This window comes from Triturus cristatus, chromosome 8 (assembly GCF_964204655.1).
Source record: "Triturus cristatus chromosome 8, aTriCri1.1, whole genome shotgun sequence".
NCBI lineage: Eukaryota > Metazoa > Chordata > Amphibia > Caudata > Salamandridae > Triturus > Triturus cristatus.
Genome location: NC_140591.1, coordinates 1620189423 through 1621247705, shown reverse-complemented (window position 1 = coordinate 1621247705; position 1058283 = coordinate 1620189423). Strand labels below are relative to the sequence as shown.

At 33.2% G+C, this 1058283-nt stretch overlaps 988 non-coding genes across 988 annotated transcripts; all 988 read left to right on the top strand.

Moving 5' to 3' along the window:
- Positions 1–739: 739 nt before the first annotated feature.
- On the top strand, positions 740–813 carry TRNAT-AGU (transfer RNA threonine (anticodon AGU)). Its single transcript has one exon. It is a non-coding gene; the product is annotated as a tRNA-Thr (tRNA).
- Positions 814–3290: 2477 nt separating this feature from the next.
- TRNAT-CGU (transfer RNA threonine (anticodon CGU)) lies at positions 3291–3363 on the top strand. Its single transcript has one exon. It is a non-coding gene; the product is annotated as a tRNA-Thr (tRNA).
- A 1459-nt stretch (positions 3364–4822) lies between these two features.
- Positions 4823–4896, top strand: TRNAT-AGU (transfer RNA threonine (anticodon AGU)). The gene has a single exon. It is a non-coding gene; the product is annotated as a tRNA-Thr (tRNA).
- Positions 4897–5842: 946 nt separating this feature from the next.
- Positions 5843–5916, top strand: TRNAT-AGU (transfer RNA threonine (anticodon AGU)). The gene has a single exon. It is a non-coding gene; the product is annotated as a tRNA-Thr (tRNA).
- Positions 5917–6354: 438 nt separating this feature from the next.
- On the top strand, positions 6355–6427 carry TRNAT-CGU (transfer RNA threonine (anticodon CGU)). The gene has a single exon. It is a non-coding gene; the product is annotated as a tRNA-Thr (tRNA).
- A 434-nt stretch (positions 6428–6861) lies between these two features.
- TRNAT-AGU (transfer RNA threonine (anticodon AGU)) lies at positions 6862–6935 on the top strand. Its single transcript has one exon. It is a non-coding gene; the product is annotated as a tRNA-Thr (tRNA).
- Positions 6936–7374: 439 nt separating this feature from the next.
- On the top strand, positions 7375–7447 carry TRNAT-CGU (transfer RNA threonine (anticodon CGU)). Its single transcript has one exon. It is a non-coding gene; the product is annotated as a tRNA-Thr (tRNA).
- Positions 7448–9413: 1966 nt separating this feature from the next.
- On the top strand, positions 9414–9486 carry TRNAT-CGU (transfer RNA threonine (anticodon CGU)). The gene has a single exon. It is a non-coding gene; the product is annotated as a tRNA-Thr (tRNA).
- Positions 9487–9920: 434 nt separating this feature from the next.
- On the top strand, positions 9921–9994 carry TRNAT-AGU (transfer RNA threonine (anticodon AGU)). The gene has a single exon. It is a non-coding gene; the product is annotated as a tRNA-Thr (tRNA).
- Positions 9995–10432: 438 nt separating this feature from the next.
- Positions 10433–10505, top strand: TRNAT-CGU (transfer RNA threonine (anticodon CGU)). The gene has a single exon. It is a non-coding gene; the product is annotated as a tRNA-Thr (tRNA).
- Positions 10506–11451: 946 nt separating this feature from the next.
- On the top strand, positions 11452–11524 carry TRNAT-CGU (transfer RNA threonine (anticodon CGU)). Its single transcript has one exon. It is a non-coding gene; the product is annotated as a tRNA-Thr (tRNA).
- A 1460-nt stretch (positions 11525–12984) lies between these two features.
- On the top strand, positions 12985–13058 carry TRNAT-AGU (transfer RNA threonine (anticodon AGU)). Its single transcript has one exon. It is a non-coding gene; the product is annotated as a tRNA-Thr (tRNA).
- A 946-nt stretch (positions 13059–14004) lies between these two features.
- Positions 14005–14078, top strand: TRNAT-AGU (transfer RNA threonine (anticodon AGU)). Its single transcript has one exon. It is a non-coding gene; the product is annotated as a tRNA-Thr (tRNA).
- A 945-nt stretch (positions 14079–15023) lies between these two features.
- Positions 15024–15097, top strand: TRNAT-AGU (transfer RNA threonine (anticodon AGU)). Its single transcript has one exon. It is a non-coding gene; the product is annotated as a tRNA-Thr (tRNA).
- Positions 15098–16042: 945 nt separating this feature from the next.
- TRNAT-AGU (transfer RNA threonine (anticodon AGU)) lies at positions 16043–16116 on the top strand. Its single transcript has one exon. It is a non-coding gene; the product is annotated as a tRNA-Thr (tRNA).
- Positions 16117–16555: 439 nt separating this feature from the next.
- On the top strand, positions 16556–16628 carry TRNAT-CGU (transfer RNA threonine (anticodon CGU)). The gene has a single exon. It is a non-coding gene; the product is annotated as a tRNA-Thr (tRNA).
- A 1965-nt stretch (positions 16629–18593) lies between these two features.
- On the top strand, positions 18594–18666 carry TRNAT-CGU (transfer RNA threonine (anticodon CGU)). The gene has a single exon. It is a non-coding gene; the product is annotated as a tRNA-Thr (tRNA).
- A 946-nt stretch (positions 18667–19612) lies between these two features.
- On the top strand, positions 19613–19685 carry TRNAT-CGU (transfer RNA threonine (anticodon CGU)). The gene has a single exon. It is a non-coding gene; the product is annotated as a tRNA-Thr (tRNA).
- A 946-nt stretch (positions 19686–20631) lies between these two features.
- On the top strand, positions 20632–20704 carry TRNAT-CGU (transfer RNA threonine (anticodon CGU)). The gene has a single exon. It is a non-coding gene; the product is annotated as a tRNA-Thr (tRNA).
- A 434-nt stretch (positions 20705–21138) lies between these two features.
- Positions 21139–21212, top strand: TRNAT-AGU (transfer RNA threonine (anticodon AGU)). The gene has a single exon. It is a non-coding gene; the product is annotated as a tRNA-Thr (tRNA).
- Positions 21213–22158: 946 nt separating this feature from the next.
- On the top strand, positions 22159–22232 carry TRNAT-AGU (transfer RNA threonine (anticodon AGU)). The gene has a single exon. It is a non-coding gene; the product is annotated as a tRNA-Thr (tRNA).
- Positions 22233–23178: 946 nt separating this feature from the next.
- Positions 23179–23252, top strand: TRNAT-AGU (transfer RNA threonine (anticodon AGU)). The gene has a single exon. It is a non-coding gene; the product is annotated as a tRNA-Thr (tRNA).
- Positions 23253–24198: 946 nt separating this feature from the next.
- Positions 24199–24271, top strand: TRNAT-AGU (transfer RNA threonine (anticodon AGU)). Its single transcript has one exon. It is a non-coding gene; the product is annotated as a tRNA-Thr (tRNA).
- A 438-nt stretch (positions 24272–24709) lies between these two features.
- On the top strand, positions 24710–24782 carry TRNAT-CGU (transfer RNA threonine (anticodon CGU)). The gene has a single exon. It is a non-coding gene; the product is annotated as a tRNA-Thr (tRNA).
- A 2984-nt stretch (positions 24783–27766) lies between these two features.
- Positions 27767–27839, top strand: TRNAT-CGU (transfer RNA threonine (anticodon CGU)). The gene has a single exon. It is a non-coding gene; the product is annotated as a tRNA-Thr (tRNA).
- Positions 27840–28785: 946 nt separating this feature from the next.
- On the top strand, positions 28786–28858 carry TRNAT-CGU (transfer RNA threonine (anticodon CGU)). The gene has a single exon. It is a non-coding gene; the product is annotated as a tRNA-Thr (tRNA).
- A 1453-nt stretch (positions 28859–30311) lies between these two features.
- TRNAT-AGU (transfer RNA threonine (anticodon AGU)) lies at positions 30312–30385 on the top strand. Its single transcript has one exon. It is a non-coding gene; the product is annotated as a tRNA-Thr (tRNA).
- A 945-nt stretch (positions 30386–31330) lies between these two features.
- Positions 31331–31404, top strand: TRNAT-AGU (transfer RNA threonine (anticodon AGU)). The gene has a single exon. It is a non-coding gene; the product is annotated as a tRNA-Thr (tRNA).
- A 946-nt stretch (positions 31405–32350) lies between these two features.
- On the top strand, positions 32351–32424 carry TRNAT-AGU (transfer RNA threonine (anticodon AGU)). Its single transcript has one exon. It is a non-coding gene; the product is annotated as a tRNA-Thr (tRNA).
- Positions 32425–32862: 438 nt separating this feature from the next.
- On the top strand, positions 32863–32935 carry TRNAT-CGU (transfer RNA threonine (anticodon CGU)). The gene has a single exon. It is a non-coding gene; the product is annotated as a tRNA-Thr (tRNA).
- Positions 32936–34900: 1965 nt separating this feature from the next.
- Positions 34901–34973, top strand: TRNAT-CGU (transfer RNA threonine (anticodon CGU)). Its single transcript has one exon. It is a non-coding gene; the product is annotated as a tRNA-Thr (tRNA).
- Positions 34974–35407: 434 nt separating this feature from the next.
- On the top strand, positions 35408–35481 carry TRNAT-AGU (transfer RNA threonine (anticodon AGU)). The gene has a single exon. It is a non-coding gene; the product is annotated as a tRNA-Thr (tRNA).
- Positions 35482–38462: 2981 nt separating this feature from the next.
- On the top strand, positions 38463–38536 carry TRNAT-AGU (transfer RNA threonine (anticodon AGU)). The gene has a single exon. It is a non-coding gene; the product is annotated as a tRNA-Thr (tRNA).
- Positions 38537–38974: 438 nt separating this feature from the next.
- Positions 38975–39047, top strand: TRNAT-CGU (transfer RNA threonine (anticodon CGU)). The gene has a single exon. It is a non-coding gene; the product is annotated as a tRNA-Thr (tRNA).
- A 1453-nt stretch (positions 39048–40500) lies between these two features.
- On the top strand, positions 40501–40574 carry TRNAT-AGU (transfer RNA threonine (anticodon AGU)). Its single transcript has one exon. It is a non-coding gene; the product is annotated as a tRNA-Thr (tRNA).
- Positions 40575–42539: 1965 nt separating this feature from the next.
- On the top strand, positions 42540–42613 carry TRNAT-AGU (transfer RNA threonine (anticodon AGU)). The gene has a single exon. It is a non-coding gene; the product is annotated as a tRNA-Thr (tRNA).
- A 937-nt stretch (positions 42614–43550) lies between these two features.
- On the top strand, positions 43551–43624 carry TRNAT-AGU (transfer RNA threonine (anticodon AGU)). The gene has a single exon. It is a non-coding gene; the product is annotated as a tRNA-Thr (tRNA).
- A 1456-nt stretch (positions 43625–45080) lies between these two features.
- On the top strand, positions 45081–45153 carry TRNAT-CGU (transfer RNA threonine (anticodon CGU)). The gene has a single exon. It is a non-coding gene; the product is annotated as a tRNA-Thr (tRNA).
- Positions 45154–46606: 1453 nt separating this feature from the next.
- On the top strand, positions 46607–46680 carry TRNAT-AGU (transfer RNA threonine (anticodon AGU)). The gene has a single exon. It is a non-coding gene; the product is annotated as a tRNA-Thr (tRNA).
- A 1957-nt stretch (positions 46681–48637) lies between these two features.
- TRNAT-AGU (transfer RNA threonine (anticodon AGU)) lies at positions 48638–48711 on the top strand. Its single transcript has one exon. It is a non-coding gene; the product is annotated as a tRNA-Thr (tRNA).
- Positions 48712–49149: 438 nt separating this feature from the next.
- Positions 49150–49222, top strand: TRNAT-CGU (transfer RNA threonine (anticodon CGU)). The gene has a single exon. It is a non-coding gene; the product is annotated as a tRNA-Thr (tRNA).
- A 434-nt stretch (positions 49223–49656) lies between these two features.
- On the top strand, positions 49657–49730 carry TRNAT-AGU (transfer RNA threonine (anticodon AGU)). The gene has a single exon. It is a non-coding gene; the product is annotated as a tRNA-Thr (tRNA).
- A 937-nt stretch (positions 49731–50667) lies between these two features.
- Positions 50668–50741, top strand: TRNAT-AGU (transfer RNA threonine (anticodon AGU)). The gene has a single exon. It is a non-coding gene; the product is annotated as a tRNA-Thr (tRNA).
- A 945-nt stretch (positions 50742–51686) lies between these two features.
- On the top strand, positions 51687–51760 carry TRNAT-AGU (transfer RNA threonine (anticodon AGU)). Its single transcript has one exon. It is a non-coding gene; the product is annotated as a tRNA-Thr (tRNA).
- Positions 51761–52706: 946 nt separating this feature from the next.
- TRNAT-AGU (transfer RNA threonine (anticodon AGU)) lies at positions 52707–52780 on the top strand. The gene has a single exon. It is a non-coding gene; the product is annotated as a tRNA-Thr (tRNA).
- Positions 52781–53218: 438 nt separating this feature from the next.
- Positions 53219–53291, top strand: TRNAT-CGU (transfer RNA threonine (anticodon CGU)). The gene has a single exon. It is a non-coding gene; the product is annotated as a tRNA-Thr (tRNA).
- A 945-nt stretch (positions 53292–54236) lies between these two features.
- TRNAT-CGU (transfer RNA threonine (anticodon CGU)) lies at positions 54237–54309 on the top strand. Its single transcript has one exon. It is a non-coding gene; the product is annotated as a tRNA-Thr (tRNA).
- A 1453-nt stretch (positions 54310–55762) lies between these two features.
- Positions 55763–55836, top strand: TRNAT-AGU (transfer RNA threonine (anticodon AGU)). The gene has a single exon. It is a non-coding gene; the product is annotated as a tRNA-Thr (tRNA).
- A 438-nt stretch (positions 55837–56274) lies between these two features.
- Positions 56275–56347, top strand: TRNAT-CGU (transfer RNA threonine (anticodon CGU)). Its single transcript has one exon. It is a non-coding gene; the product is annotated as a tRNA-Thr (tRNA).
- Positions 56348–57288: 941 nt separating this feature from the next.
- TRNAT-CGU (transfer RNA threonine (anticodon CGU)) lies at positions 57289–57361 on the top strand. The gene has a single exon. It is a non-coding gene; the product is annotated as a tRNA-Thr (tRNA).
- A 434-nt stretch (positions 57362–57795) lies between these two features.
- TRNAT-AGU (transfer RNA threonine (anticodon AGU)) lies at positions 57796–57869 on the top strand. The gene has a single exon. It is a non-coding gene; the product is annotated as a tRNA-Thr (tRNA).
- Positions 57870–59326: 1457 nt separating this feature from the next.
- TRNAT-CGU (transfer RNA threonine (anticodon CGU)) lies at positions 59327–59399 on the top strand. Its single transcript has one exon. It is a non-coding gene; the product is annotated as a tRNA-Thr (tRNA).
- Positions 59400–60344: 945 nt separating this feature from the next.
- TRNAT-CGU (transfer RNA threonine (anticodon CGU)) lies at positions 60345–60417 on the top strand. The gene has a single exon. It is a non-coding gene; the product is annotated as a tRNA-Thr (tRNA).
- A 945-nt stretch (positions 60418–61362) lies between these two features.
- Positions 61363–61435, top strand: TRNAT-CGU (transfer RNA threonine (anticodon CGU)). The gene has a single exon. It is a non-coding gene; the product is annotated as a tRNA-Thr (tRNA).
- A 1965-nt stretch (positions 61436–63400) lies between these two features.
- TRNAT-CGU (transfer RNA threonine (anticodon CGU)) lies at positions 63401–63473 on the top strand. The gene has a single exon. It is a non-coding gene; the product is annotated as a tRNA-Thr (tRNA).
- Positions 63474–63907: 434 nt separating this feature from the next.
- On the top strand, positions 63908–63981 carry TRNAT-AGU (transfer RNA threonine (anticodon AGU)). Its single transcript has one exon. It is a non-coding gene; the product is annotated as a tRNA-Thr (tRNA).
- Positions 63982–64926: 945 nt separating this feature from the next.
- TRNAT-AGU (transfer RNA threonine (anticodon AGU)) lies at positions 64927–65000 on the top strand. Its single transcript has one exon. It is a non-coding gene; the product is annotated as a tRNA-Thr (tRNA).
- Positions 65001–66453: 1453 nt separating this feature from the next.
- TRNAT-CGU (transfer RNA threonine (anticodon CGU)) lies at positions 66454–66526 on the top strand. The gene has a single exon. It is a non-coding gene; the product is annotated as a tRNA-Thr (tRNA).
- Positions 66527–66960: 434 nt separating this feature from the next.
- Positions 66961–67034, top strand: TRNAT-AGU (transfer RNA threonine (anticodon AGU)). The gene has a single exon. It is a non-coding gene; the product is annotated as a tRNA-Thr (tRNA).
- A 438-nt stretch (positions 67035–67472) lies between these two features.
- Positions 67473–67545, top strand: TRNAT-CGU (transfer RNA threonine (anticodon CGU)). The gene has a single exon. It is a non-coding gene; the product is annotated as a tRNA-Thr (tRNA).
- Positions 67546–68999: 1454 nt separating this feature from the next.
- Positions 69000–69073, top strand: TRNAT-AGU (transfer RNA threonine (anticodon AGU)). Its single transcript has one exon. It is a non-coding gene; the product is annotated as a tRNA-Thr (tRNA).
- Positions 69074–70018: 945 nt separating this feature from the next.
- TRNAT-AGU (transfer RNA threonine (anticodon AGU)) lies at positions 70019–70092 on the top strand. Its single transcript has one exon. It is a non-coding gene; the product is annotated as a tRNA-Thr (tRNA).
- Positions 70093–71548: 1456 nt separating this feature from the next.
- Positions 71549–71621, top strand: TRNAT-CGU (transfer RNA threonine (anticodon CGU)). Its single transcript has one exon. It is a non-coding gene; the product is annotated as a tRNA-Thr (tRNA).
- A 946-nt stretch (positions 71622–72567) lies between these two features.
- On the top strand, positions 72568–72640 carry TRNAT-CGU (transfer RNA threonine (anticodon CGU)). Its single transcript has one exon. It is a non-coding gene; the product is annotated as a tRNA-Thr (tRNA).
- A 945-nt stretch (positions 72641–73585) lies between these two features.
- On the top strand, positions 73586–73658 carry TRNAT-CGU (transfer RNA threonine (anticodon CGU)). Its single transcript has one exon. It is a non-coding gene; the product is annotated as a tRNA-Thr (tRNA).
- A 1453-nt stretch (positions 73659–75111) lies between these two features.
- TRNAT-AGU (transfer RNA threonine (anticodon AGU)) lies at positions 75112–75185 on the top strand. The gene has a single exon. It is a non-coding gene; the product is annotated as a tRNA-Thr (tRNA).
- A 438-nt stretch (positions 75186–75623) lies between these two features.
- TRNAT-CGU (transfer RNA threonine (anticodon CGU)) lies at positions 75624–75696 on the top strand. The gene has a single exon. It is a non-coding gene; the product is annotated as a tRNA-Thr (tRNA).
- Positions 75697–76130: 434 nt separating this feature from the next.
- On the top strand, positions 76131–76204 carry TRNAT-AGU (transfer RNA threonine (anticodon AGU)). Its single transcript has one exon. It is a non-coding gene; the product is annotated as a tRNA-Thr (tRNA).
- A 438-nt stretch (positions 76205–76642) lies between these two features.
- On the top strand, positions 76643–76715 carry TRNAT-CGU (transfer RNA threonine (anticodon CGU)). Its single transcript has one exon. It is a non-coding gene; the product is annotated as a tRNA-Thr (tRNA).
- Positions 76716–77149: 434 nt separating this feature from the next.
- Positions 77150–77223, top strand: TRNAT-AGU (transfer RNA threonine (anticodon AGU)). Its single transcript has one exon. It is a non-coding gene; the product is annotated as a tRNA-Thr (tRNA).
- Positions 77224–78681: 1458 nt separating this feature from the next.
- TRNAT-CGU (transfer RNA threonine (anticodon CGU)) lies at positions 78682–78754 on the top strand. The gene has a single exon. It is a non-coding gene; the product is annotated as a tRNA-Thr (tRNA).
- A 434-nt stretch (positions 78755–79188) lies between these two features.
- On the top strand, positions 79189–79262 carry TRNAT-AGU (transfer RNA threonine (anticodon AGU)). Its single transcript has one exon. It is a non-coding gene; the product is annotated as a tRNA-Thr (tRNA).
- Positions 79263–79700: 438 nt separating this feature from the next.
- TRNAT-CGU (transfer RNA threonine (anticodon CGU)) lies at positions 79701–79773 on the top strand. The gene has a single exon. It is a non-coding gene; the product is annotated as a tRNA-Thr (tRNA).
- Positions 79774–80207: 434 nt separating this feature from the next.
- Positions 80208–80281, top strand: TRNAT-AGU (transfer RNA threonine (anticodon AGU)). The gene has a single exon. It is a non-coding gene; the product is annotated as a tRNA-Thr (tRNA).
- Positions 80282–80719: 438 nt separating this feature from the next.
- TRNAT-CGU (transfer RNA threonine (anticodon CGU)) lies at positions 80720–80792 on the top strand. Its single transcript has one exon. It is a non-coding gene; the product is annotated as a tRNA-Thr (tRNA).
- Positions 80793–83778: 2986 nt separating this feature from the next.
- TRNAT-CGU (transfer RNA threonine (anticodon CGU)) lies at positions 83779–83851 on the top strand. The gene has a single exon. It is a non-coding gene; the product is annotated as a tRNA-Thr (tRNA).
- A 434-nt stretch (positions 83852–84285) lies between these two features.
- TRNAT-AGU (transfer RNA threonine (anticodon AGU)) lies at positions 84286–84359 on the top strand. The gene has a single exon. It is a non-coding gene; the product is annotated as a tRNA-Thr (tRNA).
- A 438-nt stretch (positions 84360–84797) lies between these two features.
- On the top strand, positions 84798–84870 carry TRNAT-CGU (transfer RNA threonine (anticodon CGU)). The gene has a single exon. It is a non-coding gene; the product is annotated as a tRNA-Thr (tRNA).
- Positions 84871–85304: 434 nt separating this feature from the next.
- Positions 85305–85378, top strand: TRNAT-AGU (transfer RNA threonine (anticodon AGU)). The gene has a single exon. It is a non-coding gene; the product is annotated as a tRNA-Thr (tRNA).
- A 438-nt stretch (positions 85379–85816) lies between these two features.
- Positions 85817–85889, top strand: TRNAT-CGU (transfer RNA threonine (anticodon CGU)). Its single transcript has one exon. It is a non-coding gene; the product is annotated as a tRNA-Thr (tRNA).
- Positions 85890–87855: 1966 nt separating this feature from the next.
- TRNAT-CGU (transfer RNA threonine (anticodon CGU)) lies at positions 87856–87928 on the top strand. The gene has a single exon. It is a non-coding gene; the product is annotated as a tRNA-Thr (tRNA).
- Positions 87929–88362: 434 nt separating this feature from the next.
- TRNAT-AGU (transfer RNA threonine (anticodon AGU)) lies at positions 88363–88436 on the top strand. Its single transcript has one exon. It is a non-coding gene; the product is annotated as a tRNA-Thr (tRNA).
- A 439-nt stretch (positions 88437–88875) lies between these two features.
- On the top strand, positions 88876–88948 carry TRNAT-CGU (transfer RNA threonine (anticodon CGU)). Its single transcript has one exon. It is a non-coding gene; the product is annotated as a tRNA-Thr (tRNA).
- Positions 88949–89382: 434 nt separating this feature from the next.
- TRNAT-AGU (transfer RNA threonine (anticodon AGU)) lies at positions 89383–89456 on the top strand. The gene has a single exon. It is a non-coding gene; the product is annotated as a tRNA-Thr (tRNA).
- A 1456-nt stretch (positions 89457–90912) lies between these two features.
- On the top strand, positions 90913–90985 carry TRNAT-CGU (transfer RNA threonine (anticodon CGU)). Its single transcript has one exon. It is a non-coding gene; the product is annotated as a tRNA-Thr (tRNA).
- Positions 90986–92438: 1453 nt separating this feature from the next.
- Positions 92439–92512, top strand: TRNAT-AGU (transfer RNA threonine (anticodon AGU)). The gene has a single exon. It is a non-coding gene; the product is annotated as a tRNA-Thr (tRNA).
- A 439-nt stretch (positions 92513–92951) lies between these two features.
- TRNAT-CGU (transfer RNA threonine (anticodon CGU)) lies at positions 92952–93024 on the top strand. The gene has a single exon. It is a non-coding gene; the product is annotated as a tRNA-Thr (tRNA).
- A 434-nt stretch (positions 93025–93458) lies between these two features.
- Positions 93459–93532, top strand: TRNAT-AGU (transfer RNA threonine (anticodon AGU)). Its single transcript has one exon. It is a non-coding gene; the product is annotated as a tRNA-Thr (tRNA).
- Positions 93533–95496: 1964 nt separating this feature from the next.
- Positions 95497–95570, top strand: TRNAT-AGU (transfer RNA threonine (anticodon AGU)). The gene has a single exon. It is a non-coding gene; the product is annotated as a tRNA-Thr (tRNA).
- A 438-nt stretch (positions 95571–96008) lies between these two features.
- Positions 96009–96081, top strand: TRNAT-CGU (transfer RNA threonine (anticodon CGU)). The gene has a single exon. It is a non-coding gene; the product is annotated as a tRNA-Thr (tRNA).
- A 3478-nt stretch (positions 96082–99559) lies between these two features.
- TRNAT-AGU (transfer RNA threonine (anticodon AGU)) lies at positions 99560–99633 on the top strand. The gene has a single exon. It is a non-coding gene; the product is annotated as a tRNA-Thr (tRNA).
- A 1457-nt stretch (positions 99634–101090) lies between these two features.
- TRNAT-CGU (transfer RNA threonine (anticodon CGU)) lies at positions 101091–101163 on the top strand. Its single transcript has one exon. It is a non-coding gene; the product is annotated as a tRNA-Thr (tRNA).
- Positions 101164–104642: 3479 nt separating this feature from the next.
- On the top strand, positions 104643–104716 carry TRNAT-AGU (transfer RNA threonine (anticodon AGU)). Its single transcript has one exon. It is a non-coding gene; the product is annotated as a tRNA-Thr (tRNA).
- A 1457-nt stretch (positions 104717–106173) lies between these two features.
- TRNAT-CGU (transfer RNA threonine (anticodon CGU)) lies at positions 106174–106246 on the top strand. The gene has a single exon. It is a non-coding gene; the product is annotated as a tRNA-Thr (tRNA).
- Positions 106247–108706: 2460 nt separating this feature from the next.
- On the top strand, positions 108707–108780 carry TRNAT-AGU (transfer RNA threonine (anticodon AGU)). The gene has a single exon. It is a non-coding gene; the product is annotated as a tRNA-Thr (tRNA).
- Positions 108781–110237: 1457 nt separating this feature from the next.
- TRNAT-CGU (transfer RNA threonine (anticodon CGU)) lies at positions 110238–110310 on the top strand. The gene has a single exon. It is a non-coding gene; the product is annotated as a tRNA-Thr (tRNA).
- Positions 110311–113281: 2971 nt separating this feature from the next.
- TRNAT-CGU (transfer RNA threonine (anticodon CGU)) lies at positions 113282–113354 on the top strand. Its single transcript has one exon. It is a non-coding gene; the product is annotated as a tRNA-Thr (tRNA).
- A 947-nt stretch (positions 113355–114301) lies between these two features.
- TRNAT-CGU (transfer RNA threonine (anticodon CGU)) lies at positions 114302–114374 on the top strand. The gene has a single exon. It is a non-coding gene; the product is annotated as a tRNA-Thr (tRNA).
- A 3991-nt stretch (positions 114375–118365) lies between these two features.
- On the top strand, positions 118366–118438 carry TRNAT-CGU (transfer RNA threonine (anticodon CGU)). The gene has a single exon. It is a non-coding gene; the product is annotated as a tRNA-Thr (tRNA).
- Positions 118439–119385: 947 nt separating this feature from the next.
- On the top strand, positions 119386–119458 carry TRNAT-CGU (transfer RNA threonine (anticodon CGU)). Its single transcript has one exon. It is a non-coding gene; the product is annotated as a tRNA-Thr (tRNA).
- A 2971-nt stretch (positions 119459–122429) lies between these two features.
- Positions 122430–122502, top strand: TRNAT-CGU (transfer RNA threonine (anticodon CGU)). Its single transcript has one exon. It is a non-coding gene; the product is annotated as a tRNA-Thr (tRNA).
- A 947-nt stretch (positions 122503–123449) lies between these two features.
- TRNAT-CGU (transfer RNA threonine (anticodon CGU)) lies at positions 123450–123522 on the top strand. The gene has a single exon. It is a non-coding gene; the product is annotated as a tRNA-Thr (tRNA).
- Positions 123523–124468: 946 nt separating this feature from the next.
- TRNAT-CGU (transfer RNA threonine (anticodon CGU)) lies at positions 124469–124541 on the top strand. Its single transcript has one exon. It is a non-coding gene; the product is annotated as a tRNA-Thr (tRNA).
- Positions 124542–125484: 943 nt separating this feature from the next.
- TRNAT-CGU (transfer RNA threonine (anticodon CGU)) lies at positions 125485–125557 on the top strand. The gene has a single exon. It is a non-coding gene; the product is annotated as a tRNA-Thr (tRNA).
- A 1967-nt stretch (positions 125558–127524) lies between these two features.
- Positions 127525–127597, top strand: TRNAT-CGU (transfer RNA threonine (anticodon CGU)). The gene has a single exon. It is a non-coding gene; the product is annotated as a tRNA-Thr (tRNA).
- A 434-nt stretch (positions 127598–128031) lies between these two features.
- On the top strand, positions 128032–128105 carry TRNAT-AGU (transfer RNA threonine (anticodon AGU)). Its single transcript has one exon. It is a non-coding gene; the product is annotated as a tRNA-Thr (tRNA).
- Positions 128106–128543: 438 nt separating this feature from the next.
- On the top strand, positions 128544–128616 carry TRNAT-CGU (transfer RNA threonine (anticodon CGU)). Its single transcript has one exon. It is a non-coding gene; the product is annotated as a tRNA-Thr (tRNA).
- A 1966-nt stretch (positions 128617–130582) lies between these two features.
- On the top strand, positions 130583–130655 carry TRNAT-CGU (transfer RNA threonine (anticodon CGU)). The gene has a single exon. It is a non-coding gene; the product is annotated as a tRNA-Thr (tRNA).
- Positions 130656–132109: 1454 nt separating this feature from the next.
- On the top strand, positions 132110–132183 carry TRNAT-AGU (transfer RNA threonine (anticodon AGU)). Its single transcript has one exon. It is a non-coding gene; the product is annotated as a tRNA-Thr (tRNA).
- Positions 132184–132621: 438 nt separating this feature from the next.
- TRNAT-CGU (transfer RNA threonine (anticodon CGU)) lies at positions 132622–132694 on the top strand. The gene has a single exon. It is a non-coding gene; the product is annotated as a tRNA-Thr (tRNA).
- A 1965-nt stretch (positions 132695–134659) lies between these two features.
- On the top strand, positions 134660–134732 carry TRNAT-CGU (transfer RNA threonine (anticodon CGU)). The gene has a single exon. It is a non-coding gene; the product is annotated as a tRNA-Thr (tRNA).
- A 1964-nt stretch (positions 134733–136696) lies between these two features.
- TRNAT-CGU (transfer RNA threonine (anticodon CGU)) lies at positions 136697–136769 on the top strand. The gene has a single exon. It is a non-coding gene; the product is annotated as a tRNA-Thr (tRNA).
- A 1965-nt stretch (positions 136770–138734) lies between these two features.
- On the top strand, positions 138735–138807 carry TRNAT-CGU (transfer RNA threonine (anticodon CGU)). Its single transcript has one exon. It is a non-coding gene; the product is annotated as a tRNA-Thr (tRNA).
- Positions 138808–140771: 1964 nt separating this feature from the next.
- Positions 140772–140844, top strand: TRNAT-CGU (transfer RNA threonine (anticodon CGU)). Its single transcript has one exon. It is a non-coding gene; the product is annotated as a tRNA-Thr (tRNA).
- A 2982-nt stretch (positions 140845–143826) lies between these two features.
- TRNAT-CGU (transfer RNA threonine (anticodon CGU)) lies at positions 143827–143899 on the top strand. Its single transcript has one exon. It is a non-coding gene; the product is annotated as a tRNA-Thr (tRNA).
- A 434-nt stretch (positions 143900–144333) lies between these two features.
- Positions 144334–144407, top strand: TRNAT-AGU (transfer RNA threonine (anticodon AGU)). The gene has a single exon. It is a non-coding gene; the product is annotated as a tRNA-Thr (tRNA).
- Positions 144408–145353: 946 nt separating this feature from the next.
- On the top strand, positions 145354–145427 carry TRNAT-AGU (transfer RNA threonine (anticodon AGU)). The gene has a single exon. It is a non-coding gene; the product is annotated as a tRNA-Thr (tRNA).
- Positions 145428–147390: 1963 nt separating this feature from the next.
- TRNAT-AGU (transfer RNA threonine (anticodon AGU)) lies at positions 147391–147464 on the top strand. Its single transcript has one exon. It is a non-coding gene; the product is annotated as a tRNA-Thr (tRNA).
- A 945-nt stretch (positions 147465–148409) lies between these two features.
- Positions 148410–148483, top strand: TRNAA-AGC (transfer RNA alanine (anticodon AGC)). The gene has a single exon. It is a non-coding gene; the product is annotated as a tRNA-Ala (tRNA).
- Positions 148484–148921: 438 nt separating this feature from the next.
- Positions 148922–148994, top strand: TRNAT-CGU (transfer RNA threonine (anticodon CGU)). The gene has a single exon. It is a non-coding gene; the product is annotated as a tRNA-Thr (tRNA).
- A 435-nt stretch (positions 148995–149429) lies between these two features.
- On the top strand, positions 149430–149503 carry TRNAT-AGU (transfer RNA threonine (anticodon AGU)). Its single transcript has one exon. It is a non-coding gene; the product is annotated as a tRNA-Thr (tRNA).
- A 945-nt stretch (positions 149504–150448) lies between these two features.
- Positions 150449–150522, top strand: TRNAT-AGU (transfer RNA threonine (anticodon AGU)). The gene has a single exon. It is a non-coding gene; the product is annotated as a tRNA-Thr (tRNA).
- Positions 150523–150960: 438 nt separating this feature from the next.
- TRNAT-CGU (transfer RNA threonine (anticodon CGU)) lies at positions 150961–151033 on the top strand. The gene has a single exon. It is a non-coding gene; the product is annotated as a tRNA-Thr (tRNA).
- Positions 151034–152991: 1958 nt separating this feature from the next.
- TRNAT-CGU (transfer RNA threonine (anticodon CGU)) lies at positions 152992–153064 on the top strand. Its single transcript has one exon. It is a non-coding gene; the product is annotated as a tRNA-Thr (tRNA).
- Positions 153065–155028: 1964 nt separating this feature from the next.
- TRNAT-CGU (transfer RNA threonine (anticodon CGU)) lies at positions 155029–155101 on the top strand. The gene has a single exon. It is a non-coding gene; the product is annotated as a tRNA-Thr (tRNA).
- A 434-nt stretch (positions 155102–155535) lies between these two features.
- TRNAT-AGU (transfer RNA threonine (anticodon AGU)) lies at positions 155536–155609 on the top strand. The gene has a single exon. It is a non-coding gene; the product is annotated as a tRNA-Thr (tRNA).
- A 438-nt stretch (positions 155610–156047) lies between these two features.
- Positions 156048–156120, top strand: TRNAT-CGU (transfer RNA threonine (anticodon CGU)). Its single transcript has one exon. It is a non-coding gene; the product is annotated as a tRNA-Thr (tRNA).
- Positions 156121–157573: 1453 nt separating this feature from the next.
- TRNAT-AGU (transfer RNA threonine (anticodon AGU)) lies at positions 157574–157647 on the top strand. The gene has a single exon. It is a non-coding gene; the product is annotated as a tRNA-Thr (tRNA).
- A 438-nt stretch (positions 157648–158085) lies between these two features.
- TRNAT-CGU (transfer RNA threonine (anticodon CGU)) lies at positions 158086–158158 on the top strand. Its single transcript has one exon. It is a non-coding gene; the product is annotated as a tRNA-Thr (tRNA).
- Positions 158159–158590: 432 nt separating this feature from the next.
- On the top strand, positions 158591–158664 carry TRNAT-AGU (transfer RNA threonine (anticodon AGU)). The gene has a single exon. It is a non-coding gene; the product is annotated as a tRNA-Thr (tRNA).
- Positions 158665–159102: 438 nt separating this feature from the next.
- On the top strand, positions 159103–159175 carry TRNAT-CGU (transfer RNA threonine (anticodon CGU)). The gene has a single exon. It is a non-coding gene; the product is annotated as a tRNA-Thr (tRNA).
- A 1454-nt stretch (positions 159176–160629) lies between these two features.
- On the top strand, positions 160630–160703 carry TRNAT-AGU (transfer RNA threonine (anticodon AGU)). The gene has a single exon. It is a non-coding gene; the product is annotated as a tRNA-Thr (tRNA).
- A 2475-nt stretch (positions 160704–163178) lies between these two features.
- TRNAT-CGU (transfer RNA threonine (anticodon CGU)) lies at positions 163179–163251 on the top strand. Its single transcript has one exon. It is a non-coding gene; the product is annotated as a tRNA-Thr (tRNA).
- Positions 163252–163685: 434 nt separating this feature from the next.
- Positions 163686–163759, top strand: TRNAT-AGU (transfer RNA threonine (anticodon AGU)). Its single transcript has one exon. It is a non-coding gene; the product is annotated as a tRNA-Thr (tRNA).
- A 1456-nt stretch (positions 163760–165215) lies between these two features.
- Positions 165216–165288, top strand: TRNAT-CGU (transfer RNA threonine (anticodon CGU)). Its single transcript has one exon. It is a non-coding gene; the product is annotated as a tRNA-Thr (tRNA).
- A 434-nt stretch (positions 165289–165722) lies between these two features.
- On the top strand, positions 165723–165796 carry TRNAT-AGU (transfer RNA threonine (anticodon AGU)). Its single transcript has one exon. It is a non-coding gene; the product is annotated as a tRNA-Thr (tRNA).
- A 438-nt stretch (positions 165797–166234) lies between these two features.
- Positions 166235–166307, top strand: TRNAT-CGU (transfer RNA threonine (anticodon CGU)). Its single transcript has one exon. It is a non-coding gene; the product is annotated as a tRNA-Thr (tRNA).
- A 434-nt stretch (positions 166308–166741) lies between these two features.
- Positions 166742–166815, top strand: TRNAT-AGU (transfer RNA threonine (anticodon AGU)). Its single transcript has one exon. It is a non-coding gene; the product is annotated as a tRNA-Thr (tRNA).
- A 438-nt stretch (positions 166816–167253) lies between these two features.
- Positions 167254–167326, top strand: TRNAT-CGU (transfer RNA threonine (anticodon CGU)). The gene has a single exon. It is a non-coding gene; the product is annotated as a tRNA-Thr (tRNA).
- A 1453-nt stretch (positions 167327–168779) lies between these two features.
- Positions 168780–168853, top strand: TRNAT-AGU (transfer RNA threonine (anticodon AGU)). The gene has a single exon. It is a non-coding gene; the product is annotated as a tRNA-Thr (tRNA).
- Positions 168854–169291: 438 nt separating this feature from the next.
- TRNAT-CGU (transfer RNA threonine (anticodon CGU)) lies at positions 169292–169364 on the top strand. The gene has a single exon. It is a non-coding gene; the product is annotated as a tRNA-Thr (tRNA).
- Positions 169365–170310: 946 nt separating this feature from the next.
- TRNAT-CGU (transfer RNA threonine (anticodon CGU)) lies at positions 170311–170383 on the top strand. Its single transcript has one exon. It is a non-coding gene; the product is annotated as a tRNA-Thr (tRNA).
- Positions 170384–172347: 1964 nt separating this feature from the next.
- Positions 172348–172420, top strand: TRNAT-CGU (transfer RNA threonine (anticodon CGU)). The gene has a single exon. It is a non-coding gene; the product is annotated as a tRNA-Thr (tRNA).
- Positions 172421–172854: 434 nt separating this feature from the next.
- TRNAT-AGU (transfer RNA threonine (anticodon AGU)) lies at positions 172855–172928 on the top strand. Its single transcript has one exon. It is a non-coding gene; the product is annotated as a tRNA-Thr (tRNA).
- A 439-nt stretch (positions 172929–173367) lies between these two features.
- On the top strand, positions 173368–173440 carry TRNAT-CGU (transfer RNA threonine (anticodon CGU)). The gene has a single exon. It is a non-coding gene; the product is annotated as a tRNA-Thr (tRNA).
- Positions 173441–174892: 1452 nt separating this feature from the next.
- Positions 174893–174966, top strand: TRNAT-AGU (transfer RNA threonine (anticodon AGU)). Its single transcript has one exon. It is a non-coding gene; the product is annotated as a tRNA-Thr (tRNA).
- Positions 174967–176422: 1456 nt separating this feature from the next.
- On the top strand, positions 176423–176495 carry TRNAT-CGU (transfer RNA threonine (anticodon CGU)). The gene has a single exon. It is a non-coding gene; the product is annotated as a tRNA-Thr (tRNA).
- A 434-nt stretch (positions 176496–176929) lies between these two features.
- Positions 176930–177003, top strand: TRNAT-AGU (transfer RNA threonine (anticodon AGU)). Its single transcript has one exon. It is a non-coding gene; the product is annotated as a tRNA-Thr (tRNA).
- Positions 177004–177442: 439 nt separating this feature from the next.
- Positions 177443–177515, top strand: TRNAT-CGU (transfer RNA threonine (anticodon CGU)). The gene has a single exon. It is a non-coding gene; the product is annotated as a tRNA-Thr (tRNA).
- A 435-nt stretch (positions 177516–177950) lies between these two features.
- On the top strand, positions 177951–178024 carry TRNAT-AGU (transfer RNA threonine (anticodon AGU)). The gene has a single exon. It is a non-coding gene; the product is annotated as a tRNA-Thr (tRNA).
- A 438-nt stretch (positions 178025–178462) lies between these two features.
- TRNAT-CGU (transfer RNA threonine (anticodon CGU)) lies at positions 178463–178535 on the top strand. Its single transcript has one exon. It is a non-coding gene; the product is annotated as a tRNA-Thr (tRNA).
- Positions 178536–178970: 435 nt separating this feature from the next.
- Positions 178971–179044, top strand: TRNAT-AGU (transfer RNA threonine (anticodon AGU)). Its single transcript has one exon. It is a non-coding gene; the product is annotated as a tRNA-Thr (tRNA).
- A 438-nt stretch (positions 179045–179482) lies between these two features.
- TRNAT-CGU (transfer RNA threonine (anticodon CGU)) lies at positions 179483–179555 on the top strand. The gene has a single exon. It is a non-coding gene; the product is annotated as a tRNA-Thr (tRNA).
- Positions 179556–179989: 434 nt separating this feature from the next.
- TRNAT-AGU (transfer RNA threonine (anticodon AGU)) lies at positions 179990–180063 on the top strand. The gene has a single exon. It is a non-coding gene; the product is annotated as a tRNA-Thr (tRNA).
- A 438-nt stretch (positions 180064–180501) lies between these two features.
- Positions 180502–180574, top strand: TRNAT-CGU (transfer RNA threonine (anticodon CGU)). The gene has a single exon. It is a non-coding gene; the product is annotated as a tRNA-Thr (tRNA).
- Positions 180575–181519: 945 nt separating this feature from the next.
- Positions 181520–181592, top strand: TRNAT-CGU (transfer RNA threonine (anticodon CGU)). Its single transcript has one exon. It is a non-coding gene; the product is annotated as a tRNA-Thr (tRNA).
- A 944-nt stretch (positions 181593–182536) lies between these two features.
- TRNAT-CGU (transfer RNA threonine (anticodon CGU)) lies at positions 182537–182609 on the top strand. The gene has a single exon. It is a non-coding gene; the product is annotated as a tRNA-Thr (tRNA).
- A 434-nt stretch (positions 182610–183043) lies between these two features.
- TRNAT-AGU (transfer RNA threonine (anticodon AGU)) lies at positions 183044–183117 on the top strand. The gene has a single exon. It is a non-coding gene; the product is annotated as a tRNA-Thr (tRNA).
- Positions 183118–183556: 439 nt separating this feature from the next.
- TRNAT-CGU (transfer RNA threonine (anticodon CGU)) lies at positions 183557–183629 on the top strand. The gene has a single exon. It is a non-coding gene; the product is annotated as a tRNA-Thr (tRNA).
- Positions 183630–184064: 435 nt separating this feature from the next.
- Positions 184065–184138, top strand: TRNAT-AGU (transfer RNA threonine (anticodon AGU)). The gene has a single exon. It is a non-coding gene; the product is annotated as a tRNA-Thr (tRNA).
- Positions 184139–184576: 438 nt separating this feature from the next.
- Positions 184577–184649, top strand: TRNAT-CGU (transfer RNA threonine (anticodon CGU)). The gene has a single exon. It is a non-coding gene; the product is annotated as a tRNA-Thr (tRNA).
- Positions 184650–185084: 435 nt separating this feature from the next.
- On the top strand, positions 185085–185158 carry TRNAT-AGU (transfer RNA threonine (anticodon AGU)). Its single transcript has one exon. It is a non-coding gene; the product is annotated as a tRNA-Thr (tRNA).
- A 438-nt stretch (positions 185159–185596) lies between these two features.
- Positions 185597–185669, top strand: TRNAT-CGU (transfer RNA threonine (anticodon CGU)). Its single transcript has one exon. It is a non-coding gene; the product is annotated as a tRNA-Thr (tRNA).
- Positions 185670–186103: 434 nt separating this feature from the next.
- TRNAT-AGU (transfer RNA threonine (anticodon AGU)) lies at positions 186104–186177 on the top strand. The gene has a single exon. It is a non-coding gene; the product is annotated as a tRNA-Thr (tRNA).
- Positions 186178–186615: 438 nt separating this feature from the next.
- Positions 186616–186688, top strand: TRNAT-CGU (transfer RNA threonine (anticodon CGU)). The gene has a single exon. It is a non-coding gene; the product is annotated as a tRNA-Thr (tRNA).
- A 945-nt stretch (positions 186689–187633) lies between these two features.
- TRNAT-CGU (transfer RNA threonine (anticodon CGU)) lies at positions 187634–187706 on the top strand. The gene has a single exon. It is a non-coding gene; the product is annotated as a tRNA-Thr (tRNA).
- A 433-nt stretch (positions 187707–188139) lies between these two features.
- Positions 188140–188213, top strand: TRNAT-AGU (transfer RNA threonine (anticodon AGU)). Its single transcript has one exon. It is a non-coding gene; the product is annotated as a tRNA-Thr (tRNA).
- A 438-nt stretch (positions 188214–188651) lies between these two features.
- TRNAT-CGU (transfer RNA threonine (anticodon CGU)) lies at positions 188652–188724 on the top strand. The gene has a single exon. It is a non-coding gene; the product is annotated as a tRNA-Thr (tRNA).
- A 945-nt stretch (positions 188725–189669) lies between these two features.
- TRNAT-CGU (transfer RNA threonine (anticodon CGU)) lies at positions 189670–189742 on the top strand. The gene has a single exon. It is a non-coding gene; the product is annotated as a tRNA-Thr (tRNA).
- A 433-nt stretch (positions 189743–190175) lies between these two features.
- Positions 190176–190249, top strand: TRNAT-AGU (transfer RNA threonine (anticodon AGU)). The gene has a single exon. It is a non-coding gene; the product is annotated as a tRNA-Thr (tRNA).
- A 439-nt stretch (positions 190250–190688) lies between these two features.
- On the top strand, positions 190689–190761 carry TRNAT-CGU (transfer RNA threonine (anticodon CGU)). Its single transcript has one exon. It is a non-coding gene; the product is annotated as a tRNA-Thr (tRNA).
- A 426-nt stretch (positions 190762–191187) lies between these two features.
- Positions 191188–191261, top strand: TRNAT-AGU (transfer RNA threonine (anticodon AGU)). The gene has a single exon. It is a non-coding gene; the product is annotated as a tRNA-Thr (tRNA).
- Positions 191262–191699: 438 nt separating this feature from the next.
- On the top strand, positions 191700–191772 carry TRNAT-CGU (transfer RNA threonine (anticodon CGU)). Its single transcript has one exon. It is a non-coding gene; the product is annotated as a tRNA-Thr (tRNA).
- Positions 191773–192206: 434 nt separating this feature from the next.
- Positions 192207–192280, top strand: TRNAT-AGU (transfer RNA threonine (anticodon AGU)). The gene has a single exon. It is a non-coding gene; the product is annotated as a tRNA-Thr (tRNA).
- A 945-nt stretch (positions 192281–193225) lies between these two features.
- Positions 193226–193299, top strand: TRNAT-AGU (transfer RNA threonine (anticodon AGU)). The gene has a single exon. It is a non-coding gene; the product is annotated as a tRNA-Thr (tRNA).
- A 438-nt stretch (positions 193300–193737) lies between these two features.
- Positions 193738–193810, top strand: TRNAT-CGU (transfer RNA threonine (anticodon CGU)). Its single transcript has one exon. It is a non-coding gene; the product is annotated as a tRNA-Thr (tRNA).
- Positions 193811–194756: 946 nt separating this feature from the next.
- On the top strand, positions 194757–194829 carry TRNAT-CGU (transfer RNA threonine (anticodon CGU)). Its single transcript has one exon. It is a non-coding gene; the product is annotated as a tRNA-Thr (tRNA).
- Positions 194830–195263: 434 nt separating this feature from the next.
- Positions 195264–195337, top strand: TRNAT-AGU (transfer RNA threonine (anticodon AGU)). The gene has a single exon. It is a non-coding gene; the product is annotated as a tRNA-Thr (tRNA).
- Positions 195338–195775: 438 nt separating this feature from the next.
- Positions 195776–195848, top strand: TRNAT-CGU (transfer RNA threonine (anticodon CGU)). Its single transcript has one exon. It is a non-coding gene; the product is annotated as a tRNA-Thr (tRNA).
- Positions 195849–196793: 945 nt separating this feature from the next.
- On the top strand, positions 196794–196866 carry TRNAT-CGU (transfer RNA threonine (anticodon CGU)). The gene has a single exon. It is a non-coding gene; the product is annotated as a tRNA-Thr (tRNA).
- Positions 196867–197299: 433 nt separating this feature from the next.
- On the top strand, positions 197300–197373 carry TRNAT-AGU (transfer RNA threonine (anticodon AGU)). Its single transcript has one exon. It is a non-coding gene; the product is annotated as a tRNA-Thr (tRNA).
- A 438-nt stretch (positions 197374–197811) lies between these two features.
- TRNAT-CGU (transfer RNA threonine (anticodon CGU)) lies at positions 197812–197884 on the top strand. Its single transcript has one exon. It is a non-coding gene; the product is annotated as a tRNA-Thr (tRNA).
- A 946-nt stretch (positions 197885–198830) lies between these two features.
- TRNAT-CGU (transfer RNA threonine (anticodon CGU)) lies at positions 198831–198903 on the top strand. Its single transcript has one exon. It is a non-coding gene; the product is annotated as a tRNA-Thr (tRNA).
- Positions 198904–199337: 434 nt separating this feature from the next.
- TRNAT-AGU (transfer RNA threonine (anticodon AGU)) lies at positions 199338–199411 on the top strand. Its single transcript has one exon. It is a non-coding gene; the product is annotated as a tRNA-Thr (tRNA).
- Positions 199412–199849: 438 nt separating this feature from the next.
- Positions 199850–199922, top strand: TRNAT-CGU (transfer RNA threonine (anticodon CGU)). The gene has a single exon. It is a non-coding gene; the product is annotated as a tRNA-Thr (tRNA).
- A 434-nt stretch (positions 199923–200356) lies between these two features.
- On the top strand, positions 200357–200430 carry TRNAT-AGU (transfer RNA threonine (anticodon AGU)). The gene has a single exon. It is a non-coding gene; the product is annotated as a tRNA-Thr (tRNA).
- Positions 200431–200868: 438 nt separating this feature from the next.
- On the top strand, positions 200869–200941 carry TRNAT-CGU (transfer RNA threonine (anticodon CGU)). Its single transcript has one exon. It is a non-coding gene; the product is annotated as a tRNA-Thr (tRNA).
- Positions 200942–202394: 1453 nt separating this feature from the next.
- Positions 202395–202468, top strand: TRNAT-AGU (transfer RNA threonine (anticodon AGU)). Its single transcript has one exon. It is a non-coding gene; the product is annotated as a tRNA-Thr (tRNA).
- A 438-nt stretch (positions 202469–202906) lies between these two features.
- TRNAT-CGU (transfer RNA threonine (anticodon CGU)) lies at positions 202907–202979 on the top strand. Its single transcript has one exon. It is a non-coding gene; the product is annotated as a tRNA-Thr (tRNA).
- Positions 202980–203413: 434 nt separating this feature from the next.
- On the top strand, positions 203414–203487 carry TRNAT-AGU (transfer RNA threonine (anticodon AGU)). Its single transcript has one exon. It is a non-coding gene; the product is annotated as a tRNA-Thr (tRNA).
- Positions 203488–203926: 439 nt separating this feature from the next.
- TRNAT-CGU (transfer RNA threonine (anticodon CGU)) lies at positions 203927–203999 on the top strand. Its single transcript has one exon. It is a non-coding gene; the product is annotated as a tRNA-Thr (tRNA).
- A 946-nt stretch (positions 204000–204945) lies between these two features.
- Positions 204946–205018, top strand: TRNAT-CGU (transfer RNA threonine (anticodon CGU)). The gene has a single exon. It is a non-coding gene; the product is annotated as a tRNA-Thr (tRNA).
- A 434-nt stretch (positions 205019–205452) lies between these two features.
- TRNAT-AGU (transfer RNA threonine (anticodon AGU)) lies at positions 205453–205526 on the top strand. Its single transcript has one exon. It is a non-coding gene; the product is annotated as a tRNA-Thr (tRNA).
- Positions 205527–205964: 438 nt separating this feature from the next.
- TRNAT-CGU (transfer RNA threonine (anticodon CGU)) lies at positions 205965–206037 on the top strand. Its single transcript has one exon. It is a non-coding gene; the product is annotated as a tRNA-Thr (tRNA).
- Positions 206038–206984: 947 nt separating this feature from the next.
- Positions 206985–207057, top strand: TRNAT-CGU (transfer RNA threonine (anticodon CGU)). Its single transcript has one exon. It is a non-coding gene; the product is annotated as a tRNA-Thr (tRNA).
- A 434-nt stretch (positions 207058–207491) lies between these two features.
- On the top strand, positions 207492–207565 carry TRNAT-AGU (transfer RNA threonine (anticodon AGU)). Its single transcript has one exon. It is a non-coding gene; the product is annotated as a tRNA-Thr (tRNA).
- Positions 207566–208004: 439 nt separating this feature from the next.
- Positions 208005–208077, top strand: TRNAT-CGU (transfer RNA threonine (anticodon CGU)). The gene has a single exon. It is a non-coding gene; the product is annotated as a tRNA-Thr (tRNA).
- Positions 208078–208511: 434 nt separating this feature from the next.
- TRNAT-AGU (transfer RNA threonine (anticodon AGU)) lies at positions 208512–208585 on the top strand. The gene has a single exon. It is a non-coding gene; the product is annotated as a tRNA-Thr (tRNA).
- A 438-nt stretch (positions 208586–209023) lies between these two features.
- TRNAT-CGU (transfer RNA threonine (anticodon CGU)) lies at positions 209024–209096 on the top strand. The gene has a single exon. It is a non-coding gene; the product is annotated as a tRNA-Thr (tRNA).
- Positions 209097–209530: 434 nt separating this feature from the next.
- TRNAT-AGU (transfer RNA threonine (anticodon AGU)) lies at positions 209531–209604 on the top strand. Its single transcript has one exon. It is a non-coding gene; the product is annotated as a tRNA-Thr (tRNA).
- A 438-nt stretch (positions 209605–210042) lies between these two features.
- Positions 210043–210115, top strand: TRNAT-CGU (transfer RNA threonine (anticodon CGU)). The gene has a single exon. It is a non-coding gene; the product is annotated as a tRNA-Thr (tRNA).
- A 947-nt stretch (positions 210116–211062) lies between these two features.
- Positions 211063–211135, top strand: TRNAT-CGU (transfer RNA threonine (anticodon CGU)). Its single transcript has one exon. It is a non-coding gene; the product is annotated as a tRNA-Thr (tRNA).
- Positions 211136–211569: 434 nt separating this feature from the next.
- On the top strand, positions 211570–211643 carry TRNAT-AGU (transfer RNA threonine (anticodon AGU)). The gene has a single exon. It is a non-coding gene; the product is annotated as a tRNA-Thr (tRNA).
- Positions 211644–212081: 438 nt separating this feature from the next.
- TRNAT-CGU (transfer RNA threonine (anticodon CGU)) lies at positions 212082–212154 on the top strand. The gene has a single exon. It is a non-coding gene; the product is annotated as a tRNA-Thr (tRNA).
- A 432-nt stretch (positions 212155–212586) lies between these two features.
- TRNAT-AGU (transfer RNA threonine (anticodon AGU)) lies at positions 212587–212660 on the top strand. Its single transcript has one exon. It is a non-coding gene; the product is annotated as a tRNA-Thr (tRNA).
- A 1029-nt stretch (positions 212661–213689) lies between these two features.
- On the top strand, positions 213690–213762 carry TRNAT-CGU (transfer RNA threonine (anticodon CGU)). Its single transcript has one exon. It is a non-coding gene; the product is annotated as a tRNA-Thr (tRNA).
- Positions 213763–216235: 2473 nt separating this feature from the next.
- On the top strand, positions 216236–216309 carry TRNAT-AGU (transfer RNA threonine (anticodon AGU)). The gene has a single exon. It is a non-coding gene; the product is annotated as a tRNA-Thr (tRNA).
- A 438-nt stretch (positions 216310–216747) lies between these two features.
- TRNAT-CGU (transfer RNA threonine (anticodon CGU)) lies at positions 216748–216820 on the top strand. The gene has a single exon. It is a non-coding gene; the product is annotated as a tRNA-Thr (tRNA).
- Positions 216821–217254: 434 nt separating this feature from the next.
- Positions 217255–217328, top strand: TRNAT-AGU (transfer RNA threonine (anticodon AGU)). The gene has a single exon. It is a non-coding gene; the product is annotated as a tRNA-Thr (tRNA).
- A 1456-nt stretch (positions 217329–218784) lies between these two features.
- TRNAT-CGU (transfer RNA threonine (anticodon CGU)) lies at positions 218785–218857 on the top strand. Its single transcript has one exon. It is a non-coding gene; the product is annotated as a tRNA-Thr (tRNA).
- A 434-nt stretch (positions 218858–219291) lies between these two features.
- TRNAT-AGU (transfer RNA threonine (anticodon AGU)) lies at positions 219292–219365 on the top strand. Its single transcript has one exon. It is a non-coding gene; the product is annotated as a tRNA-Thr (tRNA).
- Positions 219366–226229: 6864 nt separating this feature from the next.
- On the top strand, positions 226230–226302 carry TRNAT-CGU (transfer RNA threonine (anticodon CGU)). Its single transcript has one exon. It is a non-coding gene; the product is annotated as a tRNA-Thr (tRNA).
- A 946-nt stretch (positions 226303–227248) lies between these two features.
- TRNAT-CGU (transfer RNA threonine (anticodon CGU)) lies at positions 227249–227321 on the top strand. Its single transcript has one exon. It is a non-coding gene; the product is annotated as a tRNA-Thr (tRNA).
- A 434-nt stretch (positions 227322–227755) lies between these two features.
- Positions 227756–227829, top strand: TRNAT-AGU (transfer RNA threonine (anticodon AGU)). The gene has a single exon. It is a non-coding gene; the product is annotated as a tRNA-Thr (tRNA).
- Positions 227830–229288: 1459 nt separating this feature from the next.
- Positions 229289–229361, top strand: TRNAT-CGU (transfer RNA threonine (anticodon CGU)). The gene has a single exon. It is a non-coding gene; the product is annotated as a tRNA-Thr (tRNA).
- Positions 229362–229795: 434 nt separating this feature from the next.
- Positions 229796–229869, top strand: TRNAT-AGU (transfer RNA threonine (anticodon AGU)). Its single transcript has one exon. It is a non-coding gene; the product is annotated as a tRNA-Thr (tRNA).
- Positions 229870–231326: 1457 nt separating this feature from the next.
- On the top strand, positions 231327–231399 carry TRNAT-CGU (transfer RNA threonine (anticodon CGU)). The gene has a single exon. It is a non-coding gene; the product is annotated as a tRNA-Thr (tRNA).
- Positions 231400–231833: 434 nt separating this feature from the next.
- Positions 231834–231907, top strand: TRNAT-AGU (transfer RNA threonine (anticodon AGU)). Its single transcript has one exon. It is a non-coding gene; the product is annotated as a tRNA-Thr (tRNA).
- Positions 231908–233961: 2054 nt separating this feature from the next.
- TRNAT-CGU (transfer RNA threonine (anticodon CGU)) lies at positions 233962–234034 on the top strand. The gene has a single exon. It is a non-coding gene; the product is annotated as a tRNA-Thr (tRNA).
- Positions 234035–234979: 945 nt separating this feature from the next.
- Positions 234980–235052, top strand: TRNAT-CGU (transfer RNA threonine (anticodon CGU)). Its single transcript has one exon. It is a non-coding gene; the product is annotated as a tRNA-Thr (tRNA).
- A 434-nt stretch (positions 235053–235486) lies between these two features.
- TRNAT-AGU (transfer RNA threonine (anticodon AGU)) lies at positions 235487–235560 on the top strand. Its single transcript has one exon. It is a non-coding gene; the product is annotated as a tRNA-Thr (tRNA).
- Positions 235561–235998: 438 nt separating this feature from the next.
- TRNAT-CGU (transfer RNA threonine (anticodon CGU)) lies at positions 235999–236071 on the top strand. Its single transcript has one exon. It is a non-coding gene; the product is annotated as a tRNA-Thr (tRNA).
- A 434-nt stretch (positions 236072–236505) lies between these two features.
- On the top strand, positions 236506–236579 carry TRNAT-AGU (transfer RNA threonine (anticodon AGU)). Its single transcript has one exon. It is a non-coding gene; the product is annotated as a tRNA-Thr (tRNA).
- A 438-nt stretch (positions 236580–237017) lies between these two features.
- Positions 237018–237090, top strand: TRNAT-CGU (transfer RNA threonine (anticodon CGU)). Its single transcript has one exon. It is a non-coding gene; the product is annotated as a tRNA-Thr (tRNA).
- A 947-nt stretch (positions 237091–238037) lies between these two features.
- TRNAT-CGU (transfer RNA threonine (anticodon CGU)) lies at positions 238038–238110 on the top strand. The gene has a single exon. It is a non-coding gene; the product is annotated as a tRNA-Thr (tRNA).
- Positions 238111–238544: 434 nt separating this feature from the next.
- On the top strand, positions 238545–238618 carry TRNAT-AGU (transfer RNA threonine (anticodon AGU)). Its single transcript has one exon. It is a non-coding gene; the product is annotated as a tRNA-Thr (tRNA).
- A 438-nt stretch (positions 238619–239056) lies between these two features.
- TRNAT-CGU (transfer RNA threonine (anticodon CGU)) lies at positions 239057–239129 on the top strand. The gene has a single exon. It is a non-coding gene; the product is annotated as a tRNA-Thr (tRNA).
- Positions 239130–239563: 434 nt separating this feature from the next.
- On the top strand, positions 239564–239637 carry TRNAT-AGU (transfer RNA threonine (anticodon AGU)). Its single transcript has one exon. It is a non-coding gene; the product is annotated as a tRNA-Thr (tRNA).
- A 1457-nt stretch (positions 239638–241094) lies between these two features.
- On the top strand, positions 241095–241167 carry TRNAT-CGU (transfer RNA threonine (anticodon CGU)). The gene has a single exon. It is a non-coding gene; the product is annotated as a tRNA-Thr (tRNA).
- A 434-nt stretch (positions 241168–241601) lies between these two features.
- Positions 241602–241675, top strand: TRNAT-AGU (transfer RNA threonine (anticodon AGU)). Its single transcript has one exon. It is a non-coding gene; the product is annotated as a tRNA-Thr (tRNA).
- Positions 241676–243729: 2054 nt separating this feature from the next.
- TRNAT-CGU (transfer RNA threonine (anticodon CGU)) lies at positions 243730–243802 on the top strand. The gene has a single exon. It is a non-coding gene; the product is annotated as a tRNA-Thr (tRNA).
- Positions 243803–244747: 945 nt separating this feature from the next.
- Positions 244748–244820, top strand: TRNAT-CGU (transfer RNA threonine (anticodon CGU)). Its single transcript has one exon. It is a non-coding gene; the product is annotated as a tRNA-Thr (tRNA).
- Positions 244821–245254: 434 nt separating this feature from the next.
- TRNAT-AGU (transfer RNA threonine (anticodon AGU)) lies at positions 245255–245328 on the top strand. Its single transcript has one exon. It is a non-coding gene; the product is annotated as a tRNA-Thr (tRNA).
- A 438-nt stretch (positions 245329–245766) lies between these two features.
- On the top strand, positions 245767–245839 carry TRNAT-CGU (transfer RNA threonine (anticodon CGU)). The gene has a single exon. It is a non-coding gene; the product is annotated as a tRNA-Thr (tRNA).
- Positions 245840–246273: 434 nt separating this feature from the next.
- On the top strand, positions 246274–246347 carry TRNAT-AGU (transfer RNA threonine (anticodon AGU)). The gene has a single exon. It is a non-coding gene; the product is annotated as a tRNA-Thr (tRNA).
- Positions 246348–246785: 438 nt separating this feature from the next.
- Positions 246786–246858, top strand: TRNAT-CGU (transfer RNA threonine (anticodon CGU)). The gene has a single exon. It is a non-coding gene; the product is annotated as a tRNA-Thr (tRNA).
- A 947-nt stretch (positions 246859–247805) lies between these two features.
- Positions 247806–247878, top strand: TRNAT-CGU (transfer RNA threonine (anticodon CGU)). Its single transcript has one exon. It is a non-coding gene; the product is annotated as a tRNA-Thr (tRNA).
- Positions 247879–248312: 434 nt separating this feature from the next.
- TRNAT-AGU (transfer RNA threonine (anticodon AGU)) lies at positions 248313–248386 on the top strand. Its single transcript has one exon. It is a non-coding gene; the product is annotated as a tRNA-Thr (tRNA).
- Positions 248387–248824: 438 nt separating this feature from the next.
- Positions 248825–248897, top strand: TRNAT-CGU (transfer RNA threonine (anticodon CGU)). Its single transcript has one exon. It is a non-coding gene; the product is annotated as a tRNA-Thr (tRNA).
- A 434-nt stretch (positions 248898–249331) lies between these two features.
- Positions 249332–249405, top strand: TRNAT-AGU (transfer RNA threonine (anticodon AGU)). The gene has a single exon. It is a non-coding gene; the product is annotated as a tRNA-Thr (tRNA).
- Positions 249406–249843: 438 nt separating this feature from the next.
- Positions 249844–249916, top strand: TRNAT-CGU (transfer RNA threonine (anticodon CGU)). The gene has a single exon. It is a non-coding gene; the product is annotated as a tRNA-Thr (tRNA).
- Positions 249917–250350: 434 nt separating this feature from the next.
- On the top strand, positions 250351–250424 carry TRNAT-AGU (transfer RNA threonine (anticodon AGU)). Its single transcript has one exon. It is a non-coding gene; the product is annotated as a tRNA-Thr (tRNA).
- Positions 250425–250862: 438 nt separating this feature from the next.
- TRNAT-CGU (transfer RNA threonine (anticodon CGU)) lies at positions 250863–250935 on the top strand. Its single transcript has one exon. It is a non-coding gene; the product is annotated as a tRNA-Thr (tRNA).
- Positions 250936–251369: 434 nt separating this feature from the next.
- On the top strand, positions 251370–251443 carry TRNAT-AGU (transfer RNA threonine (anticodon AGU)). The gene has a single exon. It is a non-coding gene; the product is annotated as a tRNA-Thr (tRNA).
- Positions 251444–251882: 439 nt separating this feature from the next.
- On the top strand, positions 251883–251955 carry TRNAT-CGU (transfer RNA threonine (anticodon CGU)). The gene has a single exon. It is a non-coding gene; the product is annotated as a tRNA-Thr (tRNA).
- Positions 251956–253407: 1452 nt separating this feature from the next.
- Positions 253408–253481, top strand: TRNAT-AGU (transfer RNA threonine (anticodon AGU)). The gene has a single exon. It is a non-coding gene; the product is annotated as a tRNA-Thr (tRNA).
- Positions 253482–254939: 1458 nt separating this feature from the next.
- Positions 254940–255012, top strand: TRNAT-CGU (transfer RNA threonine (anticodon CGU)). Its single transcript has one exon. It is a non-coding gene; the product is annotated as a tRNA-Thr (tRNA).
- A 1452-nt stretch (positions 255013–256464) lies between these two features.
- TRNAT-AGU (transfer RNA threonine (anticodon AGU)) lies at positions 256465–256538 on the top strand. Its single transcript has one exon. It is a non-coding gene; the product is annotated as a tRNA-Thr (tRNA).
- Positions 256539–256975: 437 nt separating this feature from the next.
- TRNAT-CGU (transfer RNA threonine (anticodon CGU)) lies at positions 256976–257048 on the top strand. The gene has a single exon. It is a non-coding gene; the product is annotated as a tRNA-Thr (tRNA).
- A 947-nt stretch (positions 257049–257995) lies between these two features.
- Positions 257996–258068, top strand: TRNAT-CGU (transfer RNA threonine (anticodon CGU)). Its single transcript has one exon. It is a non-coding gene; the product is annotated as a tRNA-Thr (tRNA).
- A 434-nt stretch (positions 258069–258502) lies between these two features.
- Positions 258503–258576, top strand: TRNAT-AGU (transfer RNA threonine (anticodon AGU)). Its single transcript has one exon. It is a non-coding gene; the product is annotated as a tRNA-Thr (tRNA).
- Positions 258577–259015: 439 nt separating this feature from the next.
- TRNAT-CGU (transfer RNA threonine (anticodon CGU)) lies at positions 259016–259088 on the top strand. Its single transcript has one exon. It is a non-coding gene; the product is annotated as a tRNA-Thr (tRNA).
- A 1452-nt stretch (positions 259089–260540) lies between these two features.
- TRNAT-AGU (transfer RNA threonine (anticodon AGU)) lies at positions 260541–260614 on the top strand. The gene has a single exon. It is a non-coding gene; the product is annotated as a tRNA-Thr (tRNA).
- Positions 260615–262072: 1458 nt separating this feature from the next.
- On the top strand, positions 262073–262145 carry TRNAT-CGU (transfer RNA threonine (anticodon CGU)). The gene has a single exon. It is a non-coding gene; the product is annotated as a tRNA-Thr (tRNA).
- Positions 262146–263597: 1452 nt separating this feature from the next.
- On the top strand, positions 263598–263671 carry TRNAT-AGU (transfer RNA threonine (anticodon AGU)). The gene has a single exon. It is a non-coding gene; the product is annotated as a tRNA-Thr (tRNA).
- A 437-nt stretch (positions 263672–264108) lies between these two features.
- Positions 264109–264181, top strand: TRNAT-CGU (transfer RNA threonine (anticodon CGU)). The gene has a single exon. It is a non-coding gene; the product is annotated as a tRNA-Thr (tRNA).
- A 947-nt stretch (positions 264182–265128) lies between these two features.
- Positions 265129–265201, top strand: TRNAT-CGU (transfer RNA threonine (anticodon CGU)). The gene has a single exon. It is a non-coding gene; the product is annotated as a tRNA-Thr (tRNA).
- Positions 265202–266148: 947 nt separating this feature from the next.
- TRNAT-CGU (transfer RNA threonine (anticodon CGU)) lies at positions 266149–266221 on the top strand. The gene has a single exon. It is a non-coding gene; the product is annotated as a tRNA-Thr (tRNA).
- A 1452-nt stretch (positions 266222–267673) lies between these two features.
- Positions 267674–267747, top strand: TRNAT-AGU (transfer RNA threonine (anticodon AGU)). Its single transcript has one exon. It is a non-coding gene; the product is annotated as a tRNA-Thr (tRNA).
- Positions 267748–269205: 1458 nt separating this feature from the next.
- Positions 269206–269278, top strand: TRNAT-CGU (transfer RNA threonine (anticodon CGU)). The gene has a single exon. It is a non-coding gene; the product is annotated as a tRNA-Thr (tRNA).
- Positions 269279–270730: 1452 nt separating this feature from the next.
- Positions 270731–270804, top strand: TRNAT-AGU (transfer RNA threonine (anticodon AGU)). The gene has a single exon. It is a non-coding gene; the product is annotated as a tRNA-Thr (tRNA).
- Positions 270805–271749: 945 nt separating this feature from the next.
- Positions 271750–271823, top strand: TRNAT-AGU (transfer RNA threonine (anticodon AGU)). The gene has a single exon. It is a non-coding gene; the product is annotated as a tRNA-Thr (tRNA).
- A 3706-nt stretch (positions 271824–275529) lies between these two features.
- TRNAT-CGU (transfer RNA threonine (anticodon CGU)) lies at positions 275530–275602 on the top strand. The gene has a single exon. It is a non-coding gene; the product is annotated as a tRNA-Thr (tRNA).
- Positions 275603–277567: 1965 nt separating this feature from the next.
- On the top strand, positions 277568–277640 carry TRNAT-CGU (transfer RNA threonine (anticodon CGU)). Its single transcript has one exon. It is a non-coding gene; the product is annotated as a tRNA-Thr (tRNA).
- Positions 277641–278587: 947 nt separating this feature from the next.
- Positions 278588–278660, top strand: TRNAT-CGU (transfer RNA threonine (anticodon CGU)). The gene has a single exon. It is a non-coding gene; the product is annotated as a tRNA-Thr (tRNA).
- Positions 278661–279607: 947 nt separating this feature from the next.
- On the top strand, positions 279608–279680 carry TRNAT-CGU (transfer RNA threonine (anticodon CGU)). The gene has a single exon. It is a non-coding gene; the product is annotated as a tRNA-Thr (tRNA).
- A 434-nt stretch (positions 279681–280114) lies between these two features.
- TRNAT-AGU (transfer RNA threonine (anticodon AGU)) lies at positions 280115–280188 on the top strand. Its single transcript has one exon. It is a non-coding gene; the product is annotated as a tRNA-Thr (tRNA).
- A 437-nt stretch (positions 280189–280625) lies between these two features.
- TRNAT-CGU (transfer RNA threonine (anticodon CGU)) lies at positions 280626–280698 on the top strand. Its single transcript has one exon. It is a non-coding gene; the product is annotated as a tRNA-Thr (tRNA).
- Positions 280699–281645: 947 nt separating this feature from the next.
- Positions 281646–281718, top strand: TRNAT-CGU (transfer RNA threonine (anticodon CGU)). Its single transcript has one exon. It is a non-coding gene; the product is annotated as a tRNA-Thr (tRNA).
- Positions 281719–295733: 14015 nt separating this feature from the next.
- Positions 295734–295806, top strand: TRNAT-CGU (transfer RNA threonine (anticodon CGU)). The gene has a single exon. It is a non-coding gene; the product is annotated as a tRNA-Thr (tRNA).
- Positions 295807–296753: 947 nt separating this feature from the next.
- On the top strand, positions 296754–296826 carry TRNAT-CGU (transfer RNA threonine (anticodon CGU)). Its single transcript has one exon. It is a non-coding gene; the product is annotated as a tRNA-Thr (tRNA).
- Positions 296827–297773: 947 nt separating this feature from the next.
- Positions 297774–297846, top strand: TRNAT-CGU (transfer RNA threonine (anticodon CGU)). The gene has a single exon. It is a non-coding gene; the product is annotated as a tRNA-Thr (tRNA).
- Positions 297847–298793: 947 nt separating this feature from the next.
- TRNAT-CGU (transfer RNA threonine (anticodon CGU)) lies at positions 298794–298866 on the top strand. The gene has a single exon. It is a non-coding gene; the product is annotated as a tRNA-Thr (tRNA).
- Positions 298867–299813: 947 nt separating this feature from the next.
- Positions 299814–299886, top strand: TRNAT-CGU (transfer RNA threonine (anticodon CGU)). The gene has a single exon. It is a non-coding gene; the product is annotated as a tRNA-Thr (tRNA).
- Positions 299887–300832: 946 nt separating this feature from the next.
- On the top strand, positions 300833–300905 carry TRNAT-CGU (transfer RNA threonine (anticodon CGU)). The gene has a single exon. It is a non-coding gene; the product is annotated as a tRNA-Thr (tRNA).
- A 947-nt stretch (positions 300906–301852) lies between these two features.
- On the top strand, positions 301853–301925 carry TRNAT-CGU (transfer RNA threonine (anticodon CGU)). The gene has a single exon. It is a non-coding gene; the product is annotated as a tRNA-Thr (tRNA).
- A 947-nt stretch (positions 301926–302872) lies between these two features.
- Positions 302873–302945, top strand: TRNAT-CGU (transfer RNA threonine (anticodon CGU)). Its single transcript has one exon. It is a non-coding gene; the product is annotated as a tRNA-Thr (tRNA).
- A 947-nt stretch (positions 302946–303892) lies between these two features.
- TRNAT-CGU (transfer RNA threonine (anticodon CGU)) lies at positions 303893–303965 on the top strand. The gene has a single exon. It is a non-coding gene; the product is annotated as a tRNA-Thr (tRNA).
- Positions 303966–304912: 947 nt separating this feature from the next.
- On the top strand, positions 304913–304985 carry TRNAT-CGU (transfer RNA threonine (anticodon CGU)). Its single transcript has one exon. It is a non-coding gene; the product is annotated as a tRNA-Thr (tRNA).
- Positions 304986–305419: 434 nt separating this feature from the next.
- On the top strand, positions 305420–305493 carry TRNAT-AGU (transfer RNA threonine (anticodon AGU)). The gene has a single exon. It is a non-coding gene; the product is annotated as a tRNA-Thr (tRNA).
- Positions 305494–305930: 437 nt separating this feature from the next.
- Positions 305931–306003, top strand: TRNAT-CGU (transfer RNA threonine (anticodon CGU)). Its single transcript has one exon. It is a non-coding gene; the product is annotated as a tRNA-Thr (tRNA).
- A 434-nt stretch (positions 306004–306437) lies between these two features.
- TRNAT-AGU (transfer RNA threonine (anticodon AGU)) lies at positions 306438–306511 on the top strand. Its single transcript has one exon. It is a non-coding gene; the product is annotated as a tRNA-Thr (tRNA).
- A 437-nt stretch (positions 306512–306948) lies between these two features.
- On the top strand, positions 306949–307021 carry TRNAT-CGU (transfer RNA threonine (anticodon CGU)). The gene has a single exon. It is a non-coding gene; the product is annotated as a tRNA-Thr (tRNA).
- A 434-nt stretch (positions 307022–307455) lies between these two features.
- Positions 307456–307529, top strand: TRNAT-AGU (transfer RNA threonine (anticodon AGU)). Its single transcript has one exon. It is a non-coding gene; the product is annotated as a tRNA-Thr (tRNA).
- Positions 307530–307967: 438 nt separating this feature from the next.
- Positions 307968–308040, top strand: TRNAT-CGU (transfer RNA threonine (anticodon CGU)). The gene has a single exon. It is a non-coding gene; the product is annotated as a tRNA-Thr (tRNA).
- Positions 308041–308474: 434 nt separating this feature from the next.
- TRNAT-AGU (transfer RNA threonine (anticodon AGU)) lies at positions 308475–308548 on the top strand. The gene has a single exon. It is a non-coding gene; the product is annotated as a tRNA-Thr (tRNA).
- Positions 308549–308986: 438 nt separating this feature from the next.
- TRNAT-CGU (transfer RNA threonine (anticodon CGU)) lies at positions 308987–309059 on the top strand. The gene has a single exon. It is a non-coding gene; the product is annotated as a tRNA-Thr (tRNA).
- A 946-nt stretch (positions 309060–310005) lies between these two features.
- Positions 310006–310078, top strand: TRNAT-CGU (transfer RNA threonine (anticodon CGU)). Its single transcript has one exon. It is a non-coding gene; the product is annotated as a tRNA-Thr (tRNA).
- Positions 310079–311346: 1268 nt separating this feature from the next.
- Positions 311347–311419, top strand: TRNAT-CGU (transfer RNA threonine (anticodon CGU)). The gene has a single exon. It is a non-coding gene; the product is annotated as a tRNA-Thr (tRNA).
- A 434-nt stretch (positions 311420–311853) lies between these two features.
- On the top strand, positions 311854–311927 carry TRNAT-AGU (transfer RNA threonine (anticodon AGU)). Its single transcript has one exon. It is a non-coding gene; the product is annotated as a tRNA-Thr (tRNA).
- A 438-nt stretch (positions 311928–312365) lies between these two features.
- On the top strand, positions 312366–312438 carry TRNAT-CGU (transfer RNA threonine (anticodon CGU)). Its single transcript has one exon. It is a non-coding gene; the product is annotated as a tRNA-Thr (tRNA).
- Positions 312439–312871: 433 nt separating this feature from the next.
- On the top strand, positions 312872–312945 carry TRNAT-GGU (transfer RNA threonine (anticodon GGU)). The gene has a single exon. It is a non-coding gene; the product is annotated as a tRNA-Thr (tRNA).
- A 438-nt stretch (positions 312946–313383) lies between these two features.
- Positions 313384–313456, top strand: TRNAT-CGU (transfer RNA threonine (anticodon CGU)). Its single transcript has one exon. It is a non-coding gene; the product is annotated as a tRNA-Thr (tRNA).
- Positions 313457–313887: 431 nt separating this feature from the next.
- On the top strand, positions 313888–313961 carry TRNAT-AGU (transfer RNA threonine (anticodon AGU)). Its single transcript has one exon. It is a non-coding gene; the product is annotated as a tRNA-Thr (tRNA).
- A 945-nt stretch (positions 313962–314906) lies between these two features.
- TRNAA-AGC (transfer RNA alanine (anticodon AGC)) lies at positions 314907–314980 on the top strand. The gene has a single exon. It is a non-coding gene; the product is annotated as a tRNA-Ala (tRNA).
- Positions 314981–315419: 439 nt separating this feature from the next.
- On the top strand, positions 315420–315492 carry TRNAT-CGU (transfer RNA threonine (anticodon CGU)). Its single transcript has one exon. It is a non-coding gene; the product is annotated as a tRNA-Thr (tRNA).
- Positions 315493–316437: 945 nt separating this feature from the next.
- Positions 316438–316510, top strand: TRNAT-CGU (transfer RNA threonine (anticodon CGU)). The gene has a single exon. It is a non-coding gene; the product is annotated as a tRNA-Thr (tRNA).
- A 433-nt stretch (positions 316511–316943) lies between these two features.
- TRNAT-AGU (transfer RNA threonine (anticodon AGU)) lies at positions 316944–317017 on the top strand. Its single transcript has one exon. It is a non-coding gene; the product is annotated as a tRNA-Thr (tRNA).
- A 438-nt stretch (positions 317018–317455) lies between these two features.
- Positions 317456–317528, top strand: TRNAT-CGU (transfer RNA threonine (anticodon CGU)). Its single transcript has one exon. It is a non-coding gene; the product is annotated as a tRNA-Thr (tRNA).
- Positions 317529–317961: 433 nt separating this feature from the next.
- Positions 317962–318035, top strand: TRNAT-AGU (transfer RNA threonine (anticodon AGU)). The gene has a single exon. It is a non-coding gene; the product is annotated as a tRNA-Thr (tRNA).
- A 438-nt stretch (positions 318036–318473) lies between these two features.
- Positions 318474–318546, top strand: TRNAT-CGU (transfer RNA threonine (anticodon CGU)). Its single transcript has one exon. It is a non-coding gene; the product is annotated as a tRNA-Thr (tRNA).
- A 947-nt stretch (positions 318547–319493) lies between these two features.
- On the top strand, positions 319494–319566 carry TRNAT-CGU (transfer RNA threonine (anticodon CGU)). The gene has a single exon. It is a non-coding gene; the product is annotated as a tRNA-Thr (tRNA).
- Positions 319567–320000: 434 nt separating this feature from the next.
- TRNAT-AGU (transfer RNA threonine (anticodon AGU)) lies at positions 320001–320074 on the top strand. The gene has a single exon. It is a non-coding gene; the product is annotated as a tRNA-Thr (tRNA).
- Positions 320075–320511: 437 nt separating this feature from the next.
- Positions 320512–320584, top strand: TRNAT-CGU (transfer RNA threonine (anticodon CGU)). The gene has a single exon. It is a non-coding gene; the product is annotated as a tRNA-Thr (tRNA).
- Positions 320585–321017: 433 nt separating this feature from the next.
- TRNAT-AGU (transfer RNA threonine (anticodon AGU)) lies at positions 321018–321091 on the top strand. Its single transcript has one exon. It is a non-coding gene; the product is annotated as a tRNA-Thr (tRNA).
- Positions 321092–321529: 438 nt separating this feature from the next.
- On the top strand, positions 321530–321602 carry TRNAT-CGU (transfer RNA threonine (anticodon CGU)). The gene has a single exon. It is a non-coding gene; the product is annotated as a tRNA-Thr (tRNA).
- Positions 321603–322035: 433 nt separating this feature from the next.
- Positions 322036–322109, top strand: TRNAT-AGU (transfer RNA threonine (anticodon AGU)). Its single transcript has one exon. It is a non-coding gene; the product is annotated as a tRNA-Thr (tRNA).
- A 438-nt stretch (positions 322110–322547) lies between these two features.
- Positions 322548–322620, top strand: TRNAT-CGU (transfer RNA threonine (anticodon CGU)). Its single transcript has one exon. It is a non-coding gene; the product is annotated as a tRNA-Thr (tRNA).
- A 756-nt stretch (positions 322621–323376) lies between these two features.
- On the top strand, positions 323377–323450 carry TRNAT-AGU (transfer RNA threonine (anticodon AGU)). The gene has a single exon. It is a non-coding gene; the product is annotated as a tRNA-Thr (tRNA).
- Positions 323451–324396: 946 nt separating this feature from the next.
- TRNAT-AGU (transfer RNA threonine (anticodon AGU)) lies at positions 324397–324470 on the top strand. The gene has a single exon. It is a non-coding gene; the product is annotated as a tRNA-Thr (tRNA).
- A 438-nt stretch (positions 324471–324908) lies between these two features.
- TRNAT-CGU (transfer RNA threonine (anticodon CGU)) lies at positions 324909–324981 on the top strand. The gene has a single exon. It is a non-coding gene; the product is annotated as a tRNA-Thr (tRNA).
- A 944-nt stretch (positions 324982–325925) lies between these two features.
- Positions 325926–325998, top strand: TRNAT-CGU (transfer RNA threonine (anticodon CGU)). Its single transcript has one exon. It is a non-coding gene; the product is annotated as a tRNA-Thr (tRNA).
- A 433-nt stretch (positions 325999–326431) lies between these two features.
- On the top strand, positions 326432–326505 carry TRNAT-AGU (transfer RNA threonine (anticodon AGU)). Its single transcript has one exon. It is a non-coding gene; the product is annotated as a tRNA-Thr (tRNA).
- Positions 326506–326943: 438 nt separating this feature from the next.
- TRNAT-CGU (transfer RNA threonine (anticodon CGU)) lies at positions 326944–327016 on the top strand. The gene has a single exon. It is a non-coding gene; the product is annotated as a tRNA-Thr (tRNA).
- Positions 327017–327449: 433 nt separating this feature from the next.
- Positions 327450–327523, top strand: TRNAT-AGU (transfer RNA threonine (anticodon AGU)). The gene has a single exon. It is a non-coding gene; the product is annotated as a tRNA-Thr (tRNA).
- A 438-nt stretch (positions 327524–327961) lies between these two features.
- On the top strand, positions 327962–328034 carry TRNAT-CGU (transfer RNA threonine (anticodon CGU)). Its single transcript has one exon. It is a non-coding gene; the product is annotated as a tRNA-Thr (tRNA).
- A 435-nt stretch (positions 328035–328469) lies between these two features.
- On the top strand, positions 328470–328543 carry TRNAT-AGU (transfer RNA threonine (anticodon AGU)). Its single transcript has one exon. It is a non-coding gene; the product is annotated as a tRNA-Thr (tRNA).
- Positions 328544–328981: 438 nt separating this feature from the next.
- On the top strand, positions 328982–329054 carry TRNAT-CGU (transfer RNA threonine (anticodon CGU)). Its single transcript has one exon. It is a non-coding gene; the product is annotated as a tRNA-Thr (tRNA).
- Positions 329055–330000: 946 nt separating this feature from the next.
- Positions 330001–330073, top strand: TRNAT-CGU (transfer RNA threonine (anticodon CGU)). Its single transcript has one exon. It is a non-coding gene; the product is annotated as a tRNA-Thr (tRNA).
- Positions 330074–330506: 433 nt separating this feature from the next.
- Positions 330507–330580, top strand: TRNAT-AGU (transfer RNA threonine (anticodon AGU)). Its single transcript has one exon. It is a non-coding gene; the product is annotated as a tRNA-Thr (tRNA).
- A 947-nt stretch (positions 330581–331527) lies between these two features.
- Positions 331528–331601, top strand: TRNAT-AGU (transfer RNA threonine (anticodon AGU)). The gene has a single exon. It is a non-coding gene; the product is annotated as a tRNA-Thr (tRNA).
- Positions 331602–332546: 945 nt separating this feature from the next.
- On the top strand, positions 332547–332620 carry TRNAT-AGU (transfer RNA threonine (anticodon AGU)). Its single transcript has one exon. It is a non-coding gene; the product is annotated as a tRNA-Thr (tRNA).
- Positions 332621–333058: 438 nt separating this feature from the next.
- TRNAT-CGU (transfer RNA threonine (anticodon CGU)) lies at positions 333059–333131 on the top strand. The gene has a single exon. It is a non-coding gene; the product is annotated as a tRNA-Thr (tRNA).
- A 4004-nt stretch (positions 333132–337135) lies between these two features.
- TRNAT-CGU (transfer RNA threonine (anticodon CGU)) lies at positions 337136–337208 on the top strand. Its single transcript has one exon. It is a non-coding gene; the product is annotated as a tRNA-Thr (tRNA).
- A 433-nt stretch (positions 337209–337641) lies between these two features.
- Positions 337642–337715, top strand: TRNAT-AGU (transfer RNA threonine (anticodon AGU)). The gene has a single exon. It is a non-coding gene; the product is annotated as a tRNA-Thr (tRNA).
- Positions 337716–340195: 2480 nt separating this feature from the next.
- Positions 340196–340268, top strand: TRNAT-CGU (transfer RNA threonine (anticodon CGU)). Its single transcript has one exon. It is a non-coding gene; the product is annotated as a tRNA-Thr (tRNA).
- Positions 340269–341722: 1454 nt separating this feature from the next.
- On the top strand, positions 341723–341796 carry TRNAT-AGU (transfer RNA threonine (anticodon AGU)). Its single transcript has one exon. It is a non-coding gene; the product is annotated as a tRNA-Thr (tRNA).
- Positions 341797–347331: 5535 nt separating this feature from the next.
- Positions 347332–347404, top strand: TRNAT-CGU (transfer RNA threonine (anticodon CGU)). Its single transcript has one exon. It is a non-coding gene; the product is annotated as a tRNA-Thr (tRNA).
- Positions 347405–347837: 433 nt separating this feature from the next.
- Positions 347838–347911, top strand: TRNAT-AGU (transfer RNA threonine (anticodon AGU)). Its single transcript has one exon. It is a non-coding gene; the product is annotated as a tRNA-Thr (tRNA).
- A 2480-nt stretch (positions 347912–350391) lies between these two features.
- Positions 350392–350464, top strand: TRNAT-CGU (transfer RNA threonine (anticodon CGU)). Its single transcript has one exon. It is a non-coding gene; the product is annotated as a tRNA-Thr (tRNA).
- A 1454-nt stretch (positions 350465–351918) lies between these two features.
- On the top strand, positions 351919–351992 carry TRNAT-AGU (transfer RNA threonine (anticodon AGU)). The gene has a single exon. It is a non-coding gene; the product is annotated as a tRNA-Thr (tRNA).
- A 23207-nt stretch (positions 351993–375199) lies between these two features.
- Positions 375200–375272, top strand: TRNAT-CGU (transfer RNA threonine (anticodon CGU)). Its single transcript has one exon. It is a non-coding gene; the product is annotated as a tRNA-Thr (tRNA).
- A 433-nt stretch (positions 375273–375705) lies between these two features.
- TRNAT-CGU (transfer RNA threonine (anticodon CGU)) lies at positions 375706–375779 on the top strand. The gene has a single exon. It is a non-coding gene; the product is annotated as a tRNA-Thr (tRNA).
- A 946-nt stretch (positions 375780–376725) lies between these two features.
- TRNAT-AGU (transfer RNA threonine (anticodon AGU)) lies at positions 376726–376799 on the top strand. Its single transcript has one exon. It is a non-coding gene; the product is annotated as a tRNA-Thr (tRNA).
- Positions 376800–378257: 1458 nt separating this feature from the next.
- On the top strand, positions 378258–378330 carry TRNAT-CGU (transfer RNA threonine (anticodon CGU)). The gene has a single exon. It is a non-coding gene; the product is annotated as a tRNA-Thr (tRNA).
- Positions 378331–378763: 433 nt separating this feature from the next.
- Positions 378764–378837, top strand: TRNAT-AGU (transfer RNA threonine (anticodon AGU)). The gene has a single exon. It is a non-coding gene; the product is annotated as a tRNA-Thr (tRNA).
- Positions 378838–379278: 441 nt separating this feature from the next.
- Positions 379279–379351, top strand: TRNAT-CGU (transfer RNA threonine (anticodon CGU)). The gene has a single exon. It is a non-coding gene; the product is annotated as a tRNA-Thr (tRNA).
- A 434-nt stretch (positions 379352–379785) lies between these two features.
- TRNAT-AGU (transfer RNA threonine (anticodon AGU)) lies at positions 379786–379859 on the top strand. Its single transcript has one exon. It is a non-coding gene; the product is annotated as a tRNA-Thr (tRNA).
- A 945-nt stretch (positions 379860–380804) lies between these two features.
- TRNAT-AGU (transfer RNA threonine (anticodon AGU)) lies at positions 380805–380878 on the top strand. Its single transcript has one exon. It is a non-coding gene; the product is annotated as a tRNA-Thr (tRNA).
- A 1458-nt stretch (positions 380879–382336) lies between these two features.
- On the top strand, positions 382337–382409 carry TRNAT-CGU (transfer RNA threonine (anticodon CGU)). The gene has a single exon. It is a non-coding gene; the product is annotated as a tRNA-Thr (tRNA).
- Positions 382410–382842: 433 nt separating this feature from the next.
- On the top strand, positions 382843–382916 carry TRNAT-AGU (transfer RNA threonine (anticodon AGU)). The gene has a single exon. It is a non-coding gene; the product is annotated as a tRNA-Thr (tRNA).
- A 441-nt stretch (positions 382917–383357) lies between these two features.
- Positions 383358–383430, top strand: TRNAT-CGU (transfer RNA threonine (anticodon CGU)). Its single transcript has one exon. It is a non-coding gene; the product is annotated as a tRNA-Thr (tRNA).
- Positions 383431–383864: 434 nt separating this feature from the next.
- On the top strand, positions 383865–383938 carry TRNAT-AGU (transfer RNA threonine (anticodon AGU)). Its single transcript has one exon. It is a non-coding gene; the product is annotated as a tRNA-Thr (tRNA).
- A 945-nt stretch (positions 383939–384883) lies between these two features.
- On the top strand, positions 384884–384957 carry TRNAT-AGU (transfer RNA threonine (anticodon AGU)). Its single transcript has one exon. It is a non-coding gene; the product is annotated as a tRNA-Thr (tRNA).
- Positions 384958–386415: 1458 nt separating this feature from the next.
- On the top strand, positions 386416–386488 carry TRNAT-CGU (transfer RNA threonine (anticodon CGU)). Its single transcript has one exon. It is a non-coding gene; the product is annotated as a tRNA-Thr (tRNA).
- A 433-nt stretch (positions 386489–386921) lies between these two features.
- TRNAT-AGU (transfer RNA threonine (anticodon AGU)) lies at positions 386922–386995 on the top strand. Its single transcript has one exon. It is a non-coding gene; the product is annotated as a tRNA-Thr (tRNA).
- Positions 386996–387436: 441 nt separating this feature from the next.
- On the top strand, positions 387437–387509 carry TRNAT-CGU (transfer RNA threonine (anticodon CGU)). Its single transcript has one exon. It is a non-coding gene; the product is annotated as a tRNA-Thr (tRNA).
- Positions 387510–387943: 434 nt separating this feature from the next.
- On the top strand, positions 387944–388017 carry TRNAT-AGU (transfer RNA threonine (anticodon AGU)). The gene has a single exon. It is a non-coding gene; the product is annotated as a tRNA-Thr (tRNA).
- A 945-nt stretch (positions 388018–388962) lies between these two features.
- Positions 388963–389036, top strand: TRNAT-AGU (transfer RNA threonine (anticodon AGU)). Its single transcript has one exon. It is a non-coding gene; the product is annotated as a tRNA-Thr (tRNA).
- Positions 389037–389982: 946 nt separating this feature from the next.
- TRNAT-AGU (transfer RNA threonine (anticodon AGU)) lies at positions 389983–390056 on the top strand. The gene has a single exon. It is a non-coding gene; the product is annotated as a tRNA-Thr (tRNA).
- A 440-nt stretch (positions 390057–390496) lies between these two features.
- On the top strand, positions 390497–390569 carry TRNAT-CGU (transfer RNA threonine (anticodon CGU)). The gene has a single exon. It is a non-coding gene; the product is annotated as a tRNA-Thr (tRNA).
- Positions 390570–392536: 1967 nt separating this feature from the next.
- On the top strand, positions 392537–392609 carry TRNAT-CGU (transfer RNA threonine (anticodon CGU)). The gene has a single exon. It is a non-coding gene; the product is annotated as a tRNA-Thr (tRNA).
- A 432-nt stretch (positions 392610–393041) lies between these two features.
- On the top strand, positions 393042–393115 carry TRNAT-AGU (transfer RNA threonine (anticodon AGU)). Its single transcript has one exon. It is a non-coding gene; the product is annotated as a tRNA-Thr (tRNA).
- Positions 393116–394574: 1459 nt separating this feature from the next.
- Positions 394575–394647, top strand: TRNAT-CGU (transfer RNA threonine (anticodon CGU)). The gene has a single exon. It is a non-coding gene; the product is annotated as a tRNA-Thr (tRNA).
- A 944-nt stretch (positions 394648–395591) lies between these two features.
- On the top strand, positions 395592–395664 carry TRNAT-CGU (transfer RNA threonine (anticodon CGU)). Its single transcript has one exon. It is a non-coding gene; the product is annotated as a tRNA-Thr (tRNA).
- Positions 395665–396096: 432 nt separating this feature from the next.
- TRNAT-AGU (transfer RNA threonine (anticodon AGU)) lies at positions 396097–396170 on the top strand. The gene has a single exon. It is a non-coding gene; the product is annotated as a tRNA-Thr (tRNA).
- Positions 396171–397629: 1459 nt separating this feature from the next.
- TRNAT-CGU (transfer RNA threonine (anticodon CGU)) lies at positions 397630–397702 on the top strand. The gene has a single exon. It is a non-coding gene; the product is annotated as a tRNA-Thr (tRNA).
- A 2469-nt stretch (positions 397703–400171) lies between these two features.
- On the top strand, positions 400172–400245 carry TRNAT-AGU (transfer RNA threonine (anticodon AGU)). The gene has a single exon. It is a non-coding gene; the product is annotated as a tRNA-Thr (tRNA).
- A 947-nt stretch (positions 400246–401192) lies between these two features.
- TRNAT-AGU (transfer RNA threonine (anticodon AGU)) lies at positions 401193–401266 on the top strand. Its single transcript has one exon. It is a non-coding gene; the product is annotated as a tRNA-Thr (tRNA).
- A 1459-nt stretch (positions 401267–402725) lies between these two features.
- On the top strand, positions 402726–402798 carry TRNAT-CGU (transfer RNA threonine (anticodon CGU)). The gene has a single exon. It is a non-coding gene; the product is annotated as a tRNA-Thr (tRNA).
- Positions 402799–403742: 944 nt separating this feature from the next.
- TRNAT-CGU (transfer RNA threonine (anticodon CGU)) lies at positions 403743–403815 on the top strand. The gene has a single exon. It is a non-coding gene; the product is annotated as a tRNA-Thr (tRNA).
- Positions 403816–404247: 432 nt separating this feature from the next.
- On the top strand, positions 404248–404321 carry TRNAT-AGU (transfer RNA threonine (anticodon AGU)). The gene has a single exon. It is a non-coding gene; the product is annotated as a tRNA-Thr (tRNA).
- Positions 404322–405780: 1459 nt separating this feature from the next.
- TRNAT-CGU (transfer RNA threonine (anticodon CGU)) lies at positions 405781–405853 on the top strand. The gene has a single exon. It is a non-coding gene; the product is annotated as a tRNA-Thr (tRNA).
- Positions 405854–408322: 2469 nt separating this feature from the next.
- On the top strand, positions 408323–408396 carry TRNAT-AGU (transfer RNA threonine (anticodon AGU)). The gene has a single exon. It is a non-coding gene; the product is annotated as a tRNA-Thr (tRNA).
- A 947-nt stretch (positions 408397–409343) lies between these two features.
- Positions 409344–409417, top strand: TRNAT-AGU (transfer RNA threonine (anticodon AGU)). Its single transcript has one exon. It is a non-coding gene; the product is annotated as a tRNA-Thr (tRNA).
- A 1459-nt stretch (positions 409418–410876) lies between these two features.
- On the top strand, positions 410877–410949 carry TRNAT-CGU (transfer RNA threonine (anticodon CGU)). Its single transcript has one exon. It is a non-coding gene; the product is annotated as a tRNA-Thr (tRNA).
- A 2469-nt stretch (positions 410950–413418) lies between these two features.
- TRNAT-AGU (transfer RNA threonine (anticodon AGU)) lies at positions 413419–413492 on the top strand. The gene has a single exon. It is a non-coding gene; the product is annotated as a tRNA-Thr (tRNA).
- Positions 413493–414439: 947 nt separating this feature from the next.
- TRNAT-AGU (transfer RNA threonine (anticodon AGU)) lies at positions 414440–414513 on the top strand. Its single transcript has one exon. It is a non-coding gene; the product is annotated as a tRNA-Thr (tRNA).
- A 439-nt stretch (positions 414514–414952) lies between these two features.
- Positions 414953–415025, top strand: TRNAT-CGU (transfer RNA threonine (anticodon CGU)). Its single transcript has one exon. It is a non-coding gene; the product is annotated as a tRNA-Thr (tRNA).
- A 433-nt stretch (positions 415026–415458) lies between these two features.
- On the top strand, positions 415459–415532 carry TRNAT-AGU (transfer RNA threonine (anticodon AGU)). Its single transcript has one exon. It is a non-coding gene; the product is annotated as a tRNA-Thr (tRNA).
- Positions 415533–418010: 2478 nt separating this feature from the next.
- Positions 418011–418083, top strand: TRNAT-CGU (transfer RNA threonine (anticodon CGU)). Its single transcript has one exon. It is a non-coding gene; the product is annotated as a tRNA-Thr (tRNA).
- A 947-nt stretch (positions 418084–419030) lies between these two features.
- TRNAT-CGU (transfer RNA threonine (anticodon CGU)) lies at positions 419031–419103 on the top strand. The gene has a single exon. It is a non-coding gene; the product is annotated as a tRNA-Thr (tRNA).
- Positions 419104–420555: 1452 nt separating this feature from the next.
- On the top strand, positions 420556–420629 carry TRNAT-AGU (transfer RNA threonine (anticodon AGU)). Its single transcript has one exon. It is a non-coding gene; the product is annotated as a tRNA-Thr (tRNA).
- Positions 420630–421068: 439 nt separating this feature from the next.
- TRNAT-CGU (transfer RNA threonine (anticodon CGU)) lies at positions 421069–421141 on the top strand. The gene has a single exon. It is a non-coding gene; the product is annotated as a tRNA-Thr (tRNA).
- A 433-nt stretch (positions 421142–421574) lies between these two features.
- On the top strand, positions 421575–421648 carry TRNAT-AGU (transfer RNA threonine (anticodon AGU)). Its single transcript has one exon. It is a non-coding gene; the product is annotated as a tRNA-Thr (tRNA).
- A 2479-nt stretch (positions 421649–424127) lies between these two features.
- Positions 424128–424200, top strand: TRNAT-CGU (transfer RNA threonine (anticodon CGU)). Its single transcript has one exon. It is a non-coding gene; the product is annotated as a tRNA-Thr (tRNA).
- A 1965-nt stretch (positions 424201–426165) lies between these two features.
- On the top strand, positions 426166–426238 carry TRNAT-CGU (transfer RNA threonine (anticodon CGU)). The gene has a single exon. It is a non-coding gene; the product is annotated as a tRNA-Thr (tRNA).
- Positions 426239–428203: 1965 nt separating this feature from the next.
- On the top strand, positions 428204–428276 carry TRNAT-CGU (transfer RNA threonine (anticodon CGU)). Its single transcript has one exon. It is a non-coding gene; the product is annotated as a tRNA-Thr (tRNA).
- A 2471-nt stretch (positions 428277–430747) lies between these two features.
- TRNAT-AGU (transfer RNA threonine (anticodon AGU)) lies at positions 430748–430821 on the top strand. Its single transcript has one exon. It is a non-coding gene; the product is annotated as a tRNA-Thr (tRNA).
- Positions 430822–431767: 946 nt separating this feature from the next.
- Positions 431768–431841, top strand: TRNAT-AGU (transfer RNA threonine (anticodon AGU)). The gene has a single exon. It is a non-coding gene; the product is annotated as a tRNA-Thr (tRNA).
- A 1965-nt stretch (positions 431842–433806) lies between these two features.
- On the top strand, positions 433807–433880 carry TRNAT-AGU (transfer RNA threonine (anticodon AGU)). The gene has a single exon. It is a non-coding gene; the product is annotated as a tRNA-Thr (tRNA).
- Positions 433881–434824: 944 nt separating this feature from the next.
- On the top strand, positions 434825–434898 carry TRNAT-AGU (transfer RNA threonine (anticodon AGU)). Its single transcript has one exon. It is a non-coding gene; the product is annotated as a tRNA-Thr (tRNA).
- A 944-nt stretch (positions 434899–435842) lies between these two features.
- On the top strand, positions 435843–435916 carry TRNAT-AGU (transfer RNA threonine (anticodon AGU)). Its single transcript has one exon. It is a non-coding gene; the product is annotated as a tRNA-Thr (tRNA).
- Positions 435917–437373: 1457 nt separating this feature from the next.
- Positions 437374–437446, top strand: TRNAT-CGU (transfer RNA threonine (anticodon CGU)). Its single transcript has one exon. It is a non-coding gene; the product is annotated as a tRNA-Thr (tRNA).
- A 433-nt stretch (positions 437447–437879) lies between these two features.
- On the top strand, positions 437880–437953 carry TRNAT-AGU (transfer RNA threonine (anticodon AGU)). The gene has a single exon. It is a non-coding gene; the product is annotated as a tRNA-Thr (tRNA).
- A 438-nt stretch (positions 437954–438391) lies between these two features.
- TRNAT-CGU (transfer RNA threonine (anticodon CGU)) lies at positions 438392–438464 on the top strand. The gene has a single exon. It is a non-coding gene; the product is annotated as a tRNA-Thr (tRNA).
- Positions 438465–438898: 434 nt separating this feature from the next.
- TRNAT-AGU (transfer RNA threonine (anticodon AGU)) lies at positions 438899–438972 on the top strand. The gene has a single exon. It is a non-coding gene; the product is annotated as a tRNA-Thr (tRNA).
- Positions 438973–440429: 1457 nt separating this feature from the next.
- On the top strand, positions 440430–440502 carry TRNAT-CGU (transfer RNA threonine (anticodon CGU)). Its single transcript has one exon. It is a non-coding gene; the product is annotated as a tRNA-Thr (tRNA).
- Positions 440503–440935: 433 nt separating this feature from the next.
- Positions 440936–441009, top strand: TRNAT-AGU (transfer RNA threonine (anticodon AGU)). The gene has a single exon. It is a non-coding gene; the product is annotated as a tRNA-Thr (tRNA).
- A 438-nt stretch (positions 441010–441447) lies between these two features.
- TRNAT-CGU (transfer RNA threonine (anticodon CGU)) lies at positions 441448–441520 on the top strand. The gene has a single exon. It is a non-coding gene; the product is annotated as a tRNA-Thr (tRNA).
- Positions 441521–442972: 1452 nt separating this feature from the next.
- Positions 442973–443046, top strand: TRNAT-AGU (transfer RNA threonine (anticodon AGU)). Its single transcript has one exon. It is a non-coding gene; the product is annotated as a tRNA-Thr (tRNA).
- A 4147-nt stretch (positions 443047–447193) lies between these two features.
- Positions 447194–447267, top strand: TRNAT-AGU (transfer RNA threonine (anticodon AGU)). Its single transcript has one exon. It is a non-coding gene; the product is annotated as a tRNA-Thr (tRNA).
- Positions 447268–447706: 439 nt separating this feature from the next.
- TRNAT-CGU (transfer RNA threonine (anticodon CGU)) lies at positions 447707–447779 on the top strand. The gene has a single exon. It is a non-coding gene; the product is annotated as a tRNA-Thr (tRNA).
- Positions 447780–448213: 434 nt separating this feature from the next.
- TRNAT-AGU (transfer RNA threonine (anticodon AGU)) lies at positions 448214–448287 on the top strand. Its single transcript has one exon. It is a non-coding gene; the product is annotated as a tRNA-Thr (tRNA).
- Positions 448288–449745: 1458 nt separating this feature from the next.
- On the top strand, positions 449746–449818 carry TRNAT-CGU (transfer RNA threonine (anticodon CGU)). The gene has a single exon. It is a non-coding gene; the product is annotated as a tRNA-Thr (tRNA).
- Positions 449819–450251: 433 nt separating this feature from the next.
- On the top strand, positions 450252–450325 carry TRNAT-AGU (transfer RNA threonine (anticodon AGU)). The gene has a single exon. It is a non-coding gene; the product is annotated as a tRNA-Thr (tRNA).
- A 1459-nt stretch (positions 450326–451784) lies between these two features.
- Positions 451785–451857, top strand: TRNAT-CGU (transfer RNA threonine (anticodon CGU)). Its single transcript has one exon. It is a non-coding gene; the product is annotated as a tRNA-Thr (tRNA).
- A 433-nt stretch (positions 451858–452290) lies between these two features.
- On the top strand, positions 452291–452364 carry TRNAT-AGU (transfer RNA threonine (anticodon AGU)). The gene has a single exon. It is a non-coding gene; the product is annotated as a tRNA-Thr (tRNA).
- Positions 452365–452803: 439 nt separating this feature from the next.
- TRNAT-CGU (transfer RNA threonine (anticodon CGU)) lies at positions 452804–452876 on the top strand. The gene has a single exon. It is a non-coding gene; the product is annotated as a tRNA-Thr (tRNA).
- A 434-nt stretch (positions 452877–453310) lies between these two features.
- TRNAT-AGU (transfer RNA threonine (anticodon AGU)) lies at positions 453311–453384 on the top strand. The gene has a single exon. It is a non-coding gene; the product is annotated as a tRNA-Thr (tRNA).
- Positions 453385–455348: 1964 nt separating this feature from the next.
- On the top strand, positions 455349–455422 carry TRNAT-AGU (transfer RNA threonine (anticodon AGU)). The gene has a single exon. It is a non-coding gene; the product is annotated as a tRNA-Thr (tRNA).
- Positions 455423–457386: 1964 nt separating this feature from the next.
- On the top strand, positions 457387–457460 carry TRNAT-AGU (transfer RNA threonine (anticodon AGU)). Its single transcript has one exon. It is a non-coding gene; the product is annotated as a tRNA-Thr (tRNA).
- A 947-nt stretch (positions 457461–458407) lies between these two features.
- TRNAT-AGU (transfer RNA threonine (anticodon AGU)) lies at positions 458408–458481 on the top strand. Its single transcript has one exon. It is a non-coding gene; the product is annotated as a tRNA-Thr (tRNA).
- A 946-nt stretch (positions 458482–459427) lies between these two features.
- TRNAT-AGU (transfer RNA threonine (anticodon AGU)) lies at positions 459428–459501 on the top strand. Its single transcript has one exon. It is a non-coding gene; the product is annotated as a tRNA-Thr (tRNA).
- A 1458-nt stretch (positions 459502–460959) lies between these two features.
- On the top strand, positions 460960–461032 carry TRNAT-CGU (transfer RNA threonine (anticodon CGU)). Its single transcript has one exon. It is a non-coding gene; the product is annotated as a tRNA-Thr (tRNA).
- A 946-nt stretch (positions 461033–461978) lies between these two features.
- On the top strand, positions 461979–462051 carry TRNAT-CGU (transfer RNA threonine (anticodon CGU)). Its single transcript has one exon. It is a non-coding gene; the product is annotated as a tRNA-Thr (tRNA).
- A 434-nt stretch (positions 462052–462485) lies between these two features.
- On the top strand, positions 462486–462559 carry TRNAT-AGU (transfer RNA threonine (anticodon AGU)). The gene has a single exon. It is a non-coding gene; the product is annotated as a tRNA-Thr (tRNA).
- A 946-nt stretch (positions 462560–463505) lies between these two features.
- On the top strand, positions 463506–463579 carry TRNAT-AGU (transfer RNA threonine (anticodon AGU)). Its single transcript has one exon. It is a non-coding gene; the product is annotated as a tRNA-Thr (tRNA).
- Positions 463580–464018: 439 nt separating this feature from the next.
- Positions 464019–464091, top strand: TRNAT-CGU (transfer RNA threonine (anticodon CGU)). Its single transcript has one exon. It is a non-coding gene; the product is annotated as a tRNA-Thr (tRNA).
- Positions 464092–467077: 2986 nt separating this feature from the next.
- Positions 467078–467150, top strand: TRNAT-CGU (transfer RNA threonine (anticodon CGU)). Its single transcript has one exon. It is a non-coding gene; the product is annotated as a tRNA-Thr (tRNA).
- A 434-nt stretch (positions 467151–467584) lies between these two features.
- On the top strand, positions 467585–467658 carry TRNAT-AGU (transfer RNA threonine (anticodon AGU)). The gene has a single exon. It is a non-coding gene; the product is annotated as a tRNA-Thr (tRNA).
- Positions 467659–468097: 439 nt separating this feature from the next.
- Positions 468098–468170, top strand: TRNAT-CGU (transfer RNA threonine (anticodon CGU)). The gene has a single exon. It is a non-coding gene; the product is annotated as a tRNA-Thr (tRNA).
- A 433-nt stretch (positions 468171–468603) lies between these two features.
- TRNAT-AGU (transfer RNA threonine (anticodon AGU)) lies at positions 468604–468677 on the top strand. The gene has a single exon. It is a non-coding gene; the product is annotated as a tRNA-Thr (tRNA).
- A 1456-nt stretch (positions 468678–470133) lies between these two features.
- On the top strand, positions 470134–470215 carry TRNAT-CGU (transfer RNA threonine (anticodon CGU)). The gene is given in 2 exon segments: positions 470134–470170; positions 470180–470215. It is a non-coding gene; the product is annotated as a tRNA-Thr (tRNA).
- Positions 470216–470648: 433 nt separating this feature from the next.
- Positions 470649–470722, top strand: TRNAT-AGU (transfer RNA threonine (anticodon AGU)). The gene has a single exon. It is a non-coding gene; the product is annotated as a tRNA-Thr (tRNA).
- Positions 470723–471161: 439 nt separating this feature from the next.
- TRNAT-CGU (transfer RNA threonine (anticodon CGU)) lies at positions 471162–471234 on the top strand. Its single transcript has one exon. It is a non-coding gene; the product is annotated as a tRNA-Thr (tRNA).
- Positions 471235–472180: 946 nt separating this feature from the next.
- Positions 472181–472253, top strand: TRNAT-CGU (transfer RNA threonine (anticodon CGU)). The gene has a single exon. It is a non-coding gene; the product is annotated as a tRNA-Thr (tRNA).
- A 434-nt stretch (positions 472254–472687) lies between these two features.
- Positions 472688–472761, top strand: TRNAT-AGU (transfer RNA threonine (anticodon AGU)). The gene has a single exon. It is a non-coding gene; the product is annotated as a tRNA-Thr (tRNA).
- A 439-nt stretch (positions 472762–473200) lies between these two features.
- TRNAT-CGU (transfer RNA threonine (anticodon CGU)) lies at positions 473201–473273 on the top strand. The gene has a single exon. It is a non-coding gene; the product is annotated as a tRNA-Thr (tRNA).
- A 434-nt stretch (positions 473274–473707) lies between these two features.
- On the top strand, positions 473708–473781 carry TRNAT-AGU (transfer RNA threonine (anticodon AGU)). Its single transcript has one exon. It is a non-coding gene; the product is annotated as a tRNA-Thr (tRNA).
- A 944-nt stretch (positions 473782–474725) lies between these two features.
- TRNAT-AGU (transfer RNA threonine (anticodon AGU)) lies at positions 474726–474799 on the top strand. The gene has a single exon. It is a non-coding gene; the product is annotated as a tRNA-Thr (tRNA).
- A 2476-nt stretch (positions 474800–477275) lies between these two features.
- TRNAT-CGU (transfer RNA threonine (anticodon CGU)) lies at positions 477276–477348 on the top strand. The gene has a single exon. It is a non-coding gene; the product is annotated as a tRNA-Thr (tRNA).
- A 434-nt stretch (positions 477349–477782) lies between these two features.
- Positions 477783–477856, top strand: TRNAT-AGU (transfer RNA threonine (anticodon AGU)). Its single transcript has one exon. It is a non-coding gene; the product is annotated as a tRNA-Thr (tRNA).
- A 438-nt stretch (positions 477857–478294) lies between these two features.
- On the top strand, positions 478295–478367 carry TRNAT-CGU (transfer RNA threonine (anticodon CGU)). The gene has a single exon. It is a non-coding gene; the product is annotated as a tRNA-Thr (tRNA).
- Positions 478368–478801: 434 nt separating this feature from the next.
- Positions 478802–478875, top strand: TRNAT-AGU (transfer RNA threonine (anticodon AGU)). Its single transcript has one exon. It is a non-coding gene; the product is annotated as a tRNA-Thr (tRNA).
- Positions 478876–479313: 438 nt separating this feature from the next.
- TRNAT-CGU (transfer RNA threonine (anticodon CGU)) lies at positions 479314–479386 on the top strand. The gene has a single exon. It is a non-coding gene; the product is annotated as a tRNA-Thr (tRNA).
- A 434-nt stretch (positions 479387–479820) lies between these two features.
- On the top strand, positions 479821–479894 carry TRNAT-AGU (transfer RNA threonine (anticodon AGU)). The gene has a single exon. It is a non-coding gene; the product is annotated as a tRNA-Thr (tRNA).
- Positions 479895–480333: 439 nt separating this feature from the next.
- TRNAT-CGU (transfer RNA threonine (anticodon CGU)) lies at positions 480334–480406 on the top strand. The gene has a single exon. It is a non-coding gene; the product is annotated as a tRNA-Thr (tRNA).
- A 434-nt stretch (positions 480407–480840) lies between these two features.
- On the top strand, positions 480841–480914 carry TRNAT-AGU (transfer RNA threonine (anticodon AGU)). Its single transcript has one exon. It is a non-coding gene; the product is annotated as a tRNA-Thr (tRNA).
- Positions 480915–481858: 944 nt separating this feature from the next.
- On the top strand, positions 481859–481932 carry TRNAT-AGU (transfer RNA threonine (anticodon AGU)). Its single transcript has one exon. It is a non-coding gene; the product is annotated as a tRNA-Thr (tRNA).
- A 2476-nt stretch (positions 481933–484408) lies between these two features.
- On the top strand, positions 484409–484481 carry TRNAT-CGU (transfer RNA threonine (anticodon CGU)). The gene has a single exon. It is a non-coding gene; the product is annotated as a tRNA-Thr (tRNA).
- Positions 484482–484915: 434 nt separating this feature from the next.
- TRNAT-AGU (transfer RNA threonine (anticodon AGU)) lies at positions 484916–484989 on the top strand. Its single transcript has one exon. It is a non-coding gene; the product is annotated as a tRNA-Thr (tRNA).
- A 438-nt stretch (positions 484990–485427) lies between these two features.
- TRNAT-CGU (transfer RNA threonine (anticodon CGU)) lies at positions 485428–485500 on the top strand. The gene has a single exon. It is a non-coding gene; the product is annotated as a tRNA-Thr (tRNA).
- Positions 485501–485935: 435 nt separating this feature from the next.
- On the top strand, positions 485936–486009 carry TRNAT-AGU (transfer RNA threonine (anticodon AGU)). Its single transcript has one exon. It is a non-coding gene; the product is annotated as a tRNA-Thr (tRNA).
- Positions 486010–486448: 439 nt separating this feature from the next.
- Positions 486449–486521, top strand: TRNAT-CGU (transfer RNA threonine (anticodon CGU)). Its single transcript has one exon. It is a non-coding gene; the product is annotated as a tRNA-Thr (tRNA).
- A 434-nt stretch (positions 486522–486955) lies between these two features.
- TRNAT-AGU (transfer RNA threonine (anticodon AGU)) lies at positions 486956–487029 on the top strand. The gene has a single exon. It is a non-coding gene; the product is annotated as a tRNA-Thr (tRNA).
- A 438-nt stretch (positions 487030–487467) lies between these two features.
- On the top strand, positions 487468–487540 carry TRNAT-CGU (transfer RNA threonine (anticodon CGU)). Its single transcript has one exon. It is a non-coding gene; the product is annotated as a tRNA-Thr (tRNA).
- A 434-nt stretch (positions 487541–487974) lies between these two features.
- Positions 487975–488048, top strand: TRNAT-AGU (transfer RNA threonine (anticodon AGU)). Its single transcript has one exon. It is a non-coding gene; the product is annotated as a tRNA-Thr (tRNA).
- A 439-nt stretch (positions 488049–488487) lies between these two features.
- Positions 488488–488560, top strand: TRNAT-CGU (transfer RNA threonine (anticodon CGU)). The gene has a single exon. It is a non-coding gene; the product is annotated as a tRNA-Thr (tRNA).
- A 434-nt stretch (positions 488561–488994) lies between these two features.
- Positions 488995–489068, top strand: TRNAT-AGU (transfer RNA threonine (anticodon AGU)). The gene has a single exon. It is a non-coding gene; the product is annotated as a tRNA-Thr (tRNA).
- A 438-nt stretch (positions 489069–489506) lies between these two features.
- TRNAT-CGU (transfer RNA threonine (anticodon CGU)) lies at positions 489507–489579 on the top strand. The gene has a single exon. It is a non-coding gene; the product is annotated as a tRNA-Thr (tRNA).
- Positions 489580–490012: 433 nt separating this feature from the next.
- TRNAT-AGU (transfer RNA threonine (anticodon AGU)) lies at positions 490013–490086 on the top strand. The gene has a single exon. It is a non-coding gene; the product is annotated as a tRNA-Thr (tRNA).
- A 944-nt stretch (positions 490087–491030) lies between these two features.
- TRNAT-AGU (transfer RNA threonine (anticodon AGU)) lies at positions 491031–491104 on the top strand. The gene has a single exon. It is a non-coding gene; the product is annotated as a tRNA-Thr (tRNA).
- Positions 491105–491541: 437 nt separating this feature from the next.
- On the top strand, positions 491542–491614 carry TRNAT-CGU (transfer RNA threonine (anticodon CGU)). The gene has a single exon. It is a non-coding gene; the product is annotated as a tRNA-Thr (tRNA).
- Positions 491615–499047: 7433 nt separating this feature from the next.
- TRNAT-AGU (transfer RNA threonine (anticodon AGU)) lies at positions 499048–499121 on the top strand. The gene has a single exon. It is a non-coding gene; the product is annotated as a tRNA-Thr (tRNA).
- A 946-nt stretch (positions 499122–500067) lies between these two features.
- TRNAT-AGU (transfer RNA threonine (anticodon AGU)) lies at positions 500068–500141 on the top strand. Its single transcript has one exon. It is a non-coding gene; the product is annotated as a tRNA-Thr (tRNA).
- A 438-nt stretch (positions 500142–500579) lies between these two features.
- Positions 500580–500652, top strand: TRNAT-CGU (transfer RNA threonine (anticodon CGU)). Its single transcript has one exon. It is a non-coding gene; the product is annotated as a tRNA-Thr (tRNA).
- Positions 500653–502106: 1454 nt separating this feature from the next.
- TRNAT-AGU (transfer RNA threonine (anticodon AGU)) lies at positions 502107–502180 on the top strand. Its single transcript has one exon. It is a non-coding gene; the product is annotated as a tRNA-Thr (tRNA).
- Positions 502181–502618: 438 nt separating this feature from the next.
- TRNAT-CGU (transfer RNA threonine (anticodon CGU)) lies at positions 502619–502691 on the top strand. The gene has a single exon. It is a non-coding gene; the product is annotated as a tRNA-Thr (tRNA).
- Positions 502692–503125: 434 nt separating this feature from the next.
- Positions 503126–503199, top strand: TRNAT-AGU (transfer RNA threonine (anticodon AGU)). Its single transcript has one exon. It is a non-coding gene; the product is annotated as a tRNA-Thr (tRNA).
- Positions 503200–504144: 945 nt separating this feature from the next.
- On the top strand, positions 504145–504218 carry TRNAT-AGU (transfer RNA threonine (anticodon AGU)). Its single transcript has one exon. It is a non-coding gene; the product is annotated as a tRNA-Thr (tRNA).
- A 438-nt stretch (positions 504219–504656) lies between these two features.
- Positions 504657–504729, top strand: TRNAT-CGU (transfer RNA threonine (anticodon CGU)). Its single transcript has one exon. It is a non-coding gene; the product is annotated as a tRNA-Thr (tRNA).
- A 432-nt stretch (positions 504730–505161) lies between these two features.
- TRNAT-AGU (transfer RNA threonine (anticodon AGU)) lies at positions 505162–505235 on the top strand. The gene has a single exon. It is a non-coding gene; the product is annotated as a tRNA-Thr (tRNA).
- A 438-nt stretch (positions 505236–505673) lies between these two features.
- On the top strand, positions 505674–505746 carry TRNAT-CGU (transfer RNA threonine (anticodon CGU)). The gene has a single exon. It is a non-coding gene; the product is annotated as a tRNA-Thr (tRNA).
- Positions 505747–506180: 434 nt separating this feature from the next.
- Positions 506181–506254, top strand: TRNAT-AGU (transfer RNA threonine (anticodon AGU)). Its single transcript has one exon. It is a non-coding gene; the product is annotated as a tRNA-Thr (tRNA).
- A 946-nt stretch (positions 506255–507200) lies between these two features.
- Positions 507201–507274, top strand: TRNAT-AGU (transfer RNA threonine (anticodon AGU)). The gene has a single exon. It is a non-coding gene; the product is annotated as a tRNA-Thr (tRNA).
- Positions 507275–507712: 438 nt separating this feature from the next.
- Positions 507713–507785, top strand: TRNAT-CGU (transfer RNA threonine (anticodon CGU)). Its single transcript has one exon. It is a non-coding gene; the product is annotated as a tRNA-Thr (tRNA).
- Positions 507786–508732: 947 nt separating this feature from the next.
- Positions 508733–508805, top strand: TRNAT-CGU (transfer RNA threonine (anticodon CGU)). The gene has a single exon. It is a non-coding gene; the product is annotated as a tRNA-Thr (tRNA).
- A 2473-nt stretch (positions 508806–511278) lies between these two features.
- On the top strand, positions 511279–511352 carry TRNAT-AGU (transfer RNA threonine (anticodon AGU)). Its single transcript has one exon. It is a non-coding gene; the product is annotated as a tRNA-Thr (tRNA).
- A 438-nt stretch (positions 511353–511790) lies between these two features.
- TRNAT-CGU (transfer RNA threonine (anticodon CGU)) lies at positions 511791–511863 on the top strand. Its single transcript has one exon. It is a non-coding gene; the product is annotated as a tRNA-Thr (tRNA).
- Positions 511864–512809: 946 nt separating this feature from the next.
- Positions 512810–512883, top strand: TRNAT-AGU (transfer RNA threonine (anticodon AGU)). Its single transcript has one exon. It is a non-coding gene; the product is annotated as a tRNA-Thr (tRNA).
- A 440-nt stretch (positions 512884–513323) lies between these two features.
- On the top strand, positions 513324–513396 carry TRNAT-CGU (transfer RNA threonine (anticodon CGU)). Its single transcript has one exon. It is a non-coding gene; the product is annotated as a tRNA-Thr (tRNA).
- Positions 513397–514342: 946 nt separating this feature from the next.
- On the top strand, positions 514343–514415 carry TRNAT-CGU (transfer RNA threonine (anticodon CGU)). The gene has a single exon. It is a non-coding gene; the product is annotated as a tRNA-Thr (tRNA).
- Positions 514416–514849: 434 nt separating this feature from the next.
- TRNAT-AGU (transfer RNA threonine (anticodon AGU)) lies at positions 514850–514923 on the top strand. The gene has a single exon. It is a non-coding gene; the product is annotated as a tRNA-Thr (tRNA).
- Positions 514924–515362: 439 nt separating this feature from the next.
- On the top strand, positions 515363–515435 carry TRNAT-CGU (transfer RNA threonine (anticodon CGU)). Its single transcript has one exon. It is a non-coding gene; the product is annotated as a tRNA-Thr (tRNA).
- A 945-nt stretch (positions 515436–516380) lies between these two features.
- TRNAT-CGU (transfer RNA threonine (anticodon CGU)) lies at positions 516381–516453 on the top strand. The gene has a single exon. It is a non-coding gene; the product is annotated as a tRNA-Thr (tRNA).
- Positions 516454–517399: 946 nt separating this feature from the next.
- TRNAT-CGU (transfer RNA threonine (anticodon CGU)) lies at positions 517400–517472 on the top strand. The gene has a single exon. It is a non-coding gene; the product is annotated as a tRNA-Thr (tRNA).
- A 434-nt stretch (positions 517473–517906) lies between these two features.
- TRNAT-AGU (transfer RNA threonine (anticodon AGU)) lies at positions 517907–517980 on the top strand. The gene has a single exon. It is a non-coding gene; the product is annotated as a tRNA-Thr (tRNA).
- A 440-nt stretch (positions 517981–518420) lies between these two features.
- On the top strand, positions 518421–518493 carry TRNAT-CGU (transfer RNA threonine (anticodon CGU)). Its single transcript has one exon. It is a non-coding gene; the product is annotated as a tRNA-Thr (tRNA).
- A 1454-nt stretch (positions 518494–519947) lies between these two features.
- On the top strand, positions 519948–520020 carry TRNAT-CGU (transfer RNA threonine (anticodon CGU)). The gene has a single exon. It is a non-coding gene; the product is annotated as a tRNA-Thr (tRNA).
- Positions 520021–520966: 946 nt separating this feature from the next.
- Positions 520967–521039, top strand: TRNAT-CGU (transfer RNA threonine (anticodon CGU)). The gene has a single exon. It is a non-coding gene; the product is annotated as a tRNA-Thr (tRNA).
- Positions 521040–521473: 434 nt separating this feature from the next.
- Positions 521474–521547, top strand: TRNAT-AGU (transfer RNA threonine (anticodon AGU)). The gene has a single exon. It is a non-coding gene; the product is annotated as a tRNA-Thr (tRNA).
- A 439-nt stretch (positions 521548–521986) lies between these two features.
- Positions 521987–522059, top strand: TRNAT-CGU (transfer RNA threonine (anticodon CGU)). The gene has a single exon. It is a non-coding gene; the product is annotated as a tRNA-Thr (tRNA).
- A 4006-nt stretch (positions 522060–526065) lies between these two features.
- On the top strand, positions 526066–526138 carry TRNAT-CGU (transfer RNA threonine (anticodon CGU)). Its single transcript has one exon. It is a non-coding gene; the product is annotated as a tRNA-Thr (tRNA).
- Positions 526139–527085: 947 nt separating this feature from the next.
- TRNAT-CGU (transfer RNA threonine (anticodon CGU)) lies at positions 527086–527158 on the top strand. The gene has a single exon. It is a non-coding gene; the product is annotated as a tRNA-Thr (tRNA).
- A 946-nt stretch (positions 527159–528104) lies between these two features.
- TRNAT-CGU (transfer RNA threonine (anticodon CGU)) lies at positions 528105–528177 on the top strand. The gene has a single exon. It is a non-coding gene; the product is annotated as a tRNA-Thr (tRNA).
- Positions 528178–530143: 1966 nt separating this feature from the next.
- Positions 530144–530216, top strand: TRNAT-CGU (transfer RNA threonine (anticodon CGU)). Its single transcript has one exon. It is a non-coding gene; the product is annotated as a tRNA-Thr (tRNA).
- Positions 530217–531162: 946 nt separating this feature from the next.
- On the top strand, positions 531163–531235 carry TRNAT-CGU (transfer RNA threonine (anticodon CGU)). Its single transcript has one exon. It is a non-coding gene; the product is annotated as a tRNA-Thr (tRNA).
- Positions 531236–532181: 946 nt separating this feature from the next.
- On the top strand, positions 532182–532254 carry TRNAT-CGU (transfer RNA threonine (anticodon CGU)). The gene has a single exon. It is a non-coding gene; the product is annotated as a tRNA-Thr (tRNA).
- A 946-nt stretch (positions 532255–533200) lies between these two features.
- TRNAT-CGU (transfer RNA threonine (anticodon CGU)) lies at positions 533201–533273 on the top strand. The gene has a single exon. It is a non-coding gene; the product is annotated as a tRNA-Thr (tRNA).
- Positions 533274–534219: 946 nt separating this feature from the next.
- TRNAT-CGU (transfer RNA threonine (anticodon CGU)) lies at positions 534220–534292 on the top strand. The gene has a single exon. It is a non-coding gene; the product is annotated as a tRNA-Thr (tRNA).
- Positions 534293–534729: 437 nt separating this feature from the next.
- On the top strand, positions 534730–534803 carry TRNAT-AGU (transfer RNA threonine (anticodon AGU)). The gene has a single exon. It is a non-coding gene; the product is annotated as a tRNA-Thr (tRNA).
- Positions 534804–535242: 439 nt separating this feature from the next.
- On the top strand, positions 535243–535315 carry TRNAT-CGU (transfer RNA threonine (anticodon CGU)). Its single transcript has one exon. It is a non-coding gene; the product is annotated as a tRNA-Thr (tRNA).
- A 434-nt stretch (positions 535316–535749) lies between these two features.
- TRNAT-AGU (transfer RNA threonine (anticodon AGU)) lies at positions 535750–535823 on the top strand. The gene has a single exon. It is a non-coding gene; the product is annotated as a tRNA-Thr (tRNA).
- Positions 535824–536262: 439 nt separating this feature from the next.
- TRNAT-CGU (transfer RNA threonine (anticodon CGU)) lies at positions 536263–536335 on the top strand. Its single transcript has one exon. It is a non-coding gene; the product is annotated as a tRNA-Thr (tRNA).
- Positions 536336–538302: 1967 nt separating this feature from the next.
- Positions 538303–538375, top strand: TRNAT-CGU (transfer RNA threonine (anticodon CGU)). Its single transcript has one exon. It is a non-coding gene; the product is annotated as a tRNA-Thr (tRNA).
- A 946-nt stretch (positions 538376–539321) lies between these two features.
- On the top strand, positions 539322–539394 carry TRNAT-CGU (transfer RNA threonine (anticodon CGU)). Its single transcript has one exon. It is a non-coding gene; the product is annotated as a tRNA-Thr (tRNA).
- A 946-nt stretch (positions 539395–540340) lies between these two features.
- On the top strand, positions 540341–540413 carry TRNAT-CGU (transfer RNA threonine (anticodon CGU)). Its single transcript has one exon. It is a non-coding gene; the product is annotated as a tRNA-Thr (tRNA).
- Positions 540414–541359: 946 nt separating this feature from the next.
- On the top strand, positions 541360–541432 carry TRNAT-CGU (transfer RNA threonine (anticodon CGU)). The gene has a single exon. It is a non-coding gene; the product is annotated as a tRNA-Thr (tRNA).
- Positions 541433–542378: 946 nt separating this feature from the next.
- Positions 542379–542451, top strand: TRNAT-CGU (transfer RNA threonine (anticodon CGU)). The gene has a single exon. It is a non-coding gene; the product is annotated as a tRNA-Thr (tRNA).
- Positions 542452–542888: 437 nt separating this feature from the next.
- Positions 542889–542962, top strand: TRNAT-AGU (transfer RNA threonine (anticodon AGU)). The gene has a single exon. It is a non-coding gene; the product is annotated as a tRNA-Thr (tRNA).
- A 439-nt stretch (positions 542963–543401) lies between these two features.
- On the top strand, positions 543402–543474 carry TRNAT-CGU (transfer RNA threonine (anticodon CGU)). Its single transcript has one exon. It is a non-coding gene; the product is annotated as a tRNA-Thr (tRNA).
- Positions 543475–543908: 434 nt separating this feature from the next.
- On the top strand, positions 543909–543982 carry TRNAT-AGU (transfer RNA threonine (anticodon AGU)). The gene has a single exon. It is a non-coding gene; the product is annotated as a tRNA-Thr (tRNA).
- Positions 543983–544421: 439 nt separating this feature from the next.
- On the top strand, positions 544422–544494 carry TRNAT-CGU (transfer RNA threonine (anticodon CGU)). The gene has a single exon. It is a non-coding gene; the product is annotated as a tRNA-Thr (tRNA).
- Positions 544495–545947: 1453 nt separating this feature from the next.
- Positions 545948–546021, top strand: TRNAT-AGU (transfer RNA threonine (anticodon AGU)). The gene has a single exon. It is a non-coding gene; the product is annotated as a tRNA-Thr (tRNA).
- Positions 546022–547479: 1458 nt separating this feature from the next.
- TRNAT-CGU (transfer RNA threonine (anticodon CGU)) lies at positions 547480–547552 on the top strand. The gene has a single exon. It is a non-coding gene; the product is annotated as a tRNA-Thr (tRNA).
- A 947-nt stretch (positions 547553–548499) lies between these two features.
- On the top strand, positions 548500–548572 carry TRNAT-CGU (transfer RNA threonine (anticodon CGU)). Its single transcript has one exon. It is a non-coding gene; the product is annotated as a tRNA-Thr (tRNA).
- A 946-nt stretch (positions 548573–549518) lies between these two features.
- On the top strand, positions 549519–549591 carry TRNAT-CGU (transfer RNA threonine (anticodon CGU)). Its single transcript has one exon. It is a non-coding gene; the product is annotated as a tRNA-Thr (tRNA).
- Positions 549592–550542: 951 nt separating this feature from the next.
- Positions 550543–550615, top strand: TRNAT-CGU (transfer RNA threonine (anticodon CGU)). Its single transcript has one exon. It is a non-coding gene; the product is annotated as a tRNA-Thr (tRNA).
- A 434-nt stretch (positions 550616–551049) lies between these two features.
- TRNAT-AGU (transfer RNA threonine (anticodon AGU)) lies at positions 551050–551123 on the top strand. Its single transcript has one exon. It is a non-coding gene; the product is annotated as a tRNA-Thr (tRNA).
- A 945-nt stretch (positions 551124–552068) lies between these two features.
- Positions 552069–552142, top strand: TRNAT-AGU (transfer RNA threonine (anticodon AGU)). The gene has a single exon. It is a non-coding gene; the product is annotated as a tRNA-Thr (tRNA).
- A 945-nt stretch (positions 552143–553087) lies between these two features.
- Positions 553088–553161, top strand: TRNAT-AGU (transfer RNA threonine (anticodon AGU)). Its single transcript has one exon. It is a non-coding gene; the product is annotated as a tRNA-Thr (tRNA).
- A 1964-nt stretch (positions 553162–555125) lies between these two features.
- TRNAT-AGU (transfer RNA threonine (anticodon AGU)) lies at positions 555126–555199 on the top strand. The gene has a single exon. It is a non-coding gene; the product is annotated as a tRNA-Thr (tRNA).
- Positions 555200–556145: 946 nt separating this feature from the next.
- TRNAT-AGU (transfer RNA threonine (anticodon AGU)) lies at positions 556146–556219 on the top strand. Its single transcript has one exon. It is a non-coding gene; the product is annotated as a tRNA-Thr (tRNA).
- Positions 556220–557677: 1458 nt separating this feature from the next.
- TRNAT-CGU (transfer RNA threonine (anticodon CGU)) lies at positions 557678–557750 on the top strand. Its single transcript has one exon. It is a non-coding gene; the product is annotated as a tRNA-Thr (tRNA).
- Positions 557751–558696: 946 nt separating this feature from the next.
- TRNAT-CGU (transfer RNA threonine (anticodon CGU)) lies at positions 558697–558769 on the top strand. Its single transcript has one exon. It is a non-coding gene; the product is annotated as a tRNA-Thr (tRNA).
- Positions 558770–559203: 434 nt separating this feature from the next.
- TRNAT-AGU (transfer RNA threonine (anticodon AGU)) lies at positions 559204–559277 on the top strand. Its single transcript has one exon. It is a non-coding gene; the product is annotated as a tRNA-Thr (tRNA).
- Positions 559278–561760: 2483 nt separating this feature from the next.
- On the top strand, positions 561761–561833 carry TRNAT-CGU (transfer RNA threonine (anticodon CGU)). Its single transcript has one exon. It is a non-coding gene; the product is annotated as a tRNA-Thr (tRNA).
- Positions 561834–562779: 946 nt separating this feature from the next.
- On the top strand, positions 562780–562852 carry TRNAT-CGU (transfer RNA threonine (anticodon CGU)). Its single transcript has one exon. It is a non-coding gene; the product is annotated as a tRNA-Thr (tRNA).
- Positions 562853–563286: 434 nt separating this feature from the next.
- TRNAT-AGU (transfer RNA threonine (anticodon AGU)) lies at positions 563287–563360 on the top strand. The gene has a single exon. It is a non-coding gene; the product is annotated as a tRNA-Thr (tRNA).
- A 945-nt stretch (positions 563361–564305) lies between these two features.
- TRNAT-AGU (transfer RNA threonine (anticodon AGU)) lies at positions 564306–564379 on the top strand. The gene has a single exon. It is a non-coding gene; the product is annotated as a tRNA-Thr (tRNA).
- Positions 564380–566343: 1964 nt separating this feature from the next.
- TRNAT-AGU (transfer RNA threonine (anticodon AGU)) lies at positions 566344–566417 on the top strand. The gene has a single exon. It is a non-coding gene; the product is annotated as a tRNA-Thr (tRNA).
- A 3498-nt stretch (positions 566418–569915) lies between these two features.
- Positions 569916–569988, top strand: TRNAT-CGU (transfer RNA threonine (anticodon CGU)). The gene has a single exon. It is a non-coding gene; the product is annotated as a tRNA-Thr (tRNA).
- A 946-nt stretch (positions 569989–570934) lies between these two features.
- Positions 570935–571007, top strand: TRNAT-CGU (transfer RNA threonine (anticodon CGU)). Its single transcript has one exon. It is a non-coding gene; the product is annotated as a tRNA-Thr (tRNA).
- A 1451-nt stretch (positions 571008–572458) lies between these two features.
- On the top strand, positions 572459–572532 carry TRNAT-AGU (transfer RNA threonine (anticodon AGU)). Its single transcript has one exon. It is a non-coding gene; the product is annotated as a tRNA-Thr (tRNA).
- A 1462-nt stretch (positions 572533–573994) lies between these two features.
- TRNAT-CGU (transfer RNA threonine (anticodon CGU)) lies at positions 573995–574067 on the top strand. Its single transcript has one exon. It is a non-coding gene; the product is annotated as a tRNA-Thr (tRNA).
- Positions 574068–575014: 947 nt separating this feature from the next.
- On the top strand, positions 575015–575087 carry TRNAT-CGU (transfer RNA threonine (anticodon CGU)). Its single transcript has one exon. It is a non-coding gene; the product is annotated as a tRNA-Thr (tRNA).
- A 433-nt stretch (positions 575088–575520) lies between these two features.
- Positions 575521–575594, top strand: TRNAT-GGU (transfer RNA threonine (anticodon GGU)). Its single transcript has one exon. It is a non-coding gene; the product is annotated as a tRNA-Thr (tRNA).
- A 1966-nt stretch (positions 575595–577560) lies between these two features.
- On the top strand, positions 577561–577634 carry TRNAT-AGU (transfer RNA threonine (anticodon AGU)). The gene has a single exon. It is a non-coding gene; the product is annotated as a tRNA-Thr (tRNA).
- Positions 577635–578073: 439 nt separating this feature from the next.
- Positions 578074–578146, top strand: TRNAT-CGU (transfer RNA threonine (anticodon CGU)). Its single transcript has one exon. It is a non-coding gene; the product is annotated as a tRNA-Thr (tRNA).
- Positions 578147–578580: 434 nt separating this feature from the next.
- On the top strand, positions 578581–578654 carry TRNAT-AGU (transfer RNA threonine (anticodon AGU)). Its single transcript has one exon. It is a non-coding gene; the product is annotated as a tRNA-Thr (tRNA).
- A 439-nt stretch (positions 578655–579093) lies between these two features.
- TRNAT-CGU (transfer RNA threonine (anticodon CGU)) lies at positions 579094–579166 on the top strand. The gene has a single exon. It is a non-coding gene; the product is annotated as a tRNA-Thr (tRNA).
- Positions 579167–579600: 434 nt separating this feature from the next.
- On the top strand, positions 579601–579674 carry TRNAT-AGU (transfer RNA threonine (anticodon AGU)). The gene has a single exon. It is a non-coding gene; the product is annotated as a tRNA-Thr (tRNA).
- Positions 579675–580113: 439 nt separating this feature from the next.
- On the top strand, positions 580114–580186 carry TRNAT-CGU (transfer RNA threonine (anticodon CGU)). Its single transcript has one exon. It is a non-coding gene; the product is annotated as a tRNA-Thr (tRNA).
- Positions 580187–581133: 947 nt separating this feature from the next.
- Positions 581134–581206, top strand: TRNAT-CGU (transfer RNA threonine (anticodon CGU)). Its single transcript has one exon. It is a non-coding gene; the product is annotated as a tRNA-Thr (tRNA).
- Positions 581207–585582: 4376 nt separating this feature from the next.
- Positions 585583–585655, top strand: TRNAT-CGU (transfer RNA threonine (anticodon CGU)). Its single transcript has one exon. It is a non-coding gene; the product is annotated as a tRNA-Thr (tRNA).
- Positions 585656–587618: 1963 nt separating this feature from the next.
- Positions 587619–587691, top strand: TRNAT-GGU (transfer RNA threonine (anticodon GGU)). Its single transcript has one exon. It is a non-coding gene; the product is annotated as a tRNA-Thr (tRNA).
- A 946-nt stretch (positions 587692–588637) lies between these two features.
- On the top strand, positions 588638–588710 carry TRNAT-CGU (transfer RNA threonine (anticodon CGU)). Its single transcript has one exon. It is a non-coding gene; the product is annotated as a tRNA-Thr (tRNA).
- Positions 588711–590675: 1965 nt separating this feature from the next.
- On the top strand, positions 590676–590748 carry TRNAT-CGU (transfer RNA threonine (anticodon CGU)). The gene has a single exon. It is a non-coding gene; the product is annotated as a tRNA-Thr (tRNA).
- Positions 590749–591694: 946 nt separating this feature from the next.
- TRNAT-GGU (transfer RNA threonine (anticodon GGU)) lies at positions 591695–591767 on the top strand. Its single transcript has one exon. It is a non-coding gene; the product is annotated as a tRNA-Thr (tRNA).
- A 1963-nt stretch (positions 591768–593730) lies between these two features.
- TRNAT-GGU (transfer RNA threonine (anticodon GGU)) lies at positions 593731–593803 on the top strand. Its single transcript has one exon. It is a non-coding gene; the product is annotated as a tRNA-Thr (tRNA).
- Positions 593804–594749: 946 nt separating this feature from the next.
- TRNAT-CGU (transfer RNA threonine (anticodon CGU)) lies at positions 594750–594822 on the top strand. The gene has a single exon. It is a non-coding gene; the product is annotated as a tRNA-Thr (tRNA).
- A 946-nt stretch (positions 594823–595768) lies between these two features.
- TRNAT-CGU (transfer RNA threonine (anticodon CGU)) lies at positions 595769–595841 on the top strand. Its single transcript has one exon. It is a non-coding gene; the product is annotated as a tRNA-Thr (tRNA).
- Positions 595842–598347: 2506 nt separating this feature from the next.
- TRNAT-CGU (transfer RNA threonine (anticodon CGU)) lies at positions 598348–598420 on the top strand. Its single transcript has one exon. It is a non-coding gene; the product is annotated as a tRNA-Thr (tRNA).
- Positions 598421–599367: 947 nt separating this feature from the next.
- TRNAT-CGU (transfer RNA threonine (anticodon CGU)) lies at positions 599368–599440 on the top strand. The gene has a single exon. It is a non-coding gene; the product is annotated as a tRNA-Thr (tRNA).
- Positions 599441–599874: 434 nt separating this feature from the next.
- TRNAT-AGU (transfer RNA threonine (anticodon AGU)) lies at positions 599875–599948 on the top strand. Its single transcript has one exon. It is a non-coding gene; the product is annotated as a tRNA-Thr (tRNA).
- A 1455-nt stretch (positions 599949–601403) lies between these two features.
- TRNAT-GGU (transfer RNA threonine (anticodon GGU)) lies at positions 601404–601476 on the top strand. Its single transcript has one exon. It is a non-coding gene; the product is annotated as a tRNA-Thr (tRNA).
- A 1963-nt stretch (positions 601477–603439) lies between these two features.
- Positions 603440–603512, top strand: TRNAT-GGU (transfer RNA threonine (anticodon GGU)). The gene has a single exon. It is a non-coding gene; the product is annotated as a tRNA-Thr (tRNA).
- A 1088-nt stretch (positions 603513–604600) lies between these two features.
- On the top strand, positions 604601–604673 carry TRNAT-CGU (transfer RNA threonine (anticodon CGU)). The gene has a single exon. It is a non-coding gene; the product is annotated as a tRNA-Thr (tRNA).
- A 946-nt stretch (positions 604674–605619) lies between these two features.
- Positions 605620–605692, top strand: TRNAT-CGU (transfer RNA threonine (anticodon CGU)). The gene has a single exon. It is a non-coding gene; the product is annotated as a tRNA-Thr (tRNA).
- A 1965-nt stretch (positions 605693–607657) lies between these two features.
- On the top strand, positions 607658–607730 carry TRNAT-CGU (transfer RNA threonine (anticodon CGU)). The gene has a single exon. It is a non-coding gene; the product is annotated as a tRNA-Thr (tRNA).
- Positions 607731–608164: 434 nt separating this feature from the next.
- Positions 608165–608238, top strand: TRNAT-AGU (transfer RNA threonine (anticodon AGU)). Its single transcript has one exon. It is a non-coding gene; the product is annotated as a tRNA-Thr (tRNA).
- Positions 608239–608676: 438 nt separating this feature from the next.
- TRNAT-CGU (transfer RNA threonine (anticodon CGU)) lies at positions 608677–608749 on the top strand. Its single transcript has one exon. It is a non-coding gene; the product is annotated as a tRNA-Thr (tRNA).
- Positions 608750–609694: 945 nt separating this feature from the next.
- On the top strand, positions 609695–609767 carry TRNAT-CGU (transfer RNA threonine (anticodon CGU)). Its single transcript has one exon. It is a non-coding gene; the product is annotated as a tRNA-Thr (tRNA).
- Positions 609768–610201: 434 nt separating this feature from the next.
- On the top strand, positions 610202–610275 carry TRNAT-AGU (transfer RNA threonine (anticodon AGU)). The gene has a single exon. It is a non-coding gene; the product is annotated as a tRNA-Thr (tRNA).
- A 438-nt stretch (positions 610276–610713) lies between these two features.
- Positions 610714–610786, top strand: TRNAT-CGU (transfer RNA threonine (anticodon CGU)). The gene has a single exon. It is a non-coding gene; the product is annotated as a tRNA-Thr (tRNA).
- Positions 610787–612238: 1452 nt separating this feature from the next.
- TRNAS-ACU (transfer RNA serine (anticodon ACU)) lies at positions 612239–612312 on the top strand. The gene has a single exon. It is a non-coding gene; the product is annotated as a tRNA-Ser (tRNA).
- A 2470-nt stretch (positions 612313–614782) lies between these two features.
- On the top strand, positions 614783–614855 carry TRNAT-CGU (transfer RNA threonine (anticodon CGU)). Its single transcript has one exon. It is a non-coding gene; the product is annotated as a tRNA-Thr (tRNA).
- A 1452-nt stretch (positions 614856–616307) lies between these two features.
- TRNAT-AGU (transfer RNA threonine (anticodon AGU)) lies at positions 616308–616381 on the top strand. Its single transcript has one exon. It is a non-coding gene; the product is annotated as a tRNA-Thr (tRNA).
- A 438-nt stretch (positions 616382–616819) lies between these two features.
- On the top strand, positions 616820–616892 carry TRNAT-CGU (transfer RNA threonine (anticodon CGU)). The gene has a single exon. It is a non-coding gene; the product is annotated as a tRNA-Thr (tRNA).
- Positions 616893–617837: 945 nt separating this feature from the next.
- Positions 617838–617910, top strand: TRNAT-CGU (transfer RNA threonine (anticodon CGU)). Its single transcript has one exon. It is a non-coding gene; the product is annotated as a tRNA-Thr (tRNA).
- Positions 617911–619363: 1453 nt separating this feature from the next.
- TRNAT-AGU (transfer RNA threonine (anticodon AGU)) lies at positions 619364–619437 on the top strand. Its single transcript has one exon. It is a non-coding gene; the product is annotated as a tRNA-Thr (tRNA).
- Positions 619438–619875: 438 nt separating this feature from the next.
- On the top strand, positions 619876–619948 carry TRNAT-CGU (transfer RNA threonine (anticodon CGU)). The gene has a single exon. It is a non-coding gene; the product is annotated as a tRNA-Thr (tRNA).
- Positions 619949–620893: 945 nt separating this feature from the next.
- On the top strand, positions 620894–620966 carry TRNAT-CGU (transfer RNA threonine (anticodon CGU)). The gene has a single exon. It is a non-coding gene; the product is annotated as a tRNA-Thr (tRNA).
- A 3492-nt stretch (positions 620967–624458) lies between these two features.
- Positions 624459–624532, top strand: TRNAT-AGU (transfer RNA threonine (anticodon AGU)). Its single transcript has one exon. It is a non-coding gene; the product is annotated as a tRNA-Thr (tRNA).
- Positions 624533–625988: 1456 nt separating this feature from the next.
- TRNAT-CGU (transfer RNA threonine (anticodon CGU)) lies at positions 625989–626061 on the top strand. Its single transcript has one exon. It is a non-coding gene; the product is annotated as a tRNA-Thr (tRNA).
- A 435-nt stretch (positions 626062–626496) lies between these two features.
- TRNAT-AGU (transfer RNA threonine (anticodon AGU)) lies at positions 626497–626570 on the top strand. Its single transcript has one exon. It is a non-coding gene; the product is annotated as a tRNA-Thr (tRNA).
- Positions 626571–628027: 1457 nt separating this feature from the next.
- On the top strand, positions 628028–628100 carry TRNAT-CGU (transfer RNA threonine (anticodon CGU)). Its single transcript has one exon. It is a non-coding gene; the product is annotated as a tRNA-Thr (tRNA).
- Positions 628101–628535: 435 nt separating this feature from the next.
- On the top strand, positions 628536–628609 carry TRNAT-AGU (transfer RNA threonine (anticodon AGU)). Its single transcript has one exon. It is a non-coding gene; the product is annotated as a tRNA-Thr (tRNA).
- Positions 628610–629047: 438 nt separating this feature from the next.
- Positions 629048–629120, top strand: TRNAR-CCU (transfer RNA arginine (anticodon CCU)). Its single transcript has one exon. It is a non-coding gene; the product is annotated as a tRNA-Arg (tRNA).
- Positions 629121–629554: 434 nt separating this feature from the next.
- TRNAT-AGU (transfer RNA threonine (anticodon AGU)) lies at positions 629555–629628 on the top strand. Its single transcript has one exon. It is a non-coding gene; the product is annotated as a tRNA-Thr (tRNA).
- Positions 629629–630066: 438 nt separating this feature from the next.
- Positions 630067–630139, top strand: TRNAT-CGU (transfer RNA threonine (anticodon CGU)). Its single transcript has one exon. It is a non-coding gene; the product is annotated as a tRNA-Thr (tRNA).
- Positions 630140–631592: 1453 nt separating this feature from the next.
- On the top strand, positions 631593–631666 carry TRNAT-AGU (transfer RNA threonine (anticodon AGU)). Its single transcript has one exon. It is a non-coding gene; the product is annotated as a tRNA-Thr (tRNA).
- A 2475-nt stretch (positions 631667–634141) lies between these two features.
- TRNAT-CGU (transfer RNA threonine (anticodon CGU)) lies at positions 634142–634214 on the top strand. Its single transcript has one exon. It is a non-coding gene; the product is annotated as a tRNA-Thr (tRNA).
- Positions 634215–634648: 434 nt separating this feature from the next.
- Positions 634649–634722, top strand: TRNAT-AGU (transfer RNA threonine (anticodon AGU)). The gene has a single exon. It is a non-coding gene; the product is annotated as a tRNA-Thr (tRNA).
- A 945-nt stretch (positions 634723–635667) lies between these two features.
- On the top strand, positions 635668–635741 carry TRNAT-AGU (transfer RNA threonine (anticodon AGU)). Its single transcript has one exon. It is a non-coding gene; the product is annotated as a tRNA-Thr (tRNA).
- Positions 635742–636179: 438 nt separating this feature from the next.
- On the top strand, positions 636180–636252 carry TRNAT-CGU (transfer RNA threonine (anticodon CGU)). Its single transcript has one exon. It is a non-coding gene; the product is annotated as a tRNA-Thr (tRNA).
- A 434-nt stretch (positions 636253–636686) lies between these two features.
- On the top strand, positions 636687–636760 carry TRNAT-AGU (transfer RNA threonine (anticodon AGU)). Its single transcript has one exon. It is a non-coding gene; the product is annotated as a tRNA-Thr (tRNA).
- A 1964-nt stretch (positions 636761–638724) lies between these two features.
- On the top strand, positions 638725–638798 carry TRNAT-AGU (transfer RNA threonine (anticodon AGU)). Its single transcript has one exon. It is a non-coding gene; the product is annotated as a tRNA-Thr (tRNA).
- A 438-nt stretch (positions 638799–639236) lies between these two features.
- On the top strand, positions 639237–639309 carry TRNAT-CGU (transfer RNA threonine (anticodon CGU)). The gene has a single exon. It is a non-coding gene; the product is annotated as a tRNA-Thr (tRNA).
- A 946-nt stretch (positions 639310–640255) lies between these two features.
- TRNAT-CGU (transfer RNA threonine (anticodon CGU)) lies at positions 640256–640328 on the top strand. The gene has a single exon. It is a non-coding gene; the product is annotated as a tRNA-Thr (tRNA).
- A 1965-nt stretch (positions 640329–642293) lies between these two features.
- Positions 642294–642366, top strand: TRNAT-CGU (transfer RNA threonine (anticodon CGU)). The gene has a single exon. It is a non-coding gene; the product is annotated as a tRNA-Thr (tRNA).
- A 434-nt stretch (positions 642367–642800) lies between these two features.
- Positions 642801–642874, top strand: TRNAT-AGU (transfer RNA threonine (anticodon AGU)). The gene has a single exon. It is a non-coding gene; the product is annotated as a tRNA-Thr (tRNA).
- Positions 642875–643312: 438 nt separating this feature from the next.
- On the top strand, positions 643313–643385 carry TRNAT-CGU (transfer RNA threonine (anticodon CGU)). The gene has a single exon. It is a non-coding gene; the product is annotated as a tRNA-Thr (tRNA).
- A 434-nt stretch (positions 643386–643819) lies between these two features.
- Positions 643820–643893, top strand: TRNAT-AGU (transfer RNA threonine (anticodon AGU)). Its single transcript has one exon. It is a non-coding gene; the product is annotated as a tRNA-Thr (tRNA).
- A 439-nt stretch (positions 643894–644332) lies between these two features.
- Positions 644333–644405, top strand: TRNAT-CGU (transfer RNA threonine (anticodon CGU)). Its single transcript has one exon. It is a non-coding gene; the product is annotated as a tRNA-Thr (tRNA).
- A 945-nt stretch (positions 644406–645350) lies between these two features.
- Positions 645351–645423, top strand: TRNAT-CGU (transfer RNA threonine (anticodon CGU)). The gene has a single exon. It is a non-coding gene; the product is annotated as a tRNA-Thr (tRNA).
- A 434-nt stretch (positions 645424–645857) lies between these two features.
- Positions 645858–645931, top strand: TRNAT-AGU (transfer RNA threonine (anticodon AGU)). Its single transcript has one exon. It is a non-coding gene; the product is annotated as a tRNA-Thr (tRNA).
- Positions 645932–646370: 439 nt separating this feature from the next.
- On the top strand, positions 646371–646443 carry TRNAT-CGU (transfer RNA threonine (anticodon CGU)). The gene has a single exon. It is a non-coding gene; the product is annotated as a tRNA-Thr (tRNA).
- Positions 646444–646878: 435 nt separating this feature from the next.
- TRNAT-AGU (transfer RNA threonine (anticodon AGU)) lies at positions 646879–646952 on the top strand. The gene has a single exon. It is a non-coding gene; the product is annotated as a tRNA-Thr (tRNA).
- Positions 646953–647390: 438 nt separating this feature from the next.
- Positions 647391–647463, top strand: TRNAT-CGU (transfer RNA threonine (anticodon CGU)). The gene has a single exon. It is a non-coding gene; the product is annotated as a tRNA-Thr (tRNA).
- Positions 647464–647898: 435 nt separating this feature from the next.
- Positions 647899–647972, top strand: TRNAT-AGU (transfer RNA threonine (anticodon AGU)). Its single transcript has one exon. It is a non-coding gene; the product is annotated as a tRNA-Thr (tRNA).
- A 945-nt stretch (positions 647973–648917) lies between these two features.
- Positions 648918–648991, top strand: TRNAT-AGU (transfer RNA threonine (anticodon AGU)). The gene has a single exon. It is a non-coding gene; the product is annotated as a tRNA-Thr (tRNA).
- Positions 648992–649429: 438 nt separating this feature from the next.
- On the top strand, positions 649430–649502 carry TRNAT-CGU (transfer RNA threonine (anticodon CGU)). The gene has a single exon. It is a non-coding gene; the product is annotated as a tRNA-Thr (tRNA).
- A 946-nt stretch (positions 649503–650448) lies between these two features.
- On the top strand, positions 650449–650521 carry TRNAT-CGU (transfer RNA threonine (anticodon CGU)). Its single transcript has one exon. It is a non-coding gene; the product is annotated as a tRNA-Thr (tRNA).
- A 435-nt stretch (positions 650522–650956) lies between these two features.
- Positions 650957–651030, top strand: TRNAT-AGU (transfer RNA threonine (anticodon AGU)). Its single transcript has one exon. It is a non-coding gene; the product is annotated as a tRNA-Thr (tRNA).
- Positions 651031–651468: 438 nt separating this feature from the next.
- Positions 651469–651541, top strand: TRNAT-CGU (transfer RNA threonine (anticodon CGU)). The gene has a single exon. It is a non-coding gene; the product is annotated as a tRNA-Thr (tRNA).
- A 435-nt stretch (positions 651542–651976) lies between these two features.
- On the top strand, positions 651977–652050 carry TRNAT-AGU (transfer RNA threonine (anticodon AGU)). The gene has a single exon. It is a non-coding gene; the product is annotated as a tRNA-Thr (tRNA).
- Positions 652051–652995: 945 nt separating this feature from the next.
- Positions 652996–653069, top strand: TRNAT-AGU (transfer RNA threonine (anticodon AGU)). The gene has a single exon. It is a non-coding gene; the product is annotated as a tRNA-Thr (tRNA).
- A 438-nt stretch (positions 653070–653507) lies between these two features.
- Positions 653508–653580, top strand: TRNAT-CGU (transfer RNA threonine (anticodon CGU)). The gene has a single exon. It is a non-coding gene; the product is annotated as a tRNA-Thr (tRNA).
- A 945-nt stretch (positions 653581–654525) lies between these two features.
- Positions 654526–654598, top strand: TRNAT-CGU (transfer RNA threonine (anticodon CGU)). Its single transcript has one exon. It is a non-coding gene; the product is annotated as a tRNA-Thr (tRNA).
- A 433-nt stretch (positions 654599–655031) lies between these two features.
- On the top strand, positions 655032–655105 carry TRNAT-AGU (transfer RNA threonine (anticodon AGU)). Its single transcript has one exon. It is a non-coding gene; the product is annotated as a tRNA-Thr (tRNA).
- A 438-nt stretch (positions 655106–655543) lies between these two features.
- TRNAT-CGU (transfer RNA threonine (anticodon CGU)) lies at positions 655544–655616 on the top strand. The gene has a single exon. It is a non-coding gene; the product is annotated as a tRNA-Thr (tRNA).
- Positions 655617–656561: 945 nt separating this feature from the next.
- On the top strand, positions 656562–656634 carry TRNAT-CGU (transfer RNA threonine (anticodon CGU)). Its single transcript has one exon. It is a non-coding gene; the product is annotated as a tRNA-Thr (tRNA).
- Positions 656635–657067: 433 nt separating this feature from the next.
- Positions 657068–657141, top strand: TRNAT-AGU (transfer RNA threonine (anticodon AGU)). Its single transcript has one exon. It is a non-coding gene; the product is annotated as a tRNA-Thr (tRNA).
- Positions 657142–657579: 438 nt separating this feature from the next.
- TRNAT-CGU (transfer RNA threonine (anticodon CGU)) lies at positions 657580–657652 on the top strand. Its single transcript has one exon. It is a non-coding gene; the product is annotated as a tRNA-Thr (tRNA).
- Positions 657653–658086: 434 nt separating this feature from the next.
- On the top strand, positions 658087–658160 carry TRNAT-AGU (transfer RNA threonine (anticodon AGU)). The gene has a single exon. It is a non-coding gene; the product is annotated as a tRNA-Thr (tRNA).
- Positions 658161–660806: 2646 nt separating this feature from the next.
- On the top strand, positions 660807–660879 carry TRNAT-CGU (transfer RNA threonine (anticodon CGU)). The gene has a single exon. It is a non-coding gene; the product is annotated as a tRNA-Thr (tRNA).
- A 946-nt stretch (positions 660880–661825) lies between these two features.
- Positions 661826–661898, top strand: TRNAT-CGU (transfer RNA threonine (anticodon CGU)). Its single transcript has one exon. It is a non-coding gene; the product is annotated as a tRNA-Thr (tRNA).
- A 1453-nt stretch (positions 661899–663351) lies between these two features.
- On the top strand, positions 663352–663425 carry TRNAT-AGU (transfer RNA threonine (anticodon AGU)). The gene has a single exon. It is a non-coding gene; the product is annotated as a tRNA-Thr (tRNA).
- Positions 663426–664370: 945 nt separating this feature from the next.
- TRNAT-AGU (transfer RNA threonine (anticodon AGU)) lies at positions 664371–664444 on the top strand. Its single transcript has one exon. It is a non-coding gene; the product is annotated as a tRNA-Thr (tRNA).
- A 438-nt stretch (positions 664445–664882) lies between these two features.
- On the top strand, positions 664883–664955 carry TRNAT-CGU (transfer RNA threonine (anticodon CGU)). Its single transcript has one exon. It is a non-coding gene; the product is annotated as a tRNA-Thr (tRNA).
- A 945-nt stretch (positions 664956–665900) lies between these two features.
- Positions 665901–665973, top strand: TRNAT-CGU (transfer RNA threonine (anticodon CGU)). Its single transcript has one exon. It is a non-coding gene; the product is annotated as a tRNA-Thr (tRNA).
- A 433-nt stretch (positions 665974–666406) lies between these two features.
- TRNAT-AGU (transfer RNA threonine (anticodon AGU)) lies at positions 666407–666480 on the top strand. The gene has a single exon. It is a non-coding gene; the product is annotated as a tRNA-Thr (tRNA).
- A 439-nt stretch (positions 666481–666919) lies between these two features.
- Positions 666920–666992, top strand: TRNAT-CGU (transfer RNA threonine (anticodon CGU)). Its single transcript has one exon. It is a non-coding gene; the product is annotated as a tRNA-Thr (tRNA).
- Positions 666993–667426: 434 nt separating this feature from the next.
- TRNAT-AGU (transfer RNA threonine (anticodon AGU)) lies at positions 667427–667500 on the top strand. Its single transcript has one exon. It is a non-coding gene; the product is annotated as a tRNA-Thr (tRNA).
- A 438-nt stretch (positions 667501–667938) lies between these two features.
- On the top strand, positions 667939–668011 carry TRNAT-CGU (transfer RNA threonine (anticodon CGU)). Its single transcript has one exon. It is a non-coding gene; the product is annotated as a tRNA-Thr (tRNA).
- Positions 668012–668956: 945 nt separating this feature from the next.
- On the top strand, positions 668957–669029 carry TRNAT-CGU (transfer RNA threonine (anticodon CGU)). Its single transcript has one exon. It is a non-coding gene; the product is annotated as a tRNA-Thr (tRNA).
- A 433-nt stretch (positions 669030–669462) lies between these two features.
- On the top strand, positions 669463–669536 carry TRNAT-AGU (transfer RNA threonine (anticodon AGU)). Its single transcript has one exon. It is a non-coding gene; the product is annotated as a tRNA-Thr (tRNA).
- Positions 669537–669974: 438 nt separating this feature from the next.
- On the top strand, positions 669975–670047 carry TRNAT-CGU (transfer RNA threonine (anticodon CGU)). Its single transcript has one exon. It is a non-coding gene; the product is annotated as a tRNA-Thr (tRNA).
- A 434-nt stretch (positions 670048–670481) lies between these two features.
- On the top strand, positions 670482–670555 carry TRNAT-AGU (transfer RNA threonine (anticodon AGU)). The gene has a single exon. It is a non-coding gene; the product is annotated as a tRNA-Thr (tRNA).
- Positions 670556–673202: 2647 nt separating this feature from the next.
- On the top strand, positions 673203–673275 carry TRNAT-CGU (transfer RNA threonine (anticodon CGU)). The gene has a single exon. It is a non-coding gene; the product is annotated as a tRNA-Thr (tRNA).
- A 946-nt stretch (positions 673276–674221) lies between these two features.
- Positions 674222–674294, top strand: TRNAT-CGU (transfer RNA threonine (anticodon CGU)). Its single transcript has one exon. It is a non-coding gene; the product is annotated as a tRNA-Thr (tRNA).
- A 1453-nt stretch (positions 674295–675747) lies between these two features.
- TRNAT-AGU (transfer RNA threonine (anticodon AGU)) lies at positions 675748–675821 on the top strand. Its single transcript has one exon. It is a non-coding gene; the product is annotated as a tRNA-Thr (tRNA).
- Positions 675822–676259: 438 nt separating this feature from the next.
- On the top strand, positions 676260–676332 carry TRNAT-CGU (transfer RNA threonine (anticodon CGU)). The gene has a single exon. It is a non-coding gene; the product is annotated as a tRNA-Thr (tRNA).
- Positions 676333–676766: 434 nt separating this feature from the next.
- Positions 676767–676840, top strand: TRNAT-AGU (transfer RNA threonine (anticodon AGU)). The gene has a single exon. It is a non-coding gene; the product is annotated as a tRNA-Thr (tRNA).
- Positions 676841–677278: 438 nt separating this feature from the next.
- Positions 677279–677351, top strand: TRNAT-CGU (transfer RNA threonine (anticodon CGU)). The gene has a single exon. It is a non-coding gene; the product is annotated as a tRNA-Thr (tRNA).
- A 434-nt stretch (positions 677352–677785) lies between these two features.
- On the top strand, positions 677786–677859 carry TRNAT-AGU (transfer RNA threonine (anticodon AGU)). Its single transcript has one exon. It is a non-coding gene; the product is annotated as a tRNA-Thr (tRNA).
- Positions 677860–678297: 438 nt separating this feature from the next.
- On the top strand, positions 678298–678370 carry TRNAT-CGU (transfer RNA threonine (anticodon CGU)). Its single transcript has one exon. It is a non-coding gene; the product is annotated as a tRNA-Thr (tRNA).
- A 945-nt stretch (positions 678371–679315) lies between these two features.
- TRNAT-CGU (transfer RNA threonine (anticodon CGU)) lies at positions 679316–679388 on the top strand. The gene has a single exon. It is a non-coding gene; the product is annotated as a tRNA-Thr (tRNA).
- Positions 679389–679821: 433 nt separating this feature from the next.
- On the top strand, positions 679822–679895 carry TRNAT-AGU (transfer RNA threonine (anticodon AGU)). The gene has a single exon. It is a non-coding gene; the product is annotated as a tRNA-Thr (tRNA).
- A 439-nt stretch (positions 679896–680334) lies between these two features.
- On the top strand, positions 680335–680407 carry TRNAT-CGU (transfer RNA threonine (anticodon CGU)). The gene has a single exon. It is a non-coding gene; the product is annotated as a tRNA-Thr (tRNA).
- A 434-nt stretch (positions 680408–680841) lies between these two features.
- Positions 680842–680915, top strand: TRNAT-AGU (transfer RNA threonine (anticodon AGU)). The gene has a single exon. It is a non-coding gene; the product is annotated as a tRNA-Thr (tRNA).
- Positions 680916–681353: 438 nt separating this feature from the next.
- On the top strand, positions 681354–681426 carry TRNAT-CGU (transfer RNA threonine (anticodon CGU)). The gene has a single exon. It is a non-coding gene; the product is annotated as a tRNA-Thr (tRNA).
- Positions 681427–681860: 434 nt separating this feature from the next.
- On the top strand, positions 681861–681934 carry TRNAT-AGU (transfer RNA threonine (anticodon AGU)). The gene has a single exon. It is a non-coding gene; the product is annotated as a tRNA-Thr (tRNA).
- A 438-nt stretch (positions 681935–682372) lies between these two features.
- Positions 682373–682445, top strand: TRNAT-CGU (transfer RNA threonine (anticodon CGU)). Its single transcript has one exon. It is a non-coding gene; the product is annotated as a tRNA-Thr (tRNA).
- Positions 682446–682879: 434 nt separating this feature from the next.
- TRNAT-AGU (transfer RNA threonine (anticodon AGU)) lies at positions 682880–682953 on the top strand. Its single transcript has one exon. It is a non-coding gene; the product is annotated as a tRNA-Thr (tRNA).
- Positions 682954–683391: 438 nt separating this feature from the next.
- On the top strand, positions 683392–683464 carry TRNAT-CGU (transfer RNA threonine (anticodon CGU)). Its single transcript has one exon. It is a non-coding gene; the product is annotated as a tRNA-Thr (tRNA).
- Positions 683465–683898: 434 nt separating this feature from the next.
- TRNAT-AGU (transfer RNA threonine (anticodon AGU)) lies at positions 683899–683972 on the top strand. Its single transcript has one exon. It is a non-coding gene; the product is annotated as a tRNA-Thr (tRNA).
- Positions 683973–684410: 438 nt separating this feature from the next.
- Positions 684411–684483, top strand: TRNAT-CGU (transfer RNA threonine (anticodon CGU)). Its single transcript has one exon. It is a non-coding gene; the product is annotated as a tRNA-Thr (tRNA).
- Positions 684484–685428: 945 nt separating this feature from the next.
- Positions 685429–685501, top strand: TRNAT-CGU (transfer RNA threonine (anticodon CGU)). The gene has a single exon. It is a non-coding gene; the product is annotated as a tRNA-Thr (tRNA).
- A 433-nt stretch (positions 685502–685934) lies between these two features.
- On the top strand, positions 685935–686008 carry TRNAT-AGU (transfer RNA threonine (anticodon AGU)). The gene has a single exon. It is a non-coding gene; the product is annotated as a tRNA-Thr (tRNA).
- Positions 686009–686447: 439 nt separating this feature from the next.
- TRNAT-CGU (transfer RNA threonine (anticodon CGU)) lies at positions 686448–686520 on the top strand. Its single transcript has one exon. It is a non-coding gene; the product is annotated as a tRNA-Thr (tRNA).
- A 434-nt stretch (positions 686521–686954) lies between these two features.
- Positions 686955–687028, top strand: TRNAT-AGU (transfer RNA threonine (anticodon AGU)). The gene has a single exon. It is a non-coding gene; the product is annotated as a tRNA-Thr (tRNA).
- A 438-nt stretch (positions 687029–687466) lies between these two features.
- TRNAT-CGU (transfer RNA threonine (anticodon CGU)) lies at positions 687467–687539 on the top strand. Its single transcript has one exon. It is a non-coding gene; the product is annotated as a tRNA-Thr (tRNA).
- A 434-nt stretch (positions 687540–687973) lies between these two features.
- TRNAT-AGU (transfer RNA threonine (anticodon AGU)) lies at positions 687974–688047 on the top strand. The gene has a single exon. It is a non-coding gene; the product is annotated as a tRNA-Thr (tRNA).
- A 945-nt stretch (positions 688048–688992) lies between these two features.
- Positions 688993–689066, top strand: TRNAT-AGU (transfer RNA threonine (anticodon AGU)). The gene has a single exon. It is a non-coding gene; the product is annotated as a tRNA-Thr (tRNA).
- A 438-nt stretch (positions 689067–689504) lies between these two features.
- TRNAT-CGU (transfer RNA threonine (anticodon CGU)) lies at positions 689505–689577 on the top strand. Its single transcript has one exon. It is a non-coding gene; the product is annotated as a tRNA-Thr (tRNA).
- Positions 689578–690523: 946 nt separating this feature from the next.
- Positions 690524–690596, top strand: TRNAT-CGU (transfer RNA threonine (anticodon CGU)). The gene has a single exon. It is a non-coding gene; the product is annotated as a tRNA-Thr (tRNA).
- A 945-nt stretch (positions 690597–691541) lies between these two features.
- On the top strand, positions 691542–691614 carry TRNAT-CGU (transfer RNA threonine (anticodon CGU)). Its single transcript has one exon. It is a non-coding gene; the product is annotated as a tRNA-Thr (tRNA).
- Positions 691615–692047: 433 nt separating this feature from the next.
- On the top strand, positions 692048–692121 carry TRNAT-AGU (transfer RNA threonine (anticodon AGU)). Its single transcript has one exon. It is a non-coding gene; the product is annotated as a tRNA-Thr (tRNA).
- A 438-nt stretch (positions 692122–692559) lies between these two features.
- Positions 692560–692632, top strand: TRNAT-CGU (transfer RNA threonine (anticodon CGU)). Its single transcript has one exon. It is a non-coding gene; the product is annotated as a tRNA-Thr (tRNA).
- Positions 692633–693066: 434 nt separating this feature from the next.
- Positions 693067–693140, top strand: TRNAT-AGU (transfer RNA threonine (anticodon AGU)). The gene has a single exon. It is a non-coding gene; the product is annotated as a tRNA-Thr (tRNA).
- Positions 693141–693578: 438 nt separating this feature from the next.
- TRNAT-CGU (transfer RNA threonine (anticodon CGU)) lies at positions 693579–693651 on the top strand. Its single transcript has one exon. It is a non-coding gene; the product is annotated as a tRNA-Thr (tRNA).
- A 434-nt stretch (positions 693652–694085) lies between these two features.
- TRNAT-AGU (transfer RNA threonine (anticodon AGU)) lies at positions 694086–694159 on the top strand. The gene has a single exon. It is a non-coding gene; the product is annotated as a tRNA-Thr (tRNA).
- A 439-nt stretch (positions 694160–694598) lies between these two features.
- On the top strand, positions 694599–694671 carry TRNAT-CGU (transfer RNA threonine (anticodon CGU)). The gene has a single exon. It is a non-coding gene; the product is annotated as a tRNA-Thr (tRNA).
- Positions 694672–695105: 434 nt separating this feature from the next.
- On the top strand, positions 695106–695179 carry TRNAT-AGU (transfer RNA threonine (anticodon AGU)). The gene has a single exon. It is a non-coding gene; the product is annotated as a tRNA-Thr (tRNA).
- A 438-nt stretch (positions 695180–695617) lies between these two features.
- TRNAT-CGU (transfer RNA threonine (anticodon CGU)) lies at positions 695618–695690 on the top strand. Its single transcript has one exon. It is a non-coding gene; the product is annotated as a tRNA-Thr (tRNA).
- Positions 695691–696124: 434 nt separating this feature from the next.
- TRNAT-AGU (transfer RNA threonine (anticodon AGU)) lies at positions 696125–696198 on the top strand. The gene has a single exon. It is a non-coding gene; the product is annotated as a tRNA-Thr (tRNA).
- A 946-nt stretch (positions 696199–697144) lies between these two features.
- On the top strand, positions 697145–697218 carry TRNAT-AGU (transfer RNA threonine (anticodon AGU)). The gene has a single exon. It is a non-coding gene; the product is annotated as a tRNA-Thr (tRNA).
- Positions 697219–698162: 944 nt separating this feature from the next.
- On the top strand, positions 698163–698236 carry TRNAT-AGU (transfer RNA threonine (anticodon AGU)). The gene has a single exon. It is a non-coding gene; the product is annotated as a tRNA-Thr (tRNA).
- A 438-nt stretch (positions 698237–698674) lies between these two features.
- On the top strand, positions 698675–698747 carry TRNAT-CGU (transfer RNA threonine (anticodon CGU)). The gene has a single exon. It is a non-coding gene; the product is annotated as a tRNA-Thr (tRNA).
- A 434-nt stretch (positions 698748–699181) lies between these two features.
- TRNAT-AGU (transfer RNA threonine (anticodon AGU)) lies at positions 699182–699255 on the top strand. Its single transcript has one exon. It is a non-coding gene; the product is annotated as a tRNA-Thr (tRNA).
- Positions 699256–699693: 438 nt separating this feature from the next.
- TRNAT-CGU (transfer RNA threonine (anticodon CGU)) lies at positions 699694–699766 on the top strand. The gene has a single exon. It is a non-coding gene; the product is annotated as a tRNA-Thr (tRNA).
- A 947-nt stretch (positions 699767–700713) lies between these two features.
- TRNAT-CGU (transfer RNA threonine (anticodon CGU)) lies at positions 700714–700786 on the top strand. Its single transcript has one exon. It is a non-coding gene; the product is annotated as a tRNA-Thr (tRNA).
- Positions 700787–701221: 435 nt separating this feature from the next.
- TRNAT-AGU (transfer RNA threonine (anticodon AGU)) lies at positions 701222–701295 on the top strand. The gene has a single exon. It is a non-coding gene; the product is annotated as a tRNA-Thr (tRNA).
- Positions 701296–701734: 439 nt separating this feature from the next.
- Positions 701735–701807, top strand: TRNAT-CGU (transfer RNA threonine (anticodon CGU)). The gene has a single exon. It is a non-coding gene; the product is annotated as a tRNA-Thr (tRNA).
- A 434-nt stretch (positions 701808–702241) lies between these two features.
- TRNAT-AGU (transfer RNA threonine (anticodon AGU)) lies at positions 702242–702315 on the top strand. The gene has a single exon. It is a non-coding gene; the product is annotated as a tRNA-Thr (tRNA).
- A 438-nt stretch (positions 702316–702753) lies between these two features.
- On the top strand, positions 702754–702826 carry TRNAT-CGU (transfer RNA threonine (anticodon CGU)). Its single transcript has one exon. It is a non-coding gene; the product is annotated as a tRNA-Thr (tRNA).
- A 434-nt stretch (positions 702827–703260) lies between these two features.
- TRNAT-AGU (transfer RNA threonine (anticodon AGU)) lies at positions 703261–703334 on the top strand. The gene has a single exon. It is a non-coding gene; the product is annotated as a tRNA-Thr (tRNA).
- A 1965-nt stretch (positions 703335–705299) lies between these two features.
- Positions 705300–705373, top strand: TRNAT-AGU (transfer RNA threonine (anticodon AGU)). Its single transcript has one exon. It is a non-coding gene; the product is annotated as a tRNA-Thr (tRNA).
- A 439-nt stretch (positions 705374–705812) lies between these two features.
- Positions 705813–705885, top strand: TRNAT-CGU (transfer RNA threonine (anticodon CGU)). The gene has a single exon. It is a non-coding gene; the product is annotated as a tRNA-Thr (tRNA).
- A 434-nt stretch (positions 705886–706319) lies between these two features.
- On the top strand, positions 706320–706393 carry TRNAT-AGU (transfer RNA threonine (anticodon AGU)). Its single transcript has one exon. It is a non-coding gene; the product is annotated as a tRNA-Thr (tRNA).
- A 438-nt stretch (positions 706394–706831) lies between these two features.
- TRNAT-CGU (transfer RNA threonine (anticodon CGU)) lies at positions 706832–706904 on the top strand. The gene has a single exon. It is a non-coding gene; the product is annotated as a tRNA-Thr (tRNA).
- Positions 706905–707338: 434 nt separating this feature from the next.
- Positions 707339–707412, top strand: TRNAT-AGU (transfer RNA threonine (anticodon AGU)). Its single transcript has one exon. It is a non-coding gene; the product is annotated as a tRNA-Thr (tRNA).
- Positions 707413–709377: 1965 nt separating this feature from the next.
- Positions 709378–709451, top strand: TRNAT-AGU (transfer RNA threonine (anticodon AGU)). Its single transcript has one exon. It is a non-coding gene; the product is annotated as a tRNA-Thr (tRNA).
- Positions 709452–710907: 1456 nt separating this feature from the next.
- Positions 710908–710980, top strand: TRNAT-CGU (transfer RNA threonine (anticodon CGU)). Its single transcript has one exon. It is a non-coding gene; the product is annotated as a tRNA-Thr (tRNA).
- Positions 710981–711926: 946 nt separating this feature from the next.
- TRNAT-CGU (transfer RNA threonine (anticodon CGU)) lies at positions 711927–711999 on the top strand. Its single transcript has one exon. It is a non-coding gene; the product is annotated as a tRNA-Thr (tRNA).
- A 946-nt stretch (positions 712000–712945) lies between these two features.
- On the top strand, positions 712946–713018 carry TRNAT-CGU (transfer RNA threonine (anticodon CGU)). Its single transcript has one exon. It is a non-coding gene; the product is annotated as a tRNA-Thr (tRNA).
- A 947-nt stretch (positions 713019–713965) lies between these two features.
- On the top strand, positions 713966–714038 carry TRNAT-CGU (transfer RNA threonine (anticodon CGU)). The gene has a single exon. It is a non-coding gene; the product is annotated as a tRNA-Thr (tRNA).
- A 947-nt stretch (positions 714039–714985) lies between these two features.
- Positions 714986–715058, top strand: TRNAT-CGU (transfer RNA threonine (anticodon CGU)). The gene has a single exon. It is a non-coding gene; the product is annotated as a tRNA-Thr (tRNA).
- Positions 715059–716004: 946 nt separating this feature from the next.
- Positions 716005–716077, top strand: TRNAT-CGU (transfer RNA threonine (anticodon CGU)). The gene has a single exon. It is a non-coding gene; the product is annotated as a tRNA-Thr (tRNA).
- A 947-nt stretch (positions 716078–717024) lies between these two features.
- On the top strand, positions 717025–717097 carry TRNAT-CGU (transfer RNA threonine (anticodon CGU)). Its single transcript has one exon. It is a non-coding gene; the product is annotated as a tRNA-Thr (tRNA).
- A 434-nt stretch (positions 717098–717531) lies between these two features.
- Positions 717532–717605, top strand: TRNAT-AGU (transfer RNA threonine (anticodon AGU)). The gene has a single exon. It is a non-coding gene; the product is annotated as a tRNA-Thr (tRNA).
- Positions 717606–718044: 439 nt separating this feature from the next.
- TRNAT-CGU (transfer RNA threonine (anticodon CGU)) lies at positions 718045–718117 on the top strand. Its single transcript has one exon. It is a non-coding gene; the product is annotated as a tRNA-Thr (tRNA).
- Positions 718118–719064: 947 nt separating this feature from the next.
- Positions 719065–719137, top strand: TRNAT-CGU (transfer RNA threonine (anticodon CGU)). The gene has a single exon. It is a non-coding gene; the product is annotated as a tRNA-Thr (tRNA).
- A 946-nt stretch (positions 719138–720083) lies between these two features.
- TRNAT-CGU (transfer RNA threonine (anticodon CGU)) lies at positions 720084–720156 on the top strand. Its single transcript has one exon. It is a non-coding gene; the product is annotated as a tRNA-Thr (tRNA).
- Positions 720157–722121: 1965 nt separating this feature from the next.
- TRNAT-CGU (transfer RNA threonine (anticodon CGU)) lies at positions 722122–722194 on the top strand. Its single transcript has one exon. It is a non-coding gene; the product is annotated as a tRNA-Thr (tRNA).
- A 947-nt stretch (positions 722195–723141) lies between these two features.
- Positions 723142–723214, top strand: TRNAT-CGU (transfer RNA threonine (anticodon CGU)). The gene has a single exon. It is a non-coding gene; the product is annotated as a tRNA-Thr (tRNA).
- Positions 723215–724160: 946 nt separating this feature from the next.
- Positions 724161–724233, top strand: TRNAT-CGU (transfer RNA threonine (anticodon CGU)). Its single transcript has one exon. It is a non-coding gene; the product is annotated as a tRNA-Thr (tRNA).
- A 433-nt stretch (positions 724234–724666) lies between these two features.
- Positions 724667–724740, top strand: TRNAT-AGU (transfer RNA threonine (anticodon AGU)). Its single transcript has one exon. It is a non-coding gene; the product is annotated as a tRNA-Thr (tRNA).
- A 1029-nt stretch (positions 724741–725769) lies between these two features.
- Positions 725770–725842, top strand: TRNAT-CGU (transfer RNA threonine (anticodon CGU)). Its single transcript has one exon. It is a non-coding gene; the product is annotated as a tRNA-Thr (tRNA).
- A 947-nt stretch (positions 725843–726789) lies between these two features.
- On the top strand, positions 726790–726862 carry TRNAT-CGU (transfer RNA threonine (anticodon CGU)). The gene has a single exon. It is a non-coding gene; the product is annotated as a tRNA-Thr (tRNA).
- Positions 726863–727297: 435 nt separating this feature from the next.
- Positions 727298–727371, top strand: TRNAT-AGU (transfer RNA threonine (anticodon AGU)). The gene has a single exon. It is a non-coding gene; the product is annotated as a tRNA-Thr (tRNA).
- Positions 727372–727809: 438 nt separating this feature from the next.
- Positions 727810–727882, top strand: TRNAT-CGU (transfer RNA threonine (anticodon CGU)). The gene has a single exon. It is a non-coding gene; the product is annotated as a tRNA-Thr (tRNA).
- A 434-nt stretch (positions 727883–728316) lies between these two features.
- On the top strand, positions 728317–728390 carry TRNAT-AGU (transfer RNA threonine (anticodon AGU)). The gene has a single exon. It is a non-coding gene; the product is annotated as a tRNA-Thr (tRNA).
- A 1457-nt stretch (positions 728391–729847) lies between these two features.
- TRNAT-CGU (transfer RNA threonine (anticodon CGU)) lies at positions 729848–729920 on the top strand. Its single transcript has one exon. It is a non-coding gene; the product is annotated as a tRNA-Thr (tRNA).
- Positions 729921–730354: 434 nt separating this feature from the next.
- Positions 730355–730428, top strand: TRNAT-AGU (transfer RNA threonine (anticodon AGU)). Its single transcript has one exon. It is a non-coding gene; the product is annotated as a tRNA-Thr (tRNA).
- Positions 730429–730866: 438 nt separating this feature from the next.
- Positions 730867–730939, top strand: TRNAT-CGU (transfer RNA threonine (anticodon CGU)). Its single transcript has one exon. It is a non-coding gene; the product is annotated as a tRNA-Thr (tRNA).
- Positions 730940–731373: 434 nt separating this feature from the next.
- TRNAT-AGU (transfer RNA threonine (anticodon AGU)) lies at positions 731374–731447 on the top strand. Its single transcript has one exon. It is a non-coding gene; the product is annotated as a tRNA-Thr (tRNA).
- A 2476-nt stretch (positions 731448–733923) lies between these two features.
- Positions 733924–733996, top strand: TRNAT-CGU (transfer RNA threonine (anticodon CGU)). The gene has a single exon. It is a non-coding gene; the product is annotated as a tRNA-Thr (tRNA).
- Positions 733997–734430: 434 nt separating this feature from the next.
- Positions 734431–734504, top strand: TRNAT-AGU (transfer RNA threonine (anticodon AGU)). Its single transcript has one exon. It is a non-coding gene; the product is annotated as a tRNA-Thr (tRNA).
- A 1965-nt stretch (positions 734505–736469) lies between these two features.
- Positions 736470–736543, top strand: TRNAT-AGU (transfer RNA threonine (anticodon AGU)). The gene has a single exon. It is a non-coding gene; the product is annotated as a tRNA-Thr (tRNA).
- Positions 736544–737488: 945 nt separating this feature from the next.
- TRNAT-AGU (transfer RNA threonine (anticodon AGU)) lies at positions 737489–737562 on the top strand. Its single transcript has one exon. It is a non-coding gene; the product is annotated as a tRNA-Thr (tRNA).
- A 6864-nt stretch (positions 737563–744426) lies between these two features.
- On the top strand, positions 744427–744499 carry TRNAT-CGU (transfer RNA threonine (anticodon CGU)). The gene has a single exon. It is a non-coding gene; the product is annotated as a tRNA-Thr (tRNA).
- A 434-nt stretch (positions 744500–744933) lies between these two features.
- TRNAT-AGU (transfer RNA threonine (anticodon AGU)) lies at positions 744934–745007 on the top strand. The gene has a single exon. It is a non-coding gene; the product is annotated as a tRNA-Thr (tRNA).
- A 14178-nt stretch (positions 745008–759185) lies between these two features.
- Positions 759186–759258, top strand: TRNAT-CGU (transfer RNA threonine (anticodon CGU)). Its single transcript has one exon. It is a non-coding gene; the product is annotated as a tRNA-Thr (tRNA).
- A 947-nt stretch (positions 759259–760205) lies between these two features.
- Positions 760206–760278, top strand: TRNAT-CGU (transfer RNA threonine (anticodon CGU)). Its single transcript has one exon. It is a non-coding gene; the product is annotated as a tRNA-Thr (tRNA).
- Positions 760279–760712: 434 nt separating this feature from the next.
- On the top strand, positions 760713–760786 carry TRNAT-AGU (transfer RNA threonine (anticodon AGU)). The gene has a single exon. It is a non-coding gene; the product is annotated as a tRNA-Thr (tRNA).
- Positions 760787–761224: 438 nt separating this feature from the next.
- On the top strand, positions 761225–761297 carry TRNAT-CGU (transfer RNA threonine (anticodon CGU)). Its single transcript has one exon. It is a non-coding gene; the product is annotated as a tRNA-Thr (tRNA).
- A 434-nt stretch (positions 761298–761731) lies between these two features.
- Positions 761732–761805, top strand: TRNAT-AGU (transfer RNA threonine (anticodon AGU)). Its single transcript has one exon. It is a non-coding gene; the product is annotated as a tRNA-Thr (tRNA).
- A 439-nt stretch (positions 761806–762244) lies between these two features.
- Positions 762245–762317, top strand: TRNAT-CGU (transfer RNA threonine (anticodon CGU)). The gene has a single exon. It is a non-coding gene; the product is annotated as a tRNA-Thr (tRNA).
- Positions 762318–764283: 1966 nt separating this feature from the next.
- TRNAT-CGU (transfer RNA threonine (anticodon CGU)) lies at positions 764284–764356 on the top strand. The gene has a single exon. It is a non-coding gene; the product is annotated as a tRNA-Thr (tRNA).
- A 434-nt stretch (positions 764357–764790) lies between these two features.
- Positions 764791–764864, top strand: TRNAT-AGU (transfer RNA threonine (anticodon AGU)). Its single transcript has one exon. It is a non-coding gene; the product is annotated as a tRNA-Thr (tRNA).
- Positions 764865–766829: 1965 nt separating this feature from the next.
- TRNAT-AGU (transfer RNA threonine (anticodon AGU)) lies at positions 766830–766903 on the top strand. The gene has a single exon. It is a non-coding gene; the product is annotated as a tRNA-Thr (tRNA).
- Positions 766904–768868: 1965 nt separating this feature from the next.
- Positions 768869–768942, top strand: TRNAT-AGU (transfer RNA threonine (anticodon AGU)). The gene has a single exon. It is a non-coding gene; the product is annotated as a tRNA-Thr (tRNA).
- A 946-nt stretch (positions 768943–769888) lies between these two features.
- TRNAT-AGU (transfer RNA threonine (anticodon AGU)) lies at positions 769889–769962 on the top strand. Its single transcript has one exon. It is a non-coding gene; the product is annotated as a tRNA-Thr (tRNA).
- A 439-nt stretch (positions 769963–770401) lies between these two features.
- TRNAT-CGU (transfer RNA threonine (anticodon CGU)) lies at positions 770402–770474 on the top strand. The gene has a single exon. It is a non-coding gene; the product is annotated as a tRNA-Thr (tRNA).
- A 947-nt stretch (positions 770475–771421) lies between these two features.
- Positions 771422–771494, top strand: TRNAT-CGU (transfer RNA threonine (anticodon CGU)). Its single transcript has one exon. It is a non-coding gene; the product is annotated as a tRNA-Thr (tRNA).
- A 946-nt stretch (positions 771495–772440) lies between these two features.
- TRNAT-CGU (transfer RNA threonine (anticodon CGU)) lies at positions 772441–772513 on the top strand. Its single transcript has one exon. It is a non-coding gene; the product is annotated as a tRNA-Thr (tRNA).
- A 434-nt stretch (positions 772514–772947) lies between these two features.
- TRNAT-AGU (transfer RNA threonine (anticodon AGU)) lies at positions 772948–773021 on the top strand. Its single transcript has one exon. It is a non-coding gene; the product is annotated as a tRNA-Thr (tRNA).
- Positions 773022–773459: 438 nt separating this feature from the next.
- TRNAT-CGU (transfer RNA threonine (anticodon CGU)) lies at positions 773460–773532 on the top strand. The gene has a single exon. It is a non-coding gene; the product is annotated as a tRNA-Thr (tRNA).
- Positions 773533–773966: 434 nt separating this feature from the next.
- TRNAT-AGU (transfer RNA threonine (anticodon AGU)) lies at positions 773967–774040 on the top strand. Its single transcript has one exon. It is a non-coding gene; the product is annotated as a tRNA-Thr (tRNA).
- Positions 774041–774478: 438 nt separating this feature from the next.
- On the top strand, positions 774479–774551 carry TRNAT-CGU (transfer RNA threonine (anticodon CGU)). Its single transcript has one exon. It is a non-coding gene; the product is annotated as a tRNA-Thr (tRNA).
- A 435-nt stretch (positions 774552–774986) lies between these two features.
- Positions 774987–775060, top strand: TRNAT-AGU (transfer RNA threonine (anticodon AGU)). Its single transcript has one exon. It is a non-coding gene; the product is annotated as a tRNA-Thr (tRNA).
- A 437-nt stretch (positions 775061–775497) lies between these two features.
- TRNAT-CGU (transfer RNA threonine (anticodon CGU)) lies at positions 775498–775570 on the top strand. The gene has a single exon. It is a non-coding gene; the product is annotated as a tRNA-Thr (tRNA).
- Positions 775571–776517: 947 nt separating this feature from the next.
- Positions 776518–776590, top strand: TRNAT-CGU (transfer RNA threonine (anticodon CGU)). The gene has a single exon. It is a non-coding gene; the product is annotated as a tRNA-Thr (tRNA).
- Positions 776591–778042: 1452 nt separating this feature from the next.
- On the top strand, positions 778043–778116 carry TRNAT-AGU (transfer RNA threonine (anticodon AGU)). Its single transcript has one exon. It is a non-coding gene; the product is annotated as a tRNA-Thr (tRNA).
- A 1458-nt stretch (positions 778117–779574) lies between these two features.
- TRNAT-CGU (transfer RNA threonine (anticodon CGU)) lies at positions 779575–779647 on the top strand. Its single transcript has one exon. It is a non-coding gene; the product is annotated as a tRNA-Thr (tRNA).
- Positions 779648–780593: 946 nt separating this feature from the next.
- TRNAT-CGU (transfer RNA threonine (anticodon CGU)) lies at positions 780594–780666 on the top strand. Its single transcript has one exon. It is a non-coding gene; the product is annotated as a tRNA-Thr (tRNA).
- Positions 780667–781102: 436 nt separating this feature from the next.
- On the top strand, positions 781103–781176 carry TRNAT-AGU (transfer RNA threonine (anticodon AGU)). The gene has a single exon. It is a non-coding gene; the product is annotated as a tRNA-Thr (tRNA).
- Positions 781177–782634: 1458 nt separating this feature from the next.
- Positions 782635–782707, top strand: TRNAT-CGU (transfer RNA threonine (anticodon CGU)). The gene has a single exon. It is a non-coding gene; the product is annotated as a tRNA-Thr (tRNA).
- A 946-nt stretch (positions 782708–783653) lies between these two features.
- Positions 783654–783726, top strand: TRNAT-CGU (transfer RNA threonine (anticodon CGU)). Its single transcript has one exon. It is a non-coding gene; the product is annotated as a tRNA-Thr (tRNA).
- Positions 783727–784673: 947 nt separating this feature from the next.
- On the top strand, positions 784674–784746 carry TRNAT-CGU (transfer RNA threonine (anticodon CGU)). The gene has a single exon. It is a non-coding gene; the product is annotated as a tRNA-Thr (tRNA).
- A 433-nt stretch (positions 784747–785179) lies between these two features.
- TRNAT-AGU (transfer RNA threonine (anticodon AGU)) lies at positions 785180–785253 on the top strand. Its single transcript has one exon. It is a non-coding gene; the product is annotated as a tRNA-Thr (tRNA).
- A 438-nt stretch (positions 785254–785691) lies between these two features.
- TRNAT-CGU (transfer RNA threonine (anticodon CGU)) lies at positions 785692–785764 on the top strand. The gene has a single exon. It is a non-coding gene; the product is annotated as a tRNA-Thr (tRNA).
- Positions 785765–786198: 434 nt separating this feature from the next.
- On the top strand, positions 786199–786272 carry TRNAT-AGU (transfer RNA threonine (anticodon AGU)). The gene has a single exon. It is a non-coding gene; the product is annotated as a tRNA-Thr (tRNA).
- Positions 786273–786708: 436 nt separating this feature from the next.
- Positions 786709–786781, top strand: TRNAT-CGU (transfer RNA threonine (anticodon CGU)). The gene has a single exon. It is a non-coding gene; the product is annotated as a tRNA-Thr (tRNA).
- Positions 786782–787728: 947 nt separating this feature from the next.
- Positions 787729–787801, top strand: TRNAT-CGU (transfer RNA threonine (anticodon CGU)). Its single transcript has one exon. It is a non-coding gene; the product is annotated as a tRNA-Thr (tRNA).
- A 947-nt stretch (positions 787802–788748) lies between these two features.
- On the top strand, positions 788749–788821 carry TRNAT-CGU (transfer RNA threonine (anticodon CGU)). Its single transcript has one exon. It is a non-coding gene; the product is annotated as a tRNA-Thr (tRNA).
- A 2470-nt stretch (positions 788822–791291) lies between these two features.
- TRNAT-AGU (transfer RNA threonine (anticodon AGU)) lies at positions 791292–791365 on the top strand. Its single transcript has one exon. It is a non-coding gene; the product is annotated as a tRNA-Thr (tRNA).
- Positions 791366–792823: 1458 nt separating this feature from the next.
- TRNAT-CGU (transfer RNA threonine (anticodon CGU)) lies at positions 792824–792896 on the top strand. Its single transcript has one exon. It is a non-coding gene; the product is annotated as a tRNA-Thr (tRNA).
- A 946-nt stretch (positions 792897–793842) lies between these two features.
- TRNAT-CGU (transfer RNA threonine (anticodon CGU)) lies at positions 793843–793915 on the top strand. The gene has a single exon. It is a non-coding gene; the product is annotated as a tRNA-Thr (tRNA).
- A 947-nt stretch (positions 793916–794862) lies between these two features.
- TRNAT-CGU (transfer RNA threonine (anticodon CGU)) lies at positions 794863–794935 on the top strand. The gene has a single exon. It is a non-coding gene; the product is annotated as a tRNA-Thr (tRNA).
- A 433-nt stretch (positions 794936–795368) lies between these two features.
- On the top strand, positions 795369–795442 carry TRNAT-AGU (transfer RNA threonine (anticodon AGU)). The gene has a single exon. It is a non-coding gene; the product is annotated as a tRNA-Thr (tRNA).
- A 436-nt stretch (positions 795443–795878) lies between these two features.
- TRNAT-CGU (transfer RNA threonine (anticodon CGU)) lies at positions 795879–795951 on the top strand. Its single transcript has one exon. It is a non-coding gene; the product is annotated as a tRNA-Thr (tRNA).
- A 947-nt stretch (positions 795952–796898) lies between these two features.
- On the top strand, positions 796899–796971 carry TRNAT-CGU (transfer RNA threonine (anticodon CGU)). Its single transcript has one exon. It is a non-coding gene; the product is annotated as a tRNA-Thr (tRNA).
- A 434-nt stretch (positions 796972–797405) lies between these two features.
- On the top strand, positions 797406–797479 carry TRNAT-AGU (transfer RNA threonine (anticodon AGU)). The gene has a single exon. It is a non-coding gene; the product is annotated as a tRNA-Thr (tRNA).
- Positions 797480–797918: 439 nt separating this feature from the next.
- Positions 797919–797991, top strand: TRNAT-CGU (transfer RNA threonine (anticodon CGU)). The gene has a single exon. It is a non-coding gene; the product is annotated as a tRNA-Thr (tRNA).
- Positions 797992–799444: 1453 nt separating this feature from the next.
- Positions 799445–799518, top strand: TRNAT-AGU (transfer RNA threonine (anticodon AGU)). Its single transcript has one exon. It is a non-coding gene; the product is annotated as a tRNA-Thr (tRNA).
- A 1458-nt stretch (positions 799519–800976) lies between these two features.
- Positions 800977–801049, top strand: TRNAT-CGU (transfer RNA threonine (anticodon CGU)). The gene has a single exon. It is a non-coding gene; the product is annotated as a tRNA-Thr (tRNA).
- A 1453-nt stretch (positions 801050–802502) lies between these two features.
- TRNAT-AGU (transfer RNA threonine (anticodon AGU)) lies at positions 802503–802576 on the top strand. The gene has a single exon. It is a non-coding gene; the product is annotated as a tRNA-Thr (tRNA).
- A 437-nt stretch (positions 802577–803013) lies between these two features.
- On the top strand, positions 803014–803086 carry TRNAT-CGU (transfer RNA threonine (anticodon CGU)). The gene has a single exon. It is a non-coding gene; the product is annotated as a tRNA-Thr (tRNA).
- Positions 803087–804033: 947 nt separating this feature from the next.
- TRNAT-CGU (transfer RNA threonine (anticodon CGU)) lies at positions 804034–804106 on the top strand. Its single transcript has one exon. It is a non-coding gene; the product is annotated as a tRNA-Thr (tRNA).
- Positions 804107–805053: 947 nt separating this feature from the next.
- On the top strand, positions 805054–805126 carry TRNAT-CGU (transfer RNA threonine (anticodon CGU)). Its single transcript has one exon. It is a non-coding gene; the product is annotated as a tRNA-Thr (tRNA).
- Positions 805127–807598: 2472 nt separating this feature from the next.
- Positions 807599–807672, top strand: TRNAT-AGU (transfer RNA threonine (anticodon AGU)). The gene has a single exon. It is a non-coding gene; the product is annotated as a tRNA-Thr (tRNA).
- A 1458-nt stretch (positions 807673–809130) lies between these two features.
- Positions 809131–809203, top strand: TRNAT-CGU (transfer RNA threonine (anticodon CGU)). The gene has a single exon. It is a non-coding gene; the product is annotated as a tRNA-Thr (tRNA).
- A 1453-nt stretch (positions 809204–810656) lies between these two features.
- Positions 810657–810730, top strand: TRNAT-AGU (transfer RNA threonine (anticodon AGU)). The gene has a single exon. It is a non-coding gene; the product is annotated as a tRNA-Thr (tRNA).
- Positions 810731–811169: 439 nt separating this feature from the next.
- On the top strand, positions 811170–811242 carry TRNAT-CGU (transfer RNA threonine (anticodon CGU)). Its single transcript has one exon. It is a non-coding gene; the product is annotated as a tRNA-Thr (tRNA).
- Positions 811243–813208: 1966 nt separating this feature from the next.
- On the top strand, positions 813209–813281 carry TRNAT-CGU (transfer RNA threonine (anticodon CGU)). Its single transcript has one exon. It is a non-coding gene; the product is annotated as a tRNA-Thr (tRNA).
- Positions 813282–813715: 434 nt separating this feature from the next.
- On the top strand, positions 813716–813789 carry TRNAT-CGU (transfer RNA threonine (anticodon CGU)). The gene has a single exon. It is a non-coding gene; the product is annotated as a tRNA-Thr (tRNA).
- A 437-nt stretch (positions 813790–814226) lies between these two features.
- Positions 814227–814299, top strand: TRNAT-CGU (transfer RNA threonine (anticodon CGU)). The gene has a single exon. It is a non-coding gene; the product is annotated as a tRNA-Thr (tRNA).
- Positions 814300–814733: 434 nt separating this feature from the next.
- TRNAT-AGU (transfer RNA threonine (anticodon AGU)) lies at positions 814734–814807 on the top strand. Its single transcript has one exon. It is a non-coding gene; the product is annotated as a tRNA-Thr (tRNA).
- Positions 814808–815245: 438 nt separating this feature from the next.
- Positions 815246–815318, top strand: TRNAT-CGU (transfer RNA threonine (anticodon CGU)). The gene has a single exon. It is a non-coding gene; the product is annotated as a tRNA-Thr (tRNA).
- A 434-nt stretch (positions 815319–815752) lies between these two features.
- On the top strand, positions 815753–815826 carry TRNAT-AGU (transfer RNA threonine (anticodon AGU)). The gene has a single exon. It is a non-coding gene; the product is annotated as a tRNA-Thr (tRNA).
- A 438-nt stretch (positions 815827–816264) lies between these two features.
- TRNAT-CGU (transfer RNA threonine (anticodon CGU)) lies at positions 816265–816337 on the top strand. Its single transcript has one exon. It is a non-coding gene; the product is annotated as a tRNA-Thr (tRNA).
- A 4513-nt stretch (positions 816338–820850) lies between these two features.
- TRNAT-AGU (transfer RNA threonine (anticodon AGU)) lies at positions 820851–820924 on the top strand. The gene has a single exon. It is a non-coding gene; the product is annotated as a tRNA-Thr (tRNA).
- Positions 820925–821363: 439 nt separating this feature from the next.
- On the top strand, positions 821364–821436 carry TRNAT-CGU (transfer RNA threonine (anticodon CGU)). The gene has a single exon. It is a non-coding gene; the product is annotated as a tRNA-Thr (tRNA).
- Positions 821437–822889: 1453 nt separating this feature from the next.
- TRNAT-AGU (transfer RNA threonine (anticodon AGU)) lies at positions 822890–822963 on the top strand. The gene has a single exon. It is a non-coding gene; the product is annotated as a tRNA-Thr (tRNA).
- A 945-nt stretch (positions 822964–823908) lies between these two features.
- TRNAT-AGU (transfer RNA threonine (anticodon AGU)) lies at positions 823909–823982 on the top strand. The gene has a single exon. It is a non-coding gene; the product is annotated as a tRNA-Thr (tRNA).
- A 439-nt stretch (positions 823983–824421) lies between these two features.
- TRNAT-CGU (transfer RNA threonine (anticodon CGU)) lies at positions 824422–824494 on the top strand. Its single transcript has one exon. It is a non-coding gene; the product is annotated as a tRNA-Thr (tRNA).
- A 435-nt stretch (positions 824495–824929) lies between these two features.
- Positions 824930–825003, top strand: TRNAT-AGU (transfer RNA threonine (anticodon AGU)). The gene has a single exon. It is a non-coding gene; the product is annotated as a tRNA-Thr (tRNA).
- Positions 825004–825948: 945 nt separating this feature from the next.
- TRNAT-AGU (transfer RNA threonine (anticodon AGU)) lies at positions 825949–826022 on the top strand. The gene has a single exon. It is a non-coding gene; the product is annotated as a tRNA-Thr (tRNA).
- Positions 826023–826461: 439 nt separating this feature from the next.
- TRNAT-CGU (transfer RNA threonine (anticodon CGU)) lies at positions 826462–826534 on the top strand. Its single transcript has one exon. It is a non-coding gene; the product is annotated as a tRNA-Thr (tRNA).
- Positions 826535–826969: 435 nt separating this feature from the next.
- Positions 826970–827043, top strand: TRNAT-AGU (transfer RNA threonine (anticodon AGU)). The gene has a single exon. It is a non-coding gene; the product is annotated as a tRNA-Thr (tRNA).
- Positions 827044–827988: 945 nt separating this feature from the next.
- Positions 827989–828062, top strand: TRNAT-AGU (transfer RNA threonine (anticodon AGU)). Its single transcript has one exon. It is a non-coding gene; the product is annotated as a tRNA-Thr (tRNA).
- Positions 828063–828501: 439 nt separating this feature from the next.
- On the top strand, positions 828502–828574 carry TRNAT-CGU (transfer RNA threonine (anticodon CGU)). The gene has a single exon. It is a non-coding gene; the product is annotated as a tRNA-Thr (tRNA).
- A 434-nt stretch (positions 828575–829008) lies between these two features.
- Positions 829009–829082, top strand: TRNAT-AGU (transfer RNA threonine (anticodon AGU)). Its single transcript has one exon. It is a non-coding gene; the product is annotated as a tRNA-Thr (tRNA).
- A 945-nt stretch (positions 829083–830027) lies between these two features.
- On the top strand, positions 830028–830101 carry TRNAT-AGU (transfer RNA threonine (anticodon AGU)). Its single transcript has one exon. It is a non-coding gene; the product is annotated as a tRNA-Thr (tRNA).
- A 438-nt stretch (positions 830102–830539) lies between these two features.
- TRNAP-CGG (transfer RNA proline (anticodon CGG)) lies at positions 830540–830612 on the top strand. Its single transcript has one exon. It is a non-coding gene; the product is annotated as a tRNA-Pro (tRNA).
- Positions 830613–831046: 434 nt separating this feature from the next.
- Positions 831047–831120, top strand: TRNAT-AGU (transfer RNA threonine (anticodon AGU)). Its single transcript has one exon. It is a non-coding gene; the product is annotated as a tRNA-Thr (tRNA).
- A 946-nt stretch (positions 831121–832066) lies between these two features.
- On the top strand, positions 832067–832140 carry TRNAT-AGU (transfer RNA threonine (anticodon AGU)). Its single transcript has one exon. It is a non-coding gene; the product is annotated as a tRNA-Thr (tRNA).
- A 945-nt stretch (positions 832141–833085) lies between these two features.
- On the top strand, positions 833086–833159 carry TRNAT-AGU (transfer RNA threonine (anticodon AGU)). Its single transcript has one exon. It is a non-coding gene; the product is annotated as a tRNA-Thr (tRNA).
- A 438-nt stretch (positions 833160–833597) lies between these two features.
- Positions 833598–833670, top strand: TRNAT-CGU (transfer RNA threonine (anticodon CGU)). Its single transcript has one exon. It is a non-coding gene; the product is annotated as a tRNA-Thr (tRNA).
- Positions 833671–834103: 433 nt separating this feature from the next.
- Positions 834104–834177, top strand: TRNAT-AGU (transfer RNA threonine (anticodon AGU)). The gene has a single exon. It is a non-coding gene; the product is annotated as a tRNA-Thr (tRNA).
- Positions 834178–834616: 439 nt separating this feature from the next.
- Positions 834617–834689, top strand: TRNAT-CGU (transfer RNA threonine (anticodon CGU)). The gene has a single exon. It is a non-coding gene; the product is annotated as a tRNA-Thr (tRNA).
- A 434-nt stretch (positions 834690–835123) lies between these two features.
- TRNAT-AGU (transfer RNA threonine (anticodon AGU)) lies at positions 835124–835197 on the top strand. The gene has a single exon. It is a non-coding gene; the product is annotated as a tRNA-Thr (tRNA).
- A 438-nt stretch (positions 835198–835635) lies between these two features.
- On the top strand, positions 835636–835708 carry TRNAT-CGU (transfer RNA threonine (anticodon CGU)). The gene has a single exon. It is a non-coding gene; the product is annotated as a tRNA-Thr (tRNA).
- A 434-nt stretch (positions 835709–836142) lies between these two features.
- On the top strand, positions 836143–836216 carry TRNAT-AGU (transfer RNA threonine (anticodon AGU)). Its single transcript has one exon. It is a non-coding gene; the product is annotated as a tRNA-Thr (tRNA).
- A 438-nt stretch (positions 836217–836654) lies between these two features.
- Positions 836655–836727, top strand: TRNAT-CGU (transfer RNA threonine (anticodon CGU)). The gene has a single exon. It is a non-coding gene; the product is annotated as a tRNA-Thr (tRNA).
- A 947-nt stretch (positions 836728–837674) lies between these two features.
- On the top strand, positions 837675–837747 carry TRNAT-CGU (transfer RNA threonine (anticodon CGU)). The gene has a single exon. It is a non-coding gene; the product is annotated as a tRNA-Thr (tRNA).
- Positions 837748–838181: 434 nt separating this feature from the next.
- TRNAT-AGU (transfer RNA threonine (anticodon AGU)) lies at positions 838182–838255 on the top strand. Its single transcript has one exon. It is a non-coding gene; the product is annotated as a tRNA-Thr (tRNA).
- Positions 838256–838693: 438 nt separating this feature from the next.
- Positions 838694–838766, top strand: TRNAT-CGU (transfer RNA threonine (anticodon CGU)). Its single transcript has one exon. It is a non-coding gene; the product is annotated as a tRNA-Thr (tRNA).
- Positions 838767–840219: 1453 nt separating this feature from the next.
- TRNAT-AGU (transfer RNA threonine (anticodon AGU)) lies at positions 840220–840293 on the top strand. The gene has a single exon. It is a non-coding gene; the product is annotated as a tRNA-Thr (tRNA).
- Positions 840294–840732: 439 nt separating this feature from the next.
- On the top strand, positions 840733–840805 carry TRNAT-CGU (transfer RNA threonine (anticodon CGU)). The gene has a single exon. It is a non-coding gene; the product is annotated as a tRNA-Thr (tRNA).
- A 434-nt stretch (positions 840806–841239) lies between these two features.
- TRNAT-AGU (transfer RNA threonine (anticodon AGU)) lies at positions 841240–841313 on the top strand. Its single transcript has one exon. It is a non-coding gene; the product is annotated as a tRNA-Thr (tRNA).
- A 947-nt stretch (positions 841314–842260) lies between these two features.
- TRNAT-AGU (transfer RNA threonine (anticodon AGU)) lies at positions 842261–842334 on the top strand. The gene has a single exon. It is a non-coding gene; the product is annotated as a tRNA-Thr (tRNA).
- Positions 842335–844300: 1966 nt separating this feature from the next.
- Positions 844301–844374, top strand: TRNAT-AGU (transfer RNA threonine (anticodon AGU)). The gene has a single exon. It is a non-coding gene; the product is annotated as a tRNA-Thr (tRNA).
- Positions 844375–844813: 439 nt separating this feature from the next.
- On the top strand, positions 844814–844886 carry TRNAT-CGU (transfer RNA threonine (anticodon CGU)). Its single transcript has one exon. It is a non-coding gene; the product is annotated as a tRNA-Thr (tRNA).
- A 435-nt stretch (positions 844887–845321) lies between these two features.
- Positions 845322–845395, top strand: TRNAT-AGU (transfer RNA threonine (anticodon AGU)). Its single transcript has one exon. It is a non-coding gene; the product is annotated as a tRNA-Thr (tRNA).
- A 947-nt stretch (positions 845396–846342) lies between these two features.
- TRNAT-AGU (transfer RNA threonine (anticodon AGU)) lies at positions 846343–846416 on the top strand. Its single transcript has one exon. It is a non-coding gene; the product is annotated as a tRNA-Thr (tRNA).
- A 2479-nt stretch (positions 846417–848895) lies between these two features.
- TRNAT-CGU (transfer RNA threonine (anticodon CGU)) lies at positions 848896–848968 on the top strand. The gene has a single exon. It is a non-coding gene; the product is annotated as a tRNA-Thr (tRNA).
- Positions 848969–849402: 434 nt separating this feature from the next.
- On the top strand, positions 849403–849476 carry TRNAT-AGU (transfer RNA threonine (anticodon AGU)). The gene has a single exon. It is a non-coding gene; the product is annotated as a tRNA-Thr (tRNA).
- A 439-nt stretch (positions 849477–849915) lies between these two features.
- Positions 849916–849988, top strand: TRNAT-CGU (transfer RNA threonine (anticodon CGU)). Its single transcript has one exon. It is a non-coding gene; the product is annotated as a tRNA-Thr (tRNA).
- Positions 849989–850423: 435 nt separating this feature from the next.
- Positions 850424–850497, top strand: TRNAT-AGU (transfer RNA threonine (anticodon AGU)). The gene has a single exon. It is a non-coding gene; the product is annotated as a tRNA-Thr (tRNA).
- A 947-nt stretch (positions 850498–851444) lies between these two features.
- Positions 851445–851518, top strand: TRNAT-AGU (transfer RNA threonine (anticodon AGU)). Its single transcript has one exon. It is a non-coding gene; the product is annotated as a tRNA-Thr (tRNA).
- Positions 851519–853485: 1967 nt separating this feature from the next.
- TRNAT-AGU (transfer RNA threonine (anticodon AGU)) lies at positions 853486–853559 on the top strand. Its single transcript has one exon. It is a non-coding gene; the product is annotated as a tRNA-Thr (tRNA).
- Positions 853560–853998: 439 nt separating this feature from the next.
- On the top strand, positions 853999–854071 carry TRNAT-CGU (transfer RNA threonine (anticodon CGU)). Its single transcript has one exon. It is a non-coding gene; the product is annotated as a tRNA-Thr (tRNA).
- A 435-nt stretch (positions 854072–854506) lies between these two features.
- Positions 854507–854580, top strand: TRNAT-AGU (transfer RNA threonine (anticodon AGU)). Its single transcript has one exon. It is a non-coding gene; the product is annotated as a tRNA-Thr (tRNA).
- Positions 854581–855527: 947 nt separating this feature from the next.
- TRNAT-AGU (transfer RNA threonine (anticodon AGU)) lies at positions 855528–855601 on the top strand. Its single transcript has one exon. It is a non-coding gene; the product is annotated as a tRNA-Thr (tRNA).
- Positions 855602–858081: 2480 nt separating this feature from the next.
- TRNAT-CGU (transfer RNA threonine (anticodon CGU)) lies at positions 858082–858154 on the top strand. The gene has a single exon. It is a non-coding gene; the product is annotated as a tRNA-Thr (tRNA).
- Positions 858155–859101: 947 nt separating this feature from the next.
- On the top strand, positions 859102–859174 carry TRNAT-CGU (transfer RNA threonine (anticodon CGU)). Its single transcript has one exon. It is a non-coding gene; the product is annotated as a tRNA-Thr (tRNA).
- Positions 859175–859608: 434 nt separating this feature from the next.
- Positions 859609–859682, top strand: TRNAT-AGU (transfer RNA threonine (anticodon AGU)). The gene has a single exon. It is a non-coding gene; the product is annotated as a tRNA-Thr (tRNA).
- A 440-nt stretch (positions 859683–860122) lies between these two features.
- Positions 860123–860195, top strand: TRNAT-CGU (transfer RNA threonine (anticodon CGU)). Its single transcript has one exon. It is a non-coding gene; the product is annotated as a tRNA-Thr (tRNA).
- Positions 860196–861649: 1454 nt separating this feature from the next.
- TRNAT-AGU (transfer RNA threonine (anticodon AGU)) lies at positions 861650–861723 on the top strand. The gene has a single exon. It is a non-coding gene; the product is annotated as a tRNA-Thr (tRNA).
- A 440-nt stretch (positions 861724–862163) lies between these two features.
- Positions 862164–862236, top strand: TRNAT-CGU (transfer RNA threonine (anticodon CGU)). Its single transcript has one exon. It is a non-coding gene; the product is annotated as a tRNA-Thr (tRNA).
- Positions 862237–862670: 434 nt separating this feature from the next.
- On the top strand, positions 862671–862744 carry TRNAT-AGU (transfer RNA threonine (anticodon AGU)). Its single transcript has one exon. It is a non-coding gene; the product is annotated as a tRNA-Thr (tRNA).
- Positions 862745–863182: 438 nt separating this feature from the next.
- Positions 863183–863255, top strand: TRNAT-CGU (transfer RNA threonine (anticodon CGU)). The gene has a single exon. It is a non-coding gene; the product is annotated as a tRNA-Thr (tRNA).
- Positions 863256–864199: 944 nt separating this feature from the next.
- On the top strand, positions 864200–864272 carry TRNAT-CGU (transfer RNA threonine (anticodon CGU)). Its single transcript has one exon. It is a non-coding gene; the product is annotated as a tRNA-Thr (tRNA).
- A 434-nt stretch (positions 864273–864706) lies between these two features.
- On the top strand, positions 864707–864780 carry TRNAT-AGU (transfer RNA threonine (anticodon AGU)). The gene has a single exon. It is a non-coding gene; the product is annotated as a tRNA-Thr (tRNA).
- Positions 864781–865218: 438 nt separating this feature from the next.
- TRNAT-CGU (transfer RNA threonine (anticodon CGU)) lies at positions 865219–865291 on the top strand. The gene has a single exon. It is a non-coding gene; the product is annotated as a tRNA-Thr (tRNA).
- Positions 865292–866235: 944 nt separating this feature from the next.
- On the top strand, positions 866236–866308 carry TRNAT-CGU (transfer RNA threonine (anticodon CGU)). Its single transcript has one exon. It is a non-coding gene; the product is annotated as a tRNA-Thr (tRNA).
- A 434-nt stretch (positions 866309–866742) lies between these two features.
- TRNAT-AGU (transfer RNA threonine (anticodon AGU)) lies at positions 866743–866816 on the top strand. Its single transcript has one exon. It is a non-coding gene; the product is annotated as a tRNA-Thr (tRNA).
- A 437-nt stretch (positions 866817–867253) lies between these two features.
- TRNAT-CGU (transfer RNA threonine (anticodon CGU)) lies at positions 867254–867326 on the top strand. Its single transcript has one exon. It is a non-coding gene; the product is annotated as a tRNA-Thr (tRNA).
- Positions 867327–867760: 434 nt separating this feature from the next.
- TRNAT-AGU (transfer RNA threonine (anticodon AGU)) lies at positions 867761–867834 on the top strand. The gene has a single exon. It is a non-coding gene; the product is annotated as a tRNA-Thr (tRNA).
- A 438-nt stretch (positions 867835–868272) lies between these two features.
- Positions 868273–868345, top strand: TRNAT-CGU (transfer RNA threonine (anticodon CGU)). The gene has a single exon. It is a non-coding gene; the product is annotated as a tRNA-Thr (tRNA).
- A 944-nt stretch (positions 868346–869289) lies between these two features.
- On the top strand, positions 869290–869362 carry TRNAT-CGU (transfer RNA threonine (anticodon CGU)). The gene has a single exon. It is a non-coding gene; the product is annotated as a tRNA-Thr (tRNA).
- A 434-nt stretch (positions 869363–869796) lies between these two features.
- TRNAT-AGU (transfer RNA threonine (anticodon AGU)) lies at positions 869797–869870 on the top strand. Its single transcript has one exon. It is a non-coding gene; the product is annotated as a tRNA-Thr (tRNA).
- A 438-nt stretch (positions 869871–870308) lies between these two features.
- TRNAT-CGU (transfer RNA threonine (anticodon CGU)) lies at positions 870309–870381 on the top strand. Its single transcript has one exon. It is a non-coding gene; the product is annotated as a tRNA-Thr (tRNA).
- Positions 870382–871325: 944 nt separating this feature from the next.
- TRNAT-CGU (transfer RNA threonine (anticodon CGU)) lies at positions 871326–871398 on the top strand. The gene has a single exon. It is a non-coding gene; the product is annotated as a tRNA-Thr (tRNA).
- A 434-nt stretch (positions 871399–871832) lies between these two features.
- TRNAT-AGU (transfer RNA threonine (anticodon AGU)) lies at positions 871833–871906 on the top strand. Its single transcript has one exon. It is a non-coding gene; the product is annotated as a tRNA-Thr (tRNA).
- Positions 871907–872343: 437 nt separating this feature from the next.
- TRNAT-CGU (transfer RNA threonine (anticodon CGU)) lies at positions 872344–872416 on the top strand. Its single transcript has one exon. It is a non-coding gene; the product is annotated as a tRNA-Thr (tRNA).
- A 433-nt stretch (positions 872417–872849) lies between these two features.
- On the top strand, positions 872850–872923 carry TRNAT-AGU (transfer RNA threonine (anticodon AGU)). Its single transcript has one exon. It is a non-coding gene; the product is annotated as a tRNA-Thr (tRNA).
- Positions 872924–873361: 438 nt separating this feature from the next.
- On the top strand, positions 873362–873434 carry TRNAT-CGU (transfer RNA threonine (anticodon CGU)). Its single transcript has one exon. It is a non-coding gene; the product is annotated as a tRNA-Thr (tRNA).
- Positions 873435–873867: 433 nt separating this feature from the next.
- Positions 873868–873941, top strand: TRNAT-AGU (transfer RNA threonine (anticodon AGU)). The gene has a single exon. It is a non-coding gene; the product is annotated as a tRNA-Thr (tRNA).
- A 438-nt stretch (positions 873942–874379) lies between these two features.
- On the top strand, positions 874380–874452 carry TRNAT-CGU (transfer RNA threonine (anticodon CGU)). The gene has a single exon. It is a non-coding gene; the product is annotated as a tRNA-Thr (tRNA).
- A 433-nt stretch (positions 874453–874885) lies between these two features.
- Positions 874886–874959, top strand: TRNAT-AGU (transfer RNA threonine (anticodon AGU)). The gene has a single exon. It is a non-coding gene; the product is annotated as a tRNA-Thr (tRNA).
- Positions 874960–875397: 438 nt separating this feature from the next.
- TRNAT-CGU (transfer RNA threonine (anticodon CGU)) lies at positions 875398–875470 on the top strand. The gene has a single exon. It is a non-coding gene; the product is annotated as a tRNA-Thr (tRNA).
- Positions 875471–876417: 947 nt separating this feature from the next.
- On the top strand, positions 876418–876490 carry TRNAT-CGU (transfer RNA threonine (anticodon CGU)). The gene has a single exon. It is a non-coding gene; the product is annotated as a tRNA-Thr (tRNA).
- A 434-nt stretch (positions 876491–876924) lies between these two features.
- Positions 876925–876998, top strand: TRNAT-AGU (transfer RNA threonine (anticodon AGU)). The gene has a single exon. It is a non-coding gene; the product is annotated as a tRNA-Thr (tRNA).
- Positions 876999–877435: 437 nt separating this feature from the next.
- Positions 877436–877508, top strand: TRNAT-CGU (transfer RNA threonine (anticodon CGU)). The gene has a single exon. It is a non-coding gene; the product is annotated as a tRNA-Thr (tRNA).
- A 433-nt stretch (positions 877509–877941) lies between these two features.
- Positions 877942–878015, top strand: TRNAT-AGU (transfer RNA threonine (anticodon AGU)). The gene has a single exon. It is a non-coding gene; the product is annotated as a tRNA-Thr (tRNA).
- Positions 878016–878453: 438 nt separating this feature from the next.
- TRNAT-CGU (transfer RNA threonine (anticodon CGU)) lies at positions 878454–878526 on the top strand. The gene has a single exon. It is a non-coding gene; the product is annotated as a tRNA-Thr (tRNA).
- A 433-nt stretch (positions 878527–878959) lies between these two features.
- Positions 878960–879033, top strand: TRNAT-AGU (transfer RNA threonine (anticodon AGU)). The gene has a single exon. It is a non-coding gene; the product is annotated as a tRNA-Thr (tRNA).
- A 438-nt stretch (positions 879034–879471) lies between these two features.
- Positions 879472–879544, top strand: TRNAT-CGU (transfer RNA threonine (anticodon CGU)). The gene has a single exon. It is a non-coding gene; the product is annotated as a tRNA-Thr (tRNA).
- A 433-nt stretch (positions 879545–879977) lies between these two features.
- On the top strand, positions 879978–880051 carry TRNAT-AGU (transfer RNA threonine (anticodon AGU)). The gene has a single exon. It is a non-coding gene; the product is annotated as a tRNA-Thr (tRNA).
- A 438-nt stretch (positions 880052–880489) lies between these two features.
- On the top strand, positions 880490–880562 carry TRNAT-CGU (transfer RNA threonine (anticodon CGU)). Its single transcript has one exon. It is a non-coding gene; the product is annotated as a tRNA-Thr (tRNA).
- A 947-nt stretch (positions 880563–881509) lies between these two features.
- Positions 881510–881582, top strand: TRNAT-CGU (transfer RNA threonine (anticodon CGU)). Its single transcript has one exon. It is a non-coding gene; the product is annotated as a tRNA-Thr (tRNA).
- Positions 881583–883544: 1962 nt separating this feature from the next.
- Positions 883545–883617, top strand: TRNAT-CGU (transfer RNA threonine (anticodon CGU)). The gene has a single exon. It is a non-coding gene; the product is annotated as a tRNA-Thr (tRNA).
- Positions 883618–884051: 434 nt separating this feature from the next.
- TRNAT-AGU (transfer RNA threonine (anticodon AGU)) lies at positions 884052–884125 on the top strand. The gene has a single exon. It is a non-coding gene; the product is annotated as a tRNA-Thr (tRNA).
- Positions 884126–884563: 438 nt separating this feature from the next.
- Positions 884564–884636, top strand: TRNAT-CGU (transfer RNA threonine (anticodon CGU)). The gene has a single exon. It is a non-coding gene; the product is annotated as a tRNA-Thr (tRNA).
- A 432-nt stretch (positions 884637–885068) lies between these two features.
- Positions 885069–885142, top strand: TRNAT-AGU (transfer RNA threonine (anticodon AGU)). Its single transcript has one exon. It is a non-coding gene; the product is annotated as a tRNA-Thr (tRNA).
- Positions 885143–885580: 438 nt separating this feature from the next.
- Positions 885581–885653, top strand: TRNAT-CGU (transfer RNA threonine (anticodon CGU)). Its single transcript has one exon. It is a non-coding gene; the product is annotated as a tRNA-Thr (tRNA).
- A 433-nt stretch (positions 885654–886086) lies between these two features.
- On the top strand, positions 886087–886160 carry TRNAT-AGU (transfer RNA threonine (anticodon AGU)). Its single transcript has one exon. It is a non-coding gene; the product is annotated as a tRNA-Thr (tRNA).
- A 438-nt stretch (positions 886161–886598) lies between these two features.
- Positions 886599–886671, top strand: TRNAT-CGU (transfer RNA threonine (anticodon CGU)). The gene has a single exon. It is a non-coding gene; the product is annotated as a tRNA-Thr (tRNA).
- Positions 886672–887104: 433 nt separating this feature from the next.
- Positions 887105–887178, top strand: TRNAT-AGU (transfer RNA threonine (anticodon AGU)). The gene has a single exon. It is a non-coding gene; the product is annotated as a tRNA-Thr (tRNA).
- A 438-nt stretch (positions 887179–887616) lies between these two features.
- TRNAT-CGU (transfer RNA threonine (anticodon CGU)) lies at positions 887617–887689 on the top strand. Its single transcript has one exon. It is a non-coding gene; the product is annotated as a tRNA-Thr (tRNA).
- Positions 887690–888636: 947 nt separating this feature from the next.
- Positions 888637–888709, top strand: TRNAT-CGU (transfer RNA threonine (anticodon CGU)). Its single transcript has one exon. It is a non-coding gene; the product is annotated as a tRNA-Thr (tRNA).
- Positions 888710–889143: 434 nt separating this feature from the next.
- Positions 889144–889217, top strand: TRNAT-AGU (transfer RNA threonine (anticodon AGU)). Its single transcript has one exon. It is a non-coding gene; the product is annotated as a tRNA-Thr (tRNA).
- A 437-nt stretch (positions 889218–889654) lies between these two features.
- TRNAT-CGU (transfer RNA threonine (anticodon CGU)) lies at positions 889655–889727 on the top strand. The gene has a single exon. It is a non-coding gene; the product is annotated as a tRNA-Thr (tRNA).
- Positions 889728–890160: 433 nt separating this feature from the next.
- Positions 890161–890234, top strand: TRNAT-AGU (transfer RNA threonine (anticodon AGU)). Its single transcript has one exon. It is a non-coding gene; the product is annotated as a tRNA-Thr (tRNA).
- A 438-nt stretch (positions 890235–890672) lies between these two features.
- Positions 890673–890745, top strand: TRNAT-CGU (transfer RNA threonine (anticodon CGU)). Its single transcript has one exon. It is a non-coding gene; the product is annotated as a tRNA-Thr (tRNA).
- A 433-nt stretch (positions 890746–891178) lies between these two features.
- TRNAT-AGU (transfer RNA threonine (anticodon AGU)) lies at positions 891179–891252 on the top strand. Its single transcript has one exon. It is a non-coding gene; the product is annotated as a tRNA-Thr (tRNA).
- A 438-nt stretch (positions 891253–891690) lies between these two features.
- TRNAT-CGU (transfer RNA threonine (anticodon CGU)) lies at positions 891691–891763 on the top strand. Its single transcript has one exon. It is a non-coding gene; the product is annotated as a tRNA-Thr (tRNA).
- A 433-nt stretch (positions 891764–892196) lies between these two features.
- Positions 892197–892270, top strand: TRNAT-AGU (transfer RNA threonine (anticodon AGU)). The gene has a single exon. It is a non-coding gene; the product is annotated as a tRNA-Thr (tRNA).
- A 438-nt stretch (positions 892271–892708) lies between these two features.
- Positions 892709–892781, top strand: TRNAT-CGU (transfer RNA threonine (anticodon CGU)). Its single transcript has one exon. It is a non-coding gene; the product is annotated as a tRNA-Thr (tRNA).
- A 947-nt stretch (positions 892782–893728) lies between these two features.
- On the top strand, positions 893729–893801 carry TRNAT-CGU (transfer RNA threonine (anticodon CGU)). Its single transcript has one exon. It is a non-coding gene; the product is annotated as a tRNA-Thr (tRNA).
- Positions 893802–895763: 1962 nt separating this feature from the next.
- On the top strand, positions 895764–895836 carry TRNAT-CGU (transfer RNA threonine (anticodon CGU)). The gene has a single exon. It is a non-coding gene; the product is annotated as a tRNA-Thr (tRNA).
- Positions 895837–896269: 433 nt separating this feature from the next.
- Positions 896270–896343, top strand: TRNAT-AGU (transfer RNA threonine (anticodon AGU)). Its single transcript has one exon. It is a non-coding gene; the product is annotated as a tRNA-Thr (tRNA).
- Positions 896344–896781: 438 nt separating this feature from the next.
- TRNAT-CGU (transfer RNA threonine (anticodon CGU)) lies at positions 896782–896854 on the top strand. Its single transcript has one exon. It is a non-coding gene; the product is annotated as a tRNA-Thr (tRNA).
- Positions 896855–897287: 433 nt separating this feature from the next.
- TRNAT-AGU (transfer RNA threonine (anticodon AGU)) lies at positions 897288–897361 on the top strand. Its single transcript has one exon. It is a non-coding gene; the product is annotated as a tRNA-Thr (tRNA).
- A 438-nt stretch (positions 897362–897799) lies between these two features.
- TRNAT-CGU (transfer RNA threonine (anticodon CGU)) lies at positions 897800–897872 on the top strand. Its single transcript has one exon. It is a non-coding gene; the product is annotated as a tRNA-Thr (tRNA).
- A 435-nt stretch (positions 897873–898307) lies between these two features.
- Positions 898308–898381, top strand: TRNAT-AGU (transfer RNA threonine (anticodon AGU)). Its single transcript has one exon. It is a non-coding gene; the product is annotated as a tRNA-Thr (tRNA).
- Positions 898382–898819: 438 nt separating this feature from the next.
- TRNAT-CGU (transfer RNA threonine (anticodon CGU)) lies at positions 898820–898892 on the top strand. Its single transcript has one exon. It is a non-coding gene; the product is annotated as a tRNA-Thr (tRNA).
- A 433-nt stretch (positions 898893–899325) lies between these two features.
- TRNAT-AGU (transfer RNA threonine (anticodon AGU)) lies at positions 899326–899399 on the top strand. The gene has a single exon. It is a non-coding gene; the product is annotated as a tRNA-Thr (tRNA).
- Positions 899400–900857: 1458 nt separating this feature from the next.
- On the top strand, positions 900858–900930 carry TRNAT-CGU (transfer RNA threonine (anticodon CGU)). The gene has a single exon. It is a non-coding gene; the product is annotated as a tRNA-Thr (tRNA).
- A 433-nt stretch (positions 900931–901363) lies between these two features.
- TRNAT-AGU (transfer RNA threonine (anticodon AGU)) lies at positions 901364–901437 on the top strand. The gene has a single exon. It is a non-coding gene; the product is annotated as a tRNA-Thr (tRNA).
- A 1459-nt stretch (positions 901438–902896) lies between these two features.
- On the top strand, positions 902897–902969 carry TRNAT-CGU (transfer RNA threonine (anticodon CGU)). Its single transcript has one exon. It is a non-coding gene; the product is annotated as a tRNA-Thr (tRNA).
- A 433-nt stretch (positions 902970–903402) lies between these two features.
- On the top strand, positions 903403–903476 carry TRNAT-AGU (transfer RNA threonine (anticodon AGU)). The gene has a single exon. It is a non-coding gene; the product is annotated as a tRNA-Thr (tRNA).
- A 1460-nt stretch (positions 903477–904936) lies between these two features.
- On the top strand, positions 904937–905009 carry TRNAT-CGU (transfer RNA threonine (anticodon CGU)). The gene has a single exon. It is a non-coding gene; the product is annotated as a tRNA-Thr (tRNA).
- A 433-nt stretch (positions 905010–905442) lies between these two features.
- On the top strand, positions 905443–905516 carry TRNAT-AGU (transfer RNA threonine (anticodon AGU)). Its single transcript has one exon. It is a non-coding gene; the product is annotated as a tRNA-Thr (tRNA).
- A 1460-nt stretch (positions 905517–906976) lies between these two features.
- TRNAT-CGU (transfer RNA threonine (anticodon CGU)) lies at positions 906977–907049 on the top strand. Its single transcript has one exon. It is a non-coding gene; the product is annotated as a tRNA-Thr (tRNA).
- A 433-nt stretch (positions 907050–907482) lies between these two features.
- On the top strand, positions 907483–907556 carry TRNAT-AGU (transfer RNA threonine (anticodon AGU)). The gene has a single exon. It is a non-coding gene; the product is annotated as a tRNA-Thr (tRNA).
- Positions 907557–908503: 947 nt separating this feature from the next.
- TRNAT-AGU (transfer RNA threonine (anticodon AGU)) lies at positions 908504–908577 on the top strand. Its single transcript has one exon. It is a non-coding gene; the product is annotated as a tRNA-Thr (tRNA).
- Positions 908578–909521: 944 nt separating this feature from the next.
- On the top strand, positions 909522–909595 carry TRNAT-AGU (transfer RNA threonine (anticodon AGU)). Its single transcript has one exon. It is a non-coding gene; the product is annotated as a tRNA-Thr (tRNA).
- A 438-nt stretch (positions 909596–910033) lies between these two features.
- TRNAT-CGU (transfer RNA threonine (anticodon CGU)) lies at positions 910034–910106 on the top strand. The gene has a single exon. It is a non-coding gene; the product is annotated as a tRNA-Thr (tRNA).
- Positions 910107–911053: 947 nt separating this feature from the next.
- On the top strand, positions 911054–911126 carry TRNAT-CGU (transfer RNA threonine (anticodon CGU)). The gene has a single exon. It is a non-coding gene; the product is annotated as a tRNA-Thr (tRNA).
- Positions 911127–911559: 433 nt separating this feature from the next.
- Positions 911560–911633, top strand: TRNAT-AGU (transfer RNA threonine (anticodon AGU)). Its single transcript has one exon. It is a non-coding gene; the product is annotated as a tRNA-Thr (tRNA).
- Positions 911634–914113: 2480 nt separating this feature from the next.
- On the top strand, positions 914114–914186 carry TRNAT-CGU (transfer RNA threonine (anticodon CGU)). Its single transcript has one exon. It is a non-coding gene; the product is annotated as a tRNA-Thr (tRNA).
- Positions 914187–914620: 434 nt separating this feature from the next.
- Positions 914621–914694, top strand: TRNAT-AGU (transfer RNA threonine (anticodon AGU)). The gene has a single exon. It is a non-coding gene; the product is annotated as a tRNA-Thr (tRNA).
- Positions 914695–916152: 1458 nt separating this feature from the next.
- On the top strand, positions 916153–916225 carry TRNAT-CGU (transfer RNA threonine (anticodon CGU)). The gene has a single exon. It is a non-coding gene; the product is annotated as a tRNA-Thr (tRNA).
- A 433-nt stretch (positions 916226–916658) lies between these two features.
- On the top strand, positions 916659–916732 carry TRNAT-AGU (transfer RNA threonine (anticodon AGU)). The gene has a single exon. It is a non-coding gene; the product is annotated as a tRNA-Thr (tRNA).
- A 1459-nt stretch (positions 916733–918191) lies between these two features.
- On the top strand, positions 918192–918264 carry TRNAT-CGU (transfer RNA threonine (anticodon CGU)). The gene has a single exon. It is a non-coding gene; the product is annotated as a tRNA-Thr (tRNA).
- Positions 918265–918696: 432 nt separating this feature from the next.
- On the top strand, positions 918697–918770 carry TRNAS-ACU (transfer RNA serine (anticodon ACU)). The gene has a single exon. It is a non-coding gene; the product is annotated as a tRNA-Ser (tRNA).
- Positions 918771–920228: 1458 nt separating this feature from the next.
- TRNAT-CGU (transfer RNA threonine (anticodon CGU)) lies at positions 920229–920301 on the top strand. The gene has a single exon. It is a non-coding gene; the product is annotated as a tRNA-Thr (tRNA).
- Positions 920302–922771: 2470 nt separating this feature from the next.
- TRNAT-AGU (transfer RNA threonine (anticodon AGU)) lies at positions 922772–922845 on the top strand. Its single transcript has one exon. It is a non-coding gene; the product is annotated as a tRNA-Thr (tRNA).
- A 946-nt stretch (positions 922846–923791) lies between these two features.
- On the top strand, positions 923792–923865 carry TRNAT-AGU (transfer RNA threonine (anticodon AGU)). Its single transcript has one exon. It is a non-coding gene; the product is annotated as a tRNA-Thr (tRNA).
- Positions 923866–924303: 438 nt separating this feature from the next.
- Positions 924304–924376, top strand: TRNAT-CGU (transfer RNA threonine (anticodon CGU)). The gene has a single exon. It is a non-coding gene; the product is annotated as a tRNA-Thr (tRNA).
- A 433-nt stretch (positions 924377–924809) lies between these two features.
- TRNAT-AGU (transfer RNA threonine (anticodon AGU)) lies at positions 924810–924883 on the top strand. The gene has a single exon. It is a non-coding gene; the product is annotated as a tRNA-Thr (tRNA).
- A 1964-nt stretch (positions 924884–926847) lies between these two features.
- On the top strand, positions 926848–926921 carry TRNAT-AGU (transfer RNA threonine (anticodon AGU)). Its single transcript has one exon. It is a non-coding gene; the product is annotated as a tRNA-Thr (tRNA).
- Positions 926922–927867: 946 nt separating this feature from the next.
- TRNAT-AGU (transfer RNA threonine (anticodon AGU)) lies at positions 927868–927941 on the top strand. The gene has a single exon. It is a non-coding gene; the product is annotated as a tRNA-Thr (tRNA).
- A 439-nt stretch (positions 927942–928380) lies between these two features.
- On the top strand, positions 928381–928453 carry TRNAT-CGU (transfer RNA threonine (anticodon CGU)). Its single transcript has one exon. It is a non-coding gene; the product is annotated as a tRNA-Thr (tRNA).
- A 433-nt stretch (positions 928454–928886) lies between these two features.
- Positions 928887–928960, top strand: TRNAT-AGU (transfer RNA threonine (anticodon AGU)). The gene has a single exon. It is a non-coding gene; the product is annotated as a tRNA-Thr (tRNA).
- Positions 928961–931438: 2478 nt separating this feature from the next.
- TRNAT-CGU (transfer RNA threonine (anticodon CGU)) lies at positions 931439–931511 on the top strand. Its single transcript has one exon. It is a non-coding gene; the product is annotated as a tRNA-Thr (tRNA).
- Positions 931512–931943: 432 nt separating this feature from the next.
- TRNAT-AGU (transfer RNA threonine (anticodon AGU)) lies at positions 931944–932017 on the top strand. Its single transcript has one exon. It is a non-coding gene; the product is annotated as a tRNA-Thr (tRNA).
- A 3497-nt stretch (positions 932018–935514) lies between these two features.
- Positions 935515–935587, top strand: TRNAT-CGU (transfer RNA threonine (anticodon CGU)). The gene has a single exon. It is a non-coding gene; the product is annotated as a tRNA-Thr (tRNA).
- Positions 935588–936019: 432 nt separating this feature from the next.
- TRNAT-AGU (transfer RNA threonine (anticodon AGU)) lies at positions 936020–936093 on the top strand. The gene has a single exon. It is a non-coding gene; the product is annotated as a tRNA-Thr (tRNA).
- Positions 936094–937038: 945 nt separating this feature from the next.
- Positions 937039–937112, top strand: TRNAT-AGU (transfer RNA threonine (anticodon AGU)). The gene has a single exon. It is a non-coding gene; the product is annotated as a tRNA-Thr (tRNA).
- A 2983-nt stretch (positions 937113–940095) lies between these two features.
- On the top strand, positions 940096–940169 carry TRNAT-AGU (transfer RNA threonine (anticodon AGU)). The gene has a single exon. It is a non-coding gene; the product is annotated as a tRNA-Thr (tRNA).
- Positions 940170–941115: 946 nt separating this feature from the next.
- TRNAT-AGU (transfer RNA threonine (anticodon AGU)) lies at positions 941116–941189 on the top strand. The gene has a single exon. It is a non-coding gene; the product is annotated as a tRNA-Thr (tRNA).
- A 439-nt stretch (positions 941190–941628) lies between these two features.
- Positions 941629–941701, top strand: TRNAT-CGU (transfer RNA threonine (anticodon CGU)). Its single transcript has one exon. It is a non-coding gene; the product is annotated as a tRNA-Thr (tRNA).
- Positions 941702–942134: 433 nt separating this feature from the next.
- Positions 942135–942208, top strand: TRNAT-AGU (transfer RNA threonine (anticodon AGU)). Its single transcript has one exon. It is a non-coding gene; the product is annotated as a tRNA-Thr (tRNA).
- A 946-nt stretch (positions 942209–943154) lies between these two features.
- Positions 943155–943228, top strand: TRNAT-AGU (transfer RNA threonine (anticodon AGU)). The gene has a single exon. It is a non-coding gene; the product is annotated as a tRNA-Thr (tRNA).
- Positions 943229–944173: 945 nt separating this feature from the next.
- TRNAT-AGU (transfer RNA threonine (anticodon AGU)) lies at positions 944174–944247 on the top strand. Its single transcript has one exon. It is a non-coding gene; the product is annotated as a tRNA-Thr (tRNA).
- A 946-nt stretch (positions 944248–945193) lies between these two features.
- Positions 945194–945267, top strand: TRNAT-AGU (transfer RNA threonine (anticodon AGU)). The gene has a single exon. It is a non-coding gene; the product is annotated as a tRNA-Thr (tRNA).
- Positions 945268–946213: 946 nt separating this feature from the next.
- TRNAT-AGU (transfer RNA threonine (anticodon AGU)) lies at positions 946214–946287 on the top strand. The gene has a single exon. It is a non-coding gene; the product is annotated as a tRNA-Thr (tRNA).
- Positions 946288–947233: 946 nt separating this feature from the next.
- TRNAT-AGU (transfer RNA threonine (anticodon AGU)) lies at positions 947234–947307 on the top strand. The gene has a single exon. It is a non-coding gene; the product is annotated as a tRNA-Thr (tRNA).
- Positions 947308–947746: 439 nt separating this feature from the next.
- TRNAT-CGU (transfer RNA threonine (anticodon CGU)) lies at positions 947747–947819 on the top strand. The gene has a single exon. It is a non-coding gene; the product is annotated as a tRNA-Thr (tRNA).
- A 433-nt stretch (positions 947820–948252) lies between these two features.
- Positions 948253–948326, top strand: TRNAT-AGU (transfer RNA threonine (anticodon AGU)). The gene has a single exon. It is a non-coding gene; the product is annotated as a tRNA-Thr (tRNA).
- Positions 948327–949784: 1458 nt separating this feature from the next.
- On the top strand, positions 949785–949857 carry TRNAT-CGU (transfer RNA threonine (anticodon CGU)). Its single transcript has one exon. It is a non-coding gene; the product is annotated as a tRNA-Thr (tRNA).
- A 432-nt stretch (positions 949858–950289) lies between these two features.
- On the top strand, positions 950290–950363 carry TRNAT-AGU (transfer RNA threonine (anticodon AGU)). Its single transcript has one exon. It is a non-coding gene; the product is annotated as a tRNA-Thr (tRNA).
- Positions 950364–951308: 945 nt separating this feature from the next.
- On the top strand, positions 951309–951382 carry TRNAT-AGU (transfer RNA threonine (anticodon AGU)). Its single transcript has one exon. It is a non-coding gene; the product is annotated as a tRNA-Thr (tRNA).
- Positions 951383–952326: 944 nt separating this feature from the next.
- TRNAT-AGU (transfer RNA threonine (anticodon AGU)) lies at positions 952327–952400 on the top strand. Its single transcript has one exon. It is a non-coding gene; the product is annotated as a tRNA-Thr (tRNA).
- Positions 952401–968572: 16172 nt separating this feature from the next.
- Positions 968573–968646, top strand: TRNAT-AGU (transfer RNA threonine (anticodon AGU)). The gene has a single exon. It is a non-coding gene; the product is annotated as a tRNA-Thr (tRNA).
- A 2108-nt stretch (positions 968647–970754) lies between these two features.
- Positions 970755–970828, top strand: TRNAT-AGU (transfer RNA threonine (anticodon AGU)). Its single transcript has one exon. It is a non-coding gene; the product is annotated as a tRNA-Thr (tRNA).
- A 1457-nt stretch (positions 970829–972285) lies between these two features.
- Positions 972286–972358, top strand: TRNAT-CGU (transfer RNA threonine (anticodon CGU)). Its single transcript has one exon. It is a non-coding gene; the product is annotated as a tRNA-Thr (tRNA).
- A 434-nt stretch (positions 972359–972792) lies between these two features.
- Positions 972793–972866, top strand: TRNAT-AGU (transfer RNA threonine (anticodon AGU)). The gene has a single exon. It is a non-coding gene; the product is annotated as a tRNA-Thr (tRNA).
- Positions 972867–973304: 438 nt separating this feature from the next.
- TRNAT-CGU (transfer RNA threonine (anticodon CGU)) lies at positions 973305–973377 on the top strand. The gene has a single exon. It is a non-coding gene; the product is annotated as a tRNA-Thr (tRNA).
- Positions 973378–973810: 433 nt separating this feature from the next.
- On the top strand, positions 973811–973884 carry TRNAT-AGU (transfer RNA threonine (anticodon AGU)). Its single transcript has one exon. It is a non-coding gene; the product is annotated as a tRNA-Thr (tRNA).
- Positions 973885–974829: 945 nt separating this feature from the next.
- On the top strand, positions 974830–974903 carry TRNAT-AGU (transfer RNA threonine (anticodon AGU)). Its single transcript has one exon. It is a non-coding gene; the product is annotated as a tRNA-Thr (tRNA).
- A 1965-nt stretch (positions 974904–976868) lies between these two features.
- TRNAT-AGU (transfer RNA threonine (anticodon AGU)) lies at positions 976869–976942 on the top strand. Its single transcript has one exon. It is a non-coding gene; the product is annotated as a tRNA-Thr (tRNA).
- A 2108-nt stretch (positions 976943–979050) lies between these two features.
- TRNAT-AGU (transfer RNA threonine (anticodon AGU)) lies at positions 979051–979124 on the top strand. Its single transcript has one exon. It is a non-coding gene; the product is annotated as a tRNA-Thr (tRNA).
- A 1457-nt stretch (positions 979125–980581) lies between these two features.
- Positions 980582–980654, top strand: TRNAT-CGU (transfer RNA threonine (anticodon CGU)). Its single transcript has one exon. It is a non-coding gene; the product is annotated as a tRNA-Thr (tRNA).
- Positions 980655–981088: 434 nt separating this feature from the next.
- On the top strand, positions 981089–981162 carry TRNAT-AGU (transfer RNA threonine (anticodon AGU)). Its single transcript has one exon. It is a non-coding gene; the product is annotated as a tRNA-Thr (tRNA).
- A 438-nt stretch (positions 981163–981600) lies between these two features.
- Positions 981601–981673, top strand: TRNAT-CGU (transfer RNA threonine (anticodon CGU)). The gene has a single exon. It is a non-coding gene; the product is annotated as a tRNA-Thr (tRNA).
- Positions 981674–982106: 433 nt separating this feature from the next.
- Positions 982107–982180, top strand: TRNAT-AGU (transfer RNA threonine (anticodon AGU)). The gene has a single exon. It is a non-coding gene; the product is annotated as a tRNA-Thr (tRNA).
- A 1964-nt stretch (positions 982181–984144) lies between these two features.
- Positions 984145–984218, top strand: TRNAT-AGU (transfer RNA threonine (anticodon AGU)). The gene has a single exon. It is a non-coding gene; the product is annotated as a tRNA-Thr (tRNA).
- A 439-nt stretch (positions 984219–984657) lies between these two features.
- On the top strand, positions 984658–984730 carry TRNAT-CGU (transfer RNA threonine (anticodon CGU)). Its single transcript has one exon. It is a non-coding gene; the product is annotated as a tRNA-Thr (tRNA).
- Positions 984731–985163: 433 nt separating this feature from the next.
- TRNAT-AGU (transfer RNA threonine (anticodon AGU)) lies at positions 985164–985237 on the top strand. The gene has a single exon. It is a non-coding gene; the product is annotated as a tRNA-Thr (tRNA).
- Positions 985238–986696: 1459 nt separating this feature from the next.
- TRNAT-CGU (transfer RNA threonine (anticodon CGU)) lies at positions 986697–986769 on the top strand. The gene has a single exon. It is a non-coding gene; the product is annotated as a tRNA-Thr (tRNA).
- A 433-nt stretch (positions 986770–987202) lies between these two features.
- Positions 987203–987276, top strand: TRNAT-AGU (transfer RNA threonine (anticodon AGU)). The gene has a single exon. It is a non-coding gene; the product is annotated as a tRNA-Thr (tRNA).
- A 4006-nt stretch (positions 987277–991282) lies between these two features.
- TRNAT-AGU (transfer RNA threonine (anticodon AGU)) lies at positions 991283–991356 on the top strand. Its single transcript has one exon. It is a non-coding gene; the product is annotated as a tRNA-Thr (tRNA).
- Positions 991357–991794: 438 nt separating this feature from the next.
- On the top strand, positions 991795–991867 carry TRNAT-CGU (transfer RNA threonine (anticodon CGU)). The gene has a single exon. It is a non-coding gene; the product is annotated as a tRNA-Thr (tRNA).
- A 1453-nt stretch (positions 991868–993320) lies between these two features.
- TRNAT-AGU (transfer RNA threonine (anticodon AGU)) lies at positions 993321–993394 on the top strand. Its single transcript has one exon. It is a non-coding gene; the product is annotated as a tRNA-Thr (tRNA).
- A 946-nt stretch (positions 993395–994340) lies between these two features.
- TRNAT-AGU (transfer RNA threonine (anticodon AGU)) lies at positions 994341–994414 on the top strand. The gene has a single exon. It is a non-coding gene; the product is annotated as a tRNA-Thr (tRNA).
- A 945-nt stretch (positions 994415–995359) lies between these two features.
- TRNAT-AGU (transfer RNA threonine (anticodon AGU)) lies at positions 995360–995433 on the top strand. Its single transcript has one exon. It is a non-coding gene; the product is annotated as a tRNA-Thr (tRNA).
- Positions 995434–995872: 439 nt separating this feature from the next.
- On the top strand, positions 995873–995945 carry TRNAT-CGU (transfer RNA threonine (anticodon CGU)). Its single transcript has one exon. It is a non-coding gene; the product is annotated as a tRNA-Thr (tRNA).
- Positions 995946–999439: 3494 nt separating this feature from the next.
- Positions 999440–999513, top strand: TRNAT-AGU (transfer RNA threonine (anticodon AGU)). The gene has a single exon. It is a non-coding gene; the product is annotated as a tRNA-Thr (tRNA).
- A 945-nt stretch (positions 999514–1000458) lies between these two features.
- Positions 1000459–1000532, top strand: TRNAT-AGU (transfer RNA threonine (anticodon AGU)). Its single transcript has one exon. It is a non-coding gene; the product is annotated as a tRNA-Thr (tRNA).
- A 946-nt stretch (positions 1000533–1001478) lies between these two features.
- On the top strand, positions 1001479–1001552 carry TRNAT-AGU (transfer RNA threonine (anticodon AGU)). Its single transcript has one exon. It is a non-coding gene; the product is annotated as a tRNA-Thr (tRNA).
- Positions 1001553–1003010: 1458 nt separating this feature from the next.
- On the top strand, positions 1003011–1003083 carry TRNAT-CGU (transfer RNA threonine (anticodon CGU)). Its single transcript has one exon. It is a non-coding gene; the product is annotated as a tRNA-Thr (tRNA).
- A 434-nt stretch (positions 1003084–1003517) lies between these two features.
- Positions 1003518–1003591, top strand: TRNAT-AGU (transfer RNA threonine (anticodon AGU)). The gene has a single exon. It is a non-coding gene; the product is annotated as a tRNA-Thr (tRNA).
- A 946-nt stretch (positions 1003592–1004537) lies between these two features.
- On the top strand, positions 1004538–1004611 carry TRNAT-AGU (transfer RNA threonine (anticodon AGU)). Its single transcript has one exon. It is a non-coding gene; the product is annotated as a tRNA-Thr (tRNA).
- Positions 1004612–1006576: 1965 nt separating this feature from the next.
- On the top strand, positions 1006577–1006650 carry TRNAT-AGU (transfer RNA threonine (anticodon AGU)). The gene has a single exon. It is a non-coding gene; the product is annotated as a tRNA-Thr (tRNA).
- Positions 1006651–1008108: 1458 nt separating this feature from the next.
- On the top strand, positions 1008109–1008181 carry TRNAT-CGU (transfer RNA threonine (anticodon CGU)). Its single transcript has one exon. It is a non-coding gene; the product is annotated as a tRNA-Thr (tRNA).
- Positions 1008182–1009127: 946 nt separating this feature from the next.
- Positions 1009128–1009200, top strand: TRNAT-CGU (transfer RNA threonine (anticodon CGU)). Its single transcript has one exon. It is a non-coding gene; the product is annotated as a tRNA-Thr (tRNA).
- Positions 1009201–1009634: 434 nt separating this feature from the next.
- On the top strand, positions 1009635–1009708 carry TRNAT-AGU (transfer RNA threonine (anticodon AGU)). Its single transcript has one exon. It is a non-coding gene; the product is annotated as a tRNA-Thr (tRNA).
- Positions 1009709–1012693: 2985 nt separating this feature from the next.
- TRNAT-AGU (transfer RNA threonine (anticodon AGU)) lies at positions 1012694–1012767 on the top strand. Its single transcript has one exon. It is a non-coding gene; the product is annotated as a tRNA-Thr (tRNA).
- Positions 1012768–1013712: 945 nt separating this feature from the next.
- Positions 1013713–1013787, top strand: TRNAS-AGA (transfer RNA serine (anticodon AGA)). Its single transcript has one exon. It is a non-coding gene; the product is annotated as a tRNA-Ser (tRNA).
- Positions 1013788–1014225: 438 nt separating this feature from the next.
- Positions 1014226–1014298, top strand: TRNAT-CGU (transfer RNA threonine (anticodon CGU)). Its single transcript has one exon. It is a non-coding gene; the product is annotated as a tRNA-Thr (tRNA).
- A 1454-nt stretch (positions 1014299–1015752) lies between these two features.
- On the top strand, positions 1015753–1015826 carry TRNAT-AGU (transfer RNA threonine (anticodon AGU)). The gene has a single exon. It is a non-coding gene; the product is annotated as a tRNA-Thr (tRNA).
- A 439-nt stretch (positions 1015827–1016265) lies between these two features.
- TRNAT-CGU (transfer RNA threonine (anticodon CGU)) lies at positions 1016266–1016338 on the top strand. The gene has a single exon. It is a non-coding gene; the product is annotated as a tRNA-Thr (tRNA).
- A 2986-nt stretch (positions 1016339–1019324) lies between these two features.
- Positions 1019325–1019397, top strand: TRNAT-CGU (transfer RNA threonine (anticodon CGU)). Its single transcript has one exon. It is a non-coding gene; the product is annotated as a tRNA-Thr (tRNA).
- Positions 1019398–1019831: 434 nt separating this feature from the next.
- On the top strand, positions 1019832–1019905 carry TRNAT-AGU (transfer RNA threonine (anticodon AGU)). The gene has a single exon. It is a non-coding gene; the product is annotated as a tRNA-Thr (tRNA).
- Positions 1019906–1020344: 439 nt separating this feature from the next.
- TRNAT-CGU (transfer RNA threonine (anticodon CGU)) lies at positions 1020345–1020417 on the top strand. The gene has a single exon. It is a non-coding gene; the product is annotated as a tRNA-Thr (tRNA).
- A 433-nt stretch (positions 1020418–1020850) lies between these two features.
- On the top strand, positions 1020851–1020924 carry TRNAT-AGU (transfer RNA threonine (anticodon AGU)). The gene has a single exon. It is a non-coding gene; the product is annotated as a tRNA-Thr (tRNA).
- Positions 1020925–1022379: 1455 nt separating this feature from the next.
- On the top strand, positions 1022380–1022461 carry TRNAT-CGU (transfer RNA threonine (anticodon CGU)). The gene is given in 2 exon segments: positions 1022380–1022416; positions 1022426–1022461. It is a non-coding gene; the product is annotated as a tRNA-Thr (tRNA).
- Positions 1022462–1022894: 433 nt separating this feature from the next.
- On the top strand, positions 1022895–1022968 carry TRNAT-AGU (transfer RNA threonine (anticodon AGU)). The gene has a single exon. It is a non-coding gene; the product is annotated as a tRNA-Thr (tRNA).
- Positions 1022969–1023407: 439 nt separating this feature from the next.
- TRNAT-CGU (transfer RNA threonine (anticodon CGU)) lies at positions 1023408–1023480 on the top strand. The gene has a single exon. It is a non-coding gene; the product is annotated as a tRNA-Thr (tRNA).
- Positions 1023481–1023914: 434 nt separating this feature from the next.
- Positions 1023915–1023988, top strand: TRNAT-AGU (transfer RNA threonine (anticodon AGU)). The gene has a single exon. It is a non-coding gene; the product is annotated as a tRNA-Thr (tRNA).
- Positions 1023989–1024427: 439 nt separating this feature from the next.
- Positions 1024428–1024500, top strand: TRNAT-CGU (transfer RNA threonine (anticodon CGU)). Its single transcript has one exon. It is a non-coding gene; the product is annotated as a tRNA-Thr (tRNA).
- Positions 1024501–1026971: 2471 nt separating this feature from the next.
- TRNAT-AGU (transfer RNA threonine (anticodon AGU)) lies at positions 1026972–1027045 on the top strand. The gene has a single exon. It is a non-coding gene; the product is annotated as a tRNA-Thr (tRNA).
- A 1963-nt stretch (positions 1027046–1029008) lies between these two features.
- On the top strand, positions 1029009–1029082 carry TRNAT-AGU (transfer RNA threonine (anticodon AGU)). Its single transcript has one exon. It is a non-coding gene; the product is annotated as a tRNA-Thr (tRNA).
- Positions 1029083–1032067: 2985 nt separating this feature from the next.
- On the top strand, positions 1032068–1032141 carry TRNAT-AGU (transfer RNA threonine (anticodon AGU)). Its single transcript has one exon. It is a non-coding gene; the product is annotated as a tRNA-Thr (tRNA).
- Positions 1032142–1032580: 439 nt separating this feature from the next.
- On the top strand, positions 1032581–1032653 carry TRNAT-CGU (transfer RNA threonine (anticodon CGU)). Its single transcript has one exon. It is a non-coding gene; the product is annotated as a tRNA-Thr (tRNA).
- A 4006-nt stretch (positions 1032654–1036659) lies between these two features.
- On the top strand, positions 1036660–1036732 carry TRNAT-CGU (transfer RNA threonine (anticodon CGU)). The gene has a single exon. It is a non-coding gene; the product is annotated as a tRNA-Thr (tRNA).
- A 434-nt stretch (positions 1036733–1037166) lies between these two features.
- Positions 1037167–1037240, top strand: TRNAT-AGU (transfer RNA threonine (anticodon AGU)). Its single transcript has one exon. It is a non-coding gene; the product is annotated as a tRNA-Thr (tRNA).
- Positions 1037241–1037678: 438 nt separating this feature from the next.
- Positions 1037679–1037751, top strand: TRNAT-CGU (transfer RNA threonine (anticodon CGU)). The gene has a single exon. It is a non-coding gene; the product is annotated as a tRNA-Thr (tRNA).
- A 434-nt stretch (positions 1037752–1038185) lies between these two features.
- Positions 1038186–1038259, top strand: TRNAT-AGU (transfer RNA threonine (anticodon AGU)). The gene has a single exon. It is a non-coding gene; the product is annotated as a tRNA-Thr (tRNA).
- A 439-nt stretch (positions 1038260–1038698) lies between these two features.
- Positions 1038699–1038771, top strand: TRNAT-CGU (transfer RNA threonine (anticodon CGU)). The gene has a single exon. It is a non-coding gene; the product is annotated as a tRNA-Thr (tRNA).
- Positions 1038772–1039205: 434 nt separating this feature from the next.
- Positions 1039206–1039279, top strand: TRNAT-AGU (transfer RNA threonine (anticodon AGU)). The gene has a single exon. It is a non-coding gene; the product is annotated as a tRNA-Thr (tRNA).
- A 438-nt stretch (positions 1039280–1039717) lies between these two features.
- On the top strand, positions 1039718–1039790 carry TRNAT-CGU (transfer RNA threonine (anticodon CGU)). Its single transcript has one exon. It is a non-coding gene; the product is annotated as a tRNA-Thr (tRNA).
- Positions 1039791–1041243: 1453 nt separating this feature from the next.
- TRNAT-AGU (transfer RNA threonine (anticodon AGU)) lies at positions 1041244–1041317 on the top strand. Its single transcript has one exon. It is a non-coding gene; the product is annotated as a tRNA-Thr (tRNA).
- A 438-nt stretch (positions 1041318–1041755) lies between these two features.
- Positions 1041756–1041828, top strand: TRNAT-CGU (transfer RNA threonine (anticodon CGU)). Its single transcript has one exon. It is a non-coding gene; the product is annotated as a tRNA-Thr (tRNA).
- Positions 1041829–1042262: 434 nt separating this feature from the next.
- On the top strand, positions 1042263–1042336 carry TRNAT-AGU (transfer RNA threonine (anticodon AGU)). Its single transcript has one exon. It is a non-coding gene; the product is annotated as a tRNA-Thr (tRNA).
- A 439-nt stretch (positions 1042337–1042775) lies between these two features.
- TRNAT-CGU (transfer RNA threonine (anticodon CGU)) lies at positions 1042776–1042848 on the top strand. Its single transcript has one exon. It is a non-coding gene; the product is annotated as a tRNA-Thr (tRNA).
- Positions 1042849–1043282: 434 nt separating this feature from the next.
- Positions 1043283–1043356, top strand: TRNAT-AGU (transfer RNA threonine (anticodon AGU)). The gene has a single exon. It is a non-coding gene; the product is annotated as a tRNA-Thr (tRNA).
- Positions 1043357–1043795: 439 nt separating this feature from the next.
- TRNAT-CGU (transfer RNA threonine (anticodon CGU)) lies at positions 1043796–1043868 on the top strand. The gene has a single exon. It is a non-coding gene; the product is annotated as a tRNA-Thr (tRNA).
- Positions 1043869–1044302: 434 nt separating this feature from the next.
- Positions 1044303–1044376, top strand: TRNAT-AGU (transfer RNA threonine (anticodon AGU)). Its single transcript has one exon. It is a non-coding gene; the product is annotated as a tRNA-Thr (tRNA).
- Positions 1044377–1044814: 438 nt separating this feature from the next.
- On the top strand, positions 1044815–1044887 carry TRNAT-CGU (transfer RNA threonine (anticodon CGU)). Its single transcript has one exon. It is a non-coding gene; the product is annotated as a tRNA-Thr (tRNA).
- A 7435-nt stretch (positions 1044888–1052322) lies between these two features.
- Positions 1052323–1052396, top strand: TRNAT-AGU (transfer RNA threonine (anticodon AGU)). The gene has a single exon. It is a non-coding gene; the product is annotated as a tRNA-Thr (tRNA).
- Positions 1052397–1053342: 946 nt separating this feature from the next.
- On the top strand, positions 1053343–1053416 carry TRNAT-AGU (transfer RNA threonine (anticodon AGU)). Its single transcript has one exon. It is a non-coding gene; the product is annotated as a tRNA-Thr (tRNA).
- A 438-nt stretch (positions 1053417–1053854) lies between these two features.
- TRNAT-CGU (transfer RNA threonine (anticodon CGU)) lies at positions 1053855–1053927 on the top strand. The gene has a single exon. It is a non-coding gene; the product is annotated as a tRNA-Thr (tRNA).
- A 434-nt stretch (positions 1053928–1054361) lies between these two features.
- Positions 1054362–1054435, top strand: TRNAT-AGU (transfer RNA threonine (anticodon AGU)). The gene has a single exon. It is a non-coding gene; the product is annotated as a tRNA-Thr (tRNA).
- Positions 1054436–1056434: 1999 nt separating this feature from the next.
- On the top strand, positions 1056435–1056507 carry TRNAT-CGU (transfer RNA threonine (anticodon CGU)). Its single transcript has one exon. It is a non-coding gene; the product is annotated as a tRNA-Thr (tRNA).
- A 432-nt stretch (positions 1056508–1056939) lies between these two features.
- TRNAT-AGU (transfer RNA threonine (anticodon AGU)) lies at positions 1056940–1057013 on the top strand. The gene has a single exon. It is a non-coding gene; the product is annotated as a tRNA-Thr (tRNA).
- A 438-nt stretch (positions 1057014–1057451) lies between these two features.
- On the top strand, positions 1057452–1057524 carry TRNAT-CGU (transfer RNA threonine (anticodon CGU)). The gene has a single exon. It is a non-coding gene; the product is annotated as a tRNA-Thr (tRNA).
- Positions 1057525–1057958: 434 nt separating this feature from the next.
- On the top strand, positions 1057959–1058032 carry TRNAT-AGU (transfer RNA threonine (anticodon AGU)). Its single transcript has one exon. It is a non-coding gene; the product is annotated as a tRNA-Thr (tRNA).
- Positions 1058033–1058283: the final 251 nt, after the last annotated feature.

The window sequence follows — 1058283 nt, the reverse complement described above, 5'->3', positions numbered from 1 at the left end:
CCTAGATTTGAGCAATATTGATGAATATATGTAAAACACTTATTTATGAACTAATCAAAATATGGGATTGAGTTTAAAATGTGTTCTTTTTTAATACAACATAGCTATTCTTGTTTACAGATTAGGAATCCTTGCTTGTTTAACATTAGAATACTTATTAAGACACTTTAACACAGGCACAGAATTTGATCACCAATACTAAATTAATGATCCCTTCTGTATCACAAAAATAGGTGCTGTGGCTAAGTGGTTAAAGCGCCTGTCTCGTAACCTGGAAATCCTGAGTTCAAATCTCAGCAGCACCTTATTATTGGTCCTTACATGTAAAAATATTTTTCATCACGCAAATGTTTAATACATTTTCAAAAGAAAAGTGTTGTTCTGTGAACATTAGAATGGGTCATCTTAAATTGAAAAACAAAAAAACATGCTATTGTGAAGATTTTCAAAGTAATGCTTTGAATGAAAAAGGGAAAAAAGAGTGACAAAGAGCAAAATAGAGATAAAAAATCATTCTAGAGTTGAATTCAAGTAATGCATTCTTAAAGAAGGCATAATTAAAACATTTATGAACAGGATAAGCAATATATCAATGAGGTGTTTATGAATAGGATCAGTATCCTCGTCTAAAGTAGTTGAGTAGAGCGTTTTCTGAACTGAGAAATGATTATGAAAGTGAAAAACTCAGGTTTCTCTTGAACACCATATGGCAAACTGTTCCTTAAAGCATTTTCAAGAGGGTGCTGTGGCTTAGCTGGTTAAAGTGCCTGTCTAGTAAACAGGAGATCCTGAGTTCAAATCTCAGCAGTGCCTTGCTTTCCTCATTCTTATATAAAAAACTATTTTCATTAAGTCGTCCTGCGATTCAATTCAATTAGAAAAGTCTGATTTATCTTTCGGTTGAACAGATCATCTTAAACCTAATAAAAACTGAAAGTGTTTTCAATATTATAGTAACAATACTGTGATTGCAAAATCAAAAAGGTATTTCAATGAGCAAGAGGCAGATGAAATATAACCCTAGATTTGAGCAATATTGATGAATATCTGTAAAACACTTATTTATGAACTATTCAAAATATGGGATTGAGTTTAAAATGTGTTCTTTTTTAATACAACATAGCTATTCTTGTTTACAGATTAGGAATCCTTGCTTGTTTAACATTAGAATACTTATTAAGACACTTTAACACAGGCACAGAATTTGATCACCAATACTAAATTAATGATCCCTTCTGTATCACTAAAATAGGTGCTGTGGCTAAGTGGTTAAAGCGCCTGTCTTGTAACCAGGAAATCCTGAGTTCAAATCTCAGTAGCACCTTATTATTGGTCCTTACATGTAAAAATAATTTTCATCACGCAAATGTTTAATACATTTTAAAAAGAAAAGTGTTGTTCTGTGAACATTAGAATGGGTCATCTTAAATTGAAAAACAAAAAAACGTGGTATTGTGAAGATTTTCAAAGTAATGCTTTGAATGAAAAAGGGAAAAAAGAGTGACAAAGAGCAAAATAGAGATGAAAAATCATTCTAGAGTTGAAATCAAGTAATGCATTCTTAAAGAAGGCATAATTAAAACATTTATGAACAGGATAAGCAATATATCAATGAGGTGTTTATCAATAGGATCAGTATCCTCGTCTAAAGTAGTTGAGTAGAGCGTTTTCTGAACTGAGAAATGATTATGAAAGTGAAAAACTCAGGATTCTCTTGAACACCATATGGCAAACTGTTCCTTAAAGCATTTTCAAGAGGGTGCTGTGGCTTAGCTGGTTAAAGCGCCTGTCTAGTAAACAGGAGATCCTGAGTTCAAATTTCAGCAATGCCTTGCTTTCCTCATTCTTAAATAAAAAACTATTTTCATTAATTCGTCCTGCGATTCAATTAAATTAGAAAAGTCTGATTTATCTTTCGGTTGAACAGATCATCTTAAACCTAATAAAAACTGAAAGTGTTTTCAATATTATAGTAACAATACTGTGATTGCAAAAATCAAAAAGGTATTTCAATGAGCAAGAGGCAGATGAAATATAACCCTAGATTTGAGCAATATTGATGAATATATGTAAAACACTTATTTATGAACTAATCAAAATATGGGATTGAGTTTAAAATGTGTTCTTTTTTAATACAACATAGCTATTCTTGTTTACAGATTAGGAATCCTTGCTTGTTTAACATTAGAATACTTATTAAGACACTTTAACACAGGCACAGAATTTGATCACCAATACTAAATTAATGATCCCTTCTGTATCACTAAAATAGGTGCTGTGGCTAAGTGGTTAAAGCGCCTGTCTCGTAACCTGGAAATCCTGAGTTCAAATCTCAGCAGCACCTTATTATTGGTCCTTACATGTAAAAATATTTTTCATCACGCAAATGTTTAATACATTTTAAAAAGAAAAGAGTTGTTCTGTGAACATTAGAATGGGTCATCTTAAATTGAAAAACTAAAAAACGTGGTATTGTGAAGATTTTCAAAGTAATGCTTTGAATGAAAAACGGAAAAAAGAGTGACAAAGAGCAAAATAGAGATAAAAAATCATTCTAGAGTTGAAATCAAGTAATGCATTCTTAAAGAAGGCATAATTAAAACATTTATGAACAGGATAAGCAATATATCAATGAGGTGTTTATCAATAGGATCAGTATCCTCGTCTAAAGTAGTTGAGTAGAGCGTTTTCTGAACTGAGAAATGATTATGAAAGTGAAAAACTCAGGATTCTCTTGAACATCATATGGCAAACTGTTCCTTAAAGCATTTTCAAGAGTGTGCTGTGGCTTAGCTGGTTAAAGTGCCTGTCTAGTAAACAGGAGATCCTGAGTTCAAATCTCAGCAGTGCCTTGCTTTCCTCATTCTTATATAAAAAACTATTTTCATTAAGTCGTCCTGCGATTCGATTCAATTAGAAAAGTCTGATTTATCTTTCGGTTGAACAGATCATCTTAAACCTAATAAAAACTGAAAGTGTTTTCAATATTATAGTAACAATACTGTGATTGCAAAATCAAAAAGGTATTTCAATGAGCAAGAGGCAGATGAAATATAACCCTAGATTTGAGCAATATTGATGAATATATGTAAAACACTTATTTATGAACTATTCAAAATATGGGATTGAGTTTAAAATGTGTTCTTTTTTAATACAACATAGCTATTCTTGTTTACAGATTAGGAATCCTTGCTTGTTTAACATTAGAATACATATTAAGACACTTTAACACAGGCAAAGAATTTGATCACCAATACTAAATTAATGATCCCTTCTATACCCCTAAAGTAGGTGCTGTGGCTAAGTGGTTAAAGCGCCTGTCTCGTAAACAGGATATACTGAGTTCAAATCTCAGCAGCACCTTATTATTGGTCCTTACATGTAAAAATAATTTTCATCACGCAAATGTTTAATACATTTTAAAAAGAAAAGTGTTGTTCTGTGAACATTAGAATGGGTCATCTTAAATTGAAAAACCAAAAAACGTGGTATTGTGAAGATTTTCAAAGTAATGCTTTGAATGAAAAACGGAAAAAAGAGTGACAAAGAGCAAAATAGAGATAAAAAATCATTCTAGAGTTGAAATCAAGTAATGCATTCTTAAAGAAGGCATAATTAAAACATTTATGAACAGGATAAGCAATATATCAATGAGGTGTTTATCAATAGGATCAGTATCCTCGTCTAAAGTAGTTGAGTAGAGCGTTTTCTGAACTGAGAAATGATTATGAAAGAGAAAAACTCAGGATTCTCTTGAACACCATATGGCAAACTGTTCCTTAAAGCATTTTCAAGAGGGTGCTGTGGCTCAGCTGGTTAAAGCGCCTGTCTAGTAAACAGGAGATCCTGAGTTCAAATTTCAGCAGTGCCTTGCTTTCCTCATTCTTAAATAAAAAACTATTTTCATTAATTTGTCCTGCGATTCAATTAAATTAGAAAAGTCTGATTTATCTTTCGGTTGAACAGATCAGATCATCTTAAACCTAATAAAAATTGAAAGTGTTTTCAATATTATAGTAACAATACTGTGATTGCAAAAATCCAAAAGGTATTTCAATGAGCAAGAGGCAGATGAAATATAACCCTAGATTTGAGCAATATTGATGAATATATGTAAAACACTTATTTATGAACTAATCAAAATATGGGATTGAGTTTAAAATGTGTTCTTTTTTAATACAACATAGCTATTCTTGTTTACAGATTAGGAATCCTTGCTTGTTTAACATTAGAATACTTATTAAGACACTTTAACACAGGCACAGAATTTGATCACCAATACTAAATTAATGATCCCTTCTGTATCACTAAAATAGGTGCTGTGGCTAAGTGGTTAAAGCGCCTGTCTCGTAACCTGGAAATCCTGAGTTCAAATCTCAGCAGCACCTTATTATTGGTCCTTACATGTAAAAATATTTTTCATCACGCAAATGTTTAATACATTTTAAAAAGAAAAGTGTTGTTCTGTGAACATTAGAATGGGTCATCTTAAATTGAAAAACAAAAAAACATGCTATTGCGAAGATTTTCAAAGTAATGCTTTGAATGAAAAAGGGAAAAAAGAGTGACAAAGAGCAAAATAGAGATAAAAAATCATTCTAGAGTTGAATTCAAGTAATGCATTCTTAAAGAAGGCATAATTAAAACATTTATGAACAGGATAAGCAATATATCAATGAGGTGTTTATGAATAGGATCAGTATCCTCGTCTAAACTTTTTGAGTAGTGCGTTTTCTGAACTGAGAAATGATTATGAAAGTGAAAAACTCAGGTTTCTCTTGAACACCATATGGCAAACTGTTCCTTAAAGCATTTTCAAGAGGGTGCTGTGGCTTAGCTGGTTAAAGCGCCTGTCTAGTAAACAGGAGATCCTGAGTTCAAATCTCAGCAGTGCCTTGCTTTCCTCATTCTTATATAAAAAACTATTTTCATTAAGTCGTCCTGCGATTCAATTCAATTAGAAAAGTCTGATTTATCTTTCGGTTGAACAGATCATCTTAAACCTAATAAAAACTGAAAGTGTTTTCAATATTATAGTAACAATACTGTGATTGCAAAAATCAAAAAGGTATTTCAATGAGCAAGAGGCAGATGAAATATAACCCTAGATTTGAGCAATATTGATGAATATATGTAAAACACTTATTTATGAACTATTCAAAATATGGGATTGAGTTTAAAATGTGTTATTTTGTAATACAACATAGCTATTCTTGTTTACAGATTAGGAATCCTTGCTTGTTTAACATTAGAATACATATTAAGACACTTTAACACAGGCACAGAATTTGATCACCAATACTAAATTAACGATCCCTTCTGTATCACTAAAATAGGTGCTGTGACTAAGTGGTTAAAGCGCTTGTCTCGTAAACAGGAAATCCTGAGTTCAAATCTCAGCAGCACCTTATTATTGGTCCTTACATGTAAAAATAATTTTCATCACGCAAATGTTTAATACATTTTAAAAAGAAAAGTGTTGTTCTGTGAACATTAGAATGGGTCATCTTAAATTGAAAAACAAAAAAACGTGGTATTGTGAAGATTTTCAAAGTAATGCTTTGAATGGAAAAGGGAAAAAAGAGTGACAAAGAGTAAAATAGAGATAAAAAATCATTCAAGAGTTGAATTCAAGTAATGCATTCTTAAAGAAGGCATAATTAAAACATTTATGAACAAGATAAGCAATATATCAATGAGGTGTTTATGAATAGGATCAGTATCCTCGTCTAAAGTAGTTGAGTAGAGCGTTTTCTGAACTGAGAAATGATTATGAAAGTGAAAAACTCAGGATTCTCTTGAACACCATATGGCAAACTGTTCCTTAAAGCAATTTCAAGAGGGTGCTGTGGCTTAGCTGGTTAAAGCGCCTGTCTAGTAAACAGGAGATCCTGAGTTCAAATCTCAGCAGTGCCTTGCTTTCCTCATTCTTATATAAAAAACTATTTTCATTAAGTCGTCCTGCGATTCAATTCAATTAGAAAAGTCTGATTTATCTTTCGGTTGAACAGATCATCTTAAACCTAATAAAAACTGAAAGTGTTTTCAATATTATAGTAACAATACTGTGATTGCAAAATCAAAAAGGTATTTCAATGAGCAAGAGGCAGATGAAATATAACCCTAGATTTGAGCAATATTGATGAATATATGTAAAACACTTATTTATGAACTATTCAAAATATGGGATTGAGTTTAAAATGTGTTATTTTGTAATACAACATAGCTATTCTTGTTTACAGATTAGGAATCCTTGCTTGTTTAACATTAAAATACATATTAAGACACTTTAACACAGGCACAGAATTTGATCACCAATACTAAATTAACGATCCCTTCTGTATCACTAAAATAGGTGCTGTGACTAAGTGGTTAAAGCGCCTGTCTCGTAAACAGGAAATCCTGAGTTCAAATCTCAGCAGCACCTTATTATTGGTCCTTACATGTAAAAATAATTTTCATCACGCAAATGTTTAATACATTTTAAAAAGAAAAGTGTTGTTCTGTGAACATTAGAATGGGTCATCTTAAATTGAAAAACAAAAAAACGTGGTATTGTGAAGATTTTCAAAGTAATGCTTTGAATGAAAAAGGGAAAAAAGAGTGACAAAGAGCAAAATAGAGATAAACAATCATTCTAGAGTTGAATTCAAGTAATGCATTCTTAAAGAAGGCATAATTAAAACATTTATGAACAGGATAAGCAATATATCAATGAGGTGTTTATGAATAGGATCAGTATCCTCGTCTAAACTATTTGAGTAGTGCGTTTTCTGAACTGAGAAATGATTATGAAAGTGTAAAACTCAGGTTTCTCTTGAACACCATATGGCAAACTGTTCCTTAAAGCATTTTCAAGAGGGTGCTGTGGCTTAGCTGGGTAAAGCGCCTGTCTAGTAAACAGGAGATCCTGAGTTCAAATCTCAGCAGTGCCTTGCTTTCCTCATTCTTAAATAAAAAATTATTTTCATTAAGTCGTCCTGCGATTCAATTCAATTAGAAAAGTCTGATTTATCTTTCGGTTGAACAGATCATCTTAAACCTAATAAAAACTGAAAGTGTTTTCAATATTATAGTAACAATACTGTGATTGCAAAAATCAAAAAGGTATTTCAATGAGCAAGAGGCAGATGAAATATAACCCTAGATTTGAGCAATATTGATGAATATATGTAAAACACTTATTTATGAACTAATCAAAATATGGGATTGAGTTTAAAATGTGTTCTTTTGTAATACAACATAGCTATTCTTGTTTACAGATTAGGGATCCTTGCTTGTTTAACATTAGAATACTTATTAAGACAATTTAACACAGGCACAGAATTTGATCCCCAATACTAAATTAATGATCCCTTCTGTAGCACTAAAATAGGTGCTGTGGCTAAGTGGTTAAAGCCCCTGTCTCGTAAACAGGAAATCCTGAGTTCAAATCTCAGCAGCACCTTAATATTGCTCCTTACATGTAAAAATAATTTTCATCACGCAAATGTTTAATACATTTTAAAAAGAAAAGTGTTGTTCTGTGAACATTAGAATGGGTCATCTTAAATTGAAAAACAAAAAAACGTGGTATTGTGAAGATTTTCAAAGTAATGCTTTGAATGAAAAAGGGAAAAAAGAGTGACAAAGAGCAAAATAGAGATAAAAAATCATTCTAGAGTTGAATTCAAGTAATGCATTCTTAAAGAAGGCATGATTAAAACATTTATGAACAAGAAAAGCAATATATCAATGAGGTGTGTATGAATAGGATCAGTATCCTCGTCTAAAGTAGTTGAGTAGAGCGTTTTCTGAACTGAGAAATGATTATGAAAGTGAAAAACTCGGGATTCTCTTGAACACCATATGGCAAACTGTTCCTTAAAGCATTTTCAAGAGGGTGCTGTGGCTTAGCTGGTTAACGCGCCTGTCTAGTAAACAGGAGATCCTGAGTTCAAATCTCAGCAGTCCCTTGCTTTCCTCATTCTTAAATAAAAAACTATTTTCATTAAGTAGTCCTGCGATTCAATTCAATTAGAAAAGTCTGATTTATTTTTCGGTTGAACAGATCATCTTAAACCTAATAAAAACTGAAAGTGTTTTCAATATTATAGTAACAATACTGTGATTGCAAAAATCAAAAAGGTATTTCAATGAGCAAGAGGCAGATGAAATATAACCCTAGATTTGAGCAATATTGATGAATATATGTAAAACACTTATTTATGAACTATTCAAAATATGGGATTGAGTTTAAAATGTGTTCTTTTTTAATACAACAAAACTATTCTTGTTTACAGATTAGGAATCCTTGCTTGTTTAACATTAGAATACTTATTAAGACACTTTAACACAGGCACAGAATTTGATCACCAATACTAAATTAATGATCCCTTCTGTTTCACTAAAATAGGTGCTGTGGCTAAGTGGTTAAAGCGCCTGTCTCGTAACCAGGAAATCCTGAGTTCAAATTTCAGCAGCACCTTATTATTGGTCCTTACATGTAAAAATAATTTTCATCACGCAAATGTTTAATACATTTTAAAAAGAAAAGTGTTGTTCTGTGAACATTAGAATGGGTCATCTTAAATTGAAAACCAAAAAAACGTGGTATTGTGAAGATTTTCAAAGTAATGCTTTGAATGAAAATGGAAAAAAAAGAGTGACAAAAAACAAAATAGAGATGAAAAATCATTCTAGAGTTGAAATCAAGTAATGCGTTCTTAAAGAAGGCATAATTAAAACATTTATGAACAGGATAAGCAATATATCAATGAGGTGTTTATCAATAGGATCAGTATCCTCGTCTAAAGTAGTTGAGTAGAGCGTTTTCTGAACTGAGAAATGATTATGAAAGTGAAAAACTCAGGATTCTCTTGAACACCATATGGCAAACTGTTCCTTAAAGCATTTTCAAGAGGGGCTGTGGCTTAGCTGGTTAAAGCGCCTGTCTAGTAAACAGAAGATCCTGAGTTCAAATCTCAGCAGTGCCTTGCTTTCCTCATTCTTAAATAAAAAACTATTTTCATTAATTCGTCCTGCGATTCAATTAAATTAGAAAAGTCTGATTTATCTTTCGGTTGAACAGATCATCTTAAACCTAATAAAAACTGAAAGTGTTTTCAATATTATAGTAACAATACTGTGAATGCAAAATCAAAAAGGTATTTCAATGAGCAAGAGGCAGATGAAATATAACCCTAGATTTGAGCAATATTGATGAATATATGTAAAACACTTATTTATGAACTATTCAAAATATGGGATTGAGTTTAAAATGTGTTCTTTTTTAATACAACATAGCTATTCTTGTTTACAGATTAGGAATCCTTGGTTGTTTAACATTAGAATACATATTAAGACACTTTAACCCAGGCACAGAATTTGATCACCAATACTAAATTAATGATCCCTACTATATCGCTAAAGTAGGTGCTGTGGCTAAGTGGTTAAAGCGCCTGTCTCGTAAACAGGAAATCCTGAGTTCAAATCTCAGCAGCACCTTATTATTGGTCCTTACATGTAAAAATAATTTTCATCACGCAAATGTTTAATACATTTTAAAAAGAAAAGAGTTGTTCTGTGAACATTAGAATGGGTCATCTTAAATTGAAAAACTAAAAAACGTGGTATTGTGAAGATTTTCAAAGTAATGCTTTGAATGAAAAACGGAAAAAAGAGTGACAAAGAGCAAAATAGAGATAAAAAATCATTCTAGAGTTGAAATCAAGTAATGCATTCTTAAAGAAGGCATAATTAAAACATTTATGAACAGGATAAGCAATATATCAATGAGGTGTTTATCAATAGGATCAGTATCCTCGTCTAAAGTAGTTGAGTAGAGCGTTTTCTGAACTGAGAAATTATTATGAAAGTGAAAAACTCAGGATTCTCTTGAACATCATATGGCAAGCTGTTCCTTAAAGCATTTTCAAGAGGGTGCTGTGGCTTAGCTGGTTAAAGTGCCTGTCTAGTAAACAGGAGATCCTGAGTTCAAATCTCAGCAGTGCCTTGCTTTCCTCATTCTTATATAAAAAACTATTTTCATTAAGTCGTCCTGCGATTCGATTCAATTAGAAAAGTCTGATTTATCTTTCGGTTGAACAGATCATCTTAAACCTAATAAAAACTGAAAGTGTTTTCAATATTATAGTAACAATACTGTGATTGCAAAATCAAAAAGGTATTTCAATGAGCAAGAGGCAGATGAAATATAACCCTAGATTTGAGCAATATTGATGAATATATGTAAAACACTTATTTATGAACTATTCAAAATATGGGATTGAGTTTAAAATGTGTTCTTTTTTAATACAACATAGCTATTCTTGTTTACAGATTAGGAATCCTTGCTTGTTTAACATTAGAATACATATTAAGACACTTTAAAACAGGCAAAGAATTTGATCACCAATACTAAATTAATGATCCCTTCTATACCCCTAAAGTAGGTGCTGTGGCTAAGTGGTTAAAGCGCCTGTCTCGTAAACAGGATATACTGAGTTCAAATCTCAGCAGCACCTTATTATTGGTCCTTACATGTAAAAATAATTTTCATCACGCAAATGTTTAATACATTTTAAAAAGAAAAGTGTTGTTCTGTGAACATTAGAATGGGTCATCTTAAATTGAAAAACCAAAAAACGTGGTATTGTGAAGATTTTCAAAGTAATGCTTTGAATGAAAATCGGAAAAAAGAGTGACAAAGAGCAAAATAGAGATGAAAAATCATTCTAGAGTTGAAATCAAGTAATGCATTCTTAAAGAAGGCATAATTAAAACATTTATGAACAGGATAAGCAATATATCAATGAGGTGTTTATCAATAGGATCAGTATCCTCGTCTAAAGTAGTTGAGTAGAGCGTTTTCTGAACTGAGAAATGATTATGAAAGTGAAAAACTCAGGATTCTCTTGAACACCATATGGCAAACTGTTCCTTAAAGCATTTTCAAGAGGGTGCTGTGGCTTAGCTGGTTAAAGCGCCTGTCTAGTAAACAGAAGATCCTGAGTTCAAATCTCAGCAGTGCCTTGCTTTTCTCATTCTTAAATAAAAAACTATTTTCATTAATTCGTCCTGCGATTCAATTAAATTGGAAAAGTCTGATTTATCTTTCGGTTGAACAGATCATCTTAAACCTAATAAAAACTGAAAGTGTTTTCAATATTATAGTAACAATACTGTGAATGCAAAATCAAAAAGGTATTTCAATGAGCAAGAGGCAGATGAAATATAACCCTAGATTTGAGCAATATTGATGAATATATGTAAAACACTTATTTATGAACTATTCAAAATATGGGATTGAGTTTAAAATGTGTTCTTTTTTAATACAACATAGCTATTCTTGTTTACAGATTAGTAATCCTTGCTTGTTTAACATTAGAATACATATTAAGACACTTTAACCCAGGCACAGAATTTGATCACCAATACTAAATTAATGATCCCTACTATATCGCTAAAGTAGGAGCTGTGGCTAAGTGGTTAAAGCGCCTGTCTCGTAAACAGGAAATCCTGAGTTCAAATCTCAGCAGCACCTTATTATTGGTCCTTACATGTAAAAATAATTTTCATCACGCAAATGTTTAATACATTTTAAAAAATAAAAGAGTTGTTCTGTGAACATTAGAATGGGTCATCTTAAATTGAAAAACTAAAAAACGTGGTATTGTGAAGATTTTCAAAGTAATGCTTTGAATGAAAAACGGAAAAAAGAGTGACAAAGAGCAAAATAGAGATAAAAAATCATTCTAGAGTTGAAATCAAGTAATGCATTCTTAAAGAAGGCATAATTAAAACATTTATGAACAGGATAAGCAATATATCAATGAGGTGTTTATCAATAGGATCAGTATCCTCGTCTAAAGTAGTTGAGTAGAGCGTTTTCTGAACTGAGAAATGATTATGAAAGAGAAAAACTCAGGATTCTCTTGAACACCATATGGCAAACTGTTCCTTAAAGCATTTTCAAGAGGGTGCTGTGGCTTAGCTGGTTAAAGCGCCTGTCTAGTAAACAGGAGATCCTGAGTTCAAATTTCAGCAGTGCCTTGCTTTCCTCATTCTTAAATAAAAAACTATTTTCATTAATTTGTCCTGCGATTCAATTAAATTAGAAAAGTCTGATTTATCTTTCGGTTGAACAGATCAGATCATCTTAAACCTAATAAAAATTGAAAGTGTTTTCAATATTATAGTAACAATACTGTGATTGCAAAAATCCAAAAGGTATTTCAATGAGCAAGAGGCAGATGAAATATAACCCTAGATTTGAGCAATATTGATGAATATATGTAAAACACTTATTTATGAACTAATCAAAATATGGGATTGAGTTTAAAATGTGTTCTTTTTTAATACAACATAGCTATTCTTGTTTACAGATTAGGAATCCTTGCTTGTTTAACATTAGAATACTTATTAAGACACTTTAACACAGGCACAGAATTTGATCACCAATACTAAATTAATGATCCCTTCTGTATCACTAAAATAGGTGCTGTGGCTAAGTGGTTAAAGCGCCTGTCTCGTAACCTGGAAATCCTGAGTTCAAATCTCAGCAGCACCTTATTATTGGTCCTTACATGTAAAAATATTTTTCATCACGCAAATGTTTAATACATTTTAAAAAGAAAAGTGTTGTTCTGTGAACATTAGAATGGGTCATCTTAAATTGAAAAACAAAAAAACATGCTATTGTGAAGATTTTCAAAGTAATGCTTTGAATGAAAAAGGGAAAAAAGAGTGACAAAGAGCAAAATAGAGATAAAAAATCATTCTAGAGTTGAATTCAAGTAATGCATTCTTAAAGAAGGCATAATTAAAACATTTATGAACAGGATAAGCAATATATCAATGAGGTGTTTATGAATAGGATCAGTATCCTCGTCTAAACTTTTTGAGTAGTGCGTTTTCTGAACTGAGAAATGATTATGAAAGTGAAAAACTCAGGTTTCTCTTGAACACCATATGGCAAACTGTTCCTTAAAGCATTTTCAAGAGGGTGCTGTGGCTTAGCTGGTTAAAGCGCCTGTCTAGTAAACAGGAGATCCTGAGTTCAAATCTCAGCAGTGCCTTGCTTTCCTCATTCTTATATAAAAAACTATTTTCATTAAGTCGTCCTGCGATTCAATTCAATTAGAAAAGTCTGATTTATCTTTCGGTTGAACAGATCATCTTAAACCTAATAAAAACTGAAAGTGTTTTCAATATTATAGTAACAATACTGTGATTGCAAAAATCAAAAAGGTATTTCAATGAGCAAGAGGCAGATGAAATATAACCCTAGATTTGAGCAATATTGATGAATATATGTAAAACACTTATTTATGAACTATTCAAAATATGGGATTGAGTTTAAAATGTGTTATTTTGTAATACAACATAGCTATTCTTGTTTACAGATTAGGAATCCTTGCTTGTTTAACATTAGAATACATATTAAGACACTTTAACACAGGCACAGAATTTGATCACCAATACTAAATTAACGATCCCTTCTGTATCACTAAAATAGGTGCTGTGACTAAGTGGTTAAAGCGCTTGTCTCGTAAACAGGAAATCCTGAGTTCAAATCTCAGCAGCACCTTATTATTGGTCCTTACATGTAAAAATAATTTTCATCACGCAAATGTTTAATACATTTTAAAAAGAAAAGTGTTGTTCTGTGAACATTAGAATGGGTCATCTTAAATTAAAAAACAAAAAAACGTGGTATTGTGAAGATTTTCAAAGTAATGCTTTGCATGGAAAAGGGAAAAAAGAGTGACAAAGAGCAAAATAGAGATAAAAAATCATTCTAGAGTTGAATTCAAGTAATGCATTCTTAAAGAAGGCATAATTAAAACATTTATGAACAAGATAAGCAATATATCAATGAGGTGTTTATGAATAGGATCAGTATCCTCGTCTAAAGTAGTTGAGTAGAGCGTTTTCTGAACTGAGAAATGATTATGAAAGTGAAAAACTCAGGATTCTCTTGAACACCATATGGCAAACTGTTCCTTAAAGCAATTTCAAGAGGGTGCTGTGGCTTAGCTGGTTAAAGCGCCTGTCTAGTAAACAGGAGATCCTGAGTTCAAATCTCAGCAGTGCCTTGCTTTCCTCATTCTTATATAAAAAACTATTTTCATTAAGTCGTCCTGCGATTCAATTCAATTAGAAAAGTCTGATTTATCTTTCGGTTGAACAGATCATCTTAAACCTAATAAAAACTGAAAGTGTTTTCAATATTATAGTAACAATACTGTGATTGCAAAATCAAAAAGGTATTTCAATGAGCAAGAGGCAGATGAAATATAACCCTAGATTTGAGCAATATTGATGAATATATGTAAAACTCCTATTTATGAACTATTCAAAATATGGGATTGAGTTTAAAATGTGTTCTTTTGTAATACAACATAGCTATTCTTGTTTACAGATTAGGAATCCTTGCTTGTTTAACATTAGAATACATATTAAGACACTTTAACACAGGCACAGTATTTGATCACCAATACTAAATTAATGATCCCTTCTGCATAACTTAACTAGGTGCTGTGGCAAAGTGGTTAAAGTGCCTGTCTCGCAAACAGGAAATCCTGAGTTCAAATCTCAGCAGTACCTTATTATTGGTCCTTACATGTAAAAATAATTTTCATCACGCAAATGTTAAATACATTTTAAAAAGAAAAGTGTTGTTCTGTGAACATTAGAATGGGTCATCTTAAATTGAAAAACAAAAAAACGTGGTATTGTGAAGATTTTCAAAGTAATGCTTTGAATGAAAAAGGGAAAAAAAAGTGACAAAGAGCAAAATAGAGATAAAAAATCATTCTAGAGTTGAATTCAAGTAATGCATTCTTAAAGAAGGCATAATTAAAACATTTATGAACAGGATAAGCAATATATCAATGAGGTGTTTATGAATAGGATCAGTATCCTCGTCTAAACTATTTGAGTAGTGCGTTTTCTGAACTGAGAAATGATTATGAAAGTGAAAAACTCAGGATTTTCTTGAACACCATATGGCAAACTGTTCCTTAAAGCATTTTCAAGAGGGTGCTGTGGCTTAGCTGGTTAAAGCGCCTGTCTAGTAAACAGGAGATCCTGAGATCAAATCTCAGCAGTACCTTTCTTCCTCAATCTTAAATAAAAAACTATTTTCATTAAGTCGTCCTGCGATTCAATTCAATTAGAAAAGTTCGATTTATCTTTTGGTTGAACAGATCATCTTAAACCTAATAAAAACTTAAAGTGTTTTCAATATTATAGTAACAATACTGTGATTGCAAAAATCAAAAAGGTATTTCAATGAGCAAGAGGCAGATGAAATATAACCCTAGATTTGAGCAATATTGATGAATATATGTAAAACACTTATTTATGAACTATTCAAAATATGGGATTGAGTTTAAAATGTGTTATTTTGTAATACAACATAGCTATTCTTGTTTACAGATTAGGAATCCTTGCTTGTTTAACATTAAAATACATATTAAGACACTTTAACACAGGCACAGAATTTGATCACCAATACTAAATTAACGATCCCTTCTGTATCACTAAAATAGGTGCTGTGACTAAGTGGTTAAAGCGCCTGTCTCGTAAACAGGAAATCTTGAGTTCAAATCTCAGCAGCACCTTATTATTGGTCCTTACATGTAAAAATAATTTTCATCACGCAAATGTTTAATACATTTTAAAAAGAAAAGTGTTGTTCTGTGAACATTAGAATGGGTCATCTTAAATTGAAAAACAAAAAAACGTGGTATTGTGAAGATTTTCAAAGTAATGCTTTGAATGAAAAAGGGAAAAAAGAGTGACAAAGAGCAAAATAGAGATAAACAATCATTCTAGAGTTGAATTCAAGTAATGCATTCTTAAAGAAGGCATAATTAAAACATTTATGAACAGGATAAGCAATATATCAATGAGGTGTTTATGAATAGGATCAGTATCCTCGTCTAAACTATTTGAGTAGTGCGTTTTCTGAACTGAGAAATGATTATGAAAGTGTAAAACTCAGGTTTCTCTTGAACACCATATGGCAAACTGTTCCTTAAAGCATTTTCAAGAGGGTGCTGTGGCTTAGCTGGTTAAAGCGCCTGTCTAGTAAACAGGAGATCCTGAGTTCAAATCTCAGCAGTGCCTTGCTTTCCTCATTCTTAAATAAAAAATTATTTTCATTAAGTCGTCCTGCGATTCAATTCAATTAGAAAAGTCTGATTTATCTTTCGGTTGAACAGATCATCTTAAACCTAATAAAAACTGAAAGTGTTTTCAATATTATAGTAACAATACTGTGATTGCAAAAATCAAAAAGGTATTTCAATGAGCAAGAGGCAGATGAAATATAACCCTAGATTTGAGCAATATTGATGAATATATGTAAAACACTTATTTATGAACTAATCAAAATATGGGATTGAGTTTAAAATGTGTTCTTTTGTAATACAACATAGCTATTCTTGTTTACAGATTAGGGATCCTTGCTTGTTTAACATTAGAATACTTATTAAGACAATTTAACACAGGCACAGAATTTGATCCCCAATACTAAATTAATGATCCCTTCTGTATCACTAAAATAGGTGCTGTGGCTAAGTGGTTAAAGCCCCTGTCTCGTAAACAGGAAATCCTGAGTTCAAATCTCAGCAGCACCTTAATATTGCTCCTTACATGTAAAAATAATTTTCATCACGCAAATGTTTCATACATTTTAAAAAGAAAAGTGTTGTTCTGTGAACATTAGAATGGGTCATCTTAAATTGAAAAACAAAAAAACGTGGTATTGTGAAGATTTTCAAAGTAATGCTTTGAATGAAAAAGGGAAAAAAGAGTGACAAAGAGCAAAATAGAGATAAAAAATCATTCTAGAGTTGAATTCAAGTAATGCATTCTTAAAGAAGGCATGATTAAAACATTTATGAACAAGAAAAGCAATATATCAATGAGGTGTGTATGAATAGGATCAGTATCCTCGTCTAAAGTAGTTGAGTAGAGCGTTTTCTGAACTGAGAAATGATTATGAAAGTGAAAAACTCGGGATTCTCTTGAACACCATATGGCAAACTGTTCCTTAAAGCATTTTCAAGAGGGTGCTGTGGCTTAGCTGGTTAACGCGCCTGTCTAGTAAACAGGAGATCCTGAGTTCAAATCTCAGCAGTCCCTTGCTTTCCTCATTCTTAAATAAAAAACTATTTTCATTAAGTAGTCCTGCGATTCAATTCAATTAGAAAAGTCTGATTTATTTTTCGGTTGAACAGATCATCTTAAACCTAATAAAAACTGAAAGTGTTTTCAATATTATAGTAACAATACTGTGATTGCAAAAATCAAAAAGGTATTTCAATGAGCAAGAGGCAGATGAAATATAACCCTAGATTTGAGCAATATTGATGAATATATGTAAAACACTTATTTATGAACTATTCAAAATATGGGATTGAGTTTAAAATGTGTTCTTTTTTAATACAACAAAACTATTCTTGTTTACAGATTAGGAATCCTTGCTTGTTTAACATTAGAATACTTATTAAGACACTTTAACACAGGCACAGAATTTGATCACCAATACTAAATTAATGATCCCTTCTGTTTCACTAAAATAGGTGCTGTGGCTAAGTGGTTAAAGCGCCTGTCTCGTAACCAGGAAATCCTGAGTTCAAATTTCAGCAGCACCTTATTATTGGTCCTTACATGTAAAAATAATTTTCATCACGCAAATGTTTAATACATTTTAAAAAGAAAAGTGTTGTTCTGTGAACATTAGAATGGGTCATCTTAAATTGAAAACCAAAAAAACGTGGTATTGTGAAGATTTTCAAAGTAATGCTTTGAATGAAAATGGGAAAAAAGAGTGACAAAGAGCAAAATAGAGATGAAAAATCATTCTAGAGTTGAAATCAAGTAATGCGTTCTTAAAGAAGGCATAATTAAAACATTTATGAACAGGATAAGCAATATATCAATGAGGTGTTTATCAATAGGATCAGTATCCTCGTCTAAAGTAGTTGAGTAGAGCGTTTTCTGAACTGAGAAATGATTATGAAAGTGAAAAACTCAGGATTCTCTTGAACACCATATGGCAAACTGTTCCTTAAAGCATTTTCAAGAGGGGCTGTGGCTTAGCTGGTTAAAGCGCCTGTCTAGTAAACAGAAGATCCTGAGTTCAAATCTCAGCAGTGCCTTGCTTTCCTCATTCTTAAATAAAAAACTATTTTCATTAATTCGTCCTGCGATTCAATTAAATTAGAAAAGTCTGATTTATCTTTCGGTTGAACAGATCATCTTAAACCTAATAAAAACTGAAAGTGTTTTCAATATTATAGTAACAATACTGTGAATGCAAAATCAAAAAGGTATTTCAATGAGCAAGAGGCAGATGAAATATAACCCTAGATTTGAGCAATATTGATGAATATATGTAAAACACTTATTTATGAACTATTCAAAATATGGGATTGAGTTTAAAATGTGTTCTTTTTTAATACAACATAGCTATTCTTGTTTACAGATTAGGAATCCTTGGTTGTTTAACATTAGAATACATATTAAGACACTTTAACCCAGGCACAGAATTTGATCACCAATACTAAATTAATGATCCCTACTATATCGCTAAAGTAGGTGCTGTGGCTAAGTGGTTAAAGCGCCTGTCTCGTAAACAGGAAATCCTGAGTTCAAATCTCAGCAGCACCTTATTATTGGTCCTTACATGTAAAAATAATTTTCATCACGCAAATGTTTAATACATTTTAAAAAGAAAAGAGTTGTTCTGTGAACATTAGAATGGGTCATCTTAAATTGAAAAACTAAAAAACGTGGTATTGTGAAGATTTTCAAAGTAATGCTTTGAATGAAAAACGGAAAAAAGAGTGACAAAGAGCAAAATAGAGATAAAAAATCATTCTAGAGTTGAAATCAAGTAATGCATTCTTAAAGAAGGCATAATTAAAACATTTATGAACAGGATAAGCAATATATCAATGAGGTGTTTATCAATAGGATCAGTATCCTCGTCTAAAGTAGTTGAGTAGAGCGTTTTCTGAACTGAGAAATTATTATGAAAGTGAAAAACTCAGGATTCTCTTGAACATCATATGGCAAACTGTTCCTTAAAGCATTTTCAAGAGGGTGCTGTGGCTTAGCTGGTTAAAGTGCCTGTCTAGTAAACAGGAGATCCTAAGTTCAAATCTCAGCAGTGCCTTGCTTTCCTCATTCTTATATAAAAAACTATTTTCATTAAGTCGTCCTGCGATTCGATTCAATTAGAAAAGTCTGATTTATCTTTCGGTTGAACAGATCATCTTAAACCTAATAAAAACTGAAAGTGTTTTCAATATTATAGTAACAATACTGTGATTGCAAAATCAAAAAGGTATTTCAATGAGCAAGAGGCAGATGAAATATAACCCTAGATTTGAGCAATATTGATGAATATATGTAAAACACTTATTTATGAACTATTCAAAATATGGGATTGAGTTTAAAATGTGTTCTTTTTTAATACAACATAGCTATTCTTGTTTACAGATTAGGAATCCTTGCTTGTTTAACATTAGAATACATATTAAGACACTTTAACACAGGCAAAGAATTTGATCACCAATACTAAATTAATGATCCCTTCTATACCCCTAAAGTAGGTGCTGTGGCTAAGTGGTTAAAGCGCCTGTCTCGTAAACAGGATATACTGAGTTCAAATCTCAGCAGCACCTTATTATTGGTCCTTACATGTAAAAATAATTTTCATCACGCAAATGTTTAATACATTTTAAAAAGAAAAGTGTTGTTCTGTGAACATTAGAATGGGTCATCTTAAATTGAAAAACCAAAAAACGTGGTATTGTGAAGATTTTCAAAGTAATGCTTTGAATGAAAATCGGAAAAAAGAGTGACAAAGAGCAAAATAGAGATGAAAAATCATTCTAGAGTTGAAATCAAGTAATGCATTCTTAAAGAAGGCATAATTAAAACATTTATGAACAGGATAAGCAATATATCAATGAGGTGTTTATCAATAGGATCAGTATCCTCGTCTAAAGTAGTTGAGTAGAGCGTTTTCTGAACTGAGAAATGATTATGAAAGTGAAAAACTCAGGATTCTCTTGAACACCATATGGCAAACTGTTCCTTAAAGCATTTTCAAGAGGGTGCTGTGGCTTAGCTGGTTAAAGCGCCTGTCTAGTAAACAGAAGATCCTGAGTTCAAATCTCAGCAGTGCCTTGCTTTTCTCATTCTTAAATAAAAAACTATTTTCATTAATTCGTCCTGCGATTCAATTAAATTAGAAAAGTCTGATTTATCTTTCGGTTGAACAGATCATCTTAAACCTAATAAAAACTGAAAGTGTTTTCAATATTATAGTAACAATACTGTGAATGCAAAATCAAAAAGGTATTTCAATGAGCAAGAGGCAGATGAAATATAACCCTAGATTTGAGCAATATTGATGAATATATGTAAAACACTTATTTATGAACTATTCAAAATATGGGATTGAGTTTAAAATGTGTTCTTTTTTAATACAACATAGCTATTCTTGTTTACAGATTAGTAATCCTTGCTTGTTTAACATTAGAATACATATTAAGACACTTTAACCCAGGCACAGAATTTGATCACCAATACTAAATTAATGATCCCTACTATATCGCTAAAGTAGGAGCTGTGGCTAAGTGGTTAAAGCGCCTGTCTCGTAAACAGGAAATCCTGAGTTCAAATCTCAGCAGCACCTTATTATTGGTCCTTACATGTAAAAATAATTTTCATCACGCAAATGTTTAATACATTTTAAAAAGAAAAGAGTTGTTCTGTGAACATTAGAATGGGTCATCTTAAATTGAAAAACTAAAAAACGTGGTATTGTGAAGATTTTCAAAGTAATGCTTTGAATGAAAAACGGAAAAAAGAGTGACAAAGAGCAAAATAGAGATAAAAAATCATTCTAGAGTTGAAATCAAGTAATGCATTCTTAAAGAAGGCATAATTAAAACATTTATGAACAGGATAAGCAATATATCAATGAGGTGTTTATCAATAGGATCAGTATCCTCGTCTAAAGTAGTTGAGTAGAGCGTTTTCTGAACTGAGAAATGATTATGAAAGTGAAAAACTCAGGATTCTCTTGAACACCATATGGCAAACTGTTCCTTAAAGCATTTTTAAGAGGGTGCTGTGGCTTAGCTGGTCAAAGCGCCTGTCTAGTAAACAGGAGATCCTGAGTTCAAATCTCAGCAGTGCCTTGCTTTCCTCATTCTTATATAAAAAACTATTTTCATTAAGTCGTCCTGCGATTCAATTCAATTAGAAAAGTCTGATTTATCTTTCGGTTGAACAGATCATCTTAAACCTAATAAAAACTGAAAGTGTTTTCAATATTATAGTAACAATACTGTGATTGCAAAAATCAAAAAGGTATTTCAATGAGCAAGAGGCAGATGAAATATAACCCTAGATTTGAGCAATATTGATGAATATATGTAAAACACTTATTTATGAACTATTCAAAATATGGGATTGAGTTTAAAATGTGTTATTTTGTAATACAACATAGCTATTCTTGTTTACAGATTAGGAATCCTTGCTTGTTTAACATTAGAATACATATTAAGACACTTTAACACAGGCACAGAATTTGATCACCAATACTAAATTAACGATCCCTTCTGTATCACTAAAATAGGTGCTGTGACTAAGTGGTTAAAGCGCTTGTCTCGTAAACAGGAAATCCTGAGTTCAAATCTCAGCAGCACCTTATTATTGGTCCTTACATGTAAAAATAATTTTCATCACGCAAATGTTTAATACATTTTAAAAAGAAAAGTGTTGTTCTGTGAACATTAGAATGGGTCATCTTAAATTGAAAAGCAACAAAACGTGGTATTGTGAAGATTTTCAAAGTAATGCTTTGAATGGAAAAGGGAAAAAAGAGTGACAAAGAGCAAAATAGAGATAAAAAATCATTCTAGAGTTGAATTCAAGTAATGCATTCTTAAAGAAGGCATAATTAAAACATTTATGAACAGGATAAGCAATATATCAATGAGGTGTTTATGAATAGGATCAGTATCCTCGTCTAAAGTAGTTGAGTAGAGCGTTTTCTGAACTGAGAAATGATTATGAAAGTGAAAAACTCAGGATTCTCTTGAACACCATATGGCAAACTGTTCCTTAAAGCATTTTCAAGAGGGTGCTGTGGCTTAGCTGGTTAAAGCGCCTGTCTAGTAAACAGGAGATCCTGAGTTCAAATCTCAGCAGTGCCTTGCTTTCCTCATTCTTAAATAAAAAACTATTTTCATTAATTCGTCCTGCGATTCAATTAAATTAGAAAAGTCTGATTTATCTTTCGTTTGAACAGATCATCTTAAACCTAATAAAAACTGAAAGTGTTTTCAATATTATAGTAACAATACTGTGATTGCAAAAATCAAAAAGGTATTTCAATGAGCAAGAGGCAGATGAAATATAACCCTAGATTTGAGCAATATTGATGAATATATGTAAAACACTTATTTATGAACTATTCAAAATATGGGATTGAGTTTAAAATGTGTTATTTTGTAATACAACATAGCTATTCTTGTTTACAGATTAGGAATCCTTGCTTGTTTAACATTAGAATACATATTAAGACACTTTAACACAGGCACAGAATTTGATCACCAATACTAAATTAACGATCCCTTCTGTATCACTAAAATAGGTGCTGTGACTAAGTGGTTAAAGCGCTTGTCTCGTAAACAGGAAATCCTGAGTTCAAATCTCAGCAGCACCTTATTATTGGTCCTTACATGTAAAAATAATTTTCATCACGCAAATGTTTAATACATTTTAAAAAGAAAAGTGTTGTTCTGTGAACATTAGAATGGGTCATCTTAAATTGAAAAACAAAAAAACGTGGTATTGTGAAGATTTTCAAAGTAATGCTTTGCATGGAAAAGGGAAAAAAGAGTGACAAAGAGCAAAATAGAGATAAAAAATCATTCTAGAGTTGAATTCAAGTAATGCATTCTTAAAGAAGGCATAATTAAAACATTTATGAACAAGATAAGCAATATATCAATGAGGTGTTTATGAATAGGATCAGTATCCTCGTCTAAAGTAGTTGAGTAGAGCGTTTTCTGAACTGAGAAATGATTATGAAAGTGAAAAACTCAGGATTCTCTTGAACACCATATGGCAAACTGTTCCTTAAAGCAATTTCAAGAGGGTGCTGTGGCTTAGCTGGTTAAAGCGCCTGTCTAGTAAACAGGAGATCCTGAGTTCAAATCTCAGCAGTGCCTTGCTTTCCTCATTCTTATATAAAAACACTATTTTCATTAAGTCGTCCTGCGATTCAATTCAATTAGAAAAGTCTGATTTATCTTTCGGTTGAACAGATCATCTTAAACCTAATAAAAACTGAAAGTGTTTTCAATATTATAGTAACAATACTGTGATTGCAAAATCAAAAAGGTATTTCAATGAGCAAGAGGCAGATGAAATATAACCCTAGATTTGAGCAATATTGATGAATATATGTAAAACTCCTATTTATGAACTATTCAAAATATGGGATTGAGTTTAAAATGTGTTCTTTTGTAATACAACATAGCTATTCTTGTTTACAGATTAGGAATCCTTGCTTGTTTAACATTAGAATACATATTAAGACACTTTAACACAGGCACAGTATTTGATCACCAATACTAAATTAATGATCCCTTCTGCATAACTTAACTAGGTGCTGTGGCAAAGTGGTTAAAGTGCCTGTCTCGCAAACAGGAAATCCTGAGTTCAAATCTCAGCAGTACCTTATTATTGGTCCTTACATGTAAAAATAATTTTCATCACGCAAATGTTAAATACATTTTAAAAAGAAAAGTGTTGTTCTGTGAACATTAGAATGGGTCATCTTAAATTGAAAAACAAAAAAACGTGGTATTGTGAAGATTTTCAAAGTAATGCTTTGAATGAAAAAGGGAAAAAAAAGTGACAAAGAGCAAAATAGAGATAAAAAATCATTCTAGAGTTGAATTCAAGTAATGCATTCTTAAAGAAGGCATAATTAAAACATTTATGAACAGGATAAGCAATATATCAATGAGGTGTTTATGAATAGGATCAGTATCCTCGTCTAAACTATTTGAGTAGTGCGTTTTCTGAACTGAGAAATGATTATGAAAGTGAAAAACTCAGGATTCTCTTGAACACCATATGGCAAACTGTTCCTTAAAGCATTTTCAAGAGGGTGCTGTGGCTTAGCTGGTAAAGCGCCTGTCTAGTAAACAGGAGATCCTGAGATCAAATCTCAGCAGTACCTTTCTTCCTCAATCTTAAATAAAAAACTATTTTCATTAAGTCGTCCTGCGATTCAATTCAATTAGAAAAGTTCGATTTATCTTTTGGTTGAACAGATCATCTTAAACCTAATAAAAACTTAAAGTGTTTTCAATATTATAGTAACAATACTGTGATTGCAAAAATCAAAAAGGTATTTCAATGAGCAAGAGGCAGATGAAATATAACCCTAGATTTGAGCAATATTGATGAATATATGTAAAACACTTATTTATGAACTATTCAAAATATGGGATTGAGTTTAAAATGTGTTATTTTGTAATACAACATAGCTATTCTTGTTTACAGATTAGGAATCCTTGCTTGTTTAACATTAAAATACATATTAAGACACTTTAACACAGGCACAGAATTTGATCACCAATACTAAATTAACGATCCCTTCTGTATCACTAAAATAGGTGCTGTGACTAAGTGGTTAAAGCGCCTGTCTCGTAAACAGGAAATCCTGAGTTCAAATCTCAGCAGCACCTTATTATTGGTCCTTACATGTAAAAATAATTTTCATCACGCAAATGTTTAATACATTTTAAAAAGAAAAGTGTTGTTCTGTGAACATTAGAATGGGTCATCTTAAATTGAAAAACAAAAAAACGTGGTATTGTGAAGATTTTCAAAGTAATGCTTTGAATGAAAAAGGGAAAAAAGAGTGACAAAGAGCAAAATAGAGATAAACAATCATTCTAGAGTTGAATTCAAGTAATGCATTCTTAAAGAAGGCATAATTAAAACATTTATGAACAGGATAAGCAATATATCAATGAGGTGTTTATGAATAGGATCAGTATCCTCGTCTAAACTATTTGAGTAGTGCGTTTTCTGAACTGAGAAATGATTATGAAAGTGTAAAACTCAGGTTTCTCTTGAACACCATATGGCAAACTGTTCCTTAAAGCATTTTCAAGAGGGTGCTGTGGCTTAGCTGGTTAAAGCGCCTGTCTAGTAAACAGAAGATCCTAAGTTCAAATCTCAGCAGTGCCTTGCTTTCCTCATTCTTAAATAAAAAATTATTTTCATTAAGTCGTCCTGCGATTCAATTCAATTAGAAAAGTCTGATTTATCTTTCGGTTGAACAGATCATCTTAAACCTAATAAAAACTGAAAGTGTTTTCAATATTATAGTAACAATACTGTGATTGCAAAAATCAAAAAGGTATTTCAATGAGCAAGAGGCAGATGAAATATAACCCTAGATTTGAGCAATATTGATGAATATATGTAAAACACTTATTTATGAACTAATCAAAATATGGGATTGAGTTTAAAATGTGTTCTTTTGTAATACAACATAGCTATTCTTGTTTACAGATTAGGGATCCTTGCTTGTTTAACATTAGAATACTTATTAAGACAATTTAACACAGGCACAGAATTTGATCCCCAATACTAAATTAATGATCCCTTCTATATCACTAAAATAGGTGCTGTGGCTAAGTGGTTAAAGCCCTGTCTCGTAAACAGGAAATCCTGAGTTCAAATCTCAGCAGCACCTTAATATTGCTCCTCACATGTAAAAATAATTTTCATCACGCAAATGTTTAATACATTTTAAAAAGAAAAGTGTTGTTCTGTGAACATTAGAATGGGTCATCTTAAATTGAAAAACAAAAAAACGTGGTATTGTGAAGATTTTCAAAGTAATGCTTTGAATGAAAAAGGGAAAAAAGAGTGACAAAGAGCAAAATAGAGATAAAAAATCATTCTAGAGTTGAATTCAAGTAATGCATTCTTAAAGAAGGCATGATTAAAACATTTATGAACAAGAAAAGCAATATATCAATGAGGTGTGTATGAATAGGATCAGTATCCTCGTCTAAAGTAGTTGAGTAGAGCGTTTTCTGAACTGAGAAATGATTATGAAAGTGAAAAACTCGGGATTCTCTTGAACACCATATGGCAAACTGTTCCTTAAAGCATTTTCAAGAGGGTGCTGTGGCTTAGCTGGTTAACGCGCCTGTCTAGTAAACAGGAGATCCTGAGTTCAAATCTCAGCAGTCCCTTGCTTTCCTCATTCTTAAATAAAAAACTATTTTCATTAAGTAGTCCTGCGATTCAATTCAATTAGAAAAGTCTGATTTATTTTTCGGTTGAACAGATCATCTTAAACCTAATAAAAACTGAAAGTGTTTTCAATATTATAGTAACAATACTGTGATTGCAAAAATCAAAAAGGTATTTCAATGAGCAAGAGGCAGATGAAATATAACCCTAGATTTGAGCAATATTGATGAATATATGTAAAACACTTATTTATGAACTATTCAAAATATGGGATTGAGTTTAAAATGTGTTCTTTTTTAATACAACAAAACTATTCTTGTTTACAGATTAGGAATCCTTGCTTGTTTAACATTAGAATACTTATTAAGACACTTTAACACAGGCACAGAATTTGATCACCAATACTAAATTAATGATCCCTTCTGTTTCACTAAAATAGGTGCTGTGGCTAAGTGGTTAAAGCGCCTGTCTCGTAACCAGGAAATCCTGAGTTCAAATTTCAGCAGCACCTTATTATTGGTCCTTACATGTAAAAATAATTTTCATCACGCAAATGTTTAATACATTTTAAAAAGAAAAGTGTTGTTCTGTGAACATTAGAATGGGTCATCTTAAATTGAAAACCAAAAAAACGTGGTATTGTGAAGATTTTCAAAGTAATGCTTTGAATGAAAATGGGAAAAAAGAGTGACAAAGAGCAAAATAGAGATGAAAAATCATTCTAGAGTTGAAATCAAGTAATGCGTTCTTAAAGAAGGCATAATTAAAACATTTATGAACAGGATAAGCAATATATCAATGAGGTGTTTATCAATAGGATCAGTATCCTCGTCTAAAGTAGTTGAGTAGAGCGTTTTCTGAACTGAGAAATGATTATGAAAGTGAAAAACTCAGGATTCTCTTGAACACCATATGGCAAACTGTTCCTTAAAGCATTTTCAAGAGGGGCTGTGGCTTAGCTGGTTAAAGCGCCTGTCTAGTAAACAGAAGATCCTGAGTTCAAATCTCAGCAGTGCCTTGCTTTCCTCATTCTTAAATAAAAAACTATTTTCATTAATTCGTCCTGCGATTCAATTAAATTAGAAAAGTCTGATTTATCTTTCGGTTGAACAGATCATCTTAAACCTAATAAAAACTGAAAGTGTTTTCAATATTATAGTAACAATACTGTGAATGCAAAATCAAAAAGGTATTTCAATGAGCAAGAGGCAGATGAAATATAACCCTAGATTTGAGCAATATTGATGAATATATGTAAAACACTTATTTATGAACTATTCAAAATATGGGATTGAGTTTAAAATGTGTTCTTTTTTAATACAACATAGCTATTCTTGTTTACAGATTAGGAATCCTTGGTTGTTTAACATTAGAATACATATTAAGACACTTTAACCCAGGCACAGAATTTGATCACCAATACTAAATTAATGATCCCTACTATATCGCTAAAGTAGGTGCTGTGGCTAAGTGGTTAAAGCGCCTGTCTCGTAAACAGGAAATCCTGAGTTCAAATCTCAGCAGCACCTTATTATTGGTCCTTACATGTAAAAATAATTTTCATCACGCAAATGTTTAATACATTTTAAAAAGAAAAGAGTTGTTCTGTGAACATTAGAATGGGTCATCTTAAATTGAAAAACTAAAAAACGTGGTATTGTGAAGATTTTCAAAGTAATGCTTTGAATGAAAAACGGAAAAAAGAGTGACAAAGAGCAAAATAGAGATAAAAAATCATTCTAGAGTTGAAATCAAGTAATGCATTCTTAAAGAAGGCATAATTAAAACATTTATGAACAGGATAAGCAATATATCAATGAGGTGTTTATCAATAGGATCAGTATCCTCGTCTAAAGTAGTTGAGTAGAGCGTTTTCTGAACTGAGAAATTATTATGAAAGTGAAAAACTCAGGATTCTCTTGAACATCATATGGCAAACTGTTCCTTAAAGCATTTTCAAGAGGGTGCTGTGGCTTAGCTGGTTAAAGTGCCTGTCAAGTAAACAGGAGATCCTAAGTTCAAATCTCAGCAGTGCCTTGCTTTCCTCATTCTTATATAAAAAACTATTTTCATTAAGTCGTCCTGCGATTCGATTCAATTAGAAAAGTCTGATTTATCTTTCGGTTGAACAGATCATCTTAAACCTAATAAAAACTGAAAGTGTTTTCAATATTATAGTAACAATACTGTGATTGCAAAATCAAAAAGGTATTTCAATGAGCAAGAGGCAGATGAAATATAACCCTAGATTTGAGCAATATTGATGAATATATGTAAAACACTTATTTATGAACTATTCAAAATATGGGATTGAGTTTAAAATGTGTTCTTTTTTAATACAACATAGCTATTCTTGTTTACAGATTAGGAATCCTTGCTTGTTTAACATTAGAATACATATTAAGACACTTTAACACAGGCAAAGAATTTGATCACCAATACTAAATTAATGATCCCTTCTATACCCCTAAAGTAGGTGCTGTGGCTAAGTGGTTAAAGCGCCTGTCTCGTAAACAGGATATACTGAGTTCAAATCTCAGCAGCACCTTATTATTGGTCCTTACATGTAAAAAAAATTTTCATCACGCAAATGTTTAATACATTTTAAAAAGAAAAGTGTTGTTCTGTGAACATTAGAATGGGTCATCTTAAATTGAAAAACCAAAAAACGTGGTATTGTGAAGATTTTCAAAGTAATGCTTTGAATGAAAATCGGAAAAAAGAGTGACAAAGAGCAAAATAGAGATGAAAAATCATTCTAGAGTTGAAATCAAGTAATGCATTCTTAAAGAAGGCATAATTAAAACATTTATGAACAGGATAAGCAATATATCAATGAGGTGTTTATCAATAGGATCAGTATCCTCGTCTAAAGTAGTTGAGTAGAGCGTTTTCTGAACTGAGAAATGATTATGAAAGTGAAAAACTCAGGATTCTCTTGAACACCATATGGCAAACTGTTCCTTAAAGCATTTTCAAGAGGGTGCTGTGGCTTAGCTGGTTAAAGCGCCTGTCTAGTAAACAGAAGATCCTGAGTTCAAATCTCAGCAGTGCCTTGCTTTTCTCATTCTTAAATAAAAAACTATTTTCATTAATTCGTCCTGCGATTCAATTAAATTAGAAAAGTCTGATTTATCTTTCGGTTGAACAGATCATCTTAAACCTAATAAAAACTGAAAGTGTTTTCAATATTATAGTAACAATACTGTGAATGCAAAATCAAAAAGGTATTTCAATGAGCAAGAGGCAGATGAAATATAACCCTAGATTTGAGCAATATTGATGAATATATGTAAAACACTTATTTATGAACTATTCAAAATATGGGATTGAGTTTAAAATGTGTTCTTTTTTAATACAACATAGCTATTCTTGTTTACAGATTAGTAATCCTTGCTTGTTTAACATTAGAATACATATTAAGACACTTTAACCCAGGCACAGAATTTGATCACCAATACTAAATTAATGATCCCTACTATATCGCTAAAGTAGGAGCTGTGGCTAAGTGGTTAAAGCGCCTTTCTCGTAAACAGGAAATCCTGAGTTCAAATCTCAGCAGCACCTTATTATTGGTCCTTACATGTAAAAATAATTTTCATCACGCAAATGTTTAATACATTTTAAAAAGAAAAGAGTTGTTCTGTGAACATTAGAATGGGTCATCTTAAATTGAAAAACTAAAAAACGTGGTATTGTGAAGATTTTCAAAGTAATGCTTTGAATGAAAAACGGAAAAAAGAGTGACAAAGAGCAAAATAGAGATAAAAAATCATTCTAGAGTTGAATTCAAGTAATGCATTCTTAAAGAAGGCATAATTAAAACATTTATGAACAGGATAAGCAATATATCAATGAGGTGTTTATGAATAGGATCAGTATCCTCGTCTAAAGTAGTTGAGTAGAGCGTTTTCTGAACTGAGAAATGATTATGAAAGTGAAAAACTCAGGATTCTCTTGAACACCATATGGCAAACTGTTCCTTAAAGCATTTTTAAGAGGGTGCTGTGGCTTAGCTGGTCAAAGCGCCTGTCTAGTAAACAGGAGATCCTGAGTTCAAATCTCAGCAGTGCCTTGCTTTCCTCATTCTTATATAAAAAACTATTTTCATTAAGTCGTCCTGCGATTCAATTCAATTAGAAAAGTCTGATTTATCTTTCGGTTGAACAGATCATCTTAAACCTAATAAAAACTGAAAGTGTTTTCAATATTATAGTAACAATACTGTGATTGCAAAATCAAAAAGGTATTTCAATGAGCAAGAGGCAGATGAAATATAACCCTAGATTTGAGCAATATTGATGAATATATGTAAAACTCTTATTTATGAACTATTCAAAATATGGGATTGAGTTTAAAATGTGTTCTTTTGTAATACAACATAGCTATTCTTGTTTACAGATTAGGAATCCTTGCTTGTTTAACATTAGAATACATATTAAGACACTTTAACACAGGCACAGTATTTGATCACCAATACTAAATTAATGATCCCTTCTGCATAACTTAACTAGGTGCTGTGGCAAAGTGGTTAAAGTGCCTGTCTCGCAAACAGCAAATCCTGAGTTCATATCTCAGCAGCACCTTATTATTGGTCCTTACATGTAAAAATAATTTTCATCACGCAAATGTTTAATACATTTTAAAAAGAAAAGTGTTGTTCTGTGAACATTAGAATGGGTCATCTTAAATTGAAAAACAAAAAAACGTGGTATTGTGAAGATTTTCAAAGTAATGCTTTGAATGAAAAAGGGAAAAAAAAGTGACAAAGAGCAAAATAGAGATAAAAAATCATTCTAGAGTTGAATTCAAGTAATGCATTCTTAAAGAAGGCATAATTAAAACATTTATGAACAGGATAAGCAATATATCAATGAGGTGTTTATGAATAGGATCAGTATCCTCGTCTAAACTATTTGAGTAGTGCGTTTTCTGAACTGAGAAATGATTATGAAAGTGAAAAACTCAGGATTCTCTTGAACACCATATGGCAAACTGTTCCTTAAAGCATTTTCAAGAGGGTGCTGTGGCTTAGCTGGTTAAAGCGCCTGTCTAGTAAACAGGAGATCCTGAGATCAAATCTCAGCAGTACCTTTCTTTCCTCATTCTTAAATAAAAAACTTTTTTCATTAAGTCGTCCTGCGATTCAATTCAATTAGAAAAGTTCGATTTATCTTTTGGTTGAACAGATCATCTTAAACCTAATAAAAACTGAAAGTGTTTTCAATATTATAGTAACAATACTGTGATTGCAAAAATCAAAAAGGTATATCAATGAGCAAGAGGCAGATGAAATATAACCCTAGATTTGAGCAATATTGATGAATATATGTAAAACACTTATTTATGAACTATTCAAAATATGGGATTGAGTTTAAAATGTGTTATTTTGTAATACAACATAGCTATTCTTGTTTACAGATTAGGAATCCTTGCTTGTTTAACATTAAAATACATATTAAGACACTTTAACACAGGCACAGAATTTGATCACCAATACTAAATTAACGATCCCTTCTGTATCACTAAAATAGGTGCTGTGACTAAGTGGTTAAAGCGCTTGTCTCGTAAACAGGAAATCCTGAGTTCAAATCTCAGCAGCACCTTATTATTGGTCCTTACATGTAAAAATAATTTTCATCACGCAAATGTTTAATACATTTTAAAAAGAAAAGTGTTGTTCTGTGAACATTAGAATGGGTCATCTTAAATTGAAAAACAAAAAAACATGCTATTGTGAAGATTTTCAAAGTAATGCTTTGAATGAAAAAGGGAAAAAAGAGTGACAAAGAGCAAAATAGAGATAAAAAATCATTCTAGAGTTGAATTCAAGTAATGCATTCTTAAAGAAGGCATAATTAAAACATTTATGAACAGGATAAGCAATATATCAATGAGGTGTTTATGAATAGGATCAGTATCCTCGTCTAAACTATTTGAGTAGTGCGTTTTCTGAACTGAGAAATGATTATGAAAGTGTAAAACTCAGGTTTCTCTTGAACACCATATGGCAAACTGTTCCTTAAAGCATTTTCAAGAGGGTGCTGTGGCTTAGCTGGTTAAAGCGCCTGTCTAGTAAACAGGTGATCCTGAGTTCAAATCTCAGCAGTGCCTTGCTTTCCTCATTCTTAAATAAAAAATTATTTTCATTAAGTCGTCCTGTGATTCAATTCAATTAGAAAAGTCTGATTTATCTTTCGGTTGAACAGATCATCTTAAACCTAATAAAAACTGAAAGTGTTTTCAATATTATAGTAACAATACTGTGATTGCAAAATCAAAAAGGTATTTCAATGAGCAAGAGGCAGATGAAATATAACCCTAGATTTGAGCAATATTGATGAATATATGTAAAACACTTATTTATGAACTAATCAAAATATGGGATTGAGTTTAAAATGTGTTCTTTTGTAATACAACATAGCTATTCTTGTATACAGATTAGGAATCCTTGCTTGTTTAACATTAGAATACTTATTAAGACACTTTAACACAGGCACAGAATTTGATCACCAATACTAAATTAATGATCCCTTCTGTATCCCTAAAGTAGGTGCTGTGGCTAAGTGGTTAAAGCGCCTGTCTCGTAAACAGGAAATACTGAGTTCAAATCTCAGCAGCACCTTAATATTGCTCCTTACATGTAAAAATAATTTTCATCACGCAAATGTTTGATACATTTTAAAAAGAAAAGTGTTGTTCTGTGAACATTAGAATGGGTCATCTTAAATTGAAAAACAAAAAAAGTGGTATTGGGAAGATTTTCAAAGTAATGCTTTGAATGAAAAAGGGAAAAAAGAGTGACAAAGAGCAAAATAGAGATGAAAAATCATTCTAGAGTTGAAATCAAGTAATGCATTCTTAAAGAAGGCATAATTAAAACATTTATGAACAGGATAAGCAATATATCAATGAGGTGTTTATCAATAGGATCAGTATCCTCGTCTAAAGTAGTTGAGTAGAGCGTTTTCTGAACTGAGAAAGGATTATGAAAGTGAAAAACTCAGTATTCTCTTGAACACCATATGGCAAACTGTTCCTTAAAGCATTTTCAAGAGGGTGCTGTGGCTTAGCTGGTTAAAGCGCCTGTCTAGTAAATAGAAGATCCTGAGTTCAAATCTCAGCATTGCCTTGCTTTCCTCATTCTTAAATAAAAAACTATTTTCATTAATTCGTCCTGCGATTCAATTAAATTAGAAAAGTCTGATTTATTTTTCTGTTGAACAGATCATCTTAAACCTAATAAAAACTGAAAGTGTTTTCAATATTATAGTAACAATACTGTGATTGCAAAAATCAAAAAGGTATTTCAATGAGCAAGAGGCAGATGAAATATAACCCTAGATTTGAGCAATATTGATGAATATATGTAAAACACTTATTTATGAACTATTCAAAATATGGGATTGAGTTTAAAATGTGTTCTTTTTTAATACAACATAGCTATTCTTGTTTACAGATTAGGAATCCTTGCTTGTTTAACATTAGAATACTTATTAAGACACTTTAACACAGGCACAGAATTTGATCACCAATACTAAATTAATGATCCCTTCTGTTTCACTAAAATAGGTGCTGTGGCTAAGTGGTTAAAGCGCCTGTCTCGTAACCAGGAAATCCTGAGTTCAAATTTCAGCAGCACCTTATTATTGGTCCTTACATGTAAAAATAATTTTCATCACGCAAATGTTTAATACATTTTAAAAAGAAAAGAGTTGTTCTGTGAACATTAGAATGGGTCATCTTAAATTGAAAAACTAAAAAACGTGGTATTGTGAAGATTTTCAAAGTAATGCTTTGAATGAAAAACGGAAAAAAGAGTGACAAAGAGCAAAATAGAGATAAAAAATCATTCTAGAGTTGAAATCAAGTAATGCATTCTTAAAGAAGGCATAATTAAAACATTTATGAACAGGATAAGCAATATATCAATGAGGTGTTTATCAATAGGATCAGTATCCTCGTCTAAAGTAGCTGAGTAGAGCGTTTTCTGAACTGAGAAATGATTATGAAAGTGAAAAACTCAGGATTCTCTTGAACATCATATGGCAAACTGTTCCTTAAAGCATTTTTAAGAGGGTGCTGTGGCTTAGCTGGTTAAAGCGCCTGTAGAGTAAACAGGAGAGCCTGAGTTCAAATCTCAGCAGTGCCTTGCTTTACTCATTCTTAAATAAAATACTATTTTCATTAATTCGTCCTGCGATTCAATTAAATTAGAAAAGTCTGATTTATCTTTCGGTTGATCAGAACATCTTAAACCTAATAAAAACTGAAAGTGTTTTCAACATTATAGTAACAATACTGTGATTGCAAAATCAAAAAGGTATTTCAATGAGCAAGAGGCAGATGAAATATAACCCTAGATTTGAGCAATATTGATGAATATATGTAAAACACTTATTTATGAACTATTCAAAATATGGGATTGAGTTTAAAATGTGTTCTTTTTTAATACAACATAGCTATTCTTGTTTACAGATTAGGAATCCTTGCTTGTTTAACATTAGAATACATATTAAGACACTTTAACACAGGCAAAGAATTTGATCACCAATACTAAATTAATGATCCCTTCTATATCCCTAAAGTAGGTGCTGTGGCTAAGTGGTTAAAGCGCCTGTCTCGTAAACAGGAAATCCTGAGTTCAAATCTCAACAGCACCTTATTATTGGTCCTTACATGTAAAAATAATTTTCATCACGCACATGTTTAATACATTTTAAAAAGAAAAGAGTTGTTCTGTGAACATTAGAATGGGTCATCTTAAATTGAAAAACTAAAAAACGTGGTATTGTGAAGATTTTCAAAGTAATGCTTTGAATGAAAAACGGAAAAAAGAGTGATAAAGAGCAAAATAGAGATAAAAAATCATTCTAGAGTTGAAATCAAGTAATCCATTGTTAAAGAAGGCATAATTAAAACATTTATGAACAGGATAAGCAATATATCAATGAGGTGTTTATCAATAGGATCAGTATCCTCGTCTAAAGTAGTTGAGTAGAGCGTTTTCTGAACTGAGAAATGATTATGAAAGTGAAAAACTCAGGATTCTCTTGAACACCATATGGCAAACTGTTCCTTAAAGCATTTTCAAGAGGGTGCTGTGGCTTAGCTGGTTAAAGCGCCTGTCTAGTAAACAGGAGATCCTGAGTTCAAATCTCAGCAGTGCCTTGCTTTCCTCATTCTTAAATAAAAAACTATTTTCATTAATTCGTCCTGCGATTCAATTCAATTAGAAAAGTCTGATTTATCTTTCGTTTGAACAGATCATCTTAAACCTAATAAAAACTGAAAGTGTTTTCAATATTATAGTAACAATACTGTGATTGCAAAAATCAAAAAGGTATTTCAATGAGCAAGAGGCAGATGAAATATATCCCTAGATTTGAGCAATATTGATGAATATATGTAAAACACTTATTTATGAACTAATCAAAATATGGGATTGAGTTTAAAATGTGTTCTTTTTTAATACAACCTAGCTATTCTTGTTTACAGATTAGGAATCCTCGCTTGTTTAACATTAGAATACTTATTAAGACACTTTAACACAGGCACAGAATTTGATCACCAATACTAAATTAATGATCCATTCTGTATCACTAAAATAGGTGCTGTGGCTAAGTGGTTAAAGCGCCTGTCTCGTAACCTGGAAATCCTGAGTTCAAATCTCAGCAGCACTTTATTATTGGTCCTTACATGTAAAAATAATTTTAATCACGCAAATGTTTAATACATTTTAAAAAGAAAAGTGTTGTTCTGTGAACATTAGAATGGGTCATCTTAAATTGAAAAACAAAAAAACGTGGTATTGTGAAGATTTTCAAAGTAATGCTTTGAATGAAAATGGATAAAAAGAGTGACAAAGAGCAAAATAGAGATGAAAAATCATTCTAGAGTTGAAATCAAGTAATGCATTCTTAAAGAACGCATAATTAAAACATTTATGAACAGGATAAGCAATATATCAATGAGGTGTTTATGAATAGGATCAGTATCCTCGTCTAAACTATTTGAGTAGTGCGTTTTCTGAACTGAGAAATGATTATAAAAGTGAAAAACTCAGGATTCTCTTGAACACCATATGGCAAACTGTTCCTTAAAGCATTTTCAAGAGGGCTGTGACTTAGCTGGTTAAAGCGCCTGTCTAGTAAACAGAAGATCCTGAGTTCAAATCTCAGCAGTGCCTTGCTTTCCTCATTCTTAAATAAAAAACTATTTTCATTAATTCGTCCTGCGATTCAATTAAATTAGAAATGTCTGATTTATCTTTCGGTTGAACAGATCATCTTAAACCTAATAAAAACTGAAAGTGTTTTCAATATTATAGTAACAATACTGTGAATGCAAAATCAAAAAGGTATTTCAATGAGCAAGAGGCAGATGAAATATAACCCTAGATTTGAGCAATATTGATGAATATATGTAAAACACTTATTTATGAACTATTCAAAATATGGGATTGAGTTTAAAATGTGTTCTTTTTTAATACAACCTAGCTATTCTTGTTTACAGATTAGGAATCCTTGCTTGTTTAACATTAGAATACATATTAAGACACTTTAACACAGGCAAAGAATTTGATCACCAATACTAAATTAATGATCCCTTCTATATCCCTAAAGTCGGTGCTGTGGCTAAGTTGTTAAAGCGCCTGTCTCGTAAACAGGATATACTGAGTTCAAATCTCAGCAGCACCTTATTATTGGTCCTTACATGTAAAAATAATTTTCATCACGCAAATGTTTAATACATTTTAAAAAGAAAAGTGTTGTTCTGTGAACATTAGAATGGGTCATCTTAAATTGAAAAACAAAAAAACGTGGTATTGTGAAGATTTTCAAAGTAATGCTTTGAATGAAAATGGATAAAAAGAGTGACAAAGAGCAAAATAGAGATGAAAAATCATTCTAGAGTTGAAATCAAGTAATGCATTCTTAAAGAACGCATAATTAAAACATTTATGAACAGGATAAGCAATATATCAATGAGGTGTTTATCAATAGGATCAGTATCCTCGTCTAAAGTAGTTGAGTAGAGCGTTTTCTGAACTGAGAAATGATTATGAAAGTGAAAAACTCAGGATTCTCTTGAACACCATATGGCAAACTGTTCCTTAAAGCATTTTCAAGAGGGTGCTGTGGCTTAGCTGGTTAAAGCGCCTGTCTAGTAAACAGGAGATCCGGAGTTCGAATCTCAGCAGTGCCTTGCTTTCCTCATTCTTAAATAAAAAACTATTTTCATTAATTCGTCCTGCGATTCAATTAAATTAGAAAAGTCTGATTTATCTTTCATTTGAACAGATCATCTTAAACCTAATAAAAACTGAAAGTGTTTTCAATATTATAGTAACAATACTGTGATTGCAAAAATCAAAAAGGTATTTCAATGAGCAAGAGGCAGATGAAATATAACCCTAGATTTGAGCAATATTGATGAATATATGTAAAACACTTATTTATGAACTAATCAAAATATGGGATTGAGTTTAAAATGTGTTCTTTTTTAATACAACCTAGCTATTCTTGTTTACACATTAGGAATCCTTGCTTGTTTAACATTAGAATACTTATTAAGACACTTTAACACAGGCACAGAATTTGATCACCAATACTAAATAATGATCCCTTCTGTATCACTAAAATAGGTGCTGTGGCTAAGTGGTTAAAGCGCCTGTCTCGTATCCTGGAAATCCTGAGTTAAAATCTCAGCAGCACCTTATTATTGGTCCTTACATGTAAAAATAATTTTCATCACGCAAATGTTTAATACATTTTAAAAAGAAAAGTGTTGTTCTGTGAACATTAGAATGGGTCATCTTAAATTGAAAAACAAAAAAACGTGGTATTGTGAAGATTTTCAAAGTAATGCTTTGAATGAAAATGGGAAAAAGAGTGAAAAAGAGCAAAATAGAGATGAAAAATCATTCTAGAGTTGAAATCAAGTAATGCGTTCTTAAAGAAGGCATAATTAAAACATTTATGAACAGGATAAGCAATATATCAATGAGGTGTTTATGAATAGGATCAGTATCCTCGTCTAAACTATTTGAGTAGTGCGTTTTCTGAACTGAGAAATGATTATAAAAGTGAAAAACTCAGGTTTCTCTTGAACACCATATGGCAAACTGTTCCTTAAAGCATTTTCAAGAGGGTGCTGTGGCTTAGCTGGTTAAAGCGCCTGTCTAGTAAACAGGCGATCCTGAGTTCAAATCTCAGCAGTGCCTTGCTTTCCTCATTCTTATATAAAAAACTATTTTCATTAAGTCGTCCTGCGATTCAATTCAATTAGAAAAGTCTGATTTATCTTTCGGTTGAACAGATCATCTTAAACCTAATAAAAACTGAAAGTGTTTTCAATATTATAGTAACAATACTGTGATTGCAAAATCAAAAAGGTATCTCAATGAGCAAGAGGCAGATGAAATATAACCCTAGATTTGAGCAATATTGATGAATATATGTAAAACACTTATTTATGAACTATTCAAAATATGGGATTGAGTTTAAAATGTGTTCTTTTTTAATACAACATAGCTATTCTTGTATACAGATTAGGAATCCTTGCTTGTTTAACATTAGAATACATATTAAGACACTTTAACACAGGCACAGAATTTGATCACCAATACTAAATTAATGATCCCTTCTATATCCCTAAAGTAGGTGCTGTGGCTAAGTGGTTAAAGCGCCTGTCTCGTAAACAGGAAATACTGAGTTCAAATCTCAGCAGCACCTTATTATTGGTCCTTACATGTAAAAATAATTTTCATCACGCAAATGTTTGATACATTTTAAAAAGAAAAGTGTTGTTCTGTGAACATTAGAATGGGTCATCTTAAATTGAAAAACAAAAAAAGTGGTATTGTGAAGATTTTCAAAGTAATGCTTTGAATGAAAAAGGGAAAAAAGAGTGACAAAGAGCAAAATAGAGATGAAAAATCATTCTAGAGTTGAAATCAAGTAATGCATTCTTAAAGAAGGCATAATTAAAACATTTATGAACAGGATAAGCAATATATCAATGAGGTGTTTATCAATAGGATCAGTATCCTCGTCTAAAGTAGTTGAGTAGAGCGTTTTCTGAACTGAGAAAGGATTATGAAAGTGAAAAACTCAGTATTCTCTTGAACACCATATGGCAAACTGTTCCTTAAAGCATTTTCAAGAGGGTGCTGTGGCTTAGCTGGTTAAAGCGCCTGTCTAGTAAATAGAAGATCCTGAGTTCAAATCTCAGCATTGCCTTGCTTTCCTCATTCTTAAATAAAAAACTATTTTCATTAATTCGTCCTGCGATTCAATTAAATTAGAAAAGTCTGATTTATTTTTCGGTTGAACAGATCATCTTAAACCTAATAAAAACTGAAAGTGTTTTCAATATTATAGTAACAATACTGTGATTGCAAAAATCAAAAAGGTATTTCAATGAGCAAGAGGCAGATGAAATATAACCCTAGATTTGAGCAATATTGATGAATATATGTAAAACACTTATTTATGAACTATTCAAAATATGGGATTGAGTTTAAAATGTGTTCTTTTTTAATACAACATAGCTATTCTTGTTTACAGATTAGGAATCCTTGCTTGTTTAACATTAGAATACTTATTAAGACACTTTAACACAGGCACAGAATTTGATCACCAATACTAAATTAATGATCCCTTCTGTTTCACTAAAATAGGTGCTGTGGCTAAGTGGTTAAAGCGCCTGTCTCGTAACCAGGAAATCCTGAGTTCAAATTTCAGCAGCACCTTATTATTGGTCCTTACATGTAAAAATAATTTTCATCACGCAAATGTTTAATACATTTTAAAAAGAAAAGAGTTGTTCTGTGAACATTAGAATGGGTCATCTTAAATTGAAAAACTAAAAAACGTGGTATTGTGAAGATTTTCAAAGTAATGCTTTGAATGAAAAACGGAAAAATGAGTGACAAAGAGCAAAATAGAGATAAAAAATCATTCTAGAGTTGAAATCAAGTAATGCATTCTTAAAGAAGGCATAATTAAAACATTTATGAACAGGATAAGCAATATATCAATGAGGTGTTTATCAATAGGATCAGTATCCTCGTCTAAAGTAGCTGAGTAGAGCGTTTTCTGAACTGAGAAATGATTATGAAAGTGAAAAACTCAGGATTCTCTTGAACATCATATGGCAAACTGTTCCTTAAAGCATTTTCAAGAGGGTGCTGTGGCTTAGCTGGTTAAAGTGCCTGTCTAGTAAACAGGAGATCCTGAGTTCAAATCTCAGCAGTGCCTTGCTTTCCTCATTCTTATATAAAAAACTATTTTTATTAAGTCGTCCTGCGATTCAATTCAATTAGAAAAGTCTGATTTATCTTTCGGTTGAACAGATCATCTTAAACCTAATAAAAACTGAAAGTGTTTTCAATATTATAGTAACAATACTGTGATTGCAAAATCAAAAAGGTATTTCAATGAGCAAGAGGCAGATGAAATATAACCCTAGAGTTGAGCAATATTGATGAATATATGTAAAACACTTATTTATGAACTATTCAAAATATGGGATTGAGTTTAAAATGTGTTCTTTTTTAATACAACATAGCTATTCTTGTTTACAGATTAGGAATCCTTGCTTGTTTAACATTAGAATACATATTAAGACACTTTAACACAGGCAAAGAATTTGATCACCAATACTAAATTAATGATCCCTTCTATATCCCTAAAGTAGGTGCTGTGGCTAAGTGGTTAAAGCGCCTGTCTCGTAAACAGGATATACTGAGATAATAATCTCAGCAGCACCTTATTATTGGTCCTTACATGTAAAAATAATTTTCATCACGCAAATGTTTAATACATTTTAAAAAGAAAAGTGTTGTTCTGTGAACATTAGAATGGGTCATCTTAAATTGAAAAACAAAAAAACGTGGTATTGTGAAGATTTTCAAAGTAATGCTTTGAATGAAAATGGATAAAAAGAGTGACAAAGAGCAAAATAGAGATGAAAAATCATTCTAGAGTTGAAATCAAGTAATGCATTCTTAAAGAACGCATAATTAAAACATTTATGAACAGGATAAGCAATATATCAATGAGGTGTTTATCAATAGGATCAGTATCCTCGTCTAAAGTAGTTGAGTAGAGCGTTTTCTGAACTGAGAAATGATTATGAAAGTGAAAAACTCAGCATTCTCTTGAACACCATATGGCAAACTGTTCCTTAAAGCATTTTCAAGAGGGTGCTGTGGCTTAGCTGGTTAAAGTGCCTGTCTAGTAAACAGAAGATCCTGAGTTCAAATCTCAGCAGTGCCTTGCTTTCCTCATTCTTAAATAAAAAACTATTTTCATTAATTCGTCCTGCGATTCAATTAAATTAGAAAAGTCTGATTTATCTTTCGGTTGAACAGTTCATCTTAAACCTAATAAAAACTGAAAGTGTTTTCAATATTATAGTAACAATACTGTGAATGCAAAATCAAAAAGGTATTTCAATGAGCAAGAGGCAGATGAAATATAACCCTAGATTTGAGCAATATTGATGAATATATGTAAAACACTTATTTATGAACTATTCAAAATATGGGATTGAGTTTAAAATGTGTTCTTTTTTAATACAACATAGCTATTCTTGTTTACAGATTAGGAATCCTTGCTTGTTTAACATTAGAATACATATTAAGACACTTTAACACAGGCACAGAATTTGATCACCAATACTAAATTAATGATCCCTTCTATATCGCTAAAGTAGGTACTCTGGCTAAGTCGTTAAAGTGCCTGTCTCGTAAACAGGAAATCCTGAGTTCAAATCTCAGCAGCACCTTATTATTGGTCCTTACATGTAAAAATAATTTTCATCACGCAAATGTTTAATACATTTTAAAAAGAAAAGTGTTGTTCTGTGAACATTAGACTGGGTCATCTTAAATTGAAAAACAAAAAAACGTGGTATTGTGAAGATTTTCAAAGTAATGCTTTGAATGGAAAAGGGAAAAAAGAGTGACAAAGAGCAAAATAGAGATAAAAAATCATTCTAGAGTTGAAATCAAGTAATGCATTCTTAAAGAAGGCATAATTAAAACATGTATGAACAGGATAAGCAATATATCAATGAGGTGTTTATCAATAGGATCAGTATCCTCGTCTAAAGTAGTTGAGTAGAGCGTTTTCTGAACTGAGAAATGATTATGAAAGTGAAAAACTCAGGATTCTCTTGAACACCATATGGCAAACTGTTCCTTAAAGCATTTTCAAGAGGGTGCTGTGGCTTAGCTGGTTAAAGCGCCTGTCTAGTAAACAGGAGATCCTGAGTTCAAATCTCAGCAGTGCCTTGCTTTCCTCATTCTTAAATAAAAAACTATTTTCATTAATTCGTCCTGCGATTCAATTAAATTAGAAAAGTCTGATTTATCTTTCGGTTGAACAGATCATCTTAAACCTAATAAAAACTGAAAGTGTTTTCAATATTATAGTAACAATACTGTGATTGCAAAATCAAAAAGGTATTTCAATGAGCAAGAGGCAGATGAAATATAACCCTAGATTTGAGCAATATTGATGAATATATGTAAAACACTTATTTATGAACTATTCAAAATATGGGATTGAGTTTAAAATGTGTTCTTTTTTAATACAACATAGCTATTCTTGTTTACAGATTAGGAATCCTTGGTTGTTTAACATTAGAATACATATTAAGACACTTTAACCCAGGCACAGAATTTGATCACCAATACTAAATTAATGATCCCTACTATATCGCTAAAGTAGGTGCTGTGGTTAAAGCGCCTGTCTCGTAAACAGGAAATCCTGAGTTAAAATCTCAACAGCACCTTATTATTGGTCCTTACATGTAAAAATAATTTTCATCACGCAAATGTTTAATACATTTTAAAAAGAAAAGAGTTGTTCTGTGAACATTAGAATGGGTCATCTTAAATTGAAAAACTAAAAAACGTGGTATTGTGAAGATTTTCAAAGTAATGCTTTGAATGAAAAACGGAAAAAAGAGTGATAAAGAGCAAAATAGAGATAAAAAATCATTCTAGAGTTGAAATCAAGTAATGCATTCTTAAAGAAGGCATAATTAAAACATTTATGAACAGGATAAGCAATATATCAATGAGGTGTTTATCAATAGGATCAGTATCCTCGCCTAAAGTAGTTGAGTAGAGCGTTTTCTGAACTGAGAAATGATTATGAAAGTGAAAAACTCAGGATTCTCTTGAACACCATATGGCAAACTGTTCCTTAAAGCATTTTCAAGTGGGTGCTGTGGCTTAGCTGGTTAAAGCGCCTGTCTAGTAAACAGGAGATCCTGAGTTCAAATCTCAGCAGTGCCTTGCTTTCCTCATTCTTAAATAAAAAACTATTTTCATTAATTCGTCCTGCGATTCAATTAAATTAGAAAAGTCTGATTTATCTTTCGTTTGAACAGATCATCTTAAACCTAATAAAAACTGAAAGTGTTTTCAATATTATAGTAACAATACTGTGATTGCAAAAATCAAAAAGGTATTTCAATGAGCAAGAGGCAGATGAAATATAACCCTAGATTTGAGCAATATTGATGAATATATGTAAAACACTTATTTATGAACTAATCAAAATATGGGATTGAGTTTAAAATGTGTTCTTTTTTAATACAACCTAGCTATTCTTGTTTACAGATTAGGAATCCTCGCTTGTTTAACATTAGAATACTTATTAAGACACTTTAACACAGGCACAGAATTTGATCACCAATACTAAATTAATGATCCATTCTGTATCACTAAAATAGGTGCTGTGGCTAAGTGGTTAAAGCGCCTGTCTCGTAACCTGGAAATCCTGAGTTCAAATCTCAGCAGCACTTTATTATTGGTCCTTACATGTAAAAATAATTTTCATCACGCAAATGTTTAATACATTTTAAAAAGAAAAGTGTTGTTCTGTGAACATTAGAATGGGTCATCTTAAATTGAAAAACAAAAAAACGTGGTATTGTGAAGATTTTCAAAGTAATGCTTTGAATGAAAATGGATAAAAAGAGTGACAAAGAGCAAAATAGAGATGAAAAATCATTCTAGAGTTGAAATCAAGTAATGCATTCTTAAAGAACGCATAATTAAAACATTTATGAACAGGATAAGCAATATATCAATGAGGTGTTTATGAATAGGATCAGTATCCTCGTCTAAACTATTTGAGTAGTGCGTTTTCTGAACTGAGAAATGATTATAAAAGTGAAAAACTCAGGATTCTCTTGAACACCATATGGCAAACTGTTCCTTAAAGCATTTTCAAGAGGGCTGTGGCTTAGCTGGTTAAAGCGCCTGTCTAGTAAACAGAAGATCCTGAGTTCAAATCTCAGCAGTGCCTTGCTTTCCTCATTCTTAAATAAAAAACTATTTTCATTAATTCGTCCTGCGATTCAATTAAATTAGAAATGTCTGATTTATCTTTCGGTTGAACAGATCATCTTAAACCTAATAAAAACTGAAAGTGTTTTCAATATTATAGTAACAATACTGTGAATGCAAAATCAAAAAGGTATTTCAATGAGCAAGAGGCAGATGAAATATAACCCTAGATTTGAGCAATATTGATGAATATATGTAAAACACTTATTTATGAACTATTCAAAATATGGGATTGAGTTTAAAATGTGTTCTTTTTTAATACAACATAGCTATTCTTGTTTACAGATTAGGAATCCTTGCTTGTTTAACATTAGAATACATATTAAGACACTTTAACACAGGCAAAGAATTTGATCACCAATACTAAATTAATGATCCCTTCTATATCCCTAAAGTAGGTGCTGTGGCTAAGTGGTTAAAGCGCCTGTCTCGTAAACAGGATATACTGAGTTCAAATCTCAGCAGCACCTTATTATTGGTCCTTACATGTAAAAATAATTTTCATCACGCAAATGTTTAATACATTTTAAAAAGAAAAGTGTTGTTCTGTGAACATTAGAATGGGTCATCTTAAATTGAAAAACAAAAAAACGTGGTATTGTGAAGATTTTCAAAGTAATGCTTTGAATGAAAATGGATAAAAAGAGTGACAAAGAGCAAAATAGAGATGAAAAATCATTCTAGAGTTGAAATCAAGTAATGCATTCTTAAAGAACGCATAATTAAAACATTTATGAACAGGATAAGCAATATATCAATGAGGTGTTTATCAATAGGATCAGTATCCTCGTCTAAAGTAGTTGAGTAGAGAGTTTTCTGAACTGAGAAATGATTATGAAAGTGAAAAACTCAGGATTCTCTTGAACACCATATGGCAAACTGTTCCTTAAAGCATTTTCAAGAGGGTGCTGTGGCTTAGCTGGTTAAAGCGCCTGTCTAGTAAACAGGAGATCCGGAGTTCGAATCTCAGCAGTGCCTTGCTTTCCTCATTCTTAAATAAAAAACTATTTTCATTAATTCGTCCTGCGATTCAATTAAATTAGAAAAGTCTGATTTATCTTTCGTTTGAACAGATCATCTTAAACCTAATAAAAACTGAAAGTGTTTTCAATATTATAGTAACAATACTGTGATTGCAAAAATCAAAAAGGTATTTCAATGAGCAAGAGGCAGATGAAATATAACCCTAGATTTGAGCAATATTGATGAATATATGTAAAACACTTATTTATGAACTAATCAAAATATGGGATTGAGTTTAAAATGTGTTCTTTTTTAATACAACCTAGCTATTCTTGTTTACACATTAGGAATCCTTGCTTGTTTAACATTAGAATACTTATTAAGACACTTTAACACAGGCACAGAATTTGATCACCAATACTAAATAATGATCCCTTCTGTATCACTAAAATAGGTGCTGTGGCTAAGTGGTTAAAGCGCCTGTCTCGTATCCTGGAAATCCTGAGTTCAAATCTCAGCAGCACCTTATTATTGGTCCTTACATGTAAAAATAATTTTCATCACGCAAATGTTTAATACATTTTAAAAAGAAAAGTGTTGTTCTGTGAACATTAGAATGGGTCATCTTAAATTGAAAAACAAAAAAACGTGGTATTGTGAAGATTTTCAAAGTAATGCTTTGAATGAAAATGGGAAAAAAGAGTGACAAAGAGCAAAATAGAGATGAAAAATCATTCTAGAGTTGAAATCAAGTAATGCGTTCTTAAAGAAGGCATAATTAAAACATTTATGAACAGGATAAGCAATATATCAATGAGGTGTTTATCAATAGGATCAGTATCCTCGTCTAAAGTAGTTGAGTAGAGCGTTTTCTGAACTGAGAAATGATTATGAAAGTGAAAAACTCAGGATTCTCTTGAACACCATATGGCAAACTGTTCCTTAAAGTATTTTCAAGAGGGTGCTGTGGCTTAGCTGGTTAAAGCGCCTGTCTAGTAAACAGGAGATCCTGAGTTCAAATCTCAGCAGTGCCTTGCTTTCCTCATTCTTAAATAAAAAACTATTTTCATTAATTCGTCCTGCGATTCAATTAAATTAGAAAAGTCTGATTTATCTTTCGGTTGAACAGATCATCTTAAACCTAATAAAAACTGAAAGTGTTTTCAATATTATAGTAACAATACTGTGATTGCAAAATCAAAAAGGTATTTCAATGAGCAAGAGGCAGATGAAATATAACCCTAGATTTGAGCAATATTGATGAATATATGTAAAACACCTATTTATGAACTATTCAAAATATGGGATTGAGTTTAAAATGTGTTCTTTTTTAATACAACATAGCTATTCTTGTTTACAGATTAGGAATCCTTGGTTGTTTAACATTAGAATACATATTAAGACACTTTAACCCAGGCACAGAATTTGATCACCAATACTAAATTAATGATCCCTACTATATTGCTAAAGTAGGTGCTGTGGTTAAAGCGCCTGTCTCGTAAACAGGAAATCCTGAGTTCAAATCTCAACAGCACCTTATTATTGGTCCTTACATGTAAAAATAATTTTCATCACGCAAATGTTTAATACATTTTAAAAAGAAAAGAGTTTTTCTGTGAACATTAGAATGGGTCATCTTAAATTGAAAAACTAAAAAACGTGGTATTGTGAAGATTTTCAAAGTAATGCTTTGAATGAAAAACGGAAAAAAGAGTGATAAAGAGCAAAATAGAGATAAAAAATCATTCTAGAGTTGAAATCAAGTAATCCATTGTTAAAGAAGGCATAATTAAAACATTTATGAACAGGATAAGCAATATATCAATGAGGTGTTTATCAATAGGATCAGTATCCTCGTCTAAAGTAGTTGAGTAGAGCGTTTTCTGAACTGAGAAATGATTATGAAAGTGAAAAACTCAGGATTCTCTTGAACACCATATGGCAAACTGTTCCTTAAAGCATTTTCAAGAGGGTGCTGTGGCTTAGCTGGTTAAAGCGCCTGTCTAGTAAACAGGAGATCCGGAGTTCGAATCTCAGCAGTGCCTTGCTTTCCTCATTCTTAAATAAAAAACTATTTTCATTAATTCGTCCTGCGATTCAATTAAATTAGAAAAGTCTGATTTATCTTTCGTTTGAACAGATCATCTTAAACCTAATAAAAACTGAAAGTGTTTTCAATATTATAGTAACAATACTGTGATTGCAAAAATCAAAAAGGTATTTTAATGAGCAAGAGGCAGATGAAATATAACCCTAGATTTGAGCAATATTGATGAATATATGTAAAACACTTATTTATGAACTAATCAAAATATGGGATTGAGTTTAAAATGTGTTCTTTTTTAATACAACCTAGCTATTCTTGTTTACAGATTAGGAATCCTCGCTTGTTTAACATTAGAATACTTATTAAGACACTTTAACACAGGCACAGAATTTGATCACCAATACTAAATTAATGATCCCTTCTGTATCACTAAAATAGGTGCTGTGGCTAAGTGGTTAAAGCGCCTGTCTCGTAACCTGGAAATCCTGAGTTCAAATCTCAGCAGCACTTTATTATTGGTCCTTACATGTAAAAATAATTTTCATCACGCAAATGTTTAATACATTTTAAAAAGAAAAGTGTTGTTCTGTGAACATTAGAATGGGTCATCTTAAATTGAAAAACAAAAAAACATGCTATTGTGAAGATTTTCAAAGTAATGCTTTGAATGAAAAAGGGAAAAAAGAGTGACAAAGAGCAAAATAGAGATAAAAAATCATTCTAGAGTTGAATTCAAGTAATGCATTCTTAAAGAAGGCATAATTAAAACATTTATGTACAGGATAAGCAATATATCAATGAGGTGTTTATGAATAGGATCAGTATCCTCGTCTAAACTATTTGAGTAGTGCGTTTTCTGAACTGAGAAATGATTATAAAAGTGAAAAACTCAGGTTTCTCTTGAACACCATATGGCAAACTGTTCCTTAAAGCATTTTCAAGAGGGTGCTGTGGCTTAGCTGGTTAAAGCGCCTGTCTAGTAAACAGGCGATCCTGAGTTCAAATCTCAGCAGTGCCTTGCTTTCCTCATTCTTATATAAAAAACTATTTTCATTAAGTCGTCCTGCGATTCAATTCAATTAGAAAAGTCTGATTTATCTTTCGGTTGAACAGATCATCTTAAACCTAATAAAAACTGAAAGTGTTTTCAATATTATAGTAACAATACTGTGATTGCAAAATCAAAAAGGTATTTCAATGAGCAAGAGGCAGATGAAATATAACCCTAGATTTGAGCAATATTGATGAATATATGTAAAACACTTATTTATGAACTATTCAAAATAGGGGATTGAGTTTAAAATGTGTTCTTTTTTAATACAACATAGCTATTCTTGTATACAGATTAGGAATCCTTGCTTGTTTAAGATTAGAATACATATTAAGACACTTTAACACAGGCACAGAATTTGATCACCAATACTAAATTAATGATCCCTTCTATATCCCTAAAGTAGGTGCTGTGGCTAAGTGGTTAAAGCGCCTGTCTCGTAAACAGGAAATACTGAGTTCAAATCTCAGCAGCACCTTATTATTGGTCCTTACATGTAAAAATAATTTTCATCACGCAAATGTTTAATACATTTTAAAAAGAAAAGTGTTGTTCTGTGAACATTAGAATGGGTCATCTTAAATTGAAAAACAAAAAAACGTGGTATTGTGAAGATTTTCAAAGTAATGCTTTGAATGAAAATGGGAAAAAAGAGTGACAAAGAGCAAAATAGAGATGAAAAATCATTCTAGAGTTGAAATCAAGTAATGCGTTCTTAAAGAAGGCATAATTAAAACATTTATGAACAGGATAAGCAATATATCAATGAGGTGTTTATCAATAGGATCAGTATCCTCGTCTAAAGTAGTTGAGTAGAGCGTTCTCTGAACTGAGAAATGATTATGAAAGTGAAAAACTCAGGATTCTCTTGAACACCATATGGCAAACTGTTCCTTAAAGTATTTTCAAGAGGGTGCTGTGGCTTAGCTGGTTAAAGCGCCTGTCTAGTAAACAGGAGATCCTGAGTTCAAATCTCAGCAGTGCCTTGCTTTCCTCATTCTTAAATAAAAAACTATTTTCATTAATTCGTCCTGCGATTCAATTAAATTAGAAAAGTCTGATTTATCTTTCGGTTGAACAGATCATCTTAAACCTAATAAAAACTGAAAGTGTTTTCAATATTATAGTAACAATACTGTGATTGCAAAATCAAAAAGGTATTTCAATGAGCAAGAGGCAGATGAAATATAACCCTAGATTTGAGCAATATTGATGAATATATGTAAAACACCTATTTATGAACTATTCAAAATATGGGATTGAGTTTAAAATGTGTTCTTTTTTAATACAACATAGCTATTCTTGTTTACAGATTAGGAATCCTTGGTTGTTTAACATTAGAATACATATTAAGACATTTTAACCCAGGCACAGAATTTGATCACCAATACTAAATTAATGATCCCTACTATATCGCTAAAGTAGGTGCTGTGGTTAAAGCGCCTGTCTCGTAAACAGGAAATCCTGAGTTCAAATCTCAACAGCACCTTATTATTGGCCCTTACATGTAAAAATAATTTTCATCACGCAAATGTTTAATACATTTTAAAAAGAAAAGAGTTTTTCTGTGAACATTAGAATGGGTCATCTTAAATTGAAAAACTAAAAAACGTGGTATTGTGAAGATTTTCAAAGTAATGCTTTGAATGAAAAACGGAAAAAAGAGTGATAAAGAGCAAAATAGAGATAAAAAATCATTCTAGAGTTGAAATCAAGTAATCCATTGTTAAAGAAGGCATAATTAAAACATTTATGAACAGGATAAGCAATATATCAATGAGGTGTTTATCAATAGGATCAGTATCCTCGTCTAAAGTAGTTGAGTAGAGCGTTTTCTGAACTGAGAAATGATTATGAAAGTGAAAAACTCAGGATTCTCTTGAACACCATATGGCAAACTGTTCCTTAAAGCATTTTCAAGAGGGTGCTGTGGCTTAGCTGGTTAAAGCGCCTGTCTAGTAAACAGGAGATCCTGAGTTCAAATCTCAGCAGTGCCTTGCTTTCCTCATTCTTAAATAAAAAACTATTTTCATTAATTCGTCCTGCGATTCAATTAAATTAGAAAAGTCTGATTTATCTTTCGTTTGAACAGATCATCTTAAACCTAATAAAAACTGAAAGTGTTTTCAATATTATAGTAACAATACTGTGATTGCAAAAATCAAAAAGGTATTTTAATGAGCAAGAGGCAGATGAAATATAACCCTAGATTTGAGCAATATTGATGAATATATGTAAAACACTTATTTATGAACTAATCAAAATATGGGATTGAGTTTAAAATGTGTTCTTTTTTAATACAACCTAGCTATTCTTGTTTACAGATTAGGAATCCTCGCTTGTTTAACATTAGAATACTTATTAAGACACTTTAACACAGGCACAGAATTTGATCACCAATACTAAATTAATGATCCCTTCTGTATCACTAAAATAGGTGCTGTGGCTAAGTGGTTAAAGCGCCTGTCTCGTAACCTGGAAATCCTGAGTTCAAATCTCAGCAGCACTTTATTATTGGTCCTTACATGTAAAAATAATTTTCATCACGCAAATGTTTAATACATTTTAAAAAGAAAAGTGTTGTTCTGTGAACATTAGAATGGGTCATCTTAAATTGAAAAACAAAAAAACATGCTATTGTGAAGATTTTTAAAGTAATGCTTTGAATGAAAAAGGGAAAAAAGAGTGACAAAGAGAAAATAGAGATAAAAAATCATTCTAGAGTTGAATTCAAGTAATGCATTCTTAAAGAAGGCATAATTAAAACATTTATGAACAGGATAAGCAATATATCAATGAGGTGTTTATGAATAGGATCAGTATCCTCGTCTAAACTATTTGAGTAGTGCGTTTTCTGAACTGAGAAATGATTATAAAAGTGAAAAACTCAGGTTTCTCTTGAACACCATATGGCAAACTGTTCCTTAAAGCATTTACAAGAGGGTGCTGTGGCTTAGCTGGTTAAAGCGCCTGTCTAGTAAACAGGCGATCCTGAGTTCAAATCTCAGCAGTGCCTTGCTTTCCTCATTCTTATATAAAAAACTATTTTCATTAAGTCGTCCTGCGATTCAATTCAATTAGAAAAGTCTGATTTATCTTTCGGTTGAACAGATCATCTTAAACCTAATAAAAACTGAAAGTGTTTTCAATATTATAGTAACAATACTGTGATTGCAAAAATCAAAAAGGTATTTCAATGAGCAAGAGGCAGATGAAATATAACCCTAGATTTGAGCAATATTGATGAATATATGTAAAACACTTATTTATGAACTAATCAAAATATGGGATTGAGTTTAAAATGTGTTCTTTTTTAATACAACCTAGCTATTCTTGTTTACAGATTAGGAATCCTTGCTTGTTTAACATTAGAATACTTATTAAGACACTTTAACACAGGCACAGAATTTGATCACCAATACTAAATTAATGATCCCTTCTGTATCACTAAAATAGGTGCTGTGGCTAAGTGGTTAAAGCGCCTGTCTCGTATCCTGGAAATCCTGAGTTCAAATCTCAGCAGCACCTTATTATTGGTCCTTACATGTAAAAATAATTTTCATCACGCAAATGTTTAATACATTTTAAAAAGAAAAGTGTTGTTCTGTGAACATTAGAATGGGTCATCTTAAATTGAAAAACAAAAAAACATGCTATTGTGAAGATTTTCAAAGTAATGCTTTGAATGAAAAAGGGAAAAAAGAGTGACAAAGAGCAAAATAGAGATAAAAAATCATTCTAGAGTTGAATTCAAGTAATGCATTCTTAAAGAAGGCATAATTAAAACATTTATGAACAGGATAAGCAATATATCAATGAGGTGTTTATGAATAGGATCAGTATCCTCGTCTAAACTATTTGAGTAGTGCGTTTTCTGAACTGAGAAATAATTATAAAAGTGAAAAACTCAGGTTTCTCTTGAACACCATATGGCAAACTGTTCCTTAAAGCATTTTCAAGAGGGTGCTGTGGCTTAGCTGGTTAAAGCGCCTGTCTAGTAAACAGGCGATCCTGAGTTCAAATCTCAGCAGTGCCTTGCTTTCCTCATTCTTATATAAAAAACTATTTTCATTAAGTCGTCCTGCGATTCAATTCAATTAGAAAAGTCTGATTTATCTTTCGGTTGAACAGATCATCTTAAACCTAATAAAAACTGAAAGTGTTTTCAATATTATAGTAACAATACTGTGATTGCAAAATCAAAAAGGTATTTCAATGAGCAAGAGGCAGATGAAATATAACCCTAGATTTGAGCAATATTGATGAATATATGTAAAACACTTATTTATGAACTATTCAAAATATGGGATTGAGTTTAAAATGTGTTCTTTTTTAATACAACATAGCTATTCTTGTTTACAGATTAGGAATCCTTGGTTGTTTAACATTAGAATACATATTAAGACACTTTAACCCAGGCACAGAATTTGATCACCAATACTAAATTAATGATCCCTACTATATCGCTAAAGTAGGTGCTGTGGCTAAGTGGTTAAAGCGCCTGTCTCGTAAACAGGAAATCCTGAGTTCAAATCTCAGCAGCACCTTATTATTGGTCCTTACATGTAAAAATAATTTTCATCACGCAAATGTTTAATACATTTTAAAAAGAAAAGAGTTGTTCTGTGAACATTAGAATGGGTCATCTTAAATTGAAAAACTAAAAAATGTGGTATTGTGAAGATTTTCAAAGTAATGCTTTGAATGAAAAACGGAAAAAAGAGTGACAAAGAGCAAAATAGAGATAAAAAATCATTCTAGAGTTGAAATCAAGTAATGCATTCTTAAAGAAGGCATAATTAAAACATGTATGAACAGGATAAGCAATATATCAATGAGGTGTTTATCAATAGGATCAGTATCCTCGTCTAAAGTAGTTGAGTAGAGCGTTTTCTGAACTGAGAAATGATTATGAAAGTGAAAAACTCAGGATTCTCTTGAACACCATATGGCAAACTGTTCCTTAAAGCATTTTCAAGAGGGGCTGTGGCTTAGCTGGTTAAAGCGCCTGTCTAGTAAACAGAAGATCCTGACTTCAAATCTCAGCAGTGCCTTGCTTTCCTCATTCTTAAATAAAAAACTATTTTCATTAATTCGTCCTGCGATTCAATTAAATTAGAAAAGTCTGATTTATCTTTCGGTTGAACAGATCATCTTAAACCTAATAAAAACTGAAAGTGTTTTCAATATTATAGTAACAATACTGTGAATGCAAAATCAAAAAGGTATTTCAATGAGCAAGAGGCAGATGAAATATAACCCTAGATTTGAGCAATATTGATGAATATATGTAAAACACTTATTTATGAACTATTCAAAATATGGGATTGAGTTTAAAATGTGTTCTTTTTTAATACAACATAGCTATTCTTGTTTACAGATTAGGAATCCTTGGTTGTTTAACATTAGAATACATATTAACACACTTTAACCCAGGCACAGAATTTGATCACCAATACTAAATTAATGATCCCTACTATATCGCTAAAGTAGGTGCTGTGGCTAAGTGGTTAAAGCGCTTGTCTCGTAAACAGGAAATCCTGAGTTCAAATCTCAGCAGCACCTTATTATTGGTCCTTACATGTAAAAATAATTTTCATCACGCAAATGTTTAATACATTTTAAAAAGAAAAGAGTTGTTCTGTGAACATTAGAATGGGTCATCTTAAATTGAAAAACAAAAAAACATGGTATTGTGAAGATTTTCAAAGTAATGCTTTGAATGAAAAAGGGAAAAAAGAGTGACAAAGAGCAAAATAGAGATAAAAAATCATTCTAGAGTTGAATTCAAGTAATGCATTCTTAAAGAAGGCATAATTAAAACATTTATGAACAGGATAAGCAATATATCAATGAGGTGTTTATGAATAGGATCAGTATCCTCGTCTAAACTATTTGAGTAGTGCGTTTCTGAACTGAGAAATGATTATGAAAGTGAAAAACTCAGGATTCTCTTGAACACCATATGGCAAACTGTTCCTTAAAGCATTTTCAAGAGGGTGCTGTGGCTTAGCTGGTTAAAGCGCCTGTCTAGTAAACAGGAGATCCTGAGTTCAAATTTCAGCAGTGCCTTGCTTTCCTCATTCTTAAATAAAAAACTATTTTCATTAATTCGTCCTGCGATTCAATTAAATTAGAAAAGTCTGATTTATCTTTCGGTTGAACAGATCATCTTAAACCTAATAAAAACTGAAAGTGTTTTCAATATTATAGTAACAATACTGTGATTGCAAAAATCAAAAAGGTATTTCAATGAGCAAGAGGCAGATGAAATATAACCCTAGATTTGAGCAATATTGATGAATATATGTAAAACACTTATTTATGAACTAATCAAAATATGGGATTGAGTTTAAAATGTGTTCTTTTTTAATACAACATAGCTATTCTTGTTTACAGATTAGGAATCCTTGCTTGTTTAACATTAGAATACTTATTAAGACACTTTAACACAGGCACAGAATTTGATCACCAATACTAAATTAATTATCCCTTCTGTATCACTAAAATAGGTGCTGTGGCTAAGTAGTTAAAGCGCCTGTCTCGTAACCTGGAAATCCTGAGTTCAAATCTCAGCAGCACCTTATTATTGGTCCTTACATGTAAAAATATTTTTCATCACGCAAATGTTTAATACATTTTAAAAAGAAAAGTGTTGTTCTGTGAACATTAGAATGGGTCATCTTAAATTGAAAAACAAAAAAACATGCTATTGTGAAGATTTTCAAAGTAATGCTTTGAATGAAAAAGGGAAAAAAGAGTGACAAAGAGCAAAATAGAGATAAAAAATCATTCTAGAGTTGAATTCAAGTAATGCATTCTTAAAGAAGGCATAATTAAAACATTTATGAACAGGATAAGCAATATATCAATGAGGTGTTTATGAATAGGATCAGTATCCTCGTCTAAACTATTTGAGTAGTGCGTTTTCTGAACTGAGAAATGATTATGAAAGTGAAAAACTCAGGTTTCTCTTGAACACCATATGGCAAACTGTTCCTTAAAGCATTTTCAAGAGGGTGCTGTGGCTTAGCTGGTTAAAGCGCCTGTCTAGTAAACAGGAGATCCTGAGTTCAAATCTCAGCAGTGCCTTGCTTTCCTCATTCTTATATAAAAAACTATTTTCATTAAGTCGTCCTGCGATTCAATTCAATTAGAAAAGTCTGATTTATCTTTCGGTTGAACAGATCATCTTAAACCTAATAAAAACTGAAAGTGTTTTCAATATTATAGTAACAATACTGTGATTGCAAAATCAAAAAGGTATTTCAATGAGCAAGAGGCAGATGAAATATAACCCTAGATTTGAGCAATATTGATGAATATATGTAAAACACTTATTTATGAACTATTCAAAATATGGGATTGAGTTTAAAATGTGTTCTTTTTTAATACAACATAGCTATTCTTGTTTACAGATTAGGAATCCTTGCTTGTTTATCATTAGAATACATATTAAGACACTTTAACACAGGCACAGAATTTGATCACCAATACTAAATTAATGATCCCTTCTATATCCCTAAAGTAGGTGCTGTGGCTAAGTGGTTAAAGCGCCTGTCTCGTAAACAGGAAATACTGAGTTCAAATCTCAGCAGCACCTTATTATTGGTTCTTACATGTAAAAATAATTTTCATCACGCAAATGTTTAATACATTTTAAAAAGAAAAGTGTTGTTCTGTGAACATTAGAATGGGTCATCTTAAATTGAAAAACAAAAAAACGTGGTATTGTGAAGATTTTCAAAGTAATGCTTTGAATGAAAATGGGAAAAAAGAGTGACAAAGAGCAAAATAGAGATGAAAAATCATTCTAGAGTTGAAATCAAGTAATACATTCTTAAAGAAGGCATAATTAAAACATTTATGAACAGGATAAGCAATATATCAATGAGGTGTTTATCAATAGGATCAGTATCCTCGTCTAAAGTAGTTGAGTAGAGCGTTTTCTGAACTGAGAAATGATTATGAAAGTGAAAAACTCAGGATTCTCTTGAACACCATATGGCAAACTGTTCCTTAAAGCATTTTCAAGAGGGTGCTGTGGCTTAGCTGGTTAAAGCGCCTGTCTAGTAAACAGAAGATCCTGAGTTCAAATCTCAGCCTTGCTTTCCTCATTCTTAAATAAAAAACTATTTTCATTAATTCGTCCTGCGATTCAATTAAATTAGAAAAGTTTGATTTATCTTTCGGTTGAACAGATCATCTTAAACCTAATAAAAACTGAAAGTGTTTTCAATATTATAGTAACAATACTGTGAATGCAAAATCAAAAAGGTATTTCAATGAGCAAGAGGCAGATGAAATATAACCCTAGATTTGAGCAATATTGATGAATATATGTAAAACACTTATTTATGAACTATTCAAAATATGGGATTGAGTTTAAAATGTGTTCTTTTTTAATACAACATAGCTATTCTTGTTTACAGATTAGGAATCCTTGCTTGTTTAACATTAGAATACATATTAAGACACTTTAACCCAGGCACAGAATTTGATCACCAATACTAAATGAATGATCCCTACTATATCGCTAAAGTAGGAGCTGTGGCTAAGTGGTTAAAGCGCCTGTCTCGTAAACAGGAAATCCTGAGTTCAAATCTCAGCAGCACCTTATTATTGGTCCTTACATGTAAAAATAATTTTCATCACGCAAATGTTTAATACATTTTAAAAAGAAAAGAGTTGTTCTGTGAACATTAGAATGGGTCATCTTAAATTGAAAAACTAAAAAACGTGGTATTGTGAAGATTTTCAAAGTAATGCTTTGAATGAAAAACGGAAAAAAGAGTGACAAAGAGCAAAATAGAGATAAAAAATCATTCTAGAGTTGAAATCAAGTAATGCATTCTTAAAGAAGGCATAATTAAAACATTTATGAACAGGATAAGCAATATATCAATGAGTTGTTTATCAATAGGATCAGTATCCTCGTCTAAAGTAGTTGAGTAGAGCGTTTTCTGAACTGAGAAATGATTATGAAAGTGAAAAACTCAGGATTCTCTTGAACACCATATGGCAAACTGTTCCTTAAAGCATTATCAAGAGGGTGCTGTGGCTTAGCTGGTTAAAGCGCCTGTCTAGTAAACAGGAGATCCTGAGTTCGAATCTCAGCAGTGCCTTGCTTTCCTCATTCTTAAATAAAAAACTATTTTCATTAATTCGTCCTGCGATTCAATTAAATTCGAAAAGTCTGATTTATCTTTTGTTTGAACAGATCATCTTAAACCTAATAAAAACTGAAAGTGTTTTCAATATTATAGTAACAATACTGTGATTGCAAAAATCAAAAAGGTATTTCAATGAGCAAGAGGCAGATGAAATATAACCCTAGATTTGAGCAATATTGATGAATATATGTAAAACACTTATTTATGAACTAATCAAAATATGGGATTGAGTTTAAAATGTGTTCTTTTTTAATACAACCTAGCTATTCTTGTTTACAGATTAGGAATCCTTGCTTGTTTAACATTAGAATACTTATTAAGACACTTTAACACAGGCACAGAATTTGATCACCAATACTAAATTAATGATCCCTTCTGTATCACTAAAATAGGTGCTGTGGCTAAGTGGTTAAAGTGCCTGTCTCGTATCCTGGAAATACTGAGTTCAAATCTCAGCAGCACCTTTTTATTGGTCCTTACATGTAAAAATAATTTTCATCACGCAAATGTTTGAAACATTTTAAAAAGAAAATTGTTGTTCTGTGAACATTAGAATGGGCCATCTTAAATTGAAAAACAAAAAAACGTGGTATTGTGAAGATTTACAAAGTAATGCTTTGAATGAAAATGGGAAAAAAGAGTGACAAAGATCAAAATAGAGATGAAAAATCATTCTAGAGTTGAAATCAAGTAATGCATTCTTAAAGAAGGCATAATTAAAACATTTATGAACAGGATAAGCAATATATCAATGAGGTGTTTATGAATAGGATCAGTATCCTCGTCTAAACTATTTGAGTAGTGCGTTTTCTGAACTGAGAAATGATTATGAAAGTGAAAAACTCAGGTTTCTCTTGAACACCATATGGCAAACTGTTCCTTAAAGCATTTTCAAGAGGGGCTGTGGCTTAGCTGGTTAAAGCGCCTGTCTAGTAAACAGAAGATCCTGAGTTCAAATCTCAGCAGTGCCTTGCTTTCCTCATTCTTAAATAAAAAACTATTTTCATTAATTCGTCCTGCGATTCAATTAAATTAGAAAAGTCTGATTTATCTTTCGGTTGAACAGATCATCTTAAACCTAATAAAAACTGAAAGTGTTTTCAATATTATAGTAACAATACTGTGAATGCAAAATCAAAAAGGTATTTCAATGAGCAAGAGGCAGATGAAATATAACCCTAGATTTGAGCAATATTGATGAATATATGTAAAACACTTATTTATGAACTATTCAAAATATGGGATTGAGTTTAAAATGTGTTCTTTTTTAATACAACATAGCTATTCTTGTTTACAGATTAGGAATCCTTGTTTGTTTAACATTAGAATACATATTAAGACACTTTAACCCAGGCACAGAATTTGATCACCAATACTAAATTAATGATCCCTACTATATCACTAAAGTAGGTGCTGTGGCTAAGTGGTTAAAGCGCCTGTCTCGTAAACAGGAAATCCTGAGTTCAAATCTCAGCAGCTCCTTATTATTGGTCCTTACATGTAAAAATAATTTTCATCACGCAAATGTTTAATACATTTTAAAAAGAAAAGAGTTGTTCTGTGAACATTAGAATGGGTCATCTTAAATTGAAAAACTAAAAAACGTGGTATTGTGAAGATTTTCAAAGTAATGCTTTGAATGAAAAACGGAAAAAAGAGTGACAAAGAGCAAAATAGAGATAAAAAATCATTCTAGAGTTGAAATCAAGTAATGCATTCTTAAAGAAGGCATAATTAAAACATTTATGAACAGGATAAGCAATATATCAATGAGGTGTTTATCAATAGGATCAGTATCCTCGTCTAAAGTAGTTGAGTAGAGCGTTTTCTGAACTGAGAAATGATTATGAAAGTGAAAAACTCAGGATTCTCTTGAACACCATATGGCAAACTGTTCCTTAAAGCATTTTCAAGAGGGGCTGTGGCTTAGCTGGTTAAAGCGCCTGTCTAGTAAACAGAAGATCCTGAGTTCAAATCTCAGCAGTGCCTTGCTTTCCTCATTCTTAAATAAAAAACTATTTTCATTAATTCGTCCTGCGATTCAATTAAATTAGAAAAGTCTGATTTTTCTTTCGGTTGAACAGATCATCTTAAACCTAATAAAAACTGAAAGTGTTTTCAATATTATAGTAACAATACTGTGAATGCAAAATCAAAAGGGTATTTCAATGAGCAAGAGGCAGATGAAATATAACCCTAGATTTGAGCAATATTGATGAATATATGTAAAACACTTATTTATGAACTATTCAAAATATGGGATTGAGTTTAAAATGTGTTCTTTTTTAATACAACATAGCTATTCTTGTTTACAGATTAGGAATCCTTGGTTGTTTAACATTAGAATACATATTAAGACACTTTAACCCAGGCACAGAATTTGATCACCAATACTAAATTAATGATCCCTACTATATCGCTAAAGTAGGTGCTGTGGCTAAGTGGTTAAAGCGCCTGTCTCGTAAACAGGAAATCCTGAGTTCAAATCTCAGCAGCACCTTATTATTGGTCCTTACATGTAAAAATAATTTTCATCACGCAAATGTTTAATACATTTTAAAAAGAAAAGAGTTGTTCTGTGAACATTAGAATGGGTCATCTTAAATTGAAAAACTAAAAAACGTGGTATTGTGAAGATTTTCAAAGTAATGCTTTGAATGAAAAACGGAAAAAAGAGTGACAAAGAGCAAAATAGAGATAAAAAATCATTCTAGAGTTGAAATCAAGTAATGCATTCTTAAAGAAGGCATAATTAAAACATTTATGAACAGGATAAGCAATATATCAATGAGGTGTTTATCAATAGGATCAGTATCCTCGTCTAAAGTAGTTGAGTAGAGCGTTTTCTGAACTGAGAAATGATTATGAAAGTGAAAAACTCAGGATTCTCTTGAACACCATATGGCAAACTGTTCCTTAAAGCATTATCAAGAGGGGCTGTGGCTTAGCTGGTTAAAGCGCCTGTCTAGTAAACAGAAGATCCTGAGTTCAAATCTCAGCAGTGCCTTGCTTTCCTCATTCTTAAATAAAAAACTATTTTCATTAATTCGTCCTGCGATTCAATTAAATTAGAAAAGTCTGATTTATCTTTCGGTTGAACAGATCATCTTAAACCTAATAAAAACTGAAAGTGTTTTCAATATTATATTAACAATACTGTGAATGCAAAATCAAAAAGGTATTTCAATGAGCAAGAGGCAGATGAAATATAACCCTAGATTTGAGCAATATTGATGAATATATGTAAAACACTTATTTATGAACTATTCAAAATATGGGATTGAGTTTAAAATGTGTTCTTTTTTAATACAACATAGCTATTCTTGTTTACAGATTAGGAATCCTTGGTTGTTTAACATTAGAATACATATTAACACACTTTAACCCAGGCACAGAATTTGATCACCAATACTAAATTAATGATCCCTACTATATCGCTAAAGTAGGTGCTGTGGCTAAGTGGTTAAAGCGCTTGTCTCGTAAACAGGAAATCCTGAGTTCAAATCTCAGCAGCACCTTATTATTGGTCCTTACATGTAAAAATAATTTTCATCACGCAAATGTTGAATACATTTTAAAAAGAAAAGAGTTGTTCTGTGAACATTAGAATGGGTCATCTTAAATTGAAAAACTAAAAAACGTGGTATTGTGAAGATTTTCAAAGTAATGCTTTGAATGAAAATGGGAAAAAAGAGTGACAAAGAGCAAAATAGAGATGAAAAGTCATTCTAGAGTTGAAATCAAGTAATGCATTCTTAAAGAAGGCATAATTAAAACATTTATGAACAGGATAAGCAATATATCAATGAGGTGTTTATCAATAGGATCAGTATCCTCGTCTAAAGTAGTTGAGTAGAGCGTTTTCTGAACTGAGAAATGATTATGAAAGTGAAAAACTCAGGATTCTCTTGAACACCATATGGCAAACTGTTCCTTAAAGCATTTTCAAGAGGGTGCTGTGGCTTAGCTGGTTAAAGCGGCTGTCTAGTAAACAGAAGATCCTGAGTTCAAATCTCAGCAGTGCCTTGCTTTTCTCATTCTTAAATAAAAAACTATTTTCATTAATTCGTCCTGCGATTCAATTAAATTAGAAAAGTCTGATTTATCTTTCGGTTGAACAGATCATCTTATACCTAATAAAAACTGAAAGTGTTTTCAATATTATAGTAACAATACTGTGAATGCAAAATCAAAAAGGTATTTCAATGAGCAAGAGGCAGATGAAATATAACCCTAGATTTGAGCAATATTGATGAATATATGTAAAACACTTATTTATGAACTATTCAAAATATGGGATTGAGTTTAAAATGTGTTCTTTTTTAATACAACATAGCTATTCTTGTTTAGAGATTAGGAATCCTTGCTTGTTTAACATTAGAATACATATTAAGACACTTTAACCCAGGCACAGAATTTGATCACCAATACTAAATTAATGATCCCTACTATATTGCTAAATTAGGAGCTGTGGCTAAGTGGTTAAAGCGCCTGTCTCGTAACCTGGAAATCCTGAGTTCACATCTCAGCAGCACCTTATTATTGGTCCTTACATGTAAAAATATTTTTCATCACGCAAATGTTTAATACATTTTAAAAAGAAAAGTGTTGTTCTGTGAACATTAGAATGGGTCATCTTAAATTGAAAAACATAAAAACATGCTATTGTGAAGATTTTCAAAGTAATGCTTTGAATGAAAAAGGGAAAAAAGAGTGACAAAGAGCAAAATAGAGATAAAAAATCATTCTAGAGTTGAATTCAAGTAAGGCATTCTTAAAGAAGGCATAATTAAAACATTTATGAACAGGATAAGCAATATATCAATGAGGTGTTTATGAATAGGATCAGTATCCTCGTCTAAACTATTTGAGTAGTGCGTTTTCTGAACTGAGAAATGATTATGAAAGTGAAAAACTCAGGTTTCTCTTGAACACCATATGGCAAACTGTTCCTTAAAGCGTTTTCGAGAGGGTTCTGTGGCTTAGCTGGTTAAAGCGCCTGTCTAGTAAACAGGAGATCCTGAGTTCAAATCTCAGCAGTGCCTTGCTTTCCTCATTCTTATATAAAAAACTATTTTCATTAAGTCGTCCTGCGATTCAATTCAATTAGAAAAGTCTGATTTATCTTTCGGTTGAACAGATCATCTTAAACCTAATAAAAACTGAAAGTGTTTTCAATATTATAGTAACAATACTGTAATTGCAAAATCAAAAAGGTATTTCAATGAGCAAGAGGCAGATGAAATATAACCCTAGATTTGAGCAATATTGATGAATATATGTAAAACACTTATTTATGAACTATTCAAAATATGGGATTGAGTTTAAAATGTGTTCTTTTTTAATACAACATAGCTATTCTTGTTTACAGATTAGGAATCCTTGCTTGTTTAACATTAGAATACATATTAAGACACTTTAACACAGGCACAGAATTTGATCACCAATACTAAATTAATGATCCCTTCTATATCCCTAAAGTAGGTGCTGTGGCTAAGTGGTTAAAGCGCCTGTCTCGTAAACAGGAAATACTGAGTTCAAATCTCAGCAGCACCTTATTATTGGTCCTTACATGTAAAAATAATTTTCATCACGCAAATGTTTAATACATTTTAAAAAGAAAAGTGTTGTTCTGTGAACATTAGAATGGGTCATCTTAAATTGAAAAACAAAAAAACGTGGTATTGTGAAGATTTTCAAAGTAATGCTTTGAATGAAAATGGGAAAAAAGAGTGACAAAGAGCAAAATAGAGATGAAAAATCATTCTAGAGTTGAAATCAAGTAATGCATTCTTAAAGAAGGCATAATTAAAACATTTATGAACAGGATAAGCAATATATGAATGAGGTGTTTATCAATAGGATCAGTATCCTCGTCTAAAGTAGTTGAGTAGAGCGTTTTCTGAACTGAGAAATGATTATGAAAGTGAAAAACTCAGGATTCTCTTGAACACCATATGGCAAACTGTTCCTTAAAGCATTTTCAAGAGGGTGCTGTGGCTTAGCTGGTTAAAGCGCCTGTCTAGTAAACAGGAGATCCTGAGTTCAAATCTCAGCAGTGCCTTGCTTTCCTCATTCTTAAATAAAAAACTATTTTCATTAATTCGTCCTGCGATTCAATTAAATTAGAAAAGTCTGATTTATCTTTCGGTTGAACAGATCATCTTAAACCTAATAAAAACTGAAAGTGTTTTCAATATTATAGTAACAATACTGTGATTGCAAAATCAAAAAGGTATTTCAATGAGCAAGAGGCAGATGAAATATAACCCTAGATTTGAGCAATATTGATGAATATATGTAAAACACTTATTTATGAACTATTCAAAATATGGGATTGAGTTTAAAATGTGTTCTTTTTTAATACAACATAGCTATTCTTGTTTATAGATTAGGAATCCTTGCTTGTTTAACATTAGAATACATATTAAGACACTTTAACACAGGCACAGAATTTGATCACCAATCCTAAATTAATGATCCCTTCTATATCACTAAAGTAGGTGCTGTGGCTAAGTGGTTAAAGCGCCTGTCTTGTAAACAGGAAATCCTGAGTTCAAATCTCAGCAGCACCTTATTATTGGTCCTAACATGTAAAAATAATTTTCATCACGCAAATGTTTAATACATTTTAAAAAGAAATGTGTTGTTCTGTGAACCTTAGAATGGGTCATCTTAAATTGAAAAACTAAAAAACGTGGTATTGTGAAGATTTTCAAAGTAATGCTTTAAATGAAAAACGGAAAAAAGAGTGACAAAGAGCAAAATAGAGATAAAAAATCATTCTAGAGTTGAAATCAAGTAATGCATTCTTAAAGAAGGCATAATTAAAACATTTATGAACAGGATAAGCAATATATCAATGAGGTGTTTATCAATAGGATCAGTATCCTCGTCTAAAGTAGTTGAGTAGAGCGTTTTCTGAACTGAGAAATGATTATGAAAGTGAAAAACTCAGGAGTCTCTTGAACACCATATGGCAAACTGTTCCTTAAAGCATTTTCAAGAGGGTGCTGTGGCTTAGCTGGTTAAAGCGCCTGTCTAGTAAACAGGAGATCCTGAGTTCAAATCTCAGCAGTGCCTTGCTTTCCTCATTCTTAAATAAAAAACTATTTTCATTAATTCGTCCTGCGATTCAATTAAATTAGAAAAGTCTGATTTATCTTTCGGTTGAACAGATCATCTTAAACCTAATAAAAACTGAAAGTGTTTTCAATATTATAGTAACAATACTTTGATTGCAAAATCAAAAAGGTATTTCAATGAGCAAGAGGCAGATGAAATATAACCCTAGATTTGAGCAATATTGATGAATATATGTAAAACAATTATTTATGAACTATTCAAAATATGGGATTGAGTTTAAAATGTGTTCTTTTGTAATACAACATAGCTATTCTTGTTTACAGATTAGGAATCCTTGCTTGTTTAACATTAGAAAACGTATTAAGACACTTTAACACAGGCACAGAATTTGATAACCAATACTAAATTAATGATCCCTTCTGTATCACTAAAATAGGTGCTGTGGCTAAGTGCTTAAAGCGCCTGTCTCATAACCATGAAATCCTGAGTTCAAATCTCAGCAGCACCTTATTATTGGTCCTTACATGTGAAATTAATTTTCATAACGCAAATGTTTAATACATTTTAAAAAGAAAAGTGGTGTTCTGTGAACATTAGAATGGGTCATCTTAAATTGAAAAACTAACATACGTGGTATTGCGAAGATTTTCAAAGTAATGCTTTGAATGAAAAATGGAAAAAAGAGTGACAAAGCGCAAAATAGAGATAAAAAATCATTCTAGAGTTGAAATCAAGTAATGCATTCTTAAAGAAGGCATAATTAAAACATTTATGAAGAGGATAAGCAAAATATCAATGAGGTGTTTATCAATAGGATCAGTATTCTCGTCTAAAGTAGTTTAGTAGAGCGTTTTCTGAACTGAGAAATGATTATGAAAGTGAAAAACTCAGGATTCTCTTGAACACCATATAGCAAACTGTTCCTTAAAGCATTTTCAAGAGGGTGCTGTGGCTTAGCTGGTTAAAGCGCCTGTCTAGTAAACAGAAGATCCTGAGTTCAAATCTCAGCGTTGCTTTCCTCATTCTTAAATAAAAAACTATTTTCATTAATTCGTCCTGCGATTCAAATAAATTAGAAACGTCTGATTTATTTTTCGGTTGAACAGATCATCTTAAACCTAATAAAAACTGAAAGTGTTTTCTATATTATAGTAACAATACTGTGATTGCAAAAATCAAAAAGGTATTTCAATGAGCAAGAGGCAGATGAAATATAACCCTAGATTTGAGCAATATTGATGAATATATATAAAACACTTATTTATGAACTATTCAAAATATGGGATTGAGTTTAAAATGTGTTCTTTTTTAATACAACATAGCTATTCTTGTTTAGAGATTAGGAATCCTTGCTTGTTTAACATTAGAATACATATTAAGACACTTTAACCCAGGCACAGAATTTGATCACCAATACTAAATTAATGATCCCTACTATATCGCTAAAGTAGGAGCTGTGGCTAAGTGGTTAAAGCGCCTGTCTCGTAAACAGGAAATCCTGAGTTCAAATCTCAGCAGCACCTTATTATTGGTCCTTACATGTAAAAATATTTTTCATCACGCAAATGTTTAATACATTTTAAAAAGAAAAGTGTTGTTCTGTGAACATTAGAATGGGTCATCTTAAATTGAAAAACAAAAAAACATGCTATTGTGAAGATTTTCAAAGTAATGCTTTGAATGAAAAAGGGAAAAAAGAGTGACAAAGAGCAAAATAGAGATAAAAAATCATTCTAGAGTTGAATTCAAGTAATGCATTCTTAAAGAAGGCATAATTAAAACATTTATGAACAGGATAAGCAATATATCAATGAGGTGTTTATGAATAGGATCAGTATCCTCGTCTAAACTATTTGAGTAGTGCGTTTTCTGAACTGAGAAATGATTATGAAAGTGAAAAACTCAGGTTTCTCTTGAACACCATATGGCAAACTGTTCGTTAAAGCATTTTCAAGAGGGTGCTGTGGCTTAGCTGGTTAAAGCGCCTGTCTAGTAAACAGGAGATCCTGAGTTCAAATCTCAGCAGTGCCTTGCTTTCCTCATTCTTATATAAAAAACTATTTTCATTAAGTCGTCCTGCGATTCAATTCAATTAGAAAAGTCTGATTTATCTTTCGGTTGAACAGATCATCTTAATCCTAATAAAAACTGAAAGTGTTTTCAATATTATAGTAACAATACTGTGATTGCAACATCAAAAAGGTATTTCAATGAGCAAGAGGCAGATGAAATATAACCCTAGATTTGAGCAATATTGATGAATATATGTAAAACACTTATTTATGAACTATTCAAAATATGGGATTGAGTTTAAAATGTGTTCTTTTTTAATACAACATAGCTATTCTTGTTTACAGATTAGGAATCCTTGCTTGTTTAACATTAGAATACATATTAAGACACTTTAACACAGGCACAGAATTTGATCACCAATACTAAATTAATGATCCCTTCTATATCCCTAAAGTAGGTGCTGTGGCTAAGTGGTTAAAGCGCCTGTCTCGTAAACAGGAAATACTGAGTTCAAATCTCAGCAGCACCTTAATATTGGTCCTTACATGTAAAAATAATTTTCATCACGCAAATGTTTAATACATTTTAAAAAGAAAAGTGTTGTTCTGTGAACATTAGAATGGGTCATCTTAAATTGAAAAACAAAAAAACGTGGTATTGTGAAGATTTTCAAAGTAATGCTTTGAATGAAAATGGGAAAAAAGAGTGACAAAGAGCAAAATAGAGATGAAAAATCATTCTAGAGTTGAAATCAAGTAATGCATTCTTAAAGAAGGCATAATTAAAACATTTATGAACAGGATAAGCAATATATCAATGAGGTGTTTATCAATAGGATCAGTATCCTCGTCTAAAGTAGTTGAGTAGAGCGTTTTCTGAACTGAGAAATGATTATGAAAGTGAAAAACTCAGGATTCTCTTGAACACCATATGGCAAACTGTTCCTTAAAGCATTTTCAAGAGGGTGCTGTGGCTTAGCTGGTTAAAGCGCCTGTCTAGTAAACAGGAGATCCTGAGTTCAAATTTCAGCAGTGCCTTGCTTTCCTCATTCTTAAATAAAAAACTATTTTCATTAATTCGTCCTGCGATTCAATTAAATTAGAAAAGTCTGATTTATCTTTCGGTTGAACAGATCATCTTAAACCTAATAAAAACTGAAAGTGTTTTCAATATTATAGTAACAATACTGTGATTGCAAAAATCAAAAAGGTATTTCAATGAGCAAGAGGCAGATGAAATATAACCCTAGATTTGAGCAATATTGATGAATATATGTAAAACACTTATTTATGAACTAATCAAAATATGGGATTGAGTTTAAAATGTGTTCTTTTTTAATACAACATAGCTATTCTTGTTTACAGATTAGGAATCCTTGCTTGTTTAACATTAGAATACTTATTAAGACACTTTAACACAGGCACAGAATTTGATCACCAATACTAAATTAATGATCCCTTCTGTATCACTAAAATAGGTGCTGTGGCTAAGTGGTTAAAGCGCCTGTCTTGTAACCTGGAAATCCTGAGTTCAAATCTCAGCAGCACCTTATTATTGGTCCTTACATGTAAAAATATTTTTCATCACGCAAATGTTTAATACATTTTAAAAAGAAAAGTGTTGTTCTGTGAACATTAGAATGGGTCATCTTAAATTGAAAAACATAAAAACATGCTATTGTGAAGATTTTCAAAGTAATGCTTTGAATGAAAAATGGAAAAAAGAGTGACAAAGAGCAAAATAGAGATAAAAAATCATTCTAGAGTTGAATTCAAGTAATGCATTCTTGAAGAAGGCATAATTAAAACATTTATGAACAGGATAAGCAATATATCAATGAGGTGTTTATGAATAGGATCAGTATCCTCGTCTAAACTATTTGAGTAGTGCGTTTTCTGAACTGAGAAATGATTATGAAAGTGAAAAACTCAGGTTTCTCTTGAACACCATATGGCAAACTGTTCCTTAAAGCATTTTCAAGAGGGTGCTGTGGCTTAGCTGGTTAAAGCGCCTGTCTAGTAAACAGGAGATCCTGAGTTCAAATCTCAGCAGTGCCTTGCTTTCCTCATTCTTATATAAAAAACTATTTTCATTAAGTCGTCCTGCGATTCAATTCAATTATAAAAGTCTGATTTATCTTTCGGTTGAACAGATCATCTTAAACCTAATAAAAACTGAAAGTGTTTTCAATATTATAGTAACAATACTGTGATTGCAAAATCAAAAAGGTATTTCAATGAGCAAGAGGCAGATGAAATATAACCCTAGATTTGAGCAATATTGATGAATATATGTAAAACACTTATTTATGAACTATTCAAAATATGGGATTGAGTTTAAAATGTGTTCTTTTTTAATACAACATAGCTATTCTTGTTTACAGATTAGGAATCCTTGCTTGTTTAACATTAGAATACATATTAAGACACTTTAACACAGGCACAGAATTTGATCACCAATACTAAATTAATGATCCCTTCTATATCCCTAAAGTAGGTGCTGTGGCTAAGTGGTTAAAGCGCCTGTCTCGTTAACCGGAAATACTGAGTTCAAATCTCAGCAGCACCTTATTATTGGTCCTTACATGTAAAAATAATTTTCATCACGCAAATGTTTAATACATTTTAAAAAGAAAAGTGTTGTTCTGTGAACATTAGAATGGGTCATCTTAAATTGAAAAACAAAAAAACGTGGTATTGTGAAGATTTTCAAAGTAATGCTTTGAATGAAAATGGGAAAAAAGAGTGACAAAGAGCAAAATAGAGATGAAAAATCATTCTAGAGTTGAAATCAAGTAATGCATTCTTAAAGAAGGCATAATTAAAACATTTATGAACAGGATAAGCAGTATATCAATGAGGTGTTTATCAATAGGATCAGTATCCTCGTCTAAAGTAGTTGAGTAGAGCGTTTTCTGAACTGAGAAATGATTATGAAAGTGAAAAACTCAGGATTCTCTTGAACACCATATGGCAAACTGTTCCTTAAAGCATTTTCAAGAGGGTGCTGTGGCTTAGCTGGTTAAAGCGCCTGTCTAGTAAACAGGAGATCCTGAGTTCAAATCTCAGCAGTGCCTTGCTTTCCTCATTCTTAAATAAAAAACTATTTTCATTAATTCGTCCTGCGATTCAATTAAATTAGAAAAGTCTGATTTATCTTTCGGTTGAACAGATCATCTTAAACCTAATAAAAACTGAAAGTGTTTTCAATATTATAGTAACAATACTGTGATTGCAAAATCAAAAAGGTATTTCAATGAGCAAGAGGCAGATGAAATATAACCCTAGATTTGAGCAATATTGATGAATATATGTAAAACACTTATTTATGAACTATTCAAAATATGGGATTGAGTTTAAAATGTGTTCTTTTTTAATACAACATAGCTATTCTTGTTTACAGATTAGGAATCCTTGGTTGTTTAACATTAGAATACATATTAAGACACTTTAACCCAGGCACAGAATTTGATCACCAATACTAAATTAATGATCCCTACTATATCGCTAAAGTAGGTGCTCTGGCTAAGTGGTTAAAGCGCCTGTCTCGTAAACAGGAAATCCTGAGTTCAAATCTCAGCAGCACCTTATTATTGGTCCTTACATGTAAAAATAATTTTCATCACGCAAATGTTTAATACATTTTAAAAAGAAAAGAGTTGTTCTGTGAACATTAGAATGGGTCATCTTAAATTGAAAAACTAAAAAACGTGGTATTGTGAAGATTTTCAAAGTAATGCTTTGAATGAAAAACGGAAAAAAGAGTGACAAAGAGCAAAATAGAGATAAAAAATCATTCTAGAGTTGAAATCAAGTAATGCATTCTTAAAGAAGGCATAATTAAAACATTTATGAACAGGATAAGCAATATATCAATGAGGTGTTTATCAATAGGATCAGTATCCTCGTCTAAAGTAGTTGAGTAGAGCGTTTTCTGAACTGAGAAATGATTATGAAAGTGAAAAACTCAGGATTCTCTTGAACACCATATGGCAAACTGTTCCTTAAAGCATTATCAAGAGGGGCTGTGGCTTAGCTGGTTAAAGCGCCTGTCTAGTAAACAGAAGATCCTGAGTTTAAATCTCAGCAGTGCCTTGCTTTCCTCATTCTTAAATAAAAAACTATTTTCATTAATTCGTCCTGCGATTCAATTAAATTAGAAAAGTCTGATTTATCTTTCGGTTGAACAGATCATCTTAAACCTAATAAAAACTGAAAGTGTTTTCAATATTATATTAACAATACTGTGAATGCAAAATCAAAAAGGTATTTCAATGAGCAAGAGGCAGATGAAATATAACCCTAGATTTGAGCAATATTGATGAATATATGTAAAACACTTATTTATGAACTATTCAAAATATGGGATTGAGTTTAAAATGTGTTCTTTTTTAATACAACATAGCTATTCTTGTTTACAGATTAGGAATCCTTGGTTGTTTAACATTAGAATACATATTAACACACTTTAACCCAGGCACAGAATTTGATCACCAATACTAAATTAATGATCCCTACTATATCGCTAAAGTAGGTGCTGTGGCTAAGTGGTTAAAGCGCTTGTCTCGTAAACAGGAAATCCTGAGTTCAAATCTCAGCAGCACCTTATTATTGGTCCTTACATGTAAAAATAATTTTCATCACGCAAATGTTGAATACATTTTAAAAAGAAAAGAGTTGTTCTGTGAACATTAGAATGGGTCATCTTAAATTGAAAAACTAAAAAACGTGGTATTGTGAAGATTTTCAAAGTAATGCTTTGAATGAAAATGGGAAAAAAGAGTGACAAAGAGCAAAATAGAGATGAAAAGTCATTCTAGAGTTGAAATCAAGTAATGCATTCTTAAAGAAGGCATAATTAAAACATTTATGAACAGGATAAGCAATATATCAATGAGGTGTTTATCAATAGGATCAGTATCCTCGTCTAAAGTAGTTGAGTAGATCGTTTTCTGAACTGAGAAATGATTATGAAAGTGAAAAACTCAGGATTCTCTTGAACACCATATGGCAAACTGTTCCTTAAAGCATTTTCAAGAGGGTGCTGTGGCTTAGCTGGTTAAAGCGGCTGTCTAGTAAACAGAAGATCCTGAGTTCAAATCTCAGCAGTGCCTTGCTTTCCTCATTCTTATATAAAAAACTATTTTCATTAAGTCGTCCTGCGATTCAATTCAATTAGAAAAGTCTGATTTATCTTTCGGTTGAACAGATCATCTTAAACCTAATAAAAACTGAAAGTGTTTTCAATATTATAGTAACAATACTGTGATTGCAAAATCAAAAAGGTATTTCAATGAGCAAGAGGCAGATGAAATATAACCCTAGATTTGAGCAATATTGATGAATATATGTAAAACACTTATTTATGAACTATTCAAAATATGGGATTGAGTTTAAAATGTGTTCTTTTTTAATACAACATAGCTATTCTTGTTTACAGATTAGGAATCCTTGCTTGTTTAACATTAGAATACATATTAAGACACTTTAACCCAGGCACAGAATTTGATCACCAATACTAAATTAATGATCCCTACTATATCGCTAAAGTAGGTGCTGTGGCTAAGTGGTTAAAGCGCCTGTCTCGTAAACAGGAAATCCTGAGTTCAAATCTCAGCAGCACCTTATTATTGGTCCTTACATGTAAAAATAATTTTCATCACGCAAATGTTTAATACATTTTAAAAAGAAAAGAGTTGTTCTGTGAACATTAGAATGGGTCATCTTAAATTGAAAAACTAAAAAACGTGGTATTGTGAAGATTTTCAAAGTAATGCTTTGAATGAAAAACGGAAAAAAGAGTGACAAAGAGCAAAATAGAGATAAAAAATCATTCTAGAGTTGAAATCAAGTAATGCATTCTTAAAGAAGGCATAATTAAAACATTTATGAACAGGATAAGCAATATATCAATGAGGTGTTTATCAATAGGATCAGTATCCTCGTCTAAAGTAGTTGAGTAGAGCGTTTTCTGAACTGAGAAATGATTATGAAAGTGAAAAACTCAGGATTCTCTTGAACACCATATGGCAAACTGTTCCTTAAAGCATTATCAAGAGGGGCTGTGGCTTAGCTGGTTAAAGCGCCTGTCTAGTAAACAGAAGATCCTGAGTTTAAATCTCAGCAGTGCCTTGCTTTCCTCATTCTTAAATAAAAAACTATTTTCATTAATTCGTCCTGCGATTCAATTAAATTAGAAAAGTCTGATTTATCTTTCGGTTGAACAGATCATCTTAAACCTAATAAAAACTGAAAGTGTTTTCAATATTATATTAACAATACTGTGAATGCAAAATCAAAAAGGTATTTCAATGAGCAAGAGGCAGATGAAATATAACCCTAGATTTGAGCAATATTGATGAATATATGTAAAACACTTATTTATGAACTATTCAAAATATGGGATTGAGTTTAAAATGTGTTCTTTTTTAATACAACATAGCTATTCTTGTTTACAGATTAGGAATCCTTGGTTGTTTAACATTAGAATACATATTAACACACTTTAACCCAGGCACAGAATTTGATCACCAATACTAAATTAACGATCCCTACTATATCGCTAATGTAGGTGCTGTGGCTAAGTGGTTAAAGCGCTTGTCTCGTAAACAGGAAATCCTGAGTTCAAATCTCAGCAGCACCTTATTATTGGTCCTTACATGTAAAAATAATTTTCATCACGCAAATGTTGAATACATTTTAAAAAGAAAAGAGTTGTTCTGTGAACATTAGAATGGGTCATCTTAAATTGAAAAACTAAAAAACGTGGTATTGTGAAGATTTTCAAAGTAATGCTTTGAATGAAAATGGGAAAAAAGAGTGACAAAGAGCAAAATAGAGATGAAAAGTCATTCTAGAGTTGAAATCAAGTAATGCATTCTTAAAGAAGGCATAATTAAAACATTTATGAACAGGATAAGCAATATATCAATGAGGTGTTTATCAATAGGATCAGTATCCTCGTCTAAAGTAGTTGAGTAGAGCGTTTTCTGAACTGAGAAATGATTATGAAAGTGAAAAACTCAGGATTCTCTTGAACACCATATGGCAAACTGTTCCTTAAAGCATTCTCAAGAGGGTGCTGTGGCTTAGCTGGTTAAAGCGGCTGTCTAGTAAACAGAAGATCCTGAGTTCAAATCTCAGCAGTGCCTTGCTTTTCTCATTCTTAAATAAAAAACTATTTTCATTAATTCGTCCTGCGATTCAATTAAATTAGAAAAGTCTGATTTATCTTTCGGTTGAACAGATCATCTTATACCTAATAAAAACTGAAAGTGTTTTCAATATTATAGTAACAATACTGTGAATGCAAAATCAAAAAGGTATTTCAATGAGCAAGAGGCAGATGAAATATAACCCTAGATTTGAGCAATATTGATGAATATATGTAAAACACTTATTTATGAACTATTCAAAATATGGGATTGAGTTTAAAATATGTTCTTTTTTAATACAACATAGCTATTCTTGTTTAGAGATTAGGAATCCTTGCTTGTTTAACATTAGAATACATATTAAGACACTTTAACCCAGGCACAGAATTTGATCACCAATACTAAATTAATGATCCCTACTATATTGCTAAATTAGGAGCTGTGGCTAAGTGGTTAAAGCGCCTGTCTCGTAACCTGGAAATCCTGACTTCACATCTCAGCAGCACCTTATTATTGGTCCTTACATGTAAAAATATTATTCATCACGCAAATGTTTAATACATTTTAAAAAGAAAAGTGTTGTTCTGTGAACATTAGAATGGGTCATCTTAAATTGAAAAACATAAAAACATGCTATTGTGAAGATTTTCAAAGTAATGCTTTGAATGAAAAAGGGAAAAAAGAGTGACAAAGAGCAAAATAGAGATAAAAAATCATTCTAGAGTTGAATTCAAGTAAGGCATTCTTAAAGAAGGCATAATTAAAACATTTATGAACAGGATAAGCAATATATCAATGAGGTGTTTATGAATAGGATCAGTATCCTCGTCTAAACTATTTGAGTAGTGCGTTTTCTGAACTGAGAAATGATTATGAAAGTGAAAAACTCAGGTTTCTCTTGAACACCATATGGCAAACTGTTCCTTAAAGCGTTTTCAAGAGGGTGCTGTGGCTTAGCTGGTTAAAGCGCCTGTCTAGTAAACAGGAGATCCTGAGTTCAAATCTCAGCAGTGCCTTGCTTTCCTCATTCTTATATAAAAAACTATTTTCATTAAGTCGTCCTGCGATTCAATTCAATTAGAAAAGTCTGATTTATCTTTCGGTTGAACAGATCATCTTAAACCTAATAAAAACTGAAAGTGTTTTCAATATTATAGTAACAATACTGTAATTGCAAAATCAAAAAGGTATTTCAATGAGCAAGAGGCAGATGAAATATAACCCTAGATTTGAGCAATATTGATGAATATATGTAAAACACTTATTTATGAACTATTCAAAATATGGGATTGAGTTTAAAATGTGTTCTTTTTTAATACAACATAGCTATTCTTGTTTACAGATTAGGAATCCTTGCTTGTTTAACATTAGAATACATATTAAGACACTTTAACACAGGCACAGAATTTGATCACCAATACTACATTAATGATCCCTTCTATATCCCTAAAGTAGGTGCTGTGGCTAAGTGGTTAAAGCGCCTGTCTCGTAAACAGGAAATACTGAGTTCAAATCTCAGCAGCACCTTATTATTGGTCCTTACATGTAAAAATAATTTTCATCACGCAAATGTTTAATACATTTTAAAAAGAAAAGTGTTGTTCTGTGAACATTAGAATGGGTCATCTTAAATTGAAAAACAAAAAAACGTGGTATTGTGAAGATTTTCAAAGTAATGCTTTGAATGAAAATGGGAAAAAAGAGTGACAAAGAGCAAAATAGAGATGAAAAATCATTCTAGAGTTGAAATCAAGTAATGCATTCTTAAAGAAGGCATAATTAAAACATTTATGAACAGGATAAGCAATATATGAATGAGGTGTTTATCAATAGGATCAGTATCCTCGTCTAAAGTAGTTGAGTAGAGCGTTTTCTGAACTGAGAAATGATTATGAAAGTGAAAAACTCAGGATTCTCTTGAACACCATATGGCAAACTGTTCCTTAAAGCATTTTCAAGAGGGTGCTGTGGCTTAGCTGGTTAAAGCGCCTGTCTAGTAAACAGGAGATCCTGAGTTCAAATCTCAGCAGTGCCTTGCTTTCCTCATTCTTAAATAAAAAACTATTTTCATTAATTCGTCCTGCGATTCAATTAAATTAGAAAAGTCTGATTTATCTTTCGGTTGAACAGATCATCTTAAACCTAATAAAAACTGAAAGTGTTTTCAATATTATAGTAACAATACTGTGATTGCAAAATCAAAAAGGTATTTCAATGAGCAAGAGGCAGATGAAATATAACCCTAGATTTGAGCAATATTGATGAATATATGTAAAACACTTATTTATGAACTATTCAAAATATGGGATTGAGTTTAAAATGTGTTCTTTTTTAATACAACATAGCTATTCTTGTTTATAGATTAGGAATCCTTGCTTGTTTAACATTAGAATACATATTAAGACACTTTAACACAGGCACAGAATTTGATCACCAATCCTAAATTAATGATCCCTTCTATATCCCTAAAGTAGGTGCTGTGGCTAAGTGGTTAAAGCGCCTGTCTCGTAAACAGGAAATCCTGAGTTCAAATCTCAGCAGCACCTTATTATTGGTCCTAACATGTAAAAATATTTTTCATCACGCAAATGTTTAATACATTTTAAAAAGAAAAGTGTTGTTCTGTGAACCTTAGAATGGGTCATCTTAAATTGAAAAACTAAAAAACGTGGTATTGTGAAGATTTTCAAAGTAATGCTTTAAATGAAAAACGGAAAAAAGAGTGACAAAGAGCAAAATAGAGATAAAAAATCATTCAAGAGTTGAAATCAAGTAATGCATTCTTAAAGAAGGCATAATTAAAACATTTATGAACAGGATAAGCAATATATCAATGAGGTGTTTATCAATAGGATCAGTATCCTCGTCTAAAGTAGTTGAGTAGAGCGTTTTCTGAACTGAGAAATGATTATGAAAGTGAAAAACTCAGGAGTCTCTTGAACACCATATGGCAAACTGTTCCTTAAAGCATTTTCAAGAGGGTGCTGTGGCTTAGCTGGTTAAAGCGCCTGTCTAGTAAACAGGAGATCCTGAGTTCAAATCTCAGCAGTGCCTTGCTGTCCTCATTCTTAAATAAAAAACTATTTTCATTAATTCGTCCTGCGATTCAATTAAATTAGAAAAGTCTGATTTATCTTTCGGTTGAACAGATCATCTTAAACCTAATAAAAACTGAAAGTGTTTTCAATATTATAGTAACAATACTTTGATTGCAAAATCAAAAAGGTATTTCAATGAGCAAGAGGCAGATGAAATATAACCCTAGATTTGAGCAATATTGATGAATATATGTAAAACAATTATTTATGAACTATTCAAAATATGGGATTGAGTTTAAAATGTGTTCTTTTGTAATACAACATAGCTATTCTTGTTTACAGATTAGGAATCCTTGCTTGTTTAACATTAGAAAACGTATTAAGACACTTTAACACAGGCACAGAATTTGATAACCAATACTAAATTAATGATCCCTTCTGTATCACTAAAATAGGTGCTGTGGCTAAGTGCTTAAAGCGCCTGTCTCATAACCATGAAATCCTGAGTTCAAATCTCAGCAGCACCTTATTATTGGTCCTTACATGTGAAAATAATTTTCATAACGCAAATGTTTAATACATTTTAAAAAGAAAAGTGGTGTTCTGTGAACATTAGAATGGGTCATCTTAAATTGAAAAACTAACAAACGTGGTATTGTGAAGATTTTCAAAGTAATGCTTTGAATGAAAAATGGAAAAAAGAGTGACAAAGCGCAAAATAGAGATAAAAAATCATTCTAGAGTTGAAATCAAGTAATGCATTCTTAAAGAAGGCATAATTAAAACATTTATGAAGAGGATAAGCAAAATATCAATGAGGTGTTTATCAATAGGATCAGTATTCTCGTCTAAAGTAGTTTAGTAGAGCGTTTTCTGAACTGAGAAATGATTATGAAAGTGAAAAACTCAGGATTCTCTTGAACACCATATGGCAAACTGTTCCTTAAAGCATTTTCAAGAGGGTGCTGTGGCTTAGCTGGTTAAAGCGCCTGTCTAGTAAACAGAAGATCCTGAGTTCAAATCTCAGCATTGCGTTGCTTTCCTCATTCTTAAATAAAAAACTATTTTCATTAATTCGTCCTGCGATTCAAATAAATTAGAAACGTCTGATTTATTTTTCGGTTGAACAGATCATCTTAAACCTAATAAAAACTGAAAGTGTTTTCTATATTATAGTAACAATACTGTGATTGCAAAAATCAAAAAGGTATTTCAATGAGCAAGAGGCAGATGAAATATAACCCTAGATTTGAGCAATATTGATGAATATATGTAAAACACTTATTTATGAACTATTCAAAATATGGAATTGAGTTTAAAATGTGTTCTTTTTTAATACAACATAGCTATTCTTGTTTAGAGATTAGGAATCCTTGCTTGTTTAACATTAGAATACATATTAAGACACTTTAACCCAGGCACAGAATTTGATCACCAATACTAAATTAATGATCCCTACTATATCGCTAAAGTAGGAGCTGTGGCTAAGTGGTTAAAGCGCCTGTCTCGTAAACAGGAAATCCTGAGTTCAAATCTCAGCAGCACCTTATTATTGGTCCTTACATGTAAAAATATTTTTCATCACGCAAATGTTTAATACATTTTAAAAAGAAAAGTGTTGTTCTGTGAACATTAGAATGGGTCATCTTAAATTGAAAAACAAAAAAACATGCTATTGTGAAGATTTTCAAAGTAATGCTTTGAATGAAAAAGGGAAAAAAGAGTGACAAAGAGCAAAATAGAGATAAAAAATCATTCTAGAGTTGAATTCAAGTAATGCATTCTTAAAGAAGGCATAATTAAAACATTTATGAACAGGATAAGCAATATATCAATGAGGTGTTTATGAATAGGATCAGTATCCTCGTCTAAACTATTTGAGTAGTGCGTTTTCTGAACTGAGAAATGATTATGAAAGTGAAAAACTCAGGTTTCTCTTGAACACCATATGGCAAACTGTTCCTTAAAGCGTTTTTAAGAGGGTGCTGTGGCTTAGCTGGTTAAAGCGCCTGTCTAGTAAACAGGAGATCCTGAGTTCAAATCTCAGCAGTGCCTTGCTTTCCTCATTCTTATATAAAAAACTATTTTCATTAAGACGTCCTGCGATTCAATTCAATTAGAAAAGTCTGATTTATCTTTCGGTTGAACAGATCATCTTAAACCTAATAAAAACTGAAAGTGTTTTCAATATTATAGTAACAATACTGTAATTGCAAAATCAAAAAGGTATTTCAATGAGCAAGAGGCAGATGAAATATGACCCTAGATTTGAGCAATATTGATGAATATATGTAAAACACTTATTTATGAACTATTCAAAATATGGGATTGAGTTTAAAATGTGTTCTTTTTTAATACAACATAGCTATTCTTGTTTACAGATTAGGAATCCTTGCTTGTTTAACATTAGAATACATATTAAGACACTTTAACACAGGCACAGAATTTGATCACCAATACTAAATTAATGATCCCTTCTATATCCCTAAAGTAGGTGCTGTGGCTAAGTGGTTAAAGCGCCTGTCTCGTAAACAGGAAATCCTGAGTTCAAATCTCAGCAGCACCTTATTATTGGTCCTAACATGTAAAAATAATTTTCATCACGCAAATGTTTAATACATTTTAAAAAGAAAAGTGTTGTTCTGTGAACCTTAGAATGGGTCATCTTAAATTGAAAAACTAAAAAACGTGGTATTGTGAAGATTTTCAAAGTAATGCTTTAAATGAAAAACGGAAAAAAGAGTGACAAAGAGCAAAATAGAGATAAAAAATCATTCTAGAGTTGAAATCAAGTAATGCATTCTTAAAGAAGGCATAATTAAAACATTTATGAACAGGATAAGCAATATATCAATGAGGTGTTTATCAATAGGATCAGTATCCTCGTCTAAAGTAGTTGAGTAGAGCGTTTTCTGAACTGAGAAATGATTATGAAAGTGAAAAACTCAGGAGTCTCTTGAACACCATATGGCAAACTGTTCCTTAAAGCATTTTCAAGAGGGTGCTGTGGCTTAGCTGGTTAAAGCGCCTGTCTAGTAAACAGGAGATCCTGAGTTCAAATCTCAGCAGTGCCTTGCTTTCCTCATTCTTATATAAAAAACTATTTTCATTAAGTCGTCCTGCGATTCAATTCAATTAGAAAAGTCTGATTTATCTTTCGGTTGAACAGATCATCTTAATCCTAATAAAAACTGAAAGTGTTTTCAATATTATAGTAACAATACTGTGATTGCAACATCAAAAAGGTATTTCAATGAGCAAGAGGCAGATGAAATATAACCCTAGATTTGAGCAATATTGATGAATATATGTAAAACACTTATTTATGAACTATTCAAAATATGGGATTGAGTTTAAAATGTGTTCTTTTTTAATACAACATAGCTATTCTTGTTTACAGATTAGGAATCCTTGCTTGTTTAACATTAGAATACATATTAAGACACTTTAACACAGGCACAGAATTTGATCACCAATACTAAATTAATGATCCCTTCTATATCCCTAAAGTAGGTGCTGTGGCTAAGTGGTTAAAGCGCCTGTCTCGTAAACAGGAAATACTGAGTTCAAATCTCAGCAGCACCTTAATATTGGTCCTTACATGTAAAAATAATTTTCATCACGCAAATGTTTAATACATTTTAAAAAGAAAAGTGTTGTTCTGTGAACATTAGAATGGGTCATCTTAAATTGAAAAACAAAAAAACGTGGTATTGTGAAGATTTTCAAAGTAATGCTTTGAATGAAAATGGGAAAAAAGAGTGACAAAGAGCAAAATAGAGATGAAAAATCATTCTAGAGTTGAAATCAAGTAATGCATTCTTAAAGAAGGCATAATTAAAACATTTATGAACAGGATAAGCAATATATCAATGAGGTGTTTATCAATAGGATCAGTATCCTCGTCTAAAGTAGTTGAGTAGAGCGTTTTCTGAACTGAGAAATGATTATGAAAGTGAAAAACTCAGGATTCTCTTGAACACCATATGGCAAACTGTTCCTTAAAGCATTTTCAAGAGGGTGCTGTGGCTTAGCTGGTTAAAGCGCCTGTCTAGTAAACAGGAGATCCTGAGTTCAAATTTCAGCAGTGCCTTGCTTTCCTCATTCTTAAATAAAAAACTATTTTCATTAATTCGTCCTGCGATTCAATTAAATTAGAAAAGTCTGATTTATCTTTCGGTTGAACAGATCATCTTAAACCTAATAAAAACTGAAAGTGTTTTCAATATTATAGTAACAATACTGTGATTGCAAAAATCAAAAAGGTATTTCAATGAGCAAGAGGCAGATGAAATATAACCCTAGATTTGAGCAATATTGATGAATATATGTAAAACACTTATTTATGAACTAATCAAAATATGGGATTGAGTTTAAAATGTGTTCTTTTTTAATACAACATAGCTATTCTTGTTTACAGATTAGGAATCCTTGCTTGTTTAACATTAGAATACTTATTAAGACACTTTAACACAGGCACAGAATTTGATCACCAATACTAAATTAATGATCCCTTCTGTATCACTAAAATAGGTGCTGTGGCTAAGTGGTTAAAGCGCCTGTCTCGTAACCTGGAAATCCTGAGTTCAAATCTCAGCAGCACCTTATTATTGGTCCTTACATGTAAAAATATTTTTCATCACGCAAATGTTTAATACATTTTAAAAAGAAAAGTGTTGTTCTGTGAACATTAGAATGGGTCATCTTAAATTGAAAAACATAAAAACATGCTATTGTGAAGATTTTCAAAGTAATGCTTTGAATGAAAAAGGGAAAAAAGAGTGACAAAGAGCAAAATAGAGATAAAAAATCATTCTAGAGTTGAATTCAAGTAATGCATTCTTGAAGAAGGCATAATTAAAACATTTATGAACAGGATAAGCAATATATCAATGAGGTGTTTATGAATAGGATCAGTATCCTCGTCTAAACTATTTGAGTAGTGCGTTTTCTGAACTGAGAAATGATTATGAAAGTGAAAAACTCAGGTTTCTCTTGAACACCATATGGCAAACTGTTCCTTAAAGCATTTTCAAGAGGGTCCTGTGGCTTAGCTGGTTAAAGCGCCTGTCTAGTAAACAGGAGATCCTGAGTTCAAATCTCAGCAGTGCCTTGCTTTCCTCATTCTTATATAAAAAACTATTTTCATTAAGTCGTCCTGCGATTCAATTCAATTAGAAAAGTCTGATTTATCTTTCGGTTGAACAGATCATCTTAAACCTAATAAAAACTGAAAGTGTTTTCAATATTATAGTAACAATACTGTGATTGCAAAATCAAAAAGGTATTTCAATGAGCAAGAGGCAGATGAAATATAACCCTAGATTTGAGCAATATTGATGAATATATGTAAAACACTTATTTATGAACTATTCAAAATATGGGATTGAGTTTAAAATGTGTTCTTTTTTAATACAACATAGCTATTCTTGTTTATAGATTAGGAATCCTTGCTTGTTTAACATTAGAATACATATTAAGACACTTTAACACAGGCACAGAATTTGATCACCAATCCTAAATTAATGATCCCTTCTGTATCACTAAAATAGGTGCTGTGGCTAAGTGCTTAAAGCGCCTGTCTCATAACCATGAAATCCTGAGTTCAAATCTCAGCAGCACCTTATTATTGGTCCTTACATGTGAAAATAATTTTCATAACGCAAATGTTTAATACATTTTAAAAAGAAAAGTGGTGTTCTGTGAACATTAGAATGGGTCATCTTAAATTGAAAAACTAACAAACGTGGTATTGTGAAGATTTTCAAAGTAATGCTTTGAATGAAAAATGGAAAAAAGAGTGACAAAGCGCAAAATAGAGATAAAAAATCATTCTAGAGTTGAAATCAAGTAATGCATTCTTAAAGAAGGCATAATTAAAACATTTATGAAGAGGATAAGCAAAATATCAATGAGGTGTTTATCAATAGGATCAGTATTCTCGTCTAAAGTAGTTTAGTAGAGCGTTTTCTGAACTGAGAAATGATTATGAAAGTGAAAAACTCAGGATTCTCTTGAACACCATATGGCAAACTGTTCCTTAAAGCATTTTCAAGAGGGTGCTGTGGCTTAGCTGGTTAAAGCGCCTGTCTAGTAAACAGAAGATCCTGAGTTCAAATCTCAGCATTGCGTTGCTTTCCTCATTCTTAAATAAAAAACTATTTTCATTAATTCGTCCTGCGATTCAAATAAATTAGAAACGTCTGATTTATTTTTCGGTTGAACAGATCATCTTAAACCTAATAAAAACTGAAAGTGTTTTCTATATTATAGTAACAATACTGTGATTGCAAAAATCAAAAAGGTATTTCAATGAGCAAGAGGCAGATGAAATATAACCCTAGATTTGAGCAATATTGATGAATATATGTAAAACACTTATTTATGAACTATTCAAAATATGGAATTGAGTTTAAAATGTGTTCTTTTTTAATACAACATAGCTATTCTTGTTTAGAGATTAGGAATCCTTGCTTGTTTAACATTAGAATACATATTAAGACACTTTAACCCAGGCACAGAATTTGATCACCAATACTAAATTAATGATCCCTACTATATCGCTAAAGTAGGAGCTGTGGCTAAGTGGTTAAAGCGCCTGTCTCGTAAACAGGAAATCCTGAGTTCAAATCTCAGCAGCACCTTATTATTGGTCCTTACATGTAAAAATATTTTTCAGCACGCAAATGTTTAATACATTTTAAAAAGAAAAGTGTTGTTCTGTGAACATTAGAATGGGTCATCTTAAATTGAAAAACAAAAAAACATGCTATTGTGAAGATTTTCAAAGTAATGCTTTGAATGAAAAAGGGAAAAAAGAGTGACAAAGAGCAAAATAGAGATAAAAAATCATTCTAGAGTTGAATTCAAGTAATGCATTCTTAAAGAAGGCATAATTAAAACATTTATGAACAGGATAAGCAATATATCAATGAGGTGTTTATGAATAGGATCAGTATCCTCGTCTAAACTATTTGAGTAGTGCGTTTTCTGAACTGAGAAATGATTATGAAAGTGAAAAACTCAGGTTTCTCTTGAACACCATATGGCAAACTGTTCCTTCAAGCGTTTTCAAGAGGGTGCTGTGGCTTAGCTGGTTAAAGCGCCTGTCTAGTAAACAGGAGATCCTGAGTTCAAATCTCAGCAGTGCCTTGCTTTCCTCATTCTTATATAAAAAACTATTTTCATTAAGTCGTCCTGCGATTCAATTCAATTAGAAAAGTCTGATTTATCTTTCGGTTGAACAGATCATCTTAAACCTAATAAAAACTGAAAGTGTTTTCAATATTATAGTAACAATACTGTAATTGCAAAATCAAAAAGGTATTTCAATGAGCAAGAGGCAGATGAAATATGACCCTAGATTTGAGCAATATTGATGAATATATGTAAAACACTTATTTATGAACTATTCAAAATATGGGATTGAGTTTAAAATGTGTTCTTTTTTAATACAACATAGCTATTCTTGTTTACAGATTAGGAATCCTTGCTTGTTTAACATTAGAATACATATTAAGACACTTTAACACAGGCACAGAATTTGATCACCAATACTAAATTAATGATCCCTTCTATATCCCTAAAGTAGGTGCTGTGGCTAAGTGGTTAAAGCGCCTGTCTCGTAAACAGGAAATCCTGAGTTCAAATCTCAGCCGCACCTTATTATTGGTCCTAACATGTAAAAATAATTTTCATCACGCAAATGTTTAATACATTTTAAAAAGAAAAGTGTTGTTCTGTGAACCTTAGAATGGGTCATCTTAAATTGAAAAACTAAAAAACGTGGTATTGTGAAGATTTTCAAAGTAATGCTTTAAATGAAAAACGGAAAAAAGAGTGACAAAGAGCAAAATAGAGATAAAAAATCATTCTAGAGTTGAAATCAAGTAATGCATTCTTAAAGAAGGCATAATTAAAACATTTATGAACAGGATAAGCAATATATCAATGAGGTGTTTATCAATAGGATCAGTATCCTCGTCTAAAGTAGTTGAGTAGAGCGTTTTCTGAACTGAGAAATGATTATGAAAGTGAAAAACTCAGGAGTCTCTTGAACACCATATGGCAAACTGTTCCTTAAAGCATTTTCAAGAGGGTGCTGTGGCTTAGCTGGTTAAAGCGCCTGTCTAGTAAACAGGAGATCCTGAGTTCAAATCTCAGCAGTGCCTTGCTTTCCTCATTCTTATATAAAAAACTATTTTCATTAAGTCGTCCTGCGATTCAATTCAATTAGAAAAGTCTGATTTATCTTTCGGTTGAACAGATCATCTTAATCCTAATAAAAACTGAAAGTGTTTTCAATATTATAGTAACAATACTGTGATTGCAACATCAAAAAGGTATTTCAATGAGCAAGAGGCAGATGAAATATAACCCTAGATTTGAGCAATATTGATGAATATATGTAAAACACTTATTTATGAACTATTCAAAATATGGGATTGAGTTTAAAATGTGTTCTTTTTTAATACAACATAGCTATTCTTGTTTACAGATTAGGAATCCTTGCTTGTTTAACATTAGAATACATATTAAGACACTTTAACACAGGCACAGAATTTGATCACCAATACTAAATTAATGATCCCTTCTATATCCCTAAAGTAGGTGCTGTGGCTAAGTGGTTAAAGCGCCTGTCTCGTAAACAGGAAATACTGAGTTCAAATCTCAGCAGCACCTTAATATTGGTCCTTACATGTAAAAATAATTTTCATCACGCAAATGTTTAATACATTTTAAAAAGAAAAGTGTTGTTCTGTGAACATTAGAATGGGTCATCTTAAATTGAAAAACAAAAAAACGTGGTATTGTGAAGATTTTCAAAGTAATGCTTTGAATGAAAATGGGAAAAAAGAGTGACAAAGAGCAAAATAGAGATGAAAAATCATTCTAGAGTTGAAATCAAGTAATGCATTCTTAAAGAAGGCATAATTAAAACATTTATGAACAGGATAAGCAATATATCAATGAGGTGTTTATCAATAGGATCAGTATCCTCGTCTAAAGTAGTTGAGTAGAGCGTTTTCTGAACTGAGAAATGATTATGAAAGTGAAAAACTCAGGATTCTCTTGAACACCATATGGCAAACTGTTCCTTAAAGCATTTTCAAGAGGGTGCTGTGGCTTAGCTGGTTAAAGCGCCTGTCTAGTAAACAGGAGATCCTGAGTTCAAATTTCAGCAATGCCTTGCTTTCCTCATTCTTAAATAAAAAACTATTTTCATTAATTCGTCCTGCGATTCAATTAAATTAGAAAAGTCTGATTTATCTTTCGGTTGAACAGATCATCTTAAACCTAATAAAAACTGAAAGTGTTTTCAATATTATAGTAACAATACTGTGATTGCAAAAATCAAAAAGGTATTTCAATGAGCAAGAGGCAGATGAAATATAACCCTAGATTTGAGCAATATTGATGAATATATGTAAAACACTTATTTATGAACTAATCAAAATATGGGATTGAGTTTAAAATGTGTTCTTTTTTAATACAACATAGCTATTCTTGTTTACAGATTAGGAATCCTTGCTTGTTTAACATTAGAATACTTATTAAGACACTTTAACACAGGCACAGAATTTGATCACCAATACTAAATTAATGATCCCTTCTGTATCACTAAAATAGGTGCTGTGGCTAAGTGGTTAAAGCGCCTGTCTCGTAACCTGGAAATCCTGAGTTCAAATCTCAGCAGCACCTTATTATTGGTCCTTACATGTAAAAATATTTTTCATCACGCAAATGTTTAATACATTTTAAAAAGAAAAGTGTTGTTCTGTGAACATTAGAATGGGTCATCTTAAATTGAAAAACATAAAAACATGCTATTGTGAAGATTTTCAAAGTAATGCTTTGAATGAAAAAGGGAAAAAAGAGTGACAAAGAGCAAAATAGAGATAAAAAATCATTCTAGAGTTGAATTCAAGTAATGCATTCTTGAAGAAGGCATAATTAAAACATTTATGAACAGGATAAGCAATATATCAATGAGGTGTTTATGAATAGGATCAGTATCCTCGTCTAAACTATTTGAGTAGTGCGTTTTCTGAACTGAGAAATGATTATGAAAGTGAAAAACTCAGGTTTCTCTTGAACACCATATAGCAAACTGTTCCTTAAAGCATTTTCAAGAGGGTCCTGTGGCTTAGCTGGTTAAAGCGCCTGTCTAGTAAACAGGAGATCCTGAGTTCAAATCTCAGCAGTGCCTTGCTTTCCTCATTCTTATATAAAAAACTATTTTCATTAAGTCGTCCTGCGATTCAATTCAATTAGAAAAGTCTGATTTATCTTTCGGTTGAACAGATCATCTTAAACCTAATAAAAACTGAAAGTGTTTTCAATATTATAGTAACAATACTGTGATTGCAAAATCAAAAAGGTATTTCAATGAGCAAGAGGCAGATGAAATATAACCCTAGATTTGAGCAATATTGATGAATATATGTAAAACACTTATTTATGAACTATTCAAAATATGGGATTGAGTTTAAAATGTGTTCTTTTTTAATACAACATAGCTATTCTTGTTTATAGATTAGGAATCCTTGCTTGTTTAACATTAGAATACATATTAAGACACTTTAACACAGGCACAGAATTTGATCACCAATCCTAAATTAATGATCCCTTCTATATCACTAAAGTAGGTGCTGTGGCTAAGTGGTTAAAGCGCCTGTCTCGTAAACAGGAAATACTGAGTTCAAATCTCAGCAGCACCTTATTATTGGTCCTTACATGTAAAAATAATTTTCATCACGCAAATGTTTAATACATTTTAAAAAGAAAAGTGTTGTTCTGTGAACATTAGAATGGGTCATCTTAAATTGAAAAACAAAAAAACGTGGTATTGTGAAGATTTTCAAAGTAATGCTTTGAATGAAAATGGGAAAAAAGAGTGACAAAGAGCAAAATAGAGATGAAAAATCATTCTAGAGTTGAAATCAAGTAATGCATTCTTAAAGAAGGCATAATTAAAACATTTATGAACAGGATAAGCAATATATCAATGAGGTGTTTATCAATAGGATCAGTATCCTCGTCTAAAGTAGTTGAGTAGAGCGTTTTCTGAACTGAGAAATGATTATGAAAGTGAAAAACTCAGGATTCTCTTGAACACCATATGGCAAACTGTTCCTTAAAGCATTTTCAAGAGGGTGCTGTGGCTTAGCTGGTTAAAGCGCCTGTCTAGTAAACAGGAGATCCTGAGTTCAAATCTCAGCAGTGCCTTGCTTTCCTCATTCTTAAATAAAAAAACTATTTTCATTAATTCGTCCTGCGATTCAATTAAATTAGAAAAGTCTGATTTATCTTTCGGTTGAACAGATCATCTTAAACCTAATAAAAACTGAAAGTGTTTTCAATATTATAGTAACAATACTGTGATTGCAAAATCAAAAAGGTATTTCAATGAGCAAGAGGCAGATGAAATATAACCCTAGATTTGAGCAATATTGATGAATATATGTAAAACACTTATTTATGAACTATTCAAAATATGGGATTGAGTTTAAAATGTGTTCTTTTTTAATACAACATAGCTATTCTTGTTTATAGATTAGGAATCCTTGCTTGTTTAACATTAGAATACATATTAAGACACTTTAACACAGGCACAGAATTTGATCACCAATCCTAAATTAATGATCCCTTCTATATCACTAAAGTAGGTGCTGTGGCTAAGTGGTTAAAGCGCCTGTCTCGTAAACAGGAAATCCTGAGTTCAAATCTCAGCAGCACCTTATTATTGGTCCGAACATGTAAAAATAATTTTCATCACGCAAATGTTTAATACATTTTAAAAAGAAAAGTGTTGTTCTGTGAACCTTAGAATGGGTCATCTTAAATTGAAAAACTAAAAAACGTGGTATTGTGAAGATTTTCAAAGTAATGCTTTGAATGAAAAACGGAAAAAAGAGTGACAAAGAGCAAAATAGAGATAAAAAATCATTCTAGAGTTGAAATCAAGTAATGCATTCTTAAAGAAGGCATAATTAAAACATTTATGAACAGGATAAGCAATATATCAATGAGGTGTTTATCAATAGGATCAGTATCCTCGTCTAAAGTAGTTGAGTAGAGCGTTTTCTGAACTGAGAAATGATTATGAAAGTGAAAAACTCAGGAGTCTCTTGAACACCATATGGCAAACTGTTCCTTAAAGCATTTTCAAGAGGGTGCTGTGGCTTAGCTGGTTAAAGCGCCTGTCTAGTAAACAGGAGATCCTGAGTTCAAATCTCAGCAGTGCCTTGCTTTCCTCATTCTTAAAAAAAAAACTATTTTCATTAATTCGTCCTGCGATTCAATTAAATTAGAAAAGTCTGATTTATCTTTCGGTTGAACAGATCATCTTAAACCTAATAAAAACTGAAAGTGTTTTCAATATTATAGTAACAATACTTTGATTGCAAAATCAAAAAGGTATTTCAATGAGCAAGAGGCAGATGAAATATAACCCTAGATTTGAGCAATATTGATGAATATATGTAAAACAATTATTTATGAACTATTCAAAATATGGATTGAGTTTAAAATGTGTTCTTTTGTAATACAACATAGCTATTCTTGTTTACAGATTAGGAATCCTTGCTTGTTTAACATTAGAAAACGTATTAAGACACTTTAACACAGGCACAGAATTTGATAACCAATACTAAATTAATGATCCCTTCTGTATCACTAAAATAGGTGCTGTGGCTAAGTGCTTAAAGCGCCTGTCTCATAACCATGAAATCCTGAGTTCAAATCTCAGCAGCACCTTATTATTGGTCCTTACATGTGAAAATAATTTTCATAACGCAAATGTTTAATACATTTTAAAAAGAAAAGTGGTGTTCTGTGAACATTAGAATGGGTCATCTTAAATTGAAAAACTAACAAACGTGGTATTGTGAAGATTTTCAAAGTAATGCTTTGAATGAAAAATGGAAAAAAGAGTGACAAAGCGCAAAATAGAGATAAAAAATCATTCTAGAGTTGAAATCAAGTAATGCATTCTTAAAGAAGGCATAATTAAAACATTTATGAAGAGGATAAGCAAAATATCAATGAGGTGTTTATCAATAGGATCAGTATTCTCGTCTAAAGTAGTTTAGTAGAGCGTTTTCTGAACTGAGAAATGATTATGAAAGTGAAAAACTCAGGATTCTCTTGAACACCATATGGCAAACTGTTCCTTAAAGCATTTTCAAGAGGGTGCTGTGGCTTAGCTGGTTAAAGCGCCTGTCTAGTAAACAGAAGATCCTGAGTTCAAATCTCAGCATTGCGTTGCTTTCCTCATTCTTAAATAAAAAACTATTTTCATTAATTCGTCCTGCGATTCAAATAAATTAGAAACGTCTGATTTATTTTTCGGTTGAACAGATCATCTTAAACCTAATAAAAACTGAAAGTGTTTTCTATATTATAGTAACAATACTGTGATTGCAAAAATCAAAAAGGTATTTCAATGAGCAAGAGGCAGATGAAATATAACCCTAGATTTGAGCAATATTGACGAATATATGTAAAACACTTATTTATGAACTATTCAAAATATGGGATTGAGTTTAAAATGTGTTCTTTTGTAATACAACATAGCTATTCTTGTTTACAGATTAGGAATCCTTGCTTGTTTAACATTAGAATACATATTAAGACACTTTAACACAGGCACAGAAGTTGATCACCAATACTAAATTAATGATCCCTCTGTATCACTAAAACAGGTGCTGTGGCTAAGTGGTTAAAGCGCCTGTCTCGTAAACAGGAAATCCTGAGTTCAAATCTCAGCAGCACCTTATTATTGGTCCTTACATGTAAAAATAATTTTCATCACGCAAATGTTTAATACATTTTAAAAAGAAAAGTGTTGTTCTGTGAACATTAGAATGGGTCATCTTAAATTGAAAAACAAAAAAACGTGGTATTGTGAAGATTTTCAAAGTAATGCTTTGAATGAAAAAGGGAAAAAAGAGTGACAAAGAGCAAAATAGAGATAAAAAATCATTCTAGAGTTGAATTCAAGTAATGCATTCTTAAAGAAGGCATAATTAAAACATTTATGAACAGGATAAGCAATATATCAATGAGGTGTTTATCAATAGGATCAGTATCCTCGTCTAAAGTAGTTGAGTAGAGCGCTTTCTGAACTGAGAAATGATTATGAAAGTGAAAAACTCAGGATTCTCTTGAACACCATATGGCAAACTGTTCCTTAAAGCATTTTCAAGAGGGTGCTGTGGCTTAGCTGGTTAAAGCGCCTGTCTAGTAAACAGGAGATCCTGACTTCAAATCTCAGCAGTGCCTTGCTTTCCTCATTCTTAAATAAAAAACTATTTTCATTAACTCGTCCTGCGATTCAATTCAATTAGAAAAGTCTGATTTATCTTTCGGTTGAACAGATCATCTTAAACCTAATAAAAACTGAAAGTGTTTTCAATATTATAGTAACAATACTGTGATTGCAAAATCAAAAAGGTATTTCAATGAGCAAGAGGCAGATGAAATATAACCCTAGATTTGAGGAATATTGATGAATATATGTAAAACACTTATTTATGAACTATTCAAAATATGGGATTGAGTTTAAAATGTGTTCTTTTTTAATACAACATAGCTATTCTTGTTTACAGATTAGGAATCCTTGCTTGTTTAACATTAGAATACATATTAAGACACTTTAACACAGGCACAGAATTTGATCACCAATACTAAATTATTGATCCCTTCTGTATCACTAAAAAAGGTGATGTGGCTAAGTGGTTAAAGCGCCTGTCACGTAAACAGGAAATCCTGAGTTCAAATCTCAGCAGCACCTTATTATTGGTCCTTACATGTAAAAATAATTTTCATCACGCAAATGTTTAATACATTTTAAAAAGAAAAGTATTGTTCTGTGAACATTAGAATGGGTCATCTTAAATTGAAAAACAAAAAAACGTGGTGATGTGAAGATTTTCAAAGTAATGTTTTGAATGAAAAAGGGAAAAAAGAGTGACAAAGAGCAAAATAGAGATAAAAAATCATTCTAGAGTTGAATTCAAGTAATGCATTCTTAAAGAAGGCATGATTAAAACATTTATGAACAAGATAAGCAATATATCAATGAGGTGTTTATGAATAGGATCAGTATCCTCGTCTAAATTAGTTGAGTAGAGCGTTTTCTGAACTGAGAAATGATTATGAAAGTGAAAAACTCAGGATTCTCTTGAACACCATATGGCAAACTGTTCCTTAAAGCATTTTCAAGAGGGTGCTGTGGCTTAGCTGGTTAAAGCGCCTGTCTAGTAAACAGGAGATCCTGAGTTCAAATCTCAGCAGTGCCTTGCTTTCCTCATTCTTATATAAAAAACTATTTTCATTAAGTCGTCCTGCGATTCAATTCAATTAGAAAAGTCTGATTTATCTTTCGGTTGAACAGATCATCTTAAACCTAATCAAAACTGAAAGTGTTTTCAATATTATAGTAACAATACTGTGATTGCAAAAATCAAAAAGGTATTTCAATGAGCAAGAGGCAGATGAAATATAACCCTAGATTTGAGCAATATTGATGAATATATGTAAAACAATTATTTATGAACTATTCAAAATATGGGATTGGGTTTAAAATGTGTTCTTTTGTAATACAACATAGCTATTCTTGTTTATAGATTAGGAATCCTTGCTTGTTTAACATTAGAATACATATTAAGACACTTTAACACAGGCACATAATTTGATCACCAATACTAAATTAATGATCCCTTCTGTATCACTTAAATAGGTGCTGTGGCTAAGTGGTTAAAGCGCCTGTCTCGTAAACAGAAAATCCTGAGTTCAAACCTCAGCAGCACCTTATTATTGGTCCTTACATGTAAAAATAATTTTCATCACGCAAATGTTTATTACATTTTAAAAAGAAAAGTATTGTTCTGTGAACATTAGAATGGGTCATCTTAAATTGAAAAACAAAAAAACGTGGTCTTGTGAAGATTTTCAAAGTAATGTTTTGAATGAAAAAGGGAAAAAAGAGTGACAAAGAGCAAAATAGAGATAAAAAATCATTCTAGAGTTGAAATCAAGTAATGCATTCTTAAAGAAGGCATAATTAAAACATTTATGAACAGGATAAGCAATATATCAATGAGGTGTTTATCAATAGGATCAGTATCCTCGTCTAAAGTAGTTGAGTAGAGCGTTTTCTGAACTGAGAAATGATTATGAAAGTGAAAAACTCAGGATTCTCTTGAACACCATATGGCAAACTGTTCCTTAAAGCATTTTCAAGAGGGTGCTGTGGCTTAGCTGGTTAAAGCGCCTGTCTAGTAAACAGGAGATCCTGAGTTCAAATCTCAGCAGTGCCTTGCTTTCCTCATTCTTAAATAAAAAACTATTTTCATTAATTCGTCCTGCGATTCAATTAAATTAGAAAAGTCTGATTTATCTTTCGGTTGAACAGATCATCTTAAACCTAATAAAAACTGAAAGTGTTTTCAATATTATAGTAACAATACTTTGATTGCAAAATCAAAAAGGTATTTCAATGAGCAAGAGGCAGATGAAATATAACCCTAGATTTGAGCAATATTGATGAATATATGTAAAACAATTATTTCTGAACTATTCAAAATATGGGATTGAGTTTAAAATGTGTTCTTTTGTAATACAACATAGCTATTCTTGTTTACAGATTAGGAATCCTTGCTTGTTTAACATTAGAAAACGTATTAAGACACTTTAACACAGGCACAGAATTTGATAACCAATACTAAATTAATGATCCCTTCTGTATCACTAAAATAGGTGCTGTGGCTAAGTGCTTAAAGCGCCTGTCTCATAACCATGAAATCCTGAGTTCAAATCTCAGCAGCACCTTATTATTGGTCCTTACATGTGAAAATAATTTTCATAACGCAAATGTTTAATACATTTTAAAAAGAAAAGTGGTGTTCTGTGAACATTAGAATGGGTCATCTTAAATTGAAAAACTAACAAACGTGGTATTGTGAAGATTTTCAAAGTAATGCTTTGAATGAAAAATGGAAAAAAGAGTGACAAAGCGCAAAATAGAGATAAAAAATCATTCTAGAGTTGAAATCAAGTAATGCATTCTTAAAGAAGGCATAATTAAAACATTTATGAAGAGGATAAGCAAAATATCAATGAGGTGTTTATCAATAGGATCAGTATTCTCGTCTAAAGTAGTTTAGTAGAGCGTTTTCTGAACTGAGAAATGATTATGAAAGTGAAAAACTCAGGATTCTCTTGAACACCATATGGCAAACTGTTCCTTAAAGCATTTTCAAGAGGGTGCTGTGGCTTAGCTGGTTAAAGCGCCTGTCTAGTAAACAGGAGATCCTGTGTTCAAATTTCAGCAGTGCCTTGCTTTCCTCATTCTTAAATAAAAAACTATTTTCATTAATTCGTCCTGCGATTCAATTAAATTAGAAAAGTCTGATTTATCTTTCGGTTGAACAGATCATCTTAAACCTAATAAAAACTGAAAGTGTTTTCAATATTATAGTAACAATACTGTGATTGCAAAAATCAAAAAGGTATTTCAATGAGCAAGAGGCAGATGAAATATAACCCTAGATTTGAGCAATATTGATGAATATATGTAAAACACTTATTTATGAACTAATCAAAATATGGGATTGAGTTTAAAATGTGTTCTTTTTTAATACAACATAGCTATTCTTGTTTACAGATTAGGAATCCTTGCTTGTTTAACATTAGAATACTTATTAAGACACTTTAACACAGGCACAGAATTTGATCACCAATACTAAATTAATGATCCCTTCTGTATCACTAAAATAGGTGCTGTGGCTAAGTGGTTAAAGCGCCTGTCTCGTAACCTGGAAATCCTGAGTTCAAATCTCAGCAGCACCTTATTATTGGTCCTTACATGTAAAAATATTTTTCATCACGCAAATGTTTAATACATTTTAAAAAGAAAAGTGTTGTTCTGTGAACATTAGAATGGGTCATCTTAAATTGAAAAACATAAAAACATGCTATTGTGAAGATTTTCAAAGTAATGCTTTGAATGAAAAAGGGAAAAAAGAGTGACAAAGAGCAAAATAGAGATAAAAATCATTCTAGAGTTGAATTCAAGTAATGCATTCTTGAAGAAGGCATAATTAAAACATTTATGAACAGGATAAGCAATATATCAATGAGGTGTTTATGAATAGGATCAGTATCCTCGTCTAAACTATTTGAGTAGTGCGTTTTCTGAACTGAGAAATGATTATGAAAGTGAAAAACTCAGGTTTCTCTTGAACACCATATGGCAAACTGTTCCTTAAAGCATTTTCAAGAGGGTGCTGTGGCTTAGCTGGTTAAAGCGCCTGTCTAGTAAACAGGAGATCCTGAGTTCAAATCTCAGCAGTGCCTTGCTTTCCTCATTCTTATATAAAAAACTATTTTCATTAAGTCGTCCTGCGATTCAATTCAATTAGAAAAGTCTGATTTATCTTTCGGTTGAACAGATCATCTTAAACCTAATAAAAACTGAAAGTGTTTTCAATATTATAGTAACAATACTGTGATTGCAAAATCAAAAAGGTATTTCAATGAGCAAGAGGCAGATGAAATATAACCCTAGATTTGAGCAATATTGATGAATATATGTAAAACACCTATTTATGAACTATTCAAAATATGGGATTGAGTTTAAAATGTGTTCTTTTTTAATACAACATAGCTATTCTTGTTTACAGATTAGGAATCCTTGCTTGTTTAACATTATAATACATATTAAGACACTTTAACACAGGCACAGAAGTTGATCACCAATACTAAATTAATGATCCCTTCTGTATCACTAAAGTAGATGCTGTGGCTAAGTGGTTAAAGCGCCTGTCTCGTAAACAGGAAATCCTGAGTTCAAATCTCAGCAGCACCTTATTATTGGTCCTTACATGTAAAAATAATTTTCATCACGCAAATGTTTAATACATTTTAAAAAGAAAAGTGTTGTTCTGTGAACATTAGAATGGGTCATCTTAAATTGAAAAACAAAAAAACCTGGTATTGTGAAGATTTTCAAAGTAATGCTTTGAATGAAAAAGGGAAAAAAGAGTGACAAAGAGCAAAATAGAGATAAAAAATCATTCTAGAGTTGAATTCAAGTAATGCATTCTTAAAGAAGGCATAGTTAAAACATTTATGAACAGGATAAGCAATATATCAATGAGGTGTTTATGAATAGGATCAGTATCCTCGTCTAAACTATTTGAGTAGTGCGTTTTCTGAACTGAGAAATGATTATTAAAGTGAAAAACTCAGGTTTCTCTTGAACACCATATGGCAAACTGTTCCTTAAAGCATTTTCAAGAGGGTGCTGTGGCTTAGCTGGTTAAAGTGCCTATCTAGTATACAGGAGATCCTGAGTTCAAATCTCTGCAGTGCCTTGCTTTCCTCATTCTTAAATAAAAAATTATTTTCATTAAGTCGTCCTGCGATTCAATTAAATTAGAAAAGTCTGATTTATCTTTCGGTTGAACAGATCATCTTAAACCTAATAAAAACTGAAAGTGTTTTCAATATTATAGTAACAATACTGTGATTGCAAAATCAAAAAGGTATTTCAATGAGCAAGAGGCAGATGAAATATGACCCTAGATTTGAGCAATATTGATGAATATATGTAAAACACTTATTTATAAACTATTCAAAATATGGGATTGAGTTTAAAATGTGTTCTTTTTTAATACAACATAGCTATTCTTGTTTACAGATTAGGAATCCTTGCTTGTTTAACATTAGAATACATATTAAGACACTTTAACACAGGCACAGAAGTTGATCACCAATACTAAATTAATGATCCCTTCTGTATCACTAAAGTAGATGCTGTGGCTAAGTGGTTAAAGCGCCTGTCTCGTAAACAGGAAATCCTGAGTTCAAATATCAGCAGCACCTTATTATTGGTCCTTACATGTAAAAATACATTTCATCACGCAAATGTTTAATACATTTTAAAAAGAAAAGTGTTGTTCTGTGAACATTAGAATGGGTCATCTTAAATTGAAAAACAAAAAAACGTGGTATTGTGAAGATTTTCAAAGTAATGCTTTGAATGAAAAAGGGAAAAAAGAGTGACAAAGAGCAAAATAGAGATGAAAAATCATTCTAGAGTTGAAATCAAGTAATGCATTCTTAAAGAAGGCATAATTAAAACATTTATGAACAGGATAAGCAATATATCAATGAGGTGTTTATGAATAGGATCAGTATCCTCGTCTAAACTATTTGAGTAGTGCGTTTTCTGAACTGAGAAATGATTATGAAAGTGAAAAACTCAGGTTTCTCTTGAACACCATATGGCAAACTGTTCCTTAAAGCATTTTCAAGAGGGTGCTGTGGCTTAGCTGGTTAAAGCGCCTGTCTAGTATACAGGAGATCCTGAGTTCAAATCTCTGCAGTGCCTTGCTTTCCTCATTCTTAAATAAAAAACTATTTTCATTAAGTCGTCCTGCGATTCAATTAAATTAGAAAAGTCTGATTTATCTTTCAGTTGAACAGATCATCTTAAACCTAATAATAACTGAAAGTGTTTTCAATATTATAGTAACAATACTGTGATTGCAAAAATCAAAAAGCTATTTCAATGAGCAAGAGGCAGATGAAATATAACCCTAGATTTGAGCAATATTGATGAATATATGTAAAACACTTATTTATGAACTATTCAAAATATGGGATTGAGTTTAAAATGTGTTCTTTTGTAATACAACATAGCTATTCTTGTTTACAGATTAGGAATCCTTGCTTGTTTAACATTAGAATACATATTAAGACACTTTAACACAGGCACAGAATTTGATTACCAATACTAAATTAATGATCTCTTCTGTATCACTAAAATAGTTGCTGTGGCTAAGTGGTTAAAGTGCCTGTCTTGTAAACAGGAAATCCTGAGTTCAAATCTCAGCAGGTCCTTACATGTAAAAATAATTTTCATCACGCAAATGTTTAATACATTTTAAAAAGAAAAGTGTTGTTCTGTGAACATTAGAATGGGTCATCTTAAATTGAAAAACTAACAAACGTGGTATTGTGAAGATTTTCAAAGTAATGCTTTGAATGAAAAAGGGAAAAAAGAGTGACAAAGAGCCAAATAGAGATAAAAAATCATTCTAGAGTTGAAATCAAGTAATGCATTCTTAAAGAAGGCATAATTAAAACATTTATGAACAGGATAAGCAATATATCAATGAGGTGTTTATCAATAGGATCAGTATCCTCGTATAAAGTAGTTGAGTAGAGCGTTTTCTCAACTGAGAAATGATTATGAAAGTGAAAAACTCAGGATTCTCTTGAACACCATATGGCAAACTGTTCCTTAAAGCATTTTCAAGAGGGTGCTGTGGCTTAGCTGGTTAAAGCGCCTGTCTAGTAAACAGGACACCTGAGTTCAAATCTCAGCATTGCCTTGTTTTCCTCATTCTTAAATAAAAAACTATTTTCATTAATTCGTCCTGCGATTCAATTAAATTAGAAAAGTCTGATTTATTTTTCGGTTGAACAGATCATCTTAAACCTAATAAAAACTGAAAGTGTTCTCAATATTATAGTAACAATACTGTGATTGCAAAAATCAAAACGGTATTTCAATGTGCAAGAGGCAGATGAAATATAACCCTACATTTGAGCAATATTGATGAATATATGTAAAACACTTATTTATGAACTATTCAACATATGGGATTGAGTTTAAAATGTGTTCTTTTTTAATACAACATAGCTATTCTTGTTTACAAATTAGGAATCCTTGCTTGTTTAACATTAGAATACTTATTAAGACACTTTAACACAGACACAGAATTTGATCACCAATACTAAATTAATGATCCCTTCTGTATCACTAAAATAGGTGCTGTGGCTAAGTGGTTAAAGCGCATGTCTCGTAACCAGGAAATCCTGAGTTCAAATCTCAGCAGCACCTTATTATTGGTCCTTACATGTAAAAATAATTTTCATCACGCAAATGTTTAATACATTTTAAAAAGAAAAGTGTTGTTCTGTGAACATTAGAATGGGTCATCTTAAATTGAAAAACAAAAAAACGTGGTATTGTGAAGATTTTCAAAGTAATGCTTTGAATGAAAATGGGAAAAAGAGTGACAAAGAGCAAAATAGAGATGAAAAATCATTCTAGAGTTGAAATCAAGTAATGCATTCTTAAAGAAGGCATAATTAAAACATTTATGAACAGGATAAGCAATATATCAATGAGGTGTTTATCAATAGGATCAGTATTCTCGTCTAAAGTAGTTGAGTAGAGCGTTTTCTGAACTGAGAAATGATTATGAAAGTGAAAAACTCAGGATTCTCTTGAACACCATATGGCAAACTGTTCCTTAAAGCATTTTCAAGAGGGTGCTGTGGCTTAGCTGGTTAAAGCGCCTGTCTAGTAAACAGGAGAACCTGAGTTCAAATCTCAGCAGTGCCTTGCTTTCCTCATTCTTATATAAAAAACTATTTTCATTAAGTCGTCCTGCGATTCAATTCAATTAGAAAAGTCTGATTTATTTTTCGGTTGAACAGATCATCTTAAACCTAATAAAAACTGAAAGTGTTTTCAATATTATAGTAACAATACTGTGATTGCAAAATCAAAAAGGTATTTAAATGAGCAAGAGGCAGATGAAATATAACCCCAGATTTGAGCAATATTGATGAATATATGTAAAACACTTATTTATGAACTATTCAAAATATGGGATTGAGTTTAAAATGTGTTCTTTTGTAATACAACATAGCTATTCTTGTTTACAGATTAGGAATCCTTGCTGGTTTAACATTAGAATACATATTAAGACACTTTAACACAGGCACAGAATTTGATCACCAATACTAAATTAATGATCCCTTCTGTATCACTAAAATAGCTGCTGTGGCTCAGTGGTTAAAGCGCCTGTCTCATAAACAAGAAATCCTGCGTTCAAATCTCAGCAGCACCTTATTATTGGTCCTTACATGTAAAAATAATTTTCAGCACGCAAATGTTTAATACATTTTAAAAAGAAAAGTGTTGTTCTGTGAACATTAGAATGGGTCATCTTAAATTGAAAAACAAAAAAACGTGGTATTGTGAAGATTTTCAAAGTAATGCTTTGAATGAAAAAGGGAAAAAAGAGTGACAAAGAGCAAAATAGAGATAAAAAATCATTCTAGAGTTGAATTCAAGTAATGCATTCTTAAAGAAGGCATAGTTAAAACATTTATGAACAGGATAAGCAATATATCAATGAGGTGTTTATGAATAGGATCAGTATCCTCGTCTAAACTATTTGAGTAGTGCGTTTTCTGAACTGAGAAATGATTATGAAAGTGAAAAACTCAGGTTTCTCTTGAACACCATATGGCAAACTGTTCCTTAAAGCATTTTCAAGAGGGTGCTGAGGCTTAGCTGGTTAAAGTGACTATCTAGTAAACAGGAGATCCTGAGTTCAAATCTCTGCAGTGCCTTGTTTTCCTCATTCTTAAATAAAAAATTATTTTCACTAAGTCGTCCTGCGATTCAATTAAATTAGAAAAGTCTGATTTATCTTTCGGTTGAACAGATCATCTTAAACCTAATAAAAACTGAAACTGTTTTCAATATTATAGTAACAATACTGTGATTGCAAAATCAAAAAGGTATTTCAATGAGCAAGAGTCAGATGAAATATGACCCTAGATTTGAGCAATATTGATGAATATATGTAAAACACTTATTTATAAACTATTCAAAATATGGGATTGAGTTTAAAATGTGTTCTTTTTTAATACAACATAGCTATTCTTGTTTACAGATTAGGAATCCTTGCTTGTTTAACATTATAATACATATTAAGACACTTTAACACAGGCACAGAAGTTGATCACCAATACTAAATTAATGATCCCTTCTGTATCACTAAAGTAGATGCTGTGGCTAAGTGGTTAAAGCGCCTGTCTCGTAAACAGGAAATCCTGAGTTCAAATCTCAGCAGCACCTTATTATTGGTCCTTACATGTAAAAATAATTTTCATCACGCAAATGTTTAATACATTTTAAAAAGAAAAGTGTTGTTCTGTGAACATTAGAATGGGTCATCTTAAATTGAAAAACAAAAAAACCTGGTATTGTGAAGATTTTCAAAGTAATGCTTTGAATGAAAAAGGGAAAAAAGAGTGACAAAGAGCAAAATAGAGATAAAAAATCATTCTAGAGTTGAATTCAAGTAATGCATTCTTAAAGAAGGCATAGTTAAAACATTTATGAACAGGATAAGCAATATATCAATGAGGTGTTTATGAATAGGATCAGTATCCTCGTCTAAACTATTTGAGTAGTGCGTTTTCTGAACTGAGAAATGATTATTAAAGTGAAAAACTCAGGTTTCTCTTGAACACCATATGGCAAACTGTTCCTTAAAGCATTTTCAAGAGGGTGCTGTGGCTTAGCTGGTTAAAGTGCCTATCTAGTATACAGGAGATCCTGAGTTCAAATCTCTGCAGTGCCTTGCTTTCCTCATTCTTAAATAAAAAAATATTTTCATTAAGTCGTCCTGCGATTCAATTAAATTAGAAAAGTCTGATTTATCTTTCGGTTGAACAGATCATCTTAAACCTAATAAAAACTGAAAGTGTTTTCAATATTATAGTAACAATACTGTGATTGCAAAATCAAAAAGGTATTTCAATGAGCAAGAGGCAGATGAAATATGACCCTAGATTTGAGCAATATTGATGAATATATGTAAAACACTTATTTATAAACTATTCAAAATATGGGATTGAGTTTAAAATGTGTTCTTTTTTAATACAACATAGCTATTCTTGTTTACAGATTAGGAATCCTTGCTTGTTTAACATTAGAATACATATTAAGACACTTTAACACAGGCACAGAAGTTGATCACCAATACTAAATTAATGATCCCTTCTGTATCACTAAAGTAGATGCTGTGGCTAAGTGGTTAAAGCGCCTGTCTCGTAAACAGGAAATCCTGAGTTCAAATATCAGCAGCACCTTATTATTGGTCCTTACATGTAAAAATACATTTCATCACGCAAATGTTTAATACATTTTAAAAAGAAAAGTGTTGTTCTGTGAACATTAGAATGGGTCATCTTAAATTGAAAAACAAAAAAAAAGTGGTATTGTGAAGATTTTCAAAGTAATGCTTTGAATGAAAAAGGGAAAAAAGAGTGACAAAGAGCAAAATAGAGATGAAAAATCATTCTAGAGTTGAAATCAAGTAATGCATTCTTAAAGAAGGCATAATTAAAACATTTATGAACAGGATAAGCAATATATCAATGAGGTGTTTATGAATAGGATCAGTATCCTCGTCTAAACTATTTGAGTAGTGCGTTTTCTGAACTGAGAAATGATTATGAAAGTGAAAAACTCAGGTTTCTCTTGAACACCATATGGCAAACTGTTCCTTAAAGCATTTTCAAGAGGGTGCTGTGGCTTAGCTGGTTAAAGCGCCTGTCTAGTATACAGGAGATCCTGAGTTCAAATCTCTGCAGTGCCTTGCTTTCCTCATTCTTAAATAAAAAACTATTTTCATTAAGTCGTCCTGCGATTCAATTAAATTAGAAAAGTCTGATTTATCTTTCGGTTGAACAGATCATCTTAAACCTAATAATAACTGAAAGTGTTTTCAATATTATAGTAACAATACTGTGATTGCAAAAATCAAAAAGCTATTTCAATGAGCAAGAGGCAGATGAAATATAACCCTAGATTTGAGCAATATTGATGAATATATGTAAAACACTTATTTATGAACTATTCAAAATATGGGATTGAGTTTAAAATGTGTTCTTTTGTAATACAACATAGCTATTCTTGTTTACAGATTAGGAATCCTTGCTTGTTTAACATTAGAATACATATTAAGACACTTTAACACAGGCACAGAATGTGATTACCAATACTAAATTAATGATCCCTTCTGTATCACTAAAATAGTTGCTGTGGCTAAGTGGTTAAAGTGCCTGTCTTGTAAACAGGAAATCCTGAGTTCAAATCTCAGCAGGTCCTTACATGTAAAAATAATTTTCATCACGCAAATGTTTAATACATTTTAAAAAGAAAAGTGTTGTTCTGTGAACATTAGAATGGGTCATCTTAAATTGAAAAACTAACAAACGTGGTATTGTGAAGATTTTCAAAGTAATGCTTTGAATGAAAAAGGGAAAAAAGAGTGACAAAGAGCCAAATAGAGATAAAAAATCATTCTAGAGTTGAAATCAAGTAATGCATTCTTAAAGAAGGCATAATTAAAACATTTATGAACAGGATAAGCAATATATCAATGAGGTGTTTATCAATAGGATCAGTATCCTCGTATAAAGTAGTTGAGTAGAGCGTTTTCTCAACTGAGAAATGATTATGAAAGTGAAAAACTCAGGATTCTCTTGAACACCATATGGCAAACTGTTCCTTAAAGCATTTTCAAGAGGGTGCTGTGGCTTAGCTGGTTAAAGCGCCTGTCTAGTAAACAGGACACCTGAGTTCAAATCTCAGCATTGCCTTGTTTTCCTCATTCTTAAATAAAAAACTATTTTCATTAATTCGTCCTGCGATTCAATTAAATTAGAAAAGTCTGATTTATTTTTCGGTTGAACAGATCATCTTAAACCTAATAAAAACTGAAAGTGTTCTCAATATTATAGTAACAATACTGTGATTGCAAAAATCAAAACGGTATTTCAATGTGCAAGAGGCAGATGAAATATAACCCTACATTTGAGCAATATTGATGAATATATGTAAAACACTTATTTATGAACTATTCAACATATGGGATTGAGTTTAAAATGTGTTCTTTTTTAATACAACATAGCTATTCTTGTTTACAAATTAGGAATCCTTGCTTGTTTAACATTAGAATACTTATTAAGACACTTTAACACAGACACAGAATTTGATCACCAATACTAAATTAATGATCCCTTCTGTATCACTAAAATAGGTGCTGTGGCTAAGTGGTTAAAGCGCATGTCTCGTAACCAGGAAATCCTGAGTTCAAATCTCAGCAGCACCTTATTATTGGTCCTTACATGTAAAAATAATTTTCATCACGCAAATGTTTAATACATTTTAAAAAGAAAAGTGTTGTTCTGTGAACATTAGAATGGGTCATCTTAAATTGAAAAACAAAAAAACGTGGTATTGTGAAGATTTTCAAAGTAATGCTTTGAATGAAAATGGGAAAAAGAGTGACAAAGAGCAAAATAGAGATGAAAAATCATTCTAGAGTTGAAATCAAGTAATGCATTCTTAAAGAAGGCATAATTAAAACATTTATGAACAGGATAAGCAATATATCAATGAGGTGTTTATCAATAGGATCAGTATTCTCGTCTAAAGTAGTTGAGTAGAGCGTTTTCTGAACTGAGAAATGATTATGAAAGTGAAAAACTCAGGATTCTCTTGAACACCATATGGCAAACTGTTCCTTAAAGCATTTTCAAGAGGGTGCTGTGGCTTAGCTGGTTAAAGCGCCTGTCTAGTAAACAGGAGAACCTGAGTTCAAATCTCAGCAGTGCCTTGCTTTCCTCATTCTTATATAAAAAACTATTTTCATTAAGTCGTCCTGCGATTCAATTCAATTAGAAAAGTCTGATTTATCTTTCGGTTGAACAGATCATCTTAAACCTAATAAAAACTGAAAGTGTTTTCAATATTATAGTAACAATACTGTGATTGCAAAATCAAAAAGGTATTTAAATGAGCAAGAGGCAGATGAAATATAACCCCAGATTTGAGCAATATTGATGAATATATGTAAAACACTTATTTATGAACTATTCAAAATATGGGATTGAGTTTAAAATGTGTTCTTTTGTAATACAACATAGCTATTCTTGTTTACAGATTAGGAATCCTTGCTGGTTTAACATTAGAATACATATTAAGACACTTTAACACAGGCACAGAATTTGATCACCAATACTAAATTAATGATCCCTTCTGTATCACTAAAATAGCTGCTGTGGCTCAGTGGTTAAAGCGCCTGTCTCATAAACAAGAAATCCTGCGTTCAAATCTCAGCAGCACCTTATTATTGGTCCTTACATGTAAAAATAATTTTCAGCACGCAAATGTTTAATACATTTTAAAAAGAAAAGTGTTGTTCTGTGAACATTAGAATGGGTCATCTTAAATTGAAAAACAAAAAAACGTGGTATTGTGAAGATTTTCAAAGTAATGCTTTGAATGAAAAAGGGAAAAAAGAGTGACAAAGAGCAAAATAGAGATAAAAAATCATTCTAGAGTTGAATTCAAGTAATGCATTCTTAAAGAAGGCATAATTAAAACATTTATGAACAGGATAAGCAATATATCAATGAGGTGTTTATGAATAGGATCAGTATCCTCGTCTAAACTATTTGAGTAGTGCGTTTTCTGAACTGAGAAATGATTATGAAAGTGAAAAACTCAGGTTTCTCTTGAACACCATATGGCAAACTGTTCCTTAAAGCATTTTCAAGAGGGTGCTGAGGCTTAGCTGGTTAAAGTGACTATCTAGTAAACAGGAGATCCTGAGTTCAAATCTCTGCAGTGCCTTGTTTTCCTCATTCTTAAATAAAAAATTATTTTCACTAAGTCGTCCTGCGATTCAATTAAATTAGAAAAGTCTGATTTATCTTTCGGTTGAACAGATCATCTTAAACCTAATAAAAACTGAAACTGTTTTCAATATTATAGTAACAATACTGTGATTGCAAAATCAAAAAGGTATTTCAATGAGCAAGAGTCAGATGAAATATGACCCTAGATTTGAGCAATATTGATGAATATATGTAAAACACTTATTTATAAACTATTCAAAATATGGGATTGAGTTTAAAATGTGTTCTTTTTTAATACAACATAGCTATTCTTGTTTACAGATTAGGAATCCTTGCTTGTTTAACATTAGAATACATATTAGGACACTTTAACACAGGCACAGAAGTTGATCACCAATACTAAATTAATGATCCCTTCTGTATCACTAAAGTAGATGCTGTGGCTAAGTGGTTAAAGCGCCTGTCTCGTAAACAGGAAATCCTGAGTTCAAATCTCAGCAGCACCTTATTATTGGTCCTTACATGTAAAAATAATTTTCATCACGCAAATGTTTAATACATTTTAAAAAGAAAAGTGTTGTTCTGTGAACATTAGAATGGGTCATCTTAAATTGAAAAACAAAAAAAACTGGTATTGTGAAGATTTTCAAAGTAATGCTTTGAATGAAAAAGGGAAAAAAGAGTGACAAAGAGCAAAATAGAGATAAAAAATCATTCTAGAGTTGAATTCAAGTAATGCATTCTTAAAGAAGGCATAATTAAAACATTTATGAACAGGATAAGCAATATATCAATGAGGTGTTTATGAATAGGATCAGTATCCTCGTCTAAACTATTTGAGTAGTGCGTTTTCTGAACTGAGAAATGATTATTAAAGTGAAAAACTCAGGTTTCTCTTGAACACCATATGGCAAACTGTTCCTTAAAGCATTTTCAAGAGGGTGCTGTGGCTTAGCTGGTTAAAGTGCCTATCTAGTATACAGGAGATCCTGAGTTCAAATCTCTGCAGTGCCTTGCTTTCCTCATTCTTAAATAAAAAATTATTTTCATTAAGTCGTCCTGCGATTCAATTAAATTAGAAAAGTCTGATTTATCTTTCGGTTGAACAGATCATCTTAAACCTAATAAAAACTGAAAGTGTTTTCAATATTATAGTAACAATACTGTGATTGCAAAATCAAAAAGGTATTTCAATGAGCAAGAGGCAGATGAAATATGACCCTAGATTTGAGCAATATTGATGAATATATGTAAAACACTTATTTATAAACTATTCAAAATATGGGATTGAGTTTAAAATGTGTTCTTTTTTAATACAACATAGCTATTCTTGTTTACAGATTAGGAATCCTTGCTTGTTTAACATTAGAATACATATTAAGACACTTTAACACAGGCACAGAAGTTGATCACCAATACTAAATTAATGATCCCTTCTGTATCACTAAAGTAGATGCTGTGGCTAAGTGGTTAAAGCGCCTGTCTCGTAAACAGGAAATCCTGAGTTCAAATATCAGCAGCACCTTATTATTGGTCCTTACATGTAAAAATACATTTCATCACGCAAATGTTTAATACATTTTAAAAAGAAAAGTGTTGTTCTGTGAACATTAGAATGGGTCATCTTAAATTGAAAAACAAAAAAACGTGGTATTGTGAAGATTTTCAAAGTAATGCTTTGAATGAAAAAGGGAAAAAAGAGTGACAAAGAGCAAAATAGAGATGAAAAATCATTCTAGAGTTGAAATCAAGTAATGCATTCTTAAAGAAGGCATAATTAAAACATTTATGAACAGGATAAGCAATATATCAATGAGGTGTTTATGAATAGGATCAGTATCCTCGTCTAAACTATTTGAGTAGTGCGTTTTCTGAACTGAGAAATGATTATGAAAGTGAAAAACTCAGGTTTCTCTTGAACACCATATGGCAAACTGTTCCTTAAAGCATTTTCAATAGGGTGCTGTGGCTTAGCTGGTTAAAGCGCCTGTCTAGTATACAGGAGATCCTGAGTTCAAATCTCTGCAGTGCCTTGCTTTCCTCATTCTTAAATAAAAAACTATTTTCATTAAGTCGTCCTGCGATTCAATTAAATTAGAAAAGTCTGATTTATCTTTCGGTTGAACAGATCATCTTAAACCTAATAATAACTGAAAGTGTTTTCAATATTATAGTAACAATACTGTGATTGCAAAAATCAAAAAGCTATTTCAATGAGCAAGAGGCAGATGAAATATAACCCTAGATTTGAGCAATATTGATGAATATATGTAAAACACTTATTTATGAACTATTCAAAATATGGGATTGAGTTTAAAATGTGTTCTTTTGTAATACAACATAGCTATTCTTGTTTACAGATTAGGAATCCTTGCTTGTTTAACATTAGAATACATATTAAGACACTTTAACACAGGCACAGAATTTGATTACCAATACTAAATTAATGATCCCTTCTGTATCACTAAAATAGTTGCTGTGGCTAAGTGGTTAAAGTGCCTGTCTTGTAAACAGGAAATCCTGAGTTCAAATCTCAGCAGGTCCTTACATGTAAAAATAATTTTCATCACGCAAATGTTTAATACATTTTAAAAAGAAAAGTGTTGTTCTGTGAACATTAGAATGGGTCATCTTAAATTGAAAAACTAACAAACGTGGTATTGTGAAGATTTTCAAAGTAATGCTTTGAATGAAAAAGGGAAAAAAGAGTGACAAAGAGCCAAATAGAGATAAAAAATCATTCTAGAGTTGAAATCAAGTAATGCATTCTTAAAGAAGGCATAATTAAAACATTTATGAACAGGATAAGCAATATATCAATGAGGTGTTTATCAATAGGATCAGTATCCTCTTATAAAGTAGTTGAGTAGAGCGTTTTCTCAACTGAGAAATGATTATGAAAGTGAAAAACTCAGGATTCTCTTGAACACCATATGGCAAACTGTTCCTTAAAGCATTTTCAAGAGGGTGCTGTGGCTTAGCTGGTTAAAGCGCCTGTCTAGTAAACAGGAGAACCTGAGTTCAAATCTCAGCAGTGCCTTGCTTTCCTCATTCTTATATAAAAAACTATTTTCATTAAGTCGTCCTGCGATTCAATTCAATTAGAAAAGTCTGATTTATCTTTCGGTTGAACAGATCATCTTAAACCTAATAAAAACTGAAAGTGTTTTCAATATTATAGTAACAATACTGTGATTGCAAAATCAAAAAGGTATTTAAATGAGCAAGAGGCAGATGAAATATAACCCCAGATTTGAGCAATATTGATGAATATATGTAAAACACTTATTTATGAACTATTCAAAATATGGGATTGAGTTTAAAATGTGTTCTTTTGTAATACAACATAGCTATTCTTGTTTACAGATTAGGAATCCTTGCTGGTTTAACATTAGAATACATATTAAGACACTTTAACACAGGCACAGAATTTGATCACCAATACTAAATTAATGATCCCTTCTGTATCACTAAAATAGCTGCTGTGGCTCAGTGGTTAAAGCGCCTGTCTCATAAACAAGAAATCCTGCGTTCAAATCTCAGCAGCACCTTATTATTGGTCCTTACATGTAAAAATAATTTTCAGCACGCAAATGTTTAATACATTTTAAAAAGAAAAGTGTTGTTCTGTGAACATTAGAATGGGTCATCTTAAATTGAAAAACAAAAAAACGTGGTATTGTGAAGATTTTCAAAGTAATGCTTTGAATGAAAAAGGGAAAAAAGAGTGACAAAGAGCAAAATAGAGATAAAAAATCATTCTAGAGTTGAATTCAAGTAATGCATTCTTAAAGAAGGCATAATTAAAACATTTATGAACAGGATAAGCAATATATCAATGAGGTGTTTATGAATAGGATCAGTATCCTCGTCTAAACTATTTGAGTAGTGCGTTTTCTGAACTGAGAAATGATTATGAAAGTGAAAAACTCAGGTTTCTCTTGAACACCATATGGCAAACTGTTCCTTAAAGCATTTTCAAGAGGGTGCTGAGGCTTAGCTGGTTAAAGTGACTATCTAGTAAACAGGAGATCCTGAGTTCAAATCTCTGCAGTGCCTTGTTTTCCTCATTCTTAAATAAAAAATTATTTTCACTAAGTCGTCCTGCGATTCAATTAAATTAGAAAAGTCTGATTTATCTTTCGGTTGAACAGATCATCTTAAACCTAATAAAAACTGAAACTGTTTTCAATATTATAGTAACAATACTGTGATTGCAAAATCAAAAAGGTATTTCAATGAGCAAGAGTCAGATGAAATATGACCCTAGATTTGAGCAATATTGATGAATATATGTAAAACACTTATTTATAAACTATTCAAAATATGGGATTGAGTTTAAAATGTGTTCTTTTTTAATACAACATAGCTATTCTTGTTTACAGATTAGGAATCCTTGCTTGTTTAACATTAGAATACATATTAGGACACTTTAACACAGGCACAGAAGTTGATCACCAATACTAAATTAATGATCCCTTCTGTATCACTAAAGTAGATGCTGTGGCTAAGTGGTTAAAGCGCCTGTCTCGTAAACAGGAAATCCTGAGTTCAAATCTCAGCAGCACCTTATTATTGGTCCTTACATGTAAAAATAATTTTCATCACGCAAATGTTTAATACATTTTAAAAAGAAAAGTGTTGTTCTGTGAACATTAGAATGGGTCATCTTAAATTGAAAAACAAAAAAACCTGGTATTGTGAAGATTTTCAAAGTAATGCTTTGAATGAAAAAGGGAAAAAAGAGTGACAAAGAGCAAAATAGAGATAAAAAATCATTCTAGAGTTGAATTCAAGTAATGCATTCTTAAAGAAGGCATAATTAAAACATTTATGAACAGGATAAGCAATATATCAATGAGGTGTTTATGAATAGGATCAGTATCCTCGTCTAAACTATTTGAGTAGTGCGTTTTCTGAACTGAGAAATGATTATTAAAGTGAAAAACTCAGGTTTCTCTTGAACACCATATGGCAAACTGTTCCTTAAAGCATTTTCAAGAGGGTGCTGTGGCTTAGCTGGTTAAAGTGCCTATCTAGTATACAGGAGATCCTGAGTTCAAATCTCTGCAGTGCCTTGCTTTCCTCATTCTTAAATAAAAAATTATTTTCATTAAGTCGTCCTGCGATTCAATTAAATTAGAAAAGTCTGATTTATCTTTCGGTTGAACAGATCATCTTAAACCTAATAAAAACTGAAAGTGTTTTCAATATTATAGTAACAATACTGTGATTGCAAAATCAAAAAGGTATTTCAATGAGCAAGAGGCAGATGAAATATGACCCTAGATTTGAGCAATATTGATGAATATATGTAAAACACTTATTTATAAACTATTCAAAATATGGGATTGAGTTTAAAATGTGTTCTTTTTTAATACAACATAGCTATTCTTGTTTACAGATTAGGAATCCTTGCTTGTTTAACATTAGAATACATATTAAGACACTTTAACACAGGCACAGAAGTTGATCACCAATACTAAATTAATGATCCCTTCTGTATCACTAAAGTAGATGCTGTGGCTAAGTGGTTAAAGCGCCTGTCTCGTAAACAGGAAATCCTGAGTTCAAATATCAGCAGCACCTTATTATTGGTCCTTACATGTAAAAATACATTTCATCACGCAAATGTTTAATACATTTTAAAAAGAAAAGTGTTGTTCTGTGAACATTAGAATGGGTCATCTTAAATTGAAAAACAAAAAAACGTGGTATTGTGAAGATTTTCAAAGTAATGCTTTGAATGAAAAAGGGAAAAAAGAGTGACAAAGAGCAAAATAGAGATGAAAAATCATTCTAGAGTTGAAATCAAGTAATGCATTCTTAAAGAAGGCATAATTAAAACATTTATGAACAGGATAAGCAATATATCAATGAGGTGTTTATGAATAGGATCAGTATCCTCGTCTAAACTATTTGAGTAGTGCGTTTTCTGAACTGAGAAATGATTATGAAAGTGAAAAACTCAGGTTTCTCTTGAACACCATATGGCAAACTGTTCCTTAAAGCATTTTCAATAGGGTGCTGTGGCTTAGCTGGTTAAAGCGCCTGTCTAGTATACAGGAGATCCTGAGTTCAAATCTCTGCAGTGCCTTGCTTTCCTCATTCTTAAATAAAAAACTATTTTCATTAAGTCGTCCTGCGATTCAATTAAATTAGAAAAGTCTGATTTATCTTTCGGTTGAACAGATCATCTTAAACCTAATAATAACTGAAAGTGTTTTCAATATTATAGTAACAATACTGTGATTGCAAAAATCAAAAAGCTATTTCAATGAGCAAGAGGCAGATGAAATATAACCCTAGATTTGAGCAATATTGATGAATATATGTAAAACACTTATTTATGAACTATTCAAAATATGGGATTGAGTTTAAAATGTGTTCTTTTGTAATACAACATAGCTATTCTTGTTTACAGATTAGGAATCCTTGCTTGTTTAACATTAGAATACATATTAAGACACTTTAACACAGGCACAGAATTTGATTACCAATACTAAATTAATGATCCCTTCTGTATCACTAAAATAGTTGCTGTGGCTAAGTGGTTAAAGTGCCTGTCTTGTAAACAGGAAATCCTGAGTTCAAATCTCAGCAGGTCCTTACATGTAAAAATAATTTTCATCACGCAAATGTTTAATACATTTTAAAAAGAAAAGTGTTGTTCTGTGAACATTAGAATGGGTCATCTTAAATTGAAAAACTAACAAACGTGGTATTGTGAAGATTTTCAAAGTAATGCTTTGAATGAAAAAGGGAAAAAAGAGTGACAAAGAGCCAAATAGAGATAAAAAATCATTCTAGAGTTGAAATCAAGTAATGCATTCTTAAAGAAGGCATAATTAAAACATTTATGAACAGGATAAGCAATATATCAATGAGGTGTTTATCAATAGGATCAGTATCCTCTTATAAAGTAGTTGAGTAGAGCGTTTTCTCAACTGAGAAATGATTATGAAAGTGAAAAACTCAGGATTCTCTTGAACACCATATGGCAAACTGTTCCTTAAAGCATTTTCAAGAGGGTGCTGTGGCTTAGCTGGTTAAAGCGCCTGTCTAGTAAACAGGACACCTGAGTTCAAATCTCAGCATTGCCTTGTTTTCCTCATTCTTAAATAAAAAACTATTTTCATTAATTCGTCCTGCGATTCAATTAAATTAGAAAAGTCTGATTTATTTTTCGGTTGAACAGATCATCTTAAACCTAATAAAAACTGAAAGTGTTTTCAATATTATAGTAACAATACTGTGATTGCAAAATCAAAAAGGTATTTCAATGAGCAAGAGGCAGATGAAATATAACCCTAGATTTGAGCAATATCGATGAATATATGTAAAACACTTATTTATGAACTATTCAAAATATGGGATTGAGTTCAAAATGTGTTCTTTTTTAATACAACATAGCTATTCTTGTTTACAGATTAGGAATCCTTGCTTGTTTAATATTAGAATACATATTAAGACACTTTAACACAGGCACAGAATTTGATCACCAATCCTAAATTAATGATCCCTTCTATATCACTAAAGTAGGTGCTGTGGCTAAGTGGTTAAAGCGCCTGTCTCGTAAACAGGAAATCCTGAGTTCAAATCTCAGCAGCACCTTATTATTGGTCCTTACATGTAAAAATAATTTTCATCATGCAAATGTTTAAGACATTTTAAAAAGAAAAGTGTTGTTCTGTGAACATTAGAATGGGTCATCTTAAATTGGAAAACAAAAAAACGTGGTATTGTGAAGATTTTCAAAGTAATGCTTTGAATGAAAAAGGGAAAAAAGAGTGACAAAGAGCAAAATAGAGATAAAAAATCATTCTAGAGTTGAATTCAAGTAATGCATTCTTAAAGAAGGCATGATTAAAACATTTATGAACAAGATAAGCAATATATCAATGAGGTGTTTATCAATAGGATCAGTATCCTCGTCTAAAGTAGTTGAGTAGAGCGTTATCTGAACTGAGAAATGATTATGAAAGTGAAAAACTCAGGATTCTCTTGAACACCATATGGCAAACTGTTCCTTAAAGCATTTTCAAGAGGGTGCTGTGGCTTAGCTGGTTAAAATGCCTGTCTAGTAAACAGGAGATCCTGAGTTCAAATCTCAGCAGTGCCTTGCTTTCCTCATTCTTAAATAAAAAACTATTTTCATTAATTCGTCCTGCGATTCAATTAAATTAGAAAAGTCTGATTTATCTTTCGGTTGAACAGATCATCTTAAACCTAAGAATAACTGAAAGTGTTTTCAATATTATAGTAACAATACTGTGATTGCAAAAATCAAAAAGGTAATTCCATGAGCAAGAGGCAGATGAAATATAACCCTAGATTTGAGCAATATTGATGAATATATGTAAAACACTTATTTATGAACTAATCAAAATATGGGATTGAGTTTAAAATGTGTTCTTTTGTAATACAACATAGCTATTCTTGTTTACAGATTAGGGATCCTTGCTTGTTTAACATTAGAATACTTATTAAGACAATTTAACACAGGCACAGAATTTGATCACCAATACTAAATCAATGATCCCTTCTGTATCACTAAAATAGGTGCTGTGGCTAAGTGGTTAAAGCGCCTGTCTCGTAAACAGGAAATCCTGAGTTCAAATCTCAGCAGCACCTTAATATTGCTCCTTACATGTAAAAATAATTTTCATCACGCAAATGTTTAATACATTTTAAAAAGAAAAGTGTTGTTCTGTGAACATTAGAATGGGTCATCTTAAATTGAAAAACAAAAAAACGTGGTATTGTGAAGATTTTCAAAGTAATGCTTTGAATGAAAAAGGGAAAAAAGAGTGACAAAGAGCAAAATAGAGATAAAAAATCATTCTAGAGTTGAATTCAAGTAATGCATTCTTAAAGAAGGCATAATTAAAACATTTATGAACAGGATAAGCAATATATCAATGAGGTGTTTATCAATAGGATCAGTATCCTCGTCTAAACTATTTGAGTAGTGCGTTTTCTGAACTGAGAAATGATTATGAAAGTGAAAAACTCAGGTTTCTCTTGAACACCATATGGCAAACTGTTCCTTAAAGCATTTTCAAGAGGGTGCTGTGGCTTAGCTGGTTAAAGCGCCTGTCTAGTAAACAGGAGATCCTGACTTCAAATCTCAGCAGTGCCTTGCTTTCCTCATTCTTAAATAAAAAACTATTTTCATTAACTCGTCCTGCGATTCAATTACATTAGAAAAGTCTGATTTATCTTTCGGTTGAACAGATCATCTTAAACCTAATAAAAACTGAAAGTGTTTTCAATATTATAGTAACAATACTGTGATTGCAAAATCAAAAAGGTATTTCAATGAGCAAGAGGCAGATGAAATATAACCCTAGATTTGAGCAATATTGATGAATATATGTAAAACACTTATTTATGAACTATTCAAAATATGGGATTGAGTTTAAAATGTGTTCTTTTGTAATACAACATAGCTATTCTTGTTTACAGATTAGGAATCCTTGCTTGTTTAACATTATAATACATATTAAGACACTTTAACACAGGCACAGAAGTTGATCACCAATACTAAATTAATGATCCCTTCTGTATCACTAAAGTAGATGCTGTGGCTAAGTGGTTAAAGCGCCTGTCTCGTAAACAGGAAATCCTGAGTTCAAATATCAGCAGCACCTTATTATTGGTCCTTACATGTAAAAATACATTTCATCACGCAAATGTTTAATACATTTTAAAAAGAAAAGTGTTGTTCTGTGAACATTAGAATGGGTCATCTTAAATTGAAAAACAAAAAAACGTGGTATTGTGAAGATTTTCAAAGTAATGCTTTGAATGAAAAAGGGAAAAAAGAGTGACAAAGAGCAAAATAGAGATAAAAAATCATTCTAGAGTTGAATTCAAGTAATGCATTCTTAAAGAAGGCATGATTAAAACATTTATGAACAAGATAAGCAATATATCAATGAGGTGTTTATCAATAGGATCAGTATCCTCGTCTAAAGTAGTTGAGTAGAGCGTTATCTGAACTGAGAAATGATTATGAAAGTGAAAAACTCAGGATTCTCTTGAACACCATATGGCAAACTGTTCCTTAAAGCATTTTCAAGAGGGTGCTGTGGCTTAGCTGGTTAAAATGCCTGTCTAGTAAACAGGAGATCCTGAGTTCAAATCTCAGCAGTGCCTTGCTTTCCTCATTCTTAAATAAAAAACTATTTTCATTAATTCGTCCTGCGATTCAATTAAATTAGAAAAGTCTGATTTATCTTTCGGTTGAACAGATCATCTTAAACCTAAGAATAACTGAAAGTGTTTTCAATATTATAGTAACAATACTGTGATTGCAAAAATCAAAAAGGTAATTCAATGAGCAAGAGGCAGATGAAATATAACCCTAGATTTGAGCAATATTGATGAATATATGTAAAACACTTATTTATGAACTAATCAAAATATGGGATTGAGTTTAAAATGTGTTCTTTTGTAATACAACATAGCTATTCTTGTTTACAGATTAGGAATCCTTGCTTGTTTAACATTATAATACATATTAAGACACTTTAACAGAGGCACAGAAGTTGATCACCAATACTAAATTAATGATCCCTTCTGTATCACTAAAGTAGATGCTGTGGCTAAGTGGTTAAAGCGCCTGTCTCGTAAACAGGAAATCCTGAGTTCAAATATCAGCAGCACCTTATTATTGGTCCTTACATGTAAAAATACATTTCATCACGCAAATGTTTAATACATTTTAAAAAGAAAAGTGTTGTTCTGTGAACATTAGAATGGGTCATCTTAAATTGAAAAACAAAAAAACGTGGTATTGTGAAGATTTTCAAAGTAATGCTTTGAATGAAAAAGGGAAAAAAGAGTGACAAAGAGCAAAATAGAGATGAAAAATCATTCTAGAGTTGAAATCAAGTAATGCATTCTTAAAGAAGGCATAATTAAAACATTTATGAACAGGATAAGCAATATATCAATGAGGTGTTTATGAATAGGATCAGTATCCTCGTCTAAACTATTTGAGTAGTGCGTTTTCTGAACTGAGAAATGATTATGAAAGTGAAAAACTCAGGTTTCTCTTGAACACCATATGGCAAACTGTTCCTTAAAGCATTTTCTATAGGGTGCTGTGGCTTAGCAGGTTAAAGCGCCTGTCTAGTATACAGGAGATCCTGAGTTCAAATCTCTGCAGTGCCTTGCTTTCCTCATTCTTAAATAAAAAACTATTTTCATTAAGTCGTCCTGCGATTCAATTAAATTAGAAAAGTCTGATTTATCTTTCGGTTGAACAGATCATCTTAAACCTAATAATAACTGAAAGTGTTTTCAATATTATAGTAACAATACTGTGATTGCAAAAATCAAAAAGCTATTTCAATGAGCAAGAGGCAGATGAAATATAACCCTAGATTTGAGCAATATTGATGAATATATGTAAAACACTTATTTATGAACTATTCAAAATATGGGATTGAGTTTAAAATGTGTTCTTTTGTAATACAACATAGCTATTCTTGTTTACAGATTAGGAATCCTTGCTTGTTTAACATTAGAATACATATTAAGACACTTTAACACAGGCACAGAATTTGATTACCAATACTAAATTAATGATCCCTTCTGTATCACTAAAATAGTTGCTGTGGCTAAGTGGTTAAAGTGCCTGTCTTGTAAACAGGAAATCCTGAGTTCAAATCTCAGCAGGTCCTTACATGTAAAAATAATTTTCATCACGCAAATGTTTAATACATTTTAAAAAGAAAAGTGTTGTTCTGTGAACATTAGAATGGGTCATCTTAAATTGAAAAACTAACAAACGTGGTATTGTGAAGATTTTCAAAGTAATGCTTTGAATGAAAAAGGGAAAAAAGAGTGACAAAGAGCCAAATAGAGATAAAAAATCATTCTAGAGTTGAAATCAAGTAATGCATTCTTAAAGAAGGCATAATTAAAACATTTATGAACAGGATAAGCAATATATCAATGAGGTGTTTATCAATAGGATCAGTATCCTCTTATAAAGTAGTTGAGTAGAGCGTTTTCTCAACTGAGAAATGATTATGAAAGTGAAAAACTCAGGATTCTCTTGAACACCATATGGCAAACTGTTCCTTAAAGCATTTTCAAGAGGGTGCTGTGGCTTAGCTGGTTAAAGCGCCTGTCTAGTAAACAGGACACCTGAGTTCAAATCTCAGCATTGCCTTGTTTTCCTCATTCTTAAATAAAAAACTATTTTCATTAATTCGTCCTGCGATTAAATTAAATTAGAAAAGTCTGATTTATTTTTCGGTTGAACAGATCATCTTAAACCTAATAAAAACTGAAAGTGTTTTCAATATTATAGTAACAATACTGTGATTGCAAAATCAAAAAGGTATTTCAATGAGCAAGAGGCAGATGAAATATAACCCTAGATTTGAGCAATATCGATGAATATATGTAAAACACTTATTTATGAACTATTCAAAATATGGGATTGAGTTCAAAATGTGTTCTTTTTTAATACAACATAGCTATTCTTGTTTACAGATTAGGAATCCTTGCTTGTTTAATATTAGAATACATATTAAGACACTTTAACACAGGCACAGAATTTGATCACCAATCCTAAATTAATGATCCCTTCTATATCACTAAAGTAGGTGCTGTGGCTAAGTGGTTAAAGCGCCTGTCTCGTAAACAGGAAATCCTGAGTTCAAATCTCAGCAGCACCTTATTATTGGTCCTTACATGTAAAAATAATTTTCATCACGCAAATGTTTAAGACATTTTAAAAAGAAAAGTGTTGTTCTGTGAACATTAGAATGGGTCATCTTAAATTGGAAAACAAAAAAACGTGGTATTGTGAAGATTTTCAAAGTAATGCTTTGAATGAAAAAGGGAAAAAAGAGTGACAAAGAGCAAAATAGAGATAAAAAATCATTCTAGAGTTGAATTCAAGTAATGCATTCTTAAAGAAGGCATGATTAAAACATTTATGAACAAGATAAGCAATATATCAATGAGGTGTTTATCAATACGATCAGTATCCTCGTCTAAAGTAGTTGAGTAGAGCGTTATCTGAACTGAGAAATGATTATGAAAGTGAAAAACTCAGGATTCTCTTGAACACCATATGGCAAACTGTTCCTTAAAGCATTTTCAAGAGGGTGCTGTGGCTTAGCTGGTTAAAATGCCTGTCTAGTAAACAGGAGATCCTGAGTTCAAATCTCAGCAGTGCCTTGCTTTCCTCATTCTTAAATAAAAAACTATTTTCATTAATTCGTCCTGCGATTCAATTAAATTAGAAAAGTCTGATTTATCTTTCGGTTGAACAGATCATCTTAAACCTAAGAATAACTGAAAGTGTTTTCAATATTATAGTAACAATACTGTGATTGCAAAAATCAAAAAGGTAATTCAATGAGCAAGAGGCAGATGAAATATAACCCTAGATTTGAGCAATATTGATGAATATATGTAAAACACTTATTTATGAACTAATCAAAATATGGGATTGAGTTTAAAATGTGTTCTTTTGTAATACAACATAGCTATTCTTGTTTACAGATTAGGGATCCTTGCTTGTTTAACATTAGAATACTTATTAAGACAATTTAACACAGGCACAGAATTTGATCACCAATACTAAATCAATGATCCCTTCTGTATCACTAAAATAGGTGCTGTGGCTAAGTGGTTAAAGCGCCTGTCTCGTAAACAGGAAATCCTGAGTTCAAATCTCAGCAGCACCTTAATATTGCTCCTTACATGTAAAAATAATTTTCATCACGCAAATGTTTAATACATTTTAAAAAGAAAAGTGTTGTTCTGTGAACATTAGAATGGGTCATCTTAAATTGAAAAACAAAAAAACGTGGTATTGTGAAGATTTTCAAAGTAATGCTTTGAATGAAAATGGGAAAAAAGAGTGACAAAGAGCAAAATAGAGATGAAAAATCATTCTAGAGTTGAAATCAAGTAATGCATTCTTAAAGAAGGCATAATTAAAACATTTATGAACAGGATAAGCAATATATCAATGAGGTGTTTATCAATAGGATCAGTATCCTCGTCTAAACTATTTGAGTAGTGCGTTTTCTGAACTGAGAAATGATTATGAAAGTGAAAAACTCAGGTTTCTCTTGAACACCATATGGCAAACTGTTCCTTAAAGCATTTTCAAGAGGGTGCTGTGGCTTAGCTGGTTAAAGCGCCTGTCTAGTAAACAGGAGATCCTGACTTCAAATCTCAGCAGTGCCTTGCTTTCCTCATTCTTAAATAAAAAACTATTTTCATTAACTCGTCCTGCGATTCAATTACATTAGAAAAGTCTGATTTATCTTTCGGTTGAACAGATCATCTTAAACCTAATAAAAACTGAAAGTGTTTTCAATATTATAGTAACAATACTGTGATTGCAAAATCAAAAAGGTATTTCAATGAGCAAGAGGCAGATGAAATATAACCCTAGATTTGAGCAATATTGATGAATATATGTAAAACACTTATTTATGAACTATTCAAAATATGGGATTGAGTTTAAAATGTGTTCTTTTGTAATACAACATAGCTATTCTTGTTTACAGATTAGGAATCCTTGCTTGTTTAACATTATAATACATATTAAGACACTTTAACAGAGGCACAGAAGTTGATCACCAATACTAAATTAATGATCCCTTCTGTATCACTAAAGTAGATGCTGTGGCTAAGTGGTTAAAGCGCCTGTCTCGTAAACAGGAAATCCTGAGTTCAAATATCAGCAGCACCTTATTATTGGTCCTTACATGTAAAAATACATTTCATCACGCAAATGTTTAATACATTTTAAAAAGAAAAGTGTTGTTCTGTGAACATTAGAATGGGTCATCTTAAATTGAAAAACAAAAAAACGTGGTATTGTGAAGATTTTCAAAGTAATGCTTTGAATGAAAAAGGGAAAAAAGAGTGACAAAGAGCAAAATAGAGATGAAAAATCATTCTAGAGTTGAAATCAAGTAATGCATTCTTAAAGAAGGCATAATTAAAACATTTATGAACAGGATAAGCAATATATCAATGAGGTGTTTATGAATAGGATCAGTATCCTCGTCTAAACTATTTGAGTAGTGCGTTTTCTGAACTGAGAAATGATTATGAAAGTGAAAAACTCAGGTTTCTCTTGAACACCATATGGCAAACTGTTCCTTAAAGCATTTTCAATAGGGTGCTGTGGCTTAGCAGGTTAAAGCGCCTGTCTAGTATACAGGAGATCCTGAGTTCAAATCTCTGCAGTGCCTTGCTTTCCTCATTCTTAAATAAAAAACTATTTTCATTAAGTCGTCCTGCGATTCAATTAAATTAGAAAAGTCTGATTTATCTTTCGGTTGAACAGATCATCTTAAACCTAATAATAACTGAAAGTGTTTTCAATATTATAGTAACAATACTGTGATTGCAAAAATCAAAAAGCTATTTCAATGAGCAAGAGGCAGATGAAATATAACCCTAGATTTGAGCAATATTGATGAATATATGTAAAACACTTATTTATGAACTATTCAAAATATGGGATTGAGTTTAAAATGTGTTCTTTTGTAATACAACATAGCTATTCTTGTTTACAGATTAGGAATCCTTGCTTGTTTAACATTAGAATACATATTAAGACACTTTAACACAGGCACAGAATTTGATTACCAATACTAAATTAATGATCCCTTCTGTATCACTAAAATAGTTGCTGTGGCTAAGTGGTTAAAGTGCCTGTCTTGTAAACAGGAAATCCTGAGTTCAAATCTCAGCAGGTCCTTACATGTAAAAATAATTTTCATCACGCAAATGTTTAATACATTTTAAAAAGAAAAGTGTTGTTCTGTGAACATTAGAATGGGTCATCTTAAATTGAAAAACTAACAAACGTGGTATTGTGAAGATTTTCAAAGTAATGCTTTGAATGAAAAAGGGAAAAAAGAGTGACAAAGAGCCAAATAGAGATAAAAAATCATTCTAGAGTTGAAATCAAGTAATGCATTCTTAAAGAAGGCATAATTAAAACATTTATGAACAGGATAAGCAATATATCAATGAGGTGTTTATCAATAGGATCAGTATCCTCTTATAAAGTAGTTGAGTAGAGCGTTTTCTCAACTGAGAAATGATTATGAAAGTGAAAAACTCAGGATTCTCTTGAACACCATATGGCAAACTGTTCCTTAAAGCATTTTCAAGAGGGTGCTGTGGCTTAGCTGGTTAAAGCGCCTGTCTAGTAAACAGGACACCTGAGTTCAAATCTCAGCATTGCCTTGTTTTCCTCATTCTTAAATAAAAAACTATTTTCATTAATTCGTCCTGCGATTAAATTAAATTAGAAAAGTCTGATTTATTTTTCGGTTGAACAGATCATCTTAAACCTAATAAAAACTGAAAGTGTTTTCAATATTATAGTAACAATACTGTGATTGCAAAATCAAAAAGGTATTTCAATGAGCAAGAGGCAGATGAAATATAACCCTAGATTTGAGCAATATCGATGAATATATGTAAAACACTTATTTATGAACTATTCAAAATATGGGATTGAGTTCAAAATGTGTTCTTTTTTAATACAACATAGCTATTCTTGTTTACAGATTAGGAATCCTTGCTTGTTTAATATTAGAATACATATTAAGACACTTTAACACAGGCACAGAATTTGATCACCAATCCTAAATTAATGATCCCTTCTATATCACTAAAGTAGGTGCTGTGGCTAAGTGGTTAAAGCGCCTGTCTCGTAAACAGGAAATCCTGAGTTCAAATCTCAGCAGCACCTTATTATTGGTCCTTACATGTAAAAATAATTTTCATCACGCAAATGTTTAAGACATTTTAAAAAGAAAAGTGTTGTTCTGTGAACATTAGAATGGGTCATCTTAAATTGGAAAACAAAAAAACGTGGTATTGTGAAGATTTTCAAAGTAATGCTTTGAATGAAAAAGGGAAAAAAGAGTGACAAAGAGCAAAATAGAGATAAAAAATCATTCTAGAGTTGAATTCAAGTAATGCATTCTTAAAGAAGGCATGATTAAAACATTTATGAACAAGATAAGCAATATATCAATGAGGTGTTTATCAATACGATCAGTATCCTCGTCTAAAGTAGTTGAGTAGAGCGTTATCTGAACTGAGAAATGATTATGAAAGTGAAAAACTCAGGATTCTCTTGAACACCATATGGCAAACTGTTCCTTAAAGCATTTTCAAGAGGGTGCTGTGGCTTAGCTGGTTAAAATGCCTGTCTAGTAAACAGGAGATCCTGAGTTCAAATCTCAGCAGTGCCTTGCTTTCCTCATTCTTAAATAAAAAACTATTTTCATTAATTCGTCCTGCGATTCAATTAAATTAGAAAAGTCTGATTTATCTTTCGGTTGAACAGATCATCTTAAACCTAAGAATAACTGAAAGTGTTTTCAATATTATAGTAACAATACTGTGATTGCAAAAATCAAAAAGGTAATTCAATGAGCAAGAGGCAGATGAAATATAACCCTAGATTTGAGCAATATTGATGAATATATGTAAAACACTTATTTATGAACTAATCAAAATATGGGATTGAGTTTAAAATGTGTTCTTTTGTAATACAACATAGCTATTCTTGTTTACAGATTAGGGATCCTTGCTTGTTTAACATTAGAATACTTATTAAGACAATTTAACACAGGCACAGAATTTGATCACCAATACTAAATCAATGATCCCTTCTGTATCACTAAAATAGGTGCTGTGGCTAAGTGGTTAAAGCGCCTGTCTCGTAAACAGGAAATCCTGAGTTCAAATCTCAGCAGCACCTTAATATTGCTCCTTACATGTAAAAATAATTTTCATCACGCAAATGTTTAATACATTTTAAAAAGAAAAGTGTTGTTCTGTGAACATTAGAATGGGTCATCTTAAATTGAAAAACAAAAAAACGTGGTATTGTGAAGATTTTCAAAGTAATGCTTTGAATGAAAAAGGGAAAAAAGAGTGACAAAGAGCAAAATAGAGATAAAAAATCATTCTAGAGTTGAATTCAAGTAATGCATTCTTAAAGAAGGCATAATTAAAACATTTATGAACAGGATAAGCAATATATCAATGAGGTGTTTATCAATAGGATCAGTATCCTCGTCTAAACTATTTGAGTAGTGCGTTTTCTGAACTGAGAAATGATTATGAAAGTGAAAAACTCAGGTTTCTCTTGAACACCATATGGCAAACTGTTCCTTAAAGCATTTTCAAGAGGGTGCTGTGGCTTAGCTGGTTAAAGCGCCTGTCTAGTAAACAGGAGATCCTGACTTCAAATCTCAGCAGTGCCTTGCTTTCCTCATTCTTAAATAAAAAACTATTTTCATTAACTCGTCCTGCGATTCAATTACATTAGAAAAGTCTGATTTATCTTTCGGTTGAACAGATCATCTTAAACCTAATAAAAACTGAAAGTGTTTTCAATATTATAGTAACAATACTGTGATTGCAAAATCAAAAAGGTATTTCAATGAGCAAGAGGCAGATGAAATATAACCCTAGATTTGAGCAATATTGATGAATATATGTAAAACACTTATTTATGAACTATTCAAAATATGGGATTGAGTTTAAAATGTGTTCTTTTGTAATACAACATAGCTATTCTTGTTTACAGATTAGGAATCCTTGCTTGTTTAACATTATAATACATATTAAGACACTTTAACACAGGCACAGAATTTGATCACCAATACTAAATTAATGATCCCTTCTGTATCACTAAAAAAGGTGCTGTGGCTAAGTGGTTAAAGCGCCTGTCTCGTAAACAGGAATTCCTGAGTTCAAATCTCAGCAGCACCTTATAGTCCTTACATGTAAAAATAATTTTCATCACACAAATGTTTAATACATTTTAAAAAGAAAAGTGTTGTTCTGTGAACATTAGAATGGGTCATCTTAAATTGAAAAACAAAAAAACATGGTATTGTGAAGATTTTCAAAGTAAGGCTTTGAATGAAAAAGGGCAAAAAGAGTGACAAAGAGCAAAATAGAGATAAAAAATCATTCTAGAGTTGAATTCAAGTAATGCATTCTTAAGGAAGGCATAATTAAAACATTTATGAACAGGATAAGCAATATATCAATGAGGTGTTTATCAATAGGATCAGTATCCTCGTCTAAACTATTTGAGTAGTGCGTTTTCTGAACTGAGAAATGATTATGAAAGTGAAAAACTCAGGTTTCTCTTGAACACCATATGGCAAACTGTTCCTCAAAACTTTTTTAAGAGGGTGCTGTGGCTTAGCTGGTTAAAGCGCCTGTCTAGTAAACAGGAGATCCTATGTTCTAATCTCAGCAGTGCCTTGCTTTCCTCATTCTTAAATAAAAAATTATTTTCATTAAGTCGTCCTGCGATTCAATTAAATTAGAAAAGTCTGATTTATCTTTCGGTTGAACAGATCATCTTAAACCTAATAATAACTGAAAGTGTTTTCAATATTATAGTAACAATACTGTGATTGCAAAAATCAAAAAGGTATTTCAATGAGCAAGAGGCAGATGAAATATAACCCTAGATTTGAGCAATATTGATGAATATATGTAAAACACTTATTTATGAACTATTCAAAATATGGGATTGAGTTTAAAATGTGTTCTTTTGTAATACAACATAGCTATTCTTGTTTACAGATTAGGAATCCTTGCTTGTTTAACATTAGAATACATATTAAGACACTTTAACACAGGCACAGAATTTGATTACCAATACTAAATTAATGATCCCTTCTGTATCACTAAAATAGGTGCTGTGGCTAAGTGGTTAAAGCGCCTGTCTCGTAAACAGGAAATTCTGAGTTCAAATCTCAGCAGCACCTTATTATTGGTCCTTACATGTAAAAATAATTTTCATCACGCAAATGTTTAATACATTTTAAAAAGAAAAGTGTTGTTCTGTGAACATTAGAATGGGTCATCTTAAATTGTAAAACTAACAAACGTGGTATTGTGAAGATTTTCAAAGTAATGCTTTGAATGAAAAAGGGAACAAAGAGTGACAAAGAGCAAAATAGAGATAAAAAATCATTCTAGAGTTGAAATCAAGTAATGCATTCTTAAAGAAGGCATAATTAAAACATTTATGAACAGGATAAGCAATATATCAATGAGGTGTTTATCAATAGGATCAGTATCCTCGTCTAAAGTAGTTGAGTAGAGCGTTTTCTGAACTGAGAAATGATTATGAAAGTGAAAAACTCAGGATTCTCTTGAACACCATATGGCAAACTGTTCCTTAAAGCATTTTCAAGAGGGTGCTGTGGCTTAGCTGGTTAAAGCGCCTGACTAGTAAACAGGAGATCCTGAGTTCAAATCTCAGCATTGCCTTGCTTTCCTCATTCTTAAATAAAAAACTATTTTCATTAATTCGTCCTGCGATTCAATTAAATTAGAAAAGTCTGATTTATTTTTCGGTTGAACAGATCATCTTAAACCTAATAAAAACTGAAAGTGTTTTCAATATTATAGTAACAATACTGTGATTGCAAAAATCAAAAAGGTATTTCAATGAGCAAGAGGCATATGAAATATAACCCTAGATTTGAGCAATATTGATGAATATATGAAAAACACTTATTTATGAACTATTCAACATATATGATTGAGTTTAAAATGTGTTCTTTTTTAATACAACATAGCTATTCTTGTTTACAGATTAGGAATCCTTGCTAGTTTAACATTAGAATACTTATTAAGACACTTTAACACAGGCACAGAATTTGATCACCAATACTAAATTAATGATCCCTTCTGTATCACTAAAATAGGTGCTGTGGCTAAGTGGTTAAAGCGCATGTCTCGTAACCAGGAAATCCTGAGTTCAAATGTCAGCAGCGCCTTATTATTGGTCCTTACATGTAAAAATAATTTTCATCACGCAAATGTTTAATACATTTTAAAAAGAAAAGTGTTGTTCTGTGAACATTAGAATGGGTCATCTTAAATTGGAAAACAAAAAAACGTGGTATTGTGAAGATTTTCAAAGTAATGCTTTGAATGAAAAAGGGAAAAAAGAGTGACAAAGAGCAAAATAGAGATAAAAAATCATTCTAGAGTTGAATTCAAGTAATGCATTCTTAAAGAAGGCATGATTAAAACATTTATCAACAAGATAAGCAATATATCAATGAGGTGTTTATGAATAGGATCAGTATCCTCGTCTAAAGTAGTTGAGTAGAGCGTTATCTGAACTGAGAAATGATTATGAAAGTGAAAAACTCAGGATTCTCTTGAACACCATATGGCAAACTGTTCCTTAAAGCATTTTCAAGAGGGTGCTGTGGCTTAGCTGGTTAAAGTTCCTGTCTAGTAAACAGGAGATCCTGAGTTCAAATCTCAGCAGTGCCTTGCTTTCCTCATTCTTAAATCAAAAACTATTTTCATTAACTCGTCCTGCGATTCAATTCAATTAGCAAAGTCTGATTTATCTTTCGGTTGAACAGATCATCTTAAACCCAATAAAAACTGAAAGTGTTTTCAATATTATAGTAACAATACTGTGATTGCAAAAATCAAAAAGGTATTTCAATGAGCAAGAGGCAGATGAAATATAACCCTAGATTTGAGCAATATTGATGAATATATGTAAAACACTTATTTATGAACTATTCAAAATATGGGATTGAGTTTAAAATGTGTTCTTTTGTAATACAACATAGCTATTCTTGTTTACAGATTAGAAATCCTTGCTTGTTTAACATTAGAATACATATTAAGACACTTTAACACAGGAACAGAATTTGATCACCAATACTAAATTAATGATCCCTTCTGTATCACTAAAATAGGTGCTGTGGCTAAGTGGTTAAAGCGCCTGTCTCGTAAACAGGAAATCCTGAGTTCAAATCTCAGCAGCACCTTATTATTGGTCCTTACATGTAAAAATAATTTTCATCATGCAAATGTTTAATACATTTTAAAAAGAAAAGTGTTGTTCTGTGAACATTAGAATGGGTCATCTTAAATTGGAAAACAAAAAAACGTGGTATTGTGAAGATTTTCAAAGTAATGCTTTGAATGAAAAAGGGAAAAAAGAGTGACAAAGAGCAAAATAGAGATAAAAAATCATTCTAGAGTTGAATTCAAGTAATGCATTCTTAAAGAAGGCATGATTAAAACATTTATGAACAAGATAAGCAATATATCAATGAGGTGTTTATGAATAGGATCAGTATCCTCGTCTAAAGTAGTTGAGTAGAGCGTTTTCTGAACTGAGAAATGATTATGAAAGTGAAAAACTCAGGATTCTCTTGAACACCATATGGCAAACTGTTCCTTAGAGCCTGTTCAAGAGGGTGCTGTGGCTTAGCTGGTTAAAGTGCCTGTCTAGTAAACAGGAGATCCTGAGTTCAAATCTCAGCAGTGCCTTGCTTTCCTCATTCTTAAATAAAAAAATATTTTCATTAAGTCGTCCTGCGATTCAATTAAATTAGAAAAGTCTGATTTATCTTTTGGTTGAACAGATCATCTTAAACCTAAGAATAACTGAAAGTGTTTTCAATATTATAGTAACAATACTGTGATTGCAAAATCAAAAAGGTATTTCAATGAGCAAGAGGCAGATGAAATATAACCCTAGATTTGAGCAATATTGATGAATATATGTAAAACACTTATTTATGAACTATTCAAAATATGGGATTGAGTTTAAAATGTGTTCTTTTGTAATACAACATAGCTATTCTTGTTTACAGATTAGGAATCCTTGCTTGTTTAACATTAGAATACATATTAAGACACTTTAACACAGGCACAGCATTTGATCACCAATACTAAATTAATGATCCCTTCTGTATCACTAAAATAGGTGCTGTGACTAAGTGGTTAAAGCGCCTGTCTCGTAAACAGGAAATCCTGAGTTCAAATCTCAGCAGCACCTTATTATTGGTCCTTACATGTAAAAATAATTTTCATCACGCAAATGTTTAATACATTTTAAAAAGAAAAGTGTTGTTCTGTGAACATTAGAATGGGTCATCTTAAATTGTAAAACTAACAAACGTGGTATTGTGAAGATTTTCAAAGTAATGCTTTGAATGAAAAAGGGAACAAAGAGTGACAAAGAGCAAAATAGAGATAAAAAATCATTCTAGAGTTGAAATCAAGTAATGCATTCTTAAAGAAGGCATAATTAAAACATTTATGAACAGGATAAGCAATATATCAATGAGGTGTTTATCAATAGGATCAGTATCCTCGTCTAAAGTAGTTGAGTAGAGCGTTTTCTGAACTGAGAAATGATTATGAAAGTGAAAAACTCAGGATTCTCTTGAACACCATATGACAAACTGTTCCTTAAAGCATTTTCAAGAGGGTGCTGTGGCTTAGCTGGTTAAAGCACCTGTCTAGTAAACAGGAGATCCTGAGTTCAAATCTCAGCATTGCCTTGCTTTCCTCATTCTTAAATAAAAAACTATTTTCATTAATTCGTCCTGCGATTCAATTAAATTAGAAAAGTCTGATTTATTTTTCGGTTGAACAGATCATCTTAAACCTAATAAAAACTGAAAGTGTTTTCAATATTATAGTAACAATACTGTGATTGCAAAAATCAAAAAGGTATTTCAATGAGCAAGAGGCAGATGAAATATAACCCTAGATTTGAGCAATATTGATGAATATATGAAAAACACTTATTTATGAACTATTCAACATATATGATTGAGTTTAAAATGTGTTCTTTTTTAATACAACATAGCTATTCTTGTTTACAGATTAGGAATCCTTGCTAGTTTAACATTAGAATACTTATTAAGACACTTTAACACAGGCACAGAATTTGATCACCAATACTAAATTAATGATCCCATCTGTATCACTAAAATAGGTGCTGTGGCTAAGTGGTTAAAGCGCATGTCTCGTAACCAGGAAATCCTGAGTTCAAATGTCAGCAGCGCCTTATTATTGGTCCTTACATGTAAAAATAATTTTCATCACGCAAATGTTTAATACATTTTAAAAAGAAAAGTGTTGTTCTGTGAACATTAGAATGGGTCATCTTAAATTGAAAAACAATAAAACTTGGTATTGTGAAGATTTTCAAAGTAATGCTTTGAATGAAAAAGGGAAAAAAGAGTGACAAAGAGCAAAATAGAGATAAAAAATAATTCTAGAGTTGAAATCAAGTAATGCATTCTTAAAGAAGGCATAATTAAAACATTTATGAACAGGATAAGCAATATATCAATGAGGTGTTTATCAATAGAATCAGTATCCTCGTCTAAAGTAGTTGAGTAGAGCGTTTTCTGAACTGAGAAATGATTATGAAAGTGAAAAACTCAGGATTCTCTTGAACACCATATGGCAAACTGTTCCTTAAAGCATTTTCAAGAGGGTGCTGTGGCTTAGCTGGTTAAAGTGCCTGTCTAGTAAACAGGAGATCCTGAGTTCAAATCTCAGCATTGCCTTGCTTTCCTCATTCTTAAATAAAAAACTATTTTCATTAATTCGTCCTGCGATTCAATTAAATTAGAAAAGTCTGATTTATCTTTCGGTTGAACAGATCATCTTAAACCTAATAAAAACTGAAAGTGTTTTCAATATTATAGTAACAATACTGTGATTGCAAAATCAAAAAGGTATTTCAATGAGCAAGAGGGAGATGAAATATAACCCTAGATTTGAGCAATATTGATGAATATATGTAAAACACTTATTTATGAACTATTCAAAATATGGGATTGAGTTTAAAATGTGTTCTTTTGTAATACAACATAGCTATTCTTGTTTACAGATTAGGAATCCTTGCTTGTTTAACATTAGAATACATATTAAGACACTTTAACACAGGCACAGAATTTGATTACCAATACTAAATTAATGATCCCTTCTGTATCACTAAAATAGGTGCTGTGGCTAAGTGGTTAAAGCGCCTGTCTCGTAAACAGGAAATCCTGAGTTCAAATCTCAGCAGCACCTTATTATTGGTCCTCACATGTAAAAATAATTTTCATCACGCAAATGTTTAATACATTTTAAAAAGAATAATGTTGTTCTGTGAACATTAGAATGGGTCATCTTAAATTGTAAAACTAACAAACGTGGTATTGTGAAGATTTTCAAAGTAATGCTTTGAATGAAAAAGGGAACAAAGAGTGACAAAGAGCAAAATAGAGATAAAAAATCATTCTAGAGTTGAAATCAAGTAATGCATTCTTAAAGAAGGCATAATTAAAACATTTATGAACAGGATAAGCAATATATCAATGAGGTGTTTATCAATAGGATCAGTATCCTCATCTAAAGTAGTTGAGTAGAGCGTTTTCTGAACTGAGAAATGATTATGAAAGTGAAAAACTCAGGATTCTCTTGATCACCATATGGCAAACTGTTCCTTAAAGCATTTTCAAGAGGGTGCTGGGGCTTAGCTGGTTAAAGCGCCTGTCTAGTAAACAGGAGATCCTGAGTTCAAATCTCAGCATTGCCTTGCTTTCCTCATTCTTAAATAAAAAACTATTTTCATTAATTCGTCCTGCGATTCAATTAAATTAGAAAAGTCTGATTTATTTTTCGGTTGAACAGATCATCTTAAACCTAATAAAAACTGAAAGTGTTTTCAATATTATAGTAACAATACTGTGATTGCAAAAATCAAAAAGGTATTTCAATGAGCAAGAGGCAGATGAAATATAACCCTAGATTTGAGCAATATTGATGAATATATGTAAAACACTTATTTATGAACTATTCAACATATGGGATTGAGTTTAAAATGTGTTCTTTTTTAATACAACATAGCTATTCTTGTTTACAGATTAGGAATCCTTGCTTGTTTAACATTAGAATACTTATTAAGACACTTTAACACAGGCACATAATTTGATCAGCAATACTAAATTAATGATCCCTTCTGTATCACTAAAATAGGTGCTGTGGCTAAGTGGTTAAAGCGCATGTCTCGTAACCAGGAAATCCTGAGTTCAAATGTCAGCAGCGCCTTATTATTAGTCCTTACATGTAAAAATAATTTTCATCACGCAAATGTTTAATACATTTTAAAAAGAAAAGTGTTGTTCTGTGAACATTAGAATGGGTCATCTTAAATTGAAAAACAAAAAAACGTGGTATTGTGAAGATTTTCAAAGTAATGCTTTGAATGAAAAAGGGAAAAAAGAGTGACAAAGAGCAAAATAGAGATAAAAAATCATTCTAGAGTTGAAATCAAGTAATGCATTCTTAAAGAAGGCATAATTAAAACATTTATGAACAGGATAAGCAATATATCAATGAGGTGTTTATCAATAGGATCAGTATCCTCGTCTAAAGTAGTTGAGTAGAGCGTTTTCTGAACTGAGAAACGATTATGAAAGTGAAAAACTCAGGATTCTCTTGAACACCATATGGCAAACTGTTCCTTAAAGCATTTTCAAGAGGGTGCTGTGGCTTAGCTGGTTAAAGTGCCTGTCTAGTAAACAGGAGATCCTGAGTTCAAATCTCAGCAGTGCCTTGCTTTCCTCATTCTTAAATAAAAAACTATTTTCATTAATTCGTCCTGCGATTCAATTAAATTAGAAAAGTCTGATTTATCTTTCGGTTGAACATATCATCTTAAACCTAATAAAAACTGAAAGTGTTTTCAATATTATAGTAACAATACTGTGATTGCAAAATCAAAAAGGTATTTCAATGAGCAAGAGGCAGATGAAATATAACCCTAGATTTGAGCAATATTGATGAATATATGTAAAACACTTATTTATGAACTATTCAAAATATGGGATTGAGTTTAAAATGTGTTCTTTTGTAATACAACATAGCTATTCTTGTTTACAGATTAGGAATCCTTGCTTGTTTAACATTAGAATACTTATTAAGACACTTTAACACAGGCACAGAATTTGATCACCAATACTAAATTAATGATCCCTTCTGTATCACTAAAATAGGTGCTGTGGCTAAGTGGTTAAAGCGCCTGTCTCGTAAACAGGAAATCCTGAGTTCAAATCTCAGCAGCACCTTGTTATTGGTCCTTACATGTAAAAATAATTTTCATCACGCAAATGTTTAATACATTTTAAAAAGAATAGTGTTGTTCTGTGAACATTAGAATGGGTCATCTTAAATTGAAAAACAAAAAAACGTGGTATTGTGAAGATTTTCAAAGTAATGCTTTGAATGAAAAAGGGGACAAAGAGTGACAAAGAGCAAAATAGAGATAAAAAATCATTCTAGAGTTGAATTCAAGTAATGCATTCTTAAAGAAGGCATAATTAAAACATTTATGAACAGGATAAGCAATATATCAATGAGGTGTTTATGAATAGGATCAGTATCCTCGTCTAAACTATTTGAGTAGTGCGTTTTCTGAACTGAGAAATGATTATGAAAGTGAAAAACTCAGGTTTCTCTTGAACACCATATGGCAAACTGTTCCTTAAAGCATTTTCAAGAGGGTGCTGTGGCTTAGCTGGTTAAAGCGCCTATCTAGTAAACAGGAGATCCTGAGTTCAAATCTCAGCAGTGCCTTGCTTTCCTCATTCTTAAATAAAAAATTATTTTCATTAAGTCGTCCTGCGATTCAATTAAATTAGAAAAGTCTGATTTATCTTTCGGTTAAACAGATCATCTTAAACCTAATAAAAACTGAAAGTGTTTTCAATATGATAGTAACAATACTGTGATTGCAAAATCAAAAAGGTATTTCAATGAGCAAGAGGCAGATGAAATATGACCCTAGATTTGAGCAATATTGATGAATATATGTAAAACACTTATTTATAAACTATTCAAAATATGGGATTGAGTTTAAAATGTGTTCTTTTTTAATACAACATAGCTATTCTTGTTTACAGATTAGGAATCCTTGCTTGTTTAACATTAGAATACATATTAAGACACTTTAACACAGGCACAGAAGTTGATCACCAATAGTAAATTAATGATCCCTTCTGTATCACTAAAGTTGATGCTGTGGCTAAGTGGTTAAAGCGCCTGTCTCGTAAACAGGAAATCCTAAGTTCAAATCTCAGCAGCACCTTATTATTGGTCCTTACATGTAAAAATAATTTTCATCACGCAAATGTTTAATACATTTTAAAAAGAAAAGTGTTGTTCTGTGAACATTAGAATGGGTCATCTTAAATTGAAAAACAAAAAAACGTGGTATTGTGAAGATTTTCAAAGCAATGCTTTGAATGAAAAAGGGAAAAAAGAGTGACAAAGAGCAAAATAGAGATAAAAAATCATTCTAGAGTTGAATTCAAGTAATGCATTCTTAAAGAAGGCATAATTAAAACATTTATGAACAGGATAAGCAATATATCAATGAGGTGTTTATGAATAGGATCAGTATCCTCGTCTAAAGTAGTTGAGTAGAGCGTTTTCTGAACTGAGAAATGATTATGAAAGTGAAAAACTCAGGTTTCTCTTGAACACCATATGGCAAACTGTTCCTTAAAGCATTTTCAAGAGGGTGCTGTGGCTTAGCTGGTTAAAGCCCCTGTCTAGTAAACAGGAGATCCTGAGTTCAAATCTCAGCAGTGCCTTGCATTCCTCATTCTTAAATCAAAAACTATTTTCATTAAGTCGTCCTGCGATTCAATTCAGTTAGAAAAGTCTGATTTATCTTTCAGTTGAACAGATCATCTTAAACCTAATAAAAACTGAAAGTGTTTTCAATATTATAGTAACAATACTGTGATTGCAAAATCAAAAAGGTATTTCAATGAGCAAGAGGCAGATGAAATATAACCCTAGATTTGAGCAATATTGATGAATATATGTAAAACACTTATTTATGAACTATTCAAAATATGGGATTGAGTTTAAAATGTGTTCTTTTGTAATACAACATAGCTATTCTTGTTTACAGATTAGGAATCCTTGCTTGTTTAACATTAGAATACTTATTAAGACACTTTAACACAGGCACAGAATTTGATCACCAATACTAAATTAATGATCCCTTCTGTATCACTAAAATAGGTGCTGTGGCTAAGTGGTTAAAGCGCCTGTCTCGTAAACAGGAAATCCTGAGTTCAAATCTCAGCAGCACCTTGTTATTGGTCCTTACATGTAAAAATAATTTTCATCACGCAAATGTTTAATACATTTTAAAAAGAATAGTGTTGTTCTGTGAACATTAGAATGGGTCATCTTAAATTGAAAAACAAAAAAACGTGGTATTGTGAAGATTTTCAAAGTAATGCTTTGAATGAAAAAGGGGACAAAGAGTGACAAAGAGCAAAATAGAGATAAAAAATCATTCTAGAGTTGAATTCAAGTAATGCATTCTTAAAGAAGGCATAATTAAAACATTTATGAACAGGATAAGCAATATATCAATGAGGTGTTTATGAATAGGATCAGTATCCTCGTCTAAACTATTTGAGTAGTGCGTTTTCTGAACTGAGAAATGATTATGAAAGTGAAAAACTCAGGTTTCTCTTGAACACCATATGGCAAACTTTTCCTTAAAGCATTTTCAAGAGGGTGCTGTGGCTTAGCTGGTTAAAGCGCCTATCTAGTAAACAGGAGATCCTGAGTTCAAATCTCAGCAGTGCCTTGCTTTCCTCATTCTTAAATAAAACATTATTTTCATTAAGTCGTCCTGCGATTCAATTAAATTAGAAAAGTCTGATTTATCTTTCGGTTGAACAGATCATCTTAAACCTAATAAAAACTGAAAGTGTTTTCAATATTATAGTAACAATACTGTGATTGCAAAATTAAAAAGGTATTTCAATGAGCAAGAGGCAGATGAAATATGACCCTAGATTTGAGCAATATTGATGAATATATGTAAAACACTTATTTATAAACTATTCAAAATATGGGATTGAGTTTAAAATGTGTTCTTTTTTAATACAACATAGCTATTCTTGTTTACAGATTAGGAATCCTTGCTTGTTTAACATTAGAATACATATTAAGACACTTTAACACAAGCACAGAATTTGATCACCAATACTAAATTAATGATCCCTTCTGTATCACTAAAGTAGGTGCTGTGGCTAAGTGGTTAAAGCGCTTGTCTCGTAAACAGGAAATCCTGAGTTCAAATCTCAGCAGCACATTATTATTGGTCCTTACATGTAAAAATAATTTTCACCACGCAAATGTTTAATACATTTTAAAAAGAAAAGAGTTGTTCTGTGAACATTAGAATGGGTCATCTTAAATTGAAAAACTAAAAAACGTGGTATTGTGAAGATTTTCAAACTAATGCTTTGAATGAAAAACGGAAAAAAGAGTGACAAAGAGCAAAATAGAGATAAAATTCATTCTAGAGTTGAAATCAAGTAATGCATTCTTAAAGAAGGCATAATTAAAACATTTATGAACAGGATAAGCAATATATCAATGAGGTGTTTATCAATAGGATCAGTATCCTCGTCTAAAGTAGTTGAGTAGAGCGTTTTCTGAACTGAGAAATGATTATGAAAGTGAAAAACTCAGGAGTCTCTTGAACACCATATGGCAAACTGTTCCTTAAAGCATTTTCAAGAGGGTGCTGTGGCTTAACTGGTTAAAGCACCTGTCTAGTAAACAGGAGATCCTGAGTTCAAATCTCAGCAGTGCCTTGCTTTCTTCATTCTTAAATAAAAAACTATTTTCATTAATTCGTCCTGCGATTCAATTAAATTAGAAAAGTCTGATTTATCTTTCGGTTGAACAGATCATCTTAAACCTAATAAAAACTGAAAGTGTTTTCAATATTATAGTAACAATACTGTGATTGCAAAATCAAAAAGGTATTTCAATGAGCAAGAGGCGGATGAAATATAACCCTAGATTTGAGCAATATTGATGAATATATGTAAAACACTTATTTATGAACTATTCAAAATATGGGATTGAGTTTAAAATGTGTTCTTTTTTAATACAACATAGCTATTCTTGTTTACAGATTAGGAATCCTTGCTTGTTTAACATTAGAATACATATTAAGACACTTTAACACAGGCACAGAATTTGATCACCAATACTAAATTAATGATCCCTTCTATATCGCTAAAGTAGGTGCTGTGGCTAAGTGGTTAAAGCGCCTGTCTCGTAAACAGGAAATCCTGAGTTCAAATCTCAGCAGCACTTTATTATTGGTCCTTACATGTAAAAATAATTTTCATCACGCAAATGTTTAATACATTTTAAAAAGAAAAGTGTTGTTCTGTGAACATTAGAATGGGTCATCTTAAATTGAAAAACAAAAAAACGTGGTATTGTGAAGATTTTCAAAGTAATGCTTTGAATGAAAAAGGGAAAAAAGAGTGACAAAGAGCAAAATAGAGATAAAAAATCATTCTAGAGTTGAAATCAAGTAATGCATTCTTAAAGAAGGCATAATTAAAACATTTATGAACAGGATAAGCAATATATCAATTAGGTGTTTATCAATAGGATCAGTATCCTCGTCTAAAGTAGTTGAGTAGAGCGTTTTCTGAACTGAGAAATAATTATGAAAGTGAAAAACTCAGGTTTCTCTTGAACACCATATGGCAAACTGTTCCTTAAAGCATTTTCCGGAGGGTGCTGTGGCTTAGCTGGTTAAAGCGCCTGTCTAGTAAACAGGAGATCCAGAGTTCAAATCTCAGCAGTGCTTTGCTTTCCTCATTCTTAAATAAAAAATTATTTTCATTAAGTCGTCCTGCGATTCAATTAAATTAGAAAAGTCTGATTTATCTTTCGGTTGAACAGATCATCTGAAACCTAATAAAAACTAAAAGTGTTTTCAATATTATTGTAACAATACTGTGATTGCAAAATCAAAAAGGTATTTCAATGAGCAATAGGCAGATGAAATATGACCCTAGATTTGAGCAGTATTGATGAATATATGTAAAACAATTATTTATGAACTATTCAAAATATGGGATTGAGTTTAAAATGTGTTCTTTTGTAATACAACATAGCTATTCTTGTTTACAGATTAGGAATCCTTGCTTGTTTAACATTAGAATACATATTAAGACACTTTAACACAGGCACAGAATTTGATCACCAATACTAAATTAATGATCCCTTCTGCATAACTAAACTAGGTGCTGTGGCAAAGTGGTTAAAGTGCCTGTCTCGTAAACAGGAAATCCTGAGTTCAAATCTCAGCAGCACCTTATTATTGGTCCTTACATGTAAAAATAATTTTCATCACGCAAATGTTTAATACATTTTAAAAAGAAAAGTGTTGTTCTGTGAACATTAGAATGGGTCATCTTAAATTGAAAAACAAAAAAACGTGGTATTGTGAAGATTTTCAAAGTAATGCTTTGAATGAAAAAGGGAAAAAAGAGTGACAAAGAGCAAAATAGAGATAAAAAATCATTCTAGAGTTGAATTCAAGTAATGCATTCTTAAAGAAGGCATGATTAAAACATTTATGAACAAGATAGGCAATATATCAATGAGGTGTTTATGAATAGGATCAGTATCCTCGTCTAAAGTAGTTGAGTAGAGCGTTTTCTGAACTGAGAAATGATTATGAAAGTGAAAAACTCAGGATTCTCTTGAACACCATATGGCAAACTGTTCCTTAAAGCATTTTTAAAAGGGTGCTGTGGCTTAGCTGGTTAAAGCGCCTGTAGAGTAAACAGGAGATCCTGAGTTCAAATCTCAGCAGTGCCTTGCTTTCCTCATTCTTAAATAAAAAACTATTTTCATTAAGTCGTCCTGCGATTCAATTCAATTAGAAAAGTCTGATTTATCTTTCGGTTGAACAGATCATCTTAAACCTAATTAAAACTGAAATTGTTTTCAATATTATAGTAACAATAGTGTGATTGCAAAATCAAAAAGGTATTTCAATGAGCAATAGGCAGATGAAATATGACCCTAGATTTGAGCAGTATTGATGAATATATATGAAACACTTATTTATAAACTATTCAAAATATGGTATTGAGTTTAAAATGTGTTCTTTTTTAATACAACATAGCTATTCTTGTTTAAAGATTAGGAATCCTTGCTTGTTTAACATTAGAATACATATTAAGACACTTTAACACAGGCACAGAATTTGATCACCAATACTAAATTAATGATCCCTTCTGTATCACTAAAGTAGGTGCTGTGGCTAAGTGGTTAAAGCGCCTGTCTCGTAAACAGGAAATCGTGAGTTCAAATCTCAGCAGCACCTTATTATTGGTCCTTACATGTAAAAATAATTTTCATCACGCAAATGTTTAATACATTTTAAAATGAAAAGTGTTGTTCTGTGAACATTAGAATGGGTCATCTTAAATTGAAAAACTAAAAAACGTGGTATTGTGAAGATTTTCAAAGTAATGCTTTGAATGAAAAAGGGAAAAAAGAGTGACAAAGAGCAAAATAGAGATAAAAAATCATTCTAGAGTTGAAATCAAGTACTGCATTCTTAAAGAAGGCATAATTAAAACATTTATGAACAGGATAAGCAATATATCAATGAGGTGTTTATCAATAGGATCAGTATCCTCGTCTAAAGTAGTTGAGTAGAGCGTTTTCTGAACTGAGAAAAGATCATGAAAGTGAAAAACTCAGGATTCTCTTGAACACCATATGGCAAACTGTTCCCTAAAGCATTTTCAAGAGGGTGCTGTGGCTTAGCTGGTTAAAGCGCCTGTCTAGTAAATAGGCGAGCCTGAGTTCAAATCTCAGCAGTGCCTTGCTTTCCACATTCTTAAATAAAATACTATTTTCATTAATTCGTCCTGCAATTCAATTAAATTAGAAAAGTCTGATTTATCTTTCGGTTGAACAGAACATCTTAAACCTAATAAAAACTGAAAGTGTTTTCAATATTATAGTAACAATACTGTGATTGCAAAATCAAAAAGGTATTTCAATGAGCAAGAGGCAGATGAAATATAACCCTAGATTTGAGCAATATTGATGAATATATGTAAAACACTTATTTATGAACTATTCAAAATATGGGATTGAGTTTAAAATGTGTTCTTTTTTAATACAACATAGCTATTCTTGTTTACAGATTAGGAATCCTTGCTTGTTTAACATTAGAATACATATTAAGACACTTTAACACAGGCACAGAATTTGATCACCAATACTAAATTAATGATCCCTTCTGCATAACTAAACTAGGTGCTGTGGCAAAGTGGTTAAAGTGCCTGTCTCGTAAACAGGAAATCCTGAGTTCAAATCTCAGCAGCACCTTATTATTGGTCCTTACATGTAAAAATAATTTTCATCACGCAAATGTTTAATACATTTTAAAAAGAAAAGTGTTGTTCTGTGAACATTAGAATGGGTCATCTTAAATTGGAAAACAAAAAAACGTGGTATTGTGAAGATTTTCAAAGTAATGCTTTGAATGCAAAAGGGAAAAAAAGTGACAAAGAGCAAAATAGAGATAAAAAATCATTCTAGAGTTGAATTCAAGTAATGCATTCTTAAAGAAGGCATAATTAAAACATTTATGAACAGTATAAGCAATATATCAATGAGGTGTTTATCAATAGGATCAGTATCCTCGTCTAAAGTAGTTGAGTAGAGCGTTTTCTGAACTGAGAAATGATTATGAAAGTGAAAAACTCAGGAGTCTCTTGAACACCATATGGAAAACTGTTCCTTAAAGCATTTTCAAGAGGGTGCTGTGGCTTAGCTGGTTAAAGCGCCTGTCTAGTAAACAGAAGATCCTGAGTTCAAATCTCAGCAGTGCCTTGCTTTCCTCATTCTTAAATAAAAAACTATTTTCATTAATTCGTCCTGCGATTCAATTAAATTAGAAAAGTCTGATTTATCTTTCGGTTGAACAGATCATCTTAAACCTAATAAAAACTGAAAGTGTTTTCAATATTATAGTAACAATACTGTGATTGCAAAATCAAAAAGGTATTTCAATGAGCAAGAGGCAGATGAAATATAACCCTAGATTTGAGCAATATTGATGAATATATGTCAAACACTTATTTATGAACTATTCAAAATATGGGATTGAGTTTAAAATGTGTTCTTTTGTAATACAACATAGCTATTCTTGTTTACAGATTAGGAATCCTTGCTTGTTTAACATTAGAATACATATTAAGACACTTTAACACAGGCACAGAATTTGATCACGAATACTAAATTATTGATCCCTTCTGAATCACTAAAATAGGTGCTGTGGCTAAGTGGTTAAAGCACCTGTCTCGTAAACAGGAAATCCTGAGTTCAAATCTCAACAGCACCTTATTATTGGTCCTTACATGTAAAAATAATTTTCATCATGCAAATGTTAAATACATTTTAAAAAGAAAAGTGTTGTTCTGTGAACATTAGAATGGGTCATCTTAAATTGAAAAACAAAAAAACGTGGTATTGTGAAGATTTTCAAAGTAATGCTTTGAATGAAAAAGGGAAAAAAGAGTGACAAAGAGCAAAATAGAGATAAAAAATCATTCTAGAGTTGAATTCAAGTAATGCATTCTTAAAGAAGGCATGATTAAAACATTTATGAACAAGATAAGCAATATATCAATGAGGTGTTTATGAATAGGATCAGTATCCTCTTCTAAACTATTTGAGTAGTGCGTTTTCTGAACTGAGAAATGATTATGAAAGTGAAAAACTCAGGATTCTCTTGAACACCATATGGCAAACTGTTCCTTAAAGCATTTTTAAGAGGGTGCTGTGGCTTAGCTGGTTAAAGCGCCTGTAGAGTAAACAGGAGAGCCTGAGTTCAAATCTCAGCAGTGCCTTGCTTTACTCATTCTTAAATAAAATACTATTTTCATTAATTCGTCCTGCGATTCAATTAAATTAGAAAAGTCTGATTTATCTTTCGGTTGATCAGAACATCTTAAACCTAATAAAAACTGAAAGTGTTTTCAACATTATAGTAACAATACTGTGATTGCAAAATCAAAAAGGTATTTCAATGAGCAAGAGGCAGATGAAATATAACCCTAGATTTGAGCAATATTGATGAATATATGTAAAACACTTATTTATGAACTATTCAAAATATGGGATTGAGTTTAAAATGTGTTCTTTTGTAATACAACATAGCTATTCTTGTTTACAGATTAGGAATCCTTGCTTGTTTAACATTAGAATACATATTAAGACACTTTAACACAGGCACAGAATTTGATCACCAATACTAAATTAATGATCCCTTCTGTATCACTAAAATAGGTGCTGTGGCTTAGTGGTTAAAGCGCCTGTCTCGTAAACAGGAAATCCTGAGCTCAAATCTCAGCACCACCTTATTATTGGTCCTTACATGTAAAAATAATTTTCATCACGCAAATGTTTAATACATTTTAAAAAGAAAAGTGTTGTTCTGTGAACATTAGAATGGGTCATCTTAAATTGAAATCAAAAAAACGTGCTATTGTGAAGATTTTCAAACTAATGCTTTGAATGAAAAACGGAAAAAAGAGTGACAAAGAGCAAAATAGAGATAAAAAATCATTCTAGAGTTGAAATCAAGTAATGCATTCTTAAAGAAGGCATAATTAAAACATTTATGAACAGGATAAGCAATATATCAATGAGGTGTTTATCAATAGGATCAGTATCCTCGTCTAAAGTAGTTGAGTAGAGCGTTTTCTGAACTGAGAAATGATTATGAAAGTGAAAAACTCAGGAGTCTCTTGAACACCATATGGCAAACTGTTCCTTAAAGCATTTTCAAGAGGGTGCTGTGGCTTAACTGGTTAAAGCACCTGTTTAGTAAACAGGAGATCCTGAGTTCAAATCTCAGCAGTGCCTTGCTTTACTCATTCTTAAATAAAATACTATTTTCATTAATTCGTCCTGCGATTCAATTAAATTAGAAAAGTCTGATTTATCTTTCGGTTGAACAGATCATCTTAAACCTAATAAAAAATGAAAGTGTTTTCAATATTATAGTAACAATACTGTGATTGCAAAATCAAAAAGGTATTTCAATGAGCAAGAGGCAGATGAAATATAACCCTAGATTTGAGCAATATTGATGAATATATGTAAAACACTTATTTATGAACTATTCAAAATATGGGATTGAGTTTAAAATGTGTTCTTTTGTAATACAACATAGCTATTCTTGTTTACAGATTAGGAATCCTTGCTTGTTTAACATTAGAATACATATTAAGACACTTTAACACAGGCACAGAATTTGATCACCAATACTAAATTAATGATCCCTTCTGTATCACTAAAATAGGTGCTGTGGCTTAGTGGTTAAAGCGCCTGTCTCGTAAACAGGAAATCCTGAGCTCAAATCTCAGCACCACCTTATTATTGGTCCTTACATGTAAAAATAATTTTCATCACGCAAATGTTTAATACATTTTAAAAAGAAAAGTGTTGTTCTGTGAACATTAGAATGGGTCATCTTAAATTGAAAATCAAAAAAACGTGCTATTGTGAAGATTTTCAAACTAATGCTTTGAATGAAAAACGGAAAAAAGAGTGACAAAGAGCAAAATAGAGATAAAATTCATTCTAGAGTTGAAATCAAGTAATGCATTCTTAAAGAAGGCATAATTAAAACATTTATGAACAGGATAAGCAATATATCAATGAGGTGTTTATCAATAGGATCAGTATCCTCGTCTAAAGTAGTTGAGTAGAGCGTTTTCTGAACTGAGAAATGATTATGAAAGTGAAAAACTCAGGAGTCTCTTGAACACCATATGGCAAACTGTTCCTTAAAGCATTTTCAAGAGGGTGCTGTGGCTTAACTGGTTAAAGCACCTGTTTAGTAAACAGGAGATCCTGAGTTCAAATCTCAGCAGTGCCTTGATTTCCTCATTCTTAAATAAAAAACTATTTTCATTAATTCGTCCTGCGATTCAATTAAATTAAAAAAGTCTGATTTATCTTTCGGTTGAACAGATCATCTTAAACCTAATAAAAAATGAAAGTGTTTTCAATATTATAGTAACAATACTGTGATTGCAAAATCAAAAAGGTATTTCAATGAGCAAGAGGCAGATGAAATATAACCCTAGATTTGAGCAATATTGATGAATATATGTCAAACACTTATTTATGAACTATTCAAAATATGAGATTGAGTTTAAAATGTGTTCTTTTGTAATACAACATAGCTATTCTTGTTTACAGATTAGGAATCCTTGCTTGTTTAACATTAGAATACATATGAAGACACTTTAACACAGGCACAGAATTTGATCACGAATACTAAATTATTGATCCCTTCTGTATCACTAAAATAGGTGCTGTGGCTAAGTGGTTAAAGCGCCTGTCTCGTAAACAGGAAATCCTGAGTTCAAATCTCAGCAGCACCTTATTATTGGTACTTACATGTAAAAATAATTTTCATCATGCAAATGTTTAATACATTTTAAAAAGAAAAGTGTTGTTCTGTGAACATTTGAATGGGTCATCTTAAATTGAAAAACAAAAAAACCTGGTATTGTGAAGATTTTCAAAGTAATGCTTTGAATGAAAAAGGGAAAAAAGAGTGACAAAGAGCAAAATAGAGATAAAAAATCATTCTAGAGTTGAATTCAAGTAATGCATTCTTAAAGAAGGCATAATTAAAACATTTATGAACAGGATAAGCAATATATCAATGAGGTGTTTATCAATAGGATCAGTATCCTCGTCTAAAGTAGTTGAGTAGTGCGTTTTCTGAACTGAGAAATGATTATGAAAGTGAAAAACTCAGGTTTCTCTTGAACACCATATGGCAAACTGTTCCTTAACGCGTTTTCAAGAGGGTGCTGTGGCTTAGCTGGTTAAAGCGCCTGTCTAGTAAACAGGAGATCCTGAGTTCAAATCTCAGCAGTGCCTTGCTTTCCTCATTCTTAAATAAAAAACTATTTTCATTAATTCGTCCTGCGATTCAATTAAATTAGAAAAGTCTGATTTATCTTTCGGTTGAACAGATCATCTTAAACCTAATAAAAACTGAAAGTGTTTTCAATATTATAGTAACAATACTGTGATTGCAAAAATCAAAAAGGTATTTCAATGAGCAAGAGGCAGATGAAATATAACCCTAGATTTGAGCAATATTGATGAATATATGTAAAACGCTTATTTATGAACTATTCAAAATATGGGATTGAGTTTAAAATGTGTTCTTTTGTAATACAACATAGCTATTCTTGTTTACAGATTAGAAATCCTTGCTTGTTTAACATTAGAATACATATTAAGACACTTTAACACAGGCACAGAATTTGATCACCAATACTAAATTAATGATCCCTTCTGCATAACTAAACTAGGTGCTGTGGCAAAGTGGTTAAAGTGCCTGTCTCGTAAACAGGAAATCCTGAGTTCAAATCTCAGCAGCACCTTATTATTGGTCCTTACATGTAAAAATAATTTTCATCACGCAAATGTTTAATACATTTTAAAAAGAAAAGTGTTGTTCTGTGAACATTAGAATGGGTCATCTTAAATTGAAAAACAAAAAAAACGTGGTATTGTGAAGATTTTCAAAGTAATGCTTTGAATGAAAAAGGGAAAAAAAGTGACAAAGAGCAAAATAGAGATAAAAAATCATTCTAGAGTTGAATTCAAGTAATGCATTCTTAAAGAAGGCATGATTAAAACATTTCTGAACAGGATAAGCAATATATCAATGAGGTGTTTATGAATAGGATCAGTATCCTCGTCTAAACTATTTGAGTAGTGCGTTTTCTGAACTGAGAAATGATTATGAAAGTGAAAAACTCAGGTTTCTCTTGAACACCATATGGCAAACTGTTCCTTAAAGCATTTTCCAGAGGGTGCTGTGGCTTAGCTGGTTAAAGCACCTGTCTAGTAAACAGGAGATCCTGAGTTCAAATCTCAGCAGTGCCTTGCTTTCCTCATTCTTAAATAAAAAATTATTTTCATTAAGTCGTCCTGCGATTCAATTAAATTAGAAAAGTCTGATTTATCTTTCGGTTGAACAGATCATCTTAAACCTAATAAAAACTAAAAGTGTTTTCCATATTATTGTAACAATACTGTGATTGCAAAATCAAAAAGGTATTTCAATGAGCAATAGGCAGATGAAATATGACCCTAGATTTGAGCAGTATTGATGAATATATGTAAAACACTTATTTATGAACTATTCAAAATATGGGATTGAGTTTAAAATGTGTTCTTTTTTAATACAACATAGCTATTCTTGTTTACAGATTAGGAATCCTTGCTTGTTTAACATTAGAATACATATTAAGACACTTTAACACAGGCACAGAATTTGATCACCAATACTAAATTAATGACCCCTTCTGCATAACTAAACTAGGTGCTGTGGCAAAGTGGTTAAAGTGCCTGTCTCGTAAACAGGAAATCCTGAGTTCAAATCTCAGCAGCACCTTATTATTGGTCCTTACATGTAAAAATAATTTTCATCACGCAAATGTTTAATACATTTTAAAAAGAAAAGTGTTGTTCTGTGAACATTAGAATGGGTCATCTTAAATTGAAAAACAAAAAAACGTGGTATTGTGAAGATTTTCAAAGTAATGCTTTGAATGCAAAAGGGAAAAAAAGTGACAAAGAGCAAAATAGAGATAAAAAATCATTCTAGAGTTGAATTCAAGTAATGCATTCTTAAAGAAGGCATAATTAAAACATTTATGAACAGTATAAGCAATATATCAATGAGGTGTTTATCAATAGGATCAGTATCCTCGTCTAAAGTAGTTGAGTAGAGCGTTTTCTGAACTGAGAAATTATTATGAAAGTGAAAAACTCAGGAGTCTCTTGAACACCATATGGCAAACTGTTCCTTAAAGCATTTTCAAGAGGGTGCTGTGGCTTAGCTGGTTAAAGCGCCTGTCTAGTAAACAGAAGATCCTGAGTTCAAATCTCAGCAGTGCCTTGCTTTCCTCATTCTTAAATAAAAAACTATTTTCATTAATTCGTCCAGCGATTCAATTAAATTAGAAAAGTCTGATTTATCTTTCGGTTGAACAGATCATCTTAAACCTAATAAAAACTGAAAGTGTTTTCAATATTATAGTAACAATACTGTGATTGCAAAATCAAAAAGGTATTTCAATGAGCAAGAGGCAGATGAAATATAACCCTAGATTTGAGCAATATTGATGAATATATGTCAAACACTTATTTATGAACTATTCAAAATATGGGATTGAGTTTAAAATGTGTTCTTTTGTAATACAACATAGCTATTCTTGTTTACAGATTAGGAATCCTTGCTTGTTTAACATTAGAATACATATTAAGACACTTTAACACAGGCACAGAATTTGATCACCAATACTAAATTAATGATCCCTTCTGCATAACTAAACTAGGTGCTGTGGCAAAGTGGTTAAAGTGCCTGTCTCGTAAACAGGAAATCCTGAGTTCAAATCTCAGCAGCACCTTATTATTGGTCCTTACATGTAAAAATAATTTTCATCACGCAAATGTTTAATACATTTTAAAAAGAAAAGTGTTGTTCTGTGAACATTAGAATGGGTCATCTTAAATTGAAAAACAAAAAAACGTGGTATTGTGAAGATTTTCAAAGTAATGCTTTGAATGAAAAAGGGAAAAAAGAGTGACAAAGAGCAAAATAGAGATAAAAAATCATTCTAGAGTTGAATTCAAGTAATGCATTCTTAAAGAAGGCATGATTAAAACATTTATGAACAAGATAGGCAATATATCAATGAGGTGTTTATGAATAGGATCAGTATCCTCGTCTAAAGTAGTTGAGTAGAGCGTTTTCTGAACTGAGAAATGATTATGAAAGTGAAAAACTCAGGATTCTCTTGAACACCATATGGCAAACTGTTCCTTAAAGCATTTGTAAGAGGGTGCTGTGGCTTAGCTGGTTAAAGCGCCTGTCTAGTAAACAGGAGATCCTGAGTTCAAATCTCAGCAGTGCCTTGCTTTCCTCATTCTTAAATGAAAAACTATTTTCATTAATTTGTCCTGCGATTCAATTAAATTAGAAAAGTCTGATTTATCTTTCGGTTGAACAGATCATCTTAAACCTAATAAAAACTGAAAGTGTTTTCAATATTATAGTAACAATACTGTGATTGCAAAATCAAAAAGGTATTTCAATGAGCAAGAGGCAGATGAAATATAACCCTAGATTTGAGCAATATTGATGAATATATGTAAAACACTTATTTATGAACTATTCAAAATATGGGATTGAGTTTAAAATGTGTTCTTTTTTAATACAACATAGCTATTCTTGTTTACAGATTAGGAATCCTTGCTTGTTTAACATTAGAATACATATTAAGACACTTTAACACAGGCACAGAATTTGATCACCAATACTAAATTAATGATCCCTTCTGCATAACTAAACTAGGTGCTGTGGCAAAGTGGTTAAAGTGCCTGTCTCGTAAACAGGAAATCCTGAGTTCAAATCTCAGCAGCACCTTATTATTGGTCCTTACATGTAAAAATAATTTTCATCACGCAAATGTTTAATACATTTTAAAAAGAAAAGTGTTGTTCTGTGAACATTAGAATGGGTCATCTTAAATTGGAAAACAAAAAAACGTGGTATTGTGAAGATTTTCAAAGTAATGCTTTGAATGCAAAAGGGAAAAAAGAGTGACAAAGAGCAAAATAGAGATAAAAAATCATTCTAGAGTTGAATTCAAGTAATGCATTCTTAAAGAAGGCATCATTAAAACATTTATGAACAGTATAAGCAATATATCAATGAGGTGTTTATCAATAGGATCAGTATCCTCGTCTAAAGTAGTTGAGTAGAGCGTTTTCTGAACTGAGAAATGATTATGAAAGTGAAAAACTCAGGAGTCTCTTGAACACCATATGGAAAACTGTTCCTTAAAGCATTTTCAAGAGGGTGCTGTGGCTTAGCTGGTTAAAGCGCCTGTCTAGCAAACAGAAGATCCTGAGTTCAAATCTCAGCAGTGCCTTGCTTTCCTCATTCTTAAATAAAAAACTATTTTCATTAATTCGTCCTGCGATTCAATTAAATTAGAAAAGTCTGATTTATCTTTCGGTTGAACAGATCATCTTAAACCTAATAAAAACTGAAAGTGTTTTCAATATTATAGTAACAATACTGTGATTGCAAAATCAAAAAGGTATTTCAATGAGCAAGAGGCAGATGAAATATAACCCTAGATTTGAGCAATATTGATGAATATATGTCAAACACTTATTTATGAACTATTCAAAATATGGGATTGAGTTTAAAATGTGTTCTTTTGTAATACAACATAGCTATTCTTGTTTACAGATTAGGAATCCTTGCTTGTTTAACATTAGAATACATATTAAGACACTTTAACACAGGCACAGAATTTGATCACGAATACTAAATTATTGATCCCTTCTGTATCACTAAAATAGGTGCTGTGGCTAAGTGGTTAAAGCACCTGTCTCGTAAACAGGAAATCCTGAGTTCAAATCTCAGCAGCACCTTATTATTGGTCCTTACATGTAAAAATAATTTTCATCATGCAAATGTTTAATACATTTTAAAAAGAAAAGTGTTGTTCTGTGAACATTGGAATGGGTCATCTTAAATTGAAAAACAAAAAAACCTGGTATTGTGAAGATTTTCAAAGTAATGCTTTGAATGAAAAAGGGAAAAAAGAGTGACAAAGAGCAAAATAGAGATAAAAAACTCATTCTAGAGTTGAATTCAAGTAATGCATTCTTAAAGAAGGCATAATTAAAACATTTATGAACAGGATAAGTAATATATCAATGAGGTGTTTATGAATAGGATCAGTATCCTCTTCTAAACTATTTGAGTAGTGCGTTTTCTGAACTGAGAAATGATTATGAAAGTGAAAAACTCAGGTTTCTCTTGAACACCATATGGCAAACTGTTCCTTAACGCGTTTTCAAGAGGGTGCTGTGGCTTAGCTGGTTAAAGCGCCTGTCTAGTAAACAGGAGATCCTGAGTTCAAATCTCAGCAGTGCCTTGCTTTCCTCATTCTTAAATAAAACATTATTTTCATTAAGTCGTCCTGCGATTCAATTAAATCAGAAAAGTCTGATTTATCTTTCGGTTGAACAGATCATCTTAAACCTAATAAAAACTGAAAGTGTTTTCAATATTATAGTAACAATACTGTGATTGCAAAATCAAAAAGGTATTTCAATGAGCAAGAGGCGGATGAAATATAACCCTAGATTTGAGCAATATTGATGAATATATGTAAAACACTTATTTATGAACTATTCAAAATATGGGATTGAGTTTAAAATGTGTTCTTTTTTAATACAACATAGCTATTCTTGTTTACAGATTAGGAATCCTTGCTTGTTTAACATTAGAATACATATTAAGACACTTTAACACAGGCACAGAATTTGATCACCAATACTAAATTAATGATCCCTTCTATATCGCTAAAGTAGGTGCTAGGGCTAAGTGGTTAAAGCACCTGTCTCGTACACAGGAAATCCTGAGTTCAAATCTCAGCAGCACCTTATTATTGGTCCTTACATGTAAAAATAATTTTCATCACGCAAATGTTTAATACATTTTAAAAAGAAAAGTGTTGTTCTGTGAACATTAGAATGGGTCATCTTAAATTGAAAAACAAAAAAACGTGGTATTGTGAAGATTTTCAAAGTAATGCTTTGAATGAAAAAGGGAAAAAAGAGTGACAAAGAGCAAAATAGAGATAAAAAATCATTCTAGAGTTGAAATCAAGTAATGCATTCTTAAAGAAGGCATAATTAAAACATTTATGAACAGGATAAGCAATATATCAATGAGGTGTTTATCAATAGGATCAGTATCCTCGTCTAAAGTGGTTGAGTAGAGCGTTTTCTGAACTGAGAAATGATTATGAAAGTGAAAAACTCAGGATTCTCTTGAACACCATATGGCAAACTGTTCCTTAAAGCATTTTCAAGAGGGTGCTGTGGCTTAGCTGGTTAAAGCGCCTGTCTAGTAAACAGGAGATCCTGAGTTCAAATCTCAGCAGTGCCTTGCTTTCCTCATTCTTAAATAAAAAACTATTTTCATTAATTCGTCCTGCGATTCAATTAAATTAGAAAAGTCTGATTTATCTTTCGGTTGAACAGATCATCTTAAACCTAATAAAAACTGAAAGTGTTTTCAATATTAAAGTAACAATACTGTGATTGCAAAATCAAAAAGGTATTTCAATGAGCAAGAGGCAGATGAAATATAACCCTAGATTTGAGCAATATTGATGAATATATGTAAAACACTTATTTATGAACTATTCAAAATATGGGATTGAGTTTAAAATGTGTTCTTTTTTAATACAACATAGCTATTCTTGTTTATAGATTAGGAATCCTTGCTTATTTAACATTAGAATACATATTAAGACACTTTAACACAGGCACAGAATTTGATCACCAATCCTAAATTAATGATCCCTTCTATATCACTAAAGTAGGTGCTGTGGCTAAGTGGTTAAAGCGCCTGTCTCGTAAACAGGAAATCCTGAGTTCAAATCTCAGCAGCACCTTATTATTGGTCCTTACATGTAAAAATAATTTTCATCACGCAAATGTTTAATACATTTTAAAAAGATAAGTGTTGTTCTGTGAACATTAGAATGGGTCATCTTAAATTGAAAAACAAAAAAACATGGTATTGTGAAGATTTTCAAAGTAATGCTTTGAATGAAAAAGGGAAAAAAGAGTGACAAAGAGCAAAATAGAGATAAAAAATCATTCTAGAGTTGAATTCAAGTAATGCATTCTTAAAGAAGGCATGATTAAAACATTTATGAACAGGATAAGCAATATATCAATGAGGTGTTTATGAATAGGATCAGTATCCTCGTCTAAACTATTTGAGTAGTGCGTTTTCTGAACTGAGAAATGATTATGAAAGTGAAAAACTCAGGTTTCTCTTGAACACCATATGGCACACTGTTCCTTAAATCATTTTCAAGAGGTTGCTGTGGCTTAGCTGGTTAAAGTGCTTGTCTAGTAAACAGGAGATCCTGAGTTCAAATCTCAGCAGTGCCTTGCTTTCCTCATTCTTAAATAAAAAACTATTTTCATTAAGTCGTCCTGCGATTCAATTCAATTAAGAAAAGTCTGATTTATCTTTCCATTGAACAGATCATCTTAAACCTAATAAAAACTGAAAGTGTTTTCAATATTATAGTAACAATACTGTGATTGCAAAATCAAAAAGGTATTTCAATGAGCAAGAGACAGATGAAATATAACCCTAGATTTGAGCAATATTGATGAATATATGTCAAACACTTATTTATGAACTATTCAAAATATGGGATTGAGTTTAAAATGTGTTCTTTTGTAATACAACATAGCTATTCTTGTTTACAGATTAGGAATCCTTGCTTGTTTAACATTAGAATACATATTAAGACACTTTAACACAGGCACAGAATTTGATCACCAATACTAAATTAATGATCCCTTCTGCATAACTAAACTAGGTGCTGTGGCAAAGTGGTTAAAGTGCCTGTCTCGTAAACAGGAAATCCTGAGTTCAAATCTCAGCAGCACCTTATTATTGGTCCTTACATGTAAAAATAATTTTCATCACACAAATGTTTAATACATTTTAAAAAGAAAAGTGTTGTTCTGTGAACATTAGAATGGGTCATCTTAAATTGAAAAACAAAAAAACGTGGTATTGTGAAGATTTTCAAAGTAATGCTTTGAATGAAAAAGGGAAAAAGAGTGACAAAGAGCAAAATAGAGATAAAAAATCATTCTAGAGTTGAATTCAAGTAATGCATTCTTAAAGAAGGCATGATTAAAACATTTATGAACAAGATAGGCAATATATCAATGAGGTGTTTATGAATAGGATCAGTATCCTCGTCTAAAGTAGTTGAGTAGAGCGTTTTCTGAACTGAGAAATGATTATGAAAGTGAAAAACTCAGGATTCTCTTGAACACCATATGGCAAACTGTTCCTTAAAGCATTTGTAAGAGGGTGCTGTGGCTTAGCTGGTTAAAGCGCCTGTAGAGTAAACAGGAGATCCTGAGTTCAAATCTCAGCAGTGCCTTGCTTTCCTCATTCTTAAATAAAAAACTATTTTCATTAAGTCGTCCTGCGATTCAATTCAATTAGAAAAGTCTGATTTATCTTTCGGTTGAACAGATCATCTTAAACCTAATAAAAACTGAAATTGTTTTCAATATTATAGTAACAATAGTGTGATTGCAAAATCAAAAAGGTATTTCAATAGGCAGATGAAATATGACCCTAGATTTGAGCAGTATTGATGAATATATGTAAAACACTTATTTATGAACTATTCAAAATATGGGATTGAGTTTAAAATGTGTTCTTTTTTAATACAACATAGCTATTCTTGTTTAAAGATTAGGAATCCTTGCTTGTTTAACATTAGAATACATATTAAGACACTTTAACACAGGCACAGAATTTGATCGCCAATACTAAATTAATGATCCCTTCTGTATCACTAAAGTAGGTGCTGTGGCTAAGTGGTTAAAGCGCCTGTCTCGTAAACAGGAAATCGTGAGTTCAAATCTCAGCAGCACCTTATTATTGGTCCTTACATGTAAAAATAATTTTCATCACGCAAATGTTTAATACATTTTAAAATGAAAAGTGTTGTTCTGTGAACATTAGAATGGGTCATCTTAAATTGAAAAACTAAAAAACGTGGTATTGTGAAGATTTTCAAAGTAATGCTTTGAATGAAAAAGGGAAAAAAGAGTGACAAAGAGCAAAATAGAGATAAAAAATCATTCTAGAGTTGAAATCAAGTACTGCATTCTTAAAGAAGGCATAATTAAAACATTTATGAACAGGATAAGCAATATATCAATGAGGTGTTTATCAATAGGATCAGTATCCTCGTCTAAAGTAGTTGAGTAGAGCGTTTTCTGAACTGAGAAAAGATCATGAAAGTGAAAAACTCAGGATTCTCTTGAACACCATATGGCAAACTGTTCCCTAAAGCATTTTCAAGAGGGTGCTGTGGCTTAGCTGGTTAAAGCGCCTGTCTAGTAAACAGGAGAGCCTGAGTTCAAATCTCAGCAGTGCATTGCTTTCCTCATTCTTAAATAAAATACTATTTTCATTAATTCGTCCTGCAATTCAATTAAATTAGAAAAGTCTGATTTATCTTTCGGTTGAACAGAACATCTTAAACCTAATAAAAACTGAAAGTGTTTTCAATATTATAGTAACAATACTGTGATTGCAAAATCAAAAAGGTATTTCAATGAGCAAGAGGCAGATGAAATATAACCCTAGATTTGAGCAATATTGATGAATATATGTAAAACACTTATTTATGAACTATTCAAAATATGGGATTGAGTATAAAATGTGTTCTTTTTTAATACAACATAGCTATTCTTGTTTACAGATTAGGAATCCTTGCTTGTTTAACATTAGAATACATATTAAGACACTTTAACACAGGCACAGAATTTGATCACCAATACTAAACTAATGATCCCTTCTGCATAACTAAACTAGGTGCTGTGGCAAAGTGGTTAAAGTGCCTGTCTCGTAAACAGGAAATCCTGAGTTCAAATCTCAGCAGCACCTTATTATTGGTCCTTACATGTAAAAATAATTTTCATCACGCAAATGTTTAATACATTTTAAAAAGAAAAGTGTTGTTCTGTGAACATTAGAATGGGTCATCTTAAATTGAAAAACAAAAAAACGTGGTATTGTGAAGATTTTCAAAGTAATGCTTTGAATGCAAAAGGGAAAAAAAGTGACAAAGAGCAAAATAGAGATAAAAAATCATCCTAGAGTTGAATTCAAGTAATGCATTCTTAAAGAAGGCATAATTAAAACATTTATGAACAGTATAAGCAATATATCAATGAGGTGTTTATCAATAGGATCAGTATCCTCGTCTAAAGTAGTTGTGTAGAGCGTTTTCTGAACTGAGAAATGATTATGAAAGTGAAAAACTCAGGAGTCTCTTGAACACCATATGGCAAACTGTTCCTTAAAGCATTTTCAAGAGGGTGCTGTGGCTTAGCTGGTTAAAGCGCCTGTCTAGTAAACAGAAGATCCTGAGTTCAAATCTCAGCAGTGCCTTGCTTTCCTCATTCTTAAATAAAAAACTATTTTCATTAATTCGTCCTGCGATTCAATTAAATTAGAAAAGTCTGATTTATCTTTTGGTTGAACAGATCATCTTAAACCTAATAAAAACTGAAAGTGTTTTCAATATTATAGTAACAATACTGTGATTGCAAAATCAAAAAGGTATTTCAATGAGCAAGAGGCAGATGAAATATAACCCTAGATTTGAGCAATATTGATGAATATATGTCAAGCACTTATTTATTAACTATTCAAAATATGGGATTGAGTTTAAAATGTGTTCTTTTGTAATACAACATAGCTATTCTTGTTTACAGATTAGGAATCCTTGCTTGTTTAACATTAGAATACATATTAAGACACTTTAACACAGGCACAGAATTTGATCACGAATACTAAATTATTGATCCCTTCTGTATTACTAAAATAGGTGCTGTGGCTAAGTGGTTAAAGCACCTGTCTCGTAAACAGGAAATCCTGAGTTCAAATCTCAGCAGCACCTTATTATTGGTCCTTACATGTAAAAATAATTTTCATCATGCAAATGTTTAATACATTTTAAAAAGAAAAGTGTTGTTCTGTGAACATTTGAATGGGTCATCTTAAATTGAAAAACAAAAAAACCTGGTATTGTGAAGATTTTCAAAGTAATGCTTTGAATGAAAAAGGGAAAAAAGAGTGACAAAGAGCAAAATAGAGATAAAAAATCATTCTAGAGTTGAATTCAAGTAATGCATTCTTAAAGAAGGCATAATTAAAACATTTATGAACAGGATAAGTAATATATCAATGAGGTGTTTATGAATAGGATCAGTATCCTCGTCTAAACTATTTGAGTAGTGCGTTTTCTGAACTGAGAAATGATTATGAAAGTGAAAAACTCAGGTTTCTCTTGAACACCATATGGCAAACTGTTCCTTAACGCGTTTTCAAGAGGGTGCTGTGGCTTAGCTGGTTAAAGCACCTGTCTAGTAAACAGGAGATCCTGAGTTCAAATCTCAGCAGTGCCTTGCTTTCCTCATTCTTAAATAAAACATTATTTTCATTAAGTCGTCCTGCGATTCAATTAAATTAGAAAAGTCTGATTTATCTTTCGGTTGAACAGATCATCTTAAACCTAATAAAAACTGAAAGTGTTTTCAATATTATAGTAACAATACTGTGATTGCAAAATCAAAAAGGTATTTCAATGAGCAAGAGGCGGATGAAATATAACCCTAGATTTGAGCAATATTGATGAGTATATGTAAAACACTTATTTATGAACTATTCAAAATATGGGATTGAGTTTAAAATGTGTTCTTTTTTAATACAACATAGCTGTTCTTGTTTACAGATTAGGAATCCTTGCTTGTTTAACATTAGAATACATATTAAGACACTTTAACACAGGCACAGAATTTGATCACCAATCCTAAATTAATGATCCCTTCTATATCACTAAAGTAGGTGCTGTGGCTAAGTGGTTAAAGCGCCTGTCTCGTAAACAGGAAATCCTGAGTTCAAATCTCAGCAGCACCTTATTATTGGTCCTTACATGTAAAAATAATTTTCATCACGCAAATGTTTAATACATTTTAAAAAGATAAGTGTTGTTCTGTGAACATTAGAATGGGTCATCTTAAATTGAAAAACAAAAAAACATGGTATTGTGAAGATTTTCAAAGTAATGCTTTGAATGAAAAAGGGAAAAAAGAGTGACAAAGAGCAAAATAGAGATAAAAAATCATTCTAGAGTTGAATTCAAGTAATGCATTCTTAAAGAAGGCATGATTAAAACATTTATGATCAGGATAAGCAATATATCAATGAGGTGTTTATGAATAGGATCAGTATCCTCGTCTAAACTATTTGAGTAGTGCGTTTTCTGAACTGAGAAATGATTATGAAAGTGAAAAACTCAGGTTTCTCTTGAACACCATATGGCACACTGTTCCTTAAATCATTTTCAAGAGGTTGCTGTGGCTTAGCTGGTTAAAGTGCTTGTCTAGTAAACAGGAGATCCCGAGTTCAAATCTCAGCAGTGCCTTGCTTTCCTCATTCTTAAATAAAAAACTATTTTCATTAAGTCGTCCTGCGATTCAATTCAATTAAGAAAAGTCTGATTTATCTTTCCATTGAACAGATCATCTTAAACCTAATAAAAACTGAAAGTGTTTTCAATATTATAGTAACAATACTGTGATTGCAAAAATCAAAAAGGTATTTCAATGAGCAAGAGGCAGATGAAATATAACCCTAGATTTGAGCAATATTGATGAATATATGTAAAACACTTATTTATGAACTATTCAAAATATGGGATTGAGTTTAAAATGTGTTCTTTTGTAATACAACATAGCTATTCTTGTTTACAGATTAGGAATCCTTGCTTGTTTAACATTAGAATACATATTAAGACACTTTAACACAGGCACAGAATTTGATCACCAATACTAAATTAATGATCCCTTCTGCATAACTAAACTAGGTGCTGTGGCAAAGTGGTTAAAGTGCCTGTCTCGTAAACAGGAAATCCTGAGTTCAAATCTCAGCAGCACCTTATTATTGGTCCTTACATGTAAAAATAATTTTCATCACGCAAATGTTTAATACATTTTTAAAAGAAAAGTGTTGTTCTGTGAACATTAGAATGGGTCATCTTAAATTGAAAAACAAAAAAACGTGGTATTGTGACGATTTTCAAAGTAATGCTTTGAATGAAAAAGGGAAAAAAGTGACAAAGAGCAAAATAGAGATAAAAAATCATTCTAGAGTTGAATTCAAGTAATGCATTCTTAAAGAAGGCATAATTAAAACATTTCTGAACAGGATAAGCAATATATCAATGAGGTGTTTATGAATAGGATCAGTATCCTCGTCTAAACTATTTGAGTAGTGCGTTTTCTGAACTGAGAAATGATTATGAAAGTGAAAAACTCAGGTTTCTCTTGAACACCATATGGCAAACTGTTCCTTAAAGCATTTTCCAGAGGGTGCTGTGGCTTAGCTGGTTAAAGCGCCTGTCTAGTAAACAGGAGATCCTGAGTTCAAATCTCAGCAGTGCCTTGCTTTCCTCATTCTTAAATAAAAAATTATTTTCATTAAGTCGTCCTGCGATTCAATTAAATTAGAAAAGTCTGATTTATCTTTCGGTTGAACAGATCATCTGAAACCTAATAAAAACTAAAAGTGTTTTCAATATTATTGTAACAATACTGTGATTGCAAAATCAAAAAGGTATTTCAATGAGCAATAGGCAGATGAAATATGACCCTAGATTTGAGCAGTATTGATGAATATATACGAAACACTTATTTATAAACTATTCAAAATATAGTATTGAGTTTAAAATGTGTTCTTTTTTAATACAACATAGCTATTCTTGTTTACAGATTAGGAATCCTTGCTTGTTTAACATTAGAATACATATTAAGACACTTTAACACAGGCACAGAATTTGATCACCAATACTAAATTAATGATCCCTTCTGTATCACTAAAGTAGGTGCTGTGGCTAAGTGGTTAAAGCGCCTGTCTCGTAAACAGGAAATCCTGAGTTCAAATCTCAGCAGCACCTTATTATTGGTCCTTACAAAAAAATAATTTTCATCACGCAAATGTTAAATACATTTTAAAAAGAAAAGTGTTGTTCTGTGAACATTAGAATGGGTGATCTTAAATTGAAAAACAAAAAAACATGGTATTGTGAAGATTTTCAAAGTAATGCTTTGAATGAAAAAGGGAAAAAAGAGTGACAAAGAGCAAAATAGAGATAAAAAATCATTCTAGAATTGAATTCAAGTAATGCATTCTTAAAGAAGGCATGATTAAATCATTTATGAACAAGATAAGCAATATATCAATGAGGTGTTTATGAATAGGATCAGTATCCTCTTCTAAACTATTTGAGTAGTGCGTTTTCTGAACTGAGAAATGATTATGAAAGTGAAAAACTCAGGTTTCTCTTGAACACCATATGGCAAACTGTTCCTTAACGCGTTTTCAAGAGGGTGCTGTGGCTTAGCTGGTTAAAGCGCCTGTCTAGTAAACAGGAGATCCTGAGTTCAAATCTCAGCAGTGCCTTGCTTTCCTCATTCTTAAATAAAACATTATTTTCATTAAGTCGTCCTGCGATTCAATTAAATCAGAAAAGTCTGATTTATCTTTCGGTTGAACAGATCATCTTAAACCTAATAAAAACTGAAAGTGTTTTCAATATTATAGTAACAATACTGTGATTGCAAAATCAAAAAGGTATTTCAATGAGCAAGAGGCGGATGAAATATAACCCTAGATTTGAGCAATATTGATGAATATATGTAAAACACTTATTTATGAACTATTCAAAATATGGGATTGAGTTTAAAATGTGTTCTTTTTTAATACAACATAGCTATTCTTGTTTACAGATTAGGAATCCTTGCTTGTTTAACATTAGAATACATATTAAGACACTTTAACACAGGCACAGAATTTGATCACCAATCCTAAATTAATGATCCCTTCTATATCACTAAAGTAGGTGCTGTGGCTAAGTGGTTAAAGCGCCTGTCTCGTAAACAGGAAATCCTGAGTTCAAATCTCAGCAGCACCTTATTATTGGTCCTTACATGTAAAAATAATTTTCATCACGCAAATGTTTAATACATTTTAAAAAGATAAGTGTTGTTCTGTGAACATTAGAATGGGTCATCTTAAATTGAAAAACAAAAAAACATGGTATTGTGAAGATTTTCAAAGTAATGCTTTGAATGAAAAAGGGAAAAAAGAGTGACAAAGAGCAAAATAGAGATAAAAAATCATTCTAGAGTTGAATTCAAGTAATGCATTCTTAAAGAAGGCATGATTAAAACATTTATGAACAGGATAAGCAATATATCAATGAGGTGTTTATGAATAGGATCAGTATCCTCGTCTAAACTATTTGAGTAGTGCGTTTTCTGAACTGAGAAATGATTATGAAAGTGAAAAACTCAGGTTTCTCTTGAACACCATATGGCACACTGTTCCTTAAATCATTTTCAAGAGGTTGCTGTGGCTTAGCTGGTTAAAGTGCTTGTCTAGTAAACAGGAGATCCTGAGTTCAAATCTCAGCAGTGCCTTGCTTTCCTCATTCTTAAATAAAAAACTATTTTCATTAAGTCGTCCTGCGATTCAATTCAATTAAGAAAAGTCTGATTTATCTTTCCATTGAACAGATCATCTTAAACCTAATAAAAACTGAAAGTGTTTTCAATATTATAGTAACAATACTGTGATTGCAAAAATCAAAAAGGTATTTCAATGAGCAAGAGGCAGATGAAATATAACCCTAGATTTGAGCAATATTGATGAATATATGTAAAACGCTTATTTATGAACTATTCAAAATATGGGATTGAGTTTAAAATGTGTTCTTTTGTAATACAACATAGCTATTCTTGTTTACAGATTAGAAATCCTTGCTTGTTTAACATTAGAATACATATTAAGACACTTTAACACAGGCACAGAATTTGATCACCAATACTAAATTAATGATCCCTTCTGCATAACTAAACTAGGTGCTGTGGCAAAGTGGTTAAAGTGCCTGTCTCGTAAACAGGAAATCCTGAGTTCAAATCTCAGCAGCACCTTATTATTGGTCCTTACATGTAAAAATAATTTTCATCACGCAAATGTTTAATACATTTTAAAAAGAAAAGTGTTGTTCTGTGAACATTAGAATGGGTCATCTTAAATTGAAAAACAAAAAAACGTGGTATTGTGAAGATTTTCAAAGTAATGCTTTGAATGAAAAAGGGAAAAAAAGTGACAAAGAGCAAAATAGAGATAAAAAATCATTCTAGAGTTGAATTCAAGTAATGCATTCTTAAAGAAGGCATAATTAAAACATTTCTGAACAGGATAAGCAATATATCAATGAGGTGTTTATGAATAGGATCAGTATCCTCGTCTAAACTATTTGAGTAGTGCGTTTTCTGAACTGAGAAATGATTATGAAAGTGAAAAACTCAGGTTTCTCTTGAACACCATATGGCAAACTGTTCCTTAAAGCATTTTCCAGAGGGTGCTGTGGCTTAGCTGGTTAAAGCACCTGTCTAGTAAACAGGAGATCCTGAGTTCAAATCTCAGCAGTGCCTTGCTTTCCTCATTCTTAAATAAAAAATTATTTTCATTAAGTCGTCCTGCGATTCAATTAAATTAGAAAAGTCTGATTTATCTTTCGGTTGAACAGATCATCTTAAACCTAATAAAAACTAAAAGTGTTTTCAATATTATTGTAACAATACTGTGATTGCAAAATCAAAAAGGTATTTCAATGAGCAATAGGCAGATGAAATATGACCCTAGATTTGAGCAGTATTGATGAATATATGTAAAACACTTATTTATGAACTATTCAAAATATGGGATTGAGTTTAAAATGTGTTCTTTTTTAATACAACATAGCTATTCTTGTTTACAGATTAGGAATCCTTGCTTGTTTAACATTAGAATACATATTAAGACACTTTAACACAGGCACAGAATTTGATCACCAATACTAAATTAATGACCCCTTCTGCATAACTAAACTAGGTGCTGTGGCAAAGTGGTTAAAGTGCCTGTCTCGTAAACAGGAAATCCTGAGTTCAAATCTCAGCAGCACCTTATTATTGGTCCTTACATGTAAAAATAATTTTCATCACGCAAATGTTTAATACATTTTAAAAAGAAAAGTGTTGTTCTGTGAACATTAGAATGGGTCATCTTCAATTGAAAAACAAAAAAACGTGGTATTGTGAAGATTTTCAAAGTAATGCTTTGAATGCAAAAGGGAAAAAAAGTGACAAAGAGCAAAATAGAGATAAAAAATCATTCTAGAGTTGAATTCAAGTAATGCATTCTTAAAGAAGGCATAATTAAAACATTTATGAACAGTATAAGCAATATATCAATGAGGTGTTTATCAATACGATCAGTATCCTCGTCTAAAGTAGTTGAGTAGAGCGTTTTCTGAACTGAGAAATGATTATGAAAGTGAAAAACTCAGGAGTCTCTTGAACACCATATGGCAAACTGTTCCTTAAAGCATTTTCAAGAGGGTGCTGTGGCTTAGCTGGTTAAAGCGCCTGTCTAGTAAACAGAAGATCCTGAGTTCAAATCTCAGCAGTGCCTTGCTTTCCTCATTCTTAAATAAAAAACTATTTTCATTAATTCGTCCTGCGATTCAATTAAATTAGAAAAGTCTGATTTATCTTTCGGTTGAACAGATCATCTTAAACCTAATAAAAACTGAAAGTGTTTTCAATATTATAGTAACAATACTGTGATTGCAAAATCAAAAAGGTATTTCAATGAGCAAGAGGCAGATGAAATATAACCCTAGATTTGAGCAATATTGATGAATATATGTCAAACACTTATTTATGAACTATTCAAAATATGGGATTGAGTTTAAAATGTGTTCTTTTGTAATACAACATAGCTATTCTTGTTTACAGATTAGGAATCCTTGCTTGTTTAACATTAGAATACATATTAAGACACTTTAACACAGGCACAGAATTTGATCACCAATACTAAATTAATGATCCCTTCTGCATAACTAAACTAGGTGCTGTGGCAAAGTGGTTAAAGTGCCTGTCTCGTAAACAGGAAATCCTGAGTTCAAATCTCAGCAGCACCTTATTATTGGTCCTTACATGTAAAAATAATTTTCATCACACAAATGTTTAATACATTTTAAAAAGAAAAGTGTTGTTCTGTGAACATTAGAATGGGTCATCTTAAATTGAAAAACAAAAAAACGTGGTATTGTGAAGATTTTCAAAGTAATGCTTTGAATGAAAAAGGGAAAAAAGAGTGACAAAGAGCAAAATAGAGATAAAAAATCATTCTAGAGTTGAATTCAAGTAATGCATTCTTAAAGAAGGCATGATTAAAACATTTATGAACAAGATAGGCAATATATCAATGAGGTGTTTATGAATAGGATCAGTATCCTCGTCTAAAGTAGTTGAGTAGAGCGTTTTCTGAACTGAGAAATGATTATGAAAGTGAAAAACTCAGGATTCTCTTGAACACCATATGGCAAACTGTTCCTTAAAGCATTTGTAAGAGGGTGCTGTGGCTTAGCTGGTTAAAGCGCCTGTAGAGTAAACAGGAGATCCTGAGTTCAAATCTCAGCAGTGCCTTGCTTTCCTCATTCTTAAATAAAAAACTATTTTCATTAAGTCGTCCTGCGATTCAATTCAATTAGAAAAGTCTGATTTATCTTTCGGTTGAACAGATCATCTTAAACCTAATAAAAACTGAAATTGTTTTCAATATTATAGTAACAATAGTGTGATTGCAAAATCAAAAAGGTATTTCAATGAGCAATAGGCAGATGAAATATGACCCTAGATTTGAGCAGTATTGATGAATATATGTAAAACACTTATTTATGAACTATTCAAAATATGGGATTGAGTTTAAAATGTGTTCTTTTTTAATACAACATAGCTATTCTTGTTTAAAGATTAGGAATCCTTGCTTGTTTAACATTAGAATACATATTAAGACACTTTAACACAGGCACAGAATTTGATCACCAATACTAAATTAATGATCCCTTCTGTATCACTAAAGTAGGTGCTGTGGCTAAGTGGTTAAAGCGCCTGTCTCGTAAACAGGAAATCGTGAGTTCAAATCTCAGCAGCACCTTATTATTGGTCCTTACATGTAAAAATAATTTTCATCACGCAAATGTTTAATACATTTTAAAATGAAAAGTGTTGTTCTGTGAACATTAGAATGGGTCATCTTAAATTGAAAAACTAAAAAACGTGGTATTGTGAAGATTTTCAAAGTAATGCTTTGAATGAAAAAGGGAAAAAAGAGTGACAAAGAGCAAAATAGAGATAAAAAATCATTCTAGAGTTGAAATCAAGTACTGCATTCTTAAAGAAGGCATAATTAAAACATTTATGAACAGGATAAGCAATATATCAATGAGGTGTTTATCAATAGGATCAGTATCCTCGTCTAAAGTAGTTGAGTAGAGCGTTTTCTGAACTGAGAAAAGATCATGAAAGTGAAAAACTCAGGATTCTCTTGAACACCATATGGCAAACTGTTCCCTAAAGCATTTTCAAGAGGGTGCTGTGGCTTAGCTGGTTAAAGCGCCTGTCTAGTAAACAGGAGAGCCTGAGTTCAAATCTCAGCAGTGCCTTGCTTTCCTCATTCTTAAATAAAATACTATTTTCATTAATTCGTCCTGCAATTCAATTAAATTAGAAAAGTCTGATTTATCTTTCGGTTGAACAGAACATCTTAAACCTAATAAAAACTGAAAGTGTTTTCAATATTATAGTAACAATACTGTGATTGCAAAATCAAAAAGGTATTTCAATGAGCAAGAGGCAGATGAAATATAACCCTAGATTTGAGCAATATTGATGAATATATGTAAAACACTTATTTATGAACTATTCAAAATATGGGATTGAGTATAAAATGTGTTCTTTTTTAATACAACATAGCTATTCTTGTTTACAGATTAGGAATCCTTGCTTGTTTAACATTAGAATACATATTAAGACACTTTAACACAGGCACAGAATTTGATCACCAATACTAAATTAATGATCCCTTCTGCATAACTAAACTAGGTGCTGTGGCAAAGTGGTTAAAGTGCCTGTCTCGTAAACAGGAAATCCTGAGTTCAAATCTCAGCAGCACCTTATTATTGGTCCTTACATGTAAAAATAATTTTCATCACGCAAATGTTTAATACATTTTAAAAAGAAAAGTGTTGTTCTGTGAACATTAGAATGGGTCATCTTAAATTGAAAAACAAAAAAACGTGGTATTGTGAAGATTTTCAAAGTAATGCTTTGAATGCAAAAGGGAAAAAAAGTGACAAAGAGCAAAATAGAGATAAAAAATCATCCTAGAGTTGAATTCAAGTAATGCATTCTTAAAGAAGGCATAATTAAAACATTTATGAACAGTATAAGCAATATATCAATGAGGTGTTTATCAATAGGATCAGTATCCTCGTCTAAAGTAGTTGTGTAGAGCGTTTTCTGAACTGAGAAATGATTATGAAAGTGAAAAACTCAGGAGTCTCTTGAACACCATATGGCAAACTGTTCCTTAAAGCATTTTCAAGAGGGTGCTGTGGCTTAGCTGGTTAAAGCGCCTGTCTAGTAAACAGAAGATCCTGAGTTCAAATCTCAGCAGTGCCTTGCTTTCCTCATTCTTAAATAAAAAACTATTTTCATTAATTCGTCCTGCGATTCAATTAAATTAGAAAAGTCTGATTTATCTTTTGGTTGAACAGATCATCTTAAACCTAATAAAAACTGAAAGTGTTTTCAATATTATAGTAACAATACTGTGATTGCAAAATCAAAAAGGTATTTCAATGAGCAAGAGGCAGATGAAATATAACCCTAGATTTGAGCAATATTGATGAATATATGTCAAGCACTTATTTATTAACTATTCAAAATATGGGATTGAGTTTAAAATGTGTTCTTTTGTAATACAACATAGCTATTCTTGTTTACAGATTAGGAATCCTTGCTTGTTTAACATTAGAATACATATTAAGACACTTTAACACAGGCACAGAATTTGATCATGAATACTAAATTATTGATCCCTTCTGTATTACTAAAATAGGTGCTGTGGCTAAGTGGTTAAAGCACCTGTCTCGTAAACAGGAAATCCTGAGTTCAAATCTCAGCAGCACCTTATTATTGGTCCTTACATGTAAAAATAATTTTCATCATGCAAATGTTTAATACATTTTAAAAAGAAAAGTGTTGTTCTGTGAACATTTGAATGGGTCATCTTAAATTGAAAAACAAAAAAACCTGGTATTGTGAAGATTTTCAAAGTAATGCTTTGAATGAAAAAGGGAAAAAAGAGTGACAAAGAGCAAAATAGAGATAAAAAATCATTCTAGAGTTGAATTCAAGTAATGCATTCTTAAAGAAGGCATAATTAAAACATTTATGAACAGGATAAGTAATATATCAATGAGGTGTTTATGAATAGGATCAGTATCCTCGTCTAAACTATTTGAGTAGTGCGTTTTCTGAACTGAGAAATGATTATGAAAGTGAAAAACTCAGGTTTCTCTTGAACACCATATGGCAAACTGTTCCTTAACGCGTTTTCAAGAGGGTGCTGTGGCTTAGCTGGTTAAAGCACCTGTCTAGTAAACAGGAGATCCTGAGTTCAAATCTCAGCAGTGCCTTGCTTTCCTCATTCTTAAATAAAACATTATTTTCATTAAGTCGTCCTGCGATTCAATTAAATTAGAAAAGTCTGATTTATCTTTCGGTTGAACAGATCATCTTAAACCTAATAAAAACTGAAAGTGTTTTCAATATTATAGTAACAATACTGTGATTGCAAAATCAAAAAGGTATTTCAATGAGCAAGAGGCGGATGAAATATAACCCTAGATTTGAGCAATATTGATGAGTATATGTAAAACACTTATTTATGAACTATTCAAAATATGGGATTGAGTTTAAAATGTGTTCTTTTTTAATACAACATAGCTATTCTTGTTTACAGATTAGGAATCCTTGCTTGTTTAACATTAGAATACATATTAAGACACTTTAACACAGGCACAGAAGTTGATCACCAATACTAAATTAATGATCCCTTCTATATCGCTAAAGTAGGTGCTGTGGCTAAGTGGTTAAAGCACCTGTCTCGTACACAGGAAATCCTGAGTTCAAATCTCAGCAGCACCTTATTATTGGTCCTTACATGTAAAAATAATTTTCATCACGCAAATGTTTAATACATTTTAAAAAGAAAAGTGTTGTTCTGTGAACATTAGAATGGGTCATCTTAAATTGAAAAACAAAAAAACGTGGTATTGTGAAGATTTTCAAAGTAATGCTTTGAATGAAAAAGGGAAAAAAGAGTGACAAAGAGCAAAATAGAGATAAAAAATCATTCTAGAGTTGAAATCAAGTAATGCATTCTTAAAGAAGGCATAATTAAAACATTTATGAACAGGATAAGCAATATATCAATGAGGTGTTTATCAATAGGATCAGTATCCTCGTCTAAAGTGGTTGAGTAGAGCGTTTTCTGAACTGAGAAATGATTATGAAAGTGAAAAACTCAGGATTCTCTTGAACACCATATGGCAAACTGTTCCTTAAAGCATTTTCAAGAGGGTGCTGTGGCTTAGCTGGTTAAAGCGCCTGTCTAGTAAACAGGAGATCCTGAGTTCAAATCTCAGCAGTGTCTTGCTTTCCTCATTCTTAAATAAAAAACTATTTTCATTAATTCGTCCTGCGATTCAATTAAATTAGAAAAGTCTGATTTATCTTTCGGTTGAACAGATCATCTTAAACCTAATAAAAACTGAAAGTGTTTTCAATATTATAGTAACAATACTGTGATTGCAAAATCAAAAAGGTATTTCAATGAGCAAGAGGCAGATGAAATATAACCCTAGATTTGAGCAATATTGATGAATATATGTAAAACACTTATTTATGAACTATTCAAAATATGGGATTGAGTTTAAAATGTGTTCTTTTGTAATACAACATAGCTATTCTTGTTTACAGATTAGGAATCCTTGCTTGTTTAACATTAGAATACATATTAAGACACTTTAACACAGGCACAGAATTTGATCACCAATCCTAAATTAATGATCCCTTCTATATCACTAAAGTAGGTGCTGTGGCTAAGTGGTTAAAGCGCCTGTCTCGTAAACAGGAAATCCTGAGTTCAAATCTCAGCAGCACCTTATTATTGGTCCTTACATGTAAAAATAATTTTCATCACGCAAATGTTTAATACATTTTAAAAAGATAAGTGTTGTTCTGTGAACATTAGAATGGGTCATCTTAAATTGAAAAACAAAAAAACATGGTATTGTGAAGATTTTCAAAGTAATGCTTTGAATGAAAAAGGGAAAAAAGAGTGACAAAGAGCAAAATAGAGATAAAAAATCATTCTAGAGTTGAATTCAAGTAATGCATTCTTAAAGAAGGCATGATTAAAACATTTATGATCAGGATAAGCAATATATCAATGAGGTGTTTATGAATAGGATCAGTATCCTTGTCTAAACTATTTGAGTAGTGCGTTTTCTGAACTGAGAAATGATTATGAAAGTGAAAAACTCAGGTTTCTCTTGAACACCATATGGCACACTGTTCCTTAAATCATTTTCAAGAGGTTGCTGTGGCTTAGCTGGTTAAAGTGCTTGTCTAGTAAACAGGAGATCCCGAGTTCAAATCTCAGCAGTGCCTTGCTTTCCTCATTCTTAAATAAAAAACTATTTTCATTAAGTCGTCCTGCGATTCAATTCAATTAAGAAAAGTCTGATTTATCTTTCCATTGAACAGATCATCTTAAACCTAATAAAAACTGAAAGTGTTTTCAATATTATAGTAACAATACTGTGATTGCAAAAATCAAAAAGGTATTTCAATGAGCAAGAGGCAGATGAAATATAACCCTAGATTTGAGCAATATTGATGAATATATGTAAAACACTTATTTATGACCTATTCAAAATATGGGATTGAGTTTAAAATGTGTTCTTTTGTAATACAACATAGCTATTCTTGTTTACAGATTAGGAATCCTTGCTTGTTTAACATTAGAATACATATTAAGACACTTTAACACAGGCACAGAATTTGATCACCAATACTAAATTAATGATCCCTTCTGCATAACTAAACTAGGTGCTGTGGCAAAGTGGTTAAAGTGCCTGTCTCGTAAACAGGAAATCCTGAGTTCAAATCTCAGCAGCACCTTATTATTGGTCCTTACATGTAAAAATAATTTTCATCACGCAAATGTTTAATACATTTTTAAAAGAAAAGTGTTGTTCTGTGAACATTAGAATGGGTCATCTTAAATTGAAAAACAAAAAAACGTGGTATTGTGAAGATTTTCAAAGTAATGCTTTGAATGAAAAAGGGAAAAAAGTGACAAAGAGCAAAATAGAGATAAAAAATCATTCTAGAGTTGAATTCAAGTAATGCATTCTTAAAGAAGGCATAATTAAAACATTTCTGAACAGGATAAGCAATATATCAATGAGGTGTTTATGAATAGGATCAGTATCCTCGTCTAAACTATTTGAGTAGTGCGTTTTCTGAACTGAGAAATGATTATGAAAGTGAAAAACTCAGGTTTCTCTTGAACACCATATGGCAAACTGTTCCTTAAAGCATTTTCCAGAGGGTGCTGTGGCTTAGCTGGTTAAAGCGCCTGTCTAGTAAACAGGAGATCCTGAGTTCAAATCTCAGCAGTGCCTTGCTTTCCTCATTCTTAAATAAAAAATTATTTTCATTAAGTCGTCCTGCGATTCAATTAAATTAGAAAAGTCTGATTTATCTTTCGGTTGAACAGATCATCTGAAACCTAATAAAAACTAAAAGTGTTTTCAATATTATTGTAACAATACTGTGATTGCAAAATCAAAAAGGTATTTCAATGAGCAATAGGCAGATGAAATATGACCCTAGATTTGAGCAGTATTGATGAATATATATGAAACACTTATTTATAAACTATTCAAAATATAGTATTGAGTTTAAAATGTGTTCTTTTTTAATACAACATAGCTATTCTTGTTTACAGATTAGGAATCCTTGCTTGTTTAACATTAGAATACATATTAAGACACTTTAACACAGGCACAGAATTTGATCACCAATACTAAATTAATGATCCCTTCTGTATCACTAAAGTAGGTGCTGTGGCTAAGTGGTTAAAGCGCCTGTCTCGTAAACAGGAAATCCTGAGTTCAAATCTCAGCAGCACCTTATTATTGGTCCTTACATGTAAAAATAATTTTCATCACGCAAATGTTAAATACATTTTAAAAAGAAAAGTGTTGTTCTGTGAACATTAGAATGGGTGATCTTAAATTGAAAAACAAAAAAACATGGTATTGTGAAGATTTTCAAAGTAATGCTTTGAATGAAAAAGGGAAAAAAGAGTGACAAAGAGCAAAATAGAGATAAAAAATCATTCTAGAATTGAATTCAAGTAATGCATTCTTAAAGAAGGCATGATTAAATCATTTATGAACAAGATAAGCAATATATCAATGAGGTGTTTATGAATAGGATCAGTATCCTCGTCTAAAGTAGTTGAGTAGAGCGTTTTCTGAACTGAGAAATGATTATGAAAGTGAAAAACTCAGGATTCTCTTGAACACCATATGGCAAACTGTTCCTTAAAGCGTTTTTAAGAGGGTGCTGTGGCTTAGCTGGTTAAAGCGCCTGTAGAGTAAACAGGAGATCCTGAGTTCAAATCTCAGCAGTGCCTTACTTTCCTTATTCTTAAATAAAAAACTATTTTCATTAAGTCGTCCTGCGATTCAATTCAATTAGAAAAGTCTGATTTATCTTTCGGTTGAACAGATCATCTTAAACCTAATAAAAACTGAAATTGTTTTCAATATTATAGTAACAATACTGTGATTGCAAAATAAAAAAGGTATTTCAATGAGCAATAGGCAGATGAAATATGACCCTAGATTTGAGCAGTATTGATGAATATATATGAAACACTTATTTATAAACTATTCAAAATATGGTATTGAGTTTAAAATGTGTTCTTTTTTAATACAACATAGCTATTCTTGTTTACAGATTAGGAATCCTTGCTTGTTTAACATTAGAATACATATTAAGACACTTTAACACAGGCACAAAATTTGATCACCAATACTAAATTAATGATCCCTTATGTATCACTAAAGTAGGTGCTGTGGCTAAGTGGTTAAAGCGCCTGTCTCGTAAACAGGAAATCCTGAGTACAAATCTCAGCAGCACCTTATTATTGGTCCTTACATGTAAAAATAATTTTCATCACGCAAATGTTAAATACATTTTAAAAAGAAAAGTGTTGTTCTGTGAACATTAGAATGGGTCATCTTAAATTGAAAAACAAAAAAAGTGGTATTGTGAAGATTTTCAAAGTAATGCTTTGAATGAAAAAGGGAAAAAAGAGTGACAAAGAGCAAAATAGAGATAAAAAATCATTCTAGAGTTGAATTCAAGTAATGCATTCTTAAAGAAGGCATGATTAAAACATTTATGAACAAGATAAGCAATATATCAATGAGGTGTTTATGAATAGGATCAGTATCCTCGTCTAAAGTAGTTAAGTAGAGCGTTTTCTGAACTGAGAAATGATTATGAAAGTGAAAAACTCAGGATTCTCTTGAACACCATATGGCAAACTGTTCCTTAAAGCATTTTTAAGAGGGTGCTGTGGCTTAGCTGGTTAAAGCGCCTGTAGAGTAAACAGGAGATCCTGAGTTCAAATCTCAGCAGTGCCTTGCTTTCCTCATTCTTAAATAAAAAACTATTTTCATTAAGTCGTCCTGCGATTCAATTCAATTAGAAAAGTCTGATTTATCTTTCGGTTGAACAGATCATCTTAAACCTAATAAAAACTGAAATTGTTTTCAATATTATAGTAACAATAGTGTGATTGCAAAATCAAAAAGGTATTTCAATGAGCAAGAGGCAGATGAAATATAACCCTAGATTTGAGCAATATTGATGAATATATGTAAAACACTTATTTATGAACTATTCAAAATATGGGATTGAGTTTAAAATGTGTTCTTTTTTAATACAACATAGCTATTCTTGTTTACAGATTAGGAATCCTTGCTTGTTTAACATTAGAATACATATTAAGACACTTTAACACAGGCACAGAATTTGATCACCAATACTAAATTAATGATCCCTTCTGCATAACTAAACTAGGTGCTGTGGCAAAGTGGTTAAAGTGCCTGTCTCGTAAACAGGAAATCCTGAGTTCAAATCTCAGCAGCACCTTATTATTGGTCCTTACATGTAAAAATAATTTTCATCACGCAAATGTTTAATACATTTTAAAAAGAAAAGTGTTGTTCTGTGAACATTAGAATGGGTCATCTTAAATTGAAAAACAAAAAAACATGGTATTGTGAAGATTTTCAAAGTAATGCTTTGAATGCAAAAGGGAAAAAAAAGTGACAAAGAGCAAAATAGAGATAAAAAATCATTCTAGAGTTGAATTCAAGTAATGCATTCTTAAAGAAGGCATAATTAAAATATTTATGAACAGGATAAGCAATATATCAATGAGGTGTTAATCAATAGGATCAGTATTCTCGTCTAAAGTAGCTGAGTAGAGCGTTTTCTGAACTGAGAAATGATTATGAAAGTGAAAAACTCAGGATTCTCTTGAACACCATATGGCAAACTGTTCCTTAAAGCATTTTTAAGAGGGTGCTGTGGCTTAGCTGGTTAAAGCGCCTGTAGAGTAAACAGGAGATCCTGAGTTCAAATCTCAGCAGTACCTTTCTTTCCTCATTCTTAAATAAAAAACTATTTTCATTAAGTCGTCCTGCGATTCAATTCAATTAGAAAAGTTCGATTTATCTTTCGGTTGAACAGATCATCTTAAACCTAATAAAAACTGAAATTGTTTTCAATATTATAGTAACAATACTGTGATTGCAAAATAAAAAAGGTATTTCAATGAGCAATAGGCAGATGAAATATGACCCTAGATTTGAGCAGTATTGATGAATATATATGAAACACTTATTTATAAACTATTCAAAATATGGTATTGAGTTTAAAATGTGTTCTTTTTTAATACAACATAGCTATTCTTGTTTACAGATTAGGAATCCTTGCTTGTTTAACATTAGAATACATATTAAGACACTTTAACACAGGCACAAAATTTGATCACCAATACTAAATTAATGATCCCTTATGTATCACTAAAGTAGGTGCTGTGGCTAAGTGGTTAAAGCGCCTGTCTCGTAAACAGGAAATCCTGAGTACAAATCTCAGCAGCACCTTATTATTGGTCCTTACATGTAAAAATAATTTTCATCACGCAAATGTTAAATACATTTTAAAAAGAAAAGTGTTGTTCTGTGAACATTAGAATGGGTCATCTTAAATTGAAAAACAAAAAAACGTGGTATTGTGAAGATTTTCAAAGTAATGCTTTGAATGAAAAAGGGAAAAAAGAGTGACAAAGAGCAAAATAGAGATAAAAAATCATTCTAGAGTTGAATTCAAGTAATGCATTCTTAAAGAAGGCATGATTAAAACATTTATGAACAAGATAAGCAATATATCAATGAGGTGTTAATCAATAGGATCAGTATTCTCGTCTAAAGTAGCTGAGTAGAGCGTTTTCTGAACTGAGAAATGATTATGAAAGTGAAAAACTCAGGATTCTCTTGAACACCATATGGCAAACTGTTCCTTAAAGCATTTTCAAGAGGGTGCTGTGGCTTAGCTGGTTAAAGCGCCTGTCTAGTAAACAGGAGATCCTGAGTTCAAATCTCAGCAGTACCTTTCTTTCCTCATTCTTAAATAAAAAACTATTTTCATTAAGTCGTCCTGCGATTCAATTCAATTAGAAAAGTTTGATTTATCTTTTGGTTGAACAGATCATCTTAAACCTAATAAAAACTGAAAGTGTTTTCAATATTATAGTAACAATACTGTGATTGCAAAAATCGAAAAGGTATTTAAATGAGCAAGAGGCAGATGAAATATAACCCTAGATTTGAGCAATATTTATGAATATATGTAAAACACTTATTTATGAACTATTCAAAATATGGGATTGAGTTTAAAATGTGTTATTTTGTAATACAACATAGCTATTCTTGTTTACAGATTAGGAATCCTTGCTTGTTTAACATTAGAATACATATTAAGACACTTTAACACAGGCACAGAATTTGATCACCAATACTAAATTAACTATCCCTTCTGTATCACTTAAATAGGTGCTGTGGCTAAGTGGTTAAAGCGCCTGTCTCGTAAACAGGAAATCCTGAGTTCAAATCTCAGCAGCACCTTATTATTGGTCCTTACATGTAAAAATAATTTTCATCACGCAAATGTTTAATACATTTTAAAAAGAAAAGTGTTGTTCTGTGAACATTAGAATGGGTCATCTTAAATTGAAAAACAAAAACACGTGGTATTGTGAAGATTTTCAAAGTAATGCTTTGAATGAAAAAGGGAAAAAAGAGTGACAAAGAGCAAAATAGAGATAAAAAATCATTCTAGAGTTGAAATCAAGTAATGCATTCTTAAAGAAGGCATAATTAAAACATTTATGAACAGGATAAGCAATATATCAATGAGGTGTTTTCAATAGGATCAGTATCCTCGTCTAAAGTAGTTGAGTAGAGCGTTTTCTGAACTGAGAAATGATTATGAAAGTGAAAAACTCAGGAGTCTCTTGAACACCATATGGCAAACTGTTCCTTAAAGCATTTTCAAGAGGGTGCTGTGGCTTAGCTGGTTAAAGCGCCTGTCTAGTAAACAGAAGATCCTGAGTTCAAATCTCTGCAGTGCCTTGCTTTCCTCATTCTTAAATAAAAAACTATTTTCATTAATTCGTCCTGCGATTCAATTAAATTAGAAAAGTCTGATTTATCTTTCGGTTGAACAGATCATCTTAAACCTAATAAAAACTGAAAGTGTTTTCAATTTTATAGTAACAATACTGTGATTGCAAAATCAAAAAGGTATTTCAATGAGCAAGAGGCAGATGAAATATAACCCTAGATTTGAGCAATATTGATGAATATATGTCAAACACTTATTTATGAACTATTCAAAATATGGGATTGAGTTTAAAATGTGTTCTTTTGTTATACAACATAGCTATTCTTGTTTACAGATTAGGAATCCTTGCTTGTTTAACATTAGAATACATATTAAGACACTTTAACACAGGCACAGAATTTGATCACGAATACTAAATTATTGATCCCTTCTGTATCGCTAAAATAGGTGCTGTGGCTAAGTGGTTAAAGCGCCTGTCTCGTAAACAAGAAATCCTGAGTTCAAATCTCTGCAGCACCTTATTATTGGTCCTTACATGTAAAAATAATTTTCATCACGCAAATGTTTAATACATTTTAAAAAGAAAAGTGTTGTTCTGTGAACATTTGAATGGGTCATCTTAAATTGAAAAACAAAAAAACCTGGTATTGTGAAGATTTTCAAAGTAATGCTTTGAATGAAAAAGGGAAAAAAGAGTGACAAAGAGCAAAATAGAGATAAAAAATCATTCTAGAGTTGAATTAAAGTAATGCATTCTTAAAGAAGGCATAATTAAAACATTTATGAACAGGATAAGCAATATATCAATGAGGTGTTTATGAATAGGATCAGTATCCTCGTCTAAACTATTTGAGTAGTGCGTTTTCTGAACTGAGAAATGATTATGAAAGTGAAAAACTCAGGTTTCTCTTGAACACCATATGGCAAACTGTTCCTTAATGCGTTTTCAAGAGGGTGCTGTGGCTTAGCTGGTTAAAGCGCCTGTCTAGTAAACAGGAGATCCTGAGTTCAAATCTCAGCAGTGCCTTGCTTTCCTCATTCTTAAATAAAACATTATTTTCATTAAGTCGTCCTGCGATTCAATTAAATTAGAAAAGTCTGATTTATCTTTCGGTTGAACAGATCATCTTAAACCTAATAAAAACTGAAAGTGTTTTCAATATTATAGTAACAATACTGTGATTGCAAAATTAAAAAGGTATTTCAATGAGCAAGAGGCAGATGAAATATGACCCTAGATTTGAGCAATATTGATGAATATATGTAAAACACTTATTTATAAACTATTCAAAATATGGGATTGAGTTTAAAATGTGTTCTTTTTTAATACAACATAGCTATTCTTGTTTACAGATTAGGAATCCTTGCTTGTTTAACATTAGAATACATATTAAGACACTTTAACACAGGCACAGAATTTGATCACCAATACTAAATTAATGATCCCTTCTGTATCACTAAAGTAGGTGCTGTGGCTAAGTGGTTAAAGCGCCTGTCTCGTAAACGGGAAATCCTGAGTTCAAATCTCAACAGCACCTTATTATTGGTCCTTACATGTAAAAATAATTTTCATCACGCAAATGTTTAATACATTTTAAAAAGAAAAGTGTTGTTCTGTGAACATTAGAATGGGTCATCTTAAATTGAAAAACAAAAAAACGTGGTATTGTGAAGATTTTCAAAGTAATGCTTTGAATGAAAAAGGGAAAAAAGAGTGACAAAGAGCAAAATAGAGATAAAAAATCATTCTAGAGTTGAAATCAAGTAATGCATTCTTAAAGAAGGCATAATTAAAACATTTATGAACAGGATAAGCAATATATCAATGAGGTGTTTTCAATAGGATCAGTATCCTCGTCTAAAGTAGTTGAGTAGAGCGTTTTCTGAACTGAGAAATGATTATGAAAGTGAAAAACTCAGGAGTCTCTTGAACACCATATGGCAAACTGTTCCTTAAAGCATTTTCAAGAGGGTGCTGTGGCTTACCTGGTTAAAGCGCCTGTCTAGTAAACAGAAGATCCTGAGTTCAAATCTTAGCTGTGCCTTGCTTTCCTCATTCTTAAATAAAAAACTATTTTCATTAATTCGTCCTGCGATTCAATTAAATTAGAAAAGTCTGATTTATCTTTCGGTTGAACAGATCATCTTAAACCTAATAAAAACTGAAAGTGCTTTCAATTTTATAGTAACAATACTGTGATTGCAAAATCAAAAAGGTATTTCAATGAGCAAGAGGCAGATGAAATATAACCCTAGATTTGAGAAATATTGATGAATATATGTCAAACACTTATTTATGAACTATTCAAAATATGGGATTGAGTTTAAAATGTGTTCTTTTGTGATACAACATAGCTATTCTTGTTTACAGATTAGGAATCCTTGCTTGTTTAACATTAGAATACATATTAAGACACTTTAACACAGGCACAGAATTTGATCACCAATACTAAATTAATGATCCCTTCTATATCGCTAAAGTAGGTGCTGTGGCTAAGTGGTTAAAGCGCCTGTCTCGTAAACAGGAAATCCTGAGTTCAAATCTCAGCAGCACCTTTTTATTGGTCCTTACATGTAAAAATAATTTTCATCACGCAAATGTTTAATACATTTTAAAAAGAAAAGTGTTGTTCTGTGAACATTAGAATGGGTCATCTTAAATTGAAAAACAAAAAAACATGGTATTGTGAAGATTTTCAAAGTAATGCTTTGAATGAAAAAGGGAAAAAAGAGTGACAAAGAGCAAAATAGAGATAAAAAATCATTCTAGAGTTGAATTCAAGTAATGCATTCTTAAAGAAGGCATGATTAAAACATTTATGAACAAGATAAGCAATATATCAATGAGGTGTTTATGAATAGGATCAGTATCCTCGTCTAAAGTAGTTGAGTAGAGCGTTTTCTGAACTGAGAAATGATTATGAAAGTGAAAAACTCAGGATTCTCTTGAACACCATATGGCAAACTGTTCCTTAAAGCATTTTCAAGAGGGTGCTGTGGCTTAGCTGGTTAAAGCGCCTGTCTAGTAAACAGGAGATCCTGAGTTCAAATCTCAGCAGTGCCTTGCTTTCCTCATTCTTAAATAAAAAATTATTTTCATTAAGTCGTCCTGCGATTCAATTAAATTAGAAAAGTCTGATTTATCTTTCGGTTGAACAGATCATCTTAAACCTAATAAAAACTGAAAGTGTTTTCAATATTATAGTAACAATACTGTGATTGCAAAAATCAAAAAGGTATTTCAATGAGCAAGAGGCAGATGAAATATAACCCTAGATTTGAGCAATATTGATGAATATATGTAAAACACTTATTTATGAACTATTCAAAATATGGGATTGAGTTTAAAATGTGTTCTTTTTTAATACAACATAGCTATTCTTGTTTACAGATTAGGAATCCTTGCTTGTTTAACATTAGAATACATATTAAGACACTTTAACACAGGCACAGAATTTGATCACCAATACTAAATTAATGATCCCTTCTGTAATACTAAAATAGGTGCTGTGGCTAAGTGGTTAAAGCGCCTGTCTCGTAAACAGGAAATCCTGAGTTCAAATCTCAGCAGCACCTTATTATTGGTCCTTACATGTAAAAATAATTTTCATCACGCAAATGTTTAATACATTTTAAAAAGAAAAGAGTTGTTCTGTGAACATTAGAATGGGTCATCTTAAATTGAAAAACTAAAAAACGTGGTATTGTGAAGATTTTCAAAGTAATGCTTTGAATGAAAAACGGAAAAAAGAGTGACAAAGAGCAAAATAGAGATAAAAAATCATTCTAGAGTTGAAATCAAGTAATGCATTCTTAAAGAAGGCATAATTAAAACATTTATGAACAGGATAAGCAATATATCAATGAGATGTTTATCAATAGGATCAGTATCCTCGTCTAAAGTAGTTGAGTAGAGCGGTTTTCTGAACTGAGAAATGATTATGAAAGTGAAAAACTCAGGATTCTCTTGAACACCATATGGCAAACTGTTCCTTAAAGCATTTTCAAGAGGGTGCTGTGGCTTAGCTGGTTAAAGTGCCTGTCTAGTAAACAGGAGATCCTGAGTTCAAATCTCAGCAGTGCCTTGCTTTCCTCATTCTTAAATGAAAAACTATTTTCATTAATTTGTCCTGCGATTCAATTAAATTAGAAAAGTCTGATTTATCTTTCGGTTGAACAGATCATCTTAAACCTAATAAAAACTGAAAGTGTTTTCAATATTATAGTAACAATACTGTGATTGCAAAATCAAAAAGGTATTTCAATGAGCAAGAGGCAGATGAAATATAACCCTAGATTTGAGCAATATTGATGAATATATGTAAAACACTTATTTATGAACTATTCAAAATATGGGATTGAGTTTAAAATGTGTTCTTTTTTAATACAACATAGCTATTCTTGTTTAGAGATTAGGAATCCTTGCTTGTTTAACATTAGAATACATATTAAGACACTTTAACACAGGCACAGAATTTGATCACCAATCCTAAATTAATGATCCCTTCTATATCACTAAAGTAGGTGCTGTGGCTAAGTGGTTAAAGCGCCTGTCTCGTAAACAGGAAGTCCTGAGTTCAAATCTCAACAGCACCTTATTATTGGTCCTTACATGTAAAAATAATTTTCATCACGCAAATGTTTATTACATTTTAAAAAGAAAAGTGTTGTTCTGTGAACATTAGAATGGCTCATCTTAAATTGAAATACAAAAAAACGTGGTATTGTGAAGATTTTCAAAGTAATGCTTTGAATGAAAAAGGGAAAAAAGAGTGACAAAGAGCAAAATAGAGATAAAAAATCATTCTAGAGTTGAAATCAAGTAATGCATTCTTAAAGAAGGCATAATTAAAACATTTATGAACAGGATAAGCAATATATCAATGAGGTGTTTATCAATAGGATCAGTATCCTCGTCTAAAGTAGTTGAGTAGAGCGGTTTTCTGAACTGAGAAATGATTATGAAAGTGAAAAACTCAGGATTCTCTTGAACACCATATGGCAAACTGTTCCTTAAAGCATTTTCAAGAGGGTGCTGTGGCTTAGCTGGTTAAAGCGCCTGTCTAGTAAACAGGAGATCCTGAGTTCAAATCTCAGCAGTGCCTTGCTTTCCTCATTCTTAAATAAAAAACTATTTTCATTAATTCGTCCTGCGATTCAATTAAATTAGAAAAGTCTGATTTATCTTTCGGTTGAACAGATCATCTTAAACCTAATAAAAACTGAAAGTGTTTTCAATATTATAGTAACAATACTGTGATTGCAAAATCAAAAAGGTATTTCAATGAGCAAGAGGCAGATGAAATATAACCCTAGATTTGAGCAATATTGATGAATATATGTAAAACACTTATTTATGAACTATTCAAAATATGGGATTCAGTTTAAAATGTGTTCTTTTTTAATACAACATAGCTATTCTTGTTTATAGATTAGGAATCCTTGCTTGTTTAACATTAGAATACATATTAAGACACTTTAACACAGGCACAGAATTTGATCACCAATCCTAAATTAATGATCCCTTCTATATCACTAAAGTAGGTGCTGTGGCTAAGTGGTTAAAGCGCCTGTCTCGTAAACAGGAAATCCTGAGTTCAAATCTCAGCAACACCTTATTATTGGTCCTTACATGTAAAAATAATTTTCATCACGCAAATGTTTAATACATTTTAAAAAGAAAAGTGTTGTTCTGTGAACATTAGAATGGGTCATCTTAAATTGAAAAACAAAAAAACATGGTATTGTGAAGATTTTCAAAGTAATGCTTTGAATGAAAAAGGGAAAAAAGAGTGACAAAGAGCAAAATAGAGATAAAAAATAATTCTAGAGTTGAATTCAAGTAATGCATTCTTAAAGAAGGCATGATTAAAACATTTATGAACAAGATAAGCAATATATCAATGAGGTGTTTATGAATAGTATCAGTATCCTCGTCTAAAGTAGTTGAGTAGAGCGTTTTCTGAACTGAGAAATGATTATGAAAGTGAAAAACTCAGGATTCTCTTGAACACCATATGGCAAACTGTTCCTTAAAGCATTTTCAAGAGGGTGCTGTGGCTTAGCTGGTTAAAGCGCCTGTCTAGTAAACAGGAGATCCTGAGTTCAAATCTCAGCAGTGCCTTGCTTTCCTCATTCTTAAATAAAAAATAATTTTCATTAAGTCGTCCTGCGATTCAATTAAATTAGAAAAGTCTGATTTATCTTTCGGTTGAACAGATCATCTTAAACCTAATAAAAACTGAAAGTGTTTTCAATATTATAGAAACAATACTGTGATTGCAAAATCAAAAAGGTATTTCAATGATCAAGAGGCAGATGAAATATAACCCTAGATTTGAGCAATATTGATGAATATATGTAAAACACTTATTTATGAACTATTCAAAATATGGGATTGAGTTTAAAATGTGTTATTTTGTAATACAACATAGCTATTCTTGTTTACAGATTAGGAATCCTTGCTTGTTTAACATTAGAATACATATTAAGACACTTTAACACAGGCACAGAATTTGATCACCAATCCTAAATTAATGATCCCCTCTATATCACTAAAGTAGGTGCTGTGGCTAAGTGGTTAAAGCGCCTGTCTCGTAAACAGGAAATCCTGAGTTCAAATCTCAGCAGCACCTTATTATTGGTCCTTACATGTAAAAATAATTTTCATCACGCAAATGTTTAATACATTTTAAAAAGAAAAGTGTTGTTCTGTGAACATTAGAATGGGTCATCTTAAATTGAAAAACAAAAAAACATGGTATTGTGAAGATTTTCAAAGTAATGCTTTGAATGGAAAAGGGAAAAAAGAGTGACAAAGAGCAAAATAGAGATAAAAAATCATTCTAGAGTTGAATTCAAGTAATGCATTCTTAAAGAAGGCATAATTAAAACATTTATGAACAGGATAAGCAATATATCAATGAGGTGTTTATGAATAGGATCAGTATCCTCGTCTAAACTATTTGAGTAGTGCGTTTTCTGAACTGAGAAATGATTATGAAAGTGAAAAACTCAGGTTTCTCTTGAACACCATATGGCAAACTGATCCTTAATGCATTTTCAAGAGGGTGCTGGGGCTTAGCTGGTTAAACACCTGTCTAGTAAACAGGAGATCCTGAGTTCAAATCTCAGCAGTGCCTTGCTTTCCTCATTCTTAAATAAAACATTATTTTCATTAAGTCGTCCTGCGATTCAATTAAATTAGAAAAGTCTGATTTATCTTTCGGTTGAACAGATCATCTTAAACCTAATAAAAACTGAAAGTGTTTTCAATATTATAGTAACAATACTGTGATTGCAAAATTAAAAAGGTATTTCAATGAGCAAGAGGCAGATGAAATATGACCCTAGATTTGAGCAATATTGATGAATATATGTAAAACACTTTTTTATAAACTATTCAAAATATGGGATTGAGTTTAAAATGTGTTCTTTTTTAATACAACATAGCTATTCTTGTTTACAGATTAGGAATCCTTGCTTGTTTAACATTAGAATACATATTAAGACACTTTAACACAGGCACAGAATTTGATCACCAATCCTAAATTAATGATCCCTTCTGTATCACTAAAGTAGGTGCTGTGGCTAAGTGGTTAAAGCGCCTGTCTCGTAAACAGGAAATCCTGAGTTCAAATCTCAGCAGCACCTTATTATTGGTCCTTACATGTAAAAATATTTTCATCACGCAAATGTTTAATACATTTTAAAAAGAAAAGTGTTGTTCTGTGAACATTAGAATGGGTCATCTTAAATTGAAAAACAAAAAAACATGGTATTGTGAAGATTTTCAAAGTAATGCTTTGAATGAAAAAGGGAAAAAAGAGTGACAAAGAGCAAAATAGAGATAAAAAATCATTCTAGAGTTGAAATCAAGTAATGCATTCTTAAAGAAGGCATAATTAAAACATTTATGAACAGGATAAGCAATATATCAATGAGGTGTTTTCAATAGGATCAGTATCCTCGTCTAAAGTAGTTGAGTAGAGCGTTTTCTGAACTGAGAAATGATTATGAAAGTGAAAAACTCAGGAGTCTCTTGAACACCATATGGCAAACTGTTCCTTAAAGCATTTTCAAGAGGGTGCTGTGGCTTACCTGGTTAAAGCGCCTGTCTAGTAAACAGAAGATCCTGAGTTCAAATCTTAGCTGTGCCTTGCTTTCCTCATTCTTAAATAAAAAACTATTTTCATTAATTCGTCCTGCGATTCAATTAAATTAGAAAAGTCTGATTTATCTTTCGGTTGAACAGATCATCTTAAACCTAATAAAAACTGAAAGTGCTTTCAATTTTATAGTAACAATACTGTGATTGCAAAATCAAAAAGGTATTTCAATGAGCAAGAGGCAGATGAAATATAACCCTAGATTTGAGAAATATTGATGAATATATGTCAAACACTTATTTATGAACTATTCAAAATATGGGATTGAGTTTAAAATGTGTTCTTTTGTGATACAACATAGCTATTCTTGTTTACAGATTAGGAATCCTTGCTTGTTTAACATTAGAATACATATTAAGACACTTTAACACAGGCACAGAATTTGATCACCAATACTAAATTAATGATCCCTTCTATATCGCTAAAGTAGGTGCTGTGGCTAAGTGGTTAAAGCGCCTGTCTCGTAAACAGGAAATCCTGAGTTCAAATCTCAGCAGCACCTTTTTATTGGTCCTTACATGTAAAAATAATTTTCATCACGCAAATGTTTAATACATTTTAAAAAGAAAAGTGTTGTTCTGTGAACATTAGAATGGGTCATCTTAAATTGAAAAACAAAAAAACATGGTATTGTGAAGATTTTCAAAGTAATGCTTTGAATGAAAAAGGGAAAAAAGAGTGACAAAGAGCAAAATAGAGATAAAAAATCATTCTAGAGTTGAATTCAAGTAATGCATTCTTAAAGAAGGCATGATTAAAACATTTATGAACAAGATAAGCAATATATCAATGAGGTGTTTATGAATAGGATCAGTATCCTCGTCTAAAGTAGTTGAGTAGAGCGTTTTCTGAACTGAGAAATGATTATGAAAGTGAAAAACTCAGGATTCTCTTGAACACCATATGGCAAACTGTTCCTTAAAGCATTTTCAAGAGGGTGCTGTGGCTTAGCTGGTTAAAGCGCCTGTCTAGTAAACAGGAGATCCTGAGTTCAAATCTCAGCAGTGCCTTGCTTTCCTCATTCTTAAATAAAAAATTATTTTCATTAAGTCGTCCTGCGATTCAATTAAATTAGAAAAGTCTGATTTATCTTTCGGTTGAACAGATCATCTTAAACCTAATAAAAACTGAAAGTGTTTTCAATATTATAGTAACAATACTGTGATTGCAAAAATCAAAAAGGTATTTCAATGAGCAAGAGGCAGATGAAATATAACCCTAGATTTGAGCAATATTGATGAATATATGTAAAACACTTATTTATGAACTATTCAAAATATGGGATTGAGTTTAAAATGTGTTCTTTTTTAATACAACATAGCTATTCTTGTTTACAGATTAGGAATCCTTGCTTGTTTAACATTAGAATACATATTAAGACACTTTAACACAGGCACAGAATTTGATCACCAATACTAAATTAATGATCCCTTCTGTAATACTAAAATAGGTGCTGTGGCTAAGTGGTTAAAGCGCCTGTCTCGTAAACAGGAAATCCTGAGTTCAAATCTCAGCAGCACCTTATTATTGGTCCTTACATGTAAAAATAATTTTCATCACGCAAATGTTTAATACATTTTAAAAAGAAAAGAGTTGTTCTGTGAACATTAGAATGGGTCATCTTAAATTGAAAAACTAAAAAACGTGGTATTGTGAAGATTTTCAAAGTAATGCTTTGAATGAAAAACGGAAAAAAGAGTGACAAAGAGCAAAATAGAGATAAAAAATCATTCTAGAGTTGAAATCAAGTAATGCATTCTTAAAGAAGGCATAATTAAAACATTTATGAACAGGATAAGCAATATATCAATGAGATGTTTATCAATAGGATCAGTATCCTCGTCTAAAGTAGTTGAGTAGAGCGGTTTTCTGAACTGAGAAATGATTATGAAAGTGAAAAACTCAGGATTCTCTTGAACACCATATGGCAAACTGTTCCTTAAAGCATTTTCAAGAGGGTGCTGTGGCTTAGCTGGTTAAAGTGCCTGTCTAGTAAACAGGAGATCCTGAGTTCAAATCTCAGCAGTGCCTTGCTTTCCTCATTCTTAAATGAAAAACTATTTTCATTAATTTGTCCTGCGATTCAATTAAATTAGAAAAGTCTGATTTATCTTTCGGTTGAACAGATCATCTTAAACCTAATAAAAACTGAAAGTGTTTTCAACATTATAGTAACAATACTGTGATTGCAAAATCAAAAAGGTATTTCAATGAGCAAGAGGCAGATGAAATATAACCCTAGATTTGAGCAATATTGATGAATATATGTAAAACACTTATTTATGAACTATTCAAAATATGGGATTGAGTTTAAAATGTGTTCTTTTTTAATACAACATAGCTATTCTTGTTTAGAGATTAGGAATCCTTGCTTGTTTAACATTAGAATACATATTAAGACACTTTAACACAGGCACAGAATTTGATCACCAATCCTAAATTAATGATCCCTTCTATATCACTAAAGTAGGTGCTGTGGCTAAGTGGTTAAAGCGCCTGTCTCGTAAACAGGAAGTCCTGAGTTCAAATCTCAACAGCACCTTATTATTGGTCCTTACATGTAAAAATAATTTTCATCACGCAAATGTTTATTACATTTTAAAAAGAAAAGTGTTGTTCTGTGAACATTAGAATGGCTCATCTTAAATTGAAATACAAAAAAACGTGGTATTGTGAAGATTTTCAAAGTAATGCTTTGAATGAAAAAGGGAAAAAAGAGTGACAAAGAGCAAAATAGAGATAAAAAATCATTCTAGAGTTGAAATCAAGTAATGCATTCTTAAAGAAGGCATAATTAAAACATTTATGAACAGGATAAGCAATATATCAATGAGGTGTTTATCAATAGGATCAGTATCCTCGTCTAAAGTAGTTGAGTAGAGCGGTTTTCTGAACTGAGAAATGATTATGAAAGTGAAAAACTCAGGATTCTCTTGAACACCATATGGCAAACTGTTCCTTAAAGCATTTTCAAGAGGGTGCTGTGGCTTAGCTGGTTAAAGCGCCTGTCTAGTAAACAGGAGATCCTGAGTTCAAATCTCAGCAGTGCCTTGCTTTCCTCATTCTTAAATAAAAAACTATTTTCATTAATTCGTCCTGCGATTCAATTAAATTAGAAAAGTCTGATTTATCTTTCGGTTGAACAGATCATCTTAAACCTAATAAAAACTGAAAGTGTTTTCAATATTATAGTAACAATACTGTGATTGCAAAATCAAAAAGGTATTTCAATGAGCAAGAGGCAGATGAAATATAACCCTAGATTTGAGCAATATTGATGAATATATGTAAAACACTTATTTATGAACTATTCAAAATATGGGATTCAGTTTAAAATGTGTTCTTTTTTAATACAACATAGCTATTCTTGTTTATAGATTAGGAATCCTTGCTTGTTTAACATTAGAATACATATTAAGACACTTTAACACAGGCACAGAATTTGATCACCAATCCTAAATTAATGATCCCTTCTATATCACTAAAGTAGGTGCTGTGGCTAAGTGGTTAAAGCGCCTGTCTCGTAAACAGGAAATCCTGAGTTCAAATCTCAGCAACACCTTATTATTGGTCCTTACATGTAAAAATAATTTTCATCACGCAAATGTTTAATACATTTTAAAAAGAAAAGTGTTGTTCTGTGAACATTAGAATGGGTCATCTTAAATTGAAAAACAAAAAAACATGGTATTGTGAAGATTTTCAAAGTAATGCTTTGAATGAAAAAGGGAAAAAAGAGTGACAAAGAGCAAAATAGAGATAAAAAATAATTCTAGAGTTGAATTCAAGTAATGCATTCTTAAAGAAGGCATGATTAAAACATTTATGAACAAGATAAGCAATATATCAATGAGGTGTTTATGAATAGTATCAGTATCCTCGTCTAAAGTAGTTGAGTAGAGCGTTTTCTGAACTGAGAAATGATTATGAAAGTGAAAAACTCAGGATTCTCTTGAACACCATATGGCAAACTGTTCCTTAAAGCATTTTCAAGAGGGTGCTGTGGCTTAGCTGGTTAAAGCGCCTGTCTAGTAAACAGGAGATCCTGAGTTCAAATCTCAGCAGTGCCTTGCTTTCCTCATTCTTAAATAAAAAATTATTTTCATTAAGTCGTCCTGCGATTCAATTAAATTAGAAAAGTCTGATTTATCTTTCGGTTGAACAGATCATCTTAAACCTAATAAAAACTGAAAGTGTTTTCAATATTATAGAAACAATACTGTGATTGCAAAATCAAAAAGGTATTTCAATGATCAAGAGGCAGATGAAATATAACCCTAGATTTGAGCAATATTGATGAATATATGTAAAACACTTATTTATGAACTATTCAAAATATGGGATTGAGTTTAAAATGTGTTATTTTGTAATACAACATAGCTATTCTTGTTTACAGATTAGGAATCCTTGCTTGTTTAACATTAGAATACATATTAAGACACTTTAACACAGGCACAGAATTTGATCACCAATCCTAAATTAATGATCCCCTCTATATCACTAAAGTAGGTGCTGTGGCTAAGTGGTTAAAGCGCCTGTCTCGTAAACAGGAAATCCTGAGTTCAAATCTCAGCAGCACCTTATTATTGGTCCTTACATGTAAAAATAATTTTCATCACGCAAATGTTTAATACATTTTAAAAAGAAAAGTGTTGTTCTGTGAACATTAGAATGGGTCATCTTAAATTGAAAAACAAAAAAACATGGTATTGTGAAGATTTTCAAAGTAATGCTTTGAATGGAAAAGGGAAAAAAGAGTGACAAAGAGCAAAATAGAGATAAAAAATCATTCTAGAGTTGAATTCAAGTAATGCATTCTTAAAGAAGGCATAATTAAAACATTTATGAACAGGATAAGCAATATATCAATGAGGTGTTTATGAATAGGATCAGTATCCTCGTCTAAACTATTTGAGTAGTGCGTTTTCTGAACTGAGAAATGATTATGAAAGTGAAAAACTCAGGTTTCTCTTGAACACCATATGGCAAACTGATCCTTAATGCATTTTCAAGAGGGTGCTGGGGCTTAGCTGGTTAAACACCTGTCTAGTAAACAGGAGATCCTGAGTTCAAATCTCAGCAGTGCCTTGCTTTCCTCATTCTTAAATAAAACATTATTTTCATTAAGTCGTCCTGCGATTCAATTAAATTAGAAAAGTCTGATTTATCTTTCGGTTGAACAGATCATCTTAAACCTAATAAAAACTGAAAGTGTTTTCAATATTATAGTAACAATACTGTGATTGCAAAATTAAAAAGGTATTTCAATGAGCAAGAGGCAGATGAAATATGACCCTAGATTTGAGCAATATTGATGAATATATGTAAAACACTTTTTTATAAACTATTCAAAATATGGGATTGAGTTTAAAATGTGTTCTTTTTTAATACAACATAGCTATTCTTGTTTACAGATTAGGAATCCTTGCTTGTTTAACATTAGAATACATATTAAGACACTTTAACACAGGCACAGAATTTGATCACCAATCCTAAATTAATGATCCCTTCTGTATCACTAAAGTAGGTGCTGTGGCTAAGTGGTTAAAGCGCCTGTCTCGTAAACAGGAAATCCTGAGTTCAAATCTCAGCAGCACCTTATTATTGGTCCTTACATGTAAAAATATTTTCATCACGCAAATGTTTAATACATTTTAAAAAGAAAAGTGTTGTTCTGTGAACATTAGAATGGGTCATCTTAAATTGAAAAACAAAAAAACATGGTATTGTGAAGATTTTCAAAGTAATGCTTTGAATGAAAAAGGGAAAAAAGAGTGACAAAGAGCAAAATAGAGATAACAAATAATTCTAGAGTTGAATTCAAGTAATGCATTCTTAAAGAAGGCATGATTAAAACATTTATGAACAAGATAAGCAATATATCAATGAGGTGTTTATGAATAGTATCAGTATCCTCGTCTAAAGTAGTTGAGTAGAGCGTTTTCTGAACTGAGAAATGATTATGAAAGTGAAAAACTCAGGATTCTCTTGAACACCATATGGCAAACTGTTCCTTAAAGCATTTTCAAGAGGGTGCTGTGGCTTAGCTGGTTAAAGCGCCTGTCTAGTAAACAGGAGATCCTGAGTTCAAATCTCAGCAGTGCCTTGCTTTCCTCATTCTTAAATAAAAAATTATTTTCATTAAGTCGTCCTGCGATTCAATTAAATTAGAAAAGTCTGATTTATCTTTCGGTTGAACAGATCATCTTAAACCTAATAAAAACTGAAAGTGTTTTCAATATTATAGTAACAATACTGTGATTGCAAAATCAAAAAGGTATTTCAATGAGCAAGAGGCAGATGAAATATAACTCTAGATTTGAGCAATATTGATGAATATATGTAAAACACTTATTTATGAACTATTCAAAATATGGGATTGAGTTTAAAATGTGTTATTTTGTAATACAACATAGCTATTCTTGTTTACAGATTAGGAATCCTTGCTTGTTTAACATTAGAATACATATTAAGACACTTTAACACAGGCACAGAATTTGATCACCAATCCTAAATTAATGATCCCTTCTATATCACTAAAGTAGGTGCTGTGGCTAAGTGGTTAAAGCGCCTGTCTCGTAAACAGGAAATCCTGAGTTCAAATCTCAGCAGCACCTTATTATTGGTCCTTACATGTAAAAATAATTTTCATCACGCAAATGTTTAATACATTTTAAAAAGAAAAGTGTTGTTCTGTGAACATTAGAATGGGTCATCTTAAATTGAAAAACAAAAAAACATGGTATTGTGAAGATTTTCAAAGTAATGCTTTGAATGGAAAAGGGAAAAAAGAGTGACAAAGAGCAAAATAGAGATAAAAAATCATTCTAGAGTTGAATTCAAGTAATGCATTCTTAAAGAAGGCATAATTAAAACATTTATGAACAGGATAAGCAATATATCAATGAGGTGTTTATGAATAGGATCAGTATCCTCGTCTAAACTATTTGAGTAGTGCGTTTTCTGAACTGAGGATTGATTATGAAAGTGAAAAACTCAGGTTTCTCTTGAACACCATATGGCAAACTGATCCTTAATGCATTTTCAAGAGGGTGCTGTGGCTTAGCTGGTTAAACACCTGTCTAGTAAACAGGAGATCCTGAGTTCAAATCTCAGCAGTGCCTTGCTTTCCTCATTCTTAAATAAAACATTATTTTCATTAAGTCGTCCTGCGATTCAATTAAATTAGAAAAGTCTGATTTATCTTTCGGTTGAACAGATCATCTTAAACCTAATAAAAACTGAAAGTGTTTTCAATATTATAGTAACAATACTGTGATTGCAAAATTAAAAAGGTATTTCAATGAGCAAGAGGCAGATGAAATATGACCCTAGATTTGAGCAATATTGATGAATATATGTAAAACACTTATTTATAAATTATTCAAAATATGGGATTGAGTTTAAAATGTGTTCTTTTTTAATACAACATAGCTATTCTTGTTTACAGATTAGGAATCCTTGCTTGTTTAACATTAGAATACATATTAAGACACTTTAACACAGGCACAGAATTTGATCACCAATACTAAATTAACGATCCCTTCTGTATCACTAAAGTAGGTGCTGTGGCTAAGTGGTTAAAGCGCCTGTCTCGTAAACAGGAAATCCTGAGTTCAAATCTCAGCAGCACCTTATTATTGGTCCTTACATGTAAAAATATTTTCATCACGCAAATGTTTAATACATTTTAAAAAGAAAAGTGTTGTTCTGTGAACATTAGAATGGGTCATCTTAAATTGAAAAACAAAAAAACATGGTATTGTGAAGATTTTCAAAGTAATGCTTTGAATGAAAAAGGGAAAAAAGAGTGACAAAGAGCAAAATAGAGATAACAAATAATTCTAGAGTTGAATTCAAGTAATGCATTCTTAAAGAAGGCATGATTAAAACATTTATGAACAAGATAAGCAATATATCAATGAGGTGTGTATGAATAGGATCAGTATCCTCGTCTAAAGTAGTTGAGTAGAGCGTTTTCTGAACTGAGAAATGATTATGAAAGTGAAAAACTCCGGATTCTCTTCAACACCATATGGCAAACTGTTCCTTAAAGCATTTTCAAGAGGGTGCTGTGGCTTAGCTGGTTAAAGCGCCTGTCTAGTAAACAGGAGATCCTGAGTTCAAATCTCAGCAGTGCCTTGCTTTCCTCATTCTTAAATAAAAAAACTATTTTCATTAATTCGTCCTGCGATTCAATTAAATTAGAAAATTCTGATTTATCTTTCGGTTGAACAGATCATCTTAAACCTAATAAAAACTGAAAGTGTTTTCAATATTATAGTAACAATACTGTGATTGCAAAATCAAAAAGGTATTTCAATGAGCAAGAGGCAGATGAAATATAACCCTAGATTTGAGCAATATTGATGAATATATGTAAAACACTTATTTATGAACTATTCAAAATATGGGATTGAGTTTAAAATGTGTTCTTTTTTAATACAACATAGCTATTCTTGTTTATAGATTAGGAATCCTTGCTTGTTTAAAATTAGAATACATATTAAGACACTTTAACACAGGCACAGAATTTGATCACCAATCCTAAATTAATGATCCCTTCTATATCACTAAAGTAGGTGCTGTGGCTAAGTGGTTAACGCGCCTGTCTCGTAAACAGGAGATCCTGAGTTCAAATCTCAGCAGCACCTTATTATTGGTCCTTACATGTAAAAATAATTTTCATCACGCAAATGTTTAATACATTTTAAAAAGAAAAGTGTTGTTCTGTGAACATTAGCATGGGTCATCTTAAATTGAAAAACAAAAAAACATGGTATTGTGAAGATTTTCAAAGTAATGCTTTGAATGAAAAAAGGGTGACAAAGAGCAAAATAGAGATAAAAAATAATTCTAGAGTTGAATTCAAGTAATGCATTCTTAAAGAAGGCATGATTAAAACATTTATGAACAAGATAAGCAATATATCAATGAGGTGTTTATGAATAGTATCAGTATCCTCGTCTAAAGTAGTTGAGTAGAGCGTTTTCTGAACTGAGAAATGATTATGAAAGTGAAAAACTCAGGATTCTCTTGAACACCATATGGCAAACTGTTCCTTAAAGCATTTTCAAGAGGGTGCTGTGGCTTAGCTGGTTAAAGCGCCTGTCTAGTAAACAGGAGATCCTGAGTTCAAATCTCAGCAGTACCTTGCTTTCCTCATTCTTAAATAAAAAATTATTTTCATTAAGTCGTCCTGCGATTCAATTAAATTAGAAAAGTCTGATTTATCTTTCGGTTGAACAGATCATCTTAAACCTAATAAAAACTGAAAGTGTTTTCAATATTATAGTAACAATACTGTGATTGCAAAATCAAAAAGGTATTTCAATGAGCAAGAGGCAGATGAAATATAACCCTAGATTTGAGCAATATTGATGAATATATGTAAAACACTTATTGATGAACTATTCAAAATATGGGATTGAGTTTAAAATGTGTTCTTTTGTAATACAACATAGCTATTCTTGTTTACAGATTAGGAATCCTTGCTTGTTTAACATTAGAATACATATTAAGATACTTTAACACAGGCACAGAATTTGATCACCAATACTAAATTAATGATCCCTTCTGTATCACTAAAATAGGTGCTGTGGCTAAGTGGTTAAAGCGCCTGTCTCGTAAACAGGAAATCCTGAGGTCAAATCTCAGCAGCACCTTATTATTGGTCCTTACATGTAAAAATAATTTTCATCACGCAAATGTTTAATACATTTTAAAAAGAAAAGTTTTGTTCTGTGAACATTTGAATGGGTCATCTTAAATTGAAAAACAAAAAAACCTGGTATTGTGAAGATTTTCAAAGTAATGCTTTGAATGAAAAAGGGAAAAAAGAGTGACAAAGAGCAAAATAGAGATACAAAATCATTCTAGAGTTGAATTCAAGTAATGCATTCTTAAAGAAGGCATAATTAAAACATTTATGAACAGGATAAGCAATATATCAATGAGGTGTTTATGAATAGGATCAGTATCCTCGTCTAAACTATTTGAGTAGTGCGTTTTCTGAACTGAGAAATGATTATGAAAGTGAAAAACTCAGGTTTCTCTTGAACACCATATGGCAAACTGTTCCTTAACACATTTTCAAGAGGGTGCTGTGGCTTAGCTGGTTAAAGCACCTGTCTAGTAAACAGGAGATCCTGAGTTCAAATCTCAGCAGTGCCTTGCTTTCCTCATTCTTAAATAAAAAACTATTTTCATTAATTCGTCCTGCGATTCAATTAAATTAGATAAGTCTGATTTATCTTTCGGTTGAACAGATCATCTTAAACCTAAAAAAAACAGAAAGTGTTTTCAATATTATAGTAACAATACTGTGATTGCAAAATCAAAAAGGTATTTCAATGAGCAAGAGGCAGATGAAATATAACCCTAGATTTGAGCAATATTGATGAATATATGTAAAACACTTATTTATGAACTATTCAAAATATGGGATTGAGTTTAAAATGTGTTCTTTTTTAATACAACATAGCTATTCTTGTTTACAGATTAGGAATCCTTGCTTGTTTAACATTAGAATACATATTAAGACACTTTAACACATGCACAGAATTTGATCACCAATACTAAATTAATGATCCCTTCTATATCGCTAAAGTAGGTGCTGTGGCTAAGTGGTTAAAGCGCCTGTCTCGTAAACAGGAAATCCTGAGTTCAAATCTCAGCAACACTTTATTATTGGTCCTTACATGTAAAAATAATTTTCATCACGCAAATGTTTAATACATTTTAAAAAGAAAAGTGTTGTTCTGTGAACATTCGAATGGGTCATCTTAAATTGAAAAACAAAAAAACCTGGTATTGTGAAGATTTTCAAAGTAATGCTTTGAATGAAAAAGGGAAAAAAGAGTGACAAAGAGCAAAATAGAGATAACAAATCATTCTAGAGTTGAAATCAAGTAATGCATTCTTAAAGAAGGCATAATTAAAACATTTATGAACAGGATAAGCAATATATCAATGAGGTGTTTATGAATAGGATCAGTATCCTCGTCTAAACTATTTGAGTAGTGTGTTTTCTGAACTGAGAAATGATTATGAAAGTGAAAAACTCAGGATTCTCTTGAACACCATATGGCAAACTGTTCCTTAACGCATTTTCAAGAGGGTGCTGTGGCTTAGCTGGTTAAAGCGCCTGTCTAGTAAACAGGAGATCCTGAGTTCAAATCTCAGCAGTGCCTTGATTTCCTCATTCTTAAATAAAACATTATTTTCATTAAGTCGTCCTGCGATTCAATTAAATTAGAAAAGTCTGATTTATCTTTCGGTTGAACAGATCATTATAAACCTAATAAAAACTGAAAGTGTTTTCAATATTATAGTAACAATACTGTGATTGCAAAATTAAAAAGGTATTTCAATGAGCAAGAGGCAGATGAAATATGACCCTAGATTTGAGCAATATTGATGAATATATGTAAAACACTTATTTATAAACTATTCAAAATATGGGATTGAGTTTAAAATGTGTTCTTTTTTAATACAACATAGCTATTCTTGTTTACAGATTAGGAATCCTTGCTTGTTTAACATTAGAATACATATTAAGACACTTTAACAAAGGCACAGAATTTGATCACCAATACTAAATTAATGATCCCTTCTGTATCACTAAAAAAGGTTCTGTGGCTAAGTGGTTAAAGCGCCTGTCTCGTAAACAGGAAATCCTGAGTTCAAATCTCAGCAGCACCTTATCATTGGTCCTTACATGTAAAAATAATTTTCATCACGCAAATGTTTAATACATTTTAAAAAGAAAAGAGTTGTTCTGTGAACATTAGAATGGGTCATCTTAAATTGAAAAACAAAAAAACGTGGTATTGTGAAGATTTTCAAAGTAATGCTTTGAATGAAAAAGGGAAAAAAGAGTGACAAAGAGCAAAATAGAGATAAAAAAACATTCTAGAGTTGAAATCAAGTAATGCATTCTTAAAGAAGGCATAATTAAAACATTTATGAAAAGGATAAGCAATATATCAGTGAGGTGTTTATCAATAGGATCAGTATCCTCGTCTAAACTATTTGAGTAGTACGTTTTCTGAACTGAGAAATGATTATGAAAGTGAAAAACTCAGGTTTCTCTTGAACACCATATGGCAAACTGTTCCTCAAAACTTTTTCAAGAGGGTGCTGTGCCTTAGCTGATTAAAGCGCCTGTCTAGTAAACAGGAGATTCTGAGTTGAAATCTCAGCAGTGCCTTGCTTTCCTCATTCTTAAATGAAAAACTATTTTCATTAATTTGTCCTGCGATTCAATTAAATTAGAAAAGTCTGATTTATCTTTCGGTTGAACAGATCATCTTAAACCTAATAAAAACTGAAAGTGTTTTCAATATTATAGTAACAATACTGTGATTGCAAAATCAAAAAGGTATTTCAATGAGCAAGAGGCAGATGAAATATAACCCTAGATTTGAGCAATATTGATGAATATATGTAAAACACTTATTTATGAACTATTCAAAACATGGGATTGAGTTTAAAATGTGTTCTTTTTTAATACAACATAGCTATTCTTGTTTAGAGATTAGGAATCCTTGCTTGTTTAACATTAGAATACATATTAAGACACTTTAACACAGGCACAGAATTTGATCACCAATCCTAAATTAATGATCCCTTCTATATCACTAAAGTAGGTGCTGTGGCTAAGTGGTTAAAGCGCCTGTCTCGTAAACAGGAAATCCTGAGTTCAAATCTCAGCAACACCTTATTATTGGTCCTTACATGTAAAAATAATTTTCATCACGCAAATGTTTAATACATTTTAAAAAGAAAAGTGTTGTTCTGTGAACATTAAAATGGGTCATCTTAAATTGAAAAACAAAAAAACGTGGTATTGTGAAGATTTTCGAAGTAATGCTTTGAATGAAAAAGGGAAAAAAGAGTGACAAAGAGCAAAATAGAGATAAAAAATCATTCTAGAGTTGAATTCAAGTAATGCATTCTTAAAGAAGGCATGATTAAAACATTTATGTACAAGATAAGCAATATATCAATGAGGTGTTTATCAATAGGATCAGTATCCTCGTCTAAAGTAGTTGAGTAGAGCGTTTTCTGAACTGAGAAATGATTATGAAAGTGAAAAACTCAGGATTCTCTTGAACACCATATGGCAAACTGTTCCTTAAAGCATTTTCAAGAGGGTGCTGTGGCTTAGCTGGTTAAAGCGCCTGTCTAGTAAACAGGAGATCCTGAGTTCAAATCTCAGCAGTGCCTTGCTTTCCTCATTCTTAAATAAAAAACTATTTTCATTAATTCGTCCTGCGATTCAATTAAATCAGAAAAGTCTGATTTATCTTTCGGTTGAACAGATCATCTTAAACCTAATAAAAACTGAAAGTGTTTTCAATATTATAGTAACAATACTGTGATTGCAAAATCAAAAAGGTATTTCAATGAGCAAGAGGCAGATGAAATATAACCCTAGATTTGAGCAATATTGATGAATATATGTAAAACACTTATTTATGAACTATTCAAAATATGGGATTCAGTTTAAAATGTGTTCTTTTTTAATACAACATAGCTATTCTTGTTTATAGATTAGGAATCCTTGCTTGTTTAACATTAGAATACATATTAAGACACTTTAACACAGGCACAGAATTTGATCACCAATCCTAAATTAATGATCCCTTCTATATCACTAAAGTAGGTGCTGTGGCTAAGTGGTTAAAGCGCCTGTCTCGTAAACAGGAAATCCTGAGTTCAAATCTCAGCAACACCTTATTATTGGTCCTTACATGTAAAAATAATTTTCATCACGCAAATGTTTAATACATTTTAAAAAGAAAAGTGTTGTTCTGTGAACATTAGAATGGGTCATCTTAAATTGAAAAACAAAAAAACATGGTATTGTGAAGATTTTCAAAGTAATGCTTTGAATGGAAAAGGGAAAAAAGAGTGACAAAGAGCAAAATAGAGATAAAAAATCATTCTAGAGTTGAATTCAAGTAATGCATTCTTAAAGAAGGCATAATTAAAACATTTATGAACAGGATAAGCAATATATCAATGAGGTGTTTATGAATAGGATCAGTATCCTCGTCTAAACTATTTGAGTAGTGCGTTTTCTGAACTGAGAAATGATTATGAAAGTGAAAAACTCAGGTTTCTCTTGAACACCATATGGCAAACTGATCCTTAATGCATTTTCAAGAGGGTGCTGTGGCTTAGCTGGTTAAACACCTGTCTAGTAAACAGGAGATCCTGAGTTCAAATCTCAGCAGTGCCTTGCTTTCCTCATTCTTAAATAAAACATTATTTTCATTAAGTCGTCCTGCGATTCAATTAAATTAGAAAAGTCTGATTTATCTTTCGGTTGAACAGATCATCTTAAACCTAATAAAAACTGAAAGTGTTTTCAATATTATAGTAACAATACTGTGATTGCAAAATTAAAAAGGTATTTCAATGAGCAAGAGGCAGATGAAATATGACCCTAGATTTGAGCAATATTGATGAATATATGTAAAACACTTATTTATAAACTATTCAAAATATGGGATTGAGTTTAAAATGTGTTCTTTTTTAATACAACATAGCTATTCTTGTTTACAGATTAGGAATCCTTGCTTGTTTAACATTAGAATACATATTAAGACACTTTAACACAGGCACAGAATTTGATCACCAATACTAAATTAATGATCCCTTCTGTATCACTAAAGTAGGTGCTGTGGCTAAGTGGTTAAAGCGCCTGTCTCGTAAACAGGAAATCCTGAGTTCAAATCTCAGCAGCACCTTATTATTGGTCCTTACATGTAAAAATATTTTCATCACGCAAATGTTTAATACATTTTAAAAAGAAAAGTGTTGTTCTGTGAACATTAGAATGGGTCATCTTAAATTGAAAAACAAAAAAACATGGTATTGTGAAGATTTTCAAAGTAATGCTTTGAATGAAAAAGGGAAAAAAGAGTGACAAAGAGCAAAATAGAGATAACAAATAATTCTAGAGTTGAATTCAAGTAATGCATTCTTAAAGAAGGCATGATTAAAACATTTATGAACAAGATAAGCAATATATCAATGAGGTGTGTATGAATAGGATCAGTATCCTCGTCTAAAGTAGTTGAGTAGAGCGTTTTCTGAACTGAGAAATGATTATGAAAGTGAAAAACTCAGGATTCTCTTCAACACCATATGGCAAACTGTTCCTTAAAGCATTTTCAAGAGGGTGCTGTGGCTTAGCTGGTTAAAGCGCCTGTCTAGTAAACAGGAGATCCTGAGTTCAAATCTCAGTAGTGCCTTGCCTTCCTCATTCTTAAATAAAAAACTATTTTCATTAATTCGTCCTGCGATTCAATTAAATTAGAAAATTCTGATTTATCTTTCGGTTGAACAGATCATCTTAAACCTAATAAAAACTGAAAGTGTTTTCAATATTATAGTAACAATACTGTGATTGCAAAATCAAAAAGGTATTTCAATGAGCAAGAGGCAGATGAAATATAACCCTAGATTTGAGCAATATTGATGAATATATGTAAAACACTTATTTATGAACTATTCAAAATATGGGATTGAGTTTAAAATGTGTTCTTTTTTAATACAACATAGCTATTCTTGTTTATAGATTAGGAATCCTTGCTTGTTTAACATTAGAATACATATTAAGACACTTTAACACAGGCACAGAATTTGATCACCAATCCTAAATTAATGATCCCTTCTATATCACTAAAGTAGGTGCTGTGGCTAAGTGGTTAAAGCGCCTGTCTCGTAAACAGGAAATCCTGAGTTCAAATCTCAGCAGCACCTTATTATTGGTCCTTACATGTAAAAATAATTTTCATCACGCAAATGTTTAATACATTTTAAAAAGAAAAGTGTTGTTCTGTGAACATTAGAATGGGTCATCTTAAATTGAAAAACAAAAAAACATGGTATTGTGAAGATTTTCAAAGTAATGCTTTGAATGAAAAAGGGAAAAAAGGGTGACAAAGAGCAAAATAGAGATAAAAAATAATTCTAGAGTTGAATTCAAGTAATGCATTCTTAAAGAAGGCATGATTAAAACATTTATGAACAAGATAAGCAATATATCAATGAGGTGTTTATGAATAGTATCAGTATCCTCGTCTAAAGTAGTTGAGTAGAGCGTTTTCTGAACTGAGAAATGATTATGAAAGTGAAAAACTCAGGATTCTCTTGAACACCATATGGCAAACTGTTCCTTAAAGCATTTTCAAGAGGGTGCTGTGGCTTAGCTGGTTAAAGTGCCTGTCTAGTAAACAGGAGATCTTGAGTTCAAATCTCAGCAGTACCTTGCTTTCCTCATTCTTAAATAAAAAATTATTTTCATTAAGTCGTCCTGCGATTCAATTAAATTAGAAAAGTCTGATTTATCTTTCGGTTGAACAGATCATCTTAAACCTAATAAAAACTGAAAGTGTTTTCAATATTATAGTAACAATACTGTGATTGCAAAATCAAAAAGGTATTTCAATGAGCAAGAGGCAGATGAAATATAACCCTAGATTTGAGCAATATTGATGAATATATGTAAAACACTTATTTATGAACTATTCAAAATATGGGATTGAGTTTAAAATGTGTTCTTTTGTAATACAACATAGCTATTCTTGTTTACAGATTAGGAATCCTTGCTTGTTTAACATTAGAATACATATTAAGATACTTTAACACAGGCACAGAATTTGATCACCAATACTAAATTAATGATCCCTTCTGTATCACTAAAATAGGTGCTGTGGCTAAGTGGTTAAAGCGCCTGTCTCGTAAACAGGAAATCCTGAGTTCAAATCTCAGCAGCACCTTATTATTGGTCCTTACATGTAAAAATAATTTTCATCACGCAAATGTTTAATACATTTTAAAAAGAAAAGTTTTGTTCTGTGAACATTTGAATGGGTCATCTTAAATTGAAAAACAAAAAAACCTGGTATTGTGAAGATTTTCAAAGTAATGCTTTGAATGAAAAAGGGAAAAAAGAGTGACAAAGAGCAAAATAGAGATAAAAAATCATTCTAGAGTTGAATTCAAGTAATGCATTCTTAAAGAAGGCATAATTAAAACATTTATGAACAGGATAAGCAATATATCAATGAGGTGTTTATGAATAGGATCAGTATCCTCGTCTAAACTATTTGAGTAGTGCGTTTTCTGAACTGAGAAATGATTATGAAAGTGAAAAACTCAGGTTTCTCTTGAACACCATATGGCAAACTGTTCCTTAACACATTTTCAAGAGGGTGCTGTGGCTTAGCTGGTTAAAGCACCTGTCTAGTAAACAGGAGATCCTGAGTTCAAATCTCAGCAGTGCCTTGCTTTCCTCATTCTTAAATAAAACATTATTTTCATTAAGTCGTCCTGCGATTCAATTAAATTAGAAAAGTCTGATTTATCTTTCGGTTGAACAGATCATCTTAAACCTAATAAAAACTGAAAGTGTTTTCAATATTATAGTAACAATACTGTGATTGCAAAATTAAAAAGGTATTTCAATGAGCAAGAGGCAGATGAAATATGACCCTAGATTTGAGCAATATTGATGAATATATGTAAAACACTTATTTATAAACTATTCAAAATATGGGATTGAGTTTAAAATGTGTTCTTTTTTAATACAACATAGCTATTCTTGTTTACAGATTAGGAATCCTTGCTTGTTTAACATTAGAATACATATTAATACACTTTAACACAGGCACAGAATTTGATCACCAATACTAAATTAATGATCCCTTCTGTATCACTAAAGTAGGTGCTGTGGCTAAGTGGTTAAAGCGCCTGTCTCGTAAACAGGAAATCCTGAGTTCAAATCTCAGCAGCACCTTATTATTGGTCCTTACATGTAAAAATAATTTTCATCACGCAAATGTTTAATACATTTTAGAAAGAAAAGTGTTGTTCTGTGAACATTAGAATGGGTCCTCTTAAATTGAAAAACAAAAAAACGTGGTATTGTGAAGATTTTCAAAGAAATGCTTTGAATGAAAAAGGGAAAAAAGAGTGACAAAGAGCAAAATAGAGATAAAAAATAATTCTAGAGTTGAATTCAAGTAATGCATTCTTAAAGAAGGCATGATTAAAACATTTATGAACAAGATAAGCAATATATCAATGAGGTGTTTATGAATAGGATCAGTATCCTCGTCTAAAGTAGTTGAGTAGAGCGTTTTCTGAACTGAGAAATGATTATGAAAGTGAAAAACTCAGGATTCTCTTGAACACCATATGGCAAACTGTTCCTTAAAGCATTTTCAAGAGGGTGCTGTGGCTTAGCTGGTTAAAGCGCCTGTCTAGTAAACAGGGGATCCTGAGTTCAAATCTCAGCAGTGCCTTGCTTTCCTCATTATTAAATAAAAAACTATTTTCATTAATTCGTCCTGCGATTCAATTAAATTAGAAAAGTCTGATTTATCTTTCGGTTGAACAGATCATCTTAAACCTAAAAAAAACAGAAAGTGTTTTCAATATTATAGTAACAATACTGTGATTGCAAAATCAAAAAGGTATTTCAATGAGCAAGAGGCAGATGAAATATAACCCTAGATTTGAGCAATATTGATGAATATATGTAAAACACTTATTTATGAACTATTCAAAATATGGGATTGAGTTTAAAATGTGTTCTTTTTTAATACAACATAGCTATTCTTGTTTACAGATTAGGAATCCTTGCTTGTTTAACATTAGAATACATATTAAGACACTTTAACACATGCACAGAATTTGATCACCAATACTAAATTAATGATCCCTTCTATATCGCTAAAGTAGGTGCTGTGGCTAAGTGGTTAAAGCGCCTGTCTCGTAAACAGGAAATCCTGAGTTCAAATCTCAGCAGCACCTTATTATTGGTCCTTACATGTAAAAATAATTTTCATCACGCAAATGTTTAATACATTTTAAAAAGAAAAGTGTTGTTCTGTGAACATTCAAATGGGTCATCTTAAATTGAAAAACAAAAAAACCTGGTATTGTGAAGATTTTCAAAGTAATGCTTTGAATGAAAAAGGGAAAAAAGAGTGACAAAGAGCAAAATAGAGATAACAAATCATTCTAGAGTTGAAATCAAGTAATGCATTCTTAAAGAAGGCATAATTAAAACATTTATGAACAGGATAAGCAATATATCAATGAGGTGTTTATGAATAGGATCAGTATCCTCGTCTAAACTATTTGAGTAGTGCGTTTTCTGAACTGAGAAATGATTATGAAAGTGAAAAACTCAGGTTTCTCTTGAACACCATATGGCGAACTGTTCCTTAACGCATTTTCAAGAGGTTGCTGTGGCTTAGCTGGTTAAAGCGCCTGTCTAGTAAACAGGAGATCCTGAGTTCAAATCTCAGCAGTGCCTTGATTTCCTCATTCTTAAATAAAACATTATTTTCATTAAGTCGTCCTGCGATTCAATTAAATTAGAAAAGTCTGATTTATCTTTCGGTTGAACAGATCATTATAAACCTAATAAAAACTGAAAGTGTTTTCAATATTATAGTAACAATACTGTGATTGCAAAATTAAAAAGGTATTTCAATGAGCAAGAGGCAGATGAAATATGACCCTAGATTTGAGCAATATTGATGAATATATGTAAAACACTTATTTATAAACTATTCAAAATATGGGATTGAGTTTAAAATGTGTTCTTTTTTAATACAACATAGCTATTCTTGTTTACAGATTAGGAATCCTTGCTTGTTTAACATTAGAATACATATTAAGACACTTTAACAAAGGCACAGAATTTGATCACCAATACTAAATTAATGATCCCTTCTGTATCACTAGAAAAGGTTCTGTGGCTAAGTGGTTAAAGCACCTGTCTCGTAAACAGGAAATCCTGAGTTCAAATCTCAGCAGCACCTTATCATTGGTCCTTACATGTAAAAATAACTTTCATCACGCAAATGTTTAATACATTTTAAAAAGAAAAGAGTTGTTCTGTGAACATTAGAATGGGTCATCTTAAATTGAAAAACTAAAAAACGTGGTATTGTGAAGATTTTCAAAGTAATGCTTTGAATGAAAAATGGAAAAAAGAGTGACAAAGAGCAAAATAGAGATAAAAAATCATTCTAGAGTTGAAATCAAGTAATGCATTCTTAAAGAAGGCATAATTAAAACATTTATGAACAGGATAAGCAATATATCAATGAGGTGTTTATCAATAGGATCAGTATCCTCGTCTAAAGTAGTTGAGTAGAGCGTTTTCTGAACTGAGAAATGATTATGAAAGTGAAAAACTCAGGAGTCTCTTGAACACCATATGGCAAACTGTTCCTTAAAGCATTTTCAAGAGGGTGCTGTGGCTTAGCTGGTTAAAGCGCCTGTCTAGTAAACAGGAGATCCTGAGTTCAAATCTCAGCAGTGCCTTGCTTTCCTCATTCTTAAATAAAAAACTATTTTCATTAATTCGTCCTGCGATTCAATTAAATTAGAAAAGTCTGATTTATCTTTCGGTTGAACAGATCATCTTAAACCTAATAAAAACTGAAAGTGTTTTCAATATTATAGTAACAATACTGTGATTGCAAAATCAAAAAGGTATTTCAATGAGCAAGAGGCATATGAAATATAACCCTAGATTTGAGCAATATTCATGAATATATGTAAAACACTTATTTATGAACTATTCAAAATATGGGATTGAGTTTAAAATGTGCTCTTTTTTAATACAACATAGCTATTCTTGTTTACAGATTAGAAATCCTTGCTTGTTTAACATTAGAATACATATTAAGACACTTTAACACAGGCACAGAATTTGATCACCAATACTAAATTAATGATCCCTTCTATATCGCTAAAGTAGGTGCTGTGGCTAAGAGGTTAAAGCGCCTGTCTCGTAAACAGGAAATCCTGAGTTCAAATCTCAGCAGCACCTTATTATTGGTCCTTACATGTAAAAATAATTTTCATCACACAAATGATTAATACATTTTGAAAAGAAAAGTGTTGTTCTGTGAACATTAGAATGGGTCATCTTAAATTGAAAAACAAAAAAACGTGGTATTGTGAAGATTTTCAAAGTAATGCTTTGAATGAAAAAGGGAAAAAAGAGTGACAAAGAGCAAAATAGAGATAAAAAAACATTCTAGAGTTGAAATCAAGTAATGCATTCTTAAAGAAGGCATAATTAAAACATTTATGAAAAGGATAAGCAATATATCAATGAGGTGTTTATCAATAGGATCAGTATCCTCGTCTAAAGTAGTTGAGTAGAGCGTTTTCTGAACTGAGAAATAATTATGAAAGTAAAAAACTCAGGATTCTCTTAAACACCATATGGCAAACTGTTCCTTAAACCATTTTCAAGAGGGTGCTGTGGCTTAGCTGGTTAAAGCGCCTGTCTAGTAAACAGGAGATCCTGAGTTCAAATCTCAGCAGTGCCTTGCTTTCCTCATTCTTAAATAAAAAACTATTTTCATTAATTCGTCCTGCGATTCAATTAAATTAGAAAAGTCTGATTTATCTTTCGGTTGAACAGATCATCTTAAACCTAATAAAAACTGAAAGTGTTTTCAATATTATAGGAACAATACTTTGATTGCAAAAATCAAAAAGGTATTTCAATGAGCAAGAGGCAGATGAAATATAACCCTAGATTTGAGCAATATTGATGAATATATGTAAAACACTTATTTATGAACTATTCAAAATATGGGATTGAGTTTAAAATGTGTTCTTTTGTAATACAACATAGCTATTCTTGTTTACAGATTAGGAATCCTTGCTTGTTTAACATTAGAATACATATTAAGACACTTTAACACAGGCACAGAATTTGATCACCAATACTAAATTATTGATCCCTTCTGTATCACTAAAAAAGGTGCTGTGGCTAAGTGGTTAAAGCGCCTGTCTCGTAAACAGGAAATCCTGAGTTCAAATCTCAGCAGCACCTTATTATTGGTCCTTACATGTAAAAATAATTTTCATCACGCAAATGTTTAATACATTTTAAAAAGAAAAGTGTTGTTCTGTGAACATTAGAATGGGTCATCTTAAATTGAAAAACAAAAAAACATGGTATTGTGAAGATTTTCAAAGTAATGCTTTGAATGAAAAAGGGAAAAAAGAGTGACAAAGAGCAAAATAGAGATAAAAAATCATTCTAGAGTTGAATTCAAGTAATGCATTCTTAAAGAAGGCATAATTAAAACATTTATGAACAGGATAAGCAATATATCAATGAGGTGTTTATCAATAGGATCAGTATCCTCGTCTAAACTATTTGAGTAGTACGTTTTCTGAACTGAGAAATGATTATGAAAGTGAAAAACTCAGGTTTCTCTTGAACACCATATGGCAAACTGTTCCTCAAAACTTTTTCAAGAGGGTGCTATGCCTTAGCTGATTAAAGCGCCTGTCTAGTAAACAGGGGATCCTGAGTTCAAATCTCAGCAGTGCCTTGCTTTCCTCATTCTTAAATAAAAAATTATTTTCATTAAGTCGTCCTGCGATTCAATTAAAATAGAAAAGTCTGATTATCTTTCGGTTGAACGGATCATCTTAAACCTAATAAAAACTGAAAGTGTTTTCAATATTATAGTAACAATACTGTGATTGCAAAAATCAAAAAGGTATTTCAATGAGCAAGAGGCAGATGAAATATAACCCTAGATTTGAGCAATATTGATGAATATATGTAAAACACTTATTTATGAACTATTCAAAATATGGGATTGAGTTTAAAATGTGTTCTTTTGTAATACAACATAGCTATTCTTGTTTACAGATTAGGAATCCTTGCTTGTTTAACATTAGAATACATATTAAGACACTTTAACACAGGCATAGAATTTGATCACCAATACGAAATTAATGATCCCTTCTGTATCACTAAAGTAGGTGCTGTGGCTGAGTGGTTAAAGCGCCTGTCTCGTAAACAGGAAATCGTGAGTTCAAATCTCAGCAGCACCTTATTATTGGTCCTTACATGTAAAAATAATTTTCATCACGCAAATGTTTAATACATTTTAAAATGAAAAGTGTTGTTCTGTGAACATTAGAATGGGTCATCTTGAATTGAAAAACAAAAAAACGTGGTATTGTGAAGATTTTCAAAGTAATGCTTTGAATGAAAAAGGGAAAAAAGAGTGACAAAGAGCAAAATAGAGATAAAAAATAATTCTAGAGTTGAATTCAAGTAATGCATTCTTAAAGAAGGCATGATTAAAACATTTATGAACAAGATAAGCAATATATCAATGAGGTGTTTATGAATAGGATCAGTATCCTCGTCTAAAGTAGTTGAGTAGAGCGTTTTCTGAACTTAGAAATGATTATGAAAGTGAAAAACTCAGGATTCTCTTGAACACCATATGGCAAACTGTTCCTTAAAGCATTTTCAAGAGGGTGCTGTGGCTTAGCTGGTTAAAGCGCCTGTCTAGTAAACAGGGGATCCTGAGTTCAAATCTCAGCAGTGCCTTGCTTTCCTCATTCTTAAATAAAAAACTATTTTCATTAATTCGTCCTGCGATTCAATTAAATTAGAAAAGTCTGATTTATCTTTCGGTTGAACAGATCATCTTAAACCTAAAAAAAACAGAAAGTGTTTTCAATATTATAGTAACAATACTGTGATTGCAAAATCAAAAAGGTATTTTAATGAGCAAGAGGCAGATGAAATATAACCCTAGATTTGAGCAATATTGCTGAATATATGTAAAACACTTATTTATGAACTATTCAAAATATGGGATTGAGTTTAAAATGTGTTCTTTTTTAATACAACATAGCTATTCTTGTTTACAGATTAAGAATCCTTGCTTGTTTAACATTAGAATACATATTAAGACACTTTAACACAGGCACAGAATTTGATCACCAATACTAAATTAATGATCCCTTCTATATCGCTAAAGTAGGTGCTGTGGCTAAGTGGTTAAAGCGCCTGTCTCGTAAACAGGAAATCCTGAGTTCAAATCTCAGCAGCACCTTATTATTGGTCCTTACATGTAAAAATAATTTTCATCACGCAAATGTTTAATACATTTTAAAAAGAAAAGTGTTGTTCTGTGAACATTAGAATGGGTCATCTTAAATTGAAAAACAAAAAAACCTGGTATTGTGAAGATTTTCAAAGTAATGCTTTGAATGAAAAAGGGAAAAAAGAGTGACAAAGAGCAAAATAGAGATAACAAATCATTCTAGAGTTGAAATCAAGTAATGCATTCTTAAAGAAGGCATAATTAAAACATTTATGAACAGGATAAGCAATATATCAATGAGGTGTTTATCAATAGGATCAGTATCTTCGTCTAAAGTAGTTGAGTAGAGCGTTTTCTGAACTGAGAAATGATTATGAAAGTGAAAAACTCAGGATTCTCTTGAACACCATATGGCAAACTGTTCCTTACAGCATTTTCAAGAGGGTGCTGTGGCTTAGCTGGTTAAAGCGCCTGTCTAGTAAACAGGAGATCCTGAGTTCAAATCTCAGCAGTCCCTTGCTTTCCTCATTCTTAAATAAAAAATTATTTTCATTAAGTCGTCCTGCGATTCAATTAAATTAGAAAAGTCTGATTTATCTTTCGGTTGAACAGATCATCTTAAACCTAATAAAAACTGAAAGTGTTTTCAATATTATAGTAACAATACTGTGATTGCAAAAATCAAAAAGGTATTTCAATGAGCAAGAGGCAGATGAAATATAACCCTAGATTTGAGCAATATTGATGAATATATGTAAAACACTTATTTATGAACTATTCAAAATATGGGATTGAGTTTAAAATGTGTTCTTTTGTAATACAACATAGCTATTCTGGTTAACAGATTAGGAATCCTTGCTTGTTTAACATTAGAACACATATTAAGACACTTTAACACAGGCACAGAATTTGATCACCAATACTAAATTAATGATCCCTTCTGTATCACTAAAATAGGTGCTGTGGCTAAGTGGTTAAAGCGCCTGTCTCGTAAACAGGAAATCCTGAGTTCAAATCTCAGCAGCACCTTATTATTGGTCCTTACATGTAAAAATAATTTTCATCACGCAAATGTTTAATACATTTTAAAAAGAAAAGTGTTGTTCTGTGAACATTTGAATGGGTCATCTTAAATTGAAAAACAAAAAAACCTGGTATTGTGAAGATTTTCAAAGTAATGCTTTGAATGAAAAAGGGAAAAAAGAGTGACAAAGAGCAAAATAGAGATAACAAATCATTCTAGAGTTGAATTCAAGTAATGCATTCTTAAAGAAGGCATAATTAAAACATTTATGAACAGGATAAGCAATATATCAATGAGGTGTTTATGAATAGGATCAGTATCCTCGTCTAAACTATTTGAGTAGTGCGTTTTCTGAACTGAGAAATGATTATGAAAGTGAAAAACTCAGGTTTCTCTTGAACACCATATGGCAAACTGTTCCTTAACGCATTTTCAAGAGGGTGCTGTGGCTTAGCTGGTTAAAGCGCCTGTCTAGTAAACAGGAGATCCTGAGTTCAAATCTCAGCAGTGCCTTGATTTCCTCATTCTTAAATAAAACATTATTTTCATTAAGTCGTCCTGCGATTCAATTAAATTAGAAAAGTCTGATTTATCTTTCGGTTGAACAGATCATCTTAAACCTAATAAAAACTGAAAGTGTTTTCAATATTATAGTAACAATACTGTGATTGCAAAAATCAAAAAGGTATTTCAATGAGCAAGAGGCAGATGAAATATAACCCTAGATTTGAGCAATATTGATGAATATATGTAAAACACTTATTTATGAACTATTCAAAATATGGGATTGAGTTTAAAATGTGTTCTTTTGTAATACAACATAGCTATTCTTGTTAACAGATTAGGAATCCTTGCTTGTTTAACATTAGAAAACATATTAAGACACTTTAACACAGGCACAGAATTTGATCACCAATACTAAATTAATGATCCCTTCTGTATCACTAAAATAGGTGCTGTGGCTAAGTGGTTAAAGCGCCTGTCTCGTAAACAGGAAATCCTGAGTTCAAATCTCAGCAGCACCTTATTATTGGTCCTTACATGTAAAAATAATTTTCATCACGCAAATGTTTAATACATTTTAAAAAGAAAAGTGTTGTTCTGTGAACATTTGAATGGGTCATCTTAAATTGAAAAACAAAAAAACCTGGTATTGTGAAGATTTTCAAAGTAATGCTTTGAATGAAAAAGGGAAAAAAGAGTGACAAAGAGCAAAATAGAGATAACAAATCATTCTAGAGTTGAATTCAAGTAATGCATTCTTAAAGAAGGCATAATTAAAACATTTATGAACAGGATAAGCAATATATCAATGAGGTGTTTATGAATAGGATCAGTATCCTCGTCTAAACTATTTGAGTAGTGCGTTTTCTGAACTGAGAAATGATTATGAAAGTGAAAAACTCAGGTTTCTCTTGAACACCATATGGCAAACTGTTCCTTAACGCATTTTCAAGAGGGTGCTGTGGCTTAGCTGGTTAAAGCGCCTGTCTAGTAAACAGGAGATCCTGAGTTCAAATCTCAGCAGTGCCTTGATTTCCTCATTCTTAAATAAAACATTATTTTCATTAAGTCGTCCTGCGATTCAATTAAATTGGAAAAGTCTGATTTATCTTTCGGTTGAACAGATCATTATAAACCTAATAAAAACTGAAAGTGTTTTCAATATTATAGTAACAATACTGTGATTGCAAAATTAAAAAGGTATTTCAATGAGCAAGAGGCAGATGAAATATGACCCTAGATTTGAGCAATATTGATGAATATATGTAAAACACTTATTTATAAACTATTCAAAATATGGGATTCAGTTTAAAATGTGTTCTTTTTTAATACAACATAGCTATTCTTGTTTACAGATTAGGAATCCTTGCTTGTTTAACATTAGAATACATATTAAGACACTTTAACAAAGGCACAGAATTTGATCACCAATACTAAATTAATGATCCCTTCTGTATCACTAAAAAAGGTGCTGTGGCTAAGTGGTTAAAGCGCCTGTCTCGTAAACAGGAAATCCTGAGTTCAAATCTCAGCAGCACCTTATCATTGGTCCTTACATGTAAAAATAATTTTCATCACGCAAATGTTTAATACATTTTAAAAAGAAAAGAGTTGTTCTGTGAACATTAGAATGGGTCATCTTAAATTGAAAAACTAAAAAACGTGGTATTGTGAAGATTTTCAAAGTAATGCTTTGAATGAAAAATGGAAAAAAGAGTGACAAAGAGCAAAATAGAGATAAAAAATCATTCTAGAGTTGAAATCAAGTAATGCATTCTTAAAGAAGGCATAATTAAAACATTTATGAACAGGATAAGCAATATATCAATGAGGTGTTTATCAATAGGATCAGTATAATCGTCTAAAGTAGTTGAGTAGAGCGTTTTCTGAACTGAGAAATGATTATGAAAGTGAAAAACTCAGGAGTCTCTTGAACACCATATGGCAAACTGTTCCTTAAAGCATTTTCAAGAGGGTGCTGTGGCTTAGCTGGTTAAAGCGCCTGTCTAGTAAACAGGAGATCCTGAGTTCAAATCTCAGCAGTGCCTTGCTTTCCTCATTCTTAAATAAAAAACTATTTTCATTAATTCGTCCTGCGATTCAATTAAATTAGAAAAGTCTGATTTATCTTTCGGTTGAACAGATCATCTTAAACCTAATAAAAACTGAAAGTGCTTTCAATATTATAGTAACAATACTGTGATTGCAAAATCAAAAAGGTATTTCAATGAGCAAGAGGCATATGAAATATAACCCTAGATTTGAGCAATATTGATGAATATATGTAAAACACTTATTTATGAACTATTCAAAATATGGGATTGAGTTTAAAATGTGTTCTTTTGTAATACAACATAGCTATTCTTGTTTACAGATTAGGAATCCTTGCTTGTTTAACATTAGAATACATATTAAGACACTTTAATACAGGCACAGAATTTGATCACCAATACTAAATTAATGATCCCTTCTGTAACACTAAAATAGGTGCTGTGGCTAAGTGGTTAAAGCGCCTGTCTCGTAAACAGGAAATCCTGAGTTCAAATCTCAGCAGCACCTTATTATTGGTCCTTACATGTAAAAATAATTTTCATCACGCAAATGTTTAATACATTTTAAAAAGAAAAGTGTTGTTCTGTGAACATTAGAATGGGTCATCTTAAATTGAAAAACAAAAAAACCTGGTATTGTGAAGATTTTCAAAGTAATGCTTTGAATGAAAAAGGGAAAAAAGAGTGACAAAGAGCAAAATAGAGATAAAAAATCATTCTAGAGTTGAATTCAAGTAATGCATTCTTAAAGAAGGCATAATTAAAACATTTATGAACAGGATAAGCAAAATATCAATCAGGTGTTTATCAATAGGATCATTATCCTCGTCTAAAGTAGTTGAGTAGAGCGTTTTCTGAACTGAGAAATGATTATGAAAGTGAAAAACTCAGGATTCTCTTGAACACCATATGGCAAACTGTTCCTTAAAGCATTTTGAAGAGGGTGCTGTGGCTTAGCTGGTTAAAGCGCCTACCTAGTAAACAGGAGATCCTGAGTTCAAATCTCAGCAGTGCCATGCTTTCCTCATTCTTAAATAAAAAACTATTTTCATTAATTCGTCCTGCGATTCAATTCAATTAGAAAAGTCTGATTTATCTTTCGGTTGAACAGATCATCTTAAACCTAATAAAAACTGAAAGTGTTTTAAATATAATAGTAACTATACTGTGATTGCAAAAATCAAAAAGGTATTTTAATGAGCAAGAGGCAGATGAAATATAACCCTAGATTTGAGCAATATTGATGAATATATGTAAAACACTTATTTATGAACTATTCAAAATATGGGATTGCGTTTAAAATGTGTTCTTTTGTAATACAACATAGCTATTCCTGTTTACAGATTAGGAATCCTTGCTTGTTTAACATTAGAATACATATTAAGACACTTTAACACAGGCACAGAATTTGATCACCAAAACTAAATTAATTATCCCTTCTGTATCACTAAAATAGGTGCTGTGGCTAAGTGGTTAAAGCGCCTGTCTCGTAAACAGAAAATCCTGAGTTCAAATCTCAGCAGCACCTTATTATTGGTCCTTACATGTAAAAATAATTTTCATCACGCAAATGTTTAATACATTTTAAAAAGAAAAGTGTTGTTCTGTGAGCATTAGAATGGGTCATCTTAAATTGAAAAACAAAAAAACCTGGTATTGTGAAGATTTTCAAAGTAATGCTTTGAATGAAAAAGGGAAAAAAGAGTGACAAAGAGCAAAATAGAGATAAAAAATCATTCTAGAGTTGAATTCAAGTAATGCATTCTTAAAGAAGGCATAATTAAAACATTTATGAACAGGATAAGCAATATATCAATGAGGTGTTTATGAATAGGATCAGTATCCTCGTCTAAACTATTTGAGTAGTGCGTTTTCTGAACTGAGAAATGATTATGAAAGTGAAAAACTCACGTTTCTCTTGAACACCATATGGCAAACTGTTCCTTAACACATTTTCAAGAGGGTGCTGTGGCTTAGCTGGTTAAAGCGCCTGTCTAGTAAACAGGAGATCCTGAGTTCAAATCTCAGCAGTGCCTTGCTTTCGTCATTCTTAAATAAAACATTATTTTCATTAAGTCGTCCTGCGATTCAATTCAATTAGAAAAGTTTGATTTATCTTTCGGTTGAACAGATCATCTTAAACCTAATAAAAACTGAAAGTGTTTTCAATATTATAGTAACAATACTGTGATTGCAACATCAAAAAGGTATTTCATTGAGCAAGAGGCATATGAAATATAACCCTAGATTTGAGCAATATTGATGAATATATGTAAAACACTTATTTATGAACTATTCAAAATATGGGATTGAGTTTAAAATGTGTTCTTTTTTAATACAACATAGCTATTCTTGTTTACAGATTAGGAATCCTTGCTTATTTAACATTAGAATACATATTAAGACACTTTAACACAGGCACAGAATTTGATCACCAATACTAAATTAATGATCCCTTCTGTATCACTAAAGTAGGTTCTGTGGCTAAGTGGTTAAAGCGCCTGTCTCGTAAACAGGAAATCCTGAGTTCAAATCTCAGCAGCACCTTATTATTGGTCCTTACATGTAAAAATAATTTTCATCACGCAAATGTTTAATACATTTTAAAAAGAAAAGTGTTGTTCTTTGAACATTAGAATGGGTCATCTTAAATTGAAAAACAAAAAAACGTGGTATTGTGAAGATTTTCAAAGTAATGCTTTGAATGAAAAAGGAAAAAGAGTGACAAAGAGCAAAATAGAGATAAAAAATCATTCTAGAGTTGAAATCAAGTAATGCATTCTTAAAGAAGGCATAATTAAAACATTTATGAACAGGATAAGCAATATATCAATGAGGTGTTTATCAATAGGATCAGTATCCTCGTCTAAAGTAGTTGAGTAGAGCGTTTTCTGAACTGAGAAATGATTATGAAAGTAAAAAACTCAGGATTCTCTTGAACACCATATGGCAAACTGTTCCTTAAAGCATTTTCAAGAGGGTGCTGTGGCTTAGCTGGTTAAAGCGCCTGTCTAGTAAACAGGAGATCCTGAGTTCAAATCTCAGCAGTGCCTTGCTTTCCTCATTCTTAAATAAAAAACTATTTTCATTAATTCGTCCTGCGATTCAATTCAATTAGAAAAGTCTGATTTATCTTTCGGTTGAAGAGATCATCTTAAACCTAATAAAAACTGAAAGTGTTTTCAATATTATAGTAACAATACTGTGATTGCAAAATCAAAAAGGTATTTCAATGAGCAAGAGGCAGATGAAATATAAGGGTGGGCGTAGTTCGCGAAGTAGCGCTTCGCGAAGCTACGCAAAGTGAAGTTCGCACTACGCGAGCTACGCGTAGCACTTCGCGAACTGCGTAGTAACATGTTCGCACTGTGCAAGATGTTGTTTTCAATGATTGCACAGTGCGGACAAGCAACCGGCACTGTGCAATCATTGAAAATGGCATCTTGCACAGTGCGAGCTGTAGTTTTCTGCTGCTCGAGTAGATTTTTACTCGAGCTGCAGCTTTCTCAACGCGAACTGGTAGTTTCTCATCGCGAGCGGTCGCGAGCATACGCGACCCCTCGCAATGAGAAACCTGACCTCCTCGCGTTGGGAATCTCGCCGGGAGGTTTATTTTCCATGCTTGCGATCGCGAACAAGGAAAAAGTCTCGCCAGGATGTCATTTTGCTTGCTCGCAGTCGCCAACTTGACGTTGAGGACCGCGAGCAAGCAAAAAATGACCGCAGCACTACGCAACACTACGCTATGCGTGTTCGCACTGTGCTACGTGCAGTTCGCGTAGTGCGAAGTAGCGCGAACTTCGCAAACTACGCGAGCGTAGCGTAGTGCTTCGCCCAGGCCTAAATATAACCCTAGATTTGAGCAATATTGATGAATATATGTAAAACACTTATTATGAACTATTCAAAATATGGGATTGAGTTTAAAATGTGTTCTTTTTTAATACAACATAGCTATTCTTGTTTATAGATTAGGAATCCTTGCTTGTTTAACATTAGAATACATATTAAGAAACTTTAACACAGGCACAGAATTTGATCACCAATCCTAAATTAATGATCTCTTCTATATCACTAAAGTAGGTGCTGTGGCTAAGTGGTTAAAGCGCCTGTCTCGTAAACAGGAAGTCCTGAGTTCAAATCTCAGCAGCACCTTATTATTGGTCCTTACATGTAAAAATAATTTTCATCACGCAAATGTTTAATACATTTTAAAAAGAAAAGTGTTGTTCTGTGAACATTAGAATGGGCCATCTTAAATTGAAAAACAAAAAAACCTGGTATTGTGAAGATTTTCAAAGTAATGCTTTGAATGAAAAAGGGAAAAAAGAGTGACAAAGAGCAAAATAGAGATAAAAAATCATTCTAGAGTTGAATTCAAGTAATGCATTCTTAAAGAAGGCATAATTAAAACATTTATGAACAGGATAAGCAATATATCAATGAGGTGTTTATGAATAGGATCAGTATCCTCGTCTAAACCATTTGAGTAGTGCGTTTGCTGAACTGAGAAATGATTATGAAAGTGAAAAACTCAGTTTTCTCTTGAACACCATATGGCAAACTGTTCCTTAACGCATTTTCAAGAGGGTGCTGTGGCTTAGCTGGTTAAAGCGCCTGTCTAGTAAACAGGAGATCCTGAGCTCAAATCTCAGCAGTGCCTTGCTTTCCTCATTCTTAAATCAAAAATTATTTTCATTAAGTCGTCCTGCGATTCAATTAAATTAGAAAAGTCTGATTTATCTTTCGGTTGAACAGATCATCTTAAACCTAATAAAAACTGAAAGTGTTTTCAATATTATAGTAACAATACTGTGATTGCAAAAATCAAAAAGGTATTTCAATGAGCAAGAGGCAGATGAAATATAACCCTAGATTTGAGCAATATTGATGAATATATGTAAAACACTTATTTATGAACTATTCAAAATATGGGATTGCGTTTAAAATGTGTTCTTTTGTAATACAACATAGCTATTCCTGTTTACAGATTAGGAATCCTTGCTTGTTTAACATTAGAATACATATTAAGACACTTTAACACAGGCACAGAATTTGATCACCAATACTAAATTAATGATCCCCTCTGTATCACTAAAAAAGGTGCTGTGGCTATGTGGTTAAAGCGCCAGTCTCGTAAACAGGAAATCCTGAGTTCAAATCTCAGCAGCACCTTATTATTGGTCCTTACATGTAAAAATAATTTTCATCACGCAAATGTTTAATACATTTTAAAAAGAAAAGTGTTGTTCTGTGAACATTAGAATGGGTCATCTTAAATTGAAAAACAAAAAAACATGGTATTGTGAAGATTTTCAAAGTAATGCTTTGAATGAAAAAGGGAAAAAAGAGTGACAAAGAGCAAAATAGAGATAAAAAATCATTCTAGAGTTGAATTCAAGTAATGCATTCTTAAAGAAGGCATAATTAAAACATTTATGAACAGGATAAGCAATATATCAATGAGGTGTTTATCAATAGGATCAGTATCCTCGTCTACACTATTTGAGTAGTACGTTTTCTGAACTGAGAAATGATTATGAAAGTGAAAAACTCAGGTTTCTCTTGAACACCATATGGCAAACTGTTCCTCAAAACTTTTTCAAGAGGGTGCTGTGCCTTAGCTGATTAAAGCGCCTGTCTAGTAAACAGGAGATCCTGAGTTCAAATCTCAGCAGTGCCTTGCTTTCCTCATTCTTAAATAAAATATTATTTTCATTAAGTCGTCCTGCGATTCAATTAAAATAGAAAAGTCTGATTATCTTTCGGTTGAACAGATCATCTTAAACCTAATAAAAACTGAAGGTGTTTTCAATATTATAGTAACAATACTGTGATTGCAAAAATCAAAAAGGTATTTCAATGAGCAAGAGGCAGATGAAATATAACCCTAGATTTGAGCAATATTGTTGAATATATGTAAAACACTTATTTATGAACTATTCAAAATATGGGATTGAGTTTAAAATGTGTTCTTTTGTAATACAACATAGCTATTCTTGTTTACAGATTAGGAATCCTTGCTTGTTTAACATTAGAATACATATTAAGACACTTTAACACAGGCATAGAATTTGATCACCAATACTAAATTAATGATCCCTTCTGTATCACTAAAATAGGTGCTGTGGCTAAGTGGGTAAAGCGCCTGTCTCGTAAACAGGAAATCCTGAGTTCAAATGTCAGCAGCACCTTATTATTGGTCCTTACCTGTAAAAATAATTTTCATCACGCAAATGTTTAATACGTTTTAAAAAGAAAAGTATTGTTCTGTGAACATTAGAATGGGTCATCTTAAATTGAAAAACAAAAAAACGTGGTGTTGTGAAGATTTTCAAAGTAATGTTTTGAATGAAAAAGGGAAAAATGAGTGACAAAGAGCAAAATAGAGATAAAAAATCATTCTAGAGTTGAATTCAAGTAATGCATTCTTAAAGAAGGCATGATTAAAACATTTATGAACAAGATAAGCAATATATCAATGAGGTGTTTATGAATAGGATCAGTATCCTCGTCTAAAGTAGTTGAGTAGAGCGTTTTCTGAACTGAGAAATGATTATGAAAGTGAAAAACTCAGGATTCTCTTGAACACCATATGGCAAACTGTTCCTTAAAGCATTTTCAAGAGGGTGCTGTGGCTTAGCTGGTTAAAGCGCCTGTCTAGTAAACAGGAGATCCTGAGTTCAAATCTCAGCAGTGCCTTGCTTTCGTCGTTCTTAAATAAAACATTATTTTCATTAAGTCGTCCTGCGATTCAATTAAATTAGAAAAGTCTGATTCATCTTTCGGTTGAACAGATCATCTTAAACCTAATAAAAACTGAAAGTGTTTTCAATATTATAGTAACAATACTGTGATTGCAAAATTAAAAAGGTATTTCAATGAGCAAGAGGCAGATGAAATATGACCCTAGATTTGAGCAATATTGATGAATATATGTAAAACACTTATTTATAAACTATTCAAAATATGGGATTGAGTTTAAAATGTGTTCTTTTTTAATACAACATAGCTATTCTTGTTTACAGATTAGGAATCCTTGCTTGTTTAACATTAGAATACATATTAAGACACTTTAACACAGGCACAGAATTTGATCACCAATACTAAATTAATGATCCCTTCTGTATCACTAAAGTAGGTGCTGTGGCTAAGTGGTTAAAGCGCCTGTCTCGTAAACAGGAAATCCTGAGTTCAAATCTCAGCAGCACCTTATTATTGGTCCTTACATGTAAAAATAATTTTCATCACGCAAATGTTTAATACATTTTAAAAAGAAAAGAGTTGTTCTGTGAACATTAGAATGGGTCATCTTAAATTGAAAAACAAAAAAACGTGGTATTGTGAAGATTTTCAAAGTAATGCTTTGAATGAAAAAGGGAAAAAAGAGTGACAAAGAGCAAAATAGAGATAAAAAATCATTCTAGAGTTGAAATCAAGTAATGCATTCTTAAAGAAGGCATAATTAAAACATTTATGAACAGGATAAGCAATATATCAATGAGGTGTTTATCAATAGGATCAGTATCCTCGTCTAAAGTAGTTGAGTAGAGCGTTTTCTGAACTGAGAAATGATTATGAAAGTGAAAAACTCAGGAGTCTCTTGAACACCATATGGCAAACTGTTCCTTAAAGCATTTTCAAGAGGGTGCTGTGGCTTAGCTGGTTAAAGCGCCTGTCTAGTAAACAGGAGATCCTGAGTTCAAATCTCAGCAGTGCCTTGCTTTCCTCATTCTTATATAAAAAATTATTTTCATTAAGTCGTCCTGCGATTCAATTAAAATAGAAAAGTCTGATTATCTTTCGGTTGAACAGATCATCTTAAACCTAATAAAAACTAAAGGTGTTTTCAATATTATAGTAACAATACTGTGATTGCAAAAATCAAAAAGGTATTTCAATGAGCAAGAGGCAGATGAAATATAACCCTAGATTTGAGCAATATTGTTGAATATATGTAAAACACTTATTTATGAACTATTCAAAATATGGGATTGAGTTTAAAATGTGTTCTTTTGTAATACAACATAGCTATTCTTGTTTACAGATTAGGAATCCTTGCTTGTTTAACATTAGAATACATATTAAGACACTTTAACACAGGCATAGAATTTGATCACCAATACTAAATTAATGATCCCTTCTGTATCACTAAAATAGGTGCTGTGGCTAAGTGGGTAAAGCGCCTGTCTTGTAAACAGGAAATCCTGAGTTCAAATGTCAGCAGCACCTTATTATTGGTCCTTACCTGTAAAAATAATTTTCATCACGCAAATGTTTAATACGTTTTAAAAAGAAAAGTATTGTTCTGTGAACATTAGAATGGGTCATCTTAAATTGAAAAACAAAAAAACGTGGTGTTGTGAAGATTTTCAAAGTAATGTTTTGAATGAAAAAGGGAAAAATGAGTGACAAAGAGCAAAATAGAGATAAAAAATCATTCTAGAGTTGAATTCAAGTAATGCATTCTTAAAGAAGGCATGATTAAAACATTTATGAACAAGATAAGCAATATATCAATGAGGTGTTTATGAATAGGATCAGTATCCTCGTCTAAAGTAGTTGAGTAGAGCGTTTTCTGAACTGAGAAATGATTATGAAAGTGAAAAACTCAGGATTCTCTTGAACACCATATGGCAAACTGTTCCTTAAAGCATTTTCAAGAGGGTGCTGTGGCTTAGCTGGTTAAAGGGCCTGTCTAGTAAACAGGAGATCCTGAGTTCAAATCTCAGCAGTGCCTTGCTTTCCTCATTCTTTAATAAAAAACTATTTTCATTAATTCGTCCTGCGATTCAATTAAATGAGAAAAGTCTGATTTATCTTTCGGTTGAAGAGATCATCTTAAACCTAATAAAAACTGAAAGCGTTTTCAATATTATAGTAACAATACTGTGATTGCAAAATCAAAAAGGTATTTCAATGAGCAAGAGGCAGATGAAATATAACCCTAGATTTGAGCAATATTGATGAATATATGTAAAACACTTATTATGAACTATTCAAAATATGGGATTGAGTTTAAAATGTGTTCTTTTTTAATACAACATAGCTATTCTTGTTTATAGATTAGGAATCCTTGCTTGTTTAACATTAGAATACATATTAAGAAACTTTAACACAGGCACAGAATTTGATCACCAATCCTAAATTAATGATCTCTTCTATATCACTAAAGTAGGTGCTGTGGCTAAGTGGTTAAAGCGCCTGTCTCGTAAACAGGAAATCCTGAGTTCAAATCTCAGCGACACCTTATTATTGGTCCTTACATGTAAAAATAATTTTCATCACGCAAATGTTTAATACATTTTAAAAAGAAAAGTGTTGTTCTGTGAACATTAAAATGGGTCATCTTAAATTGAAAAACAAAAAAACGTGGTATTGTGAAGATTTTCAAAGTAATGCTTTGAATGAAAAAGGGAAAAAAGAGTGACAAGGAGCAAAATAGAGATAAAAAATCATTCTAGAGTTGAATTCAAGTAATGCATTCTTAAAGAAGGCATGATTAAAACATTTATGAACAAGATAAGCAATATATCAATGAGGTGTTTATCAATAGGATCAGTATCCTCGTCTAAAGTAGTTGAGTAGAGCGTTTTCTGAACTGAGAAATGATTATGAAAGTGAAAAACTCAGGATTCTCTTGAACACCATATGGCAAACTGTTCCTTAAAGCATTTTCAAGAGGGTGCTGTGGCTTAGCTGGTTAAAGCGCCTGTCTAGTAAACAGGAGATCCTGAGTTCAAATCTCAGCAGTGCCTTGCTTTCCTCATTCTTTTTTTTTTTTAAGTTTGAAAGAAAAATTTTATTGAGACAAATAAAGGTATCCATATTACAGGGAATAACAATAAATACATATCAAGGTAATCCATTGACAAAGAGCAAAAAGAAAACGACAATTTCATGCCATCACATTATAATCGACTTATACTGCATAAAAATAAAAGACAAACTCATGAGTAGAAGATATGCTAGTAATGCATAGAAAATGAACCAAAACAGTATTAAAAGTTTGGAAATAAATCTGGGAACGTGTAGGGGGTTCATGGGGGCTTCAAGACCTCAGGGTGGGACGGCTTTATCTGAGAGGATTTTTTGGCACACATGTCGAGGAACAATGTAACAGGGGACCACAGTTCTAGACGTTTCGTTGCCAACTTCACGGGATATACAAAAGAGGTGTCCAGTCTGTGATTATGGCAGATTACATACCACCACGCCTTATAGGAGATTTTAGTGGAGTCCTTCCAGTTAACCGTGATCTGCTGAAACGCAGCCGCTAATAACAGATCAACAATTTTAGTTTTACCTGGGACATTCTCCCAGCATGGTGCGAGACTCCCCAAGAAAATATGAGGGATAGAAAAAGGAAATGCAGTGTCAAAAATCAAGTTTATTTGGGACCAAACTCGCTCCCAAAAGCTCTGCACAAGTGGGCATAAAAACAGCGCATGAAATATGTCAGCGTTTGGGGACGAACATGACCAGCACGTGTCTGGAGTAGATGCGAATCTTTTGCTCAAAGCACTCGGTGTAAGTAGAATACGATTATACACAAAAAATAACGTTTGTGTGAGGTTTGCTGCCCTGGAGGATTTACGCAGCTTGAGCCAGATATTATTCCAAAGAGAAAGTGGCCATGAAAGTTGAAAATCGCGCTCCCAAGCTTCCTCCACCTTAGATTTCTGTCTAGGAGCACCTGCCCCTTGCAAATGTTTGTATATGCTAGAAGCCGAGGGTTTAGACTTAAGTAGGGAGGAGAGTTGTGAGGGAGAAGTCTGAGAAGCGGGGACCTGAGGCAAAGCAGATAGGTGATCAAACCTATCCAACACAGCCAATTTGAGCAGAGGATATTTATGCGCGAATGAGGCAGGCAAGTCAAAACGTTGTTTGAGCAGGTGAAAGGACATAAACTTTGAGTCTGAGAAAAGCTGGTGTACCCATGCTAAACCCTTTCGATGCCAGGTTTTCCAAAAGAATGGTTTGCCGCGAATAGTCAAGTCTTTATTATGCCAGATTGTTGAACTTAGGAAGTGGTCAATCGAATCTGGAGAAGAAGGAGGAGAGGGCAACAGGAGCTTGGAAGTCAGTTTAATTATAGGAGAGGACACCGCCTGCGGTTTACGTGAAAATGAAAGGTATTCAGGGAAGGAGAAAGGAGAGAGGTAAAGACGCTCTATCCTAAGCCATAGAGGGCAATTCTCCGAGGGGTCAAGCAACCAAAGTGAGGCTTGTCGTAGAAGGAAAGCTTTTTGATAAACCTGAAAATCAGGAAAATTAACTCCTCCCTCAGCTTTTGGGCGAATCAACTTAGCTAATGACATACGAGGTCGCTTTGAATTCCACAAGAAGGAAGAGAGGGCGGAATTAATTTTTTTGAAGAATTTGGCCGGAATGGGGACTGGAATGTTGGATATGGTGTATAGTACAATGGGTGCAAGCATCATCTTTATGGTGTCTAGCCGACCCCACCACGATAAGTACAGTGGATGCCACCTGGCCGTTAAATCAGTAATTTTTTGTAGACATTTGTTTAGACATAGCGCAACTGTGTCGGATATTGAGGGAGTGATATACATGCCTAGGTATCTAATATGAGAGGGGCTCCACATAAAATTTGAGGCGCTGAAATCCGCTTTAAAAGTGTACTTGGTCAGGGGGAGAATCTCACACTTATCGCTATTCAATTTGTAGCCAGAGATTTTGGAATATGCCTGTACATCTGTCAAAAAGGCAGGAACAGAAACATTAGGATTGGACATGAAAAGCAAAATGTCGTCTGCATAGGCAGCTAATTTAAGGTGAATGTTCGCTGATTGAAAGCCGAATAAATTTGGGTTTTGGCGAAGCTTAGAGAGAAAGGGCTCCAAAGCTAGATTAAAAAGAAAAGGGGAGAGAGGACAACCCTGACGGACTCCTCTGCCCAAATCAAAATATGAGGATATCAGACCATTGGCGCAAATAGCCGCACGCGGGTTGGAATAAAGGAGAGAGATCAAGGACACAAACTTGGGACCGAAGCCAAACCAACGAAGAGTATGAAACAAGTACTTCCATTCGACTCTATCAAACGCCTTCTCGGCGTCGAGCGCTATTGCCGCTAGGGGGTGCTTCAAGGACGAGGATTTGGTCAAGACGTCAAAGAGAAGTCTCGTATTGTCCGTGATAAATCTGCCTTTAACAAAGCCCGATTGTTACGCTTCTAGTAAGTCAGGTAAGTAGGAGTCAAGACGTATGGCTAGGGCTTTTGAAAAGATCTTATAATCTATATTGACCAAAGAAATAGGCCTATAATTTTTGCAGTGTCTATGGTCTTTCCCTTCCTTCGGTATCAAACATATGTGTGCTTCCGAAAAGGTGCCTGAAGAACACCCCAGTGTGTTAAAGGAGGCTATGAGGGAATGCAACTTGGGTAATAAAAGCTTAGAAAAGTGTTGGAAGAACTCTACTGTAAAGCCATCAGGCCCCGGCGCCTTATCTTTCTTGAGCAGCTGGAGTGCCGCTGACAATTCTTGGTGCGTTAGATCGGATTCCAGGAGAGTGAGATCCGACTGATGGCAGGGAGGAGTCTGAAGTGATGAAAAAAACTGGGAGAGAGAGTCCTCAGAGGGCTGCGATTCCGAGGTATATAGGGATTTATAAAATAGGGAGAATTCGTTCAGAATATCCGAATCTTTAAATTTTAAATCCAGGCGTTCATCATAAATAGACTCAATATTGAGTCTGTTCTGTTTAACTTTCAGATAGTTAGCCAGAATCTTTCCTGCCTTGTTTTTGCCCCCATAAAATTTAGCACTGGACTTTAATAAGTACAAAGAAGCATCCTCCGTAGATTTTTTGTTAAATGCTAATTTGGCGTTGATGAGGGCCGTGAGGGATTGACTCGAGTGCGAGGTGTAAAAGGAGTGTTCCAGTGTCTTGATGTCCCGTAAAAGGTCAGCAGTAAATTTGCGGGAAAGTTTCCGCCTCTTTGCAACAAAGCCAATCACGAAATCTCTCGCTGAGGCCTTGAAAGCATCCCAAATGGTGGAGAAGGGCATGGATTGGTCAGTATTAAACGCAAAAAACTCTTCAAAAAAAGTAGTAAAAGCAGCGGTAAATTTCGGGTCCAGAAGGAGGGTGTTGTTAAAGCGCCACCTCTTAGGACCTGTGGCTCGAGGGAGAATTTCGAATACAATTGACACAGGGGCATGGTCTGATAGCAGTATAGGGCCAATTTCTGCTTGCGTAAGGGTTTGTGAGATAGAATGAGAAACAAAAATGTAGTCGATTCTTGACTGGGTATGATGAGAGGGGGAATAAAAGGTGTACTCCCTGGTGGTTGGATTACAGAGACGCCAGGCGTCAAAGAGTTGGTGTTGGGAGATAACTCGCACAAATGATTTCTGGGGTTTATTGGGGATATAAGGGACTTTGGAGTTTCTATCTATAAAGGGGTCAAAAACCTGATTACAATCACCAGCAAAAATAAAATTATCTTCCAAACCAAGGGCAATCTGAGCTGCTAAGGTGGACCAGAAGGATGGTTCTCCGCACGTTGAGGCGTATACATTAAACAGAGATATAGGAACCCCTTTAAAGGACAATTTGACATTTAACCACCGTCCATTAACATCTGAATTCTGAGATAATAATGTAAACGAAAGAGATTTACGGCAAAGAATCATCACACCATTCCGTTTGCCATCCCCAGGAGAGAAAAAGACCTCCCCCACCCAGCCCCTTTTCAGCTTTAACGATTCATCAGCGGAGAGATGAGTCTCTTGCAAAAAGACAATGTCCGCATTTAATTTGGCCAGATGGGTTAAGATCCTTTGCCGTTTAATAGGAGAATGTAAACCCCTAACGTTCCAAGTAACTAGTTTCAAAGACATGAGCAATCACAAGTAAAACAGAATGCAGTTAGAAAGCAAAAAGTCAATGCAGTACAAAATCCGTAGAAAATGGAAAAAATGTATGGCACAAAAGAGATCTTCTGATTAAAGAGAGGGACAGAGGAAAGAGACAGAGCAAGGATTGAGAAGAGAGTAAAGATAAGTAAGAAAGAGGGAAACGGAGCAGTAAGGATACCATAAAGGCAATGAGATACGAATGAAAGAGCACAACGCCAAAACAAAAACATTACAATAACGAGGACGCAAAACAAAATGTAAGACATACCTACAAAAGGAGAGAATGAGTGGGAGGGTGGGTGAAACCACATGGAGCAGACACACGTCCAGGGAGGATCCGATGGGGAACGGGGAAGGCCGTATGAGGAGACATCATAACTGTGAAACAAGAACATGTGACAAGAATTAATCTCAGGAAGCAACTGTGAGAGAAAAAAAAACAGGAACCAAGAAAGTACGAGCCTAAAAAAGAAAAAATATTGAAGAACATTACTGTAACAATGCAAAATCACTAATGCAGTGGAAATCAGCACAAAAAGCTGGCACTATTGTATAAAATAGAATGGAAACAACTTCGCCTAGCGAGTGGAGAGACTGTGGAGCAGGGAGAATAATAGAAAAGCACAAATATTGAGTAACAATTAAGCAACATGTGAGGAGGATGTTCCGGCAGAGGTGGTGGCATCCATCCTGTGTGAATCAATAAAGCTCTGCAGGCGTCCAGGATCTTCGTAAGTCGTGGTTCTATTATTGTACGTGACCTTGAAAAGACAAGGGTGAAAGAGGCCAAATCTGGCCCCCATAGAACGAAGATCAGGTCGAAGATTCAGGAAAGCCTTGCGTCTATCAGCAGTTGCCTTGGAGTAATCCTGCGCAAAAAATAGCGTGGAGCCTGACCATGTGACACGCTGAAGAGCTTTGGCTGCCGCCAACACCTTTAGCAAATCCGTGTACTCTAGGAAATAGATAATGACCCCCCTCGGTCGCTGGGGAGAGGAGCCAGCCGAAGGAGCGCGCCCCAGCCTGTGGGCTCGCTGGATGTTGAGCATAGTTCCGTCCGACAAGTGAAGGACTTTAGGGAGGAAAGTCTTAAAGAAAGCAATGGGGTCGCTCCCTTCAAGTCCCTCCCCCAGGCCAAAAATACGGAGGTTGTTCCTCCGGTTGCGGTTTTCGAGGTCTTCAACCTGTTTCTGGAGGGTGGTAATTTGCGAGTGCATGACAGGAACCATTTTAGCAGTGTCAATGAAAGTGGCAACATCATGTTCAACCGCTGTAAGCCTTGTATCGAGTTGCCCCCATTTGTCAGAGAGAGCTTGTAGTGTGGAATTTGTTTCCTCCATAAAGGGTCTAAGAGCCCTTATCTCATGTAGCAAAAGTTCCATGGAGATGTCCGAGGATGCTTTGGGAGGCGAGGGAGGGTCTTTTTTTAGCCTCTTCACGTTCGACTTGGTAGTTGTAGCGGGTGCAGGATCCATCTTCGAATGCTTATCTTCTTCCTCAGATAACTGCGAATCTTCCAACTTGGAGAGTTGTGAGAATAAAGTAGAGTTTTTGATAAAAGAACGTGGCGGCAGGGACGGACTGGTATGAGCGCCCCGTGTCCTACCCATCAACTAGCAGGGCCAGTAGCAGGGCACGCCACATAAAAAGGAAAAAAAAGGGAAGAAGAAGAAGCCACCGACTGTGGTACACAGTAGCTGGTCGCGAGTCAGCGAGCAGGGCGAAAGTGAGGATCAGAAATCATTTGCCAATACGGTTGCCAGAGACCACAATCCGCCAAAAAAGTGGTCATGAAGAGTAACAGCAGGAAAACTTCGTAGGCTCCGAGCAGAACTGTGCAGACCCAGCCAGCAATGAGAAAAATCATTACCTAAGATGGCGGCCACTGCTAGCATCCATGCAGGCTGAGGTAGAAACAAAGATAGCAACAGAAAAAAAAAACAAGAAAAACGGTCATTCGGACATCGTGAGTGGAGGAGATTCCGATTGTCACTGGAATTATGTCCTTAGGTCGCCTTGTGGTGGAAGCTCGCAAAAGGAGAAGCCATTCCGCCGAAAAACAAAATGGCGGTCGCGCTGCTGCTGAGACGAGCCGACACTAATTACCTGACAAAGGCAAAGTAATCGTCTCAAAACTGTTCGAAAACCATGGTGCGCGATGCAGGAGCACTTCCTATGCTAACTACTGCCAGCTGCTTCCTTAGAAATCATCGCGAAGTTGCACTTCTCCGCTCCGGGACCGGGAGCCTCACGGAGACGCGTCCATACTCCTTGGGCGTCAAGCCACGCCCCCTCGCTTTCCTCATTCTTAAATAAAAAATTATTTTCATTAAGTCGTCCTGCGATTCAATTAAATTAGAAAAGTCTGATTTATCTTTCGGTTGAACAGATCATCTTAAACCTAATAAAAACTGAAAGTGTTTTCAATATTATAGTAACAATACTGTGATTGCAAAAATCAAAAAGGTATTTCAATGAGCAAGAGGCAGATGAAATATAACCCTAGATTTGAGCAATATTGATGAATATATTTAAAACACTTATTTATGAACTATTCAAAATATGGGATTGAGTTTAAAATGTGTTCTTTTGTAATACAACATAGCTATTCTTGTTTACAGATTAGGAATCCTTGCTTGTTTAACATTAGAATACATATTAAGACACTTTAACACAGGCACAGAATTTGATCACCAATACTAAATTAATGATCCCTTCTGTATCACTAAAATAGGTGCTGTGGCTAAGTGGTTAAAGCGCCTGTCTCGTAAACAGGAAATCCTGAGTTCAAATCTCAGCAGCACCTTATTATTGGTCCTTACATGTAAAAATAATTTTCATCACGCAAATGTTTAATACATTTTAAAAAGAAAAGTGTTGTTCTGTGAACATTAGAATGGGTCATCTTAAATTGAAAAACAAAAAAACCTGGTATTGTGAAGATTTTCAAAGTAATGCTTTGAATGAAAAAGGGAAAAAAGAGTGACAAAGAGCAAAATAGAGATAAAAAATCATTCTAGAGTTGAATTCAAGTAATGCATTCTTAAAGAAGGCATAATTAAAACATTTATGAACAGGATAAGCAAAATATCAATGAGGTGTTTATCAATAGGATCAGTATCCTCGTCTAAAGTAGTTGAGTAGAGCGTTTTCTGAACTGAGAAATGATTATTAAAGTGAAAAACTCAGGAGTCTCTTGAACACCATATGGCAAACTGTTCCTTAAAGCATTTTCAAGAGGGTGCTGTGGCTTAGCTGGTTAAAGCGCCTGTCTAGTAAATAGGAGATCCTGAGTTCAAATCTCAGCAGTGCCTTGCTTTCCTCATTCTTAAATAAAAAACTATTTTCATTAAGTCGTCCTGCGATTCAATTAAATTAGAAAAGTCTGATTTATCTTTCGGTTGAACAGATCATCTTAAACCTAATAAAAACTGAAAGTGTTTTCAATATTATAGTAACAATACTGTGATTGCAAAATTAAAAAGGTATTTCAATGAGCAAGAGGCAGATGAAATATGACCCTAGATTTGAGCAATATTGATGAATATATGTAAAACACTTATTTATAAACTATTCAAAATATGGGATTGAGTTTAAAATGTGTTCTTTTTTAATACAACATAGCTATTCTTGTTTACAGATTAGGAATCCTTGCTTGTTTAACATTAGAATACATATTAACACACTTTAACACAGGCACAGAATTTGATCACCAATACTAAATTAATGATCCCTTCTGTATCACTAAAGTAGGTGCTGTGGCTAAGTGGTTAAAGCGCCTGTCTCGTAAACAGGAAATCCTGAGTTCAAATCTCAGCAGCACCTTATTATTGGTCCTTACATGTAAAAATAATTTTCATCACGCAAATGTTTAATACATTTTAAAAAGAAAAGAGTTGTTCTGTGAACATTAGAATGGGTCATCTTAAATTGAAAAACTAAAAAACGTGGTATTGTGAAGATTTTCAAAGTAATGCTTTGAATGAAAAACGGAAAAAAGAGTGACAAAGAGCAAAATAGAGATAAAAAATCATTCTAGAGTTGAAATCAAGTAATGCATTCTTAAAGAAGGCATAATTAAAACATTTATGAACAGGATAAGCAATATATCAATGAGGTGTTTATCAATAGGATCAGTATCCTCGTCTAAAGTAGTTGAGTAGAGCGTTTTCTGAACTGAGAAATGATTATGAAAGTGAAAAACTCAGGAGTCTCTTGAACACCATATGGCAAACTGTTCCTTAAAGCATTTTCAAGAGGGTGCTGTGGCTTAGCTGGTTAAAGCGCCTGTCTAGTAAACAGGAGATCCTGAGTTCAAATCTCAGCAGTGCCTTGCTTTCCTCATTCTTAAATAAAAAATTATTTTCATTAAGTCGTCCTGCGATTCAATTAAATTAGAAAAGTCTGATTTATCTTTCGGTTGAACAGATCATCTTAAACCTAATAAAAACTGAAAGTGTTTTCAATATTATAGTAACAATACTTTGATTGCAAAAATCAAAAAGGTATTTCAATGAGCAAGAGGCAGATGAAATATAACCCTAGATTTGAGCAATATTGATGAATATATGTAAAACACTTATTTATGAACTATTCAAAATATGGGATTGAGTTTAAAATGTGTTCTTTTGTAATACAACATAGCTATTCTTGTTTACAGATTAGGAATCCTTGCTTGTTTACCATTAGAATACATATTAAGACACTTTAACACAGGCACAGAATTTGATCACCAATACTAAATTAATGATCCCTTCTGTATCACTAAAAAAGGTGCTGTGGCTAAGTGGGTAAAGCGCCTGTCTCGTAAACAGGAAATCCTGAGTTCAAATGTCAGCAGCACCTTATTATTGGTCCTTACCTGTAAAAATAATTTTCATCACGCAAATGTTTAATACGTTTTAAAAAGAAAAGTATTGTTCTGTGAACATTAGAATGGGTCATCTTAAATTGAAAAACAAAAAAACGTGGTGTTGTGAAGATTTTCAAAGTAATGTTTTGAATGAAAAAGTGAAAAATGAGTGACAAAGAGCAAAATAGAGATAAAAAATCATTCTAGAGTTGAATTCAAGTAATGCATTCTTAATGAAGGCATGATTAAAACATTTATGAACAAGATAAGCAATATATCAATGAGGTGTTTATGAATAGGATCAGTATCCTCGTCTAAAGTAGTTGAGTAGAGCGTTTTCTGAACTGAGAAATGATTATGAAAGTGAAAAACTCAGGATTCTCTTGAACACCATATGGCAAACTGTTCCTTAAAGCAGTTTCAAGAGGGTGCTGTGGCTTAGCTGGTTAAAGTGCCTGGCTAGTAAACAGGAGATCCTGAGTTCAAATCTCAGCAGTGCCTTGCTTTCCTCATTCTTAAATAAAAAATTATTTTCATTAAGTCGTCCTGCGATTCAATTAAATTAGAAAAGTCTGATTTATCTTTCGGTTGAACAGATCATCTTAAACCTAATAAAAACTGAAAGTGTTTTCAATATTATAGTAACAATACTGTGATTGCAAAAATCAAAAAGGTATTTCAATGAGCAAGAGGCAGATGAAATATAACCCTAAATTTGAGCAATATTGATGAATATATGTAAAACACTTATTTATGAACTATTCAAAATATGGGATTGAGTTTAAAATGTGTTCTTTTGTAATACAACATAGCTATTCTTGTTTACAGATTAGGAATCCTTGCTTGTTTAACATTATAATACATATTAAGACACTTTAACACAGGCACAGAATTTGATCACCAATACTAAATTAATGATCCCTTCTGTATCACTAAAATAGGTGCTGTAGCTAAGTGGTTAAAGCGCCTGTCTCGTAAACAGGAAATCCTGAGTTCAAATCTCAGCAGCACCTTATTATTGGTCCTTACATGTAAAAATAATTTTCATCACGCAAATGTTTAATACATTTTAAAAAGAAAAGTGTTGTTCTGTGAACATTAGAATGGGTCATCTTAAATTGAAAAACAAAAAAACCTGGTATTGTGAAGATTTTCAAAGTAATGCTTTGAATGAAAAAGGGAAAAAAGAGTGACAAAGAGCAAAATAGAGATAAAAAATCATTCTAGGGTTGAATTCAAGTAATGCATTCTTAAAGAAGGCATAATTAAAACATTTATGAACAGGATAAGCAAAATATCAATGAGGTGTTTATCAATAGGATCACTATCCTCGTCTAAAGTAGTTGAGTAGAGCGTTTTCTGAACTGCGAAATGATTATGAAAGTGAAAAACTCAGGAGTCTCTTGAACACCATATGGCAAACTGTTCCTTAAAGCATTTTCAAGAGGGTGCTGTGGCTTAGCTGGTTAAAGCGCCTGTCTAGTAAACAGGAGATCCTGAGTTCAAATCTCAGCAGTGCCTTGCTTTCCTCATTCTTAAATAAAAAACTATTTTCATTAATTAGTCCTGCGATTCAATTAAATAAGAAAAGTCTGATTTCTCTTTCGGTTGAACAGATCATCTTAAACCTAATAAAAACTGAAAGTGTTTTCAATATTATAGTAACAATACTGTGATTGCAACATTAAAAAGGTATTTCATTGAGCAAGAGGCATATGAAATATAACCCTAGATTTGAGCAATATTGATGAATATATGTAAAACACTTATTTATGAACTATTCAAAATATGGGATTGAGTTTAAAATGTGTTCTTTTTTAATACAACATAGCTATTCTTGTTTACAGATTAGGAATCCTTGCTTGTTTAACATTAGAATACATATTAAGACACTTTAACACAGGCATAGAATTTGATCACCAATACTAAATTAATGATCCCTTCTGTATCACTAAAATAGGTGCTGTGGCTAAGTGGGTAAAGCGCCTGTCTCGTAAACAGGAAATCCTGAGTTCAAATGTCAGCAGCACCTTATTATTGGTCCTTACCTGTAAAAATAATTTTCATCACGCAAATGTTTAATACGTTTTAAAAAGAAAAGTATTGTTCTGTGAACATTAGAATGGGTCATCTTAAATTGAAAAACAAAAAAACGTGGTGTTGTGAAGATTTTCAAAGTAATGTTTTGAATGAAAAAGGGAAAAATGAGTGACAAAGAGCAAAATAGAGATAAAAAATCATTCTAGAGTTGAATTCAAGTAATGCATTCTTAAAGAAGGCATGATTAAAACATTTATGAACAAGATAAGCAATATATCAATGAGGTGTTTATCAATAGGATCAGTATCCTCGTCTAAAGTATTTGAGTAGAGCGTTTTCTGAACTGAGAAATGATTATGAAAGTAAAAAACTCAGGATTCTCTTGAACACCATATGGCAAACTGTTCCTTAAAGCATTTTCAAGAGGGTGCTGTGGCTTAGCTGGTTAAAGCGCCTGTCTAGTAAACAGGAGATCCTGAGTTCAAATCTCAGCAAAGCCTTGCTTTCCTCATTCTTAAATAAAAAACTATTTTCATTAATTCGTCCTGCGATTCAATTAAATTAGAAAAATCTGATTTATCTTTCGGTTGAAGAGATCATCTTAAACCTAATAAAAACTGAAAGTGTTTTCAATATTATAGTAACAATACTGTGATTGCAAAATCAAAAAGGTATTTCAATGAGCAAGAGGCAAATGAAATATAACCCTAGATTTGAGCAAAATTGATGAATATATGTAAAACACTTATTTATGAACTATTCAAAATATGGGATTGCGTTTAAAATGTGTTCTTTTGTAATACAACATAGCTATTCCTGTTTACAGATTAGGAATCCTTGCTTGTTTAACATTAGAATACATATTAAGACACTTTAACACAGGCACAGAATTTGATCACCAATACTAAATTAATGATCCCTTCTGTATCACTAAAATAGGTGCTGTGGCTAAGTGGTTAAAGCGCCTGTCTCGTAAACAGGAAATCCTGAGTTCAAATCTCAGCAGCACCTTATTATTGGTCCTTACATGTAAAAATATTTTTCATCACGCAAATGTTTAATACATTTTAAAAAGAAAAGTGTTGTTCTGTGAACATTAGAATGGGTCATCTTAAATTGAAAAACAAAAAAACCTGGTATTGTGAAGATTTTCAAAGTAATGCTTTGAATGAAAAAGGGAAAAAAGAGTGACAAAGAGCAAAATAGAGATAAAAAATCATTCTAGAGTTGAATTCAAGTAATGCATTCTTAAAGAAGGCATAATTAAAACATTTATGAACAGGATAAGCAATATATCAATGAGGTGTTTATGAATAGGATCAGTATCCTCATCTAAACTATTTGAGTAGTGCGTTTTCTGAACTGAGAAATGATTATGAAAGTGAAAAACTCAGGTTTCTCTTGAACACCATATGGCAAACTGTTCCTTAAAGCATTTTCAAGAGGGTGCTGTGGCTTAGCTGGTTAAAGCGCCTGTCTAGTAAACAGGAGATCCTGAGTTCAAATCTCAGCAGTGCCTTGCTTTCGTCATTCTTAAATAAAACATTATTTTCATTAAGTCGTCCTGCGATTCAATTAAATTAGAAAAGTCTGATTTATCTTTCGGTTGAACAGATCATCTTAAACCTAATAAAAACTGAAAGTGTTTTCAATATTATAGTAACAATACTGTGATTTCAAAATTAAAAAGGTATTTCAATGAGCAAGAGGCAGATGAAATATGACCCTAGATTTGAGCAATATTGATGAATATATGTAAAACACTTATTTATGAACTATTCAAAATATGGGATTGAGTTTAAAATGTGTTCTTTTTTAATACAACATAGCTATTCTTGTTTACAGATTAGGAATCCTTGCTTGTTTAACATTAGAATACATATTAAGACACTTTAACACAGGCACAGAATTTGATCACCAATACTAAATTAATGATCCCTTCTGTATCACTAAAGTAGGTGCTGTGGCTAAGTGGTTAAAGCGCCTGTCTCGTAAATAGGCCTGGGCGAAGCACTACGCTACGCTCGCGTAGTTTGCGAAGTTCGCGCTACTTCGCACTACGCGAACTGCACGTAGCACAGTGCGAACACGCGTAGCGTAGTGTTGCGTAGTGCTGCGGTCATTTTTTGCTTGCTCGCGGTCCTCAACGTCAAGTTGGCGACCGCGAGCAAGCAAAATGACATCCTGGCGAGACTTTTTCCTTGTTCGCGATCGCGAGCATGGATAATAAACCTCCCGGCGAGATTCCCAACGCGAGAAGGTCAGGTTTCTCATTGCGAGGGGTCGCGTATGCTCGCGACCGCTCGCGATGAGAAACTACCAGTTCGCGTTGAGAACGCTGCAGCTCGAGGAAAAATCTACTCGAGCAGCAGAAAACTACAGCTCGCACTGTGGAAGATGCCATTTTCAATGATTGCACAGTGCCGGTTGCTTGTCCGCACTGTGCAATCATTGAAAACAACATCTTGCACAGTGCGAACATGTTACTTCGCAGTTCGCGAAGTGCTACGCGTAGCTCGCGTAGTGCGAACTTCACTTTGCGTAGCTTCGCGAAGTGCTACTTCGCGAACTACGCCCACCCTTACTCGTAAACAGGAAATCCTGAGTTCAAATCTCAGCAGCACCTTATTATTGGTCCTTACATGTAAAAATAATTTTCATCACGCAAATGTTTAATACATTTTAAAAAGAAAAGAGTTGTTCTGTGAACATTAGAATGGGTCATCTTAAATTGAAAAACAAAAAAACGTGGTATTGTGAAGATTTTCAAAGTAATGCTTTGAATGAAAAAGGGAAAAAAGGGTGACAAAGAGCAAAATAGAGATAAAAAATCATTCTAGAGTTGAAATCAAGTAATGCATTCTTAAAGAAGGCATAATTAAAACATTTATGAACAGGATAAGCAATATATCAATGAGGTGTTTATCAATAGGATCAGTATCCTCGTCTAAAGTAGTTGAGTAGAGCGTTTTCTGAACTGAGAAATGATTATGAAAGTGAAAAACTCAGGAGTCTCTTGAACACCATTTGGCAAACTGTTCCTTAAAGCATTTTCAAGATTGTGCTGTGGCTTATCTGGTTAAAGCACCTGTCTAGTAAACAGGAGATCCTGAGTTCAAATCTCAGCAGTGCCTTGCTTTCCTCATTCTTAAATAAAAAATTATTTTCATTAAGTCGTCCTGCGATTCAATTAAATTAGAAAAGTCTGATTTATCTTTCGGTTGAACAGATCATCTTAAACCTAATAAAAACTGAAAGTGTTTTCAATATTATAGTAACAATACTTTGATTGCAAAAATCAAAAAGGTATTTCAATGAGCAAGAGGCAGATGAAATATAACCCTAGATTTGAGCAATATTGATGAATATATGTAAAACACTTATTTATGAACTATTCAAAATATGGGATTGAGTTTAAAATGTGTTCTTTTGTAATACAACATAGCTATTCTTGTTTACATATTAGGAATCCTTGCTTGTTTAACATTAGAATACATATTAAGACACTTTAACACAGGCACAGAATTTGATCACCAATACTAAATTAATGATCCCTTCTGTATCACTAAAAAAGGTGCTGTGGCTAAGTGGTTAAAGCGCCTGTCTCGTAAACAGGAAATCCTGAGTTCAAATCTCAGCAGCACCTTATTATTGGTCCTTACATGTAAAAATAATTTTCATCACGCAAATGTTTAATACATTTTAAAAAGAAAAGTGTTGTTCTGTGAACATTAGAATGGGTCATCTTAAATTGAAAAACAAAAAAACATGGTATTGTGAAGATTTTCAAAGTAATGCTTTGAATGAAAAAGGGAAAAAAGAGTGACAAAGAGCAAAATAGAGATAAAAAATCATTCTAGAGTTGAATTCAAGTAATGCATTCTTAAAGAAGGCATAATTAAAACATTTATGAACAGGATAAGCAATATATCAATGAGGTGTTTATCAATAGGATCAGTATCCTCGTCTAAACTATTTGAGTAGTACGTTTTCTGAACTGAGAAATGATTATGAAAGTGAAAAACTCAGGTTTCTCTTGAACACCATATGGCAAACTGTTCCTCAAAACTTTTTCAAGAGGGTGCTGTGCCTTAGCTGATTAAAGCGCCTGTCTAGTAAACAGGAGATCCTGAGTTCAAATCTCAGCAGTGCCTTGCTTTCCTCATTCTTAAATAAAAAATTATTTTCATTAAGTCGTCCTGCGATTCAATTAAAATAGAAAAGTCTGATTATCTTTCGGTTGAACAGATCATCTTAAACCTAATAAAAACTGAAAGTGTTTTCAATATTATAGTAACAATACTGTGATTGCAACATCAAAAAGGTATTTCATTGAGCAAGAGGCATATGAAATATAACCCTAGATTTGAGCAATATTGATGAATATATGTAAAACACTTATTTATGAACTATTCAAAATATGGGATTGAGTTTAAAATGTGTTCTTTTTTAATACAACATAGCTATTCTTGTTTACAGATTAGGAATCCTTGCTTGTTTAACATTAGAATACATATTAAGACACTTTAACACAGGCACAGAATTTGATCACCAATACTAAATTAATGATCCCTTCTATATCGCTAAAGTAGGTGCTGTGGCTAAGTGGTTAAAGCGCCTGTCTCGTAAACAAGAAATCCTGAGTTCAAATCTCAGCAGCACCTTATTATTGGTCCTTACATGTAAAAATAATTTTCATCACGCAAATGTTTAATACATTTTAAAAAGAAAAGTGTTGTTCTTTGAACATTAGAATGGGTCATCTTAAATTGAAAAACAAAAAAACGTGGTATTGTGAAGATTTTCAAAGTAATGCTTTGAATGAAAAAGGGAAAAAAGAGTGACAAAGAGCAAAATAGAGATAAAAAATCATTCTAGAGTTGAAATCAAGTAATGCATTCTTAAAGAAGGCATAATTAAAACATTTATGAACAGGATAAGCAATATATCAATGAGGTGTTTATCAATAGGATCAGTATCCTCGTCTAAAGTAGTTGAGTAGAGCGTTTTCTGAACTGAGAAATGATTATGAAAGTAAAAAACTCAGGATTCTCTTGAACACCATATGGCAAACTGTTCCTTAAAGCATTTTCAAGAGGGTGCTGTGGCTTAGCTGGTTAAAGCGCCTGTCTAGTAAACAGGAGATCCTGAGTTCAAATCTCAGCAGTGCCTTGCTTTCCTCATTCTTAAATAAAAAACTATTTTCATTAATTCGTCCTGCGATTCAATTAAATTAGAAAAGTCTGATTTATCTTTCGGTTGAAGAGATCATCTTAAACCTAATAAAAACTGAAAGTGTTTTCAATATTATAGTAACAATACTGTGATTGCAAAATCAAAAAGGTATTTCAATGAGCAAGAGGCAGATGAAATATAAGCCTAGATTTGAGCAATATTGATGAATATATGTAAAACACTTATTTATGAACTATTCAAAATATGGGATTGCGTTTAAAATGTGTTCTTTTGTAATACAACATAGCTATTCCTGTTTACAGATTAGGAATCCTTGCTTGTTTAACATTAGAATACATATTAAGACACTTTAACACAGGCACAGAATTTGATCACCAATACTAAATTAATGATCCCTTCTGTATCACTAAAATAGGTGCTGTGGCTAAGTGGTTAAAGCGCCTGTCTCGTAAACAGGAAATCCTGAGTTCAAATCTCAGCAGCACCTTATTATTGGTCCTTACATGTAAAAATATTTTTCATCACGCAAATGTTTAATACATTTTAAAAAGAAAAGTGTTGTTCTGTGAACATTAGAATGGGTCATCTTAAATTGAAAAACAAAAAAACCTGGTATTGTGAAGATTTTCAAAGTAATGCTTTGAATGAAAAAGGGAAAAAAGAGTGACAAAGAGCAAAATAGAGATAAAAAATCATTCTAGAGTTGAAATCAAGTAATGCATTCTTAAAGAAGGCATAATTAAAACATTTATGAACAGGATAAGCAATATATCAATGAGGTGTTTATGAATAGGATCAGTATCCTCATCTAAACTATTTGAGTAGTGCGTTTTCTGAACTGAGAAATGATTATGAAAGTGAAAAACTCAGGTTTCTCTTGAACACCATATGGCAAACTGTTCCTTAAAGCATTTTCAAGAGGGTGCTGTGGCTTAGCTGGTTAAAGCGCCTGTCTAGTAAACAGGAGATCCTGAGTTCAAATCTCAGCAGTGCCTTGCTTTCGTCATTCTTAAATAAAACATTATTTTCATTAAGTCGTCCTGCGATTCAATTAAATTAGAAAAGTCTGATTTATCTTTCGGTTGAACAGATCATCTTAAACCTAATAAAAACTGAAAGTGTTTTCAATATTATAGTAACAATACTGTGATTGCAAAATTAAAAAGGTATTTCAATGAGCAAGAGGCAGATGAAATATGACCCTAGATTTGAGCAATATTGATGAATATATGTAAAACACTTATTTATGAACTATTCAAAATATGGGATTGAGTTTAAAATGTGTTCTTTTTTAATACAACATAGCTATTCTTGTTTACAGATTAGGAATCCTTGCTTGTTTAACATTAGAATACATATTAAGACACTTTAACACAGGCACAGAATTTGATCACCAATACTAAATTAATGATCCCTTCTGTATCACTAAAGTAGGTGCTGTGGCTAAGTGGTTAAAGCGCCAGTCTCGTAAACAGGAAATCCTGAGTTCAAATCTCAGCAGCACCTTATTATTGGTCCTTACATGTAAAAATAATTTTCATCACGCAAATGTTTAATACATTTTAAAAAGAAAAGAGTTGTTCTGTGAACATTAGAATGGGTCATCTTAAATTGAAAAACAAAAAAACGTGGTATTGTGAAGATTTTCAAAGTAATGCTTTGAATGAAAAAGGGAAAAAAGGGTGACAAAGAGCAAAATAGAGATAAAAAATCATTCTAGAGTTGAAATCAAGTAATGCATTCTTAAAGAAGGCATAATTAAAACATTTATGAACAGGATAAGCAATATATCAATGAGGTGTTTATCAATAGGATCAGTATCCTCGTCTAAAGTAGTTGAGTAGAGCGTTTTCTGAACTGAGAAATGATTATGAAAGTGAAAAACTCAGGAGTCTCTTGAACACCATATGGCAAACTGTTCCTTAAAGCATTTTCAAGATTGTGCTGTGGCTTAGCTGGTTAAAGCGCCTGTCTAGTAAACAGGAGATCCTGAGTTCAAATCTCAGCAGTGCCTTGCTTTCCTCATTCTTAAATAAAAAATTATTTTCATTAAGTCGTCCTGCGATTCAATTAAATTAGAAAAGTCAGATTTATCTTTCGGTTGAACAGATCATCTTAAACCTAATAAAAACTGAAAGTGTTTTCAATATTATAGTAACAATACTTTGATTGCAAAAATCAAAAAGGTATTTCAATGAGCAAGAGGCAGATGAAATATAACCCTAGATTTGAGCAATATTGATGAATATATGTAAAACACTTATTTATGAACTATTCAAAATATGGGATTGAGTTTAAAATGTGTTCTTTTGTAATACAACATAGCTATTCTTGTTTACAGATTAGGAATCCTTGCTTGTTTAACATTAGAATACATATTAAGACACTTTAACACAGGCACAGAATTTGATCACCAATACTAAATTAATGATCCCTTCTGTATCACTAAAAAAGGTGCTGTGGCTAAGTGGTTAAAGCGCCTGTCTCGTAAACAGGAAATCCTGAGTTCAAATCTCAGCAGCACCTTATTATTGGTCCTTACATGTAAAAATAATTTTCATCACGCAAATGTTTAATACATTTTAAAAAGAAAAGTGTTGTTCTGTGAACATTAGAATGGGTCATCTTAAATTGAAAAACAAAAAAACATGGTATTGTGAAGATTTTCAAAGTAATGCTTTGAATGAAAAAGGGAAAAAAGAGTGAGAAAGAGCAAAATAGAGATAAAAAATCATTCTAGAGTTGAATTCAAGTAATGCATTCTTAAAGAAGGCATAATTAAAACATTTATGAACAGGATAAGCAATATATCAATGAGGTGTTTATGAATAGGATCAGTATCCTCATCTAAACTATTTGAGTAGTGCGTTTTCTGAACTGAGAAATGATTATGAAAGTGAAAAACTCAGGTTTCTCTTGAACACCATATGGCAAACTGTTCCTTAAAGCATTTTCAAGAGGGTGCTGTGGCTTAGCTGGTTAAAGCACCTGTCTAGTAAACAGGAGATCCTGAGTTCAAATCTCAGCAGTGCCTTGCTTTCGTCATTCTTAAATAAAACATTATTTTCATTAAGTCGTCCTGCGATTCAATTAAATTAGAAAAGTCTGATTTATCTTTCGGTTGAACAGATCATCTTAAACCTAATAAAAACTGAAAGTGTTTTCAATATTATAGTAACAATACTGTGATTGCAAAATTAAAAAGCTATTTCAATGAGCAAGAGGCGGATGAAATATGACCCTAGATTTGAGCAATATTGATGAATATATGTAAAACACTTATTTATGAACTATTCAAAATATGGGATTGAGTTTAAAATGTGTTCTTTTTTAATACAACATAGCTATTCTTGTTTACAGATTAGGAATCCTTGCTTGTTTAACATTAGAATACATATTAAGACACTTTAACACAGGCACAGAATTTGATCACCAATACTAAATTAATGATCCCTTCTGTATCACTAAAGTAGGTGCTGTGGCTAAGTGGTTAAAGCGCCTGTCTCGTAAACAGGAAATCCTGAGTTCAAATCTCAGCAGCACCTTATTATTGGTCCTTACATGTAAAAATAATTTTCATCACGCAAATGTTTAATACATTTTAAAAAGAAAAGAGTTGGTCTGTGAACATTAGAATGGGTCATCTTAAATTGAAAAACAAAAAAACGTGGTATTGTGAAGATTTTCAAAGTAATGCTTTGAATGAAAAAGGGAAAAAAGGGTGACAAAGAGCAAAATAGAGATAAAAAATCATTCTAGAGTTGAAATCAAGTAATGCATTCTTAAAGAAGGCATAATTAAAACATTTATGAACAGGATAAGCAATATATCAATGAAGTGTTTATCAATAGGATCAGTATCCTCGTCTAAAGTAGTTGAGTAGAGCGTTTTCTGAACTGAGAAATGATTATGAAAGTGAAAAACTCAGGAGTCTCTTGAACACCATATGGCAAACTGTTCCTTAAAGCATTTTCAAGAGGGTGCTGTGGCTTAGCTGGTTAAAGCGCCTGTCTAGTAAACAGGAGATCCTGAGTTCAAATCTCAGCAGTGCCTTGCTTTCCTCATTCTTAAATAAAAAACTATTTTCATTAATTAGTCCTGCGATTCAATTAAATAAGAAAAGTCTGATTTATCTTTCGGTTGAACAGATCATCTTAAACCTAATAAAAACTGAAAGTGTTTTCAATATTATAGTAACAATACTGTGATTGCAACATTAAAAAGGTATTTCATTGAGCAAGAGGCATATGAAATATAACCCTAGATTTGAGCAATATTGATGAATATATGTAAAACACTTATTTATGAACTATTCAAAATATGGGATTGAGTTTAAAATGTGTTCTTTTTTAATACAACATAGCTATTCTTGTTTACAGATTAGGAATCCTTGCTTGTTTAACATTAGAATACATATTAAGACACTTTAACACAGGCATAGAATTTGATCACCAATACTAAATTAATGATCCCTTCTGTATCACTAAAATAGGTGCTGTGGCTAAGTGGGTAAAGCGCCTGTCTCGTAAACAGGAAATCCTGAGTTCAAATGTCAGCAGCACCTTATTATTGGTCCTTACCTGTAAAAATAATTTTCATCACGCAAATGTTTAATACGTTTTAAAAAGAAAAGTATTGTTCTGTGAACATTAGAATGGGTCATCTTAAATTGAAAAACAAAAAAACGTGGTGTTGTGAAGATTTTCAAAGTAATGTTTTGAATGAAAAAGGGAAAAATGAGTGACAAAGAGCAAAATAGAGATAAAAAATCATTCTAGAGTTGAATTCAAGTAATGCATTCTTAAAGAAGGCATGATTAAAACATTTATGAACAAGATAAGCAATATATCAATGAGGTGTTTATCAATAGGATCAGTATCCTCGTCTAAAGTATTTGAGTAGAGCGTTTTCTGAACTGAGAAATGATTATGAAAGTAAAAAACTCAGGATTCTCTTGAACACCATATGGCAAACTGTTCCTTAAAGCATTTTCAAGAGGGTGCTGTGGCTTAGCTGGTTAAAGCGCCTGTCTAGTAAACAGGAGATCCTGAGTTCAAATCTCAGCAAAGCCTTGCTTTCCTCATTCTTAAATAAAAAACTATTTTCATTAATTCGTCCTGCGATTCAATTAAATTAGAAAAATCTGATTTATCTTTCGGTTGAAGAGATCATCTTAAACCTAATAAAAACTGAAAGTGTTTTCAATATTATAGTAACAATACTGTGATTGCAAAATCAAAAAGGTATTTCAATGAGCAAGAGGCAAATGAAATATAACCCTAGATTTGAGCAAAATTGATGAATATATGTAAAACACTTATTTATGAACTATTCAAAATATGGGATTGCGTTTAAAATGTGTTCTTTTGTAATACAACATAGCTATTCCTGTTTACAGATTAGGAATCCTTGCTTGTTTAACATTAGAATACATATTAAGACACTTTAACACAGGCACAGAATTTGATCACCAATACTAAATTAATGATCCCTTCTGTATCACTAAAATAGGTGCTGTGGCTAAGTGGTTAAAGCGCCTGTCTCGTAAACAGGAAATCCTGAGTTCAAATCTCAGCAGCACCTTATTATTGGTCCTTACATGTAAAAATATTTTTCATCACGCAAATGTTTAATACATTTTAAAAAGAAAAGTGTTGTTCTGTGAACATTAGAATGGGTCATCTTAAATTGAAAAACAAAAAAACCTGGTATTGTGAAGATTTTCAAAGTAATGCTTTGAATGAAAAAGGGAAAAAAGAGTGACAAAGAGCAAAATAGAGATAAAAAATCATTCTAGAGTTGAATTCAAGTAATGCATTCTTAAAGAAGGCATAATTAAAACATTTATGAACAGGATAAGCAATATATCAATGAGGTGTTTATGAATAGGATCAGTATCCTCATCTAAACTATTTGAGTAGTGCGTTTTCTGAACTGAGAAATGATTATGAAAGTGAAAAACTCAGGTTTCTCTTGAACACCATATGGCAAACTGTTCCTTAAAGCATTTTCAAGAGGGTGCTGTGGCTTAGCTGGTTAAAGCGCCTGTCTAGTAAACAGGAGATCCTGAGTTCAAATCTCAGCAGTGCCTTGCTTTCGTCATTCTTAAATAAAACATTATTTTCATTAAGTCGTCCTGCGATTCAATTAAATTAGAAAAGTCTGATTTATCTTTCGGTTGAACAGATCATCTTAAACCTAATAAAAACTGAAAGTGTTTTCAATATTATAGTAACAATACTGTGATTTCAAAATTAAAAAGGTATTTCAATGAGCAAGAGGCAGATGAAATATGACCCTAGATTTGAGCAATATTGATGAATATATGTAAAACACTTATTTATGAACTATTCAAAATATGGGATTGAGTTTAAAATGTGTTCTTTTTTAATACAACATAGCTATTCTTGTTTACAGATTAGGAATCCTTGCTTGTTTAACATTAGAATACATATTAAGACACTTTAACACAGGCACAGAATTTGATCACCAATACTAAATTAATGATCCCTTCTGTATCACTAAAGTAGGTGCTGTGGCTAAGTGGTTAAAGCGCCTGTCTCGTAAATAGGCCTGGGCGAAGCACTACGCTACGCTCGCGTAGTTTGCGAAGTTCGCGCTACTTCGCACTACGCGAACTGCACGTAGCACAGTGCGAACACGCGTAGCGTAGTGTTGCGTAGTGCTGCGGTCATTTTTTGCTTGCTCGCGGTCCTCAACGTCAAGTTGGCGACCGCGAGCAAGCAAAATGACATCCTGGCGAGACTTTTTCCTTGTTCGCGATCGCGAGCATGGATAATAAACCTCCCGGCGAGATTCCCAACGCGAGAAGGTCAGGTTTCTCATTGCGAGGGGTCGCGTATGCTCGCGACCGCTCGCGATGAGAAACTACCAGTTCGCGTTGAGAACGCTGCAGCTCGAGGAAAAATCTACTCGAGCAGCAGAAAACTACAGCTCGCACTGTGGAAGATGCCATTTTCAATGATTGCACAGTGCCGGTTGCTTGTCCGCACTGTGCAATCATTGAAAACAACATCTTGCACAGTGCGAACATGTTACTTCGCAGTTCGCGAAGTGCTACGCGTAGCTCGCGTAGTGCGAACTTCACTTTGCGTAGCTTCGCGAAGTGCTACTTCGCGAACTACGCCCACCCTTACTCGTAAACAGGAAATCCTGAGTTCAAATCTCAGCAGCACCTTATTATTGGTCCTTACATGTAAAAATAATTTTCATCACGCAAATGTTTAATACATTTTAAAAAGAAAAGAGTTGTTCTGTGAACATTAGAATGGGTCATCTTAAATTGAAAAACAAAAAAACGTGGTATTGTGAAGATTTTCAAAGTAATGCTTTGAATGAAAAAGGGAAAAAAGGGTGACAAAGAGCAAAATAGAGATAAAAAATCATTCTAGAGTTGAAATCAAGTAATGCATTCTTAAAGAAGGCATAATTAAAACATTTATGAACAGGATAAGCAATATATCAATGAGGTGTTTATCAATAGGATCAGTATCCTCGTCTAAAGTAGTTGAGTAGAGCGTTTTCTGAACTGAGAAATGATTATGAAAGTGAAAAACTCAGGAGTCTCTTGAACACCATTTGGCAAACTGTTCCTTAAAGCATTTTCAAGATTGTGCTGTGGCTTATCTGGTTAAAGCACCTGTCTAGTAAACAGGAGATCCTGAGTTCAAATCTCAGCAGTGCCTTGCTTTCCTCATTCTTAAATAAAAAATTATTTTCATTAAGTCGTCCTGCGATTCAATTAAATTAGAAAAGTCTGATTTATCTTTCGGTTGAACAGATCATCTTAAACCTAATAAAAACTGAAAGTGTTTTCAATATTATAGTAACAATACTTTGATTGCAAAAATCAAAAAGGTATTTCAATGAGCAAGAGGCAGATGAAATATAACCCTAGATTTGAGCAATATTGATGAATATATGTAAAACACTTATTTATGAACTATTCAAAATATGGGATTGAGTTTAAAATGTGTTCTTTTGTAATACAACATAGCTATTCTTGTTTACATATTAGGAATCCTTGCTTGTTTAACATTAGAATACATATTAAGACACTTTAACACAGGCACAGAATTTGATCACCAATACTAAATTAATGATCCCTTCTGTATCACTAAAAAAGGTGCTGTGGCTAAGTGGTTAAAGCGCCTGTCTCGTAAACAGGAAATCCTGAGTTCAAATCTCAGCAGCACCTTATTATTGGTCCTTACATGTAAAAATAATTTTCATCACGCAAATGTTTAATACATTTTAAAAAGAAAAGTGTTGTTCTGTGAACATTAGAATGGGTCATCTTAAATTGAAAAACAAAAAAACATGGTATTGTGAAGATTTTCAAAGTAATGCTTTGAATGAAAAAGGGAAAAAAGAGTGACAAAGAGCAAAATAGAGATAAAAAATCATTCTAGAGTTGAATTCAAGTAATGCATTCTTAAAGAAGGCATAATTAAAACATTTATGAACAGGATAAGCAATATATCAATGAGGTGTTTATCAATAGGATCAGTATCCTCGTCTAAACTATTTGAGTAGTACGTTTTCTGAACTGAGAAATGATTATGAAAGTGAAAAACTCAGGTTTCTCTTGAACACCATATGGCAAACTGTTCCTCAAAACTTTTTCAAGAGGGTGCTGTGCCTTAGCTGATTAAAGCGCCTGTCTAGTAAACAGGAGATCCTGAGTTCAAATCTCAGCAGTGCCTTGCTTTCCTCATTCTTAAATAAAAAATTATTTTCATTAAGTCGTCCTGCGATTCAATTAAAATAGAAAAGTCTGATTATCTTTCGGTTGAACAGATCATCTTAAACCTAATAAAAACTGAAAGTGTTTTCAATATTATAGTAACAATACTGTGATTGCAACATCAAAAAGGTATTTCATTGAGCAAGAGGCATATGAAATATAACCCTAGATTTGAGCAATATTGATGAATATATGTAAAACACTTATTTATGAACTATTCAAAATATGGGATTGAGTTTAAAATGTGTTCTTTTTTAATACAACATAGCTATTCTTGTTTACAGATTAGGAATCCTTGCTTGTTTAACATTAGAATACATATTAAGACACTTTAACACAGGCACAGAATTTGATCACCAATACTAAATTAATGATCCCTTCTATATCGCTAAAGTAGGTGCTGTGGCTAAGTGGTTAAAGCGCCTGTCTCGTAAACAAGAAATCCTGAGTTCAAATCTCAGCAGCACCTTATTATTGGTCCTTACATGTAAAAATAATTTTCATCACGCAAATGTTTAATACATTTTAAAAAGAAAAGTGTTGTTCTTTGAACATTAGAATGGGTCATCTTAAATTGAAAAACAAAAAAACGTGGTATTGTGAAGATTTTCAAAGTAATGCTTTGAATGAAAAAGGGAAAAAAGAGTGACAAAGAGCAAAATAGAGATAAAAAATCATTCTAGAGTTGAAATCAAGTAATGCATTCTTAAAGAAGGCATAATTAAAACATTTATGAACAGGATAAGCAATATATCAATGAGGTGTTTATCAATAGGATCAGTATCCTCGTCTAAAGTAGTTGAGTAGAGCGTTTTCTGAACTGAGAAATGATTATGAAAGTAAAAAACTCAGGATTCTCTTGAACACCATATGGCAAACTGTTCCTTAAAGCATTTTCAAGAGGGTGCTGTGGCTTAGCTGGTTAAAGCGCCTGTCTAGTAAACAGGAGATCCTGAGTTCAAATCTCAGCAGTGCCTTGCTTTCCTCATTCTTAAATAAAAAACTATTTTCATTAATTCGTCCTGCGATTCAATTAAATTAGAAAAGTCTGATTTATCTTTCGGTTGAAGAGATCATCTTAAACCTAATAAAAACTGAAAGTGTTTTCAATATTATAGTAACAATACTGTGATTGCAAAATCAAAAAGGTATTTCAATGAGCAAGAGGCAGATGAAATATAAGCCTAGATTTGAGCAATATTGATGAATATATGTAAAACACTTATTTATGAACTATTCAAAATATGGGATTGCGTTTAAAATGTGTTCTTTTGTAATACAACATAGCTATTCCTGTTTACAGATTAGGAATCCTTGCTTGTTTAACATTAGAATACATATTAAGACACTTTAACACAGGCACAGAATTTGATCACCAATACTAAATTAATGATCCCTTCTGTATCACTAAAATAGGTGCTGTGGCTAAGTGGTTAAAGCGCCTGTCTCGTAAACAGGAAATCCTGAGTTCAAATCTCAGCAGCACCTTATTATTGGTCCTTACATGTAAAAATATTTTTCATCACGCAAATGTTTAATACATTTTAAAAAGAAAAGTGTTGTTCTGTGAACATTAGAATGGGTCATCTTAAATTGAAAAACAAAAAAACCTGGTATTGTGAAGATTTTCAAAGTAATGCTTTGAATGAAAAAGGGAAAAAAGAGTGACAAAGAGCAAAATAGAGATAAAAAATCATTCTAGAGTTGAAATCAAGTAATGCATTCTTAAAGAAGGCATAATTAAAACATTTATGAACAGGATAAGCAATATATCAATGAGGTGTTTATGAATAGGATCAGTATCCTCATCTAAACTATTTGAGTAGTGCGTTTTCTGAACTGAGAAATGATTATGAAAGTGAAAAACTCAGGTTTCTCTTGAACACCATATGGCAAACTGTTCCTTAAAGCATTTTCAAGAGGGTGCTGTGGCTTAGCTGGTTAAAGCGCCTGTCTAGTAAACAGGAGATCCTGAGTTCAAATCTCAGCAGTGCCTTGCTTTCGTCATTCTTAAATAAAACATTATTTTCATTAAGTCGTCCTGCGATTCAATTAAATTAGAAAAGTCTGATTTATCTTTCGGTTGAACAGATCATCTTAAACCTAATAAAAACTGAAAGTGTTTTCAATATTATAGTAACAATACTGTGATTGCAAAATTAAAAAGGTATTTCAATGAGCAAGAGGCAGATGAAATATGACCCTAGATTTGAGCAATATTGATGAATATATGTAAAACACTTATTTATGAACTATTCAAAATATGGGATTGAGTTTAAAATGTGTTCTTTTTTAATACAACATAGCTATTCTTGTTTACAGATTAGGAATCCTTGCTTGTTTAACATTAGAATACATATTAAGACACTTTAACACAGGCACAGAATTTGATCACCAATACTAAATTAATGATCCCTTCTGTATCACTAAAGTAGGTGCTGTGGCTAAGTGGTTAAAGCGCCAGTCTCGTAAACAGGAAATCCTGAGTTCAAATCTCAGCAGCACCTTATTATTGGTCCTTACATGTAAAAATAATTTTCATCACGCAAATGTTTAATACATTTTAAAAAGAAAAGAGTTGTTCTGTGAACATTAGAATGGGTCATCTTAAATTGAAAAACAAAAAAACGTGGCATTGTGAAGATTTTCAAAGTAATGCTTTGAATGAAAAAGGGAAAAAAGGGTGACAAAGAGCAAAATAGAGATAAAAAATCATTCTAGAGTTGAAATCAAGTAATGCATTCTTAAAGAAGGCATAATTAAAACATTTATGAACAGGATAAGCAATATATCAATGAGGTGTTTATCAATAGGATCAGTATCCTCGTCTAAAGTAGTTGAGTAGAGCGTTTTCTGAACTGAGAAATGATTATGAAAGTGAAAAACTCAGGAGTCTCTTGAACACCATATGGCAAACTGTTCCTTAAAGCATTTTCAAGATTGTGCTGTGGCTTAGCTGGTTAAAGCGCCTGTCTAGTAAACAGGAGATCCTGAGTTCAAATCTCAGCAGTGCCTTGCTTTCCTCATTCTTAAATAAAAAATTATTTTCATTAAGTCGTCCTGCGATTCAATTAAATTAGAAAAGTCAGATTTATCTTTCGGTTGAACAGATCATCTTAAACCTAATAAAAACTGAAAGTGTTTTCAATATTATAGTAACAATACTTTGATTGCAAAAATCAAAAAGGTATTTCAATGAGCAAGAGGCAGATGAAATATAACCCTAGATTTGAGCAATATTGATGAATATATGTAAAACACTTATTTATGAACTATTCAAAATATGGGATTGAGTTTAAAATGTGTTCTTTTGTAATACAACATAGCTATTCTTGTTTACAGATTAGGAATCCTTGCTTGTTTAACATTAGAATACATATTAAGACACTTTAACACAGGCACAGAATTTGATCACCAATACTAAATTAATGATCCCTTCTGTATCACTAAAAAAGGTGCTGTGGCTAAGTGGTTAAAGCGCCTGTCTCGTAAACAGGAAATCCTGAGTTCAAATCTCAGCAGCACCTTATTATTGGTCCTTACATGTAAAAATAATTTTCATCACGCAAATGTTTAATACATTTTAAAAAGAAAAGTGTTGTTCTGTGAACATTAGAATGGGTCATCTTAAATTGAAAAACAAAAAAACATGGTATTGTGAAGATTTTCAAAGTAATGCTTTGAATGAAAAAGGGAAAAAAGAGTGAGAAAGAGCAAAATAGAGATAAAAAATCATTCTAGAGTTGAATTCAAGTAATGCATTCTTAAAGAAGGCATAATTAAAACATTTATGAACAGGATAAGCAATATATCAATGAGGTGTTTATGAATAGGATCAGTATCCTCATCTAAACTATTTGAGTAGTGCGTTTTCTGAACTGAGAAATGATTATGAAAGTGAAAAACTCAGGTTTCTCTTGAACACCATATGGCAAACTGTTCCTTAAAGCATTTTCAAGAGGGTGCTGTGGCTTAGCTGGTTAAAGCACCTGTCTAGTAAACAGGAGATCCTGAGTTCAAATCTCAGCAGTGCCTTGCTTTCGTCATTCTTAAATAAAACATTATTTTCATTAAGTCGTCCTGCGATTCAATTAAATTAGAAAAGTCTGATTTATCTTTCGGTTGAACAGATCATCTTAAACCTAATAAAAACTGAAAGTGTTTTCAATATTATAGTAACAATACTGTGATTGCAAAATTAAAAAGCTATTTCAATGAGCAAGAGGCGGATGAAATATGACCCTAGATTTGAGCAATATTGATGAATATATGTAAAACACTTATTTATGAACTATTCAAAATATGGGATTGAGTTTAAAATGTGTTCTTTTTTAATACAACATAGCTATTCTTGTTTGGAGATTAGGAATCCTTGCTTGTTTAACATTAGAATACATATTAAGACACTTTAACACAGGCACAGAATTTGATCACCAATACTAAATTAATGATCCCTTCTGTATCACTAAAGTAGGTGCTGTGGCTAAGTGGTTAAAGCGCCTGTCTCGTAAACAGGAAATCCTGAGTTCAAATCTCAGCAGCACCTTATTATTGGTCCTTACATGTAAAAATAATTTTCATCACGCAAATGTTTAATACATTTTAAAAAGAAAAGAGTTGGTCTGTGAACATTAGAATGGGTCATCTTAAATTGAAAAACAAAAAAACGTGGTATTGTGAAGATTTTCAAAGTAATGCTTTGAATGAAAAAGGGAAAAAAGGGTGACAAAGAGCAAAATAGAGATAAAAAATCATTCTAGAGTTGAAATCAAGTAATGCATTCTTAAAGAAGGCATAATTAAAACATTTATGAACAGGATAAGCAATATATCAATGAAGTGTTTATCAATAGGATCAGTATCCTCGTCTAAAGTAGTTGAGTAGAGCGTTTTCTGAACTGAGAAATGATTATGAAAGTGAAAAACTCAGGAGTCTCTTGAACACCATATGGCAAACTGTTCCTTAAAGCATTTTCAAGAGGGTGCTGTGGCTTAGCTGGTTAAAGCGCCTGTCTAGTAAACAGGAGATCCTGAGTTCAAATCTCAGCAGTGCCTTGCTTTCCTCATTCTTAAATAAAAAACTATTTTCATTAATTCGTCCTGCGATTCAATTAAATTAGAAAAGTCTGATTTATCTTTCGGTTGAACAGATCATCTTAAACCTAATAAAAACTGAAAGTGTTTTCAATATTATAGTAACAATACTGTGATTGCAACATCAAAAAGGTATTTCATTGAGCAAGAGGCATATGAAATATAACCCTAGATTTGAGCAATATTGATGAATATATGTAAAACACTTATTTATGAACTATTCAAAATATGGGATTGAGTTTAAAATGTGTTCTTTTTTAATACAACATAGCTATTCTTGTTTACAGATTAGGAATCCTTGCTTGTTTAACATTAGAATACATATTAAGACACTTTAACACAGGCACAGAATTTGATCACCAATACTAAATTAATGATCCCTTCTATATCGCTAAAGTAGGTGCTGTGGCTAAGTGGTTAAAGCGCCTGTCTCGTAAACAAGAAATCCTGAGTTCAAATCTCAGCAGCACCTTATTATTGGTCCTTACATGGAAAAATAATTTTCATCACGCAAATGTTTAATACATTTTAAAAAGAAAAGTGTTGTTCTTTGAACATTAGAATGGGTCATCTTAAATTGAAAAACAAAAAAACGTGGTATTGTGAAGATTTTCAAAGTAATGCTTTGAATGAAAAAGGGAAAAAAGAGTGACAAAGAGCAAAATAGAGATAAAAAATCATTCTAGAGTTGAAATCAAGTAATGCATTCTTAAAGAAGGCATAATTAAAACATTTATGAACAGGATAAGCAATATATCAATGAGGTGTTTATCAATAGGATCAGTATCCTCGTCTAAAGTAGTTGAGTAGAGCGTTTTCTGAACTGAGAAATGATTATGAAAGTAAAAAACTCAGGATTCTCTTGAACACCATATGGCAAACTGTTCCTTAAAGCATTTTCAAGAGGGTGCTGTGGCTTAGCTGGTTAAAGCGCCTGTCTAGTAAACAGGAGATCCTGAGTTCAAATCTCAGCAGTGCCTTGCTTTCCTCATTCTTAAATAAAAAACTATTTTCATTAATTCGTCCTGCGATTCAATTAAATTAGAAAAGTCTGATTTATCTTTCGGTTGAACAGATCATCTTAAACCTAATAAAAACTGAAAGTGTTTTCAATATTATAGTAACAATACTGTGATTGCAACATCAAAAAGGTATTTCAATGAGCAAGAGGCAGATGAAATATAACCCTAGATTTGAGCAATATTGATGAATATATGTAAAACACTTATTTATGAACTATTCAAAATATGGGATTGCGTTTAAAATGTGTTCTTTTGTAATACAACATAGCTATTCCTGTTTACAGATTAGGAATCCTTGCTTGTTTAACATTAGAATACATATTAAGACACTTTAACACAGGCACAGAATTTGATCACCAATACTAAATTAATGATCCCTTCTGTATCACTAAAATAGGTGCTGTGGCTAAGTGGTTAAAGCGCCTGTCTCGTAAACAGGAAATCCTGAGTTCAAATCTCAGCAGCACCTTATTATTGGTCCTTACATGTAAACATATTTTTCATCACGCAAATGTTTAATACATTTTAAAAAGAAAAGTGTTGTTCTGTGAACATTAGAATGGGTCATCTTAAATTGAAAAACAAAAAAACCTGGTATTGTGAAGATTTTCAAAGTAATGCTTTGAATGAAAAAGGGAAAAAAGAGTGACAAAGAGCAAAATAGAGATAAAAAATCATTCTAGAGTTGAATTCAAGTAATGCATTCTTAAAGAAGGCATAATTAAAACATCTATGAACAGGATAAGCAATATATCAATGAGGTGTTTATCAATAGGATCAGTATCCTCGTCTAAAGTAGTTGAGTAGAGCGTTTTCTGAACTGAGAAATGATTATGAAAGTGAAAAACTCAGGAGTCTCTTGAACACCATATGGCAAACTGTTCCTTAAAGCATTTTCAAGAGGGTGCTGTGGCTTAGCTGGTTAAAGCGCCTGTCTAGTAAACAGGAGATCCTGAGTTCAAATCTCAGCAGTGCCTTGCTTTCCTCATTCTTAAATAAAAAATAATTTTCATTAAGTCGTCCTGCGATTCAATTAAATTAGAAAAGTCTGATTTATCTTTCGGTTGAACAGATCATCTTAAACCTAATAAAAACTGAAAGTGTTTTCAATATTATAGTAACAATACTTTGATTGCAAAAATCAAAAAGGTATTTCAATGAGCAAGAGGCAGATGAAATATAACCCTAGATTTGAGCAATATTGATGAATATATGTAAAACACTTATTTATGAACTATTCAAAATATGGGATTGAGTTTAAAATGTGTTCTTTTGTAATACAACATAGCTATTCTTGTTTACAGATTAGGAATCCTTGCTTGTTTAACATTAGAATACATATTAAGACACTTTAACACAGGCACAGAATTTGATCACCAATACTAAATTAATGATCCCTTCTGTATCACTAAAAACGGTGCTGTGGCTAAGTGGTTAAAGCGCCTGTCTCGTAAACAGGAAATCCTGAGTTCAAATCTCAGCAGCACCTTATTATTGGTCCTTACATGTAAAAATAATTTTCATCACGCAAATGTTTAATACATTTTAAAAAGAAAAGTGTTGTTCTGTGAACATTAGAATGGGTCATCTTAAATTGAAAAACAAAAAAACATGGTATTGTGAAGATTTTCAAAGTAATGCTTTGAATGAAAAAGGGAAAAAAGAGTGACAAAGAGCAAAATAGAGATAAAAAATCATTCTAGAGTTGAATTCAAGTAATGCATTCTTAAAGAAGGCATAATTAAAACATTTATGAACAGGATAAGCAATATATCAATGAGGTGTTTATCAATAGGATCAGTATCCTCGTCTAAACTATTTGAGTAGTACGTTTTCTGAACTGAGAAATGATTATGAAAGTGAAAAATCAGGTTTCTCTTGAACACCATATGGCAAACTGTTCCTCAAAACTTTTTCAAGAGGGTGCTGTGCCTTAGCTGATTAAAGCGCCTGTCTAGTAAACAGGAGATCCTGAGTTCAAATCTCAGCAGTGCCTTGCTTTCCTTATTCTTAAATAAAAAATTATTTTCATTAAGTCGTCCTGCGATTCAATTAAAATAGAAAAGTCTGATTATCTTTCGGTTGAACAGATCATCTTAAACCTAATAAAAACTGAAAGTGTTTTCAATATTATAGTAACAATACTGTGATTGCAAAAATCAAAAAGGTATTTCAATGAGCAAGAGGCAGATGAAATATAACCCTAGATTTGAACAAAATTGTTGAATATATGTAAAACACTTATTTATGAACTATTCAAAATATGGGATTGAGTTTAAAATGTGTTCTTTTGTAATACAACATAGCTATTCTTGTTTACAGATTAGGAATCCTTGCTTGTTTAACATTAGAATACATATTAAGACACTTTAACACAGGCATAGAATTTGATCACCAATACTAAATTAATGATCCCTTCTGTATCACTAAAATAGGTGCTGTGGCTAAGTGGGTAAAGCGCCTGTCTCGTAAACAGGAAATCCTGAGTTCAAATGTCAGCAGCACTTTATTATTGGTCCTTACCTGTAAAAATAATTTTCATCACGCAAATGTTTAATACGTTTTAAAAAGAAAAGTATTGTTCTGTGAACATTAGAATGGGTCATCTTAAATTGAAAAACAAAAAAACGTGGTGTTGTGAAGATTTTCAAAGTAATGTTTTGAATGAAAAAGGGAAAAATGAGTGACAAAGAGCAAAATAGAGATAAAAAATCATTCTAGAGTTGAATTCAAGTAATGCATTCTTAAAGAAGGCATGATTAAAACATTTATGAACAAGATAAGCAATATATCAATGAGGTGTTTATGAATAGGATCAGTATCCTCGTCTAAAGTAGTTGAGTAGAGCGTTTTCTGAACTGAGAAATGATTATGAAAGTGAAAAACTCAGGATTCTCTTGAACACCATATGGCAAACTGTTCCTTAAAGCATTTTCAAGAGGGTGCTGTGGCTTAGCTGGTTAAAGTGCCTGTCTAGTAAACAGGAGATCCTGAGTTCAAATCTCAGCAGTGCCTTGCTTTCCTCATTCTTAAATAAAAAACTATTTTCATTAATTCGTCCTGCGATTCAATTAAATTAGAAAAGTCTGATTTATCTTTCGGTTGAACAGATCATCTTAAACCTAATAAAAACTGAAAGTGTTTTCAATATTATAGTAACAATACTGTGATTGCAAAATTAAAAAGGTATTTCAATGAGCAAGAGGCAGATGAAATATAACCCTAGATTTGAGCAATATTGATGAATATATGTAAAACACTTATTTATGAACTATTCAAAATATGGGATTGAGTTTAAAATGTGTTCTTTTTTAATACAACATAGCTATTCTTGTTTATAGATTAGGACTCCTTGCTTGTTTAACATTAGAATACATATTAAGACACTTTAACACAGGCACAGAATTTGATCACCAATCCTAAATTAATGATCCCTTCTATATCGCTAAAGTAGGTGCTGTGGCTAAGTGGTTAAAGTGACTGTCTCGTGAACAGGAAATCCTGAGTTCAAATCTCAGCAACACCTTATTATTGGTCCTTACATGTAAAAATAATTTTCATCACGCAAATGTTTAATACATTTTAAAAAGAAAAGTGTTGTTCTGTGAACATTAAAATGGGTCATCTTAAATTGAAAAACAAAAAAACGTGGTATTGTGAAGATTTTCAAAGTAATGCTTTGAATGGAAAAGGGAAAAAAGAGTGACAAAGAGCAAAATAGAGATAAAAAATCATTCTAAAGTTGAATTCAAGTAATGCATTCTTAAAGAAGGCATGATTAAAACATTTATGAACAAGATAAGCAATATATCAATGAGGTGTTTATCAATAGGATCAGTATCCTCGTCTAAAGTAGTTGAGTAGAGCGTTTTCTGAACTGAGAAATGATTATGAAAGTGAAAAACTCAGGATTCTCTTGAACACCATATGGCAAACTGTTCCTTAAAGGATTTTCAAGAGGGTGCTGTGACTTAGCTGGTTAAAGCGCCTGTCTAGTAAACAGGAGATCCTGAGTTCAAATCTCAGCAGTGCGTTGCTTTCCTCATTCTTAAATAAAAAATTATTTTCATTAAGTCGTCCTGCGATTCAATTAAATTAGAAAAGTCTGATTTATCTTTCGGTTGAACAGATCATCTTAAACCTAATAAAAACTGAAAGTGTTTTCAATATTATAGTAACAATACTGTGATTGCAAAAATCAAAAAGGTATTTCAATGAGCAAGAGGCAGATGAAATATAACCCTAGATTTGAGCAATATTGATGAATATATGTAAAACACTTATTTATGAACTATTCAAAATATGGGATTGAGTTTAAAATGTGTTCTTTTGTAATACAACATAGCTATTCTTGTTTACAGATTAGGAATCCTTGCTTGTTTAACATTAGAATACATATTAAGACACTTTAACACAGGCACAGAATTTGATCACCAATACTAAATTAATGATCCCTTCTGTATTACTAAAATAGGTGCTGTGGCTAAGTGGTTAAAGCGCTTGTCTCGTAAACAGGAAATCCTGAGTTCAAATCTCAGCAGCACCTTATTATTGGTCCTTACATGTAAAAATAATTTTCATCACGCAAATGTTTAATACATTTTAAAAAGAAAAGTGTTGTTCTGTGAACATTAGAATGGGTCATCTTAAATTGAAAAACAAAAAAACCTGGTATTGTGAAGATTTTCAAAGTAATGCTTTGAATGAAAAAGGGAAAAAAGAGTGACAAAGAGCAAAATAGAGATAAAAAATCATTCTAGAGTTGAATTCAAGTAATGCATTCTTAAAGAAGGCATAATTAAAACATTTATGAACAGGATAAGCAATATATCAATGAGGTGTTTATGAATAGGATCAGTATCCTCATCTAAACTATTTGAGTAGTGCGTTTTCTGAACTGAGAAATGATTATGAAAGTGAAAAACTCAGGTTTCTCTTGAACACCATATGGCAAACTGTTCCTTAAAGCATTTTCAAGAGGGTGCCGTGGCTTAGCTGGTTAAAGCGCCTGTCTAGTAAACAGGAGATCCTGAGTTCAAATCTCAGCAGTGCCTTGCTTTCGGCATTCTTAAATAAAACATTATTTTCATTAAGTCGTCCTGCGATTCAATTAAATTAGAAAAGTCTGATTTATCTTTCGGTTGAACAGATCATCTTAAACCTAATAAAAACTGAAAGTGTTTTCAATATTATAGTAACAATACTGTGATTGCAAAATTAAAAAGGTATTTCAATGAGCAAGAGGCAGATGAAATATGACCCTAGATTTGAGCAATATTGATGAATCTATGTAAAACACTTATTTATAAACTATTCAAAATATGGGATTGAGTTGAAAATGTGTTCTTTTTTAATACAACATAGCTATTCTTGTTTACAGATTAGGAATCCTTGCTTGTTTAACATTAGAATACATATTAAGACACTTTAACACAGGCACAGAATTGGATCACCAATACTAAATTAATGATCCCTTCTGTATCACTAAAGTAGGTGCTGTGGCTAAGTGGTTAAAGCGCCTGTCTTGTAAACAGGAAATCCTGAGTTCAAATCTCAGCAGCACCTTATTATTGGTCCTTACATGTAAAAATAATTTTCATCACGCAAATGTTTAATACATTTTAAAAAGAAAAGAGTTGTTCTGTGAACATTAGAATGGGTCATCTTAAATTGAAAAACAAAAAAACGTGGTATTGTGAAGATTTTCAAAGTAATGCTTTGAATGAAAAAGGGAAAAAAGAGTGACAAAGAGCAAAATAGAGATAAAAAATCATTCTAGAGTTGAAATCAAGTAATGCATTCTTAAAGAAGGCATAATTAAAACATTTATGAACAGGATAAGCAATATATCAATGAGGTGTTTATCAATAGGATCAGTATCCTCGTCTAAAGTAGTTGAGTAGAGCGTTTTCTGAACTGAGAAATGATTATGAAAGTGAAAAACTCAGGAGTCTCTTGAACACATATGGCAAACTGTTCCTTAAAGCATTTTCAAGAGGGTGCTGTGGCTTAGCTGGTTAAAGCGCCTGTCTAGTAAACAGGAGATCCTGAGTTCAAATCTCAGCAGTGCCTTGCTTTCCTCATTCTTAAATAAAAAACTATTTTCATTAATTCGTCCTGCGATTCAATTAAATTAGAAAAGTCTGATTTATCTTTCGGTTGAAGAGATCATCTTAAACCTAATAAAAACTGAAAGTGTTTTCAATATTATAGTAACAATACTGTGATTGCAAAATCAAAAAGGTATTTCAATGAGCAAGAGGCAGATGAAATATAACCCTAGGTTTGAGCAATATTGATGAATATATGTAAAACACTTATTATGAACTATTCAAAATATGGGATTGAGGTTAAAATGTGTTCTTTTTTAATACAACATAGCTATTCTTGTTTATAGATTAGGAATCCTTGCTTGTTTAACATTAGAATACATAGTAAGAAACTTTAACACAGGCACAGAATTTGATCACCAATCCTAAATTAATGATCTCTTCTATATCACTAAAGTAGGTGCTGTGGCTAAGTGGTTAAAGCGCCTGTCTCGTAAACAGGAAATCCTGAGTTCAAATCTCAGCAGCACCTTATTATTGGTCCTTACATGTAAAAATAATTTTCATCACGCAAATGTTTAATACATTTTAAAAAGAAAAGTGTTGTTCTGTGAACATTAGAATGGGTCATCTTAAATTGAAAAACAAAAAAACCTGGTATTGTGAAGATTTTCAAAGTAATGCTTTGAATGAAAAAGGGAAAAAAGAGTGACAAAGAGCAAAATAGAGATAAAAAATCATTCTAGAGTTGAATTCAAGTAATGCATTCTTAAAGAAGGCATAATTAAAACATTTATGAACAGGATAAGCAATATATCAATGAGGTGTTTATGAATAGGATCAGTATCCTCTTCTAAACTATTTGAGTAGTGCGTTTGCTGAACTGAGAAATGATTATGAAAGTGAAAAACTCAGGTTTCTCTTGAACACCATATGGCAAACTGTTCCTTAACGCATTTTCAAGAGGGTGCTGTGGCTTAGCTGGTTAAAGCGCCTGTCTAGTAAACAGGAGATCCTGAGCTCAAATCTCAGCAGTGCCTTGCTTTCCTCATTCTTAAATAAAAAATTATTTTCATTAAGTCGTCCTGCGATTCAATTAAATTAGAAAAGTCTGATTTATCTTTCGGTTGAACAGATCATCTTAAACCTAATAAAAACTGAAAGTGTTTTCAATATTATAGTAACAATACTGTGATTGCAAAAATCAAAAAGGTATTTCAATGAGCAAGAGGCAGATGAAATATAACCCTAGATTTGAGCAATATTGATGAATATATGTAAAACAATTATTTATGAACTATTCAAAATATGGGATTGCGTTTAAAATGTGTTCTTTTGTAATACAACATAGCTATTCCTGTTTACAGATTAGGAATCCTTGCTTGTTTAACATTAGAATACATATTAAGACACTTTAACACAGGCACAGAATTTGATCACCAATACTAAATTAATGATCCCTTCTGTATCACTAAAATAGGTGCTGTGGCTAAGTGGTTAAAGCGCCTGTCTCGTAAACAGGAAATCCTGAGTTCAAATCTCAGCAGCACCTTATTATTGGTCCTTACATGTAAAAATATTTTTCATCACGCAAATGTTTAATACATTTTAAAAAGAAAAGTGTTGTTCTGTGAACATTAGAATGGGTCATCTTAAATTGAAAAACAACAAAACCTGGTATTGTGAAGATTTTCAAAGTAATGCTTTGAATGAAAAAGGGAAAAAAGAGTGACAAAGAGCAAAATAGAGATAAAAAATCATTCTAGAGTTGAATTCAAGTAATGCATTCTTAAAGAAGGCATAATTAAAACATCTATGAACAGGATAAGCAATATATCAATGAGGTGTTTATCAATAGGATCAGTATCCTCGTCTAAAGTAGTTGAGTAGAGCGTTTTCTGAACTGAGAAATGATTATGAAAGTGAAAAACTCAGGAGTCTCTTGAACACCATATGGCAAACTGTTCCTTAAAGCATTTTCAAGAGGGTGCTGTGGCTTAGCTGGTTAAAGCGCCTGTCTAGTAAACAGGAGATCCTGAGTTCAAATCTCAGCAGTGCCTTGCTTTCCTCATTCTTAAATAAAAAATAATTTTCATTAAGTCGTCCTGCGATTCAATTAAATTAGAAAAGTCTGATTTATCTTTCGGTTGAACAGATCATCTTAAACCTAATAAAAACTGAAAGTGTTTTCAATATTATAGTAACAATACTTTGATTGCAAAAATCAAAAAGGTATTTCAATGAGCAAGAGGCAGATGAAATATAACCCTAGATTTGAGCAATATTGATGAATATATGTAAAACACTTATTTATGAACTATTCAAAATATGGGATTGAGTTTAAAATGTGTTCTTTTGTAATACAACATAGCTATTCTTGTTTACAGATTAGGAATCCTTGCTTGTTTAACATTAGAATACATATTAAGACACTTTAACACAGGCACAGAATTTGATCACCAATACTAAATTAATGATCCCTTCTGTATCACTAAAAACGGTGCTGTGGCTAAGTGGTTAAAGCGCCTGTCTCGTAAACAGGAAATCCTGAGTTCAAATCTCAGCAGCACCTTATTATTGGTCCTTACATGTAAAAATAATTTTCATCACGCAAATGTTTAATACATTTTAAAAAGAAAAGTGTTGTTCTGTGAACATTAGAATGGGTCATCTTAAATTGAAAAACAAAAAAACATGGTATTGTGAAGATTTTCAAAGTAATGCTTTGAATGAAAAAGGGAAAAAAGAGTGACAAAGAGCAAAATAGAGATAAAAAATCATTCTAGAGTTGAATTCAAGTAATGCATTCTTAAAGAAGGCATAATTAAAACATTTATGAACAGGATAAGCAATATATCAATGAGGTGTTTATCAATAGGATCAGTATCCTCGTCTAAACTATTTGAGTAGTACGTTTTCTGAACTGAGAAATGATTATGAAAGTGAAAAATCAGGTTTCTCTTGAACACCATATGGCAAACTGTTCCTCAAAACTTTTTCAAGAGGGTGCTGTGCCTTAGCTGATTAAAGCGCCTGTCTAGTAAACAGGAGATCCTGAGTTCAAATCTCAGCAGTGCCTTGCTTTCCTTATTCTTAAATAAAAAATTATTTTCATTAAGTCGTCCTGCGATTCAATTAAAATAGAAAAGTCTGATTATCTTTCGGTTGAACAGATCATCTTAAACCTAATAAAAACTGAAAGTGTTTTCAATATTATAGTAACAATACTGTGATTGCAAAAATCAAAAAGGTATTTCAATGAGCAAGAGGCAGATGAAATATAACCCTAGATTTGAACAAAATTGTTGAATATATGTAATACACTTATTTATGAACTATTCAAAATATGGGATTGAGTTTAAAATGTGTTCTTTTGTAATACAACATAGCTATTCTTGTTTACAGATTAGGAATCCTTGCTTGTTTAACATTAGAATACATATTAAGACACTTTAACACAGGCATAGAATTTGATCACCAATACTAAATTAATGATCCCTTCTGTATCACTAAAATAGGTGCTGTGGCTAAGTGGGTAAAGCGCCTGTCTCGTAAACAGGAAATCCTGAGTTCAAATGTCAGCAGCACTTTATTATTGGTCCTTACCTGTAAAAATAATTTTCATCACGCAAATGTTTAATACGTTTTAAAAAGAAAAGTATTGTTCTGTGAACATTAGAATGGGTCATCTTAAATTGAAAAACAAAAAAACGTGGTGTTGTGAAGATTTTCAAAGTAATGTTTTGAATGAAAAAGGGAAAAATGAGTGACAAAGAGCAAAATAGAGATAAAAAATCATTCTAGAGTTGAATTCAAGTAATGCATTCTTAAAGAAGGCATGATTAAAACATTTATGAACAAGATAAGCAATATATCAATGAGGTGTTTATGAATAGGATCAGTATCCTCGTCTAAAGTAGTTGAGTAGAGCGTTTTCTGAACTGAGAAATGATTATGAAAGTGAAAAACTCAGGATTCTCTTGAACACCATATGGCAAACTGTTCCTTAAAGCATTTTCAAGAGGGTGCTGTGGCTTAGCTGGTTAAAGTGCCTGTCTAGTAAACAGGAGATCCTGAGTTCAAATCTCAGCAGTGCCTTGCTTTCCTCATTCTTAAATAAAAAACTATTTTCATTATTTCGTCCTGCGATTCAATTAAATTAGAAAAGTCTGATTTATCTTTCGGTTGAACAGATCATCTTAAACCTAATAAAAACTGAAAGTGTTTTCAATATTATAGTAACAATACTGTGATTGCAAAATTAAAAAGGTATTTCAATGAGCAAGAGGCAGATGAAATATAACCCTAGATTTGAGCAATATTGATGAATATATGTAAAACACTTATTTATGAACTATTCAAAATATGGGATTGAGTTTAAAATGTGTTCTTTTTTAATACAACATAGCTATTCTTGTTTATAGATTAGGACTCCTTGCTTGTTTAACATTAGAATACATATTAAGACACTTTAACACAGGCACAGAATTTGATCACCAATCCTAAATTAATGATCCCTTCTATATCGCTAAAGTAGGTGCTGTGGCTAAGTGGTTAAAGTGACTGTCTCGTGAACAGGAAATCCTGAGTTCAAATCTCAGCAACACCTTATTATTGGTCCTTACATGTAAAAATAATTTTCATCACGCAAATGTTTAATACATTTTAAAAAGAAAAGTGTTGTTCTGTGAACATTAAAATGGGTCATCTTAAATTGAAAAACAAAAAAACGTGGTATTGTGAAGATTTTCAAAGTAATGCTTTGAATGGAAAAGGGAAAAAAGAGTGACAAAGAGCAAAATAGAGATAAAAAATCATTCTAAAGTTGAATTCAAGTAATGCATTCTTAAAGAAGGCATGATTAAAACATTTATGAACAAGATAAGCAATATATCAATGAGGTGTTTATCAATAGGATCAGTATCCTCGTCTAAAGTAGTTGAGTAGAGCGTTTTCTGAACTGAGAAATGATTATGAAAGTGAAAAACTCAGGATTCTCTTGAACACCATATGGCAAACTGTTCCTTAAAGGATTTTCAAGAGGGTGCTGTGACTTAGCTGGTTAAAGCGCCTGTCTAGTAAACAGGAGATCCTGAGTTCAAATCTCAGCAGTGCGTTGCTTTCCTCATTCTTAAATAAAAAATTATTTTCATTAAGTCGTCCTGCGATTCAATTAAATTAGAAAAGTCTGATTTATCTTTCGGTTGAACAGATCATCTTAAACCTAATAAAAACTGAAAGTGTTTTCAATATTATAGTAACAATACTGTGATTGCAAAAATCAAAAAGGTATTTCAATGAGCAAGAGGCAGATGAAATATAACCCTAGATTTGAGCAATATTGATGAATATATGTAAAACACTTATTTATGAACTATTCAAAATATGGGATTGAGTTTAAAATGTGTTCTTTTGTAATACAACATAGCTATTCTTGTTTACAGATTAGGAATCCTTGCTTGTTTAACATTAGAATACATATTAAGACACTTTAACACAGGCACAGAATTTGATCACCAATACTAAATTAATGATCCCTTCTGTATTACTAAAATAGGTGCTGTGGCTAAGTGGTTAAAGCGCTTGTCTCGTAAACAGGAAATCCTGAGTTCAAATCTCAGCAGCACCTTATTATTGGTCCTTACATGTAAAAATAATTTTCATCACGCAAATGTTTAATACATTTTAAAAAGAAAAGTGTTGTTCTGTGAACATTAGAATGGGTCATCTTAAATTGAAAAACAAAAAAACCTGGTATTGTGAAGATTTTCAAAGTAATGCTTTGAATGAAAAAGGGAAAAAAGAGTGACAAAGAGCAAAATAGAGATAAAAAATCATTCTAGAGTTGAATTCAAGTAATGCATTCTTAAAGAAGGCATAATTAAAACATTTATGAACAGGATAAGCAATATATCAATGAGGTGTTTATGAATAGGATCAGTATCCTCATCTAAACTATTTGAGTAGTGCGTTTTCTGAACTGAGAAATGATTATGAAAGTGAAAAACTCAGGTTTCTCTTGAACACCATATGGCAAACTGTTCCTTAAAGCATTTTCAAGAGGGTGCCGTGGCTTAGCTGGTTAAAGCGCCTGTCTAGTAAACAGGAGATCCTGAGTTCAAATCTCAGCAGTGCCTTGCTTTCGGCATTCTTAAATAAAACATTATTTTCATTAAGTCGTCCTGCGATTCAATTAAATTAGAAAAGTCTGATTTATCTTTCGGTTGAACAGATCATCTTAAACCTAATAAAAACTGAAAGTGTTTTCAATATTATAGTAACAATACTGTGATTGCAAAATTAAAAAGGTATTTCAATGAGCAAGAGGCAGATGAAATATGACCCTAGATTTGAGCAATATTGATGAATCTATGTAAAACACTTATTTATAAACTATTCAAAATATGGGATTGAGTTGAAAATGTGTTCTTTTTTAATACAACATAGCTATTCTTGTTTACAGATTAGGAATCCTTGCTTGTTTAACATTAGAATACATATTAAGACACTTTAACACAGGCACAGAATTGGATCACCAATACTAAATTAATGATCCCTTCTGTATCACTAAAGTAGGTGCTGTGGCTAAGTGGTTAAAGCGCCTGTCTTGTAAACAGGAAATCCTGAGTTCAAATCTCAGCAGCACCTTATTATTGGTCCTTACATGTAAAAATAATTTTCATCACGCAAATGTTTAATACATTTTAAAAAGAAAAGAGTTGTTCTGTGAACATTAGAATGGGTCATCTTAAATTGAAAAACAAAAAAACGTGGTATTGTGAAGATTTTCAAAGTAATGCTTTGAATGAAAAAGGGAAAAAAGAGTGACAAAGAGCAAAATAGAGATAAAAAATCATTCTAGAGTTGAAATCAAGTAATGCATTCTTAAAGAAGGCATAATTAAAACATTTATGAACAGGATAAGCAATATATCAATGAGGTGTTTATCAATAGGATCAGTATCCTCGTCTAAAGTAGTTGAGTAGAGCGTTTTCTGAACTGAGAAATGATTATGAAAGTGAAAAACTCAGGAGTCTCTTGAACACATATGGCAAACTGTTCCTTAAAGCATTTTCAAGAGGGTGCTGTGGCTTAGCTGGTTAAAGCGCCTGTCTAGTAAACAGGAGATCCTGAGTTCAAATCTCAGCAGTGCCTTGCTTTCCTCATTCTTAAATAAAAAACTATTTTCATTAATTCGTCCTGCGATTCAATTAAATTAGAAAAGTCTGATTTATCTTTCGGTTGAAGAGATCATCTTAAACCTAATAAAAACTGAAAGTGTTTTCAATATTATAGTAACAATACTGTGATTGCAAAATCAAAAAGGTATTTCAATGAGCAAGAGGCAGATGAAATATAACCCTAGGTTTGAGCAATATTGATGAATATATGTAAAACACTTATTATGAACTATTCAAAATATGGGATTGAGGTTAAAATGTGTTCTTTTTTAATACAACATAGCTATTCTTGTTTATAGATTAGGAATCCTTGCTTGTTTAACATTAGAATACATAGTAAGAAACTTTAACACAGGCACAGAATTTGATCACCAATCCTAAATTAATGATCTCTTCTATATCACTAAAGTAGGTGCTGTGGCTAAGTGGTTAAAGCGCCTGTCTCGTAAACAGGAAATCCTGAGTTCAAATCTCAGCAGCACCTTATTATTGGTCCTTACATGTAAAAATAATTTTCATCACGCAAATGTTTAATACATTTTAAAAAGAAAAGTGTTGTTCTGTGAACATTAGAATGGGTCATCTTAAATTGAAAAACAAAAAAACCTGGTATTGTGAAGATTTTCAAAGTAATGCTTTGAATGAAAAAGGGAAAAAAGAGTGACAAAGAGCAAAATAGAGATAAAAAATCATTCTAGAGTTGAATTCAAGTAATGCATTCTTAAAGAAGGCATAATTAAAACATTTATGAACAGGATAAGCAATATATCAATGAGGTGTTTATGAATAGGATCAGTATCCTCTTCTAAACTATTTGAGTAGTGCGTTTGCTGAACTGAGAAATGATTATGAAAGTGAAAAACTCAGGTTTCTCTTGAACACCATATGGCAAACTGTTCCTTAACGCATTTTCAAGAGGGTGCTGTGGCTTAGCTGGTTAAAGCGCCTGTCTAGTAAACAGGAGATCCTGAGCTCAAATCTCAGCAGTGCCTTGCTTTCCTCATTCTTAAATAAAAAATTATTTTCATTAAGTCGTCCTGCGATTCAATTAAATTAGAAAAGTCTGATTTATCTTTCGGTTGAACAGATCATCTTAAACCTAATAAAAACTGAAAGTGTTTTCAATATTATAGTAACAATACTGTGATTGCAAAAATCAAAAAGGTATTTCAATGAGCAAGAGGCAGATGAAATATAACCCTAGATTTGAGCAATATTGATGAATATATGTAAAACAATTATTTATGAACTATTCAAAATATGGGATTGCGTTTAAAATGTGTTCTTTTGTAATACAACATAGCTATTCCTGTTTACAGATTAGGAATCCTTGCTTGTTTAACATTAGAATACATATTAAGACACTTTAACACAGGCACAGAATTTGATCACCAATACTAAATTAATGATCCCTTCTGTATCACTAAAATAGGTGCTGTGGCTAAGTGGTTAAAGCGCCTGTCTCGTAAACAGGAAATCCTGAGTTCAAATCTCAGCAGCACCTTATTATTGGTCCTTACATGTAAAAATATTTTTCATCACGCAAATGTTTAATACATTTTAAAAAGAAAAGTGTTGTTCTGTGAACATTAGAATGGGTCATCTTAAATTGAAAAACAACAAAACCTGGTATTGTGAAGATTTTCAAAGTAATGCTTTGAATGAAAAAGGGAAAAAAGAGTGACAAAGAGCAAAATAGAGATAAAAAATCATTCTAGAGTTGAATTCAAGTAATGCATTCTTAAAGAAGGCATAATTAAAACATTTATGAACAGGATAAGCAATATATCAATGAGGTGTTTATCAATAGGATCAGTATCCTCGTCTAAAGTAGTTGAGTAGAGCGTTTTCTGAACTGAGAAATGATTATGAAAGTGAAAAACTCAGGAGTCTCTTGAACACCATATGGCAAACTGTTCCTTAAAGCATTTTCAAGAGGGTGCTGTGGCTTAGCTGGTTAAAGCGCCTGTCTAGTAAACAGGAGATCCTGAGTTCAAATCTAAGCAGTGCCTTGCTTTCCTCATTCTTAAATAAAAAATAATTTTCATTAAGTCGTCCTGCGATTCAATTAAATTAGAAAAGTCTGATTTATCTTTCGGTTGAACAGATCATCTTAAACCTAATAAAAACTGAAAGTGTTTTCAATATTATAGTAACAATACTTTGATTGCAAAAATCAAAAAGGTATTTCAATGAGCAAGAGGCAGATGAAATATAACCCTAGATTTGAGCAATATTGATGAACATATGTAAAACACTTATTTATGAACTATTCAAAATATGGGATTGAGTTTAAAATGTGTTCTTTTGTAATACAACATAGCTATTCTTGTTTACAGATTAGGAATCCTTGCTTGTTTAACATTAGAATACATATTAAGACACTTTAACACAGGCACAGAATTTGATCACCAATACTAAATTAATGATCCCTTCTGTATCACTAAAAAAGGTGCTGTGGCTAAGTGGTTAAAGCGCCTGTCTCGTAAACAGGAAATCCTGAGTTCAAATCTCAGCAGCACCTTATTATTGGTCCTTACATGTAAAAATAATTTTCATCACGCAAATGTTTAATACATTTTAAAAAGAAAAGTGTTGTTCTGTGAACATTAGAATGGGTCATCTTAAATTGAAAAACAAAAAAACATGGTATTGTGAAGATTTTCAAAGTAATGCTTTGAATGAAAAAGGGAAAAAAGAGTGACAAAGAGCAAAATAGAGATAAAAAATCATTCTAGAGTTGAATTCAAGTAATGCATTCTTAAAGAAGGCATAATTAAAACATTTATGAACAAGATAAGCAATATATCAATGAGGTGTTTATCAATAGGATCAGTATCCTCGTCTAAACTATTTGAGTAGTACGTTTTCTGAACTGAGAAATGATTATGAAAGTGAAAAATCAGGTTTCTCTTGAACACCATATGGCAAACTGTTCCTCAAAACTTTTTCAAGAGGGTGCTGTGCCTTAGCTGATTAAAGTGCCTGTCTAGTAAACAGGAGATCCTGAGTTCAAATCTCAGCAGTGCCTTGCTTTCCTTATTCTTAAATAAAAAATTATTTTCATTAAGTCGTCCTGCGATTCAATTAAAATAGAAAAGTCTGATTATCTTTCGGTTGAACAGATCATCTTAAACCTAATAAAAACTGAAAGTGTTTTCAATATTATAGTAACAATACTGTGATTGCAAAAATCAAAAAGGTATTTCAATGAGCAAGAGGCAGATGAAATATAACCCTAGATTTGAACAAAATTGTTGAATATATGTAATACACTTATTTATGAACTATTCAAAATATGGGATTGAGTTTAAAATGTGTTCTTTTGTAATACAACATAGCTATTCTTGTTTACAGATTAGGAATCCTTGCTTGTTTAACATTAGAATACATATTAAGACACTTTAACACAGGCATAGAATTTGATCACCAATACTAAATTAATGATCCCTTCTGTATCACTAAAATAGGTGCTGTGGCTAAGTGGGTAAAGCGCCTGTCTCGTAAACAGGAAATCCTGAGTTCAAATGTCAGCAGCACCTTATTATTGGTCCTTACCTGTAAAAATAATTTTCATCACGCAAATGTTTAATACGTTTTAAAAAGAAAAGTATTGTTCTGTGAACATTAGAATGGGTCATCTTAAATTGAAAAACAAAAAAACGTGGTGTTGTGAAGATTTTCAAAGTAATGTTTTGAATGAAAAAGGGAAAAATGAGTGACAAAGAGCAAAATAGAGATAAAAAATCATTCTAGAGTTGAATTCAAGTAATGCATTCTTAAAGAAGGCATGATTAAAACATTTATGAACAAGATAAGCAATATATCAATGAGGTGTTTATGAATAGGATCAGTATCCTCGTCTAAAGTAGTTGAGTAGAGCGTTTTCTGAACTGAGAAATGATTATGAAAGTGAAAAACTCAGGATTCTCTTGAACACCATATGGCAAACTGTTCCTTAAAGCATTTTCAAGAGGGTGCTGTGGCTTAGCTGGTTAAAGTGCCTGTCTAGTAAACAGGAGATCCTGAGTTCAAATCTCAGCAGTGCCTTGCTTTCCTCATTCTTAAATAAAAAACTATTTTCATTAATTCGTCCTGCGATTCAATTAAATTAGAAAAGTCTGATTTATCTTTCGGTTGAACAGATCATCTTAAACCTAATAAAAACTGAAAGTGTTTTCAATATTATAGTAACAATACTGTGATTGCAAAATTAAAAAGGTATTTCAATGAGCAAGAGGCAGATGAAATATAACCCTAGATTTGAGCAATATTGATGAATATATGTAAAACACTTATTTATGAACTATTCAAAATATGGGATTGAGTTTAAAATGTGTTCTTTTATAATACAACATAGCTATTCTTGTTTATAGATTAGGACTCCTTGCTTGTTTAACATTAGAATACATATTAAGACACTTTAACACAGGCACAGAATTTGATCACCAATCCTAAATTAATGATCCCTTCTATATCACTAAAGTAGGTGCTGTGGCTAAGTGGTTAAAGTGACTGTCTCGTGAACAGGAAATCCTGAGTTCAAATCTCAGCAACACCTTATTATTGGTCCTTACATGTAAAAATAATTTTCATCACGCAAATGTTTAATACATTTTAAAAAGAAAAGTGTTGTTCTGTGAACATTAAAATGGGTCATCTTAAATTGAAAAACAAAAAAACGTGGTATTGTGAAGATTTTCAAAGTAATGCTTTGAATGGAAAAGGGAAAAAAGAGTGACAAAGAGCAAAATAGAGATAAAAAATCATTCTAGAGTTGAATTCAAGTAATGCATTCTTAAAGAAGGCATGATTAAAACATTTATGAACAAGATAAGCAATATATCAATGAGGTGTTTATCAATAGGATCAATATCCTCGTCTAAAGTAGTTGAGTAGAGCGTTTTCTGAACTGAGAAATGATTATGAAAGTGAAAAACTCAGGATTCTCTTGAACACCATATGGCAAACTGTTCCTTAAAGCATTTTCAAGAGGGTGCTGTGGCTTAGCTGGTTAAAGCGCCTGTCTAGTAAACAGGAGATCCTGAGTTCAAATCTAAGCAGTGCCTTGCTTTCCTCATTCTTAAATAAAAAATAATTTTCATTAAGTCGTCCTGCGATGCAATTAAATTAGAAAAGTCTGATTTATCTTTCGGTTGAACAGATCATCTTAAACCTAATAAAAACTGAAAGTGTTTTCAATATTATAGTAACAATACTTTGATTGCAAAAATCAAAAAGGTATTTCAATGAGCAAGAGGCAGATGAAATATAACCCTAGATTTGAGCAATATTGATGAATATATGTAAAACACTTATTTATGAACTATTCAAAATATGGGATTGAGTTTAAAATGTGTTCTTTTGTAATACAACATAGCTATTCTTGTTTACAGATTAGGAATCCTTGCTTGTTTAACATTAGAATACATATTAAGACACTTTAACACAGGCACAGAATTTGATCACCAATACTAAATTAATGATCCCTTCTGTATCACTAAAAAAGGTGCTGTGGCTAAGTGGTTAAAGCGCCTGTCTCGTAAACAGGAAATCCTGAGTTCAAATCTCAGCAGCACATTATTATTGGTCCTTACATGTAAAAATAATTTTCATCACGCAAATGTTTAATACATTTTAAAAAGAAAAGTGTTGTTCTGTGAACATTAGAATGGGTCATCTTAAATTGAAAAACAAAAAAACATGGTATTGTGAAGATTTTCAAAGTAATGCTTTGAATGAAAAAGGGAAAAAAGAGTGACAAAGAGCAAAATAGAGATAAAAAATCATTCTAGAGTTGAATTCAAGTAATGCATTCTTAAAGAAGGCATAATTAAAACATTTATGAACAGGATAAGCAATATATCAATGAGGTGTTTATCAATAGGATCAGTATCCTCGTCTAAACTATTTGAGTAGTACGTTTTCTGAACTGAGAAATGATTATGAAAGTGAAAAATCAGGTTTCTCTTGAACACCATATGGCAAACTGTTCCTCAAAACTTTTTCAAGAGGGTGCTGTGCCTTAGCTGATTAAAGCGCCTGTCTAGTAAACAGGAGATCCTGAGTTCAAATCTTAGCAGTGCCTTGCTTTCCTTATTCTTAAATAAAAAATTATTTTCATTAAGTCGTCCTGCGATTCAATTAAAATAGAAAAGTCTGATTATCTTTCGGTTGAACAGATCATCTTAAACCTAATAAAAACTGAAAGTGTTTTCAATATTATAGTAACAATACTGTGATTGCAAAAATCAAAAAGGTATTTCAATGAGCAAGAGGCAGATGAAATATAACCCTAGATTTGAACAAAATTGTTGAATATATGTAAAACACTTATTTATGAACTATTCAAAATATGGGATTGAGTTTAAAATGTGTTCTTTTGTAATACAACATAGCTATTCTTGTTTACAGATTAGGAATCCTTGCTTGTTTAACATTAGAAAACATATTAAGACACTTTAACACAGGCATAGAATTTGATCACCAATACTAAATTAATGATCCCTTCTGTATCACTAAAATAGGTGCTGTGGCTAAGTGGGTAAAGCGCCTGTCTCGTAAACAGGAAATCCTGAGTTCAAATGTCAGCAGCACCTTATTATTGGTCCTTACCTGTAAAAATAATTTTCATCACGCAAATGTTTAATACGTTTTAAAAAGAAAAGTATTGTTCTGTGAACATTAGAATGGGTCATCTTAAATTGAAAAACAAAAAAACGTGGTGTTGTGAAGATTTTCAAAGTAATGTTTTGAATGAAAAAGGGAAAAATGAGTGACAAAGAGCAAAATAGAGATAAAAAATCATTCTAGAGTTGAATTCAAGTAATGCATTCTTAAAGAAGGCATGATTAAAACATTTATGAACAAGATAAGCAATATATCAATGAGGTGTTTATGAATAGGATCAGTATCCTCGTCTAAAGTAGTTGAGTAGAGCGTTTTCTGAACTGAGAAATGATTATGAAAGTGAAAAACTCAGGATTCTCTTGAACACCATATGGCAAACTGTTCCTTAAAGCATTTTCAAGAGGGTGCTGTGGCTTAGCTGGTTAAAGTGCCTGTCTAGTAAACAGGAGATCCTGAGTTCAAATCTCAGCAGTGCCTTGCTTTCCTCATTCTTAAATAAAAAACTATTTTCATTAATTCGTCCTGCGATTCAATTAAATTAGAAAAGTCTGATTTATCTTTCGGTTGAACAGATCATCTTAAACCTAATAAAAACTGAAAGTGTTTTCAATATTATAGTAACAATACTGTGATTGCAAAATTAAAAAGGTATTTCAATGAGCAAGAGGCAGATGAAATATAACCCTAGATTTGAGCAATATTGATGAATATATGTAAAACACTTATTTATGAACTATTCAAAATATGGGATTGAGTTTAAAATGTGTTCTTTTATAATACAACATAGCTATTCTTGTTTATAGATTAGGACTCCTTGCTTGTTTAACATTAGAATACATATTAAGACACTTTAACACAGGCACAGAATTTGATCACCAATCCTAAATTAATGATCCCTTCTATATCACTAAAGTAGGTGCTGTGGCTAAGTGGTTAAAGTGACTGTCTCGTGAACAGGAAATCCTGAGTTCAAATCTCAGCAACACCTTATTATTGGTCCTTACATGTAAAAATAATTTTCATCACGCAAATGTTTAATACATTTTAAAAAGAAAAGTGTTGTTCTGTGAACATTAAAATGGGTCATCTTAAATTGAAAAACAAAAAAACGTGGTATTGTGAAGATTTTCAAAGTAATGCTTTGAATGGAAAAGGGAAAAAAGAGTGACAAAGAGCAAAATAGAGATAAAAAATCATTCTAGAGTTGAATTCAAGTAATGCATTCTTAAAGAAGGCATGATTAAAACATTTATGAACAAGATAAGCAATATATCAATGAGGTGTTTATCAATAGGATCAGTATCCTCGTCTAAAGTAGTTGAGTAGAGCGTTTTCTGAACTGAGAAATTATTATGAAAGTGAAAAACTCAGGATTCTCTTGAACACCATATGGCAAACTGTTCCTTAAAGCATTTTCAAGAGGGTGCTGTGGCTTAGCTGGTTAAAGTGCCTGTCTAGTAAACAGGAGATCCTGAGTTCAAATCTCAGCAGTGCCTTGCTTTCCTCATTCTTTTTTTTTTTTTTTTTGAAAAACCTTTATTGATGTTTCAATCATTTACACGTATGGGCCTACAACCCCCCGGGGCCGGCCGCTAAGTAACCAGGATAATAATAGCAAATGTCAACACAGGCGGCACCTCGGAGAGCAAAGTCTTCAATCCAATATAGTCCGGCCAATGAGCCGCGCAGGTAGGACACCAGGAGAGAAAGGGTTTTCCATTTTATGATAAGACAAAACAGTAGGATCAGGTGCCAAACAATTTCCCAACAGCGAGAAGGGGCAAGGATAAGAGACGTAACCAATAAGCAGCACTACATTAAATCAATGGCGCAGGCGCGGGAAAGTACGGATGAGGAGAAATATCAAAGATAGTTGCGCCTACAGGTCCCCATACCTCAAGCCCGGCGAACCCCCCGGAAACTGTGGCACACATGAAGAGCAAACGATTCACAATCAGGGTGGTGTATCGCACTGATCCCAGAAAAAGAAAGCAAAAAGAAACAGAAAAGAAAACGGAGGCCATGGAAAAAGAGATAAAGACTAAAGCGTCCCCTCCCCCATCCCCCCACCCTGCACCTCTGCGAATGAGTATGGCCCCACCCCCCAGCAGTGTGCCTGTCGCCCTGGAACTAGACCCGAAATATAGAAGAGACAGGGAAAAAGAGAGTGAGAAAGAGCCCCCCCAGACGGGGGGCGGAAAGGATATAATAAACTGGAGGAGGGCCTTAAAAACATACCCCCGGCTTCTCCCTCCCGCACGGTGAAGTCTCCCCCCAGCAAACGATTAGCAGCACCAAATCGACCATATCAAAAAAAGGGGGGGGGGAATGGGGAGCATTATACACCAACCATGCGAATAACCACGAGAGCGCGCAACCATGAGTCCGCCTGTCTACTAGGTGACCACCCCCGAAGGAGCAGCCTCAGCCTTGACCGCTTTTTGCGATTCTGCCCATGTCTGTCCCTCGACCCAGCACCATGTCCGATGTCCCAAGGTACAGGAGTGTCCAAAAACAGTCGGGAAGCGCCGCACACAGATGGGGTGGAAGTCTCTGAGCATCCGCACAGACCGCTTCATGGAGGGGCGTCTTTTCCAGTGTCGCCCCAGGATCTGCACTGCACACAAGGTCCAGACAGGCTGAATCAGCCAAATGAGACACACGTTGCTGGAATTGTCCCTGGGCCGCCGGAGACCGCACACGGGACAAGGCCACCATCTTCCGCTCAGGTCCGATACCTCCGGAACAAATCAAGTCCACAGTTAGCCGACCACACGGTAGCATATTGTCCGGAGTGTACGGCTGTACACTAATCGCGGGGGGGGCCGCAACATCTTCCTCTTGTGTGCAGTGTGGAAAGCCACTGTGTACCTGTGGACCAGCATGCCGCCACTGTCCCAACGCTGTTACCACAACATCTAGCTTCCCCTCCAGGACCCCGGCGCCATGAGCCAAGGAGTAATGAAGGGCACTAAGGGCCTCCAGGAGGTCGCCGTATCCCAGAGCAGCTCCCTCCGATCGCTCCACCACACTCCCGAAAGTCACACACCCCCAGTCTCGTTGCGTCCCAGCGGACAGGATGGTAGGCTGCATCGCGACAAAATGGCCGCTGGGAAGGCCCGACTCGTAGTTGGGCCAGGACCCCGGGAACAACTCCTCAAGGTCCACGTCGCTGAAGACAGGGATCCTGGGGCAGGCACAGATTCAGCCGTTGCGCGGTCACGGGCAACAGTCGTCTCCGCCACGGACCAGCTCCCGCGAAAAGCCGGGAGCAGCCCGCAAGGATCAGGGCGAGCCAGGGACGGCGTCTGGGCAGCTCACCATCAAAGGCAGGGGCAAACGCCACGGAGTCCGAGAATTGCACACCCGGGCATGTCCTCAGTCCGCAACGTTCAGCAGGGGGGAGCGGCCGCAGCAAGATGCAGGCCGAAGGGGAGCTCCACTCCGGTGGACCGACTCCACCCAGTCACCACAGGCCGCTGTTGTTCAACTGCCACCCGGCCAAGGCGTCCACTCGAGGTCCCGGCTTCGGGACCGCACGGGCCGCAAAGTTCAACCGCTGATTTCTCCGGTCGTACGGCAGTCAGAGACCTCGGAGTCACACAATCGGTTGCCACTTTCGTTCACGAACACGATCTCATAGCGCAGAATAAGGATCTCATGCAGGATATCCGTGCGGGATGCGGAGGTTCACGGAGCCGGGAATCTACGCTGCCGTCCCGGTCGCCATCTTGGCTCCTCCTGGGCTTTCCTCATTCTTAAATAAAAAACTATTTTCATTAATTCGTCCTGCGATTCAATTAAATTAGAAAAGTCTGATTTATCTTTCGGTTGAACAGATCATCTTAAACCTAATAAAAACTGAAAGTGTTTTCAATATTATAGTAACAATACTGTGATTGCAAAATTAAAAAGGTATTTCAATGAGCAAGAGGCAGATGAAATATAACCCTAGATTTGAGCAATATTGATGACTATATGTAAAACACTTATTTATGAACTATTCAAAATATGGGATTGAGTTTAAAATGTGTTCTTTTATAATACAACATAGCTATTCTTGTTTATAGATTAGGACACCTTGCTTGTTTAACATTAGAATACATATTAAGACACTTTAACACAGGCACAGAATTTGATCACCAATCCTAAATTAATGATCCCTTCTATATCACTAAAGTAGGTGCTGTGGCTAAGTGGTTAAAGTGACTGTCTCGTGAACAGGAAATCCTGAGATCAAATCTCAGCAACACCTTATTATTGGTCCTTACATGTAAAAATAATTTTCATCACGCAAATGTTTAATACATTTTAAAAAGAAAAGTGTTGTTCTGTGAACATTAGAATGGGTCATCTTAAATTGAAAAACAAAAAAACCTGGTATTGTGAAGATTTTCAAAGTAATGCTTTGAATGGAAAAGGGAAAAAAGAGTGACAAAGAGCAAAATAGAGATAAAAAATCATTCTAGAGTTGAATTCAAGTAATGCATTCTTAAAGAAGGCATGATTAAAACATTTATGAACAAGATAAGCAATATATCAATGAGGTGTTTATCAATAGGATCAGTATCCTCGTCTAAAGTAGTTGAGTAGAGCGTTTTCTGAACTGAGAAATGATTATGAAAGTGAAAAACTCAGGATTCTCTTGAACACCATATGGCAAACTGTTCCTTAAAGCATTTTCAAGAGGGTGCTGTGGCTTAGCTGGTTAAAGCGCCTGTCTAGTAAACAGGAGATCCTGAGTTCAAATCTAAGCAGTGCCTTGCTTTCCTCATTCTTAAATAAAAAATAATTTTCATTAAGTCGTCCTGCGATTCAATTAAATTAGAAAAGTCTGATTTATCTTTCGGTTGAACAGATCATCTTAAACCTAATAAAAACTGAAAGTGTTTTCAATATTATAGTAACAATACTTTGATTGCAAAAATCAAAAAGGTATTTCAATGAGCAAGAGGCAGATGAAATATAACCCTAGATTTGAGCAATATTGATGAATATATGTAAAACACTTATTTATGAACTATTCAAAATATGGGATTGAGTTTAAAATGTGTTCTTTTGTAATACAACATAGCTATTCTTGTTTACAGATTAGGAATCCTTGCTTGTTTAACATTAGAATACATATTAAGACACTTTAACACAGGCACAGAATTTGATCACCAATACTAAATTAATGATCCCTTCTGTATCACTAAAAAAGGTGCTGTGGCTAAGTGGTTAAAGCGCCTGTCTCGTAAACAGGAAATCCTGAGTTCAAATCTCAGCAGCACCTTATTATTGGTCCTTACATGTAAAAATAATTTTCATCACGCAAATGTTTAATACATTTTAAAAAGAAAAGTGTTGTTCTGTGAACATTAGAATGGGTCATCTTAAATTGAAAAACAAAAAAACATGGTATTGTGAAGATTTTCAAAGTAATGCTTTGAATGAAAAAGGGAAAAAAGAGTGACAAAGAGCAAAATAGAGATAAAAAATCATTCTAGAGTTGAATTCAAGTAATGCATTCTTAAAGAAGGCATAATTAAAACATTTATGAACAGGATAAGCAATATATCAATGAGGTGTTTATCAATAGGATCAGTATCCTCGTCTAAACTATTTGAGTAGTACGTTTTCTGAACTGAGAAATGATTATGAAAGTGAAAAATCAGGTTTCTCTTGAACACCATATGGCAAACTGTTCCTCAAAACTTTTTCAAGAGGGTGCTGTGCCTTAGCTGATTAAAGCGCCTGTCTAGTAAACAGGAGATCCTGAGTTCAAATCTCAGCAGTGCCTTGCTTTCCTTATTCTTAAATAAAAAATTATTTTCATTAAGTCGTCCTGCGATTCAATTAAAATAGAAAAGTCTGATTATCTTTCGGTTGAACAGATCATCTTAAACCTAATAAAAACTGAAAGTGTTTTCAATATTATAGTAACAATACTGTGATTGCAAAAATCAAAAAGGTATTTCAATGAGCAAGAGGCAGATGAAATATAACCCTAGATTTGAACAAAATTGTTGAATATATGTAAAACACTTATTTATGAACTATTCAAAATATGGGATTGAGTTTAAAATGTGTTCTTTTGTAATACAACATAGCTATTCTTGTTTACAGATTAGGAATCCTTGCTTGTTTAACATTAGAATACATATTAAGACACTTTAACACAGGCATAGAATTTGATCACCAATACTAAATTAATGATCCCTTCTGTATCACTAAAATAGGTGCTGTGGCTAAGTGGGTAAAGCGCCTGTCTCGTAAACAGGAAATCCTGAGTTCAAATGTCAGCAGCACCTTATTATTGGTCCTTACCTGTAAAAATAATTTTCATCACGCAAATGTTTAATACGTTTTAAAAAGAAAAGTATTGTTCTGTGAACATTAGAATGGGTCATCTTAAATTGAAAAACAAAAAAACGTGGTGTTGTGAAGATTTTCAAAGTAATGTTTTGAATGAAAAAGGGAAAAATGAGTGACAAAGAGCAAAATAGAGATAAAAAATCATTCTAGAGTTGAATTCAAGTAATGCATTCTTAAAGAAGGCATGATTAAAACATTTATGAACAAGATAAGCAATATATCAATGAGGTGTTTATCAATAGGATCAGTATCCTCGTCTAAAGTAGTTGAGTAGAGCGTTTTCTGAACTGAGAAATGATTATGAAAGTGAAAAACTCAGGATTCTCTTGAACACCATATGGCAAACTGTTCCTTAAAGGATTTTTAAGAGGGTGCTGTGACTTAGCTGGTTAAAGCGCCTGTCTAGTAAACAGGAGATCCTGAGTTCAAATCTCAGCAGTGCCTTGCTTTCCTCATTCTTAAATAAAAAATTATTTTCATTAAGTCGTCCTGCGATTCAATTAAATTAGAAAAGTCTGATTTATCTTTCGGTTGAACAGATCATCTTAAACCTAATAAAAACTGAAAGTGTTTTCAATATTATAGTAACAATACTGTGATTGCAAAAATCAAAAAGGTATTTCAATGAGCAAGAGGCAGATGAAATATAACCCTAGATTTGAGCAATATTGATGAATATATGTAAAACACTTATTTATGAACTATTCAAAATATGGGATTGAGTTTAAAATGTGTTCTTTTGTAATACAACATAGCTATTCTTGTTTACAGATTAGGAATCCTTGCTTGTTTAACATTAGAATACATATTAAGACACTTTAACACAGGCACAGAATTTGATCACCAATACTAAATTAATGATCCCTTCTGTATCACTAAAATAGGTGCTGTGGCTAAGTGGTTAAAGCGCTTGTCTCGTAAACAGGAAATCCTGAGTTCAAATCTTAGCAGCACCTTATTATTGGTCCTTACATGTAAAAATAATTTTCATCACGCAAATGTTTAATACATTTTAAAAAGAAAAGTGTTGTTCTGTGAACATTAGAATGGGTCATCTTAAATTGAAAAACAAAAAAACCTGGTATTGTGAAGATTTTCAAAGTAATGCTTTGAATGAAAAAGGGAAAAAAGAGTGACAAAGAGCAAAATAGAGATAAAAAATCATTCTAGAGTTGAATTCAAGTAATGCATTCTTAAAGAAGGCATAATTAAAACATTTATGAACAGGATAAGCAATATATCAATGAGGTGTTTATGAATAGGATCAGTATCCTCATCTAAACTATTTGAGTAGTGCGTTTTCTGAACTGAGAAATGATTATGAAAGTGAAAAACTCAGGTTTCTCTTGAACACCATATGGCAAACTGTTCCTTAAAGCATTTTCAAGAGGGTGCCGTGGCTTAGCTGGTTAAAGCGCCTGTCTAGTAAACAGGAGATCCTGAGTTCAAATCTCAGCAGTGCCTTGCTTTCCTCATTCTTAAATAAAAAATTATTTTCATTAAGTCGTCCTGCGATTCAATTAAATTAGAAAAGTCTGATTTATCTTTCGGTTGAACAGATCATCTTAAACCTAATAAAAACTGAAAGTGTTTTCAATATTATAGTAACAATACTGTGATTGCAAAAATCAAAAAGGTATTTCAATGAGCAAGAGGCAGATGAAATATAACCCTAGATTTGAGCAATATTGATGAATATATGTAAAACACTTATTTATGAACTATTCAAAATATGGGATTGAGTTTAAAATGTGTTCTTTTGTAATACAACATAGCTATTCTTGTTTACAGATTAGGAATCCTTGCTTGTTTAACATTAGAATACATATTAAGACACTTTAACACAGGCACAGAATTTGATCACCAATACTAAATTAATGATCCCTTCTGTATCACTAAAATAGGTGCTGTGGCTAAGTGGTTAAAGCGCCTGTCTCGTAAACAGGAAATCCTGAGTTCAAATCTCAGCAGCACCTTATTATTGGTCCTTACATGTAAAAATAATTTTCATCACGCAAATGTTTAATACATTTTAAAAAGAAAAGTGTTGTTCTGTGAACATTAGAATGGGTCATCTTAAATTGAAAAACAAAAAAACCTGGTATTGTGAAGATTTTCAAAGTAATGCTTTGAATGAAAAAGGGAAAAAAGAGTGACAAAGAGCAAAATAGAGATAAAAAATCATTCTAGAGTTGAATTCAAGTAATGCATTCTTAAAGAAGGCATAATTAAAACATTTATGAACAGGATAAGCAAAATATCAATGAGGTGTTTATCAATAGGATCAGTATCCTCGTCTAAAGTAGTTGAGTAGAGCGTTTTCTGAACTGAGAAATGATTAGGAAAGTGAAAAACTCAGGATTCTCTTGAACACCATATGGCAAACTGTTCCTTAAAGCATTTTGAAGAGGGTGCTGTGGCTTAGCTGGTTAAAGCGCCTACCTAGTAAACAGGAGATCCTGAGTTCAAATCTCAGCAGTGCCATGCTTTCCTCATTCTTAAATAAAACACTATTTTCATTAATTCGTCCTGCGATTCAATTCAATTAGAAAAGTCTGATTTATCTTTCGGTTGAACAGATCATCTTAAACCTAATAAAAACTGAAAGTGTTTTAAATATAATAGTAACTATACTGTGATTGCAAAAATCAAAAAGGTATTTTAATGAGCAAGAGGCAGATGAAATATAACCCTAGATTTGAGCAATATTGATGAATATATGTAAAACACTTATTTATGAACTATTCAAAATATGGGATTGCGTTTAAAATGTGTTCTTTTGTAATACAACATAGCTATTCCTGTTTACAGATTAGGAATCCTTGCTTGTTTAACATTAGAATACATATTAAGACACTTTAATACAGGCACAGAATTTGATCACCAATACTAAATTAATGATCCCTTCTGTATCACTAAAATAGGTGCTGTGGCTAAGTGGTTAAAGCGCCTGTCTCGTAAACAGGAAATCCTGAGTTCAAATCTCAGCAGCACCTTATTATTGGTCCTTACATGTAAAAATAATTTTCATCACGCAAATGTTTAATACATTTTAAAAAGAAAAGTGTTGTTCTGTGAACATTAGAATGGGTCATCTTAAATTGAAAAACAAAAAAAACTGGTATTGTGAAGATTTTCAAAGTAATGCTTTGAATGAAAAAGGGAAAAAAGAGTGACAAAGAGCAAAATAGAGATAAAAAATCATTCTAGAGTTGAATTCAAGTAATGCATTCTTAAAGAAGGCATAATTAAAACATTTATGAACAGGATAAGCAATATATCAATGAGGTGTTTATGAATAGGATCAGTATCCTCGTCTAAACTATTTGAGTAGTGCGTTTTCTGAACTGAGAAATGATTATGAAAGTGAAAAACTCAGGTTTCTTTTGAACACCATATGGCAAACTGTTCCTTAACGCATTTTCAAGAGGGTGCTGTGGCTTAGCTGGTTAAAGCGCCTGTCTAGTAAACAGGAGATCCTGAGTTCAAATCTCAGCAGTGCCTTGCTTTCGTCATTCTTAAATAAACATTATTTTCATTAAGTCGTCCTGCGATTCAATTAAATTAGAAAAGTCTGATTTATCTTTCGGTTGAACAGATCATCTTAAACCTAATAAAAACTGAAAGTGTTTTCAATATTATAGTAACAATACTGTGATTGCAAAATTAAAAAGGTATTTCAATGAGCAAGAGGCAGATGAAATATGACCCTAGATTTGAGCAATATTGATGAATATATGTAAAACACTTATTTATAAACTATTCAAAATATGGGATTGAGTTTAAAATGTGTTCTTTTTTAATACAACATAGCTATTCTTGTTTACAGATTAGGAATCCTTGCTTGTTTAACATTAGAATACATATTAAGACACTTTAACACAGGCACAGAATTTGATCACCAATACTAAATTAATGATCCCTTCTGTATCACTAAAGTAGGTGCTGTGGCTAAGTGGTTAAAGCGCCTGTCTCGTAAACAGGAAATCCTGAGTTCAAATCCCAGCAGCACCTTATTATTGGTCCTTACATGTAAAAATAATTTTCATCACGCAAATGTTTAATACATTTTAAAAAGAAAAGAGTTGTTCTGTGAACATTAGAATGGGTCATCTTAAATTGAAAAACTAAAAAACGTGGTATTGTGAAGATTTTCAAAGTAATGCTTTGAATGAAAAAGGGAAAAAAGGGTGACAAAGAGCAAAATAGAGATAAAAAATCATTCTAGAGTTGAAATCAAGTAATGCATTCTTAAAGAAGGCATAATTAAAACATTTATGAACAGGATAAGCAATATATCAATGATGTGTTTATGAATAGGATCAGTATCCTCGTCTAAAGTAGTTGAGTAGAGCGTTTTCTGAACTGAGAAATGATTATGAAAGTGAAAAACTCAGGAGTCTCTTGAACACCATATGGCAAACTGTTCCTTAAAGCATTTTTAAGATTGTGCTGTGGCTTAGCTGGTTAAAGCGCCTGTCTAGTAAACAGGAGATCCTGAGTTCAAATCTCAGCAGTGCCTTGCTTTCCTCATTCTTAAATAAAAAATTATTTTCATTAAGTCGTCCTGCGATTCAATTAAATTAGAAAAGTCTGATTTATCTTTCGGTTGAACAGATCATCTTAAACCTAATAAAAACTGAAAGTGTTTTCAATATTATAGTAACAATACTTTGATTGCAAAAATCAAAAAGGTATTTCAATGAGCAAGAGGCAGATGAAATATAACCCTAGATTTGAGCAATATTGATGAATATATGTAAAACACTTATTTATGAACTATTCAAAATATGGGATTGAGTTTAAAATGTGTTCTTTTGTAATACAACATAGCTATTCTTGTTTACAGATTAGGAATCCTTGCTTGTTTAACATTAGAATACATATTAAGACACTTTAACACAGGCACAGAATTTGATCACCAATACTAAATTAATGATCCCTTCTGTATCACTAAAAAAGGTCCTGTGGCTAAGTGGTTAAAGCGCCTGTCTCGTAAACAGGAAATCCTGAGTTCAAATCTCAGCAGCACCTTATTATTGGTCCTTACATGTAAAAATAATTTTCATCACGCAAATGTTTTATACATTTTAAAAAGAAAAGTGTTGTTCTGTGAACATTAGAATGGGTCATCTTAAATTGAAAAACAAAAAAACATGGTATTGTGAAGATTTTCAAAGTAATGCTTTGAATGAAAAAGGGAAAAAAGAGTGACAAAGAGCAAAATAGAGATAAAAAATCATTCTAGAGTTGAATTCAAGTAATGCATTCTTAAAGAAGGCATAATTAAAACATTTATGAACAGGATAAGCAATATATCAATGAGGTGTTTATCAATAGGATCAGTATCCTCGTCTAAAGTAGTTGAGTAGAGCGTTTTCTGAACTGAGAAATGATTATGAAAGTGAAAAACTCAGGATTCTCTTGAACACCATATGGCAAACTGTTCCTTAAAGCATTTTGAAGAGGGTGCTGTGGCTTAGCTGGTTAAAGCGCCTACCTAGTAAACAGGAGATCCTGAGTTCAAATCTCAGCAGTGCCATGCTTTCCTCATTCTTAAATAAAAAACTATTTTCATTAATTCGTCCTGCGATTCAATTCAATTAGAAAAGTCTGATTTATCTTTCGGTTGAACAGATCATCTTAAACCTAATAAAAACTGAAAGTGTTTTAAATATAATAGTACCTATAATGTGGAAATATGGATTTTTCTGGTCAGTTATGTCCCCTATCTTGGACCCCAACAGTTCTATGTGCATGTCACAAGTACCTGTGTGTTCCCTCCAGTTCCAGTTATAAAGACGCAAACACATGTGCGTCCACCGTCAACATGTCCTCTGTCAGATCCGCCATGAATAGGCCGGATATTCCATTCCTAAGTATGAAAAGCCACCGGCTTTATATGGTTCACTTATGCCATTTTACAGTCCAGGCAAGTAGGCCCTGATTCTGTCATCAAACTCTTCTTGCCTTCTGCCTCTGAAAGCTCCAGTCTGAGCCTGCATCTGTGACCATGAACTTTGTCTCATTCTCTGCGCGGCTCACGAAGCCTGACATCAGCCTATTCTCTGCCAAGAACTGTATTTCACCTTCGAATTATCTGCTTCCCCCTCAGCCGATGCATTCCTGCCTAGTAGCTTAAGTAAACATTCTTCCAGTTACCAAGCAAAAGGCCGGCTTCTCTGTCCTCATGCAAGTAATTCATAGCCTTGTTACCATGGAATATTCCTACCCCCTCGCATTTAGTGTAGACACTTAGACGCTTGTACATGCACGCACAGTCAGTATAGAATAGATTCTGTCCGAGAGTCCTTCTTTTATGGATAACATAGTTCTTTAAACATAGGATGTTAGATATGATTTGGGATTAGGTTGACTTGACCCCCCAGACTTCTTGTCTCCACGCGTAGAGCTAAATGTCAAGTCCCCTTCACCCCCTAGTTACACGTCAATTACACGTCAGACTGCTGCGCGCGCATCCATGCCAAGTATTATCTTATAGATCCACCTATGTATTACATCATAACCAATCATGTTCCTTTTTTTCGCCTTATTACACCCATTTCTGGTTACGCAGAACAACTCGTCATTTTCCTTATCAATTGTTACGCCTACTGCATTTACTTCATTGTCATGTATGTACTATAAAAGTCATTTCTTGTCAATAAAGTGTGTGCTTCACTTCCTGAACCTTCGTGGTGACGGAACATTGGGAGCAACCGATTATAATCGAATTAATGGAATAAAGCCCATTCCGAACCTCTAATACCACGGATTCTGCCTCTCATTTTATTGAGCTATTTTACTATGTTCCGGTATCAAATTCAGTCCCGGTAAAGGAGAAAATATTTACCACATGATGGCGCCCGAACAGGGACACTTTCTCATCTCACGCGCTGGCGGTGCGTTGCAGGCCCGGTCTCCTGCCACAGCTGGACGGACAATAACGCGTACCAGCAGGATTTCCTGTATCTCCCTCCGGTCAAGCGGGGGCGACTGAGACTGCGATCAACACCCAGACGAGGCGGTGAGAAGTGCGAAGTATCCCGACCAGAGCCTAGCTGAGAGAGCAAGATCCGAGGTATACAGAGACCCACCAGTCCGAAGTCAAGTCCAGTGTCCGACGAGTCGAGTCGAGTCGAGTCCAGTCCGGTTCAAGTTCAAGTTACTGAGGCCTTCCGTTTCCGAAGCTACCCGGTGAGTACCATTGCTGGGGAGGCATTTCTGACGTGCACATAGGTTGTGCCGGTCAAGACGGGTTTGGGTACTCAAATCCGGTCTGCACTGTTTTAGCAGTGTATCTGTACTGTTTAGCAGTATATCAAGTATTCCGAAGTATTCCGAAGTGTCTAGTTATTGTCTAGTTATTGTCGAGAATTAAGCTTGGTGATTAGTTATGCAGACGATCATCATTGTTGTTTCAGTTAAAGGTTTAATGTTTAATGTTTAAAGTGTTTAAGTATGTTCTGTATATCGTGGTATGAATGACTGTTCATTATCGTGTTTATTGTATTAAGTCTGTTCAAATTCAAGTATCAGGTCAAAATCAAGTATAAGGTCAGTTCTCAATATGCCGCTCTTTTCGAAATTAAGACAGATCACTACCAGAAAAGGGGTTCTCGAAGAAGCCGTCCCTATTCCTCCTAGGGACACTCCAGGGCACTTTATGTATCACAAACATGGCTTAGACGCTATATTATTTCTTGATTTATGGGTAGACTATACCAAGGGATTACCAGAAAGTCAGAGGTGGCCCACAGCGGGGACCTGGGATGCAGAGTGCATCATGAAAGTCGAGGAAGAGTTATGGAAAAGGAAAGTCAGACAGTCACAGAAAGACGCCGTTGAATTATGGCGTAAAGAATCACATAGACGAACAGAAAAAGCACGTAGACAGGAAGAGAAGAGTAAAGAGAATTCCAATAAAGTTCGAGAGAATCTATTAATTGAGGAAGGTATCCGAGTGAAATCAGAACAAGTAGACAGACAAAGAAATGCCCTTATGAATGGTATGTATCCCCTTCTGGCCGAAGGATTACCTAAGGCTACTCCAGAAACACCAAAAGACTTGCCAACCCCATTGTTCCCAATAAAGGTACATCCTAAGGGGCATCCTAGAACCGCAGAAGATGTTTTTCTTTCCTCATATTTAGATGACGCAGCTCCCGAGTATGCTAATTCCGCCCCACATAGACCGCATACCAGGGAGGTTCAACGCCAAGATCCAGTGCCCGTATCCCTACAGCAACAAATCGAGTCACAAGCTCCGGCAAGCACATCTGTTTCTGTATCCGCTCCTACAGCTACTTCTATGGCTGTGTCCACACCTGTAGTTGCTGTGTCACGTTCGACGAATCCTTTTACACCCGACGCCCCAGATGGGGCCGCGGGAGGAGCTACCAATATCTTTTCTACGCCACCCAGAATAAATAAACTTACTTTTCAAGAGTCAGCGCATTCACGTACACCCAAACTCCTTAGTGCCCGTGCGCTTAAGGAACTTCTTATAGATTGTAGATATGACCCGGTGCCTGGAAAGGAGGACGAAATGACCCTAGCATCATTGCGTATCAGACGAGCCGCAGTGTATTTAGCGAAGTTACCAGGAATGACTGCGCATCTAGATAATATATATCATTTTGTCCAAACAGGGCGAGATCCAGAATGTATTTACAGAGCTATGGAATACCAGAAAGTAGAGATACAGGGGGAACTGTTACGTTTCCTCATAAACTGTGTGATCAGAAATCAAGACCGACCGGGGGTAGACCCGGAAGTAATGAAAATTCTTACAAGATGGAGCCAGAATATATCAGAAGGGAGACATGATAAACAAAATTGTATAATAGCCATGTGCCGAAAGATCCGTAAAGAAATAGAACGCCTACACGAAGAGCGATTAGAGGTAGACGAGTTCGAACAAAACGAGGAAGAAGGGTCAGGACTGCCCACAGGACAGTCGGACACCATAGCCTATGTAGGTAGAGGAAGATCTTGTACTAGGAATCAGACTAGATATCATACTGACTCAATACATCCGATATGTCCAGATAATAACAGGAATTTTCAAATACCTATAATTAATATAAGGTCTAACGATAGGAATCAAACTAGATATCATACTGACTCAATACATCCGATATGTCCAGATAATAACAGGAATTTTCAAATACCTATAATTAATATAAGGTCTAACGAGCATTCGTTCCAAACCGCCGACAAACTACTCCGAGAACGAAGGGGTTATCATTTCCTCGATTCTATGGATGAACAAGATTTAGCCAGGGCAGCTGTCCATTGGGTGGACAGTCCCGGAAAATATAGTGATGATACAGTAGTACGCACATTTTTGAATCTTACCCCAGATGAACAAAGGTTAGCTGGGATTTATATGATTCAACAACTCATTATACTATATCGGAGTCAGCATTCGGACCCTGGTCCCTTGCCTGACATACTGACTGAATTACTTATGAATAAATGGAGAGGTCCAGGTACTGAATTAATTAAAGAAATTCTAGAATCAAGAAAGCAGTATATTCTTTTTGTATGTTCAGAACATGTTCCATTGTCCGTCAAGGAAAGAACTACGTATCACATAGATAGACAGAATCTCTTACGAGAAGTGCACCCAATAAAGGGTGAGGACAATCAGTTTAAACGCGTATTTGTATATACGCCCATATCGAAAATAGAATTGTTACAAATGAAGAAAGTGGTACCCAGTCATGACAAAGACCCAGCGGGTTTTCACCGAGAAATTAAAGACATGTTACTCATGGGAGAGTATACCTACCCCGACATTATGACAATATTAAAGGTATTGATGCCTGCTGGCATTTATGAAAAACTCAAGGAAAAAGAGTGGGAGGTAGGAGACCAAAAGATAGAATGGTCAGTGTTAGAAGCTGAAGAAAAGGCCCGAACTGCAGGAGCAGGGCTTGGGGACAAAACTAAGGCATTACCAGGATTACTAGTACAGGTACTGCCGCGTTTATTAACTACGAAAAAGGAAGATTGGGGTACAATTTCAGCCTGTAAGCAGAAGCAAGATGAAGACACTAGTGATTACTATGCCCGATTTGAAAAATGTTTTGGTATAAATAGTGGCATAAAAGCAAGTAGCGAATCATACCCACATCTGTTTGTAACAAAATTAGTAGAAAATGCTCTGCCCCCAGTAAAGAATAGAGTATTAAAATTCGAGAGTACCTGGCAAGGTAACACTCCATCACAAATGTTACAAATGTTACAGTACCATCACAATAGAATTAGAGAGGAACAAGAACATGAACACAGACGCATGAAAGACACGAAAATGAAAATGTTAGTTTCCCAGACAGTTCCAGCTGAAGGGCATAAAAGGGGTATGACACATTCCGATTCAGCAGGACCTGTAAAAGGGACATGCAATTATTGTAAAAAGCCAGGCCATTACGTACACGATTGTCCAGTTTTAAAACATAATATCGCCATAGGTAAAACACAAGAAAGATCACGGCCACTCAGACAAGATCAGAATGAACAAGGAGCTATGCAGCATGCCCAGGCCATGCCAGCCGCACAACAGCCAATACAGTTTGTGCCAGCTGCACCCCCATTGCCTGTTGCTGCCACACAAACAACAACACGACAAATGTATCAGACCGCACAGTATGAATATCCCGAGTATCAGCGTTACGCATGAACAAGCCTAGAGAGGGAAGTTGACTTACCCCTTATTGAAATCCCAGTAGACCAAGAAGGACCTTATGTACATAGTGAATTATTAGGCCAAGATAGAAAATTTCTACTCGATACAGGGGCAAGTCGAACGACCATAAAACGTAGTGAAGTTCCAGGGGCACCCCTCTCAGGCTCACAGAATATTTCCCTTGGTTTTTCAGGAAAACCTATTGTTAATGAAGTGTCACAACCTCTGCCACTTACGATAGGACCTTTGACCCGAACTACAGATTTATTGCTTACTAAATCATGTCCAGAAAATCTATTAGGAATAAAAACGTTAAAAGCTCTAGGAGCTATAATATGTTGTTCTCCGGAAGGAGTAAGATTGTTTTTACGTGATTTTAAAGGTCACTATGTGTCTAGAGACATGGATCCCCGATTACAGATTTTACCTACACGTCTATGGGCACAAGGCCCTACTGATGTTGGATGCATGAATATTACACCATATCGAGTCACATTAAAGGCAGGAGTGGTGCTACCACGAATGCGACAATACAAGTTACCACCAGATGCTGTAGTGGCTTTACTACAAATCATTGACGAGCTCATTGCCCAAGGAGTAGTTGTGGAAACAGACTCCAATATATGTAATTCACCGATAATACCAATTCTTAAACGAACAGATCCGAAGGCCCCGCCAGTATATCGATTGGTTATTGATCTGCGCGAGTTAAACAAATGCATTGTGCCACAATTCCCTGTGGTCCCAGATATCTCGTCATTACTGACAGCTATTGATTCCGAAGCGACATTCTTCACTGTAATCGATCTCAAGAATGCCTTTTTCAGCGTCCCAATAGATCCGGAAAGCCAATATTTGTTCGGATTTAGTTTAAATGGACGTAGCTTTAAATTCTCACGCGCACCTCAAGGATTTACAGAAAGCCCCAGCATCTATAGCCAAGCACTGAAACGAGAACTTGACAGTATCCACATGCCAGTTAACACTGCTCTGCTTCAATACGTCGATGATCTGCTGATCACCGCCCGAAGCGAACCTGAATGTGAAAAAGCATCACTGACAGTTTTACAATTTCTAGCCGAAAAAGGGCACAAGGTGTCCCCTTCTAAGCTGCAATTCTGTGTCCAGCGAGTTATTTATCTTGGACACTCGCTGTCCAAGGAGGGAAGGCAGCTTACACCAGACCGCATTCAGTTAATAGCTAACATGCCAATACCCAAGACACAAAAGGAGGTGCGGGCTTTCATAGGCCTCACTTCATACTGTAGACAGTGGATCCCGCAATATGCATTTCTAGCAAAACCACTCATTCAGTTGACAACCCAGGAGGCAGCCACATCGACTGTTCTCCCTTGGACTCAAGAACATACACAAGCTTTTGAAAGCCTAAAGAAAACTTTATGTCAAGCACCTGTTTTAGCAACACCATGTTACAGAAAACAGTTTACACTCTTTGTTACAGAACGCGAAGGTACTGCTTTGTCAGTACTCACACAGGATCAAGCAGGAGCACACAAACCATGTGCTTATTTTTCTAGTACATTAGATCCCGTAGCTCAGGCTTTGCCTGCATGTCTGAAATCAGTGGCAGCGACAGCTTTAGCAATCAGACAAAGCGATGCCATAGTGTTAGGACATCCATTGACAGTTCAAGTACCACACGCAGTAGAGGTTCTTGTAAATAGAACACAAACACAACACTTGACCATAGCACGACTTACAGGGTATGAACTTACATTGTTTCAGCCACATATAGAAATAAGACGCTGTAACACATTGAATCCTGCCACACTTTTGCCAGTAACCGGAACAGACCCACTAGCCCATGACTGTATTGAAGTTATTACTGTAACGACAAAACCCAGACAAGACTTGACCGATGTTCCATTGTCAGATCCAGACTTGACATTTTATGTCGATGGTTCATGTATGAGAACAAGTACAGGAGAATTAGTGGCCGCTTATGCAGTCACAACAGATACTGAAGTCATTGAAACTAATCGTATAAATGCTTTGTCAGCTCAAGCCGCAGAGCTCATCGCTCTGACACAAGCCTGTATTCAAGCCACGAATAAAAAAGTCAACATATACACTGATTCACGTTATGCATTCGGAGTTGTACATGACTTCGGCGTGCTGTGGCGAGAGAGAGGTTATTTAACTTCCCACGGTGCCCACATTCAGCACGGACCCCTCATTCATGCCTTATTAGATGCAATACATCTACCTACTGCAATATCAATTATGAAATGTAAAGCTCATACGAAAGTTACTGATATCATTTCCCAAGGCAATGATCTAGCCGACAGAACGGCTAAACAGACTGCTCAAACTCAAACTCCCGACATGACAAAGACAATAGTCCCGATGCCGACACATTGTATGACAGTTAAAGATCCTACTCTTGACGTAATTGACATACAGACACATGCTACACCAGACGAAATAAAGAAATGGACTGAATTAGGAGGGATCCAAACAGACCAAGGATGGATGATGAAGGAAAGGTCTGTATGGTTCCTTCCTGATTCAATGGTCCAAGTTATAATTAACACTATACATAGTCCGGCACATCTAGGAGAAAAAGCTATGCTAGACAGCATTCAACACATTTGGTTTAATAAACATTTACGAGCAGCAGCCAAACAAAAGGTCCGTACCTGTATGATCTGTTGCCAGTTCAACCCAGGAAAAAGTGTTCCCGTAGAACAGGGTGGATTTCATCCTCCTGATCACCCTTTTGAAGTCCTACAGATGGATTATATCCAGATGGAACGATGTCGAGGATTCAAATATGTTCTCGTAGTTGTCTGCGCTCTGTCCCGTTGGACAGAGGCGTACCCGGTTTCAGATTACACTGCCCCGACTACTGCCAAACAGTTGGTTCGAGAATTCTTCCCACGATACGGTTTACCACGTGTTGTCTACTCAGATAACGGCCAGCCGTTCTCATCCGAATTAATGAAACATGTTTCACTTCTGCTAGGATATCAGTGGAAATTCCACTGTGTCCGACACCCCGAGGCAGCAGGTCTCGTGGAAAGACATAATCAGATACTGAAAATCAGACTGTCCAAAATATGCAGAGAGAAAGGGGTCGACTGGATAGTAGCATTACCAGTTGCACTCTTTTACATGAGAATGGTAGCACACTCTAGAACAGGGCTATCCCCGTATGAGGTGATCTTTGGCAGACCACCAAATATGTGGGGGACGCCTGTACCACGCAAAATAACTGATATTGACTGTAATATGCTGACAGATTACTTGGCTTCCTTGATGTCTGCACTACAATCTTGTCGTTCACAGGTTGCTGCAGCATTTCCCGACAACACTGAGGTGAAACCCCATGACGTAGTTCCGGGGGATTTTGTGTTTGTGAAAAATTTCGACCGAAAGACTCAGCTGGAGCCCAGGTGGAAGACACCCAAGTTGGTTCTGCTGACCACAAGAACAGCCGTGAAGATCGAGGGCCGCAAGGGTTGGATTCATTCAAGTCATATAAAGAAATATCAAGGACAATACTCGGATATAGACATTGTGCCCTGCACTCCCTCACAGACTGATTCAAAACTTCCTTTGGTGGAAAAAACTGAAAGCGAACTTTACAAAGTTAAGTTACGGCCTAGGACGTCAGACGGTTTGATTGTTTAAGTCCTCTCCTAGGTGAAGCGGTTGAATCTGTCTCTGACATGTATCCTCTAGACCTGAATCATGAACAGTCGCGAAAAATGATGAAACGACAGGCGTATTGTAAATCACTGCGTAGCCATTGTATAGGGACATTATTAATTTTGTTTTCCTTAAGTCTTTTAATAATTATTACCAGTATGTTGTTGCACATATATTACCCTATTGCCAGAAATGTTCACAATGTTATTGCAGAACATTCTTTTAGTGACTTACCCCCGCATGAATTGTCCTATAGACTTGCGCTGCGCAATAACACTTTCATTAGTATGTTACATCATTCCCATCAGACTAGTAATGCAACTAATTGTTGGGTGTGTGGCCGACTCCCTCCCTATCAGAATTATGAAGGAGTCCTGCCTTTCTTTCCACATCCATTTACACATAATGGCTCCTGTGGAGCATGGTTTAGCTTAATTAATTCCATAGACTCAGACACAGCAGTTTACCAAGATCATTGGGTATGGGGAAATCTGAACCTAGCTTTACTCAAGGTCTGTTACCCTGACAAGGAGGGTCGCCCCAAAAGAACAGGAACTGATCTAGAAAATGAAGTATATGGATTAGGTAATTTTACACCTAATCTCATGATTCTAAATGTCGTATCTGAAATTGAACTAGTCTTACCCACCATGTCAGTATTCCCAGCGAGGGGTGATTTATGTGTAAGAAAAGTTGGTTCCATACATATGGGCCATAGTCAATGCACTACTACAGTAGAATTCAGTTATCAAGGCAAATCTTCATTCAGAGCTTATCGCCACTCCTACTTTATATGTGGTCAGACTGCATATATGCGTCTACCTCTAGATTGGGATGGTACCTGCTACATAGCATTCCTTTTGCCACCTGTTTTCCTAGCTCCTCCTGATTATTATAGAAATATTCATTTAGTACACAATAGAGAGCGGAGAGATCTCCCAATTGTCGATTATACTGAGACGGCATGGGACAAGTATGTAGATTTCAATAAAGGCATCTTTCCCTATATAGGTACAGTTACCAATAGTAAGCTGATACGTAGATTAACTAGAACCCTTGAAGCAGTAGTGAATGAAACTATTTCCGCCTTAGGCAATTTAACCGAAGAGCAGTCTGCTATGCGGATTGTTGTGCTTCAAAATCGTCTTGTCCTTGACGTCATCCTGGCTGATAGAGGCGGAGCTTGTAGGGTCATCGGATCAAGCTGCTGCGTATTTATACCAGAAAATTCGCCATCTGTATATAAAGCTATAACTCGCCTTCATAAGATTGTAAACCAGATACACCAGAACCCAGGCACTTGGACTTGGTCCAGTTGGTTTTGGAGTGTGATATCAGCCTGGGGATGGAGAGTTCTATCCTTCCTAGGTATTGGCCTTCTCATACTATTCAGTTGCTGTCTATGTCTACAATGTGGACCAGCGATCTGTGGTCTGTGTGCCACATCGTGTATTCCACCACCAAGATTTCATTCGTCACGGAAGAAGAAAGAAGAACAAATGATGCTATATGAACAGATCAATGGATTAATGAAGATTGATATCTCTTAACGGGCAAGTAGGGGACAAGGAGGGAATGTGGAAATATGGATTTTTCTGGTCAGTTATGTCCCCTATCTTGGACCCCAACAGTTCTATGTGCATGTCACAAGTACCTGTGTGTTCCCTCCAGTTCCAGTTATAAAGACGCAAACACATGTGCGTCCACCGTCAACATGTCCTCTGTCAGATCCGCCATGAATAGGCCGGATATTCCATTCCTAAGTATGAAAAGCCACCGGCTTTATATGGTTCACTTATGCCATTTTACAGTCCAGGCAAGTAGGCCCTGATTCTGTCATCAAACTCTTCTTGCCTTCTGCAGAACATTCTTTTAGTGACTTACCCCCGCATGAATTGTCCTATAGACTTGCGCTGCGCAATAACACTTTCATTAGTATGTTACATCATTCCCATCAGACTAGTAATGCAACTAATTGTTGGGTGTGTGGCCGACTCCCTCCCTATCAGAATTATGAAGGAGTCCTGCCTTTCTTTCCACATCCATTTACACATAATGGCTCCTGTGGAGCATGGTTTAGCTTAATTAATTCCATAGACTCAGACACAGCAGTTTACCAAGATCATTGGGTATGGGGAAATCTGAACCTAGCTTTACTCAAGGTCTGTTACCCTGACAAGGAGGGTCGCCCCAAAAGAACAGGAACTGATCTAGAAAATGAAGTATATGGATTAGGTAATTTTACACCTAATCTCATGATTCTAAATGTCGTATCTGAAATTGAACTAGTCTTACCCACCATGTCAGTATTCCCAGCGAGGGGTGATTTATGTGTAAGAAAAGTTGGTTCCATACATATGGGCCATAGTCAATGCACTACTACAGTAGAATTCAGTTATCAAGGCAAATCTTCATTCAGAGCTTATCGCCACTCCTACTTTATATGTGGTCAGACTGCATATATGCGTCTACCTCTAGATTGGGATGGTACCTGCTACATAGCATTCCTTTTGCCACCTGTTTTCCTAGCTCCTCCTGATTATTATAGAAATATTCATTTAGTACACAATAGAGAGCGGAGAGATCTCCCAATTGTCGATTATACTGAGACGGCATGGGACAAGTATGTAGATTTCAATAAAGGCATCTTTCCCTATATAGGTACAGTTACCAATAGTAAGCTGATACGTAGATTAACTAGAACCCTTGAAGCAGTAGTGAATGAAACTATTTCCGCCTTAGGCAATTTAACCGAAGAGCAGTCTGCTATGCGGATTGTTGTGCTTCAAAATCGTCTTGTCCTTGACGTCATCCTGGCTGATAGAGGCGGAGCTTGTAGGGTCATCGGATCAAGCTGCTGCGTATTTATACCAGAAAATTCGCCATCTGTATATAAAGCTATAACTCGCCTTCATAAGATTGTAAACCAGATACACCAGAACCCAGGCACTTGGACTTGGTCCAGTTGGTTTTGGAGTGTGATATCAGCCTGGGGATGGAGAGTTCTATCCTTCCTAGGTATTGGCCTTCTCATACTATTCAGTTGCTGTCTATGTCTACAATGTGGACCAGCGATCTGTGGTCTGTGTGCCACATCGTGTATTCCACCACCAAGATTTCATTCGTCACGGAAGAAGAAAGAAGAACAAATGATGCTATATGAACAGATCAATGGATTAATGAAGATTGATATCTCTTAACGGGCAAGTAGGGGACAAGGAGGGAATGTGGAAATATGGATTTTTCTGGTCAGTTATGTCCCCTATCTTGGACCCCAACAGTTCTATGTGCATGTCACAAGTACCTGTGTGTTCCCTCCAGTTCCAGTTATAAAGACGCAAACACATGTGCGTCCACCGTCAACATGTCCTCTGTCAGATCCGCCATGAATAGGCCGGATATTCCATTCCTAAGTATGAAAAGCCACCGGCTTTATATGGTTCACTTATGCCATTTTACAGTCCAGGCAAGTAGGCCCTGATTCTGTCATCAAACTCTTCTTGCCTTCTGCCTCTGAAAGCTCCAGTCTGAGCCTGCATCTGTGACCATGAACTTTGTCTCATTCTCTGCGCGGCTCACGAAGCCTGACATCAGCCTATTCTCTGCCAAGAACTGTATTTCACCTTCGAATTATCTGCTTCCCCCTCAGCCGATGCATTCCTGCCTAGTAGCTTAAGTAAACATTCTTCCAGTTACCAAGCAAAAGGCCGGCTTCTCTGTCCTCATGCAAGTAATTCATAGCCTTGTTACCATGGAATATTCCTACCCCCTCGCATTTAGTGTAGACACTTAGACGCTTGTACATGCACGCACAGTCAGTATAGAATAGATTCTGTCCGAGAGTCCTTCTTTTATGGATAACATAGTTCTTTAAACATAGGATGTTAGATATGATTTGGGATTAGGTTGACTTGACCCCCCAGACTTCTTGTCTCCACGCGTAGAGCTAAATGTCAAGTCCCCTTCACCCCCTAGTTACACGTCAATTACACGTCAGACTGCTGCGCGCGCATCCATGCCAAGTATTATCTTATAGATCCACCTATGTATTACATCATAACAAATCATGTTCCTTTTTTTCGCCTTATTACACCCATTTCTGGTTACGCAGAACAACTCGTCATTTTCCTTATCAATTGTTACGCCTACTGCATTTACTTCATTGTCATGTATGTACTATAAAAGTCATTTCTTGTCAATAAAGTGTGTGCTTCACTTCCTGAACCTTCGTGGTGACGGAACATTGGGAGCAACCGATTATAATCGAATTAATGGAATAAAGCCCATTCCGAACCTCTAATACCACGGATTCTGCCTCTCATTTTATTGAGCTATTTTACTATGTTCCGGTATCAAATTCAGTCCCGGTAAAGGAGAAAATATTTACCACAATACTGTGATTGCAAAAATCAAAAAGGTATTTTAATAAGCTAGAGGCAGATTAAATATGACCCTAGATTTGAGCAATATTGATGAATATATGTAAAACACTTATTTATGAACTATTCAAAATATGGGATTGAGTTTAAAATGTGTTCTTTTTTAATACAACATAGCTATTCTTGTTTACAGATTAGGAATCCTTGCTTGTTTAACATTAGAATACATATTAAGACACTTTAACACAGGCACAGAATTTGATCACCAATACTAAATTAATGATCCCTTCTGTATCACTAAAGTAGGTGCTGTGGCTAAGTGGTTAAAGCGCCTGTCTCGTAAACAGGAAATCCTGAGTTCAAATCTCAGCAGCACCTTATTATTGGTCCTTACATGTAAAAATAATTTTCATCACGCAAATGTTTAATACATTTTAAAAAGAAAAGAGTTGTTCTGTGAACATTAGAATGGGTCATCTTAAATTGAAAAACAAAAAAACGTGGTATTGTGAAGATTTTCAAAGTAATGCTTTGAATGAAAAAGGGAAAAAAGGGTGACAAAGAGCAAAATAGAGATAAAAAATCATTCTAGAGTTGAAATCAAGTAATGCATTCTTAAAGAAGGCATAATTAAAACATTTATGAACAGGATAAGCAATATATCAATGATGTGTTTATGAATAGGATCAGTATCCTCGTCTAAAGTAGTTGAGTAGAGCGTTTTCTGAACTGAGAAATGATTATGAAAGTGAAAAACTCAGGAGTCTCTTGAACACCATATGGCAAACTGTTCCTTAAAGCATTTTCAAGATTGTGCTGTGGCTTAGCTGGTTAAAGCGCCTGTCTAGTAAACAGGAGATCCTGAGTTCAAATCTCAGCAGTGCCTTGCTTTCCTCATTCTTAAATAAAAAATTATTTTCATCAAGTCGTCCTGCGATTCAATTAAATTAGAAAAGTCTGATTTATCTTTCGGTTGAACAGATCATCTTAAACCTAATAAAAACTGAAAGTGTTTTCAATATTATAGTAACAATACTTTGATTGCAAAAATCAAAAAGGTATTTCAATGAGCAAGAGGCAGATGAAATATAACCCTAGATTTGAGCAATATTGATGAATATATGTAAAACACTTATTTATGAACTATTCAAAATATGGGATTGAGTTTAAAATGTGTTCTTTTGTAATACAACATAGCTATTCTTGTTTACAGATTAGGAATCCTTGCTTGTTTAACATTAGAATACATATTAAGACACTTTAACACAGGCACAGAATTTGATCACCAATACTAAATTAATGATCCCTTCTATATCACTAAAAAAGGTGCTGTGGCTAAGTGGTTAAAGCGCCTGTCTCGTAAACAGGAAATCCTGAGTTCAAATCTCAGCAGCACCTTATTATTGGTCCTTACATGTAAAAATAATTTTCATCACGCAAATGTTTTATACATTTTAAAAAGAAAAGTGTTGTTCTGTGAACATTAGAATGGGTCAACTTAAATTGAAAAACAAAAAAACATGGTATTGTGAAGATTTTCAAAGTAATGCTTTGAATGAAAAAGGGAAAAAAGAGTGACAAAGAGCAAAATAGAGATAAAAAATCATTCTAGAGTTGAATTCAAGTAATGCATTCTTAAAGAAGGCATAATTAAAACATTTATGAACAGGATAAGCAATATATCAATGAGGTGTTTATCAATAGGATCAGTATCCTCATCTAAAGTAGTTGAGTAGAGCGTTTTCTGAACTGAGAAATGATTATGAAAGTGAAAAACTCAGGAGTCTCTTGAACACCATATGGCAAACTGTTCCTTAAAGCATTTTGAAGAGGGTGCTGTGGCTTAGCTGGTTAAAGCGCCTACCTAGTAAACAGGAGATCCTGAGTTCCAATCTCAGCAGTGCCATGCTTTCCTCATTCTTAAATAAAAAACTATTTTCATTAATTCGTCCTGCGATTCAATTCAATTAGAAAAGTCTGATTTATCTTTCGGTTGAACAGATCATCTTAAACCTAATAAAAACTGAAAGTGTTTTAAATATAATAGTAACTATACTGTGATTGCAAAAATCAAAAAGGTATTTTAATAAGCAAGAGGCAGATTAAATATGACCCTAGATTTGAGCAATATTGATGAATATATGTAAAACACTTATTTATGAACTATTCAAAATATGGGATTGAGTTTAAAATGTGTTCTTTTTTAATACAACATAGCTATTCTTGTTTACAGATTAGGAATCCTTGCTTGTTTAACATTAGAATACATATTAAGACACTTTAACACAGGCACAGAATTTGATCACCAATACTAAATTAATGATCCCTTCTGTATCACTAAAGTAGGTGCTGTGGCTAAGTGGTTAAAGCGCCTGTCTCGTAAACAGGAAATCCTGAGTTCAAATCTCAGCAGCACCTTATTATTGGTCCTTACATGTAAAAATAATTTTCATCACGCAAATGTTTAATACATTTTAAAAAGAAAAGAGTTGTTCTGTGAACATTAGAATGGGTCATCTTAAATTGAAAAACAAAAAAACGTGGTATTGTGAAGATTTTCAAAGTAATGCTTTGAATGAAAAAGGGAAAAAAGGGTGACAAAGAGCAAAATAGAGATAAAAAATCATTCTAGAGTTGAAATCAAGTAATGCATTCTTAAAGAAGGCATAATTAAAACATTTATGAACAGGATAAGCAATATATCAATGAGGTGTTTATCAATAGGATCAGTATCCTCGTCTAAAGTAGTTGAGTAGAGCGTTTTCTGAACTGAGAAATGATTATGAAAGTGAAAAACTCAGGAGTCTCTTGAACACCATATGGCAAACTGTTCCTTAAAGCATTTTCAAGATTGTGCTGTGGCTTAGCTGGTTAAAGCGCCTGTCTAGTAAACAGGAGATCCTGAGTTCAAATCTCAGCAGTGCCTTGCTTTCGTCATTCTTAAATAAAACATTATTTTCATTAAGTCGTCCTGCGATTCAATTCAATTAGAAAAGTCTGATTTATCTTTCGGTTGAACAGATCATCTTAAACCTAATAAAAACTGAAAGTGTTTTCAATATTATAGTAACAATACTTTGATTGCAAAAATCAAAAAGGTATTTCAATGAGCAAGAGGCAGATGAAATATAACCCTAGATTTGAGCAATATTGATGAATATATGTAAAACACTTATTTATGAACTATTCAAAATATGGGATTGAGTTTAAAATGTGTTCTTTTGTAATACAACATAGCTATTCTTGTTTACAGATTAGGAATCCTTGCTTGTTTAACATTAGAATACATATTAAGACACTTTAACACAGGCACAGAACTTGATCACCAATACTAAATTAATGATCCCTTCTGTATCACTAAAAAAGGTGCTGTGGCTAAGTGGTTAAAGCGCCTGTCTCGTAAACAGGAAATCCTGAGTTCAAATCTCAGCAGCACCTTATTATTGGTCCTTACATGTAAAAATAATTTTCATCACGCAAATGTTTTATACATTTTAAAAAGAAAAGTGTTGTTCTGTGAACATTAGAATGGGTCATCTTAAATTGAAAAACAAAAAAACATGGTATTGTGAAGATTTTCAAAGTAATGCTTTGAATGAAAAAGGGAAAAAAGAGTGACAAAGAGCAAAATAGAGATAAAAAATCATTCTAGAGTTGAATTCAAGTAATGCATTCTTAAAGAAGGCATAATTAAAACATTTATGAACAGGATAAGCAATATATCAATGAGGTGTTTATCAATAGGATCAGTATCCTCGTCTAAAGTAGTTGAGTAGAGCGTTTTCTGAACTGAGAAATGATTATGAAAGTGAAAAACTCAGGATTCTCTTGAACACCATATGGCAAACTGTTCCTTAAAGCATTTTGAAGAGGGTGCTGTGGCTTAGCTGGTTAAAGCGCCTACCTAGTAAACAGGAGATCCTGAGTTCAAATCTCAGCAGTGCCATGCTTTCCTCATTCTTAAATAAAAAACTATTTTCATTAATTCGTCCTGCGATTCAATTCAATTAGAAAAGTCTGATTTATCTTTCGGTTGAACAGATCATCTTAAACCTAATAAAAACTGAAAGTGTTTTAAATATAATAGTAACTATACTGTGATTGCAAAAATCAAAAAGGTATTTTAATAAGCAAGAGGCAGATTAAATATGACCCTAGATTTGAGCAATATTGATGAATATATGTAAAACACTTATTTATGAACTATTCAAAATATGGGATTGAGTTTAAAATGTGTTCTTTTTTAATACAACATAGCTATTCTTGTTTACAGATTAGGAATCCTTGCTTGTTTAACATTAGAATACATATTAAGACACTTTAACACAGGCACAGAATTTGATCACCAATACTAAATTAATGATCCCTTCTGTATCTCTAAAGTAGGTGCTGTGGCTAAGTGGTTAAAGCGCCTGTCTCGTAAACAGGAAATCCTGAGTTCAAATCTCAGCAGCACCTTATTATTGGTCCTTACATGTAAAAATAATTTTCATCACGCAAATGTTTAATACATTTTAAAAAGAAAAGAGTTGTTCTGTGAACATTAGAATGGGTCATCTTAAATTGAAAAACAAAAAAACGTGGTATTGTGAAGATTTTCAAAGTAATGCTTTGAATGAAAAAGGGAAAAAAGGGTGACAAAGAGCAAAATAGAGATAAAAAATCATTCTAGAGTTGAAATCAAGTAATGCATTCTTAAAGAAGGCATAATTAAAACATTTATGAACAGGATAAGCAATATATCAATGAGGTGTTTATCAATAGGATCAGTATCCTCGTCTAAAGTAGTTGAGTAGAGCGTTTTCTGAACTGAGAAATGATTATGAAAGTGAAAAACTCAGGAGTCTCTTGAACACCATATGGCAAACTGTTCCTTAAAGCATTTTCAAGATTGTGCTGTGGCTTAGCTGGTTAAAGCGCCTGTCTAGTAAACAGGAGATCCTGAGTTCAAATCTCAGCAGTGCCTTGCTTTCCTCATTCTTAAATAAAAAATTATTTTCATTAAGTCGTCCTGCGATTCAATTCAATTAGAAAAGTCTGATTTAACTTTCGGTTGAACAGATCATCTTAAACCTAATAAAAACTGAAAGTGTTTTCAATATTATAGTAACAATACTGTGATTGCAAAATTAAAAAGGTATTTCAATGAGCAAGAGGCAGATGAAATATGACCCTAGATTTGAGCAATATTGATGAATATATGTAAAACACTTATTTATGAACTATTCAAAATATGGGATTGAGTTTAAAATGTGTTCTTTTTTAATACAACATAGCTATTCTTGTTTACAGATTAGGAATCCTTGCTTGTTTAACATTAGAATACATATTAAGACACTTTAACACAGGCACAGAATTTGATCACCAATACTAAATTAATGATCCCTTCTGTATCACTAAAGTAGGTGCTGTGGCTAAGTGGTTAAAGCGCCTGTCTCGTAAACAGGAAATCCTGAGTTCAAATCTCAGCAGCACCTTATTATTGGTCCTTACATGTAAAAATAATTTTCATCACGCAAATGTTTAATACATTTTAAAAAGAAAAGAGTTGTTCTGTGAACATTAGAATGGGTCATCTTAAATTGAAAAACAAAAAAACGTGGTATTGTGAAGATTTTCAAAGTAATGCTTTGAATGAAAAAGGGAAAAAAGGGTGACAAAGAGCAAAATAGAGATAAAAAATCATTCTAGAGTTGAAATCAAGTAATGCATTCTTAAAGAAGGCATAATTAAAACATTTATGAACAGGATAAGCAATATATCAATGAGGTGTTTATCAATAGGATCAGTATCCTCGTCTAAAGTAGTTGAGTAGAGCGTTTTCTGAACTGAGAAATGATTATGAAAGTGAAAAACTCAGGAGTCTCTTGAACACCATATGGCAAACTGTTCCTTAAAGCATTTTCAAGATTGTGCTGTGGCTTAGCTGGTTAAAGCGCCTGTCTAGTAAACAGGAGATCCTGAGTTCAAATCTCAGCAGTGCCTTGCTTTCCTCATTCTTAAATAAAAAATTATTTTCATTAAGTCGTCCTGCGATTCAATTAAATTAGAAAAGTCTGATTTATCTTTCGGTTGAACAGATCATCTTAAACCTAATAAAAACTGAAAGTGTTTTCAATATTATAGTAACAATACTTTGATTGCAAAAATCAAAAAGGTATTTCAATGAGCAAGAGGCAGATGAAATATAACCCTAGATTTGAGCAATATTGATGAATATATGTAAAACACTTATTTATGAACTATTCAAAATATGGGATTGAGTTTAAAATGTGTTCTTTTGTAATACAACATAGCTATTCTTGTTTACAGATTAGGAATCCTTGCTTGTTTAACATTAGAATACATATTAAGACACTTTAACACAGGCACAGAATTTGATCACCAATACTAAATTAATGATCCCTTCTGTATCACTAAAAAAGGTGCTGTGGCTAAGTGGTTAAAGCGCCTGTCTCGTAAACAGGAAATCCTGAGTTCAAATCTCAGCAGCACCTTATTATTGGTCCTTACATGTAAAAATAATTTTCATCACGCAAATGTTTAATACATTTTAAAAAGAAAAGTGTTGTTCTGTGAACATTAGAATGGGTCATCTTAAATTGAAAAACAAAAAAACATGGTATTGTGAAGATTTTCAAAGTAATGCTTTGAATGAAAAAGGGAAAAAAGAGTGACAAAGAGCAAAATAGAGATAAAAAATCATTCTAGAGTTGAATTCAAGTAATGCATTCTTAAAGAAGGCATAATTAAAACATTTATGAACAGGATAAGCAATATATCAATGAGGTGTTTATCAATAGGATCAGTATCCTCGTCTAAAGTAGTTGAGTAGAGCGTTTTCTGAACTGAGAAATGATTATGAAAGTGAAAAACTCAGGATTCTCTTGAACACCATATGGCAAACTGTTCCTTAAAGCATTTTGAAGAGGGTGCTGTGGCTTAGCTGGTTAAAGCGCCTACCTAGTAAACAGGAGATCCTGAGTTCAAATCTCAGCAGTGCCATGCTTTCCTCATTCTTAAATAAAAAACTATTTTCATTAATTCGTCCTGCGATTCAATTCAATTAGAAAAGTCTGATTTATCTTTTGGTTGAACAGATCATCTTAAACCTAATAAAAACTGAAAGTGTTTTAAATATAATAGTAACTATACTGTGATTGCAAAAATCAAAAAGGTATTTTAATAAGCAAGAGGCAGATTAAATATAACCCTAGATTTGAGCAATATTGATGAATATATGTAAAACACTTATTTATGAACTATTCAAAATATGGGATTGCGTTTAAAATGTGTTCTTTTGTAATACAACATAGCTATTCCTGTTTACAGATTAGGAATCCTTGCTTGTTTAACATTAGAATACATATTAAGACACTTTAACACAGGCACAGAATTTGATCACCAATACTAAATTAATGATCCCTTCTGTATCACTAAAAAAGGTGCTGTGGCTAAGTGGTTAAAGCGCCTGTCTCGTAAACAGGAAATCCTGAGTTCAAATCTCAGCAGCACCTTATTATTGGTCCTTACATGTAAAAATAATTTTCATCACGCAAATGTTTAATACATTTTAAAAAGAAAAGTGTTGTTCTGTGAACATTAGAATGGGTCATCTTAAATTGAAAAACAAAAAAACATGGTATTGTGAAGATTTTCAAAGTAATGCTTTGAATGAAAAAGGGAAAAAAGAGTGACAGGGAGCAAAATAGAGATAAAAAATCATTCTAGAGTTGAATTCAAGTAATGCATTCTTAAAGAAGGCATAATTAAAACATTTATGAACAGGATAAGCAATATATCAATGAGGTGTTTATCAATAGGATCAGTATCCTCGTCTAAAGTAGTTGAGTAGAGCGTTTTCTGAACTGAGAAATGATTATGAAAGTGAAAAACTCAGGATTCTCTTGAACACCATATGGCAAACTGTTCCTTAAAGCATTTTGAAGAGGGTGCTGTGGCTTAGCTGGTTAAAGCGCCTACCTAGTAAACAGGAGATCCTGAGTTCAAATCTCAGCAGTGCCATGCTTTCCTCATTCTTAAATAAAAAACTATTTTCATTAATTCGTCCTGCGATTCAATTCAATTAGAAAAGTCTGATTTATCTTTCGGTTGAACAGATCATCTTAAACCTAATAAAAACTGAAAGTGTTTTAAATATAATAGTAACTATACTGTGATTGCAAAAATCAAAAAGGTATTTTAATGAGCAAGAGGCAGATGAAATATAACCCTAGATTTGAGCAATATTGATGAATATATGTAAAACACTTATTTATGAACTATTCAAAATATGGGATTGAGTTTAAAATGTGTTCTTTTTTAATACAACATAGCTATTCTTGTTTACAGATTAGGAATCCTTGCTTGTTTAACATTAGAATACATATTAAGACACTTTAACACAGGCACAGAATTTGATCACCAATACTAAATTAATGATCCCTTCTGTATCACTAAAGTAGGTGCTGTGGCTAAGTGGTTAAAGCGCCTGTCTCGTAAACAGGAAATCCTGAGTTCAAATCTCAGCAGCACCTTATTATTGGTCCTTACATGTAAAAATAATTTTCATCACGCAAATGTTTAATACATTTTAAAAAGAAAAGTGTTGTTCTGTGAACATTAGAATGGGTCATCTTAAATTGAAAAACAAAAAAACATGGTATTGTGAAGATTTTCAAAGTAATGCTTTGAATGAAAAAGGGAAAAAAGAGTGACAAAGAGCAAAATAGAGATAAAAAATCATTCTAGAGTTGAATTCAAGTAATGCATTCTTAAAGAAGGGTTAATTAAAACATTTATGAACAGGATAAGCAATATATCAATGAGGTGTTTATCAATAGGATCAGTATCCTCGTCTAAAGTAGTTGAGTAGAGCGTTTTCTGAACTGAGAAATGATTATGAAAGTGAAAAACTCAGGATTCTCTTGAACACCATATGGCAAACTGTTCCTTAAAGCATTTTGAAGAGGGTGCTGTGGCTTAGCTGGTTAAAGCGCCTACCTAGTAAACAGGAGATCCTGAGTTCAAATCTCAGCAGTGCCATGCTTTCCTCATTCTTAAATAAAAAACTATTTTCATTAATTCGTCCTGCGATTCAATTCAATTAGAAAAGTCTGATTTATCTTTCGGTTGAACAGATCATCTTAAACCTAATAAAAACTGAAAGTGTTTTAAATATAATAGTAACTATACTGTGATTGCAAAAATCAAAAAGGTATTTTAATGAGCAAGAGGCAGATGAAATATAACCCTAGATTTGAGCAATATTGATGAATATATGTAAAACACTTATTTATGAACTATTCAAAATATGGGATTGCGTTTAAAATGTGTTCTTTTGTAATACAACATAGCTATTCCTGTTTACAGATTAGGAATCCTTGCTTGTTTAACATTAGAATACATATTAAGACACTTTAACACAGGCACAGAATTTGATCACCAATACTAAATTAATGATCCCTTCTGTATCACTAAAATAGGTGCTGTGGCTAAGTGGTTAAAGCGCCTGTCTCGTAAGCAGGAAATCCTGAGTTCAAATCTCAGCAGCACCTTATTATTGGTCCTTACATGTAAAAATATTTTTCATCACGCAAATGTTTAATACATTTTAAAAAGAAAAGTGTTGTTCTGTGAACATTAGAATGGGTCATCTTAAATTGAAAAACAAAAAAACCTGGTATTGTGAAGATTTTCAAAGTAATGCTTTGAATGAAAAAGGGAAAAAAGAGTGACAAAGAGCAAAATAGAGATAAAAAATCATTCTAGAGTTGAATTCAAGTAATGCATTCTTAAAGAAGGCATAATTAAAACATTTATGAACAGGATAAGCAATTTATCAATGAGGTGTTTATGAATAGGATCAGTATCCTCGTCTAAACTATTTGAGTAGTGCGTTTTCTGAACTGAGAAATGATTATGAAAGTGAAAAACTCAGGTTTCTCTTGAACACCATATGGCAAACTGTTCCTTATCGCATTTTCAAGAGGGTGCTGTGGCTTAGCTGGTTAAAGCGCCTGTCTAGTAAACAGGAGATCCTGAGTTCAAATCTCAGCAGTGCCTTGCTTTCGTCATTCTTAAATAAACATTATTTTCATTAAGTCGTCCTGCGATTCAATTAAATTAGAAAAGTCTGATTTATCTTTCGGTTGAACAGATCATCTTAAACCTAATAAAAACTGAAAGTGTTTTCAATATTATAGTAACAATACTGTGATTGCAAAATTAAAAAGGTATTTCAATGAGCAAGAGGCAGATGAAATATGACCCTAGATTTGAGCAATATTGATGAATATATGTAAAACACTTATTTATAAACTATTCAAAATATGGTATTGAGTTTAAAATGTGTTCTTTTTTAATACAACATAGCTATTCTTGTTTACAGATTAGGAATCCTTGCTTGTTTAACATTAGAATACATATTAAGACACTTTAACACAGGCACAGAATTTGATCACCAATACTAAATTAATGATCTCTTCTGTATCACTAAAGTAGGTGCTGTGGCTAAGTGGTTAAAGCGCCTGTCTCGTAAACAGGAAATCCTGAGTTCAAATCCCAGCAGCACCTTATTATTGGTCCTTACATGTAAAAATAATTTTCATCACGCAAATGTTTAATACATTTTAAAAAGAAAAGAGTTGTTCTGTGAACATTAGAATGGGTCATCTTAAATTGAAAAACTAAAAAACGTGGTATTGTGAATATTTTCAAAGTAATGCTTTGAATGAAAAACGGAAAAAAGAGTGACAAAGAGCAAAATAGAGATAAAAAATCATTCTAGAGTTGAAATCAAGTAATGCATTCTTAAAGAAGGCATAATTAAAACATTTATGAACAAGATAAGCAATATATCAATGAGGTGTTTATCAATAGGATCAGTATCCTCGTCTAAAGTAGTTGAGTAGAGCGTTTTCTGAACTGAGAAATGATTATGAAAGTGAAAAACTCAGGAGTCTCTTGAACACCATATGGCAAACTGTTCCTTAAAGCATTTTCAAGAGGGTGCTGTGGCTTAGCTGGTTAAAGCGCCTGTCTAGTAAACAGGAGATCCTGAGTTCAAATCTCAGCAGTGCCTTGCTTTCGTCATTCTTAAATAAACATTATTTTCATTAAGTCGTCCTGCGATTCAATTAAATTAGAAAAGTCTGATTTATCTTTCGGTTGAACAGATCATCTTAAACCTAATAAAAACTGAAAGTGTTTTCAATATTATAGTAACAATACTGTGATTGCAAAATTAAAAAGGTATTTCAATGAGCAAGAGGCAGATGAAATATGACCCTAGATTTGAGCAATATTGATGAATATATGTAAAACACTTATTTATAAACTATTCAAAATATGGTATTGAGTTTAAAATGTGTTCTTTTTTAATACAACATAGCTATTCTTGTTTACAGATTAGGAATCCTTGCTTGTTTAACATTAGAATACATATTAAGACACTTTAACACAGGCACAGAATTTGATCACCAATACTAAATTAATGATCCCTTCTGTATCACTAAAGTAGGTGCTGTGGCTAAGTGGTTAAAGCGCCTGTCTCGTAAACAGGAAATCCTGAGTTCAAATCCCAGCAGCACCTTATTATTGGTCCTTACATGTAAAAATAATTTTCATCACGCAAATGTTTAATACATTTTAAAAAGAAAAGAGTTGTTCTGTGAACATTAGAATGGGTCATCTTAAATTGAAAAACTAAAAAACGTGGTATTGTGAATATTTTCAAAGTAATGCTTTGAATGAAAAACGGAAAAAAGAGTGACAAAGAGCAAAATAGAGATAAAAAATCATTCTAGAGTTGAAATCAAGTAATGCATTCTTAAAGAAGGCATAATTAAAACATTTATGAACAGGATAAGCAATATATCAATGAGGTGTTTATCAATAGGATCAGTATCCTCGTCTAAAGTAGTTGAGTAGAGCGTTTTCTGAACTGAGAAATGATTATGAAAGTGAAAAACTCAGGAGTCTCTTGAACACCATATGGCAATCTGTTCCTTAAAGCATTTTCAAGAGGGTGCTGTGGCTTAGCTGGTTAAAGCGCCTGTCTAGTAAACAGGAGATCCTGAGTTCAAATCTCAGCAGTGCCTTTCTTTCCTCATTCTTAAATAAAAAACTATTTTCATTAATTCGTCCTGCGATTCATTTAAATTAGAAAAGTCTGATTTATCTTTCGGTTGAACAGATCATCTTAAACCTAATAAAAACTGAAAGTGTTTTCAATATTATAGTAACAATACTGTGATTGCAAAATCAAAAAGGTATTTCAATGAGCAAGAGGCAGATGAAATATAACCCTAGATTTGAGCAATATTGATGAATATATGTAAAACACTTATTTATGAACTATTCAAAATATGGGATTGCGTTTAAAATGTGTTCTTTTGTAATACAACATAGCTATTCCTGTTTACAGATTAGGAATCCTTGCTTGTTTAACATTAGAATACATATAAAGACACTTTAACACAGGCACAGAATTTGATCACCAATACTAAATTAATGATCCCTTCTGTATCACTAAAATAGGTGCTGTGGCTAAGTGGTTAAAGCGCCTGTCTCGTAAACAGGAAATCCTGAGTTCAAATCTCAGCAGCACCTTATTATTGGTCCTTACATGTAAAAATATTTTTCATCACGCAAATGTTTAATACATTTTAAAAAGAAAAGTGTTGTTCTGTGAACATTAGAATGGGTCATCTTAAATTGAAAAACAAAAAAACCTGGTATTGTGAAGATTTTCAAAGTAATGCTTTGAATGAAAAAGGGAAAAAAAAGTGACAAAGAGCAAAATAGAGATAACAAATCATTCTAGAGTTGAATTCAAGTAATGCATTCTTAAAGAAGGCATAATTAAAACATTTATGAACAGGATAAGCAATATATCAATGAGGTGTTTATGAATAGGATCAGTATCCTCATCTAAACTATTTGAGTAGTGCATTTTCTGAACTGAGAAATGATTATGAAAGTGAAAAACTCAGGTTTCTCTTGAACACCATATGGCAAACTGTTCCTAAAAGCTTTTTCAAGAGGGTGCTGTGGCTTAGCTGGTTAAAGCGCCTGTCTAGTAAACAGGAGATCCTGAGTTCAAATCTCAGCAGTGCCTTGCTTTCGTCATTCTTAAAAAAAACATTATTTTCATTAAGTCGTCCTGCGATTCAATTAAATTAGAAAAGTCTGATTTATCTTTCGGTTGAACAGATCATCTTAAACCTAATAAAAACTGAAAGTGTTTTCAATATTATAGTAACAATACTGTGATTGCAAAATCAAAAAGGTATTTCAATGAGCAAGAGGCAGATGAAATACAACCCTAGATTTGAGCAATATTGATGAATATATGTAAAACACTTATTTATGAACTATTCAAAATATGGGATTGAGTTTAAAATGTGTTCTTTTGTAATACAACATAGCTATTCGTGTTTACAGATTAGGAATCCTTGCTTGTTTAACATTAGAATACATATTAAGACACTTTAACACAGGCACAGAATTTGATCACCAATACTAAATTAATGATCCCTTCTGTATCACTAAAATAGGTGATGTGGCTAAGTGGTTAAAGCGCCTGTCTCGTAAACAGGAAATCCTGAGTTCAAATCTCAGCAGCACCTTATTATTGGTCCTTACATGTAAAAATAATTTTCGTCACGCAAATGTTTAATACATCTAAAAAGAAAAGTGTAGTTCTGTGAACATTAGAATGGGTCATCTTAAATTGAAAAACAAAAAAACATGGTATTGTGAAGATTTTCAAAGTAATGCTTTGAATGAAAAAGGGAAAAAAGAGTGACAAAGAGCAAAATAGAGATAAAAAATCATTCTAGAGTTGAATTCAAGTAATGCATTCTTAAAGAAGGCATAATTAAAACATTTATGAACAGGATAAGCAATATATCAATGAGGTGTTTATCAATAGGATCAGTATCCTCGTCTAAAGTAGTTGAGTAGAGCGTTTTCTGAGCTGAGAAATGATTATGAAAGTGAAAAACTCAGGATTCTCTTGAACACCATATGGCAAACTGTTCCTTAAAGCATTTTGAAGAGGGTGCTGTGGCTTAGCTGGTTAAAGCGCCTACCTAGTAAACAGGAGATCCTGAGTTCAAATCTCAGCAGTGCCATGCTTTCCTCATTCTTAAATAAAAAACTATTTTCATTAATTCGTCCTGCGATTCAATTCAATTAGAAAAGTCTGATTTATCTTTCGGTTGAACAGATCATCTTAAACCTAATAAAAACTGAAAGTGTTTTAAATATAATAGTAACTATACTGTGATTGCAAAAATCAAAAAGGTATTTTAATAAGCAAGAGGCAGATTAAATATAACCCTAGATTTGAGCAATATTGATGAATATATGTAAAACACTTATTTATGAACTATTCAAAATATGGGATTGCGTTTAAAATGTGTTCTTTTGTAATACAACATAGCTATTCCTGTTTACAGATTAGGAATCCTTGCTTGTTTAACATTAGAATACATATTAAGACACTTTAACACAGGCACAGAATTTGATCACCAATACTAAATTAATGATCCCTTCTGTATCACTAAAATAGGTGCTGTGGCTAAGTGGTTAAAGCGCCTGTCTCGTAAACAGAAAATCCTGAGTTCAAATCTCAGCAGCACCTTATTATTGGTCCTTACATGTAAAAATAATTTTCATCACGCAAATGTTTAATACATTTTAAAAAGAAAAGTGTTGTTCTGTGTAGGCCTGGGCGGTAAATTCCGTTCCGTTCGCGGAATTCGCGAAATTTGGGTAATTTCGCGTTTCGCGGAGAACGCGAAATTGCCCAAAAATCTGCGTTCCGCGACTTCGCGAAATTTTTTGCTTGTTCGCGTTCTCAATATGCGTGTTCGCGAGATATTTCACCCCGAGCACGCAAACAGCGATCGCGAACAGGAAAAAAGTATCGCGAACAAGCAATTCCGCGTGTTCGCGGAATTTCTGCGTGTTTGCGGAGATTTTTTACCGTTTCGCGGAGATTTGCGTAACGCGATTGCGCGAATTCCGCCCACCCCTAGTTCTGTGAACATTAGAATGGGTCATCTTAAATTGAAAAACAAAAAAACGTGGTATTGTGAAGATTTTCAAAGCAATGCTTTGAATGAAAAAGGGAAAAAAGAGTGACAAAGAGCAAAATAGAGATAAAAAATCATTCTAGAGTTGAATTCAAGTAATGCATTCTTAAAGAAGGATAATTAAAACATTTATGAACAGGATAAGCAATATATCAATGAGGTGTTTATCAATAGGATCAGTATCCTCGTCTAAACTATTTGAGTAGTGCGTTTTCTGAACTGAGAAATGATTATGAAAGTGAAAAACTCAGGTTTCTCTTGAACACCATATGGCAAACTGTTCCTTAAAGCATTTTCAAAAGGGTGCTGTGGCTTAGCTGGTTAAAGCGCCTGTCTAGTAAATAGGAGATCCTGAGTTCAAATCTCAGCAGTGCCTTGCCTTCCTCATTCTTAAATAAAAAACTATTTTCATTAATTCGTCCTGCGATTCAATTAAATTAGAAAAGTCTGATTTATCTTTCGGTTGAACAGATCATCTTAAACCTAATAAAAACTGAACGTGTTTTCAATATTATAGTAACAATACTGTGATTGCAAAATCAAAAAGGTATTTCAATGAGCAAGAGGCAGATGTAATATAACCCTAGATTTGAGCAATATTGATGAATATATGTAAAACACTTATTTATGAACTATTCAAAATATGGGATTGAGTTTAAAATGTGTTCTTTTTTAATACAACATAGCTATTCTTGTTTACAGATTAGGAATCCTTGCTTGTTTAACATTAGAATACATATTAAGACACTTTAACACAGGCACAGAATTTGATCACTAATACTAAATTAATGATCCCTTCTGTATCACTAAAATAGGTGCTGTGGCTAAGTGGTTAAAGCACCTGTCTCGTAAACAGGAAATCCTGAGTTCAAATCTCAGCAGCACCTTATTATTGGTCCTTACATGTAAAAATAATTTTCATCACTCAAATGTTTAATACATTTTAAAAAGAAAAGTGTTGTTATGTGAACATTAGAATGGGTCATCTTAAATTGAAAAACAAAAAAACATGGTATTGTGAAGATTTTCAAAGTAATGCTTTGAATGAAAAAGGGAAAAAAGAGTGACAAAGAGCAAAATAGAGATAAAAAATCATTCTAGAGTTGAATTCAAGTAATGCATTCTTAAAGAAGGCATAATTAAAACATTTATGAACAGGATAAGCAATATATCAATGAGGTGTTTATCAATAGGATCAGTATCCTCGTCTAAACTATTTGAGTAGTGCGTTTTCTGAACTGAGAAATGATTATGAAAGTGAAAAACTCAGGTTTCTCTTGAACACCATATGGCAAACTGTTCCTTTAAGCATTTTCAAGAGGGTGCTGTGGCTTAGCTGGTTAAAGCGCCTGTCTAGTAAACAGGAGATCCTGAGTTCAAATCTCAGCAGTGCCTTGCTTTCCTCATTCTTAAATAAAAAACTATTTTCATTAATTCGTCCTGCAATTCAATTAAATTAGAAAAGTCTGATTTATCTTTCGGTTGAACAGATCATCTTAAACCTAATAAAAACTGAAAGTGTTTTCAATATTATAGTAACAATACTGTGATTGCAAAATCAAAAAGGTATTTCAATGAGCAAGAGGCAGATGAAATACAACCCTAGATTTGAGCAATATTGATGAATATATGTAAAACACTTATTTATGAACTATTCAAAATATGGGATTGAGTTTAAAATGTGTTCTTTTGTAATACAACATAGCTATTCGTGTTTACAGATTAGGAATCCTTGCTTGTTTAACATTAGAATACATATTAAGACACTTTAACACAGGCACAGAATTTGATCACCAATACTAAATTAATGATCCCTTCTGTATCACTAAAATAGGTGATGTGGCTAAGTGGTTAAAGCGCCTGTCTCGTAAACAGGAAATCCTGAGTTCAAATCTCAGCAGCACCTTATTATTGGTCCTTACATGTAAAAATAATTTTCGTCACGCAAATGTTTAATACATTTAAAAAGAAAAGTGTTGTTCTGTGAACATTAGAATGGGTCATCTTAAATTGAAAAACAAAAAAACATGGTATTGTGAAGATTTTCAAAGTAATGCTTTGAATGAAAAAGGGAAAAAAGAGTGACAAAGAGCAAAATAGAGATAAAAAATCATTCTAGAGTTGAATTCAAGTAATGCATTCTTAAAGAAGGCATAATTAAAACATTTATGAACAGGATAAGCAATATATCAATGAGGTGTTTATCAATAGGATCAGTATCCTCGTCTAAACTATTTGAGTAGTGCGTTTTCTGAACTGAGAAATGATTATGAATGTGAAAAACTCAGGTTTCTCTTGAACACCATATGGCAAACTGTTCCTTTAAGCATTTTCAAGAGGGTGCTGTGGCTTAGCTGGTTAAAGCGCCTGTCTGGTAAACAGGAGATCCTGAGTTCAAATCTCAGCAGTGCCTTGCTTTCCTCATTCTTAAATAAAAAATTATTTTCATTAAGTCGTCCTGCGATTCAATTAAATTAGAAAAGTCTGATTTATCTTTCGGTTGAACAGATCATCTTAAACCTAATAAAAACTGAAAGTGTTTTCAATATTATAGTAACAATCCTGTGATTGCAAAATTAAAAAGGTATTTCAATGAGCAAGAGGCAGATGAAATATGACCCTAGATTTGAGCAATATTGATGAATATATGTAAAACACTCATTTATAAACTATTCAAAATATGGGATTGAGTTTAAAATGTGTTCTTTTTTAATACAACATAGCTATTCTTGTTTACAGATTAGGAATCCTTGCTTGTTTAACATTAGAATACATTTTAAGACACTTTAACACAGGCACAGAATTTGATCACCAATACTAAATTAATGATCCCTTCTGTATCACTAAAATAGGTGCTGTGGCTAAGTGGTTAAAGCGCCTGTCTCGTAAACAGGAAATCCTGAGTTCAAATCTCAGCAGCACCTTATTATTGGTCCTTACATGTAAAAATAATTTTCATCACGCTATGTTTAATACATTTTAAAAAGAAAAGTGTTGGTCTGTGAACATTAGAATGGGTCATCTTAAATTGAAAAACAAAAAACGTGGTATTGTGAAGATTTTCAAAGTAATGCTTTGAATGAAAAAGGGAAAAAAGAGTGACAAAGAGCAAAATAGAGATAAAAAATCATTCTAGAGTTGAATTCAAGTAATGCATTCTTAAAGAAGGATAATTAAAACATTTATGAACAGGATAAGCAATATATCAATGATGTGTTTATCAATAGGATTAGTATCCTCGTCTAAAGTAGTTGAGTAGAGCGTTTTCTGAACTGAGAAATGATTATGAAAGTGAAAAACTCAGGTTTCTCTTGAACACCATATGGCAAACTGTTCCTTAAAGCATTTTCAAAAGGGTGCTGTGGCTTAGCTGGTTAAAGCGCCTGTCTAGTAAACAGGAGATCCTGAGTTCAAATCTCAGCAGTGCCTTGCTTTCCTCATTCTTAAATAAAAAACTATTTTCATTAATTCGTCCTGCGATTCAATTAAATTAGAAAAGTCTGATTTATCTTTCGGTTGAACAGATCATCTTAAACCTAATAAAAACTGAAAGTGTTTTCAATATTATAGTAACAATACTGTGATTGCAAAATCAAAAAGGTATTTCAATGAGCAAGAGGCAGATGAAATATAACCCTAGATTTGAGCAATATTGATGAATATATGTAAAACACTTATTTATGAACTATTCAAAATATGGGATTGAGTTTAAAATGTGTTCTTTTTTAATACAACATAGCTATTCTTGTTTACAGATTAGGAATCCTTGCTTGTTTAACATTAGAATACATATTAAGACACTTTAACACAGGCACAGAATTTGATCACCAATACTAAATTAATGATCCCTTCTGTATCACTAAAATAGGTGCTGTGGCTAAGTGGTTAAAGCACTTGTCTCGTAAACAGGAAATCCTGAGTTAAAATCTCAGCAGCACCTTATTATTGGTCCTTACATGTAAAAATAATTTTCATCACTCAAATGTTTAATACATTTTAAAAAGAAAAGTGTTGTTCTGTGAACATTAGAATGGGTCATCTTAAATTGAAAAACAAAAAAACGTGGTATTGTGAAGATTTTCAAAGTAATGCTTTGAATGAAAAAGGGAAAAAAGAGTGACAAAGAGCAAAATAGAGATAAAAAATCATTCTAGAGATGAATTCAAGTAATGCATTCTTAAAGAAGGCATGATTAAAACATTTATGAACAGGATAAGCAATATATCAATGAGGTGTTTATGAATAGGATCAGTATTCTCGTCTAAACTATTTGAGTAGTGCGTTTTCTGAACTGAGAAATGATTATGAAAGTGAAAAACTCAGGTTTTTCTTGAACACCATATGGCAAACGGTTCCATTAAGCATTTTCAAGAGGGTGCTGTGGCTTAGCTGGTTAAAGCGACTGTCTAGCAAACAGGAGATCCTGAGTTCAAATCTCAGCAGTGCCTTGCTTTCCTCATTCTTAAATAAAAAATTATTTTCATTAAGTCGTCCTGCGATTCAATTAAATTAGAAAAGTCTGATTCATCTTTCGGTTAAACAGATCATCTCAAACCTAATAAAAAACTGAAAGTGTTTTCAATATTATAGAAACAATACTGTGATTGCAAAATCAAAAAGGTATTTCAATGAGCAAGAGGCAGATGAAATATAACCCTAGATTTGAGCAATATTGATGAATATATGTAAAACACTTATTTATGAACTATTCAAACTATGGGATTGAGTTTAAAATGTGTTCTTTTTTAATACAACATAGCAATTCGTGTTTACAGATTAGGAATCCTTGCTTGTTTAACATTAGAATACATATTAAGACACTTTAACACAGGCACAGAATTTGATCACCAATACTAAATTAATGATCCCTTCTTTATCACTAAAATAGGTGCTGTGGCTAAGTGGTTAAAGCGCCTGTCTCGTAAACAGGAAATCCTGAGTTCAAATCTCAGCAGCACCTTATTATTGGTCCTTACATGTAAAATTAATTTTCGTCACGCACATGTTTAATACATTTTAAAAAGAAAAGTGTTGTTCTGTGAACATTAGAATGGGTCATCTTAAATTGAAAAACAAAAAAACGTGGTATTGTGAAGATTTTCAAAGTAATGCTTTGAATGAAAAAGGGAAAAAAGAGTGACAAAGAGCAAAATAGAGATAAAAAATCATTCTAGAGTTGAATTCAAGTAATGCATTCTTAAAGAAGGATAATTAAAACATTTATGAACAGGATAAGCAATATATCAATGAGGTGTTTATCAATAGGATCAGTATCCTCGTCTAAACTATTTGAGTAGTGCGTTTTCTGAACTGAGAAATGATTATGAAAGTGAAAAACTCAGGTTTCTCTTGAACACCATATGGCAAACTGTTCCTTAAAGCATTTTCAAAAGGGTGCTGTGGCTTAGCTGGTTAAAGCGCCTGTCTAGTAAACAGGAGATGCTGAGTTCAAATCTCAGCAGTGCCTTGCCTTCCTCATTCTTAAATAAAAAACTATTTTCATTAATTCGTCCTGCGATTCAATTAAATTAGAAAAGTCTGATTTATCTTTCGGTTGAACAGATCATCTTAAACCTAATAAAAACTGAACGTGTTTTCAATATTATAGTAACAATACTGTGATTGCAAAATCAAAAAGGTATTTCAATGAGCAAGAGGCAGATGTAATATAACCCTAGATTTGAGCAATATTGATGAATATATGTAAAACACTTATTTATGAACTATTCAAAATATGGGATTGAGTTTAAAATGTGTTCTTTTTTAATACAACATAGCTATTCTTGTTTACAGATTAGGAATCCTTGCTTGTTTAACATTAGAATACATATTAAGACACTTTAACACAGGCACAGAATTTGATCACTAATACTAAATTAATGATCCCTTCTGTATCACTAAAATAGGTGCTGTGGCTAAGTGGTTAAAGCGCCTGTCTCGTAAACAGGAAATCCTGAGTTCAAATCTCAGCAGCACCTTATTATTGGTCCTTACATGTAAAAATAATTTTCGTCACGCAAATGTTTAATACATTTAAAAAGAAAAGTGTTGTTCTGTGAACATTAGAATGGGTCATCTTAAATTGAAAAACAAAAAAACATGGTATTGTGAAGATTTTCAAAGTAATGCTTTGAATGAAAAAGGGAAAAAAGAGTGACAAAGAGCAAAATAGAGATAAAAAATCATTCTAGAGTTGAATTCAAGTAATGCATTCTTAAAGAAGGCATAATTAAAACATTTATGAACAGGATAAGCAATATATCAATGAGGTGTTTATCAATAGGATCAGTATCCTCGTCTAAACTATTTGAGTAGTGCGTTTTCTGAACTGAGAAATGATTATGAATGTGAAAAACTCAGGTTTCTCTTGAACACCATATGGCAAACTGTTCCTTTAAGCATTTTCAAGAGGGTGCTGTGGCTTAGCTGGGTAAAGCGCCTGTCTAGTAAACAGGAGATCCTGAGTTCAAATCTCAGCAGTGCCTTGCTTTCCTCATTCTTAAATAAAAAATTATTTTCATTAAGTCGTCCTGCGATTCAATTAAATTAGAAAAGTCTGATTTATCTTTCGGTTGAACAGATCATCTTAAACCTAATAAAAACTGAAAGTGTTTTCAATATTATAGTAACAATCCTGTGATTGCAAAATTAAAAAGGTATTTCAATGAGCAAGAGGCAGATGAAATATGACCCTAGATTTGAGCAATATTGATGAATATATGTAAAACAATTATTTATAAACTATTCAAAATATGGGATTGAGTTTAAAATGTGTTCTTTTTTAATACAACATAGCTATTCTTGTTTACAGATTAGGAATCCTTGCTTGTTTAACATTAGAATACATTTCAAGACACTTTAACACAGGCACAGAATTTGATCACCAATACTAAATTAATGATCCCTTCTGTATCACTAAAATAGGTGCTGTGGCTAAGTGGTTAAAGCGCCTGTCTCGTAAACAGGAAATCCTGAGTTCAAATCTCAGCAGCACCTTATTATTGGTCCTTACATGTAAAAATAATTTTCATCACGCTATGTTTAATACATTTTAAAAAGAAAAGTGTTGTTCTGTGAACATTAGAATGGGTCATCTTAAATTGAAAAACTAAAAAACATGGTATTGTGAAGATTTTCAAAGTAATGCTTTGAATGAAAAACGGAAAAAAGAGTGACAAAGAGCAAAATAGAGATAAGAAATCATTCTAGAGTTGAAATCAAGTAATGCATTCTTAAAGAAGGCATAATTAAAACATTTATGAACAGGATAAGCAATATATCAATGAGGTGTTTATCAATAGGATCAGTATCCTTGTCTAAAGTAGTTGAGTAGAGCGTTTTCTGAACTGAGAAATGATTATGAAAGTGAAAAACTCAGGAGTCTCTTGAACACCATATGGCAAACTGTTCCTTAAAGCATTTTCAAGAGGGTGCTGTGGCTTAGCTGGTTAAAGCTCCTGTCTAGTAAACAGGAGATCCTGAGTTCAAATCTCAGCAGTGCCTTGCTTTCCTCATTCTTAAATAAAAAACTATTTTCATTAATTCGTCCTGCGATTCAATTAAATTAGAAAAGTCTGATTTATCTTTCGATTGAACAGATCATCTTAAACCTAATAAAAACTGAAAGTGTTTTCAATATTATAGTAACAATACTGTGATTGCAAAATCAAAAAGGTATTTCAATGAGCAAGAGGCAGATGAAATATAACCCTAGATTTGAGCAATATTGATGAATATATGTAAAACACTTATTTATGAACTATTCAAAATATGGGATTGAGTTTAAAATGTGTTCTTTTTTAATACAACATAGCTATTCTTGTTTACAGATTAGGAATCCTTGCTTGTTTAACATTAGAATACATATTAAGACACTTTAACACAGGCATAGAATTTGATCACCAATACTAAATTAATGATCCCTTCTATATAACTAAAGTAGGTGCTGTGGCTAAGTGGTTAAAGCGCCTGTCTCGTAAACAGGAAATCCTGAGTTCAAATCTCAGCAGCACCTTATTATTGGTCCTTACATGTAAAAACTAATTTTCATCACGCAAATGTTTAATACATTTTAAAAAGAAAAGTGTTGTTCTGTGAACATTAGAATGGGTCATCTTAAATTGAAAAACAAAAAAACGTGGTATTGTGAAGATTTTCAAAGTAATGCTTTGAATGAAAAAGGGAAAAAAGAGTGACAAAGAGCAAAATAGAGATAAAAAATCATTCTAGAGATGAATTCAAGTAATGCATTCTTAAAGAAGGCATGATTAAAACATTTATGAACAGGATAAGCAATATATCAATGAGGTGTTTATGAATAGGATCAGTATTCTCGTCTAAACTATTTGAGTAGTGCGTTTTCTGAACTGAGAAATGATTATGAAAGTGAAAAACTCAGGTTTCTCTTGAACACCATATGGCAAACTGTTCCATTAAGCATTTTCAAGAGGGTGCTGTGGCTTAGCTGGTTAAAGCGACTGTCTAGTAAACAGGAGATCCTGAGTTCAAATCTCAGCAGTGCCTTGCTTTCCTCATTCTTAAATAAAAAATTATTTTCATTAAGTCGTCCTGCGATTCAATTAAATTAGAAAAGTCTGATTCATCTTTCGGTTAAACAGATCATCTCAAACCTAATAAAAACTGAAAGTGTTTTCAATATTATAGAAACAATACTGTGATTGCAAAATTAAAAAGGTATTTCAATGAGCAAGAGGCAGATGAAATATGACCCTAGATTTGAGCAATATTGATGAATATATGTAAAACACTTATTTATAAACTATTCAAAATATGGGATTGAGTTTAAAATGTGTTCTTTTTTAATACAACATAGCTATTCTTGTTTACAGATTAGGAATCCTTGCTTGTTTAACATTAGAATACATTTTAAGACACTTTAACACAGGCACAGAATTTGATCACCAATACTAAATTAATGATCCCTTCTGTATCACTAAAATAGGTGCTGTGGCTAAGTGGTTAAAGCGCCTGTCTCGTAAACAGGAAATCCTGAGTTCAAATCTCAGCAGCACCTTATTATTGGTCCTTACATGTAAAAATAATTTTCTTCACGCAAATGTTTAATACATTTTAAAAAGAAAAGTGTTGTTCTGTGAACATTAGAATGGGTCATCTTAAATTGAAAAACTAAAAAACATGGTATTGTGAAGATTTTCAAAGTAATGCTTTGAATGAAAAACGGAAAAAAGAGTGACAAAGAGCAAAATAGAGATAAAAAATCATTCTAGAGTTGAAATCAAGTAATGCATTCTTAAAGAAGGCATAATTAAAACATTTATGAACAGGATAAGCAATATATCAATGAGGTGTTTATCAATAGGATCAGTATCCTCGTCTAAAGTAGTTGAGTAGAGCGTTTTCTGAACTGAGAAATGATTATGAAAGTGAAAAACTCAGGAGTCTCTTGAACACCATATGGCAAACTGTTCCTTAAAGCATTTTCAAGAGGGTGCTGTGGCTTAGCTGGTTAAAGCGCCTGTCTAGTAAACAGGAGATCCTGAGTTCAAATCTCAGCAGTGCCTTGCTTTCCTCATTCTTAAATAAAAAACTATTTTCATTAATTCGTCCTGCGATTCAATTCAATTAGAAAAGTCTGATTTATCTTTCGGTTGAACAGATCATCTTAAAGCTAATAAAAACTGAAAGTGTTTCAATATTATAGTAACAATACTGTGATTGCAAAATCAAAAAGGTATTTCAATGAGCAAGAGGCAGATGAAATATAACCCTAGATTTGAGCAATATTGATGAATATATGTAAAACACTTATTTATGAACTATTCAAAATATGGGATTGAGTTTAAAATGTGTTCTTTTTTAATACAACATAGCAATTCGTGTTTACAGATTAGGAATCCTTGCTTGTTTAACATTAGAATACATATTAAGACACTTTAACACAGGCACAGAATTTGATCACCAATACTAAATTAATGATCCCTTCTTTATCACTAAAATAGGTGCTGTGGCTAAGTGGTTAAAGCGCCTGTCTCGTAAACAGGAAATCCTGAGTTCAAATCTCAGCAGCACCTTATTATTCGTCCTTACATGTAAAATTAATTTTCGTCACGCAAATGTTTAATACATTTTAAAAAGAAAAGTGTTGTTCTGTGAACATTAGAATGGGTCATCTTAAATTGAAAAACAAAAAAACGTGGTATTGTGAAGATTTTCAAAGTAATGCTTTGAATGAAAAAGGGAAAAAAGAGTGACAAAGAGCAAAATAGAGATAAAAAATCATTCTAGAGTTGAATTCAAGTAATGCATTCTTAAAGAAGGATAATTAAAACATTTATGAACAGGATAAGCAATATATCAATGAGGTGTTTATCAATAGGATCAGTATCCTTGTCTAAACTATTTGAGTAGTGCGTTTTCTGAACTGAGAAATGATTATGAAAGTGAAAAACTCAGGTTTCTCTTGAACACCATATGGCAAACTGTTCCTTAAAGCATTTTCAAAAGGGTGCTGTGGCTTAGCTGGTTAAAGCGCCTGTCTAGTAAACAGGAGATCCTGAGTTCAAATCTCAGCAGTGCCTTGCCTTCCTCATTCTTAAATAAAAAACTATTTTCATTAATTCGTCCTGCGATTCAATTAAATTAGAAAAGTCTGATTTATCTTTCGGTTGAACAGATCATCTTAAACCTAATAAAAACTGAACGTGTTTTCAATATTATAGTAACAATACTGTGATTGCAAAATCAAAAAGGTATTTCAATGAGCAAGAGGCAGATGTAATATAACCCTAGATTTGAGCAATATTGATGAATATATGTAAAACACTTATTTATGAACTATTCAAAATATGGGATTGAGTTTAAAATGTGTTCTTTTTTAATACAACATAGCTATTCTTGTTTACAGATTAGGAATCCTTGCTTGTTTAACATTAGAATACATATTAAGACACTTTAACACAGGCACAGAAATTGATCACTAATACTAAATTAATGATCCCTTCTGTATCACTAAAATAGGTGCTGTGGCTAAGTGGTTAAAGCGCCTGTCTCGTAAACAGGAAATCCTGAGTTCAAATCTCAGCAGCACCTTATTATTGGTCCTTACATGTAAAAATAATTTTCGTCACGCAAATGTTTAATACATTTAAAAAGAAAAGTGTTGTTCTGTGAACATTAGAATGGGTCATCTTAAATTGAAAAACAAAAAAACATGGTATTGTGAAGATTTTCAAAGTAATGCTTTGAATGAAAAAGGGAAAAAAGAGTGACAAAGAGCAAAATAGAGATAAAAAATCATTCTAGAGTTGAATTCAAGTAATGCATTCTTAAAGAAGGCATAATTAAAACATTTATGAACAGGATAAGCAATATATCAATGAGGTTTTTATCAATAGGATCAGTATCCTCGTCTAAACTATTTGAGTAGTGCGTTTTCTGAACTGAGAAATGATTATGAAAGTGAAAAACTCAGGTTTCTCTTGAACACCATATGGCAAACTGTTCCTTAAAACTTTTTCAAGAGGGTGCTGTGGCTTAGCTGGTTAAAGCGCCTGTCTAGTAAACAGGAGATCCTGAGTTCAAATCTCAGCAGTGCCTTGCTTTCCTCATTCTTAAATAAAAAATTATTTTCATTAAGTCGTCCTGCGATTCAATTAAATTAAAAAAGTCTGATTTATCTTTCGGTTGAACAGATCATCTTAAACCTAATAAAAACTGAAAGTGTTTTCAATATTATAGTAACAATCCTGTGATTGCAAAATTAAAAAGGTATTTCAATGAGCAAGAGGCAGATGAAATATGACCCTAGATTTGAGCAATATTGATGAATATATGTAAAACACTTATTTATAAACTATTCAAAATATGGGATTGAGTTTAAAATGTGTTCTTTTTAAATACAACATAGCTATTCTTGTTTACAGATTAGGAATCCTTGCTTGTTTAACATTAGAATACATTTTAAGACACTTTAACACAGGCACAGAATTTGATCACCAATACTAAATTAATGATCCCTTCTGTATCACTAAAATAGGTGCTGTGGCTAAGTGGTTAAAGCGCCTGTCTCGTAAACAGGAAATCCTGAGTTCAAATCTCAGCAGCACCTTATTATTGGTCCTTACATGTAAAAATAATTTTCATCACGCTATGTTTAATACATTTTAAAAAGAAAAGTGTTGTTCTGTGAACATTAGAATGGGTCATCTTAAATAAGCCTGGGCGGTAAATTCCGTTCTGCTTGCGGAATTTGCGGAATTTGCGTAATTTCGCGTTCCGCGGAGAACGCGAAATTGGCCAAAAATCTGCTTTCCGCGACTTCGCGAAATTTTTTGCTTGTTCGCGTTCTCAATATGCGTGTTCGCGAGATATTTCACCCCGAGCACGCAAACAGCGATCGCGAACAGGAAAAAAGTATCGCGAACAAGCAATTCCGCGTGTTCGCGGAATTTTTGCGTGTTCGCGGAGATTTTTTACCGTTTCGCGGAGATTTGCGTAACGCGATTTCGCAAATTCCGCCCACCCCTAATCTTAAATTGAAAAACTAAAAAACATGGTATTGTGAAGATTTTCAAAGTAATGCTTTGAATGAAAAACGGAAAAAAGAGTGACAAAGAGCAAAATAGAGATAAGAAATCATTCTAGAGTTGAAATCAAGTAATGCATTCTTAAAGAAGGCATAATTAAAACATTTATGAACAGGATAAGCAATATATCAATGAGGTGTTTATCAATAGGATCAGTATCCTCGTCTAAAGTAGTTGAGTAGAGCGTTTTCTGAACTGAGAAATGATTATGAAAGTGAAAAACTCAGGAGTCTCTTGAACACCATATGGCAAACTGTTCCTTAAAGCATTTTCAAGAGGGTGCTGTGGCTTAGCTGGTTAAAGCTCCTGTCTAGTAAACAGGAGATCCTGAGTTCAAATCTCAGCAGTGCCTTGCTTTCCTCATTCTTAAATAAAAAACTATTTTCATTAATTCGTCCTGCGATTCAATTAAATTAGAAAAGTCTGATTTATCTTTCGATTGAACAGATCATCTTAAACCTAATAAAAACTGAAAGTGTTTTCAATATTATAGTAACAATACTGTGATTGCAAAATCAAAAAGGTATTTCAATGAGCAAGAGGCAGATGAAATATAACCCTAGATTTGAGCAATATTGATGAATATATGTAAAACACTTATTTATGAACTATTCAAAATATGGGATTGAGTTTAAAATGTGTTCTTTTTTAATACAACATAGCTATTCTTGTTTACAGATTAGGAATCCTTGCTTGTTTAACATTAGAATACATATTAAGACACTTTAACACAGGCATAGAATTTGATCACCAATACTAAATTAATGATCCCTTCTATATAACTAAAGTAGGTGCTGTGGCTAAGTGGTTAAAGTGCCTGTCTTGTAAACAGGAAATCCTGAGTTCAAATCTCAGCAGCACCTTATTATTGGTCCTTACATGTAAAAACTAATTTTCATCACGCAAATGTTTAATACATTTTAAAAAGAAAAGTGTTGTTCTGTGAACATTAGAATGGGTCATCTTAAATTGAAAAACAAAAAAACGTGGTATTGTGAAGATTTTCAAAGTAATGCTTTGAATGAAAAAGGGAAAAAAGAGTGACAAAGAGCAAAATAGAGATAAAAAATCATTCTAGAGTTGAAATCAATTAATGCATTCTTAAAGAAGGCATAATTAAAACATTTATGAACAGGATAAGCAATATATCAATGAGGTGTTTATCAATAGGATCAGTATCCTCATCTAAAGTAGGTGAGTAGAGTGTTTTCTGAACTGAGAAATGATTATGAAAATGAAAAACTCAGGTTTCTCTTGAACACCATATGGCAAACTGTTCCTTAAAGCATTTTCAAAAGGGTGCTGTGGCTTAGCTGGTTAAAGCGCCTGTCTAGTAAACAGGAGATCCTGAGTTCAAATCTCAGCAGTGCCTTGCTTTCCTCATTCTTAAATAAAAAATTATTTTCATTAAGTCGTCCTGCGATTCAATTAAATTAGAAAAATCTGATTTATCTTTCGGTTGAACAGATCATCTTAAACCTAATAAAAACTGAAAGTGTTTTCAATATTATAGTAACAATACTGTGATTGCAAATTTAAAAAGGTATTTCAATGAGCAAGATGCAGATGAAATATGACCCTAGATTTGAGCAATATTGATGAATATTTGTAAAACACTTATTTATAAACTATTCAAAATATGGGATTGAGTTTAAAATGTGTTCTTTTTTAATACAACATAGGTATTCTTGTTTACAGATTAGGAATCCTTGCTTGTTTAACATTAGAATACATATTAAGACACTTTAACACAGGCACAGAATTTGATCACCAATACTAAATTAATGATCCCTTCTGTATCGCTAATTTAGGTGCTGTGGCTAAGTGGTTAAAGCGCCTGTCTCGTAAACAGGAAATCCTGAGTTCAAATCTCAGCAGCACCTTATTATTGGTCCTTACATGTAAAAATAATTTTCATCACACAAATGTTTAATACATTTAAAAAGAAAAGTGTTGTTCTGTGAACATTAGAATGGGTCATCTTAAATTGAAAAACAAAAAAACATGGTATTGTGAAGATTTTCAAAGTAATGCTTTGAATGAAAAAGGGAAAAAAGAGTGACAAAGAGCAAAATAGAGATAAAAAATCATTCTAGAGTTGAATTCAAGTAATGCATTCTTAAAGAAGGCATAATTAAAACATTTATGAACAGGATAAGCAATATATCAATGAGGTGTTTATCAATAGGATCAGTATCCTCGTCTAAACTATTTGAGTAGTGCGTTTTCTGAACTGAGAAATGATTATGAAAGTGAAAAACTCAGGTTTCTCTTGAACACCATATGGCAAACTGTTCCTTAAAACTTTTTCAAGAGGGTTCTGTGGCTTAGCTGGTTAAAGCGCCTGTCTAGTAAACAGGAGATCCTGAGTTCAAATCTCAGCAGTGCCTTGCTTTCCTCATTCTTAAATAAAAAATTATTTTCATTAATTCGTCCTGCGATTCAATTAAATTAGAAAAGTCTGATTTATCTTTCGGTTGAACAGATCATCTTAAACCTAATAAAAACTGAAAGTGTTTCAATATTATAGTAACAATACTGTGATTGCAAAATCAAAAAGGTATTTCAATGAGCAAGAGGCAGATGAAATATAACCCTAGATTTGAGCAATATTGATGAATATATGTAAAACACTTATTTATGAACTATTCAAAATATGGGATTGAGTTTAAAATGTGTTCTTTTTTAATACAACATAGCAATTCGTGTTTACAGATTAGGAATCCTTGCTTGTTTAACATTAGAATACATATTAAGACACTTTAACACAGGCACAGAATTTGATCACCAATACTAAATTAATGATCCCTTCTTTATCACTAAAATAGGTGCTGTGGCTAAGTGGTTAAAGCGCCTGTCTCGTCAACAGGAAATCCTGAGTTCAAATCTCAGCAGCACCTTATTATTGGTCCTTACATGTAAAATTAATTTTCGTCACGCAAATGTTTAATACATTTTAAAAAGAAAAGTGTTGTTCTGTGAACATTAGAATGGGTCATCTTAAATTGAAAAACAAAAAAACGTGGTATTGTGAAGATTTTCAAAGTAATGCTTTGAATGAAAAAGGGAAAAAAGAGTGACAAAGAGCAAAATAGAGATAAAAAATCATTCTAGCGTTGAATTCAAGTAATGCATTCTTAAAGAAGGATAATTAAAACATTTATGAACAGGATAAGCAATATATCAATGAGGTGTTTATCAATAGGATCAGTATCCTCGTCTAAACTATTTGAGTAGTGCGTTTTCTGAACTGAGAAATGATTATGAATGTGAAAAACTCAGGTTTCTCTTGAACACCATATGGCAAACTGTTCCTTTAAGCATTTTCAAGAGGGTGCTGTGGCTTAGCTGGTTAAAGCGCCTGTCTAGTAAACAGGAGATCCTGAGTTCAAATCTCAGCAGTGCCTTGCTTTCCTCATTCTTAAATAAAAAATTATTTTCATTAAGTCGTCCTGCGATTCAATTAAATTAGAAAAGTCTGATTTATCTTTCGGTTGAACAGATCATCTTAAACCTAATAAAAACTGAAAGTGTTTTCAATATTATAGTAACAATCCTGTGATTGCAAAATTAAAAAGGTATTTCAATGAGCAAGAGGCAGATGAAATATGACCCTAGATTTGAGCAATATTGATGAATATATGTAAAACACTTATTTATAAACTATTCAAAATATGGGATTGAGTTTAAAATGTGTTCTTTTTTAATACAACATAGCTATTCTTGTTTACAGATTAGGAATCCTTGCTTGTTTAACATTAGAATACATTTTAAGACACTTTAACACAGGCACAGAATTTGATCACCAATACTAAATTAATGATCCCTTCTGTATCACTAAAATAGGTGCTGTGGCTAAGTGGTTAAAGCGCCTGTCTCGTAAACAGGAAATCCTGAGTTCAAATCTCAGCAGCACCTTATTATTGGTCCTTACATGTAAAAATAATTTTCATCACGCTATGTTTAATACATTTTAAAAAGAAAAGTGTTGTTCTGTGAACATTAGAATGGGTCATCTTAAATTGAAAAACTAAAAAACATGGTATTGTGAAGATTTTCAAAGTAATGCTTTGAATGAAAAACGGAAAAAAGAGTGACAAAGAGCAAAATAGAGATAAGAAATCATTCTAGAGTTGAAATCAAGTAATGCATTCTTAAAGAAGGCATAATTAAAACATTTATGAACAGGATAAGCAATATATCAATGAGGTGTTTATCAATAGGATCAGTATCCTCGTCTAAAGTAGTTGAGTAGAGCGTTTTCTGAACTGAGAAATGATTATGAAAGTGAAAAACTCAGGAGTCTCTTGAACACCATATGGCAAACTGTTCCTTAAAGCATTTTCAAGAGGGTGCTGTGGCTTAGCTGGTTAAAGCTCCTGTCTAGTAAACAGGAGATCCTGAGTTCAAATCTCAGCAGTGCCTTGCTTTCCTCATTCTTAAATAAAAAACTATTTTCATTAATTCATCCTGCGATTCAATTAAATTAGAAAAGTCTGATTTATCTTTCGATTGAACAGATCATCTTAAACCTAATAAAAACTGAAAGTGTTTTCAATATTATAGTAACAATACTGTGATTGCAAAATCAAAAAGGTATTTCAATGAGCAAGAGGCAGATGAAATATAACCCTAGATTTGAGCAATATTGATGAATATATGTAAAACAATTATTTATGAACTATTCAAAATATGGGATTGAGTTTAAAATGTGTTCTTTTTTAATACAACATAGCTATTCTTGTTTACAGATTAGGAATCCTTGCTTGTTTAACATTAGAATACCTATTAAGACACTTTAACACAGGCATAGAATTTGATCACCAATACTAAATTAATGATCCCTTCTATATAACTAAAGTAGGTGCTGTGGCTAAGTGGTTAAAGCGCCTGTCTCGTAAACAGGAAATCCTGAGTTCAAATCTCAGCAGCACCTTATTATTGGTCCTTACATGTAAAAACTAATTTTCATCACGCAAATGTTTAATACATTTTAAAAAGAAAAGTGTTGTTCTGTGAACATTAGAATGGGTCATCTTAAATTGAAAAACAAAAAAACGTGGTATTGTGAAGATTTTCAAAGTAATGCTTTGAATGAAAAAGGGAAAAAAGAGTGACAAAGAGCAAAATAGAGATAAAAAATCATTCTAGAGTTGAAATCAATTAATGCATTCTTAAAGAAGGCATAATTAAAACATTTATGAACAGGATAAGCAATATATCAATGAGGTGTTTATCAATAGGATCAGTATCCTCATCTAAAGTAGGTGAGTAGAGTGTTTTCTGAACTGAGAAATGATTATGAAAATTAAAAACTCAGGTTTCTCTTGAACACCATATGGCAAACTGTTCCTTAAAGCATTTTCAAAAGGGTGCTGTGGCTTAGCTGGTTAAAGCGCCTGTCTAGTAAACAGGGGATCCTGAGTTCAAATCTCAGCAGTGCCTTGCTTTCCTCATTCTTAAATAAAAAATTATTTTCATTAAGTCGTCCTGCGATTCAATTAAATTAGAAAAGTCTGATTTATCTTTCGGTTGAACAGATCATCTTAAACCTAATAAAAACTGAAAGTGTTTTCAATATTATAGTAACAATACTGTGATTGCAAATTTAAAAAGGTATTTCAATGAGCAAGATGCAGATGAAATATGACCCTAGATTTGAGCAATATTGATGAATATTTGTAAAACACTTATTTATAAACTATTCAAAATATGGGATTGAGTTTAAAATGTGTTCTTTTTTAATACAACATAGGTATTCTTGTTTACAGATTAGGAATCCTTGCTTGTTTAACATTAGAATACATATTAAGACACTTTAACACAGGCACAGAATTTGATCACCAATACTAAATTAATGATCCCTTCTGTATCACTAAATTAGGTGCTGTGGCTAAGTGGTTAAAGCGCCTGTCTCGTAAACAGGAAATCCTGAGTTCAAATCTCAGCAGCACCTTATTATTGGTCCTTACATGTAAAAATAATTTTCATCACACAAATGTTTAATACATTTAAAAAGAAAAGTGTTGTTCTGTGAACATTAGAATGGGTCATCTTAAATTGAAAAACAAAAAAACATGGTGTTGCGAAGATTTTCAAAGTAATGTTTTGAATGAAAAAGGGAAAAAAGAGTGACAAAGAGCAAAATAGAGATAAAAAATCATTCTAGAGTTGAATTCAAGTAATGCATTCTTAAAGAAGGCATAATTAAAACATTTATGAACAGGATAAGCAATATATCAATGAGGTGTTTATCAATAGGATCAGTATCCTCGTCTAAAGTAGTTGAGTAGAGCGTTTTCTGAACTGAGAAATGATTATGAAAGTGAAAAACTCAGGATTCTCTTGAACACCATATGGCAAACTGTTCCTAAAAGCATTTTCAAGAGGGTGCTGTCGCTTAGCTGGTTAAAGCGCCTGTCTAGTAAACAGGAGATCCTGAGTTCAAATCTCAGCAGTGCCTTGCTTTCCTCATTCTTAAATAAAAAACTATTTTCATTAATTCGTCCTGCGATTTAATTAAATTAGAAAAGTCTGATTTATCTTTCGGTTGAACAGATCATCTTAAACCTAATAAAAACTGAAAGTGTTTTCAATATTATAGTAACAATACTGTGATTGCAAAAATCAAAAAGGTATTTCAATGAGCAAGAGGCAGATGAAATATAACCCTAGATTTGAGCAATATTGATTAATATATGTAAAACACTTATTTATGAACTATTCAAAATATGGGATTGAGTTTAAAATGTGTTCTTTTGTAATACAACATAGCTATTCGTGTTTACAGATCAGGAATCCTTGCTTGTTTAACATTAGAATACATATTAAGACACTTTAACACAGGCACAGAATTTGATCACCAATTCTAAATTAATGATCCCTTCTGTATCACTAAAGTAGGTGCTGTGGCTAAGTGGTTAAAGCGCCTGTCTCGTAAACAGGAAATCCTGAGTTCAAATCTCAGCAGCACCTTATTATTGGTCCTTACATGTAAAAATAATTTTCGTCACGCAAATGTTTAATACATTTAAAAAGAAAAGTGTTGTTCTGTGAACATTAGAATGGGTCATCTTAAATTGAAAAACAAAAAAACGTGGTGTTGTGAAGATTTTCAAAGTAATGTTTTGAATGAAAAAGGGAAAAAAGAGTGACAAAGAGAAAAATATAGATAAAAAATCATTCTAGAGTTGAATTCAAGTAATGAATTCTTAAAGAAGGCATGATTAAAACATTTATTAACAAGATAAGCAATATATCAATGAGGTGTTTATGAATAGGATCAGTATCCTCGTCTAAAGTAGTTGAGTAGAGCGTTTTCTGAACTGAGAAATGATTATGAAAGTGAAAAACTCAGGATTCTCTTGAACACCATATGGCAAACTGTTCCTTAAAGCATTTTCAAGAGGGTGCTGTGGCTTAGCTGGTTAAAGCGCCTGTCTAGTAAACAGGAGATCCTGAGTTCAAATCTCAGCAGTGCCTTGCTTTCCTCATTCTTATATAAAAAAACTATTTTCATTAAGTCGTCCTGCGATTCAATTCAATTAGAAAAGTCTGATTTATCTTTCGGTTGAACAGATCATCTTAAACCTAATAAAAACTGAAAGTGTTTTCAATATTATAGTAACAATACTGTGATTGCAAAAATCAAAAAGGTATTTCAATGAGCAAGAGGCAGATGAAATATAACCCTAGATTTGAGCAATATTGATGAATATATGTAAAACACTTATTTATGAACTATTAAAAATATGGGATTGAGTTTAAAATGTGTTCTTTTGTAATACAACATAGCTATTCTTTTTTACAGATTAGGAATCCTTGCTTGTTTAACATTAGAATACATATTAAGACACTTTAACACAGGCACAGAATTTGATAGCCAATACTAAATTAATGATCCCTTCTGTATCACTAAAATAGGTGCTGTGGCTAAGTGGTTAAAGCGCCTGTCTCGCAAACAGGAAATCCTGAGTTCAAATCTCAGCAGCACCTTATTATTGGTCCTTACATGTAAAAATAATTTTCATCACGCAAATGTTTAAGACATTTTAAAAAGAAAAGTATTGTTCTGTGAACATTAGAATGGGTCATCTTAAATTGAAAAACAAAAAAACGTGGTTTTGTGAAGATTTTCAAAGTAATGTTTTGAATGAAAAAGGGAAAAAAGAGTGACAAAGAGCAAAATAGAGATAAAAAATCATTCTAGAGTTGAATTCAAGTAATGCATTCTTAAAGAAGGCATGATTAAAACATTTATGAACAAGATAAGCAATATATCAATGAGGTGTTTATGATTAGGATCAGTATCCTCGTCTAAAGTAGTTGAGTAGAGCGTTTACTGAACTGAGAAATGATTATGAAAGTGAAAAACTCAGGATTCTCTTGAACACCATATGGCAAACTGTTGCTTAAAGCATTTTCAAGAGGGTGCTGTGGCTTAGCTGGTTAAAGCGCCTGTCTAGTAAACAGGAGATCCTGAGTTCAAATCTCAGCAGTGCCTTGCTTTCCTCATTCTTATATAAAAAACTATTTTCATTAAGTCGTCCTGCGATTCAATTCAATTAGAAAAGTCTGATTTATCTTTCGGTTGAACAGATCATCTTAAACCTAATAAAAACTGAAAGTGTTTTCAATATTATAGTAACAATACTGTGATTGCAAAATCAAAAAGGTATTTCAATGAGCAAGAGGCAGATGAAATATAACCCCAGATTTGAGCAATATTGATGAATATATGTAAAACACTTATTTATGAACTATTCAAAATATGGGATTGAGTTTAAAATGTGTTCTTTTGTAATACAACATAGCTATTCTTGTTTACAGATTAGGAATCCTTGCTTGTTTAACATTAGAATACATATTAAGACACTTTAACACAGGCACAGAATTTGATCACCAATACTAAATTAATGATCCCTTCTGTATCACTAAAATAGGTGCTGTTGCTAAGTGGTTAAAGCGCCTGTCTCGTAAACAGGAAACCCTGAGTTCAAATGTCAGCAGCACCTTATTATTGGTCTTTACATGTAAAAATAATTTTCATCACGCAAATGTTTAATGCGTTTTAAAAAGAAAAGTATTGTTCTGTGAACATTAGAATGGGTCATCTTAAATTGAAAAACAAAAAAACGTGGTGTTGTGAAGATTTTCAAAGTAATGTTTTGAATGAAAAAGGTAAAAAAGAGTGACAAAGAGCAAAATAGAGATAAAAAATCTTTTTAGAGTTGAATTCAAGTAATGCATTCTTAAAGAAGGCATGATTAAAACATTTATGAACAAGATAAGCAATATATCAATGAGGTGTTTATGAATAGGATCAGTATCCTCGTCTAAAGTAGTTGAGTAGAGCGTTTTCTGAACAGAGAAATGATTATGAAAGTGAAAAACTCAGGATTCTCTTGAACACCATATGGCAAACTGTTCCTTAAAACATTTTCAAGAGGGTGCTGTGGCTTAGCTGGTTAAAGCGCCTGTCTAGTAAACAGGAGATCCTGAGTTCAAATCTCAGCAGTGCCTTGCTTTCCTCATTCTTAAATAAAAAACTATTTTCATTAATTCGTCCTGCGATTCAATTAAATTAGAAAAGTCTGATTTATCTTTCGGTTGAACAGATCATCTTAAACCTAATAAAAACTGAAAGTGTTTTCAATATTATAGTAACAATACTGTGATTGCAAAATCAAAAAGGTATTTCAATGAGCAAGAGGCAGATGAAATACAACCCTAGATTTGAGCAATATTGATGAATATATGTAAAACACTTATTTATGAACTATTCAAAATATGGGATTGAGTTTAAAATGTGTTCTTTTGTAATACAACATAGCTATTCGTGTTTACAGATTAGGAATCCTTGCTTGTTTAACATTAGAATACATATTAAGACACTTTAACACAGGCACAGAATTTGATCACCAATACTAAATTAATGATCCCTTCTGTATCACTAAATTAGGTGCTGTGGCTAAGTAGTTAAAGCGCCTGTCTCGTAAACAGGAAATCCTGAGTTCAAATCTCAGCAGCACCTTATTATTGGTCCTTACATGTAAAAATAATTTTCATCACGCAAATGTTTAATACATTTTAAAAAGAAAAGTGTTGTTGTGTGAACATTAGAATGGGTCATCTTAAATTGAAAAACTAAATAACGTGGTATTGTGAAGATTTTCAAAGTAATGCTTTGAATGAAAAAGGGAAAAAAGAGTGACAAAGAGCAAAATAGAGATAAAAAATCATTCTAGAGTTGAAATCAAGTAATGCATTCTTAAAGAAGGCATAATTAAAACATTTATGAACAGGATAAGCAATATATCAATGAGGTGTTTATCAATAGGATCAGTATCCTCGTCTAAACTATTTGAGTAGTGCGTTTTCTGAACTGAGAAATGATTATGAAAGTGAAAAACTCAGGTTTCTTTTGAACACCATATGGCAAACTGTTCCGTAAAACTTTTTCAAGAGGGTGCTGTGGCTTAGCTGGTTAAAGCGCCTGTCTAGTAAACAGGAGATCCTGCGTTCAAATCTCAGCAGTGCCTTGCTTTCCTCATTCTTATATAAAAAACTATTTTCATTAAGTCGTCCTGCGATTCAATTCAATTAGAAAAGTCTGATTTATCTTTCGGTTGAACAGATCATCTTAAACCTAATAAAAACTGAAAGTGTTTTCAATATTATAGTAACAATACTGTGATTGCAAAAATCAAAAAGGTATTTCAATGAGCAAGAGGCAGATGAAATATAACCCTAGATTTGAGCAATATTGATGAATATATGTAAAACACTTATTTATGAACTATTCAAAATATGGGATTGAGTTTAAAATGTGTTCTTTTTTAATACAACATAGCTATTCTTGTTTACAGATTAGGAATCCTTGCTTGTTTAACATTAGAATACATATTAAGACACTTTAACACAGGCATAGAATTTGATCACCAATACTAAATTAATGATCCCTTCTATATCACTAAAGTAGGTGCTGTGGCTAAGTGGTTAAAGCCTGTCTCCTAAACAGGAAAACCTGAGTTCAAATCTCAACAGCACCTTATTATTGGTCCTTACATGTAAAAATAATTTTCATCACGCAAATGTTTAATACATTTTAAAAAGAAAAGTGTTGTTCTGTGAACATTAGAATGGGTCATCTTAAATTGAAAAACAAAAAAACGTGGTATTGTGAAGATTTTCAAAGTAATGCTTTGAATGAAAAAGGGAAAAAAGAGTGACAAAGAGCAAAAGAGAGATAAAAAATCATTCTAGAGTTGAAGTCAAGTAATGCATTCTTAAAGAAGGCATAATTAAAACATTTATGAACAGGATAAGCAATATATCAATGAGGTGTTTATCAATAGGATCAGTATCCTCGTCTAAAGTAGTTGAGTAGAGCGTTTTCTGAACTGAGAAATGATTATGAAAGTGAAAAACTCAGGATTCTCTTGAACACCATATGGCAAACTGTTCCTTAAAGCATTTTCAAGAGGGTGCTGTCGCTTAGCTGGTTAAAGCGCCTGTCTTGTAAACAGGAGATCCTGAGTTCAAATCTCAGCAGTGCCTTGCTTTCCTCATTCTTAAATAAAAAACTATTTTCATTATTTGTCCTGCGATTCAATTAAATTAGAAAAGTCTGATTTATCTTTCGGTTGAACAGATCATCTTAAACCTAATAAAACCGGAAAGTGTTTTCAATATTATAGTAACAATACTGTGATTGCAAAAATCAAAAAGGTATTTCAATGAGCAACAGGCAGATGAAATATAACCCTAGATTTGAGCAATGTTGATGAATATATGTAAAACACTTATTTATGAACTATTCAAAATATGGGATTGAGTTTAAAATGTGTTCTTTTGTAATACAACATAGCTATTCGTGTTTACAGATTAGGAATCCTTGCTTGTTTAACATTAGAATACATATTAAGACACTTTAACACAGGCACAGAATTTGATCACCAATACTAAATTAATGATCCCTTCTGTATCACTAAAATAGGTACTGTTGCTAAGTGGTTAAAGCGTCTGTCTCATAAACAGGAAATCCTGAGTTCAAATGTCAGCAGCACCTTATTATCGGTCCTTACATGTAAAAATAATTTTCATCACGCAAATGTTTAATGCGTTCTAAAAAGAAAAGTATTGTTCTGTGAACATTAGAATGGGTCATCTTAAATTGAAATACAAAAAAACGTGGTGTTGCGAAGATTTTCAAAGTAATGTTTTGAATGAAAAAGGGAAAAAAGAGTGACAAAGAGCAAAATAGAGATAAAAAATCATTCTAGAGTTGAATTCAAGTAATGCATTCTTAAAGAAGGCATGATTAAAACATTTATGAACAAGATAAGCAATATATCAATGAGGTGTTTATGAATAGGATCAGTATCCTCGTCTAAAGTAGTTGAGTAGAGCGTTTTCTGAACTGAGAAATGATTATGAAAGTGAAAAACTAAGGATTCTCTTGAACACCGTATGGCAAACTGTTCCTTAAAGCATTTTCAAGAGGGTGCTGTGGCTTAGCTGGTTGAAGCGCCTGTCTAGTAAACAGGAGATTCTGAGTTCAAATCTCAGCAGTGCCTTGCTTTCCTCATTCTTATATAAAAAACTATTTTCATTAAGTCGTCCTGCGATTCAATTCAATTAGAAAAGTCTGATTTATCTTTCGGTTGAACAGATCATCTTAAACCTAATAAAAACTGAAAGTGTTTTCAATATTATAGTAACAATACTTTGATTGCAAAAATCAAAAAGGTATTTCAATGAGCAAGAGGCAGATGAAATATAACCCTAGATTTGAGCAATATTGATGAATATATGTAAAACACTTATTTATGAACTATTCAAAATATGGGATTGAGTTTAAAATGTGTTCTTTTGTAATACAACATAGCTATTCTTGTTTACAGATTAGGAATCCTTGCTTGTTTAACATTAGAATACATATTAAGACACTTTAACACAGGCATAGAATTTGATCACCAATACTAAATTAATGATCCCTTCTATATCACTAAAGTAGGTGCTGTGGCTAAGTGGTTAAAGCGCCTGTCTCGTAAACAGGAAAACCTGATTTCAAATCTCAACAGCACCTTATTATTGGTCCTTATATGTAAAAATAATTTTCATCACGCAAATGTTTAATACATTTTAAAAAGAAAAGTGTTGTTCTGTGAACATTAGAATGGGTCATCTTAAATTGAAAAACAAAAAAACATGGTATTGTGAAGATTTTCAAAGTAATGCTTTGAATGAAAAAGGGAAAAAAGAGTGACAAAGAGCAAAATAGAGATAAAAAATCATTCTAGAGTTGAATTCAAGTAATGCATTCTTAAAGAAGGCATAATTAAAACATTTATGAACAGGATAAGCAATATATCAATGAGGTGTTTATCAATAGGATCAGTATCCTCGTCTAAAGTAGTTGAGTAGAGCGTTTTCTGAACTGAGAAATGATTATGAAAGTGTAAAACTCAGGAGTCTCTTGAACACCATATGGCAAACTGTTCCTTAAAGCATTTTCAAGAGGGTGCTGTGGCTTAGCTAGTTAAAGCTCCTGTCTAGTAAACAGGAGATCCTGAGTTCAAATCTCAGCAGTGCCTTGCTTTCCTCATTCTTAAATAAAAAACTATTTTCATTAATTCGTCCTGCGATTCAATTAAATTAGAAAAGTCTGATTTATCTTTCGGTTGAACAGATCATCTTAAACCTAATAAAAACTGAACGTGTTTTCAATATTATAGTAACAATACTGTGATTGCAAAAATCAAAAAGGTATTTCGATGAGCAAGAGGCATATGAAATATAACCCTATATTTGAGCAATATTGATGAATATATGTAAAACACTTATTTATGAACTATTCAAAATATGGGATTGAGTTTAAAATGTGTTCTTTTGTAATACAACATAGCTATTCTTGTTTACAGATTAGGAATCATTGCTTGTTTAACATTAGAATACATATTAAGACACTTTAACAGAGGCACAGAATTTGATCACCAATACTAAATGAATGATCCCTTCTGTATCACTAAAATAGGTGCTGTGGCTAAGTGGTTAAAGCGCCTGTCTCGTAAACAGGAAATCCTGAGTTCAAATCTCAGCAGCACCTTATTATTGGTCCTTACATGTAAAAATAATTTTCGTCACGCAAATGTTTAATACATTTAAAAAGAAAAGTGTTGTTCTGTGAACATTAGAATGGGTCATCTTAAATTGAAAAACAAAAAAACATGGTATTGTGAAGATTTTCAAAGTAATGTTTTGAATGAAAAAGGGAAAAAAGAGTGACAAAGAGCAAAATAGAGATAAAAAATCATTCTAGAGTTGAATTCAAGTAATGCATTCTTAAAGAAGGCATAATTAAAACATTTATGAACAGGATAAGCAATATATCAATGAGGTGTTTATCAATAGGATCAGTATCCTCGTCTAAACTATTTGAGTAGTGCGTTTTCTGAACTGAGAAATGATTATGAAAGTGAAAAACTCAGGTTTCTCTTGAACACCATATGGCAAACTGTTCCTTAAACCTTTTTCAAGAGGGTGCTGTGGCTTAGCTGGTTAAAGCGCCTGTCTAGTAAACAGGAGATCCTGAGTTCAAATCTCAGCAGTGCCTTGCTTTCCTCATTCTTAAATAAAAAATTATTTTCATTAAGTCGTCCTGTGATTCAATTAAATTAGAAAAGTCTGATTTATCTTTCGGTTGAACAGATCATCTTAAACCTAATAAAAACTGAAAGTGTTTTCAATATTATAGTAACAATACTGTGATTGCAAAAATCAAAAAGGTATTTCAATGAGCAAGAGGCAGATGAAATATAACCCTAGATTTGAGCAATATTGATGAATATATGTAAAACACTTATTTATGAACTATTCAAAATATGGGATTGAGTTTAAAATGTGTTCTTTTGTAATACAACATAGCTATTCGTGTTTACAGATTAGGAATCCTTGCTTGTTTAACATTAGAATACATATTAAGACACTTTAACACAGGCACAGAATTTGATCACCAATACTAAATTAATGATCCCTTCTGTATCACTAAAATAGGTACTGTTGCTAAGTGGTTAAAGCGTCTGTCTCGTAAACAGGAAATCCTGAGTTCAAATGTCAGCAGCACCTTATTATCGGTCCTTACATGTAAAAATAATTTTCATCACGCAAATGTTTAATTCGTTTTAAAAAGAAAAGTATTGTTCTGTGAACATTAGAATGGGTCATCTTAAATTGAAATACAAAAAAACGTGGTGTTGCGAAGATTTTCAAAGTAATGTTTTGAATGAAAAAGGTAAAAAAGAGTGACAAAGAGCAAAATAGAGATAAAAAATCATTCTAGAGTTGAATTCAAGTAATGCATTCTTAAAGAAGGCATGATTAAAACATTTATGAACAAGATAAGCAATATATCAATGAGGTGTTTATGAATAGGATCAGTATCCTCGTCTAAAGTAGTTGAGTAGAGCGTTTTCTGAACTGAGAAATGATTATGAAAGTGAAAAACTCAGGATTCTCTTGAACACCGTATGGCAAACTGTTCCTTAAAGCATTTTCAAGAGGGTGCTGTGGCTTAGCTGGTTGAAGCGCCTGTCTAGTAAACAGGAGATTCTGAGTTCAAATCTCAGCAGTGCCTTGCTTTCCTCATTCTTATATAAAAAACTATTTTCATTAAGTCGTCCTGCGATTCAATTCAATTAGAAAAGTCTGATTTATCTTTCGGTTGAACAGATCATCTTAAACCTAATAAAAACTGAAAGTGTTTTCAATATTATAGTAACAATACTGTGATTGCAAAAATCAAAAAGGTATTTCAATGAGCAAGAGGCAGATGAAATATAACCCTAGATTTGAGCAATATTGATGAATATATGTAAAACACGTATTTATGAACTATTCAAAATATGGGATTGAGTTTAAAATGTGTTCTTTTTTAATACAACATAGCTATTCTTGTTTACAGATTAGGAATCCTTGCTTGTTTAACATTAGAATACATATTAAGACACTTTAACACAGGCATAGAATTTGATCACCAATACTAAATTAATGATCCCTTCTATATCACTAAAGTAGGTGCTGTGGCTAAGTGGTTAAAGCGCCTGTCTCGTAAACAGGAAAACCTGATTTCAAATCTCAACAGCACCTTATTATTGGTCCTTATATGTAAAAATAATTTTCATCACGCAAATGTTTAATACATTTTAAAAAGAAAAGTGTTGTTCTGTGAACATTAGAATGGGTCATCTTAAATTGAAAAACAAAAAAACATGGTATTGTGAAGATTTTCAAAGTAATGCTTTGAATGAAAAAGGGAAAAAAGAGTGACAAAGAGCAAAATAGAGATAAAAAATCATTCTAGAGTTGAATTCAAGTAATGCATTCTTAAAGAAGGCATAATTAAAACATTTATGAACAGGATAAGCAATATATCAATGAGGTGTTTATCAATAGGATCAGTATCCTCGTCTAAAGTAGTTGAGTAGAGCGTTTTCTGAACTGAGAAATGATTATGAAAGTGAAAAACTCAGGAGTCTCTTGAACACCATATGGCAAACTGTTCCTTAAAGCATTTTCAAGAGGGTGCTGTGGCTTAGCTAGTTAAAGCTCCTGTCTAGTAAACAGGAGATCCTGAGTTCAAATCTCAGCAGTGCCTTGCTTTCCTCATTCTTAAATAAAAAACTATTTTCATTAATTCGTCCTGCGATTCAATTAAATTAGAAAAGTCTGATTTATCTTTCGGTTGAACAGATCATCTTAAACCTAATAAAAACTGAAAGTGTTTTCAATATTATAGTAACAATACTGTGATTGCAAAATCAAAAAGGTATTTCAATGAGCAAGAGGCAGATGAAATATAACCCTAGATTTGAGCAATATTGATAAATATATATGAAAAACACTTATTTATGAACTATTCAAAATATGGGATTGAGTTTAAAATGTGTTCTTTTTTAATACAACATAGCTATTCTTGTTTACAGATTAGGAATCCTTGCTTGTTTAACATTAGAATACATATTAAGACACTTTAACACAGGCATAGAATTAGATCACCAATACTAAATTAATGATCCCATCTATATAACTAAAGTAGGTGCTGTGGCTAAGTGGTTAAAGCGCCTGTCTCGTAAACAGGAAATCCTGAGTTCAAATCTCAGCAGCACCTTATTATTGGTCCTTACATGTAAAAATAATTTTCATCACGCAAATGTTTAATACATTTTAAAAAGAAAAGTGTTGTTCTGTGAACATTAGAATGGGTCATCTTAAATTGAAAAACAAAAAAACGTGGTATTGTGAAGATTTTCAAAGTAATGCTTTGAATGAAAAAGGGAAAAAAGAGTGACAAAGAGCAAAATAGAGATAAAAAATCATTCTAGAGTTGAAATCAATTAATGCATTCTTAAAGAAGGCATAATTAAAACATTTATGAACAGGATAAGCAATATATCAATGAGGTGTTTATCAATAGGATCAGTATCCTCGTCTAAAGTAGGTGAGTAGAGCGTTTTCTGAACTGAGAAATGATTATGAAAATGAAAAACTCAGGTTTCTCTTGAACACCATATGGCAAACTGTTCCTTAAAGCATTTTCAAAAGGGTGCTGTGGCTTAGCAGGTTAAAGCGCCTGTCTAGTAAACAGGAGATCCTGAGTTCAAATCTCAGCAGTGCCTTGCTTTCCTCATTCTTAAATAAAAAATTATTTTCATTAAGTCGTCCTGCGATTCAATTAAATTAGAAAAGTCTGATTTATCTTTCGGTTGAACAGATCATCTTAAACCTAATAAAAACTGAACGTGTTTTCAATATTATAGTAACAATACTGTGATTGCAAAAATCAAAAAGGTATTTCGATGAGCAAGAGGCAGATGAAATATAACCCTATATTTGAGCAATATTGATGAATATATGTAAAACACTTATTTATGAACTATTCAAAATATGGGATTGAGTTTAAAATGTGTTCTTTTGTAATACAACATAGCTATTCTTGTTTACAGATTAGGAATCATTGCTTGTTTAACATTAGAATACATATTAAGACACTTTAACAGAGGCACAGAATTTGATCACCAATACTAAATTAATGATCCCTTCTGTATCACTAAAATAGGTGCTGTGGCTAAGTGGTTAAAGCACCTGTCTCGTAAACAGGAAATCCTGAGTACAAATCTCAGCAGCACCTTATTATTGGTCCTTACATGTAAAAATAATTTTCATCACTCAAATGTTTAATACATTTTAAAAAGAAAAGTGTTGTTCTGTGAACATTAGAATGGGTCATCTTAAATTGAAAAACAAAAAAACGTGGTATTGTGAAGATTTTCAAAGTAATGCTTTGAATGAAAAAGGGAAAAAAGAGTGACAAAGAGCAAAATAGAGATAAAAAATCATTCTAGAGTTGAATTCAAGTAATGCATTCTTAAAGAAGGCATAATTAAAACATTTATGAACAGGATAAGCAATATATCAATGAGGTGTTTATCAATAGGATCAGTATCCTCGTCTAAACTATTTGAGTAGTGCGTTTTCTGAACTGAGAAATGATTATGAAAGTGAAAAACTCAGGTTTCTCTTGAACACCATATGGCAAACTGTTCCTTAAACCTTTTTCAAGAGGGTGCTGTGGCTTAGCTGGTTAAAGCGCCTGTCTAGTAAACAGGAGATCCTGAGTTCAAATCTCAGCAGTGCCTTGCTTTCCTCATTCCTAAATAAAAAATTATTTTCATTAAGTCGTCCTGCGATTCAATTAAATTAGAAAAGTCTGATTTATCTTTCGGTTGAACAGATCATCTTAAACCTAATAAAAACTGAAAGTGTTTTCAATAATATAGTAACAATACTGTGATTGCAAAAATCAAAAAGGTATTTCAATGAGCAAGAGGCAGATGAAATATAACCCTAGATTTGAGCAATATTGATGAATATATGTAAAACACTTATTTATGAACTATTCAAAATATGGGATTGAGTTTAAAATGTGTTCTTTTGTAATACAACATAGCTATTCGTGTTTACAGATTAGGAATCCTTGCTTGTTTAACATTAGAATACATATTAAGACACTTTAACACAGGCACAGAATTTGATCACCAATACTAAATTAATGATCCCTTCTGTATCACTAAAATAGGTACTGTTGCTAAGTGGTTAAAGCGTCTGTCTAGTAAACAGGAAATCCTGAGTTCAAATGTCAGCAGCACCTTATTATTGGTCCTTACATGTAAAAATAATTTTCATCACGCAAATGTTTAATGCGTTTTAAAAAGAAAAGTATTGTTCTGTGAACATTAGAATGGGTCATCTTAAATTGAAATACAAAAAAACGTGGTGTTGCGAAGATTTTCAAAGTAATGTTTTGAATGAAAAAGGGAAAAAAGAGTGACAAAGAGCAAAATAGAGATAAAAAATCATTCTAGAGTTGAATTCAAGTAATGCATTCTTAAAGAAGGCATGATTAAAACATTTATGAACAAGATAAGCAATATATCAATGAGGTGTTTATGAATAGGATCAGTATCCTCGTCTAAAGTAGTTGAGTAGAGCGTTTTCTGAACTGAGAAATGATTATGAAAGTGAAAAACTCAGGATTCTCTTGAACACCGTATGGCAAACTGTTCCTTAAAGCATTTTCAAGAGGGTGCTGTGGCTTAGCTGGTTGAAGCGCCTGTCTAGTAAACAGGAGATTCTGAGTTCAAATCTCAGCAGTGCCTTGCTTTCCTCATTCTTATATAAAAAACTATTTTCATTAAGTCGTCCTGCGATTCAATTCAATTAGAAAAGTCTGATTTATCTTTCGGTTGAACAGATCATCTTAAACCTAATAAAAACTGAAAGTGTTTTCAATATTATAGTAACAATACTGTGATTGCAAAAATCAAAAAGGTATTTCAATGAGCAAGAGGCAGATGAAATATAACCATAGATTTGAGCAATATTGATGAATATATGTAAAACACGTATTTATGAACTATTCAAAATATGGGATTGAGTTTAAAATGTGTTCTTTTTTAATACAACATAGCTATTCTTGTTTACAGATTAGGAATCCTTGCTTGTTTAACATTAGAATACATATTAAGACACTTTAACACAGGCATAGAATTTGATCACCAATACTAAATTAATGATCCCTTCTATATCACTAAAGTAGGTGCTGTGGCTAAGTGGTGTGAGCGCCTGTCTCGTAAACAGGAAAACCTGATTTCAAATCTCAACAGCACCTTATTATTGGTCCTTATATGTAAAAATAATTTTCATCACGCAAATGTTTAATACATTTTAAAAAGAAAAGTGTTGTTCTGTGAACATTAGAATGGGTCATCTTAAATTGAAAAACAAAAAAACGTGGTATTGTGAAGATTGTCAAAGTAATGCTTTGAATGAAAAGGGAAAAAAGAGTGACAAAGAGCAAAAGAGAGATAAAAAATCATTCTAGAGTTGAAATCAAGTAATGCATTCTTAAAGAAGGCATAATTAAAACATTTATGAACAGGATAAGCAATATATCAATGAGGTGTTTATCAATAGGATCAGTATCCTCGTCTAAACTATTTGAGTAGTGCGTTTTCTGAACTGAGAAATGATTATGAAAGTGAAAAACTCAGGTTTCTCTTGAACACCATATGGCAAACTGTTCCGTAAAACTTTTTCAAGAGGGTGCTGTGGCTTAGCTGGTTAAAGCGCCTGTCTAGTAAACAGGAGATCCTGCGTTCAAATCTCAGCAGTGCCTTGCTTTCCTCATTCTTATATAAAAAACTATTTTCATTAAGTCGTCCTGCGATTCAATTCAATTAGAAAAGTCTGATTTATCTTTCGGTTGAACAGATCATCTTAAACCTAATAAAAACTGAAAGTGTTTTCAATATTATAGTAACAATACTGTGATTGCAAAAATCAAAAAGGTATTTCAATGAGCAAGAGGCAGATGAAATATAACCCTAGATTTGAGCAATATTGATGAATATATGTAAAACACTTATTTATGAACTATTCAAAATATGGGATTGAGTTTAAAATGTGTTCTTTTTTAATACAACATAGCTATTCTTGTTTACAGATTAGGAATCCTTGCTTGTTTAACATTAGAATACATATTAAGACACTTTAACACAGGCATAGAATTTGATCACCAATACTAAATTAATGATCCCTTCTATATCACTAAAGTAGGTGCTGTGGCTAAGTGGTTAAAGCCTGTCTCCTAAACAGGAAAACCTGAGTTCAAATCTCAACAGCACCTTATTATTGGTCCTTACATGTAAAAATAATTTTCATCACGCAAATGTTTAATACATTTTAAAAAGAAAAGTGTTGTTCTGTGAACATTAGAATGGGTCATCTTAAATTGAAAAACAAAAAAACGTGGTATTGTGAAGATTTTCAAAGTAATGCTTTGAATGAAAAAGGGAAAAAAGAGTGACAAAGAGCAAAAGAGAGATAAAAAATCATTCTAGAGTTGAAGTCAAGTAATGCATTCTTAAAGAAGGCATAATTAAAACATTTATGAACAGGATAAGCAATATATCAATGAGGTGTTTATCAATAGGATCAGTATCCTCGTCTAAAGTAGTTGAGTAGAGCGTTTTCTGAACTGAGAAATGATTATGAAAGTGAAAAACTCAGGATTCTCTTGAACACCATATGGCAAACTGTTCCTTAAAGCATTTTCAAGAGGGTGCTGTCGCTTAGCTGGTTAAAGCGCCTGTCTAGTAAACAGGAGATCCTGAGTTCAAATCTCAGCAGTGCCTTGCTTTCCTCATTCTTAAATAAAAAACTATTTTCATTATTTGTCCTGCGATTCAATTAAATTAGAAAAGTCTGATTTATCTTTCGGTTGAACAGATCATCTTAAACCTAATAAAACCGGAAAGTGTTTTCAATATTATAGTAACAATACTGTGATTGCAAAAATCAAAAAGGTATTTCAATGAGCAACAGGCAGATGAAATATAACCCTAGATTTGAGCAATATTGATGAATATATGTAAAACACTTATTTATGAACTATTCAAAATATGGGATTGAGTTTAAAATGTGTTCTTTTGTAATACAACATAGCTATTCGTGTTTACAGATTAGGAATCCTTGCTTGTTTAACATTAGAATACATATTAAGACACTTTAACACAGGCACAGAATTTGATCACCAATACTAAATTAATGATCCCTTCTGTATCACTAAAATAGGTACTGTTGCTAAGTGGTTAAAGCGTCTGTCTCGTAAACAGGAAATCCTGAGTTCAAATGTCAGCAGCACCTTATTATCGGTCCTTACATGTAAAAATAATTTTCATCACGCAAATGTTTAATGCGTTTTAAAAAGAAAAGTATTGTTCTGTGAACATTAGAATGGGTCATCTTAAATTGAAATACAAAAAAACGTGGTGTTGCGAAGATTTTCAAAGTAATGTTTTGAATGAAAAAGGGAAAAAAGAGTGACAAAGAGCAAAATAGAGATAAAAAATCATTCTAGAGTTGAATTCAAGTAATGCATTCTTAAAGAAGGCATGATTAAAACATTTATGAACAAGATAAGCAATATATCAATGAGGTGTTTATGAATAGGATCAGTATCCTCGTCTAAAGTAGTTGAGTAGAGCGTTTTCTGAACTGAGAAATGATTATGAAAGTGAAAAACTCAGGATTCTCTTGAACACCGTATGGCAAACTGTTCCTTAAAGCATTTTCAAGAGGGTGCTGTGGCTTAGCTGGTTGAAGCGCCTGTCTAGTAAACAGGAGATTCTGAGTTCAAATCTCAGCAGTGCCTTGCTTTCCTCATTCTTATATAAAAAACTATTTTCATTAAGTCGTCCTGCGATTCAATTCAATTAGAAAAGTCTGATTTATCTTTCGGTTGAACAGATCATCTTAAACCTAATAAAAACTGAAAGTGTTTTCAATATTATAGTAACAATACTTTGATTGCAAAAATCAAAAAGGTATTTCAATGAGCAAGAGGCAGATGAAATATAACCCTAGATTTGAGCAATATTGATGAATATATGTAAAACACTTATTTATGAACTATTCAAAATATGGGATTGAGTTTAAAATGTGTTCTTTTGTAATACAACATAGCTATTCTTGTTTACAGATTAGGAATCCTTGCTTGTTTAACATTAGAATACATATTAAGACACTTTAACACAGGCATAGAATTTGATCACCAATACTAAATTAATGATCCCTTCTATATCACTAAAGTAGGTGCTGTGGCTAAGTGGTTAAAGCGCCTGTCTCGTAAACAGGAAAACCTGATTTCAAATCTCAACAGCACCTTATTATTGGTCCTTATATGTAAAAATAATTTTCATCACGCAAATGTTTAATACATTTTAAAAAGAAAAGTGTTGTTCTGTGAACATTAGAATGGGTCATCTTAAATTGAAAAACAAAAAAACATGGTATTGTGAAGATTTTCAAAGTAATGCTTTGAATGAAAAAGGGAAAAAAGAGTGACAAAGAGCAAAATAGAGATAAAAAATCATTCTAGAGTTGAATTCAAGTAATGCATTCTTAAAGAAGGCATAATTAAAACATTTATGAACAGGATAAGCAATATATCAATGAGGTGTTTATCAATAGGATCAGTATCCTCGTCTAAAGTAGTTGAGTAGAGCGTTTTCTGAACTGAGAAATGATTATGAAAGTGTAAAACTCAGGAGTCTCTTGAACACCATATGGCAAACTGTTCCTTAAAGCATTTTCAAGAGGGTGCTGTGGCTTAGCTAGTTAAAGCTCCTGTCTAGTAAACAGGAGATCCTGAGTTCAAATCTCAGCAGTGCCTTGCTTTCCTCATTCTTAAATAAAAAACTATTTTCATTAATTCGTCCTGCGATTCAATTAAATTAGAAAAGTCTGATTTATCTTTCGGTTGAACAGATCATCTTAAACCTAATAAAAACTGAACGTGTTTTCAATATTATAGTAACAATACTGTGATTGCAAAAATCAAAAAGGTATTTCGATGAGCAAGAGGCATATGAAATATAACCCTATATTTGAGCAATATTGATGAATATATGTAAAACACTTATTTATGAACTATTCAAAATATGGGATTGAGTTTAAAATGTGTTCTTTTGTAATACAACATAGCTATTCTTGTTTACAGATTAGGAATCATTGCTTGTTTAACATTAGAATACATATTAAGACACTTTAACAGAGGCACAGAATTTGATCACCAATACTAAATGAATGATCCCTTCTGTATCACTAAAATAGGTGCTGTGGCTAAGTGGTTAAAGCGCCTGTCTCGTAAACAGTAAATCCTGAGTTCAAATCTCAGCAGCACCTTATTATTGGTCCTTACATGTAAAAATAATTTTCGTCACGCAAATGTTTAATACATTTAAAAAGAAAAGTGTTGTTCTGTGAACATTAGAATGGGTCATCTTAAATTGAAAAACAAAAAAACATGGTATTGTGAAGATTTTCAAAGTAATGTTTTGAATGAAAAAGGGAAAAAAGAGTGACAAAGAGCAAAATAGAGATAAAAAATCATTCTAGAGTTGAATTCAAGTAATGCATTCTTAAAGAAGGCATAATTAAAACATTTATGAACAGGATAAGCAATATATCAATGAGGTGTTTATCAATAGGATCAGTATCCTCGTCTAAACTATTTGAGTAGTGCGTTTTCTGAACTGAGAAATGATTATGAAAGTGAAAAACTCAGGTTTCTCTTGAACACCATATGGCAAACTGTTCCTTAAACCTTTTTCAAGAGGGTGCTGTGGCTTAGCTGGTTAAAGCGCCTGTCTAGTAAACAGGAGATCCTGAGTTCAAATCTCAGCAGTGCCTTGCTTTCCTCATTCTTAAATAAAAAATTATTTTCATTAAGTCGTCCTGCGATTCAATTAAATTAGAAAAGTCTGATTTATCTTTCGGTTGAACAGATCATCTTAAACCTAATAAAAACTGAAAGTGTTTTCAATATTATAGTAACAATACTGTGATTGCAAAAATCAAAAAGGTATTTCAATGAGCAAGAGGCAGATGAAATATAACCCTAGATTTGAGCAATATTGATGAATATATGTAAAACACTTATTTATGAACTATTCAAAATATGGGATTGAGTTTAAAATGTGTTCTTTTGTAATACAACATAGCTATTCGTGTTTACAGATTAGGAATCCTTGCTTGTTTAACATTAGAATACATATTAAGACACTTTAACACAGGCACAGAATTTGATCACCAATACTAAATTAATGATCCCTTCTGTATCACTAAAATAGGTACTGTTGCTAAGTGGTTAAAGCGTCTGTCTCGTAAACAGGAAATCCTGAGTTCAAATGTCAGCAGCACCTTATTATCGGTCCTTACATGTAAAAATAATTTTCATCACGCAAATGTTTAATGCGTTTTAAAAAGAAAAGTATTGTTCTGTGAACATTAGAATGGGTCATCTTAAATTGAAATACAAAAAAACGTGGTGTTGCGAAGATTTTCAAAGTAATGTTTTGAATGAAAAAGGGAAAAAAGAGTGACAAAGAGCAAAATAGAGATAAAAAATCATTCTAGAGTTGAATTCAAGTAATGCATTCTTAAAGAAGGCATGATTAAAACATTTATGAACAAGATAAGCAATATATCAATGAGGTGTTTATGAATAGGATCAGTATCCTCGTCTAAAGTAGTTGAGTAGAGCGTTTTCTGAACTGAGAAATGATTATGAAAGTGAAAAACTCAGGATTCTCTTGAACACCGTATGGCAAACTGTTCCTTAAAGCATTTTCAAGAGGGTGCTGTGGCTTAGCTGGTTGAAGCGCCTGTCTAGTAAACAGGAGATTCTGAGTTCAAATCTCAGCAGTGCCTTGCTTTCCTCATTCTTATATAAAAAACTATTTTCATTAAGTCGTCCTGCGATTCAATTCAATTAGAAAAGTCTGATTTATCTTTCGGTTGAACAGATCATCTTAAACCTAATAAAAACTGAAAGTGTTTTCAATATTATAGTAACAATACTGTGATTGCAAAAATCAAAAAGGTATTTCAATGAGCAAGAGGCAGATGAAATATAACCCTAGATTTGAGCAATATTGATGAATATATGTAAAACACGTATTTATGAACTATTCAAAATATGGGATTGAGTTTAAAATGTGTTCTTTTTTAATACAACATAGCTATTCTTGTTTACAGATTAGGAATCCTTGCTTGTTTAACATTAGAATACATATTAAGACACTTTAACACAGGCATAGAATTTGATCACCAATACTAAATTAATGATCCCTTCTATATCACTAAAGTAGGTGCTGTGGCTAAGTGGTTAAAGCGCCTGTCTCGTAAACAGGAAAACCTGATTTCAAATCTCGACAGCACCTTATTATTGGTCCTTATATGTAAAAATAATTTTCATCACGCAAATGTTTAATACATTTTAAAAAGAAAAGTGTTGTTCTGTGAACATTAGAATGGGTCATCTTAAATTGAAAAACAAAAAAACATGGTATTGTGAAGATTTTCAAAGTAATGCTTTGAATGAAAAAGGGAAAAAAGAGTGACAAAGAGCAAAATAGAGATAAAAAATCATTCTAGAGTTGAATTCAAGTAATGCATTCTTAAAGAAGGCATAATTAAAACATTTATGAACAGGATAAGCAATATATCAATGAGGTGTTTATCAATAGGATCAGTATCCTCGTCTAAAGTAGTTGAGTAGAGCGTTTTCTGAACTGAGAAATGATTATGAAAGTGAAAAACTCAGGAGTCTCTTGAACACCATATGGCAAACTGTTCCTTAAAGCATTTTCAAGAGGGTGCTGTGGCTTAGCTAGTTAAAGCTCCTGTCTAGTAAACAGGAGATCCTGAGTTCAAATCTCAGCAGTGCCTTGCTTTCCTCATTCTTAAATAAAAAACTATTTTCATTAATTCGTCCTGCGATTCAATTAAATTAGAAAAGTCTGATTTATCTTTCGGTTGAACAGATCATCTTAAACCTAATAAAAACTGAAAGTGTTTTCAATATTATAGTAACAATACTGTGATTGCAAAATCAAAAAGGTATTTCAATGAGCAAGAGGCAGATGAAATATAACCCTAGATTTGAGCAATATTGATAAATATATATGAAAAACACTTATTTATGAACTATTCAAAATATGGGATTGAGTTTAAAATGTGTTCTTTTTTAATACAACATAGCTATTCTTGTTTACAGATTAGGAATCCTTGCTTGTTTAACATTAGAATACATATTAAGACACTTTAACACAGGCATAGAATTAGATCACCAATACTAAATTAATGATCCCATCTATATAACTAAAGTAGGTGCTGTGGCTAAGTGGTTAAAGCGCCTGTCTCGTAAACAGGAAATCCTGAGTTCAAATCTCAGCAGCACCTTATTATTGGTCCTTACATGTAAAAATAATTTTCATCACGCAAATGTTTAATACATTTTAAAAAGAAAAGTGTTGTTCTGTGAACATTAGAATGGGTCATCTTAAATTGAAAAACAAAAAAACGTGGTATTGTGAAGATTTTCAAAGTAATGCTTTGAATGAAAAAGGGAAAAAAGAGTGACAAAGAGCAAAATAGAGATAAAAAATCATTCTAGAGTTGAAATCAATTAATGCATTCTTAAAGAAGGCATAATTAAAACATTTATGAACAGGATAAGCAATATATCAATGAGGTGTTTATCAATAGGATCAGTATCCTCGTCTAAAGTAGGTGAGTAGAGCGTTTTCTGAACTGAGAAATGATTATGAAAATGAAAAACTCAGGTTTCTCTTGAACACCATATGGCAAACTGTTCCTTAAAGCATTTTCAAAAGGGTGCTGTGGCTTAGCTGGTTAAAGCGCCTGCCTAGTAAACAGGAGATCCTGAGTTCAAATCTCAGCAGTGCCTTGCTTTCCTCATTCTTAAATAAAAAATTATTTTCATTAAGTCGTCCTGCGATTCAATTAAATTAGAAAAGTCTGATTTATCTTTCGGTTGAACAGATCATCTTAAACCTAATAAAAACTGAACGTGTTTTCAATATTATAGTAACAATACTGTGATTGCAAAAATCAAAAAGGTATTTCGATGAGCAAGAGGCAGATGAAATATAACCCTATATTTGAGCAATATTGATGAATATATGTAAAACACTTATTTATGAACTATTCAAAATATGGGATTGAGTTTAAAATGTGTTCTTTTGTAATACAACATAGCTATTCTTGTTTACAGATTAGGAATCATTGCTTGTTTAACATTAGAATACATATTAAGACACTTTAACAGAGGCACAGAATTTGATCACCAATACTAAATTAATGATCCCTTCTGTATCACTAAAATAGGTGCTGTGGCTAAGTGGTTAAAGCACCTGTCTCGTAAACAGGAAATCCTGAGTACAAATCTCAGCAGCACCTTATTATTGGTCCTTACATGTAAAAATAATTTTCATCACTCAAATGTTTAATACATTTTAAAAAGAAAAGTGTTGTTCTGTGAACATTAGAATGGGTCATCTTAAATTGAAAAACAAAAAAACGTGGTATTGTGAAGATTTTCAAAGTAATGCTTTGAATGAAAAAGGGAAAAAAGAGTGACAAAGAGCAAAATAGAGATAAAAAATCATTCTAGAGTTGAATTCAAGTAATGCATTCTTAAAGAAGGCATAATTAAAACATTTATGAACAGGATAAGCAATATATCAATGAGGTGTTTATCAATAGGATCAGTATCCTCGTCTAAACTATTTGAGTAGTGCGTTTTCTGAACTGAGAAATGATTATGAAAGTGAAAAACTCAGGTTTCTCTTGAACACCATATGGCAAACTGTTCCTTAAACCTTTTTCAAGAGGGTGCTGTGGCTTAGCTGGTTAAAGCGCCTGTCTAGTAAACAGGAGATCCTGAGTTCAAATCTCAGCAGTGCCTTGCTTTCCTCATTCCTAAATAAAAAATTATTTTCATTAAGTCGTCCTGCGATTCAATTAAATTAGAAAAGTCTGATTTATCTTTCGGTTGAACAGATCATCTTAAACCTAATAAAAACTGAAAGTGTTTTCAATAATATAGTAACAATACTGTGATTGCAAAAATCAAAAAGGTATTTCAATGAGCAAGAGGCAGATGAAATATAACCCTAGATTTGAGCAATATTGATGAATATATGTAAAACACTTATTTATGAACTATTCAAAATATGGGATTGAGTTTAAAATGTGTTCTTTTGTAATACAACATAGCTATTCGTGTTTACAGATTAGGAATCCTTGCTTGTTTAACATTAGAATACATATTAAGACACTTTAACACAGGCACAGAATTTGATCACCAATACTAAATTAATGATCCCTTCTGTATCACTAAAATAGGTACTGTTGCTAAGTGGTTAAAGCGTCTGTCTAGTAAACAGGAAATCCTGAGTTCAAATGTCAGCAGCACCTTATTATTGGTCCTTACATGTAAAAATAATTTTCATCACGCAAATGTTTAATGCGTTTTAAAAAGAAAAGTATTGTTCTGTGAACATTAGAATGGGTCATCTTAAATTGAAATACAAAAAAACGTGGTGTTGCGAAGATTTTCAAAGTAATGTTTTGAATGAAAAAGGGAAAAAAGAGTGACAAAGAGCAAAATAGAGATAAAAAATCATTCTAGAGTTGAATTCAAGTAATGCATTCTTAAAGAAGGCATGATTAAAACATTTATGAACAAGATAAGCAATATATCAATGAGGTGTTTATGAATAGGATCAGTATCCTCGTCTAAAGTAGTTGAGTAGAGCGTTTTCTGAACTGAGAAATGATTATGAAAGTGAAAAACTCAGGATTCTCTTGAACACCGTATGGCAAACTGTTCCTTAAACCATTTTCAAGAGGGTGCTGTGGCTTAGCTGGTTGAAGCGCCTGTCTAGTAAACAGGAGATTCTGAGTTCAAATCTCAGCAGTGCCTTGCTTTCCTCATTCTTATATAAAAAACTATTTTCATTAAGTCGTCCTGCGATTCAATTCAATTAGAAAAGTCTGATTTATCTTTCGGTTGAACAGATCATCTTAAACCTAATAAAAACTGAAAGTGTTTTCAATATTATAGTAACAATACTGTGATTGCAAAAATCAAAAAGGTATTTCAATGAGCAAGAGGCAGATGAAATATAACCATAGATTTGAGCAATATTGATGAATATATGTAAAACACGTATTTATGAACTATTCAAAATATGGGATTGAGTTTAAAATGTGTTCTTTTTTAATACAACATAGCTATTCTTGTTTACAGATTAGGAATCCTTGCTTGTTTAACATTAGAATACATATTAAGACACTTTAACACAGGCATAGAATTTGATCACCAATACTAAATTAATGATCCCTTCTATATCACTAAAGTAGGTGCTGTGGCTAAGTGGTTTGAGCGCCTGTCTCGTAAACAGGAAAACCTGATTTCAAATCTCAACAGCACCTTATTATTGGTCCTTATATGTAAAAATAATTTTCATCACGCAAATGTTTAATACATTTTAAAAAGAAAAGTGTTGTTCTGTGAACATTAGAATGGGTCATCTTAAATTGAAAAACAAAAAAACGTGGTATTGTGAAGATTGTCAAAGTAATGCTTTGAATGAAAAGGGAAAAAAGAGTGACAAAGAGCAAAAGAGAGATAAAAAATCATTCTAGAGTTGAAATCAAGTAATGCATTCTTAAAGAAGGCATAATTAAAACATTTATGAACAGGATAAGCAATATATCAATGAGGTGTTTATCAATAGGATCAGTATCCTCGTCTAAAGTAGTTGAGTAGAGCGTTTTCTGAACTGAGAAATGATTATTGTTAGAGTCGGGGATCTCTGGTTGGCGCAAGGTTGCCCTTGTGTCAAGCAGGAACCCTCTCCTCCACGTCAGGGCGCAGGATAACCCCTCGCGAATGACCCTTGCTCACCCTCTAGGTGCGTGGCGTGAGCAGCCAAGGCGATTCCTCAGGCGTTGTTGGTTAAGCACTTACAATCGTACACACAGTAAATACATCAATCCCCCCAGAAACGGACACCAGACTTGGATATATATAAAAATACGTTTCTTTATGTAAAAATAAGGTATATATATCTCAGCAGACTTATCACAAGACCAATAACGTTTTCGCTAGGCCACCAGGTTGTACAGCAGGTCAATGTTCTTGGTTCGTAGTTTCAAATGGATACTTTGTAGTCTCTTGCAAATGTCACTCGTCGTTCCAGTACTCACAGAGATCGGTTCCTGCGAACGGGGAAATAAGGCGGTGCGGGCCCCGAGCCCGATACTGGAACTTCTTTCTTGATGGGGAGAGTCGGCACAGGTCGGTGCGACTCTCAGCTTGGAGAAGTGTTCTTGGGTCCTCAATCAGCAGGTGTGGGCAAGGAGGCAGGCGCGGCCCGCGACCCTTTTAGCACGGCGGTGCAGGAGGGTCTCCACAGCGGGGGCGGCGCGGCCTGAGATGTCCGGGGATAGCGAAGCGGGGTCACAGGGCAGAGTCAGTGCAGCTGGATGACCCGGCGTAGATCACAGTCGTCGGACGGCTTCCGGCGGGAGGGGTGATAGCACGTTCAGCGCGCTCCAATGGCAGGCGGTGACAGGGTGCAGGCGGCCTAGCCCGGGGACAGAGAGCGGCTCCGGACGGAGCGGGGCTCTCAAGGGGTTGCGGCAGGCGAGCTCCTGAGTGTCACGGCCCTAGGAGGGGCGATGAGGGGCGCAGTCTCTTTTCCGGTGGGATGCACACACGGCTCGAATTGGAGGACGAGCAAGAAGCACAGAGAACCCACTGGTCCTGGGGTTCAGTTCAGGGGGCAAGCTCAGATCAAGCCCTTGGAGAATGTTCAAGCACAAAGTAGCAAAGTCTTTTCAATAGTCTCTTCCTCTCCTTTCTCAGCAAGGCAGGCAGCAGGCCAGCTCCTCCAGCGTCTCCTTCTCCTTCTAGTCGGGCAGAGGTTCTTTGTGGTCAACAGGATTCTGATTTCTTTAGGAGCCAGGCTCCTACTTTTATACCATGATTCTTTTGTTCTTTAGCGCCAGGGGGCCTTGGCCTGGCTCAGTCCAGTTCTGGAGCACTTTGTTATGGTGACTCTGCTCTTTCCTTTCAGCAGCAGGGCAGAGACATCAGCCGCCCCACAGGGGGTGGCGCCGGCTTTGTGGTGGCAGAGCACAGGTCTATTCAAGAGTCAAGGTGTACTCCTCCCACCCATCCTGGTGTCATCTCCCGGCCCACCACCTGGCAGCCGACCTGTCTCTGGGGATCCCCCCAACCCTGCTCCTTACTGTTGCTAGGCAGAACACACACACACACAGCAGAGGCGGACTGAGATGGTCAGGTCAGTAAATACTAACTTTCTAAAAGTAGTATTTACAAACCCAGGATATTAAAATAAACTTGACTACAAGAAGTATTTTATCATCCTGAGTTCAGGCATACTAAACTTGACACTCTACCATGCTCTCTGAGTCCACCGGGGTCGCAGCGTTGGCGCGATCCCGGCAGCCCATTCTGGCCTATGGAGAGCAGGTAGCCTTCAATAGTGAAAAACGACAAGGGCTGTAATTCACTACTAAGACATGCCACACACATCAGGGCATGTCCTACCTTATGCCTACAATGCACCCTGCCCTTGGGCCTACCAGAGGGGTGGCTAACATGTAGGTAAGGGAAGGTTTTAGGGACTGGCAAGTGGGGGCACTTGCGCAGTCAGCGCGACGGTCCCGGACCGCGCACAGGGTCTGCGGGGGCAGACCCTAGACACATTTTACAAAGCCGCTTCCGTGGGTGGCGCAACCAGCGCTGCAAGCCCACCAGCAGCATTGGCATTCACAAGCCCTGGCACCCCTGGTGCACTTTACTGGGGACTGACAGTGAATCCAATAACCCAATCATGGACATCAATTACAGGTACACTTTACCTAGGGAGCACTTGCACTGCGGCACGGATTAGCCGTGGCGCAGTGCCCTGAGCGGACAACACCAGCAAAACAATCGAGGCACACCATCAAAAAGTGGAAGGGAAACTCACGCCAAGGTGCCAGGTCTAACACGTGTCCCCTCCAGCTGAAATGTGGGGAGAACTACCCTTGCCCAGGGGGTTCCTCATCACTAAGGCGGAAATACCTGGACAGACCGTCAGCGTTGGCGTGATCTGTACCAGGACGGTGTTCCACCGTAAAGTCCATACCCTGTAGGGAGATGGACCACCTCAACAGCTTCGGGTTTTCACCCCTCATTTGCATCAACCATCTGAGGGGCCTGTGGTCCGTCTGAACCCGGAAGTGAGACCCAAACAAGTAGGGTCTTAGCTTCTTCAGCGCCCAGACCACAGCAAATGCTTCTCGCTCAATTGCACTCCACCTACTTTCCCGTGGAAGTAACCTCCTACTGATGAAGGCTACGGGTTGGTCCCAGCCCTCCTCAGTCATCTGTGAGAGAACAGCCCCTACACCATGTTCTGAAGCGTCTGTCTGGACTAGGAATTCCCTGGAGAAGTCAGGGGCCAAGAGCACGGGCGCCGTGCACATGGCAGTCTTCAGGGTGTCGAAAGCTTTCTGACAGGTGTCAGTCCAAATCACGTTCCTGGGCTGCTTCTTCGAAGTCAGCTCTGTCAAGGGGGCAACGATAGTTCCATAGCCCTTGACAAACCTCCTGTAGTACCCAGTGAGCCCCAGGAAGGCCCTCACTGCGGTCTGCGTCTTGGGGGGTTCCCAAGCCAGGATGGTCTCAATTTTGGGTTGCAAGGGTGCCACCTTGCCACTCCCCACTTGGTGTCCCAAGTACACCACGGAACCCTGCCCGATCTGGCACTTGCTTGCCTTGATCGTGAGGCCTGCGCGGCGCAGCGCCATCAATACTTCCCAGAGGTGGCGCAGGTGTTCAGGCCAGGTGGCACTGAACACCGCGATGTCATCCAGGTAGGCGGCACTGAACGCATCCAGCCCAACCAGTACCTGGTTGACCAACCTCTGAAAGGTGGCAGGGGCATTCTTCATCCCAAATGGCATGACTCGGAACTGGAAGTGCCCATCTGGTGTAGAGAATGCTGACCTCTCTTTAGCCCCATCGGTCAAGGCGATCTGCCAGTACCCAGACGTTAAATCAAACGTACTGAGGAACCGGGCAGCCCCCAGCCGATCAATGAGCTCATCAGCTCTGGGGATGGGGTGCGCGTCAGTCTTCGTGACTGAATTGAGTCCTCTGTAGTCCACACAGAACCGGAGTTCAGGTGTGGCTCCCGGTGCAGCAGCCTTTGGGACCAAGACCACGGGGCTGGACCAAGGACTGCTGGAGGACTCAACCACCCCTAGCGCAAGCATTTTGGAGACCTCCTCCTTGATGCAAGCTCGGACCCTGTCAGTTACCCTGTAAGCCTTGTGCTTCACAGGTAAGCTGTCTCCTGTGTCCACATCATGGACGCACCAATCTGTGACACCAGGAACCAGGGAGAATCGGTCGGAGAATTGTCCCAGCAGGTGGCGGCAATCTTCCTGTTGTTCGGGCGTCAGGGTGGGTGAGAGGTTAACTCCATCCACTGACCCATCTTTCTCAGAGGCCACTAAGAGGTCAGGAAGAGGCTCGGTCTCCTCTTCCATTCCATCATCAGTGGCCAGCAGCATGCCCACTTTGGTCCTCTCTAAGTGGGGCTTAAGGCGGTTAACATGTAGGACCCTCAAAGGGTTCCTGGGAGTCTGCATGTCCACCAAGTAGGTGATAGGACTTTTGCGCTCCACAACCTCAAATGGACCTGTCCACTTATCCTGAAGTGCACAAGGCTCCACTGGGGCCAAGACCCACACCTTTTGTCCAGGTTGAAGCTCTACCAGAGTGGCATTCCGGTCGTACCACCGCTTCATCTCCTCCTGGCTGGCTTCCAGATTTGCCTCAGCAAGTTGCCTGAAACGCCGAGTCTGGTTTCGGAAGGCCAGCATGTAACTATATACATTCTGGGGAGGTTTCCTGGGAGATTGCTCCCAGCCTTCCTTCACCAAACTGTGGAAATATGGATTTTTCTGGTCAGTTATGTCCCCTATCTTGGACCCCAACAGTTCTATGTGCATGTCACAAGTACCTGTGTGTTCCCTCCAGTTCCAGTTATAAAGACGCAAACACATGTGCGTCCACCGTCAACATGTCCTCTGTCAGATCCGCCATGAATAGGCCGGATATTCCATTCCTAAGTATGAAAAGCCACCGGCTTTATATGGTTCACTTATGCCATTTTACAGTCCAGGCAAGTAGGCCCTGATTCTGTCATCAAACTCTTCTTGCCTTCTGCCTCTGAAAGCTCCAGTCTGAGCCTGCATCTGTGACCATGAACTTTGTCTCATTCTCTGCGCGGCTCACGAAGCCTGACATCAGCCTATTCTCTGCCAAGAACTGTATTTCACCTTCGAATTATCTGCTTCCCCCTCAGCCGATGCATTCCTGCCTAGTAGCTTAAGTAAACATTCTTCCAGTTACCGAGCAAAAGGCCGGCTTCTCTGTCCTCATGCAAGTAATTCATAGCCTTGTTACCATGGAATATTCCTACCCCCTCGCATTTAGTGTAGACACTTAGACGCTTGTACATGCACGCACAGTCAGTATAGAATAGATTCTGTCCGAGAGTCCTTCTTTTATGGATAACATAGTTCTTTAAACATAGGATGTTAGATATGATTTGGGATTAGGTTGACTTGACCCCCCAGACTTCTTGTCTCCACATGTAGAGCTAAATGTCAAGTCCCCTTCACCCCCTAGTTACACGTCAATTACACGTCAGACTGCTGCGCGCGCATCCATGCCAAGTATTATCTTATAGATCCACCTATACATGACATCACAACCAATTATGTTCCTTTTTTCGCCTTATTACACCCATTTCTGGTTACGCAGAACAACTCGTCATTTTCCTTATCAATTGTTACGCCTACTGCATTTACTTCATTGTCATGTATGTACTATAAAAGTCATTTCTTGTCAATAAAGTGTGTGCTTCACTTCCTGAACCTTCGTGGTGACGGAACATTGGGAGCAACCGATTATAATCGAATTAATGGAATAAAGCCCATTCCGAACCTCTAATACCACGGATTCTGCCTCTCATTTTATTGAGCTATTTTACTATGTTCCTGTATCAAATTCAGTCCCGGTAAAGGAGAAATATTTACCACATGATGGCGCCCGAACAGGGACACTTTCTCATCTCACGCGCCGGCGGTGCGTTGCAGGCCCGGTCTCCTGCCACAGCTGGACGGACAATAACGCGTACCAGCAGGATTTCCTGTATCTCCCTCCGGTCCAGCGGGGGCGACTGAGACTGCGATCAACACCCAGACGAGGCGGTGAGAAGTGCGAAGTATCCCGACCAGAGCCTAGCTGAGAGAGCAAGATCCGAGGTATACAGAGACCCACCAGTCCGAAGTCAAGCCCAGTGTCCGACGAGTCGAGTCGAGTCCAGTCCGGTTCAAGTTCAAGTTACTGAGGCCTTCCGTTTCCGAAGCTACCCGGTGAGTACCATTGCTGGGGAGGCATTTCTGACGTGCACATAGGTTGTGCCGGTCAAGACGGGTTTGGGTACACAAATCCGGTCTGCACTGTTTTAGCAGTGTATCTGTACTGTTTAGCAGTATATCAAGTATTCCGAAGTATTCCGAAGTGTCTAGTTATTGTCTAGTTATTGTCGAGAATTAAGCTTGGTGATTAGTTATGCAGACGATCATCATTGTTGTTTCAGTTAAAGGTTTAATGTTTAATGTTTAAAGTGTTTAAGTATGTTCTGTATATCGTGGTATGAATGACTGTTCATTATCGTGTTTATTGTATTAAGTCTGTTCAAATTCAAGTATCAGGTCAAAATCAAGTATAAGGTCAGTTCTCAATATGCCGCTCTTTTCGAAATTAAGACAGATCACTACCAGAAAAGGGGTTCTCGAAGAAGCCGTCCCTATTCCTCCTAGGGACACTCCAGGGCACTTTATGTATCACAAACATGGCTTAGACGCTATATTATTTCTTGATTTATGGGTAGACTATACCAAGGGATTACCAGAAAGTCAGAGGTGGCCCACAGCGGGGACCTGGGATGCAGAGTGCATCATGAAAGTCGAGGAAGAGTTATGGAAAAGGAAAGTCAGACAGTCACAGAAAGACGCCGTTGAATTATGGCGTAAAGAATCACATAGACGAACAGAAAAAGCACGTAGACAGGAAGAGAAGAGTAAAGAGAATTCCAATAAAGTTCGAGAGAATCTATTAATTGAGGAAGGTATCCGAGTGAAATCAGAACAAGTAGACAGACAAAGAAATGCCCTTATGAATGGTATGTATCCCCTTCTGGCCGAAGGATTACCTAAGGCTACTCCAGAAACACCAAAAGACTTGCCAACCCCATTGTTCCCAATAAAGGTACATCCTAAGGGGCATCCTAGAACCGCAGAAGATGTTTTTCTTTCCTCATATTTAGATGACGCAGCTCCCGAGTATGCTAATTCCGCCCCACATAGACCGCATACCAGGGAGGTTCAACGCCAAGATCCAGTGCCCGTATCCCTACAGCAACAAATCGAATCACAAGTTCCGGCAAGCACATCTGTTTCTGTATCCACTCCTACAGCTACTTCTATGGCTGTGTCCACACCTGTAGTTGCTGTGTCACGTTCGACGAATCCTTTTACACCCGACGCCCCAGATGGGGCCGCGGGAGGAGCTACCAATATCTTTTCTACGCCACCCAGAATAAATAAACTTACTTTTCAAGAGTCAGCGCATTCACGTACACCCAAACTCCTTAGTGCCCGTGCGCTTAAGGAACTTCTTATAGATTGTAGATATGACCCGGTGCCTGGAAAGGAGGACGAAATGACCCTAGCATCATTGCGTATCAGACGAGCCGCAGTGTATTTAGCGAAGTTACCAGGAATGACTGCGCATCTAGATAATATATATCATTTTGTCCAAACAGGGCGAGATCCAGAATGTATTTACAGAGCTATGGAATACCAGAAAGTAGAGATACAGGGGGAACTGTTACGTTTCCTCATAAACTGTGTGATCAGAAATCAAGACCGACCGGGGGTAGACCCGGAAGCAATGAAAATTCTTACAAGATGGAGCCAGAATATATCAGAAGGGAGACATGATAAACAAAATTGTATAATAGCCATGTGCCGAAAGATCCGTAAAGAAATAGAACGCCTACACGAAGAGCGATTAGAGGTAGACGAGTTCGAACAAAACGAGGAAGAAGGGTCAGGACTGCCCACAGGACAGTCGGACACCATAGCCTATGTAGGTAGAGGAAGATCTTGTAATAGGAATCAGACTAGATATCATACTGACTCAATACATCCGATATGTCCAGATAATAACAGGAATTTTCAAATACCTATAATTAATATAAGGTCTAACGAGCATTCGTTCCAAACCGCCGACAAACTACTCCGAGAACGAAGGGGTTATCATTTCCTCGATTCTATGGATGAACAAGATTTAGCCAGGGCAGCTGTCCATTGGGTGGACAGTCCCGGAAAATATAGTGATGATACAGTAGTACGCACATTTTTGAATCTTACCCCAGATGAACAAAGGTTAGCTGGGATTTATATGATTCAACAACTCATTATACTATATCGGAGTCAGCATTCGGACCCTGGTCCCTTGCCTGACATACTGACTGAATTACTTATGAATAAATGGAGAGGTCCAGGTACTGAATTAATTAAAGAAATTCTAGAATCAAGAAAGCAGTATATTCTTTTTGTATGTTCAGAACATGTTCCATTGTCCGTCAAGGAAAGAACTACGTATCACATAGATAGACAGAATCCCTTACGAGAAGTGCACCCAATAAAGGGTGAGGACAATCAGTTTAAACGCGTATTTGTATATACGCCCATATCGAAAATAGAATTGTTACAAATGAAGAAAGTGGTACCCAGTCATGACAAAGACCCAGCGGGTTTTCACCGAGAAATTAAAGACATGTTACTCATGGGAGAGTATACCTACCCCGACATTATGACAATATTAAAGGTATTGATGCCTGCTGGCATTTATGAAAAACTCAAGGAAAAAGAGTGGGAGGTAGGAGACCAAAAGATAGAATGGTCAGTGTTAGAAGCTGAAGAAAAGGCCCGAACTGCAGGAGCAGGGCTTGGGGACAAAACTAAGGCATTACCAGGATTACTAGTACAGGTACTGCCGCGTTTATTAACTACGAAAAAGGAAGATTGGGGTACAATTTCAGCCTGTAAGCAGAAGCAAGATGAAGACACTAGTGATTACTATGCCCGATTTGAAAAATGTTTTGGTATAAATAGTGGCATAAAAGCAAGTAGCGAATCATACCCACATCTGTTTGTAACAAAATTAGTAGAAAATGCTCTGCCCCCAGTAAAGAATAGAGTATTAAAATTCGAGAGTACCTGGCAAGGTAACACTCCATCACAAATGTTACAAATGTTACAGTACCATCACAATAGAATTAGAGAGGAACAAGAACATGAACACAGACGCATGAAAGACACGAAAATGAAAATGTTAGTTTCCCAGACAGTTCCAGCTGAAGGGCATAAAAGGGGTATGACACATTCCGATTCAGCAGGACCTGTAAAAGGGACATGCAATTATTGTAAAAAGCCAGGCCATTACGTACACGATTGTCCAGTTTTAAAACATAATATCGCCATAGGTAAAACACAAGAAAGATCACGGCCACTCAGACAAGATCAGAATGAACAAGGAGCTATGCAGCATGCCCAGGCCATGCCAGCCGCACAACAGCCAATACAGTTTGTGCCAGCTGCACCCCCATTGCCTGCTGCTGCCACACAAACAACAACACGACAAATGTATCAGACCGCACAGTATGAATATCCCGAGTATCAGCGTTACGCATGAACAAGCCTAGAGAGGGAAGTTGACTTACCCCTTATTGAAATCCCAGTAGACCAAGAAGGACCTTATGTACATAGTGAATTATTAGGCCAAGATAGAAAATTTCTACTCGATACAGGGGCAAGTCGAACGACCATAAAACGTAGTGAAGTTCCAGGGGCACCCCTCTCAGGCTCACAGAATATTTCCCTTGGTTTTTCAGGAAAACCTATTGTTAATGAAGTGTCACAACCTCTGCCACTTACGATAGGACCTTTGACCCGAACTACAGATTTATTGCTTACTAAATCATGTCCAGAAAATCTATTAGGAATAAAAACGTTAAAAGCTCTAGGAGCTATAATATGTTGTTCTCCGGAAAGAGTAAGATTGTTTTTACGTGATTTTAAAGGTCACTATGTGTCTAGAGACATGGATCCCCGATTACAGATTTTACCTACACGTCTATGGGCACAAGGCCCTACTGATGTTGGATGCATGAATATTACACCATATCGAGTCACATTAAAGGCAGGAGTGGTGCTACCACGAATGCGACAATACAAGTTACCACCAGATGCTGTAGTGGCTTTACTACAAATCATTGACGAGCTCATTGCCCAAGGAGTAGTTGTGGAAACAGACTCCAATATATGTAATTCACCGATAATACCGATTCTTAAACGAACAGATCCGAAGGCCCCGCCAGTATATCGATTGGTTATTGATCTGCGCGAGTTAAACAAATGCATTGTGCCACAATTCCCTGTGGTCCCAGATATCTCGTCATTACTGACAGCTATTGATTCCGAAGCGACATTCTTCACTGTAATCGATCTCAAGAATGCCTTTTTCAGCGTCCCAATAGATCCGGAAAGCCAATATTTGTTCCGATTTAGTTTAAATGGACGTAGCTTTAAATTCTCACGCGCACCTCAAGGATTTACAGAAAGCCCCAGCATCTATAGCCAAGCACTGAAACGAGAACTTGACAGTATCCACATGCCAGTTAACACTGCTCTGCTTCAATACGTCGATGATCTGCTGATCACCGCCCGAAGCGAACCTGAATGTGAAAAAGCATCACTGACAGTTTTACAATTTCTAGCCGAAAAAGGGCACAAGGTGTCCCCTTCTAAGCTACAATTCTGTGTCCAGCGAGTTATTTATCTTGGACACTCGCTGTCCAAGGAGGGAAGGCAGCTTACACCAGACCGCATTCAGTTAATAGCTAACATGCCAATACCCAAGACACAAAAGGAGGTGCGGGCTTTCATAGGCCTCACTTCATACTGTAGACAGTGGATCCCGCAATATGCATTTCTAGCAAAACCACTCATTCAGTTGACAACCCAGGAGGCAGCCACATCGACTGTTCTCCCTTGGACTCAAGAACATACACAAGCTTTTGAGAGCCTAAAGAATACTTTATGTCAAGCACCTGTTTTAGCAACACCATGTTACAGAAAACAGTTTACACTCTTTGTTACAGAACGCGAAGGTACTGCTTTGTCAGTACTCACACAGGATCAAGCAGGAGCACACAAACCATGTGCTTATTTTTCTAGTACATTAGATCCCGTAGCTCAGGCTTTGCCTGCATGTCTGAAATCAGTGGCAGCAACAGCGTTAGCAATCAGACAAAGCGATGCCATAGTGTTAGGACATCCATTGACAGTTCAAGTACCACACGCAGTAGAGGTTCTTATAAATAGAACACAAACACAACACTTGACCATAGCACGACTTACAGGGTATGAACTTACATTGTTTCAGCCACATATAGAAATAAGACGCTGTAACACATTGAATCCTGCCACACTTTTGCCAGTAACCGGAACAGACCCACTAGCCCATGACTGTATTGAAGTTATTACTGTAACGACAAAACCCAGACAAGACTTGACCGATGTTCCATGGTCAGATCCAGACTTGACATTTTTTGTAGATGGTTCATGTATGAGAACAAGTACAGGAGAATTAGTGGCCGCTTATGCAGTCACAACAGATACTGAAGTCATTGAAACTAATCGTATAAATACTTTGTCAGCTCAAGCCGCAGAGCTCATCGCTCTGACACAAGCCTGTATTCAAGCCACGAATAAAAAAGTCAACATATACACTGATTCACGTTATGCATTCGGAGTTGTACATGACTTCGGCGTGCTGTGGCGAGAGAGAGGTTATTTAACTTCCCACGGTGCCCACATTCAGCACGGACCCCTCATTCATGCCTTATTAGATGCAATACATCTACCTACTGCAATATCAATTATGAAATGTAAAGCTCATACGAAAGTTACTGATATCATTTCCCAAGGCAATGATCTAGCCGACAGAACGGCTAAACAGACTGCTCAAACTCAAACTCCCGACATGACAAAGACAATAGTCCCGATGCCGACACATTGTATGACAGTTAAAGATCCTACTCTTGACGTAATTGACATACAGACACATGCTACACCAGACGAAATAAAGAAATGGACTGAATTAGGAGGGATCCAAACGGACCAAGGATGGATGATGAAGGAAAAGTCTGTATGGTTCCTTCCTGATTCAATGGTCCAAGTTATAATTAACACTATACATAGTCCGGCACATCTAGGAGAAAAAGCTATGCTAGACAGCATTCAACACATTTGGTTTAATAAACATTTACGAGCAGCAGCCAAACAAAAGGTCCGTACCTGTATGATCTGTTGCCAGTTCAACCCAGGAAAAAGTGTTCCCGTAGAACAGGGTGGATTTCATCCTCCTGATCACCCTTTTGAAGTCCTACAGATGGATTATATCCAGATGGAACGATGTCGAGGATTCAAATATGTTCTCGTAGTTGTCTGCGCTCTGTCCCGTTGGACAGAGGCGTACCCGGTTTCAGATTACACTGCCCCGACTACTGCCAAACAGTTGGTTCGAGAATTCTTCCCACGATACGGTTTACCACGTGTTGTTCACTCAGATAACGGCCAGCCGTTCTCATCCGAATTAATGAAACACGTTTCACTTCTGTTAGGTTATCAGTGGAAATTCCACTGTGTCCGACACCCCGAAGCAGCAGGTCTCGTAGAAAGACATAACCAGATACTGAAAATCAGAATGTCCAAAATATGCAGAGAAAAAGGTATCGACTGGGTAGTAGCGTTACCCGTTGCACCCTTTTACATGAGAATGGTAGCACATTCACGAACAGGGCTATCCCCGTATGAGGTGATCTTCGGTAGACCACCAAATATGTGGGGGACGCCTATACCACGCAAAATAACTGATATTGACTGTAATATGCTGACAGATTACTTGGCTTCCTTGATGTCTGCACAACAATCTTGTCGTTCACAGGTAGCTGCAGCCTTTCCTGACAACACTGAGGTGAAACCCCATGACGTAGTTCCGGGGGATCTCGTCTTTGTGAGGAATTTCGACCGAAAGACTCAGCTGGAGCCCAGGTGGAAGACACCCAAGTTGGTTCTGCTGACCACAAGAACAGCCGTGAAGATCGAGGGCCGCAAGGGCTGGATTCATTCAAGCCATATCAAAAAATTTCATGGACAATCCTCGGATATAGACATTGTGCCCTGCACTCCCTCACAGACTGATTCAAAACTTCCTTTGGTGGAAAAAACTGAAAGCGAACTTTACAAAGTTAAGTTAAGGCCTAGGACGTCAGACGGTTTGATTGTTTAAGTCCTCTCCTAGGTGAAGCGGTTGAATCTGTCTCTGACATGTATCCTCTAGACCTGAATCATGAACAGTCGCGAAAAATGATGAAACGACAGGCGTATTGTAAATCACTGCGTAGCCATTGTATAGGGACATTATTAATTTTGTTTTCCTTAAGTCTTTTAATAATTATTACCAGTATGTTGTTGCACATATATTACCCTATTGCCAGAAATGTTCACAATGTTATTGCAGAACATTCTTTTAGTGACTTACCCCCGCATGAATTGTCCTATAGACTTGCGCTGCGCAATAACACTTTCATTAGTATGTTACATCATTCCCATCAGACTAGTAATGCTACTAATTGTTGGGTGTGTGGCCGACTCCCTCCCTATCAGAATTATGAAGGAGTCCTGCCATTCTTTCCACACCCATTTACACACAATGGCTCCTGTGGAGCATGGTTCAGTTTAATCAATTCCATAGACTCAGACACAGCAGTTTACCAAGATCATTGGATATGGGGAAACCTGAACCTAGTTTTACTCAAAGTCTGCTACCCTGACAAGGAGGGTCGCCCCAAAAGAACAGGAACTGATCTAGAAAATGAAGTGTATGGATTAGGTAATTTTACACCTAATCTCATGATTCTAAATGTCGTATCCGAAGTTGAGCTAGTCTTACCCACCATGTCAGTATTCCCAGCAAAAGGTGAATTGTGTGTAAGAAAGGTTGGTTCCATACATATGGGCCATAGTCAATGCACTACTACAGTAGAACTCAGTGATCAAGGCAAATCTTCATTCAGAGCTTATCGCCACTCCTACTTTATATGTGGTCAGACTGCATATATGCGTCTACCTCTAGATTGGGATGGTACCTGCTACATAGCATTCCTTTTGCCACCTGTTTTCCTAGCTCCTCCTGATTATTATAGAAATATTCATTTAGTACACAATAGAGAGCGGAGAGATCTCCCAATTGTCGATTATACTGAGACGGCATGGGACAAGTATGTAGATTTCAATAAAGGCATCTTTCCCTATATAGGTACAGTTACCAATAGTAAGCTGATACGTAGATTAACTAGAACCCTTGAAGCAGTAGTGAATGAAACTATTTCCGCCTTAGGCAATTTAACAGAAGAGCAGTCTGCTATGCGGATTGTTGTGCTTCAAAATCGTCTTGTCCTTGACGTCATCCTGGCTGATAGAGGCGGAGCTTGTAGGGTCATCGGATCAAGCTGCTGCGTATTCATACCAGAAAATTCGCCATCTGTATATAAAGCTATAACTCGCCTTCACAAGATTGTAAGCCAGATGCACCAGAACCCAGGCACTTGGACTTGGTCCAGTTGGTTTTGGAATGTGATATCAGCCTGGGGATGGAGAGTTCTATCCTTCCTAGGTATTGACCTTCTCCTATTATTCAGTTGCTGTCTATGTCTACAATGTGGACCAGCGATCTGTGGTCTGTGTGCCACATCGTGTATTCCACCACCAAGATTTCATTCGTCACGGAAGAAGAAAGAAGAACAAATGATGCTATATGAACAGATCAATGGATTAATGAAGATTGATATCTCTTAACGGGCAAGTAGGGGACAAGGAGGGAATGTGGAAATATGGATTTTTCTGGTCAGTTATGTCCCCTATCTTGGACCCCAACAGTTCTATGTGCATGTCACAAGTACCTGTGTGTTCCCTCCAGTTCCAGTTATAAAGACGCAAACACATGTGCGTCCACCGTCAACATGTCCTCTGTCAGATCCGCCATGAATAGGCCGGATATTCCATTCCTAAGTATGAAAAGCCACCGGCTTTATATGGTTCACTTATGCCATTTTACAGTCCAGGCAAGTAGGCCCTGATTCTGTCATCAAACTCTTCTTGCCTTCTGCCTCTGAAAGCTCCAGTCTGAGCCTGCATCTGTGACCATGAACTTTGTCTCATTCTCTGCGCGGCTCACGAAGCCTGACATCAGCCTATTCTCTGCCAAGAACTGTATTTCACCTTCGAATTATCTGCTTCCCCCTCAGCCGATGCATTCCTGCCTAGTAGCTTAAGTAAACATTCTTCCAGTTACCGAGCAAAAGGCCGGCTTCTCTGTCCTCATGCAAGTAATTCATAGCCTTGTTACCATGGAATATTCCTACCCCCTCGCATTTAGTGTAGACACTTAGACGCTTGTACATGCACGCACAGTCAGTATAGAATAGATTCTGTCCGAGAGTCCTTCTTTTATGGATAACATAGTTCTTTAAACATAGGATGTTAGATATGATTTGGGATTAGGTTGACTTGACCCCCCAGACTTCTTGTCTCCACATGTAGAGCTAAATGTCAAGTCCCCTTCACCCCCTAGTTACACGTCAATTACACGTCAGACTGCTGCGCGCGCATCCATGCCAAGTATTATCTTATAGATCCACCTATACATGACATCACAACCAATTATGTTCCTTTTTTCGCCTTATTACACCCATTTCTGGTTACGCAGAACAACTCGTCATTTTCCTTATCAATTGTTACGCCTACTGCATTTACTTCATTGTCATGTATGTACTATAAAAGTCATTTCTTGTCAATAAAGTGTGTGCTTCACTTCCTGAACCTTCGTGGTGACGGAACATTGGGAGCAACCGATTATAATCGAATTAATGGAATAAAGCCCATTCCGAACCTCTAATACCACGGATTCTGCCTCTCATTTTATTGAGCTATTTTACTATGTTCCTGTATCAAATTCAGTCCCGGTAAAGGAGAAATATTTACCACAAAACTCAGAGGCCCTCTTACCGGGTGACCATACAGAAGCTCAAAGGGGCTGAACCCTAGAGACTTCTGTGGCACCTCTCGGTAAGCGAAGAGCAGGCATGGCAAGAGGACGTCCCACTTACGCCTCATTGGACCGTCCAGGCCCATGATCATGCCTTTGAGGGTTCGGTTGAATCTCTCAACCAACCCATTTCCTTGGGGGTGGTAAGGAGTGGTTAACTTGTAAGTTACCCCACACTCCTTCCACAGGGATTTCATATATGTGGATATGAAATTGGTCCCCCTGTCGCTCACCACCTCTAGAGGGAATCCCACTCGGGAGAAAATTCCCATCAGTGCCCGTCCCACCACGGGGGCCGTCACTGTCCTCAGAGGGATGGCTTCAGGGTACCGGGTGGCATGGTCCACCAAGACCAGGATGAACCTGTTGCCCAGGGCTGTCTTGGGGTCCAGAGGCCCCACAATGTCAATACCCACTCGTTGGAATGGCGTACCGACCACAGGGAAAGGTTGCAGAGGAGCCTTGTGCTTCCCTCCGCTCTTACCACTTGCCTGGCAAGTCTGACAGGTTCTGCAGTAGGAATCTGAATTCTTGTGCATTTGGGGCCAGTAAAAGTGGGTGACAAGCCTGTCATAGGTCTTGTCCATCCCCAAATGTCCTGCTAAAGGCACATCATGAGCCAGCCCCAGTAGGAAGGTTCTGAACCTCTGGGGTACCACCAGCACACGGGCTGACCCAGGTTCAGCAGCCTTAGGCTCGGAATACAGGAGGTCACTCTCCCAGTACACGTAGTGTGTTTTGGCCTGAACACCATTGGCCTGGTCTGCAGCCTGTTGCCGCATACCCACGAGAGAAGGGCATTCTTTCTGCTCCCTGCAGAATTCCTCCCTGGAGGGACCTCCTTCTTGCTGCCAATGGGTCAGCTCAGGCAAGTCTCCCAGTTCGGCAATCTGTTCCCCGGTAGGCTCCAGAGCATCCCCCTCAGGGTCTACTTCCTCCTGGGCCGTGGGAACTTCGGGGGCCGGTTTCCCGCGCCTCCTGCGCCTTCTCCCTAAGGCCGGTTCCTGGACCTCTCCCTCAGGCTCCAGGACCCTCTCAACACCCCTACTGGCTGCCATGGACCGGGTGGTCACGCACGCCCAGTCGGGTAGACCCACCATCCTCAGATGCGTGGTCTTCTCCACCTTTTCCCACGGGGAGCTCTCCAGGTCGTTCCCTAGCAGACAGTCTACAGGCATGTCAGTTCTCACAGCGACTTGTAGAGTACCAGAGACCTCCCCCCACTCAAAGGGAACTTGAGCCATTGGACAACGACTCTCTACGTTGTCAGCATTGACAACCCTACAGTAGGCATTGGGTACAATCTGCTCTTGAGACACCAGGTGTTGCCTCACCGAGGTCACGCTGGCTCCTGTATCTCTAAGAGCCTCCACCTTCCTTCCATTGATGGTCACCACCTGCCCATATTTCTTAGTGTTGGAGGGCAGGTAGGTTACAGGGACCATCTCACTGTCTCCTAGCGAGACTAGGGTCATCTGCCCGGGACCCCCACCCTCCTGGACGGCTACTTCCTCCCCAAAGTTAACACTAGCTACTTGCCGGGGGGGAGCACCAGTGGGTGCGGTCTTACCAAACAGGCGACACTTAGGATCAGAGGCAATGTGACCCGGGTCACCACACTTATAACAATTGAAGGGCCCCTTTGGAACAGGTCTACCTGTCGGGGCCCCGTTCTGCTGCGGTGGTGGGGGAGGCTGAGAACCCTTCTGCTGGTTCCCTTGGGAATTACTTTGGAGGCCTTTTTGGAACCCCTTCTGTTTACCCTTGTCCCCCCCACTCTTCTGCTGGGGACCCTGCCCACCCTTGGCGGAGTCTCCCACTTGACCCTTGTGGACCCTGGTGCTGAGCCAGCGGTCCGCCTCCTCAGCAAGCTTCCTCGGGTTGGACAGCTTGCTATCAATCAGGTGCTGGCGTAGCTCAGGAAAACATTGACTGGACAAGTGCTCCCATGCAATTAAATCAAGCAGCCCTTGATAATCATTCACTTTGCTACCCTTCACCCAACCATCCAGTGCTCTGCAGAAAAAGGTCACATACTCCACATACGTACTCTCAGGGATCTTCTTCGTCTCCCTGAACCGCTGTCTATATAGCTCCGGAGTTAACCCATACCTGGTCATTAACGCTTCCTTCATATGGGGGTATGAGGTTTGGAGATCTAAGGGTAAATCTAACAGGGTGTCACGCCCTTCAGCAAGGAACCTTCCCCACAACCCCGCTCCCCAGTCTTTCTCAGGGACCCGGTGTGAGGACATGGCCACCTCGTAGGCTCTAAACCACTGCCCTATGTCATCCTTTCTAAAATACTCCTTTACTACATCTTTGGGGATGTACACCTTGGACTCTACCTGCACCGGTGGAGTGCTGCCACCAGAAGGAGCGGTGTCCAAACTTTTCGCCTTCAGCTCCAACTCCTTCAATCTGATATCGTGATCCATTTGGCGTTGTTGTGCCTCCAGGGCCAACTTCTGCTTTTCCATTTCCATTTGTCCTGCCAACTTTGCCATCTCCATTGCATGCGCCCTGTCTGCTGCCCTGTCTGCCAGCTCCTCTGGCGACCGGACTCTGCTGGGCTCCTCAAGGTTGTCGGGTGGAACGATGTCCCCCGCATTCCGTGGGTCTCGTGACTCCTTCCAGGCTCTCAGTGCCTTGGCGTACTGGGTTCTCCTCTTGAATCCAGCATGGGGGACTCGGAATTTTACACTGTAGCCTTTCAATTGCTCTATCGTGTAGCCTTCCAGTCTCTCCCAATCCACCTCATCTATTCCAGAAATCACAGAGAGTGCTCTTCCAGCGGAGTGTGAGCCAGGCATGGTTGCAGTAATGGCAGATGTCTCAACAAAGTTCCAAAAATGAAAACCTGTGGCTGCGTTATTTGGTCTGCTCTCACTATCTGGTGATTAATAATTCACTGTATGCAAATTACAAGTGCAAATCCGAAATCCCAACCGCTGCCAACAATGTTAGGGTCGGGGATCTCTGGTTGGCGCAAGGTTGCCCTTGTGTCAAGCAGGAACCCTCTCCTCCACGTCAGGGCGCAGGATAACCCCTCGCGAATGACCCTTGCTCACCCTCTAGGTGCGTGGCGTGAGCAGCCAAGGCGATTCCTCAGGCGTTGTTGGTTAAGCACTTACAATCGTACACACAGTAAATACATCAATCCCCCCAGAAACGGACACCAGACTTGGATATATATAAAAATACGTTTCTTTATGTAAAAATAAGGTATATATATCTCAGCAGACTTATCACAAGACCAATAACGTTTTCGCTAGGCCACCAGGTTGTACAGCAGGTCAATGTTCTTGGTTCGTAGTTTCAAATGGATACTTTGTAGTATCTTGCAAATGTCACTCGTCGTTCCAGTACTCACAGAGATCGGTTCCTGCGAACGGGGAAATAAGGCGTTGCGGGCCCCGAGCCCGATACTGGAACTTCTTTCTTGATGGGGAGAGTCGGCACAGGTCGGTGCGACTCTCAGCTTGGAGAAGTGTTCTTGGGTCCTCAATCAGCAGGTGTGGGCAAGGAGGCAGGCGCGGCCCGCGACCCTTTTAGCACGGCGGTGCAGGAGGGTCTCCACAGCGGGGGCGGCGCGGCCTGAGATGTCCGGGGATAGCGAAGCGGGGTCACAGGGCACAGTCAGTGCAGCTGGATGACCCGGCGTAGATCACAGTCGTCGGACGGCTTCCGGCGGGAGGGGTGATAGCGCGTTCAGCGCGCTCCAATGGCAGGCGGTGACAGGGGTGCAGGCGGCCTAGCCCGGGGACAGAGAGCGGCTCCGGACGGAGCGGGGCTCTCACGGGGTTGCGGCAGGCGAGCTCCTGAGTGTCACGGCCCTAGGAGGGGCGATGAGGGGCGCAGTCTCTTTTCCGGCGGGATGCACACACGGCTCGAATTGGAGGACGAGCAAGAAGCACAGAGAACCCACTGGTCCTGGGGTTCAGTTCAGGGGGCAAGCTCAGATCAAGCCCTTGGAGAATGTTCAAGCACAAAGTAGCAAAGTCTTTTCAATAGTCTCTTCCTCTCCTTTCTAAGCAAGGCAGGCAGCAGGCCAGCTCCTCCAGCGTCTCCTTCTCCTTCTAGTCGGGCAGAGGTTCTTTGTGGTCAACAGGATTCTGATTTCTTTAGGAGCCAGGCTCCTACTTTTATACCATGATTCTTTTGTTCTTTAGCGCCAGGGGGCCTTGGCCTGGCTCAGTCCAGTTCTGGAGCACTTTGTTATGGTGACTCTGCTCTTTCCTTTCAGCAGCAGGGCAGAGACATCAGCCGCCCCACAGGGGGTGGCGCCGGCTTTGTGGTGGCAGAGCACAGGTCTATTCAAGAGTCAAGGTGTACTCCTCCCACCCATCCTGGTGTCATCTCCCGGCCCACCACCTGGCAGCCGACCTGTCTCTGGGGATCCCCCCAACCCTGCTCCTTACTGTTGCTAGGCAGAACACACACACACACAGCAGAGGCGGACTGAGATGGTCAGGTCAGTAAATACTAACTTTCTAAAAGTAGTATTTACAAACCCAGGATATTAAAATAAACTTGACTACAAGAAGTATTTTATCATCCTGAGTTCAGGCATACTAAACTTGACACTCTACCATGCTCTCTGAGTCCACCGGGGTCGCAGCGTTGGCGCGATCCCGGCAGCCCATTCTGGCCTATGGAGAGCAGGTAGCCTTCAATAGTGAAAAACGACAAGGGCTGTAATTCACTACTAAGACATGCCACACACATCAGGGCATGTCCTACCTTATGCCTACAATGCACCCTGCCCTTGGGCCTACCAGAGGGGTGGCTAACATGTAGGTAAGGGAAGGTTTTAGGGACTGGCAAGTGGGGGCACTTGCGCAGTCAGCGCGACGGTCCCGGACCGCGCACAGGGTCTGCGGGGGCAGACCCTAGACACATTTTACAAAGCCGCTTCCGTGGGTGGCGCAACCAGCGCTGCAAGCCCACCAGCAGCATTGGCATTCACAAGCCCTGGCACCCCTGGTGCACTTTACTGGGGACTGACAGTGAATCCAATAACCCAATCATGGACATCAATTACAGGTACACTTGACCTAGGGAGCACTTGCACTGCGGCACGGATTAGCCGTGGCGCAGTGCCCTGAGCGGACAACACCAGCAAAACAATCGAGGCACACCATCAAAAAGTGGAAGGGAAACTCACGCCAAGGTGCCAGGTCTAACAATTATGAAAGTGAAAAACTCAGGATTCTCTTGAACACCATATGGCAAACTGTTCCTTAAAGCATTTTCAAGAGGGTGCTGTCGCTTAGCTGGTTAAAGCGCCTGTCTAGTAAACAGGAGATCCTGAGTTCAAATCTCAGCAGTGCCTTGCTTTCCTCATTCTTAAATAAAAAACTATTTTCATTAATTCGTCCTGCGATTCAATTAAATTAGAAAAGTCTGATTTATCTTTCGGTTGAACAGATCATCTTAAACCTAATAAAAACTGAAAGTGTTTTCAATATTATAGTAACAATACTGTGATTGCAAACATCAAAAAGGTATTTCAATGAGCAAGAGGCAGATGAAATATAACCCTAGATTTGAGCAATATTGATTAATATATGTAAAACACTTATTTATGAACTATTCAAAATATGGGATTGAGTTTAAAATGTGTTCTTTTGTAATACAACATAGCTATTCGTGTTTACAGATTAGGAATCCTTGCTTGTTTAACATTAGAATACATATTAAGACACTTTAACACAGGCACAGAATTTGATCACCAATTCTAAATTAATGATCCCTTCTGTATCACTAAAGTAGGTGCTGTGGCTAAGTGGTTAAAGCGCCTGTCTCGTAAACAGGAAATCCTGAGTTCAAATCTCAGCAGCACCTTATTATTGGTCCTTACATGTAAAAATAATTTTCGTCACGCAAATGTTTAATACATTTAAAAAGAAAAGTGTTGTTCTGTGAACATTAGAATGGGTCATCTTAAATTGAAAAACAAAAAAACGTGGTGTTGTGAAGATTTTCAAAGTAATGTTTTGAATGAAAAAGGGAAAAAAGAGTGACAAAGAGCAAAATAGAGAAAAAAAATAATTCTAGAGTTGAATTCAAGTAATGAATTCTTAAAGAAGGCATGATTAAAACATTTATGAACAAGATAAGCAATATATCAATGAGGTGTTTATGAATAGGATCAGTATCCTCGTCTAAAGTAGTTGAGTAGAGCGTTTTCTGAACTGAGAAATGATTATGAAAGTGAAAAACTCAGGATTCTCTTGAACACCATATGGCAAACTGTTCCTTAAAGCATTTTCAAGAGGGTGCTGTGGCTTAGCTGGTTAAAGCGCCTGTCTCGTAAACAGGAGATCCTGAGTTCAAATCTCAGCAGTGCCTTGCTTTCCTCATTCTTATATAAAAAAACTATTTTCATTAAGTCGTCCTGCGATTCAATTCAATTAGAAAAGTCTGATTTATCTTTCGGTTGAACAGATCATCTTAAACCTAATAAAAACTGAAAGTGTTTTCAATATTATAGTAACAATACTGTGATTGCAAAATCAAAAAGGTATTTCAATGAGCAAGAGGCAGATGAAATATAACCCCAGATTTGAGCAATATTGATGAATATATGTAAAACACTTATTTATGAACTATTCAAATTATGGGATTGAGTTTAAAATGTGTTATTTTGTAATACAACATAGCTATTCTTGTTTACAGATTAGGAATCCTTGCTTGTTTAACATTAGAATACATATTAAGACACTTTAACACAGGCACAGAATTTGATCACCAATACTAAATTAATGATCCCTTCTGTATCACTAAAATAGGTGCTGTTGCTAAGTGGTTAAAGCGCCTGTCTCGTAAACAGGAAACCCTGAGTTCAAATGTCAGCAGCACCTTATTATTGGTCCTTACATGTAAAAATAATTTTCATCACGCAAATGTTTAATGCGTTTTAAAAAGAAAAGTATTGTTCTGTGAACATTAGAATGGGTCATCTTAAATTGAAAAACAAAAAAACGTGGTGTTGTGAAGATTTTCAAAGTAATGTTTTGAATGAAAAAGGTAAAAAAGAGTGACAAAGAGCAAAATAGAGATAAAAAATCATTCTAGAGTTGAATTCAAGTAATGCATTCTTAAAGAAGGCATGATTAAAACATTTATGAACAAGATAAGCAATATATCAATGAGGTGTTTATGAATAGGATCAGTATCCTCGTCTAAAGTAGTTGAGTAGAGCGTTTTCTGAACAGAGAAATGATTATGAAAGTGAAAAACTCAGGATTCTCTTGAACACCATATGGCAAACTGTTCCTTAAAGCATTTTCAAGAGGGTGCTGTGGCTTAGCTGGTTAAAGCGCCTGTCTAGTAAACAGGAGATCCTGAGTTCAAATCTCAGCAGTGCCTTGCTTTCCTCATTCTTATATAAAAAACTATTTTCATCAAGTCGTCCTGCGATTCAATTAAATTAGAAAAGTCTGATTTATCTTTCGGTTGAACAGATCATCTTAAACCTAATAAAAACTGAAAGTGTTTTCAATATTATAGTAACAATACTGTGATTGCAAAATCGAAAAGGTATTTCAATGAGCAAGAGGCAGATGAAATATGACCCTAGATTTGAGCAATATTGATGAATATATGTAAAACACTTATTTATAAACTATTCAAATTATGGGATTGAGTTTAAAATGTGTTCTTTTTTAATACAACATAGCTATTCTTGTTTACAGATTAGGAATCCTTGCTTGTTTAACATTAGAATACATATTAAGACACTTTAACACAGGCACAGAAGTTGATCACCAATACTAAATTAATGATCCCTTCTGTATCACTAAAAGAGGTGCTGTGGCTAAGTGGTTAAAGCGCCTGTCTTGTAAACAGGAAATCCTGAGTTCAAATCTCAGCAGCACCTTATTATTGGTCCTTACATGTAAAAATAATTTTCATCACGCAAATGTTTAATACATTTTAAAAAGAAAAGTGTTGTTCTGTGAACATTAGAATGGGTCATCTTAAATTGAAAAACAAAAAAACGTGGTATTGTGAAGATTTTCAAAGTAATGCTTTGAATGAAAAAGGGAAAAAAGAGTGACAAAGAGCAAAATAGAAATGAAAAATCATTCTAGAGTTGAAATCAAGTAATGCATTCTTAAAGAAGGCATAATTAAAACATTTATGAACAGGATAAGCAATATATCAATGAGGTGTTTATGAATAGGATCAGTATCCTCGTCTAAACTATTTGAGTAGTGCGTTTTCTGAACTGAGAAATGATTATGAAAGTGAAAAACTCAGGTTTCTCTTGAACACCGTATGGCAAACTGTTCCTTAAAGCATTTTCAAGAGGGTGCTGTGGCTTAGCTGGTTGAAGCGCCTGTCTAGTAAGCAGGAGATTCTGAGTTCAAATCTCAGCAGTGCCTTGCTTTCCTCATTCTTATATAAAAAACTATTTTCATTAAGTCGTCCTGCGATTCAATTCAATTAGAAAAGTCTGATTTATCTTTCGGTTGAACAGATCATCTTAAACGTAATAAAAACTGAAAGTGTTTTCAATATTATAGTAACAATACTGTGATTGCAAAAATCAAAAAGGTATTTCAATGAGCAAGAGGCAGATGAAATATAACCCTAGATTTGAGCAATATTGATTAATATATGTAAAACACTTATTTATGAACTATTCAAAATATGGGATTGAGTTTAAAATGTGTTCTTTTGTAATACAACATAGCTATTCGTGTTTACAGATTAGGAATCCTTGCTTGTTTAACATTAGAATACATATTAAGACACTTTAACACAGGCACAGAATTTGATCACCAATTCTAAATTAATGATCCCTTCTGTATCACTAAAGTAGGTGCTGTGGCTAAGTGGTTAAAGCGCCTGTCTCGTAAACAGGAAATCCTGAGTTCAAATCTCAGCAGCACCTTATTATTGGTTCTTACATGTAAAAATAATTTTCGTCACGCAAATGTTTAATACATTTAAAAAGAAAAGTGTTGTTCTGTGAACATTAGAATGGGTCATCTTAAATTGAAAAACAAAAAAACGTGGTGTTGTGAAGATTTTCAAAGTAATGTTTTGAATGAAAAAGGGAAAAAAGAGTGACAAAGAGCAAAATAGAGAAAAAAAATAATTCTAGAGTTGAATTCAAGTAATGAATTCTTAAAGAAGGCATGATTAAAACATTTATGAACAAGATAAGCAATATATCAATGAGGTGTTTATGAATAGGATCAGTATCCTCGTCTAAAGTAGTTGAGTAGAGCGTTTTCTGAACTGAGAAATGATTATGAAAGTGAAAAACTCAGGATTCTCTTGAACACCATATGGCAAACTGTTCCTTAAAGCATTTTCAAGAGGGTGCTGTGGCTTAGCTGGTTAAAGCGCCTGTCTAGTAAACAGGAGATCCTGAGTTCAAATCTCAGCAGTGCCTTGCTTTCCTCATTCTTATATAAAAAAACTATTTTCATTAAGTCGTCCTGCGATTCAATTCAATTAGAAAAGTCTGATTTATCTTTCGGTTGAACAGATCATCTTAAACCTAATAAAAACTGAAAGTGTTTTCAATATTATAGTAACAATACTGTGATTGCAAAAATCAAAAAGGTATTTCAATGAGCAAGAGGCAGATGAAATATAACCCTAGATTTGAGCAATATTGATGAATATATGTAAAACACTTATTTATGAACTATTAAAAATATGGGATTGAGTTTAAAATGTGTTCTTTTGTAATACAACATAGCTATTCTTTTTTTACAGATTAGGAATCCTTGCTTGTTTAACATTAGAATACATATTAAGACACTTTAACACAGGCACAGAATTTGATCACCAATACTAAATTAATGATCCCTTCTGTATCACTAAAATAGGTGCTGTGGCTAAGTGGTTAAAGTGCCTGTCTCGTAAACAGGAAATCCTGAGTTCAAATCTCAGCAGCACCTTATTATTGGTCCTTACATGTAAAAATAATTTTCATCACGCAAATGTTTAATACATTTTAAAAAGAAAAGTATTGTTCTGTGAACATTAGAATGGGTCATCTTAAATTGAAAAACAAAAAAATGTGGTTTTGTGAAGATTTTCAAAGTAATGTTTTGAATGAAAAAGGGAAAAAAGAGTGACAAAGAGCAAAATAGAGATAAAAAATCATTCTAGAGTTGAATTCAAGTAATGCATTCTTAAAGAAGGCATGATTAAAACATTTATGAACAAGATAAGCAATATATCAATGAGGTGTTTATGAATAGGATCAGTATCCTCGTCTAAAGTAGTTGAGTAGAGCGTTTACTGAACTGAGAAATGATTATGAAAGTGAAAAACTCAGGATTCTCTTGAACACCATATGGCAAACTGTTGCTTAAAGCATTTTCAAGAGGGTGCTGTGGCTTAGCTGGGTAAAGCGCCTGTCTAGTAAACAGGAGATCCTGAGTTCAAATCTCAGCAGTGCCTTGCTTTCCTCATTCTTATATAAAAAACTATTTTCATTAAGTCGTCCTGCGATTCAATTCAATTAGAAAAGTCTGATTTATCTTTCGGTTGAACAGATCATCTTAAACCTAATAAAAACTGAAAGTGTTTTCAATATTATAGTAACAATACTGTGATTGCAAAATCAAAAAGGTATTTCAATGAGCAAGAGGCAGATGAAATATAACCCCAGATTTGAGCAATATTGATGAATATATGTAAAACACTTATTTATGAACTATTCAAAATATGGGATTGAGTTTAAAATGTGTTCTTTTGTAATACAACATAGCTATTCTTGTTTACAGATTAGGAATCCTTGCTTGTTTAACATTAGAATACATATTAAGACACTTTAACACAGGCACAGAATTTGATCACCAATACTAAATTAATGATCCCTTCTGTATCACTAAAATAGGTGCTGTTGCTAAGTGGTTAAAGCGCCTGTCTCGTAAACAGGAAACCCTGAGTTCAAATGTCAGCAGCACCTTATTATTGGTCCTTACATGTAAAAATAATTTTCATCACGCAAATGTTTAATGCGTTTTAAAAAGAAAAGTATTGTTCTGTGAACATTAGAATGGGTCATCTTAAATTGAAAAACAAAAAAACGTGGTGTTGTGAAGATTTTCAAAGTAATGTTTTGAATGAAAAAGGTAAAAAAGAGTGACAAAGAGCAAAATAGAGATAAAAAATCATTCTAGAGTTGAATTCAAGTAATGCATTCTTAAAGAAGGCATGATTAAAACATTTATGAACAAGATAAGCAATATATCAATGAGGTGTTTATGAATAGGATCAGTATCCTCGTCTAAAGTAGTTGAGTAGAGCGTTTTCTGAACAGAGAAATGATTATGAAAGTGAAAAACTCAGGATTCTCTTGAACACCATATGACAAACTGTTCCTTAAAGCATTTTCAAGAGGGTGCTGTGGCTTAGCTGGTTAAAGCGCCTGTCTAGTAAACAGGAGATCCTGAGTTCAAATCTCAGCAGTGCCTTGCTTTCCTCATTCTTATATAAAAAACTATTTTCATTAAGTCGTCCTGCGATTCAATTCAATTAGAAAAGTCTGATTTATCTTTCGGTTGAACAGATCATCTTAAACCTAATAAAAACTGAAAGTGTTTTCAATATTATAGTAACAATACTGTGATTGCAAAATCGAAAAGGTATTTCAATGAGCAAGAGGCAGATGAAATATGACCCTAGATTTGAGCAATATTGATGAATATATGTAAAACACTTATTTATAAACTATTCAAATTATGGGATTGAGTTTAAAATGTGTTCTTTTTTAATACAACATAGCTATTCTTGTTTACAGATTAGGAATCCTTGCTTGTTTAACATTAGAATACATATTAAGACACTTTAACACAGGCACAGAAGTTGATCACCAATACTAAATTAATGATCCCTTCTGTATCACTAAAAGAGGTGCTGTGGCTAAGTGGTTAAAGCGCTTGTCTTGTAAACAGGAAATCCTGAGTTCAAATCTCAGCAGCACCTTATTATTGGTCCTTACATGTAAAAATAATTTTCATCACGCAAATGTTTAATACATTTTAAAAAGAAAAGTGTTGTTCTGTGAACATTAGAATGGGTCATCTTAAATTGAAAAACAAAAAAACGTGGTATTGTGAAGATTTTCAAAGTAATGCTTTGAATGAAAAAGGGAAAAAAGAGTGACAAAGAGCAAAATAGAAATGAAAAATCATTCTAGAGTTGAAATCAAGTAATGCATTCTTAAAGAAGGCATAATTAAAACATTTATGAACAGGATAAGCAATATATCAATGAGGTGTTTATGAATAGGATCAGTATCCTCGTCTAAACTATTTGAGTAGTGCGTTTTCTGAACTGAGAAATGATTATGAAAGTGAAAAACTCAGGTTTCTCTTGAACACCGTATGGCAAACTGTTCCTTAAAGCATTTTCAAGAGGGTGCTGTGGCTTAGCTGGTTGAAGCGCCTGTCTAGTAAGCAGGAGATTCTGAGTTCAAATCTCAGCAGTGCCTTGCTTTCCTCATTCTTATATAAAAAACTATTTTCATTAAGTCGTCCTGCGATTCAATTCAATTAGAAAAGTCTGATTTATCTTTCGGTTGAACAGATCATCTTAAACGTAATAAAAACTGAAAGTGTTTTCAATATTATAGTAACAATACTGTGATTGCAAAAATCAAAAAGGTATTTCAATGAGCAAGAGGCAGATGAAATATAACCCTAGATTTGAGCAATATTGATTAATATATGTAAAACACTTATTTATGAACTATTCAAAATATGGGATTGAGTTTAAAATGTGTTCTTTTGTAATACAACATAGCTATTCGTGTTTACAGATTAGGAATCCTTGCTTGTTTAACATTAGAATACATATTAAGACACTTTAACACAGGCACAGAATTTGATCACCAATTCTAAATTAATGATCCCTTCTGTATCACTAAAGTAGGTGCTGTGGCTAAGTGGTTAAAGCGCCTGTCTCGTAAACAGGAAATCCTGAGTTCAAATCTCAGCAGCACCTTATTATTGGTTCTTACATGTAAAAATAATTTTCGTCACGCAAATGTTTAATACATTTAAAAAGAAAAGTGTTGTTCTGTGAACATTAGAATGGGTCATCTTAAATTGAAAAACAAAAAAACGTGGTGTTGTGAAGATTTTCAAAGTAATGTTTTGAATGAAAAAGGGAAAAAAGAGTGACAAAGAGCAAAATAGAGAAAAAAAATAATTCTAGAGTTGAATTCAAGTAATGAATTCTTAAAGAAGGCATGATTAAAACATTTATGAACAAGATAAGCAATATATCAATGAGGTGTTTATGAATAGGATCAGTATCCTCGTCTAAAGTAGTTGAGTAGAGCGTTTTCTGAACTGAGAAATGATTATGAAAGTGAAAAACTCAGGATTCTCTTGAACACCATATGGCAAACTGTTCCTTAAAGCATTTTCAAGAGGGTGCTGTGGCTTAGCTGGTTAAAGCGCCTGTCTAGTAAACAGGAGATCCTGAGTTCAAATCTCAGCAGTGCCTTGCTTTCCTCATTCTTATATAAAAAAACTATTTTCATTAAGTCGTCCTGCGATTCAATTCAATTAGAAAAGTCTGATTTATCTTTCGGTTGAACAGATCATCTTAAACCTAATAAAAACTGAAAGTGTTTTCAATATTATAGTAACAATACTGTGATTGCAAAAATCAAAAAGGTATTTCAATGAGCAAGAGGCAGATGAAATATAACCCTAGATTTGAGCAATATTGATGAATATATGTAAAACACTTATTTATGAACTATTAAAAATATGGGATTGAGTTTAAAATGTGTTCTTTTGTAATACAACATAGCTATTCTTTTTTTACAGATTAGGAATCCTTGCTTGTTTAACATTAGAATACATATTAAGACACTTTAACACAGGCACAGAATTTGATCACCAATACTAAATTAATGATCCCTTCTGTATCACTAAAATAGGTGCTGTGGCTAAGTGGTTAAAGTGCCTGTCTCGTAAACAGGAAATCCTGAGTTCAAATCTCAGCAGCACCTTATTATTGGTCCTTACATGTAAAAATAATTTTCATCACGCAAATGTTTAATACATTTTAAAAAGAAAAGTATTGTTCTGTGAACATTAGAATGGGTCATCTTAAATTGAAAAACAAAAAAATGTGGTTTTGTGAAGATTTTCAAAGTAATGTTTTGAATGAAAAAGGGAAAAAAGAGTGACAAAGAGCAAAATAGAGATAAAAAATCATTCTAGAGTTGAATTCAAGTAATGCATTCTTAAAGAAGGCATGATTAAAACATTTATGAACAAGATAAGCAATATATCAATGAGGTGTTTATGAATAGGATCAGTATCCTCGTCTAAAGTAGTTGAGTAGAGCGTTTACTGAACTGAGAAATGATTATGAAAGTGAAAAACTCAGGATTCTCTTGAACACCATATGGCAAACTGTTGCTTAAAGCATTTTCAAGAGGGTGCTGTGGCTTAGCTGGGTAAAGCGCCTGTCTAGTAAACAGGAGATCCTGAGTTCAAATCTCAGCAGTGCCTTGCTTTCCTCATTCTTATATAAAAAACTATTTTCATTAAGTCGTCCTGCGATTCAATTCAATTAGAAAAGTCTGATTTATCTTTCGGTTGAACAGATCATCTTAAACCTAATAAAAACTGAAAGTGTTTTCAATATTATAGTAACAATACTGTGATTGCAAAATCAAAAAGGTATTTCAATGAGCAAGAGGCAGATGAAATATAACCCCAGATTTGAGCAATATTGATGAATATATGTAAAACACTTATTTATGAACTATTCAAAATATGGGATTGAGTTTAAAATGTGTTCTTTTGTAATACAACATAGCTATTCTTGTTTACAGATTAGGAATCCTTGCTTGTTTAACATTAGAATACATATTAAGACACTTTAACACAGGCACAGAATTTGATCACCAATACTAAATTAATGATCCCTTCTGTATCACTAAAATAGGTGCTGTTGCTAAGTGGTTAAAGCGCCTGTCTCGTAAACAGGAAACCCTGAGTTCAAATGTCAGCAGCACCTTATTATTGGTCCTTACATGTAAAAATAATTTTCATCACGCAAATGTTTAATGCGTTTTAAAAAGAAAAGTATTGTTCTGTGAACATTAGAATGGGTCATCTTAAATTGAAAAACAAAAAAACGTGGTGTTGTGAAGATTTTCAAAGTAATGTTTTGAATGAAAAAGGTAAAAAAGAGTGACAAAGAGCAAAATAGAGATAAAAAATCATTCTAGAGTTGAATTCAAGTAATGCATTCTTAAAGAAGGCATGATTAAAACATTTATGAACAAGATAAGCAATATATCAATGAGGTGTTTATGAATAGGATCAGTATCCTCGTCTAAAGTAGTTGAGTAGAGCGTTTTCTGAACAGAGAAATGATTATGAAAGTGAAAAACTCAGGATTCTCTTGAACACCATATGACAAACTGTTCCTTAAAGCATTTTCAAGAGGGTGCTGTGGCTTAGCTGGTTAAAGCGCCTGTCTAGTAAACAGGAGATCCTGAGTTCAAATCTCAGCAGTGCCTTGCTTTCCTCATTCTTATATAAAAAACTATTTTCATTAAGTCGTCCTGCGATTCAATTCAATTAGAAAAGTCTGATTTATCTTTCGGTTGAACAGATCATCTTAAACCTAATAAAAACTGAAAGTGTTTTCAATATTATAGTAACAATACTGTGATTGCAAAATCGAAAAGGTATTTCAATGAGCAAGAGGCAGATGAAATATGACCCTAGATTTGAGCAATATTGATGAATATATGTAAAACACTTATTTATAAACTATTCAAATTATGGGATTGAGTTTAAAATGTGTTCTTTTTTAATACAACATAGCTATTCTTGTTTACAGATTAGGAATCCTTGCTTGTTTAACATTAGAATACATATTAAGACACTTTAACACAGGCACAGAAGTTGATCACCAATACTAAATTAATGATCCCTTCTGTATCACTAAAAGAGGTGCTGTGGCTAAGTGGTTAAAGCGCTTGTCTTGTAAACAGGAAATCCTGAGTTCAAATCTCAGCAGCACCTTATTATTGGTCCTTACATGTAAAAATAATTTTCATCACGCAAATGTTTAATACATTTTAAAAAGAAAAGTGTTGTTCTGTGAACATTAGAATGGGTCATCTTAAATTGAAAAACAAAAAAACGTGGTATTGTGAAGATTTTCAAAGTAATGCTTTGAATGAAAAAGGGAAAAAAGAGTGACAAAGAGCAAAATAGAAATGAAAAATCATTCTAGAGTTGAAATCAAGTAATGCATTCTTAAAGAAGGCATAATTAAAACATTTATGAACAGGATAAGCAATATATCAATGAGGTGTTTATGAATAGGATCAGTATCCTCGTCTAAACTATTTGAGTAGTGCGTTTTCTGAACTGAGAAATGATTATGAAAGTGAAAAACTCAGGTTTCTCTTGAACACCGTATGGCAAACTGTTCCTTAAAGCATTTTCAAGAGGGTGCTGTGGCTTAGCTGGTTGAAGCGCCTGTCTAGTAAGCAGGAGATTCTGAGTTCAAATCTCAGCAGGGCCTTGCTTTCCTCATTCTTATATAAAAAACTATTTTCATTAAGTCGTCCTGCGATTCAATTCAATTAGAAAAGTCTGATTTATCTTTCGGTTGAACAGATCATCTTAAACGTAATAAAAACTGAAAGTGTTTTCAATATTATAGTAACAATACTGTGATTGCAAAAATCAAAAAGGTATTTCAATGAGCAAGAGGCAGATGAAATATAACCCTAGATTTGAGCAATATTGATTAATATATGTAAAACACTTATTTATGAACTATTCAAAATATGGGATTGAGTTTAAAATGTGTTCTTTTGTAATACAACATAGCTATTCGTGTTTACAGATTAGGAATCCTTGCTTGTTTAACATTAGAATACATATTAAGACACTTTAACACAGGCACAGAATTTGATCACCAATTCTAAATTAATGATCCCTTCTGTATCACTAAAGTAGGTGCTGTGGCTAAGTGGTTAAAGCGCCTGTCTCGTAAACAGGAAATCCTGAGTTCAAATCTCAGCAGCACCTTATTATTGGTTCTTACATGTAAAAATAATTTTCGTCACGCAAATGTTTAATACATTTAAAAAGAAAAGTGTTGTTCTGTGAACATTAGAATGGGTCATCTTAAATTGAAAAACAAAAAAACGTGGTGTTGTGAAGATTTTCAAAGTAATGTTTTGAATGAAAAAGGGAAAAAAGAGTGACAAAGAGCAAAATAGAGAAAAAAAATAATTCTAGAGTTGAATTCAAGTAATGAATTCTTAAAGAAGGCATGATTAAAACATTTATGAACAAGATAAGCAATATATCAATGAGGTGTTTATGAATAGGATCAGTATCCTCGTCTAAAGTAGTTGAGTAGAGCGTTTTCTGAACTGAGAAATGATTATGAAAGTGAAAAACTCAGGATTCTCTTGAACACCATATGGCAAACTGTTCCTTAAAGCATTTTCAAGAGGGTGCTGTGGCTTAGCTGGTTAAAGCGCCTGTCTAGTAAACAGGAGATCCTGAGTTCAAATCTCAGCAGTGCCTTGCTTTCCTCATTCTTATATAAAAAAACTATTTTCATTAAGTCGTCCTGCGATTCAATTCAATTAGAAAAGTCTGATTTATCTTTCGGTTGAACAGATCATCTTAAACCTAATAAAAACTGAAAGTGTTTTCAATATTATAGTAACAATACTGTGATTGCAAAAATCAAAAAGGTATTTCAATGAGCAAGAGGCAGATGAAATATAACCCTAGATTTGAGCAATATTGATGAATATATGTAAAACACTTATTTATGAACTATTAAAAATATGGGATTGAGTTTAAAATGTGTTCTTTTGTAATACAACATAGCTATTCTTTTTTTACAGATTAGGAATCCTTGCTTGTTTAACATTAGAATACATATTAAGACACTTTAACACAGGCACAGAATTTGATCACCAATACTAAATTAATGATCCCTTCTGTATCACTAAAATAGGTGCTGTGGCTAAGTGGTTAAAGTGCCTGTCTCGTAAACAGGAAATCCTGAGTTCAAATCTCAGCAGCACCTTATTATTGGTCCTTACATGTAAAAATAATTTTCATCACGCAAATGTTTAATACATTTTAAAAAGAAAAGTATTGTTCTGTGAACATTAGAATGGGTCATCTTAAATTGAAAAACAAAAAAATGTGGTTTTGTGAAGATTTTCAAAGTAATGTTTTGAATGAAAAAGGGAAAAAAGAGTGACAAAGAGCAAAATAGAGATAAAAAATCATTCTAGAGTTGAATTCAAGTAATGCATTCTTAAAGAAGGCATGATTAAAACATTTATGAACAAGATAAGCAATATATCAATGAGGTGTTTATGAATAGGATCAGTATCCTCGTCTAAAGTAGTTGAGTAGAGCGTTTACTGAACTGAGAAATGATTATGAAAGTGAAAAACTCAGGATTCTCTTGAACACCATATGGCAAACTGTTGCTTAAAGCATTTTCAAGAGGGTGCTGTGGCTTAGCTGGGTAAAGCGCCTGTCTAGTAAACAGGAGATCCTGAGTTCAAATCTCAGCAGTGCCTTGCTTTCCTCATTCTTATATAAAAAACTATTTTCATTAAGTCGTCCTGCGATTCAATTCAATTAGAAAAGTCTGATTTATCTTTCGGTTGAACAGATCATCTTAAACCTAATAAAAACTGAAAGTGTTTTCAATATTATAGTAACAATACTGTGATTGCAAAATCAAAAAGGTATTTCAATGAGCAAGAGGCAGATGAAATATAACCCCAGATTTGAGCAATATTGATGAATATATGTAAAACACTTATTTATGAACTATTCAAAATATGGGATTGAGTTTAAAATGTGTTCTTTTGTAATACAACATAGCTATTCTTGTTTACAGATTAGGAATCCTTGCTTGTTTAACATTAGAATACATATTAAGACACTTTAACACAGGCACAGAATTTGATCACCAATACTAAATTAATGATCCCTTCTGTATCACTAAAATAGGTGCTGTTGCTAAGTGGTTAAAGCGCCTGTCTCGTAAACAGGAAACCCTGAGTTCAAATGTCAGCAGCACCTTATTATTGGTCCTTACATGTAAAAATAATTTTCATCACGCAAATGTTTAATGCGTTTTAAAAAGAAAAGTATTGTTCTGTGAACATTAGAATGGGTCATCTTAAATTGAAAAACAAAAAAACGTGGTGTTGTGAAGATTTTCAAAGTAATGTTTTGAATGAAAAAGGTAAAAAAGAGTGACAAAGAGCAAAATAGAGATAAAAAATCATTCTAGAGTTGAATTCAAGTAATGCATTCTTAAAGAAGGCATGATTAAAACATTTATGAACAAGATAAGCAATATATCAATGAGGTGTTTATGAATAGGATCAGTATCCTCGTCTAAAGTAGTTGAGTAGAGCGTTTTCTGAACAGAGAAATGATTATGAAAGTGAAAAACTCAGGATTCTCTTGAACACCATATGGCAAACTGTTCCTTAAAGCATTTTCAAGAGGGTGCTGTGGCTTAGCTGGTTAAAGCGCCTGTCTAGTAAACAGGAGATCCTGAGTTCAAATCTCAGCAGTGCCTTGCTTTCCTCATTCTTATATAAAAAACTATTTTCATCAAGTCGTCCTGCGATTCAATTAAATTAGAAAAGTCTGATTTATCTTTCGGTTGAACAGATCATCTTAAACCTAATAAAAACTGAAAGTGTTTTCAATATTATAGTAACAATACTGTGATTGCAAAATCAAAAAGGTATTTCAATGAGCAAGAGGCAGATGAAATATGACCCTAGATTTGAGCAATATTGATGAATATATGTAAAACACTTATTTATAAACTATTCAAATTATGAGATTGATTTTAAAATGTGTTCTTTTTTAATACAACATAGCTATTCTTGTGTACAGATTAGGAATCCTTGCTTGTTTAACATTAGAATACATATTAAGACACTTTAACACAGGCACAGAAGTTGATCACCAATACTAAATTAATGATCCCTTCTGTATCACTAAAATAGGTGCTGTGGCTAAGTGGTTAAAGCGCCTGTCTTGTAAACAGGAAATCCTGAGTTCAAATCTCAGCAGCACCTTATTATTGGTCCTTACGTGTAAAAATAATTTTCATCGCGCACATGTTTAATACATTTTAAAAAGAAAAGTGTTGTTCTGTGAACATTAGAATGGGTCATCTTAAATTGAAAAACAAAAAAACGTGGTATTGTGAAGATTTTCAAAGTAATGCTTTGAATGAAAAAGGGAAAAAAGAGAGACAAAGAGCAAAATAGAAATGAAAAATCATTCTAGAGTTGAAATCAAGTAATGCATTCTTAAAGAAGGCATAATTAAAACATTTATGAACAGGATAAGCAATATATCAATGAGGTTTTTTATGAATAGGATCTGTATCCTCGTCTAAACTATTTGAGTAGTGCGTTTTCTGAACTGAGAAATGATTATGAAAGTGAAAAACTCAGGTTTCTCTTGAACACCATATGGCAAACTGTTCCTTAAAGCATTTTTAAGAGGGTGCTGTGGCTTAGCTGGTTAAAGCGCCTGTCTAGTAAACAGGAGATCCTGAGTTCAAATCTCAGCAGTGCCTTGCTTTCCTCATTCTTATATAAAAAACTATTTTCATTAAGTCGTCCTGCGATTCAATTCAATTAGAAAAGTCTGATTTATCTTTCGGTTGAACAGATCATCTTTAAACCTAAGAAAAACTGAAAGTGTTTTCAATATTATAGTAACAATACTGTGATCGCAAAAATCAAAAATGTATTTCAATGAGCAAGATGCAGATGAAATATAACCCTAGATTTTTGCAATATTGATGAATATATGTAAAACACTTATTTATGAACTATTCAAAATATGGGATTGAGTTTAAATTGTGTTCTTTTGTAATACAACATAGCTATTCTTGTTTACAGATTAGGAATCCTTGCTTGTTTAACATTAGAATACATATTAAGACACTTTAACACAGGCACAGAATTTGATCACCATTACTAATTTAATGATCCCTTCTGTATCACTAAAATAGGTGCTGTGGCTAAGTGGTTAAAGCGCCTGTCTCGTAAACAGGAAATCCTGAGTTCAGATCTCAGCAGCACCTTATTATTGGTCCTTACATGTAAAAATAATTTTCATCACGCAAATGTTTAATACATTTTAAAAAGAAAAGTGTTGTTCTGTGAACATTAGAATGGGTCATCTTAAATTGAAATACAAAAAAACGTGGTGTTGCGAAGATTTTCAAAGTAATGTTTTGAATGAAAAAGGGAAAAAAGAGTGACAAAGAGCAAAATAGAGATAAAAAATCATTCTAGAGTTGAATTCAAGTAATGCATTCTTAAAGAAGGCATGATTAAAACATTTATGAACAAGATAAGCAATATATCAATGAGGTGTTTATGAATAGGATCAGTATCCTCGTCTAAAGTAGTTGAGTAGAGCGTTTTCTGAACTGAGAAATGATTATGAAAGTGAAAAACTCAGGATTCTCTTGAACACCGTATGGCAAACTGTTCCTTAAAGCATTTTCAAGAGGGTGCTGTGGCTTAGCTGGTTGAAGCGCCTCTCTAGTAAACAGGAGATCCTGAGTTCAAATCTCAGCAGTCTCTTGCTTTCCTCATTCTTATATAAAAAACTATTTTCATTAAGTCGTCCTGCGATTCAATTCAATTAGAAAAGTCTGATTTATCTTTCGGTTGAACAGATCATCTTAAACCTAATAAAAACTGAAAGTGTTTTCAATATTATAGTAACAATACTGTGATTGCAAAAATCAAAAAGGTATTTCAATGAGCAAGAGGCAGATGAAATATAACCCTAGATTTGAGCAATATTGATGAATATATGTAAAACACGTATTTATGAACTATTCAATATATGGGATTGAGTTTAAAATGTGTTCTTTTTTAATACAACATAGCTATTCTTGTTTACAGATTAGGAATCCTTGCTTGTTTAACATTAGAATACATATTAAGACACTTTAACACAGGCATAGAATTTGATCACCAATACTAAATTAATGATCCCTTCTATATCACTAAAGTAGGCACTGTGGCTAAGTGGTTAAAGCGCCTGTCTCGTAAACAGGAAAACCTGATTTCAAATCTCAACAGCACCTTATTATTGGTCCTTATATGTAAAAATAATTTTCATCACACAAATGTTTAATACATTTTAAAAAGAAAAGTGTTGTTCTGTGAACATTAGAATGGGTCATCTTAAATTGAAAAACAAAAAAACGTGGTATTGTGAATATTGTCAAAGTAATGCTTTGAATGAAAAAGGGAAAAAAGAGTGACAAAGAGCAAAAGAGAGATAAAAAATCATTCTAGAGTTGAAATCAAGTAATGCATTCTTAAAGAAGGCATAATTAAAACATTTATGAACAGGATAAGCAATATATCAATGAGGTGTTTATCAATAGGATCAGTATCCTCGTCTAAAGTAGTTGAGTAGAGCGTTTTCTGAACTGAGAAATTATTATGAAAGTGAAAAACTCAGGATTCTCTTGAACACCATATGGCAAACTGTTCCTTAAAGCATTTTCAAGAGGGTGCTGTCGCTTAGCTGGTTAAAGCGCCTGTCTAGTAAACAGGAGATCCTGAGTTCAAATCTCAGCAGTGCCTTGCTTTCCTCATTCTTAAATAAAAAACTATTTTCATTAATTCGTCCTGCGATTCAATTAAATTAGAAAAGTCTGATTTATCTTTCGGTTGAACAGATCATCTTAAACCTAATAAAAACTGAAAGTGTTTTCAATATTATAGTAACAATACTGTGATTGCAAAAATCAAAAAGGTATTTCAATGAGCAAGAGGCAGATGAAATATAACCCTAGATTTGAGCAATATTGATTAATATATGTAAAACACTTATTTATGAACTATTCAAAATATGGGACTGAGTTTAAAATGTGTTCTTTTGTAATACAACATAGCTATTCGTGTTTACAGATTAGGAATCCTTGCTTGTTTAACATTAGAATACATATTAAGACACTTTAACACAGGCACAGAATTTGATCACCAATACTAAATTAATGATCCCTTCTGTATCACTAAAGTAGGTGCTGTGGCTAAGTGGTTAAAGCGCCTGTCTCGTAAACAGGAAATCCTGAGTTCAAATCTCAGCAGCACCTTATTATTGGTCCTTACATGTAAAAATAATTTTCGTCACGCAAATGTTTAATACATCTAAAAAGAAAAGTGTTGTTCTGTGAACATTAGAATGGGTCATCTTAAATTGAAAAACAAAAAAACATGGTATTGTGAAGATTTTCAAAGTAATGCTTTGAATGAAAAAGGGAAAAAGAGTGACAAAGAGCAAAATAGAGATAAAAAATCATTCTAGAGTTGAATTCAAGTAATGCATTCTTAAAGAAGGCATAATTAAAACATTTATGAACAGGATAAGCAATATATCAATGAGGTGTTTATCAATAGGATCAGTATCCTCGTCTAAACTATTTGAGTAGTGCGTTTTCTGAACTGAGAAATGATTATGAAAGTGAAAAACTCAGGTTTCTCTTGAACACCATATGGCAAACTGTTCCTTAAAACTTTTTCAAGAGGGTGCTGTGGCTTAGCTGGTTAAAGCGCCTGTCTAGTAAACAGGAGATCCTGAGTTCAAATCTCAGCAGTGCCTTGCTTTCCTCATTCTTAAATAAAAAATGATTTTCATTAAGTCGTCCTGCGATTCAATTAAATTAGAAAAGTCTGATTTATCTTTCGGTTGAACAGATCATCTTAAACCTAATAAAAACTGAAAGTGTTTTCAATATTATAGTAACAATACTGTGATTGCAAAAATCAAAAAGGTATTTCAATGAGCAAGAGGCAGATGAAATATAACCCTAGATTTGAGCAATATTGATGAATATATGTAAAACACTTATTTATGAACTATTCAAAATATGGGATTGAGTTTAAAATGTGTTGTTTTGTAATACAACATAGCTATTCTTGTTTACAGATTAGGAATCCTTGCTTGTTTAACATTAGAATACATATTAAGACACTTTAACACAGGCACAGAATTTGATCACCAATACTAAATTATTGATCCCTTCTGTATCACTAAAATAGGTGCTGTTGCTAAGTGGTTAAAGCGCCTGTCTCGTAAACAGGAAATCCTGAGTTCAAATGTCAGCAGCACCTTATTATCGGTCCTTACATGTAAAAATAATTTTCATCACGCAAATGTTTAATGCGTTTTAAAAAGAAAAGTATTGTTCTGTGAACATTAGAATGGGTCATCTTAAATTGAAAAACAAAAAAACGTGGTGTTGTGAAGATTTTCAAAGTAATGTTTTGAATGAAAAAGGGAAAAAAGAGTGACAAAGAGCAAAATAGAGATAAAAAATCATTCTAGAGTTGAATTCAAGTAATGAATTCTTAAAGAAGGCATGATTAAAACATTTATGAACAAGATAAGCAATATATCAATGAGGTGTTTATGAATAGGATCAGTATCCTCGTCTAAAGTAGTTGAGTAGAGCGTTTTCTGAACTGAGAAATGATTATGAAAGTGAAAAACTCAGGTTTCTCTTGAACACCATATGGCAAACTGTTCCTTAAAGCATTTTCAAGAGGGTGCTGTGGCTTAGCTGGTTAAAGCGCCTGTCTAGTAAACAGGAGATCCTGAGTTCAAATCTCACCAGGCCTTGCTTTCCTCATTCTTATATAAAAAAACTATTTTCATTAAGTCGTCCTGCGATTCAATTCAATTAGAAAAGTCTGATTTATCTTTTGGTTGAACAGATCATCTTAAACCTAATAAAAACTGAAAGTGTTTTCAATATTATAGTAACAATACTGTGATTGCAAAAATCAAAAAGGTATTTCAATGAGCAAGAGGCAGATGAAATATAACCCTAGATTTGAGCAATATTGATGAATATATGTAAAACACTTATTTATGAACTATTAAAAATATGGGATTGAGTTTAAAATGTGTTCTTTTGTAATACAACATAGCTATTCTTTTTTACAGATTAGGAATCCTTGCTTGTTTAACATTAGAATACATATTAAGACACTTTAACACAGGCACAGAATTTGATCACCAATACTAAATTAATGATCCCTTCTGTATCACTAAAATAGGTGCTGTGTCTAAGTGGTTAAAGCGCCTGTCTCGTAAACAGGAAATCCTGAGTTCAAATCTCAGCAGCACCTTATTATTGGTCCTTACATGTAAAAATAATTTTCATCACGCAAATGTTTAATACATTTTAAAAAGAAAAGTATTGTTCTGTGAACATTAGAATGGGTCATCTTAAATTGAAAAACAAAAAAACGTGGTTTTGTGAAGATTTTCAAAGTAATGTTTTGAATGAAAAAGGGAAAAAAGAGTGACAAAGAGCAAAATAGAGATAAAAAATCATTCTAGAGTTGAATTCAATTAATGCATTCTTAAAGAAGGCATGATTAAAACATTTATGAACAAGATAAGCAATATATCAATGAGGTGTTTATGAATAGGATCAGTATCCTCGTCTAAAGTAGTTGAGTAGAGCGTTTACTGAACTGAGAAATGATTATGAAAGTGAAAAACTCAGGATTCTCTTGAACACCATATGGCAAACTGTTGCTTAAAGCATTTTCAAGAGGGTGCTGTGGCTTAGCTGGTTAAAGCGCTTGTCTAGTAAACAGGAGATCCTGAGTTCAAATCTCAGCAGTGCCTTGCTTTCCTCATTCTTATATAAAAAACTATTTTCATTAAGTCGTCCTGCGATTCAATTCAATTAGAAAAGTCTGATTTATCTTTCGGTTGAACAGATCATCTTAAACCTAATAAAAACTGAAAGTGTTTTCAATATTATAGTAACAATACTGTGATTGCAAAATCAAAAAGGTATTTCTGAGCAAGAGGCAGATGAAATATAACCCCAGATTTGAGCAATATTGATGAATATATGTAAAACACTTATTTATGAACTATTCAAAATATGGGATTGAGTTTAAAATGTGTTCTTTTGTAATACAACATAGCTATTCGTGTTTACAGATTAGGAATCCTTGCTTGTTTAACATTAGAATACATATTAAGACACTTTAACACAGGCACAGAATTTGATCACCAATACTAAATTAATGATCCCTTCTGTATCACTAAAGTAGGTGCTGTGGCTAAGTGGTTAAAGCGCCTGTCTCGTAAACAGGAAATCCTGAGTTCAAATCTCAGCAGCACCTTATTATTGGTCCTTACATGTAAAAATAATTTTCGTCACGCAAATGTTTAATACATCTAAAAAGAAAAGTGTTGTTCTGTGAACATTAGAATGGGTCATCTTAAATTGAAAAACAAAAAAACATGGTATTGTGAAGATTTTCAAAGTAATGCTTTGAATGAAAAAGGGAAAAAGAGTGACAAAGAGCAAAATAGAGATAAAAAATCATTCTAGAGTTGAATTCAAGTAATGCATTCTTAAAGAAGGCATAATTAAAACATTTATGAACAGGATAAGCAATATATCAATGAGGTGTTTATCAATAGGATCAGTATCCTCGTCTAAACTATTTGAGTAGTGCGTTTTCTGAACTGAGAAATGATTATGAAAGTGAAAAACTCAGGTTTCTCTTGAACACCATATGGCAAACTGTTCCTTAAAACTTTTTCAAGAGGGTGCTGTGGCTTAGCTGGTTAAAGCGCCTGTCTAGTAAACAGGAGATCCTGAGTTCAAATCTCAGCAGTGCCTTGCTTTCCTCATTCTTAAATAAAAAATGATTTTCATTAAGTCGTCCTGCGATTCAATTAAATTAGAAAAGTCTGATTTATCTTTCGGTTGAACAGATCATCTTAAACCTAATAAAAACTGAAAGTGTTTTCAATATTATAGTAACAATACTGTGATTGCAAAAATCAAAAAGGTATTTCAATGAGCAAGAGGCAGATGAAATATAACCCTAGATTTGAGCAATATTGATGAATATATGTAAAACACTTATTTATGAACTATTCAAAATATGGGATTGAGTTTAAAATGTGTTGTTTTGTAATACAACATAGCTATTCTTGTTTACAGATTAGGAATCCTTGCTTGTTTAACATTAGAATACATATTAAGACACTTTAACACAGGCACAGAATTTGATCACCAATACTAAATTATTGATCCCTTCTGTATCACTAAAATAGGTGCTGTTGCTAAGTGGTTAAAGCGCCTGTCTCGTAAACAGGAAATCCTGAGTTCAAATGTCAGCAGCACCTTATTATCGGTCCTTACATGTAAAAATAATTTTCATCACGCAAATGTTTAATGCGTTTTAAAAAGAAAAGTATTGTTCTGTGAACATTAGAATGGGTCATCTTAAATTGAAAAACAAAAAAACGTGGTGTTGTGAAGATTTTCAAAGTAATGTTTTGAATGAAAAAGGGAAAAAAGAGTGACAAAGAGCAAAATAGAGATAAAAAATCATTCTAGAGTTGAATTCAAGTAATGAATTCTTAAAGAAGGCATGATTAAAACATTTATGAACAAGATAAGCAATATATCAATGAGGTGTTTATGAATAGGATCAGTATCCTCGTCTAAAGTAGTTGAGTAGAGCGTTTTCTGAACTGAGAAATGATTATGAAAGTGAAAAACTCAGGTTTCTCTTGAACACCATATGGCAAACTGTTCCTTAAAGCATTTTCAAGAGGGTGCTGTGGATTAGCTGGTTAAAGCGCCTGTCTAGTAAACAGGAGATCCTGAGTTCAAATCTCACCAGGCCTTGCTTTCCTCATTCTTATATAAAAAAACTATTTTCATTAAGTCGTCCTGCGATTCAATTCAATTAGAAAAGTCTGATTTATCTTTTGGTTGAACAGATCATCTTAAACCTAATAAAAACTGAAAGTGTTTTCAATATTATAGTAACAATACTGTGATTGCAAAAATCAAAAAGGTATTTCAATGAGCAAGAGGCAGATGAAATATAACCCTAGATTTGAGCAATATTGATGAATATATGTAAAACACTTATTTATGAACTATTAAAAATATGGGATTGAGTTTAAAATGTGTTCTTTTGTAATACAACATAGCTATTCTTTTTTACAGATTAGGAATCCTTGCTTGTTTAACATTAGAATACATATTAAGACACTTTAACACAGGCACAGAATTTGATCACCAATACTAAATTAATGATTCCTTCTGTATCACTAAAATAGGTGCTGTGTCTAAGTGGTTAAAGCGCCTGTCTCGTAAACAGGAAATCCTGAGTTCAAATCTCAGCAGCACCTTATTATTGGTCCTTACATGTAAAAATAATTTTCATCACGCAAATGTTTAATACATTTTAAAAAGAAAAGTATTGTTCTGTGAACATTAGAATGGGTCATCTTAAATTGAAAAACAAAAAAACGTGGTTTTGTGAAGATTTTCAAAGTAATGTTTTGAATGAAAAAGGGAAAAAAGAGTGACAAAGAGCAAAATAGAGATAAAAAATCATTCTAGAGTTGAATTCAATTAATGCATTCTTAAAGAAGGCATGATTAAAACATTTATGAACAAGATAAGCAATATATCAATGAGGTGTTTATGAATAGGATCAGTATCCTCGTCTAAAGTAGTTGAGTAGAGCGTTTACTGAACTGAGAAATGATTATGAAAGTGAAAAACTCAGGATTCTCTTGAACACCATATGGCAAACTGTTGCTTAAAGCATTTTCAAGAGGGTGCTGTGGCTTAGCTGGTTAAAGCGCTTGTCTAGTAAACAGGAGATCCTGAGTTCAAATCTCAGCAGTGCCTTGCTTTCCTCATTCTTATATAAAAAACTATTTTCATTAAGTCGTCCTGCGATTCAATTCAATTAGAAAAGTCTGATTTATCTTTCGGTTGAACAGATCATCTTAAACCTAATAAAAACTGAAAGTGTTTTCAATATTATAGTAACAATACTGTGATTGCAAAATCAAAAAGGTATTTCTGAGCAAGAGGCAGATGAAATATAACCCCAGATTTGAGCAATATTGATGAATATATGTAAAACACTTATTTATGAACTATTCAAAATATGGGATTGAGTTTAAAATGTGTTCTTTTGTAATACAACATAGCTATTCTTGTTTACAGATTAGGAATCCTTGCTTGTTTAACATTAGAATACATATTAATACACTTTAACACAGGCACAGAATTTGATCACCAATACTAAATTAATGATCCCTTCTGTATCACTAAAATAGGTGCTGTTGCTAAGTGGTTAAAGCGCCTGTCTCGTAAACAGGAAACCCTGAGTTCAAATGTCAGCAGCACCTTATTATTGGTCCTTACATGTAAAAATAATTTTCATCACGCAAACGTTTAATGCGTTTTAAAAAGAAAAGTATTGTTCTGTGAACATTAGAATGGGTCATCTTAAATTGAAAAACAAAAAAACGTGGTGTTGTGAAGATTTTCAAAGTAATGTTTTGAATGAAAAAGGTAAAAAGATTGACAAAGAGCAAAATAGAGATAAAAAATCATTCTAGAGTTGAATTCAAGTAATGCATTCTTAAAGAAGGCATGATTAAAACATTTATGAACAAGATAAGCAATATATCAATGAGGTGTTTATGAATAGGATCAGTATCCTCGTCTAAAGTAGTTGAGTAGAGCGTTTTCTGAACAGAGAAATGATTATGAAAGTGAAAAACTCAGGATTCTCTTGAACACCCTATGGCAAACTGTTCCTTAAAGCATTTTCAAGAGGGTGCTGTTGCTTAGCTGGTTAAAGCTCCTGTCTAGTAAACAGGAGATCCTGAGTTGAAATCTCAGCAGTGCCTTGCTTTCCTCATTCTTATATAAAAAACTATTTTCATCAAGTCGTCCTGCGATTCAATTAAATTAGAAAAGTCTGATTTATCTTTCGGTTGAACAGATCATCTTAAACCTAATAAAAACTGAAAGTGTTTTCAATATTATAGTAACAATACTGTGATTGCAAAATCAAAAAGGTATTTCAATGAGCAAGAGGCAGATGAAATATGACCCTAGATTTGAGCAATATTGATGAATATATGTAAAACACTTATTTATAAACTATTCAAAATATGGGATTGAGTTTAAAATGTGTTCTTTTTTAATACAACATAGCTATTCTTGTTTACAGATTAGGAATCCTTGCTTGTTTAACATTAGAATACATATTAAGACACTTTAACACAGGCACAGAAGTTGATCACCAATACTAAATTAATGATCCCTTCTGTATCACTAAAATAGGTGCTGTGGCTAAGTGGTTAAAGCGCCTGTCTTGTAAACAGGAAATCCTGAGTTCAAATCTCGGCAGCACCTTATTATTGGTCCTTACATGTAAAAATATTTTTCATCACGCAAATGTTTAATACATTTTAAAAAGAAAAGTGTTGTTCTGTGAACATTAGAATGGGTCATCTTAAATTGAAAAACAAAAAAACGTGGTATTGTGAAGATTTTCAAAGTAATGCTTTGAATGAAAAAGGGAAAAAAGAGTGACAAAGAGCAAAATAGAAATGAAAAATCATTCTAGAGTTGAAATCAAGTAATGCATTCTTAAAGAAGGCATAATTAAAACATTTATGAATAGGATAAGCAATATATCAATGAGGTGTTTATGAATAGGATCAGTATCCTCGTCTAAACTATTTGAGTAGTGCGTTTTCTGAACTGAGAAATGATTATGAAAGTGAAAAACTCAGGTTTCTCTTGAACACCATATGGCAAACTGTTCCTTAAAGCATTTTCAAGAGGGTGCTGTGGCTTAGCTGGTTAAAGCGCCTGTCTAGTAAACAGGAGATCCTGAGTTCAAATCTCAGCAGTGCCTTACTTTCCTCATTCTTATATAAAAAAACTATTTTCATTAAGTCGTCCTGCGATTCAATTCAATTAGAAAAGTCTGATTTATCTTTCGGTTGAACAGATCATCTTAAACCTAATAAAAACTGAAAGTGTTTTCAATATTATAGTAACAATACTGTGATTGCAAAAATCAAAAAGGTATTTCAATGAGCAAGAGGCAGATGAAATATAACCCTAGATTTTTGCAATATTGATGAATATATGTAAAACACTTATTTATGAACTATTCAAAATATGGGATTGAGTTTAAATTGTGTTCTTTTGTAATACAACATAGCTATTCTTGTTTACAGATTAGGAATCCTTGCTTGTTTAACATTAGAATACATATTAAGACACTTTAACACAGGCACAGAATTTGATCACCAATACTAAATTAATGATCCCTTCTGTATCACTAAAATAGGTGCTGTTGCTAAGTGGTTAAAGCGCCTGTCTTGTAAACAGGAAATCCTGAGTTCAAATGTCAGCAGCACCTTATTATTGGTCCTTACATGTAAAAAAATTTTTCGTCACGCAAATGTTTAATGCGTTTTAAAAAGAAAAGTATTGTTCTGTGAACATTAGAATGGGTCATCTTAAATTGAAAAACAAAAAAACGTGGTGTTGTGAAGATTTTCAAAGTAATGTTTTGAATGAAAAAGGGAAAAAAGAGTGACAAAGAGCAAAATAGAGATAAAAAATCATTCTAGAGTTGAATTCAAGTAATGCATTCTTAAAGAAGGCATGATTAAAACATTTATGAACAAGATAAGCAATATATCAATGAGGTGTTTATGAATAGGATCAGTATCCACGTCTAAAGTAGTTGAGTAGAGCGTTTTCTGAACTGAGAAATGATTATGAAAGTGAAAAACTCAGGATTCTCTTGAACACCATATGGCAAACTGTTCCTTTAAGCATTTTCAAGAGGGTGCTGTGGCTTAGCTGGTTAAAGCGCCTGTCTAGTAAACAGGAGTTCCTGAGTTCAAATCTCAGCAGTGCCTTGCTTTCCTCATTCTTATATAAAAAACTATTTTCATTAAGTCGTCCTGCGATTCAATTCAATTAGAAAAGTCTGATTTATCTTTCGGTTGAACAGATCATCTTAAACCTAATAAAAACTGAAAGTGTTTTCAATATTATAGTAACAATACTGTGATTGCAAAAATCAAAAAGGTATTTCAATGAGCAAGAGGCAGATGAAATATAACCCTAGATTTGAGCAATATTGATGAATATATGTAAAACACTTATTTATGAACTATTCAAAATATGGGATTGAGTTTAAAATGTGTTGTTTTGTAATACAACATAGCTATTCTTGTTTACAGATTAGGAATCCTTGCTTGTTTAACATTAGAATACATATTAAGACACTTTAACACAGGCACAGAATTTGATCACCAATACTAAATTATTGATCCCTTCTGTATCACTAAAATAGGTGCTGTTGCTAAGTGGTTAAAGCGCCTGTCTCGTAAACAGGAAATCCTGAGTTCAAATGTCAGCAGCACCTTATTATCGGTCCTTACATGTAAAAATAATTTTCATCACGCAAATGTTTAATGCGTTTTAAAAAGAAAAGTATTGTTCTGTGAACATTAGAATGGGTCATCTTAAATTGAAAAACAAAAAAACGTGGTGTTGTGAAGATTTTCAAAGTAATGTTTTGAATGAAAAAGGGAAAAAAGAGTGACAAAGAGCAAAATAGAGATAAAAAATCATTCTAGAGTTGAATTCAAGTAATGAATTCTTAAAGAAGGCATGATTAAAACATTTATGAACAAGATAAGCAATATATCAATGAGGTGTTTATGAATAGGATCAGTATCCTCGTCTAAAGTAGTTGAGTAGAGCGTTTTCTGAACTGAGAAATGATTATGAAAGTGAAAAACTCAGGTTTCTCTTGAACACCATATGGCAAACTGTTCCTTAAAGCATTTTCAAGAGGGTGCTGTGGCTTAGCTGGTTAAAGCGCCTGTCTAGTAAACAGGAGATCCTGAGTTCAAATCTCACCAGGCCTTGCTTTCCTCATTCTTATATAAAAAAACTATTTTCATTAAGTCGTCCTGCGATTCAATTCAATTAGAAAAGTCTGATTTATCTTTTGGTTGAACAGATCATCTTAAACCTAATAAAAACTGAAAGTGTTTTCAATATTATAGTAACAATACTGTGATTGCAAAAATCAAAAAGGTATTTCAATGAGCAAGAGGCAGATGAAATATAACCCTAGATTTGAGCAATATTGATGAATATATGTAAAACACTTATTTATGAACTATTAAAAATATGGGATTGAGTTTAAAATGTGTTCTTTTGTAATACAACATAGCTATTCTTTTTTACAGATTAGGAATCCTTGCTTGTTTAACATTAGAATACATATTAAGACACTTTAACACAGGCACAGAATTTGATCACCAATACTAAATTAATGATCCCTTCTGTATCACTAAAATAGGTGCTGTGTCTAAGTGGTTAAAGCGCCTGTCTCGTAAACAGGAAATCCTGAGTTCAAATCTCAGCAGCACCTTATTATTGGTCCTTACATGTAAAAATAATTTTCATCACGCAAATGTTTAATACATTTTAAAAAGAAAAGTATTGTTCTGTGAACATTAGAATGGGTCATCTTAAATTGAAAAACAAAAAAACGTGGTTTTGTGAAGATTTTCAAAGTAATGTTTTGAATGAAAAAGGGAAAAAAGAGTGACAAAGAGCAAAATAGAGATAAAAAATCATTCTAGAGTTGAATTCAATTAATGCATTCTTAAAGAAGGCATGATTAAAACATTTATGAACAAGATAAGCAATATATCAATGAGGTGTTTATGAATAGGATCAGTATCCTCGTCTAAAGTAGTTGAGTAGAGCGTTTACTGAACTGAGAAATGATTATGAAAGTGAAAAACTCAGGATTCTCTTGAACACCATATGGCAAACTGTTGCTTAAAGCATTTTCAAGAGGGTGCTGTGGCTTAGCTGGTTAAAGCGCTTGTCTAGTAAACAGGAGATCCTGAGTTCAAATCTCAGCAGTGCCTTGCTTTCCTCATTCTTATATAAAAAACTATTTTCATTAAGTCGTCCTGCGATTCAATTCAATTAGAAAAGTCTGATTTATCTTTCGGTTGAACAGATCATCTTAAACCTAATAAAAACTGAAAGTGTTTTCAATATTATAGTAACAATACTGTGATTGCAAAATCAAAAAGGTATTTCTGAGCAAGAGGCAGATGAAATATAACCCCAGATTTGAGCAATATTGATGAATATATGTAAAACACTTATTTATGAACTATTCAAAATATGGGATTGAGTTTAAAATGTGTTCTTTTGTAATACAACATAGCTATTCGTGTTTACAGATTAGGAATCCTTGCTTGTTTAACATTAGAATACATATTAAGACACTTTAACACAGGCACAGAATTTGATCACCAATACTAAATTAATGATCCCTTCTGTATCACTAAAGTAGGTGCTGTGGCTAAGTGGTTAAAGCGCCTGTCTCGTAAACAGGAAATCCTGAGTTCAAATCTCAGCAGCACCTTATTATTGGTCCTTACATGTAAAAATAATTTTCGTCACGCAAATGTTTAATACATCTAAAAAGAAAAGTGTTGTTCTGTGAACATTAGAATGGGTCATCTTAAATTGAAAAACAAAAAAACATGGTATTGTGAAGATTTTCAAAGTAATGCTTTGAATGAAAAAGGGAAAAAGAGTGACAAAGAGCAAAATAGAGATAAAAAATCATTCTAGAGTTGAATTCAAGTAATGCATTCTTAAAGAAGGCATAATTAAAACATTTATGAACAGGATAAGCAATATATCAATGAGGTGTTTATCAATAGGATCAGTATCCTCGTCTAAACTATTTGAGTAGTGCGTTTTCTGAACTGAGAAATGATTATGAAAGTGAAAAACTCAGGTTTCTCTTGAACACCATATGGCAAACTGTTCCTTAAAACTTTTTCAAGAGGGTGCTGTGGCTTAGCTGGTTAAAGCGCCTGTCTAGTAAACAGGAGATCCTGAGTTCAAATCTCAGCAGTGCCTTGCTTTCCTCATTCTTAAATAAAAAATGATTTTCATTAAGTCGTCCTGCGATTCAATTAAATTAGAAAAGTCTGATTTATCTTTCGGTTGAACAGATCATCTTAAACCTAATAAAAACTGAAAGTGTTTTCAATATTATAGTAACAATACTGTGATTGCAAAAATCAAAAAGGTATTTCAATGAGCAAGAGGCAGATGAAATATAACCCTAGATTTGAGCAATATTGATGAATATATGTAAAACACTTATTTATGAACTATTCAAAATATGGGATTGAGTTTAAAATGTGTTGTTTTGTAATACAACATAGCTATTCTTGTTTACAGATTAGGAATCCTTGCTTGTTTAACATTAGAATACATATTAAGACACTTTAACACAGGCACAGAATTTGATCACCAATACTAAATTATTGATCCCTTCTGTATCACTAAAATAGGTGCTGTTGCTAAGTGGTTAAAGCGCCTGTCTCGTAAACAGGAAATCCTGAGTTCAAATGTCAGCAGCACCTTATTATCGGTCCTTACATGTAAAAATAATTTTCATCACGCAAATGTTTAATGCGTTTTAAAAAGAAAAGTATTGTTCTGTGAACATTAGAATGGGTCATCTTAAATTGAAAAACAAAAAAACGTGGTGTTGTGAAGATTTTCAAAGTAATGTTTTGAATGAAAAAGGGAAAAAAGAGTGACAAAGAGCAAAATAGAGATAAAAAATCATTCTAGAGTTGAATTCAAGTAATGAATTCTTAAAGAAGGCATGATTAAAACATTTATGAACAAGATAAGCAATATATCAATGAGGTGTTTATGAATAGGATCAGTATCCTCGTCTAAAGTAGTTGAGTAGAGCGTTTTCTGAACTGAGAAATGATTATGAAAGTGAAAAACTCAGGTTTCTCTTGAACACCATATGGCAAACTGTTCCTTAAAGCATTTTCAAGAGGGTGCTGTGGATTAGCTGGTTAAAGCGCCTGTCTAGTAAACAGGAGATCCTGAGTTCAAATCTCACCAGGCCTTGCTTTCCTCATTCTTATATAAAAAAACTATTTTCATTAAGTCGTCCTGCGATTCAATTCAATTAGAAAAGTCTGATTTATCTTTTGGTTGAACAGATCATCTTAAACCTAATAAAAACTGAAAGTGTTTTCAATATTATAGTAACAATACTGTGATTGCAAAAATCAAAAAGGTATTTCAATGAGCAAGAGGCAGATGAAATATAACCCTAGATTTGAGCAATATTGATGAATATATGTAAAACACTTATTTATGAACTATTAAAAATATGGGATTGAGTTTAAAATGTGTTCTTTTGTAATACAACATAGCTATTCTTTTTTACAGATTAGGAATCCTTGCTTGTTTAACATTAGAATACATATTAAGACACTTTAACACAGGCACAGAATTTGATCACCAATACTAAATTAATGATTCCTTCTGTATCACTAAAATAGGTGCTGTGTCTAAGTGGTTAAAGCGCCTGTCTCGTAAACAGGAAATCCTGAGTTCAAATCTCAGCAGCACCTTATTATTGGTCCTTACATGTAAAAATAATTTTCATCACGCAAATGTTTAATACATTTTAAAAAGAAAAGTATTGTTCTGTGAACATTAGAATGGGTCATCTTAAATTGAAAAACAAAAAAACGTGGTTTTGTGAAGATTTTCAAAGTAATGTTTTGAATGAAAAAGGGAAAAAAGAGTGACAAAGAGCAAAATAGAGATAAAAAATCATTCTAGAGTTGAATTCAATTAATGCATTCTTAAAGAAGGCATGATTAAAACATTTATGAACAAGATAAGCAATATATCAATGAGGTGTTTATGAATAGGATCAGTATCCTCGTCTAAAGTAGTTGAGTAGAGCGTTTACTGAACTGAGAAATGATTATGAAAGTGAAAAACTCAGGATTCTCTTGAACACCATATGGCAAACTGTTGCTTAAAGCATTTTCAAGAGGGTGCTGTGGCTTAGCTGGTTAAAGCGCTTGTCTAGTAAACAGGAGATCCTGAGTTCAAATCTCAGCAGTGCCTTGCTTTCCTCATTCTTATATAAAAAACTATTTTCATTAAGTCGTCCTGCGATTCAATTCAATTAGAAAAGTCTGATTTATCTTTCGGTTGAACAGATCATCTTAAACCTAATAAAAACTGAAAGTGTTTTCAATATTATAGTAACAATACTGTGATTGCAAAATCAAAAAGGTATTTCTGAGCAAGAGGCAGATGAAATATAACCCCAGATTTGAGCAATATTGATGAATATATGTAAAACACTTATTTATGAACTATTCAAAATATGGGATTGAGTTTAAAATGTGTTCTTTTGTAATACAACATAGCTATTCTTGTTTACAGATTAGGAATCCTTGCTTGTTTAACATTAGAATACATATTAATACACTTTAACACAGGCACAGAATTTGATCACCAATACTAAATTAATGATCCCTTCTGTATCACTAAAATAGGTGCTGTTGCTAAGTGGTTAAAGCGCCTGTCTCGTAAACAGGAAACCCTGAGTTCAAATGTCAGCAGCACCTTATTATTGGTCCTTACATGTAAAAATAATTTTCATCACGCAAACGTTTAATGCGTTTTAAAAAGAAAAGTATTGTTCTGTGAACATTAGAATGGGTCATCTTAAATTGAAAAACAAAAAAACGTGGTGTTGTGAAGATTTTCAAAGTAATGTTTTGAATGAAAAAGGTAAAAAGATTGACAAAGAGCAAAATAGAGATAAAAAATCATTCTAGAGTTGAATTCAAGTAATGCATTCTTAAAGAAGGCATGATTAAAACATTTATGAACAAGATAAGCAATATATCAATGAGGTGTTTATGAATAGGATCAGTATCCTCGTCTAAAGTAGTTGAGTAGAGCGTTTTCTGAACAGAGAAATGATTATGAAAGTGAAAAACTCAGGATTCTCTTGAACACCCTATGGCAAACTGTTCCTTAAAGCATTTTCAAGAGGGTGCTGTTGCTTAGCTGGTTAAAGCTCCTGTCTAGTAAACAGGAGATCCTGAGTTGAAATCTCAGCAGTGCCTTGCTTTCCTCATTCTTATATAAAAAACTATTTTCATCAAGTCGTCCTGCGATTCAATTAAATTAGAAAAGTCTGATTTATCTTTCGGTTGAACAGATCATCTTAAACCTAATAAAAACTGAAAGTGTTTTCAATATTATAGTAACAATACTGTGATTGCAAAATCAAAAAGGTATTTCAATGAGCAAGAGGCAGATGAAATATGACCCTAGATTTGAGCAATATTGATGAATATATGTAAAACACTTATTTATAAACTATTCAAAATATGGGATTGAGTTTAAAATGTGTTCTTTTTTAATACAACATAGCTATTCTTGTTTACAGATTAGGAATCCTTGCTTGTTTAACATTAGAATACATATTAAGACACTTTAACACAGGCACAGAAGTTGATCACCAATACTAAATTAATGATCCCTTCTGTATCACTAAAATAGGTGCTGTGGCTAAGTGGTTAAAGCGCCTGTCTTGTAAACAGGAAATCCTGAGTTCAAATCTCGGCAGCACCTTATTATTGGTCCTTACATGTAAAAATATTTTTCATCACGCAAATGTTTAATACATTTTAAAAAGAAAAGTGTTGTTCTGTGAACATTAGAATGGGTCATCTTAAATTGAAAAACAAAAAAACGTGGTATTGTGAAGATTTTCAAAGTAATGCTTTGAATGAAAAAGGGAAAAAAGAGTGACAAAGAGCAAAATAGAAATGAAAAATCATTCTAGAGTTGAAATCAAGTAATGCATTCTTAAAGAAGGCATAATTAAAACATTTATGAATAGGATAAGCAATATATCAATGAGGTGTTTATGAATAGGATCAGTATCCTCGTCTAAACTATTTGAGTAGTGCGTTTTCTGAACTGAGAAATGATTATGAAAGTGAAAAACTCAGGTTTCTCTTGAACACCATATGGCAAACTGTTCCTTAAAGCATTTTCAAGAGGGTGCTGTGGCTTAGCTGGTTAAAGCGCCTGTCTAGTAAACAGGAGATCCTGAGTTCAAATCTCAGCAGTGCCTTACTTTCCTCATTCTTATATAAAAAAACTATTTTCATTAAGTCGTCCTGCGATTCAATTCAATTAGAAAAGTCTGATTTATCTTTCGGTTGAACAGATCATCTTAAACCTAATAAAAACTGAAAGTGTTTTCAATATTATAGTAACAATACTGTGATTGCAAAAATCAAAAAGGTATTTCAATGAGCAAGAGGCAGATGAAATATAACCCTAGATTTTTGCAATATTGATGAATATATGTAAAACACTTATTTATGAACTATTCAAAATATGGGATTGAGTTTAAATTGTGTTCTTTTGTAATACAACATAGCTATTCTTGTTTACAGATTAGGAATCCTTGCTTGTTTAACATTAGAATACATATTAAGACACTTTAACACAGGCACAGAATTTGATCACCAATACTAAATTAATGATCCCTTCTGTATCACTAAAATAGGTGCTGTTGCTAAGTGGTTAAAGCGCCTGTCTTGTAAACAGGAAATCCTGAGTTCAAATGTCAGCAGCACCTTATTATTGGTCCTTACATGTAAAAAAATTTTTCGTCACGCAAATGTTTAATGCGTTTTAAAAAGAAAAGTATTGTTCTGTGAACATTAGAATGGGTCATCTTAAATTGAAAAACAAAAAAACGTGGTGTTGTGAAGATTTTCAAAGTAATGTTTTGAATGAAAAAGGGAAAAAAGAGTGACAAAGAGCAAAATAGAGATAAAAAATCATTCTAGAGTTGAATTCAAGTAATGCATTCTTAAAGAAGGCATGATTAAAACATTTATGAACAAGATAAGCAATATATCAATGAGGTGTTTATGAATAGGATCAGTATCCACGTCTAAAGTAGTTGAGTAGAGCGTTTTCTGAACTGAGAAATGATTATGAAAGTGAAAAACTCAGGATTCTCTTGAACACCATATGGCAAACTGTTCCTTTAAGCATTTTCAAGAGGGTGCTGTGGCTTAGCTGGTTAAAGCGCCTGTCTAGTAAACAGGAGTTCCTGAGTTCAAATCTCAGCAGTGCCTTGCTTTCCTCATTCTTATATAAAAAACTATTTTCATTAAGTCGTCCTGCGATTCAATTCAATTAGAAAAGTCTGATTTATCTTTCGGTTGAACAGATCATCTTAAACCTAATAAAAACTGAAAGTGTTTTCAATATTATAGTAACAATACTGTGATTGCAAAAATCAAAAAGGTATTTCAATGAGCAAGAGGCAGATGAAATATAACCCTAGATTTGAGCAATATTGATGAATATATGTAAAACACTTATTTATGAACTATTCAAAATATGGGATTGAGTTTAAAATGTGTTGTTTTGTAATACAACATAGCTATTCTTGTTTACAGATTAGGAATCCTTGCTTGTTTAACATTAGAATACATATTAAGACACTTTAACACAGGCACAGAATTTGATCACCAATACTAAATTATTGATCCCTTCTGTATCACTAAAATAGGTGCTGTTGCTAAGTGGTTAAAGCGCCTGTCTCGTAAACAGGAAATCCTGAGTTCAAATGTCAGCAGCACCTTATTATCGGTCCTTACATGTAAAAATAATTTTCATCACGCAAATGTTTAATGCGTTTTAAAAAGAAAAGTATTGTTCTGTGAACATTAGAATGGGTCATCTTAAATTGAAAAACAAAAAAACGTGGTGTTGTGAAGATTTTCAAAGTAATGTTTTGAATGAAAAAGGGAAAAAAGAGTGACAAAGAGCAAAATAGAGATAAAAAATCATTCTAGAGTTGAATTCAAGTAATGAATTCTTAAAGAAGGCATGATTAAAACATTTATGAACAAGATAAGCAATATATCAATGAGGTGTTTATGAATAGGATCAGTATCCTCGTCTAAAGTAGTTGAGTAGAGCGTTTTCTGAACTGAGAAATGATTATGAAAGTGAAAAACTCAGGTTTCTCTTGAACACCATATGGCAAACTGTTCCTTAAAGCATTTTCAAGAGGGTGCTGTGGCTTAGCTGGTTAAAGCGCCTGTCTAGTAAACAGGAGATCCTGAGTTCAAATCTCACCAGGCCTTGCTTTCCTCATTCTTATATAAAAAAACTATTTTCATTAAGTCGTCCTGCGATTCAATTCAATTAGAAAAGTCTGATTTATCTTTTGGTTGAACAGATCATCTTAAACCTAATAAAAACTGAAAGTGTTTTCAATATTATAGTAACAATACTGTGATTGCAAAAATCAAAAAGGTATTTCAATGAGCAAGAGGCAGATGAAATATAACCCTAGATTTGAGCAATATTGATGAATATATGTAAAACACTTATTTATGAACTATTAAAAATATGGGATTGAGTTTAAAATGTGTTCTTTTGTAATACAACATAGCTATTCTTTTTTACAGATTAGGAATCCTTGCTTGTTTAACATTAGAATACATATTAAGACACTTTAACACAGGCACAGAATTTGATCACCAATACTAAATTAATGATTCCTTCTGTATCACTAAAATAGGTGCTGTGTCTAAGTGGTTAAAGCGCCTGTCTCGTAAACAGGAAATCCTGAGTTCAAATCTCAGCAGCACCTTATTATTGGTCCTTACATGTAAAAATAATTTTCATCACGCAAATGTTTAATACATTTTAAAAAGAAAAGTATTGTTCTGTGAACATTAGAATGGGTCATCTTAAATTGAAAAACAAAAAAACGTGGTTTTGTGAAGATTTTCAAAGTAATGTTTTGAATGAAAAAGGGAAAAAAGAGTGACAAAGAGCAAAATAGAGATAAAAAATCATTCTAGAGTTGAATTCAATTAATGCATTCTTAAAGAAGGCATGATTAAAACATTTATGAACAAGATAAGCAATATATCAATGAGGTGTTTATGAATAGGATCAGTATCCTCGTCTAAAGTAGTTGAGTAGAGCGTTTACTGAACTGAGAAATGATTATGAAAGTGAAAAACTCAGGATTCTCTTGAACACCATATGGCAAACTGTTGCTTAAAGCATTTTCAAGAGGGTGCTGTGGCTTAGCTGGTTAAAGCGCTTGTCTAGTAAACAGGAGATCCTGAGTTCAAATCTCAGCAGTGCCTTGCTTTCCTCATTCTTATATAAAAAACTATTTTCATTAAGTCGTCCTGCGATTCAATTCAATTAGAAAAGTCTGATTTATCTTTCGGTTGAACAGATCATCTTAAACCTAATAAAAACTGAAAGTGTTTTCAATATTATAGTAACAATACTGTGATTGCAAAATCAAAAAGGTATTTCTGAGCAAGAGGCAGATGAAATATAACCCCAGATTTGAGCAATATTGATGAATATATGTAAAACACTTATTTATGAACTATTCAAAATATGGGATTGAGTTTAAAATGTGTTCTTTTGTAATACAACATAGCTATTCTTGTTTACAGATTAGGAATCCTTGCTTGTTTAACATTAGAATACATATTAAGACACTTTAACACAGGCACAGAATTTGATCACCAATACTAAATTAATGATCCCTTCTGTATCACTAAAATAGGTGCTGTTGCTAAGTGGTTAAAGCGCCTGTCTCGTAAACAGGAAACCCTGAGTTCAAATGTCAGCAGCACCTTATTATTGGTCCTTACATGTAAAAATAATTTTCATCACGCAAACGTTTAATGCGTTTTAAAAAGAAAAGTATTGTTCTGTGAACATTAGAATGGGTCATCTTAAATTGAAAAACAAAAAAACGTGGTGTTGTGAAGATTTTCAAAGTAATGTTTTGAATGAAAAAGGTAAAAAGATTGACAAAGAGCAAAATAGAGATAAAAAATCATTCTAGAGTTGAATTCAAGTAATGCATTCTTAAAGAAGGCATGATTAAAACATTTATGAACAAGATAAGCAATATATCAATGAGGTGTTTATGAATAGGATCAGTATCCTCGTCTAAAGTAGTTGAGTAGAGCGTTTTCTGAACAGAGAAATGATTATGAAAGTGAAAAACTCAGGATTCTCTTGAACACCCTATGGCAAACTGTTCCTTAAAGCATTTTCAAGAGGGTGCTGTTGCTTAGCTGGTTAAAGCTCCTGTCTAGTAAACAGGAGATCCTGAGTTGAAATCTCAGCAGTGCCTTGCTTTCCTCATTCTTATATAAAAAACTATTTTCATCAAGTCGTCCTGCGATTCAATTAAATTAGAAAAGTCTGATTTATCTTTCGGTTGAACAGATCATCTTAAACCTAATAAAAACTGAAAGTGTTTTCAATATTATAGTAACAATACTGTGATTGCAAAATCAAAAAGGTATTTCAATGAGCAAGAGGCAGATGAAATATGACCCTAGATTTGAGCAATATTGATGAATATATGTAAAACACTTATTTATAAACTATTCAAAATATGGGATTGAGTTTAAAATGTGTTCTTTTTTAATACAACATAGCTATTCTTGTTTACAGATTAGGAATCCTTGCTTGTTTAACATTAGAATACATATTAAGACACTTTAACACAGGCACAGAAGTTGATCACCAATACTAAATTAATGATCCCTTCTGTATCACTAAAATAGGTGCTGTGGCTAAGTGGTTAAAGCGCCTGTCTTGTAAACAGGAAATCCTGAGTTCAAATCTCGGCAGCACCTTATTATTGGTCCTTACATGTAAAAATATTTTTCATCACGCAAATGTTTAATACATTTTAAAAAGAAAAGTGTTGTTCTGTGAACATTAGAATGGGTCATCTTAAATTGAAAAACAAAAAAACGTGGTATTGTGAAGATTTTCAAAGTAATGCTTTGAATGAAAAAGGGAAAAAAGAGTGACAAAGAGCAAAATAGAAATGAAAAATCATTCTAGAGTTGAAATCAAGTAATGCATTCTTAAAGAAGGCATAATTAAAACATTTATGAATAGGATAAGCAATATATCAATGAGGTGTTTATGAATAGGATCAGTATCCTCGTCTAAACTATTTGAGTAGTGCGTTTTCTGAACTGAGAAATGATTATGAAAGTGAAAAACTCAGGTTTCTCTTGAACACCATATGGCAAACTGTTCCTTAAAGCATTTTCAAGAGGGTGCTGTGGCTTAGCTGGTTAAAGCGCCTGTCTAGTAAACAGGAGATCCTGAGTTCAAATCTCAGCAGTGCCTTACTTTCCTCATTCTTATATAAAAAAACTATTTTCATTAAGTCGTCCTGCGATTCAATTCAATTAGAAAAGTCTGATTTATCTTTCGGTTGAACAGATCATCTTAAACCTAATAAAAACTGAAAGTGTTTTCAATATTATAGTAACAATACTGTGATTGCAAAAATCAAAAAGGTATTTCAATGAGCAAGAGGCAGATGAAATATAACCCTAGATTTTTGCAATATTGATGAATATATGTAAAACACTTATTTATGAACTATTCAAAATATGGGATTGAGTTTAAATTGTGTTCTTTTGTAATACAACATAGCTATTCTTGTTTACAGATTAGGAATCCTTGCTTGTTTAACATTAGAATACATATTAAGACACTTTAACACAGGCACAGAATTTGATCACCAATACTAAATTAATGATCCCTTCTGTATCACTAAAATAGGTGCTGTTGCTAAGTGGTTAAAGCGCCTGTCTTGTAAACAGGAAATCCTGAGTTCAAATGTCAGCAGCACCTTATTATTGGTCCTTACATGTAAAAAAATTTTTCATCACGCAAATGTTTAATGCGTTTTAAAAAGAAAAGTATTGTTCTGTGAACATTAGAATGGGTCATCTTAAATTGAAAAACAAAAAAACGTGGTGTTGTGAAGATTTTCAAAGTAATGTTTTGAATGAAAAAGGGAAAAAAGAGTGACAAAGAGCAAAATAGAGATAAAAAATCATTCTAGAGTTGAATTCAAGTAATGCATTCTTAAAGAAGGCATGATTAAAACATTTATGAACAAGATAAGCAATATATCAATGAGGTGTTTATGAATAGGATCAGTATCCACGTCTAAAGTAGTTGAGTAGAGCGTTTTCTGAACTGAGAAATGATTATGAAAGTGAAAAACTCAGGATTCTCTTGAACACCATATGGCAAACTGTTCCTTTAAGCATTTTCAAGAGGGTGCTGTGGCTTAGCTGGTTAAAGCGCCTGTCTAGTAAACAGGAGTTCCTGAGTTCAAATCTCAGCAGTGCCTTGCTTTCCTCATTCTTATATAAAAAACTATTTTCATTAAGTCGTCCTGCGATTCAATTCAATTAGAAAAGTCTGATTTATCTTTCGGTTGAACAGATCATCTTAAACCTAATAAAAACTGAAAGTGTTTTCAATATTATAGTAACAATACTGTGATTGCAAAAATCAAAAAGGTATTTCAATGAGCAAGAGGCAGATGAAAAATAACCCTAGATTTGAGCAATATTGATGAATATATGTAAAACACCTATTTATGAACTATTCAAAATATGGGATTGAGTTTAAAATGTGTTCTTTTGTAATACAACATAGCTATTCGGGTTTACAGATTAGGAATCCTTGCTTGTTTAACATTAGAATACATTTTAAGACACTTTAACACAGGCACAGAATTTGATCACCAATACTAAATTAATTATCCCTTCTGTATCACTAAAATAGGTGCTGTGGCTAAGTGGTTAAAGCGCCTGTCTCGTAAACAGGAAATCCTGAGTTCAAATCTCAGCAGCACCTTATTATTGGTCCTTACATGTAAAAATAATTTTCGTCACGCAAATGTTTAATACATTTAAAAAGAAAAGTGTTGTTCTGTGAACATTAGAATGGGTCATCTTAAATTGAAAAACAAAAAAAAATGGTATTGTGAAGATTTTCAAAGTAATGCTTTGAATGAAAAAGGGAAAAAAGAGTGACAAAGAGCAAAATAGAGATAAAAAATCATTCTAGAGTTGAATTCAAGTAATGCATTCTTAAAGAAGGCATAATTAAAACATTTATGAACAGGATAAGCAATATATCAATGAGGTGTTTATCAATAGGATCAGTATCCTCGTCTAAACTATTTGAGTAGTGCGTTTTCTGAACTGAGAAATGATTATGAAAGTGAAAAACTCAGGTTTCTCTTGAACACCATATGGCAAACTGTTCCTTAAACCTTTTTCAAGAGGGTGCTGTGGCTTAGCTGGTTAAAGCGCCTGTCTAGTAAACAGGAGATCCTGAGTTCAAATCTCAGCAGTGCCTTGCTTTCCTCATTCTTAAATAAAAAATTATTTTCATTAAGTCGTCCTGCGATTCAATTAAATTAGAAAAGTCTGATTTATCTTTCGGTTGAACAGATCATCTTAAACCTAATAAAAACTGAAAGTGTTTTCAATATTATAGTAACAATACTGTGATTGCAAAAATCAAAAAGGTATTTCAATGAGCAAGAGGCAGATGAAATATAACCCTAGATTTGAGCAATATTGATGAATATATGTAAAACACTTATTTATGAACTATTCAAAATATGGGATTGAGTTTAAAATGTGTTCTTTTGTAATACAACATAGCTATTCGTGTTTACAGATTAGGAATCCTTGCTTGTTTAACATTAGAATACATATTAAGACACTTTAACACAGGCACAGAATTTGATCACCAATACTAAATTAATGATCCCTTCTGTATCACTAAAATAGGTGCTGTTGCTAAGTGGTTAAAGCGTCTGTCTCGTAAACAGGAAATCCTGAGTTCAAATGTCAGCAGCACCTTATTATTGGTCCTTACATGTAAAAATAATTTTCATCACGCAAATGTTTAATGCGTTTTAAAAAGAAAAGTATTGTTCTGTGAACATTAGAATGGGTCATCTTAAATTGAAATACAAAAAAACGTGGTGTTGCGAAGATTTTCAAAGTAATGTTTTGAATGAAAAAGGGAAAAAAGAGTGACAAAGAGCAAAATAGAGATAAAAAATCGATCTAGAGTTGAATTCAAGTAATGCATTCTTAAAGAAGGCATGATTAAAACATTTATGAACAAGATAAGCAATATATCAATGAGGTGTTTATGAATAGGATCAGTATCCTCGTCTAAAGTAGTTGAGTAGAGCGTTTTCTGAACTGAGAAATGATTATGAAAGTGAAAAACTCAGGATTCTCTTGAACACCGTATGGCAAACTGTTCCTTAAAGCATTTTCAAGAGGGTGCTGTGGCTTAGCTGGTTGAAGCGCCTGTCTAGTAAACAGGAGATCCTGAGTTCAAATCTCAGCAGTGCCTTGCTTTCCTCATTCTTATATAAAAAACTATTTTCATTAAGTCGTCCTGCGATTCAATTCAATTAGAAAAGTCTGATTTATCTTTCGGTTGAACAGATCATCTTAAACCTAATAAAAACTGAAAGTGTTTTCAATATTATAGTAACAATACTGTGATTGCAAAAATCAAAAAGGTATTTCAATGAGCAAGAGGCAGATGAAATATAACCCTAGATTTGAGCAATATTGATGAATATATGTAAAACACGTATTTATGAACTATTCAAAATATGGGATTGAGTTTAAAATGTGTTCTTTTTTAATACAACATAGCTATTCCTGTTTACAGATTAGGAATCCTTGCTTGTTTAACATTAGAATACATATTAAGACACTTTAACACAGGCATAGAATTTGATCACCAATACTAAATTAATGATCCCTTCTATATCACTAAAGTAGGCGCTGTGGCTAAGTGGTTAAAGCGCCTGTCTCGTAAACAGGAAAACCTGATTTCAAATCTCAACAGCACCTTATTATTGGTCCTTATATGTAAAAATAATTTTCATCACGCAAATGTTTAATACATTTTAAAAAGAAAAGTGTTGTTCTGTGAACATTAGAATGGGTCATCTTAAATTGAAAAACAAAAAAACGTGGTATTGTGAATATTGTCAAAGTAATGCTTTGAATGAAAAAGGGAAAAAAGAGTGACAAAGAGCAAAAGAGAGATAAAAAATCATTCTAGAGTTGAAATCAAGTAATGCATTCTTAAAGAAGGCATAATTAAAACATTTATGAACAGGATAAGCAATATATCAATGAGGTGTTTATCAATAGGATCAGTATCCTCGTCTAAAGTAGTTGAGTAGAGCGTTTTCTGAACTGAGAAATTATTATGAAAGTGAAAAACTCAGGTTTCTCTTGAACACCATATGGCAAACTGTTCCTTAAAGCATTTTCAAGAGGGTGCTGTGGCTTAGCTGGTTAAAGCCCCTGTCTAGTAAACAGGAGATCCTGAGTTCAAATCTCAGCAGTGCCTTGCATTCCTCATTCTTAAATCAAAAACTATTTTCATTAAGTCGTCCTGCGATTCAATTCAGTTAGAAAAGTCTGATTTATCTTTCGGTTGAACAGATCATCTTAAACCTAATAAAAACTGAAATTGTTTTCAATATTATAGTAACAATACTGTGATTGCAAAATCAAAAAGGTATTTCAATGAGCAATAGGCAGATGAAATATGACCCTAGATTTGAGCAGTATTGATGAATATATGTAAAACACTTATTTATGAACTATTCAAAATATGGGATTGAGTTTAAAATGTGTTCTTTTGTAATACAACATAGCTATTCGTGTTTACAGATTAGGAATCCTTGCTTGTTTAACATTAGAATACATATTAAGACACTTTAACACAGGCACAGAATTTGATCACCAATACTAAATTAATGATCCCTTCTGTATCACTAAAGTAGGTGCTGTGGCTAAGTGGTTAAAGCGCCTGTCTCGTAAACAGGAAATCCTGAGTTCAAATGTCAGCAGCACCTTATTATCGGTCCTTACATGTAAAAATAATTTTCATCACGCAAATGTTTAATGCGTTTTAAAAAGAAAAGTATTGTTCTGTGAACATTAGAATGGGTCATCTTAAATTGAAAAACAAAAAAACGTGGTGTTGTGAAGATTTTCAAAGTAATGTTTTGAATGAAAAAGGGAAAAAAGAGTGACAAAGAGCAAAATAGAGATAAAAAATCATTCTAGAGTTGAATTCAAGTAATGAATTCTTAAAGAAGGCATGATTAAAACATTTATGAACAAGATAAGCAATATATCAATGAGGTGTTTATGAATAGGATCAGTATCCTCGTCTAAAGTAGTTGAGTAGAGCGTTTTCTGAACTGAGAAATGATTATGAAAGTGAAAAACTCAGGTTTCTCTTGAACACCATATGGCAAACTGTTCCTTAAAGCATTTTCAAGAGGGTGCTGTGGCTTAGCTGGTTAAAGCGCCTGTCTAGTAAACAGGAGATCCTGAGTTCAAATCTCACCAGGCCTTGCTTTCCTCATTCTTATATAAAAAAACTATTTTCATTAAGTCGTCCTGCGATTCAATTCAATTAGAAAAGTCTGATTTATCTTTCGGTTGAACAGATCATCTTAAACCTAATAAAAACTGAAAGTGTTTTCAATATTATAGTAACAATACTGTGATTGCAAAAATCAAAAAGGTATTTCAATGAGCAAGAGGCAGATGAAATATAACCCTAGATTTGAGCAATATTGATGAATATATGTAAAACACTTATTTATGAACTATTAAAAATATGGGATTGAGTTTAAAATGTGTTCTTTTGTAATACAACATAGCTATTCTTTTTTACAGATTAGGAATCCTTGCTTGTTTAACATTAGAATACATATTAAGACACTTTAACACAGGCACAGAATTTGATCACCAATACTAAATTAATGATCCCTTCTGTATCACTAAAATAGGTGCTGTGGCTAAGTGGTTAAAGCGCCTGTCTCGTAAACAGGAAATCCTGAGTTCAAATCTCAGCAGCACCTTCTTATTGGTCCTTACATGTAAAAATAATTTTCATCACGCAAATGTTTAATACATTTTAAAAAGAAAAGTATTGTTCTGTGAACATTAGAATGGGTCATCTTAAATTGAAAAACAAAAAAACGTGGTTTTGTGAAGATTTTCAAAGTAATGTTTTGAATGAAAAAGGGAAAAAAGAGTGACAAAGAGCAAAATAGAGATAAAAAATCATTCTAGAGTTGAATTCAAGTAATGCATTCTTAAAGAAGGCATGATTAAAACATTTATGAACAAGATAAGCAATATATCAATGAGGTGTTTATGAATAGGATCAGTATCCTCGTCTAAAGTAGTTGAGTAGAGCGTTTTCTGAACAGAGAAATGATTATGAAAGTGAAAAACTCAGGATTCTCTTGAACACCATATGGCAAACTGTTCCTTAAAGCATTTTCAAGAGGGTGCTGTTGCTTAGCTGGTTAAAGCTCCTGTCTAGTAAACAGGAGATCCTGAGTTGAAATCTCAGCAGTGCCTTGCTTTCCTCATTCTTATATAAAAAACTATTTTCATCAAGTCGTCCTGCGATTCAATTAAATTAGAAAAGTCTGATTTATCTTTCGGTTGAACAGATCATCTTAAACCTAATAAAAACTGAAAGTGTTTTCAATATTATAGTAACAATACTGTGATTGCAAAATCAAAAAGGTATTTCAATGAGCAAGAGGCAGATGAAATATGACCCTAGATTTGAGCAATATTGATGAATATATGTAAAACACTTATTTATAAACTATTCAAAATATGGGATTGAGTTTAAAATGTGTTCTTTTTTAATACAACATAGCTATTCTTGTTTACAGATTAGGAATCCTTGCTTGTTTAACATTAGAATACATATTAAGACACTTTAACACAGGCACAGAAGTTGATCACCAATACTAAATTAATGATCCCTTCTGTATCACTAAAATAGGTGCTGTGGCTAAGTGGTTAAAGCGCCTGTCTTGTAAACAGGAAATCCTGATTTCAAATCTCAGCAGCACCTTATTATTGGTCCTTACATGTAAAAATATTTTTCATCACGCAAATGTTTAATACATTTTAAAAAGAAAAGTGTTGTTCTGTGAACATTAGAATGGGTCATCTTAAATTGAAAAACAAAAAAACGTGGTATTGTGAAGATTTTCAAAGTAATGCTTTGAATGAAAAAGGGAAAAAAGAGTGACAAAGAGCAAAATAGAAATGAAAAATCATTCTAGAGTTGAAATCAAGTAATGCATTCTTAAAGAAGGCATAATTAAAACATTTATGAACAGGATAAGCAATATATCAATGAGGTGTTTATGAATAGGATCAGTATCCTCGTCTAAACTATTTGAGTAGTGCGTTTCTGAACTGAGAAATGATTATGAAAGTGAAAAACTCAGGATTCTCTTGAACACCATATGGCAAACTGTTCCTTTAAGAATTTTCAAGAGGGTGCTGTGGCTTAGCTGGTTAAAGCGCCTGTCTAGTAAACAGGAGTTCCTGAGTTCAAATCTCAGCAGTGCCTTGCTTTCCTCATTCTTATATAAAAAACTATTTTCATTAAGTCGTCCTGCGATTCAATTCAATTAGAAAAGTCTGATTTATCTTTCGGTTGAACAGATCATCTTAAACCTAATAAAAACTGAAAGTGTTTTCAATATTATAGTAACAATACTGTGATTGCAAAAATCAAAAAGGTATTTCAATGAGCAAGAGGCAGATGAAATATAACCCTAGATTTGAGCAATATTGATGAATATATGTAAAACACTTATTTATGAACTATTCAAAATATGGGATTGAGTTTAAAATGTGTTCTTTTGTAATACAACATAGCTATTCGTGTTTACAGATTAGGAATCCTTGCTTGTTTAACATTAGAATACATTTTAAGACACTTTAACACAGGCACAGAATTTGATCACCAATACTAAATTAATTATCCCTTCTGTATCACTAAAATAGGTGCTGTGGCTAAGTGGTTAAAGCGCCTGTCTCGTAAACAGGAAATCCTGAGTTCAAATCTCAGCAGCACCTTATTATTGGTCCTTACATGTAAAAATAATTTTCGTCACGCAAATGTTTAATACATTTAAAAAGAAAAGTGTTGTTCTGTGAACATTAGAATGGGTCATCTTAAATTGAAAAACAAAAAAACATGGTATTGTGAAGATTTTCAAAGTAATGCTTTGAATGAAAAAGGGAAAAAAGAGTGACAAAGAGCAAAATAGAGATAAAAAATCATTCTAGAGTTGAATTCAAGTAATGCATTCTTAAAGAAGGCATAATTAAAACATTTATGAACAGGATAAGCAATATATCAATGAGGTGTTTATCAATAGGATCAGTATCCTCGTCTAAACTATTTGAGTAGTGCATTTTCTGAACTGAGAAATGATAATGAAAGTGAAAAACTCAGGTTTCTCTTGAACACCATATGGCAAACTGTTCCTTAAACCTTTATCAAGAGGGTGCTGTGGCTTAGCTGGTTAAAGCGCCTGTCTAGTAAACAGGAGATCCTGAGTTCAAATCTCAGCAGTGCCTTGCTTTCCTCATTCTTAAATAAAAAATTATTTTCATTAAGTCGTCCTGCGATTCAATTAAATTAGAAAAGTCTGATTTATCTTTCGGTTGAACAGATCATCTTAAACCTAATAAAAACTGAAAGTGTTTTCAATATTATAGTAACAATACTGTGATTGCAAAAATCAAAAAGGTATTTCAATGAGCAAGAGGCAGATGAAATATAACCCTAGATTTGAGCAATATTGATGAATATATGTAAAACACTTATTTATGAACTATTCAAAATATGGGATTGAGTTTAAAATGTGTTCTTTTGTAATACAACATAGCTATTCGTGTTTACAGATTAGGAATCCTTGCTTGTTTAACATTAGAATACATATTAAGACACTTTAACACAGGCACAGAATTTGATCACCAATACTAAATTAATGATCCCTTCTGTATCACTAAAATAGGTGCTGTTGCTAAGTGGTTAAAGCGTCTGTCTCGTAAACAGGAAATCCTGAGTTCAAATGTCAGCAGCACCTTATTATTGGTCCTTACATGTAAAAATAATTTTCATCACGCAAATGTTTAATGCGTTTTAAAAAGAAAAGTATTGTTCTGTGAACATTAGAATGGGTCATCTTAAATTGAAATACAAAAAAACGTGGTGTTGCGAAGATTTTCAAAGTAATGTTTTGAATGAAAAAGGGAAAAAAGAGTGACAAAGAGCAAAATAGAGATAAAAAATCATTCTAGAGTTGAATTCAAGTAATGCATTCTTAAAGAAGGCATGATGAAAACATTTATGAACAAGATAAGCAATATATCAATGAGGTGTTTATGAATAGGATCAGTATCCTCGTCTAAAGTAGTTGAGTAGAGCGTTTTCTGAACTGAGAAATGATTATGAAAGTGAAAAACTCAGGATTCTCTTGAACACCGTATGGCAAACTGTTCCTTAAAACATTTTCAAGAGGGTGCTGTGGCTTAGCTGGTTGAAGCGCCTGTCTAGTAAACAGGAGATCCTGAGTTCAAATCTCAGCAGTGCCTTGCTTTCCTCATTCTTATATAAAAAACTATTTTCATTAAGTCGTCCTGCGATTCAATTCAATTAGAAAAGTCTGATTTATCTTTCGGTTGAACAGATCATCTTAAACCTAATAAAAACTGAAAGTGTTTTCAATATTATAGTAACAATACTGTGATTGCAAAAATCAAAAAGGTATTTCAATGAGCAAGAGGCAGATGAAATATAACCCTAGATTTTTGCAATATTGATGAATATATGTAAAACACTTATTTATGAACTATTCAAAATATGGGATTGAGTTTAAATTGTGTTCTTTTGTAATACAACATAGCTATTCTTGTTTACAGATTAGGAATCCTTGCTTGGTTAACATTAGAATACATATTAAGACACTTTAACACAGGCATAGAATTTGATCACCAATACTAAATTAATGATCCCTTCTATATCACTAAAGTAGGCGCTGTGGCTAAGTGGTTAAAACGCCTGTCTCGTAAACAGGAAAACCTGATTTCAAATCTCAACAGCACCTTATTATTGGTCCTTATATGTAAAAATAATTTTCATCACGCAAATGTTTAATACATTTTAAAAAGAAAAGTGTTGTTCTGTGAACATTAGAATGGGTCATCTTAAATTGAAAAACAAAAAAACGTGGTATTGTGAAGATTGTCAAAGTAATGCTTTGAATGAAAAAGGGAAAAAAGAGTGACAAAGAGCAAAAGAGAGATAAAAAATCATTCTAGAGTTGAAATCAAGTAATGCATTCTTAAAGAAGGCATAATTAAAACATTTATGAACAGGATAAGCAATATATCAATGAGGTGTTTATCAATAGGATCAGTATCCTCGTCTAAAGTAGTTGAGTAGAGCGTTTTCTGAACTGAGAAATTATTATGAAAGTGAAAAACTCAGGATTCTCTTGAACACCATATGGCAAACTGTTCCTTAAAGCATTTTCAAGAGGGTGCTGTCGCTTAGCTGGTTAAAGCGCCTGTCTAGTAAACAGGAGATCCTGAGTTCAAATCTCAGCAGTGCCTTGCTTTCCTCATTCTTAAATAAAAAACTATTTTCATTAATTCGTCCTGCGATTCAATTAAATTAGAAAAGTCTGATTTATCTTTCGGTTGAACAGATCATCTTAAACTTAATAAAAACTGAAAGTGTTTTCAATATTATAGTAACAATACTGTGATTGCAAAAATCAAAAAGGTATTTCAATGAGCAAGAGGCAGATGAAATATAACCCTAGATTTGAGCAATATTGATTAATATATGTAAAACACTTATTTATGAACTATTCAAAATATGGGACTGAGTTTAAAATGTGTTCTTTTGTAATACAACATAGCTATTCGTGTTTACAGATTAGGAATCCTTGCTTGTTTAACATTAGAATACATATTAAGACACTTTAACACAGGCACAGAATTTGATCACCAATACTAAATTAATGATCCCTTCTGTATCACTAAAGTAGGTGCTGTGGCTAAGTGGTTAAAGCGCCTGTTTCGTAAACAGGAAATCCTGAGTTCAAATCTCAGCAGCACCTTATTATTGGTCCTTACATGTAAAAATAATTTTCGTCACGCAAATGTGTAATACATCTAAAAAGAAAAGTGTTGTTCTGTGAACATTAGAATGGGTCATCTTAAATTGAAAAACAAAAAAACATGGTATTGTGAAGATTTTCAAAGTAATGCTTTGAATGAAAAAGGGAAAAAGAGTGACAAAGAGCAAAATAGAGATAAAAAATCATTCTAGAGTTGAATTCAAGTAATGCATTCTTAAAGAAGGCATAATTAAAACATTTATGAACAGGATAAGCAATATATCAATGAGGTGTTTATCAATAGGATCAGTATCCTCGTCTAAACTATTTGAGTAGTGCGTTTTCTGAACTGAGAAATGATTATGAAAGTGAAAAACTCAGGTTTCTCTTGAACACCATATGGCAAACTGTTCCTTAAAACTTTTTTAAGAGGGAGCTGTGGCTTAGCTGGTTAAAGCGCCTGTCTAGTAAACAGGAGATCCTGAGTTCAAATCTCACCAGGCCTTGCTTTCCTCATTCTTATATAAAAAAACTATTTTCATTAAGTCGTCCTGCGATTCAATTCAATTAGAAAAGTCTGATTTATCTTTCGGTTGAACAGATCATCTTAAACCTAATAAAAACTGAAAGTGTTTTCAATATTATAGTAACAATACTGTGATTGCAAAAATCAAAAAGGTATTTCAATGAGCAAGAGGCAGATGAAATATAACCCTAGATTTGAGCAATATTGATGAATATATGTAAAACACTTATTTATGAACTATTCAAAATATGGGATTGAGTTTAAAATGTGTTGTTTTGTAATACAACATAGCTATTCTTGTTTACAGATTAGGAATCCTTGCTTGTTTAACATTAGAATACATATTAAGACACTTTAGCACAGGCACAGAATTTGATCACCAATACTAAATTAATGATCCCTTCTGTATCACTAAAATAGGTGCTGTTGCTAAGTGGTTAAAGCGCCTGTCTCGTAAACAGGAAATCCTGAGTTCAAATGTCAGCAGCACCTTATTATCGGTCCTTACATGTAAAAATAATTTTCATCACGCAAATGTTTAATGCGTTTTAAAAAGAAAAGTATTGTTCTGTGAACATTAGAATGGGTCATCTTAAATTGAAAAACAAAAAAACGTGGTGTTGTGAAGATTTTCAAAGTAATGTTTTGAATGAAAAAGGGAAAAAAGAGTGACAAAGAGCAAAATAGAGATAAAAAATCATTCTAGAGTTGAATTCAAGTAATGAATTCTTAAAGAAGGCATGATTAAAACATTTATGAACAAGATAAGCAATATATCAATGAGGTGTTTATGAATAGGATCAGTATCCTCGTCTAAAGTAGTTGAGTAGAGCGTTTTCTGAACTGAGAAATGATTATGAAAGTGAAAAACTCAGGTTTCTCTTGAACACCATATGGCAAACTGTTCCTTAAAGCATTTTCAAGAGGGTGCTGTGGCTTAGCTGGTTAAAGAGCCTGTCTAGTAAACAGGAGATCCTGAGTTCAAATCTCACCAGGCCTTGCTTTCCTCATTCTTATATAAAAAAACTATTTTCATTAAGTCGTCCTGCGATTCAATTCAATTAGAAAAGTCTGATTTATCTTTCGGTTGAACAGATCATCTTAAACCTAATAAAAACTGAAAGTGTTTTCAATATTATAGTAACAATACTGTGATTGCAAAAATCAAAAAGGTATTTCAATGAGCAAGAGGCAGATGAAATATAACCCTAGATTTGAGCAATATTGATGAATATATGTAAAACACTTATTTATGAACTATTAAAAATATGGGATTGAGTTTAAAATGTGTTCTTTTGTAATACAACATAGCTATTCTTTTTTACAGATTAGGAATCCTTGCTTGTTTAACATTAGAATACATATTAAGACACTTTAACACAGGCACAGAATTTGATCACCAATACTAAATTAATGATCCCTTCTGTATCACTAAAATAGGTGCTGTGGCTAAGTGGTTAAAGCGCCTGTCTCGTAAACAGGAAATCCTGAGTTCAAATCTCAGCAGGACCTTATTATTGGTCCTTACATGTAAAAATAATTTTCATCACGCAAATGTTTAATACATTTTAAAAAGAAAAGTATTGTTCTGTGAACATTAGAATGGGTCATCTTAAATTGAAAAACAAAAAAACGTGGTTTTGTGAAGATTTTCAAAGTAATGTTTTGAATGAAAAAGGGAAAAAAGAGTGACAAAGAGCAAAATAGAGATAAAAAATCATTCTAGAGTTGAATTCAAGTAATGCATTCTTAAAGAAGGCATGATTAAAACATTTATGAACAAGATAAGCAATATATCAATGAGGTGTTTATGAATAGGATCAGTATCCTTGTCTAAAGTAGTTGAGTAGAGCGTTTACTGAACTGAGAAATGATTATGAAAGTGAAAAACTCAGGATTCTCTTGAACACCATATGGCAAACTGTTGCTTAAAGCATTTTCAAGAGGGTGCTGTGGCTTAGCTGGTTAAAGCGCTTGTCTAGTAAACAGGAGATCCTGAGTTCAAATCTCAGCAGTGCCTTGCTTTCCTCATTCTTATATAAAAAACTATTTTCATTAAGTCGTCCTGCGATTCAATTCAATTAGAAAAGTCTGATTTATCTTTCGGTTGAACAGATCATCTTAAACCTAATAAAAACTGAAAGTGTTTTCAATATTATAGTAACAATACTGTGATTGCAAAATCAAAAAGGTATTTCAATGAGCAAGAGGCAGATGAAATATAACCCCAGATTTGAGCAATATTGATGAATATATGTAAAACACTTATTTATGAACTATTCAAAATATGGGATTGAGTTTAAAATGTGTTCTTTTGTAATACAACATAGCTATTCTTGTTTACAGATTAGGAATCCTTGCTTGTTTAACATTAGAATACATATTAAGACACTTTAACACAGGCACAGAATTTGATCACCAATACTAAATTAATGATCCCTTCTGTATCACTAAAATAGGTGCTGTTGCTAAGTGGTTAAAGCGCCTGTCTCGTAAACAGGAAACCCTGAGTTCAAATGTCAGCAGCACCTTATTATTGGTCCTTACATGTAAAAATAATTTTCATCACGCAAACGTTTAATGCGTTTTAAAAAGAAAAGTATTGTTCTGTGAACATTAGAATGGGTCATCTTAAATTGAAAAACAAAAAAACGTGGTGTTGTGAAGAATTTCAAAGTAATGTTTTGAATGAAAAAGGTAAAAAGAGTGACAAAGAGCAAAATAGAGATAAAAAATCATTCTAGAGTTGAATTCAAGTAATTCATTCTTAAAGAAGGCATGATTAAAACATTTATGAACAAGATAAGCAATATATCAATGAGGTGTTTATGAATAGGATCAGTATCCTCGTCTAAAGTAGTTGAGTAGAGCGTTTTCTGAACAGAGAAATGATTATGAAAGTGAAAAACTCAGGATTCTCTTGAACACCATATGGCAAACTGTTCCTTAAAGCATTTTCAAGAGGGTGCTGTGGCTTAGCTGGTTAAAGCGCCTGTCTAGTAAACAGGAGATCCTGAGTTCAAATCTCACCAGGCCTTGCTTTCCTCATTCTTATATAAAAAAACTATTTTCATTAAGTCGTCCTGCGATTCAATTCAATTAGAAAAGTCTGATTTATCTTTCGGTTGAACAGATCATCTTAAACCTAATAAAAACTGAAAGTGTTTTCAATATTATAGTAACAATACTGTGATTGCAAAAATCAAAAAGGTATTTCAATGAGCAAGAGGCAGATGAAATATAACCCTAGATTTGAGCAATATTGATGAATATATGTAAAACACTTATTTATGAACTATTAAAAATATGGGATTGAGTTTAAAATGTGTTCTTTTGTAATACAACATAGCTATTCTTTTTTACAGATTAGGAATCCTTGCTTGTTTAACATTAGAATACATATTAAGACACTTTAACACAGGCACAGAATTTGATCACCAATACTAAATTAATGATCCCTTCTGTATCACTAAAATAGGTGCTGTGGCTAAGTGGTTAAAGCGCCTGTCTCGTAAACAGGAAATCCTGAGTTCAAATCTCAGCAGCACCTTATTATTGGTCCTTACATGTAAAAATAATTTTCATCACGCAAATGTTTAATACATTTTAAAAAGAAAAGTATTGTTCTGTGAACATTAGAATGGGTCATCTTAAATTGAAAAACAAAAAAACGTGGTTTTGTGAAGATTTTCAAAGTAATGTTTTGAATGAAAAAGGGAAAAAAGAGTGACAAAGAGCAAAATAGAGATAAAAAATCATTCTAGAGTTGAATTCAAGTAATGCATTCTTAAAGAAGGCATGATTAAAACATTTATGAACAAGATAAGCAATATATCAATGAGGTGTTTATGAATAGGATCAGTATCCTCGTCTAAAGTAGTTGAGTAGAGCGTTTACTGAACTGAGAAATGATTATGAAAGTGAAAAACTCAGGATTCTCTTGAACACCATATGGCAAACTGTTGCTTAAAGCATTTTCAAGATGGTGCTGTGGCTTAGCTGGTTAAAGCGCTTGTCTAGTAAACAGGAGATCCTGAGTTCAAATCTCAGCAGTGCCTTGCTTTCCTCATTCTTATATAAAAAACTATTTTCATTAAGTCGTCCTGCGATTCAATTCAATTAGAAAAGTCTGATTTATCTTTCGGTTGAACAGATCATCTTAAACCTAATAAAAACTGAAAGTGTTTTCAATATTATAGTAACAATACTGTGATTGCAAAATCAAAAAGGTATTTCAATGAGCAAGAGGCAGATGAAATATAACCCCAGATTTGAGCAATATTGATGAATATATGTAAAACACTTATTTATGAACTATTCAAAATATGGGATTGAGTTTAAAATGTGTTCTTTTGTAATACAACATAGCTATTCTTGTTTACAGATTAGGAATCCTTGCTTGTTTAACATTAGAATACATATTAAGACACTTTAACACAGGCACAGAATTTGATCACCAATACTAAATTAATGATCCCTTCTGTATCACTAAAATAGGTGCTGTTGCTAAGTGGTTAAAGCGCCTGTCTCGTAAACAGGAAACCCTGAGTTCAAATGTCAGCAGCACCTTATTATTGGTCCTTACATGTAAAAATAATTTTCATCACGCAAACGTTTAATGCGTTTTAAAAAGAAAAGTATTGTTCTGTGAACATTAGAATGGGTCATCTTAAATTGAAAAACAAAAAAACGTGGTGTTGTGAAGAATTTCAAAGTAATGTTTTGAATGAAAAAGGTAAAAAGAGTGACAAAGAGCAAAATAGAGATAAAAAATCATTCTAGAGTTGAATTCAAGTAATGCATTCTTAAAGAAGGCATGATTAAAACATTTATGAACAAGATAAGCAATATATCAATGAGGTGTTTATGAATAGGATCAGTATCCTCGTCTAAAGTAGTTGAGTAGAGCGTTTTCTGAACAGAGAAATGATTATGAAAGTGAAAAACTCAGGATTCTCTTGAACACCATATGGCAAACTGTTCCTTAAAGCATTTTCAAGAGGGTGCTGTTGCTTAGCTGGTTAAAGCTCCTGTCTAGTAAACAGGAGATCCTGAGTTGAAATCTCAGCAGTGCCTTGCTTTCCTCATTCTTATATAAAAAACTATTTTCATCGAGTCGTCCTGCGATTCAATTAAATTAGAAAAGTCTGATTTATCTTTCGGTTGAACAGATCATCTTAAACCTAATAAAAACTGAAAGTGTTTTCAATATTATAGTAACAATACTGTGATTGCAAAATCAAAAAGATATTTCAATGAGCAAGAGGCAGATGAAATATGACCCTAGATTTGAGCAATATTGATGAATATATGTAAAACACTTATTTATAAACTATTCAAAATATGGGATTGAGTTCAAAATGTGTTCTTTTTTAATACAACATAGCTATTCTTGTTTACAGATTAGGAATCCTTGCTTGTTTAACATTAGAATACATATTAAGACACTTTAACACAGGCACAGAAGTTGATCACCAATACTAAATTAATGATCCCTTCTGTATCACTAAAATAGGTGCTGTGGCTAAGTGGTTAAAGCGCCTGTCTTGTAAACAGGAAATCCTGAGTTCAAATCTCAGCAGCACCTTATTATTGGTCCTTACATGTAAAAATAATTTTCAGCACGCAAATGTTTAATACATTTTAAAAAGAAAAGTGTTGTTCTGTGAACATTAGAATGGGTCATCTTAAATTGAAAAACAAAAAAACGTGGTATTGTGAAGATTTTCAAAGTAATGCTTTGAATGAAAAAGGGAAAAAAGAGTGAAAAAGAGCAAAATAGAAATGAAAAATCATTCTAGAGTTGAAATCAAGTAATGCATTCTTAAAGAAGGCATAATTAAAACATTTATGAACAGGATAAGCAATATATCAATGAGGTGTTTATGAATAGGATCAGTATCCTCGTCTAAACTATTTGAGTAGTGCGTTTTCTGAACTGAGAAATGATTATGAAAGTGAAAAACTCAGGTTTCTCTTGAACACCATATGGCAAACTGTTCCTTAAAGCATTTTCAAGAGGGTGCTGTGGCTTAGCTGGTTAAAGCGCCTGTCTAGTAAACAGGAGATCCTGAGTTCAAATCTCAGCAGTGCCTTGCTTTCCTCATTCTTATATAAAAAACTATTTTCATTAAGTCGTCCTGCGATTCAATTCAATTAGAAAAGTCTGATTTATCTTTCGGTTGAACAGATCATCTTAAACCTAATAAAAACTGAAAGTGTTTTCAATATTATAGTAACAATACTGTGATTGCAAAAATCAAAAAGGTATTTCAATGAGCAAGAGGCAGATGAAATATAACCCTAGATTTTTGCAATATTGATGAATATATGTAAAACACTTATTTATGAACTATTCAAAATATGGGATTGAGTTTAAATTGTGTTCTTTTGTAATACAACATAGCTATTCTTGTTTACAGATTAGGAATCCTTGCTTGTTTAACATTAGAATACATATTAAGACACTTTAACACAGGCACAGAATTTGATCACCAATACTAAATTAATGATCCCTTCTGTATCACTAAAATAGGTGCTGTTGCTAAGTGGTTAAAGCGCCTGTCTTGTAAACAGGAAATCCTGAGTTCAAATGTCAGCAGCACCTTATTATTGGTCCTTACATGTAAAAATAATTTTCATCACGCAAATGTTTAATGCGTTTTAAAAAGAAAAGTATTGTTCTGTGAACATTAGAATGGGTCATCTTAAATTGAAAAACAAAAAAACGTGGTGTTGTGAAGATTTTCAAAGTAATGTTTTGAATGAAAAAGGGAAAAAAGAGTGACAAAGAGCAAAATAGAGATAAAAAATCATTCTAGAGTTGAATTCAAGTAATGCATTCTTAAAGAAGGCATGATTAAAACATTTATGAACAAGATAAGCAATATATCAATGAGGTGTTTATGAATAGGATCAGTATCCACGTCTAAAGTAGTTGAGTAGAGCGTTTTCTGAACTGAGAAATGATTATGAAAGTGAAAAACTCAGGATTCTCTTGAACACCATATGGCAAACTGTTCCTGAAAGCATTTTCAAGAGGGTGCTGTGGCTTAGCTGGTTAAAGCGCCTGTCTAGTAAACAGGAGATCCTGAGTTCAAATCTCAGCAGTGCCTTGCTTTCATCATTCTTATATAAAAAACTATTTTCATTAAGTCGTCCTGCGATTCAATTCAATTAGAAAAGTCTGATTTATCTTTCGGTTGAACAGATCATCTTAAACCTAATAAAAACTGAAAGTGTTTTCAATATTATAGTAACAATACTGTGATTGCAAAAATCAAAAAGGTATTTCAATGAGCAAGAGGCAGATGAAAAATAACCCTAGATTTGAGCAATATTGATGAATATATGTAAAACACTTATTTATGAACTATTCAAAATATGGGATTGAGTTTAAAATGTGTTCTTTTGTAATACAACATAGCTATTCTTGTTTACAGATTAGGAATCCTTGCTTGTTTAACATTAGAATACATATTAAGACACTTTAACACAGGCACAGAATTTGATCACCAATACTAAATTAATGATCCCTTCTGTATCACTAAACTAGGTGCTGTGGCAAAGTGGTTAAAGTGCCTGTCTCGTAAACAGGAAATCCTGAGTTCAAATCTCAGCAGAACCTTATTATTGGTCCTTACATGTAAAAATAATTTTCAGCACGCAAATGTTTAATACATTTTAAAAAGAAAAGTGTTGTTCTGTGAACATTAGAATGGGTCATCTTAAATTGAAAAACAAAAAAACGTGGTATTGTGAAGATTTTCAAAGTAATGCTTTGAATGAAAAAGGGAAAAAAGAGTGACAAAGAGCAAAATATAGATAAAAAATCATTCTAGAGTTGAATTCAAGTAATGCATTCTTAAAGAAGGCATAATTAAAACATTTATGAACAGGATAAGCAATATATCAATGAGGTGTTTATGAATAGGATCAGTATCCTCGTCTAAACTATTTGAGTAGTGCGTTTTCGGAACTGAGAAATGATTATGAAAGTGAAAAACTCAGGATTCTCTTGAACACCATATGGCAAACTGTTCCTTAAAGCATTTTCAAGAGGGTGCTGTCGCTTAGCTGGTTAAAGTGCCTGTCTAGTAAACAGGAGATCCTGAGTTCAAATCTCAGCAGTTCCTTGCTTTCCTCATTCTTAAATAAAAAACTATTTTCATTAATTCGTCCTGCGATTCAATTAATTTAGAAAAGTCTGATTTATCTTTCGGTTGAACAGATCATCTTAAACCTTATAAAAACTGAAAGTGTTTTCAATATTATAGTAACAATACTGTGATTGCAAAAATCAAAAAGGTATTTCAATGAGCAAGAGGCAGATGAAATATAACCCTAGATTTGAGCAATATTGATTAATATATGTAAAACACTTATTTATGAACTATTCAAAATATGGGATTGAGTTTAAAATGTGTTCTTTTGTAATACAACATAGCTATTCGTGTTTACAGATTAGGAATCCTTGCTTGTTTAACATTAGAATACATTTTAAGACACTTTAACACAGGCACAGAATTTGATCACCAATACTAAATTAATGATCCCTTCTGTATCACTAAAATAGGTTCTGTGGCTAAGTGGTTAAAGAGCCTGTCTCGTAAACAGGAAATCCTGAGTTCAAATCTCAGCAGCACCTTATTATTGGTCCTTACATGTAAAAATAATTTTCGTCACGCAAATGTTTAATACATTTAAAAAGAAAAGTGTTGTTCTGTGAACATTAGAATGGGTCATCTTAAATTGAAAAACAAAAAAACGTGGTGTTGTGAAGATTTTCAAAGTAATGTTTTGAATGAAAAAGGGAAAAAAGAGTGACAAAGAGCAAAATAGAGATAAAAAATCATTCTAGAGTTGAATTCAAGTAATGCATTCTTAAAGAAGGCATGATGAAAACATTTATGAACAAGATAAGCAATATATCAATGAGGTGTTTATGAATAGGATCAGTATCCTCGTCTAAAGTAGTTGAGTAGAGCGTTTTCTGAACTGAGAAATGATTATGAAAGTGAAAAACTCAGGATTCTCTTGAACACCATATGGCAAACTGTTCCTTAAAGCATTTTCAAGAGGGTGCTGTGGCTTAGCTGGTTAAAGCGCCTGTCTAGTAAACAGGAGATCCTGAGTTCAAATCTCAGCAGTGCCTTGCTTTCCTCATTCTTATATAAAAAACTATTTTCATTAAGTCGTCCTGCGATTCAATTCAATTAGAAAAGTCTGATTTATCTTTCGGTTGAACAGATCATCTTAAACCTAATAAAAACTGAAAGTGTTTTCAATATTATAGTAACAATACTGTGATTGCAAAATCAAAAAGGTATTTCAATGAGCAAGAGGCAGATGAAATATGACCCTAGATTTGAGCAATATTGATGAATATATGTAAAACACTTATTTATAAACTATTCAAAATATGGGATTGAGTTTAAAATGTGTTCTTTTTTAATACAACATAGCTATTCTTGTTTACAGATTAGGAATCCTTGCTTGTTTAACATTAGAATACATATTAAGACACTTTAACACAGGCACAGAAGTTGATCACCAATACTAAATTAATGATCCCTTCTGTATCACTAAAATAGGTGCTGGGGCTAAGTGGTTAAAGCGCCTGTCTCGTAAACAGGAAATCCTGAGTTCAGATCTCAGCAGCACCTTATTATTGGTCCTTACATGTAAAAATAATTTTCATCACGCAAATGTTTAATACATTTTAAAAAGAAAAGTGTTGTTCTGTGAACATTAGAATGGGTCATCTTAAATTGAAAAACAAAAAAACGTGGTATTGTGAAGATTTTCAAAGTAATGCTTTGAATGAAAAAGGGAAAAAAGAGTGACAAAGAGCAAAATAGAGATAAAAAATCATTCTAGAGTTGAATTCAAGTAATGCATTCTTAAAGAAGGATAATTAAAACATTTATGAACAGGATAAGCAATATATCAATGAGGTGTTTATGAATAGGATCAGTATCCTCGTCTAAACTATTTGAGTAGTGCGTTTTCTGAACTGAGAAATGATTATGAAAGTGAAAAACTCAGGTTTCTCTTGAACACCATATGGCAAACTGTTCCTTAAAGCATTTTCAAGAGGGTGCTGTGGCTTAGCTGGTTAAAGCGCCTGTCTAGTAAGCAGGAGAGCCTGAGTTCAAATCTCAGCAGTGCCTTGCTTTCCTCATTCTTATATAAAAAACTATTTTCATTAAGTCGTCCTGCGATTCAATTCAATTAGAAAAGTCTGATTTATCTTTCGGTTGAACAGATCATCTTAAACCTAATAAAAACTGAAAGTGTTTTCAATATTATAGTAACAATACTGTGATTGCAAAATCAAAATGGTATTTCAATGAGCAAGAGGCAGATGAAATATAACCCCAGATTTGAGCAATATTGATGAATATATGTAAAACACTTATTTATGAACTATTCAAAATATGGGATTGAGTTTAAAATGTGTTCTTTTGTAATACAACATAGCTATTCTTGTTTACAGATTAGGAATCATTGCTTGTTTAACATTAGAATACATATTAAGACACTTTAACACAGGCACAGAATTTGATCACCAATACTAAATTAATGATCCCTTCTGTATCACTAAAATAGGTGCTGTTGCTAAGTGGTTAAAGCGCCTGTCTCGTAAACAGGAAATCCTGAGTTCAAATGTCAGCAGCACCTTATTATTGGTCCTTACATGTAAAAATAATTTTCGTCACACAAATGTTTAATACATTTAAAAAGAAAAGTGTTGTTCTGTGAACATTAGAATGGGTCATCTTAAATTGAAAAACAAAAAAATGTGGTGTTGTGAAGATTTTCAAAGTAATGTTTTGAATGAAAAAGGGAAAAAAGAGTGACAAAGAGCAAAATAGAGATAAAAAATCATTCTAGAGTTGAATTCAAGTAATGCATTCTTAAAGAAGGCATGATTAAAACATGTATGAACAAGATAAGCAATATATCAATGAGGTGTTTATGAATAGGATCAGTATCCTCGTCTAAAGTAGTTGAGTAGAGCGTTTTCTGAACTGAGAAATGATTATGAAAGTGAAAAACTCAGGATTCTCTTGAACACCATATGGCAAACTGTTCCTGAAAGCATTTTTAAGAGGGTGCTGTGGCTTAGCTGGTTAAAGCGCCTGTCTAGTAAACAGGAGATCCTGAGTTCAAATCTCAGCAGTGCCTTGCTTTCATCATTCTTATATAAAAAACTATTTTCATTAAGTCGTCCTGCGATTCAATTCAATTAGAAAAGTCTGATTTATCTTTCGGTTGAACAGATCATCTTAAACCTAATAAAAACTGAAAGTGTTTTCAATATTATAGTAACAATACTGTGATTGCAAAATCAAAATGGTATTTCAATGAGCAAGAGGCAGATGAAATATAACCCCAGATTTGAGCAATATTGATGAATATATGTAAAACACTTATTTATGAACTATTCAAAATATGGGATTGAGTTTAAAATGTGTTCTTTTGTAATACAACATAGCTATTCTTGTTTACAGATTAGGAATCCTTGCTTGTTTAACATTAGAATACATATTAAGACACTTTAACACAGGCACAGAATTTGATCACCAATACTAAATTAATGATCCCTTCTGTATCACTAAAATAGGTGCTGTTGCTAAGTGGTTAAAGCGCCTGTCTTGTAAACAGGAAATCCTGAGTTCAAATGTCAGCAGCACCTTATTATTGGTCCTTACATGTAAAAATAATTTTCATCACGCAAATGTTTAATGCGTTTTAAAAAGAAAAGTATTGTTCTGTGAACATTAGAATGGGTCATCTTAAATTGAAAAACAAAAAAACGTGGTGTTGTGAAGATTTTCAAAGTAATGTTTTGAATGAAAAAGGGAAAAAAGAGTGACAAAGAGCAAAATAGAGATAAAAAATCATTCTAGAGTTGAATTCAAGTAATGCATTCTTAAAGAAGGCATGATTAAAACATTTATGAACAAGATAAGCAATATATCAATGAGGTGTTTATGAATAGGATCAGTATCCTCGTCTAAAGTAGTTGAGTAGAGCGTTTTCTGAACTGAGAAATGATTATGAAAGTGAAAAACTCAGGATTCTCTTGAACACCATATGGCAAACTGTTCCTTAAAGCATTTTCAAGAGGGTGCTGTGGCTTAGCTGGTTAAAGCGCCTGTCTAGTAAACGGGAGATCCTGAGTTCAAATCTCAGCAGTGCCTTGCTTTCCTCATTCTTATATAAAAAACTATTTTCATTAAGTCGTCCTGCGATTCAATTCAATTAGAAAAGTCTGATTTATCTTTCAGTTGAACAGATCATCTTAAACCTAATAAAAACTGAAAGTGTTTTCAATATTATAGTAACAATACTGTGATTGCAAAATCAAAAAGGTATTTCAATGAGCAAGAGGCAGATGAAATATGACCCTAGATTTGAGCAATATTGATGAATATATGTAAAACACTTATTTATAAACTATTCAAAATATGGGATTGAGTTTAAAATGTGTTCTTTTTTAATACAACATAGCTATTCTTGTTTACAGATTAGGAATCCTTGCTTGTTTAACATTAGAATACATATTAAGACACTTTAACACAGGCACAGAAGTTGATCACCAATACTAAATTAATGATCCCTTCTGTATCACTAAAATAGGTGCTGTGGCTAAGTGGTTAAAGCGCCTGTCTCGTAAACAGGAAATCCTGAGTTCAGATCTCAGCAGCACCTTATTATTGGTCCTTACATGTAAAAATAATTTTCATCACGCAAATGTGTAATACATTTTAAAAAGAAAAGTGTTGTTCTGTGAACATTAGAATGGGTCATCTTAAATTGAAAAACAAAAAAACGTGGTATTGTGAAGATTTTCAAAGTAATGCTTTGAATGAAAAAGGGAAAAAAGAGTGACAAAGAGCAAAATAGAGATAAAAAATCATTCTAGAGTTGAATTCAAGTAATGCATTCTTAAAGAAGGATAATTAAAACATTTATGAACAGGATAAGCAATATATCAATGAGGTGTTTATGAATAGGATCAGTATCCTCGTCTAAACTATTTGAGTAGTGCGTTTTCTGAACTGAGAAATGATTATGAAAGTGAAAAACTCAGGTTTCTCTTGAACACCATATGGCAAACTGTTCCTTAAAGCATTTTCAAGAGGGTGCTGTGGCTTAGCTGGTTAAAGCGCCTGTCTAGTAAACAGGAGAGCCTGAGTTCAAATCTCAGCAGTGCCTTGCTTTCCTCATTCTTATATAAAAAACTATTTTCATTAAGTCGTCCTGCGATTCAATTCAATTAGAAAAGTCTGATTTATCTTTCGGTTGAACAGATCATCTTAAACCTAATAAAAACTGAAAGTGTTTTCAATATTATAGTAACAATACTGTGATTGCAAAATCAAAATGGTATTTCAATGAGCAAGAGGCAGATGAAATATGACCCTAGATTTGAGCAATATTGATGAATATATGTAAAACACTTATTTATAAACTATTCAAAATATGGGATTGAGTTTAAAATGTGTTCTTTTTTAATACAACATAGCTATTCTTGTTTACAGATTAGGAATCCTTGCTTGTTTAACAATAGAATACATATTAAGACACTTTAACACAGGCACAGAAGTTGATCACCAATACTAAATTAATGATCCCTACTGTATCACTAAAATAGGAGCTGTGGCTAAGTGGTTAAAGCGCCTGTCTCGTAAACAGGAAATCCTGAGTTCAAATCTCAGCAGCACCTTATTGTTGGTCCTTACATGTAAAAATAATTTTCAGCACGCAAATGTTTAATACATTTTAAAAAGAAAAGTGTTGTTCTGTGAACATTAGAATGGGTCATCTTAAATTGAAAAACAAAAAAACGTGGTATTGTGAAGATTTTCAAAGTAATGCTTTGAATGAAAAAGGGAAAAAAGAGTGACAAAGAGCAAAATAGAAATGAAAAATCATTCTAGAGTTGAAATCAAGTAATGCATTCTTAAAGAAGGCATAATTAAAACATGTATGAACAAGATAAGCAATATATCAATGAGGTGTTTATGAATAGGATCAGTATCCTCGTCTAAAGTAGTTGAGTAGAGCGTTTTCTGAACTGAGAAATGATTATGAAAGTGAAAAACTCAGGATTCTCTTGAACACCATATGGCAAACTGTTCCTGAAAGCATTTTTAAGAGGGTGCTGTGGCTTAGCTGGTTAAAGCGCCTGTCTAGTAAACAGGAGATCCTGAGTTCAAATCTCAGCAGTGCCTTGCTTTCATCATTCTTATATAAAAAACTATTTTCATTAAGTCGTCCTGCGATTCAATTCAATTAGAAAAGTCTGATTTATCTTTCGGTTGAACAGATCATCTTAAACCTAATAAAAACTGAAAGTGTTTTCAATATTATAGTAACAATACTGTGATTGCAAAATCAAAATGGTATTTCAATGAGCAAGAGGCAGATGAAATATAACCCCAGATTTGAGCAATATTGATGAATATATGTAAAACACTTATTTATGAACTATTCAAAATATGGGATTGAGTTTAAAATGTGTTCTTTTGTAATACAACATAGCTATTCTTGTTTACAGATTAGGAATCCTTGCTTGTTTAACATTAGAATACATATTAAGACACTTTAACACAGGCACAGAATTTGATCACCAATACTAAATTAATGATCCCTTCTGTATCACTAAAATAGGTGCTGTTGCTAAGTGGTTAAAGCGCCTGTCTTGTAAACAGGAAATCCTGAGTTCAAATGTCAGCAGCACCTTATTATTGGTCCTTACATGTAAAAATAATTTTCATCACGCAAATGTTTAATGCGTTTTAAAAAGAAAAGTATTGTTCTGTGAACATTAGAATGGGTCATCTTAAATTGAAAAACAAAAAAACGTGGTGTTGTGAAGATTTTCAAAGTAATGTTTTGAATGAAAAAGGGAAAAAAGAGTGACAAAGAGCAAAATAGAGATAAAAAATCATTCTAGAGTTGAATTCAAGTAATGCATTCTTAAAGAAGGCATGATTAAAACATTTATGAACAAGATAAGCAATATATCAATGAGGTGTTTATGAATAGGATCAGTATCCTCGTCTAAAGTAGTTGAGTAGAGCGTTTTCTGAACTGAGAAATGATTATGAAAGTGAAAAACTCAGGATTCTCTTGAACACCATATGGCAAACTGTTCCTTAAAGCATTTTCAAGAGGGTGCTGTGGCTTAGCTGGTTAAAGCGCCTGTCTAGTAAACGGGAGATCCTGAGTTCAAATCTCAGCAGTGCCTTGCTTTCCTCATTCTTATATAAAAAACTATTTTCATTAAGTCGTCCTGCGATTCAATTCAATTAGAAAAGTCTGATTTATCTTTCAGTTGAACAGATCATCTTAAACCTAATAAAAACTGAAAGTGTTTTCAATATTATAGTAACAATACTGTGATTGCAAAATCAAAAAGGTATTTCAATGAGCAAGAGGCAGATGAAATATGACCCTAGATTTGAGCAATATTGATGAATATATGTAAAACACTTATTTATAAACTATTCAAAATATGGGATTGAGTTTAAAATGTGTTCTTTTTTAATACAACATAGCTATTCTTGTTTACAGATTAGGAATCCTTGCTTGTTTAACATTAGAATACATATTAAGACACTTTAACACAGGCACAGAAGTTGATCACCAATACTAAATTAATGATCCCTTCTGTATCACTAAAATAGGTGCTGTGGCTAAGTGGTTAAAGCGCCTGTCTCGTAAACAGGAAATCCTGAGTTCAGATCTCAGCAGCACCTTATTATTGGTCCTTACATGTAAAAATAATTTTCATCACGCAAATGTGTAATACATTTTAAAAAGAAAAGTGTTGTTCTGTGAACATTAGAATGGGTCATCTTAAATTGAAAAACAAAAAAACGTGGTATTGTGAAGATTTTCAAAGTAATGCTTTGAATGAAAAAGGGAAAAAAGAGTGACAAAGAGCAAAATAGAGATAAAAAATCATTCTAGAGTTGAATTCAAGTAATGCATTCTTAAAGAAGGATAATTAAAACATTTATGAACAGGATAAGCAATATATCAATGAGGTGTTTATGAATAGGATCAGTATCCTCGTCTAAACTATTTGAGTAGTGCGTTTTCTGAACTGAGAAATGATTATGAAAGTGAAAAACTCAGGTTTCTCTTGAACACCATATGGCAAACTGTTCCTTAAAGCATTTTCAAGAGGGTGCTGTGGCTTAGCTGGTTAAAGCGCCTGTCTAGTAAACAGGAGAGCCTGAGTTCAAATCTCAGCAGTGCCTTGCTTTCCTCATTCTTATATAAAAAACTATTTTCATTAAGTCGTCCTGCGATTCAATTCAATTAGAAAAGTCTGATTTATCTTTCGGTTGAACAGATCATCTTAAACCTAATAAAAACTGAAAGTGTTTTCAATATTATAGTAACAATACTGTGATTGCAAAATCAAAATGGTATTTCAATGAGCAAGAGGCAGATGAAATATGACCCTAGATTTGAGCAATATTGATGAATATATGTAAAACACTTATTTATAAACTATTCAAAATATGGGATTGAGTTTAAAATGTGTTCTTTTTTAATACAACATAGCTATTCTTGTTTACAGATTAGGAATCCTTGCTTGTTTAACAATAGAATACATATTAAGACACTTTAACACAGGCACAGAAGTTGATCACCAATACTAAATTAATGATCCCTACTGTATCACTAAAATAGGAGCTGTGGCTAAGTGGTTAAAGCGCCTGTCTCGTAAACAGGAAATCCTGAGTTCAAATCTCAGCAGCACCTTATTGTTGGTCCTTACATGTAAAAATAATTTTCAGCACGCAAATGTTTAATACATTTTAAAAAGAAAAGTGTTGTTCTGTGAACATTAGAATGGGTCATCTTAAATTGAAAAACAAAAAAACGTGGTATTGTGAAGATTTTCAAAGTAATGCTTTGAATGAAAAAGGGAAAAAAGAGTGACAAAGAGCAAAATAGAAATGAAAAATCATTCTAGAGTTGAAATCAAGTAATGCATTCTTAAAGAAGGCATAATTAAAACATTTATGAACAGGATAAGCAATATATCAATGAGGTGTTTATGAATAGGATCAGTATCCTCGTCTAAACTATTTGAGTAGTGCGTTTTCTGAACTGAGAAATGATTATGAAAGTGAAAAACTCAGGTTTCTCTTGAACACCATATGGCAAACTGTTCATTAAAGCATTTTCAAGAGGGTGCTGTGGCTTAGCTGGTTAAAGCGCCTGTCTAGTAAACAAGAGATCCTGAGTTCAAATCTCAGCAGTGCCTTGCTTTCCTCATTCTTATATAAAAAACTATCTTCATTAAGTCGTCCTGCGATTCAATTCAATTAGAAAAGTCTGATTTATCTTTCGGTTGAACAGATCATCTTAAACCTTATAAAAACTGAAAGTGTTTTCAATATTATAGTAACAATACTGTGATTGCAAAATCAAAATGGTATTTCAATGAGCAAGAGGCAGATGAAATATAACCCCAGATTTGAGCAATATTGATGAATATATGTAAAACACTTATTTATGAACTATTCAAAATATGGGATTGAGTTTAAAATGTGTTCTTTTGTAATACAACATAGCTATTCTTGTTTACAGATTAGGAATCCTTGCTTGTTTAACAATAGAATACATATTAAGACACTTTAACACAGGCACAGAATTTGATCACCAATACTAAATTAATGATCCCTTCTGTATCACTAAAATAGGTGCTGCTGCTAAGTGGTTAAAGCGCCTGTCTTGTAAACAGGAAATCCTGAGTTCAAATGTCAGCAGCACCTTATTATTGGTCCTTACATGTAAAAATAATTTTCATCACACAAATGTTTAATACATTTAAAAAGAAAAGTGTTGTTCTGTGAACATTAGAATGGGTCATCTTAAATTGAAAAACAAAAAAACGTGGTGTTGTGAAGATTTTCAAAGTAATGTTTTGAATGAAAAAGGGAAAAAAGAGTGACAAAGAGCAAAATAGAGATAAAAAATCATTCTAGAGTTGAATTCAAGTAATGCATTCTTAAAGAAGGCATGATTAAAACATGTATGAACAAGATAAGCAATATATCAATGAGGTGTTTATGAATAGGATCAGTATCCTCGTCTAAAGTAGTTGAGTAGAGCGTTTTCTGAACTGAGAAATGATTATGAAAGTGAAAAACTCAGGATTCTCTTGAACACCATATGGCAAACTGTTCCTGAAAGCATTTTCAAGAGGGTGCTGTGGCTTAGCTGGTTAAAGCGCCTGTCTAGTAAACAGGAGATCCTGAGTTCAAATCTCAGCAGTGCCTTGCTTTCCTCATTCTTATATAAAAAACTATTTTCATTAAGTCGTCCTGCGATTCAATTCATTTAGAAAAGTCTGATTTATCTTTCGGTTGAACAGATCATCTTAAACCTAATAAAAACTGAAATTGTTTTCAATATTATAGTAACAATACTGTGATTGCAAAATCAAAATGGTATTTCAATGAGCAAGAGGCAGATGAAATATAACCCCAGATTTGAGCAATATTGATGAATATATGTAAAACACTTATTTATGAACTATTCAAAATATGGGATTGAGTTTAAAATGTGTTCTTTTGTAATACAACATAGCTATTCTTGTTTACAGATTAGGAATCATTGCTTGTTTAACATTAGAATACATATTAAGACACTTTAACACAGGCACAGAATTTGATCACCAATACTAAATTAATGATCCCTTCTGTATCACTAAAATAGGTGTTGTTGCTAAGTGGTTAAAGCGCCTGTCTTGTAAACAGGAAATCCTGAGTTCAAATGTCAGCAGCACCTTATTATTGGTCCTTACATGTAAAAATAATTTTCATCACGCAAATGTTTAATGCGTTTTAAAAAGAAAAGTATTGTTCTGTGAACATTAGAATGGGTCATCTTAAATTGAAAAACAAAAAAACGTGGTGTTGTGAAGATTTTCAAAGTAATGTTTTGAATGAAAAAGGGAAAAAAGAGTGACAAAGAGCAAAATAGAGATAAAAAATCATTCTAGAGTTGAATTCAAGTAATGCATTCTTAAAGAAGGCATGATTAAAACATTTATGAACAAGATAAGCAATATATCAATGAGGTGTTTATGAATAGGATCAGTATCCTCGTCTAAAGTAGTTGAGTAGAGCGTTTTCTGAACTGAGAAATGATTATGAAAGTGAAAAACTCAGGATTCTCTTGAACACCATATGGCAAACTGTTCCTTAAAGCATTTTCAAGAGGGTGCTGTGGCTTAGCTGGTTAAAGCGCCTGTCTAGTAAACAGGAGATCCTGAGTTCAAATCTCAGCAGAGCCTTGCTTTCCTCATTCTTATATAAAAAACTATTTTCATTAAGTCGTTCTGCGATTCAATTCAATTAGAAAAGTCTGATTTATCTTTCGGTGGAACAGATCATCTTAAACCTAATAAAAACTGAAAGTGTTTTCAATATTATAGTAACAATACTGTGATTGCAAAAATCAAAAAGGTATTTCAATGAGCAAGAGGCAGATGAAAAATAACCCTAGATTTGAGCAATATTGATGAATATATGTAAAACACTTATTTATGAACTATTCAAAATATGGGATTGAGTTTAAAATGTGTTCTTTTGTAATACAACATAGCTATTCTTGTTTACAGATTAGGAATCCTTGCTTGTTTAACATTAGAATACATATTAAGACACTTTAACACAGGCACAGAATTTGATCACCAATACTAAATTAATGATCCCTTCTGTATCACTAAACTAGGTGCTGTGGCAAAGTGGTTAAAGTGCCTGTCTCGTAAACAGGAAATCCTGAGTTCAAATCTCAGCAGCACCTTATTATTGGTCCTTACATGTAAAAATAATTTTCATCACGCAAATGTTTAATACATTTTAAAAAGAAAACTGTTGTTCTGTGAACATTAGAATGGGTCATCTTAAATTGAAAAACAAAAAAACGTGGTGTTGTGAAGATTTTCAAAGTAATGTTTTGAATGAAAAAGGGAAAAAAGAGAGACAAAGAGCAAAATAGAGATAAAAAATCATTCTAGAGTTGAATTCAAGTAATGCATTCTTAAAGAAGGCATGATTAAAACATTTATGAACAAGATAAGCAATATATCAATGAGGTGTTTATGAATAGGATCAGTATCCTCGTCTAAACTATTTGAGTAGAGCGTTTTCGCAACTGAGAAATGATTATGAAAGTGAAAAACTCAGGATTCTCTTGAACACCATATGGCAAACTGTTCCTTAAAGCATTTTCAAGAGGGTGCTGTCGCTTAGCTGGTTAAAGCGCCTGTCTAGTAAACAGGAGATCCTGAGTTCAAATCTCAGCAGTGCCTTGCTTTCCTCATTCTTAAATAAAAAACTATTTTCATTAAGTCGTCCTGCGATTCAATTAAATTAGAAAAGTCTGATTTATCTTTCGGTTGAACAGATCATCTTAAACCTAATTAAAACTGAAAGTGTTTTCAATATTATAGTAACAATACTGTGATTGCAAAAATCAAAAAGGTATTTCAATGAGCAAGAGGCAGATGAAATATAACCCTAGATTTGAGAAATATTGATGAATATATGTAAAACACTTATTTATGAACTATTCAAAATATGGGATTGAGTTTAAAATGTGTTCTTTTGTAATACAACATAGCTATTCTTGTTTACAGATTAGGAATCCTTGCTTGTTTAACATTAGAATACATATTAAGACACTTTAACACAGGCACAGAATTTGATCACCAATACTAAATTAATGATCCCTTCTGTATCACTAAAATAGGTGCTGTTGCTAAGTGGTTAAAGCGCCTGTCTCGTAAACAGGAAATCCTGAGTTCAAATGTCAGCAGCACCTTATTATTGGTCCTTACATGTAAAAATAATTTTCATCACGCAAATGTTTAATGCGTTTTAAAAAGAAAAGTATTGTTCTGTGAACATTAGAATGGGTCATCTTAAATTGAAAAACAAAAAAACGTGGTGTTGTGAAGATTTTCAAAGTAATGTTTTGAATGAAAAAGGGAAAAAAGAGTGACAAAGAGCAAAATAGAGATAAAAAATCATTCTAGAGTTGAATTCAAGTAATGCATTCTTAAAGAAGGCATAATTAAAACATGTATGAACAGGATAAGCAATATATCAATGAGGTATTTATGAATAGGATCAGTATCCTCGTCTAAACTATTTGAGTAGTGCGTTTTCGGAACTGAGAAATGATTATGAAAGTGAAAAACTCAGGATTCTCTTGAACACCATATGGCAAACTGTTCCTTAAAGCATTTTCAAGAGGGTGCTGTCGCTTAGCTGGTTAAAGCGCCTGTCTAGTAAACAGGGGATTCTGAGTTCAAATCTCAGCAGTGCCTTGCTTTCCTCATTCTTAAATAAAAAACTATTTTCATTAATTCGTCCTGCGATTCAATTAAATTAGAAAAGTCTGATTTATCTTTCGGTTGAACAGATCATCTTAAACCTAATAAAAACTGAAAGTGTTTTCAATATTATAGTAACAATACTGTGATTGCAAAAATCAAAAAGGTATTTCAATGAGCAAGAGGCAGATGAAATATAACCCTAGATTTGAGCAATATTGATGAATATATGTAAAACACTTATTTATGAACTATTCAAAATATGGGATTGAGTTTAAAATGTGTTCTTTTGTAATACAACATAGCTATTCTTGTTTACAGATTAGGAATCCTTGCTTGTTTAACATTAGAATACATATTAAGACACTTTAACACAGGCACAGAATTTGATCACCAATACTAAATTAATGATCCCTTCTGTATCACTAAAATAGGTGCTGTGGCTAAGTGGTTAAAGCGCCTGTCTCGTAAACAGGAAATCCCGAGATCATATCTCAGCAGCACCTTATTATTGGTCCTTACATGTAAAAATAATTTTCATCACGCAAATGTCTAATACATTTTAAAAAGAAAAGTATTGTTCTGTGAATATTAGAATGGGTCATCTTAAATTGAAAAACAAAAAAACGTGGCTTTGTGAAGATTTTCAAAGTAATGTTTTGAAAGAAAAAGGGAAAAAAGAGTGACAAAGAGCAAAATAGAGATAAAAAATCATTCTAGAGTTGAATTCAAGTAATGCATTCTTAACCCCTTCCATGCGGGGCGGATTCCCCCGCGGTGCTGACTGCTGCTTGCGCGGGCGTGGTCATGACGGAACGGTTCCGTCATGAGCACAGCTCAACCGACGCTCATGACGGAACCGTTCCGTCATGAGCGTCGAAGGGGTTAAAGAAGGCATGATCAAAACATTTATGAACAAGATAAGCAATATATCAATGAGGTGTTTATGAATAGGATCAGTATCCTCGTCTAAAGTAGTTGAGTAGAGCGTTTTCTGAACTGAGAAATGATTATGAAAGTGAAAAACTCAGGATTCTCTTGAACACCATATGGCAAACTGTTCCTTAAAGCATTTTCGAGAGGGTGCTGTGGCTTAGCTGGTTAAAGCGCCTGTCTAGTAAACAGGAGATCCTGAGTTCAAATCTCAGCAGTGCCTTGCTTTCCTCATTCTTATATAAAAAACTATTTTCATTAAGTCGTCCTGCGATTCAATTCAATTAGAAAAGTCTGATTTATCTTTCGGTTGAACAGATCATCTTAAACCTAATAAAAACTGAAAGTGTTTTCAATATTATAGTAACAATACTGTGATTGCAAAAATCAAAAAGGTATTTCAATGAGCAAGAGGCAGATGAAATATAACCCTAGATTTGAGCAATATTGATGAATATATGTAAAACACTTATTTATGAACTATTCAAAATATGGGATTGAGTTTAAAATGTGTTCTTTTGTAATACAACATAGCTATTCTTGTTTACAGATTAGGAATCCTTGCTTGTTTATCATTAGAATACATATTAAGACACTTTAACACAGGCACAGAATTTGATCACCAATACTAAATTAATGATCCCTTCTATATCACTAAAATAGGTGCTGTGGCTAAGTGGTTAAAGCGCCTGTCTCGTAAACAGGAAATCCTGAGTTCAAATCTCAGCAGCACCTTATTATTGGTCCTTACATGTAAAAATAATTTTCTTCACGCAAATGTTTAATACATTTTAAAAAGAAAAGTATTGTTCTGTGAACATTAGAATGGGTCATCTTAAATTGAAAAACAAAAAAACGTGGCTTTGTGAAGATTTTCAAAGTAATGTTTTGAATGAAAAAGGGAAAAAAGAGTGACAAAGAGCAAAATAGAGATAAAAAATCATTCTAGAGTTGAATTCAAGTAATGCATTCTTAAAGAAGGCATGATTAAAACATTTATGAACAAGATAAGCAATATATCAATGAGGTGTTTATGAATAGGATCAGTATCCTCATCTAAAGTAGTTGAGTAGAGCGTTTTCTGAACTGAGAAATGATTATGAAAGTGAAAAACTCAGGATTCTCTTGAACACCATGTGGCAAACTGTTCCTTAAAGAATTTTTAAGAGGGTGCTGTGGCTTAGCTGGTTAAAGCGCCTGTCTAGTAAACAGGAGATCCTGAGTTCGAATCTCAGCAGTGCCTTGCTTTCCTCATTCTTATATAAAAAACTATTTTCATTAAGTTGTCCTGCGATTCAATTCAATTAGAAAAGTCTGATTTATCTTTCGGTTGAACAGATCATCTTAAACCTAATAAAAACTGAGAGTGTTTTCAATATTATAGTAACAATACTGTGATTGCAAAATCAAAAAGGTATTTCAATGAGCAAGAGGCAGATTAAATATAACCCCAGATTTGAGCAATATTGATGAATATATGTAAAACACTTATTTATGAACTATTCAAAATATGGGATTGAGTTTAAAATGTGTTCTTTTGTAATACAACATAGCTATTCTTGTTTACAGATTAGGAATCCTTGTTTGTTTATCATTAGAATACATATTAAGACACTTTAACACAGGCACAGAATTTTATCACCAATACTAAATTAATGATCCCTTCTGTATCACTAAAATAGGTGCTGTTGCTAAGTGGTTAAAGCGCCTGTCTCGTAAACAGGAAATCCTGAGTTCAAATGTCAGCAGCACCTTATTATTGGTCCTTACATGTAAAAATAATTTTCATCACGCAAATGTTTAATACATTTTAAAAAGAAAAGTATTGTTCTGTGAACATTAGAATGGGTCAACTTAAATTGAAAAACAAAAAAACGTGGTTTTGTGAAGATTTTCAAAGTAATGTTTTGAATGAAAAAGGGAAAAAAGAGTGACAAAGAGCAAAATAGAGATAAAAAATCATTCTAGAGTTGAATTCAAGTAATGCATTCTTAAAGAAGGCATGATTAAAACATTTATGAACAAGATAAGCAATATATCAATGAGGTGTTTATGAATAGGATCAGTATCCTCGTCTAAAGTAGTTGAGTAGAGCGTTTTCTGAACTGAGAAATGATTATGAAAGTGAAAAACTCAGGATTCTCTTGAACACCATACGGCAAACTGTTCCTTAAAGCATTTTCAAGAGGGTGCTGTGGCTTAGCTGGTTAAAGCACCTATCTAGTAAACAGGAGATCCTGAGTTCAAATTTCAGCAGTGCCTTGCTTTCCTCATTCTTAAATAAAAATTTATTTTCATGAAGTCGTCCTGCGATTCAATTCAATTAGAAAAGTCTGATTTATCTTTCGGTTGAACAGATCATCTTAAACCTAATAAAAACTGAAAGTGTTTTCAATATTATAGTAACAATACTGTGATTGCAAAAATCAAAAAGGTATTTCAATGAGCAAGAGGCAGATGAAATATAACCCTAGATTTGAGCAATATTGATTAATATATGTAAAACACTTATTTATGAACTATTCAAAATATGGGATTGAGTTTAAAATGTGTTCTTTTGTAATACAACATAGCTATTCGTGTTTACAGATTAGGAATCCTTGCATGTTTAACATTAGAATACATATTAAGACACTTTAACACAGGCACAGAATTTGATCACCAATACTAAATTAATGATCCCTTCTGTATCACTAAAATAGGTGCTGTGGCTAAGTGGTTAAAGCGCCTGTCTCGTAAACAGAAAATCCTGAGTTCAAATCTCAGCAGCACCTTATTATTGGTCCTTACATGTAAAAATAATTTTCGTCACACAAATGTTTAATACATTTAAAAAGAAAAGTGTTGTTCTGTGAACATTAGAATGGGTCATCTTAAATTGAAAAACAAAAAAACGTGGTGTTGTGAAGATTTTCAAAGTAATGTTTTGAATGAAAAAGGGAAAAAAGAGTGACAAAGAGCAAAATAGAGATAACAAATCATTCTAGAGTTGAATTCAAGTAATGCATTCTTAAAGAAGGCATGATTAAAACATGTATGAACAAGATAAGCAATATATCAATGAGGTGTTTATGAATAGGATCAGTATCCTCGTCTAAAGTAGTTGAGTAGAGCGTTTTCTGAACTGAGAAATGATTATGAAAGTGAAAAACTCAGGATTCTCTTGAACACCATATGGCAAACTGTTCCTGAAAGCATTTTCAAGAGGGTGCTGTGGCTTAGCTGGTTAAAGCGCCTGTCTAGTAAACAGGAGATCCTGAGTTCAAATCTCAGCAGTGCCTTGCTTTCCTCATTCTTATATAAAAAACTATTTTCATTAAGTCGTCCTGCGATTCAATTCAATTAGAAAAGTCTGATTTATCTTTCGGTTGAACAGATCATCTTAAACCTAATAAAAACTGAAAGTGTTTTCAATATTATAGTAACAATACTGTGATTGCAAAAATCAAAAAGGTATGTCAATGAGCAAGAGGCAGATGAAATATAACCCTAGATTTGAGCAATATGGATGAATATATGTAAAACACTTATTTATGAACTATTCAAAATATGGGATTGAGTTTAAAATGTGTTCTTTTGTAATACAACATAGCTATTCTTGTTTACAGATTAGGAATCCTTGCTTGTTTAACATTAGAATACATATTAAGACACTTTAACACAGGCACAGAAGTTGATCACCAATACTAAATTAATGATCCCTTCTGTATAACTAAACTAGGTGCTGTGGCAAAGTGGTTAAAGTGCCTGTCTCGTAAACAGGAAATCCTGAGTTCAAATCTCAGCAGCACCTTATTATTGGTCCTTACATGTAAAAATAATTTTCAGCACGCAAATGTTTAATACATTTTAAAAAGAAAAGTGTTGTTCTGTGAACATTAGAATGGGTCATCTTAAATTGAAAAACAAAAAAACGTGGTATTGTGAAGATTTTCAAAGTAATGCTTTGAATGAAAAAGGGAAAAAAGAGTGACAAAGAGCAAAATAGAGATAAAAAATCATTCTAGAGTTGAATTCAAGTAATGCATTCTTAAAGAAGGCATAATTAAAGCATTTATGAACAGGATAAGCAATATATCAATGAGGTGTTTATGAATAGGATCAGTATCCTCGTCTAAACTCTTTGAGTAGTGCGTTTTCGGAACTGAGAAATGATTATGAAAGTGAAAAACTCAGGATTCTCTTGAACACCATATGGCAAACTGTTCCTTAAAGCATTTTCAAGAGGGTGCTGTCGCATAGCTGGTTAAAGCGCCTGTCTAGTAAACAGGAGATCCTGAGTTCAAATCTCAGCAGTGCCTTGCTTTCCTCATTCTTAAATAAAAAACTATTTTCATTAATTCGTCCTGCGATTCAATTAAATTAGAAAAGTCTGATTTATCTTTCGGTTGAACAGATCATCTTAAACCTAATAAAAACTGAAAGTGTTTTCAATATTATAGTAACAATACTGTGATTGCAAAAATCAAAAAGGTATTTCAATGAGCAAGAGGCAGATGAAATATAACCCTAGATTTGAGCAATATTGATTAATATATGTAAAACACTTATTTATGAACTATTCAAAATATGGGATTGAGTTTAAAATGTGTTCTTTTGTAATACAACATAGCTATTCATGTTTACAGATTAGGAATCCTTGCTTGTTTAACATTAGAATACATATTAAGACACTTTAACACAGGCACAGAATTTGATCACCAATACTAAATTAATGATCCCTTCTGTATCACTAAAATAGGTGCTGTGGCTAAGTGGTTAAAGCGCCTGTCTCGTAAACAGGAAATCCTGAGTTCAAATCTCAGCAGCACCTTATTATTGGTCCTTACATGTAAAAATAATTTTCGTCACGCAAATGTTTAATACATTTAAAAAGAAAAGTGTTGTTCTGTGAACATTAGAATGGGTCATCTTAAATTGAAAAACAAAAAAACGTGGTGTTGTGAAGATTTTCAAAGTAATGTTTTGAATGAAAAAGGGAAAAAAGAGTGACAAAGAGCAAAATAGAGATAAAAAATCATTCTAGAGTTGAATTCAAGTAATGCATTCTTAAAGAAGGCATGATTAAAACATTTATGAACAAGATAAGCAATATATCAATGAGGTGTTTATGAATAGGATCAGTATCCTCGTCTAAAGTAGTTGAGTAGAGCGTTTTCTGAACTGAGAAATGATTATGAAAGTGAAAAACTCAGGATTCTCTTGAACACCATATGGCAAACTGTTCCTTAAAGCATTTTCAAGAGGGTGCTGTGGCTTAGCTGGTTAAAGCGCCTGTCTAGTAAACAGGAGATCCTGAGTTCAAATCTCAGCAGTGCCTTGCTTTCCACATTCTTATATAAAAAACTATTTTCATTAAGTCGTCCTGCGATTCAATTCAATTAGAAAAGTCTGATTTATCTTTCGGTTGAACAGATCATCTTAAACCTAATAAAAACTGAAAGTGTTTTCAATATTATAGTAACAATACTGTGATTGCAAAAATCAAAAAGGTATTTCAATGAGCAAGAGGCAGATGAAATATAACCCTAGATTTGAGCAATATTGATGAATATATGTAAAACACTTATTTATGAACTATTCAAAATATGGGATTGAGTTTAAAATGTGTTCTTTTGTAATACAACATAGCTATTCTTGTTTACAGATTAGGAATCCTTGCTTGTTTAACATTAGAATACATATTAAGACACTTTAACACAGGCACAGAATTTGATCACCAATACTAAATTAATGATCCCTTCTATATCACTAAAATAGGTGCTGTGGCTAAGTGGTTAAAGCGCCTGTCTCGTAAACAGGAAATCCTGAGTTCAAATCTCAGCAGCACCTTATTATTGGTCCTTACATGTAAAAATAATTTTCTTCACGCAAATGTTTAATACATTTTAAAAAGAAAAGTATTGTTCTGTGAACATTAGAATGGGTCATCTTAAATTGAAAAACAAAAAAACGTGGCTTTGTGAAGATTTTCAAAGTAATGTTTTGAATGAAAAAGGGAAAAAAGAGTGACAAAGAGCAAAATAGAGATAAAAAATTATTCTAGAGTTGAATTCAAGTAATGCATTCTTAAAGAAGGCATGATTAAAACATTTATGAACAAGATAAGCAATATATCAATGAGGTGTTTATGAATAGGATCAGTATCCTCATCTAAAGTAGTTGAGTAGAGCGTTTTCTGAACTGAGAAATGATTATGAAAGTGAAAAACTCAGGATTCTCTTGAACACCATGTGGCAAACTGTTCCTTAAAGAATTTTTAAGAGGGTGCTGTGGCTTAGCTGGTTAAAGCGCCTGTCTAGTAAACAGGAGATCCTGAGTTCGAATCTCAGCAGTGCCTTGCTTTCCTCATTCTTATATAAAAAACTATTTTCATTAAGTTGTCCTGCGATTCAATTCAATTAGAAAAGTCTGATTTATCTTTCGGTTGAACAGATCATCTTAAACCTAATAAAAACTGAGAGTGTTTTCAATATTATAGTAACAATACTGTGATTGCAAAATCAAAAAGGTATTTCAATGAGCAAGAGGCAGATTAAATATAACCCCAGATTTGAGCAATATTGATGAATATATGTAAAACACTTATTTATGAACTATTCAAAATATGGGATTGAGTTTAAAATGTGTTCTTTTGTAATACAACATAGCTATTCTTGTTTACAGATTAGGAATCCTTGTTTGTTTATCATTAGAATACATATTAAGACACTTTAACACAGGCACAGAATTTTATCACCAATACTAAATTAATGATCCCTTCTGTATCACTAAAATAGGTGCTGTTGCTAAGTGGTTAAAGCGCCTGTCTCGTAAACAGGAAATCCTGAGTTCAAATGTCAGCAGCACCTTATTATTGGTCCTTACATGTAAAAATAATTTTCATCACGCAAATGTTTAATACATTTTAAAAAGAAAAGTATTGTTCTGTGAACATTAGAATGGGTCAACTTAAATTGAAAAACAAAAAAACGTGGTTTTGTGAAGATTTTCAAAGTAATGTTTTGAATGAAAAAGGGAAAAAAGAGTGACAAAGAGCAAAATAGAGATAAAAAATCATTCTAGAGTTGAATTCAAGTAATGCATTCTTAAAGAAGGCATGATTAAAACATTTATGAACAAGATAAGCAATATATCAATGAGGTGTTTATGAATAGGATCAGTATCCTCGTCTAAAGTAGTTGAGTAGAGCGTTTTCTGAACTGAGAAATGATTATGAAAGTGAAAAACTCAGGATTCTCTTGAACACCATACGGCAAACTGTTCCTTAAAGCATTTTCAAGAGGGTGCTGTGGCTTAGCTGGTTAAAGCACCTATCTAGTAAACAGGAGATCCTGAGTTCAAATTTCAGCAGTGCCTTGCTTTCCTCATTCTTAAATAAAAAATTATTTTCATGAAGTCGTCCTGCGATTCAATTCAATTAGAAAAGTCTGATTTATCTTTCGGTTGAACAGATCATCTTAAACCTAATAAAAACTGAAAGTGTTTTCAATATTATAGTAACAATACTGTGATTGCAAAATCAAAAAGGTATTTCAATGAGCAAGAGGCAGATGAAATATGACCCTAGATTTGAGCAATATTGATTAATATATGTAAAACACTTATTTATGAACTATTCAAAATATGGGATTGAGTTTAAAATGTGTTCTTTTGTAATACAACATAGCTATTCGTGTTTACAGATTAGGAATCCTTGCTTGTTTAACATTAGAATACATATTAAGACACTTTAACACAGGCACAGAATTTGATCACCAATACTAAATTAATGATCCCTTCTGTATCACTAAAATAGGAGCTGTGGCTAAGTGGTTAAAGCGCCTGTCTCGTAAACAGGAAATCCTGAGTTCAAATTTCAGCAGCACCTTATTATTGGTCCTTACATGTAAAAATAATTTTCATCACGCAAATGTTTAATACATTTTAAAAAGAAAAGTGTTGTTCTGTGAACATTAGAATGGGTCATCTTAAATTGAAAAACAAAAAAACGTGGTATTGTGAAGATTTTCAAAGTAATGCTTTGAATGAAAAAGGGAAAAAAGAGTGACAAAGAGCAAAATAGAGATAAAAAATCATTCTAGAGTTGAATTCAAGTAATGCATTCTTAAAGAAGGCATGATTAAAACATTTATGAACAAGATAAGCAATATATCAATGAGGTGTTTATGAATAGGATCAGTATCCTCGTCTAAAGTAGTTGAGTAGAGCGTTTACTGAACTGAGAAATGATTATGAAAGTGAAAAACTCAGGATTCTCTTGAACACCATATGGCAAACTGTTCCTTAAAGCATTTTCAAGAGGGTGCTGTGGCTTAGCTGGTTAAAGCGCCTGTCTAGTAAACAGGAGATCCTGAGTTCAAATCTCAGCAGTGCCTTGCTTTCCTCATTCTTATATAAAAAACTATTTTTATTAAGTCGTCCTGCGATTCAATTCAATTAGAAAAGTCTGATTTATCTTTCGGTTGAACAGATCATCTTAAACCTAATAAAAATTGAAAGTGTTTTCAATATTATAGTAACAATACTGTGATTGCAAAAATCAAAAAGGTATTTCAATGAGCAAGAGGCAGATGAAATATAACCCTAGATTTGAGCAATATTGATGAATATATGTAAAACACTTATTTATGAACTATTCAAAATATGGGATTGAGTTTAAAATGTGTTCTTTTGTAATACAACATAGCTATTCTTGTTTACAGATTAGGAATCCTTGCTTGTTTAACATTAGAATACATATTAAGACACTTTAACACAGGCACAGAATTTGATCACCAATACTAAATTAATGATCCCTTCTGTATCACTAAAATAGGTGCTGTGGCTAAGTGGTTAAAGTGCCTGTCTCGTAAACAGGAAATCCTGAGTTCAAATGTCAGCAGCGCCTTATTATTGGTCCTTACATGTAAAAATAATTTTCATCACGCAAATGTTTAATACATTTTAAAAAGAAAAGTGTTGTTCTGTGAACATTAGAATGGGTCATCTTAAATTGAAAAATAAAAAAACGTGGTATTGTGAAGATTTTCAAAGTAATGCTTTGAATGAAAAAGGGAAAAAAGAGTGACAAAGAGCAAAATAGAGATAAAAAATCATTCTAGAGTTGAAATCAAGTAATGCATTCTTAAAGAAGGCATAATTAAAACATTTATGAACAGGATAAGCAATATATCAATGAGGTGTTTATCAATAGGATCAGTATCCTCATCTAAAGTAGTTGAGTAGAGCGTTTTCTGAACTGAGAAATGATTATGAAAGTGAAAAACTCAGGATTCTCTTGAACACCATATGGCAAACTGTTCCTTAAAGCATTTTCAAGAGGGTGCTGTGGCTTAGCTGTTAAAGCGCCTGTCTAGTAAACAGGAGATCCTGAGTTCGAATCTCAGCAGTGCCTTGCTTTCCTCATTCTTATATAAAAAACTATTTTCATTAAGTCGTCCTGCGATTTAATTCAATTAGAAAAGTCTGATTTATCTTTCGGTTGAAGAGATCATCTTAAACCTAATAAAAACTGAAAGTGTTTTCAATATTATAGTAACAATACTATGATTGCAAAATCAAAAAGGTATTTCAATGAGCAAGAGGCAGATTTAATATAACCCCAGATTTGAGCAATATTGATGAATATATGTAAAACACTTATTTATGAACTATTCAAAATATGGGATTGAGTTTAAAATGTGTTCTTTTTTAATACAACATAGCTATTCTTGTTTACAGATTAGTAATCCTTGCTTGTTTAACATTAGAATACTTATTAAGACACTTTAACACAGGCACAGAATTTGATCACCAATACTAAATTAATGATCCCTTCTGTATCACTAAAATAGGTGCTGTGGCTAAGTGGTTAAAGTACCTGTCTCGTAAACAGGAAATCCTAAGTTCAAATGTCAGCAGCGCCTTATTATTGGTCCTTACATGTAAAAATAATTTTCATCACGCAAATGTTTAATACATTTTAAAAAGAAAAGTGTTGTTCTGTGAACATTAGAATGGGTCATCTTAAATTGAAAAACAAAAAAACGTGGTATTGTGAAGATTTTCAAAGTAATGTTTTGAATGAAAAAGGGAAAAAAGAGTGACAAAGAGCAAAATAGAGATAAAAAATCATTCTAGAGTTGAATTCAAGTAATGCATTCTTAAAGAAGGCATGATTAAAACATTTATGAACAAGATAAGCAATATATCAATGAGGTGTTTATGAATAGGATCAGTATCCTCGTCTAAAGTAGTTGAGTAGAGCGTTTTCTGAACTGAGAAATGATTATGAAAGTGAAAAACTCAGGATTCTCTTGAACACCATATGGCAAACTGTTCCTTAAAGCATTTTCAAGAGGGTGCTGTGGCTTAGCTGGTTAAAGCGCCTGTCTAGTAAACAGGAGATCCTGAGTTCAAATCTCAGCAGTGCCTTGCTTTCCTCATTCTTATATAAAAAAATATTTTTATTAAGTCGTCCTGCGATTCAATTCAATTAGAAAAGTCTGATTTATCTTTCGGTTGAACAGATCATCTTAAACCTAATAAAAACTGAAAGTGTTTTCAATATTATAGTAACAATACTGTGATTGCAAAAATCAAAAAGGTATTTCAATGAGCAAGAGGCAGATGAAATATAACCCTAGATTTGAGCAATATTGATGAATATATGTAAAACACTTATTTATGAACTATTCAAAATATGGGATTGAGTTTAAAATGTGTTCTTTTGTAATACAACATAGCTATTCTTGTTTACAGATTAGGAATCCTTGCTTGTTTATCATTAGAATACATATTAAGACACTTTAACACAGGCACAGAATTTGATCACCAATACTAAATTAATGATCCCTTCTGTATCACTAAAATAGGTGCTGTGGCTAAGTGGTTAAAGTACCTGTCTCGTAAACAGGAAATCCTGAGTTCAAATGTCAGCAGCGCCTTATTATTGGTCCTTACATGTAAAAATAATTTTCATCACGCAAATGTTTAATACATTTTAAAAAGAAAAGTGTTGTTCTGTGAACATTAGAATGGGTCATCTTAAATTGAAAAATAAAAAAAACGTGGTATTGTGAAGATTTTCAAAGTAATGCTTTGAATGAAAAAGGGAAAAAAGAGTGACAAAGAGCAAAATAGAGATAAAAAATCATTCTAGAGTTGAAATCAAGTAATGCATTCTTAAAGAAGGCATAATTAAAACATTTATGAACAGGATAAGCAATATATCAATGAGGTGTTTATCAATAGGATCAGTATCCTCGTCTAAAGTAGTTGAGTAGAGCGTTTTCTGAACTGAGAAATGATTATGAAAGTGAAAAACTCAGGATTCTCTTGAACACCATATGGCAAACTGTTCCTTAAAGCATTTTCGAGAGGGTGCTGTGGCTTAGCTGGTTAAAGCGCCTGTCTAGTAAACAGGAGATCCTGAGTTCAAATCTCAGCAGTGCCTTGCTTTCCTCATTCTTATATAAAAAACTATTTTTATTAAGTCGTCCTGCGATTCAATTCAATTAGAAAAGTCTGATTTATCTTTCGGTTGAACAGATCATCTTAAACCTAATAAAAACTGAAAGTGTTTTCAATATTATAGTAACAATACTGTGATTGCAAAAATCAAAAAGGTATTTCAATGAGCAAGAGGCAGATGAAATATAACCCTAGATTTGAGCAATATTAATGAATATATGTAAAACACTTATTTATGAACTATTCAAAATATGGGATTGAGTTTAAAATGTGTTCTTTTGTAATACAACATAGCTATTCTTGTTTACAGATTAGGAATCCTTGCTTGTTTATCATTAGAATACATATTAAGACACTTTAACACAGGCACAGAATTTGATCACCAATACTAAATTAATGATCCCTTCTGTATCACTAAAATAGGTGCTGTGGCTAAGTGGTTAAAGTACCTGTCTCGTAAACAGGAAATCCTAAGTTCAAATGTCAGCAGCGCCTTATTATTGGTCCTTACATGTAAAAATAATTTTCATCACGCAAATGTTTAATACATTTTAAAAAGAAAAGTGTTGTTCTGTGAACATTAGAATGGGTCATCTTAAATTGAAAAACAAAAAAACGTGGTATTGTGAAGATTTTCAAAGTAATATTTTGAATGAAAAAGGGAAAAAAGAGTGACAAAGAGCAAAATAGAGATAAAAAATCATTCTAGAGTTGAATTCAAGTAATGCATTCTTAAAGAAGGCATGATTAAAACATTTATGAACAAGATAAGCAATATATCAATGAGGTGTTTATGAATAGGATCAGTATCCTCGTCTAAAGTAGTTGAGTAGAGCGTTTTCTGAACTGAGAAATGATTATGAAAGTGAAAAACTCAGGATTCTCTTGAACACCATATGGCAAACTGTTCCTTAAAGCATTTTCAAGAGGGTGCTGTGGCTTAGCTGGTTAAAGCGCCTGTCTAGTAAACAGGAGATCCTGAGTTCAAATCTCAGCAGTGCCTTGCTTTCCTCATTCTTATATAAAAAAATATTTTTATTAAGTCGTCCTGCGATTCAATTCAATTAGAAAAGTCTGATTTATCTTTCGGTTGAACAGATCATCTTAAACCTAATAAAAACTGAAAGTGTTTTCAATATTATAGTAACAATACTGTGATTGCAAAAATCAAAAAGGTATTTCAATGAGCAAGAGGCAGATGAAATATAACCCTAGATTTGAGCAATATTGATGAATATATGTAAAACACTTATTTATGAACTATTCAAAATATGGGATTGAGTTTAAAATGTGTTCTTTTGTAATACAACATAGCTATTCTTGTTTACAGATTAGGAATCCTTGCTTGTTTATCATTAGAATACATATTACGACACTTTAACACAGGCACAGAATTTGATCACCAATACTAAATTAATGATCCCTTCTGTATCACTAAAATAGGTGCTGTGGCTAAGTGGTTAAAGTACCTGTCTCGTAAACAGGAAATCCTGAGTTCAAATGTCAGCAGCGCCTTATTATTGGTCCTTACATGTAAAAATAATTTTCATCACGCAAATGTTTAATACATTTTAAAAAGAAAAGTGTTGTTCTGTGAACATTAGAATGGGTCATCTTAAATTGAAAAATAAAAAAACGTGGTATTGTGAAGATTTTCAAAGTAATGCTTTGAATGAAAAAGGGAAAAAAGAGTGACAAAGAGCAAAATAGAGATAAAAAATCATTCTAGAGTTGAAATCAAGTAATGCATTCTTAAAGAAGGCATAATTAAAACATTTATGAACAGGATAAGCAATATATCAATGAGGTGTTTATCAATAGGATCAGTATCCTCGTCTAAAGTAGTTGAGTAGAGCGTTTTCTGAACTGAGAAATGATTATGAAAGTGAAAAACTCAGGATTCTCTTGAACACCATATGGCAGACTGTTCCTTAAAGCATTTTCAAGAGGTTGCTGTGGCTTAGCTGGTTAAAGTGCCTGTCTAGTAAACAGGAGATCCTGAGTTCAAATCTCAGCAGTGCCTTGCTTTCCTCATTCTTAAATAAAAAACTATTTTCATTAATTCGTCCTGCGATTCAATTAAATTAGAAAAGTCTGATTTATCTTTCGGTTGAACAGATCATCTTAAACCTAATAAAAACTGAAAGTGTTTTCAATATTATAGTAACAATACTGTGATTGCAAAATCAAAAAGGTATATCAATGAGCAAGAGGCAGATGAAATATAACCCTAGATTTGAGCAATATTGATGAATATATGTAAAACACTTATTTATGAGCTATTCAAAATATGGGATTGAGTTTAAAATGTGTTCTTTTGTAATACAACATAGCTATTCTTGTTTACAGATTAGGAATCCTTGCTTGTTTAACATTAGAATACATATTAAGACACTTTAACACAGGCACAGAATTTGATCACAAATACTAAATTAATGATCCCTTCTGTATCACTAAAATAGGTGCTGTGGCTAAGTGGTTAAAGCGCCTGTCTCGTAAACAGGAAATCCTGAGTTCAAATCTCAGCAGCACCTTATTATTGGTCCTTACATGTAAAAATAATTTTCATCACGCAAATGTTTAATACATTTTAAAAAGAATAGTGTTGTTCTGTGAACATTAGAATGGGTCATCTTAAATTGAAAAACAAAAAAACGTGGTATTGTGAAGATTTTCAAAGTAATGCTTTGAATGAAAAAGGGAAAAAAGAGTGACAAAGAGCAAAATAGAGATAAAAAATCATTCTAGAGTTGAATTCAAGTAATGCATTCTTAAAGAAGGCATAATTAAAACATTTATGAACAGGATAAGCAATATATCAATGAGGTGTTTATGAATAGGATCAGTATCCTCGTCTAAAGTAGTTGAGTAGAGCGTTTTCTGAACTGAGAAATGATTATGAAAGTGAAAAACTCAGGTTTCTCTTGAACACCATATGGCAAACTGTTCCTTAAAGCATTTTCAAGAGGGTGCTGTGGCTTAGCTGTTTAAAGCGCCTGTCTAGTAAACAGGAGATCCTGAGTTCAAATCTCAGCAGTGCCTTGCTTTCCTCATTCTTAAATAAAAAACTATTTTCATTAATTCGTCCTGCGATTCAATTAATTTAGAAAAGTCTGATTTATCTATCGGTTGAACAAATCATCTTAAACCTAATAAAAACTGAAAGTGTTTTCAATATTATAGTAACAATACTGTGATTGCAAAATCAAAAAGGTATTTCAATGAGCAAGAGGCAGATGAAATATAACCCTAGATTTGAGCAATATTGATGAATATATATAAAACACTTATTCATGAACTATTCAAAATATGGGATTGAGTTTAAAATGTGTTCTTTTTTAATACAACATAGCTATTTTTGTTTACAGATTAGGAATCCTTGCTTTTTTAACATTAGAATACATAATAAGACACTTTAACACAGGCACAGAATTTGATCACCAATACGAAATTAATGATCCCTTCTGTATCCCTAAAGTAGGTGCTGTGGCTAAGTGGTTAAAGCGCCTGTCTCGTAAACAGGAAATCCTGAGTTCAAATCTCAGCAGCACCTTATTATTGGTCCTTACATGTAAAAATAATTTTCATTACGCAAATGTTTAAGACATTTTAAAAAGAAAAGTATTGTTCTGTGAACATTAGAATGGGTCATCTTAAATTGAAAAACAAAAAAACGTGGTTTTGTGAACATTTTCAAAGTAATGTTTTGAATGAAAAAGGGAAAAAAGAGTGACAAAGAGCAAAATAGAGATAAAAAATCATTCTAGAGTTGAATTCAAGTAATGCATTCTTAAAGAAGGCATGATTAAAACATTTATGAACAAGATAAGCAATATATCAATGAGGTGTTTATGAATAGGATCAGTATCCTCGTCTAAAGTAGTTGAGTAGAGCGTTTTCTGAACTGAGAAATGATTATGAAAGTGAAAAACTCAGGATTCTCTTGAACACCATATGGCAAACTGTTCCTTAAAGCATTTTCAAGAGGGTGCTGTGGCTTAGCTGGTTAAAGCGCCTGTCTAGTAAACAGGAGATCCTGAGTTCAAATCTCAGCAGTGCCTTGCTTTCCTCATTCTTATATAAAAAACTATTTTCATTAAGTCGTCCTGCGATTCAATTCAATTAGAAAAGTCTGATTTATCTTTCGGTTGAACAGATCATCTTAAACCTAATAAAAACTGAAAGTGTTTTCAATATTATAGTAACAATACTGTGATTGCAAAAATCAAAAAGGTATTTCAATGAGCAAGAGGTAGATGAAATATAACCCTAGATTTGAGCAATATTGATGAATATATGTAAAACACTTATTTATGAACTATTCAAAATATGGGATTGAGTTTAAAATGTGTTCTTTTGTAATACAACATAGCTATTCTTGTTTACAGATTAGGAATCCTTGCTTGTTTAACATTAGAATACATATTAAGACACTTTAACACAGGCACAGAATTTGATCACCAATAATAAATTAATGATCCCTTCTGTATCACTAAACTAGGTGCTGTGGCAAAGTGGTTAAATTGCCTGTCTCGTAAACAGGAAATCCTGAGTTCAAATCTCAGCAGCACCTTATTATTGGTCCTTACATGTAAAAATAATTTTCAGCACGCAAATGTTTAATACATTTTAAAAAGAAAAGTGTTGTTCTGTGAACATTAGAATGGGTCATCTTAAATTGAAAAACAAAAAAATGTGGTATTGTGAAGATTTTCAAAGTAATGCTTTGAATGAAAAAGGGAAAAAAGAGTGACAAAGAGCAAAATAGAGATAAAAAATCATTCTAGAGTTGAATTCAAGTAATGCATTCTTAAAGAAGGCATAATTAAAACATTTATGAACAGGATAAGCAATATATCAATGAGGTGTTTGTGAATAGGATCAGTATCCTCGTCTAAACTATTTGAGTAGTGCGTTTTCGGAACTGAGAAATTATTATGAAAGTGAAAAACTCAGGATTCTCTTGAACACCATATGGCAAACTGTTCCTTAAAGCATTTTCAAGAGGGTGCTGTGGCTTAGCTGGTTAAAGTGCCTGTCTAGTAAACAGGAGATCCTGAGTTCAAATCTCAGCAGTGCCTTGCTTTCCTCATTCTTAAATAAAAAACTATTTTCATTAATTCGTCCTGCGATTCAATTAAATTAGAAAAGTCTGATTTATCTTTCGGTTGAACAGATCATCTTAAACCTAATAAAAACTGAAAGTGTTTTCAATATTATAGTAACAATACTGTGATTGCAAAAATCAAAAAGGTATTTCAATGAGCAAGAGGCAGATGAAATATAACCCTAGATTTGAGCAATATTGATTAATATATGTAAAACACTTATTTATGAACTATTCAAAATATGGGATTGAGTTTAAAATGTGTTCTTGTGTAATACAACATAGCTATTCGTGTTTACAGATTAGGAATCCTTGCTTGTTTAACATTAGAATACATATTAAGACACTTTAACACAGGCACAGAATTTGATCACCAATACTAAATTAATGATCCCTTCTGTATCACTAAAATAGGTGCTGTGGCTAAGTGGTTAAAGCACCTGTCTCGTAAACAGGAAATCCTGAGTTCAAATCTCAGCAGCACCTTATTATTGGTCCTTACATGTAAAAATAATTTTTGTCACGCAAATGTTTAATACATTTAAAAAGAAAAGTGTTGTTCTGTGAACATTAGAATGGGTCATCTTAAATTGAAAAACAAAAAAACGTGGTGTTGTGAAGATTTTCAAAGTAATGTTTTGAATGAAAAAGGGAAAAAAGAGTGACAAAGAGCAAAATAGAGATAAAAAATCATTCTAGAGTTGAATTCAAGTAATGCATTCTTAAAGAAGGCATGATTAAAACATTTATGAACAAGATAAGCAATATATCAATGAGGTGTTTATGAATAGGATCAGTATCCTCATCTAAAGTAGTTGAGTAGAGCGTTTTCTGAACTGAGAAATGATTATGAAAGTGAAAAACTCAGGATTCTCTTGAACACCATATGGCAAACTGTTCCTTAAAGCATTTTCAAGAGGGTGCTGTCGCTTAGCTGGTTAAAGCGCCGTTCTAGTAAACAGGAGATCCTGAGTTCAAATCTCAGCAGTGCCTTGCTTTCCTCATTCCTAAATAAAAAACTATTTTCATTAATTCGTCCTGCGATTCAATTAAATTAGAAAAGTCTGATTTATCTTTCGGTTGAACAGATCATCTTAAACCTAATAAAAACTGAAAGTGTTTTCAATATTATAGTAACAATTCTGTGATTGCAAAAATTAAAAAATGTATTTCAATGAGCAAGAGGCAGATGAAATATAACCCTAGATTTGAGCAATATTGATTAATATATGTAAAACACTTATTTATGAACTATTCAAAATATGGGATTGAGTTTAAAATGTGTTCCTTTGTAATACAACATAGCTATTCGTGTTTACAGATTAGGAATCCTTGCTTGTTTAACATTAGAATACATATTAAGACACTTTAACACAGGCACAGAATTTGATCACCAATACTAAATTAATGATCCCTTCTGTATCTTTAAAAAAGGTGCTGTGGCTAAGTGGTTAAAGTACCTGTCTCGTAAACAGGAAATCCTGGGTTCAAATGTCAGCAGCGCCTTATTATTGCTCCTTACATGTAAAAATAATTTTCATCACGCAAATGTTTAATACATTTTAAAAAGAAAAGTGTTGTTCTGTGAACATTAGAATGGGTCATCTAAAATTGAAAAACAAAAAAACGTGGTATTGTGAAGATTTTCAAAGTAATGTTTTGAATGAAAAAGGGAAAAAAGAGTGACAAAGAGCAAAATAGAGATAAAAAATCATTCTAGAGTTGAATTCAAGTAATGCATTCTTAAAGAAGGCATGATTAAAACATTTATGAACAAGATAAGCAATATATCAATGAGGTGTTTATGAATAGGATCAGTATCCTCGTCTAAAGTAGTTGAGTAGAGCGTTTTCTGAACTGAGAAATGATTATGAAAGTGAAAAACTCAGGATTCTCTTGAACACCATATGGCAAACTGTTCCTTAAAGCATTTTCAAGAGGGTGCTGTGGCTTAGCTGGTTAAAGCGCCTGTCTAGTAAACAGGAGATGCTGAGTTCAAATCTCAGCAGTGCCTTGCTTTCCTCATTCTTATATAAAAAACTATTTTTATTAAGTCGTCCTGCGATTCAATTCAATTAGAAAAGTCTGATTTATCTTTCGGTTGAACAGATCATCTTAAACCTAATAAAAACTGAAAGTGTTTTCAATATTATAGTAACAATACTGTGATTGCAAAAATCAAAAAGGTATTTCAATGAGCAAGAGGCAGATGAAATATAACCCTAGATTTGAGCAATATTGATGAATATATGTAAAACACTTATTTATGAACTATTCAAAATATGGGATTGAGTTTAAAATGTGTTCTTTTGTAATACAACATAGCTATTCTTGTTTACAGATTAGGAATCCTTGCTTGTTTATCATTAGAATACATATTAAGACACTTTAACACAGGCACAGAATTTGATCACCAATACTAAATTAATGATCCCTTCTGTATCACTAAAATAGGTGCTGTGGCTAAGTGGTTAAAGTACCTGTCTCGTAAACAGGAAATCCTGAGTTCAAATGTCAGCAGCGCCTTATTATTGGTCCTTACATGTAAAAATAATTTTCATCACGTAAATGTTTAATACATTTTAAAAAGAAAAGTGTTGTTCTGTGAACATTAGAATGGGTCATCTTAAATTGAAAAACAAAAAAACATGGAATTGTGAAGATTTTCAAAGTAATGCTTTGAATGAAAAAGGGAAAAAAGAGTGACAAAGAGCAAAATAGAGATAAAAAATCATTCTAGAGTTGAAATCAAGTAATGCATTCTTAAAGAAGGCATAATTAAAACATTTATGAACAGGATAAGCAATATATCAATGAGGTGTTTATCAATAGGATCAGTATCCTCGTCTAAAGTAGTTGAGTAGAGCGTTTTCTGAACTGAGAAATGATTATGAAAGTGAAAAACTCAAGATTCTCTTGAACACCATATGGCAAACTGTTCTTTAAAGCATTTTCAAGAGGTTGCTGTGGCTTAGCTGGTTAAAGTGCCTGTCTAGTAAACAGGAGCTTCTGAGTTCAAATCTCAGCAGTGCCTTGCTTTCCTCATTCTTAAATAAAAAACTATTTTCATTAATTCGTCCTGCGATTCAATTAAATTAGAAAAGTCTGATTTATCTTTCGGTTGAACAGATCATCTTAAACCTAATAAAAACTGAAAGTGTTTTCAATATTATAGTAACAATACTGTGATTGCAAAATCAAAAAGGTATTTCAATGAGCAAGAGGCAGATGAAATATAACCCTAGATTTGAGCAATATTGATGAATATATATAAAACACTTATTCATGAACTATTCAAAATATGGGATTGAGTTTAAAATGTGTTCTTTTTTAATACAACATAGCTATTTTTGTTTACAGATTAGGAATCCTTACTTTTTTAACATTAGAATACATATTAAGACACTTTAACACAGGCCCAGAATTTGATCACCAATACTAAATTAATGATCCCTTCTCTATCCCTAAAGTAGGTGCTGTGGCTAAGTGGTTAAAGCACCTGTCTCGTAAACAGGAAATCCTGAGTTCAAATCTCAGCAGCACCTTATTATTGGTCCTTACATGTAAAAATAATTTTCATTACGCAAATGTTTAAGACATTTTAAAAAGAAAAGTATTGTTCTGTGAACATTGGAATGGGTCATCTTAAATTGAAAAACAAAAAAACGTGGTGTTGTGAAGATTTTCAAAGTAATGTTTTGAATGAAAAAGGGAAAAAAGAGTGACAAAGAGCAAAATAGAGATAAAAAATCATTCTAGAGTAGAATTCAAGTAATGCATTCTTAAAGAAGGCATGATTAAAACATTTATGAATAAGATAAGCAATATATCAATGAGGTGTTTATGAATAGGATCAGTATCATCGTCTAAACTATTTGAGTAGTGCGTTTTCTGAACTGAGAAATGATTATGAAAGTGAAAAACTCAGGATTCTCTTGAACACCATATGGCAAACTGTTCCTTAAAGCATTTTCAAGAGGGTGCTGTGGCTTAGCTGGTTAAAGCGCCTGTCTAGTAAACAGGAGATCCTGAGTTCAAATCTCAGCAGTGCCTTGCTTTCCTCATTCTTATATAAAAAACTATTTTCATTAATTCGTCCTGCGATTCAATTAAATTAGAAAAGTCTGATTTATCTTTCGGTTGAACAGATCATCTTAAACCTAATAAAAACTGAAACTGTTTTCAATATTATAGTAACAATCCTGTGATTGCAAAAATCAAAAAGGTATTTCAATGAGCAAGAGGCAGATGAAATATAACCCTAGATTTGAACAATATTGATTAATATATGTAAAACACTTATTTATGAACTATTCAAAATATGGGATTGAGTTTAAAATGTGTTCTTTTGTAATACAACATAGCTATTCGTGTTTACAGATTAGGAATCCTTGCTTGTTTAACATTAGAATACATATTAAGACACTTTAACACAGGCACAGAATTTGATCACCAATACTAAATTAATGATCCCTTCTGTATCACTAAAATAGGTGCTGTGGCTAAGTGGTTAAAGCACCTGTCTCGTAAACAGGAAATCCTGAGTTCAAATCTCAGCAGCACCTTATTATTGGTCCTTACATGTAAAAATAATTTTCGTCACGCAAATGTTTAATACATTTAAAAAGAAAAGTGTTGTTCTGTGAACATTAGAATGGGTCATCTTAAATTGAAAAACAAAAAAACGTGGTGTTGTGAAGATTTTCAAAGTAATGTTTTGAATGAAAAAGGTAAAAAAGAGTGACAAAGAGCAAAATAGAGATAAAAAATCATTCTAGAGTTGAATTCAAGTAATGCATTCTTAAAGAAGGCATGATTAAAACATTTATGAACAAGATAAGCAATATATCAATGAGGTGTTTATGAATAGGATCAGTATCCTCATCTAAAGTAGTTGAGTAGAGCGTTTTCTGAACTGAGAAATGATTATGAAAGTGAAAAACTCAGGATTCTCTTGAACACCATATGGCAAACTGTTCCTTAAAGCATTTTCAAGAGGGTGCTGTGGCTTAGCTGGTTAAAGCGCCTGTCTAGTGAACAGGAGATCCTGAGTTCGAATCTCAGCAGTGCCTTGCTTTCCTCATTCTTATATAAAAAACTATTTTCATTAAGTCGTCCTGCGATTCAATTCAATTAGAAAAGTCTGATTTATCTTTCGGTTGAACAGATCATCTTAAACCTAATAAAAACTGAAAGTGTTTTCAATATTATAACAATACTGTGATTGCAAAATCAAAAAGGTATTTCAATGAGCAAGAGGCAGATGAAATATAACACCAGATTTGAGCAATATTGATGAATATATGTAAAACACTTATTTATGAACTATTCAAAATATGGGATTGAGTTTAAAATGTGTTCTTTTGTAATACAACATAGCTATTCTTGTTTACAGATTAGGAATCCTTGCTTGTTTTTCATTAGAATACATATTAAGACACTTTAACACAGGCACAGAATTTGATCACCAATACTAAATTAATGATCCCTTCTGTATCACTAAACTAGGTGCTGTGGCAAAGTGGTTAAAGTGCATGTCTCGTAAACAGGAAATCCTGAGTTCAAATCTCAGCAGCACCTTATTATTGGTCCTTACATGTAAAAATATTTTTCAGCACGCAAATGTTTAATACATTTTAAAAAGAAAAGTGTTGTTCTGTGAACATTAGAATGGGTCATCTTAAATTGAAAAACAAAAAAACGTGGTATTGTGAAGATTTTCAAAGTAATGCTTTGAATGAAAAAGGGAAAAAAGAGTGACAAAGATCAAAATAGAGATAAAAAATCATTCTAGAGTTGAATTCAAGTAATGCATTCTTAAAGAAGGCATAATTAAAACATTTATGAACAGGATAAGCAATATATCAATGAGGTGTTTATGAATAGGATCAGTATCCTCGTCTAAACTATTTGAGTAGTGCGTTTTCGGAACTGAGAAATGATTATGAAAGTGAAAAACTCAGGATTCTCTTGAACACCATATGGCAAACTGTTCCTTAAAGCATTTTCAAGAGGGTGCTGTCGCTTAGCTGGTTAAAGCGCCTTTCTAGTAAACAGGAGATCCTGAGTTCAAATCTCAGCAGTGCCTTGCTTTCCTCATTCTTAAATAAAAAACTATTTTCATTAATTCGTCCTGCGATTCAATTCAATAAGAAAAGTCTGATTTATCTTTCGGTTGAACAGATCATCTTAAACCTAATAAAAACTGAAAGTGTTTTCAATATTATAGTAACAATACTGTGATTGCAAAAATTAAAAAATGTATTTCAATGAGCAAGAGGCAAATGAAATATAACCCTAGATTTGAGCAATATTGATTAATATATGTAAAACACTTATTTATGAACTATTCAAAATATGGGATTGAGTTTAAAATGTGTTCTTTTGTAATACAACATAGCTATTCGTGTTTACAGATTAGGAATCCTTACTTGTTTAACATTAGAATACATATTAAGACACTTTAACACAGGCACAGAATTTGATCACCAATACTAAATTAATGATCCCTTCTGTATCACTAAAATAGGTGCTGTGGCTAAGTGGTTAAAGCGCCTGTCTCGTAAACAGGAAAAACAGGAAATCCTGAGTTCAAATCTCAGCAGCACCTTATTATTGGTCCTTACATGTAAAAATAATTTTCGTCACGCAAATGTTTAATACATTTAAAAAGAAAAGTGTTGTTCTGTGAACATTAGAATGGGTCATCTTAAATTGAAAAACAAAAAAACGTGGTGTTGTGAAGATTTTCAAAGTAATGTTTTGAATGAAAAAGGTAAAAAAGAGTGACAAAGAGCAAAATAGAGATAAAAAATCATTCTAGAGTTGAATTCAAGTAATGCATTCTTAAAGAAGGCATGATTAAAACATTTATGAACAAGATAAGCAATATATCAATGAGGTGTTTATGAATAGGATCAGTATCCTCGTCTAAAGTAGTTGAGTAGAGCGTTTTCTGAACTGAGAAATGATTATGAAAGTGAAAAACTCAGGATTCTCTTGAACACCATATGGCAAACTGTTCCTTAAAGCATTTTCAAGAGGGTGCTGTGGCTTAGCTGGTTAAAGCGCCTGTCTAGTAAACAGGAGATCCTGAGTTCAAATCTCAGCAGTGCCTTGCTTTCCTCATTCTTATATAAAAAACTATTTTCATTAAGTCGTCCTGCGATTCAATTCAATTAGAAAAGTCTGATTTATCTTTCGATTGAACAGATCATCTTAAACCTAATAAAAACTGAAAGTGTTTTCAATATTATAGTAACAATACTGTGATTGCAAAAATCAAAAAGGTATTTCAATGAGCAAGAGGCAGATGAAATATAACCCTAGATTTGAGCAATATTGATGAATATATGTAAAACACTTATTTATGAACTATTCAAAATATGGGATTGAGTTTAAAATGTGTTCTTTTGTAATACAACATAGCTATTCTTGTTTACAGATTAGGAATCCTTGCTTGTTTAACATTAGAATACATATTAAGACACTTTAACACAGGCACAGAATTTGATCACCAATACTAAATTAATGATCCCTTCTGTATCACTAAAATAGGTGCTGTGGCTAAGTGGTTAAAGTGCCTGTCTCGTAAACAGGAAATCCTGAGTTCAAATCTCAGCAGCACCTTATTATTGGTCCTTACATGTAAAAATAATTTTCATCACGCAAATGTTTAATACATTTTAAAAAGAAAAGTATTGTTCTGTGAACATTAGAATGGGTCATCTTAAATTGAAAAACAAAAAAACGTGGCTTTGTGAAGATTTTCAAAGTAATGTTTTGAATGAAAAAGGGAAAAAAGAGTGACAAAGAGCAAAATAGAGATAAAAAATCATTCTAGAGTTGAATTCAAGTAATGCATTCTTAAAGAAGGCATGATTAAAACATTTATGAACAAGATAAGCAATATATCAATGAGGTGTTTATGAATAGGATCAGTATCCTCATCTGAAGTAGTTGAGTAGAGCGTTTTCTGAACTGAGAAATGATTATGAAAGTGAAAAACTCAGGATTCTCTTGAACACCATATGGCAAACTGCTCCTTAAAGCTTTTTCAAGAGGGTGCTTTGGCTCAGGTGGTTAAAGCGCCTGTCTAGTAAACAGGAGATCCTGAGTTCAAATCTCAGCAGTGCCTTGCTTTCCTCATTCCTATATAAAAAACTATTTTCATTAAGTCGTCCTGCGATTCAATTCAATTAGAAAAGTCTGATTTATCTTTCGTTTGAACAGATCATCTTAAACCTAATAAAAACTGAAAGTGTTTTCAATATTATAGTAACAATACTGTGATTGCAAAATCAAAAAGGTATTTCAATGAGCAAGAGGCAGATGAAATATGACCCTAGATTTGAGCAATATTGATGAATATATGTAAAACACTTATTTATACACTATTCAAAATATGGGATTGATTTTAAAATGTGTTCTTTTCTAATACAACATAGCTATTCTTGTTTACAGATTAGGAATCCTTGCTTGTTTAACATTAGAATACATATTAAGACACTTTAACACAGGCACAGAAGTTGATCACCAATACTAAATTAATGATCCCTTCTGTATCACTAAAATAGGTGCTGTGGCTAGGTGGTTAAAGCGCCTGTCTCGTAAACAGGAAATCCTGAGTTCAAATCTCAGCAGCACCTTATTATTGGTCCTTACATGTAAAAATAATTTTCATCACGCAAATGTTTAATACATTTTAAAAAGAAAAGTGTTGTTCTGTGAACATTAGAATGGGTCATCTTAAATTGAAAAACAAAAAAACGTGGTATTGTGAAGATTTTCAAAGTAATGCTTTGAATGAAAAAGGGAAAAAAGAGTGACAAAGAGCAAAATAGAGATGAAAAATCATTCTAGAGTTGAAATCAAGTAATGCATTCTTAAAGAAGGCATAATTAAAATATTTATGAACAGGATAAGCAATATATCAATGAGGTGTTTATGAATAGGATCAGTATCCTCGTCTAAACTATTTGAGTAGTGCGTTTTCTGAACTGAGAAATGATTATGAAAGTGAAAAACTCAGGTTTCTCTTGAACACCATATGGCAAACTGTTCCTTAAAGCATTTTCAAGAGGGTGCTGTGGCTTAGCTGGTTAAAGCGCCTGTTTAGTAAACAGGAGATCCTGAGTTCAAATCTCAGCAGTGCCTTGCTTTCCTCATTCTTAAATAAAAAATTATTTTCAATAAGTCGTCCTGCGATTCGATTAAATTAGAAAAGTCTGATTTATCTTTCGGTTGAACAGATCATCTTAAACCTAATAACAACTGAAAGTGTTTTCAATATTATAGTAACAATACTGTGATTGCAAAAATCAAAAAGGTATTTCAATGAGCAAGAGGCAGATGAAATATAACCCTAGATTAGAGCAATATTGATGAATATATGTAAAACACTTATTTATGAACTATTCAAAATATGGGATTGAGTTTAAAATGTGTTCTTTTGTAATACAACATAGCTATTCTTGTTTACAGATTAGGAATCCTTGCTTGTTTAACATTAGAATACATATTAAGACACTTTAACAAAGGCACAGAATTTGATTACCAATACTAAATTAATGATCCCTTCTGTATCACTAAAATAGGTGCTGTGGCTAAGTGGTTAAAGCCCCTGTTTCGTAAACAGGAAATCCTGAGTTCAAATCTCAGCAGCACCTTATTATTGGTCCTTACATGTAAAAATAATTTTCATCACGCAAATGTTTAATACATTTTAAAAAGAAAAGTGTTGTTCTCCGAACATTAGAATGGGTCATCTTAAATTGTAAAACTAACAAACGTGGTATTGTGAAGATTTTCAAAGTAATGCTTTGAATGAAAAAGGGAAAAAAGAGTGACAAAGAGCAAAATAGAGATAAAAAATCATTCTAGAGTTGAAATCAAGTAATGCATTCTTAAAGAAGGCATAATTAAAACATTTATGAACAGGATAAGCAATATATCAATGAGGTGTTTATGAATAGGATCAGTATCCTCGTCTAAAGTAGTTGAGTAGAGCGTTTTCTGAACTGAGAAATGATTATGAAAGTGAAAAACTCAGGTTTCTCTTGAACACCATATGGCAAACTGTTCCTTAAAGCATTTTCAAGAGGGTGCTGTGGCTTAGCTGGTTAAAGCGCCTGTCTAGTAAACAGGAGATCCTGAGTTCAAATCTCAGCAGTGCCTTGCTTTCCTCATTCTTAAATAAAAAACTATTTTCATTAAATCGTCCTGCGATTCAATTAAATTAGAAAAGTCTGATTTATCTATCGGTTGAACAAATCATCTTAAACCTAATAAAAACTGAAAGTGTTTTCAATATTATAGTAACAATACTGTGATTGCAAAATCAAAAAGGTATTTCAATGAGCAAGAGGCAGATGAAATATGACCCTAGATTGAGCAATATTGATGAATAAATGTAAAACACTTATTTATAAACTATTCAAAATATGGGATTGAGTTTAAAATGTGTTCTTTTTTAATACAACATAGCTATTCTTGTTTACAGATTAGGAATCCTTGCTTGTTTAACATTAGAATACATATTAAGACACTTTAACACAGGCACAGAAGTTGATCACCAATACCAAATTAATGATCCCTTCTGTAGCACTAAAGTAGATGCTGTGGCCAAGTGGTTAAAGCGCCTGTCTCGTAAACATGAAATCCTGAGTTCAAATCTCAGCAGCACCTTATTATTGGTCCTTACATGTAAAAATAATTTTCATCACGCAAATGTTTAATACATTTTAAAAAGAAAAGTGTTGTTCTGTGAACATTAGAATGCGTCATCTTAAATTGAAAAACAAAAAAACGTGGTGTTGTGAAGATTTTCAAAGTAATGTTTTGAATGAAAAAGGGAAAAAAGAGTGACAAAGAGCAAAATAGAGATAAAAAATCATTCTAGAGTTGAATTCAAGTAATGCATTCTTAAAGAAGGCATGATTAAAACATTTATGAACAAGATAAGCAATATATAAATGAGGTGTTTATGAATAGGATCAGTATCCTCGTCTAAAGTAGTTGAGTAGAGCGTTTTCTGAACTGAGAAATGATTATGAAAGTGAAAAACTCAGGATTCTCTTGAACACCATATGGCAAACTGTTCCTTAAAGCATTTTCAAGAGGGTGCTGTGGCTTAGCTGGTTAAAGCGCCTGTCTAGTAAACAGGAGATCCTGAGTTCAACTCTCAGCAGTGCCTTGCTTTCCTCATTCTTATATAAAAAACTATTTTCATTAAGTCGTCCTGCGATTCAATTCAATTAGAAAAGTCTGATTTATCTTTCGGTTGAACAGATCATCTTAAACCTAATAAAAACTGAATGTGTTTTCAATATTATAGTAACAATACTGTGATTGCAATATCAAAAAGGTATTTCAATGAGTAAGAGGCAGATGAAATATAACCCCAGATTTGAGCAATATTGATGAATATATGTAAAACACTTATTTGTGAACTATTCAAAATATGGGATTGAGTTTAAAATGTGTTCTTTTGTAATACAACATAGCTATTCTTGTTTACAGATTAGGAATCCTTGCTTGTTTAACATTAGAATACATATTAAGACACTTTAACACAGGCACAGAATTTGATCACCAATACTAAATTAATGATCCCTTCTGTAGCACTAAAAGAGCTGCTGTGGCTAAGTGGTTAAAGCGCCTGTCTCATAAACAAGAAATCCTGCGTTCAAATCTCAGCAGCACCTTATTATTGGTCCTTACATGTAAAAATAATTTTCAGCACGCAAATGTTTAATATATTTTAAAAAGAAAAGTGTTGTTCTGTGAACATTAGAATGGGTCATCTTAAATTGAAAAACAAAAAAACGTGGTATTGTGAAGATTTTCAAAGTAATGCTTTGAATGAAAAAGGGAAAAAAGAGTGACAAAGAGCAAAATCGAGATAAAAAATCATTCTAGAGTTGAATTCAAGTAATGCATTCTTAAAGAAGGCATAATTAAAACATTTATGAACAGGATAAGCAATATATCAATGAGGTGTTTATGAATAGGATCAGTATCCTCGTCTAAACTATTTGAGTAGTGCGTTTTCTGAACTGAGAAATGATTATGAAAGTGAAAAACTCAGGTTTCTCTTGAACACCATATGGCAAACTGTTCCTTAAAACATTTTCAAGAGGGTGCTGTGGCTTACCTGGATAAAGCGCCTATCTAGTGAACAGGAGATCCTGAGTTCAAATCTCAGCAGTGCCTTGCTTTCCTCATTCTTAAATAAAAAATTATTTTCATTAAGTCATCCTGCGATTCAATTAAATTAGAAAAGTCTGATTTATCTTTCGGTTGAACAGATCATCTTAAACCTAATAAAAACTGAAAGTGTTTTCAATATTATAGTAACAATACTGTGATTGCAAAATCAAAAAGGTATTTCAATGAGCAAGAGGCAGATGAAATATGACCCTAGATTTGAGCAATATTGATGAATATATGTAAAACACTTATTTATAAACTATTCAAAATATGGGATTGAGTTTAAAATGTGTTCTTTTTTAATACAACATAGCTATTCTTGTTTACAGATTAGGAATCCTTGCTTGTTTAACATTAGAATACATATTAAGACACTTTAACACAGGCACAGAAGTTGATCACCAATACTAAATTAATGATCCCTTCAGTATCACTAAAGTAGATGCTGTGGCTAAGTGGTTAAAGTGCCTGTCTCGTAAACAGGAAATCCTGAGTTCAAATCTCAGCAGCACCTTATTATTGGTCCTTACATGTAAAAATAATTTTCATCACGCAAATGTTTAATACATTTTAAAAAGAAAAGTGTTGTTCTGTGAACATTAGAATGGGTCATCTTAAATTGAAAAACAAAAAAACGTGGTATTGTGAAGATTTTCAAAGTAATGCTTTGAATGAAACAGGGAAAAAAGAGTGACAAAGAGCAAAATAGAGATGAAAAATCATTCTAGAGTTGAAATCAAGTAATGCATTCTTAAAGAAGGCATAATTAAAACATTTATGAACAGGATAAGCAATATATCAATGAGGTGTTTATGAATAGGATCAGTATCCTCGTCTAAACTATTTGAGTAGTGCGTTTTCTGAACTGAGAAATGATTATGAAAGTGAAAAACTCAGGTTTCTCTTGAACACCATATGGCAAACTGTTCCTTAAAGCATTTTCAAGAGGGTGCAGTGGCTTAGCTGGTTAAAGCGCCTGTCTAGTAAACAGGACACCTGAGTTCAAATCTCAGCATTGCCTTGCTTTCCTCATTCTTAAATAAAAAACTATTTTCATTAATTCGTCCTGCGATTCAATTAAATTAGAAAAGTCTGATTTATTTTTCGGTTGAACAGATCATCTTAAACCTATTAAAAACTGAAAGTGTTTTCAATATTATAGTAACAATACTGTGATTGCAAAAATCAAAAAGGTATTTCAATGAGCAAGAGGCAGATGAAATATAACCCTAGATTTGAGCAATATTGATTAATATATGTAAAACACTTATTTATGAACTATTCAACATATGGGATTGAATTTAAATTTTGTTCTTTTTTAATACAACATAGCTATTCTTGTTTACAGATTAGGAATCCTTGCTTGTTTAACATTAGAAAACTTATTAGGACACTTTAACACAGGCACAGAATTTGATCACCAATACTAAATTAATGATCCCTTCTGTATCACTAAAATAGGTGCTGTGGCTAAGTGGTTAAAGCCCCTGTCTCGTAAACAGGAAATCCTGAGTTCAAATCTCAGCAGCACCTTATTATTGGTCCTTACATGTAAAAATAATTTTCATCACGCAAATGTTTAATACATTTTAAAAAGAAAAGTGTTGTTCTGTGAACATTAGAATGGGTCATCTTAAATTGAAAAACAAAAAAACATGGTATTGTGAAGATTTTCAAAGTAATGCTTTGAATGAAAAAGGGAAAAAAGAGTGACAAAGAGCAAAATAGAGATAAAAAATCATTCTAGAGTTGAAATCAAGTAATGCATTCTTAAAGAAGGCATAATTAAAACATTTATGAACAGGATAAGCAATATATCAATGAGGTGTTTATCAATAGGATCAGTATCCTCGTCTAAAGTAGTTGAGTAGAGCGTTTTCTGAACTGAGAAATGATTATGAAAGTGAAAAACTCAGGATTCTCTTGAACACCATATGGCAAACTGTTCCTTAAAGCATTTTCAAGAGGGTGCTGTGGCTTAGCTGGTTAAAGTGCCTGTCTAGTAAACAGGAGATCCTGAGTTCAAATCTCAGCAGTGCCTTGCTTTCCTCATTCTTAAATAAAAAACTATTTTCATTAATTCATCCTGCGATTCAATTAAATTAGAAAAGTTTGATTTATCTTTCGGTTGAACAGATCATCTTAAACCTAATAAAAACTGAAAGTGTTTTCAATATTATAGTAACAATACTGTGATTGCAAAATCAAAAAGGTATTTCAATGAGCAAGAGGCAGATGAAATATAACCCTATATTTGAGCAATATTGATGAATATATGTAAAACACTTATTTATGAACTATTCAAAATATGGGATTGAGTTCAAAATGTGTTCTTTTTTAATACAACGTAGCAATTCTTGTTTACAGATTAGGAATCCTTGCTTGTTTAACATTAGAATACATATTAAGACACTTTAACACAGGCACAGAATTTGATCACCAATCCTAAATTAATAATCCCTTCTATATCACTAAAGTAGGTGCTGTGGCTAAGTGGTTAAAGCGCCTGTCTCGTAAACAGGAAATCCTGAGTTCAAATCTCAGCAGCACCTTATTATTGGTCCTTACATGTGAAAATAATTTTCATCACGCAAATGTTTAATACATTTTAAAAAGAAAAGTGTTGTTCTGTGAACATTAGAATGGGTCATCTTAAATTGAAAAACAAAAAAACGTGGTATTGTGAAGATTTTCAAAGTAATGCTTTGAATGAAAAAGGGAAAAAAGAGTGACAAAGAGCAAAATAGAGATAAAAAATCATTCTAGAGTTGAATTCAAGTAATGCATTCTTAAAGAAGGCATGATTAAAACATTTATGAACAAGATAAGCAATATATCAATGAGGTATTTATGAATAGAATCAGTATCCTCGTCTAAAGTAGTTGAGTAGAGCGTTTTCTGAACTGAGAAATGATTATGAAAGTGAAAAACTCAGGATTCTCTTGAACACCATATGGCAAACGGTTCCTTAGAGCATTTTCAAGAGGGTGTTGTGGCTTAGCTGGTTAAAGCGCCTGTCTAGTAAACAGGAGATCCTGAGTTCAAATCTCAGCAGTGCCTTGCTTTCCTTATTCTTAAATAAAAAACTATTTTCATTAAGTCGTCCTGCGATTCAATTCAATTAGAAAAGTCTGATTTATCTTTCGGTTGAACAGATCATCTTAAACCTAATAAAAACTGAAAGTGTTTTCAATATTATAGTAACAATACTGTGATTGCAAAATCAAAAAGGTATTTCAATGAGCAAGAGGCAGATGAAATATAACCCTATATTTGAGCAATATTGATGAATATATGTAAAACACTTATTTATGAACTATTCAAAATATGGGATTGAGTTCAAAATGTGTTCTTTTTTAATACAACGTAGCAATTCTTGTTTACAGATTAGGAATCCTTGCTTGTTTAACATTAGAATACATATTAAGACACTTTAACACAGGCACAGAATTTGATCACCAATCCTAAATTAATAATCCCTTCTATATCACTTAAGTAGGTGCTGTGGCTAAGTGGTTAAAGCGCCTGTCTCGTAAACAGGAAATCCTGAGTTCAAATCTCGGCAGCACCTTATTATTGGTCCTTACATGTGAAAATAATTTTCATCACGCAAATGTTTAATACATTTTAAAAAGAAAAGTGTTGTTCTGTGAACATTAGAATGGGTAATCTTAAATTGAAAAACAAAAAAACGTGGTATTGTGAAGATTTTCAAAGTAATGCTTTGAATGAAAAAGGGAAAAAAGAGTGACAAAGAGCAAAATAGAGATAAAAAATCATTCTAGAGTTGAATTCAAGTAATGCATTCTTAAAGAAGGCATGATTAAAACATTTATGAACAAGATAAGCAATATATCAATGAGGTATTTATGAATAGAATCAGTATCCTCGTCTAAAGTAGTTGAGTAGAGCGTTTTCTGAACTGAGAAATGATTATGAAAGTGAAAAACTCAGGATTCTCTTGAACACCATATGGCAAACGGTTCCTTAGAGCATTTTCAAGAGGGTGTTGTGGCTTAGCTGGTTAAAGCGCCTGTCTAGTAAACAGGAGATCCTGAGTTCAAATCTCAGCAGTGCCTTGCTTTCCTCATTCTTAAATAAAAAACTATTTTCATTAAGTCGTCCTGCGATTCAATTCAATTAGCAAAGTCTGATTTATCTTTCGGTTGAACAGATCATCTTAAACCTAATAAAAACTGAAATTGTTTTCAATATTATAGTAACAATACTGTGATTGCAAAAATCAAAAAGGTATTTCAATGAGCAAGAGGCAGATGAAATATAACCCTAGATTTGAGCAATATTGATGAATATATGTAAAACACTTATTTATGAACTATTCAAAATATGGGATTGAGTTTAAAATGTGTTCTTTTGTAATACAACATAGCTATTCTTGTTTACAGATTAGAAATCCTTGCTTGTTTAACATTAGAATACATATTAAGAAACTTTAACACAGGCACAGAATTTGATCACCAATACTAAATTAATGATCCCTTCTGTATCACTAAAATAGGTGCTGTGGCTAAGTGGTTAAAGCGCCTGTCTCGTAAACAGGAAATCCTGAGTTCAAATCTCAGCAGCACCTTATTATTGGTCCTTACATGTAAAAATAATTTTCATCACGCAAATGTTTAATACATTTTAAAAAGAAAAGTGTTGTTCTGTGAACATTAGAATGGGTCATCTTAAATTGAAAAACAAAAAAACGTGGTATTGTGAAGATTTTCAAAGTAATGCTTTGAATGAAAAAGGGAAAAAAAAGTGACAAAGAGCAAAATAGAGATAAAAAATCATTCTAGAGTTGAATTCAAGTAATGCATTCTTAAAGAAGGCATGATTAAAACATTTATGAACAAGATAAGCAATATATCAATGAGGTGTTTATGAATAGGATCAGTATCCTCGTCTAAAGTTGTTGAGTAGAGCGTTTTCTGAACTGAGAAATGATTATGAAAGTGAAAAACTCAGGTTTCTCTTGAACACCATATGGCAAACTGTTCCTTAAAGCATTTTCAAGAGGGTGCTGTGGCTTAGCTGGTTAAAGCGCCTGTCTAGTAAACAGGAGATCCTGAGTTCAAATCTCAGCAGTGCCTTGCTTTCCTCATTCTTAAATAAAAAACTATTTTCATTAAATCGTCCTGCGATTCAATTAAATTAGAAAAGTCTGATTTATCTATCGGTTGAACAAATCATCTTAAACCTAATAAAAACTGAAAGTGTTTTCAATATTATAGTAACAATACTGTGATTGCAAAATCAAAAAGGTATTTCAATGAGCAAGAGGCAGATGAAATATGACCCTAGATTGAGCAATATTGATGAATAAATGTAAAACACTTATTTATAAACTATTCAAAATATGGGATTGAGTTTAAAATGTGTTCTTTTTTAATACAACATAGCTATTCTTGTTTACAGATTAGGAATCCTTGCTTGTTTAACATTAGAATACATATTAAGACACTTTAACACAGGCACAGAAGTTGATCACCAATACCAAATTAATGATCCCTTCTGTAGCACTAAAGTAGATGCTGTGGCCAAGTGGTTAAAGCGCCTGTCTCGTAAACATGAAATCCTGAGTTCAAATCTCAGCAGCACCTTATTATTGGTCCTTACATGTAAAAATAATTTTCATCACGCAAATGTTTAATACATTTTAAAAAGAAAAGTGTTGTTCTGTGAACATTAGAATGCGTCATCTTAAATTGAAAAACAAAAAAACGTGGTGTTGTGAAGATTTTCAAAGTAATGTTTTGAATGAAAAAGGGAAAAAAGAGTGACAAAGAGCAAAATAGAGATAAAAAATCATTCTAGAGTTGAATTCAAGTAATGCATTCTTAAAGAAGGCATGATTAAAACATTTATGAACAAGATAAGCAATATATAAATGAGGTGTTTATGAATAGGATCAGTATCCTCGTCTAAAGTAGTTGAGTAGAGCGTTTTCTGAACTGAGAAATGATTATGAAAGTGAAAAACTCAGGATTCTCTTGAACACCATATGGCAAACTGTTCCTTAAAGCATTTTCAAGAGGGTGCTGTGGCTTAGCTGGTTAAAGCGCCTGTCTAGTAAACAGGAGATCCTGAGTTCAACTCTCAGCAGTGCCTTGCTTTCCTCATTCTTATATAAAAAACTATTTTCATTAAGTCGTCCTGCGATTCAATTCAATTAGAAAAGTCTGATTTATCTTTCGGTTGAACAGATCATCTTAAACCTAATAAAAACTGAATGTGTTTTCAATATTATAGTAACAATACTGTGATTGCAATATCAAAAAGGTATTTCAATGAGTAAGAGGCAGATGAAATATAACCCCAGATTTGAGCAATATTGATGAATATATGTAAAACACTTATTTGTGAACTATTCAAAATATGGGATTGAGTTTAAAATGTGTTCTTTTGTAATACAACATAGCTATTCTTGTTTACAGATTAGGAATCCTTGCTTGTTTAACATTAGAATACATATTAAGACACTTTAACACAGGCACAGAATTTGATCACCAATACTAAATTAATGATCCCTTCTGTAGCACTAAAAGAGCTGCTGTGGCTAAGTGGTTAAAGCGCCTGTCTCATAAACAAGAAATCCTGCGTTCAAATCTCAGCAGCACCTTATTATTGGTCCTTACATGTAAAAATAATTTTCAGCACGCAAATGTTTAATATATTTTAAAAAGAAAAGTGTTGTTCTGTGAACATTAGAATGGGTCATCTTAAATTGAAAAACAAAAAAACGTGGTATTGTGAAGATTTTCAAAGTAATGCTTTGAATGAAAAAGGGAAAAAAGAGTGACAAAGAGCAAAATCGAGATAAAAAATCATTCTAGAGTTGAATTCAAGTAATGCATTCTTAAAGAAGGCATAATTAAAACATTTATGAACAGGATAAGCAATATATCAATGAGGTGTTTATGAATAGGATCAGTATCCTCGTCTAAACTATTTGAGTAGTGCGTTTTCTGAACTGAGAAATGATTATGAAAGTGAAAAACTCAGGTTTCTCTTGAACACCATATGGCAAACTGTTCCTTAAAACATTTTCAAGAGGGTGCTGTGGCTTACCTGGATAAAGCGCCTATCTAGTGAACAGGAGATCCTGAGTTCAAATCTCAGCAGTGCCTTGCTTTCCTCATTCTTAAATAAAAAATTATTTTCATTAAGTCATCCTGCGATTCAATTAAATTAGAAAAGTCTGATTTATCTTTCGGTTGAACAGATCATCTTAAACCTAATAAAAACTGAAAGTGTTTTCAATATTATAGTAACAATACTGTGATTGCAAAATCAAAAAGGTATTTCAATGAGCAAGAGGCAGATGAAATATGACCCTAGATTTGAGCAATATTGATGAATATATGTAAAACACTTATTTATAAACTATTCAAAATATGGGATTGAGTTTAAAATGTGTTCTTTTTTAATACAACATAGCTATTCTTGTTTACAGATTAGGAATCCTTGCTTGTTTAACATTAGAATACATATTAAGACACTTTAACACAGGCACAGAAGTTGATCACCAATACTAAATTAATGATCCCTTCAGTATCACTAAAGTAGATGCTGTGGCTAAGTGGTTAAAGTGCCTGTCTCGTAAACAGGAAATCCTGAGTTCAAATCTCAGCAGCACCTTATTATTGGTCCTTACATGTAAAAATAATTTTCATCACGCAAATGTTTAATACATTTTAAAAAGAAAAGTGTTGTTCTGTGAACATTAGAATGGGTCATCTTAAATTGAAAAACAAAAAAACGTGGTATTGTGAAGATTTTCAAAGTAATGCTTTGAATGAAACAGGGAAAAAAGAGTGACAAAGAGCAAAATAGAGATGAAAAATCATTCTAGAGTTGAAATCAAGTAATGCATTCTTAAAGAAGGCATAATTAAAACATTTATGAACAGGATAAGCAATATATCAATGAGGTGTTTATGAATAGGATCAGTATCCTCGTCTAAACTATTTGAGTAGTGCGTTTTCTGAACTGAGAAATGATTATGAAAGTGAAAAACTCAGGTTTCTCTTGAACACCATATGGCAAACTGTTCCTTAAAGCATTTTCAAGAGGGTGCAGTGGCTTAGCTGGTTAAAGCGCCTGTCTAGTAAACAGGACACCTGAGTTCAAATCTCAGCATTGCCTTGCTTTCCTCATTCTTAAATAAAAAACTATTTTCATTAATTCGTCCTGCGATTCAATTAAATTAGAAAAGTCTGATTTATTTTTCGGTTGAACAGATCATCTTAAACCTATTAAAAACTGAAAGTGTTTTCAATATTATAGTAACAATACTGTGATTGCAAAAATCAAAAAGGTATTTCAATGAGCAAGAGGCAGATGAAATATAACCCTAGATTTGAGCAATATTGATTAATATATGTAAAACACTTATTTATGAACTATTCAACATATGGGATTGAATTTAAATTTTGTTCTTTTTTAATACAACATAGCTATTCTTGTTTACAGATTAGGAATCCTTGCTTGTTTAACATTAGAAAACTTATTAGGACACTTTAACACAGGCACAGAATTTGATCACCAATACTAAATTAATGATCCCTTCTGTATCACTAAAATAGGTGCTGTGGCTAAGTGGTTAAAGCCCCTGTCTCGTAAACAGGAAATCCTGAGTTCAAATCTCAGCAGCACCTTATTATTGGTCCTTACATGTAAAAATAATTTTCATCACGCAAATGTTTAATACATTTTAAAAAGAAAAGTGTTGTTCTGTGAACATTAGAATGGGTCATCTTAAATTGAAAAACAAAAAAACATGGTATTGTGAAGATTTTCAAAGTAATGCTTTGAATGAAAAAGGGAAAAAAGAGTGACAAAGAGCAAAATAGAGATAAAAAATCATTCTAGAGTTGAAATCAAGTAATGCATTCTTAAAGAAGGCATAATTAAAACATTTATGAACAGGATAAGCAATATATCAATGAGGTGTTTATCAATAGGATCAGTATCCTCGTCTAAAGTAGTTGAGTAGAGCGTTTTCTGAACTGAGAAATGATTATGAAAGTGAAAAACTCAGGATTCTCTTGAACACCATATGGCAAACTGTTCCTTAAAGCATTTTCAAGAGGGTGCTGTGGCTTAGCTGGTTAAAGTGCCTGTCTAGTAAACAGGAGATCCTGAGTTCAAATCTCAGCAGTGCCTTGCTTTCCTCATTCTTAAATAAAAAACTATTTTCATTAATTCATCCTGCGATTCAATTAAATTAGAAAAGTTTGATTTATCTTTCGGTTGAACAGATCATCTTAAACCTAATAAAAACTGAAAGTGTTTTCAATATTATAGTAACAATACTGTGATTGCAAAATCAAAAAGGTATTTCAATGAGCAAGAGGCAGATGAAATATAACCCTATATTTGAGCAATATTGATGAATATATGTAAAACACTTATTTATGAACTATTCAAAATATGGGATTGAGTTCAAAATGTGTTCTTTTTTAATACAACGTAGCAATTCTTGTTTACAGATTAGGAATCCTTGCTTGTTTAACATTAGAATACATATTAAGACACTTTAACACAGGCACAGAATTTGATCACCAATCCTAAATTAATAATCCCTTCTATATCACTAAAGTAGGTGCTGTGGCTAAGTGGTTAAAGCGCCTGTCTCGTAAACAGGAAATCCTGAGTTCAAATCTCAGCAGCACCTTATTATTGGTCCTTACATGTGAAAATAATTTTCATCACGCAAATGTTTAATACATTTTAAAAAGAAAAGTGTTGTTCTGTGAACATTAGAATGGGTCATCTTAAATTGAAAAACAAAAAAACGTGGTATTGTGAAGATTTTCAAAGTAATGCTTTGAATGAAAAAGGGAAAAAAGAGTGACAAAGAGCAAAATAGAGATAAAAAATCATTCTAGAGTTGAATTCAAGTAATGCATTCTTAAAGAAGGCATGATTAAAACATTTATGAACAAGATAAGCAATATATCAATGAGGTATTTATGAATAGAATCAGTATCCTCGTCTAAAGTAGTTGAGTTAGAGCGTTTTCTGAACTGAGAAATGATTATGAAAGTGAAAAACTCAGGATTCTCTTGAACACCATATGGCAAACGGTTCCTTAGAGCATTTTCAAGAGGGTGTTGTGGCTTAGCTGGTTAAAGCGCCTGTCTAGTAAACAGGAGATCCTGAGTTCAAATCTCAGCAGTGCCTTGCTTTCCTCATTCTTAAATAAAAAACTATTTTCATTAAGTCGTCCTGCGATTCAATTCAATTAGCAAAGTCTGATTTATCTTTCGGTTGAACAGATCATCTTAAACCTAATAAAAACTGAAATTGTTTTCAATATTATAGTAACAATACTGTGATTGCAAAAATCAAAAAGGTATTTCAATGAGCAAGAGGCAGATGAAATATAACCCTAGATTTGAGCAATATTGATGAATATATGTAAAACACTTATTTATGAACTAATCAAAATATGGGATTGAGTTTAAAATGTGTTCTTTTGTAATACAACATAGCTATTCTTGTTTACAGATTAGAAATCCTTGCTTGTTTAACATTAGAATACATATTAAGAAACTTTAACACAGGCACAGAATTTGATCACCAATACTAAATTAATGATCCCTTCTGTATCACTAAAATAGGTGCTGTGGCTAAGTGGTTAAAGCGCCTGTCTCGTAAACAGGAAATCCTGAGTTCAAATCTCAGCAGCACCTTATTATTGGTCCTTACATGTAAAAATAATTTTCATCACGCAAATGTTTAATACATTTTAAAAAGAAAAGTGTTGTTCTGTGAACATTAGAATGGGTCATCTTAAATTGAAAAACAAAAAAACGTGGTATTGTGAAGATTTTCAAAGTAATGCTTTGAATGAAAAAGGGAAAAAAAAGTGACAAAGAGCAAAATGGAGATAAAAAATCATTCTAGAGTTGAATTCAAGTAATGCATTCTTAAAGAAGGCATGATTAAAACATTTATGAACAAGATAAGCAATATATCAATGAGGTGTTTATGAATAGGATCAGTATCCTCATCTAAAGTTGTTGAGTAGAGCGTTTTCTGAACTGAGAAATGATTATGAAAGTGAAAAACTCAGGATTCTCTTGAACACCATATGGCAAACTGTTCCTTAAAGCATTTTCAAGAGGGTGCTGTGGCTTAGCTGGTTAAAGCGCCTGTCTAGTAAACAGGAGATCCTGAGTTCAAATCTCAGCAGTGCCTTGCTTTCCTTATTCTTAAATAAAAAACTATTTTCATTAAGTCGTCCTGCGATTCAATTCAATTAGAAAAGTCTGATTTATCTTTCGGTTGAACAGATCATCTTAAACCTAATAAAAACTGAAAGTGTTTTCAATATTATAGTAACAATACTGTGATTGCAAAATCAAAAAGGTATTTCAATGAGCAAGAGGCAGATGAAATATAACCCTATATTTGAGCAATATTGATGAATATATGTAAAACACTTATTTATGAACTATTCAAAATATGGGATTGAGTTCAAAATGTGTTCTTTTTTAATACAACGTAGCAATTCTTGTTTACAGATTAGGAATCCTTGCTTGTTTAACATTAGAATACATATTAAGACACTTTAACACAGGCACAGAATTTGATCACCAATCCTAAATTAATAATCCCTTCTATATCACTTAAGTAGGTGCTGTGGCTAAGTGGTTAAAGCGCCTGTCTCGTAAACAGGAAATCCTGAGTTCAAATCTCGGCAGCACCTTATTATTGGTCCTTACATGTGAAAATAATTTTCATCACGCAAATGTTTAATACATTTTAAAAAGAAAAGTGTTGTTCTGTGAACATTAGAATGGGTCATCTTAAATTGAAAAACAAAAAAACGTGGTATTGTGAAGATTTTCAAAGTAATGCTTTGAATGAAAAAGGGAAAAAAGAGTGACAAAGAGCAAAATAGAGATAAAAAATCATTCTAGAGTTGAATTCAAGTAATGCATTCTTAAAGAAGGCATGATTAAAACATTTATGAACAAGATAAGCAATATATCAATGAGGTATTTATGAATAGAATCAGTATCCTCGTCTAAAGTAGTTGAGTAGAGCGTTTTCTGAACTGAGAAATGATTATGAAAGTGAAAAACTCAGGATTCTCTTGAACACCATATGGCAAACTGTTCCTTAGAGCATTTTCAAGAGGGTGTTGTGGCTTAGCTGGTTAAAGCGCCTGTCTAGTAAACAGGAGATCCTGAGTTCAAATCTCAGCAGTGCCTTGCTTTCCTCATTCTTAAATAAAAAACTATTTTCATTAAGTCGTCCTGCGATTCAATTCAATTAGCAAAGTCTGATTTATCTTTCGGTTGAACAGATCATCTTAAACCTAATAAAAACTGAAATTGTTTTCAATATTATAGTAACAATACTGTGATTGCAAAAATCAAAAAGGTATTTCAATGAGCAAGAGGCAGATGAAATATAACCCTAGATTTGAGCAATATTGATGAATATATGTAAAACACTTATTTATGAACTATTCAAAATATGGGATTGAGTTTAAAATGTGTTCTTTTGTAATACAACATAGCTATTCTTGTTTACAGATTAGAAATCCTTGCTTGTTTAACATTAGAATACATATTAAGAAACTTTAACACAGGCACAGAATTTGATCACCAATACTAAATTAATGATCCCTTCTGTATCACTAAAATAGGTGCTGTGGCTAAGTGGTTAAAGCGCCTGTCTCGTAAACAGGAAATCCTGAGTTCAAATCTCAGCAGCACCTTATTATTGGTCCTTACATGTAAAAATAATTTTCATCACGCAAATGTTTAATACATTTTAAAAAGAAAAGTGTTGTTCTGTGAACATTAGAATGAGTCATCTTAAATTGAAAAACAAAAAAACGTGGTATTGTGAAGATTTTCAAAGTAATGCTTTGAATGAAAAAGGGAAAAAAAAGTGACAAAGAGCAAAATAGAGATAAAAAATCATTCTAGAGTTGAATTCAAGTAATGCATTCTTAAAGAAGGCATGATTAAAACATTTATGAACAAGATAAGCAATATATCAATGAGGTGTTTATGAATAGGATCAGTATCCTCGTCTAAAGTTGTTGAGTAGAGCGTTTTCTGAACTGAGAAATGATTATGAAAGTGAAAAACTCAGGATTCTCTTGAACACCATATGGCAAACTGGTCCTTAAAGCATTTTCAAGAGGGTGCTGTGGCTTAGCTGGTTAAAGCGCCTGTCTAGTAAACAGGAGATCCTGAGTTCAAATCTCAGCAGTGCCTTGCTTTCCTTATTCTTAAATAAAAAACTATTTTCATTAAGTCGTCCTGCGATTCAATTCAATTAGAAAAGTCTGATTTATCTTTCGGTTGAACAGATCATCTTAAACCTAATAAAAACTGAAAGTGTTTTCAATATTACAGTAACAATACTGTGATTGCAAAATCAAAAAGGTATTTCAATGAGCAAGAGGCAGATGAAATATAACCCTAGATTTGAGCAATATTGATGAATATATGTAAAACTCTTATTTATGAACTATTCAAAATATGGGATTGAGTTTAAAATGTGTTCTTTTGTAATACAACATAGCTATTCTTGTTTACAGATTAGGAATCCTTGCTTGTTTAACATTAGAATACATATTAAGACACTTTAACACAGGCACAGTATTTGATCACCAATACTAAATTAATGATTCCTTCTGTATCACTAAAATAGGTGCTGTGGCTAAGTGGTTAAAGCGCCTGTCTCGTAACCAGGAAATCCTGAGTTCAAATCTCAGCAGCACCTTATTATTGGTCCTTACATGTAAAAATAATTTTCATCACGCTAATGTTTAATACATTTTAAAAAGAAAAGTGTTGTTCTGTGAACATTAGAATGGGTCATCTTAAATTGAAAAACAAAACAACGTGTTATTGTGAAGATTTTCAAAGTAATGCTTTGAATGAAAAAGGGAAAAAGAGTGACAAAGAGCAAAATAGAGATGAAAAATCATTCTAGAGTTGAAATCAAGTAATGCATTCTTAAAGAAGGCATGATTAAAACATTTATGAACAAGATAAGCAATATATCAATGAGGTGTTTATGAATAGGATCAGTATCCTCGTCTAAAGTTGTTGAGTAGAGCGTTTTCTGAACTGAGAAATGATTATGAAAGTGAAAAACTCAGGATTCTCTTGAACACCATATGGCAAACTGTTCCTTAAAGCATTTTCAAGAGGGTGCTGTGGCTTAGCTGGTTAAAGTGCCTGTCTAGTAAACAGGAGATCCTGAGTTCAAATCTCAGCAGTGCCTTGCTTTCCTTATTCTTAAATAAAAAACTATTTTCATTAAGTCGTCCTTCGATTCAATTCAATTAGAAAAGTCTGATTTATCTTTCGGTTGAACAGATCATCTTAAACCTAATAAAAACTGAAAGTGTTTTCAATATTATATTAACAATACTGTGATTGCAAAATCAAAAAGGTATTTCAATGAGCAAGAGGCAGATGAAATATAACCCTAGATTTGAGCAATATTGATGAATATATGTAAAACTCTTATTTATGAACTATTCAAAATATGGGATTGAGTTTAAAATGTGTTCTTTTGTAATACAACATAGCTATTCTTGTTTACAGATTAGGAATCCTTGCTTGTTTAACATTAGAATACATATTAAGACACTTTAACACAGGCACAGTATTTGATCACCAATACTAAATTAATGATTCCTTCTGTATCACTAAAATAGGTGCTGTGGCTACGTGGTTAAAGCGCCTGTCTCGTAACCAGGAAATCCTGAGTTCAAATCTCAGCAGCACCTTATTATTGGTCCTTACATGTAAAAATAATTTTCATCACGCTAATGTTTAATACATTTTAAAAAGAAAAGTGTTGTTCTGTGAACATTAGAATGGGTCATCTTAAATTGAAAAACAAAACAACGTGTTATTGTGAAGATTTTCAAAGTAATGCTTTGAATGAAAAAGGGAAAAAGAGTGACAAAGAGCAAAATAGAGATGAAAAATCATTCTAGAGTTGAAATCAAGTAATGCATTCTTAAAGAAGGCATAATTAAAACATTTATGAACAGGATAAGCAATATATCAATGAGGTGTTTAATAATAGGGTCAGTATCCTCGTCTAAAGTAGTTGAGTAGAGCGTTTTCTGAACTGAGAAAGGATTATGAAAGTGAAAAACTCAGGATTCTCTTGAACACGATATGGCAAACTGTTCCTTAAAGCATTTTCAAGAGGGTGCTGTGGCTTAGATGGTTAAAGCGCCTGTCTAGTAAACAGGAGATCCTGAGTTCAAATCTCAGCAGTGCCTTGCTTTCCTCATTCTTAAATAAAAATTATTTTCATTAAGTCGTCCTGCGATTCAATTAAATTAGAAAAGTCTGATTTATCTTTCGGTTGAACAGATCATCTTAAACCTAATAAAAACTGAAAGTGTTTTCAATATTATAGTAACAATACTGTGATTGCAAAATCAAAAAGGTATTTCAATGAGCAAGAGGCAGATGAAATATGACCCTAGATTTGAGCAATATTGATGAATATATGTAAAACACTTATTTATAAACTATTCAAAATATGGGATTGAGTTTAAAATGTGTTCTTTTTTAATACAACATAGCTATTCTTGTTTACAGATTAGGAATCCTTGCTTGTTTAACATTAGAATACATATTAAGACACTTTAACACAGGCACAGAAGTTGATCACCAATACTAAATTAATGATCCCTTCTGTATCACTAAAGTAGGTGCTGTGGCTAAGTGGTTAAAGCGCCTGTCTCGTAAACAGGAAATCCTGAGTTCAAATCTCAGCAGCACTTTATTATTGGTCCTTACATGTAAAAATAATTTTCATCACGCAAATGTTTAATACATTTTAAAAAGAAAAGTGTTGTTCTGTGAACATTAGAATGGGTCATCTTAAATTGAAAAACTAAAAAACGTGGTATTGTGAAGATTTTCAAAGTAATGCTTTGAATGAAAAAGGGAAAAAAGAGTGACAAAGAGCAAAATAGAGATGAAAAATCATTCTAGAGTTGAAATCAAGTAATGCATTCTTGGGGGGGCGTGGCTAGCCGAGCAGCGAGATGGCCGCTCTTTGAGTGAGCTCCGCCGGCTACTCCGATTGATCCTTGCATAATCCTGTTCCTGGCGACTGCGGAACCCCACACCTCCCGGGTTCTGCTACCTACACCCTGGTGATCCTCCGACCCGAGTTGGGAGCGCGGGGACGGTTCCCCTTCGAAGCGGAGACGGACTACTTTTTTGCCGGCTGGCGGGCTGGTCCTGACCCGCGCCGGAAGTGCCTCTCGCTGGAAGCCGCGAGACACTGTGGGCCGCGGCTGTAGAGGCCCCAGCTGATTGAGCGGTACTTGCCGTGGGCACCTCGCTGTTAAACCCCCACTGTTGCCGACGGAGTGTTACCCTGGCGGAAGGCTGCGGGGAGATAGCGGAGACCGGCGCGGCTTGGCAGAACAGCCGCGCCGTGGTGCAGTGATCCTGCAGCCGCCGAAGGCGGCGCTGGCCAGTGTCGAGCCCGGTGGAGATCGGAGAAGTTGGCCTGCGCCAGCTACATCAAGGCGACGACCGGAGAGGAGGTGAGAGGGTGCCAAGGAGGGACGAGGAGCCCTGTCGATCCTGCCGTTCCGCAGTAGCGCCGGGACCTCCCGCTGATCTTCAGCTCGGCGGGACACACAACTGCACGCACGGAGAAGCACCTTGCAGCCCTGAATCCCCTGAGCCCCGGTGCTGCGCTTTTCTAGTGGTGTGAGCGGACCCCTCATTGCACTGCGGGAGCCCGCCACTTTGAATCCGGAGACGGCCCTAGTTAAACGCTGAAGCTTGCTGAGCTCACTGGGCACCTACAGAGGTCACTAACGCGGCTGGCCCTACTTGCCGCGTGTGAATAGTCACGCCTGGCGCGCACTGGCACCGCCTGGACAGTCACGTTCATACGGGGCACTTGCTAGCGGTGGCACAGAGGGGTGCTGCCCCATTGCTTGGCCGGTGGATATCTCTAGACTGCTGAGATGGGGAAAAATGACGCCAAACAACCTAAGCTGACTTTTGACAGTAGAAAGCCACCGAAGAACGCGACAATGGAGCCGGATGTTGGCGCATCGTCATCGCAGGGTGCTGCCCCGGACATAGACTTTGGGGCCCTCATCATGGAGGTGAGGACCAGCCTGAAGAGCATAGATGCAAAACTTGATACCCTGACGGCGCAACTCGAAACCGTGAAGGCTAAGGTGGACACCCACGAGAAGAGACTGGACTGTCTCGAAAATAGGCAAACTGAATGTTGCGAATTCCAGCAACAGGCTAAGCGGCACATCACGACGCTGGAGCGGGAACTCGACAATTTGCGCGCCAAGTCGGACGATTTGGAAGCGCGCTCCAGAAGATCCAACATCCGCATTACGGGCATTCCAGAGACTACAAACACGGGAAAGATGGAATCGTTTGTGTCGAGCCTCCTGCATGAACTGTTCGACCCGGACTTGTCCCCAGTGTTCACGGTGGAGAGGGCACACAGGTCCCTGGGGAAGAAACCCCCGGTGGGAGTCCCACCGCGTCCGATCCTGGCTAAATTACTTAACTACCAAGATAGGGACGTCATTCTACGTTTGGCGAGAGAGAAGGGTAAGATCACGCATCAGGGTAATCACATCTCCTTCTACCCAGATTTCACCCCTCTGGTGCAAGCGGCCCGGAAGGAATTCTTACCAGCGAAGAAAGTTCTACTACAAGCCGGCGTGCCCTACTCTCTCCTATACCCGGCAAAGCTGAAGGTCCACCACGAAAACACCTCTCACTTCTTCACTGACGCCAAATCAGCCCTCAAATTCGCTAAACACATTTGTGCTGGGGCCAGGAGAAAATCGCCAAGACTCGAGGAAGCTTCGGAGCACCTGAGTGACAACGACTGAGGTCTCTGACATGCTCACCCTGCAAGGCTGCAAATTTACTCTTTGTGTCACAGTTGAAAGCCGGATTGAACTCTCGCACAGGTTTGCTCCTCCCGAACTGACTAATTGGGGGTGAGTTACTGAGACGCCATTGTGCACCAGCTTGTGCTGCCGTCTCCGCGCTCCCACTGGGACACTGGTTGGCTGCGGACCTTGAGGACTACGGGGTGGGGGCACTGCCAGAACCCAGGACCACTAAAGTTTGATAGTAGCCACCCCGCGTATACGGGGGTGTTAGCCGAGCGCACCACGCCTCATGGGGTGCCTCCCTTTGTTGTTAATGTTGGGGTATTTCCACGCATTGCGTACATGTTACTGGGATATGTCACGACCTGATTGGGGGGTTGCTGAGGGAAGGGGGTGGAGGGGGGGTTTTCATATGTTGCGAGTTTTGGTTCGTATTGGGTGCAATGTACTACTACACATGCCTATATTTCTGTGCGCTGGGTCTGCGGCTATGGTGTCTAGGTGCCAGGATGGCTTCCGGGGGCGGGGTTATGGGATGGGGGTTCGGGGCTGTCAAGTGCTTTAATGGGAGGTATCAAACTCTGGACTTGGAACATTAGAGGCCTTGGGGACTTCAAAAAAGCCCGTTTGCTGCATGGCGTGTTGTCAAGACACAATGTAGATATTTGCTTCCTACAAGAAACACATCTGAATGTCACCTCCTCAGCTAGATTGAAGAATTCAAGATGGGCGCACCTTTATTCTTCCATTTACTCAAATTTTGCGAGGGGCGTAGCTATACTCATTCGCAGAGGGTTGGATTGGCGGGAGTACTCCCATGTGAGGGATGCGGAGGGAAGATATGTCCTGCTCCATGGGGCTTTACAGGGGCGACCCATTGTCCTAGCTGCAATCTATGGCCCGAATGTGGATGATCCTGACTTTTTTAGAAATGTTTGGGCGAAAATTGTGTTGCTGGATTGCCAGACGGTAGTGTTGGGGGGGGATTTCAACGTTGTGTTAAATGATGACACGGATCGCAGAGGTGTGAGCAGACCGCAGCACACTAGAGCGCGTCAAGCGATCTCTGATATCATGAGTGAGGGTCTACTTTCAGATGTGTGGCGAGTTAGAAATCCGGGTGCAAAAGTAGGGACCTGCTACACCTATCATAAGGCTGCTTGGTCGCGACTAGATTTCTGGTTGGTGTCTCCTGAGGTTGCGACATGGGTGTCAAATGTTGATATTATGGCTAGATCACTATCAGACCATGCTCCGTGTATGTTGGTATTGCATCCCCCCGACGCTGCACATAGGGCGTTCCAATGGCGCCTTCCCCCACACGCGCTCACAGACCCTGTGTTTGTAGAGGAGATAAGAGAGGATATCACTAATTACTTTGCTGAGAATGCTGGGTCTGCCACTTCTGAAGCCATTGTGTGGGATGCATTTAAAGCTGTTATAAGGGGTCAATGTATTGCACGAAAAGCAGGGGTCCTACGCACCATAAGAGACGCGTTAGCTAAACTTGAGGGGGAACTGAAGGACCTAGATGTTGCTTTTAGCTCCGGCCCATCGTTGGCGACTGCTGGCGCTCTGAAAGCTAAACTGTTGGCATTTAATGAGGAGGCGGAGCGAGAGGTGTGGTTTCTAGGGAAGCAGGCAGAGGCGCGCAGGTATGGGGAGGGAGATAGGCCAAGTAGGACTCTTGCCAGACTGATTGCTCCTCGCACACAGTCGAACTACATACACACTATCTATGATAACACCGGACGTCTAGTAGTAGGCCAAGAGGCGGTGTTAGGCGCCTTCGCAGACTTCTATGCTGCCCTGTACACCTCAAGACAGCCCACGACACCGGCGTCACTGCGAGACTTCCTTGACTCCATAGCACTCGTGTGGTTCAACAACAACCACAGACAATACATGGACCTCACCGTTACAGTGCAAGATATCGCCCAGGTGATTAAAAGCATGCCGGCCAATAAAGCTCCTGGCCCAGATGGCCTAACCACCTCCTTTTATAAAACCTACGTGGCTGAACTAGCGCCGAGACTACACTCTGTGTTTGTCGAGGCTCTCGAGTCAAATTCCCTCCCAGACTCCATGCGTGAGGCTCTCATTGTCACGCTCCTCAAGCCAGACAAAGATGAACAACAGCTGGACTCTTACAGGCCCCTGTCCCTTATAAACGTAGATGCCAAAATATACGCAAAAGTAATTGCCGATAGATTACAACCGTTGTTGCCGATGATAGCGCTCCCAGATCAATCGGGATTCATCCCTGGCCGAGCAACATCACATAATCTCAGAACGATCTTTTCGGTCCTTCACTATTTACACCCGTCAGTACAGGCAGCGGTGGTGTTTCTGGACGCCACCAAAGCCTTCGACTCCTTAGAATGGCCCTACCTCTTCAGTGTACTGAGGCGGATGGGATTCAGCCAAAACTTCATGACCCTTATCAAGCTCATCTACACGAAACCCAGAGCCCGAGTGAGCGTTAATGGTCTCGTCTCCAAGCCATTCGATGTCTCGAGGGGTACTAGGCAGGGCTGCCCTCTGTCCCCGCTCCTCTTTGCGATTGCGATGGAGCCACTTGCGGCTCGAGTTCGGCAGCACCACACTGCCAGGGGCATCGGATTTAGTGCTAGAAGCTTACTGATCTCGCTGTACGCGGACGATGTCACCTTGTACGTCCTGAACCCTAAAGACAACCTGAGCCCACTACTTCGAGAATTTGTGAGATTTGAGGGTTTGGCAGGGATATCCATTACTTGGTCGAAGTCAGTGGCCTTCCCCCTGACGGAGAGCACTGTTAGACCTGCCCCTGACTACCCCCTCAGGTGGGAGACGGAAGCTGTCAAGTATTTGGGCATCTGGATCAGCCGAGATGTGCAGGAGTTGTGGTCGCTGAATTTTGGTAGGGCGGTGGACTGGTTGGAAGGAAAGGTCGAAGTCTGGAATAGGCTACCGCTGTCCCTGGTCGCTAGAATTGCACTGGCCAAAATGGTGGTCCTTCCCAAATTCTTGTACTTGTTCGTCAACGTACCACTACCTATGACAACGCACTTCCACACCCGGGTCCGCTCACTACTGCTGAAACTGGTGTGGGCCGGCGGCCAAGCCAGAGTCTCCTGGGACCTACTCACACTTCCGCTCCGACAGGGAGGCCTGGGGGCCCCGGACTTGAAGCTCTATTCACTCTGTGCGCAAGCTCAGTTCCTGCATTTCTGGGCCTACCCCACCCCCTACCAGCCGCATGTGGCGGTGGAACTGGCAGTAGTCGCCCCATTGCCATTACGAGTGGCACTATATGGAGAGGTTACGTGCCCGTCGCGTGAGGTAGACACAGTGGAAATGGTCGGCTGGTCCTGGCGAGAACTTCGGAAACGAGCTGGTCTCTCCCTGCTTTATGCGCCGGCGGTTCCTCTGAGGGGCAACCCAATGCTGCCTTGTTTGACGGCAAGAGGTGACGTCCTCACTATCCGTGGGAATCGACTTCTCACCTTCGCTGACCTATATCCAGATGGCTCATTTTTCGAGATGCCTGCGGATGGGGATGACCAGCCCTGCACGTTTGCTGACAAATTACTATATCATTCCCTTAGGGAATCTTGCAAGAAGATAGGACCGTGCTTCCCGGAAGAGCCTTGCGCACTAGCCGCCCTCCAAAACTTGCTCTCACGACCTTCCCCTAAGAAGCTGGTGTCCAGATTATATAACTGCATGCAGGAACAAGCCCCGGTGACAGTAGCCACGGCCAAGACCGCTTGGGCTGAGGACCTGGGGGACCAGCTGCCGGATGACGCATGGGAGTATTGCTGCGCGCAACTCACAGCTCTATCCCCAAGTTACCGACTGCGGCTTATCCACTTCAAATTCCTACACAGATACTACCGCACTCCGACACTACTACGCCGTATGGGTATCCGTGAGGATGCCTCTTGCTGGAAATGTGGGGGTGACGATGCAACCTTTATTCATGTGGCTTGGAGCTGCCCCAAGCTGAGGGCATACTGGTCAGAGGTCTTCAATGCCATCAATCAAATCACACAAAGGAGTGACTCACCGTCTCCACTGCTGGGATTGCTGGGGTATGTTAAGTACACTGAGCCCTGCAACAGGAAACTACATGCATTACTCCTGTTATACGCCAAACGACAGATCGCTATACACTGGGGCAGGCCGGCCCTCCCCACGCTCGAGAGCTGGATCAGGGATGTGACTTACGGCCACACACAACTGACGCACTATTGGGAGACCATGCCCACCGCTTCCAGACCCACTGACATATGGGGCCCGTTTGTACAGTGGACTACAGAACGCACGGCCCCTGACTCCACAGGTACCTCACGTGCTACGAGTATTTCAGACGACATGGGCTAAAGGTACGCGCTGCGTAGGTTAATGATTGGGGTCCCGCTGTCCCGCGCTTACACTGACAGGAACTGCCCAGACGCAAGTTTTGCGTTTACTGCCTCCACTGACCCGGATGGAGTCCCCTGCCCCCCCCCCGTCCTACTGGTCCTCCTGTGGACAATTCACTACCCCTCCCCCCCACCCCATACGTCCTTCGCTAATTCGTACACAGCCAAGATGCCTTTCCGTGCCCGCCCTGAACATGGCTGGCCCTCTATCTGGACAACCTGTGGCAGGCCCGCGCGACCCCTTTGTGAACTGGAGTGTTGTATGGATGCTGTTTCCAAGTACTTGCATCTATGTTTGAAGTTTCTGGTTTAGCTTGTTGGGGGGTCCTGTTGGGAGAAAAATGGTGCTGACAGACACATCCTTTTTATAGGCTGCTGCAGCGGGTGGTTGACTGCTGCTTACTCGGGGGCGGCTTCATTGATTTTCGCTATCTTTCAATTGTCAGCAGCACTGTCAGAAAAGTAAGACCGTTTACTCGCTAGAGATGCACTGCAAACACTGAAGATTTTATTGTATCTTAAGTTTACCTCTGAATGATCAACCCGGCCGGATGATGGCCTCTGAGATATTTCTATGTAATCTTTGTATAACCTACCTGATAGCGGCCTGCCTCCGGGTTGTTGGCGTGACGCAGTGTGCATCTTCTTTTTCATTTGTTCATAATAAATGTCTTACAAAAAAAAAAAAAAAAAAAAAAAAAGTAATGCATTCTTAAAGAAGGCATAATTAAAACATTTATGAACAGGATAAGCAATATATCAATGAGGTGTTTATGAATAGGATCAGTATGCTCGTCTAAACTATTTGAGTAGTGCGTTTTCTGAACTGAGAAATGATTATGAAAGTGAAAAACTCAGGTTTCTCTTGAACACCATATGGCAAACTGTTCCTTAAAGCATTTTCAAGAGGGTGCTGTGGCTTAGCTGGTTAAAGCGCCTGTCTAGTAAACAGGAGATCCTGAGTTCAAATCTCAGCAGTGCCTTGCTTTCCTCATTCTTATATAAAAAACTATTTTCATTAAGTCGTCCTGCAATTCAATTCAATTAGAAAAGTCTGATTTATCTTTCGGTTGAACAGATCATCTTAAACCTAATAAAAACTGATAGTGCTTTCAATATTATAGTAACAATACTGTGATTGCAAAAATCAAAAATGTATTTCAATGAGCAAGAGGCAGATGAAATATAACCCTAGATTTGAGCAATATTGATTAATATATGTAAAACACTTATTTATGAACTATTCAACATATGGGATTGAGTTTAAAATGTGTTCTTTTTTAATACAACATAGCTATTCTTGTTTACAGATTAGGAATCCTTGCTTGTTTAACATTAGAATACTTATTAAGACACTTTAACACAGGCACAGAATTTGATCACCAATACTAAATTAATGATCCCTTCTGTATCACTAAAATAGGTGCTGTGGCTAAGTGGTTAAAGCGCATGTCTCGTAACCAGGAAATCCTGAGTTCAAATCTCAGCAGCACCTTATTATTGGTCCTTACATGTAAAAATAATTTTCATCACGCAAATGTTTAATACATTTTAAAAAGAAAAGTGTTGTTCTGTGAACATTAGAATGGGTCATCTTAAATTGAAAAACAAAAAAACATGGTATTGTGAAGATTTTCAAAGTAATGCTTTGAATGAAAAAGGGAAAAAAGAGTGACAAAGAGCAAAATAGAGATAAAAAATCATTCTAGAGTTGAAATCAAGTAATGCATTCTTAAAGAAGGCATAATTAAAACATTTATGAACAGGATAAGCAATATATCAATGAGGTGTTTATCAATAGGATCAGTATCCTCATCTAAAGTAGTTGAGTAGAGCGTTTTCTGAACTGAGAAATGATTATGAAAGTGAAAAACTCAGGATTCTCCTGAACACCATATGGCAAACTGTTCCTTAAAGCATTTTCAAGAGGGTGCTGTGGCTTAGCTGGTTAAAGTGCCTGTCTAGTAAACAGGAGATCCTGAGTTCAAATCTCAGCAGTGCCTTGCTTTCCTCATTCTTAAATAAAAAACTATTTTCATTAATTCGTCCTGCGATTCAATTAAATTAGAAAAGTCTGATTTATCTTTCGGTTGAACAGATCATCTTAAACCTAATAAAAACTGAAAGTGTTTTCAATATTATAGTAACAATACTGTGATTGCAAAATCAAAAAGGTATTTCAATGAGCAAGAGGCAGATGAAATATAACCCTATATTTGAGCAATATTGATGAATATATGTAAAACACTTATTTATGAACTATTCAAAATATGGGATTGAGTTCAAAATGTGTTCTTTTTTAATACAACGTAGCAATTCTTGTTTACAGATTAGGAATCCTTGCTTGTTTAACATTAGAATACATATTAAGACACTTTAACACAGGCACAGAATTTGATCACCAATCCTAAATTAATAATCCCTTCTATATCACTAAAGTAGGTGCTGTGGCTAAGTGGTTAAAGCGCCTGTCTCGTAAACAGGAAATCCTGAGTTCAAATCTCAGCAGCACCTTATTATTGGTCCTTACATGTAAAAATAATTTTCATCACACAAATGTTTAATACATTTTAAAAAGAAAAGTGTTGTTCTGTGAACATTAGAATGGGTCATCTTAAATTGAAAAACAAAAAAACGTGGTATTGTGAAGATTTTCAAAGTAATGCTTTGAATGAAAAAGGGAAAAAAGAGTGACAAAGAGCAAAATAGAGATAAAAAATCATTCTAGAGTTGAATTCAAGTAATGCATTCTTAAAGAAGGCATGATTAAAACATTTATGAACAAGATAAGCAATATATCAATGAGGTATTTATGAATAGGATCAGTATCCTCGTCTAAAGTAGTTGAGTAGAGCGTTTTCTGAACTGAGAAATGATTATGAAAGTGAAAAACTCAGGATTCTCTTGAACACCATATCGCAAACTGTTCCTTAGAGCATTTTCAAGAGGGTGTTGTGGCTTAGCTGGTTAAAGCGCCTGTCTAGTAAACAGGAGATACTGAGTTCAAATCTCAGCAGTGCCTTGCTTTCCTCATTCTTAAATAAAAAACTATTTTCATTAAGTCGTCCTGCGATTCAATTCAATTAGCAAAGTCTGATTTATCTTTCGGTTGAACAGATCATCTTAAACCTAATAAAAACTGAAATTGTTTTCAATATTATAGTAACAATACTGTGATTGCAAAAATCAAAAAGGTATTTCAATGAGCAAGAGGCAGATGAAATATAACCCTAGATTTGAGCAAAATTGATTAATATATGTAAAACACTTATTTATGAACTATTCAACATATGGGATTGAGTTTAAAATGTGTTCTTTTTTAATACAACATAGCTATTCTTGTTTACAGATTAGGAATCCTTGCTTGTTTAACATTAGAATACTTATTAAGACACTTTAACACAGGCACAGAATTTGATCACCAATACTAAATTAATGATCCCTTCTGTATCACTAAAATAGGTGCTGTGGCTAAGTGGTTAAAGCACATGTCTCGTAACCAGGAAATCCTGAGTTCAAATCTCAGCAGCACCTTATTATTGGTCCTTACATGTAAAAATAATTTTCATCACGCAAATGTTTAATACATTTTAAAAAGAAAAGTGTTGTTCTGTGAACATTAGAATGGGTCATCTTAAATTGAAAAACAAAAAAACATGGTATTGTGAAGATTTTCAAAGTAATGCTTTGAATGAAAAAGGGAAAAAAGAGTGACAAAGAGCAAAATAGAGATAAAAAATCATTCTAGAGTTGAAATCAAGTAATGCATTCTTAAAGAAGGCATAATTAAAACATTTATGAACAGGATAAGCAATATATCAATGAGGTGTTTATCAATAGGATCAGTATCCTCATCTAAAGTAGTTGAGTAGAGCGTTTTCTGAACTGAGAAATGATTATGAAAGTGAAAAACTCAGGATTCTCCTGAACACCATATGGCAAACTGTTCCTTAAAGCATTTTCAAGAGGGTGCTGTGGCTTAGCTGGTTAAAGTGCCTGTCTAGTAAACAGGAGATCCTGAGTTCAAGTCTCAGCAGTGCCTTGCTTTCCTCATTCTTAAATAAAAAACTATTTTCATTAATTCGTCCTGCGATTCAATTAAATTAGAAAAGTCTGATTTATCTTTCGGTTGAACAGATCATCTTAAACCTAATAAAAACTGAAAGTGTTTTCAATATTATAGTAACAATACTGTGATTGCAAAATCAAAAAGGTATTTCAATGAGCAAGAGGCAGATGAAATATAACCCTATATTTGAGCAATATTGATGAAAATATGTAAAACACTTATTTATGAACTATTCAAAATATGGGATTGAGTTCAAAATGTGTTCTTTTTTAATACAACGTAGCAATTCTTGTTTACAGATTAGGAATCCTTGCTTGTTTAACATTAGAATACATATTAAGACACTTTAACACAGGCACAGAATTTGATCACCAATCCTAAATTAATAATCCCTTCTATATCACTAAAGTAGGTGCTGTGGCTAAGTGGTTAAAGCGCCTGTCTCGTAAACAGGAAATCCTGAGTTCAAATCTCAGCAGCACCTTATTATTGGTCCTTACATGTAAAAATAATTTTCATCACACAAATGTTTAATACATTTTAAAAAGAAAAGTGTTGTTCTGTGAACATTAGAATGGGTCATCTTAAATTGAAAAACAAAAAAACGTGGTATTGTGAAGATTTTCAAAGTAATGCTTTGAATGAAAAAGGGAAAAAAGAGTGACAAAGAGCAAAATAGAGATAAAAAATCATTCTAGAGTTGAATTCAAGTAATGCATTCTTAAAGAAGGCATGATTAAAACATTTATGAACAAGATAAGCAATATATCAATGAGGTATTTATGAATAGGATCAGTATCCTCGTCTAAAGTAGTTGAGTAGAGCGTTTTCTGAACTGAGAAATGATTATGAAAGTGAAAAACTCAGGATTCTCTTGAACACCATATCGCAAACTGTTCCTTAGAGCATTTTCAAGAGGGTGTTGTGGCTTAGCTGGTTAAAGCGCCTGTCTAGTAAACAGGAGATCCTGAGTTCAAATCTCAGCAGTGCCTTGCTTTCCTCATTCTTAAATAAAAACTATTTTCATTAAGTCGTCCTGCGATTCAATTCAATTAGCAAAGTCTGATTTATCTTTCGGTTGAACAGATCATCTTAAACCTAATAAAAACTGAAATTGTTTTCAATATTATAGTAACAATACTGTGATTGCAAAAATCAAAAAGGTATTTCAATGAGCAAGAGGCAGATGAAATATAACCCTAGATTTGAGCAATATTGATTAATATATGTAAAACACTTATTTATGAACTATTCAACATATGGGATTGAGTTTAAAATGTGTTCTTTTTTAATACAACATAGCTATTCTTGTTTACAGATTAGGAATCCTTGCTTGTTTAACATTAGAATACTTATTAAGACACTTTAACACAGGCACAGAATTTGATCACCAATACTAAATTAATGATCCCTTCTGTATCACTAAAATAGGTGCTGTGGCTAAGTGGTTAAAGCACATGTCTCGTAACCTGGAAATCCTGAGTTCAAATCTCAGCAGCACCTTATTATTGGTCCTTACATGTAAAAATAATTTTCATCACGCAAATGTTTAATACATTTTAAAAAGAAAAGTGTTGTTCTGTGAACATTAGAATGGGTCATCTTAAATTGAAAAACAAAAAAACATGGTATTGTGAAGATTTTCAAAGTAATGCTTTGAATGAAAAAGGGAAAAAAGAGTGACAAAGAGCAAAATAGAGATAAAAAATCATTCTAGAGTTGAAATCAAGTAATGCATTCTTAAAGAAGGCATAATTAAAACATTTATGAACAGGATAAGCAATATATCAATGAGGTGTTTATCAATAGGATCAGTATCCTCGTCTAAAGTAGTTGAGTAGAGCGTTTTCTGAACTGAGAAATGATTATGAAAGTGAAAAACTCAGGATTCTCTTGAACACCATATGGCAAACTGTTCCTTAAAGCATTTTCAAGAGGGTGCTGTGGCTTAGCTGGTTAAAGTGCCTGTCTAGTAAACAGGAGATCCTGAGTTCAAATCTCAGCAGTGCCTTGCTTTCCTCATTCTTAAATAAAAAACTATTTTCATTAATTCGTCCTGCGATTCAATTAAATTAGAAAAGTCTGATTTATCTTTCGGTTGAACAGATCATCTTAAACCTAATAAAAACTGAAAGTGTTTTCAATATTATAGTAACAATACTGTGATTTCAAAATCAAAAAGGTATTTCAATGAGCAAGAGGCAGATGAAATATAACCCTATATTTGAGCAATATTGATGAATATATGTAAAACACTTATTTATGAACTATTCAAAATATGGGATTGAGTTCAAAATGTGTTCTTTTTTAATACAACGTAGCATTTCTTGTTTACAGATTAGGAATCCTTGCTTGTTTAACATTAGAATACATATTAAGACACTTTAACACAGGCACAGAATTTGATCACCAATCCTAAATTAATAATCCCTTCTATATCACGAAAGTAGGTGCTGTGGCTAAGTGGTTAAAGCGCCTGTCTCGTAAACAGGAAATCCTGAGTTCAAATCTCAGCAGCACCTTATTATTGGTCCTTACATGTAAAAATAATTTTCAGCACACAAATGTTTAATACATTTTAAAAAGAAAAGTGTTGTTCTGTGAACATTAGAATGGGTCATCTTAAATTGAAAAAAAAAAACATGGTATTGTGAAGATTTTCAAAGTAATGCTTTGAATGAAAAAGGGAAAAAAGAGTGACAAAGAGCAAAATAGAGATAAAAAATCATTCTAGAGTTGAAATCAAGTAATGCATTCTTAAAGAAGGCATAATTAAAACATTTATGAACAGGATAAGCAATATATCAATGAGGTGTTTATCAATAGGATCAGTATCCTCGTCTAAAGTAGTTGAGTAGAGCGTTTTCTGAACTGAGAAATGATTATGAAAGTGAAAAACTCAGGATTCTCTTGAACACCATATGGCAAACTGTTCCTTAAGGCATTTTCAAGAGGGTGCTGTGGCTTAGCTGGTTAAAGTGCCTGTCTAGTAAACAGGAGATCCTGAGTTCAAATCTCAGCAGTGCCTTGCTTTCCTCATTCTTAAATAAAAGACTATTTTCATTAATTCGTCCTGCGATTCAATTAAATTAGAAAAGTCTGATTTATCTTTCGGTTGAACAGATCATCTTAAACCTAATAAAAACTGAAAGTGTTTTCAATATTATAGTAACAATACTGTGATTGCAAAATCAAAAAGGTATTTCAATGAGCAAGAGGCAGATGAAATATAACCCTATATTTGAGCAATATTGATGAATATATGTAAAACACTTATTTATGAACTATTCAAAATATGGGATTGAGTTCAAAATGTGTTCTTTTTTAATACAACGTAGCATTTCTTGTTTACAGATTAGGAATCCTTGCTTGTTTAACATTAGAATACATATTAAGACACTTTAACACAGGCACAGAATTTGATCACCAATCCTAAATTAATAATCCCTTCTATATCACTAAAGTAGGTGCTGTGGCTAAGTGGTTAAAGCGCCTGTCTCGTAAACAGGAAATCCTGAGTTCAAATCTCAGCAGCACCTTATTATTGGTCCTTACATGTAAAAATAATTTTCATCACGCAAATGTTTAATACATTTTAAAAAGAAAAGTGTTGTTCTGTGAACATTAGAATGGGTCATCTTAAATTGAAAAACAAAAAAACGTGGTATTGTGAAGATTTTCAAAGTAATGCTTTGAATGAAAAAGGGAAAAAAGAGTGACAAAGAGCAAAATAGAGATAAAAAATCATTCTAGAGTTGAATTCAAGTAATGCATTCTTAAAGAAGGCATGATTAAAACATTTATGAACAAGATAAGCAATATATCAATGAGGTATTTATGAATAGGATCAGTATCCTCGTCTAAAGTAGTTGAGTAGAGCGTTTTCTGAACTGAGAAATGATTATGAAAGTGAAAAACTCAGGATTCTCTTGAACACCATATGGCAAACTGTTCCTTAGAGCATTTTCAAGAGGGTGTTGTGGCTTAGCTGGTTAAAGCGCCTGTCTAGTAAACAGGAGATCCTGAGTTCAAATCTCAGCAGTGCCTTGCTTTCCTCATTCTTAAATAAAAAACTATTTTCATTAAGTCGTCCAGCGATTCAATTCAATTAGCAAAGTCTGATTTATCTTTCGGTTGAACAGATCATCTTAAACCTAATAAAAACTGAAATTGTTTTCAATATTATAGTAACAATACTGTGATTGCAAAAATCAAAAAGGTATTTCAATGAGCAAGAGGCAGATGAAATATAACCCTAGATTTGAGCAATATTGATTAATATATGTAAAACACTTATTTATGAACTATTCAACATATGGGATTGAGTTTAAAATGTGTTCTTTTTTAATACAACATAGCTATTCTTGTTTACAGATTAGGAATCCTTGCTTGTTTAACATTAGAATACTTATTAAGACACTTTAACACAGGCACAGAATTTGATCACCAATACTAAATTAATGATCCCTTCTGTATCACTAAAATAGGTGCTGTGGCTAAGTGGTTAAAGCGCATGTCTCGTAACCAGGAAATCCTGAGTTCAAATCTCAGCAGCACCTTATTATTGGTCCTTACATGTAAAAATAATTTTCATCACGCAAATGTTTAATACATTTTAAAAAGAAAAGTGTTGTTCTGTGAACATTAGAATGGGTCATCTTAAATTGAAAAACAAAAAAACATGGTATTGTGAAGATTTTCAAAGTAATGCTTTGAATGAAAAAGGGAAAAAAGAGTGACAAAGAGCAAAATAGAGATAAAAAATCATTCTAGAGTTGAAATCAAGTAATGCATTCTTAAAGAAGGCATAATTAAAACATTTATGAACAGGATAAGCAATATATCAATGAGGTGTTTATCAATAGGATCAGTATCCTCGTCTAAAGTAGTTGAGTAGAGCGTTTTCTGAACTGAGAAATGATTATGAAAGTGAAAAACTCAGGATTCTCTTGAACACCATATGGCAAACTGTTCCTTAAAGCATTTTCAAGAGGGTGCTGTGGCTTAGCTGGTTAAAGTGCCTGTCTAGTAAACAGGAGATCCTGAGTTCAAATCTCAGCAGTGCCTTGCTTTCCTCATTCTTAAATAAAAAACTATTTTCATTAATTCGTCCTGCGATTCAATTAAATTAGAAAAGTCTGATTTATCTTTCGGTTGAACAGATCATCTTAAACCTAATAAAAACTGAAAGTGTTTTCAATATTATAGTAACAATACTGTGATTGCAAAATCAAAAAGGTATTTCAATGAGCAAAAGGCAGATGAAATATAACCCTATATTTGAGCAATATTGATGAATATATGTAAAACACTTATTTATGAACTATTCAAAATATGGGATTGAGTTCAAAATGTGTTCTTTTTTAATACAACGTAGCAATTCTTGTTTACAGATTAGGAATCCTTGCTTGTTTAACATTAGAATACATATTAAGACACATTAACACAGGCACAGAATTTGATCACCAATCCTAAATTAATAATCCCTTCTATATCACTAAAGTAGGTGATGTGGCTAAGTGGTTAAAGCGCCTGTCTCGTAAACAGGAAATCCTGAGTTCAAATCTCAGCAGCACCTTATTATTGGTCCTTACATGTAAAAATAATTTTCATCACGCAAATGTTTAATACATTTTAAAAAGAAAAGTGTTGTTCTGTGAACATTAGAATGGGTCATCTTAAATTGAAAAACAAAAAAACGTGGTATTGTGAAGATTTTCAAAGTAATGCTTTGAATGAAAAAGGGAAAAAAGAGTGACAAAGAGCAAAATAGAGATAAAAAATCATTCTAGAGTTGAATTCAAGTAATGCATTCTTAAAGAAGGCATGATTAAAACATTTATGAACAAGATAAGCAATATATCAATGAGGTATTTATGAATAGGATCAGTATCCTCGTCTAAAGTAGTTGAGTAGAGCGTTTTCTGAACTGAGAAATGATTATGAAAGTGAAAAACTCAGGATTCTCTTGAACACCATATGGCAAACTGTTCCTTAAAGCATTTTCAAGAGTGTGCTGTGGCTTAGCTGGTTAAAGCGCCTGTCTAGTAAACAGAAGATCCTGAGTTCAAATCTCAGTAGTCCCTTGCTTTCCTCATTCTTAAATAAAAAACTATTTTCATTAAGTCGTCCTGCGATTCAATTCAATTAGAAAAGTCTGATTTATCTTTCGGTTGTACAGATCATCTTAAACCTAATAATAACTGAAAGTGTTTTCAATATTATAGTAACAATACTGTGATTGCAAAAATCAAAAAGGTATTTCAATGAGCAAGAGGCAGATGAAATATAACCCTAGATTTGAGCAATATTGATGAATATATGTAAAACACTTATTTATGAACTATTCAAAATATGGGATTGAGTTTAAAATGTGTTCTTTTTTAATACAACATAGCTATTCTTGTTTACAGATAAGGAATCCTTGCTTGTTTAACATTAGAAAACTTATTAAGACACTTTAACACAGGCACAGAATTTGATCACCAATACTAAATTAATGATCCCTTCTGTATCACTAAAATAGGTGCTGTGGCTAAGTGGTTAAAGCGCCTGTCTCGTAACCAGGAAATCCTGAGTTCAAATCTCAGCAGCACCTTATTATTGGTCCTTACATGTAAAAATAATTTTCATCACGCAAATGTTTAATACATTTTAAAAACAAAAGTGTTGTTCTGTGAACATTAGAATGGGTCATCTTAAATTGAAAAACAAAAAAACGTGGTATTGTGAAGATTTTCAAAGTAATGCTTTGAATGAAAAAGGGAAAAAAGAGTGACAAAGAGCAAAATAGAGATAAAAAATCATTCTAGAGTTGAATTCAAGTAATGCATTCTTAAAGAAGGCATAATTAAAACATTTATGAACAGGATAAGCATTATATCAATGAGGTGTTTATGAATAGGATCAGTATCCTCGTCTAAACTATTTGCGTAGTGCGTTTTCTGAACTGAGAAATGATTATGAAAGTGAAAAACTCAGGTTTCTCTTGAACACGATATGGCAAACTGTTCCTTAAAGCATTTTCAAGAGGGTGCTGTTGCTTAGCTGGTTAAAGCGCCTGTCTAGTAAACAGGAGATCCTGAGTTCAAATCTCAGCAGTGCCTTGCTTTCCTCATTCTTAAATAAAAAATTATTTTCATTAAGTCGTCCTGCGATTCAATTAAATTAGAAAAGTCTGATTTATCTTTCGGTTGAACAGATCATCTTAAACCTAATAAAAGCTGAAAGTGTTTTCAATATTATAGTAACAATACTGTGATTGCAAAATCAAAAAGGTATTTCAATGAGCAAGAGGCAGATGAAATATGACCCTAGATTTGAGCAATATTGATGAATATATGTAAAACACTTATTTATAAACTATTCAAAATATGGGATTGAGTTTAAAATGTGTTCTTTTTTAATACAACATAGCTATTCTTGTTTACAGATTAGGAATCCTTGCTTGTTTAACATTAGAATACATATTAAGACACTTTAACACAGGCACAGAAGTTGATCACCAATACTAAATTAATGATCCCTTCTGTATCACTAAAGTAGATGCTGTGGCTAAGTGGTTAAAGCGCCTGTCTCGTAAACAGGAAATCCTGAGTTCAAATCTCAGCAGCACTTTATTATTGGTCCTTACATGTAAAAATAATTTTCATCACGCAAATGTTTAATACATTTTAAAAAGAAAAGTGTTGTTCTGTGAACATTAGAATGGGTCATCTTAAATTGAAAAACTAAAAAACGTGGTATTGTGAAGATTTTCAAAGTAATGCTTTGAATGAAAAAGGGAAAAAAGAGTGACAAAGAGCAAAATAGAGATGAAAAATCATTCTAGAGTTGAAATCAAGTAATGCATTCTTAAAGAAGGCATAATTAAAACATTTATGAACAGGATAAGCAATATATCAATGAGGTGTTTATGAATAGGATCAGTATCCTCGTCTAAACTATTTGAGTAGAGTGTTTTCTGAACTGAGAAATGATTATGAAAGTGAAAAACTCAGGATTCTCTTGAACACCATATGGCAAACTGTTTCTTAAAGCATGTTCAAGAGGGTGCTGTGGCTTAGCTGGTTAAAGCACCTGTCTAGTAAACAGGAGATCCTGAGTTCAAATTTCAGCAGTCCCTTGCTTTCCTCATTCTTAAATAAAAAACTATTTTCATTAATTCGTCCTGCGATTCAATTAAATTAGAAAAGTCTGATTTATTTTTCGGTTGAACAGATCATCTTAAACCGAATAAAAACTGAAAGTGTTTTCAATATTATAGTAACAATACTGTGATTGCAAAAATCAAAAAGGTATTTCAATGAGCAAGAGGCAGATGAAATATAACCCTAGATTTTAGCAATATTGATGAATATATGTAAAACACTTATTTATGAACTATTCAAAATATGGGATTGAGTTTAAAATGTGTTCTTTTTTAATACAACATAGCTATTCTTGTTTACAGATTAGGAATCCTTGCTTGTTTAACATTAGAATACTTATTAAGACACTTTAACACAGGCACAGAATTTGATCACCAATACTAAATGAATGATCCCTTCTGTATCACTAAAATAGGTGCTGTGGCTAAGTGGTTAAAACACCTGTCTCGTAACCAGAAAATCCTGAGTTCAAATCTCAGCAGCACCTTATTATTGGTCCTTACATGTAAAAATAATTTTCATCCCGCAAATGTTTAATACATTTTAAAAAGAAAAGTGTTGTTCAGTGAACATTAGAATGGGTCATCTTAAATTGAAAAACAAAAAAACGTGGTATTGTTAAGATTTTCAAAGTAATGCTTTGAATGAAAAAGGGAAAAAGGAGTGACAAAGAGCAAAATAGAGATAAAAAATCATTCTAGAGTTGAATTCAAGCAATGCACTCTTAAAGAAGGCATAATTAAAACTTTTATGAACAGGATAAGCAATATATCAATGAGGTGTTTATCAATAGGATCAGTATACTCGTCTAAACTATTTGAGTAGTGCGTTTACTGAACTGACAAATGATTATGAAAGTGAAAAACTCAGGTTTCTCTTGAACACCATATGGCAAACTGTTCCTTAAAGCTTTTTCAAAAGGGTGCTGTGGCTTAGCTGGTTAAAGCGCCTGTCTAGTAAACAGGAGATCCTGAGTTCAAATCTCAGCAGTGCCTTGCTTTCCTCATTCTTAAATAAAATTGATTTTCATTAATTCGTCCTGCGATTCAATTAAATTAGAAAAGTCTGATTTATCTTTCGGTTGAACAGATCATCTTAAAGCTAATAAAAACTGAAAGTGTTTTCAATATTATAGTAACAATACTGTGATTGCAAAAATCAAAAAGGTATTTCAATGAGCAAGAGGCAGATGAAATATAACCCTAGATTTGAGCACTATTGATGAATATATGTAAAACACTTATTTATGAACTATTCAAAATATGGGATTGAGTTTAAAATGTGTTATTTTGTAATACAACATAGCTATTCTTGTTTACAGATTAGGAATCCTTGCTTGTTTAACATTAGAATACATATTAAGACACTTTAACACAGGCACAGAAGTTGATCACCAATACTAAATTAATGATCCCTTCTGTAGCACTAAAGTAGGTGCTGTGGCTAAGTGGTTAAAGCGCCTGTCTCGTAAACAGGAGATCCTGAGTTCAAATCTCAGCAGTGCCTTGCTTTCCTCATTCTTAAATAAAAAACTATTTTCATTAAGTCGTCCTGCGATTCAATTCAATTAGAAAAGTTCGATTTATCTTTTGGTTGAACAGATCATCTTAAACCTAATAAAAACTGAAAGTGTTTTCAATATTATAGTAACAATACTGTGATTGCAAAAATCAAAAAGGTATTTCAATGAGCAAGAGGCAGATGAAATATGACCCTAGATTTGAGCAATATTGATGAATATATGTACAACACTTATTTATGAACTATTCAAAATATGGGATTGAGTTTAAAATGTGTTCTTTTGTGATACAACATAGCTATTCTTGTTTACAGATTAGAAATCCTTGCTTGTTTAACATTAGAATACATATTAAGACACTTTAACACAGGCACAGAATTTGATCACCAATACTAAATTAATGATCCGTTCTGTATCACTAAAATAGCTGCTGTGGCTAAGTGGTTAAAGCGCCTGTCTCATAAACAGGAAATCCTGAGTTCAAATCTCAGCAGCACCTTATTATTGGTCCTTACATGTAATAATAATTTTCAGCACGCAAATGTTTAATACATTTTAAAAAGAAAAGTGTTGTTCTGTGAACATTAGAATGGGTCATCTTAAATTGAAAAACTAAAAAACGTGGTATTGTGAAGATTTTCAAATTAATGCTTTGAATGAAAAAGGGAAAAAAGAGTGACAAAGAGAAAAATAGACATAAAAAATCATTCTAGAGTTAAATTCAAGTAATGCATACTTAAAGAAGGCATAATTAAAACATTTATGAACAGGATAAGCAATATATCAATGAGGTGTTTATGAATAGGATCAGTATCCTCGTCTAAACTATTTGAGTAGTGCGTTTTCTGAACTGAGAAATGATTATGAAAGTGAAAAACTCAGGTTTCTCTTGAACACCACATGGCAAACTGTTCCATAAAGCATTTTCAAGAGGGTGCTGTGGCTTAGCTGGTTAAAGCGCCTGTCTAGTAAACAGGAGATCCTGAGTTCAAATCTCAGCAGTGCCTTGCTTTCCTCATTCTTAAATAAAAAAAATATTTTCATTAAGTCGTCCTGCGATTCAATTAAATTCGAAAAGTCTGATTTATCTTTCGGTTGAACAGATCCTTTTAAACCTAATAAAAACTGAAAGTGTTTTCAATATTATAGTAACAATACTGTGATTGCAAAAATCAAAAAGGTATTTCAATGAGCAAGAGGCAGATGAAATATAACCCTAGATTTGAGCAATTTTGATGAATATATGTAAAACACTTATTTATGAACTATTCAAAATATGGGATTGAGTTTAAAATGTGTTCTTTTGTAATACAACATAGCTATTCTTGTTTACAGATTAGGAATCCTTGCTTGTTTAACATTAGAATACATATTAAGACACTTTAACACAGGCACAGAATTTGATCACCAATACTAAATTAATGATCCCTTCTGTATCACTAAAATAGGTGCTGTGGCTAAGTGGTTAAAGCGCCTGTCTCGTAAACAGTAAATCCTGAGTTCAAATCTCAGCAGCACCTTATTATTGGTCCTTACATGTAAAAATTATTTTCATCACGCAAATGTTTAATACATTTTAAAAAGAAAAGTGTTGTTCTGTGAACATTAGAATGGGTCATCTTAAATTGAAAAACAAAAAAACGTGGTATTGTGAAGATTTTCAAAGTAATGCTTTGAATGAAAAAGGGAAAAAAGAGTGACAAAGAGCAAAATAGAGATAAAAAATCATTCTAGAGTTGAAATCAAGTAATGCATTCTTAAAGAAGGCATAATTAAAACATTTATGAACAGGATAAGCAATATATCAATGAGGTGTTTATGAATAGGATCAGTATCCTCGTCTAAACTATTTGAGTAGTGCGTTTTCTGAACTGAGAAATGATTATGAAAGTGAAAAACTCAGGTTTCTCTTGAACACCATATGGCAAACTGTTCCTTAAAGCATTTTCAAGAGGGTGCTGTGGCTTAGCTGGTTAAAGCGCCTCTCTAGTAAACAGGAGATCCTGAGTTCAAATCTCAGCAGTGCCTTGCTTTCCTCATTCTTAAATAAAAAACTATTTTCATTAATTTGTCCTGCGATTCAATTAAATTAGAAAAGTCTGATTTATCTATCGGTTGAACAGATCATCTTAAACCTAATAAAAACTGAAAGTGTTTTCAATATTATAGTAACAATACTGTGATTGCAAAATCAAAAAGGTATTTCAATGAGCAAGAGGCAGATTAAATATAACCCTAGATTTGAGCAATATTGATGAATATATATAAAACACTTATTCATAAACTATTCAAAATATGGGATTGAGTTTAAAATGTGTTCTTTTTTAATACAACATAGCTATTCTTGTTTACAGATTAGGAATCCTTGCTTTTTTAACATTAGAATACATATTAAGACACTTTAACACAGGCACAGAATTTGATCACCAATACTAAATTAATGATCCCTTCTATATCTCTAAGGTAGGTGCTGTAGCTAAGTGGTTAAAGCGCCTGTCTCGTAAACAGGAAATCCTGAGTTCAAATCTCAGCAGCACCTTATTATTGGTCCTTACATGTAAAAATAATTTTCATTACGCAAATGTTTAAAACATTTTAAAAAGAAAAGTATTGTTCTGTGAACATTAGAATGGGTCATCTTAAATTGAAAAACAAAAAAACATGGTATTGTGAAGATTTTCAAAGTTATGCTTTGAATGAAAAAGGGAAAAAACAGTGACAAAGAGCAAAATAGAGATAAAAAATCATTCTAGAGTTGAATTCAAGTAATGCATTCTTAAAGAAGGCATAATTAAAACATTTATGAACAGGATAAGCAATATATCAATGAGGTGTTTATCAATAGGATCAGTATCCTCGTCTAAACTATTTGAGTAGTGCGTTTTCTGAACTGAGAAATGATTATGAAAGTGAAAAACTCAGGTTTCTCTTGAACACCATATGGCAAACTGTTCCTTAAAACTTTTTCAAGAGGGTGCTGTGGCTTAGCTGGTTAAAGCGCCTGTCTAGTAAACAGGAGATCCTGAGTTCAAATCTCAGCAGTGCCTTGCTTTCCTCATTCTTAAATACAAAATTATTTTCATTAAGTCGTCCTGCGATTCAATTAAATTAGAAAAGTCTGATTTTTTTTTCGGTTGAACAGATCATCTTAAACCTATTAAAAACTGAAAGTGTTTTCAATATTATAGTAACAATACTGTGATTGCAAAAATCAAAAAGGTATTTCAATGAGCAAGAGGCAGATGAAATATAACCCTAGATTTGAGCAATATTGATGAACATATGTAAAACACTTATTTATGAACGATGCAAAATATGGGATTGAGTTTAAAATGTGTTCTTTTGTAATACAACATAGCTATTCTTGTTTACAGATTAGGAATCCTTGCTTGTTTAACATTAGAATACATATTAAGACACTTTAACACAGGCACAGAATTTGATCACCAATACTAAATTAATGATCCCTTCTGTATCCCTAAAATAGGTGCTGTGGCTAAGTGGTTAAAGCGCCTGTCTCGTAAACAGGAAATCCTGAGTTCAAATATCAGCAGCACCTTATTATTGGTCCTTACATGTAAAAATAATTTTCATCACGCAAATGTTTAATACGTTTTAAAAGAAAAGTACTGTTCTGTGAACATTAGAATGGGTCATCTTAAATTGAAAAACAAAAAAACGTGGTGTTGTGACGATTTTCAAAGTAATGTTTTGAATGAAAAAGGGAAAAAAGAGTGACAAAGAGCAAAATAGAGATAAAAAATCATTCTAGAGTTGAATTCAAGTAATGCATTCTTAAAGAAGGCATGATTAAAACATTTATGAACAAGATAAGCAATATATCAATGAGGTGTTTATGAATAGGATCAGTATCCTCGTCTAAAGTAGTTGAGTAGAGCGTTTTCTGAACTGAGAAATGATTATGAAAGTGAAAAACTCAGGATTCTCTTGAACACCATATGGCAAACTGTTCCTTAAAGCATTTTCAAGAGGGTGCTGTGGCTTAGATCTTTAAAGCGCCTGTCTAGTAAACAGGAGATCCTGAGTTCAAATCTCAGCAGTGCCTTGCTTTCCTCATTCTTATATAAAAAACTATTTGCATTAAGTCGTCCTGCGATTCAATTCAATTAGAAAAGTCTGATTTATCTTTCGGTTGAACAGATCATCTTAAACCTAATAAGAACTGAAAGTGTTTTCAATATTATAGTAACAATACTGTGATTGCAAAATCAAAAAGGTATTTCAATGAGCAAGAGGCAGATGAAATATGACCCTAGATTTGAGCAATATTGATGAATATTTGTAAAACACTTATTTATGAACTAATCAAAATATGGGATTGAGTTTAAAATGTGTTCTTTTTTAATACAACATAGGTATTCTTGTTTACAGATTAGGACTCCTTGCTTGTTTAACATTAGAATACATATTAAGACACTTTAACACAGGCACAGAATTTGATCACCAATACTAAATTAATGATCCCTTCTGTATCACTAAATTAGGTGCTGTGGCTAAGTGGTTAAAGCGCCTGTCTCGTAAACAGGAAATCCTGAGTTCAAATCTCAGCAGCACCTTATTATTGGTCCTTACATGTAAAAATAATTTTCATCATGCAAATGTTTAATATATTTTAAAAAGAAAAGTGTTGTTCTGTGAACATTAGAATGGGTCATCTTAAATTGAAAAACAAAAAAACGTGGTATTGTGAAGATTTTCAAAGTAATGCTTTGAATGAAAAAGGGAGAAAAAAGTGACAAAGAGCAAAATAGAGATAAAAAATCATTCTAGAGTTGAATTCAAGTAATGCATTCTTAAAGAAGGCATGATTAAAACATTATGAACAAGATAAGCAATATATCAATGAGGTGTTTATGAATAGGATCAGTATCCTCGTCTAAAGTAGTTGAGTAGAGCGTTTTCTGAACTGAGAAATGATTATGAAAGTGAAAAACTCAGGATTCTCTTGAACACCATATGGCAAACTGTTCCTTAAAGCATTTTCAAGAGGGTGCTGTGGCTTAGATGGTTAAAGCGCCTGTCTAGTAAACCGGAGATCCTGAGTTCAAATCTCAGAGGTGCCTTGCTTTCCGCATTCTTAAATAAAAAACTATTTTCATTAAGTCATCCTGCGATTCAATTCAATTAGAAAAGTCTGATTTATCTTTCGGTTGAACAGATCATCTTAAACCTAATAAAAACTGAAAGTGTTTTCAATATTATAGTAACAATACTGTGATTGCAAAAATCAGAAAGGTATTTCAATGAGCAAGAGGCAGATGAAATATAACCCTAGATTTGAGCAATATTGATGAATATATGTACAACACTTATTTATGAACTATTCAAAATATGGGATTGAGTTTAAAATGTGTTCTTTTGTGATACAACATAGCTATTCTTGTTTACAGATTAGAAATCCTTGCTTGTTTAACATTAGAATACATATTAAGACACTTTAACACAGGCACAGAATTTGATCACCAATACTAAATTAATGATCCCTTCTATATCTCTAAGGTAGGTGCTGTAGCTAAGTGGTTAAAGCGCCTGTCTCGTAAACAGGAAATCCTGAGTTCAAATCTCAGCAGCACCTTATTATTGGTCCTTACATGTAAAAATAATTTTCATTACGCAAATGTTTAAAACATTTTAAAAAGAAAAGTATTGTTCTGTGAACATTAGAATGGGTCATCTTAAATTGAAAAACAAAAAAACATGGTATTGTGAAGATTTTCAAAGTTATGCTTTGAATGAAAAAGGGAAAAAACAGTGACAAAGAGCAAAATAGAGATAAAAAATCATTCTAGAGTTGAATTCAAGTAATGCATTCTTAAAGAAGGCATAATTAAAACATTTATGAACAGGATAAGCAATATATCAATGAGGTGTTTATGAATAGGATCAGTATCCTCGTCTAAACTATTTGAGTAGTGCGTTTTCTGAACTGAGAAATGATTATGAAAGTGAAAAACTCAGGTTTCTCTTGAACACCATATGGCAAACTGTTCCTTAAAGCATTTTCAAGAGGGTGCTGTGGCTTAGCTGGTTAAAGCGCCTGTCTAGTAAACAGGAGATCCTGAGTTCAAATCTCAGCAGTGCCTTGCTTTCCTCATTCTTAAATAAAAAAATTATTTTCATTAAGTCGTCCTGCGATTCAATTAAATTAGAAAAGTCTGATTTATCTTTCGGTTGAACAGATCATCTTAAACCTAATAAAAACTGAAAGAGTTTTCAATATTATAGTAACAATACTGTGATTGCAAAAATCAGAAAGGTATTTCAATGAGCAAGAGGCAGATGAAATATAACCCTAGATTTGAGCAATATTGATGAATATATGTACAACACTTATTTATGAACTATTCAAAATATGGGATTGAGTTTAAAATGTGTTCTTTTGTGATACAACATAGCTATTCTTGTTTACAGATTAGAAATCCTTGCTTGTTTAACATTAGAATACATATTAAGACACTTTAACACAGGCACAGAATTTGATCACCAATACTAAATTAATGATCCCTTCTGTATCACTAAAATAGGTGCTGTGGCTAAGTGGTTAAAGCGCCTGTCTCGTAAACAGGAAATCCTGAGTTCAAATCTCAGCAGCACCTTATTATTGGTCCTTACATGTAAAAATAATTTTCATCACGCAAATGTTTAATACATTTTAAAAAGAAAAGTGTTGTTCTGTGAACATTAGAATGGGTCATCTTAAATTGAAAAACTAAAAAACATGGTATTGTGAAGATTTTCAAAGTAATGCTTTGAATGAAAAACGGAAAAAAGAGTGACAAAGAGCAAAATAGAGATAAAAATTCATTCTAGAGTTGAAATCAAGTAAAGCATTCTTAAAGAAGGCATAATTAAAACATTTATGAACAGGATAAGCAATATATCAATGAGGTGTTTATCAATAGGATCAGTATCCTCGTCTAAAGTAGTTGAGTAGAGCGTTTTCTGAACTGAGAAATGATTATGAAAGTGAAAAACTCAGGAGTCTCTTGAACACCATATGGCAAACTGTTCCTTAAAGCATTTTCAAGAGGGTGCTGTGGCTTAGCTGGTTAAAGCGCCTGTCTAGTAAAGAGGAGATCCTGAGTTCAAATCTCAGCAGCACCTTATTATTGGTCCTTACATGTAAAAATAATTTTCATCACGCAAATGTTTAATACATTTTAAAAAGAAAAGTGTTGTTCTGTGAACATTAGAATGGGTCATCTTAAATTGAAAAACAAAAAAACGTGGTATTGTGAAGATTTTCAAAGTAATGCTTTGAATGAAAAAGGGAAAAAAGAGTGACAAAGAGCAAAAGAGAGATAAAAAATCATTCTAGAGTTGAATTCAAGTAATTCATTCTTAAAGAAGGCATGATTAAAACATTTATGAACAGGATAAGCAATATATCAATGAGGTGTTTATGAATAGGATCAGTATTCTCGTCTAAACTATTTGAGTAGTGCGTTTTCTGAACTGAGAAATGATTATGAAAGTGAAAAACTCAGGTTTCTCTTGAACACCATATGGCAAACTGTTCCTTAAAGCATTTTCAAGAGGGTGCTGTGGCTTAGCTGGTTAAAGCGCCTGTCTAGTAAACAGGAGATCCTGAGTTCAAATCTCAGCAGTCCCTTGCTTTCCTCATTCTTAAATAAAAAATTATTTTCATTAAGTCGTCCTGCGATTCAATTAAATTAGAAAAGTCTGATTTATCTTTCGGTTGAACAGATCATCTTAAACCTAATAAAAACTGAAAGTGTTTTCAATATTATAGTAACAATACTGTGATTGCAAAATTAAAAAGGTATTTCAATGAGCAAGAGGCAGATGAAATATGACCCTAGATTTGAGCAATATTGATGAATATTTGTAAAACACTTATTTATAAACTATTCAAAATATGGGATTGAGTTTAAAATGTGTTCTTTTTTAATACAACATAGGTATTCTTGTTTACAGATTAGGACTCCTTGCTTGTTTAACATTAGAATACATATTAAGACACTTTAACACAGGCACAGAATTTGATCACCAATACTAAATTAATGATCCCTTCTGTATCACTAAATTAGGTGCTGTGGCTAAGTGGTTAAAGCGCCTGTCTCGTAAACAGGAAATCCTGAGTTCAAATCTCAGCAGCACCTTATTATTGGTCCTTACGTGTAAAAATAATTTTCATCATGCAAATGTTTAATATATTTTAAAAAGAAAAGTGTTGTTCTGTGAACATTAGAATGGGTCATCTTAAATTGAAAAACAAAAAAACGTGGTATTGTGAAGATTTTCAAAGTAATGCTTTGAATGAAAAAGGGAGAAAAAAGTGACAAAGAGCAAAATAGAGATAAAAAATCATTCTAGAGTTGAATTCAAGTAATGCATTCTTAAAGAAGGCATGATTAAAACATTATGAACAAGATAAGCAATATATCAATGAGGTGTTTATGAATAGGATCAGTATCCTCGTCTAAAGTAGTTGAGTAGAGCGTTTTCTGAACTGAGAAATGATTATGAAAGTGAAAAACTCAGGATTCTCTTGAACACCATATGGCAAACTGTTCCTTAAAGCATTTTCAAGAGGGTGCTGTGGCTTAGATGGTGAAAGCGCCTGTCTAGTAAACCGGAGATCCTGAGTTCAAATCTTAGAGGTGCCTTGCTTTCCGCATTCTTAAATAAAAAACTATTTTCATTAAGTCATCCTGCGATTCAATTCAATTAGAAAAGTCTGATTTATCTTTCGGTGGAACAGATCATCTTAAACCTAATAAAAACTGAAAGTGTTTTCAATATTATAGTAACAATACTGTGATTGCAAAAATCAGAAAGTTATTTCAATGAGCAAGAGGCAGATGAAATATAACCCTAGATTTGAGCAATATTGATGAATATATGTACAACACTTATTTATGAACTATTCAAAATATGGGATTGAGTTTAAAATGTGTTCTTTTGTGATACAACATAGCTATTCTTGTTTACAGATTAGAAATCTGTGCTTTTTTAACATTAGAATACATATTAAGACACTTTAACACAGGCACAGAATTTGATCACCAATACTAAATTAATGATCCCTTCTATATCTCTAAAGTAGGTGCTGTGGCTAAGTGGTTAAAGCGCCTGTCTCGTAAACAGGAAATCCTGAGTTCAAATCTCAGCAGCACCTTATTATTGGTCCTTACATGTAAAAATAATTTTCATTACGCAAATGTTTAAAACATTTTAAAAAGAAAAGTATTGTTCTGTGAACATTAGAATGGGTCATCTTAAATTGAAAAACAAAAAAACATGGTATTGTGAAGATTTTCAAAGTAATGCTTTGAATGAAAAAGGGAAAAAACAGTGACAAAGAGCAAAATAGAGATAAAAAATCATTCTAGAGTTGAATTCAAGTAATGCATTCTTAAAGAAGGCATAATTAAAACATTTATGAACAGGATAAGCAATATATCAATGAGGTGTTTATCAATAGGATCAGTATCCTCGTCTAAACTATTTGAGTAGTGCGTTTTCTGAACTGAGAAATGATTATGAAAGTGAAAAACTCAGGTTTCTCTTGAACACCATATGGCAAACTGTTCCTTAAAACTTTTTCAAGAGGGTGCTGTGGCTTAGCTGGTTAAAGCGCCTGTCTAGTAAACAGGAGATCCTGAGTTCAAATCTCAGCAGTGCCTTGCTTTCCTCATTCTTAAATACAAAATTATTTTCATTAAGTCGTCCTGCGATTCAATCAAATTAGAAAAGTCTGATTTATTTTTCGGTTGAACAGATCATCTTAAACCTATTAAAAACTGAAAGTGTTTTCAATATTATAGTAACAATACTGTGATTGCAAAAATCAAAAAGGTATTTCAATGAGCAAGAGGCAGATGAAATATAACCCTAGATTTGAGCAATATTGATGAACATATGTAAAACACTTATTTATGAACTATGCAAAATATGGGATTGAGTTTAAAATGTGTTCTTTTGTAATACAACATAGCTATTCTTGTTTACAGATTAGGAATCCTTGCTTGTTTAACATTAGAATACATATTAAGACACTTTAACACAGGCACAGAATTTGATCACCAATACTAAATTAATGATCCCTTCTGTATCACTAAAATAGGTGCTGTTGCTAAGTGGTTAAAGCGCCTGTCTCGTAAACAGGAAATCCTGAGTTCAAATCTCAGCAGCACCTTATTATTGGTCCTTACATGTAAAAATAATTTTCATTACGCAAATGTTTAAAACATTTTAAAAAGAAAAGTATTGTTCTGTGAACATTAGAATGGGTCATCTTAAATTGAAAAACAAAAAAACATGGTATTGTGAAGATTTTCAAAGTAATGCTTTGAATGAAAAAGGGAAAAAACAGTGACAAAGAGCAAAATAGAGATAAAAAATCATTCTAGAGTTGAATTCAAGTAATGCATTCTTAAAGAAGGCATAATTAAAACATTTATGAACAGGATAAGCAATATATCAATGAGGTGTTTATCAATAGGATCAGTATCCTCGTCTAAACTATTTGAGTAGTGCGTTTTCTGAACTGAGAAATGATTATGAAAGTGAAAAACTCAGGTTTCTCTTGAACACCATATGGCAAACTGTTCCTTAAAACTTTTTCAAGAGGGTGCTGTGGCTTAGCTGGTTAAAGCGCCTGTCTAGTAAACAGAAGATCCTGAGTTCAAATCTCAGCAGTGCCTTGCTTTCCTCATTCTTAAATACAAAATTATTTTCATTAAGTCGTCCTGCGATTCAATTAAATTAGAAAAGTCTGATTTATCTTTCGGTTGAACAGATCATCTTAAACCTAATAAAAACTGAAAGTGTTTTCAATATTATAGTAACAATACTGTGATTGCAAAATTAAAAAAGGTATTTCAATGATCAAGAGGCAGATGAAATATGACCCTAGATTTGAGCAATATTGATGAATATTTGTAAAACACTTATTTATAAACTATTCAAAATATGGGATTGAGTTTAAAATGTGTTCTTTTTTAATACAACATAGGTATTCTTGTTTAAAGATTAGGAATCCTTGCTTGTTTAACATTAGAATACATATTAAGACACTTTAACACAGGCACAGAATTTGATCACCAATACTAAATTAATGATCCCTTCTGTATCACTAAATTAGGTGCTGTGGCTAAGTGGTTAAAGCGCCTTTCTCGTAAACAGGAAATCCTGAGTTCAAATCTCAGCAGTACCTTATTATTGGTCCTTACATGTAAAAATAATTTTCATCACGCAAATGTTTAATACATTTTAAAAAGAAAAGTGTTGTTCTGTGAACATTAGAATGGGTCATCTTAAATTGAAAAACTAAAAAACGTGGTATTGTGAAGATTTTCAAAGTAATGCTTTGAATGAAAAAGGGAAAAAAGAGTGACAAAGAGCAAAATAGAGATAAAAAATCATTCTAGAGTTGAAATCAAGTAATGCATTCTTAAAGAAGGCATAATTAAAACATTTATGAACAGGATAAGCAATATATCAATGAGGTGTGTATCAATAGGATCAGTATCCTCGTCTAAAGTAGTTGAGTAGAGCGTTTTCTGAACTGAGAAATGATTATGAAAGTGAAAAACTCAGGATTCTCTTGAACACCATATGACAAACTGTTCCTTAAAGCATTTTCAAGAGGGTGCTGTCGCTTAGCTGGTTAAAGCGCCTGTCTAGTAAACAGGAGATCCTGAGTTCAAATCTCAGCAGTGCCTTGCTTTCCTCATTCTTAAATAAAAAACTATTTTCATTAATTCGTCCTGCGATTCAATTCAATTAGAAAAGTCTGATTTATCTTTCGGTTGAACAGATCATCTTAAACCTAATAAAAACTGAAAGTGTTTTCAATATTATAGTAACAATACTGTGATTGCAAAAATCAAAAAGGTATTTCAATGAGCAAGAGGCAGATGAAATGTAACCCTAGATTTGAGCAATATTGATTAATATATGTAAAACACTTATTTATGAACTATTCAAAATATGGGATTGAGTTTAAAATGTGTTCTTTTGTAATACAACATAGCTATTTCTGTTTACAGATTAGGAATCCTTGCTTGTTTAACATTAGAATACATATTAAGACACTTTAACACAGGCACAGAATTTGATCACCAATACTAAATTAATGATCCCTTCTGTATCACTAAAATAGGTGCTGTTGCTAAGTGGTTAAAGCGCCTGTCTCGTAAACAGGAAATCCTGAGTTCAAATGTCAGCAGCACCTTATTATTGGTCCTTACATGTAAAAATAATTTTCATCACGCAAATGTTTAATACGTTTTAAAAAGAAAAGTGTTGTTCTGTGAACATTAGAATGGGTCATCTTAAATTGAAAAACTAAAAAACGTGGTATTGTGAAGATTTTCAAAGTAATGCTTTGAATGAAAAAGGGAAAAAGAGTGACAAAGAGAAAAATAGACATAAAAAATCATTCTAGAGTTGAATTCAAGTAATGCATTCTTAAAGAAGGCATAATTAAAACATTTATGAACAGGATAAGCAATATATCAATGAGGTGTTTATGAATAGGATCAGTATCCTCGTCTAAACTATTTGAGTAGTGCGTTTTCTGAACTGAGAAATGATTATGAAAGTGAAAAACTCAGGTTTCTCTTGAACACCATATGGCAAACTGTTCCTTAAAGCATTTTCAAGAGGGTGCTGTGGATTAGCTGGTTAAAGCGCCTGTCTAGTAAACAGGAGATCCTGAGTTCAAATCTCAGCAGTGCCTTGCTTTTCTCATTCTTAAATAAAAAACTATTTTCATTAAGTCGTCCTGCGATTCAATTCAATTAGAAAAGTCTGATTTATCTTTCGGTTGAACAGATCATCTTAAACCTAATAAAAACTGAAAGTGTTTTCAATATTATAGTAACAATACTGTGATTGCAAAAATCAGAAAGGTATTTCAATGAGCAAGAGGCAGATGAAATATAACCCTAGATTTGAGCAATATTGATGAATGTATGTAAAACACTTATTTATGAACTATTCAAAATATGGGATTAAGTTTAAAATGTGTTCTTTTGTAATACAACATAGCAATTCTTGTTTACAGATTAGGAATCCTTGCTTGTTTAACATTAGAATACATATTAAGACACTTTAACACAGGCACAGAATTTGATCACCAATACTAAATTAATGATCCCTTCTGTATCACTAAAAAAGCTGCTGTGGCTAAGTGGTTAAAGCGCCTGTCTCATAAACAAGAAATCCTGCGTTCAAATCTCAGCAGCACCTTATTATTGGTCCTTACATGTAAAAATAATTTTCAGCACGCAAATGTTTAATACATTTTAAAAAGAAAAGTGTTGTTCTGTGAACATTAGAATGGGTCATCTTAAATTGAAAAACAAAAAAACGTGGTATTGTGAAGATTTTCAAAGTAATGCTTTGAATGAAAAAGGGAAAAAAGAGTGACAAAGAGCAAAATAGAGATAAAAAATCATTCTAGAGTTGAATTCAAGTAATGCATTCTTAAAGAAGGCATAATTAAAACATTTATGAACAGGATAAGCAATATATCAATGAGGTGTTTATGAATAGGATCAGTATCCTCGTCTAAACTATTTGAGTAGTGCGTTTTCTGAACTGAGAAATGATTATGAAAGTGAAAAACTCAGGTTTCTCTTGAACACCATATGGCAAACTGTTCCTTAAAGCATTTTCAAGAGGGTGCTGTGGCTTAGCTGGTTAAAGCGCCTGTCTAGTAAACAGTAGATCCTGAGTTCAAATCTCAGCAGTGCCTTGCTTTCCTCATTCTTACATAAAAAATTATTTTCATTAAGTCGTCCTGCGATTCAATTCAATTAGAAAAGTCTGATTTATCTTTCGGTTGAACAGATCATCTTAAACCTAATAAAAACTGAAAGTGTTTTCAATATTATAGTAACAATACTGTGATTGCAAAATTCAAAAAGGTATTTCAATGAGCAAGAGGCAGATGAAATATGACCCTAGATTTGAGCAATATTGATGAATATATGTAAAACACTTATTTATAAACTATTCAAAATATGGGATTGAGTTTAAAATGTGTTCTTTTTTAAGACAACATAGCTATTCTTGTTTACAGATTAGGAATCCTTGCTTGTTTAACATTAGAATACATATTAAGACACTTTAACACAGGCACAGAAGTTGATCACCAATACTAAATTAATGATCCCTTCTGTATCACTAAAGTAGATGCTGTGGCTAAGTGGTTAAAGCGCCTGTCTCGTAAACAGGAAATCCTGAGTTCAAATCTCAGCAGCACCTTATTATTGGTCCTTACATGTAAAAATAATTTTCATCACGCAAATGTTTAATTGATTTTAAAAAGAAAAGTGTTGTTCTGTGAACATTAGAATGGGTCATCTTAAATTGAAAAACAAAAAAACGTGGTATTGTGAAGATTTTCAAAGTAATGCTTTGAATGAAAAAGGGAAAAAAGAGTGACAAAGAGCAAAATAGAGATGAAAAATCATTCTAGAGTTGAAATCAAGTAATGCATTCTTAAAGAAGGCATAATTAAAACATTTATGAACAGGATAAGCAATATATCAATGAGGTGTTTATGAATAGGATCAGTATCCTCGTCTAAACTATTTGAGTAGTGCGTTTTCTGAACTGAGAAATGATTATGAAAGTGAAAAACTCAGGTTTCTCTTGAACACCATATGGCAAACTGTTCCTTAAAGCATTTTCAAGAGGGTGCTGTGGCTTAGCTGGTTAAAGCGCCTGTCTAGTAAACAGGAGATCCTGAGTTTAAATCTCAGCAGTGCCTTGCTTTCCTTATTCTTAAATAAAAAATTATTTTCATTAAGTCGTCCTGCGATTCAATTAAATTAGAAAAGTCTGATTTATCTTTCGGTTGAACAGATCATCTTAAACCTAATAATAACTGAAAGTGTTTTCAATAATATAGTAACAATACTGTGATTGCAAAAATCTAAAAGGTATTTCAATGAGCAAGAGGCAGATGAAATATAACCCTAGATTTGAGCAATATTGATGAATATATGTAAAACACTTATTTATGAACTATTCAACATATGGGATTGAGTTTAAAATGTGTTCTTTTGTAATACAACATAGCTATTCTTGTTTACAGATTAGGAATCCTTGCTTGTTTAACATTAGAATACATATTAAGACACTTTAACACAGGCACAGAATTTGATTACCAATACTAAATTAATGATCCCTTCTGTATCACTAAAATAGGTGCTGTGGCTAAGTGGTTAAAGCGCCTGTCTCGTAAACAGGAAATCCTGAGTTCAAATCTCAGCAGCACCTTATTATTGGTCCTTACATGTAAAAATAATTTTCATCACGCAAATGTTTAATACATTTTAAAAAGAAAAGTGTTGTTCTGTGAACATTAGAATGGGTCATCTTAAATTGAAAAACAAAAAAACGTGGTATTGTGAAGATTTTTAAAGTAATGCTTTGAATGAAAAAGGGAAAAAAGAGTGACAAAGAGCAAAATAGAGATAAAAAATCATTCTAGAGTTGAATTCAAGTAATGCATTCTTAAAGAAGGCATGATTAAAACATTTATGAACAAGATAAGCAATATATCAATGAGGTGTTTATCAATAGGATCAGTATCCTCGTCTAAAGTAGTTGAGTAGAGCGTTTTCTGAACTGAGAAATGATTATGAAAGTGAAAAACTCAGGAGTCTCTTGAACACCATATTGCAAACTGTTCCTTAAAGCATTTTCAAGAGGGTGCTGTGGCTTAGCTGGTTAACGCGCCTGTCTAGTAAACAGGAGATCCTGAGTTCAAATCTCAGCAGTGCCTTGCTTTCCTCTTTCTTAAATAAAAAACTATTTTCATTAATTCGTCCTGCGATTCAATTAAATTAGAAAAGTCTGATTTATCTTTCGGTTGAACAGATCATCTTAAACCTAATAAAAACTGAAAGTGTTTACAATATTATAGTAACAATACTGTGATTGCAAAATCAAAAAGGTATTTCAATGAGCAAGAGGCAGATGAAATGTAACCCTAGATTTGAGCAATATTGATGAATATATGTAAAACACTTATTTATGAACTATTCAAAATATGGGATTGAGTTTAAAATGTGTTCTTTTTTAATACAACATAGCTATTCTTGTTTACAGATTAGGAATCCTTGCTTGTTTAACATTAGAATACATATTAAGACACTTTGACACAGGCATAGAATTTGATCACCAATACTAAATTAATGATCCCTTCTATATCAGTAAAGTAGGTGCTGTGGCTAAGTGGTTAAAGCGCCTGTCTCGTAAACGGGAAATCCTGAGTTCAAATCTCAGCAGCACCTTATTATTGGTCCTTACATGTAAAAATAATTTTCATCACGCAAATGTTTAATACATTTTAAAAAGAAAAGTGTTGTTCTGTGAACATTAGAATGGGTCATCTTAAATTGAAAAACAAAAAAATGTGGTATTGTGAAGATTTTCAAAGTAATGCTTTGAATGAAAAAGGGAAAAAAGAGTGACAAAGAGCAAAAGAGAGATAAAAAATCATTCTAGAGTTGAATTCAAGTAATGCATTCTTAAAGAAGGCATGATTAAAACATTTATGAACAGGATAAGCAATATATCAATGAGGTGTTTATGAATAGGATCAGTATTCTCGTCTAAACTATTTGAGTAGTGCGTTTTCTGAACTGAGAAATGATTATGAAAGTGAAAAACTCAGGTTTCTCTTGAACACCAAATGGCAAACTGTTCCTTAAAGTATTTTCAAGAGGGTGCTGTGGCTTAGCTGGTTAAAGCGCCTGTCTAGTAAACAGGAGATCCTGAGTTCAAATCTAAGCAGTGCCTTGCTTTCCTCATTCTTAAATAAAAAATTATTTTCATTAAGTCGTCCTGCGATTCAATTAAATTAGAAAAGTCTGATTTATCTTTCGGTTGAACAGATCATCTTAAACCTAATAAAAACTGTAAGTGTTTTCAATATTATAGTAACAATACTGTGATTGCAAAATTAAAAAGGTATTTCAATGATCAAGAGGCAGATGAAATATGACCCTAGATTTGAGCAATATTGATGAATATTTGTAAAACACTTATTTATAAACTATTCAAAATATGGGATTGAGTTTAAAATGTGTTCTTTTTTAATACAACATAGGTATTCTTGTTTACAGATTAGGAATCCTTGCTTGTTTAACATTAGAATACATATTAAGACACTTTAACACAGGCACAGAATTTGATCACCAATACTAAATTAATGATCCCTTCTGTATCACTAAATTAGGTGCTATGGCTAAGTGGTTAAAGCACCTGTCTCGTAAACAGGAAATCCTGAGTTCAAATCTCAGCAGTACCTTATTATTGGTCCTTACATGTAAAAATAATTTTCATCACGCAAATGTTTAATACATTTTAAAAAGAAAAGTGTTGTTCTGTGAACATTAGAATGGGTCATCTTAAATTGAAAAACTAAAAAACGTGGTATTGTGAAGATTTTCAAAGTAATGCTTTGAATGAAAAAGGGAAAAAAGAGTGACAAAGAGCAAAATAGAGATAAAAAATCATTCTAGAGTTGAAATCAAGTAATGCATTCTTAAAGAAGGCATAATTAAAACATTTATGAACAGGATAAGCAATATATCAATGAGGTGTTTATCAATAGGATCAGTATCCTCGTCTAAAGTAGTTGAGTAGAGCGTTTTCTGAACTGAGAAATGATTATGAAAGTGAACAACTCAGGATTCTCTTGAACACCATATGACAAACTGTTCCTTAAAGCATTTTCAAGAGGGTGCTGTCGCTTAGCTGGTTAAAGCGCCTGTCTAGTAAACAGGAGATCCTGAGTTCAAATCTCAGCAGTGCCTTGCTTTCCTCATTCTTAAATAAAAAACTATTTTCATTAATTCGTCCTGCGATTCAATTAAATTAGAAAAGTCTGATTTATCTTTCGGTTGAACAGATCATCTTAAACCTAATAAAAACTGAATGTGTTTTCAATATTATAGTAACAATACTGTGATTGCAAAAATCAAAAAGGTATTTCAATGAGCAAGAGGAAGATGAAATGTAACCCTAGATTTGAGCAATATTGATTAATATATGTAAAACACTTATTTATGAACTATTCAAAATATGTGATTGAGTTTAAAATGTGTTCTTTTGTAATACAACATAGCTATTCTTGTTTACAGATTAGGAATCCTTGCTTGTTTAACATTAGAATACATATTAAGACACTTTAACACAGGCACAGAATTTGATCACCAATACTAAATTAATGATCCCTTCTGTATCACTTAAATAGGTGCTGTGGCTAAGTGGTTAAAGCGCCTGTCTCGTAAACAGGAAATCCTGAGTTCAAATCTCAGCAGCACCTTATTATTGGTCCTTACATGTAAAAATAATTTTCATCATGCAAATGTTTAATATATTTTAAAAAGAAAAGTGTTGTTCTGTGAACATTAGAATGGGTCATCTTAAATTGAAAAACAAAAAAACGTGGTATTGTGAAGATTTTCAAAGTAATGCTTTGAATGAAAAAGGGAGAAAAAAGTGACAAAGAGCAAAATAGAGATAAAAAATCATTCTAGAGTTGAATTCAAGTAATGCATTCTTAAAGAAGGCATGATTAAAACATTATGAACAAGATAAGCAATATATCAATGAGGTGTTTATGAATAGGATCAGTATCCTCGTCTAAAGTAGTTGAGTAGAGCGTTTTCTGAACTGAGAAATGATTATGAAAGTGAAAAACTCAGGATTCTCTTGAACACCATATGGCAAACTGTTCCTTAAAGCATTTTCAAGAGGGTGCTGTGGCTTAGATGGTTAAAGCGCCTGTCTAGTAAACCGGAGATCCTGAGTTCAAATCTCAGAGGTGCCTTGCTTTCCGCATTCTTAAATAAAAAACTATTTTCATTAAGTCATCCTGCGATTCAATTCAATTAGAAAAGTCTGATTTATCTTTCGGTTGAACAGATCATCTTAAACCTAATAAAAACTGAAAGTGTTATCAATATTATAGTAACAATACTGTGATTGCAAAAATCAGAAAGGTATTTCAATGAGCAAGAGGCAGATGAAATATAACCCTAGATTTGAGCAATATTGATGAATATATGTACAACACTTATTTATGAACTATTCAAAATATGGGATTGAGTTTAAAATGTGTTCTTTTGTGATACAACATAGCTATTCTTGTTTACAGATTAGAAATCCTTGCTTGTTTAACATTAGAATACATATTAAGACACTTTAACACAGGCACAGAATTTGATCACCAATACTAAATTAATGATCCCTTCTGTATCACTAAAATAGGTGCTGTGGCTAAGTGGTTAAAGCGCCTGTCTCGTAAACAGGAAATCCTGAGTTCAAATCTCAGCAGCACCTTATTATTGGTCCTTACATGTAACAATTATTTTCATCACGCAAATGTTTAATACATTTTAAAAAGAAAAGTGTTGTTCTGTGAACATTAGAATGGGTCATCTTAAATTGAAAAACAAAAAAACGTGGTATTGTGAAGATTTTCAAAGTAATGCTTTGAATGAAAAAGGGAAAAAAGAGTGACAAAGAGCAAAATAGAGATAAAAAATCATTCTAGAGTTGAAATCAAGTAATGCATTCTTAAAGAAGGCATAATTAAAACATTTATGAACAGGATAAGCAATATATCAATGAGGTGTTTATGAATAGGATCAGTATCCTCGTCTAAACTATTTGAGTAGTGCGTTTTCTGAACTGAGAAATGATTATGAAAGTGAAAAACTCAGGTTTCTCTTGAACACCATATGGCAAACTGTTCCTTAAAGCATTTTCAAGAGGGTGCTGTGGCTTAGCTGGTTAAAGCGCGTGTCTAGTAAACAGGAGATCCTGAGTTCAAATCTCAGCAGTGCCTTGCTTTCCTCATTCTTAAATAAAAAACTATTTTCATTAATTCGTCCTGCGATTCAATTAAATTAGAAAAGTCTGATTTATCTATCGGTTGAACAGATCATCTTAAACCTAATAAAAACTGAAAGTGTTTTCAATATTATAGTAACAATACTGTGATTGCAAAATCAAAAAGGTATTTCAATGAGCAAGAGGCAGATTAAATATAACCCTAGATTTGAGCAATATTGATGAATATATATAAAACACTTATTCATGAACTATTCAAAATATGGGATTGAGTTTAAAATGTGTTCTTTTTTAATACAACATAGCTATTCTTGTTTACAGATTAGGAATCCTTGCTTGTTTAACATTAGAATACATATTAAGACACTTTGACACAGGCATAGAATTTGATCACCAATACTAAATTAATGATCCCTTCTATATCAGTAAAGTAGGTGCTGTGGCTAAGTGGTTAAAGCGCCTGTCTCGTAAACGGGAAATCCTGAGTTCAAATCTCAGCAGCACCTTATTATTGGTCCTTACATGTAAAAATAATTTTCATCACGCAAATGTTTAATACATTTTAAAAAGAAAAGTGTTGTTCTGTGAACATTAGAATGGGTCATCTTAAATTGAAAAACAAAAAAATGTGGTATTGTGAAGATTTTCAAAGTAATGCTTTGAATGAAAAAGGGAAAAAAGAGTGACAAAGAGCAAAAGAGAGATAAAAAATCATTCTAGAGTTGAATTCAAGTAATGCATTCTTAAAGAAGGCATGATTAAAACATTTATGAACAGGATAAGCAATATATCAATGAGGTGTTTATGAATAGGATCAGTATTCTCGTCTAAACTATTTGAGTAGTGCGTTTTCTGAACTGAGAAATGATTATGAAAGTGAAAAACTCAGGTTTCTCTTGAACACCAAATGGCAAACTGTTCCTTAAAGTATTTTCAAGAGGGTGCTGTGGCTTAGCTGGTTAAAGCGCCTGTCTAGTAAACAGGAGATCCTGAGTTCAAATCTAAGCAGTGCCTTGCTTTCCTCATTCTTAAATAAAAAATTATTTTCATTAAGTCGTCCTGCGATTCAATTAAATTAGAAAAGTCTGATTTATCTTTCGGTTGAACAGATCATCTTAAACCTAATAAAAACTGTAAGTGTTTTCAATATTATAGTAACAATACTGTGATTGCAAAATTAAAAAGGTATTTCAATGATCAAGAGGCAGATGAAATATGACCCTAGATTTGAGCAATATTGATGAATATTTGTAAAACACTTATTTATAAACTATTCAAAATATGGGATTGAGTTTAAAATGTGTTCTTTTTTAATACAACATAGGTATTCTTGTTTACAGATTAGGAATCCTTGCTTGTTTAACATTAGAATACATATTAAGACACTTTAACACAGGCACAGAATTTGATCACCAATACTAAATTAATGATCCCTTCTGTATCACTAAAATAGGTGCTGTGGCTAAGTGGTTAAAGCGCCTGTCTCGTAAACAGGAAATCCTAAGTTCAAATCTCAGCAGCACCTTATTATTGATCCTTACATGTAAAAATAATTTTCATCACGCAAATGTTTAATACATTTAAAAAGAAAAGTGTTGTTCTGTGAACATTAGAATGGGTCATCTTAAATTGAAAAACAAAAAAACGTGGTATTGTGAAGATTTTCAAAGTACTGTTTTGAATGAAAAAGGGAAAAAAGAGTGACAAAGAGCAAAATAGAGATAAAAAATCATTCTAGAGTTGAATTCAAGTAATGCATTCTTAAAGAAGGCATGATTAAAACATTTATGAACAAGATAAGCAATATATCAATGAGGTGTTTATGAATAGGATCAGTATCCTCGTCTAAAGTAGTTGAGTAGAGCGTTTTCTGAACTGAGAAATGATTATGAAAGTGAAAAACTCAGGATTCTCTTGAACACCATATGGGAAACTGTTCCTTAAAGCATTTTCAAGAGGGTGCTGTGGCTTAGCTGGTTAAAGCGCCTGTCTAGTAAACAGGAGATCCTCAGTTCAAATCTCAGAGGTGCCTTGCTTTCCGCATTCTTAAATAAAAAACTATTTTCATTAATTCGTCCTGCGATTCAATTAAATTAGAAAAGTCTGATTTATTTTTCGGTTGAACAGATCATCATAAACCTAATAAAAACTGAAAGTGTTTTCAATATTATAGTAACAATACTGTGATTGCAAAAATCAAAAAGGTATTTCAATGAGCAAGAGGCAGATTAAATATAACCCTAGATTTTAGCAATATTGATGAATATATGTAAAACACTTATTTATGAACTATTCAAAATATGGGATTGAGTTTAAAATGTGTTCTTTTTTAATACAACATAGCTATTCTTGTTTACAGATTAGGAATCCTTGCTTGTTTAACATTAGAATACTTATTAAGACATTTTAACACAGGCACAGAATTTGATCACCAATACTAAATTAATGATCCCTTCTGTATCACTAAAATAGGTGCTGTGGCTAAGTGGTTAAAGCACCTGTCTCGTAACCAGGAAATCCTGAGTTCAAATCTCAGCAGCACCTTATTATTGGTCCTTACATGTAAAAATAATTTTCAGCACGCAAATGTTTAATACATTTTAAAAAGAAAAGTGTTGTTCTTCTGTGAACATTAGAATGGGTCATCTTAAATTGAAAAACTAAAAAACGTGGTATTGTGAAGATTTTCAAAGTGATGATTTGAATGAAAAAGGGAAAAAGGAGTGACAAAGAGCAAAATAGAGATAAAAAATCATTCTAGAGTTGAATTCAAGTAATGCATTCCTAAAGAAGGCATAATTAAAACATTTATGAACAGGATAAGCAATATATCAATGAGGTGTTTATCAATAGGATCAGTATCCTCGTCTAAACTATTTGAGTAGTGCGTTTTCTGAACTGAGAAATGATTATGAAAGTGAAAAACTCAGGTTTCTCTTGAACACCATATGGCAAACTGTTCCTTAAAGTTTTTTCATGAGGGTGCTGTGGCTCAGCTGGTTAAAGCGCCTGTCTAGTAAACAGGAGATCCTGAGTTCAAATCTCAGCAGTGCCTTGCTTTCCTCATTCTTAAATAAAAAATTATTTTCATTAAGCCGTCCTGCGATTCAATTAAATTAGAAAAGTCTGATTTATCTTTCGGTTGAACAGATCATCTTAAACCTAATAAAAACTGAATGTGTTTTCAATATTATAGTAACAATACTGTGATTGCAAAAATCAAAAAGGTATTTCAATGAGCAAGAGGCAGATGAAATATAACCCTAGATTTGAGCAATATTGATGAATATATGTAAAACACTTATTTGTGAACTATTCAAAATATGGGATTGAGTTTAAAATGTGTTCTTTTGTAATACAACATAGCTATTCTTGTTTACAGATTAGGAATCCTTGCTTGTTTAACATTAGAATACATATTAAGACACTTTAACACAGGCACAGAATTTGATCACCAATACTAAATTAATGATCCCTTCTGTATCACTGAAATAGGTGCTGTGGCTAAGTGGTTAAAGCGCCTGTCTCGTAAACAGGAAATCCTGAGTTCAAATCTCAGCAGCACCTTATTATTGGTCCTTACATGTAAAAATTATTTTCATCACGCAAATGTTTAATACATTTTAAAAAGAAAAGTGTTGTTCTGTGAACATTAGAATGGGTCATCTTAAATTGAAAAACAAAAAAACGTGGTATTGTGAAGATTTTCAAAGTAATGCTTTGAATGAAAAAGGGAAAAAAGAGTGACAAAGAGCAAAATAGAGATAAAAAATCATTCTAGAGTTGAAATCAAGTAATGCATTCTTAAAGAAGGCATAATTAAAACATTTATGAACAGGATAAGCAATATATCAATGAGGTGTTTATGAATAGGATCAGTATCCTCGTCTAAACTATTTGAGTAGTGCGTTTTCTGAACTGAGAAATGATTATGAAAGTGAAAAACTCAGGATTCTCTTGAACACCATATGGCAAACTGTTCCTTAAAGCGTTTTCAAGAGGGTGCTGTGGCTTAGCTGGTTAAAGCGCCTGTCTAGTAAACAGGAGATCCTGAGTTCAAATCTCAGCAGTGCCTTGCTTTCCTCATTCTTAAATAAAAAATTATTTTCATTAAGTCGTCCTGCGATTCAATTAAATTAGAAAAGTCTGATTTATCTTTCGGTTGAACAGATCATCTTAAACCTAATAATAACTGAAAGTGTTTTCAATAATATAGTAACAATACTGTGATTGCAAAAATCTAAAAGGTATTTCAATGAGCAAGAGGCAGATGAAATATAACCCTAGATTTGAGCAATATTGATGAATATATGTAAAACACTTATTTATGAACTATTCAACATATGGGATTGAGTTTAAAATGTGTTCTTTTTTAATACAACATAGCTATTCTTGTTTACAGATTAGGAATCCTTGCTTGTTTAACATTAGAATACATATTAAGACACTTTAACACAGGCACAGAATTTGATCACCAATACTAAATTAATGATCCCTTCTGTATCACTAAATTAGGTGCTGTGGCTAAGTGGTTAAAGCGCCTGTCTCGTAAACAGGAAATCCTGAGTTCAAATCTCAGCAGTACCTTATTATTGGTCCTTACATGTAAAAATAATTTTCATCACGCAAATGTTTAATACATTTTAAAAAGAAAAGTGTTGTTCTGTGAACATTAGAATGGGTCATCTTAAATTGAAAAACTAAAAAACGTGGTATTGTGAAGATTTTCAAAGTAATGCTTTGAATGAAAAAGGGAAAAAAGAGTGACAAAGAGCAAAATAGAGATAAAAAATCATTCTAGAGTTGAAATCAAGTAATGCATTCTTAAAGAAGGCATAATTAAAACATTTATGAACAGGATAAGCAATATATCAATGAGGTGTTTATCAATAGGATCAGTATCCTCGTCTAAAGTAGTTGAGTAGAGCGTTTTCTGAACTGAGAAATGATTATGAAAGTGAAAAACTCAGGATTCTCTTGAACACCATATGACAAACTGTTCCTTAAAGCATTTTCAAGAGGGTGCTGTCGCTTAGCTGGTTAAAGCGCCTGTCTAGTAAACAGGAGATCCTGAGTTCAAATCTCAGCAGTGCCTTGCTTTCCTCATTCTTAAATAAAAAACTATTTTCATTAATTCGTCCTGCGATTCAATTCAATTAGAAAAGTCTGATTTATCTTTCGGTTGAACAGATCATCTTAAACCTAATAAAAACTGAAAGTGTTTTCAATATTATAGTAACAATACTGTGATTGCAAAAATCAAAAAGGTATTTCAATGATCAAGAGGCAGATGAAATATGACCCTAGATTTGAGCAATATTGATGAATATTTGTAAAACACTTATTTATAAACTATTCAAAATATGGGATTGAGTTTAAAATGTGTTCTTTTTTAATACAACATAGGTATTCTTGTTTACAGATTAGGAATCCTTGCTTGTTTAACATTAGAATACATATTAAGACACTTTAACACAGGCACAGAATTTGATCACCAATACTAAATTAATGATCCCTTCTGTATCACTAAATTAGGTGCTATGGCTAAGTGGTTAAAGCACCTGTCTCGTAAACAGGAAATCCTGAGTTCAAATCTCAGCAGTACCTTATTATTGGTCCTTACATGTAAAAATAATTTTCATCACGCAAATGTTTAATACATTTTAAAAAGAAAAGTGTTGTTCTGTGAACATTAGAATGGGTCATCTTAAATTGAAAAACTAAAAAACGTGGTATTGTGAAGATTTTCAAAGTAATGCTTTGAATGAAAAAGGGAAAAAAGAGTGACAAAGAGCAAAATAGAGATAAAAAATCATTCTAGAGTTGAAATCAAGTAATGCATTCTTAAAGAAGGCATAATTAAAACATTTATGAACAGGATAAGCAATATATCAATGAGGTGTTTATCAATAGGATCAGTATCCTCGTCTAAAGTAGTTGAGTAGAGCGTTTTCTGAACTGAGAAATGATTATGAAAGTGAACAACTCAGGATTCTCTTGAACACCATATGACAAACTGTTCCTTAAAGCATTTTCAAGAGGGTGCTGTCGCTTAGCTGGTTAAAGCGCCTGTCTAGTAAACAGGAGATCCTGAGTTCAAATCTCAGCAGTGCCTTGCTTTCCTCATTCTTAAATAAAAAACTATTTTCATTAATTCGTCCTGCGATTCAATTAAATTAGAAAAGTCTGATTTATCTTTCGGTTGAACAGATCATCTTAAACCTAATAAAAACTGAATGTGTTTTCAATATTATAGTAACAATACTGTGATTGCAAAAATCAAAAAGGTATTTCAATGAGCAAGAGGAAGATGAAATGTAACCCTAGATTTGAGCAATATTGATTAATATATGTAAAACACTTATTTATGAACTATTCAAAATATGTGATTGAGTTTAAAATGTGTTCTTTTGTAATACAACATAGCTATTCTTGTTTACAGATTAGGAATCCTTGCTTGTTTAACATTAGAATACATATTAAGACACTTTAACACAGGCACAGAATTTGATCACCAATACTAAATTAATGATCCCTTCTGTATCACTTAAATAGGTGCTGTGGCTAAGTGGTTAAAGCGCCTGTCTCGTAAACAGGAAATCCTGAGTTCAAATCTCAGCAGCACCTTATTATTGGTCCTTACATGTAAAAATAATTTTCATCATGCAAATGTTTAATATATTTTAAAAAGAAAAGTGTTGTTCTGTGAACATTAGAATGGGTCATCTTAAATTGAAAAACAAAAAAACGTGGTATTGTGAAGATTTTCAAAGTAATGCTTTGAATGAAAAAGGGAGAAAAAAGTGACAAAGAGCAAAATAGAGATAAAAAATCATTCTAGAGTTGAATTCAAGTAATGCATTCTTAAAGAAGGCATGATTAAAACATTATGAACAAGATAAGCAATATATCAATGAGGTGTTTATGAATAGGATCAGTATCCTCGTCTAAAGTAGTTGAGTAGAGCGTTTTCTGAACTGAGAAATGATTATGAAAGTGAAAAACTCAGGATTCTCTTGAACACCATATGGCAAACTGTTCCTTAAAGCATTTTCAAGAGGGTGCTGTGGCTTAGATGGTTAAAGCGCCTGTCTAGTAAACCGGAGATCCTGAGTTCAAATCTCAGAGGTGCCTTGCTTTCCGCATTCTTAAATAAAAAACTATTTTCATTAAGTCATCCTGCGATTCAATTCAATTAGAAAAGTCTGATTTATCTTTCGGTTGAACAGATCATCTTAAACCTAATAAAAACTGAAAGTGTTATCAATATTATAGTAACAATACTGTGATTGCAAAAATCAGAAAGGTATTTCAATGAGCAAGAGGCAGATGAAATATAACCCTAGATTTGAGCAATATTGATGAATATATGTACAACACTTATTTATGAACTATTCAAAATATGGGATTGAGTTTAAAATGTGTTCTTTTGTGATACAACATAGCTATTCTTGTTTACAGATTAGAAATCCTTGCTTGTTTAACATTAGAATACATATTAAGACACTTTAACACAGGCACAGAATTTGATCACCAATACTAAATTAATGATCCCTTCTGTATCACTAAAATAGGTGCTGTGGCTAAGTGGTTAAAGCGCCTGTCTCGTAAACAGGAAATCCTGAGTTCAAATCTCAGCAGCACCTTATTATTGGTCCTTACATGTAACAATTATTTTCATCACGCAAATGTTTAATACATTTTAAAAAGAAAAGTGTTGTTCTGTGAACATTAGAATGGGTCATCTTAAATTGAAAAACAAAAAAACGTGGTATTGTGAAGATTTTCAAAGTAATGCTTTGAATGAAAAAGGGAAAAAAGAGTGACAAAGAGCAAAATAGAGATAAAAAATCATTCTAGAGTTGAAATCAAGTAATGCATTCTTAAAGAAGGCATAATTAAAACATTTATGAACAGGATAAGCAATATATCAATGAGGTGTTTATGAATAGGATCAGTATCCTCGTCTAAACTATTTGAGTAGTGCGTTTTCTGAACTGAGAAATGATTATGAAAGTGAAAAACTCAGGTTTCTCTTGAACACCATATGGCAAACTGTTCCTTAAAGCATTTTCAAGAGGGTGCTGTGGCTTAGCTGGTTAAAGCGCGTGTCTAGTAAACAGGAGATCCTGAGTTCAAATCTCAGCAGTGCCTTGCTTTCCTCATTCTTAAATAAAAAACTATTTTCATTAATTCGTCCTGCGATTCAATTAAATTAGAAAAGTCTGATTTATCTATCGGTTGAACAGATCATCTTAAACCTAATAAAAACTGAAAGTGTTTTCAATATTATAGTAACAATACTGTGATTGCAAAATCAAAAAGGTATTTCAATGAGCAAGAGGCAGATTAAATATAACCCTAGATTTGAGCAATATTGATGAATATATATAAAACACTTATTCATGAACTATTCAAAATATGGGATTGAGTTTAAAATGTGTTCTTTTTTAATACAACATAGCTATTCTTGTTTACAGATTAGGAATCCTTGCTTGTTTAACATTAGAATACATATTAAGACACTTTGACACAGGCATAGAATTTGATCACCAATACTAAATTAATGATCCCTTCTATATCAGTAAAGTAGGTGCTGTGGCTAAGTGGTTAAAGCGCCTGTCTCGTAAACGGGAAATCCTGAGTTCAAATCTCAGCAGCACCTTATTATTGGTCCTTACATGTAAAAATAATTTTCATCACGCAAATGTTTAATACATTTTAAAAAGAAAAGTGTTGTTCTGTGAACATTAGAATGGGTCATCTTAAATTGAAAAACAAAAAAATGTGGTATTGTGAAGATTTTCAAAGTAATGCTTTGAATGAAAAAGGGAAAAAAGAGTGACAAAGAGCAAAAGAGAGATAAAAAATCATTCTAGAGTTGAATTCAAGTAATGCATTCTTAAAGAAGGCATGATTAAAACATTTATGAACAGGATAAGCAATATATCAATGAGGTGTTTATGAATAGGATCAGTATTCTCGTCTAAACTATTTGAGTAGTGCGTTTTCTGAACTGAGAAATGATTATGAAAGTGAAAAACTCAGGTTTCTCTTGAACACCAAATGGCAAACTGTTCCTTAAAGTATTTTCAAGAGGGTGCTGTGGCTTAGCTGGTTAAAGCGCCTGTCTAGTAAACAGGAGATCCTGAGTTCAAATCTAAGCAGTGCCTTGCTTTCCTCATTCTTAAATAAAAAATTATTTTCATTAAGTCGTCCTGCGATTCAATTAAATTAGAAAAGTCTGATTTATCTTTCGGTTGAACAGATCATCTTAAACCTAATAAAAACTGTAAGTGTTTTCAATATTATAGTAACAATACTGTGATTGCAAAATTAAAAAGGTATTTCAATGATCAAGAGGCAGATGAAATATGACCCTAGATTTGAGCAATATTGATGAATATTTGTAAAACACTTATTTATAAACTATTCAAAATATGGGATTGAGTTTAAAATGTGTTCTTTTTTAATACAACATAGGTATTCTTGTTTACAGATTAGGAATCCTTGCTTGTTTAACATTAGAATACATATTAAGACACTTTAACACAGGCACAGAATTTGATCACCAATACTAAATTAATGATCCCTTCTGTATCACTAAAATAGGTGCTGTGGCTAAGTGGTTAAAGCGCCTGTCTCGTAAACAGGAAATCCTAAGTTCAAATCTCAGCAGCACCTTATTATTGATCCTTACATGTAAAAATAATTTTCATCACGCAAATGTTTAATACATTTAAAAAGAAAAGTGTTGTTCTGTGAACATTAGAATGGGTCATCTTAAATTGAAAAACAAAAAAACGTGGTATTGTGAAGATTTTCAAAGTACTGTTTTGAATGAAAAAGGGAAAAAAGAGTGACAAAGAGCAAAATAGAGATAAAAAATCATTCTAGAGTTGAATTCAAGTAATGCATTCTTAAAGAAGGCATGATTAAAACATTTATGAACAAGATAAGCAATATATCAATGAGGTGTTTATGAATAGGATCAGTATCCTCGTCTAAAGTAGTTGAGTAGAGCGTTTTCTGAACTGAGAAATGATTATGAAAGTGAAAAACTCAGGATTCTCTTGAACACCATATGGGAAACTGTTCCTTAAAGCATTTTCAAGAGGGTGCTGTGGCTTAGCTGGTTAAAGCGCCTGTCTAGTAAACAGGAGATCCTCAGTTCAAATCTCAGAGGTGCCTTGCTTTCCGCATTCTTAAATAAAAAACTATTTTCATTAATTCGTCCTGCGATTCAATTAAATTAGAAAAGTCTGATTTATTTTTCGGTTGAACAGATCATCATAAACCTAATAAAAACTGAAAGTGTTTTCAATATTATAGTAACAATACTGTGATTGCAAAAATCAAAAAGGTATTTCAATGAGCAAGAGGCAGATTAAATATAACCCTAGATTTTAGCAATATTGATGAATATATGTAAAACACTTATTTATGAACTATTCAAAATATGGGATTGAGTTTAAAATGTGTTCTTTTTTAATACAACATAGCTATTCTTGTTTACAGATTAGGAATCCTTGCTTGTTTAACATTAGAATACTTATTAAGACATTTTAACACAGGCACAGAATTTGATCACCAATACTAAATTAATGATCCCTTCTGTATCACTAAAATAGGTGCTGTGGCTAAGTGGTTAAAGCACCTGTCTCGTAACCAGGAAATCCTGAGTTCAAATCTCAGCAGCACCTTATTATTGGTCCTTACATGTAAATATAATTTTCAGCACGCAAATGTTTAATACATTTTAAAAAGAAAAGTGTTGTTCTTCTGTGAACATTAGAATGGGTCATCTTAAATTGAAAAACTAAAAAACGTGGTATTGTGAAGATTTTCAAAGTGATGATTTGAATGAAAAAGGGAAAAAGGAGTGACAAAGAGCAAAATAGAGATAAAAAATCATTCTAGAGTTGAATTCAAGTAATGCATTCCTAAAGAAGGCATAATTAAAACATTTATGAACAGGATAAGCAATATATCAATGAGGTGTTTATCAATAGGATCAGTATCCTCGTCTAAACTATTTGAGTAGTGCGTTTTCTGAACTGAGAAATGATTATGAAAGTGAAAAACTCAGGTTTCTCTTGAACACCATATGGCAAACTGTTCCTTAAAGTTTTTTCATGAGGGTGCTGTGGCTCAGCTGGTTAAAGCGCCTGTCTAGTAAACAGGAGATCCTGAGTTCAAATCTCAGCAGTGCCTTGCTTTCCTCATTCTTAAATAAAAAATTATTTTCATTAAGCCGTCCTGCGATTCAATTAAATTAGAAAAGTCTGATTTATCTTTCGGTTGAACAGATCATCTTAAACCTAATAAAAACTGAATGTGTTTTCAATATTATAGTAACAATACTGTGATTGCAAAAATCAAAAAGGTATTTCAATGAGCAAGAGGCAGATGAAATATAACCCTAGATTTGAGCAATATTGATGAATATATGTAAAACACTTATTTGTGAACTATTCAAAATATGGGATTGAGTTTAAAATGTGTTCTTTTGTAATACAACATAGCTATTCTTGTTTACAGATTAGGAATCCTTGCTTGTTTAACATTAGAATACATATTAAGACACTTTAACACAGGCACAGAATTTGATCACCAATACTAAATTAATGATCCCTTCTGTATCACTGAAATAGGTGCTGTGGCTAAGTGGTTAAAGCGCCTGTCTCGTAAACAGGAAATCCTGAGTTCAAATCTCAGCAGCACCTTATTATTGGTCCTTACATGTAAAAATTATTTTCATCACGCAAATGTTTAATACATTTTAAAAAGAAAAGTGTTGTTCTGTGAACATTAGAATGGGTCATCTTAAATTGAAAAACAAAAAAACGTGGTATTGTGAAGATTTTCAAAGTAATGCTTTGAATGAAAAAGGGAAAAAAGAGTGACAAAGAGCAAAATAGAGATAAAAAATCATTCTAGAGTTGAAATCAAGTAATGCATTCTTAAAGAAGGCATAATTAAAACATTTATGAACAGGATAAGCAATATATCAATGAGGTGTTTATGAATAGGATCAGTATCCTCGTCTAAACTATTTGAGTAGTGCGTTTTCTGAACTGAGAAATGATTATGAAAGTGAAAAACTCAGGATTCTCTTGAACACCATATGGCAAACTGTTCCTTAAAGCGTTTTCAAGAGGGTGCTGTGGCTTAGCTGGTTAAAGCGCCTGTCTAGTAAACAGGAGATCCTGAGTTCAAATCTCAGCAGTGCCTTGCTTTCCTCATTCTTAAATAAAAAATTATTTTCATTAAGTCGTCCTGCGATTCAATTAAATTAGAAAAGTCTGATTTATCTTTCGGTTGAACAGATCATCTTAAACCTAATAATAACTGAAAGTGTTTTCAATAATATAGTAACAATACTGTGATTGCAAAAATCTAAAAGGTATTTCAATGAGCAAGAGGCAGATGAAATATAACCCTAGATTTGAGCAATATTGATGAATATATGTAAAACACTTATTTATGAACTATTCAACATATGGGATTGAGTTTAAAATGTGTTCTTTTTTAATACAACATAGCTATTCTTGTTTACAGATTAGGAATCCTTGCTTGTTTAACATTAGAATACATATTAAGACACTTTAACACAGGCACAGAATTTGATCACCAATACTAAATTAATGATCCCTTCTGTATCACTAAATTAGGTGCTGTGGCTAAGTGGTTAAAGCGCCTGTCTCGTAAACAGGAAATCCTGAGTTCAAATCTCAGCAGTACCTTATTATTGGTCCTTACATGTAAAAATAATTTTCATCACGCAAATGTTTAATACATTTTAAAAAGAAAAGTGTTGTTCTGTGAACATTAGAATGGGTCATCTTAAATTGAAAAACTAAAAAACGTGGTATTGTGAAGATTTTCAAAGTAATGCTTTGAATGAAAAAGGGAAAAAAGAGTGACAAAGAGCAAAATAGAGATAAAAAATCATTCTAGAGTTGAAATCAAGTAATGCATTCTTAAAGAAGGCATAATTAAAACATTTATGAACAGGATAAGCAATATATCAATGAGGTGTTTATCAATAGGATCAGTATCCTCGTCTAAAGTAGTTGAGTAGAGCGTTTTCTGAACTGAGAAATGATTATGAAAGTGAAAAACTCAGGATTCTCTTGAACACCATATGACAAACTGTTCCTTAAAGCATTTTCAAGAGGGTGCTGTCGCTTAGCTGGTTAAAGCGCCTGTCTAGTAAACAGGAGATCCTGAGTTCAAATCTCAGCAGTGCCTTGCTTTCCTCATTCTTAAATAAAAAACTATTTTCATTAATTCGTCCTGCGATTCAATTCAATTAGAAAAGTCTGATTTATCTTTCGGTTGAACAGATCATCTTAAACCTAATAAAAACTGAAAGTGTTTTCAATATTATAGTAACAATACTGTGATTGCAAAAATCAAAAAGGTATTTCAATGAGCAAGAGGCAGATGAAATGTAACCCTAGATTTGAGCAATATTGATTAATATATGTAAAACACTTATTTATGAACTATTCAAAATATGGGATTGAGTTTAAAATGTGTTCTTTTGTAATACAACATAGCTATTCCTGTTTACAGATTAGGAATCCTTGCTTGTTTAACATTAGAATACATATTAAGACACTTTAACACAGGCACAGAATTTGATCACCAATACTAAATTAATGATCCCTTCTGTATCACTAAAATAGGTGCTGTTGCTAAGTGGTTAAAGCGCCTGTCTCGTAAACAGGAAATCCTTAGTTCAAATGTCAACAGCACCTTATTATTGGTCCTTACATGTAAAAATAATTTTCATCACGCAAATGTTTAATACGTTTTAAAAAGAAAAGTGTTGTTCTGTGAACATTAGAATGGGTCATCTTAAATTGAAAAACTAAAAAACGTGGTATTGTGAAGATTTTCAAAGTAATGCTTTGAATGAAAAAGGGAAAAAGAGTGACAAAGAGAAAAATAGACATAAAAAATCATTCTAGAGTTGAATTCAAGTAATGCATTCTTAAAGAAGGCATAATTAAAACATTTATGAACAGGATAAGCAATATATCAATGAGGTGTTTATGAATAGGATCAGTATCCTCGTCTAAACTATTTGAGTAGTGCGTTTTCTGAACTGAGAAATGATTATGAAAGTGAAAAACTCAGGTTTCTCTTGAACACCATATGGCAAACTGTTCCTTAAAGAATTTTCAAGAGGGTGCTGTGGCTTAGCTGGTTAAAGCGCCTGTCTAGTAAACAGGAGATCCTGAGTTCAAATCTCAGCAGTGCCTTGCTTTTCTCATTCTTAAATAAAAAACTATTTTCATTAAGTCGTCCTGCGATTCAATTCAATTAGAAAAGTCTGATTTATCTTTCGGTTGAACAGATCATCTTAAACCTAATAAAAACTGAAAGTGTTTTCAATATTATAGTAACAATACTGTGATTGCAAAAATCAGAAAGGTATTTCAATGAGCAAGAGGCAGATGAAATATAACCCTAGATTTGAGCAATATTGATGAATATATGTAAAACACTTATTTATGAACTATTCAAAATATGGGATTAAGTTTAAAATGTGTTCTTTTGTAATACAACATAGCTATTCTTGTTTACAGATTAGGAATCCTTGCTTGTTTAACATTAGAATACATATTAAGACACTTTAACACAGGCACAGAATTTGATCACCAATACTAAATTAATGATCCCTTCTGTATCTCTAAAATAGCTGCTGTGGCTAAGTGGTTAAAGCGCCTGTCTCATAAACAAGAAATGCTGCGTTCAAATCTCAGCAGCACCTTATTATTGGTCCTTACATGTAAAAATAATTTTCAGCACGCAAATGTTTAATACATTTTAAAAAGAAAAGTGTTGTTCTGTGAACATTAGAATGGGTCATCTTAAATTGAAAAACAAAAAAACGTGGTATTGTGAAGATTTTCAAAGTAATGCTTTGAATGAAAAAGGGAAAAAAGAGTGACAAAGAGCAAAATAGAGATAAAAAATCATTCTAGAGTTGAATTCAAGTAATGCATTCTTAAAGAAGGCATAATTAAAACATTTATGAACAGGATAAGCAATATATCAATGAGGTGTTTATGAATAGGATCAGTATCCTCGTCTAAACTATTTGAGTAGTGCGTTTTCTGAACTGAGAAATGATTATGAAAGTGAAAAACTCAGGTTTCTCTTGAACACCATATGGCAAACTGTTCCTTAAAGCATTTTCAAGAGGGTTCTGTGGCTTAGCTGGTTAAAGCGCCTGTCTAGTAAACAGTAGATCCTGAGTTCAAATCTCAGCAGTGCCTTGCTTTCCTCATTCTTACATAAAAAATTATTTTCATTAAGTCGTCCTGCGATTCAATTCAATTAGAAAAGTCTGATTTATCTTTCGGTTGAACAGATCATCTTAAACCTAATAAAAACTGAAAGTGTTTTCAATATTATAGTAACAATACTGTGATTGCAAAATCAAAAAGGTATTTCAATGAGCAAGAGGCAGATGAAATATGACCCTAGATTTGAGCAATATTGATGAATATATGTAAAACACTTATTTATAAACTATTCAAAATATGGGATTGAGTTTAAAATGTGTTCTTTTTTAAGACAACATAGCTATTCTTGTTTACAGATTAGGAATCCTTGCTTGTTTAACATTAGAATACATATTAAGACACTTTAACACAGGCACAGAAGTTGATCACCAATACTAAATTAATGATCCCTTCTGTATCACTAAATTAGGTGCTGTGGCTAAGTGGTTAAAGCGCCTGTCTCGTAAACAGGAAATCCTGAGTTCAAATCTCAGCAGTACCTTATTATTGGTCCTTACATGTAAAAATAATTTTCATCACGCAAATGTTTAATACATTTTAAAAAGAAAAGTGTTGTTCTGTGAACATTAGAATGCGTCATCTTAAATTGAAAAACTAAAAAACGTGGTATTGTGAAGATTTTCAAAGTAATGCTTTGAATGAAAAAGGGAAAAAAGAGTGACAAAGAGCAAAATAGAGATAAAAAATCATTCTAGAGTTGAAATCAAGTAATGCATTCTTAAAGAAGGCATAATTAAAACATTTATGAACAGGATAAGCAATATATCAATGAGGTGTTTATCAATAGGATCAGTATCCTCGTCTAAAGTAGTTGAGTAGAGCGTTTTCTGAACTGAGAAATGATTATGAAAGTGAAAAACTCAGGATTCTCTTGAACACCATATGACAAACTGTTCCTTAAAGCATTTTCAAGAGGGTGCTGTCGCTTAGCTGGTTAAAGCGCCTGTCTAGTAAACAGGAGATCCTGAGTTCAAATCTCAGCAGTGCCTTGCTTTCCTCATTCTTAAATAAAAAACTATTTTCATTAATTCGTCCTGCGATTCAATTAAATTAGAAAAGTCTGATTTATCTTTCGGTTGAACAGATCATCTTAAACCTAATAAAAACTGAAAGTGTTTTCAATATTATAGTAACAATACTGTGATTGCAAAAATCAAAAAGGTATTTCAATGAGCAAGAGGCAGATGAAATGTAACCCTAGATTTGAGCAATATTGATTAATATATGTAAAACACTTATTTATGAACTATTCAAAATATGGGATTGAGTTTAAAATGTGTTCTTTTGTAATACAACATAGCTATTCTTGTTTACAGATTAGGAATCCTTGCTTGTTTAACATTAGAATACATATTAAGACACTTTAACACAGGCACAGAATTTGATCACCAATACTAAATTAATGATCCCTTCTGTATCACTAAAATAGGTGCTGTGGCTAAGTGGTTAAAGCGCCTGTCTCGTAAACAGGAAATCCTAAGTTCAAATCTCAGCAGCACCTTATTATTGATCCTTACATGTAAAAATAATTTTCATCACGCAAATGTTTAATACATTTAAAAAGAAAAGTGTTGTTCTGTGAACATTAGAATGGGTCATCTTAAATTGAAAAACAAAAAAACGTGGTATTGTGAAGATTTTCAAAGTACTGTTTTGAATGAAAAAGGGAAAAAAGAGTGACAAAGAGCAAAATAGAGATAAAAAATCATTCTAGAGTTGAATTCAAGTAATGCATTCTTAAAGAAGGCATGATTAAAACATTTATGAACAAGATAAGCAATATATCAATGAGGTGTTTATGAATAGGATCAGTATCCTCGTCTAAAGTAGTTGAGTAGAGCGTTTTCTGAACTGAGAAATGATTATGAAAGTGAAAAACTCAGGATTCTCTTGAACACCATATGGGAAACTGTTCCTTAAAGCATTTTCAAGAGGGTGCTGTGGCTTAGCTGGTTAAAGCGCCTGTCTAGTAAACAGGAGATCCTCAGTTCAAATCTCAGAGGTGCCTTGCTTTCCGCATTCTTAAATAAAAAACTATTTTCATTAATTCGTCCTGCGATTCAATTAAATTAGAAAAGTCTGATTTATTTTTCGGTTGAACAGATCATCATAAACCTAATAAAAACTGAAAGTGTTTTCAATATTATAGTAACAATACTGTGATTGCAAAAATCAAAAAGGTATTTCAATGAGCAAGAGGCAGATTAAATATAACCCTAGATTTTAGCAATATTGATGAATATATGTAAAACACTTATTTATGAACTATTCAAAATATGGGATTGAGTTTAAAATGTGTTCTTTTTTAATACAACATAGCTATTCTTGTTTACAGATTAGGAATCCTTGCTTGTTTAACATTAAAATACTTATTAAGACATTTTAACACAGGCACAGAATTTGATCACCAATACTAAATTAATGATCCCTTCTGTATCACTAAAATAGGTGCTGTGGCTAAGTGGTTAAAGCACCTGTCTCGTAACCAGGAAATCCTGAGTTCAAATCTCAGCAGCACCTTATTATTGGTCCTTACATGTAAAAATAATTTTCAGCACGCAAATGTTTAATACATTTTAAAAAGAAAAGTGTTGTTCTTCTGTGAACATTAGAATGGGTCATCTTAAATTGAAAAACTAAAAAACGTGGTATTGTGAAGATTTTCAAAGTGATGATTTGAATGAAAAAGGGAAAAAGGAGTGACAAAGAGCAAAATAGAGATAAAAAATCATTCTAGAGTTGAATTCAAGTAATGCATTCCTAAAGAAGGCATAATTAAAACATTTATGAACAGGATAAGCAATATATCAATGAGGTGTTTATCAATAGGATCAGTATCCTCGTCTAAACTATTTGAGTAGTGCGTTTTCTGAACTGAGAAATGATTATGAAAGTGAAAAACTCAGGTTTCTCTTGAACACCATATGGCAAACTGTTCCTTAAAGCTTTTTCATGAGGGTGCTGTGGCTCAGCTGGTTAAAGCGCCTGTCTAGTAAACATGAGATCCTGAGTTCAAATCTCAGCAGTGCCTTGCTTTCCTCATTCTTTAAATAAAAAATTATTTTCATTAAGCCGTCCTGCGATTCAATTAAATTAGAAAAGTCTGATTTATCTTTCGGTTGAACAGATCATCTTAAACCTACTAAAAACTGAAAGTGTTTTCAATATTATAGTAACAATACTGTGATTGCAAAAATCAAAAAGGTATTTCAATGAGCAAGAGGCAGATGAAATATAACCCTAGATTTGAGCAATATTGATGAATATATGTAAAACACTTATTTGTGAACTATTCAAAATATGGGATTGAGTTTAAAATGTGTTCTTTTGTAATACAACATAGCTATTCTTGTTTACAGATTAGGAATCCTTGCTTGTTTAACATTAGAATACATATTAAGACACTTTAACACAGGCACAGAATTTGATCACCAATACTAAATTAATGATCCCTTCTGTATCACTGAAATAGGTGCTGTGGCTAAGTGGTTAAAGCGCCTGTCTCGTAAACAGGAAATCCTGAGTTCATATCTCAGCAGCACCTTATTATTGGTCCTTACATGTAAAAATTATTTTCATCACGCAAATGTTTAATACATTTTAAAAAGAAAAGTGTTGTTCTGTGAACATTAGAATGGGTCATCTTAAATTGAAAAACAAAAAAACGTGGTATTGTGAAGATTTTCAAAGTAATGCTTTGAATGAAAAAGGGAAAAAAGAGTGACAAAGAGCAAAATAGAGATAAAAAATCATTCTAGAGTTGAAATCAAGTAATGCATTCTTAAAGAAGGCATAATTAAAACATTTATGAACAGGATAAGCAATATATCAATGAGGTGTTTATGAATAGGATCAGTATCCTCGTCTAAACTATTTGAGTAGTGCGTTTTCTGAACTGAGAAATGATTATGAAAGTGAAAAACTCAGGATTCTCTTGAACACCATATGGCAAACTGTTCCTTAAAGCGTTTTCAAGAGGGTGCTGTGGCTTAGCTGGTTAAAGCGCCTGTCTAGTAAACAGGAGATCCTGAGTTCAAATCTCAGCAGTGCCTTGCTTTCCTCATTCTTGAATAAAAAATTATTTTCATTAAGTCGTCCTGCGATTCAATTAAATTAGAAAAGTCTGATTTATTTTTCGGTTGAACAGATCATCTTAAACCTATTAAAAACTGAAAGTGTTTTCAATATTATAGTAACAATACTGTGATTGCAAAAATCAAAAAGGTATTTCAATGAGCAAGAGGCAAATGAAATATAACCCTAGATTTGAGCAATATTGATTAATATATGTAAAACACTTCTTTATGAACTATTCAAAATAGGGGCTTGAGTTTAAAATGTGTTCTTTTGTAATACAACATAGCTATTCTTGTTTACAGATTAGGAATCCTTGCTTGTTTAACATTAGAATACATATTAAGACACTTTAACACAGGCACAGAATTTGATCACCAATACTAAATTAATGATCCCTTCTGTATCACTAAAATAGGTGCTGTGGCTAACTGGTTAAAATGCCTGTCTCGTAAACAGGAAATCCTGAGTTCAAATCTCAGCAGCACCTTATTATTGGTCCTTACATGTAAAATTAATTTTCATCACGCAAATGTTTAATACATTTAAAAAGAAAAGTGTTGTTCTGTGAACATTAGAATGGGTCATCTTAAATTGAAAAACAAAAAAACATGGTATTGTGAAGATTTTCAAAGTAATGCTTTGAATGAAAAAGGGAAAAAAGAGTGACAAAGAGCAAAATAGAGATAAAAAATCATTCTAGAGTTGAATTCAAGTAATGCATTCTTAAAGAAGGCATAATTAAAACATTTATGCACAGGATAAGCAATATATCAATGAGGTGTTTATCAATAGGATCAGTATCCTCGTCTAAACTATTTGAGTAGTGCGTTTTCTGAACTGAGAAATGATTATGAAAGTGAAAAACTCAGGTTTCTCTTGAACACCATATGTCAAACTGTTCCTTAAAGCGTTTTCAAGAGGGTGCTGTGGCTTAGCTGGTTAAAGCGCCTGTCTAGTAAACAGGAGATCCTGAGTTCAAATCTCAGCAGTGCCTTGCTTTCCTCATTCTTAAATAAAAAATTATTTTCATTAAGTCGTCCTGCGATTCAATTAAATTAGAAAAGTCTGATTTATTTTTCGGTTGAACAGATCATCTTAAACCTATTAAAAACTGAAAGTGTTTTCAATATTATAGTAACAATACTGTGATTGCAAAAATCAAAAAGGTATTTCAATGAGCAAGAGGCAAATGAAATATAACCCTAGATTTGAGCAATATTGATTAATATATGTAAAACACTTATTTATGAACTATTCAAAATATGGGATTGAGTTTAAAATGTGTTCTTTTGTAATACAACATAGCTATTCTTGTTTACAGATTAGGAATCCTTGCTTGTTTAACATTAGAATACATATTAAGACACTTTAACACAGGCACAGAATTTGATCACCAATACTAAATTAATGATCCCTTCTGTATCACTAAAATAGGTGCTGTGGCTAACTGGTTAAAATGCCTGTCTCGTAAACAGGAAATCCTGAGTTCAAATCTCAGCAGCACCTTATTATTGGTCCTTACATGTAAAATTAATTTTCATCACGCAAATGTTTAATACATTTAAAAAGAAAAGTGTTGTTCTGTGAACATTAGAATGGGTCATCTTAAATTGAAAAACAAAAAAACATGGTATTGTGAAGATTTTCAAAGTAATGCTTTGAATGAAAAAGGGAAAAAAGAGTGACAAAGAGCAAAATAGAGATAAAAAATCATTCTAGAGTTGAATTCAAGTAATGCATTCTTAAAGAAGGCATAATTAAAACATTTATGAACAGGATAAGCAATATATCAATGAGGTGTTTATCAATAGGATCAGTATCCTCGTCTAAACTATTTGAGTAGTGCGTTTTCTGAACTGAGAAATGATTATGAAAGTGAAAAACTCAGGTTTCTCTTGAACACCATATGTCAAACTGTTCCTTAAAAGTTTTTCAAGAGGGTGCTGTGGCTTAGCTGGTTAAAGCGCCTGTCTAGTAAACAGGAGATCCTGAGTTCAAATCTCAGCAGTGCCTTGCTTTCCTCATTCTTAAATAAAAAATTATTTTCATTAAGTCGTCCTGCGATTCAATTAAATTAGAAAAGTCTGATTTATTTTTCGGTTGAACAGATCATCTTAAACCTATTAAAAACTGAAAGTGTTTTCAATATTATAGTAACAATACTGTGATTGCAAAAATCAAAAAGGTATTTCAATGAGCAAGAGGCAAATGAAATATAACCCTAGATTTGAGCAATATTGATGAACATATGTAAAACACTTATTTATGAACTATTCAAAATATGGGATTGAGTTTAAAATGTGTTCTTTTGTAATACAACATAGCTATTCTTGTTTACAGATTAGGAATCCTTGCTTGTTTAACATTAGAATACATATTAAGACACTTTAACACAGGCACAGAATTTGATCACCAATACTAAATTAATGATCCCTTCTGTATCACTAAAATAGGTGCTGTTGCTAAGTGGTTAAAGCGCCTGTCTCGTAAACAGGAAATCCTGAGATCAAATGTCAGCAGCACCTTATTATTGGTCCTTACATGTAAAAATAATTTTCATCACGCAAATGTTTAATACGTTTTAAAAAGAAAAGTACTGTTCTGTGAACATTAGAATGGGTCATCTTAAATTGAAAAACAAAAAAACGTGGTGTTGTGAAGATTTTCAAAGTAATGTTTTGAATGAAAAAGGGAAAAAAGAGTGACAAAGAGCAAAATAGAGATAAAAAATCATTCTAGAGTTGAATTCAAGTAATGCATTCTTAAAGAAGGCATGATTAAAACATTTATGAACAAGATAAGCAATATATCAATGAGGTGTTTATGAATAGGATCAGTATCCTCGTCTAAAGTAGTTGAGTAGAGCGTTTTCTGAACTGAGAAATGATTATGAAAGTGAAAAACTCAGGATTCTCTTGAACACCATATGGCAAACTGTTCCTTAAAGCATTTTCAAGAGGGTGCTGTGGCTTAGATCTTTAAAGCGCCTGTCTACTAAACAGGAGATCCTGAGTTCAAATCTCAGCAGTGCCTTGCTTTCCTCATTCTTATAAAAAAAACTACATTCATTAAGTCGTCCTGCGATTCAATTCAATTAGAAAAGTCTGATTTATGTTTCGGTTGAACAGATCATCTTAAACCTAAAAAAAACTGAAAGTGTTTTCAATATTATAGTAACAATACTGTGATTGCAAAATCAAAAAGGTATTTCAATGAGCAAGAGGCAGATGAAATATAACCCCAGATTTGAGCAATATTGATGAATATATGTAAAACACTTATTTATGAACTATTCAAAATATGGGATTGAGTTTAAAATGTGTTCTTTTGTAATACAACATAGATATTCTTGTTTACAGATTAGGAATCCTTGCTTGTTTAACATTAGAATACATATTAAGACACTTTAACACAGGCACAGAATTTGATCACCAATACTAAATTAATGATCCCTTCTGTATCACTAAAATAGGTGCTGTGGCTAACTGGTTAAAATGCCTGTCTCGTAAACAGGAAATCCTGAGTTCAAATCTCAGCAGCACCTTATTATTGGTCCTTACATGTAAAAATAATTTTCATCACGCAAATGTTTAATACATTTAAAAAGAAAAGTGTTGTTCTGTGAACATTAGAATGGGTCATCTTAAATTGAAAAACAAAAAAACATGCTATTGTGAAGATTTTCAAAGTAATGCTTTGAATGAAAAACGGAAAAAAGAGTGACAAAGAGCAAAATAGAGATAAAAAATCATTCTAGAGTTGAATTCAAGTAATGCATTCTTAAAGAAGGCATAATTAAAACATTTATGAACAGGATAAGCAATATATCAATGAGGTGTTTATCAATAGGATCAGTATCCTCGTCTAAACTATTTGAGTAGTGCGTTTTCTGAACTGAGAAATGATTATGAAAGTGAAAAACTCAGGTTTCTCTTGAACACCATATGTCAAACTGTTCCTTAAAACTTTTTCAAGAGGGTGCTGTGGCTTAGCTGGTTAAAGCGCCTGTCTAGTAAACAGGAGATCCTGAGTTCAAATCTCAGCAGTGCCTTTCTTTCCTCATTCTTAAATAAAAAATTATTTTCATTAAGTCGTCCTGCGATTCAATTAAATTAGAAAAGTCTGATTTATTTTTCGGTTGAACAGATCATCTTAAACCTATTAAAAACTGAAAGTGTTTTCAATATTATAGTAACAATACTGTGATTGCAAAAATCAAAAAGGTATTTCAATGAGCAAGAGGCAAATTAAATATAACCCTAGATTTGAGCAATATTGATGAACATATGTAAAACACTTATTTATGAACTATTCAAAATATGGGATTGAGTTTAAAATGTGTTCTTTTGTAATACAACATAGCTATTCTTGTTTACAGATTAGGAATCCTTGCTTGTTTAACATTAGAATACATATTAAGACACTTTAACACAGGCACAGAATTTGATCACCAATACTAAATTAATGATCCCTTCTGTATCACTAAAATAGGTGCTGTTGCTAAGTGGTTAAAGCGCCTGTCTCGTAAACAGGAAATCCTGAGTTCAAATGTCAGCAGCACCTTATTATTGGTCCTTACATGTAAAAATAATTTTCATCACGCAAATGTTTAATACGTTTTAAAAAGAAAAGTACTGTTCTGTGAACATTAGAATGGGTCATCTTAAATTGAAAAACAAAAAAACGTGGTGTTGTGAAGATTTTCAAAGTAATGTTTTGAATGAAAAAGGGAAAAAAGAGTGACAAAGAGCAAAATAGAGATAAAAAATCATTCTAGAGTTGAATTCAAGTAATGCATTCTTAAAGAAGGCATGATTAAAACATTTATGAACAAGATAAGCAATATATCAATGAGGTGTTTATCAATAGGATCAGTATCCTCGTCTAAACTATTTGAGTAGTGCGTTTTCTGAACTTCGAAATGATTATGAAAGTGAAAAACTCAGGTTTCTCTTGAACACCATATGTCAAACTGTTCCTTAAAACTTTTGCAAGAGGGTACTGTGGCTTAGCTGGTTAAAGCGCCTGTCTAGTAAACAGGAGATCCTGAGTTCAAATCTCAGCAGTGCCTTGCTTTCCTCATTCTTAAATAAAAAATTATTTTCATTAAGTCGTCCTGCGATTCAATTAAATTAGAAAAGTCTGATTTATTTTTAGGTTGAACAGATCATCTTAAACCTATTAAAAACTGAAAGTGTTTTCAATATTATAGTAACAATACTGTGATTGCAAAAATCAAAAAGGTATTTCAATGAGCAAGAGGCAAATTAAATATAACCCTAGATTTGAGCAATATTGATGAACATATGTAAAACACTTATTTATGAACTATTCAAAATATGGGATTGAGTTTAAAATGTGTTCTTTTGTAATACAACATAGCTATTCTTGTTTACAGATTAGGAATCCTTGCTTGTTTAACATTAGAATACATATTAAGACACTTTAACACAGGCACAGAATTTGATCACCAATACTAAATTAATGATCCCTTCTGTATCACTAAAATAGGTGCTGTTGCTAAGTGGTTAAAGCGCCTGTCTCGTAAACAGGAAATCCTGAGTTCAAATGTCAGCAGCACCTTATTATTGGTCCTTACATGTAAAAATAATTTTCATCACGCAAATGTTTAATACGTTTTAAAAAGAAAAGTACTGTTCTGTGAACATTAGAATGGGTCATCTTAAATTGAAAAACAAAAAAACGTGGTGTTGTGAAGATTTTCAAAGTAATGTTTTGAATGAAAAAGGGAAAAAAGAGTGACAAAGAGCAAAATAGAGATAAAAAATCATTCTAGAGTTGAATTCAAGTAATGCATTCTTAAAGAAGGCATGATTAAAACATTTATGAACAAGATAAGCAATATATCAATGAGGTGTTTATGAATAGGATCAGTATCCTCGTCTAAAGTAGTTGAGTAGAGCGTTTTCTGAACTGAGAAATGATTATGAAAGTGAAAAACTCAGGATTCTCTTGAACACCATATGGCAAACTGTTCCTTAAAGCATTTTCAAGAGGGTGCTGTGGCTTAGATATTTAAAGCGCCTGTCTAGTAAACAGGAGATCGTGAGTTCAAATCTCAGCAGTGCCTTGCTTTCCTCATTCTTATATAAAAAACTATTTTCATTAAGTCGTCCTGCGATTCAATTCAATTAGAAAAGTCTGATTTATCTTTCGGTTGAACAGATCATCTTAAACCTAAAAAAAACTGAAAGTGTTTTCAATATTATAGTAACAATACTGTGATTGCAAAATCAAAAAGGTATTTCAATGAGCAAGAGGCAGATGAAATATAACCCCAGATTTGAGCAATATTGATGAATATATGTAAAACACTTATTTATGAACTATTCAAAATATGGGATTGAGTTTAAAATGTGTTCTTTTGTAATACAACATAGCTATTCTTGTTTACAGATTAGGAATCCTTGCTTGTTTAACATTAGAATACATATTAAGACACTTTAACACAGGCACAGAATTTGATCACCAATACTAAATTAATCATCCCTTCTGTATCACTAAAATAGGTGCTGTGGCTAAGTGGTTAAAGCGCCTGTCTCGTAAACAGGAAATCCTGAGTTCAAATCTCAGCAGCACCTTATTATTGGTCCTTACATGTAAAAATTATTTTCATCACGCAAATGTTTAATACATTTTAAAAAGAAAAGTGTTGTTCTGTGAACATTAGAATGGGTCATCTTAAATTGAAAAACAAAAAAACGTGGTATTGTGAAGATTTTCAAAGTAATGCTTTGAATGAAAAAGGGAAAAAAGAGTGACAAAGAGCAAAATAGAGATAAAAAATCATTCTAGAGTTGAATTCAAGTAATGCATTCTTAAAGAAGGCATGATTAAAACATTTATGAACAAGATAGGCAATATATCAATGAGGTGTTTATGAATAGGATCAGTATCCTCGTCTAAACTATTTGAGTAGTGCGTTTTCTGAACTGAGAAATGATTATGAAAGTGAAAAACTCAGGTTTCTCTTGAACACCATATGGCAAACTGTTCCTTAAAGCATTTTCAAGAGGGTGCTGTGGCTTAGCTGGTTAAAGCGCCTGTCTAGTAAATAGGAGATCCTGAGCTCAAATCTCAGCAGTGCCTTGCTTTCCTCATTCTTAAATAAAAAACTATTTTCATTAATTCGTCCTGCGATTCAATTAAATTAGAAAAGTCTGATTTATCTATCGGTTGAACAGATCATCTTAAACCTAATAAAAACTGAAAGTGTTTTCAATATTATAGTAACAATACTGTGATTGCAAAATCAAAAAGGTATTTCAATGAGCAAGAGGCAGATTAAATATAACCCTAGATTTGAGCAATATTGATGAATATATATAAAACACTTATTCATGAACTATTCAAAATATGGGATTGAGTTTAAAATGTGTTCTTTTTTAATACAACATAGCTATTCTTGTTTACAGATTAGGAATCCTTGCTTTTTTAACATTAGAATACATATTAAGACACTTTAACACAGGCACAGAATTTGATCACCAATACTAAATTAATGATCCCTTCTATATCTCTAAAGTAGGTGCTGTGGCTAAGTGGTTAAAGCGCCTGTCTCGTAAACAGGAAATCCTGAGTTCAAATCTCAGCAGCACCTTATTATTTGTCCTTACATGTAAAAATAATTTTCATTACGCAAATGTTTAAAACATTTTAAAAAGAAAAGTATTGTTCTGTGAACATTAGAATGGGTCATCTTAAATTGAAAAACAAAAAAACATGGTATTGTGAAGATTTTCAAAGTAATGCTTTGAATGAAAAAGGGAAAAAACAGTGACAAAGAGCAAAATAGAGATAAAAAATCATTCTAGAGTTGAATTCAAGTAATGCATTCTTAAAGAAGGCATAATTAAAACATTTATGAACAGGATAAGCAATATATCAATGAGGTGTTTATCAATAGGATCAGTATCCTCGTCTAAACTATTTGAGTAGTGCGTTTTCTGAACTGAGAAGTGATTATGAAAGTGAAAAACTCAGGTTTCTCTTGAACACCATATGGCAAACTGTTCCTTAAAACTTTTTCAAGAGGGTGCTGTGGCTTAGCTGGTTAAAGTGCCTGTCTAGTAAACAGGAGATCCTGAGTTCAAATCTCAGCAGTGCCTTGCTTTCCTCATTCTTAAATACAAAATTATTTTCATTAAGTCGTCCTGCGATTCAATTAAATTAGAAAAGTCTGATTTATTTTTCGGTTGAACAGATCATCTTAAACCTATTAAAAACTGAAAGTGTTTTCAATAATATAGTAACAATACTGTGATTGCAAAAATCAAAAAGGTATTTCAATGAGCAAGAGGCAGATGAAATATAACCCTAGATTTGAGCAATATTGATGAACATATGTAAAACACTTATTTATGAACTATTCAAAATATGGGATTGAGTTTAAAATGTGTTCTTTTGTAATACAACATAGCTATTCTTGTTTACAGATTAGGAATCCTTGCTTGTTTAACATTAGAATACATATTAAGACACTTTAACACAGGCACAGAATTTGATCACCAATACTAAATTAATGATCCCTTCTGTATCACTAAAATAGGTGCTGTTGCTAAGTGGTTAAAGCGCCTGTCTCGTAAACAGGAAATCCTGAGTTCAAATATCAGCAGCACCTTATTATTGGTCCTTACATGTAAAAATAATTTTCATCACGCAAATGTTTAATACGTTTTAAAAAGAAAAGTACTGTTCTGTGAACATTAGAATGGGTCATCTTAAATTGAAAAACAAAAAAACGTGGTGTTGTGAAGATTTTCAAAGTAATGTTTTGAATGAAAAAGGGAAAAAAGAGTGACAAAGAGCAAAATAGAGATAAAAAATCATTCTAGAGTTGAAATCAAGTAATGCATTCTTAAAGAAGGCATAATTAAAACATTTATGAACAGGATAAGCAATATATCAATGAGGTGTTTATGAATAGGATCAGTATCCTCGTCTAAACTATTTGAGTAGTGCGTTTTCTGAACTGAGAAATGATTATGAAAGTGAAAAACTCAGGTTTCTTTTGAACACCATATGGCAAACTGTTCCTTAAAGCATTTTCAAGAGGGTGCTGTGGCTTAGCTGGTTAAAGCGCCTGTCTAGTAAACAGTAGATCCTGAGTTCAAATCTCAGCAGTGCCTTGCTTTCCTCATTCTTACATAAAAAATTATTTTCATTAAGTCGTCCTGCGATTCGATTCAATTCAATTAGAAAAGTCTGATTTATCTTTCGGTTGAACAGATCATCTTAAACCTAATAAAAACTGAAAGTGTTTTCAATATTATAGTAACAATACTGTGATTGCAAAATCAAAAAGGTATTTCAATGAGCAAGAGGCAGATGAAATATGACCCTAGATTTGAGCAATATTGATGAATATATGTAAAACACCTATTTATAAACTATTCAAAATATGGGATTGAGTTTAAAATGTGTTCTTTTTTAATACAACATAGCTATTCTTGTTTACAGATTAGGAATCCTTGCTTGTTTAACATTAGAATACATATTAAGACACTTTAACACAGGCACAGAAGTTGATCACCAATACTAAATTAATGATCCCTTCTGTATCACTAAAGTAGATTCTGTGGCTAAGTGGTTAAAGCGCCTGTCTCGTAAACAGGAAATCCTGAGTTCAAATCTCAGCAGCACCTTATTATTGGTCCTTACATGTAAAAATAATTTTCATCACGCAAATGTTTAACACATTTTAAAAAGAAAAGTGTTGTTCTGTGAACATTAGAATGGGTCATCTTAAATTGAAAAACAAAAAAACGTGGTATTGTGAAGATTTTCAAAGTAATGCTTTGAATGAAAAAGGGAAAAAAGAGTGACAAAGAGCAAAATAGAGATGAAAAATCATTCTAGAGTTGAAATCAAGTAATGCATTCTTAAAGAAGGCATAATTAAAACATTTATGAACAGGATAAGCAATATATCAATGAGGTGTTTATGAATAGGATCAGTATCCTCGTCTAAACTATTTGAGTAGTGCGTTTTCTGAACTGAGAAATGATTATGAAAGTGAAAAACTCAAGTTTCTCTTGAACACCATATGGCAAACTGTTCCTTAACGCATTTTCAAGAGGGTGCTGTGGCTTAGCTGGTTAAAGCGCCTGTCTAGTAAACAGGAGATCCTGAGTTTAAATCTCAGCAGTGCCTTACTTTCCTTATTCTTAAATAAAAAATTATTTTCATTAAGTCGTCCTGCGATTCAATTAAATTAGAAAAGTCTGATTTATCTTTCGGTTGAACAGATCATCTTAAACCTAATAATAACTGAAAGTGTTTTCAATAATATAGTAACAATACTGTGATTGCAAAAATCTAAAAGGTATTTCAATGAGCAAGAGGCAGATGAAATATAACCCTAGATTTGAGCAATATTGATGAATATATGTAAAACACTTATTTATGAACTATTCAACATATGGGATTGAGTTTAAAATGTGTTCTTTTGTAATACAATATAGCTATTCTTGTTTACAGATTAGGAATCCTTGCTTGTTTAACATTAGAATACATATTAAGACACTTTAACACAGGCACAGAATTTGATTACCAATACTAAATTAATGATCCCTTCTGTATCACTAAAATAGGTGCTGTGGCTAAGTGGTTAAAGCACCTGTCTCGTAAACAGGAAATCCTGAGTTCAAATCTCAGCAGCACCTTATTATTGGTCCTTACATGTAAAAATAATTTTCATCACGCAAATGTTTAATACATTTAAAAAGAAAAGTGTTGTTCTGTGAACATTAGAATGGGTCATCTTAAATTGAAAAACAAAAAAACGTGGTATTGTGAAGATTTTCAAAGTACTGTTTTGAATGAAAAAGGGAAAAAAGAGTGACAAAGAGCAAAATAGAGATAAAAAATCATTCTAGAGTTGAATTCAAGTAATGCATTCTTAAAGAAGGCATGATTAAAACATTTATGAACAAGATAAGCAATATATCAATGAGGTGTTTATGAATAGGATCAGTATCCTCGTCTAAAGTAGTTGAGTAGAGCGTTTTCTGAACTGAGAAATGATTATGAAAGTGAAAAACTCAGGATTCTCTTGAACACCATATGGGAAACTGTTCCTTAAAGCATTTTCAAGAGGGTGCTGTGGCTTAGCTGGTTAAAGCGCCTGGCTAGTAAACATGAGATCCTGAGTTCAAATCTCAGAGGTGCCTTGCTTTCCGCATTCTTAAATAAAAAACTATTTTCATTAATTCGTCCTGCGATTCAATTAAATTAGAAAAGTCTGATTTATTTTTCGGTTGAACAGATCATCATAAACCTAATAAAAACTGAAAGTGTTTTCAATATTATAGTAACAATTCTGTGATTGCAAAAATCAAAAAGGTATTTCAATGAGCAAGAGGCAGATTAAATATAACCCTAGATTTTAGCAATATTGATGAATATATGTAAAACACTTATTTATGAACTATTCAAAATATGGGATTGAGTTTAAAATGTGTTCTTTTTTAATACAACATAGCTATTCTTGTTTACAGATTAGGAATCCTTGCTTGTTTAACATTAGAATACTTATTAAGACATTTTAACACAGGCACAGAATTTGATCACCAATACTAAATTAATGATCCCTTCTGTATCACTAAAATAGGTGCTGTGGCTAAGTGGTTAAAGCACCTGTCTCGTAACCAGGAAATCCTGAGTTCAAATCTCAGCAGCACCTTATTATTGGTCCTTACATGTAAAAATAATATTCAGCACGCAAATGTTTAATACATTTTAAAAAGAAAAGTGTTGTTCTGTGAACATTAGAATGGGTCATCTTAAATTGAAAAACTAAAAAACGTGGTATTGTGAAGATTTTCAAAGTAATGATTTGAATGAAAAAGGGAAAAAGGAGTGACAAAGAGCAAAATAGAGATAAAAAATCATTCTAGAGTTGAATTCAAGTAATGCATTCTTAAAGAAGGCATAATTAAAACATTTATGAACAGGATAAGCAATATATCAATGAGGTGTTTATCAATAGGATCAGTATCCTCGTCTAAACTATTTGAGTAGTGCGTTTTCTGAACTGAGAAATGATTATGAAAGTGAAAAACTCAGGTTTCTCTTGAACACCATATGGCAAACTGTTCCTTAAAGCTTTTTCATGAGGGTGCTGTGGCTCAGCTGGTTAAAGCGCCTGTCTAGTAAACAGGAGATCCTGAGTTCAAATCTCAGCAGTGCCTTGCTTTCCTCATTCTTAAATAAAAAATTATTTTCATTAAGTCGTCCTGCGATTCAATTAAATTAGAAAAGTCTGATTTATCTTTCGGTTGAACAGATCATCTTAAACCAATTAAAAACTGAAAGTGTTTTCAATATTATAGTAACAATACTGTGATTGCAAAAATCAAAAAGGTATTTCAATGAGCAAGAGGCAAATGAAATATAACCCTAGATTTGAGCAATATTGAATAATATATGTAAAACACTTATTTATGAACTATTCAAAATATGGGATTGAGTTTAAAATGTGTTCTTTTGTAATACAACATAGCTATTCTTGTTTACAGATTAGGAATCCTTGCTTGTTTAACATTAGAATACATATTAAGACACTTTAACACAGGCACAGAATTTGATCACCAATACTAAATTAATGATCCCTTCTGTATCACTAAAATAGGTGCTGTGGCTAACTGGTTAAAATGCCTGTCTCGTAAACAGGAAATCCTGAGTTCAAATCTCAGCAGCACCTTATTATTGGTCCTTACATGTAAAATTAATTTTCATCACGCAAATGTTTAATACATTTAAAAAGAAAAGTGTTGTTCTGTGAACATTAGAATGGGTCATCTTAAATTGAAAAACAAAAAAACATGGTATTGTGAAGATTTTCAAAGTAATGCTTTGAATGAAAAAGGGAAAAAAGAGTGACAAAGAGCAAAATAGAGATAAAAAATCATTCTAGAGTTGAATTCAAGTAATGCATTCTTAAAGAAGGCATAATTAAAACATTTATGAACAGGATAAGCAATATATCAATGAGGTGTTTATCAATAGGATCAGTATCCTCGTCTAAACTATTTGAGTAGTGCGTTTTCTGAACTGAGAAATGATTATGAAAGTGAAAAACTCAGGTTTCTCTTGAACACCATATGTCAAACTGTTCCTTAAAAGTTTTTTAAGAAGGTGCTGTGGCTTAGCTGGTTAAAGCGCCTGTCTAGTAATCAGGAGATCCTGAGTTCAAATCTCAGCAGTGCCTTGCTTTCCTCATTCTTAAATAAAAAATTATTTTCATTAAGTCGTCCTGCGATTCAATTAAATTAGAAAAGTCTGATTTATTTTTCGGTTGAACAGATCATCTTAAACCTATTAAAAACTGAAAGTGTTTTCAATATTATAGTATCAATACTGTGATTGCAAAAATCAAAAAGGTATTTCAATGAGCAAGAGGCAAATGAAATATAACCCTAGATTTGAGCAATATTGATGAACATATGTAAAACACTTATTTATGAACTATTCAAAATATGGGATTGAGTTTAAAATGTGTTCTTTTGTAATACAACATAGCTATTCTTGTTTACAGATTAGGAATCCTTGCTTGTTTAACATTAGAATACATATTAAGATACTTTAACACAGGCACAGAATTTGATCACCAATACTAAATTAATGATCCCTTCTGTATCACTAAAATAGGTGCTGTTGCTAAGTGGTTAAAGCGCCTGTCTCGTAAACAGGAAATCCTGAGTTCAAATGTCAGCAGCACCTTATTATTGGTCCTTACATGTAAAAATAATTTTCATCACGCAAATGTTTAATACGTTTTAAAAAGAAAAGTACTGTTCTGTGAACATTAGAATGGGTCATCTTAAATTGAAAAACAAAAAAACGTGGTGTTGTGAAGATTTTCAAAGTAATGTTTTGAATGAAAAAGGGAAAAAAGAGTGACAAAGAGCAAAATAGAGATAAAAAATCATTCTAGAGTTGAATTCAAGCAATGCATTCTTAAAGAAGGCATGATTAAAACATTTATGAACAAGATAAGCAATATATCAATGAGGTGTTTATGAATAGGATCAGTATCCTCGTCTAAAGTAGTTGAGTAGAGCGTTTTCTGAACTGAGAAATGATTATGAAAGTGAAAAACTCAGGATTCTCTTGAACACCATATGGCAAACTGTTCCTTAAAGCATTTTCAAGAGGGTGCTGTGGCTTAGATCTTTAAAGCGCCTATCTACTAAACAGGAGATCCTGAGTTCAAATCTCAGCAGTGCCTTGCTTTCCTCATTCTTATATAAAACACTACTTTCATTAAGTCGTCCTGCGATTCAATTCAATTAGAAAAGTCTGATTTATCTTTCGGTTGAACAGATCATCTTAAACCTAAAAAAAACTGAAAGTGTTTTCAATATTATAGTAACAATACTGTGATTGCAAAATCAAAACGGTATTTCAATGAGCAAGAGGCAGATGAAATATAACCCCAGATTTGAGCAATATTGATGAATATATGTAAAACACTTATTTATGAACTATTCAAAATATGGGATTGAGTTTAAAATGTGTTCTTTTGTAATACAACATAGCTATTCTTGTTTACAGATTAGGAATCCTTGCTTGTTTAACATTAGAATACATATTAAGACACTTTAACACAGGCACAGAATTTGATCACCAATACTAAATTAATGATCCCTTCTGTATCACTAAAATAGGTGCTGTGGCTAACTGGTTAAAATGCCTGTCTCGTAAACAGGAAATCCTGAGTTCAAATCTCAGCAGCACCTTATTATTGGTCCTTACATGTAAAAATAATTTTCATCACGCAAATGTTTAATACATTTAAAAAGAAAAGTGTTGTTCTGTGAACATTAGAATGGGTCATCTTAAATTGAAAAACAAAAAAACATGGTATTGTGAAGATTTTCAAAGTAATGCTTTGAATGAAAAAGGGAAAAAAGAGTGACAAAGAGCAAAATAGAGATAAAAAATCATTCTAGAGTTGAATTCAAGTAATGCATTCTTAAAGAAGGCATAATTAAAACATTTATGAACAGGATAAGCAATATATCAATGAGGTGTTTATCAATAGGATCAGTATCCTCGTCTAAACTATTTGAGTAGTGCGTTTTCTGAACTGAGAAATGATTATGAAAGTGAAAAACTCAGGTTTCTCTTGAACACCATATGTCAAACTGTTCCTTAAAACTTTTTCAAGAGGGTGCTGTGGCTTAGCTGGTTAAAGCGCCTGTCTAGTAAACAGGAGATCCTGAGTTCAAATCTCAGCAGTGCCTTGCTTTCCTCATTCTTAAATAAAAAATTATTTTCATTAAGTCGTCCTGCGATTCAATTAAATTAGAAAAGTCTGATTTATTTTTCGGTTGAACAGATCATCTTAAACCTATTAAAAACTGAAAGTGTTTTCAATATTATAGTAACAATACTGTGATTGCAAAAATCAAAAAGGTATTTCAATGAGCAAGAGGCAAATGAAATATAACCCTAGATTTGAGCAATATTGATGAACATATGTAAAACACTTATTTATGAACTATTCAAAATATGGGATTGAGTTTAAAATGTGTTCTTTTGTAATACAACATAGCTATTCTTGTTTACAGATTAGGAATCCTTGCTTGTTTAACATTAGAATACATATTAAGACACTTTAACACAGGCACAGAATTTGATCACCAATACTAAATTAATGATCCCTTCTGTATCACTAAAATAGGTGCAGTTGCTAAGTGGTTAAAGCGCCTGTCTCGTAAACAGGAAATCCTGAGTTCAAATGTCAGCAGCACCTTATTATTGGTCCTTACATGTAAAAATAATTTTCATCACGCAAATGTTTAATACGTTTTAAAAAGAAAAGTACTGTTCTGTGAACATTAGAATGGGTCATCTTAAATTGAAAAACAAAAAAACGTGGTGTTGTGAAGATTTTCAAAGTAATGTTTTGAATGAAAAAGGGAAAAAAGAGTGACAAAGAGCAAAATAGAGATAAAAAATCATTCTAGAGTTGAATTCAAGTAATGCATTCTTAAAGAAGGCATGATTAAAACATTTATGAACAAGATAAGCAATATATCAATGAGGTGTTTATGAATAGGATCAGTATCCTCGTCTAAAGTAGTTGAGTAGAGCGTTTTCTGAACTGAGAAATGATTATGAAAGTGAAAAACTCAGGATTCTCTTGAACACCATATGGCAAACTGTTCCTTAAAGCATTTTCAAGAGGGTGCTGTGAATTAGATATTTAAAGCGCCTGTCTAGTAAACAGGAGATCATGAGTTCAAATCTCAGCAGTGCCTTGCTTTCCTCATTCTTATATAAAAAACTATTTTCATTAAGTCGTCCTGCGATTCAATTAAATTAGAAAAGTCTGATTTATCTTTCGGTTGAACAGATCATCTTAAACCTCAAAAAAACTGAAAGTGTTTTCAATATTATAGTAACAATACTGTGATTGCAAAATCAAAAAGGTATTTCAATGAGCAAGAGGCAGATGAAATATAACCCCAGATTTGAGCAATATTGATGAATATATGTAAAACACTTATTTATGAACTATTCAAAATATGGGATTGAGTTTAAAATGTGTTCTTTTGTAATACAACATAGCTATTCTTGTTTACAGATTAGGAATCCTTGCTTGTTTAACATTAGAATACATATTAAGGCACTTTAACACAGGCACAGAATTTGATCACCAATACTAAATTAATGATCCCTTCTGTATCACTAAACTAGGTGCTGTGGCAAAGTGGTTAAAGTGCCTGTCTCGTAAACAGGAAATCCTGAGTTCAAATCTCAGCAGCACCTTATTATTGGTCCTTACATGTAAAAATAATTTTCATCACGCAAATGTTTAATACATTTTAAAAAGAAAAGTGTTGTTCTGTGAACATTAGAATGGGTCATCTTAAATTGAAAAACAAAAAAACGTGTTATTGTGAAGATTTTCAAAGTAATGCTTTGAATGAAAAAGGGAGAAAAAAGTGACAAAGAGCAAAATAGAGATAAAAAATCATTCTAGAGTTGAATTCAAGTAATGCATTCTTAAAGAAGGCATGATTAAAACATTATGAACAAGATAAGCAATATATCAATGAGGTGTTTATGAATAGGATCAGTATCCTCGTCTAAAGTAGTTGAGTAGAGCGTTTTCTGAACTGAGAAATGATTATGAAAGTGAAAAACTCAGGATTCTCTTGAACACCATATGGCAAACTGTTCCTTAAAGCATTTTCAAGAGGGTTCTGTGGCTTAGCTGGTTAAAGCGCCTGTCTAGTAAACCGGAGATCCTGAGCTCAAATCTCAGAGGTGCCTTGCTTTCCGCATTCTTAAATAAAAAACTATTTTCATTAAGTCATCCTGCGATTCAATTCAATTAGATAAGTCTGATTTATCTTTCGGTTGAACAGATCACCTTAAACCTAATAAAAACTGAAAGTGTTTTCAATATTATAGTAACAATACTGTGATTGCAAAAATCAGAAAGGTATTTCAATGAGCAAGAGGCAGATGAAATATAACCCTAGATTTGAGCAATATTGATGAATATATGTACAACACTTATTTATGAACTATTCAAAATATGGGATTGAGTTTAAAATGTGTTCTTTTGTAATACAACATAGCTATTCTTGTTTACAGATTAGAAATCCTTGCTTGTTTAACATTAGAATACATATTAAGACACTTTAACACAGGCACAGAATTTGATCACCAATACTAAATTAATGATCCGTTCTGTATCACTAAAATAGCTGCTGTGGTTAAGTGGTTAAAGCGCCTGTCTCGTAAACAGGAAATCCTGAGTTCAAATCTCAGCAGCACCTTATTATTGGTCCTTACATGTAAAAATAATTTTCATCACGCAAATGTTTAATACATTTTAAAAAGAAAAGTGTTGTTCTGTGAACATTAGAATGGGTCATCTTAAATTGAAAAACTAAAAAACGTGGTATTGTGAAGATTTTCAAAGTAATGCTTTGAATGAAAAAGGGAAAAAAGAGTGACAAAGAGAAAAATAGACATAAAAAATCATTCTAGAGTTGAATTCAAGTAATGCATTCTTAAAGAAGGCATAATTAAAACATTTATGAACAGGATAAGCAATATATCAATGAGGTGTTTATGAATAGGATCAGTATCCTCGTCTAAACTATTTGAGTAGTGCGTTTTCTGAACTGAGAAATGATTATGAAAGTAAAAAACTCAGGTTTCTCTTGAACACCATATGGCAAACTGTTCCTTAAAGCATTTTCAAGAGCGTGCTGTGGCTTAGCTGGTTAAAGCGCCTGTCTAGTAAACAGGAGATCCTGTGTTCAAATCTCAGCAGTGCCCTGCTTTCCTCATTCTTAAATAAAAAAATTATTTTCATTAAGTCGTCCTGCGATTCAAACAAATTAGAAAAGTCTGATTTATCTTTCGGTTGAACAGATCCTTTTAAACCTAATAAAAACTGAAAGTGTTTTCAATATTATAGTAACAATACTCTGATTGCAAAAATCAAAAAGGTATTTCAATGAGCAAGAGGCAGATGAAATATAACCCTAGATTTGAGCAATATTGATGAATATATGTAAAACACTTACTTATGAACTATTCAAAATATGGGATTGAGTTTAAAATGTGTTCTTTTGTAATACAACATAGCTATTCTTGTTTACAGATTAGGAATCCTTGCTTGTTTAACATTAGAATACATATTAAGACACTTTAACACAGGCACAGAATTTGATCACCAATACTAAATTAATCATCCCTTCTGTATCACTAAAATAGGTGCTGTGGCTAAGTGGTTAAAGCGCCTGTCTCGTAAACAGGAAATCCTGAGTTCAAATCTCAGCAGCACCTTATTATTGGTCCTTACATGTAAAAATAATTTTCATCACGCAAATGTTTAATACATTTTAAAAAGAAAAGTGTTGTTCTGTGAACATTAGAATGGGTCATCTTAAATTGAAAAACAAAAAAACGTGGTATTGTGAAGATTTTCAAAGTAATGCTTTGAATGAAAAAGGGAAAAAAGAGGGACAAAGAGCAAAATAGAGATAAAAAATCATTCTAGAGTTGAAATCAAGTAATGCATTCTTAAAGAAGGCATAATTAAAACATTTATGAACAGGATAAGCAATATATCAATGAGGTGTTTATGAATAGGATCAGTATCCTCGTCTAAACTATTTGAGTAGTGCGTTTTCTGAACTGAGAAATGATTATGAAAGTGAAAAACTCAGGTTTCTCTTGAACACCATATGGCAAACTGTTCCTTAAAGCATTTTCAAGAGGGTGCTGTGGCTTAGCTGGTTAAAGCGCCTGTCTAGTAAATAGGAGATCCTGAGCTCAAATCTCAGCAGTGCCTTGCTTTCCTCATTCTTAAATAAAAAACTATTTTCATTAATTCGTCCTGCGATTCAATTAAATTAGAAAAGTCTGATTTATCTATCGGTTGAACAGATCATCTTAAACCTAATAAAAACTGAAAGTGTTTTCAATATTATAGTAACAATACAGTGATTGCAAAATCAAAAAGGTATTTCAATGAGCAAGAGGCAGATTAAATATAACCCTAGATTTGAGCAATATTGATGAATATATATAAAACACTTATTCATGAACTATTCAAAATATGGGATTGAGTTTAAAATGTGTTCTTTTTTAATACAACATAGCTATTCTTGTTTACAGATTAGGAATCCTTGCTTTTTTAACATTAGAATACATATTAAGACACTTTAACACAGGCACAGAATTTGATCACCAATACTAAATTAATGATCCCTTCTATATCTCTAAAGTAGGTGCTGTGGCTAAGTGGTTAAAGCGCCTGTCTCGTAAACAGGAAATCCTGAGTTCAAATCTCAGCAGCACCTTATTATTGGTCCTTACATGTAAAAATGATTTTCATTACGCAAATGTTTAAAACATTTTAAAAAGAAAAGTATTGTTCTGTGAACATTAGAATGGGTCATCTTAAATTGAAAAACAAAAAAACATGGTATTGTGAAGATTTTCAAAGTAATGCTTTGAATGAAAAAGGGAAAAAACATTGACAAAGAGCAAAATAGAGATAAAAAATCATTCTAGAGTTGAATTCAAGTAATGCATTCTTAAAGAAGGCATAATTAAAACATTTATGAACAGGATAAGCAATATATCAATGAGGTGTTTATCAATAGGATCAGTATCCTCGTCTAAACTATTTGAGTAGTGCGTTTTCTGAACTGAGAAATGATTATGAAAGTGAAAAACTCAGGTTTCTCTTGAACACCATATGGCAAACTGTTCCTTAAAACTTTTTCAAGAGGGTGCTGTGGCTTAGCTGTTTAAAGCGCCTGTCTAGTAAACAGGAGATCCTGAGTTCAAATCTCAGCAGTGCCTTGCTTTCCTCATTCTTATATAAAAACAATTTTCATTAAGTCGTCCTGCGATTCAATTCAATTAGAAAAGTCTGATTTATCTTTCGGTTGAACAGATCATCTTAAACCTAATAAAAACTGAAAGTGTTTTCAATATTATAGTAACAATACTGTGATTGCAAAATTAAAAAGGTATTTCAATGAGCAAGAGGCAGATGAAATATAACCCCAGATTTGAGCAATATTGATGAATATATGTAAAACACTTATTTATGAACTATTCAAAATATGGGATTGAGTTTAAAATGTGTTATTTTGTAATACAACATAGCTATTCCTGTTTACAGATTAGGAATCCTTGCTTGTTTAACATTAGAATACATATTAAGACACTTTAACACAGGCACAGAATTTGATCACCAATACTAAATTAATGATCCCTTCTGTATCACTAAAATAGGTGCTGTTGCTAAGTGGTTAAAGCGCCTTTCTCGTAAACAGGAAATCCTGAGTTCAAATGTCAGCAGCACCTTATTATTGGTCCTTACATGTAAAAATAATTTTCATCACGCAAATGTTTAATACGTTTTAAAAAGAAAAGTGTTGTTCTGTGAACATTAGAATGGGTCATCTTAAATTGAAAAACTAAAAAACGTGGTATTGTGAAGATTTTCAAAGTAATGCTTTGAATGAAAAAGGGAAAAAGAGTGACAAAGAGAAAAATAGACATAAAAAATCATTCTAGAGTTGAATTCAAGTAATGCATTCTTAAAGAAGGCGTAATTAAAACATTTATGAACAGGATAAGCAATATATCAATGAGGTGTTTATGAATAGGATCAGTATCCTCGTCTAAACTATTTGAGTAGTGCGTTTTCTGAACTGAGAAATGATTATGAAAGTGAAAAACTCAGGTTTCTCTTGAACACCATATGGAAAACTGTTCCTTAAAGCATTTTCAAGAGGGTGCTGTGGCTTAGCTGGTTAAAGCGCCTGTCTAGTAAACAGGAGATCCTGAGTTCAAATCTCAGCTGTGCCTTGCTTTCCTCATTCTTAAATAAAAAAATTATTTTCATTAAGTCGTCCTGCGATTCAATTAAATTAGAAAAGTCTGATTTATCTTTCGGTTGAACAGATCCTCTTAAACCTAATAAAAACTGAAAGTGTTTTCAATATTATAGTAACAATACTGTGATTGCAAAAATCAAAAAGGTATTTCAATGAGCAAGAGGCAGATGATGAAATATAACCCTAGATTTGAGCAATATTGATGAATATATATAAAACACTTATTTATGAACTATTCAAAATATGGGATTGAGTTTAAAATGTGTTCTTTTGTAATACAACATAGCTATTCTTGTTTACAGATTAGGAATCCTTGCTTGTTTAACATTAGAATACATATTAAGACACTTTAACACAGGCACAGAATTTGATCACCAATACTAAATTAATAATCCCTTCTGTATCACTTAAATAGGTGCTGTGGCTAAGTGGTTAAAGCACCTGTCTTGTAAACAGGAAATCCTGAGTTCAAATCTCAGCAGCACCTTATTATTGGTCCTTACATGTAAAAATAATTTTCAGCACACAAATGTTTAATACATTTTAAAAAGAAAAGTGTTGTTCTGTGAACATTAGAATGGGTCATCTTAAATTGAAAAACAAAAAAACGTGGTATTGTGAAGATTTTCAAAGTAATGCTTTGAATGAAAAAGGGAAAAAAGAGTGACAAAGAGCAAAATAGAGATAAAAAATCATTCTAGAGTTGAATTCAAGTAATGCATTCTTAAAGAAGGCATAATTAAAACATTTATGAACAGGATAAGCAATATATCAATGAGGTGTTTATGAATAGGATCAGTATCCTCGTCTAAACTATTTGAGTAGTGCGTTTTCTGAACTGAGAAATGATTATGAAAGTGAAAAACTCAGGTTTCTCTTGAACACCATATGGCAAACTGTTCCTTAAAGCATTTTCAAGAGGGTGCTGTGGCTTAGCTGGTTAAAGCGCCTGTCTAGTAAACAGTAGATCCTGAGTTCAAATCTCAGCAGTGCCTTGCTTTCCTCATTCTTTCATAAAAAATTATTTTCATTAAGTCGTCCTGCGATTCAATTCAATTAGAAAAGTCTGATTTATCTTTCGGTTGAACAGATCATCTTAAACCTAATAAAAACTGAAAGTGTGTTCAATATTATAGTAACAATACTGTGATTGCAAAATCAAAAAGGTATTTCAATGACCAAGAGGCAGATGAAATATGACCCTAGATTTGAGCAATATTGATGAATATATGTAAAACACCTATTTATAAACTATTCAAAATATGGGATTGAGTTTAAAATGTGTTCTTTTTTAATACAACATAGCTATTCTTGTTTACAGATTAGGAATCCTTGCTTGTTTAACATTAGAATACATATTAAGACACTTTAACACAGGCACAGAATTTGATTACCAATACTAAATTAATGATCCCTTCTGTATCATTAAAATAGGTGCTGTGGCTAAGTGGTTAAAGCGCCTGTCTCGTAAACAGGAAATCCTGAGTTCAAATCTCAGCAGCACCTTATTATTGGTCCTTACATGTAAAAATAATTTTCATCACGCAAATGATTAATACATTTTAAAAAGAAAAGTGTTGTTCTGTGAACATTAGAATGGGTCATCTTAAATTGAAAAACAAAAAAATGTGGTATTGTGAAGATTTTCAAAGTAATGCTTTGAATGAAAAAGGGAAAAAAGAGTGACAAAGAGCAAAATAGAGATAAAAAATCATTCTAGAGTTGAATTCAAGTAATGCATTTTTAAAGAAGGCATGATTAAAACATTTATGAACAAGATAAGCAATATATCAATGAGGTGTTTATGAATAGGATCAGTATCCTCGTCTAAAGTAGTTGAGTAGAGCGTTTTCTGAACTGAGAAATGATTATGAAAGTGAAAAACTCAGGATTCTCTTGAACACCATATGGCAAACTGTTCCTTAAAGCATTTTCAAGAGGGTGCTGTCGCTTAGCTGGTTAAAGCGTCTGTCTAGTAAAGAGGAGATCCTGAGTTCAAATCTCAGAGGTGCCTTGCTTTCCGCATTCTTAAATAAAAAACTATTTTCATTAATTCGTCCTGCGATTCAATTAAATTAGAAAAGTCTGATTTATCTTTCGGTTGAACAGATCATCTTAAACCTAATAAAAACTGAAAGTGTTTTCAATATTATAGTAATAATACTGTGATTGCAAAAATCAAAAAGGTATTTCAATGAGCAAGAGGCCGATGAAATATAACCCTAGATTTGAGCAATATTGATTAATATATGTAAAACACTTATTTATGAACTATTCAAAATATGGGATTGAGTTTAAAATGTGTTCTTTTGTAATACAAAATAGCTATTCTTGTTTACAGATTAGGAATCCTTGCTTGTTTAACATTAGAATACATATTAAGACACTTTAACACAGGCACAGAATTTGATCACCAATACTAAATTAATGATCCCTTCTGTATCACTAAAATAGGTGCTGTGGCTAAGTGGTTAAAGCGCCTGTCTCGTAAACAGGAAATCCTAAGTTCAAATCTCAGCAGCACCTTATTATTGGTCCTTACATGTAAAAATAATTTTCATCACGCAAATGTTTAATACATTTAAAAAGAAAAGTGTTGTTCTGTGAACATTAGAATGGGTCATCTTAAATTGAAAAACAAAAAAACGTGGTATTGTGAAGATTTTCAAAGTAATGCTTTGAATGAAAAAGGGAAAAAAGAGTGACAAAGAGCAAAATAGAGATAAAAAATCATTCTAGAGTTGAATTCAAGTAATGCATTCTTAAAGAAGGCATAATTAAAACATTTATGAACAGGATAAGCAATATATCAATGAGGTGTTTATCAATAGGATCAGTATCCTCGTCTAAACTATTTGAGTAGTGCGTTTTCTGAACTGAGAAATGATTATGAAAGTGAAAAACTCAGGTTTCTCTTGAACACCATATGGCAAACTGTTCCTTAAAGCATTTTCAAGAGGGTGCTGTGGCTTAGCTGGCTAAAGAGCCTGTCTGGTAAACAGGAGATCCTGAGTTCAAATCTCAGCAGTGCCTTGCTTTTCTCATTCTTAAATAAAAAACTATTTTCATTAAGTCGACCTGCGATTCAATTCAATTAGAAAAGTCTGATTTATCTTTCGGTTGAACAGATCATCTTAAACCTAATAAAAACTGAAAGTGTTTTCAATATTATAGTAACAATACTGTGATTGCAAAAATCAGAAAGGTATTTCAATGAGCAAGAGGCAGATGAAATATAACCCTAGATTTGAGCAATATTGATTAATATATGTAAAACACTTATTTATGAACTATTCAAAATATGGGATTAAGTTTAAAATGTGTTCTTTTGTAATACAACATAGCTATTCTTGTTTACAGATTAGGAATCCTTGCTTGTTTAACATTAGAATACATATTAAGACACTTTAACACAGGCACAGAATTTGATCACCAATACTAAATTAATGATCCCTTCTGTATCACTAAAATAGCTGCTGTGGCTAAGTGGTTAAAGCGCCTGTCTCATAAACAAGAAATCATGCGTTCAAATCTCAGCAGCACCTTATTATTGGTCCTTACATGTAAAAATAATTTTCACCACGCAAATGTTTAATACATTTTAAAAAGAAAAGTGTTGTTCTGTGAACATTAGAATGGGTCATCTTAAATTGAAAAACTAAAAAACTTGGTATTGTGAAGATTTTCAAAGTAATGCTTTGAATGAAAAAGGGAAAAAAGAGTGACAAAGAGCAAAAGAGTGATAAAAAATCATTATAGAGTTGAAATCAAGTAATGCATTCTTAAAGAAGGCATCATTAAAACATTTATGAACAGGATAAGCAATATATCAATGAGGTGTTTATCAATAGGATCAGTATCCTCGTCTAAACTATTTGAGTAGAGCGTTTTCTGAACTGAGAAATGATTATGAAAGTGAAAAACTCAGGATTCTCTTGAACACCATATGGCAAACTGTTCCTTAAAGCATTTTCAAGAGGGTGCTGTCGCTTAGCTGGTTAAAGCGCCTGTCTAGTAAACAGGAGATCCTGAGTTCAAATCTCAGCAGTGCCTTGCTTTCCTCATTCTTAAATAAAAAACTATTTTCATTAATTCGTCCTGCGATTCAATTAAATTAGAAAAGTCTGATTTATCTTTCGGTTGAACAGATCATCTTAAACCTAATAAAAACTGAAAGTGTTTTCAATATTATAGTAACAATACTGTGATTGCAAAAATCAAAACGGTATTTCAATGTGCAAGAGGCAGATGAAATATAACCCTACATTTGAGCAATATTGATGAATATATGTAAAACACTTATTTATGAACTATTCAACATATGGGATTGAGTTTAAAATGTGTTCTTTTTTAATACAACATAGCTATTCTTGTTTACAAATTAGGAATCCTTGCTTGTTTAACATTAGAATACTTATTAAGACACTTTAACACAGACACAGAATTTGATCACCAATACTAAATTAATGATCCCTTCTGTATCACTAAAATAGGTGCTGTGGCTAAGTGGTTAAAGCGCATGTCTCGTAACCAGGAAATCCTGAGTTCAAATCTCAGCAGCACCTTATTATTGGTCCTTACATGTAAAAATAATTTTCATCACGCAAATGTTTAATACATTTTAAAAAGAAAAGTGTTGTTCTGTGAACATTAGAATGGGTCATCTTAAATTGAAAAACAAAAAAACATGGTATTGTGAAGATTTTCAAAGTAATGCTTTGAATGAAAAAGGGAAAAAAGAGTGACAAAGAGCAAAATAGAGATACAAAATCATTCTAGAGTTGAAATCAAGTAATGCATTCTTAAAGAAGGCATAATTAAAACATTTATGAACAGGATAAGCAATATATCAATGAGGTGTTTATGAATAGGATCAGTATCCTCGTCTAAAGTAGTTGAGTAGAGCGTTATCTGAACTGAGAAATGATTATGAAAGTGAAAAACTCAGGATTCTCTTGAACACCATATGGCAAACTGTTCCTTTAAGCATTTTCAAGAGGGTGCTGTGGCTTAGCTGGTTAAAGTGCCTGTCTAGTAAACAGGAGATCCTGAGTTCAAATCTCAGCAGTGCCTTGCTTTCCTCATTCTTAAATAAAAAACTATTTTCATTAAGTCGTCCTGCGATTCAATTCAATTAGCAAAGTCTGATTTATCTTTCGGTTGAACAGATCATCTTAAACCTAATAAAAACTGAAAGTGTTTTCAATATTATAGTAACAATACTGTGATTGCAAAAATCAAAAAGGTATTTCAATGAGCAAGAGGCAGATGAAATATTACCCTAGATTTGAGCAATATTGATGAATATATGTAAAACACTTATTTATGAACTATTCAAAATATGGGATTGAGTTTAAAATGTGTTCTTTTGTAATACAACATAGCTATTCTTGTTTACAGATTAGAAATCCTTGCTTGTTTAACATTAGAATACATATTAAGACACTTTAACACAGGAACAGAATTTGATCACCAATACTAAATTAATGATCCCTTCTGTATCACTAAAATAGGTGCTGTGGCTAAGTGGTTAAAGCGCCTGTCTCGTAAACAGGAAATCCTGAGTTCAAATCTCAGCAGCACCTTATTATTGGTCCTTACATGTAAAAATAATTTTCATCATGCAAATGTTTAATACATTTTAAAAAGAAAAGTGTTGTTCTGTGAACATTAGAATGGGTCATCTTAAATTGGAAAACAAAAAAACGTGGTATTGTGAAGATTTTCAAAGTAATGCTTTGAATGAAAAAGGGAAAAAAGAGTGACAAAGAGCAAAATAGAGATAAAAAATCATTCTAGAGTTGAATTCAAGTAATGCATTCTTAAAGAAGGCATGATTAAAACATTTATGAACAAGATAAGCAATATATCAATGAGGTGTTTATGAATAGGATCAGTATCCTCGTCTAAAGTAGTTGAGTAGAGCGTTTTCTGAACTGAGAAATGATTATGAAAGTGAAAAACTCAGGATTCTCTTGAACACCATATGGCAAACTGTTCCTTAGAGCCTGTTCAAGAGGGTGCTGTGGCTTAGCTGGTTAAAGTGCCTGTCTAGTAAACAGGAGATCCTGAGTTCAAATCTCAGCAGTGCCTTGCTTTCCTCATTCTTAAATAAAAAACTATTTTCATTAATTCGTCCTGCGATTCAATTAAATTAGAAAAGTCTGATTTATCTTTCGGTTGAACAGATCATCTTAAACCTAAGAATAACTGAAAGTGTTTTCAATATTATAGTAACAATACTGTGATTGCAAAAATCAAAAAGGTAATTCAATGAGCAAGAGGCAGATGAAATATAACCCTAGATTTGAGCAATATTGATGAATATATGTAAAACACTTATTTATGAACTAATCAAAATATGGGATTGAGTTTAAAATGTGTTCTTTTGTAATACAACATAGCTATTCTTGTTTACAGATTAGGGATCCTTGCTTGTTTAACATTAGAATACTTATTAAGACAATTTAACACAGGCACAGAATTTGATCACCAATACTAAATCAATGATCCCTTCTGTATCACTAAAATAGGTGCTGTGGCTAAGTGGTTAAAGCGCCTGTCTCGTAAACAGGAAATCCTGAGTTCAAATCTCAGCAGCACCTTAATATTGCTCCTTACATGTAAAAATAATTTTCATCACGCAAATGTTTAATACATTTTAAAAAGAAAAGTGTTGTTCTGTGAACATTAGAATGGGTCATCTTAAATTGAAAAACAAAAAAACGTGGTATTGTGAAGATTTTCAAAGTAATGCTTTGAATGAAAAAGGGAAAAAAGAGTGACAAAGAGCAAAATAGAGATAAAAAATCATTCTAGAGTTGAATTCAAGTAATGCATTCTTAAAGAAGGCATGATTAAAACATTTATGAACAAGATAAGCAATATATCAATGAGGTGTTTATGAATAGGATCAGTATCCTCGTCTAAAGTAGTTGAGTAGAGCGTTTTCTGAACTGAGAAATGATTATGAAAGTGAAAAACTCAGGATTCTCTTGAACACCATATGGCAAACTGTTCCTTAGAGCCTGTTCAAGAGGGTGCTGTGGCTTAGCTGGTTAAAGTGCCTGTCTAGTAAACAGGAGATCCTGAGTTCAAATCTCAGCAGTGCCTTGCTTTCCTCATTCTTAAATAAAAAACTATTTTCATTAATTCGTCCTGCGATTCAATTAAATTAGAAAAGTCTGATTTATCTTTCGGTTGAACAGATCATCTTAAACCTAAGAATAACTGAAAGTGTTTTCAATATTATAGTAACAATACTGTGATTGCAAAAATCAAAAAGGTAATTCAATGAGCAAGAGGCAGATGAAATATAACCCTAGATTTGAGCAATATTGATGAATATATGTAAAACACTTATTTATGAACTAATCAAAATATGGGATTGAGTTTAAAATGTGTTCTTTTGTAATACAACATAGCTATTCTTGTTTACAGATTAGGGATCCTTGCTTGTTTAACATTAGAATACTTATTAAGACAATTTAACACAGGCACAGAATTTGATCACCAATACTAAATCAATGATCCCTTCTGTATCACTAAAATAGGTGCTGTGGCTAAGTGGTTAAAGCGCCTGTCTCGTAAACAGGAAATCCTGAGTTCAAATCTCAGCAGCACCTTAATATTGCTCCTTACATGTAAAAATAATTTTCATCACGCAAATGTTTAATACATTTTAAAAAGAAAAGTGTTGTTCTGTGAACATTAGAATGGGTCATCTTAAATTGAAAAACAAAAAAACATGGTATTGTGAAGATTTTCAAAGTAAGGCTTTGAATGAAAAAGGGCAAAAAGAGTGACAAAGAGCAAAATAGAGATAAAAAATCATTCTAGAGTTGAATTCAAGTAATGCATTCTTAAGGAAGGCATAATTAAAACATTTATGAACAGGATAAGCAATATATCAATGAGGTGTTTATCAATAGGATCAGTATCCTCGTCTAAACTATTTGAGTAGTGCGTTTTCTGAACTGAGAAATGATTATGAAAGTGAAAAACTCAGGTTTCTCTTGAACACCATATGGCAAACTGTTCCTCAAAACTTTTTTAAGAGGGTGCTGTGGCTTAGCTGGTTAAAGCGCCTGTCTAGTAAACAGGAGATCCTGAGTTAAAATCTCAGCAGTGCCTTGCTTTCCTCATTCTTAAATAAAAAATTATTTTCATTAAGTCGTCCTGCGATTCAATTAAATTAGAAAAGTCTGATTTATCTTTCGGTTGAACAGATCATCTTAAACCTAATAATAACTGAAAGTGTTTTCAATATTATAGTAACAATACTGTGATTGCAAAAATCAAAAAGGTATTTCAATGAGCAAGAGGCAGATGAAATATAACCCTAGATTTGAGCAATATTGATGAATATATGTAAAACACTTATTTATGAACTATTCAAAATATGGGATTGAGTTTAAAATGTGTTCTTTTGTAATACAACATAGCTATTCTTGTTTACAGATTAGGAATCCTTGCTTGTTTAACATTAGAATACATATTAAGACACTTTAACACAGGCACAGAATTTGATTACCAATACTAAATTAATGATCCCTTCTGTATCACTAAAATAGGTGCTGTGGCTAAGTGGTTAAAGCGCCTGTCTCGTAAACAGGAAATTCTGAGTTCAAATCTCAGCAACACCTTATTATTGGTCCTTACATGTAAAAATAATTTTCATCACGCAAATGTTTAATACATTTTAAAAAGAAAAGTGTTGTTCTGTGAACATTAGAATGGGTCATCTTAAATTGTAAAACTAACAAACGTGGTATTGTGAAGATTTTCAAAGTAATGCTTTGAATGAAAAAGGGAACAAAGAGTGACAAAGAGCAAAATAGAGATAAAAAATCATTCTAGAGTTGAAATCAAGTAATGCATTCTTAAAGAAGGCATAATTAAAACATTTATGAACAGGATAAGCAATATATCAATGAGGTGTTTATCAATAGGATCAGTATCCTCGTCTAAAGTAGTTGAGTAGAGCGTTTTCTGAACTGAGAAATGATTATGAAAGTGAAAAACTCAGGATTCTCTTGAACACCATATGGCAAACTGTTCCTTAAAGCATTTTCAAGAGGGTGCTGTGGCTTAGCTGGTTAAAGCGCCTGACTAGTAAACAGGAGATCCTGAGTTCAAATCTCAGCATTGCCTTGCTTTCCTCATTCTTAAATAAAAAACTATTTTCATTAATTCGTCCTGCGATTCAATTAAATTAGAAAAGTCTGATTTATTTTTCGGTTGAACAGATCATCTTAAACCTAATAAAAACTGAAAGTGTTTTCAATATTATAGTAACAATACTGTGATTGCAAAAATCAAAAAGGTATTTCAATGAGCAAGAGGCAGATGAAATATGTTAGAAATGTACCGCAGCGGCAACTGGCCGCACTACAAAACTCTGCATTTAGATAAATCACATGGTATAGGGATTATTGTTTTAAAGTTTGTTTTTACCTTGTCATTTCTTTGAAAATGTGTTTTTGTGCTCTGTGAGTTAGGTGTCCCTAGCTCGGGAGGGTAGATCATCCCCCTTAGTGCATTGTGTTTTCTGGATTCACCAGAGGGTGGGATCCAGTGGTGGCAGCAGATGTGTGTCCAGTGCATGTATTCCCATTCCCAGTTCCAGGGGTAGTGGTACCTGTGTCACGTGGTGGTCAGGTTGAGAAATCAGGGGCGGTAGAAACTGTCTTACCAGTCTTGGGAGGGGTTTGGGGATGAATGTGTAATGCGCTGGATGAATGTGAATGTCCCATTCCCAGTTCCCAGAGTAATAGTACCTGTGTCACGTGGTGGTCAGGTTGAGAAATCAGGGGCGGTAGAAACTGTCTTACTAGTCTGGGGGGTGTGTGTGGGGATGAATGGTGTGAGTTCTCTGAAATAAGGAGCTTGCTGAATTCTTTGGTGTGAGTTCTCTGAAATAAGGAGCTTGCTGGTTGATTGGGTGTGAGTTCTCTGGGATAGGGAGCTTGCATTGGGGAGTGATTCCAAAAGTAGTGGCTGAGGTGTCTTCCAGCCCAGCGTGGTGGAAGAGGTTCAGAGTAGCCCAGCTAGGTCTCGGTGTAGGGGCTCACGGCCTGTCTCTGCGGAGAAGGAGTGGGTGGGACTGCGTGTCTCCAGGTGCCCGAAACCCAGTGTCAGGGCCTGGATGGTTTCTTTAGGGAACATCAGGTCGGGGGCCTAGGCTGTACCAATAGGTCACTTGAGGAGGATCTCCCAGTGTCTAGAGGACGTGGAGCGTCTGTAATCAGAGCTCCAGTAGTCCTGGTGTCTGGCGGTACCGCTCCAGTTGGGAGGGTGCAGAAGTCCAGAGGGAGGGGTGAGAGGGGGAGGGATTCCCCAGTGGGAACCAGTAGGTCAGGGACCAGCCGGGAGGGCTGTGTCGCCACTGAGTGACCGTGGTGTCGCCACTTCTGTCCTGGGGGGTCTGCACGCACTGTCAGATGGACAGGAGGTAGTGAGATCAGCGCCAGGCAGACTGTCACACGACCCATTAGTTATGTGTCACCCTCGTTAAGTCCTGGTTCGCCAGGCATCTGACCAAAGGGTACGTCCCTCGGTTGGGGAGCCAGTAGTCGGTGTTTCCGGATCTGGACGTAAGGGCAGCTGTAGTCCTGAGGGCACGTGGGGCTCATCTTAGGTGAAGAGACCCTGCTCTACAGTGGAAGGGGGTGCAGAGGGAGGGAGTCCTCGCCTCTGACCCCTTGGATCCCAGGTGGTAGACCAGTTGGTGGAGAGAGGTCCTAAACTGGTGGGAGAGTTGTGTTCTGGTGGGTGCTTCCCTGGGAGGGTGCGGAACCCCAGAAGTAGAGGTAGGGTGGGGCATTCTTGCCCGTGACCTCTGGTCAGCCTGAGGGTGCGGACCCTAGGTTGAAGGATCAGTGGTAGTTGGGAACTACACTGAGAGGGAGAGTGGAGAATGGCTTGTATGCCAGGGGTTACTACCCCCCACTCTGGGTTTGGCAAGGACCAGTGGTATCTGGGTGGCCTAGGGCCTGGTCCTGGCCGTGGACAACTAGGTAGTACCAGTGGGGTAGCCTAGTTGGGCCTGAGTTCTTTGCGGTTGTTTTTTTTTCAGATGGAACCATGTTGATTGAGAATGGCGTAGAACCGGAGAGTGTCCCTGCAGTGCGGGCCTGCGTCCGTGTTCTATCGCCCCAAGCAGGGAAGACCATCACGGTGGTGATTGGTCTGCCCTGCGTTTTGGCTGGAAGGGGGTTGTGTTGGACTTGGCCCTTCTGGCAGGTTCACCCCTGAACTTTTTGCTTTTTACTGATGACTTGGTGTGGTAATTGTTTGGTCTCTGCGCACTTTCCCTGTGTCCGAGGGTAAAGTGCGTGCATGCTCTGAGTGCATGTGGTGAGATAGGCCTGCCCTCCCATAGGAATGCATGGGGAATGTATGTGTCCCTAGTAGTTCCTGATGCGTGGGGTGTGCAGGCCCGAGTTTGGTATGTGCGGACTCGTGGGAGTGAATGCTGCGCGATGATGTGTGCGGCGTGCATGTACCTAGTGTGGAAGTGCCACTTCTAGAAGTGGGCACTTCTGTGTGCAGTGATGGTCAGATCGCTCCTCAGAGCCAGATGGCTCAAACACCCCGCAGTAGTTGTTATAGAGCCAGGTGGCTCCAGCGTGTAGTCATACGTGATTACCCTTGCCCCGAGGGGCCCATGCTTGATGGTCTGGGCTCAAAATTTACTTTCTGAGCCTAGAGGAGCTCCAACGTTTAAGGGGGCATAGTTGTTTACAGAGCCCAAGGGGGCTCCAGCATATTGGCACCCAATTAATTCGCTCCATGGGGACATGATATTTCCGAGCCTAGGTGGCTCCAACGTTGTGGATAATGATTCAGGGGCTAGTGAGAGCCCCTGCCTACTATGTGCCTTCCCCAGCTGCGCAGCACTTAGTGCCAGCTGCAGCGTTTAGGCCCTGTGCTTGTCCCCAGCTGCCCAGCAAGTAGTGGGCAGCTGCTACATTTAGGTTCTGGCGCAACCTGGACTCTGATGTGATTTGGGTGCTAGTAAATGTACGGTGTAGTATGTTTTGCGCACCCTGTGTTCATGCTTTTGGGGTTAGGAAATGTACTGTGTATAGTATATTTTGCGCTCCCTGTATTTCATACCTCTAGATAGGATTTCTGCCTAGGAGGTTGTTTTACCTTGTTTAGGTTGATGGTAGGGAGAATGTACTTCCCTGTGTTATGTACGCCCCTAGTGTAGGTATACTTAGGTGGCTAGGTCTAATGCGTTAGACTTGCGAGAAATTGCATAATGTGGTTTATGCCCCTGTGATGGATGCAGGATAGGTTTTATACCTGATGCTAGTGTGATGACGCTGAGGTCATTATTGCGCCAGTAGATACTGGTTATGTTCTACATGTACACTTGGTAATTTGTGTTATGTTCTAAGAGTGCTAATTCCGGACAGTGGTCCATGTGGCCCTGTCCCCTGTATATATAATCCCTTGTAAATTCTGCCCGTGCCTGTTGGCACATTGTAGAGTGTGTGTTTTTATCTAATGTGTTGTGTATAATACAAAGGCTATTTTTATAGGATACCTTGTGTGGAGTTTCCTTTGTGGTGGGCCTTGGGTGTTGTTGCTGGGTGCGCGCGCAAACGCTTTACACATCGCCTCAGGGATAAGCCTGTCTGCTCGTGCCAAGCTACCAAGGGGGTGAGCAGGGGTTATCTTTGGCGTGTAACTCCCCAGCCCTGACTAGAGTGGTGGTTTCTGTCTGGCTTTGGCGCAAGCCCTAGCCAACCAGAAATCCCATTTCTAACAAAATATAACCCTAGATTTGAGCAATATTGATGAATATATGTAAAACACTTATTTATGAACTATTCAAAATATGGGATTGAGTTTAAAATGTGTTCTTTTGTAATACAACATAGCTATTCTTGTTTACAGATTAGAAATCCTTGCTTGTTTAACATTAGAATACATATTAAGACACTTTAACACAGGAACAGAATTTGATCACCAATACTAAATTAATGATCCCTTCTGTATCACTAAAATAGGTGCTGTGGCTAAGTGGTTAAAGCGCCTGTCTCGTAAACAGGAAATCCTGAGTTCAAATCTCAGCAGCACCTTATTATTGGTCCTTACATGTAAAAATAATTTTCATCATGCAAATGTTTAATACATTTTAAAAAGAAAAGTGTTGTTCTGTGAACATTAGAATGGGTCATCTTAAATTGGAAAACAAAAAAACGTGGTATTGTGAAGATTTTCAAAGTAATGCTTTGAATGAAAAAGGGAAAAAAGAGTGACAAAGAGCAAAATAGAGATAAAAAATCATTCTAGAGTTGAATTCAAGTAATGCATTCTTAAAGAAGGCATGATTAAAACATTTATGAACAAGATAAGCAATATATCAATGAGGTGTTTATGAATAGGATCAGTATCCTCGTCTAAAGTAGTTGAGTAGAGCGTTTTCTGAACTGAGAAATGATTATGAAAGTGAAAAACTCAGGATTCTCTTGAACACCATATGGCAAACTGTTCCTTAGACCCTGTTCAAGAGGGTGCTGTGGCTTAGCTGGTTAAAGTACCTGTCTAGTAAACAGGAGATCCTGAGTTCAAATCTCAGCAGTGCCTTGCTTTCCTCATTCTTAAATAAAAAATTATTTTCATTAAGTCGTCCTGCGATTCAATTAAATTAGAAAAGTCTGATTTATCTTTCGGTTGAACAGATCATCTTAAACCTAAGAATAACTGAAAGTGTTTTCAACATTATAGTAACAATACTGTGATTGCAAAATCAAAAAGGTATTTCAATGAGCAAGAGGCAGATGAAATATAACCCTAGATTTGAGCAATATTGATGAATATATGTAAAACACTTATTTATGAACTATTCAAAATATGGGATTGAGTTTAAAATGTGTTCTTTTGTAATACAACATAGCTATTCTTGTTTACAGATTAGGAATCCTTGCTTGTTTAACATTAGAATACATATTAAGACACTTTAACACAGGCACAGAATTTGATCACCAATACTAAATTAATGATCCCTTCTGTATCACTAAAAAAGGTGCTGTGGCTAAGTGGTTAAAGCGCCTGTATCGTAAACAGGAAATCCTGAGTTCAAATATCAGCAGCACCTTATTATTGGTCCTTACATGTAAAAATAATTTTCATCACGCAAATGTTTAATACATTTTAAAAAGAAAAGTGTTGTTCTGTGAACATTAGAATGGGTCATCTTAAATTGAAAAACAAAAAAACGTGGTATTGTGAAGATTTTCAAAGTAATGCTTTGAATGAAAAAGGGAAAAAAGTGACAAAGAGCAAAATAGAGATAAAAAATCATTCTAGAGTTGAATTCAAGTAATGCATTCTTAAAGAAGGCATGATTAAAACATTTATGAACAAGATAAGCAATATATCAATGAGGTGTTTATGAATAGGATCAGTATCCTCGTCTAAAGTAGTTGAGTAGAGCGTTTTCTGAACTGAGAAATTATTATGAAAGTGAAAAACTCAGGATTCTCTTGAACACCATATGGCAAACTGTTCCTTAAAGCATTTTTAAGAGGGTGCTGTGGCTTAGCTGGTTAAAGCGCCTGTAGAGTAAACAGGAGATCCTGAGTTCAAATCTCAGCAGTGCCTTGCTTTCCTCATTCTTAAATAAAAAACTATTTTCATTAAGTCGTCCGGCGATTCAATTCAATTAGAAAAGTCTGATTTATCTTTCGGTTGAACAGATCATCTTAAACCTAATAAAAACTGAAATTGTTTTCAATATTATAGTAACAATACTGTGATTGCAAAATCAAAAAGGTATTTCAATGAGCAATAGGCAGATGAAATATGACCCTAGATTTGAGCAGTATTGATGAATATATATGAAACACTTATTTATAAACTATTCAAAATATGGTATTGAGTTTAAAATGTGTTCTTTTTTAATACAACATAGCTATTCTTGTTTACAGATTAGGAATCCTTGCTTGTTTAACATTAGAATACATATTAAGACACTTTAACACAGGCACAGAATTTGATCACCAATACTAAATTAATGATCCCTTCTGTATCACTAAAGTAGGTGCTGTGGCTAAGTGGTTAAAGCGCCTGTCTGGTAAACCGGAAATCCTGAGTTCAAATCTCAGCAGCACCTTATTATTGGTCCTTACATGTAAAAATAATTTTCATCACGCAAATGTTAAATACATTTTAAAAAGAAAAGTGTTGTTCTGTGAACATTAGAATGGGTCATCTTAAATTGAAAAACAAAAAAACGTGGTATTGTGAAGATTTTCAAAGTAATGCTTTGAATGAAAAAGGGAAAAAAGAGTGACAAAGAGCAAAATAGAGATAAAAAATCATTCTAGAGTTGAATTCAAGTAATGCATTCTTAAAGAAGGCATGATTAAAACATTTATGAACAAGATAAGCAATATATCAATGAGGTGTTTATGAATAGGATCAGTATCCTCGTCTAAAGTAGTTGAGTAGAGCGTTTTCTGAACTGAGAAATGATTATGAAAGTGAAATACTCAGGATTCTCTTGAACACCATATGGCAAACTGTTCCTTAAAGCATTTTTAAGAGGGTGCTGTGGCTTAGCTGGTTAAAGCGCCTGTAGAGTAAACAGGAGAGCCTGAGTTCAAATCTCAGCAGTGCCTTGCTTTACTCATTCTTAAATAAAAAATTATTTTCATTAAGTCGTCCTGCGATTCAATTCAATTAGAAAAGTCTGATTTATCTTTCGGTTGAACAGATCATCTTAAACCTAATAAAAACTGAAATTGTTTTCAATATTATAGTAACAATACTGTGATTGCAAAATCAAAAAGGTATTTCAATGAGCAATAGGCAGATGAAATATGACCCTAGATTTGAGCAGTATTGATGAATATATATGAAACACTTATTTATAAACTATTCAAAATATGGTATTGAGTTTAAAATGTGTTCTTTTTTAATACAACATAGCTATTCTTGTTTACAGATTAGGAATCCTTGCTTGTTTAACATTAGAATACATATTAAGACACTTTAACACAGGCACAGAATTTGATCACCAATACTAAATTAATGATCCCTTCTGTATCTCTAAAGTAGGTGCTGTGGCTAAGTGGTTAAAGCGCCTGTCTCGTAAACAGGAAATCGTGAGTTCAAATCTCAGCAGCACCTTATTATTGGTCCTTACATGTAAAAATAATTTTCATCACGCAAATGTTTAATACATTTTAAAATGAAAAGTGTTGTTCTGTGAACATTAGAATGGGTCATCTTAAATTGAAAAACTAAAAAACGTGGTATTGTGAAGATTTTCAAAGTAATGCTTTGAATGAAAAAGGGAAAAAAGAGTGACAAAGAGCAAAATAGAGATAAAAAATCATTCTAGAGTTGAAATCAAGTAATGCATTCTTAAAGAAGGCATAATTAAAACATTTATGAACAGGATAAGCAATATATCAATGAGGTGTTTATCAATAGGATCAGTATCCTCGTCTAAAGTAGTTGAGTAGACCGTTTTCTGAACTGAGAAAAGATCATGAAAGTGAAAAACTCAGGATTCTCTTGAACACCATATGGCAAACTGTTCCCTACAGCATTTTCAAGAGGGTTCTGTGGCTTAGCTGGTTAAAGCGCCTGTCTAGTAAACAGGAGATCCTGAGTTCGAATCTCAGCAGTGCCTTGCTTTCCTCATTCTTAAATAAAATACTATTTTCATTAATTCGTCCTGCGATTCAATTAAATTAGAAAAGTCTGATTTATCTTTCGGTTGAACAGAACATCTTAAACCTAATAAAAACTGAAAGTGTTTTCAACATTATAGTAACAATACTGTGATTGCAAAATCAAAAAGGTATTTCAATGAGCAAGAGGCAGATGAAATATAACCCTAGATTTGAGCAATATTGATGAATATATGTAAAACACTTATTTATGAACTATTCAAAATATGGGATTGAGTTTAAAATGTGTTCTTTTTTAATACAACATAGCTATTCTTGTTTACAGATTAGGAATCCTTGCTTGTTTAACATTAGAATACATATTAAGACACTTTAACACAGGCACAGAATTTGATCACCAATACTAAATTAATGATCCCTTCTGCATAACTAAACTAGGTGCTGTGGCAAAGTGGTTAAAGTGCCTGTCTCGTAAACAGGAAATCCTGAGTTCAAATCTCAGCAGCACCTTATTATTGGTCCTTACATGTAAAAATAATTTTCATCACGCAAATGTTTAATACATTTTAAAAAGAAAAGTGTTGTTCTGTGAACATTAGAATGGGTCATCTTAAATTGAAAAACAAAAAAACGTGGTATTGTGAAGATTTTCAAAGTAATGCTTTAAATGAAAAAGGGAAAAAAGAGTGACAAAGAGCAAAATAGAGATAAAAAATCATTCTAGAGTTGAAATCAAGTAATGCATTCTTAAAGAAGGCATAATTAAAACATTTATGAACAGTATAAGCAATATATCAATGAGGTGTTTATCAATAGGATCAGTATCCTCGTCTAAAGTAGTTGAGTAGAGCGTTTTCTGAACTGAGAAATGATTATGAAAGTGAAAAACTCAGGAGTCTCTTGAACACCATATGGCAAACTGTTCCTTAAAGCATTTTCAAGAGGGTGCTGTGGCTTAGCTGGTTAAAGTGCCTGTCTAGTAAACAGAAGATCCTGAATTCAAATCTCAGCAGTGCCTTGCTTTCCTCATTCTTAAATAAAAAACTATTGTCATTAATTCGTCCTGCGATTCAATTAAATTAGAAAAGTCTGATTTATCTTTCTGTTGAACAGATCATCTTAAACCTAATAAAAACTGAAAGTGTTTTCAATATTATAGTAACAATACTGTGATTGCAAAATCAAAAAGGTATTTCAATGAGCAAGAGGCAGATGAAATATAACCCTAGATTTGAGCAATATTGATGAATATATGTCAAACACTTATTTATGAACTATTCAAAATATGAGATTGAGTTTAAAATGTGTTCTTTTGTAATACAACATAGCTATTCTTGTTTACAGATTAGGAATCCTTGCTTGTTTAACATTAGAATACATATTAAGACACTTTAACACAGGCACAGAATTTGATCACCAATACTAAATTAATGATCCCATCTGTATCACTAAAATAGGTGCTGTGGCTAAGTGGTTAAAGCGCCTGTCTCGTAAACAGGAAATCCTAAGTTCAAATCTCAGCAGCACCTTATTATTGGTCCTTACATGTAAAAATAATTTTCATCACGCAAATGTTTAATACATTTTAAAAAGAAAAGTGTTGTTCTGTGAACATTAGAATGGGTCATCTTAAATTGAAAAACAAAAAAACGTGGTATTGTGAAGATTTTCAAAGCAATGCTTTGAATGAAAAAGGGAAAAAAGAGTGACAAAGAGCAAAATAGAGATAAAAAATCATTCTAGAGTTGAATTCAAGTAATGCATTCTTAAAGAAGGCATAATTAAAACATTTATGAACAGGATAAGCAATATATCAATGAGGTGTTTATGAATAGGATCAGTATCCTCGTCTAAAGTAGTTGAGTAGAGCGTTTTCTGAACTGAGAAATGATTATGAAAGTGAAAAACTCAGGTTTCTCTTGAACACCATATGGCAAACTGTTCCTTAAAGCATTTTCAAGAGGGTGCTGTGGCTTAGCTGGTTAAAGCCCCTGTCTAGTAAACAGGAGATCCTGAGTTCAAATCTCAGCAGTGCCTTGCATTCCTCATTCTTAAATCAAAAACTATTTTCATTAAGTCGTCCTGCGATTCAATTCAGTTAGAAAAGTCTGATTTATCTTTCGGTTGAACAGATCATCTTAAACCTAATAAAAACTGAAATTGTTTTCAATATTATAGTAACAATACTGTGATTGCAAAATCAAAAAGGTATTTCAATGAGCAATAGGCAGATGAAATATGACCCTAGATTTGAGCAGTATTGATGAATATATATGAAACACTTATTTATAAACTATTCAAAATATGGTATTGAGTTTAAAATGTGTTCTTTTTTAATACAACATAGCTATTCTTGTTTACAGATTAGGAATCCTTGCTTGTTTAACATTAGAATACATATTAAGACACTTTAACACAGGCACAGAATTTGATCACCAATACTAAATTAATGATCCCTTCTGTATCACTAAAGTAGGTGCTGTGGCTAAGTGGTTAAAGCGCCTGTCTGGTAAACCGGAAATCCTGAGTTCAAATCTCAGCAGCACCTTATTATTGGTCCTTACATGTAAAAATAATTTTCATCACGCAAATGTTAAATACATTTTAAAAAGAAAAGTGTTGTTCTGTGAACATTAGAATGGGTCATCTTAAATTGAAAAACAAAAAAACGTGGTATTGTGAAGATTTTCAAAGTAATGCTTTGAATGAAAAAGGGAAAAAAGAGTGACAAAGAGCAAAATAGAGATAAAAAATCATTCTAGAGTTGAATTCAAGTAATGCATTCTTAAAGAAGGCATGATTAAAACATTTATGAACAAGATAAGCAATATATCAATGAGGTGTTTATGAATAGGATCAGTATCCTCGTCTAAAGTAGTTGAGTAGAGCGTTTTCTGAACTGAGAAATGATTATGAAAGTGAAAAACTCAGGATTCTCTTGAACACCATATTGCAAACTGTTCCTTAAAGCATTTTTAAGAGGGTGCTGTGGCTTAGCTGGTTAAAGCGCCTGTAGAGTAAACAGGAGAGCCTGAGTTCAAATCTCAGCAGTGCCTTGCTTTACTCATTCTTAAATAAAATACTATTTTCATTAATTCGTCCTGCGATTCAATTAAATTAGAAAAGTCTGATTTATCTTTCGGTTGATCAGAACATCTTAAACCTAATAAAAACTGAAAGTGTTTTCAACATTATAGTAACAATACTGTGATTGCAAAATCAAAAAGGTATTTCAATGAGCAAGAGGCAGATGAAATATAACCCTAGATTTGAGCAATATTGATGAATATATGTAAAACACTTATTTATGAACTATTCAAAATATGGGATTGAGTTTAAAATGTGTTCTTTTGTAATACAACATAGCTATTCTTGTTTACAGATTAGGAATCCTTGCTTGTTTAACATTAGAATACATATTAAGACACTTTAACACAGGCACAGAATTTGATCACCAATACTAAATTAATGATCCCTTCTGCATAACTAAACTAGGTGCTGTGGCAAAGTGGTTAAAGTGCCTGTCTCGTAAACAGGAAATCCTGAGTTCAAATATCAGCAGCACCTTATTATTGGTCCTTACATGTAAAAATAATTTTCATCACGCAAATGTTTAATACATTTTAAAAAGAAAAGTGTTGTTCTGTGAACATTAGAATGGGTCATCTTAAATTGAAAAACAAAAAAACGTGGTATTGTGAAGATTTTCAAAGTAATGCTTTGAATGAAAAAGGGAAAAAAGTGACAAAGAGCAAAATAGAGATAAAAAATCATTCTAGAGTTGAATTCAAGTAATGCATTCTTAAAGAAGGCATGATTAAAACATTTATGAACAAGATAAGCAATATATCAATGAGGTGTTTATGAATAGGATCAGTATCCTCGTCTAAAGTAGTTGAGTAGAGCGTTTTCTGAACTGAGAAATTATTATGAAAGTGAAAAACTCAGGATTCTCTTGAACACCATATGGCAAACTGTTCCTTAAAGCATTTTTAAGAGGGTGCTGTGGCTTAGCTGGTTAAAGCGCCTGTAGAGTAAACAGGAGATCCTGAGTTCAAATCTCAGCAGTGCCTTGCTTTCCTCATTCTTAAATAAAAAACTATTTTCATTAAGTCGTCCTGCGATTCAATTCAATTAGAAAAGTCTGATTTATCTTTCGGTTGAACAGATCATCTTAAACCTAATAAAAACTGAAATTGTTTTCAATATTATAGTAACAGTACTGTGATTGCAAAATCAAAAAGGTATTTCAATGAGCAATAGGCAGATGAAATATGACCCTAGATTTGAGCAGTATTGATGAATATATATGAAACACTTATTTATAAACTATTCAAAATATGGTATTGAGTTTAAAATGTGTTCTTTTTTAATACAACATAGCTATTCTTGTTTACAGATTAGGAATCCTTGCTTGTTTAACATTAGAATACATATTAAGACACTTTAACACAGGCACAGAATTTGATCACCAATACTAAATTAATGATCCCTTCTGTATCACTAAAGTAGGTGCTGTGGCTAAGTGGTTAAAGCGCCTGTCTGGTAAACCGGAAATCCTGAGTTCAAATCTCAGCAGCACCTTATTATTGGTCCTTACATGTAAAAATAATTTTCATCACGCAAATGTTAAATACATTTTAAAAAGAAAAGTGTTGTTCTGTGAACATTAGAATGGGTCATCTTAAATTGAAAAACAAAAAAACGTGGTATTGTGAAGATTTTCAAAGTAATGCTTTGAATGAAAAAGGGAAAAAAGAGTGACAAAGAGCAAAATAGAGATAAAAAATCATTCTAGAGTTGAATTCAAGTAATGCATTCTTAAAGAAGGCATGATTAAAACATTTATGAACAAGATAAGCAATATATCAATGAGGTGTTTATGAATAGGATCAGTATCCTCGTCTAAAGTAGTTGAGTAGAGCGTTTTCTGAACTGAGAAATGATTATGAAAGTGAAAAACTCAGGATTCTCTTGAACACCATATGGCAAACTGTTCCTTAAAGCATTTTTAAGAGGGTGCTGTGGCTTAGCTGGTTAAAGCGCCTGTAGAGTAAACAGGAGAGCCTGAGTTCAAATCTCAGCAGTGCCTTGCTTTACTCATTCTTAAATAAAATACTATTTTCATTAATTCGTCCTGCGATTCAATTAAATTAAAAAAGTCTGATTTATCTTTCGGTTGATCAGAACATCTTAAACCTAATAAAAACTGAAAGTGTTTTCAACATTATAGTAACAATACTGTGATTGCAAAATCAAAAAGGTATTTCAATGAGCAAGAGGCAGATGAAATATAACCCTAGATTTGAGCAATATTGATGAATATATGTAAAACACTTATTTATGAACTATTCAAAATATGGGATTGAGTTTAAAATGTGTTCTTTTGTAATACAACATAGCTATTCTTGTTTACAGATTAGGAATCCTTGCTTGTTTAACATTAGAATACATATTAAGACACTTTAACACAGGCACAGAATTTGATCACCAATACTAAATTAATGATCCCTTCTGTATCACTAAAATAGGTGCTGTGGCTTAGTGGTTAAAGCGCCTGTCTCGTAAACAGGAAATCCTGAGTTCAAATCTCAGCACCACCTTATTATTGGTCCTTACATGTAAAAATAATTTTCATCACGCAAATGTTTAATACATTTTAAAAAGAAAAGTGTTGTTCTGTGAACATTAGAATGGGTCATCTTAAATTGAAAAACAAAAAAACGTGCTATTGTGAAGATTTTCAAAGTAATGCTTTGAATGAAAAAGGGAAAAAAGAGTGACAAAGAGCAAAATAGAGATAAAAAATCATTCTAGAGTTGAATTCAAGTAATGCATTCTTAAAGAAGGCATAATTAAAACATTTATGAACAGGATAAGCAATATATCAATGAGGTGTTTATGAATAGGATCAGTATCCTCGTCTAAACTATTTGAGTAGTGCGTTTTCTGAACTGAGAAATGATTATGAAAGTGAAAAACTCAGGTTTCTCTTGAACACCATATGGCAAACTGTTCCTTAAAGCATTTTTAAGAGGGTGCTGTGGCTTAGCTGGTTAAAGCGCCTGTAGAGCAAACAGGAGATCCTGAGTTCAAATCTCAGCAGTGCCTTGCTTTCCTCATTCTTAAATAAAAAACTATTTTCATTAAGTCGTCCTGCGATTCAATTCAATTAGAAAAGTCTGATTTATCTTTCGGTTGAACAGATCATCTTAAACCTAATAAAAACTGAAATTGTTTTCAATATTATAGTAACAATACTGTGATTGCAAAATCGAAAAGGTATTTCAATGAGCAATAGGCAGATGAAATATGACCCTAGATTTGAGCAGTATTGATGAATATATATGAAACACTTATTTATAAACTATTCAAAATATGGTATTGAGTTTAAAATGTGTTCTTTTTTAATACAACATAGCTATTCTTGTTTACAGATTAGGAATCCTTGCTTGTTTAACATTAGAATACATATTAAGACACTTTAACACAGGCACAGAATTTGATCACCAATACTAAATTAATGATCCCTTCTGTATCTCTAAAGTAGGTGCTGTGGCTAAGTGGTTAAAGCGCCTGTCTCGTAAACAGGAAATCGTGAGTTCAAATCTCAGCAGCACCTTATTATTGGTCCTTACATGTAAAAATAATTTTCATCACGCAAATGTTTAATACATTTTAAAATGAAAAGTGTTGTTCTGTGAACATTAGAATGGGTCATCTTAAATTGAAAAACTAAAAAACGTGGTATTGTGAAGATTTTCAAAGTAATGCTTTGAATGAAAAAGGGAAAAAAGAGTGACAAAGAGCAAAATAGAGATAAAAAATCATTCTAGAGTTGAAATCAAGTAATGCATTCTTAAAGAAGGCATAATTAAAACATTTATGAACAGGATAAGCAATATATCAATGAGGTGTTTATCAATAGGATCAGTATCCTCGTCTAAAGTAGTTGAGTAGACCGTTTTCTGAACTGAGAAAAGATCATGAAAGTGAAAAACTCAGGATTCTCTTGAACACCATATGGCAAACTGTTCCCTACAGCATTTTCAAGAGGGTTCTGTGGCTTAGCTGGTTAAAGCGCCTGTCTAGTAAACAGGAGATCCTGAGTTCGAATCTCAGCAGTGCCTTGCTTTCCTCATTCTTAAATAAAATACTATTTTCATTAATTCGTCCTGCGATTCAATTAAATTAGAAAAGTCTGATTTATCTTTCGGTTGAACAGAACATCTTAAACCTAATAAAAACTGAAAGTGTTTTCAACATTATAGTAACAATACTGTGATTGCAAAATCAAAAAGGTATTTCAATGAGCAAGAGGCAGATGAAATATAACCCTAGATTTGAGCAATATTGATGAATATATGTAAAACACTTATTTATGAACTATTCAAAATATGGGATTGAGTTTAAAATGTGTTCTTTTTTAATACAACATAGCTATTCTTGTTTACAGATTAGGAATCCTTGCTTGTTTAACATTAGAATACATATTAAGACACTTTAACACAGGCACAGAATTTGATCACCAATACTAAATTAATGATCCCTTCTGCATAACTAAACTAGGTGCTGTGGCAAAGTGGTTAAAGTGCCTGTCTCGTAAACAGGAAATCCTGAGTTCAAATCTCAGCAGCACCTTATTATTGGTCCTTACATGTAAAAATAATTTTCATCACGCAAATGTTTAATACATTTTAAAAAGAAAATTGTTGTTCTGTGAACATTAGAATGGGTCATCTTAAATTGAAAAACAAAAAAACATGGTATTGTGAAGATTTTCAAAGTAATGCTTTGAATGAAAAAGGGAAAAAAGAGTGACAAAGAGCAAAATAGAGATAAAAAATCATTCTAGAGTTGAAATCAAGTAATGCATTCTTAAAGAAGGCATAATTAAAACATTTATGAACAGTATAAGCAATATATCAATGAGGTGTTTATCAATAGGATCAGTATCCTCGTCTAAAGTAGTTGAGTAGAGCGTTTTCTGAACTGAGAAATGATTATGAAAGTGAAAAACTCAGGAGTCTCTTGAACACCATATGGCAAACTGTTCCTTAAAGCATTTTCAAGAGGGTGCTGTGGCTTAGCTGGTTAAAGTGCCTGTCTAGTAAACAGAAGATCCTGAATTCAAATCTCAGCAGTGCCTTGCTTTCCTCATTCTTAAATAAAAAACTATTGTCATTAATTCGTCCTGCGATTCAATTAAATTAGAAAAGTCTGATTTATCTTTCTGTTGAACAGATCATCTTAAACCTAATAAAAACTGAAAGTGTTTTCAATATTATAGTAACAATACTGTGATTGCAAAATCAAAAAGGTATTTCAATGAGCAAGAGGCAGATGAAATATAACCCTAGATTTGAGCAATATTGATGAATATATGTCAAACACTTATTTATGAACTATTCAAAATTAGGCCTGGGCAAAAATTTCGTTCGGTTCGCGGAAATTGCGATAATTTGACATTTTTGCGTTCCGCGGAGAGCGCGAAAATGTCAAAAATTCCGGTTTCCGCAGCTTGGCGATAATTTGTTTCTTGCTCGCGCTGTAAAATGATACATTCTCGCGCGCGCGCGATCGCCTTACCTGAATCCCTGCGTTCGCCGACAAGTTTTCTTGATCCGGTCGCGTTCTCCATGAGATGTTGTATTGTTTTTAGCCATTTGCGCTGTCTCGCGACAGTTCGCGCCCGCAGTGACGTCATGCGTCGCGCGATCACGTCTTTCTTCTCGCGATCATGCACCGCGAGAACAACTCAAAACAAGATGGCCGCGCCCGCAAGCAACCACATGGGTAAGTTGGCGACCCGCAACCATGCAGAAAATCTCGCGAACATGCCGGAAATAAACTTCCGCATCTTTGCGATATTTCTGCTTGTTTGCGATAATTTTAAACATTCTCGCGATAATTTGCGAAGGTTAATTCCGCAAATTCTGCCCACCCCTATTCAAAATATGAGATTGAGTTTAAAATGTGTTCTTTTGTAATACAACATAGCTATTCTTGTTTACAGATTAGGAATCCTTGCTTGTTTAACATTAGAATACATATTAAGACACTTTAACACAGGCACAGAATTTGATCACCAATACTAAATTAATGATCCCATCTGTATCACTAAAATAGGTGCTGTGGCTAAGTGGTTAAAGCGCCTGTCTCGTAAACAGGAAATCCTAAGTTCAAGTCTTAGCAGCACCTTATTATTGGTCCTTACATGTAAAAATAATTTTCATCACGCAAATGTTTAATACATTTTAAAAAGAAAAGTGTTGTTCTGTGAACATTAGAATGGGTCATCTTAAATTGAAAAACAAAAAAACGTGGTATTGTGAAGATTTTCAAAGCAATGCTTTGAATGAAAAAGGGAAAAAAGAGTGACAAAGAGCAAAATAGAGATAAAAAATCATTCTAGAGTTGAATTCAAGTAATGCATTCTTAAAGAAGGCATAATTAAAACATTTATGAACAGGATAAGCAATATATCAATGAGGTGTTTATGAATAGGATCAGTATCCTCGTCTAAAGTAGTTGAGTAGAGCGTTTTCTGAACTGAGAAATGATTATGAAAGTGAAAAACTCAGGTTTCTCTTGAACACCATATGGCAAACTGTTCCTTAAAGCATTTTCAAGAGGGTGCTGTGGCTTAGCTGGTTAAAGCCCCTGTCTAGTAAACAGGAGATCCTGAGTTCAAATCTCAGCAGTGCCTTGCATTCCTCATTCTTAAATCAAAAACTATTTTCATTAAGTCGTCCTGCGATTCAATTCAGTTAGAAAAGTCTGATTTATCTTTCGGTTGAACAGATCATCTTAAACCTAATAAAAACTGAAAGTGTTTTCATTATTATAGTAACAATACTGTGATTGCAAAAATCAAAAAGGTATTTCAATGAGCAAGAGGCAGATGAAATATAACCCTAGATTTGAGCAATATTGTTGAATATATGTAAAACACTTATTTATGAACTATTCAAAATATGGGATTGAGTTTAAAATGTGTTCTTTTGTAATACAACATAGCTATTCTTGTTTACAGATTAGGAATCCTTGCTTGTTTAACATTAGAATACATATTAAGACACTTTAACATAGGCACAGAATTTGATCACCAATACTAAATTAATGATCCCTTCTGTATCACTAAAATAGGTGCTGTGGCTAAGTGGTTAAAGCGCCTGTCTCGTAAACAGGAAATCCTGAGTTCAAATCTCAGCAGCACCTTATTATTGGTCCTTACATGTAAAAATAATTTTCATCACGCAAATGTTTAATACATTTTAAAAAGAAAAGTGTTGTTCTGTGAACATTAGAATGGGTCATCTTAAATTGAAAAACAAAAAAACGTGGTATTGTGAAGATTTTCAAAGTAATGCTTTGAATGAAAAAGGGAAAAAAGAGTGACAAAGAGCAAAATAGAGATAAAAAATCATTCTAGAGTTGAATTCAAGTAATGCATTCTTAAAGAAGGCATAATTAAAACATTTATGAACAGGATAAGCAATATATCAATGAGGTGTTTATCAATAGGATCAGTATCCTCGTCTAAAGTAGTTGAGTAGAGCGTTTTCTGAACTGAGAAATGATTATGAAAGTGAAAAACTCAGGATTCTCTTGAACACCATATGGCAAACTGTTCCTTAAAGCATTTTCAAGAGGGTGCTGTGGCTTAGCTGGTTAAAGCGCCTGTCTAGTAAACAGGAGATCCTGAGTTCAAATCTCAGCAGTGCCTTGCTTTCCTCATTCTTAAATAAAAAACTATTTTCATTAATTCGTCCTGCGATTCAATTAAATTAGAAAAGTCTGATTTATCTTTCGGTTGAACAGATCATCTTAAACCTAATAAAAACTGAAAGTGTTTTCAATATTATAGTAACAATACTGTGATTGCAAAATCAAAAAGGTATTTCAATGAGCAAGAGGCAGATGAAATATAACCCTAGATTTGAGCAATATTGATGAATATATGTAAAACACTTATTTATGAACTATTCAAAATATGGGATTGAGTTTAAAATGTGTTCTTTTGTAATACAACATAGCTATTCTTGTTTACAGATTAGGAATCCTTGCTTGTTTAACATTAGAATACATATTAAGACACTTTAACATAGGCACAGAATTTGATCACCAATACTAAATTAATGATCCCTTCTGCATAACTAAACTAGGTGCTGTGGCAAAGTGGTTAAAGTGCCTGTCTCGTAAACAGGAAATCCTGAGTTCAAATATCAGCAGCACCTTATTATTGGTCCTTACATGTAAAAATAATTTTCATCACGCAAATGTTTAATACATTTTAAAAAGAAAAGTGTTGTTCTGTGAACATTAGAATGGGTCATCTTAAATTGAAAAACAAAAAAACGTGGTATTGTGAAGATTTTCAAAGTAATGCTTTGAATGAAAAAGGGAAAAAAGTGACAAAGAGCAAAATAGAGATAAAAAATCATTCTAGAGTTGAATTCAAGTAATGCATTCTTAAAGAAGGCATGATTAAAACATTTATGAACAAGATAAGCAATATATCAATGAGGTGTTTATGAATAGGATCAGTATCCTCGTCTAAAGTAGTTGAGTAGAGCGTTTTCTGAACTGAGAAATTATTATGAAAGTGAAAAACTCAGGATTCTCTTGAACACCATATGGCAAACTGTTCCTTAAAGCATTTTTAAGAGGGTGCTGTGGCTTAGCTGGTTAAAGCGCCTGTAGAGTAAACAGGAGATCCTGAGTTCAAATCTCAGCAGTGCCTTGCTTTCCTCATTCTTAAATAAAAAACTATTTTCATTAAGTCGTCCTGCGATTCAATTCAATTAGAAAAGTCTGATTTATCTTTCGGTTGAACAGATCATCTTAAACCTAATAAAAACTGAAATTGTTTTCAATATTATAGTAACAATACTGTGATTGCAAAATCAAAAAGGTATTTCAATGAGCAATAGGCAGATGAAATATGACCCTAGATTTGAGCAGTATTGATGAATATATATGAAACACTTATTTATAAACTATTCAAAATATGGTATTGAGTTTAAAATGTGTTCTTTTTTAATACAACATAGCTATTCTTGTTTACAGATTAGGAATCCTTGCTTGTTTAACATTAGAATACATATTAAGACACTTTAACACAGGCACAGAATTTGATCACCAATACTAAATTAATGATCCCTTCTGTATCACTAAAGTAGGTGCTGTGGCTAAGTGGTTAAAGCGCCTGTCTGGTAAACCGGAAATCCTGAGTTCAAATCTCAGCAGCACCTTATTATTGGTCCTTACATGTAAAAATAATTTTCATCACGCAAATGTTAAATACATTTTAAAAAGAAAAGTGTTGTTCTGTGAACATTAGAATGGGTCATCTTAAATTGAAAAACAAAAAAACGTGGTATTGTGAAGATTTTCAAAGTAATGCTTTGAATGAAAAAGGGAAAAAAGAGTGACAAAGAGCAAAATAGAGATAAAAAATCATTCTAGAGTTGAATTCAAGTAATGCATTCTTAAAGAAGGCATGATTAAAACATTTATGAACAAGATAAGCAATATATCAATGAGGTGTTTATGAATAGGATCAGTATCCTCGTCTAAAGTAGTTGAGTAGAGCGTTTTCTGAACTGAGAAATGATTATGAAAGTGAAAAACTCAGGATTCTCTTGAACACCATATTGCAAACTGTTCCTTAAAGCATTTTTAAGAGGGTGCTGTGGCTTAGCTGGTTAAAGCGCCTGTAGAGTAAACAGGAGAGCCTGAGTTCAAATCTCAGCAGTGCCTTGCTTTACTCATTCTTAAATAAAATACTATTTTCATTAATTCGTCCTGCGATTCAATTAAATTAGAAAAGTCTGATTTATCTTTCGGTTGATCAGAACATCTTAAACCTAATAAAAACTGAAAGTGTTTTCAACATTATAGTAACAATACTGTGATTGCAAAATCAAAAAGGTATTTCAATGAGCAAGAGGCAGATGAAATATAACCCTAGATTTGAGCAATATTGATGAATATATGTAAAACACTTATTTATGAACTATTCAAAATATGGGATTGAGTTTAAAATGTGTTCTTTTGTAATACAACATAGCTATTCTTGTTTACAGATTAGGAATCCTTGCTTGTTTAACATTAGAATACATATTAAGACACTTTAACACAGGCACAGAATTTGATCACCAATACTAAATTAATGATCCCTTCTGCATAACTAAACTAGGTGCTGTGGCAAAGTGGTTAAAGTGCCTGTCTCGTAAACAGGAAATCCTGAGTTCAAATATCAGCAGCACCTTATTATTGGTCCTTACATGTAAAAATAATTTTCATCACGCAAATGTTTAATACATTTTAAAAAGAAAAGTGTTGTTCTGTGAACATTAGAATGGGTCATCTTAAATTGAAAAACAAAAAAACGTGGTATTGTGAAGATTTTCAAAGTAATGCTTTGAATGAAAAAGGGAAAAAAGTGACAAAGAGCAAAATAGAGATAAAAAATCATTCTAGAGTTGAATTCAAGTAATGCATTCTTAAAGAAGGCATGATTAAAACATTTATGAACAAGATAAGCAATATATCAATGAGGTGTTTATGAATAGGATCAGTATCCTCGTCTAAAGTAGTTGAGTAGAGCGTTTTCTGAACTGAGAAATTATTATGAAAGTGAAAAACTCAGGATTCTCTTGAACACCATATGGCAAACTGTTCCTTAAAGCATTTTTAAGAGGGTGCTGTGGCTTAGCTGGTTAAAGCGCCTGTAGAGTAAACAGGAGATCCTGAGTTCAAATCTCAGCAGTGCCTTGCTTTCCTCATTCTTAAATAAAAAACTATTTTCATTAAGTCGTCCTGCGATTCAATTCAATTAGAAAAGTCTGATTTATCTTTCGGTTGAACAGATCATCTTAAACCTAATAAAAACTGAAATTGTTTTCAATATTATAGTAACAATACTGTGATTGCAAAATCAAAAAGGTATTTCAATGAGCAATAGGCAGATGAAATATGACCCTAGATTTGAGCAGTATTGATGAATATATATGAAACACTTATTTATAAACTATTCAAAATATGGTATTGAGTTTAAAATGTGTTCTTTTTTAATACAACATAGCTATTCTTGTTTACAGATTAGGAATCCTTGCTTGTTTAACATTAGAATACATATTAAGACACTTTAACACAGGCACAGAATTTGATCACCAATACTAAATTAATGATCCCTTCTGTATCACTAAAGTAGGTGCTGTGGCTAAGTGGTTAAAGCGCCTGTCTGGTAAACCGGAAATCCTGAGTTCAAATCTCAGCAGCACCTTATTATTGGTCCTTACATGTAAAAATAATTTTCATCACGCAAATGTTAAATACATTTTAAAAAGAAAAGTGTTGTTCTGTGAACATTAGAATGGGTCATCTTAAATTGAAAAACAAAAAAACGTGGTATTGTGAAGATTTTCAAAGTAATGCTTTGAATGAAAAAGGGAAAAAAGAGTGACAAAGAGCAAAATAGAGATAAAAAATCATTCTAGAGTTGAATTCAAGTAATGCATTCTTAAAGAAGGCATGATTAAAACATTTATGAACAAGATAAGCAATATATCAATGAGGTGTTTATGAATAGGATCAGTATCCTCGTCTAAAGTAGTTGAGTAGAGCGTTTTCTGAACTGAGAAATGATTATGAAAGTGAAAAACTCAGGATTCTCTTGAACACCATATGGCAAACTGTTCCTTAAAGCATTTTTAAGAGGGTGCTGTGGCTTAGCTGGTTAACCCCTTCAGCGCTGCGGGAATTCCCCCGCGGTGCTGAAGGGTTCGAGCGCGGGCGGGCCCATGACGGAACGGTTCCGTCATGAGCACAGCGCAACCGATGCTCATGACGGAACCGTTCCGTCATGGGCATGGAAGGGGTTAAAGCGCCTGTAGAGTAAACAGGAGAGCCTGAGTTCAAATCTCAGCAGTGCCTTGCTTTACTCATTCTTAAATAAAATACTATTTTCATTAATTCGTCCTGCGATTCAATTAAATTAGAAAAGTCTGATTTATCTTTCGGTTGATCAGAACATCTTAAACCTAATAAAAACTGAAAGTGTTTTCAACATTATAGTAACAATACTGTGATTGCAAAATCAAAAAGGTATTTCAATGAGCAAGAGGCAGATGAAATATAACCCTAGATTTGAGCAATATTGATGAATATATGTAAAACACTTATTTATGAACTATTCAAAATATGGGATTGAGTTTAAAATGTGTTCTTTTGTAATACAACATAGCTATTCTTGTTTACAGATTAGGAATCCTTGCTTGTTTAACATTAGAATACATATTAAGACACTTTAACACAGGCACAGAATTTGATCACCAATACTAAATTAATGATCCCTTCTGTATCACTAAAATAGGTGCTGTGGCTTAGTGGTTAAAGCGCCTGTCTCGTAAACAGGAAATCCTGAGTTCAAATCTCAGCACCACCTTATTATTGGTCCTTACATGTAAAAATAATTTTCATCACGCAAATGTTTAATACATTTTAAAAAGAAAAGTGTTGTTCTGTGAACATTAGAATGGGTCATCTTAAATTGAAAAACAAAAAAACGTGCTATTGTGAAGATTTTCAAAGTAATGCTTTGAATGAAAAAGGGAAAAAAGAGTGACAAAGAGCAAAATAGAGATAAAAAATCATTCTAGAGTTGAATTCAAGTAATGCATTCTTAAAGAAGGCATAATTAAAACATTTATGAACAGGATAAGCAATATATCAATGAGGTGTTTATGAATAGGATCAGTATCCTCGTCTAAACTATTTGAGTAGTGCGTTTTCTGAACTGAGAAATGATTATGAAAGTGAAAAACTCAGGTTTCTCTTGAACACCATATGGCAAACTGTTCCTTAAAGCATTTTTAAGAGGGTGCTGTGGCTTAGCTGGTTAAAGCGCCTGTAGAGCAAACAGGAGATCCTGAGTTCAAATCTCAGCAGTGCCTTGCTTTCCTCATTCTTAAATAAAAAACTATTTTCATTAAGTCGTCCTGCGATTCAATTCAATTAGAAAAGTCTGATTTATCTTTCGGTTGAACAGATCATCTTAAACCTAATAAAAACTGAAATTGTTTTCAATATTATAGTAACAATACTGTGATTGCAAAATCAAAAAGGTATTTCAATGAGCAATAGGCAGATGAAATATGACCCTAGATTTGAGCAGTATTGATGAATATATATGAAACACTTATTTATAAACTATTCAAAATATGGTATTGAGTTTAAAATGTGTTCTTTTTTAATACAACATAGCTATTCTTGTTTACAGATTAGGAATCCTTGCTTGTTTAACATTAGAATACATATTAAGACACTTTAACACAGGCACAGAATTTGATCACCAATACTAAATTAATGATCCCTTCTGTATCTCTAAAGTAGGTGCTGTGGCTAAGTGGTTAAAGCGCCTGTCTCGTAAACAGGAAATCGTGAGTTCAAATCTCAGCAGCACCTTATTATTGGTCCTTACATGTAAAAATAATTTTCATCACGCAAATGTTTAATACATTTTAAAATGAAAAGTGTTGTTCTGTGAACATTAGAATGGGTCATCTTAAATTGAAAAACTAAAAAACGTGGTATTGTGAAGATTTTCAAAGTAATGCTTTGAATGAAAAAGGGAAAAAAGAGTGACAAAGAGCAAAATAGAGATAAAAAATCATTCTAGAGTTGAAATCAAGTAATGCATTCTTAAAGAAGGCATAATTAAAACATTTATGAACAGGATAAGCAATATATCAATGAGGTGTTTATCAATAGGATCAGTATCCTCGTCTAAAGTAGTTGAGTAGACCGTTTTCTGAACTGAGAAAAGATCATGAAAGTGAAAAACTCAGGATTCTCTTGAACACCATATGGCAAACTGTTCCCTACAGCATTTTCAAGAGGGTTCTGTGGCTTAGCTGGTTAAAGCGCCTGTCTAGTAAACAGGAGATCCTGAGTTCGAATCTCAGCAGTGCCTTGCTTTCCTCATTCTTAAATAAAATACTATTTTCATTAATTCGTCCTGCGATTCAATTAAATTAGAAAAGTCTGATTTATCTTTCGGTTGAACAGAACATCTTAAACCTAATAAAAACTGAAAGTGTTTTCAACATTATAGTAACAATACTGTGATTGCAAAATCAAAAAGGTATTTCAATGAGCAAGAGGCAGATGAAATATAACCCTAGATTTGAGCAATATTGATGAATATATGTAAAACACTTATTTATGAACTATTCAAAATATGGGATTGAGTTTAAAATGTGTTCTTTTTTAATACAACATAGCTATTCTTGTTTACAGATTAGGAATCCTTGCTTGTTTAACATTAGAATACATATTAAGACACTTTAACACAGGCACAGAATTTGATCACCAATACTAAATTAATGATCCCTTCTGCATAACTAAACTAGGTGCTGTGGCAAAGTGGTTAAAGTGCCTGTCTCGTAAACAGGAAATCCTGAGTTCAAATCTCAGCAGCACCTTATTATTGGTCCTTACATGTAAAAATAATTTTCATCACGCAAATGTTTAATACATTTTAAAAAGAAAAGTGTTGTTCTGTGAACATTAGAATGGGTCATCTTAAATTGAAAAACAAAAAAACGTGGTATTGTGAAGATTTTCAAAGTAATGCTTTGAATGAAAAAGGGAAAAAAGAGTGACAAAGAGCAAAATAGAGATAAAAAATCATTCTAGAGTTGAAATCAAGTAATGCATTCTTAAAGAAGGCATAATTAAAACATTTATGAACAGTATAAGCAATATATCAATGAGGTGTTTATCAATAGGATCAGTATCCTCGTCTAAAGTAGTTGAGTAGAGCGTTTTCTGAACTGAGAAATGATTATGAAAGTGAAAAACTCAGGAGTCTCTTGAACACCATATGGCAAACTGTTCCTTAAAGCATTTTCAAGAGGGTGCTGTGGCTTAGCTGGTTAAAGTGCCTGTCTAGTAAACAGAAGATCCTGAATTCAAATCTCAGCAGTGCCTTGCTTTCCTCATTCTTAAATAAAAAACTATTGTCATTAATTCGTCCTGCGATTCAATTAAATTAGAAAAGTCTGATTTATCTTTCTGTTGAACAGATCATCTTAAACCTAATAAAAACTGAAAGTGTTTTCAATATTATAGTAACAATACTGTGATTGCAAAATCAAAAAGGTATTTCAATGAGCAAGAGGCAGATGAAATATAACCCTAGATTTGAGCAATATTGATGAATATATGTCAAACACTTATTTATGAACTATTCAAAATATGAGATTGAGTTTAAAATGTGTTCTTTTGTAATACAACATAGCTATTCTTGTTTACAGATTAGGAATCCTTGCTTGTTTAACATTAGAATACATATTAAGACACTTTAACACAGGCACAGAATTTGATCACGAATATTAAATTATTGATCCCTTCTGTATCATTAAAATAGGTGCTGTGGCTAAGTGGTTAAAGCGCCTGTCTCGTAAACAGGAAATCCTGAGTTCAAATCTCAGCAGCACCTTATTATTGGTACTTACATGTAAAAATAATTTTCATCATGCAAATGTTTAATACATTTTAAAAAGAAAAGTGTTGTTCTGTGAACATTTGAATGGGTCATCTTAAATTGAAAAACAAAAAAACCTGGTATTGTGAAGATTTTCAAAGTAATGCTTTGAATGAAAAAGGGAAAAAAGAGTGACAAAGAGCAAAATAGAGATACAAAATCATTCTAGAGTTGAATTCAAGTAATGCATTCTTAAAGAAGGCATAATTAAAACATTTATGAACAGGATAAGTAATATATCAATGAGGTGTTTATGAATAGGATCAGTATCCTCGTCTAAACTATTTGAGTAGTGCGTTTTCTGAACTGAGAAATGATTATGAAAGTGAAAAACTCAGGTTTCTCTTGAACACCATATGGCAAACTGTTCCTTAACGCGTTTTCAAGAGGGTGCTGTGGCTTAGCTGGTTAAAGCGCCTGTCTAGTAAACAGGAGATCCTGAGTTCAAGTCTCAGCAGTGCCTTGCTTTCCTCATTCTTAAATAAAACATTATTTTCATTAAGTCGTCCTGCGATTCAATTAAATTAGAAAAGTCTGATTTATCTTTCGGTTGAACAGATCATCTTAAACCTAATAAAAACTGAAAGTGTTTTCAATATTATAGTAACAATACTGTGATTGCAAAATTAAAAAGGTATTTCAATGAGCAAGAGGCAGATGAAATATGACCCTAGATTTGAGCAATATTGATGAATATATGTAAAACACTTATTTATAAACTATTCAAAATATGGGATTGAGTTTAAAATGTGTTCTTTTTTAATACAACATAGCTATTCTTGTTTACAGATTAGGAATCCTTGCTTGTTTAACATTAGAATACATATTAAGACACTTTAACACAGGCACAGAATTTGATCACCAATACTAAATTAATGATCCCTTCTGTATCACTAAAGTAGGTGCTGTGGCTAAGTGGTTAAAGCGCCTGTCTCGTAAACAGGAAATCCTGAGTTCAAATCTCAGCAGCACCTTATTATTGGTCCTTACATGTAAAAATAATTTTCATCACGCAAATGTTTAATACATTTTAAAAAGAAAAGAGTTGTTCTGTGAACATTAGAATGGGTCATCTTAAATTGAAAAACTAAAAAACGTGGTATTGTGAAGATTTTCAAACTAATGCTTTGAATGAAAAACGGAAAAAAGAGTGACAAAGAGCAAAATAGAGATAAAATTCATTCTAGAGTTGAAATCAAGTAATGCATTCTTAAAGAAGGCATAATTAAAACATTTATGAACAGGATAAGCAATATATCAATGAGGTGTTTATCAATAGGATCAGTATCCTCGTCTAAAGTAGTTGAGTAGAGCGTTTTCTGAACTGAGAAATGATTATGAAAGTGAAAAACACAGGAGTCTCTTGAACACCATATGGCAAACTGTTCCTTAAAGCATTTTCAAGAGGGTGCTGTGGCTTAACTGGTTAAAGCACCTGTTTAGTAAACAGGAGATCCTGAGTTCAAATCTCAGCAGTGCCTTGCTTTCCTCATTCTTAAATAAAAAACTATTTTCATTAATTCGTCCTGCGATTCAATTAAATTAGAAAAGTCTGATTTATCTTTCGGTTGAACAGATCATCTTAAACCTAATAAAAAATGAAAGTGTTTTCAATATTATAGTAACAATACTGTGATTGCAAAATCAAAAAGGTATTTCAATGAGCAAGAGGCAGATGAAATATAACCCTAGATTTGAGCAATATTGATGAATATATGTCAAACACTTATTTATGAACTATTCAAAATATGAGATTGAGTTTAAAATATGTTCTTTTGTAATACAACATAGCTATTCTTGTTTACAGATTAGGAATCCTTGCTTGTTTAACATTAGAATACATATGAAGACACTTTAACACAGGCACAGAATTTGATCACGAATACTAAATTATTGATCCCTTCTGTATCACTAAAATAGGTGCTGTGGCTAAGTGGTTAAAGCGCCTGTCTCGTAAACAGGAAATCCTGAGTTCAAATCTCAGCAGCACCTTATTATTGGTACTTACATGTAAAAATAATTTTCATCATGCAAATGTTTAATACATTTTAAAAAGAAAAGTGTTGTTCTGTGAACATTTGAATGGGTCATCTTAAATTGAAAAACAAAAAAACCTGGTATTGTGAAGATTTTCAAAGTAATGCTTTGAATGAAAAAGGGAAAAAAGAGTGACAAAGAGCAAAATAGAGATAAAAAATCATTCTAGAGTTGAATTCAAGTAATGCATTCTTAAAGAAGGCATAATTAAAACATTTATGAACAGGATAAGTAATATATCAATGAGGTGTTTATGAATAGGATCAGTATCCTCGTCTAAACTATTTGAGTAGTGCGTTTTCTGAACTGAGAAATGATTATGAAAGTGAAAAACTCAGGTTTCTCTTGAACACCATATGGCAAACTGTTCCTTAACGCGTTTTCAAGAGGGTGCTGTGGCTTAGCTGGTTAAAGCGCCTGTCTAGTAAACAGGAGATCCTGAGTTCAAATCTCAGCAGTGCCTTGCTTTCCTCATTCTTAAATAAAACATTATTTTCATTAAGTCGTCCTGCGATTCAATTAAATTAGAAAAGTCTGATTTATCTTTCGGTTGAACAGATCATCTTAAACCTAATAAAAACTGAAAGTGTTTTCAATATTATAGTAACAATACTGTGATTGCAAAATTAAAAAGGTATTTCAATGAGCAAGAGGCAGATGAAATATGACCCTAGATTTGAGCAATATTGATGAATATATGTAAAACACTTATTTATAAACTATTCAAAATATGGGATTGAGTTTAAAATGTGTTCTTTTTTAATACAACATAGCTATTCTTGTTTACAGATTAGGAATCCTTGCTTGTTTAACATTAGAATACATATTAAGACACTTTAACACAAGCACAGAATTTGATCACCAATACTAAATTAATGATCCCTTCTGTATCACTAAAGTAGGTGCTGTGGCTAAGTGGTTAAAGCGCTTGTCTCGTAAACAGGAAATCCTGAGTTCAAATCTCAGCAGCACCTTATTATTGGTCCTTACATGTAAAAATAATTTTCACCACGCAAATGTTTAATACATTTTAAAAAGAAAAGAGTTGTTCTGTGAACATTAGAATGGGTCATCTTAAATTGAAAAACTAAAAAACGTGGTATTGTGAAGATTTTCAAACTAATGCTTTGAATGAAAAACGGAAAAAAGAGTGACAAAGAGCAAAATAGAGATAAAATTCATTCTAGAGTTGAAATCAAGTAATGCATTCTTAAAGAAGGCATAATTAAAACATTTATGAACAGGATAAGCAATATATCAATGAGGTGTTTATCAATAGGATCAGTATCCTCGTCTAAAGTAGTTGAGTAGAGCGTTTTCTGAACTGAGAAATGATTATGAAAGTGAAAAACTCAGGAGTCTCTTGAACACCATATGGCAAACTGTTCCTTAAAGCATTTTCAAGAGGGTGCTGTGGCTTAACTGGTTAAAGCACCTGTCTAGTAAACAGGAGATCCTGAGTTCAAATCTCAGCAGTGCCTTGCTTTCTTCATTCTTAAATAAAAAACTATTTTCATTAATTCGTCCTGCGATTCAATTAAATTAGAAAAGTCTGATTTATCTTTCGGTTGAACAGATCATCTTAAACCTAATAAAAACTGAAAGTGTTTTCAATATTATAGTAACAATACTGTGATTGCAAAATCAAAAAGGTATTTCAATGAGCAAGAGGCGGATGAAATATAACCCTAGATTTGAGCAATATTGATGAATATATGTAAAACACTTATTTATGAACTATTCAAAATATGGGATTGAGTTTAAAATGTGTTCTTTTTTAATACAACATAGCTATTCTTGTTTACAGATTAGGAATCCTTGCTTGTTTAACATTAGAATACATATTAAGACACTTTAACACAGGCACAGAATTTGATCACCAATACTAAATTAATGATCCCTTCTATATCTCTAAAGTAGGTGCTGTGGCTAAGTGGTTAAAGAGCCTGTCTCGTAAACAGGAAATCCTGAGTTCAAATCTCAGCAGCACTTTATTATTGGTCCTTACATGTAAAAATAATTTTCATCACGCAAATGTTTAATACATTTTAAAAAGAAAAGTGTTGTTCTGTGAACATTAGAATGGGTCATCTTAAATTGAAAAACAAAAAAACGTGGTATTGTGAAGATTTTCAAAGTAATGCTTTGAATGAAAAAGGGAAAAAAGAGTGACAAAGAGCAAAATAGAGATAAAAAATCATTCTAGAGTTGAAATCAAGTAATGCATTCTTAAAGAAGGCATAATTAAAACATTTATGAACAGGATAAGCAATATATCAATGAGGTGTTTATCAATAGGATCAGTATCCTCGTCTAAAGTAGTTGAGTAGAGCGTTTTCTGAACTGAGAAATGATTATGAAAGTGAAAAACTCAGGTTTCTCTTGAACACCATATGGCACACTGTTCCTTAAATCATTTTCAAGAGGGTGCTGTGGCTTAGCTGGTTAAAGTGCTTGTCTACTAAACAGGAGATCCTGAGTTCAAATCTCAGCAGTGCCTTGCTTTCCTCATTCTTAAATAAAAAACTATTTTCATTAAGTCGTCCTGCGATTCAATTCAATTAAGAAAAGTCTGATTTATCTTTCGATTGAACAGATCATCTTAAACCTAATAAAAACTGAAAGTGTTTTCAATATTATAGTAACAATACTGTGATATCAAAAATGTATTTCAATGAGCAAGAGGCAGATGAAATATAACCCTAGATTTGAGCAATATTGATGAATATATGTAAAACACTTATTTATGAACTATTCAAAATATGGGATTGAGTTTAAAATGTGTTCTTTTGTAATACAACATAGCTATTCTTGTTTACAGATTAGGAATCCTTGCTTGTTTAACATTAGAATACATATTAAGACACTTTAACACAGGCACAGAATTTGATCACCAATACTAAATTAATGATCCCTTCTGCATAACTAAACTAGGTGCTGTGGCAAAGTGGTTAAAGTGCCTGTCTCGTAAACAGGAAATCCTGAGTTCAAATCTCAGCAGCACCTTATTATTGGTCCTTACATGTAAAAATAATTTTCATCACGCAAATGTTTAATACATTTTAAAAAGAAAAGTGTTGTTCTGTGAACATTAGAATGGGTCATCTTAAATTGAAAAACAAAAAAACGTGGTATTGTGAAGATTTTCAAAGTAATGCTTTGAATGAAAAAGGGAAAAAAATTGACAAAGAGCAAAATAGAGATAAAAAATCATTCTAGAGTTGAATTCAAGTAATGCATTCTTAAAGAAGGCATAATTAAAACATTTCTGAACAGGATAAGCAATATATCAATGAGGTGTTTATGAATAGGATCAGTATCCTCGTCTAAACTATTTGAGTAGTGCGTTTTCTGAACTGAGAAATGATTATGAAAGTGAAAAACTCAGGTTTCTCTTGAACACCATATGGCAAACTGTTCCTTAAAGCATTTTCCGGAGGGTGCTGTGGCTTAGCTGGTTAAAGCGCCTGTCTAGTAAACAGGAGATCCAGAGTTCAAATCTCAGCAGTGCTTTGCTTTCCTCATTCTTAAATAAAAAATTATTTTCATTAAGTCGTCCTGCGATTCAATTAAATTAGAAAAGTCTGATTTATCTTTCGGTTGAACAGATCATCTGAAACCTAATAAAAACTAAAAGTGTTTTCAATATTATTGTAACAATACTGTGATTGCAAAATCAAAAAGGTATTTCAATGAGCAATATGCAGATGAAATATGACCCTAGATTTGAGCAGTATTGATGAATATATGTAAAACAATTATTTATGAACTATTCAAAATATGGGATTGAGTTTAAAATGTGTTCTTTTGTAATACAACATAGCTATTCTTGTTTACAGATTAGGAATCCTTGCTTGTTTAACATTAGAATACATATTAAGACACTTTAACACAGGCACAGAATTTGATCACCAATACTAAATTAATGATCCCTTCTGCATAACTAAACTAGGTGCTGTGGCAAAGTGGTTAAAGTGCCTGTCTCGTAAACAGGAAATCCTGAGTTAAAATCTCAGCAGCACCTTATTATTGGTCCTTACATGTAAAAATAATTTTCATCACGCAAATGTTTAATACATTTTAAAAAGAAAAGTGTTGTTCTGTGAACATTAGAATGGGTCATCTTAAATTGAAAAACAAAAAAACGTGGTATTGTGAAGATTTTCAAAGTAATGCTTTGAATGAAAAAGGGAAAAAAGAGTGACAAAGAGCAAAATAGAGATAAAAAATCATTCTAGAGTTGAATTCAAGTAATGCATTCTTAAAGAAGGCATGATTAAAACATTTATGAACAAGATAGGCAATATATCAATGAGGTGTTTATGAATAGGATCAGTATCCTCGTCTAAAGTAGTTGAGTAGAGCGTTTTCTGAACTGAGAAATGATTATGAAAGTGAAAAACTCAGGATTCTCTTGAACACCATATGGCAAACTGTTCCTTAAAGCATTTTTAAAAGGGTGCTGTGGCTTAGCTGGTTAAAGCGCCTGTAGAGTAAACAGGAGATCCTGAGTTCAAATCTCAGCAGTGCCTTGCTTTCCTCATTCTTAAATAAAAAACTATTTTCATTAAGTCGTCCTGCGATTCAATTCAATTAGAAAAGTCTGATTTATCTTTCGGTTGAACAGATCATCTTAAACCTAATTAAAACTGAAATTGTTTTCAATATTATAGTAACAATAGTGTGATTGCAAAATCAAAAAGGTATTTCAATGAGCAATAGGCAGATGAAATATGACCCTAGATTTGAGCAGTATTGATGAATATATATGAAACACTTATTTATAAACTATTCAAAATATGGTATTGAGTTTAAAATGTGTTCTTTTTTAATACAACATAGCTATTCTTGTTTAAAGATTAGGAATCCTTGCTTGTTTAACATTAGAATACATATTAAGACACTTTAACACAGGCACAGAATTTGATCACCAATACTAAATTAATGATCCCTTCTGTATCATTAAAGTAGGTGCTGTGGCTAAGTGGTTAAAGCGCCTGTCTCGTAAACAGGAAATCGTGAGTTCAAATCTCAGCAGCACCTTATTATTGGTCCTTACATGTAAAAATAATTTTCATCACGCAAATGTTTAATACATTTTTAAAAGAAAAGAGTTGTTCTGTGAACATTAGAATGGGTCATCTTAAATTGAAAAACTAAAAAACGTGGTATTGTGAAGATTTTCAAACTAATGCTTTGAATGAAAAACGGAAAAAAGAGTGACAAAGAGCAAAATAGAGATAAAATTCATTCTAGAGTTGAAATCAAGTAATGCATTCTTAAAGAAGGCATAATTAAAACATTTATGAACAGGATAAGCAATATATCAATGAGGTGTTTATCAATAGGATCAGTATCCTCGTCTAAAGTAGTTGAGTAGAGCGTTTTCTGAACTGAGAAATGATTATGAAAGTGAAAAACTCAGGAGTCTCTTGAACACCATATGGCAAACTGTTCCTTAAAGCATTTTCAAGAGGGTGCTGTGGCTTAACTGGTTAAAGCACCTGTTTAGTAAACAGGAGATCCTGAGTTCAAATCTCAGCAGTGCCTTGCTTTCCTCATTCTTAAATAAAAAACTATTTTCATTAATTCGTCCTGCGATTCAATTAAATTAGAAAAGTCTGATTTATCTTTCGGTTGAACAGATCATCTTAAACCTAATAAAAAATGAAAGTGTTTTCAATATTATAGTAACAATACTGTGATTGCAAAATCAAAAAGGTATTTCAATGAGCAAGAGGCAGATGAAATATAACCCTAGATTTGAGCAATATTGATGAATATATGTCAAACACTTATTTATGAACTATTCAAAATATGAGATTGAGTTTAAAATGTGTTCTTTTGTAATACAACATAGCTATTCTTGTTTACAGATTAGGAATCCTTGCTTGTTTAACATTAGAATACATATGAAGACACTTTAACACAGGCACAGAATTTGATCACGAATACTAAATTATTGATCCCTTCTGTATCACTAAAATAGGTGCTGTGGCTAAGTGGTTAAAGCGCCTGGCTTGTAAACAGGAAATCCTGAGTTCAAATCTCAGCAGCACCTTATTATTGGTACTTACATGTAAAAATAATTTTCATCATGCAAATGTTTAATACATTTTAAAAAGAAAAGTGTTGTTCTGTGAACATTTGAATGGGTCATCTTAAATTGAAAAACAAAAACACCTGGTATTGTGAAGATTTTCAAAGTAATGCTTTGAATGAAAAAGGGAAAAAAGAGTGACAAAGAGCAAAATAGAGATAAAAAATCATTCTAGAGTTGAATTCAAGTAATGCATTCTTAAAGAAGGCATAATTAAAACATTTATGAACAGGATAAGTAATATATCAATGAGGTGTTTATGAATAGGATCAGTATCCTCTTCTAAACTATTTGAGTAGTGCGTTTTCTGAACTGAGAAATGATTATGAAAGTGAAAAACTCAGGTTTCTCTTGAACACCATATGGCAAACTGTTCCTTAACGCGTTTTCAAGAGGGTGCTGTGGCTTAGCTGGTTAAAGCGCCTGTCTAGTAAACAGGAGATCCTGAGTTCAAATCTCAGCAGTGCCTTGCTATCCTCATTCTTAAATAAAACATTATTTTCATTAAGTCGTCCTGCGATTCAATTAAATTAGAAAAGTCTGATTTATCTTTCGGTTGAACAGATCATCTTAAACCTAATAAAAACTGAAAGTGTTTTCAATATTATAGTAACAATACTGTGATTGCAAAATTAAAAAGGTATTTCAATGAGCAAGAGGCAGATGAAATATGACCCTAGATTTGAGCAATATTGATGAATATATGTAAAACACTTATTTATAAACTATTCAAAATATGGGATTGAGTTTAAAATGTGTTCTTTTTTAATACAACATAGCTATTCTTGTTTACAGATTAGGAATCCTTGCTTGTTTAACATTAGAATACATATTAAGACACTTTAACACAAGCACAGAATTTGATCACCAATACTAAATTAATGATCCCTTCTGTATCACTAAAGTAGGTGCTGTGGCTAAGTGGTTAAAGCGCTTGTCTCGTAAACAGGAATTCCTGAGTTCAAATCTCAGCAGCACCTTATTATTGGTCCTTACATGTAAAAATAATTTTCACCACGCAAATGTTTAATACATTTTAAAAAGAAAAGAGTTGTTCTGTGAACATTAGAATGGGTCATCTTAAATTGAAAAACTAAAAAACGTGGTATTGTGAAGATTTTCAAACTAATGCTTTGAATGAAAAACGGAAAAAAGAGTGACAAAGAGCAAAATAGAGATAAAATTCATTCTAGAGTTGAAATCAAGTAATGCATTCTTAAAGAAGGCATAATTAAAACATTTATGAACAGGATAAGCAATATATCAATGAGGTGTTTATCAATAGGATCAGTATCCTCGTCTAAAGTAGTTGAGTAGAGCGTTTTCTGAACTGAGAAATGATTATGAAAGTGAAAAACTCAGGAGTCTCTTGAACACCATATGGCAAACTGTTCCTTAAAGCATTTTCAAGAGGGTGCTGTGGCTTAACTGGTTAAAGCACCTGTCTAGTAAACAGGAGATCCTGAGTTCAAATCTCAGCAGTGCCTTGCTTTCTTCATTCTTAAATAAAATACTATTTTCATTAATTCGTCCTGCGATTCAATTAAATTAGAAAAGTCTGATTTATCTTTCGGTTGAACAGATCATCTTAAACCTAATAAAAACTGAAAGTATTTTCAATATTATAGTAACAATACTGTGATTGCAAAATCAAAAAGGTATTTCAATGAGCAAGAGGCGGATGAAATATAACCCTAGATTTGAGCAATATTGATGAATATATGTAAAACACTTATTTATGAACTATTCAAAATATGGGATTGAGTTTAAAATGTTTTCTTTTTTAATACAACATAGCTATTCTTGTTTACAGATTAGGAATCCTTGCTTGTTTAACATTAGAATACATATTAAGACACTTTAACACAGGCACAGAATTTGATCACCAATACTAAATTAATGATCCCTTCTATATCGCTAAAGTAGGTGCTGTGGCTAAGTGGTTAAAGCGCCTGTCTCGTAAACAGGAAATCCTGAGTTCAAATCTCAGCAGCACTTTATTATTGGTCCTTACATGTAAAAATAATTTTCATCACGCAAATGTTTAATACATTTTAAAAAGAAAAGTGTTGTTCTGTGAACATTAGAATGGGTCATCTTAAATTGAAAAACAAAAAAACGTGGTATTGTGAAGATTTTCAAAGTAATGCTTTGAATGAAAAAGGGAAAAAAGAGTGACAAAGAGCAAAATAGAGATAAAAAATCATTCTAGAGTTGAAATCAAGTAATGCATTCTTAAAGAAGGCATAATTAAAACATTTATGAACAGGATAAGCAATATATCAATGAGGTGTTTATCAATAGGATCAGTATCCTCGTCTAAAGTAGTTGAGTAGAGCGTTTTCTGAACTGAGAAATGATTATGAAAGTGAAAAACTCAGGAGTCTCTTGAACACCATATGGCAAACTGTTCCTTAAAGCATTTTCAAGAGGGTGCTGTGGCTTAACTGGTTAAAGCACCTGTTTAGTAAACAGGAGATCCTGAGTTCAAATCTCAGCAGTGCCTTGCTTTCCTCATTCTTAAATAAAAAACTATTTTCATTAATTCGTCCTGCGATTCAATTAAATTAGAAAAGTCTGATTTATCTTTCGGTTGAACAGATCATCTTAAACCTAATAAAAAATGAAAGTGTTTTCAATATTATAGTAACAATACTGTGATTGCAAAATCAAAAAGGTATTTCAATGAGCAAGAGGCAGATGAAATATAACCCTAGATTTGAGCAATATTGATGAATATATGTCAAACACTTATTTATGAACTATTCAAAATATGAGATTGAGTTTAAAATGTGTTCTTTTGTAATACAACATAGCTATTCTTGTTTACAGATTAGGAATCCTTGCTTGTTTAACATTAGAATACATATGAAGACACTTTAACACAGGCACAGAATTTGATCACGAATACTAAATTATTGATCCCTTCTGTATCACTAAAATAGGTGCTGTGGCTAAGTGGTTAAAGCGCCTGGCTTGTAAACAGGAAATCCTGAGTTCAAATCTCAGCAGCACCTTATTATTGGTACTTACATGTAAAAATAATTTTCATCATGCAAATGTTTAATACATTTTAAAAAGAAAAGTGTTGTTCTGTGAACATTTGAATGGGTCATCTTAAATTGAAAAACAAAAAAACCTGGTATTGTGAAGATTTTCAAAGTAATGCTTTGAATGAAAAAGGGAAAAAAGAGTGACAAAGAGCAAAATAGAGATAAAAAATCATTCTAGAGTTGAATTCAAGTAATGCATTCTTAAAGAAGGCATAATTAAAACATTTATGAACAGGATAAGTAATATATCAATGAGGTGTTTATGAATAGGATCAGTATCCTCTTCTAAACTATTTGAGTAGTGCGTTTTCTGAACTGAGAAATGATTATGAAAGTGAAAAACTCAGGTTTCTCTTGAACACCATATGGCAAACTGTTCCTTAACGCGTTTTCAAGAGGGTGCTGTGGCTTAGCTGGTTAAAGCGCCTGTCTAGTAAACAGGAGATCCTGAGTTCAAATCTCAGCAGTGCCTTGCTTTCCTCATTCTTAAATAAAACATTATTTTCATTAAGTCGTCCTGCGATTCAATTAAATTAGAAAAGTCTGATTTATCTTTCGGTTGAACAGATCATCTTAAACCTAATAAAAACTGAAAGTGTTTTCAATATTATAGTAACAATACTGTGATTGCAAAATTAAAAAGGTATTTCAATGAGCAAGAGGCAGATGAAATATGACCCTAGATTTGAGCAATATTGATGAATATATGTAAAACACTTATTTATAAACTATTCAAAATATGGGATTGAGTTTAAAATGTGTTCTTTTTTAATACAACATAGCTATTCTTGTTTACAGATTAGGAATCCTTGCTTGTTTAACATTAGAATACATATTAAGACACTTTAACACAAGCACAGAATTTGATCACCAATACTAAATTAATGATCCCTTCTGTATCACTAAAGTAGGTGCTGTGGCTAAGTGGTTAAAGCGCTTGTCTCGTAAACAGGAAATCCTGAGTTCAAATCTCAGCAGCACCTTATTATTGGTCCTTACATGTAAAAATAATTTTCACCACGCAAATGTTTAATACATTTTAAAAAGAAAAGAGTTGTTCTGTGAACATTAGAATGGGTCATCTTAAATTGAAAAACTAAAAAACGTGGTATTGTGAAGATTTTCAAACTAATGCTTTGAATGAAAAACGGAAAAAAGAGTGACAAAGAGCAAAATAGAGATAAAATTCATTCTAGAGTTGAAATCAAGTAATGCATTCTTAAAGAAGGCATAATTAAAACATTTATGAACAGGATAAGCAATATATCAATGAGGTGTTTATCAATAGGATCAGTATCCTCGTCTAAAGTAGTTGAGTAGAGCGTTTTCTGAACTGAGAAATGATTATGAAAGTGAAAAACTCAGGAGTCTCTTGAACACCATATGGCAAACTGTTCCTTAAAGCATTTTCAAGAGGGTGCTGTGGCTTAACTGGTTAAGGCACCTGTCTAGTAAACAGGAGATCCTGAGTTCAAATCTCAGCAGTGCCTTGCTTTCTTCATTCTTAAATAAAATACTATTTTCATTAATTCGTCCTGCGATTCAATTAAATTAGAAAAGTCTGATTTATCTTTCGGTTGAACAGATCATCTTAAACCTAATAAAAACTGAAAGTGTTTTCAATATTATAGTAACAATACTGTGATTGCCAAATCAAAAAGGTATTTCAATGAGCAAGAGGCGGATGAAATATAACCCTAGATTTGAGCAATATTGATGAATATATGTAAAACACTTATTTATGAACTATTCAAAATATGGGATTGAGTTTAAAATGTTTTCTTTTTTAATACAACATATCTATTCTTGTTTACAGATTAGGAATCCTTGCTTGTTTAACATTATAATACATATTAAGACACTTTAACACAGGCACAGAATTTGATCACCAATACTAAATTAATGATCCCTTCTATATCGCTAAAGTAGGTGCTGTGGCTAAGTGGCTAAAGCGCCTGTCTCGTAAACAGGAAATCCTGAGTTCAAATCTCAGCAGCACTTTATTATTGGTCCTTACATGTAAAAATAATTTTCATCACGCAAATGTTTAATACATTTTAAAAAGAAAAGTGTTGTTCTGTGAACATTAGAATGGGTCATCTTAAATTGAAAAACAAAAAAACGTGGTATTGTGAAGATTTTCAAAGTAATGCTTTGAATGAAAAAGGGAAAAAAGAGTGACAAAGAGCAAAATAGAGATAAAAAATCATTCTAGAGTTGAAATCAAGTAATGCATTCTTAAAGAAGGCATAATTAAAACATTTATGAACAGGATAAGCAATATATCAATGAGGTGTTTATCAATAGGATCAGTATCCTCGTCTAAAGTAGTTGAGTAGAGCGTTTTCTGAACTGAGAAATGATTATGAAAGTGAAAAACTCAGGTTTCTCTTGAACACCATATGGCACACTGTTCCTTAAATCATTTTCAAGAGGGTGCTGTGGCTTAGCTGGTTAAAGTGCTTGTCTAGTAAACAGGAGATCCTGAGTTCAAATCTCAGCAGTGCCTTGCTTTCCTCATTCTTAAATAAAAAACTATTTTCATTAAGTCGTCCTGCGATTCAATTCAATTAAGAAAAGTCTGATTTATCTTTCAATTGAACAGATCATCTTAAACCTAATAAAAACTGAAAGTGTTTTCAATATTATAGTAACAATACTGTGATTGCAAAAATCAAAAAGGTATTTCAATGAGCAAGAGGCAGATGAAATATAACCCTAGATTTGAGCAATATTGATGAATATATGTAAAACACTTATTTATGAACTATTCAAAATATGGGATTGAGTTTAAAATGTGTTCTTTTGTAATACAACATAGCTATTCTTGTTTGCAGATTAGGAATCCTTGCTTGTTTAACATTAGAATACATATTAAGACACTTTAACACAGGCACAGAATTTGATCACCAATACTAAATTAATGATCCCTTCTGCATAACTAAACTAGGTGCTGTGGCAAAGTGGTTAAAGTGCCTGTCTCGTAAACAGGAAATCCTGAGTTCAAATCTCAGCAGCACCTTATTATTGGTCCTTACATGTAAAAATAATTTTCATCACGCAAATGTTTAATACATTTTAAAAAGAAAAGTGTTGTTCTGTGAACATTAGAATGGGTCATCTTAAATTGAAAAACAAAAAAACGTGGTATTGTGAAGATTTTCAAAGTAATGCTTTGAATGAAAAAGGGAAAAAAAGTGACAAAGAGCAAAATAGAGATAAAAAATCATTCTAGAGTTGAATTCAAGTAATGCATTCTTAAAGAAGGCATAATTAAAACATTTCTGAACAGGATAAGCAATATATCAATGAGGTGTTTATGAATAGGATCAGTATCCTCGTCTAAACTATTTGAGTAGTGCGTTTTCTGAACTGAGAAATGATTATGAAAGTGAAAAACTCAGGTTTCTCTTGAACACCATATGGCAAACTGTTCCTTAAAGCATTTTCCGGAGGGTGCTGTGGCTTAGCTGGTTAAAGCGCCTTTCTAGTAAACAGGAGATCCAGAGTTCAAATCTCAGCAGTGCTTTGCTTTCCTCATTCTTAAATAAAAAATTATTTTCATTAAGTCGTCCTGCGATTCAATTAAATTAGAAAAGTCTGATTTATCTTTCGGTTGAACAGATCATCTGAAACCTAATAAAAACTAAAAGTGTTTTCAATATTATTGTAACAATACTGTGATTGCAAAATCAAAAAGGTATTTCAATGAGCAATAGGCAGATGAAATATGACCCTAGATTTGAGCAGTATTGATGAATATATGTAAAACAATTATTTATGAACTATTCAAAATATGGGATTGAGTTTAAAATGTGTTCTTTTGTAATACAACATAGCTATTCTTGTTTACAGATTAGGAATCCTTGCTTGTTTAACATTAGAATACATATTAAGACACTTTAACACAGGCACAGAATTTGATCACCAATACTAAATTAATGATCCCTTCTGCATAACTAAACTAGGTGCTGTGGCAAAGTGGTTAAAGTGCCTGTCTCGTAAACAGGAAATCCTGAGTTCAAATCTCAGCAGCACCTTATTATTGGTCCTTACATGTAAAAATAATTTTCATCACGCAAATGTTTAATACATTTTAAAAAGAAAAGTGTTGTTCTGTGAACATTAGAATGGGTCATCTTAAATTGAAAAACAAAAAAACGTGGTATTGTGAAGATTTTCAAAGTAATGCTTTGAATGAAAAAGGGAAAAAAGAGTGACAAAGAGCAAAATAGAGATAAAAAATCATTCTAGAGTTGAATTCAAGTAATGCATTCTTAAAGAAGGCATGATTAAAACATTTATGAACAAGATAGGCAATATATCAATGAGGTGTTTATGAATAGGATCAGTATCCTCGTCTAAAGTAGTTGAGTAGAGCGTTTTCTGAACTGAGAAATGATTATGAAAGTGAAAAACTCAGGATTCTCTTGAACACCATATGGCAAACTGTTCCTTAAAGCATTTTTAAAAGGGTGCTGTGGCTTAGCTGGTTAAAGCGCCTGTAGAGTAAACAGGAGATCCTGAGTTCAAATCTCAGCAGTGCCTTGCTTTCCTCATTCTTAAATAAAAAACTATTTTCATTAAGTCGTCCTGCGATTCAATTCAATTAGAAAAGTCTGATTTATCTTTCAGTTGAACAGATCATCTTAAACCTAATTAAAACTGAAATTGTTTTCAATATTATAGTAACAATAGTGTGATTGCAAAATCAAAAAGGTATTTCAATGAGCAATAGGCAGATGAAATATGACCCTAGATTTGAGCAGTATTGATGAATATATATGAAACACTTATTTATAAACTATTCAAAATATGGTATTGAGTTTAAAATGTGTTCTTTTTTAATACAACATAGCTATTCTTGTTTAAAGATTAGGAATCCTTGCTTGTTTAACATTAGAATACATATTAAGACACTTTAACACAGGCACAGAATTTGATCACCAATACTAAATTAATGATCCCTTCTGTATCACTAAAGTAGGTGCTGTGGCTAAGTGGTTAAAACGCCTGTCTCGTAAACAGGAAATCGTGAGTTCAAATCTCAGCAGCACCTTGTTATTGGTCCTTACATGTAAAAATAATTTTCATCACGCAAATGCTTAATACATTTTAAAATGAAAAGTGTTGTTCTGTGAACATTAGAATGGGTCATCTTAAATTGAAAAACTAAAAAACGTGGTATTGTGAAGATTTTCAAAGTAATGCTTTGAATGAAAAAGGGAAAAAAGAGTGACAAAGAGCAAAATAGAGATAAAAAATCATTCTAGAGTTGAAATCAAGTACTGCATTCTTAAAGAAGGCATAATTAAAACATTTATGAACAGGATAAGCAATATATCAATGAGATGTTTATCAATAGGATCAGTATCCTCGTCTAAAGTAGTTGAGTAGAGCGTTTTCTGAACTGAGAAAAGATCATGAAAGTGAAAAACTCAGGATTCTCTTGAACACCATATGGCAAACTGTTCCCTAAAGCATTTTCAAGAGGGTGCTGTGGCTTAGCTGGTTAAAGCGCCTGTCTAGTAAACAGGCGAGCCTGAGTTCAAATCTCAGCAGTGCCTTGCTTTCCTCATTCTTAAATAAAATACTATTTTCATTAATTCGTCCTGCAATTCAATTAAATTAGAAAAGTCTGATTTATCTTTCGGTTGAACAGAACATCTTAAACCTAATAAAAACTGAAAGTGTTTTCAATATTATAGTAACAATACTGTGATTGCAAAATCAAAAAGGTATTTCAATGAGCAAGAGGCAGATGAAATATAACCCTAGATTTGAGCAATATTGATGAATATATGTAAAACACTTATTTATGAACTATTCAAAATATGGGATTGAGTTTAAAATGTGTTCTTTTTTAATACAACATAGCTATTCTTGTTTACAGATTAGGAATCCTTGCTTGTTTAACATTAGAATACATATTAAGACACTTTAACACAGGCACAGAATTTGATCACCAATACTAAATTAATGATCCCTTCTGCATAACTAAACTAGGTGCTGTGGCAAAGTGGTTAAAGTGCCTGTCTCGTAAACAGGAAATCCTGAGTTCAAATCTCAGCAGCACCTTATTATTGGTCCTTACATGTAAAAATAATTTTCATCACGCAAATGTTTAATACATTTTAAAAAGAAAAGTGTTGTTCTGTGAACATTAGAATGGGTCATCTTAAATTGGAAAACAAAAAAACGTGGTATTGTGAAGATTTTAAAAGTAATGCTTTGAATGCAAAAGGGAAAAAAAGTGACAAAGAGCAAAATAGAGATAAAAAATCATTCTAGAGTTGAATTCAAGTAATGCATTCTTAAAGAAGGCATAATTAAAACATTTATGAACAGTATAAGCAATATATCAATGAGGTGTTTATCAATAGGATCAGTATCCTCGTCTAAAGTAGTTGAGTAGAGCGTTTTCTGAACTGAGAAATGATTATGAAAGTGAAAAACTCAGGAGTCTCTTGAACACCATATGGAAAACTGTTCCTTAAAGCATTTTCAAGAGGGTGCTGTGGCTTAGCTGGTTAAAGCGCCTGTCTAGTAAACAGAAGATCCTGAGTTCAACTCTCAGCAGGGCCTTGCTTTCCTCATTCTTAAATAAAACACTATTTTCATTAATTCGTCCTGCGATTCAATTAAATTAGAAAAGTCTGATTTATCTTTCGGTTGAACAGATCATCTTAAACCTAATAAAAACTGAAAGTGTTTTCAATATTATAGTAACAATACTGTGATTGCAAAATCAAAAAGGTATTTCAATGAGCAAGAGGCAGATGAAATATAACCCTAGATTTGAGCAATATTGATGAATATATGTCAAACACTTATTTATGAACTATTCAAAATATGGGATTGAGTTTAAAATGTGTTCTTTTGTAATACAACATAGCTATTCTTGTTTACAGATTAGGAATCCTTGCTTGTTTAACATTAGAATACATATTAAGACACTTTAACACAGGCACAGAATTTGATCACGAATACTAAATTATTGATCCCTTCTGTATCACTAAAATAGGTGCTGTGGCTAAGTGGTTAAAGCACCTGTCTCGTAAACAGGAAATCCTGAGTTCAAATCTCAGCAGCACCTTATTATTGGTCCTTACATGTAAAAATAATTTTCATCATGCAAATGTTTAATACATTTTAAAAAGAAAAGTGTTGTTCTGTGAACATTTGAATGGGTCATCTTAAATTGAAAAACAAAAAAACCTGGTATTGTGAAGATTTTCAAAGTAATGCTTTGAATGAAAAAGGGAAAAAAGAGTGACAAAGAGCAAAATAGAGATAAAAAACTCATTCTAGAGTTGAATTCAAGTAATGCATTCTTAAAGAAGGCATAATTAAAACATTTATGAACAGGATAAGTAATATATCAATGAGGTGTTTATGAATAGGATCAGTATCCTCTTCTAAACTATTTGAGTAGTGCGTTTTCTGAACTGAGAAATGATTATGAAAGTGAAAAACTCAGGTTTCTCTTGAACACCATATGGCAAACTGTTCCTTAACGCGTTTTCAAGAGGGTGCTGTGGCTTAGCTGGTTAAAGCGCCTGTCTAGTAAACAGGAGATCCTGAGTTCAAATCTCAGCAGTGCCTTGCTTTCCTCATTCTTAAATAAAACATTATTTTCATTAAGTCGTCCTGCGATTCAATTAAATCAGAAAAGTCTGATTTATCTTTCGGTTGAACAGATCATCTTAAACCTAATAAAAACTGAAAGTGTTTTCAATATTATAGTAACAATACTGTGATTGCAAAATCAAAAAGGTATTTCAATGAGCAAGAGGCGGATGAAATATAACCCTAGATTTGAGCAATATTGATGAATATATGTAAAACACTTATTTATGAACTATTCAAAATATGGGATTGAGTTTAAAATGTGTTCTTTTTTAATACAACATAGCTATTCTTGTTTACAGATTAGGAATCCTTGCTTGTTTAACATTAGAATACATATTAAGACACTTTAACACAGGCACAGAATTTGATCACCAATACTAAATTAATGATCCCTTCTGCATAACTAAACTAGGTGCTGTGGCAAAGTGGTTAAAGTGCCTGTCTCGTAAACAGGAAATCCTGAGTTCAAATCTCAACAGCACCTTATTATTGGTCCTTACATGTAAAAATAATTTTCATCACGCAAATGTTTAATACATTTTAAAAAGAAAAGTGTTGTTCTGTGAACATTAGAATGGGTCATCTTAAATTGGAAAACAAAAAAACGTGGTATTGTGAAGATTTTCAAAGTAATGCTTTGAATGCAAAAGGGAAAAAAGAGTGACAAAGAGCAAAATAGAGATAAAAAATCATTCTAGAGTTGAATTCAAGTAATGCATTCTTAAAGAAGGCATAATTAAAACATTTATGAACAGTATAAGCAATATATCAATGAGGTGTTTATCAATAGGATCAGTATCCTCGTCTAAAGTAGTTGAGTAGAGCGTTTTCTGAACTGAGAAATGATTATGAAAGTGAAAAACTCAGGAGTCTCTTGAACACCATATGGAAAACTGTTCCTTAAAGCATTTTCAAGAGGGTGCTGTGGCTTAGCTGGTTAAAGCGCCTGTTTAGTAAACAGAAGATCCTGAGTTCAAATCTCAGCAGTGCCTTGCTTTCCTCATTCTTAAATAAAAAACTATTTTCATTAATTCGTCCTGCGATTCAATTAAATTAGAAAAGTCTGATTTATCTTTCGGTTGAACAGATCATCTTAAACCTAATAAAAACTGAAAGTGTTTTCAATATTATAGTAACAATACTGTGATTGCAAAATCAAAAAGGTATTTCAATGAGCAAGAGGCAGATGAAATATAACCCTAGATTTGAGCAATATTGATGAATATATGTCAAACACTTATTTATGAACTATTCAAAATATGGGATTGAGTTTAAAATGTGTTCTTTTGTAATACAACATAGCTATTCTTGTTTACAGATTAGGAATCCTTGCTTGTTTAACATTAGAATACATATTAAGACACTTTAACACAGGCACAGAATTTGATCACGAATACTAAATTATTGATCCCTTCTGTATCACTAAAATAGGTGCTGTGGCTAAGTGGTTAAAGCACCTGTCTCGTAAACAGGAAATCCTGAGTTCAAATCTCAGCAGCACCTTATTATTGGTCCTTACATGTAAAAATAATTTTCATCATGCAAATGTTTAATACATTTTAAAAAGAAAAGTGTTGTTCTGTGAACATTTGAATGGGTCATCTTAAATTGAAAAACAAAAAAACCTGGTATTGTGAAGATTTTCAAAGTAATGCTTTGAATGAAAAAGGGAAAAAAGAGTGACAAAGAGCAAAATAGAGATAAAAAACTCATTCTAGAGTTGAATTCAAGTAATGCATTCTTAAAGAAGGCATAATTAAAACATTTATGAACAGGATAAGTAATATATCAATGAGGTGTTTATGAATAGGATCAGTATCCTCTTCTAAACTATTTGAGTAGTGCGTTTTCTGAACTGAGAAATGATTATGAAAGTGAAAAACTCAGGTTTCTCTTGAACACCATATGGCAAACTGTTCCTTAACGCGTTTTCAAGAGGGTGCTGTGGCTTAGCTGGTTAAAGCGCCTGTCTAGTAAACAGGAGATCCTGAGTTCAAATCTCAGCAGTGCCTTGCTTTCCTCATTCTTAAATAAAACATTATTTTCATTAAGTCGTCCTGCGATTCAATTAAATCAGAAAAGTCTGATTTATCTTTCGGTTGAACAGATCATCTTAAACCTAATAAAAACTGAAAGTGTTTTCAATATTATAGTAACAATACTGTGATTGCAAAATCAAAAAGGTATTTCAATGAGCAAGAGGCGGATGAAATATAACCCTAGATTTGAGCAATATTGATGAATATATGTAAAACACTTATTTATGAACTATTCAAAATATGGGATTGAGTTTAAAATGTGTTCTTTTTTAATACAACATAGCTATTCTTGTTTACAGATTAGGAATCCTTGCTTGTTTAACATTAGAATACATATTAAGACACTTTAACACAGGCACAGAATTTGATCACCAATACTAAATTAATGATCACTTCTATATCGCTAAAGTAGGTGCTGTGGCTAAGTGGTTAAAGCACCTGTCTCCTACACAGGAAATCCTGAGTTCAAATCTCAGCAGCACCTTATTATTGGTCCTTACATGTAAAAATAATTTTCATCACGCAAATGTTTAATACATTTTAAAAAGAAAAGTGTTGTTCTGTGAACATTAGAATGGGTCATCTTAAATTGAAAAACAAAAAAACGTGGTATTGTGAAGATTTTCAAAGTAATGCTTTGAATGAAAAAGGGAAAAAAGAGTGACAAAGAGCAAAATAGAGATAAAAAATCATTCTAGAGTTGAAATCAAGTAATGCATTCTTAAAGAAGGCATAATTAAAACATTTATGAACAGGATAAGCAATATATCAATGAGGTGTTTATCAATAGGATCAGTATCCTCGTCTAAAGTGGTTGAGTAGAGCGTTTTCTGAACTGAGAAATGATTATGAAAGTGAAAAACTCAGGATTCTCTTGAACACCATATGGCAAACTGTTCCTTAAAGCATTTTCAAGAGGGTGCTGTGGCTTAGCTGGTTAAAGCGCCTGTCTAGTAAACAGGAGATCCTGAGTTCAAATCTCAGCAGTGCCTTGCTTTCCTAATTCTTAAATAAAAAACTATTTTCATTAATTCGTCCTGCGATTCAATTAAATTAGAAAAGTCTGATTTATCTTTCGGTTGAACAGATCATCTTAAACCTAATAAAAACTGAAAGTGTTTTCAATATTAAAGTAACAATACTGTGATTGCAAAATCAAAAAGGTATTTCAAAGAGCAAGAGGCAGATGAAATATAACCCTAGATTTGAGCAATATTCATGAATATATGTAAAACACTTATTTATGAACTATTCAAAATATGGGATTGAGTTTAAAATGTGTTCTTTTTTAATACAACATAGCTATTCTTGTTTATAGATTAGGAATCCTTGCTTATTTAACATTAGAATACATATTAAGACACTTTAACACAGGCACAGAATTTGATCACCAATCCTAAATTAATGATCCCTTCTATATCACTAAAGTAGGTGCTGTGGCTAAGTGGTTAAAGCGCCTGTCTCGTAAACAGGAAATCCTGAGTTCAAATCTCAGCAGCACCTTATTATTGGTCCTTACATGTAAAAATAATTTTCATCACGCAAATGTTTAATACATTTTAAAAAGATAAGTGTTGTTCTGTGAACATTAGAATGGGTCATCTTAAATTGAAAAACAAAAAAACATGGTATTGTGAAGATTTTCAAAGTAATGCTTTGAATGAAAAAGGGAAAAAAGAGTGACAAAGAGCAAAATAGAGATAAAAAATCATTCTAGAGTTGAATTCAAGTAATGCATTCTTAAAGAAGGCATGATTAAAACATTTATGAACAGGATAAGCAATATATCAATGAGGTGTTTATGAATAGGATCAGTATCCTCATCTAAACTATTTGAGTAGTGCGTTTTCTGAACTGAGAAATGATTATGAAAGTGAAAAACTCAGGTTTCTCTTGAACACCATATGGCACACTGTTCCTTAAATCATTTTCAAGAGGTTGCTGTGGCTTAGCTGGTTAAAGTGCTTGTCTAGTAAACAGGAGATCCTGAGTTCAAATCTCAGCAGTGCCTTGCTTTCCTCATTCTTAAATAAAAAACTATTTTCATTAATTCGTCCTGCGATTCAATTAAATCAGAAAAGTCTGATTTATCTTTCGGTTGAACAGATCATCTTAAACCTAATAAAAACTGAAAGTGTTTTCAATATTATAGTAACAATACTGTGATTGCAAAATCAAAAAGGTATTTCAATGAGCAAGAGGCGGATGAAATATAACCCTAGATTTGAGCAATATTGATGAATATATGTAAAACACTTATTTATGAACTATTCAAAATATGGGATTGAGTTTAAAATGTGTTCTTTTTTAATACAACATAGCTATTCTTGTTTACAGATTAGGAATCCTTGCTTGTTTAACATTAGAATACATATTAAGACACTTTAACACAGGCACAGAATTTGATCACCAATACTAAATTAATGATCACTTCTATATCGCTAAAGTAGGTGCTGTGGCTAAGTGGTTAAAACACCTGTCTCCTACACAGGAAATCCTGAGTTCAAATCTCAGCAGCACCTTATTATTGGTCCTTACATGTAAAAATAATTTTCATCACGCAAATGTTTAATACATTTTAAAAAGAAAAGTGTTGTTCTGTGAACATTAGAATGGGTCATCTTAAATTGAAAAACAAAAAAACGTGGTATTGTGAAGATTTTCAAAGTAATGCTTTGAATGAAAAAGGGAAAAAAGAGTGACAAAGAGCAAAATAGAGATAAAAAATCATTCTAGAGTTGAAATCAAGTAATGCATTCTTAAAGAAGGCATAATTAAAACATTTATGAACAGGATAAGCAATATATCAATGAGGTGTTTATCAATAGGATCAGTATCCTCGTCTAAAGTGGTTGAGTAGAGCGTTTTCTGAACTGAGAAATGATTATGAAAGTGAAAAACTCAGGATTCTCTTGAACACCATATGGCAAACTGTTCCTTAAAGCATTTTCAAGAGGGTGCTGTGGCTTAGCTGGTTAAAGCGCCTGTCTAGTAAACAGGAGATCCTGAGTTCAAATCTCAGCAGTGCCTTGCTTTCCTCATTCTTAAATAAAAAACTATTTTCATTAATTCGTCCTGCGATTCAATTAAATTAGAAAAGTCTGATTTATCTTTCGGTTGAACAGATCATCTTAAACCTAATAAAAACTGAAAGTGTTTTCAATATTAAAGTAACAATACTGTGATTGCAAAATCAAAAAGGTATTTCAAAGAGCAAGAGGCAGATGAAATATAACCCTAGATTTGAGCAATATTGATGAATATATGTAAAACACTTATTTATGAACTATTCAAAATATGGGATTGAGTTTAAAATGTGTTCTTTTTTAATACAACATAGCTATTCTTGTTTATAGATTAGGAATCCTTGCTTATTTAACATTAGAATACATATTAAGACACTTTAACACAGGCACAGAATTTGATCACCAATACTAAATTAATGATCCCTTCTGCATAACTAAACTAGGTGCTGTGGCAAAGTGGTTAAAGTGCCTGTCTCGTAAACAGGAAATCCTGAGTTCAAATCTCAGCAGCACCTTATTATTGGTCCTTACATGTAAAAATAATTTTCATCACGCAAATGTTTAATACATTTTAAAAAGAAAAGTGTTGTTCTGTGAACATTAGAATGGGTCATCTTAAATTGAAAAACAAAAAAACGTGGTATTGTGAAGATTTTCAAAGTAATGCTTTGAATGAAAAAGGGAAAAAAAGTGACAAAGAGCAAAATAGAGATAAAAAATCATTCTAGAGTTGAATTCAAGTAATGCATTCTTAAAGAAGGCATAATTAAAACATTTATGAACAGTATAAGCAATATATCAATGAGGTGTTTATCAATAGGATCAGTATCCTCGTCTAAAGTAGTTGAGTAGAGCGTTTTCTGAACTGAGAAATGATTATGAAAGTGAAAAACTCAGGAGTCTCTTGAACACCATATGGCAAACTGTTCCTTAAAGCATTTTCAAGAGGGTGCTGTGGCTTAGCTGGTTAAAGCGCCTGTCTAGTAAACAGAAGATCCTGAGTTCAAATCTCAGCAGTGCCTTGCTTTCCTCATTCTTAAATAAAAAACTATTTTCATTAATTCGTCCTGCGATTCAATTAAATTAGAAAAGTCTGATTTATCTTTCGGTTGAACAGATCATCTTAAACCTAATAAAAACTGAAAGTGTTTTCAATATTATAGTAACAATACTGTGATTGCAAAATCAAAAAGGTATTTCAATGAGCAAGAGGCAGATGAAATATAACCCTAGATTTGAGCAATATTGATGAATATATGTCAAACACTTATTTATGAACTATTCAAAATATGGGATTGAGTTTAAAATGTGTTCTTTTGTAATACAACATAGCTATTCTTGTTTACAGATTAGGAATCCTTGCTTGTTTAACATTAGAATACATATTAAGACACTTTAACACAGGCACAGAATTTGATCACCAATACTAAATTAATGATCCCTTCTGCATAACTAAACTAGGTGCTGTGGCAAAGTGGTTAAAGTGCCTGTCTCGTAAACAGGAAATCCTGAGTTCAAATCTCAGCAGCACCTTATTATTGGTCCTTACATGTAAAAATAATTTTCATCACGCAAATGTTTAATACATTTTAAAAAGAAAAGTGTTGTTCTGTGAACATTAGAATGGGTCATCTTAAATTGAAAAACAAAAAAACGTGGTATTGTGAAGATTTTCAAAGTAATGCTTTGAATGAAAAAGGGAAAAAAGAGTGACAAAGAGCAAAATAGAGATAAAAAATCATTCTAGAGTTGAATTCAAGTAATGCATTCTTAAAGAAGGCATGATTAAAACATTTATGAACAAGATAGGCAATATATCAATGAGGTGTTTATGAATAGGATCAGTATCCTCGTCTAAAGTAGTTGAGTAGAGCGTTTTCTGAACTGAGAAATGATTATGAAAGTGAAAAACTCAGGATTCTCTTGAACACCATATGGCAAACTGTTCCTTAAAGCATTTGTAAGAGGGTGCTGTGGCTTAGCTGGTTAAAGCGCCTGTAGAGTAAACAGGAGATCCTGAGTTCAAATCTCAGCAGTGCCTTGCTTTCCTCATTCTTAAATAAAAAACTATTTTCATTAAGTCGTCCTGCGATTCAATTCAATTAGAAAAGTCTGATTTATCTTTCGGTTGAACAGATCATCTTAAACCTAATAAAAACTGAAATTGTTTTCAATATTATAGTAACAATAGTGTGATTGCAAAATCAAAAAGGTATTTCAATGAGCAATAGGCAGATGAAATATGACCCTAGATTTGAGCAGTATTGATGAATATATGTAAAACACTTATTTATGAACTATTCAAAATATGGGATTGAGTTTAAAATGTGTTCTTTTTTAATACAACATAGCTATTCTTGTTTACAGATTAGGAATCCTTGCTTGTTTAACATTAGAATACATATTAAGACACTTTAACACAGGCACAGAATTTGATCACCAATACTAAATTAATGATCCCTTCTGTATCACTAAAGTAGGTGCTGTGGCTAAGTGGTTAAAGCGCCTGTCTCGTAAACAGGAAATCGTGAGTTCAAATCTCAGCAGCACCTTATTATTGGTCCTTACATGTAAAAATAATTTTCATCACGCAAATGTTTAATACATTTTAAAATGAAAAGTGTTGTTCTGTGAACATTAGAATGGGTCATTTTAAATTGAAAAACTAAAAAAAGTGGTATTGTGAAGATTTTCAAAGTAATGCTTTGAATGAAAAAGGGAAAAAAGAGTGACAAAGAGCAAAATAGAGATAAAAAATCATTCTAGAGTTGAAATCAAGTACTGCATTCTTAAAGAAGGCATAATTAAAACATTTATGAACAGGATAAGCATTATATCAATGAGGTGTTTATCAATAGGATCAGTATCCTCGTCTAAAGTAGTTGAGTAGAGCGTTTTCTGAACTGAGAAAAGATCATGAAAGTGAAAAACTCAGGATTCTCTTGAACACCATATGGCAAACTGTTCCCTAAAGCATTTTCAAGAGGGTGCTGTGGCTTAGCTGGTTAAAGCGCCTGTCTAGTAAACAGGAGAGCCTGAGTTCAAATCTCAGCAGTGCCTTGCTTTCCTCATTCTTAAATAAAATACTATTTTCATTAATTCGTCCTGCAATTCAATTAAATTAGAAAAGTCTGATTTATCTTTCGGTTGAACAGAACATCTTAAACCTAATAAAAACTGAAAGTGTTTTCAATATTATAGTAACAATACTGTGATTGCAAAATCAAAAAGGTATTTCAATGAGCAAGAGGCAGATGAAATATAACCCTAGATTTGAGCAATATTGCTGAATATATGTAAAACACTTATTTATGAACTATTCAAAATATGGGATTGAGTATAAAATGTGTTCTTTTTTAATACAACATAGCTATTCTTGTTTACAGATTAGGAATCCTTGCTTGTTTAACATTAGAATACATATTAAGACACTTTAACACAGGCACAGAATTTGATCACCAATACTAAATTGATGATCCCTTCTGCATAACTAAACTAGGTGCTGTGGCAAAGTGGTTAAAGTGCCTGTCTCGTAAACAGGAAATCCTGAGTTCAAATCTCAGCAGCACCTTATTATTGGTCCTTACATGTAAAAATAATTTTCATCACGCAAATGTTTAATACATTTTAAAAAGAAAAGTGTTGTTCTGTGAACATTAGAATGGGTCATCTTGAATTGAAAAACTAACAAACGTGGTATTGTGAAGATTTTCAAAGTAATGCTTTGAATGAAAAAGGGAAAAAAGAGTGACAAAGAGCCAAATAGAGATAAAAAATCATTCTAGAGTTGAAATCAAGTAATGCATTCTTAAAGAAGGCATAATTAAAACATTTATGAACAGGATAAGCAATATATCAATGAGGTGTTTATCAATAGGATCAGTATCCTCGTATAAAGTAGTTGAGTAGAGCGTTTTCTCAACTGAGAAATGATTATGAAAGTGAAAAACTCAGGATTCTCTTGAACACCATATGGCAAACTGTTCCTGAAAGCATTTTCAAGAGGGTGCTGTGGCTTAGCTGGTTAAAGCGCCTGTCTAGTAAACAGGAGATCCTGAGTTCAAATCTCAGCAGTGCCTTGCTTTCCTCATTCTTAAATAAAACATTATTTTCATTAAGTCGTCCTGCGATTCAATTAAATTAGAAAAGTCTGATTTATCTTTCGGTTGAACAGATCATCTTAAACCTAATAAAAACTGAAAGTGTTTTCAATATTATAGTAACAATACTGTGATTGCAAAATCAAAAAGGTATTTCAATGAGCAAGAGGCGGATGAAATATAACCCTAGATTTGAGCAATATTGATGAATATATGTAAAACACTTATTTATGAACTATTCAAAATATGGGATTGAGTTTAAAATGTGTTCTTTTTTAATACAACATAGCTATTCTTGTTTACAGATTAGGAATCCTTGCTTGTTTAACATTAGAATACATATTAAGACACTTTAACACAGGCACAGAATTTGATCACCAATACTAAATTAATGATCCCTTCTATATCGCTAAAGTAGGTGCTGTGGCTAAGTGGTTAAAGCACCTGTCTCGTACACAGGAAATCCTGAGTTCAAATCTCAGCAGCACCTTATTATTGGTCCTTACATGTAAAAATAATTTTCATCACGCAAATGTTTAATACATTTTAAAAAGAAAAGTGTTGTTCTGTGAACATTAGAATGGGTCATCTTAAATTGAAAAACAAAAAAACGTGGTATTGTGAAGATTTTCAAAGTAATGCTTTGAATGAAAAAGGGAAAAAAGAGTGACAAAGAGCAAAATAGAGATAAAAAATCATTCTAGAGTTGAAATCAAGTAATGCATTCTTAAAGAAGGCATAATTAAAACATTTATGAACAGGATAAGCAATATATCAATGAGGTGTTTATCAATAGGATCAGTATCCTCGTCTAAAGTGGTTGAGTAGAGCGTTTTCTGAACTGAGAAATGATTATGAAAGTGAAAAACTCAGGATTCTCTTGAACACCATATGGCAAACTGTTCCTTAAAGCATTTTCAAGAGGGTGCTGTGGCTTAGCTGGTTAAAGCGCCTGTCTAGTAAACAGGAGATCCTGAGTTCAAATCTCAGCAGTGTCTTGCTTTCCTCATTCTTAAATAAAAAACTATTTTCATTAATTCGTCCTGCGATTCAATTAAATTAGAAAAGTCTGATTTATCTTTCGGTTGAACAGATCATCTTAAACCTAATAAAAACTGAAAGTGTTTTCAATATTATAGTAACAATACTGTGGATGCAAAATCAAAAAGGTATTTCAATGAGCAAGAGGCAGATGAAATATAACCCTAGATTTGAGCAATATTGATGAATATATGTAAAACACTTATTTATGAACTATTCAAAATATGGGATTGAGTTTAAAATGTGTTCTTTTGTAATACAACATAGCTATTCTTGTTTACAGATTAGGAATCCTTGCTTGTTTAACATTAGAATACATATTAAGACACTTTAACACAGGCACAGAATTTGATCACCAATCCTAAATTAATGATCCCTTCTATATCACTAAAGTAGGTGCTGTGGCTAAGTGGTTAAAGCGCCTGTCTCGCAAACAGGAAATCCTGAGTTCAAATCTCAGCAGCACCTTATTATTGGTCCTTACATGTAAAAATAATTTTCATCACGCAAATGTTTAATACATTTTAAAAAGATAAGTGTTGTTCTGTGAACATTAGAATGGGTCATCTTAAATTGAAAAACAAAAAAACATGGTATTGTGAAGATTTTCAAAGTAATGCTTTGAATGAAAAAGGGAAAAAAGAGTGACAAAGAGCAAAATAGAGATAAAAAATCATTCTAGAGTTGAATTCAAGTAATGCATTCTTAAAGAAGGCATGATTAAAACATTTATGAACAGGATAAGCAATATATCAATGAGGTGTTTATGAATAGGATCAGTATCCTCGTCTAAACTATTTGAGTAGTGCGTTTTCTGAACTGAGAAATGATTATGAAAGTGAAAAACTCAGGTTTCTCTTGAACACCATATGGCACACTGTTCCTTAAATCATTTTCAAGAGGTTGCTGTGGCTTAGCTGGTTAAAGTGCTTGTCTAGTAAACAGGAGATCCCGAGTTCAAATCTCAGCAGTGCCTTGCTTTCCTCATTCTTAAATAAAAAACTATTTTCATTAAGTCGTCCTGCGATTCAATTCAATTAAGAAAAGTCTGATTTATCTTTCCATTGAACAGATCATCTTAAACCTAATAAAAACTGAAAGTGTTTTCAATATTATAGTAACAATACTGTGATTGCAAAAATCAAAAAGGTATTTCAATGAGCAAGAGGCAGATGAAATATAACCCTAGATTTGAGCAATATTGATGAATATATGTAAAACACTTATTTATGAACTATTCAAAATATGGGATTGAGTTTAAAATGTGTTCTTTTTTAATACAACATAGCTATTCTTGTTTACAGATTAGGAATCCTTGCTTGTTTAACATTAGAATACATATTAAGACACTTTAACACAGGCACAGAATTTGATCACCAATACTAAATTAATGATCCCTTCTGCATAACTAAACTAGGTGCTGTGGCAAAGTGGTTAAAGTGCCTGTCTCGTAAACAGGAAATCCTGAGTTCAAATCTCAGCAGCACCTTATTATTGGTCCTTACATGTAAAAATAATTTTCATCACGCAAATGTTTAATACATTTTTAAAAGAAAAGTGTTGTTCTGTGAACATTAGAATGGGTCATCTTAAATTGAAAAACAAAAAAACGTGGTATTGTGAAGATTTTCAAAGTAATGCTTTGAATGAAAAAGGTAAAAAAGTGACAAAGAGCAAAATAGAGATAAAAAATCATTCTAGAGTTGAATTCAAGTAATGCATTCTTAAAGAAGGCATAATTAAAACATTTCTGAACAGGATAAGCAATATATCAATGAGGTGTTTATGAATAGGATCAGTATCCTCGTCTAAACTATTTGAGTAGTGCGTTTTCTGAACTGAGAAATGATTATGAAAGTGAAAAAGTCAGGTTTCTCTTGAACACCATATGGCAAACTGTTCCTTAAAGGATTTTCCAGAGGGTGCTGTGGCTTAGCTGGTTAAAGCGCCTGTCTAGTAAACAGGAGATCCTGAGTTCAAATCTCAGCAGTGCCTTGCTTTCCTCATTCTTAAATAAAAAATTATTTTCATTAAGTCGTCCTGCGATTCAATTAAATTAGAAAAGTCTGATTTATCTTTCGGTTGAACAGATCATCTGAAACCTAATAAAAACTAAAAGTGTTTTCAATATTATTGTAACAATACTGTGATTGCAAAATCAAAAAGGTATTTCAATGAGCAATAGGCAGATGAAATATGACCCTAGATTTGAGCAGTATTGATGAATATATATGAAACACTTATTTATAAACTATTCAAAATATAGTATTGAGTTTAAAATGTGTTCTTTTTTAATACAACATAGCTATTCTTGTTTACAGATTAGGACTCCTTGCTTGTTTAACATTAGAATACATATTAAGACACTTTAACACAGGCACAGAATTTGATCACCAATACTAAATTAATGATCCCTTCTGTATCACTAAAGTAGGTGCTGTGGCTAAGTGGTTAAAGCGCCTGTCTCGTAAACAGGAAATCCTGAGTTCAAATCTCAGCAGCACCTTATTATTGGTCCTTACATGTAAAAATAATTTTCATCACGCAAATGTTAAATACATTTTAAAAAGAAAAGTGTTGTTCTGTGAACATTAGAATGGGTGATCTTAAATTGAAAAACAAAAAAACATGGTATTGTGAAGATTTTCAAAGTAATGCTTTGAATGAAAAAGGGAAAAAAGAGTGACAAAGAGCAAAATAGAGATAAAAAATCATTCTAGAATTGAATTCAAGTAATGCATTCTTAAAGAAGGCATGATTAAATCATTTATGAACAAGATAAGCAATATATCAATGAGGTGTTTATGAATAGGATCAGTATCCTCGTCTAAAGTAGATGAGTAGAGCGTTTTCTGAACTGAGAAATGATTATGAAAGTGAAAAACTCAGGATTCTCTTGAACACCATATGGCAAACTGTTCCTTAAAGCATTTTTAAGAGGGTGCTGTGGCTTAGCTGGTTAAAGCGCCTGTAGAGTAAACAGGAGATCCTGAGTTCAAATCTCAGCAGTGCCTTACTTTCCTTATTCTTAAATAAAAAACTATTTTCATTAAGTCGTCCTGCGATTCAATTCAATTAGAAAAGTCTGATTTATCTTTCGGTTGAACAGATCATCTTAAACCTAATAAAAACTGAAATTGTTTTCAATATTATAGTAACAATACTGTGATTGCAAAATAAAAAAGGTATTTCAATGAGCAATAGGCAGATGAAATATGACCCTAGATTTGAGCAGTATTGATGAATATATATGAAACACTTATTTATAAACTATTCAAAATATGGTATTGAGTTTAAAATGTGTTCTTTTTTAATACAACATAGCTATTCTTGTTTACAGATTAGGAATCCTTGCTTGTTTAACATTAGAATACATATTAAGACACTTTAACACAGGCACAAAATTTGATCACCAATACTAAATTAATGATCCCTTATGTATCACTAAAGTAGGTGCTGTGGCTAAGTGGTTAAAGCGCCTGTCTCGTAAACAGGAAATCCTGAGTACAAATCTCAGCAGCACCTTATTATTGGTCCTTACATGTAAAAATAATTTTCATCACGCAAATGTTAAATACATTTTAAAAAGAAAAGTGTTGTTCTGTGAACATTAGAATGGGTCATCTTAAATTGAAAAACAAAAAAAGTGGTATTGTGAAGATTTTCAAAGTAATGCTTTGAATGAAAAAGGGAAAAAAGAATGACAAAGAGCAAAATAGAGATAAAAAATCATTCTAGAGTTGAATTCAAGTAATGCATTCTTAAAGAAGGCATGATTAAAACATTTATGAACAAGATAAGCAATATATCAATGAGGTGTTTATGAATAGGATCAGTATCCTCGTCTAAAGTAGTTAAGTAGAGCGTTTTCTGAACTGAGAAATGATTATGAAAGTGAAAAACTCAGGATTCTCTTGAACACCATATGGCAAACTGTTCCTTAAAGCATTTTTAAGAGGGTGCTGTGGCTTAGCTGGTTAAAGCGCCTGTAGAGTAAACAGGAGATCCTGAGTTCAAATCTCAGCAGTGCCTTGCTTTCCTCATTCTTAAATAAAAAACTATTTTCATTAAGTCGTCCTGCGATTCAATTCAATTAGAAAAGTCTGATTTATCTTTCGGTTGAACAGATCATCTTAAACCTAATAAAAACTGAAATTGTTTTCAATATTATAGTAACAATAGTGTGATTGCAAAATCAAAAAGGTATTTCAATGAGCAAGAGGCAGATGAAATATAACCCTAGATTTGAGCAATATTGATGAATATATGTAAAACACTTATTTATGAACTATTCAAAATATGGGATTGAGTTTAAAATGTGTTCTTTTTTAATACAACATAGCTATTCTTGTTTACAGATTAGGAATCCTTGCTTGTTTAACATTAGAATACATATTAAGACACTTTAACACAGGCGCAGAATTTAATCACCAATACTAAATTAATGATCCCTTCTGCATAACTAAACTAGGTGCTGTGGCAAAGTGGTTAAAGTGCCTGTCTCGTAAACAGGAAATCCTGAGTTCAAATCTCAGCAGCACCTTATTATTGGTCCTTACATGTAAAAATAATTTTCATCACGCAAATGTTTAATACATTTTAAAAAGAAAAGTGTTGTTCTGTGAACATTAGAATGGGTCATCTTAAATTGAAAAACAAAAAAACGTGGTATTGTGAAGATTTTCAAAGTAATGCTTTGAATGCAAAAGGGAAAAAAAAGTGACAAAGAGCAAAATAGAGATAAAAAATCATTCTAGAGTTGAATTCAAGTAATGCATTCTTAAAGAAGGCATAATTAAAATATTTATGAACAGGATAAGCAATATATCAATGAGGTGTTAATCAATAGGATCAGTATTCTCGTCTAAAGTAGCTGAGTAGAGCGTTTTCTGAACTGAGAAATGATTATGAAAGTGAAAAACTCAGGATTCTCTTGAACACCATATGGCAAACTGTTCCTTAAAGCATTTTCAAGAGGGTGCTGTGGATTAGCTGGTTAAAGCGCCTGTCTAGTAAACAGGAGATCCTGAGTTCAAATCTCAGCAGTACCTTTCTTTCCTCATTCTTAAATAAAAAACTATTTTCATTAAGTCGTCCTGCGATTCAATTCAATTAGAAAAGTTTGATTTATCTTTTGGTTGAACAGATCATCTTAAACCTAATAAAAACTGAAAGTGTTTTCAATATTATAGTAACAATACTGTGATTGCAAAAATCGAAAAGGTATTTAAATGAGCAAGAGGCAGATGAAATATAACCCTAGATTTGAGCAATATTTATGAATATATGTAAAACACTTATTTATGAACTATTCAAAATATGGGATTGAGTTTAAAATGTGTTCTTTTGTAATACAACATAGCTATTCTTGTTTACAGATTAGGAATCCTTGCTTGTTTAACATTAGAATACATATTAAGACACTTTAACACAGGCACAGAATTTGATCACGAATACTAAATTATTGATCCCTTCTGTATCACTAAAATAGGTGCTGTGGCTAAGTGGTTAAAGCGCCTGTCTCGTAAACAGGAAATCCTGAGTTCAAATCTCTGCAGCACCTTATTATTGGTCCTTACATGTAAAAATAATTTTCATCACGCAAATGTTTAATACATTTTAAAAAGAAAAGTGTTGTTCTGTGAACATTTGAATGGGTCATCTTAAATTGAAAAACAAAAAAACCTGGTATTGTGAAGATTTTCAAAGTAATGCTTTGAATGAAAAAGGGAAAAAAGAGTGACAAAGAGCAAAATAGAGATAAAAAATCATTCTAGAGTTGAATTAAAGTAATGCATTCTTAAAGAAGGCATAATTAAAACATTTATGAACAGGATAAGCAATATATCAATGAGGTGTTTATGAATAGGATCAGTATCCTCGTCTAAACTATTTGAGTAGTGCGTTTTCTGAACTGAGAAATGATTATGAAAGTGAAAAACTCAGGTTTCTCTTGAACACCATATGGCAAACTGTTCCTTAATGCGTTTTCAAGAGGGTGCTGTGGCTTAGCTGGTTAAAGCGCCTGTCTAGTAAACAGGAGATCCTGAGTTCAAATCTCAGCAGTGCCTTGCTTTCCTCATTCTTAAATAAAACATTATTTTCATTAAGTCGTCCTGCGATTCAATTAAATTAGAAAAGTCTGATTTATCTTTCGGTTGAACAGATCATCTTAAACCTAATAAAAACTGAAAGTGTTTTCAATATTATAGTAACAATACTGTGATTGCAAAATTAAAAAGGTATTTCAATGAGCAAGAGGCAGATGAAATATGACCCTAGATTTGAGCAATATTGATGAATATATGTAAAACACTTATTTATAAACTATTCAAAATATGGGATTGAGTTTAAAATGTGTTCTTTTTTAATACAACATAGCTATTCTTGTTTACAGATTAGGAATCCTTGCTTGTTTAACATTAGAATACATATTAAGACACTTTAACATAGGCACAGAATTTGATCACCAATACTAAATTAATGATCCCTTCTGTATCACTAAAGTAGGTGCTGTGGCTAAGTGGTTAAAGCGCCTGTCTCGTAAACAGGAAATCCTGAGTTCAAATCTCAGCAGCACCTTATTATTGGTCCTTACATGTAAAAATAATTTTCATCACGCAAATGTTTAATACATTTTAAAAAGAAAAGTGTTGTTCTGTGAACATTAGAATGGGTCATCTTAAATTGAAAAACAAAAAAACGTGGTATTGTGAAGATTTTCAAAGTAATGCTTTGAATGCAAAAGGGAAAACAAAGTGACAAAGAGCAAAATAGAGATAAAAAATCATTCTAGAGTTGAATTCAAGTAATGCATTCTTAAAGAAGGCATAATTAAAATATTTATGAACAGGATAAGCAATATATCAATGAGGTGTTAATCAATAGGATCAGTATTCTCGTCTAAAGTAGCTGAGTAGAGCGTTTTCTGAACTGAGAAATGATTATGAAAGTGAAAAACTCAGGATTCTCTTGAACACCATATGGCAAACTGTTGCTTAAAGCATTTTCAAAAGGGTGCTGTGGCTTAGCTGGTTAAAGCGCCTGTCTAGTAAACAGGAGATCCTGAGTTCAAATCTCAGCAGTACCTTTCTTTCCTCATTCTTAAATAAAAAACTATTTTCATTAAGTCGTCCTGCGATTCAATTCAATTAGAAAAGTTCGATTTATCTTTTGGTTGAACAGATCATCTTAAACCTAATAAAAACTGAAAGTATTTTCAATATTATAGTAACAATACTGTGATTGCAAAAATCGAAAAGGTATTTAAATGAGCAAGAGGCAGATGAAATATAACCCTAGATTTGAGCAATATTTATGAATATATGTAAAACACTTATTTATGAACTATTCAAAATATGGGATTGAGTTTAAAATGTGTTATTTTGTAATACAACATAGCTATTCTTGTTTACAGATTAGGAATCCTTGCTTGTTTAACATTAGAATACATATTAAGACACTTTAACACAGGCACAGAATTTGATCACCAATACTAAATTAACAATCCCTTCTGTATCACTAAAATAGGTGCTGTGGCTAAGTGGTTAAAGCGCCTGTCTCGTAAACAGGAAATCCTGAGTTCAAATCTCAGCAGCACCTTATTATTGGTCCTTACATGTAAAAATAATTTTCATCACGCAAATGTTTAATACATTTTAAAAAGAAAAGTGTTGTTCTCTGAACATTAGAATGGGTCATCTTAAATTGAAAAACAAAAAAACGTGGTATTGTGAAGATTTTCAAAGTAATGCTTTGAATGAAAAAGGGAAAAAAGAGTGACAAAGAGCAAAATAGAGATAAAAAATCATTCTAGAGTTGAAATCAAGTAATGCATTCTTAAAGAAGGCATAATTAAAACATTTATGAACAGGATAAGCAATATATCAATGAGGTGTTTTCAATAGGATCAGTATCCTCGTCTAAAGTAGTTGAGTAGAGCGTTTTCTGAACTGAGAAATGATTATGAAAGTGAAAAACTCAGGAGTCTCTTGAACACCATATGGCAAACTGTTCCTTAAAGCATTTTCAAGAGGGTGCTGTGGCTTACCTGGTTAAAGCGCCTGTCTAGTAAACAGAAGATCCTGAGTTCAAATCTTAGCAGTGCCTTGCTTTCCTCATTCTTAAATAAAAAACTATTTTCATTAATTCGTCCTGCGATTCAATTAAATTAGAAAAGTCTGATTTATCTTTCGGTTGAACAGATCATCTTAAACCTAATAAAAACTGAAAGTGTTTTCAATTTTATAGTAACAATACTGTGATTGCAAAATCAAAAAGGTATTTCAATGAGCAAGAGGCAGATGAAATATAACCCTAGATTTGAGAAATATTGATGAATATATGTCAAACACTTATTTATGAACTATTCAAAATATGGGATTGAGTTTAAAATGTGTTCTTTTGTGATACAACATAGCTATTCTTGTTTACAGATTAGGAATCCTTGCTTGTTTAACATTAGAATACATATTAAGACACTTTAACACAGGCACAGAATTTGATCACGAATACTAAATTATTGATCCCTTCTGTATCACTAAAATAGGTGCTGTGGCTAAGTGGTTAAAGCGCCTGTCTCGTAAACAGGAAATCCTGAGTTCAAATCTCTGCAGCACCTTATTATTGGTCCTTACATGTAAAAATAATTTTCATCACGCAAATGTTTAATACATTTTAAAAAGAAAAGTGTTGTTCTGTGAACATTTGAATGGGTCATCTTAAATTGAAAAACAAAAAAACCTGGTATTGTGAAGATTTTCAAAGTAATGCTTTGAATGAAAAAGGGAAAAAAGAGTGACAAAGAGCAAAATAGAGATAAAAAATCATTCTAGAGTTGAATTAAAGTAATGCATTCTTAAAGAAGGCATAATTAAAACATTTATGAACAGGATAAGCAATATATCAATGAGGTGTTTATGAATAGGATCAGTATCCTCGTCTAAAGTAATTGAGTAGAGCGTTTTCTGAACTGAGAAATGATTATGAAAGTGAAAAACTCAGGATTCTCTTGAACACCATATGGCAAACTGTTCCTTAAAGCATTTTCAAGAGGGTGCTGTGGCTTAGCTGGTTAAAGCGCCTGTCTAGTAAACAGGAGATTCTGAGTTCAAATCTCAGCAGTGCCTTGCTTTCCTCATTCTTAAATAAAAAATTATTTTCATTAAGTCGTCCTGCGATTCAATTAAATTAGAAAAGTCTGATTTATCTTTCGGTTGAACAGATCATCTTAAACCTAATAAAAACTGAAAGTGTTTTCAATATTATAGTAACAATACTGTGATTGCAAAAATCAAAAAGGTATTTCAATGAGCAAGAGGCAGATGAAATATAACCCTAGATTTGAGCAATATTGATGAATATATGTAAAACACTTATTTATGAACTATTCAAAATATGGGATTGAGTTTAAAATGTGTTCTTTTTTAATACAACATAGCTATTCTTGTTTACAGATTAGGAATCCTTGCTTGTTTAACATTAGAATACATATTAAGACACTTTAACACAGGCACAGAATTTGATCACCAATACTAAATTAATGATCCCTTCTGTATTACTAAAATAGGTGCTGTGGCTAAGTGGTTAAAGCGCCTGTCTCGTAAACAGGAAATCCTGAGTTCAAATCTCAGCAGCACCTTATTATTGGTCCTTACATGTAAAAATAATTTTCATCACGCAAATGTTTAATACATTTTAAAAAGAAAAGAGTAGTTCTGTGAACATTAGAATGGGTCATCTTAAATTGAAAAACTAAAAAACGTGGTATTGTGAAGATTTTCAAAGTAATGCTTTGAATGAAAAACGGAAAAAAGAGTGACAAAGAGCAAAATAGAGATAAAAAATCATTCTAGAGCTGAAATCAAGTAATGCATTCTTAAAGAAGGCATAATTAAAACATTTATGAACAGGATAAGCAATATATCAATGAGGTGTTTATCAATAGGATCAGTATCCTCGTCTAAAGTAGTTGAGTAGAGCGGTTTTCTGAACTGAGAAATGATTATGAAAGTGAAAAACTCAGGATTCTCTTGAACACCATATGGCAAACTGTTCCTTAAAGCATTTTCAAGAGGGTGCTGTGGCTTAGCTGGTTAAAGTGCCTGTCTAGTAAACAGGAGATCCTGAGTTCAAATCTCAGCAGTGCCTTGCTTTCCTCATTCTTAAATGAAAAACTATTTTCATTAATTTGTCCTGCGATTCAATTAAATTAGAAAAGTCTGATTTATCTTTCGGTTGAACAGATCATCTTAAACCTAATAAAAACTGAAAGTGTTTTCAATATTATAGTAACAATACTGTGATTGCAAAATCAAAAAGGTATTTCAATGAGCAAGAGGCAGATGAAATATAACCCTAGATTTGAGCAATATTGATGAATATATGTAAAACACTTATTTATGAACTATTCAAAATATGGGATTGAGTTTAAAATGTGTTCTTTTTTAATACAACATAGCTATTCTTGTTTAGAGATTAGGAATCCTTGCTTGTTTAACATTAGAATACATATTAAGACACTTTAACACAGGCACAGAATTTGATCACCAATCCTAAATTAATGATCCCTTCTATATCACTAAAGTAGGTGCTGTGGCTAAGTGGTTAAAGCGCCTGTCTCGTAAACAGGAAATCCTGAGTTCAAATCTCAACAGCACCTTATTATTGGTCCTTACATGTAAAAATAATTTTCATCACGCAAATGTTTATTACATTTTAAAAAGAAAAGTGTTGTTCTGTGAACATTAGAATGGCTCATCTTAAATTGAAATACAAAAAAACGTGGTATTGTGAAGATTTTCAAAGTAATGCTTTGAATGAAAAAGGGAAAAAAGAGTGACAAAGAGCAAAATAGAGATAAAAAATCATTCTAGAGTTGAAATCAAGTAATGCATTCTTAAAGAAGGCATAATTAAAACATTTATGAACAGGATAAGCAATATATCAATGAGGTGTTTATCAATAGGATCAGTATCCTCGTCTAAAGTAGTTGAGTAGAGCGGTTTTCTGAACTGAGAAATGATTATGAAAGTGAAAAACTCAGGATTCTCTTGAACACCATATGGCAAACTGTTCCTTAAAGCATTTTCAAGAGGGTGCTGTGGCTTAGCTGGTTAAAGCGCCTGTCTAGTAAACAGGAGATCCTGAGTTCAAATCTCAGCAGTGCCTTGCTTTCCTCATTCTTAAATAAAAAACTATTTATATTAATTCGTCCTGCGATTCAATTAAATTAGAAAAGTCTGATTTATCTTTCGGTTGAACAGATCATCTTAAACCTAATAAAAACTGAAAGTGTTTTCAATATTATAGTAACAATACTGTGATTGCAAAATCAAAAAGGTATTTCAATGAGCAAGAGGCAGATGAAATATAACCCTAGATTTGAGCAATATTGATGAATATATGTAAAACACTTATTTATGAACTATTCAAAATATGGGATTCAGTTTAAAATGTGTTCTTTTTTAATACAACATAGCTATTCTTGTTTATAGATTAGGAATCCTTGCTTGTTTAACATTAGAATACATATTAAGACACTTTAACACAGGCACAGAATTTGATCACCAATCCTAAATTAATGATCCCTTCTATATCACTAAAGTAGGTGCTGTGGCTAAGTGGTTAAAGCGCCTGTCTAGTAAACAGGAAATCCTGAGTTCAAATCTCAGCAACACCTTATTATTGGTCCTTACATGTAAAAATAATTTTCATCACGCAAATGTTTAATACATTTTAAAAAGAAAAGTGTTGTTCTGTGAACATTAGAATGGGTCATCTTAAATTGAAAAACAAAAAAACATGGTATTGTGAAGATTTTCAAAGTAATGCTTTGAATGAAAAAGGGAAAAAAGAGTGACAAAGAGCAAAATAGAGATAAAAAATAATTCTAGAGTTGAATTCAAGTAATGCATTCTTAAAGAAGGCATGATTAAAACATTTATGAACAAGATAAGCAATATATCAATGAGGTGTTTATGAATAGTATCAGTATCCTCGTCTAAAGTAGTTGAGTAGAGCGTTTTCTGAACTGAGAAATGATTATGAAAGTGAAAAACTCAGGATTCTCTTGAACACCATATGGCAAACTGTTCCTTAAAGCATTTTCAAGAGGGTGCTGTGGCTTAGCTGGTTAAAGCGCCTGTCTAGTAAACAGGAGATCCTGAGTTCAAATCTCAGCAGTGCCTTGCTTTCCTCATTCTTAAATAAAAAATTATTTTCATTAAGTCGTCCTGCGATTCAATTAAATTAGAAAAGTCTGATTTATCTTGCGGTTGAACAGATCATCTTAAACCTAATAAAAACTGAAAGTGTTTTCAATATTATAGAAACAATACTGTGATTGCAAAATCAAAAAGGTATTTCAATGAGCAAGAGGCAGATGAAATATAACCCTAGATTTGAGCAATATTGATGAATATATGTAAAACACTTATTTATGAACTATTCAAAATATGGGATTGAGTTTAAAATGTGTTATTTTGTAATACAACATAGCTATTCTTGTTTACAGATTAGGAATCCTTGCTTGTTTAACATTAGAATACATATTAAGACACTTTAACACAGGCACAGAATTTGATCACCAATCCTAAATTAATGATCCCTTCTATATCACTAAAGTAGGTGCTGTGGCTAAGTGGTTAAAGCGCCTGTCTCGTAAACAGGAAATCCTGAGTTCAAATCTCAGCAGCACCTTATTATTGGTCCTTACATGTAAAAATAATTTTCATCACGCAAATGTTTAATACATTTTAAAAAGAAAAGTGTTGTTCTGTGAACATTAGAATGGGTCATCTTAAATTGAAAAACAAAAAAACATGGTATTGTGAAGATTTTCAAAGTAATGCTTTGAATGGAAAAGGGAAAAAAGAGTGACAAAGAGCAAAATAGAGATAAAAAATCATTCTAGAGTTGAATTCAAGTAATGCATTCTTAAAGAAGGCATAATTAAAACATTTATGAACAGGATAAGCAATATATCAATGAGGTGTTTATGAATAGGATCAGTATCCTCGTCTAAACTATTTGAGTAGTGCGTTTTCTGAACTGAGAAATGATTATGAAAGTGAAAAACTCAGGTTTCTCTTGAACACCATATGGCAAACTGATCCTTAATGCATTTTCAAGAGGGTGCTGGGGCTTAGCTGGTTAAACACCTGTCTAGTAAACAGGAGATCCTGAGTTCAAATCTCAGCAGTGCCTTGCTTTCCTCATTCTTAAATAAAACATTATTTTCATTAAGTCGTCCTGCGATTCAATTAAATTAGAAAAGTCTGATTTATCTTTCGGTTGAACAGATCATCTTAAACCTAATAAAAACTGAAAGTGTTTTCAATATTATAGTAACAATACTGTGATTGCAAAAATCAAAAAGGTATTTCAATGAGCAAGAGGCAGATGAAATATAACCCTAGATTTGAGCAATATTGATGAATATATGTAAAACACTTATTTATGAACTATTCAAAATATGGGATTGAGTTTAAAATGTGTTCTTTTTTAATACAACATAGCTATTCTTGTTTACAGATTAGGAATCCTTGCTTGTTTAACATTAGAATACATATTAAGACACTTTAACACAGGCACAGAATTTGATCACCAATACTAAATTAATGATCCCTTCTGTATTACTAAAATAGGTGCTGTGGCTAAGTGGTTAAAGCGCCTGTCTCGTAAACAGGAAATCCTGAGTTCAAATCTCAGCAGCACCTTATTATTGGTCCTTACATGTAAAAATAATTTTCATCACGCAAATGTTTAATACATTTTAAAAAGAAAAGAGTAGTTCTGTGAACATTAGAATGGGTCATCTTAAATTGAAAAACTAAAAAACGTGGTATTGTGAAGATTTTCAAAGTAATGCTTTGAATGAAAAACGGAAAAAAGAGTGACAAAGAGCAAAATAGAGATAAAAAATCATTCTAGAGCTGAAATCAAGTAATGCATTCTTAAAGAAGGCATAATTAAAACATTTATGAACAGGATAAGCAATATATCAATGAGGTGTTTATCAATAGGATCAGTATCCTCGTCTAAAGTAGTTGAGTAGAGCGGTTTTCTGAACTGAGAAATGATTATGAAAGTGAAAAACTCAGGATTCTCTTGAACACCATATGGCAAACTGTTCCTTAAAGCATTTTCAAGAGGGTGCTGTGGCTTAGCTGGTTAAAGTGCCTGTCTAGTAAACAGGAGATCCTGAGTTCAAATCTCAGCAGTGCCTTGCTTTCCTCATTCTTAAATGAAAAACTATTTTCATTAATTTGTCCTGCGATTCAATTAAATTAGAAAAGTCTGATTTATCTTTCGGTTGAACAGATCATCTTAAACCTAATAAAAACTGAAAGTGTTTTCAATATTATAGTAACAATACTGTGATTGCAAAATCAAAAAGGTATTTCAATGAGCAAGAGGCAGATGAAATATAACCCTAGATTTGAGCAATATTGATGAATATATGTAAAACACTTATTTATGAACTATTCAAAATATGGGATTGAGTTTAAAATGTGTTCTTTTTTAATACAACATAGCTATTCTTGTTTAGAGATTAGGAATCCTTGCTTGTTTAACATTAGAATACATATTAAGACACTTTAACACAGGCACAGAATTTGATCACCAATCCTAAATTAATGATCCCTTCTATATCACTAAAGTAGGTGCTGTGGCTAAGTGGTTAAAGCGCCTGTCTCGTAAACAGGAAATCCTGAGTTCAAATCTCAACAGCACCTTATTATTGGTCCTTACATGTAAAAATAATTTTCATCACGCAAATGTTTATTACATTTTAAAAAGAAAAGTGTTGTTCTGTGAACATTAGAATGGCTCATCTTAAATTGAAATACAAAAAAACGTGGTATTGTGAAGATTTTCAAAGTAATGCTTTGAATGAAAAAGGGAAAAAAGAGTGACAAAGAGCAAAATAGAGATAAAAAATCATTCTAGAGTTGAAATCAAGTAATGCATTCTTAAAGAAGGCATAATTAAAACATTTATGAACAGGATAAGCAATATATCAATGAGGTGTTTATCAATAGGATCAGTATCCTCGTCTAAAGTAGTTGAGTAGAGCGGTTTTCTGAACTGAGAAATGATTATGAAAGTGAAAAACTCAGGATTCTCTTGAACACCATATGGCAAACTGTTCCTTAAAGCATTTTCAAGAGGGTGCTGTGGCTTAGCTGGTTAAAGCGCCTGTCTAGTAAACAGGAGATCCTGAGTTCAAATCTCAGCAGTGCCTTGCTTTCCTCATTCTTAAATAAAAAACTATTTATATTAATTCGTCCTGCGATTCAATTAAATTAGAAAAGTCTGATTTATCTTTCGGTTGAACAGATCATCTTAAACCTAATAAAAACTGAAAGTGTTTTCAATATTATAGTAACAATACTGTGATTGCAAAATCAAAAAGGTATTTCAATGAGCAAGAGGCAGATGAAATATAACCCTAGATTTGAGCAATATTGATGAATATATGTAAAACACTTATTTATGAACTATTCAAAATATGGGATTCAGTTTAAAATGTGTTCTTTTTTAATACAACATAGCTATTCTTGTTTATAGATTAGGAATCCTTGCTTGTTTAACATTAGAATACATATTAAGACACTTTAACACAGGCACAGAATTTGATCACCAATCCTAAATTAATGATCCCTTCTATATCACTAAAGTAGGTGCTGTGGCTAAGTGGTTAAAGCGCCTGTCTAGTAAACAGGAAATCCTGAGTTCAAATCTCAGCAACACCTTATTATTGGTCCTTACATGTAAAAATAATTTTCATCACGCAAATGTTTAATACATTTTAAAAAGAAAAGTGTTGTTCTGTGAACATTAGAATGGGTCATCTTAAATTGAAAAACAAAAAAACATGGTATTGTGAAGATTTTCAAAGTAATGCTTTGAATGAAAAAGGGAAAAAAGAGTGACAAAGAGCAAAATAGAGATAAAAAATAATTCTAGAGTTGAATTCAAGTAATGCATTCTTAAAGAAGGCATGATTAAAACATTTATGAACAAGATAAGCAATATATCAATGAGGTGTTTATGAATAGTATCAGTATCCTCGTCTAAAGTAGTTGAGTAGAGCGTTTTCTGAACTGAGAAATGATTATGAAAGTGAAAAACTCAGGATTCTCTTGAACACCATATGGCAAACTGTTCCTTAAAGCATTTTCAAGAGGGTGCTGTGGCTTAGCTGGTTAAAGCGCCTGTCTAGTAAACAGGAGATCCTGAGTTCAAATCTCAGCAGTGCCTTGCTTTCCTCATTCTTAAATAAAAAATTATTTTCATTAAGTCGTCCTGCGATTCAATTAAATTAGAAAAGTCTGATTTATCTTGCGGTTGAACAGATCATCTTAAACCTAATAAAAACTGAAAGTGTTTTCAATATTATAGAAACAATACTGTGATTGCAAAATCAAAAAGGTATTTCAATGAGCAAGAGGCAGATGAAATATAACCCTAGATTTGAGCAATATTGATGAATATATGTAAAACACTTATTTATGAACTATTCAAAATATGGGATTGAGTTTAAAATGTGTTATTTTGTAATACAACATAGCTATTCTTGTTTACAGATTAGGAATCCTTGCTTGTTTAACATTAGAATACATATTAAGACACTTTAACACAGGCACAGAATTTGATCACCAATCCTAAATTAATGATCCCTTCTATATCACTAAAGTAGGTGCTGTGGCTAAGTGGTTAAAGCGCCTGTCTCGTAAACAGGAAATCCTGAGTTCAAATCTCAGCAGCACCTTATTATTGGTCCTTACATGTAAAAATAATTTTCATCACGCAAATGTTTAATACATTTTAAAAAGAAAAGTGTTGTTCTGTGAACATTAGAATGGGTCATCTTAAATTGAAAAACAAAAAAACATGGTATTGTGAAGATTTTCAAAGTAATGCTTTGAATGGAAAAGGGAAAAAAGAGTGACAAAGAGCAAAATAGAGATAAAAAATCATTCTAGAGTTGAATTCAAGTAATGCATTCTTAAAGAAGGCATAATTAAAACATTTATGAACAGGATAAGCAATATATCAATGAGGTGTTTATGAATAGGATCAGTATCCTCGTCTAAACTATTTGAGTAGTGCGTTTTCTGAACTGAGAAATGATTATGAAAGTGAAAAACTCAGGTTTCTCTTGAACACCATATGGCAAACTGATCCTTAATGCATTTTCAAGAGGGTGCTGGGGCTTAGCTGGTTAAACACCTGTCTAGTAAACAGGAGATCCTGAGTTCAAATCTCAGCAGTGCCTTGCTTTCCTCATTCTTAAATAAAACATTATTTTCATTAAGTCGTCCTGCGATTCAATTAAATTAGAAAAGTCTGATTTATCTTTCGGTTGAACAGATCATCTTATACCTAATAAAAACTGAAAGTGTTTTCAATATTATAGTAACAATACTGTGATTGCAAAATTAAAAAGGTATTTCAATGAGCAAGAGGCAGATGAAATATGACCCTAGATTTGAGCAATATTGATGAATATATGTAAAACACTTATTTATAAACTATTCAAAATATGGGATTGAGTTTAAAATGTGTTCTTTTTTAATACAACATAGCTATTCTTGTTTACAGATTAGGAATCCTTGCTTGTTTAACATTAGAATACATATTAAGACACTTTAACACAGGCACAGAATTTGATCACCAATACTAAATTAATGATCCCTTCTGTATCACTAAAGTAGGTGCTGTGGCTAAGTGGTTAAAGCGCCTGTCTCGTAAACAGGAAATCCTGAGTTCAAATCTCAGCAGCACCTTATTATTGGTCCTTACATGTAAAAATATTTTCATCACGCAAATGTTTAATACATTTTAAAAAGAAAAGTGTTGTTCTGTGAACATTAGAATGGGTCATCTTAAATTGAAAAACAAAAAAACATGGTATTGTGAAGATTTTCAAAGTAATGCTTTGAATGAAAAAGGGAAAAAAGAGTGACAAAGAGCAAAATAGAGATAAAAAATAATTCTAGAGTTGAATTCAAGTAATGCATTCTTAAAGAAGGCATGATTAAAACATTTATGAACAAGATAAGCAATATATCAATGAGGTGTTTATGAATAGTATCAGTATCCTCGTCTAAAGTAGTTGAGTAGAGCGTTTTCTGAACTGAGAAATGATTATGAAAGTGAAAAACTCAGGATTCTCTTGAACACCATATGGCAAACTGTTCCTTAAAGCATTTTCAAGAGGGTGCTGTGGCTTAGCTGGTTAAAGCGCCTGTCTAGTAAACAGGAGATCCTGAGTTCAAATCTCAGCAGTGCCTTGCTTTCCTCATTCTTAAATAAAAAATTATTTTCATTAAGTCGTCCTGCGATTCAATTAAATTAGAAAAGTCTGATTTATCTTGCGGTTGAACAGATCATCTTAAACCTAATAAAAACTGAAAGTGTTTTCAATATTATAGAAACAATACTGTGATTGCAAAATCAAAAAGGTATTTCAATGAGCAAGAGGCAGATGAAATATAACCCTAGATTTGAGCAATATTGATGAATATATGTAAAACACTTATTTATGAACTATTCAAAATATGGGATTGAGTTTAAAATGTGTTATTTTGTAATACAACATAGCTATTCTTGTTTACAGATTAGGAATCCTTGCTTGTTTAACATTAGAATACATATTAAGACACTTTAACACAGGCACAGAATTTGATCACCAATCCTAAATTAATGATCCCTTCTATATCACTAAAGTAGGTGCTGTGGCTAAGTGGTTAAAGCGCCTGTCTCGTAAACAGGAAATCCTGAGTTCAAATCTCAGCAGCACCTTATTATTGGTCCTTACATGTAAAAATAATTTTCATCACGCAAATGTTTAATACATTTTAAAAAGAAAAGTGTTGTTCTGTGAACATTAGAATGGGTCATCTTAAATTGAAAAACAAAAAAACATGGTATTGTGAAGATTTTCAAAGTAATGCTTTGAATGGAAAAGGGAAAAAAGAGTGACAAAGAGCAAAATAGAGATAAAAAATCATTCTAGAGTTGAATTCAAGTAATGCATTCTTAAAGAAGGCATAATTAAAACATTTATGAACAGGATAAGCAATATATCAATGAGGTGTTTATGAATAGGATCAGTATCCTCGTCTAAACTATTTGAGTAGTGCGTTTTCTGAACTGAGAAATGATTATGAAAGTGAAAAACTCAGGTTTCTCTTGAACACCATATGGCAAACTGATCCTTAATGCATTTTCAAGAGGGTGCTGGGGCTTAGCTGGTTAAACACCTGTCTAGTAAACAGGAGATCCTGAGTTCAAATCTCAGCAGTGCCTTGCTTTCCTCATTCTTAAATAAAACATTATTTTCATTAAGTCGTCCTGCGATTCAATTAAATTAGAAAAGTCTGATTTATCTTTCGGTTGAACAGATCATCTTAAACCTAATAAAAACTGAAAGTGTTTTCAATATTATAGTAACAATACTGTGATTGCAAAATTAAAAAGGTATTTCAATGAGCAAGAGGCAGATGAAATATGACCCTAGATTTGAGCAATATTGATGAATATATGTAAAACACTTATTTATAAACTATTCAAAATATGGGATTGAGTTTAAAATGTGTTCTTTTTTAATACAACATAGCTATTCTTGTTTACAGATTAGGAATCCTTGCTTGTTTAACATTAGAATACATATTAAGACACTTTAACACAGGCACAGAATTTGATCACCAATACTAAATTAATGATCCCTTCTGTATCACTAAAGTAGGTGCTGTGGCTAAGTGGTTAAAGCGCCTGTCTCGTAAACAGGAAATCCTGAGTTCAAATCTCAGCAGCACCTTATTATTGGTCCTTACATGTAAAAATATTTTCATCACGCAAATGTTTAATACATTTTAAAAAGAAAAGTGTTGTTCTGTGAACATTAGAATGGGTCATCTTAAATTGAAAAACAAAAAAACATGGTATTGTGAAGATTTTCAAAGTAATGCTTTGAATGAAAAAGGGAAAAAAGAGTGACAAAGAGCAAAATAGAGATAACAAATAATTCTAGAGTTGAATTCAAGTAATGCATTCTTAAAGAAGGCATGATTAAAACATTTATGAACAAGATAAGCAATATATCAATGAGGTGTGTATGAATAGGATCAGTATCCTCGTCTAAAGTAGTTGAGTAGAGAGTTTTCTGAACTGAGAAATGATTATGAAAGTGAAAAACTCAGGATTCTCTTCAACACCATATGGCAAACTGTTCCTTAAAGCATTTTCAAGAGGGTGCTGTGGCTTAGCTGGTTAAAGCGCCTGTCTAGTAAACAGGAGATCCTGAGTTCAAATCTCAGCAGTGCCTTGCTTTCCTCATTCTTAAATAAAAAACTATTTTCATTAATTCGTCCTGCGATTCAATTAAATTAGAAAATTCTGATTTATCTTTCGGTTGAACAGATCATCTTAAACCTAATAAAAACTGAAAGTGTTTTCAATATTATAGTAACAATACTGTGATTGCAAAATCAAAAAGGTATTTCAATGAGCAAGAGGCAGATGAAATATAACCCTAGATTTGAGCAATATTGATGAATATATGTAAAACACTTATTTATGAACTATTCAAAATATGGGATTGAGTTTAAAATGTGTTCTTTTTTAATACAACATAGCTATTCTTGTTTATAGATTAGGAATCCTTGCTTGTTTAAAATTAGAATACATATTAAGACACTTTAACACAGGCACAGAATTTGATCACCAATCCTAAATTAATGATCCCTTCTATATCACTAAAGTAGGTGCTGTGGCTAAGTGGTTAAAGCGCCTGTCTCGTAAACAGGAAATCCTGAGTTCAAATCTCAGCAGCACCTTATTATTGGTCCTTACATGTAAAAATAATTTTCATCACGCAAATGTTTAATACATTTTAAAAAGAAAAGTGTTGTTCTGTGAACATTAGAATGGGTCATCTTAAATTGAAAAACAAAAAAACATGGTATTGTGAAGATTTTCAAAGTAATGCTTTGAATGAAAAAAGGAAAAAAGGGTGACAAAGAGCAAAATAGAGATAAAAAATAATTCTAGAGTTGAATTCAAGTAATGCATTCTTAAAGAAGGCATGATTAAAACATTTATGAACAAGATAAGCAATATATCAATGATGTGTTTATGAATAGTATCAGTATCCTCGTCTAAAGTAGTTGAGTAGAGCGTTTTCTGAACTGAGAAATGATTATGAAAGTGAAAAACTCAGGATTCTCTTGAACACCATATGGCAAACTGTTCCTTAAAGCATTTTCAAGAGGGTGCTGTGGCTTAGCTGGTTAAAGCGCCTGTCTAGTAAACAGGAGATCCTGAGTTCAAATCTCAGCAGTACCTTGCTTTCCTCATTCTTAAATAAAAAATTATTTTCATTAAGTCGTCCTGCGATTCAATTAAATCAGAAAAGTCTGATTTATCTTTCGGTTGAACAGATCATCTTAAACCTAATAAAAACTGAAAGTGTGGAGGAGCCAAGATGGCGACCGGAGCAGTCGCTTGAGCGCCCGGCTCCGTCGGCCCTTGGCCTCGGACTATCATCCTGATTCCTATCCTTGCCGATTTTCGAGGTGCAACGCGTGCGACGACGCGCTGACTGCGCCGCCGCTTTCCCGAAGTCTTAGCCCGCCCGGATGCCGGAGTTCTTGGTGCCTTTGTTCCCCGCACTGGACCCCTGCTCTACTGTGGCCTCGGCCGGCCCCCTGGAAGCGTCGCAGTCACCGGACCCGCTGGTGCAAATCTGAGCCCCGAGGTCCCGATCCCGCCTCACGCCACGGACGGTCGCCGGAGGAGCCGGGGGAGAGACGCCCGGACACCTCCTGCACCCTGCACCTGACGGGCTGGAGCTAGAGGGTAAGCCCCGGCGTGACGGGTCTCCTACCCCGCTCTGTGGACCACGCTGTGGAAGGCTGCAGACCCCCTTCTTCTATGGTCTAGTCGGCTGCAAGAGAGCCCGAGGGAGGGGAAGCGACTGTTGGCTTTCACCTGTTGCGGCGCAGACCTGTTGGGAATTGCCTCCTTGTCACGATCCCCCCCCTGGCCACGGTACCGTTCAGCGGTAAAACATGGCGCTGATTGCCTGCTCGCTGCTGGGGGGTGATGCTCCGGTCTCGCCCGCTGCCCGCTTCGCCCTCCCTCTACCAGACTCCAGCTCCCCAGTGCCGTCCCGGATTGCTGCCGCTGTGGGGGCGCAGCTTCCGCTGACATACGGCTCCGTTCTGGCTGCCCTGCGGGACTTTCGTCTGCAATTGTGTGTCGGCTTGCAAACGCTGAGTGAGCGGTTCGACTCTACACTGTCTGCTGCGGGTCGTGAGCGCCCCGTTTGTGATCAACAAGACGTGAGTCTGCCAGTGCTGTGGTCCTCCTGCGGGGAAGTAACGACTGGGTGTAGCGGTGCTCCACTGGTGTCTGCGTTTGGCTTTCCCGGCGCTCAGGATCAATCTGCTCCTGCTCAATGGCGGATACTTTGTTTCCCCGGTCATTGCTGCCTGCTTTGTTGTTGCCTGCCTCACCGTGCCCGCAGGACCTTCCAGCTGAACTACACCTGACGACCTCGAGGAACCGTTCACGGTGGCCTACGGCTCCTTTTATGTGGAACTCATGTACTTTACAAGCCAGGTCTGGATTTTATATGGTGTGCAAGGGGACCTCAATAGATGATCGGCGGCCATTTTGTGACTCTACTTCTCCATCTTCTTCCAAGCGGCCATATTGTCTTTGTCTGTTCGGGATGCGGGGCATTCACGAGGGGGCGGGTCTAATCGTAAGCCCGCGATCGGGCCAGGGCTAGATTACTTTCTATCATCATAGTTTCACGGACGGGCTGGACTGGGACTGGAATTGTTTGCATATGTTGTGCGCACTCGTCGCGATCTGTCTGCCTTCATTTCCTTGTTGTTACATGCTATCTTCACACGACCGCCTTTGGGTGTAGTGGGGTTTCAGTGTGTGGAGGCTTGGTTGGCCGGTGGTGTCGGGCGCTCCGAGGATACGTGGGCTCCTCCCCGCCTCCTTTCTTCTTTCTTCTCTTAGTTTCTTTACTCTATTCCTACTTTCTCTCTCGTCTATATTTCGGGTTCATTGGGCGACAGGCACTATGCTGGGGGGGGGGCAGGCCATAGCCTCCGCATTGGTGTAGGGTGGGGGGGTAATTTACTGTTTCTTTTTAGTTCTATGGGCCTCTTTCTTTCATGTCTCTGTGCTATACTTGTTTCGATTCGGGGTCCGGGTGTGGGGTGGATTGAGTGGGGGCGGCTTTTAGGGGGTGCGTATTTACTACTGTGATGATCCTGTTATCTAACTGCATCGCCTTACTGTATGAGATTTTCTATGGCTGTTTTAATGATGCTGCTGCTCTCCAGTGTATGAAGCCGACTCGCGGACTCGAATCTCCTTGTTTCTATCCTTTACTGATTTCTTTCTCGATAAAATTTTTTTTGAAAACCTTAAAATTAACCTTCACTTCTCCTTCCCCTGGTGTCAAGGATCCCTCCAGTGTATGAATCCTGAATCATTGCTAATCTTGACCTTGACGCACAGGGGATGTACTGTTTGTCTCTGTGCTCAACCGTATTGTGGCCGGCCTGATGGTTGTAGGCCCGTATTTGTTCTTTTACTATGCACAAATAAAGGTTTTTAAAAAAAAAAAAAAAAAAAAAAAAAAAACTGAAAGTGTTTTCAATATTATAGTAACAATACTGTGATTGCAAAATCAAAAAGGTATTTCAATGAGCAAGAGGCAGATGAAATATAACCCTAGATTTGAGCAATATTGATGAATATATGTAAAACACTTATTTATGAACTATTCAAAATATGGGATTGAGTTTAAAATGTGTTCTTTTGTAATACAACATAGCTATTCTTGTTTACAGATTAGGAATCCTTGCTTGTTTAACATTAGAATACATATTAAGATACTTTAACACAGGCACAGAATTTGATCACCAATACTAAATTAATGATCCCTTCTGTATCACTAAAATAGGTGATGTGGCTAAGTGGTTAAAGCGCCTGTCTCGTAAACAGGAAATCCTGAGTTCAAATCTCAGCAGCACCTTATTATTGGTCCTTACATGTAAAAATAATTTTCATCACGCAAATGTTTAATACATTTTAAAAAGAAAAGTTTTGTTCTGTGAACATTTGAATGGGTCATCTTAAATTGAAAAACAAAAAAACCTGGTATTGTGAAGATTTTCAAAGTAATGCTTTGAATGAAAAAGGGAAAAAAGAGTGACAAAGAGCAAAATAGAGATAAAAAATCATTCTAGAGTTGAATTCAAGTAATGCATTCTTAAAGAAGGCATAATTAAAACATTTATGAACAGGATAAGCAATATATCAATGAGGTGTTTATGAATAGGATCAGTATCCTCGTCTAAACTATTTGAGTAGTGCGTTTTCTGAACTGAGAAATGATTATGAAAGTGAAAAACTCAGGTTTCTCTTGAACACCATATGGCAAACTGTTCCTTAACACATTTTCAAGAGGGTGCTGTGGCTTAGCTGGTTAAAGCACCTGTCTAGTAAACAGTAGATCCTGAGTTCAAATCTCAGCAGTGCCTTGCTTTCCTCGTTCTTAAATAAAACATTATTTTCATTAAGTCGTCCTGCGATTCAATTAAATTAGAAAAGTCTGATTTATCTTTCGGTTGAACAGATCATCTTAAACCTAATAAAAACTGAAAGTGTTTTCAATATTATAGTAACAATACTGTGATTGCAAAATCAAAAAGGTATTTCAATGAGCAAGAGGCAGATGAAATATGACCCTAGATTTGAGCAATATTGATGAATATATGTAAAACACTTATTTATAAACTATTCAAAATATGGGATTGAGTTTAAAATGTGTTCTTTTTTAATACAACATAGCTATTCTTGTTTACAGATTAGGAATCCTTGCTTGTTTAACATTAGAATACATATTAATACACTTTAACACAGGCACATAATTTGATCACCAATACTAAATTAATGATCCCTTCTGTATCACTAAAGTAGGTGCTGTGGCTAAGTGGTTAAAGCGCCTGTCTCGTAAACAGGAAATCCTGAGTTCAAATCTCAGCAGCACCTTATTATTGGTCCTTACATGTAAAAATAATTTTCATCACGCAAATGTTTAATACATTTTAGAAAGAAAAGTGTTGTTCTGTGAACATTAGAATGGGTCATCTTAAATTGAAAAACAAAAAAACGTGGTATTGTGAAGATTTTCAAAGAAATGCTTTGAATGAAAAAGGGAAAAAAGAGTGACAAAGAGCAAAATAGAGATAAAAAATAATTCTAGAGTTGAATTCAAGTAATGCATTCTTAAAGAAGGCATGATTAAAACATTTATGAACAAGATAAGCAATATATCAATGAGGTGTTTATGAATAGGATCAGTATCCTCGTCTAAAGTAGTTGAGTAGAGCGTTTTCTGAACTGAGAAATGATTATGAAAGTGAAAAACTCAGGATTCTCTTGAACACCATATGGCAAACTGTTCCTTAAAGCATTTTCAAGAGGGTGCTGTGGCTTAGCTGGTTAAAGCGCCTGTCTAGTAAACAGGGGATCCTGAGTTCAAAACTCAGCAGTGCCTTGCTTTCCTCATTCTTAAATAAAAAACTATTTTCATTAATTCGTCCTGCGATTCAATTAAATTAGAAAAGTCTGATTTATCTTTCGGTTGAACAGATCATCTTAAACCTAAAAAAAACAGAAAGTGTTTTCAATATTATAGTAACAATACTGTGATTGCAAAATCAAAAAGGTATTTCAATGAGCAAGAGGCAGATGAAATATAACCCTAGATTTGAGCAATATTGATGAATATATGTAAAACACTTATTTATGAACTATTCAAAATATGGGATTGAGTTTAAAATGTGTTCTTTTTTAATACAACATAGCTATTCTTGTTTACAGATTAGGAATCCTTGCTTGTTTAACATTAGAATACATATTAAGACACTTTAACACATGCACAGAATTTGATCACCAATACTAAATTAATGATCCCTTCTATATCGCTAAAGTAGGTGCTGTGGCTAAGTGGTTAAAGCGCCTGTCTCGTAAACAGGAAATCCTGAGTTCAAATCTCAGCAACACTTTATTATTGGTCCTTACATGTAAAAATAATTTTCATCACGCAAATGTTTAATACATTTTACAAAGAAAAGTGTTGTTCTGTGAACATTCGAATGGGTCATCTTAAATTGAAAAACAAAAAAACCTGGTATTGTGAAGATTTTCAAAGTAATGCTTTGAATGAAAAAGGGAAAAAAGAGTGACAAAGAGCAAAATAGAGATAACAAATCATTCTAGAGTTGAAATCAAGTAATGCATTCTTAAAGAAGGCATAATTAAAACATTTATGAACAGGATAAGCAATATATCAATGAGGTGTTTATGAATAGGATCAGTATCCTCGTCTAAACTATTTGAGTAGTGCGTTTTCTGAACTGAGAAATGATTATGAAAGTGAAAAACTCAGGTTTCTCTTGAACACCATATGGCAAACTGTTCCTTAACGCATTTTCAAGAGGGTGCTGTGGCTTAGCTGGTTAAAGCGCCTGTCTAGTAAACAGGAGATCCTGAGTTCAAATCTCAGCAGTGCCTTGATTTCCTCATTCTTAAATAAAACATTATTTTCATTAAGTCGTCCTGCGATTCAATTAAATTAGAAAAGTCTGATTTATCTTTCGGTTGAACAGATCATTATAAACCTAATAAAAACTGAAAGTGTTTTCAATATTATAGTAACAATACTGTGATTGCAAAATTAAAAAGGTATTTCAATGAGCAAGAGGCAGATGAAATATGACCCTAGATTTGAGCAATATTGATGAATATATGTAAAACACTTATTTATAAACTATTCAAAATATGGGATTGAGTTTAAAATGTGTTCTTTTTTAATACAACATAGCTATTCTTGTTTACAGATTAGGAATCCTTGCTTGTTTAACATTAGAATACATATTAAGACACTTTAACAAAGGCACAGAATTTGATCACCAATACTAAATTAATGATCCCTTCTGTATCACTAAAAAAGGTTCTGTCGCTAAGTGGTTAAAGCGCCTGTCTCGTAAACAGCAAATCCTGAGTTCAAATCTCAGCAGCACCTTATCATTGGTCCTTACATGTAAAAATAATTTTCATCACGCAAATGTTTAATACATTTTAAAAAGAAAAGTGTTGTTCTGTGAACATTAGAATGGGTCATCTTAAATTGAAAAACAAAAAAACATGGTATTGTGAAGATTTTCAAAGTAATGCTTTGAATGAAAAAGGGAAAAAAGAGTGACAAAGAGCAAAATAGAGATAAAAAATAATTCTAGAGTTGAATTCAAGTAATGCATTCTTAAAGAAGGCATGATTAAAACATTTATGAACAAGATAAGCAATATATCAATGAGGTGTTTATGAATAGTATCAGTATCCTCGTCTAAAGTAGTTGAGTAGAGCGTTTTCTGAACTGAGAAATGATTATGAAGGTGAAAAACTCAGGATTCTCTTGAACACCATATGGCAAACTGTTCCTTAAAGCATTTTCAAGAGGGTGCTGTGGCTTAGCTGGTTAAAGCGCCTGTCTAGTAAACAGGAGATCCTGAGTTCAAATCTCAGCAGTGCCTTGCTTTCCTCATTCTTAAATAAAAAATTATTTTCATTAAGTCGTCCTGCGATTCAATTAAATTAGAAAAGTCTGATTTATCTTTCGGTTGAACAGATCATCTTAAACCTAATAAAAACTGAAAGTGTTTTCAATATTATAGTAACAATACTGTGATTGCAAAATCAAAAAGGTATTTCAATGAGCAAGAGGCAGATGAAATATAACTCTAGATTTGAGCAATATTGATGAATATATGTAAAACACTTATTTATGAACTATTCAAAATATGGGATTGAGTTTAAAATGTGTTATTTTGTAATACAACATAGCTATTCTTGTTTACAGATTAGGAATCCTTGCTTGTTTAACATTAGAATACATATTAAGACACTTTAACACAGGCACAGAATTTGATCACCAATCCTAAATTAATGATCCCTTCTATATCACTAAAGTAGGTGCTGTGGCTAAGTGGTTAAAGCGCCTGTCTCGTAAACAGGAAATCCTGAGTTCAAATCTCAGCAGCACCTTATTATTGGTCCTTACATGTAAAAATAATTTTCATCACGCAAATGTTTAATACATTTTAAAAAGAAAAGTGTTGTTCTGTGAACATTAGAATGGGTCATCTTAAATTGAAAAACAAAAAAACATGGTATTGTGAAGATTTTCAAAGTAATGCTTTGAATGGAAAAGGGAAAAAAGAGTGACAAAGAGCAAAATAGAGATAAAAAATCATTCTAGAGTTGAATTCAAGTAATGCATTCTTAAAGAAGGCATAATTAAAACATTTATGAACAGGATAAGCAATATATCAATGAGGTGTTTATGAATAGGATCAGTATCCTCGTCTAAACTATTTGAGTAGTGCGTTTTCTGAACTGAGAAATGATTATGAAAGTGAAAAACTCAGGTTTCTCTTGAACACCATATGGCAAACTGATCCTTAATGCATTTTCAAGAGGGTGCTGTGGCTTAGCTGGTTAAACACCTGTCTAGTAAACAGGAGATCCTGAGTTCAAATCTCAGCAGTGCCTTGCTTTCCTCATTCTTAAATAAAACATTATTTTCATTAAGTCGTCCTGCGATTCAATTAAATTAGAAAAGTCTGATTTATCTTTCGGTTGAACAGATCATCTTAAACCTAATAAAAACTGAAAGTGTTTTCAATATTATAGTAACAATACTGTGATTGCAAAATTAAAAAGGTATTTCAATGAGCAAGAGGCAGATGAAATATGACCCTAGATTTGAGCAATATTGATGAATATATGTAAAACACTTATTTATAAATTATTCAAAATATGGGATTGAGTTTAAAATGTGTTCTTTTTTAATACAACATAGCTATTCTTGTTTACAGATTAGGAATCCTTGCTTGTTTAACATTAGAATACATATTAAGACACTTTAACACAGGCACAGAATTTGATCACCAATACTAAATTAATGATCCCTTCTGTATCACTAAAGTAGGTGCTGTGGCTAAGTGGTTAAAGCGCCTGTCTCGTAAACAGGAAATCCTGAGTTCAAATCTCAGCAGCACCTTATTATTGGTCCTTACATGTAAAAATATTTTCATCACGCAAATGTTTAATACATTTTAAAAAGAAAAGTGTTGTTCTGTGAACATTAGAATGGGTCATCTTAAATTGAAAAACAAAAAAACATGGTATTGTGAAGATTTTCAAAGTAATGCTTTGAATGAAAAAGGGAAAAAAGAGTGACAAAGAGCAAAATAGAGATAACAAATAATTCTAGAGTTGAATTCAAGTAATGCATTCTTAAAGAAGGCATGATTAAAACATTTATGAACAAGATAAGCAATATATCAATGAGGTGTGTATGAATAGGATCAGTATCCTCGTCTAAAGTAGTTGAGTAGAGCGTTTTCTGAACTGAGAAATGATTATGAAAGTGAAAAACTCAGGATTCTCTTCAACACCATATGGCAAACTGTTCCTTAAAGCATTTTCAAGAGGGTGCTGTGGCTTAGCTGGTTAAAGCGCCTGTCTAGTAAACAGGAGATCCTGAGTTCAAATCTCAGCAGTGCCTTGCTTTCCTCATTCTTAAATAAAAAAACCATTTTCATTAATTCGTCCTGCGATTCAATTAAATTAGAAAATTCTGATTTATCTTTCGGTTGAACATATCATCTTAAACCTAATAAAAACTGAAAGTGTTTTCAATATTATAGTAACAATACTGTGATTGCAAAATCAAAAAGGTATTTCAATGAGCAAGAGGCAGATGAAATATAACCCTAGATTTGAGCAATATTGATGAATATATGTAAAACACTTATTTATGAACTATTCAAAATATGGGATTGAGTTTAAAATGTGTTCTTTTTTAATACAACATAGCTATTCTTGTTTATAGATTAGGAATCCTTGCTTGTTTAAAATTAGAATACATATTAAGACACTTTAACACAGGCACAGAATTTGATCACCAATCCTAAATTAATGATCCCTTCTATATCACTAAAGTAGGTGCTGTGGCTAAGTGGTTAAAGCGCCTGTCTCGTAAACAGGAAATCCTGAGTTCAAATCTCAGCAGCACCTTATTATTGGTCCTTACATGTAAAAATAATTTTCATCACGCAAATGTTTAATACATTTTAAAAAGAAAAGTGTTGTTCTGTGAACATTAGAATGGGTCATCTTAAATTGAAAAACAAAAAAACATGGTATTGTGAAGATTTTCAAAGTAATGCTTTGAATGAAAAAAGGAAAAAGGGGTGACAAAGAGCAAAATAGAGATAAAAAATAATTCTAGAGTTGAATTCAAGTAATGCATTCTTAAAGAAGGCATGATTAAAACATTTATGAACAAGATAAGCAATATATCAATGAGGTGTTTATGAATAGTATCAGTATCCTCGTCTAAAGTAGTTGAGTAGAGCGTTTTCTGAACTGAGAAATGATTATGAAAGTGAAAAACTCAGGATTCTCTTGAACACCATATGGCAAACTGTTCCTTAAAGCATTTTCAAGAGGGTGCTGTGGCTTAGCTGGTTAAAGCGCCTGTCTAGTAAACAGGAGATCCTGAGTTCAAATCTCAGCAGTACCTTGCTTTCCTCATTCTTAAATAAAAAATTATTTTCATTAAGTCGTCCTGTGATTCAATTAAATTAGAAAAGTCTGATTTATCTTTCGGTTGAACAGATCATCTTAAACCTAATAAAAACTGAAAGTGTTTTCAATATTATAGTAACAATACTGTGATTGCAAAATCAAAAAGGTATTTCAATGAGCAAGAGGCAGATGAAATATAACCCTAGATTTGAGCAATATTGATGAATATATGTAAAACACTTATGTATGAACTATTCAAAATATGGGATTGAGTTTAAAATGTGTTCTTTTGTAATACAACATAGCTATTCTTGTTTACAGATTAGGAATCCTTGCTTGTTTAACATTAGAATACATATTAAGATACTTTAACACAGGCACAGAATTTGATCACCAATACTAAATTAATGATCCCTTCTGTATCACTAAAATAGGTGCTGTGGCTAAGTGGTTAAAGCGCCTGTCTCGTAAACAGGAAATCCTGAGTTCAAATCTCAGCAGCACCTTATTATTGGTCCTTACATGTAAAAATAATTTTCATCACGTAAATGTTTAATACATTTTAAAAAGAAAAGTTTTGTTCTGTGAACATTTGAATGGGTCATCTTAAATTGAAAAACAAAAAAACCTGGTATTGTGAAGATTTTCAAAGTAATGCTTTGAATGAAAAAGGGAAAAAAGAGTGACAAAGAGCAAAATAGAGATAAAAAATCATTCTAGAGTTGAATTCAAGTAATGCATTCTTAAAGAAGGCATAATTAAAACATTTATGAACAGGATAAGCAATATATCAATGAGGTGTTTATGAATAGGATCAGTATCCTCGTCTAAACTATTTGAGTAGTGCGTTTTCTGAACTGAGAAATGATTATGAAAGTGAAAAACTCAGGTTTCTCTTGAACACCATATGGCAAACTGATCCTTAATGCATTTTCAAGAGGGTGCTGTGGCTTAGCTGGTTAAACACCTGTCTAGTAAACAGGAGATCCTGAGTTCAAATCTCAGCAGTGCCTTGCTTTCCTCATTCTTAAATAAAACATTATTTTCATTAAGTCGTCCTGCGATTCAATTAAATTAGAAAAGTCTGATTTATCTTTCGGTTGAACAGATCATCTTAAACCTAATAAAAACTGAAAGTGTTTTCAATATTATAGTAACAATACTGTGATTGCAAAATTAAAAAGGTATTTCAATGAGCAAGAGGCAGATGAAATATGACCCTAGATTTGAGCAATATTGATGAATATATGTAAAACACTTATTTATAAATTATTCAAAATATGGGATTGAGTTTAAAATGTGTTCTTTTTTAATACAACATAGCTATTCTTGTTTACAGATTAGGAATCCTTGCTTGTTTAACATTAGAATACATATTAAGACACTTTAACACAGGCACAGAATTTGATCACCAATACTAAATTAATGATCCCTTCTGTATCACTAAAGTAGGTGCTGTGGCTAAGTGGTTAAAGCGCCTGTCTCGTAAACAGGAAATCCTGAGTTCAAATCTCAGCAGCACCTTATTATTGGTCCTTACATGTAAAAATATTTTCATCACGCAAATGTTTAATACATTTTAAAAAGAAAAGTGTTGTTCTGTGAACATTAGAATGGGTCATCTTAAATTGAAAAACAAAAAAACATGGTATTGTGAAGATTTTCAAAGTAATGCTTTGAATGAAAAAGGGAAAAAAGAGTGACAAAGAGCAAAATAGAGATAACAAATAATTCTAGAGTTGAATTCAAGTAATGCATTCTTAAAGAAGGCATGATTAAAACATTTATGAACAAGATAAGCAATATATCAATGAGGTGTGTATGAATAGGATCAGTATCCTCGTCTAAAGTAGTTGAGTAGAGCGTTTTCTGAACTGAGAAATGATTATGAAAGTGAAAAACTCAGGATTCTCTTCAACACCATATGGCAAACTGTTCCTTAAAGCATTTTCAAGAGGGTGCTGTGGCTTAGCTGGTTAAAGCGCCTGTCTAGTAAACAGGAGATCCTGAGTTCAAATCTCAGCAGTGCCTTGCTTTCCTCATTCTTAAATAAAAAACTATTTTCATTAATTCGTCCTGCGATTCAATTAAATTAGAAAAGTCTGATTTATCTTTCGGTTGAACAGATCATCTTAAACCTAATAAAAACTGAAAGTGTTTTCAATATTATAGTAACAATACTGTGATTGCAAAATCAAAAAGGTATTTCAATGAGCAAGAGGCAGATGAAATATAACCCTAGATTTGAGCAATATTGATGAATATATGTAAAACACTTATTTATGAACTATTCAAAATATGGGATTGAGTTTAAAATGTGTTCTTTTTTAATACAACATAGCTATTCTTGTTTATAGATTAGGAATCCTTGCTTGTTTAAAATTAGAATACATATTAAGACACTTTAACACAGGCACAGAATTTGATCACCAATCCTAAATTAATGATCCCTTCTATATCACTAAAGTAGGTGCTGTGGCTAAGTGGTTAAAGCGCCTGTCTCGTAAACAGGAAATCCTGAGTTCAAATCTCAGCAGCACCTTATTATTGGTCCTTACATGTAAAAATAATTTTCATCACGCAAATGTTTAATACATTTTAAAAAGAAAAGTGTTGTTCTGTGAACATTAGAATGGGTCATCTTAAATTGAAAAACAAAAAAACATGGTATTGTGAAGATTTTCAAAGTAATGCTTTGAATGAAAAAAGGAAAAAAGGGTGACAAAGAGCAAAATAGAGATAAAAAATAATTCTAGAGTTGAATTCAAGTAATGCATTCTTAAAGAAGGCATGATTAAAACATTTATGAACAAGATAAGCAATATATCAATGATGTGTTTATGAATAGTATCAGTATCCTCGTCTAAAGTAGTTGAGTAGAGCGTTTTCTGAACTGAGAAATGATTATGAAAGTGAAAAACTCAGGATTCTCTTGAACACCATATGGCAAACTGTTCCTTAAAGCATTTTCAAGAGGGTGCTGTGGCTTAGCTGGTTAAAGCGCCTGTCTAGTAAACAGGAGATCCTGAGTTCAAATCTCAGCAGTACCTTGCTTTCCTCATTCTTAAATAAAAAATTATTTTCATTAAGTCGTCCTGCGATTCAATTAAATCAGAAAAGTCTGATTTATCTTTCGGTTGAACAGATCATCTTAAACCTAATAAAAACTGAAAGTGTGGAGGAGCCAAGATGGCGACCGGAGCAGTCGCTTGAGCGCCCGGCTCCGTCGGCCCTTGGCCTCGGACTATCATCCTGATTCCTATCCTTGCCGATTTTCGAGGTGCAACGCGTGCGACGACGCGCTGACTGCGCCGCCGCTTTCCCGAAGTCTTAGCCCGCCCGGATGCCGGAGTTCTTGGTGCCTTTGTTCCCCGCACTGGACCCCTGCTCTACTGTGGCCTCGGCCGGCCCCCTGGAAGCGTCGCAGTCACCGGACCCGCTGGTGCAAATCTGAGCCCCGAGGTCCCGATCCCGCCTCACGCCACGGACGGTCGCCGGAGGAGCCGGGGGAGAGACGCCCGGACACCTCCTGCACCCTGCACCTGACGGGCTGGAGCTAGAGGGTAAGCCCCGGCGTGACGGGTCTCCTACCCCGCTCTGTGGACCACGCTGTGGAAGGCTGCAGACCCCCTTCTTCTATGGTCTAGTCGGCTGCAAGAGAGCCCGAGGGAGGGGAAGCGACTGTTGGCTTTCACCTGTTGCGGCGCAGACCTGTTGGGAATTGCCTCCTTGTCACGATCCCCCCCCTGGCCACGGTACCGTTCAGCGGTAAAACATGGCGCTGATTGCCTGCTCGCTGCTGGGGGGTGATGCTCCGGTCTCGCCCGCTGCCCGCTTCGCCCTCCCTCTACCAGACTCCAGCTCCCCAGTGCCGTCCCGGATTGCTGCCGCTGTGGGGGCGCAGCTTCCGCTGACATACGGCTCCGTTCTGGCTGCCCTGCGGGACTTTCGTCTGCAATTGTGTGTCGGCTTGCAAACGCTGAGTGAGCGGTTCGACTCTACACTGTCTGCTGCGGGTCGTGAGCGCCCCGTTTGTGATCAACAAGACGTGAGTCTGCCAGTGCTGTGGTCCTCCTGCGGGGAAGTAACGACTGGGTGTAGCGGTGCTCCACTGGTGTCTGCGTTTGGCTTTCCCGGCGCTCAGGATCAATCGCTCTCCTGCTCAATGGCGGATACTTTGTTTCCCCGGTCATTGCTGCCTGCTTTGTTGTTGCCTGCCTCACCGTGCCCGCAGGACCTTCCAGCTGAACTACACCTGACGACCTCGAGGAACCGTTCACGGTGGCCTACGGCTCCTTTTATGTGGAACTCATGTACTTTACAAGCCAGGTCTGGATTTTATATGGTGTGCAAGGGGACCTCAATAGATGATCGGCGGCCATTTTGTGACTCTACTTCTCCATCTTCTTCCAAGCGGCCATATTGTCTTTGTCTGTTCGGGATGCGGGGCATTCACGAGGGGGCGGGTCTAATCGTAAGCCCGCGATCGGGCCAGGGCTAGATTACTTTCTATCATCATAGTTTCACGGACGGGCTGGACTGGGACTGGAATTGTTTGCATATGTTGTGCGCACTCGTCGCGATCTGTCTGCCTTCATTTCCTTGTTGTTACATGCTATCTTCACACGACCGCCTTTGGGTGTAGTGGGGTTTCAGTGTGTGGAGGCTTGGTTGGCCGGTGGTGTCGGGCGCTCCGAGGATACGTGGGCTCCTCCCCGCCTCCTTTCTTCTTTCTTCTCTTAGTTTCTTTACTCTATTCCTACTTTCTCTCTCGTCTATATTTCGGGTTCATTGGGCGACAGGCACTATGCTGGGGGGGGGGCAGGCCATAGCCTCCGCATTGGTGTAGGGTGGGGGGGTAATTTACTGTTTCTTTTTAGTTCTATGGGCCTCTTTCTTTCATGTCTCTGTGCTATACTTGTTTCGATTCGGGGTCCGGGTGTGGGGTGGATTGAGTGGGGGCGGCTTTTAGGGGGTGCGTATTTACTACTGTGATGATCCTGTTATCTAACTGCATCGCCTTACTGTATGAGATTTTCTATGGCTGTTTTAATGATGCTGCTGCTCTCCAGTGTATGAAGCCGACTCGCGGACTCGAATCTCCTTGTTTCTATCCTTTACTGATTTCTTTCTCGATAAAATTTTTTTTGAAAACCTTAAAATTAACCTTCACTTCTCCTTCCCCTGGTGTCAAGGATCCCTCCAGTGTATGAATCCTGAATCATTGCTAATCTTGACCTTGACGCACAGGGGATGTACTGTTTGTCTCTGTGCTCAACCGTATTGTGGCCGGCCTGATGGTTGTAGGCCCGTATTTGTTCTTTTACTATGCACAAATAAAGGTTTTTAAAAAAAAAAAAAAAAAAAAAAAAAAAACTGAAAGTGTTTTCAATATTATAGTAACAATACTGTGATTGCAAAATCAAAAAGGTATTTCAATGAGCAAGAGGCAGATGAAATATAACCCTAGATTTGAGCAATATTGATGAATATATGTAAAACACTTATTTATGAACTATTCAAAATATGGGATTGAGTTTAAAATGTGTTCTTTTGTAATACAACATAGCTATTCTTGTTTACAGATTAGGAATCCTTGCTTGTTTAACATTAGAATACATATTAAGATACTTTAACACAGGCACAGAATTTGATCACCAATACTAAATTAATGATCCCTTCTGTATCACTAAAATAGGTGATGTGGCTAAGTGGTTAAAGCGCCTGTCTCGTAAACAGGAAATCCTGAGTTCAAATCTCAGCAGCACCTTATTATTGGTCCTTACATGTAAAAATAATTTTCATCACGCAAATGTTTAATACATTTTAAAAAGAAAAGTTTTGTTCTGTGAACATTTGAATGGGTCATCTTAAATTGAAAAACAAAAAAACCTGGTATTGTGAAGATTTTCAAAGTAATGCTTTGAATGAAAAAGGGAAAAAAGAGTGACAAAGAGCAAAATAGAGATAAAAAATCATTCTAGAGTTGAATTCAAGTAATGCATTCTTAAAGAAGGCATAATTAAAACATTTATGAACAGGATAAGCAATATATCAATGAGGTGTTTATGAATAGGATCAGTATCCTCGTCTAAACTATTTGAGTAGTGCGTTTTCTGAACTGAGAAATGATTATGAAAGTGAAAAACTCAGGTTTCTCTTGAACACCATATGGCAAACTGTTCCTTAACACATTTTCAAGAGGGTGCTGTGGCTTAGCTGGTTAAAGCACCTGTCTAGTAAACAGTAGATCCTGAGTTCAAATCTCAGCAGTGCCTTGCTTTCCTCGTTCTTAAATAAAACATTATTTTCATTAAGTCGTCCTGCGATTCAATTAAATTAGAAAAGTCTGATTTATCTTTCGGTTGAACAGATCATCTTAAACCTAATAAAAACTGAAAGTGTTTTCAATATTATAGTAACAATACTGTGATTGCAAAATCAAAAAGGTATTTCAATGAGCAAGAGGCAGATGAAATATGACCCTAGATTTGAGCAATATTGATGAATATATGTAAAACACTTATTTATAAACTATTCAAAATATGGGATTGAGTTTAAAATGTGTTCTTTTTTAATACAACATAGCTATTCTTGTTTACAGATTAGGAATCCTTGCTTGTTTAACATTAGAATACATATTAATACACTTTAACACAGGCACATAATTTGATCACCAATACTAAATTAATGATCCCTTCTGTATCACTAAAGTAGGTGCTGTGGCTAAGTGGTTAAAGCGCCTGTCTCGTAAACAGGAAATCCTGAGTTCAAATCTCAGCAGCACCTTATTATTGGTCCTTACATGTAAAAATAATTTTCATCACGCAAATGTTTAATACATTTTAGAAAGAAAAGTGTTGTTCTGTGAACATTAGAATGGGTCATCTTAAATTGAAAAACAAAAAAACGTGGTATTGTGAAGATTTTCAAAGAAATGCTTTGAATGAAAAAGGGAAAAAAGAGTGACAAAGAGCAAAATAGAGATAAAAAATAATTCTAGAGTTGAATTCAAGTAATGCATTCTTAAAGAAGGCATGATTAAAACATTTATGAACAAGATAAGCAATATATCAATGAGGTGTTTATGAATAGGATCAGTATCCTCGTCTAAAGTAGTTGAGTAGAGCGTTTTCTGAACTGAGAAATGATTATGAAAGTGAAAAACTCAGGATTCTCTTGAACACCATATGGCAAACTGTTCCTTAAAGCATTTTCAAGAGGGTGCTGTGGCTTAGCTGGTTAAAGCGCCTGTCTAGTAAACAGGGGATCCTGAGTTCAAAACTCAGCAGTGCCTTGCTTTCCTCATTCTTAAATAAAAAACTATTTTCATTAATTCGTCCTGCGATTCAATTAAATTAGAAAAGTCTGATTTATCTTTCGGTTGAACAGATCATCTTAAACCTAAAAAAAACAGAAAGTGTTTTCAATATTATAGTAACAATACTGTGATTGCAAAATCAAAAAGGTATTTCAATGAGCAAGAGGCAGATGAAATATAACCCTAGATTTGAGCAATATTGATGAATATATGTAAAACACTTATTTATGAACTATTCAAAATATGGGATTGAGTTTAAAATGTGTTCTTTTTTAATACAACATAGCTATTCTTGTTTACAGATTAGGAATCCTTGCTTGTTTAACATTAGAATACATATTAAGACACTTTAACACATGCACAGAATTTGATCACCAATACTAAATTAATGATCCCTTCTATATCGCTAAAGTAGGTGCTGTGGCTAAGTGGTTAAAGCGCCTGTCTCGTAAACAGGAAATCCTGAGTTCAAATCTCAGCAACACTTTATTATTGGTCCTTACATGTAAAAATAATTTTCATCACGCAAATGTTTAATACATTTTACAAAGAAAAGTGTTGTTCTGTGAACATTCGAATGGGTCATCTTAAATTGAAAAACAAAAAAACCTGGTATTGTGAAGATTTTCAAAGTAATGCTTTGAATGAAAAAGGGAAAAAAGAGTGACAAAGAGCAAAATAGAGATAACAAATCATTCTAGAGTTGAAATCAAGTAATGCATTCTTAAAGAAGGCATAATTAAAACATTTATGAACAGGATAAGCAATATATCAATGAGGTGTTTATGAATAGGATCAGTATCCTCGTCTAAACTATTTGAGTAGTGCGTTTTCTGAACTGAGAAATGATTATGAAAGTGAAAAACTCAGGTTTCTCTTGAACACCATATGGCAAACTGTTCCTTAACGCATTTTCAAGAGGGTGCTGTGGCTTAGCTGGTTAAAGCGCCTGTCTAGTAAACAGGAGATCCTGAGTTCAAATCTCAGCAGTGCCTTGATTTCCTCATTCTTAAATAAAACATTATTTTCATTAAGTCGTCCTGCGATTCAATTAAATTAGAAAAGTCTGATTTATCTTTCGGTTGAACAGATCATTATAAACCTAATAAAAACTGAAAGTGTTTTCAATATTATAGTAACAATACTGTGATTGCAAAATTAAAAAGGTATTTCAATGAGCAAGAGGCAGATGAAATATGACCCTAGATTTGAGCAATATTGATGAATATATGTAAAACACTTATTTATAAACTATTCAAAATATGGGATTGAGTTTAAAATGTGTTCTTTTTTAATACAACATAGCTATTCTTGTTTACAGATTAGGAATCCTTGCTTGTTTAACATTAGAATACATATTAAGACACTTTAACAAAGGCACAGAATTTGATCACCAATACTAAATTAATGATCCCTTCTGTATCACTAAAAAAGGTTCTGTGGCTAAGTGGTTAAAGCGCCTGTCTCGTAAACAGGAAATCCTGAGTTCAAATCTCAGCAGCACCTTATCATTGGTCCTTACATGTAAAAATAATTTTCATCACGCAAATGTTTAATACATTTTAAAAAGAAAAGTGTTGTTCTGTGAACATTAGAATGGGTCATCTTAAATTGAAATACAAAAAAACGTGGTATTGTGAAGATTTTCAAAGTAATGCTTTGAATGAAAAGGGAAAAAAGAGTGACAAAGAGCAAAATAGAGATAAAAAATCATTCTAGAGTTGAAATCATGTAATGCATTCTTAAAGAAGGCATAATTAAAACATTTATGAACAGGATAAGCAATATATCAATGAGGTGTTTATCAATAGGATCAGTATCCTCGTCTAAAGTAGTTGAGTAGAGCGGTTTTCTGAACTGAGAAATGATTATGAAAGTGAAAAACTCAGGATTCTCTTGAACACCATATGGCAAACTGTTCCTTAAAGCATTTTCAAGAGGGTGCTGTGGCTTAGCTGGTTAAAGTGCCTGTCTAGTAAACAGGAGATCCTGAGTTCAAATCTCAGCAGTGCCTTGCTTTCCTCATTCTTAAATAAAAAACTATTTTCATTAATTCGTCCTGCGATTCAATTAAATTAGAAAAGTCTGATTTATCTTTCGGTTGAACAGATCATCTTAAACCTAATAAAAACTGAAAGTGTTTTCAATATTATAGTAACAATACTGTGATTGCAAAATCAAAAAGGTATTTCAATGAGCAAGAGGCAGATGAAATATAACCCTAGATTTGAGCAGTATTGATGAATATATGTAAAACACTTATTTATGAACTATTCAAAATATGGGATTCAGTTTAAAATGTGTTCTTTTTTAATACAACATAGCTATTCTTGTTTATAGATTAGGAATCCTTGCTTGTTTAACATTAGAATACATATTAAGACACTTTAACACAGGCACAGAATTTGATCACCAATCCTAAATTAATGATCCCTTCTATATCACTAAAGTAGGTGCTGTGGCTAAGTGGTTAAAGCACCTGTCTCGTAAACAGGAAATCCTGAGTTCAAATCTCAGCAACACCTTATTATTGGTCCTTACATGTAAAAATAATTTTCATCACGCAAATGTTTAATACATTTTAAAAAGAAAAGTGTTGTTCTGTGAACATTAGAATGGGTCATCTTAAATTGAAAAACAAAAAAACATGGTATTGTGAAGATTTTCAAAGTAATGCTTTGAATGAAAAAGGGAAAAAAGAGTGACAAAGAGCAAAATAGAGATAAAAAATAATTCTAGAGTTGAATTCAAGTAATGCATTCTTAAAGAAGGCATGATTAAAACATTTATGAACAAGATAAGCAATATATCAATGAGGTGTTTATGAATAGTATCAGTATCCTCGTCTAAAGTAGTTGAGTAGAGCGTTTTCTGAACTGAGAAATGATTATGAAAGTGAAAAACTCAGGATTCTCTTGAACACCATATGGCAAACTGTTCCTTAAAGCATTTTCAAGAGGGTGCTGTGGCTTAGCTGGTTAAAGCGCCTGTCTAGTAAACAGGAGATCCTGAGTTCAAATCTCAGCAGTGCCTTGCTTTCCTCATTCTTAAATAAAAAATTATTTTCATTAAGTCGTCCTGCGATTCAATTAAATTAGAAAAGTCTGATTTATCTTTCGGTTGAACAGATCATCTTAAACCTAATAAAAACTGAAAGTGTTTTCAATATTATAGTAACAATACTGTGATTGCAAAATCAAAAAGGTATTTCAATGAGCAAGAGGCAGATGAAATATAACTCTAGATTTGAGCAATATTGATGAATATATGTAAAACACTTATTTATGAACTATTCAAAATATGGGATTGAGTTTAAAATGTGTTATTTTGTAATACAACATAGCTATTCTTGTTTACAGATTAGGAATCCTTGCTTGTTTAACATTAGAATACATATTAAGACACTTTAACACAGGCACAGAATTTGATCACCAATCCTAAATTAATGATCCCTTCTATATCACTAAAGTAGGTGCTGTGGCTAAGTGGTTAAAGCGCCTGTCTCGTAAACAGGAAATCCTGAGTTCAAATCTCAGCAGCACCTTATTATTGGTCCTTACATGTAAAAATAATTTTCATCACGCAAATGTTTAATACATTTTAAAAAGAAAAGTGTTGTTCTGTGAACATTAGAATGGGTCATCTTAAATTGAAAAACAAAAAAACATGGTATTGTGAAGATTTTCAAAGTAATGCTTTGAATGGAAAAGGGAAAAAAGAGTGACAAAGAGCAAAATAGAGATAAAAAATCATTCTAGAGTTGAATTCAAGTAATGCATTCTTAAAGAAGGCATAATTAAAACATTTATGAACAGGATAAGCAATATATCAATGAGGTGTTTATGAATAGGATCAGTATCCTCGTCTAAACTATTTGAGTAGTGCGTTTTCTGAACTGAGAAATGATTATGAAAGTGAAAAACTCAGGTTTCTCTTGAACACCATATGGCAAACTGATCCTTAATGCATTTTCAAGAGGGTGCTGTGGCTTAGCTGGTTAAACACCTGTCTAGTAAACAGGAGATCCTGAGTTCAAATCTCAGCAGTGCCTTGCTTTCCTCATTCTTAAATAAAACATTATTTTCATTAAGTCGTCCTGCGATTCAATTAAATTAGAAAAGTCTGATTTATCTTTCGGTTGAACAGATCATCTTAAACCTAATAAAAACTGAAAGTGTTTTCAATATTATAGTAACAATACTGTGATTGCAAAATTAAAAAGGTATTTCAATGAGCAAGAGGCAGATGAAATATGACCCTAGATTTGAGCAATATTGATGAATATATGTAAAACACTTATTTATAAATTATTCAAAATATGGGATTGAGTTTAAAATGTGTTCTTTTTTAATACAACATAGCTATTCTTGTTTACAGATTAGGAATCCTTGCTTGTTTAACATTAGAATACATATTAAGACACTTTAACACAGGCACAGAATTTGATCACCAATACTAAATTAATGATCCCTTCTGTATCACTAAAGTAGGTGCTGTGGCTAAGTGGTTAAAGCGCCTGTCTCGTAAACAGGAAATCCTGAGTTCAAATCTCAGCAGCACCTTATTATTGGTCCTTACATGTAAAAATATTTTCATCACGCAAATGTTTAATACATTTTAAAAAGAAAAGTGTTGTTCTGTGAACATTAGAATGGGTCATCTTAAATTGAAAAACAAAAAAACATGGTATTGTGAAGATTTTCAAAGTAATGCTTTGAATGAAAAAGGGAAAAAAGAGTGACAAAGAGCAAAATAGAGATAACAAATAATTCTAGAGTTGAATTCAAGTAATGCATTCTTAAAGAAGGCATGATTAAAACATTTATGAACAAGATAAGCAATATATCAATGAGGTGTGTATGAATAGGATCAGTATCCTCGTCTAAAGTAGTTGAGTAGAGCGTTTTCTGAACTGAGAAATGATTATGAAAGTGAAAAACTCAGGATTCTCTTCAACACCATATGGCAAACTGTTCCTTAAAGCATTTTCAAGAGGGTGCTGTGGCTTAGCTGGTTAAAGCGCCTGTCTAGTAAACAGGAGATCCTGAGTTCAAATCTCAGCAGTGCCTTGCTTTCCTCATTCTTAAATAAAAAAACCATTTTCATTAATTCGTCCTGCGATTCAATTAAATTAGAAAATTCTGATTTATCTTTCGGTTGAACATATCATCTTAAACCTAATAAAAACTGAAAGTGTTTTCAATATTATAGTAACAATACTGTGATTGCAAAATCAAAAAGGTATTTCAATGAGCAAGAGGCAGATGAAATATAACCCTAGATTTGAGCAATATTGATGAATATATGTAAAACACTTATTTATGAACTATTCAAAATATGGGATTGAGTTTAAAATGTGTTCTTTTTTAATACAACATAGCTATTCTTGTTTATAGATTAGGAATCCTTGCTTGTTTAAAATTAGAATACATATTAAGACACTTTAACACAGGCACAGAATTTGATCACCAATCCTAAATTAATGATCCCTTCTATATCACTAAAGTAGGTGCTGTGGCTAAGTGGTTAAAGCGCCTGTCTCGTAAACAGGAAATCCTGAGTTCAAATCTCAGCAGCACCTTATTATTGGTCCTTACATGTAAAAATAATTTTCATCACGCAAATGTTTAATACATTTTAAAAAGAAAAGTGTTGTTCTGTGAACATTAGAATGGGTCATCTTAAATTGAAAAACAAAAAAACATGGTATTGTGAAGATTTTCAAAGTAATGCTTTGAATGAAAAAAGGAAAAAGGGGTGACAAAGAGCAAAATAGAGATAAAAAATAATTCTAGAGTTGAATTCAAGTAATGCATTCTTAAAGAAGGCATGATTAAAACATTTATGAACAAGATAAGCAATATATCAATGAGGTGTTTATGAATAGTATCAGTATCCTCGTCTAAAGTAGTTGAGTAGAGCGTTTTCTGAACTGAGAAATGATTATGAAAGTGAAAAACTCAGGATTCTCTTGAACACCATATGGCAAACTGTTCCTTAAAGCATTTTCAAGAGGGTGCTGTGGCTTAGCTGGTTAAAGCGCCTGTCTAGTAAACAGGAGATCCTGAGTTCAAATCTCAGCAGTACCTTGCTTTCCTCATTCTTAAATAAAAAATTATTTTCATTAAGTCGTCCTGCGATTCAATTAAATTAGAAAAGTCTGATTTATCTTTCGGTTGAACAGATCATCTTAAACCTAATAAAAACTGAAAGTGTTTTCAATATTATAGTAACAATACTGTGATTGCAAAATCAAAAAGGTATTTCAATGAGCAAGAGGCAGATGAAATATAACCCTAGATTTGAGCAATATTGATGAATATATGTAAAACACTTATGTATGAACTATTCAAAATATGGGATTGAGTTTAAAATGTGTTCTTTTGTAATACAACATAGCTATTCTTGTTTACAGATTAGGAATCCTTGCTTGTTTAACATTAGAATACATATTAAGATACTTTAACACAGGCACAGAATTTGATCACCAATACTAAATTAATGATCCCTTCTGTATCACTAAAATAGGTGCTGTGGCTAAGTGGTTAAAGCGCCTGTCTCGTAAACAGGAAATCCTGAGTTCAAATCTCAGCAGCACCTTATTATTGGTCCTTACATGTAAAAATAATTTTCATCACGTAAATGTTTAATACATTTTAAAAAGAAAAGTTTTGTTCTGTGAACATTTGAATGGGTCATCTTAAATTGAAAAACAAAAAAACCTGGTATTGTGAAGATTTTCAAAGTAATGCTTTGAATGAAAAAGGGAAAAAAGAGTGACAAAGAGCAAAATAGAGATAAAAAATCATTCTAGAGTTGAATTCAAGTAATGCATTCTTAAAGAAGGCATAATTAAAACATTTATGAACAGGATAAGCAATATATCAATGAGGTGTTTAGGAATAGGATCAGTATCCTCGTCTAAACTATTTGAGTAGTGCGTTTTCTGAACTGAGAAATGATTATGAAAGTGAAAAACTCAGGTTTCTCTTGAACACCATATGGCAAACTGTTCCTTAACGCATTTTCAAGAGGGTGCTGTGGCTTAGCTGGTTAAAGCGCCTGTCTAGTAAACAGGAGATCCTGAGTTCAAATCTCAGCAGTGCCTTGATTTCCTCATTCTTAAATAAAACATTATTTTCATTAAGTCGTCCTGCGATTCAATTAAATTAGAAAAGTCTGATTTATCTTTCGGTTGAACAGATCATTATAAACCTAATAAAAACTGAAAGTGTTTTCAATATTATAGTAACAATACTGTGATTGCAAAATTAAAAAGGTATTTCAATGAGCAAGAGGCAGATGAAATATGACCCTAGATTTGAGCAATATTGATGAATATATGTAAAACACTTATTTATAAACTATTCAAAATATGGGATTGAGTTTAAAATGTGTTCTTTTTTAATACAACATAGCTATTCTTGTTTACAGATTAGGAATCCTTGCTTGTTTAACATTAGAATACATATTAAGACACTTTAACAAAGGCACAGAATTTGATCACCAATACTAAATTAATGATCCCTTCTGTATCACTAAAAAAGGTTCTGTGGCTAAGTGGTTAAAGCGCCTGTCTCGTAAACAGGAAATCCTGAGTTCAAATCTCAGCAGCACCTTATCATTGGTCCTTACATGTAAAAATAATTTTCATCACGCAAATGTTTAATACATTTTAAAAAGAAAAGTGTTGTTCTGTGAACATTAGAATGGGTCATCTTAAATTGAAATACAAAAAAACGTGGTATTGTGAAGATTTTCAAAGTAATGCTTTGAATGAAAAGGGAAAAAAGAGTGACAAAGAGCAAAATAGAGATAAAAAATCATTCTAGAGTTGAAATCATGTAATGCATTCTTAAAGAAGGCATAATTAAAACATTTATGAACAGGATAAGCAATATATCAATGAGGTGTTTATCAATAGGATCAGTATCCTCGTCTAAAGTAGTTGAGTAGAGCGGTTTTCTGAACTGAGAAATGATTATGAAAGTGAAAAACTCAGGATTCTCTTGAACACCATATGGCAAACTGTTCCTTAAAGCATTTTCAAGAGGGTGCTGTGGCTTAGCTGGTTAAAGTGCCTGTCTAGTAAACAGGAGATCCTGAGTTCAAATCTCAGCAGTGCCTTGCTTTCCTCATTCTTAAATAAAAAACTATTTTCATTAATTCGTCCTGCGATTCAATTAAATTAGAAAAGTCTGATTTATCTTTCGGTTGAACAGATCATCTTAAACCTAATAAAAACTGAAAGTGTTTTCAATATTATAGTAACAATACTGTGATTGCAAAATCAAAAAGGTATTTCAATGAGCAAGAGGCAGATGAAATATAACCCTAGATTTGAGCAGTATTGATGAATATATGTAAAACACTTATTTATGAACTATTCAAAATATGGGATTCAGTTTAAAATGTGTTCTTTTTTAATACAACATAGCTATTCTTGTTTATAGATTAGGAATCCTTGCTTGTTTAACATTAGAATACATATTAAGACACTTTAACACAGGCACAGAATTTGATCACCAATCCTAAATTAATGATCCCTTCTATATCACTAAAGTAGGTGCTGTGGCTAAGTGGTTAAAGCACCTGTCTCGTAAACAGGAAATCCTGAGTTCAAATCTCAGCAACACCTTATTATTGGTCCTTACATGTAAAAATAATTTTCATCACGCAAATGTTTAATACATTTTAAAAAGAAAAGTGTTGTTCTGTGAACATTAGAATGGGTCATCTTAAATTGAAAAACAAAAAAACATGGTATTGTGAAGATTTTCAAAGTAATGCTTTGAATGAAAAAGGGAAAAAAGAGTGACAAAGAGCAAAATAGAGATAAAAAATAATTCTAGAGTTGAATTCAAGTAATGCATTCTTAAAGAAGGCATGATTAAAACATTTATGAACAAGATAAGCAATATATCAATGAGGTGTTTATGAATAGTATCAGTATCCTCGTCTAAAGTAGTTGAGTAGAGCGTTTTCTGAACTGAGAAATGATTATGAAAGTGAAAAACTCAGGATTCTCTTGAACACCATATGGCAAACTGTTCCTTAAAGCATTTTCAAGAGGGTGCTGTGGCTTAGCTGGTTAAAGCGCCTGTCTAGTAAACAGGAGATCCTGAGTTCAAATCTCAGCAGTGCCTTGCTTTCCTCATTCTTAAATAAAAAATTATTTTCATTAAGTCGTCCTGCGATTCAATTAAATTAGAAAAGTCTGATTTATCTTTCGGTTGAACAGATCATCTTAAACCTAATAAAAACTGAAAGTGTTTTCAATATTATAGTAACAATACTGTGATTGCAAAATCAAAAAGGTATTTCAATGAGCAAGAGGCAGATGAAATATAACTCTAGATTTGAGCAATATTGATGAATATATGTAAAACACTTATTTATGAACTATTCAAAATATGGGATTGAGTTTAAAATGTGTTATTTTGTAATACAACATAGCTATTCTTGTTTACAGATTAGGAATCCTTGCTTGTTTAACATTAGAATACATATTAAGACACTTTAACACAGGCACAGAATTTGATCACCAATCCTAAATTAATGATCCCTTCTATATCACTAAAGTAGGTGCTGTGGCTAAGTGGTTAAAGCGCCTGTCTCGTAAACAGGAAATCCTGAGTTCAAATCTCAGCAGCACCTTATTATTGGTCCTTACATGTAAAAATAATTTTCATCACGCAAATGTTTAATACATTTTAAAAAGAAAAGTGTTGTTCTGTGAACATTAGAATGGGTCATCTTAAATTGAAAAACAAAAAAACATGGTATTGTGAAGATTTTCAAAGTAATGCTTTGAATGGAAAAGGGAAAAAAGAGTGACAAAGAGCAAAATAGAGATAAAAAATCATTCTAGAGTTGAATTCAAGTAATGCATTCTTAAAGAAGGCATAATTAAAACATTTATGAACAGGATAAGCAATATATCAATGAGGTGTTTATGAATAGGATCAGTATCCTCGTCTAAACTATTTGAGTAGTGCGTTTTCTGAACTGAGAAATGATTATGAAAGTGAAAAACTCAGGTTTCTCTTGAACACCATATGGCAAACTGATCCTTAATGCATTTTCAAGAGGGTGCTGTGGCTTAGCTGGTTAAACACCTGTCTAGTAAACAGGAGATCCTGAGTTCAAATCTCAGCAGTGCCTTGCTTTCCTCATTCTTAAATAAAACATTATTTTCATTAAGTCGTCCTGCGATTCAATTAAATTAGAAAAGTCTGATTTATCTTTCGGTTGAACAGATCATCTTAAACCTAATAAAAACTGAAAGTGTTTTCAATATTATAGTAACAATACTGTGATTGCAAAATTAAAAAGGTATTTCAATGAGCAAGAGGCAGATGAAATATGACCCTAGATTTGAGCAATATTGATGAATATATGTAAAACACTTATTTATAAATTATTCAAAATATGGGATTGAGTTTAAAATGTGTTCTTTTTTAATACAACATAGCTATTCTTGTTTACAGATTAGGAATCCTTGCTTGTTTAACATTAGAATACATATTAAGACACTTTAACACAGGCACAGAATTTGATCACCAATACTAAATTAATGATCCCTTCTGTATCACTAAAGTAGGTGCTGTGGCTAAGTGGTTAAAGCGCCTGTCTCGTAAACAGGAAATCCTGAGTTCAAATCTCAGCAGCACCTTATTATTGGTCCTTACATGTAAAAATATTTTCATCACGCAAATGTTTAATACATTTTAAAAAGAAAAGTGTTGTTCTGTGAACATTAGAATGGGTCATCTTAAATTGAAAAACAAAAAAACATGGTATTGTGAAGATTTTCAAAGTAATGCTTTGAATGAAAAAGGGAAAAAAGAGTGACAAAGAGCAAAATAGAGATAACAAATAATTCTAGAGTTGAATTCAAGTAATGCATTCTTAAAGAAGGCATGATTAAAACATTTATGAACAAGATAAGCAATATGTCAATGAGGTGTGTATGAATAGGATCAGTATCCTCGTCTAAAGTAGTTGAGTAGAGCGTTTTCTGAACTGAGAAATGATTATGAAAGTGAAAAACTCAGGATTCTCTTCAACACCATATGGCAAACTGTTCCTTAAAGCATTTTCAAGAGGGTGCTGTGGCTTAGCTGGTTAAAGCGCCTGTCTAGTAAACAGGAGATCCTGAGTTCAAATCTCAGCAGTGCCTTGCTTTCCTCATTCTTAAATAAAAAAACCATTTTCATTAATTCGTCCTGCGATTCAATTAAATTAGAAAATTCTGATTTATCTTTCGGTTGAACAGATCATCTTAAACCTAATAAAAACTGAAAGTGTTTTCAATATTATAGTAACAATACTGTGATTGCAAAATCAAAAAGGTATTTCAATGAGCAAGAGGCAGATGAAATATAACCCTAGATTTGAGCAATATTGATGAATATATGTAAAACACTTATTTATGAACTATTCAAAATATGGGATTGAGTTTAAAATGTGTTCTTTTTTAATACAACATAGCTATTCTTGTTTATAGATTAGGAATCCTTGCTTGTTTAAAATTAGAATACATATTAAGACACTTTAACACAGGCACAGAATTTGATCACCAATCCTAAATTAATGATCCCTTCTATATCACTAAAGTAGGTGCTGTGGCTAAGTGGTTAAAGCGCCTGTCTCGTAAACAGGAAATCCTGAGTTCAAATCTCAGCAGCACCTGATTATTGGTCCTTACATGTAAAAATAATTTTCATCACGCAAATGTTTAATACATTTTAAAAAGAAAAGTGTTGTTCTGTGAACATTAGAATGGGTCATCTTAAATTGAAAAACAAAAAAACATGGTATTGTGAAGATTTTCAAAGTAATGCTTTGAATGAAAAAAGGAAAAAGGGGTGACAAAGAGCAAAATAGAGATAAAAAATAATTCTAGAGTTGAATTCAAGTAATGCATTCTTAAAGAAGGCATGATTAAAACATTTATGAACAAGATAAGCAATATATCAATGAGGTGTTTATGAATAGTATCAGTATCCTCGTCTAAAGTAGTTGAGTAGAGCGTTTTCTGAACTGAGAAATGATTATGAAAGTGAAAAACTCAGGATTCTCTTGAACACCATATGGCAAACTGTTCCTTAAAGCATTTTCAAGAGGGTGCTGTGGCTTAGCTGGTTAAAGCGCCTGTCTAGTAAACAGGAGATCCTGAGTTCAAATCTCAGCAGTACCTTGCTTTCCTCATTCTTAAATAAAAAATTATTTTCATTAAGTCGTCCTGCGATTCAATTAAATTAGAAAAGTCTGATTTATCTTTCGGTTGAACAGATCATCTTAAACCTAATAAAAACTGAAAGTGTTTTCAATATTATAGTAACAATACTGTGATCGCAAAATCAAAAAGGTATTTCAATGAGCAAGAGGCAGATGAAATATAACCCTAGATTTGAGCAATATTGATGAATATATGTAAAACACTTATGTATGAACTATTCAAAATATGGGATTGAGTTTAAAATGTGTTCTTTTGTAATACAACATAGCTATTCTTGTTTACAGATTAGGAATCCTTGCTTGTTTAACATTAGAATACATATTAAGATACTTTAACACAGGCACAGAATTTGATCACCAATACTAAATTAATGATCCCTTCTGTATCACTAAAATAGGTGCTGTGGCTAAGTGGTTAAAGCGCCTGTCTCGTAAACAGGAAATCCTGAGTTCAAATCTCAGCAGCACCTTATTATTGGTCCTTACATGTAAAAATAATTTTCATCACGCAAATGTTTAATACATTTTAAAAAGAAAAGTTTTGTTCTGTGAACATTTGAATGGGTCATCTTAAATTGAAAAACAAAAAAACCTGGTATTGTGAAGATTTTCAAAGTAATGCTTTGAATGAAAAAGGGAAAAAAGAGTGACAAAGAGCAAAATAGAGATAAAAAATCATTCTAGAGTTGAATTCAAGTAATGCATTCTTAAAGAAGGCATAATTAAAACATTTATGAACAGGATAAGCAATATATCAATGAGGTGTTTAGGAATAGGATCAGTATCCTCGTCTAAACTATTTGAGTAGTGCGTTTTCTGAACTGAGAAATGATTATGAAAGTGAAAAACTCAGGTTTCTCTTGAACACCATATGGCAAACTGTTCCTTAACACATTTTCAAGAGGGTGCTGTGGCTTAGCTGGTTAAAGCACCTGTCTAGTAAACAGGAGATCCTGAGTTCAAATCTCAGCAGTGCCTTGCTTTCCTCATTCTTAAATAAAAAACTATTTTCATTAATTCGTCCTGCGATTCAATTAAGTTAGAAAAGTCTGATTTATCTTTCGGTTGAACAGATCATCATAAACCTAAAAAAAACAGAAAGTGTTTTCAATATTATAGTAACAATACTGTGATTGCAAAATCAAAAAGGTATTTCAATGAGCAAGAGGCAGATGAAATATAACCCTAGATTTGAGCAATATTGATGAATATATGTAAAACACTTATTTATGAACTATTCAAAATATGGGATTGAGTTTAAAATGTGTTCTTTTTTAATACAACATAGCTATTCTTGTTTACAGATTAGGAATCCTTGCTTGTTTAACATTAGAATACATATTAAGACACTTTAACACATGCACAGAATTTGATCACCAATACTAAATTAATGATCCCTTCTATATCGCTAAAGTAGGTGCTGTGGCTAAGTGGTTAAAGCGCCTGTCTCGTAAACAGGAAATCCTGAGTTCAAATCTCAGCAACACTTTATTATTGGTCCTTACATGTAAAAATAATTTTCATCACGCAAATGTTTAATACATTTTAAAAAGAAAAGTGTTGTTCTGTGAACATTCGAATGGGTCATCTTAAATTGAAAAACAAAAAAACCTGGTATTGTGAAGATTTTCAAAGTAATGCTTTGAATGAAAAAGGGAAAAAAGAGTGACAAAGAGCAAAATAGAGATAACAAATCATTCTAGAGTTGAAATCAAGTAATGCATTCTTAAAGAAGGCATAATTAAAACATTTATGAACAGGATAAGCAATATATCAATGAGGTGTTTATGAATAGGATCAGTATCCTCGTCTAAACTATTTGAGTAGTGCGTTTTCTGAACTGAGAAATGATTATGAAAGTGAAAAACTCAGGTTTCTCTTGAACACCATATGGCAAACTGTTCCTTAACGCATTTTCAAGAGGGTGCTGTGGCTTAGCTGGTTAAAGCGCCTGTCTAGTAAACAGGAGATCCTGAGTTCAAATCTCAGCAGTGCCTTGATTTCCTCATTCTTAAATAAAACATTATTTTCATTAAGTCGTCCTGCGATTCAATTAAATTAGAAAAGTCTGATTTATCTTTCGGTTGAACAGATCATTATAAACCTAATAAAAACTGAAAGTGTTTTCAATATTATAGTAACAATACTGTGATTGCAAAATTAAAAAGGTATTTCAATGAGCAAGAGGCAGATGAAATATGACCCTAGATTTGAGCAATATTGATGAATATATGTAAAACACTTATTTATAAACTATTCAAAATATAGGATTGAGTTTAAAATGTGTTCTTTTTTAATACAACATAGCTATTCTTGTTTACAGATTAGGAATCCTTGCTTGTTTAACATTAGAATACATATTAAGACACTTTAACAAAGGCACAGAATTTGATCACCAATACTAAATTAATGATCCCTTCTGTATCACTAAAAAAGGTTCTGTGGCTAAGTGGTTAAAGCGCCTGTCTCGTAAACAGGAAATCCTGAGTTCAATTCTCAGCAGCACCTTATCATTGGTCCTTACATGTAAAAATAATTTTCATCACGCAAATGTTTAATACATTTTAAAAAGAAAAGAGTTGTTCTGTGAACATTAGAATGGGTCATCTTAAATTGAAAAACTAAAAAACGTGGTATTGTGAAGATTTTCAAAGTAATGCTTTGAATGAAAAAGGGAAAAAAGAGTGACAAAGAGCAAAATAGAGATAAAAAATCATTCTAGAGTTGAAATCAAGTAATGCATTCTTAAAGAAGGCATAATTAAAACATTTATGAACAGGATAAGCAATATATCAATGAGGTGTTTATGAATAGTATCAGTATCCTCGTCTAAAGTAGTTGAGTAGAGCGTTTTCTGAACTGAGAAATGATTATGAAAGTGAAAAACTCAGGATTCTCTTGAACACCATATGGCAAACTGTTCCTTAGAGCATTTTCAAGAGGGTGCTGTGGCTTAGCTGGTTAAAGCGCCTGTCTAGTAAACAGGAGATCCAGAGTTCAAATCTCAGCAGTGCCTTGCTTTCCTCATTCTTAAATAAAAAATTATTTTCATTAAGTCGTCCTGCGATTCAATTAAATTAGAAAAGTCTGATTTATCTTTCGGTTGAACAGATCATCTTAAACCTAATAAAAACTGAAAGTGTTTTCAATATTATAGTAACAATACTGTGATTGCAAAATCAAAAAGGTATTTCAATGAGCAAGAGGCAGATGAAATATAACCCTAGATTTGAGCAATATTGATGAATATATGTAAAACACTTATTTATGAACTATTCAAAATATGGGATTGAGTTTAAAATGTGTTATTTTGTAATACAACATAGCTATTCTTGTTTACAGATTAGGAATCCTTGCTTGTTTAACATTAGAATACATATTAAGACACTTTAACACAGGCACAGAATTTGATCACCAATCCTAAATTAATGATCCCTTCTATATCACTAAAGTAGGTGCTGTGGCTAAGTGGTTAAAGCGCCTGTCTCGTAAACAGGAAATCCTGAGTTCAAATCTCAGCAGCACCTTATTATTGGTCCTTACATGTAAAAATAATTTTCATCACGCAAATGTTTAATACATTTTAAAAAGAAAAGTGTTGTTCTGTGAACATTAGAATGGGTCATCTTAAATTGAAAAACAAAAAAACATGGTATTGTGAAGATTTTCAAAGTAATGCTTTGAATGGAAAAGGGAAAAAAGAGTGACAAAGAGCAAAATAGAGATAAAAAATCATTCTAGAGTTGAATTCAAGTAATGCATTCTTAAAGAAGGCATAATTAAAACATTTATGAACAGGATAAGCAATATATCAATTAGGTGTTTATGAATAGGATCAGTATCCTCGTCTAAACTATTTGAGTAGTGCGTTTTCTGAACTGAGAAATGATTATGAAAGTGAAAAACTCAGGTTTCTCTTGAACACCATATGGCAAACTGATCCTTAATGCATTTTCAAGAGGGTGCTGTGGCTTAGCTGGTTAAACACCTGTCTAGTAAACAGGAGATCCTGAGTTCAAATCTCAGCAGTGCCTTGCTTTCCTCATTCTTAAATAAAACATTATTTTCATTAAGTCGTCCTGCGATTCAATTAAATTAGAAAAGTCTGATTTATCTTTCGGTTGAACAGATCATCTTAAACCTAATAAAAACTGAAAGTGTTTTCAATATTATAGTAACAATACTGTGATTGCAAAATTAAAAAGGTATTTCAATGAGCAAGAGGCAGATGAAATATGACCCTAGATTTGAGCAATATTGATGAATATATGTAAAACACTTATTTATAAACTATTCAAAATATGGGATTGAGTTTAAAATGTGTTCTTTTTTAATACAACATAGCTATTCTTGTTTACAGATTAGGAATCCTTGCTTGTTTAACATTAGAATACATATTAAGACACTTTAACACAGGCACAGAATTTGATCACCAATACTAAATTAATGATCCCTTCTGTATCACTAAAGTAGGTGCTGTGGCTAAGTGGTTAAAGCGCCTGTCTCGTAAACAGGAAATCCTGAGTTCAAATCTCAGCAGCACCTTATTATTGGTCCTTACATGTAAAAATATTTTCATCACGCAAATGTTTAATACATTTTAAAAAGAAAAGTGTTGTTCTGTGAACATTAGAATGGGTCATCTTAAATTGAAAAACAAAAAAACATGGTATTGTGAAGATTTTCAAAGTAATGCTTTGAATGAAAAAGGGAAAAAAGAGTGACAAAGAGCAAAATAGAGATAACAAATAATTCTAGAGTTGAATTCAAGTAATGCATTCTTAAAGAAGGCATGATTAAAACATTTATGAACAAGATAAGCAATATATCAATGAGGTGTGTATGAATAGGATCAGTATCCTCGTCTAAAGTAGTTGAGTAGAGCGTTTTCTGAACTGAGAAATGATTATGAAAGTGAAAAACTCAGGATTCTCTTCAACACCATATGGCAAACTGTTCCTTAAAGCATTTTCAAGAGGGTGCTGTGGCTTAGCTGGTTAAAGCGCCTGTCTAGTAAACAGGAGATCCTGAGTTCAAATCTCAGCAGTGCCTTGCCTTCCTCATTCTTAAATAAAAAACTATTTTCATTAATTCGTCCTGCGATTCAATTAAATTAGAAAATTCTGATTTATCTTTCGGTTGAACAGATCATCTTAAACCTAATAAAAACTGAAAGTGTTTTCAATATTATAGTAACAATACTGTGATTGCAAAATCAAAAAGGTATTTCAATGAGCAAGAGGCAGATGAAATATAACCCTAGATTTGAGCAATATTGATGAATATATGTAAAACACTTATTTATGAACTATTCAAAATATGGGATTGAGTTTAAAATGTGTTCTTTTTTAATACAACATAGCTATTCTTGTTTATAGATTAGGAATCCTTGCTTGTTTAACATTAGAATACATATTAAGACACTTTAAAAAAGGCACAGAATTTGATCACCAATACTAAATTAATGATCCCTTCTGTATCACTAAAAAAGGTTCTGTGGCTAAGTGGTTAAAGCGCCTGTCTCGTAAACAGGAAATCCTGAGTTCAAATCTCAGCAGCACCTTATCATTGGTCCTTACATGTAAAAATAACTTTCATCACGCAAATGTTTAATACATTTTAAAAAGAAAAGAGTTGTTCTGTGAACATTAGAATGGGTCATCTTAAATTGAAAAACTAAAAAACGTGGTATTGTGAAGATTTTCAAAGTAATGCTTTGAATGAAAAATGGAAAAAAGAGTGACAAAGAGCAAAATAGAGATAAAAAATCATTCTAGAGTTGAAATCAAGTAATGCATTCTTAAAGAAGGCATAATTAAAACATTTATGAACAGGATAAGCAATATATCAATGAGGTGTTTATCAATAGGATCAGTATCCTCGTCTAAAGTAGTTGAGTAGAGCGTTTTCTGAACTGAGAAATGATTATGAAAGTGAAAAACTCAGGAGTCTCTTGAACACCATATGGCAAACTGTTCCTTAAAGCATTTTCAAGAGGGTGCTGTGGCTTAGCTGGTTAAAGCGCCTGTCTAGTAAACAGGAGATCCTGAGTTCAAATCTCAGCAGTGCCTTGCTTTCCTCATTCTTAAATAAAAAACTATTTTCATTAATTCGTCCTGCGATTCAATTAAATTAGAAAAGTCTGATTTATCTTTCGGTTGAACAGATCATCTTAAACCTAATAAAAACTGAAAGTGTTTTCAATATTATAGTAACAATACTGTGATTGCAAAATCAAAAAGGTATTTCAATGAGCAAGAGGCATATGAAATATAACCCTAGATTTGAGCAATATTCATGAATATATGTAAAACACTTATTTATGAACTATTCAAAATATGGGATTGAGTTTAAAATGTGCTCTTTTTTAATACAACATAGCTATTCTTGTTTACAGATTAGAAATCCTTGCTTGTTTAACATTAGAATACATATTAAGACACTTTAACACAGGCACAGAATTTGATCACCAATACTAAATTAATGATCCCTTCTATATCGCTAAAGTAGGTGCTGTGGCTAAGAGGTTAAAGCGCCTGTCTCGTAAACAGGAAATCCTGAGTTCAAATCTCAGCAGCACCTTATTATTGGTCCTTACATGTAAAAATAATTTTCATCACACAAATGATTAATACATTTTAAAAAGAAAAGTGTTGTTCTGTGAACATTAGAATGGGTCATCTTAAATTGAAAAACAAAAAAACGTGGTATTGTGAAGATTTTCAAAGTAATGCTTTGAATGAAAAAGGGAAAAAAGAGTGACAAAGAGCAAAATAGAGATAAAAAAACATTCTAGAGTTGAAATCAAGTAATGCATTCTTAAAGAAGGCATAATTAAAACATTTATGAAAAGGATAAGCAATATATCAATGAGGTGTTTATCAATAGGATCAGTATCCTCGTCTAAAGTAGTTGAGTAGAGCGTTTTCTGAACTGAGAAATAATTATGAAAGTAAAAAACTCAGGATTCTCTTAAACACCATATGGCAAACTGTTCCTTAAACCATTTTCAAGAGGGTGCTGTGGCTTAGCTGGTTAAAGCGCCTGTCTAGTAAACAGGAGATCCTGAGTTCAAATCTCAGCAGTGCCTTGCTTTCCTCATTCTTAAATAAAAAACTATTTTCATTAATTCGTCCTGCGATTCAATTAAATTAGAAAAGTCTGATTTATCTTTCGGTTGAACAGATCATCTTAAACCTAATAAAAACTGAAAGTGTTTTCAATATTATAGGAACAATACTTTGATGGCAAAAATCAAAAAGGTATTTCAATGAGCAAGAGGCAGATGAAATATAACCCTAGATTTGAGCAATATTGATGAATATATGTAAAACACTTATTTATGAACTATTCAAAATATGGGATTGAGTTTAAAATGTGTTCTTTTGTAATACAACATAGCTATTCTTGTTTACAGATTAGGAATCCTTGCTTGTTTAACATTAGAATACATATTAAGACACTTTAACACAGGCACAGAATTTGATCACCAATACTAAATTATTGATCCCTTCTGTATCACTAAAAAAGGTGCTGTGGCTAAGTGGTTAAAGCGCCTGTCTCGTAAACAGGAAATCCTGAGTTCAAATCTCAGCAGCACCTTATTATTGGTCCTTACATGTAAAAATAATTTTCATCACGCAAATGTTTAATACATTTTAAAAAGAAAAGTGTTGTTCTGTGAACATTAGAATGGGTCATCTTAAATTGAAAAACAAAAAAACATGGTATTGTGAAGATTTTCAAAGTAATGCTTTGAATGAAAAAGGGAAAAAAGAGTGACAAAGAGCAAAATAGAGATAAAAAATCATTCTAGAGTTGAATTCAAGTAATGCATTCTTAAAGAAGGCATAATTAAAACATTTATGAACAGGATAAGCAATATATCAATGAGGTGTTTATGAATAGGATCAGTATCCTCGTCTAAACTATTTGCGTAGTGCGTTTTCTGAACTGCGAAATGATTATGAAAGTGAAAAACTCAGGTTTCTCTTGAACACCATATAGCAAACTGTTCCTTAAAGCATTTTCAAGAGGGTGCTGTGGCTTAGCTGGTTAAAGCGCCTGTCTAGTAAACAGGAGATCCTGAGTTCAAATCTCAGCAGTGCCTTGCTTTCCTCATTCTTAAATAAAAAATTATTTTCATTAAGTCATCCTGCGATTCAATTAAATTAGAAAAGTCTGATTTATCTTTCAGTTGAACAGATCATCTTAAACCTAATAAAAACTGAAAGTGTTTTCAATATTATAGTAACAATACTGTGATTGCAAAATCAAAAAGGTATTTCAATGAGCAAGAGGCAGATGAAATATAACCCTAGATTTGAGCAATATTGATGAATATATGTAAAACACTTATTTATGAACTATTCAAAATATGGGATTGAGTTTAAAATGTGTTCTTTTTTAATACAACATAGCTATTCTTGTTTATAGATTAGGAATCCTTGCTTGTTTAACATTAGAATACATATTAAGACACTTTAACACAGGCACAGAATTTGATCACCAATACTAAATTAATGATCCCTTCTATATCGCTAAAGTAGGTGCTGTGGCTAAGTGGTTAAAGCGCCTGTCTCGTAAACAGGAAATCCTGAGTTCAAATCTCAGCAGCACCTTATTATTGGTCCTTACATGTAAAAATAATTTTCATCACACAAATGATTAATACATTTTAAAAAGAAAAGTGTTGTTCTGTGAATATTAGAATGGGTCATCTTAAATTGAAAAACAAAAAAACGTGGTATTGTGAAGATTTTCAAAGTAATGCTTTGAATGAAAAAGGGAAAAAAGAGTGACAAAGAGCAAAATAGAGATAAAAAAACATTCTAGAGTTGAAATCAAGTAATGCATTCTTAAAGAAGGCATAATTAAAACATTTATGAAAAGGATAAGCAATATATCAATGAGGTGTTTATCAATAGGATCAGTATCCTCGTCTAAAGTAGTTGAGTAGAGCGTTTTCTGAACTGAGAAATGATTATGAAAGTAAAAAACTCAGGATTCTCTTAAACACCATATGGCAAACTGTTCCTTAAACCATTTTCAAGAGGGTGCTGTGGCTTAGCTGGTTAAAGCGCCTGTCTAGTAAACAGGAGATCCTGAGTTCAAATCTCAGCAGTGCCTTGCTTTCCTCATTCTTAAATAAAAAACTATTTTCATTAATTCGTCCAGCGATTCAATTAAATTAGAAAAGTCTGATTTATCTTTCGGTTGAACAGATCATCTTAAACCTAATAAAAACTGAAAGTGTTTTCAATATTATAGTAACAATACTGTGATTGCAAAAATCAAAAAGGTATTTCAATGAGCAAGAGGCAGATGAAATATAACCCTAGATTTGAGCAATATTGATGAATATATGTAAAACACTTATTTATGAATTATTCAAAATATGGGATTGAGTTTAAAATGTGTTCTTTTGTAATACAACATAGCTATTCTTGTTTACAGATTAGGAATCCTTGCTTGTTTAACATTAGAATACATATTAAGACACTTTAACACAGGCATAGAATTTGATCACCAATACGAAATTAATGATCCCTTCTGTATCACTAAAATAGGTGCTGTGGCTAAGTGGTTAAAGTGCCTGTCTCGTGAACAGGAAATACTGAGTTCAAATCTCAGCAGCACCTTATTATTGGTCCTTACATGTAAAAATAATTTTCATCACGCAAATGTTTAATACATTTTAAAAAGAAAAGTGTTGTTCTGTGAACATTAGAATGGGCCATCTTAAATTGAAAAACAAAAAAACCTGGTGTTGTGAAGATTTTCAAAGTAATGCTTTGAATGAAAAAGGGAAAAAAGAGTGACAAAGAGCAAAATAGAGATAAAAAATCATTCTAGAGTTGAATTCAAGTAATGCATTCTTAAAGAAGGCATAATTAAAACATTTATGAACAGGATAAGCAATATATCAATGAGGTGTTTATGAATAGGATCAGTATCCTCGTCTAAACTATTTGCGTAGTGCGTTTTCTGAACTGAGAAATGATTATGAAAGTGAAAAACTCAGGTTTCTCTTGAACACCATATAGCAAACTGTTCCTTAAAGCATTTTCAAGAGGGTGCTGTGGCTTAGCTGGTTAAAGCGCCTGTCTAGTAAACAGGTGATCCTGAGTTCAAATCTCAGCAGTACCTTGCTTTCCTCATTCTTAAATAAAAAATTATTTTCATTAAGTCATCCTGCGATTCAATTAAATTAGAAAAGTCTGATTTATCTTTCGGTTGAACAGATCATCTTAAACCTAATAAAAACTGAAAGTGTTTTCAATATTATAGTAACAATACTGTGATTGCAAAATCAAAAAGTTATTTCAATGAGCAAGAGGCAGATGTAATATAACCCTAGATTTGAGCAATATTGATGAATATATGTAAAACACTTATTTATGAACTATTCAAAATATGGGATTGAGTTTAAAATGTGTTCTTTTTTAATACAACATAGCTATTCTTGTTTATAGATTAGGAATCCTTGCTTGTTTAACATTAGAATACATATTAAGACACTTTAACACAGGCACAGAATTTGATCACCAATCCTAAATTAATGATCCCTCCTATATCACTAAAGTAGGTGCTGTGGCTAAGTGGTTAAAGTGCCTGTCTCGTGAACAGGAAATCCTGAGTTCAAATCTTAGCAGCACCTTATTATTGGTCCTTACCTGTAAAAATAATTTTCATCACGCAAATGTTTAATACGTTTTAAGAAGAAAAGTATTGTTCTGTGAACATTAGAATGGGTCATCTTAAATTGAAAAACAAAAAAACCTGGTGTTGTGAAGATTTTCAAAGTAATGCTTTGAATGAAAAAGGGAAAAAAGAGTGACAAAGAGCAAAATAGAGATAAAAAATCATTCTAGAGTTGAATTCAAGTAATGCATTCTTAAAGAAGGCATAATTAAAACATTTATGAACAGGATAAGCAATATATCAATGAGGTGTTTATGAATAGGATCAGTATCCTCGTCTAAACTATTTGAGTAGTGCGTTTTCTGAATTGAGAAATGATTATGAAAGTGAAAAACTCAGGTTTCTCTTGAACACCATATGGCAAACTGTTCCTTAAACATTTTCAAGAGGGTGCTGTGGCTTAGCTGGTTAAAGCACCTGTCTAGTAAACAGGAGATCCTGAGTTCAAATCTCAGCAGTGCCTTGCTTTCCTCATTCTTAAATAAAACATTATTTTCATTAAGTAGTCCTGCGATTCAATTAAATTAGAAAAGTCTGATTTATCTTTCGGTTGAACAGATCATCTTAAACCTAATAAAAACTGAAAGTGTTTTCAATATTATAGTAACAATACTGTGATTGCAAAATTAAAAAGGTATTTCAATGAGCAAGAGGCAGATGAATTATGACCCTAGATTTGAGCAATATTGATGAATATATGTAAAACACTTATTTATAAACTATTCAAAATATGGGATTGAGTTTAAAATGTGTTCTTTTTTAATACAACATAGCTATTCTTGTTTACAGATTAGGAATCCTTGCTTGTTTAACATTAGAATACATATTAAGACACTTTAACACAGGCACAGAATTTGATCACCAATACTAAATTAATGATCCCTTCTGTATCACTAAAGTAGGTGCTGTGGCTAAGTGGTTAAAGCGCCTGTCTCGTAAACAGGAAATCCTGAGTTCAAATCTCAGCAGCACCTTATTATTGGTCCTTACATGTAAAAATAATTTTCATCACGCAAATGTTTAATACATTTTAAAAAGAAAAGTGTTGTTCTGTGAACATTAGAATGGGTCATCTTAAATTGAAAAACAAAAAAACGTGGTATTGTGAAGATTTTCAAAGTAATGCTTTGAATGAAAAAGGGAAAAAAGAGTGACAAAGAGCAAAATAGAGATAAAAAATAATTCTAGAGTTGAATTCAAGTAATGCATTCTTAAAGAAGGCATGATTAAAACATTTATGAACAAGATAAGCAATATATCAATGAGGTGTTTATGAATAGGATCAGTATCCTCGTCTAAAGTAGTTGAGTAGAGCGTTTTCTGAACTGAGAAATGATTATGAAAGTGAAAAACTCAGGATTCTCTTGAACACCATATGGCAAACTGTTCCTTAAAGCATTTTCAAGAGGGTGCTGTGGCTTAGCTGGTTAAAGCGCCTGTCTAGTAAACAGGGGATCCTGAGTTCAAATCTCAGCAGTGCCTTGCTTTCCTCATTCTTAAATAAAAAACTATTTTCATTAATTCGTCCTGCGATTCAATTAAATTAGAAAAGTCTGATTTATCTTTCGGTTGAACAGATCATCTTAAACCTAAAAAAACCAGAAAGTGTTTTCAATATTATAGTAACAATACTGTGATTGCAAAATCAAAAAGGTATTTTAATGAGCAAGAGGCAGATGAAATATAACCCTAGATTTGAGCAATATTGAGGAATATATGTAAAACACTTATTTATGAACTATTCAAAATATGGGATTGAGTTTAAAATGTGTTCTTTTTTAATACAACATAGCTATTCTTGTTTACAGATTAGGAATCCTTGCTTGTTTAACATTAGAATACATATTAAGACACTTTAACACAGGCACAGAATTTGATCACCAATACTAAATTAATGATCCCTTCTATATCGCTAAAGTAGGTGCTGTGGCTAAGTGGTTAAAGCGCCTGTCTCGTAAACAGGAAATCCTGAGTTCAAATCTCAACAGCACCTTATTATTGGTCCTTACATGTAAAAATAATTTTCATCACGCAAATGTTTAATACATTTTAAAAAGAAAAGTGTTGTTCTGTGAACATTAGAATGGGTCATCTTAAATTGAAAAACAAAAAAACCTGGTATTGTGAAGATTTTCAAAGTAATGCTTTGAATGAAAAAGGGAAATAAGAGTGACAAAGAGCAAAATAGAGATAACAAATCATTCTAGAGTTGAAATCAAGTAATGCATTCTTAAAGAAGGCATAATTAAAACATTTATGAACAGGATAAGCAATATATCAATGAGGTGTTTATCAATAGGATCAGTATCCTCGTCTAAAGTAGTTGAGTAGAGCGTTTTCTGAACTGAGAAATGATTATGAAAGTGAAAAACTCAGGATTCTCTTGAACACCATATGGCAAACTGTTCCTTAAAGCATTTTCAAGAGGGTGCTGTGGCTTAGCTGGTTAAAGCGCCTGTCTAGTAAACAGGAGATCCTGAGTTTAAATCTCAGCAGTCCCTTGCTTTCCTCATTCTTAAATAAAAAATTATTTTCATTAAGTCGTCCTGCGATTCAATTAAATTAGAAAAGTCTGATTTATCTTTCGGTTGAACAGATCATCTTAAACCTAATAAAAACTGAAAGTGTTTTCAATATTATAGTAACAATACTGTGATTGCAAAAATCAAAAAGGTATTTCAATGAGCAAGAGGCAGATGAAATATAACCCTAGATTTGAGCAATATTGATGAATATATGTAAAACACTTATTTATGAACTATTCAAAATATGGGATTGAGTTTAAAATGTGTTCTTTTGTAATACAACATAGCTATTCTTGTTTACAGATTAGGAATCCTTGCTTGTTTAACATTAGAACACATATTAAGACACTTTAACACAGGCACAGAATTTGATCACCAATACTAAATTAATGATCCCTTCTGTATCACTAAAATAGGTGCTGTGGCTAAGTGGTTAAAGCGCCTGTCTCGTAAACAGGAAATCCTGAGTTCAAATCTCAGCAGCACCTTATTATTGGTCCTTACATGTAAAAATAATTTTCATCACGCAAATGTTTAATACATTTTAAAAAGAAAAGTGTTGTTCTGTGAACATTTGAATGGGTCATCTTAAATTGAAAAACAAAAAAACCTGGTATTGTGAAGATTTTCAAAGTAATGCTTTGAATGAAAAAGGGAAAAAAGAGTGACAAAGAGCATAAATAGAGATAACAAATCATTCTAGAGTTGAATTCAAGTAATGCATTCTTAAAGAAGGCATAATTAAAACATTTATGAACAGGATAAGCAATATATCAATGAGGTGTTTATGAATAGGATCAGTATCCTCGTCTAAACTATTTGAGTAGTGCGTTTTCTGAACTGAGAAATGATTATGAAAGTGAAAAACTCAGGTTTCTCTTGAACACCATATGGCAAACTGTTCCTTAACGCATTTTCAAGAGGGTGCTGTGGCTTAGCTGGTTAAAGCGCCTGTCTAGTAAACAGGAGATCCTGAGTTCAAATCTCAGCAGTGCCTTGATTTCCTCATTCTTAAATAAAACATTATTTTCATTAAGTCGTCCTGCGATTCAATTAAATTAGAAAAGTCTGATTTATCTTTCGGTTGAACAGATCATCTTAAACCTAATAAAAACTGAAAGTGTTTTCAATATTATAGTAACAATACTGTGATTGCAAAAATCAAAAAGGTATTTCAATGAGCAAGAGGCAGATGAAATATAACCCTAGATTTGAGCAATATTGATGAATATATGTAAAACACTTATTTATGAACTATTCAAAATATGGGATTGAGTTTAAAATGTGTTCTTTTGTAATACAACATAGCTATTCTTGTTTACAGATTAGGAATCCTTGCTTGTTTAACATTAGAACACATATTAAGACACTTTAACACAGGCACAGAATTTGATCACCAATACTAAATTAATGATCCCTTCTGTATCACTAAAATAGGTGCTGTGGCTAAGTGGTTAAAGCGCCTGTCTCGTAAACAGGAAATCCTGAGTTCAAATCTCAGCAGCACCTTATTATTGGTCCTTACATGTAAAAATAATTTTCATCACGCAAATGTTTAATACATTTTAAAAAGAAAAGTGTTGTTCTGTGAACATTTGAATGGGTCATCTTAAATTGAAAAACAAAAAAACCTGGTATTGTGAAGATTTTCAAAGTAATGCTTTGAATGAAAAAGGGAAAAAAGAGTGACAAAGAGCAAAATAGAGATAACAAATCATTCTAGAGTTGAATTCAAGTAATGCATTCTTAAAGAAGGCATAATTAAAACATTTATGAACAGGATAAGCAATATATCAATGAGGTGTTTATGAATAGGATCAGTATCCTCGTCTAAACTATTTGAGTAGTGCGTTTTCTGAACTGAGAAATGATTATGAAAGTGAAAAACTCAGGTTTCTCTTGAACACCATATGGCAAACTGTTCCTTAACACATTTTCAAGAGGGTGCTGTGGCTTAGCTGGTTAAAGCGCCTGTCTAGTAAACAGGAGATCCTGAGTTCAAATCTCAGCAGTGCCTTGCTTTCCTCATTCTTAAATAAAAAACTATTTTCATTAATTCGTCCTGCGATTCAATTAAATTAGAAAAGTCTGATTTATCTTTCGGTTGAACAGATCATCTTAAACCTAATAAAAACTGAAAGTGCTTTCAATATTATAGTAACAATACTGTGATTGCAAAATCAAAAAGGTATTTCAATGAGCAAGAGGCATATGAAATATAACCCTAGATTTGAGCAATATTCATGAATATATGTAAAACACTTATTTATGAACTATTCAAAATATGGGATTGAGTTTAAAATGTGTTCTTTTTTAATACAACATAGCTATTCTTGTTTACAGATTAGGAATCCTTGCTTGTTTAACATTAGAATACATATTAAGACACTTTAACACAGGCACAGAATTTGATCACCAATACTAAATTAATGATCCCTTCTATATCGCTAAAGTAGGTGCTGTGGCTAAGTGGTTAAAGCACCTGTCTCGTAAACAGGAAATCCTGAGTTCAAATCTCAGCAGCACCTTATTATTGGTCCTTACATGTAAAAATAATTTTCATCACACAAATGATTAATACATTTTAAAAAGAAAAGTGTTGTTCTGTGAACATTAGAATGGGTCATCTTAAATTGAAAAACAAAAAAACGTGGTATTGTGAAGATTTTCAAAGTAATGCTTTGAATGAAAAAGGGAAAAAAGAGTGACAAAGAGCAAAATAGAGATAAAAAAACATTCTAGAGTTGAAATCAAGTAATGCATTCTTAAAGAAGGCATAATTAAAACATTAATGAAAAGGATAAGCAATATATCAATGAGGTGTTTATCAATAGGATCAGTATCCTCGTCTAAAGTAGTTGAGTAGAGCGTTTTCTGAACTGAGAAATGATTATGAAAGTAAAAAACTCAGGATTCTCTTAAACACCATATGGCAAACTGTTCCTTAAACCATTTTCAAGAGGGTGCTGTGGCTTAGCTGGTTAAAGCGCCTGTCTAGTAAACAGGAGATCCTGAGTTCAAATCTCAGCAGTGCCTTGCTTTCCTCATTCTTAAATAAAAAACTATTTTCATTAAGTTGTCCTGCGATTCAATTAAATTAGAAAAGTCTGATTTATCTTTCGGTTGAACAGATCATCTTAAACCTAATAAAAACTGAAAGTGTTTTCAATATTATAGTAACAATACTTTGATTGCAAAAATCAAAAAGGTATTTCAATGAGCAAGAGGCAGATGAAATATAACCCTAGATTTGAGCAATATTGATGAATATATGTAAAACACTTATTTATGAACTATTCAAAATATGGGATTGAGTTTAAAATGTGTTCTTTTGTAATACAACATAGCTATTCTTGTTTACAGATTAGGAATCCTTGCTTGTTTAACATTAGAATACATATTAAGACACTTTAACACAGGCACAGAATTTGATCACCAATACTAAATTAATGATCCCTTCTGTATCACTAAAAAAGGTGCTGTGGCTAAGTGGTTAAAGCGCCTGTCTCATAAAAAGGAAATCCTGAGTTCAAATCTCAGCAGCACCTTATTATTGGTCCTTACATGTAAAAATAATTTTCATCACGCAAATGTTTAATACATTTTAAAAAGAAAAGTGTTGTTCTGTGAACATTAGAATGGGTCATCTTAAATTGAAAAACAAAAAAACATGGTATTGTGAAGATTTTCAAAGTAATGCTTTGAATGAAAAAGGGAAAAAAGAGTGACAAAGAGCAAAATAGAGATAAAAAATCATTCTAGAGTTGAATTCAAGTAATGCATTCTTAAAGAAGGCATAATTAAAACATTTATGAACAGGATAAGCAATATATCAATGAGGTGTTTATCAATAGGATCAGTATCCTCGTCTAAACTATTTGAGTAGTACGTTTTCTGAACTGAGAAATGATTATGAAAGTGAAAAACTCAGGTTTCTCTTGAACACCATATGGCAAACTGTTCCTCAAAACTTTTTCAAGAGGGTGCTGTGCCTTAGCTGATTAAAGCGCCTGTCTAGTAAACAGGAGATCCTGAGTTCAAATCTCAGCAGTGCCTTGCTTTCCTCATTCTTAAATAAAAAATTATTTTCATTAAGTTGTCCTGCGATTCAATTAAAATAGAAAAGTCTGATTATCTTTCGGTTGAACAGATCATCTTAAACCTAATAAAAACTGAAAGTGTTTTCAATATTATAGTAACAATACTGTGATTGCAAAAATCAAAAAGGTATTTCAATGAGCAAGAGGCAGATGAAATATAACCCTAGATTTGAGCAATATTGATGAATATATGTAAAACACTTATTTATGAACTATTCAAAATATGGGATTGAGTTTAAAATGTGTTCTTTTGTAATACAACATAGCTATTCTTGTTTACAGATTAGGAATCCTTGCTTGTTTAACATTAGAATACATATTAAGACACTTTAACACAGGCATAGAATTTGATCACCAATACGAAATTAATGATCCCTTCTGTATCACTAAAATAGGTGCTGTGGCTAAGTGGGTAAAGCGCCTGTCTCGTAAACAGGAAATCCTGAGTTCAAATGTCAGCAGCACCTTTTTATTGGTCCTTACCTGTAAAAATAATTTTCATCACGCAAATGTTTAATACGTTTTAAAAAGAAAAGTATTGTCCTGTGAACATTAGAATGGGTCATCTTAAATTGAAAAACAAAAAAACGTGGTGTTGTGAAGATTTTCAAAGTAATGTTTTGAATGAAAAAGGGAAAAATGAGTGACAAAGAGCAAAATAGAGATAAAAAATCATTCTAGAGTTGAATTCAAGTAATGCATTCTTAAAGAAGGCATGATTAAAACATTTATGAACAAGATAAGCAATATATCAATGAGGTGTTTTTGAATAGGATCAGTATCCTCGTCTAAAGTAGTTGAGTAGAGCGTTTTCTGAACTGAGAAATGATTATGAAAGTGAAAAACTCAGGATTCTCTTGAACACCATATGGCAAACTGTTCCTTAACGCATTTTCAAGAGGGTGCTGTGGCTTAGCTGGTTAAAGCGCCTGTCTAGTAAACAGGAGATCCTGAGTTCAAATCTCAGCAGTGCCTTGATTTCCTCATTCTTAAATAAAACATTATTTTCATTAAGTCGTCCTGCGATTCAATTAAATTAGAAAAGTCTGATTTATCTTTCGGTTGAACAGATCATCTTAAACCTAATAAAAACTGAAAGTGTTTTCAATATTATAGTAACAATACTGTGATTGCAAAAATCAAAAAGGTATTTCAATGAGCAAGAGGCAGATGAAATATAACCCTAGATTTGAGCAATATTGATGAATATATGTAAAACACTTATTTATGAACTATTCAAAATATGGGATTGAGTTTAAAATGTGTTCTTTTGTAATACAACATAGCTATTCTTGTTTACAGATTAGGAATCCTTGCTTGTTTAACATTAGAACACATATTAAGACACTTTAACACAGGCACAGAATTTGATCACCAATACTAAATTAATGATCCCTTCTGTATCACTAAAATAGGTGCTGTGGCTAAGTGGTTAAAGCGCCTGTCTCGTAAACAGGAAATCCTGAGTTCAAATCTCAGCAGCACCTTATTATTGGTCCTTACATGTAAAAATAATTTTCATCACGCAAATGTTTAATACATTTTAAAAAGAAAAGTGTTGTTCTGTGAACATTTGAATGGGTCATCTTAAATTGAAAAACAAAAAAACCTGGTATTGTGAAGATTTTCAAAGTAATGCTTTGAATGAAAAAGGGAAAAAAGAGTGACAAAGAGCAAAATAGAGATAACAAATCATTCTAGAGTTGAATTCAAGTAATGCATTCTTAAAGAAGGCATAATTAAAACATTTATGAACAGGATAAGCAATATATCAATGAGGTGTTTATGAATAGGATCAGTATCCTCGTCTAAACTATTTGAGTAGTGCGTTTTCTGAACTGAGAAATGATTATGAAAGTGAAAAACTCAGGTTTCTCTTGAACACCATATGGCAAACTGTTCCTTAACACATTTTCAAGAGGGTGCTGTGGCTTAGCTGGTTAAAGCGCCTGTCTAGTAAACAGGAGATCCTGAGTTCAAATCTCAGCAGTGCCTTGCTTTCCTCATTCTTAAATAAAAAACTATTTTCATTAATTCGTCCTGCGATTCAATTCAATTAGAAAAGTCTGATTTATCTTTCGGTTGAACAGATCATCTTAAACCTAATAAAAACTGAAAGTGCTTTCAATATTATAGTAACAATACTGTGATTGCAAAATCAAAAAGGTATTTCAATGAGCAAGAGGCATATGAAATATAACCCTAGATTTGAGCAATATTCATGAATATATGTAAAACACTTATTTATGAACTATTCAAAATATGGGATTGAGTTTAAAATGTGTTCTTTTTTAATACAACATAGCTATTCTTGTTTACAGATTAGGAATCCTTGCTTGTTTAACATTAGAATACATATTAAGACACTTTAACACAGGCACAGAATTTGATCACCAATACTAAATTAATGATCCCTTCTATATCGCTAAAGTAGGTGCTGTGGCTAAGTGGTTAAAGCACCTGTCTCGTAAACAGGAAATCCTGAGTTCAAATCTCAGCAGCACCTTATTATTGGTCCTTACATGTAAAAATAATTTTCATCACACAAATGATTAATACATTTTAAAAAGAAAAGTGTTGTTCTGTGAACATTAGAATGGGTCATCTTAAATTGAAAAACAAAAAAACGTGGTATTGTGAAGATTTTCAAAGTAATGCTTTGAATGAAAAAGGGAAAAAAGAGTGACAAAGAGCAAAATAGAGATAAAAAAACATTCTAGAGTTGAAATCAAGTAATGCATTCTTAAAGAAGGCATAATTAAAACATTAATGAAAAGGATAAGCAATATATCAATGAGGTGTTTATCAATAGGATCAGTATCCTCGTCTAAAGTAGTTGAGTAGAGCGTTTTCTGAACTGAGAAATGATTATGAAAGTAAAAAACTCAGGATTCTCTTAAACACCATATGGCAAACTGTTCCTTAAACCATTTTCAAGAGGGTGCTGTGGCTTAGCTGGTTAAAGCGCCTGTCTAGTAAACAGGAGATCCTGAGTTCAAATCTCAGCAGTGCCTTGCTTTCCTCATTCTTAAATAAAAAACTATTTTCATTAAGTTGTCCTGCGATTCAATTAAATTAAAAAAGTCTGATTTATCTTTCGGTTGAACAGATCATCTTAAACCTAATAAAAACTGAAAGTGTTTTCAATATTATAGTAACAATACTTTGATTGCAAAAATCAAAACGGTATTTCAATGAGCAAGAGGCAGATGAAATATAACCCTAGATTTGAGCAATATTGATGAATATATGTAAAACACTTATTTATGAACTATTCAAAATATGGGATTGAGTTTAAAATGTGTTCTTTTGTAATACAACATAGCTATTCTTGTTTACAGATTAGGAATCCTTGCTTGTTTAACATTAGAATACATATTAAGACACTTTAACACAGGCACAGAATTTGATCACCAATACTAAATTAATGATCCCTTCTGTATCACTAAAAAAGGTGCTGTGGCTAAGTGGTTAAAGCGCCTGTCTCATAAAAAGGAAATCCTGAGTTCAAATCTCAGCAGCACCTTATTATTGGTCCTTACATGTAAAAATAATTTTCATCACGCAAATGTTTAATACATTTTAAAAAGAAAAGTGTTGTTCTGTGAACATTAGAATGGGTCATCTTAAATTGAAAAACAAAAAAACATGGTATTGTGAAGATTTTCAAAGTAATGCTTTGAATGAAAAAGGGAAAAAAGAGTGACAAAGAGCAAAATAGAGATAAAAAATCATTCTAGAGTTGAATTCAAGTAATGCATTCTTAAAGAAGGCATAATTAAAACATTTATGAACAGGATAAGAAATATATCAATGAGGTGTTTATCAATAGGATCAGTATCCTCGTCTAAACTATTTGAGTAGTACGTTTTCTGAACTGAGAAATGATTATGAAAGTGAAAAACTCAGGTTTCTCTTGAACACCATATGGCAAACTGTTCCTCAAAACTTTTTCAAGAGGGTGCTGTGCCTTAGCTGATTAAAGCGCCTGTCTAGTAAACAGGAGATCCTGAGTTCAAATCTCAGCAGTGCCTTGCTTTCCTCATTCTTAAATAAAAAATTATTTTCATTAAGTTGTCCTGCGATTCAATTAAAATAGAAAAGTCTGATTATCTTTCGGTTGAACAGATCATCTTAAACCTAATAAAAACTGAAAGTGTTTTCAATATTATAGTAACAATACTGTGATTGCAAAAATCAAAAAGGTATTTCAATGAGCAAGAGGCAGATGAAATATAACCCTAGATTTGAGCAATATTGATGAATATATGTAAAACACTTATTTATGAACTATTCAAAATATGGGATTGAGTTTAAAATGTGTTCTTTTGTAATACAACATAGCTATTCTTGTTTACAGATTAGGAATCCTTGCTTGTTTAACATTAGAATACATATTAAGACACTTTAACACAGGCATAGAATTTGATCACCAATACGAAATTAATGATCCCTTCTGTATCACTAAAATAGGTGCTGTGGCTAAGTGGGTAAAGCGCCTGTCTCGTAAACAGGAAATCCTGAGTTCAAATGTCAGCAGCACCTTTTTATTGGTCCTTACCTGTAAAAATAATTTTCATCACGCAAATGTTTAATACGTTTTAAAAAGAAAAGTATTGTCCTGTGAACATTAGAATGGGTCATCTTAAATTGAAAAACAAAAAAACGTGGTGTTGTGAAGATTTTCAAAGTAATGTTTTGAATGAAAAAGGGAAAAATGAGTGACAAAGAGCAAAATAGAGATAAAAAATCATTCTAGAGTTGAATTCAAGTAATGCATTCTTAAAGAAGGCATGATTAAAACATTTATGAACAAGATAAGCAATATATCAATGAGGTGTTTTTGAATAGGATCAGTATCCTCGTCTAAAGTAGTTGAGTAGAGCGTTTTCTGAACTGAGAAATGATTATGAAAGTGAAAAACTCAGGATTCTCTTGAACACCATATGGCAAACTGTTCCTTAAAGCATTTTCAAGAGGGTGCTGTGGCTTAGCTGGTTAAAGTGCCTGTCTAGTAAACAGGAGATCCTGAGTTCAAATCTCAGCAGTGCCTTGCTTTCCTCATTCTTAAATAAAAAATTATTTTCATTAATTCGTCCTGCGATTCAATTAAATTAGAAAAGTCTGATTTATCTTTCGGTTGAACAGATCATCTTAAACCTAATAAAACTGAAAGTGTTTTCAATATTATAGTAACAATACTGTGATTGCAAAATTAAAAAGGTATTTCAATGAGCAAGAGGCAGATGAAATATAACCCTAGATTTGAGCAATATTGATGAATATATGTAAAACACTTATTTATGAACTATTCAAAATATGGGATTGAGTTTAAAATGTGTTCTTTTTTAATACAACATAGCTATTCTTGTTTATAGATTAGGAATCCTTGCTTGTTTAACATTAGAATACATATTAAGACACTTTAACACAGGCACAGAATTTGATCACCAATCCTAAATTAATGATCCCTTCTATATCACTAAAGTAGGTGCTGTGGCTAAGTGGTTAAAGTGCCTGTCTCGTGAACAGGAAATCCTGAGTTCAAATCTCAGCAACACCTTATTATTGGTCCTTACATGTAAAAATAATTTTCATCACGCAAATGTTTAATACATTTTAAAAAGAAAAGTGTTGTTCTGTGAACATTAAAATGGGTCATCTTAAATTGAAAAACAAAAAAACGTGGTATTGTGAAGATTTTCAAAGTAATGCTTTGAATGAAAAAGGGAAAAAAGAGTGACAAAGAGCAAAATAGAGATAAAAAATCATTCTAGAGTTGAATTCAAGTAATGCATTCTTAAAGAAGGCATGATTAAAACATTTATGAACAAGATAAGCAATATATCAATGAGGTGTTTATGAATAGGATCAGTATCCTCGTCTAAACTATTTGAGTAGTGCGTTTTCTGAACTGAGAAATGATTATGAAAGTGAAAAACTCAGGTTTCTCTTGAACACCATATGGCAAACTGTTCCTTAACACATTTTCAAGAGGGTGCTGTGGCTTAGCTGGTTAAAGCACCTGTCTAGTAAACAGGAGATCCTGAGTTCAAATATCAGCAGTGCCTTGCTTTCCTCATTCTTAAATAAAACATTATTTTCATTAAGTCGTCCTGCGATTCAATTAAATTAGAAAAGTCTGATTTATCTTTCGGTTGAACAGATCATCTTAAACCTAATAAAAACTGAAAGTGTTTTCAATATTATAATAACAATACTGTGATTGCAAAATTAAAAAGGTATTTCAATGAGCAAGAGGCAGATGAAATATGACCCTAGATTTGAGCAATATTGATGAATATATGTAAAACACTTATTTATAAACTATTCAAAATATGGGATTGAGTTTAAAATGTGTTCTTTTTTAATACAACATAGCTATTCTTGTTTACAGATTAGGAATCCTTGCTTGTTTAACATTAGAATACATATTAAGACACTTTAACACAGGCACAGAATTTGATCACCAATACTAAATTAATGATCCCTTCTGTATCACTAAAGTAGGTGCTGTGGCTAAGTGGTTAAAGCGCCTGTCTCGTAAACAGGAAATCCTGAGTTCAAATCTCAGCAGCACCTTATTATTGGTCCTTACATGTAAAAATAATTTTCATCACGCAAATGTTTAATACATTTTAAAAAGAAAAGTGTTGTTCTGTGAACATTAGAATGGGTCATCTTAAATTGAAAAACAAAACAACGTGGTATTGTGAAGATTTTCAAAGTAATGCTTTGAATGAAAAAGGGAAAAAAGAGTGACAAAGAGCAAAATAGAGATAAAAAATAATTCTAGAGTTGAATTCAAGTAATGCATTCTTAAAGAAGGCATGATTAAAACATTTATGAACAAGATAAGCAATATATCAATGAGGTGTTTATGAATAGGATCAGTATCCTCGTCTAAACTATTTGAGTAGTGCGTTTTCTGAACTGAGAAATGATTATGAAAGTGAAAAACTCAGGTTTCTCTTGAACACCATATGGCAAACTGTTCCTTAACACATTTTCAAGAGGGTGCTGTGGCTTAGCTGGTTAAAGCACCTGTCTAGTAAACAGGAGATCCTGAGTTCAAATATCAGCAGTGCCTTGCTTTCCTCATTCTTAAATAAAACATTATTTTCATTAAGTCGTCCTGCGATTCAATTAAATTAGAAAAGTCTGATTTATCTTTCGGTTGAACAGATCATCTTAAACCTAATAAAAACTGAAAGTGTTTTCAATATTATAATAACAATACTGTGATTGCAAAATTAAAAAGGTATTTCAATGAGCAAGAGGCAGATGAAATATGACCCTAGATTTGAGCAATATTGATGAATATATGTAAAACACTTATTTATAAACTATTCAAAATATGGGATTGAGTTTAAAATGTGTTCTTTTTTAATACAACATAGCTATTCTTGTTTACAGATTAGGAATCCTTGCTTGTTTAACATTAGAATACATATTAAGACACTTTAACACAGGCACAGAATTTGATCACCAATACTAAATTAATGATCCCTTCTGTATCACTAAAGTAGGTGCTGTGGCTAAGTGGTTAAAGCGCCTGTCTCGTAAACAGGAAATCCTGAGTTCAAATCTCAGCAGCACCTTATTATTGGTCCTTACATGTAAAAATAATTTTCATCACGCAAATGTTTAATACATTTTAAAAAGAAAAGTGTTGTTCTGTGAACATTAGAATGGGTCATCTTAAATTGAAAAACAAAACAACGTGGTATTGTGAAGATTTTCAAAGTAATGCTTTGAATGAAAAAGGGAAAAAAGAGTGACAAAGAGCAAAATAGAGATAAAAAATAATTCTAGAGTTGAATTCAAGTAATGCATTCTTAAAGAAGGCATGATTAAAACATTTATGAACAAGATAAGCAATATATCAATGAGGTGTTTATGAATAGGATCAGTATCCTCGTCTAAAGTAGTTGAGTAGAGCGTTTTCTGAACTGAGAAATGATTATGAAAGTGAAAAACTCAGGATTCTCTTGAACACCATATGGCAAACTGTTCCTGAAAGCATTTTCAAGAGGGTGCTGTGGCTTAGCTGGTTAAAGCGCCTGTCTAGTAAACAGGGGATCCTGAGATCAAATCTCAGCAGTGCCTTGCTTTCCTCATTCTTAAATAAAAAACTATTTTCATTAATTCGTCCTGCGATTCAATTAAATTAGAAAAGTCTGATTTATCTTTCGGTTGAACAGATCATCTTAAACCTAAAAAAAACAGAAAGTGTTTTCAATATTATAGTAACAATACTGTGATTGCAAAATCAAAAAGGTATTTCAATGAGCAAGAGGCAGATGAAATATAACCCTAGATTTGAGCAATATTGATGAATATATGTAAAACACTTATTTATGAACTATTCAAAATATGGGATTGAGTTTAAAATGTGTTCTTTTTTAATACAACATAGCTATTCTTGTTTACAGATTAGGAATCCTTGTTTGTTTAACATTAGAATACATATTAAGACACTTTAACACAGGCACAGAATTTGATCACCAATACTAAATTAATGATCCCTTCTATATCGCTAAAGTAGGTGCTGTGGCTAAGTGGTTAAAGCGCCTGTCTCGTAAACAGGAAATCCTGAGTTCAAATCTCAACAGCACCTTATTATTGGTCCTTACATGTAAAAATAATTTTCATCACGCAAATGTTTAATACATTTTAAAAAGAAAAGTGTTGTTCTGTGAACATTAGAATGGGTCATCTTAAATTGAAAAACAAAAAAACCTGGTATTGTGAAGATTTTCAAAGTAATGCTTTGAATGAAAAAGGGAAAAAAGAGTGACAAAGAGCAAAATAGAGATAACAAATCATTCTAGAGTTGAAATCAAGTAATGCATTCTTAAAGAAGGCATAATTAAAACATTTATGAACAGGATAAGCAATATATCAATGAGGTGTTTATCAATATGATCAGTATCCTCGTCTAAAGTAGTTGAGTAGAGCGTTTTCTGAACTGAGAAATGATTATGAAAGTGAAAAACTCAGGATTCTCTTGAACACCATATGGCAAACTGTTCCTTAAAGCATTTTCAAGAGGGTGCTGTGGCTTAGCTGGTTAAAGCGCCTGTCTAGTAAACAGGAGATCCTGAGTTCAAATCTCAGCAGTCCCTTGCTTTCCTCATTCTTAAATAAAAAATTATTTTCATTAAGTCGTCCTGCGATTCAATTAAATTAGAAAAGTCTGATTTATCTTTCAGTTGAACAGATCATCTTAAACCTAATAAAAACTGAAAGTGTTTTCAATATTATAGTAACAATACTGTGATTGCAAAAATCAAAAAGGTATTTCAATGAGCAAGAGGCAGATGAAATATAACCCTAGATTTGAGCAATATTGATGAATATATGTAAAACACTTATTTATGAACTATTCAAAATATGGGATTGAGTTTAAAATGTGTTCTTTTGTAATACAACATAGCTATTCTTGTTTACAGATTAGGAATCCTTGCTTGTTTAACATTAGAACACATATTAAGACACTTTAACACAGGCACAGAATTTGATCACCAATACTAAATTAATGATCCCTTCTGTATCACTAAAATAGGTGCTGTGGCTAAGTGGTTAAAGCGCCTGTCTCGTAAACAGGAAATCCTGAGTTCAAATCTCAGCAGCACCTTATTATTGGTCCTTACATGTAAAAATAATTTTCATCACGCAAATGTTTAATACATTTTAAAAAGAAAAGTGTTGTTCTGTGAACATTTGAATGGGTCATCTTAAATTGAAAAACAAAAAAACCTGGTATTGTGAAGATTTTCAAAGTAATGCTTTGAATGAAAAAGGGAAAAAAGAGTGACAAAGAGCAAAATAGAGATAAAAAATAATTCTAGAGTTGAATTCAAGTAATGCATTCCTAAAGAAGGCATGATTAAAACATTTATGAACAAGATAAGCAATATATCAATGAGGTGTTTATGAATAGGATCAGTATCCTCGTCTAAAGTAGTTGAGTAGAGCGTTTTCTGAACTGAGAAATGATTATGAAAGTGAAAAACTCAGGATTCTCTTGAACACCATATGGCAAACTGTTCCTTAAAGCATTTTCAAGAGGGTGCTGTGGCTTAGCTGGTTAAAGCGCCTGTCTAGTAAACAGGAGATCCTGAGTTCAAATCTCAGCAGTCCCTTGCTGTCCTCATTCTTAAATAAAAAATTTTTTTCATTAAGTCGTCCTGCGATTCAATTAAATTAGAAAAGTCTGATTTATCTTTCGGTTGAACAGATCATCTTAAACCTAATAAAAACTGAAAGTGTTTTCAATATTATAGTAACAATACTGTGATTGCAAAAATCAAAAAGGTATTTCAATGAGCAAGAGGCAGATGAAATATAACCCTAGATTTGAGCAATATTGATGAATATATGTAAAACACTTATTTATGAACTATTCAAAATATGGGATTGAGTTTAAAATGTGTTCTTTTGTAATACAACATAGCTATTCTTGTTTACAGATTAGGAATCCTTGCTTGTTTAACATTAGAACACATATTAAGACACTTTAACACAGGCACAGAATTTGATCACCAATACTAAATTAATGATCCCTTCTGTATCACTAAAATAGGTGCTGTGGCTAAGTCGTTAAAGCGCCTGTCTCGTAAACAGGAAATCCTGAGTTCAAATCTCAGCAGCACCTTATTATTGGTCCTTACATGTAAAAATAATTTTCATCACGCAAATGTTTAATACATTTTAAAAAGAAAAGTGTTGTTCTGTGAACATTTGAATGGGTCATCTTAAATTGAAAAACAAAAAAACCTGGTATTGTGAAGATTTTCAAAGTAATGCTTTGAATGAAAAAGGGAAAAAAGAGTGACAAAGAGCAAAATAGAGATAACAAATCATTCTAGGGTTGAATTCAAGTAATGCATTCTTAAAGAAGGCATAATTAAAACATTTATGAACAGGATAAGCAATATATCAATGAGGTGTTTATGAATAGGATCAGTATCCTCGTCTAAACTATTTGAGTAGTGCGTTTTCTGAACTGAGAAATGATTATGAAAGTGAAAATCTCAGGTTTCTCTTGAACACCATATGGCAAACTGTTCCTTAACGCATTTTCAAGAGTGTGCTGTGGCTTAGCTGGTTAAAGCGCCTGTCTAGTAAACAGGAGATCCTGAGTTCAAATCTCAGCAGTGCCTTGATTTCCTCATTCTTAAATAAAACATTATTTTCATTAAGTCGTCCTGCGATTCAATTAAATTAGAAAAGTCTGATTTATCTTTCGGTTGAACAGATCATTATAAACCTAATAAAAACTGAAAGTGTTTTCAATATTATAGTAACAATACTGTGATTGCAAAATTAAAAAGGTATTTCAATGAGCAAGAGGCAGATGAAATATGACCCTAGATTTGAGCAATATTGATGAATATATGTAAAACACTTATTTATAAACTATTCAAAATATGGGATTGAGTTTAAAATGTGTTCTTTTTTAATACAACATAGCTATTCTTGTTTACAGATTAGGAATCCTTGCTTGTTTAACATTAGAATACATATTAAGACACTTTAACAAAGGCACAGAATTTGATCACCAATACTAAATTAATGATCCCTTCTGTATCACTAAAAAAGGTGCTGTGGCTAAGTGGTTAAAACGCCTGTCTCGTAAACAGGAAATCCTGAGTTCAAATCTCAGCAGCACCTTATCATTGGTCCTTACATGTAAAAATAATTTTCATCACGCAAATGTTTAATACATTTTAAAAAGAAAAGAGTTGTTCTGTGAACATTAGAATGGGTCATCTTAAATTGAAAAACTAAAAAACGTGGTATTGTGAAGATTTTCAAAGTAATGCTTTGAATGAAAAATGGAAAAAAGAGTGACAAAGAGCAAAATAGAGATAAAAAATCATTCTAGAGTTGAAATCAAGTAATGCATTCTTAAAGAAGGCATAATTAAAACATTTATGAACAGGATAAGCAATATATCAATGAGGTGTTTATCAATATGATCAGTATCCTCGTCTAAAGTAGTTGAGTAGAGCGTTTTCTGAACTGAGAAATGATTATGAAAGTGAAAAACTCAGGATTCTCTTGAACACCATATGGCAAACTGTTCCTTAAAGCATTTTCAAGAGGGTGCTGTGGCTTAGCTGGTTAAAGCGCCTGTCTAGTAAACAGGAGATCCTGAGTTCAAATCTCAGCAGTCCCTTGCTTTCCTCATTCTTAAATAAAAAATTATTTTCATTAAGTCGTCCTGCGATTCAATTAAATTAGAAAAGTCTGATTTATCTTTCAGTTGAACAGATCATCTTAAACCTAATAAAAACTGAAAGTGTTTTCAATATTATAGTAACAATACTGTGATTGCAAAAATCAAAAAGGTATTTCAATGAGCAAGAGGCAGATGAAATATAACCCTAGATTTGAGCAATATTGATGAATATATGTAAAACACTTATTTATGAACTATTCAAAATATGGGATTGAGTTTAAAATGTGTTCTTTTGTAATACAACATAGCTATTCTTGTTTACAGATTAGGAATCCTTGCTTGTTTAACATTAGAACACATATTAAGACACTTTAACACAGGCACAGAATTTGATCACCAATACTAAATTAATGATCCCTTCTGTATCACTAAAATAGGTGCTGTGGCTAAGTGGTTAAAGCGCCTGTCTCGTAAACAGGAAATCCTGAGTTCAAATCTCAGCAGCACCTTATTATTGGTCCTTACATGTAAAAATAATTTTCATCACGCAAATGTTTAATACATTTTAAAAAGAAAAGAGTTGTTCTGTGAACATTAGAATGGGTCATCTTAAATTGAAAAACTAAAAAACGTGGTATTGTGAAGATTTTCAAAGTAATGCTTTGAATGAAAAATGGAAAAAAGAGTGACAAAGAGCAAAATAGAGATAAAAAATCATTCTAGAGTTGAAATCAAGTAATGCAATCTTAAAGAAGGCATAATTAAAACATTTATGAACAGGATAAGCAATATATCAATGAGGTGTTTATCAATAGGATCAGTATAATCGTCTAAAGTAGTTGAGTAGAGCGTTTTCTGAACTGAGAAATGATTATGAAAGTAAAAAACTCAGGATTCTCTTAAACACCATATGGCAAACTGTTCCTTAAACCATTTTCAAGAGGGTGCTGTGGCTTAGCTGGTTAAAGCGCCTGTCTAGTAAACAGGAGATCCTGAGTTCAAATCTCAGCAGTGCCTTGCTTTCCTCATTCTTAAATAAAAAACTATTTTCATTAATTCGTCCTGCGATTCAATTAAATTAGAAAAGTCTGATTTATCTTTCGGTTGAACAGATCATCTTAAACCTAATAAAAACTGAAAGTGTTTTCAATATTATAGTAACAATACTTTGATTGCAAAAATCAAAAAGGTATTTCAATGAGCAAGAGGCAGATGAAATATAACCCTAGATTTGAGCAATATTGATGAATATATGTAAAACACTTATTTATGAACTATTCAAAATATGGGATTGAGTTTAAAATGTGTTCTTTTGTAATACAACATAGCTATTCTTGTTTACAGATTAGGAATCCTTGCTTGTTTAACATTAGAATACATATTAAGACACTTTAACACAGGCACAGAATTTGATCACCAATACTAAATTAATGATCCCTTCTGTATCACTAAAAAAGGTGCTGTGGCTAAGTGGTTAAAGCGCCTGTCTCGTAAACAGGAAATCCTGAGTTCAAATCTCAGCAGCACCTTATTATTGGTCCTTACATGTAAAAATAATTTTCATCACGCAAATGTTTAATACATTTTAAAAAGAAAAGTGTTGTTCTGTGAACATTAGAATGGGTCATCTTAAATTGAAAAACAAAAAAACATGGTATTGTGAAGATTTTCAAAGTAATGCTTTGAATGAAAAAGGGAAAAAAGAGTGACAAAGAGCAAAATAGAGATAAAAAATCATTCTAGAGTTGAAATCAAGTAATGCATTCTTAAAGAAGGCATAATTAAAACATTTATGAACAGGATAAGCAATATATCAATGAGGTGTTTATCAATAGGATCAGTATAATCGTCTAAAGTAGTTGAGTAGAGCGTTTTCTGAACTGAGAAATGATTATGAAAGTAAAAATCTCAGGTTTCTCTTGAACACCATATGGCAAACTGTTCCTTAACGCATTTTCAAGAGTGTGCTGTGGCTTAGCTGGTTAAAGCGCCTGTCTAGTAAACAGGAGATCCTGAGTTCAAATCTCAGCAGTGCCTTGCTTTCCTCATTCTTAAATAAAAAACTATTTTCATTAATTCGTCCTGCGATTCAATTAAATTAGAAAAGTCTGATTTATCTTTCGGTTGAACAGATCATCTTAAACCTAATAAAAACTGAAAGTGTTTTCAATATTATAGTAACAATACTTTGATTGCAAAAATCAAAAAGGTATTTCAATGAGCAAGAGGCAGATGAAATATAACCCTAGATTTGAGCAATATTGATGAATATATGTAAAACACTTATTTATGAACTATTCAAAATATGGGATTGAGTTTAAAATGTGTTCTTTTGTAATACAACATAGCTATTCTTGTTTACAGATTAGGAATCCTTGCTTGTTTAACATTAGAATACATATTAAGACACTTTAACACAGGCACAGAATTTGATCACCAATACTAAATTAATGATCCCTTCTGTATCACTAAAAAAGGTGCTGTGGCTAAGTGGTTAAAGCGCCTGTCTCGTAAACAGGAAATCCTGAGTTCAAATCTCAGCAGCACCTTATTATTGGTCCTTACATGTAAAAATAATTTTCATCACGCAAATGTTTAATACATTTTAAAAAGAAAAGTGTTGTTCTGTGAACATTAGAATGGGTCATCTTAAATTGAAAAACAAAAAAACATGGTATTGTGAAGATTTTCAAAGTAATGCTTTGAATGAAAAAGGGAAAAAAGAGTGACAAAGAGCAAAATAGAGATAAAAAATCATTCTAGAGTTGAATTCAAGTAATGCATTCTTAAAGAAGGCATAATTAAAACATTTATGAACAGGATAAGCAATATATCAATGAGGTGTTTATCAATAGGATCAGTATCCTCGTCTAAACTATTTGAGTAGTACGTTTTCTGAACTGAGAAATGATTATGAAAGTGAAAAACTCAGGTTTCTCTTGAACACCATATGGCAAACTGTTCCTCAAAACTTTTTCAAGAGGGTGCTGTGCCTTAGCTGATTAAAGCGCCTGTCTAGTAAACAGGAGATCCTGAGTTCGAATCTCAGCAGTGCCTTGCTTTCCTCATTCTTAAATAAAAAATTATTTTCATTAAGTCGTCCTGCGATTCAATTAAAATAGAAAAGTCTGATTATCTTTCGGTTGAACAGATCATCTTAAACCTAATAAAAACTGAAAGTGTTTTCAATATTATAGTAACAATACTGTGATTGCAAAAATCAAAAAGGTATTTCAATGAGCAAGAGGCAGATGAAATATAACCCTAGATTTGAGCAATATTGATGAATATATGTAAAACACTTATTTATGAACTATTCAAAATATGGGATTGAGTTTAAAATGTGTTCTTTTGTAATACAACATAGCTATTCTTGTTTACAGATTAGGAATCCTTGCTTGTTTAACATTAGAATACATATTAAGACACTTTAACACAGGCACAGAATTTGATCACCAATACTAAATTAATGATCCCTTCTGTATCACTAAAAAAGGTGCTGTGGCTAAGTGGTTAAAGCGCCTGTCTCGTAAACAGGAAATCCTGAGTTCAAATCTCAGCAGCACCTTATTATTGGTCCTTACATGTAAAAATAATTTTCATCACGCAAATGTTTAATACATTTTAAAAAGAAAAGTGTTGTTCTGTGAACATTAGAATGGGTCATCTTAAATTGAAAAACAAAAAAACATGGTATTGTGAAGATTTTCAAAGTAATGCTTTGAATGAAAAAGGGAAAAAAGAGTGACAAAGAGCAAAATAGAGATAAAAAATCATTCTAGAGTTGAATTCAAGTAATGCATTCTTAAAGAAGGCATAATTAAAACATTTATGAACAGGATAAGCAATATATCAATGAGGTGTTTATCAATAGGATCAGTATCCTCGTCTAAACTATTTGAGTAGTACGTTTTCTGAACTGAGAAATGATTATGAAAGTGAAAAACTCAGGTTTCTCTTGAACACCATATGGCAAACTGTTCCTCAAAACTTTTTCAAGAGGGTGCTGTGCCTTAGCTGATTAAAGCGCCTGTCTAGTTAACAGGAGATGCTGAGTTCAAATCTCAGCAGTGCCTTGCTTTCCTCATTCTTAAATAAAAAATTATTTTCATTAAGTCGTCCTGCGATTCAATTAAAATAGAAAAGTCTGATTATCTTTCGGTTGAACAGATCATCTTAAACCTAATAAAAACGGAAAGTGTTTTCAATATTATAGTAACAATACTGTGATTGCAAAAATCAAAAAGGTATTTCAATGAGCAAGAGGCAGATGAAATATAACCCTAGATTTGAGCAATATTGATGAATATATGTAAAACACTTATTTATGAACTATTCAAAATATGGGATTGAGTTTAAAATGTGTTCTTTTTTAATACAACATAGCTATTCTTGTTTACAGATTAGGAATCCTTGCTTGTTTAACATTAGAATACATATTAAGACACTTTAACACAGGCATAGAATTTGATCACCAATACGAAATTAATGATCCCTTCTATATCACTAAAGTAGGTGCTGTGGCTAAGTGGTTAAAGTGCCTGTCTCGTGAACAGGAAATTCTGAGTTCAAATCTCAGCAACACCTTATTATTGGTCCTTACATGTAAAAATAATTTTCATCACGCAAATGTTTAATACATTTTAAAAAGAAAAGTGTTGTTCTGTGAACATTAAAATGGGTCATCTTAAATTGAAAACCAAAAAACGTGGTATTGTGAAGATTTTCAAAGTAATGCTTTGAATGAAAAAGGGAAAAAAGAGTGACAAAGAGCAAAATAGAGATAAAAAATCATTCTAGAGTTGAATTCAAGTAATGCATTCTTAAAGAAGGCATGATTAAAACATTTATGAACAAGATAAGCAATATATCAATGAGGTGTTTATCAATAGGATCAGTATCCTCGTCTAAAGTAGTTGAGTAGAGCGTTTTCTGAACTGAGAAATGATTATGAAAGTGAAAAACTCAGGATTCTCTTGAACACCATATGGCAAACTGTTCCTTAAAACATTTTCAAGAGGGTGCTGTGGCTTAGCTGGTTAAAGCGACTGTCTAGTAAACAGGAGATCCTGAGTTCAAATCTCAGCAGTGCCTTGCTTTCCTCATTCTTAAATAAAAAAATATTTTCATTAAGTCGTCCTGCGATTCAATTAAATTAGAAAAGTCTGATTTATCTTTCGGTTGAACAGATCATCTTAAACCTAATAAAAACTGAAAGTGTTTTCAATATTATAGTAACAATACTGTGATTGCAAAAATCAAAAAGGTATTTCAATGAGCAAGAGGCAGATGAAATATAACCCTAGATTTGAGCAATATTGATGAATATATGTAAAACACTTATTTATGAACTATTCAAAATATGGGATTGAGTTTAAAATGTGTTCTTTTGTAATACAACATAGCTATTCTTGTTTACAGATTAGGAATCCTTGCTTGTTTAACATTAGAATACATATTAAGACACTTTAATACAGGCACAGAATTTGATCACCAATACTAAATTAATGATCCCTTCTGTAACACTAAAATAGGTGCTGTGGCTAAGTGGTTAAAGCGCCTGTCTCGTAAACAGGAAATCCTGAGTTCAAATCTCAGCAGCACCTTATAATTGGTCCTTACATGTAAAAATAATTTTCATCACGCAAATGTTTAATACATTTTAAAAAGAAAAGTGTTGTTCTGTGAACATTAGAATGGGTCATCTTAAATTGAAAAACAAAAAAACCTGGTATTGTGAAGATTTTCAAAGTAATGCTTTGAATGAAAAAGGGAAAAAAGAGTGACAAAGAGCAAAATAGAGATAAAAAATCATTCTAGAGTTGAATTCAAGTAATGCATTCTTAAAGAAGGCATAATTAAAACATTTATGAACAGGATAAGCAAAATATCAATCAGGTGTTTATCAATAGGATCATTATCCTCGTCTAAAGTAGTTGAGTAGAGCGTTTTCTGAACTGAGAAATGATTATGAAAGTGAAAAACTCAGGATTCTCTTGAACACCATATGGCAAACTGTTCCTTAAAGCATTTTGAAGAGGGTGCTGTGGCTTAGCTGGTTAAAGCGCCTACCTAGTAAACAAGAGATCCTGAGTTCAAATCTCAGCAGTGCCATGCTTTCCTCATTCTTAAATAAAAAACTATTTTCATTAATTCGTCCTGCGATTCAATTCAATTAGAAAAGTCTGATTTATCTTTCGGTTGAACAGATCATCTTAAACCTAATAAAAACTGAAAGTGTTTTAAATATAATAGTAACTATACTGTGATTGCAAAAATCAAAAAGGTATTTTAATGAGCAAGAGGCAGATGAAATATAACCCTAGATTTGAGCAATATTGATGAATATATGTAAAACACTTATTTATGAACTATTCAAAATATGGGATTGCGTTTAAAATGTGTTCTTTTGTAATACAACATAGCTATTCCTGTTTACAGATTAGGAATCCTTGCTTGTTTAACATTAGAATACATATTAAGACACTTTAACACAGGCACAGAATTTGATCACCAAAACTAAATTAATTATCCCTTCTGTATCACTAAAATAGGTGCTGTGGCTAAGTGGTTAAAGCGCCTGTCTCGTAAACAGGAAATCCTGAGTTCAAATCTCAGCAGCACCTTATTATTGGTCCTTACATGTAAAAATAATTTTCATCACGCAAATGTTTAATACATTTTAAAAAGAAAAGTGTTGTTCTGTGAGCATTAGAATGGGTCATCTTAAATTGAAAAACAAAAAAACCTGGTATTGTGAAGATTTTCAAAGTAATGCTTTGAATGAAAAAGGGAAAAAAGAGTGACAAAGAGCAAAATAGAGATAAAAAATCATTCTAGAGTTGAATTCAAGTAATGCATTCTTAAAGAAGGCATAATTAAAACATTTATGAACAGGATAAGCAATATATCAATGAGGTGTTTATGAATAGGATCAGTATCCTCGTCTAAACTATTTGAGTAGTGCGTTTTCTGAACTGAGAAATGATTATGAAAGTGAAAAACTCACGTTTCTCTTGAACACCATATGGCAAACTGTTCCTTAACACATTTTCAAGAGGGTCCTGTGGCTTAGCTGGTTAAAGCGCCTGTCTAGTAAACAGGAGATCCTGAGTTCAAATCTCAGCAGTGCCTTGCTTTCGTCATTCTTAAATAAAACATTATTTTCATTAAGTCGTCCTGCGATTCAATTAAATTAGAAAAGTCTGATTTATCTTTCGGTTGAACAGATCATCCTAAACCTAATAAAAACTGAAAGTGTTTTCAATATTATAGTAACAATACTGTGATTGCAACATCAAAAAGGTATTTCATTGAGCAAGAGGCATATGAAATATAACCCTAGATTTGAGCAATATTGATGAATATATGTAAAACACTTATTTATGAACTATTCAAAATATGGGATTGAGTTTAAAATGTGTTCTTTTTTAATACAACATAGCTATTCTTGTTTACAGATTAGGAATCCTTGCTTGTTTAACATTAGAATACATATTAAGACACTTTAACACAGGCACAGAATTTGATCACCAATACTAAATTAATGATCCCTTCTGTATCACTAAAGTAGGTGCTGTGGCTAAGTGGTTAAAGCGCCTGTCTCGTAAACAGGAAATCCTGAGTTCAAATCTCAGCAGCACCTTATTATTGGTCCTTACATGTAAAAATAATTTTCATCACGCAAATGTTTAATACATTTTAAAAAGAAAAGTGTTGTTCTTTGAACATTAGAATGGGTCATCTTAAATTGAAAAACAAAAAAACGTGGTATTGTGAAGATTTTCAAAGTAATGCTTTGAATGAAAAAGGAAAAAAGAGTGACAAAGAGCAAAATAGAGATAAAAAATCATTCTAGAGTTGAAATCAAGTAATGCATTCTTAAAGAAGGCATAATTAAAACATTTATGAACAGGATAAGCAATATATCAATGAGGTGTTTATCAATAGGATCAGTATCCTCGTCTAAAGTAGTTGAGTAGAGCGTTTTCTGAACTGAGAAATGATTATGAAAGTAAAAAACTCAGGATTCTCTTGAACACCATATGGCAAACTGTTCCTTAAAGCATTTTCAAGAGGGTGCTGTGGCTTAGCTGGTTAAAGCGCCTGTCTAGTAAACAGGAGATCCTGAGTTCAAATCTCAGCAGTGCCTTGCTTTCCTCATTCTTAAATAAAAAACTATTTTCATTAATTCGTCCTGCGATTCAATTCAATTAGAAAAGTCTGATTTATCTTTCGGTTGAAGAGATCATCTTAAACCTAATAAAAACTGAAAGTGTTTTCAATATTATAGTAACAATACTGTGATTGCAAAATCAAAAAGGTATTTCAATGAGCAAGAGGCAGATGAAATATAAGGGTGGGCGTAGTTCGCGAAGTAGCGCTTCGCGAAGCTACGCAAAGTGAAGTTCGCACTACGCGAGCTACGCGTAGCACTTCGCGAACTGCGTAGTAACATGTTCGCACTGTGCAAGATGTTGTTTTCAATGATTGCACAGTGCGGACAAGCAACCGGCACTGTGCAATCATTGAAAATGGCATCTTGCACAGTGCGAGCTGTAGTTTTCTGCTGCTCGAGTAGATTTTTACTCGAGCTGCAGCTTTCTCAACGCGAACTGGTAGTTTCTCATCGCGAGCGGTCGCGAGCATACGCGACCCCTCGCAATGAGAAACCTGACCTCCTCGCGTTGGGAATCTCGCCGGGAGGTTTATTTTCCATGCTCGCGATCGCGAACAAGGAAAAAGTCTCGCCAGGATGTCATTTTGCTTGCTCGCGGTCGCCAACTTGACGTTGAGGACCGCGAGCAAGCAAAAAATGACCGCAGCACTACGCAACACTACGCTACGCGTGTTCGCACTGTGCTACGTGCAGTTCGCGTAGTGCGAAGTAGCGCGAACTTCGCAAACTACGCGAGCGTAGCGTAGTGCTTCGCCCAGGCCTAAATATAACCCTAGATTTGAGCAATATTGATGAATATATGTAAAACACTTATTATGAACTATTCAAAATATGGGATTGAGTTTAAAATGTGTTCTTTTTTAATACAACATAGCTATTCTTGTGTATAGATTAGGAATCCTTGCTTGTTTAACATTAGAATACATATTAAGAAACTTTAACACAGGCACAGAATTTGATCACCAATCCTAAATTAATGATCTCTTCTATATCTCTAAAGTAGGTGCTGTGGCTAAGTGGTTAAAGCGCCTGTCTCGTAAACAGGAAATCCTGAGTTCAAATCTCAGCAGCACCTTATTATTGGTCCTTACATGTAAAAATAATTTTCATCACGCAAATGTTTAATACATTTTAAAAAGAAAAGTGTTGTTCTGTGAACATTAGAATGGGCCATCTTAAATTGAAAAACAAAAAAACCTGGTATTGTGAAGATTTTCAAAGTAATGCTTTGAATGAAAAAGGGAAAAAAGAGTGACAAAGAGCAAAATAGAGATAAAAAATCATTCTAGAGTTGAATTCAAGTAATGCATTCTTAAAGAAGGCATAATTAAAACATTTATGAACAGGATAAGCAATATATCAATGAGGTGTTTATGAATAGGATCAGTATCCTCGTCTAAACCATTTGAGTAGTGCGTTTGCTGAACTGAGAAATGATTATGAAAGTGAAAAACTCAGTTTTCTCTTGAACACCATATGGCAAACTGTTCCTTAACGCATTTTCAAGAGGGTGCTGTGGCTTAGCTGGTTAAAGCGCCTGTCTAGTAAACAGGAGATCCTGAGCTCAAATCTCAGCAGTGCCTTGCTTTCCTCATTCTTAAATCAAAAATTATTTTCATTAAGTCGTCCTGCGATTCAATTAAATTAGAAAAGTCTGATTTATCTTTCGGTTGAACAGATCATCTTAAACCTAATAAAAACTGAAAGTGTTTTCAATATTATAGTAACAATACTGTGATTGCAAAAATCAAAAAGGTATTTCAATGAGCAAGAGGCAGATGAAATATAACCCTAGATTTGAGCAATATTGATGAATATATGTAAAACACTTATTTATGAACTATTCAAAATATGGGATTGCGTTTAAAATGTGTTCTTTTGTAATACAACATAGCTATTCCTGTTTACAGATTAGGAATCCTTGCTTGTTTAACATTAGAATACATATTAAGACACTTTAACACAGGCACAGAATTTGATCACCAATACTAAATTAATGATCCCTTCTGTATCACTAAAATAGGTGCTGTGGCTAAGTGGTTAAAGCGCCTGTCTCGTAAACAGGAAATCCTGAGTTCAAATCTCAGCAGCACCTTATTATTGGTCCTTACATGTAAAAATATTTTTCATCACGCAAATGTTTAATACATTTTTAAAAAGAAAAGTGTTGTTCTGTGAACATTAGAATGGGTCATCTTAAATTGAAAAACAAAAAAACCTGGTATTGTGAAGATTTTCAAAGTAATGCTTTGAATGAAAAAGGGAAAAAAGAGTGACAAAGAGCAAAATAGAGATAAAAAATCATTCTAGAGTTGAATTCAAGTAATGCATTCTTAAAGAAGGCATAATTAAAACATTTATGAACAGGATAAGCAATATATCAATGAGGTGTTTATGAATAGGATCAGTATCCTCATCTAAACTATTTGAGTAGTGCGTTTTCTGAACTGAGAAATGATTATGAAAGTGAAAAACTCAGGTTTCTCTTGAACACCATATGGCAAACTGTTCCTTAAAGCATTTTCAAGAGGGTGCTGTGGCTTAGCTGGTTAAAGCGCCTGTCTAGTAAACAGGAGATCCTGAGTTCAAATCTCAGCAGTGCCTTGCTTTCGTCATTCTTAAATAAAACATTATTTTCATTAAGTCGTCCTGCGATTCAATTAAATTAGAAAAGTCTGATTTATCTTTCGGTTGAACAGATCATCTTAAACCTAATAAAAACTGAAAGTGTTTTCAATATTATAGTAACAATACTGTGATTGCAAAATTAAAAAGGTATTTCAATGAGCAAGAGGCAGATGAAATATGACCCTAGATTTGAGCAATATTGATGAATATATGTAAAACACTTATTTATAAACTATTCAAAATATGGGATTGAGTTTAAAATGTGTTCTTTTTTAATACAACATAGCTATTCTTGTTTACAGATTAGGAATCCTTGCTTGTTTAACATTAGAATACATATTAAGACACTTTAACACAGGCACAGAATTTGATCACCAATACTAAATTAATGATCCCTTCTGTATCTCTAAAGTAGGTGCTGTGGCTAAGTGGTTAAAGCGCCTGTCTCGTAAACAGGAAATCCTGAGTTCAAATCTCAGCAGCACCTTATTATTGGTCCTTACATGTAAAAATAATTTTCATCACGCAAATGTTTAATACATTTTAAAAAGAAAAGAGTTGTTCTGTGAACATTAGAATGGGTCATCTTAAATTGAAAAACAAAAAAACGTGGTATTGTGAAGATTTTCAAAGTAATGCTTTGAATGAAAAAGGGAAAAAAGAGTGACAAAGAGCAAAATAGAGATAAAAAATCATTCTAGAGTTGAAATCAAGTAATGCATTCTTAAAGAAGGCATAATTAAAACATTTATGAACAGGATAAGCAATATATCAATGAGGTGTTTATCAATAGGATCAGTATCCTCGTCTAAAGTAGTTGAGTAGAGCGTTTTCTGAACTGAGAAATGATTATGAAAGTGAAAAACTCAGGAGTCTCTTGAACACCATATGGCAAACTGTTCCTTAAAGCATTTTCAAGAGGGTGCTGTGGCTTAGCTGGTTAAAGCGCCTGTCTAGTAAACAGGAGATCCTGAGTTCAAATCTCAGCAGTGCCTTGCTTTCCTCATTCTTAAATAAAAAATTATTTTCATTAAGTCGTCCTGCGATTCAATTAAATTAGAAAAGTCTGATTTATCTTTCGGTTGAACAGATCATCTTAAACCTAATAAAAACTGAAAGTGTTTTCAATATTATAGTAACAATACTTTGATTGCAAAAATCAAAAAGCTATTTCAATGAGCAAGAGGCAGATGAAATATAACCCTAGATTTGAGCAATATTGATGAATATATGTAAAACACTTATTTATGAACTATTCAAAATATGGGATTGAGTTTAAAATGTGTTCTTTTGTAATACAACATAGCTATTCTTGTTTACAGATTAGGAATCCTTGCTTGTTTAACATTAGAATACATATTAAGACACTTTAACACAGGCACAGAATTTGATCACCAATACTAAATTAATGATCCCCTCTGTATCACTAAAAAAGGTGCTGTGGCTATGTGGTTAAAGCGCCAGTCTCGTAAACAGGAAATCCTGAGTTCAAATCTCAGCAGCACCTTATTATTGGTCCTTACATGTAAAAATAATTTTCATCACGCAAATGTTTAATACATTTTAAAAAGAAAAGTGTTGTTCTGTGAACATTAGAATGGGTCATCTTAAATTGAAAAACAAAAAAACATGGTATTGTGAAGATTTTCAAAGTAATGTTTTGAATGAAAAAGGGAAAAATGAGTGACAAAGAGCAAAATAGAGATAAAAAATCATTCTAGAGTTGAATTCAAGTAATGCATTCTTAAAGAAGGCATGATTAAAACATTTATGAACAAGATAAGCAATATATCAATGAGGTGTTTATGAATAGGATCAGTATCCTCGTCTAAAGTAGTTGAGTAGAGCGTTTTCTGAACTGAGAAATGATTATGAAAGTGAAAAACTCAGGATTCTCTTGAACACCATATGGCAAACTGTTCCTTAAAGCATTTTCAAGAGGGTGCTGTGGCTTAGCTGGTTAAAGGGCCTGTCTAGTAAACAGGAGATCCTGAGTTCAAATCTCAGCAGTGCCTTGCTTTCCTCATTCTTAAATAAAAAACTATTTTCATTAATTCGTCCTGCGATTCAATTAAATGAGAAAAGTCTGATTTATCTTTCGGTTGAAGAGATCATCTTAAACCTAATAAAAACTGAAAGTGTTTTCAATATTATAGTAACAATACTGTGATTGCAAAATCAAAAAGGTATTTCAATGAGCAAGAGGCAGATGAAATATAACCCTAGATTTGAGCAATATTGATGAATATATGTAAAACACTTATTATGAACTATTCAAAATATGGGATTGAGTTTAAAATGTGTTCTTTTTTAATACAACATAGCTATTCTTGTTTATAGATTAGGAATCCTTGCTTGTTTAACATTAGAATACATATTAAGAAACTTTAACACAGGCACAGAATTTGATCACCAATCCTAAATTAATGATCTCTTCTATATCACTAAAGTAGGTGCTGTGGCTAAGTGGTTAAAGCGCCTGTCTCGTAAACAGGAAATCCTGAGTTCAAATCTCAGCAGCACCTTATTATTGGTCCTTACATATAAAAATAATTTTCATCACGCAAATGTTTAATACATTTTAAAAAGAAAAGTGTTGTTCTGTGAACATTAGAATGGGCCATCTTAAATTGAAAAACAAAAAAACCTGGTATTGTGAAGATTTTCAAAGTAATGCTTTGAATGAAAAAGGGAAAAAAGAGTGACAAAGAGCAAAATAGAGATAAAAAATCATTCTAGAGTTGAATTCAAGTAATGCATTCTTAAAGAAGGCATAATTAAAACATTTATGAACAGGATAAGCAATATATCAATGAGGTGTTTATTAATAGGATCAGTATCCTCATCTAAACTATTTGAGTAGTGCGTTTTCTGAACTGAGAAATGATTATGAAAGTGAAAAACTCAGGTTTCTCTTGAACACCATATGGCAAACTGTTCCTTAAAGCATTTTCAAGAGGGTGCTGTGGCTTAGCTGGTTAAAGCGCCTGTCTAGTAAACAGGAGATCCTGAGTTCAAATCTCAGCAGTGCCTTGCTTTCGTCATTCTTAAATAAAACATTATTTTCATTAAGTCGTCCTGCGATTCAATTAAATTAGAAAAGTCTGATTCATCTTTCGGTTGAACAGATCATCTTAAACCTAATAAAAACTGAAAGTGTTTTCAATATTATAGTAACAATACTGTGATTGCAAAATTAAAAAGGTATTTCAATGAGCAAGAGGCAGATGAAATATGACCCTAGATTTGAGCAATATTGATGAATATATGTAAAACACTTATTTATAAACTATTCAAAATATGGGATTGAGTTTAAAATGTGTTCTTTTTTAATACAACATAGCTATTCTTGTTTACAGATTAGGAATCCTTGCTTGTTTAACATTAGAATACATATTAAGACACTTTAACACAGGCACAGAATTTGATCACCAATACTAAATTAATGATCCCTTCTGTATCACTAAAGTAGGTGCTGTGGCTAAGTGGTTAAAGCGCCTGTCTCGTAAACAGGAAATCCTGAGTTCAAATCTCAGCAGCACCTTATTATTGGTCCTTACATGTAAAAATAATTTTCATCACACAAATGTTTAATACATTTTAAAAAGAAAAGAGTTGTTCTGTGAACATTAGAATGGGTCATCTTAAATTGAAAAACAAAAAAACGTGGTATTGTGAAGATTTTCAAAGTAATGCTTTGAATGAAAAAGGGAAAAAAGAGTGACAAAGAGCAAAATAGAGATAAAAAATCATTCTAGAGTTGAAATCAAGTAATGCATTCTTAAAGAAGGCATAATTAAAACATTTATGAACAGGATAAGCAATATATCAATGAGGTGTTTATCAATAGGATCAGTATCCTCGTCTAAAGTAGTTGAGTAGAGCGTTTTCTGAACTGAGAAATGATTATGAAAGTGAAAAACTCAGGAGTCTCTTGAACACCATATGGCAAACTGTTCCTTAAAGCATTTTCAAGAGGGTGCTGTGGCTTAGCTGGTTAAAGCGCCTGTCTAGTAAACAGGAGATCCTGAGTTCAAATCTCAGCAGTGCCTTGCTTTCCTCATTCTTAAATAAAAAATTATTTTCATTAAGTCGTCCTGCGATTCAATTAAATTAGAAAAGTCTGATTTATCTTTCGGTTGAACAGATCATCTTAAACCTAATAAAAACTGAAAGTGTTTTCAATATTATAGTAACAATACTTTGATTGCAAAAATCAAAAAGGTATTTCAATGAGCAAGAGGCAGATGAAATATAACCCTAGATTTGAGCAATATTGATGAATATATGTAAAACACCTATTTATGAACTATTCAAAATATGGGATTGAGTTTAAAATGTGTTCTTTTGTAATACAACATAGCTATTCTTGTTTACAGATTAGGAATCCTTGCTTGTTTAACATTAGAATACATATTAAGACACTTTAACACAGGCACAGAATTTGATCACCAATACTAAATTAATGATCCCTTCTGTATCACTAAAAAAGGTGCTGTGGCTATGTGGTTAAAGCGCCTGTCTCGTAAACAGGAAATCCTGAGTTCAAATCTCATCAGCACCTTATTATTGTTCCTTACATGTAAAAATAATTTTCATCACGCAAATGTTTAATACATTTTAAAAAGAAAAGTGTTGTTCTGTGAACATTAGAATGGGTCATCTTAAATTGAAAAACAAAAAAACATGGTATTGTGAAGATTTTCAAAGTAATGCTTTGAATGAAAAAGGGAAAAAAGAGTGACAAAGAGCAAAATAGAGATAAAAAATCATTCTAGAGTTGAATTCAAGTAATGCATTCTTAAAGAAGGCATAATTAAAACATTTATGAACAGGATAAGCAATATATCAATGAGGTGTTTATCAATAGGATCAGTATCCTCGTCTAAACTATTTGAGTAGTACGTTTTCTGAACTGAGAAATGATTATGAAAGTGAAAAACTCAGGTTTCTCTTGAACACCATATGGCAAACTGTTCCTCAAAACTTTTTCAAGAGGGTGCTGTGCCTTAGCTGATTAAAGCGCCTGTCTAGTAAACAGGAGATCCTGAGTTCAAATCTCAGCAGTGCCTTGCTTTCCTCATTCTTAAATAAAAAATTATTTTCATTAAGTCGTCCTGCGATTCAATTAAAATAGAAAAGTCTGATTATCTTTCGGTTGAACAGATCATCTTAAACCTAATAAAAACTGAAGGTGTTTTCAATATTATAGTAACAATACTGTGATTGCAAAAATCAAAAAGGTATTTCAATGAGCAAGAGGCAGATGAAATATAACCCTAGATTTGAGCAATATTGTTGAATATATGTAAAACACTTATTTATGAACTATTCAAAATATGGGATTGAGTTTAAAATGTGTTCTTTTGTAATACAACATAGCTATTCTTGTTTACAGATTAGGAATCCTTGCTTGTTTAACATTAGAATACATATTAAGACACTTTAACACAGGCATAGAATTTGATCACCAATACTAAATTAATGATCCCTTCTGTATCACTAAAATAGGTGCTGTGGCTAAGTGGGTAAAGCGCCTGTCTCGTAAACAGGAAATCCTGAGTTCAAATGTCAGCAGCACCTTATTATTGGTCCTTACCTGTAAAAATAATTTTCATCACGCAAATGTTTAATACGTTTTAAAAAGAAAAGTATTGTTCTGTGAACATTAGAATGGGTCATCTTAAATTGAAAAACAAAAAAACGTGGTGTTGTGAAGATTTTCAAAGTAATGTTTTGAATGAAAAAGGGAAAAATGAGTGACAAAGAGCAAAATAGAGATAAAAAATCATTCTAGAGTTGAATTCAAGTAATGCATTCTTAAAGAAGGCATGATTAAAACATTTATGAACAAGATAAGCAATATATCAATGAGGTGTTTATGAATAGGATCAGTATCCTCGTCTAAAGTAGTTGAGTAGAGCGTTTTCTGAACTGAGAAATGATTATGAAAGTGAAAAACTCAGGATTCTCTTGAACACCATATGGCAAACTGTTCCTTAAAGCATTTTCAAGAGGGTGCTGTGGCTTAGCTGGTTAAAGGGCCTGTCTAGTAAACAGGAGATCCTGAGTTCAAATCTCAGCAGTGCCTTGCTTTCCTCATTCTTAAATAAAAAACTATTTTCATTAATTCGTCCTGCGATTCAATTAAATGAGAAAAGTCTGATTTATCTTTCGGTTGAAGAGATCATCTTAAACCTAATAAAAACTGAAAGTGTTTTCAATATTATAGTAACAATACTGTGATTGCAAAATCAAAAAGGTATTTCAATGAGCAAGAGGCAGATGAAATATAACCCTAGATTTGAGCAATATTGATGAATATATGTAAAACACTTATTATGAACTATTCAAAATATGGGATTGAGTTTAAAATGTGTTCTTTTTTAATACAACATAGCTATTCTTGTTTATAGATTAGGAATCCTTGCTTGTTTAACATTAGAATACATATTAAGAAACTTTAACACAGGCACAGAATTTGATCACCAATCCTAAATTAATGATCTCTTCTATATCACTAAAGTAGGTGCTGTGGCTAAGTGGTTAAAGTGCCTGTCTCGTAAACAGGAAATCCTGAGTTCAAATCTCAGCAGCACCTTATTATTGGTCCTTACATGTAAAAATAATTTTCATCACGCAAATGTTTAATACATTTTAAAAAGAAAAGTGTTGTTCTGTGAACATTAGAATGGGCCATCTTAAATTGAAAAACAAAAAAACCTGGTATTGTGAAGATTTTCAAAGTAATGCTTTGAATGAAAAAGGGAAAAAAGAGTGACAAAGAGCAAAATAGAGATAAAAAATCATTCTAGAGTTGAATTCAAGTAATGCATTCTTAAAGAAGGCATAATTAAAACATTTATGAACAGGATAAGCAATATATCAATGAGGTGTTTATGAATAGGATCAGTATCCTCATCTAAACTATTTGAGTAGTGCGTTTTCTGAACTGAGAAATGATTATGAAAGTGAAAAACTCAGGTTTCTCTTGAACACCATATGGCAAACTGTTCCTTAAAGCATTTTCAAGAGGGTGCTGTGGCTTAGATGGTTAAAGCGCCTGTCTAGTAAACAGGAGATCCTGAGTTCAAATCTCAGCAGTGCCTTGCTTTCCTCATTCTTAAATAAAAAATTATTTTCATTAAGTCGTCCTGCGATTCAATTAAATTAGAAAAGTCTGATTTATCTTTCGGTTGAACAGATCATCTTAAACCTAATAAAAACTGAAAGTGTTTTCAATATTATAGTAACAATACTTTGATTGCAAAAATCAAAAAGGTATTTCAATGAGCAAGAGGCAGATGAAATATAACCCTAGATTTGAGCAATATTGATGAATATATGTAAAACACTTATTTATGAACTATTCAAAATATGGGATTGAGTTTAAAATGTGTTCTTTTGTAATACAACATAGCTATTCTTGTTTACAGATTAGGAATCCTTGCTTGTTTAACATTAGAATACATATTAAGACACTTTAACACAGGCACAGAATTTGATCACCAATACTAAATTAATGATCCCTTCTGTATCACTAAAAAAGGTGCTGTGGCTATGTGGTTAAAGCGCCTGTCTCGTAAACAGGAAATCCTGAGTTCAAATCTCATCAGCACCTTATTATTGTTCCTTACATGTAAAAATAATTTTCATCACGCAAATGTTTAATACATTTTAAAAAGAAAAGTGTTGTTCTGTGAACATTAGAATGGGTCATCTTAAATTGAAAAACAAAAAAACATGGTATTGTGAAGATTTTCAAAGTAATGCTTTGAATGAAAAAGGGAAAAAAGAGTGACAAAGAGCAAAATAGAGATAAAAAATCATTCTAGAGTTGAATTCAAGTAATGCATTCTTAAAGAAGGCATAATTAAAACATTTATGAACAGGATAAGCAATATATCAATGAGGTGTTTATCAATAGGATCAGTATCCTCGTCTAAACTATTTGAGTAGTACGTTTTCTGAACTGAGAAATGATTATGAAAGTGAAAAACTCAGGTTTCTCTTGAACACCATATGGCAAACTGTTCCTCAAAACTTTTTCAAGAGGGTGCTGTGCCTTAGCTGATTAAAGCGCCTGTCTAGTAAACAGGAGATCCTGAGTTCAAATCTCAGCAGTGCCTTGCTTTCCTCATTCTTAAATAAAAAATTATTTTCATTAAGTCGTCCTGCGATTCAATTAAAATAGAAAAGTCTGATTATCTTTCGGTTGAACAGATCATCTTAAACCTAATAAAAACTGAAGGTGTTTTCAATATTATAGTAACAATACTGTGATTGCAAAAATCAAAAAGGTATTTCAATGAGCAAGAGGCAGATGAAATATAACCCTAGATTTGAGCAATATTGTTGAATATATGTAAAACACTTATTTATGAACTATTCAAAATATGGGATTGAGTTTAAAATGTGTTCTTTTGTAATACAACATAGCTATTCTTGTTTACAGATTAGGAATCCTTGCTTGTTTAACATTAGAATACATATTAAGACACTTTAACACAGGCATAGAATTTGATCACCAATACTAAATTAATGATCCCTACTGTATCACTAAAATAGGTGCTGTGGCTAAGTGGGTAAAGCGCCTGTCTCGTAAACAGGAAATCCTGAGTTCAAATGTCAGCAGCACCTTATTATTGGTCCTTACCTGTAAAAATAATTTTCATCACGCAAATGTTTAATACGTTTTAAAAAGAAAAGTATTGTTCTGTGAACATTAGAATGGGTCATCTTAAATTGAAAAACAAAAAAACGTGGTGTTGTGAAGATTTTCAAAGTAATGTTTTGAATGAAAAAGGGAAAAATGAGTGACAAAGAGCAAAATAGAGATAAAAAATCATTCTAGAGTTGAATTCAAGTAATGCATTCTTAAAGAAGGCATGATTAAAACATTTATGAACAAGATAAGCAATATATCAATGAGGTGTTTATGAATAGGATCAGTATCCTCGTCTAAAGTAGTTGAGTAGAGCGTTTTCTGAACTGAGAAATGATTATGAAAGTGAAAAACTCAGGATTCTCTTGAACACCATATGGCAAACTGTTCCTTAAAGCATTTTCAAGAGGGTGCTGTGGCTTAGCTGGTTAAAGTGCCTGTCTAGTAAACAGGAGATCCTGAGTTCAAATCTCAGCAGTGCCTTGCTTTCCTCATTCTTAAATAAAAAACTATTTTCATTAATTCGTCCTGCGATTCAATTAAATGAGAAAAGTCTGATTTATCTTTCGGTTGAACAGATCATCTTAAACCTAATAAAAACTGAAAGTGTTTTCAATATTATAGTAACAATACTGTGATTGCAAAATAAAAAAGGTATTTCAATGAGCAAGAGGCAGATGAAATATGACCCTAGATTTGAGCAATATTGATGAATATATGTAAAACACTTATTTATAAACTATTCAAAATATGGGATTGAGTTTAAAATGTGTTCTTTTTTAATACAACATAGCTATTCTTGTTTACAGATTAGGAATCCTTGCTTGTTTAACATTAGAATACATATTAAGACACTTTAACACAGGCACAGAATTTGATCACCAATACTAAATTAATGATCCCTTCTGTATCACTAAAGTAGGTGCTGTGGCTAAGTGGTTAAAGTGCCTGTCTCGTGAACAGGAAATCCTGAGTTCAAATCTCAGCGACACCTTATTATTGGTCCTTACATGTAAAAATAATTTTCATCACGCAAATGTTTAATACATTTTAAAAAGAAAAGTGTTGTTCTGTGAACATTAAAATGGGTCATCTTAAATTGAAAAACAAAAAAACGTGGTATTGTGAAGATTTTCAAAGTAATGCTTTGAATGAAAAAGGGAAAAAAGAGTGACAAGGAGCAAAATAGAGATAAAAAATCATTCTAGAGTTGAATTCAAGTAATGCATTCTTAAAGAAGGCATGATTAAAACATTTATGAACAAGATAAGCAATATATCAATGAGGTGTTTATCAATAGGATCAGTATCCTCGTCTAAAGTAGTTGAGTAGAGCGTTTTCTGAACTGAGAAATGATTATGAAAGTGAAAAACTCAGGATTCTCTTGAACACCATATGGCAAACTGTTCCTTAAAGCATTTTCAAGAGGGTGCTGTGGCTTAGCTGGTTAAAGCGCCTGTCTAGTAAACAGGAGATCCTGAGTTCAAATCTCAGCAGTGCCTTGCTTTCCTCATTCTTTTTTTTTTTTAAGTTTGAAAGAAAAATTTTATTGAGACAAATAAAGGTATCCATATTACAGGGAATAACAATAAATACATATCAAGGTAATCCATTGACAAAGAGCAAAAAGAAAACGACAATTTCATGCCATCACATTATAATCGACTTATACTGCATAAAAATAAAAGACAAACTCATGAGTAGAAGATATGCTAGTAATGCATAGAAAATGAACCAAAACAGTATTAAAAGTTTGGAAATAAATCTGGGAACGTGTAGGGGGTTCATGGGGGCTTCAAGACCTCAGGGTGGGACGGCTTTATCTGAGAGGATTTTTTGGCACACATGTCGAGGAAAAATGTAACAGGGGACCACAGTTCTAGACGTTTCGTTGCCAACTTCACGGGATATACAAAAGAGGTGTCCAGTCTGTGATTATGGCAGATTACATACCACCACGCCTTATAGGAGATTTTAGTGGAGTCCTTCCAGTTAACCGTGATCTGCTGAAACGCAGCCGCTAATAACAGATCAACAATTTTAGTTTTACCTGGGACATTCTCCCAGCATGGTGCGAGACTCCCCAAGAAAATATGAGGGATAGAAAAAGGAAATGCAGTGTCAAAAATCAAGTTTATTTGGGACCAAACTCGCTCCCAAAAGCTCTGCACAAGTGGGCATAAAAACAGCGCATGAAATATGTCAGCGTTTGGGGACGAACATGACCAGCACGTGTCTGGAGTAGATGCGAATCTTTTGCTCAAAGCACTCGGTGTAAGTAGAATACGATTATACACAAAAAATAACGTTTGTGTGAGGTTTGCTGCCCTGGAGGATTTACGCAGCTTGAGCCAGATATTATTCCAAAGAGAAAGTGGCCATGAAAGTTGAAAATCGCGCTCCCAAGCTTCCTCCACCTTAGATTTCTGTCTAGGAGCACCTGCCCCTTGCAAATGTTTGTATATGCTAGAAGCCGAGGGTTTAGACTTAAGTAGGGAGGAGAGTTGTGAGGGAGAAGTCTGAGAAGCGGGGACCTGAGGCAAAGCAGATAGGTGATCAAACCTATCCAACACAGCCAATTTGAGCAGAGGATATTTATGCGCGAATGAGGCAGGCAAGTCAAAACGTTGTTTGAGCAGGTGAAAGGACATAAACTTTGAGTCTGAGAAAAGCTGGTGTACCCATGCTAAACCCTTTCGATGCCAGGTTTTCCAAAAGAATGGTTTGCCGCGAATAGTCAAGTCTTTATTATGCCAGATTGTTGAACTTAGGAAGTGGTCAATCGAATCTGGAGAAGAAGGAGGAGAGGGCAACAGGAGCTTGGAAGTCAGTTTAATTATAGGAGAGGACACCGCCTGCGGTTTACGTGAAAATGAAAGGTATTCAGGGAAGGAGAAAGGAGAGAGGTAAAGACGCTCTATCCTAAGCCATAGAGGGCAATTCTCCGAGGGGTCAAGCAACCAAAGTGAGGCTTGTCGTAGAAGGAAAGCTTTTTGATAAACCTGAAAATCAGGAAAATTAACTCCTCCCTCAGCTTTTGGGCGAATCAACTTAGCTAATGACATACGAGGTCGCTTTGAATTCCACAAGAAGGAAGAGAGGGCGGAATTAATTTTTTTGAAGAATTTGACCGGAATGGGGACTGGAATGTTGGATATGGTGTATAGTACAATGGGTGCAAGCATCATCTTTATGGTGTCTAGCCGACCCCACCACGATAAGTACAGTGGATGCCACCTGGCCGTTAAATCAGTAATTTTTTGTAGACATTTGTTTAGACATAGCGCTACTGTGTCGGATATTGAGGGAGTGATATACATGCCTAGGTATCTAATATGAGAGGGGCTCCACGTAAAATTTGAGGCGCTGAAATCCGCTTTAAAAGTGTACTTGGTCAGGGGGAGAATCTCACACTTATCGCTATTCAATTTGTAGCCAGAGATTTTGGAATATGCCTGTACATCTGTCAAAAAGGCAGGAACAGAAACATTAGGATTGGACATGAAAAGCAAAATGTCGTCTGCATAGGCAGCTAATTTAAGGTGAATGTTCGCTGATTGAAAGCCGAATAAATTTGGGTTTTGGCGAAGCTTAGAGAGAAAGGGCTCCAAAGCTAGATTAAAAAGAAAAGGGGAGAGAGGACAACCCTGACGGATTCCTCTGCCCAAATCAAAATATGAGGATATCAGACCATTGGCGCAAATAGCCGCACGCGGGTTGGAATAAAGGAGAGAGATCAAGGACACAAACTTGGGACCGAAACCAAACCAACGAAGAGTATGAAACAAGTACTTCCATTCGACTCTATCAAACGCCTTCTCGGCGTCGAGCGCTATTGCCGCTAGGGGGTGCTTCAAGGACGAGGATTTGGTCAAGACGTCAAAGAGAAGTCTCGTATTGTCCGTGATAAATCTGCCTTTAACAAAGCCCGATTGTTCCGCTTCTAGTAAGTCAGGTAAGTAGGAGTCAAGACGTATGGCTAGGGCTTTTGAGAAGATCTTATAATCTATATTGACCAAAGAAATAGGCCTATAATTTTTGCAGTGTCTATGGTCTTTCCCTTCCTTCGGTATCAAATATATGTGTGCTTCCGAAAAGGTGCCTGAAGAACACCCCAGTGTGTTAAAGGAGGCTATGAGGGAATGCAACTTGGGTAATAAAAGCTTAGAAAAGTGTTGGAAGAACTCTACTGTAAAGCCATCAGGCCCCGGCGCCTTATCTTTCTTGAGCAGCTGGAGTGCCGCTGACAATTCTTGGTGCGTTAGATCGGATTCCAGGAGAGTGAGATCCGACTGATGGCAGGGAGGAGTCTGAAGTGATGAAAAAAACTGGGAGAGAGAGTCCTCAGAGGGCTGCGATTCCGAGGTATATAGGGATTTATAAAATAGGGAGAATTCGTTCAGAATATCCGAATCTTTAAATTTTAAATCCAGGCGTTCATCATAAATAGACTCAATATTGAGTCTGTTCTGTTTAACTTTCAGATAGTTAGCCAGAATCTTTCCTGCCTTGTTTTTGCCCCCATAAAATTTAGCACTGGACTTTAATAAGTACAAAGAAGCATCCTCCGTAGATTTTTTGTTAAATGCTAATTTGGCGTTGATGAGGGCCGTGAGGGATTGACTCGAGTGCGAGGTGTAAAAGGAGTGTTCCAGTGTCTTGATGTCCCGTAAAAGGTCAGCAGTAAATTTGCGGGAAAGTTTCCGCCTCTTTGCAACAAAGCCAATCACGAAATCTCTCGCTGAGGCCTTGAAAGCATCCCAAATGGTGGAGAAGGGCATGGATTGGTCAGTATTAAACGCAAAAAACTCTTCAAAAAAAGTAGTAAAAGCAGCGGTAAATTTCGGGTCCAGAAGGAGGGTGTTGTTAAAGCGCCACCTCTTAGGACCTGTGGCTCGAGGGAGAATTTCGAATACAATTGACACAGGGGCATGGTCTGATAGCAGTATAGGGCCAATTTCTGCTTGCGTAAGGGTTTGTGAGATAGAATGAGAAACAAAAATGTAGTCGATTCTTGACTGGGTATGATGAGAGGGGGAATAAAAGGTGTACTCCCTGGTGGTTGGATTACAGAGACGCCAGGCGTCAAAGAGTTGGTGTTGGGAGATAACTCGCACAAATGATTTCTGGGGTTTATTGGGGATATAAGGGACTTTGGAGTTTCTATCTATAAAGGGGTCAAAAACCTGATTACAATCACCAGCAAAAATAAAATTATCTTCCAAACCAAGGGCAATCTGAGCTGCTAAGGTGGACCAGAAGGATGGTTCTCCGCACGTTGGGGCGTATACATTAAACAGAGATATAGGAACCCCTTTAAAGGACAATTTGACATTTAACCACCGTCCATTAACATCTGAATTCTGAGATAATAATGTAAACGAAAGAGATTTACGGCAAAGAATCATCACACCATTCCGTTTGCCATCCCCAGGAGAGAAAAAGACCTCCCCCACCCAGCCCCTTTTCAGCTTTAACGATTCATCAGCGGAGAGATGAGTCTCTTGCAAAAAGACAATGTCCGCATTTAATTTGGCCAGATGGGTTAAGATCCTTTGCCGTTTAATAGGAGAATGTAAACCCCTAACGTTCCAAGTAACTAGTTTCAAAGACATGAGCAATCACAAGTAAAACAGAATGCAGTTAGAAAGCAAAAAGTCAATGCAGTACAAAATCCGTAGAAAATGGAAAAAATGTATGGCACAAAAGAGATCTTCTGATTAAAGAGAGGGACAGAGGAAAGAGACAGAGCAAGGATTGAGAAGAGAGTAAAGATAAGTAAGAAAGAGGGAAACGGAGCAGTAAGGATACCATAAAGGCAATGAGATACGAATGAAAGAGCACAACGCCAAAACAAAAACATTACAATAACGAGGACGCAAAACAAAATGTAAGACATACCTACAAAAGGAGAGAATGAGTGGGAGGGTGGGTGAAACCACATGGAGCAGACACACGTCCAGGGTGGATCCGATGGGGAACGGGGAAGGCCGTATGAGGAGACATCATAACTGTGAAACAAGAACATGTGACAAGAATTAATCTCAGGAAGCAACTGTGAGAGAAAAAAAAACAGGAACCAAGAAAGTACGAGCCTAAAAAAGAAAAAATATTGAAGAACATTACTGTAACAATGCAAAATCACTAATGCAGTGGAAATCAGCACAAAAAGCTGGCACTATTGTATAAAATAGAATGGAAACAACTTCGCCTAGCGAGTGGAGAGACTGTGGAGCAGGGAGAATAATAGAAAAGCACAAATATTGAGTAACAATTAAGCAACATGTGAGGAGGATGTTCCGGCAGAGGTGGTGGCATCCATCCTGTGTGAATCAATAAAGCTCTGCAGGCGTCCAGGATCTTCGTAAGTCGTGGTTCTATTATTGTACGTGACCTTGAAAAGACAAGGGTGAAAGAGGCCAAATCTGGCCCCCATAGAACGAAGATCAGGTCGAAGATTCAGGAAAGCCTTGCGTCTATCAGCAGTTGCCTTGGAGTAATCCTGCGCAAAAAATAGCGTGGAGCCTGACCATGTGACACGCTGAAGAGCTTTGGCTGCCGCCAACACCTTTAGCAAATCCGTGTACTCTAGGAAATAGATAATGACCCCCCTCGGTCGCTGGGGAGAGGAGCCAGCCGAAGGAGCGCGCCCCAGCCTGTGGGCTCGCTGGATGTTGAGCATAGTTCCGTCCGACAAGTGAAGGACTTTAGGGAGGAAAGTCTTAAAGAAAGCAATGGGGTCGCTCCCTTCAAGTCCCTCCCCCAGGCCAAAAATACGGAGGTTGTTCCTCCGGTTGCGGTTTTCGAGGTCTTCAACCTGTTTCTGGAGGGTGGTAATTTGCGAGTGCATGACAGGAACCATTTTAGCAGTGTCAATGAAAGTGGCAACATCATGTTCAACCGCTGTAAGCCTTGTATCGAGTTGCCCCCATTCGTCAGAGAGAGCTTGTAGTGTGGAATTTGTTTCCTCCATAAAGGGTCTAAGAGCCCTTATCTCATGTAGCAAAAGTTCCATGGAGATGTCCGAGGATGCTTTGGGAGGCGAGGGAGGGTCTTTTTTTAGCCTCTTCACGTTCGACTTGGTAGTTGTAGCGGGTGCAGGATCCATCTTCGAATGCTTATCTTCTTCCTCAGATAACTGCGAATCTTCCAACTTGGAGAGTTGTGAGAATAAAGTAGAGTTTTTGATAAAAGAACGTGGCGGCAGGGACGGACTGGTATGAGCGCCCCGTGTCCTACCCATCAACTAGCAGGGCCAGTAGCAGGGCACGCCACATAAAAAGGAAAAAAAAGGGAAGAAGAAGAAGCCACCGACTGTGGTACACAGTAGCTGGTCGCGAGTCAGCGAGCAGGGCGAAAGTGAGGATCAGAAATCATTTGCCAATACGGTTGCCAGAGACCACAATCCGCCAAAAAAGTGGTCATGAAGAGTAACAGCAGGAAAACTTCGTAGGCTCCGAGCAGAACTGTGCAGACCCAGCCAGCAATGAGACGAATCATTACCTAAGATGGCGGCCACTGCTAGCATCCATGCAGGCTGAGGTAGAAACAAAGATAGCAACAGAAAAAAAAAACAAGAAAAACGGTCATTCGGACATCGTGAGTGGAGGAGATTCCGATTGTCACTGGAATTATGTCCTTAGGTCGCCTTGTGGTGGAAGCTCGCAAAAGGAGAAGCCATTCCGCCGAAAAACAAAATGGCGGTCGCGCTGCTGCTGAGACGAGCCGACACTAATTACCTGACAAAGGCAAAGTAATCGTCTCAAAACTGTTCGAAAACCATGGTGCGCGATGCAGGAGCACTTCCTATGCTAACTACTGCCAGCTGCTTCCTTAGAAATCATCGCGAAGTTGCACTTCTCCGCTCCGGGACCGGGAGCCTCACGGAGACGCGTCCATACTCCTTGGGCGTCAAGCCACGCCCCCTCGCTTTCCTCATTCTTAAATAAAAAATTATTTTCATTAAGTCGTCCTGCGATTCAATTAAATTAGAAAAGTCTGATTTATCTTTCGGTTGAACAGATCATCTTAAACCTAATAAAAACTGAAAGTGTTTTCAATATTATAGTAACAATACTGTGATTGCAAAAATCAAAAAGGTATTTCAATGAGCAAGAGGCAGATGAAATATAACCCTAGATTTGAGCAATATTGATGAATATATGTAAAACACTTATTTATGAACTATTCAAAATATGGGATTGAGTTTAAAATGTGTTCTTTTGTAATACAACATAGCTATTCTTGTTTACAGATTAGGAATCCTTGCTTGTTTAACATTAGAATACATATTAAGACACTTTAACACAGGCACAGAATTTGATCACCAATACTAAATTAATGATCCCTTCTGTATCACTAAAATAGGTGCTGTGGCTAAGTGGTTAAAGCGCCTGTCTCGTAAACAGGAAATCCTGAGTTCAAATCTCAGCAGCACCTTATTATTGGTCCTTACATGTAAAAATAATTTTCATCACGCAAATGTTTAATACATTTTAAAAAGAAAAGTGTTGTTCTGTGAACATTAGAATGGGTCATCTTAAATTGAAAAACAAAAAAACCTGGTATTGTGAAGATTTTCAAAGTAATGCTTTGAATGAAAAAGGGAAAAAAGAGTGACAAAGAGCAAAATAGAGATAAAAAATCATTCTAGAGTTGAATTCAAGTAATGCATTCTTAAAGAAGGCATAATTAAAACATTTATGAACAGGATAAGCAAAATATCAATGAGGTGTTTATCAATAGGATCAGTATCCTCGTCTAAAGTAGTTGAGTAGAGCGTTTTCTGAACTGAGAAATGATTATTAAAGTGAAAAACTCAGGAGTCTCTTGAACACCATATGGCAAACTGTTCCTTAAAGCATTTTCAAGAGGGTGCTGTGGCTTAGCTGGTTAAAGCGCCTGTCTAGTAAACAGGAGATCCTGAGTTCAAATCTCAGCAGTGCCTTGCTTTCCTCATTCTTAAATAAAAAACTATTTTCATTAAGTCGTCCTGCGATTCAATTAAATTAGAAAAGTCTGATTTATCTTTCGGTTGAACAGATCATCTTAAACCTAATAAAAACTGAAAGTGTTTTCAATATTATAGTAACAATACTGTGATTGCAAAATTAAAAAGGTATTTCAATGAGCAAGAGGCAGATGAAATATGACCCTAGATTTGAGCAATATTGATGAATATATTCACTGAAAAAACCATAGGTTTCACACATGTTATAGTTAGCTGGACATATAATAATATACAGTATCCCTCTAGACCTATATTGCTTTACTTAATGTGGGTTCACAAAGGAAACACAACCATCTAACAAATACGTTATTTTTTTATATTTTTTATTTAATTTCTTTTGTTCATTCTTTAAGTGTACCAATAAAGTTCATTTCTTATTTTTATAAAAAACATACAAAACATTTAAACATTTGTTCCTATTATTGTGTATACAGATTTTTACAAAAAATACATAGTAAGCTTTGTGTGTATATTTTTAGACTTTGCAGAAAATAGGATTCCTACAGAATGGAAATGGATATTGTTCTGTAACAACATACAATTTTTGTATAAAGCATTACTTCAAAAAATTAAATTCAAAAAGACAAAAAATGTCACCCCACCAGTCATACCTCATCATACTCCTCATTCATGTCACTCTCATACATAACACACACTCTATACCCACCCCAGAACCAATCAGCATGCACAGAAAGACCAAGACAGGGGTGAACTGCTCAACCCTCTGATACTGTGCTGAGAGCTGAGGTGTATTCAAGCACACTGGTCGACGCGCGTTTCGATGGCTTAATCTCCTTTAGTTGCCATCTTTATCAAGACCTGTTACTTCTCAGTTAGGTAACGGGTATGGATGGGGAAATACAGTTTCTTTATTTCTGCGTTGGCCTTCTTACAAGTATTTATGAAATTTGAAGGTTAGGACGAATCGTTCCGCCTCACAAGACGCACGTTTCGATGGCTTAATCTCCTTTAGTTGCCATCTTTATCAAGACCTGTTACTTCTCAGTTAGGTAACGGGTATGGATGGGGAAATACAGTTTCTTTATTTCTGCGTTGGCCTTCTTACAAGTATTTATGAAATTTGAAGGTTAGGACGAATCGTTCCGCCTCACAATACTTGATATGAGTCTTATCTGAGCAGGTTCAGCTTAAGATACCGACTTTCTTATATTCATCTTGGATCTGCATTTGTATAAGGGTTGCTCGTGTGTTCCCTTATCTAGTTTCTTTTTATTCTTCTTTTAGTTGGTCCCAACGTTTTAGATATCGTCCTGTGTGTCAGTGGTCCTCATCTGCTAGGTGAGCTTGCAATAGTCGGTGATTCTTGACGCCGTAACCGCATGTAGTCATTCTGCTGAAATCCAAAGGGTCAGTTAGCTGGACATTTCTCTCATACAAAACCAATGAAATTCCCCCGTTATAGTTAGTTCAGCTAACTATAACTCGCGCGCCCGCAATGCACTGCTGATGACGTCACATATTACATCACTCATGACATGGTCAGTGACATCACTCATGACATCACTGATTACGAGGCGGACGCCCTTCCGCCAAGCCTGCACCACCCCAGGATCCCAAGGGGGCCACGAGAACGGATACACAATTCTCATTGTGGAGCAACGATCGAAGATTGAGGCATTACACCAAAGCTGGGGCCCACTTGCAGGGCCTTATTTGCAGTTATTAGTGCACCGTATAATGGAGGCAATAATTGGGCACTACATCTCCCATAAAGACATACGTGAATAAGGGGCGTGACATTGTTTAAATGAGGGAGTGTCCTGCCCGCCTGAGCACGAACTTTCCAGCCTCTGCCTCTGATGAAGAGAACTACTCGAAACGCGTCAGGTGAGGGGAAAGCTGCCGATTCTACCAGCTTCGGAGGTGATGCCATACTTCAAATAAAGGCTGGTAACCTGGTCGTTGGTCTTGAGTGCTGCTTTACTGGGCTACCGATGTTTTTGAAGATTACGAGGCGGACGCCCTTCCGCCAAGCCTGCACCACCCCAGGATCCCAAGGGGGCCACGAGAACGGATACACCATTCTCATTGTGGAGCAACGATCGAAGATTGAGGCATTACACCAAAGCTGGGGCCCACTTGCAGGGCCTTTTTTGCAGTTATTAGTGCACCGTATAATGGAGATAATAATTGGGCACTACATCTCCCATAAAGACATACGTGAATAAGGGGCGTGACATTGTTTAAATGAGGGAGTGTCCTGCCCGCCTGAGCATGAACTTTCCAGCCTCTGCCTCTGATGAAGAGAACTACTCGAAACGCGTCAGGTGAGGGGAAAGCTGCCGATTTTACCAGCTTCGGAGGTGATGCCATACTTCAAATAAAGGCTGGTAACCTGGTCGTTGGTCTTGAGTGCTGCTTTACTGGGCTACTGATGTTTTTGAAGATTACGAGGCGGACGCCCTTCCGCCAAGCCTGCACCACCCCAGGATCCCAAGGGGGCCACGAGAACGGATACACCATTCTCATTGTGGAGCAAAGATCGAAGATTGAGGCATTACACCAAAGCTGGGGCCCACTTGCAGGGCCTTATTTGCAGTTATTAGTGCACCGTATAATGGAGGCAATAATTGGGCACTACATCTCCCATAAAGACATACGTGAATAAGGGGCGTGACATTGTTTAAATGAGGGAGTGTCCTGCCCGCCTGAGCACGAACTTTCCAGCCTCTGCCTCTGATGAAGAGAACTACTCGAAACGCGTCAGGTGAGGGGAAAGCTGCCGATTCTACCAGCTTCGGAGGTGATGCCATACTTCAAATAAAGGCTGGTAACCTGGTCGTTGGTCTTGAGTGCTGCTTTACTGGGCTACCGATGTTTTTGAATATATATATATTCACTGAAAAAACCATGGGTTTCACACACGTTATAGTTAGGAATTAGCATTTAAAAAACCTTAGAAATTCAATGAAAAAAACAAAGGTTTCACACATGTTATAGTTAGCTGGACATTTCACTCGTAAAAAACCATTGAAATTCCCCCGTTATAGTTAGTTCAGCTAACTATAACTCGCGCGCCCGCAATGCACTACTGATGACGTCACATATTACATCACTCATGACATGGTCACTGACATCACTCATGACATCACTGATGACATCTCAAATGACATCACTGATGACATCACTGATGACATCATCCTTGTGATAGAGTGGCAGACCTCCTCTCCCCCTAATATAACCATTGAAACACACATTCAAAAATAGAAACTAAAATGTTCAAAATAATGAACATATCAATATCAGTTACAACAACCTATTCAGTAATTCTAAGAACCACATACACATACAGTAATTCACCAACAGTCCTCTACAGTCACTCATACATGTACTCACTCATCATATGTACTCATACACCTGTACATCCCGTTACACAATGCCACTCATCCATAGAGTAACTCACACACATAGTCACTCATGCTAATAAAGAATCAATCATCCATTTACTTGCATATACAGTTATACACACACCACCACACTTACTTCTACAGAAACTTACATATACTTACTCTTTTAAACAATCACTTATAGAAACACATACTTATTCATACAGGAACTCTTCCAATCTCTCACTCTCACATATACTCACTTATATACACCAATAGTCACATATACTAGTTTAAAACATATGTAGTTACTCATAAAGACACTATTGAGACAGTCATTCACTCACTAACACACCCATGCACACACTCATCCACCCATACAGTCCTGCACACATGCTGTATTCAACACATACAAACAGTGAGTCACTCATTCATGCACCTATGCACTAAGTAATACCCCCAACCGAACCATACAGAAACTCAGACACTCATAGTGATAAAAAACCAACTAATAACCTATATAGACACTCATGTAGCTACTCACCAACCCATGCAGCCACTTATACACAAAGTAAGAAACTGATACAGATATTTAAATATTTAAAGATTACTCAGTAAGCCATGTATTCACTATGATACACTTAAACAGTCAGTTACACAAAAAAAATTCCAAAAAAAAGTATCCATTTAGACACTTATATACCCATTTATTCTTCCTTTGACCTTGAGATATACATAAATATAAAAAATATATAATTTTCATAAAAACACACAATCACTGGATGATGTCATCAGTGATGTCATCAGTGATGTCATTTGAGATGTCATCAGTGATGTCATGAGTGATGTCAGTGACCATGTCATGAGTGATGTAATATGTGACGTCATCAGTAGTGCATTGCGGGCGCGCGAGTTATAGTTAGCTGAACTAACTATAACGGGGGAATTTCAATGGTTTTTTACGAGTGAAATGTCCAGCTAACTATAACATGTGTGAAACCTTTGGTTTTTTCATTGAATTTCTAAGGTTTTTTAAATGCTAATTCCTAACTATAACGTGTGTGAAACCCATGGTTTTTTCAGTGAATTTCAAAGGTTTTTTAAATGCTAATTTCTAACTATGCCTACAGAGATAGGACATGTGAAGAAAGAAGAAAAAACTGCACAAAAAGAAACAAAAGAAGTGCAGAAAGAAGCAACAGAAGTCCTCAAATACGAAGATAAGTGCAGGAAGAAGGATAACGTGCAGAAAGAACAAAAAGAAGAGCAGAAAGAAGCCTTGTTGCAAAATCATCCTGTACCCTCAACTTTTTCAGACGGATACTGGTGGTAACTGAGTCTGACTAACCAGTCCTAGAGCCAGTGCTATGTTAAAAGACACTTAGAATACAGTGAAAACACCTACATACACTAGGGAACATTATGCGTTGGGGTCCCCCTGTGATTAGCATGACCTCCTCTGTAAGCCCCTAGTGTATAATAGGGCATGGGGATTAAAACTACCTCTTAAAACAGGCCACAGGGTGTTTTTGCACACATTAACTCAGGCCCCGTCCCCTCCCTTCACCACTGTGTAAACACGCCCTGTGTCCATTTTTAGTTGGGAGATTAAGTTCATTTGAATCCTGAGGGTCCCTAGGGTCCAACTAGCCCACTAGGTACCTCCAGTAAGTGCCACAGAGCTGCGTTGCAGAGAGGTGTAAAAAGTGGCACGGCCTGGACCACCTCTCTGCAATGCAGCTCAGTGGCGCTTACTGGAAGCACTTGGTGGGCTAGTTAGCCCCCAGGGGCCCTCAGTATTGAAGGGAAATTATATCCCCAATTTAAAACATGCCATAGTGCGTGTTTGCACACGTCACCTCAGGCCCCGTCCCCTCCCTTCACCACTGTGTAAACGCGCCCTGTGGCTGTTCTAAGTTGAGAGTCCCCCTGAATCCTAAGGGTCCCTAGGGTCAAACTAGACCACTAGGTACCTCCAGTAAGCGCCACAGAGCTGCGTTGCAGAGAGGTGTAAAAAGGGGCTTGGCCTCAGAACACCTGGCTGCAGCGCAGCTCCCTGGCGCATACTGGAGATGCCTGTTGGGGGCGCGTTTGCAGAGTGCTGCACGGAGGGGGCATGGCCTCCGGCACGATGCCAGTCTTTTATTTATTTTAGTTTTTTAAGAAGGGGGGCTGTTTGGTTCCCCTTCTTATTCTAATTTATTGGCCCTGATGACCCCATCCCCCAGGGCCAGTCTCCTAATTATATTTTTTTGACCCCAATCCCCAGGGCCGGCCACTGTTTTTTATTATTTTTAAAAAATATATATTTATAGACACACCTAGGACATGCTGGACAAACCGTACGTACCTATCACCATGACGATTTGCGTGATATTCATTAAAAGGCGACTATGCATGCAATGAATCCACGTGGAATGTATTTACACCACTAGTGAAGCTCTGACATGTCTGATGCCCTACCGTGCCTAATCCTGGTAGACACCCTCGTCGTTTATTTATACAAACATGGGTAGCTATTGACGGGCACATTTAATACACATGCACACCAAGCCATTCAAAGGGGATTCGACAAAAATTCGACCAAAACTATGCAAGAAACCCCCCTCACGGTTAATAAAACACACATCCACTGCCGGATGTGTAATACTTTTTATTTTACTCTCTGGAAAGGGGACGAACATCACTTGAGAGTCACAGCGTGCTCCTGACAGAGCCCAATGCTGTGTTACACCCACCATTGCCTGCCGAGTGCCACACACCTCTGTGTTGTATTCCACTAGCTAGTGCATATGCTATGACACTCTCTAGCCCATGTGCACTGTAACACCAACCCGTGAATATGTCATGCCACACTTGTCTTCGCACGGGTTATATTGCCCCATCTAACGTGCCTTTCTCGATGCCTATGTTATAACGCACAGTGCTATGCCATACATATTACAATCTGGGATCCATATATTTGTCACAGTGCATATGCAACGTTACACTCCCCAGCACATATTTTATATTACAACTTTAGAGACTAGTTAGGTTACACAACACTGCCCTGTGCATATTACACTCCAAGGCGCATATCGCATAGCACGCGCTAGTGCCTGTGCTATCTCGCGCTCTCCAATGAATCTGTCATTGCGCACAATGTATTGCAAATTATATTTCACGCCCGGTTCATCTTATATCACACTTTTTGGTGCATAGTTTATACCATACACTATATCTAGTTTTCATTTTCAATCGTGCTCTCAGGACTATGTTCTATATAACACTGTGTTCACCTACCCTTTTCACGGGCATTACATTTTGCGATAGGGTTGGAGGGTCAGGGGGTGTTTCTGCCAAGTGAGCCCGGAGTCACAGTCACAAACGTCCTCTTCTTCCTGAATAAAAGTGAGATTATGCTGCATACTTGTTCATATTTTAAGTAGTTCGCACAGACACAATGTTTTAAAAACAATAAAGTTCCTAATACCCGCCTTCTCTGAACAGTTAGCTTGCTGCCCCATCCCCTTCCTCCCTATCCTCTGTTGTGTGAATCCATGGACTAGCCTCCTCCCTCCTGCCATGCATGGTCTGATGTGCTGCCACTGCCCTCAATTTAGTATGATGTACCAGTCCAGTCCTCCTGCCCTCCATTGCCCAATTCTATGCCCCATCATTGACCTCCTGCTTAAACTCTGTGCTTAGCTTGCTGCCCCTATTCTCCTTCCCCCTGCCCTCCGATGTCTTTGTGCATGCCCCTGCTCCATCCTTTTTGCCCACCATGTCCCATGGACCTGCCACTCCTATCTACTCTGAGTGTTCTGTTGAGCTGCCACTCCCCTCCCACCTGCCTAGCATTGTCAGATGACTGTAACCTGTCCCTGCCACCTCCACCCTGCCTGTCCACATGCCATGCCCCTATCCTCTTCCTCCTGTCCTACATGGTCCATTGTACTGCCACACCCTTCTGCCCTCCCTGGTCTGTTGTGCTGCAACTGCTCATCCTGCCTGCCCCGTGTGGTCTGTTGTGAGGTCCCTTCCCCTGAACTTTCTTGTCTGTGCACAGGTCCTGACCCTCCCTTCTATCCTCCATTGTCCTTTGTGCATGCCCCTCCACCCTCCTTCTTGCCCATCATAGCCATTGTGCTGCCACTAACCCTCCCACTTGCCATGCATGGTCTTCTGTGCTGCCATGGCCCCTCCCACCTTCCCTGTGTGGTCAGTTAGCTGCCCCTGACCCCCTCCCACCTTCCCTCCATGGTCTGTGTGTATGCCATCAAAGTCTCACTGTTGCTCTTCATGGTGTGTCTTGCTTCTAGTGCCCATCCTGCCTGACCTCCATGGCTATCTTGCTGCTCCTGCCCTGCCCCCTTGCCCCCAGCCCTACTCCCTCCCTCCTGGCTTGTCTGTTCCATTGTAATGCCCCTGATCCGTCCCTCCTGCCCTTTATGGTCTGTTATGCTGCAGCTTTCTCTCCTGTCTGTCCATTATGGTCAGCTAGCTACCATTGCCTCTTGCCCCTCTGTTCTCTGTTGTCCATGTGCATGGTCCTGTCCCCTCCCTCTTGCTTTCTATGGATTGTTGTGCTGCACTCCCGTCCTGCATGCCCTGTGTGGTGTATTGTGCTGCTGCAAACCCTGATGCCTGCCCTGCAGGGTCAGTTTGGTGCACCTCTCCATGTCCCTCCTGTCCTCTGTTATCCAAGTCCATGTCCCTATCCCATTTCCTTCCATGATCCAATGTACCATACTTGCGAACATTTTGAACTTGGTAAGAGGGAGATTTTGAAAAAAAACTGGGGTATTGATTTTCCCCTTTGAGTTACATTGAAAAAGAGGATATTGTAGACAGGAGACAGATCAAATAAAGCCCATTTGAGCTTAAAAACATTGGACGTTTCCTGGCTGAATCGGGTCTGTTGGCTTGTATGGTTGTACTACCATTGCCTCTTCCTTCTGCCCACAATGGTCTATTACATTGCCACAGCCTTGAAGGAGGGTAGATTTTGTATCACAGGAGGCCCCTGGCCCGTTCTGTCCACACCTGAAGTATGAGACCCTTGTCCTTGCCCTGCCAGCTGCATTTGTAGGCCGTATTAAATTGACCAGCGGGTCCTGTATTGCTATATAATTATCCTGAGACATCCTTACCACTCAGCCAGCATAAAACCCCTGTGTAGGCCCTTCTGTTCAATATGTAGGCCTCTTTGTTAAATTGACCATAGCTCTGCAATTTTAGTGTATAGCAGTCTGAAGGCAGGTCTGCGAGGCCTTCTGATCCAAACTAGTAGCCCCCACCCTACCCGAGTGCTCCGTGCTCGGTATCAAAGTTCAACATCCCCCTGAAGCTGTCGACATACAGTAGGCTGCATCCTGGACTGGTACTTGCTTCCTGGGCAGGTTTCCCGCTTTTAAGGAAGTGGCAACCGCAGAGCGTCAAGTTAGGAGAACTGAGGAGATTTTATACATGAATATATTGAATTCCCGTACAATACCCATTATTTTCTGCTTGCTCTATGGAACTTACGATAAGCGATTGGCCTGAGAGACTGACCTTTTCACCCAGTCCATTGTCAGCATTAAGTGGGTAAATGACGAAATGTCTGGTAAAATCTGCAGTCGAAGCTTTTGGGTAGCATACGTAGGTAGATGTAGCGTGCAAAGGAGCCCACAAAATGATATAAAAAGGGAGCACCCACAGATATCGACGGACTACCTCGCCGTCTGTATGTAGGTTAACAGGCAGTGCAGGTTTTCCCCAAGAGCTGGGAGCTCTTGTCTTCCTTTGCTTAAAATGTCTTGCTCTGCTTTGCTTGAAGTATCTTATTCTATTTTACCTATATGAAATGTCATGTTATGTTTAACCATTGTTCTCTTTACTTTTGCATTTAAAAGATTTTGTATTGTAATTGCAGGAATGCTTGCTCTAAGAGTAAACGTGAGTGTTCCTAGGTAACATTTTCCTTGGTGTAACTTGTTTCTCATGATGCATTTATAGATGTGTTTTCTCTCTCTCTCTGTCAGTACATTAATTGAGATACAGAGAATATTATGACAGCTGTATGATTATCTGGATTCTGTTTTTTGTACTTTATGTCTCTATTCTGCGGTTTCTTTGAAGTTGCATCTTCTCATTAAACTGCCATTGTATTCTGCCTCCAATTCCATGTCTCATATGTCTGTTTTCTTCATTTTTGGAGCAAGCGTTCCTAGGCACCCCGGCTCAAATTAAGGTGCCCCTTTTGTCCCTGACTCACTCTCCTGCTCAGTTCTGTGGTGGCTCCCGGGGATCTGGGGACCGCCCCTAGCTTCCTTGACCCGTAATAGATCTTCCCTCCAACAGCCTCTCTTGCAAGTCCTGTATTGTTGGTTTGTTGCCCCTGCCCCCCTTTCCACTGCCCTCCATAGTCTGTTGTGCTTCCACGGCCCTTCCTGCCTGCTCAGTGTGGTTAAATTGTTGCCTTTGCACCCTCCTACCTGCCTTCAATTTTCAGAGTCCGTGCCCCTGGCCTCTGCCTCTCAACAGTATCCTAATGAACAACTAGATTGCTAACATTCTATATTTATTACAAAAGTGTGGAACGCCTGACATCATCTTGATGTAATCAAAACTGTAATACCTAGAGCATTTCCTTTAGAAATTACATATATGAGAGGGTCTTATTGGCATCAAAATTATGGTTAGTGCTCTAAAAGACTAAAATAAGGACATATTTTCTGAGTTTTCAAATAGCGACAAAGCACTTTTAAATTATTTGTTATCTTTATGTTTTTTTATCCAGTTGACCACTTGATTAAATGTTGCACTTAGGGGAGAGGATGTGGTGTTACTTCCAGAACTGCAGACTTTGCAACTGGGGAACCAGGTTGAAGTTTCTGCTTCAGCTCGACATTCTGTGATTCTGGTCAAATCACTTAGTCTCCCCATGTCTACAACCAAAATGAATTTGTTCTTGTGTGATGTAACCAATGCTCATGTAAAGCACTCCAATACCTGACAAGTCTGCACTATATAACACTGCAAAAACACAAAATAATAAGTGTTTTGCACACTTCTGTCATTGGGCTATATTTGGGCTACATCTGGTTGATTTTGGGCTACATTTGGGCTCTTTTGTCTCCGGTGGCCATCTTGGGAGATTTATTTGTTATGAAGTTTCCTAATTTCCTCATGTACTGCAGTCTCCTCAGTAGGAAATGCTTTCAGTGTTTTACTTTGATTCCATCATGAAGGTATTCAGATATGTCACACATTTGCCATAAATTCTGAATGTTAGCACTCTAGTTGCTCATTAGATCACTGTAGTAAAACTACTCCACCATGGAAGTCTGCTCCTGGTATTAAAAGTGCATGTTTCAGTCTGCATGTCAGAATTTTTTAATGAAATAGAAGAGGATTTGAGAAGTCACTCAAAATGTGCCCTCATTTTCTTTCTTCAGTATTAATCATAATTTCTATGGCAAAATGAACCTCCTCATTGTGTTCCTTTTTAAATTAAATGTTTTAAGTGTTACCAGTTTATTCCAATCAAGATGGCTTCAGGTGTGCCATACTTTTGTCATAATGAAGACAGTAAGCGCTCTAGTTGTTTTTAAGAACATTCTGGGACATTCTGTCATTGGGCTATACTTGGGCTACATCTGGGTGATATTTGGGCTACATTTGGGCTCTTTTGTCTTTGGTGGCCATCTTGGGAGACTTATTTGTTATGAAGTTTCCTAATTTCCTCATTTACTGCAGTCTCCTCAGTAGGAAATACTTTCAGTTTTTTACTTTGATTCCATCAAGAAGGCATTCAGATGTGTCACACATTTGCCATAAATTCAGAATGTTAGCACTCTTTTTGCTCATTAGATCACTGTAGTAAAGCTACTGCTCACCAGGGAAAACTGCTGCTGGTATTGAAAATGCATGTTTCAGTCTGCATGTCAGAATTTTTTAATGAAATAGAAGAGGATTTGAGAAGTCACTCAAAATGTGCCCTAATTTTTCTTTCTGCAGCACTAATCATACTTTTTATGGAAAAATGAACCCCCTCATTTTGTTCCTTTTTAAATTAAATGTTTTAAGAGTTACCACTTTAATCCAAGCAAGATGGCTTCAGGTGTGCCATACGTTTATCATAAGTAGGACTGTTAGCGCTCTAGTAGTTCTTTGGAACACTCTGGGAAGCTGCAGTAGAACACAAAGGAATCAACTGACAGTCTCTGCCCTTGTTGGATGTACATGTTTTACTGAGAATATCAGACTTCATTCTCACATGACTGAGAAAGATAATGTGAATTTACAGAAAATAAGCTCTCAGTTTAGCCTATAGATCACCTTCCAAACCTCTGTGGTAAAAGCATGAGAAAATATTTTTCTCTCAATCATGATATCCCAGCAGAAGGCTTTTTCACATGGTGAAATCACCTTAGAACATACCACAATTCCTAAAATGAGTATGGTACCATCAACAAATGATTTATAATGTAACTAAAGTCTTAAAACCTTCTATTAACTGCAATGCTTTTTAATGAGGTGCTATCATGTATATTTGTCCCAAGATGGCTGCCAACACTTCTTGGATGAAGTGCTGACAGCCAATCAGATCTCAGGATGAGATGTGTGGTTAGGCTCCGCCCACATATATATATGCTTTTAAATGCTATTTACTCAGGAAATACTGAACAGATTTACACCAGACCTGCAAAAGGCACTTCCTTGACCTTATGGCTACCTCTCTGCCAAATTTCTAGTAATTCTGTTCAGCCGTTCGGGCTGTAGCTCGTTCTAAAGGTCCTATGGAAAAATGCATGGGAAAAACGCGTTTTGGGACCCCCCTTTTATCTCAGCCCCCGCTTGACGAATCCCCCCGAGACTTTCAGGGTAGGAGCGGAGCGTAGCGCCCCACCTATTTTGAGAAATTCGCGAGGATTCATCGACCGGCGCCAAAGTTATTCAAAATAGAATGTTGCGGATTTCCTATGGAAAAGGGGTCCTAACTATAACTACCTACTGGCGACCGCCAGTAGGTAATATATATATATATATATATATATTCACTGAAAAAACCATAGGTTTCACACATGTTATAGTTAGCGGAAATTTTACTGATAAAAAACCAATGAAATTGCCCCGTTATAGTTAGTGCTGGCAACTATAACTCACGCGACCGCAATCCTCTGCTGATGCTAATACTGTATTTAGACACTTATTTGCCCATGTCTTCTTCCATACATTTTTAGCTATACATATATTACAAATATTTTTTTTTCATAAAGACACATATGTCATCAGCAGAAGATTGCGGTCGCGTGAGTTATAGTTGCCAGCACTAACTATAACGGGGCAATTTCATTGGTTTTTTATCAGTAAAATTTCCGCTAACTATAACATGTGTGAAACCTATGGTTTTTTCAGTGAATTTGCAAGGTTTTTTAAATGCTAATTCCTAACTATAACGTGTGTGAAACCTATGGTTTTTTCAGTGAATTTGTACGGTTTTTTAAATGCTCAGTTACTTTACGCCATTCGTGGCGTGCGCGCCCACTTAACGCAGTTCGTTCCGTGCGCGCACGGTGCGCTTCGCGCACCGTGCGCGCACAGTGAGCACGCGGTGCGCTTCGCGCACCGCGCACCCACTTTACGCAGTTAGTGCCGTGCCCGCGTTACGCTAGATGGGCCATGTACGCACGATGCGCTTCGCGCACCGTGCGCACATGGTGGACATATTATGCGCTTCCTTGTGATAGGTAATCTGTTGAAATTTTTTGGGAAATTTCTGTGCTCTGATAAGCCATGCACAAATGGTGGCCTTCGACCACCATTTGCACAAGGGGTGGAGAAAGTGTGGATAGTGTTTTTTTTATTTTTATTTTTTTACCGTACGCTTACGGTAAGCGTACGGTAAGCGTACCCCGCGAAATTGCCGAAAAAAAAATAATGCCGTTTTTGCTCTTGGGGGATGTTTGGGGACTCCCTCAACATGACTATGTGAGAGGGAGTTGTCAAAACATCCCCATAACATGTTTTTGGCCATCATGTTTGATACATAACACTCAGTGCGGTAGACAAAATGGCGGACGCCGCTTCCTGGTTTCTGCCGATTCGAATGTTTACTAAGATCTAAGAGCCAATCAGAATCGCGCTCGCGCACGCCACCGTACGCTTACCGTAAGCGTACGGTAAGCGTACCGTAAGCGGGCTCAGATATATATATTGATTTAAAGGCTATTTTCTCAGAATCTACTGAACAGATTTACACCAAACCTACAAAAGGCACTTCCTTGACCTAGGGACTACCTCTCTGCCAAATTTCTAGTAATTCTGTTCAGCCGTTCGGGCTGTAGCTCGTTCTAAAGGTCCTATGGAAAAATGCATGGGAAAAACGCGTTTTGGGACCCCCCTTTTATCTCAGCCCCCGCTTGACGAATCCCCCCGAGACTTTCAGGGTAGGAGCGGAGCGTAGCGCCCCACCTATTTTGAGAAATTCGCGAGGATTCGTCGACCGGCGCCAAAGTTATTCAAAATAGAATGTTGAGGTTTTCCTATGGAAACGTGGTCCTAACTATAACTACCTACTGGCGACCGCCAGTAGGTAATGTAAAACACTTATTTATAAACTATTCAAAATATGGGATTGAGTTTAAAATGTGTTCTTTTTTAATACAACATAGCTATTCTTGTTTACAGATTAGGAATCCTTGCTTGTTTAACATTAGAATACATATTAAGACACTTTAACACAGGCACAGAATTTGATCACCAATACTAAATTAATGATCCCTTCTGTATCACTAAAGTAGGTGCTGTGGCTAAGTGGTTAAAGCGCCTGTCTCGTAAACAGGAAATCCTGAGTTCAACTCTCAGCAGCACCTTATTATTGGTCCTTACATGTAAAAATAATTTTCATCACGCAAATGTTTAATACATTTTAAAAAGAAAAGAGTTGTTCTGTGAACATTAGAATGGGTCATCTTAAATTGAAAAACTAAAAAACGTGGTATTGTGAAGATTTTCAAAGTAATGCTTTGAATGAAAAACGGAAAAAAGAGTGACAAAGAGCAAAATAGAGATAAAAAATCATTCTAGAGTTGAAATCAAGTAATGCATTCTTAAAGAAGGCATAATTAAAACATTTATGAACAGGATAAGCAATATATCAATGAGGTGTTTATCAATAGGATCAGTATCCTCGTCTAAAGTAGTTGAGTAGAGCGTTTTCTGAACTGAGAAATGATTATGAAAGTAAAAAACTCAGGATTCTCTTGAAGAATATATGGCAAAATGTTCCTTAAAGCATTTTCAAGAGGGTGCTGTGGCTTAGCTGGTTAAAGCGCCTGTCTAGTAAACAAGAGATCCTGAGCTCAAATCTCAGCAGTGCCTTGCTTTCCTCATTCTTAAATAAAAAATTATTTTCATTAAGTCGTCCTGCGATTCAATTAAATTAGAAAAGTCTGATTTATCTTTCGGTTGAACAGATCATCTTAAACCTAATAAAAACTGAAAGTGTTTTCAATATTATAGTAACAATACTGTGATTGCAAAAATCAAAAAGGTATTTCAATGAGCAAGAGGCAGATGAAATATAACCCTAGATTTGAGCAATATTGATGAATATATGTAAAACACTTATTTATGAACTATTCAAAATATGGGATTGCGTTTAAAATGTGTTCTTTTGTAATACAACATAGCTATTCCTGTTTACAGATTAGGAATCCTTGCTTGTTTAACATTAGAATACATATTAAGACACTTTAACACAGGCACAGAATTTGATCACCAATACTAAATTAATGATCCCTTCTGTATCACTAAAATAGGTGCTGTGGCTAAGTGGTTAAAGCGCCTGTCTCGTAAACAGGAAATCCTGAGTTCAAATCTCAGCAGCACCTTTTTATTGGTCCTTACATGTAAAAATATTTTTCATCACGCAAATTTTTAATACATTTTAAAAAGAAAAGTGTTGTTCTGTGAACATTAGAATGGGTCATCTTAAATTGAAAAACAAAAAAACCTGGTATTGTGAAGATTTTCAAAGTAATGCTTTGAATGAAAAAGGGAAAAAAGAGTGACAAAGAGCAAAATAGAGATAAAAAATCATTCTAGAGTTGAATTCAAGTAATGCATTCTTAAAGAAGGCATAATTAAAACATTTATGAACAGGATAAGCAATATATCAATGAGGTGTTTATGAATAGGATCAGTATCCTCATCTAAACTATTTGAGTAGTGCGTTTTCTGAACTGAGAAATGATTATGAAAGTGAAAAACTCAGGTTTCTCTTGAACACCATATGGCAAACTGTTCCTTAAAGCATTTTCAAGAGGGTGCTGTGGCTTAGCTGGTTAAAGCGCCTGTCTAGTAAACAGGAGATCCTGAGTTCAAATCTCAGCAGTGCCTTGCTTTCGTCATTCTTAAATAAAACATTATTTTCATTAAGTCGTCCTGCGATTCAATTAAATTAGAAAAGTCTGATTTATCTTTCGGTTGAACAGATCATCTTAAACCTAATAAAAACTGAAAGTGTTTTCAATATTATAGTAACAATACTGTGATTGCAAAATTAAAAAGGTATTTCAATGAGCAAGAGGCAGATGAAATATGACCCTAGATTTGAGCAATATTGATGAATATATGTAAAACACTTATTTATAAACTATTCAAAATATGGGATTGAGTTTAAAATGTGTTCGTTTTTAATACAACATAGCTATTCTTGTTTACAGATTAGGAATCCTTGCTTGTTTAACATTAGAATACATATTAACACACTTTAACACAGGCACAGAATTTGATCACCAATACTAAATTAATGATCCCTTCTGTATCACTAAAGTAGGTGCTGTGGCTAAGTGGTTAAAGCGCCTGTCTCGTAAACAGGAAATCCTGAGTTCAAATCTCAGCAGCACCTTATTATTGGTCCTTACATGTAAAAATAATTTTCATCACGCAAATGTTTAATACATTTTAAAAAGAAAAGAGTTGTTCTGTGAACATTAGAATGGGTCATCTTAAATTGAAAAACAAAAAAACGTGGTATTGTGAAGATTTTCAAAGTAATGCTTTGAATGAAAAAGGGAAAAAAGAGTGACAAAGAGCAAAATAGAGATAAAAAATCATTCTAGAGTTGAAATCAAGTAATGCATTCTTAAAGAAGGCATAATTAAAACATTTATGAACAGGATAAGCAATATATCAATGAGGTGTTTATCAATAGGATCAGTATCCTCGTCTAAAGTAGTTGAGTAGAGCGTTTTCTGAACTGAGAAATGATTATGAAAGTGAAAAACTCAGGAGTCTCTTGAACACCATATGGCAAACTGTTCCTTAAAGCATTTTCAAGAGGGTGCTGTGGCTTAGCTGGTTAAAGCGCCTGTCTAGTAAACAGGAGATCCTGAGTTCAAATCTCAGCAGTGCCTTGCTTTCCTCATTCTTAAATAAAAAATTATTTTCATTAAGTCGTCCTGCGATTCAATTAAATTAGAAAAGTCTGATTTATCTTTCGGTTGAACAGATCATCTTAAACCTAATAAAAACTGAAAGTGTTTTCAATATTATAGTAACAATACTTTGATTGCAAAAATCAAAAAGGTATTTCAATGAGCAAGAGGCAGATGAAATATAACCCTAGATTTGAGCAATATTGATGAATATATGTAAAACACTTATTTATGAACTATTCAAAATATGGGATTGAGTTTAAAATGTGTTCTTTTGTAATACAACATAGCTATTCTTGTTTACAGATTAGGAATCCTTGCTTGTTTACCATTAGAATACATATTAAGACACTTTAACACAGGCACAGAATTTGATCAACAATACTAAATTAATGATCCCTTCTGTATCACTAAAAAAGGTGCTGTGGCTAAGTGGTTAAAGCGCCTGTCTCGTAAACAGGAAATCCTGAGTTGAAATCTCAGCAGCACCTTATTATTGGTCCTTACATGTAAAAATAATTTTCATCACACAAATGTTTAATACATTTTAAAAACAAAAGTGTTGTTCTGTGAACATTAGAATGGGTCATCTTAAATTGAAAAACAAAAAAACATGGTATTGTGAAGATTTTCAAAGTAATGCTTTGAATGAAAAAGGGAAAAAAGAGTGACAAAGAGCAAAATAGAGATACAAAATCATTCTAGAGTTGAATTCAAGTAATGCATTCTTAAAGAAGGCATAATTAAAACATTTATGAACAGGATAAGCAATATATCAATGAGGTGTTTATCAATAGGATCAGTATCCTCGTCTAAACTATTTGAGTAGTACGTTTTCTGAACTGAGAAATGATTATGAAAGTGAAAAACTCAGGTTTCTCTTGAACACCATATGGCAAACTGTTCCTCAAAACTTTTTCAAGAGGGTGCTGTGCCTTAGCTGATTAAAGCGCCTGTCTAGTAAACAGGAGATCCTGAGTTCAAATCTCAGCAGTGCCTTGCTTTCCTCATTCTTAAATAAAAAAATTTTTTCATTAAGTCGTCCTGCGATTCAATTAAAATAGAAAAGTCTGATTATCTTTCGGTTGAACAGATCATCTTAAACCTAATAAAAACTGAAAGTGTTTTCAATATTATAGTAACAATACTGTGATTGCAAAAATCAAAAAGGTATTTCAATGAGCAAGAGGCAGATGAAATATAACCCTAGATTTGAGCAATATTGTTGAATATATGTAAAACACTTATTTATGAACTATTCAAAATATGGGATTGAGTTTAAAATGTGTTCTTTTGTAATACAACATAGCTATTCTTGTTTACAGATTAGGAATCCTTGCTTGTTTAACATTAGAATACATATTAAGACACTTTAACACAGGCATAGAATTTGATCACCAATACTAAATTAATGATCCCTTCTGTATCACTAAAATAGGTGCTATGGCTAAGTGGGTAAAGCGCCTGTCTCGTAAACAGGAAATCCTGAGTTCAAATGTCAGCAGCACCTTATTATTGGTCCTTACCTGTAAAAATAATTTTCATCACGCAAATGTTTAATACGTTTTAAAAAGAAAAGTATTGTTCTGTGAACATTAGAATGGGTCATCTTAAATTGAAAAACAAAAAAACGTGGTGTTGTGAAGATTTTCAAAGTAATGTTTTGAATGAAAAAGTGAAAAATGAGTGACAAAGAGCAAAATAGAGATAAAAAATCATTCTAGAGTTGAATTCAAGTAATGCATTCTTAATGAAGGCATGATTAAAACATTTATGAACAAGATAAGCAATATATCAATGAGGTGTTTATGAATAGGATCAGTATCCTCGTCTAAAGTAGTTGAGTAGAGCGTTTTCTGAACTGAGAAATGATTATGAAAGTGAAAAACTCAGGATTCTCTTGAACACCATATGGCAAACTGTTCCTTAAAGTATTTTCAAGAGGGTGCTGTGGCTTAGCTGGTTAAAGTGCCTGGCTAGTAAACAGGAGATCCTGAGTTCAAATCTCAGCAGTGCCTTGCTTTCCTCATTCTTAAATAAAAAATTATTTTCATTAAGTCGTCCTGCGATTCAATTAAATTAGAAAAGTCTGATTTATCTTTCGGTTGAACAGATCATCTTAAACCTAATAAAAACTGAAAGTGTTTTCAATATTATAGTAACAATACTGTGATTGCAAAAATCAAAAAGGTATTTCAATGAGCAAGAGGCAGATGAAATATAACCCTAAATTTGAGCAATATTGATGAATATATGTAAAACACTTATTTATGAACTATTCAAAATATGGGATTGAGTTTAAAATGTGTTCTTTTGTAATACAACATAGCTATTCTTGTTTACAGATTAGGAATCCTTGCTTGTTTACCATTAGAATACATATTAAGACACTTTAACACAGGCACAGAATTTGATCACCAATACTAAATTAATGATCCCTTCTGTATCACTAAAATAGGTGCTGTAGCTAAGTGGTTAAAGCGCCTGTCTCGTAAACAGGAAATCCTGAGTTCAAATCTCAGCAGCACCTTATTATTGGTCCTTACATGTAAAAATAATTTTCATCACGCAAATGTTTAATACATTTTAAAAAGAAAAGTGTTGTTCTGTGAACATTAGAATGGGTCATATTAAATTGAAAAACAAAAAAACCTGGTATTGTGAAGATTTTCAAAGTAATGCTTTGAATGAAAAAGGGAAAAAAGAGTGACAAAGAGCAAAATAGAGATAAAAAATCATTCTAGAGTTGAATTCAAGTAATGCATTCTTAAAGAAGGCATAATTAAAACATTTATGAACAGGATAAGCAAAATATCAATGAGGTGTTTATCAATAGGATCAGTATCCTCGTCTAAAGTAGTTGAGTAGAGCGTTTTCTGAACTGAGAAATGATTATGAAAGTGAAAAACTCAGGAGTCTCTTGAACACCATATGGCAAACTGTTCCTTAAAGCATTTTCAAGAGGGTGCTGTGGCTTAGCTGGTTAAAGCGCCTGTCTAGTAAACAGGAGATCCTGAGTTCAAATCTCAGCAGTGCCTTGCTTTCCTCATTCTTAAATAAAAAACTATTTTCATTAATTCGTCCTGCGATTCAATTAAATAAGAAAAGTCTGATTTATCTTTCGGTTGAACAGATCAGCTTAAACCTAATAAAAACTGAAAGTGTTTTCAATATTATAGTAACAATACTGTGATTGCAACATCAAAAAGGTATTTCATTGAGCAAGAGGCATATGAAATATAACCCTAGATTTGAGCAATATTGATGAATATATGTAAAACACTTATTTATGAACTATTCAAAATATGGGATTGAGTTTAAAATGTGTTCTTTTTTAATACAACATAGCTATTCTTGTTTACAGATTAGGAATCCTTGCTTGTTTAACATTAGAATACATATTAAGACACTTTAACACAGGCACAGAATTTGATCACCAATACTAAATTAATGATCCCTTCTATATCGCTAAAGTAGGTGCTGTGGCTAAGTGGTTAAAGCGCCTGTCTCATAAACAAGAAATCCTGAGTTCAAATCTCAGCAGCACCTTATTATTGGTCCTTACATGTAAAAATAATTTTCATCACGCAAATGTTTAATACATTTTAAAAAGAAAAGTGTTGTTCTTTGAACATTAGAATGGGTCATCTTAAATTGAAAAACAAAAAAAACATGGTATTGTGAAGATTTTCAAAGTAATGCTTTGAATGAAAAAGGGAAAAAAGAGTGACAAAGAGCAAAATAGAGATAAAAAATCATTCTAGAGTTGAATTCAAGTAATGCATTCTTAAAGAAGGCATAATTAAAACATTTATGAACAGGATAAGCAATATATCAATGAGGTGTTTATCAATAGGATCAGTATCCTCGTCTAAACTATTTGAGTAGTACGTTTTCTGAACTGAGAAATGATTATGAAAGTGAAAAACTCAGGTTTCTCTTGAACACCATATGGCAAACTGTTCCTCAAAACTTTTTCAAGAGGGTGCTGTGCCTTAGCTGATTAAAGCGCCTGTCTAGTAAACAGGAGATCCTGAGTTCAAATCTCAGCAGTGCCTTGTTTTTCTCATTCTTAAATAAAAAATTATTTTCATTAAGTCGTCCTGCGATTCAATTAAAATAGAAAAGTCTGATTATCTTTCGGTTGAACAGATCATCTTAAACCTAATAAAAACTGAAAGTGTTTTCAATATTATAGTAACAATACTGTGATTGCAAAAATCAAAAAGGTATTTCAATGAGCAAGAGGCAGATGAAATATAACCCTAGATTTGAGCAATATTGTTGAATATATGTAAAACACTTATTTATGAACTATTCAAAATATGGGATTGAGTTTAAAATGTGTTCTATTGGAATACGACATAGCTATTCTTGTTTACAGATTAGGAATCCTTGCTTGTTTAACATTAGAATACATATTAAGACACTTTAACACAGGCATAGAATTTGATCACCAATACTAAATTAATGATCCCTTCTGTATCACTAAAATAGGTGCTGTGGCTAAGTGGGTAAAGCGCCTGTCTCGTAAACAGGAAATCCTGAGTTCAAATGTCAGCAGCACCTTATTATTGGTCCTAACATGTAAAAATAATTTTCATCACGCAAATGTTTAATACATTTTAAAAAGAAAAGTGTTGTTCTGTGAACATTAGAATGGGTCATCTTAAATTGAAAAACAAAAAAACATGGTATTGTGAAGATTTTCAAAGTAATGCTTTGAATGAAAAAGGGAAAAAAGAGTGACAAAGAGCAAAATAGAGATAAAAAATCATTCTAGAGTTGAATTCAAGTAATGCATTCTTAAAGAAGGCATAATTAAAACATTTATGAACAGGATAAGTAAAATATCAATGAGGTGTTTATCAATAGGATCAGTATCCTCGTCTAAAGTAGTTGAGTAGAGCGTTTTCTGAACTGAGAAATGATTATGAAAGTGAAAAACTCAGGAGTCTCTTGAACACCATATGGCAAACTGTTCCTTAAAGCATTTTCAAGAGGGTGCTGTGGCTTAGCTGGTTAAAGCGCCTGTCTAGTAAACAGGAGATCCTGAGTTCAAATCTCAGCAGTGCCTTGCTTTCCTCATTCTTAAATAAAAAACTATTTTCATTAATTCGTCCTGCGATTCAATTAAATAAGAAAAGTCTGATTTATCTTTCGGTTGAACAGATCATCTTAAACCTAATAAAAACTGAAAGTGTTTTCAATATTATAGTAACAATACTGTGATTGCAACATCAAAAAGGTATTTCATTGAGCAAGAGGCATATGAAATATAACCCTAGATTTGAGCAATATTGATGAATATATGTAAAACACTTATTTATGAACTATTCAAAATATGGGATTGAGTTTAAAATGTGTTCTTTTTTAATACAACATAGCTATTCTTGTTTACAGATTAGGAATCCTTGCTTGTTTAACATTAGAATACATATTAAGACACTTTAACACAGGCACAGAATTTGATCACCAATACTAAATTAATGATCCCTTCTATATCGCTAAAGTAGGTGCTGTGGCTAAGTGGTTAAAGCGCCTGTCTCATAAACAAGAAATCCTGAGTTCAAATCTCAGCAGCACCTTATTATTGGTCCTTACATGTAAAAATAATTTTCATCACGCAAATATTTAATACATTTTAAAAAGAAAAGTGTTGTTCTTTGAACATTAGAATGGGTCATCTTAAATTGAAAAACAAAAAAAACATGGTATTGTGAAGATTTTCAAAGTAATGCTTTGAATGAAAAAGGGAAAAAAGAGTGACAAAGAGCAAAATAGAGATAAAAAATCATTCTAGAGTTGAATTCAAGTAATGCATTCTTAAAGAAGGCATAATTAAAACATTTATGAACAGGATAAGCAATATATCAATGAGGTGTTTATCAATAGGATCAGTATCCTCGTCTAAACTATTTGAGTAGTACGTTTTCTGAACTGAGAAATGATTATGAAAGTGAAAAACTCAGGTTTCTCTTGAACACCATATGGCAAACTGTTCCTCAAAACATTTTCAAGAGGGTGCTGTGCCTTAGCTGATTAAAGCGCCTGTCTAGTAAACAGGAGATCCTGAGTTCAAATCTCAGCAGTGCCTTGCTTTCCTCATTCTTAAATAAAAAATTATTTTCATTAAGTCGTCCTGCGATTCAATTAAAATAGAAAAGTCTGATTATCTTTCGGTTGAACAGATCATCTTAAACCTAATAAAAACTGAAAGTGTTTTCAATATTATAGTAACAATACTGTGATTGCAAAAATCAAAAAGGTATTTCAATGAGCAAGAGGCAGATGAAATATAACCCTAGATTTGAGCAATATTGTTGAATATATGTAAAACACTTATTTATGAACTATTCAAAATATGGGATTGAGTTTAAAATGTGTTCTTTTGTAATACAACATAGCTATTCTTGTTTACAGATTAGGAATCCTTGCTTGTTTAACATTAGAATACATATTAAGACACTTTAACTCAGGCATAGAATTTGATCACCAATACTAAATTAATGATCCCTTCTGTATCACTAAAATAGGTGCTGTGGCTAAGTGGGTAAAGCGCCTGTCTCGTAAACAGGAAATCCTGAGTTCAAATGTCAGCAGCACCTTATTATTGGTCCTTACCTGTAAAAATAATTTTCATCACGCAAATGTTTAATACGTTTTAAAAAGAAAAGTATTGTTCTGTGAACATTAGAATGGGTCATCTTAAATTGAAAAACAAAAAAACGTGGTGTTGTGAAGATTTTCAAAGTAATGTTTTGAATGAAAAAGGGAAAAATGAGTGACAAAGAGCAAAATAGAGATAAAAAATCATTCTAGAGTTGAATTCAAGTAATGCATTCTTAAAGAAGGCATGATTAAAACATTTATGAACAAGATAAGCAATATATCAATGAGGTGTTTATGAATAGGATCAGTATCCTCGTCTAAAGTAGTTGAGTAGAGCTTTTTCTGAAGTGAGAAATGATTATGAAAGTGAAAAACACAGGATTCTCTTGAACACCATATGGCAAACTGTTCCTTAAAGCATTTTCAAGAGGGTGCTGTGGCTCAGCTGGTTAAAGTGCCTGTCTAGTAAACAGGAGATCCTGAGTTCAAATCTCAGCAGTGCCTTGCTTTCCTCATTCTTAAATAAAAAATTATTTTCATTAAGTCGTCCTGCGATTCAATTAAATTAGAAAAGTCTGATTTATCTTTCGGTTGAACAGATCATCTTAAACCTAATAAAAACTGAAAGTGTTTTCAATATTATAGTAACAATACTGTGATTGCAAAAATCAAAAAGGTATTTCAATGAGCAAGAGGCAGATGAAATATAACCCTAGATTTGAGCAATATTGATGAATATATGTAAAACACTTATTTATGAACTATTCAAAATATGGGATTGAGTTTAAAATGTGTTCTTTTTTAATACAACATAGCTATTCTTGTTTACAGATTAGGAATCCTTGCTTGTTTAACATTAGAATACATATTAAGACACTTTAACACAGGCACAGAATTTGATCACCAATACTAAATTAATGATCCCTTCTATATCGCTAAAGTAGGTGCTGAGGCTAAGTGGTTAAAGCGCCTGTCTCATAAACAAGAAATCCTGAGTTCAAATCTCAGCAGCACCTTATTATTGGTCCTTACATGTAAAAATAATTTTCATCACGCAAATGTTTAATACATTTTAAAAAGAAAAGTGTTGTTCTTTGAACATTAGAATGGGTCATCTTAAATTGAAAAACAAAAAAACCTGGTATTGTGAAGATTTTCAAAGTAATGCTTTGAATGAAAAAGGGAAAAAAGAGTGACAAAGAGCAAAATAGAGATAAAAAATCATTCTAGAGTTGAATTCAAGTAATGCATTCTTAAAGAAGGCATAATTAAAACATTTATGAACAGGATAAGCAATATATCAATGAGGTGTTTATGAATAGGATCAGTATCCTCGTCTAAAGTAGTTGAGTAGAGCTTTTTCTGAAGTGAGAAATGATTATGAAAGTGAAAAACACAGGATTCTCTTGAACACCATATGGCAAACTGTTCCTTAAAGCATTTTCAAGAGGGTGCTGTGGCTCAGCTGGTTAAAGTGCCTGTCTAGTAAACAGGAGATCCTGAGTTCAAATCTCAGCAGTGCCTTGCTTTCCTCATTCTTAAATAAAAAATTATTTTCATTAAGTCGTCCTGCGATTCAATTAAATTAGAAAAGTCTGATTTATCTTTCGGTTGAACAGATCATCTTAAACCTAATAAAAACTGAAACTGTTTTCAATATTATAGTAACAATACTGTGATTGCAAAAATCAAAAAGGTATTTCAATGAGCAAGAGGCAGATGAAATATAACCCTAGATTTGAGCAATATTGATGAATATATGTAAAACACTTATTTATGAACTATTCAAAATATGGGATTGAGTTTAAAATGTGTTCTTTTGTAATACAACATAGCTATTCTTGTTTACAGATTAGGAATCCTTGCTTGTTTAACATTAGAATACATATTAAGACACTTTAACACAGGCACAGAATTTGATCACCAATACTAAATTAATGATCCCTTCTGTATCACTAAAGTAGGTGCTGTGGCTAAGTGGTTAAAGCGCCTGTCTCGTAAACAGGAAATCCTGAGTTCAAATCTCAGCAGCACCTTATTATTGGTCCTTACATGTAAAAATAATTTTCATCACGCAAATGTTTAATACATTTTAAAAAGAAAAGAGTTGTTCTGTGAACATTAGAATGGGTCATCTTAAATTGAAAAACAAAAAAACGTGGTATTGTGAAGATTTTCAAAGTAATGCTTTGAATGAAAAAGGGAAAAAAGGGTGACAAAGAGCAAAATAGAGATAAAAAATCATTCTAGAGTTGAAATCAAGTAATGCATTCTTAAAGAAGGCATAATTAAAACATTTATGAACAGGATAAGCAATATATCAATGAGGTGTTTATCAATAGGATCAGTATCCTCGTCTAAAGTAGTTGAGTAGAGCGTTTTCTGAACTGAGAAATGATTATGAAAGTGAAAAACTCAGGAGTCTCTTGAACACCATATGGCAAACTGTTCCTTAAAGCATTTTCAAGATTGTGCTGTGGCTTAGCTGGTTAAAGCGCCTGTCTAGTAAACAGGAGATCCTGAGTTCAAATCTCAGCAGTGCCTTGCTTTCCTCATTCTTAAATAAAAAATTATTTTCATTAAGTCGTCCTGCGATTCAATTAAATTAGAAAAGTCTGATTTATCTTTCGGTTGAACAGATCATCTTAAACCTAATAAAAACTGAAAGTGTTTTCAATATTATAGTAACAATACTTTGATTGCAAAAATCAAAAAGGTATTTCAATGAGCAAGAGGCACATGAAATATAACCCTAGATTTGAGCAATATTGATGAATATATGTAAAACACTTATTTATGAACTATTCAAAATATGGGATTGAGTTTAAAATGTGTTCTTTTGTAATACAACATAGCTATTCTTGTTTACAGATTAGGAATCCTTGCTTGTTTAACATTAGAATACATATTAAGACACTTTAACACAGGCACAGAATTTGATCACCAATACTAAATTAATGATCCCTTCTGTATCACTAAAAAAGGTGCTGTGGCTAAGTGGTTAAAGCCCCTGTCTCGTAAACAGGAAATCCTGAGTTCAAATCTCAGCAGCACCTTATTATTGGTCCTTACATGTAAAAATAATTTTCATCACGCAAATGTTTAATACATTTTAAAAAGAAAAGTGTTGTTCTGTGAACATTAGAATGGGTCATCTTAAATTGAAAAACAAAAAAACATGGTATTGTGAAGATTTTCAAAGTAATGCTTTGAATGAAAAAGGGAAAAAAGAGTGACAAAGAGCAAAATAGAGATAAAAAATCATTCTAGAGTTGAATTCAAGTAATGCATTCTTAAAGAAGGCATAATTAAAACATTTATGAACAGGATAAGCAATATATCAATGAGGTGTTTATCAATAGGATCAGTATCCTCGTCTAAACTATTTGAGTAGTACGTTTTCTGAACTGAGAAATGATTATGAAAGTGAAAAACTCAGGTTTCTCTTGAACACCATATGGCAAACTGTTCCTCAAAACTTTTTCAAGAGGGTGCTGTGCCTTAGCTGATTAAAGCGCCTGTCTAGTAAACAGGAGATCCTGAGTTCAAATCTCAGCAGTGCCTTGCTTTCCTCATTCTTAAATAAAAAACTATTTTCATTAATTCGTCCTGCGATTCAATTAAATTAGAAAAGTCTGATTTATCTTTCGGTTGAACAGATCATCTTAAACCTAATAAAAACTGAAAGTGTTTTCAATATTATAGTAACAATACTGTGATTGCAACATCAAAAAGGTATTTCATTGAGCAAGAGGCATATGAAATATAACCCTAGATTTGAGCAATATTGATGAATATATGTAAAACACTTATTTATGAACTTTTCAAAATTTGGGATTGAGTTTAAAATGTGTTCTTTTTTAATACAACATAGCTATTCTTGTTTACAGATTAGGAATCCTTGCTTGTTTAACATTAGAATACATATTAAGACACTTTAACACAGGCACAGAATTTGATCACCAATACTAAATTAATGATCCCTTCTATATCGCTAAAGTAGGTGCTGTGGCTAAGTGGTTAAAGCGCCTGTCTCGTAAACAAGAAATCCTGAGTTCAAATCTCAGCAGCACCTTATTATTGGTCCTTACATGTAAAAATAATTTGCATCACGCAAATGTTTAATACATTTTAAAAAGAAAAGTGTTGTTCTTTGAACATTAGAATGGGTCATCTTAAATTGAAAAACAAAAAAACGTGGTATTGTGAAGATTTTCAAAGTAATGCTTTGAATGAAAAAGGGAAAAAAGAGTGACAAAGAGCAAAATAGAGATAAAAAATCATTCTAGAGTTGAAATCAAGTAATGCATTCTTAAAGAAGGCATAATTAAAACATTTATGAACAGGATAAGCAATATATCAATGAGGTGTTTATCAATAGGATCAGTATCCTCGTCTAAAGTAGTTGAGTAGAGCGTTTTCTGAACTGAGAAATGATTATGAAAGTAAAAAACTCAGGATTCTCTTGAACACCATATGGCAAACTGTTCCTTAAAGCATTTTCAAGAGGGTGCTGTGGCTTAGCTGGTTAAAGCGCCTGTCTAGTAAACAGGAGATCCTGAGTTCAAATCTCAGCAGTGCCTTGCTTTCCTCATTCTTAAATAAAAAACTATTTTCATTAATTCGTCCTGCGATTCAATTAAATTAGAAAAGTCTGATTTATCTTTCGGTTGAAGAGATCATCTTAAACCTAATAAAAACTGAAAGTGTTTTCAATATTATAGTAACAATACTGTGATTGCAAAATCAAAAAGGTATTTCAATGAGCAAGAGGCAGATGAAATATAACCCTAGATTTTAGCAATATTGATGAATATATGTAAAACACTTATTTATGAACTATTCAAAATATGGGATTGCGTTTAAAATGTGTTCTTTTGTAATACAACATAGCTATTCCTGTTTACAGATTAGGAATCCTTGCTTGTTTAACATTAGAATACATATTAAGACACTTTAACACAGGCACAGAATTTGATCACCAATACTAAATTAATGATCCCTTCTGTATCACTAAAATAGGTGCTGTGGCTAAGTGGTTAAAGCGCCTGTCTCGTAAACAGGAATTCCTGAGTTCAAATCTCAGCAGCACCTTATTATTGGTCCTTACATGTAAAAATATTTTTCATCACGCAAATGTTTAATACATTTTAAAAAGAAAAGTGTTGTTCTGTGAACATTAGAATGGGTCATCTTAAATTGAAAAACAAAAAAACCTGGTATTGTGAAGATTTTCAAAGTAATGCTTTGAATGAAAAAGGGAAAAAAGAGTGACAAAGAGCAAAATAGAGATAAAAAATCATTCTAGAGTTGAATTCAAGTAATGCATTCTTAAAGAAGGCATAATTAAAACATTTATGAACAGGATAAGCAATATATCAATGAGGTGTTTATGAATAGGATCAGTATCCTCATCTAAACTATTTGAGTAGTGCGTTTTCTGAACTGAGAAATGATTATGAAAGTGAAAAACTCAGGTTTCTCTTGAACACCATATGGCAAACTGTTCCTTAAAGCATTTTCAAGAGGGTGCTGTGGCTTAGCTGGTTAAAGCGCCTGTCTAGTAAACAGGAGATCCTGAGTTCAAATCTCAGCAGTGCCTTGCTTTCGTCATTCTTAAATAAAACATTATTTTCATTAAGTCGTCCTGCGATTCAATTAAATTAGAAAAGTCTGATTAATGTTTCGGTTAAACAGATCATCTTAAACCTAATAAAAACTGAAAGTGTTTTCAATATTATAGTAACAATACTGTGATTGCAAAATTAAAAAGGTATTTCAATGAGCAAGAGGCAGATGAAATATGACCCTAGATTTGAGCAATATTGATGAATATATGTAAAACACTTATTTATGAACTATTCAAAATATGGGATTGAGTTTAAAATGTGTTCTTTTTTAATACAACATAGCTATTCTTGTTTACAGATTAGGAATCCTTGCTTGTTTAACATTAGAATACATATTAAGACACTTTAACACAGGCACAGAATTTGATCACCAATACTAAATTAATGATCCCTTCTGTATCACTAAAGTAGGTGCTGTGGCTAAGTGGTTAAAGCGCCTGTCTCGTAAACAGGAAATCCTGAGTTCAAATCTCAGCAGCACCTTATTATTGGTCCTTACATGTAAAAATAATTTTCATCACGCAAATGTTTAATACATTTTAAAAAAGAAAAGAGTTGTTCTGTGAACATTAGAATGGGTCATCTTAAATTGAAAAACAAAAAAACGTGGTATTGTGAAGATTTTCAAAGTAATGCTTTGAATGAAAAAGGGAAAAAAGAGTGACAAAGAGCAAAATAGAGATAAAAAATCATTCTAGAGTTGAAATCAAGTAATGCATTCTTAAAGAAGGCATAATTAAAACATTTATGAACAGGATAAGCAATATATCAATGAGGTGTTTATCAATAGGATCAGTATCCTCGTCTAAAGTAGTTGAGTAGAGCGTTTTCTGAACTGAGAAATGATTATGAAAGTAAAAAACTCAGGATTCTCTTGAACACCATATGGCAAACTGTTCCTTAAAGCATTTTCAAGAGGGTGCTGTGGCTTAGCTGGTTAAAGCGCCTGTCTAGTAAACAGGAGATCCTGAGTTCAAATCTCAGCAGTGCCTTGCTTTCCTCATTCTTAAATAAAAAACTATTTTCATTAATTCGTCCTGCGATTCAATTAAATTAGAAAAGTCTGATTTATCTTTCGGTTGAAGAGATCATCTTAAACCTAATAAAAACTGAAAGTGTTTTCAATATTATAGTAACAATACTGTGATTGCAAAATCAAAAAGGTATTTCAATGAGCAAGAGGCAGATGAAATATAACCCTAGGTTTGAGCAATATTGATGAATATATGTAAAACACTTATTATGAACTATTCAAAATATGGGATTGAGGTTAAAATGTGTTCTTTTTTAATACAACATAGCTATTCTTGTTTATAGATTAGGAATCCTTGCTTGTTTAACATTAGAATACATAGTAAGAAACTTTAACACAGGCACAGAATTTGATCACCAATCCTAAATTAATGATCTCTTCTATATCACTAAAGTAGGTGCTGTGGCTAAGTGGTTAAATCGCCTGTCTCGTAAACAGGAAATCCTGAGTTCAAATCTCAGCAGCACCTTATTATTGGTCCTTACATGTAAAAATAATTTTCATCACGCAAATGTTTAATACATTTTAAAAAGAAAAGTGTTGTTCTGTGAACATTAGAATGGGTCATCTTAAATTGAAAAACAAAAAAACCTGGTATTGTGAAGATTTTCAAAGTAATGCTTTGAATGAAAAAGGGAAAAAAGAGTGACAAAGAGCAAAATAGAGATAAAAAATCATTCTAGAGTTGAATTCAAGTAATGCATTCTTAAAGAAGGCATAATTAAAACATTTATGAACAGGATAAGCAATATATCAATGAGGTGTTGATGAATAGGATCAGTATCCTCTTCTAAACTATTTGAGTAGTGCGTTTGCTGAACTGAGAAATGATTATGAAAGTGAAAAACTCAGGTTTCTCTTGAACACCATATGGCAAACTGTTCCTTAACGCATTTTCAAGAGGGTGCTGTGGCTTAGCTGGTTAAAGCGCCTGTCTAGTAAACAGGAGATCCTGAGCTCAAATCTCAGCAGTGCCTTGCTTTCCTCATTCTTAAATAAAAAATTATTTTCATTAAGTCGTCCTGCGATTCAATTAAATTAGAAAAGTCTGATTTATCTTTCGGTTGAACAGATCATCTTAAACCTAATAAAAACTGAAAGTGTTTTCAATATTATAGTAACAATACTGTGATTGCAAAAATCAAAAAGGTATTTCAATGAGCAAGAGGCAGATGAAATATAACCCTAGATTTGAGCAATATTGATGAATATATGTAAAACACTTATTTATGAACTATTCAAAATATGGGATTGCGTTTAAAATGTGTTCTTTTGTAATACAACATAGCTATTCCTGTTTACAGATTAGGAATCCTTGCTTGTTTAACATTAGAATACATATTAAGACACTTTAACACAGGCACAGAATTTGATCACCAATACTAAATTAATGATCCCTTCTGTATCACTAAAATAGGTGCTGTGGCTAAGTGGTTAAAGCGCCTGTCTCGTAAACAGGAAATCCTGAGTTCAAATCTCAGCAGCACCTTATTATTGGTCCTTACATGTAAAAATATTTTTCATCACGCAAATGTTTAATACATTTGAAAAAGAAAAGTGTTGTTCTGTGAACATTAGAATGGGTCATCTTAAATTGAAAAACAAAAAAACCTGGTATTGTGAAGATTTTCAAAGTAATGCTTTGAATGAAAAAGGGAAAAAAGAGTGACAAAGAGCAAAATAGAGATAAAAAATCATTCTAGAGTTGAATTCAAGTAATGCATTCTTAAAGAAGGCATAATTAAAACATTTATGAACAGGATAAGCAATATATCAATGAGGTGTTTATCAATAGGATCAGTATCCTCGTCTAAACTATTTGAGTAGTACGTTTTCTGAACTGAGAAATGATTATGAAAGTGAAAAATCAGGTTTCTCTTGAACACCATATGGCAAACTGTTCCTCAAAACTTTTTCAAGAGGGTGCTGTGCCTTAGCTGATTAAAGCGCCTGTCTAGTAAACAGGAGATCCTGAGTTCAAATCTCAGCAGTGCCTTGCTTTCCTTATTCTTAAATAAAAAATTATTTTCATTAAGTCGTCCTGCGATTCAATTAAAATAGAAAAGTCTGATTATCTTTCGGTTGAACAGATCATCTTAAACCTAATAAAAACTGAAAGTGTTTTCAATATTATAGTAACAATACTGTGATTGCAAAAATCAAAAAGGTATTTCAATGAGCAAGAGGCAGATGAAATATAACCCTAGATTTGAACAAAATTGTTGAATATATGTAAAACACTTATTTATGAACTATTCAAAATATGGGATTGAGTTTAAAATGTGTTCTTTTGTAATACAACATAGCTATTCTTGTTTACAGATTAGGAATCCTTGCTTGTTTAACATTATAATACATATTAAGACACTTTAACACAGGCATAGAATTTGATCACCAATACTAAATTAATGATCCCTTCTGTATCACTAAAATAGGTGCTGTGGCTAAGTGGGTAAAGCGCCTGTCTCGTTAACAGGAAATCCTGAGTTCAAATGTCAGCAGCACCTTATTATTGGTCCTTACCTGTAAAGATAATTTTCATCACGCAAATGTTTAATACGTTTTAAAAAGAAAAGTATTGTTCTGTGAACATTAGAATGGGTCATCTTAAATTGAAAAACAAAAAAACGTGGTGTTGTGAAGATTTTCAAAGTAATGTTTTGAATGAAAAAGGGAAAAATGAGTGACAAAGAGCAAAATAGAGATAAAAAATCATTCTAGAGTTGAATTCAAGTAATGCATTCTTAAAGAAGGCATGATTAAAACATTTATGAACAAGATAAGCAATATATCAATGAGGTGTTTATGAATAGGATCAGTATCCTCGTCTAAAGTAGTTGAGTAGAGCGTTTTCTGAACTGAGAAATGATTATGAAAGTGAAAAACTCAGGATTCTCTTGAACACCATATGGCAAACTGTTCCTTACAGCATTTTCAAGAGGGTGCTGTGGCTTAGCTGGTTAAAGTGCCTGTCTAGTAAACAGGAGATCCTGAGTTCAAATCTCAGCAGTGCCTTGCTTTCCTCATTCTTAAATAAAAAACTATTTTCATTAATTCGTCCTGCGATTCAATTAAATTAGAAAAGTCTGATTTATCTTTCGGTTGAACAGATCATCTTAAACCTAATAAAAACTGAAAGTGTTTTCAATATTATAGTAACAATACTGTGATTGCAAAATTAAAAAGGTATTTCAATGAGCAAGAGGCAGATGAAATATAACCCTAGATTTGAGCAATATTGATGAATATATGTAAAACACTTATTTATGAACTATTCAAAATATGGGATTGAGTTTAAAATGTGTTCTTTTTTAATACAACATAGCTATTCTTGTTTATAGATTAGGACTCCTTGCTTGTTTAACATTAGAATACATATTAAGACACTTTAACACAGGCACAGAATTTGATCACCAATCCTAAATTAATGATCCCTTCTATATCACTAAAGTAGGTGCTGTGGCTAAGTGGTTAAAGTGACTGTCTCGTGAACAGGAAATCCTGAGTTCAAATCTCAGCAACACCTTATTATTGGTCCTTACATGTAAAAATAATTTTCATCACGCAAATGTTTAATACATTTTAAAAAGAAAAGTGTTGTTCTGTGAACATTAAAATGGGTCATCTTAAATTGAAAAACAAAAAAACGTGGTATTGTGAAGATTTTCAAAGTAATGCTTTGAATGGAAAAGGGAAAAAAGAGTGACAAAGAGCAAAATAGAGATAAAAAATCATTCTAGAGTTGAATTCAAGTAATGCATTCTTAAAGAAGGCATGATTAAAACATTTATGAACAAGATAAGCAATATATCAATGAGGTGTTTATCAATAGGATTAGTATCCTCATCTAAAGTAGTTGAGTAGAGCGTTTTCTGAACTGAGAAATGATTATGAAAGTGAAAAACTCAGGATTCTCTTGAACACCATATGGCAAACTGTTCCTTAAAGGATTTTCAAGAGGGTGCTGTGACTTAGCTGGTTAAAGCGCCTGTCTAGTAAACAGGAGATCCTGAGTTCAAATCTCAGCAGTGCCTTGCTTTCCTCATTCTTAAATAAAAAATTATTTTCATTAAGTCGTCCTGCGATTCAATTAAATTAGAAAAGTCTGATTTATCTTTCGGTTGAACAGATCATCTTAAACCTAATAAAAACTGAAAGTGTTTTCAATATTATAGTAACAATACTGTGATTGCAAAAATCAAAAAGGTATTTCAATGAGCAAGAGGCAGATGAAATATAACCCTAGATTTGAGCAATATTGATGAATATATGTAAAACACTTATTTATGAACTATTCAAAATATGGGATTGAGTTTAAAATGTGTTCTTTTGTAATACAACATAGCTATTCTTGTTTACAGATTAGGAATCCTTGCTTGTTTAACATTAGAATACATATTAAGACACTTTAACACAGGCACAGAATTTGATCACCAATACTAAATTAATGATCCCTTCTGTATCACTAAAATAGGTGCTGTGGCTAAGTGGTTAAAGCGCTTGTCTCGTAAACAGGAAATCCTGAGTTCAAATCTCAGCAGCACCTTATTATTGGTCCTTACATGTAAAAATAATTTTCATCACGCAAATGTTTAATACATTTTAAAAAGAAAAGTGTTGTTCTGTGAACATTAGAATGGGTCATCTTAAATTGAAAAACAAAAAAACCTGGTATTGTGAAGATTTTCAAAGTAATGCTTTGAATGAAAAAGGGAAAAAAGAGTGACAAAGAGCAAAATAGAGATAAAAAATCATTCTAGAGTTGAATTCAAGTAATGCATTCTTAAAGAAGGCATAATTAAAACATTTATGAACAGGATAAGCAATATATCAATGAGGTGTTTATGAATAGGATCAGTATCCTCATCTAAACTATTTGAGTAGTGCGTTTTCTGAACTGAGAAATGATTATGAAAGTGAAAAACTCAGGTTTCTCTTGAACACCATATGGCAAACTGTTCCTTAAAGCATTTTCAAGAGGGTGCTGTGGCTTAGCTGGTTAAAGCGCCTGTCTAGTAAACAGGAGATCCTGAGTTCAAAACTCAGCAGTGCCTTGCTTTCGTCATTCTTAAATAAAACATTATTTTCATTAAGTCGTCCTGCGATTCAATTAAATTAGAAAAGTCTGATTTATCTTTCGGTTGAACAGATCATCTTAAACCTAATAAAAACTGAAAGTGTTTTCAATATTATAGTAACAATACTGTGATTGCAAAATTAAAAAGGTATTTCAATGAGCAAGAGGCAGATGAAATATGACCCTAGATTTGAGCAATATTGATGAATATATGTAAAACACTTATTTATAAACTATTCAAAATATGGGATTGAGTTGAAAATGTGTTCTTTTTTAATACAACATAGCTATTCTTGTTTACAGATTAGGAATCCTTGCTTGTTTAACATTAGAATACATATTAAGACACTTTAACACAGGCACAGAATTTGATCACCAATACTAAATTAATGATCCCTTCTGTATCACTAATGTAGGTGCTGTGGCTAAGTGGTTAAAGCGCCTGTCTCGTAAACAGGAAATCCTGAGTTCAAATCTCAGCAGCACCTTATTATTGGTCCTTACATGTAAAAATAATTTTCATCACGCAAATGTTTAATACGTTTTAAAAAGAAAAGTATTGTTCTGTGAACATTAGAATGGGTCATCTTAAATTGAAAAACAAAAAAACGTGGTGTTGTGAAGATTTTCAAAGTAATGTTTTGAATGAAAAAGGGAAAAATGAGTGACAAAGAGCAAAATAGAGATAAAAAATCATTCTAGAGTTGAATTCAAGTAATGCATTCTTAAAGAAGGCATGATTAAAACATTTATGAACAAGATAAGCAATATATCAATGAGGTGTTTATGAATAGGATCAGTATCCTCGTCTAAAGTAGTTGAGTAGAGCGTTTTCTGAACTGAGAAATGATTATGAAAGTGAAAAACTCAGGATTCTCTTGAACACCATATGGCAAACTGTTCCTTAAAGCATTTTTTGAAGAGGGTGCTGTGGCTTAGCTGGTTAAAGTGCCTGTCTAGTAAACAGGAGATCCTGAGTTCAAATCTCAGCAGTGCCTTGCTTTCCTCATTCTTAAATAAAAAACTATTTTCATTAATTCGTCCTGCGATTCAATTCAATTAGAAAAGTCTGATTTATCTTTCGGTTGAACAGATCATCTTAAACCTAATAAAAACTGAAAGTGTTTTCAATATTATAGTAACAATACTGTGATTGCAAAATTAAAAAGGTATTTCAATGAGCAAGAGGCAGATGAAATATAACCCTAGATTTGAGCAATATTGATGAATATATGTAAAACACTTATTTATGAACTATTCAAAATATGGGATTGAGTTTAAAATGTGTTCTTTTTTAATACAACATAGCTATTCTTGTTTATAGATTAGGACTCCTTGCTTGTTTAACATTAGAATACATATTAAGACACTTTAACACAGGCACAGAATTTGATCACCAATACTAAATTAATGATCCCTTCTATATCACTAAAGTAGGTGCTGTGGCTAAGTGGTTAAAGTGACTGTCTCGTGAACAGGAAATCCTGAGTTCAAATCTCAGCAACACCTTATTATTGGTCCTTACATGTAAAAATAATTTTCATCACGCAAATGTTTAATACATTTTAAAAAGAAAAGTGTTGTTCTGTGAACATTAAAATGGGTCATCTTAAATTGAAAAACAAAAAAACGTGGTATTGTGAAGATTTTCAAAGTAATGCTTTGAATGGAAAAGGGAAAAAAGAGTGACAAAGAGCAAAATAGAGATAAAAAATCATTCTAAAGTTGAATTCAAGTAATGCATTCTTAAAGAAGGCATGATTAAAACATTTATGAACAAGATAAGCAATATATCAATGAGGTGTTTATCAATAGGATCAGTATCCTCGTCTAAAGTAGTTGAGTAGAGCGTTTTCTGAACTGAGAAATGATTATGAAAGTGAAAAACTCAGGATTCTCTTGAACACCATATGGCAAACTGTTCCTTAAAGGATTTTCAAGAGGGTGCTGTGACTTAGCTGGTTAACGCGCCTGTCTAGTAAACAGGAGATCCTGAGTTCAAATCTCAGCAGTGCCTTGCTTTCCTCATTCTTAAATAAAAAATTATTTTCATTAAGTCGTCCTGCGATTCAATTAAATTAGAAAAGTCTGATTTATCTTTCGGTTGAACAGATCATCTTAAACCTAATAAAAACTGAAAGTGTTTTCAATATTATAGTAACAATACTGTGATTGCAAAAATCAAAAAGGTATTTCAATGAGCAAGAGGCAGATGAAATATAACCCTAGATTTGAGCAATATTGATGAATATATGTAAAACACTTATTTATGAACTATTCAAAATATGGGATTGAGTTTAAAATGTGTTCTTTTGTAATACAACATAGCTATTCTTGTTTACAGATTAGGAATCCTTGCTTGTTTAACATTAGAATACATATTAAGACACTTTAACACAGGCACAGAATTTGATCACCAATACTAAATTAATGATCCCTTCTGTATCACTAAAATAGGTGCTGTGGCTAAGTGGTTAAAGCGCTTGTCTCGTAAACAGGAAATCCTGAGTTCAAATCTCAGCAGCACCTTATTATTGGTCCTTACATGTAAAAATAATTTTCATCACGCAAATGTTTAATACATTTTAAAAAGAAAAGTGTTGTTCTGTGAACATTAGAATGGGTCATCTTAAATTGAAAAACAAAAAAACCTGGTATTGTGAAGATTTTCAAAGTAATGCTTTGAATGAAAAAGGGAAAAAAGAGTGACAAAGAGCAAAATAGAGATAAAAAATCATTCTAGAGTTGAATTCAAGTAATGCATTCTTAAAGAAGGCATAATTAAAACATTTATGAACAGGATAAGCAATATATCAATGAGGTGTTTATGAATAGGATCAGTATCCTCATCTAAACTATTTGAGTAGTGCGTTTTCTGAACTGAGAAATGATTATGAAAGTGAAAAACTCAGGTTTCTCTTGAACACCATATGGCAAACTGTTCCTTAAAGCATTTTCAAGAGGGTGCCGTGGCTTAGCTGGTTAAAGCGCCTGTCTAGTAAACAGGAGATCCTGAGTTCAAAACTCAGCAGTGCCTTGCTTTCGTCATTCTTAAATAAAACATTATTTTCATTAAGTCGTCCTGCGATTCAATTAAATTAGAAAAGTCTGATTTATCTTTCGGTTGAACAGATCATCTTAAACCTAATAAAAACTGAAAGTGTTTTCAATATTATAGTAACAATACTGTGATTGCAAAATTAAAAAGGTATTTCAATGAGCAAGAGGCAGATGAAATATGACCCTAGATTTGAGCAATATTGATGAATATATGTAAAACACTTATTTATAAACTATTCAAAATATGGGATTGAGTTGAAAATGTGTTCTTTTTTAATACAACATAGCTATTCTTGTTTACAGATTAGGAATCCTTGCTTGTTTAACATTAGAATACATATTAAGACACTTTAACACAGGCACAGAATTTGATCACCAATACTAAATTAATGATCCCTTCTGTATCACTAAAGTAGGTGCTGTGGCTAAGTGGTTAAAGCGCCTGTCTCGTAAACAGGAAATCCTGAGTTCAAATCTCAGCAGCACCTTATTATTGGTCCTTACATGTAAAAATAATTTTCATCACGCAAATGTTTAATACATTTTAAAAAGAAAAGAGTTGGTCTGTGAACATTAGAATGGGTCATCTTAAATTGAAAAACAAAAAAACGTGGTATTGTGAAGATTTTCAAAGTAATGCTTTGAATGAAAAAGGGAAAAAAGGGTGACAAAGAGCAAAATAGAGATAAAAAATCATTCTAGAGTTGAAATCAAGTAATGCATTCTTAAAGAAGGCATAATTAAAACATTTATGAACAGGATAAGCAATATATCAATGAGGTGTTTATCAATAGGATCAGTATCCTCGTCTAAAGTAGTTGAGTAGAGCGTTTTCTGAACTGAGAAATGATTATGAAAGTGAAAAACTCAGGAGTCTCTTGAACACCATATGGCAAACTGTTCCTTAAAGCATTTTCAAGATTGTGCTGTGGCTTAGCTGGTTAAAGCGCCTGTCTAGTAAACAGGAGATCCTGAGTTCAAATCTCAGCAGTGCCTTGCTTTCCTCATTCTTAAATAAAAAATTATTTTCATTAAGTCGTCCTGCGATTCAATTAAATTAGAAAAGTCTGATTTATCTTTCGGTTGAACAGATCATCTTAAACCTAATAAAAACTGAAAGTGTTTTCAATATTATAGTAACAATACTTTGATTGCAAAAATCAAAAAGGTATTTCAATGAGCAAGAGGCAGATGAAATATAACCCTAGATTTGAGCAATATTGATGAATATATGTAAAACACTTATTTATGAACTATTCAAAATATGGGATTGAGTTTAAAATGTGTTCTTTTGTAATACAACATAGCTATTCTTGTTTACAGATTAGGAATCCTTGCTTGTTTAACATTAGAATACATATTAAGACACTTTAACACAGGCACAGAATTTGATCACCAATACTAAATTAATGATCCCTTTTGTATCCCTAAAAAAGGTGCTGTGGCTAAGTGGTTAAAGCGCCTGTCTCGTAAACAGGAAATCCTGAGTTCAAATCTCAGCAGCACCTTATTATTGGTCCTTACATGTAAAAATAATTTTCATCACGCAAATGTTTAATACATTTTAAAAAGAAAAGTGTTGTTCTGTGAACATTAGAATGGGTCATCTTAAATTGAAAAACAAAAAAACATGGTATTGTGAAGATTTTCAAAGTAATGCTTTGAATGAAAAAGGGAAAAAGAGTGACAAAGAGCAAAATAGAGATAAAAAATCATTCTAGAGTTGAATTCAAGTAATGCATTCTTAAAGAAGGCATAATTAAAACATTTATGAACAGGATAAGCAAAATATCAATGAGGTGTTTATCAATAGGATCAGTATCCTCGTCTAAAGTAGTTGAGTAGAGCGTTTTCTGAACTGAGAAATGATTATGAAAGTGAAAAACTCAGGAGTCTCTTGAACACCATATGGCAAACTGTTCCTTAAAGCATTTTCAAGAGGGTGCTGTGGCTTAGCTGGTTAAAGCGCCTGTCTAGTAAACAGGAGATCCTGAGTTCAAATCTCAGCAGTGCCTTGCTTTCCTCATTCTTAAATAAAAAACTATTTTCATTAATTCGTCCTGCGATTCAATTAAATTAGAAAAGTCTGATTTATCTTTCGGTTGAACAGATCATCTTAAACCTAATAAAAACTGAAAGTGTTTTCAATATTATAGTAACAATACTGTGATTGCAACATCAAAAAGGTATTTCATTGAGCAAGAGGCATATGAAATATAACCCTAGATTTGAGCAATATTGATGAATATATGTAAAACACTTATTTATGAACTATTCAAAATATGGGATTGAGTTTAAAATGTGTTCTTTTTTAATACAACATAGCTATTCTTGTTTACAGATTAGGAATCCTTGCTTGTTTAACATTAGAATACATATTAAGACACTTTAACACAGGCACAGAATTTGATCACCAATACTAAATTAATGATCCCTTCTATATCGCTAAAGTAGGTGCTGTGGCTAAGTGGTTAAAGCGCCTGTCTCGTAAACAAGAAATCCTGAGTTCAAATCTCAGCAGCACCTTATTATTGGTCCTTACATGTAAAAATAATTTTCATCACGCAAATGTTTAATACATTTTAAAAAGAAAAGTGTTGTTCTTTGAACATTAGAATGGGTCATCTTAAATTGAAAAACAAAAAAACGTGGTATTGTGAAGATTTTCAAAGTAATGCTTTGAATGAAAAAGGGAAAAAAGAGTGACAAAGAGCAAAATAGAGATAAAAAATCATTCTAGAGTTGAAATCAAGTAATGCATTCTTAAAGAAGGCATAATTAAAACATTTATGAACAGGATAAGCAATATATCAATGAGGTGTTTATCAATAGGATCAGTATCCTCGTCTAAAGTAGTTGAGTAGAGCGTTTTCTGAACTGAGAAATGATTATGAAAGTAAAAAACTCAGGATTCTCTTGAACACCATATGGCAAACTGTTCCTTAAAGCATTTTCAAGAGGGTGCTGTGGCTTAGCTGGTTAAAGCACCTGTCTAGTAAACAGGAGATCCTGAGTTCAAATCTCAGCAGTGCCTTGCTTTCCTCATTCTTAAATAAAAAACTATTTTCATTAATTCGTCCTGCGATTCAATTAAATTAGAAAAGTCTGATTTATCTTTCGGTTGAAGAGATCATCTTAAACCTAATAAAAACTGAAAGTGTTTTCAATATTATAGTAACAATACTGTGATTGCAAAATCAAAAAGGTATTTCAATGAGCAAGAGGCAGATGAAATATAACCCTAGGTTTGAGCAATATTGATGAATATATGTAAAACACTTATTATGAACTATTCAAAATATGGGATTGAGGTTAAAATGTGTTCTTTTTAATACAACATAGCTATTCTTGTTTATAGATTAGGAATCCTTGCTTGTTTAACATTAGAATACATAGTAAGAAACTTTAACACAGGCACAGAATTTGATCACCAATCCTAAATTAATGATCTCTTCTATATCACTAAAGTAGGTGCTGTGGCTAAGTGGTTAAAGCGCCTGTCTCGTAAACAGGAAATCCTGAGTTCAAATCTCAGCAGCACCTTATTATTGGTCCTTACATGTAAAAATAATTTTCATCACGCAAATGTTTAATACATTTTAAAAAGAAAAGTGTTGTTCTGTGAACATTAGAATGGGTCATCTTAAATTGAAAAACAAAAAAACCTGGTATTGTGAAGATTTTCAAAGTAATGCTTTGAATGAAAAAGGGAAAAAAGAGTGACAAAGAGCAAAATAGAGATAAAAAATCATTCTAGAGTTGAATTCAAGTAATGCATTCTTAAAGAAGGCATAATTAAAACATTTATGAACAGGATAAGCAATATATCAATGAGGTGTTTATGAATAGGATCAGTATCCTCTTCTAAACTATTTGAGTAGTGCGTTTGCTGAACTGAGAAATGATTATGAAAGTGAAAAACTCAGGTTTCTCTTGAACACCATATGGCAAACTGTTCCTTAACGCATTTTCAAGAGGGTGCTGTGGCTTAGCTGGTTAAAGCGCCTGTCTAGTAAACAGGAGATCCTGAGCTCAAATCTCAGCAGTGCCTTGCTTTCCTCATTCTTAAATAAAAAATTATTTTCATTAAGTCGTCCTGCGATTCAATTAAATTAGAAAAGTCTGATTTATCTTTCGGTTGAACAGATCATCTTAAACCTAATAAAAACTGAAAGTGTTTTCAATATTATAGTAACAATACTGTGATTGCAAAAATCAAAAAGGTATTTCAATGAGCAAGAGGCAGATGAAATATAACCCTAGATTTGAGCAATATTGATGAATATATGTAAAACACTTATTTATGAACTATTCAAAATATGGGATTGCGTTTAAAATGTGTTCTTTTGTAATACAACATAGCTATTCCTGTTTACAGATTAGGAATCCTTGCTTGTTTAACATTAGAATACATATTAAGACACTTTAACACAGGCACAGAATTTGATCACCAATACTAAATTAATGATCCCTTCTGTATCACTAAAATAGGTGCTGTGGCTAAGTGGTTAAAGCGCCTGTCTCGTAAACAGGAAATCCTGAGTTCAAATCTCAGCAGCACCTTATTATTGGTCCTTACATGTAAAAATATTTTTCATCACGCAAATGTTTAATACATTTTAAAAAGAAAAGTGTTGTTCTGTGAACATTAGAATGGGTCATCTTAAATTGAAAAACAAAAAAACCTGGTATTGTGAAGATTTTCAAAGTAATGCTTTGAATGAAAAAGGGAAAAAAGAGTGACAAAGAGCAAAATAGAGATAAAAAATCATTCTAGAGTTGAATTCAAGTAATGCATTCTTAAAGAAGGCATAATTAAAACATTTATGAACAGGATAAGCAATATATCAATGAGGTGTTTATCAATAGGATCAGTATCCTCGTCTAAAGTAGTTGAGTAGAGCGTTTTCTGAACTGAGAAATGATTATGAAAGTGAAAAACTCAGGAGTCTCTTGAACACCATATGGCAAACTGTTCCTTAAAGCATTTTCAAGAGGGTGCTGTGGCTTAGCTGGTTCAAGCGCCTGTCTAGTAAACAGGAGATCCTGAGTTCAAATCTCAGCAGTGCCTTGCTTTCCTCATTCTTAAATAAAAAATAATTTTCATTAAGTCGTCCTGCGATTCAATTAAATTAGAAAAGTCTGATTTATCTTTCGGTTGAACAGATCATCTTAAACCTAATAAAAACTGAAAGTGTTTTCAATATTATAGTAACAATACTTTGATTGCAAAAATCAAAAAGGTATTTCAATGAGCAAGAGGCAGATGAAATATAACCCTAGATTTGAGCAATATTGATGAATATATGTAAAACACTTATTTATGAACTATTCAAAATATGGGATTGAGTTTAAAATGTGTTCTTTTGTAATACAACATAGCTATTCTTGTTTACAGATTAGGAATCCTTGCTTGTTTAACATTAGAATACATATTAAGACACTTTAACACAGGAACAGAATTTGATCACCAATACTAAATTAATGATCCCTTCTGTATCACTAAAAAAGGTGCTGTGGCTAAGTGGTTAAAGCGCCTGTCTCGTAAACAGGAAATCCTGAGTTCAAATCTCAGCAGCACCTTATTATTGGTCCTTACTTGTAAAAATAATTTTCATCACGCAAATGTTTAATACATTTTAAAAAGAAAAGTGTTGTTCTGTGAACATTAGAATGGGTCATCTTAAATTGAAAAACAAAAAAACATGGTATTGTGAAGATTTTCAAAGTAATGCTTTGAATGAAAAAGGGAAAAAAGAGTGACAAAGAGCAAAATAGAGATAAAAAATCATTCTAGAGTTGAATTCAAGTAATGCATTCTTAAAGAAGGCATAATTAAAACATTTATGAACAGGATAAGCAATATATCAATGAGGTGTTTATCAATAGGATCAGTATCCTCGTCTAAACTATTTGAGTAGTACGTTTTCTGAACTGAGAAATGATTATGAAAGTGAAAAATCAGGTTTCTCTTGAACACCATATGGCAAACTGTTCCTCAAAACTTTTTCAAGAGGGTGCTGTGCCTTAGCTGATTAAAGCGCCTGTCTAGTAAACAGGAGATCCTGAGTTCAAATCTCAGCAGTGCCTTGCTTTCCTTATTCTTAAATAAAAAATTATTTTCATTAAGTCGTCCTGCGATTCAATTAAAATAGAAAAGTCTGATTATCTTTCGGTTGAACAGATCATCTTAAACCTAATAAAAACTGAAAGTGTTTTCAATATTATAGTAACAATACTGTGATTGCAAAAATCAAAAAGGTATTTCAATGAGCAAGAGGCAGATGAAATATAACCCTAGATTTGAACAAAATTGTTGAATATATGTAAAACACTTATTTATGAACTATTCAAAATATGGGATTGAGTTTAAAATGTGTTCTTTTGTAATACAACATAGCTATTCTTGTTTACAGATTAGGAATCCTTGCTTGTTTAACATTAGAATACATATTAAGACACTTTAACACAGGCATAGAATTTGATCACCAATACTAAATTAATGATCCCTTCTGGATCACTAAAATAGGTGCTGTGGCTAAGTGGGTAAAGCGCCTGTCTCGTAAACAGGAAATCCTGAGTTCAAATGTCAGCAGCACCTTATTATTGGTCCTTACCTGTAAAAATAATTTTCATCACGCAAATGTTTAATACGTTTTAAAAAGAAAAGTATTGTTCTGTGAACATTAGAATGGGTCATCTTAAATTGAAAAACAAAAAAACGTGGTGTTGTGAAGATTTTCAAAGTAATGTTTTGAATGAAAAAGGGAAAAATGAGTGACAAAGAGCAAAATAGAGATAAAAAATCATTCTAGAGTTGAATTCAAGTAATGCATTCTTAAAGAAGGCATAATTAAAACATTTATGAACAGGATAAGCAATATATCAATGAGGTGTTTATCAATAGGATCAGTATCCTCGTCTAAACTATTTGAGTAGTACGTTTTCTGAACTGAGAAATGATTATGAAAGTGAAAAATCAGGTTTCTCTTGAACACCATATGGCAAACTGTTCCTCAAAACTTTTTCAAGAGGGTGCTGTGCCTTAGCTGATTAAAGCGCCTGTCTAGTAAACAGGAGATCCTGAGTTCAAATCTCAGCAGTGCCTTGCTTTCCTTATTCTTAAATAAAAAATTATTTTCATTAAGTCGTCCTGCGATTCAATTAAAATAGAAAAGTCTGATTATCTTTCGGTTGAACAGATCATCTTAAACCTAATAAAAACTGAAAGTGTTTTCAATATTATAGTAACAATACTGTGATTGCAAAAATCAAAAAGGTATTTCAATGAGCAAGAGGCAGATGAAATATAACCCTAGATTTGAACAAAATTGTTGAATATATGTAAAACACTTATTTATGAACTATTCAAAATATGGGATTGAGTTTAAAATGTGTTCTTTTGTAATACAACATAGCTATTCTTGTTTACAGATTAGGAATCCTTGCTTGTTTAACATTATAATACATATTAAGACACTTTAACACAGGCATAGAATTTGATCACCAATACTAAATTAATGATCCCTTCTGTATCACTAAAATAGGTGCTGTGGCTAAGTGGGTAAAGCGCCTGTCTCGTAAACAGGAAATCCTGAGTTCAAATGTCAGCAGCACCTTATTATTGGTCCTTACCTGTAAAAATAATTTTCATCACGCAAATGTTTAATACGTTTTAAAAAGAAAAGTATTGTTCTGTGAACATTAGAATGGGTCATCTTAAATTGAAAAACAAAAAAACGTGGTGTTGTGAAGATTTTCAAAGTAATGTTTTGAATGAAAAAGGGAAAAATGAGTGACAAAGAGCAAAATAGAGATAAAAAATCATTCTAGAGTTGAATTCAAGTAATGCATTCTTAAAGAAGGCATGATTAAAACATTTATGAACAAGATAAGCAATATATCAATGAGGTGTTTATGAATAGGATCAGTATCCTCGTCTAAAGTAGTTGAGTAGAGCGTTTTCTGAACTGAGAAATGATTATGAAAGTGAAAAACTCAGGATTCTCTTGAACACCATATGGCAAACTGTTCCTTAAAGCATTTTCAAGAGGGTGCTGTGGCTTAGCTGGTTAAAGTGCCTGTCTAGTAAACAGGAGATCCTGAGTTCAAATCTCAGCAGTGCCTTGCTTTCCTCATTCTTAAATAAAAAACTATTTTCATTAATTCGTCCTGCGATTAAATTAAATTAGAAAAGTCTGATTTATCTTTCGGTTGAACAGATCATCTTAAACCTAATAAAAACTGAAAGTGTTTTCAATATTATAGTAACAATACTGTGATTGCAAAATTAAAAAGGTATTTCAATGAGCAAGAGGCAGATGAAATATAACCCTAGATTTGAGCAATATTGATGAATATATGTAAAACACTTATTTATGAACTATTCAAAATATGGGATTGAGTTTAAAATGTGTTCTTTTTTAATACAACATAGCTATTCTTGTTTATAGATTAGGACTCCTTGCTTGTTTAACATTAGAATACATATTAAGACACTTTAACACAGGCACAGAATTTGATCACCAATCCTAAATTAATGATCCCTTCTATATCACTAAAGTAGGTGCTGTGGCTAAGTGGTTAAAGTGACTGTCTCGTGAACAGGAAATCCTGAGTTCAAATCTCAGCAACACCTTATTATTGGTCCTTACATGTAAAAATAATTTTCATCACGCAAATGTTTAATACATTTTAAAAAGAAAAGTGTTGTTCTGTGAACATTAAAATGGGTCATCTTAAATTGAAAAACAAAAAAACTTGGTATTGTGAAGATTTTCAAAGTAATGCTTTGAATGGAAAAGGGAAAAAAGAGTGACAAAGAGCAAAATAGAGATAAAAAATCATTCTAGAGTTGACTTCAAGTAATGCATTCTTAAAGAAGGCATCATTAAAACATTTATGAACAAGATAAGCAATATATCAATGAGGTGTTTATCAATAGGATCAGTATCCTCGTCTAAAGTAGTTGAGTAGAGCGTTTTCTGAACTGAGAAATGATTATGAAAGTGAAAAACTCAGGATTCTCTTGAACACCATATGGCAAACTGTTCCTTAAAGGATTTTCAAGAGGGTGCTGTGACTTAGCTGGTTAAAGCGCCTGTCTAGTAAACAGGAGATCCAGAGTTCAAATCTCAGCAGTGCCTTGCTTTCCTCATTCTTAAAAAAAAAATTATTTTCATTAAGTCGTCCTGCGATTCAATTAAATTAGAAAAGTCTGATTTATCTTTGGGTTGAACAGATCATCTTAAACCTAATAAAAACAGAAAGTGTTTTCAATATTATAGTAACAATACTGTGATTGCAAAAATCAAAAAGGTATTTCAATGAGCAAGAGGCAGATGAAATATAACCCTAGATTTGAGCAATATTGATGAATATATGTAAAACACTTATTTATGAACTATTCAAAATATGGGATTGAGTTTAAAATGTGTTCTTTTGTAATACAACATAGCTATTCTTGTTTACAGATTAGGAATCCTTGCTTGTTTAACATTAGAATACATATTAAGACACTTTAACACAGGCACAGAATTTGATCACCAATACTAAATTAATGATCCCTTCTGTATCACTAAAATAGGTGCTGTGGCTAAGTGGTTAAAGCGCTTGTCTCGTAAACAGGAAATCCTGAGTTCAAATCTCAGCAGCACCTTATTATTGGTCCTTACATGTAAAAATAATTTTCATCACGCAAATGTTTAATACATTTTAAAAAGAAAAGTGTTGTTCTGTGAACATTAGAATGGGTCATCTTAAATTGAAAAACAAAAAAACCTGGTATTGTGAAGATTTTCAAAGTAATGCTTTGAATGAAAAAGGGAAAAAAGAGTGACAAAGAGCAAAATAGAGATAAAAAATCATTCTAGAGTTGAATTCAAGTAATGCATTCTTAAAGAAGGCATAATTAAAACATTTATGAACAGGATAAGCAATATATCAATGAGGTGTTTATGAATAGGATCAGTATCCTCATCTAAACTATTTGAGTAGTGCGTTTTCTGAACTGAGAAATGATTATGAAAGTGAAAAACTCAGGTTTCTCTTGAACACCATATGGCAAACTGTTCCTTAAAGCATTTTCAAGAGGGTGCCGTGGCTTAGCTGGTTAAAGCGCCTGTCTAGTAAACAGGAGATCCTGAGTTCAAATCTCAGCAGTGCCTTGCTTTCGTCATTCTTAAATAAAACATTATTTTCATTAAGTCGTCCTGCGATTCAATTAAATTAGAAAAGTCTGATTTATCTTTCGGTTGAACAGATCATCTTAAACCTAATAAAAACTGAAAGTGTTTTCAATATTATAGTAACAATACTGTGATTGCAAAATTAAAAAGGTATTTCAATGAGCAAGAGGCAGATGAAATATGACCCTAGATTTGAGCAATATTGATGAATATATGTAAAACACTTATTTATAAACTATTCAAAATATGGGATTGAGTTGAAAATGTGTTCTTTTTTAATACAACATAGCTATTCTTGTTTACAGATTAGGAATCCTTGCTTGTTTAACATTAGAATACATATTAAGACACTTTAACACAGGCACAGAATTTGATCACCAATACTAAATTAATGATCCCTTCTGTATCACTAAAGTAGGTGCTGTGGCTAAGTGGTTAAAGCGCCTGTCTCGTAAACAGGAAATCCTGAGTTCAAATCTCAGCAGCACCTTATTATTGGTCCTTACATGTAAAAATAATTTTCATCACGCAAATGTTTAATACATTTTAAAAAGAAAAGAGTTGGTCTGTGAACATTAGAATGGGTCATCTTAAATTGAAAAACAAAAAAACGTGGTATTGTGAAGATTTTCAAAGTAATGCTTTGAATGAAAAAGGGAAAAAAGGGTGACAAAGAGCAAAATAGAGATAAAAAATCATTCTAGAGTTGAAATCAAGTAATGCATTCTTAAAGAAGGCATAATTAAAACATTTATGAACAGGATAAGCAATATATCAATGAGTTGTTTATCAATAGGATCAGTATCCTCGTCTAAAGTAGTTGAGTAGAGCGTTTTCTGAACTGAGAAATGATTATGAAAGTGAAAAACTCAGGAGTCTCTTGAACACCATATGGCAAACTGTTCCTTAAAGCATTTTCAAGATTGTGCTGTGGCTTAGCTGGTTAAAGCGCCTGTCTAGTAAACAGGAGATCCTGAGTTCAAATCTCAGCAGTGCCTTGCTTTCCTCATTCTTAAATAAAAAATTATTTTCATTAAGTCGTCCTGCGATTCAATTAAATTAGAAAAGTCTGATTTATCTTTCGGTTGAACAGATCATCTTAAACCTAATAAAAACTGAAAGTGTTTTCAATATTATAGTAACAATACTTTGATTGCAAAAATCAAAAAGGTATTTCAATGAGCAAGAGGCAGATGAAATATAACCCTAGATTTGAGCAATATTGATGAATATATGTAAAACACTTATTTATGAACTATTCAAAATATGGGATTGAGTTTAAAATGTGTTCTTTTGTAATACAACATAGCTATTCTTGTTTACAGATTAGGAATCCTTGCTTGTTTAACATTAGAATACATATTAAGACACTTTAACACAGGCACAGAATTTGATCACCAATACTAAATTAATGATCCCTTTTGTATCCCTAAAAAAGGTGCTGTGGCTAAGTGGTTAAAGCGCCTGTCTCGTAAACAGGAAATCCTGAGTTCAAATCTCAGCAGCACCTTATTATTGGTCCTTACATGTAAAAATAATTTTCATCACGCAAATGTTTAATAAATTTTAAAAAGAAAAGTGTTGTTCTGTGAACATTAGAATGGGTCATCTTAAATTGAAAAACAAAAAAACATGGTATTGTGAAGATTTTCAAAGTAATGCTTTGAATGAAAAAGGGAAAAAGAGTGACAAAGAGCAAAATAGAGATAAAAAATCATTCTAGAGTTGAATTCAAGTAATGCATTCTTAAAGAAGGCATAATTAAAACATTTATGAACAGGATAAGCAAAATATCAATGAGGTGTTTATCAATAGGATCAGTATCCTCGTCTAAAGTAGTTGAGTAGAGCGTTTTCTGAACTGAGAAATGATTATGAAAGTGAAAAACTCAGGAGTCTCTTGAACACCATATGGCAAACTGTTCCTTAAAGCATTTTCAAGAGGGTGCTGTGGCTTAGCTGGTTAAAGCGCCTGTCTAGTAAACAGGAGATCCTGAGTTCAAATCTCAGCAGTGCCTTGCTTTCCTCATTCTTAAATAAAAAACTATTTTCATTAATTCGTCCTGCGATTCAATTAAATTAGAAAAGTCTGATTTATCTTTCGGTTGAACAGATCATCTTAAACCTAATAAAAACTGAAAGTGTTTTCAATATTATAGTAACAATACTGTGATTGCAACATCAAAAAGGTATTTCATTGAGCAAGAGGCATATGAAATATAACCCTAGATTTGAGCAATATTGATGAATATATGTAAAACACTTATTATGAACTATTCAAAATATGGGATTGAGGTTAAAATGTGTTCTTTTTAATACAACATAGCTATTCTTGTTTATAGATTAGGAATCCTTGCTTGTTTAACATTAGAATACATAGTAAGAAACTTTAACACAGGCACAGAATTTGATCACCAATCCTAAATTAATGATCTCTTCTATATCACTAAAGTAGGTGCTGTGGCTAAGTGGTTAAAGCGCCTGTCTCGTAAACAGGAAATCCTGAGTTCAAATCTCAGCAGCACCTTATTATTGGTCCTTACATGTAAAAATAATTTTCATCACGCAAATGTTTAATACATTTTAAAAAGAAAAGTGTTGTTCTGTGAACATTAGAATGGGTCATCTTAAATTGAAAAACAAAAAAACCTGGTATTGTGAAGATTTTCAAAGTAATGCTTTGAATGAAAAAGGGAAAAAAGAGTGACAAAGAGCAAAATAGAGATAAAAAATAATTCTAGAGTTGAATTCAAGTAATGCATTCTTAAAGAAGGCATAATTAAAACATTTATGAACAGGATAAGCAATATATCAATGAGGTGTTTATGAATAGGATCAGTATCCTCTTCTAAACTATTTGAGTAGTGCGTTTGCTGAACTGAGAAATGATTATGAAAGTGAAAAACTCAGGTTTCTCTTGAACACCATATGGCAAACTGTTCCTTAAAGCATTTTCAAGAGGGTGCTGTGGCTTAGCTGGTTAAAGCGCCTGTCTAGTAAACAGGAGATCCTGAGCTCAAATCTCAGCAGTGCCTTGCTTTCCTCATTCTTAAATAAAAAATTATTTTCATTAAGTCGTCCTGCGATTCAATTAAATTAGAAAAGTCTGATTTATCTTTCGGTTGAACAGATCATCTTAAACCTAATAAAAACTGAAAGTGTTTTCAATATTATAGTAACAATACTGTGATTGCAAAAATCAAAAAGGTATTTCAATGAGCAAGAGGCAGATGAAATATAACCCTAGATTTGAGCAATATTGATGAATATATGTAAAACACTTATTTATGAACTATTCAAAATATGGGATTGCGTTTAAAATGTGTTCTTTTGTAATACAACATAGCTATTCCTGTTTACAGATTAGGAATCCTTGCTTGTTTAACATTAGAATACATATTAAGACACTTTAACACAGGCACAGAATTTGATCACCAATACTAAATTAATGATCCCTTCTGTATCACTAAAATAGGTGCTGTGGCTAAGTGGTTAAAGCGCCTGTCTCGTAAACAGGAAATCCTGAGTTCAAATCTCAACAGCACCTTATTATTGGTCCTTACATGTAAAAATATTTTTCATCACGCAAATGTTTAATACATTTTAAAAAGAAAAGTGTTGTTCTGTGAACATTAGAATGGGTCATCTTAAATTGAAAAACAAAAAAACCTGGTATTGTGAAGATTTTCAAAGTAATGCTTTGAATGAAAAAGGGAAAAAAGAGTGACAAAGAGCAAAATAGAGATAAAAAATCATTCTAGAGTTGAATTCAAGTAATGCATTCTTAAAGAAGGCATAATTAAAACATTTATGAACAGGATAAGCAATATATCAATGAGGTGTTTATCAATAGGATCAGTATCCTCGTCTAAAGTAGTTGAGTAGAGCGTTTTCTGAACTGAGAAATGATTATGAAAGTGAAAAACTCAGGAGTCTCTTGAACACCATATGGCAAACTGTTCCTTAAAGCATTTTCAAGAGGGTGCTGTGGCTTAGCTGGTTAAAGCGCCTGTCTAGTAAACAGGAGATCCTGAGTTCAAATCTCAGCAGTGCCTTGCTTTCCTCATTCTTAAATAAAAAATAATTTTCATTAAGTCGTCCTGCGATTCAATTAAATTAGAAAAGTCTGATTTATCTTTCGGTTGAACAGATCATCTTAAACCTAATAAAAACTGAAAGTGTTTTCAATATTATAGTAACAATACTTTGATTGCAAAAATCAAAAAGGTATTTCAATGAGCAAGAGGCAGATGAAATATAACCCTAGATTTGAGCAATATTGATGAATATATGTAAAACACTTATTTATGAACTATTCAAAATATGGGATTGAGTTTAAAATGTGTTCTTTTGTAATACAACATAGCTATTCTTGTTTACAGATTAGGAATCCTTGCTTGTTTAACATTAGAATACATATTAAGACACTTTAACACAGGCACAGAATTTGATCACCAATACTAAATTAATGATCCCTTCTGTATCACTAAAAAAGGTGCTGTGGCTAAGTTGTTAAAGCGCCTGTCTCGTAAACAGGAAATCCTGAGTTCAAATCTCAGCAGCACCTTATTATTGGTCCTTACATGTAAAAATAATTTTCATCACGCAAATGTTTAATACATTTTAAAAAGAAAAGTGTTGTTCTGTGAACATTAGAATGGGTCATCTTAAATTGAAAAACAAAAAAACATGGTATTGTGAAGATTTTCAAAGTAATGCTTTGAATGAAAAAGGGAAAAAAGAGTGACAAAGAGCAAAATAGAGATAAAAAAATCATTCTAGAGTTGAATTCAAGTAATGCATTCTTAAAGAAGGCATAATTAAAACATTTATGAACAGGATAAGCAATATATCAATGAGGTGTTTATCAATAGGATCAGTATCCTCGTCTAAACTATTTGAGTAGTACGTTTTCTGAACTGAGAAATGATTATGAAAGTGAAAAATCAGGTTTCTCTTGAACACCATATGGCAAACTGTTCCTCAAAACTTTTTCAAGAGGGTGCTGTGCCTTAGCTGATTAAAGCGCCTGTCTAGTAAACAGGAGATCCTGAGTTCAAATCTCAGCAGTGCCTTGCTTTCCTTATTCTTAAATAAAAAATTATTTTCATTAAGTCGTCCTGCGATTCAATTAAAATAGAAAAGTCTGATTATCTTTCGGTTGAACAGATCATCTTAAACCTAATAAAAACTGAAAGTGTTTTCAATATTATAGTAACAATACTGTGATTGCAAAAATCAAAAAGGTATTTCAATGAGCAAGAGGCAGATGAAATATAACCCTAGATTTGAACAAAATTGTTGAATATATGTAAAACACTTATTTATGAACTATTCAAAATATGGGATTGAGTTTAAAATGTGTTCTTTTGTAATACAACATAGCTATTCTTGTTTACAGATTAGGAATCCTTGCTTGTTTAACATTAGAATACATATTAAGACACTTTAACACAGGCATAGAATTTGATCACCAATACTAAATTAATGATCCCTTCTGTATCACTAAAATAGGTGCTGTGGCTAAGTGGGTAAAGCGCCTGTCTCGTAAACAGGAAATCCTGAGTTCAAATGTCAGCAGCACCTTATTATTGGTCCTTACCTGTAAAAATAATTTTCATCACGCAAATGTTTAATACGTTTTAAAAAGAAAAGTATTGTTCTGTGAACATTAGAATGGGTCATCTTAAATTGAAAAACAAAAAAACGTGGTGTTGTGAAGATTTTCAAAGTAATGTTTTGAATGAAAAAGGGAAAAATGAGTGACAAAGAGCAAAATAGAGATAAAAAATCATTCTAGAGTTGAATTCAAGTAATGCATTCTTAAAGAAGGCATGATTAAAACATTTATGAACAAGATAAGCAATATATCAATGAGGTGTTTATGAATAGGATCAGTATCCTCGTCTAAAGTAGTTGAGTAGAGCGTTTTCTGAACTGAGAAATGATTATGAAAGTGAAAAACTCAGGATTCTCTTGAACACCATATGGCAAACTGTTCCTTAAAGCATTTTCAAGAGGGTGCTGTGGCTTAGCTGGTTAAAGTGCCTGTCTAGTAAACAGGAGATCCTGAGTTCAAATCTCAGCAGTGCCTTGCTTTCCTCATTCTTAAATAAAAAACTATTTTCATTAATTCGTCCTGCGATTCAATTAAATTAGAAAAGTCTGATTTATCTTTCGGTTGAACAGATCATCTTAAACCTAATAAAAACTGAAAGTGTTTTCAATATTATAGTAACAATACTGTGATTGCAAAATTAAAAAGGTATTTCAATGAGCAAGAGGCAGATGAAATATAACCCTAGATTTGAGCAATATTGATGAATATATGTAAAACACTTATTTATGAACTATTCAAAATATGGGATTGAGTTTAAAATGTGTTCTTTTATAATACAACATAGCTATTCTTGTTTATAGATTAGGACTCCTTGCTTGTTTAACATTAGAATACATATTAAGACACTTTAACACAGGCACAGAATTTGATCACCAATCCTAAATTAATGATCCCTTCTATATCACTAAAGTAGGTGCTGTGGCTAAGTGGTTAAAGTGACTGTCTCGTGAACAGGAAATCCTGAGTTCAAATCTCAGCAACACCTTATTATTGGTCCTTACATGTAAAAATAATTTTCATCACGCAAATGTTTAATACATTTTAAAAAGAAAAGTGTTGTTCTGTGAACATTAAAATGGGTCATCTTAAATTGAAAAACAAAAAAACGTGGTATTGTGAAGATTTTCAAAGTAATGCTTTGAATGGAAAAGGGAAAAAAGAGTGACAAAGAGCAAAATAGAGATAAAAAATCATTCTAGAGTTGAATTCAAGTAATGCATTCTTAAAGAAGGCATGATTAAAACATTTATGAACAAGATAAGCAATATATCAATGAGGTGTTTATCAATAGGATCAGTATCCTCGTCTAAAGTAGTTGAGTAGAGCGTTTTCTGAACTGAGAAATGATTATGAAAGTGAAAAACTCAGGATTCTCTTGAACACCATATGGCAAACTGTTCCTTAAAGGATTTTCAAGAGGGTGCTGTGACTTAGCTGGTTAAAGCGCCTGTCTAGTAAACAGGAGATCCTGAGTTCAAATCTCAGCAGTGCCTTGCTTTCCTCATTCTTAAATAAAAAATTATTTTCATTAAGTCGTCCTGCGATTCAATTAAATTAGAAAAGTCTGATTTATCTTTCGGTTGAACAGATCATCTTAAACCTAATAAAAACTGAAAGTGTTTTCAATATTATAGTAACAATACTGTGATTGCAAAAATCAAAAAGGTATTTCAATGAGCAAGAGGCAGATGAAATATAACCCTAGATTTGAGCAATATTGATGAATATATGTAAAACACCTATTTATGAACTATTCAAAATATGGGATTGAGTTTAAAATGTGTTCTTTTGTAATACAACATAGCTATTCTTGTTTACAGATTAGGAATCCTTGCTTGTTTAACATTAGAATACATATTAAGACACTTTAACACAGGCACAGAATTTGATCACCAATACTAAATTAATGATCCCTTCTGTATCACTAAAATAGGTGCTGTGGCTAAGTGGTTAAAGCGCTTGTCTCGTAAACAGGAAATCCTGAGTTCAAATCTCAGCAGCACCTTATTATTGGTCCTTACATGTAAAAATAATTTTCATCACGCAAATGTTTAATACATTTTAAAAAGAAAAGTGTTGTTCTGTGAACATTAGAATGGGTCATCTTAAATTGAAAAACAAAAAAACCTGGTATTGTGAAGATTTTCAAAGTAATGCTTTGAATGAAAAAGGGAAAAAAGAGTGACAAAGAGCAAAATAGAGATAAAAAATCATTCTAGAGTTGAATTCAAGTAATGCATTCTTAAAGAAGGCATAATTAAAACATTTATGAACAGGATAAGCAATATATCAATGAGGTGTTTATGAATAGGATCAGTATCCTCATCTAAACTATTTGAGTAGTGCGTTTTCTGAACTGAGAAATGATTATGAAAGTGAAAAACTCAGGTTTCTCTTGAACACCATATGGCAAACTGTTCCTTAAAGCATTTTCAAGAGGGTGCCGTGGCTTAGCTGGTTAAAGCGCCTGTCTAGTAAACAGGAGATCCTGAGTTCAAATCTCAGCAGTGCCTTGCTTTCGTCATTCTTAAATAAAACATTATTTTCATTAAGTCGTCCTGCGATTCAATTAAATTAGAAAAGTCTGATTTATCTTTCGGTTGAACAGATCATCTTAAACCTAATAAAAACTGAAAGTGTTTTCAATATTATAGTAACAATACTGTGATTGCAAAATTAAAAAGGTATTTCAATGAGCAAGAGGCAGATGAAATATGACCCTAGATTTGAGCAATATTGATGAATATATGTAAAACACTTATTTATAAACTATTCAAAATATGGGATTGAGTTGAAAATGTGTTCTTTTTTAATACAACATAGCTATTCTTGTTTACAGATTAGGAATCCTTGCTTGTTTAACATTAGAATACATATTAAGACACTTTAACACAGGCACAGAATTTGATCACCAATACTAAATTAATGATCCCTTCTGTATCACTAAAGTAGGTGCTGTGGCTAAGTGGTTAAAGCGCCTGTCTTGTAAACAGGAAATCCTGAGTTCAAATCTCAGCAGCACCTTATTATTGGTCCTTACATGTAAAAATAATTTTCATCACGCAAATGTTTAATACATTTTAAAAAGAAAAGAGTTGTTCTGTGAACATTAGAATGGGTCATCTTAAATTGAAAAACAAAAAAACGTGGTATTGTGAAGATTTTCAAAGTAATGCTTTGAATGAAAAAGGGAAAAAAGAGTGACAAAGAGCAAAATAGAGATAAAAAATCATTCTAGAGTTGAAATCAAGTAATGCATTCTTAAAGAAGGCATAATTAAAACATTTATGAACAGGATAAGCAATATATCAATGAGGTGTTTATCAATAGGATCAGTATCCTCGTCTAAAGTAGTTGAGTAGAGCGTTTTCTGAACTGAGAAATGATTATGAAAGTGAAAAACTCAGGAGTCTCTTGAACACCATATGGCAAACTGTTCCTTAAAGCATTTTCAAGAGGGTGCTGTGGCTTAGCTGGTTAAAGCGCCTGTCTAGTAAACAGGAGATCCTGAGTTCAAATCTCAGCAGTGCCTTGCTTTCCTCATTCTTAAATAAAAAACTATTTTCATTAATTCGTCCTGCGATTCAATTAAATTAGAAAAGTCTGATTTATCTTTCGGTTGAAGAGATCATCTTAAACCTAATAAAATCAGAAAGTGTTTTCAATATTATAGTAACAATACTGTGATTGCAAAATCAAAAAGGTATTTCAATGAGCAAGAGGCAGATGAAATATAACCCTAGGTTTGAGCAATATTGATGAATATATGTAAAACACTTATTATGAACTATTCAAAATATGGGATTGAGGTTAAAATGTGTTCTTTTTTAATACAACATAGCTATTCTTGTTTATAGATTAGGAATCCTTGCTTGTTTAACATTAGAATACATAGTAAGAAACTTTAACACAGGCACAGAATTTGATCACCAATCCTAAATTAATGATCTCTTCTATATCACTAAAGTAGGTGCTGTGGCTAAGTGGTTAAAGCGCCTGTCTCGTAAACAGGAAATCCTGAGTTCAAATCTCAGCAGCACCTTATTATTGGTCCTTACATGTAAAAATAATTTTCATCACGCAAATGTTTAATACATTTTAAAAAGAAAAGTGTTGTTCTGTGAACATTAGAATGGGTCATCTTAAATTGAAAAACAAAAAAACCTGGTATTGTGAAGATTTTCAAAGTAATGCTTTGAATGAAAAAGGGAAAAAAGAGTGACAAAGAGCAAAATAGAGATAAAAAATCATTCTAGAGTTGAATTCAAGTAATGCATTCTTAAAGAAGGCATAATTAAAACATTTATGAACAGGATAAGCAATATATCAATGAGGTGTTTATGAATAGGATCAGTATCCTCTTCTAAACTATTTGAGTAGTGCGTTTGCTGAACTGAGAAATGATTATGAAAGTGAAAAACTCAGGTTTCTCTTGAACACCATATGGCAAACTGTTCCTTAACGCATTTTCAAGAGGGTGCTGTGGCTTAGCTGGTTAAAGCGCCTGTCTAGTAAACAGGAGATCCTGAGCTCAAATCTCAGCAGTGCCTTGCTTTCCTCATTCTTAAATAAAAAATTATTTTCATTAAGTCGTCCTGCGATTCAATTAAATTAGAAAAGTCTGATTTATCTTTCGGTTGAACAGATCATCTTAAACCTAATAAAAACTGAAAGTGTTTTCAATATTATAGTAACAATACTGTGATTGCAAAAATCAAAAAGGTATTTCAATGAGCAAGAGGCAGATGAAATATAACCCTAGATTTGAGCAATATTGATGAATATATGTAAAACACTTATTTATGAACTATTCAAAATATGGGATTGCGTTTAAAATGTGTTCTTTTGTAATACAACATAGCTATTCCTGTTTACAGATTAGGAATCCTTGCTTGTTTAACATTAGAATACATATTAAGACACTTTAACACAGGCACAGAATTTGATCACCAATACTAAATTAATGATCCCTTCTGTATCACTAAAATAGGTGCTGTGGCTAAGTGGTTAAAGCGCCTGTCTCGTAAACAGGAAATCCTGAGTTCAAATCTCAGCAGCACCTTATTATTGGTCCTTACATGTAAAAATATTTTTCATCACGCAAATGTTTAATACATTTTAAAAAGAAAAGTGTTGTTCTGTGAACATTAGAATGGGTCATCTTAAATTGAAAAACAACAAAACCTGGTATTGTGAAGATTTTCAAAGTAATGCTTTGAATGAAAAAGGGAAAAAAGAGTGACAAAGAGCAAAATAGAGATAAAAAATCATTCTAGAGTTGAATTCAAGTAATGCATTCTTAAAGAAGGCATAATTAAAACATTTATGAACAGGATAAGCAATATATCAATGAGGTGTTTATCAATAGGATCAGTATCCTCGTCTAAAGTAGTTGAGTAGAGCGTTTTCTGAACTGAGAAATGATTATGAAAGTGAAAAACTCAGGAGTCTCTTGAACACCATATGGCAAACTGTTCCTTAAAGCATTTTCAAGAGGGTGCTGTGGCTTAGCTGGTTAAAGCGCCTGTCTAGTAAACAGGAGATCCTGAGTTCAAATCTAAGCAGTGCCTTGCTTTCCTCATTCTTAAATAAAAAATAATTTTCATTAAGTCGTCCTGCGATTCAATTAAATTAGAAAAGTCTGATTTATCTTTCGGTTGAACAGATCATCTTAAACCTAATAAAAACTGAAAGTGTTTTCAATATTATAGTAACAATACTTTGATTGCAAAAATCAAAAAGGTATTTCAATGAGCAAGAGGCAGATGAAATATAACCCTAGATTTGAGCAATATTGATGAATATATGTAAAACACTTATTTATGAACTATTCAAAATATGGGATTGAGTTTAAAATGTGTTCTTTTGTAATACAACATAGCTATTCTTGTTTACAGATTAGGAATCCTTGCTTGTTTAACATTAGAATACATATTAAGACACTTTAACACAGGCACAGAATTTGATCACCAATACTAAATTAATGATCCCTTCTGTATCACTAAAAAAGGTGCTGTGGCTAAGTGGTTAAAGCGCCTGTCTCGTAAACAGGAAATCCTGAGTTCAAATCTCAGCAGCACCTTATTATTGGTCCTTACATGTAAAAATAATTTTCATCACGCAAATGTTTAATACATTTTAAAAAGAAAAGTGTTGTTCTGTGAACATTAGAATGGGTCATCTTAAATTGAAAAACAAAAAAACATGGTATTGTGAAGATTTTCAAAGTAATGCTTTGAATGAAAAAGGGAAAAAAGAGTGACAAAGAGCAAAATAGAGATAAAAAATCATTCTAGAGTTGAATTCAAGTAATGCATTCTTAAAGAAGGCATAATTAAAACATTTATGAACAGGATAAGCAATATATCAATGAGGTGTTTATCAATAGGATCAGTATCCTCGTCTAAACTATTTGAGTAGTACGTTTTCTGAACTGAGAAATGATTATGAAAGTGAAAAATCAGGTTTCTCTTGAACACCATATGGCAAACTGTTCCTCAAAACTTTTTCAAGAGGGTGCTGTGCCTTAGCTGATTAAAGCGCCTGTCTAGTAAACAGGAGATCCTGAGTTCAAATCTCAGCAGTGCCTTGCTTTCCTTATTCTTAAATAAAAATTTATTTTCATTAAGTCGTCCTGCGATTCAATTAAAATAGAAAAGTCTGATTATCTTTCGGTTGAACAGATCATCTTAAACCTAATAAAAACTGAAAGTGTTTTCAATATTATAGTAACAATACTGTGATTGCAAAAATCAAAAAGGTATTTCAATGAGCAAGAGGCAGATGAAATATAACCCTAGATTTGAACAAAATTGTTGAATATATGTAAAACACTTATTTATGAACTATTCAAAATATGGGATTGAGTTTAAAATGTGTTCTTTTGTAATACAACATAGCTATTCTTGTTTACAGATTAGGAATCCTTGCTTGTTTAACATTAGAATACATATTAAGACACTTTAACACAGGCATAGAATTTGATCACCAATACTAAATTAATGATCCCTTCTGTATCACTAAAATAGGTGCTGTGGCTAAGTGGGTAAAGCGCCTGTCTCGTAAACAGGAAATCCTGAGTTCAAATGTCAGCAGCACCTTATTATTGGTCCTTACCTGTAAAAATAATTTTCATCACGCAAATGTTTAATACGTTTTAAAAAGAAAAGTATTGTTCTGTGAACATTAGAATGGGTCATCTTAAATTGAAAAACAAAAAAACGTGGTGTTGTGAAGATTTTCAAAGTAATGTTTTGAATGAAAAAGGGAAAAATGAGTGACAAAGAGCAAAATAGAGATAAAAAATCATTCTAGAGTTGAATTCAAGTAATGCATTCTTAAAGAAGGCATGATTAAAACATTTATGAACAAGATAAGCAATATATCAATGAGGTGTTTATGAATAGGATCAGTATCCTCGTCTAAAGTAGTTGAGTAGAGCGTTTTCTGAACTGAGAAATGATTATGAAAGTGAAAAACTCAGGATTCTCTTGAACACCATATGGCAAACTGTTCCTTAAAGCATTTTCAAGAGGGTGCTGTGGCTTAGCTGGTTAAAGCGCCTGTCTAGTAAACAGGAGATCCTGAGTTCAAATCTAAGCAGTGCCTTGCTTTCCTCATTCTTAAATAAAAAATAATTTTCATTAAGTCGTCCTGCGATTCAATTAAATTAGAAAAGTCTGATTTATCTTTCGGTTGAACAGATCATCTTAAACCTAATAAAAACTGAAAGTGTTTTCAATATTATAGTAACAATACTTTGATTGCAAAAATCAAAAAGGTATTTCAATGAGCAAGAGGCAGATGAAATATAACCCTAGATTTGAGCAATATTGATGAATATATGTAAAACACTTATTTATGAACTATTCAAAATATGGGATTGAGTTTAAAATGTGTTCTTTTGTAATACAACATAGCTATTCTTGTTTACAGATTAGGAATCCTTGCTTGTTTAACATTAGAATACATATTAAGACACTTTAACACAGGCATAGAATTTGATCACCAATACTAAATTAATGATCCCTTCTGTATCACTAAAATAGGTGCTGTGGCTAAGTGGGTAAAGCGCCTGTCTCGTAAACAGGAAATCCTGAGTTCAAATGTCAGCAGCACCTTATTATTGGTCCTTACCTGTAAAAATAATTTTCATCACGCAAATGTTTAATACGTTTTAAAAAGAAAAGTATTGTTCTGTGAACATTAGAATGGGTCATCTTAAATTGAAAAACAAAAAAACGTGGTGTTGTGAAGATTTTCAAAGTAATGTTTTGAATGAAAAAGGGAAAAATGAGTGACAAAGAGCAAAATAGAGATAAAAAATCATTCTAGAGTTGAATTCAAGTAATGCATTCTTAAAGAAGGCATGATTAAAACATTTATGAACAAGATAAGCAATATATCAATGAGGTGTTTATGAATAGGATCAGTATCCTCGTCTAAAGTAGTTGAGTAGAGCGTTTTCTGAACTGAGAAATGATTATGAAAGTGAAAAACTCAGGATTCTCTTGAACACCATATGGCAAACTGTTCCTTAAAGCATTTTCAAGAGGGTGCTGTGGCTTAGCTGGTTAAAGTGCCTGTCTAGTAAACAGGAGATCCTGAGTTCAAATCTCAGCAGTGCCTTGCTTTCCTCATTCTTAAATAAAAAACTATTTTCATTAATTCGTCCTGCGATTCAATTAAATTAGAAAAGTCTGATTTATCTTTCGGTTGAACAGATCATCTTAAACCTAATAAAAACTGAAAGTGTTTTCAATATTATAGTAACAATACTGTGATTGCAAAATTAAAAAGGTATTTCAATGAGCAAGAGGCAGATGAAATATAACCCTAGATTTGAGCAATATTGATGAATATATGTAAAACACCTATTTATGAACTATTCAAAATATGGGATTGAGTTTAAAATGTGTTCTTTTATAATACAACATAGCTATTCTTGTTTACAGATTAGGAATCCTTGCTTGTTTAACATTAGAATACATATTAAGACACTTTAACACAGGCACAGAATTTGATCACCAATCCTAAATTAATGATCCCTTCTATATCACTAAAGTAGGTGCTGTGGCTAAGTGGTTAAAGTGACTGTCTCGTGAACAGGAAATCCTGAGTTCAAATCTCAGCAACACCTTATTATTGGTCCTTACATGTAAAAATAATTTTCATCACGCAAATGTTTAATACATTTTAAAAAGAAAAGTGTTGTTCTGTGAACATTAAAATGGGTCATCTTAAATTGAAAAACAAAAAAACGTGGTATTGTGAAGATTTTCAAAGTAATGCTTTGAATGGAAAAGGGAAAAAAGAGTGACAAAGAGCAAAATAGACATAAAAAATCATTCTAGAGTTGAATTCAAGTAATGCATTCTTAAAGAAGGCATGATTAAAACATTTATGAACAAGATAAGCAATATATCAATGAGGTGTTTATCAATAGGATCAGTATCCTCGTCTAAAGTAGTTGAGTAGAGCGTTTTCTGAACTGAGAAATGATTATGAAAGTGAAAAACTCAGGATTCTCTTGAACACCATATGGCAAACTGTTCCTTAAAGGATTTTCAAGAGGGTGCTGTGACTTAGCTGGTTAAAGCGCCTGTCTAGTAAACAGGAGATCCTGAGTTCAAATCTCAGCAGTGCCTTGCTTTCCTCATTCTTAAATAAAAAATTATTTTCATTAAGTCGTCCTGCGATTCAATTAAATTAGAAAAGTCTGATTTATCTTTCGGTTGAACAGATCATCTTAAACCTAATAAAAACTGAAAGTGTTTTCAATATTATAGTAACAATACTGTGATTGCAAAAATCAAAAAGGTATTTCAATGAGCAAGAGGCAGATGAAATATAACCCTAGATTTGAGCAATATTGATGAATATATGTAAAACACTTATTTATGAACTATTCAAAATATGGGATTGAGTTTAAAATGTGTTCTTTTGTAATACAACATAGCTATTCTTGTTTACAGATTAGGAATCCTTGCTTGTTTAACATTAGAATACATATTAAGACACTTTAACACAGGCACAGAATTTGATCACCAATACTAAATTAATGATCCCTTCTGTATCACTAAAATAGGTGCTGTGGCTAAGTGGTTAAAGCGCTTGTCTCGTAAACAGGAAATCCTGAGTTCAAATCTTAGCAGCACCTTATTATTGGTCCTTACATGTAAAAATAATTTTCATCACGCAAATGTTTAATACATTTTAAAAAGAAAAGTGTTGTTCTGTGAACATTAGAATGGGTCATCTTAAATTGAAAAACAAAAAAACCTGGTATTGTGAAGATTTTCAAAGTAATGCTTTGAATGAAAAAGGGAAAAAAGAGTGACAAAGAGCAAAATAGAGATAAAAAATCATTCTAGAGTTGAATTCAAGTAATGCATTCTTAAAGAAGGCATAATTAAAACATGTATGAACAGGATAAGCAATATATCAATGAGGTGTTTATGAATAGGATCAGTATCCTCATCTAAACTATTTGAGTAGTGCGTTTTCTGAACTGAGAAATGATTATGAAAGTGAAAAACTCAGGTTTCTCTTGAACACCATATGGCAAACTGTTCCTTAAAGCATTTTCAAGAGGGTGCCGTGGCTTAGCTGGTTAAAGCGCCTGTCTAATAAACAGGAGATCCTGAGTTCAAATCTCAGCAGTGCCTTGCTTTCGTCATTCTTAAATAAAACATTATTTTCATTAAGTCGTCCTGCGATTCAATTAAATTAGAAAAGTCTGATTTATCTTTCGGTTGAACAGATCATCTTAAACCTAATAAAAACTGAAAGTGTTTTCAATATTATAGTAACAATACTGTGATTGCAAAATTAAAAAGGTATTTCAATGAGCAAGAGGCAGATGAAATATGACCCTAGATTTGAGCAATATTGATGAATATATGTAAAACACTTATTTATAAACTATTCAAAATATGGGATTGAGTTGAAAATGTGTTCTTTTTTAATACAACATAGCTATTCTTGTTTACAGATTAGGAATCCTTGCTTGTTTAACATTAGAATACATATTAAGACACTTTAACACAGGCACAGAATTTGATCACCAATACTAAATTAATGATCCCTTCTGTATCACTAAAGTAGGTGCTGTGGCTAAGTGGTTAAAGCGCCTGTCTTGTAAACAGGAAATCCTGAGTTCAAATCTCAGCAGCACCTTATTATTGGTCCTTACATGTAAAAATAATTTTCATCACGCAAATGTTTAATACATTTTAAAAAGAAAAGAGTTGTTCTGTGAACATTAGAATGGGTCATCTTAAATTGAAAAACAAAAAAACGTGGTATTGTGAAGATTTTCAAAGTAATGCTTTGAATGAAAAAGGGAAAAAAGAGTGACAAAGAGCAAAATAGAGATAAAAAATCATTCTAGAGTTGAAATCAAGTAATGCATTCTTAAAGAAGGCATAATTAAAACATTTATGAACAGGATAAGCAATATATCAATGAGGTGTTTATCAATAGGATCAGTATCCTCGTCTAAAGTAGTTGAGTAGAGCGTTTTCTGAACTGAGAAATGATTATGAAAGTGAAAAACTCAGGAGTCTCTTGAACACCATATGGCAAACTGTTCCTTAAAGCATTTTCAAGAGGGTGCTGTGGCTTAGCTGGTTAAAGCGCCTGTCTAGTAAACAGGAGATCCTGAGTTCAAATCTCAGCAGTGCCTTGCTTTCCTCATTCTTAAATAAAAAATTATTTTCATTAAGTCGTCCTGCGATTCAATTCAATTAGAAAAGTCTGATTTATCTTTCGGTTGAACAGATCATCTTAAACCTAATAAAAACTGAAAGTGTTTTCAATATTATAGTAACAATACTTTGATTGCAAAAATCAAAAAGGTATTTCAATGAGCAAGAGGCAGATGAAATATAACCCTAGATTTGAGCAATATTGATGAATATATGTAAAACACTTATTTATGAACTATTCAAAATATGGGATTGAGTTTAAAATGTGTTCTTTTGTAATACAACATAGCTATTCTTGTTTACAGATTAGGAATCCTTGCTTGTTTAACATTAGAATACATATTAAGACACTTTAACACAGGCACAGAATTTGATCACCAATACTAAATTAATGATCCCTTCTGTATCACTGAAAAAGGTGCTGTGGCTAAGTGGTTAAAGCGCCTGTCTCGTAAACAGGAAATCCTGAGTTCAAATCTCAGCAGCACCTTATTATTGGTCCTTACATGTAAAAATAATTTTCATCACGCAAATGTTCAATACATTTTAAAAAGAAAAGTGTTGTTCTGTGAAAATTAGAATGGGTCATCTTAAATTGAAAAACAAAAAAACATGGTATTGTGAAGATTTTCAAAGTAATGCTTTGAATGAAAAAGGGAAAAAAGAGTGACAAAGAGCAAAATAGAGATAAAAAATCATTCTAGAGTTGAATTCAAGTAATGCATTCTTAAAGAAGGCATAATTAAAACATTTATGAACAGGATAAGCAATATATCAATGAGGTGTTTATCAATAGGATCAGTATCCTCGTCTAAACTATTTGAGTAGTACGTTTTCTGAACTGAGAAATGATTATGAAAGTGAAAAACTCAGGTTTCTCTTGAACACCATATGGCAAACTGTTCCTCAAAACTTTTTCAAGAGGGTGCTGTGCCTTAGCTGATTAAAGCGCCTGTCTAGTAAACAGGAGATCCTGAGTTCAAATCTCAGCAGTGCCTTGCTTTCCTCATTCTTAAATAAAAAATTATTTTCATTAAGTCGTCCTGCGATTCAATTAAAATAGAAAAGTCTGATTATCTTTCGGTTGAACAGATCATCTTAAACCTAATAAAAACTGAAAGTGTTTTCAATATTATAGTAACAATACTGTGATTGCAAAAATCAAAAAGGTATTTCAATGAGCAAGAGGCAGATGAAATATAACCCTAGATTTGAGCAATATTGTTGAATATATGTAAAACACTTATTTATGAACTATTCAAAATATGGGATTGAGTTTAAAATGTGTTCTTTTGTAATACAACATAGCTATTCTTGTTTACAGATTAGGAATCCTTGCTTGTTTAACATTAGAATACATATTAAGACACTTTAACACAGGCATAGAATTTGATCACCAATACTAAATTAATGATCCCTTCTGTATCACTAAAATAGGTGCTGTGGCTAAGTGGGTAAAGCGCCTGTCTTGTAAACAAGAAATCCTGAGTTCAAATGTCAGCAGCACCTTATTATTGGTCCTTACCTGTAAAAATAATTTTCATCACGCAAATGTTTAATACGTTTTAAAAAGAAAAGTATTGTTCTGTGAACATTAAAATGGGTCATCTTAAATTGAAAAACAAAAAAACGTGGTATTGTGAAGATTTTCAAAGTAATGCTTTGAATGGAAAAGGGAAAAAAGAGTGACAAAGAGCAAAATAGAGATAAAAAATCATTCTAGAGTTGAATTCAAGTAATGCATTCTTAAAGAAGGCATGATTAAAACATTTATGAACAGGATAAGCAATATATCAATGAGGTGTTTATCAATAGGATCAGTATCCTCGTCTAAAGTAGTTGAGTAGAGCGTTTTCTGAACTGAGAAATGATTATGAAAGTGAAAAACTCAGGATTCTCTTGAACACCATATGGCAAACTGTTCCTTAAAGCATTTTGAAGAGGGTGCTGTGGCTTAGCTGGTTAAAGCGCCTACCTAGTAAACAGGAGATCCTGAGTTCAAATCTCAGCAGTGCCATGCTTTCCTCATTCTTAAATAAAAAACTATTTTCATTAATTCGTCCTGCGATTCAATTCAATTAGAAAAGTCTGATTTATCTTTTGGTTGAACAGATCATCTTAAACCTAATAAAAACTGAAAGTGTTTTAAATATAATAGTAACTATACTGTGATTGCAAAAATCAAAAAGGTATTTTAATAAGCAAGAGGCAGATTAAATATAACCCTAGATTTGAGCAATATTGATGAATATATGTAAAACACTTATTTATGAACTATTCAAAATATGGTATTGAGTTTAAAATGTGTTCTTTTTTAATACAACATAGCTATTCTTGTTTACAGATTAGGAATCCTTGCTTGTTTAACATTAGAATACATATTAAGACACTTTAACACAGGCACAGAATTTGATCACCAATACTAAATTAATGATCCCTTCTGTATCACTAAAGTAGGTGCTGTGGCTAAGTGGTTAAAGCGCCTGTCTCGTAAACAGGAAATCCTGAGTTCAAATCCCAGCAGCACCTTATTATTGGTCCTTACATGTAAAAATAATTTTCATCACGCAAATGTTTAATACATTTTAAAAAGAAAAGAGTTGTTCTGTGAACATTAGAATGGGTCATCTTAAATTGAAAAACTAAAAAACGTGGTATTGTGAATATTTTCAAAGTAATGCTTTGAATGAAAAACGGAAAAAAGAGTGACAAAGAGCAAAATAGAGATAAAAAATCATTCTAGAGTTGAAATCAAGTAATGCATTCTTAAAGAAGGCATAATTAAAACATTTATGAACAGGATAAGCAATATATCAATGAGGTGTTTATCAATAGGATCAGTATCCTCGTCTAAAGTAGTTGAGAAGAGCGTTTTCTGAACTGAGAAATGATTATGAAAGTGAAAAACTCAGGAGTCTCTTGAACACCATATGGCAAACTGTTCCTTAAAGCATTTTCAAGAGGGTGCTGTGGCTTAGCTGGTTAAAGCGCCTGTCTCGTAAACAGGAGATCCTGAGTTCAAATCTCAGCAGTGCCTTGCTTTCGTCATTCTTAAATAAACATTATTTTCATTAAGTCGTCCTGCGATTCAATTAAATTAGAAAAGTCTGATTTATCTTTCGGTTGAACAGATCATCTTAAACCTAATAAAAACTGAAAGTGTTTTCAATATTATAGTAACAATACTGTGATTGCAAAATTAAAAAGGTATTTCAATGAGCAAGAGGCAGATGAAATATGACCCTAGATTTGAGCAATATTGATGAATATATGTAAAACACTTATTTATAAACTATTCAAAATATGGTATTGAGTTTAAAATGTGTTCTTTTTTAATACAACATAGCTATTCTTGTTTACAGATTAGGAATCCTTGCTTGTTTAACATTAGAATACATATTAAGACACTTTAACACAGGCACAGAATTTGATCACCAATACTAAATTAATGATCCCTTCTGTATCACTAAAGTAGGTGCTGTGGCTAAGTGGTTAAAGCGCCTGTCTCGTAAACAGGTAATCCTGAGTTCAAATCCCAGCAGCACCTTATTATTGGTCCTTACATGTAAAAATAATTTTCATCACGCAAATGTTTAATACATTTTAAAAAGAAAAGAGTTGTTCTGTGAACATTAGAATGGGTCATCTTAAATTGAAAAACTAAAAAACGTGGTATTGTGAATATTTTCAAAGTAATGCTTTGAATGAAAAACGGAAAAAAGAGTGACAAAGAGCAAAATAGAGATAAAAAATCATTCTAGAGTTGAAATCAAGTAATGCATTCTTAAAGAAGGCATAATTAAAACATTTATGAACAGGATAAGCAATATATCAATGAGGTGTTTATCAATAGGATCAGTATCCTCGTCTAAAGTAGTTGAGTAGAGCGTTTTCTGAACTGAGAAATGATTATGAAAGTGAAAAACTCAGGAGTCTCTTGAACACCATATGGCAAACTGTTCCTTAAAGCATTTTCAAGAGGGTGCTGTGGCTTAGCTGGTTAAAGCGCCTGTCTAGTAAACAGGAGATCCTGAGTTCAAATCTCAGCAGTGCCTTGCTTTCCTCATTCTTAAATAAAAAACTATTTTCATTAATTCGTCCTGCGATTCAATTAAATTAGAAAAGTCTGATTTATCTTTCGGTTGAACAGATCATCTTAAACCTAATAAAAACTGAAAGTGTTTTCAATATTATAGTAACAATACTGTGATTGCAAAATCAAAAAGGTATTTCAATGAGCAAGAGGCAGATGAAATATAACCCTAGATTTGAGCAATATTGATGAATATATGTAAAACACTTATTTATGAACTATTCAAAATATGGGATTGCGTTTAAAATGTGTTCTTTTGTAATACAACATAGCTATTCCTGTTTACAGATTAGGAATCCTTGCTTGTTTAACATTAGAATACATATTAAGACACTTTAACACAGGCACAGAATTTGATCACCAATACTAAATTAATGATCCCTTCTGTATCACTAAAATAGGTGCTGTGGCTAAGTGGTTAAAGCGCCTGTCTCGTAAACAGGAAATCCTGAGTTCAAATCTCAGCAGCACCTTATTATTGGTCCTTACATGTAAAAATATTTTTCATCACGCAAATGTTTAATACATTTTAAAAAGAAAAGTGTTGTTCTGTGAACATTAGAATGGGTCATCTTAAATTGAAAAACAAAAAAACCTGGTATTGTGAAGATTTTCAAAGTAATGCTTTGAATGAAAAAGGGAAAAAAAAGTGACAAAGAGCAAAATAGAGATAACAAATCATTCTAGAGTTGAATTCAAGTAATGCATTCTTAAAGAAGGCATAATTAAAACATTTATGAACAGGATAAGCAATATATCAATGAGGTGTTTATGAATAGGATCAGTATCCTCATCTAAACTATTTGAGTAGTGCATTTTCTGAACTGAGAAATGATTATGAAAGTGAAAAACTCAGGTTTCTCTTGAACACCATATGGCAAACTGTTCCTTAAAGCTTTTTCAAGAGGGTGCTGTGGCTTAGCTGGTTAAAGCGCCTGTCTAGTAAACAGGAGATCCTGAGTTCAAATCTCAGCAGTGCCTTGCTTTCGTCATTCTTAAATAAAACACTATTTTCATTAAGTCGTCCTGCGATTCAATTAAATTAGAAAAGTCTGATTTATCTTTCGGTTGAACAGATCATCTTAAACCTAATAAAAACTGAAAGTGTTTTCAATATTATAGTAACAATACTTTGATTGCAAAATTAAAAAGGTATTTCAATGAGCAAGAGGCAATTGAAATATGACCCTAGATTTGAGCAATATTGATGAATATATGTAAAACACTTATTTATGAACTATTCAAAATATGGGATTGAGTTTAAAATGTGTTCTTTTTTAATACAACATAGCTATTCTTGTTTACAGATTAGGAATCCTTGCTTGTTTAACATTAGAATACATATTAAGACACTTTAACACAGGCACAGAATTTAATCACCAATACTAAATTAATGATCCCTTCTGTATCACTAAAGTAGGTGCTGTGGCTAAGTGGTTAAAGCGCCTGTCTCGTAAACAGGAAATCCTGAGTTCAAATCTCAGCAGCACCTTATTATTGGTCCTTACATGTAAAAATAATTTTCATCACGCAAATGTTTAATACATTTTAAAAAGAAAAGAGTTGTTCTGTGAACATCAGAATGGGTCATCTTAAATTGAAAAACAAAAAAACGTGGTATTGTGAAGATTTTCAAAGTAATGCTTTGAATGAAAAAGGGAAAAAAGGGTGACAAAGAGCAAAATAGAGATAAAAAATCATTCTAGAGTTGAAATCAAGTAATGCATTCTTAAAGAAGGCATAATTAAAACATTTATGAACAGGATAAGCAATATATCAATGAGGTGTTTATCAATAGGATCAGTATCCTCGTCTAAAGTAGTTGAGTAAAGCGTTTTCTGAACTGAGAAATGATTATGAAAGTGAAAAACTCAGGAGTCTCTTGAACACCATATGGCAAACTGTTCCTTAAAGCATTTTCAAGATTGTGCTGTGGCTTAGCTGGTTAAAGCGCCTGTCTAGTAAACAGGAGATCCTGAGTTCAAATCTCAGCAGTGCCTTGCTTTCCTCATTCTTAAATAAAAAATTATTTTCATTAAGTCGTCCTGCGATTCAATTAAATTAGAAAAGTCTGATTTATCTTTCGGTTGAACAGATCATCTTAAACCTAATAAAAACTGAAAGTGTTTTCAATATTATAGTAACAATACTTTGATTGCAAAAATCAAAAAGGTATTTCAATGAGCAAGAGGCAGATGAAATATAACCCTAGATTTGAGCAATATTGATGAATATATGTAAAACACTTATTTATGAACTATTCAAAATATGGGATTGCGTTTAAAATGTGTTCTTTTGTAATACAACATAGTTATTCCTGTTTACAGATTAGGAATCCTTGCTTGTTTAACATTAGAATACATATTAAGACACTTTAACACAGGCACAGAATTTGATCACCAATACTAAATTAATGATCCCTTCTGTATCACTAAAAAAGGTGCTGTGGCTAAGTGGTTAAAGCGCCTGTCTTGTAAACAGGAAATCCTGAGTTCAAATCTCAGCAGCACCTTATTATTGGTCCTTACATGTAAAAATAATTTTCATCAAGCAAATGTTTAATACATTTTAAAAAGAAAAGTGTTGTTCTGTGAACATTAGAATGGGTCATCTTAAATTGAAAAACTAAAAAACGTGGTATTGTGAATATTTTCAAAGTAATGCTTTGAATGAAAAACGGAAAAAAGAGTGACAAAGAGCAAAATAGAGATAAAAAAATCATTCTAGAGTTGAAATCAAGTAATGCATTCTTAAAGAAGGCATAATTAAAACATTTATGAACAGGATAAGCAATATATCAATGAGGTGTTTATCAATAGGATCAGTATCCTCGTCTAAAGTAGTTGAGTAGAGCGTTTTCTGAACTGAGAAATGATTATGAAAGTGAAAAACTCAGGATTCTCTTGAACACCATATGGCAAACTGTTCCTTAAAGCATTTTGAAGAGGGTGCTGTGGCTTAGCTGGTTAAAGCGCCTACCTAGTAAACAGGAGATCCTGAGTTCAAATCTCAGCAGTGCCATGCTTTCCTCATTCTTAAATAAAAAACTATTTTCATTAATTCGTCCTGCGATTCAATTCAATTAGAAAAGTCTGATTTATCTTTCGGTTGAACAGATCATCTTAAACCTAATAAAAACTGAAAGTGTTTTAAATATAATAGTAACTATACTGTGATTGCAAAAATCAAAAAGGTATTTTAATAAGCAAGAGGCAGATTAAATATAACCCTAGATTTGAGCAATATTGATGAATATATGTAAAACACTTATTTATGAACTATTCAAAATATGGGATTGCGTTTAAAATGTGTTCTTTTGTAATACAACATAGCTATTCCTGTTTACAGATTAGGAATCCTTGCTTGTTTAACATTAGAATACATATTAAGACACTTTAACACAGGCACAGAATTTGATCAACAATACTAAATTAATGATCCCTTCTGTATCACTAAAAAAGGTGCTGTGGCTAAGTGGTTAAAGCGCCTGTCTTGTAAACAGGAAATCCTGAGTTCAAATCTCAGCAGCACCTTATTATTGGTCCTTACATGTAAAAATAATTTTCATCACGCAAATGTTTAATACATTTTAAAAAGAAAAGTGTTGTTCTGTGAACATTAGAATGGGTCATCTTAAATTGAAAAACAAAAAAACATGGTATTGTGAAGATTTTCAAAGTAATGCTTTGAATGAAAAAGGGAAAAAAGAGTGACAAAGAGCAAAATAGAGATAAAAAATCATTCTAGAGTTGAATTCAAGTAATGCATTCTTAAAGAAGGCATAATTAAAACATTTATGAACAGGATAAGCAATATATCAATGAGGTGTTTATCAATAGGATCAGTATCCTCGTCTAAAGTAGTTGAGTAGAGCGTTTTCTGAACTGAGAAATGATTATGAAAGTGAAAAACTCAGGATTCTCTTGAACACCATATGGCAAACTGTTCCTTAAAGCATTTTGAAGAGGGTGCTGTGGCTTAGCTGGTTAAAGCGCCTACCTAGTAAACAGGAGATCCTGAGTTCAAATCTCAGCAGTGCCATGCTATCCTCATTCTTAAATAAAAAACTATTTTCATTAATTCGTCCTGCGATTCAATTCAATTAGAAAAGTCTGATTTATCTTTCGGTTGAACAGATCATCTTAAACCTAATAAAAACTGAAAGTGTTTTCAATATTATAGTAACAATACTGTGATTGCAAAATTAAAAAGGTATTTCAATGAGCAAGAGGCAGATGAAATATGACCCTAGATTTGAGCAATATTGATGAATATATGTAAAACACTTATTTATAAACTATTCAAAATATGGGATTGAGTTGAAAATGTGTTCTTTTTTAATACAACATAGCTATTCTTGTTTACAGATTAGGAATCCTTGCTTGTTTAACATTAGAATACATATTTAGACACTTTAACACAGGCACAGAATTTGATCACCAATACTAAATTAATGATCCCTTCTGTATCACTAAAGTAGGTGCTGTGGCTAAGTGGTTAAAGCGCCTGTCTTGTAAACAGGAAATCCTGAGTTCAAATGTCAGCAGCACCTTATTATTGGTCCTTACCTGTAAAAATAATTTTCATCACGCAAATGTTTAATACGTTTTAAAAAGAAAAGTATTGTTCTGTGAACATTAGAATGGGTCATCTTAAATTGAAAAACAAAAAAACGTGGTGTTGTGAAGATTTTCAAAGTAATGCTTTGAATGAAAAAGGGAAAAAAGAGTGACAAAGAGCAAAATAGAGATAAAAAATCATTCTAGAGTTGAAATCAAGTAATGCATTCTTAAAGAAGGCATAATTAAAACATTTATGAACAGGATAAGCAATATATCAATGAGGTGTTTATCAATAGGATCAGTATCCTCGTCTAAAGTAGTTGAGTAGAGCGTTTTCTGAACTGAGAAATGATTATGAAAGTGAAAAACTCAGGATTCTCTTGAACACCATATGGCAAACTGTTCCTTAAAGCATTTTCAAGAGGGTGGTGTGGCTTAGCTGGTTAAAGTGCCTGTCTAGTAAACAGGAGATCCTGAGTTCAAATCTCAGCAGTGCCATGCTTTCCTCATTCTTAAATAAAAAACAATTTTCATTAATTCGTCCTGCGATTCAATTAAATTAGAAAAGTCTGATTTATCTTTCGGTTGAACAGATCATCTTAAACCTAATAAAAACTGAAAGTGTTTTCAATATTATAGTAACAATACTGTGATTGCAAAATTAAAAAGGTATTTCAATGAGCAAGAGGCAGATGAAATATAACCCTAGATTTGAGCAATATTGATGAATATATGTAAAACACTTATTTATGAACTATTCAAAATATGGGATTGAGTTTAAAATGTGTTCTTTTTTAATACAACATAGCTATTCTTGTTTATAGATTAGGAATCCTTGCTTATTTAACATTAGAATACATATTAAGACACTTTAACACAGGCACAGAATTTGATCACCAATCCTAAATTAATGATCCCTTCTATATCACTAAAGTAGGTGCTGTGGCTAAGTGGTTAAAGTGCCTTTCTCGTGAACAGGAAATCCTGAGTTCAAATCTCAGCAACACCTTATTATTGGTCCTTACATGTAAAAATAATTTTCATCACGCAAATGTTTAATACATTTTAAAAAGAAAAGTGTTGTTCTGTGAACATTAAAATGGGTCATCTTAAATTGAAAAACAAAAAAACGTGGTATTGTGAAGATTTTCAAAGTAATGCTTTGAATGGAAAAGGGAAAAAAGAGTGACAAAGAGCAAAATAGAGATAAAAAATCATTCTAGAGTTGAATTCAAGTAATGCATTCTTAAAGAAGGCATGATTAAAACATTTATGAACAAGATAAGCAATATATCAATGAGGTGTTTATCAATAGGATCAGTATCCTCGTCTAAAGTAGTTGAGTAGAGCGTTTTCTGAACTGAGAAATGATTATGAAAGTGAAAAACTCAGGATTCTCTTGAACACCATATGGCAAACTGTTCCTTAAAGCATTTTCAAGAGGGTGCTGTGGCTTAGCTGGTTAAAGCGCCTGTCTAGTAAACAGGAGATCCTGAGTTCAAATCTCAGCAGTGCCTTGCTTTCCTCATTCTTAAATAAAAAATTATTTTCATTAAGTCGTCCTGCGATTCAATTAAATTAGAAAAGTCTGATTTATCTTTCGGTTGAACAGATCATCTTAAACCTAATAAAAACTGAAAGTGTTTTCAATATTATAGTAACAATACTGTGATTGCAAAAATCAAAAAGGTATTTCAATGAGCAAGAGGCAGATGAAATATAACCCTAGATTTGAGCAATATTGATGAATATATGTAAAACACTTATTTATGAACTATTCAAAATATGGGATTGAGTTTAAAATGTGTTCTTTTGTAATACAACATAGCTATTCTTGTTTACAGATTAGGAATCCTTGCTTGTTTAACATTAGAATACATATTAAGACACTTTAACACAGGCACAGAATTTGATCACCAATTCTAAATTAATGATCCCTTCTGTATCACTGAAAAAGGTGCTGTGGCTAAGTGGTTAAAGCGCCTGTCTCGTAAACAGGAAATCCTGAGTTCAAATCTCAGCAGCACCTTATTATTGGTCCTTACATGTAAAAATAATTTTCATCACGCAAATGTTTAATACATTTTAAAAAGAAAAGTGTTGTTCTGTGAACATTAGAATGGGTCATCTTAAATTGAAAAACAAAAAAACATGGTATTGTGAAGATTTTCAAAGTAATGCTTTGAATGAAAAAGGGAAAAAAGAGTGACAAAGAGCAAAATAGAGATAAAAAATCATTCTAGAGTTGAATTCAAGTAATGCATTCTTAAAGAAGGCATAATTAAAACATTTATGAACAGGATAAGCAATATATCAATGAGGTGTTTATCAATAGGATCAGTATCCTCGTCTAAACTATTTGAGTAGTACGTTTTCTGAACTGAGAAATGATTATGAAAGTGAAAAACTCAGGTTTCTCTTGAACACCATATGGCAAACTGTTCCTCAAAACTTTTTCAAGAGGGTGCTGTGCCTTAGCTGATTAAAGCGCCTGTCTAGTAAACAGGAGATCCTGAGTTCAAATCTCAGCAGTGCCTTGCTTTCCTCATTCTTAAATAAAAAATTATTTTCATTAAGTCGTCCTGCGATTCAATTAAAATAGAAAAGTCTGATTATCTTTCGGTTGAACAGATCATCTTAAACCTAATAAAAACTGAAAGTGTTTTCAATATTATAGTAACAATACTGTGATTGCAAACATCAAAAAGGTATTTCAATGAGCAAGAGGCAGATGAAATATAACCCTAGATTTGAGCAATATTGTTGAATATATGTAAAACACTTATTTATGAACTATTCAAAATATGGGATTGAGTTTAAAATGTGTTCTTTTGTAATACAACATAGCTATTCTTGTTTACAGATTAGGAATCCTTGCTTGTTTAACATTAGAATACATATTAAGACACTTTAACACAGGCATAGAATTTGATCACCAATACTAAATTAATGATCCCTTCTGTATCACTAAAATAGGTGCTGTGGCTAAGTGGGTAAAGCGCCTGTCTCGTAAACAGGAAATCCTGAGTTCAAATGTCAGCAGCACCTTATTATTGGTCCTTACCTGTAAAAATAATTTTCATCACGCAAATGTTTAATACGTTTTAAAAAGAAAAGTATTGTTCTGTGAACATTAGAATGGGTCATCTTAAATTGAAAAACAAAAAAACGTGGTGTTGTGAAGATTTTCAAAGTAATGTTTTGAATGAAAAAGGGAAAAATGAGTGACAAAGAGCAAAATAGAGATAAAAAATCATTCTAGAGTTGAATTCAAGTAATGCATTCTTAAAGAAGGCATGATTAAAACATTTATGAACAAGATAAGCAATATATCAATGAGGTGTTTATGAATAGGATCAGTATCCTCGTCTAAAGTAGTTGAGTAGAGCGTTTTCTGAACTGAGAAATGATTATGAAAGTGAAAAACTCAGGATTCTCTTGAACACCATATGGCAAACTGTTCCTTAAAGCATTTTCAAGAGGGTGCTGTGGCTTAGCTGGTTAAAGTGCCTGTCTAGTAAACAGGAGATCCTGAGTTCAAATCTCAGCAGTGCCATGCTTTCCTCATTCTTAAATAAAAAACAATTTTCATTAATTCGTCCTGCGATTCAATTAAATTAGAAAAGTCTGATTTATCTTTCGGTTGAACAGATCATCTTAAACCTAATAAAAACTGAAAGTGTTTTCAATATTATAGTAACAATACTGTGATTGCAAAATTAAAAAGGTATTTCAATGAGCAAGAGGCAGATGAAATATAACCCTAGATTTGAGCAATATTGATGAATATATGTAAAACACTTATTTATGAACTATTCAAAATATGGGATTGAGTTTAAAATGTGTTCTTTTTTAATACAACATAGCTATTCTTGTTTATAGATTAGGAATCCTTGCTTATTTAACATTAGAATACATATTAAGACACTTTAACACAGGCACAGAATTTGATCACCAATCCTAAATTAATGATCCCTTCTATATCACTAAAGTAGGTGCTGTGGCTAAGTGGTTAAAGTGCCTTTCTCGTGAACAGGAAATCCTGAGTTCAAATCTCAGCAACACCTTATTATTGGTCCTTACATGTAAAAATAATTTTCATCACGCAAATGTTTAATACATTTTAAAAAGAAAAGTGTTGTTCTGTGAACATTAAAATGGGTCATCTTAAATTGAAAAACAAAAAAACGTGGTATTGTGAAGATTTTCAAAGTAATGCTTTGAATGGAAAAGGGAAAAAAGAGTGACAAAGAGCAAAATAGAGATAAAAAATCATTCTAGAGTTGAATTCAAGTAATGCATTCTTAAAGAAGGCATGATTAAAACATTTATGAACAAGATAAGCAATATATCAATGAGGTGTTTATCAATAGGATCAGTATCCTCGTCTAAAGTAGTTGAGTAGAGCGTTTTCTGAACTGAGAAATGATTATGAAAGTGAAAAACTCAGGATTCTCTTGAACACCATATGGCAAACTGTTCCTTAAAGCATTTTCAAGAGGGTGCTGTGGCTTAGCTGGTTAAAGCGCCTGTCTAGTAAACAGGAGATCCTGAGTTCAAATCTCAGCAGTGCCTTGCTTTCCTCATTCTTAAATAAAAAATTATTTTCATTAAGTCGTCCTGCGATTCAATTAAATTAGAAAAGTCTGATTTATCTTTCGGTTGAACAGATCATCTTAAACCTAATAAAAACTGAAAGTGTTTTCAATATTATAGTAACAATACTGTGATTGCAAAAATCAAAAAGGTATTTCAATGAGCAAGAGGCAGATGAAATATAACCCTAGATTTGAGCAATATTGATGAATATATGTAAAACACTTATTTATGAACTATTCAAAATATGGGATTGAGTTTAAAATGTGTTCTTTTGTAATACAACATAGCTATTCTTGTTTACAGATTAGGAATCCTTGCTTGTTTAACATTAGAATACATATTAAGACACTTTAACACAGGCACAGAATTTGATCACCAATACTAAATTAATGATCCCTTCTGTATCACTAAAATAGGTGCTGTGGCTAAGTGGTTAAAGCGCCTGTCTCGTAAACAGGAAATCCTGAGTTCAAATGTCAGCAGCACCTTATTATTGGTCCTTACCTGTAAAAATAATTTTCATCACGCAAATGTTTAATACGTTTTAAAAAGAAAAGTATTGTTCTGTGAACATTAGAATGGGTCATCTTAAATTGAAAAACAAAAAAAACGTGGTGTTGTGAAGATTTTCAAAGTAATGTTTTGAATGAAAAAGGGAAAAATGAGTGACAAAGAGCAAAATAGAGATAAAAAATCATTCTAGAGTTGAATTCAAGTAATGCATTCTTAAAGAAGGCATGATTAAAACATTTATGAACAAGATAAGCAATATATCAATGAGGTGTTTATGAATAGGATCAGTATCCTCGTCTAAAGTAGTTGAGTAGAGCGTTTTCTGAACTGAGAAATGATTATGAAAGTGAAAAACTCAGGATTCTCTTGAACACCATATGGCAAACTGTTCCTTAAAGCATTTTCAAGAGGGTGCTGTGGCTTAGCTGGTTAAAGTGCCTGTCTAGTAAACAGGAGATCCTGAGTTCAAATCTCAGCAGTGCCATGCTTTCCTCATTCTTAAATAAAAAACAATTTTCATTAATTCGTCCTGCGATTCAATTAAATTAGAAAAGTCTGATTTATCTTTCGGTTGAACAGATCATCTTAAACCTAATAAAAACTGAAAGTGTTTTCAATATTATAGTAACAATACTGTGATTGCAAAATTAAAAAGGTATTTCAATGAGCAAGAGGCAGATGAAATATAACCCTAGATTTGAGCAATATTGATGAATATATGTAAAACACTTATTTATGAACTATTCAAAATATGGGATTGAGTTTAAAATGTGTTCTTTTTTAATACAACATAGCTATTCTTGTTTATAGATTAGGAATCCTTGCTTATTTAACATTAGAATACATATTAAGACACTTTAACACAGGCACAGAATTTGATCACCAATCCTAAATTAATGATCCCTTCTATATCACTAAAGTAGGTGCTGTGGCTAAGTGGTTAAAGTGCCTTTCTCGTGAACAGGAAATCCTGAGTTCAAATCTCAGCAACACCTTATTATTGGTCCTTACATGTAAAAATAATTTTCATCACGCAAATGTTTAATACATTTTAAAAAGAAAAGTGTTGTTCTGTGAACATTAAAATGGGTCATCTTAAATTGAAAAACAAAAAAACGTGGTATTGTGAAGATTTTCAAAGTAATGCTTTGAATGGAAAAGGGAAAAAAGAGTGACAAAGAGCAAAATAGAGATAAAAAATCATTCTAGAGTTGAATTCAAGTAATGCATTCTTAAAGAAGGCATGATTAAAACATTTATGAACAAGATAAGCAATATATCAATGAGGTGTTTATCAATAGGATCAGTATCCTCGTCTAAAGTAGTTGAGTAGAGCGTTTTCTGAACTGAGAAATGATTATGAAAGTGAAAAACTCAGGATTCTCTTGAACACCATATGGCAAACTGTTCCTTAAAGCATTTTCAAGAGGGTGCTGTGGCTTAGCTGGTTAAAGCGCCTGTCTAGTAAACAGGAGATCCTGAGTTCAAATCTCAGCAGTGCCTTGCTTTCCTCATTCTTAAATAAAAAATTATTTTCATTAAGTCGTCCTGCGATTCAATTAAATTAGAAAAGTCTGCTTTATCTTTCGGTTGAACAGATCATCTTAAACCTAATAAAAACTGAAAGTGTTTTCAATATTATAGTAACAATACTGTGATTGCAAAAATCAAAAAGGTATTTCAATGAGCAAGAGGCAGATAAAATATAACCCTAGATTTGAGCAATATTGATGAATATATGTAAAACACTTATTTATGAACTATTCAAAATATGGGATTGAGTTTAAAATGTGTTCTTTTGTAATACAACATAGCTATTCTTGTTTACAGATTAGGAATCCTTGCTTGTTTAACATTAGAATACATATTAAGACACTTTAACACAGGCACAGAATTTGATCACCAATACTAAATTAATGATCCCTTCTGTATCACTAAAATAGGTGCTGTGGCTAAGTGGTTAAAGCGCCTGTCTCGTAAACAGGAAATCCTGAGTTCAAATGTCAGCAGCACCTTATTATTGGTCCTTACCTGTAAAAATAATTTTCATCACGCAAATGTTTAATACGTTTTAAAAAGAAAAGTATTGTTCTGTGAACATTAGAATGGGTCATCTTAAATTGAAAAACAAAAAAAACGTGGTGTTGTGAAGATTTTCAAAGTAATGTTTTGAATGAAAAAGGGAAAAATGAGTGACAAAGAGCAAAATAGAGATAAAAAATCATTCTAGAGTTGAATTCAAGTAATGCATTCTTAAAGAAGGCATGATTAAAACATTTATGAACAAGATAAGCAATATATCAATGAGGTGTTTATGAATAGGATCAGTATCCTCGTCTAAAGTAGTTGAGTAGAGCGTTTTCTGAACTGAGAAATGATTATGAAAGTGAAAAACTCAGGATTCTCTTGAACACCATATGGCAAACTGTTCCTTAAAGCATTTTCAAGAGGGTGCTGTGGCTTAGCTGGTTAAAGTGCCTGTCTAGTAAACAGGAGATCCTGAGTTCAAATCTCAGCAGTGCCATGCTTTCCTCATTCTTAAATAAAAAACAATTTTCATTAATTCGTCCTGCGATTCAATTAAATTAGAAAAGTCTGATTTATCTTTCGGTTGAACAGATCATCTTAAACCTAATAAAAACTGAAAGTGTTTTCAATATTATAGTAACAATACTGTGATTGCAAAATTAAAAAGGTATTTCAATGAGCAAGAGGCAGATGAAATATAACCCTAGATTTGAGCAATATTGATGAATATATGTAAAACACTTATTTATGAACTATTCAAAATATGGGATTGAGTTTAAAATGTGTTCTTTTTTAATACAACATAGCTATTCTTGTTTATAGATTAGGAATCCTTGCTTATTTAACATTAGAATACATATTAAGACACTTTAACACAGGCACAGAATTTGATCACCAATCCTAAATTAATGATCCCTTCTATATCACTAAAGTAGGTGCTGTGGCTAAGTGGTTAAAGTGCCTTTCTCGTGAACAGGAAATCCTGAGTTCAAATCTCAGCAACACCTTATTATTGGTCCTTACATGTAAAAATAATTTTCATCACGCAAATGTTTAATACATTTTAAAAAGAAAAGTGTTGTTCTGTGAACATTAAAATGGGTCATCTTAAATTGAAAAACAAAAAAACGTGGTATTGTGAAGATTTTCAAAGTAATGCTTTGAATGGAAAAGGGAAAAAAGAGTGACAAAGAGCAAAATAGAGATAAAAAATCATTCTAGAGTTGAATTCAAGTAATGCATTCTTAAAGAAGGCATGATTAAAACATTTATGAACAAGATAAGCAATATATCAATGAGGTGTTTATCAATAGGATCAGTATCCTCGTCTAAAGTAGTTGAGTAGAGCGTTTTCTGAACTGAGAAATGATTATGAAAGTGAAAAACTCAGGATTCTCTTGAACACCATATGGCAAACTGTTCCTTAAAGCATTTTCAAGAGGGTGCTGTGGCTTAGCTGGTTAAAGCGCCTGTCTAGTAAACAGGAGATCCTGAGTTCAAATCTCAGCAGTGCCTTGCTTTCCTCATTCTTAAATAAAAAATTATTTTCATTAAGTCGTCCTGCGATTCAATTAAATTAGAAAAGTCTGCTTTATCTTTCGGTTGAACAGATCATCTTAAACCTAATAAAAACTGAAAGTGTTTTCAATATTATAGTAACAATACTGTGATTGCAAAAATCAAAAAGGTATTTCAATGAGCAAGAGGCAGATAAAATATAACCCTAGATTTGAGCAATATTGATGAATATATGTAAAACACTTATTTATGAACTATTCAAAATATGGGATTGAGTTTAAAATGTGTTCTTTTGTAATACAACATAGCTATTCTTGTTTACAGATTAGGAATCCTTGCTTGTTTAACATTAGAATACATATTAAGACACTTTAACACAGGCACAGAATTTGATCACCAATACTAAATTAATGATCCCTTCTGTATCACTAAAATAGGTGCTGTGGCTAAGTGGTTAAAGCGCCTGTCTCGTAAACAGGAAATCCTGAGTTCAAATCTCAGCAGCACCTTATTATTGGTCCTTACATGTAAAAATAATTTTCATCACGCAAATGTTTAATACATTTTAAAAAGAAAAGTGTTGTTCTGTGAACATTAGAATGGGTCATCTTAAATTGAAAAACAAAAAAAACTGGTATTGTGAAGATTTTCAAAGTAATGCTTTGAATGAAAAAGGGAAAAAAGAGTGACAAAGAGCAAAATTGAGATAAAAAATCATTCTAGAGTTGAATTCAAGTGATGCATTCTTAAAGAAGGCATAATTAAAACATTTATGAACAGGATAAGCAATATATCAATGAGGTGTTTATGAATAGGATCAGTATCCTCGTCTAAACTATTTGAGTTGTGCGTTTTCTGAACTGAGAAATGATTATGAAAGTGAAAAACTCAGGTTTCTCTTGAACACCATATGGCAAACTGTTCCTTAACGCATTTTCAAGAGGGTGCTGTGGCTTAGCTGGTTATAGCGCCTGTCTAGTAAACAGGAGATCCTGAGTTCAAATCTCAGCAGTGCCTTGCTTTCGTCATTCTTAAATAAAACATTATTTTCATTAAGTCGTCCTGCGATTCAATTAAATTAGAAAAGTCTGATTTATCTTTCGGTTGAACAGATCATCTTAAACCTAATAAAAACTGAAAGTGTTTTCAATATTATAGTAACAATACTGTGATTGCAAAATTAAAAAGGTATTTCAATATGCAAGAGGCAGATGAAATATGACCCTAGATTTGAGCAATATTGATGAATATATGTAAAACACTTATTTATAAACTATTCAAAATATGGGATAGAGTTTAAAATGTGTTCTTTTTTAATACAACATAGCTATTCTTGTTTACAGATTAGGAATCCTTGCTTGTTTAACATTAGAATACATATTAAGACACTTTAACACAGGCACAGAATTTGATCACCAATACTAAATTAATGATCCCTTCTGTATCACTAAAGTAGGTGCTGTGGCTAAGTGGTTAAAGCGCCTGTCTCGTAAACAGGAAATCCTGATTTCAAATCCCAGCAGCACCTTATTATTGGTCCTTACATGTAAAAATAATTTTCATCACGCAAATGTTTAATACATTTTAAAAAGAAAAGAGTTGTTCTGTGAACATTAGAATGGGTCATCTTAAATTGAAAAACTAAAAAACGTGGTATTGTGAATATTTTCAAAGTAATGCTTTGAATGAAAAACGGAAAAAAGAGTGACAAAGAGCAAAATAGAGATAAAAAATCATTCTAGAGTTGAAATCAAGTAATGCATTCTTAAAGAAGGCATAATTAAAACATTTATGAACAGGATAAGCAATATATCAATGAGGTGTTTATCAATAGGATCAGTATCCTCGTCTAAAGTAGTTGAGTAGAGCGTTTTCTGAACTGAGAAATGATTATGAAAGTGAAAAACTCAGGAGTCTCTTGAACACCATATGGCAAACTGTTCCTTAAAGCATTTTCAAGAGGGTGCTGTGGCTTAGCTGGTTAAAGCGCCTGTCTAGTAAACAGGAGATCCTGAGTTCAAATCTCAGCAGTGCCTTGCTTTCCTCATTCTTAAATAAAAAACTATTTTCATTAATTCGTCCTGCGATTCAATTCAATTAGAAAAGTCTGATTTATCTTTCGGTTGAACAGATCATCTTAAACCTAATAAAAACTGAAAGTGTTTTCAATATTATAGTAACAATACTGTGATTGCAAAATCAAAAAGGTATTTCAATGAGCAAGAGGCAGATGAAATATAACCCTAGATTTGAGCAATATTGATGAATATATGTAAAACACTTATTTATGAACTATTCAAAATATGGGATTGAGTTTAAAATGTGTTCTTTTTTAATACAACATAGCTATTCTTGTTTACAGATTAGGAATCCTTGCTTGTTTAACATTAGAATACATATTAAGACACTTTAACACAGGCACAGAATTTGATCACCAATACTAAATTAATGATCCCTTCTATATCGCTAAAGTAGGTGCTGTGGCTAAGTGGTTAAAGCGCCTGTCTCGGAAACAAGAAATCCTGAGTTCAAATCTCAGCAGCACCTTATTATTGGTCCTTACATGTAAAAATAATTTTCATCACGCAAATGTTTAATACATTTTAAAAAGAAAAGTGTTGTTCTTTGAACATTAGAATGGGTCATCTTAAATTGAAAAACAAAAAAACGTGGTATTGTGAAGATTTTCAAAGTAATGCTTTGAATGAAAAAGGGAAAAAAGAGTGACAAAGAGCAAAATAGAGATAAAAAATCATTCTAGAGTTGAAATCAAGTAATGCATTCTTAAAGACGGCATAATTAAAACATTTATGAACAGGATAAGCAATATATCAATGAGGTGTTTATCAATAGGATCAGTATCCTCGTCTAAAGTAGTTGAGTAGAGCGTTTTCTGAACTGAGAAATGATTATGAAAGTAAAAAACTCAGGATTCTCTTGAACACCATATGGCAAACTGTTCCTTAAAGCATTTTCAAGAGGGTGCTGTGGCTTAGCTGGTTAAAGCGCCTGTCTAGTAAACAGGAGATCCTGAGTTCAAATCTCAGCAGTGCCTTGCTTTCCTCAGTCTTAAATAAATAACTATTTTCATTAAGTCGTCCTGCGATTCAATTAAATTAGAAAAGTCTGATTTATCTTTCGGTTGAACAGATCATCTTAAACCTAATAAAAACTGAAAGTGTTTTAAATATAATAGTAACTATACTGTGATTGCAAAAATCAAAAAGGTATTTCAATGAGCAAGAGGCAGATGAAATATAACCCTAGATTTGAGCAATATTGATGAATATATGTAAAACACTTATTTATGAACTATTCAAAATATGGGATTGCGTTTAAAATGTGTTCTTTTGTAATACAACATAGCTATTCCTGTTTACAGATTAGGAATCCTTGCTTGTTTAACATTAGAATACATATTAAGACACTTTAACACAGGCACAGAATTTGATCACCAATACTAAATTAATGATCCCTTCTGTATCACTAAAATAGGTGCTGTGGCTAAGTGGTTAAAGTGCCTGTCTTGTAAACAGGAAATCCTGAGTTCAAATCTCAGCAGCACCTTATTATTGGTCCTTACATGTAAAAATAATTTTCATCACGCAAATGTTTAATACATTTTAAAAAGAAAAGTGTTGTTCTGTGAACATTAGAATGGGTCATCTTAAATTGAAAAACAAAAAAAACTGGTATTGTGAAGATTTTCAAAGTAATGCTTTGAATGAAAAAGGGAAAAAAGAGTGACAAAGAGCAAAATAGAGATAAAAAATCATTCTAGAGTTGAATTCAAGTAATGCATTCTTAAAGAAGGCATAATTAAAACATTTATGAACAGGATAAGCAATATATCAATGAGGTGTTTATGAATAGGATCAGTATCCTCGTCTAAACTATTTGAGTTGTGCGTTTTCTGAACTGAGAAATGATTATGAAAGTGAAAAACTCAGGTTTCTCTTGAACACCATATGGCAAACTGTTCCTTAACGCATTTTCAAGAGGGTGCTGTGGCTTAGCTGGTTATAGCGCCTGTCTAGTAAACAGGAGATCCTGAGTTCAAATCTCAGCAGTGCCTTGCTTTCGTCATTCTTAAATAAAACATTATTTTCATTAAGTCGTCCTGCGATTCAATTAAATTAGAAAAGTCTGATTTATCTTTCGGTTGAACAGATCATCTTAAACCTAATAAAAACTGAAAGTGTTTTCAATATTATAGTAACAATACTGTGATTGCAAAATTAAAAAGGTATTTCAATGAGCAAGAGGCAGATGAAATATGACCCTAGATTTGAGCAAAATTGATGAATATATGTAAAACACTTATTTATAAACTATTCAAAATATGGGATTGAGTTTAAAATGTGTTCTTTTTTAATACAACATAGCTATTCTTGTTTACAGATTAGGAATCCTTGCTTGTTTAACATTAGAATACATATTAAGACACTTTAACACAGGCACAGAATTTGATCACCAATACTAAATTAATGATCCCTTCTGTATCACTAAAGTAGGTGCTGTGGCTAAGTGGTTAAAGCGCCTGTCTCGTAAACAGGAAATCCTGAGTTCAAATCCCAGCAGCAGCTTATTATTGGTCCTTACATGTAAAAATAATTTTCATCACGCAAATGTTTAATACATTTTAAAAAGAAAAGAGTTGTTCAGTGAACATTAGAATGGGTCATCTTAAATTGAAAAACTAAAAAACGTGGTATTGTGAATATTTTCAAAGTAATGCTTTGAATGAAAAACGGAAAAAAGAGTGACAAAGAGCAAAATAGAGATAAAAAATCATTCTAGAGTTGAAATCAAGTAATGCATTCTTAAAGAAGGCATAATTAAAACATTTATGAACAGGATAAGCAATATATCAATGAGGTGTTTATCAATAGGATCAGTATCCTCGTCTAAAGTAGTTGAGTAGAGCGTTTTCTGAACTGAGAAATGATTATGAAAGTGAAAAACTCAGGAGTCTCTTGAACACCATATGGCAAACTGTTCCTTAAAGCATTTTCAAGAGGGTGCTGTGGCTTAGCTGGTTAAAGCGCCTGTCTAGTAAACAGGAGATCCTGAGTTCAAATCTCAGCAGTGCCTTGCTTTCCTCATTCTTAAATAAAAAACTATTTTCATTAATTCGTCCTGCGATTCAATTAAATTAGAAAAGTCTGATTTATCTTTCGGTTGAACAGATCATCTTAAACCTAATAAAAACTGAAAGTGTTTTCAATATTATAGTAACAATACTGTGATTGCAAAATCAAAAAGGTATTTCAATGAGCAAGAGGCAGATGAAATATAACCCTAGATTTGAGCAATATTGATGAATATATGTAAAACACTTATTTATGAACTATTCAAAATATGGGATTGAGTTTAAAATGTGTTCTTTTTTAATACAACATAGCTATTCTTGTTTACAGATTAGGAATCCTTGCTTGTTTAACATTAGAATACATATTAAGACACTTTAACACAGGCACAGAATTTGATCACCAATACTAAATTAATGATCCCTTCTATATCGCTAAAGTAGGTGCTGTGGCTAAGTGGTTAAAGCGCCTGTCTCGTAAACAAGAAATCCTGAGTTCAAATCTCAGCAGCACCTTATTATTGGTCCTTACATGTAAAAATAATTTTCATCACGCAAATGTTTAATACATTTAAAAAGAAAAGTGTTGTTCTTTGAACATTAGAATGGGTCATCTTAAATTGAAAAACAAAAAAACGTGGTATTGTGAAGATTTTCAAAGTAATGCTTTGAATGAAAAAGGGAAAAAAGAGTGACAAAGAGCAAAATAGAGATAAAAATTCATTCTAGAGTTGAAATCAAGTAATGCATTCTTAAAGAAGGCATAATTAAAACATTTATGAACAGGATAAGCAATATATCAATGAGGTGTTTATCAATAGGATCAGTATCCTCGTCTAAAGTAGTTGAGTAGAGCGTTTTCTGAACTGAGAAATGATTATGAAAGTAAAAAACTCAGGATTCTCTTGAACACCACATGGCAAACTGTTCCTTAAAGCATTTTCAAGAGGGTGCTGTGGCTTAGCTGGTTAAAGCGCCTGTCTAGTAAACAGGAGATCCTGAGTTCAAATCTCAGCAGTGCCTTGCTTTCCTCAGTCTTAAATAAAAAACTATTTTCATTAAGTCGTCCTGCGATTCAATTAAATTAGAAAAGTCTGATTTATCTTTCGGTTGAACAGATCATCTTAAACCTAATAAAAACTGAAAGTGTTTTCAATATTATAGTAACAATACTGTGATTGCAAAAATCAAAAAGGTATTTCAATGAGCAAGAGGCAGATGAAATATGACCCTAGATTTGAGCAATATTGATGAATATATGTAAAACACTTATTTATAAACTATTCAAAATATGGGATTGAGTTTAAAATGTGTTCTTTTTTAATACAACATAGCTATTCTTGTTTACAGATTAGGAATCCTTGCTTGTTTAACATTAGAATACATATTAAGACACTTTAACACAGGCACAGAATTTGATCACCAATACTAAATTAATGATCCCTTCTGTATCACTAAAGTAGGTGCTGTGGCTAAGTGGTTAAAGCGCCTGTCTCGTAAACAGGAAATCCTGAGTTCAAATCCCAGCAGCACCTTATTATTGGTCCTTACATGTAAAAATAATTTTCATCACGCAAATGTTTAATACATTTTAAAAAGAAAAGAGTTGTTCTGTGAACATTAGAATGGGTCATCTTAAATTGAAAAACTAAAAAACGTGGTATTGTGAATATTTTCAAAGTAATGCTTTGAATGAAAAACGGAAAAAAGAGTGACAAAGAGCAAAATAGAGATAAAAAATCATTCTAGAGTTGAAATCAAGTAATGCATTCTTAAAGAAGGCATAATTAAAACATTTATGAACAGGATAAGCAATATATCAATGAGGTGTTTATCAATAGGATCAGTATCCTCGTCTAAAGTAGTTGAGTAGAGCGTTTTCTGAACTGAGAAATGATTATGAAAGTGAAAAACTCAGGAGTCTCTTGAACACCATATGGCAAACTGTTCCTTAAAGCATTTTCAAGAGGGTGCTGTGGCTTAGCTGGTTAAAGCGCCTGTCTAGTAAACAGGAGATCCTGAGTTCAAATCTCAGCAGTGCCTTGCTTTCCTCATTCTTAAATAAAAAACTATTTTCATTAATTCGTCCTGCGATTCAATTAAATTAGAAAAGTCTGATTTATCTTTCGGTTGAACAGATCATCTTAAACCTAATAAAAACTGAAAGTGTTTTCAATATTATAGTAACAATACTGTGATTGCAAAATCAAAAAGGTATTTCAATGAGCAAGAGGCAGATGAAATATAACCCTAGATTTGAGCAATATTGATGAATATATGTAAAACACTTATTTATGAACTATTCAAAATATGGGATTGAGTTTAAAATGTGTTCTTTTTTAATACAACATAGCTATTCTTGTTTACAGATTAGGAATCCTTGCTTGTTTAACATTAGAATACATATTAAGACACTTTAACACAGGCACAGAATTTGATCACCAATACTAAATTAATGATCCCTTCTATATCGCTAAAGTAGGTGCTGTGGCTAAGTGGTTAAAGCGCCTGTCTCGTAAACAAGAAATCCTGAGTTCAAATCTCAGCAGCACCTTATTATTGGTCCTTACATGTAAAAATAATTTTCATCACGCAAATGTTTAATACATTTTAAAAAGAAAAGTGTTGTTCTGTGAACATTAGAATGGGTCATCTTAAATTGAAAAACAAAAAAACCTGGTATTGTGAAGATTTTCAAAGTAATGCTTTGAATGAAAAAGGGAAAAAAGAGTGACAAAGAGCAAAATAGAGATACAAAATCATTCTAGAGTTGAATTCAAGTAATGCATTTTTAAAGAAGGCATAATTAAAACATTTATGAACAGGATAAGCAATATATCAATGAGGTGTTTATGAATAGGATCAGTATCCTCATCTAAACTATTTGAGTAGTGCGTTTTCTGAACTGAGAAATGATTATGAAAGTGAAAAACTCAGGTTTCTCTTGAACACCATATGGCAAACTGTTCCTTAAAGCATTTTCAAGAGGGTGCTGTGGCTTAGCTGGTTAAAGCGCCTGTCTAGTAAACAGGAGATCCTGAGTTCAAATCTCAGCAGTGCCTTGCTTTCGTCATTCTTAAATAAAACATTATTTTCATTAGGTCGTCCTGCGATTCAATTCAATTAGAAAAGTCTGATTTATCTTTCGGTTGAACAGATCATCTTAAACCTAATAAAAACTGAAAGTGTTTTCAATATTATAGTAACAATACTGTGATTGCAAAATTAAAAAGGTATTTCAATGAGCAAGAGGCAGATGAAATATGACCCTAGATTTGAGCAATATTGATGAATATATGTAAAACACTTATTTATAAACTATTCAAAATATGGGATTGAGTTTAAAATGTGTTCTTTTTTAATACAACATAGCTATTCTTGTTTACAGATTAGGAATCCTTGCTTGTTTAACATTAGAATACATATTAAGACACTTTAACACAGGCACAGAATTTGATCACCAATACTAAATTAATGATCCCTTCTGTATCACTAAAGTAGGTGCTGTGGCTAAGTGGTTAAAGCGCCTGTCTCGTAAACAGGAAATCCTGAGTTCAAATCTCAGCAGCACCTTATTATTGGTCCTTACATGTAAAAATAATTTTCATCACGCAAATGTTTAATACATTTTAAAAAGAAAAGTGTTGTTCTTTGAACATTAGAATGGGTCATCTTAAATTGAAAAACAAAAAAACGTGGTATTGTGAAGATTTTCAAAGTAATGCTTTGAATGAAAAAGGGAAAAAAGAGTGACAAAGAGCAAAATAGAGATAAAAAATCATTCTAGAGTTGAAGTCAAGTAATGCATTCTTAAAGAAGGCATAATTAAAACATTTATGAACAGGATAAGCAATATATCAATGAGGTGTTTATGAATAGGATCAGTATCCTCGTCTAAACTATTTGAGTAGTGCGTTTGCTGAACTGAGAAATGATTATGAAAGTGAAAAACTCAGGTTTCTCTTGAACACCATATGGCAAACTGTTCCTTAACGCATTTTCAAGAGGGTGCTGTGGCTTAGCTGGTTAAAGCGCCTGTCTAGTAAACAGGAGATCCTGAGCTCAAATCTCAGCAGTGCCTTGCTTTCCTCATTCTTAAATAAAAAATTATTTTCATTAAGTCGTCCTGCGATTCAATTAAATTAGAAAAGTCTGATTTATCTTTCGGTTGAACAGATCATCTTAAACCTAATAAAAACTGAAAGTGTTTTCAATATTATAGTAACAATACTGTGATTGCAAAAATCAAAAAGGTATTTCAATGAGCAAGAGGCAGATGAAATATAACCCTAGATTTGAGCAATATTGATGAATATATGTAAAACACTTATTTATGAACTATTCAAAATATGGGATTGCGTTTAAAATGTTTTCTTTTGTAATACAACATAGCTATTCCTGTTTACAGATTAGGAATCCTTGCTTGTTTAACATTAGAATACATATTAAGACACTTTAACACAGGCACAGAATTTGATCACCAATACTAAATTAATGATCCCTTCTGTATCACTAAAATAGGTGCTGTGGCTAAGTGGTTAAAGCGCCTGTCTCGTAAACAGGAAATCCTGAGTTCAAATCTCAGCAGCACCTTATTATTGGTCCTTACATGTAAAAATATTTTTCATCACGCAAATGTTTAATACATTTTAAAAAGAAAAGTGTTGTTCTGTGAACATTAGAATGGGTCATCTTAAATTGAAAAACAAAAAAACCTGGTATTGTGAAGATTTTCAAAGTAATGCTTTGAATGAAAAAGGGAAAAAAGAGTGACAAAGAGCAAAATAGAGATAAAAAATCATTCTAGAGTTGAGTTCAAGTAATGCATTTTTAAAGAAGGCATAATTAAAACATTTATGAACAGGATAAGCAATATATCAATGAGGTGTTTATGAATAGGATCAGTATCCTCATCTAAACTATTTGAGTAGTGCGTTTTCTGAACTGAGAAATGATTATGAAAGTGAAAAACTCAGGTTTCTCTTGAACACCATATGGCAAACTGTTCCTTAAAGCATTTTCAAGAGGGTGCTGTGGCTTAGCTGGTTAAAGCGCCTGTCTAGTAAACAGGAGATCCTGAGTTCAAATCTCAGCAGTGCCTTGCTTTCGTCATTCTTAAATAAAACATTATTTTCATTAAGTCGTCCTGCGATTCAATTCAATTAGAAAAGTCTGATTTATCTTTCGGTTGAACAGATCATCTTAAACCTAATAAAAACTGAAAGTGTTTTCAATATTATAGTAACAATACTGTGATTGCAAAATTAAAAAGGTATTTCAATGAGCTAGAGGCAGATGAAATATGACCCTAGATTTGAGCAATATTGATGAATATATGTAAAACACTTATTTATAAACTATTCAAAATATGGGATTGAGTTTAAAATGTGTTCTTTTTTAATACAACATAGCTATTCTTGTTTACAGATTAGGAATCCTTGCTTGTTTAACATTAGAATACATATTAAGACACTTTAACACAGGCACAGAATTTGATCACCAATACTAAATTAATGATCCCTTCTGTATCACTAAAGTAGGTGCTGTGGCTAAGTGGTTAAAGCGCCTGTCTCGTAAACAGGAAATCCTGAGTTCAAATGTCAGCAGCACCATATTATTGGTCCTTACATGTAAAAATAATTTTCATCACGCAAATGTTTAATACGTTTTAAAAAGAAAAGTATTGTTCTGTGAACATTAGAATGGGTCATCTTAAATTGAAAAACAAAAAAACGTGGTGTTGTGAAGATTTTCAAAGTAATGTTTTGAATGAAAAAGGGAAAAAAGAGTGACAAAGAGCAAAATAGAGATAAAAAATCATTCTAGAGTTGAATTCAAGTAATGCATTCTTAAAGAAGGCATGATTAAAACATTTATGAACAAGATAAGCAATATATCAATGAGGTGTTTATGAATAGGATCAGTATCCTCGTCTAAAGTAGTTGAGTAGAGCGTTTTCTGAACTGAGAAATGATTATGAAAGTGAAAACTCAGGATTCTATTGAACACCATATGGCAAACTGTTCCTTAAAGCATTTTCAAGAGGGTGCTGTGGCTTAGCTGGTTAAAGTCCCTGTCTAGTAAACAGGAGATCCTGAGTTCAAATCTCAGCAGTGCCTTGCTTTCCTCATTCTTATATAAAAAACTATTTTCATTAAGTCGTCCTGCGATTCAATTCAATTAGAAAAGTCTGATTTATCTTTCGGTTGTACAGATCATCTTAAACCTAATAATACCTGAAAGTGTTTTCAATATTATAGTAACAATACTGTGATTGCAAAAATCAAAAAGGTATTTCAATGAGCAAGAGGCAGATGAAATATAACCCTAGATTTGAGCAATATTGATGAATATATGTAAAACACTTATTTATGAACTATTCAAAATATGGGATTGAGTTTAAAATGTGTTCTTTTTTAATACAACATAGCTATTCTTGTTTACAGATTAGGAATCCTTGCTTGTTTAACATTAGAAAACTTATTAAGACACTTTAACACAGGCACAGAATTTGATCACCAATACTAAATTAATGATCCCTTCTCTATCACTAAAATAGGTGCTGTGGCTAAGTGGTTAAAGCGCCTGTCTCATAACCAGGGAATCCTGTGTTCAAATCTCAGCAGCACCTTATTATTGGTCCTTACATGTAAAAAATATTTTCATCAGGCAAATGTTTAATACATTTTAAAAAGAAAAGTGTTGTTCTGTGAACATTAGAATGGGTCATCTTAAATTGAAAAACAAAAAAACGTGGTATTGTGAAGATTTTCAAAGTAATGCTTTGAATGAAAAAGGGAAAAAAGAGTGACAAAGAGCAAAATAGAGATGAAAAATCATTCTAGAGTTGAAATCAAGTAATGCATTCTTAAAGAAGGCATAATTAAAACATTTATGAACAGGATAAGCAATATATCAATGAGGTGTTTATCAATAGGATCAGTATCCTCGTCTAAAGTAGTTGAGTAGAGCGTTTTCTGAACTGAGAAATGATTATGAAAGTGAAAAACTCAGGATTCTCTTGAACACCATATGGCAAACTGTTCCTTAAAGTATTTTCAAGAGGGTGCTGTGGCTTAGCTGGTTAAAGTGCCTGTCTAGTAAACAGGAGATCCTGAGTTCAAATCTCAGCAGTACCTTACTTTCCTCATTCTTAAATAAAAAACTATTTTCATTAAGTCGTCCTGCGATTCAATTCAATTAGAAAAATTCGATTTATCTTTTGGTTGAACAGATCATCTTAAACCTAATAAAAACTGAAAGTGTTTTCAATATTATAGTAACAATACTGTGATTGCAAAAATCAAAAAGGTATTTCAATGAGCAAGAGGCAGATGAAATATAACCCTAGATTTGAGCAATATTGATGAATATATGTAAAACACTTATTTATGAACTATTCAAAATATGGGATTGAGTTTAAAATGTGTTATTTTGTAATACAACATAGCTATTCTTGTTTACAGATTAGGAATCCTTGCTTGTTTAACATTAGAATACATATTAAGACACTTTAACACAGGCACAGAATTTGATCACCAATACTAAATTAATGATCCCTTCTGTGTCACTAAAATAGGTGCTGTGGCTAAGTGGTTAAAGCGCCTGTCTCGTAAACAAGAAATCCTGAGTTCAAATCTCAGCAGCACCTTATTATTGGTCCTTACATGTAAAAATAATTTTCATCACGCAAATGTTTAATACATTTTTTTAAAAAAAGTGTTGTTCTGTGAACATTAGAATGGGTCATCTTAAATTGAAAAACAAAAAAACGTGGTATTGTGAAGATTTTCAAAGTAATGCTTTGAATGAATATGGGAAAAAAGAGTGACAAAGAGCAAAATAGAGATAAAAAATCATTCTAGAGTTGAATTCAAGTAATGCATTCTTAAAGAAGGCATAATTAAAACATTTATGAACAGGATAAGCAATATATCGATGAGGTGTTTATCAATAGGATCAGTATCCTCGTCTAAACTATTTGAGTAGTGCGTTTTCTGAACTGAGAAATGATTCTGAAAGTGAAAAACTCAGGTTTCTCTTGAACACCATATGGCAAACTGTTACTTAAAGCATTTTCAAAAGGGTGCTGTGGCTTAGCTGGTTAAAGCGCCTGTCTAGTAAACAGGAGATCCTGAGTTCAAATCTCAGCAGTGCCTTGCTTTCCTCATTCTTAAATAAAAAAATATTTTCATTAAGTCGTCCTGCGATTCAATTAAATTAGAAAAGTCTGATTTATCTTTCGGTTGAACAGATCATCTTAAACCTAATAAAAACTGAAAGTGTTTTCAATATTTTAGTAACAATACTGTGATTGCAAAAATCAAAAAGGTATTTCAATGAGCAAGAGGCAGATGAAATATAACCCTAGATTTGAGCAATATTGATGAATATATGTAAAACACTTATTTATGAACTATTCTAAATATGGAATTGAGTTTAAAATGTGTTCTTTTGTAATACAACATAGCTATTCTTGTTTACAGATTAGGAATCCTTGCTTGTTTAACATTAGAATACATATTAAGACACTTTAACACAGGCACAGAATTTGATCACCAATACTAAATTAATGATCCCTTCTGTGTCACTAAAATAGGTGCTGTGACTAAGTGGTTAAAGCACCTGTCTCGTAAACAGGGAATCCTGAGTTCAAATCTCAGCAGCACCTTATTATTGGTCCTTACATGTAAAAATAATTTTCATCACGCAAATGTTTTAATACATTTTAAAAAGAAAAGTGTTGTTCTGTGAACATTAGAATGGGTCATCTTAAATTGAAAAACAAAAAAAGGTGGTATTGTGAAGATTTTCAAAGTAATGCTTTGAATGAAAAAGGGAAAAAAGAGTGACAAAGAGCAAAATAGAGATAAAAAATCATTCTAGAGTTGAATTCAAGTAATGCATTCTTAAAGAAGGCATAATTAAAACATTTATGAACAGGATAAGCAATATATCAATGAGGTGTTTATGAATAGGATCAGTATCCTCGTCTAAACTATTTGAGTAGTGCGTTTTCTGAACTGAGAAATGATTATGAAAGTGAAAAACTCAGGTTTCTCTTGAACACCATATGGCAAACTGTTCCTTAAAGCATTTTCAAAAGGGTGCTGTGGCTTAGCTGGTTAAAGCGCCTGTCTAGTAAACAGGAGATCCTGAGTTCAAATCTCAGCAGTGCCTTGCTTTCCTCATTCTTAAATAAAAAATTATTTTCATTAAGTCGTCCTGCGATTCAATTAAATTAGAAAAGTCTGATTTATCTTTCGGTTGAACAGATCATCTTAAACCTAATAAAAACTGAAAGATTTTTCAATATTATAGTAACAATACTGTGATTGCAAAAATCAAAAAGGTATTTCAATGAGCAAGAGGCAGATGAAATCTAACCCTAGATTTGAGCAATATTGATGAATATATGTAAAACACTTATTTATGAACTAATCAAAATATGGGATTGAGTTTAAAATGTGTTCTTTTGTAATACAACATAGCTATTCTTGTTTACAGATTAGGAATCCTTGCTTGTTTGACATTAGAATACTTATTAAGACACTTTAACACAGGCACAGAATTTGATCACCAATACTAAATTAATGATCCCTTCTGTATCATTAAAATAGGTGCTGTGGCTAAGTGGTTAAAGCGCCTGTCTCGTAAACAGGAAATCCCAAGTTCTAATCTCAGCAGCACTTTAATATTGGTCCTTACATGTAAAAATAATTTTCATCACGCAAATGTTTAATACATTTTAAAAAGAAAAGTGTTGTTCTGTGAACATTAGAATGGGTCATCTTTAATTGAAAAACAAAAAAACGTGGTATTGTGAAGATTTTCAAAGTAATGCTTTGAATGAAAAAGGGAAAAAAGAGTGACAAAGAGCAAAATAGAGATAAAAAATCATTCTAGAGTTGAATTCAAGTAATGCATTCTTAAAGAAGGCATGATTAAAACATTTATGAACAAGATAAGCAATATATCAATGAGGTGTGTATGAATAGGATCAGTATCCTCGTCTAAAGTAGTTGAGTAGAGCGTTTTCTGAACTGAGAAATGATTATGAAAGTGAAAAACTCAGGATTCTCTTGAACACCATATGGCAAACTGTTCCTTAAAGCATTTTCAAGAGGGTGCTGTGGCTTAGCTGGTTAAAGCGCCTGTCTAGTAAACAGGAGATCCTGAGTTCAAATCTCAGCAGTCCCTTCCTTTCCTCATTCTTAAATAAAAAACTATTTTCATTAAGTCGTCCTGCGATTCAATTCAATTAGAAAAGTCTGATTTATCTTTCGGTTGAACAGATCATCTTAAACCTAATAATAACTGAAAGTGTTTTCAATATTATAGTAACAATACTGTGATTGCAAAAATCAAAAAGGTATTTCAATGAGCAAGAGGCAGATGAAATATAACCCTAGATTTGAGCAATATTGATGAATATATGTAAAACACTTATTTATGAACTATTCAAAATATGGGATTGAGTTTAAAATGTGTTCTTTTGTAATACAACATAGCTATTCTTGTTTACAGATTAGGAATCCTTGCTTGTTTAACATTAGAATACATATTAAGACACTTTAACACAGGCAAAGAATTTGATTACCAATACTTAATTAATGACCCCTTCTGTATCACTAAAATAGGTGCAGTGGCTAAGTGGTTAAAGTGCCTGTCTCGTAAACAGGAAATCCTGAGTTCAAATCTCAGCAGCACCTTATTATTGGTCCTTACATGTAAAAATAATTTTCATCACGCAAATGTTTAATACATTTTAAAAAGAAAAGTGTTGTTCTGTGAACATTAGAATGGGTCATCTTAAATTGAAAAACTAACAAACGTGGTATTGTGAAGATTTTCAAAGTAATGCTTTGAATGAAAAAGGGAAAAAAGAGTGACAAAGCGCAAAATAGAGATAAAAAATCATTCTAGAGTTGAAATCAAGTAATGCATTCTTAAAGAAGGCATAATTAAAACATTTATGAACAGGATAAGCAATATATCAATGAGGTGTTTATCAATAGGATCAGTATCCTCGTCTAAAGTAGTTGAGTAGAGCGTTTTCTGAACTGAGAAATGATTATGAAAGTGAAAAACTCAGGATTCTCTTGAACACCATATGGCAAACTGTTCCTTAAAGCATTTTCAAGAGGGTGCTGTGGCTTAGCTGGTTAAAGCGCCTGTCTAGTAAACAGGAGATCCTGAGTTCAAATCTCAGCAGTACCTTTCTTTCCTCATTCTTAAATAAAAAACTATTTTCATTAAGTCGTCCTGCGATTCAATTCAATTAGAAAAATTCGATTTATCTTTTGGTTGAACAGATCATCTTAAACCTAATAAAAACTGAAAGTGTTTTCAATATTATAGTAACAATACTGTGATTGCAAAAATCAAAAAGGTATTTCAATGAGCAAGAGGCAGATGAAATATAACCCTAGATTTGAGCAATATTGATGAATATATGTAAAACACTTATTTATGAACTATTCAAAATATGGGATTGAGTTTAAAATGTGTTATTTTGTAATACAACATAGCTATTCTTGTTTACAGATTAGGAATCCTTGCTTGTTTAACATTAGAATACATATTAGGACACTTTAACACAGGCACAGAATTTGATCACCAATACTAAATTAATGATCCCTTCTGTATCACTAAAGTAGGTGCTGTGGCTAAGTGGTTAAAGCGCCTGTCTCGTAAACAGGAAATCCTGAGTTCAAATCTCAGCAGCACCTTATTTTTGGTCCTTACATGTAAAAATAATTTTCATCATGCAAATGTTTAATACATTTTAAAAAGAAAAGTGTTGTTCTGTGAACATTAGAATGGGTCATCTTAAATTGAAAAACAAAAAAACGTGGTATTGTGAAGATTTTCAAAGTAATGCTTTGAATGAAAAAGGGAAAAAAGAGTGACAAAGAGCAAAATAGAGATAAAAAAATCATTCTAGAGTTGAATTCAAGTAATGCATTCTTAAAGAAGGCATGATTAAAACATTTATGAACAAGATAAGCAATATATAAATGAGGTGTTTATGAATAGGATCAGTATCCTCGTCTAAAGTAGTTGAGTAGAGCGTTTTCTGAACTGAGAAATGATTCTGAAAGTGAAAAACTCAGGTTTCTCTTGAACACCATATGGCAAACTGTTACTTAAAGCATTTTCAAAAGGGTGCTGTGGCTTAGCTGGTTAAAGCGCCTGTCTAGTAAACAGGAGATCCTGAGTTCAAATCTCAGCAGTGCCTTGCTTTCCTCATTCTTAAATAAAAAATTATTTTCATTAAGTCGTCCTGCGATTCAATTAAATTAGAAAAGTCTGATTTATCTTTCGGTTGAACAGATCATCTTAAACCTAATAAAAACTGAAAGTGTTTTCAATATTTTAGTAACAATACTGTGATTGCAAAAATGAAAAAGGTATTTCAATGAGCAAGAGGCAGATGAAATATAACCCTAGATTTGAGCAATATTGATGAATATATGTAAAACACTTATTTATGAACTATTCTAAATATGGAATTGAGTTTAAAATGTGTTCTTTTGTAATACAACATAGCTATTCTTGTTTACAGATTAGGAATCCTTGCTTGTTTAACATTAGAATACATATTAAGACACTTTAACACAGGCACAGAATTTGATCACCAATACTAAATTAATGATCCCTTCTGTGTCACTAAAATAGGTGCTGTGACTAAGTGGTTAAAGCACCTGTCTCGTAAACAGGGAATCATGAGTTCAAATCTCAGCAGCACCTTATTATTGGTCCTTACATGTAAAAATAATTTTCATCACGCAAATGTTTTAATACATTTTAAAAAGAAAAGTGTTGTTCTGTGAACATTAGAATGGGTCATCTTAAATTGAAAAACAAAAAAAGGTGGTATTGTGAAGATTTTCAAAGTAATGCTTTGAATGAAAAAGGGAAAAAAGAGTGACAAAGAGCAAAATAGAGATAAAAAATCATTCTAGAGTTGAATTCAAGTAATGCATTCTTAAAGAAGGCATAATTAAAACATTTATGAACAGGATAAGCAATATATCAATGAGGTGTTTATGAATAGGATCAGTATCCTCGTCTAAACTATTTGAGTAGTGCGTTTTCTGAACTGAGAAATGATTATGAAAGTGAAAAACTCAGGTTTCTCTTGAACACCATATGGCAAACTGTTCCTTAAAGCATTTTCAAAAGGGTGTTGTGGCTTAGCTGGTTAAAGCGCCTGTCTAGTAAACAGGAGATCCTGAGTTCAAATCTCAGCAGTGCCTTGCTTTCCTCATTCTTAAATAAAAAATTATTTTCATTAAGTCGTCCTGCGATTCAATTAAATTAGAAAAGTCTGATTTATCTTTCGGTTGAACAGATCATCTTAAACCTAATAAAAACTGAAAGATTTTTCAATATTATAGTAACAATACTGTGATTGCAAAAATCAAAAAGGTATTTCAATGAGCAAGAGGCAGATGAAATCTAACCCTAGATTTGAGCAATATTGATGAATATATGTAAAACACTTATTTATGAACTAATCAAAATATGGGATTGAGTTTAAAATGTGTTCTTTTGTAATACAACATAGCTATTCTTGTTTACAGATTAGGAATCCTTGCTTGTTTGACATTAGAATACTTATTAAGACACTTTAACACAGGCACAGAATTTGATCACCAATACTAAATTAATGATCCCTTCTGTATCACTAAAATAGGTGCTGTGGCTAAGTGGTTAAAGCGCCTGTCTCGTAAACAGGAAATCCCAAGTTCTAATCTCAGCAGCACCTTAATATTGGTCCTTACATGTAAAAATAATTTTCATCACGCAAATGTTTAATACATTTTAAAAAGAAAAGTGTTGTTCTGTGAACATTAGAATGGGTCATCTTTAATTGAAAAACAAAAAAACGTGGTATTGTGAAGATTTTCAAAGTAATGCTTTGAATGAAAAAGGGAAAAAAGAGTGACAAAGAGCAAAATAGAGATAAAAAATCATTCTAGAGTTGAATTCAAGTAATGCATTCTTAAAGAAGGCATTATTAAAACATTTATGAACAAGATAAGCAATATATCAATGAGGTGTGTATGAATAGGATCAGTATCCTCGTCTAAAGTAGTTGAGTAGAGCGTTTTCTGAACTGAGAAATGATTATGAAAGTGAAAAACTCAGGATTCTCTTGAACACCATATGGCAAACTGTTCCTTAAAGCATTTTCAAGAGGGTGCTGTGGCTTAGCTGGTTAAAGCGCCTGTCTAGTAAACAGGAGATCCTGAGTTCAAATCTCAGCAGTCCCTTCCTTTCCTCATTCTTAAATAAAAAACTATTTTCATTAAGTCGTCCTGCGATTCAATTCAATTAGAAAAGTCTGATTTATCTTTCGGTTGAACAGATCATCTTAAACCTAATAATAACTGAAAGTGTTTTCAATATTATAGTAACAATACTGTGATTGCAAAAATCAAAAAGGTATTTCAATGAGCAAGAGGCAGATGAAATATAACCCTAGATTTGAGCAATATTGATGAATATATGTAAAACACTTATTTATGAACTATTCAAAATATGGGATTGAGTTTAAAATGTGTTCTTTTGTAATACAACATAGCTATTCTTGTTTACAGATTAGGAATCCTTGCTTGTTTAACATTAGAATACATATTAAGACACTTTAATACAGGCACAGAATTTGATTACCAATACTTAATTAATGATCCCTTCTGTATCACTAAAATAGGTGCTGTGGCTAAGTGGTTAACGCGCCTGTCTCGTAAACAAGAATTCCTGAGTTCAAATCTCAGCAGCACCTTATTATTGGTCCTTACATTTAAAAATAATTTTCATCACGCAAATGTTTAATACATTTTAAAAAGAAAAGTGTTGTTCTGTGAACATTAGAATGGGTCATCTTAAATTGAAAAACAAAAAAACGTGGTATTGTGAAGATTTTCAAAGTAATGCTTTGAATGAAAAAGGGAAAAAAGAGTGACAAAGAGCAAAATAGAGATAAAAAATCATTCTAGAGTTGAAATCAAGTAATGCATTCTTAAAGAAGGCATAATTAAAACATTTATGAACAGGATAAGCAATATATCAATGAGGTGTTTATCAATAGGATCAGTATTCTCGTCTAAAGTAGTTGAGTAGAGCGTTTTCTGAACTGAGAAATGATTATGAAAGTGAAAAATTCAGGATTCTCTTGAACACCATATGGCAAACTGTTCCTTAAAGCATTTTCAAGAGGGTGCTGTGGCTTAGCTGGTTAAAGCGCCTGTCTAGTAAACAGAAGATCCTGAGTTCAAATCTCAGCATTGTCTTGCTTTCCTCATTCTTAAATAAAAAATTATTTTCATTAAGTCGTCCTGCGATTCAATTCAATTAGAAAAGTCTGATTTATCTTTCGGTTGAACAGATCATCTTAAACCTAATAATAACTGAAAGTGTTCTCAATATTATAGTAACAATACTGTGATTGCAAAAATCAAAAAGGTATTTCAATGAGCAAGAGGCAGATGAAATATAACCCTAGATTTGAGCAATATTGATGAATATATGTAAAACACTTATTTATGAACTATTCAAAATATGGGATTGAGTTTAAAATGTGTTCTTTTGTAATACAACATAGCTATTCTTGTTTACAGATTAGGAATCCTTGCTTGTTTAACATTAGAATACATATTAAGACACTTTAACACAGGCAAAGAATTTGATTACCAATACTTAATTAATGACCCCTTCTGTATCACTAAAATAGGTGCTGTGGCTAAGTGGTTAAAGTGCCTGTCTCGTAAACAGGAAATCCTGAGTTCAAATCTCAGCAGCACCTTATTATTGGTCCTTACATGTAAAAATAATTTTCATCACGCAAATGTTTAATACATTTTAAAAAGAAAAGTGTTGTTCTGTGAACATTAGAATGGGTCATCTTAAATTGAAAAACTAACAAACGTGGTATTGTGAAGATTTTCAAAGTAATGCTTTGAATGAAAAAGGGAAAAAAGAGTGACAAAGCGCAAAATAGAGATAAAAAATCATTCTAGAGTTGAAATCAAGTAATGCATTCTTAAAGAAGGCATAATTAAAACATTTATGAACAGGATAAGCAATATATCAATGAGGTGTTTATCAATAGGATCAGTATCCTCGTCTAAAGTAGTTGAGTAGAGGGTTTTCTGAACTGAGAAATGATTATGAAAGTGAAAAACTCAGGATTCTCTTGAACACCATATGGCAAACTGTTCCTTAAAGCATTTTCAAGAGGGTGCTGTGGCTTAGCTGGTTAAAGCGCCTGTCTAGTAAACAGGAGATCCTGAGTTCAAATCTCAGCAGTACCTTTCTTTCCTCATTCTTAAATAAAAAACTATTTTCATTAAGTCGTCCTGCGATTCAATTCAATTAGAAAAATTCGATTTATCTTTTGGTTGAACAGATCATCTTAAACCTAATAAAAACTGAAAGTGTTTTCAATATTATAGTAACAATACTGTGATTGCAAAAATCAAAAAGGTATTTCAATGAGCAAGAGGCAGATGAAATATAACCCTAGATTTGAGCAATATTGATGAATATATGTAAAACACTTATTTATGAACTATTCAAAATATGGGATTGAGTTTAAAATGTGTTATTTTGTAATACAACATAGCTATTCTTGTTTACAGATTAGGAATCCTTGCTTGTTTAACATTAGAATACATATTAAGACACTTTAACACAGGCACAGAATTTGATCACCAATACTAAATTAATGATCCCTTCTGTATCACTAAAGTAGGTGCTGTGGCTAAGTGGTTAAAGCGCCTGTCTCGTAAACAGGAAATCCTGAGTTCAAATCTCAGCAGCACCTTATTTTTGGTCCTTACATGTAAAAATAATTTTCATCATGCAAATGTTTAATACATTTTAAAAAGAAAAGTGTTGTTCTGTGAACATTAGAATGGGTCATCTTAAATTGAAAAACAAAAAAACGTGGTATTGTGAAGATTTTCAAAGTAATGCTTTGAATGAAAAAGGGAAAAAAGAGTGACAAAGAGCAAAATAGAGATAAAAAAATCATTCTAGAGTTGAATTCAAGTAATGCATTCTTAAAGAAGGCATGATTAAAACATTTATGAACAAGATAAGCAATATATAAATGAGGTGTTTATGAATAGGATCAGTATCCTCGTCTAAAGTAGTTGAGTAGAGCGTTTTCTGAACTGAGAAATGATTCTGAAAGTGAAAAACTCAGGTTTCTCTTGAACACCATATGGCAAACTGTTACTTAAAGCATTTTCAAAAGGGTGCTGTGGCTTAGCTGGTTAAAGCGCCTGTCTAGTAAACAGGAGATCCTGAGTTCAAATCTCAGCAGTGCCTTGCTTTCCTCATTCTTAAATAAAAAATTATTTTCATTAAGTCGTCCTGCGATTCAATTAAATTAGAAAAGTCTGATTTATCTTTCGGTTGAACAGATCATCTTAAACCTAATAAAAACTGAAAGTGTTTTCAATATTTTAGTAACAATACTGTGATTGCAAAAATGAAAAAGGTATTTCAATGAGCAAGAGGCAGATGAAATATAACCCTAGATTTGAGCAATATTGATGAATATATGTAAAACACTTATTTATGAACTATTCTAAATATGGAATTGAGTTTAAAATGTGTTCTTTTGTAATACAACATAGCTATTCTTGTTTACAGATTAGGAATCCTTGCTTGTTTAACATTAGAATACATATTAAGACACTTTAACACAGGCACAGAATTTGATCACCAATACTAAATTAATGATCCCTTCTGTGTCACTAAAATAGGTGCTGTGACTAAGTGGTTAAAGCACCTGTCTCGTAAACAGGGAATCATGAGTTAAAATCTCAGCAGCACCTTATTATTGGTCCTTACATGTAAAAATAATTTTCATCACGCAAATGTTTTAATACATTTTAAAAAGAAAAGTGTTGTTCTGTGAACATTAGAATGGGTCATCTTAAATTGAAAAACAAAAAAAGGTGGTATTGTGAAGATTTTCAAAGTAATGCTTTGAATGAAAAAGGGAAAAAAGAGTGACAAAGAGCAAAATAGAGATAAAAAATCATTCTAGAGTTGAATTCAAGTAATGCATTCTTAAAGAAGGCATAATTAAAACATTTATGAACAGGATAAGCAATATATCAATGAGGTGTTTATGAATAGGATCAGTATCCTCGTCTAAACTATTTGAGTAGTGCGTTTTCTGAACTGAGAAATGATTATGAAAGTGAAAAACTCAGGTTTCTCTTGAACACCATATGGCAAACTGTTCCTTAAAGCATTTTCAAAAGGGTGCTGTGGCTTAGCTGGTTAAAGCGCCTGTCTAGTAAACAGGAGATCCTGAGTTCAAATCTCAGCAGTGCCTTGCTTTCCTCATTCTTAAATAAAAAATTATTTTCATTAAGTCGTCCTGCGATTCAATTAAATTAGAAAAGTCTGATTTATCTTTCGGTTGAACAGATCATCTTAAACCTAATAAAAACTGAAAGATTTTTCAATATTATAGTAACAATACTGTGATTGCAAAAATCAAAAAGGTATTTCAATGAGCAAGAGGCAGATGAAATCTAACCCTAGATTTGAGCAATATTGATGAATATATGTAAAACACTTATTTATGAACTAATCAAAATATGGGATTGAGTTTAAAATGTGTTCTTTTGTAATACAACATAGCTATTCTTGTTTACAGATTAGGAATCCTTGCTTGTTTGACATTAGAATACTTATTAAGACACTTTAACACAGGCACAGAATTTGATCACCAATACTAAATTAATGATCCCTTCTGTATCACTAAAATAGGTGCTGTGGCTAAGTGGTTAAAGCGCCTGTCTCGTAAACAGGAAATCCCAAGTTCTAATCTCAGCAGCACCTTAATATTGGTCCTTACATGTAAAAATAATTTTCATCACGCAAATGTTTAATACATTTTAAAAAGAAAAGTGTTGTTCTGTGAACATTAGAATGGGTCATCTTTAATTGAAAAACAAAAAAACGTGGTATTGTGAAGATTTTCAAAGTAATGCTTTGAATGAAAAAGAGAAAAAAAGAGTGACAAAGAGCAAAATAGAGATAAAAAATCATTCTAGAGTTGAATTCAAGTAATGCATTCTTAAAGAAGGCATGATTAAAACATTTATGAACAAGATAAGCAATATATCAATGAGGTGTGTATGAATAGGATCAGTATCCTCGTCTAAAGTAGTTGAGTAGAGCGTTTTCTGAACTGAGAAATGATTATGAAAGTGAAAAACTCAGGATTCTCTTGAACACCATATGGCAAACTGTTCCTTAAAGCATTTTCAAGAGGGTGCTGTGGCTTAGCTGGTTAAAGCGCCTGTCTAGTAAACAGGAGATCCTGAGTTCAAATCTCAGCAGTCCCTTCCTTTCCTCATTCTTAAATAAAAAACTATTTTCATTAAGTCGTCCTGCGATTCAATTCAATTAGAAAAGTCTGATTTATCTTTCGGTTGAACAGATCATCTTAAACCTAATAATAACTGAAAGTGTTTTCAATATTATAGTAACAATACTGTGATTGCAAAAATCAAAAAGGTATTTCAATGAGCAAGAGGCAGATGAAATATAACCCTAGATTTGAGCAATATTGATGAATATATGTAAAACACTTATTTATGAACTATTCAAAATATGGGATTGAGTTTAAAATGTGTTCTTTTGTAATACAACATAGCTATTCTTGTTTACAGATTAGGAATCCTTGCTTGTTTAACATTAGAATACATATTAAGACACTTTAACACAGGCAAAGAATTTGATTACCAATACTTAATTAATGACCCCTTCTGTATCACTAAAATAGGTGCAGTGGCTAAGTGGTTAAAGTGCCTGTCTCGTAAACAGGAAATCCTGAGTTCAAATCTCAGCAGCACCTTATTATTGGTCCTTACATGTAAAAATAATTTTCATCACGCAAATGTTTAATACATTTTAAAAAGAAAAGTGTTGTTCTGTGAACATTAGAATGGGTCATCTTAAATTGAAAAACTAACAAACGTGGTATTGTGAAGATTTACAAAGTAATGCTTTGAATGAAAAAGGGAAAAAAGAGTGACAAAGCGCAAAATAGAGATAAAAAATCATTCTAGAGTTGAAATCAAGTAATGCATTCTTAAAGAAGGCATAATTAAAACATTTATGAACAGGATAAGCAATATATCAATGAGGTGTTTATCAATAGGATCAGTATCCTCGTCTAAAGTAGTTGAGTAGAGCGTTTTCTGAACTGAGAAATGATTATGAAAGTGAAAAACTCAGGATTCTCTTGAACACCATATGGCAAACTGTTCCTTAAAGCATTTTCAAGAGGGTGCTGTGGCTTAGCTGGTTAAAGCGCCTGTCTAGTAAACAGGAGATCCTGAGTTCAAATCTCAGCAGTACCTTTCTTTCCTCATTCTTAAATAAAAAACTATTTTCATTAAGTCGTCCTGCGATTCAATTCAATTAGAAAAATTCGATTTATCTTTTGGTTGAACAGATCATCTTAAACCTAATAAAAACTGAAAGTGTTTTCAATATTATAGTAACAATACTGTGATTGCAAAAATCAAAAAGGTATTTCAATGAGCAAGAGGCAGATGAAATATAACCCTAGATTTGAGCAATATTGATGAATATATGTAAAACACTTATTTATGAACTATTCAAAATATGGGATTGAGTTTAAAATGTGTTATTTTGTAATACAACATAGCTATTCTTGTTTACAGATTAGGAATCCTTGCTTGTTTAACATTAGAATACATATTAGGACACTTTAACACAGGCACAGAATTTGATCACCAATACTAAATTAATGATCCCTTCTGTATCACTAAAGTAGGTGCTGTGGCTAAGTGGTTAAAGCGCCTGTCTCGTAAACAGGAAATCCTGAGTTCAAATCTCAGCAGCACCTTATTTTTGGTCCTTACATGTAAAAATAATTTTCATCATGCAAATGTTTAATACATTTTAAAAAGAAAAGTGTTGTTCTGTGAACATTAGAATGGGTCATCTTAAATTGAAAAACAAAAAAACGTGGTATTGTGAAGATTTTTAAAGTAATGCTTTGAATGAAAAAGGGAAAAAAGAGTGACAAAGAGCAAAATAGAGATAAAAAAATCATTCTAGAGTTGAATTCAAGTAATGCATTCTTAAAGAAGGCATGATTAAAACATTTATGAACAAGATAAGCAATATATAAATGAGGTGTTTATGAATAGGATCAGTATCCTCGTCTAAAGTAGTTGAGTAGAGCGTTTTCTGAACTGAGAAATGATTCTGAAAGTGAAAAACTCAGGTTTCTCTTGAACACCATATGGCAAACTGTTACTTAAAGCATTTTCAAAAGGGTGCTGTGGCTTAGCTGGTTAAAGCGCCTGTCTAGTAAACAGGAGATCCTGAGTTCAAATCTCAGCAGTGCCTTGCTTTCCTCATTCTTAAATAAAAAATTATTTTCATTAAGTCGTCCTGCGATTCAATTAAATTAGAAAAGTCTGATTTATCTTTCGGTTGAACAGATCATCTTAAACCTAATAAAAACTGAAAGTGTTTTCAATATTTTAGTAACAATACTGTGATTGCAAAAATGAAAAAGGTATTTCAATGAGCAAGAGGCAGATGAAATATAACCCTAGATTTGAGCAATATTGATGAATATATGTAAAACACTTATTTATGAACTATTCTAAATATGGAATTGAGTTTAAAATGTGTTCTTTTGTAATACAACATAGCTATTCTTGTTTACAGATTAGGAATCCTTGCTTGTTTAACATTAGAATACATATTAAGACACTTTAACACAGGCACAGAATTTGATCACCAATACTAAATTAATGATCCCTTCTGTGTCACTAAAATAGGTGCTGTGACTAAGTGGTTAAAGCACCTGTCTCGTAAACAGGGAATCATGAGTTAAAATCTCAGCAGCACCTTATTATTGGTCCTTACATGTAAAAATAATTTTCATCACGCAAATGTTTTAATACATTTTAAAAAGAAAAGTGTTGTTCTGTGAACATTAGAATGGGTCATCTTAAATTGAAAAACAAAAAAAGGTGGTATTGTGAAGATTTTCAAAGTAATGCTTTGAATGAAAAAGGGAAAAAAGAGTGACAAAGAGCAAAATAGAGATAAAAAATCATTCTAGAGTTGAATTCAAGTAATGCATTCTTAAAGAAGGCATAATTAAAACATTTATGAACAGGATAAGCAATATATCAATGAGGTGTTTATGAATAGGATCAGTATCCTCGTCTAAACTATTTGAGTAGTGCGTTTTCTGAACTGAGAAATGATTATGAAAGTGAAAAACTCAGGTTTCTCTTGAACACCATATGGCAAACTGTTCCTTAAAGCATTTTCAAAAGGGTGCTGTGGCTTAGCTGGTTAAAGCGCCTGTCTAGTAAACAGGAGATCCTGAGTTCAAATCTCAGCAGTGCCTTGCTTTCCTCATTCTTAAATAAAAAATTATTTTCATTAAGTCGTCCTGCGATTCAATTAAATTAGAAAAGTCTGATTTATCTTTCGGTTGAACAGATCATCTTAAACCTAATAAAAACTGAAAGATTTTTCAATATTATAGTAACAATACTGTGATTGCAAAAATCAAAAAGGTATTTCAATGAGCAAGAGGCAGATGAAATCTAACCCTAGATTTGAGCAATATTGATGAATATATGTAAAACACTTATTTATGAACTAATCAAAATATGGGATTGAGTTTAAAATGTGTTCTTTTGTAATACAACATAGCTATTCTTGTTTACAGATTAGGAATCCTTGCTTGTTTGACATTAGAATACTTATTAAGACACTTTAACACAGGCACAGAATTTGATCACCAATACTAAATTAATGATCCCTTCTGTATCACTAAAATAGGTGCTGTGGCTAAGTGGTTAAAGCGCCTGTCTCGTAAACAGGAAATCCCAAGTTCTAATCTCAGCAGCACCTTAATATTGGTCCTTACATGTAAAAATAATTTTCATCACGCAAATGTTTAATACATTTTAAAAAGAAAAGTGTTGTTCTGTGAACATTAGAATGGGTCATCTTTAATTGAAAAACAAAAAAACGTGGTATTGTGAAGATTTTCAAAGTAATGCTTTGAATGAAAAAGAGAAAAAAAGAGTGACAAAGAGCAAAATAGAGATAAAAAATCATTCTAGATTTGAATTCAAGTAATGCATTCTTAAAGAAGGCATTATTAAAACATTTATGAACAAGATAAGCAATATATCAATGAGGTGTGTATGAATAGGATCAGTATCCTCGTCTAAAGTAGTTGAGTAGAGCGTTTTCTGAACTGAGAAATGATTATGAAAGTGAAAAACTCAGGATTCTCTTGAACACCATATGGCAAACTGTTCCTTAAAGCATTTTCAAGAGGGTGCTCTGGCTTAGCTGGTTAAAGCGCCTGTCTAGTAAACAGGAGATCCTGAGTTCAAATCTCAGCAGTCCCTTCCTTTCCTCATTCTTAAATAAAAAACTATTTTCATTAAGTCGTCCTGCGATTCAATTCAATTAGAAAAGTCTGATTTATCTTTCGGTTGAACAGATCATCTTAAACCTAATAATAACTGAAAGTGTTTTCAATATTATAGTAACAATACTGTGATTGCAAAAATCAAAAAGGTATTTCAATGAGCAAGAGGCAGATGAAATATAACCCTAGATTTGAGCAATATTGATGAATATATGTAAAACACTTATTTATGAACTATTCAAAATATGGGATTGAGTTTAAAATGTGTTCTTTTGTAATACAACATAGCTATTCTTGTTTACAGATTAGGAATCCTTGCTTGTTTAACATTAGAATACATATTAAGACACTTTAATACAGGCACAGAATTTGATTACCAATACTTAATTAATGATCCCTTCTGTATCACTAAAATAGGTGCTGTGGCTAAGTGGTTAACGCGCCTGTCTCGTAAACAAGAATTCCTGAGTTCAAATCTCAGCAGCACCTTATTATTGGTCCTTACATTTAAAAATAATTTTCATCACGCAAATGTTTAATACATTTTAAAAAGAAAAGTGTTGTTCTGTGAACATTAGAATGGGTCATCTTAAATTGAAAAACAAAAAAACGTGGTATTGTGAAGATTTTCAAAGTAATGCTTTGAATGAAAAAGGGAAAAAAGAGTGACAAAGAGCAAAATAGAGATAAAAAATCATTCTAGAGTTGAAATCAAGTAATGCATTCTTAAAGAAGGCATAATTAAAACATTTATGAACAGGATAAGCAATATATCAATGAGGTGTTTATCAATAGGATCAGTATTCTCGTCTAAAGTAGTTGAGTAGAGCGTTTTCTGAACTGAGAAATGATTATGAAAGTGAAAAATTCAGGATTCTCTTGAACACCATATGGCAAACTGTTCCTTAAAGCATTTTCAAGAGGGTGCTGTGGCTTAGCTGGTTAAAGCGCCTGTCTAGTAAACAGAAGATCCTGAGTTCAAATCTCAGCATTGTCTTGCTTTCCTCATTCTTAAATAAAAAATTATTTTCATTAAGTCGTCCTGTGATTCAAATTAATTAGAAAAGTCTGATTTATCTTTCGGTTGAACAGATCATCTTAAACCTAATAATAACTGAAAGTGTTCTCAATATTATAGTAACAATACTGTGATTGCAAAAATCAAAAAGGTATTTCAATGAGCAAGAGGCAGATGAAATATAACCCTAGATTTGAGCAATATTGATGAATATATGTAAAACACTTATTTATGAACTATTCAAAATATGGGATTGAGTTTAAAATGTGTTCTTTTGTAATACAACATAGCTATTCTTGTTTACAGATTAGGAATCCTTGCTTGTTTAACATTAGAATACATATTAAGACACTTTAACACAGGCAAAGAATTTGATTACCAATACTTAATTAATGACCCCTTCTGTATCACTAAAATAGGTGCTGTGGCTAAGTGGTTAAAGTGCCTGTCTCGTAAACAGGAAATTCTGAGTTCAAATCTCAGCAGCACTTTATTATTGGTCCTTACATGTAAAAATAATTTTCATCACGCAAATGTTTAATACATTTTAAAAAGAAAAGTGTTGTTCTGTGAACATTAGAATGGGTCATCTTAAATTGAAAAACTAACAAACGTGGTATTGTGAAGATTTTCAAAGTAATGCTTTGAATGAAAAAGGGAAAAAAGAGTGACAAAGCGCAAAATAGAGATAAAAAATCATTCTAGAGTTGAAATCAAGTAATGCATTCTTAAAGAAGGCATAATTAAAACATTTATGAACAGGATAAGCAATATATCAATGAGGTGTTTATCAATAGGATCAGTATTCTCGTCTAAAGTAGTTGAGTAGAGCGTTTTCTGAACTGAGAAATGATTATGAAAGTGAAAAACTCAGGATTCTCTTGAACACCATATGGCAAACTGTTCCTTAAAGCATTTTCAAGAGGGTGCTGTGTCTTAGCTGGTTAAAGCGCCTGTCTAGTAAACAGTAGATCCTGAGTTCAAATCTCAGCATTGTCTTGCTTTCCTCATTCTTAAATAAAAAACTATTTTCATTAATTCGTCCTGCGATTCAATTAAATTAGAAAAGTCTGATTTATCTTTCGGTTGAACAGATCATCTTAAACCTAATAATAACTGAAAGTGTTTTCAATATTATAGTAACAATACTGTGATTGCAAAATCAAAAAGGTATTTCAATGAGCAAGAGGCAGATGAAATATAACCCTAGATTTGAGCAATATTGATGAATATATGTAAAACACTTATTTATGAACTATTCAAAATATGGGATTGAGTTTAAAATGTTTTCTTTTTATAATACAACATAGCTATTCTTGTTTACAGATTAGGAATCCTTGCTTGTTTAACATTAGAATACTTATTAAGACACTTTAACACAGGCACAGAATTTGATCACCAATACTAAATTAATGATCCCTTCTGTATCACTAAAATAGGTGCTGTGGCTAAGTGGTTAAAGCACCTGTCTCGTAACCAGGAAATCCTGAGTTCAAATCTCAGCAGCACCTTATTATTGGTCCTTACATGTAAAAATAATTTTCATCACGCAAATGTTTAATACATTTTAAAAAGAAAAGTGTTGTTCTGTGAACATTAGAATGGGTCATCTTAAATTGAAAAACAAAAAAACGTGGTATTGTGAAGATTTTCAAAGTAATGCTTTGAATGAAAAAGGGAAAAAAGAGTGATAAAGAGCAAAATAGAGATAAAAAATCATTCTAGAGTTGAATTCAAGTAATGCATTCTTAAAGAAGGCATAATTAAAACATTTATGAACAGGATAAGCAATATATCAATGAGGTGTTTATCAATAGGATCAGTATCCTCCTCTAAAGTAGTTGAGTAGAGCGTTTTCTGAACTGAGAAATGATTATGAAAGTGAAAAACTCAGGATTCTCTTGAACACCATATGGCAAACTGTTCCTTAAAGCATTTTCAAGAGGGTGCTGTGGCTTAGCTGGTTAAAGCGCCTGTCTAGTAAACAGGAGATCCTGAGTTCAAATCTCAGCAGTGCCTTGCTTTCCTCATTCTTAAATAAAAAACTATTTTCATTAATTCGTCCTGCGATTCAATTAAATTAGAAAAGTCTGATTTATCTTTCGGTTGAACAGATCATCTTAAACCTAATAATAACTGAAAGTGTTTTCAATATTATAGTAACAATACTGTGATTGCAAAAATCAAAAAGGTATTTCAATGAGCAAGAGGCAGATGAAATATAACCCTAGATTTGAGCAATATTGATGAATATATGTAAAACACTTATTTATGAACTATTCAAAATATGGGATTGAGTTTAAAATGTTTTCTTTTTATAATACAACATAGCTATTCTTGTTTACAGATTAGGAATCCTTGCTTGTTTAACATTAGAATACTTATTAAGACACTTTAACACAGGCACAGAATTTGATCACCAATACTAAATTAATGATCCCTTCTGTATCACTAAAATAGGTGCTGTGGCTAAGTGGTTAAAGCGCCTGTCTCGTAACCAGGAAATCCTGAGTTCAAATCTCAGCAGCACCTTATTATTGGTCCTTACATGTAAAAATAATTTTCATCACGCAAATGTTTAATACATTTTAAAAAGAAAAGTGTTGTTCTGTGAACATTAGAATGGGTCATCTTAAATTGAAAAACAAAAAAACGTGGTATTGTGAAGATTTTCAAAGTAATGCTTTGAATGAAAAAGGGAAAAAAGAGTGACAAAGAGCAAAATAGAGATAAAAAATCATTCTAGAGTTGAATTCAAGTAATGCATTCTTAAAGAAGGCATGATTAAAACATTTATGAACAAGATAAGCAATATATCAATGAGGTGTGTATGAATAGGATCAGTATCCTCGTCTAAAGTAGTTGAGTAGAGCGTTTTCTGAACTGAGAAATGATTATGAAAGTGAAAAACTCAGGATTCTCTTGAACATCATATGGCAAACTGTTCCTTAAAGCATTTTCAAGAGGGTGCTGTGGCTTAGCTGGTTAAAGCGCCTGTCTAGTAAACAGGAGATCCTGAGTTCAAATCTCAGCAGTCCCTTCCTTTCCTCATTCTTAGATAAAAAACTATTTTCATTAAGTCGTCCTGCGATTCAATTCAATTAGAAAAGTCTGATTTATCTTTCGGTTGAACAGATCATCTTAAACCTAATAATAACTGAAAGTGTTTTCAATATTATAGTAACAATACTGTGATTGCAAAAATCAAAAAGGTATTTCAATGAGCAAGAGGCAGATGAAATATAACCCTAGATTTGAGCAATATTGATGAATATATGTAAAACACTTATTTATGAACTATTCAAAATATGGGATTGAGTTTAAAATGTTTTCTTTTGTAATACAACATAGGTATTCTTGTTTACAGATTAGGAATCCTTGCTTGTTTAACATTAGAATACATATTAAGACACTTTAACACAGGCACAGAATTTGATCACCAATACTAAATTAATGATCCCTTCTGTATCACTAAAATAGGAGCAGTGATTAAGTGGTTAAATCGCCTGTCTCGTAAACAGGAAATCCTGAGTTCAAATCTCAGCAGCACCTTATTATTGGTCCTTACATGTAAAAATAATTTTCATCACGCAAATGTTTAATACATTTTAAAAAGAAAAGTGTTGTTCTGTGAACATTAGAATGGGTCATCTTAAATTGAAAAACAAAAAAACATGGTATTGTGAAGATTTTCAAAGTAATGCTTTGAATGAAAAAGGGAAAAAAGAGTGACAAAGAGCAAAATAGAGATAAAAAATCATTCTAGAGTTGAATTCAAGTACTGCATTCTTAAAGAAGGCATAATTAAAACATTTATGAACAGGATAAGCAATATATCAATGAGGTGTTTATCAATAGGATCAGTATCCTCGTCTAAAGTAGTTGAGTAGAGCGTTTTCTGAACTGAGAAATGATTATGAAAGTGAAAAACTCAGGTTTCTCTTGAACACCATATGGCAAACTGTTCCTTAAAACTTTTTCAAGAGGGTGCTGTGGCTTAGCTGGTTAAAGCGCCTGTCTAGTAAACAGGAGATCCTGAGTTCAAATCTCAGCAGTGCCTTGCTTTCCTCATTCTTATATAAAAAAACTATTTTCATTAAGTCGTCCTGCGATTCAATTCAATTAGAAAAGTCTGATTTATCTTTCGGTTGAACAGATCAACTTAAACCTAATAAAAACTGAAAGTGTTTTCAATATTATAGTAACAATACTGTGATTGCAAAAATCAAAAAGGTATTTCAATGAGCAAGAGGCAGATGAAATATAACACTAGATTTGAGCAATATTGATTAATATATGTAAAACACTTATTTGTGAACTATTCAAAATATGGGATTGAGTTTAAAATGTGTTCTTTTGTTATACAACATAGGTATTCTTGTTTACAGATTAGGAATCCTTGCTTGTTTAACATTATAATACATATTAAGACACTTTAACACAGGCACAGAATTTGATCACCAATACTAAATTAATGATCCCTTTTATATCACTAAATTAGGTGCAGTGGCTAAGTGGTTAAAGCGCCTGTCTCGTAAACAGGAAATCCTGAGTTCAAATCTCAGCAGCACCTTATTATTGGTCCTTACATGTAAAAATAATTTTCATCACGCAAATGTTTAATACATTTTAAAAAGAAAAGTGTTGTTCTGTGAACATTAGAATGGGTCATCTTAAATTGAAAAACAAAAAAACATGGTATTGTGAAGATTTTCAAAGTAATGCTTTGAATGAAAAAGGGAAAAAAGAGTGACAAAGAGCAAAATAGAGATAAAAAATCATTCTAGAGTTGAATTCAAGTAATGCATTCTTAAAGAAGGCATAATTAAAACATTTATGAACAGGATAAGCAATATATCAATGAGGTGTTTATCAATAGGATCAGTATCCTCGTCTAAACTATTTGAGTAGTGCGTTTTCTGAACTGAGAAATGATTATGAAAGTGAAAAACTCAGGTTTCTCTTGAACACCATATGGCAAACTGTTCCTTAAAACTTTTTCAAGAGGGTGCTGTGGCTTAGCTGGTTAAAGTGCCTGTCTAGTAAACAGGAGATCCTGAGTTCAAATCTCAGCAGTGCCTTGCTTTCCTCATTCTTAAATAAAAAATTATTTTCATTAAGTCGTCCTGCGATTCAATTAAATTAGAAAAGTCTGATTTATCTTTCGGTTGAACAGATCATCTTAAACCTAATAAAAACTGAAAGAGTTTTCAATATTATAGTAACAATACTGTGATTGCAAAATCAAAAAGGTATTTCAATGAGCAAGAGGCAGATGAAATATAACCCTAGATTTGAGCAATATTGATGAATATATGTAAAACACTTATTTATGAACTATTCAAAATATGGGATTGAGTTTAAAATGTGTTCTTTTTTAATACAACATAGCTATTCTTGTTTACAGATTAGGAATCCTTGCTTGTTTAACATTAGAATACATATTAAGACACTTTAACACAGGCATAGAATTTGATCACCAATACTAAATTAATGATCCCTTCTATATAACTAAAGTAGGTGCTGTGGCTAAGTGGTTAAAGCGCCTGTCTCGTAAACAGGAAATCCTGAGTTCAAATCTCAGCAGCACCTTATTATTGGTCCTTACATGTAAAAATAATTTTCATCACGCAAATGTTTAATACATTTTAAAAAGAAAAGTGTTGTTCTGTGAACATTAGAATGGGTCATCTTAAATTGAAAAACAAAAAACGTGGTATTGTGAAGATTTTCAAAGTAATGCTTTGAATGAAAAAGGGAAAAAAGAGTGACAAAGAGCAAAATAGAGATAAAAAATCATTCTAGAGTTGAATTCAAGTAATGCATTCTTAAAGAAGGATAATTAAAACATTTATGAACAGGATAAGCAATATATCAATGATGTGTTTATCAATAGGATTAGTATCCTCGTCTAAAGTAGTTGAGTAGAGCGTTTTCTGAACTGAGAAATGATTATGAAAGTGAAAAACTCAGGTTTCTCTCGAACACCATATGGCAAACTGTTCCTTAAAGCATTTTCAAAAGGGTGCTGTGGCTTAGCTGGTTAAAGCGCCTGTCTAGTAAATAGGAGATCCTGAGTTCAAATCTCAGCAGTGCCTTGCCTTCCTCATTCTTAAATAAAAAACTATTTTCATTAATTCGTCCTGCGATTCAATTAAATTAGAAAAGTCTGATTTATCTTTCGGTTGAACAGATCATCTTAAACCTAATAAAAACTGAACGTGTTTTCAATATTATAGTAACAATACTGTGATTGCAAAATCAAAAAGGTATTTCAATGAGCAAGAGGCAGATGTAATATAACCCTAGATTTGAGCAATATTGATGAATATATGTAAAACACTTATTTATGAACTATTCAAAATATGGGATTGAGTTTAAAATGTGTTCTTTTTTAATACAACATAGCTATTCTTGTTTACAGATTAGGAATCCTTGCTTGTTTAACATTAGAATACATATTAAGACACTTTAACACAGGCACAGAATTTGATCACTAATACTAAATTAATGATCCCTTCTGTATCACTAAAATAGGTGCTGTGGCTAAGTGGTTAAAGCACCTGTCTCGTAAACAGGAAATCCTGAGTTCAAATCTCAGCAGCACCTTATTATTGGTCCTTACATGTAAAAATAATTTTCATCACTCAAATGTTTAATACATTTTAAAAAGAAAAGTGTTGTTATGTGAACATTAGAATGGGTCATCTTAAATTGAAAAACAAAAAAACATGGTATTGTGAAGATTTTCAAAGTAATGCTTTGAATGAAAAAGGGAAAAAAGAGTGACAAAGAGCAAAATAGAGATAAAAAATCATTCTAGAGTTGAATTCAAGTAATGCATTCTTAAAGAAGGCATAATTAAAACATTTATGAACAGGATAAGCAATATATCAATGAGGTGTTTATCAATAGGATCAGTATCCTCGTCTAAACTATTTGAGTAGTGCGTTTTCTGAACTGAGAAATGATTATGAAAGTGAAAAACTCAGGTTTCTCTTGAACACCATATGGCAAACTGTTCCTTTAAGCATTTTCAAGAGGGTGCTGTGGCTTAGCTGGTTAAAGCGCCTGTCTAGTAAACAGGAGATCCTGAGTTCAAATCTCAGCAGTGCCTTGCTTTCCTCATTCTTAAATAAAAAACTATTTTCATTAATTCGTCCTGCGATTCAATTAAATTAGAAAAGTCTGATTTATCTTTCGGTTGAACAGATCATCTTAAACCTAATAAAAACTGAAAGTGTTTTCAATATTATAGTAACAATACTGTGATTGCAAAATCAAAAAGGTATTTCAATGAGCAAGAGGCAGATGAAATACAACCCTAGATTTGAGCAATATTGATGAATATATGTAAAACACTTATTTATGAACTATTCAAAATATGGGATTGAGTTTAAAATGTGTTCTTTTGTAATACAACATAGCTATTCGTGTTTACAGATTAGGAATCCTTGCTTGTTTAACATTTGAATACATATTAAGACACTTTAACACAGGCACAGAATTTGATCACCAATACTAAATTAATGATCCCTTCTGTATCACTAAAATAGGTGCTGTGGCTAAGTGGTTAAAGCGCCTGTCTCGTAAACAGAAAATCCTGAGTTCAAATCTCAGCAGCACCTTATTATTGGTCCTTACATGTAAAAATAATTTTCATCACGCTATGTTTAATACATTTTAAAAAGAAAAGTGTTGGTCTGTGAACATTAGAATGGGTCATCTTAAATTGAAAAACAAAAAACGTGGTATTGTGAAGATTTTCAAAGTAATGCTTTGAATGAAAAAGGGAAAAAAGAGTGACAAAGAGCAAAATAGAGATAAAAAATCATTCTAGAGATGAATTCAAGTAATGCATTCTTAAAGAAGGCATGATTAAAACATTTATGAACAGGATAAGCAATATATCAATGAGGTGTTTATGAATAGGATCAGTATTCTCGTCTAAACTATTTGAGTAGTGCGTTTTCTGAACTGAGAAATGATTATGAAAGTGAAAAACTCAGGTTTTTCTTGAACACCATATGGCAAACTGTTCCATTAAGCATTTTCAAGAGGGTGCTGTGGCTTAGCTGGTTAAAGCGACTGTCTAGTAAACAGGAGATCCTGAGTTCAAATCTCAGCAGTGCCTTGCTTTCCTCATTCTTAAATAAAAAATTATTTTCATTAAGTCGTCCTGCGATTCAATTAAATTAGAAAAGTCTGATTCATCTTTCGGTTAAACAGATCATCTCAAACCTAATAAAAACTGAAAGTGTTTTCAATATTATAGAAACAATACTGTGATTGCAAAATTAAAAAGGTATTTCAATGAGCAAGAGGCAGATGAAATATGACCCTAGATTTGAGCAATATTGATGAATATATGTAAAACACTTATTCATAAACTATTCAAAATATGGGATTGAGTTTAAAATGTGTTCTTTTTTAATACAACATAGCTATTCTTGTTTACAGATTAGGAATCCTTGCTTGTTTAACATTAGAATACATTTTAAGACACTTTAACACAGGCACAGAATTTGATCACCAATACTAAATTAATGATCCCTTCTGTATCACTAAAATAGGTGCTGTGGCTAAGTGGTTAAAGCGCCTGTCTCGTAAACAGGAAATCCTGAGTTCAAATCTCAGCAGCACCTTATTATTGGTCCTTACATGTAAAAATAATTTTCTTCACGCAAATGTTTAATACATTTTAAAAAGAAAAGTGTTGTTCTGTGAACATTAGAATGGGTCATCTTAAATTGAAAAACTAAAAAACATGGTATTGTGAAGATTTTCAAAGTAATGCTTTGAATGAAAAACGGAAAAAAGAGTGACAAAGAGCAAAATAGAGATAAAAAATCATTCTAGAGTTGAAATCAAGTAATGCATTCTTAAAGAAGGCATAATTAAAACATTTATGAACAGGATAAGCAATATATCAATGAGGTGTTTATCAATAGGATCAGTATCCTCGTCTAAAGTAGTTGAGTAGAGCGTTTTCTGAACTGAGAAATGATTATGAAAGTGAAAAACTCAGGAGTCTCTTGAACACCATATGGCAAACTGTTCCTTAAAGCATTTTCAAGAGGGTGCTGTGGCTTAGCTGGTTAAAGCGCCTGTCTAGTAAACAGGAGATCCTGAGTTCAAATCTCAGCAGTGCCTTGCTTTCCTCATTCTTAAATAAAAAACTATTTTCATTAATTCGTCCTGCGATTCAATTCAATTAGAAAAGTCTGATTTATCTTTCGGTTGAACAGATCATCTTAAACCTAATAAAAACTGAAAGTGTTTCAATATTATAGTAACAATACTGTGATTGCAAAATCAAAAAGGTATTTCAATGAGCAAGAGGCAGATGAAATATAACACTAGATTTGAGCAATATTGATTAATATATGTAAAACACTTATTTGTGAACTATTCAAAATATGGGATTGAGTTTAAAATGTGTTCTTTTGTTATACAACATAGGTATTCTTGTTTACAGATTAGGAATCCTTGCTTGTTTAACATTATAATACATATTAAGACACTTTAACACAGGCACAGAATTTGATCACCAATACTAAATTAATGATCCCTTTTATATCACTAAATTAGGTGCAGTGGCTAAGTGGTTAAAGCGCCTGTCTCGTAAACAGGAAATCCTGAGTTCAAATCTCAGCAGCACCTTATTATTGGTCCTTACATGTAAAAATAATTTTCATCACGCAAATGTTTAATACATTTTAAAAAGAAAAGTGTTGTTCTGTGAACATTAGAATGGGTCATCTTAAATTGAAAAACAAAAAAACATGGTATTGTGAAGATTTTCAAAGTAATGCTTTGAATGAAAAAGGGAAAAAAGAGTGACAAAGAGCAAAATAGAGATAAAAAATCATTCTAGAGTTGAATTCAAGTAATGCATTCTTAAAGAAGGCATAATTAAAACATTTATGAACAGGATAAGCAATATATCAATGAGGTGTTTATCAATAGGATCAGTATCCTCGTCTAAACTATTTGAGTAGTGCGTTTTCTGAACTGAGAAATGATTATGAAAGTGAAAAACTCAGGTTTCTCTTGAACACCATATGGCAAACTGTTCCTTAAAACTTTTTCAAGAGGGTGCTGTGGCTTAGCTGGTTAAAGCGCCTGTCTAGTAAACAGGAGATCCTGAGTTCAAATCTCAGCAGTGCCTTGCTTTCCTCATTCTTAAATAAAAAATTATTTTCATTAAGTCGTCCTGCGATTCAATTAAATTAGAAAAGTCTGATTTATCTTTCGGTTGAACAGATCATCTTAAACCTAATAAAAACTGAAAGAGTTTTCAATATTATAGTAACAATACTGTGATTGCAAAATCAAAAAGGTATTTCAATGAGCAAGAGGCAGATGAAATATAACCCTAGATTTGAGCAATATTGATGAATATATGTAAAACACTTATTTATGAACTATTCAAAATATGGGATTGAGTTTAAAATGTGTTCTTTTTTAATACAACATAGCTATTCTTGTTTACAGATTAGGAATCCTTGCTTGTTTAACATTAGAATACATATTAAGACACTTTAACACAGGCATAGAATTTGATCACCAATACTAAATTAATGATCCCTTCTATATAACTAAAGTAGGTGCTGTGGCTAAGTGGTTAAAGCGCCTGTCTCGTAAACAGGAAATCCTGAGTTCAAATCTCAGCAGCACCTTATTATTGGTCCTTACATGTAAAAATAATTTTCATCACGCAAATGTTTAATACATTTTAAAAAGAAAAGTGTTGTTCTGTGAACATTAGAATGGGTCATCTTAAATTGAAAAACAAAAAACGTGGTATTGTGAAGATTTTCAAAGTAATGCTTTGAATGAAAAAGGGAAAAAAGAGTGACAAAGAGCAAAATAGAGATAAAAAATCATTCTAGAGTTGAATTCAAGTAATGCATTCTTAAAGAAGGATAATTAAAACATTTATGAACAGGATAAGCAATATATCAATGATGTGTTTATCAATAGGATTAGTATCCTCGTCTAAAGTAGTTGAGTAGAGCGTTTTCTGAACTGAGAAATGATTATGAAAGTGAAAAACTCAGGTTTCTCTCGAACACCATATGGCAAACTGTTCCTTAAAGCATTTTCAAAAGGGTGCTGTGGCTTAGCTGGTTAAAGCGCCTGTCTAGTAAATAGGAGATCCTGAGTTCAAATCTCAGCAGTGCCTTGCCTTCCTCATTCTTAAATAAAAAACTATTTTCATTAATTCGTCCTGCGATTCAATTAAATTAGAAAAGTCTGATTTATCTTTCGGTTGAACAGATCATCTTAAACCTAATAAAAACTGAACGTGTTTTCAATATTATAGTAACAATACTGTGATTGCAAAATCAAAAAGGTATTTCAATGAGCAAGAGGCAGATGTAATATAACCCTAGATTTGAGCAATATTGATGAATATATGTAAAACACTTATTTATGAACTATTCAAAATATGGGATTGAGTTTAAAATGTGTTCTTTTTTAATACAACATAGCTATTCTTGTTTACAGATTAGGAATCCTTGCTTGTTTAACATTAGAATACATATTAAGACACTTTAACACAGGCACAGAATTTGATCACTAATACTAAATTAATGATCCCTTCTGTATCACTAAAATAGGTGCTGTGGCTAAGTGGTTAAAGCACCTGTCTCGTAAACAGGAAATCCTGAGTTCAAATCTCAGCAGCACCTTATTATTGGTCCTTACATGTAAAAATAATTTTCATCACTCAAATGTTTAATACATTTTAAAAAGAAAAGTGTTGTTATGTGAACATTAGAATGGGTCATCTTAAATTGAAAAACAAAAAAACATGGTATTGTGAAGATTTTCAAAGTAATGCTTTGAATGAAAAAGGGAAAAAAGAGTGACAAAGAGCAAAATATAGATAAAAAATCATTCTAGAGTTGAATTCAAGTAATGCATTCTTAAAGAAGGCATAATTAAAACATTTATGAACAGGATAAGCAATATATCAATGAGGTGTTTATCAATAGGATCAGTATCCTCGTCTAAACTATTTGAGTAGTGCGTTTTCTGAACTGAGAAATGATTATGAAAGTGAAAAACTCAGGTTTCTCTTGAACACCATATGGCAAACTGTTCCTTTAAGCATTTTCAAGAGGGTGCTGTGGCTTAGCTGGTTAAAGCGCCTGTCTAGTAAACAGGAGATCCTGAGTTCAAATCTCAGCAGTGCCTTGCTTTCCTCATTCTTAAATAAAAAACTATTTTCATTAATTCGTCCTGCGATTCAATTAAATTAGAAAAGTCTGATTTATCTTTCGGTTGAACAGATCATCTTAAACCTAATAAAAACTGAAAGTGTTTTCAATATTATAGTAACAATACTGTGATTGCAAAATCAAAAAGGTATTTCAATGAGCAAGAGGCAGATGAAATACAACCCTAGATTTGAGCAATATTGATGAATATATGTAAAACACTTATTTATGAACTATTCAAAATATGGGATTGAGTTTAAAATGTGTTCTTTTGTAATACAACATAGCTATTCGTGTTTACAGATTAGGAATCCTTGCTTGTTTAACATTTGAATACATATTAAGACACTTTAACACAGGCACAGAATTTGATCACCAATACTAAATTAATGATCCCTTCTGTATCACTAAAATAGGTGCTGTGGCTAAGTGGTTAAAGCGCCTGTCTCGTAAACAGAAAATCCTGAGTTCAAATCTCAGCAGCACCTTATTATTGGTCCTTACATGTAAAAATAATTTTCATCACGCTATGTTTAATACATTTTAAAAAGAAAAGTGTTGGTCTGTGAACATTAGAATGGGTCATCTTAAATTGAAAAACAAAAAACGTGGTATTGTGAAGATTTTCAAAGTAATGCTTTGAATGAAAAAGGGAAAAAAGAGTGACAAAGAGCAAAATAGAGATAAAAAATCATTCTAGAGATGAATTCAAGTAATGCATTCTTAAAGAAGGCATGATTAAAACATTTATGAACAGGATAAGCAATATATCAATGAGGTGTTTATGAATAGGATCAGTATTCTCGTCTAAACTATTTGAGTAGTGCGTTTTCTGAACTGAGAAATGATTATGAAAGTGAAAAACTCAGGTTTTTCTTGAACACCATATGGCAAACTGTTCCATTAAGCATTTTCAAGAGGGTGCTGTGGCTTAGCTGGTTAAAGCGACTGTCTAGTAAACAGGAGATCCTGAGTTCAAATCTCAGCAGTGCCTTGCTTTCCTCATTCTTAAATAAAAAATTATTTTCATTAAGTCGTCCTGCGATTCAATTAAATTAGAAAAGTCTGATTCATCTTTCGGTTAAACAGATCATCTCAAACCTAATAAAAACTGAAAGTGTTTTCAATATTATAGAAACAATACTGTGATTGCAAAATTAAAAAGGTATTTCAATGAGCAAGAGGCAGATGAAATATGACCCTAGATTTGAGCAATATTGATGAATATATGTAAAACACTTATTCATAAACTATTCAAAATATGGGATTGAGTTTAAAATGTGTTCTTTTTTAATACAACATAGCTATTCTTGTTTACAGATTAGGAATCCTTGCTTGTTTAACATTAGAATACATTTTAAGACACTTTAACACAGGCACAGAATTTGATCACCAATACTAAATTAATGATCCCTTCTGTATCACTAAAATAGGTGCTGTGGCTAAGTGGTTAAAGCGCCTGTCTCGTAAACAGGAAATCCTGAGTTCAAATCTCAGCAGCACCTTATTATTGGTCCTTACATGTAAAAATAATTTTCTTCACGCAAATGTTTAATACATTTTAAAAAGAAAAGTGTTGTTCTGTGAACATTAGAATGGGTCATCTTAAATTGAAAAACTAAAAAACATGGTATTGTGAAGATTTTCAAAGTAATGCTTTGAATGAAAAACGGAAAAAAGAGTGACAAAGAGCAAAATAGAGATAAAAAATCATTCTAGAGTTGAAATCAAGTAATGCATTCTTAAAGAAGGCATAATTAAAACATTTATGAACAGGATAAGCAATATATCAATGAGGTGTTTATCAATAGGATCAGTATCCTCGTCTAAAGTAGTTGAGTAGAGCGTTTTCTGAACTGAGAAATGATTATGAAAGTGAAAAACTCAGGAGTCTCTTGAACACCATATGGCAAACTGTTCCTTAAAGCATTTTCAAGAGGGTGCTGTGGCTTAGCTGGTTAAAGCGCCTGTCTAGTAAACAGGAGATCCTGAGTTCAAATCTCAGCAGTGCCTTGCTTTCCTCATTCTTAAATAAAAAACTATTTTCATTAATTCGTCCTGCGATTCAATTCAATTAGAAAAGTCTGATTTATCTTTCGGTTGAACAGATCATCTTAAACCTAATAAAAACTGAAAGTGTTTCAATATTATAGTAACAATACTGTGATTGCAAAATCAAAAAGGTATTTCAATGAGCAAGAGGCAGATGAAATATAACCCTAGATTTGAGCAATATTGATGAATATATGTAAAACACTTATTTATGAACTATTCAAAATATGGGATTGAGTTTAAAATGTGTTCTTTTTTAATACAACATAGCAATTCGTGTTTACAGATTAGGAATCCTTGCTTGTTTAACATTAGAATACATATTAAGACACTTTAACACAGGCACAGAATTTGATCACCAATACTAAATTAATGATCCCTTCTTTACCGCTAAAATAGGTGCTGTGGCTAAGTGGTTAAAGCGCCTGTCTCGTAAACAGGAAATCCTGAGTTCAAATCTCAGCAGCACCTTATTATTGGTCCTTACATGTAAAATTAATTTTCGTCACGCAAATGTTTAATACATTTTAAAAAGAAAAGTGTTGTTCTGTGAACATTAGAATGGGTCATCTTAAATTGAAAAACAAAAAAACGTGGTATTGTGAAGATTTTCAAAGTAATGCTTTGAATGAAAAAGGGAAAAAAGAGTGACAAAGAGCAAAATAGAGATAAAAAATCATTCTAGAGTTGAATTCAAGTAATGCATTCTTAAAGAAGGATAATTAAAACATTTATGAACAGGATAAGCAATATATCAATGAGGTGTTTATCAATAGGATCAGTATCCTCGTCTAAACTATTTGAGTAGTGCGTTTTCTGAACTGAGAAATGATTATGAAAGTGAAAAACTCAGGTTTCTCTTGAACACCATATGGCAAACTGTTCCTTAAAGCATTTTCAAAAGGGTGCTGTGGCTTAGCTGGTTAAAGCGCCTGTCTAGTAAACAGGAGATCCTGAGTTCAAATCTCAGCAGTGCCTTGCCTTCCTCATTCTTAAATAAAAAACTATTTTCATTAATTCGTCCTGCGATTCAATTAAATTAGAAAAGTCTGATTTATCTTTCGGTTGAACAGATCATCTTAAACCTAATAAAAACTGAACGTGTTTTCAATATTATAGTAACAATACTGTGATTGCAAAATCAAAAAGGTATTTCAATGAGCAAGAGGCAGATGTAATATAACCCTAGATTTGAGCAATATTGATGAATATATGTAAAACACTTATTTATGAACTATTCAAAATATGGGATTGAGTTTAAAATGTGTTCTTTTTTAATACAACATAGCTATTCTTGTTTACAGATTAGGAATCCTTGCTTGTTTAACATTAGAATACATATTAAGACACTTTAACACAGGCACAGAATTTGATCACTAATACTAAATTAATGATCCCTTCTGTATCACTAAAATAGGTGCTGTGGCTAAGTGGTTAAAGCGCCTGTCTCGTAAACAGGAAATCCTGAGTTCAAATCTCAGCAGCACCTTATTATTGGTCCTTACATGTAAAAATAATTTTCGTCACGCAAATGTTTAATACATTTAAAAAGAAAAGTGTTGTTCTGTGAACATTAGAATGGGTCATCTTAAATTGAAAAACAAAAAAACATGGTATTGTGAAGATTTTCAAAGTAATGCTTTGAATGAAAAAGGGAAAAAAGAGTGACAAAGAGCAAAATAGAGATAAAAAATCATTCTAGAGTTGAATTCAAGTAATGCATTCTTAAAGAAGGCATAATTAAAACATTTATGAACAGGATAAGCAATATATCAATGAGGTGTTTATCAATAGGATCAGTATCCTCGTCTAAACTATTTGAGTAGTGCGTTTTCTGAACTGAGAAATGATTATGAATGTGAAAAACTCAGGTTTCTCTTGAACACCATATGGCAAACTGTTCCTTTAAGTATTTTCAAGAGGGTGCTGTGGCTTAGCTGGTTAAAGCGCCTGTCTAGTAAACAGGAGATCCTGAGTTCAAATCTCAGCAGTGCCTTGCTTTCCTCATTCTTAAATAAAAAAATATTTTCATTAAGTCGTCCTGCGATTCAATTAAATTAGAAAAGTCTGATTTATCTTTCGGTTGAACAGATCATCTTAAACCTAATAAAAACTGAAAGTGTTTTCAATATTATAGTAACAATCCTGTGATTGCAAAATTAAAAAGTTATTTCAATGAGCAAGAGGCAGATGAAATATGACCCTAGATTTGAGCAATATTGATGAATATATGTAAAACAATTATTTATAAACTATTCAAAATATGGGATTGAGTTTAAAATGTGTTCTTTTTTAATACAACATAGCTATTCTTGTTTACAGATTAGGAATCCTTGCTTGTTTAACATTAGAATTCATTTTAAGACACTTTAACACAGGCACAGAATTTGATCACCAATACTAAATTAATGATCCCTTCTGTATCACTAAAATAGGTGCTGTGGCTAAGTGGTTAAAGCGCCTGTCTCGTAAACAGGAAATCCTGAGTTCAAATCTCAGCAGCACCTTATTATTGGTCCTTACATGTAAAAATAATTTTCATCACGCTATGTTTAATACATTTTAAAAAGAAAAGTGTTGTTCTGTGAACATTAGAATGGGTCATCTTAAATTGAAAAACTAAAAAACATGGTATTGTGAAGATTTTCAAAGTAATGCTTTGAATGAAAAACGGAAAAAAGAGTGACAAAGAGCAAAATAGAGATAAGAAATCATTCTAGAGTTGAAATCAAGTAATGCATTCTTAAAGAAGGCATAATTAAAACATTTATGAACAGGATAAGCAATATATCAATGAGGTGTTTATCAATAGGATCAGTATCCTCGTCTAAAGTAGTTGAGTAGAGCGTTTTCTGAACTGAGAAATGATTATGAAAGTGAAAAACTCAGGAGTCTCTTGAACACCATATGGCAAACTGTTCCTTAAAGCATTTTCAAGAGGGTGCTGTGGCTTAGCTGGTTAAAGCTCCTGTCTAGTAAACAGGAGATCCTGAGTTCAAATCTCAGCAGTGCCTTGCTTTCCTCATTCTTAAATAAAAAACTATCTTCATTAATTCGTCCTGCGATTCAATTAAATTAGAAAAGTCTGATTTATCTTTCGATTGAACGATTCATCTTAAACCTAATAAAAACTGAAAGTGTTTTCAATATTATAGTAACAATACTGTGATTGCAAAATCAAAAAGGTATTTCAATGAGCAAGAGGCAGATGAAATATAACCCTAGATTTGAGCAATATTGATGAATATATGTAAAACACTTATTTATGAACTATTCAAAATATGGGATTGAGTTTAAAATGTGTTCTTTTTTAATACAACATAGCTATTCTTGTTTACAGATTAGGAATCCTTGCTTGTTTAACATTAGAATACATATTAAGACACTTTAACACAGGCATAGAATTTGATCACCAATACTAAATTAATGATCCCTTCTATATAACTAAAGTAGGTGCTGTGGCTAAGTGGTTAAAGCGCCTGTCTCGTAAACAGGAAATCCTGAGTTCAAATCTCAGCAGCACCTTATTATTGGTCCTTACATGTAAAAACTAATTTTCATCACGCAAATGTTTAATACATTTTAAAAAGAAAAGTGTTGTTCTGTGAACATTAGAATGGGTCATCTTAAATTGAAAAACAAAAAAACGTGGTATTGTGAAGATTTTCAAAGTAATGCTTTGAATGAAAAAGGGAAAAAAGAGTGACAAAGAGCAAAATAGAGATAAAAAATCATTCTAGAGATGAATTCAAGTAATGCATTCTTAAAGAAGGCATGATTAAAACATTTATGAACAGGATAAGCAATATATCAATGAGGTGTTTATGAATAGGATCAGTATTATCGTCTAAACTATTTGAGTAGTGCGTTTTCTGAACTGAGAAATGATTATGAAAGTGAAAAACTCAGGTTTCTCTTGAACACCATATGGCAAACTGTTCCATTAAGCATTTTCAAGAGGGTGCTGTGGCTTAGCTGGTTAAAGCGACTGTCTAGTAAACAGGAGATCCTGAGTTCAAATCTCAGCAGTGCCTTGCTTTCCTCATTCTTAAATAAAAAATTATTTTCATTAAGTCGTCCTGCGATTCAATTAAATTAGAAAAGTCTGATTCATCTTTCGGTTAAACAGATCATCTCAAACCTAATAAAAACTGAAAGTGTTTTCAATATTATAGAAACAATACTGTGATTGCAAAATTAAAAAGGTATTTCAATGAGCAAGAGGCAGATGAAATATGACCCTAGATTTGAGCAATATTGATGAATATATGTAAAACACTTATTTATAAACTATTCAAAATATGGGATTGAGTTTAAAATGTGTTCTTTTTTAATACAACATAGCTATTCTTGTTTACAGATTAGGAATCCTTGCTTGTTTAACATTAGAATACATTTTAAGACACTTTAACACAGGCACAGAATTTGATCACCATTACTAAATTAATGATCCCTTCTGTATCACTAAAATAGGTGCTGTGGCTAAGTGGTTAAAGCGCCTGTCTCGTAAACAGGAAATCCTGAGTTCAAATCTCAGCAGCACCTTATTATTGGTCCTTACATGTAAAAATAATTTTCTTCACGCAAATGTTTAATACATTTTAAAAAGAAAAGTGTTGTTCTGTGAACATTAGAATGGGTCATCTTAAATTGAAAAACTAAAAAACATGGTATTGTGAAGATTTTCAAAGTAATGCTTTGAATGAAAAACGGAAAAAAGAGTGACAAAGAGCAAAATAGAGATAAAAAATCATTCTAGAGTTGAAATCAAGTAATGCATTCTTAAAGAAGGCATAATTAAAACATTTATGAACAGGATAAGCAATATATCAATGAGGTGTTTATCAATAGGATCAGTATCCTCGTCTAAAGTTGTTGAGTAGAGCGTTTTCTGAACTGAGAAATGATTATGAAAGTGAAAAACTCAGGAGTCTCTTGAACACCATATGGCAAACTGTTCCTTAAAGCATTTTCAAGAGGGTGCTGTGGCTTAGCTGGTTAAAGCGCCTGTCTAGTAAACAGGAGATCCTGAGTTCAAATCTCAGCAGTGCCTTGCTTTCCTCATTCTTAAATAAAAAACTATTTTTATTAATTCGTCCTGCGATTCAATTCAATTAGAAAAGTCTGATTTATCTTTCGGTTGAACAGATCATCTTAAACCTAATAAAAACTGAAAGTGTTTCAATATTATAGTAACAATACTGTGATTGCAAAATCAAAAAGGTATTTCAATGAGCAAGAGGCAGATGAAATATAACCCTAGATTTGAGCAATATTGATGAATATATGTAAAACACTTATTTATGAACTATTCAAAATATGGGATTGAGTTTAAAATGTGTTCTTTTTTAATACAACATAGCAATTCGTGTTTACAGATTAGGAATCCTTGCTTGTTTAACATTAGAATACATATTAAGACACTTTAACACAGGCACAGAATTTGATCACCAATACTAAATTAATGATCCCTTCTTTATCACTAAAATAGGTGCTGTGGCTAAGTGGTTAAAGCGCCTGTCTCGTAAACAGGAAATCCTGAGTTCAAATCTCAGCAGCACCTTATAATTCGTCCTTACATGTAAAATTAATTTTCGTCACGCAAATGTTTAATACATTTTAAAAAGAAAAGTGTTGTTCTTTGAACATTAGAATGGGTCATCTTAAATTGAAAAACAAAAAAACGTGGTATTGTGAAGATTTTCAAAGTAATGCTTTGAATGAAAAAGGGAAAAAAGAGTGACAAAGAGCAAAATAGAGATAAAAAATCATTCTAGAGTTGAATTCAAGTAATGCATTCTTAAAGAAGGATAATTAAAACATTTATGAACAGGATAAGCAATATATCAATGAGGTGTTTATCAATAGGATCAGTATCCTCGTCTAAACTATTTGAGTAGTGCGTTTTCTGAACTGAGAAATGATTATGAAAGTGAAAAACTCAGGTTTCTCTTGAACACCATATGGCAAACTGTTCCTTAAAGCATTTTCAAAAGGGTGCTGTGGCTTAGCTGGTTAAAGCGCCTGTCTAGTAAACAGGAGATCCTGAGTTCAAATCTCAGCAGTGCCTTGCCTTCCTCATTCTTAAATAAAAAACTATTTTCATTAATTCGTCCTGCGATTCAATTAAATTAGAAAAGTCTGATTTATCTTTCGGTTGAACAGATCATCTTAAACCTAATAAAAACTGAACGTGTTTTCAATATTATAGTAACAATACTGTGATTGCAAAATCAAAAAGGTATTTCAATGAGCAAGAGGCAGATGTAATATAACCCTAGATTTGAGCAATATTGATGAATATATGTAAAACACTTATTTATGAACTATTCAAAATATGGGATTGAGTTTAAAATGTGTTCTTTTTTAATACAACATAGCTATTCTTGTTTACAGATTAGGAATCCTTGCTTGTTTAACATTAGAATACATATTAAGACACTTTAACACAGGCACAGAAATTGATCACTAATACTAAATTAATGATCCCTTCTGTATCACTAAAATAGGTGCTGTGGCTAAGTGGTTAAAGCGCCTGTCTCGTAAACAGGAAATCCTGAGTTCAAATCTCAGCAGCACCTTATTATTGGTCCTTACATGTAAAAATAATTTTCGTCACGCAAATGTTTAATACATTTAAAAAGAAAAGTGTTGTTCTGTGAACATTAGAATGGGTCATCTTAAATTGAAAAACAAAAAAACATGGTATTGTGAAGATTTTCAAAGTAATGCTTTGAATGAAAAAGGGAAAAAAGAGTGACAAAGAGCAAAATAGAGATAAAAAATCATTCTAGAGTTGAATTCAAGTAATGCATTCTTAAAGAAGGCATAATTAAAACATTTATGAACAGGATAAGCAATATATCAATGAGGTGTTTATCAATAGGATCAGTATCCTCGTCTAAACTATTTGAGTAGTGCGTTTTCTGAACTGAGAAATGATTATGAATGTGAAAAACTCAGGTTTCTCTTGAACACCATATGGCAAACTGTTCCTTTAAGCATTTTCAAGAGGGTGCTGTGGCTTAGCTGGTTAAAGCGCCTGTCTAGTAAACAGGAGATCCTGAGTTCAAATCTCAGCAGTGCCTTGCTTTCCTCATTCTTAAATAAAAAATTATTTTCATTAAGTCGTCCTGCGATTCAATTAAATTAGAAAAGTCTGATTTATCTTTCGGTTGAACAGATCATCTTAAACCTAATAAAAACTGAAAGTGTTTTCAATATTATAGTAACAATCCTGTGATTGCAAAATTAAAAAGGTATTTCAATGAGCAAGAGGCAGATGAAATATGACCCTAGATTTGAGCAATATTGATGAATATGTGTAAAACACTTATTTATAAACTATTCAAAATATGGGATTGAGTTTAAAATGTGTTCTTTTTAAATACAACATAGCTATTCTTGTTTACAGATTAGGAATCCTTGCTTGTTTAACATTAGAATACATTTTAAGACACTTTAACACAGGCACAGAATTTGATCACCAATACAAAATTAATGATCCCTTCTGTATCACTAAAATAGGTGCTGTGGCTAAGTGGTTAAAGCGCCTGTCTCGTAAACAGGAAATCCTGAGTTCAAATCTCAGCAGCACCTTATTATTGGTCCTTACATGTAAAAATAATTTTCATCACGCTATGTTTAATACATTTTAAAAAGAAAAGTGTTGTTCTGTGAACATTAGAATGGGTCATCTTAAATTGAAAAACTAAAAAACATGGTATTGTGAAGATTTTCAAAGTAATGCTTTGAATGAAAAATGGAAAAAAGAGTGACAAAGAGCAAAATAGAGATAAGAAATCATTCTAGAGTTGAAATCAAGTAATGCATTCTTAAAGAAGGCATAATTAAAACATTTATGAACAGGATAAGCAATATATCAATGAGGTGTTTATCAATAGGATCAGTATCCTCGTCTAAAGTAGTTGAGTAGAGCGTTTTCTGAACTGAGAAATGATTATGAAAGTGAAAAACTCAGGAGTCTCTTGAACACCATATGGCAAACTGATCCTTAAAGCATTTTCAAGAGGGTGCTGTGGCTTAGCTGGTTAAAGCTCCTGTCTAGTAAACAGGAGATCCTGAGTTCAAATCTCAGCAGTGCCTTGCTTTCCTCATTCTTAAATAAAAAACTATTTTCATTAATTCGTCCTGCGATTCAATTAAATTAGAAAAGTCTGATTTATCTTTCGATTGAACAGATCATCTTAAACCTAATAAAAACTGAAAGTGTTTTCAATATTATAGTAACAATACTGTGATTGCAAAATCAAAAAGGTATTTCAATGAGCAAGAGGCAGATGAAATATAACCCTAGATTTGAGCAATATTGATGAATATATGTAAAACACTTATTTATGAACTATTCAAAATATGGGATTGAGTTTAAAATGTGTTCTTTTTTAATACAACATAGCTATTCTTGTTTACAGATTAGGAATCCTTGCTTGTTTAACATTAGAATACATATTAAGACACTTTAACACAGGCATAGAATTTGATCACCAATACTAAATTAATGATCCCTTCTATATAACTAAAGTAGGTGCTGTGGCTAAGTGGTTAAAGCGCCTGTCTCGTAAACAGGAAATCCTGAGTTCAAATCTCAGCAGCACCTTATTATTGGTCCTTACATGTAAAAACTAATTTTCATCACGCAAATGTTTAATACATTTTAAAAAGAAAAGTGTTGTTCTGTGAACATTAGAATGGGTCATCTTAAATTGAAAAACAAAAAAACGTGGTATTGTGAAGATTTTCAAAGTAATGCTTTGAATGAAAAAGGGAAAAAAGAGTGACAAAGAGCAAAATAGAGATACAAAATCATTCTAGAGTTGAAATCAATTAATGCATTCTTAAAGAAGGCATAATTAAAACATTTATGAACAGGATAAGCAATATATCAATGAGGTGTTTATCAATAGGATCAGTATCCTCATCTAAAGTAGGTGAGTAGAGTGTTTTCTGAACTGAGAAATGATTATGAAAATGAAAAACTCAGGTTTCTCTTGAACACCATATGGCAAACTGTTCCTTAAAGCATTTTCAAAAGGGTGCTGTGGCTTAGCTGGTTAAAGCGCCTGTCTAGTAAAAAGGAGATCCTGAGTTCAAATCTCAGCAGTGCCTTGCTTTCCTCATTCTTAAATAAAAAATTATTTTCATTAAGTCGTCCTGCGATTCAATTAAATTAGAAAAGTCTGATTTATCTTTCGGTTGAACAGATCATCTTAAACCTAATAAAAACTGAAAGTGTTTTCAATATTATAGTAACAATACTGTGATTGCAAATTTAAAAAGGTATTTCAATGAGCAAGATGCAGATGAAATATGACCCTAGATTTGAGCAATATTGATGAATATTTGTAAAACACTTATTTATAAACTATTCAAAATATGGGATTGAGTTTAAAATGTGTTCTTTTTTAATACAACATAGGTATTCTTGTTTACAGATTAGGAATCCTTGCTTGTTTAACATTAGAATACATATTAAGACACTTTAACACAGGCACAGAATTTGATCACCAATACTAAATTAATGATCCCTTCTGTATCACTAAATTAGGTGCTGTGGCTAAGTGGTTAAAGCGCCTGTCTCGTAAACAGGAAATCCTGAGTTCAAATCTCAGCAGCACCTTATTATTGGTCCTTACATGTAAAAATAATTTTCATCACACAAATGTTTAATACATTTAAAAAGAAAAGTGTTGTTCTGTGAACATTAGAATGGGTCATCTTAAATTGAAAAACAAAAAAACATGGTATTGTGAAGATTTTCAAAGTAATGCTTTGAATGAAAAAGGGAAAAAAGAGTGACAAAGAGCAAAATAGAGATAAAAAATCATTCTAGAGTTGAATTCAAGTAATGCATTCTTAAAGAAGGCATAATTAAAACATTTATGAACAGGATAAGCAATATATCAATGAGGTGTTTATCAATAGGATCAGTATCCTCGTCTAAACTATTTGAGTAGTGCGTTTTCTGAACTGAGAAATGATTATGAAAGTGAAAAACTCAGGTTTCTCTTGAACACCATATGGCAAACTGTTCCTTAAAACTTTTTCAAGAGGGTTCTGTGGCTTAGCTGGTTAAAGCGCCTGTCTAGTAAACAGGAGATCCTGAGTTCAAATCTCAGCAGTGCCTTGCTTTCCTCATTCTTAAATAAAAAATTATTTTCATTAAGTCGTCCTGCGATTCAATTAAATTAGAAAAGTCTGATTCATCTTTCGGTTAAACAGATCATCTCAAACCTAATAAAAACTGAAAGTGTTTTCAATATTATAGAAACAATACTGTGATTGCAAAATTAAAAAGGTATTTCAATGAGCAAGAGGCAGATGAAATATGACCCTAGATTTGAGCAATATTGATGAATATATGTAAAACACTTATTTATAAACTATTCAAAATATGGGATTGAGTTTAAAATGTGTTCTTTTTTAATACAACATAGCTATTCTTGTTTACAGATTAGGAATCCTTGCTTGTTTAACATTAGAATACATTTTAAGACACTTTAACACAGGCACAGAATTTGATCACCAATACTAAATTAATGATCCCTTCTGTATCACTAAAATAGGTGCTGTGGCTAAGTGGTTAAAGCGCCTGTCTCTTAACAGGAAATCCTGAGTTCAAATCTCAGCAGCACCTTATTATTGGTCCTTACATGTAAAAATAATTTTCTTCACGCAAATGTTTAATACATTTTAAAAAGAAAAGTGTTGTTCTGTGAACATTAGAATGGGTCATCTTAAATTGAAAAACTAAAAAACATGGTATTGTGAAGATTTTCAAAGTAATGCTTTGAATGAAAAACGGAAAAAAGAGTGACAAAGAGCAAAATAGAGATAAATAATCATTCTAGAGTTGAAATCAAGTAATGCATTCTTAAAGAAGGCATAATTAAAACATTTATGAACAGGATAAGCAATATATCAATGAGGTGTTTATCAATAGGATCAGTATCCTCGTCTAAAGTAGTTGAGTAGAGCGTTTTCTGAACTGAGAAATGATTATGAAAGTGAAAAACTCAGGAGTCTCTTGAACACCATATGGCAAACTGTTCCTTAAAGCATTTTCAAGAGGGTGCTGTGGCTTAGCTGGTTAAAGAGCCTGTCTAGTAAACAGGAGATCCTGAGTTCAAATCTCAGCAGTGCCTTGCTTTCCTCATTCTTAAATAAAAAACTATTTTCATTAATTCGTCCTGCGATTCAATTCAATTAGAAAAGTCTGATTTATCTTTCGGTTGAACAGATCATCTTAAACCTAATAAAAACTGAAAGTGTTTCAATATTATAGTAACAATACTGTGATTGCAAAATCAAAAAGGTATTTCAATGAGCAAGAGGCAGACAAAATATAACCCTAGATTTGAGCAATATTGATGAATATATGTAAAACACTTATTTATGAACTATTCAAAATATGGGATTGAGTTTAAAATGTGTTCTTTTTTAATACAACATAGCAATTCGTGTTTACAGATTAGGAATCCTTGCTTGTTTAACATTAGAATACATATTAAGACACTTTAACACAGGCACAGAATTTGATCACCAATACTAAATTAATGATCCCTTCTTTATCACTAAAATAGGTGCTGTGGCTAAGTGGTTAAAGCGCCTGTCTCGTCAACAGGAAATCCTGAGTTCAAATCTCAGCAGCACCTTATTATTGGTCCTTACATGTAAAATTAATTTTCGTCACGCAAATGTTTAATACATTTTAAAAAGAAAAGTGTTGTTCTGTGAACATTAGAATGGGTCATCTTAAATTGAAAAACAAAAAAACGTGGTATTGTGAAGATTTTCAAAGTAATGCTTTGAATGAAAAAGGGAAAAAAGAGTGACAAAGAGCAAAATAGAGATAAAAAATCATTCTAGAGTTGAATTCAAGTAATGCATTCTTAAAGAAGGCATAATTAAAACATTTATGAACAGGATAAGCAATATATCAATGAGGTGTTTATCAATAGGATCAGTATCCTCGTCTAAACTATTTGAGTAGTGCGTTTTCTGAACTGAGAAATGATTATGAAAGTGAAAAACTCAGGTTTCTCTTGAACACCATATGGCAAACTGTTCCTTAAAACTTTTTCAAGAGGGTGCTGTGGCTTAGCTGGTTAAAGCGCCTGTCTAGTAAACAGGAGATCCTGAGTTCAAATCTCAGCAGTGCCTTGCTTTCCTCATTCTTAAATAAAAAATTATTTTCATTAAGTCGTCCTGCGATTCAATTAAATTAGAAAAGTCTGATTTATCTTTCGGTTGAACAGATCATCTTAAACCTAATAAAAACTGAAAGAGTTTTCAATATTATAGTAACAATACTGTGATTGCAAAATCAAAAAGGTATTTCAATGAGCAAGAGGCAGATGAAATATAACCCTAGATTTGAGCAATATTGATGAATATATGTAAAACACTTATTTATGAACTATTCAAAATATGGGATTGAGTTTAAAATGTGTTCTTTTTTAATACAACATAGCTATTCTTGTTTACAGATTAGGAATCCTTGCTTGTTTAACATTAGAATACATATTAAGACACTTTAACACAGGCATAGAATTTGATCACCAATACTAAATTAATGATCCCTTCTATATAACTAAAGTAGGTGCTGTGGCTAAGTGGTTAAAGCGCCTGTCTCGTAAACAGGAAATCCTGAGTTCAAATCTCAGCAGCACCTTATTATTGGTCCTTACATGTAAAAATAATTTTCATCACGCAAATGTTTAATACATTTTAAAAAGAAAAGTGTTGTTCTGTGAACATTAGAATGGGTCATCTTAAATTGAAAAACAAAAAACGTGGTATTGTGAAGATTTTCAAAGTAATGCTTTGAATGAAAAAGGGAAAAAAGAGTGACAAAGAGCAAAATAGAGATAAAAAATCATTCTAGAGTTGAATTCAAGTAATGCATTCTTAAAGAAGGATAATTAAAACATTTATGAACAGGATAAGCAATATATCAATGAGGTGTTTATCAATAGGATCAGTATCCTCGTCTAAACTATTTGAGTAGTGCGTTTTCTGAACTGAGAAATGATTATGAAAGTGAAAAACTCAGGTTTCTCTTGAACACCATATGGCAAACTGTTCCTTAAAGCATTTTCAAAAGGGTGCTGTGGCTTAGCTGGTTAAAGCGCCTGTCTAGTAAACAGGAGATCCTGAGTTCAAATCTCAGCAGTGCCTTGCCTTCCTCATTCTTAAATAAAAAACTATTTTCATTAATTCGTCCTGCGATTCAATTAAATTAGAAAAGTCTGATTTATCTTTCGGTTGAACAGATCATCTTAAACCTAATAAAAACTGAACGTGTTTTCAATATTATAGTAACAATACTGTGATTGCAAAATCAAAAAGGTATTTCAATGAGCAAGAGGCAGATGTAATATAACCCTAGATTTGAGCAATATTGATGAATATATGTAAAACACTTATTTATGAACTATTCAAAATATGGGATTGAGTTTAAAATGTGTTCTTTTTTAATACAACATAGCTATTCTTGTTTACAGATTAGGAATCCTTGCTTGTTTAACATTAGAATACATATTAAGACACTTTAACACAGGCACAGAATTTGATCACTAATACTAAATTAATGATCCCTTCTGTATCACTAAAATAGGTGCTGTGGCTAAGTGGTTAAAGCGCCTGTCTCGTAAACAGGAAATCCTGAGTTCAAATCTCAGCAGCACCTTATTATTGGTCCTTACATGTAAAAATAATTTTCGTCACGCAAATGTTTAATACATTTAAAAAGAAAAGTGTTGTTCTGTGAACATTAGAATGGGTCATCTTAAATTGAAAAACAAAAAAACATGGTATTGTGAAGATTTTCAAAGTAATGCTTTGAATGAAAAAGGGAAAAAAGAGTGACAAAGAGCAAAATAGAGATAAAAAATCATTCTAGAGTTGAATTCAAGTAATGCATTCTTAAAGAAGGCATAATTAAAACATTTATGAACAGGATAAGCAATATATCAATGAGGTGTTTATCAATAGGATCAGTATCCTCGTCTAAACTATTTGAGTAGTGCGTTTTCTGAACTGAGAAATGATTATGAATGTGAAAAACTCAGGTTTCTCTTGAACACCATATGGCAAACTGTTCCTTTAAGTATTTTCAAGAGGGTGCTGTGGCTTAGCTGGTTAAAGCGCCTGTCTAGTAAACAGGAGATCCTGAGTTCAAATCTCAGCAGTGCCTTGCTTTCCTCATTCTTAAATAAAAAAATATTTTCATTAAGTCGTCCTGCGATTCAATTAAATTAGAAAAGTCTGATTTATCTTTCGGTTGAACAGATCATCTTAAACCTAATAAAAACTGAAAGTGTTTTCAATATTATAGTAACAATCCTGTGATTGCAAAATTAAAAAGTTATTTCAATGAGCAAGAGGCAGATGAAATATGACCCTAGATTTGAGCAATATTGATGAATATATGTAAAACAATTATTTATAAACTATTCAAAATATGGGATTGAGTTTAAAATGTGTTCTTTTTTAATACAACATAGCTATTCTTGTTTACAGATTAGGAATCCTTGCTTGTTTAACATTAGAATACATTTTAAGACACTTTAACACAGGCACAGAATTTGATCACCATTACTAAATTAATGATCCCTTCTGTATCACTAAAATAGGTGCTGTGGCTAAGTGGTTAAAGCGCCTGTCTCGTAAACAGGAAATCCTGAGTTCAAATCTCAGCAGCACCTTATTATTGGTCCTTACATGTAAAAATAATTTTCATCACGCTATGTTTAATACATTTTAAAAAGAAAAGTGTTGTTCTGTGAACATTAGAATGGGTCATCTTAAATTGAAAAACTAAAAAACATGGTATTGTGAAGATTTTCAAAGTAATGCTTTGAATGAAAAACGGAAAAAAGAGTGACAAAGAGCAAAATAGAGATAAGAAATCATTCTAGAGTTGAAATCAAGTAATGCATTCTTAAAGAAGGCATAATTAAAACATTTATGAACAGGATAAGCAATATATCAATGAGGTGTTTATCAATAGGATCAGTATCCTCGTCTAAAGTAGTTGAGTAGAGCGTTTTCTGAACTGAGAAATGATTATGAAAGTGAAAAACTCAGGAGTCTCTTGAACACCATATGGCAAACTGTTCCTTAAAGCATTTTCAAGAGGGTGCTGTGGCTTAGCTGGTTAAAGCTCCTGTCTAGTAAACAGGAGATCCTGAGTTCAAATCTCAGCAGTGCCTTGCTTTCCTCATTCTTAAATAAAAAACTATCTTCATTAATTCGTCCTGCGATTCAATTAAATTAGAAAAGTCTGATTTATCTTTCGATTGAACAGATCATCTTAAACCTAATAAAAACTGAAAGTGTTTTCAATATTATAGTAACAATACTGTGATTGCAAAATCAAAAAGGTATTTCAATGAGCAAGAGGCAGATGAAATATAACCCTAGATTTGAGCAATATTGATGAATATATGTAAAACACTTATTTATGAACTATTCAAAATATGGGATTGAGTTTAAAATGTGTTCTTTTTTAATACAACATAGCTATTCTTGTTTACAGATTAGGAATCCTTGCTTGTTTAACATTAGAATACATATTAAGACACTTTAACACAGGCATAGAATTTGATCACCAATACTAAATTAATGATCCCTTCTATATAACTAAAGTAGGTGCTGTGGCTAAGTGGTTAAAGTGCCTGTCTCGTAAACAGGAAATCCTGAGTTCAAATCTCAGCAGCACCTTATTATTGGTCCTTACATGTAAAAACTAATTTTCATCACGCAAATGTTTAATACATTTTAAAAAGAAAAGTGTTGTTCTGTGAACATTAGAATGGGTCATCTTAAATTGAAAAACAAAAAAACGTGGTATTGTGAAGATTTTCAAAGTAATGCTTTGAATGAAAAAGGGAAAAAAGAGTGACAAAGAGCAAAATAGAGATAAAAAATCATTCTAGAGATGAATTCAAGTAATGCATTCTTAAAGAAGGCATGATTAAAACATTTATGAACAGGATAAGCAATATATCAATGAGGTGTTTATGAATAGGATCAGTATTATCGTCTAAACTATTTGAGTAGTGCGTTTTCTGAACTGAGAAATGATTATGAAAGTGAAAAACTCAGGTTTCTCTTGAACACCATATGGCAAACTGTTCCATTAAGCATTTTCAAGAGGGTGCTGTGGCTTAGCTGGTTAAAGCGACTGTCTAGTAAACAGGAGATCCTGAGTTCAAATCTCAGCAGTGCCTTGCTTTCCTCATTCTTAAATAAAAAATTATTTTCATTAAGTCGTCCTGCGATTCAATTAAATTAGAAAAGTCTGATTCATCTTTCGGTTAAACAGATCATCTCAAACCTAATAAAAACTGAAAGTGTTTTCAATATTATAGAAACAATACTGTGATTGCAAAATTAAAAAGGTATTTCAATGAGCAAGAGGCAGATGAAATATGACCCTAGATTTGTGCAATATTGATGAATATATGTAAAACACTTATTTATAAACTATTCAAAATATGGGATTGAGTTTAAAATGTGTTCTTTTTTAATACAACATAGCTATTCTTGTTTACAGATTAGGAATCCTTGCTTGTTTAACATTAGAATACATTTTAAGACACTTTAACACAGGCACAGAATTTGATCACCATTACTAAATTAATGATCCCTTCTGTATCACTAAAATAGGTGCTGTGGCTAAGTGGTTAAAGCGCCTGTCTCGTAAACAGGAAATCCTGAGTTCAAATCTCAGCAGCACCTTATTATTGGTCCTTACATGTAAAAATAATTTTCTTCACGCAAATGTTTAATACATTTTAAAAAGAAAAGTGTTGTTCTGTGAACATTAGAATGGGTCATCTTAAATTGAAAAACTAAAAAACATGGTATTGTGAAGATTTTCAAAGTAATGCTTTGAATGAAAAACGGAAAAAAGAGTGACAAAGAGCAAAATAGAGATAAAAAATCATTCTAGAGTTGAAATCAAGTAATGCATTCTTAAAGAAGGCATAATTAAAACATTTATGAACAGGATAAGCAATATATCAATGAGGTGTTTATCAATAGGATCAGTATCCTCGTCTAAAGTAGTTGAGTAGAGCGTTTTCTGAACTGAGAAATGATTATGAAAGTGAAAAACTCAGGAGTCTCTTGAACACCATATGGCAAACTGTTCCTTAAAGCATTTTCAAGAGGGTGCTGTGGCTTAGCTGGTTAAAGCGCCTGTCTAGTAAACAGGAGATCCTGAGTTCAAATCTCAGCAGTGCCTTGCTTTCCTCATTCTTAAATAAAAAACTATTTTTATTAATTCGTCCTGCGATTCAATTCAATTAGAAAAGTCTGATTTATCTTTCGGTTGAACAGATCATCTTAAACCTAATAAAAACTGAAAGTGTTTCAATATTATAGTAACAATACTGTGATTGCAAAATCAAAAAGGTATTTCAATGAGCAAGAGGCAGATGAAATATAACCCTAGATTTGAGCAATATTGATGAATATATGTAAAACACTTATTTATGAACTATTCAAAATATGGGATTGAGTTTAAAATGTGTTCTTTTTTAATACAACATAGCAATTCGTGTTTACAGATTAGGAATCCTTGCTTGTTTAACATTAGAATACATATTAAGACACTTTAACACAGGCACAGAATTTGATCACCAATACTAAATTAATGATCCCTTCTTTATCACTAAAATAGGTGCTGTGGCTAAGTGGTTAAAGCGCCTGTCTCGTAAACAGGAAATCCTGAGTTCAAATCTCAGCAGCACCTTATAATTCGTCCTTACATGTAAAATTAATTTTCGTCACGCAAATGTTTAATACATTTTAAAAAGAAAAGTGTTGTTCTTTGAACATTAGAATGGGTCATCTTAAATTGAAAAACAAAAAAACGTGGTATTGTGAAGATTTTCAAAGTAATGCTTTGAATGAAAAAGGGAAAAAAGAGTGACAAAGAGCAAAATAGAGATAAAAAATCATTCTAGAGTTGAATTCAAGTAATGCATTCTTAAAGAAGGATAATTAAAACATTTATGAACAGGATAAGCAATATATCAATGAGGTGTTTATCAATAGGATCAGTATCCTCGTCTAAACTATTTGAGTAGTGCGTTTTCTGAACTGAGAAATGATTATGAAAGTGAAAAACTCAGGTTTCTCTTGAACACCATATGGCAAACTGTTCCTTAAAGCATTTTCAAAAGGGTGCTGTGGCTTAGCTGGTTAAAGCGCCTGTCTAGTAAACAGGAGATCCTGAGTTCAAATCTCAGCAGTGCCTTGCCTTCCTCATTCTTAAATAAAAAACTATTTTCATTAATTCGTCCTGCGATTCAATTAAATTAGAAAAGTCTGATTTATCTTTCGGTTGAACAGATCATCTTAAACCTAATAAAAACTGAACGTGTTTTCAATATTATAGTAACAATACTGTGATTGCAAAATCAAAAAGGTATTTCAATGAGCAAGAGGCAGATGTAATATAACCCTAGATTTGAGCAATATTGATGAATATATGTAAAACACTTATTTATGAACTATTCAAAATATGGGATTGAGTTTAAAATGTGTTCTTTTTTAATACAACATAGCTATTCTTGTTTACAGATTAGGAATCCTTGCTTGTTTAACATTAGAATACATATTAAGACACTTTAACACAGGCACAGAAATTGATCACTAATACTAAATTAATGATCCCTTCTGTATCACTAAAATAGGTGCTGTGGCTAAGTGGTTAAAGCGCCTGTCTCGTAAACAGGAAATCCTGAGTTCAAATCTCAGCAGCACCTTATTATTGGTCCTTACATGTAAAAATAATTTTCGTCACGCAAATGTTTAATACATTTAAAAAGAAAAGTGTTGTTCTGTGAACATTAGAATGGGTCATCTTAAATTGAAAAACAAAAAAACATGGTATTGTGAAGATTTTCAAAGTAATGCTTTGAATGAAAAAGGGAAAAAAGAGTGACAAAGAGCAAAATAGAGATAAAAAATCATTCTAGAGTTGAATTCAAGTAATGCATTCTTAAAGAAGGCATAATTAAAACATTTATGAACAGGATAAGCAATATATCAATGAGGTGTTTATCAATAGGATCAGTATCCTCGTCTAAACTATTTGAGTAGTGCGTTTTCTGAACTGAGAAATGATTATGAATGTGAAAAACTCAGGTTTCTCTTGAACACCATATGGCAAACTGTTCCTTTAAGCATTTTCAAGAGGGTGCTGTGGCTTAGCTGGTTAAAGCGCCTGTCTAGTAAACAGGAGATCCTGAGTTCAAATCTCAGCAGTGCCTTGCTTTCCTCATTCTTAAATAAAAAATTATTTTCATTAAGTCGTCCTGCGATTCAATTAAATTAGAAAAGTCTGATTTATCTTTCGGTTGAACAGATCATCTTAAACCTAATAAAAACTGAAAGTGTTTTCAATATTATAGTAACAATCCTGTGATTGCAAAATTAAAAAGGTATTTCAATGAGCAAGAGGCAGATGAAATATGACCCTAGATTTGAGCAATATTGATGAATATGTGTAAAACACTTATTTATAAACTATTCAAAATATGGGATTGAGTTTAAAATGTGTTCTTTTTAAATACAACATAGCTATTCTTGTTTACAGATTAGGAATCCTTGCTTGTTTAACATTAGAATACATTTTAAGACACTTTAACACAGGCACAGAATTTGATCACCAATACAAAATTAATGATCCCTTCTGTATCACTAAAATAGGTGCTGTGGCTAAGTGGTTAAAGCGCCTGTCTCGTAAACAGGAAATCCTGAGTTCAAATCTCAGCAGCACCTTATTATTGGTCCTTACATGTAAAAATAATTTTCATCACGCTATGTTTAATACATTTTAAAAAGAAAAGTGTTGTTCTGTGAACATTAGAATGGGTCATCTTAAATTGAAAAACTAAAAAACATGGTATTGTGAAGATTTTCAAAGTAATGCTTTGAATGAAAAATGGAAAAAAGAGTGACAAAGAGCAAAATAGAGATAAGAAATCATTCTAGAGTTGAAATCAAGTAATGCATTCTTAAAGAAGGCATAATTAAAACATTTATGAACAGGATAAGCAATATATCAATGAGGTGTTTATCAATAGGATCAGTATCCTCGTCTAAAGTAGTTGAGTAGAGCGTTTTCTGAACTGAGAAATGATTATGAAAGTGAAAAACTCAGGAGTCTCTTGAACACCATATGGCAAACTGATCCTTAAAGCATTTTCAAGAGGGTGCTGTGGCTTAGCTGGTTAAAGCTCCTGTCTAGTAAACAGGAGATCCTGAGTTCAAATCTCAGCAGTGCCTTGCTTTCCTCATTCTTAAATAAAAAACTATTTTCATTAATTCGTCCTGCGATTCAATTAAATTAGAAAAGTCTGATTTATCTTTCGATTGAACAGATCATCTTAAACCTAATAAAAACTGAAAGTGTTTTCAATATTATAGTAACAATACTGTGATTGCAAAATCAAAAAGGTATTTCAATGAGCAAGAGGCAGATGAAATATAACCCTAGATTTGAGCAATATTGATGAATATATGTAAAACACTTATTTATGAACTATTCAAAATATGGGATTGAGTTTAAAATGTGTTCTTTTTTAATACAACATAGCTATTCTTGTTTACAGATTAGGAATCCTTGCTTGTTTAACATTAGAATACATATTAAGACACTTTAACACAGGCATAGAATTTGATCACCAATACTAAATTAATGATCCCTTCTATATAACTAAAGTAGGTGCTGTGGCTAAGTGGTTAAAGCGCCTGTCTCGTAAACAGGAAATCCTGAGTTCAAATCTCAGCAGCACCTTATTATTGGTCCTTACATGTAAAAACTAATTTTCATCACGCAAATGTTTAATACATTTTAAAAAGAAAAGTGTTGTTCTGTGAACATTAGAATGGGTCATCTTAAATTGAAAAACAAAAAAACGTGGTATTGTGAAGATTTTCAAAGTAATGCTTTGAATGAAAAAGGGAAAAAAGAGTGACAAAGAGCAAAATAGAGATAAAAAATCATTCTAGAGTTGAAATCAATTAATGCATTCTTAAAGAAGGCTTAATTAAAACATTTATGAACAGGATAAGCAATATATCAATGAGGTGTTTATCAATAGGATCAGTATCCTCATCTAAAGTAGGTGAGTAGAGTGTTTTCTGAACTGAGAAATGATTATGAAAATGAAAAACTCAGGTTTCTCTTGAACACCATATGGCAAACTGTTCCTTAAAGCATTTTCAAAAGGGTGCTGTGGCTTAGCTGGTTAAAGCGCCTGTCTAGTAAAAAGGAGATCCTGAGTTCAAATCTCAGCAGTGCCTTGCTTTCCTCATTCTTAAATAAAAAATTATTTTCATTAAGTCGTCCTGCGATTCAATTAAATTAGAAAAGTCTGATTTATCTTTCGGTTGAACAGATCATCTTAAACCTAATAAAAACTGAAAGTGTTTTCAATATTATAGTAACAATACTGTGATTGCAAATTTAAAAAGGTATTTCAATGAGCAAGATGCAGATGAAATATGACCCTAGATTTGAGCAATATTGATGAATATTTGTAAAACACTTATTTATAAACTATTCAAAATATGGGATTGAGTTTAAAATGTGTTCTTTTTTAATACAACATAGGTATTCTTGTTTACAGATTAGGAATCCTTGCTTGTTTAACATTAGAATACATATTAAGACACTTTAACACAGGCACAGAATTTGATCACCAATACTAAATTAATGATCCCTTCTGTATCACTAAATTAGGTGCTGTGGCTAAGTGGTTAAAGCGCCTGTCTCGTAAACAGGAAATCCTGAGTTCAAATCTCAGCAGCACCTTATTATTGGTCCTTACATGTAAAAATAATTTTCATCACACAAATGTTTAATACATTTAAAAAGAAAAGTGTTGTTCTGTGAACATTAGAATGGGTCATCTTAAATTGAAAAACAAAAAAACATGGTATTGTGAAGATTTTCAAAGTAATGCTTTGAATGAAAAAGGGAAAAAAGAGTGACAAAGAGCAAAATAGAGATAAAAAATCATTCTAGAGTTGAATTCAAGTAATGCATTCTTAAAGAAGGCATAATTAAAACATTTATGAACAGGATAAGCAATATATCAATGAGGTGTTTATCAATAGGATCAGTATCCTCGTCTAAACTATTTGAGTAGTGCGTTTTCTGAACTGAGAAATGATTATGAAAGTGAAAAACTCAGGTTTCTCTTGAACACCATATGGCAAACTGTTCCTTAAAACTTTTTCAAGAGGGTTCTGTGGCTTAGCTGGTTAAAGCGCCTGTCTAGTAAACAGGAGATCCTGAGTTCAAATCTCAGCAGTGCCTTGCTTTCCTCATTCTTAAATAAAAAATTATTTTCATTAAGTCGTCCTGCGATTCAATTAAATTAGAAAAGTCTGATTCATCTTTCGGTTAAACAGATCATCTCAAACCTAATAAAAACTGAAAGTGTTTTCAATATTATAGAAACAATACTGTGATTGCAAAATTAAAAAGGTATTTCAATGAGCAAGAGGCAGATGAAATATGACCCTAGATTTGAGCAATATTGATGAATATATGTAAAACACTTATTTATAAACTATTCAAAATATGGGATTGAGTTTAAAATGTGTTCTTTTTTAATACAACATAGCTATTCTTGTTTACAGATTAGGAATCCTTGCTTGTTTAACATTAGAATACATTTTAAGACACTTTAACACAGGCACAGAATTTGATCACCAATACTAAATTAATGATCCCTTCTGTATCACTAAAATAGGTGCTGTGGCTAAGTGGTTAAAGCGCCTGTCTCTTAACAGGAAATCCTGAGTTCAAATCTCAGCAGCACCTTATTATTGGTCCTTACATGTAAAAATAATTTTCTTCACGCAAATGTTTAATACATTTTAAAAAGAAAAGTGTTGTTCTGTGAACATTAGAATGGGTCATCTTAAATTGAAAAACTAAAAAACATGGTATTGTGAAGATTTTCAAAGTAATGCTTTGAATGAAAAACGGAAAAAAGAGTGACAAAGAGCAAAATAGAGATAAATAATCATTCTAGAGTTGAAATCAAGTAATGCATTCTTAAAGAAGGCATAATTAAAACATTTATGAACAGGATAAGCAATATATCAATGAGGTGTTTATCAATAGGATCAGTATCCTCGTCTAAAGTAGTTGAGTAGAGCGTTTTCTGAACTGAGAAATGATTATGAAAGTGAAAAACTCAGGAGTCTCTTGAACACCATATGGCAAACTGTTCCTTAAAGCATTTTCAAGAGGGTGCTGTGGCTTAGCTGGTTAAAGAGCCTGTCTAGTAAACAGGAGATCCTGAGTTCAAATCTCAGCAGTGCCTTGCTTTCCTCATTCTTAAATAAAAAACTATTTTCATTAATTCGTCCTGCGATTCAATTCAATTAGAAAAGTCTGATTTATCTTTCGGTTGAACAGATCATCTTAAACCTAATAAAAACTGAAAGTGTTTCAATATTATAGTAACAATACTGTGATTGCAAAATCAAAAAGTTATTTCAATGAGCAAGAGGCAGACGAAATATAACCCTAGATTTGAGCAATATTGATGAATATATGTAAAACACTTATTTATGAACTATTCAAAATATGGGATTGAGTTTAAAATGTGTTCTTTTTTAATACAACATAGCAATTCGTGTTTACAGATTAGGAATCCTTGCTTGTTTAACATTAGAATACATATTAAGACACTTTAACACAGGCACAGAATTTGATCACCAATACTAAATTAATGATCCCTTCTTTATCACTAAAATAGGTGCTGTGGCTAAGTGGTTAAAGCGCCTGTCTCGTCAACAGGAAATCCTGAGTTCAAATCTCAGCAGCACCTTATTATTGGTCCTTACATGTAAAATTAATTTTCGTCACGCAAATGTTTAATACATTTTAAAAAGAAAAGTGTTGTTCTGTGAACATTAGAATGGGTCATCTTAAATTGAAAAACAAAAAAACGTGGTATTGTGAAGATTTTCAAAGTAATGCTTTGAATGAAAAAGGGAAAAAAGAGTGACAAAGAGCAAAATAGAGATAAAAAATCATTCTAGAGTTGAATTCAAGTAATGCATTCTTAAAGAAGGATAATTAAAACATTTATGAACAGGATAAGCAATATATCAATGAGGTGTTTATCAATAGGATCAGTATCCTCGTCTAAACTATTTGAGTAGTGCGTTTTCTGAACTGAGAAATGATTATGAATGTGAAAAACTCAGGTTTCTCTTGAACACCATATGGCAAACTGTTCCTTTAAGCATTTTCAAGAGGGTGCTGTGGCTTAGCTGGTTAAAGCGCCTGTCTAGTAAACAGGAGATCCTGAGTTCAAATCTCAGCAGTGCCTTGCTTTCCTCATTCTTAAATAAAAAATTATTTTCATTAAGTCGTCCTGCGATTCAATTAAATTAGAAAAGTCTGATTTATCTTTCGGTTGAACAGATCATCTTAAACCTAATAAAAACTGAAAGTGTTTTCAATATTATAGTAACAATCCTGTGATTGCAAAATTAAAAAGGTATTTCAATGAGCAAGAGGAAGATGAAATATGACCCTAGATTTGAGCAATATTAATGAATATATGTAAAACACTTATTTATAAACTATTCAAAATATGGGATTGAGTTTAAAATGTGTTCTTTTTTAATACAACATAGCTATTCTTGTTTACAGATTAGGAATCCTTGCTTGTTTAACATTAGAATACATTTTAAGACACTTTAACACAGGCACAGAATTTGATCACCAATACTAAATTAATGATCCCTTCTGTATTACTAAAATAGGTGCTGTGGCTAAGTGGTTAAAGCGCCTGTCTCGTAAACAGGAAATCCTGAGTTCAAATCTCAGCAGCACCTTATTATTGGTCCTTACATGTAAAAATAATTTTCATCACGCTATGTTTAATACATTTTAAAAAGAAAAGTGTTGTTCTGTGAACATTAGAATGGGTCATCTTAAATTGAAAAACTAAAAAACATGGTATTGTGAAGATTTTCAAAGTAATGCTTTGAATGAAAAACGGAAAAAAGAGTGACAAAGAGCAAAATAGAGATAAGAAATCATTCTAGAGTTGAAATCAAGTAATGCATTCTTAAAGAAGGCATAATTAAAACATTTATGAACAGGATAAGCAATATATCAATGAGGTGTTTATCAATAGGATCAGTATCCTCGTCTAAAGTAGTTGAGTAGAGCGTTTTCTGAACTGAGAAATGATTATGAAAGTGAAAAACTCAGGAGTCTCTTGAACACCATATGGCAAACTGTTCCTTAAAGCATTTTCAAGAGGGTGCTGTGGCTTAGCTGGTTAAAGCTCCTGTCTAGTAAACAGGAGATCCTGAGTTCAAATCTCAGCAGTGCCTTGCTTTCCTCATTCTTAAATAAAAAACTATTTTCATTAATTCGTCCTGCGATTCAATTCAATTAGAAAAGTCTGATTTATCTTTCGATTGAACAGATCATCTTAAACCTAATAAAAACTGAAAGTGTTTTCAATATTATAGTAACAATACTGTGATTGCAAAATCAAAAAGGTATTTCAATGAGCAAGAGGCAGATGAAATATAACCCTAGATTTGAGCAATATTGATGAATATATGTAAAACACTTATTTATGAACTATTCAAAATATGGGATTGAGTTTAAAATGTGTTCTTTTTTAATACAACATAGCTATTCTTGTTTACAGATTAGGAATCCTTGCTTGTTTAACATTAGAATACATATTAAGACACTTTAACACAGGCATAGAATTTGATCACCAATACTAAATTAATGATCCCTTCTATATAACTAAAGTAGGTGCTGTGGCTAAGTGGTTAAAGCGCCTGTCTCGTAAACAGGAAATCCTGAGTTCAAATCTCAGCAGCACCTTATTATTGGTCCTTACATGTAAAAACTAATTTTCATCACGCAAATGTTTAATACATTTTAAAAAGAAAAGTGTTGTTCTGTGAACATTAGAATGGGTCATCTTAAATTGAAAAACAAAAAAACGTGGTATTGTGAAGATTTTCAAAGTAATGCTTTGAATGAAAAAGGGAAAAAAGAGTGACAAAGAGCAAAATAGAGATAAAAAATCATTCTAGAGTTGAAATCAATTAATGCATTCTTAAAGAAGGCATAATTAAAACATTTATGAACAGGATAAGCAATATATCAATGAGGTGTTTATCAATAGGATCAGTATCCTCATCTAAAGTAGGTGAGTAGAGCGTTTTCTGAACTGAGAAATGATTATGAAAATGAAAAACTCAGGTTTCTCTTGAACACCATATGGCAAACTGTTCCTTAAAGCATTTTCAAAAGGGTGCTGTGGCTTAGCTGGTTAAAGTGCCTGTCTAGTAAACAGGAGATCCTGAGTTCAAATCTCAGCAGTGCCTTGCTTTCCTCATTCTTAAATAAAAAATTATTTTCATTAAGTCGTCCTGCGATTCAATTAAATTAGAAAAGTCTGATTTATCTTTCGGTTGAACAGATCATCTTAAACCTAATAAAAACTGAAAGTGTTTTCAATATTATAGTAACAATACTGTGATTGCAAATTTAAAAAGGTATTTCAATGAGCAAGATGCAGATGAAATATGACCCTAGATTTGAGCAATATTGATGAATATTTGTAAAACACTTATTTATAAACTATTCAAAATATGGGATTGAGTTTAAAATGTGTTCTTTTTTAATACAACATAGCTATTCTTGTTTACAGATTAGGAATCCTTGCTTGTTTAACATTAGAATACATATTAAGACACTTTAACACAGGCACAGAATTTGATCACCAATACTAAATTAATGATCCCTTCTGTATCACAAAATGAGGTGCTGTGGCTAAGTGGTTAAAGCGCCTGTCTCGTAAACAGGAAATCCTGAGTTCAAATCTCAGCAGCACCTTATTATTGGTCCTTACATGTAAAAATAATTTTCATCACACAAATGTTTAATACATTTAAAAAGAAAAGTGTTGTTCTGTGAACATTAGAATGGGTCATCTTAAATTGAAAAACAAAAAAACATGGTATTGTGAAGATTTTCAAAGTAATGCTTTGAATGAAAAAGGGAAAAAAGAGTGACAAAGAGCAAAATAGAGATAAAAAATCATTCTAGAGTTGAATTCAAGTAATGCATTCTTAAAGAAGGCATAATTAAAACATTTATGAACAGGATAAGCAATATATCAATGAGGTGTTTATCAATAGGATTAGTATCCTCGTCTAAACTATTTGAGTAGTGCGTTTTCTGAACTGAGAAATGATTATGAAAGTGAAAAACTCAGGTTTCTCTTGAACACCATATGGCAAACTGTTCCTTAAAACTTTTTCAAGAGGGTGCTGTGGCTTAGCTGGTTAAAGCGCCTGTTTAGTAAACAGGAGATCCTGAGTTCAAATCTCAGCAGTGCCTTGCTTTCCTCATTCTTATATAAAAAACTATTTTCATTAAGTCGTCCTGCGATTCAATTCAATTAGAAAAGTCTGATTTATCTTTCGGTTGAACAGATCATCTTAAACCTAATAAAAACTGAAAGTGTTTTCAATATTATAGTAACAATACTGTGATTGCAAAAATCAAAAAGGTATTTCAATGAGCAAGAGGCAGATGAAATATAACCCTAGATTTGAGCAATATTGATGAATATATGTAAAACACTTATTTATGAACTATTCAAAATATGGGATTGAGTTTAAAATGTGTTCTTTTTTAATACAACATAGCTATTCTTGTTTACAGATTAGGAATCCTTGCTTGTTTAACATTAGAATACATATTAAGACACTTTAACACAGGCATAGAATTTGATCACCAATACTAAATTAATGATCCCTTCTATATCACTAAAGTAGGTGCTGTGGCTAAGTGGTTAAATCGCCTGTCTCCTAAACAGGAAAACCTGAGTTCAAATCTCAACAGCACCTTATTATTGGTCCTTACATGTAAAAATAATTTTCATCACGCAAATGTTTAATACATTTTAAAAAGAAAAGTGTTGTTCTGTGAACATTAGAATGGGTCATCTTAAATTGAAAAACAAAAAAACGTGGTATTGTGAAGATTTTCAAAGTAATGCTTTGAATGAAAAAGGGAAAAAAGAGTGACAAAGAGCAAAAGAGAGATAAAAAATCATTCTAGCGTTGAAGTCAAGTAATGCATTCTTAAAGAAGGCATAATTAAAACATTTATGAACAGGATAAGCAATATATCAATGAGGTGTTTATCAATAGGATCAGTATCCTCGTCTAAAGTAGTTGAGGAGAGCGTTTTCTGAACTGAGAAATGATTATGAAAGTGAAAAACTCAGGATTCTCTTGAACACCATATGGCAAACTGTTCCTTAAAGCATTTTCAAGAGGGTGCTGTCGCTTAGCTGGTTAAAGCGCTTGTCTAGTAAACAGGAGATCCTGAGTTCAAATCTCAGCAGTGCCTTGCTTTCCTCATTCTTAAATAAAAAACTATTTTCATTAATTCGTCCTGCGATTCAATTAAATTAGAAAAGTCTGATTTATCTTTCGGTTGAACAGATCATCTTAAACCTAATAAAAACGGAAAGTGTTTTCAATATTATAGTAACAATACTTGATTGCAAAAATCAAAAAGGTATTTCAATGAGCAACAGGCAGATAAAATATAACCCTAGATTTGAGCAATATTGATTAATATATGTAAAACACTTATTTATGAACTATTCAAAATATGGGATTGAGTTTAAAATGTGTTCTTTTGTAATACAACATAGCTATTCGTGTTTACAGATTAGGACTCCTTGCTTGTTTAACATTAGAATAGATATTAAGACACTTTAACACAGGCACAGAATTTGATCACCAATACTAAATTAATGATCCCTTCTGTATCACTAAAATAGGTGCTGTGGCTAAGTGGTTAAAGCGCCTGTCTCGTAAACAGGAAATCCTGAGTTCAAATCTCAGCAGCACCTTATTATTGGTCCTTACATGTAAAAATAATTTTCGTCACGCAAATGTTTAATACATTTAAAAAGAAAAGTGTTGTTCTGTGAACATTAGAATGGGTCATCTTAAATTGAAAAACAAAAAAACATGGTATTGTGAAGATTTTCAAAGTAATGCTTTGAATGAAAAAGGGAAAAAAGAGTGACAAAGAGCAAAATAGAGATAAAAAATCATTCTAGAGTTGAATTCAAGTAATGCATTCTTAAAGAAGGCATAATTAAAACATTTATGAACAGGATAAGCAATATATCAATGAGGTGTTTATCAATAGGATCAGTATCCTCGTCTAAACTATTTGAGTAGTGCGTTTTCTGAACTGAGAAATGATTATGAAAGTAAAAAACTCAGGTTTCTCTTGAACACCATATGGCAAACTGTTCCTTAAACCTTTTTCAAGAGGGTGCTGTGGCTTAGCTGGTTAAAGCGCCTGTCTAGTAAACAGGAGATCCTGAGTTCAAATCTCAGCAGTGCCTTGCTTTCCTCATTCTTAAATAAAAAATTATTTTCATTAAGTCGTCCTGCGATTCAATTAAATTAGAAAAGTCTGATTTATCTTTCGGTTGAACAGATCATCTTAAACCTAATAAAAACTGAAAGTGTTTTCAATATTATAGTAACAATACTGTGATTGCAAAAATCAAAAAGGTTTTTCAATGAGCAAGAGGCAGATGAAATATAACCCTAGATTTGAGCAATATTGATGAATATATGTAAAACACTTATTTATGAACTATTCAAAATATGGGATTGAGTTTAAAATGTGTTCTTTTGTAATACAACATAGCTATTCGTGTTTACAGATTAGGAATCCTTGCTTGTTTAACATTAGAATACATATTAAGACACTTTAACACAGGCACAGAATTTGATCACCAATACTAAATTAATGATCCCTTCTGTATCACTAAAATAGGTACTGTTGCTAAGTGGTTAAAGCGTCTGTCTCGTAAACAGGAAATCCTGAGTTCAAATGTCAGCAGCACCTTATTATTGGTCCTTACATGTAAAAATAATTTTCATCACGCAAATATTTAATGCGTTTTAAAAAGAAAAGTATTGTTATGTGAACATTAGAATGGGTCATCTTAAAATGAAATACAAAAAAACGTGGTGTTGCGAAGATTTTCAAAGTAATGTTTTGAATGAAAAAGGGAAAAAAGAGTGACAAAGAGCAAAATAGAGATAAGAAATCATTCTAGAGTTGAATTCAAGTAATGCATTCTTAAAGAAGGCATAATTAAAACATTTATGAACAGGATAAGCAATATATCAATGAGGTGTTTATCAATAGGATCAGTATCCTCGTCTAAAGTAGTTGAGTAGAGCGTTTTCTGAACTGAGAAATGATTATGAAAGTGAAAAACTCAGGATTCTCTTGAACACCATATGGAAAACTGTTCCTAAAAGCATTTTCAAGAGGGTGCTGTCGCTTAGCTGGTTAAAGCGCCTGTCTAGTAAACAGGAGATCCTGAGTTCAAATCTCAGCAGTGCCTTGCTTTCCTCATTCTTAAATAAAAAACTATTTTCATTAATTCGTCCTGCGATTTAATTAAATTAGAAAAGTCTGATTTATCTTTCGGTTGAACAGATCATCTTAAACCTAATAAAAACTGAAAGTGTTTTCAATATTATAGTAACAATACTGTGATTGCAAAAATCAAAAAGGTATTTCAATGAGCAAGAGGCAGATGAAATATAACCCTAGATTTGAGCAATATTGATTAATATATGTAAAACACTTATTTATGAACTATTCAAAATATGGGATTGAGTTTAAAATGTGTTCTTTTGTAATACAACATAGCTATTCGTGTTTACAGATTAGGAATCCTTGCTTGTTTAACATTAGAATACATATTAAGACACTTTAACACAGGCACAGAATTTGATCACCAATTCTAAATTAATGATCCCTTCTGTATCACTAAAGTAGGTGCTGTGGCTAAGTGGTTAAAGCGCCTGTCTCGTAAACAGGAAATCCTGAGTTCAAATCTCAGCAGCACCTTATTATTGGTCCTTACATGTAAAAATAATTTTCGTCACGCAAATGTTTAATACATTTAAAAAGAAAAGTGTTGTTCTGTGAACATTAGAATGGGTCATCTTAAATTGAAAAACAAAAAAACGTGGTGTTGTGAAGATTTTCAAAGTAATGTTTTGAATGAAAAAGGGAAAAAAGAGTGACAAAGAGCAAAATAGAGATAAAAAATCATTCTAGAGTTGAATTCAAGTAATGAATTCTTAAAGAAGGCATGATTAAAACATTTATGAACAAGATAAGCAATATATCAATGAGGTGTTTATGAATAGGATCAGTATCCTCGTCTAAAGTAGTTGAGTAGAGCGTTTTCTGAACTGAGAAATGATTATGAAAGTGAAAAACTCAGGATTCTCTTGAACACCATATGGCAAACTGTTCCTTAAAGCATTTTCAAGAGGGTGCTGTGGCTTAGCTGGTTAAAGCGCCTGTCTAGTAAACAGGAGATCCTGAGTTCAAATCTCAGCAGTGCCTTGCTTTCCTCATTCTTATATAAAAAAACTATTTTCATTAAGTCGTCCTGCGATTCAATTCAATTAGAAAAGTCTGATTTATCTTTCGGTTGAACAGATCATCTTAAACCTAATAAAAACTGAAAGTGTTTTCAATATTATAGTAACAATACTGTGATTGCAAAAATCAAAAAGGTATTTCAATGAGCAAGAGGCAGATGAAATATAACCCTAGATTTGAGCAATATTGATGAATATATGTAAAACACTTATTTATGAACTATTAAAAATATGGGATTGAGTTTAAAATGTGTTCTTTTGTAATACAACATAGCTATTCTTTTTTACAGATTAGGAATCCTTGCTTGTTTAACATTAGAATACATATTAAGACACTTTAACACAGGCACAGAATTTGATCACCAATACTAAATTAATGATCCCTTCTGTATCACTAAAATAGGTGCTGTGGCTAAGTGGTTAAAGCGCCTGTCTCGCAAACAGGAAATCCTGAGTTCAAATCTCAGCAGCACCTTATTATTGGTCCTTACATGTAAAAATAATTTTCATCACGCAAATGTTTAAGACATTTTAAAAAGAAAAGTATTGTTCTGTGAACATTAGAATGGGTCATCTTAAATTGAAAAACAAAAAAACGTGGTTTTGTGAAGATTTTCAAAGTAATGTTTTGAATGAAAAAGGGAAAAAAGAGTGACAAAGAGCAAAATAGAGATAAAAAATCATTCTAGAGTTGAATTCAAGTAATGCATTCTTAAAGAAGGCATAATTAAAACATTTATGAACAGGATAAGCAATATATCAATGAGGTGTTTATCAATAGGATCAGTATCCTCGTCTAAAGTAGTTGAGTAGAGCGTTTTCTGAACTGAGAAATGATTATGAAAGTGAAAAACTCAGGATTCTCTTGAACACCATATGGAAAACTGTTCCTAAAAGCATTTTCAAGAGGGTGCTGTCGCTTAGCTGGTTAAAGCGCCTGTCTAGTAAACAGGAGATCCTGAGTTCAAATCTCAGCAGTGCCTTGCTTTCCTCATTCTTAAATAAAAAACTATTTTCATTAATTCGTCCTGCGATTTAATTAAATTAGAAAAGTCTGATTTATCTTTCGGTTGAACAGATCATCTTAAACCTAATAAAAACTGAAAGTGTTTTCAATATTATAGTAACAATACTGTGATTGCAAAAATCAAAAAGGTATTTCAATGAGCAAGAGGCAGATGAAATATAACCCTAGATTTGAGCAATATTGATTAATATATGTAAAACACTTATTTATGAACTATTCAAAATATGGGATTGAGTTTAAAATGTGTTCTTTTGTAATACAACATAGCTATTCGTGTTTACAGATTAGGAATCCTTGCTTGTTTAACATTAGAATACATATTAAGACACTTTAACACAGGCACAGAATTTGATCACCAATTCTAAATTAATGATCCCTTCTGTATCACTAAAGTAGGTGCTGTGGCTAAGTGGTTAAAGCGCCTGTCTCGTAAACAGGAAATCCTGAGTTCAAATCTCAGCAGCACCTTATTATTGGTCCTTACATGTAAAAATAATATTCGTCACGCAAATGTTTAATACATTTAAAAAGAAAAGTGTTGTTCTGTGAACATTAGAATGGGTCATCTTAAATTGAAAAACAAAAAAACGTGGTGTTGTGAAGATTTTCAAAGTAATGTTTTGAATGAAAAAGGGAAAAAAGAGTGACAAAGAGCAAAATAGAGATAAAAAATCATTCTAGAGTTGAATTCAAGTAATGAATTCTTAAAGAAGGCATGATTAAAACATTTATGAACAAGATAAGCAATATATCAATGAGGTGTTTATGAATAGGATCAGTATCCTCGTCTAAAGTAGTTGAGTAGAGCGTTTTCTGAACTGAGAAATGATTATGAAAGTGAAAAACTCAGGATTCTCTTGAACACCATATGGCAAACTGTTCCTTAAAGCATTTTCAAGAGGGTGCTGTGGCTTAGCTGGTTAAAGCGCCTGTCTAGTAAACAGGAGATCCTGAGTTCAAATCTCAGCAGTGCCTTGCTTTCCTCATTCTTATATAAAAAAACTATTTTCATTAAGTCGTCCTGCGATTCAATTCAATTAGAAAAGTCTGATTTATCTTTCGGTTGAACAGATCATCTTAAACCTAATAAAAACTGAAAGTGTTTTCAATATTATAGTAACAATACTGTGATTGCAAAAATCAAAAAGGTATTTCAATGAGCAAGAGGCAGATGAAATATAACCCTAGATTTGAGCAATATTGATGAATATATGTAAAACACTTATTTATGAACTATTAAAAATATGGGATTGAGTTTAAAATGTGTTCTTTTGTAATACAACATAGCTATTCTTTTTTACAGATTAGGAATCCTTGCTTGTTTAACATTAGAATACATATTAAGACACTTTAACACAGGCACAGAATTTGATCACCAATACTAAATTAATGATCCCTTCTGTATCACTAAAATAGGTGCTGTGGCTAAGTGGTTAAAGCGCCTGTCTCGCAAACAGGAAATCCTGAGTTCAAATCTCAGCAGCACCTTATTATTGGTCCTTACATGTAAAAATAATTTTCATCACGCAAATGTTTAAGACATTTTAAAAAGAAAAGTATTGTTCTGTGAACATTAGAATGGGTCATCTTAAATTGAAAAACAAAAAAACGTGGTTTTGTGAAGATTTTCAAAGTAATGTTTTGAATGAAAAAGGGAAAAAAGAGTGACAAAGAGCAAAATAGAGATAAAAAATCATTCTAGAGTTGAATTCAAGTAATGCATTCTTAAAGAAGGCATAATTAAAACATTTATGAACAGGATAAGCAATATATCAATGAGGTGTTTATCAATAGGATCAGTATCCTCGTCTAAAGTAGTTGAGTAGAGCGTTTTCTGAACTGAGAAATGATTATGAAAGTGAAAAACTCAGGATTCTCTTGAACACCATATGGAAAACTGTTCCTAAAAGCATTTTCAAGAGGGTGCTGTCGCTTAGCTGGTTAAAGCGCCTGTCTAGTAAACAGGAGATCCTGAGTTCAAATCTCAGCAGTGCCTTGCTTTCCTCATTCTTAAATAAAAAACTATTTTCATTAATTCGTCCTGCGATTTAATTAAATTAGAAAAGTCTGATTTATCTTTCGGTTGAACAGATCATCTTAAACCTAATAAAAACTGAAAGTGTTTTCAATATTATAGTAACAATACTGTGATTGCAAAAATCAAAAAGGTATTTCAATGAGCAAGAGGCAGATGAAATATAACCCTAGATTTGAGCAATATTGATTAATATATGTAAAACACTTATTTATGAACTATTCAAAATATGGGATTGAGTTTAAAATGTGTTCTTTTGTAATACAACATAGCTATTCGTGTTTACAGATTAGGAATCCTTGCTTGTTTAACATTAGAATACATATTAAGACACTTTAACACAGGCACAGAATTTGATCACCAATTCTAAATTAATGATCCCTTCTGTATCACTAAAGTAGGTGCTGTGGCTAAGTGGTTAAAGCGCCTGTCTCGTAAACAGGAAATCCTGAGTTCAAATCTCAGCAGCACCTTATTATTGGTCCTTACATGTAAAAATAATTTTCGTCACGCAAATGTTTAATACATTTAAAAAGAAAAGTGTTGTTCTGTGAACATTAGAATGGGTCATCTTAAATTGAAAAACAAAAAAACGTGGTGTTGTGAAGATTTTCAAAGTAATGTTTTGAATGAAAAAGGGAAAAAAGAGTGACAAAGAGCAAAATAGAGATAAAAAATCATTCTAGAGTTGAATTCAAGTAATGAATTCTTAAAGAAGGCATGATTAAAACATTTATGAACAAGATAAGCAATATATCAATGAGGTGTTTATGAATAGGATCAGTATCCTCGTCTAAAGTAGTTGAGTAGAGCGTTTTCTGAACTGAGAAATGATTATGAAAGTGAAAAACTCAGGATTCTCTTGAACACCATATGGCAAACTGTTCCTTAAAGCATTTTCAAGAGGGTGCTGTGGCTTAGCTGGTTAAAGCGCCTGTCTAGTAAACAGGAGATCCTGAGTTCAAATCTCAGCAGTGCCTTGCTTTCCTCATTCTTATATAAAAAAACTATTTTCATTAAGTCGTCCTGCGATTCAATTCAATTAGAAAAGTCTGATTTATCTTTCGGTTGAACAGATCATCTTAAACCTAATAAAAACTGAAAGTGTTTTCAATATTATAGTAACAATACTGTGATTGCAAAAATCAAAAAGGTATTTCAATGAGCAAGAGGCAGATGAAATATAACCCTAGATTTGAGCAATATTGATGAATATATGTAAAACACTTATTTATGAACTATTAAAAATATGGGATTGAGTTTAAAATGTGTTCTTTTGTAATACAACATAGCTATTCTTTTTTACAGATTAGGAATCCTTGCTTGTTTAACATTAGAATACATATTAAGACACTTTAACACAGGCACAGAATTTGATCACCAATACTAAATTAATGATCCCTTCTGTATCACTAAAATAGGTGCTGTGGCTAAGTGGTTAAAGCGCCTGTCTCGCAAACAGGAAATCCTGAGTTCAAATCTCAGCAGCACCTTATTATTGGTCCTTACATGTAAAAATAATTTTCATCACGCAAATGTTTAAGACATTTTAAAAAGAAAAGTATTGTTCTGTGAACATTAGAATGGGTCATCTTAAATTGAAAAACAAAAAAACGTGGTTTTGTGAAGATTTTCAAAGTAATGTTTTGAATGAAAAAGGGAAAAAAGAGTGACAAAGAGCAAAATAGAGATAAAAAATCATTCTAGAGTTGAATTCAAGTAATGCATTCTTAAAGAAGGCATGATTAAAACATTTATGAACAAGATAAGCAATATATCAATGAGGTGTTTATGAATAGGATCAGTATCCTCGTCTAAAGTAGTTGAGTAGAGCGTTTACTGAACTGAGAAATGATTATGAAAGTGAAAAACTCAGGATTCTCTTGAACACCATATGGCAAACTGTTGCTTAAAGCATTTTCAAGAGGGTGCTGTGGCTTAGCTGGTTAAAGCGCCTGTCTAGTAAACAGGAGATCCTGAGTTCAAATCTCAGCAGTGCCTTGCTTTCCTCATTCTTATATAAAAAACAATTTCATTAAGTCATCCTGCGATTCAATTCAATTAGAAAAGTCTGATTTATCTTTCGGTTGAACAGATCATCTTAAACCTAATAAAAACTGAAAGTGTTTTCAATATTATAGTAACAATACTGTGATTGCAAAATCAAAAAGGTATTTCAATGAGCAAGAGGCAGATGAAATATAACCCCAGATTTGAGCAATATTGATGAATATATGTAAAACACTTATTTATGAACTATTCAAAATATGGGATTGAGTTTAAAATGTGTTCTTTTGTAATACAACATAGCTATTCTTGTTTACAGATTAGGAATCCTTGCTTGTTTAACATTAGAATACATATTAAGACACTTTAACACAGGCACAGAATTTGATCACCAATACTAAATTAATGATCCCTTCTGTATCACTAAAATAGGTGCTGTTGCTAAGTGGTTAAAGCGCCTGTCTCGTAAACAGGAAACCCTGAGTTCAAATGTCAGCAGCACCTTATTATTGGTCCTTACATGTAAAAATAATTTTCATCACGCAAATGTTTAATGCGTTTTAAAAAGAAAAGTATTGTTCTGTGAACATTAGAATGGGTCATCTTAAATTGAAAAACAAAAAAACGTGGTGTTGTGAAGATTTTCAAAGTAATGTTTTGAATGAAAAAGGTAAAAAAGAGTGACAAAGAGCAAAATAGAGATAAAAAATCTTTCTAGAGTTGAATTCAAGTAATGCATTCTTAAAGAAGGCATGATTAAAACATTTATGAACAAGATAAGCAATATATCAATGAGGTGTTTATGAATAGGATCAGTATCCTCGTCTAAAGTAGTTGAGTAGAGCGTTTTCTGAACAGAGAAATGATTATGAAAGTGAAAAACTCAGGATTCTCTTGAACACCATATGGCAAACTGTTCCTTAAAACATTTTCAAGAGGGTGCTGTGGCTTAGCTGGTTAAAGCGCCTGTCTAGTAAACAGGAGATCCTGAGTTCAAATCTCAGCAGTGCCTTGCTTTCCTCATTCTTAAATAAAAAACTATTTTCATTAATTCGTCCTGCGATTCAATTAAATTAGAAAAGTCTGATTTATCTTTCGGTTGAACAGATCATCTTAAACCTAATAAAAACTGAAAGTGTTTTCAATATTATAGTAACAATACTGTGATTGCAAAATCAAAAAGGTATTTCAATGAGCAAGAGGCAGATGAAATACAACCCTAGATTTGAGCAATATTGATGAATATATGTAAAACACTTATTTATGAACTATTCAAAATATGGGATTGAGCTTAAAATGTGTTCTTTTGTAATACAACATAGCTATTCGTGTTTACAGATTAGGAATCCTTGCTTGTTTAACATTAGAATACATATTAAGACACTTTAACACAGGCACAGAATTTGATCACCAATACTAAATTAATGATCCCTTCTGTATCACTAAATTAGGTGCTGTGGCTAAGTAGTTAAAGCGCCTGTCTCGTAAACAGGAAATCCTGAGTTCAAATCTCAGCAGCACCTTATTATTGGTCCTTACATGTAAAAATAATTTTCATCACGCAAATGTTTAATACATTTTAAAAAGAAAAGTGTTGTTCTGTGAACATTAGAATGGGTCATCTTAAATTGAAAAACTAAATAACGTGGTATTGTGAAGATTTTCAAAGTAATGCTTTGAATGAAAAAGGGAAAAAAGAGTGACAAAGAGCAAAATAGAGATAAAAAATCATTCTAGAGTTGAAATCAAGTAATGCATTCTTAAAGAAGGCATAATTAAAACATTTATGAACAGGATAAGCAATATATCAATGAGGTGTTTATCAATAGGATCAGTATCCTCGTCTAAACTATTTGAGTAGTGCGTTTTCTGAACTGAGAAATGATTATGAAAGTGAAAAACTCAGGTTTCTCTTGAACACCATATGGCAAACTGTTCCGTAAAACTTTTTCAAGAGGGTGCTGTGGCTTAGCTGGTTAAAGCGCCTGTCTAGTAAACAGGAGATCCTGCGTTCAAATCTCAGCAGTGCCTTGCTTTCCTCATTCTTATATAAAAAACTATTTTCATTAAGTCGTCCTGCGATTCAATTCAATTAGAAAAGTCTGATTTATCTTTCGGTTGAACAGATCATCTTAAACCTAATAAAAACTGAAAGTGTTTTCAATATTATAGTAACAATACTGTGATTGCAAAAATCAAAAAGGTATTTCAATGAGCAACAGGCAGATGAAATATAACCCTAGATTTGAGCAATATTGATTAATATATGTAAAACACTTATTTATGAACTATTCAAAATATGGGATTGAGTTTAAAATGTGTTCTTTTGTAATACAACATAGCTATTCGTGTTTACAGATTAGGAATCCTTGCTTGTTTAACATTAGAATAGATATTAAGACACTTTAACACAGGCACAGAATTTGATCACCAATACTAAATGAATGATCCCTTCTGTATCACTAAAATAGGTGCTGTGGCTAAGTGGTTAAAGCGCCTGTCTCGTAAACAGGAAATCCTGAGTTCAAATCTCAGCAGCACCTTATTATTGGTCCTTACATGTAAAAATAATTTTCGTCACGCAAATGTTTAATACATTTAAAAAGAAAAGTGTTGTTCTGTGAACATTAGAATGGGTCATCTTAAATTGAAAAACAAAAAAACATGGTATTGTGAAGATTTTCAAAGTAATGTTTTGAATGAAAAAGGGAAAAAAGAGTGACAAAGAGCAAAATAGAGATAAAAAATCATTCTAGAGTTGAATTCAAGTAATGCATTCTTAAAGAAGGCATAATTAAAACATTTATGAACAGGATAAGCAATATATCAATGAGGTGTTTATCAATAGGATCAGTATCCTCGTCTAAACTATTTGAGTAGTGCGTTTTCTGAACTGAGAAATGATTATGAAAGTGAAAAACTCAGGTTTCTCTTAAACACCATATGGCAAACTGTTCCTTAAACCTTTTTCAAGAGGGTGCTGTGGCTTAGCTGGTTAAAGCGCCTGTCTAGTAAACAGGAGATCCTGAGTTCAAATCTCAGCAGTGCCTTGCTTTCCTCATTCTTAAATAAAAAATTATTTTCATTAAGTCGTCCTGCGATTCAATTAAATTAGAAAAGTCTGATTTATCTTTCGGTTGAACAGATCATCTTAAACCTAATAAAAACTGAAAGTGTTTTCAATATTATAGTAACAATACTGTGATTGCAAAAATCAAAAAGGTATTTCAATGAGCAAGAGGCAGATGAAATATAACCCTAGATTTGAGCAATATTGATGAATATATGTAAAACACTTATTTATGAACTATTCAAAATATGGGATTGAGTTTAAAATGTGTTCTTTTGTAATACAACATAGCTATTCGTGTTTACAGATTAGGAATCCTTGCTTGTTTAACATTAGAATACATATTAAGACACTTTAACACAGGCACAGAATTTGATCACCAATACTAAATTAATGATCCCTTCTGTATCACTAAAATAGGTACTGTTGCTAAGTGGTTAAAGCGTCTGTCTCGTAAACAGGAAATCCTGAGTTCAAATGTCAGCAGCACCTTATTATCGGTCCTTACATGTAAAAATAATTTTCATCACGCAAATGTTTAATGCGTTTTAAAAAGAAAAGTATTGTTCTGTGAACATTAGAATGGGTCATCTTAAATTGAAATACAAAAAAACGTGGTGTTGCGAAGATTTTCAAAGTAATGTTTTGAATGAAAAAGGGAAAAAAGAGTGACAAAGAGCAAAATAGAGATAAAAAATCATTCTAGAGTTGAATTCAAGTAATGCATTCTTAAAGAAGGCATGATTAAAACATTTATGAACAAGATAAGCAATATATCAATGAGGTGTTTATGAATAGGATCAGTATCCTCGTCTAAAGTAGTTGAGTAGAGCGTTTTCTGAACTGAGAAATGATTATGAAAGTGAAAAACTCAGGATTCTCTTGAACACCGTATGGCAAACTGTTCCTTAAAGCATTTTCAAGAGGGTGCTGTGGCTTAGCTGGTTGAAGCGCCTGTCTAGTAAACAGGAGATTCTGAGTTCAAATCTCAGCAGTGCCTTGCTTTCCTCATTCTTATATAAAAAACTATTTTCATTAAGTCGTCCTGCGATTCAATTCAATTAGAAAAGTCTGATTTATCTTTCGGTTGAACAGATCATCTTAAACCTAATAAAAACTGAAAGTGTTTTCAATATTATAGTAACAATACTGTGATTGCAAAAATCAAAAAGGTATTTCAATGAGCAAGAGGCAGATGAAATATAACCCTAGATTTGAGCAATATTGATGAATATATGTAAAACACGTATTTATGAACTATTCAAAATATGGGATTGAGTTTAAAATGTGTTCTTTTTTAATACAACATAGAGATTCTTGTTTACAGATTAGGAATCCTTGCTTGTTTAACATTAGAATACATATTAAGACACTTTAACACAGGCATAGAATTTGATCACCAATACTAAATTAATGATCCCTTCTATATCACTAAAGTAGGTGCTGTGGCTAAGTGGTTAAAGCGCCTGTCTCGTAAACAGGAAAACCTGATTTCAAATCTCAACAGCACCTTATTATTGGTCCTTATATGTAAAAATAATTTTCATCACGCAAATGTTTAATACATTTTAAAAAGAAAAGTGTTGTTCTGTGAACATTAGAATGGGTCATCTTAAATTGAAAAACAAAAAAACATGGTATTGTGAAGATTTTCAAAGTAATGCTTTGAATGAAAAAGGGAAAAAAGAGTGACAAAGAGCAAAATAGAGATAAAAAATCATTCTAGAGTTGAATTCAAGTAATGCATTCTTAAAGAAGGCATAATTAAAACATTTATGAACAGGATAAGCAATATATCAATGAGGTGTTTATCAATAGGATCAGTATCCTCGTCTAAAGTAGTTGAGTAGAGCGTTTTCTGAACTGAGAAATGATTATGAAAGTGAAAAACTCAGGAGTCTCTTGAACACCATATGGCAAACTGTTCCTTAAAGCATTTTCAAGAGGGTGCTGTGGCTTAGCTAGTTAAAGCTCCTGTCTAGTAAACAGGAGATCCTGAGTTCAAATCTCAGCAGTGCCTTGCTTTCCTCATTCTTAAATAAAAAACTATTTTCATTAATTCGTCCTGCGATTCAATTAAATTAGAAAAGTCTGATTTATCTTTCGGTTGAACAGATCATCTTAAACCTAATAAAAACTGAAAGTGTTTTCAATATTATAGTAACAATACTGTGATTGCAAAATCAAAAAGGTATTTCAATGAGCAAGAGGCAGATGAAATATAACCCTAGATTTGAGCAATATTGATAAATATATATGAAAAACACTTATTTATGAACTATTCAAAATATGGGATTGAGTTTAAAATGTGTTCTTTTTTAATACAACATAGCTATTCTTGTTTACAGATTAGGAATCCTTGCTTGTTTAACATTAGAATACATATTAAGACACTTTAACACAGGCATAGAATTAGATCACCAATACTAAATTAATGATCCCATCTATATAACTAAAGTAGGTGCTGTGGCTAAGTGGTTAAAGCGCCTGTCTCGTAAACAGGAAATCCTGAGTTCAAATCTCAGCAGCACCTTATTATTGGTCCTTACATGTAAAAATAATTTTCATCACGCAAATGTTGAATACATTTTAAAAAGAAAAGTGTTGTTCTGTGAACATTAGAATGGGTCATCTTAAATTGAAAAACAAAAAAACGTGGTATTGTGAAGATTTTCAAAGTAATGCTTTGAATGAAAAAGGGAAAAAAGAGTGACAAAGAGCAAAATAGAGATAAAAAATCATTCTAGAGTTGAAATCAATTAATGCATTCTTAAAGAAGGCATAATTAAAACATTTATGAACAGGATAAGCAATATATCAATGAGGTGTTTATCAATAGGATCAGTATCCTCGTCTAAAGTAGGTGAGTAGAGCGTTTTCTGAACTGAGAAATGATTATGAAAGTGAAAAACTCAGGTTTCTCTTGAACACCATATGGCAAACTGTTCCTTTAAGCATTTTCAAGAGGGTGCTGTGGCTTAGCTGGTTAAAGCGCCTGTCTAGTAAACAGGAGATCCTGAGTTCAAATCTCAGCAGTGCCTTGCTTTCCTCATTCTTATATAAAAAACTATTTTCATTAAGTCGTCCTGCGATTCAATTCAATTAGAAAAGTCTGATTTATCTTTCGGTTGAACAGATCATCTTAAACCTAATAAAAACTGAAAGTGTTTTCAATATTATAGTAACAATACTGTGATTGCAAAAATCAAAAAGGTATTTCAATGAGCAAGAGGCAGATGAAATATAACCCTAGATTTGAGCAATATTGATGAATATATGTAAAACACTTATTTATGAACTATTCAAAATATGGGATTGAGTTTAAAATGTGTTCTTTTGTAATACAACATAGCTATTCTTGTTTACAGATTAGGAATCCTTGCTTGTTTAACACTAGAATACATATTAAGACACTTTAACACAGGCACAGAATTTGATCACCAATACTAAATTAATGATCCCTTCTGTATCACTAAACTAGGTGCTGTGGCAAAGTGGTTAAAGTGCCTGTCTCGTAAACAGGAAATCCTGAGTTCAAATCTCAGCTGCACCTTATTATTGGTCCTTACATGTAAAAATAATTTTCGTCACGCAAATGTTTAATACATTTAAAAAGAAAAGTGTTGTTCTGTGAACATTAGAATGGGTCATCTTAAATTGAAAAACAAAAAAACGTGGTGTTGTGAAGATTTTCAAAGTAATGTTTTGAATGAAAAAGGGAAAAAAGAGTGACAAAGAGCAAAATAGAGATAAGAAATCATTCTAGAGTTGAATTCAAGTAATGCATTCTTAAAGAAGGCATGATTAAAACATTTATGAACAGGATAAGCAATATATCAATGAGGTGTTTATCAATAGGATCAGTATCCTCGTCTAAAGTAGTTGAGTAGAGCGTTTTCTGAACTGAGAAATGATTATGAAAGTGAAAAACTCAGAATTCTCTTGAACACCATATGGCAAACTGTTCCTTAAAGCATTTTCAAGAGGGTGCTGTCGCTTAGCTGGTTAAAGCGCCTGTCTAGTAAACAGGAGATCCTGAGTTCAAATCTCAGCAGTGCCTTGCTTTCCTCATTCTTAAATAAAAAACCATTTTCATTAATTCGTCCTGCGATTCAATTAAATTAGAAAAGTCTGATTTATCTTTCGGTTGAACAGATCATCTTAAACCAAATAAAAACGGAAAGTGTTTTCAATATTATAGTAACAATACTGTGATTGCAAAAATCAAAAAGGTATTTCAATGAGCAACATGCAGATGAAATATAACCCTAGATTTGAGCAATATTGATTAATATATGTAAAACACTTATTTATGAACTATTCAAAATATGGGATTGAGTTTAAAATGTGTTCTTTTGTAATACAACATAGCTATTCGTGTTTACAGATTAGGAATCCTTGCTTGTTTAACATTAGAATACATTTTAAGACACTTTAACACAGGCACAGAATTTGATCACCAATACTAAATTAATTATCCCTTCTGTATCACTAAAATAGGTGCTGTGGCTAAGTGGTTAAAGCGCCTGTCTCGTAAACAGGAAATCCTGAGTTCAAATCTCAGCAGCACCTTATTATTGGTCCTTACATGTAAAAATAATTTTCGTCACGCAAATGTTTAATACATTTAAAAAGAAAAGTGTTGTTCTGTGAACATTAGAATGGGTCATCTTAAATTGAAAAACAAAAAAACATGGTATTGTGAAGATTTTCAAAGTAATGCTTTGAATGAAAAAGGGAAAAAAGAGTGACAAAGAGCAAAATAGAGATAAAAAATCATTCTAGAGTTGAATTCAAGTAATGCATTCTTAAAGAAGGCATAATTAAAACATTTATGAACAGGATAAGCAATATATCAATGAGGTGTTTATCAATAGGATCAGTATCCTCGTCTAAACTATTTGAGTAGTGCGTTTTCTGAACTGAGAAATGATTATGAAAGTGAAAAACTCAGGTTTCTCTTGAACACCATATGGCAAACTGTTCCTTAAACCTTTTTCAAGAGGGTGCTGTGGCTTAGCTGGTTAAAGCGCCTGTCTAGTAAACAGGAGATCCTGAGTTCAAATCTCAGCAGTGCCTTGCTTTCCTCATTCTTAAATAAAAAATGATTTTCATTAAGTCGTCCTGCGATTCAATTAAATTAGAAAAGTCTGATTTATCTTTCGGTTGAACAGATCATCTTAAACCTAATAAAAACTGAAAGTGTTTTCAATATTATAGTAACAATACTGTGATTGCAAAAATCAAAAAGGTATTTCAATGAGCAAGAGGCAGATGAAATATAACCCTAGATTTGAGCAATATTGATGAATATATGTAAAACACTTATTTATGAACTATTCAAAATATGGGATTGAGTTTAAAATGTGTTCTTTTGTAATACAACATAGCTATTCGTGTTTACAGATTAGGAATCCTTGCTTGTTTAACATTAGAATACATATTAAGACACTTTAACACAGGCACAGAATTTGATCACCAATACTAAATTAATGATCCCTTCTGTATCACTAAAATAGGTGCTGTTGCTAAGTGGTTAAAGCGTCTGTCTCGTAAACAGGAAATCCTGAGTTCAAATGTCAGCAGCACCTTATTATTGGTCCTTACAAGTAAAAATAATTTTCATCACGCAAATGTTTAATGCGTTTTAAAAAGAAAAGTATTGTTCTGTGAACATTAGAATGGGTCATCTTAAATTGAAATACAAAAAAACGTGGTGTTGCGAAGATTTTCAAAGTAATGTTTTGAATGAAAAAGGGAAAAAAGAGTGACAAAGAGCAAACTAGAGATAAAAAATCATTCTAGAGTTGAATTCAAGTAATGCATTCTTAAAGAAGGCATGATTAAAACATTTATGAACAGGATAAGCAATATATCAATGAGGTGTTTATCAATAGGATCAGTATCCGCGTCTAAAGTAGTTGAGTAGAGCGTTTTCTGAACTGAGAAATTATTATGAAAGTGAAAAACTCAGGATTCTCTTGAACACCATATGGCAAACTGTTCCTTAAAGCATTTTCAAGAGGGTGCTGTCGCTTAGCTGGTTAAAGCGCCTGTCTAGTAAACAGGAGATCCTGAGTTCAAATCTCAGCAGTGCCTTGCTTTCCTCATTCTTAAATAAAAAACTATTTTCATTAATTCGTCCTGCGATTCAATTAAATTAGAAAAGTCTGATTTATCTTTCGGTTGAACAGATCATCTTAAACCTAATAAAAACTGAAAGTGTTTTCAATATTATAGTAACAATACTGTGATTGCAAAAATCAAAAAGGTATTTCAATGAGCAAGAGGCAGATGAAATATAACCCTAGATTTGAGCAATATTGATTAATATATGTAAAACACTTATTTATGAACTATTCAAAATATGGGACTGAGTATAAAATGTGTTCTTTTGTAATACAACATAGCTATTCGTGTTTACAGATTAGGAATCCTTGCTTGTTTAACATTAGAATACATATTAAGACACTTTAACACAGGCACAGAATTTGATCACCAATACTAAATTAATGATCCCTTCTGTATCACTAAAGTAGGTGCTGTGGCTAAGTGGTTAAAGCGCCTGTCTCGTAAACAGGAAATCCTGAGTTCAAATCTCAGCAGCACCTTATTATTGGTCCTTACATGTAAAAATAATTTTCGTCACGCAAATGTTTAATACATCTAAAAAGAAAAGTATTGTTCTGTGAACATTAGAATGGGTCATCTTAAATTGAAAAACAAAAAAACATGGTATTGTGAAGATTTTCAAAGTAATGCTTTGAATGAAAAAGGGAAAAAGAGTGACAAAGAGCAAAATAGAGATAAAAAATCATTCTAGAGTTGAATTCAAGTAATGCATTCTTAAAGAAGGCATAATTAAAACATTTATGAACAGGATAAGCAATATATCAATGAGGTGTTTATCAATAGGATCAGTATCCTCGTCTAAACTATTTGAGTAGTGCGTTTTCTGAACTGAGAAATGATTATGAATGTGAAAAACTCAGGTTTCTCTTGAACACCATATGGCAAACTGTTCCTTTAAGTATTTTCAAGAGGGTGCTGTGGCTTAGCTGGTTAAAGCGCCTGTCTACTAAACAGGAGATCCTGAGTTCAAATCTCAGCAGTGCCTTGCTTTCCTCATTCTTAAATAAAAAATTATTTTCATTAAGTCGTCCTGCGATTCAATTAAATTAGAAAAGTCTGATTTATCTTTCGGTTGAACAGATCATCTTAAACCTAATAAAAACTGAAAGTGTTTTCAATATTATAGTAACAATACTGTGATTGCAAAATCAAAAAGGTATTTCAATGAGCAAGAGGCAGATGAAATATAACCCTAGATTTGAGCAATATTGATGAATATATGTAAAACACTTATTTATGAACTATTCAAAATATGGGATTGAGTTTAAAATGTGTTGTTTTGTAATACAACATAGCTATTCTTGTTTACAGATTAGGAATCCTTGCTTGTTTAACATTAGAATACATATTAAGACACTTTAACACAGGCACAGAATTTGATCACCAATACTAAATTAATGATCCCTTCTGTATCACTAAAATAGGTGCTGTTGCTACGTGGTTAAAGCGCCTGTCTCGTAAACAGGAAATCCTGAGTTCAAATGTCAGCAGCACCTTATTATCGGTCCTTACATGTAAAAATAATTTTCATCACGCAAATGTTTAATGCGTTTTAAAAAGAAAAGTATTGTTCTGTGAACATTAGAATGGGTCATCTTAAATTGAAAAACAAAAAAACGTGGTGTTGTGAAGATTTTCAAAGTAATGTTTTGAATGAAAAAGGGAAAAAAGAGTGACAAAGAGCAAAATAGAGATAAAAAATCATTCTAGAGTTGAATTCAAGTAATGAATTCTTAAAGAAGGCATGATTAAAACATTTATGAACAAGATAAGCAATATATCAATGAGGTGTTTATGAATAGGATCAGTATCCTCGTCTAAAGTAGTTGAGTAGAGCGTTTTCTGAACTGAGAAATGATTATGAAAGTGAAAAACTCAGGTTTCTCTTGAACACCATATGGCAAACTGTTCCTTAAAGCATTTTCAAGAGGGTGCTGTGGCTTAGCTGGTTAAAGCGCCTGTCTAGTAAACAGGAGATCCTGAGTTCAAATCTCACCAGGCCTTGCTTTCCTCATTCTTATATAAAAAAACTATTTTCATTAAGTCGTCCTGCGATTCAATTCAATTAGAAAAGTCTGATTTATCTTTCGGTTGAACAGATCATCTTAAACCTAATAAAAACTGAAAGTGTTTTCAATATTATAGTAACAATACTGTGATTGCAAAAATCAAAAAGGTATTTCAATGAGCAAGAGGCAGATGAAATATAACCCTAGATTTGAGCAATATTGATGAATATATGTAAAACACTTATTTATGAACTATTAAAAATATGGGATTGAGTTTAAAATGTGTTCTTTTGTAATACAACATAGCTATTCTTTTTTACAGATTAGGAATCCTTGCTTGTTTAACATTAGAATACATATTAAGACACTTTAACACAGGCACAGAATTTGATCACCAATACTAAATTAATGATCCCTTCTGTATCACTAAAATAGGTGCTGTGGCTAAGTGGTTAAAGCGCCTGTCTCGTAAACAGGAAATCCTGAGTTCAAATCTCAGCAGCACCTTATTATTGGTCCTTACATGTAAAAATAATTTTCATCACGCAAATGTTTAATACATTTTAAAAAGAAAAGTATTGTTCTGTGAACATTAGAATGGGTCATCTTAAATTGAAAAACAAAAAAACGTGGTTTTGTGAAGATTTTCAAAGTAATGTTTTGAATGAAAAAGGGAAAAAAGAGTGACAAAGAGCAAAATAGAGATAAAAAATCATTCTAGAGTTGAATTCAAGTAATGCATTCTTAAAGAAGGCATGATTAAAACATTTATGAACAAGATAAGCAATATATCAATGAGGTGTTTATGAATAGGATCAGTATCCTCGTCTAAAGTAGTTGAGTAGAGCGTTTACTGAACTGAGAAATGATTATGAAAGTGAAAAACTCAGGATTCTCTTGAACACCATATGGCTAACTGTTGCTTAAAGCATTTTCAAGAGGGTGCTGTGGCTTAGCTGGTTAAAGCGCTTGTCTAGTAAACAGGAGATCCTGAGTTCAAATCTCAGCAGTGCCTTGCTTTCCTCATTCTTATATAAAAAACTATTTTCATTAAGTCGTCCTGCGATTCAATTCAATTAGAAAAGTCTGATTTATCTTTCGGTTGAACAGATCATCTTAAACCTAATAAAAACTGAAAGTGTTTTCAATATTATAGTAACAATACTGTGATTGCAAAATCAAAAAGGTATTTCAATGAGCAAGAGGCAGATGAAATATAACCCCAGATTTGAGCAATATTGATGAATATATGTAAAACACTTATTTATGAACTATTCAAAATATGGGATTGAGTTTAAAATGTGTTCTTTTGTAATACAACATAGCTATTCTTGTTTACAGATTAGGAATCCTTGCTTGTTTAACATTAGAATACATATTAAGACACTTTAACACAGGCACAGAATTTGATCACCAATACTAAATTAATGATCCCTTCTGTATCACTAAAATAGGTGCTGTTGCTAAGTGGTTAAAGCGCCTGTCTCGTAAACAGGAAACCCTGAGTTCAAATGTCAGCAGCACCTTATTATTGGTCCTTACATGTAAAAATAATTTTCATCACGCAAACGTTTAATGCGTTTTAAAAAGAAAAGTAGTGTTCTGTGAACATTAGAATGGGTCATCTTAAATTGAAAAACAAAAAAACGTGGTGTTGTGAAGATTTTCAAAGTAATGTTTTGAATGAAAAAGGTAAAAAGAGTGACAAAGAGCAAAATAGAGATAAAAAATCATTCTAGAGTTGAATTCAAGTAATGCATTCTTAAAGAAGGCATGATTAAAACATTTATGAACAAGATAAGCAATATATCAATGAGGTGTTTAGGAATAGGATCAGTATCCTCGTCTAAAGTAGTTGAGTAGAGCGTTTTCTGAACAGAGAAATGATTATGAAAGTGAAAAACTCAGGATTCTCTTGAACACCATATGGCAAACTGTTCCTTAAAGCATTTTCAAGAGGGTGCTGTTGCTTAGCTGGGTAAAGCTCCTGTCTAGTAAACAGGAGATCCTGAGTTGAAATCTCAGCAGTGCCTTGCTTTCCTCATTCTTATATAAAAAACTATTTTCATCAAGTCGTCCTGCGATTTAATTAAATTAGAAAAGTCTGATTTATCTTTCGGTTGAACAGATCATCTTAAACCTAATAAAAACTGAAAGTGTTTTCAATAATATAGTAACAATACTGTGAATGCAAAATCAAAAAGGTATTTCAATGAGCAAGAGGCAGATGAAATATGACCCTAGATTTGAGCAATATTGATGAATATATGTAAAACACTTATTTATAAACTATTCAAAATATGGGATTGAGTTTAAAATGTGTTCTTTTTTAATACAACATAGCTATTCTTGTTTACAGATTAGGAATCCTTGCTTGTTTAACATTAGAATACATATTAAGACACTTTAACACAGGCACAGAAGTTGATCACCAATACTAAATTAATGATCCCTTCTGTAGCACTAAAATAGGTGCTGTGGCTAAGTGGTTAAAGCGCCTGTCTTGTAAACAGGAAATCCTGAGTTCAAATCTCAGCAGCACCTTATTATTGGTCCTTACATGTAAAAATATTTTTCATCACGCAAATGTTTAATACATTTTAAAAAGAAAAGTGTTGTTCTGTGAACATTAGAATGGGTCATCTTAAATTGAAAAACAAAAAAACGTGGTATTGTGAAGATTTTCAAAGTAATGCTTTGAATGAAAAAGGGAAAAAAGAGTGACAAAGAGCAAAATAGAAATGAAAAATCATTCTAGAGTTGAAATCAAGTAATGCATTCTTAAAGAAGGCATAATTAAAACATTTATGAACAGGATAAGCAATATATCAATGAGGTGTTTATGAATAGGATCAGTATCCTCGTCTAAACTATTTGAGTAGTGCGTTTCTGAACTGAGAAATGATTATGAAAGTGAAAAACTCAGGTTTCTCTTGAACACCATATGGCAAACTGTTCCTTAAAGCATTTTCAAGAGGGTGCTGTGGCTTAGCTGGTTAAAGCGCCTGTCTAGTGAACAGGAGATCCTGAGTTCGAATCTCAGCAGTGCCTTGCTTTCCTCATTCTTATATAAAAAACTATTTTCATTAAGTCGTCCTGCGATTCAATTCAATTAGAAAAGTCTGATTTATCTTTCGGTTGAACAGATCATCTTAAACCTAATAAAAACTGAAAGTGTTTTCAATATTATAGTAACAATACTGTGATTGCAAAAATCAAAAAGGTATTTCAATGAGCAAGAGGCAGATGAAATATAACCCTAGATTTTTGCAATATTGATGAATATATGTAAAACACTTATTTATGAACTATTCAAAATATGGGATTGAGTTTAAATTGTGTTCTTTTGTAATACAACATAGCTATTCTTGTTTACAGATTAGGAATCCTTGCTTGTTTAACATTAGAATACATATTAAGACACTTTAACACAGGCACAGAATTTGATCACCAATACTAAATTAATGATCCCTTCTGTATCACTAATATAGGTGCTGTTGCTAAGTGGTTAAAGCGCCTGTCTTGTAAACAGGAAATCCTGAGTTCAAATGTCAGCAGCACCTTATTATTGGTTCTTACATGTAAAAATAATTTTCATCACGCAAATGTTTAATGCGTTTTAAAAAGAAAAGTATTGTTCTGTGAACATTAGAATGGGTCATTTTAAATTGAAAAACAAAAAAACGTGGTGTTGTGAAGATTTTCAAAGTAATGTTTTGAATGAAAAAGGGAAAAAAGAGTGACAAAGAGCGAAATAGAGAAAACAAATCATTCTAGAGTTGAATTCAAGTAATGCATTCTTAAAGAAGGCATGATTAAAACATTTATGAACAAGATAAGCAATATATCAATGAGGTGTTTATGAATAGGATCAGTATCCACGTCTAAAGTAGTTGAGTAGAGCGTTTTCTGAACTGAGAAATGATTATGAAAGTGAAAAACTCAGGATTCTCTTGAACACCATATGGCAAACTGTTCCTTTAAGCATTTTCAAGAGGGTGCTGTGGCTTAGCTGGTTAAAGCGCCTGTCTAGTAAACAGGAGTTCCTGAGTTCAAATCTCAGCAGTGCCTTGCTTTCCTCATTCTTATATAAAAAACTATTTTCATTAAGTCGTCCTGCGATTCAATTCAATTAGAAAAGTCTGATTTATCTTTCGGTTGAACAGATCATCTTAAACCTAATAAAAACTGAAAGTGTTTTCAATATTATAGTAACAATACTGTGATTGCAAAAATCAAAAAGGTATTTCAATGAGCAAGAGGCAGATGAAAAATAACCCTAGATTTGAGCAATATTGATGAATATATGTAAAACACTTATTTATGACTATTCAAAATATGGGATTGAGTTTAAAATGTGTTCTTTTGTAATACAACATAGCTATTCGTGTTTACAGATTAGGAATCCTTGCTTGTTTAACATTAGAATACATTTTAAGACACTTTAACACAGGCACAGAATTTGATCACCAATACTAAATTAATTATCCCTTCTGTATCACTAAAATAGGTGCTGTGGCTAAGTGGTTAAAGCGCCTGTCTCGTAAACAGGAAATCCTGAGTTCAAATCTCAGCAGCACCTTATTATTGGTCCTTACATGTAAAAATAATTTTCGTCACGCAAATGTTTAATACATTTAAAAAGAAAAGTGTTGTTCTGTGAACATTAGAATGGGTCATCTTAAATTGAAAAACAAAAAAACATGGTATTGTGAAGATTTTCAAAGTAATGCTTTGAATGAAAAAGGGAAAAAAGAGTGACAAAGAGCAAAATAGAGATAAAAAATCATTCTAGAGTTGAATTCAAGTAATGCATTCTTAAAGAAGGCATAATTAAAACATTTATGAACAGGATAAGCAATATATCAATGAGGTGTTTATCAATAGGATCAGTATCCTCGTCTAAACTATTTGAGTAGTGCGTTTTCTGAACTGAGAAATGATAATGAAAGTGAAAAACTCAGGTTTCTCTTGAACACCATATGGCAAACTGTTCCTTAAACCTTTTTCAAGAGGGTGCTGTGGCTTAGCTGGTTAAAGCGCCTGTCTAGTAAACAGGAGATCCTGAGTTCAAATCTCAGCAGTGCCTTGCTTTCCTCATTCTTAAATAAAAAATTATTTTCATTAAGTCGTCCTGCGATTCAATTAAATTAGAAAAGTCTGATTTATCTTTCGGTTGAACAGATCATCTTAAACCTAATAAAAACTGAAAGTGTTTTCAATATTATAGTAACAATACTGTGATTGCAAAAATCAAAAAGGTATTTCAATGAGCAAGAGGCAGATGAAATATAACCCTAGATTTGAGCAATATTGATGAATATATGTAAAACACTTATTTATGAACTATTCAAAATATGGGATTGAGTTTAAAATGTGTTCTTTTGTAATACAACATAGCTATTCGTGTTTACAGATTAGGAATCCTTGCTTGTTTAACATTAGAATACATATTAAGACACTTTAACACAGGCACAGAATTTGATCACCAATACTAAATTAATGATCCCTTCTGTATCACTAAAATAGGTGCTGTTGCTAAGTGGTTAAAGCGTCTGTCTCGTAAACAGGAAATCCTGAGTTCAAATGTCAGCAGCACCTTATTATTGGTCCTTACATGTAAAAATAATTTTCATCACGCAAATGTTTAATGCGTTTTAAAAAGAAAAGTATTGTTCTGTGAACATTAGAATGGGTCATCTTAAATTGAAATACAAAAAAACGTGGTGTTGCGAAGATTTTCAATGTAATGTTTTGAATGAAAAAGGGAAAAAAGAGTGACAAAGAGCAAAATAGAGATAAAAAATCATTCTAGAGTTGAATTCAAGTAATGCATTCTTAAAGAAGGCATGATTAAAACATTTATGAACAAGATAAGCAATATATCAATGAGGTGTTTATGAATAGGATCAGTATCCTCGTCTAAAGTAGTTGAGTAGAGCGTTTTCTGAACTGAGAAATGATTATGAAAGTGAAAAACTCAGGATTCTCTTGAACACCGTATGGCAAACTGTTCCTTAAAGCATTTTCAAGAGGGTGCTGTGGCTTAGCTGGTTGAAGCGCCTGTCTAGTAAACAGGAGATCCTGAGTTCAAATCTCAGCAGTGCCTTGCTTTCCTCATTCTTATATAAAAAACTATTTTCATTAAGTCGTCCTGCGATTCAATTCAATTAGAAAAGTCTGATTTATCTTTCGGTTGAACAGATCATCTTAAACCTAATAAAAACTGAAAGTGTTTTCAATAATATAGTAACAATACTGTGATTGCAAAATCAAAAAGGTATTTCAATGAGCAAGAGGCAGATGAAATATGACCCTAGATTTGAGCAATATTGATGAATATATGTAAAACACTTATTTATAAACTATTCAAAATATGGGATTGAGTTTAAAATGTGTTCTTTTTTAATACAACATAGCTATTCTTGTTTACAGATTAGGAATCCTTGCTTGTTTAACATTAGAATACATATTAAGACACTTTAACACAGGCACAGAAGTTGATCACCAATACTAAATTAATGATCCCTTCTGTAGCACTAAAATAGGTGCTGTGGCTAAGTGGTTAAAGCGCCTGTCTTGTAAACAGGAAATCCTGAGTTCAAATCTCAGCAGCACCTTATTATTGGTCCTTACATGTAAAAATATTTTTCATCACGCAAATGTTTAATACATTTTAAAAAGAAAAGTGTTGTTCTGTGAACATTAGAATGGGTCATCTTAAATTGAAAAACAAAAAAACGTGGTATTGTGAAGATTTTCAAAGTAATGCTTTGAATGAAAAAGGGAAAAAAGAGTGACAAAGAGCAAAATAGAAATGAAAAATCATTCTAGAGTTGAAATCAAGTAATGCATTCTTAAAGAAGGCATAATTAAAACATTTATGAACAGGATAAGCAATATATCAATGAGGTGTTTATGAATAGGATCAGTATCCTCGTCTAAACTATTTGAGTAGTGCGTTTCTGAACTGAGAAATGATTATGAAAGTGAAAAACTCAGGTTTCTCTTGAACACCATATGGCAAACTGTTCCTTAAAGCATTTTCAAGAGGGTGCTGTGGCTTAGCTGGTTAAAGCGCCTGTCTAGTAAACAGGAGATCCTGAGTTCAAATCTCAGCAGTGCCTTGCTTTCCTCATTCTTATATAAAAAACTATTTTCATTAAGTCGTCCTGCGATTCAATTCAATTAGAAAAGTCTGATTTATCTTTCGGTTGAACAGATCATCTTAAACCTAATAAAAACTGAAAGTGTTTTCAATATTATAGTAACAATACTGTGATTGCAAAAATCAAAAAGGTATTTCAATGAGCAAGAGGCAGATGAAATATAACCCTAGATTTTTGCAATATTGATGAATATATGTAAAACACTTATTTATGAACTATTCAAAATATGGGATTGAGTTTAAATTGTGTTCTTTTGTAATACAACATAGCTATTCTTGTTTACAGATTAGGAATCCTTGCTTGTTTAACATTAGAATACATATTAAGACACTTTAACACAGGCACAGAATTTGATCACCAATACTAAATTAATGATCCCTTCTGTATCACTAATATAGGTGCTGTTGCTAAGTGGTTAAAGCGCCTGTCTTGTAAACAGGAAATCCTGAGTTCAAATGTCAGCAGCACCTTATTATTGGTTCTTACATGTAAAAATAATTTTCATCACGCAAATGTTTAATGCGTTTTAAAAAGAAAAGTATTGTTCTGTGAACATTAGAATGGGTCATCTTAAATTGAAAAACAAAAAAACGTGGTGTTGTGAAGATTTTCAAAGTAATGTTTTGAATGAAAAAGGGAAAAAAGAGTGACAAAGAGCGAAATAGAGAAAAAAAATCATTCTAGAGTTGAATTCAAGTAATGCATTCTTAAAGAAGGCATGATTAAAACATTTATGAACAAGATAAGCAATATATCAATGAGGTGTTTATGAATAGGATCAGTATCCACGTCTAAAGTAGTTGAGTAGAGCGTTTTCTGAACTGAGAAATTATTATGAAAGTGAAAAACTCAGGATTCTCTTGAACACCATATGGCAAACTGTTCCTTTAAGCATTTTCAAGAGGGTGCTGTGGCTTAGCTGGTTAAAGCGCCTGTCTAGTAAACAGGAGTTCCTGAGTTCAAATCTCAGCAGTGCCTTGCTTTCCTCATTCTTATATAAAAAACTATTTTCATTAAGTCGTCCTGCGATTCAATTCAATTAGAAAAGTCTGATTTATCTTTCGGTTGAACAGATCATCTTAAACCTAATAAAAACTGAAAGTGTTTTCAATATTATAGTAACAATACTGTGATTGCAAAAATCAAAAAGGTATTTCAATGAGCAAGAGGCAGATGAAAAATAACCCTAGATTTGAGCAATATTGATGAATATATGTAAAACACTTATTTATGAACTATTCAAAATATGGGATTGAGTTTAAAATGTGTTCTTTTGTAATACAACATAGCTATTCGTGTTTACAGATTAGGAATCCTTGCTTGTTTAACATTAGAATACATTTTAAGACACTTTAACACAGGCACAGAATTTGATCACCAATACTAAATTAATTATCCCTTCTGTATCACTAAAATAGGTGCTGTGGCTAAGTGGTTAAAGCGCCTGTCTCGTAAACAGGAAATCCTGAGTTCAAATCTCAGCAGCACCTTATTATTGGTCCTTACATGTAAAAATAATTTTCGTCACGCAAATGTTTAATACATTTAAAAAGAAAAGTGTTGTTCTGTGAACATTAGAATGGGTCATCTTAAATTGAAAAACAAAAAAACATGGTATTGTGAAGATTTTCAAAGTAATGCTTTGAATGAAAAAGGGAAAAAAGAGTGACAAAGAGCAAAATAGAGATAAAAAATCATTCTAGAGTTGAATTCAAGTAATGCATTCTTAAAGAAGGCATAATTAAAACATTTATGAACAGGATAAGCAATATATCAATGAGGTGTTTATCAATAGGATCAGTATCCTCGTCTAAACTATTTGAGTAGTGCGTTTTCTGAACTGAGAAATGATAATGAAAGTGAAAAACTCAGGTTTCTCTTGAACACCATATGGCAAACTGTTCCTTAAACCTTTTTCAAGAGGGTGCTGTGGCTTAGCTGGTTAAAGCGCCTGTCTAGTAAACAGGAGATCCTGAGTTCAAATCTCAGCAGTGCCTTGCTTTCCTCATTCTTAAATAAAAAATTATTTTCATTAAGTCGTCCTGCGATTCAATTAAATTAGAAAAGTCTGATTTATCTTTCGGTTGAACAGATCATCTTAAACCTAATAAAAACTGAAAGTGTTTTCAATATTATAGTAACAATACTGTGATTGCAAAAATCAAAAAGGTATTTCAATGAGCAAGAGGCAGATGAAATATAACCCTAGATTTGAGCAATATTGATGAATATATGTAAAACACTTATTTATGAACTATTCAAAATATGGGATTGAGTTTAAAATGTGTTCTTTTGTAATACAACATAGCTATTCGTGTTTACAGATTAGGAATCCTTGCTTGTTTAACATTAGAATACATATTAAGACACTTTAACACAGGCACAGAATTTGATCACCAATACTAAATTAATGATCCCTTCTGTATCACTAAAATAGGTGCTGTTGCTAAGTGGTTAAAGCGTCTGTCTCGTAAACAGGAAATCCTGAGTTCAAATGTCAGCAGCACCTTATTATTGGTCCTTACATGTAAAAATAATTTTCATCACGCAAATGTTTAATGCGTTTTAAAAAGAAAAGTATTGTTCTGTGAACATTAGAATGGGTCATCTTAAATTGAAATACAAAAAAACGTGGTGTTGCGAAGATTTTCAAAGTAATGTTTTGAATGAAAAAGGGAAAAAAGAGTGACAAAGAGCAAAATAGAGATAAAAAATCATTCTAGAGTTGAATTCAAGTAATGCATTCTTAAAGAAGGCATGATTAAAACATTTATGAACAAGATAAGCAATATATCAATGAGGTGTTTATGAATAGGATCAGTATCCTCGTCTAAAGTAGTTGAGTAGAGCGTTTTCTGAACTGAGAAATGATTATGAAAGTGAAAAACTCAGGATTCTCTTGAACACCGTATGGCAAACTGTTCCTTAAAGCATTTTCAAGAGGGTGCTGTGGCTTAGCTGGTTGAAGCGCCTGTCTAGTAAACAGGAGATCCTGAGTTCAAATCTCAGCAGTGCCTTGCTTTCCTCATTCTTATATAAAAAACTATTTTCATTAAGTCGTCCTGCGATTCAATTCAATTAGAAAAGTCTGATTTATCTTTCGGTTGAACAGATCATCTTAAACCTAATAAAAACTGAAAGTGTTTTCAATATTATAGTAACAATACTGTGATTGCAAAATCAAAAAGGTATTTCAATGAGCAAGAGGCAGATGAAATATGACCCTAGATTTGAGCAATATTGATGAATATATGTAAAACACGTATTTATGAACTATTCAAAATATGGGATTGAGTTTAAAATGTGTTCTTTTTTAATACAACATAGCTATTCTTGTTTACAGATTAGGAATCCTTGCTTGGTTAACATTAGAATACATATTAAGACACTTTAACACAGGCATAGAATTTGATCACCAATACTAAATTAATGATCCCCTCTATATCACTAAAGTAGGCGCTGTGGCTAAGTGGTTAAAGCGCCTGTCTCGTAAACAGGAAAACCTGATTTCAAATCTCAACAGCACCTTATTATTGGTCCTTATATGTAAAAATAATTTTCATCACGCAAATGTTTAATACATTTTAAAAAGAAAAGTGTTGTTCTGTGAACATTAGAATGGGTCATCTTAAATTGAAAAACAAAAAAACGTGGTATTGTGAAGATTGTCAAAGTAATGCTTTGAATGAAAAAGGGAAAAAAGAGTGACAAAGAGCAAAAGAGAGATAAAAAATCATTCTAGAGTTGAAATCAAGTAATGCATTCTTAAAGAAGGCATAATTAAAACATTTATGAACAGGATAAGCAATATATCAATGAGGTGTTTATCAATAGGATCAGTATCCTCGTCTAAAGTAGTTGAGTAGAGCGTTTTCTGAACTGAGAAATTATTATGAAAGTGAAAAACTCAGGATTCTCTTGAACACCATATGGCAAACTGTTCCTTAAAGCATTTTCAAGAGGGTGCTGTCGCTTAGCTGGTTAAAGCGCCTGTCTAGTAAACAGGAGATCCTGAGTTCAAATCTCAGCAGTGCCTTGCTTTCCTCATTCTTAAATAAAAAACTATTTTCATTAATTCGTCCTGCGATTCAATTAAATTAGAAAAGTCTGATTTATCTTTCGGTTGAACAGATCATCTTAAACCTAATAAAAACTGAAAGTGTTTTCAATATTATAGTAACAATACTGTGATTGCAAAAATCAAAAAGGTATTTCAATGAGCAAGAGGCAGATGAAATATAACCCTAGATTTGAGCAATATTGATTAATATATGTAAAACACTTATTTATGAACTATTCAAAATATGGGACTGAGTTTAAAATGTGTTCTTTTGTAATACAACATAGCTATTCGTGTTTACAGATTAGGAATCCTTGCTTGTTTAACATTAGAATACATATTAAGACACTTTAACACAGGCACAGAATTTGATCACCAATACTAAATTAATGATCCCTTCTGTATCACTAAAGTAGGTGCTGTGGCTAAGTGGTTAAAGCGCCTGTCTCGTAAACAGGAAATCCTGAGTTCAAATCTCAGCAGCACCTTATTATTGGTCCTTACATGTAAAAATAATTTTCGTCACGCAAATGTTTAATACATCTAAAAAGAAAAGTGTTGTTCTGTGAACATTAGAATGGGTCATCTTAAATTGAAAAACAAAAAAACATGGTATTGTGAAGATTTTCAAAGTAATGCTTTGAATGAAAAAGGGAAAAAGAGTGACAAAGAGCAAAATAGAGATAAAAAATCATTCTAGAGTTGAATTCAAGTAATGCATTCTTAAAGAAGGCATAATTAAAACATTTATGAACAGGATAAGCAATATATCAATGAGGTGTTTATCAATAGGATCAGTATCCTCGTCTAAACTATTTGAGTAGTGCGTTTTCTGAACTGAGAAATGATTATGAAAGTGAAAAACTCAGGTTTCTCTTGAACACCATATGGCAAACTGTTACTTAAAACTTTTTTAAGAGGGTGCTGTGGCTTAGCTGGTTAAAGTGCCTGTCTAGTAAACAGGAGATCCTGAGTTCAAATCTCAGCAGTGCCTTGCTTTCCTCATTCTTAAATAAAAAATGATTTTCATTAAGTCGTCCTGCGATTCAATTAAATAAGAAAAGTCTGATTTATCTTTCGGTTGAACAGATCATCTTAAACCTAATAAAAACTGAAAGTGTTTTCAATATTATAGTAACAATACTGTGATTGCAAAAATCAAAAAGGTATTTCAATGAGCAAGAGGCAGATGAAATATAACCCTAGATTTGAGCAATATTGATGAATATATGTAAAACACTTATTTATGAACTATTCAAAATATGGGATTGAGTTTAAAATGTGTTGTTTTGTAATACAACATAGCTATTCTTGTTTACAGATTAGGAATCCTTGCTTGTTTAACATTAGAATACATATTAAGACACTTTAACACAGGCACAGAATTTGATCACCAATACTAAATTAATGATCCCTTCTGTATCACTAAAATAGGTGCTGTTGCTAAGTGGTTAAAGCGCCTGTCTCGTAAACAGGAAATCCTGAGTTCAAATGTCAGCAGCACCTTATTATCGGTCCTTACATGTAAAAATAATTTTCATCACGCAAATGTTTAATGCGTTTTAAAAAGAAAAGTATTGTTCTGTGAACATTAGAATGGGTCATCTTAAATTGAAAAACAAAAAAACGTGGTGTTGTGAAGATTTTCAAAGTAATGTTTTGAATGAAAAAGGGAAAAAAGAGTGACAAAGAGCAAAATAGAGATAACAAATCATTCTAGAGTTGAATTCAAGTAATGAATTCTTAAAGAAGGCATGATTAAAACATTTATGAACAAGATAAGCAATATATCAATGAGGTGTTTATGAATAGGATCAGTATCCTCGTCTAAAGTAGTTGAGTAGAGCGTTTTCTGAACTGAGAAATGATTATGAAAGTGAAAAACTCAGGTTTCTCTTGAACACCATATGGCAAACTGTTCCTTAAAGCATTTTCAAGAGGGTGCTGTGGCTTAGCTGGTTAAAGCGCCTGTCTAGTAAACAGGAGATCCTGAGTTCAAATCTCACCAGGCCTTGCTTTCCTCATTCTTATATAAAAAAACTATTTTCATTAAGTCGTCCTGCGATTCAATTCAATTAGAAAAGTCTGATTTATCTTTCGGTTGAACAGATCATCTTAAACCTAATAAAAACTGAAAGTGTTTTCAATATTATAGTAACAATACTGTGATTGCAAAAATCAAAAAGGTATTTCAATGAGCAAGAGGCAGATGAAATATAACCCTAGATTTGAGCAATATTGATGAATATATGTAAAACACTTATTTATGAACTATTAAAAATATGGGATTGAGTTTAAAATGTGTTCTTTTGTAATACAACATAGCTATTCTTTTTTACAGATTAGGAATCCTTGCTTGTTTAACATTAGAATACATATTAAGACACTTTAACACAGGCACAGAATTTGATCACCAATACTAAATTAATGATCCCTTCTGTATCACTAAAATAGGTGCTGTGGCTACGTGGTTAAAGCGCCTGTCTCGTAAACAGGAAATCCTGAGTTCAAATCTCAGCAGGACCTTATTATTGGTCCTTACATGTAAAAATAATTTTCATCACGCAAATGTTTAATACATTTTAAAAAGAAAAGTATTGTTCTGTGAACATTAGAATGGGTCATCTTAAATTGAAAAATAAAAAAACGTGGTTTTGTGAAGATTTTCAAAGTAATGTTTTGAATGAAAAAGGGAAAAAAGAGTGACAAAGAGCAAAATAGAGATAAAAAATCATTCTAGAGTTGAATTCAAGTAATGCATTCTTAAAGAAGGCATGATTAAAACATTTATGAACAAGATAAGCAATATATCAATGAGGTGTTTATGAATAGGATCAGTATCCTCGTCTAAAGTAGTTGAGTAGAGCGTTTACTGAACTGAGAAATGATTATGAAAGTGAAAAACTCAGGATTCTCTTGAACACCATATGGCAAACTGTTGCTTAAAGCATTTTCAAGAGGGTGCTGTGGCTTAGCTGGTTAAAGCGCTTGTCTAGTAAACAGGAGATCCTGAGTTCAAATCTCAGCAGTGCCTTGCTAACCTCATTCTTATATAAAAAACTATTTTCATTAAGTCGTCCTGCGATTCAATTCAATTAGAAAAGTCTGATTTATCTTTCGGTTGAACAGATCATCTTAAACCTAATAAAAACTGAAAGTGTTTTCAATATTATAGTAACAATACTGTGATTGCAAAATCAAAAAGGTATTTCAATGAGCAAAAGGCAGATGAAATATAACCCCAGATTTGAGCAATATTGATGAATATATGTAAAACACTTATTTATGAACTATTCAAAATATGGGATTGAGTTTAAAATGTGTTCTTTTGTAATACAACATAGCTATTCTTTTTTACAGATTAGGAATCCTTGCTTGTTTAACATTAGAATACATATTAAGACACTTTAACACAGGCACAGAATTTGATCACCAATACTAAATTAATGATCCCTTCTGTATCACTAAAATAGGTGCTGTTGCTAAGTGGTTAAAGCACCTGTCTCGTAAACAGGAAACCCTGAGTTCAAATGTCAGCAGCACCTTATTATTGGTCCTTACATGTAAAAATAATTTTCATCACGCAAACGTTTAATGCGTTTTAAAAAGAAAAGTATTGTTCTGTGAACAATAGAATGGGTCATCTTAAATTGAAAAACAAAAAAACGTGGTGTTGTGAAGAATTTCAAAGTAATGTTTTGAATGAAAAAGGTAAAAAGAGTGACAAAGAGCAAAATAGAGATAAAAAATCATTCTAGAGTTGAATTCAAGTAATGCATTCTTAAAGAAGGCATGATTAAAACATTTATGAACAAGATAAGCAATATATCAATGAGGTGTTTATGAATAGGATCAGTATCCTCGTCTAAAGTAGTTGAGTAGAGCGTTTTCTGAACAGAGAAATGATTATGAAAGTGAAAAACTCAGGATTCTCTTGAACACCATATGGCAAACTGTTCCTTAAAGCATTTTCAAGAGGGTGCTGTTGCTTAGCTGGTTAAAGCGCCTGTCTAGTAAACAGGAGATCCTGAGTTCAAATCTCAGCAGTGCCTTGCTTTCCTCATTCTTAAATAAAAAACTATTTTCATTAATTCGTCCTGCGATTCAATTAAATTAGAAAAGTCTGATTTATCTTTCGGTTGAACAGATCATCTTAAACCTAATAAAAACTGAAAGTGTTTTCAATATTATAGTAACAATACTGTGATTGCAAAAATCAAAAAGGTATTTCAATGAGCAAGAGGCAGATGAAATATAACCCTAGATTTGAGCAATATTGATTAATATATGTAAAACACTTATTTATGAACTATTCAAAATATGGGACTGAGTTTAAAATGTGTTCTTTTGTAATACAACATAGCTATTCGTGTTTACAGATTAGGAATCCTTGCTTGTTTAACATTAGAATACATATTAAGACACTTTAACACAGGCACAGAATTTGATCACCAATACTAAATTAATGATCCCTTCTGTATCACTAAAGTAGGTGCTGTGGCTAAGTGGTTAAAGCGCCTGTCTCGTAAACAGGAAATCCTGAGTTCAAATCTCAGCAGCACCTTATTATTAGTCCATACATGTAAAAATAATTTTCGTCACGCAAATGTTTAATACATCTAAAAAGAAAAGTGTTGTTCTGTGAACATTAGAATGGGTCATCTTAAATTGAAAAACAAAAAAACATGGTATTGTGAAGATTTTCAAAGTAATGCTTTGAATGAAAAAGGGAAAAAGAGTGACAAAGAGCAAAATAGAGATAAAAAATCATTCTAGAGTTGAATTCAAGTAATGCATTCTTAAAGAAGGCATAATTAAAACATTTATGAACAGGATAAGCAATATATCAATGAGGTGTTTATCAATAGGATCAGTATCCTCGTCTAAACTATTTGAGTAGTGCGTTTTCTGAACTGAGAAATGATTATGAAAGTGAAAAACTCAGGTTTCTCTTGAACACCATATGGCAAACTGTTCCTTAAAACTTTTTCAAGAGGGTGCTGTGGCTTAGCTGGTTAAAGTGCCTGTCTAGTAAACAGGAGATCCTGAGTTCAAATCTCAGCAGTGCCTTGCTTTCCTCATTCTTAAATAAAAAATGATTTTCATTAAGTCGTCCTGCGATTCAATTAAATTAGAAAAGTCTGATTTATCTTTCGGTTGAACAGATCATCTTAAACCTAATAAAAACTGAAAGTGTTTTCAATATTATAGTAACAATACTGTGATTGCAAAAATCAAAAAGGTATTTCAATGAGCAAGAGGCAGATGAAATATAACCCTAGATTTGAGCAATATTGATGAATATATGTAAAACACTTATTTATGAACTATTCAAAATATGGGATTGAGTTTAAAATGTGTTGTTTTGTAATACAACATAGCTATTCTTGTTTACAGATTAGGAATCCTTGCTTGTTTAACATTAGAATACATATTAAGACACTTTAACACAGGCACAGAATTTGATCACCAATACTAAATTAATGATCCCTTCTGTATCACTAAAATAGGTGCTGTTGCTAAGTGGTTAAAGCGCCTGTCTCGTAAACAGGAAACCCTGAGTTCAAATGTCAGCAGCACCTTATTATTGGTCCTTACATGTAAAAATAATTTTCATCACGCAAACGTTTAATGCGTTTTAAAAAGAAAAGTATTGTTCTGTGAACAATAGAATGGGTCATCTTAAATTGAAAAACAAAAAAACATGGTATTGTGAAGAATTTCAAAGTAATGCTTTGAATGAAAAAGGGAAAAAGAGTGACAAAGAGCAAAATAGAGATAAAAAATCATTCTAGAGTTGAATTCAAGTAATGCATTCTTAAAGAAGGCATAATTAAAACATTTATGAACAGGATAAGCAATATATCAATGAGGTGTTTATCAATAGGATCAGTATCCTCGTCTAAACTATTTGAGTAGTGCGTTTTCTGAACTGAGAAATGATTATGAAAGTGAAAAACTCAGGTTTCTCTTGAACACCATATGGCAAACTGTTCCTTAAAACTTTTTCAAGAGGGTGCTGTGGCTTAGCTGGTTAAAGTGCCTGTCTAGTAAACAGGAGATCCTGAGTTCAAATCTCAGCAGTGCCTTGCTTTCCTCATTCTTAAATAAAAAATGATTTTCATTAAGTCGTCCTGCGATTCAATTAAATTAGAAAAGTCTGATTTATCTTTCGGTTGAACAGATCATCTTAAACCTAATAAAAACTGAAAGTGTTTTCAATATTATAGTAACAATACTGTGATTGCAAAAATCAAAAAGGTATTTCAATGAGCAAGAGGCAGATGAAATATAACCCTAGATTTGAGCAATATTGATGAATATATGTAAAACACTTATTTATGAACTATTCAAAATATGGGATTGAGTTTAAAATGTGTTGTTTTGTAATACAACATAGCTATTCTTGTTTACAGATTAGGAATCCTTGCTTGTTTAACATTAGAATACATATTAAGACACTTTAACACAGGCACAGAATTTGATCACCAATACTAAATTAATGATCCCTTCTGTATCACTAAAATAGGTGCTGTTGCTAAGTGGTTAAAGCGCCTGTCTCGTAAACAGGAAATCCTGAGTTCAAATGTCAGCAGCACCTTATTATCGGTCCTTACATGTAAAAATAATTTTCATCACGCAAATGTTTAATGCGTTTTAAAAAGAAAAGTATTGTTCTGTGAACATTAGAATGGGTCATCTTAAATTGAAAAACAAAAAAACGTGGTGTTGTGAAGATTTTCAAAGTAATGTTTTGAATGAAAAAGGGAAAAAAGAGTGACAAAGAGCAAAATAGAGATAAAAAATCATTCTAGAGTTGAATTCAAGTAATGAACTCTTAAAGAAGGCATGATTAAAACATTTATGAACAAGATAAGCAATATATCAATGAGGTGTTTATGAATAGGATCAGTATCCTCGTCTAAAGTAGTTGAGTAGAGCGTTTTCTGAACTGAGAAATGATTATGAAAGTGAAAAACTCAGGTTTCTCTTGAACACAATATGGCAAACTGTTCCTTAAAGCATTTTCAAGAGGGTGCTGTGGCTTAGCTGGTTAAAGCGCTTGTCTAGTAAACAGGAGATCCTGAGTTCAAATCTCAGCAGTGCCTTGCTTTCCTCATTCTTATATAAAAAACTATTTTCATTAAGTCGTCCTGCGATTCAATTCAATTAGAAAAGTCTGATTTATCTTTCGGTTGAACAGATCATCTTAAACCTAATAAAAACTGAAAGTGTTTTCAATATTATAGTAACAATACTGTGATTGCAAAATCAAAAAGGTATTTCAATGAGCAAGAGGCAGATGAAATATAACCCCAGATTTGAGCAATATTGATGAATATATGTAAAACACTTATTTATGAACTATTCAAAATATGGGATTGAGTTTAAAATGTGTTCTTTTGTAATACAACATAGCTATTCTTGTTTACAGATTAGGAATCCTTGCTTGTTTAACATTAGAATACATATTAAGACACTTTAACACAGGCACAGAATTTGATCACCAATACTAAATTAATGATCCCTTCTGTATCACTAAAATAGGTGCTGTTGCTAAGTGGTTAAAGCGCCTGTCTCGTAAACAGGAAACCCTGAGTTCAAATGTCAGCAGCACCTTATTATTGGTCCTTACATGTAAAAATAATTTTCATCACGCAAACGTTTAATGCGTTTTAAAAAGAAAAGTATTGTTCTGTGAACATTAGAATGGGTCATCTTAAATTGAAAAACAAAAAAACGTGGTGTTGTGAAGAATTTCAAAGTAATGTTTTGAATGAAAAAGGTAAAAAGAGTGACAAAGAGCAAAATAGAGATAAAAAATCATTCTAGAGTTGAATTCAAGTAATGCATTCTTAAAGAAGGCATGATTAAAACATTTATGAACAAGATAAGCAATATATCAATGAGGTGTTTATGAATAGGATCAGTATCCTCGTCTAAAGTAGTTGAGTAGAGCGTTTTCTGAACAGAGAAATGATTATGAAAGTGAAAAACTCAGGATTCTCTTGAACACCATATGGCAAACTGTTCCTTAAAGCATTTTCAAGAGGGTGCTGTTGCTTAGCTGGTTAAAGCTCCTGTCTAGTAAACAGGAGATCCTGAGTTGAAATCTCAGCAGTGCCTTGCTTTCCTCATTCTTATATAAAAAACTATTTTCATCAAGTCGTCCTGCGATTCAATTAAATTAGAAAAGTCTGATTTATCTTTCGGTTGAACAGATCATCTTAAACCTAATAAAAACTGAAAGTGTTTTCAATATTATAGTAACAATACTGTGATTGCAAAATCAAAAAGGTATTTCAATGAGCAAGAGGCAGATGAAATATGACCCTAGATTTGAGCAATATTGATGAATATATGTAAAACACTTATTTATAAACTATTCAAAATATGGGATTGAGTTTAAAATGTGTTCTTTTTTAATACAACATAGCTATTCTTGTTTACAGATTAGGAATCCTTGCTTGTTTAACATTAGAATACATATTAAGACACTTTAACACAGGCACAGAAGTTGATCACCAATACTAAATTAATGATCCCTTCTGTATCACTAAAATAGGTGCTGTGGCTAAGTGGTTAAAGCGCCTGTCTTGTAAACAGGAAATCCTGAGTTCAAATGTCAGCAGCACCTTATTATTGGTCCTTACATGTAAAAATAATTTTCATCACGCAAATGTTTAATGCGTTTTAAAAAGAAAAGTATTGTTCTGTGAACATTAGAATGGGTCATCTTAAATTGAAAAACAAAAAAACGTGGTGTTGTGAAGATTTTCAAAGTAATGTTTTGAACGAAAAAGGGAAAAAAGAGTGACAAAGAGCAAAATAGAGATAAAAAATCATTCTAGAGTTGAATTCAAGTAATGCATTCTTAAAGAAGGCATGATTAAAACATTTATGAACAAGATAAGCAATATATCAATGAGGTGTTTATGAATAGGATCAGTATCCACGTCTAAAGTAGTTGAGTAGAGCGTTTTCTGAACTGAGAAATGATTATGAAAGTGAAAAACTCAGGATTCTCTTGAACACCATATGGCAAACTGTTCCTTAAAGCATTTTCAAGAGGGTGCTGTGGCTTAGCTGGTTAAAGCGCCTGTCTAGTAAACAGGAGATCCTGAGTTCAAATCTCAGCAGTGCCTTGCTTTCCTCATTCTTATATAAAAAACTATTTTCATTAAGTCGTCCTGCGATTCAATTCAATTAGAAAAGTCTGATTTATCTTTCGGTTGAACAGATCATCTTAAACCTAATAAAAACTGAAAGTGTTTTCAATATTATAGTAACAATACTGTGATTGCAAAAATCAAAAAGGTATTTCAATGAGCAAGAGGCAGATGAAAAATAACCCTAGATTTGAGCAATATTGATGAATATATGTAAAACACTTATTTATGAACTATTCAAAATATGGGATTGAGTTTAAAATGTGTTCTTTTGTGATACAACATAGCTATTCTTGTTTACAGATTAGGATTCCTTGCTTGTTTAACATTAGAATACACATTAAGACACTTTAACACAGGCACAGAATTTGATCACCAATACTAAATTAATGATCCCTTCTGTATCACTAAACTAGGTGCTGTGGCAAAGTGGTTAAAGTGCCTGTCTCGTAAACAGGAAATCCTGAGTTCAAATCTCAGCAGCACCTTATTATTGGTCCTTACATGTAAAAATAATTTTCAGCACGCAAATGTTTAATACATTTTAAAAAGAAAAGTGTTGGTCTGTGAACATTAGAATGGGTCATCTTAAATTGAAAAACAAAAAAACGTGGTATTGTGAAGATTTTAAAAGTAATGCTTTGAATGAAAAAGGGAAAAAAGAGTGACAAAGAGCAAAATTGAGATAAAAAATCATTCTAGAGTTGAATTCAAGTAATGCATTCTTAAAGAAGGCATGATTAAAACATTTATGAACAAGATAAGCAATATATCAATGAGGTGTTTATGAATAGGATCAGTATCCTCGTCTAAAGTAGTTGAGTAGAGAGTTTTCTGAACTGAGAAATGATTATGAAAGTGAAAAACTCAGGATTCTCTTGAACACCATATGGCAAACTGTTCCTTAAAGCATTTTCAAGAGGGTGCTGTGGCTTAGCTGGTTAAAGCGCCTGTCTAGTAAACAGGAGATCCTGAGTTCAAATCTCAGCAGTGCCTTGCTTTCCTCATTCTTATATAAAAAACTATTTTCATTAAGTCGTCCTGCGATTCAATTCAATTAGAAAAGTCTGATTTATCTTTCGGTTGAACAGATCATCTTAAACCTAATAAAAACTGAAAGTGTTTTCAATATTATAGTAACAATACTGTGATTGCAAAAATCAAAAAGGTATTTCAATGAGCAAGAGGCAGATGAAATATAACCCTAGATTTGAGCAATATTGATGAATATATGTAAAACACTTATTTATAAACTATTCAAAATATGAGATTGAGTTTAAAATGTGTTCTTTTTTAATACAACATAGCTATTCTTGTTTACAGATTAGGAATCCTTGCTTGTTTAACATTAGAATACATATTAAGACACTTTAACACAGGCACAGAAGTTGATCACCAATACTAAATTAATGATCCCTTCTGTATCACTAAAATAGGTGCTGTGGCTAAGTGGTTAAAGCGCCTGTCTCGTAAACAGGAAATCCTGAGTTCAGATCTCAGCAGCACCTTATTATTGGTCCTTACATGTAAAAATAATTTTCATCACGCAAATGTTTAATACATTTTAAAAAGAAAAGTGTTGTTCTGTGAACATTAGAATGGGTCATCTTAAATTGAAAAACAAAAAAACGTGGTATTGTGAAGATTTTCAAAGTAATGCTTTGAATGAAAAAGGGAAAAAAGAGTGACAAAGAGCAAAATAGAGATAAAAAATCATTCTAGAGTTGAATTCAAGTAATGCATTCTTAAAGAAGGATAATTAAAACATTTATGAACAGGATAAGCAATATATCAATGAGGTGTTTATGAATAGGATCAGTATCCTCGTCTAAACTATTTGAGTAGTGCGTTTTCTGAACTGAGAAATGATTATGAAAGTGAAAAACTCAGGTTTCTCTTGAACACCATATGGCAAACTGTTCCTTAAAGCATTTTCAAGAGGGTGCTGTGGCTTAGCTGGTTAAAGCGCCTGTCTAGTAAACAGGAGAGCCTGAGTTCAAATCTCAGCAGTGCCTTGCTTTCCTCATTCTTATATAAAAAACTATTTTCATTAAGTCGTCCTGCGATTCAATTCAATTAGAAAAGTCTGATTTATCTTTCGGTTGAACAGATCATCTTAAACCTAATAAAAACTGAAAGTGTTTTCAATATTATAGTAACAATACTGTGATTGCAAAATCAAAATGGTATTTCGATGAGCAAGAGGCAGATGAAATATAACCCCAGATTTGAGCAATATTGATGAATATATTTAAAACACTTATTTATGAACTATTCAAAATATGGGATTGAGTTTAAAATGTGTTCTTCTGTAATACAACATAGCTATTCTTGTTTACAGATTAGGAATCATTGCTTGTTTAACATTAGAATACATATTAAGACACTTTAACACAGGCACAGAATTTGATCACCAATACTAAATTAATGATCCCTTCTGTATCACTAAAATAGGTGCTGTTGCTAAGTGGTTAAAGCGCCTGTCTTGTAAACAGGAAATCCTGAGTTCAAATGTCAGCAGCACCATTATTATTGGTCCTTACATGTAAAAATAATTTTCATCACGCAAATGTTTAATGCGTTTTAAAAAGAAAAGTATTGTTCTGTGAACATTAGAATGGGTCATCTTAAATTGAAAAACAAAAAAACGTGGTGTTGTGAAGATTTTCAAAGTAATGTTTTGAATGAAAAAGGGAAAAAAGAGTGACAAAGAGCAAAATAGAGATAAAAAATCATTCTAGAGTTGAATTCAAGTAATGCATTCTTAAAGAAGGCATGATTAAAACATTTATGAACAAGATAAGCAATATATCAATGAGGTGTTTATGAATAGGATCAGTATCCTCGTCTAAAGTAGTTGAGTAGAGCGTTTTCTGAACTGAGAAATGATTATGAAAGTGAAAAACTCAGGATTCTCTTGAACACCATATGGCAAACTGTTCCTTAAAGCATTTTCAAGAGGGTGCTGTGGCTTAGCTGGTTAAAGCGCCTGTCTAGTAAACAGGAGATCCTGAGTTCAAATCTCAGCAGTGCCTTGCTTTCATCATTCTTATATAAAAAACTATTTTCATTAAGTCGTCCTGCGATTCAATTCAATTAGAAAAGTCTGATTTATCTTTCGGTTGAACAGATCATCTTAAACCTAATAAAAACTGAAAGTGTTTTCAATATTATAGTAACAATACTGTGATTGCAAAATCAAAATGGTATTTCAATGAGCAAGAGGCAGATGAAATATAACCCCAGATTTGAGCAATATTGATGAATATATGTAAAACACTTATTTATGAACTATTCAAAATATGGGATTGAGTTTAAAATGTGTTCTTTTGTAATACAACATAGCTATTCTTGTTTACAGATTAGGAATCCTTGCTTGTTTAACATTAGAATACATATTAAGACACTTTAACACAGGCACAGAATTTGATCACCAATACTAAATTAATGATCCCTTCTGTATCACTAAAATAGGTGCTGTTGCTAAGTGGTTAAAGCGCCTGTCTTGTAAACAGGAAATCCTGAGTTCAAATGTCAGCAGCACCTTATTATTGGTCCTTACATGTAAAAATAATTTTCATCACGCAAATGTTTAATGCGTTTTAAAAAGAAAAGTATTGTTCTGTGAACATTAGAATGGGTCATCTTAAATTGAAAAACAAAAAAACGTGGTGTTGTGAAGATTTTCAAAGTAATGTTTTGAATGAAAAAGGGAAAAAAGAGTGACAAAGAGCAAAATAGAGATAAAAAATCATTCTAGAGTTGAATTCAAGTAATGCATTCTTAAAGAAGGCATGATTAAAACATGTATGAACAAGATAAGCAATATATCAATGAGGTGTTTATGAATAGGATCAGTATCCTCGTCTAAAGTAGTTGAGTAGAGCGTTTTCTGAACTGAGAAATGATTATGAAAGTGAAAAACTCAGGATTCTCTTGAACACCATATGGCAAACTGTTCCTTAAAGCATTTTCAAGAGGGTGCTGTGGCTTAGCTGGTTAAAGCGCCTGTCTAGTAAACAGGAGATCCTGAGTTCAAATCTCAGCAGTGCCTTGCTTTCCTCATTCTTATATAAAAAACTATTTTCATTAAGTCGTCCTGCGATTCAATTCAATTAGAAAAGTCTGATTTATCTTTCGGTTGAACAGATCATCTTAAACCTAATAAAAACTGAAAGTGTTTTCAATATTATAGTAACAATACTGTGATTGCAAAAATCAAAAAGGTATTTCAATGAGCAAGAGGCAGATGAAATATAACCCTAGATTTGAGCAATATTGATGAATATATGTAAAACACTTATTTATGAACTATTCAAAATATGGGATTGAGTTTAAAATGTGTTCTTTTGTAATACAACATAGCTATTCTTGTTTACAGATTAGGAATCCTTGCTTGTTTAACATTAGAATACATATTAAGACACTTTAACACAGGCACAGAATTTGATCACCAATACTAAATTAATGATCCCTTCTGTATCACTAAACTAGGTGCTGTGGCAAAGTGGTTAAAGTGCCTGTCTCGTAAACAGGAAATCCTGAGTTTAAATCTCAGCAGCACCTTATTATTGGTCCTTACATGTAAAAATAATTTTCAGCACGCAAATGTTTAATACATTTTAAAAAGAAAAGTGTTGTTCTGTGAACATTAGAATGGGTCATCTTAAATTGAAAAACAAAAAAACGTGGTATTGTGAAGATTTTCAAAGTAATGCTTTGAATGAAAAAGGGAAAAAAGAGTGACAAAGAGCAAAATAGAAATGAAAAATCATTCTAGAGTTGAAATCAAGTAATGCATTCTTAAAGAAGGCATAATTAAAACATTTATGAACAGGATAAGCAATATATCAATGAGGTGTTTATGAATAGGATCAGTATCCTCGTCTAAACTATTTGAGTAGTGCGTTTTCTGAACTGAGAAATGATTATGAAAGTGAAAAACTCAGGTTTCTCTTGAACACCATATGGCAAACTGTTCCTTAAAGCATTTTCAAGAGGGTGCTGTGGCTTAGCTGGTTAAAGCACCTGTCTAGTAAACAGGAGATCCTGAGTTCAAATCTCAGCAGTGCCTTGCTTTCCTCATTCTTATATAAAAAACTATTTTCATTAAGTCGTCCTGCGATTCAATTCAATTAGAAAAGTCTGATTTATCTTTCGGTTGAACAGATCATCTTAAACCTAATAAAAACTGAAAGTGTTTTCAATATTATAGTAACAATACTGTGATTGCAAAAATCAAAAAGGTATTTCAATGAGCAAGAGGCAGATGAAATATAACCCTAGATTTTTGCAATATTGATGAATATATGTAAAACACTTATTTATGAACTATTCAAAATATGGGATTGAGTTTAAATTGTGTTCTTTTGTAATACAACATAGCTATTCTTGTTTACAGATTAGGAATCCTTGCTTGTTTAACATTAGAATACATATTAAGACACTTTAACACAGGCACAGAATTTGATCACCAATACTAAATTAATGATCCCTTCTGTATCACTAAAATAGGTGCTGTTGCTAAGTGGTTAAAGCGCCTGTCTTGTAAACAGGAAATCCTGAGTTCAAATGTCAGCAGCACCTTATTATTGGTCCTTACATGTAAAAATAATTTTCATCACGCAAATGTTTAATGCGTTTTAAAAAGAAAAGTATTGTTCTGTGAACATTAGAATGGGTCATCTTAAATTGAAAAACAAAAAAACGTGGTGTTGTGAAGATTTTCAAAGTAATGTTTTGAATGAAAAAGGGAAAAAAGAGTGACAAAGAGCAAAATAGAGATAAAAAATCATTCTAGAGTTGAATTCAAGTAATGCATTCTTAAAGAAGGCATGATTAAAACATTTATGAACAAGATAAGCAATATATCAATGAGGTGTGTATGAATAGGATCAGTATCCACGTCTAAAGTAGTTGAGTAGAGCGTTTTCTGAACTGAGAAATGATTATGAAAGTGAAAAACTCAGGATTCTCTTGAACACCATATGGCAAACTGTTCCTTAAAGCATTTTCAAGAGGGTGCTGTGGCTTAGCTGGTTAAAGCGCCTGTCTAGTAAACAGGAGATCCTGAGTTCAAATCTCAGCAGTGCCTTGCTTTCCTCATTCTTATATAAAAAACTATTTTCATTAAGTCGTCCTGCGATTCAATTCAATTAGAAAAGTCTGATTTATCTTTCGGTTGAACAGATCATCTTAAACCTAATAAAAACTGAAAGTGTTTTCAATATTATAGTAACAATACTGTGATTGCAAAAATCAAAAAGGTATTTCAATGAGCAAGAGGCAGATGAAAAATAACCCTAGATTTGAGCAATATTGATGAATATATGTAAAACACTTATTTATGAACTATTCAAAATATGGGATTGAGTTTAAAATGTGTTCTTTTGTGATACAACATAGCTATTCTTGTTTACAGATTAGGAATCCTTGCTTGTTTAACATTAGAATACATATTAAGACACTTTAACACAGGCACAGAATTTGATCACCAATACTAAATTAATGATCCCTTCTGTATCACTAAACTAGGTGCTGTGGCAAAGTGGTTAAAGTGCCTGTCTCGTAAACAGGAAATCCTGAGTTCAAATCTCAGCAGCACCTTATTATTGGTCCTTACATGTAAAAATAATTTTCAGCACGCAAATGTTTAATACATTTTAAAAAGAAAAGTGTTGGTCTGTGAACATTAGAATGGGTCATCTTAAATTGAAAAACAAAAAAACGTGGTATTGTGAAGATTTTAAAAGTAATGCTTTGAATGAAAAAGGGAAAAAAGAGTGACAAAGAGCAAAATTGAGATAAAAAATCATTCTAGAGTTGAATTCAAGTAATGCATTCTTAAAGAAGGCATGATTAAAACATTTATGAACAAGATAAGCAATATATCAATGAGGTGTTTATGAATAGGATCAGTATCCTCGTCTAAAGTAGTTGAGTAGAGAGTTTTCTGAACTGAGAAATGATTATGAAAGTGAAAAACTCAGGATTCTCTTGAACACCATATGGCAAACTGTTCCTTAAAGCATTTTCAAGAGGGTGCTGTGGCTTAGCTGGTTAAAGCGCCTGTCTAGTAAACAGGAGATCCTGAGTTCAAATCTCAGCAGTGCCTTGCTTTCCTCATTCTTATATAAAAAACTATTTTCATTAAGTCGTCCTGCGATTCAATTCAATTAGAAAAGTCTGATTTATCTTTCGGTTGAACAGATCATCTTAAACCTAATAAAAACTGAAAGTGTTTTCAATATTATAGTAACAATACTGTGATTGCAAAAATCAAAAAGGTATTTCAATGAGCAAGAGGCAGATGAAATATAACCCTAGATTTGAGCAATATTGATGAATATATGTAAAACACTTATTTATAAACTATTCAAAATATGAGATTGAGTTTAAAATGTGTTCTTTTTTAATACAACATAGCTATTCTTGTTTACAGATTAGGAATCCTTGCTTGTTTAACATTAGAATACATATTAAGACACTTTAACACAGGCACAGAAGTTGATCACCAATACTAAATTAATGATCCCTTCTGTATCACTAAAATAGGTGCTGTGGCTAAGTGGTTAAAGCGCCTGTCTCGTAAACAGGAAATCCTGAGTTCAGATCTCAGCAGCACCTTATTATTGGTCCTTACATGTAAAAATAATTTTCATCACGCAAATGTTTAATACATTTTAAAAAGAAAAGTGTTGTTCTGTGAACATTAGAATGGGTCATCTTAAATTGAAAAACAAAAAAACGTGGTATTGTGAAGATTTTCAAAGTAATGCTTTGAATGAAAAAGGGAAAAAAGAGTGACAAAGAGCAAAATAGAGATAAAAAATCATTCTAGAGTTGAATTCAAGTAATGCATTCTTAAAGAAGGATAATTAAAACATTTATGAACAGGATAAGCAATATATCAATGAGGTGTTTATGAATAGGATCAGTATCCTCGTCTAAACTATTTGAGTAGTGCGTTTTCTGAACTGAGAAATGATTATGAAAGTGAAAAACTCAGGTTTCTCTTGAACACCATATGGCAAACTGTTCCTTAAAGCATTTTCAAGAGGGTGCTGTGGCTTAGCTGGTTAAAGCGCCTGTCTAGTAAACAGGAGAGCCTGAGTTCAAATCTCAGCAGTGCCTTGCTTTCCTCATTCTTATATAAAAAACTATTTTCATTAAGTCGTCCTGCGATTCAATTCAATTAGAAAAGTCTGATTTATCTTTCGGTTGAACAGATCATCTTAAACCTAATAAAAACTGAAAGTGTTTTCAATATTATAGTAACAATACTGTGATTGCAAAATCAAAATGGTATTTCGATGAGCAAGAGGCAGATGAAATATAACCCCAGATTTGAGCAATATTGATGAATATATGTAAAACACTTATTTATGAACTATTCAAAATATGGGATTGAGTTTAAAATGTGTTCTTCTGTAATACAACATAGCTATTCTTGTTTACAGATTAGGAATCATTGCTTGTTTAACATTAGAATACATATTAAGACACTTTAACACAGGCACAGAATTTGATCACCAATACTAAATTAATGATCCCTTCTGTATCACTAAAATAGGTGCTGTTGCTAAGTGGTTAAAGCGCCTGTCTTGTAAACAGGAAATCCTGAGTTCAAATGTCAGCAGCACCATTATTATTGGTCCTTACATGTAAAAATAATTTTCATCACGCAAATGTTTAATGCGTTTTAAAAAGAAAAGTATTGTTCTGTGAACATTAGAATGGGTCATCTTAAATTGAAAAACAAAAAAACGTGGTGTTGTGAAGATTTTCAAAGTAATGTTTTGAATGAAAAAGGGAAAAAAGAGTGACAAAGAGCAAAATAGAGATAAAAAATCATTCTAGAGTTGAATTCAAGTAATGCATTCTTAAAGAAGGCATGATTAAAACATTTATGAACAAGATAAGCAATATATCAATGAGGTGTTTATGAATAGGATCAGTATCCTCGTCTAAAGTAGTTGAGTAGAGCGTTTTCTGAACTGAGAAATGATTATGAAAGTGAAAAACTCAGGATTCTCTTGAACACCATATGGCAAACTGTTCCTTAAAGCATTTTCAAGAGGGTGCTGTGGCTTAGCTGGTTAAAGCGCCTGTCTAGTAAACGGGAGATCCTGAGTTCAAATCTCAGCAGTGCCTTGCTTTCCTCATTCTTATATAAAAAACTATTTTCATTAAGTCGTCCTGCGATTCAATTCAATTAGAAAAGTCTGATTTATCTTTCGGTTGAACAGATCATCTTAAACCTAATAAAAACTGAAAGTGTTTTCAATATTATAGTAACAATACTGTGATTGCAAAATCAAAAAGGTATTTCGATGAGCAAGAGGCAGATGAAATATGACCCTAGATTTGAGCAATATTGATGAATATATGTAAAACACTTATTTATAAACTATTCAAAATATGGGATTGAGTTTAAAATGTGTTCTTTTTTAATACAACATAGCTATTCTTGTTTACAGATTAGGAATCCTTGCTTGTTTAACATTAGAATACATATTAAGACACTTTAACACAGGCACAGAAGTTGATCACCAATACTAAATTAATGATCCCTTCTGTATCACTAAAATAGGTGCTGTGGCTAAGTGGTTAAAGCGCCTGTCTCGTAAACAGGAAATCCTGAGTTCAGATCTCAGCAGCACCTTATTATTGGTCCTTACATGTAAAAATAATTTTCATCACGCAAATGTTTAATACATTTTAAAAAGAAAAGTGTTGTTCTGTGAACATTAGAATGGGTCATCTTAAATTGAAAAACAAAAAAACGTGGTATTGTGAAGATTTTCAAAGTAATGCTTTGAATGAAAAAGGGAAAAAAGAGTGACAAAGAGCAAAATAGAGATAAAAAATCATTCTAGAGTTGAATTCAAGTAATGCATTCTTAAAGAAGGATAATTAAAACATTTATGAACAGGATAAGCAATATATCAATGAGGTGTTTATGAATAGGATCAGTATCCTCGTCTAAACTATTTGAGTAGTGCGTTTTCTGAACTGAGAAATGATTATGAAAGTGAAAAACTCAGGTTTCTCTTGAACACCATATGGCAAACTGTTCCTTAAACATTTTCAAGAGGGTGCTGTGGCTTAGCTGGTTAAAGCGCCTGTCTAGTAAACAGGAGAGCCTGAGTTCAAATCTCAGCAGTGCCTTGCTTTCCTCATTCTTATATAAAAAACTATTTTCATTAAGTCGTCCTGCGATTCAATTCAATTAGAAAAGTCTGATTTATCTTTCGGTTGAACAGATCATCTTAAACCTAATAAAAACTGAAAGTGTTTTCAATATTATAGTAACAATACTGTGATTGCAAAATCAAAATGGTATTTCAATGAGCAAGAGGCAGATGAAATATGACCCTAGATTTGAGCAATATTGATGAATATATGTAAAACACTTATTTATAAACTATTCAAAATATGGGATTGAGTTTAAAATGTGTTCTTTTTTAATACAACATAGCTATTCTTGTTTACAGATTAGGAATCCTTGCTTGTTTAACATTAGAATACATATTAAGACACTTTAACACAGGCACAGAAGTTGATCACCAATACTAAATTAATGATCCCTTCTGTATCACTAAAATAGGTGCTGTGGCTAAGTGGTTAAAGCGCCTCTCTCGTAAACAGGAAATCCTGAGTTCAAATCTCAGCAGCACCTTATTATTGGTTCTTACATGTAAAAATAATTTTCAGCACGCAAATGTTTAATACATTTTAAAAAGAAAAGTGTTGTTCTGTGAACATTAGAATGGGTCATCTTAAATTGAAAAACAAAAAAACGTGGTATTGTGAAGATTTTCAAAGTAATGCTTTGAATGAAAAAGGGAAAAAAGAGTGACAAAGAGCAAAATAGAAATGAAAAATCATTCTAGAGTTGAAATCAAGTAATGCATTCTTAAAGAAGGCATAATTAAAACATTTATGAACAGGATAAGCAATATATCAATGAGATGTTTATGAATAGGATCAGTATCCTCGTCTAAACTATTTGAGTAGTGCGTTTTCTGAACTGAGAAATGATTATGAAAGTGAAAAACTCAGGTTTCTCTTGAACACCATATGGCAAACTGTTCATTAAAGCATTTTCAAGAGGGTGCTGTGGCTTAGCTGGTTAAAGCGCCTGTCTAGTAAACAGGAGATCCTGAGTTCAAATCTCAGCAGTGCCTTGCTTTCCTCATTCTTATATAAAAAACTATCTTCATTAAGTCGTCCTGCGATTCAATTCAATTAGAAAAGTCTGATTTATCTTTCGGTTGAACAGATCATCTTAAACCTTATAAAAACTGAAAGTGTTTTCAATATTATAGTAACAATACTGTGATTGCAAAATCAAAATGGTATTTCAATGAGCAAGAGGCAGATGAAATATAACCCCAGATTTGAGCAATATTGATGAATATATGTAAAACACTTATTTATGAACTATTCAAAATGTGGGATTGAGTTTAAAATGTGTTCTTTTGTAATACAACATAGCTATTCATGTTTACAGATTAGGAATCCTTGCTTGTTTAACATTAGAATACATATTAAGACACTTTAACACAGGCACAGAATTTGATCACCAATACTAAATTAATGATCCCTTCTGTATCACTAAAATAGGTGCTGCTGCTAAGTGGTTAAAGCGCCTGTCTTGTAAACAGGAAATCCTGAGTTCAAATGTCAGCAGCACCTTATTATTGGTCCTTACATGTAAAAATAATTTTCATCACACAAATGTTTAATACATTTAAAAAGAAAAGTGTTGTTCTGTGAACATTAGAATGGGTCATCTTAAATTGAAAAACAAAAAAACGTGGTGTTGTGAAGATTTTCAAAGTAATGTTTTGAATGAAAAAGGGAAAAAAGAGTGACAAAGAGCAAAATAGAGATAAAAAATCATTCTAGAGTTGAATTCAAGTAATGCATTCTTAAAGAAGGCATGATTAAAACATGTATGAACAAGATAAGCAATATATCAATGAGGTGTTTATGAATAGGATCAGTATCCTCGTCTAAAGTAGTTGAGTAGAGCGTTTTCTGAACTGAGAAATGATTATGAAAGTGAAAAACTCAGGATTCTCTTGAACACCATATGGCAAACTGTTCCTGAAAGCATTTTCAAGAGGGTGCTGTGGCTTAGCTGGTTAAAGCGCCTGTCTAGTAAACAGGAGATCCTGAGTTCAAATCTCAGCAGTGCCTTGCTTTCCTCATTCTTATATAAAAAACTATTTTCATTAAGTCGTCCTGCGATTCAATTCAATTAGAAAAGTCTGATTTATCTTTCGGTTGAACAGATCATCTTAAACCTAATAAAAACTGAAATTGTTTTCAATATTATAGTAACAATACTGTGATTGCAAAATCAAAATGGTATTTCAATGAGCAAGAGGCAGATGAAATATAACCCCAGATTTGAGCAATATTGATGAATATATGTAAAACACTTATTTATGAACTATTCAAAATATGGGATTGAGTTTAAAATGTGTTCTTTTGTAATACAACATAGCTATTCTTGTTTACAGATTAGGAATCATTGCTTGTTTAACATTAGAATACATATTAAGACACTTTAACACAGGCACAGAATTTGATCACCAATACTAAATTAATGATCCCTTCTGTATCACTAAAATAGGTGCTGTTGCTAAGTGGTTAAAGCGCCTGTCTTGTAAACAGGAAATCCTGAGTTCAAATGTCAGCAGCACCTTATTATTGGTCCTTACATGTAAAAATAATTTTCATCACGCAAATGTTTAATGCGTTTTAAAAAGAAAAGTATTGTTCTGTGAACATTAGAATGGGTCATCTTAAATTGAAAAACAAAAAAACGTGGTGTTGTGAAGATTTTCAAAGTAATGTTTTGAATGAAAAAGGGAAAAAAGAGTGACAAAGAGCAAAATAGAGATAAAAAATCATTCTAGAGTTGAATTCAAGTAATGCATTCTTAAAGAAGGCATGATTAAAACATTTATGAACAAGATAAGCAATATATCAATGAGGTGTTTATGAATAGGATCAGTATCCTCGTCTAAAGTAGTTGAGTAGAGCGTTTTCTGAACTGAGAAATGATTATGAAAGTGAAAAACTCAGGATTCTCTTGAACACCATATGGCAAACTGTTCCTTTGTGGAAATATGGATTTTCCCGATCAGTTATGTCCCCTATCTTGGACCCCAACGGTTCTATGTGCATGTCACAAGTACATGTACGTTCCCTCCAGTTCCAGTTATGAAGACGCAAATACATGTGCGTCCACCGTCAACATGTCCTCTGTCAGATCCGCCATGAATAGGCCGGATATTCCATTCCTAAGTATGAAAGGCCACCGGCTTTGTATGGTTCACTTATGCCATTTTACAGTCCAGGCAAGTAGGCCCTGATTCTGTCATCAAACTCCTCTTGCCTTCTGCCTCTGAAAACTCCAGTTCGAGCCTGCATCTGTGACCATGAACTTTGTCTCATCCTCTGCGCGGCTCATGAAGCCTGACATCAGCCTATTCTCTGCCAAGAACTGTATTTCGCCTTCGAGTTATCTGCTTCCCCCTCAGCCGATGCATTCCTGTCTAGTAGTTTAAGTAAACATTCTTCCAGCTACCGAGCAAAAGGCTCGACTTCTCTGTCCTCATGCAAGTAATTCATAGCCCTGTTACCATGGAATATTCCTACCCCCTCGCTTTCAGTGTAGACATTTAGACGCTTGTACACGCACGCACAGTCAGTATAGAATAGATTCTGTCCGAGAGTCCTTCTTTTATGGATAACATAGTTCTTTAAACATAGGATGTTAGATATGATTTGGGATTAGGTTGACTTGACCCCCCAGACTTTTTGTCTCCACATGTAGAGCTAAATGTCAAGTCCCCTTCACCCCCTAGTTGCACGTCAATCACACGTCATACTGCTGCGCGCGCATCTATGCCAAGTATTATCTTATAGATCCACCTATAGGTGACATCAGAACCAATTATGTTACTCCTTGTTCCACCCATTTTTGGTTACGTAGACAAATCGTCATTTTCCTTATCAATTGTTACGCCTATTGCATTCGCTTCATTGTAATGTATGTACTATAAAGGTTACTTCTTGTCAATAAAGTGTGTACTTCACTTCCTGAACCTCCGTGGTGATGGAACTTGGAGCAACCGATTATAATCGATTATTGGAATAAAGCCCATTCCGAACCTCTAATACCACGGATTCTGCCTCTCATTTTACTGAGCTATTTAATTATGTTTCTGTATCAAATTATGTCCAGGTAAAGGAAAATTATTTACCACATGAATGGCGCCCGAACAGGGACACTTTCGCATCTCACGCGCCGGCGGTGCGTTGCAGGCCCGGTCTCCTGCCACAGCTGGACGGACAATAACGCGTACCAGCAGGATTTCCTGTATCTCCCTCCGGTCAAGCGGGGGCGACTGAGACTGCGATCAACACCCAGACGAGGCGGTGAGAAGTGCGAAGTGTCCCGACCAGAGCCTAGCTGAGAGAGCAAGATCCGAGGTATACAGAGACCCACCAGCTCGAAGTCAAGCCCAGTGTCCGACGAGTCGAGTCGAGTCCAGTCCGGTTCAAGTTCAAGTTACCGAGGCCTTCCGTTTCCGAAGCTACCCGGTGAGTACCATTGCTGGGGAGGCATTTCTGACGTGCACATAGGTTGTGCCGGTCAAGACGGGTTTGGGTACACAAATCCGGTCTGCACTGTTTTAGCAGTGTATCTGTACTGTTTAGCAGTATATCAAGTATTCCGAAGTATCTAGTTATTGTCAAAGAATTAAGCTTGGTGATTAGTTATGCAGACGATCATCATTGTTGGTTATTCTAACGGTTAAAAAAATGTTTTAATGTTTAATATTTAATGTGTTAAACGTCTTGCATATTGTGGTATGAATGGTTGTTCATTATTGTGCTTTTGTATTAAGTGTGTTCAAGATTAAGTATCGGATCAGTTGTCAATATGCCGTTCTTTTCGAAATTAAGACAGATTACTACTAGAAAAGGGGTTCTCGAAGAAGCCGTCCCTATTCCTCCTAGGGACACTCCAGGGCATTTCATGTATCACAAACATGGCTTAGACGCTATATTATTTCTTGATTTATGGGTAGACTACACCAAGGGATTACCAGAAAGTCAGAGGTGGCCCGCAGCGGGAACCTGGGATGCAGAGTGCATCATGAAAGTCGAGGAAGAGTTATGGAAAAGGAAAGTCAGACAGTCACAGAAAGACGCCGTTGAGTTATGGCGTAAAGAATCTCACAGACGCACAGAAAAAGCACGTAGACAGGAAGAAAGGAATAAAGAAAGTTCAAATAAAGTTCAAGAAAATCTATTAATTGAGGAAGGTATCCGAGTGAAATCAGAACAAGTAGACAGACAAAGAAACGCCCTTATGAATGGTATGTATCCCCTTCTGGCCGAAGGATTACCTAAGGCTACTCCAGAGATACCGAAAGACTTGCCACCCCCATTGTTCCCAATAAAGGTGCATCCTAAGGGTCATCCTAGAACCGCAGAAGATGTTTTTCTTTCCTCATATTTAGATGACGCAGCTCCCGAATATGCAAATTCCGCCCCGCATAGATCGCATACCGGGGAGGTCCAACGCCAAGATCCAGCACACATATCCCTACAGCAACAAATCGAGTCACAAGTTCTGGCAAGCACATCTGTTTCTGCATCCGCTCCTACAGCTACTTCTATAGCTGTGTCCACACCTGTAGTTGCTGTGTCACGTTCGACGAATCCTTTCACACCCGACACCCCAGATGGGGCCACGGGAGGTGCTACCAATATCTTCTCTACGCCACCCAGAATAAATAAACTTACTTTTCAAGAGTCAGCACATTCACGTACACCCAAACTCATAAGTGCCCGTACGCTGAAGGAACTTCTTATAGATTGTAGATATGACCCTGTGCCCGGCAAAGAGGACGAAATGACCCTGGCATCATTGCGTATCAGACGAGCCGCAGTGTATTTAGGAAAGTTACCAGGAATGACTGCGCATCTAGATAATATATATCATTTTGTCCAAACAGGGCGAGATCCAGAATGTATTAACAGAGCTATGGAATACCAGAAAGTAGAGATACAGGGGGAACTGTTACGTTTCCTCATAAACTGTGTGATCAGAAATCAAGACCGACCGGGGGTAGACCCGGAAGCAATGCGAGTTCTTACAAGATGGAGCCAGAATATATCAGAAGGGAGACATGATAAACAAAATTGTATAATAGCCATGTGCCGAAAGATCCGTAAAGAAATAGAACGCCTACACGAAGAAAGATTAGAGGTAGACGAGTTCGAACAAAGCGAGGAAGAAGGGTCAGGACTGCTCACAGGACAGTCAGACACCATAGCCTATGTAGGTAGAGGAAGATCTTGTAATAATAATAGACGTCTTACTGACTCGATACGTCCGATATGTCCAGATAATAACAGGAATTTCCAAATACCTATAATCAATATAAGGTCTAACGAGCATTCGTTCCAAACCGCCGACAAACTACTCCGAGAACGAAGGGGTTATCATTTTCTCGATTCTATGGATGAACAAGATTTAGCCAGGGCAGCTGTCCATTGGGTGGACAGTCCCGGAAAATATAGTGATGATACAGTAGTACGCACATTTTTGAATCTTACCCCAGATGAACAGAGGTTGGTTGGGATTTATATGATTCAACAACTCATTATACTATATCGAAGTCAGCATTCGGACCCTGGTCCCTTACCTGACATACTGACTGAATTGCTTATGAATAAATGGAGAGGTGCAGGTACTAAATTAATTAAAGAAATTCTAGAATCAAGAAAGCAGTATATTCTTTTTGTATGCACAGAGCATGCCTCATTGCCTGTCAAGGAAAGAACCACGTATCACATGGATAGACAGAATCCCTTACGAGAAGTGCACCCAATAAAAGGCGAGGACAACGAGTTCAAGCGCGTATTTGTATATACGCCCATATCGAAAATAGAATTGTTACAAATGAAAAAAGTGGTACCCAGTCATGACAAAGATCCAGCGGGTTTTCACCGAGAAATTAAAGACATGTTACTCATGGGAGAGTATACCTATCCCGACATTATGACAATATTAAAGGTATTGATGCCTGCTGGTATTTATGAGAAACTCAAGGAAAAAGAGTGGGAGGTAGGAGACCAAAAGATAGAATGGTCAGTATTAGAAGCGGAAGAAAAGGCCCGAACTGCAGGAGCAGGACTTGGGGATAAAACTAAAGCACTGCCAGGTTTATTAGTACAGGTACTGCCACGTTTATTAACGACGAAAAAGGAAGATTGGGGTACAATTTCAGCCTGTAAACAGAAGCAAGATGAAGACACTAGTGATTACTATGCCCGATTTGAGAAATGTTTTGGTATAAATAGTGGCCTAAAAGCAAGTAGCGAATCATACCCACATCTGTTTGTAACAAAATTAGTAGAAAATGCCCTGCCACCAGTAAAGAATAGAGTATTAAAATTCGAGAGTACCTGGCAAGGTAACACTCCATCACAAATGTTACAAATGTTACAGTACCACCACAATAGAATTAGAGAGGAACAAGAAAATGAACACAGACGCATGAAAGACACGAAAATGAAAATGTTAGTTTCCCAGACAGTTCCAGCTGAAGGACATAAAAAGGGTATGACACATTCCGATTCAGCAGGACCTGTAAAAGGGACATGCAATTATTGTAAAAAGCCAGGTCATTATGTACACGATTGTCCAGTTCTAAAACATAATATCGCCATAGGTAAAACACAAGAAAGACCACGGCCATTTAGACAAGAGCAGAACGAACAAGGAGCTCCGCAGCATGCCCAGGCCATGCCAGCCGCACAACAGCCAATACAGTTTGTGCCAGCTGCACCACTGTTGCCTGTTGCTGCCACACAGACAACAACACGACAAATGTATCAGACCGCACAGTATGAATATCCTGAGTATCAGCGTTACGCATGAACTAGCCTAGAGAGGGAAGTTGATTTACCGCTTATCGAGATTCCTGTAGATCAAGAAGGACCTTATGTACATAGTGAATTGTTAGGCCAAGATAGGAAATTTTTACTCGATACAGGGGCAAGTCGAACAACTATAAAACGTAGTCAATCAGTGACACTTATAAAGCGCGCTACATACCCGTAGGGTCTCAAGGCGCTGGGGGGGGGGGAGCCGCTACTGCTCGAACAGCCAGGTCTTCAGCTTCTTCCTGAAGGAGAGGTGGTCTTGGGTCAGGCGCAGGTCGGTCGGGAGGGAGTTCCAGGTCTTGGCGGCCAGGTAGGAGAAGGACCTTCCTCCTGTAGTCGCTCTTCGGATGCGGGGGACGGCGGCGAGGGCGTGGTTGGCTGATCGGAGGTGGCGTTTGGGAGCGTAGAAGTTGATCCGGCTGTTGAGGTAGCTCGGGCCTTGGTCGTGTAGGGCTTTGTGTGCGTGGGTGAGGAGGCGGAAGGTGATTCTTTTGTTGACGGGGAGCCAGTGAAGGTCTCTCAGATGTCCGGAGATGTGGCTGGTTCGTGGGATGTCGAGGATGAGTCTGGCTGAGGCGTTCTGGATCCGCTGGAGTCTCTTCTGGAGTTTGGCGGTGGTACCGGCGTAGAGGGCGTTGCCGTAGTCCAGTCGGCTGGTGACGAGGGCCTGGGTGACGGTCTTCCTAGTCTCGGTGGGGATCCACCAGAAGATCTTCCGTAGCATGCGTAGGATGTTGAAGCATGCCGAGGAGACGTTGTTGACTTGCCTGGTCATGGAGAGGGAGGAGTCCAGGATGAAGCCCAGGTTGCGTGCATGGTCTGTCGGTTTGGGTGCGGTGCCCAGGGCGGGAGGCCACCAGGAGTCGTCCCAGGCGGAGGGAGAGGAGCCCAGGATGAGGACCTCCGTCTTGTCCGAGTTCAGTTTCAGGCGGCTGGTCGTCATCCACTCGGCTACCTCTTTCATCCCTTCGTGCAGGTTGGCTCTGGCGGCGGCGGGGTCGTTGGTCAGGGAGAGGATCAGCTGGGTGTCGTCGGCGTAGGAGATTATGCTGAGGTTGTGTTTGCGTACGATGGCCGCGAGGGGGCTCATGTAGACGTTGAAGAGGGTGGGGCTCAGAGATGATCCTTGGGGGACGCCGCAGATGACTTCGGTGGCCTCTGACTTGTACGGTGGTAGGCGGACTCTCTGTGTTCTCCCGTCGAGGAAGGAGATGATCCATTCCAGCGCCTTGTCCTGGATTCCGACGTTGCTGAGGCGCCGTACTAGGGTGCGGTGGCAGACCGTGTCGAATGCCGCGGAGAGGTCCAGGAGGATGAGGGCCGCTGTTTCTCCGTTGTCCATCAGGGCTCGGATGTCATCGGTGGCGGCGATGAGGGCGGTCTCGGTGCTGTGGTTGGCTCGGAAGCCGGACTGTGAGGGGTCGAGGGATCCGTTCGTCTCGAGGAAAGCGGCCATCTGCTTGTTGACGGTCTTCTCGATGACTTTGGCTGGAAACGGGAGGAGCGAGATGGGGCGGTAATTCTTGAGGTCGGTGGGGTCCGCTGTTGGTTTCTTGAGTAGAGCGCTGAGTTCGGCGTGTTTCCAGCTCTCGGGGAAGATGGTGGTGTCGAAGGATGTGTTGATGATGTCACGCAGGTGGGGTGCGATGACAGCGTCGGCCTTGTTGAAGACGTGGTGAGGGCAGGGGTCGGTCGGTGATCCGGAGTGGATGGAGTTCATCGTGCGGATGGTGTCTTCGGTGCTGATCGGGGTCCAGGCGTGGAGGGTGGTGGTGGGGGGTGGTTGTTCGGTCATGGTGTGCGTTGGTTGGTTGTTGAAGCTGTTGTGTATGTCCGTGATCTTGTTGTGGAAGTATGAAGCCAGGGAGTTGCAGAGGTCTTGCGATGGGGTGATGTCGTTGTTTCCTGCGCTGGGGTTGGAAAGCTCTTTGACGATGTTGAAGAGTTCCTTGCAGTTGTGTGCGTTGTTGTCCAACCGGTCCTTGAATGCTGTTTTCTTGGCGGCGCGGATCAGCTGGTGGTGTTTCCGGGTGGCAAGTTTGAAGGAGGTCCTGTTGTCCGGTGTCGGTTCCCTTCTCCAGACTTTCTCGAGGGCTCGGCAGTTCTTCTTGGAGCTCTTGAGTTCGTCGGTGAACCATGGGGCTTTCTTGCTGCCGGGTCTGCTGGGCGGGGTCCTCAGTGGGGCGAGTTCGTCCGCGCAGTTGCTGATCCACTTCGTGAGGTTGTCGGCGGCCTGGCTGGGGTTCGCTGAGCTGGCAGGAGGGTGCTGGCTCAGGGAGGTGGCGAGCTGGTCTGCTGTGATCTTGTTCCAGCTTCTGCGGGCGGCCTGTTGCTGGTGGTGGTGGGTCGTTGTTTTCTTGAAGGTGAAGTGGACGCAGCTGTGGTCCGTCCATTGAAGCTCTGTGGCGTGGCTGAAGTCGATGTCCTTGCTGGATGAGAAGACAGCGTCGAGTGTGTGTCCGGCGAGGTGGGTGGGGGTGGACACCAGTTGCTTGAGTCCCAGGTTGGCGAGGTTGTCGAGCAGGGTGCTGGTGTTGCGGTCGTTGTTGTTCTCCAGATGGAAGTTGAGGTCTCCCAGGAGGATGTAGTCAGCGGAGGGGAGGGCATGCGGGCTGACGAAGTCGGCGATGTCCTCGCCGAATTGTGTGCGTGGTCCAGGGGGTCGGTAGATCAGGGTGCCTCTGAGGGTGGTGTTCGGGTTGGTGTGGATCTGGAAATGCAGGTGTTCGGCGGTGGTCAGGGAGTTGTCGGTGCTGGTCGTGAGACGGATGGTGCTCCTGTGGATGATGGCGATGCCTCCTCCCATCTGGTTGGCGTTTCGGTCCCTCCGGACGATCTTGTAGCCCTCTGGGATGGCGATGGCGATGTCGGGAGCTGAGGAGGCGTTCATCCAGGTCTCCGTGAGGAAGGCAACGTCTGGAGCTGTGGTGTCGAGGAGGTTCCAGAGTTCGATGGCATGTCTGTGGACGGAGCGTGTGTTGATCAGGATGCACTTGAGGTGGGTGCTGCTGGTGTTCGGCTTGGTGGGTGCTGGTGCGAGGCAGGTCCGGATGCAGGTGAACTTGCAGGCGTGGCAGCTGAAGGGTCCGTGGGTACGTCGTGGAGAGGCTTGATGGCATTCTGGGAGTCGGCCGGTGTTGAGAGCGGTGAGGGTGGCGGCGGAGTACGTCAGGCGGGTCGGTCGGGGTCTTCGAGGTCCAGGGGTCCTGGCACTGGGCGCGGTCCAGGCGCGGACGGGCGTAGACGGGCTTACCTTTGGCGCGCCTTCGGCGCACAATCGACGCGCCCGCTGCGCGTGACCGCTGCGCGTTCGCACGGTCGCCATTTAAGGCGAAGTGCGCGGGTGGGCGGAGCAGCTGGGAGGCGGGAGCGGGGAGGGTACAGAATAGAAAAGGGGCGGGGAAAAGCGGCGGTGGCGGGAAGGGAGGGCGGAGGGCGGACAACAAGGAAGGAAACCACAACACGGGGGAAATAAAAATTATACAGAACGGGCACAAATTCTCAGCAAAACAAGGGAAAACAAGGAAAAAAAAACAAAGTTATATCAAACAGGCACAAATGTTGGACAAAACAAGGGCAAAAACAACCGCAGCGGCGCCCGCCGGCGATCGGCAAAACGAGGCAGCAGCGAGGCAGAGGGCAGGCAAGGGGCACACGCAGCAGCTGGTGGCCGTGCGGCGCGGGGGTGTCCCACAAGTGGGTCACACTCACCTGCGTCGCACGGTCGCCATTTAAGGCCAAGTGCGCGGGTGGGCGGAGCAGCTGGGAGGCGGGAGCGGGGAGGGTACAGAATAGAAAAGGGGCGGGGAAAAGCGGCGGTGGCGGGAAGGGAGGGCGGAGGGCGGACAACAAGGAAGGAAACCACAACACGGGGGAAATAAAAATTATACAGAACGGGCACAAATTCTCAGCAAAACAAGGGAAAACAAGGAAAAAAAACCAAAGTTATATCAAACAGGCACAAATGTTGGACAAAACAAGGGCAAAAACAACCGCAGCGGCGCCCGCCGGCGATCGGCAAAACGAGGCAGCAGCGAGGCAGAGGGCAGGCAAGGGGCACACGCAGCAGCTGGTGGCCGTGCGGCGCGGGGGTGTCCCACAAGTGAAGTTCCAGGGGCACCCCTCTCAGGCTCACAGAATATTTCCCTTGGTTTTTCAGGAAAACCTATTGTTAATGAAGTGTCACAACCTCTGCCACTTACGATAGGACCTCTGACCCGAACTACAGATTTATTGCTTACTAAATCATGTCCAGAAAACTTGCTAGGAATAAAAACATTAAAAGCTCTAGGAGCCATAATATGTTGTTCTCCGGAAGGAGTAAGGTTGTTTTTACGTGATTTTAAAGGTCACTATGTGTCTAGAGACATGGATCCCCGACTGCAGACTTTACCTACACGTCTATGGGCACAAGGCCCTACTGATGTTGGTTGCATGAATATTACACCATATAGAGTCACATTAAAGGCAGGAGTGGTACTACCACGAATGCGACAATACAAGTTACCACCAGATGCTGTAGTGGCTTTACTACAAATCATTGACGAGCTTATTGCCCAAGGAGTAGTTGTGGAAACAGACTCCAATGTATGTAATTCACCGATAATTCCGATTCTTAAACGAACAGATCCTAAGGCCCCGCCAGTATATCGATTGGTTATTGATCTGCGCGAGTTAAACAAATGCATTGTGCCACAATTCCCTGTGGTTCCAGATATCTCGTCATTACTGACAGCTATTGATTCCGAAGCAACATTCTTTACTGTAATCGATCTCAAGAATGCCTTTTTCAGCGTCCCAATAGATCCGGAAAGCCAATATTTGTTCGGATTTAGTTTAAATGGACGTAGCTTTAAATTCTCACGCGCACCTCAAGGATTTACAGAAAGCCCCAGCATCTATAGCCAAGCACTGAAACGAGAACTCGATAGTATCCACATGCCAGTTAACACTGCTCTGCTTCAATACGTCGATGATCTGCTGATCACCGCCCGAAGCGAACCTGAATGTGAAAAAGCATCACTGACAGTTTTACAATTTCTAGCCGAAAAGGGGCACAAGGTGTCCCCTTCTAAGCTGCAATTCTGTGTCCAGCGAGTTGTTTATCTTGGACACTCGCTGTCCAAGGAGGGAAGGCAGCTTACACCCGACCGCATTCAGTTAATAGCTAACATGCCAATACCCAAGACACAAAAGGAGGTACGGGCTTTCATAGGCCTCACTTCATATTGTAGGCAGTGGATCCCTCAGTATGCATTTCTAGCAAAACCACTCATTCAGTTGACAACACAGGAGGCAGCCACATCGACTGTTCTCCCTTGGACTCAGGAACATACACAAGCTTTTGAAAGCCTAAAGAAAGCTTTATGTCAAGCACCTGTTTTAGCAACACCATGTTACAGAAAACAGTTGACACTCTTTGTTACAGAACGCGAAGGTACTGCCTTGTCAGTACTCACACAGGAACAAGCAGGAGCACACAAACCATGTGCTTATTTTTCTAGTACATTAGATCCTGTAGCTCAGGCTTTGCCTGCATGCCTGAAATCAGTAGCAGCAACAGCTTAAGCAATCAGACAAAGCGATGCCATAGTGTTAGGACACCCATTGACAGTTCAAGTACCACATGCGGTAGAGGTTCTTGTAAATAGAACGCAAACACAACACTTGACTATAGCGCGACTTACAGGGTACGAACTTACATTGTTTCAGCCACATATAGAAATCAGACGCTGTAACACATTGAATCCTGCCACACTTTTGCCAGTAACCGGAACAGACCCACTAGCTCATGACTGTATTGAAGTTATTACTATAACGACAAAACCCAGACAAGACTTGACAGATGTCCCATTGTCAGATCCAGACCTGACGTTGTATGTAGATGGTTCATGTATGAGAATAAGTACAGGAGAGTTAGTGGCTGCTTACGCAGTCACCACAGATACTGAAGTCATTGAAACTAATCGTATAAATACTTTGTCAGCTCAAGCCGCAGAGCTTATCGCTCTGACACAAGCCTGTATTCAAGCCACGAATAAAAAAGTCAACATATACACTGACTCACGTTATGCATTCGGAGTTGTACATGACTTCGGCGTGCTGTGGCGAGAGAGGGGTTATTTAACTTCCCACGGTGCCCACATTCAGCACGGACCCCTCATTCATGCTTTATTAGATGCAATACATCTACCCACTGCAATATCAATTATGAAATGTAAGGCTCATACGAAGGTTACTGATATCATTTCCCAAGGCAATGATCTAGCCGACAGAACAGCTAAACAGACTGCTCAAACTCAAACCCCCGACATGACAAAGACAATAGTCCCGACACCGACACATTGTATGACAGTTAAAGATCCTACCCTTGACGTAATTGACATACAGACACATGCTACATCAGACGAAATAAAGAAATGGACTGAATTAGGAGGGATCCAAACGGACCAAGGATGGATGATGAAGGAAAAGTCTGTATGGTTCCTCCCTGATTCAATGGTCCAAGTTATAATTAACACTATACATAGTCCAGCGCATCTAGGAGAAAAAGCTATGCTAGACAGCATTCAACACATTTGGTTCAATAAACATTTACGAGCAGCAGCCAAACAAAAGGTCCGTACCTGTATGATCTGTTGCCAGTTTAACCCAGGAAAAAGCGTTCCCGTAGAACAGGGTGGATTTCATCCTCCTGATCACCCTTTTGAAGTGCTCCAGATGGATTATATCCAGATGGAACGATGTCGAGGATTCAAATATGTTCTCGTAGTCGTCTGCGCTCTGTCCCGTTGGACGGAGGCATACCCGGTTTCAGATTACACTGCCCCGACTACTGCCAAACAGTTGGTTCGAGAATTCTTCCCACGATACGGTTTACCACGTGTTGTCTACTCAGATAACGGCCAGCCGTTCTCATCCGAATTAATGAAACACGTTTCACTTCTGTTAGGATATCAGTGGAAATTCCACTGTGTTCGACACCCCGAGGCAGCAGGTCTCGTAGAAAGACATAATCAGATACTGAAAATCAGACTGTCCAAAATATGCAGAGAGAAAGGGGTCGACTGGATAGTAGCATTACCAGTTGCACTCTTTTACATGAGAATGGTAGCGCACTCTCGAACAGGGCTATCCCCGTATGAGGTGATCTTCGGCAGACCACCAAATATGTGGGGGACGCCCATACCACGCAAAATAACTGATGTTGACTGCAATATGCTGACAGATTACTTGGCTTCCTTGATGTCTGCACTACAATCTTGTCGTTCACAGGTTGCTGCAGCATTTCCCGACAACACTGAGGTGAAACCCCATGACGTAGTTCCGGGTGATTTCGTGTTTGTGAAAAATTTCGACCGAAAGACTCCGCTGGAGCCCAGGTGGAAGACACCCAAGTTGGTTCTGCTGACCACAAGAACAGCCGTGAAGATCGAGGCCCGCAAGGGCTGGATTCATTCAAGTCATATCAAGAAATTTCATGGACAATCCTCGGATATAGACATTGTGCCCTGCACTCCCTCACAGACTGATTCAAAACTTCCTTTGGTTGAAAAGACTGAAACCGAACTCTACAAAGAAAAGTTGAGGCCTAGAACGTCAGACGATTTGATTGTTTAAGTCCTCTCCAAGGTGAAGCGGTTGAATCTGTCTCTGACATGTATCCTCTAGATCTGAATTATGGACAGTCGCGAAAAATGATGAAACGACAGGCGTATTGTAAATCACTGCGTAGCCATTGCATAGTGACATTAATAATCTTGTTTTTCTTGAGTCTTTTAATAATTACTGCAAGCATATTGTTGTACATATATTACCCTATTTCTAGACATGTTTATAATGTTACTGCTGAACATTCTTTTAGTGACTTACCTCCGCATGAATTATCTTATAGACTTGCGCTGCGCAATAACACTTTCATTAGTATGTTACATCATTCCCATCAGACTAGTAATGCCACTAATTGTTGGGTGTGTGGCCGACTCCCTCCCTATCAGAATTATGAAGGAGTCCTGCCATTCTTTCCACACCCATTTACACATAATGGATCCTGTGGAGCATGGTTTAGTTTAATCAATTCCATAGACTCAGACACAGCAGTTTACCAGGATCAGTGGGTATGGGGAAATCTGAACCTAGTTTTACTCAAGGTCTGCTACCCTGACAAGGAGGGTCGCCCCAAGAGAACAGGAACTGATCTAGAAAATGAAGTATATGGATTAGGTAATTTTACACCTAATCTCATGATTCTAAATGTCGTATCCGAAGTTGAACTAGTCTTGCCCACCATGTCAGTATTCCCAGCGAAGGGTGAATTATGTGTAAGAAAGGTTGGTTCCATACATATGGGCCATAGTAAATGCACTACTATAGTAGAATTCAGTGATCAAGGCAAATCTTCATTTAGAGCTTATCACCACTCCTACTTTATATGTGGTCAGACTGCATATATGCGTCTACCTCTAGATTGGGATGGTACCTGCTACATTGCATTCCTTTTGCCACCTGTTTTTCTAGCTCCTCCTGATTATTACAGAAATATTCATTTAGTACACAACAGAGAGCGGAGAGATCTCCCAATTGTAGATTACACTGAAACAGCATGGGAAAAATACACAGATTTCAATAAAGGCATCTTTCCCTATATAGGTACTGTTACTAATAGTAAACTGATACGTAGATTAACTAGAACCCTTGAAGCAGTAGTGAATGAGACTATTTCCGCCTTAGGCAATTTAACGGAAGAGCAGTCTGCTATGCGGATTGTTGTGCTTCAAAATCGTCTTGTCCTTGACGTCATCCTGGCTGATAGGGGCGGAGCTTGTAGGGTCATCGGATCAAGCTGCTGCGTATTCATACCAGAAAATTCGCCATCAGTATATAAAGCCATAACTCGCCTTCATAAGATTGTAAACCAGATACACCAGAACCCAGGCACTTGGACTTGGTCCAGTTGGTTTTGGAGTGTGATATCAGCCTGGGGATGGAGAGTTCTATCCTTCCTAGGTATTGGCCTTCTCATACTATTCAGTTGCTGTCTATGTCTACAATGTGGACCAGCGATTTGTGGTCTGTGTACCACATCGTGTATTCCACCACCAAGATCTCGTTCGTCCCGGAAGAAGGAAGAAGAACAAATGATGTTATATTAACAGATCAATGGATTGATGAAGATTGATATCTCTTAACGGGCAAGTAGGGGACAAGGAGGGAATGTGGAAATATGGATTTTCCCGATCAGTTATGTCCCCTATCTTGGACCCCAACGGTTCTATGTGCATGTCACAAGTACATGTACGTTCCCTCCAGTTCCAGTTATGAAGACGCAAATACATGTGCGTCCACCGTCAACATGTCCTCTGTCAGATCCGCCATGAATAGGCCGGATATTCCATTCCTAAGTATGAAAGGCCACCGGCTTTGTATGGTTCACTTATGCCATTTTACAGTCCAGGCAAGTAGGCCCTGATTCTGTCATCAAACTCCTCTTGCCTTCTGCCTCTGAAAACTCCAGTTCGAGCCTGCATCTGTGACCATGAACTTTGTCTCATCCTCTGCGCGGCTCATGAAGCCTGACATCAGCCTATTCTCTGCCAAGAACTGTATTTCGCCTTCGAGTTATCTGCTTCCCCCTCAGCCGATGCATTCCTGTCTAGTAGTTTAAGTAAACATTCTTCCAGCTACCGAGCAAAAGGCTCGACTTCTCTGTCCTCATGCAAGTAATTCATAGCCCTGTTACCATGGAATATTCCTACCCCCTCGCTTTCAGTGTAGACATTTAGACGCTTGTACACGCACGCACAGTCAGTATAGAATAGATTCTGTCCGAGAGTCCTTCTTTTATGGATAACATAGTTCTTTAAACATAGGATGTTAGATATGATTTGGGATTAGGTTGACTTGACCCCCCAGACTTTTTGTCTCCACATGTAGAGCTAAATGTCAAGTCCCCTTCACCCCCTAGTTGCACGTCAATCACACGTCATACTGCTGCGCGCGCATCTATGCCAAGTATTATCTTATAGATCCACCTATAGGTGACATCAGAACCAATGATGTTCCTTTTTACTCCTTGTTCCACCCATTTTTGGTTACGTAGACAAATCGTCATTTTCCTTATCAATTGTTACGCCTATTGCATTCGCTTCATTGTAATGTATGTACTATAAAGGTTACTTCTTGTCAATAAAGTGTGTACTTCACTTCCTGAACCTCCGTGGTGATGGAACTTGGAGCAACCGATTATAATCGATTATTGGAATAAAGCCCATTCCGAACCTCTAATACCACGGATTCTGCCTCTCATTTTACTGAGCTATTTAATTATGTTTCTGTATCAAATTATGTCCAGGTAAAGGAAAATTATTTACCACACCTTAAAGCATTTTCAAGAGGGTGCTGTGGCTTAGCTGGTTAAAGCGCCTGTCTAGTAAACAGGAGATCCTGAGTTCAAATCTCAGCAGTGCCTTGCTTTCCTCATTCTTATATAAAAAACTATTTTCATTAAGTCGTCCTGCGATTCAATTCAATTAGAAAAGTCTGATTTATCTTTCGGTTGAACAGATCATCTTAAACCTAATAAAAACTGAAAGTGTTTTCAATATTATAGTAACAATACTGTGATTGCAAAAATCAAAAAGGTATTTCAATGAGCAAGAGGCAGATGAAATATAGCCCTAGATTTGAGCAATATTGATGAATATATGTAAAACACTTATTTATGAACTATTCAAAATATGGGATTGAGTTTAAAATGTGTTCTTTTGTAATACAACATAGCTATTCTTGTTTACAGATTAGGAATCCTTGCTTGTTTAACATTAGAATACATATTAAGACACTTTAACACAGGCACAGAATTTGATCACCAATACTAAATTAATGATCCCTTCTGTATCACTAAACTAGGTGCTGTGGCAAAGTGGTTAAAGTTCCTGTCTCGTAAACAGGAAATCCTGAGTTCAAATCTCAACAGCACCTTATTATTGGTCCTTACATGTAAAAATAATTTTCAGCACGCAAATGTTTAATACATTTTAAAAAGAAAAGTGTTGTTCTGTGAACATTAGAATGGGTCATCTTAAATAGAAAAACAAAAAAACGTGGTATTGTGAAGATTTTCAAAGTAATGCTTTGAATGAAAAAGGGAAAAAAGAGTGACAAAGAGCAAAATAGAGATAAAAAATCATTCTAGAGTTGAATTCAAGTAATGCATTCTTAAAGAAGGCATAATTAAAACATGTATGAACAGGATAAGCAATATATCAATGAGGTATTTATGAATAGGATCAGTATCCTCGTCTAAACTATTTGAGTAGTGCGTTTTCGGAACTGAGAAATGATTATGAAAGTGAAAAACTCAGGATTCTCTTGAACACCATATGGCAAACTGTTCCTTAAAGCATTTTCAAGAGGGTGCTGTCGCTTAGCTGGTTAAAGCGCCTGTCTAGTAAACAGGAGATCCTGAGTTCAAATCTCAGCAGTGCCTTGCTTTCCTCATTCTTAAATAAAAAACTATTTTCATTAATTCGTCCTGCGATTCAATTAAATTAGAAAAGTCTGATTTATCTTTCGGTTGAACAGATCATCTTAAACCTAATAAAAACTGAAAGTGTTTTCAATATTATAGTAACAATACTGTGATTGCAAAAATCAAAAAGGTATTTCAATGAGCAAGAGGCAGATGAAATATAACCCTAGATTTGAGCAATATTGATGAATATATGTAAAACACTTATTTATGAACTATTCAAAATATGGGATTGAGTTTAAAATGTGTTCTTTTGTAATACAACATAGCTATTCTTGTTTACAGATTAGGAATCCTTGCTTGTTTAACATTAGAATACATATTAAGACACTTTAACACAGGCACAGAATTTGATCACCAATACTAAATTAATGATCCCTTCTGTATCACTAAAATAGGTGCTGTGGCTAAGTGGTTAAAGCGCCTGTCTCGTAAACAGGAAATCCCGAGTTCATATCTCAGCAGCACCTTATTATTGGTCCTTACATGTAAAAATAATTTTCATCACGCAAATGTTTAATACATTTTAAAAAGAAAAGTATTGTTCTGTGAACATTAGAATGGGTCATCTTAAATTGAAAAACAAAAAAACGTGGCTTTGTGAAGATTTTCAAAGTAATGTTTTGAATGAAAAAGGGAAAAAAGAGTGACAAAGAGCAAAATAGAGATAAAAAATCATTCTAGAGTTGAATTCAAGTAATGCATTCTTAACCCCTTCCATGCGGGGCGGATTCCCCCGCGGTGCTGACTGCTGCTTGCGCGGGCGTGGTCATGACGGAACGGTTCCGTCATGAGCACAGCTCAACCGACGCTCATGACGGAACCGTTCCGTCATGAGCGTCGAAGGGGTTAAAGAAGGCATGATTAAAACATTTATGAACAAGATAAGCAATATATCAATGAGGTGTTTATGAATAGGATCAGTATCCTCATCTAAAGTAGTTGAGTAGAGCGTTTTCTGAACTGAGAAATGATTATGAAAGTGAAAAACTCAGGATTCTCTTGAACACCATGTGGCAAACTGTTCCTTAAAGAATTTTCAAGAGGGTGCTGTGGCTTAGCTGGTTAAAGCGCCTGTCTAGTAAACAGGAGATCCTGAGTTCGAATCTCAGCAGTGCCTTGCTTTCCTCATTCTTATATAAAAAACTATTTTCATTAAGTTGTCCTGCGATTCAATTCAATTAGAAAAGTCTGATTTATCTTTCGGTTGAACAGATCATCTTAAACCTAATAAAAACTGAGAGTGTTTTCAATATTATAGTAACAATACTGTGATTGCAAAATCAAAAAGGTATTTCAATGAGCAAGAGGCAGATTAAATATAACCCCAGATTTGAGCAATATTGATGAATATATGTAAAACACTTATTTATGAACTATTCAAAATATGGGATTGAGTTTAAAATGTGTTCTTTTGTAATACAACATAGCTATTCTTGTTTACAGATTAGGAATCCTTGCTTGTTTAACATTAGAATACATATTAAGACACTTTAACACAGGCACAGAATTTGATCACCAATACTAAATTAATGATCCCTTCTGTATCACTAAAATAGGTGCTGTTGCTAAGTGGTTAAAGCGCCTGTCTCGTAAACAGGAAATCCTGAGTTCAAATGTCAGCAGCACCTTATTATTGGTCCTTACATGTAAAAATAATTTTCATCACGCAAATGTTTAATACATTTTAAAAAGAAAAGTATTGTTCTGTGAACATTAGAATGGGTCAACTTAAATTGAAAAACAAAAAAACGTGGTTTTGTGAAGATTTTCAAAGTAATGTTTTGAATGAAAAAGGGAAAAAAGAGTGACAAAGAGCAAAATAGAGATAAAAAATCATTCTAGAGTTGAATTCAAGTAATGCATTCTTAAAGAAGGCATGATTAAAACATTTATGAACAAGATAAGCAATATATCAATGAGGTGTTTATGAATAGGATCAGTATCCTCGTCTAAAGTAGTTGAGTAGAGCGTTTTCTGAACTGAGAAATGCTTATGAAAGTGAAAAACTCAGGATTCTCTTGAACACCATACGGCAAACTGTTCCTTAAAGCATTTTCAAGAGGGTGCTGTGGCTTAGCTGGTTAAAGCACCTATCTAGTAAACAGGAGATCCTGAGTTCAAATCTCAGCAGTGCCTTGCTTTCCTCATTCTCAAATAAAAAATTATTTTCATTAAGTCGTCCTGCGATTCAATTAAATTAGAAAAGTCTGATTTATCTTTCGGTTGAACAGATCATCTTAAACCTAATAAAACCTGAAAGTGTTTTCAATATTATAGTAACAATACTGTGATTGCAAAATCAAAAAGGTATTTCAATGAGCAAAAGGCAGATGAAATATGACCCTAGATTTGAGCAATATTGATGAATATATGTAAAACACTTATTTATAAACTATTCAAAATATGGGATTGAGTTTAAAATGTGTTCTTTTTTAATACAACATAGCTATTCTTGTTTACAGATTAGGAATCCTTGCTTGTTTAACATTAGAATACATATTAAGACTCTTTAACACAGGCACAGAAGTTGATCACCAATACTAAATTAATGATCCCTTCTGTATCACTAAAATAGGTGCTGTGGCTAAGTGGTTAAAGCGCCTGTCTCGTAAACAGGAAATCCTGAGTTTAAATCTCAGCAGCACCTTATTATTGGTCCTTACATGTAAAAATAATTTTCATCACGCAAATGTTTAATACATTTTAAAAAGAAAAGTGTTGTTCTGTGAACATTAGAATGGGTCATCTTAAATTGAAAAACAAAAAAACGTGGTATTGTGAAGATTTTCAAAGTAATGCTTTGAATGAAAAAGGGAAAAAAGAGTGACAAAGAGCAAAATAGAGATGAAAAATCATTCTAGAGTTGAAATCAAGTAATGCATTCTTAAAGAAGGCATAATTAAAACATTTATGAACAGGATAAGCAATATATCAATGAGGTGTTTATGAATAGGATCAGTATCCTCGTCTAAACTATTTGAGTAGTGCGTTTTCTGAACTGAGAAATGATTATGAAAGTGAAAAACTCAGGTTTCTCTTGAACACCATATGGCAAACTGTTCCTTAAAGCATTTTCAAGAGGGTGCTGTGGCTTAGCTGGTTAAAGCGCCTGTCTAGTAAACAGGAGATCCTGAGTTCAAATCTCAGCAGTGCCTTGCTTTCCTCATTCTTATATAAAAAACTATTTTCATTAAGTCGTCCAGCGATTCGATTCAATTAGAAAAGTCTGATTTATCTTTCGGTTGAACAGATCTTCTTAAACCTAATAAAAACGGAAAGTGTTTTCAATATTATAGTAACAATACTGTGATTGCAAAATCAAAAAGGTATTTCAATGAGCAAGAGGCAGATGAAATATAACCCCAGATTTGAGCAATATTGATGAATATATGTAAAACACTTATTTATAAACTATTCAAAATATGGGATTGAGTTTAAAATGTGTTCTTTTGTAATACAACATAGCTATTCTTGTTTACAGATTAGGAATCCTTGCTTGTTTAACATTAGAATACATATTAAGACACTTTAACACAGGCACAGAAGTTGATCACCAATACTAAATTAATGATCCCTTCTGTATCACTAAAATAGGTGCTGTGGCTAAGTGGTTAAAGCGCCTGTCTCGTAAACAGGAAATCCTGAGTTCAAATCTCAGCAGCACCTTATTATTGGTCCTTACATGTAAAAATAATTTTCATCACGCAAATGTTTAATACATTTTAAAAGAAAAGTATTGTTCTGTGAACATTAGAATGGGTCAACTTAAATTGAAAAACAAAAAAACGTGGTTTTGTGAAGATTTTCAAAGTAATGTTTTGAATGAAAAAGGGAAAAAAGAGTGACAAAGAGCAAATTAGAGATAAAAAATCATTCTAGAGTTGAATTCAAGTAATGCATTCTTAAAGAAGGCATGATTAAAACATTTATGAACAAGATAAGCAATATATCAATGAGGTGTTTATGAATAGGATCAGTATCCTCCTCTAAAGTAGTTGAGTAGAGCGTTTTCTGAACTGAGAAATGCTTATGAAAGTGAAAAACTCAGGATTCTCTTGAACACCATACGGCAAACTGTTCCTTAAATCATTTTCAAGAGGGTGCTGTGGCTTAGCTGGTTAAAGCGCCTGTCTAGTAAACAGGAGATCCTGAGTTCAAATCTCAGCAGTGCCTTGCTTTCCTCATTCTTAAATAAAAAATTATTTTCATTAAGTCGTCCTGCGATTCAATTCAATTAGAAAAGTCTGATTTATCTTTCGGTTGAACAGATCATCTTAAACCTAATAAAAACTGAAAGTGTTTTCAATTTTATAGTAACAATACTGTGATTGCAAAAATCAAAAAGGTATTTCAATGAGCAAGAGGCAGATGAAATATAACCCTAGATTTGAGCAATATTGATGAATATATGTAAAACACTTATTTATAAACTATTCAAAATATGGGATTGAGTTTAAAATGTGTTCTTTTTTAATACAACATAGCTATTCTTGTTTACAGATTAGGAATCCTTGCTTGTTTAACATTAGAATACATATTAAGACACTTTAACACAGGCACAGAAGTTGATCACCAATACTAAATTAATGATCCCTTCTGTATCACTAAAATAGGTGCTGTGGCTAAGTGGTTAAAGCGCCTCTCTCGTAAACAGGAAATCCTGAGTTCAAATCTCAGCAGCACCTTATTATTGGTCCTTACATGTAAAAATAATTTTCAGCACGCAAATGTTTAATACATTTTAAAAAGAAAAGTGTTGTTCTGTGAACATTAGAATGGGTCATCTTAAATTGAAAAACAAAAAACGTGGTATTGTGAAGATTTTCAAAGTAATGCTTTGAATGAAAAAGGGAAAAAAGAGTGACAAAGAGCAAAATAGAAATGAAAAATCATTCTAGAGTTGAAATCAAGTAATGCATTCTTAAAGAAGGCATAATTAAAACATTTATGAACAGGATAAGCAATATATCAATGAGATGTTTATGAATAGGATCAGTATCCTCGTCTAAACTATTTGAGTAGTGCGTTTTCTGAACTGAGAAATGATTATGAAAGTGAAAAACTCAGGTTTCTCTTGAACACCATATGGCAAACTGTTCATTAAAGCATTTTCAAGAGGGTGCTGTGGCTTAGCTGGTTAAAGCGCCTGTCTAGTAAACAGGAGATCCTGAGTTCAAATCTCAGCAGTGCCTTGCTTTCCTCATTCTTATATAAAAAACTATTTTCATTAAGTCGTCCTGCGATTCAATTCAATTAGAAAAGTCTGATTTATCTTTCGGTTGAACAGATCATCTTAAACCTAATAAAAACTGAAAGTGTTTTCAATATTATAGTAACAATACTGTGATTGCAAAATCAAAATGGTATTTCAATGAGCAAGAGGCAGATGAAATATAACCCCAGATTTGAGCAATATTGATGAATATATGTAAAACACTTATTTATGAACTATTCAAAATATGGGATTGAGTTTAAAATGTGTTCTTTAGTAATACAACATAACTATTCTTGTTTACAGATTAGGAATCCTTGCTTGTTTAACATTAGAATACATATTAAGACACTTTAACACAGGCACAGAATTTGATCACCAATACTAAATTAATGATCCCTTCTGTATCACTAAAATAGGTGCTGTTGCTAAGTGGTTAAAGCGCCTGTCTTGTAAACAGGAAATCCTGAGTTCAAATGTCAGCAGCACCTTATTATTGGTCCTTACATGTAAAAATAATTTTCATCACGCAAATGTTTAATGCGTTTTAAAAAGAAAAGTATTGCTCTGTGAACATTAGAATGGGTCATCTTAAATTGAAAAACAAAAAAACGTGGTGTTGTGAAGATTTTCAAAGTAATGTTTTGAATGAAAAAGGGAAAAAAGAGTGACAAAGAGCAAAATAGAGATAAAAAATCATTCTAGAGTTGAATTCAAGTAATGCATTCTTAAAGAAGGCATAATTAAAACATTTATGAACAGGATAAGCAATATATCAATGAGGTGTTTATGAATAGTATCAGTATCCTCGTCTAAACTATTTGAGTAGTGTGTTTTCGCAACTGAGAAATGATTATGAAAGTGAAAAACTCAGGATTCTCTTGAACACCAAATGGCAAACTGTTCCTTAAAGCATTTTCAAGAGGGTGCTGTCGCTTAGCTGGTTAAAGCGCCTGTCTAGTAAACAGGAGATCCTGAGTTCAAATCTCAGCAGTGCTTTGCTTTCCTCATTCTTAAATAAAAAACTATTTTCATTAATTCGTCCTGCGATTCAATTCAATTAGAAAAGTCTGATTTATCTTTCGGTTGAACAGATCATCTTAAACCTAATTAAAACTGAAAGTGTTTTCAATATTATAGTAACAATACTGTGATTGCAAAAATCAAAAAGGTATTTCAATGAGCAAGAGGCAGATAAAATATAACCATAGATTTGAGAAATATTGATGAATATATGTAAAACACTTATTTATGAACTATTCAAAATATGGGATTGAGTTTAAAATGTGTTCTTTTGTAATACAACATAGCTATTCTTGTTTACAGATTAGGAATCCTTGCTTGTTTAACATTAGAATACATATTAAGACACTTTAACACAGGCACAGAATTTGATCACCAATACTAAATTAATGATCCCTTCTGTATCACTAAAATAGGTGCTGTTGCTAAGTGGTTAAAGCGCCTGTCTCGTAAACAGGAAATCCTGAGTTCAAATGTCAGCAGCACCTTATTATTGGTCCTTACATGTAAAAATAATTTTCATCACGCAAATGTTTAATGCGTTTTAAAAAGAAAAGTATTGTTCTGTGAACATTAGAATGGGTCATCTTAAATTGAAAAACAAAAAAACGTGGTGTTGTGAAGATTTTCAAAGTAATGTTTTGAATGAAAAAGGGAAAAAAGAGTGACAAAGAGCAAAATAGAGATAAAAAATCATTCTAGAGTTGAATTCAAGTAATGCATTCTTAAAGAAGGCATGATTAAAACATTTATGAACAAGATAAGCAATATATCAATGAGGTGTTTATGAATAGGATCAGTATCCTCGTCTAAAGTAGTTGAGTAGAGCGTTTTCTGAACTGAGAAATGATTATGAAAGTAAAAAACGCAGGATTCTCTTGAACACCATATGGCAAACTGTTCCTTAAACCATTTTCAAGAGGGTGCTGTGGCTTAGCTGGTTAAAGCGCCTGTCTAGTAAACAGGAGATCCTGAGTTCAAATCTCAGCAGTGCCTTGCTTTCCTCATTCTTATATAAAAAACTATTTTCATTAAGTCGTCCTGCGATTCAATTCAATTAGAAAAGTCTGATTTATCTTTCGGTTGAACAGATCATCTTAAACCTAATAAAAACTGAAAGTGTTTTCAATATTATAGTAACAATACTGTGATTGCAAAAATCAAAAAGGTATTTCAATGAGCAAGAGGCAGATGAAATATAGCCCTAGATTTGAGCAATATTGATGAATATATGTAAAACACTTATTTATGAACTATTCAAAATATGGGATTGAGTTTAAAATGTGTTCTTTTGTAATACAACATAGCTATTCTTGTTTACAGATTAGGAATCCTTGCTTGTTTAACATTAGAATACATATTAAGACACTTTAACACAGGCACAGAATTTGATCACCAATACTAAATTAATGATCCCTTCTGTATCACTAAACTAGGTGCTGTGGCAAAGTGGTTAAAGTTCCTGTCTCGTAAACAGGAAATCCTGAGTTCAAATCTCAACAGCACCTTATTATTGGTCCTTACATGTAAAAATAATTTTCAGCACGCAAATGTTTAATACATTTTAAAAAGAAAAGTGTTGTTCTGTGAACATTAGAATGGGTCATCTTAAATAGAAAAACAAAAAAACGTGGTATTGTGAAGATTTTCAAAGTAATGCTTTGAATGAAAAAGGGAAAAAAGAGTGACAAAGAGCAAAATAGAGATAAAAAATCATTCTAGAGTTGAATTCAAGTAATGCATTCTTAAAGAAGGCATAATTAAAACATGTATGAACAGGATAAGCAATATATCAATGAGGTATTTATGAATAGGATCAGTATCCTCGTCTAAACTATTTGAGTAGTGCGTTTTCGGAACTGAGAAATGATTATGAAAGTGAAAAACTCAGGATTCTCTTGAACACCATATGGCAAACTGTTCCTTAAAGCATTTTCAAGAGGGTGCTGTCGCTTAGCTGGTTAAAGCGCCTGTCTAGTAAACAGGAGATCCTGAGTTCAAATCTCAGCAGTGCCTTGCTTTCCTCATTCTTAAATAAAAAACTATTTTCATTAATTCGTCCTGCGATTCAATTAAATTAGAAAAGTCTGATTTATCTTTCGGTTGAACAGATCATCTTAAACCTAATAAAAACTGAAAGTGTTTTCAATATTATAGTAACAATACTGTGATTGCAAAAATCAAAAAGGTATTTCAATGAGCAAGAGGCAGATGAAATATAACCCTAGATTTGAGCAATATTGATGAATATATGTAAAACACTTATTTATGAACTATTCAAAATATGGGATTGAGTTTAAAATGTGTTCTTTTGTAATACAACATAGCTATTCTTGTTTACAGATTAGGAATCCTTGCTTGTTTAACATTAGAATACATATTAAGACACTTTAACACAGGCACAGAATTTGATCACCAATACTAAATTAATGATCCCTTCTGTATCACTAAAATAGGTGCTGTGGCTAAGTGGTTAAAGCGCCTGTCTCGTAAACAGGAAATCCCGAGTTCATATCTCAGCAGCACCTTATTATTGGTCCTTACATGTAAAAATAATTTTCATCACGCAAATGTTTAATACATTTTAAAAAGAAAAGTATTGTTCTGTGAACATTAGAATGGGTCATCTTAAATTGAAAAACAAAAAAACGTGGCTTTGTGAAGATTTTCAAAGTAATGTTTTGAATGAAAAAGGGAAAAAAGAGTGACAAAGAGCAAAATAGAGATAAAAAATCATTCTAGAGTTGAATTCAAGTAATGCATTCTTAACCCCTTCCATGCGGGGCGGATTCCCCCGCGGTGCTGACTGCTGCTTGCGCGGGCGTGGTCATGACGGAACGGTTCCGTCATGAGCACAGCTCAACCGACGCTCATGACGGAACCGTTCCGTCATGAGCGTCGAAGGGGTTAAAGAAGGCATGATTAAAACATTTATGAACAAGATAAGCAATATATCAATGAGGTGTTTATGAATAGGATCAGTATCCTCATCTAAAGTAGTTGAGTAGAGCGTTTTCTGAACTGAGAAATGATTATGAAAGTGAAAAACTCAGGATTCTCTTGAACACCATGTGGCAAACTGTTCCTTAAAGAATTTTCAAGAGGGTGCTGTGGCTTAGCTGGTTAAAGCGCCTGTCTAGTAAACAGGAGATCCTGAGTTCGAATCTCAGCAGTGCCTTGCTTTCCTCATTCTTATATAAAAAACTATTTTCATTAAGTTGTCCTGCGATTCAATTCAATTAGAAAAGTCTGATTTATCTTTCGGTTGAACAGATCATCTTAAACCTAATAAAAACTGAGAGTGTTTTCAATATTATAGTAACAATACTGTGATTGCAAAATCAAAAAGGTATTTCAATGAGCAAGAGGCAGATTAAATATAACCCCAGATTTGAGCAATATTGATGAATATATGTAAAACACTTATTTATGAACTATTCAAAATATGGGATTGAGTTTAAAATGTGTTCTTTTGTAATACAACATAGCTATTCTTGTTTACAGATTAGGAATCCTTGCTTGTTTAACATTAGAATACATATTAAGACACTTTAACACAGGCACAGAATTTGATCACCAATACTAAATTAATGATCCCTTCTGTATCACTAAAATAGGTGCTGTTGCTAAGTGGTTAAAGCGCCTGTCTCGTAAACAGGAAATCCTGAGTTCAAATGTCAGCAGCACCTTATTATTGGTCCTTACATGTAAAAATAATTTTCATCACGCAAATGTTTAATACATTTTAAAAAGAAAAGTATTGTTCTGTGAACATTAGAATGGGTCAACTTAAATTGAAAAACAAAAAAACGTGGTTTTGTGAAGATTTTCAAAGTAATGTTTTGAATGAAAAAGGGAAAAAAGAGTGACAAAGAGCAAAATAGAGATAAAAAATCATTCTAGAGTTGAATTCAAGTAATGCATTCTTAAAGAAGGCATGATTAAAACATTTATGAACAAGATAAGCAATATATCAATGAGGTGTTTATGAATAGGATCAGTATCCTCGTCTAAAGTAGTTGAGTAGAGCGTTTTCTGAACTGAGAAATGATTATGAAAGTGAAAAACTCAGGATTCTCTTGAACACCATACGGCAAACTGTTCCTTAAAGCATTTTCAAGAGGGTGCTGTGGCTTAGCTGGTTAAAGCACCTATCTAGTAAACAGGAGATCCTGAGTTCAAATCTCAGCAGTGCCTTGCTTTCCTCATTCTCAAATAAAAAATTATTTTCATTAAGTCGTCCTGCGATTCAATTAAATTAGAAAAGTCTGATTTATCTTTCGGTTGAACAGATCATCTTAAACCTAATAAAAACTGAAAGTGTTTTCAATATTATAGTAACAATACTGTGATTGCAAAATCAAAAAGGTATTTCAATGAGCAAAAGGCAGATGAAATATGACCCTAGATTTGAGCAATATTGATGAATATATGTAAAACACATATTTATAAACTATTCAAAATATGGGATTGAGTTTAAAATGTGTTCTTTTTTAATACAACATAGCTATTCTTGTTTACAGATTAGGAATCCTTGCTTGTTTAACATTAGAATACATATTAAGACTCTTTAACACAGGCACAGAAGTTGATCACCAATACTAAATTAATGATCCCTTCTGTATCACTAAAATAGGTGCTGTGGCTAAGTGGTTAAAGCGCCTGTCTCGTAAACAGGAAATCCTGAGTTTAAATCTCAGCAGCACCTTATTATTGGTCCTTACATGTAAAAATAATTTTCATCACGCAAATGTTTAATACATTTTAAAAAGAAAAGTGTTGTTCTGTGAACATTAGAATGGGTCATCTTAAATTGAAAAACAAAAAAACGTGGTATTGTGAAGATTTTCAAAGTAATGCTTTGAATGAAAAAGGGAAAAAAGAGTGACAAAGAGCAAAATAGAGATGAAAAATCATTCTAGAGTTGAAATCAAGTAATGCATTCTTAAAGAAGGCATAATTAAAACATTTATGAACAGGATAAGCAATATATCAATGAGGTGTTTATGAATAGGATCAGTATCCTCGTCTAAACTATTTGAGTAGTGCGTTTTCTGAACTGAGAAATGATTATGAAAGTGAAAAACTCAGGTTTCTCTTGAACACCATATGGCAAACTGTTCCTTAAAGCATTTTCAAGAGGGTGCTGTGGCTTAGCTGGTTAAAGCGCCTGTCTAGTAAACAGGAGATCCTGAGTTCAAATCTCAGCAGTGCCTTGCTTTCCTCATTCTTATATAAAAAACTATTTTCATTAAGTCGTCCAGCGATTCGATTCAATTAGAAAAGTCTGATTTATCTTTCGGTTGAACAGATCTTCTTAAACCTAATAAAAACGGAAAGTGTTTTCAATATTATAGTAACAATACTGTGATTGCAAAATCAAAAAGGTATTTCAATGAGCAAGAGGCAGATGAAATATAACCCCAGATTTGAGCAATATTGATGAATATATGTAAAACACTTATTTATAAACTATTCAAAATATGGGATTGAGTTTAAAATGTGTTCTTTTGTAATACAACATAGCTATTCTTGTTTACAGATTAGGAATCCTTGCTTGTTTAACATTAGAATACATATTAAGACACTTTAACACAGGCACAGAAGTTGATCACCAATACTAAATTAATGATCCCTTCTGTATCACTAAAATAGGTGCTGTGGCTAAGTGGTTAAAGCGCCTGTCTCGTAAACAGGAAATCCTGAGTTCAAATCTCAGCAGCACCTTATTATTGGTCCTTACATGTAAAAATAATTTTCATCATGCAAATGTTTAATACATTTTAAAAGAAAAGTATTGTTCTGTGAACATTAGAATGGGTCAACTTAAATTGAAAAACAAAAAAACGTGGTTTTGTGAAGATTTTCAAAGTAATGTTTTGAATGAAAAAGGGAAAAAAGAGTGACAAAGAGCAAATTAGAGATAAAAAATCATTCTAGAGTTGAATTCAAGTAATGCATTCTTAAAGAAGGCATGATTAAAACATTTATGAACAAGATAAGCAATATATCAATGAGGTGTTTATGAATAGGATCAGTATCCTCCTCTAAAGTAGTTGAGTAGAGCGTTTTCTGAACTGAGAAATGCTTATGAAAGTGAAAAACTCAGGATTCTCTTGAACACCATATGGCAAACTGTTCCTTAAATCATTTTCAAGAGGGTGCTGTGGCTTAGCTGGTTAAAGCGCCTGTCTAGTAAACAGGAGATCCTGAGTTCAAATCTCAGCAGTGCCTTGCTTTCCTCATTCTTAAATAAAAAATTATTTTCATTAAGTCGTCCTGCGATTCAATTCAATTAGAAAAGTCTGATTTATCTTTCGGTTGAACAGATCATCTTAAACCTAATAAAAACTGAAAGTGTTTTCAATTTTATAGTAACAATACTGTGATTGCAAAAATCAAAAAGGTATTTCAATGAGCAAGAGGCAGATGAAATATAACCCTAGATTTGAGCAATATTGATGAATATATGTAAAACACTTATTTATAAACTATTCAAAATATGGGATTGAGTTTAAAATGTGTTCTTTTTTAATACAACATAGCTATTCTTGTTTACAGATTAGGAATCCTTGCTTGTTTAACATTAGAATACATATTAAGACACTTTAACACAGGCACAGAAGTTGATCACCAATACTAAATTAATGATCCCTTCTGTATCACTAAAATAGGTGCTGTGGCTAAGTGGTTAAAGCGCCTCTCTCGTAAACAGGAAATCCTGAGTTCAAATCTCAGCAGCACCTTATTATTGGTCCTTACATGTAAAAATAATTTTCAGCACGCAAATGTTTAATACATTTTAAAAAGAAAAGTGTTGTTCTGTGAACATTAGAATGGGTCATCTTAAATTGAAAAACAAAAAACGTGGTATTGTGAAGATTTTCAAAGTAATGCTTTGAATGAAAAAGGGAAAAAAGAGTGACAAAGAGCAAATTAGAGATAAAAAATCATTCTAGAGTTGAATTCAAGTAATGCATTCTTAAAGAAGGCATGATTAAAACATTTATGAACAAGATAAGCAATATATCAATGAGGTGTTTATGAATAGGATCAGTATCCTCCTCTAAAGTAGTTGAGTAGAGCGTTTTCTGAACTGAGAAATGCTTATGAAAGTGAAAAACTCAGGATTCTCTTGAACACCATACGGCAAACTGTTCCTTAAAGCATTTTCAAGAGGGTGCTGTGGCTTAGCTGGTTAAAGCACCTATCTAGTAAACAGGAGATCCTGAGTTCAAATCTCAGCAGTGCCTTGCTTTCCTCATTCTCAAATAAAAAATTATTTTCATTAAGTCGTCCTGCGATTCAATTAAATTAGAAAAGTCTGATTTATCTTTCGGTTGAACAGATCATCTTAAACCTAATAAAAACTGAAAGTGTTTTCAATATTATAGTAACAATACTGTGATTGCAAAATCAAAATGGTATTTCAATGAGCAAGAGGCAGATGAAATATAACCCCAGATTTGAGCAATATTGATGAATATATGTAAAACACTTATTTATGAACTATTCAAAATATGGGATTGAGTTTAAAATGTGTTCTTTAGTAATACAACATAGCTATTCTTGTTTACAGATTAGGAATCCTTGCTTGTTTAACATTAGAATACATATTAAGACTATTTAACACAGGCACAGAATTTGATCACCAATACTAAATTAATGATCCCTTCTGTATCACTAAAATAGGTGCTGTTGCTAAGTGGTTAAAGCGCCTGTCTTGTAAACAGGAAATCCTGAGTTCAAATGTCAGCAGCACCTTATTATTGGTCCTTACATGTAAAAATAATTTTCATCACGCAAATGTTTAATGCGTTTTAAAAAGAAAAGTATTGCTCTGTGAACATTAGAATGGGTCATCTTAAATTGAAAAACAAAAAAACGTGGTGTTGTGAAGATTTTCAAAGTAATGTTTTGAATGAAAAAGGGAAAAAAGAGTGACAAAGAGCAAAATAGAGATAAAAAATCATTCTAGAGTTGAATTCAAGTAATGCATTCTTAAAGAAGGCATGATTAAAACATTTATGAACAAGATAAGCAATATATCAATGAGGTGTTTATGAATAGGATCAGTATCCTCGTCTAAAGTAGTTGAGTAGAGCGTTTTCTGAACTGAGAAATGATTATGAAAGTGAAAAACTCAGGATTCTCTTGAACACCATATGGCAAACTGTTCCTTAAAGCATTTTCAAGAGGGTGCTGTGGCTTAGCTGGTTAAAGCGCCTGTCTAGTAAACAGGAGATCCTGAGTTCAAATCTCAGCAGTGCCTTGCTTTCCTCATTCTTAAATAAAAATCTATTTTCATTAATTCGTCCTGCGATTCAATTAAATTAGAAAAGTCTGATTTATCTTTCGGTTGAACAGATCATCTTAAACCTAATAAAAACTGAAAGTGTTTTCAATATTATAGTAACAATACTGTGATTGCAAAAATCAAAAAGGTATTTCAATGAGCAAGAGGCAGATGAAATATAACCCTAGATTTGAGCAATATTGATTAATATATGTAAAACACTTATTTATGAACTATTCAAAATATGGGATTGAGTTTAAAATGTGTTCTTTTGTAATACAACATAGCTATTCGTGTTTACAGATTAGGAATCCTTGCATGTTTAACATTAGAATACATATTAAGACACTTTAACACAGGCACAGAATTTGATCACCAATACTAAATTAATGATCCCTTCTGTATCACTAAAATAGGTGCTGTGGCTAAGTGGTTAAAGCGCCTGTCTCGTAAACAGAAAATCCTGAGTTCAAATCTCAGCAGCACCTTATTATTGGTCCTTACATGTAAAAATAATTTTCGTCACACAAATGTTTAATACATTTAAAAAGAAAAGTGTTGTTCTGTGAACATTAGAATGGGTCATCTTAAATTGAAAAACAAAAAAACGTGGTGTTGTGAAGATTTTCAAAGTAATGTTTTGAATGAAAAAGGGAAAAAAGAGTGACAAAGAGCAAAATAGAGATAAAAAATCATTCTAGAGTTGAATTCAAGTAATGCATTCTTAAAGAAGGCATGATTAAAACATGTATGAACAAGATAAGCAATATATCAATGAGGTGTTTATGAATAGGATCAGTATCCTCGTCTAAAGTAGTTGAGTAGAGCGTTTTCTGAACTGAGAAATGATTATGAAAGTGAAAAACTCAGGATTCTCTTGAACACCATATGGCAAACTGTTCCTGAAAGCATTTTCAAGAGGGTGCTGTGGCTTAGCTGGTTAAAGCGCCTGTCTAGTAAACAGGAGATCCTGAGTTCAAATCTCAGCAGTGCCTTGCTTTCCTCATTCTTATATAAAAAACTATTTTCATTAAGTCGTCCTGCGATTCAATTCAATTAGAAAAGTCTGATTTATCTTTCGGTTGAACAGATCATCTTAAACCTAATAAAAACTGAAAGTGTTTTCAATATTATAGTAACAATACTGTGATTGCAAAAATCAAAAAGGTATGTCAATGAGCAAGAGGCATATGAAATATAACCCTAGATTTGAGCAATATGGATGAATATATGTAAAACACTTATTTATGAACTATTCAAAATATGGGATTGAGTTTAAAATGTGTTCTTTTGTAATACAACATAGCTATTCTTGTTTACAGATTAGGAATCCTTGCTTGTTTAACATTAGAATACATATTAAGACACTTTAACACAGGCACAGAAGTTGATCACCAATACTAAATTAATGATCCCTTCTGTATCACTAAACTAGGTGCTGTGGCAAAGTGGTTAAAGTGCCTGTCTCGTAAACAGGAAACCCTGAGTTCAAATCTCAGCAGCACCTTATTATTGGTCCTTACATGTAAAAATAATTTTCAGCACGCAAATGTTTAATACATTTTAAAAAGAAAAGTGTTGTTCTGTGAACATTAGAATGGGTCATCTTAAATTGAAAAACAAAAAAACGTGGTATTGTGAAGATTTTCAAAGTAATGCTTTGAATGAAAAAGGGAAAAAAGAGTGACAAAGAGCAAAATAGAGATAAAAAATCATTCTAGAGTTGAATTCAAGTAATGCATTCTTAAAGAAGGCATAATTAAAACATTTATGAACAGGATAAGCAATATATCAATGAGGTGTTTATGAATAGGATCAGTATCCTCGTCTAAACTATTTGAGTAGTGCGTTTTCGCAACTGAGCAATGATTATGAAAGTAAAAAACTCAGGATTCTCTTGAACACCATATGGCAAACTGTTCCTTAAAGCATTTTCAAGAGGGTGCTGTCGCTTAGCTGGTTAAAGCGCCTGTCTAGTAAACAGGAGATCCTGAGTTCAAATCTCAGCAGTGCCTTGCTTTCCTCATTCTTAAATAAAAATCTATTTTCATTAATTCGTCCTGCGATTCAATTAAATTAGAAAAGTCTGATTTATCTTTCGGTTGAACAGATCATCTTAAACCTAATAAAAACTGAAAGTGTTTTCAATATTATAGTAACAATACTGTGATTGCAAAAATCAAAAAGGTATTTCAATGAGCAAGAGGCAGATGAAATATAACCCTAGATTTGAGCAATATTGATTAATATATGTAAAACACTTATTTATGAACTATTCAAAATATGGGATTGAGTTTAAAATGTGTTCTTTTGTAATACAACATAGCTATTCTTGTTTACAGATTAGGAATCCTTGCATGTTTAACATTAGAATACATATTAAGACACTTTAACACAGGCACAGAATTTGATCACCAATACTAAATTAATGATCCCTTCTGTATCACTAAAATAGGTGCTGTGGCTAAGTGGTTAAAGCGCCTGTCTCGTAAACAGAAAATCCTGAGTTCAAATCTCAGCAGCACCTTATTATTGGTCCTTACATGTAAAAATAATTTTCGTCACACAAATGTTTAATACATTTAAAAAGAAAAGTGTTGTTCTGTGAACATTAGAATGGGTCATCTTAAATTGAAAAACAAAAAAACGTGGTGTTGTGAAGATTTTCAAAGTAATGTTTGGAATGAAAAAGGGAAAAAAGAGTGACAAAGAGCAAAATAGAGATAAAAAATCATTCTAGAGTTGAATTCAAGTAATGCATTCTTAAAGAAGGCATGATTAAAACATGTATGAACAAGATAAGCAATATATCAATGAGGTGTTTATGAATAGGATCAGTATCCTCGTCTAAAGTAGTTGAGTAGAGCGTTTTCTGAACTGAGAAATGATTATGAAAGTGAAAAACTCAGGATTCTCTTGAACACCATATGGCAAACTGTTCCTGAAAGCATTTTCAAGAGGGTGCTGTGGCTTAGCTGGTTAAAGCGCCTGTCTAGTAAACAGGAGATCCTGAGTTCAAATCTCAGCAGTGTCTTGCTTTCCTCATTCTTATATAAAAAACTATTTTCATTAAGTCGTCCTGCGATTCAATTCAATTAGAAAAGTCTGATTTATCTTTCGGTTGAACAGATCATCTTAAACCTAATAAAAACTGAAAGTGTTTTCAATATTATAGTAACAATACTGTGATTGCAAAAATCAAAAAGGTATGTCAATGAGCAAGAGGCAGATGAAATATAACCCTAGATTTGAGCAATATGGATGAATATATGTAAAACACTTATTTATGAACTATTCAAAATATGGGATTGAGTTTAAAATGTGTTCTTTTGTAATACAACATAGCTATTCTTGTTTACAGATTAGGAATCCTTGCTTGTTTAACATTAGAATACATATTAAGACACTTTAACACAGGCACAGAAGTTGATCACCAATACTAAATTAATGATCCCTTCTGTATCACTAAACTAGGTGCTGTGGCAAAGTGGTTAAAGTGCCTGTCTCGTAAACAGGAAATCCTGAGTTCAAATCTCAGCAGCGCCTTATTATTGGGCCTTACATGTAAAAATAATTTTCATCACGCAAATGTTTAATACATTTTAAAAAGAAAAGTGTTGTTCTGTGAACATTAGAATGGGTCATCTTAAATTGAAAAACAAAAAAACGTGGTATTGTGAAGATTTTCAAAGTAATGCTTTGAATAAAAAAGGGAAAAAAGAGTGACAAAGAGCAAAATAGAGATAAAAAATCATTCTAGAGTTGAATTCAAGTAATGCATTCTTAAAGAAGGCATAATTAAAACATTTATGAACAGGATAAGCAATATATCAATGAGGTGTTTATGAATAGGATCAGTATCCTCGTCTAAACTATTTGAGTAGTGCATTTTTGGAACTGAGAAATGATTATGAAAGTGAAAAACTCAGGATTCTCTTGAACACCATATGGCAAACTGTTCCTTAAAGCATTTTCAAGAGGGTGCTGTCGCTTAGCTGGTTAAAGCGCCTGTCTAGTAAACAGGAGATCCTGAGTTCAAATCTCAGCAGTGCCTTGCTTTCCTCATTCTTAAATAAAAAACTATTTTCATTAATTCGTCCTGCGATTCAATTAAATTAGAAAAGTCTGATTTATCTTTCGGTTGAACAGATCATCTTAAACCTAATAAAAACTGAAAGTGTTTTCAATATTATAGTAACAATACTGTGATTGCAAAAATCAAAAAGGTATTTCAATGAGCAAGAGGCAGATGAAATATAACCCTAGATTTGAGCAATATTGATGAATATATGTAAAACACTTATTTATGAACTATTCAAAACATGGGATTGAGTTTAAAATGTGTTCTTTTGTAATACAACATAGCTATTCTTGTTTAAGGAATTAGGAATCCTTGCTTATTTAACATTAGAATACATATTAAAACACTTTAACACAGGCACAGAATTTGATCACCTATACTAAATTAATGATCCCTTCTGTATCACTAAAATAGATGCTGTGGCTAAGTGGTTAAAGCGCCTGTCTCGTGAACAGGAGATCCTGAGTTCAAATGTCAGCAGCGCCTTATTATTGGGCCTTACATGTAAAATTAATTTTCATCACCCAAATGTTTAATACATTTTAAAAAGAAAAAAATTGTTCTGTGAACATTAGAATGGGTCATCTTAAATTGAAAAACAAAAAAACGTGGCTTTGTGAAGATTTTCAAAGTAATGTTTTGAATGAAAAAGGGAAAAAAGAGTGACAAAGAGCAAAATAGAGATAAAAAATCATTCTAGAGTTGAATTCAAGTAATGCATTCTTAAAGAAGGCATGATTAAAACATTTATGAACAAGATAAGCAATATATCAATGAGGTGTTTATGAATAGGATCAGTATCCTCGTTTAAAGTAGTTGAGTAGAGCGTTTTCTGAACTGAGAAATGCTTATGAAAGTGAAAAACTCAGGATTCTCTTGAACACCATATGGCAAACTGTTCCTTAAAGCATTTTCAAGAGGGTGCTGTGGCTTAGCTGGTTAAAGCGCCTGTCTAGTAAAAAGGAGATCCTGAGTTCGAATCTCAGCAGTGCCTTGCTTTCCTCATTCTTATATAAAAAACTATTTTCATTAAGTCGTCCTGCGATTCAATTCAATTAGAAAAGTCTGATTTATCTTTCGGTTGAAGAGATCATCTTAAACCTAATAAAAACTGAAAGTGTTTTCAATATTATAGTAACAATACTGTGATTGCAAAATCAAAATGGTATTTCAATGAGCAAGAGGCAGATGAAATATAACCCCAGATTTGAGCAATATTGATGAATATATGTAAAACACTTATTTATGAACTATTCAAAATATGGGATTGAGTTTAAAATGTGTTCTTTTGTAATACAACATAGCTATTCTTGTTTACAGATTAGGAATCCTTGCTTGTTTAACATTAGAATACATATTAAGACACTTTAACACAGGCACAGAATTCGATCACCAATACTAAATTAATGATCCCTTCTGTATCACTAAACTAGGTGCTGTGGCAAAGTGGTTAAAGTGCCTGTCTCGTAAACAGGAAATCCTGAGTTCAAATTTCAGCAGCACCTTATTATTGGTCCTTACATGTAAAAATAATTTTCAGCACACAAATGTTTAATACATTTTAAAAAGAAAAGTGTTGTTCTGTGAACATTAGAATGGGTCATCTTAAATTGAAAAACAAAAAAACGTGGTATTGTGAAGATTTTCAAAGTAATGCTTTGAATGAAAAAGGGGAAAAAGAGTGACAAAGAGCAAAATAGAGATAAAAAATCATTCTAGAGTTGAATTCAAGTAATGCATTCTTAAAGAAGGCATAATTAAAACATTTATGAACAGGATAAGCAATATATCAATGAGGTGTTTATGAATAGGATCAGTATCCTCGTCTAAACTATTTGAGTAGTGCGTTTTCGGAACTGAGAAATGATTATGAAAGTGAAAAACTCAGGATTCTCTTGAACACCATATGGCAAACTGTTCCTTAAAGCGTTTTCAAGAGGGTGCTGTCGCTTAGCTGGTTAAAGCGCCTGTCTAGTAAACAGGAGATCCTGACTTCAAATCTCAGCAGTGCCTTGCTTTCCTCATTCTTAAATAAAAAACTATTTTCATTAATTCGTCCTGCGATTCAATTAAATTAGAAAAGTCTGATTTATCTTTTGGTTGAACAGATCATCTTAAACCTAATAAAAACTGAAAGTGTTTTCAATATTATAGTAACAATACTGTGATTGCAAAAATCAAAAAGGTATTTCAATGAGCAAGAGGCAGATGAAATATAACCCTAGATTTGAGCAATATTGATTAATATATGTAAAACACCTATTTATGAACTATTCAAAATATGGGATTAAGTTTAAAATGTGTTCTTTTGTAATACAACATAGCTATTCTTGTTTACAGATTAGGAATCCTTGCTTGTTTAACATTAGAATACATATTAAGACACTTTAACACGGGCACAGAATTTGATCACCAATACTAAATTAATGATCCCTTCTGTATCACTAAAATAGGTGCTGTGGCTAAGTGGTTAAAGTGCCTGTCTCGTAAACAGGAAATCCTGAGTTCAAATGTCAGCAGCGCCTTATTATTGGTCCTTACATGTAAAAATAATTTTCATCACGCAAATGTTTAATACATTTTAAAAAGAAAAGTGTTGTTCTGTGAACATTAGAATGGGTCATCTTAAATTGAAAAACAAAAAAGCGTGGTATTGTGAAAATTTTCAAAGTAATGCTTTGAATGAAAAAGGGAAAAAAGAGTGACAAACAGCAAAATAGAGATAAAAAATCATTCTAGAGTTGAAATCAAGTAATGCATTCTTAAAGAAGGCATAATTAAAACATTTATGAACAGGATAAGCAATATATCAATGAGGTGTTTATCAATAGGATCAGTATCCTCATCTAAAGTAGTTGAGTAGAGCGTTTTCTGAACTGAGAAATGATTATGAAAGTGAAAAAATCAGGATTCTCTTGAACACCATATGGCAAACTGTTCCTTAAAGCATTTTCAAGAGGGTGCTGTGGCTTAGCTGGTTAAAGCGCCTGTCTAGTAAACAGGAGATCCTGAGTTCGAATCTCAGCAGTGCCTTGCTTTCCTCATTCTTATATAAAAAACTATTTTCATTAAGTCGTCCTGCGATTCAATTCAATTAGAAAAGTCTGATTTATCTTTCGGTTGAAGAGATCATCTTAAACCTAATAAAAACTGAAAGTGTTTTCAATATTATAGTAACAATACTGTGATTGCAAAATCAAAAAGGTATTTCAATGAGCAAGAGGCAGATGAAATATAACCCCAGATTTGAGCAATATTGATGAATATATGTAAAACACTTATTTATGAACTATTCAAAATATGGGATTGAGTTTAAAATGTGTTCTTTTTTAATACAACATAGCTATTCTTGTTTACAGATTAGGAATCCTTGCTTGTTTAACATTAGAATACATATTAAGACACTTTAACACAGGCACAGAATTTGATCACCAATACTAAATTAATGATCCCTTCTGTATCACTAAAATAGGAGCTGTGGCTAAGTGGTTAAAGCGCCTGTCTCGTAAACAGGAAATCCTGAGTTCAAATCTCAGCAGCACCTTATTATTGGTCCTTACATGTAAAAATAATTTTCAGCACGCAAATGTTTAATACATTTTAAAAAGAAAAGTGTTGTTCTGTGAACATTAGAATGGGTCATCTTAAATTGAAAAACAAAAAAACGTGGTATTGTGAAGATTTTCAAAGTAATGCTTTGAATGAAAAAGGGAAAAAAGAGTGACAAAGAGCAAAATAGAGATAAAAAATCATTCTAGAGTTGAATTCAAGTAATGCATTCTTAAAGAAGGCATGATTAAAACATTTATGAACAAGATAAGCAATATATCAATGAGGTGTTTATGAATAGGATCAGTATCCTCGTCTAAAGTAGTTGAGTAGAGCGTTTACTGAACTGAGAAATGATTATGAAAGTGAAAAACTCAGGATTCTCTTGAACACCATATGGCAAACTGTTCCTTAAAGCATTTTCAAGAGGGTGCTGTGGCTTAGCTGGTTAAAGCGCCTGTCTAGTAAACTGGAGATCCTGAGTTCAAATCTCAGCAGTGCCTTGCTTTCCTCATTCTTAAATAAAAAACTATTTTCATTAATTCGTCCTGCGATTCAATTAAATTAGAAAAGTCTGATTTATCTTTCGGTTGAACAGATCATCTTAAACCTAATAAAAACTGAAAGTGTTTTCAATATTATAGTAACAATACTGTGATTGCAAAAATCAAAAAGGTATTTCAATGAGCAAGAGGCAGATGAAATATAACCCTAGATTTGAGCAATATTGATGAATATATGTAAAACACTTATTTATGAACTATTCAAAACATGGGATTGAGTTTAAAATGTGTTCTTTTGTAATACAACATAGCTATTCGTGTTTACAGATTAGGAATCCTTGCTTGTTTAACATTAGAATACATATTAAGACACTTTAACACAGGCACAGAATTTGATCACCAATACTAAATTAATGATCCCTTCTGTATCACTAAAATAGGTGCTGTGGCTACGTGGTTAAAGCGCCTGTCTCGTAAACAGGAAATCCTGAGTGCAACTCTCAGCAGCACCTTATTATTGGTCCTTACATGTAAAAATAATTTTCGTCACGCAAATGTTTAATACATTTAAAAAGAAAAGTGTTGTTCTGTGAACATTAGAATGGGTCATCTTAAATTGAAAAACAAAAAAACGTGGTGTTGTGAAGATTTTCAAAGTAATGTTTTGAATGAAAAAGGGAAAAAAGAGTGACAAAGAGCAAAATAGAGATAAAAAATCATTCTAGAGTTGAATTCAAGTAATGCATTCTTAAAGAAGGCATGATTAAAACATTTATGAACAAGATAAGCAATATATCAATGAGGTGTTTATGAAAAGGATCAGTATCCTCGTCTAAAGTAGTTGAGTATAGCGTTTTCTGAACTGAGAAATGATTATGAAAGTGAAAAACTCAGGATTCTCTTGAACACCATATGGCAAACTGTTCCTTAAAGCATTTTCAAGAGGGTGCTGTGGCTTAGCTGGTTAAAGCGCCTGTCTAGTAAACAGGAGATCCTGAGTTCAAATCTCAGCAGTGCCTTGCTTTCCTCATTCTTATATAAAAAACTATTTTCATTAAGTCGTCCTGCGATTCAATTCAATTAGAAAAGTCTGATTTATCTTTCGGTTGAACAGATCATCTTAAACCTAATAAAAACTGAAAGTGTTTTCAATATTATAGTAACAATATTGTGATTGCAAAAATCAAAAAGGTATTTCAATGAGCAAGAGGCAGATGAAATATAACCCTAGATTTGAGCAATATTGATGAATATATGTAAAACACTTATTTATGAACTATTCAAAATATGGGATTGAGTTTAAAATGTGTTCTTTTGTAATACAACATAGCTATTCTTGTTTACAGATTAGGAATCCTTGCTTGTTTAACATTAGAATACATATTAAGACACTTTAACACGGGCACAGAATTTGATCACCAATACTAAATTAATGATCCCTTCTGTATCACTAAAATAGGTGCTGTGGCTAAGTGGTTAAAGTGCCTGTCTCGTAAACAGGAAATCCTGAGTTCAAATGTCAGCAGCGCCTTATTATTGGTCCTTACATGTAAAAATAATTTTCATCACGCAAATGTTTAATACATTTTAAAAAGAAAAGTGTTGTTCTGTGAACATTAGAATGGGTCATCTTAAATTGAAAAACAAAAAAACGTGGTATTGTGAAGATTTTCAAAGTAATGCTTTGAATGAAAAAGGGAAAAAAGAGTGACAAACAGCAAAATAGAGATAAAAAATCATTCTAGAGTTGAAATCAAGTAATGCATTCTTAAAGAAGGCATAATTAAAACATTTATGAACAGGATAAGCAATATATCAATGAGGTGTTTATCAATAGGATCAGTATCCTCATCTAAAGTAGTTGAGTAGAGCGTTTTCTGAACTGAGAAATGATTATGAAAGTGAAAAACTCAGGATTCTCTTGAACACCATATGGCAAACTGTTCCTTAAAGCATTTTCAAGAGGGTGCTGTGGCTTAGCTGGTTAAAGCGCCTGTCTAGTAAACAGGAGATCCTGAGTTCGAATCTCAGCAGTGCCTTGCTTTCCTCATTCTTATATAAAAAACTATTTTCATTAAGTCGTCCTGCGATTCAATTCAATTAGAAAAGTCTGATTTATCTTTCGGTTGAACAGATCATCTTAAACCTAATAAAAACTGAAAGTGTTTTCAATATTATAGTAACAATACTGTCATTGCAAAATCAAAAAGGTATTTCAATGAGCAAGAGGCAAATGAAATATAACCCCAGATTTGAGCAATATTGATGAATATATGTAAAACACTTATTTATGAACTATTCAAAATATGGGATTGAGTTTAAAATGTGTTCTTTTGTAATACAACATAGCTATTCTTGTTTACAGATTAGGAATCCTTGCTTGTTTAACATTAGAATACATATTAAGACACTTTAACACAGTCACAGAATTTGATCACCAATACTAAATTAATGATCCCTTCTGTAACACTGAAATAGGTGCTGTTGCTAAGTGGTTAAAGCGCCTGTCTCGTAAACAGGAAATCCAGAGTTCAAATGTCAGCAGCACCTTATTATTGGTCCTTACATGTAAAAATAATTTTCATCACGCAAATGTTTAATGCGTTTTAAAAAGAAAAGTATTGTTCTGTGAACATTAGAATGGGTCATCTTAAATTGAAAAACAAAAAAACGTGGTATTGTGAAGATTTTCAAAGTAATGCTTTGAATGAAAAAGGGAAAAAAGAGTGACAAAGAGCAAAATAGAGATAAAAAATCATTCTAGAGTTGAATTCAAGTAATGCATTCTTAAAGAAGGCATAATTAAAACATTTATGAACAGGATAAGCAATATATCAATGAGGTGTATATGAATAGCATCAGTATCCTCGTCTAAAGTAGTTGAGTAGATCGTTTACTGAACTGAGAAATGATTATGAAAGTGAAAAACTCAGGATTCTCTTGAACACCATATGGCAAACTGTTCCTTAAAGCATTTTCAAGAGGGTGCTGTGGCTTAGCTGGTTAAAGCGCCTGTCTAGTAAACAGGAGATCCTGAGTTCAAATCTCAGCAGTGCCTTGCTTTCCTCATTCTTATATAAAAAACTATTTTCATTAAGTCGTCCTGCGATTCAATTCAATTAGAAAAGTCTGATTTATCTTTCGGTTGAACAGATGATCTTAAACCTAATAAAAACTGAAAGTGTTTTCAATTTTATAGTAACAATACTGTGATTGCAAAAATCAAAAAGGTATTTCAATGAGCAAGAGGCAGATGAAATATAACCCTAGATTTGAGCAATATTGATGAATATATGTAAAACACTTATTTATGAACTATTCAAAATATGGGATTGAGTTTAAAATGTGTTCTTTTGTAATACAACATAGCTATTCTTGTTTACAGATTAGGAATCCTTGCTTGTTTAACATTAGAATACATATTAAGACACTTTAACACAGGCACAGAATTTGATCACCAATACTAAATTAATGATCCCTTCTGTATCACTAAACTAGGTGCTGTGGCTAAGTGGTTAAAGCGCCTGTCTCGTGAACAGGAAATCCTGAGTTCAAATCTCAGCAGCGCCTTATTATTGGGCCTTACATGTAAAAATAATTTTCATCACGCAAATGTTTAATACATTTTAAAAAGAAAAGTGTTGTTCTGTGAACATTAGAATGGGTCATCTTAAATTGAAAAACAAAAAAACGTGGTATTGTGAAGATTTTCAAAGTAATGCTTTGAATAAAAAAGGGAAAAAAGAGTGACAAAGAGCAAAATAGAGATAAAAAACCATTCTAGAGTTGAATTCAAGTAATGCATTCTTAAAGAAGGCATAATTAAAACATTTATGAACAGGATAAGCAATATATCAATGAGGTGTTTATGAATAGGATCAGTATCCTCGTCTAAACTATTTGAGTAGTGCATTTTTGGAACTGAGAAATGATTATGAAAGTGAAAAACTCAGGATTCTCTTGAACACCATATGGCAAACTGTTCCTTAAAGCATTTTCAAGAGGGTGCTGTCGCTTAGCTGGTTAAAGCGCCTGTCTAGTAAACAGGAGATCCTGAGTTCAAATCTCAGCAGTGCCTTGCTTTCCTCATTCTTAAATAAAAAACTATTTTCATTAATTCGTCCTGCGATTCAATTAAATTAGAAAAGTCTGATTTATCTTTCGGTTGAACAGATCATCTTAAACCTAATAAAAACTGAAAGTGTTTTCAATATTATAGTAACAATACTGTGATTGCAAAAATCAAAAAGGTATTTCAATGAGCAAGAGGCAGATGAAATATAACCCTAGATTTGAGCAATATTGATGAATATATGTAAAACACTTATTTATGAACTATTCAAAACATGGGATTGAGTTTAAAATGTGTTCTTTTGTAATACAACATAGCTATTCTTGTTTAAGGAATTAGGAATCCTTGCTTGTTTAACATTAGAATACATATTAAAACACTTTAACACAGGCACAGAATTTGATCACCAATACTAAATTAATGATCCCTTCTGTATCACTAAAATAGATGCTGTGGCTAAGTGGTTAAAGCGCCTGTCTCGTGAACAGGAGATCCTGAGTTCAAATGTCAGCAGCGCCTTATTATTGGGCCTTACATGTAAAATTAATTTTCATCACCCAAATGTTTAATACATTTTAAAAAGAAAAAAATGGTTCTGTGAACATTAGAATGGGTCATCTTAAATTGAAAAACAAAAAAACGTGGCTTTGTGAAGATTTTCAAAGTAATGTTTTGAATGAAAAAGGGAAAAAAGAGTGACAAAGAGCAAAATAGAGATAAAAAATCATTCTAGAGTTGAATTCAAGTAATGCATTCTTAAAGAAGGCATGATTAAAACATTTATGAACAAGATAAGCAATATATCAATGAGGTGTTTATGAATAGGATCAGTATCCTCGTTTAAAGTAGTTGAGTAGAGCGTTTTCTGAACTGAGAAATGCTTATGAAAGTGAAAAACTCAGGATTCTCTTGAACACCATATGGCAAACTGTTCCTTAAAGCATTTTCAAGAGGGTGCTGTGGCTTAGCTGGTTAAAGCGCCTGTCTAGTAAAAAGAAGATCCTGAGTTCGAATCTCAGCAGTGCCTTGCTTTCCTCATTCTTATATAAAAAACTATTTTCATTAAGTCGTCCTGCGATTCAATTCAATTAGAAAAGTCTGATTTATCTTTCGGTTGAAGAGATCATCTTAAACCTAATAAAAACTGAAAGTGTTTTCAATATTATAGTAACAATACTGTGATTGCAAAATCAAAATGGTATTTCAATGAGCAAGAGGCAGATGAAATATAACCCCAGATTTGAGCAATATTGATGAATATATGTAAAACACTTATTTATGAACTATTCAAAATATGGGATTGAGTTTAAAATGTGTTCTTTTGTAATACAACATAGCTATTCTTGTTTACAGATTAGGAATCCTTGCTTGTTTAACATTAGAATACATATTAAGACACTTTAACACAGGCACAGAATTCGATCACCAATACTAAATTAATGATCCCTTCTGTATCACTAAACTAGGTGCTGTGGCAAAGTGGTTAAAGTGCCTGTCTCGTAAACAGGAAATCCTGAGTTCAAATTTCAGCAGCACCTTATTATTGGTCCTTACATGTAAAAATAATTTTCAGCACACAAATGTTTAATACATTTTAAAAAGAAAAGTGTTGTTCTGTGAACATTAGAATGGGTCATCTTAAATTGAAAAACAAAAAAACGTGGTATTGTGAAGATTTTCAAAGTAATGCTTTGAATGAAAAAGGGGAAAAAGAGTGACAAAGAGCAAAATAGAGATAAAAAATCATTCTAGAGTTGAATTCAAGTAATGCATTCTTAAAGAAGGCATAATTAAAACATTTATGAACAGGATAAGCAATATATCAATGAGGTGTTTATGAATAGGATCAGTATCCTCGTCTAAACTATTTGAGTAGTGCGTTTTCGGAACTGAGAAATGATTATGAAAGTGAAAAACTCAGGATTCTCTTGAACACCATATGGCAAACTGTTCCTTAAAGCGTTTTCAAGAGGGTGCTGTCGCTTAGCTGGTTAAAGCGCCTGTCTAGTAAACAGGAGATCCTGACTTCAAATCTCAGCAGTGCCTTGCTTTCCTCATTCTTAAATAAAAAACTATTTTCATTAATTCGTCCTGCGATTCAATTAAATTAGAAAAGTCTGATTTATCTTTTGGTTGAACAGATCATCTTAAACCTAATAAAAACTGAAAGTGTTTTCAATATTATAGTAACAATACTGTGATTGCAAAAATCAAAAAGGTATTTCAATGAGCAAGAGGCAGATGAAATATAACCCTAGATTTGAGCAATATTGATTAATATATGTAAAACACCTATTTATGAACTATTCAAAATATGGGATTAAGTTTAAAATGTGTTCTTTTGTAATACAACATAGCTATTCTTGTTTACAGATTAGGAATCCTTGCTTGTTTAACATTAGAATACATATTAAGACACTTTAACACGGGCACAGAATTTGATCACCAATACTAAATTAATGATCCCTTCTGTATCACTAAAATAGGTGCTGTGGCTAAGTGGTTAAAGTGCCTGTCTCGTAAACAGGAAATCCTGAGTTCAAATGTCAGCAGCGCCTTATTATTGGTCCTTACATGTAAAAATAATTTTCATCACGCAAATGTTTAATACATTTTAAAAAGAAAAGTGTTGTTCTGTGAACATTAGAATGGGTCATCTTAAATTGAAAAACAAAAAAACGTGGTATTGTGAAAATTTTCAAAGTAATGCTTTGAATGAAAAAGGGAAAAAAGAGTGACAAACAGCAAAATAGAGATAAAAAATCATTCTAGAGTTGAAATCAAGTAATGCATTCTTAAAGAAGGCATAATTAAAACATTTATGAACAGGATAAGCAATATATCAATGAGGTGTTTATCAATAGGATCAGTATCCTCATCTAAAGTAGTTGAGTAGAGCGTTTTCTGAACTGAGAAATGATTATGAAAGTGAAAAAATCAGGATTCTCTTGAACACCATATGGCAAACTGTTCCTTAAAGCATTTTCAAGAGGGTGCTGTGGCTTAGCTGGTTAAAGCGCCTGTCTAGTAAACAGGAGATCCTGAGTTCGAATCTCAGCAGTGCCTTGCTTTCCTCATTCTTATATAAAAAACTATTTTCATTAAGTCGTCCTGCGATTCAATTCAATTAGAAAAGTCTGATTTATCTTTCGGTTGAAGAGATCATCTTAAACCTAATAAAAACTGAAAGTGTTTTCAATATTATAGTAACAATACTGTGATTGCAAAATCAAAAAGGTATTTCAATGAGCAAGAGGCAGATGAAATATAACCCCAGATTTGAGCAATATTGATGAATATATGTAAAACACTTATTTATGAACTATTCAAAATATGGGATTGAGTTTAAAATGTGTTCTTTTGTAATACAACATAGCTATTCGTGTTTACAGATTAGGAATCCTTGCTTGTTTAACATTAGAATACATATTAAGACACTTTAACACAGGCACAGAATTTGATCACCAATACTAAATTAATGATCCCTTCTGTATCACTAAAATAGGTGCTGTGGCTACGTGGTTAAAGCGCCTGTCTCGTAAACAGGAAATCCTGAGTGCAACTCTCAGCAGCACCTTATTATTGGTCCTTACATGTAAAAATAATTTTCGTCACGCAAATGTTTAATACATTTAAAAAGAAAAGTGTTGTTCTGTGAACATTAGAATGGGTCATCTTAAATTAAAAAAACAAAAAAACGTGGTGTTGTGAAGATTTTCAAAGTAATGTTTTGAATGAAAAAGGGAAAAAAGAGTGACAAAGAGCAAAATAGAGATAAAAAATCATTCTAGAGTTGAATTCAAGTAATGCATTCTTAAAGAAGGCATGATTAAAACATTTATGAACAAGATAAGCAATATATCAATGAGGTGTTTATGAAAAGGATCAGTATCCTCGTCTAAAGTAGTTGAGTATAGCGTTTTCTGAACTGAGAAATGATTATGAAAGTGAAAAACTCAGGATTCTCTTGAACACCATATGGCAAACTGTTCCTTAAAGCATTTTCAAGAGGGTGCTGTGGCTTAGCTGGTTAAAGCGCCTGTCTAGTAAACAGGAGATCCTGAGTTCAAATCTCAGCAGTGCCTTGCTTTCCTCATTCTTATATAAAAAACTATTTTCATTAAGTCGTCCTGCGATTCAATTCAATTAGAAAAGTCTGATTTATCTTTCGGTTGAACAGATCATCTTAAACCTAATAAAAACTGAAAGTGTTTTCAATATTATAGTAACAATATTGTGATTGCAAAAATCAAAAAGGTATTTCAATGAGCAAGAGGCAGATGAAATATAACCCTAGATTTGAGCAATATTGATGAATATATGTAAAACACTTATTTATGAACTATTCAAAATATGGGATTGAGTTTAAAATGTGTTCTTTTGTAATACAACATAGCTATTCTTGTTTACAGATTAGGAATCCTTGCTTGTTTAACATTAGAATACATATTAAGACACTTTAACACGGGCACAGAATTTGATCACCAATACTAAATTAATGATCCCTTCTGTATCACTAAAATAGGTGCTGTGGCTAAGTGGTTAAAGTGCCTGTCTCGTAAACAGGAAATCCTGAGTTCAAATGTCAGCAGCGCCTTATTATTGGTCCTTACATGTAAAAATAATTTTCATCACGCAAATGTTTAATACATTTTAAAAAGAAAAGTGTTGTTCTGTGAACATTAGAATGGGTCATCTTAAATTGAAAAACAAAAAAACGTGGTATTGTGAAGATTTTCAAAGTAATGCTTTGAATGAAAAAGGGAAAAAAGAGTGACAAACAGCAAAATAGAGATAAAAAATCATTCTAGAGTTGAAATCAAGTAATGCATTCTTAAAGAAGGCATAATTAAAACATTTATGAACAGGATAAGCAATATATCAATGAGGTGTTTATCAATAGGATCAGTATCCTCATCTAAAGTAGTTGAGTAGAGCGTTTTCTGAACTGAGAAATGATTATGAAAGTGAAAAACTCAGGATTCTCTTGAACACCATATGGCAAACTGTTCCTTAAAGCATTTTCAAGAGGGTGCTGTGGCTTAGCTGGTTAAAGCGCCTGTCTAGTAAACAGGAGATCCTGAGTTCGAATCTCAGCAGTGCCTTGCTTTCCTCATTCTTATATAAAAAACTATTTTCATTAAGTCGTCCTGCGATTCAATTCAATTAGAAAAGTCTGATTTATCTTTCGGTTGAAGAGATCATCTTAAACCTAATAAAAACTGAAAGTGTTTTCAATATTATAGTAACAATACTGTGATTGCAAAATCAAAAAGGTATTTCAATGAGCAAGAGGCAGATGAAATATAACCCCAGATTTGAGCAATATTGATGAATATATGTAAAACACTTATTTATGAACTATTCAAAATATGGGATTGAGTTTAAAATGTGTTCTTTTTTAATACAACATAGCTATTCTTGTTTACAGATTAGGAATCCTTGCTTGTTTAACATTAGAATACATATTAAGACACTTTAACACAGGCACAGAATTTGATCACCAATACTAAATTAATGATCCCTTCTGTATCACTAAACTAGGTGCTGTGGCAAAGTGGTTAAAGTGCCTGTCTCGTAAACAGGAAATCCTGAGTTCAAATCTCAGCAGCACCTTATTATTGGTCCTTACATGTAAAAATAATTTTCAGCACGCAAATGTTTAATACATTTTAAAAAGAAAAGTGTTGTTCTGTGAACATTAGAATGGGTCATCTTAAATTGAAAAACAAAAAAACGTGGTATTGTGAAGATTTTCAAAGTAATGCTTTGAATGAAAAAGGGAAAAAAGAGTGACAAAGAGCAAAATAGAGATAAAAAATCATTCTAGAGTTGAATTCAAGTAATGCATTCTTAAAGAAGGCATAATTAAAACATTTATGAACAGGATAAGCAATATATCAATGAGGTGTTTATGAATAGGATCAGTATCCTCGTCTAAACTATTTGAGTAGTGCGTTTTCGGAACTGAGAAATGATTATGAAAGTGAAAAACTCAGGATTCTCTTGAACACCATATGGCAAACTGTTCCTTAAAGCATTTTCAAGAGGGTGCTGTCGCTTAGCTGGTTAAAGCGCCTGTCTAGTAAACAGGAGATCCTGAGTTCAAATCTCAGCAGTGCCTTGCTTTCCTCATTCTTAAATAAAAAACTATTTTCATTAATTCGTCCTGCGATTCAATTAAATTAGAAAAGTCTGATTTATCTTTCGGTTGAACAGATCATCTTAAACCTAATAAAAACTGAAAGTGTTTTCAATATTATAGTAACAATACTGTGATTGCAAAAATCAAAAAGGTATTTCAATGAGCAAGAGGCAGATGAAATATAACCCTAGATTTGAGCAATATTGATTAATATATGTAAAACACTTATTTATGAACTATTCAAAATATGGGATTGAGTTTAAAATGTGTTCTTTTGTAATACAACATAGCTATTCGTGTTTACAGATTAGGAATCCTTGCTTGTTTAACATTAGAATACATATTAAGACACTTTAACACAGGCACAGAATTTGATCACCAATACTAAATTAATGATCCCTTCTGTATCACTAAAATAGGAGCTGTGGCTAAGTGGTTAAAGCGCCTGTCTCGTAAACAGGAAATCCTGAGTTCAAATCTCAGCAGCACCTTATTATTGGTCCTTACATGTAAAAATAATTTTCATCACGCAAATGTTTAATACATTTTAAAAAGAAAAGTGTTGTTCTGTGAACATTAGAATGGGTCATCTTAAATTGAAAAACAAAAAAACGTGGTATTGTGAAGATTTTCAAAGTAATGCTTTGAATGAGAAAGGGAAAAAAGAGTGACAAAGAGCAAAATAGAGATAAAAAATCATTCTAGAGTTGAATTCAAGTAATGCATTCTTAAAGAAGGCATGATTAAAACATTTATGAACAAGATAAGCAATATATCAATGAGGTGTTTATGAATAGGATCAGTATCCTCGTCTAAAGTAGTTGAGTAGAGCGTTTACTGAACTGAGAAATGATTATGAAAGTGAAAAACTCAGGATTCTCTTGAACACCATATGGCAAACTGTTCCTTAAAGCATTTTCAAGAGGGTGCTGTGGCTTAGCTGGTTAAAGCGCCTGTCTAGTAAACAGGAGATCCTGAGTTCAAATCTCAGCAGTGCCTTGCTTTCCTCATTCTTATATAAAAAACTATTTTTATTAAGTCGTCCTGCGATTCAATTCAATTAGAAAAGTCTGATTTATCTTTCGGTTGAACAGATCATCTTAAACCTAATAAAAATTGAAAGTGTTTTCAATATTATAGTAACAATACTGTGATTGCAAAAATCAAAAAGGTATTTCAATGAGCAAGAGGCAGATGAAATATAACCCTAGATTTGAGCAATATTGATGAATATATGTAAAACACTTATTTATGAACCATTCAAAATATGGGATTGAGTTTAAAATGTGTTCTTTTGTAATACAACATAGCTATTCTTGTTTACAGATTAGGAATCCTTGCTTGTTTAACATTAGAATACATATTAAGACACTTTAACACAGGCACAGAATTTGATCACCAATACTAAATTAATGATCCCTTCTGTATCACTAAAATAGGTGCTGTGGCTAAGTGGTTAAAGTGCCTGTCTCGTAAACAGGAAATCCTGAGTTCAAATGTCAGCAGCGCCTTATTATTGGTCCTTACATGTAAAAATAATTTTCATCACGCAAATGTTTAATACATTTTAAAAAGAAAAGTGTTGTTCTGTGAACATTAGAATGGGTCATCTTAAATTGAAAAACAAAAAAACGTGGTATTGTGAAGATTTTCAAAGTAATGCTTTGAATGAAAAAGGGAAAAAAGAGTGACAAAGAGCAAAATAGAGATAAAAAATCATTCTAGAGTTGAAATCAAGTAATGCATTCTTAAAGAAGGCATAATTAAAACATTTATGAACAGGATAAGCAATATATCAATGAGGTGTTTATCAATAGGATCAGTATCCTCATCTAAAGTAGTTGAGTAGAGCGTTTTCTGAACTGAGAAATGATTATGAAAGTGAAAAACTCAGGATTCTCTTGAACACCATATGGCAAACTGTTCCTTAAAGCATTTTCAAGAGGGTGCTGTGGCTTAGCTGGTTAAAGCGCCTGTCTAGTAAACAGGAGATCCTGAGTTCGAATCTCAGCAGTGCCTTGCTTTCCTCATTCTTATATAAAAAACTATTTTCATTAAGTCGTCCTGCGATTTAATTCAATTAGAAAAGTCTGATTTATCTTTCGGTTGAAGAGATCATCTTAAACCTAATAAAAACTGAAAGTGTTTTCAATATTATAGTAACAATACTGTGATTGCAAAATCAAAAAGGTATTTCAATGAGCAAGAGGCAGATTTAATATAACCCCAGATTTGAGCAATATTGATGAATATATGTAAAACACTTATTTATGAACTATTCAAAATATGGGATTGAGTTTAAAATGTGTTCTTTTTTAATACAACATAGCTATTCTTGTTTACAGATTAGTAATCCTTGCTTGTTTAACATTAGAATACATATTAAGACACTTTAACACAGGCACAGAATTTGATCATCAATACTAAATTAATGATCCCTTCTGTATCACTAAACTAGGTGCTGTGGCAAAGTGGTTAAAGTGCCTGTCTCGTAAACAGGAAATCCTGAGTTCAAATCTCAGCAGCACCTTATTATTGGTCCTTACATGTAAAAATAATTTTCAGCACGCAAATGTTTAATACATTTTAAAAAGAAAAGTGTTGTTCTGTGAACATTAGAATGGGTCATCTTAAATTGAAAAACAAAAAAACGTGGTGTTGTGAAGATTTTCAAAGTAATGTTTTGAATGAAAAAGGGAAAAAAGAGTGACAAAGAGCAAAATAGAGATAAAAAATCATTCTAGAGTTGAATTCAAGTAATGCATTCTTAAAGAAGGCATGATTAAAACATTTATGAACAAGATAAGCAATATATCAATGAGGTGTTTATGAATAGGATCAGTATCCTCGTCTAAAGTAGTTGAGTAGAGCGTTTTCTGAACTGAGAAATGATTATGAAAGTGAAAAACTCAGGATTCTCTTGAACACCATATGGCAAACTGTTCCTTAAAGCATTTTCAAGAGGGTGCTGTGGCTTAGCTGGTTAAAGCGCCTGTCTAGTAAACAGGAGATCCTGAGTTCAAATCTCAGCATTGCCTTGCTTTCCTCATTCTTATATAAAAAACTATTTTTATTAAGTCGTCCTGCGATTCAATTCAATTAGAAAAGTCTGATTTATCTTTCGGTTGAACAGATCATCTTAAACCTAATAAAAACTGAAAGTGTTTTCAATATTATAGTAACAATACTGTGATTGCAAAAATCAAAAAGGTATTTCAATGAGCAAGAGGCAGATGAAATATAACCCTAGATTTGAGCAATATTGATGAATATATGTAAAACACTTATTTATGAACTATTCAAAATATGGGATTGAGTTTAAAATGTGTTCTTTTGTAATACAACATAGCTATTCTTGTTTACAGATTAGGAATCCTTGCTTGTTTATCATTAGAATACATATTAAGACACTTTAACACAGGCACAGAATTTGATCACCAATACTAAATTAATGATCCCTTCTGTATCACTAAAATAGGTGCTGTGGCTAAGTGGTTAAAGTACCTGTCTCGTAAACAGGAAATCCTGAGTTCAAATGTCAGCAGCGCCTTATTATTGGTCCTTACATGTAAAAATAATTTTCATCACGCAAATGTTTAATACATTTTAAAAAGAAAAGTGTTGTTCTGTGAACATTAGAATGGGTCATCTTAAATTGAAAAACAAAAAAACGTGGTATTGTGAAGATTTTCAAAGTAATGTTTTGAATGAAAAAGGGAAAAAAGAGTGACAAAGAGCAAAATAGAGATAAAAAATCATTCTAGAGTTGAATTCAAGTAATGCATTCTTAAAGAAGGCATGATTAAAACATTTATGAACAAGATAAGCAATATATCAATGAGGTGTTTATGAATAGGATCAGTATCCTCGTCTAAAGTAGTTGAGTAGAGCGTTTTCTGAACTGAGAAATGATTATGAAAGTGAAAAACTCAGGATTCTCTTGAACACCATATGGCAAACTGTTCCTTAAAGCATTTTCAAGAGGGTGCTGTGGCTCAGCTGGTTAAAGCGCCTGTCTAGTAAACAGGAGATCCTGAGTTCAAATCTCAGCAGTGCCTTGCTTTCCTCATTCTTATATAAAAAAATATTTTTATTAAGTCGTCCTGCGATTCAATTCAATTAGAAAAGTCTGATTTATCTTTCGGTTGAACAGATCATCTTAAACCTAATAAAAACTGAAAGTGTTTTCAATATTATAGTAACAATACTGTGATTGCAAAAATCAAAAAGGTATTTCAATGAGCAAGAGGCAGATGAAATATAACCCTAGATTTGAGCAATATTGATGAATATATGTAAAACACTTATTTATGAACTATTCAAAATATGGGATTGAGTTTAAAAAGTGTTCTTTTGTAATACAACATAGCTATTCTTGTTTACAGATTAGGAATCCTTGCTTGTTTATCATTAGAATACATATTAAGACACTTTAACACAGGCACAGAATTTGATCACCAATACTAAATTAATGATCCCTTCTGTATCACTAAAATAGGTGCTGTGGCTAAGTGGTTAAAGTACCTGTCTCGTAAACAGGAAATCCTGAGTTCAAATGTCAGCAGCGCCTTATTATTGGTCCTTACATGTAAAAATAATTTTCATCACGCAAATGTTTAATACATTTTAAAAAGAAAAGTGTTGTTCTGTGAACATTAGAATGGGTCATCTTAAATTGAAAAACAAAAAAATGTGGTATTGTGAAGATTTTCAAAGTAATGCTTTGAATGAAAAAGGGAAAAAAGAGTGACAAAGAGCAAAATAGAGATAAAAAATCATTCTAGAGTTGAAATCAAGTAATGCATTCTTAAAGAAGGCATAATTAAAACATTTATGAACAGGATAAGCAATATATCAATGAGGTGTTTATCAATAGGATCAGTATCCTCGTCTAAAGTAGTTGAGTAGAGCGTTTTCTGAACTGAGAAATGATTATGAAAGTGAAAAACTCAGGATTCTCTTGAACACCATATGGCAAACTGTTCCTTAAAGCATTTTCAAGAGGTTGCTGTGGCTTAGCTGGTTAAAGTGCCTGTCTAGTAAACAGGAGATCCTGAGTTCAAATCTCAGCAGTGCCTTGCTTTCCTCATTCTTAAATAAAAAACTATTTTCATTAATTCGTCCTGCGATTCAATTAAATTAGAAAAGTCTGATTTATCTTTCGGTTGAACAGATCATCTTAAACCTAATAAAAACTGAAAGTGTTTTCAATATTATAGTAACAATACTGTGATTACAAAATCAAAAAGGTATTTCAATGAGCAAGAGGCAGATGAAATATAACCCTAGATTTGAGCAATATTGATGAATATATGTAAAACACTTATTTATGAACTATTCAAAATATGGGATTGAGTTTAAAATGTGTTCTTTTGTAATACAACATAGCTATTCTTGTTTACAGATTAGGAATCCTTGCTTGTTTAACATTAGAATACATATTAAGACACTTTAACACAGGCACAGAATTTGATCACCAATACTAAATTAATGATCCCTTCTGTATCACTAAAATAGGTGCTGTGGCTAAGTGGTTAAAGCGCCTGTCTCGTAAACAGGAAATCCTGAGTTCAAATCTCAGCAGCACCTTATTATTGGTCCTTACATGTAAAAATAATTTTCATCACGCAAATGTTTAATACATTTTAAAAAGAATAGTGTTGTTCTGTGAACATTAGAATGGGTCATCTTAAATTGAAAAACAAAAAAACGTGGTATTGTGAAGATTTTCAAAGTAATGCTTTGAATGAAAAAGGGAAAAAAGAGTGACAAAGAGCAAAATAGAGATAAAAAATCATTCTAGAGTTGAATTCAAGTAATGCATTCTTAAAGAAGGCATAATTAAAACATTTATGAACAGGATAAGCAATATATCAATGAGGTGTTTATGAATAGGATCAGTATCCTCGTCTAAAGTAGTTGAGTAGAGCGTTTTCTGAACTGAGAAATGATTATGAAAGTGAAAAACTCAGGTTTCTCTTGAACACCATATGGCAAACTGTTCCTTAAAGCATTTTCAAGAGGGTGCTGTGGCTTAGCTGTTTAAAGCGCCTGTCTAGTAAACAGGAGATCCTGAGTTCAAATCTCAGCAGTGCCTTGCTTTCCTCATTCTTAAATAAAAAACTATTTTCATTAATTCGTCCTGCGATTCAATTAATTTAGAAAAGTCTGATTTATCTATCGGTTGAACAAATCATCTTAAACCTAATAAAAACTGAAAGTGTTTTCAATATTATAGTAACAATACTGTGATTGCAAAATCAAAAAGGTATTTCAATGAGCAAGAGGCAGATGAAATATAACCCTAGATTTGAGCAATATTGATGAATATATATAAAACACTTATTCATGAACTATTCAAAATATGGGATTGAGTTTAAAATGTGTTCTTTTTTAATACAACATAGCTATTTTTGTTTACAGATTAGGAATCCTTGCTTTTTTAACATTAGAATACATATTAAGACACTTTAACACAGGCACAGACTTTGATCACCAATACGAAATTAATGATCCCTTCTGTATCCCTAAAGTAGGTGCTGTGGCTAAGTGGTTAAAGCGCCTGTCTCGTAAACAGGAAATCCTGAGTTCAAATCTCAGCAGCACCTTATTATTGGTCCTTACATGTAAAAATAATTTTCATTACGCAAATGTTTAAGACATTTTAAAAAGAAAAGTATTGTTCTGTGAACATTAGAATGGGTCATCTTAAATTGAAAAACAAAAAAACGTGGTGTTGTGAAGATTTTCAAAGTAATGTTTTGAATGAAAAAGGGAAAAAAGAGTGACAAAGAGCAAAATAGAGATAAAAAATCATTCTAGAGTTGAATTCAAGTAATGCATTCTTAAAGAAGGCATGATTAAAACATTTATGAACAAGATAAGCAATATATCAATGAGGTGTTTATGAATAGGATCAGTATCCTCGTCTAAAGTAGTTGAGTAGAGCGTTTTCTGAACTGAGAAATGATTATGAAAGTGAAAAACTCAGGATTCTCTTGAACACCATATGGCAAACTGTTCCTTAAAGCATTTTCAAGAGGGTGCTGTGGCTTAGCTGGTTAAAGCGCCTGTCTAGTAAACAGGAGATCCTGAGTTCAAATCTCAGCAGTGCCTTGCTTTCCTCATTCTTATATAAAAAACTATTTTCATTAAGTCGTCCTGCGATTCAATTCAATTAGAAAAGTCTGATTTATCTTTCGGTTGAACAGATCATCTTAAACCTAATAAAAATTGAAAGTGTTTTCAATATTATAGTAACAATACTGTGATTGCAAAAATCAAAAAGGTATTTCAATGAGCAAGAGGCAGATGAAATATAACCCTAGATTTGAGCAATATTGATGAATATATGTAAAACACTTATTTATGAACCATTCAAAATATGGGATTGAGTTTAAAATGTGTTCTTTTGTAATACAACATAGCTATTCTTGTTTACAGATTAGGAATCCTTGCTTGTTTAACATTAGAATACATATTAAGACACTTTAACACAGGCACAGAATTTTATCACCAATACTAAATTAATGATCCCTTCTGTATCACTAAAATAGGTGCTGTGGCTAAGTGGTTAAAGTGCCTGTCTCGTAAACAGGAAATCCTGAGTTCAAATGTCAGCAGCGCCTTATTATTGGTCCTTACATGTAAAAATAATTTTCATCACGCAAATGTTTAATACATTTTAAAAAGAAAAGTGTTGTTCTGTGAACATTAGAATGGGTCATCTTAAATTGAAAAACAAAAAAACGTGGTATTGTGAAGATTTTCAAAGTAATGCTTTGAATGAAAAAGGGAAAAAAGAGTGACAAAGAGCAAAATAGAGATAAAAAATCATTCTAGAGTTGAAATCAAGTAATTCATTCTTAAAGAAGGCATAATTAAAACATTTATGAACAGGATAAGCAATATATCAATGAGGTGTTTATCAATAGGATCAGTATCCTCATCTAAAGTAGTTGAGTAGAGCGTTTTCTGAACTGAGAAATGATTATGAAAGTGAAAAACTCAGGATTCTCTTGAACACCATATGGCAAACTGTTCCTTAAAGCTTTTTCAAGAGGGTGCTGTGGCTTAGCTGGTTAAAGCGCCTGTCTTGTAAACAGGAGATCCTGAGTTCGAATCTCAGCAGTGCCTTGCTTTCCTCATTCTTATATAAAAAACTATTTTCATTAAGTCGTCCTGCGATTTAATTCAATTAGAAAAGTCTGATTTATCTTTCGGTTGAAGAGATCATCTTAAACCTAATAAAAACTGAAAGTGTTTTCAATATTATAGTAACAATACTGTGATTGCAAAATCAAAAAGGTATTTCAATGAGCAAGAGGCAGATTTAATATAACCCCAGATTTGAGCAATATTGATGAATATATGTAAAACACTTATTTATGAACTATTCAAAATATGGGATTGAGTTTAAAATGTGTTCTTTTTTAATACAACATAGCTATTCTTGTTTACAGATTAGTAATCCTTGCTTGTTTAACATTAGAATACATATTAAGACACTTTAACACAGGCACAGAATTTGATCATCAATACTAAATTAATGATCCCTTCTGTATCACTAAACTAGGTGCTGTGGCAAAGTGGTTAAAGTGCCTGTCTCGTAAACAGGAAATCCTGAGTTCAAATCTCAGCAGCACCTTATTATTGGTCCTTACATGTAAAAATAATTTTCAGCACGCAAATGTTTAATACATTTTAAAAAGAAAAGTGTTGTTCTGTGAACATTAGAATGGGTCATCTTAAATTGAAAAACAAAAAAACGTGGTGTTGTGAAGATTTTCAAAGTAATGTTTTGAATGAAAAAGGGAAAAAAGAGTGACAAAGAGCAAAATAGAGATAAAAAATCATTCTAGAGTTGAATTCAAGTAATGCATTCTTAAAGAAGGCATGATTAAAACATTTATGAACAAGATAAGCAATATATCAATGAGGTGTTTATGAATAGGATCAGTATCCTCGTCTAAAGTAGTTGAGTAGAGCGTTTTCTGAACTGAGAAATGATTATGAAAGTGAAAAACTCAGGATTCTCTTGAACACCATATGGCAAACTGTTCCTTAAAGCATTTTCAAGAGGGTGCTGTGGCTTAGCTGGTTAAAGCGCCTGTCTAGTAAACAGAAGATCCTGAGTTCAAATCTCAGCATTGCCTTGCTTTCCTCATTCTTATATAAAAAACTATTTTTATTAAGTCGTCCTGCGATTCAATTCAATTAGAAAAGTCTGATTTATCTTTCGGTTGAACAGATCATCTTAAACCTAATAAAAACTGAAAGTGTTTTCAATATTATAGTAACAATACTGTGATTGCAAAAATCAAAAAGGTATTTCAATGAGCAAGAGGCAGATGAAATATAACCCTAGATTTGAGCAATATTGATGAATATATGTAAAACACTTATTTATGAACTATTCAAAATATGGGATTGAGTTTAAAATGTGTTCTTTTGTAATACAACATAGCTATTCTTGTTTACAGATTAGGAATCCTTGCTTGTTTATCATTAGAATACATATTAAGACACTTTAACACAGGCACAGAATTTGATCACCAATACTAAATTAATGATCCCTTCTGTATCACTAAAATAGGTGCTGTGGCTAAGTGGTTAAAGTACCTGTCTCGTAAACAGGAAATCCTGAGTTCAAATGTCAGCAGCGCCTTATTATTGGTCCTTACATGTAAAAATAATTTTCATCACGCAAATGTTTAATACATTTTAAAAAGAAAAGTGTTGTTCTGTGAACATTAGAATGGGTCATCTTAAATTGAAAAACAAAAAAACGTGGTATTGTGAAGATTTTCAAAGTAATGTTTTGAATGAAAAAGGGAAAAAAGAGTGACAAAGAGCAAAATAGAGATAAAAAATCATTCTAGAGTTGAATTCAAGTAATGCATTCTTAAAGAAGGCATGATTAAAACATTTATGAACAAGATAAGCAATATATCAATGAGGTGTTTATGAATAGGATCAGTATCCTCGTCTAAAGTAGTTGAGTAGAGCGTTTTCTGAACTGAGAAATGATTATGAAAGTGAAAAACTCAGGATTCTCTTGAACACCATATGGCAAACTGTTCCTTACAGCATTTTCAAGAGGGTGCTGTGGCTCAGCTGGTTAAAGCGCCTGTCTAGTAAACAGGAGATCCTGAGTTCAAATCTCAGCAGTGCCTTGCTTTCCTCATTCTTATATAAAAAAATATTTTTATTAAGTCGTCCTGCGATTCAATTCAATTAGAAAAGTCTGATTTATCTTTCGGTTGAACAGATCATCTTAAACCTAATAAAAACTGAAAGTGTTTTCAATATTATAGTAACAATACTGTGATTGCAAAAATCAAAAAGGTATTTCAATGAGCAAGAGGCAGATGAAATATAACCCTAGATTTGAGCAATATTGATGAATATATGTAAAACACTTATTTATGAACTATTCAAAATATGGGATTGAGTTTAAAAAGTGTTCTTTTGTAATACAACATAGCTATTCTTGTTTACAGATTAGGAATCCTTGCTTGTTTATCATTAGAATACATATTAAGACACTTTAACACAGGCACAGAATTTGATCACCAATACTAAATTAATGATCCCTTCTGTATCACTAAAATAGGTGCTGTGGCTAAGTGGTTAAAGTACCTGTCTCGTAAACAGGAAATCCTGAGTTCAAATGTCAGCAGCGCCTTATTATTGGTCCTTACATGTAAAAATAATTTTCATCACGCAAATGTTTAATACATTTTAAAAAGAAAAGTGTTGTTCTGTGAACATTAGAATGGGTCATCTTAAATTGAAAAACAAAAAAATGTGGTATTGTGAAGATTTTCAAAGTAATGCTTTGAATGAAAAAGGGAAAAAAGAGTGACAAAGAGCAAAATAGAGATAAAAAATCATTCTAGAGTTGAAATCAAGTAATGCATTCTTAAAGAAGGCATAATTAAAACATTTATGAACAGGATAAGCAATATATCAATGAGGTGTTTATCAATAGGATCAGTATCCTCGTCTAAAGTAGTTGAGTAGAGCGTTTTCTGAACTGAGAAATGATTATGAAAGTGAAAAACTCAGGATTCTCTTGAACACCATATGGCAAACTGTTCCTTAAAGCATTTTCAAGAGGTTGCTGTGGCTTAGCTGGTTAAAGTGCCTGTCTAGAAAACAGGAGATCCTGAGTTCAAATCTCAGCAGTGCCTTGCTTTCCTCATTCTTAAATAAAAAACTATTTTCATTAATTCGTCCTGCGATTCAATTAAATTAGAAAAGTCTGATTTATCTTTCGGTTGAACAGATCATCTTAAACCTAATAAAAACTGAAAGTGTTTTCAATATTATAGTAACAATACTGTGATTACAAAATCAAAAAGGTATTTCAATGAGCAAGAGGCAGATGAAATATAACCCTAGATTTGAGCAATATTGATGAATATATATAAAACACTTATTCATGAACTATTCAAAATATGGGATTGAGTTTAAAATGTGTTCTTTTTTAATACAACATAGCTATTTTTGTTTACAGATTAGGAATCCTTGCTTTTTTAACATTAGAATACATATTAAGACACTTTAACACAGGCACAGACTTTGATCACCAATACGAAATTAATGATCCCTTCTGTATCCCTAAAGTAGGTGCTGTGGCTAAGTGGTTAAAGCGCCTGTCTCGTAAACAGGAAATCCTGAGTTCAAATCTCAGCAGCACCTTATTATTGGTCCTTACATGTAAAAATAATTTTCATTACGCAAATGTTTAAGACATTTTAAAAAGAAAAGTATTGTTCTGTGAACATTAGAATGGGTCATCTTAAATTGAAAAACAAAAAAACGTGGTGTTGTGAAGATTTTCAAAGTAATGTTTTGAATGAAAAAGGGAAAAAAGAGTGACAAAGAGCAAAATAGAGATAAAAAATCATTCTAGAGTTGAATTCAAGTAATGCATTCTTAAAGAAGGCATGATTAAAACATTTATGAACAAGATAAGCAATATATCAATGAGGTGTTTATGAATAGGATCAGTATCCTCGTCTAAAGTAGTTGAGTAGAGCGTTTTCTGAACTGAGAAATGATTATGAAAGTGAAAAACTCAGGATTCTCTTGAACACCATATGGCAAACTGTTCCTTAAAGCATTTTCAAGAGGGTGCTGTGGCTTAGCTGGTTAAAGCGCCTGTCTAGTAAACAGAAGATCCTGAGTTCAAATCTCAGCAGTGCCTTGCTTTCCTCATTCTTATATAAAAAACTATTTTCATTAAGTCGTCCTGCGATTCAATTCAATTAGAAAAGTCTGATTTATCTTTCGGTTGAACAGATCATCTTAAACCTAATAAAAACTGAAAGTGTTTTCAATATTATAGTAACAATACTGTGATTGCAAAAATCAAAAAGGTATTTCAATGAGCAAGAGGTAGATGAAATATAACCCTAGATTTGAGCAATATTGATGAATATATGTAAAACACTTATTTATGAACTATTCAAAATATGGGATTGAGTTTAAAATGTGTTCTTTTGTAATACAACATAGCTATTCTTGTTTACAGATTAGGAATCCTTGCTTGTTTAACATTAGAATACATATTAAGACACTTTAACACAGGCACAGAATTTGATCACCAATAATAAATTAATGATCCCTTCTGTATCACTAAACTAGGTGCTGTGGCAAAGTGGTTAAAGTGCCTGTCTCGTAAACAGGAAATCCTGAGTTCAAATCTCAGCAGCACCTTATTATTGGTCCTTACATGTAAAAATAATTTTCAGCACGCAAATGTTTAATACATTTTAAAAAGAAAAGTGTTGTTCTGTGAACATTAGAATGGGTCATCTTAAATTGAAAAACAAAAAAATGTGGTATTGTGAAGATTTTCAAAGTAATGCTTTGAATGAAAAAGGGAAAAAAGAGTGACAAAGAGCAAAATAGAGATAAAAAATCATTCTAGAGTTGAATTCAAGTAATGCATTCTTAAAGAAGGCATAATTAAAACATTTATGAACAGGATAAGCAAGATATCAATGAGGTGTTTATGAATAGGATCAGTATCCTCGTCTAAACTATTTGAGTAGTGCGTTTTCGGAACTGAGAAATGATTATGAAAGTGAAAAACTCAGGATTCTCTTGAACACCATATGGCAAACTGTTCCTTAAAGCATTTTCAAGAGGGTGCTGTGGCTTAGCTGGTTAAAGTGCCTGTCTAGTAAACAGGAGATCCTGAGTTCAAATCTCAGCAGTGCCTTGCTTTCCTCATTCTTAAATAAAAAACTATTTTCATTAATTCGTCCTGCGATTCAATTAAATTAGAAAAGTCTGATTTATCTTTCGGTTGAACAGATCATCTTAAACCTAATAAAAACTGAAAGTGTTTTCAATATTATAGTAACAATACTGTGATTGCAAAAATCAAAAAGGTATTTCAATGAGCAAGAGGCAGATGAAATATAACCCTAGATTTGAGCAATATTGATTAATATATGTAAAACACTTATTTATGAACTATTCAAAATATGGGATTGAGTTTAAAATGTGTTCTTTTGTAATACAACATAGCTATTCGTGTTTACAGATTAGGAATCCTTGCTTGTTTAACATTAGAATACATATTAAGACACTTTAACACAGGCACAGAATTTGATCACCAATACTAAATTAATGATCCCTTCTGTATCACTAAAATAGGTGCTGTGGCTAAGTGGTTAAAGCACCTGTCTCGTAAACAGGAAATCCTGAGTTCAAATCTCAGCAGCACCTTATTATTGGTCCTTACATGTAAAAATAATTTTTGTCACGCAAATGTTTAATACATTTAAAAAGAAAAGTGTTGTTCTGTGAACATTAGAATGGGTCATCTTAAATTGAAAAACAAAAAAACGTGGTGTTGTGAAGATTTTCAAAGTAATGTTTTGAATGAAAAAGGGAAAAAAGAGTGACAAAGAGCAAAATAGAGATAAAAAATCATTCTAGAGTTGAATTCAAGTAATGCATTCTTAAAGAAGGCATGATTAAAACATTTATGAACAAGATAAGCAATATATCAATGAGGTGTTTATGAATAGGATCAGTATCCTCATCTAAAGTAGTTGAGTAGAGCGTTTTCTGAACTGAGAAATGATTATGAAAGTGAAAAACTCAGGATTCTCTTGAACACCATATGGCAAACTGTTCCTTAAAGCATTTTCAAGAGGGTGCTGTCGCTTAGCTGGTTAAAGCGCCTTTCTAGTAAACAGGAGATCCTGAGTTCAAATCTCAGCAGTGCCTTGCTTTCCTCATTCCTAAATAAAAAACTATTTTCATTAATTCGTCCTGCGATTCAATTAAATTAGAAAAGTCTGATTTATCTTTCGGTTGAACAGATCATCTTAAACCTAATAAAAACTGAAAGTGTTTTCAATATTATAGTAACAATACTGTGATTGCAAAAATTAAAAAATGTATTTCAATGAGCAAGAGGCAGATGAAATATAACCCTAGATTTGAGAAATATTGATTAATATATGTAAAACACTTATTTATGAACTATTCAAAATATGGGATTGAGTTTAAAATGTGTTCCTTTGTAATACAACATAGCTATTCGTGTTTACAGATTAGGAATCCTTGCTTGTTTAACATTAGAATACATATTAAGACACTTTAACACAGGCACAGAATTTGATCACCAATACTAAATTAATGATCCCTTCTGTATCTTTAAAATAGGTGCTGTGGCTAAGTGGTTAAAGTACCTGTCTCGTAAACAGGAAATCCTGAGTTCAAATGTCAGCAGCGCCTTATTATTGCTCCTTACATGTAAAAATAATTTTCATCACGCAAATGTTTAATACATTTTAAAAAGAAAAGTGTTGTTCTGTGAACATTAAAATGGGTCATCTTAAATTGAAAAACAAAAAAACGTGGTATTGTGAAGATTTTCAAAGTAATGTTTTGAATGAAAAAGGGAAAAAAGAGTGACAAAGAGCAAAATAGAGATAAAAAATCATTCTAGAGTTGAATTCAAGTAATGCATTCTTAAAGAAGGCATGATTAAAACATTTATGAACAAGATAAGCAATATATCAATGAGGTGTTTATGAATAGGATCAGTATCCTCGTCTAAAGTAGTTGAGTAGAGCGTTTTCTGAACTGAGAAATGATTATGAAAGTGAAAAACTCAGGATTCTCTTGAACACCATATGGCAAACTGTTCCTTAAAGCATTTTCAAGAGGGTGCTGTGGCTTAGCTGGTTAAAGCGCCTGTCTAGTAAACAGGAGATGCTGAGTTCAAATCTCAGCAGTGCCTTGCTTTCCTCATTCTTATATAAAAAACTATTTTTATTAAGTCGTCCTGCGATTCAATTCAATTAGAAAAGTCTGATTTATCTTTCGGTTGAACAGATCATCTTAAACCTAATAAAAACTGAAAGTGTTTTCAATAATATAGTAACAATACTGTGATTGCAAAAATCAAAAAGGTATTTCAATGAGCAAGAGGCAGATGAAATATAACCCTAGATTTGAGCAATATTGATGAATATATGTAAAACACTTATTTATGAACTATTCAAAATATGGGATTGAGTTTAAAATGTGTTCTTTTGTAATACAACATAGCTATTCTTGTTTACAGATTAGGAATCCTTGCTTGTTTATCATTAGAATACATATTAAGACACTTTAACACAGGCACAGAATTTGATCACCAATACTAAATTAATGATCCCTTCTGTATCACTAAAATAGGTGCTGTGGCTAAGTGGTTAAAGTACCTGTCTCGTAAACAGGAAATCCTGAGTTCAAATGTCAGCAGCGCCTTATTATTGGTCCTTACATGTAAAAATAATTTTCATCACGCAAATGTTTAATACATTTTAAAAAGAAAAGTGTTGTTCTGTGAACATTAGAATGGGTCATCTTAAATTGAAAAACAAAAAAACATGGAATTGTGAAGATTTTCAAAGTAATGCTTTGAATGAAAAAGGGAAAAAAGAGTGACAAAGAGCAAAATAGAGATAAAAAATCATTCTAGAGTTGAAATCAAGGAATGCATTCTTAAAGAAGGCATAATTAAAATATTTATGAACAGGATAAGCAATATATCAATGAGGTGTTTATCAATAGGATCAGTATCCTCGTCTAAAGTAGTTGAGTAGAGCGTTTTCTGAACTGAGAAATGATTATGAAAGTGAAAAACTCAAGATTCTCTTGAACACCATATGGCAAACTGTTCTTTAAAGCATTTTCAAGAGGTTGCTGTGGCTTAGCTGGTTAAAGTCCCTGTCTAGTAAACAGGAGCTTCTGAGTTCAAATCTCAGCAGTGCCTTGCTTTCCTCATTCTTAAATAAAAAACTATTTTCATTAATTCGTCCTGCGATTCAATTAAATTAGAAAAGTCTGATTTATCTTTCGGTTGAACAGATCATCTTAAACCTAATAAAAACTGAAAGTGTTTTCAATATTATAGTAACAATACTGTGATTGCAAAATCAAAAAGGTATTTCAATGAGCAAGAGGCAGATGAAATATAACCCTAGATTTGAGCAATATTGATGAATATATATAAAACACTTATTCATGAACTATTCAAAATATGGGATTGAGTTTAAAATGTGTTCTTTTTTAATACAACATAGCTATTTTTGTTTACAGATTAGGAATCCTTGCTTTTTTAACATTAGAATACATATTAAGACACTTTAACACAGGCCCAGAATTTGATCACCAATACTAAATTAATGATCCCTTCTCTATCCCTAAAGTAGGTGCTGTGGCTAAGTGGTTAAAGCACCTGTCTCGTAAACAGGAAATCCTGAGTTCAAATCTCAGCAGCACCTTATTATTGGTCCTTACATGTAAAAATAATTTTCATTACGCAAATGTTTAAGACATTTTAAAAAGAAAAGTATTGTTCTGTGAACATTGGAATGGGTCATCTTAAATTGAAAAACAAAAAAACGTGGTGTTGTGAAGATTTTCAAAGTAATGTTTTGAATGAAAAAGGGAAAAAAGAGTGACAAAGAGCAAAATAGAGATAAAAAATCATTCTAGAGTAGAATTCAAGTAATGCATTCTTAAAGAAGGCATGATTAAAACATTTATGAATAAGATAAGCAATATATCAATGAGGTGTTTATGAATAGGATCAGTATCATCGTCTAAACTATTTGAGTAGTGCGTTTTCTGAACTGAGAAATGATTATGAAAGTGAAAAACTCAGGATTCTCTTGAACACCATATGGCAAACTGTTCCTTAAAGCATTTTCTGGAGGGTGCTGTGGCTTAGCTGGTTAAAGCGCCTGTCTAGTAAACAGGAGATCCTGAGTTCAAATCTCAGCAGTGCCTTGCTTTCCTCATTCTTATATAAAAAACTATTTTCATTAATTCGTCCTGCGATTCAATTAAATTAGAAAAGTCTGATTTATCTTTCGGTTGAACAGATCATCTTAAACCTAATAAAAACTGAAAGTGTTTTCAATATTATAGTAACAATACTGTGATTGCAAAAATCAAAAAGGTATTTCAATGAGCAAGAGGCAGATGAAATATAACCCTAGATTTGAGCAATATTGATTAATATATGTAAAACACTTATTTATGAACTATTCAAAATATGGGATTGAGTTTAAAATGTGTTCTTTTGTAATACAACATAGCTATTCGTGTTTACAGATTAGGAATCCTTGCTTGTTTAACATTAGAATACATATTAAGACACTTTAACACAGGCACAGAATTTGATCACCGATACTAAATTAATGATCCCTTCTGTATCACTAAAATAGGTGCTGTGGCTAAGTGGTTAAAGCACCTGTCTCGTAAACAGGAAATCCTGAGTTCAAATCTCAGCAGCACCTTATTATTGGTCCTTACATGTAAAAATAATTTTTGTCACGCAAATGTTTAATACATTTAAAAAGAAAAGTGTTGTTCTGTGAACATTAGAATGGGTCATCTTAAATTGAAAAACAAAAAAACGTGGTGTTGTGAAGATTTTCAAAGTAATGTTTTGAATGAAAAAGGGAAAAAAGAGTGACAAAGAGCAAAATAGAGATAAAAAATCATTCTAGAGTAGAATTCAAGTAATGCATTCTTAAAGAAGGCATGATTAAAACATTTATGAACAAGATAAGCAATATATCAATGAGGTGTTTATGAATAGGATCAGTATCCTCATCTAAAGTAGTTGAGTAGAGCGTTTTCTGAACTGAGAAATGATTATGAAAGTGAAAAACTCAGGATTCTCTTGAACACCATATGGCAAACTGTTCCTTAAAGCATTTTCAAGAGGGTGCTGTGGCTTAGCTGGTTAAAGCGCCTGTCTAGTGAACAGGAGATCCTGAGTTCGAATCTCAGCAGTGCCTTGCTTTCCTCATTCTTATATAAAACACTATTTTCATTAAGTCGTCCTGCGATTCAATTCAATTAGAAAAGTCTGATTTATCTTTCGGTTGAACAGATCATCTTAAACCTAATAAAAACTGAAAGTGTTTTCAATATTATAACAATACTGTGATTGCAAAATCAAAAAGGTATTTCAATGAGCAAGAGGCAGATGAAATATAACACCAGATTTGAGCAATATTGATGAATATATGTAAAACACTTATTTATGAACTATTCAAAATATGGGATTGAGTTTAAAATGTGTTCTTTTGTAATACAACATAGCTATTCTTGTTTACAGATTAGGAATCCTTGCTTGTTTAACATTAGAATACATATTAAGGCACTTTAACACAGGCACAGAATTTGATCACCAATACTAAATTAATGATCCCTTCTGTATCACTAAACTAGGTGCTGTGGCAAAGTGGTTAAAGTGCATGTCTCGTAAACAGGAAATCCTGAGTTCAAATCTCAGCAGCACCTTATTATTGGTCCTTACATGTAAAAATAATTTTCAGCACGCAAATGTTTAATACATTTTAAAAAGAAAAGTGTTGTTCTGTGAACATTAGAATGGGTCATCTTAAATTGAAAAACAAAAAAACGTGGTATTGTGAAGATTTTCAAAGTAATGCTTTGAATGAAAAAGGGAAAAAAGAGTGACAAAGATCAAAATAGAGATAAAAAATCATTCTAGAGTTGAATTCAAGTAATGCATTCTTAAAGAAGGCATAATTAAAACATTTATGAACAGGATAAGCAATATATCAATGAGGTGTTTATGAATAGGATCAGTATCCTCGTCTAAACTATTTGAGTAGTGCGTTTTCGGAACTGAGAAAGGATTATGAAAGTGAAAAACTCAGGATTCTCTTGAACACCATATGGCAAACTGTTCCTTAAAGCATTTTCAAGAGGGTGCTGTCGCTTAGCTGGTTAAAGCGCCTTTCTAGTAAACAGAGATCCTGAGTTCAAATCTCAGCAGTGCCTTGCTTTCCTCATTCTTAAATAAAAAACTATTTTCATTAATTCGTCCTGCGATTCAATTCAATTAGAAAAGTCTGATTTATCTTTCGGTTGAACAGATCATCTTAAACCTAATAAAAACTGAAAGTGTTTTCAATATTATAGTAACAATACTGTGATTGCAAAAATTAAAAAATGTATTTCAATGAGCAAGAGGCAGATGAAATATAACCCTAGATTTGAGCAATATTGATTAATATATGTAAAACACTTATTTATGAACTATTCAAAATATGGGATTGAGTTTAAAATGTGTTCTTTTGTAATACAACATAGCTATTCGTGTTTACAGATTAGGAATCCTTGCTTGTTTAACATTAGAATACATATTAAGACACTTTAACACAGGCACAGAATTTGATCACCAATACTAAATTAATGATCCCTTCTGTATCACTAAAATAGGTGCTGTGGCTAAGTGGTTAAAGCGCCTGTCTCGTAAACAGGAAAAACAGGAAATCCTGAGTTCAAATCTCAGCAGCACCTTATTATTGGTCCTTACATGTAAAAATAATTTTCGTCACGCAAATGTTTAATACATTTAAAAAGAAAAGTGTTGTTCTGTGAACATTAGAATGGGTCATCTTAAATTGAAAAACAAAAAAACGTGGTGTTGTGAAGATTTTCAAAGTAATGTTTTGAATGAAAAAGGGAAAAAAGAGTGACAAAGAGCAAAATAGAGATAAAAAATCATTCTAGAGTTGAATTCAAGTAATGCATTCTTAAAGAAGGCATGATTAAAACATTTATGAACAAGATAAGCAATATATCAATGAGGTGTTTATGAATAGGATCAGTATCCTCGTCTAAAGTAGTTGAGTAGAGCGTTTTCTGAACTGAGAAATGATTATGAAAGTGAAAAACTCAGGATTCTCTTGAACACCATATGGCAAACTGTTCCTTAAAGCATTTTCAAGAGGGTGCTGTGGCTTAGCTGGTTAAAGCGCCTGTCTAGTAAACAGGAGATCCTGAGTTCAAATCTCAGCAGTGCCTTGCTTTCCTCATTCTTATATAAAAAACTATTTTCATTAAGTCGTCCTGCGATTCAATTCAATTAGAAAAGTCTGATTTATCTTTCGATTGAACAGATCATCTTAAACCTAATAAAAACTGAAAGTGTTTTCAATATTATAGTAACAATACTGTGATTGCAAAAATCAAAAAGGTATTTCAATGAGCAAGAGGCAGATGAAATATAACCCTAGATTTGAGCAATATTGATGAATATATGTAAAACACTTATTTATGAACTATTCAAAATATGGGATTGAGTTTAAAATGTGTTCTTTTGTAATACAACATAGCTATTCTTGTTTACAGATTAGGAATCCTTGCTTGTTTAACATTAGAATACATATTAAGACACTTTAACACAGGCACAGAAGTTGATCACCAATACTAAATTAATGATCCCTTCTGTATCACTAAAATAGGTGCTGTGGCTAGGTGGTTAAAGCGCCTGTCTCGTAAACAGGAAATCCTGAGTTCAAATCTCAGCAGCACCTTATTATTGGTCCTTACATGTAAAAATAATTTTCATCACGCAAATGTTTAATACATTTTAAAAAGAAAAGTGTTGTTCTGTGAACATTAGAATGGGTCATCTTAAATTGAAAAACAAAAAAACGTGGTATTGTGAAGATTTTCAAAGTAATGCTTTGAATGAAAAAGGGAAAAAAGAGTGACAAAGAGCAAAATAGAGATGAAAAATCATTCTAGAGTTGAAATCAAGTAATGCATTCTTAAAGAAGGCATAATTAAAATATTTATGAACAGGATAAGCAATATATCAATGAGGTGTTTATGAATAGGATCAGTATCCTCGTCTAAACTATTTGAGTAGTGCGTTTTCTGAACTGAGAAATGATTATGAAAGTGAAAAACTCAGGTTTCTCTTGAACACCATATGGCAAACTGTTCCTTAAAGCATTTTCAAGAGGGTGCTGTGGCTTAGCTGGTTAAAGCGCCTGTCTAGTAAACAGGAGATCCTGAGTTCAAATCTCAGCAGTGCCTTGCTTTCCTCATTCTTAAATAAAAAATTATTTTCAATAAGTCGTCCTGCGATTCGATTAAATTAGAAAAGTCTGATTTATCTTTCGGTTGAACAGATCATCTTAAACCTAATAACAACTGAAAGTGTTTTCAATATTATAGTAACAATACTGTGATTGCAAAAATCAAAAAGGTATTTCAATGAGCAAGAGGCAGATGAAATATAACCCTAGATTAGAGCAATATTGATGAATATATGTAAAACACTTATTTATGAACTATTCAAAATATGGGATTGAGTTTAAAATGTGTTCTTTTGTAATACAACATAGCTATTCTTGTTTACAGATTAGGAATCCTTGCTTGTTTAACATTAGAATACATATTAAGACACTTTAACAAAGGCACAGAATTTGATTACCAATACTAAATTAATGATCCCTTCTGTATCACTAAAATAGGTGCTGTGGCTAAGTGGTTAAAGCGCCTGTTTCGTAAACAGGAAATCCTGAGTTCAAATCTCAGCAGCACCTTATTATTGGTCCTTACATGTAAAAATAATTTTCATCACGCAAATGTTTAATACATTTTAAAAAGAAAAGTGTTGTTCTCTGAACATTAGAATGGGTCATCTTAAATTGTAAAACTAACAAACGAGTTATTGTGAAGATTTTCAAAGTAATGCTTTGAATGAAAAAGGGAAAAAAGAGTGACAAAGAGCAAAATAGAGGTAAAAAATCATTCTAGAGTTGAATTCAAGTAATGCATTCTTAAAGAAGGCATGATTAAAACATTTATGAACAAGATAAGCAATATATCAATGAGGTGTTTATGAATAGGATCAGTATCCTCGTCTAAAGTAGTTGAGTAGAGCGTTTTCTGAACTGTGAAATGATTATGAAAGTGAAAAACTCAGGATTCTCTTGAACACCATATGGCAAACTGTTCCTTAAAGCATTTGCAAGAGGGTGCTGTGGCATAGCTGGTTAAAGCGCCTGTCTAGTAAACAGGAGATCCTGAGTTCAAATCTCAGCAGTGCCTTGCTTTCCTCATTCTTATATAAAAAACTATTTTCATTAAGTCGTCCTGCGATTCAATTCAATTAGAAAAGTCTGATTTATCTTTCGGTTGAACAGATCATCTTAAACCTAATAAAAACTGAATGTGTTTTCAATATTATAGTAACAATACTGTGATTGCAAAATCAAAAAGGTATTTCAATGAGTAAGAGGCAGATGAAATATAACCCCAGATTTGAGCAATATTGATGAATATATGTAAAACACTTATTTATGAACTATTCAAAATATGGGATTGAGTTTAAAATGTGTTCTTTTGTAATACAACATAGCTATTCTTGTTTACAGATTAGGAATCCTTGCTTGTTTAACATTAGAATACATATTAAGACACTTTAACACAGGCACAGAATTTGATCACCAATACTAAATTAATGATCCCTTCTGTATCACTAAAATAGGTGCTGTGGCAAAGTGGTTAAAGTGCCTGTCTCGTAAACAGGAAATCCTGAGTTCAAATCTCAGCAGCACCTTATTATTGGTCCTTACATGTAAAAATAATTTTCATCACGCAAATGGTTAATACATTTTAAAAAGAAAAGTGTTGTTCTGTGAACATTAGAATGGGTCATCTTAAATTGAAAAACAAAAAAACGTGGTATTGTGAAGATTTTCAAAGTAATGCTTTGAATGAAAAAGGGAAAAAAGAGTGACAAAGAGCAAAATAGAGATAAAAAATCATTCTAGAGTTGAATTCAAGTAATGCATTCTTAAAGAAGGCATAATTAAAACATTTATGAACAGGATAAGCAATATATCAATGAGGTGTTTATGAATAGGATCAGTATCCTCGTCTAAACTATTTGAGTAGTGCGTTTTCTGAACTGAGAAATGATTATGAAAGTGAAAAACTCAGGTTTCTCTTGAACACCATATGGCAAACTGTTCCTTAAAGCATTTTCAAGAGGGTGCTGTGGCTTTGCTGGTTAAAGCGCCTATCTAGTAAACAGGAGATCCTGAGTTCAAATCTCAGCAGTGCCTTGCTTTCCTCATTCTTAAATAAAAAATTATTTTCATTAAGTCGTCCTGCGATTCAATTAAATTAGAAAAGTCGGATTTATTTTTCGGTTGAACAGATCATCTTAAACCTAATAAAAACTGAAAGTGTTTTCAATATTATAGTAACAATACTGTGATTGCAAAATCAAAAAGGTATTTCAATGAGCAAGAGGCAGATGAAATATGACCCTAGATTGAGCAATATTGATGAATAAATGTAAAACACTTATTTATAAACTATTCAAAATATGGGATTGAGTTTAAAATGTGTTCTTTTTTAATACAACATAGCTATTCTTGTTTACAGATTAGGAATCCTTGCTTGTTTAACATTAGAATACATATTAAGACACTTTAACACAGGCACAGAAGTTGATCACCAATACCAAATTAATGATCCCTTCTGTAGCACTAAAGTAGATGCTGTGGCCAAGTGGTTAAAGCGCCTGTCTCGTAAACATGAAATCCTGAGTTCAAATCTCAGCAGCACCTTATTATTGGTCCTTACATGTAAAAATAATTTTCATCACGCAAATGTTTAATACATTTTAAAAAGAAAAGTGTTGTTCTGTGAACATTAGAATGCGTCATCTTAAATTGAAAAACAAAAAAACGTGGTGTTGTGAAGATTTTCAAAGTAATGTTTTGAATGAAAAAGGGAAAAAAGAGTGACAAAGAGCAAAATAGAGATAAAAAATCATTCTAGAGTTGAATTCAAGTAATGCATTCTTAAAGAAGGCATGATTAAAACATTTATGAACAAGATAAGCAATATATAAATGAGGTGTTTATGAATAGGATCAGTATCCTCGTCTAAAGTAGTTGAGTAGAGCGTTTTCTGAACTGAGAAATGATTATGAAAGTGAAAAACTCAGGATTCTCTTGAACACCATATGGCAAACTGTTCCTTAAAGCATTTTCAAGAGGGTGCTGTGGCTTAGCTGGTTAAAGCGCCTGTCTAGTAAACAGGAGATCCTGAGTTCAACTCTCAGCAGTGCCTTGCTTTCCTCATTCTTATATAAAAAACTATTTTCATTAAGTCGTCCTGCGATTCAATTCAATTAGAAAAGTCTGATTTATCTTTCGGTTGAACAGATCATCTTAAACCTAATAAAAACTGAATGTGTTTTCAATATTATAGTAACAATACTGTGATTGCAATATCAAAAAGGTATTTCAATGAGTAAGAGGCAGATGAAATATAACCCCAGATTTGAGCAATATTGATGAATATATGTAAAACACTTATTTGTGAACTATTCAAAATATGGGATTGAGTTTAAAATGTGTTCTTTTGTAATACAACATAGCTATTCTTGTTTACAGATTAGGAATCCTTGCTTGTTTAACATTAGAATACATATTAAGACACTTTAACACAGGCACAGAATTTGATCACCAATACTAAATTAATGATCCCTTCTGTAGCACTAAAATAGCTGCTGTGGCTAAGTGGTTAAAGCGCCTGTCTCATAAACAAGAAATCCTGCGTTCAAATCTCAGCAGCACCTTATTATTGGTCCTTACATGTAAAAATAATTTTCAGCACGCAAATGTTTAATATATTTTAAAAAGAAAAGTGTTGTTCTGTGAATATTAGAATGGGTCATCTTAAATTGAAAAACAAAAAAACGTGGTATTGTGAAGATTTTCAAAGTAATGCTTTGAATGAAAAAGGGAAAAAAGAGTGACAAAGAGCAAAATCGAGATAAAAAATCATTCTAGAGTTGAATTCAAGTAATGCATTCTTAAAGAAGGCATAATTAAAACATTTATGAACAGGATAAGCAATATATCAATGAGGTGTTTATGAATAGGATCAGTATCCTCGTCTAAACTATTTGAGTAGTGCGTTTTCTGAACTGAGAAATGATTATGAAAGTGAAAAACTCAGGTTTCTCTTGAACACCATATGGCAAACTGTTCCTTAAAGCATTTTCAAGAGGGTGCTGTGGCTTACCTGGATAAAGCGCCTATCTAGTGAACAGGAGATCCTGAGTTCAAATCTCAGCAGTGCCTTGCTTTCCTCATTCTTAAATAAAAAATTATTTTCATTAAGTCATCCTGCGATTCAATTAAATTAGAAAAGTCTGATTTATCTTTCGGTTGAACAGATCATCTTAAACCTAATAAAAACTGAAAGTGTTTTCAATATTATAGTAACAATACTGTGATTGCAAAATCAAAAAGGTATTTCAATGAGCAAGAGGCAGATGAAATATGACCCTAGATTGAGCAATATTGATGAATAAATGTAAAACACTTATTTATAAACTATTCAAAATATGGGATTGAGTTTAAAATGTGTTCTTTTTTAATACAACATAGCTATTCTTGTTTACAGATTAGGAATCCTTGCTTGTTTAACATTAGAATACATATTAAGACACTTTAACACAGGCACAGAAGTTGATCACCAATACCAAATTAATGATCCCTTCTGTAGCACTAAAGTAGATGCTGTGGCCAAGTGGTTAAAGCGCCTGTCTCGTAAACATGAAATCCTGAGTTCAAATCTCAGCAGCACCTTATTATTGGTCCTTACATGTAAAAATAATTTTCATCACGCAAATGTTTAATACATTTTAAAAAGAAAAGTGTTGTTCTGTGAACATTAGAATGCGTCATCTTAAATTGAAAAACAAAAAAACGTGGTGTTGTGAAGATTTTCAAAGTAATGTTTTGAATGAAAAAGGGAAAAAAGAGTGACAAAGAGCAAAATAGAGATAAAAAATCATTCTAGAGTTGAATTCAAGTAATGCATTCTTAAAGAAGGCATGATTAAAACATTTATGAACAAGATAAGCAATATATAAATGAGGTGTTTATGAATAGGATCAGTATCCTCGTCTAAAGTAGTTGAGTAGAGCGTTTTCTGAACTGAGAAATGATTATGAAAGTGAAAAACTCAGGATTCTCTTGAACACCATATGGCAAACTGTTCCTTAAAGCATTTTCAAGAGGGTGCTGTGGCTTAGCTGGTTAAAGCGCCTGTCTAGTAAACAGGAGATCCTGAGTTCAACTCTCAGCAGTGCCTTGCTTTCCTCATTCTTATATAAAAAACTATTTTCATTAAGTCGTCCTGCGATTCAATTCAATTAGAAAAGTCTGATTTATCTTTCGGTTGAACAGATCATCTTAAACCTAATAAAAACTGAATGTGTTTTCAATATTATAGTAACAATACTGTGATTGCAATATCAAAAAGGTATTTCAATGAGTAAGAGGCAGATGAAATATAACCCCAGATTTGAGCAATATTGATGAATATATGTAAAACACTTATTTGTGAACTATTCAAAATATGGGATTGAGTTTAAAATGTGTTCTTTTGTAATACAACATAGCTATTCTTGTTTACAGATTAGGAATCCTTGCTTGTTTAACATTAGAATACATATTAAGACACTTTAACACAGGCACAGAATTTGATCACCAATACTAAATTAATGATCCCTTCTGTAGCACTAAAATAGCTGCTGTGGCTAAGTGGTTAAAGCGCCTGTCTCATAAACAAGAAATCCTGCGTTCAAATCTCAGCAGCACCTTATTATTGGTCCTTACATGTAAAAATAATTTTCAGCACGCAAATGTTTAATATATTTTAAAAAGAAAAGTGTTGTTCTGTGAACATTAGAATGGGTCATCTTAAATTGAAAAACAAAAAAACGTGGTATTGTGAAGATTTTCAAAGTAATGCTTTGAATGAAAAAGGGAAAAAAGAGTGACAAAGAGCAAAATCGAGATAAAAAATCATTCTAGAGTTGAATTCAAGTAATGCATTCTTAAAGAAGGCATAATTAAAACATTTATGAACAGGATAAGCAATATATCAATGAGGTGTTTATGAATAGGATCAGTATCCTCGTCTAAACTATTTGAGTAGTGCGTTTTCTGAACTGAGAAATGATTATGAAAGTGAAAAACTCAGGTTTCTCTTGAACACCATATGGCAAACTGTTCCTTAAAGCATTTTCAAGAGGGTGCTGTGGCTTACCTGGATAAAGCGCCTATCTAGTGAACAGGAGATCCTGAGTTCAAATCTCAGCAGTGCCTTGCTTTCCTCATTCTTAAATAAAAAATTATTTTCATTAAGTCATCCTGCGATTCAATTAAATTAGAAAAGTCTGATTTATCTTTCGGTTGAACAGATCATCTTAAACCTAATAAAAACTGAAAGTGTTTTCAATATTATAGTAACAATACTGTGATTGCAAAATCAAAAAGGTATTTCAATGAGCAAGAGGCAGATGAAATATGACCCTAGATTTGAGCAATATTGATGAATATATGTAAAACAGTTATTTATAAACTATTCAAAATATGGGATTGAGTTTAAAATGTGATCTTTTTTAATACAACATAGCTATTCTTGTTTACAGATTAGGAATCCTTGCTTGTTTAACATTAGAATACATATTAAGACACTTTAACACAGGCACAGAAGTTGATCACCAATACTAAATTAATGATCCCTTCAGTATCACTAAAGTAGATGCTGTGGCTAAGTGGTTAAAGTGCCTGTCTCGTAAACAGGAAATCCTGAGTTCAAATCTCAGCAGCACTTTATTATTGGTCCTTACATGTAAAAATAATTTTCATCACGCAAATGTTTAATACATTTTAAAAAGAAAAGTGTTGTTCTGTGAACATTAGAATGGGTCATCTTAAATTGAAAAACAAAAAAACGTGGTATTGTGAAGATTTTCAAAGTAATGCTTTGAATGAAACAGGGAAAAAAGAGTGACAAAGAGCAAAATAGAGATGAAAAATCATTCTAGAGTTGAAATCAAGTAATGCATTCTTAAAGAAGGCATAATTAAAACATTTATGAACAGGATAAGCAATATATCAATGAGGTGTTTATGAATAGGATCAGTATCCTCGTCTAAACTATTTGAGTAGTGCGTTTTCTGAACTGAGAAATGATTATGAAAGTGAAAAACTCAGGTTTCTCTTGAACACCATATGGCAAACTGTTCCTTAAAGCATTTTCAAGAGGGTGCAGTGGCTTAGCTGGTTAAAGCGCCTGTCTAGTAAACAGGACACCTGAGTTCAAATCTCAGCATTGCCTTGCTTTCCTCATTCTTAAATAAAAAACTATTTTCATTAATTCGTCCTGCGATTCAATTAAATTAGAAAAGTCTGATTTATTTTTCGGTTGAACAGATCATCTTAAACCTATTAAAAACTGAAAGTGTTTTCAATATTATAGTAACAATACTGTGATTGCAAAAATCAAAAAGGTATTTCAATGAGCAAGAGGCAGATGAAATATAACCCTAGATTTGAGCAATATTGATTAATATATGTAAAACACTTATTAATGAACTATTCAACATATGGGATTGAATTTAAATTTTGTTCTTTTTTAATACAACATAGCTATTCTTGTTTACAGATTAGGAATCCTTGCTTGTTTAACATTAGAATACTTATTAAGACACTTTAACACAGGCACAGAATTTGATCACCAATACTAAATTAATGATCCCTTCTGTAACACTAAAATAGGTGCTGTGGCTAAGTGGTTAAAGCGCATGTCTCGTAACCAGGAAATCCTGAGTTCAAATCTCAGCAGCACCTTATTATTGGTTCTTACATGTAAAAATAATTTTCAGCACGCAAATGTTTAATACATTTTAAAAAGAAAAGTGTTGTTCTGTGAACATTAGAATGGGTCATCTTAAATTGAAAAACAATAAAACGTGGTATTGTGAAGATTTTCAAAGTAATGCTTTGAATGAAAAAGGGAAAAAAGAGTGACAAAGAGCAAAATAGAGATAAAAAATCATTCTAGAGTTGAAATCAAGTAATGCATTCTTAAAGAAGGCATAATTAAAACATTTATGAACAGGATAAGCAATATATCAATGAGATGTTTTTAACCATAGGATCAGTATCCTCGTCTAAAGTAGTTGAGTAGAGCGTTTTCTGAACTGAGAAATGATTATGAAAGTGAAAAACTCAGGATTCTCTTGAACACCATATGGCAAACTGTTCCTTAGAGCATTTTCAAGAGGGTGTTGTGGCTTAGCTGGTTAAAGCGCCTGTCTAGTAAACAGGAGATCCTGAGTTCAAATCTCAGCAATGCCTTGCTTTCCTCATTCTTAAATAAAAAACTATTTTCATTAAGTCGTCCTGCGATTCAATTCAATTAGCAAAGTCTGATTTATCTTTCGGTTGAACAGATCATCTTAAACCTAATAAAAACTGAAATTGTTTTCAATATTATAGTAACAATACTGTGATTGCAAAAATCAAAAAGGTATTTCAATGAGCAAGAGGCAGATGAAATATAACCCTAGATTTGAGCAATATTGATGAATATATGTAAAACACTTATTTATGAACTATTCAAAATATGGGATTGAGTTTAAAATGTGTTCTTTTGTAATACAACATAGCTATTCTTGTTTACAGATTAGAAATCCTTGCTTGTTTAACATTAGAATACATATTAAGACACTTTAACACAGGCACAGAATTTGATCACCAATACTAAATTAATGATCCCTTCTGTATCACTAAAATAGGTGCTGTGGCTAAGTGGTTAAAGCGCCTGTCTCGTAAACAGGAAATCCTGAGTTCAAATCTCAGCAGCACCTTATTATTGGTCCTTACATGTAAAAATAATTTTCATCACGCAAATGTTTAATACATTTTAAAAAGAAAAGTGTTGTTCTGTGAACATTAGAATGGGTCATCTTAAATTGAAAAACAAAAAAACGTGGTATTGTGAAGATTTTCAAAGTAATGCTTTGAATGAAAAAGGGAAAAAAAAGTGACAAAGAGCAAAATGGAGATAAAAAAATCATTCTAGAGTTGAATTCAAGTAATGCATTCTTAAAGAAGGCATGATTAAAACATTTTTGAACAAGATAAGCAATATATCAATGAGGTGTTTATGAATAGGATCAGTATCCTCGTCTAAAGTAGTTGAGTAGAGCGTTTTCTGAACTGAGAAATGATTATGAAAGTGAAAAACTCAGGATTCTCTTGAACACCATATGGCAAACTGTTCCTTAAAGCATTTTCAAGAGGGTGCTAAGGCTTTGCTGGTTAAAGCGCCTGTCTAGTAAACAGGAGATCCTGAGTTCAAATCTCAGCAGTGCCTTGCTTTCCTTATTCTTAAATAAAAATCTATTTTCATTAAGTCGTCCTGCGATTCAATTCAATTAGAAAAGTCTGATTTATCTTTCGGTTGAACAGATCATCTTAAACCTAATAAAAACTGAAAGTGTTTTCAATATTATAGTAACAATACTGTGATTGCAAAAATCAGAAAGGTATTTCAATGAGCAAGAGGCAGATGAAATATAACCCTAGATTTGAGCAATATTGATGAATATATGTAAAACACTTATTTATGAACTATTCAAAATATGGGATTGAGTTTAAAATGTGTTCTTTTGTAATACAACATAGCTATTCTTGTTTACAGATTAGGAATCCTTGCTTGTTTAACATTAGAATACATATTAAGACACTTTAACACAGGCACAGAATTTGATCACCAATACTAAATTAATGATCCCTTCTGTATCACTAAAATAGCTGCTGTGGCTAAGTGGTTAAAGCGCCTGTCTCATAAACAGGAAATCCTGAGTTCAAATCTCAGCAGCACCTTATTATTGGTTCTTATATGTAAAAATAATTGTCAGCACACAAATGTTTAATACATTTTAAAAAGAGAAGTGTTGTTCTGTGAACATTAGAATGGGGCATCTTAAATTGAAAAACAAAAAAAAGTGGTATTGTGAAGATTTTCAAAGTAATGCTTTGAATGAAAAAGGGAAAAAAGAGTGACTAAGAGCAAAATAGAGATAAAAAATCATTCTAGAGTTGAATTCAAGTAATGCATTCTTAAAGAAGGCATAATTAAAACATTTATGAACAGGATAAGCAATATATCAATGAGGTGTTTATGAATAGGATCAGTATCCTCGTCTAAACTATTTGCGTAGTGCGTTTTCTGAACTGAGAAATGATTATGAAAGTGAAAAACTCAGGTTTCTCTTGAACACGATATGGCAAACTGTTCCTTAAAGCATTTTCAAGAGGGTGCTGTGGCTTAGCTGGTTAAAGCGCCTGTCTAGTAAACAGGAGATCGTGAGTTCAAATCTCAGCAGTGCCTTGCTTTCCTCATTCTTAAATAAAAAATTATTTTCATTAAGTCGTCCTGCGATTCAATTAAATTAGAAAAGTCTGATTTATCTTTCGGTTGAACAGATCATCTTAAACCTAATAAAAACTGAAAGTGTTTTCAATATTATAGTAACAATACTGTGATTGCAAAATCAAAAAGGTATTTCAATGAGCAAGAGGCAGATGAAATATGACCCTAGATTTGAGCAATATTGATGAATATATGTAAAACATTTATTTATAAACTATTCAAAATATGGGATTGAGTTTAAAATGTGTTCTTTTTTAATACAACATAGCTATTCTTGTTTACAGATTAGGAATCCTTGCTTGTTTAACATTAGAATACATATTAAGACACTTTACCACAGGCACAGAAGTTGATCACCAATACTAAATTAATGATCCCTTCTGTATCACTAAAGTAGGTGCTGTGGCTAAGTGGTTAAAGCGCCTGTCTCGTAAACAGAAAATCCTGAGTTCAAATCTCAGCAGCACTTTATTATTGGTCCTTACATGTAAAAATAATTTTCATCACGCAAATGTTTAATACATTTAAAAAGAAAAGTGTTGTTCTGTGAACATTAGAATGGGTCATCTTAAATTGAAAAACAAAAAAACATGGTATTGTGAAGATTTTCAAAGTAATGCTTTGAATGAAAAAGGGAAAAAAGAGTGACAAAGAGCAAAATAGAGATAAAAAATCATTCTAGAGTTGAATTCAAGTAATGCATTCTTAAAGAAGGCATAATTAAAACATTTATGAACAGGATAAGCAATATATCAATGAGGTGTTTATGAATAGGATCAGTATCCTCGTCGAAACTATTTGAGTAGTGCGTTTTCTGAACTGAGAAATGATTATGAAAGTGAAAAACTCAGGTTTCTCTTGAACACCATATGGCAAACTGTTCCTTAAAGCATTTACAAGAGGGTGCTGTGGCTTAGCTGGTTAAAGCGCCTGTCAACTAAACAGGAGATCCTGAGGTCAAATCTCAGCAGTGCCTTGCTTTCCTCATTCTTAAATAAAAAATTATTTTCATTAAGTCGACCTGCGATGGAAATCAGTTAGAAAAGTCTGATTTATCTTTCAGTTGAACAGATCATCTTAAACCTAATAAAAACTGAAAGTGTTTTCAATATTATAGTAACAATACTGTGATTGCAAAAATCAAAAAGGTATTTCAATGAGCAAGAGGCAGATGAAATATAACCCTAGATTTGAGCAATATTGATGAATATATGTAAAACACTTATTTATGAACTATTCAAAATATGGGATTGAGTTTAAAATGTGTTATTTTGTAATACAACATAGCTATTCTTGTTTACAGATTAGGAATCCTTGCTTGTTTAACATTAGAATACATATTAAGACACTTTAACACAGGCACAGAATTTGATCACCAATACTAAATTAACGATCCCTTCTGTATCACTAAAATAGGTGCTGTGACTAAGTGGTTAAAGCGCTTGTCTCGTAAACAGGAAATCCTGAGTTCAAATCTCAGCAGCACCGTATTATTGGTCCTTACATGTAAAAATAATTTTCATCACGCAAATGTTTAATACATTTTAAAAAGAAAAGTGTTGTTCTGTGAACATTAGAATGGGTCATCTTAAATTGAAAAACAAAAAAACGTGGTATTGTGAAGATTTTCAAAATAATGCTTTGAATGAAAAAGGGAAAAAAGAGTGACAAAGAGCAAAATAGAGATAAAAAATCATTCTAGAGTTGAATTCAAGTAATGCATTCTTAAAGAAGGCATAATTAAAACATTTATGAACAGGATAAGCAATATATCAATGAGGTGTTTATGAATAGGATCAGTATCCTCGTCTAAACTATTTGAGTAGTGCGTTTTCTGAACTGAGAAATGATTATGAAAGTGAAAAACTCAGGTTTCTCTTGAACACCATATGGCAAACTGTTCCTTAAAGCATTTTCAAGAGGGTGCTGTGGCTTAGCTGGTTAAAGTGCCTGTCTAGTAAACAGGAGATCCTGAGTTCAAATCTCAGCAGTCCCTTGCTTTCCTTATTCTTAAATAAAAAACTATTTTCATTAAGTCGTCCTGCGATTCAATTCAATTAGAAAAGTCTGATTTATCTTTCGGTTGTACAGATCATCTTAAACCTAATAATAACTGAAAGTGTTTTCAATATTATAGTAACAATACTGTGATTGCAAAAATCAAAAAGGTATTTCAATGAGCAAGAGGCAGATGAAATATAACCCTAGATTTGAGCAATATTGATGAATATATGTAAAACACTTATTTATGAACTATTCAAAATATGGGATTGAGTTTAAAATGTGTTCTTTTTTAATACAACATAGCTATCCTTGTTTACAGATTAGGAATCCTTGCTTGTTTAACATTAGAAAACTTATTAAGACACTTTAACACAGGCACAGAATTTGATCACCAATACTAAATTAATGATCCCTTCTGTATCACTAAAATAGGTGCTGTGGCTAAGTGGTTAAAGCGCCTGTCTCGTAAACAGGAAATCCTGAGTTCAAATCTCAGCAGCACCTTATTATTGGTCCTTACATGTAAAAATAATTTTCATCACGCAAATGTTTAATACATTTTAAAAAGAAAAGTGTTGTTCTGTGAACATTAGAATGGGTCATCTTAAATTGAAAAACAAAAAAACATGGTATTGTGAAGATTTTCAAAGTAATGCTTTGAATGAAAAAGGGAAAAAAGAGTGACAAAGAGCAAAATAGAGATAAAAAATCATTCTAGAGTTGAAATCAAGTAATGCATTCTTAAAGAAGGCATAATTAAAACATTTATGAACAGGATAAGCAATATATCAATGAGGTGTTTATCAATAGGATCAGTATCCTCGTCTAAAGTAGTTGAGTAGAGCGTTTTCTGAACTGAGAAATGATTATGAAAGTGAAAAACTCAGGATTCTCTTGAACACCATATGGCAAACTGTTCCTTAAAGCATTTTCAAGAGGGTGCTGTGGCTTAGCTGGTTAAAGTGCCTGTCTAGTAAACAGGAGATCCTGAGTTCAAATCTCAGCAGTGCCTTGCTTTCCTCATTCTTAAATAAAATACTATTTTCATTAATTCATCCTGCGATTCAATTAAATTAGAAAAGTCTGATTTATCTTTCGGTTGAACAGATCATCTTAAACCTAATAAAAACTGAAAGTGTTTTCAATATTATAGTAACAATACTGTGATTGCAAAATCAAAAAGGTATTTCAATGAGCAAGAGGCAGATGAAATATAACCCTATATTTGAGCAATATTGATGAATATATGTAAAACACTTATTTATGAACTATTCAAAATATGGGATTGAGTTCAAAATGTGTTCTTTTTTAATACAACGTAGCAATTCTTGTTTACAGATTAGGAATCCTTGCTTGTTTAACATTAGAATACATATTAAGACACTTTAACACAGGCACAGAATTTGATCACCAATCCTAAATTAATAATCCCTTCTATATCACTAAAGTAGGGGCTGTGGCTAAGTGGTTAAAGCGCCTGTCTCGTAAACAGGAAATCCTGAGTTCAAATCTCAGCAGCACCTTATTATTGGTCCTTACTTGTGAAAATAATTTTCATCACGCAAATGTTTAATACATTTTAAAAAGAAAAGTGTTGTTCTGTGAACATTAGAATGGGTCATCTTAAATTGAAAAACAAAAAAACGTGGTATTGTGAAGATTTTCAAAGTAATGCTTTGAATGAAAAAGGGAAAAAAGAGTGACAAAGAGCAAAATAGAGATAAAAAATCATTCTAGAGTTGAATTCAAGTAATGCATTCTTAAAGAAGGCATGATTAAAACATTTATGAACAAGATAAGCAATATATCAATGAGGTATTTATGAATATAATCAGTATCCTCGTCTAAAGTAGTTGAGTAGAGCGTTTTCTGAACTGAGAAATGATTATGAAAGTGAAAAACTCAGGATTCTCTTGAACACCATATGGCAAACGGTTCCTTAGAGCATTTTCAAGAGGGTGTTGTGGCTTAGCTGGTTAAAGCGCCTGTCTAGTAAACAGGAGATCCTGAGTTCAAATCTCAGCAGTGCCTTGCTTGCCTCATTCTTAAATAAAAAACTATTTTCATTAAGTCGTCCTGCGATTCAATTCAATTAGCAAAGTCTGATTTATCTTTCGGTTGAACAGATCATCTTAAACCTAATAAAAACTGAAATTGTTTTCAATATTATAGTAACAATACTGTGATTGCAAAAATCAAAAAGGTATTTCAATGAGCAAGAGGCAGATGAAATATAACCCTAGATTTGAGCAATATTGATGAATATATGTAAAACACTTATTTATGAACTAATCAAAATATGGGATTGAGTTTAAAATGTGTTCTTTTGTAATACAACATAGCTATTCTTGTTTACAGATTAGAAATCCTTGCTTGTTTAACATTAGAATACATATTAAGAAACTTTAACACAGGCACAGAATTTGATCACCAATACTAAATTAATGATCCCTTCTGTATCACTAAAATAGGTGCTGTGGCTAAGTGGTTAAAGCGCCTGTCTCGTAAACAGGAAATCCTGAGTTCAAATCTCAGCAGCACCTTATTATTGGTCCTTACATGTAAAAATAATTTTCATCACGCAAATGTTTAATACATTTTAAAAAGAAAAGTGTTGTTCTGTGAACATTAGAATGGGTCATCTTAAATTGAAAAACAAAAAAACGTGGTATTGTGAAGATTTTCAAAGTAATGCTTTGAATGAAAAAGGGAAAAAAAAGTGACAAAGAGCAAAATGGAGATAAAAAATCATTCTAGAGTTGAATTCAAGTAATGCATTCTTAAAGAAGGCATGATTAAAACATTTATGAACAAGATAAGCAATATATCAATGAGGTGTTTATGAATAGGATCAGTATCCTCATCTAAAGTTGTTGAGTAGAGCGTTTTCTGAACTGAGAAATGATTATGAAAGTGAAAAACTCAGGATTCTCTTGAACACCATATGGCAAACTGTTCCTTAAAGCATTTTCAAGAGGGTGCTGTGGCTTAGCTGGTTAAAGCGCCTGTCTAGTAAACAGGAGATCCTGAGTTCAAATCTCAGCAGTGCCTTGCTTTCCTTATTCTTAAATAAAAAACTATTTTCATTAAGTCGTCCTGCGATTCAATTCAATTAGAAAAGTCTGATTTATCTTTCGGTTGAACAGATCATCTTAAACCTAATAAAAACTGAAAGTGTTTTCAATATTATAGTAACAATACTGTGATTGCAAAATCAAAAAGGTATTTCAATGAGCAAGAGGCAGATGAAATATAACCCTATATTTGAGCAATATTGATGAATATATGTAAAACACTTATTTATGAACTATTCAAAATATGGGATTGAGTTTAAAATGTGTTCTTTTGTAATACAACATAGCTATTCTTGTTTACAGATTAGAAATCCTTGCTTGTTTAACATTAGAATACATATTAAGAAACTTTAACACAGGCACAGAATTTGATCACCAATACTAAATTAATGATCCCTTCTGTATCACTAAAATAGGTGCTGTGGCTAAGTGGTTAAAGCGCCTGTCTCGTAAACAGGAAATCCTGAGTTCAAATCTCAGCAGCACCTTATTATTGGTCCTTACATGTAAAAATAATTTTCATCACGCAAATGTTTAATACATTTTAAAAAGAAAAGTGTTGTTCTGTGAACATTAGAATGGGTCATCTTAAATTGAAAAACAAAAAAACGTGGTATTGTGAAGATTTTCAAAGTAATGCTTTGAATGAAAAAGGGAAAAAAAAGTGACAAAGAGCAAAATGGAGATAAAAAATCATTCTAGAGTTGAATTCAAGTAATGCATTCTTAAAGAAGGCATGATTAAAACATTTATGAACAAGATAAGCAATATATCAATGAGGTGTTTATGAATAGGATCAGTATCCTCGTCTAAAGTTGTTGAGTAGAGCGTTTTCTGAACTGAGAAATGATTATGAAAGTGAAAAACTCAGGATTCTCTTGAACACCATATGGCAAACTGTTCCTTAAAGCATTTTCAAGAGGGTGCTGTGGCTTAGCTGGTTAAAGCGCCTGTCTAGTAAACAGGAGATCTTGAGTTCAAATCTCAGCAGTGCCTTGCTTTCCTTATTCTTAAATAAAAAACTATTTTCATTAAGTCGTCCTGCGATTCAATTCAATTAGAAAAGTCTGATTTATCTTTCGGTTGAACAGATCATCTTAAACCTAATAAAAACTGAAAGTGTTTTCAATATTATAGTAACAATACTGTGATTGCAAAATCAAAAAGGTATTTCAATGAGCAAGAGGCAGATGAAATATAACCCTAGATTTGAGCAATATTGATGAATATATGTAAAACTCTTATTTATGAACTATTCAAAATATGGGATTGAGTTTAAAATGTGTTCTTTTGTAATACAACATAGCTATTCTTGTTTACAGATTAGGAATCCTTGCTTGTTTAACATTAGAATACATATTAAGACACTTTAACACAGGCACAGAATTTGATCACCAATACTAAATTAATGATCCCTTCTGTATCACTAAAATAGGTGCTGTGACTAAGTGGTTAAAGCGCTTGTCTCGTAAACAGGAAATCCTGAGTTCAAATCTCAGCAGCACCTTATTATTGGTCCTTACATGTAAAAATAATTTTCATCACGCAAATGTTTAATACATTTTAAAAAGAAAAGTGTTGTTCTGTGAACATTAGAATGGGTCATCTTAAATTGAAAAACAAAAAAACGTGGTATTGTGAAGATTTTCAAAATAATGCTTTGAATGAAAAAGGGAAAAAAGAGTGACAAAGAGCAAAATAGAGATAAAAAATCATTCTAGAGTTGAATTCAAGTAATGCATTCTTAAAGAAGGCATAATTAAAACATTTATGAACAGGATAAGCAATATATCAATGAGGTGTTTATGAATAGGATCAGTATCCTCGTCTAAACTATTTGAGTAGTGCGTTTTCTGAACTGAGAAATGATTATGAAAGTGAAAAACTCAGGTTTCTCTTGAACACCATATGGCAAACTGTTCCTTAAAGCATTTTCAAGAGGGTGCTGTGGCTTAGCTGGTTAAAGCGCCTGTCTAGTAAACAGGAGATCCTGAGTTCAAATCTCAGCAGTGCCTTGCTTTCCTCATTCTTAAATAAAAAACTATTTTCATTAATTCATCCTGCGATTCAATTAAATTAGAAAAGTCTGATTTATCTTTCGGTTGAACAGATCATCTTAAACCTAATAAAAACTGAAAGTGTTTTCAATATTATAGTAACAATACTGTGATTGCAAAATCAAAAAGGTATTTCAATGAGCAAGAGGCAGATGAAATATAACCCTATATTTGAGCAATATTGATGAATATATGTAAAACACTTATTTATGAACTATTCAAAATATGGGATTGAGTTCAAAATGTGTTCTTTTTTAATACAACGTAGCAATTCTTGTTTACAGATTAGGAATCCTTGCTTGTTTAACATTAGAATACATATTAAGACACTTTAACACAGGCACAGAATTTGATCACCAATCCTAAATTAATAATCCCTTCTATATCACTAAAGTAGGTGCTGTGGCTAAGTGGTTAAAGCGCCTGTCTCGTAAACAGGAAATCCTGAGTTCAAATCTCAGCAGCACCTTATTATTGGTCCTTACATGTGAAAATAATTTTCATCACGCAAATGTTTAATACATTTTAAAAAGAAAAGTGTTGTTCTGTGAACATTAGAATGGGTCATCTTAAATTGAAAAACAAAAAAACGTGGTATTGTGAAGATTTTCAAAGTAATGCTTTGAATGAAAAAGGGAAAAAAGAGTGACAAAGAGCAAAATAGAGATAAAAAATCATTCTAGAGTTGAATTCAAGTAATGCATTCTTAAAGAAGGCATGATTAAAACATTTATGAACAAGATAAGCAATATATCAATGAGGTATTTATGAATAGAATCAGTATCCTCGTCTAAAGTAGTTGAGTAGAGCGTTTTCTGAACTGAGAAATGATTATGAAAGTGAAAAACTCAGGATTCTCTTGAACACCATATGGCAAACGGTTCCTTAGAGCATTTTCAAGAGGGTGTTGTGGCTTAGCTGGTTAAAGCGCCTGTCTAGTAAACAGGAGATCCTGAGTTCAAATCTCAGCAGTGCCTTGCTTTCCTCATTCTTAAATAAAAAACTATTTTCATTAAGTCGTCCTGCGATTCAATTCAATTAGCAAAGTCTTATTTATCTTTCGGTTGAACAGATCATCTTAAACCTAATAAAAACTGAAATTGTTTTCAATATTATAGTAACAATACTGTGATTGCAAAAATCAAAAAGGTATTTCAATGAGCAAGAGGCAGATGAAATATAACCCTAGATTTGAGCAATATTGATGAATATATGTAAAACACTTATTTATGAACTAATCAAAATATGGGATTGAGTTTAAAATGTGTTCTTTTGTAATACAACATAGCTATTCTTGTTTACAGATTAGAAATCCTTGCTTGTTTAACATTAGAATACATATTAAGAAACTTTAACACAGGCACAGAATTTGATCACCAATACTAAATTAATGATCCCTTCTGTATCACTAAAATAGGTGCTGTGGCTAAGTGGTTAAAGCGCCTGTCTCGTAAACAGGAAATCCTGAGTTCAAATCTCAGCAGCACCTTATTATTGGTCCTTACATGTAAAAATAATTTTCATCACGCAAATGTTTAATACATTTTAAAAAGAAAAGTGTTGTTCTGTGAACATTAGAATGGGTCATCTTAAATTGAAAAACAAAAAAACGTGGTATTGTGAAGATTTTCAAAGTAATGCTTTGAATGAAAAAGGGAAAAAAAAGTGACAAAGAGCAAAATGGAGATAAAAAATCATTCTAGAGTTGAATTCAAGTAATGCATTCTTAAAGAAGGCATGATTAAAACATTTATGAACAAGATAAGCAATATATCAATGAGGTGTTTATGAATAGGATCAGTATCCTCGTCTAAAGTAGTTGAGTAGAGCGTTTTCTGAACTGAGAAATGATTATGAAAGTGAAAAACTCAGGATTCTCTTGAACACCATATGGCAAACGGTTCCTTAGAGCATTTTCAAGAGGGTGTTGTGGCTTAGCTGGTTAAAGCGCCTGTCTAGTAAACAGGAGATCCTGAGTTCAAATCTCAGCAGTGCCTTGCTTTCCTCATTCTTAAATAAAAAACTATTTTCATTAAGTCGTCCTGCGATTCAATTCAATTAGCAAAGTCTGATTTATCTTTCGGTTGAACAGATCATCTTAAACCTAATAAAAACTGAAATTGTTTTCAATATTATAGTAACAATACTGTGATTGCAAAAATCAAAAAGGTATTTCAATGAGCAAGAGGCAGATGAAATATAACCCTAGATTTGAGCAATATTGATGAATATATGTAAAACACTTATTTATGAACTATTCAAAATATGGGATTGAGTTTAAAATGTGTTCTTTTGTAATACAACATAGCTATTCTTGTTTACAGATTAGAAATCCTTGCTTGTTTAACATTAGAATACATATTAAGAAACTTTAACACAGGCACAGAATTTGATCACCAATACTAAATTAATGATCCCTTCTGTATCACTAAAATAGGTGCTGTGGCTAAGTGGTTAAAGCGCCTGTCTCGTAAACAGGAAATCCTGAGTTCAAATCTCAGCTGCACCTTATTATTGGTCCTTACATGTAAAAATAATTTTCATCACGCAAATGTTTAATACATTTTAAAAAGAAAAGTGTTGTTCTGTGAACATTAGAATGGGTCATCTTAAATTGAAAAACAAAAAAACGTGGTATTGTGAAGATTTTCAAAGTAATGCTTTGAATGAAAAAGGGAAAAAAAAGTGACAAAGAGCAAAATGGAGATAAAAAATCATTCTAGAGTTGAATTCAAGTAATGCATTCTTAAAGAAGGCATGATTAAAACATTTATGAACAAGATAAGCAATATATCAATGAGGTGTTTATGAATAGGATCAGTATCCTCGTCTAAAGTTGTTGAGTAGAGCGTTTTCTGAACTGAGAAATGATTATGAAAGTGAAAAACTCAGGATTCTCTTGAACACCATATGGCAAACTGTTCCTTAAAGCATTTTCAAGAGGGTGCTGTGGCTTAGCTGGTTAAAGCGCCTGTCTAGTAAACAGGAGATCCTGAGTTCAAATCTCAGCAGTGCCTTGCTTTCCTTATTCTTAAATAAAAAACTGTTTTCATTAAGTCGTCCTGCGATTCAATTCAATTAGAAAAGTCTGATTTATCTTTCGGTTGAACAGATCATCTTAAACCTAATAAAAACTGAAAGTGTTTTCAATATTATAGTAACAATACTGTGATTGCAAAATCAAAAAGGTATTTCAATGAGCAAGAGGCAGATGAAATATAACCCTAGATTTGAGCAATATTGATGAATATATGTAAAACTCTTATTTATGAACTATTCAAAATATGGGATTGAGTTTAAAATGTGTTCTTTTGTAATACAACATAGCTATTCTTGTTTACAGATTAGGAATCCTTGCTTGTTTAACATTAGAATACATATTAAGACACTTTAACACAGGCACAGTATTTGATCACCAATACTAAATTAATGATTCCTTCTGTATCACTAAAATAGGTGCTGTGGCTAAGTGGTTAAAGCGCCTGTCTCGTAACCAGGAAATCCTGAGTTCAAATCTCAGCAGCACCTTATTATTGGTCCTTACATGTAAAAATAATTTTCATCACGCTAATGTTTAATACATTTTAAAAAGAAAAGTGTTGTTCTGTGAACATTAGAATGGGTCATCTTAAATTGAAAAACTAAAAAACGTGGTATTGTGAAGATTTTCAAAGTAATGCTTTGAATGAAAAAGGGAAAAAAGAGTGACAAAGAGCAAAATAGAGATGAAAAATCATTCTAGAGTTGAAATCAAGTAATGCATTCTTGGGGGGGCGTGGCTAGCCGAGCAGCGAGATGGCCGCTCTTTGAGTGAGCTCCGCCGGCTACTCCGATTGATCCTTGCATAATCCTGTTCCTGGCGACTGCGGAACCCCACACCTCCCGGGTTCTGCTACCTACACCCTGGTGATCCTCCGACCCGAGTTGGGAGCGCGGGGACGGTTCCCCTTCGAAGCGGAGACGGACTACTTTTTTGCCGGCTGGCGGGCTGGTCCTGACCCGCGCCGGAAGTGCCTCTCGCTGGAAGCCACGAGACACTGTGGGCCGCGGCTGTAGAGGCCCCAGCTGATTGAGCGGTACTTGCCGTGGGCACCTCGCTGTTAAACCCCCACTGCTGCCGACGGAGAGTTACCCTGGCGGAAGGCTGCGGGGAGATAGCGGAGACCGGCGCGGCTTGGCAGAACAGCCGCGCCGTGGTGCAGTGATCCTGCAGCCGCCAAAGGCGGCGCTGGCCAGTGTCGAGCCCGGTGGAGATCGGAGAAGTTGGCCTGCGCCAGCTACATCAAGGCGACGACCGGAGAGGAGGTGAGAGGGTGCCAAGGAGGGACGAGGAGCCCTGTCGATCCTGCCGTTCCGCAGTAGCGCCGGGACCTCCCGCTGATCTTCAGCTCGGCGGGACACACAACTGCACGCACGGAGAAGCACCTTGCAGCCCTGAATCCCCTGAGCCCCGGTGCTGCGCTTTTCTAGTGGTGTGAGCGGACCCCTCATTGCACTGCGGGAGCCCGCCACTTTGAATCCGGAGACGGCCCTAGTTAAACGCTGAAGCTTGCTGAGCTCACTGGGCACCTACAGAGGTCACTAACGCGGCTGGCCCTACTTGCCGCGTGTGAATAGTCACGCCTGGCGCGCACTGGCACCGCCTGGACAGTCACGTTCATACGGGGCACTTGCTAGCGGTGGCACAGAGGGGTGCTGCCCCATTGCTTGGCCGGTGGATATCTCTAGACTGCTGAGATGGGGAAAAATGACGCCAAACAACCTAAGCTGACTTTTGACAGTAGAAAGCCACCGAAGAACGCGACAATGGAGCCGGATGTTGGCGCATCGTCATCGCAGGGTGCTGCCCCGGACATAGACTTTGGGGCCCTCATCATGGAGGTGAGGACCAGCCTGAAGAGCATAGATGCAAAACTTGATACCCTGACGGCGCAACTCGAAACCGTGAAGGCTAAGGTGGACACCCACGAGAAGAGACTGGACTGTCTCGAAAATAGGCAAACTGAATGTTGCGAATTCCAGCAACAGGCTAAGCGGCACATCACGACGCTGGAGCGGGAACTCGACAATTTGCGCGCCAAGTCGGACGATTTGGAAGCGCGCTCCAGAAGATCCAACATCCGCATTACGGGCATTCCAGAGACTACAAACACGGGAAAGATGGAATCGTTTGTGTCGAGCCTCCTGCATGAACTGTTCGACCCGGACTTGTCCCCAGTGTTCACGGTGGAGAGGGCACACAGGTCCCTGGGGAAGAAACCCCCGGTGGGAGTCCCACCGCGTCCGATCCTGGCTAAATTACTTAACTACCAAGATAGGGACGTCATTCTACGTTTGGCGAGAGAGAAGGGTAAGATCACGCATCAGGGTAATCACATCTCCTTCTACCCAGATTTCACCCCTCTGGTGCAAGCGGCCCGGAAGGAATTCTTACCAGCGAAGAAAGTTCTACTACAAGCCGGCATGCCCTACTCTCTCCTATACCCGGCAAAGCTGAAGGTCCACCACGAAAACACCTCTCACTTCTTCACTGACGCCAAATCAGCCCTCAAATTCGCTAAACACATTTGTGCTGGGGCCAGGAGAAAATCGCCAAGACTCGAGGAAGCTTCGGAGCACCTGAGTGACAACGACTGAGGTCTCTGACATGCTCACCCTGCAAGGCTGCAAATTTACTCTTTGTGTCACAGTTGAAAGCCGGATTGAACTCTCGCACAGGTTTGCTCCTCCCGAACTGACTAATTGGGGGTGAGTTACTGAGACGCCATTGTGCACCAGCTTGTGCTGCCGTCTCCGCGCTCCCACTGGGACACTGGTTGGCTGCGGACCTTGAGGACTACGGGGTGGGGGCACTGCCAGAACCCAGGACCACTAAAGTTTGATAGTAGCCACCCCGCGTATACGGGGGTGTTAGCCGAGCGCACCACGCCTCATGGGGTGCCTCCCTTTGTTGTTAATGTTGGGGTATTTCCACGCATTGCGTACATGTTACTGGGATATGTCACGACCTGATTGGGGGGTTGCTGAGGGAAGGGGGTGGAGGGGGGGTTTTCATATGTTGCGAGTTTTGGTTCGTATTGGGTGCAATGTACTACTACACATGCCTATATTTCTGTGCGCTGGGTCTGCGGCTATGGTGTCTAGGTGCCAGGATGGCTTCCGGGGGCGGGGTTATGGGATGGGGGTTCGGGGCTGTCAAGTGCTTTAATGGGAGGTATCAAACTCTGGACTTGGAACATTAGAGGCCTTGGGGACTTCAAAAAAGCCCGTTTGCTGCATGGCGTGTTGTCAAGACACAATGTAGATATTTGCTTCCTACAAGAAACACATCTGAATGTCACCCCCTCAGCTAGATTGAAGAATTCAAGATGGGCGCACGTTTATTCTTCCATTTACTCAAATTTTGCGAGGGGCTTAGCTATACTCATTCGCAGAGGGTTGGATTGGCGGGAGTACTCCCATGTGAGGGATGCGGAGGGAAGATATGTCCTGCTCCATGGGGCTTTACAGGGGCGACCCATTGTCCTAGCTGCAATCTATGGCCCGAATGTGGATGATCCTGACTTTTTTAGAAATGTTTGGGCGAAAATTGTGTTGCTGGATTGCCAGACGGTAGTGTTGGGGGGGGATTTCAACGTTGTGTTAAATGATGACACGGATCGCAGAGGTGTGAGCAGACCGCAGCACACTAGAGCGCGTCAAGCGATCTCTGATATCATGAGTGAGGGTCTACTTTCAGATGTGTGGCGAGTTAGAAATCCAGGTGCAAAAGTAGGGACCTGCTACACCTATCATAAGGCTGCTTGGTCGCGACTAGATTTCTGGTTGGTGTCTCCTGAGGTTGCGACATGGGTGGCAAATGTTGATATTATGGCTAGATCACTATCAGACCATGCTCCGTGTATGTTGGTATTGCATCCCCCCGACGCTGCACATAGGGCGTTCCAATGGCGCCTTCCCCCACACGCCCTCACAGACCCTGTGTTTGTAGAGGAGATAAGAGAGGATATCACTAATTACTTTGCTGAGAATGCTGGGTCTGCCACTTCTGAAGCCATTGTGTGGGATGCATTTAAAGCTGTTATAAGGGGTCAATGTATTGCACGAAAAGCAGGGGTCCTACGCACCATAAGAGACGCGTTAGCTAAACTTGAGGGGGAACTGAAGGACCTAGATGTTGCTTTTAGCTCCGGCCCATCGTTTGCGACTGCTGGCGCTCTGAAAGCTAAACTGTTGGCATTTAATGAGGAGGCGGAGCGAGAGGTGTGGTTTCTAGGGAAGCAGGCAGAGGCGCGCAGGTATGGGGAGGGAGATAGGCCAAGCAGGACTCTTGCCAGACTGATTGCTCCTCGCACACAGTCGAACTACATACACACTATCTATGATAACACCGGACGTCTAGTAGTAGGCCAAGAGGCGGTGTTAGGCGCCTTCGCAGACTTCTATGCTGCCCTGTACACCTCAAGACAGCCCACGACACCGGCGTCACTGCGAGACTTCCTTGACTCCATAGCACTCGTGTGGTTCAACAACAACCACAGACAATACATGGACCTCACCGTTACAGTGCAAGATATCGCCCAGGTGATTAAAAGCATGCCGGCCAATAAAGCTCCTGGCCCAGATGGCCTAACCACCTCCTTTTATAAAACCTACGTGGCTGAACTAGCGCCGAGACTACACTCTGTGTTTGTCGAGGCTCTCGAGTCAAATTCCCTCCCAGACTCCATGCGTGAGGCTCTCATTGTCACGCTCCTCAAGCCAGACAAAGATGAACAACAGCTGGACTCTTACAGGCCCCTGTCCCTTATAAACGTAGATGCCAAAATATACGCAAAAGTAATTGCCGATAGATTACAACCGTTGTTGCCGATGATAGCGCTCCCAGATCAATCGGGATTCATCCCTGGCCGAGCAACATCACATAATCTCAGAACGATCTTTTCGGTCCTTCACTATTTACACCCGTCAGTACAGGCAGCGGTGGTGTTTCTGGACGCCACCAAAGCCTTCGACTCCTTAGAATGGCCCTACCTCTTCAGTGTACTGAGGCGGATGGGATTCAGCCAAAACTTCATGACCCTTATCAAGCTCATCTACACGAAACCCAGAGCCCGAGTGAGCGTTAATGGTCTCGTCTCCAAGCCATTCGATGTCTCGAGGGGTACTAGGCAGGGCTGCCCTCTGTCCCCGCTCCTCTTTGCGATTGCGATGGAGCCACTTGCGGCTCGAGTTCGGCAGCACCACACTGCCAGGGGCATCGGATTTAGTGCTAGAAGCTTACTGATCTCGCTGTACGCGGACGATGTCACCTTGTACGTCCTGAACCCTAAAGACAACCTGAGCCCACTACTTCGAGAATTTGTGAGATTTGAGGGTTTGGCAGGGATATCCATTAATTGGTCGAAGTCAGTGGCCTTCCCCCTGACGGAGAGCACTGTTAGACCTGCCCCTGACTACCCCCTCAGGTGGGAGACGGAAGCTGTCAAGTATTTGGGCATCTGGATCAGCCGAGATGTGCAGGAGTTGTGGTCGCTGAATTTTGGTAGGGCGGTGGACTGGTTGGAAGGAAAGGTCGAAGTCTGGAATAGGCTACCGCTGTCCCTGGTCGCTAGAATTGCACTGGCCAAAATGGTGGTCCTTCCCAAATTCTTGTACTTGTTCGTCAACGTACCACTACCTATGACAACGCACTTCCACACCCGGGTCCGCTCACTACTGCTGAAACTGGTGTGGGCCGGCGGCCAAGCCAGAGTCTCCTGGGACCTACTCACACTTCCGCTCCGACAGGGAGGCCTGGGGGCCCCGGACTTGAAGCTCTATTCACTCTGTGCGCAAGCTCAGTTCCTGCATTTCTGGGCCTACCCCACCCCCTACCAGCCGCATGTGGCGGTGGAACTGGCAGTGGTCGCCCCATTGCCATTACGAGTGGCACTATATGGAGAGGTTACGTGCCCGTCGCGTGAGGTAGACACAGTGGAAATGGTCCGCTGGTCCTGGCGAGAACTTCGGAAACGAGCTGGTCTCTCCCTGCTTTATGCGCCGGCGGTTCCTCTGAGGGGCAACCCGATGCTGCCTTGTTTGACGGCAAGAGGTGACGTCCTCACTATCCGTGGGAATCGACTTCTCACCTTCGCTGACCTATATCCAGATGGCTCATTTTTCGAGATGCCTGCGGATGGGGATGACCAGCCCTGCACGTTTGCTGACAAATTACTATATCATTCCCTTAGGGAATCTTGCAAGAAGATAGGACCGTGCTTCCCGGAAGAGCCTTGCGCACTAGCCGCCCTCCAAAACTTGCTCTCACGACCTTCCCCTAAGAAGCTGGTGTCCAGATTATATAACTGCATGCAGGAACAAGCCCCAGTGACAGTAGCCACGGCCAAGACCGCTTGGGCTGAGGACCTGGGGGACCAGCTGCCGGATGACGCATGGGAGTATTGCTGCGCGCAACTCACAGCTCTATCCCCAAGTTACCGACTGCGGCTTATCCACTTCAAATTCCTACACAGATACTACCGCACTCCGACACTACTACGCCGTATGGGTATCCGTGAGGATGCCTCTTGCTGGAAATGTGGGGGTGACGATGCAACCTTTATTCATGTGGCTTGGAGCTGCCCCAAGCTGAGGGCATACTGGTCAGAGGTCTTCAATGCCATCAATCAAATCACACAAAGGAGTGACTCACCGTCTCCACTGCTGGGATTGCTGGGGTATGTTAAGTACACTGAGCCCTGCGACAGGAAACTACATGCATTACTCCTGTTATACGCCAAACGACAGATCGCTATACACTGGGGCAGGCCGGCCCTCCCCACGCTCGAGAGCTGGATCAGGGATGTGACTTACGGCCACACACAACTGACGCACTATTGGGAGACCATGCCCACCGCTTCCAGACCCACTGACATATGGGGCCCGTTTGTACAGTGGACTACAGAACGCACGGCCCCTGACTCCACAGGTACCTCACGTGCTACGAGTATTTCAGACGACATGGGCTAAAGGTACGCGCTGCGTAGGTTAATGATTGGGGTCCCGCTGTCCCGCGCTTACACTGACAGGAACTGCCCAGATGCAAGTTTTGCGTTTACTGCCTCCACTGACCCGGATGGAGTCCCCTGCCCCCCCCCCATCCTACTGGTCCTCCTGTGGACAATTCACTACCCCTCCCCCCCTCCCCCCCACCCCATACGTCCTTCGCTAATTCGTACACAGCCAAGATGCCTTTCCGTGCCCGCCTTGAACATGGCTGGCCCTCTATCTGGACAACCTGTGGCAGGCCCGCGCGACCCCTTTGTGAACTGGAGTGTTGTATGGATGCTGTTTCCACGTACTTGCACCTATGTTTGAAGTTTCTGGTTTAGCTTGTTGGGGGGTCCTGTTGGGAGAAAAATGGTGCTGACAGACACATCCTTTTTATAGGCTGCTGCAGCGGGTGGTTGACTGCTGCTTACTCGGGGGCGGCTTCATTGATTTTCGCTATCTTTCAATTGTCAGCAGCACTGTCAGAAAAGTAAGACCGTTTACTCGCTAGAGATGCACTGCAAACACTGAAGATTTTATTGTATCTTAAGTTTACCTCTGAATGATCAACCCGGCCGGATGATGGCCTCTGAGATATTTCTATGTAATCTTTGTATAACCTACCTGATAGCGGCCTGCCTCCGGGTTGTTGGCGTGACGCAGTGTGCATCTTCTTTTTCATTTGTTCATAATAAATGTCTTACAAAAAAAAAAAAAAAAAAAGTAATGCATTCTTAAAGAAGGCATAATTAAAACATTTATGAACAGGATAAGCAATATATCAATGAGGTGTTTATGAATAGGATCAGTATGCTCGTCTAAACTATTTGAGTAGTGCGTTTTCTGAACTGAGAAATGATTATGAAAGTGAAAAACTCAGGTTTCTCTTGAACACCATATGGCAAACTGTTCCTTAAAGCATTTTCAAGAGGGTGCTGTGGCTTAGCTGGTTAAAGCGCCTGTCTAGTAAACAGGAGATCCTGAGTTCAAATCTCAGCAGTGCCTTGCTTTCCTCATTCTTATATAAAAAACTATTTTCATTAAGTCGTCCTGCAATTCAATTCAATTAGAAAAGTCTGATTTATCTTTCGGTTGAACAGATCATCTTAAACCTAATAAAAACTGATAGTGTTTTCAATATTATAGTAACAATACTGTAATTGCAAAAATCAAAAAGGTATTTCAATGAGCAAGAGGCAGATGAAATATAACCCTAGATTTGAGCAATATTGATTAATATATGTAAAACACTTATTTATGAACTATTCAACATATGGGATTGAGTTTAAAATGTGTTCTTTTTTAATACAACATAGCTATTCTTGTTTACAGATTAGGAATCCTTGCTTGTTTAACATTAGAATACTTATTAAGACACTTTAACACAGGCACAGAATTTGATCACCAATACTAAATTAATGATCCCTTCTGTATCACTAAAATAGGTGCTGTGGCTAAGTGGTTAAAGCGCATGTCTCGTAACCAGGAAATCCTGAGTTCAAATCTCAGCAGCACCTTATTATTGGTCCTTACATGTAAAAATAATTTTCATCACGCAAATGTTTAATACATTTTAAAAAGAAAAGTGTTGTTCTGTGAACATTAGAATGGGTCATCTTAAATTGAAAAACAAAAAAACATGGTATTGTGAAGATTTTCAAAGTAATGCTTTGAATGAAAAAGGGAAAAAAGAGTGACAAAGAGCAAAATAGAGATAAAAAATCATTCTAGAGTTGAAATCAAGTAATGCATTCTTAAAGAAGGCATAATTAAAACATTTATGAACAGGATAAGCAATATATCAATGAGGTGTTTATCAATAGGATCAGTATCCTCATCTAAAGTAGTTGAGTAGAGCGTTTTCTGAACTGAGAAATGATTATGAAAGTGAAAAACTCAGGATTCTCCTGAACACCATATGGCAAACTGTTCCTTAAAGCATTTTCAAGAGGGTGCTGTGGCTTAGCTGGTTAAAGTGCCTGTCTAGTAAACAGGAGATCCTGAGTTCAAATCTCAGCAGTGCCTTGCTTTCCTCATTCTTAAATAAAAAACTATTTTCATTAATTCGTCCTGCGATTCAATTAAATTAGAAAAGTCTGATTTATCTTTCGGTTGAACAGATCATCTTAAACCTAATAAAAACTGAAAGTGTTTTCAATATTATAGTAACAATACTGTGATTGCAAAATCAAAAAGGTATTTCAATGAGCAAGAGGCAGATGAAATATAACCCTATATTTGAGCAATATTGATGAATATATGTAAAACACTTATTTATGAACTATTCAAAATATGGGATTGAGTTCAAAATGTGTTTTTTTTTAATACAACGTAGCAATTCTTGTTTACAGATTAGGAATCCTTGCTTGTTTAACATTAGAATACATATTAAGACACTTTAACACAGGCACAGAATTTGATCACCAATCCTAAATTAATAATCCCTTCTATATCACTAAAGTAGGTGCTGTGGCTAAGTGGTTAAAGCGCCTGTCTCGTAAACAGGAAATCCTGAGTTCAAATCTCAGCAGCACCTTATTATTGGTCCTTACATGTAAAAATAATTTTCATCACACAAATGTTTAATACATTTTAAAAAGAAAAGTGTTGTTCTGTGAACATTAGAATGGGTCATCTTAAATTGAAAAACAAAAAAACGTGGTATTGTGAAGATTTTCAAAGTAATGCTTTGAATGAAAAAGGGAAAAAAGAGTGACAAAGAGCAAAATAGAGATAAAAAATCATTCTAGAGTTGAATTCAAGTAATGCATTCTTAAAGAAGGCATGATTAAAACATTTATGAACAAGATAAGCAATATATCAATGAGGTATTTATGAATAGGATCAGTATCCTCGTCTAAAGTAGTTGAGTAGAGCGTTTTCTGAACTGAGAAATGATTATGAAAGTGAAAAACTCAGGATTCTCTTGAACACCATATCGCAAACTGTTCCTTAGAGCATTTTCAAGAGGGTGTTGTGGCTTAGCTGGTTAAAGCGCCTGTCTAGTAAACAGGAGATCCTGAGTTCAAATCTCAGCAGTGCCTTGCTTTCCTCATTCTTAAATAAAAAACTATTTTCATTAAGTCGTCCTGCGATTCAATTCAATTAGCAAAGTCTGATTTATCTTTCGGTTGAACAGATCATCTTAAACCTAATAAAAACTGAAATTGTTTTCAATATTATAGTAACAATACTGTGATTGCAAAAATCAAAAAGGTATTTCAATGAGCAAGAGGCAGATGAAATATAACCCTAGATTTGAGCAATATTGATTAATATATGTAAAACACTTATTTATGAACTATTCAACATATGGGATTGAGTTTAAAATGTGTTCTTTTTTAATACAACATAGCTATTCTTGTTTACAGATTAGGAATCCTTGCTTGTTTAACATTAGAATACTTATTAAGACACTTTAACACAGGCACAGAATTTGATCACCAATACTAAATTAATGATCCCTTTTGTATCACTAAAATAGGTGCTGTGGCTAAGTGGTTAAAGCACATGTCTCGTAACCAGGAAATCCTGAGTTCAAATCTCAGCAGCACCTTATTATTGGTCCTTACATGTAAAAATAATTTTCATCACGCAAATGTTTAATACATTTTAAAAAGAAAAGTGTTGTTCTGTGAACATTAGAATGGGTCATCTTAAATTGAAAAACAAAAAAACATGGTATTGTGAAGATTTTCAAAGTAATGCTTTGAATGAAAAAGGGAAAAAAGAGTGACAAAGAGCAAAATAGAGATAAAAAATCATTCTAGAGTTGAAATCAAGTAATGCATTCTTAAAGAAGGCATAATTAAAACATTTATGAACAGGATAAGCAATATATCAATGAGGTGTTTATCAATAGGATCAGTATCCTCGTCTAAAGTAGTTGAGTAGAGCGTTTTCTGAACTGAGAAATGATTATGAAAGTGAAAAACTCAGGATTCTCTTGAACACCATATGGCAAACTGTTCCTTAAAGCATTTTCAAGAGGGTGCTGTGGCTTAGCTGGTTAAAGTGCCTGTCTAGTAAACAGGAGATCCTTAGTTCAAATCTCAGCAGTGCCTTGCTTTCCTCATTCTTAAATAAAAAACTATTTTCATTAATTCGTCCTGCGATTCAATTAAATTAGAAAAGTCTGATTTATCTTTCAGATGAACTGATCATCTTAAACCTAATAAAAACTGAAAGTGTTTTCAATATTATAGTAACAATACTGTGATTGCAAAATCAAAAAGGTATTTCAATTAGGGGTGGGCGGAATTTGCGGAATTAACCTTCGCAAATTATCGCGAGAATGTTTAAAATTATCGCAAACAAGCAGAAATATCGTGAAGATGCGGAAGTTTTTTTCCGGCATGTTCGCGAGATTTTCTGCATGGTTGCGGGTCGCCAACTTACCCATGTGGTTGCTTGCGGGCGCGGCCATCTTGATTTGAGTTGTTCTCGCGGTGCATGATCGCGAGAAGAACGACGTGATCGCGCGACGCATGACGTCACTGCGGGCGCGAACTGTCGCGAGACAGCGCAAATGGCTAAAAACAATACAACATCTCATGGAGAACGCGACCGGATCAAGAAAACTTGTCGGCGAACGCAGGGATTCAGGTAAGGCGATCGCGCGCGCGCGAGAATGTATTATTTTACAGCGCGAGCAAGAAACAAATTATCGCCAAGCTGCGGAAACCGGAATTTTTGACATTTTCGCGCTCTCCGCGGAACGCAAAAATGTCAAATTATCGCAATTTCCGCGAACGGAACGAAATTTTTGCCCAGGCCTAATTTCAATGAGCAAGAGGCAGATGAAATATAACCCTATATTTGAGCAATATTGATGAATATATGTAAAACACTTATTTATGAACTATTCAAAATATGGGATTGAGTTCAAAATGTGTTCTTTTTTAATACAACGTAGCATTTCTTGTTTACAGATTAGGAATCCTTGCTTGTTTAACATTAGAATACATATTAAGACACTTTAACACAGGCACAGAATTTGATCACCAATCCTAAATTAATAATCCCTTCTATATCACTAAAGTAGGTGCTGTGGCTAAGTGGTTAAAGCGCCTGTCTCGTAAACAGGAAATCCTGAGTTCAAATCTCAGCAGCACCTTATTATTGGTCCTTACATGTAAAAATAATTTTCAGCACACAAATGTTTAATACATTTTAAAAAGAAAAGTGTTGTTCTGTGAACATTAGAATGGGTCATCTTAAATTGAAAAAAAAAAACATGGTATTGTGAAGATTTTCAAAGTAATGCTTTGAATGAAAAAGGGAAAAAAGAGTGACAAAGAGCAAAATAGAGATAAAAAATCATTCTAGAGTTGAAATCAAGTAATGCATTCTTAAAGAAGGCATAATTAAAACATTTATGAACAGGATAAGCAATATATCAATGAGGTGTTTATCAATAGGATCAGTATCCTCGTCTAAAGTAGTTGAGTAGAGCGTTTTCTGAACTGAGAAATGATTATGAAAGTGAAAAACTCAGGATTCTCTTGAACACCATATGGCAAACTGTTCCTTAAAGCATTTTCAAGAGGGTGCTGTGGCTTAGCTGGTTAAAGTGCCTGTCTAGTAAACAGGAGATCCTGAGTTCAAATCTCAGCAGTGCCTTGCTTTCCTCATTCTTAAATAAAAAACTATTTTCATTAATTCGTCCTGCGATTCAAATAAATTAGAAAAGTCTGATTTATCTTTCGGTTGAACAGATCATCTTAAACCTAATAAAAACTGAAAGTGTTTTCAATATTATAGTAACAATACTGTGATTGCAAAATCAAAAAGGTATTTCAATGAGCAAGAGGCAGATGAAATATAACCCTATATTTGAGCAATATTGATGAATATATGTAAAACACTTATTTATGAACTATTCAAAATATGGGATTGAGTTCAAAATGTGTTCTTTTTTAATACAACGTAGCATTTCTTGTTTACAGATTAGGAATCCTTGCTTGTTTAACATTAGAATACATATTAAGACACTTTAACACAGGCACAGAATTTGATCACCAATCCTAAATTAATAATCCCTCCTATATCACTAAAGTAGGTGATGTGGCTAAGTGGTTAAAGCGCCTGTCTCGTAAACAGGAAATCCTGAGTTCAAATCTCAGCAGCACCTTATTATTGGTCCTTACATGTAAAAATAATTTTCATCACGCAAATGTTTAATACATTTTAAAAAGAAAAGTGTTGTTCTGTGAACATTAGAATGGGTCATCTTAAATTGAAAAACAAAAAAACGTGGTATTGTGAAGATTTTCAAAGTAATGCTTTGAATGAAAAAGGGAAAAAAGAGTGACAAAGAGCAAAATAGAGATAAAAAATCATTCTAGAGTTGAATTCAAGTAATGCATTCTTAAAGAAGGCATGATTAAAACATTTATGAACAAGATAAGCAATATATCAATGAGGTATTTATGAATAGGATCAGTATCCTCGTCTAAAGTAGTTGAGTAGAGCGTTTTCTGAACTGAGAAATGATTATGAAAGTGAAAAACTCAGGATTCTCTTGAACACCATATGGCAAACTGTTCCTTAGAGCATTTTCAAGAGGGTGTTGTGGCTTAGCTGGTTAAAGCGCCTGTCTAGTAAACAGGAGATCCTGAGTTCAAATCTCAGCAGTGCCTTGCTTTCCTCATTCTTAAATAAAAAACTATTTTCATTAAGTCGTCCTGCGATTCAATTCAATTAGCAAAGTCTGATTTATCTTTCGGTTGAACAGATCATCTTAAACCTAATAAAAACTGAAATTGTTTTCAATATTATAGTAACAATACTTTGATTGCAAAAATCAAAAAGGTATTTCAATGAGCAAGAGGCAGATGAAATATAACCCTAGATTTGAGCAATATTGATTAATATATGTAAAACACTTATT